This window comes from Hesperophylax consimilis, chromosome 2, assembly GCF_061612785.1.
Source record: "Hesperophylax consimilis isolate HC1 chromosome 2, BYU_Hcon_1.0, whole genome shotgun sequence".
Lineage (NCBI taxonomy): Eukaryota > Metazoa > Arthropoda > Insecta > Trichoptera > Limnephilidae > Hesperophylax > Hesperophylax consimilis.
The window spans coordinates 34,403,494-35,244,540 of NC_142837.1; the positions used below are offsets into that span (position 1 = coordinate 34,403,494).

Sequence of the window (841,047 nt, forward strand, 5' to 3'; positions counted from 1 at the left end):
TCTCTTTCAGTGAGTGCAATAAAAAAAATATATTTTTAAACTCAAAAATTAAAAAAAAAAAAATTGAATTAGGAAATCCTTAGTGTGCCATCCAAATGATCAAACGTGCCACCTCGGGCACACGTGCCCTAGGTTCGCCACTCCTGTACTAGGACATCCAAGGTGGGTGTAAGACGACCAGAGATCATACTGCAAGGCCACGATCAGTGAAGTACAAATAGTTTTTTTAAGATGAAAAGAAAAAGAATTGAAGCTTTTATTTTTATACCATTTTGTTTGGCTCTGTGTCAGGATTTGAATTTTGATCCACAGAAAGCGACACTTAAAGATCAAATCTTTTAAAATGTATCATTCTGGATATTATTATTCAATTTATTAATTTTATTAAATAAATCGACATTTAAAGCGATGAAAAAGCGGAAAAATACTTTTATAGCCTCATATTTCACATAAGCCTACTAATGGTACATAAAAAAACCCTACACGCCATCTATATAAGAACAGTGACATTGATGAAATGACGAAAGCTTACGTCTAATAAATAACACTCCGTCTCTTGCTCTGTAAGACGAATAAAACCCAAACTGCCTCACGTGTAAAACCCTACATATTTTTGTTGTTCTTATTCAAAGTGCGCATCGTAAATTTTATTGTGTAAAACTTATAAATTATTTATGAGCTTTACCCGAAATTACCATAAAACATTATATGGTTTGGGCGCACAAGGACAATGAATATTTATGCAAAATAGAGCGACCCACCAGGCTAAGCTAAATAGAACTTTCAGTGGCCTGTTAACTAATTCCGCTGTGGACTTAGGTCCAATGTCCACCGGTATATTGAATTAGAATGTATGGCAAATTTGTAATCGGAAGGCAACGACTATTTGTCGGCAATCCATGGGACGCACAGAGTTTTTTTCCGGGAAGACAATATGAAAAACATCCGGCTAAATGATATTTAAAAAAAACTCATTTATGTTAGTGGCCATGTTGCTAGTTAAATATCGTACACGGAGAAAAAATAGTTTTGCTGATTTATTCAAATTCGGTAGAAAACGGGATTACACGCCGTTTCCTGATAAACTTTTAGTACGTTCCTAATAAATCGTTTATGCACCTGCATTTGTCCTAATAATTAACAATGACAAAGTGCGAAAATATTAGAATTATTATGAATACGCGTTCCGACATCGCGATAATATATTCGTGTTTTACTGAAAGAAAACCAATCAATTCATTCGATAAAGGCCTACAATCCCGCTTTTAACCGAATTAAAAATAATTTTAAAAGATTCTTAATAAATTATTGATACTAATTTAGACCTGTTTGGTAAGTTGTCACGTCTTTGATGATTAAATTTTTATTTTATTTTATTTTATACCTTCTATTTAATGTTGACATTTTAATAGGTGGCAATATTTCACATTAGTCTCGATGTTTGCATAAAAGCCAATTACCGGGAATATAATTTTTTTTTTAAATAAACACACAATTTTCTGAAAAAAGGGCATATTAATATTATTATTATTTCGTTAAAATTGTATTAATTAACAGAACACCCAACAAACATCTGATTGCTACATTTTGCAGTGACGTTTGACGGCCGGCATAGTCCAGTGGTAACGCATTGGACTGCCATTCCGAAGGTCGCGGGTTCGAACCCGGCGTGCGCAAATAAATTTTATTTGATTAATTTGTGTTATTTCACAATAAATTAATTAAAATAATATATAGTATATTTGCGGCACGTTCCAGAGTGGAAGATACTACCAGTATCGCCCTGGTGTAAGACCACCATTCAGAATTGAAACGTTGCTCCAAATGGCATTAGCCGTGTTTAGTGACTAGATCTGAATAGCCAGGTACTTCCCCACCTTCCTCTTTCCCTTCCCCACTTACCTTCAGCCTCACAACATCCCCCAATTGGGGATACCATAGTCTCACTGGCTCCAGACGGGAGCAGTTGGGACTCTTGTGAGGTATTCACTATAAAAACAAAAAAAATATATATTTGTAAACGTACACAATGCATCGCCTTTTCGGCAATAATATAAACGAATCGTCCCGAAATACGCCTACACACACATGTATATTTTTTTGTGTATAATACGGTCAGCACTTGAATATGACATATAATTCATACGTATACGTCATTTTGCATACTTAGTGTCTGCTTTTGACACCAATTAGTAGTACGCCGCGCTGCGATTCGTATTGGTAGGTATCCACTTCGCACGAATTTTTGATTGGATGAACTGTAGATTGATTTTTTGCAATCATTTTATATTTTTTATGCAGCTCATATTTTTATGTGAGTAAGGAAGGGTAGGCAGTGCTTAATAATTGGACATTGTTAAAATAAGGAGAAAACGATATTATGGCGTATTCTACAGTTTCAAGTAAATTTATACCTATTTTGTAACACTATCATAGGGATGGAACTGTCAACGTAAGTTATTTAAGCAAGCAATTTATTTGAGACATTTATGAAACTTGCGTGTAGGCTTTTTTCAAAAAATTAACTGAAAAGCTGTTACTTAGATGTGAACATAAAATTTGTAAGCAACTTTATTTTTATTTTTTCTCTGGCCTGTATCATCTTTCAGGATGCTGTGTGGAGGGTTTTTTTAATGTAAAGGAAGGAGTGAAAATTTTTGGAAAGAAAAACGTATGAGGAGCGGGTAGGAATCTGGGGGTCAGTACGTCCAGGACTCACATTTGAATGCACCCCTTCGACGGCGGCGCACGGCGATGGGTCTAAAAGTCTAGAGAATTCTGCTGGGAAGATCGAAGGGTCTCCATCAACAAGCCTCTCCTGATCCAGCCTGTTGGTGGGCAGACGCATCTACTGCCAAGACCTGAATAAACCTCACCCCGTGAACCTCTTCTAAATCACATAATATACCGAACCACTTGGGGCGACTATACACACCTGCCAAAATTTAATTATATCAAAAACAGCCCTTTAATAAATTTACTTGAATTATCCAGTTTCATATTTTACACAACCGCTTAAATCTGCAATCACAAACAATATTGTTCTCCAACATCTTAATAATCCTTTATTTGCAATCAAAACTTCAAAACTGCATTCCCTCTTTCTGTCAAAAGTTCGCGTTCATCTTGAGCCCGAGAGGTGAAGAGCATAATCATATTAAATCGATAAAGTTGTCCCGCAAACAGTCGCCCCGCCCCACCCCCCAGTTGCCCCGACAACTGGTCTACGGGGAGGAATTCTGCAGCCGGACCTGGTCCTGACTTCGGCTGCGAGGGCTGGGAAAACAATCAAATGATCAACTACGTGTTACCGGGAGGAGGCGCAAAGTATTTCAAGGGGTGATAAACCTTTAAAAAGAATTCATTATCGGAACAAAATTATATAATAATAAATAAATAAGTGTTTTTTCCGGTATGTGGGGAGGTTAGTGCATTCCATATACAAAAAACATAATCAAAAACAAAAAAAATAGAACAAAAATAACAACAACAAAAAAACAGATGAATTGAACACAAAACAGAATAACACAAAACAGTCCCACACATCCCATACTGAGATACAAAAAAATGATCATAAACAAAAAATAGAACGAAAATAAAATATGAATTGAACACAAAGACTATATTAGGCGCTAGTATTTTTCTCCAGTGTGCGTCAATGCTGGAGGATGGAGTGAGGCGGACTTCCATGTTGAGGATATTTTCAGAGCTGCTTATCCTTTTCCTCATTCCTGCCACCCTGGATCTAATAAGGGCTGCATATCCGGGAACTGGCCCCTCCGTGAACATACGGCAAGCGCTGCGGTATCTGGGGAGACAAAACATTATGTGGAAAGCGTTATTGTATTGGACCCGTAGTCTCTCTATACTACTCTTTTTTGTAGTTCGCCCATAGTTCGCACGTGTAGGTATAACGTTGCGCAGAAGGAAAAGAAAAGCATCCTTTTTACAGTGGTATGGCAAAGGCGAAATTTTTCACTGAACATGTTTGCTTTAACGCTGAGAACTCGTCTTTGTCTAACGATATCGTCATAGTCCATCAGATTACGGGTAATTATGTGTCCAAGGTATTTAGTTCCTTCGTTCACATTCAAGTTCACAACTTTCAGGGTAGCTGGAGGAATATTTTTCGGGCCTTGCCCATAAGAATATCAAACAGAAGATGACATGGAAAAGGTACTAAAATAAAAACGGTTACACATGTATATAAATAATGTAACATATTATGTCATACAGTGTATGGGCTCCTTTAGTAAAATTAATAAATTTATCTGTGAGTGGTTGCCTTTAGACACCTGGGTAGCTTTTATATTTTTTTCATTTGTGTTTTTTTGGAAAAAAATATTTTTCTGATAGGCTGACCATCTTTGCAGTGGAGTAAAAAAGGTAAAATCGGCTATGAGCTCTCATTCCTTGATGAGCCACGGATGACCAAGGCCACCGTACATGCATCTCGTTGACGCATCACATCGCCATATTTATTTTATTTCATCACGTAAGCGTTCAAATCCGCGTCTATCAGAAGCAACAGCTTATAATAATGGGTTGGCGTAAGTCGACGGTAGAAGACTCACCTATTTATGATATACATGGATTTGGAGTTCCATCGTCTGCAGACGCAGACACCACAAGTGGTGATCTTGCACCTTCTGAAGACCTTTCAACAACCGTCCTGGGAATCGATTTGGACGTCATCAGGATCTGTGGGGCTGGAACCCTGTCAGCTGCTCCAGTCTGCCGTTTCAGCATCCGTCAGCAGCAGAAAGATCTATATGCCGTTGCAGCATCTTCAAAGGCAACCTGGATCGCTCATTTCCAGCGATCAACTCACGGGATTTTACTTTACTTTACTACATTCATGCTACTACCGATCCATTATTAATACCCAGTTAATTCATCATTACTTAGCTACAGATTAGAGTTTTAAAATATTATTTGTGTTTGTTTATTTGAAATGGATGTGACATTTAATGTTAATACATACCCTCGTTTGATTCAATAACCCCGCCCAAGTATTACAGCCGCCTGCATAAGGATCAGATCTGATATATAAATTATATGCTCTGTCACCGTTCCTATAATAGTCACATGCTGTCCCATCTCTTATACATACATATTTAGCATTTTGGTGGCATTTCCTTGTTTCACAGCTCCCCATTTATACCCTCCCATTTATGCCGACGAATATACTCTCTAGTTTACATATACGGTCAACTCTTGTAGATAACAAAACTAAAATAAAGCACTTGTGTCATTCTCAGTTCTGATTGTATAAATAGTAGTTGTGTGTGTGCACCCCTGACCATACACTACTCCATACAATACGTGTCTACCTATGACGATAGAAGTTAGAGAAATGAAATAAAAATATTTCAATAAAGCCCATAGGGAGAAGTTTGTTCGCCCAAGATGCCGTTGGTTCAGGTATTTTCCCAGTTGAGTTTCTTAAGGATTAAATACTTGTGAGGATAAAGACTAAATTAAAAGGACAGAATGTATTTCCACAAACTCGCAAAGCAACTAAGCTAACTTAGAACAAAGTAATATCAAAAATATATGAAAGATGGAAGAATTAAAGAATTTTTACATTCATTTATTACCGAAAACAAAATTGGAACTCCATGGGTTTAAAAAACATACACTTTGACAAATTGCGCTATACGTTTTTATTGTATACTTTAAAGAGGACAACAAATAATTTATTTTTTTTATACAGGATTTTCCAAAAAGAGGTGTTATTTTGATATTCAATCGTAAAAGATCAATGGTTTCGTTGCTTGTGTGGCACGTAGCGCCATCTTGTTGAAAGTAAACGTTGTCAAATCAATACCATCCAATTCCGGCCATAAAAAATCATTAATCATCTCTCGATAGCGATCCATTCACCGTAACTGTTGCTCCAGCCTCATTTTCGAAAAAGTAAGGTCCAATGACTCCACCGGACCATAAACCGCACCAAACAGTCACACGTTGAGAATAGAGAGGCTTTTCAACAATAACTCTTGGGTTTTCCAAGCCCCAGATGCGACAATTTTGCTTGTTGACCAAGCCACCGAGGTGGAAATGGGCCTCATCACTCAAGATGATTTACATTTGATTCACTCAAGTGAATTTTAATAATTTCAATGCGTTGTTGAAGCGTGTATCGTTCCATTTTTATTAATGGCGTAGTTTCTACATGTCAAATGTCAAAAGATGACGGCTTCAAAAGTAACATCTACCGAAATAGCGGGCTATTCAAAATAACACCTCTTATTGGATGTACAGGGTGCGGCAGAGAGGACGGACGTTTTTGAGATAGGTAGTGCTATCCCCCTCCGTCTACGTTAGAGGTGGGGGGGGGGGTGCCGCTTGACTCTTTAGTTCCTAGCATTGTTTTACCAGTTGTCGTCATGGAGTCGTGGACGGTGGAGCACCGCGTTTTCGCCTATGATTGTTTCGTCCGAAATAATTTGTCAGTCACTGTCGTACAGCGTGAGTTTCGTCGCCACTTCAACATTCATCGGAATAGAGCTGTTCCCTCTCAAAACACCATCCTTCGTTGGGTTGAATCACTTTGCAGGCCTGGTGAACTGATCAACAGAAGACCAAGAGGAGTTCGAACTCCTGAAAATGTTGAACGCGTTCGACAAGCCTTTCTTCGCAGTCCGACTCGATCTGCCCGGAAACATGTTGCTGCACTTCGCATTAGTGATCGTTCGGTAAGGCGAATTTTTCACCCCTACGATATAGAGCGATGTTGGAGAGAGTCTATGCGAACTTCCAAGAATGCCTCCATTTTCCACACTTGACTGTCTCAAATGCTATTTCCTCGCGAACATGATTCCATCAATAAATTTGGTTTTGAGTAAAAAATAACTATTTTATGATTTTTTTAAAACCCGCCGTTCTTTGCCGCACCCTGTACAAACCTCATTAGGACCCAGTGGGTTCGTGTCCTGGATGTGTCCTTAGATTTTTCTGATTTATCTGTTTTTAATTTTTGTTTACGTATCGCAATAATGTATTCAATAATTATGTATTAAAATTTGAGGTTATACTCATAAAGTTAATCCCAAAGTAAAAAAAAACATTACTTGCTAACATTGTCTTCAATGAGTAATTATTACAATTTGTTGAATAGACTCATAATGTTACTAAAAAAATTCTTTCAAGACTTGTACAAAAGTCAATAGATGTCGCAAATTAGTATAAAACTGGATTATATTTATTTAAGAAACTATCTAATTGAATTTAATTCGGAAAGAATCTTGCAATCATTCATAAAGATAGCAGCTAATAAAATATGCGTAAAGAAAATGAAGATGATGTTGGTAGTTCTTAGTCGAAGTATTTTAACAATTTATTTATTTAAAATACAAAACAAATAAAACTTTTTAATTTATAATATTGTTACAAAAATATAATAGTAAATGGCACAAGAACAGCGCCCTTGAGGTGATTTTTCACAAAAACGGCGCTCTACAAATTATCCAATTATTATTATTATTATTATTAAGAACAAATAGTGTAATATATGTTTTTTATTATTTCTACGCCAATAAAGAGAACTAGCTCTTGTGTTTGGTGTACAGTTAAATATGACTGAAGGGAAAAGGGTCGGATTAGCTAAATAGTAGAGCAAAACATCGGCAAAACGAAAGGTCCTGGGTTCAATTCCTACATGTTACCGATACTTTTTTATAATTTTTCTGTTTCAAATTTTCGATTGAGAATTGTTAATATTTCCTTAAAAATGAAAACGGTTATTTTAATTTAAACTTATTATTATTTTTAGTAAAAAAAATCATTAGCATAACACATCCAGCATTTATTCTTCCGCTGAAAAGCCCCAGCAAACTTACATTTGCATGAAAACTCCATCTTTCGGCCGTTTAGGGAAGTTAAGATAAAGTAAATTTACTTTTATGTCGACGCGCGTATTATTTGTTTCCGACGATTGGATGAGAAGCGATAGGAGAACTAATCTTTTGGGGATGAGAAGGAAGAAGAGAAGCTCCGGATTAACCCGGCAAACTTTACACATCTCAATTGAAACTTTTGCCAAGCTTGTGAATTTGAAAAGTTTGAATGATTACTATGTTATCGTGAATTATTTTTGGGATTTCAACGTTTCGGACAGCGGTACAGTGTCAATCATCAGGGCAGATGTATAGTAGATTAAAACGTAAAGCGTGTGTTTATGTTTTTATACCGTGTTGCGCAATTTAATATCTTACAGCAGGTAATTCAATACAATCAGTGAAAACGAATAAAGTTTTGTTTTGGTGTAACCTTCAAGTATCGGATATCAAGAACTCTTAAGCTACTATTATTATGCGACAAATAAGTCACTAATCATATTTACAAAAAAATTCTTACGATAATATTAAGTTTTCTCTTGTAAAAACTACGCAAATATTGTTAATTGTCAAAACATGGCACTAATTTCATGTCTTTAAGTAAAACGGGAATCGTCCTCCAGGACGGTTCCCGCTAGTGACCCTAGGAGCGTTAGTGTGTTGAAGGCTATTTATTGTGCGTAACTAAAAACCCCCTAGAGAAAACTATCCTGACCGCTGCTATTACAAATAGAACTGCGTCGATCGATCATTTTATACGACCCCGGTCGATCACGTCCCACTGGCGAAGAGATCGGGTAGCTAGGACCGCAGGATTTTAAACGTAGCAAAACTGCCATAGATAAGAGAGATCGATGCGCCGCCAGCCGCCGTAAGTCGAAAGTAGCAATCTTCAAAGTGGCACATAATGTTAAATTGGGAGAGAGGGGTGTTATAATAAGGAATTAACTAATCAAATTCACAAATTTTGTGACTGTATAAAGCATTGATGACAAAACACGGCCGGCGGGGTGCATGCCGGCAGTGAACTCATTTCGTCAGGCCCAAAAACCAATCTGGCTCACTTGTCTAAAATAACATTTCAAAAATATTGCTTTAAAAGGGTTCAACGCATTGAATCAACCACGAAAAATAATAAAATTTCATACTTATTACATATTTCTTTCGTTTGAAATTGGTAAGTAACATCGGTCTCCAGTAATTGGAATTAAAGCCTAATTTTAGGCATCTACCATCTAACTTGAATCTCGTTCTGTCTGTCGAAAGAACGAGATTCAAATTGCCAGCTTTCAAAATGTATACATCAAAGTCGCTTACCACACCGCCCTTCGCGGGACAAGGGGGTAAGTTTAACGATCGAATATTTTAAGAAAAAGACCCGATCAATCATTGATCGTTTGCAATCGGGTTACAGTCACAATCAACCATCGACGGCCTCGATTCTCGACGAAGTCATTCCACTCGAACAACTAGTGGTTCGACTCGCTGGGCGAGTGTAATTACTGTTATCGTTTAGCGTATGTTTTATTTATTTATAACAAGATAATACATTACAAAATAATAACAGCAATTAGTTATATTGTATTATTCCCAGTGAGTTTACAAAACTCACTTCGGGAAAGACAACATTAGATCACAATTGCAATTACAATTACCATTGACAAGACAACATAAATACATTAAAATAAATAAAATAAGTCATTAAAAAAACTGCCAAGGAAATAGCTTTTAAGAGCTTTTGTCAATGTTTTTTTGTTTGTTTGTTGCCGGATGTTTTAGATTACTAGGTAATGCGTTGTATTGCTTATGTGCAATGTATTGTAAGGAGTTAATTCCAAATTTAGTCGTGTAAGTAGATGAAGATAAGTGTATTTGATTTTATGATCGTGTTTTGTGCTGGTGTATGTCAGAATTAAATACTGGTGTAATGTATGTGAGTATGTATCTTCGACGGCGATTGCGAACAGCCTGGATAGAAAAATAGGTACCCAGGACTAAATTCAATACAATGGCATTTTTTGACTCCACACTTGAATGAGATTCATAGTTTCGCATTGTTTTCTCACTCATGTATCGGGAATCAAAATCGAAATAATGATTTTGTTAAATATACACTAAACTCAAAGACGCCAATAAAAGCTATACACTCTACTCTATAAATCCATAAACCTACTCAGTATGCAGATGATTCTTCTATCCCAATAAATGTTACAGTATTCTTTCACACAGCAGCCAAAGAGCTTGGAATAATTACAATGTCTCCTATTTTTCCCCTAACTGGCTCGTTCACTTGGACAGTAAATTTCTACTTGGTTATGGGGCACTTTCTTTGAATGCAATTTGCGCGCATTCGCCCCGTTCCCTTCCGGAGGACATCTTTGTCACGCTCAGACACGTCCAACGGAACTTTAACGTTAAGTTACGGTTCCGACTCAGAATTTTTAACGTGAACTTATCACAAGTAAATACCTAAAGTTTTGAGTACAAGTAGGTGACTCGAATGGTATTAAATATTGAAATAGTCTCGCAAATTTTTTGCAGGAATCGTGTAACTAACTTGCAAATTTAATTTAAAAAACGGAATGATTTAAGTAGTTCTGCGAACAATGGACTTCGCGTAAAGTAGATTATTCCGATTTGACAGCTTGTACCCTAGAGTGATTGAGCGGGCTCTGGTAGAATAAAAAGGTTCTCTTAAACACGGCTACCATCTTGATAAGTTTGGAACACAACAGAAAAATTACACACAGATGAAATTCATAGTGGTAAGCCATGTAAATGAGCAAGTAAGTTTTTTCATCACTAAAATAAATATAACCTTATTAAATGTACCTCGTTTATCACATAAGGTTAAAGTAATTAAAATACCACAACGTATAAACTCTATCAAATTAACGATCAGCGCCATTTTAATTTTTCGATGTTAAAACAGTTTTAAATGCAAATTTTATACGCGTTACAGTCATGCTGATCACTATATGACCAAAAACTAAAACGCTCTAGTATCGGTGTTTAACTGGAACAGTTATTTATTCATTGTTTTTGTGTTAAGTTTGTATATCTACGTTTAATTTATTTTTTAATTTTAAGGTAAAACAAATTTAATAATGTCCTCATAAAGTTCTGCCAGTATTTTAGTTTTTTTATTATAGTGACAGCTGTTTCGACGTTCAAGGCAATTTTCACACTGTAGTCAGGCCGCGTTGAACGATTTGTTTTTATTATGATTCTATTTACCCAAACTCATAGCGATCATATAACGGGAAACAGTTAAAATATATATTTTTTTAAATACATCAAAGTGACACTGATCGACGATATGGATGTAAATAATAATATATGAACAACATAAACAAACAATGGAAATGCTTTGAAACATTGCTTTTAAATCATTTTCCGGCAGAAAATGTATATGTAAATAACTACCGGAATTGGATGTGTCAAGAATTAATGAAGTTTTTGTACGCCGTAAAAGTTGTCTCCTTTTCAGCTATTCACAAAATTTTTATTTGCAATTTCTAATTTCTGAAGAAAGTTTTTTTTTTTTTTTTTTAACATTATTTCTGGCTTTCACCCTTCAAGGGTGTTCTTGGCCAACATTTTAAATTATTGAGAAATGAAAGGTGAATTTAAATATTAATTTTATTTAAATGGGCAAATTTCAAAATTATAATGAAAATTGGAGTCGAGTTCAGACTTAGAAGAGATGAGATGTTGAATGGAGGGGAGGCAATTTTAGATAAGGCTTGATAGAAGAGAGGATATTTGTTTAGAGAGGGACAACCAAAAAATATGTGATCTAAAGTTCCCACTTCTAGACCACAGAATGTACAATCTGGGGAGTCAACAACGTGAATTTTAAAAAGATGGGAAGGAACGGAACAATGTCCGATCCTCATTCGAATGAGTGAAGAAATTTCTTTTTTGGAAAAATGAGGGAATTGCTGAAACCACGGTTTTGATGGAATAGTTCTTTGTATTGAGGCATAGCAGGCTCCCTTGGATTGACTAGCAATGTGCCAATACTCTGCCCAAACATTACGGGATCTATCTTTGATGATGGAAAAAATGTCAGATAGGGGAATGTGGTTTACGAGGGTAACAACAGGGTTGGACGCTCCTTGTTTTGCCAAGGCATCCGCAATATCATTACCCATGATACCAACATGTCCAGGAATCCAAATCAGAGTTACAGTTTTACCAGAGCTTTGAATGGAGGCTATCATCTCTCGAATAAGGCATACAAAGTGATCATCAGGGTGAAGAAGAGGACTGGATTTAAGTTTTTGGAGGGAACTGAGAGAGTCAGAGAGAACGAGGGAATGTTCGAAATTATTTTTGATTATATATTTGAGAGATTCTATTATTGCAATGCACTCGGCTGAAAATATTGAAAATTGATTTGAAATTGAATGAAATATTCTGTCATTAGAATTATTGTGGTAAACGTTAATACCTATACCACAGTTAGGAGAGTCGGGAGATTTGGATCCATCAGTAAATAAAAGAGAAAAGTTGGGCCATTTAGATGAAATAATGTCATTGAAAATATTATTGACAGTTCGGGCCGGGAGATTGGAATGACTTTTAAGGATTCCGATCCCTTCAAATATTATTGGGGATAGGGTGACGTGACTATATTTTAATTTGTATAAGGGAAGTAGATCATTTTGGATGATGTGAAGCTCTGAGAGAGACTTAAAATTTTTACAGATGTCAGGAAGAGGTTTAGTTGAAGCTCTGATTGTAGATGAATGGGTTGAGTCAATGAACAACGAGACGCTGGGGATAACCTGATGACATTTAGAATTTAAACATTTAAGAACAAATTTGTCAGCAAATAGTTGACGCCTTAAATAAAGAGGAGGATCAGAACATTCTACTTGAAGGGAATTGATGGGTGACGATTGCATCGCTCCAGTTATAATTCGCAAAGATTTAGATTGAATTTTGTCTAATTTATCAAGTAAATTTTTTGAGGCAGTACTAAAAAGTGGGCAGGCATAATCGAGATGGCTTCGAATAAGTGCGTTGTAAAGCAACTTAATGCAAGTAGGGTGAGCTCCCCACCAAACGCCAGATAAGGATCTGATGATATTTAAATTTTTTTCGCATTTAGTAACTAAATTATTAATATGGGAAGACCATTTAAGTTTCCTATCAAATGTTACTCCCAAAAATTTTACTTCAGAAGCGTTGGGGATTGGAGAATTTTTAAATAAAATTTGAACGGGGGGGTTTTTATGGCGGTTTGAGAAGGTGACACACTGAGTCTTTTGGATTGAAAGTTCAAAACCATTTAAGGTGAGCCATGTGCAAAGGGCATTCATGGCTTCGTTAAGATATTTGACGGCGAGAGGGATGATTTTGGATGATAAGAAGAAAGCTATGTCATCTGCGAACTCAATAACTTTTACTTGTGGGGGAATATTGACATGCATATCATATGTGTATATTATACAGTAAGGGGGACAATACATCGCCTTGTGGTAAACCCTTCCAAACAGACCTACTTTGAGGAGAAATATCTGGAAGTTCAATGAAAATTTTTCTATCTAGAAATAGATTAATAACAGATTGGACAAACATGGGGGGAAGGCCAAGGCCTAGAAGTTTTTTTTTCAGGATTGGGATGGAAACATTGTCAAAGGCGCCTTCTATATCTATAAAGACGGCAAGACAAACTTCCTGTTTAGAAATTGATAAATTAATATCAGTGCTGATGATGGCAAGGTTATCTTGAGTGGATTTTTTTTCCTAAATCCAAATTGAGATGGAGAGAGAAGCTGTTTACTCTCGACAAAAAATTCTAATCGGTTTTTAATTAATTTTTCATAAAGTTTACTGAGGGTGGATGAAAGAGCGATCGGCCTGTAGTTGGATCCAGAATTTGGTGATTTGTTTGTTTTTAAAATAGGGATGATTATTTGACAACTCCAGTCATCAGGCATTATACCAGTCTGGAAGATTTTGTTTAAGATGCTTAAGAAGTGGTTTAGAACATTATCATTACTATTTTTGATTATGCTGTAAGGTATACCATCTCTGCCTGGAGATGAGTCCTTGACTATTGATAAACAATTTTTTAGCTCAATTAAGGTGAATGGAGAGTCTAGCCAATGATTAGACATAGGAGTATTATAGATAGGCGTTATTTCATCTAAGTTAGGTACAGAAGGGGGGGCAATTTTGTCCAAGAATTCATCTATCCATTTAGAATGAGACGCTCGAGGAGATGGTGAACTGAAGGAGGATCGAAATCTTCGGATCATAGACCAAACTTCCGAAATTGGAGTGTTCGGAGATACTGAACTGCAGAAGTTGTACCACCCAGATCTTTTTTTTGACCTCAATACCCTTTTGGCATTGGATTCAGCGTTTTTGTATATAAGATAGTTCTCCATAGTCATATTGTAACGATAGGAAAGAGATTTAGCTTTCCGAATTCTTACTACTTTGGAACATTCCTCATCCCACCAGGGAGTTGGAGGGAGTTTTTTAAAAAGAGATTTAGTTTTAGGGGGAGGATTTGAATCATTTATTGCAGTTATGAGCATTGATTTGAAGTAATTATAGTCATCTTTGACGGAAAATATATTGGTGTCGGGTAAATTTAGTAGGAACTTGTCCATATGAGAGTTAAATTCATCCCATTTGGTGTGTTTCGTTTTAATCTTTGTCGAAATATGAGACTTGTCCGATTGGAAAGAAGTTTGATAAGTAATGGTGATCGGGAAATGATCACTGGAGCAAGGGTCGGGGGACACCACCCAAGAGGAGAGAGAACCCAGACTAGTAGAACATATCGAGAGATCCACTGCACTGGGGTTTGTGCTGGGGCGAGAGATCCTAGTAGGAGATCCGTCATTCAAAAGGAAAAGGTTGGATTGATCTAGGAAATCCATCACACTTCGACCATCTCGGTCGGAGAAAGCAGAACCCCAGACGGGGGAATGGGCATTAAAATCGCCTAATATAAAGAAAGGAGGGCTTAGTTGACTTACAATTTGCAACCAAATTTGTTTATTGAAGTGGGCTGTTGGGGGAAGATAGACTGAAATAAAGGATGTGTCCTTTATTTTAGCTGCAACCATGTGGAAGTCAGCATTGGGGGGTTTGATATTATTTATTGGGGAAAATGATATGGATTTCTTAATAAAAAGAGCAGCACCGCCGCCCGAACCTTCCGGGCGGTCGTCGCGGAGACAGGAATACCCTCCCACATTAAAGTGGGTGGATGGAGTAAACCAAGTCTCCGAGATAGCAGCCAAAGAAATAAAGTTGGAATTTAATAGGTAAAGGAGATCAGATTTGTTAGAAATAGAACTTCGGCTATTCCACTGAAGTATTTTGAAATCTTGAAGAGTCATTTTGAATAAATGATTTTAATGTGGAAATAATAGTAGCAGCGTTGGACGGTAGATTAGTTTGAGAAGAAATAAGGTCAATTAGAAGCATTATGAGAGTTTGGATAAATGAAGAATTGTCTTGGGAGAGTTTTTCAGAAAGTTTTAGAGAGTTCATTGAGGACGGATTATAATTATTTGCACTCCCATTTGTGGCATTTGAAAGAGGTGAACCATTGGGATTTAAGAGCAGTGAGTTGTGTTGTTGCTGATCGTATCCAGGAGCCGGTTTAGAGATATCGTTTTTGTATGTGAATTTAGTTGAATGAGAAGAAATTGTTGTTGTGGTGGGAAGAGGGTTGGATGAGGAGTTGCTGGATAAAGCCTCAGCAAATGATTTTTTGACAGGCGGGAATAGTTTAGAAGCCTGCAGAAAAGACAAGTTCTAAGAGGCCATAGAAATTTTTATATTTTTTTGGCGAGATTGTTCTGGGCAAGAAGTGTTGATAGCTGTATGTGAGCCTGAGCAGTTAAAACATTTGGGTGAGGAGGAAGAAGGACATTGGTCAGCTGCGTGGTTTTCTCCACATTCAAAACATCTGGGTTGAGATCTGCATGCAGCTTTGGTATGACCAAAACGGCAGCAATTGAAACATTGAGTGGTGGGATAAGTATACATTTCAACTGGTAATGAGTTGAAGAATAAATATATATGGGAGGGAAGAGATTGACCTTCAAAGGTGATAACTACAGATTGGGAGGGCTTCCAGGAAATTATACCCTCAGAGGAGTCCTTGTAATTTAGCCTCCTGGCTTTTATGGGATTGCCAATGTGTTGGGGGGTTGAAAGTGAAGACAGAATTTCTTCGATGGACAGATCGGTCGAGATACCTCTGACCAGGCCCATGCGAGTGACATTGAAAGTAGGGATATATGCCTTGAACTTTGAATTAGATGAAATGAAGATATTTTTGATGAAACTGTTGGCAGCTGACCCTGAGAGGTATTCGACGGAGATTCGGAAGCGACCCTCGGCTTTTACACCTCCAGGCTTGATTGAAAGGTTCTTGCTATTTGATAGGAATTTGCCAAATTCAAGAGGGTGGATGGTTTTTCCTTGCTCAGTTTTTTGGGCGTATACTATGAATGGGCCACGGGAATGAGGAGAATAAAAGTTTGTTGGAGGAAGTTGAGAAAGTGCCGGTGGGGATTGTGAAGTCGAAGGAGAGTCAAGTTTTATTGGGGAAGAAGGAGTAAATTTCCTTTTTTTGGTAGAACTCAAAATGACAGAATCACTGTCAGAAATTTCTCCATTTTCCCCGTCTGGGGGGTCTGGAGAGGGATCTGGGGGCTTTGTAGGGGGTCCAGGAGGGAAATCTTCCTCCATTATTCACAACAGTAAACAACTACAATAATAGTATGGAAAATGACAGAAGTAAAAAAAGGTTATAAATATCTGGAAATCAGCAGCGAAAAGTGACTCCTGGAAGATCAGGAGGGAGAAGAAACCTCAAGGCACAACACACCACACTTTTTTTTTGCCAGAAAACAAAAAAGAATGGTAAAAAAATAATTTTAGATAGAGCAAAACAGAACAACTGATGACAGCCAAATGTTATTGTTGCAAAATCCTGAAGAAAGTTCTATCCTCAAAATTTCGACTGGTAAGCAACACTGACTCTTAAAATGGTCTGACTCAAGTATCTGATTCACTTCTGCTATCATTTGCATTTTCTTTACATATATTCTCCTTACACTCCTTTCTTCGCTCATTCGCTCTACATGCCTAAACCATCTAAGCGTCCCTTTTTTGATCTTACTCATTACTCTTACATCAGCCTTGCACTCTTTGCGGATGTCCACATTTATCACACGATCATACATGGTTTTACAACACATACGCCTCACAGATCTCATTTCTACAACATTCCGTCTACCGAGAGTGATAATATTATCATATTTTGCATTACGAGAAAAAAAACTTGTTCTGTTGTTTTTTTTCGAAGTCTCTAGTATGACAACATCAGTGTATGACTCGTAATAAAATTTTGGCACATGACAGAGAATGACTCATGGTATTTTACACAAGGAATGGCATTAGAAAACAACGCTCAGACGTCAATACTGTGTCACAAGGAAATGTATAAGGGAATACTGTATTCAAATATACATTTGCTGCGGAAAACATTTTTTGCAAAAATCGCTTCAAATTAACCTACTGGACCAAACTAATTTTTTGATAATGTTAGGTGGTGTATGATGAATTATATCAGTAGGAAATATTGCGATCTTGGATTTGGAGATCATACTTCTCAATGAGTAATAGTAATTATATTAATGACGGGTTGTTTCACCGAATTTGAACAATTCATAAAATTTTAAAGTTGATTTTCTAATCCTGTTATTATTTCAGTTTTGTTAAACAACTGGTTAGTAATGATATAAGAACAAAATTGTTCAAATTATGTGAAACATCCCTTCCTAACAATTTATTCCTGAATGTATGTGGGGCTAGAGCAATGTAAAACATTCCATATTTAACAATAGTAAAATAAGAAACTAGACGAAATAAAAATATAAGTTTAATAAAAACAGAAAAGAAATCAAAAATATTAAATTTATGCAAATCCTAATCCTTTTTACGTTTTTTGACCGTCTCCCGTCTCCAGATGGCCATCAGGGGGACTCCATCCAGGCAACCATGGCAACGATGATGGTATTCTTCGATTGGCGTGGTCTGCGCCATACGCTTCCGAGAAGTGCCCTGAAAGAGTGCACTTGTACCTCCAAGAACATTTTCGTAGCGCTGCAGTATCTTGGTAGGCTTAACAGTATATCAATGCAACATGAAAAATACAAAAAATTAATACCAAACTAATGCAAAACAATTATATTTATAGGAATAAAGTATTTCAACGACCTTCCGATTGAAATAAATAGATTAAAAGATATCAACAAACTGAAGTTATACTTGTCAGAAATAATGAACTAAATAATTGCCTGTTTTTCCCTTTCTTTATATTTACTATCAGTCTGTATTCATCTCTATTTTATTTATATGTTTCTAATTACTCTCTGACCTAGAATGAGACAATCCAAAGTACTCATAAAAGGACCAGAAGGGTCTAGGGAGACGAACCAAGAAACTACTCGATGGACAGAAACTCGCTGAGGGAACTGGTAGAACTACTACACTGCCATCTCAGGAGACACATGCAGGAGTAGAAAACACCAATAGTTGCGGGAAATGTGAAGAGGATGAAGAGACTCCAATTCACCTATGGTGCCAATGTCCTGCCCTGGTGGGAACTAGGCTCAGATACCTGGGGAGACATACAGTAGAACCAGAAGATTTAGCCACATACCCAATGACAACCCTGGTAAACTTTATTAAAGGGACTGGGTTGTTGTTAAAGGATTGAGGTAAAATGGGAGATAGCACAATGGGCCTATGGCCTAAGTGCTCATGGGAACTACGTGTAAACCGTCTCCTCCCTTAAAAAAAGTTACTCTCTTAATTGCTCAGTATTTAGTATGTAACAGAATCCTATATATGTACACCTTCACATATAGATGATCCAGAAGTTTCAATTAATAATAATAATAATTGGATGACTTGTACAGCGCCGTTTTTGTGCAAAATCACCTCAAGGGCGCTGTACAAACTTATAATACATTTCTACAGTGATGTTATTACTTAACTATTTATAGAGATAATATACAGTACAATACTTACCTGGTAGGTCACTAGAGATTAACGCTTAGTTAACATTATCTAATTATTTATTAGCGAAATTTAGATAGAAGATTTAGGACTTAATTGGAAAATTGAATATAAATGTACTTTCTCTTAAGAATGGAAAATTTAATTTAAGGGTACGACAGCTTAAAAAGGTAAGTTTTTAGTTTAGACCTTAATTCTGTTGGACTTGTTATGGATCTTACTTCCGGAGGGAGTTTATTCCAAGCCATCGGCCCAGATACTCCGAAAGCGCGATCACCAAACTTAGTATTTGACTTGCGCTTAGGTTCTATCAGTCAGCCTACAGCTGATGATGTTGCTGATCTAAGAGTTGACTGCCTTAGTCCAGTGTTTTCCGGGACGCAATTGTTTCTATTATATAAACCTAATGCATAATGTTATTCTATTTTCCTTATAATTAACGCTCACCAAGCACAAGAACCAGTTTCTTCTTTGGTGAGATTGCGATTATAAATATATTTTGCACCAATATGTTATTTATATAACACCACTTTACTCACATATATCTATATTAAAAAAAAGTAAAAATAAGCATTATTGTAAGCGTATTTTAGATTATGCTAGTGTAATCTACCCACAGTTCTAGTAAAATTTATATTTGTAATTTGTTGGTTTAGGTCAAGATAATGTTTCATATTCTGACTAATAAAAAACGATTAAAAAATTCTTTGATTCTTCACTCCCTTCGTTTTTCTAATCAAATAGCTTAGAAATCATTTGTGCATGAGCAAAAAAAATCTTCAAAAAGTCGTCAACACAGAAGATAAAAATTAATTTTCATTTCATGAATTTAAGTAAAGGAGATAAAAATTCGTTTTCTAAGGCCAAATAAATAATGTTTTAAGATGTCCATGGATTTCAATATATTTTTTAAATTCCAGCCCACCAACAACGTGAAAAATGAATAAAGTTTCACTCTTAAATTGTAAGAGATGGTATCGCCGACTCAAATATTTGCCGAGTATGATAAACATGGTGGCGAAAACTCACAAAAAGACAAATACTCAAAAACTCTTTTTCTTAAGTTGGATACTGGATACCTGTCAAAACAGTCTAGAGAAAAGTAATAATATGATAAGAATATTCCCATCAACATTGACTCAACTATTGGCCATGTCTCCACTGAACAAATGATATCTAGAAGTGCGATCACATATATATCATCAATATATGCGAAAGAAAACTGTTATAGCCAATTTTAACAAGTCAGTGAAAAGGATTAACCCTTTAAGAACGAATTTCTGTAGTATGTTATCGATTAGTGGCTAAGTTTGCATTGCGTCTGGGTCCCACCCAGGCGTCATGAGTTCAATTCAACAACATTTTCAGCTTACTGTTGTGGCAGTAGGAGATTTCCAAATATTGTCAAATTATTCGTAATCCGCGAATGTTGGTTTAAGAATTTTTTTTACATATTTATGTAAATACTTTTTTTTATCAATCGCACACATATGATTCCATGGCAACTCGGGGCAGCAAAAGTAATACAAAGTCATAAAAAGTGATAAAAAATAAGTAATATCGAATTGGTTTTTTATTAAAGGAAGTGACAATGAAAGTAAACAAATCTTTATGTTAGAAATATCAAAACAATTATTTTATTATTATTAAAATATATTATATTTATATAAAAAATTAAAAAATATATACATTTTTACAATCCAGTTAAGTTGAATTATTAGTTGTATCGTAAACGAATCATTTTTCAATAAAAAAATACAACAGATAACTCAAGAAAATGTTGATGATTTTTGTGAAAATATTTATAATGAAGAAAAACTTACTGCACAACAAACTTTACTTTGGAATAACAAACCACAAAGATTCGATGAGCCTTCCCTGCACAGAGTTTTGGCGGCCAGCTTTAGGAGGCTGGTCGAATAAAGCGCCGGTCCATGCCAGATCGTGTTGCCACGCTTGCAACGCAAAAGTCGGTTGTATCAAAACCTTCTAATCAGAAGGCCGGGACACTCATTGAAAGCAGCCTCCTAACTAGTATGTAATTTTACAAAAAAATTCGCATTTATTTCTTTTTTCAATTCATTATTTTTTATTAAAACATCTTAAAATGTTTAATGTAATTATTTTTTTTTATTTTTTTAAGGTTCCCATAAAGGCTGATTTGATTTAGTGTCCAGGCCTTGTGATCTAGAAGGTTTTGGTTTTACCCCCCCCAGGCGTCTCAATAGATGTTTCATATAAAATAAATCTAACCTAACGACATAACCTTATTAATTGACATTAAATTGAATTTCTTTTTTCATGACTATGTCGCAATCACTCTTCAACAGTGTATTAAGTTGCCCGGTTACCCACACAGTCCCTTCTATCTCTTAAGTCTTATTTTTCTACGTATGGTTAAGGAGTGCTAGTGGAAGCCAAAGTGAGATGCGGTGACTCAGCTAGTTAACGGCATCGAGAGTGACAGGAAACTGATGTAGGAGACACTATTCGACGATGAGTTCTGTTGTTTGAATAAGCCTACATTCGTACGAGTCAGAATCATTTAGGCCCCACTGTGCAACATAATATAGACACAGCTACTGTGAAAAACCGAAATCGGTTGAGGGTTTGATGATGAAGAGAGAAGCCTGGCATTTATTGGTTGGGTTCACGACAAGGTGCTTGTTTTTAGAATTAGAATTTAAAGTTTGCTTTTGTTAGTGAATGAATGTAAATCTTGGAAGTGATAACTAACCCACTTCCCGATATTAAATCCAGACTCGTCGTTAATGAATTTCTCTGAAATCGGACGATATCACAGCAGAAAATATACGAAATAAATGTCGGTCCTATCCAATCGGTTTTAGCCGGGCGTACTGTACAGGGCCCGCAGATACTTAAATAGTACACAACTGCTGACCCTGTACAAATCGCAAGTGCGCCCTACTGTCGAATTTGGCAGCCATCTCTGGTCCGGAGCCCCTAAATACCTGAAAAAAACCCTTGACTCTGTGCAAAAACGGGCGGTCCATTTGATAGATTCCCCAATCTTAACAAACGGACAGCAATCTTTAGAGCACAGGCGTCAGGTAGGTATGCTGTCCTTGTTCTATCGGTATTACAATGGAAGATGCTCTGAGGAACTAGCGTCATTGATCCCTTCGGCACCGGTGCGTAGTCGGGATACATGCCAAACGCGCGCCCAACATTTGTAAACGGTTGACATTTGTCACTTGAGAACGGGTCGCTTCTACGATTTGTTCTTAGGTTCAACAGCTCAGCTGTGGAACGAACTGCCGGCCTCTGTGTTTCCTCCCTCCTACAACTTGAGACTCTTCAAGACCAATGTTCACTCCTTCCTCTCCACAAAAACACCCTCCACACAGCATCCCCAAAGATGACATAGGCCCTGAGGGAAATTATTTTCTTCAGGGCCTCCTGTGTGGAGTTAATATTAAAAAAAAAATCGGTATTCGACGCAGTTGTTAGTCCTAGAGGAAAAGGGTTCAAACCTCAGTAAAAGCAATTTTTTTCTCTTAAGCTTTAGAAAACATTTTAAAAGGTCGCAGCAGTTAAGAGCCAGTCCCAGGGGGGAAGGCTCAATCCTCATTCAAATCAAAAATGTATTTGTGTATTTAAATATATCTGTTAATAAAAAATTTTGTATTTTTGTAAAAAAAACTTTGTTTATTACGGGTTGATTTTTTAAATACACACATCTGAATTTCGTCTATTATGTCGTGAATGAATAAATAAAGTGTAAATTAACTCACTTCGCGACATCCGATCAAAATGTAACTCGGCAGATAAACTCGTTTTCGATGACGATGCATTCTATCAATTGATGGCAATCACGCATATACAGTATACACGCGCACATAAAATGCATTTCTTTGAAATTGGATGACATTAAAACAGTCAATAAACGAAATAAATGTCAGTCCCACCCAATTGGGATTTGGTGAGGTTGGTAGATTTGCCGACTCCAGTTTCTGACTCAGTTTCTCCAGTTTTCTACTTACCTTTTTGTATAATTTTCAATAGCTCACTAGATATATTTTGTTTTTAAAATCCACTTAAAAGTACGGTAAAGCGTAAAACCAAATAAAAAATTATGCTGAAAAGTTTTGTTTTTTCGGGTTGATTTTTCACGTCCAAGATCTGCAAATAAGTTCTCCATTGAAGCAGAATTTCGCCTTCAATTCGAAGTTGATTCAGGGGATATATATAAAAATGGGTAAAAAAAGCAGTGTATTTGAATTAAAGACAGTAATACAGGCCCTCTAAGATGCATTTATTTGATGAATCATTTAGAAATCATCTTCATAATATTTTATTCATAGTATTTACAGTTTCTTTAAGCATAAAAAATATAATAATTGCTGACATGATCCCTCTATGTTTGGTGACAATAATTTTAACAGGTAAACTGAGTATCAGGCAGGTTAAAAGGTTGAATTTCAATTAAAATAAAATCGTTCCGACTTAAATTTAAATAAAAAAACTGATATTAATTTTGTTAAAAAAATGCAGAAAAAATAGGTTTTGTTTTAAAGAAGGGGGAAAATTTAAAGAAAACTAAGTAAAATGTTTGGGGTATAAAAAAATACACGTACTACTGTTAGAAAAGAAACATATTATTTTGGAACGATAGTTAGTGAATTCTACTTATTTTAACTTGGCTTTTATATTTTCTAAATATTATTTGTAAATAGCTGTTTTATTTGAGAAGAATGGATATATCTTTAGAATTGTAAACACATTTTTATTTGAATTTTTAAGTTAGCACTATTATATACTTGTACTGTCTATCAACATAATAAGTTTTAATTATTTATAACAACAGAGAGAGAGTTTTAATTATTTATAACAACATTTTAGAGCTTTATCAAACTAATGATAAATGATTTACAAAATTGAAACATTTTAAATTATGAATGTTTTTCAAATGAAAGAAATGCATGCCTTTACAAAGATTTGAAAATTACACAGATAGAGTTATAAATTAATGATACAACATATAAATTTGAAACCCTGAAAATCCGAAAGAATTTGCAATTAACATGATATTAAAATGCAAGCAAATTATTAATCATTAATTTTCTTATAAATTCGAGTTATTTTTTCATGTTAAAACATAAAAAAATATTGAAAACCATGTTTTTCTAAAAAGTTCATCGCTAAGTCAACATTTTTATACAGGTCATTATATAAAATTAATCTTATGAAAAGGGATTTACGGGAAAAGTTATATACACAGTCCTGTTCTAAATTAATATCGGTAGAAAATAATCAATAATTTGTAAAGCTTTTACATTGTGTACATTTATTTAAAAGATGTATTAGTATTTTGTAAATAAAGCAGCAGAATGTGTTCCGTATTTGTGAATGCTTTTGTTGTAAATTACAATCCTCTAAACATTATGTTTTGGGGCAATTTTATGAAAAGATTAACAGGCGTTATTTAGCCAAATTTAACATTCGGTGTAAAAGAGATTTTGATGGTGGTCTTAATGTGATAAGTGTTCTTCGAATTACGAAATTTATTTACACAATTATGTTTTTGGTTTCAGCTGACACTTTCTTCGTTTATAAGAGGAGATATTCCCTGTTCATGTCGACCAAAATTAATCATTTAAAAAATCCTTCATGATGCAAACTCTATGCCTTTGGAATGTGCGGCGCTCTGATAATAGTAGTGCCTTCTCAAACACTGCCTTCAAAGCAACATTGAGTCACTAAATTATGTATTCACCAGTTTTCGACCCTTTCAGCGATTTCCACTTTGTTTTTTATCTTTCACTTTGAGGAAAAAATCAAACAATTGAATTCCTGGACAGAGTGAAAGATACAGAACCATAAATACCCCAATGTCTTACAAATAAAAATTGCTGTGCTGTTTATATTGATAAATACTGTTACCTTTCAATGTAAAGAAACCAAAAATATTTTAATAAATTATTATAAGCAATAATTAGTCTACGTCTTGTTTTACCTTTTTTAGAATTGTAGTTAATAGTAATAGTATTAAATTGAAGTTAGCTGATCCCATGGAAATAATGACTATGAATTTTTTTATATAAGTAATTGACCAGAGACTGTTAAAACATAACCTTAAAAGTACCTTTCGTAAGTAACTTTTACAACCAGCTGCCAATATTGATTAAAAGTTTAAATAAATGGAAAATAAACCAAGGAAATTAAAAAAAACAAGCACTAAATGTTTATAACTTAAGTGTATTAAAGTAAAAATGTCATGCATATTATGTATTGGCTTTCAGAAGGTTAAAAAAAAAAGTCATACTTGAAAACTCCCATCATAATATTACATTCATAACAATAAATAATAAAAAAGAATATAATTATTTACAAAAAACGAGTTCCTTATTTTATTCATAAAACCACATTGAAAAAAGAAAACATATTTTTACTTTTTTTTAATGCAATATTACTTAAAGGTAGAGACATTATTGTTTTATTTTTGTTACGATAAAGTTCTATTAAGTTTGTTTAATACTTTTACGCATGACAGACTACATATTACTTTTTTTAAATGACAGCAGCTTAATTAACACATAAAAATAATAAACAAACTAAAATGAATTATATACAATAACAAAAACTAAAAATTAAACACCAACACCGTAAATGATGGACGTTTTAAACGATACTTTTTTTGATACAGGTTCAATACAGTTCAGTATTACCATTAGATTCGGTATGGAAAAATTGATTTGTTAAATTATTTATGTTGATTTTCGTCCAATTTTTTGGCGCAGTATTAGGCAGCTGTTGCGTAAAGCTTAGTTAATTTACAAATTGTTAAGTTAATTGAAGTTAAGTTAATTTGGAAAATGTTGCGCAGTTATATTAATAATAATAATAGTAAAGCCATTAAGTGGCGCAGTTTAGTGTTATTTCACTACAACTGCGCTTTTAGAGTATATTGTTAAAATGTGATTATGAACGCGTATTTCTGTTCGGTATTGTAATGGCAACTTTATCCGCAAATCTGTATGAAAAAAATGATTGAATAAAATTAAGATTTTCCATATGGTTCCCCATGTGGTTTTCATGTGGGGGATCAGAATTGAAAAAAGTATCGTGTAAAACTAGCTTAAGTAATTGAAAACCCATATTATCTACAATGAAAAAATAAATATAAAATTGAGCATACAATAAGAACTACAGAAAAATGTTTGAATGGAGACTTTCAGATATATTTTCTGTCTTACTGAAAATAAATATTCCTTGTCTATATTATGTTTTCAGTTTGTAGCAGAATGAATACGTTTAAGAACTGTAAAAAAATACAAAAAAACATGTAAATTGATTTTGTAAAAAATTATAGTCATAAATTTTAAACTACCTAATTAAGATCATAATCATTGGTTATATAGGAATCATAAATATTCACAACGCTTAATAATTTATTTTACAATATATTATGGTTAACATGGTTAATAATTACTTACTTTAAAGAGTACAATATATATTATATGCATTTCAACTATTTAATCTATGTTATGCGGTCACTCTTAAGCATAAAATTCTAATCAGATTTTAAATAAAATAGTGTCGAACATACAGTGGGTGTTCAAATTATTAGTTACTCTCAGATTTTTTTTTCTTATAAATTAAGAATTAGCCCCCTCCGCGGTCCTCCGTGGTCGGAGGGTCAGGCTTTCAACGGTAAACTTAAGGTCGAGGTTTCAAATTCCGGAGTCTGCAAGTAAAATTTGTTGGATAATTTAGTGATTTTTCACAATTTACTCATATAAAATAATTAGTATATTTGCGGCACGTTCCAGAGTGGAATACACTCTCAGTATCGCACTGGTTTAAGACCATCTTGAAGCGTTGCTTGAAATGTCGTTAGCCGTGTTTAGTGACCGGATATGAATAGCCAGGTACTTCTCCACTTTCTTCTTTCCCATCTCCTTTCCAACGACACGACCTTCAGCCTTACAACATACCCCAATTAAGGACGCCATAGGCTCACTAGCTCCAGACGGTTGGAAGCAGTTGGGACTCTAGTGCGGTTTCAGATCAAAAATAATTTTACTAATTAACTTGAAAATCACGTACAGTTAGTCAGAAAACCAAAAAATAAGGAGGAAAGCGATTTACTACTCGAAATGAAAGAAAAATTCGTGATATTTGCCCCTAAAACAGATAAAAATGTACGAAGGAGTTACGATAGTCAGGAGTGTGACGGACAAAAATTATAATTGAAACTGGAGTTACTATTTCTGCTAGAATGTATTCAGAGCGCACCAAAAGATGTGGAAGTTGATGCCAAGGGAAGTTCCACTATTGTATTGTGGTTTTTCTGTAATACCCATTATCGAAAACAAAATTATTTATTTTCGATTGTGTGAGAAATACACAATATAACTGAAAAACAAAATAAAAGCAAAAATTAACAACTAATTAAAAATGTTATATACCATAAAACTGATGATAAATCCATATTTTTACTAATGTAACTGATAATTTGAACATCCACTGTACAATGAGCAGAGTTGGCAAATGAAAATATATTCACTGTCATTTTTCTCATTCTTTCTTAAATAAACTTTGAAGAGAATAAATAGCAATTGCGATGTTTATAAAATTATCGGTTACTATCGGGATATTTTTATGTTTAAAACAAATATTAATAAAGTCAAAATAATGTTACTATATTTTTGTATTGACAAATTATTATTGTACAATGATGTAAAACGCTTTGCAAATTTTGATTTGCTGCCAAAATGACATTCTCGTGAAGGCGTCTGTAACGCCACACCGGCCAACGCAAGACGACTAGAGTACAAGCCTGGGCGCGCGACCGCCGTATTACGAAGTCAGTGCTGTCGCTAAGTAAACTTCATTATTAAAGAGAGTTTAACCATTTCATTTATGTAATATGCTTGCAGTTAAACAACACACAAATCAGCAGTAAGTAGTATAAACAATAATCGCCGCCATGCTCGATGGCACTGACTTGATCACGTGACACACAATGTTCTAAATTCAAAATCTATCACGCGTCAAGGCCTGTAATATTGTCGGCCTTGGGCCAACGTATGAGTGCACGGGAATTCGCTGGTCTCAAAGACAGCAGCTGTCCTGAAAGCCAGTGCGTTACCTACGCCATGGCCAAATTCGAAACGTATAGGATTTTTTGGAATTGAGATCGTTTTTATAATTAATTATATACATGTATGTACACCGTGAATCACGCTCATACCGCGAAACTTTGAAGTAATTATTAATGAAAAAACTTTAATGAATTTAATATTTTTGTATGGTTTATAAAGCGTTGGTATAAGCAGATTTTCAATGTGGGAGTGGCCATTTTGTTTTACGAATTCATGCATTACTTAGACAAGTAAAGCTACGATTACACTGGACAACATTTTTGCTAGAATTAGAATTGTAATTAGAGTTGGTTTGTTTAAATAATTTTATTTAATATATTTTTTTTAGATTATCATGAATAACCAACCCAAAAGCTTCGCGATTTGAGCGTGGAATTCGTGTATAGTTTAAAGTGTAATGAGAAACTTGGGAAAAGTAAATGCAAGGAGCAAGTTTACAAATCTTGTACCAAAAAACATTCAACAGCAAGATAAGGATGCCTGGAGGCTCTTTGGAGACGAAAGATGGGTGAAAATTGAGAGGACTTTTTAGGGACACAACATCGCAATGGGATGTACAATCAAATCATTTTTAGCCCACGGTGGATTATGCTCGCTAGTACAAGTTAAAATATTGTTGTTTCTTGTAAAATAATCAGTAGTAATTTAGGATTTTTTTTTACAATAACTTAATGAGTAAAACATAAAGTTGTAATATTTAACCATTGAGGACAATATTAGCGTTTCTCAAACGAAAATTTGAAAAAGAAAAAGATTCGGTCGCATCTAGAATTGAACCCAGGACCTTAGCATTGCTGGACTATGCTCTACCATTGAGCTAGCTCGACCCTATCACCTTCGGTCATACTTAACACAAATTTTCTTTTTAGATCGCTAATATTGTGTTCACTGATTAAATTAAAGAATTATTGGCACTATGTAGATTTTCTAATGTTGTATCTTTTGGACGCCTTTAAAATGCGTTTGTTAAAAATGAGTGACCACATTTCTTATTAATTGGTAATGACATTTTGTTTACATTTTATGATATACTTTGACGATTACATTTTAAAATTGTCTAATTTCTGGCTATATTATAATAATATACTTTATTTAGCATAACATTCAGTGGGGCTGCGACATTCCGCACTAAAGGGTATTAAAAATATACGCAATAACATTTTTACATTGATAGAAGGTTCTATAGGCACAATTACTAAGAAGTACTTTTAGAAATTACACAATTTATAAATCTATACTTGACCAAACGAAATTCTATACGAGAGAAGGCTTTGGGAATAAATGATAAATAGAAGAAGATGGTAAACAAATTCCCACAATAATTCAGTACAAGTAAAGTTAACGATTTGAACTATTTATTATGGATATGTTAATTCAGATTTTGGAAGGATAACTAGGTTTTGAAAAGTTTTTTGGCGAGTGTCAGGAAAAGGTTTTAATTGAGTCAACCATTTTATTTCCAACTCAAAGTAAGGAATCAAATTAAAGTTCTAAGATTTGTTTCTAATAACGTTTATTTACAATAAAGATAGAATTTTTTTTCCTGACAGCCAAACGATACTTGGTTAGTTTTGTACGCGCTACTGACTGAGATCACCCTAATTAAAGTAAAATAATGTTTCTCCTCTCTACTCGCGTCTCAAAACACAGCAATCAAAATTGATAAGTCTATTTGGTAGTATTTTAATTTTAAATTTGATACAAATTTATTTTAAATGATCACAATACAAAAATATGAGATAACTTTTTAGAATTCATATTTACAAGACATAATGTTTCCACGCACAAATTTGAAAATAATTTATAAATTTATCGCGGAAATTATTTTTAGGAATACAAAAGGATAGAAAATTAAAACATAATTTTCAATCGAAAATGTTTTCTACGCACAAACCATAATGTTATCTTTGAAAAATAAAATTTAACTCATATAATAGGAATATGGAAGACGTAATATACTGATTTATTTACTTAAAAGTTTGTGGATTTATCGAAAGGTTCCTCCAAAGTTCGAAAGGAATAGTTACAAATTAAAGCTATAGCGATTAACTGGTTCCCTTGGAACCAGAAATCAATTTTCCTTCCAACTCCGGAGGCAAACTTTGCAACAAGCAAAACAAACAAGGGCAAACAAGTAACGAATAGTTTTAAATTATATTCCACACTTTACATATTACATTTAGACTAAGTATATGTAAGTATGTAGCTATGGCAGATCAAGAGCCCACCTTGAATTCACTCGAGATTAAAGTTATAAAATTAGACAAATTAATCCACAGCGGACAATGAATTAGCTGACGGCAAGTAAAAATGAGGTAATCTTTGAAAAATTAGTATTATCAAGCGATCTCTATGAAGAAACGCTTCCAACGAATTTAATTACGCATCTGAGAAATGTAAACAATGTGGCAATGATGAGATTTAAACTAAAACATTATATAAATTTAATAATAGTTAGATTAAAAATTCTTACTAACTTCACTGGTGTGTGAAATGACACCTCGAGAAGGTTTGAAATTTTTACCCACTTCATAAACTTCAATATTCCCTGCGCAAGAATTAGCATTATCTTTCTCTTCGATGCCGTTCAAACTTCCATTAGCTTCTGGAGTTTCTAGCTTAATCCTTTTTAATTTTGAGACGTCATTGATCTGATTGGAACCACTCACCCGAAAGTTTTCTTCCTTATATAAAAACTTGGCACCATTGAGAGAGGAGGTGATGGCCCCGACAAAGCTGTTAGTGGTACTTTCGCAAGAATTCTCGACTTTGAACTTAGGCTTAGAGTTTAAGAATCGCTCCAGCATTGGTGTTGAAGATTGAATCTCGAAGATTTGCAAGTCATCAGTTGCGTTGGATTTATCAGCCATATTCTTGTAAACTTTATCGTAAGAAATGTTTACAATAGGTTCAAGTGATGCAATATTAGGAGCCATGAATTTGAGTGCAGCTTTGGATTTTGGTGCGTTTCTGACTCCTTCATTCAATCGATGAGTGTTAGGGGAATTAACAGCTGGTGTTCTGTGATGCAAATTGAATCCTTTATCAGTTGATTTGATATCAGTTCTGGAAACAGTTGATGCTGATACGGTGGTGCTGCTTACTTGGGACGTGATTCCAGGCTTCGGTTTGTGGTGGGTGGGACCAGCCACTATTTCCTGGGTTACTTTAAACTTTCTGCCTGCAGGCTGATGGAATCGATGCTAGGGACTTGATGGCGAGGTGTCGGAGAAAGCATCTTCCGTTGAGGAGTTGTTACTGGAAGGTTTGTGTGGGGGCCTCCTTTGTCTCAGGACGGAGGGGTCAAAATTTGGATGTCGTCTAGCGTGTTTGCTGTAACAAAAAAACTAAGCTGTAATTATTCATATTAATGGTAGTTTTATTTAATTAAATATTTCCCGCACTATTATTTTTTTAACTAAATGGACACAATTTATTCGCAAAAAAAATCTTCTGAATATGTATACTAGTAGTTTTGTGAACAATGGACTTCGTATAATTTTGATCACTCTGACTTGACACCTCACAACAATCGCAACACTCATACGCTCTGGCGGAATAAATAGGTACTATCAAACACAGCTGCCATCTTGATAGTATTGACCGGTCTCGGAACACACAAAGAGACATGCAAAGTGATCGAGTCAAAGCAGGAGTTCGCCAGGCTCAACCATTAAATAAGATGAGAAATGAAAGCTGTGACGTAAAAACTCTTACTATTTTAACTGACCAATCCAGTTCTAAAACTTGACAACTTTTAGTAGGAGGGATTATGTTAATTTGTGCTTTCTGCAACATATGGTGGAAAAGACTTATGTCATAACGAGACGCTAGTTTTAGCAAAATTATCCTTGTTCCACGTTGTAAACACCGATGTAACCATTCTCCTTCATTCTTCTATATGTTAATGTATTCCCTATATTCTGAAAGTTGTACATTAGCTAAGGCTAACTTTCTAAACTCTGGGCTCCGTGTAATCCACATTTTCTTGGATTCAATGCTCGTTAAACTAGTATAGCGCCGAGCACACTGCGTTTAAATGCACATTATACAGTTACTTATTGCAGACTCCAGCCTTAGCAAGTTTGTTTTGTGCCTTAACAAGGTGTTTGTTGGCACGTAGCCTGAAAGCACATATTCGACCGGATTGCACAAACTTAAGATACAATTAAGGTGATACAACATCCTGCCGAACTTGTTGGTCCTTTGAGCCGGATTTCAATTTCAATCAAAAAGCGAAAAAAATAAGTTTGTTTCTGATAAAGTATTTAAAAATGAAATACTGACACTTTCGTAACAACGTGCAAGTAAGTTTCACATTTGATAAGGAAAATGTAAAGTAAATGATCATATTACTCAAAGACGCTCCCGTTCCGAAGGAGGTTAACACAAACCCTAAATGAAAATTTTGTGCGATAGCTAAATTTTTTTTATTTTTTATTAATATCAATAGCAAAATTTGTACATTATGTAGGTTTAAAGTATAATATAAGTATATTTTTTGTATTTTTTTCACAGTCCTCCTCACTAGGGTTTCCTGTTCTGAGGCGGCCTGTAGTTTTTCTTAAATTTTTGTATTTAGTTTTGAATTGTCTTTACATTGTCTTCATAATGTTTGTAAGTTGATTATTACTTTGATCTCTAAGCCATGTTTTGACTTTTGTTTTAAATATACTCATTTCGTTTATTTTTTTGGTTTCATTTGGTAGAGCATTGAACAATTTTATAGCATGGAATTTATTATTTCTCTGTCCAAAGGATGTGTTCAAACTGGGAGTAATCAGGATATTTTCGCTTACATTGAATAGAAAATAAACAGAGGAAGTACCTTAATAACGCAGAGAGAGAAAACGATTTGATAGATAATTTCTTTTGAACTGTCAGTCGGCTAGTTGTAAAATATTAGCTTAAAACAATATAAACTTTATTAACTAAAGATTCAAGATGCCGCAAAAGCGGAAGCCAACGAGTGTAAAAGTATTTCGAATAAAAAACGGTATGAATTTCATTTTAGAGTTTATAAAAAAAAATATTTCATCGTTTAGACATGTTTTAGCTTACGATATTTAAGTTTGTTAGTTAATATTATATTCACAAAGAGCTTATTCTTTATGACAACAAAAACGGCCAAGTTTTATATTTTATCAATTTAGCAGGCAGCTTTCCTAGAAATATTTGCAAGGCCAAATAACAATACTGAAGCTCAGCGCAAATTTGGCCTTGCCCAGGGCTAATATACTTTGTTTAAAATTTATCTTAATATTTATTATAACACCTCGATATTTATATTAATTAAGCACTATTCAATTATTTATCATATCCCGAAAGTTAATATTTAAAAACGTTGTAAAAGAGTTTGAATCGACGTAAGAACTACCCTCTATTGCTCCCCAGAACCAATGAGGAGCACATATATTAATGTAGTTAATCCCAGAATTTTTGAAGTGAAAAAAATCCCGGTTTCTAGTAGTCCGGTATTTGTGGAAAATAAATGGATCGAAAAATAACGGAATTTGAATGAATAAAAAGACGTGCATAATTTGAGCAAAAATTTTCATAAGTGACAATGGTGCATGTGCTTCATTTTAAAGTACAACACACTTTTATTGAATTGCAACCAGTAGACGTTTCTCGAACCTTCGGGCATTGTAAATTAAATCAAAAGAACTATAAACAATTAAATTAAATACCGTAGAGTAAATCCAAGGAACAAAAGGAACGATTCTAGGAAGTGAAAGACCACCTCCACAGCTTTGAAGAAACTTTGTTTTTTAAAGTTTTGAAGTAGAATCAGTAGGTACTGCCGTCATTCGCAATTTTCTCCTTTAATAACTCTGCCATATTTGCTAATTGAATTTGAGAAACTTTTTAAAACTTATACATAATTACCATAGAAAAGTTTGGTTAGGTTCTTTTTTTCCAATTTTATTTTAACGAGTAATTTTGTATATTGAATATAGAATAAATAAAGGATGAGCTTTAATAATTGACCGGTCGGTGGCAGAGTTGATATCGCAATTGGGTCCCACTCAGGCGTAGTGTGTTCAATTCCTTGGCTGGCTAAGTCCTCCATCACAACACAAGCAACATTTTCAGCTTACTGTGGTGGTAGTAGGAGATTTTTTAATATTTTCAGGTTATTCGTAACCCGGGAATGTTTGTCTTTCTTTTTAAGAAAAAAAAGTAAAAAAACAATACAGAGAGAGAAAACAATAAATTACATATTAGCATCGCATAGTGGCACTCTTCTCTTGTTATCGCGCATCCTTGTTTGACAGAGACTAGAATAATTTCATCGCCTACGTTATTTTATAAAACTACATTATCAATTTCCAACCATCTGTCCAGTATTACGTGTGACACCATTGTTGATAGACAATTTCTTTCAAACTGTCAGTCAGCTAATTGTAAAATATTAGCTTAAAACGAAATAAAGTTTATTAAATGAATATTCAAAACGTAAGCGAGAGAAAAGTTTAGTTAAGTTCATATTTTCCAATTTTCTTTAAACGAGTGGAAAGGTTGTCAATATTATTTTGCTGTTAAAATATGATGTTAGGTTCAGTAAGTTACCGAGTAGTTATCATAACATCATAAGTAGTCCACTTGTTATAATTGTAATAAAGGTGCTATATTTTGTTTATGTTCCGCTTACCAGGTAATAGGGGGTAATCTAGCTGTTATTCTAATTATATGAACATAATGACATTTTATATTTATTTCTAGTTACCATCATAAACATTCTATTCTCATCTATAACGCATAGTTAGACGACTAAGCCCAATAAATATTTGCCATAATACAGGGTTTTCCAATAAGAGGTGTTATTTTGAATAACCTGCTATTTCGGTAGATGTTACTTTCGAAGCTGTCATTTTTTGACATTTGACAAGTAGAAACTACGCCATTGATAAAAATGGGACAATACACGCTTCAACAATGCATTAAAATTATTAAAATTCACTTGAGTGAATCAAATGCAAATCATCTTGAGTGATGACGCCCATTTCCACCTCGGTGGCTTCGTCAATAAGCAAAATTGTCGCATTTGGGGCTCGGAAAACCCAAGAGTTATTGTTGAAAAGCCTCTTTATCTTCAACGTGTGACTGTTTGGTGCGGTTTATGGTCCAGCGGTGTCATTGGACCTTTCTTTTTCGAAAATAAGGCTGGAGCAACAGTTACGGTGCATGGATTGCGCTATTGAGAGATGATTCATGATTTTTTTTGGCCGGAATTGGATAATATTGATCTGGACAACAAGACGGCGCTACGTGCCACACAAGCAACGAAACCATTGATCTTTTACGATTGAATATCAAAATAACACCTCTTATTGGAAAATCCTGTAGAAAGAATGTTATCACTAACACTCTAAATATACAAGTGAATCAGCGTATCCCGAAAGATTTTAAACATCGTTTCCTGAGAAAAATTTTCGTAAAAAATCATTTTGCTGAACGATAATATATATCTTTTTTGAATCGTCATCGTTAAAAGATGCATATTATTTAAAACAAAAAAATGTATATTTCTGTAACACTTCGCCACTGATCACGCTGCCACACTTTGTCATGAATAACATGAAACGAAATGAAGCGCGTATCACGTGATACAATAGGCTCCGCTACACGTACACTTCGGAGTGGCAGTACCACGCGCCGCTCCAGGCTGCCGCGCAGAAAAGTCTCACAATGGACTGCGCTGTAAAACCGTTACCTTAGTTGGACTTCTTTTCTGCGCGTCGACCTGGAGTGGTGGGTGGTACCGCCGCTCCGAAGTGTACGCGTGATGGAGCCTGTTAAGTTTTACCGAGTGGCGACAAGTGATGGACAAATATGTTTTTGATTTATAATTAATATTAAAATAAAAATGACATCTACATTTTTTACTCCAAATATGAGATTCGCTGATTAATATCTTTTTGGTACGTGCTGATACGCCCTGTATAACCCAAATTACAATATTCATGCATTCAATTCATAAGTTGTAAAAACGGTATTCCAGCAATTATGTTGAACGACAACTCTTTTAAGAGGAAGCTACAAGCCAACAATACGTATATTCTCAGTATATCTTAAATTGTAGGTAATAGGCATTAAAATCGCTTGACAAACGAAGTCCAGAAACGTTCGATTTCAAGCACAAAACTGGTTTTTATTTATTTTGTAACTAATTTTACAAGAAAGCAAAAAAGTTAATCAAGTAAAACTATCCGCAGATAATCTTAGCTATAATACTGTATTTTTTTAAAGTTGTTTCCTTTACGCGTTCATACATTTATATTGAAAAAATATTCATTTTGATAGTTTACATTTATATTTTTTATTGAGTAATTTATTATTTTATTTAATTTCTACTCAAGCGAAACTATAGGAAAACCTTCAATTTATCTAAAGCATATTTTTTGGTATTCATAATGTACACCAATTCGTTATAAAGATTAATCAAAATAGTGATTTAGCGCTAAGCTTCGCCTTAAATAATCGAATATGCTTACAAGACAAAAGGACTTTCCATAGAATTGCTTGAATTCATCATATTATAGTTTCCGGATTCCATTACGTAATATAAACGACTAGAAGTCAGCAGTGCAGAAATTCAAAAAAATATTCAGGGACTAACTACCACATGTACTCTTCATTGCCCAATTATTGAAGGAACTAATTCCGCGGTGGAAATCTTCAATATATCACTAAATAAATTAAAAATATTGTTACTGGGACAATTCAGTTAATTTTTATTATCCCAGTGTAAAAGCCCCAAAAAGGGCGTGAATAAGAAATAAATACATGAAAAAATGAATTATTAATTAATTAATTATTGTCTATTAGATTGAAATGGTTTACCTGAGGTGGTCGCTGCGCATGAACTTCTTGGCACAGACAGGGCACGCGAAGTTCTTTTCGCCCGTGTGCGTGCGCGTGTGTCGAGCAAGCTCGTCAGACCGCGCGAACCGCTTGCCGCATCCGCCCCATCCACACGGAAACGGCCGCTCGCCTAGGAAACAACAAATAACTTTGTTAGTGTCGTACTTTGTTATTAAAAGAAAAGCTTTCATCAATAGTAAAGGGTACAAGCATCATAGCACGCAAAGTCACCAGTAAAAGTTCTGCAAAAATAAACAGAATAAGCTGAAAGAAACGCACACTTATACAACCATGTAGGGACACATCGTAGTACACACACCAATTAAATTAAATTTTGTTTTTGTGATTGCCGGATAATTTTCTTCGTGATGGACTTTATTTATATATGGAGTTCCCGGTATTGGCCGGGATTCTCGCAAAATTTCTCTTATCAGATTTAGCTAGTAATTATTTGTTTTGAACGTCAAGTGTGCAAAATGTCACGAAGAAATATGAAATTTCTACTTTAAGGGATGGGAAAAGAGGATGTTTCAATTACACAGGGACTTTTTCATTGTTTTAAAGGTTAAATGTGCAACATTTTATCAATCTCGGGATAAAACTGTTGATTTATATAATAAAATGCTTCATGTATTTTTAATATTATCAATTCTGAGCTGTTGTTAATTTAAGACCAACCAAACCGCAATTAAAGGAAAAACAAAAAATTCATTTTTTTTTTTTTTTTTTTAAATACTTCTGTTTGATTTTTGCTTTTGATTTTTAAAATGAATGAAGGCAAATCTTGAAAGTGGAAGTTTACTACCTTTCCCAGCATCTGATCGAGCTGGAACTCGGTACATAGACTCGTTGTTAATGACCAAGCAATGACGCTAACCCACACTGGCTTATATGAATTTCTCTGAAGTTGGATGACATTACAACATTTAATATACGAAATAAATGTCTGTTCTACACAATCTGGCTTTAGTCCACTTGTTGACTTCAGTCCCTAGGAATGCAGATTCTATCCTTAATTAAAAGTATTAAGACATTTTAAAAGTTCACTGCAGTTTAAAATCAGTCCCTGGGGAGGAAGGTTCAATCCTCCAATGAAACCAAAAAAATATATTTGTTTAAATACATCTAGTAATAAAAAAAAGGTTTATTATTTTTGTTTTTTAAGGGTTGCTTTTTTCTGCTCGCTTGGTTCAATCCCAAATTCCATATAATACACACCAAAAAAATACAGAAAAAAAGAAATTTTAAATATTTTTAGAAATAATTAAGTTTTAGAAATTTATGTCGCCAAAAATTGGCTTATTTGTAAATAATTAAAATTTATAAAATAGTTTAAAACACATCAAACTAGAATTATACAAGAGATCCGGTCGGTACCTATATTCATGTTTGTAGAATTCTTCCAGCTCTGAACATATGTATATTTAAAATTGTTCCGTAACGCCGATTGCTTTTGAGAGGCTGTGTAATAACCAATCGTATCATCAGAATTTAAACTGTATAGTTTAAGTTCGCACACGTCAGCTAAAACCACGGAGAGCCGTGAGCCGACCCAGTCGCACAAAAACCGTTCGTCCTGTCAAAAACTCCATCGCCGGTTCTTTATCGAAATAATAACCTTACTATTTTATCGCAATTTAATTTTAAATAACGAGTGCTAACAAACCACGCTAAACGTTCCAGTGCTAACAGATGATGCTCACTATGCAGATTTCACCATCTCCTCCCGGTAAGTTGATTGTGAATTAACGTTATGCATTTTGTTTTCGTATCGCCTGTCACAAGCCATAGAATTCATTTATACTTTATCTGTGTGGAATAGCCCTTTAAAGTGCGGCTATTCCAACCCTTGTTCGTTCCTCGAACAAAAATTATTTTGGCAGTAGGAACCTACCTACAACTGCCGGGTAAATCATAATTAAAAATACCACAAAGCTAAGAGAAAATATTGTTTTCATAAATAATTATTTTCACTTTTGAATGATTCTTTTGCCGATTAACGGTCATATTAAAAATAAATGATCAAACTAATTTCCGCCTTTGAAGACTGTAATAAAAGCGTAGAATAATGGAGCCATTTTAGTATCACAACTTAAAACATTTTCATTTCAAACAAAGTACCAACGTAGTTGTAAATAATTCTATAGGCGAAAAAATAAACAGGACGCGTTACATTGAAACAATTGGAAATGTTAGTAGGGGAAAAGTTTTCAAAGTGGACCATAAAGTTTATTTATTAGTACTGTATTCACGTTACGATTGTGTAAGGCTTTGTTTAGTTAAAACTTTGAAGTAATGCGCTTGAAGCTAGTTTATTACAATGGCGTGATAGCATTGGACAATTTGAAATATGTGGAGACAAAAGTGCCACCAGTTGCCACCACTATCCGGAGTCATTCTCAAGCAGGAAATGACAAAGATAGTGAGGAGGAAAATTGATCCCTATCTACAGGGTTTTCCAATAAGAGGTGTTATTTTGAATAGCCCGCTATTTCGGTAGATATTATTTAAAGCTGTCATTTTTTGACATTTGACTAGTAGAAACTACGCAATTAATAAAAATATAACGATACACGCTTCAACAACGCATTGAAATTATTAAAATTCACTTGAGTGAATAAAATGCAAATCATCTTGAGTGATGAGGCCCATTTACACCTCGGTGGCTTTGACCAACAAGCAAAATTGTCGCATTTGGGGCTCGGAAAATCCAAGAGTTATTGTTGAAAAGCCTCTCTATCTTCAACGTGTGACTGTTTGGTTCGGTTTATGGTCCGGCGGAGTCATTGGACTTTACTTTTTTGAAAATGAGGCTAGAGCAACAGTTACGGTGAATGGATTGCGCTATCGAGAGATAATTAATGATTTTTTATGGCAAAAATTGGATGGTATTAATATGGACAACGTTTACTTTCAACAAGACGGCGCTACGTGCCACACAAGCAACGAAACCATTGATCTTTTACGATTGATTATCAAAATAACACCTCTTATTGGAAAACCCTGTACCTGGCTTTTTATGTGAACACCGTAGAAGAGTCATATCCTGCTCCAAACCATCTGGAACCATTGATTCCATGGCATTATCAATTGGGGTATGCTGTGAGGCTGAAGGCACTCGGTAAGAGAAAGATTTAAGGTTGGGAAATGCCCGGTTATTCAGACCATTCAAGTCATTTCAATTCTGAAGGTGATTTTTCAGCAAGACTATACTGAGAGTATTTTCCACTCTGGAACGTGCCGCAAATATACGACATATTATTTTATTTGAATTAATTGTGGAAAAACATTATAAAAAAAATTTACATAAAATTTATTTGCGCGCTCCGATATTTGAACCCGTGACCTCCGGATATTGGAAAGCCTCACTCCTAAACTTCGGAGGTTTTTCAGATCTGCATTTCAAGCAATGTTGATGGCCTTTCAATAAGGTGATGCTTATAATATCGTATCAGTTTGATATACCTATTATTTATCTTGTAAATATGAACGTAAAACTTTATTTTTTTTCCGACTTTATGTCCGGGTTAAATCTTCCTCACAGGAAAAACTAAACCCTTCCACACACTTTTCCACAAATGATCATCTAGTCAATCTACATTATGCAAGTGCATTATATAAGCATAATAAATACAAAAACAACACGTCAAATCACCAGAGATCAAATGGGAAAATAATTCACCGACTCCAGATATTTTCATATCAGAGGGTTCGACTCGGTAGAACTTCTAATTGGACCTATAAATCCTACTGATCCCTCAATATAAATATTTAAAAAATCTTTCGTAATCCTACATGTATTTAAAATGACTGATTTTTGCATTTTTATGTATAAATTCTGTAACAGATCTAATACACCTACATTTTGAATGACAGAGCTAGGTATAATGCCAGTAGCCGAAATAATAAATGGTTATATTTTTACTGTCTGAGAATGCCAAATTCTTTTAATTTCATTTCCTAAATCGGTGTATTTTCTTATTTTTTCAGAAAGAGATTTTTTAATATTAAAATTAAGTAAAAATATTAATTTGTATACGTTTAATTGATACATATTTAATGGGTATATGCTTACTTAATACATATTTAAAACAACGTCGCAATAATTAGTTCACCTGGGTATATCACATAAATAATTATTGCTTATAATATTTTGTTATCAATTAGATGTAAAACAGGGTATATTTTGGAAAAATATTAACTTTTGAAGAATGTAGCACACAGAATTTAATATTGTGTAGTGCAGAAGAAGGCTACCTTTGGCTTGATTATAATTCGCTGTATTTTTATTTTGCAATGAGATACCCGGTATAACTCTTTCCATGACTCTTTGTGTCATGGATACTTCAGTTGCCACTCTAAAGTTAGTAAGAGTTAATTCATTCTGATGGAAACCAGAAAGGAGCGTAAAAGTTTTATTGCAACCTGAAGCAGAATTGCAACTTGAATTGTGTCTTTGTTAAGAATGTCTCTAGGAATAAAGTACGCAGATCTAACAACTCTCAAAATCTGACAGCTTTGAGAATATATTTTTTTTTAATTTACTTTTTTTTTTAGTTTATTGGGTAAACAAACAGTTTTACAAATTTATATTAATATAATATAAGTGAAGTTTCCACATGAAATTCATGTTCATACAGAAAAAACATAAATAAATAGAAAAACATAAACACACCTTACTGAAAATATTTGAGATATCTTAGATATCTTACACACCTTAGTGAAAATAACTGAGATATTTTAGATATCTTGCACACCTTAGTGAAAATAACTGAGATATCTTATTAAATCAAATAAAACACTTTGTTTATTAACCACGATTTTTTAATTATTACATCTACCGGTTTCGCTTCAGTCAAGCTTCATCTGGATGTGAAATATAATTGTAAGAAACCGGTAGATGTAATAATAAAAAATCGTGGTTAATAAACAAAGTGTTTTATTTGATTTAATATATAATGTCTAACCACAAATTGATTGCTTCCTACGGAAAAAAAGAGATATCTTAGATATATTACACACCTTAATGAAAATAACTGAGATATTTTAGTTATCTTACAACTTAATGGAAAACACCTTAATGGAAATAAATGAAATATCTGAGATATCTTACACACAGCAGGGGGAGAGGGTACATAATTAAAAATTTGATTCAATTTTCTCCAATATGCATTTAGTAAACTGAACTTGGACGAATGGAAAATATCGACGTCTGAAAATATATTATTGTATTTTGTGCATGTCCTTCTGAAAAATGTTGTGAATCAGGAACAGTTTTTAATATTAAGGTAATTTCATTGAGGTTTCTCAGATTTTATCCTAATCTGTTTATTTTAATAAGAAGTCCTTGTAAAGTGATCACAAATACAAATTTATGATTATTATAATACTAGCGCAGACCCGTGAAAAACCCGGAATAGCTGAATTCTTGACAAATCTGATGATTTTTTTTTTGTTACAAATATTACATGAAAGGTAAGTTCTTCATCGCTTTTCTGAATTCTTCGATATTCGTGTATTTTAATATTGCGTCGAATTATTCACTTTTAACGTAGGTACTTTTCATTATTCAAGGTTGTTACTGAAAAGTATATAAATCACATCGAATAGGCGACGAAGCAAGTACAAAAATTATTTTATTTTAATTATAATTCTGTCTTTGAAATGTGTATTTTGTGTAATTTTTACATTCGAAAATGTGTACACGATTTTTTTTTTTAATATTTATTTTTAAAATATGATCCACGATCTTTATATTTAATATGGTATTATACAAAAGACGTTATAAATGTATACTAATTAAACAAATAAAGTAGCACCGCTTATAAAGAGGATAGCTTTACAAATAATAATGTATATGAACGGACCGCTAAAGTATTCCCAGTGGAACTCGTTCAAACCACACGCACTATCTCGGAAACTTATCATTACTCTATTAATTAATCTAAACATATGTCAAGCATTTGAAGAAAACAAATACGCATTTAGACTAAGGAATTATTTATTTATAAATTAACCTTGTTGCATACTTGATCACTTTTCAGACATGAGTAGTTACAATTTTGAAAATTAAAAGTTCATTGAACTTATTACTCAGTAAAATTTTACATTACTTACTTACCCATGCACAAACAACCGAAATTAGTACGAGTAATTGTCTATAGTTATTAGGAGGATTGCGCCATCGAATCAAATATTTGTACAGCGCCTTTGAGGTGATTTTTCACATAAATGACGTCATACAAATCATCCAAATATTATTTAAAATACAAGTCGTCCTTTTCGCAATATGAAGGGACCATTTTTTCACCGTTTATTGATATTTTTCTTAGAAAGGAAATGGAGATCCTTTATCAGTGGGTACCAGGAGGAAAGAATGAAATAGGAGGTAAAGGGAAATACGAAATGTCTGTCATGACCGAAGTTAAAAGAGAGGAAATGAAAATTCATGATAAGTCACAATATATCGCAAAAAAATATTGTATCTGAATTTGGACAAAGTTATGAGACGGCGTTTTTATTAAAATTGAAATTTTAAAATTGATATTTAGATACTGAATTATACAAAAAATAAAATAACATTTTTGGTTCTTTTATCAGGGTACGTAAAAGTGATCAATCATGATGAAGGAACCATTTGTACCAAAACTTGTTGATTTGTATCAAAGAACATTGGTTAAAGCTAAGGCCCAGTTGTTTCGAAGAAATTAACGTGTGACAAAGTCATCAAATGGCTATTTAGCACAAATTATTGACAGTCGAATGATTTCCGTTAAGTGCCGAATCTAAGTCCGTTTCAGCTTTTGAAAAAATTTTGATCGGAAGAAGAGGAAAACTATCGAATTGTTAGGCTTTTAGCTTATTATAATTTGATAGAAATACGAGACGGTACCTTGCAAATGTGTAATAAATAACAATATGGCACTGAATTCCAATTTGATGATTGAATTTCTGCGAAACAACTGGGCCTTAGTGTTTCATTATTATTTTATTTTACATGAGGACACAAAGTACTCTTACAACAATTATTGAAGAAGTAATTACATATTTGTTCGGTGTATTTATGTAACGCACGGTCCACCTTACTATGGGCATCTTCAAACTGATATTTTTTATTTTTATCAAGTTTAATTTGTAGACCTTCATTTTACACACCCCTGGGCGTGATGTTAGTTAGTTAAAGCAATAAAGTGATATATGATGTCAAAAATGAAATGAAACATTTGAGAAGCATTAAGAAATTTAAAAATCGTGTCTTTTTAAAATAAAACGCATTTTCCGTAGTAAAAAAACTGTTATGTTAGTTAGTTAAAGCAATAAAGTGATATATGATGTCAAAAATGAAATGAAACATTTGAGAAGCATTAAGAAATTTAAAAATCGTGTCTTTTTAAAATAAAACGCATTTTCCGTAGTAAAAAAACTGTTTTATAAGCTGCGATTTATCTCATTTCCGAAATAATTTGAAAGGAAAGGAACAAGTTAAGATTTTGTTGAAAAGAAGCAAATGTGAATGAAGTGTCATCAGATATTCAGGACTTCAAAGAAACCACTTAGGTGCAAGTGGGAGTGTCCGTATTCCAGGAAATGTTCAAGGAAAATTTATAAGAGAATTTGAATAAGGATTCTGGCTAGTGGGCGATCATAAAAATACATAAATATCCTTTTCAGGGTTAGATACTCAGCATAGAAGGATTGGACAGATTGTCTCGCAGTTTATTTTCATAAAAATATTGTTTCTTGTGTCGATAGATCTGTATCATTTAATCGTGTGGAAAATTTATTGATGAAGTTTGCAGAACGCATTGAGAGCATTTTTATCACTTCGTACAGGAGTTAAGTTCTCAAATATGATGATAGAAGGATCTAATGCTTCCAAATATCATGCTAACCGATGCGTAGGTATATAAAAAGAACTAAGGTGGGGATGGGATTTGTCAGTGCAGGATTTGAAGAGACCCGGAACAATTGATGAACGTATGGCTATTACCTTACAGTGGATTCATGTATCCGATAGCCTAGTAGATTAACCTTTGTTGTATTGTACTATACCGTAGCTATTAAATTATAACATATAAATTACATAATAAGAATTAAAGGTAATTATTCGGAATCGCTGGACAAGGGTTATATGAAATATTTATATATAAAACCTTCTGATTTACATTAATTTACTATAAAAGGAATCTGACTGCATTTGGGATATTTTCAATTTTAGCATTTTAATTTTTAATTACGTAAATCGAAAATTCGCTCTCGTTGTATGGGATGACAGCTGGAATGGTTTCTGTTGATAAAATTTTCTTTTGTTTGTATTCCTGATACGAGTGGCTATATTTTTTACCATGTGCAAATACTAGGTAGGTACTATTTTAGCCAAACTCGAAAAATAAAATAAAGATATTTAGGTATGTTTTATAAAATAGAAAAATTAAAAAAGGTGATGTTATTATAGGTTAGGTTGGATAATTTTAGGTTGTTGGTTTATTATTAGGATTTAGGTTAGGATAGATTGGATATTATAGGTAAGGTTGGATTATTATAGGTTAGGTACGATTATTATTAGGATATAGGTTAGGTTGGATTATTATAGGTTAGGTTAGAATATTGTAGGTTAGGTTCGATTATTATAGGTTAGGTTGGATTATTATTAGGATATAGGTTAGGTTAGGTTAGGTTGGATTAGGTAGAATGCAATCACAAACCAGTCTATACAAACCTAGCGTAGCCCACAAACTACTTGAAAACTGGGATATAACTCTAAAGGGGACGCGAGCAGGCGTTATTAAAGGTTCCCCAACATTTATAGGTTAAGTTAGGTTGGATTATTATAGGTTAGGTTAGGTTGGATTATTATAGGTTAGGTTAGGTTGGATTATTTTAGGTTAGGTTAAGTTGGATTATTATAGGTTAGGTTGGATTATTATTAGGACATAGGTTAGGTTAGTTTAGGTTGGATTATTATAGGTTAGGTTAGGTTGGATTATTAAAGGTTAGGTTAGGTTGGATTATTATAGGTTAGGTTAGGTTGGATTATTATAGGTTAGGTTAGGTTGGATTATTTTAGGTTAGGTTAGGTTGGATTATTATAGGTTAGGTTGGATTATTATTAGGACATAGGTTAGGTTAGTTTAGGTTGGATTATTATAGGTTAGGTTAGGTTGGATTATTTTGGGTTAGGTTAGGATATAGGTTAGTTTAGTTTAGGTTTGATTATTATAGGTTAGGTTACAATAGTTTAGGTTAAATAAAACAATAATTATAATAATAACTAAATATAAGTTTTTTAAGTAACATAAAAATATTTTATTTTTCGAGTTTGGCCAAAACAGTACCTAACTAGAATTTGCATTCTGAAATGATTCAAATTCTAGCTACTCGTATCAGGAATACAAACAAAAGAAAATTTTATCAACAGAAACCATTCCAGCTGTCATTCCATACAACGAAAGTGAATTTTCGATTTACGTAATTAAAAATTAAAATGCTAAAATTAAAAATATCCCAAATGCAGTCAGATTCCTTTTATAGTAAATTAAGGTAAATCAGAAGGTTTTATATATAAATATTCCATATAACCCTTGTCCAGCGATTCCGAATATTTACCGAATTAAAATATTCCTTCAGCAATAACAAACGATTTGGCACTTTGGTAAAGAAACAAAATATTCAAAATGGCTACCGGTGAACAGCTGATCGATTACCGACACAAAACAGATTTCTACTTATGCGAGATTTAAACAGTGAGTATTTTTCATGTGACGGTACCAACTTACAGACACTAACTATTATAAATTGGAACAGCACCTACCTAAGTACCCACGAATTGACTGGTAGAACAGCCAAATACTGAATCATAGTTAGAAACCTACTTTACCGACAGTCGATTCGTTTCGAATTGTATCTGTAAGAAATTTAAAATGGCCGATGCATGAAAGATGGATGTCGGTAGCTAGGTCTTATACTCTTAACTCTCCTTTTGAAAGTACATAGTGCAAACAAGTAATCATTTACTTTAATTTATCCATATTGCATTGTAGGTGCCAGTCGCTTATCGTAAATGAAGTCACCAAAAGAATAGTCGTAGAATGAACCACCACATACAGACGTACTTCACTAATTCTCTCAAAGTAGTAATATTCATCGCTTCGCTTAAAAGTATTAATTTCGGAAAATCTTCTGCTGAATTTCAAACTTAATTTTTCAATCCATATTCCTCCATATAATATCATAGTAAAAATTTAGCTTATTCAAAACCTTCATAGGCAAAAAGTTTTGATAGAGCGGAAACTCCAGAATACAGTAATCAAAATAACACAAGTCAAGTTGACTTGGGCTTAGCCAGTAACTTAAGTTCAGTCTACTTTTTATCTGGTCCTCGGCCTTATCCTAAGTTAAAGTTTTGGTTTAGTTGTGTACCAAGTTGTGCGTAAGAAAAGCTCAAGGAAATGGAGCGGTAAGAACTCGCTTAAGGTAAGCCAACCAACTCTGCGCAAATGGCCCAGAATTTGAAAATGTCCTTAAAAACTTTGCGGGAGGCAAATGGGCTCAATTTGTGTTTTTTATGCCCTTTTTGTTGGCGAGTTTAAGTGTTCTTTGCAAACGGGTGAAAAGCGTATTTGGAATCATAAATTATATCAATCCGGCGACAAAGGATGCTAGATTACCACGGCAGCAATTTTTTTACATACTGCTGGAGATATTTGTAACTAGATTCATCGGTGATTCAAATACGTTCAAGTAGTTTTTGTAGTATTATGTCGTGTTACGCCACCTTCTTCTTTATCTAAAGTTTCGAACAGCATTACAACGTCCATCAGCAGGGTAGATAGGTAATCTGCCCTTCATGCTCCATGATATATGTACCCAGCTACATCTATCATGCTACATCTGCCCTGATGAAACAATGGTTAAAGAAGGAAGTAGCGCAACACGGCAAAATAAACCAAAAATAAATCACTAATCATAACCCATTTCTACAAACATTATCTTCATTTACTCAACGCATATTTTTGGCTACTATAAAGGGGATCGGATTAGATCACAAAGTTGCATTTTTTGAAAACGTGTATTTTTAAATACCTATATTATATAGATGTTACCTGTTATAGGAAAACATGTTTTTAAACAACGCCATCTGTTGGACATAAAAGCTAAACGCGCTATTTTTTCTCTATCTGCACATACAGACTGATCCACAGCAAGCGGGGTACAGCTAGTATTAAATAATTGCGCATAGATTCTCACTGTAGTCATTTTGTTATTATTGTTCGAAAAGGCCACGGCAGGGGATAATGTTTCACTCTTTAATGGCACTTGCGCCATTAAACGTATTTTAAAACTAGGCAATCCAAACCGGAGCGTCCAAGCATATTCTTCCCGCCCCATATCCTATGCAATTAAGAATAGATTTGATGCAGGGTCGGAAAGATCTGTCCATATGCGAGTCGTTGAGCATAAAAAACTGACTCGAAAACAATTCAAGTGGACAAATGTGTCGGGTTCTCACTAGTGATGTGACGAACCTCTGCCTCCGCTAATGCAAACGCGGAAGTTCTGCATATTTTTTTTACTTATGCTTCTGATTCCGCAAAAGCATAACAGAAGTTTAACGGAACTTTTTAAAATGATTTCTATGATATTACTATTTATGCACGCCGTGGAAGTGTGGGTATTTTTATTGGTTTTTCGTATTCGTAATTAAGTTATGTCAATTTGCATGTTTTTTCACGCATTCCACCAATTTCACTAAGAAAAAGTTAAAATGACTTTTTGTTATTTATTTTTAATATAAGAATTGATGTACCTACACATGAGATATGCACCGAAAAATAGGTTCCACTTTTAGGCATCCGATTAGTCCAATTCGGCCTACAACGCTCCCAACGTCAGGACCGGAATCTACAAAATCCAGTATATGCGCTATGCGCACCAATTACCGCTGGTGGAACACGTTTCGACGAGATATTAGTAGGCAAAACCGCCTCTGTTTGAATAGCTATAACAACCGAATTTTTTTACCAAAAATGCATAACTTTATTTCACCGCACCCAATTTTCCATTTAAAATTTTTATTTCATGCAATAAATACATTGTTAAGCATTATTTCACTCGCCATGCTAGTAGAAGTAAAAAAAGATAAATAACCAAAGAAGAATATTCATTTTCCCATACAAATAATTCAACTTTTTAAACTAAAAACAATTATAAAACGTTGGAATTTCGAAGAAAGTTTTTTTTTAATATGTAATATCATGTAAAATCACCCCCAGAATTAAGCGCACTTTACTTTCGGAAACCCTATATTTATAATTGTCCGCCTTGGGAACTATAGAAATATAAAAAATATAAAAATTTAAATGTATATAGGTAATATATTTTTCCAATTTCATTTTTCCTATTTTTCCTATTTCATTAATAAGATTATTCTTAAGAAAGTGTCTTCTATTACTCTTGATTCTAAATTCATATTTGATTTACACATTAATGACATTAAGTCCAGATCACTTAAAATGATGGGATTTATTCACAGAATAACTAAACCTTTCAAAGATCCTCAATCAATTCTAACCCTTTATAATTAGAAGTAAACTTGAATATGGAAACACCATTTGGAATCCACATTATTGCAAGTATGAAAACATTATAGAATCCGTACAAAAAAAAATGCTTAGACTATTATCTTTCAAATGTGGACTACATGACCATCTTAGATCATACGACGCACGTCGTGAATACTTTAAGATTAATACACTTAAAATAAGAAGGCGATTGATTTACCTAATTTTTTGCATAAAATTATCCACGGCCATCTTGATACCTCATTATGTCTTAGCAATATTGAAATAAATGTCCCCAATTCCCACTGTTTAAGACACCATGGCATTTTTCACCTGAATATTTTCAAAAATAATATCGCCTACTTTAGCCCTCTGACCCAAATGTGTCGACTGTATAATAAGATTGTGTGTGCTGAAGTACATATTTTTGTCGATAATTTGTATGGATTTAGAAAAAAAATTCTGCTATTGTTAAATAATATGTTGCACTGATTAATATTACGTATTACTTGCGTCTCCTACTTTTCTCTTATATTTGTATTTCATAATTATTTTGAATTTTGAATTTTAATTTTAATTTGTTTTATATTTTAATCTTTATTTAGGTGTATGAGAATTAATGTGTCTTTGTATGTGTATTTGTATGTTAACTGAGTTTTTATAACTGGATTGTTCTCACGTAAGTGAGATCGTCTGTAAAAAGTAAAAATAAATAAATGTATATCAAAAAATAGAAACTTGTAAATAAGCTTTGCTAACAATGTTGCCTTATTTGTACTCCTTCCACTCTCCTCTCTCAAAATCTACACCATCTAAAATATCAAATATTTCTGCACTTGTATAATTTTCAGTAATTTTTAAAAAACTTTTGTAAATGATAACGATGTTTCGAAACCTGTAGTTAAGTATTAAAAAGTAAGTAATCTATACAGTTAGAGGCGCTAGTGCGTACTATCTTCGTACTAATATCTCGTCAAAACGTGTTCCGCTATTATTAGAACGCGATAAGCGGTGGCTTAGACCGGATTCGTCGTTTCCGCTCATTCTAAGTTAAAGCGTTGGCAGCATTGGAGGCAGTTGGACCAAAATTTATTTTTAATATGCATAAATTATTTATTTAAAAAATACCGTATCAGTTAATTACAATGAAGAGCAATTATTTCGGCAGACGGAGAAAAAAAATAATACATTGAATTAATGTACAAATTTATTTGGGTACACTTTGCTGATTTTTAGGTTAGTTTTTTTAACTCCTTTGTTAAAAATACAGTAAATTGGGACACGCTTAATAAGCACTTAAAATAATACTTTGTAGTAGTTTGATAGTAATGAGAAGTGAGTATTTCAGTTTCTGGAAAGGAAAAATATTTATTTCGTTTAAATTAAAATCGATTATTCAATTGATGGCCAATGTTATAGATATCAAAGTTTCAATGTTATTTTTTTTGTTCTGTTATTTAATTCAAAATATTAACCTGTGATCCTAAAACAGGTTCTTAGGTTCTTGGTTAGGTTAAATAAGAATTTATTTTCTATAAGGTCAAAAAAAACATGGTGTGAAGAAAAAACGTGAAATTATCCGTTTTTAAAACGAAATAGCTATTAAAATGCATTATTTTCCATTTCCGAAAAAAACTGTACTCTCCTTATTATCCAAGTACCACTAAGTATTTTTTTAGGTGCGTATTAACGTGTTTGTATTTTCTGTATATTTACCATATTTTTAATAGAATTAAAAAAAAGGACAGAACCGTAAAGATGTAAAGTAGGTTCTTGGATTTTTAGTTTGGGTTTAATTAAAAAAGAAAAAAATATATTCTAATAACCCATTTCAGTTTTTTTTTATTTTATTCTTTATTTATATAATCTGTGTATATTGGATTGGGCGCGCCTCGAATAGAGATAATCTATTACAGACAATTTCAATGTTGAAAAATGGTTAACCAACACGGTAATGCTACAAGTATGTACATTACAAAAAAATACTATTTAATATCAGTTTCGCCTCCCTTACGATATCAGTAAAAATAAATAAAACCAGCCATTACGTGATCTAATATTTGAACTGTAGGTAATATTTTTTTCCCTTGGCAATCGTTCTACGAATCTCAAATCCTTTACAGCGTAATGGGAATGATCTCGGCCCAGGGCGGATTCATACAGCCTCTCATTTATGACATAATATGTAAAAGGATGAGAAAGGTCACATCAAAGGAGATGGGAGTCCCTCTCGTTTCTTCATCTCCTCTGGGATCGCTTTCTTATCTCGAAACCACCAGAGTTAGATGGGATGCGTATTGTACGAGTATGGACAGTATCAACAAGTTACACACTTACCTACATATTACAGAATGTTTTGGGTAGACCGAGTACCTATGTATTTATGTTTTTCTTTCCGTGTGGTTTTAGTATTTTGGTATAAGATGATTTGATATTTTTGGATAACCTTGCTACTGAATAATCAAACATACTCATTTTAGCTGTTTTGTGATGTGATGTGAAATATTACTGTGAGAAATTATTCACGTTTAAGGCGATGCACTACGTCGTGTAATATTTTAAATTGAGCCGCTATCAATAACAACCCTTACGTAGATGGCGATAAGGTTTAAATTCCCGCTTTTCACCATCCCGCCTGTTTTGATATATGCAAGAAAAAAACATAGCCAAAAAGTGCCTTTCATTTTATTTTGTGGATGTTCAGGCATAAATATATTTTTTTTTTTATAATCATAAATAAAATCATAACCGAAATTGGGTTTGTAAGTAGGAGATTTCGAACGTTAAAGCAGTTTTCATAGGCCTTTACATTATTTTTTTCTGGGCCTATAAAAAGACTTAAAAATTACTAGATTATTTCAAAGGCCAAGATGTATTCTACTCGAAGTATTTAATTAAAGCATCTGAAACATTTCTAGGCGACCAAATTTTCAAACCAAAAACACATGATTTTAACATAACTTTAATTTTTCATAATTGGAATTGATTGTGGGCACAATTCAAACAAGATAAAGTAGGTACCAAAAGAATTTATTTGAATTAATTAATAAATAATTCTATAATGTAATTTTAAATTGTTTTATCAAAATTGTATATATACTGCTACTATTAACGTTCTCAGTAGACCGTAGATAACATACAGAAGTAATACTTGCTAGGCATTTTAGCAACGACTCAGTGTGATCCAAGCTTTAGCTTGTTAGTCTATTTACGGATTAGTTAATGAATAGGATTAGTTAGGTCGCTTCATTAGGTTACCAAAAATTTTATTTTTAGCCGATTTATTCTGAATTAATATGATAAAACTTATCATTATTTGGAACACTCTAACTTCTTTATTTATTTATTAAATATTTTTCAATTGCCTCTGTGAAGTCTGTTTTAAAAACTGTGTTCTAATGAAATAAATATATCCTTTTAAATTTATAATGTTCCCGAAATAAGTTTTATTAACATGTAAACTGTGGATCGGTGTCATCACAGTGCATTCAAAAACCGATAAAATTTTTGAAGAGATTTTTACCCTTACTGCATGAAGAATAAGATAAAGAATCGCTTAACCTAAATAATGTTTTAGAAAATACTTTTTATTTATTTTTTTATTATATTTAATAAAACTCACTAGACAATATCTTTTCTGAGCCGAGTGGCAGTATAATTAAATATATTTTGTAGACAAATCAGGCTTAGTAAAAATATAAAAGAATACAAAAAATTTAACATGTTATAATATTACATATTATATACCTTTTACATTACCAGACTTTTCGTAATGAATCTGACCAACGCATCGCCTCTAATGTCACAAAAAACTATTTAGCATTAATACGTTAAAATGAAATATATTTATACACAAAATAGCTATGAAATTTTTAATCTCTGAAGAAAGTATTAACAGCTCTCAAATGAAAAACGTGAAAAAGAAAAATTAGAAAAAGATTCGAATTAGTTTTGTTAATGATTTATATATTACAATTTCAACTCCATTACTCAATAAGTTATCCCACCATGATAGCATAAAATCTTTATTTATTTAATTTCCGTAGTAATTGAAAGTAACGTGTAATAAATTATCGGTGGAACTGCTCTAATACACGCAAGTCGATTACGTTTCACTTACTCTGACAAATCTAACTATTAATAATTATTAATGTTAAAAATTAAATTCTGTGTATGTACAAGATGCGCAAACTTTCCCTATTCCCGTGTGACGTGGGTACTTTTTCAGAAAAAAAAGCTGTCGGACGATAGCTCGATACAAAAAACTTTTCGCTTTGAGAAAAAATTGTCTGGGGGCTATTATTTCAGGACGTAGATAACTTTTTTCAGTTTTTGCCGACGAAAAGTTGGAATTTGACAAAAAGAAAAGTATTTGATATTATTATTATCGTCAACTTGTTATCTTTAGCCTAGAAAAATGTAAAAGTAGTCGAAGGAGACACGTTACAATGCAGCATTACATTTCTGAATTATTTCATTTTATGCAAATATCAACATTTTTTAATGGTAGATACTTTGCCGTAAATATTGAAAAAAATGTATTTCGAAATTGTGGAAGCCAGCTGTCTCAACATAACCTTATGGTACACGTAGGTTATTGGTTGCACTGAGACTGAAAAACTCTCAAAATTCAGGAAGTTTTGTAATTATTTATAATTATTTTAAGAAGGGACACAATGGGAGGTAATAAATAAATTTAAACAGGTTTTGGTAAAAATCAAAATATTCAGTTTCGCATACAAAAATATTAACACTTTTCTTTCTGTTCGTAATTTACAGGTTCCGAAATAGAGCACAAAATATTACTACATCGTGTAATATTTGGAACCAGGCGGCTAACAATAACTTTTTTTATGAAAATAGCGATAAGGTTTCAATTCCCGCTTTACACCAGCCGCTTTTTTTTAATTTATGCAAAAAAAAAACATCACCTAAAAGTGTGTTTTATTTGATTTCGCGAAGTCCAGACAAATGTTTAAATTTTTTATAATTTTCTAAAGAACTTAATTTGCAACATTACACAATTAAACCACAATCGAAAAGTGGTTAGTAAGAATGAGATGGTATTTAATTATAAAAAAATCTAAGCGATCTAATTATAAAACCAAAAAACACGAGTATTCATTATTAGCGATATAATTATAAAACCAAAAAAATCATGAGTATTCATTATTAGCGATATAATTATAAAACCAAAAAAATCATGAGTATTCATTATTAGCGATCTAATTATAAAACCAAAAATTATGAGTCTTCATTATTAGCAATCTAATTATAAAACCAAAAATTATGAGTCTTCATTTTTAGCGATCTAATTAGAAAACCAAAAAACAAGAGTATTCATTATTAGCAATCTAATTATAAAACCAAAAAACAAGAGTATTCATTATTAGCAATCTAATTATAAAACCAAAAAAAACATGAGTATTCATTATTAGCGATCTAATTAGAAAACCAAAAAACAAGAGTATTCATTATTAGCTATCTAATTATAAAACCAAAAAAAAACATGAGTATTCATTATTTCGTAGTGCTTCGCGTCTTCAATTTCGAGTGAAACCGGGAAGAAAAGCAGGAATTTAATCAAAGTAACAAAAAAATGAAATTGTAAGAAAATCATAAATTAAAACACAGAACTAATTTTGTCTGAGGTACTAACTTACATACATTTTTCAGTGTACTGTAATAGACAACGCAGGTAAATTCTTCATTCCGTCACGCCTTTGCGACAATTAAAGTTAGATTAAAGCCATAACTCGCCCCCTTACTTGTTTCCGCTCTCCTCTAACATGGAGGCATCATCTGTCAGCAACCATAGGGTGCAATTCTTAATTTGGCAACACTTAATGTCCCCGACCTTTTATTAAACCGCCCCGGGGCGGAAACTCACCCTAAGACCAGGTGGTTGTTCACCGCCCCCCGCCGTATATTAATCTGCCTGGAATTTTTAATCTCACCCGGTCTTCCGTTATTTTATTTTACGATAGAGAGTCATAGAAGCAGTCATGGCGAGAGGCCTCTCGTAATATTATGTTCCGGATTTTATTATATAAGCTATAGAGTACTCTTTTGTGCGAAATTCTAAATCTTTTAGAATTTATTTTACAAAATACGATATCCGCTTTATTGAAGATTGGAGAAAGGTGTATTGTCTCATCAAAGCGACTACCGTAAGTTAACGGATGCATTTTTCTTAGTTTAAATTATTTACCGATAAATTACATACTTCCTTCGAACACTTATGATATTTTAAGATAATCTCCGTACATTTGAGTTTAAAATTGATATAGGTATAGGAAATTCCCTCGATGGAAAAACATCGTAGAGACTAACTAACTAACTAACCATCACGCCGTTTCCCCGCAGGGGTAGGCAGAGAGGACGGACCGCCAAACAACTCGGTCTTGGCACACACTCCTTGCCTCATTCACATTCATACATCGTCTCATACATACTCTTCTATTATTCTGACTCTTGACATGGCCCGACTCTAGTATCTGATTCACTTGATCGTGCCATGTCTTCCTCGGGCGTCCCCGACTTCTGCTACCATTCACATTTGCATCATATATCCTCCTTACACTCCTATCTTCGCTCATTCGCTCTACATGCCCAAACCATCTAAGCGTCCCTTTCTTAATCTTACTCATTACGCTTACATCAGCCTTGCACTCTTTGCGGATCTCCACATTCCTCACACGATCAAACATGGTTTTACCACACATACGCCTCAGGGATCTCATTTCAACAGCATTCAATCTACTTTCATCCTTTCTTTGCCAGTTCCATGCCTCACTTCCATACATCAAGGTAGGTACCAGCACTCCGTTGTGGACTGCTAACTTCGCTTCTTTGGACAATTTTTTGTTAGCGCCAACGGCGTTCAGTCCCCCATTAACGGAATTACCTGCATTTACCCTTCTTTCAATATCTCTGTCAGCCTTCCCATCTCTCGTAAACATACTTCCTAAATACACAAACTCATCCACCTGCTCCAAGTATTCCTCATTCATAATTATATTGCACACTGTTTTCGTACTCTCTCTTTCAAACACCATTACTTTAGACTTACTTACATTCATCATTAACTCATTCTTCATGCATACTTCGTTCATCCTAGACACGAGAGACTGTAGGTCTTCTATACTATTAGCAATCAACACCGCATCATCAGCATACAACAGGCAACATACTTTCAAATTATTCAAATTCGCACCCAATCCCACCTCTTTCAATTCTTGCATACAATTATCCATGTATAGATTGAATAACCACGGTGACATTACGCAGCCTTGTTTAACACCTTTTGTGATATCAAACCACCCCGTAAAATCACCGTTCACCCTAACACATGCAACGCTTCCCTCATACAGAGACGCAATTGCCTGAGTCAGATTTGTATTCACTCCATACTTGGACAACACCTTCCATAGCTTTTTCCTGTCGACTCGGTCGTATGCTTTTTGTAGATCTACAAAGGCACAGAAAAGTTTCTGGTTTTTTGCCAGAAACTTTTCAGTGAGCATACGCAATGAGAAGATCTGGTCCATGCACCCCCTACCACTCATAAAAGCACCTTGCACATCCCATATTTTATCTTTTGTTTCCTTTCTTACTCTTTCAATCAAAATTCTACCATACAGCTTGCCAACTGAACTTAGCAGGCTAATAGCCCTATGATTCCCACATTCCATACGTGACCCTTTACCTTTGTATAATGGCATAATCACAGCCCTTCTCCAATCTAAAGGCGTATAACCTTCCTTTAAACATTGGTTAAAAAGATTGCACAACCATGTGAGAATTATACGGCTACCTCCTTTAAAATATTCAGCAGCAATATTGTCAAACCCGACAGCCTTACCATTCTTCATACATTTAATCGAACTTTCTATCTCATCCATGCTAATTTCGGTTAAATTCACTCCATCGTCATTCATATCTGATTCGCCACTGGAATCACTGTCACTCACTTCGCTTTCGAAGACTTCCTCGAAATAATTCATCCATCTCTCTTTTATTTTTTCCTCATTCGTCAACATTTTTCCATCTTTTGATTTTATCACTTTCATGCTTCCGTTTTCTGGGCCACTCCGGGACCTTCTGACTTCTTTCCAAAACAATTTAATGTTTTCTTGGAAATGGTTTGTCATTTTCATTCCTTCTTCCTCTTCCAGGCGTTTCTTTCGTTCTTTCACTCCAACTCTTACTTTTTTCTTACATTCCTTATATACTTCTTTCGCTCGATACTTCTCTTCGCTGGAAGCACTGCCAGCCGCAATCAGACATAACCATGCTTTCTTCTTCTCTGAAACCAGTGCTTTAATCTCATCATCCCACCATGCATCACCTTTCTTCCTACCTTGCGCACTTATTCCACAAACCTCCCTAGCAGATTCACAAAGACACACTTTTATGTGGTTCCATGTTTCGTCTATGCTTAGTCCATGCATTTCCTTCGCATTCAATCTTATCTCTGCACAATTCACATACTTACTTCTCACATTATCGTTTTGTAGTTTTTCTATTTTGACTCTTGTTGGAGTTAGTACCGTTTTCACTTTAGAGCGCCAACCGCAAAAGAGGTTTACTCTTGACACTACAAGAAAGTGGTCAGTTTCGACCTCAGCCCCTCTGAAAACTCTTGTGTCCTCGGTAACAGCTCTCAACCTAGAGTCAATTACTACAAAATCAATAATTGACCTCTCATTTCCTCTTTCCCACGTATATTGGTGGATACCTTTATGATCGAAGAAAGTATTCGACACAAACAGGTTCCACTCTAAACATATTTCAAGTATTCTGTTCCCGTTGTCATTCGTTCTTTTATCCCCAAACATACCTAAGACCGAATCAAATCCGTCACGTCTAATTCCCACCCACCCATTCAAATCGCCTGCCATTATAATCCTTTCGTCCATATTTTTTAGCCTCATTACATCATTCACACCAGTCCAAAAACTTCATCGCTTTCAGAATTAACAGGGGCGTAGCAAATAACAAGAAACACCCTTGTCAAACCAATTTTAAATCTGATCCACATTATTCTCGGACTTACACATTCATACTGCAACATACATTCAATCATTCTGGGAGACAGTAGCGCTGCAACACCTTGACAAGCCCTCTCCGTATCTGGTCTCCCAGACCAAATGACGAGCCTATCATTATGCTGCATTGTACCGCTACCCTTTTTCATACTCTCTGTTATACACAGTACGTCCAAACATTTGCTCACCATTGTATCACACAGTTCGTTCATCTTTCTTTCCATTCCTCCTCTAATGTTCCATGTACCAATTCGACATTGATCACGTTCCGTCCTCCTCTTTGCGCCACCGAAGGGTTGGCGATGTGATGGATAGCGAACCTCATCGACATCTTTGTCGGCCATTCCCTTCCAAGTACTACTTAAACATCTTACTTATACAACTTAACATATCGTTACACACATAAAAAAATACATATTTATACGCTTAATATAACATTTAACTTAATCCTAAACTCAACCAAAGAAAAAACTGTTCCAGAATGGCTAAACAAATACACTACCACTAAAAATAGATATTTTATCACTGTATAATTGTTTTAAAACACTCCATGTAGACAGCAAACCAAAGAGCGCGGGTTGAGTCCTATTTCATCCTTCATTTCCGATGTCATTATTCCACGCGCGGAAGGGCACGAGTCGCCAAATGACTCTCTTCTTGTACGGGTTAGGGGTAGATTCCGAGAAACGACGATTCTGTGTCCTAAGCAATGTCATATGGCCCACACACATGGCCCACATTCTATAACGGCACTGTATGCGTCGGACAGCGGGGTTTGCAGTATTGGTGCCGGTGGACGAGGGGCAAGGGGCAAAGGCCGAAGGGATGATCACATCTGGTGAATGTTCGAAGCACTGGTCTCGTATTATAGACGCTGGAATTCACACATCTTAGGATTAACAATATTATTTGTCACCTATTCTTAAAGTCGTTATACGTCCACACTGGTCACAGTAAAATTAGTTTTTAGTACACTTAAGCAACTTGTATACAGTAAGGAACATTTATTGACACGTTTAAAGGCGGAATATATGAAATATCCCTTGTAATTGTCGAAGAAAGACGAGACCGACCAAAACGCGTCAGGCTGCTCCGAGAGCCCGACTCTAGACATCGTAGAGTATCTTCGAAAATTATAAAAAACGCATCTGGAAAAAACAACATGCTAAAGGTATGATAAAATCACAATTTTAATGTGATTGCAACGAAATTGTGCTATACTTGGAATTTTCTGTTAAAAAATAATCCTCTATTTGTATAAATAATAATGTTAATGTTCGTTTGTAGCGAAAGTTCTTCACCAATTGCTTTGAAACTTTGACACAACTTTGCATTTAAATACGCGTGTGTTTTTACATACCTGTATTATACAAATAAAATCTGTGACAGGTAAAAACATGTCACCTGTAACCGGTAAAAACGTGCTGTTTTGAAAAACAGCGCCATCTGTTGGAAGTACAGGGTTTTCCAATAAGAGGTGTTATTTTGATATTCAATCGTAAAAGATCAATGGTTTCGTTGCTTGTGTGGCACGTAGCGCCGTCTTGTTGAAAGTAAACGTTGTCAAGATCAATACCATCCAATTCCGGCCTTAAAAAATCATTAATAATCTTTCGATAGTGCAATCCATTCACCGTAACTGTTGCTCCAGCCTCATTTTCGAAAAAGTAAGGTCCAATGACTCCGCCGGATCATAAACCGCACCAAACAGTCACACGTTGAGGATAGAGAGGCTTTTCAACAATAACTCTTGGGTTTTCTGAGCCCCATATGCGACAATTTTGCTTGTTGACGAAGCCACCGAGGTGGAACTGGGCCTCGTCACTCAAGATGATTTGCATTTGATTCACTCAAGTGAATTTAAATAATTTCAATTTTATTTATTGGCTCTACATGTCATGTATGGGACATTTTTATATTAGAGCCGTGAGATGGTGAGGTGGTTGGTTTATTGGCAATACATATCGTGGATGGGAAATTTTTGTATTACAGCCGTGAGGTGGTGCGGTGATGAGGTAAGCCGTACATCATGGGACCTTATAATATATGGTACATTTGTACTACAAGACGAGGGACCTCAAACACCGTAAACAAAATGCATTACTCTTGTAGTAGGTACTCTAGAGCCTCCCGCCCTGATATGAAAACATTGCGACACCTCGCCTCTTTTGAGATGGGATACCTCAACACCTCATTAGAGGACCTCATACAAACTCATTCTGATGTATCCTACCCAACGTTATAACGTAGGGCTTGCCTCTTAAATTCTATTTCTTGCAAAAGCAACATTTTCAAAGGTTAAAACATCCCCCTTTGCCCTTTCCAATGAAAAGGTTTATTTTTAAACCAATTATAATTGTGCAACTGTGCATGGTTGCGGAAGATAATAATGCGAGCTTTTACTGAGTATGTAGGGCTTTGTTTGGACCTTTATACTAAAGTTCGTCGCCGATGTTATTCGTAGCATATTTTTATACTTCGCAGAACGTAAATTAAATTACTAAGTACCCAATTGTTAATTAACCACATGGCGGCATAGTTTATTCAAAAATTCAGTCAAAGAATTCAGGTGAAAATACAGTTTTTTTATAAATACAATTTATAAAAAAATGACTTGATTATTTTGTTTGTTCGTAACTTTTCCATCTAAATTTTGCATAAATTAGTAATGAACAATAGATTTATAATCAACATCAATCTTTACCTACATCCAATCATTTTTCAGTAGTCAGAATCGAACAAGAAAATTCTCGATTCAAAGACAAATTTGGATTCCATTAGGGTACGGCAACGCAATTTTGTATTTGAAAAAAAAAATTGCGGCACCATGATTTGACTCGTTAACAGTATTTTATGTCGTTTTACGCTGCAGCAGAGTGTTTAATACTTTCAGTATCGCCCTGAAACCGGAAGCATGAAAGTAATAAAATCGAAAGATGGAAAAATGTTGACGAATGAGGAAAAAATAAAAGAGAGATGGATGAAGTATTTCGAGGAAGTCTTTGAAAGCGAAGTGAGTGACAGTGATTCTAGCGGCGAATCAGATATGAACGATGATGGACTGAATGTTACCGAAATTAGCATGGATGAGATAGAAAGATCAATTAAGTATATGAAGAATGGTAAGGCTGTCGGTTTCGACAATATTGCTGCTGAATATTTTAAAGGAGGTAGCCGTATAATTCTCACATGGTTGTGCAATCTTTTTAACCAATGTTTAAAGGAAGGTTACACGCCTTTAGATTGGAGAAGAGCAGTGATCATGCCATTATACAAAGGTAAAGGGTCACGTATGGAATGTGGGAATCATAGGGCTATTAGCCTGCTAAGTTCAGTTGGCAAGCTGTATGGTAGAATTTTGATTGAAAGGGTAAGAAAGGAAACAAAGGATAAAATATGGGATGTGCAAGGTGCTTTTATGAGTGGAAGGGGGTGCATGGACCAGATCTTCTCATTGCGTATGCTCACCGAGAAGTTTCTGGCAAAAAACCAGAAACTTTTCTGTGCCTTTGTAGATCTACAAAAAGCATACGACCGAGTCGACAGGAAAAAGCTATGGAAGGTGTTGTCCAAGTATGGAGTGAATGCGAATCTGACTCAGGCAATTGCGTCTCTATATGAGGGAAGCGTTGCATGTGTTAGGGTGAACGGTGGTTTTACGGAGTGGTTTGATATCACAAAAGGTGTTAAACAAGGCTGCGTAATGTCACCGTGGTTATTCAATCTATACATGGATAATTGTATGCAAGAATTGAAAAATGTGGGATTGGGCGCGAATTTGAGTAATCTGAAAGTATGTTGCCTGTTGTATGCTGATGATGCGGTGCTGATTGCTAATAGTATGGATGATCTGCAGTCTCTCGTGTCTAGGATGAACGAAGTATGCGTGAAGAATGAGTTAATGATGAATGTAAGTAAGTCTAAAGTAATGGTGTTTGAAAGAGAAAGTACGAAAACAGTGTGTAATATAGCTGTGAATGAGGAATACTTGGAGCAGGTGGATGAATTTGTGTATTTAGGAAGCATGTTTACGAGTGATGGGAAGGCTGACAGAGATATTGAAAGAAGAGTAAATGCAGGTAACTCCATTAATGGAGGACTGAACGCAGTTGGCGCTAACAAAAAATTGTCCAAAGAAGCGAAGTTAGCAGTCCACAATGGAGTGCTGGTACCTACCCTGATGTATGGAAGTGAGGCATGGAACTGGCAAAGAAAGGATGAAAGTAGATTGAATGCTGTTGAAATGAGATCCCTGAGGCGTATGTGTGGTAAAACCATGTATGATCGTGTGAGGAATGTGGATATCCGCAAAGAGTGCAAGGCTGATGTAAGCGTAATGAGTAAGATCAAGAAAGGGACGCTTAGATGGTTTGGGCATGTAGAGCGAATGAGCGAAGAAAGGAGTGTAAGGAGAATATACGATGCAAATGTGAATGGTAGCAGAAGTCGGGGGCGCCCGAGGAAGACATGGCACGACCAAGTGAATCAGATACTTGAGTCGGGCCATGTCAAGAGTCAGAACAATAGAAGAGTATGTATGAGACGATGTATGAATGTGAATGAGGCAAGGAGTGTGTGCCAAGACAGAGTTGTTTGGCGGTCCGTCCTCTCTGCCTACCCCTGCGGGGAAACGGCGTGATGGTTAGTTAGTTAGTTAGTTAGTATCGCCCTGGTGAAGGGCCCATATTCAAATTCGAAACGTAGCTTCAAACGGTTTAAGTTTGGTGATCAGATTTGAATAGCCGGGTACTTCCCCACCTTCCTCTACCCCACCTACTCCTCCTTACTTGGTACCTTCAGCCTCAAAACATACTTCAATTGGGTACGCCATATACTAACTAGATACAGATAGATTGGAGTTAGGTTTTGTAAATTTACTAAGAATCTCTTCAAATTATTGTGTAAAACGGGATTACAGACCGTTTCCTGAAAAACTTTTAGTGAATTCCTAATATATCGGAACAAGTGTTAATACATCTGTATTTGCCTTGTTACTGACGAAATGAGAAAATTTTTATGAACACGTGTACCAAGATTCGTATTTTACTAAAACTTTATCAATAAACCTATCAATTCATTCGGCCTGCTATCCCATTTTTAACCTGATTACAAATAATTTGAAGAAATTCTTTATAACTTAGCACTACTCATTTTGATTCGTGCTGAGCTATACACAGATACAAATAAATCCTGCAGGTTTGAGATTTTCCCGATGATAGCCAACCTCCTATAGAAGAGGGGGTATTAAAGTACATTGGAAATAACCAGATCCATGAAATAAAAAACTAAATGTCGAGCTTAGGAAAACCCTATCGAAGCGATGGCTCGTCTTCAAAAAGTATGTGAAAAAAACTATCCTTCCTTAAAAACAGAGCCTTAAAAGCTGGAACGTGGAATTTATAACCGGTATTACAGTTCTCTTCGTCGGGAGGCTTCAACAGGAAATGAGAACGCAACAAAACGAGATTCAGGCTTTCAGAAAAATAATTTCCAGATAAATAATTGTTCCATTTCCTGTCATCTCGGTCCGTATGACGTCATGTGCACCGGCTTGTGTAATGTACGTACATCCTCTTTTAAAGGGGTGCAGAGAGTGAACGTATAGGAATTTTGTTTCCTTTTTTTTTAGTGAACAATTTTTTTTTAATCAAAACAAAATAAAAAATAACTGGTTTTATGTAGAGATTATCGATTAGACTCAATATAGCTCTGGTATAATAAATCTTTATATTAAAAAAATAGCGTGAAATGACTTTGGCCATGTATACACAGCCAGGTACTTTTTACTTTCTGTTTCCCCATCACCTTCCCTTGATTACTATTTTCAGCCTAATAACATGGGTCTGTCTGGCTCCGCCTTCAATCTAGTGTTCTTCTTGCTTTAGTTAAACTGATCAAAAAATTTAATAAAAAATATCGAATAATTTTCTTGGAATATACATTATATCTTAAAAATGAATACTTATCTAAAAAATAAATTCTTAAGTATATTAATATTCTTATCTTAAAAAATAATTAATATCATATCTTAAAAATGAATTAATTTTTTTAATTATCTTAAGATTCTCTGTTTTCAGGCTATCGAGAAGGAGATTGTAAATATGTTTACCCTCATGGATTATGCTTATATTAGAACTTTCAGTCTTTCGTGGACAATTTATTGTAATGCACGTAGGTCGTAGACTATTGAATATGTGTGAACGTATGTCTCTGATAAATGCGCGCGTGTTGTTTGACCTATTCCCATGTTGATCGTCTTACCAGTTGTAATTTATAAATAATATACTTATCGTCTCGGAGTTATTAACTATTATATCTCTAACCGAATTAAAACACAGACGTTACAATTGAACTTTTTTTTTAATAATATCATCAGCCTTTCTTAAGCCTAGGCAAACAGTTTATGCAAATTGTTTTCTTTGAAAACGGTATAAATCACAGTTCTAGAGAGTACATGTTCAGTGGTGGGAACACTTTTAACTTAATGTCAAAAAAAAAAATCGTTAAAATATCCCTCGCGACAAAAATTTAATTGAATTTTCATTCCAACATATTCATACAGCTAGAAACTCTTCCCAAGGCAGAATCAAGTATATACAGGGTTTTCTACCTTTCCTACCATTAGATCAAGGTCCTCTAGTATGTATTATTGTGACAATTATACCACAATCTCAGGATATAACTCAGTTATAAATAGATTGCACAACTTTTATGCTAAAAACGCAGACACTTTTAATATTCCCTTGTAATGTATAAAGCTGCACTAATAACACATTTTAACGCCACTTATTTGAATGAGGTCACTACATAACAGGCTATTGTCGTTGCTTCTTTCTTTACTGTTATTTTATTTATTATGTTTTAACTAAATTTAATTTTTTAATTTTTCTCATCAAAATTTAATATTGCACTATGTGAATATGTAAAAAAAAAAAACTTTGCATGTAAATGGCACTTGTGCAGTAAATTCTAAATAAATAAATAACCCCCAACAACGCCGGGTACAAGTTAGCTAGTGTGTAATAAAATTAATTCAAAACAAAAATATGTGAAAACGAGAATAATATAAAAAAAATTCACTATTGTTTGACATCTCCGTTACTTTATTTGTAATCCAGACACATAATATGGGATAACAGCAGACTCTAAAATCTGCTTCTCCAGTCTTCAAGTCCAGTCCTGTCTAGTCCAGTCATCAAGTCCGGTCCTGTCTAGTTCATTATCACTTTTGTGGAAGTGCCAATCATGTGTTTAATCATGCCAACATAAATGGATTTAAAAATTCAACGTTTTCTATAAAATTAGCAAACAAAGCAAATAACTGAGTAATCTCATATAAACGCTGCACACCTGGCGTTAATTGCAATGAAGGTGTGACAGTGCACCTTGCTATAAGCAGCTGGGCAAACACATCATGCAATGTATTTGGTCATCCAAGTGGATGCAAGTCATAATAATGAAATGCGTCTATACTCTGTTTACCGAGAAGTATTAAAAAAATAAACAAACAGAATAGAAATATGAAGCAGAAATAAAAAGCAGAGAAAAATTAAAATATTAACCGATAGAATTGTATTAGGACGCGGTAATGTGACATTTATCCGTTTGCAAATTCAAAATAATAGACTTGTCTTAATATGAAATCAAGGTATTAGTTTTACGAGCTGGAGGCAAACCACGTGACCATATTTTTGGCATCAGGAGGGTAGGGGAATGCTTTGAATAAACTGTGAAATCAGTCGTGCATTAACCACCAAAGAATGCACATTGAAATAATCAGACCCTGCGCAGAAAAGAACAGTTTGCTAAAGTAAGGCAAAGGTTTGCAGCGCTATCCATTGAGGGACTTTTCTATGCAAGATCTGAATGTTCGTTTTTTAACGAATCGTCTGAGGTAGCGACGCTAAAATTAAGTGAGGTTGGTGAGTTATAACACATTTGTAAAAGTGTCTATACAGTGTAACCAAATATTAAATTTTGAAAACAAGCCTGAACTTTTATTTTAACGATTTGTGAAACATAGTTTTAGCAATTTGTGAAAACCGTTTGTATTTTCTAGGATCGATTGGTGAGATTAAAATTCGAGTTACCTGTACACTGCCAGATTCAATTACTGACTAATCACCGAAAGTGGGAAGTCACGCCACCTCCTGCGCTCCTCGGAAGTTGGTTTCTTCCCCTTTCCCCAATTGGCTTGTCAATTAATTAGAATATTTGTGAAATGAACACAATAAATGCCAAAATATTGTCCAAATGGACAGAATAAATGTCAAAATGAACAAAATAATGGTAAAATCTGGTAAAACGTGATAAACCACGGAAAAACTTTGTGAAAAAGATTAAAAAAAAACGCGCTCACGGGCTGTCAAATCGGAATAATCAACATCTTTACAAATGTATTTAAAAACGGACTTAAATCAATAATTTTGTACTGTATGGAAGGGGGACTTTACCTAGTATTGTATAAATAACTAAAGCCCCCGCATTCACAATTTTTACCGATTTATAACAAGTGTCTCGAAAGTTTTAAGTTAAAAAAAAATCGTTATTTTTAAAGAATATATATATACAGGGTTTTCCAATAAGAGGTGTTATTTTGATATTTTTCAAAGATCATTTTTTAAAGATCAATGGTTTCGTTGCTTGTGTGGCACGTAGCGCCGTTCTGTTGGAATTAAACGCTGTCCAGATCAATACCATCCAATCCCGGCCATAAAAAATCATTAATCATCTCTCGATATCGCAATCCATTCACCGTAACTGTTGCTCCAGCCTCATTTTCGAAAAAATAAGTTCCAATGACTCCGCCGGACCATAAACCGCACCAAACAGTCACACGTTGACGACAAAAAGGCTTTTCAACAATAATTCTTGGGTTTTCCGTGCCCCAGATGCGACAATTTTGCTTGTTGACGAAGCCACCGAGGTGGAAATGGGCTTCATCACTCAAGAGGATTTACATTTGATTCACTCAAGTGAATTTTTATAATTTAAATGCATTGTTAAAGCGTGTATCGTTCCATTTTTATTAATGGCGTAGTTTCTACTTGTCAAATGTCAAAAAATGACAGCTTCAAAAGTAACATCTACCGAAATAGCGGGCTATTCAAAATAACACCTCTTATTGGAAAACCCTGTATATACGAGTACATTTGTTATGCAGATACGTTAATTATATGGAATTCGAAAAATCGCAAAGTAAGCTCAGAAAATTACTAAAACCACGTTAAATTCTGATATTCAATATGTTATAGGCATGAAAAAATTCACAGTGTATCTTTAAATGCAACTAAGGCATTTTTCCTATGATTTTTAATCTATTTCAAACGATTCGTGTTTTATTTAATATTTTCGCTTAATTATTATCGTTTTTTTAATATTAGCGCACTCCCTCTAACATTCGAATTTACATATCTCCGTTTCAAACCATCATTTTACGCTTACTACGGTGCATAGATGGAAGTACTAACCGTCCAGCCACACAAATTGGAAATTGTGTAGAAATTCTTTCCACACAATTGGAAATTCTTTCAGTAGTAACAATATTGAAAAATAAATACTTAAAAAACATGAAATCTTAGTTTCGAAGACTACCGTAGGTAGGTACTACAGGTTGTAAAATTATCAATTAACATTATAGTTCTTCATGAATGTTTCCACAATCGGCCCCAATATTTAACTGCTCTAATTTATTTATTTCAATTACACGTACAGAAATTTATACTTCATTTTGTACGGGAATCACCATTGACTCGCCGATACCTTATATAAGCTGGTATCAATATTACAATGTATTTAATTCACCTGTTGGCATAAGGCAGTAAGTAGCACCGTGCCAAAAAGTCAATTTCAACGCATGAACTGCGAAAATGCTTTATTGAATCATCCTTGGCATTTCTGCCAGGTGTCTTAATTTTTATGGTACTTGCTTGTTATGTTATTGGAATTATCCAGTCATATAACTACATAATTATAAACAACAGCTGTTTTTGACGTGTTTCCAATACGGGCGAGAGCGTTGAACGCAAACCGGTTTGTCTTCAGTGGAACAAAGAAGTTGAACAAAAGTTTTAAGGCCCCGTAGTAGGCGTTCAAAGAAGGTTTGAAAGGGAGGTATGTAAATTAAATACGAATTTTAGAGAAAGCGCGCTAATATCAAAAAAACGATAATTATTAAGCAAAAATGGTGAAAATATTTAATAAAACAGACTCGTTTGAAATTGAGAAAAATCAAAAAAATTCATACCTTTATAGGTATCATATTAAATAACAGAATATCATATTAAATAACAGAACAATAGAGTGATTTCAATCTTTTTTAATTTAATTTTCATATAATTACCATTTCGGCATTAAAAATTATAGATATTATCTTAATAAATAACATTTATTTTATTTGGAACTAAAAAGTTAAAAAGAAGCATGTTATAAATCGGTAGAAATTGGGAATGCGGGGCTTAAGTTACGAACGCGCGGGATAATGCCGGGATAATTATGGGAAAATTAGGAGAAATTAAAAATTATTGGGTTGGGGTTTATCAAACTCCATCACATTCTAAAGCAATCAAATAGACCTTTAATCAAACCTTTAACAGGGACCGTTCAAATGTAAAAACATCTGAGCTTAAATATGGTTCGAGATGGCTAAAGAAGGAGGTAGCGTAAACCGGAATAATGCTCAAAAAATAAATTACAAAATTCTAGGTCAGTCCATCCTAGTGACATCAAAAAGTATTAACGCGTATCAAGCCAAGTTCTCCTATTCAAATCATGACAGATTTACAATTTAAGCATCTAGGCCCGGTATATCAGTCGGTCAGTATCCTCGCTAAGTGCCACATTCCTCACTCAAATTTAAGAAGGCTAAATTGGCCGTTTAAGACTTGGTAAACCGCAGAATAGTTTCTATTTTAGACGTCGAGGCGCTAGCAGTCAAAAATGGCAAATATGGCGTTTACGTGATTAATTACGTACTTCCATCTCATGTAAACACAGTATTGAAGTATAAATAAATTAAATAGTTTAAATTTGTAGTAAAATTAAAAGATGTGAATCGTTCGATTTTATATTTATAAAAGTAGTTTATAGGGAAAATGCGGTTTTTCACAAACTATGAATACCGTTAAAAATGTGTGGAAGATTCAAAGTTTATTTTTGTGAGTATACTTGTGGTTATCGTACTTAAAAAATGTGCTTTTAATATTTTCATTCACAGTTATTGATATAAAAAACAATCTAAAACCGAAAATTCCGTAACGGTTCAAACTGGCTACAACGTCATTATGACACAAAACTTCAATATCTGGTAAGACTACTGTCAGCAATATAGCGCCAACGCCGCCGAATTCACGAATAAATATGTCGTTTTGGCGGCAAATCGAAAAAGTTTAAATTGTTATAGAAAATTTATTCATGTATCATATATTCAAACGAGATGTTGGAGTAAATATTGCCAATCTTAATAATAAAAGCAAAAAACTCTGTCACAATTATACTGTAAACATCTCTGGTCTCATTGTTCCAAAGGTCAACAAACTCCGGGTTAGACAATCGAACCGACTTGACCGAAATATTATCGAACATTCGAAGCATTGATACAATTTTGTTCCATTATCCCGGGAAAATAAGAATATCGAATTACTTTAGCCGGGAAGCGCTGGCAACCCTGCGCACCAAGTCACGCAGAAAAGTAAAATAAAAAGAATAGAAGAGAAGAACAATAAAAAGATTAGAGAATAATGTACAGCTCACGAAGGACTAATGTGGATTGCGTGGAATCGCCACATTAGGCGCTCTTCGGTCATTATTAATCTTAATGGCACTTTTTCACTTTTTGGTGGGCCGAAATGTAAAAAAACCGTGTTGGCAGAACAACAAACTCATCATTTTATGATGTAATGCGGCTGTGATTGCTTGGAAGTAAATTACTCTTTTAAACAGGGTAATGACCGGCTTTTCCCGAGTTTTACCAATATTACTTATTGAACAAATAGGGAACAACTGAACACAAATTATTGAAAAACTTGAATGAAAAACTTTTGTCACTAGTTTTCATAATCATTTTTTGATGATCATACCGTAAGAGTTTATTTCTCCTACGACGCCGACCAAACATGTCAATGCAATTAATTATCCGTTGCCTTAAATGTCTTTAGCCATGTTTGGTGAGCAGAGCTGAATAGCCGGGTAATTCTTCACCTTCCTCTACCACATACCTTTTCCCTCCCCACTAAGTGCAGCCTTACACCTGCGTCAATTGGGAATGCTAGAGTTCATAGTTCTCCAAACGGCTGACAGCAGTTGGAAATTCAGAAGCGATATTCACATGAAAAATTTAACTTACTTCGGGCTTGAAATAAGCGGAAAATGTTACTGGTTAAATAATGATGAAAGACTTAGCTATGCAGAGGATCGAACCCGTAATGCCTGGTTGAGATCCCAATGCTTTCGACCGTTTGACTATCTATTCCAGTGATTCTCAACTATATATCAATATCAATATCGCCCGCCAGCGGGCGATTTACGTAACTTGTGGGGCGATCAAGAATTAAAAGTGTTTCGGGGCGATTTGTCATGATTTGGTGGACGATAGGCAGGCAAATTCTGCCTCAATATAGGTTCACCTAGTGAGGCAGGTAATGTGAACCAATTTTGTGGACTGTAATCAATATGTTTTGGTAACTTTTAAAGTTGACACACCTATTTGGGAAGCGGGTTAACATTTAGTTACAATTGGGAACTGACTTACCCTTGGTCCTTTGGAACACGTATTGTGAGAGCGCGTATGTAAACTTTCCAGGTTCTTTTAGCAGATTCGATAATAATACACTTTGAGGCTCACGTAAACGTGGAAATTAGCACATATAAACCATATTGGTTTTCTTAGCAGGCTCGATATTAATACACTCCGAGTAAATACATAATTTAAATTTTGTGTGCACTTACTTTATTAAAGATAAATTTTGTGTGCACTTACTTTATTAAAGATAAATATTGTGTGCACTTACTTTATTAAAAATAAATTTTGCAGATAATTTAACATTTCTTAAATCTACATTTAAACCAATTTAAAGATTTTAAGTTCTTAAAACATCAAGAGATTTCGTGACAACATTTTTCATCTTAATAACATATCCATAGGATAGCGTATATTAATAACAAATACATACATGCAATAGGTATAAAACTCGGCTAACTCGTTTCATATGTAGCTACTATTCACAGGTTCGAGTACCGGAACTGTCATACTATGGATAAGCAGCAATCAAGAGGGTGGTGAAATACCCCTATGAATCAACAATATTATTAGTTACGTTGAAGAAAAATGTAGGTTTATGAAAATAAAATACTTTTAATCAAAACAAAATCGACGCGTTCCAAAAACAATGATTTTAGAATCACGCCACAGAGTAATTTAGCAATTATTAAAAAAAAAATGTTTTAAAAGTGGGCACTGAACCCAGAAAGGTTGGGAGCCTCTGATCTAGCCGATTGTAAATAAATTTATTGCCGATATAACCTTTGTTTTACTGGGAAGTCAACTAGTCTAGGTGTATCTCAATTCCTTGGGGCATTCCTCGCCAGTTCTCCTTGAAAAAGTCACGCCGGCCTAATATATACCTTCGTATGCACGAAGGAATACATTATAGAACTCATATTGAGATTTGCAATACTTTTATCTCAATATTATGCACGACTCAACTTCTGAAATATCTACGAATCAAGTAATGATTATTTGTAACTAGCTGAAGTCCCCGGCGTTATCCGGTTTTAAATAGATTTTTTCGACAAAAGATGTAGACATTTTTTAGATTTGATTTTATGAATTCTTTCGTAATCAACTAGCTAGGGCTTATAGCAATACCTTCTCATGGGTCTAACTAACTAGTACTGCGGCTCGTTTGGCCTTATTACTATTACCATCTGATGGTTGTATTTACAAAACAGATTTTACGTTACATTAATATGATTTATGAGGAAAAAATCTTAACTGAGTAAAAACACCTCATACAGATGACAGACAGGAAGAGAAAAACAATAAGTTCTGAACGTTTTACTACATTTTTAAATTATAATAAATATTTTATTTTGTAATTTTCCATTTATTTTGAGTGTGCAAAATTTCATCAAGAAGAACGAAATTCTGTTTTAAGGGATGGGGAAAGGGAATGTGGTGGTTTTTCAATATGTTCTGAAGAGAATGACCTTCCTTTTGTTTTTAAGGTGAGATCTGCAAAATTTCATGAATTTTTGAAGAAATTAAAATTTGAAAAATACTATCGATTTGTCAAAATCAAAACAACGCCGCCCGCCACATACACTTTTCTTTAAATAAATAATTGACAATATCACAAGTTTTAAGTCTTTTAAAATAGTAAAACTACGTTAATGGTTAAAAGAAGAGCATTATAAAAATAATTAATAATAATATTGGTAAGGTACACAAAATTGGCACAAGTTGTTAAATAAGTTAATGTGGTAATAAAAATAATTTTCGTAAATCTATACCATATTGGAACCAGTTGTTAAATAAGTAAATGTGGTAATAACAATAATTTTGGAAAGAAGATATACCATATTAACACCAGTTGTTAAATAATAAATGTGGTAATAACAATAATTTTGGTTAGTAGATAAACCATATTGTTTAAATAAGTAAATTTACAATAATATTTTGATCATTTGTAAAACGCCGTTTTTTCTTAATATATCACCACACAGTTTTTTAGGACAGAATCAATATTAAATTAAAGAAACGATGTAAAACGTTATTCCACTAATTATTTATCATTACAAATTGAATAAAACCAATTACTTCTATAAATCGCTAGTGATTTTGAGTAAACAATACAGCTTGTTGACTTTAACATAAAATATGGATACCAAAGAAGAAATACATGTAAATAACGTTGGAAGCGGAAAATAACTGCGTTGTTCTACAATTTCAAGAGAGATTTTTTTCTATTTATTATTTTTTTAATAAATGAGGTTGCTTGGAGATTGGCATATTTGCCAACATCCTTCAAGCGTTGTATACAGGAAACGGTTTGCGTATTTGCTAACAACTTCGTACGAATGCCTAAATAGATTCTGAATTAAATAAAGGGCTTCGCCTCGCGAACTATGGGCAATATTTGCTTTATGTACGCAGAGTGCACAGAGGGGCCCTATCGCAACTTTAACTGGACAAAAATATTTGTTAACAAATCATCTACCACACATTTTCAAGTAGGTTTTAAATTCTTTTTTTAAATCGAAATATGGTTTTTACCTAGACTAACTAGATAATCTTTAAATATTAAAACTTTTATTTTTTTAATAAACCTCGATTAATATACTAATCAAGGATTTAGTAGTAACATTTCCTTATAAAATATAAAAAACAAAAGTATATTTTATTGAAATCAAGACTCAAAACACATTAAAAAATTAAATTAGAAATAATGAAAAAACGCTCTATTTGAAATCGGGCCAAATACATATGCGGTTTTGTCAGATGCATGTGTAATAAAATATATTCAAATACATTGTATTATGTTGTAAAATTAGAATAACCTTTTTTACGAGAATTAAGTTTACCAGCGCGGACTCAAAGTCACGGGATATAATAATTGTAGGATTTGTGAAGTTGAAAGAATTTATTTAAAAAAATGTTTGCCTCATGATCATTATCATTGTCTTTAAAACACAATCTTAAATTTGTCTATAAAAAAATGAACGACGTTAGTAAAATTGAAAATTACGACATTTTGTCAAAAATTTTAATAAAATAAATATAGTGAAACTACAATGAACAAAATGATTTCTATTACATTATTTTACAGTGGCTGAGTTCGCATCTTGTTTGGGTCCGACCCAGTAGTAGTGTGTTCAATTTCTCTGCTGGCCTCCACCACAACACAAGCAACATTTTCCGCTAACGGTTGTGGTAGTAGGAGATTTTCAAATATTGTCAGTTTATTCGTAACCCAGGAATTTTTGTCTTTCTTTTCTAAAAAAAATGTACTTTTGTTTTATTTACATATTTGTGGTAGGTAAATACATAACTATCCATTTAATAAGACAAAAAATAAATATATTTTGATGATTTAAGTAAGTTTCGACTTTTGTAAATATCGTATTTTTGGCCACTTGATGTTGCGATTTGGACCTATGTGCAGTGGAACCGCAATTTGGTGTATCTACACAATAAATATTAAATTCAAGTAGTGCGTACGGCGCAATGTCAGCGCGACCTTTTTGCACGGAGTATTCAATGGTCGTGGATTGAATTACAAGTCACTTGTGATATATCAATTACATATATTCAAATATCCGGAAAAGCAACAACAGTCGGAAATATATAATACTAATGGCAAGGTAACAAAATACGTTATAGACGTAGGTTTTTTTGGGGTTTATATTATTTATTTTCTATTTTTATGCGCCCATTGGGATTCTACATTGGGGTGACCGGATAAATCATCACAATGATAATTCATCACATTTAAAAAAAGTTATATAAAGTCATGGAAAGTGATGAAAGTGGTGATTTAAGGACCATACTACATGGCCATTTAAGTATATAACAACCTTCCACATAACATTAAACAAATACAAGATACACACAAATTCAAATCGTTACTAAACACTATCCTTGTTAATAAATGTCACTACACGTTGAGTGAATACCTCACGTAAATGAAACGCCTATTTTTATTGGTATATATATTTGTATTTTTTTATGTTTTCATTGGTATATTGTTATTTTATCTGTATAAACATTGTCATTATTATAATAAACAAATAATATTATATGAACATTGTAATTAAATAAATGTGGTTAGCTGGAAGAAATGGGGTCTACCCATAAGCTACACCTTTTTTAATATTTATTTTACAATAAATAATTTTTGATTTGATTTGATTTGAAACAAAAACATTATTAACTGGGTTACGTAGGTTAGGTTAGGTTTAAAAAAATAATTTTCATCGATTCTAATGACTCTATATCACTTTTTAAAAGTGTGTTGAATTGTCTCGGTGTTGAGTTATCATGGAACCCTACATTGGGTACATTAAAATGTTTACAAGTTTGAATACAAGGGTTATAAAAAATGGTTGCATAAAAACATTTATTACACTGCAGTAGTTTACAATTGGATAAAATTAAAATGATTGTAATAGTGAATAATCCCTTCATAAAAAAAATATTTATGTTTTTAACATCGAATTTGTTATATTAAAATTTCGTTACTTAATTTGACACATAATTTGTTTTGTGAATGGTAACACTGAATTAAATCCTTGTGCCGAGTGTGTAGAGTAGGTACTCTTAAATTGACCAGACTCAGAAGTTTGCAACAGTTGAGCTCTGAATTTAAAATGTTGAAAAACAAGCATAGGTCGCTTTACCTGGTCCGATCCTCAAGTGTATGTATTATTTTTTTTTTTATTATTTTTTTTTTTGTTGTTTATTATTTATACCCGCTAAACTGACAAAGCAGTTATGTTGCCAATGGCAATATATCGATAATTGAAGGACTGCACATTGACGGCAACCTATCAAATTAATGAAAATAATATCCATGACCTGTGTGGTATAACGATGAAAATTTATACATTCGAAATGTGTAAAATGTATGTGAAAAGTTACCAAAATATTTTAATAAAAATAATTTAAAATTAAATACGAATTTTACAGGATAGTTAGACTGTTGCTTAGCGCGTTCTGTGTAGGTTATTTTGAGATTGAACTAATACACCAAGAAGAAATGCAAATGTACTATGAAAATTAAAATAAATGATATATACAGCATCATCAAACCATATTAAACTACTAAAGAAAACTCAAAATTGGATCATAAAGACCATATTAAAGCTCCCCGTAAGGACGCCAACTACTGATATTTTTAATCTGTTTGATGTTCCAAGTTTACAAAAAATCTATGCTAAAAATATTCTAGTTTATCACTTAAAAAATAAACCAGAGGCAAACCCCTCTCACGATCATAAAACCAGAGCCAAGCAAACAGACATGCTAAATATTCCTAAATGTAATTCTATCTTTGGACAAAGAAACTCTGAATTTTTAGCAATTAAATTATATAATAAACTCCCTCTCAACATCAAACAAAGGAAAACGAAAAATAACTACATTAAGGACATCAAATTTTGGCTTAAGGAAATATCGGAAGAAGAACTAACTAATATATTTAAAACATCATCTTAGTTGCTGAAAACGTATACTAACATATATAGTCCCCCTCAGCACAGGATCTCCTAGTGAGGAGGACTTCAATGATCTGTTTTAATTTTATATATATATTTTATTTCATGTGCCATACAAAAATGTACTTAATTATTTTAAAAAGTAACTAAATAAAAAAAAAAATAAAAAAAAAAAAAATATTACAACTTTTTGACTCTGACAAAGTGGCATGACGGGACAACCCTATATAAATAAAGCATTACTTTTAAAAGCGGGAAAGTTTTTGGGGGTTACTTTGGCCAGCTGTCGTAAAAAAATAATCTGCTTAACTTTGACGACAATATTACCAGGGAGATCCGCTCGTAGAGAACAATTAGTGTGATGATGAATCCGATACCGACTTGGCACCGGCCTTTGTGGAAATCTTCAATGAGTTTTGCCTATTAACCCTCATTTACATTTAAATGTTTGCCCCTGGGAACTCGTTTCCTTGCCAGGGATCGACAACCATGTGTCGCGGAGAAAAAAAATTAAAAAAAATAATAAAATGCATCGAAGAGTGTTGGTAAAACTTATTTCGCGTAAATTACTGTAATTTCATTTAAAGTCAAAAATTGTTCAAAAAACTACCAGGTAATTTAGAAAAATTATCATACATAACTAATTGATTAAAATATATTTTTATTTATTAAAAAGCTTTTAATAAATTACTAAAAATAATAATTTCAGTGGTGTGTCTGTATGTAACTTCGGATAAATGACCTCGAAAATTTTATTTGATTTTTAAAATTGGAATCGATCATTAATACCTCAAGTTTTTAGTTAGCCGATAACTTAATTATATTAAAATGTCAAAATTAAATAGTAGGTAATTAAATAAAATAATATTCAAAATTAATTAACAAAAATTATAAAAGATCTAACAATCTACACAAGGAAAAAATAGTGTTGATAAAATTTATTAAAAATCTTGTCAAATTATTAGTAATCCGTTAAAAGGTCGGGATAGCAGGCCCTTAACGAATGAATTTATAGGTTTCTTGCTAAAATTATAGTAAAAGAGGAATGTATTATCGCGGTGTCACTCATAGACATATGAATATTGGTAGACCTGCCCTAAGTGATTAAAAGCGTATTATCCCCACTCCCCATACCGGTTCCATTGGAACCGGCTGTGCTGGCGTATGGCCTCAAGTGAAATTTGAAAACGTGACGTCATCATTCTTGGGCGAACTATGGTCGAGGCATCATCGGTTCATTTTACGAAATAACACGGCAAAATGTTGACTTGTACTATGAAAACTTGTAAAAATAGATGTGAAAAAGAGAATAAACCCAATTGTCGTATTACATTCCATATATAAGCATTATTTTACTTTATTTTAAGCATATTCACATTGTATAATATACATCAGTTTTAGAAACATATTATACTATCATATCGAAAAACGTCTGGACGCGAAACACAAAGCTGGTTGGTTGCTGGGAAGTAAATTATGAACATTTATAAAAGTGTCTTAACTAAATTCTTAAACGAAATATTCGACTCTGAAAATACAACCGAATTTTTTTGCCGAATTTGGACTTCGCAAATTTGTTCATAACGTGGCGAGTAATTTGCGCTCCCATGTAAAAATGTCTATTCATTCAAAAGCAGGTTTTACTTTTAAGAAGTAAATGGTGATATTATAATGCGAGATGCCTATTTACTGTCAGATTGATTTATTGACGAATCACAGTCAGCCTTACGCCCTTCGTTCTTCAACAGTTGATTTTACCCCTCGCCATTATCTTCTCGTCTATTAATTCCTATGTCTGTGGTGTCACTAAATTTGATCAAGCCAAATGTAGGTGCATTAACACGTGTTCCGATAAATTCGGAATTAACTAAAAAAATGCAATCTGCAATCCCATTTTTAACCAGAAGATATTTTAATACATCAGCAAAATAATCATTTTTCTCCGTGTACTTTTTTGATTTATACCAGCCCTGAAGCTTTGCATGTAGTCGGCCAGTTCTTTGGCAGAGGACAGTAGTTAAATTAGCATTTTCTGTGTAACAGTTGGTATTTTCCTTAGTCGTGCCTGGACGTTATCTTATCCGTAACTTTATTACGCTGCATTAGCCTAAATCTAATTAAAAAGGTAAACAGCGAGCAAACGGGTCACTTGCTTGTGACAGACCGGTAGATGTTTTCAGTATTGCCCTAGTGGAAGATCACAGTTCAGTATTGAAATATTGGTAGAATGGTTTTCGTCATGTTTCTTTTTCTGTGCTCAGATTGGACCATTATTTCATTCTGCTCGACATGTTCTGTATGAAAGTGGTTAGATTTGAATTTTTGTTTGTTAAAAATTTGATAGTTTGATGACCTTTGTGGAATGGTAATTAAGTAATTAGCAATCTTGTTCAATTCATTCAGGATTGAATAAATCTTAACATTTAAAAATTCAGCCTGCTTATGTCTGTGCAAAACTCTAACAGTAGTCAAACGATAACGCTGAAAATGTTGTTCTTATTAGTACCAGAAGTACAGGGTTTTCCAATAAGAGGTTTTATTTTGATATTCAATCGTAAAAGATCAATGGTTTCGTTGCTTGTATGGCACGTAGCGCCGTTTCGTTGAAAGTAAACGTTGTCTAGATTAATACTATTCAATTCCGGCCATAAAGTATCATTAATATTCTCTCGATAGCGCAATCTATTCGCCGTAACTGTTGCTCCAGCCTCATTTTCGAAAAAGTAAGGTCCAATGACTCCGCCGGACCATAAACCGCACCAAACAGTCAAACATTGAGAATAGAGAGGCTTTTCAAAAATAACTCTTAGGTTTTCCGAGCCCCATATGCGACAATTTTGCTTTTTGACGAAGCCACCGAGGTGGAAATGGGCCTCATCACTCAAGATGATTTGCATTTGATTCACTCAAGTGAATTTTAATAATTTCGATGCCTTGTTAAAGCGTGTATCGTTCCATTTTTATTAATGGCGTAGTTTCTACTTGTCAAATGTCAAAAACGACAGCTTCAAAAGTAACATCTACCGAAATAGCGGGCTATTCAAAATAACACCTCTTATTGGAAAACCGTGTATTTAGAGAATGTTTTGAATAGTATAAGTTAGTTTGCTTTTGAAAAATATTTGCCATGATTCCAAGGCAAATTTTTTATAAATAATTTCATTTTTGTTGAAATGAGATCCCTGAGGCGTATGTGTGGTAAAATCATGTATGATCATGTGAGGAATGTGGAGATCCGCATTGAGTGCATGGCTGATGTAAGCGTAATGAGTAAGATTAAGAAAGGGACGCTTAGATGGTTTGGGCATGTAGAGCGAATGAGCTAAGAAAGGTGGATATATGATGCAAACGTGAATGGTAGCAGAAGTAGGGGACGCCTGAGGAAGACATAGCACGATCGAGTGAATCAGATACTCGAATCGGGTCATATCAAGAGTCAGAATAATAGAAGAGAATGTTTGAGACGATGTATGAATGTGAATGAGGCAAAAAGTGTATGCCAATACCGAGTTGTTTGGTGGTCCGTCATCTCTGACTACCCCTGCGGGAAACGGTGTGATGGTTAGTTTTAATTTCAGCTTAACATATCCCATAATTATAACATCCCGTGATTTGTCATGGGTCTGCGCTATTTATTAAATAATTATAAACACATCAAATTGTAAGGTAGAAAATTGCAAATTAATAAAAATAGCTGGAAATTGCAATTGTTTGGTAATAAATTTCGTAATAATATTGTGATAATAAAATGATTTTCCATTCATAAAACGAGGTTTTTCTGATATTTTCGCACCTACGAGAGCCCATTATTATTGTGAAGTAGACGGTTCAAAAAGCAAAATGATTTCCAATTTTCATACAACAGTCATTCACGATTGAACGTGTTACTGATTGAATGTTCGTCTTTCAGGCCGCTGACGGATGGGTAGTATTGGAAAGTCAATCATTTTCATACTTTTCAGCGAAGGGTTGGAAAACGCAGAACTTATGTGGGTAGAATAGATACTAACATACTCTGAAAATACTGAATAAATAAATGTTTAACTAAAAGAAATCTCTTTGGAAATTTGGCGACAATTCAAGAAATTAGTTACTTCGTTCTATTTTTGATATGGACAGTTGGTGGTGCTGAACTTTCATTATAATGTGATTATATAACCTAACACTTATCCTAGCAATAATTGATAGCAATAGAATTCCTTAAATACATTTTCCAATAAGAGGTGTTATTTTGAATAGCCCGCTATTTCGGTAGATGTTACTTTTGAAGCTGTCATTTTTTGACATTTGACAAGTAGAAACTACGTTATTAATAAAAATGGAACGATACACGCTTTAACAATGCATTGAAATTATCAAAATTCACTTGAGTGAATCAAATGCAAATCATCTTGAGTGATGAGGCCCATTTCCACGTCGGTGGCTTTGTCAACAAGCAAAATTGTCGCATCTGGGGCTCGGAAAACCCAAGAGTTATTGTTGAAAAGCCTCTCTATCTCAACGTGTGACTGTTTGGTGCGGTGTATGGTCTTGCGGAGTCATTGGACCTTACTTTTTCTAAAATGAGGCTAGAGCAACAGTTACGGTGAATGGATTTCGCTATCGAGAGATGATTAATGATTTTTTTATGGCCGGAATTGGATGGTATTGATCTGGACAACGTATATTTTCAACGAGACGGCGCTACGTGCCACACAAGCAACGAAACGATTGATTTTTTATGATTGAATATCAAAATAATACCTCTTATTGGAAAACCCTGTACATAAAGCCTAACCAATAAATTCAACTACTTTAAATTCACTTTCGTTCTCGTGAATGAATACAAATCTTGAAAATAGATATTACCCCATTTTCCGACATCCGATCGAGCTGAAACTCGGCACATAGACTCGTTGTCGATGACAATGCATCCTATCAATTTAATGGTGACAACTATGCAAACACAAGAGGACTTTTAGGCATTCCTCTGAAATTGGATGATATTAAAGCAGTTATTACACGAAACAAATGTCGGTCATGCGGAGTTGAAAGCGCGATTGACTCCAATCCCTTGGGAAGGTTCAATCCATAGTCAAACCGGAAGAGGATTCAAGAAAATAAAATTTATGTTACTAAAACACGTTTTAAAGTTCTTAAACCATTTAAAGTACCCATCTAATTAATCTTATCTTGCACTCTGGAAACTGAAGTGAAGTAAAAAATAAAAATGAATCTTAGCAATTAAAAAAGCACAATTACATAAAAAGCTACTCAATTCAGTTTTTAAAATATGTCAGAAAATGAATGATTCATTCTTTTCTTCAAACTTCCCTTTACGTTCAGCCACGTGACAGATTGTCAGTTTAAAGAACTGAACTAAAGTAACTTCTCGTCAAAGTCTTTAACGGGCCTGAGAAGTGTTAAGTTCGATTCTGAGTAAAAAGTTCGGCGGTAAACGGCCCATGAGAAATACTCGGGAGATTATCATAACTTTAGGGATGAATTTCTCCACACATTGTGCTGCGTTCGAGGGGTAGTTTTTTTTAGCTCTTGGAGACCTTTCGGATATTAAAAAAGAGATAAAAATAACCCTACTTGAAGGATTATGCTTTGAAGTAGGTAGCACATAAAAATGGCATTTTAAAATAGAGAATATATTGATAGAAAAAAATGATTTTCACAATACACATTTTTAATGATCAGTGGCGTTAAACAAACTTATAATAATATAACTCACTTGATCGTACTGGGACTCGTTTCTGAGTTAAACAAACATATAACTCACTTGATCGTACCGGGACTCGTTTCTGAGTTAAACAAACATATAACTCACTTGATCGAACCGGAACTCGTTTCTGAGTTAAACAAACATATAACTCACTTGATCGTACCGGGACTCGTTTCTGAGTGAAACAAACATATAACACATTTGATCGTACCGGGACTCGTTTCTGAGTTAAACAAACATATAACTTACTTGATCGTACAGGGACTCGTTTCTGAGTTAAACAAACATATAACTCATTTGATCGTACCGGGATTCTTTTCTGAGTTAAACAAACATATAACTCACTTGATCGTACCGGGACTCGTTTCTGAGTTAAACAAAGATATAACTCACTTGATCGTACCGGGACTCGTTTCTGAGTAAAACAAAGATATAACTCACTTGATCGTACCGGGACTCGTTTCTGAGTTTAAGCGGCACGCACACTGTACACATAATTTTATAATACATATTAATTGCGTACAATAAACATGTTCTTATATCATGTACATAAATAAAATAAATACATTGCATATTGAAGTATTGCAATTGAATGCAAAGCAGATTTGGTGAGTAAATGTTGTCTTACCGAGCAAATTTTCGATTTTCAACGGATCCAGGGGTATACTGAGATATAAGTCTTGATAAAAATACAAATATTGTGGTAGGCGATGGCGTGCATTAGTCTACAACCAAAAAGTGTGAAGTTTTCAAGTTCGGGTATTGATTTGGCAATGAATATTTTAAAAAGATAATTTTGTAATCACACGGAGAAAAATGAGCAATGCGGATTTATTGAAAATCTCTTCAAATTATTAGTCACCCTTTTAAAACCAGGACTGTAAGTCGCTTCCTCATAAAGTGTAGGTAAATTCGTGATAATATCAGAACACGTGTTCATCTACCTGTGCGTTAGTCTTAGTAATATATCAGGACGAAATGCAAAATTATGTGGACTTTTACAAACACATGTTTGGGCATCGTGACAAAACATTAGTATTTAAATTTTTTAGGATATCTATCAATTCATTCGCTAATAGCCTACAACCCCGTTTTAAGGGGATGACGAAAAATTAATTAAATATTTTTTTTGGAAATTGGCAATATTTTTTATCAGGAAGTTTTCTCCGTGCATCTTCCACTGATTGTTGTGACCAACTAAATGAACGTACAAGTTCCTTAAAAAATTCACGGAAAAAAATATTTGAGAAAAAAAAACATATTTTTTACTATCTTTTTACATATCTTAGGCAAAGCTTTTTGACCTTTATGGACTTCACGGCCACTGGCGATAAGATGATGTTTGAGGGGTGAAAGTTTACGTACTTTTGATATATGGGGTTATTTTCATTTTATGTTCCTAATTTTGCCACAGAAACAGACTTTGTCTAGTGAGGCGGGCAAAGAAAACCATGCAGTGAAAAAAAAATTAAGCGTCCGGTTTTCCGATTCTGGAACTGAAACTGAAAGTCACGTAAACTAAAAATATCTTTCAACTGCAAGAATAATGTCAAACCCAATTCGTTTATAAACTTTCTTATTCCTCGCATGTGTACAGCTTAGAAAACCACAGTGGAGAAGTAGAAGATATTTTAAAAGCACCTAAAAAAAGCATTTAAAATTTTTACATGACAGTACTTTAAGTACGAGTAGTTTAAACATCATTATTTATTTATTTAAAAAACATTCGGCACAACATGTGCTGTTAACATAAGTATAAAATTACAAGTCCAATGTATAAAGTGCTAGAAAAAAAAAAAAAAAAAAAAAAAAAATATATATATATATATATATATATATATATATAAATATATATATTTTTTTTTTAAAAGAAATTCAAACATTCCCAGGTTACGAATAACCTGACAATATTTGAAAATCTCCTACTACCACCACAGTAAGCTGAAAATGTTGCTTGTGTTGTGATGGAGGACTTAGCCAGCCGAGGAATTGAACACAGTACTCCTGGGTGGGACCCAAACGCGATGTCAACTCGGCCACCGACCGGAAAAATACAAATAATATAAATGAATAATATAATAAAAAATGTTAAAATGACGTACTAATAATATACAAAAAAATATTTTTCATCCATTAATGCCAATCTATACAAACCCATAAATAACCGTTATTATCAAAAAATAGGTGACATAAGTAGACAAAAAGACAAAAAGAAAAAAAATGTAAGAAAATCAATAATCTCTAATTGAGAAATTTAGTAAGGGACAATATAAATGTAACACTATCAGATAATAAACATGACAGTTAAAATACCTGGATAAAAAACAAGAAACACAAAAGGCTTCACAAACATTGTCATATCAAACAAATTTATTATGCATATGCATGATTAAAGAGTTTGCATCGACTGTGTGGGTTTCATTTATGCTTTACATATGATAATATAATATATTATATAAATAGAACAGAAAGTGAATCATGAAATAATGTTTGTGTTTGAAGAATTTATTTTTACGTTGCATAAGCTTATGATTTAATAATTATTGCGTGGTTTAAAGAAAACAATTATTCTGTACATTTAAAGGTATTCGTACCATAAATAAAGTAATGAAACAAAAGTTTATTGATCAATTCATAAGTTCAGTTCATTACCTACGCTACTAACTTAAGTGAATAATAAATTGTAGCTGCAAATAAAACGAGCTTTCAGTGGCCATCGCCGTGTTTCACATTTTTACTTCGCTTGATTATTAAACCCAGTGCTTCGAAAATAAAAACAAATCTCTTACCTGGGTGCAAGAGCTAATTTAAAATCAGTACTTTTCCCAGGAGTACCTATCGCATTCCACAAACAAGGCGAAGAATCATCATCGTGAGATTATTAAATTCTCCGAGTGAGTCTAGCAAGTACCTAAGCAGAACGAACTCTTCGGAAAAAGGCTTCTGCAGCAGTTAATCCGCATCCTGATTCTGGATGAATAATTCGAAGTTCCGGATAACTAACTATACAAGGATATCTCCCGGAATATTATTTAATCGAATATACTAGATATCGGGAGCGTCCCGCATTAAGCTTTTCTACGAACGTAGGATATTTTTAACGAATAACGAAGACTTCTATAATAACTCATGAAAGAGCAGTAAATATTGCATAATAAATTACCTAATTCATTCGATGCAATATTCAATATGATGATAATATTTTGACAAATATATTATTTAAATTTTGATGGCCTTCGGGGTAGGTTGTTTACGATACTCAGCTGTGATTACGGGATCATATATATACGGAAGATACTGGAAGCATTAATGACAAAATCCAAAAATTGAAAACGGCAACCGGATAAATCATCACAATGATAATTAATCACATATTTAAAAAGTTATATAAAGTCGTGGAAAGTGATGAAACAAAAACTTTATTAACTGGGTTATGCAGGTTAGGTTAGGTTAGGTTAGGTTAAAAAAAAAATTCATCGTTTCTAATGACTTTATATCACGTTTTAAAAGTGTGTTGAATTGTCACTGTGTTGAGTTATCATGGAACCATTTATTCGAAATGCGTATTAATTTAAATAAAATGCTTGACATTTGCTTGCATAGATGATTTTTTAAAATAGTAAAAATACATTACTGAACAACGCGCGTAGCTTCACTGAACTATGTCCATTGGACATAATTGGACTTTATAACCCAGTTAATAAAGTTTTTGTTTCATCACTTTCCATGACTTTATATAACTTTTTAAAGATGTGATGAATTATCACATTGATGATTTATCCGGTCACTGTGAATATTATGTTTGTATTTATTTCATAAGTTTTTGATTATTGTTTAAAAAAATCATTAGAACATTATTTTACTCTAAAGGTAAATACTCCTCCCATAAACACGAGCTCCTGGAGCTCAACTTATGGAGTAGTAGAATAATAACGAAAAAAAAAAATATATGTCAGTAGAGTAAGCCCACTCTGATATACATATGTGTCTGCATATTGTTATCATTTGTAATGTTAAATAATTTAGGTGTAATAAAAAATAAAATAAAATTCACAATTCATATTACCCAAGCACCAACAACCGGAATAAGTGGGTTTAATTCGGTCAGTGGCAGTTGGCATCGCATTTGGATCCCACCCAGGCGTAGTGTGTTCAATTGCTCGGCTGGTTAGTAAGTAGGAGATTTGTATTGTCAGATTATTATCAACCCATTAATCTTTTTTTCTTTTAATTTTTTTTTATTTTTTATTATAATGAGATAATATATTAATATTGTAACTTAAAAACAGGTGAGACAAAACTGCCAACATTATGAGAGTCAAAAAGCCCTTTAAAATACCTACAGGAAAAAAGTTCAAGATCTCATCCCTTAAATAATGGTAAAGAGATAAAGTTAGAAACGAATGAGAAAAAGGAGGTGTTTTTAGAATAAAAACTTTCTCCGACGAGAAAAGGGACGCGTAAGAGCTTATTGAATGTACACACTTTTCGTTTAAAAAGAAGATTTTCGTAACAACCAACGCTGAATATTTCTGTTCAACAGAATAAAACGTGAGAGATTCTTTATAAGAACATCATACTGAGAAATCTGATTTATAAATAATCTGAATACGTATCGTGAAAGTGTTATTGAAGAAAAATAACGTTTTTTGATAAGCTCATAATTTTTTATTCATAACAATCATGATACAAAAAGGCTAGACATAATATTTAACTAGATTTATATTCAGATTCAGATGGTTTGGACACATGTAGCGGATGAATATATAAAGTAGTGCCAGGAGAATATGTGACGTGAAAGGGAATGGTATAAGTAGTCGGGATAGTTCGAAAAAGACATGGCACAACCAAGTGTATAAAATACCCAAGCCAAGACAAGAATTTTAATTTAATACCACACATTAATTTTCATATACCCAAATAAAGATTAAAATATAAAACAAATAAAAATAAAAATTCAAAATTAAAATATATATGAAACACAAATATTACAGAAAATTAAGAGATGCAAGTAATATATAATATAATCAGTGCAACATATTTTTTAGCAATAGCAGAATTTTTTTTCTGAATCCATATATCGTTACATTAATGTACTTATTGTTACATTAATGTAGACTGTTCTAATTGATTTCAGAGACATCACATAGTCAGATAGAACAAAATATTTATTGTAAATAAAAAAAAAATTAATATTTTATATTGTATTTTTAAGGCAAAATACACTTTTTAAATTGTTCATCTCTTGGAAACCTATGTTCAGACGTTCTCATAAGCGTAAAGACATAAAGCAGCTATAAGAAATTTAAATTATGGCTCTGGACTAGCAATCTGAAGGACGCGGGTTCAAATCCCGGCGCAAGTAAATTTTGTTTGATTAATTTGTGTTATTCCACAATTAATTAATTAAAAATAATATAATTATACTTGCGGTACGTTACTCATACTCTCAGTATCGCCTTGGTGTAAGACCATAGGCCACTGGTGAGACCAGCTCTAAAAAGCCAGGAACTTCCCCATCTCCCTCTGCTCCATCTCCTTCTCCTCCCTTCAGCTCACACCATACCCCAATCAGGGATACACTAGTATTACTGGCTTTAGACGGTTGGGAGCACTTGGGACTCTTGTAAAAAAAGAACTCGAGACTTTGAATTGATTCTTTTGAAAATCTCGACATACAATTAACATCAGGTTGAATCTCGACTTCTGACAATCGTGGCTGTCAGTAGAGTAAGCCCACTCTGACTGACGCGACTGTTTTCCCCTGACATCTCACTAAATTCACTTAATCAGGTCGCGCTAGGGGTTGAACCGTTTGATTAAACTGAGATGCTTACGTACTAGCATAATGTTAACGTAAAAAGTAGACCATTTGATTGCATGTCTCACTGTGAACTAGTAACGGTAACCTCTAGCGTAATTAATTTATTTATTAATTCACGCACCATTCGAGCTTTAACTTTTTATTTATAGATTTTTTCGTGTTTTACATAAAACGGTTATACACCAAATTTATTACGGAGATTATTATTTGAGCTACATTTAAGCATAAAGGTTCAGTTTTACTATTTTGTAACATAGGTCAAAAGATAGTTGCCGTCTGTAAGTGACGTTGAAAATGTCGATGGTCAATGCAGAATAGTTAAGCAGTTGAGTCGCTCCGTTGATTGGCGCGTTCTTATAGGCAGAAGTCCTCGTTTTCGAAGTATAAAAAAGTGCATGAGATCTCCCACGAAAATACTTAACTCGTTAGGCATATTTATTAAATTTAATGCGTGATGGGTACGTAATAAAATATTGAATTAAAAAACTAGTCAATTTTATTAAATAATCTAGTATAGGGTCAGCAGATTCTCCAATAGTGACTAACTGCTAGTTCTGTACAAATCTCAAGTTCGTCCAACAATTGAATTTGGGAGGTGGATCCCCAAATTGCTTTATAAACCTTGATTCAGTGCAAAGGAGGGCGGTCCATTTGGTTGACAACCGGTTGTTAATAGACCGATTGCTCAAAACTCAAAAGGCAGTCAGCAAGCAACGGACGTACCCTTGTGGGTAAACCTGATAAAAACCTAAAAATCTAACGAAAAACGATCTAAATCTAGGCATTCCGAAATGGTTCCAACTGGCTACAACGTCACCATGACATAGATGCCGCCAATGTTTGGTAAGATAGCTATCGACAAGTTGCCCGGCGTGATGTCAAGGTCTCAGAAATCACAAATAAATACTTGTTTGGGAAGACATAGGGAAATTATTCGTATTCGTACTTCAAAACAAAATAAAAATATATTTTTTTACAATTTTTTTTCTATAGTAAAAAACCAGGGAAAATGCGATATTACTAAATGAAATCATAATATGAATTAGTTACGTAATATTTTACCACCAACCCATGACAGTAGGTATCGTTTGTTAAATAAATAAATTTCAAAGCAACGAAACACAATAATACTTCATTAGAAAAGTTTCCTACTGGTCACTACATTCGGCGGTGAATCGGATGCTCATTAAATATAATGACTTCACTACAGGCTGAAACCTTATTCGTATTCCACCCTGTTGCCATGGCGACACCACGTGGGGTGTGTTCCACCCACTGGGGCACCCCACACCCACACCCCCACCCCTGTAAGACTACCGAAATTAAGGGGAATTTTCGAGAATCGGGTAAACAGGGATGCGTTTTTCTTGTAAACATTGAATATCCTACTGACGGAATATCCTACTGATCTAATACCTTACTGATAGAATATCCTACTGATGGAATATCCTACTGATGAAATATCCTACTGATAAACCATCCTACTGGTGGAATATTCTACTAATGGATTCATTAAAATACTCTTTTGGTTATTATTTGTGTTCGGTGTTTGAATTTTCACTTGAATGATCCGAGATTCCCCTCTGCCTTTATTGAATAATTATTTTACCTAACCTGACGACTGATTTAATTTAAAGTATGCTTATTTTACCTATATTAGAAGAACCTTACAAAGAAATGAATAAAAACAATAAAACCTTGGGAAAAAAATCGTACTTTTCAATGAATTTACGCCTGATGTCAACATTCAACATTTCCACCTGAATATTGTAAAATTTAAAATGCTTATATCTAAGTAACGAGTATCGACTAATGAAATAATATTTATTTGTTATTTGAAAGATATTCTTTTTATAAAATAAAAATTGAAGCCATGTAAATAGCAGTAAGCAAATGCAGAATGTTTCCATTCAATTAAAAAAATCAACCCGTCAGAAAAAAAAAAATTTGACAGAGAATACCTTTCTACCCTGGAACTGGAGTCGACAACTCTATCACCCTCGCCAAAATAACTACTGTAATGTCATCCGATTTTAGAAAAATGTATATATGCCGCGTGCGTTAAAGTGATTGCCACAGTGTACAGTCGTCGACAATGATTCTATCTTCCAAGTTTCAACTCGATAGGATGTCGGGAAGTGGGTTAATTTTTGCTTCCGAGATTTGCGTTCATTCATTACTGACAAAAGTAAAATTAAAAAAGATGAATTTAATAAAAGGGTCACAGAGCTCAGCCTTGGTGAAAGACCAGCGTTTAAAATTGAAAAGTTACCTGACCGTATCCAGGTAGTTCCAGCTTTCAATTTTTTTATTTTGTGCTGATCACAACATTCCTCTATTGACGTTACCATATCGGCTGATTTTAAACCAAATTAAACAAATCCTGAATATCATTTTCGCATTTTCTCGCTAGAAAAAGATGTTTTTGTAAAACTAGTTTAAATTTCTCAACCCTAAGACGAAATCAAATCGAGGCAGGCTGCAAGGGCTGATATGGAGTGTGACAGTGAAGCCTTATGGACAGGGATGATTTCAGAGGTATCGTGCCTCGTGCTTTTAGCGGGCTGTTTTCTGAGTTGCGTGGGGGAGGGTTGCGCGGTTAGGCGGCTGAGAAACTGCGTTCTGTTTAATTAAATTTTCAATGTTCCTAATTCAGGTTTTTATAAGATAGAATTATAGCGGGAATGTGTACAGGAATACAAGAGGCACACTTATTCAAACATCGTTATAGTTATTAAATGGACGGTGAAAACTTGGAAATGGTAAGTAAGGAAAATACACATTGCTAAAAATTAGTATTGCTAATAAATTAAGAATTTCTTAAAATTATCGGTAATCTGATTAATGACGGGATTGCAGGCCATTAACGAATGAATTTATAGATTGCCTGTTAATATTATCACGATGTCGAAAAACGTGTTCTGACATATTAGGAACTTACTAAAAGTTTACCACGGCCTGCAATCCCGTTTTTAACCGTATTGCCAATTATTTGAAGAGATTCTCGATATAATTTTTTTTTCTTTTTTTTTTCGGAATAACTTAATTGAGTAAAACCTCAAATTGTAATATTTAAATATTGACGACAATATTAGTGATTTCTAAACGAAAATCTGAAACAGAAAAATCAGAAAAGGAAACGGTCACATCTGAGACTCGAGTCCCAGATGTGACCGTTTCCTTTTCTGATTTTTCTGTTTCAGATTTTCGTTTAGAAATCACTAATATTGTCGTCAATATTTAAAGATTCTCAATAAATTACCAACACCCATTTTTCTCCGTGTGGGAGTAATTCTAGACTCAGATATATTTCTTGAAGAAAATGCCGATTGAATTGCCAAAAAATTGCTAAGAAAAACAACAAGTCTACTAATTTATGAAATAATTGTTCCACCACACATAGACGACTGGTCTATTCTTTATCTAAGGTAGGTAGCTTTAAAAGACTCCAAATACTCCAGAATAGAGCAATGAGACAAATTTAATATAATGGCTGCTAAACAACGAATTTTCTACAAGGTTGTCTATAAAGTTTTTTACAATTTATGAACAACCTAATTTAAAGACAAATTAAATTACAATAAAGACTTCTTCATAAACCATACAATACAGAAAGTCAGTCCAAAAAAACCATACCGAAGTGTATACCTACTGTGAGCCAAATGTATAGCTTAGTTTATAGTGATATTAGGAATGTATCTAGTTTAAGAAAATTATAAAATTATATATGTAATAAATATTAGAAGTGAAAACTAAAATGTACCTATGTTTATATTAGACCACACGAAGAGGATAAATTTTATGAGTAACTAACTGTACCCCGCCACGTGTTGCTGGGGCTCCTTCCAGAACTTTCAAGAGCATTCTTGAACTTTCCGGAACCTTTTAGACTCACCAACACACTCCGCCACTCAGTTTGTAACTTCATAGAACCTTTTTTAACTTTCGGACGGACCCAGCTGAAATAATCTGAAGCATTTGCTACTTTCCCATAACAAAGCACATTTTTGTCACCTACTCCTATCCACGCTCAGCCACCCCCACCGAACTCTCTTACTTTCGATGTGACACCAAGGGATATCCACCACCATAGCCACCGGTAGATAGCAGTGGCTGGTTGAGAAGAAAATTAGGCGGGTAGGGAAATACGGTTTTCTTTTTAAAATATATATATATTAGATAAATACAAAAATATAATAAGAGTACGAATAAAGTTTATTTTTGGAGCAAGCGCTGGTTCGATAGAGAAGGTAATTCAGATACAAATGCACGCAATCATCTTAGCCTAAATCTTCCTCAATTTTGAAGTATGTTGTGAGAAAGAAAGTGGGAAAAGGGAAGGTTGAAAAATATTTGAATATTTCGATCTAGTTATCAAGCAAGGCTAAAGAGATTTTATTTTCCAGCGTAGAGCTTGTGACAGCCAATGAGCCGATAGTGAGTTATCAATCTTTAAAGGTATTAGATGAACTTTATCTAACCATTTGTTGCGATCTTGCAAATGTTCCCTAATGTTGGTTTGCTTTACTGTAAGTACGAGTAGGTTCGATTTATTTAAATAATTTATATTTGAATGAAGATATTTTAGAAACCCGAGTAACCCTGCGGAGGTTTAGGGGCCCTGTCTGCCTATTTTGCATAAAATACAGTATGTAGATTTTCTAAACCTCTGTACTTATAATATGAGGTTGCATAGCATTTCATCGTGTGAGACCATCATTCTCCAAACTTTCAAAATTCCAAGTAATGATTTTATCTATCGAAGTATGTTTTATAACCACTTTTGAATATCGATACAAATTATTTTCATTCCAAAATAAATGCGACAATACCTTATGCAAATAATTAAGACAAAGATTAATTTTTATAATTATCAAAACATAAAATTTTCCCGTCACATCTGCAAACAACGTTCAATTCTTAAAAATAATTTATCTAACAGCCTGGTATTTTATGAATAATGTCCTTCAACGGTGTCACGAATTCTAGGATTAAAAATTATTTCTCATTGTAAAATGTATGTTTAGGTTCATTACATTGACCAATACTCTTAATTAAATACTTTCCGAATTCCTTGGTTATGATTAGTCTATTTTTACAGTCTCCCAAAATTTATTTCATTCACTCTAATAAAAAAGTGTCCTATTTTATTGCCCGACCGGGGTGTAATAATTTCAAGAATGCTTTTAGCCAAGGGCAATGCTAATATTGACCAATTCTAAAAAAAAAACAATTAAAAATTTCAAATTTTAAATGCATTCCTAGGATACACTGTAAATATATTTCTCTTGTTGATGGCACGTCCTTTTGAAATCAATATTAGTTTAAGAAAAACGTAATTAACATGCCAACTAAGGCGTGGGAGAAAAAAGCCTTAGTAAGGTAAACTTTCTTTAATGTGTTTCTTTGTTTTTTTTTAGTTTAAAAGAGCAGACACCCCAAGTATCTAAAGTAGTCGGTGAGAAGTGGTAGGTAGTACCTACTAATTAAGGGAAATAAAACCCTGAATTAATAAATCTTAATTATTTGATCATTGGAATCGCGAATAATCGAGAATAGTGGTCTTGTAAGAACTGATAGATACAGAAGTACATTAAGGCTGAGGAAATCAGACCTTTTTACTTAATGTATTTTATTACAATACTCGTAAATGGATGTGAAGAAAAAGCGAGGAAAGTTTAATTTGCCTACCATTGGGTGTTCTCGTACCAAGATGGTAGGAACATTTTTTTTGTATAAACATACTTACATATATTACATTTCATTTTTATATCTAGTATAAACATTTTAAAAACTTTTTCTATGACATTAAGGACACTTTACAATATATCTAAAACTCATTCTTTATAGTATTTAGGCCCAAGAAAAGCAGCAAGGATTTTAGCTTCTTCAACATCTGTCGGTATTCATTAAAAATCTTAAATCCTTTAAAATAGAGATTAATTTGGGTTCCTGACAAATTTGTTTTTGGAAGTCTAATATTTCCACAGTTTCTCGTGGGGTAGCCAGCCATGTATTGCGAAATTAAAATTTACATTCTCAAACATGTATTTCGGGGGCATGTTATTTTTTAGCATAAAATATAAATATTATGGCATTTTAAATTATTCGCTGTCTCACACTTAACATTCCTAGTTTTTCTGGATAGTAATTATCTTAGAATACCAAATACAATTCAATACTACTCGCATGCCTCTTTTTTGAATTATTTGCAATTTCTTTATATGTGTTTACACTAGAGCAGTAATTTAAATAAGATGCTACTATACTATTATAAACTAATTAAATTTGTATATGGACATTGTTCCACATACAAATCATTTACTCTCCCTCCTATTTCATATCTCCGTTTCGGGGACTTTACAGGGGGATTTCTACAAAAAACTGTTTTTTTTAGTTAAGCTTGGTTTTGGTAATGCCCTAATCATATTTATAGTGACACGAAGCTCTGTCTCGTACTTAGAACCGTTTAAGAGATACAGTTGGGCATAGCCGTTGGGCATATGAACATTCCAATCTGTATTTACGTTTATGTCAAAACTATGTTTTTGTAGATAGGCCTCTGTGATCTTAAGCTCCCGATTTGTTTCCACTTCTCAATATCCAGAGATGTGCAAAATGGGTACCAAAAACCATTTGAAATGCAAAATGGAAATGGGTCAAAACTTTTCCATTTGAAAATGCAAAATGCAAAATGGTTTTTGGAAAAGAATTTCAAATGCAAAATGCAAAATACCTATTTTCAAAATGCATTGAAAATGCAAAATGGTTTTTCATTCAAACAATTAAAATAATTATAAAATTTTTAAACAATTTTTTGATTTAATAATGGACATCAATAGAGAACAACCATATTATGATGGTAAATCATTTACATGATGGTAAATCCAAAAACACCACGACTACAGATTATGAAACCACAAAAAAATTGCTCGGGACTAACGTAAGGTTGCCAACGTAAAAACATAGAAACTGCTATCTAACATTTAATATTAGAGCGTCATGGCCCCATGTTCAGTATTTGAATCAGTATTTTTTGTAATGGTATCACTCAATTGCCAGGGCTCCTACCAGGGAGCAACTTGACAAATGTAAATTACTTCTCATAGCGAGGTTGACGACCGACTGATATTTGGGGCTTATGAAAAAAAGATGAGTGGAGATAGTTGGAAGAATGTTGCAAAAAAGCATTTAAAAAGGAAAATGCATTGAGAAAAGCATTTAAAATGCAAAATGCAAAATGGTTTTTAGAAAAGCATTTAAAATACAAAATGGAAAATACCTATTTTGCATTTCCATTTGAAATGGATTTATTTGAAATAAAGCAAATCTCTGTCAATATCTCAATTGAAATAATTACGCTACGTCTTCCAGAAAGTACTCAATTTTGATAATCGATAATCAACTAGACTAGAAAAAATCATAAAGACAAAATTGTCAGCAATAACGTTCATCCCTACGCTTTAAGTAAAAAGTTTTTTTTCGAGCGTAAGGCGATGGGTCAAGAGAGACCAGTTGGAGAGGTCAAAGGGTCTCCCAAACCAGCAACTCCCGATTTGGCATAGTACGCAGCTGGTGGGCAGGCGCTTCCTGAAGACACCTCACCCGATGAACCCGGGCACCCCTGCTAAGTCACCAAACGTAGCGAACCACTTGGGGTGACCTATGGTAGAGGTGTTGGTTATCCAATATAAATGGTTTACGGGGCGGTGGTACTTAAACCCGCCTCTCAAATTATTGAGTATAGTGGAATTAGACAACACATCAAAGAGCAATTTTAACTCAATGAAGCGTGAATAAAAAATGCTTTGACTTTTTTTTCTTCTGCAATCAATATAACATTTTGAAATACGAGTAGACTCCCTAAAAAACCAACAACAGCTTTCAACAAATTCGGCTTTATAACTTTAATTTCAGATGGTTGAAATTGGAGATCAAACTACCCAAACAAAGGGCAAATTAATGCCTCCAAAGGGTGGCCCCAAAACTTAACTTGAATAGGACCCTTAGAGTAAAAGTTTCCACAGATAGTAAGCTCCTTTCGTGCCCAATTATAATGATGTTCCAATGAGTTATATCATCGGGAACTTTGAAAATATTATTCATTTAATCGAAGGTTACATGATTGCCAGTTCCTAAAATAAGATTGCCACACAAGTGATCGAATTGAGTGGTAAATATTAATACAGGTTGTATCAGGAAGGGTTAGTGCTCGTGGTAAAAACACGTGCTGGAGTCAAGGGATGTACAGATTAATGTCAATTAATGTCAATTAACTTAAAATATAAAGCAAACATCCAGTAGTGATATGCGCTACATTATTTATTTGCGTTTTGAATACTGATACAAAGTTAATTGAAGAATTGATTGTAATAATTGAAAAAAAAATCTTGCCTTATCTGCTTTGTTAATATAATGAAAAATAAAATAAAAAATCATAAATAACGTTTTTTTATGGTAGAAATTGTAATTTATATTGTACAAATTTGTATTTCAACTTAAACCGGATACTTAAAATGTACGACCATCAGAATGATTTATTTAATCATTTTTTGTTTATATTTCTACATAATAAAAAGCAAGATTTAAAAAAATTTGCCATAAATTTTCTCTAAATTATGAAAATGTTTTGTAATAAATAATTGCTGTACCTTTTATTAAAAAAATAAATTATTTTGTTTAGCTGGGTATTTTGGTTTTAAATTTATATTTAAGTTTTGTATTATAAAAATACCGCACAGCCGTTCCTTTTCTGAAAGCTGAGAGTAAGAAGAAAATAATTAAAAAATACTATACGGAGTATCGTGCAGACCCGTCGTAAAATGCTAACATGCACGTGTGTGCCAATCTGGAGTTCCATCTTTATATAACACTAGGGGATGTTATGATGGTAAATTGTTTAAATATATCAGCTAATTCATATATTTTTAACATTAAGGCGATGAACTACTAACTTTTAAATTGAGCCGCTATCAATAACAACCCTTACTGATAAGGTTTAAATTCCCGCTTAACACCATCCGCCTGTTTTGATTTATGCAAGAAAAAAACATGACCAAAAAGTACATATTATTTTATTTTGTGGAAGTTCAGGCATAAATATTTTTTTTTTCGATCATTTTATAAATAATTTAATTTGCTACATTATACAATAAAATCATAACCGAAAATGGGTTCGTAAGTAGGAGATTTTGAACTTTAAATCAGTTTTCATAGGCCTTCTACATTATTTTTTTCTGGGCTTATAAAAAGACTTATCTCAAAAATACTCGATTATTTCAAAGGCCAAGATGTATTCTACACGCAGTATTTAATTAAAGCATCTGAAACATTTCTAGGCGACCAAATTTTCAAACCAAAAACACATGATTTTGAATTACTACGTATAGCATCGCCTTAACATGTAATAGTTGGGTTATGTAATATAATGTGTATTTGTTGGGTTAGCTGGAAGAAATAGGATGTAACTTATAAGCTATACCCTTTGTACTCTTTTTGTGCGATAAATATTTTTTTGAATTTTTAATTTTTTTTAATTTTGAAACCATGTATGATCGTTGTGAGAAATGTGAACATTCGCAAATAATGCAAGGCTGATAAGTGTATTGAGTAAGATTAGGATAGGGACGCATTGATGATTTGGACATATAAAGCGAATGAAGGAAGAAAATTTTGTTAGGAGAATATATGACGCAAATATGAACAGTAGAAGAAGTTGGGGACGCCCCAAGGGAGATATTGCACGATCAAATGAATCAAATACGTGATTCAGCTCATGCCATGAGTAATATGGATGAATAAAAGAGAGGTACGTATGACGTATGATACTATGTATACATTTGAATGAGGCAAGGACAGTGAGTGTCAGGACTCATTGCTTTCTACCTAGTTAGTTAAAAACATCACGGGTTACAAATAACCTACTATTTGTAAAACTCCTACCACCTATTACAATGGGAAAATGTTGCCTGTGCATTGTGCAATGATGGAGAACTAAGCTAGAAAATAGTGGAAAACAGACGCAATTGTCCATTCAGCTAATAACCGGCTCGTTAGTTTAATGTTGAAAATCACAATGGCGAACTTACATATTATAAAAATCTGGTTTAAAAAAAAAACAAAATAATTGTATTATTAAAAAAATACGTATGAAAAACACGTTTTTTAAAATGTGAATAGGTACCTACTAGCTAACAAATTAATTGTTTGAATTAGTCCAAATAAATAAGTACTCAAAAATAACATCAAAGCAAAAAAAAAGGATAAAATTAATCGGATAAATGAAAATAATAAGAAGTCAAAAGCGGCATTATTTAAAGATACCGCGTACAAAATAACACGCGAAAATAACGTTTACTGGCAGGAACAGGCCCATTTATCAATATTTTATTTTATTCCCCTCTCCTTGTGTCGAGTGCCGGCGAAATTTAATTTGTCTCGCCGGAGGAACAAGAAATTTAATGAAAACAAAGAAAAGATTCGCTCGAGAGGCAAATCGGAACTACGTTAACGGTATAATGGTATTCCATCTGGGAACAAACAAGAATTGGCTCTTTGACTGGAGGAAACGTGAATCAGATTTCGTACAAATTGTTTTTTAATCACAAGACGGCTTGTTTATATGCGTAATTTGATTTTAAGTTTAACCTTGATACAATATTAATATTTTACCTCTTTGTGTACCCACGCGAAACTCAATTAAATAATTAAAGCATACAATAGTAAAGACGTAATCATAACACATAAAAAGAAATATGGTATTTTATGTGCAAAAAACATAAATTTTGAAGAAAACAACACAATATATATTAACGAACAACTGACCCAATACAATAAACACCTACTTTACCTTGCTAAATCTTCAAGGCTTGGGTACAAATTTATTTGGGCAAAGAACGGAAAAATTTGGATGAGAAAAAATGAAAAATCTCCCATCATACAAATAAACAGCACAGAAGACATCCCCTCCGAATAAATAATAATAACACCACATAGCAAACACCAATCAACCTTTAACATGGCTGAAGAAAACCATATACATGAAAATTATAAATGTACAAACCCAAATGAACTAAATCTACTTTTTAAAAATGTTAATTTCTCTATTTTAAATATGAATATTAGAAGTTTAAGGAAACACTTCGATGAGCTCTGTATCCTTATTAATAACCTAGATTTTTCTCCAAGCGTAATTGTTTTGACTGAAACACAAATGAAAGATGTTATTCCATATAACTTATCAGAATATACCACAATTTCTTCTGCCTGTAAGCATACTGGTCATGATGGAGTCACTGTCTTCTTTCATAATACTCTGAAAAATGTTGCCACTGAATTTATTGAATTTAAGTCAGCCAATGCAATAAAATTAACCTTTTTTCAAAACAACTATAAATATCACGTACTAGCCATATACAGATCCCCATCATTAAATGATTTTTTATTTGTAAAAGAACTAAAATCTTTTGTTAGAAATCTTGACAGAAACAATTTTACTTTTTCCATTTTGACAGGTGACATTAATATAAATATTAATGATAACAATATAAATGTAAATTGTCAAAATGAGTATCTAGATTGTTTATCAAGCTCTGGATATACGTCATATATTAGCTCACCAACTAGAGTAACCTTAAGTAACTCTGCATGTTTAGACCACATATTTGTCAAGTCACACAAGGCGACCAATATTATCTCTTCAATTCTTGAAACTAATATCACAGATCATTACCCGACCTTTTATGGACACCATTTCAAAAATACACCTCTAAACCAAAATTCTGTAACTCTAGAAAAAGTAGACATTCATTATAAAACTCTAAACTCTTTACTTCAGTCAGAAAACTGGGAAAATGTAATATCAATAGAAAATCCACATTTAGCATTAGACAATTTCTATAATACTCTTAGAGAGTATATTCTAAAAAGTGAAAGTAAAATAGTTGTCACTAACAGAAAATATAAAAAAATTAAACCTTGGATTACAGTTGGATTAATTATATCAATTAAACAAAGGGATAAATTATATAAAGAAATGATAAAATATCAAATGGATTGCCAAAATAATAATCTCAGAACAATGCCTTATCTGAAAACAAAATATCTAATGTACCGAAACTTACTAAATAGACTGATACGAAACTGCAAAAAGAAATACTATTGTGAACAAATTGAAAATGCTAAAAATAATACTAAAAAAACTTGGAATATTATAAATGAAATTGCCAACAAAAAAATTATGTCTTCAAATATTGTAAATGAGGTTAAAATAAATAATGAAATAATAACTAACAAATCGACCATTGCAGAATGTTTTAATAACTTCTTTACAAATATAGTAGACGAGGTACTTCAATCTTCCGGCATTAATGTTAATCATGATTATATGGAGACATCTCCTCAATTAGACTCTAATAACGATTCAATTAACTCAATAGAATATTTTTCTCCTATTACATTTAATGAAATTGAAAAATATATTGATAACCTAAAACCATCCAACTCTAAGGGAAATGATGGCCTATCATGTGATACATTAAAAAAAATAAAACAACATGTATTAACGCCATTACAACATATCTTTAATATATGCCTCAAAGATGGTCATTTTCCAGAACAGTTTAAAATCTCCACTATAATACCTATTCATAAATCTGGGGATACGCATAAATTAGACAATTACAGACCAATATCCCTTGTTTCAAACCTATCAAAAATATTCGAAAAATGCATCAAATTTAGAGTCGTTGAACACTTAGAAAAATATAAAATTCTATCGAAAAACCAATACGGCTTTCGTAAAGATCTAAGCACTGAGGATGCCATATATGAATTGACAAAAAATATTTATACATCTATCGATAAAAAAAAGAAATGTCTTGCCATATTCCTAGATTTAAGAAAAGCTTTCGACACCGTTAATCATAATTTACTCATTAAAAAAATAACTCAACTGGGCTTCAAAAAACACACACTAAAATTACTATCAAACTATCTTAAAGACAGAACACAAAAAACAAAAATTGGGAATAATTATAGTTCAGAAACACAGATAAAAAACGGAGTTCCGCAGGGAACTGTTCTTGGCCCGATTTTATTCTTAATTTATATTAATGATTTATGTAATTTTGTAATCCCTGGTAAAATTGTTTCTTACGCCGATGACACGGCAATAATAGTGGATGGTAATAATTGGACAGAAACTTTTTCGAATGCAACTGTATGTATTTCACTTGTTTCAAAATGGTTAAAATACAACAAACTTGTCTTAAACTACAGCAAAACATTTTACTTACCTTTTTATAAAAACATCAAAAACAAACCAAAAGACAACCTTAAAATTAGAATCCATAATACAACTTGCAATCAAGAAATGTGCTTCCTGTGCAACGAACTCGCTAATGTCAAAAATATAAAATATTTAGGAGTATCAATAGCAGTGGCGGCTGGTCGCATAGTGCGTTCGTGTGCAGCACTATCTAAATTGTAATGGCTAAAATTAATTTATAATATCTTACTGAAGACTATAAAATCTATAAAAATCATTTTAAAATATTACTTACAAATACAATGCAATGAATATTGTCAGGGAGAGTGATTTTAATCTCTCCAAGTATAAAGTATGGCCGCTGCGCGGCGCTCGAATCTGCCGTGTGCAGAGATTTGCAAACGGACGAAAATACGTTTTTGTATGTATTTTTTAAAACACTGCGAGCGCGTCAATCTAGCCATTTGTACCAGGGATTAGCTGATTCTCGTGTGACACACGCAGCCGACATAACCCGATCATTGCCGAAGATTACCGATTGATGAACCTTGACCCGAGGTTACACGAATACATCCGAAGTTCGTCGAACTTCATCGATAGTGGACAATAGATCACAGATTAGATAGTTGATTTATGTCACAGATCAGCTAGCGTCGTTATCGCGAGCCGTGATGTAATTATTGTCATTGTTTTGGTATTGATTTATCGAGTAATTTGATCAAGCTAAATACTGAACTTAATCCTTTTAATTTGTAACTTTATAAGAAATAAAAATGAGTGTAATCAGTGTCGAATATATAAGAAATAATAACAGTTTGTTTGAAAATAAATTATTAATTATAATATTAATTGAAAAATGCATTCAGACAGTTCGTGATTCCATAGACCGAACAGGTGAGCCCAAAGCAAAAAGAAATAAAACGGTGAACTATGCAACTTGCATCGAAGTATGTGATATTATCTTACAACAGATCAAAGACAGATTCGAGTTTACCAACCATTTATTAGCATCAAAATTATTTGATTGTGAACACTTTACTCAATATGTATAAAGAAAACTTTCCTCAAAGTGATTTCAATGAAACAGTGAACACGTACATCTTTTTAGATAAATTTAAATTGATAAATGTGCTATATATGGGAGAGATGATTTCTCTAACGCCGATGGTGCAGTGGCAATCTTGCAACTTTTTTATAAAAATAATTTAGTCGAGTCGTTTTCGGAGTGTGTGAAGCTTTTAAAAACAATATGTACATGTACATATTATTTTTAAAAGCTTCACACACTCCGAAAAGGACTATACTTATGACATCTGTGGAAAGCGAAAGGTGTTTTTCTACCCTAAAACGAATTAAATAATTCTTGCAAAAAACGATGAGTCAAGACCGTTTGAATGCTTCATCTGTACCTACTTAGTATTGAAAAATAATTTTTGCAAACAATCCCAAATTTCACTTCAAAAGTTTTTGCTCTTCACAAACAACGTAGAATAGACCTTATCTACAAATAAGGTAGGTGGAATAAATATTTTTACCCATCTTTTTGTCATATTGTTTTTATTTTGGATTGTCAGTGAACCACCACCTTTTTAGGGCAGCGGCCGCCACTGATCAATAGATATTAATCTTAATTGGAAATCTCATATTAATCATACCACTTCAAAACTAAGATATCTAACCTACATATTTTATAGACTCAAGGAAATTTTAAACGCTGAAAAATTGAAAATGATCTACTTCTCCCTGGTGCAATCTGCAATCACTTATGGCATAATAGGATGGGGTGGTGCACCTGATACATTTATTAAGCCTCTACAAATAATTCAAAAGCACATAATTAAAGTAATATATAGCAAAAATAAAACATTTTCGGCCGACCTATTATACAAGGAATCTAAATTATTTAACATTCGTAAATTATTTATATTACAAACTATGAAATATCTATTTAAAAACAAAAACAATTTCAAAATAAATGAAAACAGAATGAGCAAAAGAACAAATAATATATTTTACACCCCCCAAACCAATACTAAATTAATGCAGACGCATAGCAGTTTCATTGGTCCTCGTACATTTAACCTTCTACCACTACAAACTCAAATGATAAATAAAAAGATAGAATATATTAAAGAGGTAAAATTATGGCTGATTGACGCAGATATTGAAACGCTTTTACTATAAATTTATTTATCCTTTCTACAACTCACTTGCTGAAACTTTATAAATTATTGTACATAATGTTTTTCTCTTTACTTTTTATAATAACTATAAACAAAAAAAAACTTTTTCTACTAATGTATATTATACTTTAGGTACTTGAAATATAGTAATCGTTTTATATTACCCACACTCAGGCAGTCAGTGCCTTAGTGGGTTTTCATTTCTTTTGTAAACTATTTGGTATTATATATTATGTTATTTTATACTATCTATTAATATGTATAATATGTGCAAAGAAATGAAAATAAATAAAGTAAAAAAAAAAAAAAAATAATAATAATGGAGAAAATAATAACACAGGATTTTTTTTTATACGAGCTTAGTGAAATTTAAGAATGTTTTTTTTGCTGTATAGACTTGAAATATTAAAAAAAATTGACATTCATTAGCCCTGCAGGCTTCTGGAATATTGAACGTTATGTTTCTTAAAGACGCTCTGAGATGGCCGGAAAATTGTTTATATATCCGCTTTGCAATAAATGAAATATTTCTGAACGAATCCGAAAACTGAAAACTGTGTTTTAAAGCCGATAAAATACGATTTCAAATTTATTATTAGAAAAAAACACATCATTTTTGTTATGTTCAAATTTTGAATGCAAACATATTTTTTTTTTTTAAATTGCAATTTTTTTTTCGTCTAATAACTGATCTAAAATTATTGATAGAAAAAAACACAGATATTCTTATTCGTAGATAAATGATTTATATACATTCAAGTAATTTTTTTCTCATTCCATATTAAAATAATTAATAAAAAATCATTAATTTTTCTCAAATTGGGGTCGGAATCTTTGGCTTCATAGAGGTGTATATTTAAATTATTCTATGGTAATCTTTTACATTTGAAGATAAAGTGTGGTGTTTTTTCTTTCTAACACCGGTTAAATCAAATTTATCACCGTGACAGCGAGAGAGATACAACGATTTCTATTAGACCATACTAGCTGTTCCCAAAAGCAAACAAATTGACTCAACTGAAAATAGCTGGGAAAAAAATTATACCTGAAACCGAACAAATAATCCCGAGGGGTTAAATTAACACCATTGATTATAGAAACAATGGAGATAGTTGATGAATCATTAAGAGTATGAATCCGCGGGAATTTCGCCAACATCGTTCACCCATTGAACTGAAATTCGCACTTACGCACAGTCGCGCCCTGTCTTTGGTTTTACATTCACCACAATGACATAACTTGTATTGGCTCCGTTGCGCTGCTTTGATAGTCTGCATAGTATGTTATATTTTTTAATTAAAGAATTAGACGCAGTCGGCAGGCTTCCATGCCATATCTCCGTTTGTTCCTATTATATAAAAATACGTATATGATCTTTTATATATTATCTACTTCGACTGTGGTGGGCACTCTTTGTACGTACTTCGGGCTAAGGTGTATTGTCTTAAGAGGAAACTACAAGCCAAAAATGTGTATACTCTTGGTATACCTTATATTGTAGGTAATAGGCATTGAAATCGTTTGACAGAGTCTAGAAACGTTCGATTTCAAGCACAAAACTGGTTTTTATTTATTTTGTAAATAATTTTATAAGAAAGCAAAAATTTAATCAAGTGAAAATGTCACAGATAATTTTGGCTATTATACTGTATTTTTTAAAAATTGTTCCCTTTACGCGTTGTTACATTTGTATAGAAAAAAATATTTTTTAGTTATTTACATTTATATTTTTTATTGAGTAATTTATTATTTTATTTGTATTCTACTCAAGCGAAACGATAAGAAAACCTTCAATTTATCTATGTAAAGCATATTTTTTGGTAATCATAATGTACACCAATTCTTTATAAAGATTAATCAAAAAGTGATTTACATTAAACTTCGCCTTAAATAGATTAGACAGTGTTCTAGTGTTTGATGTGAAAAAATTCTCTAAATTTGAGTTGTTTCAAAATTAATCAATTACAAATAGAATTTATACACGGTGTCCGGTAACTCGTAGTACAAACTGGTAAATCAATATCACAGAGAAAATATTTTGTTTTTTTTTCTGCAACTAAGAATTTGAACAATTCATCAAATTACGAAGTAATTTTTAAAGTTCTGTAAAGACGCTATTCGAGTTCTGTTATTTTATCATTATTGCCCAGTTGTTTCACATAACTCAAATTATAAAAGAACCTTAATAGAACTTTCACAGATCTTGAAAATGTTATGATATTTAAAAATTCGCGACTCTCGAATTGGATGGCTCACATCTCCTCACCTCGTTTGATTATTCGTGTATCATTTATCCCGTACACGTTAATAACATAATAACATTAGAACCTTCACAGAACTTATTAAATTTTAATTTAATGTAGCGTGATTTAATGAACCAAATTTTTTTGTAAATCTGTCTCTTTATTACGACTCTTTTTCCTATATGTTTATATATATTTATATATTTATATATATATATATTTATATTTATATATTTCCTATTTCGACATGTCATTGGTACCAATTATTATTCTAACTTTTATAACTTTGTAACTATTGTCATCTATGTAATTATGTACTGTTTGTTTCTGCAATAAACAAAATAAAATAAAATAAAATAAAATAAAATAAAATCCATAAAATCGCATAAAAAAAATAATGAGGGTGGGGGGGGGGTTCAAAGAAGTTTTAGAGAAAATTTGTGGTAGTATGTATTTTTAGACGGTAAAGCTGACCAAAAAATCGTTGAAAAAAAACTAGCCTTGGTTTCAAGCTGGAACCAACAATAAACATTCACACTATCTCACGTGCTGAGGAGTTCATTTAAATATTTATTTTAATTTAATTTTAGAATAATGTGACGAGATTGAAAGGATTTTTAATATATGACGTATGCAGTGATTATTTTGTGCGGTTGAGTGGACTTGACGACAGTGCGAGTATATTTTTTATTAATGATCTCTGTATGTTTTGTATCCTGCTTTTCATTTAAGTTTTAAGTGTTATAATGTTGTTGTGATTTTTCTAGAATTTGGTAGCACAATATAAGAAGCTTTTTTGTCCAAGTATTGTATTCATAGTTGTTTGTTAGAAGTGTTTTTGAAACTGAAGTCTAGTATTTATGAATGTAAAAAAGTATTGTTTTAGAATAGAGTTGCTGAATTGACATGACATAAAGATTTTTGAAGATTTCGTCAGTGCCAGTTCTTACAGGGACTTTCAACACAATTTCCATAAATGATCTTTGGGTTTAGTGAATTTAGAAGATTACCATTTGCACTGACTTATCCCATTACACATTAAATCTATAATAAACTAACTTCAAAATCAAAGATACTCTCAGTATCGCCCTGGTGTAAGATCACCAATCAAAATTGAAACGTTGCTTGAAATAGCTTTTGCCGTGTTTGTTGACCAGATTTGAATAGTCGGATACTCCCCCATCTTCCCATTTCCTTCCCCTACCCACTACATTCAGCCTAACAACATACCCCAATTGGGGATGCCATAGTCTCACCGGCTTCTGGCGGTTGTGGGCAGTTGAGACTCTTACATAAAAACATTTAAAAAGCAGCAGAACAAGTTACATTGCTTGCATCCACTACCGAAAATGGGGAATGTTTTGTAACGAAGGGTGTAAGTGAAGAAAGAAGAAGAGGACAGAACGTAGAGTATGCAAAATATACCTCAAATCTAACCCTACTTTTCAACATACTTTTCGTATCTCTTCTTTACGGCGTAATATTCTCTTTAATAACCCTTTCCTTCATCACTTCCACAACTTTCATTTAACCCCCGTTTTATCTTCCTTCATTTAACTTCACTTCCACTACTTTCACTTAACCCAACGTTTCATCATCCTTCATTTAACTTCACTTCCACTACTTTCACTTAACCAGACGGTTCATCTTTCTTCGTTTAACTTCCCTTTTCGTCTTCTCCACTTAAAGTACAACCTTCAACTTTCAATCGACTATAAAACCGCCTTGTTACCTAAGTTCTAATCGATTCCATTTAATTTGTTAAATTGACTTAATGAATCACTTGATAAGGGGGTAGGTAGGAAAGGATTGAATATTCAATTTAATCAATCTTCCATTTATAAACGGCGCCCAATTAAAGCGTGGAACTTTTCTTCTCTTTGTGTTGGAATTTTTCTATTTATCTCAAGAGAACACTGAATGCATAAAAAAATACGGCGGTTGGATTCGCGCCTCGGTTATTTTACTTTACTGAGAAAACTTTAGATTTGAAAGTTCTTTCGAAGCTTCAATAATATTTTTACTCTCTGCCATTGAATTTTTTTTATCCAGTAAGTGCAAGGCTAACTTTGAGAAAATTTACATTTGCGTCTCGAATTTTTTTTATATATTAGGTTTCAGGGTGAGAAATAGGGTTGGCAAACAGAATTCTAATCAAATAACTTGAAAAATAACTGACTTTTTTAGTGTGAATACAATACAAAGTCCCAACTGTCTGGAGCTAGTGAGACTATGGTATCCCCGGTAAGGGTATGTTGTAAAGGTGCTATTAGGGGAGAGATGGAGAAGTAACCGACTATTCAGATCTGCTCACCAAGCACGGCTAAAGCAATTTTATTTCAATACTGAATGGTGGTCTTACATAATGGCGACACTAAGATTATATTCGACTCTGGAACATGATGCAATTATACAACATTTTTTTTAAAAGTGAATAATTTGTGATACCACAAATTTACCAAATAAACTTAACTGCGCCAGGATTAAGGCAGTGACGATTCAGTGCTAGTCGAAAGCTTTATCATTCGATCACGAAAGCTAAAGAAAGGAAAATATTTAAATAATTTAAATGAATCTGACACTTAACATATTATGTTTTAAAAGCACTAGACCAAGCTTTAGAAAAAAGAAACTTTTACGTCTTATATCTTTCTTGAAGGCGATGCACTACGTCGTGTAATATTTTAAATTTAGCCGCTATCAATAACAACCCTTACATAGATGGCGATAAGGTTTAAATTCCCGCTTAACACCATCCGCCTGTTTTGATTTATGCAAGAAAAAAACATGGCCAAAAAGTGCCTATTATTTTATTTTGTGAATGTTCAGGCATAAATATTTTTTTTTTTGATAATTTTATAAATAACTTAATTTGCCACATTATACAATAAAATTATAACCGAAAATGGGTTTGTAAGTAGGAGATTTTGAACTTTAAAGCAGTTTTCATAGGCCTTATACATTATTTTTTTCTGGGCTTATAAAAAGACTTATCTAAAAAATACTCGATTATTTCAAAGGCCAAGATGTATTCTACTCGCAGTATTTAATTAAAGCATCTGAAAAATTTCTAGGCGACCAAATTTTCAAACCAAAAACACATGATTTTGCATTACTACGTATGGCATCGCCTTAACATAATTTATTTCGTAGCAAATCACTATAATTATCAAATTAGTTTTCCATATCAAACCATTTATTAGACCGTTAAGTAGATTTTAACATAAGAACACATTCTTAATACTAAACTTTTTTCTATGTAATTTCATTAGGATAACGTTTTGAAGATTAAACCCATCGACGTAATATTTAATCATATGACGTCACATCATAAACTAACATTTAATCTTTAATCTTATTCTTTGTCATGTTTCGCTTAGATTATTTTAATATTATCTTCCTCTTTAATTATAACTATGCAACAAACAATAAGACGTCTCATTTTTTTAGAGTAAAATGGATATTCAAAAGCATACAGAGTAGGATAGAAAGAGTTTAGATAACAGAAATTTCAGACAAAAAAAAAGTTTTGCTTACCACTCGGGACACATAGTGCCATATCTGTCACCAAATAACGTGTTCTCATAAAACGAGTTCTTTATATCATTTTGTATCATGGTCAAAAATAAAATAAAAACAAATTTAAAACCGAGCTTTTTTGGGCATTTAAAAGTTTTCCATAGACGCTCCTGTAAAATTTGAAATAATTCTAAGAAACAGAAAATTACCAAACGAAAAAAAAGCGAAATGACAATAACCTTTATAAATTCGTCTTTCTAATAATTATATTACAATTAAATGTGTTTTTTGTTTCATATTAAGTGGTAAATACAGTTCACAAGAAAAAATCATCGGGAAGCGATTTAAAAAACTGTCATTTTAATTATTTAAAATTTTAATATTTTTAATTATACCGAAATGTGCGATTGTTATATGTAATAGATTCTTAAAGAGTCTTTAATCTGTTTTCAAAAATCATATTTAATTTAGGGATACATTCAAAACAGCGAATGTATTAAAATTTAATTTTGGGTGCATTCCAAACAGCGAATGTATTGACATTTAATTTCGAGATACATTCAAAACAGCGAATGTATTGACATTTAATTTCGAGATACATTCAAAACAGCGAATGTATTGACAGTTAATTTTGGGATATATTCAAAACAGTGAATGTATTGAAATTTAATGTTGGGATACATTCAAAATAGCGTATTGACAGTTAATTTTGGGAAAGATTAAAAACAGTGAATTTATTGACATTTAATTTTGGGAGACATTCAAAACAGCAAATGAATAGACGGTTAATTTTGGGATAGATTCAAAACAGCGAACGTATAAGCATTTAATTTAAAGTGGAAATATTTGACGTGATATTATTTTGGGTAACCGGACAACTCAACACAACTTTAAAAAGTTAGATAAAGTCATGAAAAGTGATAAAACAAAAACTAGTTTAAGTAGAATAGGGGTGTTTTAGGTTTATATGTTAGTTTTTTCATCGCGTGAAACGACTTTATATCACTTTTAAAGAAAAAATAGTATTATTATTTTTCTAAGAATCTCTTCAAATTATTAGTAATCCGGTTAAAAACGGAATAACAGGCTTTTAATGAATGAATTAATTGATTTCCTGATAACGTATTCGAAATGTACAAAAAATGTATACAAAGAGATTCTTAACGAATAAACAATGCTATTTTTCATGGAGCAATAATTTTGTTCAGGCCCGGGAGGTTAAGCACAAAATGAAACCATATTCATTAGGATTGCTGTAAGCAAGAAAATAAGACATTATCATGTATTTTCCATGAAATAAGTGGCTCAAATTTTCAAAATAAATCTGCGCACAAATAAACAAAAATAGATCAAAGCTTCCGCCTTGAAATTAAGCACAGTGGGAGTTCAATCCCGAGTTTTCTTATTAGCCATTTTCACATCTGTAAAAAGACCCCTTAATATGACTTTATTTGAAAACTTTTTTGAAAAATGTGAATATTTCTGAGCGGCGGTAGATTTTTCCGATCTCGCTTTTATATTCAATCTAATGCTTCAGGAATTCAATTAAATATATTTAGAACGTAGTACCTACATTTTTGGTATATTGTGAATTGGTAAAGTGTGAATTACTTTTCACTTTATGTATCTAAGTTTAAAATAATAAGCAACATCCTTGGTTTTCTTATTTATGAACTATTTAGTATTTTAGAGGAATAAATATTTAAAATTTTCACCTGTAGCAAACACTTTGTGAATATAAATAATTAGAATAAAATAAGTTTCTTCTAATACCACTTTATTTTATGTATTTTTAATATATGAAGACAAGCCGGTTTGCGTTCACTCTGAACTTTCATCAGGATTACAAAATATTGTTTTTATAAAACCCTGATGAATATGTTTTTATACAGGGTTTTCCAATAAGAGGTGTTATTTTGAATAGCCCGCTATTTCGGTAGATGTTACTTTCAAAGCTGTCATTCTTTGACATTTGACAAGTAGAAACTGCGCCATTAATAAAAATGGAACGATACACGCTTCAACAACGCATTGAAATTATTAAAATTCACTTGAGTGAATCAAATTTAAATCATCTTGAGTGATGAGGCCCATTTCCACCTCGGTGGCTTCGTCAAAAAGCAAAATTGTCGCATCTGGGGCTCGGAAAACCCAAGAATTATTGTTGAAAAGCCTCTTTATTCTCAACGTATGACTTTTTGGTGCAGTTTATGGTCCGGCGGAGTCATTGGACCTTACTTTTTCGAAAATGAGGCTGGAACAACAGTTACGGTGAACGGATCGCTATCGAGAGATGATCAATGATTTTTTATGGCCGGAATTGAATGATATTGATCTGGACAACGTTTTACTTTCAACAAGACGGCGCTACTTGCCACACAAGCAACGAAACCATTGATCTTTTACAATTGAATATCAAAATAACACCTCTTATTGGAAAACCCTGTATAAGCCTGTTTTTTTTTTCATTACAAAATTGTTAATTTTAATGCGTTTTTAAAATACAATGTTGATGAAGGTTCAGGGTGAACAAAACGTATAACCCCGATTAATATGTTTTTATATAACCCTGATGAAGGTTCAGGGTGAACCGAAATGAATTGATTTTATATAACCCTGATGAATGTGTTTTATATAACCCTAATGGAGGTTCAGGGTGAGTCGAAACCGATTATTTTTTTATGTTAAAAATATAAATAATTAAGTGGTATTAAAAACAAAGTTTTTTTATTCTGATTATTAATATTTAAAATGCTTAAATCTCAGCGGGATGACTAACGTCCAATATAATTGTTTAATGTGTGTGTGGCCCACCAACTTATCTGTACAATATATTAAAGGAAGAAAGATGTTTATACGCATATTCAATAAAACAAAGCAATCAATTAAAAGTACCACGGAATAATAAATTACACTTTAATAACATAAAAAAACAAACAATTTTATTTTCAGCTAATGTTGCTTCATATCGGAGTCCAGAAGGTTTATAATTGGTGATACTTAGGTGCTAATTTATTTCATAAATAATTTAATTTATTCCCATTTACGTCGATATCTCATTGCCCCGAAAGAGTGCGGAGTAAGGCTAACAAACGATGATTTTTTTACAGTTAAAAATGCATAAATTTGTTTTGGACCACTTTAATTTTATTTAAACTGTACGGGTTTCGGAATAATCCTTCCTTCATCAGGAGATTATAAAAAAAAGGTTTTTAAGTTTTTGTTATTGTTGTTGTTTCTTTGTTTTTTTTTTTTAATTATTATCATTTTCCTGATGAAGGAAGGGTTCTTCCAAAACCAGTAGAGTTTAGATAAAATAATGGCGCTCAAAAACAAATGTATGTGTTTTTTTATTGTAAATTATGACGAGCCACAAAGTTAATGCTTTTTTTCAAATACGAAGATTTAAAAAAAAAATTATATATCGCCTCGAAAGGAAAAACATTATTTTTCAGCTACACAACTCTGAAACAGTCACAGTTAAAAGACATAAGTTCATAAAAAATTCATAAAGTATCATTGACGAAATATACAATAATAATAAATCTAAATGAAACACAAAACAAAAAAAGACACATAAAATAATAATAAATATATATATATATATATAAGTAGAATAAATACTAATTTAGACATTTAAGACAATAAGTATCCCATATAAATTTATATATATATATATAAGTAGAATAAATACTAATTTAGACATTTAAGACAATAAGTATCCCATATAAATAAAAATCGGATCTGTTTATCCGAGACCCTATCTAGGTTAAAAATCAATTTCATTATAATTTCTTTGAGATCATTTAAAAATAAGCTTTTAAATGAGCTGCCAAAAATATGGAAAAATTTAGTTGCAAGATGATATTGTTAATTCTGAATTTTAAATATGAGGCTGACAAATATTTCAAGTGGTTAAGACGCCTGTCTAGGTAATACAAGAGATCCTGGGTTCAATTCCTGCGATTTCAGCGATTACGGTTGTTAATAAAATTCAGAAAATAATACCTAAAATATCATAAGACCAAATAACGTGTCGGGTCATCTCAAGAGTCAAGTAACTGAATAGTTCGGACGATTAGGTAATTTACATATGAATGGATGCTTAGATAGTATTGCGTGGTAGTCCATCCTCTCTGCCTACCACTGCGTGGAAATGGTGTAATGGTTGCTAGCTATCGACTTCATAAAACGGCAAGCAATATCCTGAGGTAATGTGAAAATTACTTATTTGTTTTAATGAATTCATAAGGCTTTTTTTAAATACTATTTAAATTTCACTTTTGTGTTCGGTAATGTATGAATGAATTGATGCAAATCTTGGAAGAGGAAATCAACTCTCTTTCCAACCTCCGATCAAGCTGAAACTGGACAGATAGACTTGTTGTCGATGACATTAAATTTTGGTGGCAATCATGTATACAAACGCATACAAATACGCTTTTCACTGAAATTGGTTGAATATACTGAAGTCAATATACAAAATAAATGCCGAACCCAGGTTGGCATTTGGCGAGGATGGTAGAGTTGTCGACTCTATTTCCTAGGTAGGATGGATCAATCCTTAGTCGGACCAAAAAAACTCTTTTAAGTTTTAAAAGATATTTTAAAATTGATGTTTTATGGTAAAAAAAATTTCTTTTATTAAGGGTTGAATTTTTAATAACTAGGAAACCGCTGATATATTCGTATAATTTGCGGTAACATTTCATCCGAATCTTTTTCATTGCATCACTAAAATACATACTCACTTTGAATTATATTATATTCCCATAAGGAAATGATAAAATTGTACTTGTCTCTTTCCAAATATAAAATCGTTTATCTTCCTCAACTAAAAATTCTTCGAGAAATTGAACTTATCTTCTTAGTCTTCGATTTAATCAATCAGTATAATATATGTTTTGTTTCATTTATCTGGTTTTTACTGACTTGCAGCGCTAAGAGACCGGAGATCAATACACCCCCGTTTTATGTAACAGAAGAAATGGCAGGAAAAAGAAAAAAGACACGAAAGAGAGTAGATTGAGAGAAAAGCTAAGATCGTAAACGGAATGTAAAAAATCTGGTCATTTAACATTGAAAGTGATTGAATTGCGAGATGGCAGCTTAGAGATGCCGGCATGGGGGATTTAAATGACACTAAACAAAGATTAAATGAAGTTCGCTTTATGGCGAAACATATAAAATCACATTTAAAAATTTCTAGTAATTCAAGCTGAAGAAAACTAATACACTAAACATTGTTTGGCAAACAACAATGTGTAATAATAATTAAAAACAAGTAATACGTGTAATTCTCTCCATGTGTTATTTCGTCTATGTGTAATGTTGAAATAATAACAAGTTTTGATATAATAACAAACAATATTGTAACTCATTTTCAGTTCTCAGCTAACTTCCAGTTAAACAAAACATCTTTTATTACTTTTATAACCGTTTGTTTGGCATGACTGAAACATGACGTTAACATGACTGAAACCGTTGATACTGACGTCATCAGTCAGGGAGGTCAGTCCAACAGTCAACAATTCATTGTTGTATTTAATGGATATTAACCAATTAAACTCAAGCTTTGTTTGCATTTAAAAGATTTCATTTTTGTTGTTTCACTTGTTGACGCAATTGAAACGTAATTTAGTCCCTCAATAATTAAAACCCTGACGGAATATGAAGGAAATCAGTTACATTCAAGGACTTTGCGATAATATTTCCATATTTGATTATTTTATTCTTTAAGTATTACTGACAATGGAAGTGCAGAATTTCGTGGAATAAAGTCTTCAAAGTAAGAACATTATCTTTTTACTTCTAGCTGACGTGTTCCCGGCGTTACTATGGGTTATTTTTAGGAGATAGACATATACCATCTCGCACTTTTCTGGAGGCCTTTTAAAGATATACAATTCCGTTTTAAATTATTTTGATGTATCTCATAAGGTTTAGCCAGCGTTTGCAATGTAAGCGCCCGAAAATATATTTTTATGACTTGATTATAAAAAATCGTCTCTTCTTTACTTTCTATGAATAAAATATGCATGTATTAAACATGCAAACTTTTCGGAAGAAATTTTCTAAATAATAATGAAAACCCTATCAAAATCCGTTGCGTAGTTTAGAAGAAATAAACGCACAAACAGACATAGCATAGATAGCGACTTTATTTTATACTATTTAGAGATGTAGTAGCGTCATAGTTTTCTATAAAACAATATTTTTTTAATTATGTACGGTATCAGACTGTTTGAGGTTATCAACGTGTCATATTTGACATTTTCTTTACGGCAATATCGATTGTATTTTCGAATTGATTTCAGCATCAAGTAATTTTAATATACATATTATAACAGTCGTCAAGATCAGTGTCTTGTAAATACTAGTATGTTTCTTAGACGTAATACGATGCATTTTTTGCAGCTGTTGGAGGATCAGGTTTTGGAACACTGATAAATTGTTAATCAAATGCGGTCACGGACGTATTTTTGCACTTTTGCAGAATACAATAACAGTAGTGATGAGTTAAACTTAAAAATAAAAACGTCTCTACTGTCGACGCCGTCATACAAAGTGCCTGTTGAAATGAAGGTTTTTGTGACTTGTGACGTCACACAGATAAACCACAGATTTGGTGCGTTTTGAAGAGACCCGAAAAACAATAAAAAAAACAACATACTGGTATAATAAAAATAATATAAAAGAGATCCAAGTTCCTTAATATTACCGATCCATTACTGCATTAATGCACACTTCTCATTAGCAGTTGCTTTGATGGTAGAGTAGTATTTAAATTTCATACGAGAAAATTTAATATAAAAAATATTTTATAAGTTTACTACCAGGATGTTAGAAGTTAGTTTTAATAAAAACAATGCTTTTATTAAAGTTTAATTCATGAAAATTTAGTTCCTTAGAATGAACAATCTGCCTAGCTAGGTACTAATATCGACTTAATAAGACGTAATAACACTTGTCCACTTTGAATTAAAACAAAAAAAGCATTTTACACGGAATTGAAAAATTGATCCTGTGGATTGAAACATTAAAAAGATTAATACATAATTACGTGTGTACATAATACGTCAGGGCTTGACCATACTGATATTAAAAAAAAAAAAATTTACAGTGGACAAAACTTAATGAGTCAAACCTCAAATTGTAAGACAGTATTAACGACTCTCAAACGAAAGATGTGAAACAGAAAAGATTCAGTCGCATCTAAGAAATTAGGCCAGGACCTGTTCCTTGAGGAGGAAGTACTCTGACCACAGAGCTAAATCAACCATATCAACTTGTATCACTTTTAACTGTATAATACTTCGACTGAGAGCCGCCAACATTATCACACAATTAAATGTAATTAAAAAAATAAAATGTTTAAGTACTTTAAATTTCTTTACTGAAAAAAATATATATTACGCAGCGACTAACCGGACGGATTGAGAGATTTTTTCATCATATTAATTTATTATGTCGGATCCACAAATAAACGATATTTATAATTTACTCAGGCTATTTGGATTACTTAAAAAAATATATGGGAAAGTTTGTTCAAAATTTATCCGACCGAAAAACAAATTTTCCGGTTTATGCAAATCAAATTTACGCCTATGAAAATTAGAATCGCTTTATCCGGGTTATTTTTCTCAATTAAGCCCAGCCCCCATTTCGCGAAGGGATGAATTAGATCCGGATTTTGGAATCATAATTAAAACGAAATAATAATTAGGTTAACTGAGCTTATCTCGAAGAGCAGACTCTCATATTTTCCGGAATATTATAAAATATTTTTTATTTATGCCGTAAATACTAGAATAATCATTTCAGTGTTTTATTGCGGAGAGAGTTAACAGCTAAATAAATCCTTGTTAAAATAAACACGTGAGAATACAACGAAAGTCCCGACGTTAAAGTGTTCCGTTTTACCTACCGAAAGTTTCATATCAGAATTCAGCCAACGACTTCAGTTTGATCACAACGTGGTTAATCGATGGGAGAAACCATCATTAAATATTACGTTTTGAAAAATTCCAAGATCACTGACTACTGATCTTAATCAGCCGTAAGTGTTGTGAAAACGCCGTGGACCAACCTAATCGTTGCAAGTGATGACCGCCGTGCTTGTGCAGTGATTAGTGTTAACGTGACTTGTAATCCATTGGGGCATAAGGGCCCCAGTTAGATCAAGATAATCAAACCTGCTGTAAGTTCAATATTTTGTTTTTACTCTGTGCGTTTGGTTTGGGGTCGCGCGATCCTATCGGGATTACAAGTTACATTAGACAGAGACAGGATTGAACCTCTCTTCCTGACCCCGTACGTGGCGCGTGCTAACGCGCACCGTAAATTTCACAACTGCGGTACTCATTCGCGTCATGTCCTTCAAGCACAAATCACGTGTCAATAGCCCTCCATACCAGCGGCCAAATTCAGTTTTTTCTTAATTTGAACACGGAACGAGAGTCCCAAAGGCTCCCTGCTAACCGAGGCATTTGTGATTATGGCTTATTGAATGAGGGATTCATTATGAGGCGGAAGGGAGTTGGGAAGTTAATGTAAAAAATTATAAAATAAATATATATGAATAACATGAATGGTAAAAAAAAATGTAAAAAACTTAGTCTTGACTCTAAAATTTGTAGAAATATTGAAATATTTAAGGCATTCGCAAAACTTTGTATATTTAGCGATAGAGAAACATAAAACTCTTGAGAAGGGGTTGTTTTTTACAACCCGCTATGATCACGTCTGCGGAGGGTGAAATAATGGTGTTGCCTCCAGGAAACAAATTGATTGTTTACGCGGTTTGTATACATGACATATTTCTGTTTCGTAACTTTTTGATATTGTTTTTCGTAAAAGGTGAGCTTATACTATTATTTTTATACAAGTGAGTTGTTTTATCGAGTGTGATAGTAAATTGAAAATTGAGCGATTTTTCCTACATTGGTGAAATCTGTTTTTTTTTTCGATACTGTACAATTTTTCAATAAAACAACGGAAGACTTCACAAATTTAAATCAAACAAAATAAAACCCGATGAAAGAAAACCCAGAAACTATTTCCAGCTAAATAGACATTGAACGAGTAGGAAGTAGGAATCGCTAAGATTTCGAGGAAGTCAGTGGCGCGAAAGCCTTCCTGATTTCCTTTCGGAGGCTCCGTTCCAGTAGCTTCACGGCCGAGCAGCCAGCGAGGTTCTCTCCCATCTGTTGCATCCGCCGCAAGCTCCAGATAAACTAGGGCGGCGGTAGTCGACGATTCGCTACCCCTATCCGCTACTTGCTCTCCGCTACCCGAGAGCGGGTACCGCAAATTTGTCTTTAAATAGGGCTTCCTACTCAAGATTTATATTCATTCATATTACTTGTGGACTCCGGCATTAATGGGGGCTGGTTTAAGCGGAATGCATTCAGAGAACTCGTAATGAAAATACTTTGGAGTTAGACTAAATCGTCTGAAGAAGTACTAATCAGCCGCATAAGATTTCTAAGTGTTGCGTGAAGCTACAATATCTACACAACTGATCTAATCAAGGTGATTAAAAGCATGTTTATTGGAGAAATGGTAATAAATCGAAACTCGCTGTGGGTGATTCAAGTTACCCGAGTGTCCCTTTCACACTATCCACAGAACTATAAACAACTTCAAATATATATAAATATGTTTAAAAAAAATGGTTGTTTCAAAGAAAACAAAATTTAAAAATTTGGAAACAAATGAAAAAACGCGAATTTTCTTTAGTTTAAAACTATTTTTTTTGTTTTACATTCGTATATTTCTTTGTCTATGGTTTCGAAAAGCTAAATAATAAAACATATCAAAGAAAAAACTTACTGTTTGAGGAGAAAATTTTAGTTTATAAAAATATTATTAACAGAATAATTATATACTTTTGTACGAAAAAAATACAAAAGGGTAGTATAACTCCACTTATATGACAAAGTACCATCGCTTTTGCAGAAAAATAAAACCGTTTTTCAAAAAACAACGCTAATTTCCCCAAACCTGAACAGTAAATTTGACATGAACATTTCGATGAAAATTAACGCAAAATTTCAATTAAAGAATAAGTATATTTAAATCAACATGATATCAGTGAGAAAGATAATAATAATTGGTTATGGTGGAAAGGTGACTACTATTAATAGTGGTATGTGTAGCCGAATTAACAAGCATTGTGCAGCGATCACACGAGGACAGTACAATACTGTTTTATCACAGCTCCGGACCCACTGTCCTAGTGAGAACAGTAGTTTGTGAGACATTGGAGGGGACCCAACCAATTTTCAAACGAGGTTATAAGGAAACATATGGTTTCCTCTTTCACCGCACACAAGACTCTATATTTTGTATTACTATATTTAACAATGCATACATTTTTTAACCACTCTAGACCCTCCAATGTCCCTGCATACGGGGTTAGCAAGCAGTATTCAAGTAATTACATAGTTTAGTTTGGAAGACAGAACAATGAACCAAGACACTGTTCCAAAGATAAACGTGCTAATTATCTACGCAGAATCGTGTCTTACACCCGGTTGTTTAAACACGTTTGGACAAGACAGTAGTACAATAGCCAGTCACTCCGCGCGTACGTATCTCAGCTTAAAAACGTCATGTAAATGGAACACTACAATACATATTGATATAAAAAAAACTAATCGATAATATTTTTCGTGAACTCAGCTATTGTCCAGCCCTGCGCGGTCGAGGCTGTTCACGGAACAAGCACAGGACACTGTTGTATTGTCCTCGTGTGATCTCGGCATTAGGATGGGATGTGTGGGAATGATTTTTTTTACAATTATTTATCAAGTGAGTAATAATTAGTTTTATTATAAGAGATCTATCAATTTTACAAATTAATTTGTTTATACAACAGGTATTATCAGTATGTTTTATTTCCAACACTCAGATTTTTAAGTTTTACTTGGTACGTATTGTATAGTACGATATTAAAATTCGGTTTATTTCTGTAGAATGTAGGTATATTAACTTGTTAACCGGGCGGGACGTATAAATACCTACGTCAAACGTAAACAGTAACGGGTACGGGTAGGACATATGAATACGTACTTGAAATATATGTTGCGCCCTGGAACGAGCGGGACGTATATTTCCGAGCATATCACATGGAAAATGAGTTTTTAATTTTTACATATTTTAATTTTTTAAACTCAATGTTTCTCTTTTATCTGTGTGCTTTTGTTTATTGTTCTGTAATTATAACCTTTTTTGTATTTTTTGTAATCTTTATAATTGTTTGTAAAGTTTCTATTTTTTAATTCGTTGTTTTCATTTTTATAATGCATAAATTAAAAATAATAATGATTTGAAATTACGTCCTCCGGACGTGACGTACGAATACGTCCTAGTGAAGGAGTTCGCGCCCATTATAAGCTGTTACGAATATTTCATAAGATTATGCGTTTTCATGTTCTACGGAGGTAGAAACACGTGACTTTTCTTTGAATTTTAGAAATATGTCTCTTTTTTGTTTCATTTCAAACATTTCTGGAAATTTATACCTCTTTGTTGTATCTCCACATACATTTTTCGATTTAATAATTATAAATATTTGTTCTTCTCAATGTATGGTAAGGTGGTTCACAGAATTTTTGTATTCTGTGTTCCAAAATTCATCCAGTCTATCCTACTATGTGTGGGGAGAATGTTACATAAAGAAAACATTTTTTTGTAGTCACCTTCACATAATTGGATTTTTTAGCCTGGTAATAATTTAGGAAATGGTGTTACATTTGTTCTTTTTTATTTACGTACGTTTTGTGCGTCTATCCTCAATTATTTTCTCCGCTATTATTTCAAGAAATAATGACAGACATTGACCCTTCAGGTTTTTAAATATATACTTACCATAAAGTCCCAACGACGCACAATGCATTGTCCCTTGGACAAAAATACAAAAATCGACATTCGAATTTATGAATTTTAATTTTGATATTGTAAAGATGATGGGTCATAACTGCCATGACATTAATCTTAATTACTTTGATGACGTCATTGGCTAGTTATGCGCCCTCAACTTAGGGATTACCGACAGCGATGCGCTAATCACATTATCAGTTGCATTTTAGCACTTGAGTAAGACGCATCGTTTATACAAAAATACCACGTTTTTATTATCAAACCACAATGGAATCTACTGGCACAGGTATGTACAATGTAATTATTTAATTTTTTTCTTTAGTTGTTTTGTATTGTGTCCTCAAAGTTGTCACCTAAATTTCACGCCTGATTAATGCGTTACTCAACTTTGAAGGCATTTTAAAAAATAACACCAAATATCACCTCGTGGTTTTTACGATTTATTAATGGACAACTAATAAATTTTCATTTCCCAAAAAATTGGCTGCGTCTGTCCGCGACTAAGGAATTTATGATTTTTTTTTCAGACGGAGGTAATTCTATCAAAAATTTCGAACTCGCAGAAGTGTTCTTCGAAAGCGAAAAATCCGATAGACAACTGGCTGTTTTTCAGAAAATATGTTCGCTTATGAATTTTATTGACGTCGATGATGAAAATCGGGACAAGATAAGGACTTTCAGCAGACTTTTTTGTTTAAAATTCAACAATTTGCTGAATGACGTTTCACGCAATCGAGAGAAATTTCGTGCACGCAATGAGACGTGGCTAAACCAACAAATACAGTTACCATTGGGTTTAAAAGGTCTACAAGATATAACCAATCAGTCTGGACCAAGTCGTACCCGCGGAAGACCCCTCAAGCCATTCGAGGAAGCTTCGCTCAATACCAAAAAAGGCGCGTTTCCGAGCTCGTGTCTGGAAGAAAATCAGATGAGCTGCAGTTTGCTGCGGATGTGGCTAGAGGTACACCAGAAAAGGATGGGACGTCTTCACTAACTCCTCATCAAGCACTAGCCCTGTATCTCGATCTAGATCTATTAGAAAGTAAATACAAAGTGATAAGAGCTGCAGTAAATGCTGTGCACCCAAACTGCTTTCCACGTCTTTACCAGCTTAACAAAACGAAGAATGTTCTCCTGCCATCGTTAATCACAGTCACTGAAACTTCAACTGAAGTTAATTTACAAGAACTTCTGCAACTAACTGCACGGAGTATTATCAATTTGACTACATTGGAGGAGGGTAGCAATAACTTAAAACTTGTATGTAAATGGGGTTTCGATGGCAGTTCGGGTCACAGCCAGTATAAACAAATATTCACGGATGCTTCAAGCACTGATGAATATTTGTTTCTGATAGCATTGGTGCCATTAAAATTGATTGATCTAGATTCTGGACGAGACGTTTGGGTAAATCCAAGACCATCATCGACACTCTACTGTAGACCAGTAAAGTTTATTTACCTTTCCAATGACGGACATATCACATATCTACGCATTATAGAAAAAAATACAAAAATACTTTTATAATGTATTGACGCCCCGGTCAGATATGTCCTTCAGAAGCTATAATGGAATATGATGTTTGCGGCTAGTATGTCCTTCCGAGGTCTCAAGGGTTAAAGCTATTATTGACTTCTAGTATCTACCTACTTTGGTATATCTGAACAAATATTTTATTATAATGATAATGGAGAATCACAACGATAAGAGCAATCTGAAGTTAATTATTGATTTCAACGTCCCTTTCTGCTTCAAATTACCAAAGATACCAAACGATCTTTAAGTATTTTTTTTTATTTTGGCAAATAAAGCGATACATGGATAAAATGTATTGTGGAAAAAGTGCATTAAAAACTTAAGGGTTCTCTGGTATCCAGCTTTTTTGTATCGATGATCTATTTGAAGACTTTAAACGTGATAGTTTTTATTATTTTTAATGATAAAGTAATGTTTATAAGACAATGTTTTATGCATAGCATAAAGGATAACAAAATTATTTGCTATACAAATAATAATATTTGACAAGTCAAAATATTTCACTATCAAATGTAGATATAATATGTCTCGACGCCATCTAGTGGGAAATTTAGCACTAACAAAGCATTTACTACAAAAATGAAGTTGGTTGTTAACAGGTAAAAAAAATATAATAAGCAGTAATTGTTGAGGTACTAGTACATATTGAATTATTTTATATTTCAGGCGACTAATTATTGCTTATTATAGTTGTAATTGTAAGCGTCCAATGTGACATTTCTTATACAGTTTCTAGTATGTTTTTTTGTAAAATATTCAAGCTCAAATTATGCCAGGGTATCCCCTCCAAACTATGTATTCTTATAACATGCGGAAAAAGTTTTGCGTTGGCTCGACATTGTGAACCGGAACAGACAATAATAATAATTTTGTTTAGGAAAGTAAGATGTTCTAGCCAACCCTTGTAAAACGAAGACGACACCGTTCCGAATTGCAAAAACTTTACCTCTATATAATTCAGACGCTTTGTTCTTGTTCCCAAAACCAAAATATATACACTTGTTTGAATAAGTTTTACATATTAAAGCACAATTTTTACAAAAATACTGGCAAATAATTTTTAAAGATAACACTTTAAATACATTTTTGCACACTCATGGTATCGAAAGTTTAAAAAAATTCTTTCGAACTAGTTTGTAACCATCTGCAGTTCCCTGTAAACTATTGTACTTATCCCTTGTCAGAAGCCTGATAGAACATTACTACATAGTTTGGTCGACCTTCTACAATGTTCATATTCATAATATTGAAAGAATTCAAAGAAAATTTCTACGCTTCGTCAATTTTAAACTTAACATCCCTTACACATAAATTACCTGTCATTATTGAATCTTTTAAATTTTCCGATATTAGAAAACAGAAGAAAAATAAACGACCTAACCTTTTTATTAAAATTATTGAACTCTAAATTTGATTGTTGTGAACTCCTGCATTTAATAAATCTACACATACCTACACGAATAACTAGGCAACTATCAACATTTTACATACATACAGCCAACGTCTCGGACAGCATTGCAGTGTCCATCATCAGGGCAGATGTGTTATTATCAAATAAGTATTATCAAATAACACATCTGCCCTACATACATACATCTCATTCCAACTATAGTTTTCACTCTCCAATACAACGTTTACACAGTCTTGGTAACAAATACTTAAACAATATAAATGTATTTGACAATAATTTGAACTTGGCAAACTTTAAACGGAGTAAGTGCGAAATATTTTTACCTAAATTGTAAACTATTGTTATACTTTCTTATTATCATTATGGTTGATTTGGAGGATTTTGGTAGATTTTCTATTTTTCGTCTCACTTATTTGTACTCTATCCTGCTCTACCTAAATTTTTTAAACTCTTATATTTTATGTAACATATTTTGTTAACTCTGATATTTTTTTATGTAACCTGTATTTTGTTAACACTGATTTTTTTTCTGTGTAATCTGTATAACTAAAAAAATAAAGATGTACATTATTATAGGTAAAAGCCCTATGGGCATTTAAATAAAATAAAATAAAAATAAAATAAAATATTAATTGTGTAGCGACGTTTAAATTCAACAACATTATTATAAGGTTTTTTTGTTGCATTCTTTGGCTTCCAAACAAAAATAAAATTATATTTAAAATATATTATTTTTTATCAATTAAGTCCACCACTATACATTGTGTTCGATGTCGAACAACGGAAAGACTTAACTACACTCATACTTAAATCCAATCTGTTTCTCGTAAACTTCACAGTTATTGTACAAAGGAATTGGATAAATAAGTTCGATGGTTTTTTACCAATATAGCGAAATAATTCTTAAAAAAGGCTTTGCTAATGACAAACACTTCCTAAATTTGAATGATTTGTTTGTGAGTATTAAATATTAAAACAACGTTTATTTTTAGGCAGGTACACAATTAAACGTTCAAAAATCATTTTAACCAATCGAGTGCTCGCGTCAACAACTGACATAATATAAACTGGTTAAATTGCTATTTAGCCTATGAATTCACATATATTTTATCGTTTGTCCTATATGTTTAGGATTTATAAAAAATATATAAAAAATCGTATATGCGCGAGTTCTGCAAGTCAAAAATGGACATTTTTCAAGACGTTTTGCAAATTCTGCATAATATGCCAAAAATCACTTGAACGGTTAAAATCTCTTGGTAACAATTTTAGTCGTAGGTAAGCTTACACACCGGCAGCAATTCCTCTTTTTTTACTTCCATTGAAAAGAAATATTAACATTTAAAATTAAAATTCTTTTCAATTCAATGTCCCACGAAGACCGAATTAAAGCCGATGTAATGTAGTTGCTTAACGACAATATTGTGGTATATAGTAGTGAATGGTGGAAAAGGTCGGAGACGCCTCAGAAGGACACTAGCAATAGCGAAGCATCGCGGGGTTAACTAGTATTTATATAAAAATGTATGTTTCCTGGTTTAGTCCGATAGACTCCAAAACTACTAGACGGATTTTGCTGAAAATTTTTTCTTAGTTTGTTCTTATTAGTTCCAGTACTCCAAACCATGCATACACTCAAAAAACTTTACTCCAAGCCATGCATACACTCAAAAAACTTTACTCCAAACCATACATACACTCAAAAAACTGTACTCCAAACCATGCATACACTCAAAAAACTTTATTCTAAACCATCCATACACTCAAAAAACTTTACTCCAAACCATGCATACACTCAAAAAACTTTACTCCAAACCATGCATACACTCAAAAAACTTTACTCCAAACCATGCATACACTCAAAAAACTGTACTCCAAACCATGCATACACTCAAAAAACTTTACTCCAAACCATGCATACACTCAAAAAACTTTACTCCAAACCATGCATACACTCAAAAAACTTTACTCCAAACCATGCATACACTCAAAAAACTTTACTCCAAACCATGCATACACTCAAAAAACTTTACTCCAAACCATGCATACACTCAAAAAACTTTACTCCAAACCATGCATACACTCAAAAAACTTTACTCCAAACCATGCATACACTCAAAAAAATTTACTCCAAACCATGCATACACTCAAAAAACTGTACTCCAAACCATGCATACACTCAAAAAACTTTACTCCAAACCATGCATACACTCACAAAACCCTTACTCCAAACCATGCATAAACTCAAAAAAATTTACTCCAAACCATGCATACACTCAAAAAACTTTACTCCAAACCATGCATACACTCAAAAAACTTTACTCCAAACCATGCATACACTCAAAAAACTGTACTCCAAACCATGCATACACTCAAAAAACTTTACTCCAAACCATGCATACACTCAAAAAACTTTACTCCAAACCATGCATACACTCAAAAAACTTTACTCCAAACCATGCATACACTCAAAAAACTTTACTCCAAACCATGCATACACTCAAAAAACTTTACTCCAAACCATGCATACACTCAAAAAACTTTACTCCAAACCATGCATACACTCAAAAAACTTTACTCCAAACCATGCATACACTCAAAAAAATTTACTCCAAACCATGCATACACTCAAAAAACTGTACTCCAAACCATGCATACACTCAAAAAACTTTACTCCAAACCATGCATACACTCACAAAACCCTTACTCCAAACCATGCATAAAATTTACTCCAAACCGTGTTGAATAACACTAGTAAAAAAATATTTGACCTACTTTACTGGAATGAAAGCATAACGTAAAAACCTTTGAAAGTGGTGTTTGAATACCAAAACCAATTTACTCACAAAAGCTCGAATAAAAATATGTTTTTAAAACATTCGCTGCAACTCCGTGGTTATTAGCGGGCTGTAAAAAACGATCGCAGAAACACGAGAGATATACAAAATGCTAACAATTCTTTTTTTGTAGCTACTGCGGAAAAAGTTCTCGATCAATTCCCCGTCCGGGTTTCACCCAAGTGTCCGGATTCTGAGAGTCCGGGTTCCAAGCGTCCGTGTTTCGAGTGTCGGCTGAATGCGCCCTTGAGTGATATCCCGGGGTTCTGCCGGGATAGAGGGCTGCCGGGATGCATCTTTGCCGGGCAGGTGAAGCAACGACCTTCTTATCCCAGGAAATCCTGCTTTACATAAGCTAGGATGGATTTAAGGACAGCCGAATAAGCTTGGCACGTTTTGTTATTTTGAGGAGTGTTGTAAGCAGTTTTTCTGAAGTAAAATAAAAAATAAAACATTTTCTACTATTTTTTTAATAAAGTCCTCGGATTTTCCCAAGTTTTAAACACAGTTTTACAAAATCAGATAAAGACAATGACCTTTCTCTTGTGTTTAAAATCAAGTGTTCAAATTTTCACACTCTACTCGGTATAACACCGCCCGCTACAGACACTCTCCTGCATGTAAAAAAAATAGATCAAACAGAAAGAATTTTCCCTAAAAGGGTGAACGGAAACATAATGGAAGGATTTACCAAATTATTTTTACAGTATAAGCAAACTGGTAACCACGTAATTAAAAAAATTATCAACAAAATTCATTGTATTTGAATGCCCCTCGTAAAAATATTGTCAATTAGCCCCGACTGTTACCATCTAGTTTAAAACAAGTACAAATTTAGCTGAGAGATACTCTCTAAAATTATTTCCATAGAATGTGTTTCTGTTAGATGTTTTGTGAAAAAAGTACTAAAATTACTTAGCAAAATTAAACCTCTGATTAATGGCAACACTAAGGGGGTATTTCACTATGTCGGGCTAAATATCTGACTAGCTATCCGTTGGCTGGATTTAAAGATCAGAATAACTTCGTTATTCAACGGCCACCGTTTCACCATTGTTTCGAACTTCCGGATAGATAACACTCGAAATAGTCTGGCAACATCGCAAAATGTTTGCAGTTTCTCCATCTACTGCCACGGCTGTCATGCGTCACAGTCCGCACACCGCGAAGTGTGCATTTTTTGGTTATGTTATGTTGATTATCAGGTCATTTTAGATAGATTCGTGTCGAATTAATACATTGTTTCTTATTTTGAACACAATCAAATAATTCAGGATGGATCATACAAGCATTCAAATTCATTCTACAAAATTCGACTCACTTCTCAGCTGTTAAACTCGGAATGTTTTGACGCCATCTTTGATTCGAGGAATAGCGCCTAACGTGAAGTTCGAGCACTGATTAGTCAAATCGAACTTTAACCCGAGCGTTAGCGTTATTCAGATATAGTGAAAACGAAAAAATGACTAATCCGCGGATTAATGCTTGGTCAGAACATAATCAGAGATAGTGAAATACCCCCTAAGACGAAATTGAGACTCCATTCGAGTTTAAAACGAAGTATCACAAATATAAGTTTTTAAGAATTACAATTAATATATAATATTTATATAATCTCTAACATAAAAGAAATATATCCTAATGATTAAGATCGAGAAAGGGACGATTAGATGGTTTGGGAATGTAGAACGAATGAGCGAAGAAAGGAGAATATACGATGCAAATGTGAATGGTAGCAGAAGTTGGGGACGCCCGAGGAAGACATGGCACAATCAAGTGAATCTACTCTGATACTTGAGTCGGGCCATGTCAAGAGTCAGAATAATAAAAGAGTATTCATGATACGATTTATGAATGTGAATGAGGCAAGGAGTGTGTGTATTTATATAATCTCCAATATATTTGCGTATACGCAACAGAACAGTTAAATAAGTGAGGGGTAAGGGTGGTATAACACTAGATAAATGAGTATCGATGAACGTTGTTACGCTCGTAATATAATTTTATTTATTTTATATGTACAGTGTTTTTTTGTAAAATCTTTTTTGAAAAAAAACATTACAAAAAATATTTAATATTACACAGTGTAAACATACTAACATGATTCACATTAACAACAAATTTACAGGGATGCCGCTGCATACTTATCTACAGGTTCGTATGGTACAGTGTATTATCTCCATATATAGTTAGTAATAACATAGATAATATACAAATAAATGATATTCCGTGGCACTTCCCCAATTGATCTGACCCCCTCTCCCGAGGAAGATTACAGCGTAGTGTGACATCTCAGCATATAAAACGTGTAAAGCGTAACGAACATGAGTGAGGGCTAATTGTTTCACAGAAATTCAAATGTAACGTTATCATATAATGGCCATTCAGCGCTTTTTTGTAGTGACGTTTGAAATATCCCCGTTAAACGCCGATTCCAGGTGTATTTCAGCTTTAAATCAAATTGTAATGAGCTAGCATTCTTGCCAACATGTAAGTTGTACTCTTCTGCTGATTACGATTTTCAAAAGTTGAAACGGACTACAGAATCAGCATTTAACGGGGACGTGACAAGAAAAGAAAATGGCAAAATTTTAAAATTGATTTCAAAGATTGACAAAGATATTATGCGCAAGTGGATGTAAGAATAAGTTGAGAATGTCCAAAATCGATGTGTAGCAATCAAGTAAATCAAATATTTTAATCTTTCATACTATGCGTGACACCATTGAAGGGAAATTAAAGGTTAGATGTTTAGCTAGCAAAATACTAAATAAATCTGTGCCTTGATCCCAAGCTTTAACTATTTTCACGAAGGTCATCATTAAAGATATATAGCATAAGGCGAAGCTTAATGCTAAATCACTATTTTGATTAAACTTTATAACAATTTGGCGTACATTATGAATACCAAAAAATATGCTTTAGATAAATTGAAGGTTTTCCTATCGTTTCGTTTCAGTACATATAATACAAATAAAATTATAAATTACTCAATAAAATCTATAAAGTAAACTACTAAAAAAAATATTTATTCAATAGAAATGTATGAACGCGTAAAGAAAACAACTTTAAAAAATACAGTATTATAGCTAAGATTATCTGTGACAGTATCACTTAATTAACTTTTTTGCTTTCTTATAAAATTATTTACAAAATAAATAAAAACCAGTTTTGTGATTGTAATTGAACGTTTCTAGACTCCGTTTGTCCAGCAATTTTAATGCCTATTACCTACAATATAAGGTATACCAAGAATATACACATTTTTGGCTTGTAGCTTCCTCTTAAGGGCATCATTATTTTGTTTCCACTTCTAAACTTCATGGTGATACTCTGTCGTGAATATTGTCGCCTGAGAGCCATAGTAGCGCATTTAACAAAACACGGTTTTGAGATTTTGAGTGTAAAAGAAATTAAATCAGATAAATTCTTCAAAAATTAAAATGTGTTAATTAATTAATAATTCAGCGTAATTTTTATAATACCTATAGTTTTTACAGCAGATTTTATTTTTGCATTAGCTCCACACAGGAGGCATGTCATCTTTGGGGATGCTGTGTGGAGGACTTTTTTTAAGAAAGGAAGGCGAGGAAGGCCTGGAAGGAAAATGGTATCCCCAAACCGGCCTCTCTCGATCCACCTCTACATCTGCCGCCAAGATTTGGATATACATCACCCGATAAAACCGAGCACCCCTGCTAAGTCACCAAACTTATTTAACTATATAAATTAACTATGGCAGAGGTGTTGGTTATCCAATAAATGGTTCCCGGAGCGACAGTACCCATGAATGTGCTAAACTTATAACATATATCGCTTGTATTACATGGAATTTATTAATACTTATTAAATTATGCAAGGGTTATAGTGAGACACGTGTGTTACGATTATGATTGTTTGATATATAACAGCAGACAACTTTATCAAAAATAAAGAATTTTATTAAATGATTACAAAAAATTTTTTTTTTAATATTATCCACTACAACTCCTAGGTGACGATATGTAAATGAACTCACAGAAGCAACGTTACATTGTAATTTCTTCAGTATTTCCAGCATTTTCCAAGATTTCAACCTGATGGTCAAATGTAAAACAGTTTTTTTACAGTTTTTCCCAACCTGACTGGTCTGGCAAGAGGCGCTAAGAAAATTCAAATGAAACGATTTATTTTAATGAAATAAAAAAATTGCCTAGAAGTAACAAAAAGGGCGCCAAAGGAGATAAAGAAGACGAGAAAAATTGTGACACGAAAGAGAATTTAAAAAATATATTTTTTTGTTGCAGCGTGGAACAGATTACTTCGACTCCCAATTGCCTAATTTTCAGTACTACTGTACCGCAGATTACAATCTGCGAGGTTCAAATCCCGGGGTGACTTAGTAAATTTTATGTGATTAATTTTTGTTATTACACAATTTATTCATTTAAAATAATATAATATGGCATATATACGGCACGTTCCAGAGTGAAAGATATTCTCAGTTTCACCCTGATGTAAAACCACAATTCTTGAAATGGTTTTTGTCATGTTTTGTGACCAGATCTGAATAGCCAGGTACTTCTTCACCTTCCTCCTCCTCATCTCCTTCCGCTCTCCGCTACCTTCAGCCTACAACACCGCGATTGGGGATGCAGTAGTCTCACTGGCTCCCAGACGGTTGAGAGCAATTGTGACTCTTGAGGCATTCATATAAAAATGAGCAAATAGATCTGATTTTAGATCAATATAATCTGACACTTTCACCTATAGAATTAACATTCATTTACACATTACAGTTAAATAATTAAATAATCTATCTATATATATAAATAAAAAATGTAAATATTCGTTTGTTCAAAATCTTAAATCTCCGAAAGTTCTAAACAGATTGCTTTGAAATTTTGATACAACGTTAGATTCGAATACACGTGTGTTTTTATATCGATTAAGAAAATGACGTAGTTTCAAGAAATTATTTATAGACTTCCTACCTTTAGCTGTTCAGCTCACGTCTCACGTTAATTTAATGTAGTTTGGTCCTTACCTGGAGAAAAACATAAAAAATTAATAAGCCTTGTATAATAATAATGGAAGAAAAAATATGGAATACTGATGACAAGAGCAGAGATTTTCACCAGAAATGTTAGTTCAGCTATGGGTTTGTTGCAAGTATAAAGGATAATTTGTACTTATTGTAACATTTTAATACTATAATCTGAAGCCATTCCGTAAAGGTCTTTATTCTGAGCTTTCTTCTCATTCATGAGCTAACCGCCAAGCCTCCTTAATATTGGAGGACCTAGCAAGGTTTCTCAAGAGCCTTACAGATGTCATCTGGCCTAATGATAGACACTGCAAGGCTCTCCGAAATGTTGACGCAAGACTAGGGGGTAATCAAGCCAAAAAACAAACCAACCTCATTTATTTGTAAACAATTTTAAAAGTTGTATAAAGTTTTATAAAAATACTTCACTTAACAACGATGAAACAATAAATCAATTACATTTTAATCGTTTGTAAATTTAATCTACATAAAAATGCTATTTATTTCAATATCCTTGAATTCCATCAAGGAGAGATTACCTGATAATGTGCTGATGGTGGTGTAAGGACAAAATTACACAGGAATAATTTCATTCGCACTAACACCACCAGAATTACACAGATGTGAATTTCACTACAACAACAACCGCCAAAATTACACACGGATGGAATCACATACGCTTTAATTTTACTATTACTGCGACAACTAGAATTACACACAGACAAAATTGCACAGGCGTGAATTTAACTAACACTACCCCTACTAGAATTACACACGGATGGAATTAAACAGACGTGGATTTCACCACTACTGCGACTGCTAGAATTACACATGGATGGAATTACAAAAGCGTGAATTCCACTACCACTACCACTGCCAGAATTACACACGGATGGAATTACACAGACGTGAATTTCACTACTACTGCGACTGTTAGAATTACACACGAATGGAATTACACAGGCGCGAATTTTAATACCACTATCACAGCCAGAATTACACACGGACGGAATTACATAGACGTGAATTCCAATACAATAACGACTGCCAGAATTACACACAAACGGAATTACACAAAGTGAATTTCACTAAAATTACCAATGCCATAATTACACACGTATGGAATGGAATACGAGGTGATATTTTACAAAAACGGCGCTTTACAAACAGTATTTTATAAGAGTGGACGAAGTGATATTACCTAAATTTATATTACAATATTAAACTTGTTTTTACGTACGAGAAGGTATAGATTCAATTTATTTATAAATCTACACGTTAATTCATTAACCTATCTACAAACGTAAAACTGTTCGTTAATAGTTGATTTTATCACGTAGAGAAATTAATTAGTTTTTAATATCAAAGGGTTTCATAACTGATTTTGCTTCAGGCAACAAAATTAATCAAATGTTGATATATTAAATAAAATATCAAAGGAAATATTACAATACTGAAATAGTAAGAATAGAACTGTTTGATAAAAACTTCGATGAAAACAACAACATAGTTATAAAATGATAATTTGGAATTTATGAAATGTAATTAAAAGGTACCAAAATGAACTTAATAAAACATTATTGAGTGTTTTAACGAAATAAATTAAAACCTTGAAAAGAGAAGTCGGGACTTGAAAAGTGTGAAATGAAAACTAAATATTTAAATGTAGAACATGGCTGTACCAAGATAGTTCAAACCCGACTTAACAACGAAAGAAAAAGATTTTTTATCTTTGCAAAGAGAATTGTACAGAAACTAACGTCAAACCAAGAAAAGATTTTAAAGATATCCGCAGACTACTATGAAAGTCATACACTTCAATAGAACTCTAGAAGAAATGGGAAAGTTTCAGACAAAACTATGGACAGGGTTAGGTAAACCACCAATTTTCACATTATTCATATTAAGTAATTAAAATCTTTACAAAATAGAGATCTTATTAACTTCTCAGGATAATTTTTTTGTTTTTTTTTTAAAAAAACAGCTATTATCCTTCGTAGAGTCAATGTGTTCGCTTTTCGGAACAGCTCACGTGGTATTGCAGAAATCGTTTTGTCTTCCTTACCGTCATAGCTAGAAATAAAAACTAAACGGTGTAAGGAAAAAAAATCCAAGTCTTACCAAAGAATAATTAAAAATTTGAGAAAACTTTATGAAACTTTGTGAATTTTTTATTATTTATTTTTATATGGAACGACAAAAAGTGAGTTGGCAGTGTGGGTGGCAGTTCATAATAAAGTTGACTAAGAAAATCTGTGTTTTTTCCGTTGTTATAGTTTAGAATCGACGAAATAGCGTAAGGTGAGCCATTTTTAATAATAATATTTGAAAGCATATTTTACTATCTTTCAAAAACATCTACAAGTTTTCGGTTACGTTCAGAAAATATCCCATTTATTTGGATACTAATGAGAAGCAGAAGACACACAAATGCCCTGACTTTCTGACAGCATTTTTAACAAATGTAACAGTCAATATGCAATCTAGGCCCAAAGGGTTAAAATAGAGATGAGCCTAAAGCTGGTTGAAGTTGAATGTATTGCTCATTAGTTTTAATTGTAGTCTTTTGAAGTTGAATGAATTGCTCATTAGTTTTAATTGTAGTCTTTTGAAGTTGAATGAATTGCTCATTAGTTTTAATTGTAGTCTTTTGAAGTTGAATGAATTGCTCATTAGTTTTAATTGTAGTCTATTGAAGTTGAATGAATTGCTCATTAGTTTTAATTGTAGTCTATTGAAGTTGAATGAATTGCTTATTTGTTTTAACTGTAGTCTATTGAGGATGAAGATTTAAATGTTATATTTGTGACATTTAATTATGATCAGTTAAAAAATGAAATCAGTTCTTTAAAAAACGTTTTACACATGATTAAAATTTAGGTATCATAGCAAATGCATAAAGCACATTTCATACTATTGATAAAAACTTTCAGCCGTTACAGTGGTTTATTTTTGGGGTATTGTGCCGTTCCGCGCTACTTCCTTCTTTAGCCAACGTTTTGGACAGAATTACACTGTCAATCATCAGGGCAGATGTGTAAAGATGTGTCTACACATCAGCCCTGATAGTGGACTATGTAATGCTGTCCGAAATGTTGTCTAAAGAAGAAGGTAGTACAAGACGGCATAATACCCTAAAAACAAAACAATATAATACTTTTTGCCTAGCTAAAAAATACGTTGAAAATATTTCGTGGCAGAACAGTGAAAAACATGCCTTGATATCATGGCGTTTATTCAGTTAAAACGGTTTTATCCAGGTTCAAGGCCGGCTTTACCACACAACGTTGAACAGGCGTGTAAGAATCTAATTATTAAGACGGATAAAATTTGTAACACTCGTACATTGAAAATAACACACTGAACAAGTATTACGGATTTAATGTGAACAATTTTTGAATACACATTCAAATTCGATTATTGTACATCATTGTTGTCCATCTAACAACAAGATATAATGACATAGGCGAGAAAAAAACTCTTTCTCAGAAACGCTTCGCAAAGATAAATCTCTGCCAAAAGCGAATACACATTCAGCAATTCACCCACGATTCACAAAAAAAAACAAACAATGTCAACATTTGGATTAAACGTAAAGAAAAGGTTTTTACCAGTGCGCTAAAGTTATTGATTTTACCGAGCCATCCAGCGAAATAAGTATATTTTCAAAACTACTGCCTCGACAAAGGCTAGCCTAGTGAGGCAGGTTACAAAAAATCTCTACTTATAATCATACATTTCCATTATTTTCATATTATTATTTAGTGTTATATTTTCTATTGATCATTTTATGTATCTAATTTATATTTGTACACCATATTGTCCAAATTGTGTTTTTAGTTGTATTTGCTAATATATTACAGTAAAATTATCATTATTATTGTTCGCCTCAACTAATCAAACGTCACACCAATACTATATTACATGTATATTAAAAAATATGTATATTTATTTTATTCCAGATTACATATAACATCGTATTTACATTAGGTTTTTATATATTAAGGCAAAGCTTAATGTTAATTCCTAGTCAAAATTTTGCCGCTCCATTTCCCATGATACGTGTACTCGCTCTGCAGTTCGCGCGTAAACTGGACGTAAGTATGGCGAACTACACACGATTTGCGTCCGTATTTTTCGCGCTATACTTGTGGACGCAATGTACTGGTGCCCAGTACCTCGCAAGCGAGCATATATGCAGGGTTTTCCAATAAGAGGTGTTATTTTGATATTCAATCGTAAAAGATCAATGGTTTAGTTGCTTATGTGGCACGTAGCGTCTTGTTGAAAGTAAACGTTGTCCAGATTAATACCATCCAATTCCGGCCATAAAAAAGCATTAATCATCTCTCGATAGCGCAATCCATTTACCGTAACTGTTGCTCCAGCCTCATTTTCTAAAAAGTAAGGTCCAATGACTCCGCTGGACCATAAACCGCACCAAACAGTCACACGTTAAGGATAGAGAAGCTTTTCGACAATAACTCTTGGGTTTTCCGAGCCCCAGATGCGACAATTTTGCTTGTTGACGAAGCGACTGAGGTGGAAATGGGCCTCATCACTCAAGGTGATTTGCATTTGATTCACTCAAGTGAATTTTAATAATTTTAATGCGTTGTTAAAGCGTGCATCGTTCCATTTTTATTAATGACGTAGTTTCTACTTGTCAAATGTCAAAAAATGACAGTTTCAAAAGTAACATCTACCGAAATAGCGGGCTATTCAAAATAACACCTCTTATTGGAAAACCCTTTACTAGACAGTTATTATTATTATACTATTGAACAACTTACCTAAAACATTGTAAACATGTAAAAGCCTTTACGGCGTGAATATATAACTAAATAAGCTATACCAGACGCTCGATACTCCAACGTTTCTTGGTTGAATTTGAACAAATTACTTTATTTAAACAGACCTTCTCCCCCGCCTGCTGAAATCCGTACGTTTTCGATTCATTTTTTCATACCCTATCATCTCTTTAACAGAAGTCATCAACTTAATTCCGGATGTGCGAATCAAATTCGTCGCCACGTGGCCGAGGGGTTCCACTTTCAGAAACAGATTCTCCGTCTGCCGCTTCCGGTCACACGTGATCCAATTACACGACTCTGTCACGTGCGCGTGATGACGTCACGTACGAGGTCGTGACGTCACGATATGGCGGAAGCGGGTGAGAAAAACAAACACCTAACTGCTGCATAAATACAAGGGTTGTGTGATTTGCCCGCCGCGCCACTGCACACGTGATGACTTGCTTTCACATGCCCATGGGGAAATGCATTTAAATTTTAAATGCATATTAGGAATGAATACCTGGTTGTAAAATTAAACCAAATATAATATAACTTCTGGTTGAAATATTAATCTAAGCTTAATCTTAATGTTAATACAATAGGTATTTGTTTATATTGTGCTCAGGGATTTTAAATTTACTGCATATGGAACGAATAATCTGAATTAAAATAAAAGGATTGCATAATGATTACTCACGTTGACATTTACCCATTTTTGAAATATGTATTAACCTATCCAAATCTAAACTAGCCTAACCTAACCAAACCTAACGTTACTTAACCTAACCTAACCTCACCTAACCTAACCTAACCTAACGTAACCTAACCTAACCTAACCTAACCTAACCTAACCTAACCTAACCTAACCTTACCTAACCTAACCTAACCTAACCTAACCTAACCTAACCTAACCTAACCTAACCTAATCTAACCTAACCTAACATAACCTTACCTAACCTAACCTAACCTAACCTAACCTAACCTAACATAACCTAACCTAACCTAACCTAACCTAACCTAACGTAACATAAAACGTATACTTATTTAATAAGAATAATTTTTGGATGATTCGTATGTTTTAGTGAAAAATTACCTTACTAACTATATGCTAGACAAATTGTTCAATCAACAATCAACTTATGGCTAACAGATTGCATCCACCGGTTCGTCGATCACTAATACTAATACATTGTGTACAGTGCAATTTGACTGATGAACGTGATGCTGCATTAAAATGTAAATATATTATTATTTATTTTTATTCTTTACAGGCAGAAAACACATGGTTACCGGGGGTCAAGTGTGCGAGTAAAAAAGACAAATAACTTTTTCCGAAATTCCAACGGAAAAATATTTTTGTATGGGAAAATAAACGATAAAATTTTGAAAAAAGTTATATTTTTTACTTCTTAAATCAAGTAGAACCACCTCCCGAAGTTAGCGCACTTTACCCACGGACCTTCTGTTTTCACGAATCACGACCATACTTACCCGGGAAGCCACTTGAGACTCACACTGTTTATTGTTTATTAGAGAAAATTAGATACAGTTCGCACGCATGTGACATGAAAGGTAATGTCATTATTATTTTTGGTATTTATTTTAATAATATATATATTTAATGTTCTTTAATGAGCGTGTTTAGTAGGGAAAGCAAATTTTATGATAGGCGGTACAATAGCACAAGGATTTGATTTAATTTATCTTCTTAAATATGATTCGTTCTTCGGAATGAGACAGATCCAATAGGAAAAGTATGCTTGAGTAGTATTATAGGCCAGGGCTTCCCTAACTGTGAGTCGCGACGCCCCGAAGCGCCGCGGGATCATCCCAGGGGTGTCGTAAAACTTCAACTTCGTTTTGAGAAACTATGCTCAGAAATTTAAAAACATTGGCATTGATGGATTAGAATTCGTATTAAATTAAAAGCTTTATGTCTGACAAAACGCAACAAGTTAAAAATGACAACAAGACAAGTTAACCACTTTTAATTACATACGGAGTCCCACAGGGGAGTGTACTTGGCCCTTTATTATTCCTCATCTACATAAATGAACTGTGATACTATTTGGAGTTTTTCTGACAAATTGTTATTAGGTAAAGTACCCATACTACGTGACCCGTTCAGGGGGGGTACAAATGAGTGGCGGGGGGCTTAGATTTTTAGTCACCGGGGGGGGGGGGCGTCGCAAAAAAATGGCAACTTCCCAAGGGCGTCTCAATTGAAAAAAGTTTGGGAAGCCCTGTTATAGGCAATACAAGAATGCTACTCTCATGTAGGTATATTTAATTTAAGGGTATGAGAGCCTAAAAAGGTAAGTCTTTTAGTTTAGACCTGAAATCTGTTGGGCTTGTTATGTATCTTAGTTCCAGTGGAAGTTTATTCCAAGCCTTAGGCCCAGATACTCCGAAAGCGCAATCTCCAAACTTAGTATTTGGCTTGAGCATAGATTCCATCAGTCTGCCTATAGCTGACGATATTGCTGATCTTAGAGTTGCCTGACTAGAGTTTTCCGGGACGCATAAGTTCAGAGATGTAAGGTGGGGCCATTTCATTGATGGATTTAAACACCATCCAGCACAATTTGAACTGGATTATTTCAGGGTACTTTAGCCAGTGAAGTGATTTGTATTTTAACCACATACTCGTAATATCCAGAGGTTTAAAATTTTAGGGTAAAATTAGTAAATAAGAAGGTAATATTTCAAATAAAATACATTTTCAAAAACCTATATAGTCCACTGCAAATTGAAAAAATCTATACGATCGGTAAAAGAAAAATGGATTAATATTCATCAGGCGTAGCATGTGCATCTCGGAGAATAGCCTCATCATGGGATCCCGTCTCAGATCCGATTCCAGCATCAAGATATTTGCCTACCAATGTGAAGGAATCAAATACTTATTACAATAAAATAATATTATTTCCACCTAAAAAATGCACCTGGTTGTTAGGTACTACAGAATTCATAACCTCAAAACTTTACTCATAAGAAATTATAAGTTCCCTAGCACGTCAGCTAGTTATATTATATATAGATATTGTTACATATTTTTAAATTACCTAACTAAATAATTGCTATATAAGCGAGAAGTCACAACCCTGCCATTCTTATAAACGAGAGATTATCTTAATGTGCACAGAAAAATTAATTAATATGTACACATATATGTATATGTTACAGCCAAAGTAATAAATCCGGATATTATATATACTATTCAACCATTATTTATAATGTCTACCCAATTATATAATATGTTACAGAAAAAGTAATAAATCCAGATATTATATATACTATTCAACCATTATTTATAATGTCTACCCAATTCAGACAAAGTGATAATTGACACAGAATAAATTACATAAACTAGCAATTTTATATAATATCTTCGAAGACTTAAGGATACAGTAATAAAACAAGTAGGTATAAGTAAAGATTATAAAATTATATTTCAATTTGCCTTTAATTTATAAAGTAAAATTAAACTAGGTTGGGTTATTACATCTTAGGTTAGGTTAGGTTGGATTATTATAGGTTAGTTTAGGATTTGTTAGGTTAGGTTAGGTTATGATAGGTTAGGTTAGGTTAGTTTAGCTTAGGTTTAGTAAGTTTGGGTTATTATAGGTTAGTTTAGGATAGGGGGGTAACAAGTCAGTTGGACCGTATTAATTACTTTGGCTTACTTTGACCCGATATTATGAATAATATCTGGATAAAATGATTAATTTATGACATTGTCTAAACAATTTAATTATTATATATAATGACCAGTCATTATGTATAATAGCTATTTAATCACTATGACTGTAACATATAAACTGCGAGACGAATACCTAAATGTGTCAGCATACAAACTAAGAATGTGATAACCTTGCTGAAATAGTGAAAACGCAAAGATTTGTTTATATGTTTACAGAGTGTGATATGAAAATGGAAAGATGTCAGCAAACAAGCTAGCAAAAATGTTTACGTGCGGCAGGTTATAAGAAGGAAGATGTGAAACCAACCATACAAAATTGCAATGTAAACACAGGGTAGTAACCCTGCTGTTTTCTTGAAATGGCGATTTATTTTTATGTGAAGTATTTTGGATTTATATTGGAACAGTATATGAGACAAAGCAAAATGAAAATATTGAAAATTTATACAAGTGGTTCATAAAACAGGAAAGTATGAAAATACTTACTTGGATTTGCATCTCAAATGCAACATTTTTATAAGCTTTACCACAACGTAGTGGCTGGTATTCAATACAATTCAATATTCCTGGCTTTATTGCATACTAGATATCCCCGGCGTTGTTCGTGTTTTTAAAGAAGTTTGAAATCAGATGTAGAGAGTAATTTTTTTACCTATTTTGAACGACAAGTGTGCAAAAATTTGCTTTAAGAAGTGAGGTAGGTTTTTGAGATCTAAAGCAGATAGTGACCTTCCCTCTATTCTAAAGGTAGAATTCATCGATCGCAAATTTTTTTAATTTGAATGCTTCACAAGAGTCCCAACTACCCCCAAGCGTCTGGAGCCAGTGAGATTATGGAATCCCCATTTGCGTATGATGTGAGGTTGAAGTCAGTCGGGAAGGGAAGGAGGGGGGGAGACGAAGGTGATGGAGTACTAAAGGATTAGATCTGGTCACCAAACATAGCAAAAGCCATTACACCGGGGCGATACTGAGATTACCTTCCACTCTGAAATGTGCTGGAAGTATATTATATATATTATTTTTAATGAATAAATTGAGATACAACACAATCTCATCAAACAAAATTTACTTGCGCACGCCGGGATTTGAACTCGACCACACTTTTTATATAAATATTAGTGGATCCCCCAACGCTTTGCTATTGCTTATGTATTTCTCGGGCGCCTCCGACTTATTCCACCATTCACTACTGTATACCACAATGTTACTGTTAAAAAACTACATTACATCAACTTTACTTCGACTCCGTATCTCATTACAGTGCAGAGATATTGCGTTAAGTATTCCTTGGGCGTCCCCGACTTTTTCTATCATTTAATCCGCTCTCTAAACATTCCTGGCACTAATAAGAACAAACTTTGAAATTTTCAGCGATATCGGTGGACTTCTTTTCAAAATTTGCGAGCACAAACATTATATATATGAAGATACGAAAAAATTAAGATGGAAACCAGCTAGAATTTAACTTAACCATTTGGAATGAAAAAAAAATCGTTGAAATTTTGTTTTTTTTAAGGTCTACAGCAACGCCAATTATTGGGTCCAAAACTATCCTTCGTTTTGCTGGAACCAATTACACACATTCACAAAATTTAATTGTAATCGGTTCGGCGGTTTCAGAGATTAGCGTGTACGAACGCAGTGACACGTAATTTTTATATATTAAGATAGAAGAGGAACGAAAGGCAGAATTATCAGTATTATAATTTCGGTGATCTAGAACTGGGCTTTACGAAATAAGTCTTTCCATGACCCGTTGTAGAATTTAATAATGAAATAAAATTCTTACCTTACCGACCACGATTTCACGTTAACTTATTAAAGTTTTCTTCCCATCCCTAACTTGCGATTGCAGACCAAAGAAAGCAAAAACACGAACTAAAGCCATTTTCTCATTCTGCACGACTGGTGTCAAGTGTAAATTCGACTCTAATTGGAACATTTTGATGGAATTAAACGTAAATATCCTATTCTGTGTGGTCGAAGTACGTGAACATTGTTGTAGGAAGGAAATAAACACACATTTCAAAACAGTTATTTACTTAACCTTTCTCTTACTGTGCTAAAAAAATCCACGCGTTCGGTGCTGTGTAGTCAATATACACATCTCAAAATAAGCGATTAAATATCGAAAAAATATGAATATTCATAGTTAATCGCTTATGTTTATTATACTTTATATCAAAAATGATAATAATTATAATTTAATTGCTGAAATCATGAAAAAACCATCCGCAGATGCTAAACAAACGTGCGAGGAGTCCATAGCTAACGACGGCCCGCGACCGACTGGCTGCGGTTGCTGGTCGCTGGATAGGCGCTGGATTCACACACACAGTTATGCGGTCGTAGGTATCGATGGTCTAAATTCTAAATACAAGCTCCGGAACGTGGATTTCTCATGTTCCCGCATAGCGAACTAAAGTGGGACATCAATAGCGTGTCATTTCCTCGCACACTCTTCGCGTAGCAGTGTCACATGGTTGATTGTATTGGTGTATTTGTTCCCGATTTTTAACAAAACACTCAACGTAGCTAAGTGGTTCGAGCAGCTGACCAGCAATCATAAGACTGCGGGTTCGATTCCCGTCAGCGGCATTTATTCTTTCTCAAGAGATTTTTTCATACAGCATGGGTACTTCAGGCGAATAATTATTGTTTATAATAATTTGTTATCCTTTGTGCTATGCATAAAAACCATGTCTTATAAAAACCCGTTTATCATTAAAAATAATAGTTTATCGTTGAGATGCAAATTCCATAAAGGTTTAAAAAAAATCGTTTTTGTAAGAAGTTGCAGATAATCAAAAGGCATTTTTGTGATACAGGTTAGGAACGTAAAATAAAATATTGTGGGGTTAATGCCGAAAGTTAAATTAAAAAAGGTAAATTACAAAGTTTTATTTTCATTACAAAGTCAGGGTTTAGGGAAATACATTAATGTTAATTCTTAAAAAATCCTTTAAGTGTTGTTTATCAAAGAAACATGCTTATTTTTGTGTTAAGTGTTTTTCAATATTTTTCTTGTCTTTATAAAAAAAAGCAAACTAAAAACCTACTTACCGACATAAGAGTTGACCTGAACATTAAAAAAATCGCACTCAAAAACCAAAAAAAGTAGTTAAGATATTTTACCTACATCGTGCAGAATAGTAAAAAATATTTCTAGTTTACTTCGTATTTTTATTTATCATCATTTATTTACGTACATCTTTTCTGTAGTTCTTGTTTTTGAGCAAATCTCTGTATGCCAAAGGCGTTCATTACACTTGTATTCCTATTTCGTTTCGCCTCTCTCGTTGTATCTGTGTAATTTTAAAACTTGAAGACGAGTGATGAAGTTACAGACATTTAACAATCGAGTTAGTAAGGGGCAAATACACAGTAATAATTTTTGCATCAAGCGAATACATTTAAATTTCGTAATCTGGCTTTTAACTTCGTACATAAGAAGACAACTGCGGAGAAACGAAATGGTAACAAACATGAGTGGTGTTAGAACGAATCGTGGACAAACCTTTTCATCCTGACCTAAGCCTCAATGCTTGCCAGAGGTGTGCTATTGCTGTTGATAACTCCATTGTAACCCCTGTCTGCGTACGTCGTTTATGAGAAAGTAGGAGAGGTTACAAAGAAACTATCAGCGGCATGTCATTGGCAATTCTGCCCACGTAACAGAGTGCAATTTGTTTCCACAGTGCAGTCTGCAACCGGGGGTCGTTTTATTAAATTAGCAATAAAATATGATATAAACGAGGCGAATGCGGCTGGAATTAGAAGTCGATGTCGATTGTGTGGCCAAGCTGCGGAATTCTAAAGATTAGCATAATAAAGGGAAGTGAATAATGTTGTTCGACAAGAATATTGCGAATGAAAATTTCAGGACGAAAGAAGACGTAAAAGGTAACATACTCAGACTTTGTGAATGTTTTCAAATTTCTGATAAAAAGGGTAGAAATAAAGCCATCAAAAACTGATATAATATATACTTGTGTGTTTGAAATTTTTTATCCATTTTTTTCGGAGAATAGTTCTTCTAACGGTGGGGTTTTAACTATGTGATGACATAATTAAAATTAAAATTTCTGTTCAATAGCTCTGCATGAGACTCCTTTGACAATAGGAACTAAGGCACCTCTATTAATGGGGTGGGTGGGTTTTGTGAAGAAGACAATTTGAGTGTGTGATGAGAAAAAGAGGATGGTTTGAAGAATCAGGCTAATCTGATCTATTCGATAATTAAAGCTAAACCCATTAATTTATGAGTAGTGTTTTATCACCATATTTAGTGACAAATCTGAATAGCCCACAGCCTAAGTAACTACTGATCAACCTTCCTCTTCTCCTCATCTCCTCAACACACCCCTAAATGTATATGTAAAATTCCATACCCTATACAGATCACAATATTTGTGACGTTTGTTCGGTAACATTAATTGAATTATATTCTCCCGTACATCTAAAAGCAGTACTTCATTTACAGATATTGGTCGTGTAGTTTATTTAATTTTTCTATTGTTAATTTTATGTATCTTATTTACAAACAATTTGTTCCAATAAAGATATTTTGGACAGGGTTTTTTTGGGATAATTCACAAAAATACTGCAATAACCGATAAGTTTTTCATTTTATCTATCTATAGGTGACAAACTAACTAACCACCTCCTTTCATCGTAGGGATAGATAGAAAGGAGAGACCGCCACACAACTCGGTCGTGATACACACTTCTTGCTTCATTCACAGTAATACATCTTCTCACACATACCCTTCTGTTATTCTAACTCTACGAATTGCCTGACTCAAGTATTTGGTTCACGTTTATTATTTATTTCTTTATGTTATACCGCACAAGACTCCCAAATGCTCGCAACCGTCTTGAGTCAGTGATACTATAGCATCCCCAATTGGGGTATTTTGTAAAGCTGGAGGTTAGTGGGATGGGGAGGGGAAGAATATAGGGAAGAAAAAGGTAAGAAAGTACCTGGCTGTTCAGATTTGGTCTATCATCAAATACACATTGTTTTACCATACAGAGATCTCATTTCTACAACATTCGGTATACAGGTAGTTTCCAAACAAATCTTAACATTAAAAGGCAATTATCTTGCAACAAGACATATATATTATATATTAAATACAAAAACAGACTCCAATCATTATATCCCGATTCTGGAAGAAGCTGCCATCTACCGAGAAATAATAAAAATAATATAAACCCCAGTTATTGGCACCACGTGACAGCCAGCCCGACGTAACAGCCTGCTGGTAACGAAACCATCCATTTCAATTGTTTGACTGCCAACTGTTGTCAGAATTTAATGCTGAGTCGCTAGTTGTTTTAGTAAATAATAATTGTCACAATTCCTGATAATGATCTTGCACGTGGTTGAATTGGGAGGTAGTTAATTGATATCAGAACTATTCAAATTATATTATGCAAGGTTACTGAATTTAGGCGAATCATTTAATCGCCAGCTGACATTACGACATTACGTCGGCTGACATTATTTTCGTAAGAACTACTACTTACTTTTTTCGTAAGAACTACTACTTACTTGACTTTTTAAAATTATGTTTTTGTAATTTATACCGTCGGCGAAAACAAACTGATATAAAATATTGCCAATTTATTAAATATCTTGTCAAGTTATTCGTGTTTGTGTTAACGAATAAATTATTGAAAGATTTTCTAACAAAGTATCAGTAAAACGCAAATGTAATGTATTTAAGGACGTCGGAACACGTATCCATAAAAATACAAATATTGTCGCATTTCGTCATTATATTTGTCAAGAAAAGAATACCTGCATGAACACGTATTCCGATATGTTCTGAATGAATCAATATTTTTTTCGATAAATCAGCCATTCTTATTTTTCTCCGCCTACCTGATACATAAAGTGTTTATATTATAAATTATTTTTAATTCACAGGATAGCTACTTATATTTTGAGAAATGTATTTATTTTTCTCTAATGTTATAAAAAAATAATATGATGAAAATATATACGATTTTTTTAAAAATTTTATAGTACAGGATTTTCCAATAAGAGGTGTTATTTTGAATAGCCCACTATTTCGGTAGATGTTACTTTTGAAGCTGTCATTTTTTGACATTTGACAAGTAGAAACTACGCCATTAGTAAAAATGGAACGATACACGCTTCAACAACGCATTGAAATAATTAAAATTCACTTGAGTGAATCAAACGCAAATCATCTTGAGTATGAGGCCCATTTCCACCTCGGTGGCTTCATCAACAAGCAAAATTGTCGCATCTGGGGCTCGTAAAACCCAAGAGTTATTGTTGAAAAACCTCTCTTTCCTCAACGTGTGACTGTTTGGTGCGGTTTATGGTCCAGCAGAGTTATTGGACCTTACTTTTTCGAAAATGAGGCTGGAGCAACAGTTACGGTGAATGGATGGCGCTATCGAGAGATGATTAATGATTTTTTATGGCTGGAATTGGATGGTATTGATCTGAACAACGTTTACTTTCAAAAAAACGTCGCTACGTGCCACAAAAGCACCGAAACCATTGATCTTTTACGATTGAATATCAAAATAACACCTCTTATTGGAAAACCCTGTATTTTCCAGCTAAGTGAAATCAGAATTTCCTGTAAATAAATACACTACGACTTTTGAAAATAGGAATTATTCTTTTCACATATAAAATAAACACGTTTTCCAGTAACGAAATGACTAGTTAGAATATATGACTGCGGATTTTATGGCAAGTTAGGAGTTAAGTGTGAAATATAGAAGATGATATTGAAAAAGCTGAAAAGTGTTCATGACCACAGTATAAATATTCAACTCAAATAATTACGAAGAATGCTAATTTTTAAATTTTATGTTATGCCTATCATAACTAACAATGCTAATACGAGTGTCATTTCGTGGTATTTTTGTGAAATTTCACTAACACGCACTTCACAAAATCTGAAAAAAAAACATGAAAATTATACCAAAAGAATAGTTCATGTGAGAAACTGAATCGAGTCTTAAACTTTAGAATTTTAATCTTTAGACACACTGTATAAAGCTCATAAAACCTTAATAAAAGTAAAACTCAAGTACCTATACTAACACCCACTTCAATCATATTAAAAAAATTCCCAGTGTTGAAGAGACAAAAATTATATTCAAAACAAATACTTACTTTCCTTTACAAGAACCTAAACACATGTAAAACTTCACAAACTTCTCGCAATACTAGAACAAGACATGCACACCAACTACTAATACCAAAAACCAACACATCCTTTGGACAAAAACACTACAGATTTCAGGCTATAAAACTATACAATTCACTTCCAACACAATATAAAACATCTAATCTTACAGAATACAAAAAACTCATATGGAACTGGCTACAATTATTTTAAATATTTAATTTTGTTATATTTCGCATTTGTTTTTGTTAAAACTATGTAAAACTTATATTATAATTTTTATTGTTTCTCTGTGTAACTAATATCCACTGTATTGTTTACCATTATATAACTTTACAATTGAAAAAGTCCTCCACAACACAGGTGAACTCCTAGCGTGAAGGACAATGTACTATACTTTGTAATACTAATTTATTTAAGAATAAATAAAAATAAAACTAAACCAAATAGTGGGCTGCGAAATAATTCATATTTGTGAGAAAAAACGCATCAGAAATTCTCTCTTCCACCATTTACTACGGTATACCACAATATTACTGATAAAAAAACTACATTATATCGACTTTAATTCGATTGCGTACCTCACGCTGGTGCAGAGATATTGCGGTAAGCATTCCTCGGACATCACCGACTTCTACTACCATTTAAATTACTGTCTAAAAACTCCTGGCACTAATAAGAACAAACTTTGAAAATTTCAGCGATATCGGTCCACTACTTTCGAGTTTTGCCAGCACAAACATAAGCAGGCTTGATTTTAAAAAAATTAAGACTAGTTAACATGTATCCAGCGTTGCTTGACTTTTATCTACTTTTTATATTATTATATGCTTGTATTATATATATATAAACCTTTCGGAAAAAATTCTCTAAGTAGTAAAAATCTTATCGAAATTCGTTGCGTAGATTAGAAGAACTAATAGTACAGACTTGTTTTATATTATTTATAAAAATAAAGATAATGAAACTATTTATTAATCAACAATCAGAAAATATAAAATTACAAAAGGTCGGGAAGATTTCTGGAATCAAAATATGAAATAAGGAACTATAATAAAATATTTTTTTCATTTGCTAGATTCTTATTTTTCATGAAGTGGTCAATCATTTATATTACGGAATTTCAATTTAAAGTTTTTCATATAAATAGAACGGCGTCGTAGTGAGTTTTTTTTAAATGTTACCTGGCTATTTATAGACATAGGACGGTTATTTCACAGAAATTGAACAATTCATCAAATTTCAGACTGGATTATCATGTTCTATGAAGGTTGTATTTAAGTTCTGTTATTCTATCATTATAGCCAGTTGTTTCACAAAACTGAAATTATAACAGAACTTGAATAAAACCCTCACAGACCTTGAAAATTAACTTTTAAATTTGATGAGTTGATCTGTGAAATAAATCGTCTTCTGTAAATGAGTAGGAATTTTTTTTCTAAAAACCACACAAAATTGCGCGATTTAAACTCAAAATAACTAACTAACTATGTACCTATCCCGACGTTTCTCCGCAGGGGGAGGCAGAGAGGACGGACCGCTAAACAACTCGGTCTTGGAAAATACTATGACATAAATTTATTAAAACTCTCAGATCAAAGAATTATGTCCGACTTAATATTTATGTTCAAAATTGTAAATGTAGTGTAGACAGACTTGATTTAATTAACCTCGTTGAATTTCATGTACTCATAAGAGCTACTCGTTCAAAAACCCTCTTTAATTGTAAAAATTCTAAGACTGAACATTTCAAACACTCGCTTGTACCTAGATTACATGAAATTAGTAATAGCAGATGTAGCGGATCTGTTTAACTGCACAGGAGCTAGGTACAAAAAGGCTTTCATATCATATCATTTAAATCATGACCAATAAAATGTAAGTCTACTCATACTTACGTAAAAAGTCAAATAAATATGTATATAAAATGAACTGCCTGGGGCAACTGAGGAAACTTGGGTCAATAATAATAGTCAATACGGTAAACCAAAACCTGAAAATAAATGCATACATTTTAGCTATTGTAATATAATTATTATTATATCATGTATCTGTACTCTCATATATTTCAATCAATACTAATCTAACCTAGTCTACCTATAAGTTTTGCATGTACTTGTATCTCTAACTTTTTATGTCCATCTAGAGTTTCTGTTAATTGTATATTTTCTGATGTCTCTCTTTATTGTATATGGTATATTTTATACCGTTGATATTAAAAAAATATACTCTATTATTCTGACTCTTGACATGGCCCGACTCAAGTATCTGATTCACTTGGTCGTGCCATCTCTTACCTGACTTCTACTAAGAAATAAATCAAAGTAAAGCATTCAGTAAGATGCAGTATGCCCTATCCATTACTGCAAAATATTAAACACATGCATAGTAACTGAGAGATTCTATTTAACAATTAAGACCCTTCCCAAAATACAACTAGTTGATTCTACAGACAGGGAGGTAAAACGATCCATCCTTGTACAGTATTCCATAGACACCTGAAACAAAGAGAGTTATGTTCTGCTTCAATGGCAGAGTAGTTCTCGAAGTAGTTCCGATGCAGCCTGAAAAGAAGGGTGGTTCTGTTCCCACCCCTCTGAGCTGCAAGGAGTGAAATCCGAGCTTGTCAAGGACGAAGTTGGAAGAGGTAGCAGTGGGTAGTTTAAGCTTCTCTGAGAGCTTTAGCTTATGTACCTACCTTTTTTATATGTCAACTTCACAAGCAGCCACAAAATCAATGTGGCAAAGGAGAAGAAAATAAAACGCAGAAATGAAATATAAGTACCTAGAAGATAACTAATTAAGCAGCACGCCGTTTTTCCGCAGAGGTATGCAGAGTGGATGGAACGCCTTACAAACTTTGTCTTGGTATATAAACCTTGCTTCATTTTCATTAATTTATCATTTTAATCATACTCGATATAATAAACATTTACAGCCGTTATTATACGAAATAAATCTCCGTATCATCCCATTAGGATTTGGCTTAAGTGATAGCGGTTCATTTTAGTCAGTCCCTGGAGAGAAAGAATCTTTTTTTTAAATAAATTTTAAAAGTTCTCTGCAGTTTGGAGCTAGTCATTGAAGACGAAGGTTCATTCCTTAGTCAAACCAAAAAAAAAGTTATATTAATAAAAAAATAAATATATATATTTTAAAATGTGTTCCAACTGTCCGAAGCCAGTGGGACTATGGCATACCTAATCGGTGTATGATGTGAGATTGATGGAAGTAGGGAGAGGAAGGAGATTTAGAAGAGAAAGATTGGAAAGTATCTGGCTTTTCAGATCTTGTCACAAAAAACGAGTTAAGTCATTTCAAGCAACGTTTTCAATTATGATTAAGGCGGTTCTTGTAGTTTTTTTTATCAGACAGACTCCGTAGGGGAAGGCAGAGAGAATGCACTGTCACACAACTCCATGACACACACTTCTTCGGGCGTCCCCGACTCCTTCTGCAAGTACTTTCTGCGCAAAAGAGACATTATATACATATTTGTTTGATTTGAAAATTTGTTCGCCTAAAAATGTTTCAGATGCTTTAATTAAATACTGCGAGTAGAATACATCTTGGCCTTTGAAATAAACGAGTACTTTTTAGATAAGTCTTTTTATAAGCCCAGAAAAAATAATGTAAAGGCCTATAAAAACTGCTTTAAGTTCAAAATCTCCTGCTTACGAACCCATTTTCGGTTATAATTTTATTTTATAATGTGGCAAATTAAGTTATTTATAAAATGATCGAAAAAAAATTAAATATTTATGTCTGAACATCCACAAAATAAAATAAAAGGCACTTTTTGGCCATGTTTTTTTCTTGCATAAATCAAAACAGACGGATAGTGTTAAGCGGGAATTAAAACCTTATCGCCATCTACGTAAGGGTTGTTATTGATAGCGGCTCAATTTAAAATAGTACACGACGTAGTGCATCGCTTTAAATGCATTGTCCCGGTAAGACAGATATCTTGAGCTTGATTCCCAGTTTATACCGTTACCTTTTTATTTGTCTACATCTTGTTCTGTTTCATGTTTCATTTAGATTTATTAGTATATATATATTTTCTTCAAAGATTTTATTTTCTGTTAAAATATTACGTATTAGGTAGGAACTTTATATGTTGTCTGTTTTCTTGTCACAATCAGTTCTAATTTTGAAAATTATATATTAATTCAAAACAGATCCGAGATCAGAACAATTACAAACAGACCCTCAACCCAAAATAGTATGTTTGATGATGATAATCATTAGATACCTATTACTTATCTTTGTATGTCAGTTAAGTGTATTTGTTTTGTTCAAATGCTTTGACAGATGCTCAGATGAACTTATTGTGAAGACTGGCTGCGGGGTTTCACTCAACGAGGTCCAATGAACATGTTAGGGCCCGTTCCCACTTCCGTTTTAAAAACGGAGGCGGGTCCCGTTTTAAAAACGGATGCCCTAGTGTCTGTAGTGGATGTATGGAGCTGTTCACACTTGTCCGACACGATTTGAAAACGGATCCGACATTTTTTGTCAGATGGATTGCCAGCGCAGCGCGTCCGTTTTCAAATCGTGTCGGAACACGCTCGCTCATAGTGTTGTATGGAGCTGTTCACACTTGTCGCCTAGTCGTTCCGGCAGAGTCCCTGCCACACCCCGACCCTTCCCCGTCCGCTCCCAGTAGCAAGGAAGTAGGCACGCTGCGTGCTTGTATTTGGTTATTTTGTTAAGTAAATAAATCAAAACTAAAATAATGGATAAGAATAATGGTCGAAGAAAGAGTATAGTAATATTTTATCTTTAACTAAATAAAAACAAAACACTAGGTGTACACAACTTTTGTACATCAAAATTTTTATTTTTATTTTTTTAAGTTTACTTTTTTTAAATTTTAAAGCTTTAATGAGATTCACGGAAGAGCGTATTAGTTAAATAAACACACAATAAAAAATATTTGAGTTGTTATTGTTTTCTTACTTTAAAATATCGATAGCCTTTCTTCAGGACAAATGCACTCTCTCAATTTTGTATTTCGATATCTTAAGCTCTCTGAAACTCATTCCAGTAGATGGTTAAAGGAAGTGATAGACATTCTCTTAAGTCATTAAGCGCCCTTGAGGTGATTTTCTCTCGGTGAAAACGGCGCTATATAAATAATCCAATCATTATTATCCTAAAATAAATAAAGAACTTTAGTTCATCACTTCTCAACTCACCAATTAACACTTGGAAATTTCCCACAGAAAATCATTCAGCTATGATTGGGTGTACCCAAAATTTTCATTTCACTTTTTTCCTTCTTTTTAATAAGTACCACATGACAACAAGAGCTTCATCGTCGTCCATTACGCACCATTACTGAAGAATGAGCAAATAACATGTTTTGGTTGAATCGAAATTTTTTTTTTTTCGTAGAGTATGGTCATTTTTTAAAACGGATCCGTTTTTAAAACGGAAGTGTGAACAGGGCCATTGGCCATCCGTTTTTAAAACGGGGCCCGCCTCCGATTTGAAAACGGAAGTGGGAACGGGCCCTTAGTGGACCGTTCATGTACGTATTCTTTAAATGGCTACCATAAGCCGTGCTACATAACCTGTCTTTTATTTTAATAATATCATTTTATAGATGTCGTAACTTTAAAAGTTTATTAACATTAATTTAAAAGTTGAATTTCTTCTTCGTTAAAAAAGGAATAAATCCTGGGCGTAATAGAGTTTTTTTAATACTTTTAACTTCACAAAAAATTGTTATAATATCCTGGGATTGCTGGTTTGAATAAAATTTTCATCGCTATCCCTCAATATGTTCTTACATGTCTATATTTAGTATTCAGTTTTTAGATATATAACAGCTTTATCTGAAAATTATGTTGATACGTATGTCGTAGTCGTATGGTATTAGAATATTATTATGTATTCTCAACTTTAAGAGCAGACATCTGCAAGTGAGATTTCGAAGACAGTCGGAAGAACATGATTACATTGTGGATATGACAGTATTTTGGGTGGCGAATAATAATACCAAACGCTGTTAGCACGTGAAATGGGGTATGGAACATTAACCGTCGAAAGATAATTATTTAGCGAATGGCGTTCAAGATAATCATACGTCCCAGAGACGTATGCAACGACAACAGTATATAATTTGAAATAAATATTTATATGCTTTTTAGTATTATTTAAGTTTTACGCATTAGTTATATTATTGTAGTAAATTAAACCCATATTTTGTAATAAGAAAATTTTACTTCCAAAAATAAAAATAAAACTTATAAATCAATAACAACAACAAAAATTTAATTCGATAATAGAACCAATTATAAAACTATTAGTGTTTGTTTGATATTTTGATATTTTCATCTTGGAATACAGCTACATTATTTGGTCCCCTTCTGAACAAAACCATATCTTAGAAATAGAAAAGTACAAAAAAGGTTTATGCGTTACCTGTATATGAGGGAATATACATACTATCCATTCCTGTATCCATCCTTGTTCTTAACAGGAATGCTCCATACATTAGAAGACCGCAGAAAAATATTTTTAGGCAACACTTTTTAAGTTAATCTCTGGTACAATACACAATCCGCCTGTGTTGAAAGAGGTTAACTTTTATGTCCCTAACAATTATACTCGAGGTAGATCCCATGCACTCTTATATGATCCGAAAGCGAGGACTACTGCCTATCAGAACGCGCTAATAAACAGAGCGACTCAACTGTTGAACGGTTCTGCATTAGCCATCGACATTTTCAATGTCACCTACAGACAATTCAGTAACTATCTTTTAACACATGTCACAAAATAGTAAAACTGCCTCTGTAAACTTTTTAATTTGTAATCTTCTCCATGATATATTGGTGTATAACCGTTTTATGGAGAACATGAAAAAATAAATAAATAAATAATAAATAAATAAATTTTTGGGCACTTTTCACTAAAACTAAATGCTTTTCATTCTTTTTATATTACTAAAATAATAAAATTATATTATTTTACACATTTATGACTCAAAATACGTGATTAGCAAAAGTTTCACAAATATAATAATCATACGTCTCGCGGACGTACATCATAGCCATATCTAGGTATTTAGAGTACTTAACGTCGTGACTCAGATGTCTCACCTTAGTTCCGGACGACGAATTGATGAGACTGACAAGACGCTACGTGTTGTGATTAAAAAGAGACAGCAATATTTAAAAACCGTCTACGTACCGCAGACGTAGATTATCTATGTAGGGTTGATAGAAAAACAGTTGGGAAACTAGAACGCTTAGCATCAAATATGCAAAATTACTCTTCATGGACACTGAAATAATTAACTCTTCTCAGGGCCTATGTCATCTTTGGGGATGCTGTGTGAAGGGTTTTTTTATGAAAGGAAGGAGAGGAAGTTCGGGGAAGGAAAAATGTAAGAAGGGTGTACAGGAATATTGGGGTCAGTGAGGATCAACTTAGGACCGATATTTCAGTATAATAATGAGTTAAATTAATGTGGTTGGTGGTTTTGGTACAGTCGCCAAGGAACGGATTTCAAAAATCTATTAGAGATCATATTAAGGTGATCCACTACGTCGTGTAATATTTTAAATTGAGCCGCTATCAATAACAACCCTTACGTAGATGGCGATAAGGTTTAAATTCCCGCTTAACACCATCCACCTGTTTTGATTTATTCAAGAAAAAAACATGGCCAAAAAGTGCCTTTTATTTTATTTTGTGGATGTTCAGGCATAAATATATTTTTTTTTGATCATTTTATAAATCACTTAATTCGCCACATTATACAATAAAATCATAACCGAAAATGGGTTCGTAAGTAGAAGATTTTGAACTTCAAAGCAGTTTTCATAGGCCTTTACATTATTTTTTTCTGGGCTTATAAAAAGACTTATCTAAAAAATACTCGATTATTTCAAAGGCCAAGATGTATTCTACTCGCAGTATTTAATTAAAGCATCTGAAACATTTCTAGGCGATCAAATTTTCAAACCAAAAACACATGATTTTGGATCACTACGTATGGCATCGCCTTAACATTATAGATTATTAGATAAATATTTGAAAATGATTTTAAAATTGTAGTAATCTAAACACTGCTTATGTAAAATTACGAAATAATGCAACAATGCCTATTAAACGTTCAGTTACCACAACTTGGAAAACACAATTCCGTGAAATGGGGAAATTACCGCGAGATGTCACTTGGATAAAGTGGATATAACGGAAGTTCACTCGCTAATTAAACTTGCGAAATACAAACCCATTTGTTCTGACGGGAACAAGAGATGTTCACCCTGTACTAGTGATGTGATTAATAAATAATAATATTTGGATGATTTGTAAAGCGCCGTTGATATGCAAAATCACCTTAAGGGCGCTCTACAAATATATAATACATTTCTACAATGATCTATGTTATTACTAACTATATATGGAGATATTATACAGTACCATACCTGGTAGGTCACTTGGGATTAACACCATTGTTTATTAGCGAAATTTAGATACGGTTTGCACGCACACGAACATTCTTTAATGAGCTAGTTTAGGAAAGGAAAAGCAAATTTTATGCTGGGCGGTACTACAGTACAAGTTTTTGATTATATTTCACTTTCCTAAATTTGATTCGTCCCTTGGAATAAGTAATAACACCCAACTGTTCTAGTATATATGTATGATATGGGCAACAGTCCCTACCTAATTATATTTGACAGCATCATTATAGATAACTTAAAAACCAAAACTCCTCTTAAAATAAATTCACTCTGTAAGATTATACCAGCCATAACACAGGAACATCCCGGCGGGAGAAATAATACTAAACAAATGTATTAACCGTACTATTTTTTTGCACTACGTTATACTATACTTGGTGTTACTAAAGACGATCTATTTTATGCCCCCTTTGGGATCTGTCGATTCGTCCGTAATCCAAACCAAGAAAATAATATTCTGTTATTTGATATTATGTCATGCAACGGCAAGGTAACGGGTATAACTAATATTTGAAGATACAGGGTTTTCCAATAAGAGACAAGTAGAAACTGACATTTGACAAGTAAAAACTACGTTATTAATAAAAATGGAACGATACACGCTCCAACGACGCATTGAAATGATTAAAATTCACTTTAGTGAATCAAATGCAAATCATCTTGAGTGATGAGGCCCATTTCCACCTCGGTGGCTTCATCAACAAGCAAAATTATCGCATCTGGGGCAAGAGTTATTAAGAGGAAAACCCAAGAGTTATTGTAGAAAAGCCTGTCTATCCTCAACGTGTGACTGTTTGGTGCGGTTTATGGTCCGGTGGAGTCATTGGACCTTACTTTTCGAAAATGAGGCTGGAGCAACAGTTACGGTGAATGGATTGCGCTATCGAGAGATGATTAATGATTTTTTATGGCCGGAATCGGGGGGTGTTGATCTGGACAACGTTTACTTTCACACAAGCAACCAAACCATTGATCTTTTACGATTGAATATCAAAATAACACCTCTTATTGGAAAACCCTGTATTATGTTATCAATACCTGCTACTGTAATATTAGTCACTACTCTATCCTGTACTCATGCTGGGTCCGGGATTTCGTTATCTTACATCATAGGATAGACTGTGTACAAGTTTCTGGTGTACCTTGTACTTGTAGCTACTCTATCGTGTACTCATGCTGGGTCCGGGATTTCGTTATCCTACATCATAGGATAGACTGTGTACAAGTTTCTGGTGTACCTTGTACTTGTAGCTGAGTTTAACATTATTAATACGAAACATGCAAACTTTCTAAATAATTATACTCCAGCTATTACTCAGATTGGCTAAGTTAAGATTATTGTTTTTGGTTTCAATAAACAGCGATGATATTGGAAATGTAAACTGTATAACAAATATCAATTGCACAAACCATCGACTGTAGGACCAAATGACTAGGAAAACAAAATATATTATTCACAAAGCCTTTAGGGGTTGTTGGCACCAAGCATCGTGCTACCTACCTTTATATCCTTTATAAAATTATTGTGGCCTATCGACCTCTCCCCTCCTCTCCTCTCCTATGCCGACGTTAGTTGATTAGAAATATTCGTCCTGTCAACATCGTTTGATTACGGAGCCCCCTTTATCGACCGTGTCGAAATCAAAGCCATCGTGAGCTCGCGCATGGTGAAATTTGTGAATTGTTGTAAACCAGCGCAAAGAAGAATTGAAAACCGTGGAAGAATAGAAAAGGGTAAGTCGGCATTCCGAACCTTTTCCAATCCTATTGTTCCGCGTTGCGACGGTGCTATATCCGTCCCCAACATTGGTCATTCGAGCCGGATAATTTATATTAATTGAAAAAATTGTGGTTAATTTAATTATTTCAAGGTTAAATTGTTCATAAAAGTTGATCTATGTGTAAAATTCGCGTCAGCCGTGCTGTTCGCGAAAATTGCCTGTAGGTAGTAAAAAATACTTAACTGGTGACAAATTTGTTAATATTTAAAATAAATCGTTGTATTCACTCGGCATTTTTGTGCAGATTAATTTCTCAATACAATGGCTGAGAAAAAAGTACTTTTGTTGCAATCCCGACGTGAGCGAATAGTATCTCGTATTCGTATTACGCAAGAGCTCATAGCGAGCACTTATGATGATAGTAAGAAAAAAGATACGTTTCTTGCTAGATGTGAAAAGTTAAAAGATTGGTTACAAGAATTTGAATCAGTTCAAAACGAGATTGAGGAACAATTACTGTCATTAGACAAGATTACAGAAATGTCAGAACTAGGAAACATTGCGAATAATGTTGATTCAATGTATTTCGAGATCATGCAAATGAAAAGCGTTATCACTAGTAATAATCAAAATTCAATTCCTAAAACGGCAAGTAATTCGGTGATTCGTGCACCAGTGATAAAGCTGCCCACTTTTGATAGTAACATTAAAAGTTGGTGCTCATTTCATTCATTATTTAAAAGTCTTATACATGACAGCAATGCATATACTAATGTAGAAAAATACCATTATCTTTTATCGGTAATTACAGGGCCGGCACTGGCACTTATACAATCATTGCCTCTTATCGAAGAGAATTATGACATTGCCTGGAATATTCTGGTAAATCAATACCAAAATTCTAGAATTCTTTTCACGCATTATGTTGATGAAATTCTTAATTTCAAAATATTACAAAACGAGTCTGCGTCAGGTATAGCGCGGTTACTCAGTACGTTTCAAGAGAATTGCGCCGCTATAAAGGCGATGAAGATAGAAAATATCTTTGATAAATTTGTTGGTCATATTATGATACGATCGATGGATCTGACAACTAAACGTCAATTTGAATCCAAATTGCCCGGTGAAGAGATTCCAGAATTGGATTCAATTTTCGAGTTTCTGAGAAATCAAACGCGTATTTTAGAAATGTTATCTCCACATACTACAAAAGAGAAAAAAAGGTTCGTTTAAAACGTTGTTATCTGCCAATAAAAATGATAATAACCTTCATTGTCCATTATGTAAAGGTGCACATTTTCTTTACAAATGTCATTCTTTTACATCTTTAAGTCCCCATCAAAGGAGGGACAAAATTAAAACTTTAAACCGTTGTTTCAATTGTTTAAAACATCACCATGTAAAAGATTGTGTATCAAAATTTACATGCCAGGTTTGTAATAAAAAACACCATTCAATGTTGCACATTGCCGCCGAACCATCGGGCGAAAATGAATTTAATAATTCAAGTGCAACCCTGGCCGCAACAGCGATTCCGAGCGTTTCTACCGTTTTGTTAGGAACTGTACAACTTGAGGTCCGAAATCAATATAATGATTATATACCTATCCGCGCCGTCGTAGATTGTGGGAGTCAAGTCTCTCTGATTACGGAAAGATGTGCTCAGCTTTTGGGTTTGTCAATTAAAAAACATCGTATTTCACTGAACGGTTTAGGAAATTCTAGTATAAATTCTTGTCATGGAAAAACAAAATGTTTTATAAAACCTCAAAATAAAAAAGGGCCTATTCTTCAATGTCAAACTGTCGTGATTACAGAAATCACTTCTAATCATCCGTCATATGATTTACCATCGAGTGGAACGTCACAATTTAAAAATTTAAAATTAGCTGATGAATCATATTACAAGTCGGGCAAAATAGACCTTTTGTTAGGAGCTGACGTATACTTGGATATATTTAATAGTGGCCATGAAATAATTCACGGCTCTCCATGTGCTGTAAACAGTGTATTCGGTTACATTATAATGGGGAAGATGGAAAACTCGTCATTTCAAACGCCTTCGTCTTTATTTGTTGAAACAAATTCGTTAAGCAATACTCTTAGAAAATTTTGGGAAATTGAAGAAACACCTTCAATTGTGACGAGTAATCCGGACGACGAATTAGCCGAAACAATGTACGCTTCGAATCACTATCGAGAATGTGATGGTAGATATGTTGTACCATTATTAACAAAATCAGAAATTATGCCTTCTCAAAATTCCTTAAAACTTGCGGAATCGCGATTGAACAAACTAGAAATTCGTTTTAAAAGGGATCCCATGTTAGCAATTAATTACGGAAATTTTATACAAGAATATGAGGGTCTGGGACACATGACACGGGTACCTCGGAATTTAGATGCATTCTATTTACCTCATCATTGTGTTTTGAATCCTGACAGTAAAACTACAAAACTACGTGTGGTTTTTGATGGGTCGGCAAAAACCCAACCAAATAACTTATCTCTAAATGACTTATTATTGAACGGTCCAAAATTGCAAACTGAAATTCCACGTATGATTTTAAATTTTCGTTTTCATAAGTATGTATTTACAGCTGATATTTGTAAGATGTATAGGCAAATATTAATTATTCCATCTCAGCGTAAATTCCAAAATATTTTGTGGAGAGAATCTCAGAATGAACGGGTTATTGATTTCGAGTTACAAACTGTAACGTACGGGTTGTCTAGTTCACCATTCTTGGCCATTCGTACCCTTCGCCAGCTAGCACAAGATGAAGGATCAAAGTATCCTGACGCTGCCAAGGTTCTATGCGATGATTTTTATGTAGATGATTTGGTAACAGGGACAGAAACGATTAGCACAGCCCTCAGACTAAAACAAGATATCATTGGATTGTTAAATCTTGGGAAATTAGAACTTAGTAAATGGCAATCTAATACACCGTCACTTTTGGATCACGTTTCGCAAGAGCACCAGCAAGATGGTCATTCTTTTGATAACGCCGGAACTGATCAAATTGTTAAAATATTAGGCATTCAGTGGAGTCCAACGACTGATAATTTTACCTACAAGGTCGATCTACCTTCAAATAAGATATGCACAAAAAGAACAATTTTATCAACGGTAGCTCGTTTATTCGACCCACTTGGGATCATCACCCCAGTGACATTTATCGCAAAATGTCTATTACAGGAACTATGGAAGTTAGGTGTCGATTGGGACGATCGTGATGTTCCACAACATATTCATAATACGTGGAGTAAATTTGTAAGTCAACTTTCATTACTTCGAACATTGAATATTCCTAGATATTACAACACGGTGATGACAAGTCGTCTTTTCCTCGTAGGGTTCTGTGACGCTTCACAATTGGGTTATTCTGCAGTGGTATATTTATTAGAGCGTAATAGCAATACCACTCACATCTTAATGGGAAAATCGAAGGTCGCTCCTTTGAAAACCCTGTCAATTCCACGACTAGAATTATGTGGGGCGGTTCTTCTCACGAAACTTGTAAAGTATATTATGTCATCTGTAAAGTTTGCCGAACAAATAGAAAACGTTTTTCTATTTACAGATTCGAGTATTGTACTAGCGTGGCTAAAAACGCCGCCATATTTATTGAAAACATTTGTCGCTAATAGGGTTGTACAAATACTGGAAAATACACCAAATGCTGTTTGGAAGCATGTTGTCTCGGAGGAAAATTGTGCCGATTCTGGTTCAAGAGGGCTTTTCCCAGCAGACATTATATCACACCCTTTGTGGTTTACGGGACCAAAATGGCTTCACCAACCAATAGCACTCTGGCCTTGTTCAGCTGTGTACAATCAATCTGACGGAGAAATACCAGAACTCAAAACATGCAACCTTAAAACGTTTGTATCATCTCAAATAGTACCTAATTCGATTATTAGTAAATATTCTTCATTTTATAAATTGCAACGCGTCGTCGCTTGGATAATGCGTTTCGTAAATAATTGTCAGAAACGTCCTGGTAGTGGAAATTCAAACTCGACTTATCTAAGTTCTCGCGAATTAAATGATTCGCTTATGAAAATCGTACGCATTGAACAGGAAACGTATTTTTCTGTTGATATACGTAATATGCGAAATGGCAGTCCATGTGCAACGCAAATTCAAAACTTGAAACCGTTTCTTGATAGCCACGGTATTATCAGGGTGGGCGGTCGACTCAAGTATTCAAATTTGTCATATGAAAGTAAATTTCCGATCTTACTTCCGAAAATCTGTCATTTAGCTTATTTAATTATAGATTATTATCATAAACTATATCTTCATGTTGGGCCACGAAGCCTTCAATTCACTATTCAGCGTAAATTTTGGATAGTGGCTGCACGGAACAAAATTCGCTCACAACTGTCGAAATGCATTGTCTGCTATAAAATGAAATCTTCGGTGCTACCTCCCCTAATGGGTGATTTACCTCCCTCTCGAGTGCAACAAAGCCGTGCTTTTTCTCGAGTTGGTGTAGATTTCGGAGGACCTTTCACCTTGAAAGATCACAAACGTAGGGGAGCAAAAACGTCAAAGGGTTATTTATGTCTATTTGTATGTATGGCGACGAAAGCAGTTCATTTAGAGATCGTGTCTGATTTATCTTCTGAAGCATTTATTGCAGCCCTTAGCCGGTTTACAGATCGTCGAGGGTTATGTTCTGAAATCATAAGCGATAACGGAACCAATTTCGTCGGTGCAAATCGGTACCTACTCGGTATAAATAAATTCTTGGCATCACAGCGTGATGTTATATCTAATCATCTAATTCAGAGCGGCATTATTTGGTCTTTTAACCCTCCAGCAAGTCCTCATTTCGGAGGCTTATTTGAGGCAGGGATAAAATCTGTAAAATACCATTTAAAACGGGTGATAGGTGAGACCGTTCTAACTTATGAAGAATTTGCGACAGTTCTCACTAGAATTGAGGCCATCCTCAACTCCCGCCCTTTGTGTTCAATGAGCTCAGACCCCGAGGATGTGAATGGACTCACCCCGGGCCACTTTTTAATCGGTGGATTCCTACTAGGTTTGCCTGAATATGACTTTCTTGACACCACGTCTAATCGTTTAAGTAGGTGGCAACATCTCCAAAAGATGTCGCAACATTTCTGGAAACGTTGGCATTTAGAATATTTAAATACGCTTCAACAACGATCAAAGTGGTGCAAAATAAATCCAAACATTAAATTAGGTCAATTAGTGTTAATAAAGGACGATCGTCTTCCACCGATGAAGTGGGTATTAGGACGAATTATCCACGTTCATCCCGGTAAGGATGGAATAGTTAGGGTAGCTACTGTTAAAACTCAATCTGGTTCGTTGGTTCGACCAGTGATAAAGCTTTGCCCGTTACCGGAAGAATAAAATTATTATTAGTGATAAATCTTAAGATATACATCTAAAATAAAAATACGTTTTCATTTTCCATATTTTTGTTGTGTTTTATTTTTTATTTTATTTACCATTGGAATCTATATTTTTTTTTGTTGTTGTTTAGATGTCTATACTCTAATTCTCGTTTTGTTTCTTACTCAGATTCTAGACCAAAGGAGTTATTAGCAATTTTAAATATTTTTCAAAACCAAAATTTTTGTTATGGTCCAGGAACCATTATTCGAAAAGTTATACTTAATTTAGTAAAAGTTTTTTTTTTTTAAATTGTTTTCTGCGAGGCATTACGGATACAACTTGAATGAACAATTTACCTATGTATATATTTAAATTTACCTTTTATTAAATTTTGTATCATAATTATTAATTCGTTCAAATTAGGTGGGCGGAAATGTTGGCACCAAGCATCGTGCTACCTACCTTTATATCCTTTATAAAATTATTGTGGCCTATCGACCTCTCCCCTCCTCTCCTCTCCTATGCCGACGTTAGTTGATTAGAAATATTCGTCCTGTCAACATCGTTTGATTACGGAGCCCCCTTTATCGACCGTGTCGAAATCAAAGCCATCGTGAGCTCGCGCATGGTGAAATTTGTGAATTGTTGTGAACCAGCGCAAAGAAGAATTGAAAACCGTGGAAGAATAGAAAAGGGTAAGTCGGCATTCCGAACCTTTTCCAATCCTATTGTTCCGCGTTGCGACGGTGCTATATCCGTCCCCAACAAGGGGTAATTCCGATAACAAATCATAGAAGTATACGGTTACATGACAATACTACGCTGGCATGAATTTCACGTTCCGATATAACACTGCCAGAATTAAACACGGAAAGAAATACACGTGGACAAAATTACACATGCAGAGATTACACTTGCCTCAAGTATACCTATTGCAAACATACACGTCAAATATATCTATATAAATATATGTATGTTTTTTTTATTATTTTAAAGGTTTAAAGTTTGGTGTCCAATTGGTTGCCAAATAAATTTCTTAAAAAAAGAGAAAATTTCATAAAAAGTAATTTTTTATCCTAAAATTATAAGTTTATATAAACGTATCATGGAATTTTGAATCTGATTGGAATTGGTGGTGTTTCCCATAATTCGGAAAATAACTTTGCACGATTAACTTATATCCATATTCACGATTTATGTGATCAGAAAATGAACACAATATAATACCTAATACTTAAGCCTCCGCATACTAAATTTCTACCGATTTATAACAAGTTCTCGTTAACTTTTTAAGTTCAATAAAAAATACATGCTATTTTTGAAGATAATATCTATACATTTGTAATGCCGAAACGTTAATTATATGAAATTCCTTCGATAGAAAAAAAAATCGCTAATTAAGATACGAAAATTATAAAAACACGTTTTTTTCTGTTATTTAATACGTTATACGCATGAAAAAAATTAACAGTTTATCTTTCAATGCAACTAAAGCATTTGTCGAGAGATTTTTGCTCTATTTCAAATGAGTTGTGTTTTATTAAATATTTTCACCATTTTTGGTTAATGAATATAGTTTTTTTTAAATTAACGTTCATATTTACATATCTACCTTTCAAACCATCTTGAACGCTTACTACGGGGCCTTAACCTGTCAACTGTGGATGGTACACCGGTCCTCCATGTAAAAATTGATGATTTTTTTTAAAGCGATTTTAAGCCTTATGTCCAAAGGAACTGCATGAAAAATAAATTCAGAATCTCTTACGCTAAATATTGCTTTAGAAAATGCTTTTTATTTGATGAATGCAGTTTTTCTGATGGCTTTGGAATCAATTATTTACGATTTTAGGGCGTGTCATATTTTCTCAAGGTCACGGACACGTCACCAGAGTCAAATGGTTAATGCGACACAAGATTCTTTAGTTAAATAATTATTAAACACCGGTTTTCTCAACGCTCACATTTTAATTAATTCTAACGAATTTGTAACTATTAAACCTTTTTTTTCAGACCGATACAATAAAAACAGTAGGTACTTTACTATTTAAATAATTTCTGTAAAACAGCTTGAAAATTTTATAAAACCTTTTTTTAACTATAAAATCAGCGGTACCAGATTTTATTTTTATTTGCCATGAATTAGTTACTTCCCGATGTATTCATTTAGAAACATCTGAGATTTTAGTAATACCTATATCAGATTTATCAACTAACTTAAACCCCGCAGAAAGGTCAATTTTCTAGGCCTGCTAGGGAAAATTCGAGCGTAGGTCCGTCCAATACGCCGTGCCGTTTGCCAAAAATTTTTGTAGACGCTTTCTTCACTTTAGTCGTTAAGATTTTATTTTAAAGCATTTGCTAGGGCAAATTCGAACGTAGGTCTATATAACACATCGGATTGCGCGTCGCAAATTTTTGTAGACGCCTTCTGCACTTACGTCGTTATGATTTATACTTTATTTTGCAATATTGTGTCGTCTTAATACATCTATTTGTAATGATATATTTTTCGTTTGAATATTATAGGTTGTTACGTTTCAAAAGAAGTTTTTTCTTACAAAATTTCGTTTTTCAATATTTTACAAAAACTTATCCAAACTTACAACACTCTTTAAATTATTAAAGATGGCAGAACTTCTGTTTGTAGCTAGTAGCTACCACGTTGAGCGAGTGTGTACGACGGACGTCTACCAATACTACTATATGGCGAATACCGAGGAATACTATATAGATATACATTTATACCTCAAACTTGGTGTACCTACACATCAAGTCAATAGATTGAAAGATTTCATTTAAAAAAAAAAGATTTAATGCTACAAGAAAAAAACATTCTAACCATAGAAACAACAATCTCATAGAGATGTTGATTATCATTTTCTGTAGAATAAACGAGTCAAATTTCGTCAGTCGTCGTTCCAGCGGCTCGGTAATTACTCGTCGAGTGAGAGACCCCCACGAAAACTTAAACAGTTTTCTTCTCCCATAGGTAACTCGTTGAAGTATAATGAAATTAGTTTGAGCGAAACTGCCTCGGCTGTATGGGAATTGGGATAGTTCTCGAAATTAAACTGGCTTATGCCGGAATAATATGTATGGGGGGATAGAAACCTTTCGTTCAATCTGATAATTCGGGTGATATTGGCTCTTCAAGATTAGTGGGATTCTGACCCCACTAAATTTGAATCGAATTCCTGGCATATTGTAAAAAGGTCATGTGTTTGTTACTAAACAATCTGGTTAAATAGTTTTACTTCCCTTAGTTAAATGTTCAATCGAGTTCTTCTACAAAATACCTAACTATTGGTTCAATGTTTTGTTTGAATAAGGCTGCTGTTTTAAAGTTACAGAAACAAAATTATAAACGACCTCTGAGGGGTAAATTCTATGACTGAGCGCATGGTTGTGGTTTCAAATTTGTGTTAAGAGGAAGTTACAAACCAAAAATATGTATATTCTTAGTATGCCTTATATTGTAGGTAATAGGCATTAAAATCGCTTGAAAAACGGAGTCCAAAAACGTTCGATTTCAAGCACAAAACTAGTTTTTATTTATTTGGTAAATAATTTTATAAGAAAATAAAAAATTTAATCAAGTGAATCACAGATAATCTTAGCTATAATACTATAAAATTGTTTCCTTTATGCGTTCATACGTTTCTATTGAAGTTTACATTTAGTTTTTTATTGGGTAATTTATTTTTTTATTTGTATTCTACTCAAGCGAAATTATAGGAAAACCTTGAATTTATCTAAAGCATATTTTTTGTTATTTATAATGTACACCAATTCGTTATAAAGATTAATCAAAACAGTGATTAGGCATTAAGTTTCGCTTTTAGAATAATTAACAAGAAGGCAATATTAGTTATTGCTCTTACAATGTCACAAACTAACCATTACGCCGTTCCCTCGCAGGGGTAGGCAGAGAACTCTGTCTTGGCACATACTCCTTGCCTCATTCACTTTCATACGTCGTCTAATACATACTCTTCTATTAATCTGACTCTTGATATGGTCCGACTCAATTATGTGATTCACTTGATCGTGCCATGTCTTCCTCGGGCGTACCCGACTCCTGCTACCATTCACATTTGCATCATATATTCTCCTTACACTCCTATCTTCGCTCATTCGCTCTACTTGCCCAAACCATCTAAGCGTCCTTTTCCCAATCTTACTCATTAAGCTTACATCAGCCTTGCACTTTTAACTCTAACACGATCATACATGGTTTTACCACACATATGCCTCAGAGATCTCATTTCCACAGCATTCAGTCGCCAGACAAAGTCACAATCCTTGAAAAAGTGCATTGCATAATTAGAGTTTTTATAGTTAGTAAATTATTGGATTTCTTTTTAGCGATGCTTCGTAAAATAGCTTCGCTCAAACCAGAAGGACACTTTGCAAAGCTAGAAAATAAACTCAAGTGAAAATTATCATAAAAGTACTTATCCATTCTACTTTGATTAAACGTTTATGAGATAAGTGATGATATTAGCATATTTTTGTAACAAGCTGTGAAAAGGTTCAGACTTAAGGCGATGCCATACGTAGTAATGCAAAATCATGTGTTTTTGGTTTGAAAATTTGGTCGCCTAGAAATGTTTCAGATGCTTCAATTAAATACTGCGAGTAGAATACAACTTGACCTTTGAAATAATCGAGTATTTTTTAGGTAAGTCTTTTTATAACCCCAGAAAAAAATTATGTATAGGACAATGAAAACTGCTTTAAAGTTCAAAATCTCCTACTTACGAAACCATTTTCGGTTGTGAATTTATTGTATAGTGTGGAAAATTAAGATATTTATAAAATGATCGAAAAAAAAAAATTTATGCCTGAACATCCACAAAATAAAATAAAATGCACTTTTTGGCCATGTTTTTTTCTTGCATAAATCAAAACAGGCGGATGGTGTTAAGCGGGAATTTAAACCTTATCGCCATCTACGTAAGGGTTGTTATTGATAGCGGCTCAATTTAAAATATTACACGACGTAGTGCATCGCCTTAAGGAACAGACGACACGAATTTATAAAAGACTTAGATGATAAATAGGTTTGTTAGTTTAAAGTTGCTGATTTATTCATAAGTTCTCAGCGGTTATAGGATATTATAAATTCGTTTGTTCGACATAATGGTTCATAGGATTCTATAGAAGTGTCCAGTTTATTTGATGAATTAAAAAACTCGAAATTTTTTCTATTGTGTAATCATTTCAATTATTTGTGAAATCCTAAAGTGATTTGATTTCAAAATTTGATTTTCTCTGAAGTGTCAAAGCGTTGTTTGTGTTTGTTGTGGCCAGTGTAATAATTAACGCTTGTCTTCAGGCATGTGAAGCTGGAAAGTCAGGCTTAATATTACAGTTTACGTCGCGAGAAATCGAGTGTCTTATCTCCTTGTTAGCTCATTCTCTTCTCATTGATAGAAGAATAGCACGTGATCCAACTCGTAACACAAGTGTGAAGTTTATTGATGGAATGAGGTGACTCTATTTTTTAACTCACTGTACATGTTAAGATTATTATTATTATTTTAGTACAGGTCGATCAACAGAAAGCAACCTATTGGTGTATTTTTTTCTTTACTTACACAAGGATATCAAACAATGTTTTTTTTTGTTATTTTATCCAGTTTTTATACCTTTGTTTAAAAAGGGTATTTTTTATGAAGCACATGATAATTCGGAAAGTATGACATTGCGAAATATGATTAATGGAGATGATTTATCATTTAATTCACGCCCATTTAGTCTGTAACACTTTATTACAAATAAATAAGATTAACACGGAGTGCTTTATCAAAATATCTTTTTTTTTATTTTTTAAAGAAAGAAAAACATTCCCGGGTTACGAAGAACCTGATAATACTTGGAAATCTCCTACTACCATCACAGTAAGCGGAAAATGTTGCTTGTCGAGTCGGACTCAGCCAGTCGAGGAATTGAACATACTGGGTGGGACCCAAACGCGATGTCAACTCACTATCCGACCGATCAATATAATATGTGTTACAATTTAGGAGGTGGGTTTGGTTACAGTCGCCCCGGGAACCATGTATTGGATAACCAACACTTCTGTCATAGGTCACCACAAGTGGTTCGCAACGTTTGGTGATTTAGCAGTGGTGCCCGGTATCATCGAGTGAGGGTTGTTCAAGATCCCCCTGCCAACCAGCTGCGTGACATGCCAGATCGGAAAAGCTGGTTTGTGGAGACCCGTTGATCTCTCCAACTGTATCTCGACACATATCGGAAGAATATCTGTCACTCCTTGACCCACTGATTTCTAGATTCCTACCCAACTCTCATATCTTTTACCATCCCAGAACTTAATTTCCTTCCTTTCCTTAAAAAAGACCTTCCACAAGGCATTCCAAAAGATGACGGGACCTTGGGTGTGCAGTAAAAAAATATCAAAGGCTGTCAAGAATGGCATGCAATTTTAAGAACATTATTTTTATAAGTTGATATACTTCAATACCCATAGTGTCAATAAAGTACTTACTTATTTCCTGAACTATGCAGTTACATATTGTTAACCCCTCAGGCTTATTTGTTCAGTTTATTGAACAAACAGCTATTTCATGTACAGTCAATAAATTCGCTTTTCGAAACACCTCAGATGGTCTCATAGAAATCGTTATATCTCTCTTACAGTCATGTAATGGTCAAAAATATTTGTTTATTAATTTTCGGGAAATCGACAGTTTATATTTATTCAGTTTGTACTTAAAATATGAACAAAACGTTGTTAGAAAGATATAATACCGAGCTTTATAATCTAATATTGAAGTTAACTACTGAATAATTTTAAATGTACACCTCCATGAAATAAAAGTTTCGATCGCAATTTGATAAAAATTTTAATTGTGATTTTTTTTCGATTAATTATTTTTATATGAAACGACAAAAAATAGAGGTGGCAGAAATGTTTATAATATATTTGTATAGTAAATTATGTGGTTTTTTTATATCAGTAATTTGAGTTTAGTTTTAAAAACAGTTTTTAGTTTTCAGATACCTTCTGAAATATTGCAGTTATTTGGATTTTATTGGGAAGCGGAAATACACACAAATTCTCTGACTTTCTGCAGCATCTTTAAGAAATGTAACGGTCAATATGCCAGAGGCTTGAAGGGTTACAATGGTAAGGTACCTACTGACGAACCATTAATGATAATACAGGAACTATTTGAAAATTTATTACCCATACTAATTCATTTGATGATTTCATTATAGAACTTACATTATAATGTAATTCCACTCAAGATAAAAATATAAACAAACTGAAAAAATAAGCTGTGCATCAAAACATCCTACAGTTTTGAATTAGGTCACAGTCGTAAAAAAATGAATTAGGTCACAGTCGTATAAAACTGAATTAGGTCACAATCGTATAAAATTAAATTAGGTCACAATCGTATTAAATTGAATTATGTCATAATCGTATAAAACTGAATTAGCTCACAGTCGTATAAAACTGAATTAGGTCACAATCGTATAAAATTGAATTAGGTCACAGTCGTATAAAACTGAATTAGGTCACAATCGTAAAAAATTGAATTAGGTCACAATCGTATTCAATTGAATTATGTCATAATCGTTTAAAATTGAATTAGGTCACAATCGTATTAAATTGAATTAAGTCACAATCGTATAACATTGAATTAGGTCACAATCGTATAAAATTGAACGCAATATAACAAATCGATCTCAATCTGTTTAATTTAAGGCAAGACCCTTGGCTATTATTTGATCGGTCTACAGAATACAGATGGGAGGCTACAGAAAACCACATTCATCGGCTCATTTATAATATACCACGGTACAGTGAAAGGCAATATAGAGGAATGTTAGATGGTAGTATGGAGTACAGCAGTGGCGTGCACAGATTTTTCAGGCAGGTAGTAGGAAAAACAGCAAACAATTGATATAAAAACATACCACTGAAAACTTTGTTCGTGCATGTTTTGTTTTGCTAGGCTGTAGCCAATCTCTATTAGGATTAGAATAAGTCACATCAAATATTTGATTAATAGCTTCAATTATGAACGAAGTATTACAATAAGCCAATTATTAGATACATAAAATTTACATATTTTTCCCGCTACAAAAAAAAAAATATTTTCAAAACAAGTGAAGATAATATTTATAATTTTTTGGTTGGTAAAGTTTTAGTAATTAGTGGAGACGGTATCATATAGCACTATGCTATATTTGCTGGTGGTTGCAATTTGATATGAAAAGCACTTCCATTTTATAAAATAAACAAACTAGTCATCCATTGCATGCGCTCACAGAACACATGTATGAGTATTTTGCTTGGTATAAAGTGAATTACACAATATTCAAGCCCAGAGTTGATCTGGCTCACAATTCACTTTTCGAATATATTTTTCTTCGATCCTCTACTAGATTAGTCCTCGGTCGTTGCACAAACCACATTTTCCGATTACAATGATGGATGTGGATGGATTTTCAATATCCTTAGATTTTTTGTAACCCGTGGAGCATTCCACGGGAATGCTATATTTGTAAATTTAAAAAAATCTCTTTTCCATATATATTTAAAAAAATAAATTGAACAAATATTCACATAACAAAAAAAAACTAATTGAACGGTTTATCCGCAAGATTCTTGAAATGTTACCTATGACTTGATTTCATTGTGATTTTATTAGCTGTTACGTACTAGATATACACCAATTATACGTTAAAAAACTACTAAACTACATTTTTAAACAAAAAAATAACAAATTTCAACATACACAAAATATCACTAACATACCAGTTAGACAAGCCTACAAAGAAAACATAAAAACTCCGACAGTAAATACAAGCTTTGGACAAATACACTACCAAAACCATGCTTTAAAAGAATCCAACAGTGTAACACTTGAAATTAAAATTGTGGAAAGCAAAAATACATTCAGACACAAAATTACAAAATGGATTAAAAAACAAAAAAAACAATATTACCAAAATTTCATAGCATAAAATAAAAAAAACCTAACGCAACACACAAAACCAATATAAAACACACATCACTCACAAACACACAAGATTATATTTTAAATGTATTATTTCCTCTTTAAAAGTGTTATGTGGATTATATTTTTATATTATAAAATGAAGGCCTCAGGATGGGTAAGCCACCCAGTGAGGCCAACATTACTGGATAACTCTGAAATGTAAAAAATATTGTACCGAAATAAATAAAATATATATATATATATATATATTTTTTTAATTCCTTTGACCCTAACTTCAGCCTTTCACCGCCCTCCATTTGCCCTCGAGGCCATCGCCTCTCTCTTTGTCTTTCATCAACTTCCCCAGGAGGCGGTACTCCACGTTGGGAATCACTGCTCTAGCCGCTAAGGTAAGCGACATTTTTGTTATACTTAGTTCATGCTTTAGACACCTTACATATTGTATGGCGGCGCGCTACGATTTGTATTTGAAGGCTTGCGCCAATTTTTAAACGTGTACATTGATTTCTTGCAATAATTTCATAAATTTTAATAAGCAAGTAAGGCAGTGTTCATATGTCTATATGGGCGGCACGCCCCTGACGTATGGCAGTAGGTACTATTAGAAACCTCAGACCCTTCGTCGTTTCGCATATTGGTTTCAGTTCCGGGGCTAAAATACCAGCGAACGGGAAATAAGGTCATCGAATCAAGGTTCTAAGAAGGACCGGACTGAAATGGTAGTCTGATTGGCTAATATATACCAAATGCTGATATATTCGAGTATTTAGAATTAGATAGAAAGGCATATTAATTTTATTACTCTTAAAATGTAAGGTTCACATTTTGCAACCTATGAATTTTGCATAAAAAAATTTACTCTTGTAAAAATTTGTTAAATCGCGACTTAAATTAACTGAACTAGATAAAATAATTTTATTGTTAGTCTAACTAAACAGTCATCATCTATAATATAGTATTTCTTTCTAGACAGTATTTTGCCTATTATATTTTCATCTAAATTATATCTCGCTTATAACTCCATTTCATTTAATATTTCCTAAAAGTCTAAGACATTCTCTAGTACTTTAAGATTTTACATTTAATCTTAAAATTTTAAATCACAGTAATATTTTAAAAGTTATTATAACACTGTGATGGAAAAATATTTATTTTGTTTTTAATTGAAAAAAAAAAATCACTGGCCAGTAAAACATCTTATGCATTTTTAAGTCCAAATACGCTGAAACACCATATATATTATATATATATATATATAAAATTTGTACACTTTTTCTCAGTGGAATTTTTCACATCAAATTGCCAACGTGCTTATGTTGAGGTGTTTCTAGGTCCATAAAATCGATATTCTAAAAGTCCTTACACACCTCCCTGCAATCGGAGGCAATATCGGGCAGTGGTGGGGAGCACCCTACATTGCTTCCTTGATCACCGAGGGACTAGAAAAACCGTCCCTAACTCCAAAATCGCGACTGGCGACCCCACGATATCAGGTCTGCTAGCGTTGAGTCAGTTTGCTTGCCAACGATTCATAAACAAGTACTTCACCCAAATCTTACTTTCCCGGTGTTTAGAAAAGACGCCAATTTTACCTCTCTACATTAAACTCTCCCTAAATCACCTCCGATTGCAGGGAGGTGTGTAAGGCCCTTGATTACGAAAAACTCTCGTCATTTTTGATGACCATCAAATCGACGATTGGATGTATTTATATTTTTTGGCATTTTAACGGGGCCAATTAAAAAGCAGATTCTCACTTCCAAGTAGAACGGTCATGCTATTGTGCTTGTCAGCTGATCGCAATATAACCAAAGACTGAAACGGAGCGAGAGTCGGCGGTTAACGGGGATCATTGAAATGCGAATAATTCTAAATGCAGCTGATCGTCATTTTAATTTGAAACAAACCAACAAAAGTTATTTTAATTTTAATTTACATTACTCCATACAGCACCCACTCAGCCTATGTATTTTTTTAAGGTTAACTCAACACGGGAAAAAAATCCCTCATGGCCTATGTTATCTTGGAGATGCTGTGTGGAGGGTTTTTTTGAGGAGAAGAATGAGAGAACAAGGGTCTTGAAGAGACCCATGTTGAAGGAGGCAATAAATACAGAGTCCTGCAAATCGTTCAACAGCCGAGCTGTTAAACTCAAGAACGAGTCGTAGAAGCGACCCGTTCTCATGTGACAAATGTCAACCATGTACAAATGTCGAGCGCGCGTTTGCGCGTCCATTGAAATACCAGTAGAACAAGGATAGGATTACCACCCGACTTATGTGTTGTAACCATAGCAATCTGTCAAGAAAGGGGATTGGTACCGCCTGAGTCAAGTTTTAAACATAAGATGTATTTGTAAAATTGAAACTACGAAAATTTTTAAATAAATTATAATAATCTCACAAAAAAATAAGATTCGATTTTTTTGCTCGCAAATACAGAATTAGATAAATAAGGAAAATGCTTTTAAAAACTCAAAAAATATGTAATCGGACAGTATATATGAAGTTAATTATGCGAAAACAACAAAACTTCAAGGGGCAATTGATTACTTGATTCGCAGTCCCACCCTGTCGAGAACGGTGTAAGCAAAATATTTGCATAGAAAGCATTCATGAGATTACGGAGGGATAACGGGAGGCTACGGCATCCGTAATCCGCTGTAGGGTGCGTGTAATGCGCATTGTGATCATCCGAAAAATCAAAATACATACACAGTCGCTTTCAATTAATTGGTACACCTGTTTATGGGGCATTCAGTTTGTTGGGTAAAAATTCAAGGAACACAAACCAAATAAGGACATCCACACTAATTTTTTCCGGTTATCTGGGACATCATTCTGTTTAATTGTCAAGTCAGCCACTGACAAATCTCTGCTTTTTTTGTAAATGAAAGTAAGTAATCCAAACGAATTTCCAAATTTTTATTAAAAATATATTTATTTGCAAATATTTTTCAGCAAACAGTTGCGTTCATTTCAGTTGATGAATGGACTTTGAGTTGTTGGTTTTTAACCTTTTTAAAAAACACGAGACTGAATTAAAATCACACCCAAACTCTATGAAATGGTAAATGGTATATTTTCACAACGAAAAAAACCACATTGTGCGTTATTGTGTAGGGAAATTTACCGTTGCGTAATTTGATTTATTCGATGACGGAGAACACATCATCGCAGTCATTGGTTCCGTCGTTTAAAAATGCGAAAAATTTATAAAACGCGAGAACAATGACGGGGTTGAAATGGTTTTATGTTGGATTTCAACTACGTTTATTACCTCAACAAAATTCCCAATGTTTCACAGAAACGAAAATTCCAACTCTGACTCTTACGAAAATTGGGCGATGCTACGTCCCTTCTCACATTTTAAAGATTCATATACTCAGTTATGCGGATTGTACTTATTTTGGTTTAGAGGAAGGAACCTTAGAATATAAATCTATTTTAAAGTGCATTGTTTTAAACTATAAGACAGTTATTACACCAGTCTGAAGATACTCGCAGCAGTATGAATAGAAGCGGGGAGATACAGCCATTTCTAGGTACGTTTCTATTATAAATCTTCTAAAGCCACTCACCAAGATGATACTGAGTGTTTCACCATTATCGGTTTTCAAGATTGCATTTTCTCGGTAGCCCTTTTCTCTCTTTTATTAACTTGATAAAATGACAAAAAAAAGTACATATATGCAAATATTATTTGACGGCCTCCATGGCAACGAATTCGGAAGCCAGGGGTTCAGATCCCGGCGTGTGCAGGCAAAATATATTTTTTATTTATATATTAGATACTAAAAAAAATTACAAAATAATGAATCTTTGACTGTCCAACTGGGAAGGTTTCCTATTTAAGGACAATCAAATTGAAAGGTTTAGTTCATATGAAGTAGGTAATATAACACAAATACGTGACAATAAATTCATATCATCGGAGAAATTACTTTTACATAACGTTACATTCATAACATTGTAGAAATTACTTTCATGTTTAGAATATAAGAGATAAGTTAGGTAAGTATCTTAATTTAGGTCATTGTTTCCATAATAATATATACCCAAGAATTATATTTCTCTGATGGATTGTGAATAATGTTATGTGTCTATTGTTTATATTTCTATTATAATTTGATTTATTTCTACAACCTCTCTCCATGGCTATAAATGTATTGTTTGTAAATGTAAATTTTTCGTTTTATATAATCTTTTGCTTTGTATACATTTTTTAATTCATATTCCTTTCTTACAAATTTAATTTACTTATTCCGTATTATGCTGTCTCAGTAGAGGTAAAGTCACAATGAGGAAATCCATAATAGGTTTTATTTTGGCTATATGATACTTATGTATAAACTGATAAAAAGTAAACTGTCAATTTCCCGAAAATTAATAAATAAATTATTTAACTGATTTAAGACTTTTTTTTATTTTTTTATTTAAAAAATTATTCATGTAAAATAATATTTATTTCCTCTATTTTCAGCCATTTTATGCCATAGTCTTCATCACTGGCTCCAGAGAGGCTGATTGATCCTCTCCAACTGGGCTCTCGATCTATTGCCTTGCGCTGCAGTGGGAGAGATATATTCGTATTCCTAGATTCTTACTCAACCCTCATACCGTTTACCTTTCTAGAACTTGCTAACATATGGTTAAACCGGAATCGAACCAGGTAATTAGTTGGCTAAGCTCAGATAAAAAGGTAGGCAGATGAAACTCGTGTACTATCAGGGGTAGGCAGTTCCTTTGGTCATCAGCTCGTCCGTCGGTTAGGAGGTCGGACAGGTTTACACACAATAATAACACATGAGTAGAAAGGCACAAGGTATATTAATCATCTCGAGAAATACAGGGGTGACATAGATCACTCTACTCTCTTCTCTAAATTGATGACAGGGTGGAGCGTGGATTCTACATGAAGTTACAAGAATTGAACACAAGAAAGGGGATAGGTTGAAAGCTTACGATTCGCCTTGAGATGCGGTACATCATGTTGACTCAGGTTTCCCGCGCTCAAAAGCAGCGGTACTGTTGATGTGGTGATATGCACTCGGGATTTTACACGGGAACGGGACTCCATTGAGTTTAGTTTGAGCCGAGATAATAATCATGATTGGTGATTGATAGCGAAATGCATCTAGTTAGGAAACTGGAACGAGATCGCGTCCGTTATTGCGTAATTATGCAAGTCATGTCCGCGAGTAGATTTGCCATCGCGAGCGACCGTGTTGTTTTAACCAAGGTCGGTTCTGCACTGGGGAAGCGCGCCGAGGCCGGCCCGTGTTGGCTGCCAGCAGCCTGGGTGGTCCGTGCCGATCACGTATTTTGACCATCTGGCCGCGTGTGTTTGAACACGCCGACTAGCTGTGAGGGGAAGTTGGGGCAACTATGCCTTATTCAACTTAATAGGGAGACTGTATTACGTAACAAACTTGAAAAAACCCTTCACACAGCACCCCAAAAGATGACATAGGCTCTTAGGGAAATACCTGCTAGCAGAAAAAACAGAAAAATACCACCTGTATTATGTATTTCAAGTATTTCAATGCGTCCGTTAAGAGTGAGGAATTTATCAGACGGATAAATTCACCTAAATTACATTAAAAATAAATTATTCACTTTTCCATCTCTTACATATTGAATCGATGCCTTGAAGGGTAGAAGTCAAATACTTTTTTTCTGTACCTCTCTGAGAAATTATTCAATTGAATATTTCATCGTAACGCAATTGGGGCGGGTTGATGAATGTTCCAATATGGTAAAGTGTTTGAAACTATAAAAATGCCTGCCGTTTGCAAACTACGTTTGAAAAAAACAAGCTACCTCCAGGAAAATGTTTGTTGAATGAAAATTAATTTACAAAACGTGTCAAAACTTACAATTTACAACAAATAGAAACAACTGTATTCATTATTTTTTTTTTGGTAAACTAATGTTTAAGATAAGATTTTTTATGCATAGCACAAAGGGTAACAATTATTTTACATAAATTATGTAATTACATTATTAAAATTTCGAATTATTACAAAATTATGAAATTACAATATTTACATTTGTAAAATAATTGTTACCCTTTGTGCTATGCATAAAAAATCTTGCCTTAAACATTAGTTTACCAAAAAAAAAAATAATAATTAATATTTGACAAGTTCTAGTATCTTCACCAAAAAATGTAGACAATTTGTCTCGACGCTATCTAGTGAGAGAGTTAGCACTTACAATGCCTTTCTCATATAAAATAAAGTTGGTTGTTTCAGGTGAAAAAAATGTAACAAGCAGTAATTGTTGAATGAAACACTAGTATATATTGAATTATTTCGCGGATAAGAGATAAGCCGCCATAGCTCAGTGGTCAGAGCTGTCGACCGGAAATCGAAAGGACACGGGTTCAAGTCCCGTTGGCGTCATGTATCTTTTATCAGGAGATTTTTCAATGTGGATAAGTGTTTCAGGCTAATAATTATTGCTTGTAAAATAATTGTTAACTGTATTCATATTAAAATGATTTGTTTTTGGTTTATTATGTCGTGTTGCGCTTGTTCCTTCTATAGCTAACGTCTTGAACAGCATTACAGTATACATCATCATTGGAGCTGTGTAATGAAAGCATGTGTGTGCTTATGTATTCAAATGCAAACCGTGTTGCCAGCTCCGATCCTCTAAGAACTGGTAAAACAGCAAAATTTAAAATGGTTTTACGATACCCATTAATATTAAGTTTTGCCCCGTTATCTTTATTAATATTAATGGAATTTTTGTGCTTTTTAAATGCCTCCATAATTAGGCGTGCTCTATACGTTTTGGGTCTTCCCAGAAACAAATCCAAATCAATGGCCGGTTTTAATCAAATGCTCGGCAATAGGCTTTTAATTAATAGAGAGGCTATGCTCAACAATATTCGATTACACTTCTGCCCTGATGATGGACACTGTAATGCTGTCCGAAACTTTGGCTAAATAAGAAGGTAGTAAAACACGTCATAAGACCCAAAAAAACCACTAGATTACTTATGGCAGTTAAAATTACAAATCACAACTATATTCACATGTTGAAATGATTAATTATTCAATTAAGTAAGTGTTTTTAATGTGAATATAGCGCAAGAGTCCCAACAGCTCCCAACTGTCTGGAGAAAGTGAGAATATGGCATCCAGCAAATAATTTGTGTTGTTGTGAGGCTGAAGTTAGTAGGGAGGGGAAGGAAATTGTGTTGAAACGACATAATTATATGATTTTATTTACTCTACCAATATTTATTTATATTACATTTTATGTAAGTGGAATACCTTATGTGGCTACGTTTAGCTCTCTGGTAATTAAATTGTATTTTCTACTTCATGATATTATATATACATGTATATTTTTTTTGGTTCTTTTACACTTTTTACCCAGAAGGCTTTTACGAAGGGTTGCAGCTTTTATTTTTCTTCATTTTTTTATTTATTCTCATGTTATCTATTTCAGTTGAATTCTACGATGGGATCGTGTTTTAATTTTTCTTTTCATTGTTTTATGTTAATGTAAGTACTTGCATACTGCTAACTAAACCCATATTCACGGACTTTGGAGGGTTTAGAGTCATTCAAAATAAGGTCTAGAGTCTATAGGTCTAGTGTACAGGTCAAGAGTCTATATGTCTAGTCTATAGGTCTAGAGTCTATAGGTCAATAGGTCTATAGTCTATGGGTCTAGAGTCATTCAAAATAAGGTTTTGAGTCTATAGTTCTAGAGCCTATAGATCTAGAGTATATAGATTTATAGGTCTATATTCTACAGGTCTAGAGTTATTCAAAATAAGGTTAGAGTCTATAGATCTAGAGTCTACAGGTCTAGAGTATATAAGTCTAGAGCCTTTAGACCTATAGTCAATAGGTCTAGAGTTATTCAAAATAAGGTCAAGAGTCTACAGGTCTAGAGTATATAGGTCTAGAATTTATAGGTCTATAGGTCTAGAGTCATTCAAAATAAGGTCTTGAGTCTATAGATCTGGAGTACATAGGTCTAGAGTCATTCAAAAATAAGTTGAGAGTACATAGGTCAAGAACCTTAGGTCTAGATTATATAGATTTATAGGATTTATATGGATCTAGAGTTATTCAAAATAAGGTCTAAAGTCTATAGGTCTAGAGTATACAGGTCTAGAGTATATAGGTCTAGAGTCTATATGTCTATAGGTTTATAGTCTATAGGTGTAGAATCATTCAAAATAACGTCTATTGTCTATAAATCTGTAGTCTGTAGGTCTAGAATCATTCAAAATAAGGTCTGGAAGCGTTTAGGTTAGTCTATAGGTCTAGAGTCGTTCAAAATAAGGTCTAGAGTCTATTGTTTTACAGGTCTATAGTCTATACGTCTAGAGTCATTCAACATAAATGTTGGTACGTCCAATAAAAAACAAATACCTTTGGGAAAGCGGTGGGGTCCCTTCCAAAGCCTGTCATTTATCATTATTAAATCATTATCAGTAGAACATTTATCTGTCAAAGCGACATTAAAAGTTATTTATTATCACTTTTGGTTTATTTACTTTAAAAATCAATTGTGTGGTTTCCCCCCTTTAATATTGGCAGGTTTGTCATTGTTTTATAATGATATTAATATTATTTAAGTGAAAATGAATTAAAAAGTGTAAGTCCTTAAATTATTTAAAGAAATGAAATAGTTTCGGTTTCTCGAAACTACAATAGAGAATTGATAAAACTTTTTCGATTATTTATGAGAGTTTTGAACATTTTGTTATTGTTTCATTTATCTCTAATAATTGTTTCTGGAAATTTATTATATAACCCCTTTTACCAGTAAGGGTTTCAGCTCTTTGTTATCAAGAGGGACGTGGTTTTTTAAATCTGTGAGATGTGAATGAATTTGGAATCTATTTTATTATTTAAGTAACACATATGATGCTTTTTAAATCTAGTGGAAATCTGTCGAATTTAGTAGAGTTTCATGATATTTTCAAATGCACACACAATCTAAGCAAATGAATACACAAATTTGCCAATCAATGTTAGAGCTACACTGCCTCGCAGGCAATAGACACTCAACACAAAGGCTATGTTCTATGCTAAACCCTGAAATCTCGAAATCATCCATCTACAACGCTCCTTCGGGAGCCTGAGACAGGATGCTACGCTCAGTCACGCTTGGCTAAAGATATTCCACGTCAGTCGACTCCATTGTTATATCCCATCTCTGCCTACCCCGTCAGCCGTTATCTGAGCCGTTGGAGCAAGGTTACAAATAACGACTGGCAGTTCGCGATCTGGGATCATTTCAATAGATAATTTCAGTCGAGCGGCTTACTCAGATTGTTCAGCAGCTCGTTATTACTGGACCATATAATAACGAATGAGGAATCGGGAAAACAAATACGGAGGTCTGTTAAAAGAGAATTTGAAAGGATTTATTATACAAATGAAACACTAAATTAGGAAATGAGAAAGATTGAAGAATTATTGATTCCACGGATGAATTCGTTTTATACAGGGTGTATCGGCACTAACCCGACAAACTTTAACCAGTTATTCCTTAGCACATTTGGAGTAAAAAATGTTATGGGCACTTTGCTGTCCGGTAGCATTTTTTTTTCAATTAAAAACAAAAAAAATAAAAATTTCCACAATACATCACTGTCATTGGCACTGCTTTTCGTGTTCAACAGCTATTATAAGCAAGTATGTCGAAAAGCGTTTTCGCTCTTTCGCACACACTAAATAATAATAGTTAAAAATGAGACGAATGGTGCCGTACCATTTCGTTGTGATTGTAAAAGCGCGCCAATATAGGTACACACGTACGAATTCGAATAAAATATTGCCAACAATATTCAACGGAATTCGAATAAAATATTGCCAGATGGGTTTTCAAACTTTGACAAAGGATTAAACAGTGGTGACATGTGGTGAAAATATGAATAATAAATTTTTTATAAAAAAAAAACGTTACCGGACAGCAAAGTGCACATAAGATTTTTTACTCCAAATATGCTAAGGAATAGCTGGTTAAAGTTTGTCGGGTACGTGCCGATACACCCTGTATAGCTTTACATTATAATGTTAAAAAGCATTCAAATGTTTTATAAGTCAGTAAATTCAGTCGCAAAATGATTCACTTAATTTTCTAAAAAGATAAACACAGGAAATTATTGAAAAATGTTGTTTATTTAAAACGATTGTTCAATTGAATTAGTTTAGAGTAAAACTCTAAATTTACTAAATAGAATTGGATATGGGGAATTATTTTTTATTTATGTGTATAAAAACTATTCTCAGAGCCAGTGAACTATAAGTTACTAACTAAGCACGAGTTAAAAGAATTAGTAATTTTAAATAAAAACTAAAATTTTGAAGCCCCTCTACACAGTGTACATATACGAAGCTAAAATCTATGATAAATGTAATTTACAAAATTAAAGCGTCAAATTATAGTTAAAATTGTTATTTTAAAAATAATTTCACTGGTAACAACGTCGCCAAAAATTGCACGGCAATTTTCTTATGTGGGTTCACAATAACATCGGAAGTCAACAATAACTATATCAAATCCTTGACACCGCTGCGAGATTTCTATCCTCCCAGGAATAGACATCACAACTGAGTGAATAATTATTGTAATCCAACAAAACATACATCAAATACAATGTATTACATTCTGATTTACTATACGCTAATCTGTTCTTAACTTGAATACTGCACCTCCATATGGACTCCACTTTACGATGTCTATAAAGAAAACATTGAAAGTATCCAGAAGAAATTTCTGCGTTACCTCAACCAAAGAATGAGCGCACCTAAACGGGGATACACAAATATGCTCTCGAAATATAACGTCTCCACTCTTACTAACCGGCGAACTTACCTTGACCTAATCACCTTGTGAAAAATCTGTAACAACTTTATCGACTGTCCTGGCTTAATCAATCTAATTAACTTTAAAATACACCCAGAAAGACGAGGCTTAACGACTTATTCCATATTAGCTGGAAGCGCACAAATGCTGGTGTCAGGGATCCAATCAGAAGAATGTGCAAATTGTATATTAAAAACCAAAAACTGAAGAATCCCGACATATTTTTTGATATATATGGTACTTTCGGTAGGAAATAGAAGTCTGTTTTCCTATAAAAAAAAAGAAAATGTGTACTTACTTCATTCACTATACTCTTTAAGTACTTTTATATGATTTATCTCTAAACTTCTATAAAAAATAATTGTACACTTTTATTTGACACTGAGCATTATCTATATGCAAAATAATTTACTTTCATACTTTTTCCTTGTTTACATGTAAGAAATTATTTAAAATTGTTATCTACCAGTCAATCTGTGAGAAATAGTTAGGATGCAGGCGAATTCTCAAGTTATTGTTTTACAAAATTATCTTTTAATTACTGTCTGTATCTGTGTTTTCTCCTTAATTAAATAAAAAAAAAGAAATAAAATAAACGGATAAAGAACATCAAATTTGGTGGGGGAAAGAGTGAGGCAGGGGTGTAAGTATGTGGAGAGGAGGGGAATGTGTTTAAAATGGGGCTATTTGACAAGTCTAATAGGCCACTTGCATGGATTTCATAACGACTTGGAAAAAATCGTGTGGATAGATCTTTTTACTAAGATTACGAAAATGTTAGTAAAATTTTGTAGAAATGTACATTTATTTTTATTTTTAAATAAATAAATCCATTATTTGGGCTCGTGTCGTCACTACATGAAAATGTCCCGTCTACTGAAAATGTTCCTATTAATTTTGTAAAATTCCACACTGATTTAATTTTTTTATATGGCATCACTTTGATTTCAGGCGAATTTTTGAATTCGTTCACTAGATTTATTGTTTGTTCTCTGCGAACTTTTCATTTGGTTTGAATGTTTGACAGATGTGAAGAGAACCCCGTACAATTTAGATGTCGGTACGTGTTTTAGAGGCATAATGGTTATGGTGCTGATTTTATCAAAATCAAATTTTATAATATTCTTATTATTATTATAATTTACAAGTACAAGTATATTACATTGGATTTATTAATATAGACGTTGTACATTATAATGATTTATGATCAATAAGATGGATCAAGGAAAAAAATATTTATGAGATGTAATATTTTTGGTATGCCTCGTTATTCTGCTGTGTTATTCGTGTGGAAAACGTTCTTTTTTTTAAATGATTTTCGGCTATGTAATCATTGTTTTTTCTCACCTATAAAATTATGTCCCGTCTTTCCGGTTTATAAAAAAAGGTCTGATTTTTCGGATTGAAATTTTCAAAAAATCCCCAGGGTTTCAAAAATACGATTAAAAAAATAATAATAATACAGAATGTCTTAGAACATTTTCCTTAACCGGAAAAAAAATTAAAAAATATGATGCAAGTGGCCTATTGTTTATTGAGTAAATTGGATTTTTTAAATTTTATTTGAAGAGCTTCTAGATTGTTTAAACGCAAACCGATCCCATTTTTGTGCATCACATCTATACCCGAGGATTTATTAAAATATTGATCTTTATCTATTAGGTGTGTTGCGAATTCTGAAAAACATTTTTTTGTTAAGTTCTTGGAAGAAAAACAGGTATGAGGGGTGGGTAGGAATCTGGGTGACAATGTCTCCAAGGGTGACGGACGTATGATTCCATCCCTTCCAATGCGATGCAGTCTTTCCCGATTCGGCCCACTACGCAGTATCTCGCAGTAACCTCACCCCACGAACTCGAGCATCCCAGTAAGTCACAAAACTTAGCAAACCATTTGGGTAACCTATGGCTGGAGTGTTAAGGCGATGCATTACGTCGTGTAATATTTTAAATTGAGCCGCTATCAATAATAACCCTTGCGTAGATGGCGATAAGGTTTAAATTCCCGCGTAACACCATCCGCCTGTTTTGATTTATGCAAGAAAAAAACATGGCCAAAAAGTGCCTTTTATTTTATTTTGTGGATGTTCAGGCATAAATATTTAATTTTTTTTCGATCATGTTATAAATAACTTAATTTTCCATATTATATAATAAAATCATAACCGAAAATGCGTTCGTAAGTAGGAAATTTTTAACTTTAAAGCAGTTTTTATAGGCCTAATACATTATTTTTTTCTGGGCTTATAAAAAGACTTATCTAAAAAATACTCGATTATTTCAAAGGCCAAGAAGTATTCTACTCGCAGTATTTTATTAAAGCCGCTGAAACATTTCTAGGTGACCAAATTTTCAAACCAAAAACACATGATTTTGCATTACTACGTATGGCATCGCCTTCGTAGAAACAGATTTCAGTAGGTAACTCAATAGGCAAAATTTTTAGAGGGTTAAATATTTTTGTACCGACACCGTTTAGTAAAATTATAGCTTTGATTTAAAATCAAATTTCAAAATATTTCTCTAACGAGAAGCAACTACTCGTATAATTTTAGAATAAGGAAGTTTGGAACTTCTGATTTCGTAGGAAATTAATATGTTCTTGTAATATTTAGTTTAATTTTCTTCTGAAGAAATTTCTAATCATTACCTTTAGATGTTATAACATCGAATAATCATACACTTGTTTACAAGCAGAATGAGCGTCGCGGTTTATCTATGCAAGTCCTTCATCAATACAAAACCAAAAATTTGGAGAATACATATTGTCAGGTTAATTATTATAATTCGGGAATGATTGTTTCTGCAATTTCCTTTAGGGATAGAAAAAAAGGCTTTTAAATGAACTATCAACAAACCTAAAAATGCCCACCTAACCATCGAGAGGAAGATGGTTGAAGTAACACTTCTGGACCACGAGACGAACAAATAGCTTTAAGATCGTTCACACGTCGCTAACATTGCCAAAAGCACGGCGCAACCTGGCGTGAGCAGACCACATAGCTAGCAAAAGGATTGTCGGTCTAATGCGCTGCTAAAAACGAGATCACGAATTGGTGTAAAATTGTGATACAAAAGACAATTGAAGTTATAGAAAGGAGGTATACATAAATACAGTTCTGTCATCTAAATTATCTGAAAATATTTGAAAACTCTTCGCTCGAATTTTTAAAACTCAGGAAACTTCTCAACAAATGTCTTCCAACTTTATTCGAATCACGACAATGTCTTTTTAAAATTTTGCTAATGTAACATTTTTGTGATGAGGTCCAAAAAGTAGTAGCTGTTTTCTTATGTCAATGGGGATCCAGATTTGTAATTTTCACTTAGTTATTATTCGGTAAACCTGAAACAAAATATGGAATAATTATTATTTACAGCCGGACTATAGTCACAGAAATACTAATTTTGGTCGTGATTTTGGCAACTAACAAAATCCGGTTCAGCTCATACTTGAAATTTGGTTTCGAATTTAATGTCCATTTACAAAATTGTAACTGATTGCGGGAAACAAATTATTATAAGCAATAATTAGTCGCCTGAAATATCCATACAAATTGAAAATATCTCCCGAGTGAAAATAAATGGCGCCAACGGGAATTGAACCCCCACCTTCTGATTCCGGTCAGGTGCTCTGGACCACTGAGCTACGTCGGCTTAATTCCAACACGCCAAATAAGTCAATATGTACTAGTACTTCAATCAACAATTAGTGCTCATTATATTTTTTTTTGGCTACTAATTAATTGTTATCCTTTGTGCTATGCATAAAACCTTGTCTTATAAACATAAGTTTATAATTTTAAAAAAATATGATTGCGGGAACAATTCATATAAGATATAAAGTAGGTACCAAAATTAATTTAGTAGGTACCAACTCAGTGGTTAGTGTTGTCCAGGTAAAAGAAAGCTTCATTCCCAATTTGCAACGGTAACTTTGTCCAGTTTCTGTCTTTTTAAGCTTTATTTTTAGTTTGTTATTATTAATACTATCTTTCTCTTCAATGATTAACCTATATTATATAATATCTACTTCAAAATTGCTGAGCAGAATAAGTGCTCTTTGGATAATATATAGGCGTCAAATATTTATGTAAACATTAGCTAAGTGGAATAAGTGCCATTTGGATAATATATAAGCGTCAAATATTTATGTAAACCTTAGCTAAGTGGAATAAGTGCCCTTTGGATAATACATAAGCGTCAAATATTTATGTAAACATTAGCTAAGTGGAATAAGTGCCCTTTGTATGTTATAAAGACATCATATATTTATGTAAAAAACAATAATTTGATAATTTAAAAATTTAAACTTTATTACTTATTCATACTTTTTGTATGAACAAATTATATACACCTTTATCGCTATAATATCGACTTTACGGAGACAATAAAAACGAATATTTACAAATTTGTAAAACTATCTGTGGAAGTTATATGAAAATGGTTATTATTTGTCAAAATGTTGATAAAAATTATTGTAATTCTATTTATTATTTAAAATAAATTGAGGGTTAGTAACTTGGTATACGGTTTTCTCGAAATAAATTTATTTTTTAGTATTAAACTTAATCGTTATTGATGCTCTGACTTGTAGTTATTTTCTATATGTACATTTTCTATTTTACATTGTCTTTGCCCTTCACATTCATGTACTCTCCATTCACTGTCATCTATGTTTTCTTATTCGTGTCAACACTATGGTTTTAATGGACATATTGTCCGTAAATTAATAAATAAATAAATTAAATTAAAAATTATCTACTCAGCAAACTCATACCATTTTGTCATTTGAAAATAATTCTATTTGAAACCACTGAAAAGTGTAATTCCAAAAAAATGTGGCTTGAAGGGTTTTACCAATACACAGTAATATGTAATACGTTAAAACCCATTTGGGTGTAAATAAATAGATCGATAAAAATGACCTAGAAATATCAGTTGACATAGATATCAAGACTTTGAACGCGATGATGTTTATACATAAAATAATTAATATCCATTACATCCTATTAGCAAAATAATTTGCATAGAAAATTATTTACAACTAGGACATTCACAGAAATAACACAAGAAAGTGCAATGAAATTAGGCTACCAAAAAAAGACAAAGGCAATACGCAAAATAGTTTAAGCTATACAAACGAATGCTATATTGCAATAAGCTGCCGGAAACCATAAAGTCTGGATTGTAGAGGCCGTATTAATCAAAAGAAAATACAATAAATTGTGTATGTAATCAATAATAAATTAGACTAAAATAAAATTAGTAAATAAAATAAACAATGGTCGAGTGGTTAGAGGCCTTGTCCCGGTATCACAAATAGCCTGGGTTCGATGCCCAGTAACCTTTTTATTTTTTATATCTTGTTCTGTTTAACTCTTCACAGGCCAAGATGCCAAACAAAACGTCTGTAACCAAGTGCATTTTTCTGTCTTTTGGGCGTTTAAACTATAGAAATTCCAATTATACAGTCAACTATTAATGGTAACTTATGTATTTGCGCAGGAATAGTAAAATACTAAATTGATATTTCAAGTGTTTAAGCTAATATAAAAGGATAATAATTTTGGGTACTGACTACTCCCCCACTTGGCTTCGGGATGGTTAATACAGGGTTTTCCAATAAGAGGTGTTATTTTGAAAAGCCCGCTATTTTGATAGATGTTACTTTTGAAGCATGAAGTCAGTTTTTGACATTTGACAAGTAGAAACTATGCTATTAATAAAATTGGAACAATACACGCTTCAACAACGCATTGAAATTTTTAAAATTCACTTTAGTGAATCAAATGCAAATCATCTTGAGTGATGAGGCCCATTTCCACCTCGGTGGCTTCGTCAACAAGCAAAATTGTCGAATCTGAGGCTCGGAAAACCCAAGAGTTATTGTTGAAAATCCTCTCTATCCTCAACGTGTGACTGTTTGGTGCGTTTTATGGTCAGCGGAGTCAATGGACCTTACTTTTTTGAAAATGAGGCTGGAGCAACAGTTACGGTGAATGGATTGCGCTATTGAGAGATGATTAATGATTTTTTATGGCTGAAATTGGATGGTATTAATCTGGACAAAGTTTACTTTCAACAAGATGACGATAAGTGCAACACAAGCAACGAAACCACTGATCTTTTACGATTGAATATCAAAATAACACCTCTTATTGGAAAACCCTATATTTTGTACAAATGTTCTATCTAGATCAGTGGTTCTTAACCTGGGTTCGGTCGAACCCCAGAGGTTCGGTGAGTCAGTCTCGGGGGTTCGGTGGAGGTCAAGACCCCCGACTTATATTTGATGAATTCATTGAAATTCAGCAGAGCCAGGTTCAACAGGAACTCTTCAGAACAACATCGCTCTCAACGTTTTGGTGTCAACAAATGGAAACACACCCTGTTATTGCTAAGAAAGCTCTGGAGATTTTTATACTGTTTGTTACAACATATCTTTGCGAGCAATCCTTTTCGAAGATGCTGGATATAAAAAAGAAGAAGAGAAATAGACATTGTGAAAATGACATGAGAGTGGCACTTGCCAAGGTAAAGCCGCAAATTTCTGAATTGGTTTCTGAAAGGCAACAGCAGAAGTCACACTGATTTAAAGTAAATAATAATGAATATGTTTCATGTTTTGATTTAACCATTAAAATTTAATCTTTTGATGTTTGTTTTTTATTTTTTTTTTCATTTTGTACACCTATATATAAATATATACCATGTTTTTAATTCGTAAGAATCTAATTTTATTTTTCAAATTAGGAGGGGTTCGGTGAATGCGCATATGTAACTGGTGGGGTTCGGTACCTCCGAAAAGGTCAAGAACCACTGATCTAGATGGATAGATAAAATGTTGAAAACTATTTAATTAGATGACAAAAAGCAGATCAAAGCTGAGCGAGATGAAGAATCACCAATGTTTACAAGTTGGTGGTTACACATTGACAACTGAATATCAATTAGAGTCCGCCCACAATTCACCTGTTCACTGACGGTCTAGACAAGGCCCCAGGCCAAGTTATCCGATATGCAAAGCTCGTGCGGGCTGCTCCGAATTGCCCTGATATCGCAAGAACAATGGCTGTGCATTGTGCAATATCATTATAATGTTTTCGTTAAAAATGACTATAGAACTAACTAACTAACTAATTAATCGTATTCTGACTCTGTACACTCCTACTCTCTACATGGCCGGACTCAAGTATTAGGTTCACTTGAGTGTGAATGTCTTCCTTGGATGTCCCTGACTTCTACATAATTTCTCCTTGCACTCCGTTCTTCGTTCATTTGGTCTACGCGGCCAAACCACCTAAGTGTTTCTTTCTTAATATTACTCGTTAAGCTTACATCAGTCTATATAACCATACTATGTTCTTTGTTGACGACATTCTGATCTGTTGGAAAGGTAAAAATACATATTTTTGCTAAACTAACAAACTCCATCAATCTTATAATCTAATTTACGGTTGAAAGAGAGGGCAATAAGAAAATTACGGTTGAAAGAGAGTGTAATAAGAAAATTACGTTTGAAATGGAGTGTAATAAGAAAATTACGGTTGAAAGAGAGTGTAATAAGAACAATTACGGTTGAGAGAGAGTGTAATAAGAAAATTGCGGTTGAAATAGAGTCTAATAAGATAAATGATTTTTTAAACTTAACAATCGGCAGAGAAAATAAGATATGAAATTTAAACTTAACAATCGGCAGAGAAAATAAGATTTGAAATTTAAACTTAACAATCGGCAGAGAAAATGACATTTGAAATTTAAACTTAATAACATCAACACAACTATTGACTATAAATCTTTACACCCATAGTGACATCAAGCTCGACATTAAAGCATAGGAGAAGGAAAGAAATACAATTTTAACGATTGCTAAAAGTAATGGCTTCAAGAGTATAGACATATAGAAAAAAATAATTAATCATAAAAAATCACAAACATAACCTTAACTCAATTTGCCCAGCGGTTAATAAAAATACTGATAAAAAAATTTGGAAGTTTAACAATTCGTCGGACCTACATCTAATAAAATTGCAAAAGTACTCAAAAATTAAAAATAATAATTAAGGATCATCTCTTAAAAACAAAAAAGTAAGGTACCAAAACTAGAAAATAGCGGCATTTATAAACTCCAGTGTGACGAATGCAATGCTGTATATTATGTCAGATAAAATGGTAGGTCCTTTGATACTTGATTCAAAGAACACATGCGATCGTTGAAAAATAAAAATAACTATTTGGTGAACATCTCGTAGATAAAAAAACACTCACTCAATGATAATAATAAGCTTTTAACAAAAAATAGTTTTTTTTCAAAAAATAGTATAAAATAATGTTGCTATCCGCGTCTGTCTGTTTGCGCGCTTAGTTCTTCTAAACTACGCAACAGTTTTTAATAGGGTTTTCGCTATCACTTATCCACTGGAACGATTTCGGTCGAAAAATCGACCACTTTTATTTTTCTGCGATTGATATCGGTCCAAAAATGGACCGATTTTTCTACCATTCGTAAAATATTTATTGTAATTATTTAAAACGTTTCCATGGCCAGCTACTTGTTTTATCGAATAGCTGATAATATATTCTCTTTGTCTATGAACTTATCCGTTGTCTTTGAAGTGTTATTTAACGAGTTTTCGCGGTTTTTTTATGGCGTCCTGTCAAAAACAAAATTATAAATTTTCAACATTCACGAAATTTTGGACTCTTCCTAAAATGCCGTAAGTAATTAATTTATTGGGTTTTTAACGCATAATTATATATCTGTGTAATCATGATTGACTTATCTATCTTTGAAATGCGTTTTTAATTCGTTTGTTTGTATTATATTGTTTTGGTTGAAGTTTTTGTGTAAGATTACGTCAACTGAAGACGTCATCTGTTTTTGATTTACAATAATGTCTTAAATACTGCACTCGCGCATTTGAAATATAGATATTCCATCACAGTGATTCAAAACAAAGAGATATATATAAGTTTTATTTGAATTGGTTCATTATTAATACAGATATTTGCTAACCAATTATTTTAAGTCATATGTCAAAAAGTTGACTCTTTTTCACATGTAAAATGGTGTAAAGCCTTCGTCACACAATAAAAATTTAGTAATTTAGTTGTATAATTAATTAATTTGTTTACTTTTACCAAATTTGTGCAGAAACAGCTGTCGTCCAGGGAAAGGGATCACTCCACAACCCAATAATTATTTTCAAATTTTATATTAGTGCAATATTTAACAAAATTTAAACATTTAAGTACTTACATTAAGTGTTTTCAATTTAAAATTTATAGAGCGGTGCTGACTGCAAGAGGAGGCAGAGGAAAAGGGAGACGTGGGGTACGAGCTGGTGCCGGACTACCTGCACGTGGACGTCAACGCAGAGCTGCAATTGCAGCCTCGTCTGGAGTGTTAGTATTTTTTAATGTTTTTTTATGAAAGTACTTTGCTGTGGCCGTTGAACTCATCATATATTTGTATTTATTTAAACAGCGACCCTGCTTTGCTACTGGTGCGAGAGGATCGCGTCAAGGCCCTAAAGGCTGTTAGGGCCCTGCCTGCTTCCATCCGGCTAGAGCTGGAAAGCCGAAATTTCAAGAAGCAGGCGGCGCGCATTTTGCTCCCTACCGCACCTCCAAGAAAAACTAAACAAAAGTAAGTAATCGTATTTAGATGCTTGGTACAATATTATTGTTTTTTCCTGACAGCGTTCCACTCTTACAGTGAGAGTTGGTAAGTTCAGCGCTCTGTGCATTTGGCACATTCAGTGCATATTTTACAGAGTTCTTATTTTATTGTTTATTTACATACTGTACTTACTGTTTCACACGTGAATGAGAACAATTTTCTATGATTTATGTAAATGTTTTCAGAATTCCATCTCCGGAGAGAACAACGTGTCCCTTTTCACAAGGGACGCCTTCACCGTTGCCACGACCCGTACCACCACCGTGGATGTCCACTCCCGCACAGACCCAATCAACGGCTCCCAATGCACCAATTATGCCTATCCGTGCAGCATCTCCCGAGCCGTTACCTGGGACATCGCGGAGTGGGGAACTCTTCTCTCCGGAAGCCGGCTATCACAGCGAGCTGTGGGTGGACGTACCATTCTACGAAGAATTGTCGGCGTTTGGGAACGGTGAGTTTATTTTTTGAAATGTCATACCAGGGGCTCAATATAAAATCAATTATCTATATTTTATATTGATATCCCTAGCACAGTTTCACTGTTGGTATATTGGCAGGAAATAAGCATAGTACTTAAAAATTCCACATAACAAACATACAAAATGTATTGTTGTTATGTCGTGGATGCATCATTACACATCTTTTTTCTGTAACGGGTATTGCAGAGTGAGAAATAAGACATGCCGAACTTCTTTGCGAGGATTACATTTGATTCACCGGCTTCTAAACGGTGTAATACAGCATTTTTTTCTTAAATTGAAAAAACACTTTCGCTTCACGGGACTCATTGTGTTGCGAGGCTGTATTGGTAGGTGGGTTTTGTAACCGGACAAATTATCATTAAAATAGGTCGCTTTACGTAGTTGGTCACTTTAAACGGATACGTTTTCCTACTAAAAGCTATGAAACCTTACTAGAGTTTACATTATCGTCACTTAAAACAGTAGACCGTTAAATGCAAAGTCATTATATCCAAATTCTACTGTAAATTTGTGTTTTCTTTTATTTCAGAGTCAGACATGGGCAGAAAAAGTAACGTGGACGAGGCAGCTGTACTAGAAGAGTCTGTACTTGGAAACCGTGAGTTATAAAACTAACTAACTTACCTTCACGCCATTTCGGTAGGCAGAGAGGATGAACCACCATGCAACTCGATCTTGGCACACACACTCTTTTCTTCATTCCATACCTACCTGACTGTGCTATTCTGACTCCTGACATTGCCCGCCTCAAGTATTTGATTAACTTTTTATATATTTTTTTATATGAATACCTCACAAGAGCCTCAGCTGGAGCCAGTGAGACTATGGCATCCCCAATTGGGGGATGTTGTGAGGCTGAAGGTAAGTGGGGAAGGGAAAGAGGAAGATGGGGAAGTACCTGGCTATTCAGATCTAGTCACTAAACACGGCTAAAGCCATTTGGAGCAACGTTTCAATTCTGAATGGTGGTCTTACACCAGGGCGATACTGGTAGTATCTTCCACTCTGGAACGTGCCGCAAATATACTATATATTATTTTAATTATTATTTTAATTAATTAATTGTGAAATAACACAAATCAATCAAATAAAATTTATTTGCGCACGCCGGGTTCGAACCGGCGACCTTCGGAATGGCAGTCCAATGCGTTACCACTGGACTATGCCGGCCGTCAAAAGCCATTTCAAGCAACGTTTCAATTCTGAATGGGGTCTTACACCAGGGCGATACTATGGGTATCTTCCACTCTGGAACGTGCCGCAAATATAATATATATTATTTTAAATGAATTTTGTGTGAAAATAACACTAATTATTCAAATATAATTTATTTGATTTGATCCCGCGACCATCGTATTGCGAGTCATAAGCCGTACCAGAGGCAGTGGGTTATCGTAATATAGACACATTAAATTAATTTGGGTTTTCTGTTGTTTCAGAAATGGACAGATCGAGCGACTAGGATGACGAAGCGAGTGACGTCGACCACGAAGAGAGCGATGAGGATACCTTCTGCATGCCGCCAATACCTTATCATAATATTATCAACGTTTCACCTAACTCCGCTATGGCCATAGACTTTAGTAGACAAGACCAGGTAGATAGTGAGGCAATGCGTTTGATTCTGCCGCCTGAAGGTTACTCTTTCGATTGGTCTAATGATATCTTACGTTTTACTGGGATAAGGGAGACTTTCACAGGCACGCCGGGACCAACTTTCAATACCGACGAAATGGGCAAACCTGTGGATGCCTTTCTTAAAATCTTTGATGCAGATTTCGTTGAACTGATCGCGAGAGAGACCAACAGGTATGCAGATCAATGGATTGCGAAAAAACAATTTAAGCGTCATGCGCGTACCAATAAATGGGCTCCCACGAATAAAGAGGAAATGTATGTATTCTTGGCAATTTTAATGTATCAAGGTATTAGTCTTTTCCAGATCTAGTCACTAAACATAACTAAGCCAATTCAAGCAATGTTCAATTCTGAATGGTGGTCCCTCACCAGAGCGATACTCAGAATCTCACTCTATAGCGAGGCACAATGATATTATTATGTATTGATTTTCTTAAATTATGAATAAACCAATAAACTGAATACATTTTTATTATGACAAAGTGTGTAAACAATGTTTAAATCAAAATACTGCTCTTTCATTGTAACCATACAACTGTAATATTGATTTAAAAGGATATTAGGGCTTAATAAATAAATCAATTATTGGTTCCATCAATTATTTTCCCCTCATCCATTTTTTTTCGATACCTTTGCGTTTAGATATAAAATTATCACTATGATTTTATTTGCCATTCTACGGTCATACAAAGGTTTGATATATATATACAAATTTATCATCATTTTACATATTCCGATATACCCTATGTAGATTGACCTTAAGGTAGCTGTCAGTAGTGATTTTTCGTCAAATATTGGTGAATTTCATCAACTTTCAAAGTATCCCCCTGAAATATTGGCAATGTTTATATCTATGATGTATATCTCATTTTAAGCCTTATTTCCTCGTTTTGCACGTTATATAAAAACATGGTTACAAATCTCCAGTTCTAATTTACAATTATTTAAAAAGTAGCACCATGATTTTGACATCGTGAAATAGGCTCTCTGTATAATTCATCAAATGAATAAAATAAAGCCAACACGGCGACTATGCTTATTAATAATTGTAGACAGTTAATGTATCTTCCTAACGTAATACCAGTTTTTGTGGTAAATTTATTATATAGTATAATACAGTGATTTCAATTTTGACACGTCACGCACTCAAATTTAAAAAAATTATTTTCTAACCAAACTTTTGAAGAGAGCATAACGTACAAAAAATTATTTTCCCATTATATTCTTGCATCTGTGGTTATCAAACAGGCCATAGAGAACATAAAAACGTAGAAAATATTCTATAAAGATATTTAAAACTGCCACTGGCGGCAATTTCAAATCACAAAAACGCTAATTTCGCGCATTCATAAAGTTTAAGATTTTTTAATAATTTATCTATCAATTCTAAAAATATAGAATAATTATAAAAATATAGGTGAATTCATTGGCTGTATAGCACTACAATCAGTTTTATGTCTCCGTATTAAAATTCGGAGGTTTGATTTTTTTAATGTTGGCGGAAAATATTCAAATTCGTCGCCAAAAAACCGCGAGCAATCGGAGAAAAAAGTTTTTTGACGCGCGATCGTTCGAGTGGTTAACAAGGTTAAAATATAATATAATACATGTTTTGTAATCAAGTCGTAAAAAAATATTTTCGGGCGCTTACAATTGCCAACGCTGGCTAAACCTTATTAGAAACATAAAAATAATGTACTACGAACTTGTATATCTTAAGAATGAAGTCCATGATGGTATATGTCTATCTTCATCTTAACAAATGATAATATTTTTATAGTTTGAGAATGCCAAATTCTTTTTATCTCATTTCCTAGATCTGTGTATTTTCTTATTTAAGTCACTAGTATAATTTGAACAATTTATCAAATTTCAACGTTCATTTGCGAGTTCTGTAAATGTCCTATTCAAGTTCTGTTATTATTTCAGTTCTATAAAGTAACTAGCTTATAATGATATATAACAGAACTTGAATAGTACATTCAAAGAACTTGCAAATGAACGTTGAAATTTGATGAATTGTTCAAATTCAATGAAAAAAGCCATTCTTAGTGAAAGGAATAGATTAAATGCATAAATTAAGTTGTTAAGCTCCCGTGTGGTGATTTTCTCACGAAAACGACGTTAATAATACGATAATACTATTTAACATTTACATCAATGATATAGGCCAGGTGTGGCGAACCTTTTTGGGCCCGCGTGCCAAAAATCCTCAAATATTATTTCTAGATTGTGTGGCGTGCCCAAGCTGTAAGAAAAATTAACCAAATTGATAAAATAAAAAAAAATAAAAAATATTTTTATTCATAAGCTTAAAAATTACAATAGAGTTTCATAAAAATAAAGTCATAATCAATAAATGTGCATATTAGTTATTTATCAATGAGATTTTTGCTGTTGTACATTCGATGACAAATTCTTAATATCTGGATCATATTTCGTCACTTTTAGTAACACACACGACCAACGTGGTCTAGTGGTATACGCTTTTGACTACAGATCCGAAGGTCGCGGGTTCGAACCCGGCGTGCGCAAATAAATTTTATTTGATTAATTTGTGTTATTTCACAATTAATAATTTACAATAATATATAGTATATTTGCGGCACGTTCCAGAGTGGAAGATACTCTCAGTATCGCCCTGGTGTAAGACCACCATTCAGAATTGAAACGTTGCTTGAAATGGCTTTAGCCGTGTTTGGTGACCAGATCTGAATAGCCAGGTACTTCCCCACCTTCCTCTTCCCCATCTCCCTCCCCTCCCCAATACCCTCAGCCTCACAACATACCCCAATTGGGGATGCCATAGTCTCACTCGCTCCAGACGGGAGCAGTTGGGACTCTTGTGCGGTATTACTGTAAAAAAAAAAAAAAAAAACTGGATTCATCAGTCATTCTCGTTCTTGAATCACATTTTATGAAATTCATTTCTGAAAATAATGACTCACAAGCATATTATGTAGAAGAGAAAATTGATAATATTGCTCTCGCTAGTTTCTTTAAATCGCTAAAGATTTCTGGAATGGCTTTCCAAGTTCTCATTATTTCTTCTTCTGCATTTTTATTATTTATGTTCGTTAATCGATCGCTTTCAATTATGTCAAAATCTTCTAGATTTAGCCACTCGAAAATCTCCAAATTGAGGTCATCTGCTGATAGTGTATCCGGATATAAAATAAATTTTGATATCTTTTCAAATCTCCTGAACTGTTTGAATCTTGAAGAAAACTCGTTGACTATCGATTGAATAACTACAGAAAATTCTTGTGTTAATTTGATTTGATCTGGCTTTTCTTCTGCAAAAAGTTTTTTTGTATTTGGGAAATATTTGAAGCTGTTAGATACAACGCCACGATCAAAAAATTGTAATTTAGCTTGAAATGCTTTGATTAAATCAAACATAACAATAATTGTTTTGTTAACGCCTTGCAAATTAATATTTAATTCATTTAAATGTAAGCACAAATCAGTAAAAAACATTAATTTTGAAAGCTATTCGAGGTCTAGTAACTCATTTTATTTTTCAATGAGATTCTCATTTATTAAAAAAAGTCTAACACTTCTTCCAAACACTCAACAAATCATTCAATCTCATAAATAAACCAATTAAGTTGCAAGCATAAAAAAAATATTCCTATGGATTTCTCTGGAAAAATTGTCAGTTTCGGCGGGGAACATTGAATGGAATTTTCAATTTTTTTTTGTTTTTCTCTTAAAAAGAAAGACAAACATTCCCAGGTTACGAATAACCCAACAATGTTTGAAAATCTCCTACTACCACTAACAACGTAACGTAAGATAAATTTGAGTAGAAACAACCCAATTCTGGTTTGAAAAAAATCAACAGAATGACTGTTACATTTGAAAAGAAAAGGAGAATATGAACAATTGTTCAGATATTTTTGAAAAAACTGGTCAAATCAAAAAAAAATCATTTTTAAACTTAAAAATTAAAAAAAAAAAATTAACTTGGAAATCGTTAGTGTGCCATCCAAATGATCAAACGTGCCACCTCGGGCACGCGTGCCCTAGGTTCGCCACACCTGATATAGGCCAATGCTTCAAATACTCCAAAACATTACTCTACGCAGATGATATGAAGGTTTTTTATCCTATCAGATGTACTGCTGACTGTCAAAAATGCAAGAGGACCTAAACCGTCTTAATATTTAATGTACACAACATACACTTAAAATTAATGTTAAAAAATGTTTCATTGTGAATTTCACACGAAATAAAAATATCATTATCAATGAATATAATCTGAAAGGCTCAATATTAATCAACAAAACAGGAATCAAAGATTTTGGAGTGACATTGGACTCTTAGCTTATTTTTGATATTCATATAGATTCAGTCACATCAAAAGACTCTAAAATGTTAGGATTCATTCTTAGGACATGTAAAAAATTCAATAACTTTAGAACAATGAAAATCCTATATTTTGCTGTCCGCAGCTTACTAGAATACGCATCACAAGTTTGGAACCCGCAATACATATCATATGTGGAAATTCTAGAACGTGTTCAAAATCGTTTTCTACGATACTTGGATTTCCGCAGCTACCGCCCACATCTAAGTCACCAAGATTCAGCAGCGTACTTCAATATACTATCATTAGATGTTCGGAGAAGCTCGGCCGATGTACTCTTTCTTCAAAAAATAGCCAGGTCCGTTGTTAATTGCCCAGAACTCCTAGAACGCATACAGATACGAGTTCCTAACAGACGAACCAGATCAGACATGATTTTTAGCCCCCCTCGATGCAACACTAATTCTAAGCAGAATTCTTTCATCTATCGTGCGTCCAACACTTTTAACACACACTATTCACAATTTGACATATTTAACTCTGCACCACACTCCTTAAAATCCCACAGACACTCTCTCGATACCTTACAATAACAATAACTACAGATACCATCTAATACATTTTAATTTTTTGTTACGCATATTTTTATTACTATACCTCAACCTAACCGATCCCCCACCATCCTACCTCCTCCCTATTCTCCCTAAATAACTTGTCTCTTGAAATGTAATTTTCCTTAGTAAATATTTTGGAATCACTACACTTGTATACAATACCCATGTGGAAACCTGTAAATGGTTTAATTATTGTAACTCAATTATTATTATGCTTTTATTGATGTAAACTGTTGGTATCCCAAATTAAATAAATAAATAATTATTATCATTAGAAATGAGAAAAAATAGTCACTAGTCGTAATAAAAAGTTTATGAGAGAACAACTCCAAGTGCGTCAAAAAGAATCTACGAAAAATTTAGACGACGACTTTTCCAGCGAGCAGAAGATTCTGCCATAAATTCTTAATCTGTATTCCCATGCGATAGGGGCGCTAAATAAATTACTCATTACTTTGAATTTAAAAGCGCCTTTGCCCGACTTGCGTACGTGAGTTAAATTACCCACACGAGCAAATGTATTTGCGCACTGAGCGCTTCTTAATTACCTCACTAATTTATGTCATTATGGCTGCATAAACCAGCCAACCAACCAGGGTTGCCCACAACGATGTGGAATTACCGGTAAATCGGTAAAAATATTGTTTGATACTGGTAAACCGATAAATAATTGATGTTTGAGGTGTGAGGTATAAAAAAAAACATTTAAATGTATTTAAAACATCGTTGCTCCATAGACCAGTACAAAAGCCAGAGTTAAAAAATTTATATCACTCAACAGCACTAAAAAATCACTACATATTTATAATAATTATTAGTAACTTCATATTATTCATTTAATTAACTCTTAATATTACTTATTCTTGTATAAAAAAGTGCTCGACACAGAATAATAAAAAGGTAATGGTCTCAACTGGGAATCAAACCCAGGATCTTCGTCATACCAGGACAACGCCTCAACCAACTCAAATTACATTTTAATATGTAAATGAAATCCCCAACACGGGAGATCCCAGTGATGATATAAATACCTCTATTCACAACAAAAAAGGGAAACAGTAAAAAATACTTTAATAATAATAATATTGGATGATTTGTATAGCGCCGTTTTTGTGCATAATCACCTCATGTATATATATTATTGCTGTTAATCATTACAGCAATGAAACTTTATTAAAAAATTATATTTTGAGTTGAACAAAAATATTTTGGCTGCAAAATCTGATCAAGCAAACAATCAGCTATTGTTGATTGATTACCTAATCAAAAGTTGCATTGAAAAATTGATCAAAAGCTGACTAACCAATCGATCAACTTTTGTTTATTGATTAATCAAAAGCTGGAGTCGAAAAATTGATCAAAAGCTGATTAACCAATCGATCAACTTTTGTTGATTGATTAATCAAAAGCTGGAGTTGAAAAATTGATCGAAAGCTGATTAACCCATCGATCAGCCTTTGTTGATTGATTAATCAAAAGCTGGAATTGAAAAAAATAATCAAAAGCTGATCAACCAACACATCAAGCAAGCTTGCTAACTTAAAATATGACATTATCGGTTTACCGATAAAAATGGAGACATACCGGTTTACCAGCAATTAAATTCGATTATTGAGGCAATGAAGTGTAATAAAACTAACTTTATTAACTTTAACTTTATTAATATTATTAGAAAATTATATAATATTACGTAGCATTCGCGGCTTTAAAATAAGTTTTATTAAAATTAAATTTATGTGTAGTATTTTTTGGTTAGCATAAATTTTTTCATATCACCTTTCAAAAATTGCAAAATCGTGGTGGTGTAGACTTGACTATATTATATATATATATATATATATATTATGTCATTTTTACTCACATTCACAAACACGTCAAACAAACTAATCTCGATTGTCTGTGTGTGCCGTTTACAACCGTGAAATCTTATTCAATAAACTCACAATTGCTTTAAGTTCAAAATTGGAATCCGTTTTGTGAAGAATTCAGATAAGCAATAAAATTTTAAGATGTAATATAATATTTTATTATTTGAAAAATTGGAACTGTTTTGTAAATAATCAAGAATTTCGATTATCCCGTGATTTTTCACGGGTTTGCGCTCGCAAAATATATTTATTTAGATTGTATGTGATGCCGGTGAGTTAATTCTGTGTGAAATTTGGTTATATGAACTAATATTTGCTTGTAATTTTAGGACGGGTTGCTTCTGAGAATTTGAACAATTCATCAAATTTCAACGTTAATTTTCGGGTTCTGTGAAAGTTCTGTTATTATATCATTATAGGCTAGTTGCTTGACAGAACTAAAATAAAAACAGAACTTGAAAAAATCTTTCACAGAACTGGAAAATGAACGTTCCGCGAAAGATTTTTTCAAGTTCTGTTTTTATTTCAGTTCTGTCAAGCCAATAACCTTTAATGATATATTAACAAAACTTGCATAGGACTTTCACAGACCCCGAAAATGAACGTTGAAATTTGATGAATTGTTCAAATTCTCCGAAACAACCCGTCCTAAGGACGAACTTGAATAAGTCTTTCACAGAACCCGAAAATGAACGTTGAAATTTGATGAATTGTTCAAATTCTCCGAAACAACCCGTCCTGAGTGTTATTGTTCAAATTTGGAACTAATTACCTGAGAATAATTTCAACAAACAGCAAAGTAGGTATGTAAATTAACAGAAGATTATGTTAACTGTGTTTGAAAATTTTAATTAATATATCCCTTGATTTTCCTCGGGTCTGCGATAGTATATAATATAAAATTAGTTGAATCAAAATTAAAAAAAAAAGGTTCGGTTGAAATTCTTTCAAAATACCGGTAATAAGAGAGAATATTTAACGGTTTACCAAATACCGGTTTTGGATGCCCTATAATCATCCTACTAAACTTTAAGCTGTAGCGGAAAACCGTGGCAAGCCCTCTACATGGAAAATGCAGGTATACTAAGCGGTTTTATACGAGCACCGCTTTTATAAGCAAACTTAGAAAATGAATCAAATTTTAGCACGGTGCCGGTGGAGGTATTATTTAATTTAAGATTAGACCCATCAAAACTTCAGAGAGCTGTGCACATGAAAATAGTTGGATCGTTCAGCAACCGGTGTGGGAAGAACCTAAATTATAAACAAACATGAACACCAAGGTTTTTTTAAATATAAATGTCCCAACAGTTTGGAGCCAATGTGACAGTGGCATCCCCTATCGGGGTATGTTGTGTTGCTGAAGGTAAAGGGGAGGGGAAGGAGATGGGGAAATTTTTTCCATACAGTTTCCATACCGGTCGTCATGATTTCGGAATAAAAAAAAACAGGTCTATTTTGGTAAGTCATCTCCTAACCTAACCACGTATCGAATCAGATATTTTTTCACTGACAAAAACATACAAGATGTCCAAATGATTCAATAGATGCATTTTTACCGATTTTCGTACTGTGATGGCGGACATTATTTATTTTTTTATTTATTTATATATAATTTGTACATTTATTTATAACAATTACAGGTAATATAGCCTAAGACGTTATAATTGTACCATTTATGCAGTGTATATGCAATGCCAAAAATCTCGCAAATGCGCTATAGGACACAAAAAATAAATCTATTTTTTTATCTACTGCATTCAAAAAGCACGTAGCTCTCCCCACAGGTGAGTTCAAAAATAAATTAGTGCGGCTTGCTCTACTAAATAGAAGATTGTGATGACGTCCTCGAGAGTGAGACTCTAGTACAAAATAAATTTAGTTGGGCCAGTATCTCATTATTAGATAAGTGACCGTTTATAAGTTGAAAAAAATATTTAAGCAAAGCAATACCTCTACGTGTCTCTAGGGAGTGGTAATTGGTCATGCCTAATATTTAAATCGATGGGTAAAGCGAAGGGTAACGTCCATAGAGCCGCGAGAATAAAAACCTTACAAATTTTTTATGGACTCTTTCAATGCGTAAAGTGTATGTTAATTCATGTGGAGCCCAGATGATCGAGTTTGATTCCAGTACACTTAGAACTAGTGTATTATATAATAACGTCAGTGTTTTTGTGTTACGAAACGGATATGAGTTCCTAATTACGAAGCCGAGAAGCCTGTATGCTCTGCTTATTAAATCATCGATGTGTTGGTGAAAAGTTAATTTGCTCTCGTAAATAACTCCTAGATCTTTGATTTGGTTTAGGTGTTGGAGAATAATTTCATTGATTGTATATTCAAATACATGCGGTTTCTTTGATCTTGTATACAAGACGATATTGCACTTGGGTGTACTGAAGTTCAAGCCATTTATTTTGGCCCAGTTTGAGACGCAGTCAATGTCACGTTGAAGGAGAATACAGTCAAGATGGTTTTTTTTTTCAAGTCATCTGCAAATAGTAAATACAGCGAATGTGTAATGACTGAACCAATATCGTTAGTAAAAATCAGAAACAGAAGTGGTCCAAGGATAGACCCCTGAGGAACTCCAGAAAAAACTATGAATTCAAAAGAACTGGAACCCTTATAATAAACAAATTTGACATCATCCGTCGTCTGTTACTGTTTGGGAAAATGTTGAAGATTTTTTTCGTTTTATATTTAAAACAATGATAAAAAAATTAAAACATAATGTGTTCTTTAGTGATTACGAATGTGTATGTATAACTGTACGGTATCGTGAATTTAGCGTGTATAAAAATACTTTCATGTGGTCTATGATTATGTGCAAGGTGTTGCCATTTTTTGACGATTTAGTGCAGTCTGCTCTAATGGCAAATATATGTATGACATTGTTATTTTTAACCCTTGTCCCAGTCCTGGACTATTTCAGCGGCCTACCTCCATTGCAGACCATTGTGTCGCAACAGTTTGGAGCCAATGAGACAGTGGCATCCTCTATCGGGGTGTGTTGTGAGGCTGAAGGTATTGGGGAGGGGAAGGAGATGGGGAATATGAAGGTGGGGGAGTATCTGGCTATTCAGATCTGGTCGCTAAACACGGCTAACCCTTGAGGTGATTTTGCACAAAAACGGCGCTATACAAGTCATCCAATTATTATTATTATTATTATTTAAAGCCATTTCAAGCAACGTTTCAATTCTGAATGGTTGTCTTAAAACAGGGTGATTCTAGAGTAGCTTTCACTCGCGGGTGTGCCGCAAGCTTAGTATATATTATTTTTAATTAATAAATTGTAAAATAACACAAATTCATTAAATAAAATTTGCGACCTTCGGCTTGCTATTTGGGAGCCTCACCACTCTACCACGGAAGCCGTCAAAAAATGGTATTCCGATCAAATTGTGTAATTAATTTAATAAGTCTTTGTTCGACCTCTGTTGAGTGTTTGTTCGCTCTTGGGAAATTTTGATTAATCTTTGTTTAGTCTTTGGTCGGTGTTTGTCCAGTTTTGTTCTGTCTTTGTTTTGTTTAGTCTTTTTTCAGTCCTTGTTCGGCCTTATAACATGTCGTAAGATATAGAAAAATATTTTAAAATACTGTCAAATTAACAAGAAATGTACTCACAAAACATTGTAAGCCATGTTTTCCAGGATGCCCATAGAAAATCAACAATAATCGAGAAACAAATAAAGGTTCCTGAGCATTTTCATGAATTACAAACAATTTTCTAAATAACCTGCAAGAAATGAAAAGATAAATTCTTTCAACGAGATATATTCATAAGTACCTACACTAAATTAACTCGAAGTGAGCGAATGAAACATTAAAAATCATGTTTTACGAGAAGCCAGCAAAAAATCACCAACATCCGGGAAACGATCTGCACTGCCGTCATCGGGTGCAACACTTTATGCCCAAATTTACAAAGAAACAGCCGCCGCAACAGCGCGCTTCCGTGGCTTTACAACTATTTTATAACTGACTCTTGCTTCCCGTAATTTTATGGCGGTTTTAGCTTTGGCGCCACTGAAGACAAAACACTGATGGAGCTATGTTGAGGGCGTGTCCGTTTGTCCGATATAAGCTCAAATTATTCTTAACTTCTTGTGTAATCGACCAAAATTTTTCAAATATTCAAATTATTCTTTCTTGAGCAGTTAATCAAATTCAAATGCGTGTCTGATGTCTAGAAGTGGATAGGTCTAAATTAAATTGGTAAAAACCGTTGTCTTTTAAATCATTATTATTATTATTAATTATACATTACCAGTCTGCTAAGAAAACCAGTGCAGTGAATATATTTCTTCAGATCTTAACTCGAATCTATTACGTAAGCATGTCCAGTGGTAACCAGCATCAATAATAACAATAATATTTGGATGATTTGTATATCACCGTTTTTGTGCAAAATCACCTCAAGGGCGGTGTACAAATATATAATACACTTATAAAATGGTCTATGTTATTACTAGCTACATATAGAGATAATGAACAGTACCGTACTTACCTGGTAGATCACTTAAGATTAACACTTAATTAACATTAACTAATTGTTTATTAGCGAAATTTAGATACAGGATTTAGGACATAATTGGAAAATAGGATATAATTGGACTTTCTCTCAGGAATTGTATATTTAATTTAAGGGTATGATAGCTTAAAAAGGCAAGTTTTTAGTTTGGACCTGAATTTTGTTGGATTTGTAATGGATCTAAGTTCCGGAGGGAATTTATTCCAAGCCTTCGGCCCAGATGCTCCGAAAGCGTGATCACCAAACTTAGTATTTAGCCTACGGCTGATGATGTTGCTGATCTAAGAGTTGACCTCAAGGCCATAATATCGATTGGAAAGACTAAGGGTAAGTCAGAATCTTTTTCCAATTCTAACTGTTAACTACAGCTACCACATTAGTTGTGTCATACAATGACTACAGTCCACAATAAAACAACAAACTGATTTGCACACAATATTTGTGGCTTCAGTAACTTATGGGATGGTATGGTGGAAGGGAAGGGAAAGGATTGGATCTAGTATGCATAATGTAATATGTATTGTGTGATTATTATTTATTGATTTTAGGTTAGAAGTTGTGAGGTGCTGAGTTGAGTCATGTTCATCAGTTTTGAACGTTATGTTTACCCTTAAGCGCATGATTACAATAAATGGTTTTCTAAAGTATAACTAGATACTTCTAGGGATTGTCTTGTCAGTGTTTGGCGCCGTTACTGCAGAGAACTAAGGGAATGGCGTTGCAACTGGATGTCATTAGAGTGAGACTTACATGGGAAACTAGGACTTTGAAAGCTCTATGGCAAGTGCCCACTTGCTTATGAGACCTCTTGGGAAACTGTAACTTAGTGACTTTAATGGTTTGTTAAAATAACACTTGGCTAATTTTATAGGGTAACTTTTGGACTTAAAACTTTAATGAAGTTAGCTTATGTTTTACTTTGCAGATTATGGTTTAAAACAAAACAAAACAATGAGGTCGTTTCCTATTTTTTTAATTTAGATATAAATGGTAAAAGAACTTTTTTCAAAGTGAACAGTGTCTCGTGAATTCACCCGATAATACAATAATTGGTCAACTTACGACGGTTGCAGGAACACACTCATGAAAAGTGTCCCGTTAAGTCGAACGCAGTAAAATAATTGGTCAACTTATGACAGTGGCAGGAATAAACTCATAAAAATTGTCCCGTTAAGTCGCACGCAGTACAATAATTGGTCAACTTACGACAGTGGCAGGAATACACTCATGAAAATTGTTCCGTGAATCACAACTATTATCTTTGTCTTTAGTTAGCCATATTTTGATGTCATTTTTAAACTTTTTTTTATATCCATGGTGTTTTTAAATTCATTTGGAAGGGAATTATACAATTCTTTAGCATGGAAATTATGATTTTCCTGGCCAAAATATGTATTTAAGTTCAGTAGATTTGAGGTTTTCGTGCGTGTAATGTAGGTGTATTAGTCAGTAGTGTGCTCATTTCATTTAAATTAAAAGGAAAGTTTTATCAATAAACATAACTTAACTCATTTTACACAAATTTTCAGTTCAACATTGCGGTACACCAGGGCGGTACTAAACTATTGATTCACCTCTGATAATCAATGAGCCTTTCCAACAGCCCAGAGGCGACGTTTTCCTGATCAACGCTTGCTCACTGGTCCATTATACTCGTAGCTGACAATGTCCAGCGATCAGTGATACGAACTGGATTAGCCCATGCTATCGACATGCGATAATCCAGTTCGTATCACTGACCGCTACACAAATGGCAGCAAAAGCGTGAAATCAATATATTGTCTACAGGTAACTTGTGCGTCAGGATACAGAAACTTTTTATCATATTAACTCCACACACGAGGCCCTGACCTGATTCTTCAGGCCAATAGGTACAATAAAAATAAATGTATTTTTAATTGCATATAAGAGTAATTTAGTAGTTTTTTCAACTTCAAAATTTCATTTGGGGATACGTTCAAAAACGGTAAAACTGTATGAAATTGAACTACAAGCAGGAATATTTCAAGACATGATATCTTTGTGTGGAGATCCGAGGGGTTAATTTGTATATTATTATGAACCATTTAAGAATGTTTGATCATTCTAAAAATTCAAAACGTAGATTGAAAGATTTTTTTTTTAAATTAATGATTATTTAAATACAAAGCATAGTTCTTTATTCATAGTCCTCCCCACTAGGGTTCCTGTTCCGAGACGGACTGCAGATAGTTGTGTTTGTGTTACATCATGATTTCCTCATCTTCCTCTTTATTAATTTCGTCATCTTCATGTTTGTTGAGGTTCTCATATTCATGTCTTGACTTCCTCATTTTCATATTTGATTTCATCATCTGCATGCTTATTAAATTCTTAATTTTAATGTGTTTTAAGTACGTGTATTGATTTTCACATCATCATGTTTGTTGACTGTAGTTTGTGTTGGTTTATACACATGGAAGTTTTAATTTCATTTGAAAGGGTATTTTATAATTGCGTAACATGAAATTTATAGTTTTTCTGGCCAAAAGATTTATTTAATATTGGCATGTTCAGAAGATTTGAGATTTTCGTCATTGTAGTGTGGGTGTTTAGGTCAGTAACGTTCTCAATTTTTCCTTTATATTTGAGTAAAGCATTTATTGTTTTGTAAAACTGAAATAATTAAATTTATTAAAATTTGCTTGGACTGCCCTGCCACTATAAATTTGCTATCTTTACATATAGTCCAGTCAGTGGGGAGTTTTACCTTGCAAAAGGTTAGGTAGTAGCGATTTTGATATATGTTGTTAAGATTGGGACTCTAAGGAAAATAAAAAGTTTTCGACCTTGGGAGGGTCAAGCTCGACCCGCCATCTTGGATTGAAGGTGCCAAAATTTGTTTTTTTCAAAATAATTGTGAAATGGTCGTTTTTACAACCAAATTGTAGAAAGCAAACTTAAAGACAACTAAATTACCTACATTTTTTTAGATAGTTTTTTTTTGTAAGTCTAATAGGTAACGAGTTACAGTGGCGGAAATGTAAATATTTTTCTAAAAAATGATGAAATTCCCAACTTTGTAATTTTTTCGGGTTATTCATTAAATAATTATAATAATTTTGCTAACTCATTTCCACACCACCGTGAAGTAGAGAACATGGCGCATTTTTTTATTGTGGTATCCCCAGTAGGTCTACTCCACAGATATACCAGCGATGGTAGATTTCGAAATTATGTTACATTACTATGAATTATGTTACTAGAAATTATGTTACTTAATAACAGTCTTCGTCATCAATGTCATCATCTAACTCATTGCCTGTGATACTGAGATTCTGGGCTTCCATTGACAAAATCTCTTCTTCTTCGTCCTCGACATCAATGTGAACCTCTGGAGAATTTCGGCATGTTGACGATTACAGCACCCACATACAATAGAACACTTCAATCCAGCTTTCCTGCAGCTACATGCAACGCCGCATCCTTTTTTACAATTGCATGAAATAAATTTTAATAAAGTCTCGGGTGCTGGTTTCTTTGTCATTCTTACTGGAACAAGCCCGTTGGTGTCACGTTTCCAGCCCCAGTTTTCTGGATTTTTTTGAATTCCATACCATTTTTGGACTTGATGGTATGTTCTAAATGCATGGTACCGTGCAGCGTCGTTCGTTGATGGCAAAGAGGCAAGATTGAATTTGCTTTTTGTTGTCGACTTTGCGAAACGTTTGTAGCGGACTTCTTCCAAGGTTTCCTTATCCATGTCACCCCCATACAAAGCAACAAGAAAGCGTGTTCCTGCAACTGCTATGTCTTCTGGTGTTGCATCATGTTTTTTGAAGATTTCTATCATGGCATTGAGTCTTGTGTCGTTTTGCACAAGCGAACAAAATTTTGTTTTTCCTTGGTTGAAGAAGGACGATGTTGTATTGCAGCCGCCAAAGGCATGAAGAAACAGAATATTCTCAGCCGCCTCTTTGTATTTCACACTATTCGCGGAATACAGTCTTTCAAAAGTTTTGCCTCTCCCGGGTTTGCGAAGATATATACTACTTTTGGGTGGTGCTAATGCTGTCAGCAGAACTAGGAGATCAACGTCTTTGCCAATAATAAAAACAGCGTCATATGATGAACACAAGGAAATCGCAGTATTGACAATCAACTCATCAGCATCTTCTTCAGCCTGCTTAACTGTAAAAATCATCATGTATAAATTGCTTTGTAAGCATCGAAATCAGACGGACTTTGTTATTTTCATTGGCTAAAAATCGTTCTTGTGAAACTTGAACTGGCATTGTTTCATCGAAAAGAACATCTGCAGACATGAGCATCCAGGCAACGTCAATCAGTGTTGCCAAGTCAGCTGTAGACTAGGATCCCACTATAAAAAATCAACGTCATCGAGCACACGGATGGTGCTATATAAGTATATTGTAACGTAAAAATACGTTAAAATGATATTGAGTAATATGTTCGTACAAAATTTATCAAGAAAACTGGAGTTTCACAATTTTTTGTCAAAATTTTCTTCTTTCAACCGCTGTAACTCGTTACCTATTAGATTTACAAAAAAAACTTTCTTCAAAAAATGTAGGTAATATAGTTGTATTTAAGTTTGCGTTCAACAATTTGGTTGTGAAATCAACCACTTCATAATTATTTTGAAAAAACCAAATTTTGGCACCTTCAATCCAAGATGGCGGATCGAGCTCGACCCCCCCAAGGTCGAAAACTTTTTTTTTTCTTTAGAGTCCCGATCTTAACAACATTTGTGAAAATCGCTACTACCTAACCTTTTGCAAGGTGGAGCCCTTTTTTATCCCCCACTGACTGGACTAATATACCTCCAAAATATACTAGACGGAATATTTTATTCTACAACAATAACTTCGCTACGAATTCCGTGTTAGAAAGAATACATAGGTTGGGCAATGAACTAAGTGATGTCGCTGACATATTTAATTTAAACTTCAATACATTTAAAGCCAAATTAGTCCACCATTTTTTTAAATGTAAATAATGCATGAGAAATCATAATATTTTATTTCGATTTTCTATTGGTTGTTTTATACTGTTGTTAAAAATGAAATTTGTAATTGTTATGTACTTAAAAGCCCAATAGGGCGTCAATAAATAAATAAATGGAGTTCTTATAGTTAAGTATGTTAGTACATACTGATTGTATATCTGTATCTGTTGTGTGTATTAATAAAATAAATCCTAACATGTAATAATGCCCTTGAGGTGATGTTTCACAAAAACGTCGCTATACAAATTATCCAATCATTAATAATGTTACCGCTAATCCCATAATTGCCAGAACGTTGCTACTGACAAATTTACCCGTTACTTGAATGCCTGTAAAATGAAGTTTCCATTACCTACATGTCGGCGTTCTGCAGCGCGACCCATTCTCTCGTCACGTGCCCAATTAGGTGGCCGTATTTGCGTTAGAAGCATTATGAGCCGTGGATGCTATCTCTGCATAGCGGTGACGCTAGTCACGCGCATAATCGATACACTTTCGAAATTATCGAGAGTTTAAAAAAGTTGAATATTTTAATTAATTCAAACAAAAATTATAAAGCGAATTAATTCATCATATTATTAACCGGCAGAATAAAATAACAGTTTTTAGTTTTTTGAAGTTGAGTAAAAGTTCTAACTGTTTAAGTAAGGTTTGGCTAGTTTAGGTTTTGTTTGGTTAAAGTTTAGGTTTGGTTTGGTTTCGTTAGGCTAGGTGAGTTAAAATTTGGTAATGCTTTATAACTTTTACAAAACCATGTCAAGATACTTAGAATTTTGCAGTAATGAACGTTTAGTATGAATCGATATTTTTTAAATACACGCATTTCGAAGTCGTGAAATCATCGAACATTGCATTAATTTTTGAATATTTTTATGTGGTAATTCACCGAGCACAGAAAAGTCCTGTTTTATCTAGACCGTTTCGCATTTCGTCTGTACATAAATTTGTTTCTTACGTACCGTTCCTATCGAGATGTTCGCCATGTTGGAAACTATATTTTTTATACCGGCAGCAGACTTGGCATTATCGTTGTTCCTACCACAAGCTGTCAAATCGGAATAATCAATATTATGGTACGTACCGGCAATAAGAAAGTTTTAAAATACAATTGTCATCGGGATGGTTACATTTATTTAAACAATTTTTATAATTCCTTGTCTAAAACTTTAAAAAAAGTTACGTAAAATATTTAAGGTTTTTATTATTTTATTTCAATACCAACGGTATAAAAATACCATGTACCATATTCATGTACAATTAAGTAGGTGGGTATTTAAGTACCTACCTACAAATTTCAAGATTTAAGAGAAATATTTGGTTTTGATTTTTTAAATAATATAAATTTTGAAGAATTTTTTGGACTCGAGGTCTACTATTAACAAAAGTATGTACTAGTTGAGGTATATGATATTTTATTAAAATTTCGAGGTATTATACTAGAAGTGGTTATTGTAGTGAACATTATTCACAAAAAAATGTATCGTTTTAGTAATAATTTTTTTTTTTTTCTTTATTCATAAAATATATTTTAATACAGTTTTATACATGTTTTTCGACTACCACACTAGACACATGTCCGTATTAGGGTGAATTTGTTTTAGTTTTTGAATGTTTTATATTAAATTATATTATAGAAAAAATTTTTAATATAATTTATTTGTAAAACTGCTCATCTCGACACAGGACTTTCTCAGTGAGATGAATGGCTCATATTTTATTTTAATTTTATAATTATGTGAATAAATAAATGTATGTTGATATTTTCCGATTCCATTATTAATGCTTTATGAATAATAGTTGTTCACGAAAACACAGCCATAAAGAGATAATAAAAAATAATCGATTACATTCAAAACAAGATTCTTCAAATGTTTCGATTATGCCCATCTCTACTTCAAAGCCGTTCGGTTATGTGCATCGAACAAACCAAACAGGCGAAACGGCTATCAGTTGCACGATGCTATAGAATTAGCGGTAATGTCATCATTATAAATTGATTTACAGTAAGAAATCATTTTACGGTCATTGGCAGAACGTTGACACTAATATCTGCAAGCAGGTGATGATTCATATAATTTCTTTTCAATTCAATGGGCGGAATTAGAATACAATCAAAAGTAATTTTCTGACTGTAGATTATAGAATAAAGTGGGAGCGGTAAAAATTTTATATAAATTGTAAAAAAAAGATTTTTTTTACAAGTTAAACTAACTAACTAACTAAGAATCACGCCGTTTCTCCGCAAGGGTAGGCAAAGAAGACGGATCGACAAACAACTCGGTCTTAGCATGCACTCCTTGCCTCATTCACATTCATACATCGTCTCATACATACTTTTCTAATATTCTGATTTTTGACATGACCCGACTCGAGTATCTGATTCACTTGATCGTGCTATGTATTCCTAGGGCGTCCTTGACTTCTGCAACCATTCGCATTCGCATCATATATTTTCCTTACACTCCTTTCTTTGCTAATTCGCTATGATTCGCTATTCGCTCATACATGGTTTTACCACACATACGCCTCAGGGATGTTATTTGTTTACAAGTAACTAACACAAAATACCGTGAAGTTTGGAATCACAGATACATCGATGGCGTTATAAACTCTTCAGGCCTCTGGCATGTTGAACGTTAAATTTCTTACTTTCAGAAAGTCGGTGAGTTTCTGTGTATTTCCGCTTCTCAATTAAGTCCAAATAAATTGAATATTTCTGAGCGCATCCAAAAACTAAGAACTGTCGAAAAGTAGTGGAATATGCTTTTAAATTACTTTACTAGAAATAAACATATCATTTTTTAAACATTAAAATAACAAACATCAAAAGGTGTAATTCTGTCCATGCATAATTCCGTCCGTGTGTATCTAATTTTGGCCGTATGGTATGTGATATGCATGACTGTGTATAAGGTACGGGCATACTTGATAGGGGAATAGAAACAGAGATTGCCCACAAATATAATTTGGTCTTCGATTTGAAGGTGGTTGCCAGAAGGCTCGTGAAAAGGAAGAAACACGAAATATTCATAATGTCATTACAGACGATAGAAGAAAAACATGAATTTAAAACCCTATAAAGGAATAGTTTAAGCAATTTCCTTTGAGAAAACGATATTTCAAAAGCGTAATTCGAATTAAAATTTATGTTAAATACCACAAAAAGATGTAAAGGAAACCACAAATTTTGTCACTTTGTAGGATTTGGGCTAAATATGCAAAAAAATTGCACTTAACCTAGATTATTTTTAGTTTCTTTCACGTCAATATTTATATCTTTTCAATCGTTGAGGACAATATTAACGACTCTTACGAAAGATGTGCGACAGAAAAAATTCAGTCGCATCTGGGAATTGAACCCAGGACCCCTTTCTTTACCCGGGAAGTGCTCTTTTATAACAGTGTTGAAAGAGAAAACACCATGCTTTATATTCAAATTTAGAAGTTAACCACAGAATAATTACAATGAAAAATGTAATTATATTTTTTTTATTGGTTTAAAGATGTGCAATAACAATTTATACATATTACAATTTTTTTTTGTTTTTTTTTTTTAATATCGGAAACAGTATCGTAAAACACCTTTTTATGAGCAAACGGTTGGGTTAAAAAAGTGGAGAAACGTAATTAATTACTATTTTAACAAATTATTATTGAAAAATAAAATAAAATTTACAAAGAATTATTGTGAAAAATTAATAGAAAAAAGGAGGAGAGAAAAAAAGAAGAAAGCAGAAAAAAAGTATATCTAATATTATTTTAGAGAATTATGATATTATTTTGAAAGTGTAATAAATGAAGAAATTCTACTGAATTATGTTTTTAATAGTGTTTTTAAATTTAACGTAATATTTTTTTAATCTTATGTCTAGAGGTAATTGGTTAAACCATTTCATTCCACTATATTTATAAAATTGTTGGGCTGAGGTGGTGTTGCAACACGGGGTGGTAATAGAACCATGCACATTTAGTCTAGTGCAGATTTCGGTTTTGGGAACTTTTTGTTAAAAATAAAAGGTTCTTCTTGTAATTGTGTTTATTTAAGTTACAAAAAAAAGGTATGGATTTAGCTACACTGTTTATTACGCGAGGGTTGGTAATTCTCTAGTTCGAGAAGTTTTTTCCCTGTCACTATAACCTCACAAATATCTGTTACACTCTAGCGACATCTGACGGACTCTGGAGTAAGCTTTGTGATTAGCGCCATCTATCGCTTAAATACTCAACCTTATTACCATACATCACAGAAACTAAAAAAAAGTGAGGTGGAAATAATGTTTATAATACCTACATTTGTCTAATAATAACAGATTGAGTCTGTTATAAATATCTGCATTTCTAATGCTACTTATACATACACGAGTCGAACTGTCGAACTGAACCTCAACTTACTGGAAAGGAACGCATTAATCGCAAATGGCGCGAAACGCCGCTTGCAGTGGATTCGTTTCTTTCCCTTAATTCGTGGCTCGGTTTGCGTTTCGGTTCTCAAATGTATACGTACCATTAGACTCTAGATATTAATGCATTATTGTGAAATGTATTATTTTCTAGCAGATGCATGAAAATAATGCATACATCTGAATAGATGTAAAAACAACAAACTGACTGGTAATTTTTTAACTAGGTTATGTTTTTTATCGTATTGATTAATCCGCCACCTGTAAATTCCGACAGTGAATAATGTAGATTGGTGTTTTTAAAAAGATATACGATTTGATAAAGTTTTTACCTATTTATGGCGATTTAACCTTCAAATCAGCTTAAGCTAATTCCTCACCTGAAAAGAAAAGAAATAATATAAATTAGTATAATCAACATTTATAAAGAAACACAAGAGATTATTGATTTTTTTATGTGCTTACCGCACAAGTCCCAAATGCTCCCAACCATCTGGGGCCAGTGAGACTATGGCGTCCCCAATGCACTGCACTGCAGACTGCAAAATTTGCATATCATGACATAAAATATAAACAATATAATAGTTCATTATCCATCTTTAAAATTTGAAATGATTAGATTCCCTTACTAAGGCCAGATAATTCTTATAAATTTGAATATCGACAAAGGATTTATCGATACTATCGATAAATTGTTATTGTTCCATAGCACGACTACAGAGAGCCAACGTACAAACGATAGTCCACGTGAATACATGAACGTGGCTGTGAACTGTTTTTTATTCGTTGGCGATCTGCACTCATGCTCTAAAACGATGTTCAGGCACATTGTCCACAAAGTCGCCTTTTGTAGGATGCATGTAACCTACAAATGAAGATAGGCGTATTTTGCAAATTTTCTATGTCCACGCTGCTTTATGCAATAGTCAGTCACGTTACAAAACGTCTCACTTTTCTTTCAACTAGCATCGAGAAAGCACGTCTTTTGTTGTGAAAATGTCAAGTGATGATGATGAAGTGATTAAAGCATAGAATTTTATTAGAAGACGACGAAACAGGCAAAGAAAGTACTGGATTCATCCATACATCGAAAGAAATATAAATTGTAGATTGTTTGTTGCTGCCAGAGAGTTATCAGAAGATGATTCTATATTTCAATCATTTTAACGAATGACTAAACATACGTACCAAAATTTAGTCTCTACTGTTGGACCACTGATACAAAGACAAAATACTGCAAGCGTCCGTCTAACGAGTCGGTCGAGTAGTGACATGTTGCCGCGCGCACCGCATTACGAACGCATGACGAGCGGCTGACGCGACGTTGCCGCTTCGTGGACACAGATTTCATTGTTTCTACGCAAGATGCAAGCATTTGTCTTGCAATCGTCAATTGACGAAAGCGTGCGTATGACGTGCGGTTACGTGGACAATGGGCCTAAGTTACCAACATTATCGATAAAACCTTTATCGATCGATTGTGCTAGGTACCCAGATCCCGCCAAAAGCAGGATAGATAGGAGGTTTAAAGTAGTTCGGGACCCTAGGGAGAGGTTTGGGGTTTTTCAAGGCGGTTTTTAAGATGGTTGGCATAAAATATGCACACGTGACAAGCCCGTCCTATAATCCTTGACGCGGATAGAAATTTGTTCAGAAAATGTCCCGATAAGAAATCAGCATTTGGGTTTTATGTTTTTTCTCGGCGAGGGTATGTAGAGGTATTTGTACATTCCACAGGGTGGACATGAAGGCGATTGTGATCTATAACAAATTTATAATAATACAAAACAAATATACGATACGATAAGACATGAGTCTATCTTCTCAGAAAGGAACACTGCTGGTGCGACCGACACACTTTCAAGCAACCTTCAATTCTGAATGATGGTCTTACACCAGGGCGATACTTAGACTATCTTACACTCTGGAACGTGCCGCAAGTATACTTTATATTATTTTAAATTAATAAATTTTGATTTTTTTTTATAAATATTTAGTAAATATTTTAATTTTTAATTTTTTTTTAATATAATTTTTTAAATTTAAAAAAAAAAATTAAATAAATTTTTTTTAAATAAATTTTGATATAATACAAATTCATCAAATACATTTTACTTAAGCACGCAGGGATTTGAACCTGCGACCCATGGGATTGCTTGTCGATAGCCTTACCCCTCAACTACGGAGGCCGACAAGAGCGATTTTAAAAAGTGATGAAGTATGAGTCTTTTCAGAGGTGCTCTGGTTTGACGCTGTTCGATTCTGTGCGGTTGCTCCAAGAAAGTATTATCAAATACTCCCATAAAAATCTTGAACAAACTCATTTTTTGTGACAACCCTATTCCACATTACCCGTGACGTATTCGCGCCTCAGTAAAGGATTCGTGGCAACAAAGGGAAACCACTGACTTACGCCATTGGTTCGAATCGGGAGATTTATACGCGTAATCAACCAAAACATGACAGTTGCTTTCCCTCAGATGAATTCTTTGTACGTACCTACCACGTTCATACACGTACGTGGACAAGAATCTATGCGAGCAGGTAGGAAAGACTTTTATTTTGTACGTTTATTTTTATTACAGTTAACAAAATACGTACTGTATATTATTTGAAACGATATTTAATCATTAGGCTGGCAGCGTTTAATACAGGGTTTTCCAATAAGAGGTGTTATTTTGATATTCAATCGTAAAAGATCAATGGTTTCGTTACTTGTGTAGCACGTAACGCCGTTTTGTTGAAAGGAAACGTTGTCCAGATCAATACCATCCAATTCCGGCCATAAAAAATCATTAATCATCTCTCAATAGCGCAATCCATTCACCGTAACTGTTGCTCCAGCCTCATTTTCGAAAAAGTAAGGTCCAATGACTCCGCCAGACCATAAACCGCACCCAACAGTCACACGTTGAGAATAAAGACTTTTCAACAATAACTCTTGGATTTTCCGAGTCCCAGATGCGACAATTTTACTTGTTGACGAAGCGACCGAGGTGGAAATGGGCCTCATCACTCAAGATGATTTGCATTTTATTCACTCAAGTGAATTTTAATAATTTCAATGCGTTGTTGAAGCGTGTATCGTTCCATTTTTATTAATGAAATAGTTTCTACTTGTCAAATATCAAAAAATGACAGCTTCAAAAGTAACATCTACCGAAATAGCGGGCTATTCAAAATAACACCTATTATTGGAAAATCCTGTATTTTTTTTAAGGAGAAACGTTATCACGTTGAAAACAGTACTAACGTTGTTAATTTCGTCATCATTTCTATGGTTGCTAACTTTGATAACGTTTCTTACGTTGTTAGCTTTGCTAAAGTAGAACACTAACATTTTTTATACATCTTCGCCACTCTGAGCTTTTTCACCTACACCATACAAAAGAGAAGAAGAATTCAGTTTCAATGAAATTTCAATCAATTTCAATTTTAATTCGATTGTAATTCATTTTCAATTCGATTTCTATAAAATTTTAATTTCATGTCAATTCACTTTCAATCCAATTTCAATTCAATTTAAACACGATTAATTTTCGATTTTAAATAAATATCAATTCATTTTCAATCCGATTCAATTTTAATTTAAATTCAATCCAATTTCAATTGAATTCAAGTTTAATTCAATCTAATTCAAGATCAATTGAGTTCATTCATTTTTTAAATCTTAAATCGTTTTAAAGACAATATTCATCAGTATAAGTTAAGCCGTGTCTCCTGCGACACTGTTTGCACAAACATTGCGTCTGCATACACAAATGTGTACAGACACGCCCCCATTTTGCATGTCTGTGTAAATATTTAGTTTAATTTTTTTTATCTCAAGAGCAAAACAAATAATCACACGAATATTAACAAAACTTGTCGTCTAAACTCTGCTTGATTGAAGTAAAATATTTCAATATTTGAAGCGATTCAATCTAACAAGATAACTCTAGTCACCGGCAGAAATACGTTTAAATATGTCAAAATGTTTCTACAATACAAGGTATGGGCAGCCCCATTCTTTAAAGATAAATTAGATTAATGGGTTTTTATTCGTAAACCCTTTCTTAAAAACGACTGTCGAGGTTTTATAATTGAATTCTTCAATTATTCTACGACGTCAGTCGTTCTCTTGATTTATTATGATTTATTACGACACAACTGGACTTTTAACACAGGTATAACCACGTCAACAACGAACAATTTATCAGTAAAAAAAACATTCCTTGGTTTCTTAAGCATGGTTTGGGTCGAGATAATAAATAAGTATTTAAAACGAATCAGTTTCACACAGTGTATTTTGAGGAGCGTTTTCACAAAGATAAATCTCTATCCCAAACGATTTTATATATATAATAATAGTGCATTATACTTCTACCATGCAACATTACAAATTTATAAAAACAATATTCAAAATAAAGTTGCACCCTTTAAAAATAACAGAAATCTTAGACAAACGTCCATACTTCCTACTCCTAAATGTAAAAAAAACAATAGGACAGTTCAACCATGAATATCTCGGAGTTAATTTTTTTAATTCATTACCAGAAAAAATTAGAAACATGAATGTGAATATAAACGAATTCAAAAGCCACCTTAAAAAGTATTCCGAACACTTGAACTGAATCATATCAAATTTAAACCAAAATAACAACACCCCCCATACACACAAGCCTTGTTTATTTATGGGGATACATCAAATACTTATATTATATCATATTATATTATGTAATTAAAAACTGTTTTATATTATGTAATGTAATTCGTGTATCTTTTTTTATTAATAAAAAAAAAATAATTAAAAAAAAAAATCTCCTCCGCTGATCTCACAAGGGTCCTGTGTCGATAATAATTGAAGAAGACGATAATATTAATAAATCTAAGCAAAACATGAAACAAAACAAGACACAAAAAAATAAAAAAGATAACTGTCACAACTAGGAATTGAACCCAGGATCTATTGTCTTACAGGCGTCTTAAACTTTGATTCCATTTAAAAAAGTAGATGCCAAAAATATGGGATTGAAAAATGTGAAATTCAACAAGTACAAAACACAGATACAAAAATATGTTACTCTACCATGTTTTTGAAGTGTAAGGACAGTCTAATCGTGTTAATATAATAATATTTTCATATTAATCTATGTAAATTTGTAGCAACGTAGGTATCTATAAGGAAGAATAATATATAATAAAATAGATCAGAGCAGTGCCAACCCTGATTTTACTTTTAATTTCCACATCGCCCACACGACTGGTGTGCTCAGCCTGCCCAGTTCTAACTGAAGCCACCGCGTCGAAAGGTTCGGACATCATACCTTAAGTCAAGCCCACTGTTTGATCCTTTCCCACATTATTTCGCTGTCACACGTCAACCGCAGTCGACGGTTTTAGATATACAAAATTGGCGGAGTATAGATTTGGAGGCCTGACCCCCAACTGCGTAGAACGATTTTTCGCGCTCATGACTAGTCTAAATACAATAATACATCAATGCTTTTATTACACGAGTTTTTTGCGGTCGGCATCTTTCTGCAATTATATTATATTATAATATTTCTCCATGTGAAAACGCTGCTCATTTTAAAGAAGATGAGTAATTTCTTACTAGCAAATATTTGTAACAATCAAAAAAGTACCAATATCGTCTTTATAACTATTCAATAAACAAAAAAATCATGGAAGCCAAAGCATACGAAATCGTGTTCATTTCATTTGTTTTTATTTATTTATATGCTAGTATATACAATTTCCAGAAAATAGATGAAAGTGATAAGATAAAGTAATATAAAACATTACAGGAACTAAAATATGTAATATAACTGTAAGTAACTGTATAGTTAATACTTAAGTAGTAATGTTTTAGTAGTAGAACCTGTGCTGAGGTGTTCGCATATTTTTGAAAAGTATTATTCCACCGTCATAAGTTGAAACACAGTGTTCTTTTTGATACTTTTAAGGAGGACACAGGTTCCACCCATAACGGAAATATTGTAATAGGTTAGTAGCTTTGTTGAGTTAAACTCCATAGTATTATATAGACAGAATACAGTAAGTTTAGTTGTGCATCAATATTTTATACAATTTTAAATGATGTATGATTAAAGCATTACATTAAGACCCCGAAGTAGGCTTTCAAAGATGGATTGAAAGGGAGATATGTAAATAGGAATGTTAGAGGGAACGCGCTAATATTAAAAACAAAATAAAAAACGATAGTAATTAAGCGAAATTTTTTAAAATATTTAATAAACACGGCTCGTTTGAAATAGAGCAAAAATCTCTCGATAAATAGTTTAGTTGTATTTAAAGATACGCTGTTCATGCCTATAACTTAAATTAATATCATACCCCATCTTGAATATGCTTGTGTTATCTCTTCTCCTTTTTATGTTGTCCACATTCGACGCATTGAATCTGTTCAACATCGGTTCGAGGGATTGCTAGGAGGCTAGGATTAGAAAAAGGCAAATACTCATATGATGAAATTGAACTAACTCTAAACCTCTCTCCTTTGGAAGTCCGTCGGGAAATAAATGACCTCATTTGCTTCTTCAAAATTATAAATGGTATTATTGATTCACCTACATACTCTACTGCAACTCATTCCCTTCAATATCCCCTAGCAAAGACTCAGAAATAATGAACTGCTCTTCCTCAACCATCATTCGACAAATTTTGGATATTATTCACCATTGTCCAGAATGTGTAGACTGGTCAACTCAAGTCAAAACCTTAACTTTTTGGGATAAGTCTGACTGATTTTTGCCGGTCGCTAAACAAGTGACGGAATATTATAAGTGTCCTGTGGTCCTGACCAACGGCGTAGTCTTGACTTGATTCGACTTGTCACTTTATTTTCTTATATTATATCTGCCTTATGTCTTTGCTTTCATGTACCTTTGTCTAATCCTGTATTTTTCATTTTATTGTATTCGTGTTATTATTTTGTAATTTGGACGATGTCCGTTAATAAATAAATAAATAAATTTAAAAAACGTGTTTTTAATAATTTTCGGAACTTACTTTACGATTTTTTTTCTATCGAGGCAATTTCCTACAATTAACGTTTCAGCATAATAAATGTAAAGATATTATCTTCAAAAAAAATTTTTTTTTTGGAACTTGAAAAATTAAAGAGATAAAACATAGATAAAAACTTGCTATAAATCAGTAGAAATCGGGTTTGCGGAGGATTAAGCAAGGGGCACTTAGATGGTATGCATAATATACAGAATATCCGGGGGTAAAGACCGTTAACTTCGAGGAGTGATCTTCTAAATGATTTTAAAAGAAAAATAATTTTTTCAGTATTTCTAATGTTTTAAGGTAGTTTTTAGGTAATAAAGATGAATTGTTTGAAAATGTATATAATCGAGAAAAATATGCATTTCCAGATGGGGTGGGCTGTGAAAAACTTCTGATTAATCATTTCTCATAAAACTTACAAGAAGTACATCGTTAAAACAATACATCATAATAATCTGCCTGGACACTTTGTTTTGTAATAAGGAAGTATTGGCTTGCTTTAATTACCTGGAAGGCTCTGTAACTTAGGATAGGTAATTTGAAATTGCAACTTAACGACCAATATAATAGTTCGTAGGTATGATCCTTTCGCCTTGATCACCAATCTCAAGGCACATTCCGAATCACCCTACAGAGTTTCAAATTAACTAATTAATTGGCAATATACTTTAACGTTGGTGATAAAAGAGACAATGATTGACAAACCATAAATTTATAATTGTGTTGCCTTCTGTTAAGTTTGTCGTTAATTAAAAGCCTAGGGTACGGAGTTATGAGCGCATTGTTAGCAAATCAACTGCTTTAGACAAGATTAAGTTGAAATGTATTCGGTTTTAACTGAATGACTCACGTTGAACGCAAGCTAAGTATTAACGAAGTGAAACTCAAATGCAATAAAAAAAACATTTATAACTCTACTTATACAGGGTGCCCGGGGGCATCGTGCACTAACTTTGGGGGAGAGGGGGGGGGGGGTGATTCTACATGATTTTAGAAGTAAAAAATATAAAAATAACTTTTTACGAAATTCCAACGTATTAAGGTTTATTAGTTCTTAGGTAAAATAGTTGAATTGTTTGTATGGAAAAATAATTTTTCTTTTATGAATATTGTAGTATAGGAATTTTTTTTTATTTATCTTTTTTTACTTCTACCAACATGTAGAATCAACAAAAGAAGTTAGTGCACTTTACCCCCGGACACCTTTATATATATGAGTACATACTTTATTATTTATTTTCATCCTTTTCCTTTCTTAAATAATTATTTAATTTTTTATAAGTCCCAATTGCTAAAAACTGAATGTCAACCTATTTGTCTTTATTATCTACATTGTTTCTTCTTGGGAATAATGATTAATGATTAGTTATGGTTCAAATATTGTTACAAAATACTGCCACATAACCCATCTGGTAGCTCATCTAATACATATTTTTTCTTACTTTTTGAAATGTTTGGTGTTTGTTTGTAATGTTAGTTTATGTATGTGATTACTCTATGTTGGCTTCACTCAAATATAAATTGTAAACCTCAATACAGGCTTAGTCCTAGTAAGGTTGATTTTTATGAGAAAAACATGAGTAATGTATAGTGAGATGCATATACCTATATATATATATATATATATTTTTTTTTTTTTTTTTTTTTTTTAACGTGAATATCGCACAAGTACCGAGTGTCAACTACTCCCATTCTCCTGTAGTCAGTGAGACTATAGCAGCCCAAACTTGAGGAAGGTTGTGAAGCTGGAGGTAGATGGAGAGGAAGGAGATGGGGAAGAGGAAGATCGAGGAGGTACTTGGCTGTCCACATCTGGTTGGATACGGCTACGGTTACGGCTGAAGCCATTTCAAGCAACGTTTCAATTTCTAATGATGGTCTTAAACCAGAGCGATACTGAGAGTATCTTCCACTCAGGAACAATACTTAATTTTATTTTATTTGATTAAATTGAGTAAAAAAAACAATTCAATCAAAAAAAAATACTTGTGCTCGCCGGGATCTGAACCCACGACCATTGATAGTCGAGAGGCTTAACCCTCCATCACGGGGGGTAACGAAATATCATAAAATAAAATAATTTAAAACTTTTTATTATTTCACTTTATCGTGTAACATTATTAAGATTACTTATACGTGGTACTACTTTATTTCCTCCCACATGTGGCAATACTAACGCGAATTAATCCGCCGCTAGACGCAAGCGAGCACGAGAAGAGAAATCTCCATTCCTATTTCAACCTTCGATCCTACCGCCACTCTCTCTACTCTTTCTGCCACTGTCTCCGCGTTCTATAAAATTGTAATATTCGTCCTCACGAATAAATTTAATTAATTTTGCAGACACTCATTTGAATCTCCCATCTCCTGAACACAATTTACGGTTCTGGCAGCCACCGTAAATTACAAATAAGCATAGCTCTTATACACACATACTCACGCTGCCACAAGTACCTACTGTTTACAATTAATATTTTTGAATAACTTAACGTTAACTTTGCTTAACAGGCCAACATATAAATAAAAAAGGTGATTAGGTTGGAGAGAAATTATCGTGATCAGTTTATTAGGTATGGATATCAAATATCAGGAGAGAAATAAGGCGATGACAACTATAGATAAAGATAAGTATTACAGTCGTCTGCAGCACGAGGAGAAAAGTAGCATTATTTACAGTAAACTTCAACAAGTACCTTTTTTACTAAAAACTTTATAAGAAAATACAAAACACAAAAATTTTCATAAAATATTATGTAGGTACATAAGTGTAGTACATATTCCAAACTGTTAATTAATACCTCTTGAATAACTAGTGTTTAGGGAGAGAGTGTTCTTTTAACTTTTCAACATTAAGGACGGGTTGTTTCGGAGAATTTGAACAATTCATCAAATTTCAACGTTCATTTTCGGGTTCTGTGAAAGTCCTATTGAAGTTCTGTTACTATATCATTGTAGGCTAGTTGCTTGACAAAACTGAAATAAAAACAGAACTTGATAAAATCTTTCACAGAACTTGAAAATGAACGTTGAAATTTGATGAATTGTTCAAATTCTCCGAAACAACCCGTCCTAAATCATTTTAGGAATATTACTATACATATAAACTTTAAAATTATGAAAATATGTTTAAGGAATAACAGATATTTAATTTTTTTTTTCTTTTTAATTTCTGTTCACATTCCTGTGTAATAAATATTTTTCGCCGTTTTCTATTCCAACAATTTCCCCGATTTTTTCTTTTCATAACAAGAGAGGAATGATATTGTCATCCTGATTATCAGGCCAAGGTAAATAATATGGTTTTCTCTTCCGAAAAGGTCTAAATTTCCGCTTAACACCAGCGCCTGCTTTTATGCAAGAAAAAAACATTGCCGAAAAGTGGCTTTTATTTTATCAGGCACAAATATTTAAATGTTTTACAACCGTTTTCCAAAGAACTTGATATGACACATTATACAAAAAAACCATAACCAAAAAGTGGTTCGTGAGAAGGAGATTTTGAGCTTCAAAGCAGTTTTTATACCTATTATTTATTTAATGGATAATTTGTATAGAGCCGCTTTTGTGAGATATCACCTCAGAGGCGCTTTAAAGTTGATGCAAGTATTACATAAAATATAAATATTACAAAAAAGGCGAAGTTAAATTAAGTAAAATGAAGTACAGGAACAGGTGACACGAAGATAGAAGATGGAGACTCTGCAGCAAGAATCCTAGGTGGTGAAGAAACTGGTCCAGCTGCTGCAGCGAAAAAGTCCACCGCGTCCATCAACAGTGCCAGCACGAGGTTCGTCATCCATCCAGGTATGTTGCTAATAAAGGGCTGACACAATATCCTCTCAAAGATACCAGACTTTGGCACCATCCCTGTGACGTTCGACGAAGATAGAAGATGGAGACTCTGCAGGAAGAATCCTCCAGGCCTGATATTTTCTGGGCATATAAAAAAAAAAGATTTTTGTTATGTGTTCTACTCGCAGGATTTAATTAAAGAATCTAAAACGTTTCAAAGCGATGATATTTTTAAACCAAAAACACATGATTTTGAATAACTACGTAATACTTCGCCAACAATCAGCAAAACAACAAAGGTCAACAATCATAATTTTAAAAGGTATCCAATCTAAACATCTTTGAAGATTGAAACTGAAAAATCGTGCAACAACAAAAATATAAATGACGAACAACTCAGTCCTTCATATTAGAGAAAAAAACTCGTAAAAGTGTAAAAAAAACCTACGAAAAACAAAGTTTAAAATGTAATATTAAACATTCGCATTATATTTTACATTCGTATTTATAATCGCTATGTGGGTACTTTTTAATAGACATCTTAATTCAGTCAGTTCTCAGTGGTGGCCGTGAAACGAACGTTCATTATATGGTATTTATCGAGACTAATTAGACAACCTTACAAAAAAAACATAAAATTCCGACGGTAAACACAAGCTTTGGACAAAGACACTACAAATACCAGGTAATAAAATCATTCGACAATCTTTCACTCTATACAAAAAATGAATGAAACAAAAAGTTTCAGATACGAAATTAAAACATGCAGAACACAAAAGGCAATATACAAAATACATTATAAGAAAAAATATATAACGTGAAAGAATAAAACATATATACGAGTATGTATGTAATACGCAATACCATTACAATACGAGATATATATATAATTGCCGACTTTTATTTGCATATTGCCTTTATTATTGTGTTTTATTTTCATGTTGCTTTTATTATTGTGTTTTATTTTCATATTCCTTTATTATTGTGTTTTATTTTCAAATTGCTTTTATTATTGTGTTTTATTTTCATATTGCCTTTATTATTGTGTTTTATTTTCATGTTGCTTTTATTATTGTGTTTTATTTTCATATTGCATTTATTATTGTGTTTTATTTCCATATTGCTTTTATTATTGCATTTTATTTTATTTCAATTTATTATTTCTTAGTTTGGGTGGCGAGTTTGGGTAGCGCCGCCCAGAGAACTATTTATTTGATAACTAATACCTCTGCCAGGTCTGCATAGTTCATCCCAAGTAGTTCGCTACGTTTGGTGACTAAGCAGGGGTGCCCGGGCTTATTGGGTGGGGTTTGTTCAGGATGCGCCTATCCACAATTGCGTGGCGTGCCAGATCGGGAAAGGCTGGTTTGGGGAGACCCTTTGACCTCTCCAACTGGTCTCACGATGTATCACCTTGAGCAATAGAGGGAGGGATATATTCATATGTCCATCACTCCTGGAAACACTGACCCTTAGATTCCTACCCAACCCTCAAACAGCCACACGAGGGCCACAAAACATCCCAAAATATGATATTGGCTCTGAGGAAAATCTCATTTTCCTGAGTGCTTCCTGTGTGGGTTTAATGCAAAAAAAAACTGATTAATAACATAACCAATTGATTGAATTTTATAAAATTTAAAAATAGGGGCCTCAGTACAGGCAATGTACTAAATGATGCCCACATTATCACATAATGTTTGGAATACATTATATTACTGTACCAACAAAAAGTACCCAATGAGGCCTACATTATCATACAATATTTGGAATACATAATATTAATGTATCAACAAAAATTACCCAATGAGGCCTACATTATCATATTATGTTTGGAATACATAATATTACTGTACCAACAAAAAGTACTCAATGAGGCCTACATTATCATATAATGTTTGGAAATACATAATATTATCATATCAATAAAAAGCACCTAATGAGGCCTACATTATCATATAATGTTTGGAAATACATAATATTATCATATCAACAAAAAGTACTCAATGAGGCCTACATTATCATATAATGTGTGAAATACATAATATTTTTATATCAAAAAAAAGTACCCAATAAGGCCTACATTATCATATAATGTTTGGAATACATAATATTATTATACTAACAAAAAGTACCCAATGAGGCCTACATTATCATATAATGTTTGGATATACATAATATTTTCATATCAATAAAAAGCACCCAATGAGCCCTACATTATCATATTATGTTTGGAATACATAATATTACTGTACCAACAAAAAGTACTCAATGAGGCCTACATTATCATATAATGTTTGGAAATATATAATATTATCATATCAAGAAAAAGTACTCAATGAGGCCTACATTATCATATGTTTGAAAATACATAATGTTTTTATATCAATAAAAAGTACAAATGAGGCCTACATTATCATATAATGTTTGGAAATACATAATATTATCATATCAATAAAAAGCACCCAATGAGGCCTACATTATCATATAATGTTTGGAAATACATAATATTATATTATCAATAAAAAACACCCAATGAGGCCTACATTATCATATAATGTTTGGAAATACATAATATTATATTATCAATAAAAAGCACCCAATGAGGCCTACATTATCATATAATGTTTGGATTACATAATATTATTGTACCAACAAAAAGTACCCAATGAGGCCAACATTATCATATAATGTTTGGAAATTCAAAATATTATTATATCAATAAAAATTATCCAATGAGGCCTACATTATCATATAATTTTTGGAATACATAATATTATTGTATCAATAAAAGTATTTAATGAGGCGTAAAGTATCAAATAATATTTGAAAATACATAATATTATTGTATCAATAAAAAAATGTGAACATAAATTAGAATTCAAAACATGCAAATCGATAAATAATCTATTTAGCTTTGGTAGGCAGAGATGAATTTTCGATGTTTTAACTGTTAGATATTCGATTACATATAGTACGTTATATTCCATACAAGAATTTGGTCGCCAGTTAAGCAACCTTGGGACCAAGGTAGTTATTGGTACCAACCAAAAAATATAAATAACATTAGGTAGGTACTGGATATTACCAACTTGGCTAGGTCGGTACTAAGGTCATTCTTTCTGGCCATCAAAACAAATTAAACGAGACGGGAATAGCGATAAGCAAATTGTAATAATAAAAGACAGCGATTATTATCTTTGTTTCATCATCATTTGAACACGAGGAAATGTTCGCTATTGAGAATAAAACAGTTGTTTACGTCTTCTATTTATTGCTGTACAGAAAAAAAAATATAAGTTGTGTGTTTTACTAAATTTATCAACTACTGGAATTGTATATATTAAAAAGGCCTACAGCAAAAACGCACTCAGTATCATTAAAACGATATATATATTTATTTTTTTTTTAAAGAAAGACAAACATTCCCGAGTTACGAATAACCTGTCAATATTTGAAAATCTCCTACTACCACCAATGTTGCTTGTGTTGCGATGGAGGACTTAGCCAGCCGAGGAATTGAACACACTACGCCTGAGTGGGACCCAAGCGCGATGTCAACTCGGCCACCGACCGGTCATATATATGGCTTTAGGTAAGATATTTTCTATGTGTATACCTAACAAGAGTCCCAACTGCTCGCAAACGTAACATCCCAAATAATTGAGGTATGTTGTAAGACTGAAGGTGGTGGGGAGGAAGAGGAAGGTGGCGGAGTACCTGGCTATTCAGATCTGGTCACCAAACATGGCTGACGCCATTTCAAGCTACTGTTCAATTCTGAATGGTGGTCTTACACCAGGGCGATACTAAAAGTATCTTCCACTTTGAAACGTGTATAATATATGTGTTATTTTTAAATTAGTAAATTGTGACAAATTCATGAAAAAAAATATTGACTACGAAGGCTGTCAAACAAAAACGTGCGTGGGTCTGAAAGGGTTAAGCGTTGCTTCGTCTTTTTTTATACAACTGTGATTGTTTATGATAAAATTTCTATGTTGATTTTCAAGTTCTGTGAGGGTTCTACTCATGTTTTGTTATTATAAATCATTATTGGCCAGTTGCTTCACAAAACTGAAATAATGACAGAACTTGAATAGAACCTTCACAGAACATTAAAATCAACTTGAAAGTTGATGAATTGTTCAAATTCTATGAAACAACCCGTCCTTACTATTTTCGGATTGACTGTCTAATTTCTAAATTTTAAATTATCAAGAATTTTTTTGAACAATATTAAACAAACTAAAAAAAATCAAATTTGCCGCATAGCATTTTTGAGCAAAAAAAAAATTATGGTTTGATAAAAATGATTTTTTTTTCATAAAACGTTAAATATTTGTTTCCTAGGACAATCTAAAAAAATAACCCTTTTAATGAAAATAATGATTACAAAACTCAGGTGTGTGTGTCTATAATTCGAAACAAAAATCTTTTGTGACAAAAACAAGTACACATTTTGTGTATCCATACAGAATTTTTTTTTTCCATCGTCCTCGGAAATCAATAACATTGTACTGGCATACATGTGTATGGCACACAACAATGTTTCATGTTTGCGCAAACATTTTGTTTAAGGCGAAGCTTAATGCTAAATCACTATTTTGATCAATCTTTATAACGAATTGGTAAGCATTATGAATTCCAAAAAATATGCTTTAGATAAATTGAAGGTTTTCCTATCGTTTCGCTTGAGTAGAATACAAATAAAAAAATATTATTACTCAATAAAAAATATAAATGTAAACAATTAAAAAAATATATTTGTTTAAATAGAAATGTATGAACGCATAAAGTAAACAACTTTTAAAAAATACAATATTATAGCTAAAATTATCTGTGACAGTTTCACTTGATTAACTTTTTTGCTTTCTTATAAAATTATTTACAAAATAAATAAAAACCAGCTTTTTCCTTGAAATCGAACGTTTCTAGACTCCGTTTGTCAAAGGATTTTAATGCCTGTTATCTACAATATAAGGTATACCAAGAATATACACATTTTTGGCTTGTAGCTTCCTCTTAATGTTGATGCAAACAATGTCGCCGGAGACCCGTCTTTAGTTGTATTCAAAATGAGAACATTCCTGCTATAAAAATAGTATAGTGAACAGTTTTTTTTAGAAATTAGGTACTGCTACCAAGTGAAAGTATTAACTTATCCATAGTTTTCAATTAGACAACCCCATAAAATATCGGGTATAATTAAAGCCGCATATAATGTTACCTTCGGGTAAAAACACAATATTACCTAAATACCATGAAAATCTAACTTTGTCAAATACTTTTCGAAAGTTGTACACGCTTCAATATTTCAAATATTTACCCATCAAACATCGCGTAAACTTTCCAGCATTCTGATAGAAATCTCAAGATCACATATCCTGAATAAATCTTGTTGGAAAATTCCTGAATAGGCTATCATCTCCACCGCTATAAATTGAAGTCAAATAGAATCAATCTATTTTATTTCTCCATTACATCGTTCAGGTATTCAGGCTGTAATACGTGAGGCTTCGCTTCTAAACCGCTATTATCTCCTTACGAGAAACTCGTGAAATAAAAACTTGATAATAATTCGTGAATAAATTGCATAGCTCATGTTCTTTTATTCGTTATTGGGCTGCAGAGAAATATGTATTGGGCTTCAGGGCGATTACGAGGGGAATGAAATTACTTCACGTTTTATATAAGACCACGTTTGTTAGATCAGAGAATTTATAGATATACGCGTAGATAGAAAAAAATATGTTTGTGTAACTAGTCGAAGAAACTGAATTATGTGATATACGAGTATAACATTTTGACTTTTTAATTGATGTATTCTCAGAAATGCATTTCCCTTGGGTTATTTTGATTGCTTTTGTAAACAGCTCATATCGTTGTGTCTCCGTTACTGTTATATTTAGAAATATAACCTAAATTATTTTACAAAAAGAAAACAGCAAGTTTTATATTCAAATCTAAAATTTAACTACAGAAGAATTCAAATGTACACCTTTCTGAAACATGTGATTTGTGATAAATTTGTGATATTTTTATTAATTACTAGCTGTATGCTGTCACGCGTTGCTATGGCTCAGTCTCTCTGTTCAGATAGAGAAACAATAGCGCATATTGCCTTTACGTCCAACAGATGGCACTTTTAAAAAGGTTTTTACCTATAATAGGTGACATCTACATAATACAGGGTTTTCCAATAAGAGGTGTTATTTTGATATTCAATCGTAAAAGATCAATGGTTTCGTTGCTTGTTCGGCACGTAACGCCGTCTTGTTGAAAGGAAACGTTGTCCAGATCAATACCATCCAATTCTGGCCATAAAAAATCATTAATCATCTCTCGATAGCGCAATCCATTCACCGTAACTGTTGCTCCAGCCTCATTTTCAAAAAAGTAAGGTCCAATGACTCCGCCGGACCATAAACCGCACCAAACAGTCACACGTTGAGAATAAAGAGGCTTTTCAACGATAATTATTGGGTTTTCCGAGCTCCAGATGCGACAATTTTGCTTGTTGACGAAGCCACCGAGGTGGAAATGGGCCTCATCACTCAAGATGATTTGCATTTGATTCACTCAAATGAATTTTAATAATTTCAATGCGTTGTTGAAGCGTGTATCGTTCCATTTTTATTAATGGCGTAGTTTCTTCTTGTCAAATGTTAAAAAATTTCAGCTTCAAAGGTAGCATCTACCGAAATAGCGGGCTATTCAAAATAACACCTCTTATTGGAAAACCCTGCATATGTTTATAAATACACACGCGTATTCAAATGCAAAGTTGTGTCAAAATTTCAAAGAAATCGGTGAAGAACTTTTGGAGATTCAAGATTTTGAACACAATTTTTTTTATTTATATTGATTGTCATATGAAATGAATAAAAATGAGTGAAAATAATTCATATAGTTAATTTTGTTTTATAAAATCTGTGTTTTTTCGCTATGAGTAATTTAAGTTTAGTGTTTAGACAAAAAAAGGGATCCATTTTTTAAACTTTTTTGTATCTAATTCCAATGTAGAGATGATGCGTTAAGTCTTCCTCGGGCGTCCTTGAGTTCTTCTACCAGTCATTACTGTATACAACACTGTTACTATTAAAAAAACTACATTATAATGACAATTAATCGACTCCGTATCTCATTAGATTGCATAGATAATACGCAGTCTTCCCAGGCCGTCCCCGACTTCTTTTAGTATTCAAACCACTCTCTAATGAGAGTGTTAAATAATTCAAATTTATTAAATAAATATATTAAATAATTCAAATTTATTTATTCACTGATAGGTCTCTCCAGGAACCATTCTCCAAGCAATTTTCCAGTCCACCCAGACACCGCTAAGCCACTGCTAAATGTAAATATATTGTACATCCCAACGAAACATTTTCTAAGCAAACTATTTATAAGCCAAGATAAATTGTAGCCAGTGAAGCCTTTAGGGAATATTGTTACGAATTGTAGGTAAATCAATATTGTCCAAGTAAGCCCAATCCTATCCGATGACAATGTGGCCGGCATTCCATAGGCGGAAGTTGGCAGATATGTAGATGGTAAGAGTGCAAGCAGAGGTAAGGGAGGATTACGAACATCCCCAATGGACCATCAATATAAAAGGCTTTGCGGGAATATGCGGAGTATAATGTATATATATATATATATTAATTTATAAGAATTTTATAATTTAACTGATGTTTATAATTTATTATCCTTTGTGCTATGCGTAAAAACCTTGTCTTATAAACATTAGTTTATCATTAAAAAAAAATAATAAAAAAAAACCGGTATCATCTAGGAATTTAACACAGGACCTCAGGACATTGTCGGAGCTTCTCTCTACTACTGAACTAATCCGATTCTTTCCCCTTCAGTCATATTTAACTTATCATATTTCTACTAAGAACTACTGACATTTTCTTAACGCATGTTTTATTTGCTCTTTATCTATGATCTTTATGTATGACTGCAAGATTCTTCCCGAACTAGATACAATCCAGATAGTGTTTTGGATAAATATATCGATTTTTATTTTAATGTACGACATCTATTAACTATTTTCTAAAAGACTAGATATAATTTTGTTTTGAAAATTTGAAACAGAGAAATCATATAATGATTCGGCGCATCTAAGAATTGAACCCAGGACCTCAACCTTTTTTTAGTTCAGGAAAAATCTTGCAATTATACATAAAGATAGCAGCCAATAAATATATACCTTAACAAAAATAAGATAATGTTCGTAGTTCTTAGTCGAAGTATTGATATTTGCAGAATTTTACACCCCTTATCAAAGCAGCTTGGGCCATATACATTATACTCCGCATATTCGTCGAGATATATTATGTCTACATTTTTAGGTGAAATACTTGAACTTGTCAAATATTAATTATTATTTTTTTGATAAATTAATGTTTTCAATGTGGATGAGTGTTTCAGGCGAACAATTATTGCTTATAAAAATAATTGTTATCCTTTGTGCTATGCATAAATAAAATCTTGTCTTAAAAACATTAATTTATCAAAAAAATAATAATCATTTCAATGGTAATATTTTATTAAAACCCACATATAAGTTTGTATTTAAAATGTAATATTTTATTAAAACCTATTTATAAGTATGTATTTCAATGTAAAGATTTCACAAAAACCTATTAAAAAGTATGTATTTCAATTGTAAGATTTTATTAAACCTATTTATAAGTATGTATTTCAATGGTAAGATTTTATTAAACCTATTTATAAGTATGTATTTCAATGGTAAGATTTTATTAAACCTATTCATAAGAATGTATTTCAATGGTAATGTGCTGATTGTCTTTTATTTTATCATCTTACAATTTTTATTTTTGTTTGTTAACTTTGCCTGCTCTCAATACCTTTAATATCCTTGTGAGACAGGCACAGCACATCACCAATGTTAATGTAATTAATAAAGATTAATAAAAAATATATTTTTAAATGATTTCAGATCAACGTTAATGTTTTCAGAATATATTTTTAGACTTACCAACCAACCCTGCAAGCTGGTGTTGCAGCTGTGCTTTGTTCACCGATAATTTAAAAAAAACATACGTTAACACATTGGTGCAAAGCGTATTTTAACGTAAAGCAAGTCGGTACTACACCGTATTCAGTTGTAGTGGCTAAAACGCAATTGGAATAAATGTACCACTAAATTACCGCACTTTCTTTTGACTTTGATTTGCAAAGCACTAAAGGATGTCGAGATACGGGTATATTTTTTGTACTGGGGGTATAGTGAATAATTTAAACTGTGCACATTGAAAATCATTAGTTCCTGTTTATGAAATCGACTCGTTCGTTATTTGAAAATGAATCATTCTCGTTGAAATATCATTTTACTTAAATTTCAATATATTTTTAAACTGAAAAAAGTTTGGAGGTGGTTTAAATGGAGAAGGTTAATAATGATATAATGCTTCGCTAATTAACTTCAGATGTTCATAAGAATATAAAAGATCCTAATGAAGTTATTTATAGGTAGAGATATTTATTCTACTTTCAATGAAGGCAAATATTTGAATTGGAAATTAACCCACTTACCGAAATCCGATTGAGCTGAAACTCAGCAGAAATACTCGTAAAATTTATTCAAAATGTATTCTGTCATCTTCATTCAATCACGTGCACATACGCGAACATTTACGCAATCCTCTGAAATAAGACGATATTACAGCAGTTAATATAAAAATAAATGTCGGTCCTACAAGTTTGGTGTCTGGCAAGGTCGGTGGAGCAGTTGAATTGTTGGGTAATTTCAATCCTCAGCCAAACCAACCTTTTGTGGCACTCACGCACGTACACGCGTGAACATATGCATTTTTCTGAAACTGGATAACGTCATACAAATTCACGGCAGTTAATATATATAATTTTTTTCTTTTTTTTTGTAACGCCCAGAGTGATACAATTTTGATGACACACAATTTTGAAACATTAAAATTACATTAAGAAATAAATGCAAGAAACAAAAAATTAAAAAAAGATAAGAAAAAGAATAAAAATATAAATTAAAAAATACAGCGATTTGACTGGTTTACAAAAATTCAACTTCTGTTTAGGAAAAGTGTTGGAATAAATCTTTTACGTGATCCACAAAATTCTCAAAGTTAATATTAAATATATCGACATCACCTAAGTATTGGTTTCTCATATTGTGAAACCGTTGTATTGGGGAGTTCGCAATGTAATTGCGCTTATGTGTGCTGCAGTGGAATAGTGTAAGTCTTCAAGTGAGATATTTAATTTAAAATTTATAAAACGTACATTTTTTTTGTATTCGCTCAATGTTATTAATGTGAATTTTGTAAGAGGGAGACCAAACTACTGAGGTGTATTCAATTATGCTTCTAACTAGAGATATGTATAACAGTGTAATGGCTTGTATGGAGTTAAAGTTTTTAGTTGTTCTTAACACGAAGCCTAGTGTTTTATGGCTTCGTTCACAATTTGGTGGATATAATTGGCGAAATTTAGTTTTTCCTCCAAAATAATTCCGAGATCTCTCATTTCCGCGACTCTTTCTAAAGCTGTGTTAATAAATATTCAAATAAAACAGGATTTTTATTTCTGCAGAAAGTCAAGGTTTTAGATTTTTTTACTTTTAAAAATAGATTTTTTTGTACTCGCCAATCTTTAAACCTACTGTAGTATTTGGCAATGATTTACATCAGTTATTTTTTTGTAAAGCTTGATGTTATCAGCAAAAAGCAATCCCTTGACTTCGATATTGTGGAAAAAAAACAAGTTTTTTAAGGGGATGATTTAAAAAAAAAAAATAATAATAATATTATTGAATAATGAAAAGAAAAAATTCAAATTGAAAGGGTAAAAAAGAATCGACATCTATACGATTATGTAAGGAGGCTATCGAAATGACTACAATATTTCGCTTAAGGCGATGCACTACGTAGTAATGCAAGATCATGTGTTTTTGGTTTGAAAATTTGGTCGCCTACAAATGTTTCAGATGCTTTAATTAAATACTGCGAGTAGAATACTTCTTGGCTTTTGAAATAATCGAGTATTTTTTAGATAAGTCTTTTTATAAGCCCAGAAAAAAATAATGTAAAGGCCTATGAAAACTGCTTTAGAGTTCAAAATTTCCTTCTTATGAACCCATTTTCGGTTATGATTTTATTGTATAGTGCAAATTAAGTTATTTATAAAATGATCCAAAACAAATTAAATATTTATGCCTGAACATCCACAAAATAAAATAAAAGGCAATTTTTGCCATGTTTTTTTCTTGCATAAATCAAAACAGGCGGATGGTGTTAAGCGGGAATTAAAACCTTATTGCCATCTACGTAAGGGTTGTTATTGATAGCGGCTCAATTTAAAATATTACACGACGTAGTGCATCGCCATTCAAGTTTATCGTACCAGTAATACAATTTATTTACTTATGTACATCTCGGTGTTCGCCTTAGTGACTAACATAAACATGACCGACGGAAACTGTCATAAATTATTAATAGAATATACGTTTATTTATTGGTAGATTTCAATAATTATTGTTTTCTTTATGGGTGGTAGGTACTTCGTGATTTTTCTTTAAAATTACTTAAATCTTTGAAAGAATATTGTTTCGTATCAATAGCTAATTTGAAAGTTTTTGTTTTGCTTGATACTCTGTGGCCAGTGTTTCAAATAAAATTAATTATTTTATTTCAAGAAACGAAGTATTCATACAAAATAAGTAAGCATTGTATGGAAATGAGTTGGGAATGTTTGGAAATATACTTTTTTTTTTGAGAGGCGGGTTTGGGTACCGCCGCCCCGGGAACATGTTATTGGATAACCAACAATGCTGTCATAGTTCACCCCAAGTGGTTTGCTACGTTTGGTGATTCAGCAGGGGTGCCCGGGTTTATCGGGTGAGGTGTTCACGATGCACCTGCCTACCAGCCACATAGCGTGCTAGATAGGGAGAGGCTTGTTTGGGTTATATTCATATGTCCGTCACTCCTGGACACACTGATGTATAGATTCCTACCCAACCTTCATACCCTTTAAAGGTTCCCAGATCTTCAACTCCTTCCTTCTCTTTCCAAGCAGTATCACGGACATAGGCGAAGGCTGAAGGAAATTACTTTCCTCAGGGCCTCATGTGTGGGGTTAGTATAAAATAATCTACCGTTTGAACTACAGGATTTTCCAATAAGAGGTGTTATTTTGATATTCAAAGAGCCATCGAGAGATGATTAATGATTTTTTACGGCCAGAATTGGATGGTATTGATCTGGACAGCAATTACTTTCAACAAGACGTCGCTACGTGCCACACAAGCAACGAAACCATTGATCTTTTACGGGAAAAGTTTCCGGACAGTGTTATCTCTCGAAGAGGTGATCACAATTGGCCACCGAGATCTTGTGATTTAACACCCTGCGACTTCTTCCTTTGGAGCCACGTGAAATAAAAGGTCTACGCCAACAGCCCAGCGTCGATTCAAGACCTCAAAGATGGAATTCGTGAGGCTATCGAGGACATAAGGCAGCCACTTTGCGATTTGGTTATGGAAAATTTCATGAAAATGTTGTGTAGACGTGGTCGTGGTGGTCATTTGACTGATGTTATTTTTCACTATTAACGGCATACTTTTCTCTTTATAATGAAATAAACGTTTGATCATTTACATTAAAAAATGGCATTTTTCTTTGAATATCAAAATAACACCTCTTATTGGAAAACCCTGTATTTAGTTATTTTTTTCAAGTTCAGAATCAATCACTGGAAGTCATTATTTAGAGATCAGAATCAATCACTGGAAGTCATTATTTAGAGATTAGAATCAATCACTGGAAGTCATTATTTAGAGATCAGAATCAATCACTGGAAGTCATTATTTAGAGATCAGAATCAATCACTCAAACTAATTTTTTAAATTTCAGAATCAATCACCGGAAGTTTTTTTTAAAGTTCAGAACCATTCACTGGAAGACATTTCATAATAAAATTAAAATTCTCTGCAGTATACTAAATAAAAATCGCCAAGGTTTGCATTGGCAGAAGAATAGTAACTAATTTAAGTCACTAGAAATAGTAAAATTAATTACTTCAACGTGTTGGATTCCTCTTTGTTCACCTTAGAACTGACAATATAGGAGGAAGTTATGAGCATCCCCGACCTCTTTTTAATCGACTTCGGCATCATACATTTTCCCGTCACATACTTTCTTGGCCTATTTGCTCCACCTTTTCAAACCATTCAAGCGTACCTATTTATATTGTTCATTACCCTAAGCGAAACACTACAAATATTAAGGTAATGGAGGGAAAACAATAAACACAGTGTTAAGGGACGTACTGACTTTAACCAGTGAATCCTGGTGAGGCAAAGACTAAAAACGTAATTTTGTTCTCCGGTGACCTTTTCGATGATTTTTTTTCTTTAAAAACTAACGACAAAAATTTTTCTACACGTCGTCACCGGTCACCTAGCCAAGTAACCGCCAACCCCTCACCCAACCTTAACTGTCTAATACTTTTAGTTTAAAAAAAACATCAAATATATCACTGGAGACCTAAATTACGCTTACATTTTTTACACTGATAATGTCAGGAATCGCCGTTTAAAGTAAGTCAAGTACATCCCTTAATATCCTCTATAAAATACATAAGGAATAATTCCATGGAGGAATAAATAGAGTATTTGGATGTATGTATGGATGTGAACAAAATTTATGTTCGTTAAAACACTAATAAAAATTCGAGAAATTTCCAAACAGTAAGTGAATAAATAACCGCTTTACTGCTTGGGGGTGCTGCCGGGAGGCTGAGCTGGACACAGGGGGGATGGGGGTGCCAGGGGGGGGCAATTTTTTGCAATTCCCACGTTGACCAACGACAACAACTTCTAGCTAATAAACGACCAGCTCATACTCTGGCAAACGTTTTATGTTTTAATCCACCCGGGTACAAAATGCGAGCACGCTGTGGTAGGGGTGTGAGAAACAATGTCGCCCTATTTAAATTAGCGGTAAAAATAAAATAATTTTCAATACCAACAGTTTAATTCTAATATAAAATATGCCCTAAAAACTTATACTGTAAGCATTTCAACCAAACCGTCAACAAAATAAGAAAATTAATTTATATATTTTTGAAAATTCGATATTTTCTCTCAATGGAAATTCTAACATCAGTCTACCACGCTTTGGTACAATCAAATCTCCAATACGCTGTTATCAGCTGGGGAGCTGCATACAAAACAAATCTACTCCCTGTTGAAATTGTACAACGTCTACTTATAAAAATAATATTGAAAACACCAAGAGATTATCCAACACACCTAATTTAAAAAAAATTTAAAGTATTAAAATTTAATGATCTTATCCAAAAAAACATAAAAAATCAAATAATTAAAGAAAAACAAAATCACAACTTTTTCACTGAAAGTCGTACTCGTCAAAAATATATATTTCCAACACAAAAATGTAACACCACTTTTGCTCAACATCATTACATATATCTAGGAAAAAAATACTTCAACAGCCTACCCGAAAATATCAGAACAATAGAAAACGATAAACACCTACTAAAAGCAATTAAAAAGAAGTTCATTGTAAAAATACCAAAATGATGAAACTATCTTTGTAATTCAGTCCTCTTCGATTTTTAGCTATCTTCCATCATTGCTTCAAATCTTGCCAAGCTGAACCTTAAAAGTTTTGTTAAATTTAAATGAAAAATTTAAGAATGGGTTGTTTCATAGAATTTGAACAATTGATCAAATTGTAAAATTATAGGTCGATTATTTGACAGAACTGAAATAATAACAGAACTTGAAAATTAACTTTTATATTTGAAGAATGGTTTGAATTCTCTGAAACAACCCGTCTTAAAAAAGAAGAACTATTTAATAGCTAGCTTCATCTTAATATATACAGAATATGCTTGAATATACTTGTTGCGATGTGGGCGCGTTTCCGTTTCGCCATTATTACGAAAATTTAATTTCGATTAAACGGAATGGCGAAATACAACGTTAGACAGTATAAGAGAGACAAATCTCCAGTGTTTAATGAGCCAGAACCAAAGGGTACGTCGTGCCTAAAGCGGGTTTCTTTCAAAACGACATGGAAAGCACTTCTAGCGTGTATTTCTATTCAGTGCTTCTGTTTTTATTCACCGCGCTTGGGCGCCACTTTAATCAACACAAAATAATGTAATTACTCGGCACATCCTTGATTTTTATAACGCTGTAAAGTATTCTGTTCGCCCATTGCGAATATTATGAACTAACGTGGTATTTTTCCGTGCCGACCGCGCTTGACACAACTTGTTTATGGGGGTCAAATCTGCCCATTAATAGTGTTTTGTAGCAATCATTTGTAATCACGTTGGAAATAAACCGGGTGAGAGGTTTTAAAAAATGTGAATAAAAAAATTAATGAAAATATTTGAATTTGTTTAATATTTGTATTTTTTTGTGAAATGGTAAAGTGATATTATAATGATAAACTTTTCAAATTGGATATACAGTGTACCTAAAAAAATATCCGCTTTGTGACCACCGTATCGAAATTTTGATATTATAAACGCCGATTCTTGGTCCATTTCACATTTTGAACGCATTATTCAAGCTCACAAGCATAACAACATGACGGTCATGTTTACACAACTGATCATAATTTGGTCAAAAGAATTTAAGGATATGGAATCGGCGTTTTGAACGGAAACCGTTCAAATGTGTGAAAATTAAAATAATGGCACTGATGTATGAATGCGGTGCGGTGCAGACCACCAAACATGTGGTCAATGAATGCCCGCTGCATTCATTCCCCAGCGGGATTGATGAAGTCCACACGGCGATGCCTGTGGCTTTTGCCCCCCCCCACCATACGAAAGAAAAAGAATAATGGCGCTGATATAGTGAAAGTTTGAAATCTGAGTTTCCGTTTACAAGTTTTGTAAGTAAAAACATCGATTATTGATAAAATTATTTTATGTTTTTCAATTGCGCTTTCTTGAAAACGTTCAATTCCTTTCACATAATCATGTTGTCGCGTACATCGGCGCAGAAATCGTATTCGCGCAATTCCGTTTTACGCCAATTCGCGACGCCATTTCCCGCCGCCGCTCGCCGGAAGCTCAGCCATTTTCCCGCGACAGAGACATAAATCGCTTCCACTTTTTCTCAATTTCCCACGCGGGGACAGAACCGAATTTATCTATAACCCCGGGAATGATTTGCCGATCCCAAGGCAAACACCTTTGCCCTTCGTTATTTGCCTTTCAAGAACCTCTTTCCACAGATCCCAGTTCAACAGATACAAGTTCCACAGATCCCAAATCTACAATTTGCAATTCCACAGGTTTCAGGCCCTTCCAGTTTTATTTATTTCCGTGGAAATAAATTCATATTCGGCCTCTGGCGGTGGCGTCTCGTAAAATCATAATAATTGAAAGATTATAAATGTGACATTTATCCGAGATTACATTTTTGACAGATATTTCAGTTCGTGGACGTTTATTTGATTTGCTATTTTACTATCCAATTTTTATATTGATGATTTCGCAAATACACCGAAGAGATAGAAAGACAAGGAGGTTTCATAATTTTACGATTTGAGTCTTATTAATGCAAAATATTTTATGTACCTATTTATTTGCGTCACAGCTGACATGACTGCCATCTGTCAATAAGAAAGGGCACTAGAAGAAGTAGAATGAAATTCTTACAATGATTTGTTTTTGGAGTATTATGTTGTGTTGCAATTTTAAAATGATATGTTAATGTCATGTCTCTCTTATAGCATTGGAGCTGGCAACACGGTATAGCATCTTCATATACAAGAACACGCTTCACCACAATCTTAGATTACACACCTGCCCTTATGATGGACACTGCAATGCTGTCCGAAACGTTGGCTAAAAAAGAGATAGCGCAACACGGCATAATACCCCAAAATCAAATCACTATAATACTCTTGGCCGTGAAAATCTCAAATCATACAAGAATGAAATCTTATTCGTTCAAATACTGAAATCATCGTGAAATTATGTGTTAATTTTAGTATCAATTTGCTATGAAAATCATGACTATTGTGTTTATTTTTAGACCGTAGAAAGGATATTGCAATATTCAGTGGAAATCACTCTAGTTTGAAATATTGACGATGGCAGAATGACAAATTACAGACCGAAAAGTTTTAAAGAGATATTACGTCAAAACCGCTCAAGACTTACTTTGTACTTCTTTAAAAAAATATAGGTATCAGCTTCTAAATAATTTAGGCGAACCCGATTTCAATCGATTTCCTGTGCGACACACAAACAATGTCACTGGCGAACACAGCTCCTATTCTGAGTACAAAGTACCCTAACACACATTCAACACTGACAAATTACACTTGATAGTAATTCAAGAAATATAAATTAATCATAATCACCGCTGTCCGATGTTTGTATCCCAAATGGGTGCGGGGCGAGAAATCCCCGCCCTAAATTCTGAAATTCTCCCAATTTCCCCGAAATTTGCCAAATTCCCAGCTGAAAATTGCATTTACCGCCCACGAGGGTAATTTCCATCTCCTGGATTAACCACCCTTCGTACCGCCTTAACCTTAACCTTATATTAGCCCGGATTGTGAACAACAACCTCGAGGAAGATTAAAAGCCTACTCGGAGCGGTACAGCACTCGTACTTTTACATTTCGCGTGCTCGCTCGTTAATATTTATTACAAAATATGTACGAGATTTTCACCCTCTTTTACGTGATTCTGGTATCAAATTATTCTCGCGTTATTTTTATCATTTTCAACGCTTTCCGTACGAATGTTTCTTGGGGTGTAATTTTACATTTAATGACATATTTCAAGGATGTTAACACTCAGTTTTAAAAATAAACGTCAACTCTACTTTGACCAAAAAAATATTCTAATAAATGTTACAGATGTTAATAGTAGTGAAAGATAAAATAGCAACTGTAAAATAATGCAATTTCCAGTGTTTATAATATAGTCTCTGCATGCAGAATACAGGAATTAAACTCTTTGAAAAAATAGGAATAGGTTTAAGACAAAATAATTTAGAAGCTTTGGAAATAAAAAAAAATGGTAAATTCAAAGGTTGAAATCATGAATAACCGATCAAATTTAACTATCAGCCCAATTGTAAGTGTGTTCCCCATTACTTTACTTATCCCACGTTCCCCCTCCCCCACCACTCTCTAACAACTGACGCACTGTCCTACTTTAGTATACTGTCTCTTTCTTTTTTGATAATATGTATATTTGCACTTCTGTGTTTAATGGCATAATTTATATAAAAGCCCTGATGATGGTACGGAGGTACCGAAACCAGTATACAATAAAATATATCAATAAATTGACCAAAAACCAAGTATTTTCGATTCATTTATTTAATAAAAGTATGTTTATCTGAAGTGACTTCCCAGATAAATACATTTTCTGCATCTGTTGTAAATCATTAAATGGAGCCAAGGAATTCATGTTTTTACAGTGATTTTTCACAAAAACTGTGCTGTACAAACTATCCAATTATTATTATCAATTAATTTATACCAACATCCTTACTGATTTAAAATTGTGACTTTTTCAGAGAAAAGCAGCTAAACAGTAACAAAAGATTTTCAATACCTGTCTGCTTTCTTGTAAATAATAGTGATACTATTACAACAAGATCAGGTGGCAGTACTTAATAAAATTGATCAGAAAAAAATATTAAGCAGTATATATTCTTATATATATTCAATATAAATTGCATCCTAAAGTAAGCCATCTGGCAAAAAAGGGCTTGCTTAAGTCAATGAATGTGATAACGATTGCAACGTTGTTGAAGACAGCTGTTGGCAGCAATTCATATCGGCTTGACATGCAGCAAATAATCTCTTAGTCAGTTCTAAAATCGCCTGGTAAATGTTGTTCCCAAGATAAAAACCGTAATATTACAGGATCGGAAGATGCTTTACGATTCCTCCTCGTCCAAGGATCATGGTCACCAGTCAAAAGGATGCCGAGTGCTCTAGACTGTTGAACAGAATAAATCATGGAATAAATCAAATGAAACCATGGAATGAATGCTGCTTCGATTTTGAACTACTCTGGTTTTGTGATTCGAACGCAGTTGTGGCAACTGATGTGTACCAAAAATTTCAGGATTGGCATTCTAACCTATGCACAATGGTTATTGCGTAAATACTAAAGGTGCCACACACCGAAACCATAGATATAAATTGAGCAGAAGGGTCTGGACACCTTGTAACAAATCTTTTATGTAACAAAATAGCTATTTTATAACAGCTTATTTACCTTCTGAGAAGGAAACTCGCTAGAAGAAAATAAAAAAAACCAATATTTTTGATATAATGGCATTTCGGAAGTCGAAAGAAAATGCCCAGATATCTAGAAAAAAAATAAATTCAGAAGGAGACAACATTTTTTTAATTAAAATAAATTCATTGAATTCCATTGGCCTTTAAAATTCCAGGGGAGCTTTAGATTCCTTAAGGAGTTACACCACCTTGCCGTTCGGAAAAATAAATTTTGACGCGGCAATTAATATATGTTTTTGTTTATTAAAAACGTATGCACAGTAATTTTATTAATAGTTTTAAATAATAACGAATAAAAAAATCAGCCATTAAGTAAGACCCTCTTTTGGACATACGACTGAAAAATAAAAAAATGAAATTTTAATTATTTAAAAAGGTAATTAATACCTAAGATGTGGTGGAGGGAACATTTTATATATTTTTCAGTAGAAATGACAACTGTTATTTCTACTAAAAAAAAAAAACAAAATCTGATATTTGAAAGAGTTAAAAAAATTTATAACATATGAACGTGGCGTCCATTGAAAAAAAATACGCAACATAGTAGGTAATATTATTAAAAATATGTGTTTTAAATTTTAACGAAACCGGTTTAGTAGATTTTGAGATATTTTGTTCACTAGAAACAAAGTAGTTTTGAATACAACGCAAAAGGAAAAACAGTACGGCGTCAGCGTCTATTTTTAAAAATTACTTTCTGCGATTCCTGGATTCGTACATGAGGTGTTCCATTACCACAGTGTCCTCTGATTCCTGTTAAACAGATGTTTTCAATTTCCTGGTTTTGTTGGGCTATCATGTAAGCTATGTAGCTACCTGAGTTTCGAGCCCGCTCTGCTGCGCTCAATTCGTAAATAATTTTAATTTTGAAATAGTTAAACGTTTTAAATATTATTTAAGGCGTACAAAATATATCTAGCAAATTTGTTTTAAATCCCAAGGTGGTGTAACCTCTTACTGATGACAATTTAATTCCAAGTCTAAATATATTATATCTTATTGCCTTTTGCTCCTAGCAATCCATCTCTCAAAGACGCTTTAGTAAAAATCAAAGTTATTTTGCACAACCATTTACATAATAATGATATTACAAATACTGATTTGATATTGACATACTAACACTGTCCCATTTCGTCATGATACGTATTAGGAAAAGAAGACGTGTTCTCGATACGTTCTGAATGACTAATATTCTATCAGCAAGTTGGTATACTGTCACGATGTCGGGAAGTGGGTTAATTTCCGCTTCCAAGATTTGCATTAATTCATTCACGAAAAAAAAATCGATATTCAAATAGATACTTTAAAAAAAGACTTATTTCCTGGTGGAAAATTTTGTAATCACACAACGGTGGTTTTATACAAATTCCCAAGTGTGGACTTCATTAACAACGTAGTGTAGCGCCCTTCGTGGCAGCCGGACGCGTCCCAACCCGTCCTAAGTGTCAACAGCTTTGTGTTTTTTTTTTATTATTTTCAAGGGAAATGAGGCAACATCTCAATGAAATTATTTTAAAATCAATCAATCAACATTTTAAATAAACTTATCAACCATTTATTAGAACTTTATAATATGTGATTTGAGTGGTGTTAAAATTGAATATTCAGATATATTGCTAACAAATATTCGACATTCGAAACGAATTTGATATGCACCCCAGATGTTTTCAACGGAATTTTCGGAAACTCTGAAGGGACTAGCAAGTGTTAGCAAGCTAAGCCCAAGGTAATTTACTATCCCGACCGTCACCTTTTATTTCGGGCAGCATGCACTCTTTTAATAATTACAAGGATGGACTCGCCGAATATCTATGTGAGGTGTCAGCGTTTTATTAGCAGCAGACACATACCTGTACGGATGACGAACCTCGTGCTGGCACTGTTGGTGGACGCGGTGGACTCTCTCGCTGCAGCAGCTGGTCCAGTTTCTTTACCACCTAGGATTCTTGCTACAGAGTATCCATCTTCTATCTTCGTGTCACCTGTTCCTGTTCTTCATTTTACTTAACTTAACTTCACTTTATTTTTGTAATATTTATATTTTTTGTAATACCTGCATCAACTGTAAAGCGCCCCTGAGGTGATATCTCACAAAAGCGGCTCTATACAAATTGTCCAATAAATAAATAATAAATAAACGTTTAGCTGTAACCCTACGAGTTTCACAGTACCATATTTGCACGCATAATTCACATATAAAGTCCAATATCAACACAAATTAATTAAAACATAGGTTTCAATTTTAAAACGCAGACTCAAAGAAAACAAGCAAAACTTTCAAATTCTAAAGAAGTAAGGTAGACTTCTCATTCCCTGAAGTTGGTAGAGTAATTTTGCCAGCTTGGTACAGTTTGCAGTTTAGCTAGCAAAAGCAATGGCCCACAATCATTGCTAGCAAAATTTGTTGCCGAGAATTGGCTACGTTCAGTTAAGGGGAGGAGCGGACCACCTAGGGGCGGGGGCGGGATCTTGAATATTAAATGCAGGCTTGAAAACTGAAAACAGCACCTAAATTGGATGGTGTAATCTAACGGAAGCTCGGAATGCAGAATATGTGCAGTAATTTAAAATTTTATGGAAATAAGGTGGTCATTTGTTTGAAGAGGTATTTTTTGTTGCCGAGAAAAAATAATTATAGACAAATTAAAAGAAATTAATACATTGAAGCAATTTATGAATTACGAATTAAGTCGACAGATTAAACATTTTATTTGTGACTACACATTAGGTCAAGTCATAGTGATGGGCAAAATCCAAACATATTCAAGTGATGTTTCGAATAAATATGACACAACGGAAAAGGTTTCTGTGTTGAATAAAAATAAGCCAATGTAGCAATTGTTTGTACCTCAATGATAAATACCTCAAAGAACATATAAGATGTTATAATAATAAAAGCACTTTTTTCAAAATTTGCAGAACATCTCTTAGTAAATAATCACGTCCCGCTTGACAACAATGAACTTAAACCCTTACACATAGAAAGAAAGGGCCTTAGATTAAATTTACTTAAACAATTAGAAATCAATAAAAAAAACCAATGACCCGAACATAACATTAATTAATAAAGTAAGGAAAATTATTTATTCCCCGCTTCTAAGTATATTAACAAAACCTAAACAATAAAACACATTTAAATAAATTTATAACTGCTACATCATTATTAAACAATTAAGATAACATTAATGTGGGGAAAACAGACTTTAAAATACCCCCACAGAATATGAAATCTATTGTCACAATTATTTTATCAGTAAATTGGTTCAACCGGTAATAAATTATTTTAAATTGGGAGGGGGTAAAATAGAATCATATAAATAAGTCGTCTAAACGTGGCTAAAACCACAGTTTGAAAATGGCCTTGAAAGCCGAAACAGCTGTAACAATAACAAAAACCAAAAAATACTTACAGAACTTAATAATTATATTATTAAATTTGATTTTAGTTAAATTTAAAAAACAATAAATGGAGTTCTACGAACTAAACACAAAACAATAAAAAAAAAACAAATATTTCTGTTATTTAACATGTTACATGTTTGAAAAATTCGCAGTGTATCTTTAAATTCAAACTAAGGCATTTATCGAAAGATTTTTGCTGTAATTAAAATAGTCGTGTTCATTTGTATTTAGATAACTGCCTTTCAAACCATATTCTTCTTCTTTTTGAACGTTTAATACGGAACCTTAGCACAGTAACCCTTAAATTAAAATGAGAATATAATACATTGGAAATAAAGGATGATAACATTCACAAATATATTAATAGTGCCTATCATGAAAAAAAAATATTCCAGTAGACAGGTAATTCCAATAAAAATGAAATCCGCTTATTTCAAACAAATTGTACAAGATTATGCAATCACGTCATTTGTAGCAGAGAATTCGTATCGCGAATTTAATTCAGTTATAATAAATATTAACATTAGCTGATATTCACGCGATTTTCACATCTACAAAAGGGGAATTTGCATTTTAATAGCAGAAAACCAGCATCCAATTTTCGCCGACTAACTTTTTCCGCTTAGTATTAAAATGGCGATGATGGAAAAATTTTAAGGGATCTGTTACGTTGGTCGGCCGATAAGTTTTCATCAGTGAAGCGATTATGTTAAAAATTATTCATAATAATAACGATTGGAAACAAGAGACAATATATTTGATAAATGACTGTAATTTACATTTTATGGTGGTGGAGAAAACATCATCACTTGACAATTTTATGGTAGTGGAGAAAACATCATCACTTGAAAATTTTATGTTGGTGGAGAAAACATCATCACTTCACAATTTTATGGTGGTGGAGAAAAGATCATCACTTGAACATTTTGTGGTGGTGGAGAAAAAATCATCACTTGACAATTTTATGATGGAAAAGAAAACATCATCACTTGAAAATTTTATGGTGGTGGAGAAAAAATCATCACTCGACCTACAGATGATCAATTTATGTAGGGTTGAGAAATACGTAAAGGTTTGTCAAACCAAATCTTTAAAATGGTGTTGTTTAATATATCCATTTTAATTTCACTTTTGTCTTAGTGAATGAATGCAAAAATTAATCCACTTTCTGACATCCGATCGACCTGTAACTCGGCAGATAGACTCGTTGACGATGAATGAAATGATCTATCAATTATATTCAATATTTTGGTGGCAATCAAGTACATACATACGGACACATACGCATTTCTCTGAAATTTGATGACATTACAGCAGTTAATATACGCAACAAATATCAGTACTATCCTATCGGCATTTGGCTCGGATGGTAGAGTTGTCGACTCCCGTTCCTGGGGAGGAAGGTTCTGAATGCCTAAAGTAAAAAAAATATTTTTAAGAAAATAAATGTATTAAAGTACAAAAGACAAAGCCGCTTTTTCATTTTTTCTCTGTGGAGCTAAGCTCAAAATCTGCAGTGAAATAAAATATTTATTTGTGGTCACTGATGACCTAAATGATAAAAATGACAATGTTTAACAGGTATACTGCATGAGCTTTTATACTTGCGAACTAACGAATTGACAAGGTCAAGGCGTCACGAACACACTCCGAGTATAGTATAAACACGCATACAGGGCGCTGTTCGGCCTCCGTTGGCGATGCAGCGCCTCACAGATGTTCAGAAAGGGAAGTTTGCATGGGATTGCTGCCTTGATGCGCTATGGAGTAAAACATTCAGTGGCAGGGCGCGCCCCTACACCATATATGGAGAATTTCCCTCGAGCCACCGTAGTCGTGGTGCAAGTGCTAAATATGTTTTTATTTTATTTTATCAATATCGTGTAATGTATTTATTTAGATGTTTTTATATGGCAGACAGAGTATGGCATCCGCCACTCTGTTCAGTTGAAATAATCAAACATTATTATTTTTTTACGGGTTGATTTTTTATTATTCATATGAAGTTTCATTTGCTTCTTATAATCGGTAAAATAAACCACCACAACAGCCTTCGATACACATAATTTTTAATGTGTATTTAAATTTAATTAAATTAAGTTTTCAAAAGCTCTACATTACAGTGATCTGGCCCAAGAGGAAAGTAATTTATGCTAATCAGCCGTTGTATCGTCGCATTTAAATACAATTTAACCGAATTGAAATAAGATACGGTACAATCTTATCTGCGCCCGAAACTCCTCATAAATTAAAGGAACGAATACCATTGGTGGGCCACTTTTACATGGGTACCGTAAGCAGTCAGTGGTAGCTGGTTACTTATGGATTAGGCAAACTTACGTTTTAAAACAATAGTTGCTGTTAACAACCTACCCAAAGAAAATGACAGAAGTGTATTCAGGATAATTCAGTATCAGCAACCTAGAAGTAATGGATGGATGTTTTTAAATGGAATTAACGTCATGAAGATAAAAAACGATATCAAAATATGGCAAACTATACGTGAAGATTACTAGCTGTACCCCGCAAAGCGTTGCTGTTTAGATAGACGTTAAAGCAACACGCGCTCTTGTTTTGAACAGATGTTGCTGTTGTTTTTTTTTTAAATACCATCTTTGTCCAACAGATTACGCAATTTTTTTTTAAATATATTTTACCTGTCACAGGTGACATCTATATAATATCGGTATATAAAAACACACGCATACATTTATTTATTTATTTAACGCCCAGAGGGCTTTTACATGTTTGGTAGTATAATTTTAATTTGACAGATACTTTGAAACATAAAAAATAAGAATAAAATTACATTTGATAAAAGATATGCAACAAATCATACAAACACAAGAAACAAAAACAGAAAATTACAGCTATTTGTAGGTTTACATGATGTGTTTATGAGTATTGTTGAAATAAATGTTTTAAATGATCCACAAAACTTGCCAAGTTGGTATTGAATATGTCCACATCACCCAAGTAATGATTTCCCATGGTGTGAAGTCGTTGTATCGGAGAGTGGGCAATGTAGTTACGCTTATGTCTGCTGCTATAGAATATTGTATTTTGTCGCGTTGTTACTCATACCTTTCCTTTCCAGACCTTTCCTTTCACCTCCTACCCTTACAAAAAAAAAAAAAATTAAATTAAATTCAAATGAACATACAACACAACAATTTTAACATCATTACAGCGGCGAGTAGCAGGCGTCCCCGGTGCGGGCCAAAACTGTTGGTAAATTTTGCCAACATTCGCGGCCTGCACACAAATTTAAATTCCGTCCATCACCATCTTTTGTCTCAACGTCCCAACCTTCTTTTCCTATCCGAAACTCAGATAGCCGAGCCGCCAGACTCCTCCTATCTGGACTGCCCGGGCTTTACCCTCGCAAGCAAATTCCGACTGAAAGGAGGAGTCTGCCTCTATAGTCGAGCTGACGTCAACTGTGTGCAACTATTGAGTGTGGAAAACTCCAGATTCGACGTAATGTGGGTGCGCGTCAATCTTGCCAGTACGGCAAGATTCTACGCATGTCTATACCGCTCACCGAACCATAGCGAATCAGACACTTCCGAGCTCTTCAAACATTTGAGCGATACTATTGATGATCTCTTGCCCCGCTACCCTTCGGCCGAGTTTGTTGTTCTGGGGGACTTCAACGTTCATAACGAACCATGGTTGAAGTTCTCAGGCCCAACGGACTCGGCTGGCCGACAGGCGGAACCCTTTGCCATTTGCTACGGATTAGAGCAATTGGTTCAGGAGCCTACAAGGGTTCCTGATGTCCAGACTCACCGCTCCAATCTGTTAGACCTATTCTTAACTACTGTGCCACACGGTTATAAGATTGATTTTTTTGTGGCCGGAGTTGGATGGTATTGATCTGGACAACGTTTACTTTCAACAAGACGGCGCAAAGCAACGAAACCATTGATTTTTTACGGGAAAAGTTTCCTGACCGTGTTATCTCTCGAAGAGGTGATCACAATTGGCCACCGAGATCTTGTGATTTAACACCTTGCGACTTCTTCCTTTGAGGCCGCGTGAAAGAGAAGGTCTACGCCAAGAGCCCAGCGTCCATTCAAGACCTCAAAGATGGAATTCGTGAGGCTATCGAAGACATAAGGCAGCCACTTTGCGATTTGGTTATGGAAAATTTCATGAAAAAGATATGGTCCTGTAGGCGTGGTCGTGGTGGTCATTTGACTGATGTCATTTTTCACTATTAACGGCATACCTTCCTCTTTATAATGAAATAAACATTCGAACATTATATTAAAAAATGGAATTTTTCTTTCAATATCAAAATAACACCTCTTATTGGAAAACCCTGTACATACTTCGAGATGTTTTTCTATCGAGGTAATTTCATATGATCACATATGTTATTTTTGATGAAAAGAGTATATCATCAAAAATTACATATATTGTTAAGAGATGAAATATTTTAAGCGTGTTATTTTAAGGTTTGTTACAAATCGGTAGAAATTCGGAATTGCCAAGAGTTTGTAAGATTTGACATTACTCTATCGAATGGTAATACTGAAACAACAGCCTAGTTTATTTATAGTTATTATTCAAATACATCCAAGAATCATTAAGCAATTAATATTATTAATATTATCGTTTTAAATAAATATATATTTACGAATTATTTTTGCCCTCATTAATGAGGGTATATAAGACACAATAAGTAAGTTAAAACAATGTGGGTTCATTTCATTAATGGAAAAATTCAAAGTAGGGTTGGGCGGGGCTAGTTGAACCAAGGGGCTTGTTGGGCCACGCCAATATCTTCGGAGCCGAAAGACTTACGAAGAATGCTGAACATGTTCTAGCAAGCTAGAAGTGTGGGGACCACGCCACCAAGCATTCAGTTGGCACATGGCATCCGTAGCGTGTGTACGGGGATTTTGTGCGATTTTTGCTCCAAAAGTAAAAAAAGAAGATCGACTGCTTTTTTGAAAATAGATACCAAGGAAAAAGGTACCAAGTCAAGGTAAGTCAATTTGAAATTGGTGTTTACTTTACTTTATCTTGTCAATTGTAAAATTGTAATACATTTTGTGGTATATGAGTTATCCGATGAAATTTGTAATAAAACATGAGTGGGGCTAATTGAACCATTTGGTTCAACTTGCCCCATTCAAATTCCTTACTGTAATTTTATACGTAGTGTATTTATTTCACTCGTCAACACATCAATAATACCGATTTTTTTCAACTTTCTAGATGCGTACACGGTATACCGACAACAGGAAAAGATAATGTTTCTCCCAATATCAACAACAACACTGTAGCATCTACATCTAGAAGTGGCGTTTAATTTTCACCCGAGGCCGTTAGACCATTTCCAAAGTCAGGGCTTAGAAAACAGCGAGGAAGAAAAGAAGAGCAGCTATTTTAACAGACACTCCTGAAAGGATTTTCTTGCACAAGAGCAATTTAACAAGCACAAGACAGGAACACATAAGGCAAAAAACAAGGCAATTACGAAAAAAGTCTTCTCATTGTCAGACTCATCATCCGACAATTGGGAAGAATATGCTTGCCTAATTTGTGAAGAGATTTATTCTGAGAGCTTTCCAGGAGAAGAGTGGGTTCTGCTCTGGTTCTCTTCTGTTCTTGCTCTGGGCACGCCAAAAGTGCACATTTGGAACTATTCCAATGTTTATTTTCCGATTTTATCGATTAAATAATTCTAAGAAAACATTTCTGTTTTATTATACTCTGTTTTTTAAATAAAATAATCGTTTCCTAATTCTGTATTTTTACATTATTTCAATAAATTTGCTTAAATAACTCAATTTGTTTTATAAAACCATGCGTGTGAATGATAATACATATTTGACACTATATTGTTCAACAAGCCCCGTGGAGTGGTTCAACTAACCCCACCTATGAGGCAAGTTGAACCATTTCTCCTTTTGCGTGAAAATTAAAATATCTTCCATAAGATCAACGTATTATATAATTTCACGAATAACATTATAAAGCCAGATAATGAAGCTATCTTAATAAATTGAAAAAACAACAATATCTATAAGAGTTTCGAGTCTGGGGTCAAATTAGCAAAATCATGTTCAACTAGCCCCGCCCTACCCTACCTACGTGTACGTACGAACGAGTTTTCTCGAATGGTGACGGAGAATAGAAAGAAGGAGGAACAATCTTATGCTCAGGTTGGCCAAGCTCGATGCATCTAATAGACTAGTGTAACCCTCTCGTATGAATGTTGCGAAGTTTGGGGACAGAGCGTTCAATGCCCTGGAAAATTTCAAATTTTTGGAATGACTTCATTTGGTTTGAGGTCAGAAACTATTGTTGTTGTACCTTAATTGCAATTTGTTGTGCCATTTTTCAAGATAACGTGTTAAATAAATATTTATTTATCTGTGCTTTGTAGTATCCCCAGGAAAGCTATTTATATTCTGCGATAGAAATTTAGCTACGCGCTTTTTTCACAGTTATAATAAAAATGTTTGCCAGTGACAAAACGAGAAGCTATAAAAAAATATATGTTATGATTTTTTCCTTTCCAAGCGAATAAAATATAATTTAGTATGCTAGGAGCATTTTTTAAGGTTCACAATACTGTAAAATCGAGACAAATGCGGTGAGCTACTGGCAAAGGCCAAATTCACACAGGAGGCCCTGAGTAATATAATTTCCCTCAAGGCCTGTGTCATCTCTGGGGGTGCTGTGTGCAGGGTCTTTTTGAGCAGAGGCAAGAGGATATGGGTCTTGAAGACACCCATTTTGTATGAGGGAGGAAAGACTGAGGCCGGCAAATCGTTCCAAATTCAAATTCGAGTCGTAGAAGCGACCCATTCTCATGTTACTAATGTCAATATATATATATATATGTTGGACGAGCGTTAGACATATTTCCCGATTATGCACCGATGCCGAAGGGAACAATGACGATAGTTCCTCAGAGCATCGCCTATTTTAATACCGGTAGATCAAAGACAGCATATCTACCTGACGACTGTGCTGATGTGGGAATCTATTAAATGGACCGCTCGTTTCTGCACAGATTCCAGGGTCAAAAAACCCACGAAAACATAAATGTGTAAACTACGTTCAAAGCTAAAAATATCTACTTGATTGGCCGTAAATGTTGCTAGTGTTGAGAAATATTTAAAATGTTTATGTTGCGGCGTGAATGGACTGTAATTGCGTATTTTGTGATATTGTTTGATCGACTTACCAATATTTCCAAACTGTCGGCACCTTCCACTTTGCTCTGCTTTAATCACCGGTGGGGGTAATTGTTAGTATTGGAGGAGGTCAAGGAAAGGGAATAGTGATATTGGATTTTGCGAAATGGTTCAATGCGTTATAGATTGCTATTTTTATGCACTATTTCACGGCGATATTTGCGGTATAACATTTGCCGTTTTTAGCGCGGCGCGGTGGTTTTAATAACTCAAGATAGGTTATGCGGAAAGCGGTTGCACTTGCGGCGCGGTTACTTAAACAACTGACTTGATGTAGGTAAACGCGCGGAACGCGGGCGGGAAACAACTCGAACCAAATACTATGCAACAATAACTGGCCCGAGCATGCCCCCCGCCTTGACCAATGGTCAAAGTAACTAATACAACAAAGAAAAAAAATGAAAAACAAAAACACGTTATGAAAGGATTCAATAAACAATACTGAACCCGCGGTAGAACTAAATTCTAAATTAACTAAATCTAAGATAACGTTAAAGTTATTGTGTAGGCAGGGGACAGAGTTTAACGACTGCCCTGCGATATGTTCCGGAGTTAGTCTTAACGTCCGCAACGCGGATCACCCCATCTACGCCGGGGTGGACGTTTACCACTACGCCAATAGGCCATTGTAGTGGTGCGATATTGTCACTCTTAATTATTACCACGGTGCCTTTCGTTATTGGATTCGAATTTGTATTCCATTTCTGACGCGATTGCAGCGTGTTCAGATACTCCATTCGCCATCGATTCCAGAAAGTCTGGACGAGACGATCGACAAGATGTTTTCGTTGCAGCAAATTTACTGGCGCATCTGACAAATCAGCAGCGGGTAAAGATTGTAATAGAGTGAGCGTTAAAAAATGCGCGGGTGTCAAAGGCAATGGAGCCGAAACATCGGTAACGCTGAGCACTGATAATGGGCGTGAATTTAGAATAGCTTCAATCTGATGAAGAACCGTTTGCATCTCTTCGTATGTGAGAAGAGATGTACCCACAACTTTATTTAAGTAACATTTAATGCACTTAATGTTACTCTCCCAGATCCCACCGAAGTGGGGTGCTTGTGGAGGATTCATCTTCCACTCGATACGGTTTTCCAACAAATTTTCTGAGAATTCTTTCTTGTAGTCCGGTGACTCTAAAAGTTCGAATAAAGCCTTCAAATGCGATTTAGTTCCTACGAAATTTGTCCCATTATCAGAATACATTACATTTACAGGCCCTCGACGGGATAGAAAACGTTTGAACGCGTTGAGAAAGACTTCAGTCGAGAGGTCTGAAGCGAGTTCAATGTGAACCGCGCGGGTCACCAGACAGATAAATAAGCAAATGTATGCCTTTTGGCTTCTAACACCCCGACGTCTATGCGGGATTATTTGAAGCGGCCCAGCGTAGTCGACCCCCGTGTGCAGAAAGGCCTTAGCTTCGCGGACGCGGCAAGCGGGTAAATCTCCCATTATTGGGAATTGCGGTTTGGGATTGACTTTAAAGCATGTATTGCATTGATGCACGCGTTTCCGAATCAAATTGCGCGAAGAAAGTATCCAAAACCTTTGCCTCAACAGAGACATAAGTAAGGTGGGTCCCGTATGCAAGTTCTTAGTGTGGTAATAATCTACTATTAAATCAACTATATGATCATGAGCGGGTAATAAAATAGGATGACGACTATCAAATTGGAGTTCGGCGTTTCTCAATCTGCCTCCTACTCTTAGGAGACCGTCATGAATAAATGGATTTAATTTAGCAAGAACTTGCCGTACTTTCTTGCCGTCGTTCACTGACTTCATATCATCGGAAAAATGTACTTGCTGAACTGCCTTTATAATAGCGATTTCTGCAATGTCAATATGGCTTAACTCAAATTTACGCGGCAATTTCCTAATGAAGCGAAACACGTAAATGACAATTCGAATCAATTTCGACCACGAATGAATGCGAGAAGCCAATGTGCATAATAAAGGTGACACGATTGTCTTGAGGCGATTATCGGTTTTAGGTTTCATTTCGGGTGGATCAGCTACACGAGAGCACAAGCCAAAAGTAGTTGGCTGTTCATACTGATTTGGTTTCAATTCCGGTAACTGTTCTGAATTTGCGTGCTTAAATGGTGAAATAGGCCACTCGAAATGCGGCTGGCAAAGCCATTTTGGACCATTCCACCAAATGTCATTTGCTATCAATTGCGATGGTAGCATACCTCTTGACAGGCAGTCGCTAGGGTTATCAGCACCTGCGACATGATAAAAATGACTACTGTTTAAATTTTCGTGTATTTTTGCTACACGATTGGCAACAAAGGTTTGCCAGCGGTGAGGTGATGAATGAATCCAACTTAAAGTTACAGTCGAATCAGAAAAGGCAAATGTTGAATGAATAGTAAACCTAGCGGAGTAATTATCAATTACCTTTTTTAACAGGTGCGATAACAATAATGCAGCGCATAATTCTAGGCGTGCTAAGGAGACGATTTTTAGCGGCGCTACCTTTGATTTTGCGCAAACTAATTGAACCTTAATTCGGTTATCAGGAGTGGTCACATGAGCGTATACCACTCCTCCATATGCTTTTTCGCTTGCATCCGCAAATCCAACAAGTATTAACGTGCATCCTTCAGTGACTCCTATATGACGTGGAATACGAATCGACGATATTGACGGCAATTCCACGTTGAACTGCTGCCACTGTTGTGATATCCTTGCGGGTGGGATTTCGTCCCAATCGATTTTCAAATTCCACAGCTCCTTTATTAGAAGTTTGGCTTGTACAATTATAGGTGCTACCAGACCCATCACGTCAAAGAGTCTAGCGACAGATGATAAAATATTGCGTTTCGTACAAGTTCGATTGTCTGGAGTAACTTCAAATGCGAAAATGTCATCCGAAGGATGCCATCGTAGCCCAAGGATTTTTAGCGATGCGTCATTATCGAAAGTTACACTTTGCGACAGGCGAAGTTCCAATGGAACGTTTTCTAAAACTGTGCTGGAATTGGATGCCCACTTAGCGAGTTGAAAACCTCCTGACTGGAAGAGCTCAATCAACTCTTCAGCCGCGCGGATAGCTTCTTGCTCATTTAAAGCAGAGCTAGCGATGTCGTCTACATAAACATCTCTATTAATAATATCCCTTGCAAGAGGGAAGCGAGCGCCTTCATCTAACATTAATTGTTTGATTGCTCGAAGGGCTAAGAACGGACTACATTTAAGACCGAATGTTACGCGATTGTATTGGTAAGCCTGAAGCGGCTTTTGCGGATCGAATCTATATAAAATTCGTTGATAACGACGATCTTCTTTGCGAACATTTATACATAAATACATTTGACGAACGTCTGCGGATATTGCGATAGGAAAAAGGCGTAAATTCAGAAGAATGCAAAATAAATCATTCTGTAGGCTTGGTCCCGTGTGTAAAATATCGTTCAAAGATAAACCAGTTTTTGTCTTTGCGCTTGCGTCCAGAACCACTCTCACCTTTGTTGTCAATTTATCTTCACGCCTAACTGCGTGATGCGGGATGTAGTATGCGTTTTCTGACGGTAAGGCTTCCACCTGGGACAGATAACCTTTATGAATATGTTCTCTTATTACTTCATCATAAAGCGGTTTTAGTTCTGGCAGATGATTAAATTTTCTTTCTAGTGAGTAAAACCGATTTTGCGCAGCTTGCAATGAATCACCTAAGTCACAAGGGTTGCTTTTGAATGGCAAAGCCACTTCATAAGAACCGTCCTCGAGGCGAGTTGTGGTGCCTTTAAAAATGTCTTCAGCTTCTTTTTCTTCGAGGCTGTGAACTGGTTCCGAACCAATATCTTCGATTTCCCAGAATTTTTGCATTAAGTTCTCAATTTCGTGCGTAGCGCAGAAAGTGAATGCGGTGTTTGGTTGAGAATTTACTGGGGCGTCACCCATAAAAACATAACCTAATGTGGTTTGAATCGCGACTGGAAAACCGGGGGTGATTATCTTATTTGGTAGCAACAGTTGAGAGAACAGACAGACGCCAATTAGCAAATCGATTGGGCCTGGTATTGCCCAGGTGTCGTCTGCCAGCGGAACATTTATAAATTTATATGACGTCAAGTCCACCTTGCAAGTAGGTAAATGAGCGGTAATTTTTTCTAAAACTAGAGCGGTTATGGAGTATTTGAAGTAGGGATCAATCCTAGATTGAATTTTCAATGTGACACTTCCTCTTATTGATTGCGTTTTGCCACCTAAACCCTGGACTGCGAAGCGCGTTCCTGAACTGACTGCCAGGCCTAATTTTTCACAACATTGTGAAGTTATATAATGCTTTTGTGAGCCTGGGTCTAGAAGACAGCGGACGGTATTCTCTTCACCGTTTCGATCAACAGTGTTAACTTTGGCGGTAGCAAGAACTTCAGTGGTTGCCCCTTGTCGCGTGGTTGCTGACATAGTACATATCGGCGGTTCTGCATCGTTAGGTTGAGTTTCTCCATTGGATGTGGAGGCGTTTGCTTGACTGGGTTTATCAAAATGAAGAAAAGTATGGTGCTTGCCATGACACTTATGACAAGTGCCTTTTGATTTACATTTTGTAGATGTATGTTGCGGGCTCAAGCAATTAAAACACAAAGATTTTTCCTTTGCGAAGGAAAACCTTTCCTTTGGTGATAATTTTAAAAATTGTGTACAAGTGTACAGTTGCGTGTGGTTCTCATTTTGACAATAAAGGCATTTTGATTGCGTACTTGTGTAAGTATGATGTGTGCGGAGTTGAGCTGTGCGACCAGTTCCACCGGAACTGGTTGAATGTGTGTTGGCGGTGTTAGGTCCACGAGTTGTTGAAGTTCGTTGCAGAATTTTGACCTGATCTTGCACAAACGACACCAATTGCTTGCAGGTGGGAATCTCAATTTCTCGAACTGAGAGCTCAAATGCTTGTGCAGTTTGCGACTCTAACTTCTGCAAAGCGCATTGTAGTAATATAAAATCCGAAAGGTCTTCTATTCCCAATTGTTTTAGTGCGGCGATAGATGCTGAATATTTTTCTATAAAAACTGTCAGATTGTTTGCGTTGTGAGCTACGGTTTTTGAATGAAATATGTTATTCAGGTAATAAGTGGCAAGAGATCGCTTATCTTGATATTTATTGACTAGCGTATCCCAGATTATTTTATATGTGTCTCCAGTTGGCACTAAACCTGACGTAACATTTTTCGCGGTTCCAGTTAATTTTCCAATTAAATATTGTACGCGTTGCGAATCAGATAGTTGTGAATTTAAATGAACATTTGTTTTGAATGTTTCATAAAATAGGTGCCAATTTTCCATCCGTCCATCAAACGTAGGTAATTCTATAGCGGGTAACTTAATAAAATTATTATTATTAGTCGTAGCAGCACATGCAGATGTAGATGTTTGCGGTTTTGTAGCTAAATTTGGTTTTAAATTATTTCGTGCGCGAATAATATGTGTGTATAATTCTTCAAACTGTTCCCAGCTTGAATAATCTGGTTCAGAATTCGGGTCTGACGTAAGAGTATTCTCGTTAATTTGATCAATAATTAATTCAAATTTATTTTTAATTTCTAAAATACTTTCAGATTCGGACATAAATGCTTCACCTGAGCGTGACGCTTCGAAATTAATTGGCAAATTATTTGCAAGCAAAACTAAATTTTGAACCCTTTTTAGAATAATATCTCTTTTACCTTTTAGTAAAACTAATTGTCTTTTTAGTTTGTCTTCCATTTTTAGAATTATTTGCAAACCAAAAGTTTAATTATTTATAAAATAATGCGCAAGAAACACAAGTGTACTGGGCGACAATTTGTACTGACGAATTATAGTGGAGAAGTTATTTTCCAAATAATTAAATATATTGTGCCATAAACTCAAGCGATGTTTACGTACGTACTTAGGTTGGCATTAATACATAGACGAATATATTACGCTGGAATATCTTTGCGATTTGCACCGAATAAATTTGCTACAACAACATCGATAAATAATTTAATTACCCAAAATATCAAAGAGTACCTATACCTAGGCATGTAATTTCAAATAGCGGGCGAGTATTGCTAACTGAATTCTTACACAAAATGAATGCGATTTGCGATTGAATAGGAACAAATATGGTTCTTGAATTACCAAAATGTAATTCTCAATTTAAATAATGCGGCTCGAATAGGACCAAATGTTGCGGCGTGAATGGACTGTAATTGCGTATTTTGTGATATTGTTTGATCGACTTACCAATATTTCCAAACTGTCGGCACCTTCCACTTTGCTCTGCTTTAATCACCGGTGGGGGTAATTGTTAGTATTGGAGGAGGTCAAGGAAAGGGAATAGTGATATTGGATTTTGCGAAATGGTTCAATGCGTTATAGATTGCTATTTTTATGCACTATTTCACGGCGATATTTGCGGTATAACATTTGCCGTTTTTAGCGCGGCGCGGTGGTTTTAATAACTCAAGATAGGTTATGCGGAAAGCGGTTGCACTTGCGGCGCGGTTACTTAAACAACTGACTTGATGTAGGTAAACGCGCGGAACGCGGGCGGGAAACAACTCGAACCAAATACTATGCAACAATAACTGGCCCGAGCAGTTTACTTTATCTGCTTAAAAGTATTCATCAGTGTGTGATATCTTAAGGCGAAGCTTAATGCTAAATCACTATTTTGATTAATCTCTATAACGAATTGGTGTACATTATGAATACCTAAAAATATGCATTCGATAAATTTAAGGTTTTCCTATCGTTTCGCTTGAATAGAATACAAATAAAATAATAAATTACTCAATAAAAAATAAAAATCTAAACTATTAAAAAATTTTTTTTTTCAATAGAAATGTATGGACGCGTTAAGGAAACAACTTTAAAAAAATACAGTATTACAGCTAAAATTATCTGTGACAGTTTCACTTGATTAACATTTTTGCTTTCTTATAAAATTATTTACAAAATAAATAAAAATCAGTTTTATGCTTGAAATCGAACGTTGCTAGACTCCGTTTGTCAAGCGATTTTAATGCCTATTACCTTCAATATAAGGTATACTACGAATATGGACATTGTTGGCATGTAGCTTCCTCTTAACGTCTTATCTAATGAAAAGGTGTGACGTCAGAGTTTTTCATATTTTAGAAAGAAAATCAGCATGTTTGTTAATACGCCTTCTGAAAACTCGCATTCAAATTATATCCAAAGTTTGTTTACCTCGTTTTCTCACAGGGGAGCGCTTTCGTTTGGGAAAAAAACAACATAAACACTTGTAGATGAAAATTGACGTGAATATTTTTAGTAATGTATAAAGGTTACACTAGAAAGAAGGGTGAAGAATTTGATTACAAGTTTTTGTTTAATGTTTTAAAGACACGCAAAACATGAAGTTGTCGACATACAATATGTTGTCGCGTAGTTTCATTCAAATTTCACTTTTCGTATATTTTTATTCGTAAATAAGTTTGATGAAAGGAATCTGTAAATGCAGATTAAAAATTTTAGGTACATATTAAATAAAAGATTCACTTGTAACATATAAAACGAATTTTATGAAAAAGATTCGCGAAAGTACGCACTCACATTATCCTTGAGACGATTTTTCTTAGATTGAAAATGCCTTAAAAGGACGAAACTAAACTTGCCACCATTCATTAATGAAAAGTGTGAAATAATCACCTTTTTCCGCCAAAAAATTTTTTTTTTTAAATTTTGTCTTGCCACCGCAAAAATAATTATTATTCCTGGCAACATTCGACCAAAGAATAGCGACAAACTTGCGCCATATTTTACAAGTAGAAATTTCTACAGCGCCGACAAAGCGCCAACTTTCGAAGTCATTTGAATTAACATAATACAATTTTTGGGGAAGATATATCTGTTTAGGAAAGTGGAGACAATCAGGGGACAAAGGAAAATGAATTCAATGGGATTTTCTCGGCAGAACGTTTATTATTGGCATTTATAACTGTCGTCACCTTCGTTTACAAAGATCGAGGGTTAATTTTTTTTTACATTAACCCCACACTGAAGGCACTGAGGAAAATAATTGGGATGCTGTGTGGAGGTACTTTTCAGGAAAAAGAAGTAGTGGAAGTTCTGGGAAAAATTTATGAGGGAATCTAGGGATCAGTCTGTCTAAGAGTGACGGACATATGTCCCTCTCACAAGGCGAAGGACATATGATCTATCCCTCGCGATACGGTGCATGACGATGGATGAAGAGAGACAAGTTAGAGAGGTCAAAGGGTCTCCCAAAACAGCCTCTCCCGATCCAGCATGCCACGCAGCTGGTGGGCAAGTCACCCCTGCTTAATCACTCACTGAATCACTCTTGGGGTGACCTATGGCAGAAATTTTGGCTATCCATTAAATGGCTCCAGGGGCGACGGTTCTATTTGAAGCTTTAATTACTTTTGAGAATGACAGTATTGATGGACACATAAAATAAAGATGAAAAATAAAAGTACCTTCCAAACAAATTTTAACGGAAACAAATGTCGCCATTGACTTAGAACCTTTTGGTTTTAGACCATTTAGTATGTGCTCTGTCTTTTTCAAACTTGCCTGACATTGTATGAAACCATACCATTTGAATTTCATAATAATGGTGAAAAACAGTTTTATATTGGGAATTTAAGGCCCTAATGGTCAGATTTACAGGATCAAGGGTTTCTCGTGTGATTTATTCCATGGATGGACATATTCCAGAAAACATTTCGAAATGCACAATCGATTCTAGAACGAAGAGTTTAAAATCAAGTAATTTCAAACGTTATATTCAATGAATGTGTGGAGATATGTTTATCTCCTCCACCACAAACAGATCGCATGACAAATGCGTTAGATACTTGTTAATTATCCGGAGACACGAAGATAAAAAAGACAATAACTCATGAAGTCCCCACTTAATCGGAGAGTAAATGCTTTCCCAATTTCTCCTCATTCGCTAACTGTACCAGTTGCGTGGTTCCGCTCCGCCCGGCTATATAAATAGCTCGGAAGTCTGGACTTATTCAGTAGCCCGTCAGCCGTTGGGCGTGCCGGTCCGCCCATTTTCGGCCAGTTTCTGCTTCTGCGATATATTCGGGCATAAACAATGGGAGACCAATTTAGACCCCTAAATAAGAAAACATTTAAACCCATGTCACGAGACGAATGATGTAAATGAATGAGACACGCACCTTTGTGGGGTTTCTTTGGATTAATTATATGATGAAATGGTTTCCACTAAGTCCATTGGTATACAATGAAAAACAACCAAATTTGAAAATTACATCATCTAAAAACAAAACTGTCTTGGCATACACTCCTTTCAGCGCTTCGCAATATATGCCTTTAGTTAAATAGAAAAGAAGTACATATAACATGTTGTCCTATCACAGCTTTACAGGATTGGACAGGATTCTCGTGAATGTGTACATATTTTGCTCCTTTACATGGTACGACCCGAACATCGATATAATATACTTGGCCGATTGACCCGACTCAACTAGTGGATTCAGTTGATCGATTAATGTATTCCTGGAACGTCCTAGAGACCACTTGGGCGTCACCATCGATATATAATAACAAAAGATTTTTAGTAACAAATTTGAAAACAAACCCAAGCCCAAAGAAATCGCGTAACAAAATATAAAGATGAACTCAACTTGATGTAAACTTGTTATACAAGCTTCTCAAAATATCAGCGAAACCAGCGGAAAAATCGTTCATTTTGCGGCAAAAGTGTTGTCGTAATTTGTTGTGCTAGAAAGAAATGTATTTTTTTATAAATTGTTACTTTAATCGATACACCACATCGAGGCTATCTACAAGGTATCTAAATATTCATATAGGTGATTACATTGTTAAAGATAAAGTCTATAACTAAAATATAGCTAACTGCCTCAAATTCGTGTTTGAAAAATGATCTTCACAAAGCTAGTCTGTTGAGAGTTGGGACGAAATTGCTGGAAGACAAATTTACTCCGTTAAGACCAATTAAACAGCAATGCTTCTTCCGATATTTCGACTGTGAGATAATGCGTGTTTTCCGGAACAAATATTTTTGGTTTCGGTATTAATTTTAAGTTTCACACGCCCTGTCTAGATAATACTAGGCCGATGGACGTCACATATTCTCGTGACCAAAGACATTTGAATTGTATTGTCTTTGCTCGTGACACTCGCCGTGATTCTCTTGAAACGGGTTTAAATTCTAACCATCCACTTCCCCATCTCCTTCTCCACTCCCTTCAACCCCCCTACATACCGTAATTGGGGATACATGGCCTAGTTCAACTAGCTTCCCACAGTTGGGACCCTAGTGTGGTATTCACATAAAAATGTAATTATTGTAATCGAACACAGTTTTAACGAAATAATCAAAAACATGTTATTATAATTTATCGGAAATGATGACAAATTTTCGATTAAAATTGTAAATTTCGATAACGAATGAATTTTACATAGAGTGTGTTGGTGACATTACTAATATTTATTTTGGAGGTAAGTACTCGAATGACACATAAAATAACCAATATTTCAGGACCTGAATTAATTTAATGGAATTGTATTAACACTGTACGAATGTGACAATAATATCATCACCAAACAATCCTACGCAACTACAGGGTTAACACGGGCTCACTTCCCATTAAAAAATATCATTTTATACGCAGGATATTTGCCCTTTCTCAAAGATGGAAAAATAATCAAAAGAGATTTGTTGACATAAATTTTGCGAGAAAAACATACATTGCAGAAGGTGATAACGAGAAAACTGCATTGGAGTTTACTTTATCGTGAAAAGCGGCTGTCTCAAACGTAGTAATAAATTGTTACCAAAAATTATTTTTTTCATTTTAAGGTCAGAAAAAAGGTCGAATGAGGTAATAATAATTTATTTATTAATCTTTTTGAAATCAACAGATACATAATTATTCTATAAATACAACTAGTTATAGATGTCTTCCTTGAGTTAAGAAATTGACAGAATTACTAATTATAAAACTAATGTTTATAAGACAAGGTTATTTATGCATATCATGCATAAAAAATAATAATATTTGACAAGTCAAAATATTTCACCCACAAATGTAGATATAATATGTCTCGAAGCCATCTAGTGGGAAATTTAGCAATAACAAAGCCTTTCCTACAAAAATAAAGTTGGTTGCTTACAGGTGAAAAAAATATAATAATCAATAATTGTTGATTGAAGTGCAAGCACATATTGAATTATTTGGGGTGTTGGAAATAAGCCGACGTGGCTCAGTGGTCTTAGAGCACCTGACCGGACATCAGAAGTCGCGGGTTCAATTCCCGTTGGCGGCATTTATTTTTAATTTGTATGGATATTTCAAGCGACTAATTATTGCTTATAATAATTTGTTATCCAAAAAGTTACTCATGACTTTTCGGAAAATCACTATTTTGTGGAATTTTTATATTTATTCAGCTAGCAATTGAAAATGTCTACTTTTGTTATTATGTTATTTTGAATATTACACAGTCCTTTCAAAGAAAAATATTTTTTTGCATTAAACCAATAGGACAGAAGAGCGTGTTAGGCAAAGAGGTACTTTAAATTGAATCTTTTATAGTTTCAATATTTCATAGCAACATTTATAATAAAATTTTCAATATAATGCATTAAACCAAACTGAACACAAAAAATTCATACGCCTTAATCAAGTGCGTGTGGTTACTTAAAAATACATAGAGCAAATAAAAAATTGTGGATTTCTTTTTTCAGCATTACTTCCATTGCGTGCTATTTTTTTCAACTTGTTTTTCGTTCAGGTGGCATCCAATTTTTTTTTTAAATTTATGTTTTTGTTTAATCTCGACTTCCGCAACTTGTCCATTGGTGAATTTTCAGGTAATTTTTTTGATTAAATGTTGTATTTATTATTTCTAGTTTATGATTTGTCATTTTAAGTGAAAAACGCAGTTGGAGACCTATATTCTATAAAGTTAAAGCAGCAACATCAAAAGTATTGAAAAAAATTACACCGATTTTTATTGTTTTTTTTAAAGCATCAAATACATTGTAACGCTGCCAGCTTTAATTAGGGCCTGAAACGGTTAAAACATATATAAATGGAATATTCTCAGAAGCAATATCAAACAAAGAATATGGTAGAAAAGACATTGCGTAGTCAGTAAAATTTATGTAATATGTTGAACAATGAATTGACTCTGTAACCACCCTGTACCAAAAACACAGTAGGCATGCAATATAATCAAGCCCTCGCCCTGCGTGGGTCTGACAGCCGATTTAATAAATTGACAGAATTACTAGTTTAACTGTAACGCAATAATTCTGACCGGTTGACGCAATTTTGGTTATGTAATTTCATCGGTGACTACTACCTTCTACCTACTGTACCCTGTACAGTGCACAGTAAATCCAATCAACGTATTTCTGACAAAGCTGTATGTTCGACATTGGTCATGGTAGTTTGTAATGTAATTGGAATTGTCACATAACAAATATTACCGATTTTATCATAAACCTTTTTTTATGTAGTGTGAGTAATTTTATGATTCGATGAAAAAATATAGAAAAGTTTTTTGTAAAAATCAGTTATTTTTCGTAAATATAATCCCTGTGGCGTACATGTGGTCACAAAGGGTATGACCGTGTTATAAATGAGGAGATCCTGAAAGAATAATGCAAGGCTGAATTATTTAAAAAGAATAAGAAAGTGACGCATAGATTATTTGGCCATGTGGAGTTGAGGAACGGAGTAAGGAATGTTAAGGATAATCTGATGCGAATGTGAATATTAGAATATATTCACGACATGGCACAACCAAGTAAAATAAATGGGTACTTGAGTCAAGCCATATCAAGAGACAGAATAACAGAAGAGAATGTATGAAAAGGTGTAAAAATATGAATGAAGCAAGGAGTGTATGTTAAGACTTAAATTAATTTTATTTATTTATTTCATCAAAAAAATTACAGCATATATATAACATATCATTAGTAAGTAAAATATCTATATGTAAGTTAGTCACAATGACATTGTTGAAAAACTAATTTTACAATAATAGAACAGTTTCTTATGGAAGAAAAAGAAAATATATGTGAGTGTTATAAAGATTTGGCATAATATACTATATTTTAAGTTGCGCATAACCTGCCTCACTAGGCAAACCTGTGTTGAGTCAGATTTTTCGTTAATTATTTCTCGTATTTTGTCTACGGTATACTTATAGATGTTTAATATAGGTTCAAATACACAATACAAATACAGCAAGTTTTAGCACAATAAATACTATAATAACTATCAATGATAAGGCGTTTGGTTAGGTTACATTATTGTTTGCATATACACAATACAAATACAGCAAGTTTTAGCACAATACATACTATAATAACTATCAATGATAAGGCGTTTGGTTAGGTTATGTTATTGTTTGCATATATACAATACAAATACAGCAAGTTTTAGCACAATAAATACTATAATAACTATCAATGATAAGGCGTTTGGTTAGGTTACATTATTGTTTGCATATACACAATACAAATACAGCAAGTTTTAGCACAATACATACTATAATAACTATCAATGATAAGGCGTTTGGTTAGGTTATGTTATTGTTTGCATATACACAATACAAATACAGCAAGTTTTAGCACAATAAATACTATAATAACTATCAATTATAAGGCGTTTGGTTAGGTTACATTATTGTTTGCATATACACAATACAAATACAGCAAGTTTTAGCACAATACATACTATAATAACTATCAATGATAAGGCGTTTGGTTAGGTTATGTTATTGTTTGCATATACACAATACAAATACAGAAAGTTTTAGCACAATAAATACTATAATAACTATCAATGATAAGGCGTTTGGTTAGGTTACATTATTGTTTGCATATACGCAATACAAATACAAGTTTTAGCACCATACATACTACAATAACTGTCAGTTACAAGGCGTTTGGGTAAGGGCACCAATATATGACCGATCATTTGAATAAATCCAAAATTTAATATTTTTTTAACTCTTTCTGTGTTTGACTCAGTTTAATATTTTCTAGGAGCATGTTGAATATTTTTGTGGCAAATTATCTAAAGCTACGTTGACCAAAGGTGGAAGAAAGTTGTGGAGATTGCAATATATATTTGTTCGAATTACGCGTAAATCTTAAGTTATTTTTTTTTGTAAAGTTCTGTTTGTTTTTATAGATATGAATGAGGATATTTTTTACATAGATCTGTCGAACATCAAATACTCTCATTATGTGGAAAATAAAGTTACTGCCTGCAGTTTGAGTTGTGTGGCAGTTTTTCATCTTTGTCTACCCCTTCGGAGAAACATCGTGATGGTTTGTTATTTATTATTATTTTTACGTCTTTATTGTGGACACAACAAAATAAATTTCGTAATCTTGACAAGAATTTTAAAGCCTTTCTATTCCACATAAAACAAATGTAGGTTAATTTATTATATGTAAGGAAAAGAAATAATGTTTTGGTTGCTCGACAAAAAATGATTAGATTTATTGCTGAACTTTATATCAAAACTGATTGTATACATTTCGTCCACACGTAAAAAATATAAAGGAAAAAATGTTATATTACGGCCTTTTCTCACACAATAGAAACATATTCACGTGTTTGTATGAATCGATCAAAGAATAATATTTTATATGGCAACTTTTAACATTAAACTCTGTCCCAAGAGGCAATGATTTTAGAAAAAGTATACAAAACGACCACATTGTCGTACAGATTACTAACAAACGGGACTAAATATTTCATATTAAGGCGATGCCATACATATTATTTTATTTATTTTTATTTATTTATTTTTATTTAAGTACATAAAACAGGCATGGTGCCCAAAAATTTATATACATGGATGTTTAAATACATAATAATAACAAAATGATAATAACAAAAAAAATAATGATAGTAACAAAAGGAAAATGTAAGTAATATTAATATTAATCTATTATAATAATATGTAAGCTAAATATGCAAGTAAATAACAAATAAGAATGGGTAAAAGGTAAATACAAATATGTTCATAAACGATTTGTTATTGTCACACCTGTACTGGTGAGACACTGATTAGGTAGGTACAATGTTGCTTCTCTTTAAATAAAGGGCTTCATCACAATATCAGCTTAATATGATTAAAGGTAATGCATTTTTTTTGAAGTGTTTAAATTGGTCATTAAAAATGTCTATTTCATTATTAGAGCCATGTATAATGTTATAATTTCTTAATGTTCGCGGTACAGGGGAAAAATATCCTGTATTTGTGTGGTAGGCTTTAATATAGAAAATGTCTTTCATCCTCCTTGTTGATTTTCTTGATGGTATATTGATGTCAATTTGGGATAAAATGTTTGGTGTATCTACTGATGCATGTATAATTTTGTGTAGGAGCAGTACGTCAGAAAGTTTACGTCTGACCGTCAGTGAGTGTAGTTTATAGTGCAAAATTCGGTCATTATATGTTCCAAATTGACCAGATAAACCTTCACGATAAGCGATTACACGGGTTAGTTTCCTTTGTATGGATTCAATCCTATAATTATGAATCTCATAATTGGGAGACCAAATTGTTGATGCGTATTCGAGAATACTTCGCACAATTGATTTATATAATGTTAAAGTTAATTCTGTACTTTTAAAACAATTTGTGATTCTTAGCGTTAATCCTAATACTTGTGATGCACTTTTTGAAATTGTATCTACATGTTTATTGAAGCTAAGTGACGAGTCAAATGTCACGCCTAAGTCTTTGATTGAAGTTGTGTTTTGTAAAGGGATATTGTTAATGTGATATGTGTTTGAGAATTTATTAATGTTCTTTGTGAATGAAATTACGGCACATTTGTTTTCATTAAAATATAAATCATTTAGTGTGCACCATTCATGAAGTGATGATAAGTCTTTTTGCAAATCGGTGCAATCTTCTAATGATGTAATTTTTTTGTACAACTTAAGGTCATCGGCAAACAGGAGATATTTAGATGTTTTTATTCTTAAAATTATGTCGTTGATAAAGATTAAAAACAACAAAGGTCCAAGATGCGAGCCCTGCGGAATTCCCGACGTTACAGTAAAAATATCAGCGGAGTAGCCTCCTACAACCACTTGCAGTTTTCTTTCTGTAATGTAACTTTCGAACCATTTCAAAGTATTTCCATTTATGCCAAACTTTTCCAGCTTCTTGATGAGTAATGATTGATTTAACTGGTCAAATGCTTTGCAAAAATCCGTGTAGATGGCATCTACTTGTAAACGTTTATCGATGCTATCGCGGATGTACTGGGAGTATTCGAGAAGGTTAGTTGTTGTGGAACGCCGAGGGAAAAACCCGTGTTGCTCAATGATAATATATTTACTTACATGAGCTAATAGACAGTCATATATTATTGACTCAAACAACTTTCCTATGCAGTCAAGTTTAGAGATAGGTCTATAATTTTTTATATCGCTCTTACAACCTTTCTTAAATATAGGTGTTAAGAAAGCCGTTTTCCATTTGATTGGGAAAACACCTTCTTGTAATGATTTGTTATAAAGAAGGCTAAGTGGTCTGGTAAGAACTTCTCTGCACATTTTCAAAAATATTGGCGGGATACCATCAGGACCTGATCCCTTATTGGTTCTCAATTTCTTACACTTGACTAATATCGTTAAGGGCGAAACAGTGATCATGCCAAGGCTTTCGTTACAGAAATCTTCAGATATTTGTGGTGAATAGTTTGCATTGTGAGGTTTATAAACAGATTGAAAGTGCTTAGAAAAAAGCCCGCAGATAACTTGACCTTGGGTAGTTTTTATATCATTTAGGTGCATCTCTTTTGGAATATCGGTTGTGTTTTTATATTTGCTTTTTGCAAATTTCCAGAAATCATTCGGGTTAGCTGTTAAATTTTGTTTGATTAAGTCTAAATGCTTATGATAACAAACTCTAATCAGATTTTTTGTTCTGGTTCTAATCAAGCTGAATGATAAATGATCTAGTTCATTACCATATTTCTTATATTTTTTATGAAATTTGTTTTTTTCCTTTATCAAACGAATGAGATCTTTTGAGTACCATTTAGGAAAGTGATTTTTGTTCGTTTTGAGGGGAACATGAGAATAGATAATCTGGTAGAGTATGCTGTAAAACTGATCGACAGATTGATCAATATTTCCCTGATTAATGAATTCCCAATCAATCTCACGAAGAAAGGTATTAATTGAATCATAGTCGGCTTTATAAAAGTTTGGTCTTGGGGCGTTACGGGTTTCGAGATGTGGTAGAAAATTAAAAAGAACATTTATTTCTAGAGCAGGGTGGTATGGGTCTTCTTTGCTTAGTGGAGATGAAGAACGTATTACTGATATGTCTTCTTTATCTGATAAAATGAGATCCAATATTTTGGATTGGTGATTCACTATTCCGTTAAATTGTTTAAGATTACAGAATGATAGTGTATCGATGATGTCAGAGGTGATTGTATTTGTGTTTGTGGTGAAAGGTAATAAATTGTTTGTTTTATCGGTAATCCAATGAATGTTAGACTTATTGAAATCGCCAAATATTAAGATGTGTTGGTTTGGTGTTGTTAGGTACACATTCCTAAGATTGTTTAAAAATGAGCTTACAATAGATTCTTCTTCAGTTGGCGGTAGATATACGGTGCAAACATTCAGTTTGATACTCCTGTTATTATGGTTTATATTGAGTTGGATCCACAAGTCCTCCGCTTGACATTCCCAATGCGCCATCCTCTTCGCCTCTAGTTTTCTTGATACAGCAATCATGACTCCTCCTCCATCTTTTTTTGTCTTGTGAACTCTATCCCTTCGAAATACTTCATATCGGTTATCTACTAATTCCTGGTCACAGATAGATTCCTTTAACCATGTTTCTGTTAGGCTTACTAGGTCGTAGTCATTGATAAGGACGTTTTCGTATATTTCATCAATTTTTGTCCTCATTCCCCTGATATTCATATACATGCAGTTAATCATTGTAGAATGTATAGTGGTTATGAATGTTGTCGTATTGGTAAATTACCAATCAATTTTTTCTTCCAGCAATATGTTGGTCTGTGTGTATATCGGACTGTTTAATCAGTGATTCAGGCGATAGTTGATCCTCGTGGGAGATCACTATTATCTTAGATGTAAATGTCTTCCTGAGGAAGCATCGTCCGTTTCTTGACCATGCAAAAGCGTAGTTTTGATCTCTTGCGAATCTTTTTGTTTGTCTTAGTAAATTTTTTTCTTGTGTAGTGAGGTGCTCGCTTATGAAGATGGGCTCCTTTTTTTGTGTCGTGAACCGCTTCAAGTGGGTTGTATTTATTTTGTCTTCTTTCAGCTTTTGTTTAATGTTAAATGTTTTTACGGCCGCAAGGAAGTTGTCTCTTTTCAGCTGATTGTTAAATTTGACTATTACTGGGCGCACAGGTTGATAGGGAGGCTCATCATCAGAGATTTTCAGGTTCCGTCGGATTCGGTAGAAATTGTTAATTTCAAGATTAGCGAGGTCGAGTTTGACCGTTGAACCTATTTCGTTAATGATTTCCAAAAGATTTTCGTTGTTTTTTTCTGGAATTCCTCGAATTTCGATGTTACACGATTTATTTGAGTGTTCTATATCGTTTAATTTTCGTTGAACTTCTTTTAGTGCACTCTTGATAACAGAAATGTCGTTTTCATTTTTCTCAACTTTTTTCATTTTTTTGTCCATTTCTTGGATTTGCTTAGAGAAGTCGTCAATTTTGTTTGCGCAGTAATCGATTGTGACCTTAAAGTCAGTGATGTCTTTACGAAGCTCTTGGAACTCTTGTTTCAATTCTGTTAAAATATCCATCACTTGAGCAGATCTGGTCATTTTTGTGAGTTGGGCCTCTTTGTGTAAAGTTAGCCCTTTTTAAATTTAATTTGATAGCCACAGAAAATACAAGTCAATGGCGAATAAGTAAATATTGTCTATGATTTTTATTTGACGTTACAATGACAATAATATTTTCAAACTTCAAATTAAGTATTTAAAATCACGATCGATGGCTGAAGATTAGACGAATGATTATTGAAGATTAATGCAAAATCATGTGTTTTTGGTTTGAAAATTTGGTCGCCTAGAAATGTTTTAGATGCTTTAATTAAATACTGCGAGTAGAATACATCTCGGCCTTTAAAATAATCGAGTTTTTTTTAGATAAGTCTTTTTATAAGCCCAGAAAAAAATAATGTATAAGGCCTATGAAAACTGCTTTAAAGTTAAAAATCTCCTACTTACGACCCCATTTTCGGTTATGATTTTATTGTATAATGTGGAAAATTAAGTTATTTACAAAATGATCGAAAAAAAAAAATTTTATGCCTGAACATCCACAAAATTAAATAAAAGGCACTTTTTGGCCATGTTTTTTTCTTGCAAAAATCAAAACACCGGATGGTGTTAAGCGGGAATCTAAACCTTATCGCTATCTACGTAAGGGGTGTTATTGATAACGGCTCAATTTAAAATATTACACGACGTAGTGCATCGCCTTAACTGGAAAACATAAAGATTTCGTGCTTTATTATTAGGTGGGGAAATGTCGTTTTTTTCATACTTATTACTAAAATGCTATTGATAACGCAAAAGTGGATTATACCACCTATCTAAATAAATACACAACGTTGCATTCGAATACGCGAGTGTTGACAAGAAAAAAAATGTTTTGAAATAAAACAGCGCCATCTTTTAAAAAAAAACACGCTTAAAAAAAAAATGCAATCTGTTGGACGTAAAAGCAACACGCGCTATTGTTTATTTATCTGCACAGACTGAGCCACAGCAACTCGTGACGGGTTCTACCTAGTGAAAAATATAATTACATAAATTTTTAAGGTAAATTCAGCAAAACTGTGTTAGCTGAGCTCCATGTAGCATTCTGTGATCATGTTATAATACATGGTCAATGTTAATGTACTGAATTTATAATTTAATATTTAAATATTTAGTGATACATAGTATTAAAACATTTTTACAAGTTAAATTTTTATATGTAAAATTTTTGGTTAACGGATCAAAATTACAATTCAACACACCTATAAAAAATGTTATAAAGCTAGGAAAAGTGATAAAACAAAAACTGGGTTAAATATGTAACTATTTAACCTAGTTTTTGTTCATTACTTTTAATGACTTTATATCACCTTTAAAGGTGTGTTGAATCCTCATTTTGAGGTGTTATCATGGAACCAAAAATTATCTCTTTTAAGTAAGTATTTTTACTCTTTTCAAAACCATTAGTAGCCGCTTTCAAATTTATTTTATGTATGAACAAAAAAAAGCAATAAATCGTATGTGGGTTTTTTAATTTTTTTTCTATTTCTATATTTTATTAACTAAAGATAAAAATTTCAAATAAAATCCATGAACCCGTATGAGAGAAAACCAAGGCGCATAACGCATGTCGCCAGGATGCGCTAGTATTGCATGTTGCCATCAGAATGTGTGGGAAATGTCAGAATTTGTAAATGTAATATTATTATTGATATTATAGGGTATTTTCTACTATTACCTAGTAGGGTGTATCGATTTTAAACTTTTTTTTTGTTTTCAAATTCCAAGTTGAAATAAAGTTGCTACTAGGTACTAGGTACCACAACTTACCACAATTTTTTTTGGATTTTTAAAAAAATGTGTAGGGTCCCGCACAAGGCCCAAAGTTTTAATTTTTTTCAAAAAATATCAATTTTTTTTTAAATTTAAAAAAATAAATTCATAACTTTTGTGTTTATTCCAAGTTAAAAAACAGTAATATTAGGGCATAAAAATAAGTAAGAAACGGTTTTTTTTTATAAAATATGGTATTTTGGTCTCCCGCACAAGCCCTAAAGTTTGTTAATTTTGATGAAATTTTGTAATTTTGTGTACATATATGAACCATGTTTTTTTAAAGTTTGAGCCACCGGAATTAATTGTACTTTTCTTACAGAAGGCATAAAATGAGACAATATATATATACATAATTCTTATATACATACACTAAAAATATATAGCACATATATACTATATATATATAATATGTTTTATACCTGAAAAAAGATAGTTGGACGGTGTAAATTGTATGAGAAAGGTGTTGAAAGAAACTGATGTTATTTGCTATTACTGTTGTTTATTACAAAAGTATAAAAGGTTATAACATGTCATAAAATGTAGTATAAAAACTAAGTACAAAATGTTGCTGATTACTTTCCATACGACATAAGTGGCAGTTTTCTTGTTCTACTGCAAATTTACTGACTTGTTTAAGTATTCGTCCTTTCATCTTGGCTTCAAAACCTTAAATCAAAATTATGTATAGTATTTACATAGGCCTAGTGAAAATTTTATAAATGTTATTACAGTTCCCAAATAAAATTTCAATTTAATATGGAAGACAGTATGATAAAGACGTTATTTAGAAACATTATAACTACAAAATAGTCGAAAAAAACTTACTTAAATTCTAATCCTTTGCAGAGGTTTTGTACTGGCTCTTGGTCTCGAACGTAGGTAACTCTTTACGGTCTTCCAGTCTGGCACGGATAAAACTATCTCTTTCGATTAGCCCACATACTCGTTTCAAAGCTTCTGTGACTTCCTTGACAATTCGTTCCACCGCTTGAGTGTGAGAAGGAATTCTAAATTCAACCCTTCCACTTCTGCCAGTTTCCGCAATTGACTCCAACTTTTCAAGGCTCATATCAGTATCAAGAGGGGGTTCGGTTACTGAAGTGGATTTCCAATCAATCATATCTATATAGTCTTCGGCATCAAAATTGATCTGAGGGGGTTTAAATACCCTTACCCCTTTCCTTACGGTTGAGCGAGCTTTCTGGATTCTCTTATAAGCCAAGGCTCTGATATGTTTTCGTTCATCGAACAGCATAGCTATCAAAACATGCTCTGGGTGAGCCATGAAAGCATTTATCTGTAACGTTGCATGGACGACTTTTCTTAGCTCATCTACCAAGTAATTGCTGAAAAGAATCATTTTAAAAAAATGAATGGAAGGTTGCGGGATTTGGGGATTGCACTTAATTGAGAACCATGATGGTATGTAGACCTTCATCATGAACTCTGCAAGCTTTCTTAGCTGAGGGGTCGGATCATCGGTGGCTACATACAAACGAAGGACTCGATTTGCCAGAGTAAGCCACCTGGCGTGCGATGTTGCCGGGGTTTCGTTTGGCCAACTCTTCTGCAATAGAATTGTCTTCCATATTAAATTGAAATTTCATTTGGGAACTGTAATAAAATTTATAAAATTTTCACTAGGCCTATGTAAATACTATACATAACTTTGATTTAAGGTTTTGAAGCCAAGATGAAAGGACGAATACTTAAACAAGTCAGTAAATTTGCAGTAGAACAAGAAAACTGCCACTTATGTCGTATGGAAAGTAATCAGCAACATTTTGTACTTAGTTTTTATACTACATTTTATGACATGTTATAACCTTTTATACTTTTGTAATAAACAACAGTAATAGCAAATAACATCAGTTTCTTTCAACACCTTTCTCATACAATTTACACCGTCCAACTATCTTTTTTCAGGTATAAAACATATTATATATATATAGTATATATGTGCTATATATTTTTAGTGTATGTATATAAGAATTATGTATATATATATTGTCTCATTTTATGCCTTCTGTAAGAAAAGTACAATTAATTCCGGTGGCTTAAACTTTAAAAAAACATGGTTCATATATGTACACAAAATTACAAAATTTCATCAAAATTAACAAACTTAAGGGCTTGTGCGGGAGACCAAAATACCATATTTTATAAAAAAAAACCGTTTCTTACTTATTTTTATGCCCTAATATTACTGTTTTTTAACTTGGAATAAACACAAAAGTTATGAATTTATTTTTTTAAATTTAAAAAAAAATTGATATTTTTTGAAAAAAATTAAAACTTTAGGCCTTGTGCGGGAGACCTACACATTTTTTTAAAAATCCAAAAAAAATTGTGATAAGTTGTGGTACCTAGTAGCAACTTTATTTCAACTTGGAATTTGAAAACAAAAAAAAAGTTAAAAATCGATACACCCTATTACCTAGTCTATTATTTTACTATTGCATCCATATTTCAAATGAATTTTATTTCATTAATTTTCATCGTATTCTCATTGTGCTTGTATCACGTCAGCCAGATTATTTCTTGTACAATTATGTATTTACTTATTGTTCCAATTTTATAATAACATCTAGATTCACTATCATCATTTGTCATATGTTACAGATATCCTCATGCACATCCGAATACTTATTCTTATGAGTGACAACATGTCATTTGCATAACTTTTGTGGAAAACCAGCATCAAATATTTCTCAACCATTTAATTTTGTCGCGAAGTCTTACTTAAGAAATGCTTTATTTTTTTCTAATAGCACGATTATTCCTTTTTCCTCATTGGTATTGATATTGATACGGGGAATGTTTAATTTCGTGTATTTGTTTGTCAATTCTTATGTAAGAGTAACTAAGAAAAGGCAAGCGTGCTTTTAATAGAAAAAAAAATAAGCAGAAATTTGTCGTCATCTGAGCATTTATATATTTTTGAACCCAAAAATTTAGAATAACATTTGTAATACATCCATTTAAAGTGCACATATTTGTTGTCTTCAACAAACAAAAAATGGTCTTGGGCTTAGTCTCGTGGGACAGAGTCTGATCTGGACGAAATGGCGCCAGATTTGTCGCATTTTTTGCACTCTTATGATTACGACAAATAATATTGTTGTCCTTGAATCCATGGCTAGACAATAAAGCAGTTCATATTGTACCCAGATTAATGAAACAAAGAGGATGCAGCACAGTTTTTAAGAAAGTATCCAAGACAAAAATGCAAGCCTATCTTTTTTTTATAAATTGGCTTGCCTTCTTCCATTATTATAGCCGTAGCGGTTTGTTTTGTATTCGGGTAAGGTACGTCGGATTACGGCATATATTTATTACCAATTGTATTTGATATTTAGTTAACTCTGAATTCATATCTCATAAATTATGATGGGGATTTCAGTTTTATTTATATTGATAACACAAATTAAAATACATACAATATTTTATTTTTTATTTTTTTTTATTTTTTTTTTTTTCTTAGTTTTGTCAACAGTGATTCATATCAAAGCTCTCGAAATACAATTACATTAATTAAACTTGGTTGATACTATCACTAATTACAGACAAACACAACATTGATGAACACAACACTGGAAGTAAAGAATAATGTACATGTATGCACCTACATGCATACATGTATACACACATACATACGCTTACATATACATTTCATAACAGCAACAGTAATTATTTTTTAGATCAACACGATAGGTAGTTTTAAGTCTTGTTTACGTTTGATTTGAAGGTGGCCAATGATGACATTGACAAATCAATGGGATGACTTTTATATGTCTCGTTAAAATAACGGCACATTCTCGGTAAAGGTAAGTCATACTAGCTTAGTTTTATTTATTTTTTAATATGTAACGGAATATAATGTATAAGACGGCAACCAATTCTAGGAACGTTGAACATAATTTGATTAGAGTAAAAAAGGGCAGTTTATTAGAGCATTAACAATTTTGAAAAGAAAATTTAAATCAATATTTAGTCTTCTCTGTTCAAGGGTGCGTACATTGTAGAAATTTAGTCTATCGGTGTAATGAGGAAGTGATCGAGCTCGCTTATCACAATACGCTAGGTGGTACATAAAATGTTTTTGAACCCGCCCTATTCGCTGAATATGAACTTTGTAGGTTGGACTCCATATAGAACTTGCGTACTCCAACACGTTGTGGGTGAAGGAATTGTACAGCGTTATTTTTGATTTGGGATTCTGAAAATTTTTACTATTTCGTTTGATAAATCCTAGCATTTTCAGGGATCTAGAAATAATGCTGTCGATATGAGGCGTGAAAGTTAGTTTTTTATCAAATATTACGCCTAGGTCCCGAATGGTTGTGACTTCCTGGAGTTTAGTACCGTCGATAAAATATTGAGTTGAGATAGAGTTACGTTTACGTGTAAAAGTTATGTGGACACATTTTAAAGAATTCAGAAACATTCTATTGTCAATGCACCACTTAGAAACTCTGTTGATATCATTTTGAAGAAGTATTGAATCAAGTAATGTGTGACTATTGACAATTTATGACTATTTTTTAACTCTGATGTGACGAACGTGTAATTTACAAAAAAATGTAATTTGTTTAGGTAAAATGTCATGGAATTGAAAATCCACGCGTAAGGAGTTTGTCAGATAAGCATTCACCTATGTTAAATAATCAGGAAGATAATTTATTTATTTACACCGGAATATATATTTTTGCTGTGGCTCCGTCTAATTTTGGTTCAATGAACTATAGACCTCGAATTTGCTTTGAATTTATAGTAAATATTTTCAACTGGGATTTTGAAAATAGAAATTGTATAGTTTTTTGAATTGTTGTATTTTGACGTATTGGTCATTCTGAATTACGAAATGGGACGCGATATGTTTTTAATCTGATATTATTGAATGAGAATTTCAGAACACCTTTGATATCATTTACGTTCCCGGGTTGCGAATGTAATGTTACGATGGTTTGGGCATGTAGAGCAAATGAGCGAAGATAGGAGTAGAGAGTAGCAGAAGTCGGGGACGACCGAGGAAGACACGGCACGATCAAGTGAATCAGATACTCGAGTCGGGCTATGTCAAGAGTCAGAATAATAGAAGAGTATGTATGAGGCGATGTATGAATGTGAATGAGGCAAGAAGTGTGTGCCAAGACCGAGTTTTTTGGCGGTCCGTCCTCTCTGCCTACCCCTGCGGGGAAACGGCGTGAAAATCTTCTACTGCCACCACAAGGGGTGGTGGAGCTCGTGATGGAGGACTAAGCCAGCCGAGGAATTGAACACACGACGTCTGAGTGGGACCCAAACGCGATGCCAATGTTCAAATATAAATAGACAATTTCTCAACTTCCGTATTCCTCTTTCTTTAAAACCTGCTGTTGAATAAAACAACAATAAAAAATTACTAATCATGAAAAGCAGCCTCTTTCATTCTTCCATCATTACTAGTCAGTGAAACTATTCATTTAATTTGCTGACCCAATACCCAATGGTTACCACCGACCAATAATTGCTTGATGTCCGTCGTCGCTATGAATATCAGCGAAACAAAACATTTCAACACTTAACTTCCATTAAATACAATTAGGTATTTCAAAATTGCGCTCGCAAACGCATGAGTGGGTACCAACTCGTTAAACAATCCTAAGCGGGGTGTTGAAAATTCAAAATTAAATACAAATATTGGTATTTGTTATACGAGCGCGAAATATGATAGAGAAAACTAATCTAACTAACCTAACCCGATAATTAATAAACATAACCCATGTAACTAGAGAGTATGTAAACAAGATCGGCAAATAGGGCAATAATATAAGAAAAGGAACGCTGTTGGGTTAGGCTAGGTTGAGTTATGCAAAATGAAGTACAAATATTGGTACCTCCTTGATTGTTACAATCGGAAACTCTAATCGGCCAAACAGGGGAAAAAAATTAAGAGAAAAAATGCTGTTGGGTTGGGTTGGGTTTGGTTAGGTTAGACTTAGGTTAGGTTGGGGTTAGGCTAGGTTAAGTTAAGAGATACGCCATGCTATTGCGAGGATATCGATACAGCCACGAAAAAACATCCAGTTTTATTGTCGATTGAATGTTTCGTTCATAACAGTAAATCTTTAAATTGTTTTTTTTTCGTTGTTTTTAATTTTGTACATTATCTCTCTACAATACATCAAAACCTTTAATAGACTGGGTACACCATAGCGATTCCCAATTATGTTAACTGAAATTTACCTGTAATGATGCATATTTTCAGTACTTTTGGCTCCTGATGTATCGCAGCGCGACGAAATGTTTCTGAAGGGATGTGCAATAACTTATATAATTTTTGTTAGGTAATTTTCACGTTTGTTTTCCTTCTACTATTTTCATATTCCCCACTTATAGAACATATCTCATAGTTTTAATACAGTGACTAATAGTTAAAGAATTACCGGGAAACACACACGTCACATATTTAAATGATTTACAGATAATGCAGAATGAATTCATAAAAAAAACTCTTCAACTATAACCCAAATATCCCCACGAATAAACTATACCTAAAAATTAACTTATTGAAAATCAGAAAATGATATGAATACAACATATGCCTTTTAATCTAGAAAACAGAAAATGGACTTATACATACAAATACAACATTTATAAAATGTCACAAGTGCAGGAACACTATAAAAGACAAAATAACAGTAAAGACTGAAAGTGGTGAGAGAACATATAATAGATGTATTATATTTGGATGAGACATGAAGCGATAAAACAGGTTCAGCTTTTTTACCTCCAACTTTCCCGATGCTCTAACTAAAACTACCGTATCGTGTCTACGCGCACCGGTTATTGCGTTCTAATAGTAGAACAAGTTTCGTTGCGATATTAGTGCGCAGTAGCGCCTCTAATTGTATAGGTGACGAGTGTTTAAATATTAACAATTTCCTTCCCGATAGCCTGACTAGGGAAAAAAAACGTTAATTTAAGAAAAAAACTGTTCCTTCTTAAGATAGGCGAACAGAATGTTTAGTGATTGTTAAGATGCAATGTTATATATCATTGATTATATTAGAAATTTTAAATATTAGAAATGAGATCCCTGAGGCGTATGTGTCGTTAAACCATGTATGATCATGTGAGAAATGTGGAGATCCGCAAAGACTGCAAGGCGGATGTAAGCGTAATGAGTACGATTAAGAAATGGACGCTTAACTGGTTTGGGCATGTAGAGCGAATGAGCGAAGAAAGGAGTATAAAAAGAATATATGACGCAATGTGAATGATAGCAGTAGTCAGGGACGCCAATCGATATGGCACGATCAAGTGAATCAAATACTTGAGTAGAGTCATGTCAAGAGTTAGAATAATAGAACAGTATGTATGAGACGATGTATGCATGTGAATGAGACAAGAAGTGTGTTCCAAGACCGGGTTGTTTGGCAGTTCGTCTTCTCTGTCTGCGGCGTGATGGTTAATTAGTTTGTTTATATTATATAGCTTGTATTTAGTTGGAAAGTGAAATAATTATTTTTCTTTAACTATTATATATAAAAATAAACATTTAAAAAAAATCATCAGCCTATCGTCATCTCTTCACAAACAAAACAGAATAATCTAACATCATTAAGCAAGTTTAAATTAAATCAATGTTTTGATACAAATGACACATCCGTCTGGACAGAAAAAATGATTCAAGTATCGCTGAATCATTCTCTCCATTATTACTACTGTCATAAATAATAGAATACCAAATAATACAATAACGACCTTACTAGGCAATATTTCAAAACGTTTGGCTAGGATTAAGACGTTAATAATACGATTTTTATCGCTACTTGATAGTGTATTATTATATCTTTACGTCGAGACACGGTCCTAAACATGTTTTATTAATACATAAGCATATTTCTGACACTTGTAGGTATTTCATTATCCTCTTCATAGCTGCCAAAAGCACTATTCATAGGATAATGTATATTTTCGATTTGTTTATTAAGTTTAGTTTACTATTCGATACTTGAACCTCTTAATAATGGCTACACATTGGATATGTTGGCCGAGTTTTTTTTTTATCTATTGTGAATATTTATTTAAATATATTTAATAGAGTCTATATTTCTTTCAAAATCAGTGTAAAATGTTGTTCCGTGCGGGGAGTAGGAAGGGGGGTGTGGCGGCTGTTGATGTCACCCGAATCGTTCCGACCGCGAACGAACTCAACGAACGAAGTCACCTCCCGTCGGGCCACCGCACAGAACATTTGGGTTACCGGTGAGCTAACTTCAAACGCTCCTTGAGTTTTTTTAACATTAAAAAGCAAATTTACATGACTGCTGATTATGGTAAGCCCCTATTTAATGATGGAAGATACTACTATTGCTTCCATATCTTTTCCAGTGAATTATGACTTGTATTGTATAATATCTCGGCATTTGAAGTTATCGCCGGAGACCTGTGCCGGGCGAGCGCTTGTAACCAACTGAAGCCCGTGGTATGGTATCTCACAGCGGTCATTGAACCGATGTAAGTGACCCATACTTCGAACGCCAATGTTGGCTCTATCTATATACTTCAATAATTATAATGGATAGTTATTCTGACAGCTTATCGAGAAAAGGGTGAAATACCCGCTCATAATATTACTAACATGTAATTTTTTTTTGATTTATCAAGGAATACAGTGCGTTCATAAATCTTGCGTATGAATTTGGATGTTTGTCTTAACAAAAATATACAGTTTATACAAAAATATACAGCATCAATATTAAGTGGGTAGTTGAATAGCTCTATTAGCGTGAATAAAGTAATTTTGTCAATCTTGCGTAGATAACTACTTGTGTTATTGTTTTACCAAGAGATATAGGATTTTACGTGGTTACCACTTATAATAGGTTGTAACGTGGATACTACTTGTAACATTGTTTTAAGGCGAAGCTTAATGCTAAATCACTATTTTGATTAAACTTTATACCGAATTGGTGCACATTATGAATACCTAAAAATATACTTTCGATAAATTGAAGGTTTTCCTATCGTTTCGCTTGAGTAGAATTAAAATAATAAAATAAATTACTCTATAAAAAATATAAATATAAACTACTAAAAAAAATTTTTTTCAATAGAATTATATGAACGCGTAAAGGAAATAACTTTTTAAATTTTTTTTGCTTTCTTATAAAATTATTTACAAATTAAATAAAAACCAGTTTTGTGCTTTAAATCGAACGTTTCTAGATTCCGTTTGACAAGCGATTTTAATGCATATTACCTACCATATAAGGTATATCAAGAATATATACATTTTTGGCTTGTAGCTTCCTCTTAACAAGGAATAAAGTGTGTTTCTCAAACTAACGTAGATAATAACGTTGTCTTAAGATTGTTTAAATAATGAATAAAGTATGTTTGCTATTGACTACTCGTAATATTTGTTTTAACTAAGAACAAAGCGTGTATTATATCGTTTTCAAATAAGCAATCTTAAGTTTGTTTTAACAATGAATAAAGTATACGGTGTCATTTTTACGAGGGTACTCTTGATGATTTAAAAGGCAAACAAGTTTCGTGTTAGTAAATCTTACAAACCTAATCTGGTCTGGTTTAACGAGTAATGTAGCGTGTTTGTGTATGACAATATATTTCATAAACCCTTGTATGTTTGTATAAACACTTAATAAAGCTTGTGTCGATCTTACATCGGTACTTTGTAAGTTAACAAGGAATAAAGGGTATTAACCATAGACATTCAAAATAATAGATTTGCCCTAGCATGAAATCTGTCATTTTGACGAGGAGGCAAACCACGTATTTTTGGCACAAGAAGGGTTCGAGAATGCTTTGAATAAACAATGGCATCAGTCGTACATTGACCACCGAAGAGGGCACATTTAAATAACCAGACTATGCGCAGAAAATTAAAACTCGCTAAAGTAAGGCAAAGGTTTGCAGTTTTGTCCATTGTGGGACTTTTCTGCGCAGTACCTGAATGTCCCTTCTTAAACGAATCGCCGGTACGAACGAACGTTGGAAACACATTTGTTAGAGTGTGTTACTTAATTGTGTAACAAAATATTAAATTTCGAAACAAGCCCAAACTTTTGTTTACCCGTTTTGGGATATTTAGTTAAGGTTTTTACGCAGCCTGCAATTTGCGCTACATTAATAAGAACTAGTAATTCGTAGGTGGATTTTATTTTCGAGGTCCGAATGGTGATATTACAATGCGAGATGCCTGTATACTGAAAGATTAATTTTATGAAAATAAGACGGTTACGTTTGGTTCATCTATTAAATTGAATATCAATGGTATTTACTTAGGCTGACAGAAACGTGGCCGAAGATTAGCTGAACACAAAGGATCTGGTGGAGAAACTGCGATGTGTGTGCTTGATAACGGTAAGAGTTTTAATTAATCCAGGTTAAAGTTGGGAGGTGTTGCAACAGACCCGGTGGAACTCAAAAGAGGGTCTCGGTGCCGAAAATAAAATTAAAATGAAATTTTGTCTCGAGACAAAATATTCTCGGTTACAATATACGGAAAACTCTTGCTAACATCATTTTTAAATGGAAAATGTTGCTTGTACTACGATGGAAGACAGCAGTGGAATTGAACCCACGATGCGTTGGTGGGGACCCGACGCATTTATAAACAATGCTACTAATTGGTCATTTAAACTAATATTTATTTAATTGAAAACAACCCATTTTGTTTACACTACTTTTTAAAAACCATTTTCTTCATTGGGATGTAAAGATTGCTGAAAATTGGGTCATTTTTAAGATTAGTTTATTTTCCAAGTTGTTTCAAAGACACTATCATCTTGCATTCGTCCACCCTAATACCTGTTACCCAATTACCTGTCTTTGTCTTACAGTGTAGAGCAGCGTTTCCTAATTTTTTTTCGCCCCGGAACCCTTATCGATCATACTTTTCTAGGCGGAACCCTATTTTTAAAAGAAAAAGATAAACTTGTAGTTTGAATACTTTCATGTTTACCATGAAAAGAAAGATCAAAAGTTTTGTGTGAAACTTAATTTAATGTGAAGAGTGATATCTTTTTACATTTTTTGTTAAAATAGCATTGAAATCAGGCCTTATGTCAGAGAGCTGAATACGAAGATCTGGAGCTGCATCTAGTCTGTTTCTGTATTTGTTTTTTGTGTAAGCGTAAGCGTAAACCAGTTTCACATCGGTAAGTGGTCACAAACGGTAACAAAACTGTGATAGCCTTCTCGACGACTTCTGAATATTCGTTTTTAAATCCAATCCAAAACTCATCCATATTAGTTTTTTCTGAAATAAACTTTTGTTGTAAGGAAGAAGAACACATGATATCAATCAACGCCTCGTTCTCTGTTGCTGTAAGAGTCGACGGTGTCCTGTGAACTAGGAATGGATTCTGTACCCAGGTCATTGTCCTGCAGGTTTTTTTCAGGAAAATACTCTTTCAGAGATTTGTTGAGGGCCATCAAATGTTCGTAAATGCATTTTTCAACATCTGAGGTTACTTGCAACTCATTTTTTTCCAGAAACTTGTTTAAAAGAGTAAAACATTGGTACTGTTTCTGTTCAACACATTCTATCCAGAAGACAAGTTTCTTTCTAAGAGAAGAGATTTTGTCGTTTACTGTTAAAATATTTGTGTTTCTTCCTTGCAATGACTTGCAAATTACATTCAGTTTATCAAATATGTCTGCCAAATACGCCAGTTTCATTAGCCATTGCTCGTCGTGCAATAGTTGAACAAGACCACTCAAAGTTGAAGAAAGCGATTCTTTGGAAAAAAATACCACTAATTCGTTGCGCAATTCAAAGAATCTTGATAATACTTTTCTTTTGGAAAGCCATCTTCCTTCCGTGTGAAGAAGAAGTGATTGATGCTGACTTCCTTTATTTTCACACACTTTTTAAAAAAGTCTCAATTGGAGCGGACAAGATTTAACGTAATTCACAATTTGTACGGCTTGATCGAGAACTTTCTTTACCTCGTGTGGTATTTTTTTTACGACAAGGGCATGTCGATGTAAAACGCAGTGACTGCTGCTGCATTTAGGTGCAACATTCTTAATTCTTGTTACAGTACCTTTTATTTTGCCAGTCAAAGCGCCAGCTCCATCGCTACATACATCGACACATTTGTTCCAATGAATGCTATGTACATTCATGTAGTTATCAATGACTTTGAAAATTTCTTCTCCAGTGGTGTTGGTCTCCAAAGGAGCAAAAATAAACAAATCCTCTTCAATAGATCCCCCGAAGGGGTATCTTACGAAAACAAGCAGTATTGATAGTCCAGCGACATCTGTACTTTCGTCGAGTTGCATTGCAAACATTTCACAGGTCGCGGGTGGCGGGAGGAGGCGACGGCGGTCAAGCGCGCTGGATCTAGCTCCGTTAAATCCGGACGGAACGCGGAACCCTTGTGATGCTTCTACGGAACCCCAGGGTTCCGCGGAACACCTTTTGGGAAACGCTGGTGTAGAGTACCTGCGTTTAGTGATATTGCAACAATTTATTTATACACTACGAGTCTGTTAAGAAAACCGGTGCAGAGAAAAAGTTGCTGCAGTGCGTCTAATTCGAGTCTATTACGGAAGCTTGTGCAGTAATAACCAGCATTGTCTCTCTAGGCCAAGTCATTTTCTAATTCTACTTGTTAACTACAGCTACGTGTCTAATATTGATTGCAGTCCACAATAAACCACAAACTGATTCGTATACATATTGCGACTCCAGACAATAATCAGAAATAATTATGATAGCAATTAGCATATTCGATTTCCCGGAAGTTATAACATAGGCGGGAGGGATTGACAGGAGATTATTAGAAGATTAGTTATTATATTATATGCCATTGCAAAACATCTTCTCATTAGTAAGCGGATTGCCCAGGAAATTAACAACTAGTTTTCTTAACCCCTTGAAATTCTAGAAGGATTTTAAACAAAAAAAAAGAATACTATATTATGTTTACCTACTAAGTAGTAGTTTGGTACTTCCCGACTTCGCTCGGGTTTAAAATATATTACTGAACAGTCTTCTTCTTCTTCTTTCGTATGGTGGGGGGTCAGAGGGGGACATCTAGATCTGCGAGCCATTTTAGGGCCTCAGGCGTCGCCATGTGGACCTCATCAATCCCGCCGGGGAATGAATGGAGCGGGCATTCGTTGACCACATGTTCGGTAGTCTGCACCGCACCACATTCACACATCGCCGACTCTTTAAGGCCCCATCTGTGCATCATGTGGGCACAGCGGCTATGGGAGCACCTTAACCTATTGATGGCGGACCAGGTTTTGCGAGGCAGTGAGAACCCAGGCTGTCTCTCGGTGGGGTCCTGTATGAGATGGGCATTTCCCACGTTGGCCGTTTGCCACTCAAGTTTCCACCTATCTTCTGGGGTGAGAGGTAGTCGGAGGAGCCTCTCTCCTTCCGCCCAGAAGGGCTTTCGGGACTTCAAGCGGCATGCCGGGTGGGAGACGACATCTTCGTGTAGAGGTATTGCGCTTTTTTGCAGCGCCTTCTTGTATTCCCTCAGTGTTGCAATTTCTCGCCTGATGTTTGGCGGGGTTATGTTTGCAAGTACGGGGAGCCAAGGGAGAGGAGTAGATTTTAAAGTCCCGCTGATGGTTCGCATTGTGGCATTAAGCTGAACGTCTACCATGGAAGTGTGGGCGCTTCTAGCCCATACTGGAGCACAGTATTCAGCCGTTGAGAAAACCAGGGCAATGGATGCTGTTCTGAGCGTGTTGGCGTCGCATCCCCAGCTAGTTCCAGCTAGCTTATTAACTAAGTTAAGCCTTGTCCTGGTTTTTTTACCCACTGTTTCCATGTGTTGCCGGTAGTTCAAGCTCCTGTCCAAAGTAACTCCGAGATAGCGGGGGTGGGGGTCATGGTAAATATTTTTTCCATCAAACTGAACACAGAGTTTGGCATCCGCTTGTGAATTGCTAAGATGAAAAGCTGTCGCAACTGTTTTCGACCCATTTGGCTTTAGTCGCCAATTGAGGAAATATTCTTCCAAAGCCTTTAGGTCAGAATTGAGGATATCTTCTGCTGCTTTAAGGGTTTTGGCTTGAGCTGTGACGGCGATGTCATCTGCGTAAGCAAATTTTCTGCCTTCAGTGTGAGGGAGGTCTCGAGTGTAGATGTTAAATAGCGATGGGGCCTGAACAGTTGAAAAATAAAACAAACAATACGATCCTTTTTTGATAGTTGTAAAATGTGCCATTTTCGATTTGCCGCCATGAATTCGCCGGCGCCAGGCGATGTCGGTAACAGTCGTCTTACGTTGGCGTTTTCTATGTCATAATTACGTTGTCGCCAATTGGAACCGAATCGGAATGGAACGCGGTTTATTAAAAAAACATTTTTTTAGAACGGAAATTATAATCAGAATAATTAGCTTTAAATCATCCACACACGTTTAACTGTTTTCAAGTTTGGTGAGAATACCCCGTTGAGGTGTGTTGTGAGGCTGAAGGTAGTGGGAGAGGAAGAAGATGGGAAAGGGGAAGATGAGGAAGTACCAGGCTATTCAATTGTGGCCGCTAAACATGCGCAAAGCCTTTTGAAGCAAAATTTCAACGAATGGTGGTAATACACCAGAGCGATATTGAGAGTATCTTCAATTCTGGTACTTGATGCAAGAATACTAGATATACATTATATAAAAAAAAAAAAATTGCTTGTGTACGCCAGCATTAGAATCAGCGACCTCCAGAATCCTAGTCGATAGCCTTACCTTTATGATATGATCATCGTCATGATACAAATAAACAAATTTCTCAACACGAAAATAATCATCAAGAAGTATAAAAGCAATATTTTACTGACCAAATGAAATAATTCGGGTTTTAAAGGGTTCGGTTAGAGTGCGTAGTGACCAAATGAAATAATTCGGGTTTTAAAGGGTTCGGTTAGAGTGCGTAGTGAGTCCCATCGTAATAACTTGTGTCAACTTGAAGGATACTACGCAACGATGATGATCATCTCCTCAGTCAATTATAATCTCATCAAATCTATTTTCAGTTATTTAGTTTCAAGTACGAACAACGCGGGCAGCAGAAAAATAAATCACAAATTATTTCAATTATTACGAGAAAGAGCCCATCTTGTCAAGGGAATTAAACAGTTGACCTCAATCGAATTAAGTACGGCAATTAAATATATATTATTATAACAAATTATTAGTATGAATCACAAATATAAATTGAAAAAAAAAAATGCCGCCGACGGGAATTGAACCCACACCTTTTGATTGCCGGCCAGGTAAAATAATACATCATAATTGTATTTTCGTAGAAAGCAATCATTATATGATTTGATGAAAGATATATAAAAATTCGACGGCTTTCGTAAGTAAATGGAGAGTGTTTTTGAAATGAGAGTATGCTTAGTTCCTACCGGCATGTCATTTTTCCAGTTCTTACCTATCCCTAACCATACCTTGCTGTGATTTAAAGTGTTTGAAATTAGGAACAGAAAAGCACTGCAAATTTGAGTGCGTTTGTTTAGAAAAAAAACAGAAGAAGAATTGAACTACTGGAAGCAATCTGTTGGTTAGGCTGTTGTGGTTATCGTGTATATAATCTTTGAAAACAATGAAGAAAGGTGCTTAATATCGCTTAAGTATTCATTAGTTGTGTTGTGCCAACAATTACTTCGAGGCTTCGCAATGGACCTCTTATAACATCCGTTTTTTCCTTTTTATTTATTTATTTATTCAAACGCTATAAAATGGCTGTTACAATACAGTGATAATAGAATAACAAGCTTACAGTGGTACACGGGATAATAATAACAATAAATTAAAGAACAGTTGATGTGTACACAAAAACACTATTGCAAGTGATGCAGTTATTAATATAAGTGCTGTATGACAATGTATAGTTCAAAAGAAATATAAACCAGTGTAACAATAGTTGAACTAATTTATACTAGGCTTGTATAATACCTGTCTGATATAGTATGAGGTGTCTAATTCAGAGCTGTCAGCGATTTAAGGCGATGCACTACGTCGTTTAATATTTTAAATCGAGCCGTTATCAATAACAGCCCTTACGTAGATGGCGATAAGGTTTAAATTTCCGCTTAACACCATCCGCCTGTTTTGATTTATGCAAGAAAAAAACATGGCCAAAAACTGCCTTTTATTTTATTTTGTGGATGTTCAGGCGTAAATATTATTTTTTTTTCGATCATTTTATAAATAACTTAATTTGCCACATTATACAATAAAATGATAACCGAAAATGGGTTCGTAAGTAGGAAATTTTAAACTTTAAAGCAGTTTATATAGGCATTATGCATTATTTTTTCTGGGCTTATAAAAAGACTTAAGATGAATGAAGATCTAAAAAATACTCGATTTTTTCAAAGGCCAAGATGTATTCAAGTATTTAAGCAGTATTTAATTGAAGCATCTGAAACATTTCTAGGCGACCAAATTTTCAAACCAAAAACGCATGATTTTGCATTACTACGTAGTGCATCGCCTTAATGATACTTATAGATAAGAAATAATATTCTTTATTAAAATAATACATATGTTAGCTAACACTATAAAATATCCTTACATTTTATATATTTTTTTCCTAACACATACTATCACCGAATTCCAACAAACATCATTAATTTCTTATTGTTTTAAATTAATTTATAGTTCACAATTCATATTCATCTCGAGCTGTAATTCAGAAGCAGTTTCGGATGCAACAGAGCTTATTTCTCAACATTTTAAATCTGGGCTTTTGGAACATAATATAAGCCTGTATTGGAGTATAGGAAAACAATAATTCAACTGTAGCAGTTGGGGAACAAAATATGCTCAACTAGTAATATGAATGTTAAATTCACAAAATATATTCCGCGGTCCATTTTACATCACACATCAATCCTTCCCGTCTAACGTATTACTTCACATCGACGTGCACTGAGCATACGGTCACTTTGAAAGGTACGTTTGACATCTTTATTTTGGTGCAACAATTATTCCGGTCATGGTGATATTTCAGGATGGGTACATTGGGTAGGTAGTACAATTTCGAGATTTGATATTGAGGTTCCTTATCTATCAAGCCTTTGCGAAAACGTACCTACCTACTCCCAGAAATAAATTTAAAGTATTTTGATTAAATTTTATGGAATAAAATTAGAAGGTTATACCCGTCAATAAAATGTGTATCATTGAAGTAGAATTTAATTATTATAATTCTAAACGAAACATGAAACAGAATAAGACACGGAAAATCAAAAGGCGACGGTCGCAACTGGAAATCGAACGCAGGATCTCTGTCTGACACTGTCTAAGATACAAATAAATTCTTCAGATTTTTTTTATTACTCAAAAAGATAGTAGCCAAAAATGTATAGTAAGAAAAGCAGTTGAAGATGATTTTGTTATTTCTGAATTTGAAATATGAGATCGACAAAATGACTCTAAAAAATTAGGTAATAATGGCCGAGTAGATAGAGGCGTTGTCCCGGTAAGACAGTAAACTTTTCATTTTGTGTTTCTTGTTCTGTTTCATGTTTCATTTGGAATTATAAATATTTTCTTCTTCTTTGATGATTATAATATTAATTACTTTTCAACTTTGTTTGCGCAAACGATCGATCAAAACTATATGTATTTATACAGATAAAATTATTAGTATATGCTGAGTGCATATTGTGGTAGGTAGGTACTTACTTTTTGATATAATTGTTGTATGGTTTTCTAAATTTGTGGGTAGGTACCTGCTAAACGTGGAAAAGACTGCTTACCTGAAACAAAGAAAAACAAAATATTAGAAAAATATATTTCCGATTTTTATGCAGGAAAAAAAAATAAATTTTAAAATCGAATACTTAATTAAAATTCGGAAACAATTGTTTTTTTGTACGTTTAAGTAACAAGAAATTTATCAACGATAAATTTTATTTTTGCCAAGTGTTTTGTCTATATAAAATATATTTTTTTAGAAATATATTCAAGGTAAACTTGATTATTGTTTATGCTCAAGGAAAATAATAGGTACACCTTCATAAAAGATACAATTGTTTCGTAAATAAGTAAAATTCATTATTCTCATCTCCGTGAAACTCGTATAAATAATGTAACACAAAGACCCACACACGAAAATAGAGTACATACGAAAAGCGCCGGTTATAGGGATCATGTAAGGTTCGCATGTTTTTGAACAAAAAAAGAGGTGATTCTCAAATTTGCACAAGCTTAAGAAAAAAAAAATATTCACGCACGTCGTGTTCGTTATTAATTTAAGGTCAATAAATTACAATTAAGTATTTATATTTTGCTAGGTTCAAAGACATTTAGTTTTGTTGTTATTATTATTCATATTATTATTCTATGTATAATTTATTATTTAGTACATTATAACTTTTAGTTAAAATGCATTGTGAATGTTGAAATTAAAAATTAAATTAAAATATTACATGAAATTTTTCCATAAACATATTCGTTAATTGTTTGATGTACTTTTGTATTATTTTATTTTATTTGTACGCCCATTAGAGCTTTTACAAACATTTGATAATATGAACATAACAATTCAGTGAAACAGTAATCCATATTAAAATTTGCATTTAAAATTATACAGAAGAATGGTATTATGCAACTGCATGCAATCTAGGTACAAGCGAGTATCTAAATGACTCAGTACTGATATTTTATTGCAATTAAAAAGAGTTTTGGATCGACTAGTTCTTATAGGTATATGAAAGGTAATTAGCCTTTAAAAAAATAACTAGATTAGACTTAATAAATCAGGGCTGTCTATAATACCATTAACAATTTTATTTTTACACACACAACAAAGAAATCAATTGGATGATAATTTTTTTTAGAATTATTAATTAATTCGAATGATTCAAGGCAATATTTAAATCAGGCATGCCCAACCTGTGGCCCAATTGAAGATTTTTGAGAAAAAAATATTCAGCTTGCTTTGCTTTGGATTTTCACATTATCACATTTAAATTATATTCTGTGGAATTAGAACTTTTATGTTTTTAGACTTTGGACTTTCGATGCGAGTTTTGACTTATTGCTTGAAAATTGTCAAGAGTGAATTGCACTCAGCGAGCGTGTGAGACGGCTATATTCTGAGAATTGACCAATCGAGTAACCGTACACTTTTTTAGCAACTGTTTATATTGTTTACTTGTGTTAGCAGTGATTCCAATCCTACCCAAATGTCGGTAGATCTAACGATTTCGGCTAAAATATACCGATATTGAAAGAAAAAATTATATTATTTTATATGTGTGGCCCATTTATTCTCACTAATATATTTTTGGCCCTTCAAACTATTTGGGTTTGGCACCCCTGCTTTAAATACAAAATGTGTATATGCAAGTTGATTAATGTTTATTATGAAATTGATTCTATTGCTTGTTAAACATTTCGAATATTTAATAATCGATCTTGATATAAAATACATCTCGATTACGCCCAGCACCAAAGTGAACCCATTAACCGACACCTACTTTATATTCTTTCAGAATGTATTACGGAATTATTTTCTGAATAGTATTACTAATGAAGGTACAAGAGTATTAACGCATAATGGCGTAGAACCTTAAAACAGACCTTAACCTAAGTAGTAAAAATCCTTACCATTAAAAGGTAAATAGTACCCTCTTTGAACTGTACTAAGGATCAATGTTCACTTTCAAGGCCAAAAAGACTGGCTTTGAGAAATTTGGCTGTTTGCATAAACTACAGTTATTTTGCATTTCATTATTTTTTGTAGAATTTTTTTACAAATTAAAAATACCAATTTCGGTGGTGCATCTGTCTGTAACTCTGGTTCAATGAACTTTTGCTTTGTATTTAAATTTGAACTACAAAGCTCTAACTACATTTTTTTCTTATTTCACAATTCATTAATTAAAAATAATATATATATTATACTTCACGTTTCAGATACTCTCAGTATCGCCCTGGTGTAAGATCACCATTAAGAAATGAAACGTTTGAAATGGCTATAGCCGTATTTGGTGACCAGATCTGAATAGTCGGGTACTCCCCCACCTTCCTCTCCCCCAACTCCTTCACCTCCAAACTACGTACCATACCCTAATTGGGGATGCCATAGTCTCACTGACTCCAGTAGTTGGGACTCTTGTGCGTTAGTCACACAAAATTGCGCATTACACTATTGCCATATTTTTGACTGTGAGAATCTTGAATCATTTAAACCCAAAAAAAAATTAAATCAGCTTATCTCAAAAACGTCAAGCGTTGTCTTGTGTTGCAGAGTAAAGAAGTGTTAAGCGTTCGTATGCAATCGAATAAAATGATTTGTGTTACCAATTTAATATGAAATTAATTATACCTGCAAGTCGGTCGCCGTTCTCACAATTAAAAAAAGTCTGTGTAGGCTTTTTGAACTGATCAAAACTGAATACCAAACGATTGCGTGGTAGTACAGCGATAATTGCTAGAAGCGCAACTACAATCCGCCAAGTCCAGGGTTTATCACACGGTACGAAGGCAGCCGGCATTCTTGATAGAAAGTGATAGCAATCGTTCGAGGTAATTAATTGGAACACAAAGCGTAACGAAGTGAAGAAACTCACTTTCAATATACTTCAATGGTTCGCTTCAGTGAGTTCAGAAAAAACAATTAGTAGGAATAGAGATCGCACTAGACTGACATCTAGGAATTGCTGGTATGAAAAACAACAATGATTCAGCAGTGAAAATATCAAAGTTTGTTTTCAGTGTAGTAAATGTTTTTTTATGTGGTTCGTCTAACGATTATACCCTGCTCCTAATTGCGATTGGGTACACTGAGAAAACTGTTATGAAATATTGTTAATAATTAAAATTTACATTCTTAAACATGCATTTCGGGAGCATCGATAAATCTTGCAAATGATATTATTATTTATTACCAGCTGACGTGTACCCGTCGCTGCTGAGGGTTTTTTTGTTTATTCATAATATAAAGTTTTATTACATAAATTTTTCGACATCTGTCTCACTAGGGTACACATGTGTCAAGACAGACGTATTCAGGTACAAAAAGATTACTTACAAAGGGTCTATTATAAAATTATTGAATATATTATTTTATTTCGTTTGTGAATTGTTGTTACTGTTTACGTGTAATTTGTTTTACATATGTTTGTGATAGTGGGACGCCCAATACTTGTTATCCATTTCTTTATTTCATGTTTGAATTTGGTCATTTACTCCGTTCGTCTAAGGCTGGCCGCATACATACGTTTTCCGTATTCGATTTCCGAATTCGTTTTCCGTATTCGGACATCCGAATACACGGAATCAGTAGAAAATACATTAACTGCCGCACACGTTCGTTTTAGTTCCGAACGGAACAAATTCCTTACGCACGTTCCGAATGCGAGCCGGCGCGTTCGGAGAAACCGAATGGAAAAAACCTAATGACGTCATGTGGAACGCAGCTATTGCATACAGTTTGTTTGTGCCGACGCAAACGTTCGGAAATTTCCGTTCAGTAATTCAGTGTTGCCAACGGATCTTGACCTAATATCGCCGTTTCTCATATATAAGGTGTCATATACATGTTTAAAATTGATGTTTTTACGTGAAAATAAAAATTTCGTGGGGGGGGGTGGCTAGAGAATTTCAAAAAAATAAAATTTGTCCCCAGAAAAATAAATTTCATGGGGGGGGGGGGTGGCTAGAGAATTTCAGGACATAACATGACAGAAAATTGATGTTTTTGAAGTAGCTTAATTGGCGACCAGTCGCCTTTTAGATCTTTTCGGCGCCGATTCCCTAAATGGCGATATATCGCCCTTGTTGGCAACACTGGTACTGACGTTTATACATTCCGAATGAAGAAAAACGAACGTTTGCGCTAGTCTCACGGAATTCCGAATACGGAAAACGAATTCGGAAATCGAATACGGAAAACGTATGTATGCGGCCAGCCTAATAGTGGCTGGTAGCACATTGTATAGTTTGCAAGCTATGTATTTGAAATGTCTTTGCCCAAAGGTGGTTTTAGCAAAAGGAGTTTGGAGAAGTTCTTAGTTTTTGGCTCGGGTATTGTCTATCGTTTGAGTTGGTCTGTATAGTATTTTGCTGTTTTGGTGTAAATTAATCAAGATGGATCTTGCAAAGAGCTGTTTTATGTCCATGTTATAGAATTGTTGATAGTATTGAAAATAGTATCAGTGCTGATAGAAAGAGGAAGTTTGAGAATTATTTTTATGATTAATTTTTGTGCTTTAATAATGGGGTCGAGGGCACTAGAAGAAGTATTACCCCAAGCTAAAATTCGGTAATCTATGTGTGATTGGCATAGTGAGAAATACACTGATTTTAAAAGTTTGAGGTCAAGGAAATTACGTGTTTGTTTGAAAAAGTAAATAGATTTACGAATTTTGTTTGTAATGTTATAGATATGTTGTTATATATGTTATATGTTGTTATATATGTTATATGTTGTTATATATGGTTATCCTTAGGAGATAGACATGTATTATATCGATTTTTTCTGTAGGCTTTTTTAAGATATACAATTCCGTAGTACATTAATTTGATGTATGTCATAAGGTTTCTACAACGTTAACAATGTAGTGCTCGAAAATATATTTTTACGACTTGATTATAAAACATCGACTATACTCTGCTTTTTATAAATATAATATGCATGTATTATATTTGTAAACCTTACGGGAGAAATTCTTAAAATGGTAGTTAAAATTTTATCAAAGTCCGTTGCGTAGTTTAAAAGAACTAAGCGCACAAACAGACAGAGGCGGACAGCGACTTTATTTTATACTATTTAGAGATTAGTTGACAGGTGTTTCGCCTTCTGAAGGCATTGTCAAACTGACAAACTGAGTTTTTAAACTGTTTTTTTATACATATCTCTTAATTTCACATCCAACCCTTTATTAAAAATCTGGTTAAATCAAAGATATTGTTTGGGTTAAATTATTCGCTTTCCTATTAAAAATGGGACTACAGGCCTGTAACGAATGAACTAACAAATTTCAAAATAAAATAGCATTACAGCACGAATATGTTATGAGGAAATCGGAACACGTGTTAACAACACAAATAATATTAATTTCGTATCTCGTCCATTATATTTATTCGGACAAGGCTATCTGCGTTGAACACGTGTTCGAATATATTCTGAATGACTAACATTTTATTAGGATTTGACAATGTGGTAATATTTTTAACAGCATAGTGATAAAAAAACTGTACTCGTTTTTCTCCATGTGGGACCGACATTTATTTCTTAACTGTTGTAATGGCGTCTAATTTCAGATAAACGCGTATATATCAGCGTGTGCATGCGTAATTGCCACCTAAAGTTGATAGAATTCATTGTCATCGAAAAAGGTTTAATGCTTTTTGTCAACTTTTCAACAATTCAGCTTAATCGTTTGTCGGGAAGTGGGTTTTTCTACTTCCAAGATTCTACGTGATTCATACATTAATTCAAGAAAACAAAGATGACATTCAAATCGATGCATTTTAAAATAAAGCGCTTAAGGGATTATAGTTCATGGTTTTCCAATAAGAGGTTATTTTGATATTAAATCGTAAAAGATCAATGGTTTTGTTGCTTGTGTGGCACGTAGCGCCGTTTTGTTGAGAGTAAACGTTGTCCATATCAATACCATTCAATTCCGGCCATAAAAAATCATCAATCATCTCTCGATAGCGCAATCCATTCACCGTAACTGTTGCTCCAGCCTCATTTTCGAAAAAGTAAGATCCAATGACTCCGCCGGACCATAAACCGCACCAAACAGTCACACGTTGAGGATAGAGAGGTTTTTCAACAATAACTCTTGGGTTTTCCGAGCCTCAAATGCGACAATTTTGCTTGTTGACGAAGCCACCGAGGTGGAAATGGGCCTCATCACTCAAGATGATTTGCATTTGATTCACTCAAGTGAATTTTAATAATTTCAATGCGTTGTTGAAGCGTGTATCGTTCCATTTTTATTAATGGGGTAGTTTCTTCTTGTCAAATTTCAAAAAATGACAGTTTCAAAAGTAACATCTACCGAAATAGCGGGTTATTCACAATAACACCTCTTATTAGAAAACCCTATAGTTATGGTTGTCTCTCTAAGCACCTATACAAGGACGTACTTGACTTATTTACAGAGTTTTTCTAACATTATCGGGAGTAGAAAAAGGTTAATAAAATGTTGGTCTTCCGTGACATTTATTTTGTTTTCTTTTCATAACCATAAGAGAGATGGTAAAAAGATAAACATTTTAAAAACTTTATTGATAAGACGACTGAGAAATCCAGCTGTATCTGTGCAGAAAAATCTGTTGGGCGGTGTGAATTATTGGTACTAAATCGCCAAGCAAATCAGTAGTGTTTTTCTTATGAAATGCATAAAACGTATTTTTCATACACTTCTACAGTAATATTTAAGGTGTATTTAATAGTATGTGGATACTCATAGTTAGTCGAAGCCATTGCATGTTAATTTAGTATTAGACATTTTCATATGGAGCCATGAACGATGAATATTTCGTCACCAATCGTGTAAGAAATGATTATTTTTTAATACGCCGGTACGTTCTTTAAGATTGTTCATCATGTACTATGTACTAGTAACTCTTTAAGGCGTTGCAATACGTGGTAATGCAAAATCATGTGTTTTTTGTTTGAAAATTTGGTCGCCTAGAATTGTTTCAGACGCTTTGATTAAATACTGCGGGTAGAATACTTCTTGGCCTTTGAAATAATCGAGTATTTTTTAGATAAGTCTTTTTATAAGCCCAGAAAAAAATAATGTATAAGGCCTATGAAAACTGCTTTAAAGTTCAAAATCTCCTACTTACGAACCCATTTTCGGTTATGATTTTATTGTATAATGTGGAAAATTAAGTTATTTATAAAATGATCGAAAAAAAATTAAATATTTATGCCTGAACATCCACAAAATAAAATAAAAGGCACTTTATGGCCATATTTTTTCTTGCATAAATCAAAACGGGCGGATGGTGTTAAGCGGGAATTTAAACCTTATCGCCATCTACGTAAGGGTTATTACTAAGAGCGGCTCAATTTAAAATATTACACGACGTAGTGCATCGCCTTAAATGTGGAAAGTATAGATAAATTCTACACACAAAATGTTGTCTAAATAATAGTTCTCCAGGATATTTCTTAAATCAACAGATGAAGGGATTGCATACCAACATACCTCAACTTGACAGGTTTTTTTTAAAGATTTGTTACATCTTGCCTAGGTTGATGTTCGCAAAAAAGTTTAAAAAGTAGAAAAAGAAAATAAGAAGTTTCAGTGACAATCTTCCAAGACCACAATACAGACACTAGTAGCCTGCTCTCTCTAGTTCTGCAAGTCATCATCATTAGCCCTATGGCCCAGTGGTTCTTGCTATACACGGTTTTTCAAATAATTGATAAAGGTCGTGGATAGTGGTTATACCAAGTCCACCAGGCAAAAACTTCTTAAATGACCCAAAAACATCTTCCAAGTATTTACCTACCTTTGTAACTTCTTATTGTACCTTCTTCTCAAAAATATCCAATACTATTTGGCTGGCTGATCTAATGCGCATCTAATAGAGATTACATTTGGCACTTCTTAAAACTACAACTTAGGTACACTTCTTACGTCCGTTCTTCCCAATCCTACTGATCAACTACTGCGGCGAAATTTTGGCTCAACACTGCTCAAACGCACAGCTATGCTCTTTCCAACGGAAAAGTGACAACTGAGTGATCAACCAATTTAAGGAAGCCAAACTACTGGATTAAGCTTGCCTCAGTAAATGACTACTTATAAAAAATGTCAACAGAGTGAAACATATTTGCGAGGCCAAGGCACGGTGGCATTAAAGTCAAGCTAATATTTTATTTTTAACATATTTCATACGCTTAAATATTAAGTATCGGTTTACGTATTACTTAAAAAAATAAATGCATTAATAATAAATACAATAATTAATTCTTATTGTTAATTTAGCATTGAAAGTTTTAACTGTGATGTCATTTTATTGTCTATGAAAGTGGGCATGGCCACTTAAGATAATCAACAGTAAAGATGTTTGGAAACAGGCGAATCGAATGTTACTGAATAAATCACTTGGCTGATCGGACCCTGAGATTGATCGTTCGAAATTTTGGGAACAACGGCCGTTAGTAGCGTATTTGAACCAGATTCTACTGGTCAATTGAACAACTCTTGGGTTATTTGCTTGTATTTTTGGTTCGTAACGAGATTTCAAATAAAGGTTATTAAAACGTGAGTAGTTACGATATGACGTAATGAACACAGGCAAGTATTTCTTTTAGGATTAATTCAATTTTTTTTAAATGTCTTTTAAAACTTATAAAAAAATGGTTTGATTGAGGACTGTACCTTCATTTGCAGGGATTGGAGTCAACCGCGCTACCAACCTCGCCAAATGCAAACCGAATATATCCGACATTCATTGCGTACATTAACTGCTGTTATGTTATCTGATTTCTGAGAAATGCGTATATATCCAAATGTGTGTTTGTGATTGCCACAAAAATTTTAATGGATTGACGTCGACAACGAGTTTATCTGCCGAGTTTCAGGTGGATCAGATGTCGAGAAGTGGGTAAATTTGCATTCATTCATTCATTCCCGAAAACAAAAGTGAAATTCAAATATAGGGTTTTCCAATAAGAGGTGTTATTTTGAATAGCCCGCTATTTCGGTAGATGTTACTTTTGAAGCTGTCATTTTTTGACATTTGACAAGTAAAAACTACATCATTAATAAAAATGGAACGATACACGCTTCAACAACGCATTGAAATTATTAAAATTCACTTATATAAATCAAATGCAAATCATCTTGAGTGATGAGGCCCATTTCCACCTCGGTGGCTTCGTCAACAAGCAAAATTCGGAAGCTCGGAAAACCCAAGAGTTATTATTGAAAAGTCTCTCTATCCCCAACGTGTGACTTTTTGGTGCGGTTTATGGTCAAGCAGAGTCATTGGACCTTACTTTTTCGAAAATGAGGCTGGAGCAACAGTTACGGTGAATGGATTGCGCTATCGAGAGATGATCAATGATTTTTTATGGCCGGAATTGGATGGTATTGATCTGGACAACGTTTACTTTCAACAAGACGGCGCTACGTGCCACACAAGCAACTAAACTTTGGGGATCAGGAGAGAGGCACGAAATGAAAGGCGTGTGGTGAAGATCACATGTGTTTATTGGTGAGTCAGTTGCCGTGACGAGGAGATGATGTAGGACAAATGTTGAATACTCCGGTTGCTGCGATGATGTGGTGGTCGAGCGCGGGTCAGTGAGTCGACGCCCGGCGCTGGTGACCGGGACTCGATGACTGTCAGGCACTGGCGATCTGTGGAATCAATACTCCAGTGCTGACGGAAGGCCGAAGGTGCGGCGGACCTTGTAGGCGGTTGAGCGGGAACGATGTAGACCAGTGAGGATGCTGCGTGTCCTCGTGGAGGTCATGGTAGCGTGGAAGAAGCGCTGGTCATAGACACTGGAACCAGGGCGCTTGTAATCCGAGTAGCGCTGGCCATGGACGTGGCCGAGGCGCTATGATGGTGTCCCGATAGTGTCCATGATGGTACGGGCGAAGCCGGGAATATTGTCCTTTGCGCTAGTAAGATTAGCGCGGGTTAACACTTGTTGATCCTTGTAGACTGACGGCGGAATGATGACTGACTGACTGACTCGCTGCGTCGGGCTTATTTATACTACACGGCCGATGGCGACAGTAGGTAGTAAATTGCAATTAAATCGAGGCCACTCGCTCGGACTGTGTGTTTCGGGAACCTTCGACATTGCGGCGATTATGCATAGGCCGTAGACTCGAACCTTCTGGCGAGTTCTCGTAGTATCCCAGATGGACTGCAGTATTATTGTCGTCGATAGACAGGTAGGTACTTGAAGTACGTAGGTTGTTTTGTTTACGATGCGATTTGTATTGCAGGTACATAATTCGGGAGTAGGTACTAAGTAGGTCAAGCGGTTTAATATTAATTATTTAATCTAGATTTTTCTCGACGATACAAAACCATTGATCTTTTACGATTGAATATAAAAATAACACCTCTCATTGGGAAACCCCGTAGATCTTAAAAGAAAGACAAACGTTCCCGAGTTACTGATACGTTGACGATACCTATTTGAAAAACTCCTACCACTACAAGTGTACCATTATTATAAACGGAAAATATTCTCTGTGCGAAGGTAGAGGACTTAGCAGATGAAATGATCCCCACGAAGCCTGGGTTCCCAACCTAACGTATTTGTCAACTCTGCTTCTAACCGATATTATTACATAAAGTCGGTGGCGTACCAACTGTAGACATTGTAAATACAGAAATCTATAGATTCAAATACAGTTCGTTCTTTCGACAGTTCCACATTGGATAATATACAAAGATAAATATGTCACGCTGTGATCATGTGAAAATCTGAAGATCTGAAGATAGATTTCCCGACAAAAACCAAACCCAAACCAGGACATTTTGTATTTCACTCAGCATTTTCACCACAAGTAAGAAGAAGACTCATTAATTAAACAACTAAAAGTTACATGCGACAGTCGTGCACGATATGATATATAAACAAAGAAACAAAACGTACACTATAAACAAAAAGTAAGAGAAAAACTAGGTCGGCGCTTGGCTGAAAAAAAACATAAGATTAAAAAAGGCTATAGGTATCATAAATAAACAGAGCGACTCCACTGCTTAACGATTCTACATTAGCCATCGACATTTTCAATGTCACCTACAGACAATTCAGTAACTATCTTTTAACACATGTCACACAATAGTAAAACTGCCTCTGTAAACTTTTTAATTTGTAATCTTCTCCATGATATATTGGTGTATAACCGTTTTATGGAGAACATGGAAAAAAAAAAAAAAAAATAATCGGATATTATGTTTATCCGAGACACTATGTAGGTTACAAACCAATTCATGAGAGCTTATCGTTAAGGGAGCTGCCAAAAATGTGGGAGAAATTAGTTGCCATAATATGAGATATGAAATATGTCGTTTAATAACGTCGTTCCGATGGTCGAGTGGTTGAGTTATCCTGGTTCGATTCCTAGTTGTGACCGTTATATATTGTTATTGTCTTATTCTGTTTCATGTTTCGTTTTGATTTGTTAGTATTATAATAAGATTTCGGTTGGTTATATAGAATCGAAGCCTGGATCGGACATGAAGCCAGCAGACTTATGTGTTAACATTTCTAAACATTAACACAGCTCGTAAATGGCTCTAAAAATAGGCGATAGGCGTGTTTGGAAGTAGCGCATAATGCGAACCATCTTTCAATTCGTGGTCGGTTCATAGCAATGAATTACACCCGGCACGCAACATTTAAAGGTTAATGTTGGCGAGAATTGCTAAGGGGAATTGTCATGAATAAAAACATCATTAGAACAATAATATTAAGCTAAAGAAAACAGCGGGAATAGGAAATTACTGAAAGTGTTTTCTATACTTGGAAAAAACTATTATATTACTCATAGGTACATGATAACATGACACTGAAATAATCAAGGAACAAATATAAGGAAAAAATGCAAAACACTTTAAAGCATTAACCAATAAGATTAAAACCTATATGATGTACTGCTCACCTGAAATTATACTTAGGTAATTAATATCTAATTTGACAAATATTGAATTATTTATTAATTTCATTTCGTTGGATTTAATTGGTCTAACATTGTGTTTGTTTTTCGTACGTCCAAGTTAGTTAAGGCGTTTTTTTTTATTTATTTTTTTTATAGTGAATACCTCACAAGAGTCCCAACTGCTCCCGTCTGGAGCCAGTGAGACTATGGCATCCCCAATTGGGGGATGTTGTGAGCTGAAGGTAAGTGGGGAAGGGAATTATAATTATGGAATTATAATTGATAATAACCTGAAATGGAAATACCAAATAGAAAATTTAGCTAAAAGAGTGCGTTCACTGATTCACATATTCATTTCATTGCGGGAAATTTTAAAAACACACCACTTAAAAAATATATATTACGGACTATGTAATTCGATAATAACCTACGGCTGTATTGGATGGGGAGGTTCAGGAATAACAATATTAAACCCGCTATTAAAAGCACAGAAATCTATCTTACGAGTTATAATGAAGAAACCTTTCAGATATCCGAGCGACACTCTCTACAGGGAATTTAATGTACTCGATGTTCGACAGAGTGACATAAAAAAGACAATAATCTATGCTCATAAAAATAAACATAAAATGAAAACAATCGAACACCAACATCAAACCAGAAGCAAAGGCAGAAATGACCTTTATATTCCAACAAGTACCACAGCGGCTTATCAAAAAATATTTTCATACCTGGGACCAAAATTATATAACAAAATTCCTTCGCAACTAAAACTGTGTGAAATGCCATCCTTTGGCCCAAAAATAACAAAATGGTTACTAGACTTAGGCAGGTTGGAGTCAGAAATACTGTTAAAAAATATTGCATGATAATTATGTGTTACAAGCGCCTGATTTATTTCTTAAGTCTTATTTCGATGTTAAAAAATATTGTATGATAATTATGTGATACAAGCGCCTGATTTATTTCTTCTGTTTACAAATTTAAATTTTTATTACAAATTTAAATTTTTATTTTATAATTATTTTATTATTTTTATTTTTTATTTTTATTTTATTTTCTTTTATTTTAATTTTATTTCTATTATTTTCATTTTATTTTACGTTAAAAAATAAGATGTTAAAAAATATTGTATGATAATTATGCGATACAAGCGCCTGATTTATTTATTCTGTTTACAAATTTAAATTTTTATTTTATAATTATTTTATTATTTTTATTATTATTTTTTTTTTTTTTTTCTTTTATTTTTTTTTTTATTTCTATTATTTTCATATCATTTTACTGTTTATTTTATTATGTATTAAAATATAGTAATACAAAGGGTACATGTATCCTCGCTTTCACTCTTGTAATCTCTCAAAATAAATTGTATCGGTGTAAATATTTCACCATTAAGTATATTCACTGTCAATTTGACTGTCCTAGAACGGGAGACTTTCCTAGTTGGACAGTCTATGACAATCTATGCTGTAATATTTTTGTAACAAACAAATAAATAAATAAATAAAAATAAAAATTAACGCCTGAAAAATCAGGACAAAATTATTAGCGTACATAAGGAATCGATTTGAAATCAATATAGCTTGGTCTGAAATCTTCAAATATGGCTGTATTCATCTCCTTTGAATGCAGATTGCCATAAGGCAGTAAGGCTTCCGACAAACATGTTTTTATGAGCCCGTCACGCTGTGGCTGTGATCGATTTAATGTTACGGCCAAAGTGAGCAATTTCATTTCTGAATTGGCACAAATAAAAACAATATGGCTAAACTGATTCCACGATATTAAATAAAGTTTATTCGTTTTCATGACCCAACTTGCTGTCACTTTGCTGGATTTGTATAAAATGAAAGTTTTATAGCCTCAAAAACGTATAAGGTAGTTTTAAATATCAAATGTAATTTTTCTTTCCATTTTACTTGAAATTAAATTCATTTTATAAGGTCGCGAAATGACGAGGAACAATCTATAAATAGTATAAAATAATGTCGCTTAGTACTTCTTTTTTATATATTTTTTTTATAGTGAATACCTCACAAGAGTCCCAACTGCTCCCGTCTGGAGCCAGTGAGACTATGACATCCCCAATTGGGGGATGTTGTGAGGCTGAAGGTAAGTGGAGAAGGGAAAGAGGAAGGTGGGGAAGTACCTGGCTATTCAGATCTAGTCACTAAACACGGCTAAAGCCATTTGGAGCAACGTTTCAATTCTGTATGGTGGTCTTACACCAGGGCGATACTGGTAGTATCTTCCACTCTGGAACGTGCCGCAAATATACTATATATTATTTTAATTAATTAATTGTGAAATAACACAAATTAATCAAATAAAATTTATTTGCGCACGCCGGGTTCGAACCCGCGACCTTCGGAATGGCAGTCCAATGCGTTACCACTGGACTATGCCGGCCGTCAAGTAAACACTTACTTACCGTCACTTCTAAACTAAATAACGGATTTTTATAGAGTTTTCACTAACATTTAAAGAATTTCTTCCGAAAGGTTTGTAAATATAACACATACATATATATTTATAAAACATAGAGAAAAGTCGATGTTTTGTAATCAAATCGTAAAAAAATATTTTCGGGCGTTACATTGCTAACGCTGGCTAAACCTTACAAGATACATCAAAATAATGTACTACGGAATTGTATATCTTAAAAAGGCCTACAGAAAAGTCCACCATGGTATATGTCTATCTCCTAAGCATAACCCCATCAACACCAGGTACATGTCAGCTATTACATTCAATGTTCAGAGATCCGTAAATTTCTCAAGATCGTTTTGTTGAAAACAAAAATTAATTGTTCTTTGAAACGTTATTCTTAAATTCAAATAATACAACATTCAGATTCTTTATGTTGTTTGAAATGACGTAAACTATGTTTAGTGAACAGATCTGCATTCACATTGATTTTCCATCATTCTTCCTCCTTATCTACTTCTTCTCCGACTCAATCAGTACACGGAGAAATTGAGAATTGCTAATTTATTAAGAATATCATTAATTTATTGGTAATCCGGTTGAAAACGGGATTGCAAGTCGTTTCATAATAAACTTTTAGTAAATTCGTAATAATATCAGAACACGTGTACATACGATATGGGTATCAAATTACGCGTCTCGACTTAAAAATGATCAGTAAGCTCCTTGGCACATTTTTTTCTGAAAATATTTATTTTTTTCTAAACAAACATATATTTTAATACATTTTTGGTCACACATTCGTTGCTTCATTCACATGCAAACATACATATTACATATATAAACATAAATTTATTTAAAAGTATTAAAATTTTGCGTGTTTATTAAGCAATGCTTTTTCCAAAATAAAATTCCCTGGGACTTTTCATGAGTGTTGGTGACAAAAACCGTACATACGATATGGGTATCAAATTACCCGTCTTAACCTACACAACCCGAACGGCTCGGTGAAAAAATGATCAGTAAGCTCCTTGGCACATTTTTTTTACAAATATTCATTTCTTTTTTTTGAATTTTGTAGTCCCACACTCTTCGTCTCATCTACATTCAAACATCAGATCACTTCGCACATTTACCCATTAGTTGCCTGCAACGGGAAAAAAGCTAGTTTAATATTAATGTGTAGTTGATTTGTTCTAAGGGGATATCCAACTTAATAATAATTCGTAAAAACTTTCACTCAATTCTTTCTCAATTTTTAATAAGAATTTTATGGTGAGGTGACCAAATAACTTGACTTATACTCTAATAGACTATGCTGAAGTAGAATTGGGTTCATTTGATGTGCTAACCACAATAAAGGCTATAAAAATATGAAGCACGCACATTTTAACGTCGGTATAATATTACATAACATATTTTTATTGAAGACAAACATTCCCAGGTCACGAATAAACTGCCAATACTTTATTACCTCCCAATACCACAATCATAAGTGGAAAACTTGCTTGTGCAGTGATGCGAGGGCTTGAGTTTGTAGAGAATAGGAATCATGAGACGAATTGGACCATTCAACCATTAGCCGGTAAATGATTTTTATAATAATAAAACATCTTTCCTGTTAGGTTTAACGAATAGCGGTTAGATAATATCAAAAGATTCAATTTGTTTACTCCTTAAATCTCGTCTTTGAAAAATGTCTTTAAAATATATATATAATTGACTGAGATTTGAACCTTACTAATAGGAACTGGAGTAGATAACTATAACAGCCTCGCCAAATGACTAGGACCGAAATTTATTTCGTATATTAACTATCTATATAATAATAATCATGATTGGATTATTTGTATAGCGCCGCTTTCGTGATCAAATCACCTCAAGGGCTCATATTTGTAATTTTATTCGATTTCAGAGAAATGCTTTTATGTCCAGATGTAAGCGTAATGAGTGAGATTAAGAAAGGTAAGCTTAGATGGTTTGCGCATGAGCGAATGACCAAAAAAGGAATGCAATGAGAATATATGACGCGAATGAGAATGGTAGCAGAAGTCGTGGACGCCCGAGGAAGGCATGGCAAGATCAAGTAAACCAGATACTTGAATTAAGAGTTTATATAAGACGATCTATGAATATGATTAAGCCAAGTTGTTTGGCGGTCCGTCCTCTCTGCCTACCCCTGCTAGGTAACGGCGTGATGGTTAGATAGTTAGTTAGTGTATGTGATTGCAACCAAAAGTTGATTGAATGCATTTTCATCGACAACGAGCTTATATGTCGAGTTTCAGCTCGGTAGGATGTCGGGAAGCCGGCTTATATCCGCTTCTTAATTAACATTCATTCACGATCGAAAAATAAGTGAAATTTATTAAAAAATACAACATAAAATACATTTTCCTGACCGTCTTCTATATACCTTGTAAATAAATGCAATTTCTCTGAAATTGAAATAACCATATAAAATGAAATGTCATTATTTTGACTTGTACTAGTTATATGGTTATAGCAATGAGAAAAATGATAAATACTAGCGCGGACCCGTAACAAATCACGAGATACTATAATTCCAATTAAAAAAAAAACAATAAAAATAGTTACATTGTTACGTTATAGGCAGGTCACCACTTTATCGCTTGTCTGAATTATTCTTCACAGAAGCAGTTCCAATTTAAAAAATAGCACTTAAATTCGAAACAAATTCGAATGTGCATAATTTCATGCACGAATAACCCATATAACAGATAAACGAAATTAGTACACTAATTTCACCGGCATCAAATTGCGATACAGGGTATCGATTCTCCAATACATCGCCGTAGAATGTACATACATTGGTCGTTACATACGCCAAACGTCAAAAGTCATTCCACTCGAACAGCGAGTGGGTAGAACTACTCGTGGCTCGAATGGAATGACTTCCAGGCCCAGTTCATAGAAAACAAAAATTTCTTGCTCATCAAAACAACCTTCATTTTTTCGTAACTGTGTTTTTTAACCGAAGGCTTACTAACTGAAAAATAGCCAAGTGATTGTAAAACCTTGACCGAGTTTATTTGTTTTTATTTCACAGTCACACAGAGACAAAGACAGGAAATGTTTTATTAACGAGACATAATATTTTGATCAACAAGAATGATTCAATTGAAATTGGATTAAATAATGAAGGTGAGTTTTTAAATATTTATTTTAAATGTTGACTCTACTTGGCGAAAGGCCGACCTACTTCCTTCCATTAAAAATATCCTTCACACAACTTCCCCAAAGATGACAGGCATGGTGTGAAGTAAAAAAAAACTCCACGTTGAAAATAAAATTTCAACATAAATTACTTTCATTTTATCATTATGTATTTACATAGTCTATACAATTATATCAGTTATGGTGATGACTATAATATATAAGCTTTTGTTTGAGTAAAATCATTTACCAACCTATACAATTTCGGTAAATAAACTTCACTTTATTAACCAGGGTATCGGAAGGTACATTAAAATATAAATGTCTAGTCTAAAGCAGTCTATAGATTAGGTTAGGTTAGGTTTGCACAAACAAAAGCTAATATTTTACAATCCTCACCAAATGGTATATTATGCTTTGTAAATGATTTTGCACCAAGCAAAATCAAATATATTATAGTGACTGAATTGACTGTGACTGAAATGGTAGAGGCTTTGTAAATAGCCAGAAAGCTTCCCGGGATGAAATTAATCGAACTCATTTGGAATTGGGATTGTGATCCTATGTATGTAATAATTAACTTTTGAAATGTATACAATAAATATCACACAAATATTAAAAAAAATAAAACATCTTTATGACTCCATAAAAACTAAATGGGTTTTTTTCTGTCTCATTGCGCAATTAGAATATTCTGTTAAGAACATTTATACATTTTGAACTCAACTGGGGTCAACTCGTGTAGTTTGTTGCTATGTTATCGTAAACAATTCGAAGTGTTTTGATCTCAAATGTTTGGAACCATACTGAATGGTAAATGAACAAGAAAATTCACATATTAACACTGATGTATTTTATTTAGATGAGATATGAAGCGAAAAAATAGGTTCCCCTCTTTTACCTCCAACTCTTCTAACGCTTTTTTTATTTATTTATTTTTATAACAAGATAATACATTACAAAATGATAACAAAGTAATAATGTATTATTCCCAGTGAGTTTATTAAACTCATTTCAGGAAAGACAACATTAGAAAGGACAAGACAAATAAATAAAATACATTAAAATAAATAAACGCAGATTTTATTATGGAGTTCCAGAAAAAGTTTGTATTAGTCATTAATGAAAATGCTAAGGAAATAGTTTTTAAGAGCTTTTGCCAATGTTTTTTTGTTCGTTGCTTTTTTTTAACTAAACAAATTATTATAAGCAATAATTATTAGCCTGAAACACAAATATAAATTGAAAAAATAAATGCCGCCGAGTGGAATTGAACCGCCTTCCACCTTCTTATGCCGGTCAGGTACACAGAACCACTGTGCTACGTCGGCTCATGTTTAACCACAAAATAATTCAATAAATACTAGTATTTCATTCAACAATTATTGCTTCTCATCCAAAAACAACCAATTCTATGTTTATAGGTAGTTTCTAGCTTTAACTAAAACGACCGGATTCAGTATACGCGCACCGTTTATCAAGTTCTAATTGTGGAACAAGTTTCAACGTCATATTATTACGCAATAGCGCCTCTAAATAATATTTTTACTTCCATAAAAATAATCATGTTATGTATAATGCCGCACCCAGACTAAGACGCATCTTCCCACATTTCCACAAATTTTCATTATTATCGTTTTCTCTTCACACTATCATACATATTTGCGCTTCTGGAGAATTTCCTGACAGAGGTGTAAAAATGAATAAGACCACCAAAAGGATAACAGTTTTTAAATAACCAGTTTCTTTATTTTATGACACCTCACATGATCGCCCCTGTCTGTACACTGTAAAGATAGGGGAACTATATCGCCAACCGGTTAGGCAGCGTTGTGATGTGGGTTAAGATAGGGGCTATAGGAAGGGATTTGTTAATGCGAGTCTTGAAGAGGCCCGGATTATTAAAGAAGAAAAAAAGTAATGAGTTTGCAATACTCACTTGCACCCATGTTGTGAAAGGTCACCATTCTGAATCGAAACCTTACATGAAATGGCTTTAGCTGATTTAGTGATTAGATCTAAAAAAAACAGGTAGATATCTACTTCCCAAATTTCCTTCATCTCTTCAACTTCACAACATACCCCGAAATCGAGGATGCCAAAGTCGAACTGAATGTGCAATAATCACATAAAAAACAGTTAGCAAATAGAATTTCCTTTCTCCCACCTTATTTTTTCATTTAAATTATTTAAGCGTTTTCAATTTTGGCACAACTATTTTGGTTTTTAAAAAAACCCTACGGCAAAAAAGAGCGCGAATAACTAAAGGAAAATGGATTTTCTAAAATTTAAGTTCGCAATGGCTGAAATTGTTTTTCGTCCGAATTCTTTTATTATATTTTATGAACTCAATTAGTGGGCAAAGAATTCTGTTGGTAATAGCTGCTTCTCTAATGAAATGAAAATCCTTTTCGGAGCTTTATTTCGGGTAAAAATGGTAATTGTCCATTGATATTTTTCAGACATTTGAGGGGAGAATTGCGAAATTTTAAATCGTTTATTTTATAGTTATTTTTAATTAAAAAAATTATTTCGAGAATACACAATAGTCATAACGGCTGGAGCCAAAGGTTCTATAGCTAAATCTGGGTTGGAAGATTGTTAAAATCATCGGTCCCTCAAGTGGTGAGAGTATTTGTTTACAGTTGGCGGTTATGAAGCTTTTAACGATAAGATAAGATCAAAAGGAGTCAAAGTAATACTAGTTAAAAAAAAAACAAATAGAAAAAAGTGGGGTATATTTTAGTATATTTCAGGTATATTATAGTTATGTCAATTTTTTCATTTGTATTGTATTGGAATACTCATTTAAAAAAAAAAAAAAAACATTTTAGTAAATACTTTCATATGCATGATACCCCAAAAACAAATCACAATAATTCAATCAAATATTATTAAAAACAAAAAAAAAATTTAAATAACCATTTCTTAAATTTATTTTCATATTTATAATATTTTTGTCATTGTTTATTTTTTGTTATTTACACACCTAAGTATATATTACACCCATTGTTCGATTGTGTTAATTTGCAAAAGTTTTTGTTATATAAATACAATAATTATTATCTATTTTATAAATTTATTAATTTTTTATTACAATAACTTATTAATTGCCGTTCTTTGTAATTCTTTGTTTATAGGTACTTATTTATCTATACTTATTTCGTCTATGAGCGTAATGAGTAAGATTAAGAAAGAGACGCTCAGATGATTTGGGCATGTAGAGCAAATTAACGAAAAAAGCAGTGTAAGGAGAATAAATGGGGAAAATTTGAAAGGTAAAAGATGTAGGGTAAGCCCGAGGAAGACAAAGCATGATCAACGGAACAAGATGTTTGATATGGGTTGAAGTCAAGAATCAGAATAATAGTATATCTGTGTGTAAGGATATAATGGCCAACCTTATGATTCCAGAGATCATTTTTATCATTTTTAATGTCAGTGCCATACAATTTTTTCTTAAAAAAATGATAACTCCTTCATTTGTACATGCAATTGCTTCATACGAAATTTTATAGCATAGTAATGATCAGTAGAATCCATTTCTAGCCAAAAAAATACCCTTGAAAATTCAAGTCTCTATGTCTATGATAGGCGATTTTCAGCCCTCTGTGCGTCAGTGAGATAGTTAGTTAGTCTAATCTTATTAATTGACATTATAATATGTTTAACTTAACGAAGAAACCATTGGTTTCGAAATATGTCGAATATTTTGATTAAATATTGGTTTATGCTTTAAGCTATTTACATTCTTCAAATTAAAATGACACAACAAAGTGAATTTGAAGACGATAAAATCTTTATAATATCAAATACTGGATGACGTGTTCCCGGCGTTGCAAAGGGCTATCCTTGGGATATAGACATATACTGCAATGCCTTTAAAAGGCAAGCTCTATTGATGCTGGTATAGTTGATACACCGCTTATTTATTATATAATACCACTATACAAATGTAATTAATAACGAATCAAAATGTATTTTTGTAATGTTTTTAAAAGAATAAAAGAAATTGAATTGAATTGAATACTATCATGGCCTTTTTCTGTAGGCCTTTTTAAGTTTTACAATTCCGTAGTACGTTATTTTGATGTATCTCCTAAGGCTTAGCCAGCGTTATTACTGTAAGCACCTGAAAATATTTTATTAAGACTTGATTACAAAACTTCGACTTTTATCTACTTTCTATAAATATAATATGCATGTACGAGTATATATGTATAAACCTTCAGTAAGAAAATCTCTAAGTTATAGTAAAAACCCTATACAAACCTACGGAACTAAACGCACAATCATACAGACGCGGATAGCGACATTGTTTTATACTATCTAGAACTAAGCGCACAAACAGACAGACGCGGATAGCGACATTGTTTTATACTATCTAGAACTAATCGCACAAACAGACAGACGCGGATAGCGACTTTGTTGTATACTATCTAGAACTAAGCGCACAAACAGACAGACGCGGATAGCGACTTTGTTTTATACTATCTAGAACTAAGCGCACAAACAGACAGACGCGGATAGCGACGTTGTTTTATACTATCTAGAACTAAACGCACAGACAGACAGACGCGGATAGCGACATTGTTTTATACTATCTAGAACTAAGCTCACAAACAGACAGACGCGGATAGCGACATTGTTTTATACTATCTAGAACTAAGCTCACGAACAGACAAACGCGGATAGCGACTTTGTTTTATACTATCTAGAACTAAGCGCACAAACAGACAGACGCGGATAGCGACATTGTTTTATACTATCTAGAACTAAGCGCACAAACAGACAGACGCTGATAGCGACATTGTTTTATACTATCTAGAACTAAGCGCACAAACAGACAGACGCGGATAGCGACATTGTTTTATACTATCTAGAACTAAGCGCACAAACAGACAGACGCGGATACCGACATTGTTTTATACTATCTAGAACTAAGCGCACAAACAGACAGACGCGGATAGCGACATTGTTTTATACTATCTAGAACTAAGCGCACAATCATACAGACGCGGATAGTTACTTTGTTTTATACTATCTAGAACTAAGCGCACAAACAGACAGACGCGGATAGCGACATTGTTTTATACTATCTAGAACTAAGCGCACAAACAGACAGACACGGATAGCGACATTGTTTTATACTATCTAGAACTAAGCGCACAAAAAGACAGACGCGGATAGCGACATTGTTTTATACTATCTAGAACTAAGCGCACAAACAGACAGACGCGGATAGCGACATTGTTTTATACTATCTAGAACTAAGCGCACAAACAGACAGACGCGGATAGCGACATTGTTTTATACTATCTAGAACTAAGCGCACAAAAAGACAGACGCGGATAGCGACATTGTTTTATACTATCTAGAACTAAGCGCACAAACAGACAGACGCGGATAGCGACGTTGTTTTATACTATCTAGAACTAAGCGCACAAACAGACAGACGCGGATAGCGACGTTGTTTTATACTATCTAGAACTAAACGCCAGACGCGGATAGCGACATTGTTTTATACTATCTAGAACTAAGCTCACAAACAGACAGACGCGGATAGCGACATTGTTTTATACTATCTAGAACTAATCGCACAAACAGACAGACGCGGATAGCGACTTTGTTGTATACTATCTAGAACTAAGCGCACAAACAGACAGACGCGGATAGCGACTTTGTTTTATACTATCTAGAACTAAGCGCACAAACAGACAGACGCGGATAGCGACTTTGTTGTATACTATTCAGAGATACAGATTGATATACACAATACTTAATGTCGTAGTGGTGAAAACCCATTAGAGGGTTTACATATAATGATCTATTTGTAAAATACATTTTAAGATACATTTAAAGGGGTGAAGAGAGGTTGAAAATTGAAACAATTCTCGAAACCGTAACGATGGCGAGTGTTTTTGAAATGTCAATGGGGCGCCTACCTAACCTATAGGCAGAACGGAAACGTCAAGAGGGGAACGGTATAATATTAAAGGGAAGCCAAACGAAGAAATAACAAGGTAAGATGTGTTACGAAAGATGTTTATCATAATATTGAACAGGGTAAAGCAAATGAAAACAAAATGAAAAACATGTGACGCAATTTTCAAAATATTTTTTCTTGCGAAGGTTACAGACAATGGCGGAGTGGAAAACAACTTCTTCCTCGAGAATGGGCTCCTGGGCGGCTACCCGAGATACCTAGGTGAATGTCACGACACTGATCCAATCGTTAATCAATATATTTTTAATTTAATTTTTTGTTTTAACCCATCCAGCATTTTAAGGTCATATATGACTGGGCGTATTTTTATATTTTTTTCTATCATGCAGAAAAAACGTTTTTTTTTGACGTTAGAAAGAAAATTATTAATTCTTTCCAGTTTGCCTCAAATATTTTACTACAGGGTTTTCCAATAATAAGTGTTATTTTGAATAGCCCGCTATTTCGGTAGACGTTACTTTTGAAGCTGTCATTTTTTGACATTTGACAAGTAGAAACTACGCCATTAATAAAAATGGAACGATACACGCTTCAACAACGCATTGAAATTATTAAAATTCACTTGAGTGAATAAAATGCAAATCATCTTGAGTGATGAGGCCCATTTCCACCTCAGTGGCTTCGTCAACAAGCAAAATTGTCGCATCTGGGGCTCGGAAGAGCCAAGAGTTATTGTTGAAAAGCCTCTCTATCCTTAACGTGTGACTGTTTGGTGCGGTTTATGGTCTGGCGGAGTCATTGGAAAATGAGGCTGGAGCAACAATTACGGTGAATGGATCGCTATTGAGAGATGATTAATGATTTTTTATGGCCGGAATTGGATGGTATTGATTTGGACAACGTTTACTTTCAACAAGACGGCGCTACGTGCCACACAAGCAACGAAACGATTGATCTTTTACGATTGAATATCAAAATAACACCTCTTATTGGAAAACCCTGTAGATGCCATTAATAAAATCCTAAAAATTGCCAAAATTAATAATTCACATTTCGCGACGCTATCGTAAGAATAGGTTTAATTTTAAAAATTATTTCCATTTTTTATTATATGAACGTGATAAAAGTGTTAACAGTTTTGCAGGCTGGTCACTTGTATCTGCTTATGATCAACTGCCTGAATAAGTATGATGCGGCCGGTTTTATAGACACCCAGTGCATCGCGAATTTTCGGGCGTGTAGGTAGATGTGCCGAATGCTAGTATCGTATCTCGTAGCTAGAGAGTTCTAGCTACGATGCGTTTGCATAGGCGAACATTCTAGTTATTCTAGTAGCATCGCAACAATCTTTTATTATTTCAGATTTTCAATGCCAAAAGTATCATTGTGATTATTTTTGTGGTTATTACGGCGTGTCGCGCCACATCCTACTTTAGCCTATGTTGGCATTCTCGTCTGCCCTGATTATGGACAGTTTAATGTTATCTTAAACGTAATACGGCATAATAACCTAAAAATATTCAATATACGTATGATACGATACCATTGGACCACCCCAGTCAGGAGCTATCCTGTCCAGGTGAGACCGTACACCTGGGAGCAGTGTTTTTTCTGGACTAATAAGCCAATATAGGAATTCAGGAAGGGCAGGAATAAAGAAATTGACTGAAAGCTATTTTGTTCCTTATATCTTCTATCTTCGTGCCTCTCCTTACATTTCATTCCTCTTCCTGGCTTTTCCTGGTTCATCTTATCTCTTCTTGTCTCTTCTTGGCTCGTCTAGGTTCTTCTTGCATATTTTTGTATCTTGTCTCTTCTTGCATAGTCTTACTTCTTACCTCCCTTTTTTGTCTCTCATTGCCTCTTCTTGCCTATTCTTGCATCTTCTTGCCCTTCATGGCTAGTATTGTCTCTTCTTTGGCTCTTCTTGCCTTATTTTGGCTCTAGTTGCCTTTTCTTGCGTCTTCTTGCATCTTTTTGCCTCTTCTTAGCTGGTATTGTGTCTTCTTAGCTCTTCTTACCTCTTCATGGCTAGTCTTGTCTCTTCTTGAAATAATAAAAAAAAAAACAAAATAACCCAGTAAATAAATTCTGTAAATGTCATATTTTATGTTTTTATTTTGTTTCTTCAAAATTAGTAAAACCTAACTTAATATTAAATTCTTTAATCGCGGAAGTGTGGAAGAAATTGTTCTAACATTACTTCACTTGACCCTAACTTTATTGCCTCTTGTTGTTTTACATTCTTATTATTTTGTCTTACATATTGTTGTACACCGTTATGGGACGGTTTGTATTTATTTTTTGTATTTGTTTTATGTTAACTTTCTGTCTGTAGAGTACACTAGAAAGAAAAAAAAATTGAACAAGATCGTGAAAAACTTACAGTCGAATAATTCCATAACTATGCGACATCCTATCTCATTCCATGGTCTTAATATTTAAGGGATACTGCGTAAGAAAAGTGAAGGAAGAGTCTTGAAATGAACAACGCCAGCAATTAGCGAGGGCAAGTTCCTCCGGTGGAAATAATTGGCATGAATTAACAATGAAATTTAAGAATATTCGGTCGATTTCATCATCCATTAGACTATACATATTGTCTTGATAACCGCCAGGGACAAATCATACTAAAATAAATAATTTTAAACTCTATGTATCAATCTAAAAATACATAATAAAGGTAATTGTAAGGTGGGTAGGTACAACATTTAAAATAAATATTGTTAAAAATGTACGAACCATTAGCAAAGTTCACCACCAGTTACTTTACAGGCTCCTGCCTAGCACCTAGCGGTCAGAGGTAAAACTAGGGCTAACAGATATAACAGATGTTTTGCTTTATCAATTGTTTACAATTAGCTTGTCAATGTGTGTTACTTGGTTAGATTATAAAAAGCCTCGCCGAATGGATTTTTCACTTCTTCTCTCCTATAAAATAGTAACAAGCAGTCATTATGTTCGACAGACCATTTGTAAAAGTGTTTTGTCCGGGTCGGGAATAATTTAACTCTTTGTAACATTAAATAAAGTGAAATGCAGTTTTGTGCAGTAAAAACAAAAGAAAACCATGCGTTTGGTATTGAAGACTTCATCAAGCCCAAACAAATCTTAACAAATATTAAATGAATTATTTTATATTAAACAATTAACACGCATTGTAGATAATAAATTTAATTCTCTATAATATTGAATAATTGAAAATTCCGGCAATATTTTCCATTTCGCGAATAATTGGCGAATAATAATAATTAATGAAACCAAATTGTGCAATGGAATTGAGTTATATTTTGGTAGGGCTTCATATATATAAATGCAGTCCTTATTTCAAATGATTTCCATAAAAAATAATAAATGTACTCGTAGATACTAAACAAGTATGCACATACAAAATTGTGTAATGGAATTGAGTAATCTTTCAGTAGGGCTCATACACATAAATGCAGTTCTTATTTCAAATGAAATACTTTAAAATAATAAATATAGATACTAAACAAGTATACACAAATAACACTGTGAAATGGAATTGATTTACCTTTCGGTAGGGCTTCATACACATAAATGCTGTTCTTATATCAAATGAAATACTTTAAAATGATAAATATAGACAATTAACAAGTATGCACAAACAGAATAGTGTAAAGGAATTGAGTTACCTTTCGGTAGGGATTCATACACATACTTGCAGTCCTTATTTCAAATGAAATACTTAAAAATAATAAATATAGATACTAAACAAGTATACACAATGAACATTGTGAAATAGAATTAATTTATCTTTCGGTAGGACTTCATACATATAAATGCAGTTCTTATATCAAATGAAATACTTTAAAATGTTAAATATAGACACTTAATGCGATGCCATACGTAGTAATGCGAAATCATGTGTTTTTGGTTTGAAAATTTGGTCGCCTAGAAATGTTTCAGATGCTTTAATTAAATACTGCGAGTAGAATACATCTTGGCCTTTGAAATAATCGAGTATTTTTTATAAGCCCGGAAAAATTATTTAAAGGCCTATGAAAAATGCTTTAAAGTTCAAAATCTCCTACTTACGAACCCATTTTCGGCTAAGATTTTATTTTATAATGTGGCAAATTAAGTTATTATTAAATGATCGAAAAAAAATTCAATATTTATGCCTGAACATCCACAAAATAAAATAAAAGGCACTTTTTGGCCATGTTTTTTTCTTGCATAAATCAAAACAGGCGGATGGTGTTAAGCGGGAATTTAAACCTTATCGCCATCTACGTAAGGGTTGTTATTGATAGCGGCTCAATTTAAAATATTACACGACGTATTGCATCGCCTTAACAAGTATGCACAAACAAAATAGTGTTAAGGAATTGAGATACCTTTCGGTAGGGCTTCATACACATACTTGGAGTTCTTATTTCAAATGAAATACTTAAAAATAATAAACAAAGATGCAATAAAAAATTGTTTAATTGAATTGAGTAATCTTTCGGTAGGGCTTCCTTCACATCAATGCAGTCTTTATTTTAAATGAAATACTTAAAAATAATACATCTAGATTACTAAACAATTTTGTAAATACAAAAAAAATTATCGTATCCCGAATTCAGCCATCTTTAAATAAACCAAACGTAAAGGGTTAAATTGTTTATTGAGAATCCTTGTTATTTCACGCTCGGAAAATTCCATAAGCATCAATATTCTGTTATTGTTATAAGCATGGGATTCGGTAAACCGATAAATTTCTTTTATCAATTCCCATAGCCTTATTTATCCCTTTCAAAAAAATAAACGAAAACAAGCAAATCCATTATGTTATCGTGTCTCCATCCACATGGAAAAAGGGCCCACCTTCGAGCGGAAATAAAAAGAACCTTTGATCGCTAAGCATATCTAGAAGAAACATGAAAATAAAACTGGGTGTACTAGGTGGGAATACTATGCTAAAGACATCTTATCTAAAAAATATTGCTAATTTATTAAGAATCTCTTCAAATTATTCGTAATCCGGTTAAAAATTGCATGCCCTTGACGAATGAATTGATAGGTTTACCAACAAACTTTTAGTAAAATAACACTGTTTTGTCACGTTGTCGGAATATATGCTCATAAAAAAACATTTTCGTATTTCATCATTATATATTATCAAAACAAACGCAGTGGCATGAACGCGTGTTCCGATATTATTACAAATTTACTCAAAGTTTATAATTTGAAGAGATTCTTAATAAATTAGCAATACTTATTTTTCTTCGTGTAGGTATAGATTCTGGTGACTTGAATATGTTTTCTACAGAAATATTCTTTTTTTTTAATTTTTTTTTAGAATCCTGAATGCCTAAATCACGAAAGACGAAATCCCGAATGACTAAGATCCTAAAAGCTGTAATCGTGAAAGCCGAAACACAGAAAAAACAAAACAACTATCAAATGACACGTTTTCTGAAAAAAAAAGATCTGAAAAGTTTAAGGCCTTCCTATTCGAGGGGTAAGTCTTTCAACTAGTAATTCGGAGGTCCCGTGCTCAATTCCGGGATACGCAAGTAAATTTTATTTGATTAATTTGAGTTATTTCACAATTTAATAATTCATTAATATGTTGTTTTAAATTAATAAATTTTGAATATAGTTTATTTTTCCGGTGTAAGATCACCATTCACAATTGAAACGTTGCTTGCAATGGCTTTAACCGTGTTTGGTGACCAGACCTGTGTAGCCAGGTAATTCCCCACCTTCTTTTACTTATCTTCTTTCCTTCTCCACTACCTTCTACCTCACAGCATTCCTCAATAGTGGACGCTTAATTTTTATTTTATTTTATTAGGAACATTAACAGGCTTATAACATAACATGCATAGAGAGAGAGAAAAAATAAGTAAAAGAATTAGGTTACAACCCAATAACCAATGTTCACATCATGCAATAAAGATAAAGAAGGTTAAAAAGCAATAAACAAACAAAGAAAACAAAGAAAGGTTAAAAACAAAGAAATGTTAAAAACAAGGAAATAATAAGAGAAAATGTATATATATATACACGTATAAACACATACATACATATATATACATACACATGCATATACACATATAAATACATACGTACACACATACATATACATAGTTGCATACATACATACGCATACATACATGCATACATACATACATACACACACGTACATTTGATATTAAATACAAATAATATGTAAGAGTGATAATGAATAAATGATGAATGTAATGTATTAAATTTAGAAAAGGGTTAATTATTACAATACTCTGTTAACAATTTTTTTAAAAGCTCCTAAGGTACACGACAGGATATCAGCATCAAAATAAGTTTTATTATAATGATTGCAAGTTCTTAGTAAGAAAGAATTTTGCCTGAGACTCGTTGAAGCAATTTCGATATGAAATAATGATTTTGCTGTGCAAAAGGGTTGGGACTCTTGTGCGGTATTCATATGAAAAGGTCTCGTAAAATAAGCATTTAAATCTTTAACTCCTTTGAGACTGGCAAAATTTTGTTAGTATCTCAAAACCAAATTTAATATTGAATATAAAATAATAGAAACATAAATAGCAATATTACTTTGAATTTTTTTGTACGGAAATTAAAAGCGGTAAAAAATCGTGAAACCTAGCTCTACACACTGCACAATGCAGTGCATCTCAAGGTAGTTATTAGTTCACTGGACTGCAAATGCAGTCAGCCGCACAGTAAGGGTTAATTAATATTTGCTGTAAGAAACGACTGAATGCGAATTTCCAAATAGAGTCAGATATTTGCTGAAAACATGGCTACTAGGTAGAAATAATTTGTATTAGGCGATTTAATGGGTAAGTTTATTGTTATTGTATAAATTAAGGTATAAGTTGTAATCTGTAAAAAGTTGTAATAAAAATCCTGTTTGACAAACTCCTTAACTGTAGTTTAACGGGATATATATGAAATAAATAAAAATAAAAATTAAAAAAAAAAGATGAAAAACCGCACTCCCAAAAGACTAACATCTTCAAAATGGTTAGGTTAAGAGTTAAAGAAAATCGTAATGTCTTGGCATTTATTAAATAGTTAACGAGAATTAAATTTAGATAAGTCATACTCGTAGTCATTTTTCTATAACAATCGAGATTTCAGCAGAGAACTTACGCAAAATTGGCTTTGGTTATAAAAACCACACAATATATAAAATATACAGAATGTTACGAGTTTATTCTCAAAGGCGATGCACTACGTCGTGTAATATTTTAAATTGAGCCGCTATCAATAACAACCCTTACGTAGATGGCGATAAGGTTTAAATTCCCGCTTAACACCATCCGCCTTTTTTCATTTATGCAAGAAAAAAACATGGCCAAAAAGTGCCTTTTATTTTATTTTGTGGATGTTCAGGCATAAGTTATTAATTTATTTTTATTATTTTACAAATAACTTAATTTGCAACATTATACTATAAAATAATAACCGAAAATGGGTTCGTAAGTAGGAGATTTTGAACTTTAAAGCTGTTTTCAAAGGCCTTTTACATTTTTTTCTGGGTTTATAAAAAGACTTATCTAAAAAATACTCGATTATTTCAAAGGCCAAGATGTATTCTACTCGCAGTATTTAATTAAAGCATCTGAAACATTTCTAGGCGACCAAATTTTCAAACCAAAAACACATGATTTTGCATTACTACGTATGGTATCGCCTTAACAGTAAGGTATTTAAAATTTGATGTACCTTTGAGACGTATACGACGTACAGCACTATTTCACATGGTTAGTGACAAAAAAATGCAGCATGAATTGACCAAATAACAGTGCTCTTATTTATATAATACTCCATAGTACTTCTCTAAACTCTAATATCTATATTTTTTTTATTCTCTTCCCAAATTTAAAAGGAGCGTCCATTGGGTAACCAACACCTCTACCATTGGTCGTTTCGCCGTTTGGTGATTTAGCAGGGGTTCCCTTTTTCATCTGGTGAGGTGTGTTTAGGATGCGCCCATCAGTTGCGTGGCGTGCCAGATCGGAAGAGGCTGACCCTTTGATCTCTCCAACTAGTCTCTCGTTGCATCGCCTTCCGCCGCAGTAGAAGGAATATATTCATAACCAGGAGATACGGCCTGGACACCCCGATCCTTATATTCCTTACCAACCTTTATACACTATACCTTCCCAGAACATCCTCTCCTGCCTTTCTTTAAAAAAAGAAAAAAATATATTATTAAAATTATTTTCCTCATGGCCTCCTCCTTTGTGGGGTTCATGTAAAAATCTTTAATCATTCTATTTGATTTGTTTCTAGAATAAATTTTAATTAAATCATTCATTATTACGAATTATATTATTTTTTTATTTGGTACAATATTTTTTACATTTTAAGTTTTCCAGTAACGTAGGCCTCACTGGGTGGCTTGCCTGTGCTGAGGCCTTCATTTTACAATATGAAAATATAATCTACATAATACATTTAAAGAGAAAATAATTCATTTAAAATTAAAAATACATAATAATATATTTAAAATGAAAAAATAATACATTTAAAATAATCTTGTGTGTTTGTGAGTGATGTGTGTTTATATTGTTTTTGTGTGTTCTATGGCATTTTGGTAATATTGTCTTTTTTGTTCTTTAATCCATTTTGTAATTTTGTGTGTGAATTTATTTTTATATTCCTCTATTTTAATTTCAAGTTTTACACTGTTGAAAGCTTTTATAGCATGGTATTGGTAGTGTCTTTTCCAAAGCTTGAATTTACTGTCGGAGTTTTTATGTTTTGTTATTTTGTGTATGTTGAAATTTATTTTTTTGTCAAAAATGTAGTTAAGTAGTGTTTTAACGTATAATTGGCGTATATCTAGTACGTCACAGCTAGTTTATTACATTATATAAATAAATTATTAAATATGTATTAATTTTCTCCGTCCAAAATGAAAAGTGTATTTTTTAAAATACATTGCCCACAATTCTATTCACATAGTTCTGGAGCAATAAATACTCGCATATTCGATTAACCCACAAAAATACTCGTTTTGTACCTTCGAAATACTAGTTTATATAAAAGTAACTCACACAAGAACTCTATTATTATTTCATTAGCCTTCTGGAGTTGTGGTCTCTAACCGAGTTTCGAATGAATACAATGAATACGTAACAAGCGTGATAATTTCACTGCTTTCATTTTGTTTGAGAAGGATTAAAAGTCAAACTGTCCAAATTGATAGTAAATAACGTTAGAGAAGTGAGCGTATTTGTTCCTGACCGCTAAATTTACATAAACGTCGAAAGGGATTGGCTTTGCAGGGTTGCCACACATATATTTAAATAATATCATGTACAGAATTTTCCAATAAGAGGTGTTATTTTGATATTCAATCGTAAAAGATCAATGGAATCGTTGCTTGTGTGGCACGTAGCTCCGTCTTGTTGAAATTTAACGTTGTCCAGATCAATACCATCCAATTCCGGCCATAAAAAATCATTAATCATCTCTCGATAGCGCAATCCATTCACCGTAACTGTTGCTCCAGCCTCATTTTCGAAAAAGTAAGGTCCAATGACTCCGCCGGACCATAAACCGCACCAAACAGTAACACGTTGAGTCACACAGCTCTTGGGTTTTCCGAGCCTCAGATGCGACAATTTTGCTTGTTGACGAAGCCACCGAGGTGGAAATGGACCTCATCACTCAAGATGATTTGCATTTGATTCACTCAAGTGAATTTTAATAATTTCAATGCGTTGTTGAAGCGCGTATTGTTCCATTTTTATTAATGGCGTAGTTTCTACTTGTCAAATGTCAAAAAATGACAGCTTCAAAAGTAACATCTACCGAAATAGAGGGCTATTTAAAACAACACCTCTTATTGTAAAACCCTGTAGATACCAATTGTGGGATGAAACAATTATTTAATTAATAGATTTGAAGTCGCAAAGATTGTATGCAAACCAGGTTGTGGTTTTTTTTGTGGACTGTAATATTAGAATCGGAAATGATTATGACTTAACCTTGGTCTTTTCGATCACTACAAGCTTCCGTAATAAACTCGAATTAAAGGCGCTGATGGAACATGCGCACTGCAACTGTTTTCTTAACATACTGGTAATGTGTACATAAATTTTTGCAATTTCAATGAATGTAGGTACTCCACACTGTCAGACAGGGACAGGTATTTGGATAACAGATAACTGGGTGGAGGAATGCAAGAACATGTGTTAAAGGGAGATGCATATAGTTGGGTCAACTTTTACCATTAATTACTTCTGTATTGCAGTTGTTTACTTATCTGACTCCAAAAGGAGAAATTAAAAATTATTTTCACTCTGATTGTTCATAAAAAATATTATATGGTCGTTGTTAGATTTCCATGAAGAAATTGTACCCAGGAAGCCATAAAAACAGAAAATAAAGTATTTAAATAAAATCCTTGAAACTCGGTTTAACAACATCCATGAATTGGTTAGAAAACTTGGGGTAAGTCTGTTTAATTTAATATTTTATCTTGCTATTGGACAGTTATTCCATTTTTAGAGACACGGGTTTGTAGGTCGCGGGTTCAAATCCCGGCGTGTGCAAAAATAAATTATTTGCAGCACGATCGAGAGTGGACGATACGTTCAATGTCGCCCTGGTGCAAGACCACCATTCAGAATTAAAACGTTGTTTGAAATGGCTTTAGCCGTGTTTAGTGAGCAGATCTGAAGAGCAATGCACTTCCCCAACTTCACCCTCCTCATATCCTTTGCCTCCAAACAAATTACAGCCTCACTACATACCTCAATTGGGAATGCCTTAGTCTCAATACGGTTAGGAGTATTAGGACTCTTGTGCGATATTCACATAAAAAAATGTCTAGTAAAGAAGCAGAAGGATCACAAATTTTTATTCATATCTTAACCAAATTGTGTATCTTCACATGTGTATGTGTCATGTGTCACATGGGAAGTCGTTACCTTGGTCTACAATGAATAGTATTAACACAAATATGATTCCTAATAGATCACGTGACTTTTTTTTGTTTATCTTTAGAGAAAATTAGAGAGTCGTTATAAACAAACATATTATAATAATCAAAAAACACTTTTTGGCCCTAACATGAAATCTGGGTATCATTTCGACGAGCTGGAGGCAAATCACGTGACCATATTTTTTGCACCAGGAGGGTTTGAGAATGCCTTTGATATACTACGACACCAGAGGTACGCTGACCGCCGAAGAGCTCACATCGTAATAATTAGAACCTGAAAGGTAAATTGTAGCGCAGTACATTGTGGGACTTTTTTTACGCAGGACCTGAATGTTCGTTTATAAACGAACCGCTTGGCGTAATAAAATATTCAATTTTGGAAACACGCCCTAGATTTATTTTACTAGATTTGGGATTGTTAAAGTTTTTTAAGCAGCTAGAAATTTGAGGACTGAATCAATGATACAACAACTCACATAAATGGAGACGGTCATGCCGCCTCCGTGCAACTTGATCCGTTCTCCTTTTCCTGATCGACAGGTTTATAAATTTAAATATCTATGCGTTTAACGAAATAATGTTTCATTGCTTTTAACGAACCGACATTTAAATTGTTTCCAACGATTTTGTCAAGGTTAATTACGTTGCTCGTAGTTCCCTTATTTAATAATTAAATTGTCTCCAAGTCCGACAGCCCTGCTCCAGATAGGGAAAACGGGAGGAAGTGGAGTGGGAAGCGAACGGGTCGCATTCGATCAACACGCAAAATTTATTCCGAGCCAGATTAGTTCAAATGGAGTTCACCAGGAAATTTAGGCAGATATTTTATCACTAGTCGCAGTAACAGTTCCAGTACCCGCTCCGTCACCGTTTCGGTTCTTATGAAGCTACCAAGTAACCCGCCCCTCACTACTCCTTACCAAATTGTATGGAGATCTGATTCGCTATGATTAACGCAAAGAGATTGAATCTTAATTGAGTCGATTGGAAATTAAAGTTAGTTGGAACGGAGTGTTTTTGGGATAGAGTTAGAGATATACCTCGGGCTAAATGGGAAACCCTTTAAATCTAAGTCAAATGCGAGTATTAACTTACTTTACTTTTGATCAATCGTTCAATGAAGTAGGTACGGGGACTTCACCGCATTTGTGTAATATTTTAATATAATCTGAAAACTTTGCTTCCTGAGGAGTAAAATAAGAATTTATGTAAGCTATAACTTTGTGGTTATTCATTATATTTAAATGAAACAATATTACTTTGTTAGAACCACTAATATATTTTATTAACGCCGATCGGTTTCGGAACAACCGTTTCTCCCTCAGGGCAAACATATAATAACTTGACAATTACAAAACAGTGGAAGAGTTCAAAGTACTACTAAGTGTTGTGGTAGGGGTGGGGGCCTGAGGAAAACCACATCACTTTCGTTAAACGGTGTTTTTGTCACACATTGTAAAAATAATGTGAAAGCTAAGCTAAGGCACTATTAAAAAAATATCTTAAAATTATTTTTTTAAATTTTTAACAAAGTTTTTTGGGTATTCACGCATGCGCATTATAATATTATTCAAGCGCGGAAGCCGCGGTTGACAGCTGTTTTTATGTATTCTTGAAATTTCTTCACAGATCGTACAAGAACTTCTTTGATGTGAAGTTTTCATAACACAAATGCTTAATGCACGTGATGGTAACCACGTATCGAAGTAATAACCGTTTTAAAATGTGAAAGCAATGCGTTAAACATTTCAGTTTTTTAAGTTGTTTCCAGGAAATTAAAAGCAAGTTTTTTTTGTATAAACGAGATTATACTACTTTTAAAAAGTGTGTTGAATTGACAATGTCCTAGGTTGCCATGGAACCCAAAATTTAGTCTAAGGAAGAGTTGTTTCAAAGAATTTGAACAATTCATCAAATTTCAAAGTTGATTTTCAAGTTCTGTGAAGGTTCTATTCGTGTTCTGTTATTATACCTTTTAACCAGTTGTTTCACAAAACAGAACAGTTTTATTTTCGCAATTTTTGCTCGTATCCATGGTAAGTGTGGTTTTTAATATTTATTTGTGCATTTAAAAAAATAATTTTTAGGTTGGTATGTAGAAAGATAAATCAATTTTCAAAAAAGATTTTTTTCTGAACTGAAAAGTGAGTGGTGTTTTATTTCAAGAAACTACTTTTTTTAAAATTTGTAGATATTTCTATTTTTACAAAAGTCGCAATTTTCGTCTTATTTAATAAAGTTGGCTTTTCGAAATAAATTAAGTTTTCTTATTATTTGTAAATTTATAAATTATGAACAAATATTGGGTCGAGTGAATATTCACTTAAAATTGTCGAACAAAAAAAAAGATTTTTGAAGGTATTATTTTTCTACTGAAAACGCCCCTCATTCCTAGTAATTAACGTTACCTTGTAATTAAATTTGATATAATATACCTGACCTACGTACTAAAAACATATTAACTTTAATGAAAGTAGGTCGGAGATGGAATAATAGTGAACGTAAGTCTCTGATGAATGTACGACGCGAATGTAGGATTTAAAAGGCTAGTTAGGTAGGTACTTATTTATTTATACTTATTTGACGATTTTTTAATATGTCAATTTTTACTATACGTTTATCCTGGCGAAGAAACTATTAGTTTTGAAACAAGTCGATCCTTTGTGATTAAATAGTGGTGTTAATATATTTTTTTTAAATTTATTTAAATTAAAATGAAGCCACAAAGTGATTTTGTAATTATTGGAAAATTTTGTTTGAGCCCATAAATTCAAGAAAAACAAATTAATAAAAAAAAAAATTAAAAAAAAATACTGTCTGGAACCCACATTATAATATACATGTACAAGCTGTTTAAAGAATAAAAAACAAATTCTTACGTTTTATATATTTAAAAATGAGTATCCAGCAATTATATATTACACTCTGTTAAATTATATGAATATGCTCAAATTGTCAGGCAGAAGAATTTTCACTGACTCGGTATTTCTATATAAAATTCCAAATGATTTTGTTGATAGTCCGGTATTGCTAGAATTGATAAGCTTCCAGATTCCACAACGTAATACAGGGTTTTCCAATAAGAAGTGTTATTTTGAATATTAATTAAGGAATTAATGATTTTTTGTGGCCCGAATTGGATGGTATTGATCTGGACAACGTTTACTTTCAACAAGACAGCGCTACGTGCCACACAAGCAACGAAACCGTTGATCTTTTACGGGAAAAGTTTCCGGACCGTGTTATCTCTCGAAGAGGTGATCACAATTGGCCACCGAGATCTTGTGATTTAACACCTTGCGAATTCTTCCTTTGGGGCCACGTGAAAGAGAAGGTCTACGCCAACAGCACAGCGTCGATTAAAGACCTCAAAGATGGAATTCGTGAGGCTATCGAGGACATAAGAGCCACTTTGCGATTTGGTTATGGAAAATTTCATGAAAAGGATATGGTCCTGTAGGCGTGGTCATGGTGGTCATTTGATTGATGTCATTTTTCACTATTAACGGCATACCTTCCTCTTTATAATGAAATAAACTTTCGATCATTTATATTAAAAAATGGCATTTTTCTTTGAATATCAAAATAACACCTCTTATTGGAAAACCCTGTACTAGAAGTCAGGATTTATTTCAGTGAAGAAATTCTGGGACTAACTATCATATGTATTTCTCTTTGCCTAGAATACTGATGGAGGGAAACAATTATACCAAGTCAGTGGATATCTTCAATTTATCTTTAAACAAATATAAAATGTAGTTAGTGAAGCAATTCAGGTATGTACAAGAAATAATGTATATTTCTAAATATTCATATGTAAAGCCCCGAAAAGGGGCGTTAATAAATAAATAATATATTATACGTTCACCCTGACGAAGAAATCGTTGGTTTCTATACGCGTCAATTATTTTGATTAAAATATATAAAAATTATTTATTTACATTAAAATAAAATTAAAATAAAACATTTTGCGGGGTAAGTTTGATTCGAAGTGGAAAACTTAAAGACTTCTTAAAAATTCCCGTAGTGGTTAATTGCGTAGAAGTCATAAATTATATTGAATTTTTTTCGTATTTCAGCCAACACATTCGGGTCTCGCGTTTAGGCGTAAGTAAGGCAAGGAATTTTGTACGGAAAGGTTAATTACCCTCTTCTTGAAACATTAAAAAAAAACGATTTAACATAATGGTTTTTACGTGTATAAATGTGAAATATGTCTGACAACCTACGCAGGTCTTCAAAGCAAAATAAATTACTCCCCTAATGAGATCTAGAGAGAAGAAAATTTAATTTTAAAAATCCGTGTTAGACAGTCTAAATTATAGGGAACTACTTCATTGAAAAGTCTAATTATACAGTCCCAGTTGCATATAACTAATAAAGAATTGAAGACAATGGTAAAATAATTTAATTTCTCTTTTGTAGTAAGAATAAACACAGATTTAATACTGTTATAAAGCATACTACATTTTAAAATCGACTGTCCCAAATTACTTCAATGTATCAATATCCATGTTCTCAAAAAATAATGCCGACATTTCTTACCTTTTTACTTCAATAACACCAGGACACTAGCTTACTAAAATTCTCCGATTCCGAGACTTCACAATCTCGGAAACAAATATTCTGATCTGGGTGATATATTTCATTTGAAAACTAATCAGTATAAATGTTGTATATTCTATCACTTTTATTCTTCTAGACACAAATAGACCTATGTACCCATATAACTTCTCCGCTTCTACTATTTTGTTTTGTTGAATCTTTTAAATTCAATTATATGCGTGAGGATTCATTTTTGCCATTATGTTTACATTCTTCTTTATTGTATTAATTTTTAAGTGTTAACTCTTATACAAAATGCTTGTATTTTTTTAAAAAGAAAAGCCCACTAGGGCGTGTAATAAATAATTAGTAATTACTTTACATATAGTCCAACCTATAATACCAAAGATAGTGATTTCGATTATGTTATTCCTGCGTGAAATTGTTTACGTTCAAAGAATTCAAAATTGTTATAAAAGTAAGAATCGTTTTCAAAATTGGAACTGCGTGTGTGAGTAATAATTATCCAGACAAACAATAAAGTAGGTAAGTAAGTACCTACCTAAAATACAGTATTTAAACAGAAAATTATTTTAATTGTCTTTTTCAAATAGGAATTATTATATCCCGGGATTTTTCATGTGAATCCCAACTGCTGCCGATCTCTTAGAGCCTGTAGGACTATGGCATTCCCAATCGGAGTATGTTGTGAGGCTGGGGGTAGTGGGGAGGGGAAGGAGATGGAAAAGAGGAAGGTGGATAAGTACCTGGCAATTTAGACCTGGTCACCAAACATTTCGTTCATCGTTTCAATTCTGAATGGTGGTCTGACACCAGATACAAAAAATACCTTATGTTATTTTAAAACAAAATGTTGATATTTCTCAATGAAATTTTGCACACTTGACGTTATACACATTACTATCTATATATGATTTCGAGAAACTCTGCGTAAATCTAGTAAACAGCTTGTTTTCCAAGATACGCGCTTCGTTAAAATTGATAATGTTTTAGATAATTTAACTTTTAAACAAAATGCCAAATTAAGGTTGACGATAGGGATCATTAGATTATCAGATTATGTACCCAAAAACTCAAAAGGTCAACTTAAAAACAACCTGGTTTGTCATTGTTGACCTTAGTACTCGGCAAAACTTCGCTAGGTGATTAATTCAGCAGAAATTTAAGGAAGTGCTTATTATGAAATTGCTTAAAAGTAATACTTAATAATTAATTAATGGATTCTCAACGAAAGTTTGATAAATCACGTTGTCCAATCAATTTGTCCATGACTCGGCCTTTTCTGAGGGCGTTATTAATTGTTTTAGCAAGTCCGTAGAGTACGATACCCCGCGAGCGAATTAAAAAATGTTTGTCATCTCTGATAGGGGCTGTTGCCTGAGATTGCAGATATAATTTATTTATCATTAATTGGAGTGCGAATTTTTTTTTTAGTGTTGCGTTTTTTTAATGTCTTTTTAACTTAAGAAATGTTTTGACTGAGGATTGAAACTTCCTACCCAGGGGCTTGAGTCAACCGCGTTAACTAACTAACTAACCATCACACCGTTTCAACTCGGTCTTGGCACACACTCCTTGCCTCATTCACATTCATACATCGTCTCATACATACTGTTCTATTATTCTGACTCCTGACATGGCCCGACTCGAGTATCTGATTCACTTGGTCGTGCCATGTCTTCCTCGGGCTTCCCCGACTTCTGCTACCATTCACATTTGCATCGTATATTCTCCTTACACTACTTTCTTCGCTCATTCGATCTACATGCCCAAACTATCTAAGCGTCCCTTTCTCGATCTTACTCATTACACTTACATCAGCCTTGCACTCTTTGAGGATCTCCACATTACTCACACAATCATAAATAGTTTTAACTCACATACGCCTCAGAGATCTCATTTATACAGCATTCAGTCTACTTTCATCCTTTCTCTGCCTCACCTCCGTACATCAGGGTAGGTACCAGCACTCCATTGTGGACTGCTATCTTCGCTTCTTTGGACAATTTTTCGTAGCGCCAACTGCGTTTAGTCCTCCATTAATGGAGTTACCTAATTGAGTCAAATCCCGAATGAATGGGTAGGCCCGACATTTATTTCTTATATTTACTGTTTTAATGTCATCCAATTTCAGAGAAATGCTTATATATCCGCGTGTGTGTTCGAGATTGCCACCAATTAGTTTAAAACCCTTTAATTATTAGGAGACCAAATTTGGCCCCAAACATCATACGAATTTGGGTTCCTGATATTTAAAGGGTTAACACCACAGGTTTTATTGCAATGTCATCGTCAACCCGTCTCCCTGCCGAGTTTCAGCTCGATCGGATGTCGAGAAGAGGGTTAATTTCCACTTTTAAGTTGTTTTTTTTAATAAGTTCCAATCAAACCGTAAATTAAAAACTGCTCCGTTCAAAAATAAGGTTCATGGACTCATTCAAAATTAATTGTGGACATTAATGATATTATATCTTTACATTGGGACACCTCGCCTTATTTTATCTCAGAGTTTTATGACGTCCTTGAGCTCCAGGCCCCGGGCCGACCCTTGGCCTGCTCTGGCCCGACCCCGGACCTTGTGCGACCCTACTTTGAAATTACCTGCCACCGTCAGGATTGACCTTAAGGAGAAATAAGAATAGAAGATATATACGTGGACTGTTTGGTTCAAGAATCTAAAAAGTGGTAAAAAACGTTATGTGAGTTTGTTTCTAAAGTTGGTCCAATTTAAAAAATGACCCATTAAACGTAACATATGTTATAATCTACGCTTACATAGATGGCGTTAATTGAATTACTTTTATGAAAATACACTATTAGCTAATTATGCTTTAAAATAATAAGACGAATTATTGCATGCCTTTCTTGAAAGAATTAAGTTTTTTTTATTTATTGTTTTTATGTTTAGTTAGTAAAACTCCATTTTTTTAAATATTTATTTAAAATCAAATTTAATAATATAATTACTAAGTTCTGCAAGTATTTTTTGGGTTTTTGTTATTATTACAGCTGTTACAGCAGAATACAGAAGAAATTTATACAAACAAATATTTTGTCTTAAAAGGTGTATTTTCATTATATTGAAGAGGGAGTAAGAATTAGAGGAAAAAATAAATTTTAAGATTAGTGCATAAGCGTTTTTAAGGATGACCGTTCGTTGACCTAGTCTGAGAATACCTTCTTTTTTTCTATATCCTTTCCCTCCACGCTCTTTTCAGCTTCGAAACATTTTCCAATTGGAGACGTCATAGTACCCTTGGCTCCAAGATTTATTTTTATTTTATTTATTTATTACATTACATTAGATACGCGTAAATAGCAAAAATGACAAGATAATAATATTGCAATAACTGTATAAGTATATTTAAAATAAGTACAAGTGATATTGTGAATTTTAGGGCGATATTAGTTCCTAGCTAGGCAGATTGCCCGTTCCAAGGAACTTAATGCTGTTGAAATTGCTTAAAATTTATTCTGTAAAATTGACTTTTTTTATGAAAATTGAATATATAAATATTAAGTATTTAATAAATGAGCCATTAATAGGTAACCATGAAAAGTTTTAAATGATATTATTGAATAGTTTTTCAGACTCCACCCTCCCCAAGCCAATCAACCATTTAGTTATTATTGAACCGATGTAGGAAATTTGCATGTTTTAATATTTAATTCTATAGGGATTTTACTGTTTAATTTCGATCCCAAATATGTATACGACTTTTATTTATTTTCTTTATTTATTTATTTTTTCATGTTCTCCATAAAACGGTTATACACCAATATATCATGGAGAAGATTACAAATTAAAAAGTTTACAGAGGCAGTTTTACTATTGTGTGACATGTGTTAAAAGATAGTTACTGTATTGTCTGTAGGTGACATTGAAAATGTCGATGGCTAATGCAGAATCGCAGTTGAGTCGCTCTGTTTATTGGCGCGTTCTGATAGGCAGAAGTCCTCGCTTTCGGAGCATATAAGAGTGCATGGGATCTACCTCGAGTATAATTGTTAGGGACATAAAAGTTAACCTCTTTCAATATAGGCGGATTGTGTATAAATATTTTTATGCGGGCTTCTAATGTATTGAAATCGAGCATTCCTGTTAAGAACAAGGATAGATACAGGAATGGATAGTATGTATATTCCTTCATACACAGGTAACGCATAAACCTTTTTTGATACTTAGCAGTATTGTTCCCAGGGACCACGAGATCCTTTCGGGTGTGACTTCTTGTGATATATTTGTGATCAATTTTGTCAAGACTTTCTAGATTTTTGTATACCTGAATAATAACAATTTTTTAAGTAAATTTAACGAACATCAAGTACGTGAAATTTTAGATACATTCACCATCTTGAAAACACAGCCAAAATATCTTATATCGAAAAGCAAAAACTATCGCTCGGGTGTTATGAAATTGGAAATGCTTTTTCTAAATAAAATAATTTAATAATCCCACTGTTCGATAGATTTTACCTCTCAATATATTATGCAAACATATTCCGTGATAAACAGCAACAGTTGTGTTTACAATATTCATCGCCTTTCTGCATCCTAAACATTTAGACAAAATACCGTCTGACCCAAGAGACGAGATTAATCTGTCTTTCATTGTTTTCGTGTTTTGTGTTTAGAGCCCGATTTATGCGGGCCGGCAAACTGCTCACAATCCAAGTACAATCTGTCAGATGCGATCGTATATTTTATAGACTCAAGAACTTTGTGCTTTACCTTTACAATTCTATAACCTATATACACGCTGCTCTATAATTCGTAGCATTAAGATAACATGTTTTATTAATTCAAATAGTATTAAAATTGATCTTGTCTTTGGTATATTTAAATACTTAAAATAACCACTTTCCAGGACGCAGATCGACTCAAATTCAATTTATTTTTTAGCTATTAAATTATCAGCTAAGAAAATGGCAAAAAAGGATAATTTTAAGAAGAATAAGAAATAAATTAGATTTAAATACAAGTAAGTTAATGTATAATAGTATAGTAGCATCTCATTAAAATTACTGCTCTAGTGTCCTTTCCTTGTGCAATCAAACACAGATTAATAAAGAAAATAGAGGTATGCGAGCAGTATTGAATTGTAGTAGGTATTCTAAGATAATTATTATGCAGAAAAAACTAGGAAGTGTGAGACAGCGAATAATTTACAATACCCTAATATTTATATTTTAGTTACAGAATAAGATGCTCCCAAAATACATGTTTAAGAATGTTAATTTTAATTTCGGAATATATGGCTACCCCACGAGAAGCTGTGGAGATTTTAGACTTCCAAAAACAAATTAGTCGGGGAACCAAAATAATCTATTTTAAAGTATTTAAGATTTTTAATGAATTACCGACAGATGTTAAAGAAGCTAAAAGCCTTGCTGCTTTTCGTGGGTTATGCCTAAATACGATAAAGAATAAGTTTAAGATGTATTCTAAAGTTTCTTTAATGAAATAAAAATAAGTAAAAAAGGTTTATACTAGATATAAAATTTAATTTTATAACTAAATAAAAGAACATACAAAAAAAAACGTTTCTATTTTCTAGATTTTTATAATTATTTTCAGCCAGTTACGTTTTTTTTCCAACACGAGCTATAAAATAACCATTTATCTTTTAAAATGTTAAGGTCGGGTTGTTTCAAAAAATTTGAATAATTCATCAAAGTTCAAAGTTGATTTTCAAGTTCTGTGAAGATTCTATTCAAGTTCTGTTATTATTTCAGTTTTGTGAAAAAATTGACCAATAATGATATAATATCAGAACTTGAAAATCAGTTATTCAAATACTTTGAAACAACTCGTCCTAAGACAAGGTGCTATTTTGTTTGTTACATATTTTTCCATCCAAATATAAGGGTAGTGGTTACTAAAATAAGTAAACGTTAGTGTGGGAAATGTTAATTTGTGCAATACCGAGTATAGTATGGATTATAGACCTGCTAGTTGTCCGGAATATTCTTAAGCAAACTGCAAAATATATGCACAATACATGTGGTTCTAAACAATAATGTTACCAGTAACTAGTTGTACATTGATACACGAAAGCATATAAACAAGAAATATAACTACATAAGTTAAGCATGTCAAGCTGTAATCTATTAAATAACATTTTTTTATGCACCACCGCGTTGTGTTTCTCTAAAAATATTAAAAAATACATTTTTCGCTTGAAGTGTAAGAAATCGGAACTTTCTCTTTTTCTCTGGGTGGCCCTAAATGTTTAATGTTTATAATTTTTTTGTTCTCAGTTAACCTCGCTTAAAACCGCGATAAGACCGCAATACGGATTATAAGTGTATCTTTATGGTTTTGTTAATAACTTGTTTTGTCGTCAACCACAATATATAGTGGTTAATGCTAGCAATAACAATACTGCGTACACTTTCACTACCAGTATTTCCAGCGAATTTATATTTTGATGATTTTGAAGATATTCAGAGTTTGTAAAAAAAAAAGTGGAAGGGATGGATTAGTTAATCAAGCGTCTGAGCATATGGCATCCCCAACGAGGGTATGTTGTAAGGCTGAAGATGGGTAAGGCTTAAGTGGGGATGGGAAGGAGATGGAGAAGAGAAAGGTGAGGGAGTACCTGGATGTACAGATCTAGACACCAAACAAGGCGTTTCAAGGCGTTTCAATTCTGAATGATGGTCTTACACCAGAAAAACACCAAGAGTATCCCACTCTAGAACGTACCAATAGCTTACTATACTTTAATTTAATTGAATAAATTGTGAATTAACACAAATTAATCAAACGCGACCTTCGGCTAACTAGACGAGATCGTTACCCCTCGACCACAGAGGCCGTCAAACTGGGCGGAGCTAATGTAAACAAAAGTGCCATTTTCACACAGACCATCAGGCAATAATTAATTCCCTATGAAAAAATGGGTTGATTACAAAACTCACTCTGCAGGAAAAGTAACAAATTATAATTCAGCCACCAAATACATAAAAACAGTGAAGTCACCGAATATATCACTCGCATTGAGTTTGCAGCGATTCTTTAAATCTCCAAATTCGGCAGCGGACGGCAATCGGCACAATAATACTTGCATTCGCACTATAAAATTATAATCTGCCACGACCAGCTCTCAAGAGAGTAGAATTTAGAATAATATTGAATTAGCACATTGTAATTCCAAAGTACTGCCACATTATTGTGACAAAAATATTTAAATCCTTTAGTCTTAAATCGACCAAACAGGAATAGTGGTGCCCTCTTTTGTCGAACAATATAATTCGGATGAATCCAGCTGATTAATGCAAAGATGACTGTAATTCATTATCACTTCACCTGCAGAGCAAAATCTTTGCGAGAATTCCCCGAGAGGTCTATCCTTTCCACTATGTTTAATTTTAAGTTTAAAATTTTAAGTTAACTAAGTTTTAGTTTACTGTTTCTCCACCCGGTGATTCCGGGTGTGAAGGGGTTAGTTAAACATGATAAGAAATAAAGCATTTCTTGGATTTATTTTCATAATAATTATTCCCGTAATTCTAAATGACATGATGCCTAAAATAAACAAATGACAAAACAAACAGTGAATATTTATAAACAGTTTATTACGTAGTATAATGAAAAATGACTTCAGCTATTTCTTCCAACCATGGAAATTAAGTTATTTATAACGAGTTGTTCAGTGAGCAGACTGCGCGCAATGTTAATTACTCGAAAGCTCTCACCAGTCGCAACGCTCACGCCCTACGGCGGAATATAAATGCACTATCAAACACGGCTACCATCTTGACAGGATTGACCGGACACGGAACACATAAACAAATTTACAGATGCGAAAAGTAAAGTGGTTGAGTTATACACGCTACGTTCAGTCGATAAACAAATAAAGTACATCTATTTTTATTAATACGTGTATTTAAAAATATACGTTTTTCAGTGGTTTGACCGAGGATTGAACCTTCCTCCCTAGAGACTGGAGTCAAAATAACAAAAACCATAGCCAAATTTTTAATTGGAAATTTCCGACATTTATTTCGTATATTAACTGCTGTAAATTTTGATTTATTAAATTTGAAGTCATACAATTTCAGAAAAAATGTGTATGTACACTCGTGTATGTGCGTGAGTTCCAACAGTTGATAGGATGCATTGTCATCAACAACAAGTCGATTCGCTGAGTTCCAGCTCGATCGGATGTAGGAAATTGGGTTAATTTGAACTTCTATCATTCATTCAACTAAGAAAACAAAATCGAAATTCAAATATATGTCATTGAAGAAGAAGATAATAATGATAAATCTAAACGAAATATGAAACAGAACAAGACACAGAAAAATAAAAAAGTAAAAGTCTCAACTGGGAATCGAACCCAGGATCTCTGTCTTACTGTTACAACGTATCTAACCACTCGGCCATAGGAACCTAATTATTATGGATCATTTTGGTAGATCTCATATTTCAAATTCAGAATTAACTATATTATCCTAAACTTATCTTTCACATATTTTTGGCTGTTGCCTTTTTCAATGATAACAAATTTCTAAAGAACCTATATAGTGTCTTGGATAAACACATCCGATTTTTATTTATATGTGACACCTGTTGGCTTTTTCTAAAAGTCTAAAAGATATACAATGTTTATTGGAATAACTTTTGAAAGATATTCCCATCAATGTAATATGTCATTGAAAATAAGAAAAAAATCAAATAAAATTAACAGTATTTAAAAAGAAAAAATGTATTATCAGTAATAAGAAATGAATTATCTACTAATACAACTTTTGGGCAAAAAAGCTTCTTATATCATAGTATTAAACTCTACAATAAAATACCACACTCACTCAAAAACATCAATATTATAACATTTAAATCTCAAATAAAAAGCTGGATACTTAATATAGGGAGATCTGAAATAGAAAATATACTGATATCAAACACAGACTAAAACAGAATCTACTAAAGTGAACTATACAAAAAACACTATCTTACTTATTTTGAAATTATAAAAAAAAAATTATACTACATGATATATGTGCATAGTTAAATTCATATGTAACTTTGTTGTTATATTAATTTTCTTATAATTAAATTATAATATGTAAATGAAATCCTCAGCACGGGAGATCCCAGTGAGGATATCATTATCTATATATTTTACTTAAGAAAAGAAGACGATAAATCATATTATTATTAGTAAAGAAAACTAATAAAGGTCGGGGCAAAAGTAGCAATTTTTTGTTTAAACTATTTTAAACTGTATATAGGTATATTAATTTTTTATCTTGAAAGTGGCATTCGAGTGAACGCCCTGTACATAAAGGGGTAAGTAGGTTTATCCACGATCAGAATTTTGGAGGTTTTCCATTTTAAATCAATGCATAAATCTCCATAATTTTACGCGTTAAGCAAAAACCATTTAAAACAGAATAAACAATAAATGCACTGTTTTAACCCTGTTCTAATTCCAAAATAATATTTCCCTTAAAATCAGCCAATTCCGAAGGTTCTCACGTACGCAAAGGTTTGGAATTTATTGTCTATCCGATAAAGAAATTTATTTGATATTCGATATTCGTCCAATAAGTGTAAAATATAAAGCAATTCACTTAAATATTATGTCATTCATATTCCTAGCTGGACCTCCGCTAAAGCAATGTGCCATGGTATGTTTTATAGCTCCCAGTCCAGGAATACCAGTTTTCTTGGAGCTTTTTCATTATTTTTATTTTTATTTTGAGTTATAGCTTTATTCTTTATTCTTTATTTCATTCGATTATTCGTATTCAGGTATTTGTCCATTTTTATTTACTTGGGCTAATTTAATTAAAAAATTGTTCCTAGTATTGAAATGTTCCGAAGGAGTGTAGACTTGAAGTACTTTAAAATCGTTTAAATAATCAAAAAATAATATATATTATATCTGTTTCCATCTCTTGAAGAGCTTACGAAAATTGGTTATTCAAAGACGTGGGGAGGTTATTACAATCCCACACATATCCCATAGTATAACTACATACCTTTATCGCCCATCACATAGAAAAGGGTTGTAAGTAAAATTTTCTGTTTTACGTTTCATCTGTATATATCAAAAATGATTATCCGTGCCCCACGTCTCGTTCACTTCGTCTCCGCGAGTTGTCGCTAGGGTGACTAACTTTTCTCAGAAAACAGTAGTATTTGAGATTGCACCAAAGTGATGTGTGTCTTTCCCTTTGAAAAATGTAGTTTTTTGATGAAATATTGCTTTCTGCAAAATTTTGAGGTAACTGTGGATTTATTAAGTTTTTTTAATTTTTTTTTAAATTTAATATATAAGATGTCCTCGGGGGTAAAGTGCACTCACTTCGGGAGGTGATTCTACATGATGGTAGTAGTAAAAATGGTAATTTCCTGAAATATTTTTTCAAGGAAGAAAATTTATTTTACATACAAACAATTCAATCTTTTCACCTAAGAACTAGGTACCTTAAAACGTTTGAATTTCTAAAAAGTTATTAATCTTTTCTACGTCTAAATCATGTAGAATCACCCCCCGAAGTAAGTGCGCTTTACCCCAGGACACCCTGTATACAAGGGATATACCACATAACATTATTATCGTCCATTTTAAAATTATGTGTTTCAATGGCTAATTATTTTCGTGTAAAAATACAACGTATTGTGGGGAACAAGAACTAGCAAATTTGATACGTGAAATATTCTTTTTGGCCGCTGGCAATGTTTGGAAGATAGCAACACTGCCTCGTGCCGACGTCAGCTGTTGAGCGTTAGCCATTTTGAAAATCATTCGTTATCTTGCTTCCTTCGTTGACAGTTAGTTCTTATCCTCTACCTTCTGATAAATTTACGATTGTTCCTTGTAACTTTAAATGAACAGTAAAGTTCGATGTATTTCAATCAGTGTTTTAGTTTATAAATTGGAGTCAGATAATCTATGGACACCCCGATCGCTGAAGGTAAGTCAGCGATCCACATCTCACTTCTGGACCCCCATAGTATGTTGTGTGCCTTATCACACATATTCTTCCCTGTGTCCTACTCGAGGGTCGAGGATCCATCGCATCGACGAGGCGCCTCTAGGCATACATGTCCAGCGGCCTCTGTCCATAGCAAGTCCAGCCTGTCCTTGCACAGATTCTGGAGTCTCTTCTTTCAACTGCGTCTACTTGTGCCCTCTGGACGTCTTTCTTCTGGAACATCACCCAAACTAAAAACCTAACCTATTTTGTAAAAAAATATTATTATTATATGGCAACACTTTTCTTTTTTTTGTTGGCACTACTGAAATTTCAAAAGTATTAAATAGTTATTAATTTGATTTTCTTAAGTCATAGTTGATAAATAAAACGTGGTAGACCCTATAACTCGGTTAATAGTGCCGACCCCCACCTAATTCTTACAGATTCGGATTCCCCAGCCCTAAATTAGTCTAAATCAAGTTCAATTTCGGTTATTCGACTGACTCCCCTAAACCGAATTTTACCCGTTTTTTTCTTCTATTTTGTTTCTGAATTACCTGTGCCTTATACATACTATTATTAAATTATTGCACAATTCTTCGTATTGCTGACCAACATTAAAAAAAATCCTATGGTTACCACAAATTTATCATATAAAAATTAACAACTTACCATCATGAATTGGAAAGATGATTTTTTGAAAAGTGTATTATCTTAGTAAATAATTCAGTTACAAAAAACGCTGATTTAGAGTAGAATTGGCACCGTGCAATAATAAATTTTGTAAATAAACAAAAAAATGGTCCTTCTTCAAATAACAGCATGGTTTTGAAACATTAAAAAAAAGATTTTTGTTCTCTTTGTGTCCGCTCTCCTGCGACATTTACTTTTTTGACTTGCAACATTTTGTGGGATGTGCGATATTACTTGTATAATTATATAATGATAATAAATATCGAAGCAAAATAAAATATGTAGGATAAGCAAACAAAGTAAGCACCTACGCATGTATTTTTGAACACGAATAGGTTCACAAGAGTCCCAACTGCTCCCAACTGTTCGGAGTCAGTGAGTCTCTATGTCATCTCTAGTTTGGGTATGTTGTGAAGATGAAGAGAATGGGTATGGGAAGGAGAAGAGAGTATGAAAATTTGGAAGTACTTGAGTATTCAGACCTAGTAAACAAACACGGCTAAAGTAATTTCAAGTAACTTCGATTCTGAATGATGGTATTTTTATTTGAGACCAATATTAACAGTACACAACTGCTGATCCTGTACAAATAGCAAGTGCGCCCTATTGTTGAATTTAGCGGCCACCTCCAGTCTGCAGCCCCAAAATACCTGAAAAACCCCTTGACTCTGTGCAGAAACGGGCGGTCCGTTTGATTGACACCTCCATCGTAACAGACGGATTGCAATTATTAGAGCACAGTCATTAGTTGGGAATAATGTCTTTGTTCTATCGGTATTACAATGGAAGATGCTCTGAGGAACTAGCGTCATTGATCCCTTCGGCACCGGTGCGTAGTCGGGATACACGCCAAATGCGCGCCCAACATTTGTACACGGTTGACATTTGTCACATGAGAACGGGTCGCTTCTACGATTCGTTCTTAAGTTCAACAGCTCGGCTGTGGAACGAACTGCCGGCCTCTGTGTTTCCTCCCTCCTACAACATGAGACTCTTCAAGACCCATGTTCACTCCTTCCTCTCCACAAAAAGACCCACCACACAGCATCCCCAAAGATGAGAAGGAAATAATTTTCCTCAGGGCCTCCTGTGGTGGAGTTAATGTACAAAAATAAAAAATAAAAATCATCCCTAGAAGCCTCCTTTCTCGAATTTTATTCTCTTTACTCTATTAAAGCCTTGATTTTAATTAAATAGCTAGTTAAACCTTAAAAGTTAACACAGAACGATAAAATTTCATTGGTTTATGATATTATGTTCTATATTCATTCATATATTCTTGTTATTTTCATGTAGGTGTCACAATATTAAAAAAACTAGAAATACTTAGAAAAAGAAAATAGAACCTGGTGAGAATCAATTTATAAAGGATTATCCTAGTCTGCTAGGAAAGCCTTTTTTGAGTATGATTTGAATTTGTGCTTTGAATTGGTACGCAGAAAAGGATTTACTTTCAAAATAAAGGTTTCTTTCATTCGGATACCATCAGAAACCCCACCAAACAGCTTAAAAATTCAATTCACCAATAAATTCATTATGCTCTCAGAATTCGAATAGAGTCCGGGGTGTTATATCAATTTCGATTCGGAACGATAAATAATACGCGAAGGACCAAACCCCTTTCTAGAATATTCAATAAAGATGATTTACACCGAGGGTGTAGTAACTTTAAAGGACGAAGTTACCTGTGCTACCTTTGAATATGAATCCATCTTCAAGAAGCCAAGTTTCCCCGGAACATAAAGAATGCCTATTATATATTTATTAAACATAAAAACTAAATTTCAATATCAGTTGTCGGTGGATCGGTTCATACGGGTAAGTGTAATTAATATTCCTGAATAATGCGTAAAATTTATAATTTTCATATCAGACAAATGAAAAACAGGTACCGAAATTATTTTATTAATTAATAATTCTTTATTTGAAATATATATTTGTTTTGTTGAAATTTTTGACAACTTTTTTTTTGACATTCGAAAGATAAATTTGTTCTTTTGAAAAGCAATGATCCTGAGGAAAGTATTTTTTTTTATAAATACTACAAAAATCGTTAAGAAATATCTCCCAAGCAAAACAGAGGCGGAAAATCCTGAAATTGATTTGTAAAAGCTAGCAAAGTTATTACTTGTCAAAGCTTTCTGAAGTTGGGATAGAAAGAAATTTTTTAATAAATTTTAAGAGAATGATTTTACTAGGCTTTAACGACGTTAAACGGAGCAGAATGCAGAAAAACCCGGTAGTAGTTAATATGGTGACCGGATAAATCATCAAAATGATAATTCATCACATCTTTAAATACTAAATCAACATTTTACTCAATGGAACTTAATTGGTCTAGAACAGGGGTGTCCAAACTAGATGGGACCCAGGGCCAATAAAAAAGACTAAATACATTGGTGGGCCGCAAAATATTTATAAAAATAAAATACTGGTAATAATACGTAATATCGTTATTTTATTATCTACTTTTTCATTAATTTGTCTTTTACAATTCTGTCAACATCAACCTCAATACTAGTGGTAGCTAGGCGCAGTGCATGTTTAAGTGAAGTATCTGTCAATGAAGACCTGTATTTTGATTTAATAAACTTCATTGTTGAATATGCACTTTCACAAAGGTAGGTACTGCCCATCATCGAGCCCATTTTTTGACCGAAATTCGTCAGTTTCGGGAAACGTTCAGCGAGGAGCTTAAAAAAGTCAATTCCTGTTTCCGGACTTTTTTTTTGAAGTCGGTTAAAAAAGGTTCAATGGGCCGCAATAATCTAAACCGCGGGCCGCATGTGGCCCGCGGGCCGTGGTTTGGTCAGCCCTGGTCTAGAACATATGAATGTTTATTGTTATAATTTTTTACTGTACGACTGTTTGCTTCCTAAATAAAAATAAATAAAAAAATAAAAATAAATAAAAAAAATCTTTAAAAAGTTATATAAAGTCATGGAAAGTGATGAAACAAAAACTTTATTAACTGGGTTAAGTAGGTTAGATTAGGTTTGATATTTTTTTTCATAGTTTTTAATGACTTTATATCACTTTTTAAAGGTGTGTTGAGTTATCATGGAACTAGAAAGTGACTGAATGCTGTAGAAATGATACCTCTAAGGCGTATGTGTGGGAAAACTGTGTATGAAAGAATACAAAGGCTGTAGAAAACATAGTGGCCAAGAATAAAAAAGTATTTATTAGGTGGTTTGGACATTTTGAGTACACGATCAAAAAAAGGAGCGCCAATAGAATATGTGAAGCGAAAGCGAATGATTAAAACTATTGTATATATAAATTGTGGACCCCGTGTCGTGATGGACTAAGCCATAAGAATTAAGCATTTCAGTAGGTGTGGATTTTCTATCAAAATATGCATAATTTTATACGCAGTTACTGAAAATTTTGTATTTAATTTACTACATTTCGCATATTTTTGTTTTTAATTAATTACATTAACTTAAGTATTAGAAACTAATCTTAACTGATAATATTTAATGCATTTAAAAAATCTTAAAATGTTATATAATTATTATATGAATATCTCTATGTTGTAAGAATTGTGTTAAATAACAATTGTAAAAACAAAAAAACTAATAAAAATTTTAGAAGAACTTTCAGGCAAGATCGAAAAGAAGGTTTCACAATTTGTTATTACTTAGTACGCGCTCATCTGAATTCATTCAACACCAATCAAAACCTATTCACAATAAAAACCGTAACATTCTTCATCATAATAGATAAAACGGGGGTATAAGAACGGGTTAGCAGAAAACGTTACTCATAATCACGCGCATGCGTATTGCGTATACCAGCCGTAAGACGGCAGTGTTAGTAGCTGAACAGTAATACAAACAGTGACCGTGTTATTTGAAGAAACGTGGAGTTAGCAACAAAACGTGAAATGCGAAAATAACCATGTTTCAGAGGTTAAGAACTAAAAGGTGCCATTCTAAAAAAAATCTTAAGATTATGAGTAAGAATTTTAACCTGAGCAGTAAACTGCCTTTTCCTCGTATATCTATACCAACGCTGCAGCGGCGTTTCGGGATTCTTTATAAGACTGTTAATGTTTTCAGGATTTCATCCTTCCTCTGTATCCTGTGAACCTCTAAAATCCAGGCTTCATACGGATAAGTACTATTCCCGGTAAAAGATGTCGTGAATTATAAATTTCCTCCTACAGTTTCACCTCTGAAAGAAAGTTCACGTGGAATTAGATCCTTTTCATATTAAATTCAGGGCGAAATGACATTGCCTACCTTTAACTTTGACCTTGATGAGTATAATGAGATTTCCTGGGAACGTGTAACTTAACATGAGGTGGAAAGAATAAAACCTACGGCCACTGTTCCCAATCCTAATAATCAAATTCTAAGCGAATCACCACTGCACTACGTAATTCCAACACACAATAATTGCTTAAGCAAGCCGCTCAGTCTAAGCCAGCCGGACAGCTGGATTAGCTATTTAAGCAATATGTAAGGAAAAAGCTAGTTACAAAAAGTGTCGAGAGAGTGAAAAAATACCGCGAATCAATGATCAAATGTCACTCTGACAATCGACAGTCGCGCTCCTTTCAGTTTTTTGTGTTGCATTTGTCATTATCGTTAAAATGGATAGAGAAGTTTTAGACATATTAGATATACTAGATATTGCGGAATGGGCCGAAGTAATTGATGAAAACATCGGGTTATACAGGCGGCGACAGGGTGTGGATGTCAATTACATCGAACTATTTATTTATTTATTAATTTACGGACAATATGTCCATTAAAACCATAATATTGACACGAATAAGAAAACATAGATGACAGTGAATGGAGAGTACATGTATGTGAAGGGCATACAATGTAAAATAGAAAAAGTACATATAGAAAATAACTACAAAGAATTTTTTGACCGTTTTCGTATGACGAAAACGTGTTTTTTGTATATTTTGAACCTAATTGAGGAGAATTTAATTTTATTTACGCAAGTGTCATTTTTGCGATGAATGTGCGAAATATTTTGCCCTTACCTCATGTCAGATCTGAAAACCTTTCTATTCTATCAATTTAATGTTATTCTTCGCACGCTTTGCTTTGATCTCCATTTTAAGATTTGTTTGGGTTTGTTTTGCTGTCGCACGGAGAAAAAACTTACGTCGATCTGCCAAATCAAATGGGAAGTCCCGATTGTGGCATCACGTTCAAGTTGTCACTTTATTTTTAATATATAGTATATACGTTAGTTTAAAAAATATGAAATACCAGTTTATGAATAACGGTATTTAAAAGAAGTAATGTGTATTAATAAGAGCTACAATAATTAATTCTTTCATATTAATTTAACATAGAAAGTTTTTAATTTGATGTCATTTTATTGTCTATGGTAATGTGCGGTAGTGTGTGGGGCTACTTAAGATTTTCAAAGATAAAATGATTGGGAACAACGCAAATCGAACGTTCCCTACAAAATGCTTAAAAATCGCTTGGCTGAGCAAAAACAAAGATTTGAACTTAGATAACGATTAAAAAGTTGGGAACAGCGGCCGTTAGTCTAAGGCCGACGTAGGTTGGTGTAGGAAGCTCTAGATTTGTTTATCTAGTTGAGAGAAAACTATTTCAATTTGACACAATAGTTTTAAAATAAAAACATACCTTCAAAACTTATATTAAAAAGTTCAGAGATGCGGAAGTCGATATTAAACACAAAAATCCTTTCAAAATATACATATGGCTATAGGTTGATCGAGTAGATAAAATCAGATGAAAAAAATAGGGTACAAAACGAGTAATATAATACCATCAATTGGAAAACAAAAACTACCAATTTTTAGGCGAGCTAAATTGGGACGAAAATAATCTGAAATCTTTTTATTTTCAAAGTCCAGCAAGTGTTTCGGTAGTAGAACCAAGTAGTGATGACGACAGTACATTGTCATTAGATAATGAAAACGATCCATTCTAGAAAAGTTGAAAATAAATTTCTCTAAAAATTTGTGTTTTTGGTAGCCTAATTTCATTGCACGTTCTTGTGTGATATCTGTGAATGTCCTTGTTGTATATAATTTTCTTCGGGAAGTATTTTGGTAATAGGTTAAATATGATTTATTAAATATCATCGCGTACAAGGTACGCATCTCTTTCACTGTTAGCCAATTTAGTTACTTTAATATTTTAGTTACTTTTAGGTAAATTTTTTTAGAACATTTCAATCGATATGGATATTTAATATATATTTAATACTGCTACAAAGAATACTACATTTTAAAATTGACTTTCCCGAATCACTTCAATGTATCAATATCCATGTTCCCAAAAAATCATGCCGACATTTCTTACCTTTTTATTTCAATAACACCAGGACACTAGCTCACCAAAATTCTCCGATTCCGAGACTTCACAATCTCGGAAACAAATATTCTGATCTGGGTGATATATTTCATTTAAAAATTATCAGTATAAATGTTTTATTTTATCACTTTTATTTTTCTAGACACAAATAGACCTATGTACCCATATAACTTCTCCGCTTCTACTATTTTGTTTTGTTGAATCTTTTAAATTCAATTATATGCGTGAGGATTCATTTTTGCCACTATGTTTACATTCTTCTTTATTGTATTCATTTTTAAGTGTTTACTCTGATACAAAATGCTTGTATTTTTTTTAAGAAAAGCCCACTAGGGAGTGTATAAATAAATAAATAAATAAATTAAATAAGGTTTTTGATTGTCCAATACATTGAACTTGCACAGATCTACCGTGTGTAAACATACTCAAAGAACCTTTTAAAATACCCATCGCTCCTATAAGACAATGCATTTGGTGGACCCATTCCCCGACCCGAATCTAAAAAGAGCAGGGTTGTGAAAGAGGTTAAAACAAACCTTGTGTTGTTAAAGCTTTGTTCTCTTTGCACGCTATCTGCCGCAGTCGTCAACTATCATTAGATCAAATACCTTTTCAAGGTGGTTTTAAAGAAGTATTCTCGACTAATTTAAAGATATCTACGCAATACGGCAGGGATTGTACCTTGAAAATGTATTTTTAATTTTTTTGTGAATTTCGCGAAAAGCGAATTTTTTCTAGAGGCCTGATTTTGTCGGTATTATTTTGAATACACGCGAAAGGTAATAGAAATACTAACTTAGACATAAAGTTGAAAACGTTGGAAAAGATTTGAAAATTTTAAAAATGTACCTACCGATACTGTTTTAAGGCACACGAGTTAATATCACCACCTTTAAATTCTTTCTAAAGGGATCAGTGTATAAAAGTGATATCACAGTTCCTGTAAAGGAAATTGGTGAATACAAATAACACATGTGAAAGTACGATAAATGAACCGCACTCTTGCAAAATTGGCAATCGTTCATTGCTAGGTTTAAACCCTATACATTTGAAACTATTATTATAGAGCAATACGTGAATTCTGCAGAGCGCTGCACTCATTGACATGAAGTATACAAGGGGGCTCATGTATGAAAAAGTAGACGGTATAATTGGATATACTAAGTATTCCTATATCAAGTTTTATAACTCCTTTATTTAAGAACCCGCATTCCCAATTTCATCCGATTTATAACAAGTTTCTTTTTAACAATAAGTTTAAGTGTACTTACTTACCCTTTATAGGACATTTTTTTAATGATACGCCCTTAATGGTTTTATTTATGTATTCTATATTCATTTTGATTCACCTTTCTTTTTTTTGCTTAGTTTCTTTGAAATTTTCGATTTTCCAGCGGTCTTTTTTCTGACCGGTGTCCATTTAGGTAAAAAAAAAATTTCATCTAAATTTTATTTTTCACTACAAAAGGACAGGTTGGTAAGGAAAAATTACTTTTATTTATTTGCGTTACAGGAAAATAACTACTTTGATAGTTTTATAGAGAAACTGACCAGGACGCGATTTTCGTAAACTTACTCAACATGATCGAACTTCGGGGCGGTTGGTTCGATTCAAGACCTCTGTGCGTTACCTCAAAATGATTACAACGCATAAGGGCGATTATAACTTGTAAACATAAACAAATAAAGACCTTAATGTTACAGGTATCAAAACTATCCGTTTTTAGCTTATGACCTATAAAGGGTTAAGTTTTTAAGTTCCAAAAAAAATGTTATTTTAGAAGATAATATCTATACATTTGTTATGCTGAAACGTTAACTATATGAAATTCCCTCGATAGAAAAAAATCGCAAAGTAAGCTCTGAAAATTATTTAAAACATGTTTCGTTTTGTTATTTGTTATAGGCATTAAAAAGTTGATTTTTGCTCTATTTCAAACAAATCGTATTTTATTAAATATTTTCACCTATTTCGCTAAATTGCTATCGTTTTTTTTAATATAAGTGCGCTCCCTCTAATATTCGTATTTACATATCTCCCTTTCAAGCTATCTTTGCACGCGTACTATGGGGCCTAAAGTGTTTGGTCGATGGTTACACCGCAGTCGTAAGAAGTTTTTTTTCTTCATTTTTCCTTGTCTACCATATGTCTGATTTTTTAAGGAAAAAATCAACCTGTAATTAAAACAACTTCTTTTTACTTAAATTCATCTTTTTCAATTTTCGGGCCGTCTCTTGGGCCGACCAGAAGCCAAATTCAGAGAAACGCGTGTGTTCGTTAATGCTACCAAAAGTTAATTGAATGCACTGTCATCGACAATAAGTCTATGTGCCGAGTTTCAGCTCGATCGGATGTCAAGAAGTGGGCTAATTTTTATTCATCTCAAAAATGTATCTATTTTTACACTGATATTGTCTACATTTTCTATTGCGGCTAGTACAATTTGGCCCAACTTATATACAGGACTTATGCCAAGGCCGCCAACGGTTTTCATACACATTTCAAAGGATCTTGATACCAACCCGTATAACAGCGTTCACACGTTGGTCCAGTCTTCAGTTCGCTAATTAAAGATGCCATACAAATAAATTATCACGGCTGCGATAATTTCTACATCAATCTAGATTTGACGGCATCTGTGGTGGAGGGGTAAAGCTCTCGACTAGCAATCCGAAGGTCGCGGGTAAACGTGTATATTCGGCATAAGGGGTTACATATTTGCCAACAATTGTTTATAATCAAGTTACGAGTGGCAGAAAATTGACTTTTTTATGACATGCTAAAAGTGGTATTTTTGGTATTTTTTTATATTAAAAGAAGATTTCAGTATTTTTAACCTTTTTCTCACAAAAATGTACCGCTGTAAGATAAGTCAAAAAGATAGATTTCATAATTAATGCATAAGGGTGGGCTGATCTTGGTAGTCAAATATCAACGCAGAATGCACCATGTCGCAATATTTACCAATTGTTGAGTAATAAATGATAACGTGTCTATACAGGGTGTATCGGCAAGTACCCGACAAACTTTAACCAGCTATTCCTCAGCACATTTGGAGTAAAAAATGTTATGGGCGCTTTGCTGTCCGGTAACATTTGTTTTCAATTAAAAACAAAAAATAAATAAAAAATCCACACTCCGTCACTTTGCATGGTTTATCGTGTTCAACAGCTGTTATTAGCAAGTGTGTCAAAAAGTGTCCTCGCTCTTTCGTACACACTAAATAATAATAGTTAAAAATGAGACGAATGGTACCGTGCCATTTTGTTGTGATTGTAAAAGCGCGCCAACGTAGGTACGTACGTACATTATTCAACGAAACTCGAAAAAAATACTGCCAGACGGGTTTTCAAACTTTGACAAAGGATAAAACATTGGTGACATGTGGTGAAAATATGAAAAATAAATTTTTTATTAAAAAAAAATGTTACCGGACAGCAAAGTGCCCATAACATTTTTTATTCCAAATGTGCTAAGGAATAGCTGGTTAAAGTTTGTCGGGTACGTGCCGATACACCCTGTATGTATACACGCATTGCACAATGCACAATGCACACGTACATACGAGTACATTGTATATTGCACACCGTACAACGTTGTTCAATTGATCTTCGTGTTGAAGGTCGTGTGTTGTCTAGCGCGGGTCTGACGTTACATGCTATATACAGGATTTCTTGTTGGCATTATTGCAATATCAGAAATATTGGATTGTGTTTCTTTTGTATAATGGGTAACATTGTTATAACATGCAATCACTAAGGACGGGTTGTTTCAGAGAATTAGAACAATTCTTCTTTTTTTTTTAAATACTGTTGAAGATTTTTTCAAGTTGTTCGAGGAACGAAAAAGGGTTGGGATAGCCATATTTTGAAGGGCTATTCCACACAGATAAAGCATGGATAAAGCCTATGGCTTATGACAAGCGAATGCGATAACACAATTTGTAAGGTTAATTCACAGTCACCTTACCGGGTGGCGAACGAAATCTGCATCTCGAGAATCATCTGTCAGCACTGGAACGGTGATCGTTGTACGGTAGCACTCGTTATTTTGAATTGGATTGCGATAGTTGCGATAAAATACGTTTAAGGGATTATTCCGATAAATAACCGGCGAGAGTACACACATTGGTTTTGACAAAACGAACGTTTCGATGCGATTGTACGGCTCACGGCTCACGCACTCCGTGATTATAGTTGACGTGTGTGAATTCAAACTGTACAGTTCAAATTCTGACCATACTATTCGTCAGCACACGGCCTGTCAAAAGCAAATCTCCGTGACGGAACACAAGTTCCTTTATTATTTCAGTCAAGCAACTAGCCTATAATGATATAATAAAAGAACTTGAACGGGACTTTTACAGAACCTGAAAATGAACGTTTGAATTTGATGAATTATTCAAATTATTTGAAACAACCCATCCTTAGATGTAAGTAATACAGACAAGTTATTAATTTTTCTTTTGCACATTTAAACGCCCATAGGGCTTTTACAATTTTTATACAAGTGTTTGTAATGAAACAATGGTTAATGCAATCATTAATTTCACTAAAATGATTAACGATTTGATAAAAAAAATAGATAATCTAAAATTAACATTAATAAAATATTGATATTTTTTGATCTTGTTAACTGTTAAGTGATAGGAAGGAAATTTCATGATAAAATATTCGTCATAAAGAATATATCGATAACACGTGTTCTTTTCCTAATTGTTGCCATGACGGAATGCGACAATATCAGTATGTCAATATGAATTTCAGTATTTGTATGAACACGTGTTCAGCCGTCCTTCGATTTTAACTAATATATATTTTTAAAATAGTATTGCGACTATTTAAACATTGTACATACAAAATATGATATTGAATAAATGTATTTCTTAGTCCTCCTCACTAGGGTGACCTTTGCTGATACTATCTTAGGAACTCTTTCAATTACTTCGTTAAAGACCTGTAGTCCCGGTGTTAACAGGGAAATCAATAATTTTTCCATATTTTAATAAATTAACAGTATCTTGTATCAGTAAGTTTGCTCCGTGTATTCCAGTTTGCTTAACTATGTAGGCGAGGAAATGACAGATTGATCATAATTTGTATTTTGAATCATTTAAGTTTGCTCCGTGTGTCGTAGTTTGCTAAAATATGTAGGCGAGGAAATGGCAGATTGATCATAATTTGTATTTTGAATCAGTTAAGTTTGCTCCGTGTGTCGTAGTTTGCTTAACTATGTACTAAACTACAGATTGCTTCATAATTTGAAATATTGGACTTTAATTTATTCCGTAAACCTCTGATAAAACTGTTTCCTCCCTTCCCCCTCCCTACCTACCCATCCTGTAATCAGTCTACATCCTTTCTCGTTCTAGCACTAATAAGGTGTCTGCTCTTTTATTTCTATCTCTTTCACTCGTGTCTGTTATTTTATTTCTATCTCTTTCACTCATTGTTTTATTTTCTTCTATATATATGTGTCTGTATGAAAATAACTTTAGTTGATATAATAAGCCCTGATGAAGCTTGAGCTAAGCGAAACCTGGTTGGCTGTTAATATTAATTCAAAATAAAAGTGGTGTTTTACAAACTGTATTTTTTCATTTAATATATAATGTCACATCACAAAGTGTTTGCTTCCTTCGAGAAAATGCATAATATGTGTTTGTGCAAAAAAATAGATTTTATATCTTATATAGGAGACTGATTTTTGTCATATGAAAGTGTATACGTTTTATAGTTAAATTAATTAACAATTGCTGATTTAATGTTCGTAATTTAGTGGTCTCTAAGAAAATAAAAGATATAAATTGTTTTTTTTTTCTATTAGGGCCTAATAGAGGCACTTTTAAAAAAAATATCGTGTAGTGGCCAAAAGTACATGTTTTTTTTTAAATTTATATTTAGAACAAAGCATTGATAACTAGAGAATTTAAAAAAAAATCACGGGTCCGTATGGACCCAGTTTAGTATTGACGTTTGGCGAAATTAAGTGTAGTACTTAAAGGTTAAAGATTTATGTATTTTTATTGCTTTCTAAAAATTCTCAAAATTACATTTTATTCTATGTTTCCATAAATTAATAGAAAGCATTAAGTAAAACAAAACCTCCCGCTGTCTTTCATTTCTATTCAGATTTTTTCAGATCCGATATAAATAATTGCTTGCAGCGGAAGACAAAACCGTGGAATGCCGAATATTTAAGGGAAACTCGGGCATAATGAAGGAAAGAGAAATACGTCCCAAGACAATGAAAAAAAATATGCCAGGAAGAATTTCTCTGTTCCATTCTCTTCTTTCAGAAAATTCTGCAATTCGTGTGTTCTGCATTTTTCTGTATTATTTTTCTGACATTGTATGTACATACGTACCTATGTATGTTAGTGCAGTTGTTTTGGACATATTGTATCTTTTGTTGGGCGTAAAACACTGAGATTAATTTGAGGCATTATGTGAAATACGTTTGTTGTTCGTGATTAATATGTCAATTACATGAAAGGTTTAAAGCACATAGTTAAAAGATGATACATCATCATAACAATGCATTTAATTGTGTATGTGTTTATGGATGAATGTGTATGTGTGTATTTATATATACCTACACGTGATTATTTAAATATATATAAATAATCCATATATATAAATATTCCTTATTTTGAAACATCAATGTACAATAACCATTAAAAAAACCCCAACATACATATGTATAAGAAAATTAAATCAACACACATAAATACTGGTACCACTTAATCATAACCACGTAAACACCTCAGCACAGGTTCTCCTAGTGAGGTATTCACGAAACATACAACATTACCCACCACAGTGTCACCTACTCAATCCTGCCTTACACCCAGCATAAAACAAGCACCATATTAACATCAGTTTTAAATATATATATATACAAATGTAAATAACTTGGTGGAGCATAATGTATGTATACAAATTTTAATTTGACACACAATAATGGTTTGTAATACAATGCAAATTTTGCAATTTGATAAATTCCAGGATTTTATGAAGTTTGTTTTTAACAATTATCATATCGACCAAAAGTTTTATGGCATTTTGTGACATTTTACGCATAGGTATAGCAAAAAAAATAAAAGAGAAAAACTATTTTACATAGTAACCGAAAATGGAAAATGATTTTAATAATTCTAACTTCAAAGGATAAATGCAAGAAACTAATCATTAAATTTTATAAGATAATGTGCAGTTAAAACAACAACGTGTAATCAAACTTACAAGTAAGTTAAATTGGTGCAAAAATTTATTAGCTCATATTAATTAAACTATTGTACTTGCATCAAAATGGTAACTACAGGGTTTTCCAATAAGAGGTGTTATTTTTATATTCAATCGTAAAAGATCAATGGTTTCGTTACTTGTATGGCACGTAACGCCGTCGTTGAAATTAACGTTCAGATCAATACCATCTAATTTCGGCCTTGAAAAATCATTAATCATCTCTCGATAGCGCAATCCATTCACCGTAACTGTTGCTCCAGCCTCATTTTCGAAAAAGTAAGGTCCAATGACTTCGCCGGACCATAAACCGCACCAAACAGTCACACGTTGAGGATAGAGAGGCTTTTCGACAATAACTCTTGGGTTTTCCGAGCCCCAGATGCGACAATTTTGCTTGTTGACGAAGCCACCGAGGTGGAAATGGGCCTCATCACTCAAGATAATTTGCAATTGATTCACTCAAGTGAATTTTAATCATTTCAATGCGTTGTTAAAGCGTGTATCGTTCCATTTTTATTAATGGCGTAGTTTCTACTTGTGAAATGTAAAAAAATGACAGCTTCGAAAGTAACATCTACCGAAATAACAGGCTATTCAAAATAACACCTCTTATTGGAAAACCCTGTACAACAAAATTCAGTTGACCCAAGTGATAAAAAAGCATTTTTTTATTAGTTTGTTTGATGGAGTCACACCGTTTCTTCGTATTAATGCAAGTTTTGGAACACTGATTAATTGTTTATCAGATGCGGTCACGGATGTATTTTTGCACTTTTGTAGAATACAATAACAGTAGTGAAGAGATGCTGACATTTGCTTAGTGTTATTCAATGTTAAAATCGGTCAACAGTAAAATAAAAGATGTCTCGTCTCTTTACACCGAAATACAGAGTGCCTGACGGAATAAAACCTACGCTTTTTGTGACATAACAACGTAACAAAATGCATCTTTTTGATTTTTTTTGTTAATAATAATTTTCAGATGGTTTCACCTGCCAATGGTTTATTATTCCACGTCAACTGCAGACTGCATACGGTTCAACGATCTATAATCGCCATGAGAAGAGAAAAGAGACCAGTGCACGCGCATTATCAGTCGCGCAGACTGAATTATATTCATTACATTACATTAGGTACAATTGTTGATGTTCGTCACTTTGTTTTATTTATCGGTCACGTGGGACCGGACGGGGCACAATTATTAGACGGGACAACATATTACACACTTAGTACTGAACTGGTTTGGACTGGATATTTGTGAATTACTACTATACTGTTTGAGGTACACTGCTATTGTTGGACTTGAAAACTAACACTTAATTCAATTGTAGATCAAGATTTATTTGTTTTATGAATTACAATTCTATGCTCTAATTAACAATCTTACACGCATGTGCATAAAGTATTACATCTAGTGTTTATAGTTTATATCTGGTTTAATTATTATAAGAGCGATTTTTGGTTGGATAAATATCGATTCAGGATCAAAATTACCTTAATTTTCGAGGGCTTAACATTGTTTACAAAAAGATATACATATCAATAATAATTACTATTATTTTATTGTTTCTTTGTAGATAAAGTTGTTTCCCTTTAAGCCCTCGTTTTATAAATCACTTTTCGACTGCAATTATCAATTATAACGTTTTATTAAGCCATTTATCAAAAATAAAACAATATTGGTTCCAAAAATGATCCATGTGGTACCCCTGCAAAACATCCGTTAAAAACACGTACTCTGTACCTTGATTCCTATACGTATTCGGGAAACCTAATGCAAAACGGTATTATTTTTGATTTTCAACCTGTAAGTTTAATGTATTGAATTTAATATTTCCTTTGCCCTACCCACACAGGCCTTTGTGTGATCTCATTATTATACAGAATTGATTTATTTTACTCAATACAATCAAGTATCTATTATAAAAACATCATATTATTTAGATATAATAATTTCCTTTGTTAAAGAGATGGAATATTATCAGTGGGTAGGTACACATTAAAAAAAATATTTTTGGGAAAACATCAGTTGAATTTTAACATTTTTTTTACATTATACCAAAAATACAATCAATTGTAGAATTTCTCCTTATGTTTAGAAGTTTACAGATCAGAATTGATTGATGGTCTGCAAAGTACCGTTGAATGATAAATATGATAAAACTTCAACAATTGAAAAAAAAATAATATGCAGGTTTTTTAAAATGGTTAATGGAAAACACCTGTTTCACAATATGAAAATAAATATGTTTTTAAAAAAAGAGTGAAATAAAATAAATCACTTGTAACCCAAAGCGTCTTTTTCAAAAACAATCCTGCTTTATTATATATTTTTTGTGAGACTATGACATCCCCGATTGGGGTATGTTATGAGGCTAAAGGTAGCGGTGAAGGGAAAGAGATGGGGAAGAGGAAAGTGGGGAAGTACCTGGCTGTTCAGATCTGGCCACAAAACGCCAAAGTCTCAAGCAACGTTTCAATTTTTCAATGGTAGTCTTTCACCAGGGTAATGCTGAGAGTATTTTCCAATTTGGAACGTGCAAATATACCATATATGTCGCCACTTCCGTTGGCATTTCGCACTTGGACGGGCCCCAGGCTAACGTAAATACTGTGCTTTCACTTAAATTGCAGTTCCCTTGTACTGTAATACCTACAGGCTCGTAGTGGATTGAAACTGGAAAACTTATTAATGTAACATAAATTCAGTCAATTAAATACAACCATCAGATGGTGATAGTAATAAGGCTAATCAGCCGCAGTACTAGTTAGTTAGAAACATGAAGGGTATTGTTATAAGCCCTAGCTTGTTAGAGGATTACGAAAGAATCCATAAAATCAAAAAAAAAAAAATCACCAACAATTACACATCTTCGGATCTACCGGATCTGCCCTGATGATGGACACTGCAACGCTGTCCGAAACGTCGGCTAATGAAGGAGTTAGCGCAACACGGCATAACACCCCAAAAACAAACAACAAAAAATACCATATATTATTTTAAAATTAGTGAATTGTGAAAATAACAAAAATTAATTTTAAGGGATTTAAACCTGCTACCTACGGCTTATTAGACGAGAGACTTGACCCTTAACCACGGAGGCGGTAGAGATTATGATGATGAACAGCGAAATTAAAAAAAATTGGGTTTGTTAATTTTTGCAGAATATTTTCCAAAATTTTAAAATAAGTACAGGGTTTTCCAATAAGAGGTGTTCTTTTGAATAGCCCACTATTTCAGTAGATGTTACTTTTGAAGCTGTCATTTTTTGAAATTTGACAAGTAGTAACTACGCCATTGATAAAAATGGAACGATACATGCATCAACAACGCATTGAAATTATTAAAATTCACTTGAGTGAATCAAATGCAAATCATCTTGAGTGATTAGGCCCATTTCCACCTCGGTGGCTTCGTCAACAAGCAAAATTGTCGCATTTGGGGCTCGGAAAACCCAAGAGTTATTGTTGAAAAGTCTCTCTATATTCAACGTCTGACTGTTTGGCGCGGTTTATGGTTCAGCGGAGTCATTGGACCTTACTTTTTAGAAAATGAGGCTGGAGCAACAGTTACGGTGAATGGATTGCGCTATCGAGAGATGATTAATGATTTTTTATGGCCGGAATTGGATGGTATTGATCTGGACAACGTTTGATTTCAACAACACGGCGCTACGTGCCACACAGGCAACGAAACCATTGATCTTTTACGATTGATTATCAAAATAACACATCTTATTGGAAAATCCTGTATAAACTGCACTGCATAAAAAACCCTGAAAAAATCTTTAAAAAAACTTATTTCATCCATACAATAGGTAAATGTTGACTTTTCCAATAATATTCATGCCAAAGTAGTCTGGTGGTTTGTACGTGGCATTAGGGATGTAGCCTATATACTGAGCTCCACACTGAATATGCAAGGAAAACGACGATTCACGTTGAAAACTTACAAAGTACAAAGCGGGCCGGAATACGTGAAGGTTGAAATCCCCGCTTCTCATCCATTACCGAATTCCTAAAAGAAGGCGAAAAATAATATTAATGACCAGACAGATTTTAGCGGCCAGGGGTGGCCAAGGGGCTGCTGACGAGGGTCGCTCTCCGACGTGTGATAAAATATTAATTCTGACGCGATCAACATACGACGTGATTGATTAACGAGCGACGTCGTTATCGTTAAACGAAGCGTTCACGTAATATTGATTCGACTACAACGATACATTTTTCAAATTTCAAACCCTTCTTTAAAAAAATTGAAGTAAACAGATGCTAATCTAGAGTGATAGGAGATGATAAGTGGAAGCGGTGAATGTATAATACAACGCAAAATACAAATATTCATATAAGGTTTTTTATCTCCTTCCGAAGACATTATCAACCTGCTTTGGGAAGTCAAAACGGCTGTAACGCCTGATAATAAATACGCAGCAGTACTTGTTTTTAAAACAAACATAATCATTAATTAAATTTATTAGAGAATTTTTTTTTAATTTAAATTAAATAAAAAATTATTTCACTTAACAAATTAACTTAAATTATAAGGTATGGAATTAACTTTTAATTAAAATGTATGGAATAACAGCTTGGGGATTTTCCTGTAAAACTAATATCGACCATGTTCAATGAGTTCAAAATTCATTGGGTAAATTATTGGCTGAAAAAAATTTATGCAAAAAAAAGCATAATATTCCATACTTCTATCAAGAGTCTCAAAATGCTTTCAGTGAAAGAAATTCTGTGGTACAAAATTATATTTCAGCACATAAATAACCCTTTATATATTAACAGGCTAGAACACAATCATAATACTCGTTTTAACTTTAATGAAGGACTAATTGTACCTAAGCATACAAATAAATATGGACAAATAACTTTAAACTATATGATTCCTAGTTGTTAATATGTTACCTGCTGAAATTAAAAACTTTGCCCAAAACAAACAATTGGTGAACTTACTGAAGACTTGGCTTACTGAAATAATTCATTTGTATTAGCTTACAATGATATTTTATTCTAAAGACTTTTAAAATTGTTATTTATGTTTTCATAATTTTCTTTTGCTATATTTCTCTAAAATTTATTTTTTTTAGTTTTATTTAATTGTAATATGTAACTGTAAACTCACTATAATAATATTTATAATGTAAAGAACCCGTTAGACAAACTGCTAAAAAGTAGTTTATCGGGACTTTTTTGCCTTCTTTATTTATAAAGTGTGTAAATTTAAAAAAAAAAAAAAATAAAGAACTTGATTACTTAAATTCGGAATCATTTTTTCTTTTATTTGGCTAGTCAAATATTATTACCTACTAGTCCCGATGATACGGTGAATTTAATGGAATTACTGAACGCTTCCGAGGTATTTTAAATGTGCTACATATTAAAGTGATTTATTTTTGGGGTATTATGCCGTGTTGCGCTACACCCTTTGGCCTTTGGCCAACGTTTTGGATAGCATTACACCATTACAGATGATTGCCCTGATGACACTGTAATGCAGTCGGAAAGTTGACTAAAGGAGGTAACACGGCATAATACTCCACAAATAAATCACTTTAATACTTGAAAATCTCAAATCATTTGATACATATTTCTTATATTTGAGGTTTTCGTAAAAAGAAATACGATTTTAGAAACTTAATTAAATTATCTTTGCGATGTTTGCGTTTGAAATAAACATTGTCAAAAACTTACCGAAACATTTTGACTCACTTTCTATGTTTAGAAAAAACATTCTTCTTGTATTGATAATTAGTAATAAAACTGTCTTTTCACTTTTTTACCGTTAATACAATAAAAAATACAAATATTTTTTATCTTTCAACATAAACGAAAAAATCCCGCCAATTTTTAATCGTACACATTGATAATTTTCAGGATTTTATCCATGTAAATAAGTATAAGTATTTGAGACAAACTGAAAAGAATGATTATTTCTCTTTTCGATGACAAAAAAATCACATATCTCTGTATGGTAGAATAAAAGAAAAGAAAAAAAACTTTTGTAAGTATGGGCTCCCCCGCCAGATGTGTTCTTCAAAAGCTCTAGATGTTTTTGGCTAGTAATGTCCTTCCAAGGCTTGAGAAGTTAAGTTAGGTTTAGGATATGTTAGGTTAGGTTAGGTTAGGTTAGGTTAGATTATGTTAAGATTGGGTACTTTTGCATCATTCTTCGTATTGTTTATAAATGATTTATCTTTATGTTTCGAAAATGTCAAATTCATTCTATTTGCAGATGACCTAAAGCTTTTTAAGATTATAAAATGTTTAAATGATGCACTTATCCTTCAGCATAATATAGATAGACTTGCTAGCTGGTGTGAAATAAACAAATTATTCCTAAACGTAAAAAAGTGTTTCCACATGTGTTTTTACCGTTCACGGACTCCAATAACCATATCGTATTCAATTAACAATAATGAAATTGCATTAGTACCATTTATCAAAGACCTTGGTGTTATTTTTGACAGAAAACTTACCTTTGATCGTCACTGTGAAACAATTTCCAATAAGGCCATGCAAATTCTAGGTTTTGTAATGCGTAACACAAGGACTTTTCAAAACATTGAGTCAATTAAATTACTCTACTGCTCTCTTGTGAGATCGCACCTAGAATATGCATCTCCTGTATGGTCTCCGATTTATACCTGTAACTTACACCGCTTGGAGAAAGTACAAAGAAAATTTCTTCGATACGTTCAATTCAAATTGAGACAGCCTGTAATTGATATCTGCTATAATACATTAATGTCTGGTCTAAATCTACCACTTCTTTCTACCCGGCGAACTATTAATGACATTCTTATACTTTTTAAATTACTGAACAATCTCATAGACTGCCCTCAAATGTTAAGTGTTATAAATTTTCGTGTCCCTGTTAAATCAACTCGACTCCACCATCTTTTCCACAGTGACAATCATAGCACTAACTATTTGTATCATTCACCGTTGGCGCGTTTTCACCGCACTGCCAACACGTATACAGACCTTTTTGATATTTTCAAAACCTCACCGTCTTGCATCAAGGCAAAAATACTTGGTTATGAATGTAATTGATATGTTTGTGAAATGTTAAATGTCTGTTTGTACTGCATCATACTGACTGTTGTGTTCTTCTTTATGTGTAACATATATATGGTGTTCTATACATATACATTCCACATATATACATATATGTGAAATGTATATGTATAGCATCAATAAAAACTGCTTGTGGATGTATTATTTTAATGAAAAATGCTATTTCTAATTGTCAAATCTCTGACAGCCCTGAACTGTGTACTTATAATCCCATGTTTCACATTACTGTAAAAGCCTTTTATGGCGTTTAATAAATAAATAAATAAATAAATCATCAGTAATTATTAAAAACCTAATATTTAATGTGATATTGACTAAAATGAAATGATGTCATATAACACCAATATAACAAAAATATTTTCTTATTGAAGACAATATTAGCGATTTCTAAACGAAAATCTGAAACAGAAAAATCAGGATACGGTCACATCTAGGACTCGAACCCAGGACTCTTGCCTTTCCGGGGCACCGCTCTTTACCACTGAGCTAATGGGACCCTATCCCCTTCGGTCACATTTAATTGTATCATACTTCGAATAAGATGTTTTTGGCTAGTAATGTCCTTCCAAGGCTTGAGAAGTTAAGTTAGTTTTAGGATATGTTAGGTTAGGTTAGGTTAGATTATGTTAAGATTGGGTACTTTTCCATCATCAGTAATTATTAAAAACCTAATATTTAATGTGATATTGACTAAAATGAAATGATGTCATATAACACAAATATAACAAAAATATTTTCTTATTGAAGACAATATTAGCGATTTCTAAACGAAAATCTGAAACAGAAAAATCAGGATACGGTCACATCTAGGACTCGAACCCAGGACTCTTGCCTTTCCTGTGCACCGCTCTTTACCACTGAGCTAATGGGACCCTATCCCCTTCGGTCACATTTAATTGTATCATACTTCGAATAAGAACTTCCAACATTGTCTTCATTTTTTCACCGCACATTTTTTTATTGGCAACTATCTTTATGAATAAAAAAAATAAAATATTTTCAATACGTAACTTAACAAAAAATTACATCTGATTTGTCTCGGATAGGTTTTATGGTGTAGCGATATATTCCGCTAAAGGCTTTACCCTGCTGCGGGTGGTTTTTATATGGCATACTTTTTTCGTAATGCCACCCCTTTATAAAAACATTCTGAGATAATATAAGGGTTATTGTTACGCGAACTGAATAACGTTTTATAGTTATTGAACTAAGATAGAGACGGTTGGGGATATAAAAATGCCAATTTACAGTTTTCCGCCATTAGAAATAATTTCATTTGAATTTTCAGAGCAAAAATCACGAATTCAATTTGGGACTCACAACTTTCGTTTCGTTTATTTCTGACACAGATATTGTATTCATTTGAAAGAGATACGTTTTTCTTACATTTACTTTGGTTTGTATTAACTACATGAATTTTCGTTAAAATCAAGGCAGGGAATACAAAGCATGAATGCGTGTACATGACACAATAAATAAGTTGGTTAATATATAGAAAATATGTACAAGCTCAATACGCAAATATTTTATTTTAAAAACACTTATCATCAGTTAGATAATAATGAGAAGTAATATTTCATTTCCATGAAATGGAAAATAATACATTTTAGTAGTTATTTAGTTAAAAACAACTAATAAATTGACGTCTTTTCTTCATGCCATGTTTTGACATTGTAATTAATATAAACATACTTTATATAAACATACTAAGAATATAATAACCCATTTTGTTCTTGGGTTCATTATTTTGGTGAAATAAGACAAAAAATTAACCTTAACACATTGACATCAACAACGATGGCTGCCAAGTGAACAATCCATTTTGATTTTATCGAAATAAGTGATAAGCGTTCAAAGATCGTTTAAAATTGAGATATATAAATACGAATATTAGAGGGAGCGCGCTAATAAAAGAAAACGATAATAATTAAGGCGATGCCATACGAAGTAATGCAAAATCATGTGTTTTTGGTTTGAAAATTTCGTCGCCTAGAAATGTTTTAGATGCTTTAATTAAATACTGCGATTAGAATACATCTTGGCCTTTGAAATAATCGAGTATTTTTTAGATAAGTCTTTTTATAAGACCAGAAAAAAATAATGTATAAGGCCTATGAAAACTGCTTTAAAGTTCAAAATCTCCTACTTACGAACCCATTTTCGGTTGTAATTTTATTGTATAATGTGGCAAATTAAGTTATTTATAAAATAATTGAAAAACATTTAAATATTTATGCCTGAACATCCACAAAATAAAATAAAAGGCACTTTTTGGCCATGTTTTTTTCTTGCATAAATCAAAACAGGCGGATGGTGTTAATCGGGAATTTAAACCTTATCGCCATCTACGTATGGGTTGTTATTGATAGCGGCTCAATTTAAAATATTACACTATTTAGTGCATCGCCTTAAGCATAAATGGTGAAAATATTTAATAAAACACGACTCGTTTGAAATGGAGGAAAAATCTCTCGACAAATGATTAAGTTCCATTTAAAGATACACTGCGATTTTTTCATGCCTATAACATTTTAATTACAGAAAAAAACGTGTTTGAAATAATGTTCGGAGATTAATTTGCGATTTTTTTTCTATCGAAGAAATTTCATATAATTTACGTTTCGGCACAACAAATGTATAGATATTATCATAAAAAAAGCATTTTTCCAAAACTTAAAGAGTTAACAAACAAATTGTTATAAATCGGTAGAAATTGGGTATGCGGGGCCTTAACTATTAATTGTTATAAATCAGTAGAAATTGGGTATGCGGGGGATTAACTATTAATTGTTATAAATCAGTAGAAATTGGGTATGAGGGGGATTAACTATTAATTGTTATAAATCGGTAGAAATTGGGTATGCGGGGCCTTAACTATTAATTGTTATAAATCAGTAGAAATTGGGTATGCGGGGGATTAACTATTAATTGTTATAAATCGGTAGCAATTGGGTATGCGGGGCCTTAACTATTAATTGTTATAAATCAGTAGAAATTGGGTATGCGGGGGATTAACTATTAATTGTTATAAATCAGTAGAAATTGGGTATGCGGGGCCTTAACTATTAATTGTTATAAATCAGTAGAAATTGGGTATGCGGGGGATTAACTATTAATTGTTATAAATCAGTAGAAATTGGGTATGCGGGGGATTAACTATTAATTGTTATAAATCGGTAGAAATTGGGTATGCGGGGCCTTAACTATTAATTGTTATAAATCAGTAGAAATTGGGTATGCGGGGGATTAACTATTAATTGTTATAAATCGGTAGAAATTGGGTATGCGGGGCCTTAACTATTAATTGTTATAAATCAGTAGAAATTGGGTATGCGGGGGATTAACTATTAATTGTTATAAATCGGTAGAAATTGGGTATGCGGGGCCTTAACTATTAATTGTTATAAATCGGTAGAAATTGGGTATGCGGGGCCTTAACTATTAATTGTTATAAATCAGAAGAAATTGGGTATGCGGGGCCTTAACTATTAATTGTTATAAATCAGTAGAAATTGGGTATGCGGGGGATTAACTATTAATTGTTATAAATCGGTAGAAATTGGGAATGCGGGGCCTTAACTATTAATTGTTATAAATCAGTAGAAATTGGGTATGCGGGGGATTAACTATTAATTGTTATAAATCAGTAGAAATTGGGTATGAGGGGGATTAACTATTAACTATTAATTGGGTGTGCGGGGGCACAATTAATTCCGGAAAGTGAAATATTTATTTCTCAATATTATCTAAATACTACAAGGTGTTTTTTTAAGTGCGTATTAAGTGTGTTCTTATTTTATGCATATTTACCTTTAAATAAATTAATAAGTACCTACTTTATAGTAGGTAAAAAAAATTATAAAATATAATTAAACATCGGGCCTTTTCTATGCAAAGATACGCAGAAAAGTTGGTAGTCCTTGTTAAATAGTTTTATGGACTCTTGAATGTATTTTGCTTGAAATAGATTTAGCCGTGTTTGGTTTCCACACCTGGATAAATAGTTGTGCGAAAATCAAAAAAAATCTGCTCGATAATTTGAGATTTAAGCCGTCAAGTGATAGTCTAGATCCCTTTAAACACGAGTGTTAGGCACTCGTAAAGGTAAATATGTTTTAATTATAATTTGAAATGTGTACTTGTGTTAATTTAAATAATTATCTTGTATGTTGTACTAAATAATAGTTAAATATAATAATTTAAAAATTTGGGTTACTGTAAGGTTTTTTATTTCCCCTTTTCTAACAAGGATGGATCACGGCAAAAAAATATAACGGAAGATCTGTGACGCTGCTTCAAATTATTAAAGAAGATTTAAAAAATATATAGAATTGAATATTGGGCGAAAATGGGCAATACGTACGTACCTATTTCCAAAGACTAACTTTTTCAACTTGTCGTACTCAGAATAATGACCATTTTTTTTAATTTCTCAGTAGTATTTCATTGCTCAGTCCAGGGGATTTTTCTCCTTGACTACCCACTTTAACGTAATAACCTTTTATTACGCGTAAACTATTTTTTTAATATTTTATACCTCACCACTGACACCGCGGGCAGAAATCATAACAATCTATATTTGTAAACGTATATTATGTATGTTAGTCGTAAATCTCTAGTTTAAGCCGTAGTCGTAAGTCGTATTATAGCGTTATTGTGTTAATACCCACTCGGTCATAAAAATATGTATAGTTATAAGTCATTAGTTAAAAGTCTTAATTGTAAATCACTAGAAATTAATCTTAGTTATAAGTATCTAGCTATAAAACTTAGTTATAAGCCAAAAGTAATTAGTTATAAGCCTAAGTGATAAGAATAAATTACTTGCATAAATTAAGTTGTTAAGCGCCCTTGAGGTTATTTTCTCACGAAAACGGTGGTATACAAATAATCCGATCATTATTATTTACTTGTTACTAACAAAATTCTAATCCTTTCAGAAAAAATATTAATTATTAAGGTTATTTTAAGGTTTCCCTTTAACATAATCCGTTTAGAGATAAACAACAGACTTCCTTTCGTATCAGTTTCAGATTGAAATATTCATAATTTGAATGCAAGGTATAAGCTGTAAGGGGACCGGGGGTAGTACAAAACAAGGGATGGGTGGGAGCAGGAGAGGGGATGTGGAAACATTCAGTGGTTTAAATGGATTGAATCGAAGGCTGTTTCGGCCCCAAAGCCTCCGGACCACGGATTACGGCGCACGTACAGACAAGACAGGGGGATAAAAAAATACGAGATATACCTGTGCTTACCTTCAAAAAACATTACGTGTTGTTTTTCTTGCAGGAACTGTTACTAGTTCACTACAAACCATCGAAAGAGATTTTTTTTTCACTAAATCCACATAGGAGGTCCTGAAGAAAAGTTTTAAGTTTTTTTCGGGGCCTATCGTGGGGTTGGGAGTATTTTTTAAGAAAGGGAAATTCTGGGAAGGAAAAATAAATAAGATATGGTAAGGAATCTGTGGATCAGTGTGTCCAGGAGTGATAGAGGTATGAATTCATTCCTCCCAGTCGAGAGAGTCCGACTGGAGAGATCAAAGGGTTTCTCGTGCAGCTGGTGGGCAAACGCATAGGTGACAATACTTGAGTAAACCTCACCTCGTGATCCCTAGCACCTCTAATAAGTAACCAGAAGTAACGAACAGAGTCTACGTGCCCGTAGTAAGATAATTTTTTTTCATACATCAGATGAAATTAACGTTATAAATGGGCTTTTCTTACATAGATACATATATTTTTTAATACAGAATAAAACTACGATGCTTCTCTTATAAACCAAGTAATAGTTACATAATAACAAACTGACATAGTATAGGATTATAGCATACCTGAATGCAATATGATATCTCATAATGTCAATTAAAATCGGTATGGATGACTTATAGTTTAAAAGCTGAAACAAGACGAATCAGGCAGAATCAGTGTCCATTCAAATAAAAAACCAGAACTAAATTGGCGTTGATGATTGGCACTTTAATTAAAACGTTCGCAAAACTAAATATAAATAATTTCATTATATTTTTTTATTTGAGTACTGCACAAGAGACCCTACTGCTCCCAAACTGCTTTCACTCGACTGAAATAAGTGAGACTATTGCTTACCCAATTGGGGTATATTTTTAGTCTGATGGTTATTGGGAGGAAGTAGATGAAGGTACCTGGTTCTTCAGATATGGTCTCCGAACCCGGCTTAAGTCATTTCAAACATGGTGGTCCTTCACCAGGGCTATACTGAAAATATAAGTTACCAGGTAAGCACAAATTATTATTATTCAATAAATTATGAAATATGTAACACAAATTAAAATTTAAATTCTGAGCCCAAATTAACAAATTTCACCATTAATTTTTCCACTCATAAAAATATTTAAATTACCTTCCACAAAAAGAACTTCATTTATCCGCCACCCTGTTCGGGCAGTGGTTTATTCCTGGTTTATTCTATACCTGGTTTATGGTTTATTCGTGCGCCACGTATATCTACGTTACGTTAAGAGAAAACGTAAAAACAGCCGAGGTTTAACGACTAACTACGTTACAGTAGAAACTGCAGCAGAATTAATATGGAAAGCACTTTGCTGGAGACTTTTAAGTGACCGCTATTTAAAACGAACTCTACTAGCCGATTTCAAATTTTCAAAAAGCAAATATTTCTGCTTTGAGAAAATGTTTTAGCTGCTTTTAAAAATTAAAGTTCCTTGAAAATTGTGAAATTGTTTCAGTAAGTTAAAGTCTTCTCTAAATAGTCATAAATCGTATTTTATTTAATAAAATGGTCAATTTACTATTATATTCTTATAAGTCAAACAATGTACAACTTATTTGTGTTATTTTTCACCAGTTTTAGGTGTGGTCATGGATTTTCGCACTTTGGTTCAATACAATAACATTTATATGAAAAGCTGGAAATCTTAAGAATAAAAACGTCTCGCCTCCGATATACAATACTGTGCCGATTGAAAACAGAACGTAGACTTTTTAAGACTGGTCATGGGAGACGTCACGGGTCAGGTAAATAGATTCGATGCGTATTTTGAACACCAAAAAATTAAAACTTTGAAAACTAACCATAACAATTAAAAATACAAATATTTAATTTTTATTTATTGGTTTGGTGTTTAGTTCGTAGAACTCCATTTAATTTTTTAAATAAATTTAAAATAAATCAAATTCAATAATGTTATAATAATTTTTAATTTCTGCAAGTATTTCTGTTATTTTTACAGTTTTTAATGTGACAGCTGTTTCGGCTTTTGAGGCCATTATCAAACTGTCACATATTTAAGTTAGAAGGTGATTATTAATAAAAATAACACTAAATAGAAATGCAGTTCCTTTTTATAACCAATAATTGACATACATCAGTCATTAAGGAATTTTCTGAATCATGATCCAAACCACTACCATAAACGAGTATATTTAATTTTATGATTAAAAACCTATTTTTTCCTAAGCTATGGAAGCTGTCGAAAGACATCCTTTTATACAAAGATGATGACTAGTGTCAAGCAACCAACTTCTATCCTATAAATTCTATGACATAAAATAATAAAACATATACACGCAACACAAAAAAAATATATAAAACACGCAACACGCACAAACACATAAATCATTATAAATGCCGATTTACATTCTCTTTTAATATTTTTCTTTTAGTGTGATAATTATATTTTAATTTGTAATCTTTATTTTTAGTTTAAATTTATCTTTATTTTAATGTTGTTTTTCTTTTTTTTTAAATGTATAAATTCTTATATTATAAAATTGGGGCCTCGGCACGGGTAAAAAACCCAGTGAGGCCAACATTACTGAATTAAAATATGAAATATTGTAAAATAATGTATCAACAATAAAAAATTAAAAAAAATAGCGATTCTGTCCGCCCCTGCTAAATTATTGGAAATAATTTTCTATATTTAATGGTTTTTACAGATAACTTGGTGAGAGCACTCGATAACAGTGAGCAAGTTGACAAATCATACCATGACTTTGCAAAGGCTTTCGATAAGGTTGATCATTTATAGCTCTTAAGCAAGCTCAAATAAATTGTTGGTAACTATTTGAACGAAATGAGACAAATCGTGTTTTATACTAAGTTTACCTCTAGCCCATAAAGTATAAACTCTGGTGTGCCACAGGGATCCAATTTAATGCCCTTATTATTATTTTAAATTATTAATGGTATTCGATTTCGAATGGAATTAACTAACAATTATTTTATACTTAGCGCTTCATAGAATCAACCTGTCAAGTGCTGCATGCTGAAATTTCGAAATAATAATATGATAACATTGAAACATTTTTTTAAAGAGTCAAACATTACCGAGTTACGAATTATTTGACATTATTGGAATTCCATCTACTAATATTATAATTCTTATTGCTTCCTGCTTATTTTCAATCATTAAACTTACAAAAGTTTAATGATTGAAAATAAATTTCGAAATATATTATATGTTCGAAACATAAATAAAAAGAATGAGCCGTCTTTTATTTTTTTCACTACGAGGTTTTTTGTGCCTCCTGTAAAATTTTACATTTGGTGGTTACGCATTCTACGAATTAATGCGACGATATGTAAAATGTAACTACGTGGGAAGCGAGTTTTATTAAATATTTGTCCGAGATATCATAGGAAAAATTTTATTAAAAACATAAAAAAAAAACAAATTACAAAAATATATTTAAATTAAGTAAAATATGGGATAAATAAATAAAAATACAAAACCCGTATTCTACTGGAAACGTGTTTTTAAGTTCTTAAAAAATATATGTTATTTTAAAGATAATCTCTATACATCGACTAAACTGAAATTTATTTTAAAAAGTATGAAATTCCCTCGACAGAAAAAAATCGCAAAGTACGCTGCGAAAATTAATAAAAAAACACATCTAATTCCGATATGCTACTTCTTTATGATTTTTTAAATGCTACTTCAGACATTCTAGAGGTCTCTGCTCTATTTTAAATAAGTCATTTAGTTTTATTAAATATTTTCAACTACCCCTATTAATTATAATCGTTATTTTAAGATTCTTATTTATAAATCACCCTTTCAAACAATCTTTTTAATCTTTTTGAACGCTTACCAAGGAAACTTAACCCCACGAGTGCGCGCGTCAATCACTGAAATATATTGCCGCTCGAGTAATTTCTGGCCCTTATTCAAAAGTTTTAATATATGTAAACTGATTATAGTACTTAACGTTTTTCTTATATTTTTAGGATTTATAAAAAAAATATTAAAAAATATAATCGTGCGAATTCTGCGAGTCAAAAATGGCATATTGAGACGTGCGATCACTCTATAGCTTTGCAAACTCGGCATAATGTGCCGAAAATCACTCGAGTAGTTATAAGCAGCCAAATCGAACGTTAAATCACTTTACCCGGTAAGTATCCGATACGTATCCAAGATTAAAATTTAATGCTTCTAAGAAAAACAAGTCGTTTGGTCTTACAAGTAAAATATACAAGAATTGTAGATAAATAGGTTCACATTTTCTTGAGAATCCATTAACCCAATTTTTGTCGTAATATTGAATATTGCATGTTGTTGACGGTTCGAGTATTAGCTTCCATAAATATTGTTTTAACGAAATTGGGCAGGTACTTCAAGTTGTTCTATTTTTGGGGCTGGGGTGTGCGTACTCTGATAAAGAAACAGTTGTTTGAAAGGAGGATCATCGGTGGAAAACACACGTTTATGGGAGGAAAACCAATAAGAAAGCATACGAAAAAAGGTACGATATTAGTGGAAGGTTAGAGAATGTGTTTTTATAAAAACTGTTTCTATCACTGTCGCTGTTACATTGTCATATTTATATATTGAACTTCTGTTGATGGCGTTCAAAATGAGCAACCCATCTTTCAGATATAATGCGAAAATGTGCAAGTGCAATTTAGTGCGTATCCTTAGTAAATAAAAATAAAGCTAGGTTCACAAATTTCTTTCTATTCGGAGGATTTAAATGGTGTTCAAGAGTGAATGAACAAAGAAAGGCGTGTAAAGAAAATATGTGACGAGAAAGAGAATAAAAGAAGACATAGGAGATGCGTGCGACACTTAAGTCGGGTCATTTCAACAGTAAGAATAATAGAAGAGTAGCCACTGAAAGGTGGCCAAGTTTTGGCCAAATTGTAAATACCAATACGCCCGATGGCCAAAATGAGACGATGTATTAAACTTAATGCTAAATAATGATTAAAGTTTAAACTTTATAACGAATTGGTTCACATTATAAATACTAAAAAATATGCTTTGGATAAATTGAAGCTTTTCCTATCGCGTACCTTGAGTAGAATACAAATAAAAAAAATTATTTACTCAATGTAAAATATAAATGTGAACTTAAAAAAATACAATATTATGGCTAAGATTATCTGTGACAGTTTCTCTTGATAAACTCTTTTGCGTTCTTATAAAATTGTTTACAAAATAAATAAAAACCAGTTTTGCGCTAGAAATCGAGCGTTCTTCCTCTTAAGAGGAAGCTACAAGCAAAAAATGTGTATATTCTTGGTATATCTATCGTAGGTAATAGGCATTAAAATCGCTTGACAAACGGAATCTAAAAACGTTCGATTTCAAGCAAAAAGCTGGTTTTTATTTATTTGTAAATAATTTTATAAGAAAGCAAAAAAGTTAATCAAGTAAAACTGTCACAGATAATCTTAGCTATAATACTGTATTTTTTAAAAGTTGTTTCCTTTATGCATTCATACATTTCTATTGAAAAAATATTTTTATTGTAGTTTACACTTATATTTTTTATTTAGTATTTTATTTTTTTACTTGTATTCTACTCAAGCGACTCGATAGGAAAACCTTCAATATATCATATGTACACCAATTTGTTATAAAGATTAATCAAAATAATGATTTGGCATTAAGCTTCGCCTTAATGTGAATGAAGAAAGGTGTGTGTTTAAAAAGTGTGGAAGTCCACCCTCTAGATATACCCCTATGGAGAAACAGTGCCACGTTTAGTTAGAACTTTGATTTAGATATTTACCAGTTTGGTACAGAGCACGGGATCATCTGCGTTACCAAAAGCCATGTTCTTTGAAAAATCGTGAAAAAAATTACTATCTAAGAAATACATTGTATTTCAATAACTGCTTTACTGGTCCCTGATTGTATTTTGATTGCCAATAATGACCACATACTTTCAGCTTCTGGATACACCTGTATTATTACGTTACGCTTCGTGGCAATTCGTAACATTCGCGACGCCACATAACATTGTAACTACGTTATTTCACCGAGTTACGTGACAAAATTGTTTCCTCCGGTACAATCACGGTATTACAATGAAGGCAATATTGTAAACAAATGGCTTGACCAATTTTGTTTATATAATACTGACGTTTTACACAACAAAATTTTACATTGAACAAATTCAATAAATGCTTCATTTGATGTACTTAGTGACAAGCAAACTAATCTTGTTATGAGACGATTAATCGTAAAAACTGTAATTGAATGTCCATGGATAGGAGACAAACTCCCATTCCTATGAGGGCAATCAGAAGAAGAAAAGGTGAATAGTGCATAAGATATTATAGACAATGTTCTGAGATTAAACTGAATATACTATAAAATTTTTACGCAAGAATATTATATTTTTTTTACTTAAGAAATATCATAGAACCTGCAAACAAGCCGTTTGGCAGCTTTGCATGACTTTTGTTAAATGACGCGATTGCCTCGTGTCACTCAACGGGTCGGAGATAGACTTCATTATAATATCTGTCTTTGAATACCTGTGATTCCGATGCAAGTTTGGATTCCACACACAAAAACGAGTATTCCACGAGAAAGCGTACTACAGAAGAATGTCTTCTGGCTGCATTTAGTGGGGCCCACACTATTATAGCTGATTTGCACAATAACACAGTTGGCAGAAGATCACAGGAACTTCAGGACATCAATTATTTCCCAGCGAACGACACCAGATAACCATGAAACTCCACGGCGATAACGTTGAACTGCTTAACCTAGCAAGGTCGTTGCAGAGCAAGAACTATTTGAAAACTGACTGCGTCCTTCCAAAACATCTACAAGTGAAACTTTAAGCTTAATGTTTCAAATCCTAGCACTGTCATTGACATAGAACAAATCAAACCAATTGTGAATCAATAGCATAGATAGGCCATCATGATACAACTACTTTTCCATTGTTAAAATTCTAATAATATCAAAGTTTATAATAAAAAATAATTACATTAAAAAAATCTACCAAGAGTAATCATGCGATTATTAATTTTGTTTAATAAACGTTGTGGAAATGGGTTAAAAATCAAAATGCTGTCATTATTGCATAAGTTATAATCCTAATCATAACCTTTAAAGACGAATCACTACAAATTCACCGTGCACAACAAGCTACATGTAATTTAGCGAGTAGAGTGAGTATAAATGTGAATCAGCAACCGTCTGGCATTTTAGTTAGTTTCAAAGGATACGTCAATTTTGCACCAACAACAATGTATTGTGGCGAATCATCTAGTTAATCTTGAATGCACATTCAATCACCATCACATCACAGCCACAGTATCACAGCAAACATAACCGCATCGCAATGCAGTGGCTACATGCAATCAGATTATGGCCATTCTGTACCTATGCAAGAAGAGATTTTATGTATTTATATAAAACTAAAGGTTAACTAGTGAAATTACACAGGCGTGAATATCACGCATTACCAAAACTATACACGGGAGGAATCACTAACGCAAGGTATCACCCATGGAAGCAATTGTATCAACTGGAAATACACATTTATTTATTTATTAACGGACATCGTCCAAATTACAAAATAATAACACGAATAAAGTAAAATGAAAAATATAGGAGTAGACAAAGGTACATGAAAGCAAAGACATATGGTAGATATAATATAAGAAAATAAAGTGACAAGTCGAATCAAGTCAAGAATACGCCGTGGGTCAGGACCACAGGACACTTATAATATTCCGTCACTTGTTTAGCGACTGGCAAAAATCATTTAGGCTTATCCCAAAAAAGTTAAGGTTTTGACTTTAGTTGACCAGTCTAAACATTCTGGACAATGGTGAATAATATCCATAATTTGTCGAATGATGGTTGAGGAAGAGCAGTGCATTATTTCTGAGTCTTTGCGAGGGGATATTGAAGGGAATGAGTTGCAGTAGAGTAGGTGAATCAATAATACCATTTATAATTTTGAAGAAGCAAATGGGGTCATTTCTTTCCCGACGGACTTCCAAAGGAGAGAGGTTTAGAGGTAGTTCAATTTCATCATATGAGTATTTGCCTTTTTCTAAACCTAGCCTCCTAGCAATCCCTCTTAAGAACCGATGTTGAACAGATTCAATGCGTCGAATGTGGATAGAATAAAAAGGAGTCCAAATAACACAAGCATATTCAAGATGGGGGAAGTCCGAAGTGGTTCTAGTGATGAAACCAAGTAGTTTGAGGGAAAAAAATAAAATAAAAATACATATAAATTTATTTTAAAAATACACATATGATAAACGCCAAAAATATGATGGTGCTCTTAAGTGGATAAACCATAAGCTATGTTCCCATGCTCGTTCATGTTCGATGGTTATATGCTTAAGTATGTATCTACTCACTCGATCCATTTTTTGTTTGACATCGAGCCTACGAATCGATGCGAAAAAGATTCAAGGACCGTAATTTTGCTCGATGTTCAAGAGAAATTTACGATTTGACTGAGCGTCTTTATGGTATATCTACGGCATTTTGTGGTGAGCAGCATAGTTTCAAGTCAACATGTTCGATCAAGCCTAACTGTCGAACATGAATATACTGTGACCTTAGGTATAGAGCGTCAATTCATTTTTTGGGTGTTTTTCAATAGCGTGTAACATATTACATATTACTATTCGAGATAGTATTAAAATACAATAATAAATAATGCATGTTATGTTATTCAAATTTATTTAATTACCTATTACGTGTGAGAAATGTGGAGATCCGCAAATAACGCAAAGCTGATGTAAGCGTAGTATGAGTAAGATCAAGAAGGAGACGCTTAGATGGTTTGGGCATGTACAAAAAGGAGTTAAATAAGAATATATGACGCAAATATGAATGGGAGAAGAAATCGGGAACGCCCGAAGAAGACATGGCACGATCAAGTGAATCAGATACTTGAGTCTTGTCAAGTGTAAGAATATTAGAAGAATATGTATGAATGTGAATGAGGCAATGAGTGTGTGCCAAGACCGAATTATTTGGCGGTCCTCTATGCCTTCCTTTGTGGGAAAACGGTGTGATGGTTAGTTATTTATGTATTACAATATACGTACTACATCATTAGGTCACCTGGACGAGTATCTACTTCGTTTATTTATTGAAAGAACAATAATTCCTTCTAATGCGTTCATAACATTATTGTAAATGAGGTACATTATAAGCTCAAGTAAGGCTAAAGTATTTACTTAAGTAAGGCTAAAACGCTATTAACATTAATGTGTTTGCGTCTGGTTCATTAATAATTTAACTATCCAATGATTGCGTACAATATCGACTATACATCTTTAATTAATATTCTGAGGGAATAATTTATAAGTTTAAAGGGCTCACCTAAATGAAGGTAAAGGTTGTCACATAAATATTTTGTGACAAGTGTAGTTCTTGCCTAATTGGGGTTATTTTGTCTATGGTGTTTTTTTTTTAAGTTTGGCAATATTTTTTAAGGAAGAAGGGAGAGTTTTTGTTTATGGGCACTTCCTCCCCGGTCTGTTTGGCCAGCGGCTCGGTTTTCCAGTCACTCGCCATTTAAGGTGTTTTAATCTGAGTTAATCATGTGATTAGAAGTTATTCTTATCTTTTAAAAGGGACGCGGGGTGTTTTTCCTAACACGAATAGTTCGTGTTGGTTATTATTTTTTAGTGGAGGTTATGAAACCCCGCTTTTTATCGAGTGTTGGCCGGTGGTCATGTTTGTAGTACTCGTGTTTCGGACTTGAAACCGCAAATAGATTGGTCCTAGCTGTGGCTAGAAGTTTATGGCTGATTATCCCCGCGTCGCGAAGGGACGGATTGCTGTTCCCGAAGTCTGTAAGACGAGTCTGGTTGGTTACCACGTGATGCGGACTTGAAGATCCTACCGGCGCACGTTGAAGGAGTTGCGTCCTCCTGTTTCCACTAAGTGAAGGATGTCCTGGCTTCCGTCACGGGTCTGTTCCCCTCTACCGGAGTCAAGTTTTCGTTCGCCACCCGTTGTTTTCCCTACGATTCTCGACCACGTAAAGTTAGCTTAGTTTGGTTCAGGAATCCATCTGGTATGTATCTACTTTTATTCCTATTGTTACATTGGTATCTTTTACTCCTTGTTGTATTTTTGATGGTTTCATTATAATTTTGATTAAGTACTTATTCTTTTCATTTCTGATTTCCCACCTTACTTGACAGAAAATTAACCCTACAATCTTGGGATTGAGTTCTTTGCTCTACCGTTTTTGTACCCTCTAATTGATCCTGTAGATCTCACTATTACTTATAAACATTGGAATGCTCCTACATTACATTGGCGTTCCATCTTATCCTACGTTACAAGGTTTTAAGAGCAGAAAACCAACAATCTTTACAATAACAGCAAGGATTATTTAAGTAGGTAATCGCGGCGCGAAAGGAGTAAGTTATTTTGATTGGCGCGTTTAAACGTAGCGCGTAGTATACTGACTGAGTACCTTCTCGCTGTCGCTTATATAAGGCGCCAACACGATTCAAGTTGCACCTACATAAGAACGTTCCCAAACATTCTAGTTGCTATGGCAACAAACATTGCCACCCGTAACGCTGAGCAACGGCCGAAATTTCCAGTATGTTCTATGAAGGCCTAGGTACCTTAGCGCTTGGCACTGTGTACTAAGCAATACTTGACATCGTCCGACTCGAATAGTGGCGTACCACTACAATTATTTAGATTTGATGTTAATCTTAGTATTAGCATTTGATTTTTATATTTTTTTATACATGTTATCCATGTATTATGTTACAGTTACACACATAAACTGTTAATTTCCTATAATAAATTATAAAAAAATAAATTTTACGAAAAGTAATATCAGTTTTGGTTGTAAGTATAGATTTATTTATTAAGTTAAAAGCAATAAACATGTACCACCACCTTAAATTATTATCATTAAAATATTATTGTTCACTACCTAAGTAACATATTATTCTTCCGTAAATACTATTTGGTTTTGCTGAATTATCTTAATTTAACAGTTTATTTTTATTAAATGTGTTTTTTTTCTTTCTATCGGTTGTTTTAAGGCTATCGAGAATGAGATTGTATAGACATATGTTTTATTTTTTTTAAATTGTAAATCTGGAGTCATCTCCCAACTGCGCAATTCTACTGACTCAAAAGAAACCCTGTGACACAACACAACATTTATCTTTCATTGTCTCACTACCAGATCCCCAAATATATAAATATAATACATTGATGGGTATAACCTTCAAACGATATTAAAGATAAGTTGTTCCAATAAAATATTGAATACTGATTTGTCTAAAAAGTCAATCGGTATCCCATATAATAAAAAAATTGGATATGTTATCCGAGACACTATCTAGGTTACAAACCAGTTATTTATAACTTTGTAATCATTTAAAAGATAGCTGCCAAAAATATGGGAATAAGACAATATTGTTAATTCTGAATTTAAAAAATGACGTTTAATAATTTGGTCCCAATGGTCTATTAGTTAAAGACCTCGGTCGATGTTTTGTTTAGATTTATTAGTTGATGTATTCTTCTCCAGTGATATATTTTTCAGCTTAAAAAATACTTTCATTTTTTCAGTAAGCTTTTATGCGAGTTGTCTTTTGTCGAAAATCTGATTCAATGATTCGAACTTTCACTAAGTTTCATCTAGATTTTTGCCCTCGGTAAAATAAAGTCAAATGGGGATAAAAACTTTAGTTAGGAAAGATTTTTGAGTACTTAGTGAAACTGTTAGGAGAGAACGGAACAGTTTTGTTTGAAAGGATTCTGAAACCCACCTTGAAAGGAAGAAAAGGATCCTTTTAATGTCCTTAAATTCTCTCCATTTTGGTTTAGAGTTTATTCCCTCAAAAAATGTAATATCGCTAATGGCTTGGCGTTTTTTTTTTAATTTTTTCTTTATTCAGTGACATGGTTATCACAATTATTATGTATGTTATAGAACCATTAAGCTAGGCACATTCCCGTGTTGTGGTGGTCGATTATATATACAGTACAATTAAAATAATATATCAAGTACAAAATATAGAAGAAATTAAAAAAAAATTGTAGAAAGTATATAAGGAGTATAGAGTTTAAGAGAATATATGTAGTATACAAATCAATTTACGAAATCAATGTACTAAAAAGAAATGGTTTGTATTGTAAACGGCCGCTTACGAAAATCTAACTGAGTGATTGCTAAGTTCAAAAGTAGATCAATGGCGCAATATCGGTTTCACCATTGCTGCAGAGTGCAATAATTATTAACGCTTAAAGGTTCACTGAATTAAATTAAACATTAAAGAATATAATATTAATAAATCTAAACATAAGAAGAAACAGAACAAGACAAATAAAAACGAAATGGTAACGGTTTCAACTAAGAATCGAACCCAGGATCTCTGCCTTGCCGGGACAACGCCTCTATCCACTCGACCATTGAGACCTAATTATTTTATGTATTTTTTATCGATCTGTAATTAGTAAGAATGTATTTGTGTCGATTACGTTTCGCACCGTTAAAATTACTTCGGAGTAGATTTCTCTGGAATAAGATAATAACTAAAGCTTAAGGCGATGCACTACGTCGTGTAATATTTTAAATTGAGCCGCTATCAATAACAACCCTTACGTAGATGGCGATAAGGTTTAAATTCCCGCTTAACACCATTAACCTGTTTTGATTTATGCAAGAAAAAAACATGGCCAAAAATTGCCTTTTATTTTATTTTGTGGATGTTCAGGCATAAACATTTAAATTTTTTTCGATCATTTTATAAATAATCTAATTTGCCACATTATACAATAAAATCATAACCGAAAATGGGTTCGTAAGTAGGAGATTTTGAACTTAAAAGTAGTTTTCATAGACCTTATACATTATTTTTTTCTGGGCTTATAAAAATACTTATCAAAAAATACTCGATTATTTCAAAGGGTAGGCTATGTATTCTACTCGCAGTATTTAAAAAGCATCTGAAACATTTCTAGGCGATAAAATTTTCAAACCAAAAACACATGATTTTGCATTACTACGTATAGCATCGCCTTAATGTGAAATTATTATTAATGATTAATCTTTACTACGAATCCTTTTACGCCATGAATACCTAAAAATATATGTTTTTGATAAATTGAAGTTTATTTTATCGAGTTCATCTAAAATGATATTGTTAATTAGTTTGTAAAAAATATAAGCGTAAACGACTAAAAATATTTTTTTCTCTAGAAATCTATAAACACGATGATAAATTGAAGATTATCCTATCGAGTTAATCTAAAATAACACTGTTAATTAGGTTGTAAAAAATATAAGCGAAAACGAAAAAAATGTATTTTTCCTTAGAAATTTATAAACGCAATGATAAATTGAAGATAATCCTTTAGAGTTAACCTTGAATAACATTGTTAATTGGGTTGGAAAAAAAATAAGCATTAATGACTAAAAAATGTATTTTCCTTAAAAATCTATAAACGCAATGATAAATTGAAGCTTATTCCATCGAGTAATATAAAATAACATTGTTAATTAGGTTGTAAAAAATATAAGCGCAAAAGACTAAAAAATATGTATTTTTCCTTAAAAATCTATAAACGCAATGACAAATTGAAACTTCAATAATATTGTTAATTAGTTTATAAAAAATATACAAACTATTTTTTTCCTTAGAAATGTATAAACGCGAATAAGAAACAACTTTTAAAAAATAAAAATTTTATGGATAAGATTATCTGTGTCAGTTTCCTTTGAATAAATTTGTTCTTCAATATAAAATATTCACAAAATATATTTTTTTAAAACCTTGATCGCGTTAAAATCAACCTATTTTAAATCCGTTTGCCTAGTGATTTTTATGCATATTACAAGACTCACTAAGTTTTGTGTATTTAATCAATTTAAACATGCAAAAAAATAGACGAAATAATACAAACAGGTACCTACCCCAAATGAGTGTAAATAGATCTCAGGCTCCGATATATGAAACACTGGCGTGGTGTTACAAGGGGGAAGTATCTTTCTTACCTGAAACAAGAGGAAAAAATCAGATTTAGGACAAACTAACTAACTAACCATCACGCCGTTTTCATGGTAGGCAGAGAGGACGGACCGCCAAACAACTCGGTCTTGGCAAACACCCCTTGCCTCATTCACATTCATACAACGTGGTGCTCGGGCGTCCCCGACTTCTGCTACCATTCACATTTGCGTTATATACAGGGTTTTCGATATTTAATCATAAAATATCAATGGTTTCGTTGCTTGTGTGGCACGTAGCGCCGTCTTGTTGAAATTAAACGTTGTCCAGATCAATACCATCCAATTCCGGCCATAAAAAATCATTAATCATCTCTCGATAGCGCAATCTATTCACCGTAACTGTTGCTTCAGCCTCATTTTCAAAAAAGTAAAGTCCAATGACTCCGCCAGACCATAAATCCCACCAAACAGTCACACGTTGAGGATAGAGAGAATTTTCAACAATAACTCTTGGGTTTTCCGAGCCCCAGATGCGACAATTTTGCTTGTTGACGAAGCCACCGAGGTGGAAATGGGCCTCATCACTCAAGATGATTTGCATTTGATTCACTCAAGTGAATTTTAATAATTTCAATGCGTTGTTGAAGCGTGTATCGTTCCATTTTTATTAATGGCGTTGTTTCTACTTGTCAAATGTCAAAAAATGACAGCTTCAAAAGTAACATCTACAGTAATAGCGGGCTATTCAAAATAAAACCTCTTATTGGAAAACTCTGTATATTACAAACATAATATTCACAATATTATGTTTGTATTTTTCTGTTAATTTTATAATCTCAAATATAAAAGTTACAAATCAATGTACACCATAATAAGTATGTATAGTTGTAATGTGTAAACTTTCCTAAATAAAGATATTATTATTATTATATTCTCTTTACATTCTTTTCTTCGCTCATTCGCTTTACATGCCCAAATCATATAAGCGTACCTTTCTTAATCTTACTCATTACGCTTACACCTGTAGTCTAAATTAATTTTATATAATTAATAAATCAAATGTCATACACAATTATCAAATCATGGCGAAACTCAAATCGTTTACAATTTTAACGAAAAAATCATGAATTTTCACAAATTAAGTATATTTACAAACGATAAAAGCGGAATTTGATTTATAAAAATAGTGAAAACACATTTTATTTCTATCAGAAAATAATTGATCGTACATTTTTTCAAACCCTCCGAAACCGTTATCAAATCAATTATCCCAGAAGAACAGAAGTTGAAGCGTCCAATTTAACGAACTAGACGTTAAAAACCCTGTGGATACATAGAAATACAAATTCACGTAGAAAGTTCGTTTCTAAACACAATAAAATAATTATTTCCCCTTGCGTGCCCCTCACGTTTCACGTTACGTTAGTGAGGAACGTAAATCACGTAACCGTAGTAGACGTGGACAGGTCGTACCTATTATTTGATCGGAAAAACGTAGTTTTGATAACACAAATTGTTACAACGTTACTTCGGCAGACACGTGGGCTTATTTTGCGGTTAAAAGAAAATTAAAAATTTAAACTAGTACCTATTATTAGCTTACTACGTGTTCGCACTGTAGTGTAAGTATATTGCCATTATGTTGCTGAAAAAATATACATTATGCGAATGTATTGCTAAACTATACTACAAATCCAACAGGAACTAATTAATAGGAAGCTACATGCCAAAAATGTGTATATTCTTGGTAAAAATTGCTTGACAAACGGAGTCTAGAAATGTTCGATTTCAAGCAAAAAACTGTTTTTTATTTATTTTGTAAATAATTTTATAAGAAAGCAAAAAAGTTAATCAAGTGATACTGTCACAAATAATCTTAGCTATAATAATGATTTTTTTAAAGCTGTTCCCTTTATGCGTTCATAAATTTTATTGAAAAAAAAATTTTTTTAGTAGTTTGCATTCATATTTTTTGTTGAGTAATTTATTTTTTTATTTGTATTTTACTTAAGCGAAGCGATAGGAAAACCTTCAATTTAACTAAAACGTATTTTTTGGTACTCATAATGTACACCAATTCTTTGTAAAGATTAATCTAAATAGTGATTTGGCATTAAGCTTCTCCTTAATATAAGGGTGTACGAGGTAAAAGTATTTGTTTTTACGATTAAAGGTGTAAAATAATTAAAAAAATATAACAAAAAATACAATGATGTATGGTAACATACTAACAGGCAAATCACAACACAAAGATCTAACATAGGCAGTTTGGCTAATTATACATGTCAGTTAAAATCTTTATTAAATAGTATAAAAGTCACTATCCGCGTCTGTCTGTTTGTGCGTTTACTTTTTTTAAACTGCACAACGGATTTTGACAGGATTTTCACTATCATTTAGAAATTTTCTTCAGGAAGGTTTATGTATATAATACATGCATATTATATTTATGGAAAGTCGAGATAAATCGATGTTTTAATGAACAAGTCAAAAAAATATATTGTCGGGCGCTTTCATTGTTACGCTGGCTAAACCTCATAAAATACATAAAATAATTTACTACGGAATTGTAATTGACCGCTGCTGGTTGAAATCCCGGAGTGCGTATGTAAACTTTATTTGATTAATTAATAATATTTCTCAAATTCACTCATAAAAAATAATATATAGTATATTTACAGTACGTTCCAGAGCGGAAGGTACTCTCAGTATTGAAACGTTGCTTGAAATGGCTTCGGTCGTGTTTGGTATCCAGATGCGAATAGCCAGGTACTCCTCCACCTTCCACTTTCCCTTCCCACTACCATCAGCCTCACAAAATACCCCCCATAGGGGATGTCATAGTTTCATTGGCACCACATTGTGCGGTTTCACATTAAAAAAAAAACAATTATGGCTAATCATTATAATGATGAACTTAAGATAAAATAAGATATTAGTCGTGAAATCAATGTATACTAATATATAGGTAATTAGAGACAGTATATAAATATAAAGATTACAGTCATGAAATCAATGGATACTAATATATAGGTACTTAGAGAAAATATATCAATATAAAGATTACAGTCATGAAATCAATGGATACTAATATATAGGTACTTAGAGAAAATATATCAATGTAAAGATTACAGTCATGAAATCAATGGATACTAATATGTAGGTACTTAGAGACAATATATCAATATAAATATTACAGTCATGAAATCAATGGATACTAATGTATAGGTTCTTAGAGGCAATATATCAATATAAAAATCGCAGTCATGAAGTCAGTGGATACTAATATATAGGTATTTAGAGACAATATATCGATATAAACATTACAGTCATGAAATCAACGTATGCTTAGAAACAATATATCAATATATATTTTTTTAAATCTACTAACCACTTTATCATCATTTCTTTGAGTGCATTTAAATTCTCTTTTTATATGCAATGACATCACATTAAATATTGTTGGTACAAGATAATTTAATGTTCGATGCAAATATTCATTTAAAATTTTTGGAATCGCCTTAATTTTTACCAAATCTTTGCTCTCTTTTTTTTTATTTTTATAGTGAATACCTCACAAGAGTCCCAACTGCTCCCGTCTGGAGCCAGTGAGACTATGGCATCCCCAATTGGGGGATGTTGTGAGGATGAAGGTAAGTGGGGAAGGGAAAGAGGAAGGTGGGGAAGTACCTGGCTATTCAGATCTAGTCAGTAAACACGGCTAAAGCCATTTGGAGCAACGTTTCAATTCTGAATGGTGGTCTTACACCAGGGCGATACTGGTAGTATCTTCCACTCTGGAACGTGCCGCAAATATACTTTATATTATTTTAATTAATTAATTGTGAAATAACACAAATTAATCAAATAAAATTTATTTGCGCACGCCGGGTTCGAACCCGCGACCTTCGGAATGGCAGTCCAATGCGTTACCACTGGACTATGCCGGCCGTCACGGCCGGCCGGCCGCTCTCTACTATGTTGCTAGAACTACTTTTTCTTTATAATAATAGTTTCACAATCTACGTTACTGATGGTCACTGTAACTAAAGACTTTGCCTTTAAAAGGAAGAAGTATGGAAAAAGTTCTCATTTCTCAATCAGTCTCCTGCCGTTCGTTTCAAATGTCTCTAGTTTCGCTGATTGTTATCACTTTTCACCTACAAGGTAACATTTCTATTATTATAAGCCTTTTAAAATGGCACACTAAGTGACATGAAGTAATTATGCGTAAATTTGCGCTTCATTCCTTTGTGGCTACTCAAATTCCGGAGGCTATCGAAGTTGGGAAAGAATTTGTTCCAAATCAAATAACTTCCAACGGCAGATTAATACAATCGAGTTTGGACGAAGTATTTTGTAGGGTTAAAGTTAGTTGATTGGGGTTTAACTTTATTTAGTTTGAATTCCGTAATTAGATTTTAATAGTTATCAGTAAAATAAACACATTTTAAGGGGGTCTACAATAAGCGAGTAGAATTCACAATGGTTTTTATCGGGGTTCAAAATCGCTGACATTTTAAATCTGTACATTTATTTTATTTTAATTTGTGAAGAGAAATTTTGATAAATCTTAAATTATGTACAGGGTTTTCCAATAAGAGGTGTTATTTTGATATTCAATCGTTAAAGATCAATGGTTTCGTTGCTTGTGTGGCACGTAGCGCCGTCTTGTTGAAAGTAAACGTTGTCCAGATCAATACCATCCAATTCCGGCAGTAAAAAATCATTAATCATCGATCGATAGCGCAATCCATTCACCGTAACTGTTGCTCCAGCCTCATTTTCGAAAAAGTAAGGTCCAATAACTCCGCCGGACCATAAACCGCACCAAACAGTCACACGTTGAGGATAGAGAGGCTTTTCGACAATAACTCTTGGGTTTTCCGAGCCCCAGATGCGACAATTTTGCTTGTTGACGAAGCCACCGAGGTGGAAATGGGCCTCATCACTCAATATGATTTGCATTTGATTCACTCAAGTGAATTTTAATAATTTCAATTCGTTGTTGAAGCGTGTTTCGTTCCATTTTTAATAACGACGTAGTTTTTACTTGTCAAATGTCTAAAAATGACAGCTTCAAAAGTAACATCTACCGAAATAGCGGGCTATTCAAAATAACACCTCTTATTGGAAAACCCTGTAATACATGTGGGTATCACTATATCACATACTTACTAACTATCATCGCCAGATTTTCAAGTTCTGTAAAGGTTCTATTCAAGTTATGTAATTATTTCAGTTGTGTAAAACAACTATCCAATAATGATATAATAACAGAACATGAATAGAAACTTCACATGACTTGAAAATTGACTTTGATATTTGATGAATTGTTCAAATTCTGTGAACAACCCGTTCTTCCTCATTCAAAGTCTTTTCCTCATTAGACAATTGAAATATATGGAAAAAGGAAAAAAAAAACATTACATCTCTTTAATAAAAAATTAAAAAATATATATATTAATTTTACCGACGATTGAACCTTCCTATCCAAGAACTAGAGTCGACAACTCTACTAACCTCGCCAAACGCCGATGGATAGGACAGACATTTATTTCGTATATTAACTGCTGTAATGTTATCCGATTTAAGAGAAATAAGTATAAATCTGCGGGTGTGTACGTAATTGCCACCATGCCTAGAAAGCATTATTATCGACAACGAGTCTATCTGCTGAGGGTCAGCTCGATCTGATACCAGAAAGACGATTAATTTCAAATTCCAAGATTTGCAACCATTCACGAAAATAAAAGTGAATTTAAAATACTATTTTCTTATGATGGGTTGTTTCAGAGAATTTGAACAATTCATCAAATTTCGAAGTTGATTTTCAAGTTCTGTTATTATATCATTATTGGGCAGTTGTTCACAAAACTTGAATGGTAACAGAATTTGAATACAACATTCACTTCAATTTGATGAAATTTTCTAATTCTCTGAAACAACCCATCCTTAGTGTAAGACAGATATGTCGATATTTAAAGGATTGATAGTTCTCGACGAAATGCGTCTGAAAGCGGAACATGATTGCAAAGAAAATCCAGACAGAAGAGATTGGCGAATTTCTTAACGCCAAAACCCGCACATGACTGTTCAGGTGTCCTACAACAAATAAAAGACTTGATGTTAAAGCAATATAACATTTAAATTATTGTGTTACTATACCTACACATTGTACAATTATGTAAAACCTATTCACAACTAAAAAAAAGTAGCAAAATTAAAAAAATAATTTTCTAGATTTGTAAAGTTTAATGGTGATATTTGAGAAGTATTGGTATGAAAATTATCCAAAAATCCTTGTATTAATTATTACTTGTGGCTTTCAGAAAAAATGTTTTTTTAATAAGGGAGTTCTAACAACTTTTAATCAAACGCGTTCCACAAGGGTGAGAAAGGAGGCACCTGGTTCGAATCCCATAGAAGTAGATGAGTATTTTGGGTCCTTACATCTACAGCAGTTTTAGGCTTGACCTCTGACCCAAAGGATGTTATTATTAAGGGTTTCCTGAAAGGTTGGCAGATGTTTTTGGACCCAGATTAAAGCAACGCCATGCATTCGTGAAAAGGTTTTTTCAATTTATTTTTGAAATATACGAATACAGCACTAGATAGGTTACTTATATAAATGTATTACTATATCCAACCTTTTACTGGTGGAATGCTGGAAAATAAATATTATTTTTCTAAGGAATGATTACGTAGTTCAATTTAAATAATGCGTCATCGATTCTCGTAGAAGGTTACAGTGGGTTTTACATGTTATTTTGTCAAAGTGCCAGGTCTTGGTATTTCTGATTGTTTCATAAATATACATAACCGCACAAGAGCCCCAACTGCTCCAAACCATCTGGAGCCAGTTAGAATGTGACATCCCCATTTGGGGTATATTGTGAGGCTGAAGGTAGAATGAAGAGGAAGGAGATAGGGGAGAAGAAGGTGGGGAACTACCTGGCTAAAGCTATTTAAAGCTGTGTTTCAATTCTGGATGGCGGTCAAAACCCTTACATTATTTTTAATTAATAAGTTTTTAAATAGCACAAATTAATAATTTTTTTGGTCTAGTCGAGACCACAGACATTCAAATTAATAGACGAGCCAATCAGGAAAAGGGACAAAGTCAACTTGAGAGCGGGAGGCGGCGTGATCGTCCCACTTTCAGTGATTTGTCAATTAAAAAAAATCTGACAGTATACAAGCAACTCGCATTGTAATATCACCATTCAGTCCTCGAAAATAAAGTCTGCTTACGAACTACTAGTCCATTTTTTAAAAAGGCGCTCAAATTGCTGGCTAGGTAAAAAACTTTACTACATATCAGATAAACCAAAGTTCGGACTTGTTTCCAAAATTTCATATTTTGTTACACTATTTAGTTAGACACTTTTACCAATGTGTCATAATTTAGTCGCTTCACGCCATTTTAGCGTCGCTACACAAAGTAATTAGTTTAAGGCGATGCACTACGTAGTAATGCTAAATCATGTGTTTTTGGTTTGAAAATTTGGTCGCCTAGAAATGTTTCAGATGCTTTAAATAAATACCGCGAGTATAATACATTTTGGCCTTTAAAATAATAGAGTATTTTTTACATACGTCTTTTTATAAGTCCATAAAAAAATAATGTATAAGGCCTATGAAAACTGCTTTAAAGTTCAAAATCTCCTACTTACGAACCCATTTTCAGTTGTGATTTTATTGTATAATATGGCAAATTAAGTTATTTATAAAATGATCGAAAAAAAATTAAATATTTATGCCTGAACATCCACAAAATAAAATAAAAGGCACTTTTTGGCCATGTTTTTTTCTTGCCTAAATCAAAACAGCTGGATGGTGTTTAGCGGGAATTTAAGCCTTATCGCCATCTACGTAAGGAGTGTTATTGATGGCGGCTCGATTCAAAATATTACACGACGTATGGCATCGCCTTAAGAACGAACGTTCAGATCCTGCGCAAAAAAGTCCCACAATGGACAGCGCTACAAACCTTTGCATTACTCATACTTTAGCGAATTTCGGTAAAAAAACGAGTGATGTCATAGTTTATTCAAAGCATTTTTGAACCGTCTTGGTGCCAAAAATATGATCACGTGGTTTGCATCCAGCTCGTCGAAGTGATACCCAGATTTCATGTAAGGGCATGTCTATTAATTAGAATGTCTATGGACTAACCTTATAAATAATAATACAAATTAAAATTTTAAAAGAAACTGTTACTTTTGGTGAACAACTAGTTTACTTGAATATTCGTTTGACATACATACATACTTTCGTATGTTGATACTGATAGAATTTTATTCAGTACGTTCCTATAAATTATAAAAGATAAGAATAAGCGTTATGATGTGATCTCTGTTACAGTTCTACGAATTATCAACGAAAATGTAAAAAAAATGTTGTTTACAATAATAATTGTTATTAAAAAGGGAAAACGAATATAATAATAACTCCGCTAAATAAAGCAGCGGTAACGTACCGTTTTTTGACAAGACATGACAAAAAGTGTGCCCAATTCATAAAACAATTATTCGCATCACAGATAAACCTAGCCGGGATGCGATCGAAACTGGAGGAAAGCGACAACAAGCTTATACAGGCAACAGTGAATACAAAGTCTTAGCCGCTTATGGGGATTTTGTGCAAGAACTGTACCTCCTATTTGCCATCACAAAAATTGTCCTCAAAATAAAACATATTTTTCAGATTGATGAATTCACCACCATAAATAATATTGCCCGGGCTTTACACCAAGTTTTTCGAAAAAGATGTAGGGAGCAATTTTTTCCTTACTTTGAACATCAAATGCCCAAATTTCAGCAATGAATATCGAAATTCTTCGTTGAGGGTACTAGTCATAGTCGCTTTCTTCTGTTTGAAGGTCACGCGTGCAAATTTTCAGCAATCTTGGAATAAAACTATAGATTTATATATATAAAAAAAAAACAAAGACAGACTGCGCAACTATGCCGCCACGGATACTCATCTTTATAGAATAATAACAATTCCCCCAAGGGCGTTGTACATACATATTCATGGAAACTGGAAACTATTATATGAAATGTTTTTTTCCAATAAAATTATTTTTTTTCCGTCTATGAATGAGCAGTGTGTACCATTCTCTCGTGTCACTTGTTCACCTTCCCTGCATTACAGTAACGTGACTAATGATTATTCAATGTAAATATTGGTGTCGACTTACATTGTCCACATTCTACATAATAATGCGTACATATTTCACTTCCTATTTTTCAACAAAACTTACACGCAATGGAAATAACATCATTATATACAAAACCATTTCATTAACCCTTTAACGGGAAAACCTTTTTATTTTTTTGATTTTTCTTCTCATAAATATTTTGACATGTTTTTGACTATTATACTAACTTATTTAGTAGTTATTTATAATTACTAATCATAATTTATTTATTATTAATTTTTTATTAAAATATATATACACATACATTTAATGAAAGAGAAAAACACAGAAATTATACAATATATTACGATGATAACTATTAAAAAGCAAGATAAATACAGAATCCTGACGTATTTTTGTAATATCATTTATAAACAAGATGGACCAAGGTGTGAACCCTGTGGCACTCTAATTAGTGCATTATTTTTTTCTGATTTCGAGAGGAATTATTTGATTTATTTTAACAATTTGTTGTGTACTAGTAAGATTTTAAATTAGGCTAACATGAAAAAGACACAAATGGTTTTAGCGAACTTCTCCTAATCAAATTTAACATTTAATTAAATAAAAATCAAATTATTTAATAATATATATATTTCAGAAAAATTCAAATTAAATTATGTATCTATTAGAAATGTTTAGTTTCTGTTCTTGTTCTGAAATTTTCTATATAGTTTAAATGTAAAAAAATCTTTTCAAAAGCATTAAAACCAAGAAAGGTAAAAATACTCCGGTACGTAGTCAAGACCGATGACAGTCGTTTGTCGTGTAAAACCCCCTACAGACCAGTCAATTTGGTTGGTTCAACCGTCGTGTGTCAACCGTTCAGTGTTGCGTACAGACGACGCGATGGTTGATTCAATTACTTCAGTTGCTACAAGCAGCATGCCTCCCACTTTATATAAAAAAATTAAGATTGCTCTAGCCGCTACGTTAACTATTAATACGAAAAGAAAAATACAAACGTGGGCAAAAAATCGCTCATGGAAAAAAAAAATATAGTCATATGATGCTACTAAAAGAATGAAAATTTAGCTTTTTGCGGTTTTATTTCAATAAATAAATGTGAACTGGTCCATGGATCACAAGAACTTCGTTCCTAACATCTCTATCAGAATACATCTTGCTTGTAGTATCCCACAAGCAAGTTATGAAATACTTATATAATATCAAAAAAATCGGTCAAAACTTCACGTTCCTTATCCAAGCATGATATTTTATTTATTTTTATTCGTTGAATGTATGCTCACAAACAAACGCTATGCACGACGATTCCCTCGGCAGACTGAGAAAAGTTGGATCAACGGTACAACCGCGCTGGACGATTGGACGGATGGATGGTTGAATGGTGGTTGGATGCTCTGGCGGTACAACCATTCAACTGATACCCATGCCTTTTTTTTTTTTTTTTTTTGTTATTTGTTTTTGGGGTATTATGCCGTGTTGCGCTAACTCCTTCTTTAGCCAACGTTTCGGACAGCATTGCAGTGTCCATCATCAGGGCAGATGTCTTATTAAGACATCTGCCCTGATGATGGACACTGCAATGCTGTCCGAAACGTTGGCTAAAGAAGGAGTTAGCGCAACACGGCATAATACCCCAAAAACAAATAACAAAAATACTTTTGGCCGTGAAAATCTTAAATCATATGATACCCATGCCCCTTACCGCATACAACACGTTTCAATGTTACGTTCAACTCAACCAGATTGATACAATCTCTCAACCAAATTGAATGGTAGGGCCCATAAAACTTTAGGAGGTTGTTTTGAGTAGCCTAAATAACTTTTTTAAAACCAAATGATTTTTTATTACCTTATTGTTCCACTCTTATACCGGGAAACTTTGGAAGGTGATTGATTATTTATATAAAACTGGACAAAATGTAGATTTTTTTTTTATAAGCGCCCTATTAAAAATATCTTATTTTTGTTTGGTTTACAAAGCGCGTGAATAAACAATCATTTATAATCATTATTTATTCGCTCTCAGTTAGCTGTTTTGTTTAAAATTTGGAATGGAAGGGTGGCGGCTATTTTGTTATCCAAATATGTGCGATACGACTCGCAAAACTAAAACTACGATTACCTAGAATATTTTATTACAATTTTTCAATTAGTTTTATAGTTAGAACTCCTTTCTTTAAAAAAATATATAGCTTTTTTTCTTAAATTATCATCAGCGACAAAATTAGACCCGAGCAAACCAAATTTGCTTCACGTCACCAAAAACCCAAGTTATAGAAATAGCCCATTGGTAAGACAATGTACAAATAAACGAACTTAATTACGTTTCTTGAATTTGGTTACCAAGCGTCGCCCATCGCTGGAATGAGCCAAAAAATCGTTACGTTCAGAATCAATAAACAATTCGTTGAAAGACATCTAGTATTAATAGCCCGGCCGCTAATAGCCTGCAAGAAAATCAATAGTGTTCGTGTTTTCTATTAAGAATCCACCACTTTCATTGGACCTTGAGACGAAGAGCACGAGAGAAGTTATAAGCGTTTGATTAATTGAAAGAGAATATTAGTTAAGTAAATTCAAAAACAACAACTAAATATGGCAAACTAAACATGAAGATGAGATCATTATAAATTAAGTTACACCAACACAACCAACAATCAACAAACACGAAGATGAGGAAATCATGAAGTAATACCAACACAACCTAAAGCTAACAAACATGAAGATGAGGAAATCATGATGTAACACCAACACAACCTACGGTCAACAAACTTGATGATGAGGAAATCATGATCTAACAAAAACACAAAATTTAATATCCCAACTTACACATATATAAGAAAATTTAACCAATACACATAAATACATGTACCATTTAATCATAACCACGTAAACACCTCAGCACAGGTTCTCCCAGTGAGGTGTTCACGAAACATATAACATTACCCACCACAGTGTCACCTACTCAAACCTACCTCACACCCAGCATAAAACACCATATTAACAACAGTTCTAAATTTATGTATTATATACAAATGTAAATATTTGGTAGACACTGTAATGTATGTATAGAAATAAATAAATAAAAAAAAAATTTAAAAACACGTAGTATTGTGGCTTGTAAATAACGTATGAAGTCACGAAGGTAAAGGTTAATGGTTACGTTTTATTGGTCACGACATAAGATGTTTACATATTTAAAAAAATCAGTAAAACAATATACTTCCTAAACACATAACGTTGTTTTCGCTTCCATTGAAAAATAAAGTGTAGGTATACCTTAAAAAAATGCGTTTTTGAAATTTTGTATGATATGCATTTAAAACGTCTAAAAACTAATTTGAAAACTTAAATGGTCAAAAAAATTAGATGCGAACTTGAATAACCTAACTGCCAACCTAAAAATATTATGTAATTTTCTGCAAAAAAAGCCAATCAATCTTTTGAAAAATGAAAAATTTTCAAAAAAGGAAAATTTGTTTCTAAAATGGGAAGACATGAAAATATAAAAAAAATATATCTAATTTTTGAAAATCATTAGTGTCGCCTGAAAACTGAGATGTTGCCTACAATTGTGAGAAAATGATAATTGGTGAAATAGATATGTCTCAATAAAAAAATGTATTCATATATATATGTTGTACAATTTTTTATATTTTGCTTAAATCATAAAAGTTATTCTTGAAGGTGTTCAAGCTGTCTCATCGCTTGAAAACTAGAGATTTTGCCTACATTTGTGCGAAAAGGATAGTTGGTAAAATAGATAGATCTCAAAAATAATATATATTCATATCGCGTTTGGGTCCCACCTAAGCGTAGTGTGTTCAATTCCTCGGCTGGCTAGGTCCTCCATCACAACACAAGCAAAATTTTCAGCTTACTGTGGTGATAGTAGGAGATTTTAAAATATTGTCAGGTTATTCGTAACCCGGGAATGTTTGTCTTTCTTTAAAAAAAACGATGATATACTTAATGTGAATCATATAAGAAGCTGAGGATGCCTGAGGACCATCAAGGAAACCAAATACAGGTTGACTAAGTCGATGTCAAGAGTCATTAAAGGGGACCCAGCCTTTCCCAACGGCTGTGTGAGGAAACTGATTGTTTTACCTCCCTAGCCCCCAACAGAAGGGAATGTATGAGACGAAGTATCAAGTAAACCAAATACTTGTTGACTAAGTCCATGCCAAAAGTCAGAATAAGAGAAGGATATGTTTGAGACGCTGTATGAATGTGTATGAAGCAAGGAATGTGTGCTATGACCGAGTTGATTGGCGGTCCGTCCTATCTGCCTACCCCTGCGAGGAAACCGACTAATACGTAGTAGCCAACTACGAAGGGTAGTAAATAATAATAGAGCGTCAGAGAACAAATCCGGAATGTTTAACAATAATTTTACTTTTTATCTCTGGTTACTTTTATTTATTTATTAGATACAAATAATTACATACATATTAAGGAAGCTTTGGCTGTCCAACTAGGAAATTTTCCCGTTTTAGGACAGCCAAATTGCCTGGTTTAGTTAACATTTGTACACGCTGCTGTTATGAATTATATTTCCATACTTTACATTAATAGTTAAGCTAGTAATATATAGTCTATATACTTATATATTTTTCAAAGTAATCAAAATAAAAACTTTTTCAGACATATTTGTACACCCGAATATTAGTTTTTTTTTTAACAAATGTAAAAAAAAAAAAAACTAATATTAACCTGATAAATGTTATCAAGGTACATGTAATAATATGCATAACTAAGGAACACTGTATCAGGGTAGATGATAACATATTGGATTAATTCAATTTATAGTTACAATATAAGAAAAATATTAGGTGGGTTTCTTAATTTGTTCGCTGTTACTATGCTGTGTATTAATTTACATAATCAAGGTACATATAATATAATATACATAATCAAGAAAAATGTAAACAAGGTACATGAAAACATATTGTATAAACATTATCAATCACAAAAATTAACAATCGCATTGTATCAATCAGATGCATGGTAGGAATTTTTATTTAACTGCCAATAACAATGAATAAATGTGAGTACAGAACATTTTTGTTTATCTGTTGGTCATCATAAGTTCCCTTTCGACTCTTCCTAAGTTTAGAAGCCATTAACTAGTTTACGCAGAATGCTTATGCTTTTCGATTTCCATAAATCGGGTAAAAATACTTAAAACAGTATTTTTCGGTGTCTCAATTCAGAACTAAATTTAAAAACACAATTCAATTCCATTAAAATTTGTTAACCTCGCGTATTTTTTAATGTTTAATTTGGAAAAGCTTTCACAAATGTCTTGTTGCCATTCTCGTATTGTTTTGGTGCTTTTACATTTTAGTGCGGTCCTCCCTTCTTTACGAGTATTAACTCCAGATCCCACCAAAAACTTGATATAAAATGTAGCAGTTTTTTAACGTCCCGATATTGCTGGCGTTCCGCTTTGAATGTATACTTGTATCAGTAAATTCTGTTTATGGGATTAAAATAAAATAGTATATTATATTATAAAGTTTAATTAAATCCTTTTTTCTCTTCGTAGATTTAGCATTCAAGTACCTGTCGATTTTTATGGTTTTGAAAAAGGAAATTTTATTATAGGAATACCTATTTGATGAAAGCAACTACAAATTGATAATTTTTCAAGACTAACTATTTTTCTAATAACGGAAGATTGCTCGAGGCTCACATTTTAATTAATTCCGACTAATTCGTAACGATATTTTACAGGGTTTTCCAATAAGAGGTGTTATTTTCATATTTTTCTCGTAAAAGATCAATGGTTTCGTTGCTTGTGTGGCACGTAGCGCCGTCTTTTTGAAATTAAACGTTGTCCAGATCAATTCCAGCCATAAAAAATCATTAATCATCTCTCGGTAGCGCAATCCATTCACCGTGACTGTTGCTCCAGCCTCATTTTCGAAAAAGTAATGTCCAATGACTCCGCCGGACCATAAACCGCACCAAACAGTCACACGTTGAGGATAGAGAGAATTTTCAACAATAACTCTTGGGTTTTTCGAGCCCCAGATGCGACAATTTTGCTTGTTGACGAAGCCACCGAGGTGGAAGTTGGCCTCATCACTTAAGATGATTTTTCGATGGAATTCCCGATGATTTTAATCAGCAAAGACACGACGTTGTTGATGATCGGCCGCCTTGAGTTCTTGTGTTAACTGAACTTTATAAGCCTTAAGACACAAATCTTTATGCAAAATACGGTGTAATGACGTTTGTAGAATGCCTAATTCCAAAGTACGACGAGAAATGGACAAACCTGGGTTTTCTTCAACACTTTCGGCTACAGCAGCAATATTCTCGGCTGTTCATGAGCGACGTGCACGGGTTTTATTCTTCACATCACTAAGTTGTCCCAACAGCTCTAATTTTTCCACCAATTTCTGTATTGCGGTCCGACAAGGTGCTTCACGACGACCCAAAAATGTTCAACTTTTACGAACCGTCTCTGCCAAATTTTCACCATTTTTATAGTGAATTTTAATAATTTCAATGCGTTTTCGAAGCGTGTATCGTTCCATTTTTATTAATGGCGTAGTTTCTACTTGTCAAATGTCAAAAAATGACAGCTTCAAAAGTAACATCTACCAAAGTAACATCTACCATCTACCAAAATATCACCTCTTATTGGAAAACCCTTTACATTTTTCTTTTAGAGTTCCTGCGGATATAAGTTATTTATATTTAAAATTAATAAAAACAGGACCTTAACGTTTCAATATTTTATGTAAAATGGTTTGAAAATTTTATAAAACGTTTTTCAACTATAAAATAACTGTAAACAACAGATTTCATTTTTTATTTATTTATTTATTTATTTAATTTTTATTTATTTATTTAACGCCCAGAGGGCTTTTACATGGTTGGTAGTATAATTTTAATTTGACAAATACTTTCAAACATAAAAAATAAGAATAAAATTACATTTGATAAAAGCTATGTAACAAGTTATACAAACACAAGAAACAAAAACAGAAAATTACAGCTATTTGTTGGTTTACATGATGTGTTTAGGAGTATTGTTGAAATAAATGTTTTAAATGATCCACAAAACTTGCCAAGTTGGTATTGAATATGTCAACATCCACCCAAGTAATGATTTCCCATGGTGTGAAGTCGTTGTATCGGAGAGTGGGCAATGTAGTTACGCTTATGTGTGCTGCTGTAGAATATTGTATTTTGTCGTGTTGTTACTGTGGGTGTATGTATGTTTATAAGTTGCAGGAGTTCACAACAGTCGAATTTAGAGTTAAGTATTTTGAATAAGAACGTTAAATCGTTTATTTTACGTCTATCTTCTAATGTATGTATTTTTAGAGTATTTAATAAGAAATTGTATTTTAAGTCTTCGACAGGGATATTTAATTTAAAATTTATAAAACGTAGAAATTTTTTTTGTATTCGCTCAATGTTGTTAATGTGAATTGTATAAGATGGAGACCAAACTACTGAGTTATATTCAATTAGACTTCTTACTAGAGATACGTATAATAGTTTAATGGCTTGCAACGAATTAAAGTTTTTAGTTGTTCTTAATACGAAGCCTAGTGTTTTCATACCTTTGTTCACAATTTGATGGATATGATTGGTGAAACTTAGTTTTTGGTCCAAAATAATTCCAAGATCTCTCATTTCCGTGACTCTTTCTAAAGCTATGTTATTAATGGAATATTCGAATAAAACAGGATTTTTGTTTCTGAAGAAAGTCAAGGTTTTGCACTTTACTACATTTAAAAATAAATTATTTTGAACGCACCAATCTCTAAACTTACTAATATTTGACTGTAGTATATGGCAATGATTTATATCAGTTATTTTCTTGTATAGTTTGACGTCATCTGCAATCTCAAAGAGCAATACCTCGACATCGTTGAAGCAATTGGTTATATCATTGATGAAAATGAGGAACAAAACCGGGCCAAGGTGACTACCTTGCGGTAGGCCACTGGTAGCCCGAAAAGCTTTCGACATCCAAGATTTTATTTTAACGAACAGTTTACGATTTGACAAATAGCTACTAAACCATTTTAGCATGTTATCCCTTATTCCTAGAGCAAATAGTTTTTGGATTAGTAGTTTATGGGATACTTTGTCGAATGCCTTCGAAAAGTCTGTATATATACAGTCGACTTGTTTATTTTCGGCAAATGATTGTATAATGAAGTTTTGAAAAACCGTTATGTTAGTTGCGGTGGATCTTCCTTTGATAAAACCGTGCTGTTTTTGATTAATTAATTTTATTAATTTGGGATAGATTTCATCAAGGACCAATGATTCAAAAAGCTTTGGCAGTACTGACTGTATACAAATGGGGTGATAATTAGCTATGTCAGTATCGTCTCCTTTTTTGTAGATCGGTGTAATGAAGCTAGATTTCCAGCGGTCTGGAAAATGTCCAAGGGACAAGAGACGGTTAAATAGTAATGTAAGTGGTTTAGATAATGTATTAGAGCATGTTTTGAGGAATATTAGTGGAATGTTGTCTGGGCCAGCGGATTTGTCAGTGTCTAAGGAAAGTAATTTTTGTTCGCAACACTTTTGTGTGATTTGGCAGTTTGTTAAGTTTGTGGTCATATTAAATTTGTATTCGGGTATTTTATCATCTGGAGTGTCTTCATAATATACATTTTTGAAGAAGTCCGAAAAAAGGTTTATAATATCCTGTGTATTGTTTGCACTGATTCCATTCATATGCATTATTGGCGGGTAGTCTGTGTTTTCATTGTTCACTTTTTTAAGAAATTTCCAAAGGTTTTTGGATTTAAAGACAGTGTCCTCGACAGAGGTTATGTACATTTTGTAACATTGTTTGGAAAGATCTTTACATTTTTTCCTAGTTTCGCTAAAGATTATATAATCATTTATGGATTTACTTTGTTTGAATTTTTTGTGTTGACTCTTTTTTTGCTGAAGAGAGGCTGTAAGCTCTGATGAAAACCAAACCGGGTAGGTATAGCTTCTTGGTGTGTAAAAAGGTACATAGGATTCAATAGTATTAGAAAAATATAAATAAAGTTTATCTAACGATTCATCAACGCTTTCATCGGATAAAAAAGACCAGTCTGTATTTGAGAAATGGGAGTTACTTGAGTTGAAGTCGGCTCGTTTTAAGTTTAGGACGCTTTGTGAAAGTTTCCTTTCATTATCACATGTCATATTTAATTTAATGTATAGGGGAGGATGATGATTATCTATAGGTAGAAGTGGATCATTTGAGAGTTCAACAGACATTTTAGGATAGTTTGATAAAGCTAAGTCTAATAAACGATTGTTACTGTTATATATAAAATTATGTTGATGAAAGTTTAGAAAGTTTACCATATCTAAAATTTCACGTGCACGATCGTTTTCACTTTCGTTTATGATGAGACCACAGTTATTTGCTTTCCATATTAAGTTTGGTAAGTTATAATCCCCAAGAATAACAATTTTCGAGTGAGGATATTTTGATGAAATTGTTTCGATGTCTTGACAGTGGTTTCTATATGACTGAGGGTCAGAAAGTGGTGGTAGATAGGCCGTTCCAAATATAATTTTCTCGAGAGGAGTCGTTATTTGCACAAAAATATGTTCGATGTTATTGTGTTTCGTGGTTAATTTTCTTGCTGACAACTTCTGTTTTATTGCAATTAAAACTCCTCCACCTCTTGACTTGGAACTTGATCTGACGTTTCTGTCGCAACGAAATACTTTGTAGTTAGTAAGACCGAGTTCAGTCGATTTGATTTCCGAGTTTAGCCAGGTTTCCGTAAGTATAATGATGTCATGATGATGATGATTTTTCTAGACTTATGGCTTCTTATGTCTTCTTTACTTCCATCGTTAAGATTCCGACTTCATTTTAGGGTATTGTCTCGTCTTTAACGGATAATTCAACATCATTAACTTTGTACGATTGAAAATCGAGTTACTTTATTCGATTTACGCTTTATGATATGCAAACGTCTTTTTTGTGGATTATGGCAGCCTCAAATGGGATATTTTATGAGGTCGAAGGGAGTGTAAGGTGGGAAGAGAAAACGGTCAGCTCTGTCATCGTACATAACCTTTCCACAATATAACTCTTTCAAAGATCCTACCGGCTGCGCCAGTTTGTTTTGAGCTGAATAGCAATGGTATTTATAAACCCTGTATTATCGACAGTTCTCTATTCCGCTGCAAGTGCCATCTGTGGTGAGCACCTCTAACTAAAATCTAAGATATCACAGTCCATTTAATCATTAGTCCATTTCATCGTTATTTAGCTTTGAAATATCTTTTTAAGAATAATATAAATAAAATGAGTTAATATAATAAACCATCGGTAAAAGCAGAAAGCAGTAACTAAACGGTAAATACCCTCTGCCGTCTCGCAAGAACAAGTAATCGCACAACTGGCAAATGGCTTGTAAATGCAGTGGTGGCTCCCATTGGCGGATGACAGATGACAGGTTGGTGAGGGAGAAGGGGATGGTGCGGCGAGATGGTATTATTTGTGATGCAAAGTAGGTACCTGCTGCAATCTTGAATGCTATCATTACTTCGCTGCACTTCCATTGTGTGGCAGGCTTTTCAAATAATCGTATATTTCGGAGGTGGATATTGAAAGAATCTTTGGGAATTTTCGAAGCGGAGATTTTGAGATTTTACGACCTCTCTCGTGATATCGCTTAAAATCTTTTAAATATTTTATTTATGTTTGATACTGATAATTCATGGTGGAATTCCATTTTTATGATATATTGAAAAAAAAATTAAAAAATTATTATTATTTTTGTGATTTTTTTTAATTATTCGTTTTCCACACGAAAGAAAACAGTTTTGAATTATTTCAATACATCATGCTTATAATCTTGCTTGCGGATATGAAAAAAAATATATTTTTTTATATAGGAATGTATTTATGTATGCATGTATGTATGTCTATGTATGTATGTATATATATATATATATATATATATCTGAGCATCTATATATGTGTATGTATGTATGTTTGCATGTATAAAAAACATATATTTTGAATTTATAGCATTATGACTACCACAACACAGACATAAGCCTAGTGTGGGAGTTATTAAGTATACAAAAATTGTAATCCATAAAATTTACTGAAAAATAAAAATAAATAAATAAAAAAATATATGATTGTATTTTTTAGACTGAATGCTATATAGAAATGAGATCCCTGAGGCGCAATGTGCCAAAACCACGTATGATCGTTCGAGAAATGTGGAGATCCGCAAAGAATGCAAACGAATGTAATGTAACATAGTGAGAAAGATTGAGAAAAGGACGCTTAGATAGTTTGGGGATGCAGAGCGAATGAACGAAGAAAGGCGTATAGGGAGAATATGTGACGCAAATGTTGATGGTGGCAGAATTTGGGGACGCCCGAGGAAGGGATGGCACGATCAAGTGAATCAGATACTTGAGTCGGGTCATGTCAAGAGTCAGAACAATAGAAGAGTATGTGAGAGACTTATCAATGGGAATGAGGCAAGGAGTGTGTGCCAGGGCCGAATTGTTTGGCGGTCCATCCTATCTACCTACCCCTGCAGAAACAGCGTGATGGTTAGTTAGTTAGTTATATTTTAATAAAATATGTGCAAGTGCTATTATGTCTTGTCAGGTCGATATTAGTTCCTGGCAAGGCAGATTGTATGTTCAAAGAAACATAATAATGCTCAAATTATTATGTCTTGTCAGATCGATATTAGTTCCTGGCAAGGCAGATTGTATGTTCTAAGAAACATAATAATGCTCAAATTATTATGTCTTGTCAGGTCGATATTAGTTCCTGGCAAGGCAGATTGTATGTTCTAAGAAACATAATAATTCTCAAATTATTATGTCTTGTCAGGTCGATATTAGTTCCTGGCAAGGCAGATTGTATATTCTAAGAAACAAAAAATGCTCAAATTAAGCGTTGTATATCCATTATTATATTATATATATTATAAGAAGCTCTAAGATATAAGTACTAACTGAACTACCAAGGTTGATCATGAACGTGTACAATGAGGTTACTGGTAAAAGTGGATTGACGATAATTCTCGTACAGAATATTACAAACAATTTACAAAACTCACACGGTATGTGAGGCTTTCCCTCATGTTACCGTCTTCTTAAACTAATTCCTATTAGCCTAACTTTTCATACATTCAATAATATTTGTCTAAATTATATACACGTAGTGAGCTATCAAATATTATACACAAAGTTTTTAAACAACGATATAAGGTTATACTAATAAACTGAATATGAAACAATATTACTAAAACATATAACAGTTACATAAAACAATATAGAAACGAGAACAATACTATTTATAAGACAAATCACTAAAAAATCATTATCAACTCTACCAAGATTTGTAGGATTCAAAAATATGCTGGTATAGATTACGATTAGTTCTATAAATGGAGTCAGTAAATATGCCAACAGAACACCCAAAATTGCTGCCCAGATAATGCATCCTGTTGGTTAGTGAGTGTGACTGATAGTTGGTTGTGTATGTATAGCAGAATAATTTTACATTTCGTCTTGTGTTCCCAGTCAGTACATGGAATTTAATAGTGGCAACGATGGCAGGACTATGAATTAAGTTGTTAATGACTCTATTTAACACAACCAGGTCCGACTTAGAATTTTGAGCTTAAAATTAACACGTAATTTAAAAGTGGCATCATGTCAATAATATTATAAACTGTTCAATACGCATACATATACACACAACCTTACACATACACACACATAAATACCACATATGAGATATTACAAACACGTCATAGGTTACACCTTGAATTATTTAATATTTGTAAACTGTTTCATCACTGTAACCAATGTAGTGTTTAATTCTGTATTATAAAAAAGATAAATAAAAACAGTTTTATATCAAACACGTGCTAAACAAAAACCCGATCTGTTTCATAACCAAGACATGGCCGACATGGAGGTAAGCCTCAGCAACTTCTGTCCCTTATCAATCGACTGCCAAAACACTGGGCCCGCATTTACCATTCACCCTTCACGTCTTCTGTGCTCCTGTCTCCCATCTCCTGTCTCCTGTCACCACACCCCCCATGTTTATAGGGACCTCTCTGTAAGACTGTTTTTATGATCCACATCGATGGATCTCCCATACAAACGGAAATTCAATCCCGTATCTCAAATTACGACATCTTAAATCCGTAGCAGATTAATATCAATAAAGCTGAGTGCACCAAGTTTAAAACGAAATTTATGAAATCAATAACTTTAGAAGATCCCATCAATGTAAGGTTTAATGATTAGAGAAGAAGATAATATTTATATATCTAAAACATGAAACAGAACAAGATACAGAAAATAAAAAGGTAACGCTCGCAATTGGGAATCGAACTCAGGATCTCTGTTAGTTGAGGATAATATAATTATTTTCTTTCGAGTTTCAAATACGAGATCGAAATGACCCAAAAAATCAAATTATAATAGCTGAGTAGTTTGAATTTTAATAGAACTTTAAAAATAATTTTGAAATTTAAAGAATTGTTCAAATTTTGTGAAACAACCCGTCCAAAGTTTATTTCACTCTCAACTGTGAAAAAAACTTGTCCTTAGCTTTTTTCTTATAACAAAATTATTAATACTATTTGTAGCAACAAGATGTGTTTTTGTCAATATTCTCCTCTATTTAATTTAATTTCACAACATTGTCCAATTCATCGAGAGCCACTGATACGAATCACATCAAATTTTGAAAATGCCAAAATGATAAAGACTTGCTTTAACTCGTTTATGACATTTGACATTTTGAAACTTTGGCTGTCTGCCAAACTTTTTAACCTTGTAAAAACGTGGGCAAAATGATTTTCAAAAAAGAGGTAAGGCTGAAATAGTAGCTATTACATATTCCGACTACAAATTAAATTACGGTTTACATTAAAAATGTATTTTATATATAAATGGCTATTTTAAAAATTTGACATATTTCATAAATACCACGACACTGAAGGAAACGTAACACCAAAAAGACAGAAGATACTTATTTAAATATTACAAAGGAGATTGATTCAGGCGAAGGCCTTTGATTCCTTTGAAGGAAAAAGTATTTTCATTATTCAGTTGAGATTTTTTTATTTAAAATATACCATGGTGAAGTCTCAAACAATTACAGTATGGAGGTTCACATCAGATCTCTGAGCCTTTAAAAACTAAATTTTATAAATATAATATACAGCATGCTCGCGGCACGTTTCAGAGTTAAAGATTAGTCATTATTGTCCTGGTTTAAAACCGACATTCAGAATTAAAACGTTGATTGAAATAGCTTTAACCGTGTTTTATGGCCAGATCTGAATAGCAAGGTACTTCCCCACCTGTCTCTTCTCCATCTCATTCCCCTTTCCACTATCCTCAGCCTCATAACATGCCCCAGTTGGGGATGCCAATATGATCACTCGCTCCAGACGGTTGGGGGGAGTTGGGACTCTTGTGCGATATTCACATTTAAAAAAAAAGTTGAAATTCAAACTAATTATTTTCTTAAATCAAGGCAATAACTATATGAACATTTGACTAGTAGAGGCTTTATTACAACGAAGGCGATACAAATATGTAGCATATAAAGCTGATTTTTCCTGAAAAGCAAAGATGTTAAAACTACACTTGCATTACTATTTTTAAATTCAATTAAAATTAAATTTAATAATATACTTATTAAGTTCTGCAAGTATTTTTTGGTTTCTATTATTGTTACAGCTGTTTCGGCTTTCAAGGCCATTTTGAAACTGTGGTTTTAACCACGTTTAGACGACTTATTTATATAATTCTATTTTTACTCCCAATTTAAAATGATTTATTGCCGGTTAAATAGATTTACAATTGTACAGATTGTGACAATAGATTTCATATTCTGTGGGGGTATTTTGAAGTCTGTTTTCCCCACATTAATGTTATCTTAATTGTTTAATAATGATGTAGCAGTTATTAATTTATTTAAATGTGTTATATTGTTTAGGTTTTGTGAACATACTTAGAAGCGGGGAATAAATAATGTTCCTTACTTTATTAATTAATGTTATATTTGGGTCATTGGTTCTTTTATTGAATTCTAATTGTTGAAGTAAATTTAATTTAAAGCCCTTTCTTTCTATGTGCAAGGGTTGTTCATTGTTGTCAAGCGGGCGTGATTATTCACTAAGAGATGTTCTGCGAATTTTGAAAAAGTGCTTTTATTATTATAACATCTTATATGTTCTTTGAATCTAGTTGAGAAAGCCCTTCCCGTTTGTCCGATATAAGTAGCGTCTAAACGTGGTTAAAAACACAGTTTGAAAATGGCCTTGAAAGCCGAAACAGCTGTAACAATAACAAAAACCAAAAAATAATTGCAGAACTTAATAATTAAGTTATTTAGTTCGATTTGAATTAAATTTAAAAAAAATAATAATAATGGAGTTCCACAAAATAAACACAAAAACCATAAATACACTTGCATTAATTTATTCACCATTCAGAAAGTATTTATGTAATGCATTCTCTTGCCAACTTTCTTATCACCCAAGAACAAGCTTGCCTAGTGGGTGGTTGAATACTGGTCAAAATATTTGTATCTAAATTTGGACTGAAACATAAGTAAAAATGAATTTAAATAAGAGAAGGTTCGAAGATGTATTTCTGACAGACTTAACCACAACGACTCCGAAGCCGCAAGTTGCACATTATTTGTCTTGCTGTCGTTGCCATTTCAATTAAAGGGAGTGGGCTTAAGAGGGTCGGAGGGTTGGAGGGTAGAGAGTAGAGGGTAGATGGTAGCTACCCTCAGCGAGACGGCCCTTTTCACCAACTGAAAGGGGATGAAATATTCAGCGCCGTGACAGTTTTAACTCAGCTGAGCTATAACGGGTCTACATCGCCAGAGTTTAGCGACTAAAAAGGAAGCGAGCTTTCAACGTCAGCTTTTTATGTTGTGCGGATCAAGAAACCCTTTTTGATCTGCAAAAAACGAACAGTTGAAAAAAAACGAAGCTTTTAGAATTCCATACTAAAATTCAAATCAGAATTTTTTAACAGTTTGTTTCGCTAAAATTATATTTACCTTATACAATGAGAAAAATGAGAATCCTGTTAATAACGGGATTGCAGACCGTTTCCTAGTAAACTTTTAGTATTTTCATAATATATGTCGTCCTGATAATGTACAATGACGAAATGCAAAAATATTAGAATTTTGATAAACACCTGTTCCGACAAAGCATTAATTTGAAACTTTGCTTGAAAGGGCTTTAACCGTGTTTGGTGACCAGGTCTCAATAGTCAGGTACTACCTCTTCTTCTACCCTTCTTCTTCACCATCTCAATCTCTTCCCCAATACCTTCAGCCTCACAACATGCCCCAATCGGGGATGCTATAGTCTCACTGGTTCCAGACGATTGGTGTTTTACTGAAAGTTTATTATTATTTAGGAAACCTATCAGTTCAATCGTTAATGGTCTGGAATCCCGTTAAAACTAGATTACGAATAATTTTAAGAGATTCTTAATACATATTTGTAATAACATTTACTTTGTGGCTCGTCATAATTTACAATAAAAGATATAAATTTGTTTTAGACCACTTTAATTTTAATTGCACTCTACCGGTTTCGGAAGCACCCTTCCTTTGCCAGGAGAATATTAAAACTAACCTGTGATACAAAATATTGACAGATATATACACAAAAAATATAATTTAGGTGTTTGAGTGTGAGGTTACAGAGCGGTTTACTGGAAATCTCTGTTATTCCTTTGTTAACCTCCCACTCAAACACCTAAATTATATTTTTTTGTATATATATCTGTCAATATTTTGTATCATAGGTTAGTTTTAATACTCTCCTGACGAAGGAAGGGTGCTTCCGAAACCGGTAGAGTGCAATTAAAATTAAAGTGGTGTAAAACAAATTTATATCTTTTATTGTAGATTCTCAATAAATTAGCAATATTTTATACCAGCAACTTTTCTTCGTGCACCTTACTTACTTACTTATTATTGCTATACTACCAATATGGAAAAATTGTTGGTATAAAATATAGGTAATTTATTGAGAATCTAAATTAGCAATATTTTATATCAGCAAGTTTTCTTCGTGCACCTTACTTACTTACTTATTATTGCTATACTGCCAATATGGAAAAATTGAATTGCAAATCCCATTAATGCAGCTGGGAATAAAAATTATTAATATTTTAATTTGAATGCATTATGTAATGTAATTCTTTGTAGTTGTTTTGTGTACAAACCCGAGGGGCGTAAATAAATAAATAAATATACATATTTATTATTTCTTTTACTTTAAATTTAAACCGTGGGATATCCGTGACATCAGAATTTTTAATTCAGAAACTACTCATAAAGCTTAATACAAATCTCGATGATGACAAATGTCGAACGTTGAGGAGCGTACTTGACCACTTTAACCAGTGATTCCTGACATTATTTAGAGTTAAAAATTAAATTGAATTTTGGTCTCCGGTGAAATTTTTCAAATGTCGACATTAGTCACTCGGCCGAGTAACCTTTCAACACCTCACAACGACCCTAGCTATCCTATGTCTTTGTTTTAGAAAAAATATGTATCATAAATTTCACCGGAGATCAAAATTTAATTTACAATTATTACTCCAAAGAATTTCAGGAATTACTGGTTAAAGTATTTCAAGAACCTTTTTAATGTTAGCATAAAATAGCAATGAAATTACGTAGTTAAATATTTATTTGCACAGAAATTATTATTAATTACACACCTGGTAATTACAACATAGGGATCTGTGAAAGTGTTCAGATTTGCTTTATCAAAGTTAAACAAAAACGAAAAATAGTTCAAAGAAAACTTACAACTTTGCAAAAAGATGAAAAAACTAAGATATCATGGGCACTCCTTCGAATAAGGGATTCATTCACTTGAATTATTTATTATTATATTTTATCAAAAGATGTGTTTTCAGTTTCGCTCTAAATTCCGTTTTTGTTATAAATCCTCTTTTTGCGAGAGGCTCAGGGAATTCATTATTAATTCATTAAATGCAGTTTCAGTTTTTTTACAGTAATCCTTTAGATTTATATAAGGTTCTTGGTAATATTTTTTTTAAAATTACGCAATTAAAAATAGTTAAGCATTTAGACTTACTCTTCAGATTTTGTAGTTGAATAGATTACATTATGTAAAAGATCAACTAAATTTGTAATTTCAATAGATAAGCGCTCATTCATAGCTGTATATTGTAAATTTTGATTAAATTACCTTGTAAATGATCTTAATCAATAAATAATTATAATTAAATAGCTCACATATACCCAGCGTTGGTGAGGGTTATCCTTAGGAGATAGACACATTCCACCGTGGACTTTTCTGTAGGCCTTTTAAAGATATACAATTCCGTAGAACATTATTTTGATGTATCTCATAAGGTTTAGCCAGCGTTTGCAATGTAGTGCCCGAAAATATATTTTTACGACTAGATTTATAAAACATTGACTTTTTTCTACTTTCAATAAACATAATATCCATGTATTATATATACAAACCATCCGGATGAAATTATCTAAATGATAGAGAAAACTCTATCAAACTCCGTTACATAGTTTAGAAGAACTAAGCGCACAAAACAGAAACACGCGGAGAGTGACTTTATTTTTATTTAGAGATACCAATAATAAGGTGTTAATTCCGGTATGTGGGGAGGTTAGTGCAGTCCCACACATTCCATATAGAGATACAACAAAATAACTTGGGGAACTCGCCCCTCAGAGAACATACGGGATGCGCTGCAGTATCTGGGGAGACAAAACATTGTGTTCTTGATTGTGTTCACAAACCAATGTATTCTCACGATTACGAATTTACTAAAAGTTTATCAGAAAGCGGCCTGTAATCCCGTTTTTAGTTCAATATAATTGGGGATGTTCCGTGATGTTCCCGCACATTTCACAACATTTCAGAATGTTCCGAGATGTTTTGGAATGTTGTTGAATGCTCTCGAATGTTCCGGACTATTCTAGAAATTTTTAGAGGGCAAAACATCCAGCTATTATATATTCAAAAGCACGTCCTTTAGGTAAAAACGGGAACCTTCTTCATGGATGGGGGATAGAGGGCTACCACACCATATTCATCGTACCGGGACTCGTTTCTGAGTTTTAACAACACCCACATTGTACACTTACTTTTATAGTATATATGTATATAATATATTGATTAATCACATCCGTACTATTTTCACTACCCGAAAGCGAATAACGATAACTCTCAATTTAAAATATGTATATGATTTATCTATTTAAGCCTAATTTAATCTACCAATACTCGTTAAAATCAATCCATTGGAATACATTTCCATCTAGCCTAATTATTTTTTATTTGCTCCTAGCATCAATTACTTTTATATTTTAAATAATTTTTTGTTATTTTATTCTTCATAGTTGTTACTTTATACTTGTCACATTTTTATACTTCATACACGGAGAAAAATTAATATTGCTAATGCTTAATGCCTAAAAATATTATGTAACGACCATGAAGCATAAAATGTATAAAGTAAAAAACTATAAAGAATAAAATGTAAAAAGTATAATTACTGTGAAGTATAAAATTTAAAAATTGTAAAGTAATAATTAATAAGAATCTCTTCAAATTATTATAATCCAAATATCATCAAATAAATACATGACTCCGTTCAATGAAACATTTCAAAACTCCAACAAAGAATTCACAATATACTTATACTCAGAATCGAGTGTCGACCAGAGTACCTGCTATAAGAAAAGGCAAAAACAAGATCGCAAAGGCGTTACTTATTTAAAAGGGGATCGGTACAAAAGAGTCCCTTACAACCGCTAAGCGATTGAATTGCCGATATGTGATTTCACTGTACATAATAAAAAAATATATGGTGTTTGAAAAATCGTTGTTCTCAAGTGAAATACGAATGGGGTAGGAAAGTCCTGCAGGATTATATTGGGGTGAAAGTAAACCATTAGGCTCTTGTAGGTAAAATTACTTTTTGAAGTTTACGATCGAAGAAAGCGATTTAAAAAATGGTTTTAATCTTTAGTTTATGTTTGGCTGTTGCAAAAATGAGTCACATTAGTCTGTCTTTTAACTTTTTCTTTGCTTCATTCTCATTCATGCATTGTTTCAGAGAGGCGTTTTTTTGTATTTCATACACATTTTTTTCTTTTTTCAGAGTTCCAATTGCTCCCAACCATCTAGAGCTAGTGAGACTATGGCATCTCTAATTGGGGTATGTTATAAGGCTGAAGATATAGGAATGGGGAAGGAAATGGAGAAGATTAATATGGGAACGTACCCCATCTTTCTTCAGGCAACGTTTGTGTTAGCATTACAGTGTCCATCGTTACAGACCACAACGGCAGACGGCAGACGCAACACGGCATAATAACTTAAAAATAAATAACGATCAAATGATAATTATCAACCGATAATAATTTCATCGAAAATCAAAGCAAATAAGAGTAATAAAATTATTAACTTTGTATCACGTGTCATAAGGTGCGAGCGAAATCCATATCGCTCATCGAAAAACGTCACCCGGGAACATCAATTATCTAAACGCGCAGAGCGTGGATGTCGACCACAGTATTGAAATTTCTCCGAAACACGAACAGCGCTCGCCAATGACTCTTAAACTCTCCGGTGAGATGGCGCCACTTTAGTTTACAGTTCGCATACAGATCATTCCAGTAGGTAGCGATAGATTGGCAATATTATACCTTTATATTATTAATATCTACTTATCAAGTATCTGACTATTCAGATCTGGTCACCATAGGCGGCTAAAGCTATTTTAAACAACGTTTTGAGTCTGAATGGTGGTCTTTCACCAGGGTGATACTGAAAGTATCTACCTCTCTGGATAGAGTGGATAGTTTCACAAATATACTATAAATTATTTTTAACAAATATGACTTGTTCAATTACCACCAGAATAAGCTCCACAAAATACATATTCTTAAAACAAACAAAAAATTGTTTAGTAATAAAAATAATAAGTGGATAATTTATATAGCGCCTTTTTGTGAAAAATCAATTACAATTATGATGTCTTAGGCGCTTCTAAACTAATTATTTTCACTTACATAGTTACATACTTACCTAGCAGGTCACTTCAGACAACACTAGTCTTACAAAATTATGTTACCTTTTTAGATGTAAAGTCACAAGAGGAAATCCATGACAAACGAATAAATTTTGAAACAACACAAATTAATCAAATAAAATTTATTCGTGTTATTTCACAATTTTTTATGTTATTTCACAATTTATTGTGTTATTTCACAATTTATTGTGTTATTTCACAATTTATAGTGTTATTTCACAATAAATTGTGAAATAACACAAATTAATGAAATAAAATTTATTTGCGCGTAACCACGGAGGCCATCTGTTTTCCTGGGACGATCCTGACTTCTTTAATCTAATTCGGCATCATATTTCCCGTAGACACGCCTTGCTTTGCACATCCCTTCTATATCTCCAAAACCTCTGTTTCCCTTTCTGAATCTTGATCATTCAACATAATATGTGAATAATACTTCAACAGCAATATGTATCTTGTATTTAAAAAGACGTGTATTTGTTATAAGTTATAATATGTTATTTCATAGATTACCAAACAAAACCATAGACAAGGTTAACAGTCTGCCATGAACCTCTTTACACTTCCCTTAACAATATTGTTTCGCTTTCTAACTTCTAAAATTACCCGTTTCAAGGCTGGATTGGGCGCGTTCCAACTAAAACAAACAATCGATATTAACACAGAACAAAGCAGCTACATTTCAGCAGTATCTACATAACTGTTCATCTTACATGCACTAACAACTTGACACAGTTACCTTTGCAGTCAGTGGAGTCGCCACTGTTGACGTTGGTGATATTTATAAAAATACTAAATAGATAAATCTGGTGTCACCAATTGATGAATGAATGTAAATCTTAAAAGTGGAAATAAACCCACTTCTCGACATCCGATCTCGCTGGAACTCAACAGATAGATTCTTTGTCAATGACAATGCGTTATATCAACGTTTTTGACAATCACAAACACACACGCTAATATATGCATTTCATTTATATATTTTTCATTTCATATATACGTTATTATATAACACACTAGTCCAAAGTGTACTTGAATCAAACTCGATCATCTGGGCTCCACATGAATAAACATACACTTTACGCATTGAAAGAGTCCATAAAAATTTTTAAGGTTTTTATCATAGACATATGAATATTAGTAGACCTGCCCTAAGTGATTAAAAGCGTATTATCCCCACTCCCCATACCGGTTCCATTGGAACCGGCTGTGCTCGCGTATGCGCTCAAGTGAAATTTGAAAACGTGACGTCATCATTCTTGTGCGAACTATGGTCGAGGCATCATCGGTTCATTTTACGAAATAACACGGCAAAATGTTGACTATGAAAACTTGTAAAAATAGATGTGAAAAAGAGAATAAACCCAATTGTCGTATTACATTCCATATATAAGCATTATTTTACTTTATTTTAAGCATATTCACATCGTATAATATAGATCAGTTTTAGAAACATATATTATCACATCGAGAAACGTCTGGACGCGAAACACAAAGCTGGTTGGTTGCTGGGAAGTAAATTATGAACATTTATAAAAGTGTCTTAACTAAATACTTAAACGAAATAAATAGAAGAAATTTTTTGCCGAATTTGGACTTCGCAAATTTGTTCATAACGTGGCGAGTAATTTGCGCTCCCATGTAAAAATGTCTATTCATTCAAAAGCAGATTTTACTTTTAAGAAGTAAATGGTGATATTATAATGCGAGATGCCTATTTACTGTCAGATTGATTTATTGACGAATCACAGTCAGCTTCACTCCCTTCGTTCTTCAACAGTTGATTTTACCCCTCGCCATTATCTTCTCGTCTATTAATTCCTATGTCTGTGGTTTTTATTATCGCGGCTCTTTGGACGTTACCCTTGGCTTTACCCATCGATTTATATATTAGGCATGACCAATTACCACTCCCTAGAGACACGTGGAGGTATTGCTTTGCTTAAATATTTTTTCAACTAATAAACGGCCACTTATCTAATAATGAGATACTGGCCCAATTAAATTTTTCTGTACCAGAGTCTCACTCTCGAGGACGTCATCACAACCTTCTATATAGTAGAGCAAGCCATAATAATAATAATAATATAATATATAACGTGCTTTTTGAATGCGGTAGATAAAAAAATAGATTTATTTTTTGTGTCCTATAGCGCATTTGCGAGATTTTTGGCATTGCATATACACTGCATAAATGGTACAATTATAACGTCTTAAGCTATGTTACCTGTACCTAATTGTTATAAATAAATGTACAAATTATATATAAATAAATAAATAAATTTCGATGACATTATAGCAGATAATATGTGAAATAAATGTGAGTCCTCCCTAATCGGATTTGGCTCAATTATCAGCGCGGTCGCCTCCAATCCCTGGAGAGGAAGGTTCGATCTAAGTCAAGCCATTTTTTTTAAGTTTTAAAGTCACAGCAGGTAAGAGCCAGTCCCTGGTCAGGAAGGTTGAGTCCTTAGTCATTAAAAAAATACATTTGTGAGGTGACGCGGTTGCGTGCGTCCCTCGCGGCTCAGAGGAAACGAATGGTTCCTGTCTCTGCCGAATGAAAACCTGTGATTCCGATACAGAATTGTAATACCCCACACCAAATACAGAGTATGACACAATATAGTGTACTAAACAGCAGCTTTGATTATCTCGATGTGTTGTTTTAAGTGGAGCCCACACTCCTGCTGATTTGAAGAGAGATTTGAGATCACAAGGAACATTAAAACATTAATAATATACAGAGCAAGTGATAAGTATATTGAACGTATAACAGCGATCACGTCGTGATCCAGAAGTACTTGAAGACTTGTCGCCGGCGGTGTTCGAACAATCATTGTTCAGATTCAAAATTTATGGTTTGAGTCAAGGCTCTGCGATTGGCGTGAACAAAACGAAGCTACCAGGAAAACCAACGGCGTGACGAAACAACATATTTTAATAAAAACAGATGTATTATAGTAAAAAAAGAGTTTTTTCGGGTTGATTTTTGTAATCAATTTCACCTGAAGTAAGGAAAATTTTACTTTACTTTGGGCACACGGAAACGCCCACATCATTCTTACATACTTTTATCTCTTCAGTAGCGAAAAAAAATGATAAACTCATTTGCTAATATTGTGACACCCAAATAACAAGAACACGACGTCTTTTGTTCCCATGTCCCCGTATATAATAGTTTATAAATTTATGACAAAATTGCACTTCTACAAATACATAAAGATTTAAATATTGAAGACAATATTAGTGATTTTTAAACGAAAATCTGAAACAGAAAAATCAGAAAAGGAAACGGTCACATCTGGGACTCGAACCTTTTGGTTCTGAACTCTTGGTTGGCAGTTGGTAGCATTGTAGAGCATTTAGAGTTTGTAGAGCATTTAGAGTTGGTAGAGCATTGTAGAGCATTGTCCCGGAAAGACAAGGGTCCTGGGTTCGAGTCCCAGATGTGACCGTTTCCTTTTCTGATTTTTCTGTTTCAGATTTTCGTTTAAAAATCACTAATATTGTCTTCAATATTTAAATATTACAATTTGAGGTTTTACTCAATAAAAAGTTATTCCGAAAAATTAACATAAAGATTTCTTTAGTAAAAATAATTTACCGCAATTGAATATTAGCAAAAGAATAATATCTGTTGGAGGACTAACCGTGCCACTAGCACGAACCACAACAGCACAACATCACTATATATTCAAGGGTGTAAAATTATTTAATAAATTACCCCTTGATATACGATCGGAAGAAAACTATGAAAAATATAAAAAAAAATTAAATTAAAATACTCTTGTACCACCTCATAACTTTACTTATTGTTTAGAAATATGTTTTTGCCTTTTCAATTCTTTGAATCATTTATTAAGTAACCTATATTTTTATTACTTTTATTGTTATTTTTTGTTAAATTACTAATATTTTTTGTTTAATTTAAACAAATGTAAAAATATTTTGTTGCCCTCTCCTAAACACAAGCAGCTGCTTTATTAGGAGAGCGATTGAAATATTGGTGTTTATATTGTTATAAAATTGTAACCTTGTTTATATGTTTCAATAAAAATTTAAAAAAAAATAATAATAATAATAAATTTTAACATTTTACAATATATGTATATAATCTTTGTACGACGATCAATACGGGCAAGTTGCCCAGTATGGTAGTTGAAAAAATCAAGTAAAACGTGATAATATTGTTTTTATTTTATTTATTAAGATAGTTTGCATGGTTACGATTCATTTATATAAATTTATATTTTTACGCATAATAACTTTTTTTAAACATTCATTCTTTTCATCATACATTGTTAGTCCACTATTCATGAAGCAGTTCTGTGGCTCTGTTTTTATCATATGCGTCAATCTAATTCTATTTACATTCCTGGTTTAATAATTATGTATTATTTTTAAAACAATTTGGTCCTTAAAGGATTCGGACATTTGGTTATTCATAATTTTATGTTTAAAAAGTAACACATTAAATACTATTTTTTTTTTATTGGCGTTATTTAGCTCTTCTCTTATGTGGTTAGTTATTTTGCATATTTCCTTAATATACATCGCAAATCTCTGTTTTGAATCATTTCTAGTTTGCTTAGGTTTCCTTCAATGAAATTAAAAAAATCAGTAAATAAATAGTATTTTGACCACATGTATAGTTGTCGTTATCAGTCTGTAAGTAATATCCAAGGAATTCAAGTGAATTTCAGTCGGTTAAGCCGATTGAATTTAGGAAAATTCGGCCAAATGAAATTCGGACATCTAAAACCACGCCCAAGCTCTTGGCCATCATTTGTCACGTTAAGCGTGGCCGGGAACTTATGACGCAGCCGTTTTGTTACGTTATACGTGTTTGTATTCGGAATGTCAATGTGACGTGAATTTATGCACGTGACGGGCCGCAGTATTTCATTACTCACTTGTCGTATACTAGTGTACTAGTACTATTTGAACGATTGAACATTACAAAAATTTATTCTAAATTAACGTATATTTACAAGCATAATTAAATATTGATATTTGTGTGATTAATTTCGACAAGCACAAAACAATTCAGTTTTGTTTACATTAGTAACCTAACAAAGCAGAAATGCAACTAAAGATGTGGATATTAGTACATTTTCATTGTTTAACACGAGTGGTTAATGTGGTGATTATAAAATAAAATGTAATTATTTACAACATTACATGTATGCAATAAATATTAATAATAATGCATTTGTTCGTTAAATAAATGTGAATAATATTTAATTCATGTAATAATTAACGATAATATACAAGTATGTAACATTTATTTATAACATCGATCAATTGACCCCTAGGGACAGGACCCCTGTGTTAAAGAATCGTGCCCACGCACGATAGATCACTGCAATTGCAGTGTCGACCTTTTAGATGCATTCACTTTGCATTTAGATATTACCTCTACTAGTTATTTAACACATTTATGGACACAATGTCTATAGATATCATTTTAAATGAGATGTAATTTATTTATTTATTTAAATATATACGCCTAAAAAGGCTTTTACATAAAATATAATATAATTTAAAATATTTAAACCAGAAGGTGGAGAGCTAAAACGGCAGCTCCTCGCGGGGTGTCCTCGGCAGTCAGGAACAGAATGAATCTGTTCAGATCAGCTCGGTCCAGCGAAGTACTGGAGACTGGTGTCAATCATCACGACCGCTATTGGTGAACGAGACACCAATAGAAGTTAGGTAATCTAATGTGAGATCGCTATGCTCGCTTCCCACAAAACTAATAAGGGAAGCAACGTAACTCGATTTTTGTTTGTAATTTATAAATTTAAGCAATTTTTTCATTTGATTTCATATCTAATAAATGCCTATTTTGATACGTGATTTTTAGAAATACACAAAATGGCTTTTCATGTATTTATCTTCCTTGCAAAACGTTAAATAATCTTAAAGATTTTAGCGTAAAATCGTCTTAGAATATAATGTAATCCCTTGGGAAAGTACTTACCAGTAATATCTTAATATCATTTGGTTAAATTTAAAAATATATACTTGGACCAACGTGCTTTTTTAAACTTACATCATTTTCCAATGAGCCATCTGGTGTTGCCATTTAAAACCTTTTAAACGATCGCAGCGCCATCAATATTTTTGTCTACTATTATATGTCAGACTGTACATTTGGCTTAAAAATACGAATGAAAAAGTGTGAAAAACTTTTATACTTGTAACAGGTAGATTTTAAAAATGAGTTTTCAGTGTTTTTATTTATAGTACCTGAATTGTTATTTTTAAAATTAATAACATTTACGTTTCAATTTCCTTTTAACGTTGTATAAAGGAAGTGATAAACTAGATTTGATGCAATATAAATGAGTGTGGTAAAACCAAGTATTACCGAATTTATGTTAATAAGATGCCAGTCGTAATGAACAAGATTCAGAAAGGGTCCAGAGGGTTTGGATATGTAGAGCAGTTGTGCGGAGAGAGGTATCTAGGTAAAAACACGCGCAAGTGGATGTAAGAAGTCAGAGTCACTTAAAAACACACATCACCACCAAGTTAATCAATAGAAGGAGTGACCAAAGAAAAACAATGTATGAATCTAAATGAATTGAGTGCGATCAGGGAATTGCGTGAAGCATATTTGTAAAAAAACATCGAAAATTAGAGATTGAATTCATTATTTTTTTCACCCATCCAAAACTTCAGAGACCTCTGACATTCGTGGTAGAGCGGCAAGCACCTTGACTCAGGACCCAGAGCTGGCATTCAAACCCCAGCAATCGTAATCTATTCACACGGGTAATTTCATATAAAACATATAAATTAAGTAATAATTTATATGTTTTATTTATATCAATTTATACCTTCCCACTTTTTCCAGATCTGGAGATTATTCAGTGATTAACCAGTTACTTCCCAACCTTCATCTACTCTTCTCCTTCCCTTCCCACACAACATTCAGCCTCAGTTACTTCGGTCAATTGAAGTTCTTATTGTTTATCACATAAAAAATTGATAATGTCCCAAGTTATATTCATTAAATAAAAGTTATAATCACGTTGACCCAAGTAATAATCATTACATAAGAATTCAAATCACGTTGAATCAAGTGATAATCATATAATAAAAGTTAAAATCACGTTTACAAAAGAAATAATCATTAAATTAAAGTTAAATCACGTTGGCTAAAGAAATAATCATTAAATAAAAGTTAAAATTATGTTTACCTAAGTAATAATCATTAATTTTTTTTAAAATATATTTTAGTATCATGTAAAATATAAAATCCTACAAAAGCCAATCAGAGCATTTATAATAATTAACAAATAAATAAAATTAATACACTTATTTTTAATTTGATTTCCTCTGGTAATTCGCCAAATACCTTCTTCGCTCCGTACATCAACTACTTTTGACTCTAGATTTTTTTTGAAGCTTGTCATATATCTTATTTAATCTCTTTTTCTCGTCTCGTGTGTGTTTGTGCTGCGCAAGTTTTCAATTTTTACAATGAAAACACCATCATAAACAAAGGCTCTAAATACATCACGGTTCTCGAGCGTCATAACTAAATACGTGACGTGATAAGTACTTAACATAGGTATCTACCCACAGCCCTGAGGAATACTGCAACAGCAAGCGCATTGAGCGGAGCGGCGCGGCGCGCCGGTCCGAGACAGTGACACTCGGAACATTGCTCTAGGGATTGTCGAGACAGTAGCGCTGTCCGGAACGTCATACAACGTTACAATTGAGAAATTAATGCTATAAAAATACTCAAGTTCGTACACATAAAATGAGTAATGTTACTTCAATATTATATTAACTAAAAATTATTGTTTTAATTTAATTACATGTGTTTACGAAATATAAAAATTGTTATTTAATTCTGAATATCCGTTTTTTAATAAATCATTTTTATAAAAAAGATTACAAAACAATCATATATTGTACACAAATATGATTCTAGTTAACCCAAATTTAAACCAAAGTTTATTTGTAAATTATTTCGCTGCCATTAAAAATACCTTCTACTTCTGCATATTAGACCTACCTAAGAATAAGAAAAAAATTACTATAATGCAGGTTATTTTACTTTATTTTTATTTTGGCGAATAAATTTTCTACAACGATTATCTACAAGTAAAACACATAACTATATGTTATTTTTTTATATTTATTTATTTTTTCGAACTTCAAAAGCTATTTAATAATAAGCTATTTGATAATGTTTTCCAACTCCCAGGCAGCTGTCAGGCGAAATTATAATAATATTTAAAGAAAATAGCAAATCTTCATAATTACGCGATTATAATTTTGATTAAATATTTAACTTTAAAAAGTGATTCCTAGAATCACAAAATAAACTCAAATACCATAAATAATAAACGAATCAAAAATTTTCAAGAATTAATTTTTGCCTAAACTGAATTGTTTAAAACCGGATTACGAAAATATTCAAAGAGATAACAATATGCGTCGTACAAAATTGAGTGATGAATTTAATTAAAAGCCTGAAAGTTAGGGTAGATTTGTCTGCCTGATAGTTAGGTGACTGAAGGGGGTGGCTTTATCGGGGTAGCATCTTCCAGAGGCTGGCTGTATATATCTGCTGACTGTATGAAAGGCTTCGGGGGTGGCTCCAAGGCTGCGGCGGAGAATAAAAATTGACATAATGAAAGTCGTGGGGTCGGAAGGAAAACATATTGATAATGTATTATTTGCCGTCAAGTTCGATACAACACATTATTCTGTGTCATAAGGCTAAACTCAAAAATTATATTTTTAATCTATGTTCAGAAATTATTTTCAGGAAATGCAAATGACGGTGTCAAATTCAAAAAGGAAAACAAATAATTTATTTAAATTAAAAAAATGATATTTTTTAATTAGTTTTATTTTAGCCATTTGTACATCCAAGTTAACAAATGTCTAATTTATTATTAATTACATTCATACATCATTATATTTTTATACTTTGTTACTTTTTCATTTAATTTCTCCTACATTCCTTTTGTAATTCAATGACCCAATTATTAACATTGACCAACTCGAGGAAGTTCAGGACTCTGGACTTGCGCACATTCACACAATTAAACTAACGGAAAAAGAAGTGCAATCGAGTTTAAAATCGATAGACATAAACAAGGGTGCGGGTCACGATGGAATACCGGCGTTTTTCCTTAGATCTGCTGCGTCGTCACTGTGTGTGCCGCTTACCATAATATTTAATAAATGCCTGAGTGATGGGGTTTTCCCTGATAGGTGGAAGTTGGCCTATATTATACCGGTCCACAAGGGTGACTCGCGTCAAAGAGTGGAAAACTATAGGCCAATATCCATTCTCTCGGCGATCCCTAAACTATTGGAAAGACTTGTCCATGACAATATATATCCCCAGCTTGCTGCCAAAATTACTGAACAACAACACGGGTTTGTAAAAGGCAAATCTACCACGAGTAATTTACTTATTTACTCAAATTTCTTATTTACTAGCATGGATCGAGGCCACCAGGTAGATGCAATATATTGCGATTTCAAAAAAGCTTTCGACAAGGTTGACCACCTTATTCTTATTTAAAAAATTATGTACAACGGAATTAGAGGAAATTTATTACGTTGGTTTATCTCATATTTAACGAAAGACAACAAGCCGTATCATTACGAGGACAGACTTCTACATTGGAACCAGTTACTTCTGGCGTGCCACAGGGGTCAATCCTGGGTCCGCTGTTGTTTATTCTTTTTATTAACACTGTTACTAAATGTTTCATGCATTGTTTATATCTTTTGTACGCTGACGACATAAAAATATTTGCCATTGTTCGAAATTTAAACGATTGTCTTCTCATACAAAGCGACTTAGTAAGGTTCGGAACGTTTTGCAATGAAAACAAAATTTACCTAAGTTACAATAAATGTAAACAAATAAGTTTTACTAAAAATCACAACGCTATCAAACACAATTATTGTATTGGTAATTATTTACTCGAGCGCGTTTACTGTATAAGAGATCTAGGCGTACTTTTTGATTCCAAACTCCACTTCGATGCGCACATAGATAATATTGTGAATAAAGCTTACAGCATGCTAGGATTTGTCATCAGAAACAGCCGTGAATTTCGAAAACCTGAAACATATCTTCTTCTTTACCACACTCTGGTCCGTTCTCAACTTGAATACTGCACCTCCATATGGAATCCACTTTACGATATCTATAAAGAAAATATTGAAAATATTCAAAAGAAATTTCTGCGATGCCTCAATTACAGAATGAGCGCACCCAAACGTGGGTACATAAATATGCTCTCGAGTTATAACGTCTCCACTCTATCTAACCGGCGAACATACCTTGATCTCATGACTGTATAAAATCTGTAACAACGTTATTGACTGTCCCGACTTACTGAAATTGATAAACTTCAAAGTACCACCCAGAGTAACAAGGCTTAACGACTTATTCCACATTAGCAGGACGCGTACAAATGCTGGTGTCAGGGATCCAATCAGAAGAATGTGCGAATCACTTAATCAGAATCAAAACCTCAAGGACTCTGACTTATTTTTTGATACACGCACTACTTTTAGTAGAAAAATGAAGACTGTTTTCCTACAAAGTTCAAAGTAAACAACTTAGACATACTTCGTTTAAATATATTTATATATTTTTTACTTTCTGTTTAACATTGTTTATCTATTTATATATATATATTTTTTTTTGTTTTACCCTCTAAATTTTTTCAAAAATAATTTGTAAATTCTTAAAAGGATATTGCCCATTTCTTTTATATCTCTATTTGTAAAATAATATTCTTATGTATATATTTTTCCCCTATTTATAAGTGAAAATATTTGTAAATGTTTTCTGCTGTTTAAGTTAATTCGTGAGAAATAGTTTGGATGCAGGTGAATTCTCTAGTTGATGTTTCGTATATATTTTTGTCAATTGATATCTGTATCTGTTTTTTCTCCTTAATAAAAAAAAAAAAAAAAAAAATCCTGTTTGAATCTGTTCAATTGCTGCAGACTTTATGCTTTCAGGCAGCGCATTATAATATTGCATTCCTTTCTATAGTAAACTATTTTATGTATTAGCTATTTTCTTTTTGGTAGCCTAATTTCATTGCACGTTCTTGTGTTATGTCTGTCAATGTCCTTGATGTATTTTGTTTTATGAATTTTGATAATAGGTTGTTTATTATTTTACTCAGCATCTGTTTCACTGTTATAGCCAATTATAATTACATTTTTAAATCTATTTTAGTAACATAATAATATTTAAATATGCAAGATGTAAAATGCACTTTTTTGTATTTGTTAAGAGTTTATAAAATAATCAATGCCTAGCTAGTTAAGGAGATTATTAGTTTTAAAAATCATAAAATAATCATAATCTCAGTAAAGTGGTGTCGTTGGGTGGGTTATGTCCACCTTTGGCATTTTTTACGGAATCAACTAAATGAATCGGACCGGAATTAAAAGAAGGCTGGAGGAATTGGAAGAACGAAAAGAACTGGACAAACTGGATATGGGAGAATGCCCCTATCGCTTTCGTCACGTTGAAATCATTTACTATACAACTGAAACAATAAAATCACACCTTATAACAACTTACATCAACAAAGCCTCCGAAAGTCAAAATTATTTTCAAACAACATAGAAATCCAAATACGTACCCACCAAAGAATACAAAAAGAAATCTCAATTCGTAACATTATAAAGAAACACAATAGGGCATCTGAAAGGCATTGATAAAATGATCTCTCTATAATTTGAATCCATATTTGAAATCCACATTTTCGTTTCCAATATAATCCCCCAAATCCCTTTCGCCTATTTATTTTTCCTTTCTCCCGTGCAGCGACATTACTCCGGTACAAATTGCGTTATCGCTGTAAAATTGTGAGAGGTCCCATCTGTCGAATTTGGAAAAATGTATTTGCGTCATATCACCGCCCGAATTCACAGGATTGTAACTGGCATGGAAGAACGTTGGAGGATGTGTCTTTAAAATAATTCATGTTTTGTACAAAAACCAAAATATTGCATCCGAAACTGTTACGAATTACATCATCAGATGAACATGAAAATGGACTTAAACCATTTAAACGAGACGAAATAAAGTGGTGTTCGCTGGAATTGGGTGATAGTAGGTGTAAGAATGAACAAAGTATGGAAGGAAGGAAAACAGGATGACCAATCACTTACCGCTGTACCTCTGTAAAGGAACACATAACAGAATAATAAATCCAAAGAAAATTGGTTCATCAATTAAATTTTAAGATAAATATTTGTAATTATGGCGTAAACAGCTCTATGGACTATGATGAACTATAGCCAGATATATATCTCCATAAAATTATCAATAGCTTTATTGATTGTTAGCCCTGTTGTCTGCAATAAATATTTTGATGAAACTAGAGAAAATTATCGCCACAACAAAGCGAATGAGCACTTATCTAAATTATGTAAAATAAAGTCGCTATCCACATCTGTCTGTTTTCTCAGTTCTTCTAAACTACGCAGCGGATTTAGATAGGGTTTTCACTTTCATTTAGAAATTTTATTCTGGAAGGTTTATGTATATATATATAATACATTTTCATTATTTATGGAAAGTATATAAAAGTCAATGTTTGTAAACAAGTGGTAAATAAAATTATTTTCTAGCGCTTACATTGTTAAAGCTAGCTAAACCATGTGAGATACATCAAAATAATGTACTACGGAATTGTATATCTGAAAAAGGCCTACAGAAAAATTGAGTGTAGTATATGTCTATCTCTTAAGAATAACTCCCAGCAACGTCAGGTGCATGTCAGCTAGTAAACGATATTATGCGCTTCCAAAATGGTCAAATTTATTTCTTTTAAATTTTGATTGAGATTATGTTCACGAAAAACACCAACAGTTTGCTTCCGAGGTAGTCCCAATTCTTCCTAATTCGAGAGTTAGGGTTGAAAAATGCTACATTGCTTTTAAATCTTTCAAATTAAAATATATCAAATTTTCTTTTATGGTATGGTGACTACACAAAGTTCTGATTCAATTATATTATTTAATACTTTGCATAAGCACAAGTTAGACTTTTAAGCTGGTACTATTTGAATATTTCATTGTAGATATTTAAATTTTTGTTTCGGATGAAGGTTTTTAACAGATTCAACAAAGTTTTGGTAGATTGTATAATGAGGGCACTAGATCGCAGAACCGTTAAGGTTCTATTGCACTACGAACCAAGGTTACTTAAAAAATGTATTGGTTTCTTTGAAACAATTTTTGGAAGCTTCTAAGTTCATTTTAAATAATCGGCACTCAAAATTTGTGGAATAATGTGTTACAATTTATTATTTTCAATTTATTTTTCATAAATTAAGGCCCCATGGTAAGCTTTCAAAAAGAAGAAGAAAATTACTGAGGTTAGTTTGAAAGTTGATTTTTTAAAAAAATAAATATAATTAATATGTGAAAGCAACCGTTGTCAAAAGATACGATTTATTTAAATGACTTATTTAAAATAGAGAAAATCTTCTAAAAAATGCAGGAGTCTTAAGTAGCATTTAAAGAAATACTGTGATTTGTTTCACTATAACATGTCAAATAACGGATATGCTTAATATCATTTTTGAAGTATATTTTTTTCTATCCAGGGAATTTATTTTAATTACTTTTTCAAGTCGGTTAATGAATAGGGATTACCTTAAAAAAACATGTGTTTTTTGAGCTTAAAGTGTTAATGGAGGTACGTTATATTTCAACAGAAATTAGGAATGAGGGTTTTTGAGATGATAGCCAACGACTATAAATAGAAAAAAAAAGTTGTATTATAGGTACTCACTATAGATCTGACCAAGGTCCAATCCATGTTTATTACCATCTGGAGAGCTTTGAAATGTCCATTTAACGATAAAAAAGACAATACTCTCCACCATTTTTACAATTATATTTTATTTATGTCTATTCTTAAATACACATTTTACAAATGATTACAGTGGTTTATATTGTAGTACAGAGAAAAAAGTACAGAAAAAAGGTAAAAAAATAAAGAACATAGGTTGAAATAGGTAAAACTGTGTGTGGGTGATATTGTATGTTACGTGAACACCTCACTAAAAAAACCTGTGCTGAGGTGTTAACGTGTTTGTGCTTAAGGGTGACAGGTATTTATGTGTTGTGGTAGAAAATTATTATTTTGAAACATGAAAACACACATTTATATGTGAGTGTATGTATTTTTGGATAATTCTTGAAAAACGAGTATAATATTTAATTTTACTTATAATATTTTGGTTATGTTTGGTTTGGAATTATAATCTTTTGAATAAAGTGAATATCTTGATTTTTTATCCAGGCTACGATATGTATTGTGAGAAATTTTGTAGATTTTGTTTGTTTGTAGTCAATAATTGTTTCAAAGTAATAGGCATACTGTTAAAAAGTTTGGTTGCGTAGTATTGAAAGTGTCTTTGTCCGTGTGTGGTGTGTGTTATCGGAATGTTCAGTGTTTTATTTGTCGAGGACCTCGTTTTTATTATATATATATCAAGACATAGTTAAAAAAGATTAGCCATTATTAATTAAGCGTAATTTTGTTTTTGCGTTCCATGTCCGGTCAAACCTTTCAAGATGGTAGCCGTATTTAATAGTACCTTTTTATTCCGGTTAAAGCGCATGAGCGTTGCGACTGTTGCGTCGGTGTTTCAATTTGGGAGGCTGGTATAGGTACCCCTGCCCCGATAACCATTTATTGGATAACCAACACTCCTGCCATAGGTCACCCCAAGTGGTTCGCTACGTTTGGTGAGTTAGCAGGAGTTTCCGGGTTCATAGGGTGAGGAGTGTTCAATGTCGGATCGGGAGGGGCCGGTTTGCAGATACCTGATGACCCCTCTAACTAATCTCTCTCGACCCGTCGTCTTGTACCGTGGCGGGAGGGATGGTTTCATACGTTTGTCATTCCTGGACACACTGAGGATAGATTCCTACTTACCCCTCATACCATGTTACTTCCTAGTACTTCCTCTGTTTCTTTCCTTATGAAGACACTAAGAGAAAGATTCATCATACGAATGCACAAATGAACAAAAAAAGTCATCATGATGTTACAAGCACTTCAACTTTATTATCTGAGGATTGTACCAGTCACCAACATATATGGCAAATAGTATACGTGTTTACATTTCTTACATTGCCGGTAACCGTAAAACAAATTGTTCTTCTTGTGTCCCGCATCGGTATAAACGGTCTCTAAATACACATTACTTCCTGGGCATATAAATAAAATATAAATATAAGCGAAGAATTGATATCGGAGCCTCGTATTGGATACCCATTGTTCCGAATTTAATATTTTGTATGTAGGTCTACTCCTCGGAACTGAGTCTTTGATGGGACACTTTTGTTTAATGTGGACTAGAGTTTATTCTTTGTAAGGGTAGACTGCATGTCTCCGATAATATAATTTTGTTTATGGAAAAAATTGTCAGTGATTACTCGGTGTATAATGATAAAATTATTTGCGAGGGAAAATAAATAGTCTCGAATGAAAAATATATTTTTATATGCAAAAATAAGCTTTGGAATTTCAAAAAAGTTAGATTTTTTTACTTCTACCATCATGTAGAATCACCTCCTGAAGTTAGCGCACTTTACCTCCGAACACACAGTATATTTTTAATGAAGATTTACGAAAATATTCTCGAGTTTAATTCAATTTTCCAGTCAAATAAACGTTCTTTACAGTGAAATAAGTCATGTGAGAATTTCCTATAAATAAATTTAGTACCGTGACTTATGGAAATCGGAATTATGATATTTGACGTGGAATTTCGCGACACGCTTTTTTATAGATAAAATAAACAGATTTGCAAGTAACGAAACGACAAGCTAGATAATAAGATACTTTTTTTCGTTGCCAGGCAAATGAAACATATTTTAGTATGCTCGTAGCATTTTTTAAGGTTCAAAATACCCTCAAATCGAGGCAAGTGCGGTGAGCTCCTGGCAAATCTTGTGGGTACACTAGGGATTTAGAGTACATAAAATTCAAATACCTACATACAAAGGCGCATTCCCAAAATACCTTCACGCTTTACACAAACCGGTATAGGTTGCAATATTTAGAGCACGCCAGGTGATTTGGAGCACATACGCCAGGTGATTTGGAGCACATACGCCAGGTGATTTGGAGCACATACGCCAGGTGATTTGGAGCACATACGCCAGGTGATTTGGAGCACATACGCCAAGTGATTTGGAGCACATACGCCAAGTGATTTGGAGCAAATACGACAGAGTTTTGGTGCACATACTAAAGGTGATGTGGAGCACATACGCCAGGTGATTTGGAGCACATATACGAGGTGATTTGGAACACATACGCCAAGTGATTTGGAGCACATACGCCAGGTGATTTGAAGCACATACGACAGGGTTTTGGTGCACATACTCCAGGTGATGTGGAGCACATACGCCAGGTGATTTGAAGCATATACGCCAGGTGATTTGGAACACATACGCCAAGTGATTTGGAGCACATACGCCCGGTGATTTGGAGCACATACGCCAGGTGTTTTGGAGCACATACGCAAAAGTGATTTGGAGCAAATACGACAGGGTTTTGGTGCACATACTCCAGGTGATGTGGAGCACATACGCCAGGTGATTTGGAGCACATATACGAGGTGATTTGGAGCACATACGCCAGGTGATTTGGAACACATATGACAAGTAATTTGGAGCACATACGCCAGGTGATTTGGAGCACATAGGCCAGGTGGGAATGATGTCTATGTTCTAACGGTATTTCATGGAAGGTGCTCCGAAGAACTAGCCTTACTGATCACTTTGGCACCGGTGATTGCAGGTAAATAATTTTAAAAGTGTTAAAATAAATAAAAATAAAAATAATAAAAATGAAAGTATAAATGTAAAAAAATTCAAATGCTTGTGTATAGGTGAACTGGATGGATCAAGTTACAAAAATGTTTTTGTTACGAAGCTGAAGAATGAAAAAAAATAAAATAACAACCAGTAAAAAATTAAGTTTTTTTTTAAAGTCTGAGGATTGAACCCTCCTCCCAAGGGACTTTATCTTATAGTGCTGTGAACTTTTAAAATATCTTTTAAACTTTAAAAATAAAATGGTTCGACTGAGGATTGAATCTTCTTCCCCAAGGACTATAGTCAATCACGTTAACAACTGCACCAAATCGAAGGAGGACCGACATTTATTTCGCATATTAACCGCTTTAATGTTATCCAATTTCAGAAAATGGGAATATGTCCGAGTGTGTATGTGTGGTTGCCACCAAAAGTTGATAGAATGCATTGTCATCGACAGCGACTCTATCTGCCGAGATTTAGCTCGATCGGATTTCGAGAAGTGGGTTAATTTCCACTTTCAAGATTTATATAAATATTCATTCACGACAAAAACAATAGTGAATTTCAAATAGATGTGTTTGAAAACATATAGAACATAATCGAAACAGAATTGATATATTTATACAACATTGGATTGAATCCCCGATACAATATTGTATGTGTATATATTTCTTGAAAAAAATTAGTTTGTATACGGATAAAACTACAGAGTTTTCCAATAAGAGGTGTTATTTTGATATTCGATCGTAAAAGATCAATGGTTTCGTTGCTTGTGTGGCACGTAGGGATGTCTGTTGAAATTAAACGTTGTCCAGATCAATACCATCTAATTCCGGCCATGAAAAATCATTAATCATTCACCGTAACTGTTGCTCCAGCCTCTTTTTCGAAAAAGTAAGGTCCAATGACTCCGCCGGACCATAAACCGCACCAAACAGTCACACGTTGAGAATAGAGAGGCTTTTCAACAATAACTCCTGGGTTTTCCGAGCCCCACATGCGACAATTTTGCTTGTTGACGAAGCCACCGTGGTGGAAATAGGCCTCATCAGACAAGATGATTTGCATTTGATTCACTCAAGTGAATTGTAATAATTTCAATGCGTTGTTGAAGCGTGTATCGTTCCATTTTTATTAATGGCGTAGTTTCTACTTCTCAAATGTCAAAAAATGACAGCTTCAAAAGTAACATCTACCGAAATAGCGGGCTATTCAAAATAACACCTCTTATTGGGAAACCCTGTATTTATTTATGTTCCTATTGCGTAATTTAAAGCATAACTTCCAAACAATGTATTTTAATAAAATAATCAAATTAACGCCATCTATGAACGCGTGGATTACAACGTGCGTTACGTTTACCCTTAACATAATGTGTTATCTCAGATTATAGGTTTCATTCCACGACTCTTTCTACGATGATTTAAAAAACCAAATAGACACTTCAAAACTCATTCAGCCATTATTATTTCAATGCGATTTCCATTTAAATGTTTAGGTACCTTTGTTGTCGTTACCAATTTCCAATATTTTTCCACTTCCCTCCTGTTAACTTCCCTTTTAATCAGTACGTTTTTTTCCTTTTCTTAAAGTACGTAGCGACACTGTTTTAAAGGTAAGTTGTCAAATGGTCTTTTTAATTTAAAATTTAGAATTAATGGTGTTCGTGCAAAGGACGTTTAATTATAAAATAAACTGTTGACAGTGTCGACTTAGTCAAGTAGGGAAAAAATAATACGAACTCAGCGGGCTGGCAATTACTTCAATTAATTACCCACCAAACAGATTAATTACTAGGTTAACTAGTTTATATAGCGCAAAAGCTTTCATAAACATGTGAGTGTTTTTCCTAGAGAGTCAAGGCAAATTGATGGGTCAATTTCTGGTAATTGTTTTGAAGAAAGGGCATTTTAATTATGCTAGGGTCAGGAGTTTAATCTCGCTGATCGCTGTCATTTTTTGACGTTAACTCCTCAAGCCTCTGCCATATTTTGACTTAAGGTAAGAGTATTCCCGCTTTGAAGTGAAATCGAAATAAATGGAATATTTCCGAACGTATCTGAAAACTAAAAACTGCTTTTTGAAAGGTTATAAAATACGATACAACACGAATGATTAAAAATTTGAATGCGAACATAAAAAATAAAACGAAAACATATATAAAAATACACGCATTTTATTAAACAAATGTATTGCAAACGTTACTGTCACCTCACTTGTCGTTTCATATAAAAAATAATTAATCAAAAAAACCATGTAGTTTCATGATTTTTCACAACCTTTGGATTCATAAAGAAGAACATTTTTATTATTTTATGATTAACTTTAAGATTTGAATATAAAGCGTGGTATTTTCTCTTTCTTACACCATTTAAATCATATTTTTTACTATGACAGTAAGGGAGATACAACGATTTGTATGAGACCATAAAAGTTGTTCCCAAAAACGGAGGGTTAGTATAATAGGTTTTAATGCTATCGACATGAGATTTAATAAAACGACAAGTTAAAAGGAAAATATTTTGATGAATAAACGCCATTAATTAAATCGAAGAAGAAGATAATACCGATAGATTTATAAAAGACACAGAAAAAAGGCAATGATTTCAATTGGTAATCGAACCTAATATCTATGTCTTACATGGACAATACCTCTAACCACCCGCCATTGGGATCTAATTATTTTACGTCATTTTTATTCCTCTCCATCCACTCTGAAATCCACAAAAACAGTGCAAATATTAATAGGGACGACGGAGCTAAGCTTAATAGGTATCCAGTATTACTATACCAAAACTAAACGCAGAAAACCACATTACGAGGATTGACGCCAGCAACACAGTACCACTTCTACATATATAAACACACACTTCACCACAATCTACGCATCTGCCCCGATGATGGACACTTTGACGTTGGCGAAAGAATGAGGAAGCGAAATACGGCATAATAATCCAAAAATTAATCACCATTAGATTTATATTTTCAACAAAGTTACATTTGGCCGCCCATAAATATTTTCTGAAATGATTGGTGAAGTGGTGAACAAAATTTTTATTACGTTCCACTATTTCTTTGCCGGTCTACAATCGAATTTCTGTCAGATTTGTGCTCAAAGTGACGCATGAGTCAGTAGTTTTGTTACGCAGGTCATACACGGCGACAAATAACGCTCATAACAAACACATTCACGTTTATACAAACACTCCATACATATGACACAGCATTAAGTTGGCTAAAAAGTTATCTTCACCAAAGAACACAAGTTGTAAAAATTAATCACGCATCTAGTCTACCACTCACAAGTGATTTTGGGATACCACAAGGTACTGTTTTGGGTCCATTACTTTTTATCATGTACGTAAACGATATTTTTAAACAAAACCTCAGTGGAACAGTTATATCTTACGCAGATGATACAATTATCATAATTAAGGGTAATGACTGGAAAATTGTAAATGAAAATGCAAATAATGACATCCAAATCCTAAAAAACTGGTTCGATACAAATCTACTTACAATTAACGCAAAAAAAAACAGTTTATATACCATTCACAATAAATAAATTCAAAACCTACCCCAACTTTCATATAACAAAAAATGTAACAAAGATGTTTGTAATAAATCATGTACCATACTAAACCAAACAACTGAAATAAAGTACCTCGGTGTAATTGTAGACCAACATATGAAATGGAACAGACACATATGTGAACTTGTTAAGCGCATTAGAAAATGTATCTATATATTCATTAGATTAAGAAATGTTCTGAAGCTAAACAACCTGAAAAAAGTCTATTACGCACTAGTCCAATCATTACTTCAGTATGGAATCATTGGGTGGGGAGGTGCATATGAAAAATTTTAAAGCTCTGTAAAAGTGGTACAAAAACTAATTATTAAAGTTATTTTGAAAAAACAACCAACATTCTCTTCAGCATCATTGTTCAAAATTTTCGAAGTACCAAAAATTGAAGACCTCTATAAAAAAGATGCAATATTACAAATATATAAAGAAACTGTAACAAAAAAACTTAAATTTAACTCATCCTTAAGGCATTATTATAACATCCAAATTCCTCTATTTTCAACTCAACAAATGCACAATAATTACATTTACAAAGGCATAAGATATTTTAATAGTCTTCCCGAAGAAGTGAAAAAAATACCAGATTTTATTTTATTAAAAAAAAAGGTCAAATTTATCTTTAAAAAAAATTAATATTACCTTTCAAATGTTATAATTTCAATTCATGTTACAACCAAAATTAACGTCGCAATCCTCTTTTAAGTTTATATTTATTGTACTGTATTTATGTTAATTACTGATATAAACATGAAATAATTGTGAAATAACTCCTACGCCAAGCTCAAGAGCTAGCACTCTTCATTGGAGTAGAATTTCAATAACATATGTTTTTCACTATTACCTATTATTAACTAAATTTATGTCCAATGTAACAATGTTATAAGTTAAACAATAAAAAATAATAAAAATATATAATAATATAATATAATGTTTAAACATATATAGGTTGGTACAAATACATATTTATTTATTAACTAGCTGTACCCCGGCACGCGTCGCAGTGGTTCGGTCTGTCTGTGCAGCTAGAGATGCAATAGCGCGTGTTGTTTTTACGTCCAACAGATGGTGCTGTTCAAAAAATAAAACTTGTTTTTACCTGTCACATGTGGCATCTACATATAAAAAAATATATATACTCTGGCATCTACATATAAAAAAACGTTGTGTCAAAATTTTAAAGGAATCCATGAAGAACTTTCGATGATTTAAGATTTTGAACTAACGAACATTTACGTTTTTATTTACATAGATTAGAAATGTGCCATTGGGACGATTTTTTTACGAAATTAAAAAAAAACTATTGATTGCTTCTCACTGTACATACATCATAATTTTTCACATAAAAATCGACCTCACTAGGACTAGGAGTAATTGGGATTTTTGTGCGGTATTTACGTTTAAAAAAATTAAAAAATAATTAATGAAAAGAAAAAAGTTTGATTCGTTTTATTTTATTAAAAATTTTCTTCGTTTTTTTTTATTTTTATAAAGTTCATAAAAAGTAATCATTTTCTTCGAATACTTGTTTTATAATATATATAAGTATCATAAAAAATTAATAAAAGAAAAAAATTATATTCGTTATTATTTTAGTTGTTTTAATTATTCCATACCTACCTATTTTTTCGCTAAAACTTAAATTCTGCAAGAAAACTTCAGGATTTTGTTCATTAAAATTCTGAAATTAACAAACATGCAAATGTATCCTGGAATCAATCAATGCACGAACAATAATAATATACACTCTTCAAGAATATTATAATACCAAATCGCGCACGGCTATAAGCAATCAACATTTTAATTATGAATGGTCGTCGATTGCCAGTTCAATCCACTTTGATTTTCTGTATGGACATATAAAAAATAGCATAATTAAAACATTAATGACAAATGGTAAAGATTTCACAACGGGTGAAGATATACGACCTAATTTGTTTTTATCTCACCGAGTGTATGAACCAAAAAAAGTAATTAACCCATATAATTGTATGTACATAGATAATTGATAAAATATTATACAATGTAGTCAATTTTGTTTTGGCACGACAAGTTTCTTGGTGGGGGTCAATGTAACGATAAGAAGGTCACAAGATAGAGGTCGCTTTTAGATAAGTAAGTATAAATTAATGTACTATCACACGAAAGAATGACATCTTTTTTCATGCCAGAACATTCCAATTTTATATTATCTAATTTTTGATACTCACATTAGACCACCCATGCTAATTTTTCAAGGAGCTTTTTCTTCAAAAGAGAAAAGTCAGGGGAGAAAGAAAGAAAATTGGGTAAAGACAGATAAAAAGAATACATAAGTTGTAAGGAGGAGAACTGACAAAGCAAATACCAAATACTTGGTATTAATTATACACAAAAATACTTGAAAAGTATTTATAGTAGTGGCTAAGAAGGTAAGAAGGAAGAATAATAAACCAGGTTACAATTTATTGCCAACCTAATTTATAGATAGACCACATTGCAATAAGGACTTCCACACAAACCATAAAAGACGGAAAGAAATTATCAAACTAAAAAAATAACAAGACAAAAAACTGAATTGTTTACTATATTAAGGAATCCAGATGTATAGCTCAGTTCCTAGTAAAATTAATAATGTATCTTAATTAAGTGAAGACAGGGATAAATTGAGAATGATGTATGTAATAATAATATTGTACCTTTGTTTATATTAGACCTCATTAGTGGTTTTATTTTAAGTGGGAATGAAAATAGGAGGGGAAAGGAGGGGATAAAGAAGAAAGAAGAAAAAACGAGGAAAAGCATGATGGAAAGCAGAAGGAAAGGAGGATATCAAGGAGGAAAGGAGTGAGGGACAGAAGAAAATTAAGTACGAAAAGAAAGGAGTGAGGAAAGGAAAGGAGTAAGGAAAGGAACGAGGGAAATTAAGGAATAAAAGAGGGAAAGAGTGAGGTATAGAATAAGGCAAAGGAGAAGTGGATGAAGAAATTTAAAGCAATTCACAACGTTTCGGATAAAAAATATTCACGCGATAGTACGAAGTCCTATGAAATGGTGTTATTATTATTACGTCCATAATATATACATCTTTCACTAGAGGGTCAAGTTATGTATTAACCTTTTCAGCCCCAGTGTTCAAATTAACATGAACTTATTGAATTTTTTTACCTTAATGGTAGCGATTTAGAAAAGTCATGTTTTTGTTTTCTTATAGTTTGTAATCTTTTCTGCGACGTCTATTTTTTCCGCTTTGTTGAAATCCTTATTTCCGCCACAAAAACGATAAATATTTTGACTTCTGCTGATTGTAAGTTTCATCGAATTTCTGCCGTCATTAATTACTTAATTTAAGGTGAGACATCAATATTTTCTACTCGAATTACAAACATTTTAACGCATTAAATGTGTTCTATAATAATAACATCAGTTCAATTCAATGTTCACAGTCATTTGAAAGAATATTGTAAATGAATTTCAATGTTCATTCGAATTAACACTGCTAGTGACGGACATGTTTTCGACTAGTATGGCGAATTTTTAAAGATTTATTATTCTAGATTATTTCTTAATGAATTTTAATTAAAATGTTATTTGTTTTTACCTTAGAGATTATCATTACATTTTATATGTGCATTTTTGACATGAAACAGTTATTTTTATTACTTTTGTGTTATGTTTGTTTTACCTTACTATTTGAAAAATACCCTCTGACGACCAATGTTAATCCAAATTAACATAGAATAATTTCTAAAAAAAAATAAAAATTAAATACCAAAAATTTTCAAATAATTTTCTGAGGTATTATTACATATTTTATATATGTGGAAACAATAATGCGGGTATGAAAGGGTTAACAGTAAGCGTTACTAATACATTTTTATATGATATAAGAGTTGGCACCAGGATTGTCTTGCTGCCCTTTTCCAAACAGGCTGAAAATATTTGACACAGCAGGTGTAATATTGTCTTTCATTGATTCATCAGAAAGAGGAGGGTACTCTGTCTGATATCAGTTTAAACAAGGGTATTGAAATTACCTACCTACTTCAAAACGAAAATTAAAAACTGATTTTCTTGAAAATATTTGAATGTCTATCTTTTAATATGAGATATGTCTAAGTCTGATTTCGATAGACTCCTGAGACTTCTAGTAGTATTTAAACATTTTATTTCGTTCACTTGGGTAATTAAGGTGGAAAGTGAGATTTTTAAATCCCTTAAAATAAAATATTTTCATATTTCAACATGCTGTTTTAAAAGCTTAAAAACTTTATTCTAAAGCGATTTCTGATGAAATTTGGGTTTAAGCTAAATAAGTTTGGTTTTTAAAATGTCGATTTAACTTGATTGAAACAATTTAAGTGTATTTAAAATAAATAGAAAAATAAACGACCCTAAAACTGAAAGCTTTCTTCATTTTTACAAAACAATCAGAAAGGTGGCAACCCTGCCTGACAATAAATTAAGGTCATCTCACAATGAGGCACTCTTGGTTGAATTAGCGGAATGGAATCCAGGGTGATTGTTATGATACGTCCACTAAACCATTACCTAATTACGCTACCTTGTGTACACTGTATAATTAATACCGTTGCACGCCAAACACTAAGCGCTATTTATACGCTATCTGATCTACGCTACGCGCTATTCTATGCTTTAAGCTAAGCACTATTCGATAGTAGCCCTAACGATATCTGATGGGCAATTCGGTTTCCACTTAAAGAGCAGGAATTGTTCCTAACCTTAAAATGAACATTTTTCGTTAACTAGGGACGATTCTTGTTCTACGTAAGGTTAGGGAATTTGTCCTTTATCTACATATTTGATTTCAGGAGACGGATTCCCGTTCTTCATAAATTATACTTCTTCTTCCTCTCTTCAAAAGGTCTCTTCACAAGTCATCTTCAAGGATGAGCGTTTATTTTTCTCAGGACCTCCTGTGTGGAGTAATTGTAAAAAAGTGCTTTCCAATGATTCATGATCTCCAGATAACAGTTTACTATGAGCGGCACGCCCGCTACCCTTATAGTGCCGCTACCCTTATCAACGTTTCTATGAAACAACCCCCATAGAGGTGCATTAGTAAGCTGGGGGTTGAAGTTCTAAAAGTATTTTGAAACCACTTTCTGGGAATGCACATCGAATTTTAAATACGAATTTCAGTCAAAGGTTATGTTCGGTGAATTCATTAGGTGTTGTACAAAGTGCAAAGTTAATTGTGAACTCACCTTTGCACATAGTGTTCCAGTGTTATTGAGCTCAGTTTTAGTATCGTCATGTAGTATGACAGTTCGAAACATGGGATGTAATATTGTACGAAATTGTGGTAGACGATTATTTATTTAATCATTGAAGAAGAAGATAGTACAAATAAATCTAAATAAAACATGAAGCAGAACAAGAAACAGAACTGCCAAGCTAAACCACGGCTTATGGAAAAGGTACGAAGCAACTGCAAAAGGTGCGAAAATCGAGTCCAAGATATCGATCTTACCGGGATAACGCCTATAACCACTTTACCATAGTGACCTGATTTTTTGTCGTCATTTTTGTCGATCTAGTTATTTGAATTTTTTTAATTTTAAAAGAAAAAATTATGTTTATACAAATATTCCACGGCATTTCGTGGGATATACAAACAAACGTGCTGTTATACACGGTGTCCAGAAACTCACGTAAAACCGATGAATCCACATCACATAGAGAAACCAAAACCCTTATTTTTTTCTATCTTACCATTTCGATTGCTTATTTTTTTGTTCACTTTTTTTTTCTTTTTCTTAGGCAATAAATTTTTTAAGACCGGTTTGTCGCTTGTACTACGAGTTTCCAGACACCGTGTATAGCTATAAAAAAATCTTACTAGTTTATTATACTTTATTTTTAAAGGTATACACAATAAGCAATGGAAAATCTACAAAAAAAGGTAAACACGAACTTGCGTTTCACACGAAAATTGTTTTAGTTATAAAGTATAATATGATTAATTTACAACCCCTTGAAGTTCAGAAAATTTTCGGACGAGAACCTTCGCCGTAATTTCTGACCTGAAGTGGATTCTCAAGAAGTGGCGGCTACGGAATCTGGCTCCAACATTAAACCGTGTGGAATTTATGAGCTCAAACACCGACACGTGACGGGGCGCACACTTATTAGACACCGGCGGGGAATTAACGCGCGTCAGGAATGCGTTCACTATTTCCACCAGTAGCAATAATTCCCACAAATCAGTCGGGAGATGGATGACAGGCAGAGGATAGAGGGTGTGGCAGAAGGTTGTGTGGTTATACGGCTGTGTGGTTGAATGTCTGCGTGGCACCCTCCCTTATAAGGGTCGAATTAATGAAGGAAGCACAATAAGAACGAACGCAGCTTTTAATTCGTAACCAGACAGGAGACATATGGGGAACAAACCAAACCAAAACATTGTAGGTCATAACAGTATGACGGGGTAAAGCTTTCGACTAGCGAATCGGATTTCGCGGGTTCAAATACATTGAATTTATTTAATTTGTATTATTTCGCAATTTAATCATTAAAAATAATTCATGGTATATTTGCGGCAAGTTTGAGAGTGGAAAATACTTTTCGCATCGCTCTTGTGTAAGACCACCATTCAGAATTAAAACTTTGCTTGAAATTGCTTTAGCCGTATTTGGTGACCAGATCTAAATAGCCAGATGTTTCCGGACTTTCCTTCTCCCACAACCTTCAGCCTCGAAACATATCCTGATTGGGGATTTCACAGACCGAACCCAATGGTTCCAGGATAATGGGACATTCGTAGAGTATTCACAAATAAAATGACAAGCAAGTGGAAGGATGAAGAAGACGGAAGCGTCCTATGATGATACGAGAAAATCAGAATAACAGAGATATTCGAATGCGGATTCAAGAAAACTTATAAAGAAGATATAGATATAATAATTAATACTAATATCGGTTGTGTGTCTGTAACTCAGATTCAATGAACTCTAGAACTTGGATTTGCTTAGAATTTAAGTGTCAACGGGACTGTTTGTTTGAATAAATTCAGACCAGCGACATCCACGATGTAATATTTGAAGAGAAAATTATATTAATTGTCTTTTTCAAAATTGCAATTATAATTAGGTCTGCGCAAGTATAATGGTGATATAGTAAAGTAAATTAATGGCATTAATTGAAAAGGTATGTTATTATAGCCTTCTTGTGTCTACAATCCGTTTAGTTGAACACGTCGATACGGTGTCAGGAAAATCGTAGTATAAGCGGATAACTGATGAATCCCCTGTGATTGAATTTTTCAAATTTGACCAAAAGATTACAATTTACAACGGACTTAATTTACTCGAAAACAGAAGTTCAATCCAAAAAGTGTACACAAAAAAATCGACTGCAAATAGTGCTGGTGAGAATATGGACATATCAAAATAAATTATATCTTCGTGGGATCAATAATACCTACATAAACACATCTTAGTAGACAAATATAGCACCGTCAATTACGAACACACTGTTCATTCTTGACGTTTGATGGCAGCTCCTAGATATAGTTCCTTCATTCACGTTCATTTCGGCTCAATAATACCCCGTATTATATACTATGCATGTACACAACACAGAACCCACTGTCATCGTAGCTCGTAGCCGTAGCCCGTAGACCGTAGCTAGTTCGTAGTTGATAGTCGCTACGCAGGCTTTCAGCAGTCAGCATTCAGGAGTGTTATTGAGTAGTAAAAACGAAAGCAATTTCGTATTGTCTTACGTTTATTAACAGTATGATTACGATTGTGTCAACGCAAAGGAGAGTAATATAATTGTAGGTACATACTGTAATTAAAATAATGTAATTCTGTCAAAATTAAGATCCTTACATTTTATTAAACTAACTTTACGAATATTTAAATTTGAGATTTTAGTCATTAAGTTATTAAAAAAAATTAAAATATTCATAGCAGACTTTCAGAAAAGTCAATAGATATCGAACATCTAAGTAAAAATAGGATATATTTTCCACAGACACTATATAAATTACATTTAGTTCGGAAAGAATCTTGCGATCACGCGTAAAGATAAACATTGTTAATCTTTGAGAAATAGTTAGGATGCAGGCGAATTCTCCAATTAATGTTTATTACTGTCTGTATCTGTGTTTTCTCCAATAAAAAAAAGATAGCAGCGAATAAAAATATGTGTTAACAAAATGAAGATAAAGTTGGTAGTTCTTAGTCGAAGTATGATACAGTTAAATGAAATGTGACCGAAGGGAATAGGGTCGGATTAACTCTGTGGAAGTGCAGCGCCCCAGCAAGGTGAAGGTCCTGAGTTCAATTCCTAAATATTATTATTATAGGCGTATTTTTTCTGCTTTTTCTGTTTCAAATGGCGTTTGATAGTCGCTTATATTGTGTTCAATGATTAAAAAGTATTTTTAATTGCGATATATTTAAACAAGTACAATACCTCCATTTACGTACTCGATCCAAAATGCTGTCATGATATTAGGACTAAATCATTTAAACACTCGCTTATACCTAGACTAGCTGATGTGTACCCGGTGTTGCAGGGGGGTTACCCTTAAGAGATAGACATATTCAACGGAAAACTTTTGTGTAGGCCTTTTAAAGATATACAATTCCGTAAAACATTTTTTTGATGTATCTCATAAGATTTAGCCAGCGTTAGCAATGTAGTGCCCGAAAATATATTTTTACGACTTGATTATAAAACATCGACTTTTCTCTTCTTTCTATAAGTATAATATGCGTGTATCTTATATGTAAGCCTTCCGGAAGAAATTCTCTAAATGATAATAAAACCCCTATTAAAATTTGTTGCGTAGTTTAGAAGAACTAAGCGCATAAACAGACGGACGCGGATAGCGACTTTATTTTATACTGTTTACAGATTGCATGAAGTTGGAAGATGGGCATTTTCGCTTTTTTGTTTCAAGTTTGAACACGTTTTTATAATACTTATGTTCTCCATTACCATATTACCAGAAGTAAAAATTTTTATGTATTGTAGAATTATTATATCAACTATAAAAATATGGATTATTTGGTAGACATCTTCATTTTATCACTTGAAAAATGCAAAGGTTGCTGGGGTAGTTCAAATCTGTATAAAAAAATAATTTAAAAAAAACGTATACAAGTTACAGTTTAATAATTGTAAATTCATTTGTAGATGCCCTTAAAAACTGCGTAAAATAATATATACATGGTCACGGAATGGAACTAACGGAATCGATACCAAAATGTTTTAAGTGATTTTTTTTTTCAATTTTGGTCCAAATTTACTTATATTTTTCAAAAACATATTACCCAAACTATTTAAGGCGATGCCATACGTAGTAATGCAAAATCATATGTTTTTGGTTTGAAAATTTGGTCGCCTAGAAATGTTTCAGATGTTTTAATTAAATACTGCTAGTAGAATACATCTTGACCTTTGAATTAATCGAGTATTTTTTAGATAAGTCTTTTTAGTTCAAAATCTCCTACTTACAAACCCATTTTCGGTTATAATTTTATTGTATAATGTGGCAAATTAAGTTATTTATAAAATGATCGGAAAAAAATTAAATATTTATGCATGAACATCCACAAAATAAAATAAAAGGCACTTTTTGGCCATGTTTTTTTCTTGCATGAATCAAAACAGGGGGATGGTGTTAAGCGGGAATTTAAACGTTATCGCCATCTACGTGAGGGTTGTTATTGATAGCGGCTCAATTTAAAATATTACACGACGTAGTGCATCGCCTTAATAATATAATAATAATAATATTGGACAATTTTTATAGCGCCGCTTTTGTGAGTTATCACCTCATCACCTTTAAAACACCACAAAATTAATCTTATACTCCTAAAATTAATTTCAAAATCAGACTTCGTTTCATTGAATGTAGAAATGCGACATGGTGAAAACACACAACCTTTTGATCAAAATAATTCATAAAAAAATTCAAAATTCAAAAATTTAACAAGATTTGTTACTGCTTTTTTCATTGACCTAATTGTTATTTTCCTGCTTAAAGACCACCGTTCAGAATAATGAAGAGATATTTTCCTGCTTAAAGACCACTGTTCAGAATAATGAAGAGATATTTTCCTGCTTAAAGACCACTATTCAGAATAATGAATAGATATTTTCCTGCTTAAAGACCACTGTTCAGAATAATGAAGAGATATTTTCCTGCTTAAAGACCACTATTCAGAATAATGAATAGATATTTTCCTGCTTAAAGACCACTGTTCAGAATAATGAAGAGATATTTTCCTGCTTAGAAACCACTGTTCAGATTATTACTTTCACTCTGTATAGAAATTGTAAATGAAAAAATATTATTTCCACGAGTAATTTTTCAGAGGGCGTATTTTAAGTATGGGCGTGATACATGATAGGAGTATCATTAAAATTCACGACCCGTACAAGGTCAAGTAGATTTACGGTATTGCCTGTCTTCTTATCGGGCTTGCTAAATGTGATCTCTCACAGTTCCACAGATTTTAGGGAATAATCATAGACATCTTAAATGATAGACTTGACCTAACATGAAATCTGGGTATAATTTCGACGAGCTAGAGGCAAATAACTTGACAATATTTTTGGAGCTGGAAGGGTCAAGAATGCTTTGAATAAACTACGACATCACTCGTACATTGACCGCTGAAGAGCGCACATTGAAATATCCTGACTACGCAGAAAAGTCAAGTTCGCTAAAGTAAGGCAAAGGTTTGCAGCACAGTACACTGTGGGACTTTTCTATGCAGGATCTGAAGATTCGTTTTTAAACGAACCGCCTGGCGTAGTGACGCTAAAAATGAGTGAGGTGGGTAAATTTATATACATTTATAAAAGTGCCTAGCAAAAAGGGTAACAATTCAATTTGGAAAAAAGCCACGAGCAAAACTTTTGTTTCCCGCTTTGGTATTGAATAACGCCTTTAAGCAGGAAATATCTCTTCATTATTCTGAATAGTGTTCTTTAAGCAGGAAAATATCTCTTTATTTTTCTGAACAGTGTTCTTTAAGAAGGAAAATATCTCTTCAGTATTCTGAACAGTGGTCTTTAAGCAGGAAAATATCTCTTCATTATACTGAACGGTAGTCTTTAAGCAGGAAAAAATTTCTTCAGTATTCTGAACAATGGTCTTTAAGCAGGAAAATATCTCTTCATCATTCTGAACAGTGGTCTTTAAGCAGGAAAATATCTCTTCATTATTCTGAATAGTGGTCTTTAAGCAGAAAAATAGCTCTTCAATACGTGCTTCTATAGTTCATTTCAATTGCTAGACACCCTGTACATATTACAAAGCAAATTTCTATAAAATTATTGTCAGCAAAATTAATTTAACAATTAATTATTCAGCCTAAGAAAGTCCCAGAATAAAAAGTTTTCTGAGAAAACAAACTTCGAGATCAAAGCGATATTATTTAACAGCTTTATTATCGTGGTACCAGGAGATATCTTACTTAACTAGTGGTTTATAAAAGGAAATCGGTTGAGTGAAATTTGCTATGCCATCTGACAAGCTATTCAACGAGAAACGTCTTGAAAATTTTACAAAGTTAAACGATACTTGTGATTTTAAAACAATAATCAGGTGTAATTGAATTTGTCGATAGCCGGATGGGTAAGTCGCTTGACTACAAGTCCGGCGGATTGACGAAGAAGCTCACAGCTGTCCAGGGGGGATCAATGGTCCGGGGATCAAAATGGTGATCAGCTTTCGTGGTATCAAACGTTAAGGAATCATATCGACTTGGGTTTGGAAACCCTCCAAGCCGCAATATGAAAACTTTACAGGAGACGATTGAAAAGGAATATTTACGGATTCGTAAAAATAATAAGAAAGTTGTATTTGTTGGTGTAAAATATTGCAATCCTATTTATATTTTTTAAGAGGGGGCGGCGATGGCGGCAGCCTACAGGTTACATTGCAATGGCCAATGGAGAGGAGAGTTGCCCAGAAACAGTCACACGGAGATAGGAATAAGACTGAGGGCAATTAGTCCGACGGCTGGGATGAAGCAGGACGGCAAACAAGCCGAATACTTCTTCGGACAGCTGTTTAAAGTGACGTACCCCACAAGCGAGGAATGGGACACGGTCCCAGGTCCAAACTCCAAACAGGAACTAATCTGGTTCACAGACGGGTCCAAGATGGAGGAAGGAACAGGGGCCGGGGTCTGTCTACAGGGATCTAAGAGGGAACTCAGTATACCTCTAGGAATGCACTGCACTGTGTTTCAAGCTGAGATGAAAGCCATCTTAGTCTGCGCACAGGAGAATATGAGTATCGGGTACAGAAATAAGAACATAAACATATGTTCTGATAGCCAGGCGGCCTTAATGGCACTGGAAAGTAACCGATGCGACTCCAGACTGGTGATGGAATGCAGGACTATCCTAATAGAACTGGCGACCATCAATAAAGTAACCCTGCTCTGGGTACCGGGACATAAAGGTATTGAGGGCAACGAGCGGGCTGACGAACTAGCAAGGAAAGGGGCGAAAGCACCACTTGTGGGATCTGAGCCGGCCGTAGGAGTAGCAGCTTGCCACACCAAACTACATATCAAGAGGTGGATCAAATCCCAACACTGGAAGGAATGGAAGAAGGCACCCGGAATGAGGCAATCTAAAGTACTCATAAACGGACCGGACCCTAACCGAACCAGGCAACTACTCGATATGGACAGAAACTCACTGAGGGAACTGGTAGGACTATTAACGGGACACTGCCATCTCAGGAGACACATGCAACTGTTGGGAGTGGAAAACACCAACATCTGTAGGAAATGTGAAGAGGAGGAAGAGACTCCAATTCACCTATGGTGCCAATGCCCCGCTCTGCTGGGAATAAGGCTCAGATACCTGGGAAGACACAGTGTGGAACCAGAAGACATCGCCACATATCCAATGACAGCCCTGGTGAACTTCATAAAAGGGACCGGGTTACTGGCAAGGGAATGAGGTAAAATGGGAGATAGTACAATGGGCCTATGGCCTAAGTGCTCGCGGGGAACGTAAGTAAACCGCCTCCGACTATAAAAAAAAAAAAAAAAAAAAAAAAAATATTTTTTAAGAAGGGTTTAACCAAAACACAGTCGATAATATTATACAATAACAGGAATATAAACATACCTAATATTTAAGACAAGATTAGATATACCTACAAGAAAAGTAAAAGAAAAATGTATGGCAAAGTAATAAAGAGAAAACTTAAGAGTATATATTATGCTACGTATACATCTGCGAGCCGAACTGCGGAACTGAACCTCATCTTATGGGAAAGAAGCGAAGCAACCGCAAATGGCGCGAAACGCCGCTTGCAGTTGATTCGTGCCTTTCCCGTAATTCGTGGTACTGTTCTCGTTTCGGTTCTCAGATTTATACGTACCCAAAGAATCAGTCTCATTAGGCGAACCTATATTGAGGCAGAATTTATATAATAGTTATTATAGCTGGATACTTCATAGTTATATGTATAGTTCGTCCTGTAATTGTCTCAGTGGAAAATATGGTAGCTCGTCCTGTGATTGTCACAGTAAGAAGGATAGATTCAACAGGGACATTGATATTGTGTATAGAACGTAACATTTGAGGGCAGTCTAAGAAGTTACTCAATACTCAGAAGTTACTAAAAATTATGAATATCATTGATCATTCTTCGAGTACATAGTTTGATTTGCAGTAGTCGTGATTTTAGTATAAACATTATTGTTTTGTAGCAAATATCATTTACAAGTGGTCACGACATAATCTTATTAAATTATTTATTTATTTTATTTAAATATTACATTTAGTTACAAAAATGACGTATTGTCCATCTCACTAGGTGTGTAACGCCTGTGTTGAGATGGCAATTTACAGAGTGGTTTTTAACTAGGTTTTAGTTTACACAAAATTGTGAAAATGCCAGATAAAATAAAATTTTATTTTATTTTTAAATTATACAATTCAAAAATGAATGTAGAAAATGAAGACGAAGCGAAAATAATTTTAAGTAATCAATTAATAAAATTTCAGTTTGACCAAAAGGCAAAGTATACATATATATACACAGTAGACACATTTTTTTAATATGTTATGAAATACTTCTAATGTATATTTTTATTCGATGTCATCAATGATTTTAATTTTAAAGAAAGTTTTGGTTTGTCTGTTTCTAATGTCAAAAGGTAGAGAATTGAATAGCTTAATAGCATTGTATTTAAAAAAATTGTGTATAGAAGGTTTGACAAACTGTGATGTTAAAAGATTTTACATGTGAATGTCTCAAGGCTCTAGTGCTTATTTGTTCTTCATACATATGGGTATTTTGATTTTGTTGTTTATATTTTAACATGTTGAAGAAACCTCATGTCATGTTGTTTATATTTTAACATGTCGAAGAAACCTCAATTTGGGAGGCGGGTTTGGATAACACCTCTGCCATAGGTCACCAAAAGCAGTTCGCTACGTTTGGTGTCTTAACAGGGGTGCTCAGGTTCTTCTGGTGAGATGTATTCAGGATGCGCCTGCTGACCAGCTGCGTGGCGTGCCAGATCAGGAGAGGCTGATTTGGGTAGACCCTTTAACTTCTCCAAGTGGTCTCTTGACCCATCGCCTTGCGCCACAGTGAGAGGGATATATTCATATGTCCGTCACTCCTGGATACACTGATCCCTAGATTCTTACACAACCCTCATATTTTTTACCTTTCCAGAACTTCCCTCTCCTTCCTTTTACAAATGAGCAGATGTAAAAAAAAAGTGTTTTGTCAGAGCTTTTCTGTTTTGTTAAGGCCAGGTCCACCCGAGCTTTATTGTCTGATTTTAGGGTTTTCGAAGAGAAATTATCGTGAAGGATTACTTAAAAGTTTTCCTTCTGTCAGCAATATAGCCTTCCGTAGGCTTTCTGGCTTGAGCCCGACTTACAAGTGTACGAATTGAGTTATGATTTAAGGCGGAAACTTTTTCATTTTATTCAGGAACAATGATGACATTGCTATTAATTTTAATTAAAATTCCTTTGATTGTCAGCAGAAATAAAAATAAATTATCAGTTGACTTACAATCTTCATAGTGGTAGATACTACTAATTATCGCCAAGACATGATTCAAAGCATGTTTAATGACCAGATCTGATATACAGATACTTCCCCTTCCATATCTCCTTCAGTCCTACATAGGTAGGTACTAGATACCCCAATTGAGGATCATATACTACAAAAATAGACTAAAGCTGAAGAGGTTGGTCTGTACTGACCTCCAGAAATATAATATGTTCCATAGCCCTATATTAAATTCGACCGTTTCGTCAGCGATCTTAATTTAACCATATCGGATCGATAGGGTTAACTTCTTTACGGGCACGGCCGCGCTGTCGATAGCCAAACCGATATTGATAAGAAATAAATCGTTTTATGATGGCAACACTGACCAGCACGGATCTGTCTATGTATTGACATACCTAAACGTCAAACGCCTACGTACAATTAGGAATAAATTGACAATGTCGATTTGAAACATTAACTTTCATATACATTGGCAGTTCGTATGTATTTTTGACACTAAAGGTAGAGTCCGTTACATAATTACTACTGTATTACTTACATTAATATTTACTTCGTGTAAAATCCCACTGGGCGTAAATAAATAAATAATTAGATATCTAGCCATAACTCATGATATTTGAACAACTTTCGTTTCTCCATCTTTGAACGGATTTAATCGATCGTGCATACGACTTATTTCAATTCTCAGAGCTTCGGCATTTCTCTTCCGTTCATTATTAAGCAAGTTATTTTGCATAAAGAAACTGCGTATATTAATATTGACAACTAATCGAAGCTTATCTAAAAATCAGGTGGCTTTTGTTTACGATAGTCGGAATCATATACTGACGAGAGATGAAACTAGTTTATTGACCTAAATGTTACGAGATATTTTCGATGCGCCACTGTCCGCTTCTATACCTTACCCCCTGAAACGTCGAGCATCACATCGCAGGAGGAAATTGGCGCCTTCCCGGAATCTCCATAAATACAACCCTCGCACAATGTAGCCATGGAATTTCTGTTTCACATCGCATAATTCGTTACAAGGAATTTCACCCGCAGCTCATGTTATGAATGAATAATTATTATTAAAACCTAAATTGGTTTCCTATTGAATAGTATGTAAGACGAGATGTAATTGGTATAGATTCCTCAAGAAGCATTATATTGCTTTAGTATTTAATAGAAACAAGTAAGCATGTAGAAGATGATGATAGTAGATGTTTACATATTTTTTATTGATTATTACCAACACTTCTTTGACAACAAAATGTTGGGATTGTAATAACCACCAATGAAATAATATAACTGTCTCTTCTTTATCGATTTAGACTTATCATAGTGATTTGTTTTTGGGGTACTATGCCGTGTTTCGCTACCTCCTTCTTTCGTTCTTCTAACGTTCCGGATAGTATTTCAGTGTCCATCAACAGGGCAGATGTGGAATTTAAGGTTGTGGTGAAATATGGGCTTATGTATGAAGATGCGATACCGTGTCGCCAGCTCTAACCCTCTAAGAGCTGATTTTGACGTATAATTTTAAAGTGGTTTTCTGCGTTTAGTTCTGGTGTAGCCGTCAATTACCGGATACCAAGAACTTCTGAGCTTAGCTTAATCGTCTCTATTAATATTTATGGGATTTTTATGAATTTTAATTGCCTCCGTAATCAGCCATGCTCTATATGTTTTGGATCTCCCCAGAACTTCAAGAACAAATCCAAGTAATGCGCGGGCTCAATAAATGCTCGACAATTGCCGATTTGTCATTTATTGCAAATGAAGTAGAAATGCACCAAAATTTTGCCATACCACAGTACCATATTTTGTCTATGCGCCGCAGAAAATTATTTTATTAATCTTTTTTAATTTTGAATTATAATATCCAATGATTTTTCAAGACTACGCTAAACAAATACAGTAGTAGCTCAATTTATATTCCTACATGAAGAATTATAAAAAATATATATATATTATTATAAGCAGGTAGAATCAGGTTCTATTCGGAAGTTTGACGGTCTCATCATTTTCATTAATTTAGTATTTCCTGCCGTGACGCCGAAACTTCTGGTCACGTAGTTCTGAAAGCACGCTCTCGTGACGGGGCTGTCAAGTAACCCAAGTACCAAGTACTGAAAATGTGTATAATATAATAATTTCGTGTAAGGCAAAACAAGAAGTCGAGCGGTTACTGCTTATTTAGTTGGTTTCAAGTGTATGAACTCACGAGGTGAGATGCATGTTCAAAGAATAATTTATAGTACTGTGGTGTCGATGCATTTTCAAAAGATGGCGTTAGTTTGTTTTACGGAGTTTGCCGAATACTATCGATTATGTCCGAATGCTAGGCGGGCGGCCACTCCGTCAACCGGCAGCGCTCAGAAGCTTTAAGAAGTGCGGAATAGATCAGTTGCTTATAGTACTGTAGATATCTCTACCTATCGTTACATTTATTAAATAACCATTGTATACTGTATATATCTCAATTCTGAACTCCGTGCAGAATTGAGATCACTCATTTACACCTAAAGACAATTTCTTGCTCTCACACATAGAAGAACATTACAAGAACCTACTAATAATGCTAGCAAAACTCTATAAATTATCAGTATCTCCCTTATTAAATAACACAATTCAAAATTGAAAATTTGGGTTTTCGGCACGTTCGGCGACCAGATCTGAAAACATAGGTATTATTCAACCATTCTTTTTTTCATCTGACATGCTGTTCTTGAAATTTTTGGTGGAACTCTAAGTGACAATCTTCATTGATGCTAGAGTCAGGTCAAGCCTCTCTGAAGCAGGGCGTACAGTATTTCAGGTTATTTAAAAGTACCTACAAAACTTTTTAAACTGTTGTACAAATAGCAAGTGAGCCCCACTGTTGATTTGGCTCTGGTCTGGAGTCCCAAGGTACAACCCTTGACTCTGCAGAAATGGGCGGTCTGTTTGACAGATTCCCCTATCTTAACAAACGGATTGCAATCATCAGAGCTCATGCGTCAGGTATGCTGTCCTTGTTCTACCGGTATTTCAATGGAAGATGCTCCGTGAAACTAGCGTTCTTCATCCCTTCCGAACCGTTTGTACATAGTTGATAATCGTCACATGAGAACTGGTCATTTCCACGACTACAAATTTCTACAAAGCAGAAAAGATATCCAATTTTGCTTTTAATAGAGCGATGACGGTGTTTGATTATCACACGTAATTCTATTGCTGTATTAAAATAGATTAAATTTTTTTGCCTTTCGAAGGACGGAATTTTTCACAGCATTTGAACAATTCATCAATTTTGAATAGAACCTTCACATAACTTTAAAATCAACATTGAAATGTGATAAATTGTTAAATTTTTTTTAAACAACCCATCCCTAAGTCCAATTCATCGATTTTTATCAATAAAATACACAAGTGTGTTGGTATGTTTTGAGATTTTCACGGCCAAAAGCATTATCGTGTTTTGTTTTTGGGGTATTATGTTGAGTTTTGCTTTCTCCTTCTTTTCTTGGACGGCGTTACAGTGACCATTATCGGTGGTAGATTTGTAGATTGAAGTAACGTGTGTTTATATTTCTCTATAATTCTCTTAGGGTAGATAATTCAGTATAATAATTTATTATCATATTTTAATTTATTAGATGTGTGCTTTAATGCTATAATTTCTATTGAATAATTGATCTGCTGACAAACTGCTTTGGCAGTTTAGCGGTGCGTGTAATGGACAAAAATTAAAAAAAAACAGCACGGTTGTAGATCAATTTGCCGGCCTCTCCCACGACATGGGTCTCAAGACCTGTGTTCACTCATTCCTCTCCTCAAAAAGATCCTCCAAACAGCACCCCCAAAGATGAAATTGGCCCTGACGGGAAATTATTTTTCACAGGCCTTCTGTGTGAAGTTAATGAAAAAAAATCCAAACAGATGAGGAAACAATTTTTAAAAACAGTAAACAAATACATTTTCACACTTTAAATGAATAACTATCGAAAATGAACAATAAGTGAAATCAAAAAAAATATTACTTTTTTAAGCTTACCCACAAAGCTGTCACTTGAAACGTCTAGAGTGACGAAGGAAACCATACCTAAAACAAAACAAAATTAATATAATTAGCAGGTAATGTATATGAAGAAAATACCTCCCACAGAATATCAAATCTATTGTAACAATTATTTTATCAGTAAATCGGTTTGACCGGCAATAAGTCATTTTAAATTAGGAGGGAGTAAAATAGAACCATGTAAAAATAGTCGTCTAAACGTGGCTAAAACCACAGAAAGCCGAAACAGCTGTAACAATAACAATAACCAAAAATACTTGCAGAACTTAATAATTATATTATCTATTAAATTTGATTTTAATTAAATTTTTTTTTAAATAAATGGGGTTCTACGAATTAAACACAAAAACAATAAATATACGAAGAACGTTTGAAAACTTTGGTAAGAAGAGAAGGTAAGATATAATTTAAAAAAAAAAGATAATTGCGCAGAAAACAAATAATGAAAAACCATATTTAAAATCAACGGAATAAATACGGTGACCGGATAAATCATCAAAATGATAATTGATCACAACTTTAAAAAGTTATATAAAGTCATGGAAAGTGATGAAAAAAAACTTTATTAACTGGGTTAAGTAGGTTAGGTTAGGTTTAATTTTATTTTTTTCATCGTTTCTAATGACTTCATATCACTTTTTAAAGGTTTGTTGAATTGTCACTGTGTTGAGTTATCATGGAACCAATAAATAAGTTAGCATAAAAAATAATAGCATGTCACAATTAAAAAAAAATATTTATTTATTTTTGGAATAACTTAGTATGTAAAACCTGAAATTGTAATATTTCATTATTGAAGACAATATTAGCGATTCCTACACGAAAATTGGCACGACAAGGCGAGGATCCTGGGTGGAAGTCCTAGATCCGACCGTACCTTTTTCTGTTAAAAATTTTCGTTTAAGAATCGCTAATATTGTCTTCAATAATTAATGTTACTCTGTGAAAGGAAGTGAATACTTATGATAGTTAATTATTATTCAAAATAAAATAATTGATAATTTAACTATCAGGCTCACAAGGAGAAAATATATTACTCTTTTATTAAAAATCCTCTCAAATTATAGGTAATCCCGTTAAAAACTGGATTGCAGGCCTTTGCCGGTGTCGGAACATATGTTCGAACACGTGTTTCGATATCACGTGATGATGTGTCCGAAATTTACTAAAAGATTATCAGGAGACTTATAAATTCATTCGTTTTAGGCCTGCAATCCCGTTTTTAACCGGCTTACCAATACTTTGACGAGATTCTTAAGGCGATGCACTACGTCGGGTAATATTTTAAATTGAGCCGCTATCAATAACAACCCTTACGTAGATGGCGATAAGGTTTAAATTCCGGCTTAACACCACCCGCCTGTTTTGATTTATGCAAGAAAAAAACATGGCCAAAAAGTGCCTTTTATTTTATTTTGTGGATGTTCAGGCATAAAATTTTTTTTTCGATCATTTTATAAATATGTAACTTAATTTTCCACATTATACAATAAAATCATAAGCCAAAATGGGTTTGTAAGTAGGAGATTTTGAACTTTAAAGCAGTTTTCATAGGCGTTTACATTATTTTTTTCTGGGTTTATAAAAAGACTTATCTAAAAAATACTCTATTATTTCAAAGGCCAAGATGTATTCTACTCGCAGTATTTAATTAAAGCATCTGAAACATTTCTAGGCGACCAAATTTTCAAACCAAAAACACATGATTTTGCATTACTACGTATGGCATCGCCTTGACAAATTAAACATATTTATTTTTCTCCGTTCGCACCCATAAATCGGCTGCATTATTTTGGTAATTAATTCTAGAATGTTATCGACATATTTAGAGATTTCGTATTAAAAGTTAAACGCATTCTTCAAAAATACTTTCCTGAAATACATCCGTAGGGAATACACTTTTTTTATTTTTTTTTACTATATTTCATTTTATGCTTCATTTCATATTTTACTTATTTAAATTAATTGGCTAATCATATATTTTTTTATTTAATAAACGTGTGTTTCCACATTATTTCACATATGTTTAACTCTTGCGTTGTATGTCCTCTGTAAATTTAGTTATTATATAACTCAATATCATGTATCTTGATATTGTTACTACTAATTAAACACAATGAAAAATCAAAACGTATTAAAAAAGTCATGAAAAGTGATGATAAAAAACATGGTTAAATAGGTTAGGTTTATACTGGACTAAATGTTAGTTTTTTTCATCGCTTTTAATAACTTAATATCATTTTGAACGGTGTGTTGAATTATCATGGGACCGTATGAGAGAAATTATGAATGTGAATGAGACAATTAGTGTGTGTGCCAAGACCGAGTTGATTGGCGGACCGTCCTCACCGCCTATCCCTGCGGGAAACCGCGTGATGGTTAGGTTTTATAAGGTTACACAGTTCAATATAATTAGCTAATTTATTTCACTGAACAAATTCAATGATCCCTAGGCGTGTTTTCTGTACCGATTGAATTCAAAGAAAACTGATGTCGCTGATAAACTAATTTCTTTTTATCGTTCGACTCCTTCACCAAGAGGCAAATTGAATTATGTTTCTGTTCAAGATGGAAATTCTGAAATTTCGGCCAAAATGCAAGGTTGCGAGACATTTTTTACTAGTAATAGTTCGAAATAGAAATTGTACAGTCTTTATACAATGTGTTACAAAAACACCGTTTAACGGTTGTGAAGTGATTTTTTATTAATAACGCTGTTATTTTGACGTGATAAATAATATTATACTATGCAGGGGGCTTAAATAATGTTTCCCGTTCTAAAGGTGTTTCTTATGTTTATGGTAAATGCCAATTTCTCTTCAATTTAAACATTTAACTCGAGGCTAAAGACAAATCCGCCCTCAACCCACCCCCTTTGGGATGCCATGAGGTGACAGGGGGTGCTGTGGGGTGCCAAGGGGTGACAGGGGGTGGCGGGGTACGCGGAGGTGATCTGGAGCCAGAATAACCTTATATAACTTCCCCCGGGAAGTCTGAGCCTGTTCATCAAAGGGATATATTGATAATGGTGTTCTTATTATGGAATCAGGACTTATTTGTGTAATCTCACTAGGCTTTATAATACATAAATCACTTTATCTGGCGGATTGGGTAATTGGCTAGAACTTGTCGTGTGGTAGCGATGTGATCAATTTATTTAAGGAGAATTATTTCTCGCTCGCAATAATAATTATCTCTATTTAGATAAGCGTGTTCTCCGACTGAGGTTTAACCTCGTGTTTATTATTATGATTTACGTACTGCGGATTGAATTATGGAGATTAACAGATTCCATTACTAGGGTAAATTTCTTAGTAAGTTATTTGATGTATTCGATATGCTCCTATGAAACACGCAATCAAATCAACTCTTCCACTGATATTTAAGAATCAACTACAAGCATCAATCATTTATTCGAGCAAAGTGCACCAAATACAAAACCCATATTCTTTTCACACAACTATTACGTTGCGCTAGTATTTATATAAATAATTAGAGAAATAACAGCTAACACGCATGAAACACTAGATCTCAGGGTCATAAACATATACAACAAGCAACTACCAATAAAACATTTGGACAAAAATCATCTTATACTTTGGTATTAAACTCTACAACAAAATCCCACTCTCATTCAAAAATCACAACAACGTCATAACATCTAAAACTCAAGTTAAAAACGGAGTACAAAACATAAGGAGATCAGAAATAGAAAACATACTGACACCAAATATAGACTAAAACAGAAATCACTCAACCGCATAGAAATACCCTGCATAATGTATTCATAATTATTTCAGTATTCAACAAACTAAACATCAGGCAGTTTCTCCGCTGGGGTATGCAGATAGGCCGGACCGCCAAGCAACTCGGTCTTGATACACACTACTTGCCTCATTCACATGTATACATACTTTTCTATTATTCTGACTCTTGACATGGCCCATCTCAAGTAACTGATTCACTTGCTCGTGCCATATCTTCCTCGGCGACCCCGACTTCTGCTACCATTCGAAGTTGCGTCATATACTCTCGTTAAACTCCTTTCTTCGCTCATTCGCTCTACAAACCCAAACCATCTGAGTGTCCCTTTCTTAATCTTAGTTATTACACTTACATCAGCCTTGCAGTATTTGCCTTGTACTAGATTTCTCACACGATCATTCATGGTTTTACCACACATACGCCTTAGGGATCTCATTCGTACAACATTCAGTCTACTTTCATCCTTACTCTGCCAGTCCCATGCCTCTCTTCCATACATCAGGGTAGGTACCAGCACTCCACTGTGGACTGCTAGCTTGGCTTCTTGGACATTTTTTTGTTAGCGCCAACTGCGTTCAGTCCTCCATTAATGGAATTACCTACATTTATCCTTCTTTCAATATATCTGTCAGCCTTCCCATCTCTCCTAAATGTTAAAATCTTCCTAAAAGTTACCTCATTTTATTCATGTAATTATATATCCCATACCCCAGTGAGGATATTAGTATCTCTACTTGTAGCAATAAAGGAATATAATAAAATATTTATTATTCAAAAACTGAAATCACAATAAAGTTTAATATGAAATTTTCCAGAGTGATTTCCAAAAAAATATGGATATTATATTGTGTTTTAAATTTATATTATACATGGTATCCGGAAACATGTAGAGTCGATGATGTTGTAGGTAAAACGTGTATTTGTTTAAGCTTTTGTTTTCATGTAAATCGAGTAAAGAAATGTTCTTACCAGCCTTTCCGATTCTTGTGAATTTACTTCTCAAATACACAAACTTTATTATTGAAACGTTTCTGAAATCTTCTAGACACAGTATAAATCTTATGAAGTTCACCTTGGTACTCCAATCGTCTAACTCCGGGCAGTTGAACATTCGTGTTATTTCATATAAAAATGTATGCAAAAGGCGAACCCAACTGTTTGGTTTTGAAATGACAATATGCATAGTTCCCACTGGAATATCATTTATCCAGTTCCAGAGAAGGATTTATAACAATAGCACGAACACTGAAGTTTGTGTGCATTATCTTGAAAAAACTTGAAAACAACTTTTGAAGTAGGTACTGGAAGCAAATTTGTCTGTGGTTAAGTGTTGAAATTATCGTTTGAGAGGAAGCTACAAGCCAAAAAATTGTATATTCTTGGTAAACCTTATATGGTATTTGTATGTAATAGGCATTAAAATCGCTTGACAAACGGAGTGTAGAAACGTTCGATTTCAAGCACAAAACTGTTATATATTTTGTGAATAATTTAATAAGAAAGCAAAAAAGTTAATGCAGTGAAACTGTCACAGATAATCTTAGCTATAATACTGTGTTCTCAAAAAGTTGTTTCCAATATGCGTTCATACATTTCTATTGAAAAAATATTTTTATTAGTAGTTTGCATTTATATTTTTTATTGAGCAATTAATTTTTTTATTTGTATTCTACTCAAGCGAAACGATAGGAAAACCTTAAATTTATTTAAAGCATATTTTTGCCATTCATAATGTACACCAATTCGTTATAAAGATTAATCAAAATAGTCATTTAGCATTAAGCTTCGCCTTAAGGATTGATTCTTTGTGTTGTGGTGACAATTAACTCGAGTTATCACCGTGGAACTCTTTTAAATTATATTGTTTTGTGTGCTGCTTCTTGTAAGTGATTGGTCTCCCCTTTTTCAATATTTTCGTGCCTTGTTTCATACATACACGTGTGATTACCCAATCTAAGCAAACATCATTCATTTCAGTCATGTATAGTCCACAATTCATGTTCATATGAAGCTGTAATTCGGAAACATTTTCGGAGGCAACACCAACCTTAAAAAGATCAACAAAAACGATCATCAAACCTACACAAAAAATCATAATGCAAAGCAATACATTAAGAAGCTCGCATCCCAATAATACAGTTTCATTATCTGAGCAAGAAACACAATAGCAACAAAAACACGTAACGGTAACAAAAAGTAATACTCAGAAATAAATAATGTAGGTGTGTCGTATGAATATAATATTCATCCTGACGTTGCTGTCAAATAGCGTAGGAATATAATTGATGGATTAGCACAGGCTATATAACTCCATTCCCGTGAGATTAATCCTCTAATCTGACCGGATCCGGAATTCATGTGTTGAGCTTAGCGGCCATCGCCATCGATCAATACGGATTTTTTGCTTTACCAGGCCTCCCCTTACTACATTGATACGAATTTGCTGAAAAAAATGCCTAAAAGAACTGAAAGAAAATATAATATACAGATATAAATACATGGAAAATGGGAAGTATCTTATCTGAAGTGTAACGGAGCCAATATCGGCATATTTTATAGAAAATAAATCAATATTCGGCTTCGCACGATATTTCAACAACCTTTTGTCTTAATGAACAATTTTACGAAGTAAGTACAGGGTTTTCCAATAAGAGGTGTTATTTTGATATTCAATCGTAAAAGATCAATGGTTTTGTTGCTTGTGTGGCACATAGCGCTGTCTTGTTGAAAGTAAACGTTGTCCAGATCAATACCATCCAATTCCGGCCATAAAAAATCATTAATCATCTCTCGATAGCGCAATCCATTCACCGTAACTGTTGCTCCAGCCTCATTTTCAAAAAAGTAAGGTCCAATGACTCCGCCGGACCATAAACCGCACCAAACAGTCACACTTTGAAGATAAACAGGCTTTTCAACAATAACTCTTTGGTTTTCCGAGCCTCAGATGCGACAATTTTGCTTATTGACGAAGCCACCGAGGTGAAAATGGGCCTCATCACTCAAGATGATTTGCATTTGATTTAATCAAGTGAATTTTAATAATTTCATTGCGTTGATGTGGCGCAGTTTCTACTTGTCAAATGTTAAAAAATGACAGCTTCAAAAGTAGCATCTACCGAAATAGCGGGCTATTCAAAATAATACCTCTTATTAGAAAACCCTGTAGTTAGATATTTCATAGCTAAATATATAACTATAAATTCCAGACAAAAAATTTTGAGCAATTTTCACAACGTTTAATTTTTTAAATTAATAGCCCATATTTCTTTAGGTTAGAGCTTTTAATTCCGAAGAAGGTAAATACATATGTATTACTTTAACACCAATGGGATAGTCACTAGCAGAAATAAAATAAAATTTAAATCAATGTAGACAATGTTGGCGACTCTTAAACGATAATTTGAAACAGAAAAAACAGAAAACGATTGGGTCGTATCTAGGAATTGAACCCAGGACCTCAGCCTTGAAGGCTTTGCTCTACCATTCAGGTAATAATCTTCATTTTCTTAACGCATATTTTTATTGGCTTCTATCTTTATGTATGATTGCAAAAATGGATTATTTTTCAGCATTTCAAATATAGATCTTAACTGTAGGTGTGTAAATTAACTAGGAGGTGTTTTCTCAAAACCATGCGAAAGAAAAACAAGTAAAAGTGATCCGTGAAAACGTTGGTTCGTCTTAACGCCCCCGTGCACCGCAGTAAATTGATTAAACAAATACGTCACACAATCATCATCCATCTTGAAGACGCCTCAAACAGAAAGCGTCAAATTAATTTCGCCCCTCGGAGCAGCCGACACGAAAATACTCCAAAACCGTTGGCCGACACCTCCATCTACACGACATGATATATACTCATGCCTCATACTCAAATAGCGTGTTGTCGTCACCGCTTGCTCGGCACTACGGCAAATATGTAATACGATAATACGTCCCTCATTTCGGTAAGGTAATGCGTATTAATTATTAGGGCAACATGACAGTCTTAGAAGACAGTCCTAAGTACGGGATTAACCCTTTCTCCCTGGGGCCCTCGCAGGTGACACATAGTAATTACGGTACAAAGGAAACAGCCCTGTCTGCTAACAACACTTCGGTTAACTGGGAACTACAGTCGCCAGGCGCTTCGGAAGATAACTAACAACGAAATTAGTGATTTAATTCACAGTTTTAAGGCGAAGCAATACGAAGTAATGCAAAATCATGTGTTTTTGATTTGAAAATTTTAATACTTACTAATATTTTATGGCTGACTAATATTTGATGGCTTACTCATATTTTATGGCTTACTTATATTTTACGGCTTACTTATATTTTGTGGCTTATTAATATTTTATGGCTTACTAATATTTTATGGCTTAATTATATTTTGTGGCTTACAAATATTTTATTGCTTACTAATATTTTATGGCTTAATTAAATTTTATGGCTTAGTTATATTTTATGGCTTAGTTATATTTTATGGCTTAGTAATATTTTATGGCTTACTAATATTTTATGGCTTCCTAATATTTTATGGCTTACTTATATTTTATGGCTTACTCATTTTTTACGGCTTACTAATATTTTATGGCTTACTTATATTTTATGGCTGACAAATATTTTATGGCTTAATTATATTTTATGACCTACTCATATTTTATGGCTTACTGATATTTTATGGCATACTAATATTTTAGATTCTTTAATTAAATGCTGCAAGTAGAACAAATTTTGGTCTTAAAAACAATCGAGCGCTTTTTTGATAAGCCTTTTTATAAGCCCACTTACGAACCTGTTTTCGGTTATGGTTTTAATGTATAGTGCGGAAAATGTTTTTTTTTTTTTTTTTTTTTTTTTTTTTTTTTTTTTTTTTTTTTTTTTTTTTTTTTTTTTTTTTTTTTTTTGCGGAAAATGTTGTTTAGAAAGTGATCGAAAATTTTTAAATATTTGTTCCGAAGCTTTGTAAAATAAAATAAAACACACTATTTGCCGATGTTTTTTTCTTGCATAAATCAGTTAAGCGGGAATTTAAACCATATCGCTATCTAAGGAGTGTTATGGTAAGGGATCCAAATCCAAATGTTACACGACGTGGTGCATCGTATTAAGACAAGTGTTTTCAACCTAATACTTATAACTAAAAAACAAACAATACATAAATAAAATGTGTGGTAAATAGTTTACAAGGTTTTAGAAATCATTACACGGATCGGTACAAATGACATGTCTCTATGAAAGATTTGGCGAGTGATTGATAACATATATTTTACGTTGTGAGTACCTACACGCTAAGGAATGAGTTGAAGTAAAGATAAAAATAAACGATATACAGTCGATGCGACTCCAATGAGACACCTAGGGGACAAACGTTTTGTCCCAAATAAGCGGCTGTCCCAAATGAGCGGCTGGCCCAAATAAGCAAAGTTTATGGTAACTACTTAAGCAAAGAAAAAAATAGCTTTTTCATGTATATGTGTCACATTACATTTGTTCGAGTTCTCTCGAATATGTTTCTAAATTATAATAATAATAAAAAAAATAACAATAAAAATTTCTCCTTACACGCACGGCATTGTACTGCGATGAACAACTTTACGTTGACGAATGTCGGCGGACGGTGAACAGCCGGCGTGGTCAATCGAGTTCCTGCCGAATGAACTCGGAACTCCCCTAGCTCACCCGCACTTCTCAACTAAAATTCGCTTACTGAAAAACAATTGCATTAAATTCAGATCGAATTTATTTTGTTTCTTTATTTGGTTTCTGTCCCTTGGGTTTTGGCTCAAATAACCTGCTATCCCGATAAACCGGTGTACCAATTAAACGGAATCGATTGTGATATAAAAATGGCTGTGTGTGTAAGGGAACGTGTACGATTACCTACATGTCTGAATTGTGCTATAAAAACATGTTTGACAGCTCATAAAGTAATTCTAATAAATTTAAATTTAAAGTTAACCATCTAACAAAGTAAAAATTGCTTGAATAATAAATTGGATGCATTGGATGAAGCACAAATAAATTTACAGATAGGTGAATTGTGAAGTAAACGGCCAACTGTCAAGTAAACGGTCAACACAGGACTTCGCTACGCTCGGTCAATAAATATGTTTCAAATGTTTACACTATCTATTTACCGTTTTCATTAACCAAAAGGAGCATTGCACAATTTCAATGCCCCCAACGCAGCTGACTGAAATTTATATTATCAGGTTCAACAGGAACACGAAAGCTAACAATTTTCATGGATTAAGCTTTTTTAAAACGCTAACAAAATAACGACGGCGTAATTTAGAACTAGTCTTACGCACAACTGAAATGCTATTTTTAGGCGAAGCTTAGCGCTAAATCACTATGTTGATTAATCTTTATAACGAATTGGTGTACATTATAAATACCAAAAAATATGATTTTGATAAATTGAAGGTTTTTCTATCGTTTCGCTTGAGAAGAATATAAATAAAAAAATAAATTACTCAATAAAAAATATAAATGTAAACTACTTAAAATAATATTGTTTCAATAGAAATGTATGAACGCGTAAAGAAACAACTTTTAAAAAACTTTTTTGTTTGAAATCTAACGTTTTTAGACTCCGTTTGTCAAGCGATTTTAATGCCTATTACCTACAATATAATACAATATAATACCAAGAATATACACATTTTTGGCTTGTAGCTTCCTCTAAATCGATGATTAGTAACGAATCTCCTCATTTTTGATAGATTTTGAAATAGCGATGATAAATAACTATCCATTCTTGTAAAGGTTTATTTCTATTCCGATATAGGTGAGGTTAGGTAAGCCCGTTATCCAGCTTATGATGTTAACATCTTGAATAACTTTAGGTGTATCAATTCATCCTAAAGTAAGTATCAAATATCAGAGCAATATATTATTCAAAGCAGCCTATTTCGTTGACCGCCAACTGTAGGATTATTATTTGCGGTTAACTTGAGCTCGGCTCGTCTACTCTCATATTCTATTAACCTGGCTTTGTGTAGTTTGACAACACAAACCAATGCTGAACAATGAACACTACATAACAGTTTGAACAGAGAAACTTAGCAATAACTGGCCGGAGCAAACGGATAAATTAGTAAGACAAAAAAATTATATTAAATGTTGAATCAACTTATCTACAGGGTTTTCAATAAGAGGTGTTATTTTGATATTCAATCGTAAAAGATCAATGGTTTCGTTGCTTGTGTGGCACGTAGCGCCGTCTTGTTGAAAGTAAACATTGTCCAGATCAATACCATCCAATTCCGGTCATAAAAAATCATTAATCATCTCTCGATAGCGACCCATTCACCGTCTCATTTTCTAAAAAGTAAGGTCCAATGACTCCGCCGGACCATAAACCGCACCAAACAGTCACACGTTGAGAATAGAGAGGCTTTTTAACAATAACTATTGGGTTTTTCGTACCCCAGATGCGACAATTTTGCTTGTTGACGAAGCCACCGAGGTGGAAATGGGCCTCATCACTCAAGATGATTTACATTTGATTCACTCAAGTGTATTTTAATAATTTCAACGCGTTGTCGAAGGGTGTATCGTTCCATTTTTATTAATGGCGTAGTTTCTACTTGTTAAATGTCAAAAAATAACAGCTTCAAAAGTAACATCTACCGAAATAGCGGGCTATTCAAAATAACACCTCTTATTGGAAAACCCTACATATATGCATATAAGTGAACGTTTTTTGTTTGTCCCGTAATCATTCAAATAAATGTATAGAATTCATTAGATTTCGCTGAAAATTTCAAAGTTTGTTATTATTAGTGCCAGGAGTGGTTAGACAGGGGTTTGAATGTAGAAGAATTCGAGACGCTCTAAAAAGACTAAAGAGGAATTTTTTTTATAAATTTAATTTAGATTAAATTTGATAATATTATTATTAAGTTCTGCAAGTGTTTTAGTTTTTTATTATTGTGACAGCTGTTTCGGCTTACAAGGCCATTTTCAAACTGTGGTTAGTCCACATTGAGACGTCGTATTTATACTATTTCAAATGTAAATTTTGAAGGTGCATACATTGATTTATTACTGTTTAAACCGATGACATGATATATTGTTGGTTAAACCAATCTATGTTTTCCCCTCAGTAAATTGTAATGAATTACAATTTACTGAGGGGTAATGTAATATCAATCCGGTAATAAGAAAAGAGTTATTCCAGCTCATAAAAATCTGCGTAGATACAAATTATTTCCTTTTCAATGATATCTATTACCAACAACATGATGGTCTCCCCATGGGGTCACCATTAAGTCCACTTCTAGCGGAGATATTTATGGATCATATTGAAAATATAATTCTTAAATCTCCCTTAGCTAAACATATAGTATATTATGTCCGATACGTAGACGACATCCTTATATGTTGGAATGGTACCAACCGACAGTTAGATATCTTTACTAATTGGGCCAACACCGTTAATAATAAAATCTGCTTCACAGTTGAACATGAGATTGAAGGTAAAATAAACTTTTTAGATCTGACAATTGGTAAAAGTAATAATAAACATACCTTTGAAATATTTAGAAAACCAACTTTTACAGATACAACAATAAATTCAAATTCAAATCATCCTTGGTCCCATAAATTATCAGCTTACCATTCAATGGTACATAGACTCATTAACATTTCCTTAGACAATAAAGCTTATGTAAAAGAAAAGGAAACGATAAAAACGATCGCGATTAATAACGGCTATGAGGCAAATAACATAAAATAATAAAAAATAAGAAATATAAAAATAAAATCAATTTAATATATCCGGTAAATAACAAAAATATAGAAAAATTTGCATGTCTCGAATTCCTCGGCCCAATATCTGAAAAAATTGCAAAAGAAATTAAAAAATGTGGTTTAAATATAGCTTTTCGAACAAACAATAATTTAGGAACAAGCCTTAAAAACTCTAAAAGTAAAATCCCTATACTCAATAACAGTGGCATATATGAATTAAAATGTGAGCACGCCGATTGTAACGCCACTTACATCGGACAAACGGGGAGGGCATTCTCAACTAGATTCAAAGAACATATACGATGTTATAATAATAAAAACACATCCTCAAAATTCGCAGAACATCTCTTGGTGAATAATCATACCCCACTTAACAACAAGGGTCCTAAACCATTGCATATAGAAAAAAAGGGCATTAGATTAAATTTACTTGAACAATTAGAAATCAATAAACGAACGAATGACCCAAATTTAACACTAATTAATAAAGTACGGAAAATAATTTACTCACCACTTCTCAGTATTTTCACAAAACCCAAGCAGTATAATGCACCCAAATAATTCATAGCAATAAAGTCATTAGTAAATAATTAAGAATTCATTACAATTTACTGAGGGGAAAACATAGATTGGTTTAACCAACAATATATCATGTCATCGGTTTAAACAGTAATAAATCAATGTATGCACCTTCAAAATTTACATTTGAAATAGTATAAATACGACGTCTCAATGTGGACTAACCACAGTTTGAAAATGGCCTTGTAAGCCGAAACAGCTGTCACAATAATAAAAAACTAAAACACTTGCAGAACTTAATAATAATATTATCAAATTTAATCTAAATTAAATTTATAAAAAAAATTAAATGGAGTTCTACGAATTAAACACAAAAACAATAAATAAACTAAAGAGGAAGCTACAATCAAAAAATTTGTATATTCTTGGTATGCCTTATATTGTCACGAATGTAGGTAGGTAATAGGCGTTAAAATCGCTTGACAAACAGAGTTTAGAAACGTTCGATTTCAAGCACAAAAGTGGTTTTTATTTATTTTGTATATAATTTTATAAGAAAGCAAAAAAGTTAATCAAGTGAAACTGTCACAGATAATTTTAGCTATAATACTGTATTTTTTTTAAGTTGTTTCCTTTACGCATTCATACATTTCTAATAAAAAAAATTTTTTTAGTAGTTTACATTCATATTTTTAAAGTAATTATTTTTTTATTTGAATTCTACTCAAGAGAAACGACAGGAGAACCTTCATTTTATCTACAGCATATTTTTTGGTATTCATAATGTACACGAATTCATTATAAAGATTAATCAAAATAGTGATTTAGCATTAAGATTAGCCTTAACGCATTATTTATGCGCTGGAATGAGCCACTGAGTTGATTTAAAATCGACATAATGTAGTTTTTAACAATAACAATGTGGATTGATACTACTAGAAGTAAATGGTAGAAAAAGTAAAGGATGCCTGTGGAAGACATGAATCAAATAATCATTTGTGGTAAAATAAGAAAAAAGAGATGTAGGGAGAATGAATGACTTGGAAGTGAATGGATATAGAGGTCGAGGGCGCCCGTGGAAAACATGTCACGATAACGTGAAACAGATACGTATTACAATACATTGGAGGGGACCCACCCTTTCCCGACGGCTGTGTGAGGAAACTGATTGTTTAACCTCCTTAGCCGCACACGTCAGGACTCTAATTTTTTTGTAAAAAGAAGTTAAATTTATTTTAAAACGATTCTAGACCCCCCAATGTCCCTGCATGCATGATTGTTAGTAACATAAAAATATACAAGCCGCGTATCGAGGGCAGTTTACCCCACTATCACGGGGCAGTCCCGGCAAGAATGAGCGTGGCAAGCGGCCTGGCCACAATGATCCCAAGCACCCGCGTCCATTAGCCAGTTTTCCGAGAGTACCCCCGGAGAAATGTAAATGGGGGGAGGGGGGGAGATACTCCCAAAGACCCTAGGGAATGAAGTGAGCCTCAGGTCACCGGAGGCAGGACGGAAGGGGACCGGGCTCGCGCAAACATTCCCCAGGCCCGCTCATGATGCCGGGGGAGGCACCCGTGGTTCGTGGGACAGCCGCACCGGATTAATGTCACCTTACTGGATGCAGGAACAGGGTCTATCCGCCCCCATGGTGGGGAAATGAACAACAACAGTATTACAATACAATAATATTATTTCCTTCTTAAAAGGGGACGCAGTTATCAGATACACTATAATTTACCCCAATCCATTTATATGGCCCCGAGCAACGCCGGGTATACGTCAGATATTATTTACAAATAAATTTAACATTTTTAACAGTATCTTGATTAAAAAGCCATACTCATTTTTCTCCGTGTACTTTATATTTTCAAATAACAGGAGTAACAAGTTTATAACTTATGTCTCTGTTGGTTAAATTAGTGCTGCATTTTTTTTATCGAATCTGAGTGAACCTTATAATGCGGTGACCAATTATTGACAGATCGGGGCCTCGATTCTCGACGAAGTCATTCCACTCGAACAACGAGTGGGTCGACCCGCTCGTTGTTCGAGTAGATTGACTTTTGAGGTTTGGCGTATGTGTGTACCTTCAACGAGACGCAAAAATAAGAATGTCGAACAATGGGTGTACTTTCGACGGCGATTGCGAGCGATCTGGATTGGAGAATTAATACCCTGATTGGTCAATTTCAGACCTGCCGTGTTTCTCTACAATTTAAATTAATTCAACATAGTAGACTCAGGAGAATAATTTCACTCAGGGCCTATGTCTTCTTTGGGGATGCTGTGTGGGGGTTTTTTTAAGGAAAGGAAGTTCTGGGAAGAAATGGGTATTTTTGTTTGTTTTGTTTTTGAATCTTTATTTAGATGCAGTGGCGGCTCGTGACTTTTGGGTTACTAGAGTGCTATTATTACAAAAAATGGCTTAATTGATGTTGTTGTAGCTGAAAACGATTTTTTATTTTTTTTCGAAAAATTGATTTTTTGTATGAAGATTTTCAGGAATTCCGTGCGGCGCACGGCTATACTGAAATTTCCTGAAAATCTTCATACAAAAAATCGATTTTCGAAAAAACATAAAAAATCATTTTCAGCTATAACAACATCAGAAATGCTATTTTTTATAATATTAGCACTCTAGTACACCCAAAAGTCACGAGCCGCCACTGTTTAGATGTATGCAAATTTTTTCATACATCTAGTAGGAAAATATAAAAAATACAAGAAATAACAATTACATTTGAAAAGAAAAAGATAAATACACAAAATTATATTATATAAGATATCTAGGTGACTAAAATAATATTGGTGAGCTCAACAATCAAAAATTATTTTTCACATATAAAGCACATGTCCTACGAAAAGTGCTAAGGCTTGGGGCTTCCTTTATGACATTTGGTAGGTTATTATAAAGTTTTTGCCCTTTATAAAACGCGCTGTTTTGTGTGCATGAAAGTTTAGTTTTGGGAAGCCTAAAATCTCTGCGTCTTCTCGTAGGATAATTGTGAACATTTTCATGGTACATAACATTTGTTTGCAGATAATTTGGGAGCATATTATTTTGAAGTTTATACATCATTGTTAACGTATTATATATTATATGTTGTTTGGTTGTCATCATATTTAAATTTTGTAATATTTAAGGATAGCTGGATATAAGGATATAAGGATAGCTGGCTATCAGGATTTACCTGAGGAATGTTTTCTGGGTTTATTCCGGAGTATTAATATATTTTGATTTTGGGCGGAATTGTTTGTGATAATAACAGCAGTTTTGTCAAAAATGAGAACACAATATTTATACTAAGTAATCATTATCCTCTATTTAATGTTTAAATATAACGTTACATAAAATACAGTTTTCTGCGAATTACGCACAAAATCTCAATGAATATTATGTTACATTACTTGGAATGATGTTCTAGCTCTATTTATACAGTAATATTGTCGAGAAAATTCTCAGCTGAGACCAGTAATAACATGTGAAAGAAAAATAATTGTTTGTGTATGAAAAAATAAACAGCTAAAAATTTCATCAGAGAACTATATTTAATTTTCATTTTTCTCTTCAAATCATGTTGGAAATCACTGATTAGTAAGTCGGGTATGTTTCTTAACAAGTTTGTTAAAAGTGAGGTTATGGTTTAGTGACGAGATGTAATATCGACATTAAAAACGTCTTTATAATTAATTCAATCAGATACCTAATACTAATATCACGATGTCGATGGACCATTACCTGAAAAAATATTCTACAAGAAAGCTTTATTTTCATAAAGAGCGCACTTCGAAATCGCAAGCCTCCTACTCGAATACCAATGGATTGGCATTTTTGTTTTTAAATTACTGGAATCTCTCACTCAAACCAAAGCGGACGTAAAGTCATTTTTTTACGATTTTCACGTAATGACATGAGCCACTTGCATTATTGTTTTAAAACAGCGCATTTCGAATTTCTAATGCAAAATATAACTTGCTTGCCTAGAACATTTCAAGTTTTTAAGCTCATATATTTTTTTTAAGATTCATTCAGGACTACGTTCAGACGGCGAATTGAAAAATTAATTATACATGAATATCCCCCGATAAAAAAATCGCAAAGTAAGCTCGAAAAATGATATAAAAACACTTCTGGTTCTGTTATTTAACATGTTATAGGTATGATAAGACATTTGTTGAGAGATGTTTGCTCTTTTTTTATAAAGTATTCGCATACGGCTGTTAAAAATAAGAAAAATAATTATAATTATATTTCATTTATATATTTTTTTAATATTTTTACTGAGGGATCAGTAGGATTTATAAGTCCAGTTTGGTGTTCTACCGAGCCGAACCCTCTGATATGAAAATATCTGGAGTCGGTGAATTATTTTCCCATTTGATCTCTGGTGGGTTGACGTATTGTTTTTGTATTTATTATGCTTATATAATGCACTTGCATAATGTGGATTGACTAGATGATCATTTGTGGAAAAGTGTGTGGAAAGGCTTAGTTTTTTCTGTGGAGAAGATTTGACCCGGGCATAAAGTCGGAAAATTTAAAAAAAAAAAGTTTTTTTCTTCAATAATAATTCATTTACATATTTCTCTTGCAAATCATCTTCAGTAAGCGTATTCTTCTTTTGAACGCTTGCTAAAGAATTTTTTTTACAATTAATTGCCTATATTTTTTTTAAATAATAAATTAAGCAAATCCGTATTTTTAGCACGTGTCTTCGCTATAATATTAAATTGATAAAAATTATTAAGCTATGTATTGATATACAGGGTGTATCGGCACTAACCCGACAAACTTTAACCAGCTATTCCTTAGCACATTTGGAGTAAAAAATGTTATGTACACTTTGCTGTCCGGTAACATTTTTTTTCTTTTAAAAACAAAAAATAAATAAAATTTCCACACTCCGCTACTGCCCACAGTATAGGGGTAAAATAATTGGCAACGCCGCGCTACTGTCATCTCTTTCACACATATTCTGTCTCAAGTCCCGTGTGGTTCCCGCCACCCCGTCTCGTATCAGTGGTCAGTGCTGTTTTGGGAGTTCGCATGTCATCAAGTTTCTAGTTTCGTTTTTGTTTTGTTATCTAAGTTTTTACTGTTGAAATATGCCCCTCAATTATCCACCTGCCGAGCAAGCAGATATTGTTTTTGTTTATGGATTTTGCAATGGAAATTCACGAGCAGCCGTAAGGGAGTATCGCATGAGGTTTCCTGGAAGACGCGTCCCACACCATGCTACCTTTGTCCAGGTTTGTACCCTATCAATTGTTTATTGAAACTATTTACATTCATTGATAATGCCAAAAAGCGCTTTTGAAATTTAAACTGGGAACATTAAAAACATAACAAGGGGCCACCAACTTTAAAAATGTAAATTGTACTTTAGGTGATTTGTGTTCAGTGGTCACTAAACGGCGTTTTAAAAAGTTAATTAATTTTAATCTCTAATAAATGCATCATTCACTGCAATTGAATTCACTCCCTTTCTCACCATGGGATTATTTAAATTACTTGAATTCAATTTCACCCCTGTGAATCCAAGATATCAACCGTACCTAGTTAAGAAAATTATAATTTAAAACACTTTGTTATACATTTTACTATAAAAAAATGAAATAAATGAAGAGAAAACGTAAGTTTTCTGATATGTGCCTAAAATAAGTGTTCTTTAAAAATAAAATGAGTGAAAAAGCCCGCGATTGTTTATTTGACATTATTACTGAGCTGAATAATAAAAGCAGTTGTTATTTGTTGTTTTGTTTCAGATGTATCAACAATTGCGTGACTGTGGCATCGGACGGATTGAAGGCGCCGGCGGAGGACACAACATCGTTCCTGTGGCAGTTGAGGAGAGAATCCTGAACTTAATTACCGAAGACCCCACGCTGTCCGTGCGTCGGGTCGCTCTGATGATAGGACACAGGGAACACATGGCGGTATGGAGAGTTCTGAAGAAGCACGGGCTCAAACCTTTTCACTATAGGCGCTGCCAAGGCCTCATGGAGAATGACCACTTTTCCAGAGTCGTGTACTGCAGAAGAATGCTGCATAATGTCATAAGAGATGCAGACTTCATGAAAAACATATTGTTTACCGACGAAGCACAGTTCACTAAAACAGGAGTGCTAAATGTGCACAACTTGCACCATTGGGCTGAACAAAACCCCAAGCTTGTTCGGGAGTCGTCGAGCCAGGACAGATTTTCCATCAACATGTGGGCAGGAATCCTGGGAAATCAAATACTCGGTCCAATCGAGTTGCCTCCCAGACTAAATGGACCGATGTATTTGGAGTTCTTACAAGTGCAACTGGGCGAGATTCTGGAAGATGTGAACCTCGAATTACTACGGAGAATGTGGTTCCAGCACGATGGAGCCCCACCACACTATTCGATTGCCGTGCGGAACTACTTGGATGTCGAGTTTCCTGGTCGTTGGATAGGCCGTGGAAGTCCGGCCATTGCTTGGCCACCAAGATCACCCGACCTGACCCCCCTGGATTACTACCTGTGGGGGGCTCTCAAGGAAAAAGTGTATGCTAAGCCAATAGCCTCAAGAGAGCAACTGCTCGAACGAGTGATGGAAGCCGCTGCAGAAATTAAAGCAAATCCTGCAAACTTAAATAATCAAAATATAACAAGACTACACGCTTGCATCGAAAATAATGGTAGTCACTTCGAACAAATACTCCAATAAAAAAATTAACATAAACTACATGTCCGCATTTTCATTTATTATTTATTGGTAAAATTCTCACAATGTCATTCATTTACACATCAATATTACCTACATATCAATATTTAATAAAATCTGTAGAAGAGTATGCCCGTCGGCATTCAACAAGTTTTTCGACAAGTGTGTCGAAAAGCGTCTTCTCTCTTTCCTACACACTAAATATTAATGGTTAAAAATGAGACGACTGATGCTTGTAAGCGCGCCAATACGTAAAAACAACGAAACTCGAATAAGAATTGCCAGGTGGGTTTTTTAATCGCTTTAATCTGACTTTAAACAATAATTAAACACGTAAAAATTATTTAATATAATATTACAGTACAGTACTTTGAACCTTCGCAATAAATTTATTTGATTTTAAGTTTAGTTTGTAGAACTCCATTTCAATTTAGAGATTTTTTTTATTTTAACAGTCTTATTAAAAAATTTATAAAAACAGTGTGTTTATAAACAAGTTCTGCTAGTTGTAATTATTATTACGCGTGACAGCTGTTTCACCTTCTGACGGCATTATCAAACTTTGGTAAAGCCACTTACAGACGACGTAAGTGATAACTTTCTTTTTTTATTATTCTGGCTTTATTGATTTCCGAGTAAATTGTCGTAAATTATTATTTGCTAATCCCAATATTATTTGCTAATGCTAATAATTAAGTGAAATTTTAAACAATGCAATAATAGGATTATTGCATTGTTAATTTCACTTAATGTCGTTGGTATTTCCAACTGATGACTCAGGGGTTTATTTCCCTGAATAATTAAGTATTTTGGGGTCTAATTATTATGCATTTCATTACATCCGATAATTTAAACAATTTTTATGTTGAATTGGGGTAAGTTTTATGGCTAAGGGAAGGAGTGGAAGGTGAGGAAGTACCTGGATATTCAGATCTGGTCACCAAATACGGCTAGTCATTTCAAGCAACGTTTAAATTCTAAACCTGGATATTCAGATCTGGTCACCAAATACGGCTAGTCATTTCAAGCAACGTTTAAATTCTGAACCTGGATATTCAGATCTGGTCACCAAATACGGCTAGTCATTTCAAGTAACGTTTAAATTCTAAACCTGGATATTCAGATCTGGTCACCAAATACGGCTAGTCATTTCAAGCAACGTTTAAATTCTGAACCTGGATATTCAGATCTGGTCACCAAATACGGCTAGTCATTTCAAGCAACGTTTAAATTCTAAACCTGGATATTCAGATCTGGTCACCAAATACGGCTAGTCATTTCAAGCAACGTTTAAATTCTGAACCTGGATATTCAGATCTGGTCACCAAATACGGCTAGTCATTTCAAGCAACGTTTAAATTCTAAACCTGGATATTCAGATCTGGTCACCAAATACGGCTAGTCATTTCAAGCAACGTTTAAATTCTGAACCTGGATATTCAGATCTGGTCACCAAATACGGCTAGTCATTTCAAGCAACGTTTAAATTCTGAATTAATTAATCAATTACGAAAAAGCGTGGGGTTAAGAATATTTTTTTAAAATTATAGTTGTAATTTATTGTCGATTTTTTAAAAAAATTGCGATATTTTAAATAAAATTTAATAATTATTGTTTAAATAAATTAGCAATCTGGCAGCATTCATTTGCAGGTGGTCAATCCAATGCAGTCATGACGTTTGTGTGAGTGCTTTCCTTTGTCTCAGTGTGTTGCGCAGCAGTTTTATATGAACCGTTTTTTGATTCATCGGGATTGTTTTTAAAACTATACATTCTTTGTACCTTCAAATTAGTGGAAATAAACTTAAGTGTGTCAAGCTGCTCGTTATATTCCGGTAATTCTGGAAGGCTTTTAACATAAGCAATAATATTCATAAATCACATTCCGCGAAGTTGTAAATAACTAAATTTATTAAAAAATATACGTTGTAGGATAGCCTAGCAAGTAACATTTTGACAGAGCACTTACGGTGATTTAAAAAACAACGGCGCTGTTCAAATAATCCAATTATTATTATTGATAAGTACCTAAGTGAGGAAAATTGTTTTTAAAAGTGCTCAGAATTATTGGACTTCGATTATAAATTCAGGAAATCTACTAATTAGTTTCTTAGTTTCAAAATTAGACTATTTAATACGTGAAACGCGTAAGAGGTGAAACCAAAGCATTCCAGAGGTGAAACAATTTAGATACAAAAATAAAACTGATGTGTACAATACAAGAAGACAATCAGTGATTCGCATACGAAAAATGTGAATAATCATTATTGTTAAATAAAATATTTCTTTTCTGGTACTGGATTATGTAATACGGGCTTCGTTCGCAGCAACACGCGAGAGTTGCGATGTTGCTTTCAAATTTTGACAAAGGATAAAACAGTGGTGACATGTGGTGAAAATATGTTTAATTAATTTTTTATTAAAAAAAAACGTTACCGGACAGCAAAGTGCACATAACATTTTTTACTCCAAATGTGCTAAGGAATAGCTGGTTAAAGTTTGTCGGGTTAGTGCCGATACACCCTGTATAAGTCTCCACTCTGAATTTCATTTTCAATGCAGCACTGTACACTGTTTAGAGTGGACTTTATTTAAAACTGACAGCAAAATTGGCAATTTCAGCTTGAGCAAGTCCCTTTAATATTATAAAAATAGCTTAAATGATAACTGAGTATAAACTAAAAAAAAAACAGAACAGAAATTATCTAGAAAGGCCGGTAACATGTAGAAGGCAAGAAATAAAGCAAAACAAGAAGAAATAAAAAAATAACGACAAATCAAATTGACCGGTCAGTGTCTGAGATGACATCGGATCTGGAACCCACTCAGGCGTCTTGAGTTTAATTCCTCGGCTGTCAAAGTCCTCCATCACGACACAACCATCATTTTCCGCTTACTGTGATGGTAGTAGAAGACTTCAAATTATTGTCAGCTTATTCGAGAATGTTTGTCTTTCTTTAAAAAAATATATAAAATAATACTGCAAGTGGCTCATTCAAATAACGGGTCATAACTTGCGTATTAAATCGAGGCACGCACACGAAAAGGTCAATACGAAGTGACTACTTTAAAATAGATTACGCGGTCAGTGACTCTCCCCGCCTACTTCTTGGTCGAAATTAGGAATGGTCATACACAATACACATACACTAATAGTCAGCTTGCTATTGGCGAACTGTGTGCCAACATCGTAAAGGCGTCAATGAACGGACTATAATATTTCAAGGGTAAAACGAAATGCGCGGCTATGCGACGTAATATTATTATGACATTCGTATTTTTGTAGGAGAACTAGACTTAATAACTGCGTGACAATATTTGATGTTCGCTACATAGACATGTGCGGAAAAATGCTTTAATTTTGTTTAATTGAATTTTTTTGTACCAAAATGGCAATTTATTTCTTCCAAATAATAAATTAAATATTTAAACAAAAACGGGCATAATTAAAATGACATACAGAGTATTAAGGGACGTACTTGGCTTATTTAAAGCAATGAATGAATGACATAATTTGCATTAAAAAATGCAAATGAAATTTGTCACCGTTAACATATTTGATGTTTTTTTTTGTTCAATTCATTTTTTTTCGGGATAATTCAATTCAATTTTTTGTTCAATTCAATCGACCTTGAAAACCGAAACAGCTGTAACAATAACAAAAACCAAAAAATACTTTCAGATCTTTCTAGTTCTACGAATTAAACACAAAAAATTAAAAAAAAATTAAATCAATTTATATGTGAATTAAAAGCTGTTAACTCTCAAATAATAAGAACAACGATTTACCTATATAAGTATTTAACTAATGTTTCAGAATAAACACTCCTTTCCCGGCTTCATTAGTTTGGAGTTACATTATAATAAGTTGGGTTTTCAAGCAATAGATGGCACCAGTCATAAAGCTTACTCCAGAGTCCGACAGATATCGCTAGAGTGTAGCAATTGCCTGTGGGATATTATTGCCAGACAACAAGCTTCTAGAAACAGAGAATTACCAACTCTTGGGTAATGAACAGTGTAGCTAAATCCAGATTTATTTATTGTAACGTAAATAAACGTAATTATAGTAAAGAACCTTTTACTTTATCAAAGAGTTCCCGACACAGAAATCTGCAAGTAAACTAGAGATATAACAATATCGATCCGACTAGAATAGAGTACCTCAGAATTATATTGAAGTATTGAAGTATCGGATAAGCCTATCTAAGATCAACTATAAAAATATATATCTGGAGACGTTTTAAATATCAGACAGGCCAACAGAGAGGATATCAAGGAGACTGGCTTGACGGCTTGATGGCTTGACGGATGGAGGGCATCGAATGAGTGGGTAAACCACTGAACACAAAATCCCTAGAAGTGCGACCAATTCAGATTTGAAAGAAAACGGATGTCGCAAACTTACATAATCTTTTTTGACCCAAATCTGTGTATTTTTACAAGATGATGCGAACACAGAAGGAACTCACTTGCACAGATGCATTGCTTAAAGATAGCATGTTTTAAACATACTCGAATCGAGAGAATATAATTCAGTGAAATGTACCTTTATCTAGTTGTATCCAATAAAATGAACACACTGTAAAACTATTCTAATATATGGTATATAAAAATAAATCGAATATATCTTAAATAAAAATACAACGAGTATATGGTATATAAAACTACATCAAATATATGGTGTATAAAAATAGATAGAATATATGGAATATAAAAATACATCAAATATATGGAATAAAAAAAGACATCGAATATATGGTATATAAAAAGATACCGAATATATGGTATATAAAAAGACATCGAATATATGGTATATAAAAATACATCGAATATATGGAATATAAAAAGACATCGAATATATGGTATATAAAAATACATCGAATATATGGAATATAAAAATACATCGAATATATTATGGTATATAAAAATACATCGAATATATGGTACATAAAAATTCATCGAATATATGGTATATAAAAATACATCGAATATATGGTATATAAAAATACATCGAATATACGGAATATAAAAATACATCGAATATATGGTATATAAAAATACATCGAATATATGGTGTGTAAAAATTCATCTAATATTAAAATTCTATAACCATATACAACACTTATCTTGATTAATTTTTATGATATTATACCGTGTTGTACTCCCTCCTTATTTAGCCAACGTTTCGAACAGCGTTACAGTGTCCATCAACAGGACAGATGTGTAGATTATGATAAGCGTGTGTTAATATATGCAGTAGTGATACCGTATTGAGCGCGTTAAGCATCTTAGGGTCGGTATTAATGTGGTTTTCGGCATTTAGTTTTGGTGTAGTCGTCCAATACCGGATACCAAAAACAATTAAGTCAAGCCCTGTCGTTCGTATAAAATTATACAATACTTGCATACTCTTTTCGCAAAAAACAATAATTGTAGCTGTAAGCAAAAAATTAGGCTGTTTCTCAGTGATGTTTCGCAAATGTCATCACAGTAGTAAATGCGTGTACGTAATACGCATAAATATGCACGATTATAAATATGCGTTGGTCGGCTCACAAAACATAATTTTTATTTATATATTTCTTATTTTCAATGTTTATTGACAGTAATAATTATAATCAATATTAAACATACATTATACATGATTAAATAATAATACATTTAAAAAAATTCAAAGCCTTATTGAAAAATATTCAAGATTTATTAGAAGATACTCTCAGTATCGCCCTGATGTAAGAGCACCATTTAGAATTAAAAATTTGCTTGAGTGGACGTGTTTGGTGACCAGATCTGAATGGCCAGGTACTCCCACACTTTTTTTCATTCCCGCTACCTTCATCCTTACCACGCCCCTGAGGCGATGTCTCACAAAAGCGGCGCTGTACAAATTATCCAAGAAATAATTACCCCAATTGGAGATGCCATAGTCTCACTGGCTCCAGACCGTTGGAAGATGTTGGGACTCTGCTATATTCACATAAAAAAGGGAAAACAGATTCGGCCGTACAGAAGGTTATTGTTATGTAGCAAAACCGTTTTCCTCAGCTCCATCAGCTCAGCTTCAATATATATATATACAGGGTGTATCGGCACGTACCCGACAAACTTTAACCAGCTATTCCTTAGCACATTTGGAGTAAAAAATGTTATGGGCACTTTGCTGTCCGGTAACATTTTTTTTAATTGTTATAGGCCATGTCAAGAGTCAGAATAATAGAAGAGTATGTATGAGACGATGTATGAATGTGAATGAGGCAAGGAGTGTGTGCCAAGACCGAGTTGTTTGGCGGTCCGTCCTCTCTGCCTACCCCTGCGGGGAAACGGCGTGATGGTTAGTTAGTTAGTTAGTTAGTTAAGTATTTTGTTCAGTCATGTATTTTGTTCAGTCGTCTATTTTGATCAGTCAAGTATTTTGTTCAGTCATGTATTTTGTTCAGTCGTGTATTTTGATCAGTCAAGTATTTTGTTCAGTCATGTATTTTGTTCAGTCATGTATTTTTTTCAGTCGTGTATTTTGATCAGTCAAGTATTTTGTTCGGTCATGTATTTTGTTCAGTCGTTGTTTTTGATCAGTCAAGTATTTTGTTCAGTCATGTATTTTGTTCAGTCTTGTATTTTGATCAGTCAAGTATTTTGTTCAGTCATGTATTTTGTTCAGTCGTGTATTTTGATCAGTCAAGTTTTTGTTCAGTCATGTATTTTGTTCAGTCGTGTATTTTGATCAGTCAAGTATTTTGTTCAGTCATGTATTTTGTTCAGTCATGTATTTTTTTCAGTCGTGTATTTTGATCAGTCAAGTATTTTGTTCGGTCATGTATTTTGTTCAGTCGTTGTTTTTGATCAGTCAAGTATTTTGTTCAGTCATGTATTTTGTTCAGTCTTGTATTTTGATCAGTCAAGTATTTTGTTCAGTCATGTATTTTGTTCAGTCGTGTATTTTGATCAGTCAAGTTTTTGTTCAGATTATAAACATTGCGTTAATTAGAGAAGTTTTGGTTACATTTTGTTAAAAAAACTTTATATGAGATGTTTCCATCATCCCTTATGTAATATACTAGCCAATTGATATAATGCACTTTAATTTCCTATATTATGTAGGTAGCAGAAAATATCGTGTCTTTTTGGCGAAATTTGGTGTTATTTTTCATTAAAAGCGGCGGTATTTTTCAAGCGAAGTTATTCACAGCAAAAAAAGTTTTTTTTTCAACATCAAAAACGATAAATTTATCACGGTACGCGGCGTGTTTGATGTGAAATCTATTGCGTTTTATGGGTATTCTAAATTTCAAATGCCATAGATAAATAAATATTAAGAATGTGTAATATCACTTTGCAATTTAAAAATAAATTGGAAAAATTCCGGAATCGGATCAGAAATTATTATTATTTCAAGTTTATACAACAGATAAACAACCCCCAATGACTGGATAAGCAATCAACATATCTTATGTATCTTTCCGTGAACTTTTTTATGTTAGTTACTAATTTACGTTTCAGTTAGAGAGGTTTTCACATTCACGGACGTTTATCAATTGAATCAAATTTTCATCAAGAGTTTAGTAATAACAAGTTAGTGTGCAATAAGTTCTATGATTTAGTTTTAGAATTGAAGGCATTTGTACTTCTACCTTTAATTAAAACACGCATTAACAAAACCCTTCCTGATTCCCCTTCCTTAACCAGCCTTACTCAAAGTGTATTAAAGAATACAAACAACAGCACAAAAGCTATTTTACATAGAAAGCAAGTAAAATGAGTCATGATTTACAAGAGATTTAAATGTTTAATCAATCACGATCCTAAATCACTATACACATTCGTAATTTATTCCCTACCAGATGAAATATGGGATGTTGACTTATGGTGTAGACCTGTTTCATTTGGTGAGCCAATATAAACGGCGGGCCCGAACGTGTTACGTGTTTCGCAAAGGGAAACCAAAAGCTGTGCTCGTATTATCCTTTATATCGCCGTATGTTTGCCCAGATTGAAACAAACACATTAAGGCCCGGAGGAAATGGTGGAGCCGGGTAGAGCTTTGTTTGACAGAGGGAAAAAAACACCTTTAGAATGGATATGGGTCTGACATTCATATAAAATACGCTAGAATGGTCCTCGGAGCGTAATCTGAATCAAGCCTACAAATTTTTGACACTAACAGATGATATAAAATACCGTAGGTCTAATTTGTTAAAGCTATTTTGTTGTAAAGGCGCAATCATTATGCGTGATTATAATGTGAATTTTACAACCAGCCGTCTAAAGTATTTTCTATACTTGTTGATGTATTTAATTTAGATGAGACATGAAGCGAAAAAATAGTTTCCGCTTTTTTACCTCCAACTGGCCTCCAACTCTCCCAACCCTCTAACTAATACTACTTTCAATGAGATATTAGTACGATGTAGCGCCTATAATTGTGCCTCTATGGTGTTTACATCAATTTATTTGCTGACAATGTTTCTCGAGCGAATAAATTATTTATTTATTTTAATATAAACCGAACAACATGTGCCACTAACATAAATATAAAGTAAAAACTCAGAAACGAATCCCGGTACGATCAAGGAAGTTATATGGTGTGGTAACCCTCTATCCCCCATCCGTGAAGAAGGTTCCCGTTTTTACATGAAGATGTGAGGGCTGGAAGTTTTGCCCTCTTAAAATTTCTAGAACAGTCCAGAATATTCGAGATTATTCGAGACCATTCTACAACATTCAAGAACATCCTGGAACATTCTGGAATGTTGTGGAACGTTCGGGAACATACCGGAACATCCCAAATCATAATGAACTAAAAACGGGATTACAGGCCGTTTCCTGATAAACTTTTAGTGAATTCGTAATAATATAACTTAACTCGTGTTCATTTAAATGAAATGCGAAAACATTACAGATTACAGATTCAAAAAAATATTCTGGTGCTGCTAAATAATATGTTTAGATAATTATATGATGTATCACTGTAACTCTCGTGTCTCTTTTCTCTCCTAGTATTATTTGTCATTTGACTGAACTTATGTATAATTTTATATTATTATTTGTTCGGTTTTTTTAATTGAACGTAACATGTATTTAATTGCATTTTTACCTGTATGTATGTAATTTCTAGATTTTTGCCTGTAACTTAACTGAGTTTTTGCAACTGAATAGTTCTCACGTAAGTGAGAACATCTGTAAAAACCCAATATAAATAAATAAATAACGCAAAACGTTTTTTAGGAACACGTGTTCCGACATCGTGACAATACATTGGCATCTCTAAATAGTATAAAACAAAGTCGCAATCCGCGTCTGTCTGTTTGTGCGCTTAGTTCTTCTAAACTATGCAACGGAGTTTGATAGAGTTTACACCATCATTTAGAGATTGTCTTCCCGAAGGTTTGTATATTTATTTAAAGTAGAGAAACATTGAGCACCACCGGGTACACGTCAGCTACTGAGTAATATATGATATTACAATAATAATTCCAAATAGAAATATTTGCCAATGATGCCAATCTGTACACGCCCATAAATAACCTAAATTATCATTAAATTACATGATGACAACAGCGTAGCTATCTATAGTCAGAGTAACCAGTCATTTTTAATGCTTCAAGAAATTACAAAAAATATTTAAATAGTTAATAACGTTATTCAAAGTCAATTTAAAATGTTATTAGGTAGTAAGGTTTATATATTTTTCTATAAATTGTATGTTGAATATTTAAAATAGATTATTAGAGTGGGTAGAGATGTATAGTATGTTTGTTGATGTAGTTTAATAAATTTACGAAATAATTATTTCCTCAGTGAGTACCTGTTTAGCCGTAGTTGAGTTTGTGAATACATATCTTTATTTTGTCAGCGATATATTTCATGAATCTGTCATGTGTGCATTGTTTCTTTGTTTTCTCAATTTGGGAGGCGGGTTTGTGTACCGTCGCCCCGGGAACCATTTATTTGATAAACAACACCTCTGCCGTAGGTCACCCCAAGTGGTTCGCCACGTTTGGCTATTTAGCAGGGGTGCCCGGGTTCATCGGGTGAGGTGCCTGCCCACTAGCAGCGGGAGGGATAGATCAGTCGTCCGTCAACCCTTATACCCTTTTCCGTCCCCGAACTTCCTCTACTTAATTTCCTTAAAAATAACCTCCACACAGCATCCCCAAAGATGGCATAGACCCTAAGACAAATAATTTCCCTTCTGTGTGGGGTTAGTGTTAGCGACGGCCGGCATAGTCCAGTGGTAACGCATTGGACTGCCATTCCGAAGGTCGCGGGTTCGAACCCGGCGTGCGCAAATAAATTTTATTTGATTAATTTGTGTTATTTCACAATTAATTAATTAAAATAATATATAGTATATTTGCGGCACGTTCCAGAGTGGAAGATACTACCAGAATCGCCCTGGTGTAAGACCACCATTCAGAATTGAAACGTTGCTCCAAATGGCTTTAGCCGTGTTTAGTGACTAGATCTGAATAGCCAGGTACTTCCCCACCTTCCTCTTTCCCTTCCCCACTTACCTTCAGCCTCACAACATCCCCCAATTGGGGATGCCATAGTCTCACTGGCTCCAGACGGGAGCAGTTGGGACTCTTGTGAGGTATTCACTATAAAAAAAAAAAATTAAAAAAAAAGTGTGAAAAAAATCGTTGCATGCGTCTAAAACATTTCAGCAAATCAGTTTATTGAAAGAATCACCTTTCCAACATTTTGTTCCCCATCGCACAATTATTCAATCGTCCCCAATCTCCAAAATCCGTTTCTCAACCTTTCATCTGTAAGACGCCTCACTGCACTTCTATAGATATCAGACAATATTACTCCGCAGCTTCTTAAAATACCAAATACAGGATCAAAATATATACTTCAAAATATTGTACCAAAATAAATAAATAAGTGTTGATATTGTGATCCATTTTCTGTCATGGAACATTTCTCCCGTTTCCATGATCGAACAGAATAAATAAAGACACATAGGGATGAAAATACTTGTTTTAAAATAAGTTTGCGACTTGAATACGTACCTATGTAAATACAAACCTACTCCGTAACATATATACGTTTTTACGACATCCCAAACGACCGCCATTCTGTACAGTAGGCTGGAGTGATTTTTTAATTTTTTTAAATTTCAAAATCTTTATATGTTCAATTATTTACCTTATATTACATGAGAAAAAAACAAAAAAATTCACTGACCTGCGATGACATCTTCAGGTGGTGCGGTTGAAATAAATTTACAAAAAACAACTGTTTTGTACATGTTACTAGAGCTCCGCACAAAACACAATTCAAGTTTCCTGTGTTTCCTTTTCCAACACATTCCTGTGCAACGAACTCGCTAATGTCAAAAATATAAAATATTTAGGAGTATCAATAGATATTAATCTTAATTGGAAATCTCATATTAATCAAACCACTTCTAAACTAAGATATCTAACCTACATATTTTATAGACTCAAGGAAATTTTAAACGCTGAAAAATTGAAAATGATCTACTTCTCCCTGGTGCAATCTGCAATCACTTATGGCATAATAGGATGGGGTGGTGCACCTGATACATTTATTAAGCCTCTACAAATAATTCAAAAGCACATAATTAAAGTCATATATAACAAAAATAAAACATTTTCGACCGACCTATTATACAAGGAATCTAAATTATTTAACATTCGTAAATTATTTATATTACAAACTATGAAATATCTATTTAAAAACAAAAACAATTTCAAAATAAATGAAAACAGAATGAGCAAAAGAACAAATAATATATTTTACACCCCCCAAACCAATACTAAATTAATGCAGACGCATAGCAGTTTCATTGGTCCTCGTACATTTAACCTTCTACCACTACAAATTCAAATGATAAATAAAAAGATAGAATATATTAAAGAGGTAAAATTATGGCTGATTGACGCAGATATTGAAACGCTTTTACTATAAATTTATTTATCCTTTCTACAACTCACTTGCTGAAACTTTATAAACTATTGTACATAATGTTTTCTCTTTACTTTTTATAATAACTATAAACAAAAAAAAAACTTTTTCTACTAATGTATATTATACTTTAGGTACTTGAAATATAGTAATCGTTTTATATTACCCACACTCAGGCAGTCAGTGCCTTAGTGGGTTTTCATTTCTTTTGTAAACTATTTGGTATTATATATTATGTTATTTTATACTATCTATTAATATGTATAATATGTGTAAAGAAATGAAAATAAATAAAGTAAAAAAAAAAAAGTAACTTTTGTTATTAATATTTATGATGGCACGTGTAGGACTATTGTTTCTCGCTCTTCAAACTATGTCTAGTGTCTTCAGTTAAAACAAACAAACGTAAATTTTCTTAGACGCGAAGCCCATGAAACTCAAATTGGTAAAATAAACTTCCGCGCATCGATCTCTAATTGCGAAACTTATTTACTAAAAATGCCCAACACAAGAAAAGATTTGTCGTCTCTTTTGTTTGATGAACCAAAACAGTATAAAAACAATATGATATCAACTTATTGTGATTTGATAAATATTGTGATGTAACATTTATTTATTAACAAAGGAAAAAGTATTTCAAAATATTTAGAAAAAATATGCTAAAAAACCCATATTACTCTCGTAAGTTATCAGCAAATAAAAAAAAAAACATATTACTCTCGTAAGTTATGAGCAAATAAAAAACCCATATTACTCTCGTAAGTTATCAGCAAATAAAAAATCCATATTACTCTCGTTAGTTGCCAGCAAATAAAAAACCCACATTACCCTCGTAAGTTATCAGCAAAAAAAAATATTACTCTCGTAAGTTATGAGCAAATAAATAACCCATATTACTCTCGTAAGTTATCAGCAAATAAAAAATATTATAATGTATATAAACGCATAAAAAAATTCTAAAGATAAGCTGATTTTTTTATGATGAAGTCGTTAGCAAAATTTTGACCCGCAAAATAAATGATTTCTGAAAACTATAAATATTCAAAAAATACATATTACAGACCAAAAATTCCTAAATACAAAACAGAGGTTTTGTATTGGACCTATGTATATAAACATATGTATGTTAACCTAAAACTCTATTTTTGGAAAAAACAAATCGGCAGTAGCTCGAATTTGTATGGTTTTATAGTAAAATTTTGTATTATTTGCTGATGGCTTACAGTAGAAATATAAGGTTTTTATCAAACCTTTTCAAAATACCAATGTTACACAAACTTTTCAAATCGAAATACTTTTAAAGTTATAATAAATCATAACATGTTGCATTTAAACTTTTTTGTTTACCAAACACAGGATACGACAGGATGTGTTGGACATTTTTTTATAGTAAATAAGTGTGTCACGAAGAAAACGATGCGCGGGGGTAATTTTTAATTTCATGCGCTTTGCGTCTAAGAAAATTTGCGAATGTTTGTTTTAACGGAAGTTACTAGACAGACAGAGTTGCAAGATCGAGAAACAACAGTCTAACACGTGACACCATAAGTAATAATAAAAAGTAAGTTGAATTACGTTATGTGAGGTGTAACCCACAACATTTTTTTTTTAACTTTTTGCGCTATCTTCAAGTAAATAAAATTTTGCATTTTTTTTTATATAGTACATTGAGTCAATGATTAAACGTATAGGGTTTTTTAAATTCCAAAAATCATCAAATTCACTCTGTAATTAATTAATTAATCAAATAATTCAAATTCACTGTACAGTATGTACGAATGTAATGTACAGTATGTGCGAATATAATGTACAGTATTTACGAATGTAATGTACAGTATGTACGTCGCCAGCCGGTTGGGAGGGGGTGGGCTAAAGTAGAAATTAATGCGAGTCCAGAAGAGGCCAGGATTACATGAAGGAAGAAACACATATGCCGGTAACTCGTTCCGCATGCACAAAACCCGATTTACACAAAAAAGATTCGAATAAACGACCCGTTCTCATGAAGTCAAAATCATGTATGAACGGGTGTTATGCTTGTATCTGTCGAGTTTCACGCACGTGCTTTGGTACACAAGAGATCAACGCTGCTCTGCTCGTTATAACAGGCTTCATTGAAATACCTGTAGAACAAACTCAGCGTGACCACATTGCGTGTATGAATTACAGATGTCAATTGGTCTGTTAACAACGGACTGTCAGTCAGACAGACCGCCCACCTTTGCCAAGAAATAGGTTTATCAAGCTCCAGTCCAGAGGACAATTGTTTGACGTACCTACTTGAGATTTCCACAGGATTAGAGACTGGTCACTATTGAAGAATCTGCCCTATCTATACAAGTCGCTCAGTTTCTTGTGCGCCAGATTTACTCGGGCTTCTATAGAGCTCCGATACTTGAGCCGGTCTAAGACACTTACTACAAGCATTTCAATGCAGTCTTTATTGGGACGGGTACCATAATATTATATAACTTTATGTAGGTAAATCTTCAACAAGAAAGGTATTTTAGCGTTGTAATTTTAGTAGATATTCGCGGCAGAACCGTGAAAAATCAACGGATATCATAATTGTAGAATTTGTAAAGCTGGAAGTTTGTGTTAAGAACACCAGAAAAAGGAAATTGCTTCAGAATGATCAAGAAAAAATATTCGCGAAAATTCACTAAATGTATAGGCGGCCTCGCCTTTTTAAAATGACAAATAACATAATTTTCTATTTAAATATTTTTGCAGGTAAGGGAAACAAACCAACTTGCGCAAAACGTGGGAGACGATCAGTTTCGGTGACGTGTCAATACATGAATCCGACAGTGTGGAAGTAACTCGCATTGAAATATCACTATTCGGTTCTCGAAAATGAAATCTGCTTAGGAATTATTAGTATGTGATTGTACTAGTACGCAAATTGCTGGCTGCGTGAAAACTTAACATCATATCCCAAATCGGGTAACCAAAAATTCAGGCATGTTTCCAAAATGTAATATTTTATTACATTATTAAGTTAGACACTTTTACAAATGTTTTATAATTTATCCAACTCATTTAATTTTAGCTTCGATGTGCTATGCAATTCGTTTAAGAAAGAAAATTCAGATCCTGATTCACAAAAGTCCCACAATTATGAACAGCGCTTGGCTTACTCTTTCCTCACTTTACGAACTTTACTTTTCTGCGCATGGTATCAGATTTTTTATGAACACATTTTCCGCCGTCTTAACACATTCGCATTTTACTAATACTTAACCCGTGTTAGGAAATCTGTAAATTCATTCGTTAAAGGCCTGCAGGCCCATGTTTAACAGGAATACGAGTAATATGACCAGAATTGTAATATTTTATATCGTAAATTACACTTATTGTAAGTCGTACTAAAAATAGTAAGTTTTTTATTCTTGAATGTTTACTACGGAGCCATAGTAGTAAGTAAGATCCCATCCTTGCGGAACAATTCGTATATTTGCTTATCATACTGTTTATTATGCAAACATTGCAAACATACCTTACATACGATAAATAATTCAATTATTAATACTCGTGATGGATAATTTAATATACCATAATACCATATTGTTATTGTAGCGCTTAAAGTAAATCAAGACATACAGTTCAAATTACTTGATCACAATTTTCTATGCTAATTAGATATTTCCACGAATCTATACCGACTTGACACAATTAAGAATAATTAGAAGTCACCAGTATACAAGACATTTATTATAATAAAATGATCAGTACAAGAAAGTTATTCGATATTTTAAAATGTTTGATCTTCACAAGAGTTAAAGAATGAATTAGTTTCCTTTCAAGAAAAAGTTGTTTTAAAAATACATTTCACCAAGAAAATTGAGGTATCTTGTTTACAAAACGACGATGTTCGGCAACCTTCATGGCCGAGGGACAAGGAGAAAACTTACTGATAAAAAATATTTCTAATTTATTATGAATCTTTTCAAATTATTCGTAATCCTGTTAAAAATGGGACTGCAAGCCCAACGAATGAATTGATAGGTTTCATGTTACAATTTTAGTAAAAAAGGAATTTTTCAACGCAATTTCTTGAACATAAAAATTCATAAAATCTTCTATATTTATATAACAGGCGCAACACGTGTTACGTTATATTCGGAAAGTACTAACTAATTTGATTGGGAAATGGACTAGTGTCCCGTTTTTAACAGGATTTTAATAAATCAGCAATATTCATTTTTCTTCATGTAAGGCTGTCGATTAGCAAGCCAGAGGTCGCAGGTTCAAATCCCGGCGCGCACAAGTAAATTTTATTTGATTAATTTGTGTTATTTCACAAATTACTAATTGAAAATAATATAAAATATATTTGCAGCACGTTCTAGAGTGGGAGATACTCGCAGTATCGCCCTGGTATAAGACCACCATTCAAAATTGAAACTTTGCTTGAAATGACTTTGGCCGTGTTTGGTGACCAAATTAATCAGATACTTCCTCACAACATACCCTAATTGGGGATGCCATAGTCTCACTGGCTCCAGACGGTTGTGAGCAGTTGGGACTCTTCTGCGGTTTCACATTAAAAAAACTAAAGAAAACAAAAAAAGAGATAGGAAAATGAGTCACTGATAAAAACAAAAAAACACTGGCGATAAAAGAGGATATCAATAATAACAAAGAAAATTACATCCGTTATCAATAATTAGTCATTAATATTGTATTATACTTATAGATAATAGTGAAAAAAAAGATAAGCTGGAAAATGAAAGTGATAACAGCTACATAATAATATCATAGTCTATATGAATGTATTTTGTTCATATTTGTTGATAAATTTTAAAAAGAATCTCGAATTCAAAAGTATTCCCAGGCAGAGTTCGTATGCACTTCATCGTGGAGTATTCGAAAGTAACGTAGGTCGTATGTATCAATGCAAATATATTTTATATTTATGTATACATTCATAAATATGTGAAATCGAAATGAAAACGCGAGTTAGTACAAGAATTTTAAAGCCAAATATATATACTTGCTAATTATCAATACATAATAAAAATTTCACAAAAAGAAAACGAGGTATATACAGGGTGTCCAGGGGTAAAGTTCACAAACGTTGTAAGGTGATTCAACGTGATGGTACAAAGTAATTTTTTGATGAGAAAAAACAACGGATTTTGAATCGTAAATTTGTCTTTTTTACTTCTACCATCGTGTAGAATCACCTCCCGAAGTTTGTGCACTTTACTTTACTCCCGGGCACCCTGTATTTCAAATGTTCTAAAGATTTAAATACATAATCACAAATGGGTGGACACCTTACTATTTCATTACGATGACATTTGAATTTTATGGTACTATAGACTAAACGTTGCCATAGGTACACTACTTGTTGAGTTGCCGTTGCTTTGTTTTTATAATCGTGTTTCATTTATCGTATCAATCTTTGTATGTTTTTTGTTTATATCTTGTGTAAGAAAAACAAATCGTAAACTGTGCATTCTGTGAACATTATTTTATTTTTTATTTGAATACCGCAAAAGAGTCCTAACTACTCCCAACCGCCTGGAGCCAGTGAGGCTATGGCATCCCCAACAATTGGGGTATGTTGTGAGGCTAAAGGTAGTGGGAAGAGGAAGGAGATGGGGGAGAGGAAGGTGGGGAAGTACCTGGCTATTCAGACGTGGTCACCAAACACGGCTAAAGTCATTTCAAACAAATCTGAATGGAAGTATGCGAGTAACCCGAAAAATCTCCATCTGTTGACAGATTCACGAAGAGCCCAAAAAGCATCAAATGACCAAAAAACATCAATTGACCAAAAAGCATCTACTCACCAAAAAGCAATATACTGACCAAAAAGCATCAATTGACCAAAAAGCATCAATTGACCAAAAAGCATCGAGTGACAAAAAAGCATCAATTGACCAAAAAACATCAATTGACCAAAACGCATCTACTCACCAAAAAGCATCAATTGACCAAAAAGCATCAATTGACCAAAAAGCATCGAGTGAAAAAAAAGCATCAATTGACCAAAAAGCATCAATTAACCAAAAAGCATCAATTGACCAAAAAGCATCAATTGACCAAAAAGCATCAATTGACCAAAAAACATCAATTGACCAAAAAGCATCAATTGACCAAAAAGCATCTACTGACCAAAAAGCATCATTGACCAAAAAGCATCAATTGACCAAAAAGCATCAATTGACCAAAAAGCATCAATTGACCAAAAAAATAAACATTACAGCAAATGTTATCTACAATATTCACCGGAGAACGTAAGTTTAATGGAGTGAAATCGCACGGAAGGTAATAATGGTTGCCGTCAACTTGATAATGTTTTATGCAAATAACTGTTGCCGCCGATATCTGCTTGCTATTTGCTTCTCGCGACCTTTCGCCTCTGCTACATACGAATACATTACAATAATAAAAATTGCACAATGACGGTCTGCACAAACCCGTTTGGAAAGCAATTGAAAGCGATGTACTGCATTTAAGGTCAAATCAATCCATAAATTACTTAGAATACTGCAGTAGATCTACACACGTTCAATTGTATTTTTAATACGACAGTACTTATATGCACGTACATTTGTAAAAAATTAATGCGATAGTGGGAACATCCGTTTAATAAGCAACAAATATTAGCCTGAAACAAAAATGCCGCCGACCGGAATTGAACCCGCACCTTTTGATTGCCGGTCTGGTGCACGGAACCACTGTGTTACGTATGCTATGCATAAAAACCTTGTCTTGTAAAAACATAGTTTTACTTTTAATAAAAAGTAATAATATCTGTTTAACCCCATAGGCAATTTTAGGAGATCACGGACAACAAACATCCGTAGAGTTTTTATGGGAGATATATATATTTGTATATTTTAACCTGACACGGTCTCATTAATGTTGCGCTTCCTCACCTTGTATTACTGTGAGAAATATGATTTAAACTGAGTTAGAAAGAGAAAATACCGCGTTTTCATTTTTCTTTAAAAAATTACCGTTAATGCTCACGAAATATTAAAAAAAAGTTCTATGAAACAACATTTTGTCAAGGTTTGCAATTTTTTTACTAAATATTTGAAGTGACAATAACTTTTATAAAACCTTTGTCAAACTATCTTCTATGAAGTTTTCAATTAAACAAGCAAATTTTTCGTCCTACAAAAAGTTTTAAAAATCGTTATCTACATTGTGATTTTCATACAAAAACTAATTGTATCACATTCAAAAAGTGGATCGTTTTCCGATTATTAAATAATCAAAGTGTGAACACATCTACTATAACAGTGATTCTAAAAACAAAATCTTATTTGCGTGACAAGTGACATTTAAAGCCATAGACTTAAACCTAATGAAATATTGTTCTGGCTGTCACTGAAACCAGAGACAATATTTTGAATTTGAATTGAAGTGGGGGCATTTTTGAACCCAACATTTCTTGTAAACTGTGAACAAAATGTCTAATACCCAAACACGTAGCAATAAATCAAACCTTGATAAAGAGGACAAACAAACTATGGATAAAATTTTTGATTATATCGACAAAAAGTTTGATTCTTTAAAAAAGGATATAATTCAAAAAATTGAATGTCAGAATACGGAATCTATAAAAAGTATTGAGTACATAAGTGCTCAATATGACGAAATTATTAAAAAATTGGATACAAATAATAACCAAAATAAATCAATCCAAAACGAACTTGAAAATATAAAAAAAGAGCAAGTGGGAAAAAACGCTACAATAAAAAAAATGGAACTAAGACTAGATGAAATTGAATATACATCAAATCTGCACTACCTAGAAATTGCAGGAATTCCACAATAAAATGGTGAACAACTGGAGGAAATTATAAAAAAAGTCGCATCTGCAGCTGGAGTTCAAATCAAACACGCTGATATAAACAATGTGACCAGAACTACAGACCGAAGACTTAATGCTCCGCCAAAAATCCTAGTAAAATTTACAGAAATTAAACTAAAAGAAATCCTTCTATCTAAAAAAAGAGAAATGGACCTTAATTTACTAAAGGATTTGACAAACGAAAAAGTGTACATAGGTGAAGTAATAAGTCCCTACAAAAAAGAGTTGCTTTGGAAAGCAAAGCAACTAGCCAAAGAAAAAAATTATGAATTTGTTTGGATCAAAAATGGGAAAATAATGGTTCGTAAAGGTCATGATCAAAAAATTTTGTACGTAAATCATCTGGACGACCTCGATAAATTAATATAACAAATCACTTACTTGAACACACCAAACTGAAATACCTACTGAAAACATGGATAAGGAAACAATAACTACAAACAAACCAGATGAACTGCTAACTCTTAAAAACAATTTTAATATATTAAATAAAAATATACGAAGTATCAAAAAAAACTTCGATGAACTTCAAATACTAATTAAGAATCTAAAAATTAATCTTGATATAATTATCCTCACTGAGTGCTGGATAAAGGATAAATATTCACCCTTACATATTAATAATTACACCTCATATGCAACCAATTTGAATTACACAAAAAATGATGGTGTGATAGTGTACATTAAAGATGACACTAAAACTGAAGTCAATGAAATAAAATTCCCAAATGCAAACTGTTTGAAAATCAAAGTGGGTGATGAAACCACTATATTAGCTCTGTATCGATCACCAGCTACAACTAATATTAATCAGTTTCTTGAAACGCTTTCTAATGAACTCAATCTTCTAAAAAACAAAAAAAATGTCTTCCTCATCGGAGATATAAATATTGACATACTAGAAAACGGTCATCCAAATAGAACTGATTATCTGCAAACACTGGCCGCCCACGGACTTGAAAGTTTGATAAATAAACCTACGCGTGTTACAAATGACAGCAAATCTTGCATCGACCACATATTCAGTAAGACTGTTAAACCAACCAACTCTATCATATTCACCTCTACTATAACCGACCACTATACAACAATTTTATCTATTACAAAAAAGAAAATACAAAGATCGCAGCCCTACCCAATTATCGTGCAGAAGACAGAAACCATATGGAATGAAGTAAAACAACAATTACTAAATACAAACTGGATAAACCTACTGGAGAACCTTGATACAAATAGTGCCTGGAGTAAATTCATTGAATATATAACTCATACCATCATGTCAAATACCAAATCAATAGAAAAAAAGATTTCACATAAAAATCAACATCTTAAACCATGGATAACCCAAAGCGTTATAAATTGCATTAGAAATAGAGATGAACTACACAGGAAAGTTAGTTTAAATCCTTGTGATATTTTTATACAACGATATTATAAAAGATACAGAAATATTTGCAAAAATGTTGTACGCAATGTCAAAGAAAATTATTATAAGAAAAAAATAGACGAATGTAACAATGACCCACGCAAATTATGGAAGATCATTAATGAAATTACAAGTGCAAAATCATCCCATAACAAAAGCATAGATGAACTAACAATTGAAAATACCCAAATCTCTTTCGAAAAACATCCGGACAAAATTCTCGAATACGTAAACGAATTTTTTACAAATATAGGGTCAAAATTGGCAAAGCAAATCAGACATCCAAAAACTAGCATTTTACCAGAAGAAAAGGAAAGTATGAACCAGATAGATAAATTAAAGTTAACTTATGTAACCAATACTGAAATCAGAAACGCAATTGTATCCCTCAATGTTAATAAATCATCGGGAAATGATATAATCTCAAATAAAACAATAAAACAACTCCAAAATGAACTGACCTTCCCTTTGACATACTTGGTCAATCTGTCTATATCTACAAATGTATTCCCCTCATGCCTTAAAAAAGCAACAGTTATACCTATACATAAAAGTGGTAACAAAAAGGATATATATAACTACCGACCCATAAGTCTCTTAAGCTCCTTTTCAAAAATCTTGGAAACTGTAATGAAGAAGCAAATTGTTCATTTTCTTGAACAAAACAAATTATTATCACCATCCCAATATGGTTTTAGGGAAAATCTAAGCACCAATGATGCCATAGAAAATCTAACAAGCATAGCCATAAAAAACATAGATGAAGGGAAAAAGTGTTTGGCTTTATTCATAGATCTTCAAAAAGCTTTTGACACAATAGACCATAAAATATTACTAACTAAGCTAAAAAAAATAGGAATGGCCGAAACAACAATGAACTTATTAGAGTCATATATAACAGGGCGAGAACAACAAGTACAAATTGGCAAACAAAAGAGCAAACTACTATCTTTAAACTATGGCGTCCCTCAAGGAAGTGTACTGGGACCGATCCTATTCATTATCTATATCAACGATTTAACTAACCTTACCATTAAAGGAAACATAATCAGTTTTGCTGATGATACTGTTTTATTATTTCAAGAAGAAAATTGGACGGATACATTTAATGAGGCTGAAAAGGGGCTTAGTGCACTTCAAAATTGGCTTAAAATCAACTCGCTTACCCTTAATATAAGCAAAACAAAATATATAACATTTTCAATAAACGCAAGGAGCCAACCAATAAAATCACTAGAACTAAAACTACACGAATGCCATGGAAATAATATACAATGTTACTGCCCCGTCATCGAAAAAACACAAAACATAAAATATCTTGGAGTAATAATCGACGAAAATCTTAGATGGGACCTACACATCAAAGGTATTACCGAAAAACTCACAAGCCTTATATATTTCTTTAAAAATCTAAGAAACGTATTAAATAAAAAGGATATGAAAAAGGTCTACTACGCATTATGTCATTCTCGAATTGAATATGGAATCATAGGATGGGGATCTGCTACACATACGTACCTACACAACCTGAATACGATTCAAAAAGGAATCATAAAGACCATATTGAAAGTACCAATTAGAACGCCTTCAATTGAAATATTCAATTCCTTTGACGTACCAAATGTACAGCAAATATATGCCAAAAATATATTATTGAAGCTCTTCAAAAATAACAAATCCTCTACTAGACTGTGTATGCATAACACTAGATCGAACAAAAATGATATAAAAAATATTCCAAGTTATAAAACCACATTCGGACAAAGAAACTATACATACTTTGCAACAAAACTCCATAACATCCTTCCCCAAGACATAAAACTAATAAAAAATCCTAATGAATACAAATCATTAATAAAAATATGGCTGAAAGAGGTCAATGAAAAAACCCTAATGAAAACACTAAAAACGATATAGAAGACACTAAAAACGACATAGAAGACACTAAAAACGACATAGAAGACAAATAAACCATATTTAAATAACTTTAGTCCGCCTCGGCACAGGACCCCCTAGTGAGGAGGACTAAGAAATATAATATTTTATACTTAATTTCACCATTATATTTTGTATGTAACAATTATTTTATATAGTCGCTAAAATAAAAAAAAATAAAAAAAATAAAATTAAATAAAAAAATTATAAAGTAGTAATTATGGTTTATACGATAAAACCCCCTGGTATAAGCGTTAATATCTTTGTATTCGTTAAAAATTTTAATATTTTTAATTGCAGACGTCGATTTGTCTTTCACCTGCTTTAAACAGGTGGAAGATACTACCAGTATCGCCCTGGTGTAAGACCACCATTCAGAATTGAAACGTTGCTCCAAATGGCTTTAGCCGTGTTTAGTGACTAGATCTGAATAGCCAGGTACTTCCCCACCTTCCTCTTTCCCTTCCCCACTTACCTTCAGCCTCACAACATCCCCCAATTGGGGATGCCATAGTCTCACTGGCTCCAGACGGGAGCAGTTGGGACTCTTGTGAGGTATTCACTATAAAAAAAATAAAAAAAACTACGGTATTTTATTTTGAAACAGTTCGAAAACAGTGAATTTGTCACAAATCGAATGTAATGTGAACATATATTCCTCGCAATCTTCATTCTGACAGTTCTCAAATGAAAAGTACAATGCAAAATGTGAGAGGCTTTGAAGTTTAATGTGTGTCAATTGCGACCGATACGTTAAATGCGATCGTTACTTCTGTGTAAGATAGTGGGTACGTCTAAACATGTTATGTGCGAAAACTTTACATACGACGTACGTCTGTCATTAGTAACAACGTCTGAACACAACAAGACCGATCAACACAACCGGAGCGAAGCCGGTTACCAAAACCAGTCAAAAACATATTTTGCTTTAAAGAAAATAATGTAGGTACTTACCTATTTGCGTTGTTATTCCGACAACAACCGGCCAAAGGGTTTCGGTACGTATATGTGGATAAGTTTCCACCTACTTTCACTTTGAAAATCCGCAGACTTGTGTTTATTTTTTATTTCTCTGAGTAAAAAATAACATGAAAAATATGTTTTCAGTTTTGCATTGCTTCTATACAAACGAAAATGTGAAACCCTTTCCATAGAAACGTCACTCATTATTTAAAATCCGAACAAAAACTTCGCTCACAACTCAAACAGCGAATTGTTAAGGATAGGCTTTCTCTGTCGGCTTTCCTGTACGTTTTGTACAGGGGGTTTGGTTTTAACGCAAAATATCAAGAACATGGTGGATGATAAATAGACAAATAAAAACCTTAATTTAACGTATTGTCAATTCTCATAAATTATCTATAAATAGTATAAAACTAAGTCAGTATAGTTTAGTTCTTCTAAACTATGCAACCAAGTTTGATAGGGTTTTCACTATCATTTAGAGAATTTTTTCCGGAAGGTTTATATATATATAATACATGGATATTATATTTATTGAAAGTATAAATCTGCAAATTAGAATTCCAAACGTGATTATGAAAACGTGATATATTCGTTTTTGATGGCCGCGCCCACAAGTGCCTACTGCAAAAGAGGTGAATGCATGCGCAGCGACTTTTTTCATTTTATTATTGATATCTAACATTATTTGATAATTTGGGCCTCACTGGGTGGTTTATCCGTACTGAGCCCTCCATTGTAAATGTAACAATTTTTTTAAAAATATAATGGAAAAAATTAATACAAATCTCGAAAGCGGAAATTAACATCCATTTCTGACATCCAATCAAAGATATTAGAAGAACGAGATGTGCTATGAGCAGTTCGTACTGAGTGGAATTGTTTTGCCGAGTGTCGCCGGTTTTGTTCACCAATACTACTGCACACCTTCGCTTGCGCTAAGGTATCCGCACTAATACATAGAACAGATTTCTGTGCGTACACGTCCCGATACCGTTCAAAGTACCCTAATTAGGTAGTACTCCGGCTACGGTCCGGCGGCCAACATAGCATATCTCGTTCTTCTAATATCTTTGCATCCAATCGAGATAAAACTCGATAGATTACAATGCAGTCTATCAATTTTAGTAGCAATCATGCACACACACGCGGACAGATACGCATTTCTCGGAAATTGGATGACATTACAGCTGTTAATGTACGAAATAAATCTCGTTCCTACCCATTAGGGATTCGGTGCGTTGTAAGCGCGGCTGACTCCAGTCCTTGGGGATGAAGGTTCAATCCTCAGTTAACCCAAAAAAAAAACAAATTTTCTTTGAAATTTGCTACTAGCCGGTAGAATGAATGCTTGAATGAACTGAAATCTTGGTGGAAGTGGAAACTAACCCACTTTCCGACATTCTATCGAGCTGAAACTCATCAGATATATTCGTTGTCAATGATAATACGCTGGTAACACTCACATACTTTTTGAAATTGAATGACATTATATTAAATAAATAAAATTTTATTACAGTTAATATATGAAATAATGTCGGTACTATCCAATTAGAATTTGACTTAGGTATTAACGTTGTTTAATCCAGTCCCTGGGGAGGAATCGAAATCCTCAATGAAAAAAAAAGTTTAATTACTTTTTTTTTCACGTTATTTATTTTAGGTTTCACGAAAACTTTTTCACAAATATACCCATATTTCGCATCAATTACCGGTCACTCTGTATATTATGAACCTTTATTATATAATGAGAAGAATGGCGGTCACGAAAGCTTTTATGGCATTTAAATAAGTACTGAGATTGAGTGAATGGTTTATAATTTAATTTGCAAATTCACATACGTAGGTATATGTATTATTATTGTGAGAGGTTCTTTGTGACCTCTAATTTACCTTAACCCCACTCAAAAAGGTTAGAAAAGTAAAATCATATCATATTTTCGAATTATTCTAATCAACAATTTTGAATAGGTACATATAGCAAATAATACAAGTATTTTGAATAGGTACATGTAGATAATAATACAAATATTTTGTATAGGTACATATAGATAATAATACAAATATTTTGAATAGGTACATATAGATAATAATACAAATATTTTGAATAGGTACATATATCAAATAATACAAATATTTTGAATAGGTACACATAGAATATTATACAAATATTTTGAATAGGTACATATAGAAAATATTTTGAATAGGTACATATAGATAATAATACAAATATTTTGAATAGGTACATATAGCAAATAATACAAATATTATGAAAAGGTACATATATATAATAATACAAATATTTTGAATAGGTGCATATAGCAGATAATATAATTTTTAAAATAGGTACATATAGAAAATAATACAAATATTTTGAATAGGTACATATAGCAAATAATACAAATATTTTGAATAGGTACATATATATAATAATACAAATATTTTGAATAGGTGCATATAGCAGATAATATAAATTTTAAAATAGGTACATATAGAAAATAATACAAATATTTTGAATAGGTACATGTAGCAAAAATATAAATATTTTTTTAAATAAAAATAAGAGTGTCCACAATCTAAACTTTTATTCAGATATTGGTAAAATTTTGCACACTTGACCTTCAAAATAAGAGAAAGGTTACTTTATACATAAGATTTAAAAAATCACCACATTCCCTTTTCCTACCTCTTAGAGCGGAATTTTGATTCTTCTTGATGAAATTTTGACGTTAAAAATAAAATAAAAATCACTCACATCGTCTGATTTCGAAAAAAATCTGCTTAATAAAATGCCGCATTTGCCAGGACAGTTTTTATTACTCGGGCAGAAACGCCGGGATTTTTTTCACCAAATATAAACATGAACATTGCATTATCTAGACTTTCCACTTCATGGAGATGCGTTTAATCTACCGAATTACCCTGACCTGCTAAACTTTGAATTTAAAAATATTTTTTATGACGTTTGGGATATCTAATGACAGAAAATAAATTTAAAAAAATGACATATCTTACTTAGATACTGCAAAAAAAACCAATAATTACATAATTTTTATTACGAGCATATAAATTAAGTGTGTTAATTCAGCACAAAACCACCAACTGTTACAGATCTGTTCAACAGACACGGCTATTATCAGGTAAGTTTTTAGATTCTCACGGCCAAAAGCATTTTTGTTGTTTGTTTTTGGGGTGTTATGCCGTGTTGCGCTAACATCTTCGGATCTACCGGATCTGCCCTGATGATGGACACTGCAACGCTGTCCGAAACGTCGGCTTAAGAAGGAGTTAGCGCAACACGGCATAACACCCCAAAAACAAACAACAAAAACGGCTATTATCATTTCAAGCAACATTTCGATTCTGATTAGTTGCCTGTCCCTAGGGCGATACTGAGAGTATCTCTACCACTCCGTGCCTTTAGAACTGCAGGGTAAAGATTCCCGTGTTGGTAGCTAAACTCAAGGAAAGGGCACAAGGAAAATACATTTATCCCCACCACCTACACAACAAAGAATTACGTAGATGTTGACAAGCCGGAGGTCGAAGTTTCAAATTCCGGCGTGCGCAAGTAAATTTTATTTTATTAATATGTGTTATTTCACAAACAGCTCTTTTAAAATAATATACAGTATATTTGCGACACGTTCCAGACTTCATAATACTCTCAGTATCGCCATGGCGTAAGACCACCATTCAGAATTGAATTGTCGCTTGAAATGGCTTTGGCCGTGTTTGGTGAACAGATCTGATATTCAGGTACTTCCTCACCTTTCTCTACCTCATTCCCTTACCCTCTCCACTACCTTCAGCCTCATAACATACCCCGAATAGGGATTCCATAGTCTCACTGACTACAGACGGTTAGGAGCAGTTGGGACTCTTGTGCGGTTTCACATTAAAAATAAGTCAATAGTTTTGCTATGATATTGATTAAAATTGCAACGAATAACAACAAATAATTACCGCCTACTACAACTAACATCATATATCACCGACTAATACATTTCTGAATATATAACGCACGGACGAATCCTGCGGTGCGAATGCATCAATGCAACATTGCAATATAGGAATTAAATTAATTAAAATTACAAAACAACTAGTGGCGTAGCAAACGTTTGCGCGACGGCACAAATAACATAAAAACTACAAGTGGTCATAAATTAGATTTTTTAAAATAAAGAACAAAAACATATATACGTAGGTATATTGTAACTAAATGAATAGAAAAAAAGATTATCGGGAAGGGAAAGATTAAACGGGACATACCTTGTCCTAGTAAACTTTTAGTACATTCATGATATATCGGAACACGTGTTCAAGCACCTGCGTTTGTCCCGATAGTACACATTGACGAAATGAGGAATATATTAGAATTTTTATGAACACGTGTTCCGACAACATCGCCATAACACATTCGTGTTTTACTGGTAGTTAATTATTAAAACTTAAATTCATAATTCGTAAAAGGCCTGCAGTCCCGTTTTTAACTATATACAGGGTGTATCGGCACGTACCCGACAAACTTTAACCAGCTATTCCTTAGCATATTTGGAGTAAAAAATTTTACAATCACAACGAAATGGCACGGCACCATTCGTCTCATTTTTAACTATTATTATTTAGTGTGTGCGAAAGAGCGAAGACGCTTTTCGACATACTTGCTTATAACAGCTGTTGAACACGAAAAGCAATGCCAATGACAGTGATGTAGTGTGGAAATTTTTTTTTTTTTGTTTTTAATTGAAAAAAAAATGCTACCGGACAGCAAAGTGCCCATAACATTTTTTATTCCAAATGTGCTAAGAAATGGCTGGTTAAAGTTTGTCGGGTTAGTGCCGATACACTCTGTGTACATATACAAAATACGAATAATTTGAAGAGTATTTTAATAAATTAGCAATATTTTATATCAGTATGTTCTCTTCGTGCACAAACCAGGGTGGGTGGTATGGTGTGTCATTTAGCATGACTGATAATAAAAAACTAACTAACTGACCGTCGCGCTGTTTCCCCGCATGTAAGCAGAGAGGACAGACCGACACACAACTCTGTCTAGACACACACACACAAGCTTCATTTATACCATTCAAACCTTATTTAAACTATATTAAAGGTAATACTTAAAAAAAACTAGAATGACCGATAGTGACCAGATATTCAACAAGTTTTGCGTACCTGACATACGCCAACCATTCATTAAACAATACACAAGTAAATGTTTTACCAAAAAAATCTAATTTCAACACACACAAATTAACACAAATAGACCAGTTTTTTAAGCGTACGCACAAAATATAAAACTCCATCTACGGGCACAAGCTTTGAACAAAGACACCATAAATACCCGACCATAAAAGCTTTCAACAATCATATGATAAAAAAGCGGAGGGAAACAAAACATTCCACATACCACAAAATTAAGATTTGTGTTTTAGAACAAAAAAGGCAATATTACACAAATTTCGTACCTACTGCATTTCAAAAATAACTTCAGGTACAGCGAACGCAATATACAATATACACAACCGTTTTATTTATTTATTTTTTATAATATTCATTACAATCTATGCAAGGAAGCTTTTGACTGTCCAACTAGGACAGTCGACGCTCGATTTCTTCATTAATGTTTTCGGCTGCTCACAGCCTATATATCAGCTTATCTCTTTCTTTGGGGCAAAATCAGACGGTCACCGTTAGCATGAGCGGTTGTCGAACCTCACCTGTGGACCAACCGACGTCTGGTTGCACCTGTGAGAGACTGCCGACTCGGAGAATCTGATTCCACTTGTACATACTTGTTTTGCGTTTATCTGATGTGTAAAAACTAACAATGTCCCAAATACACTATTTACACTTATAGTAACCTGAGCATCTTGCATAGTGCTAACTAACACCTAATACAGGGACATTTGAGGTCTAGAATCGTTATATACCTAGAGTCTTTTATCAATATAAAAAAATAGAGTTGTGTACCCTGAAGGAGTAACCATTTGTTACTTATACCGGGGTGGGAAAGTGGTGGGAGCCTCAAATTTCCAACTAGGAAGGTTGCCCGTTTTAGGACAGTCAAATGAACAGGTTTCAAATTATTAATTATATAGAGGAATACAGGATTTAAGAATAGAGAAAATAAGTATGTAAAAGGGAAGATACAACTAGGCGTTCGTGATAAATAATTATCAGATTACATTTTTAGTAACATTTCGGAATCAGTCCTGACTAGATCTAGTAACCATTTTGTTATTTTTGGACCGAAGGATGATAATTCACATAGTTACAACTGTGAGGAGATTTTGCTATATATTTTTACGACCGAGATATGAGAATAGTTTTTGATATGCCGCTCTGTTGCTTGTTGGAACGGAAAGGTCATTTGTTCCCTTACTTCTGGTTTGATGTTTGTGTTCGGCTGTTTTAATTTTGTTTTTATTTTTATGAACATGGATTACTATTTTTAATATAACACTGTTGGACATTAAGTGCATTAAATTCCCTGAAGAGAGCATCGCTCGAATATCTGAAAGGTTTCTTCAAAATAACACGTATAATATTAAAATATTCTGTGCCTTCAATAACGGGTTTAATGTTGTTCTTCCTGTACCTCCCCATCCAATGAAACTGTAGGTTATGATTGAGTTACACAGCCCGTATTTTTTAAATTTCCCGTAATGAAATATATATGTGAATCAGTGTTCGCACTCTTTTAGCTATATTTTCAATCTGGTTCTTCCATTTGAGATTATCATCAATTATAAAGCCTAAATATTTAATAAATTTAACGCACTCGAGGGCTTCACACTTACATGGAGAGTTATTATTTCCAAAGTTACAATTAATTTGATGTATTGTAAAGTGACGAGGTGTTAATATATATTATCTGATAATATATTACCCAGTTTTATTGTTATAATAATAATGATACTTTTACCAGAATGTGGGAGGTTAGTGCAATCTCACGTCAGATATATTATTAAAAAAATAAAGATAAAAAAATTGTACCGTCTTTAATATTTTGTTTTGTTTTACAAAATAGTAAAATGGGGGCCCCAGCACTGGTAAAGCACCCAATGAAGCCCAAAGAATTCTAAAAAAATGTTTTAGTTACTGGATCAAAAATTATTTTTTTTAATAATTTTATTTTAGGCATTTGTACATCGAAGTTTTCACGTGTCTAATTTATTTTTAATTAAATATATAAATTATAACACTTATCATTCATTGCATTTTCTTTCTATCAATATGGCTCCTGCAATCAAGCCACAGTCTGGTGCATACTTTATGGTATCCGGCATTGCATTCCTTCATACAGCAAATTATTTTGTGGATTAGTTCTGCCCTTTTTTGTAAGCTAATTGAAATGCACGTTCTTGTATTATGTTTATGAATATCCTTGTTGTATATAATTTTCTTTTAAAGTATTTTGGTAATAGGTTGCTTATTATTTTTATGTATAAATTTCATCGTGATCAAGGTCAGAATCTGTTTCACTGCTAGCCAATTAAGTTCCTTTAACATTTTAGTAACTTTTGTAAATTTATTTCAATTTTTAAAAAATAAAACTAATAAATTATATATTATATACCTCGTCTCGTTCTCATACAAATTAATTTGTCATTATTATATTTGACATGACCTGACTGCTTATATTTTGTTATTATTACATTTGACATGACCTGACTGCTTATATTTTGTTATTATTACAGTTTCCATGATCTGACTGCTATTATGTATTTTGTTATTATTACAGTTTCCATGACTTGACTGCTATTATTACAGTTGACATTACCTGACTGCTATTATTTTGTTATTATTACAGTTTCCATGATCTGACTGCTATTATTTTGTTATTATTACAGTTGACATGACCTGACTTTTTTTATATTAAGTCCACACAGGAGGCCCTGAAGAAAATAATTTCCCTCAGGGCCTATGTCATATTTGGGGATGCTGTGTGGAGGGTCTTTTTGTGGAGAGGAAGGAGTGAACGTCTTGAAGTCTTGAAGAGTCCCATGTTGTAGGAGGGAGGAAACACAGAGGCCGGCAGTTCGGCAGACTGCTTATATTTTATTATCATTACAGTTTCCATGACCTGACTGCTATTATTTTGTTATTATTACAGTTGATATTACCTGACTGCTTTAATTTTGTTATTATTACAGTTTTACATGACCTGACTGCTATTATATTAATATATACCAATAAATTCATAAAAATATTGATATTCTACAAAATGGATGGAAAATCAAATTTTGAAAAATATTTTTTTTAAATAATGGAATAAATAATTTCCCTCAGGCCCTAAGCCATATTGGGGATGCTGTGTGAGAAGTCTTTTTTAAGGAAACGAAGAAGACAAGTTCAGGGAAGGAAAAGGGTATGAGGGGTGGGTAGGAATCTAGGGATCCGTGTGTTTAGGAGTGACGGACGGATGGGTCGAGAAATCAGTTGGATTGGTCAAAGGGTCCCCCTAAACCAGCCTCTAGCAATCTGACATGGCAGGCGCATCATGAACACCCTCACTCGATGAACCTGGGCACCCCTGTTAAATCACCAAACGTAGCGAACCACTTGGGGTGACCTACGGCAGTGTTCATCCAATAAATGGTTTCTGGGGCGGCGGTACCCAAGCCCACCTCCCAAATAAACGTACGTATGTCGCTTTAATACTTTTCATAGACACAAGAAACGTTTCTTCGTAATCAATTTTTTTTTCATTTTAAAGCGCCCTGGGGAGATTATTGTTCGCGAAAACGATGGTATTCAAATGGAAAAATATTGAATAATGAAGGGATGAGGTCAAAGCTAGCCTTGGGGCCGGCAAATTGCTCGCTACGTCACTGGAAATGACATTTAAATTGGGAAACCTTAACCTACCTACTTGACGGCATTGTAAAAAATGTCATTTTAGTCAGTTTCCAAAATTTTTTTTTTCATTTTATAAGCAATAATTATTAGCCTGAAACACTCATCCACATTGAAAAATATCCTGATAAAAGATACATGACGCCAACTGGACATGAACCCGTGTCCTTTCGATTTCCGGTCGACAGCTCTGGCCACTGAGCTATGGCGGCTTGTCTCTTATCCGCGAAATAATTCAATATATACTAGTGTTTCATTCAACAATTACTGCTTGTTACATTTTTTCACCTGAAACAACCAACTTTATTTTATATGAGAAAGGCATTGTAAGTGCTAACTCTCTCATTAGATGGCGTCGAGACAAATTGTCTACATTTTTTGGTGAAAATACTAGAACTTGTCAAATATTAATTATTGGCGTCATGTATCTTTTATCAGGAGATTTTTCAATGTGGATGAGTGTTTCAGGCTTATAATTATTGCTTATAAAATGATTGTTACCCTTTGTGCTATGCATAAAAAATCTTGTCTTAAACATTAGTTTACCAAAAAAATAAAAATTAATATTTTTTTTATATTAGCTTACTAGTAGTAAGTATTATCCGAATTCGCCTAATTTTTCTAACAATAAAACGTCTGAGTAGATATTACGGTTATACTTAAGGATAAGAAATTATCCTTTACGTTAAAAAATATGAACAAATTATCATTAACTGTGGTTCCATCAATTGTAAGGTTAAGGACAATTCTTTATCCTCAAGTAGAACCACAATCACTTATCTGGATGCGGATTTCCGTACTCCATCCCTAGCCAAAGACATGTCCCTAATATACTTATCCCTCTTATTTTAGCCTTGGCACAAACCTATGCCAAAGCCAAAATGAGGTATCGATACATTAAGGACACGTTCCTAGCCAAGCAACAGGTATGGATAGTAAGAACGGGAATCCGCCACCTGATCTCCCTGTTTAAGAAATGTTTCATAGGCCTATATTTTATGATGAAATCAATCAATATTTACGACCAGAAAATTCTTTAAAGTAAAAAGTTGTTTAATTACCATACAGATGCAGAAGTTTACAAAAAAATACCATTAGTAAATATATCATTATCTCTCATATTGATTGTAACTTGATGCTAACAATCATTACCGTGCTCTCAAGAACCCATACGTAAAGACACTGAATCATCCCATCCAATTATTAATAGAACCGAATCCCTCAATATCTCATGCGGTCCTGATACAAAATTATAAATAATGCACCCAAAATAACATTCCAAACATCTGTTTACCTACGCCGAGATCTAAAAAACTTTCTCTATTTCCGTCTAAGTATAAGAGTACCCAGAAATATAATTATCTATATGCACTTAACCACACGTATTTCACGGGTTAGCTGTACCTACTTCACAATAGAAGAGTCTAAGCAGGTCTTATAATTATTCGTTACTATAATCGCTTCGGAGATGAACTGTAAACTTGACAACTAATTAGCAATTTATCTTAGGCTTAAGTGCCTACTTAAATATAGGTACACTGCTTAAGTCTAGCTTAGTACTGGTACACTATATTTAATCATTGGTACTTGTATGTATTATAACATAACTAAAGGGAACTTCGAAAATCTGCAAAAACAATATTTTAATGTGATAAATGATACAGTAAATATATTTTTTTATTTAATACTAGCTGTACCCGCCACTCGTTGCTGTAGCTTAGTATGTCTGTACAGATAGAAAAAAAATAGCGCGTGTTGTTTTTACGTCCAACAGATGGCGCTGTTTTTCAAAAGAGCATGTTTTTACCTGCATTAGGTGACATCTTTATAATGCAGGTATATAAAAACACACGAGATTTATGATTTTGAACAGACAAACATTTACATTTTTATTTATATTTTTTGACCGGTCGGTGGCTGGGTTGACATCGCGTTTGCGTCCCACCCAGGCGTAGTGTGTTTAATTCCTCGGCTTGCTAAGTCCTCCATCACAACACGAGCAACATTTTCGCTTACTGTAATGGTAGTAGGAGATTTTCAAATATTGTCAGGTTATTTGTAACCCAAAATGTTTGTCTTTCTTTTCAAAAAAGAAGAAAAAATATAGATATACAGAATCTGTCTATCTAACTTTATTTTTTAATAAAAATCTGAAATTAATTAAAAAAATAAAGATACAGAAAATTGTTACAATGTAAATAGTAATCATTTCACATATTGTTTTATATAATATGTAAAACCATAGTAAAGCTAGGCTTGTGTTTAAGTATTCAGTTTATATTTTCAGTGTTTTTTAAGGGGAAATTTAAAATCCTCATGGTTATTTATGTATCTGATACTTTTAGGTTATGTTAAAAATAAAGATATTTATAGTGGAATTGCCCCATTGTTTTTTTCTTCACATTTTGGAGTTGGGAGAATTGATGTTAGTCCGAGTTTTCTATATTTTTAAATGGTACAGATTTATTTAGAATATTATCTTTGTAAATTTGTAATGTTGCATGGTAGAAGTATAACGTATTTACATTTTTTACTTTAAATTCTTTAAACAGAAGTTCTGATGAATTTGTTTATGGTTTAAATTAAAATACAATTGTTTTTAATTTTATTTATTGTGCTATGTAAAGCAGTTTTGTGCGTTTTTTACAAGTTCCGCCCCATCATATAATGCCGTATTATTGATTGGCAGTCGGTGAAGTACGTCATTCTGGGTAAATCTTTATTTCGGATATGTTTTCGACATCTAAGATTTATGTTGGTTTCCTCACTCTGTTTATGTGTGTGGACCATACATATGCAGGGTGTTGAAGGACTTATTTTAACCAGTGATTCCTGACATCATTTGGAGTAAAATATGTAAGAGAAATTTTGGAGTCCGGTGACATTTAGAAGTTGTTTTTTTCAACTTAAAACATGAAAAAACAGTGGGTATTTGACAATTAGAATCGGGGTGAGAGGATGGTGCGTTAGAAGATTTTTTTAGATGGTTTTGAAAAAAAAAAGATCCCAATATTTCAAATAACACCATGCATATTGTATAATTTATTTATTTTGTAATTATTTTGACTTTATTTGGGAGAAAACAGTTCTAATACATATTTTATGTTAGTGAAGGTACTATGCATGTTCTGTTACTATTTCAGTTTTGTGAAGCAATTGGTAAATAATGATACAATAATGGAACACGAATAGAACCTTCACAAAAGTTGACAATAATCTGTGAAACTTGATGAACTGTTCAAATTCCGTGAAACAACCCGTCCTAAATAAAACTATGCAGAAATAATACGTACACGGAGAGAAATCTATTTTTACCCTCACGATAAATTATTAGGCCTTATTAAGAAAACATCAATTTTATGATTGTTTTATCGATTTGTTTTGACGAATTTATTCATTTAATTTAATTTATCATGACGAATCGTCATTGACGATTCAAGGAATTTTCGTGACCACTTGTTCCGACATAATGAATATATATTCATAATTTACTAAAAGTTTATTAGATAATCTTGCAATCCCGTTTTCAACCGGAATCACCAATAAATTTAAAGAGATTCCTAATAAATTGGAAATAGTCAGGGCTGATTTATTAAAATCATGTTAAAAAAGTGGTGGCACGCCATTTCCTGACAAATTATCAGTACATTCAGAATATATGTTTTATGTATTTATCTGTTCACGCAGCTGCGCTTATTCTAATAAATATAAAGATGAAATGCGAATATATCAGAATTTTCATGAACACGTGTTCCGACACCTCCACAACATATTCGTATTTTACCGACAGTTTGTTAGGAAACCAATTCACATGTTAAAGGCCTGCAGTCCAATTTTTAACAGAAATACGAATAATTTTGACATTCTCACATCGGTAAATTTTCAGCGTGTATTTTATAAAACAACGTAAATAAAATGTTAACAGATAAACAAAATGAAGATAAACAATGAAAATGAGAAAATTTACACGACCCAGAGTTCGTTTTAGGATTTGGCCATTTGATTTAATTAATTTAAATCCTCAAAATTTGAATATGGAACCATTAAATGAAGTATTTACTGCGGTTTAAATCCAATAAATGTTAAAGGCCTGCAGTCCAATTTTTAACAGAAATACGAATAATTTTTACATTCTCACATCGGTAAATTTTCTACTTGTATTTTATAAAACAGCGTAAATAAAATTTTAACAGATAAACAATGAAAATGAGAAAATTTAAACCACCCAGAGTTCGGTTTAGGATTTGGCCATTTGATTTAATTACTTTAAATCCTCAAAATTTGAATATGGAACCATTAAATGAAGTATTTACTGCGGTTTATCAATCCCACATAATTTTCACCGTTAATACCATCATTTTAGGATCTATGAAATTGGCACATTGTGACAAGCGATCGCTCAAAACGTTTTGCAATTTTTCCTTAATATGCCAAAAAACTTACACACTGCGTTTCAAAGGTTGGCTCCGAATTTAGTTTTATTATTTAAAGTATCGCGGTTGGAATGTAAGTTTATTGTAATCTCTTGAGAAAGAATGATATTCCGAAAGCGTTATCTAATAGTATAATGTTTATTAGTAATAACAATTCAAAGTTCTAACATTAATTTATTTTTAATTGGAAGAGTGTACTAATTACAAGTTGAAATTGGACCAGTTTGTTAAAAACATAAAAATTAAATTTAAAACAACAGTTTTAAAAAAAATTAAATCACGAGTTCGCAGTTTCAAAAATATACAAAAAATTATAAAAAAACATCTCTTCTCGGAATGTATTAATTTTCTGCGCCTGGGTTATAGATTGCCAATTAATAACAAATTTTATCATTTTAATAACATAATTACATCACATCATTACTAGTACACGGAGAAATATGAGTATTGGTGATTTATTAATATGCTATTAAAAACGGGATAGCAGGCCATTTCCTAATAAAATTTAGCACTTTCCGAAAATATCGAAACAAGTGTTCATGCACTTGCGTTTGTCCTGTTAATATCTATACAGGGTGTATCGGCACTAACCCGACAAACTTTAACCAGCTATTCCTTAGCACATTTGGAGTAAAAAATGTTATGTGCACTTTGCTGTCCGGTAACGTTTTTTTTTAATAAAAAATTAATTAAACATATTTTCACCACATGTCACCACTGTTTTATCCTTTGTCAAAATTTGAAAGCAACATCGCAACTCTCGCGTGTTGCTGCGAACGAAGCCCGTATTACATAATCCAGTACCAGAAAAGAAATATTTTATTTAACAATAATGATTATTCACATTTTTCGTATGCGAATCACTGATTGTCTTCTTGTATTGTACACATCAGTTTTATTTTTGTATCTAAATTGTTTCACCTCTGGAATGCTTTGGTTTCACCTCTTACGCGTTTCACGTATTAAATAGTCTAATTTTGAAACTAAGAAACTAATTAGTAGATTTCCTGAATTTATAATCGAAGTCCAATAATTCTGAGCACTTTTAAAAACAATTTTCCTCACTTAGGTACTTATCAATAATAATAATTGGATTATTTGAACAGCGCCGTTGTTTTTTAAATCACCGTAAGTGCTCTGTCAAAATGTTACTTGCTAGGCTATCCTACAACGTATATTTTTTAATAAATTTAGTTATTTACAACTTCGCGGAATGTGATTTATGAATATTATTGCTTATGTTAAAAGCCTTCCAGAATTACCGGAATATAACGAGCAGCTTGACACACTTAAGTTTATTTCCACTAATTTGAAGGTACAAAGAATGTATAGTTTTAAAAACAATCCCGATGAATCAAAAAACGGTTCATATAAAACTGCTGCGCAACACACTGAGACAAAGGAAAGCACTCACACAAACGTCATGACTGCATTGGATTGACCACCTGCAAATGAATGCTGCCAGATTGCTAATTTATTTAAACAATAATTATTAAATTTTATTTAAAATATCGCAATTTTTTTAAAAAATCGACAATAAATTACAACTATAATTTAAAAAAAATATTCTTAACCCCACGCTTTTTCGTAATTGATTAATTAATTCAGAATTTAAACGTTGCTTGAAATGACTAGCCGTATTTGGTGACCAGATCTGAATATCCAGGTTCAGAATTTAAACGTTGCTTGAAATGACTAGCCGTATTTGGTGACCAGATCTGAATATCCAGGTTTAGAATTTAAACGTTGCTTGAAATGACTAGCCGTATTTGGTGACCAGATCTGAATATCCAGGTTCAGAATTTAAACGTTGCTTGAAATGACTAGCCGTATTTGGTGACCAGATCTGAATATCCAGGTTTAGAATTTAAACGTTGCTTGAAATGACTAGCCGTATTTGGTGACCAGATCTGAATATCCAGGTTCAGAATTTAAACGTTGCTTGAAATGACTAGCCGTATTTGGTGACCAGATCTGAATATCCAGGTTTAGAATTTAAACGTTACTTGAAATGACTAGCCGTATTTGGTGACCAGATCTGAATATCCAGGTTCAGAATTTAAACGTTGCTTGAAATGACTAGCCGTATTTGGTGACCAGATCTGAATATCCAGGTTTAGAATTTAAACGTTGCTTGAAATGACTAGCCGTATTTGGTGACCAGATCTGAATATCCAGGTACTTCCTCACCTTCCACTCCTTCCCTTAGCCATAAAACTTACCCCAATTCAACATAAAAATTGTTTAAATTATCGGATGTAATGAAATGCATAATAATTAGACCCCAAAATACTTAATTATTCAGGGAAATAAACCCCTGAGTCATCAGTTGGAAATACCAACGACATTAAGTGAAATTAACAATGCAATAATCCTATTATTGCATTGTTTAAAATTTCACTTAATTATTAGCATTAGCAAATAATATTGGGATTAGCAAATAATAATTTACGACAATTTACTCGGAAATCAATAAAGCCAGAATAATAAAAAAAGAAAGTTATCACTTACGTCGTCTGTAAGTGGCTTTACCAAAGTTTGATAATGCCGTCAGAAGGTGAAACAGCTGTCACGCGTAATAATAATTACAACTAGCAGAACTTGTTTATAAACACACTGTTTTTATAAATTTTTTAATAAGACTGTTAAAATAAAAATTATTGTTTAAAGTCAGATTAAAGCGATTAAAAAACCCACCTGGCAATTCTTATTCGAGTTTCGTTGTTTTTACGTATTGGCGCGCTTACAAGCATCAGTCGTCTCATTTTTAACCATTAATATTTAGTGTGTAGGAAAGAGAGAAGACGCTTTTCGACACACTTGTCGAAAAACTTGTTGAATGCCGACGGGCATACTCTTCTACAGATTTTATTAAATATTGATATGTAGGTAATATTGATGTGTAAATGAATGACATTGTGAGAATTTTACCAATAAATAATAAATGAAAATGCGGACATGTAGTTTATGTTAATTTTTTTATTGGAGCATTTGTTCGAAGTGACTACCATTATTTTCGATGCAAGCGTGTAGTCTTGTTATATTTTGATTATTTAAGTTTGCAGGATTTGCTTTAATTTCTGCAGCGGCTTCCATCACTCGTTCGAGCAGTTGCTCTCTTGAGGCTATTGGCTTAGCATACACTTTTTCCTTGAGAGCCCCCCACAGGTAGTAATCCAGGGGGGTCAGGTCGGGTGATCTTGGTGGCCAAGCAATGGCCGGACTTCCACGGCCTATCCAACGACCAGGAAACTCGACATCCAAGTAGTTCCGCACGGCAATCGAATAGTGTGGTGGGGCTCCATCGTGCTGGAACCACATTCTCCGTAGTAATTCGAGGTTCACATCTTCCAGAATCTCGCCCAGTTGCACTTGTAAGAACTCCAAATACATCGGTCCATTTAGTCTGGGAGGCAACTCGATTGGACCGAGTATTTGATTTCCCAGGATTCCTGCCCACATGTTGATGGAAAATCTGTCCTGGCTCGACGACTCCCGAACAAGCTTGGGGTTTTGTTCAGCCCAATGGTGCAAGTTGTGCACATTTAGCACTCCTGTTTTAGTGAACTGTGCTTCGTCGGTAAACAATATGTTTTTCATGAAGTCTGCATCTCTTATGACATTATGCAGCATTCTTCTGCAGTACACGACTCTGGAAAAGTGGTCATTCTCCATGAGGCCTTGGCAGCGCCTATAGTGAAAAGGTTTGAGCCCGTGCTTCTTCAGAACTCTCCATACCGCCATGTGTTCCCTGTGTCCTATCATCAGAGCGACCCGACGCACGGACAGCGTGGGGTCTTCGGTAATTAAGTTCAGGATTCTCTCCTCAACTGCCACAGGAACGATGTTGTGTCCTCCGCCGGCGCCTTCAATCCGTCCGATGCCACAGTCACGCAATTGTTGATACATCTGAAACAAAACAACAAATAACAACTGCTTTTATTATTCAGCTCAGTAATAATGTCAAATAAACAATCGCGGGCTTTTTCACTCATTTTATTTTTAAAGAACACTTATTTTAGGCACATATCAGAAAACTTACGTTTTCTCTTCATTTATTTCATTTTTTTATAGTAAAATGTATAACAAAGTGTTTTAAATTATAATTTTCTTAACTAGGTACGGTTGATATCTTGGATTCACAGGGGTGAAATTGAATTCAAGTAATTTAAATAATCCCATGGTGAGAAAGGGAGTGAATTCAATTGCAGTGAATGATGCATTTATTAGAGATTAAAATTAATTAACTTTTTAAAACGCCGTTTAGTGACCACTGAACACAAATCACCTAAAGTACAATTTACATTTTTAAAGTTGGTGGCCCCTTGTTATGTTTTTAATGTTCCCAGTTTAAATTTCAAAAGCGCTTTTTGGCATTATCAATGAATGTAAATAGTTTCAATAAACAATTGATAGGGTACAAACCTGGACAAAGGTAGCATGGTGTGGGACGCGTCTTCCAGGAAACCTCATGCGATACTCCCTTACGGCTGCTCGTGAATTTCCATTGCAAAATCCATAAACAAAAACAATATCTGCTTGCTCGGCAGGTGGATAATTGAGGGGCATATTTCAACAGTAAAAACTTAGATAACAAAACAAAAACGAAACTAGAAACTTGATGACATGCGAACTCCCAAAACAGCACTGACCACTGATACGAGACGGGGTGGCGGGAACCACACGGGACTTGAGACAGAATATGTGTGAAAGAGATGACAGTAGCGCGGCGTTGCCAATTATTTTACCCCTATACTGTGGGCAGTAGCGGAGTGTGGAAATTTTATTTATTTTTTGTTTTTAAAAGAAAAAAAATGTTACCGGACAGCAAAGTGTACATAACATTTTTTACTCCAAATGTGCTAAGGAATAGCTGGTTAAAGTTTGTCGGGTTAGTGCCGATACACCCTGTATAGTGACAAAATGCAAAAATGTAATGATTTTTATGAACACGTGTCGCCACTAATATATTCCTTTTTTTTACTAAAATTTGAACATGAAACCTATCAATTCCGTTTCTCCGCATACTAGATGAAATAATGTAAATAAAAGCTTTGATATAGAAGACCGCTATTCATTTGACTTAAATACGTTGGTATACAAGCCAGCTATTCATTTGACTTAAATAATTTGATATAGAAGACCGCTATTCATTTGACTTAAATACGTTGGTATACAAGCCAGCTATTCATTTGACTTAAATGCTTTGGTATACAAGCCAGCTATTCATTTGACTTAAATAATTTGATATAGAAGACCGCTATTCATTTGATTTAAATACTTTGGTATACAAGCCAGCTATTCATTTGACTTAAATAATTTGATATAGAAGACCGCTATTCATTTGACTTAAATACTTTGGTATACAAGCCAGCTATTCATTTGACTTAAATAATTTGATATAGAAGACCGCTATTCATTTGACTTAAATACTTTGGTATACAAGCCAGCTATTCATTTGACTTAAATAATTTGATATAGAAGACCGCTATTAATTTGACTTAAATAATTTGATATAGAAGACCGCTATTCATTTGACTTAAATACTTTGGTATACAAGCCAGCTATTCATTTGACTTAAATAATATGATATAGAAGACCGCTATTCATTTGACTTAAATACGTTGGTATACAAGCCAGCTATTCATTTGACTTAAATGCTTTGGTATACAAGCCAGCTATTCATTTGACTTAAATAATTTGATATAGAAGACCGCTATTCATTTGATTTAAATACTTTGGTATACAAGCCAGCTATTCATTTGACTTAAATAATTTGATATAGAAGACCGCTATTCATTTGACTTAAATACTTTGGTATACAAGCCAGCTATTCATTTGACTTAAATAATTTGATATAGAAGACCGCTATTCATTTGACTTAAATACTTTGGTATACAAGCCAGCTATTCATTTGACTTAAATAATTTGATATAGAAGACCGCTATTAATTTGACTTAAATAATTTGATATAGAAGACCGCTATTCATTTGACTTAAATACTTTGGTATACAAGCCAGCTATTCATTTGACTTAAATAATATGATATAGAAGACCGCTATTCATTTGACTTAAATACTTTGGTATACAAGCCAGCTATTCATTTGACTTAAATAATTTGATATACAAGCCAGCTATTTATTTGACTTAAATACTTTGATATACAAGTCAGCTATTCATTTGACTTTAATAATTTGATATAGAAGACCGCTATTAATTTGACTTAAATTCTTTGATACACAAGCCAGCTATACATTTGAATTAAATAATTTGATATAGAAGACCGCTATTCATTTGACTTAAATACTTTGGTATACAAGCCAGCTATTCATTTGACTTAAATAATTTGATATAGAAGACCGCTATTCATTTGACTTAAATACTTTGGTATACAAGCCAGCTATTCATTTGACTTAAATAATTTGATATAGAAGACCGCTATTCATTTGACTTAATTACTTAGTAAAACTAATTATATTACATATTTAGGTTCCAAAAAAGATCTACTAAAACTTCTAAAATATCTGAAATGAAGCAAACTCCCTTAAATGTAACCTCTACATACATTACATACGCAGGAGGGGAATATAATATGTTTAATTATTTGTCAGAATATATATATGTTTTTAAAGAAAGACAAACATTCCCGGGTTACGAATAACCTGACAATATTTGAAAATCTCCTACTACCACCACAGTAAGCTGAAAATGTTGCTTTTGTTGTGATGGAGGACTTAGCCAGCCGAGGAATTGAACACACTACGCCTGGGTGGGACCCAAACGCGATGTCAACTCGGCCACCGACCGTAGCTATATTAGAATCATTTTACACTAACTACACACAGGATGTCCTGGGTAAAGTAATTTGTATTTATCTATGCTATCTATGGCCTATGTTATCTTTGTGAACGTGTGTGGAGATTCTTTTTCAGAAGAAAAAAGATGGAATATGGGTCTTGAAGATACTTATGAAGAAGGAGGGAAGAAACACAGAGGCCGGCAAATCATTCCACTGCCGAGCTGTTGAAATCAAGAACGAGAAACGAAACCATTTATAAATGTGCGCACGTTTGGCATATTTCCCGACTATGTAGCGGTGACTAAGGGATCAATGACGCTAGTTCCTCGGAGCATCTTCCATCGAAATACCGGTAGAACAAGGACAGCATTTCCACCTAACGCCTTTGCTTTAAAGATCGCCATTCGTATGTTAAGAGAGAGGATTCTATCAAGCGGACCGCCCGTTTCTGCACAGAGTCCAGGGTTTTTATAGTATTTTGAGGCTCCAGAAAACAGTTGTAATATTAATATAAAATTAATCCTGACACCTGTTCTAAAAGACGTATTATTTATCATATTTGTATTTTTCATTTATAGAATACATTTATTGCAAAGTACTACTTTTGTACCATTGTCGCAAGACACAAAAAAAAAATAATACCACTTCGACAAGAAAATATCACGAGCGGTTTCGCCCTTTCAATTTGCTAGCATTTTCATCTTAATATGATGCCAAGAAAATACGGAAAAAAACAACGAAACTGCGTCATTACTGAATAGGAATCCGAAACGCTTTGGAATATAGAATTGTCAAATTAAAACAGCTCCGAAAATAGAAAAAATATCACAAAAAATATCGTACATTATGGAAACATGAGTGATAAACGAAGAATACTCATTGATGACAGCGCTGTATCTGCCCTGTGTCTGTATAATAGAACAATCTATTACGACATGTCCAAATGGCTACTAAGGAAAGATTGCGAAACAAATATTTTTATTTTGTGTTCTGTAATAAAATATGTGTAATTGTCATAGACATATGACATCATGTCCATAGGGTAATTGCAAAGATATTAGAAGAACGAGATATGCTATGTTGGCCGCCGGACCGTAGCCGGAGTACTACCTAATTAGGGTACTTTGAACGGTATCGGGACGTGTACGCACAGAAATCTGTTCTATGTATTAGTGCGGATACCTTAGCGCAAGCGAAGGTGTGCAGTAGTATTGGTGAACAAAACCGGCGACACTCGGCAAAACAATTCCACTCAGTACGAACTGCGCGTAGCACATCTCGTTCTTCTAATATCTTTGGGTAATTGAATAGTGTAGATCAATCAAAACTTGTTGGCGCCTTTCGAGTACCATGGGTATTGTTTGGAGGCCAGTTTTTACACAAAACTTGAATAATTCGTCAAATTTCAAGATTAATATTCAAGTTCTGTGAAAGTCATTTTCAAGTTCTGTTATAAACCAAATACTGTGAAATAACCGGCCTGTGTCTTCAATGCGACAAACCTGATAAATTTCCTGTACAGTTCAAACCAATTTATTGACGTTTTCCTACAATAATTAGTAGTGTTTAAATGATATTTAAAATGATTGTATTTTCACATGAACCGTAAATTTTCATCTAATTGCAATATTTTCATGACGTGAATAGATAAATCCCGTTTATGAATATGTCACGCTGACACATAAATAACGTTACTTAAAATCTAATAGCTTTATTATCCCGATTAGTTCAAATTTGAATCAAACCATATGAATTTGCAATGCACAGAAAACGATTAAAATGTTATAAACGTAAACAAGTCATGTTACATATAAATATATATAATCACAACAAAATATGTTGTTGCTGCCATCGTGTATACACGGTGTCCGGAAACTAGCGGTACAGAAGAAAACCGGTGAATTTTTTATTTATTTTATATATACACGGTGTCCGGAAACTCGTAGTACAAGCGGGAAACTGGAGAATCTACACCACATGGGGAACCCAAATAAACATAAAGTTTTTTGATTTGAGCATTTTCACAAAAAAAAAAAAAACCAAAAAAAAATATTTTTCGGCTATTTTAGGGTTAAAGTTTTTTCTGGTGTTTAGGGTTGAACAACAGATGTTTTAACCCTACAGAGCAGAAATATTTTATGATTACACCGGATTAAATGAAGGGTGATTTCAAAATAATGCTTCAAATCGGAGTTTCTTCATTTGTTTTACTTTCAAATAGTTTTAATTAGTTGTGTATTTTGATCTTCAGTAATAATTTATAAGAATTTGATTAAAAAAAAAAAAAATCCACTTCTAACTCGATTTACTCGATAACGAAAGCTCAAATAAAAAAAAAATATAATACAAAATCGACTCCAAATGTGATGTAGATTCAAAAGTTTCCCGCTTGTACTACGAGTTTCCGGACACCCTGTATATAAATTACAAACAATACAAAACAAAATTAACCTTTTTCTGTCCAACTGGGAATGATTCCCGTTTCAGGACAGACAAATTGTGTATTTAGTACATAATATTCTTACAATGGAATGGCGATGCTGAAAAACAAATTTCGAGAACATTGTTGATTGCATTCGAAGTGACAGGATGATTTCTTTATCCTTGAAAGAATCGCAAAGATGTAATTTATTACCAAGGTCAATTTGGATAACATTAGTAATTGCATTCAGAACAGATGAATGGTTTCTTTCGGGACATCACAAGTCTGAGATTCTTTCCAGGGAATTTTGGAGAACATTTACAATTGTATAGTTAGAATTTCCACATTTATAAATCAGTATAAGATATATGAATCCTATAGTACTATAATCCTATAGTTACATCACAAGTGAAACCCAAAAAAACTAATAAATCCTCAGGAGCCGGGTCCACGCTTTGACCCATAAAACAGCTAATATTGACAGCATAGCAACCGATTTTTTCAAATTTGGCCTAAAAAATTCCAACCTTGGACTCTTTTTATTCGAAAACTAAAGCTCAAACCAGACAAATAAACTACAAATCGACTCAACATGTGATACAGATTCACAAGTTTCCCGCTTGTACCAGTAGTTTCCGAACACCATGTATAATGAACATAAATTCATAACAATATTCTGACATTGTATAAAATTACAAGTATAAAACTTTTCACAAAGTTTCATATCTGATGGTTTGTTTGTAGACACTAGGTACCTACGTCAGAATTTAAAGGTCGACTTAAATTTTTTTACGGTAATGAGTTCTGTATGTAAATGTATGTATATATTATGCCAATGACATAGTTGGTCTTTATCCAGGAAGTACTACACAGAGATAAAAGGTTGGTTATCCTGCTACAATGTTAAACGTGTGGAAAATACTCTCAGAATCACCATTGTAAAATTGAAATGTTGCCGAAATAGCTTATCTGTGTTTAGTAATTAGATCAGAAGAGCCAACTATTAATATCTTTTCTGTGTTTAGTAATTAGATCTGAAGAGCCAACTATTAATATCTTTTCTGTGTTTAGTAATTAGATCTGAAGAGCCAACTATTAATATCTTTTCTGTGTTTAGTAATTAGATCTGAAGAGCCAACTATCAATATCTTTTCTGTGTTTAGTAATTAGATCTGAAGAGCCAACTATTAATATCTTTTCTGTGTTTAATAATTAGATCAGAAAGGCCAACTATTACGTTTATGTAGTTATATATGAAGGTACCCATAATTTACGTACCTGTGTAGAGGTCATTAAAAAAAATGAATTTCCTACTACAATGTACAATTCAAAAAGTTATCACAAAGGTTACTTTTGTTTGCAAAATTCCACAATTTTACCGAAAAATAAGGTGAATTTCGAAAAAATAACGCGAGTTATGCCAAAAATAACGCAAATTTTTCAGGTCCCCGTTAGTAATCAAAGAAGATAAAAAATTGCTTGTGATTTTATGCACCACCACTTCAAAAAACATCTGTTTCACAACGTGAAGGTTAGAAATGAAATTAGGTTATGACTTAATTTAAATAAAGCCAGGCCTTCGTATCATAAAATAAAACATCAGCAAAAAGGCTTAACCCTAAAAAAGAAAAGGTTGGGTCGTAATGAAGTAATCCTCAGTTTTTCCGAAAATTACTTTTTTCCTTGATTACATTCTGTACAGAAAAGGGATATAAGCCGATGTGATTAAAATATTTGAATGGTTAAAAATCAACTCTTTATCGGCAACACAGAAAGAGTTCAGTCGACAGAAAACATTAAAAATAGCACAAGGAGTTAAGGCTCCGTTACGAGCTTTCTAAAAAAAAGAAGTTTATTGAAGATGATATAAATAGAATTAAAAAACGATTAAAATTAATAGGCGTAAGAGAATGTTGTGAAAATATTTAATTTAATAACGCCGGGGACTTAGTTAGTTAAATACAAAAGTGTAAAATCCCTTTAATCACAGTTGATGAATTCAAAAATCAAATTGGAATTGCATTCAAGTCGAATTTTATTGTGTTGAAATTAATTTTATATTAATTGTTTTCTTCTATAGAATCTATTTCCTCTTAAATATTAGGTAAACATTGTAGACAATGTCCTTATATTTAGATTGCTTCAATTGTTCACCTAGACTTCATATTTTTTTTATGTGAAACCGCACAAGCGTCCCAATTGCTCCCAACCTTCTGGAGTGGGACTATGGCATATCCAATTGGGGTATGTTTTGAGGCTGAAGGTAGTGGGTAGGGGAAAGGAGATGGGGAAAAGAAAGTTGTGGAAGGACCTGGCAAATGTGCTATTTATTGTTTTAAATGAGTAAAGTATGAAATAGCCCAAACTAAAAAAATAAAATTTACTTGCGCACGCCGGGATTTTAACCGCGACTTTTGAATAGTCAGGCGAGAGCCTTACCCCTCGGCCACGGAGGCCGTCACATTTCATATTATTTTTATTTGTTGAATATTATTAAATGGTAAAATGGAGGCCTAAGCATGGGTAAAGCACCCACTGAGGCCAACATTGTCAAATAATGTTTTAAAATATGTAAAGATATTACATCAATAAAAAATCTTAAGTACTCAATTTAGCTTCGGGTTTCTACTTGAGAGCTTTCCCCTTCGACCTTCAAATTCCCAGCGTGAAAGACAAAGCACAATATCTGTAAATAAACAATATGTTTAGATGAATAATAAAATTACAATTTAAAATTACAGAAATTAGAAAATTTCCAATGTCTAAAATACCTATGTCGGTACCTTATATTTATCGACTTTACACAAAATCACAATAACAAAACAACGAACAAACTATTGTGATTTAAACAATATAAATACGTGCTTTCAAAACGTATTAATTAAACCATTGACAATCATAGTTGTTTTAAACGACTGAATATAGAATATTTCCAACGTTTGAAGTAGACTATATTGGCTTATCGACTTTGCCTCACATCACACAACATCCACTGTAATTTCAAACAATATAAATCAAAGCTTTTGGAACAGTACAATTAGACACCAATAGTTTTGACAGTCATAATAGTAGTTGTAACTCGCTGTTAAATAGCACCCAGTAATTAGATTTTAGTGTTCCGATAGCTGACAATCTTGATACCGATGTAATTACTGGAATTGATGGGGAGGTATGTACAATAATTAAAGGGATCCCCTCTTTGTAACTGTACTGTTTTTAGTGGGACTGATTAAACCCACGCTCTGTTTGCTGAAACTGTGATGGGAGGATTTACAGTACTCGTGTAACTACATTTGGTCGTTTTAAGTTTTACGCCGATGCTTTATATCCTACTCTCTTAAACAGATTGTACTATAAAACATCTGGAAATTATAACGATGGTGTTAGCTAATTCTGCCTTTCAGCTGATCTATTGTATGAGAATATATGATCAATTTATATAACAAATGTTGGGTTTTTAATCAATAGAAAAGTCTGTTGTCACTGGTCTATTTCAAAGATTCTATGAAACAGATTATAGAATAGATCAGAGGAGATCTTACCTTATGGCTTAACATTCCCCCACACTTAATTTATTTGTTTGGATATTCAAAGGACATTCTATGAGTTATATGGTTCTAAGAATTATATACCTGTTTTTTTAAAGAAAGATAAACATTCTTGCGTTACGAATGACATGAAAATATTTTTAAATCTTCTACTACCATCACAGTAAGCTGAAAATGTTGCTTGTGTCGTGATAACGCCTGGATAGAACCCAAACGCAATGCAAACTCACGAGGGGTAATAATAATAATAATAATAATAATAATTGGATAATTTGTAGAGCGCCGTTTTTGTGAAAAATCACCTCAAGGCTATTCACTAGCAAGCCGAAGGTCGCGGGTTCAAACCCCGGCGTGCGCAAGTAAAATTAATTTTTATTAATTTGTGTTATTTCACAATTTATTAATTTAAAATAATACGAGTATTATACTTACAGCACAGAGCATAAGATACTCTTAGCATCACCGTGGTGTGAGACTACCATTCAGAATTGAAACGTTGCTTGAAATGGCTTCAGTTGTGACCAGATCTAAATAGCCAGGTACTCCCTCACTTTCCATTTCCCCATCTCATTCCCTTCTCCAATAATCTTCAGTCTAACAACATACCCCATTTGAGGATGCCATAGTCTCACTGACTCCTGTCGGTTGGGAGCAGTTGGCACTCTTGTGCGGTATTCACATAAATAAATAAAGCTCAAAGAACCTTCTTTATTACAAAAACTACAGTATTCAAAAGATTGTGAGGTTAGTAGATGACGTAACAAAGCAATGATTTTAAGCATACACAATTCGGAACTCAGACAATACTTCGAGAATTCTGTTTGATGGAGTTGTGATAAAATGAGCAAGATAATAATATTCCGCTGCTATTGTTTCAGTAATAATTAAAAAATACGTGGCTGTATCCGTAACGTGGCCGATCTCTATTATGCAAGTAAAAGTTACAGTGAAATGTGGAACAGTTGAATCTTATACTTGCAATGAAATTAGGCCACCAGAAAAAGACAATTCTAATACATAAAATAATTTGCACGAGAAAAAAGTTGTTATTGCTAATTTAATAAACATCTCTTGAAATTATTAGTAATCCGGTTAAAAACGGGATTTCAGGCTCATAAAGTGGCCGATCTAACAAAATCTCTACTATGCAAGTAAAAGTTACAATGAAATGTGGAACAGTAGATTCTTATACTTGCAATGAAATTAGGCCACCAGAAAAAGACAAAGCTAATACATAAAATAATTTGCACGAGAAAAAACTTGGTAATGCAAATTTATTAAACATCTCTTGAAATTATTAGTAATCCGGTTAAAAACGGGATTTCAGGCCCATAAAGTGGCCGATGCAAAAAAATCTCTATTATGCAAGTAAAAGTTACAATGAAATGTGGAACAGTAGAATCTTATACTTGCAATGAAATTTGGCCACCAGAAAAAGACAAGGCTAATACACAAAATAGTTTGCACGGGAAAAAAAATGTATTGCTAATTTACTATACATCTCTTGAAATTATTAATAATCCGGTTAAAAACGGGATTTCAGGCCTATAAAGTGGCCGATCTAACAAAATCTCTACTATGCAAGTAAAAGTTACAATGAAATGTGGAACAGTAGAATCTTAAACTTGCAATGAAATTAGGCTACCAGTAACAGACAAAGCCAATACATAAACACGTAAAAAATGGGTATTGCTAATTTATTAAACATCTCTTGAAATTATTAGTAATCCGGTTAAAAACGAGATTGCACGCCGTTACCTGATTAAATTTTAGTATATTTAGTAACACGTGTTCATGCACCTGTATGTGCCTTGATAATATACAATGAAGATATGAAAAAAAATTATAAATACGTATTCCGATATCGTGACATTTGCATTTTAATGAAAGTTAGGAAATCTTTCAATTTATTAGTTAAGGGCCTGCAATCCCATTTTTAACCGGATTACGAATAATTTGAAGAGATTTTTAATACATCAGCAATATTAAAGTTTAGTAATTTTTCTCCGTGTCCAAAAGAATGCAATATTATAATGCGTTGCTGGAAACTATAAAGCCTTCACCAATTGTAGATTCAAGCAGGATTGTAGGTGCCATATTCATCAAAAGAAAATGTAATAAATAATTAAAGAATAATAATTTATTCAAGGAAGCAATCATAAATCAATGAGTAAATTTGAATATGCAAGTAACTAAAATAAAATTAAAATAATTTAAAATATAATATAGCGTAGTAATTATTCTTTTAATATTACAGACACAGGATGTATGTAAAACATATTTGGAGTAGAAATTTTGCTGTCCTATGTTTTTACCAATAAATTTTTGTTTCCATCATATGTCGCCACTGGTCACATTCAACTTTACCATCAAAAACAAGTGTTTTTATTTCTACAAGTGACTCCTGGCTTCCAACTGCCTCACCTCGCCTAGTGTTCTGCTCCAAATCTTCTGGTGTTACCTCTTCAAGACCAGCCGGCCCTGCCTAGGAAAACCGCCAACGCACAATGGGCTGGAAATCGCCTTTCATAGACATAGAGACTTGAATTTTCAAGGGTATTTTTTTGGCTAGAAATGGATTCTGCTGATCATTACTATGTTATAAAATTTCGTACGATGCAATTGCGTGTACAAATGAAGGAGTTATCATTTTTTTAAGAAAAAATTGTATGGCACTGACATTAAAAATGAGGCTATCTCTGGAATTATAAGGTTGCCCATTCTATCCTTAAACACAGATATACTACTATTTATTTGTAATTTTTTGACATACTTCGTACTGTGGCGCAACTTGAGATTTTTTTTTTTAAATCCTCAAAGTTGAAAAAAAAACTTTTTAATGTTGATAAATAATACAAATAAACAAAAAAATACCCTTGAAAATTCAAGTCTCTATGTCTATGAAAGGCGATTTTCAGGCCACTGTGCAACGCCAGAAGCGAGCAGAGACGACAGCACACCCAGTGCCCAACATTCACCGAGCACCGGGTGCGGGAGGCAGATTGCAATAATTCATACAACTATCATCATCATTGGCCGTAAAGGAGCAATCCCATCGGTTGAAGACACGGTTTGGACCCGGCGCCCAAATCTACAGTCTTGTGCGGACTCCTGTCCAGTACAAGTACTAGATGGAGTGAATGAGTGGATCACGTGATGCATTGGTTGTACCCAGTAGCAACGCGTGACTGAAAAATACATGCTTCGTTTTTAAATGAAATAAATCTCACCGGACAGCTAAATGACATCTTCTTTACTCCAACTACGCTCAGGAATAGTCTGTCAAGTATGTGATGTTTTAAACCTGTAGAGGATCTACTGAAATACTAACATTCAAAAGGAAATGTTGCTTTAAATGGCTCTAGACGTGTTACCAACCTCTGTGACTAGTTCTGAAAAGTCAGATATACCCCAACACTTCTCTTTTCCCACTTCCAACTTCTTTAAGGATCACAACGCACCACAAATTGGGAACGCCATAGTCCCACTGGCGCACAGTGGCTTAAATTCGAGCGCTGGCGCGACATTGACCCCAGATCGGCATGTTCCCGAAATGATTTTTTTTTACCAATGTGTTCTCAATTAATCACTGACCTAAAAAAAACCATCGAAAATAACACCCGAAGCTTACTTACTCGGTAATTACGCACAGAACTGAGATGTTCGGGCGCGCAACTATGCTGCTGTATCTAGGCGAGTTTGAAGGCGTGCGAAATCAGGTTTCTTGTGTACTTATTTTACAAAAAAAGTATTTTTGAAAATCACTTAAGATATTCTTTTAGATACGTGCTTTATTTAAATAACTGAAAAAAAATTTTTTTCATAAATTATAACTGTTGCCTTGGTTCAAAGTTTACCTTTTTTTCCATTTTTTTGCCTTTAATGGAGTAGGAATAAAAATCTTCACGAGTATTCACGCTAATTGTACTAATGTACAAAATTGTTCACTGTATTTTTATTATCTGTTTTCTTAAAGAATTATATACAAACTTAGCGCCCAAGTTACGTGCTACTTTTTATAAAAGCATTCAAATCATTATCAACATTTCAACTAATAAGAATTAACAAAAAATAAGTGGTATTTCTAATTAATACTTAAAAAAAACATCAATGATGCCAAATGGTCGACCGCCGAGAGCGATGTCGCGCCAAATCATCAAAATTGGCCACTGTGTGGCGCCGAGCACTCGACACTCTTGTGGAGTAATCAAATGATGCAAAATTATAGCACCAATAAAAAATAACGCATCTCACAACAACGGGTACGAGAGACGAAACAGCTATCATTTATGTAAGTATTTATCTGAGTAAAAACACGAATGGAATACAGCTAACAATAATAGTATATTTTTAGCACAAATAAATATTTACACAAAAATCTGAAACTTGTCATAAGCCCGTGACATCTGTAAATATCAATTTCGGTTTGTTTTGTGGCAGATTTGACTTGGTCGCACGACCTCTTCATTTTTTATTATTAGACATGATGTAATGTTATTCTTCTCGAATGGGTTTAAAACTAACATCTTCAATGAATGAGACATCACAGACATCAATAAACAAAGTTTACTGTATACAGCATCCTTCACGTGACATTTCACAAAAATGGCGATTTAAATAATAGTTACTCATACAAACCATAATATTATAGCAATGACGTTACAATATACATAGACACGCTGTATAAATCTCAAAGTGGGTAGCAAAAAGTACGTCACTTGTATTGCTTTCGATTTCGTAGTTTTATTACTAAACGGATACTAGTATAAAGCAAGAAATAACATTTCATTTGTAAATACACGCGAATTCCTTATTTATCGATTATTATAAAAAAAAAAATTTCCTTCCCTCAGATTTTATTCGTCGATAGAGAAAATTCAGGGCCAACTAGAGTACAGGTCTGGGCGCGCAACTGCCAAATTAAGAATTCTCTGTTGTCGCTAAGTAAACTTCACTGTTTAAAATATTATAAGCAATTATTTATATGCTTGCGGTAAAACAACATACAAATCAGCAATAACAACGAATATCAATAAGAATCGTCGCCATTTTCAAAACTGTCGTTGCTCTATTACGGCACTGCACTTATCACTTGACACCTCAAAATCCGCTATGCACCCTGGCTCGTAACTCTAGTCGGCCTCGAGTTTTCGACGCAACTTTTGAAAACGAAAACGCCGCCTGTTCTCAAAATAATCCAGTAAATTCTATATATATATCTATATATAGAATTTACTGGAAACTTAAGGCGATGCACTACGTCGTGTAGTATTTTAAATTGAGCCGCTATCAATAACAACCCTTACGTAGATGGCGATAAGGTTTAAATTCCCGCTTAACACCATCCGCCTGTTTTGATTTATGCAAGAAAAAAACATGGCTAAAAAGTGCCTTTTATTTTATTTTGTGGATGTTCAGGCATAAATATAGAGTAAGTAGAAGATTTTGAACTTAAAAGCAGTTTTTATAGGCCTATACATTATTTTTTTCTGGGCTTATAAAAAGACTTATATAAAAAAATACTCTATTATTTCAAAGGTTAAGATGTATTCTACTCGCAGTATTTAATTAAAGCATCTGAAACAGTTCTAGGCGACCAAATTTTCAAACCAAAAACATGATTTTGCATTACTATGTATGGCACCGCCTTAAGAGTAATTGCAACATTTTTCGTAATTTTATGAAAAAGTAGCAAGTCTAGATGTATTGTAATGTCATTATTATTCTAATATTAAAAAAATATTACTTTTGTGTTTTCAATTTAATTGATACGCACCGTCCTTAAATATAATACCGAAAAAAGAATAATTGCGCAAATAAGTGCTTAGATAACATTTCCCACGGAGATCATAATTCAATCTTTAATAACAATCTAAAGACATCATCAACAGTGGAGGAGGTAAATAATGAATTCATCTACCTCATTGTCTATCTGTGATTATATTCATTTCCTGGTATTATATTAAACTTCTTATCATTATTTATTATTATTTACTGTTGTAGGATTTGCAAAACGTGAAAGTAATTATTAACAAAATGCCTTCCAGTTTTTTTTTTTTTTTTTTTTCCTTTTCCTTTTCCTTTTCGAATGTTCGTAAACTTGTAAAATTGCGGCATCTATCCAATGACATTATAAAAATACACAATATTCATACTAATCGAACATAAAATTGCGGCATCTATCCAATGACACTATAAAATACACAATATTCATTCTAATTATTATTTTTTTGGTAAACTAATGTTTTTAAGACAAGATTTTTTATGCATAGCACAAAGGGTAACAATTATTTTACAAGCAATAATTATTCGCCTGTAATGTAACAAGCAGTAATTGTTGAATGAAACACTAGTATACATATATTGAATAATTTCGCGGGTAAGAGATAAGCCGCCATAGCTCAGTGGTCAGAGCTGTCGACCGGAAATCGAAGGGACACGGGTTCGAGTCCCGTTGGCGTCATGTATCTTTTATCAGGAGATTTTTCAATGTGGATGAGTGTTTCAGGAGAAAATAATTATTGCTTGTAAAATAAATATTCATACTAGTCAAACTTAAAATTGTGGCATCTATCCAGTGTCATTATAAAAATACACAATATTCATACTAATCGAACATAAAATTGCGGCATCTATCCAGTGTCATTATAAAAATACACAATATTCATACTAATCGAACATAAAATTGCGGCATCTATCCAGTGTCATTATAAAAATACACAATATTCAAACTAATCGAACATAAAATTGCGGCATCTACCAATGACATTATAAATATACACAATATTCATACTAATTGAACAAAAAATGTAGCACCGTGAATGAAAAGGTTGGTCACAAATATTGCAATAGTTACCACTAAAATCATGGAAATAAATGAAAAATCAAAAAATGACCTATATTTTATAATTTTTAAAAATGTTTCATATATCCGTACTAGATATTCGATATGCATTTTGATTAAATAATATATAGTCAGTTTGGTCATAGTTATTTTGGCCTACTCTGAGACGTTATACGAAGTTGATATATTAGTAGGCCTTAAGGTAGACTGAGGATTTGTGAAAGAAAAGAAATGCAGATATAAGGAAAGATAAGTCTTAATTGTTGGAATTTCACCAAATAATCAATATCAGGTTGTTGAAATATACATCGGTACGCATTAATAATTGAACTATGTTTCAAATCAATAGCTCAGACACAAAAAAACTAAGTCGATTGGTATACCAAAAAAACAAGATCAATTTTTTGCTTGCTAATAAATACAACCTCATAATATTGTTATCGCTAAAAGACAATGTGTTCGAAATCATCGTTTGTTGTTTATATTGGATTCCTATCTCCGTGCATAATTAAGTGAATGATTAATTCAAAAAATCATGTATCTATCTATCAAAATTATACATTTTTGTCTATTTATATATATGTGTATAATTAAGAGATTGTAGGACAATATACAAATCTACAGTTTTATTCCAAGATTGATGAAATTTTTTCACACTTAACCTTCGAAACAAGATAAAGGTCACTGTCTACTTGAGAATTTAGAAAACCTAACCTTCCCCCTTTCCGACTCCTTACAGCAGAATTTTGATACTTCTTGATGAAATTTTGCACACTTGACTGTCTGCCTACATCTGATTTTGACAAACTCCGCATAAAGTCCGTGGATTTTAGCAAGATCATTTATATAAATGATCAATCCTAAAAGCGAACCAGAACTCACTGTGGTCGCAAAATTTACAATATTCCGAAAACTGATACATTTTTTCATTCATAAATGGCATACGGATTCCTTGTACAAAAATTATAATTAGCGAAGAAAGCTGCTTAGAAACGCGGTGAAAATTTTCACATTTTTATTCTGTCCGAAGGTCTTCCGTTCTGATGAAACTCCGTTCGCCAAAACGTGTTTTATAATTCGAAATTTAGTCTCAAGCAGCCATAAATCTTTCGTGCAAAAACGAATGCCGTAAATAAGCCCTCGAAACTCATATTAGACCTTTTCGTTGAATAAAAAATATATTTTAGTACCTACTGACGGGGATTACTGATACCGCAGAGTTTTTCTAGTCCAAATTAGATATGGGCGTTTCAGTTTCTTTTTAAAATAACCGAAACTCTAAGAAACTCTTTAGAACGAAATAAATTCATTTTTTTTAAAACACGATCCCAATGCTATAATTAAGACGATGCCATACGTAGTAATGCAAAATCATGTGTTTTTGGTTTGAAAATTTGGTCGCCGAGAAATGTTTCAGATGCTTTAATTAAATACTGCGAGTAGAATACATCTTGGCCTTTAAAATAATCGAGTATTTTTTAGATAAGTCTTTTTATAAGCCCAGAAAAAAATAATGTATAAGGCCTATGAAAACTGCTTTTAAGTTCAAAATCTCCTACTTACAAACCCATTTTCGGTTATGATTTTATTGTATAATGTGGCAAATTAAGTAATTTATAAAATGATCGAAAAAAAAATTAATATTTATGCCGGAACATACACAAAATAAAATAAAAGGCACTTTTGGGCCATGTTTTTTTCTTGCATAAATCAAAACAGGCGGATGGTGTTTAGCGGGAATTTAAACCTTATCGCCATCTACGTAAGGGTTGTTATTGATAGCGGCTCAATTTAAAATATTACACGACGCAGTGCATCGCCTTAATCAATAATAATTATTGCAAACACATTAATTAAACATAAAATAAAGTCGCTATCCGCGTCTGTCTGTTTGTGCGCTTAGTTTTTCTAAACTAAGCAACGGATTTTGAAAGGGTTTTCACTATCATTTAGATAATTTTTCCGGAAAATTTACATACATGATACATGCATATAATACTTATAGAAAGTAGAGAAAAGTCGTACAAATATATTTTCGGGCACTACATTGCTAACGCTGGCTAAGCCTCATGAGATACATCAAAATAATGTAGTACGGAATTGTATATCTTAAAAAGGCCAACAGCAAAGTCCGCCATGGTGTCATCTTCTAAGGATAACCCCCAGGAACGCCAGGTAGTTAAACATAAGTAACGTGTTCTAAAAATTGCATTTATTTCTCGTTTCGGTTTTTTTCAGTTTTATGTAACGGTTGCGGCGTAAACCTTGAACGGAAGGCGTTTCGTCGCAAATCGCAACAGGTTACCAAGAAGTTCCGCGTATAACGTTACAGACAGGCGTTTCAGTTTTACGTAACGGTTTCGAAAGGCGTTGCGCGTTTCATCTTTGTAGCATTTATTTTACCCATCACTAGTCGAAGTAGGCCGGTATGTTACAATATTACTCGCCGAAGTGGAAAGTAAGTAGTTAGGTGCACAAAATACGCGGAGGTAAGTAGATTAAATTCAATATTTCAAAGGGAATTCTGAAAGCTGTTTTTCTTTGCAGGGTGACCAAAAATACAGAAATATTTATGAATAAATTAGTAGTTACAGTTACTATCCGCCGCTACCCGAGTTTTATCACATGACCAATATAAAAATATAGAACAAATAGCCATTTGATTGAGCCAAATAGATCATTTTGATAGATTATGGATATATTGAAAGGTTCAGAGTAAATTCATGCATGCATTCCGAATTTCTACCGATTTAATTTTTTTATTTGTATTTTTTTACAATAAATATACAATGTTTACATGTCATACAGATTATAATGTAAAACAAAAAAACTAGCGTTTCCTCACCTCTCCTCAGAGACAAGGATCTTGTGTTTGTTGCGGGAATTCTAGATCGATTATAAAAAAATCATATAAGTAATTAATAAAATATTTTAAATAATAACAAAAAGATAAGTAAAAAAACGCAAGATTTATCAATAATATACGCAGATGTAGCGGATCTGTTTAACTGCACAGAATCTAGGTACAAAAAATCTTTAATATTATATCTTTTAAATCATGTCCAATAAAATGTAAGTCTACTCATACTTACGTAAAAATTCAAATAAATATGTATATAAAATGAACTGCCTGGGGCAACTGAGGAAACTTGGGTCAATAAAAATAGTCAATAAGGTGAACCAACAGCTTGATAGGCACTTTACTACTTTCAACCAAAACCTGAATATAAATGCATACATTTTAGCTATTGTAATATCATGTATCTATACTATAATATATTTCAATCAATACTAATCTAACCTAGTCTACCTATAAGTTTTGCATGTACTTGTATCTCTAACTTTTTATATCCATCTAGAGTTTCTGTTAATTGTATATTTTCTGATGTCACTGTTTATAATTTACTGTATATGGTATATTTTATACCGTTGATATTAAAATAAATAAATAAATAAATAATAGATTTTAGGATTATTTAAATAAATAATAACACATATGTGAACTCTTATACTCTAAGATAAAATTTTCAATTTTAGCTGAAATTCATGAACATTTTCGACATTTTATAACATATTTCTCTTGAACACAGTTTTTAAATTTATCAAAAGATAGTGTTATATATCGTTTTTGAAAATAATATATATATATACACATTTGTAGAGCTAAAACGGTGACAGAAATAAATCTCAAAATACGCTCCGAAAACTATTACAAACACGTATATTTTTTTCTGTTATTAGGTATTCTAAAAAATCACACTCTATCTTTAAGGCGAAGCTTACTGCTAAATCACTATTTTGATTAATCTTTATAACGAATTGGTGTGCACTATGAATACTAAAAAATATGCTTTTGATAAATTGAAGGTTTTCCTATCGTTTCGTTTGAGTAGAAAACAAATAAAAAAATAAATTACTCAATAAAAAATATAAATGTAAACTACTAAAAAAATATGTTTTCAATAGAAATGTATGAACGCATAAAGGAAACAACTTTTAAAAAATACAGTATCATAGCTAAGATTATCTTTGACAGTTATAAAATTATTTACAAAATAAATAAAAACCAGGTTTGTGCTTGAAATCGAACTTGAAACGTTTCTTGACTTCGTTTGTCAAGCGATTTTAATGCCTATTACCTATAATATAACGTATACCAAGAATATACACATTTTTGGCTTGTAGCTTCCTCTTAATCACACCCAGGCACCCTAATCCGTCAGCCACCGATAACTGGACAGTTCCATTATTTGGACATGACTGTCCAAATAATGGAACGGAGAACTTTACAAATAAATAGTTTTACTTCCTTATCGTTTGTCGTTAGACAGACAGATAAATCTATGCTAATTTCGTGATGCCACAACTCTTAGAAATTATACTACATTATCACCACCTTTATTCCTTTATGTAACTGTGATGCCGCATAGAAAACAGTAACCTCCTAACATGTTTTGTCTCTGTCAACGACACAAAAAAACTTACTAAGTACAAAGTTACAAACATTGAACTTTTATTCCGTAAAATGTAAAAAATAACGCTACTGGAAAGATACAAAGTATCAATTCAAGAATCTAAAAGTAGACAGCTGTTTCCGAAGCCAGATAGGAAGTAGGTACTAAGTACCAACGGGGACTTCGGGGCCCAATCAAATAGTTTGTAACTCGTTGGTAACTTTGTAAAGAGGGGATATAAAAATACATACGAGTTCATTCGATGGTATGTGAGCAGTAATACGAAGATATTTTCTCTAGCTGCATTGTGTAAAACATTTACATACATAGAAAGACGCGTCATTTTCATACTAATCGCACAAAAATATAGCACATTCCAGTTTCTACATGAAAAGTGAAATAAGAAAAGAATAGCCAATAACGATGCGTATATAGACATAGAAAAGGATATATAAGGATATGTGTGTACAGGTAAAACAGCATTTATTATTATGAACGACCGTCGTTTCTGTATGCGGTGTCCAAAATCCATGTGAATAATTGTATTTATTGAAATAATAAGTGATTTCTGAGCACTTACGAATGGAAATAAATTCAATCAGATTTGGTTTTTGCTTGAGAATGTTTTGTGCACCTCTCAAAAGCACAGGAATGCATTTTTTCACAATAAAAAAGCATAGAGCGACGTGTTCGTGGCAGCTGGTGACAGGTTGTCTGACCAACTTATGTGCAATTCTAAACGCACTAAATCTCAAGCATGTCCAATGGACCTAGTTCAGAGAAACCACGCGAGTTATATCAGTAACCTATCTTCTCTTTTAATTCATCTATGATCTAAAGTATTGTTTTTATTATTCTGGGCGTCTGATTTGAAACTGGTTTGTAACTTGTTGATTGGAAGATTGTAAAGAGACCTTCATAACGAATACTTATTGTAGATTGCACTTTTATAGGAATCAGATATTTGGATATACATAATTTTTTGTTGGACATAGACTAAGTAAAACTTGTCGATGAAACTGGTTGGAAATTGATGAGAAATATTTGTACAGAGGCAGTTTCAAAACATGAATTCATTGATTTTGAAAATTACGAGAAATAATAAAATTTTCACTGAACCTTGTCTGTAACTTGTTTATAAGAAAAATTGGTTATACCCCGCCACGCCTTGCTGTGGCTCCTTTTTTCTGTGAAAATAGAAAAAGCAATAGCGCGTTTTTCTTTTATGTCCAACAGATGGCGCTGTTTTTAAAAAAACATGTTTATATAGAGATTTGTAAGATAGCTTTTACAACATCTATAAATAAATAAATATTGAAAGTAATAACAATTTGAGTTGTGTTAATAGATGTGGCCATTGTGGTCTATATTTGATCAGGAATTCATAAAAATAGTTCATTAAAAAAAAACGTTTTCAAACCAAACAATTAGACAAGATATATTAAACAATCTAAAGTATATTATACAAATAACAAAGACCTCAAAGGTCCAGTCATAGTGAAATTCTCTCGCACCTACAATACTTATTCAATAATACAGGGTATTCCAATAAGAGGTGTTATTTTGATATTCAATCGTAAAATATCAATGGTTTCGTTGCTTGTGTGGCACGTAGCGCCGTCTTGTTGAAAGTAAACGTTTTCCAGATCAATACCATCCAATTCCGGCCATAAAAAATCATTAATCATCTCTCGATAGCGCAATCCATTCACCGTAACTGTTGCTCCAGCCTCATTTTCGAAAAAGTAAGGTCCAATGACTCCGCCGGACCATAAACCGCACCAAACAGTCACATGTTGAGAATAGAGAGGATTTTCAACAATAACTATTGGGCGTTCCGAGCCCCAGATGCGACAATTTTGCTTGTTGACGAAGCCACCGAGGTGGAAATGGGCCTCATCACTCAAGATGATTTGCATTTAATTCACTCAAGTGAATTTTAATAATTTCAATGCGTTGTTGAAGCGTGTATCGTTCCATTTTTATTAATGGCGTAGTTTTTACTTGTCAAATGTCAAAAAATGATAGCTTCAAAAGTAACATCTACCGAAATAGCGGGCTATTCAAAATAACACCTCTTATTGGAAAACCCTGTAATAATATAACATGTTATTAGATAGATCTCCGCATTCGACCCAGCTGTCTGCATCTGACTAACAAACTTATCTTTTGGATATTGAATCGATTATATTACCATCAGGCAAAGCAACTTTGGACAGTTTCGAATTTAAATTTAATAATATCCACTTCGATCTCGTAACGCAAAGGCTGAAGTTTCGACGTTTGAAATTCGAACTCGAAACACTTACCGGTGGATCAACGCAACCTAAATGAACCTAACCTAACACATTTAACTCTAGAACACTCGCCTTAGTCAAATAAGCAATGCGGAAAACAACACGTTTTTAACCCCGAACATTAAACTTCGTCGAATCGACGATGCCGAAATGCAATTTGTATCTTTAAACTTTGTACTTACTTAATATCTTGTTGTGCATCCGGTTACAGGATTAAAAGATTATCAGAGTGATCAAACTTTGTCAAATGGACGAGGGTTTTTAACATTGTCAATTTTCAAAAAGGCAAAAAATTAAATGCACAAATTAAAAAAAAAATATTATTTTACATTTATTTATATTCCAACTTAACATATGACTTTATTTTATTTAGTATCAGTATTATTTTCATCGATTTTTCCGACAATTGTAAAAACTCTACATAAATTAAATTTTAATGTTTCGATAAACAATATAATACTACTTTTAGTTAGATACCTTAAATAAATATCAAATTATAGTTGTTTATTTTTGGAGTATTAAGGCGAAGCTTAACGCCAAATCACTATTTTGAGTAATCTTTATAACGAATTGGTGTATATTATGAATACCAAAAAATATGTTTTAGATAAAATGAAGGTTTTTCTATCGTTTCGTCTGAGTAGAATACAAATAAATAAACAAATTACTCAATAAAAAATACAAATGTAAACCACTAAAAAAAATTTTTTAATAGGAATAAATGAACGCATAAAGGAAACAACTTTTAAAAAATACATTATTATAGCTTTTTTGCTTTCTTATAAAATTATTTACAAAATAAATAAAAACCAGTTTTGTGCTTGAAATCGAACGTTTCTAGACTCCGTTTGTCAAGCGATTGTAATGCCCTATTACCTACAATATAAGGTATACCAACAATGTACACATTTATGGCTTGTAGCTTCCTCTTAAGGTCGTATTGTGCTACTTCCTTTTTCCTACATTTTTCGATCATTTCCCACATAATTTTGAAGTGGTTGAATAAGTAATTGGATGTCTGACCTCCAACTAAGTGGATCCGTGAGTCATCTAAGTCTGATGTATGAATTTAGCATTATTTTCAACGGTTAGCCGAACAGGCGAAGGTTTTTAATAAGCGCACATAAAATAAGGTTTGCAATTTAGGGTTAAACGAAATAATTAACCTCATTGTACCTAGATGCAGCTTGAAATGGAAGATTTCCTTTGAGGCGCAGAATTATTATTATTATTATCAATTTGGCAGGGAACAGCAGATTACTCTTGCAGCCAACTGCACGTCAAACTTTGTTCAGAGTTCGGTCTTGTTATTGGGAAAAGTTTGGAAGATATTCATCAGGAAAACTCAACTGTGGATATTTTAAAGAAACATTCACAAAAAAACTCTAAGATCCTTATGGTACGTATACATTTGCGAACCGAAACAAGCCATGAATTAAGGGAAAAGAACGAAGCAACTGCGATCGGCGTTTCGTGTCATTTGCGGTTACTTCGTTGTTGAGATTCAGCTCAGCAGTTTGGGTCACTTATGTATATGTAGCATTATAGTTCATAGATCGCCTGATATAATTATTATAAGAGCGTTATTAAAACTAATACAAAGCCCTTGTCCGTAAACCTAAATGTGCGTGAGTGTGTAGTTTTCAGTCGCGGTGATGTGATTGGTAAAGTAAAGCATAGGGTGATCGCGATGTGTAAAATTTTAAATAAATGTATTTGAATTTCGATTTAGTTTACGTGAATGAATTAATGTAAATCTTCGAAGTGGAAATTAGTCCACTTCTCGACATCCGATCGAGCTGAAACTCGGCAGATAGTCTCGTTGTCGATTACAATACATCCTATTAATGAATATCAAATATATTTTGGTTGCGATCACAATTACATTTCTCGCATTATACGCATTTCTCTGAAATTGGATGAGAATACAGAGTAAATATACTAAATAAATGTCTGTCTTATCCAATCACAACTTGGTTCAGTTCTAAGAGTGGTTGACTCCAGGTTCTGAGGAGGAAGGTTCAATCCTAAAGTTCAATTTTAAAGTTCACAGCGGTTAAGAGCAGGCCTTGGGGAGGAATGTTTAATCCTCAGTCAAACCAAAATTATATATGTAGCGTCGATAAGAATCCATTGTATAATTAATAATAAACCGCTCGACCTACTTAGTACCTTTCTACGAGTACCTACCTTCAGCTTGGATCGTAAACAACGCGGCCTACCTACGTCGCAGTCGATCTGTCACACTACGACAACTCGCCAGAAGGTTCGAGTCTACCGCCTAGGCATAATTGCCGCGCCGCCGAAAGTTCGCGAAAGGCCCAGATTGAGCGAGTGCCTCGAATTAAGTTGCAATCCAACTACCTGCTGTTGCCACCAGCCGAACAGTATAAATAAGCCCGACGCAGCGAGTCAGTCAGTTATCTATCAGCCGTCAGTCAACGAGGCTCAACGAGTGATCACCCACGCTCCTCTTACTAGCGCGAAGGACAACGTACCCGGCTTCGCCCGTACCATCATGGACTCTATCGGGACATCATCTTAGCGCCTTGTCCAGATTGCCGTCCCTGGCAAGCGCTACCGGATTACAAGCGCCCTGGTTCCAGCGTCTCTGACCAGCGCTTCCTCCACGCCACCATGACCACCATGAGGACACGCAACATCCTCACTGGTCTACGCCGCTCCCGTTCAACCGCCCACAAGGTCCGCCGCACCTTCGGCCTTCCGTCAGCACTGGAGTATTGATTCCCCAGATCGCCAGTGCCTGACAGTCATTGAGTCCCGGTCACCAGCGCCCGGCGTCGACTCACTGACCCGCGCTTGACCAGCACATCACCGCAGCAACCGGAGTATTCAACTTTTGTCCTACATCATCTCCTCATCACGGCAACTGACTCAATAAACACTGTGACCTTCAATAATATATATAAAAACAGATGTAGGTATTATAAAATAAAAAAAACTTTGATTTACAAAAAAAAAAAATCAGTGATTTTTTATTTTTTTGTGAATATCGTACAGAATATCAACTGTCCGGAAAGAGTGGGACTATAGCATCTCCAAATGGGTTATGTTGTTTGGTTGAAGGTTAGGAGTACCTAGCTATTCAGATCAAATCACTAAACAAGGGTAAAGCCATTTCAAGCAACCTTTCGATTCTAAATTGTGATGTTTCACCTGGGCGATACTGAGAGTATTTATGCACCTCGCTTACATAAATTTAGATGCTTTCATACAAATATGCCATTTTTACATCTTCAATCGACTGGAGTCACACCCCCTTTACAAAATTTACATAAATCACACTTCCCGCTGCTCTAGGGAAAAAAATCGTGAAATAAATATTCTCTATTATTTCAACATATTGATCGACCTTGGTTTTTTTATACGTTTCATATTGTGCTAGTGTGTCAATATTGATAAGAAAAAATCATAAATACATACTTCGCAACTGAATTCCATATCGCTGGGCAAAAACGAAATATAAACAAAACTACAACTACTCTACGGAACAATTATTATATATAATCGTCTTGTCTTGTAAAACAGAATGTGTGCTTATCGAATCGTGAAGTAATAAGCGATTGATGCTGAAAGATCCTAGGAGAACGTGTTTCATATTAGACTTTGTTTAGAATTGTTTTTGTGAAACATAACCAACACCAAAAAAAATAATTAAAAGTACACACAAAAGTGTGGTTTATTGGTGTGTGTGTTTTTTTTTAATTGGTTTATTTTATCTTGATATTATGTGTTTAGTGGTGGAGGGTTGCTCTTATTTTGTAAAGACTTTGGACAAGTAACTTACAATTACAAATGGTTACCGAAAGTCCGTAAACATCCAATGAAACAATGCAATATACTGAAAGATTTTTCAAGACAATGTTTTGCTAAAATTGCTTGAATTAAGGCGATGCACTACGTCGTGTCATATTTTAAATTGAGCCGTTATCAATAACAATCCTTACGTAGATGGCGATAAGGTTTAAATTCCCGCTTAACACCATCCGCCTGTTTTGATTTATACAAAAAAAAAAACATGTCCAAAAAGTGTCTTTTATTTTATTTTGTGAATGTTCAAGGCATAAATATTTAATTTATTTTCGATCATTTTATAAATAACTTAATTTGCCACATTATGCAATAAAATCATAGCCGAAAATGGGTTCGTAAGTAGAAGATTTTGAACTTTAAAGCAGTTTTCGTAGGACTTATACATTATTTTTTTCTGGGTTTATAAAAAGACTTATCTAAAAGATGCTCGATTATTTCAAAGGTAAAGATGTATTCTACTCGCAGTATTTAATTAAAGCATCTGAAACATTTCTAGGCGACCAAATTTTCAAACCAAAAACACATGATTTTACATTACTACGTATGTCATTATAAATACTTAATCGGTACAATATACGCGTTGATAGTTTCAACATTATTACGAATCGCGAAATAAAATGGTGGAAGTCGCAAACAACACATATCGTAATCAAAATCCTTCACCTCTCGCCGTACTCGTAACCTGCTCAATGTGCACTGTACAATGCGCACTTGAACACACACCGCCTTTGTGCGCACTGTAATATTATAGGCATATCGGATAGAGCAAGGTTGTCACCGAATACTTGCAAACACTTATATGCAAATACTTTAACACTATAATATACTAGCTGACGTCTAACCGGCGCACAGTGGACGGAATGAAGAAAAAAAACGAATTAATTGTGTGATGGCTAAATATTAGTGCAATATTTTTTTTTAATCTTATTAATGGTTAATAACTATTTTTAAGTAAAAAAATTAATTTATTATTATAAATGTCTTTTTCTCCATTTCGTCATTAATTGTAGTGAAAAATTCTTAATGTTTTTGTAAAATGTAGGGTTCAAAATGTTAGAACCTGCCGCTATGTGGTATTTTTGTGTTACGTAATTAATTAAAAACTATTTTGATTTCACAGAAGTGGCATTTAATATACCCCGTTTTTTTAATGCCTCGAATAATTCTCTCCGGAGAATGCATATAGGCCTTCCTGAAAATAACAAAATTGTTCAAGGAAGGACAAAAGATGATCACAATTTATATATGAAATTAAAGATGAGACTTCAGTCTACAATACTTATATATTCATAAATGGGAACAAACGATGTTTTGTTTCTAAATGCTAATTGAAATATGCATTTTAACAGCAAAAAAATTCAAAAATAGGGTAAAATTAGATGTTAGTTCAAATCTCACACATGATATATTGATATATAGTTTTGTAAATTAAATTAAGAATACCTTGAGGAATGTCAGCCATAAGAAACTTTTGTAAATATATCCAAAAGTCACTTATTACACAACCGTCTCTGCTCACGCGTAGGAGTGAACTGAAAAAAGCGATGCCGAACATCCAACTTACGACACACTTTGCAGCGTTGCCAAACTTCCATCAAGCCCTATTGACATATTTAAATTAACACATAAAATGCAGAAACTATTGTACTACACTAAAAAAATATAAATATTAAAAAAATTAACATTTGCAAAAACCACTTAATTGGCGTTTTTTTCCATTCCGTCCAAAGTGCGGCGTTGGGGTTACCCTTAAGGCGATGCCACACAAAGTAATGCAAAATCATGTGTTTTTGGTTTGAAAATTTGGTCACTTAGCAGTATTTTAGACGCTTTAGTTAAATACTGCAATTAGAACACATATTGGCCTTTGAAATAATCTAGTACTTTTTTGATAAACCCTAGTAATCTTTTTATAAATCCCGAAAAAAATTAAAAGTATAGGGCCTATAAAAACTTTCTTCAAGTTCATAATCTCCTACTTACGAACCCCTTTTCGGTTACGGTTTTATTGTATAAAGTGGAAAATTAAGTTCCTTAGAAAATTATCGTAAAAAATATTAATATTTGTGACTGAACTTCGCAAACTAAAACAATACACACTTTTTGGCGATGTTTTTTTCTTGCATAAATCAAAACAGGTAATAGTGTTAAGCAAGAATTTAAAACTTATCGCCATCTACATAAGGAGTGTTATTGTTAGCGGCCTGATTGCAAATTTTACACGGCGTGGTGCATGAATCCATAAACTTGAAGTGTTAACAAAACCATAATAAACGTAGTGCTTGCTATCTTTATGTGTTTATATCGGTATTAAGTTCATGACGTTTCGTCAATTAAGGCGATGCCATACGTAGTAATGCAAAATCATGTGTTTTTGGTTTGAAAATTTGGTCGCCTAGAAATGTTTCAGATGCTGTAATTAAATACTGCGAGTAGAATACATCTTGGCCTTTGAAATTATCGAGTATTTTTTAGATAAGTCTTTTTATAAGCCCAGAAAAAAATAATGTATAAGTCCTATGAAAACTGCTTTAAAGTTCAAAATCTTCTACTTACGAACCCATTTTCGGTTATAATTTTATTGTATAATGTGTCAAATTAAGTTATTCATAAAATGATCGAAAAAAAATTAAAAATTTATGCCTGAACATCCACAAAATAAAATAAAAGGCACTTTTTGGCAATGTTTTTTTCTTGCATAAATCAAAACAGGCGGATGATGTTAAGCGGGAATTTAAACCTTATCGCCATCTACGTAAGGGTTGTTATTGATATCGGCTCAATTTAAAATATTAAGCGACGTAGTGCATCGCCTTAAAAGATGGACATATAACATCGCGGACTTTTCTGTGGTCTTTTTAAGATATACAATTCCGTAGTACATTATTTTAATGTATCTCATAAGATTTAGCCAGCGTTAGCCATGTAGTGCCCGAAAATATATTTTTACGACTTGATTATAAAACATCGACGTTTTTCTGCTTTCTATAAATATAATATGCATGTTTCATATAATTTAAACCTTTCGGAAAAAATTCTCTAAATGATAGTGAAAACCCTATCAAATTCCGTTGCTTAGTTTAGAAGAACTAAGCACAAAACAAGACACACACGGAAAGCGACTTTATTTTAGGCTATTTAGAGATGTGATCAAATATTTTGATATTTGCAAGAAGAGATCTTATAATTAAATTATAAATTAGTTGATGCGTTATTGTAGTATCTACATTTTGATTTCAGGTTCAGTATGAGTTTCAATTTCATTGTTAATTTCAATTTTAACTTGGATTTCAATTATGGTTTCAGAAACAGTTTTAATTTCAGAATCATTTTTAGTTTAAACGACGGAATATTGACATTCACTTACAATGTTTAGTCACGTTTATAATAAAAGATGAAGTAATTATATTGGTACAAAATTATCCGGACCGTTAGTATACTTCAAAGCCACCTTTGTTCTCCCTGTTCACCTGGTTGCTTATGTATCCACCACTTTTTACGGAACTCTTTAGTTACCCCAAAGGAACTCACCATTTCTCTGCTAAATCACGCGGTTGAATTTCAAGTTATTCTAGGCCATGGACATGCGACTTTATTACGAAATTATTAAAACAAAGACATTTTGGAACATTTGTCGAATTCTGGAAGATATTCGCGGACAAAGGTTGAGAAAACGTTTCAATAAAGTGCAAGATTCAAGGTAAATGAAAACAGACTCCTAAAATAGCGCCATCATTGCAGATTGCGGAGGCGAGTGATTGCAGAGGCGAGAGATTGCAGAGACGAGAGATTGCAGATCTGCGATGAGAGTAGCAGCTATTAGCTAGTGGCAGACATTCAGAAGGACTTATTGATGTTAATTGGACGTTATGATAACAGATGAAAAGATATTTCCAAGAGTAGGGTACCTATAAGATAATACCAATAAGCCTCGAATAATATTTTCAATGTAGAGTTTATTAGACAGTCAGTCACAGCGGCAAATAACGATGGTTTCGAAATTATTTGCACTTTTTTCTATGGGTTAATTTAAAAAAAATGTATTTTGACGATGATCCTAATAGAGCGGTATTATCTTTAATCCTAAAATCATGTGGAGGCGAGTTCAAATTGCTATTGAAAACTATTCTACTTTAAAAAAAATATATCTTTTCCTCTTTCAAAACATTATTTGATCTATTGCTTTACCCGTGCTGACGCCTCCATTTTACAATTTAATAATCTTCAATAGAAAAATAATATGAAATAATAATTTTTAATAAAATAAAACAAAACAGAGTGAAAGGAGGTAATGATTTTTTTTTAAATCGACAAATATTATGAGTTACGGTTGTATGTGCGTATTGTAATGGTATTGTGCATTAAGTATATATGCCTAATTCCTTCCCATTATAAAACCTTTGTAATATTGCCTTTACTATGGGTATAATAATTATTTTGAAATTTTCAGCTGTTTCTTTTTTTGAAGGTTTTTTTATTCAACTGTATTAAATTGATATGGACTCAAATTTTCAGTTCGGAAGTTCACTAAATAGTATAAAATAAAGTCGCTATCCGCGTCTACCTATTTGTGCGCTAAGTTCTTCAAAACTACGCAACGCATTTTGATAGGATTTTCACTATCATTTAAAGAATTTCTTCCGGTAGGTTCATATATATATAATACGGTGACCGGATAAATCATCAAAATGATAATTCATCACATCTTTAAAAAGTTATATAAAGTCATGGAAAGTGATGAAACAAAAACTTTATAACTGGGTTAAGTAGGTTAGTTAAGGTAAAGTTTAAAAAAATCATTATTTCTAATGACTTTATATCACTTTTTAAAGGTGTGTAGAATTGTCACTGTGTTGATTTATCATGGAACCATATAATACATGCATATTATATTTATAGAAAGTAGAGAAATGTCGATTTTTATCATAGAATTCACAACATTCATTCCATTTCAAAATAAAGAACAAAAACTTTAAAAAGGAAGTTTACAATAAAAAAATATTGGATTAAATCAAAGATTCAATTATTACGTTATCATTTAACGTAACATCTATATCAAAAGGTAATAATAGGTACCTGTGTCAATATATAATCAACTAGGTACTTAAAAAACAATTTCAAACTGCTAGCAATAAAATCATAAGATTCATTTTCATCAAGATTTGTTTCAAGTTTTAGAATTACTAACCCAGATAAATAAATAAAAAAATATTGGATATTGTATATAGCGCCATATCTGTTAAATGTCATTTGAGGGAAACTATGAAAAACAGATTCATTAATGCATTCGACCACCGCCATCTTTATAAAGGCGATGCCATACGTAGTAATGCAAAATCATGTAATTTTGGTTTGAAAATTTGGTCGCCTAGAAATTTTTCAGATGCTTTAATTAAATACTGCGAGTAGAATACATCTTGGCCTTTGAAATCATCGAGTATTTTTTAGATAAGTCTTTTTATAAGACCTGAAAAAAATAGTGTAAAGGCCTATGAAAACAGCTTTAAAGTTCAAAATCTCCTACTTACGAACTCATTTTCTGTTATGATTTTATTGTATAATGTGACAAATTAAGTTATTTAAAAAAATTTAATATTTATGCCTCAACATTCACAAAATAAAATAAAAGGCACTTTTTGGACATGTTTTTTTCTTGCATAAATCAAAACAGGCGGATGGTGTTAAGCGGGAATCTAAAACTTATCGCCATCTACGTAAGGGTTGTTATTGATAGCGGCTCAATTTAAAATAAAACACGACGTAGTGCATCGCCTTAAAACAAGCCTATAGCACGGCTTGTATTAATAAAGAAGGCTTTTATTAATAGAAAATGAACTGACAGTTAACCTGAAAACTGTTTTCGGACTTCTACGTTGAATTTAGCAGGTTTTGGTACTAATCCTTGATATTAATCTATATTAACTATAATAAAACTGTGCAAAAGTACGAAAACAGGTCGCTTTAACTCGTTGACCTAAATAGTACTTGGACAGCATAAGTGCGATTTTGTATGAATGGCATTGAACCAAACTAGGGCGAAGGGAAATTGACAGGCAGCCATCTTGAATGACTACTTTTAAACTGATTTGTATGAAAAGTGGTGCATAATGAACTATCATTATTTTATTTTTATGTTTTCAATGCAGTTATAACGGCCAATGATTTTTTGGGGTATTTGATGAGACAAGGAATGGAAACGTCGAAATAAAATGATGGACGTCGCTAGTAACACGCATCGTGAAGACATTACGTTCCGCCGCTTTTTAGGTCTGTGCTTTTACTGTCTAGTTTATTTTCTATGATCTTTATTAACTATTCCGCAGCCAAATGGGGGAGTAAGTAGTACCCAAAATTATTATCCTCCTTATATTAGCTTAAATACTTGACATATCATTTTAGTGGTAACCGGATAAATTTTCACAATGATAATTCATCACATCTTTAAAAAGTTATATAAAGTCATGGAAAGTGATGAAACAAAAACTTTTTTAACTGGGTTAAGTAGGTTAGGTTAGGTTAAAAACAAAAATTTTCATCGTTTCTAATGACTTTATATCACTTTTTAAAAGTGTGTTGAATTGTCACTGTGTTGAGTTATCATGGAACCCTTTTTAGTATTTTACGTATTTCTGCGCAAATACATAAGGTACCATTAATAATTGATTGAATAATTGGAATTTCTATAGTTTAAAAGCCCATAAGACAAAAAAGCATGGGGTCGTAGGAAGACCCACTTGGTTACAGACCTTTGTTTAGCATCTTGGCCTGTCAAGAGTTAATAAAAGATGGCGGCGACGAAAAAAGAATTCAAAAAATTAGTAGATAATACATATATTACAAAAGTCTATTGCAATACTTTTTATGAAACCGAGCATTATTCCTAGTAATATTTAAATGTAATAAAATTACTTAACTTCTTATCAACTGATCATAATTTGAGCAAAAACTGAAACAGGCGTTTAAAAGGACCGTTCAACAGTAAAACATCACAAAATGGCACTGATTGTGGATATATCAATGTCATGATTAGAGATTTTCACGGTCATTTTTAGGGTTACTATGCCGCGTTGCGCTTCCTCCGTTTACCACATCTGCCCTACTGATGGAAAAGTTGGCTAAAAATTTAGGAAGTGTAACACGGCATGATAACCCGAAAATTGATCAGTTAAATTTGTTCCCTACCTTAGACTGCCTCAAAACTAAAACCTTTTTTGATTTATTATTAACATTGAGTTCATAAAAGAAAATATGCAAAATTTTATGAAACCAGTGGAATTTAATTAATTCTTCAGGGTAAATATTAAAATTCTTATTTGTCGATAAACAACTAAACGGAAGTTTTGCAAAACCCCAAAGTCTGGTAAATTGTTTGTTAAACAAATTAAGTTGCTTAGTTAAGAAAATTAAATTTCGTCTCTAAAATTGTAACACTCGAAAGTGCGGCGGAATTCCTTGGAAATTTTAAAGCGAAAGCCCGTTAATTGTTATTTTTCGTGAAACATAAAAAAAACATCGATAACATAAAAAAAAAAAAAACATTTTCATTGCAATTATTTCTTATGTAATACGTTTTTATTTTTTTATTTGCGTTTAAAAAGTCATACTTTCAATCGATATTAATCCACACAGGAGGCAGTCATCTTCGAGGATGCTGAGTGAAGGGACATTGGAAGAAAGTGAAGGAGTGAATCTAAGTCTAAAAGATTCCCATGTTGTAAGTGGGAGGAAACACAAAAGGTGGAGTAACATTCCAAAGCCGGAGTTTTTTTTATGTGAAATCGCACAAGGGACCCATCTGCTCCCAACCGTCTAGAGCCAGTGATACTATGGCATCCCCAATTGGGGTGTGTTGCGAGGCTAAATAAACTTTATACATATCTATTATTTTAAATTAGTAATTTGTGAACTAATCAAATAAAATTTGCTTGCGGACGCCAGGATTTTAACCCGCAACCCCCAGCTTGTAGTCGACAGCCTTACCCTTCGACCACGAAGGCCGTCAATTGCGTAAAAACGACCTGTTCTCATCCCGTAAATGTCAACTAAGTTATAAAATATTATACAAAGGCTTTCTAAGGCAGCAAAAACCCTCTAATCACAGAAATCAGGGGTCATAAAATTTGCACACCTTTCTGTCTTCAATTTCAAGGTAAGCTATTTTTAAGCTTGAAATGTTATTCCCATCATGAGCTGTGAAGTTTTAAAATCTACTTCTTTACAAGCGTTCAAACAGGAGCAGATGATTACTTTGTGAATACGGTTTAAAAGGGAGATATTATGTAAATAAGTAAGATAAAAAGATAGAGGGGGGGCGCGTATATACTAAAAAAAAACGTATAATTAATATGCGTAACATCCCTCGACATCTGATTTAAGTAGCATTAAAAGAAACACTGATTTTTTTATACTGTAACATGTTAAATAACAGAACCAGTTGTATTATTTATAATTTTCAGAGCATACTTTGTGATATTTTTCTATCGAAGGAATTCCATATATGTAATTTCTTTATCAATACGCCATCTGAATAGAGATTTTTTTAAGAGCTTAAAGTCAAGTTTAAGGTTAGGTTGTTTCATGGAATTTGAACAATTCATCAAATTTAAACGTTCATTTGCAAGTTCTGTGAATGTTCTATTTAATTTCTGTTATTATATCATTATAGGTCAGTTACTTGACAGAACTGAAATAATAAAAGAACTTGAAAATGACTTTCACAGAACTTGATAATTAAATTTGATTAAGTGTTCAAATTCTTCGAAACAACAATTTGAACAATTCATCAAATTGCAACGTTCATTTGTAAGTTATGTTATTATATCATTATAAGCCAGTTACTTGACAGAACTGAAATAATAACAGAACTTGAAAATAACTTTCAGAGAATTTGAAAATTAACTTTAAAATTAGAAGAATTGTTCAAATTCTCTGAAACAACCCGTCCTTAGTGTTCAAGGGAAATATTTTATGTTTCTGTAGAAATTCGGAATGCGGGGTTTTAACTTTACAATACTGATAAGGCAAGTAAGTAACTATAATGTTTTATGCATACTTTTCAATTGGTTTTTGGATATGTAGGGCAAATAAAAATGTAAATTACGATACACAAATCTTTTTGGAATACAAAACTTTAAATAAATTACGAGCGAGGCGCGCCATTGAAATGGAAGGAAGTAAATTATTATTCAAATGGTTATATAAGGCAAATCAGTTCAAACACAATACGCCTTGAACCCTTTCAATTTACAAATGAAAGGCAGTTTTTTACTTTATAAAAAACCCAGAGGCTTCTCGTCACGCGTGAGGCATGGATGTTTCACGACCCTAGAGCCAAAGGGGAAGTATTATAAAAATTATATTATCATTAGAGACAATGTTAGCGACTCTAAAGTTAATATTTGATTGGGTCGCATGCAGGAATTGAACCCAGGACCTAAGCTTTGTAGGGTCTTTGATCTACCTTTAGCTAATCGACCTTGTTCCCTTCGACCATATTTAACTATATCATATCTTCATTTTTTAAACGCATATTTGTACTAAAAAGTATTTTTGTTGTTTGTTTTTGGGGTGTTATGCCGTGTTGCGCCACCTGCTTCTTTAGCCAGCGTTTCGGACAACGTTACAGTCTCCATCATAAGGGCAGATGTGTTATAAATAGTTTTTTTTTTTTTGGTGAAATGTGTGCTTAAGTACGTATGTGCGATACCGTGTTGCCAGCTCCACTACTCTATGAGCTGGTTTTACAGTAAAATTTAAAATGGTTTTAAATACTTTCCGAAAAATTTAAACACTTTGTAACTCTGGTTCAATGTCAGATTTGCTTTGAATTTAAGTGTCATCTTGAAAAATCAAAACTGTTTGTGTGACTGATTCAAGCAACGATAAGCAGCTATGTACCTATAACCACATAATATTTTAACAGAAAATTATTTGTATGATAATTTGACTTTTCTAATTTCAAATTATAATATCCTGTTAACTGGGCTTAAGGCGAAGTTTAATTCTAAATCCCTGTTTTTGTTAATTTTTTTAACGAACTGGTGTACATTATGAATACCAAAAATATGCTATAGATAAATTGAAGGTTTTCCTATCGTTTCCCTTGAGTAAAATACAAATAAATTAATAAATTACTCAATAAAAAATATAAATCTAAATACTAAAAAACATATATTTTCAATAGAAATGTATGGACGCGTAAAAGACACAACTTTAAAAAAATATAATATTATAGCTAAAATTATCTGTGACGGTTTCCGTTGGCTAACATTTTTGCTTTCTTATAAAATTATTTACAAAATAAATAAAAACCACTTTTGTGCTTGAAATCGAACGTTTCTAGACGTTTGTCAAGCGATTTTAATGCATATTGCCTACAATATAAGGCATACCAAGAATATACACATTTTTGCTTATAGCTTCCTCTTAAGACAGGCTTAACAATATCAACGCTTAAACGGTGCATACAAATCTAGGTAAGATGGTTATAATATTATGTTGCATTTTTGGACGCGATTTTTACTGTTCACAGAACTATTAGAATATAAGTAAATCAGAAAATATTAATTAAATTAAATACTTTTTATTTTAAAACCACGAGTTTTTAATAATTTTTACAACCGACCGGTTTCGCTTTACTCAAGCAAATTCAAAATTTGCCAACCATCTGATTAGTACAGATCATACATTCTGTCGTAGCACCGGCGCTAATGTTTTACATATAAACAGGCATGGTAACAGACTCAATTATCTAGAAGCACTAGAAATAAAAAAAGCTGTAAAAACCAAAAGTCCTATTGTCAATAATCAATTAAACATATCAAGTAGTCCAATATTAGGTTTTTTTCCAATAAACCCTTAAAAAAAATCCAAGTTCTCCTAATCACCATATCAGTTGATGCTTTGTTTCTCCAGATAAATTATTACAATCCATTAGTCTACATAATTATCTTTCGGTTTTTCCCATGTCTTTTATACTCGTGTAAATGTATTGTATGCTTTCTCTGCGTTTGTTATATTTATATGATGTTGTCTCCCTTTAAAAAAAATTATATATAAGCTCACAATTCGTCCTTCTTGTTTAGTAATAATTTGTACTCTGAAGATGCTCAAGTAAAGCGATACCGGTTGGTTCTAAAAATTATTTTATTTTATTAAATATGTCAACCACAAAGAGATTGCTTTCTACAATAATAAACAGAAAATCTTAATTTAAATGGTTAAAATATTTTTTTATAAACGTCAACCACTTAAAATGTTATTTCAAGTGGTAGAGGTTTAGCAATAAATGATTGCTTTGTGGGTTTTATAGTAAAAATATAGCAGAAAAAACATAAAGACAAAGAAGCATCGCATCGCAAGAAGTGATAGGTATAAAACATGTTTTACTGCCGGTGTTATTACGCCTCAGCACGTTAATATGTGAAATTGTGTTTGCATGGTTGCGAATTCTATACGTTATTTCGAGAAATTATATATCTTGGCGTTATTATCTACAGGCACAGATTAAATATTACGCTTGACTTAATTTTTAATAGATGGAATTAATTGCATTACGCCGCACAAATAATGTACTCGTATTTACTAACGTTCTTCCAACCTTTCCCTTGCCTTTCTTATTCTTCTCTTCACTCATTTCATCATTCAAAATTAGTAAAAACTGAGTAAATACGCCGTACGCCAGCTGACACTGTTTTCGTAATAATTTGTTTGTTTTTTTTTTTAAATCGCATTTTTGTAAATTGTACCATCTTCCCAGATAACGCCTTTATACTGTATATTCATAAAAAATTGTATATCTTTTTTTTTTTAATAGCTATATTTTTTTTTGTTTTTTACATTTTTACAAGAATATGTATACTTATATATATGTATAAGAGATTTTGGTTATATTCGTAGTCCTCCTCACTAGGAGATCCTGTGTTGAGGGGGACTAGGTTTTTTAAAAATTTTCAGCGACTTCTATGATTCGACTTCTTGGGTAAGAATTTCCATAAACTTCTGCGACGATCTTTTAAGTATGCTAGTAAGTTCTTTATCCGGTAGTTCCTTAAGCCAAGATTTAATGTCCTTAATGTAGTTATTTTTTGTTTTGAATTGTTTGATACTAACTGGGAGTTTGTTATATACCTTTACTGCTAAAAATTCAGAGCTTCTTTGTCCAAAGGTAGAGTTACACTTTGGTATATTTAGTATCTCTGTTTGTTTCGCTCTGGTTTTATGAGTATGTAAGGTGTTTGCCTGTAAATCATTTTTGAGGTGATGTACCAGAATGTTATTGGCATAGATTTTCTGTATATCTGAAACGTCAAATTGTTTAAAAATTTCTGTTGTTGACGTCCTTATGGGAACTTTTATTATGGTCTTTATGATGCAATTCTGAGTTACCTTCGGTTGTTTAACGTGTTTTGATGCTGTTGAGCCCCATCCTGTTATATTCCATTTTAGAGTGGCATAAAGCATAGTAACTAAAGCATAGGAACTCTCTTTAAATCCCTAGTTGACATTTTTGAGGTTCGATCAATGTGTAAATCCCAGTGTAGTTTATCGTCAATTTCGATCCAAAGATATTTAATGCTTTTGGTTTGTGTTATATTCGGGCAGGAACATTGAGGAAATTTGTTTTGACATTCATGTAATTTTAGTGTATGCTCATTAATTGGTTGTCCTCTTTTTTTTTGGAGAAAGTTAGATATTTTGTTTAATTAACATTTAATGTAAGGGAGTTAGCTTTAAGCCAGTTTTGAAGAACAGCTAGGCCATGTTCAGTAGGGTGGAGTGACGTTGTATGGGACTTTTTTTTTTAAAGATGCCAGTACTGTAATAGCAAAAAAAAGTTGCCTTTATATAACACCTCTTTCGTCTAAAAAAATCAACTCGATCGAAACGTTCCTTTATTCAACAACCAGCACATTTATATTTAGAAAAAAATTGTATGAAAAAAGTCGCTGAAAACTCTGCCAAGCATTATAAACAAGCGATATTCATAGCAAAAATACAATTTTATTAGGGGTTTTATAGCTAATAAGGTGCATAACACATGTGAAAATAAAAATAAAATTACCATAGTTTCAAGGCGGGGTCTATTTTTGGTTTTTTGAAGAGGATTAATGATTTTTTATTGTTTTTTTCGTGTTTTTGAGAAACTTGTTTTTTTATTTAATAAAATACTTTAACAAAGAGAATTTTTTTAAACATTATCGAAGTTTTATAATATTTATCGTGTTTTGAAATGAGATTTGGTGTGAAATTCGGGCATTATATGCCTAGATTTTATTGTCGCCCGAATGAATCCATCTCTTGCTTCAGGCCCAACTGTAGACAACGATGCCTGGGTTACTAATTTGATGCACCTCTCGACTGCTTGAGTGTGGCAGGGAAATCTGGCAAATTCAATACTGTCCTTTTCTTCACCGAAATTATTTATCATTTTGACTAGGTCATCATTACTGATTTCGGATAGTATCGGTGGCGGTGTAACTTCGCATTCCTGCCAGTTGATAATATCGTAATATTTACTTGCTGAAAAGTTTATTGTTGGAATAATAAAGTCTCTAACAACAGATGGACTCGGACATCTATCTCGCGCCTTTAATATTCGTCTCAAACCCAATTCTCTTACAAAAAGGTTGTCATCCATTATCATGGATAGTAGCAGATTTTCCGGGTGGCAAAAATAGGCGTTTCTTTGAATTACTGGATTAATTATATCTCGTAGATCGGTGCTCAAATATTGGGTGAGTTTTATTATAGTAAAAACATGTAATGCCCCATCTTTACACGACGGGTGCCTCTTTATCTCAAACCATGTCGGAGCATATGCTTTAACAACATATTCAGCAAGAATTTTTAGGTTCACTGAAGGGGTAGATGTTCCTATATATAATCGAAGTATTGAGTTTGCAGTCGTCAACCAGCGTGAGTGACAAATACTACCTGGATGACGGTTTGCTAAATTTGGTGGGCAGTGACCTGTTGTAACTGCAAAACATATTTCGTACAAGTATTTTTGGTCCGTGCTCAAATTTTTCAATTCCTCTGCGTTGAGTTTGTGCATCACAAAGTGTATTGGTGAATAATTTATAACGGTGTTTTCAGAGCTGCTTGAAAGAAGTTTTCCAATAGGTCCTGAAAACCCTTTAGGTCCTGTTGTAGCACCATTAGTCCAGTCAGCCTGTGTTTTTATATGTAACTAAATAGTATAAAGCTAATTTTTTCCCCATCGACTACTATCATCTAGACAAGTTTTTAGCAAAAAGTCCCCGCCCCTACCCCTCTTGCCTCCCCCCCTGTGACCCCCCAAACATGAAAAGTGTAAGGGTTTCGTAAATCGCGTCTATCTCAATTACTAAACAACATATCGGATTGCAATTTTTTTTATTCTCTTTGCTGTAACGTTTTCTACAAAAAAAGTACAGTTAATTTTCGTCGTAACTTTTACCGTTTGTTTGTAATTCGTATGATAAGGTAAAAATTTGTATATTTTTTGGCACATAATTTTACATTTTGTCACAGAACTTTTCAAGCCGACATTTTATGAAAAAATATTTCCTACAAAAGTTGTAGCCCCTATTATTACCTTTAAAATGATATAAAATAGTACTTACTTTGTTGGAGATCCAGCGAGATTATCATGGCGGGTTCGGTCGAGGTGGGGCCGGCCGGCGTGGCGTTGCAATGCAGATATTGTTGTATAGTGATAGTGTTTTTTATCGTCAAGGTACACTATTGCATTTTCCATAAATAAAACTAATCGAGTCTCGGTGAAACCTAAATTCCCCACTTTTTAAATTTGTTTAAAATAATAATAAGTCCTTGTATACAGCGAAAATAGGTATTTTAAATAGTTTTTGGTTTGAAAATGCATGTAATATTTTTTAAAGATGTTATTTTAGAACAAAATAATTGCGGTATCTTAATTTGATCATATCCTAAACTTCCATGAGAGGTTCTTCAATTTCCTCGACTTCAACCAAAGTTACATTGCTACATGATCCACCACAGCTCCCGCACATTTCTGTGCAATCAAGTGATGCTTTAAAGCAGCTACAATTATTTTTGCAAGCCTTTTTGCAGTTGCAGGAAACTAAGTTTATAACTTCTTCAGGTGCCGGTGGTTTTTCAGGTGCATGGAAATACGGTATCATTTGCTTGACTGTATTAATGTGCAAATTCCAATCGCCGATTCTCTCTGCCAGAATAAAGTCTAGAGACAAATTCTTGTAGCCACAGTTTTGAAGTTCTACTAGTTTTAACCAAATCTTCATACACTTCTTCTAGTCTTGTCATTATTTCATTTGTTTTACACTCTCTCATGGCGTTTTCAACAGTTGTTTGTTTGTTAATTGTTTGGATATGAATATCATTAAAATCGTTTGTAATCATTTCTTTAAGAGATGAACATTCCTCGAATAGCAGTAACATCAAAGCTGCCTGGGTCATCATGTGAGCTCTATAAGACCTTGCGTAAGCATGTCCTGACATAAGGTGAGGAATCGTTGATTTTCCATAAACAGAGGTCCACATTTCTTCGATTCCACTACCTTCCATAAACTTTCCTAAGCAACCAAGGAAACTCATTAGAAGATGGAATCCGCCTAGTCTGACGATTACTCCAGATATTTCACTTTCTGTAGAAGAACTTGCAACAATGTCTACTGCTTTCAGGAAAAGTGGTTGGTCAAAAGTGACAATACACGGCTGGCCAGCTAACTTGCTCTCTTTAGAAGCGTAACTAAGGGCAGAATAAATAGCAGTCGGATTTCCTGGATCTATGTTTATAAAAGGCAAAGCCAGTACATAAGATGGTTCAAAGTTTTGTCTACCATCGTAACAGTTTCGCATGTATGCAGACCATCCAGGTAGTGAAACTGGCACAAAAGCAAAACTACATAACCAAAGCATGTTACGAGCTGAGACTAAGCATTGAGTGGGCATATTTTCAGAAATGTTTTCTATTGTTAAGGACTTTAAGCCACTTTTCGCCTTTTTAGTATACATTAAAACTGGGACATTGAATTTACCTTCAAAGTCGCATGTCTTAACACGTGGAACTCGGACATCACTCGACACAACTGTTTTTGGAGTTACGCACTGTATGCCTCCGAGAGCGTGAAATGTGTCTTTACCGTCAAGAGTTCTTAAGTTGATATCAATATTGTCAAATACAAATTGGAAAAAAATCCTTTCCTCAATTTGGGGCCCGCCTGCTTTTAACAGCGATTGTAAGTACATTTCTGTCTCATAGTATGACGTTGAACATCCCAGAGATGAACAAATGTCTATTAAATGTTTAGAGCCATACCGTCTAGATAAGTATAATCCAAAAGCAGACTGGACAGGTGATTGAAAAGACCTAGGCCTACACAGTTTTAATATCATGTGATTTATGGTAGTCCTCTTTCGTTTTACGTCCATACTTTCGTCTGAAGTTTGCCCTCTTCTCTTCGTTAGATCGTTTAAAAACAAATCTAGAAGTTGTGGAACAACATCTTTCCCGCCTGACCTTATATCTTCAACACTGGGGTAAGTCGAGTCATCATACACTTGATTTTGAATTTCTTGTCTTATCAAAGCTGCTGCTGTAGAAACGATTCTCCTAATCTCATCATCTTTATTGCTTTTCTTTTGAGAGTACCAAGTTTCAGACAAAACCTTGCCCGCCCCATCTCTTAAACAAACGATGGAGGATTTATGTTTTATGTTTGTAATAAGAAGTCTTTCACCAAAGTGCCTAAGTAATAGAGTTTTGAAGTAGTTAATTTCATAAACCTGGTCTCTGCCTGACACACTTTTCATCAATTGCAAAAGGTCAGAAATACTATGCTGACAATCATCGTTTTCCTCAATGAAATCACAAACTTTTATGAATGATTCTTTTAATAAATCGTCAACTGGTCTACCACGACCTGCGTACGTACTGGATGATTGAGTGGGTTGTTTCGAAAACCTAGCATAACAGCGGAATGATAACGCCCCTCAGCAGCTACGAGGTCTACAACTCCTTCTAGCCTGGACCTAACCAAATCACCCCAATCATCATTCCTATTTTCAATATATTTAGATATAATTTGTTTTATAGTTAAAGTATGAACTAAATGGACCGGTTTCCTATATTCTGTTGGAGTCTTTATATTTACCACCGCATCCATACCACAAAATAAGCAATTCACTTTTAAATTAAACTTCTGAGAATTAGACCTACGTTTTATAGGCGCACTGTTTGATTCAAAATCTTCAACGTTTTTGGAGCTCGCTATGTAAGCTTTTATTGAACTACTACGGGTATACACTTTACGGCATTCTTTGTGTATACTGACTGTCGGAAGAGTTTCGAATTTACACTGTAGGCCGTCCTTCCTTTGAAGGCTAGATTCGATTAAAGTTTTAATCCCCTTAGAAGTAACTGTAACATTTTGACTTACAGATAAAGGTTCATTGCAAATAACACATGACTCGCCCTCCATTTTGGTTCACAAAAACAAACACAAACCGTAAAACACAAACCATAAAACACAATCACTGCGAAACACGGACTCTCGCGACGCGACCCTTTCTGTCTGGCGGGTTTCCGTAACTGACCTATTTATGGCCTTGACATCAGTCACTCTGCATGCAACAACCCGAAACCCCCTCAAGGCCAGTACACTCTGATGTCACATCCCGACTTTCACGGTTGATATTTGGCGTTTCCTAGCCATAAAGTACACATTAAAATATATCATTTTAAAGGTAATAACAGGGGCTACAACTTTTGTAGGAAATATTTTTTCATAAAATGTCGGCCTGAAAAGTTCTGTGACAAAATATAAAATTATGTGCCAAAAAATATACAAATTTTTACCTTATCATACGAATTACAAACAAACGGTAAAAGTTACGACGAAAGTTAACTGAACTTTTTTTGTAGAAAACGTTACAGCAAAAAGAATAAAAAAAATTCCAATCCGATATGTTGTTTAATAATTGAGATAGACGCGATTTACGAAACCCTTACACTATTCATGTTTGGGGGGGCACAGGGGGGGAAGCAAGGGGGGTAGGGGCGGGGACTTTTTTCTAAACACTTGTCTAAATGGTAGTAGTCGATGGGGAAAAAATTAGCTTTATACTATTTAGTTGGTCTAAATGGTGTTCTACGACACAGGCTGACTGGACTACATCTAAGTGTTGAAATAAGTGGCGAAGGGGAAGTTCGTTTGCATGCAGCTGACAGATAAACCATTGTAACGGATGACCTAATTCCAATTCCATGAATCTAATAGTTCCATTTCTTTTGCCTGTATTGATAGCAGTCCCATCACATCCAATCGCTGATAAATCATTCAAATTAAAACCGTTCACTTTTAAATGGTGTAACATGCTCTTTGCGATGTTTTTGCCAGTTCCTGATGATGGTGTAACATGTCCAACATATTGAGACCCAGGCTCAGATAAAATGGAATAATGTTCTTCTGAAATCGTTCTCCGATGATATCTATCCCCTATTTTTTCCTGAGACAGTGTTTTATCCTTCCTTCCATCGAAATATAGACCTCGAATTTTTGTTGACTCCGACGACATCTGCCATGTTTTGATTAAAGAAGTGCGACACGTTTGTCTAGCTCGTCTGAGTTTGCTCCTATCAATCACCATTTTAGAGTCGTCTTCGGTTACTATGCCAAAATCTTGTAATGTAGCACTTGCAACAGCTGATGCCGACCTGTCTGACAAACCATACTGATCGCAGATTCTGGCCAAAGTGGGGAGTTTTAACATCATACGGGAATTTTCTGGAGGTTGCGAAGAATGTGAAGAAAATGATTGGTTTTCATCAAAAAGGGGTTGACGTGGTTTTGTCGCTGATGCTGTAGATGAGCTGACCTTCGAAGCAAGTTCAGATAAACGAGCTTGCATCCTCATTTTCCGATGTAATTTTTTTGTTGTGTCGGTGTCTATTGCTCCCAGCATCATTTTTCTCGAGGATCTTTGGTCTTCGAGGAATGCTTGTTCTTTGGTGGGTACCTTGCGCGTCTTTTCGCAGGAACACATATTAAGATTGTTACATTTGCATGAAGCAATATCGAAAAGTTTATTCATTTTGATTTTATAAGAATTTAACTTAACATAATAATGCACACTTTTTTTTGGCCAATTTTTATGTTTTAAGTATTCGTTATAATGATCTTGGATCAGTTTCATCACTCGATTGTGTGAAACAATGGGAATAGAAGCGCTCTTCCAAATTCCTTCAACAATTGCAGATATAACACTTTTTATTTCGAATACTGACGGTTTTTTGTAGAGTTAAGATTACGCTCATATCGTAAGAACAAATAATGTTTAATCACTTCTGAGACAGTAGGTAACACTTGAGAGTTCATTTCAGTTGGTGCCCCGAATATTGGACATAAAATTTTGCTTCTCGTGTAATTTGCATTCATTTTCACAACAATTATATGTGTTAAAATTTAATCGGACAAGGATTCTAACACGTCTACGGTCAGCGGTAGCCGAAACGAAACTAGATGCAAGTCGCATCTAGTTTCTGCGACGAAACAATAGGAGCGAAATTATCCCCCCCACCTCCACAGCGCTCACAAACTCACTAGTTTAAGAGCAATTTATACAGTGTTTTTTTTTTTATAAAACATGTAATGTTCAATAAGGTAAATGCAATTGAAAGTAATGGATATTATTTTATATTTTTGAGACTGTACTCAGATTTTGGGAAAAAAAGGCTAAATTTACGTTTTTTACGTTACGAAATCGCTAGGTTGTTGAATGAAGACATAAGTTTAGATTTTTTTAAGTATTTTTACGAGAATATGAATGACATGAAGCATCTTTTGGCAGCTATTACAATACCGAGATTTGATTTTTGCAATGTCACTCCACCCTAATGTTCAGCCTCCTTATACGTTCCTGTCCTACTATCTACTCAATCTCCTCAAGTAGTTTCCCCGGGATAGCTAGATTTGTTAAGAGGAATGATTTTTTCTCTCCATTGTTACAAAAAATATAACATGTGTGTTAAAAATGTACGCACCATTAGCAAAGATCACCACCAGTTACTTTACAGGTTCCTGCCTAGCACCTAGCGGTCAGAGGTAAAACTAGGACTAACAAATAAAACAGATGTTTTGCTTATCATTTGGCTTTCTTTGACAGTGTTTGTTTGGACAATTAGCTTGTCAATGTATGTTACTTGATTAGATTATAAAAAGCCTCGCCGACTGGATTTTTGATTTCTTCTCTCCTATAAAATAGTAAAGACCATTAGTAAAAGTGCTTTGTCCGGGTCGGGAATAATTTAACTCTTTGTAACATTAAATAAAGTGAAATGCAGTTTTGTGCAGTAAAAACACAAAATAAATCATGCGTCTGTTATTGAAGACTTCATCAAGCCCAAACAAATCTTAACAATGTGTAATAAAAATGTACAAAACTGTTCTTGAGATTGATTATATTTTTCAGCTAAATAAGAGTCCTTCACAATAAAAATAAGACATTTGAGGCTTCCTGTAAATATACTGTGAAGCATATTATCCATTACGTTATCCTTATACTATCCATTATGTCATCAATGTTGTGTTTGTCTGTAATAAGTGATAGTATCAACTGTGTTAAGTGTAATTATTTTTGCGAGAGCTTTGGCATAAATCACCGTTGACAAACCTAGTACCAAAAAATATATACATATAAAAGAAAATCGGGATTATTATATTTAATATAATAAGTAAATTATAAAATACAAAAATTAATCAAATAAAATTAACTTGCGCACACTGGGATTTGAACGTGACCTCCAGCTTGCTGGTCGAGAACGTTACCACTCGACCACGGAGGCCGTCAAATTTGAATGTCATAAAGTGGGTATAATTTATACCTAATACTATTCTCCCGACCAAAATTCAATTTGTTCAGTACGAGTAACAAGTTTTTCTCCACTACCTGAGAAGAAGCAGGTAGTCTCGTAACGGGAGATATCTGTGTTCGTATTTTTATTATTGTACAGACATTAGAAGCATACCACTGGATATAGAACTGAAAGGATGCAACTCAAAGATGAATATAAGTAATATTTATGTAGTTAAAATTTGGTTATTCAAATATGATGCGGGAATCGGCCAAAAACATGAATATAAAGAAGAGATTAATCTAAAAATTTGATTGCAAAATTATATGAATGTAAATATATATTACAAGAAGTATATATTACATATTATTATATATTACATTGGCGTGTTTCGTGATCGAAATATTTGCCTGCTCTCATATCCTCTTTTGTTATTTTCTTCTGAGAATGCCAAATTCACTCTCTTCTTCGTAAGTATACGCTGCAACAAGTACCTAGTAAGGTCCGCACAGCGTTTCGTGTAATACCTACCTACTTTTGCAAAATCTACCTGGTTTGATTCTCTAACAATTACCAAACGATTCGTACGCAGCTTGTTAAAAATATATACAGGGTTTTCCAATAAGAGGTGTTATTTCGATATTCAATCGTAAAAGATCAATGGTTTCGTTGCTTGTGTGGAACGTAGCGCCGTCTTGTTGAAAGAAAACGTTGTCCAGATCAATACCATGCAATTCCGGCCATGAAAAATCATTAATCATCTCTCGATAGCGCAATCCATTCACCGTAACTGTTGCTCCAGCTTCATTTTCGAAAAAGTAAGGTCCAATGACTCCGCCGGACCATAAACCGCACCAAACAGTCACACGTTGAGAATAGAATAACTTTTCAACCACAACTCTTGGGTTTTCCGAGCCCCAGATGCGACAATTTTGCTTGTTGACGAAGCCACCGAGGAGGAAATGGGCCTCATCACTCAACATGATTTGCATTTGATTCACTCAAGCGAATTTTAATAATTTCAATGCGTTGTTGAAGCGTGTATCGTAACATTTTTATTAATGGCGTAGTTTCTACTTGTCAAATGTCAAAAAATGACAGCTTCAAAAGTAACATCTACCTAAATAGCGGGCTATTCAAAATAACACCTCTTATTGGAAAACCCTGTATTTAAATTACTTACATATTAGTCAAACACTTTTACCTTATTAAAAATAATTGGACAGATCTATCTACTCAACTACATTAGAAGATTTTTTTTTAAATTTCTTTTTGAAAAAAAAAATACTTTTTTTTAGGGAATGAATGAATGCAAATCTTGAAGAGGAAATAAACACAATTCCTGACATCCGATCGAGCTGAAACTCGGCATATATACTCGTTGCCGATGACAATAATAATAATAATTGGTAGGTACATTGAAAGATTGGTTAACTTCAATTTTATTTTTTTGTTGCGTTTGAGTTTTTTTTTACTGCATAAAGCGCAATGAGGCATTAATTGCATTTAAATGGAGATTTATAAATAAAATTGTAAATTAAAGGATAATATTTTCAAAAGAATGGCTTCAAGAATTGCAAGAACAATGACAATAATTTCAATAACGATAACAAGATTAACAAGAATTACAAAGGATTTACTTGATTTACTGCAATGATTACAAAAGTTACGAAAGTTATCAGAAGAGATATTCAAGGTACCTATAGAAAAGTTATGAAAAATTCAACAAAAATGATTGCAAGAAATAAGCGGTAACACAAAAAAATTTCAAGAAATATAAAATTAGAGTAATTATTTTGTGGAGAAGAGTTGTTATTAACTAGCAAAGAAATAATTATTATGTGAAGAAGAGTTGTTTTTAACTAGCAAATAAATTATAATTATGTGAAAAGCAGTTGTTATTAACTAGCAAAGAAATAATTATTATGTGAAGAAGAGTTAATATTTTCTAGCAAAGAAATTATTATTATGTGAAAAGGAGTTGTTATTAACTAGCAAAGAAATAATTATTATGTGAAGAAGAGTTAATATTTTCTAGCAAAGAAATTATTATTATGTGAAAAGGAGTTGTTATTAACTAGCAAGGAAATAATTATTTTGTGAAGAAGAGTTGTTTTTAACTAGCAAATAAATAATTATTATGTGAAAAGGGGTTGTTTTTAACTAGCAAATTAATAATTATTATGTGAAAATGAGTTGTTATTAACTAGCAAGGAAATAATTATTTTGTGAAGAAGAGTTGTTTTTAACTAGCAAATAAATAATTATTATGTGAAGAAGAGTTTTAATTAACTGGCAAAGAAATAATTATTATGCGAAGAAGAGTTGTTATTAACTAGCAAGAAAATCACGTCGTAATACAACAAATTAAATAAAACCTATACATATTTAAAGTTTTCTTTGTTTGTCCCCTGTGCGTTTCTATACCATTCATCCTATTTCGCTGATTTTTGTTCTTATTAGTGCCAGGAGTGTTTAGAAGGTAGTTTGATTGGAAGAAGTTGGAGATGCTCGAGAAAGACGCATTTCCTATGCACTGGAATGAGATCTGGAGTTGAATAAAACACAACATAATGTAATTTTTCAACAGTAACAATGTGGGTTTCACTACATAAAGAGAATGATAGAAAAAGTTGGAAATGCCCGAGGAATACGTCAATCAATTAATTATATGTGGCAAATGCAATCAAAGAAGAAATATGTGTAAGGAAAACGTATAACCTGGAAGCGAATGGTTGAAGAGGTCAACGACGCTCAAGGAAGTCATGGCACGATCAAGTGTAAGAAATACAATACAATAATATTATCTCCACCTTAAAAATCCACCCAGTTGTCAGGTACTCTAGAATTCATAACCTCAAAATATTACCCCTCACTATTAATAAGCGCCAGAGCAGCTAGTACACAAATTTAAAAAAACTTATTCGCAATAATCTGCAGGTAATTCGTTCGTGTTGCTCTCAACATAATCATAAAAAGTGCTACTCGTGTTACTCAAATTATTCTCATACACAAGAGGGTCGATAAGAATTTAACCGTTTGAGTGCCAAAAAAATTCATACAGTTGCTTGTAAAATGCCACCAAAAAAACATTATTTTTTATGAAACTATATTTTTTTTTAAAACCCCATAAATTCTATGAATTTTCAAGGATTTCGATGATTTTTTCGGTGTTTTATTAAAGAATATTGGTTTAGAATCACGCGGAGGAGGATCCCGAAGTCCAGGCGTTTCGAAAAAATGAGAATTTTACGTACAGACGTACGCGCGAATCAGAACACGACTGACGCAATCGACGGAAATCGACGATCGGCAATCTTCGTTAAAACACGAATCGACGAAAATCGAAGATTGGCACCAAACGGTTAAAAAAAAAAGTCAAAAGTACCTACCCAGTTTGCCCACGCGCCCCGACACACCCAAGCAGGTAGTTACAGGCAACTCTTTTTTGTGGGAATCTTTTCCGTGTTTGGGGTATTTCGGGGAAAATAGGTAAATAGGGGTAATAACATGAAAGTCTTCACATTAACTTAAGCCATTGTTCCTGGAAATATGGGGTTATTTCCGAGTGACCTTACCCACTACTATTTACCTTCCTTCGGGCCCTTTTGTGTTTTAACAATGGTACCTGCGTATCAGATTTATAAATGACACCTTGCCCTTTTAACGAAATTTAAATCTGCCATGAAAAACTTTTGTCGTGGGCAAGTGGTAAATTGGAGTTTACATTTATAGGTAGAAATTTCTTGTCTCGTATAGAAAATGAAAAAAAGAGGAGGTGAAAACTGGCAGAAACTCAAGATTTCGAGGTCTCTCATTTTCAAAAAAAAAATGATAATTTATTAAGAATCTCTTCAAATTATTCGTAATATGGTTAAAAACGGAATCGCATACCCTTAACGAATGAATCTATAGGTTTCCTGATAAACTATTAGTAAAATACCAATGAATTGTCATGATGTCGGAATACGTCTTAGTAAAAATCTTTCGCATTTCGTCATTATATTTTATTCAAACTCAGGTACACGAACACGTTTTCCAATATTATTACGAATTTACTAAAAATTTATCGGGAATCGGCCTGCAATCCCGTTTTTAATTTGATCACAAATAATTGAAAGAGAATCTTAATTAATAAGCACTACTCATTTTTCTCCTCGCCATCGGGGTACTTTGTTATAAGGCTGAAGGTAGTAGGGAGGGGAAGGATATGGGAAAGAGGAAGGTGGGAAAGTACCTGGCTGTTATAAGATACATAGATAAGTGCGTCAAGATAATTATAAGATCGATTGTGCAATTTCTACGAAATTTATTTTGATTTTTTTTTGGATCGATTAATTTTTTTTACATATTATATGTAACGAATTAAGGCGAAACTTAACGAATTGGTTTAAATATTTTTTTTAATTTTTTTATTGTTTGTGTGATTAATTCGTAGAACTCCATTTAATTTTTTTTTAAATTTAATTAAAATCAAATTTAATAATATAAATATTAAGTTCTGCAAGTATTTTGAAAAAAAAAAAATTTTACAAACTTAACTAAAATAAATATTTTCACTAGAAATGTATGAACGCATAAAAGGAACAACTTAAAAAAATAAAATATTATATCTAAGATTATCTGTGACAGTTTTCCTTGATTAACTTTTTTTTCTTGTAAAATTATTTACAAATTTAATAAAAACCATTATTGTGCTTGAAATCGAGCGTTTCTCGACTTTATTTGTCGAGCGATTTTGATGCCTATTACCTATTTTCGTGACGATATAAGGCACACGTACACACAAAAACACTCATACACACCTCTCTCCTTCCCCAGCACACTAATTAACTTAACTTAAAAATGTAACTTAACCGTAAATGTATAATATACCTCCTATGTATATATGTCAGCGACATGTCATTGGTACCAATTATTATACTAACTTTTATAACTTTGTAACTATTGTCATCTATGTAATTATGTACTGTTTGTTTCTGCAATAAACAAAAATAAAATAAAAATAAAATACCAAGAATATACGCATTTTTGGCTTGTAGCTTCCTCTGGAGACGACATAATCAACGCAAACTCTAAATGGCTTCAAACGTATGCAAATAATAGTTGTTCGAAATGACAATGTTCGTGAAGTTTTTTTGTATTGTTGTTATAATTCAGTCATTTTGACTGCTTTCTTTGTGATTTGATTAATGTAACATTTATTATTAACGACTTTGTTTTTGTTGCACATCAATGACCTTTTGACATGTGCACCGATTCATTGTTACGCGGATGACAGTACAGTTCATGATAGCTTTTTGTTTGACAAGCCCCCAAAGGGCACACAAACTCCAACGGCTCGGAGGGCTTTGAAGCAGAGAATGGACGGTTATCTCGAGAGTATTTCCTCCTGGGGTAAAAATAATCTCGTCGAATTTAATGTTTCAAAGACCCAATCCTGTCTGATTACGTCTAAAAGGGATCCAAATGATAATCTAGTCTCCTTCAACGGAATCAATCTTCCGAACAGGCCTTCCATTGATATGCTTGGTGTAACTATAAGTGACCAGCTCAGGTACGGGGGCTTCATCGAAGCCAGAGTAAAGTTGGCCTCTCAGAAGCTGGGCGTACTGTACAGGGCCCGCAGATACTTTAATAGTACACAACTGCTCACCCTGTACAAATCGCAAGTGCGCCCTACTGTCGAATTTGGCAGCCATCTCTGGTCTGGAGCCCCAAAATACCTGAAAAAAACCCTTGACTCTGTGCAGAAACGGGCGGTCCGTTTGATAGATTCCCCAATCTTAACAAACGGACTGCAATCTTTAGAGCACAGGCGTCAGGTAGGTATGCTGTCCTTGTTCTATCGGTATTACAATGGAAGATGCTCTGAGGAACTAGCGTCATTGATCCCTTCGGCACCGGTGCGTAGTCGGGATACACGCCAAACGCGCGCCCAACATTTGTACACAGTTGACACTTGTCACATGAGAACGGGTCGCTTCTACGATTCGTTCTTAAGTTCAACAGCTCGGCTGTGGAACGAACTGCCGGCCTCTGTGTTTCCTCCCTCCTACAACATGGGACTCTTCAAGACCCATGTTCACTCCTTCCTCTCCACAAAAAGACCCTCCACACAGCATCCCCAAAGATGACATAGGCCCTGAGGGAAATTATTTTCTTCAGGGCCTCCTCTGTGTGGAGTAAATATAAAAAAAAAAAAATTATGTTGTTACCATAGATTTCATTTAACAGATAACTGATTTACAATTTTATGTTTTTGTCTTTTCTTGGACCATTAAAATCTCTGGTTATTATGAGAATAGAAAGCTACATTATTTAAGTCATCCTGTAATTATATATTCATATACGTTATTAAATTCATGGGTTTGTACAGTTTGGCATCAGATTATTATTTTGTAATATTATTAATAACTAGCTTATTGAACCCAGCGTTGCTGTAAGTTATCCTTAGGAGATAGACTTTTACAATTTACAACTTTTCTGTAGGCGTTTTTAACATACAATTATGTAGTACGTAATATTGATGTATCTCATAAGGTTTAGCCAGGGTTAACAATGTAGGGCCCGAAAACATATTTTTACGACTTGATTATAAAACATCGACTTTTCTCTACTTTCTATAAATATATAATGTATAATAATAATAATACCTGGATGACTTTTATAGCGCCGTTTTTGTGCAAAAACACCTCAAGGGCACAAATGTTATGTTAATTATATATGTAAATCTTTCGGAAGAAATTCTCTATACAATAGTTGAAACCTTATCAAAATCCGTTGGGTGGTTTAGAAGAACTAAGCGCACCAACAGACAGACGCGGATAGCGACTTTATTTTATACTATTTAGAAATTAATACGTAATCATTACTAATATATATTTTTTAAATAAAACAAAAACTTTGTTTGTAACCACGATTTATTTATTTTTATTTTATTAATACCGACAGGTTTCGCTTAACACAAGCATCTTCAGAGTATAAAATTATACCGATCAAAAAATTTACAATATGTGAGCTTATATACATACAGAAAGAGACAAAACAGTGGTTGAGTGGGTATAGCGCTTGGGTCTCACCCGAGCGTCGCGTGTTCGATTCCTCGGCTGGCTAAGTCCTCCATCACAACACAAGCAACATTTTCGGCTTTCTGTGGTGGTAGTAGGAGATTTTCAAACATTGTTGGGTTATTCGTAACCTGGGAATGTTTGTCTTTCTTTTAAAAAAAAAAAAAAAAAATTATAAAACAGCGGGAGAGTGAAATTAACATCTTACATAGTGATAGAGAGAAAGAGAGAGGTGAAATATAATTTGTTACCAAGTTATGTCAACAGGGACAAAACATGACTTGAACAGGTGATTAAGGGTATTTACTCGTTTATGGAAAATATCCCTAATATTGAGCTATAGGACACATTTAATTGATTATTGAGTATTTGGGTTTTTTCTTTATTTAAAGTCCTTCCAAATAATTTAGTCTATTTGATGCCCGATGTCTGATTTCTGTGTAAAATCTTAGCACCGATTTTTTTACTGAAGGTATGATCTTTATCGATGATTGGCAAATTTTGTTAAGCGCTTGTGTTAAGGCGATGCACTAAATCGTGTAATATTTTAAATCGAGCCGCTATCAATATCAACCCTTACGTAGATGGCGATAAGGTTTAAATTCCCGCTTAACACCATCCGCCTGTTTTGATTTATGCAAGAAAAAAACATGACTAAAAAGTGCCTTTTATTTTATTTTGTGGATGTTCAGGCATAAATATTTAATTTTTTCCGATCATTTTATAAATAACTTAATTTGCCACATTATACAATAAAATCTTATCCGAAAATGGGTTCGTAAGTAGGAGATTTTGAACATTAAAGCAGTTTTCATAGGCCTATACATTATTTTTTTCTGGGCTTATAAAAAAACTTAAATAAAAAATACTCGATTATTTCAAAGGTCAAGATGTATTCTACTCGCAATATTTAATTAAAGCATCTAAAACATTTCTATGCGACCAAATTTTCAAACCAAAAACAAATGATTTTGAATTACTACGTATGGCATCGCCTTAAGCCAAATTCGCTTGTGTTAAGCGAAGCCGGTCCGTATTAAAAAAATTAAAATAAATAAATTGTGGTTTCAAAGTTATTGATTTATTTCAATTAATATTTGTACCCACAAAGTGACAGCTTTCTACCAAAATTTGTATTTAAATAAATAAATATTTCCTTTTTAAGAACGATTCCATTCTGAATGGTGATCTTTCACCAAGGCGATACTGGAAATATCTACTTCTCTCGATTAACTTTAAAAGATCTTCTTCCTAATAATCAGTTGGCCGTTCTAGTTCCTACTGCAATCTGTTTACTGAATCGGCGGTGAACTTAGCGAGACCAGCGGCTGCCAAACTTTTAATAGCGGAACCCCCACACGAATAGTTGGCAGTTTATATTGGTGGTCGGTTAGTGCTAGTATTGGCACGCCCACCTCATTATCTATGCTCTATTTATGGCTCTGTATAAACGCGTATTAATTAACCCAATCTTTGAATAAAGAATAAAACTAGAAGTACTTCCATTTAAATTTGAATGGAAACAAATGTACCCCTGACTTAATACATTTTACTTCTAGACCATTTTTCACGCGGTCTGTTCATTTGAATTTCATAATCATGGTAAAACACAGTTTTGTATGGCAATAAAGGCCCAAATTGGCCTTATATTTGGATCACGACACACGCCCATGAGGCACTTCATGTGTTCTTGTGTACCTACCTACCTATTATTATTTGATTTATCGATAAACAAACATATTAAGGCGATGCACTACGTAGTAATGCAAAATCACGTGTTTTTGGTTTGAAAATTTGGTCGCCTAGAAATGTTTCAGATGCTTTAATTAAATACTGCGAGTAGAATACATCTTGGCCTTTGAAATAATCGAGTATTTTTTAGATAAGTCTTTTTATAAGCCCAGAAAAAAATAATGTAAAGGCCTATGAAAACTGCTTTAAAGTTCAAAATCTCCTACTTACGAACCCATTTTCGGATATGATTTTATTGTATAATGTGGCAAATTAATTTATTTATAAAATGATCTGAAAAAAAAATATGTATGCCTGAACATCCACAAAATAAAATAACAGGCACTTTTTGGCAATGTTTTTTTCTTGCATAAATCAAAACAGGCGGATGGTGTTAAGCGGGAATTTAAACCTTATTGACATCTACGTAAGGGTTGTTATTGATAGCGGCTCAATTTAAAATATTACACGACGTAGTGCATCGCCTTAAATGGCTTTTCTAACCGACTTTGCAAAGGAATTTGCCGAGTTCCAAAATTGCTGAAATCCCCGGTGATGCCCGGAAATTACGCAGGGATTTTCGAAATCAGTTGTAGTCAGTAATAATTTTTCTCTTATTTTGAATGTCAGGTGTGCAAAATTGCATTGAGAAGGATCAATATGATTTCACGAGTGGGAAAAACGTATGGCGTGGTTTTTCGAAATATAATTTAGACAGCGATCATTCTGATGTTTTGAAGGTCATATGTGAAAAATATCATCATCGGAATAAAACTGTATATTTGTATAAAAAACAAAACCAACTACAGACACTCTTTTTCAGGTTTTGTATAGATAGACTATTGCACTATGGCATGACGTGAATTGCATTTTTCAATGTTCTATTTAATCTCATTACGTCAATGATTTGGCAAACTGAAAATACGTATTCCAGACATAAAAAGCCGTGCAAATTTCAGAATGCCTTTAAAAATAGACTATATTAAATTAATGCAACGCGAATGGGTCCATTTCAAAAATCTTTGAAAAGCGTTTTTCTCAAAATGCCTTAATTTTTTTTGACATTACTAGATTATGCATATCTTGATCGATGTATGTAATGGAACCAAGAATATCGGATATTTCCTAATTTACCGCTACTTAAATCAAAGGTGCTCCGACGCTAAACTAGAACCATTTTGGTCAGTTTAGTTTAGTTTTAGTTTACGTTAATCGAACGCATGTCAGGTTCTTGTGTTTCCACCTACAACTATGAGAATCTTCAAGACCCAGGTTTGCTAAACATATCGTTCGTTACATTATCGTTGGTAAAAATTGCAATACAAAAAATAAATAACTTATAATCTAACAATTCAATTAACTCGGAATTGCTTGGAATTTAATTGTTATTTTCAAAACTAGAAATGTTCGTTTGAACAAATTAAAACGAACGATTGTTATAAGTACCTAGTTATAACATTAGAAGCGAATTTTTTAATATTATTTCAACTGTAGAATTATATTATGCCGTGATTTTTCACCCATCTGCGCTAGTACCATACATTGTATGTATGTGTTATGTTAAGTCATAAACAGTACTTACTTTTATCTCGCATTCGAAACTCGTCCTATGAAGAAAGTTGCCAAACTTATCGATTTGTATTAACACCCCTATAAAATTCTTAAACAATAATAAAATATGAAATCCACCCTTTTTCCAAAGTTTTAAGCCTCTTCATAGGCCGGAGAGTGTCACAAGGGGGAGACTTGAAGGCGTGGCAAATCCCAACTCCCAAACACCGCCAACACCCCAAACAAACCTCCCAAAATAACTTGCGCCATCCCCAATTTAGGGGGGGTGGTATAGTAACCTGGGCAGGTTGCCTCAAACGCAAGGTGCACACACACGAAAAGTTCAGCGGACTTAGCTAATTCAATTTTCCAACGCGATTGTCGGATATGAATATTTTGAATTCCTGGCAAATTTTCCGTTTGAAAGGGGTGTATTTAGCGTTTAGGCATTGTCTGAAGTCTGAAGTTCGGGCAATTATTCTCGGCGGATAATATGAATTTTAGTATAATAATCCGTTAGCAAGCTGAGCATAATTTGAATAAGTTCAAAACAAGTGAGCAATGGCTATGTAAAATTAACAATTAATACTTTATTACTACCATTCGCAGGTCATTTTTAGAAAAGCTTTCGTCTAAATAGTAAACTAACTAACTGAGTAACCATCATCGCCGTTTCTCTGCAGTTAGAGAGAGAGAGACTCTTTATAATACCCGACTTAATTTTATTTGTTTATATTATATGATTTAGAGAGTATATGTGGTTTTTTGTGATATTTCAGCCTCCATGCTAGGGATGACCCTGTGTTATGGCGGGTGAATTTTTACAGTTTGCGGACAGAGAATCTATACATTAATGTAATATAAATAAGAAAAATGATGTATAGCTAGTTTGGGTTGCAAGAAGAGGATGGAAAAGTTAGAGAATTATAAGAAAATGAAAAATTTGAGAAATTATTAGTAAATAGATCACACTAATTAATTATGTACATACTATACCGCTAAGTTAGGGAATAAGGATATATTTTGTTTTGTCTGAAAGGTGATCAAATTGATAGAGTGTAGAATGAATGGATATTGTACGGGTAGTTGTAATGTATTCCGTGTGTAAGGATCCATGGATTCACGGAGTCACGGTTTTTAGTTTTTCAGGGATAAAGTTAAAGATTTTAGGAACTAGGAAGAAAAATTGTCTTTGAGCTGACTTGGTATGTAGTGAAGGTACTTTGTAGTGACCGTTGGTTATTGTTCTGGTGGTGTAGTTGTGTTGTTAGGGAGTTTTGTTTTTATATTTGAACAGGAAATGTTTAAGCGAAAATTTTAGATGGAGTTGTTCTCTTGATCGTACCATGTCTTCCTCGGGCGTCTCCGACTTCTTCTAGCATTCACATTCGCGTCATATATTATCCTTACACTCCTTTCTTTGTTCATTCGCACTACATGCCCAAATCTTTTCTTAATCTTTCTCACTTCGCTTAAATCAGCCTTCCATTCTTTGCTCATTCCCGAATTTTTCGGTTTTACCACACGTACGCCCCAGGGATCTCATTTCAACGGCATTCAGTTTGCTTTCATTCTCTGCCAATTTCATCCCTCACATCAGGGTAGGTTTTTGTTTTACCACACGTACGCCTCAGGGATCTCATTTAGACGGCATTCAGTTTACTTTCATTCCCTGCCAATCCCATGCCTCACATCAGGGTAGGTATCAGCACTCCATTGTGGACTGCTGGCTTCGCTTCTTTGGACATTTTTTTGTTAGCGCCAACTGCGTTCAGTCCTCCATTAATAGAGTTACCTGCACTTACCCTCCTAAAAGGTACGTACAGGTAAATCATTTTAAATGGGACACGTTTGAACATATTTGTGTATACCTACTTTTGGTGACCAGCTCTGAATAATTAGGTATTTCGAAAACTTTCTCTTCCACATCTCCATCCCCTCCCCAATTTTTTCAACCCCACAACTACCCCAATAAATTGTTGATGCCAAAGTCAGTCAATGACTTAAATTGGGACTCTTGTGCGAAATTCACACAGAGGAAACTTACTGATAAAAAAATATTGCTATTTTTTTAGGAATATCTTCAGATTATTATTTATCCAGTTAAAATGAGATTGCAAGCCCTTACGAATAAATTGACAGGTTTCTTGATACACTATTAGTAAAATACCAATGAATTGATGTGGGAACATGAATTCTCAAAAATCCTAACTATATTATATTATTAAGTCAAACACTAGTGCATGAACACGTGTTCCAATATTATTACAAATTTACTAAAAGTGTATCAGGAAGCGGCCTGCAATCCCGTTTTTAACTGGTCAACAAATAATTTTAAGAGATTTTTAATTAAAGAGCAATCCGTGCACATAAAGAGAAAGTATGTTCCACTATTTATTTGTATATTTTTAACATTATTTTAATGGTTTTTATAATGAACTACCATAAAACTAATTAACAAACCGCACAGTTTTATAATAACTAACTTACTTAAAGGTTTAACTCAGTTTTGCGGAAACGCTTTGAGAATTCTTTTCCACAAAGATGAACTGCGAAATCAAAGTGAGGGCAAAGTGAACAAAATTTGCAAATTTTTATACTGCCTCTAATAAAGTACTTTGTTCATTCCCCTTTGTCAATTAGCTCGGCCAGGCTACAGCAGAGAGGTGAACTAAACTGCAAATAGCGAAAAATAATTACAAACGATCATTCCGGAGCGGCTTTTTTCTAGTGATGGACATTTTAAAACATTTTCATACTCGGATGATGTTTCTGAATATTCGAAATTTTCCACGGAGATCACAAATCACAATACATGGTATTTAATTGACATTAAAAAAGCATTGATACATTAAATCACAATACTAGGCAACTGCTTGTAACATGGTGACTAACACATTATAGAAATTTTCCACGGAGATCACAGATCACAATACATGTTTTTAATTAACATTAACAAAGCATTGATACATTAAATCACCATATTAGGCAACTGCCTGTGACACGGTGACCAATACATTATAGAATATTTCCACGGAAATCACAGATCACAATACATGGTATTTAATTGACATTAACAAAGCATTGATACATTAAATCACAATACTATGCAACTGCCTGTGACACGGTGACCAATACATTATAGAATATTTCCACGGAAATCACAGATCACAGATCACAATACATTGTATTTAATTGACATTAACAAAGCATTGATACATTAAATCACAATACTAGGCAACTGCCTGCGACACGGCGACCAATACATTATAGAAATTTTCCACGGAGATCACAGATCACAATACATGTTTTTAATTAACATTAACAAAGCATTGATACATTAAATCACAATACTAGGCAACTGCTTGCGACACGGCGACCAATACATTATAGAAATTTTCCACGGAGATCACAGATCACAATAGATGTTTTTAATTAACATTAACAAAGTATTGACACATTAAATCATCACACTGGGCAACTGCCTGTGACACGGTGACCAATACATTGCGGAAATTTTCCACGGAGATCACTGATCACAATACATGGTATTTAGTTGACATTAACAAAACATTGATACATTAAATCACCATACTAGGCAACTGCTTGTCACACGGTGACCAATATATTAAAGACTTTTGATAAATTGGCATACAGAGCTCTTGGCCAAAAAGGCCCCTTTCTCTTTCATAATGAATTTATAATAATGGTTGCTGGAAAAATATGTATTTTAGGTTTGTTATTAATAATTATTTAAAAAGGAACATGGCAGCAATATGGGGAATACATTATATTTATTTAGAAAAAAAATTAAACAAAATAGTGTCAGATTTATAACCTTACTTATTGTAAACGTGTTTCAAATTCTACACAACCATTAATGTAGGGTAGATAGTTGTTTCTTAGCCGAGTTAAATATAAAAAAAACACCCATTAGTTAAGGAGTAAAAACACAAACAATGTGGATAGAATTAAAGTTATAACTTCTTCATAAAAACGCCCTTGTTCAACACTACAAAGGTAAAATATTAACTAAATTTTTTTTTTTAAATGTATTTGTTTTTCTTTTTTATTCGGATTGCAATGCTCCAAAAACATTATTTAAATAACGTAAGCATTTATTTATAACGATAAAGGTGAATGTGATAAATAGATAAGAACAAGATAAGTAATCATGCTGGAAAGAGACAAATATGCAATAAATATGTTAAAACAAAACCTTTAAATAGTTTGAAATAAAGTCGTTATCCGCGTCTGTCTGTTTGTGCGCTTAGTTCTTCTAAACAACGCAACGGATATTGATAGGGTTTTCACTATCATATAGAGAATTTCTTTCGAAAGGTTGACTTATACAGGGTGTATCGGCACTAACCCGACAAACTTTAACCAGCTATTCCTTAGCACATTTGGAGTAAAAAATGTTATGGGCACTTTGCTGTCGGTAACATTTTTTTTCAATTAGAAACAAAAAAAAATAAAATTTCCACACTACATCACTGTCATTGGCATTGCGTTTCGTGTTCAACAGCTGTTATAAACAAGTATGTCAAAATGCGTCTTCGCTCTTTCGCACACACTAAATAATAATAGTTAAAAATGAGACGAATGGTGCCGTGCCATTTCGTTGTAATTGTAAAAGTGCGCCAATATAGGTACACACGTGCATTATTCAACGGAATTCGACTAAAATATTTGCCAGATAGGTTTTCAAACTTTGACAAAGGATAAAACAGTGGTGACTTGTGGTGAAAATATGAATAATTAATTTTTTATTAAAAAAAACGTTACCGGACAGCAAAGTGCACATAAGATTTTTTACTCCAAATGTGCTAAGGAATAGCTGGTTAAAGTTTGTCGGGTACGTGCCGATACACCTGTATAATACATGCATTTAATATTAAAGTAGAGAAAAGTCGTAAAAATATTTTTTTGAGCACTACATTGCTTACGCTGGCTAATCCTTATGAGATACATCAAAATAATGTACTACGAAATTGTCTATCTTAAAAAGGCCTACAGAAAAGTCTCAGGTGTTGTATGTCTATCTCCTAAGGATAACCCCCAGTAACGCCGGGTAGATGTCAGCTAGTAAAAAATAATAATGAAATATGAAATGTATGTTTGTCTACCAATAAGGTAGTATGGTATACAGAGCTCCAAAAGGAACCGTTTAAAACACCATTACTCACTAAAGTTAATCTGAAAAGATCAGAAACGAGAATCATTTTTATATTAAGATCTGGATATGCACATAGTAAGAATATTGTGTTTGATGCATAGACATATGAATATTAGTAGACCTGCCCTAAGTGATTAAAAGCGTATTATTCCCACTCCCCATACCGGTTCCATTGGAGCCGGCTGTGCTCGCGTATGGCCTCAAGTGAAATTTGAAAACGTGACGTCATCATTCTTGTGCGAACTATGGTCGAGGCATCATCGGTTCATTTTACGAAATAACACGGCAAAATGTTGACTTGTACTATGAAAACTTGTAAAAATAGATTTGAAAAAGAGAATAAACCCAATTGTCGTATTACATTCCATATGTAAGCATCATTTTACTTTATTTTAAGCAAATTCACATCGTATAATATAGATCAGTTTTAGAAACATATACTATCACATCGAGAAACGTCTGGACGCGAAACACAAAGCGGGTTGGTTGCTGGGAAGTAAATTATGAACATTTATAAGGTGTCTTATCTAAATACTTAAACGAAATATTCTACTCAGAAAATAGAACCGAATTTTTTTGCCGAATTTGGACTTCGCAAATTTGTTCATAACGTGGCGAGTAATTTGCGCTCCCATGTAAAAATGTCTATTCATTCAAAAGCAGATTTTACTTTTAAGAAGTAAATGGTGATATTATAATGCGAGATGCCTATTTACTGTCAGATTGATTTATTGACGAATCACAGTCAGCCTTACTCCCTTCGTTCTTCAACATTTGATTTTTCCCCTCGCCATTATCTTCTCGTCTATTAATTCCTATGTCTGTGGTTTGATGAAACTTTATGATTCTCCAATGTGCTCGATATATGAACAAATTGAAGATGTTGAACATACGTTAACGAAGTGCATAATTGTGAACAACATAAATGACAATATTGATGACAACAAACACATTGGATGTTTACAATTTGATCGCTTAAGTGGGTTGTATGCCATATCAAGGAAGCGTATAGTAAATTCTTATAGTGGGTACCTCGTCCTTAATGTAAGAATTCACTTTCAAAAATTTTATACATTACAATATGATACTAACTAACCATCACGCCCCGATGGGGTAGGCAGAGAGGACGGACCGCCAAACAAATGGATCTTGGCACACAAATCTTGCCTCATTCACGTTTATAAATCGTCTCATACATACTCTTCCGTTATTCCAACTCTTTACATTGCCAGACTCAAGTGTTTGGTTCTCTTGATCGTGCCATGTCTTCCTCGTACGTTCCCGACTTCTTCAACGTTAGTCTAAGTTGTGTATGCGGGAGTTTATAAACGAATTGGTATTGACACTATTGTTGCAGTGAATGATATTTTTAGTTCGTGTGACTTTGTTAGGAACTAAAATTGAAATGAGTTGCAATAATGTATGTCAATAAGGGAATTAATGATTTTAAAACGAAAAATTACATCAGATAAAAATATTGTAATTTAAAAACGTCAGAAAGAAGCCTTGATAATTTCCTTGACAAAATAAAATGCGCGTTGTTCACAGAGAATTGGTTAAAAATGTTGCTGGACCCCCTATCACACATTTTTATTTTTCTGATCACTGGCTCAGTATTGCCATGGTAAATGATTTTTATTCCTCTTTTCATTCCTTTCCCCACTTTTAATTAATTTATTTATATTTTACTAGTGTACCCCGCAATGTTCGTTATTGCTAATGTATTTCTCGGGCGTCTATGACTTCTTCACCACAATGTTAAACAACTACATTACGTCGACTTTGATTCCGATGCAGAGATTGCGTTACATATTTCTTGAGCGTCCCCGACTTCAAACTACTCTCTAGACACTCCTGACACTAATAAGAACAAACCTTGAAATTTTCAGCGATATCGGTCGACTACTTTTCGAGCTTTGCGAGCACAAACATAAGCAGGTTGATTTTTTATATTTAACTAGCTTACGTGTACCCGGTGTTGCTTGACTCTTCTCTACTTTCAATAAATAAAATATCCATGTATTATATATATAGGGTTTTCCAATAAGAGGTGTTATTTTGAATAGCCCGCTATTTCGGTAGATGTTACTTTTGAAGCTGTCATTTTTTGACATTTGACAAGTAGAAACTACGCCATTAGTAAAAATGGAACGATACACGCTTTAACAACGCATTGAAATTATTAAAATTCACTTGAGTGAATCAAATGCAAATCATCTTGAGTGATGAGGCCCATTTCCACCTCGGTGGCATCGTCAACAAGCAAAATTGTCGCATCTGGGGCTTGAAAACCCAAGAGTTATTGTTGAAAAGCCTCTCTATCCTCAACGTGTGACTGTTTGGTGCGGTTGATGGTCCGGCGGAGTCATTGCACATTACTTTTTCGAAAATGAGGCTGGAGCAACAGTTACGGTGAATGGATTGCGCTATCGAGAGATGATTAATGATTTTTTATGGCCGGAATTGGATGGTATTGATCTGGACAACGTTTACTTTGATTGCAGTGATTTTTCTCTAGTTCTAACGCTCGGGACTCTAAAATTAATTTCAGACAGAAGGGGAGAACAATCAATAAAGCCATTGATAATTTTATGGAGACATATTATATCTGCGCAGTCTCTTCTAGTTTTTAATGGCTTAAGTCTATAAAGGTCCATCGAGCTTGATGTTAGTTTGTCTAGTCAAGTCTACAGTTAGTAATAAGATTAAACAAATATATTATGTTAGTATTTATACAACGTTTTGAGGTGTTTTTTTTTTACAAAAACGGCGCTATACAAAACATCCAAGTATTATTATAATTAAAAAATCTTTCGACAAATGTCATAAAATATCTATAACTTATTACATATTAGAACCTGACGTGTTTTTTTTACAATTTTCGTAGCATAATTTACGTTTTTTTTCCATCCAGCGAATTTCATACAATTACTTTTCAACTCTGCAAATGTGTAAAGATTATCTTCAAAACTTAAAATTTAATGTTTTTTAAGGCAATCATGTTATATATGTATATAAATATGACATGTGGGGTTTTATGTAAAAATAATCAGAGGGCTTTAGACGACCCACTAGAAAGGTCGAAAAAGGAACAACAGAAAGAGCGAAAACAAACTAATTTATAAATCTACGTGTTTTAATACCCAAATTCATTTTTTAGACTGTCAACTGTTTAGTTACTACACATTGAAAATTCGTATATTTTTGCATTTATTTATTTATTTATTATTATTACACGCCCTAATGGGCTTTTACACACTACAAGGTTTAATAGTTGAGTATCATAGTTATTATAAATTCTACAAAATTAAAACAATAAAGGAAACATAATACCTACAACGAAAAAAGAAAAATATTAAATGTTACAACAAAAGCATATAATAAAATAAGATACATTAGTAAAAATGATAAGAAGTCTCACATAAATAGATATTCAAAATAAAAATATATATATTGCGGAAATTATAGATGTCTATTTGTGTCTCGATATATAAAAGAATTGAAATAAACAATATTTATATTGATTATTTTTAAGATGAAATATATCTCCCAGATATATATTTATATTTAAATACTGTTTTTTTGAGTCTGCACAAACTCTCCAACAGTGAGTTCTGGCGTCATGAAATTTGCGTATCTTAATATGACTGAAATTTCAAGGTTATCGCATCTTATTTTAGCTCGCAACGTTACTTATACCATGAGCCAAAGTGAATTTTTGTTTATTTTGCTAAAAACATCCTTTAAAAGGGTGGGTTCATTTGGCGAATCTTCATAGCTATAAAAGAACTGCTCGTGAAGCCGTGTAGTAAATACTAGATTCGATTTAAACAAATCTTCAGTTTTATGCCTAGATTGTTGAAATTTCGCATGCTTGACCTTCAAACAAGAAAACTGTAACGGTAATATGAGATTTCTAAAACCACCCCGCTCCCTTTTTCCACCACTTAAAGCAGAATTTTGAAAATCCTTGTCTTATTAAAATAATTAAATTACCAGTTATTGTACAACATAATATATTTTAATTTTGCATGCACAGAAAAAACCAACAATTTCTTCATAAAACTATTTGCACTTCACCGCGTTTTGAACCCGCGATCTCTGGGCACAGTGCCAAAATTCTTTACCGCACTGTTATGCAGACGGTGAAATTTATATTATGCAGGAAGTCAATATAGTATATAATACATCACCATTACAGTTTTAGACTGCCAAACTATTGAAAAACATGTTTATAATACTTCATCTGATACAATCAATAAATAATTATTTTCTCAAATGATTTGACGTTTTATAATTCATCACATCTTTAAAAAGTTATATAAAGTCATGGAAAGTGATGAAACAAAAACTTTACTAACTGGGTTAAGTAGGTTAGGTTTAATTTTTTTTTCATAGTTTTTAATGAATTTATATCACTTTTTAAAGAAGTGTTTAATGGTCACTGTGTTGAGTTATCATGGAACCTTTATTAACATATTAAATAAATTATATCAATGTTTACCACTTAAATGAAGACTCTTGAAAAAAATTGTAGTAAAAAACTACAATAATCTCCCTTATCAATTATGCTATATTATCAAACAATCAGCAAAATAAATAAATTAAGTAATTTAAAAAATTAATATTTTTGAAAACTAACTAATCACGCCGTGTCCTCGAATGGGTATGCAGAGAAGACTGAACGACTCGGTCTCGAAACACACTCCTTGCCTCATTAACATTCATACATCATTTCATACATACTGTTATTCTGACTCTTTACACGGCCCGACTCGAATATCTAGTTTGCTTGATCGTACCATGTCATCCTCGGGCGTCTCTGGCTCCTTATACCATTCACATTCTCCTACATTCCTTTGTACGTTCATTCGCTCTCCATGCCCAAACCATCTAAGCGTCCATTTCTTAATCTTACTCATCACGCTTATATAAGCCTTGCATTCTTTGCAAATGTCCACATTTCGCATACGATCATACATAGTTTTATCATACATACGCCTCAGAGATCTCATTTCTAGAGTATTCAGTCTTTTTCACGACATAGGTATGACCAAACAAATTAGGTACCAATAATGAACTGAAATACAATTATTTCTTCTTTTTTTTCCAAAAAAATTTCTTTAGTAATAATTACAGTTTTCAGGTAATTAGATGTGTGTCTATGTGATTGCAACGAAAACAAAACGACAACGAGTCTATTTGCCGAATTTTAGCTTAATCGGATGTTAGGAAGTGGGTTAATGTCCGTGTTCAAGATTTGCATTCATTCATTAACGAAAACCAAAGTAAAATTAAAATAGATGTATTTAAAAAGGTCATGTCATGAGTTGATATAACAGAAGAATTGTTTGAGGTAACGTATAAATGTAAATATAGCAAGAATATTGTGTCAAGACAGGATGACGGGACATCTCATGTTAATTACTTAGTATTTTAAGAGACGCTCGCGCATACCCAATTTCTACCGATTTAAAATAAGCTTCTCGTTAACTCTAAGTTTTTAAGTTTAAAAAACATATGTTATTTTTGAAGATAATATTTATACATTGAAGCGTTAATTATATGAAATTTCATCGATGGAAAAAAATCGCAAAGTAAGCTCCAAAAATTATTTAAAACATATTTTGTTCTGTTATTTAATATGTTATAGGCTTGAAAAAATTCACAGTGTATCTTTAATAGGCCACTTGCATGGATTTCATAACGACTTGGAAAAAATCGTGTGGATAGATCTTTTTACTAAGATTACGAAAATGTTAGTAAAATTTTGTAGAAATGTACATTTATTTTTAAATAAATAAATCCATTATTTGGGCTCGTGTCGTCACTACATGAAAATGTCCCGTCTACTGAAAATGTTCCTATTAATTTTGTAAAATTCCACACTGATTTAATTTTTTTATATGGCATCACTTTGATTTCAGGCGAATTTTTGAATTCGTTCACTAGATTTATTGTTTTCATTTGGTTTGAATTTTTGACAGATGTGAAGAGAACCCCGTACAATTTAGATGTCGGTACGTGTTTTAGAGGTATAATGGTTATGGTGCTGATTTTATCAAAATCAAATTTTATAATATTCCTATTATTATTATAATTTACAAGTACAAGTATATTACATTGGATTTATTAATATAGACGTTGTACATTATAATGATTTATGATCAATAAGATGGATCAAGGAAAAAAATATTTATGAGATGTAATATTTTTGGTATGCATCGTTATTCTGCTGTGTCATTCGTGTGGAAAACGTTCTTTTTTTTTAAAATGATTTTCGGCTATGTAATCGTTGTTTTTTCTCACATATAAAATTATGTCTCGTCTTTCCGGTTTATAAAAAAAGGTCTGATTTTTCGGATTGAAATTTTCAAAAAATCCCCAGGGTTTCAAAAATACGATTAAAAAAATAATAATAATACAGAATGTCTTAGAATATTTTCCTTAACCGGAAAAAAAATTAAAAAATATGATGCAAGTGGCCTATTGCAACTAAAGCATTTTTCGAGAGGTGTTTGCTCTATTTCAAACGGGTCGTGTTTTATTAAATATTTTCACAATTTTCGCTTAAGGCGATGCACTACGTCGTGTAATATTTTAAATTGAGCCGTTATCAATAACACCCCTTACGTAGAAGGCGATAAGGTTTAAATTCCCGCTTAACACCATCCGCCTGTTTTGATTTATGCAAGAAAAAAACATGGCCAAAAAGTGCCTTTTATTTAATTTTGTAAATGTTCAGGCATAAATTTTTTTTTTCGATCATTTTATAAATAACTTAATTTTCCACACTAAACAATAAAATCATAACCGAAAATGGGTTCGTAAGTAGAAGATTTTGAACTTTAAAGCAGTTTTCATAGGCATTATACATTATTTTTTTCTGGGCTTATAAAAAAACTTATCTAAAAAATACTCGATTATATTAATAGCCAAAATGTATTCTACTCGCAGTATTTAATTAAAGCATCTGAAACATTTCTAGGCGACCAAATTTTCAAACAAAAAACAAATGATTTTGCATTAATATGTAGGTATGTCATCGCATTAAGGCGAAGCTTAATGCCAAATCACTATTTTGATTAATCTTTATAACGAAATGGTGTACATTATAAACACCAAAAATATGCCTTAGATAAATTGAAGGTTTTCGTATCGTTTCGCATGAGTACAATTCAAATAAAAAAATAAATTTCTCAATAAAAATATAAAATGTAATCTATTCAAAAAAATATTTTTTCTAAATAAAATACAGTATTATAGTTACGATTATCTGTGACAGTTTCACTTGATTAACTTTTTTGCTTTCTTATAAAATTATTTACAAATGAAATAACAGTTTTGTGCTTGAAATCGAACGTTTCTAGACTCCGTTTGTCAAGCGATTTTAATGCCCATTACCTATAATATAAGGTATACCAAGAATATACACTTTTTTTCTCGTAGCTTCCTCTTAATTATTAACGTTTTTTGATATTTGAACTACTACGGGGCCTTAAGTAACGAGTTTTTTTTCATTCATTTGTATTTAATTTATTCTGGCTACGTTTAGGGTAATTAAATCATGGCTCAACAAAAATAATATAAATCTTTCACATCAATCGGTCTATTTGCTCATAAAGGCACTCGCATAATTTATGACCACAGAGTTGAATAGATTCGCTCGCGACATAAGAGTAAAGAAGGTCAAAAAACTAGTTGATTCAACCACATGTGGTCTGGACTTGTGACTCGAGTCGATGTTGTAAATACGTAGGTACTATTTACAAAATGATACAACATACAAAATGAGTAATCTATTAAGGCACGAAAAATTCGCGTTTGCGACAACGCGAATTGCTTAAAAAAATGAACACGAATTTTTCAGGTTGCTGGTACCACGTCCTGTAATATTTGGAATCGGGCCGCTAACAACAACACTCTTTATGTACATGGCGATAAGGTTTAAATTCCCGCAAATCACCAGCCGCCTGTTTTGAATCGTGCAAAAAACACATCGCTAAAAAGTGTAGCGCCTCCATAGTCGAGGGGTAAGTATCTAGACTAGCAAGCTGGATGTCGCGGGTTCAAATCCCGGCTTGTGAAAGTAAATTTTATTTGATTAATTTGTCTTTTGCTGCACGTTCCAGAGTGGACAATACTCTCAGCAACGCCTTGGTGTAAGACCACCATTCTGAATAGCCAGGTACTTCTCCACCTTCTATTTCACATCTCCTTCCACTCCCTGCTACATTCAGCCTGATAACATACCCCGATCGGGGATGCCGTAGTCTCTCTGGCTCCAAACGGTTGGGAGCAGTTAAGGTTGTGTGTTTTTTATTTTTATTTTTCTCTTGTGTGGTTTCACATAAAACATTTAACTTCAGGCACAATTATTAAATGGTTTCCGATCATTTTCTGAAGAACTTCATTTTCCACATTATACAATAAAACCATAATCGAAAAGAAATTCGTAAGTACCAGATTTTGGACATTAAATATAGGCCAGATACTTTTTTTTCTGAACTTCTACTCGTAGTTTTTAATTAAAGCATTTCAAATATATCGAGGCGAATAAATTTTAGAATCAAAAACACGTGACTTGGCATTACTTCATAGTGATTGGCACCGACTTTGTTTCAAATAATATATTATCGGTTTAGGTTCGTCATAAAAAAGTTTGGTTAAGAATCCGGAGTCCGCGGGTTCGAATGGTTTACATTATGTTACTAGAAAATTAAATATTAAAAGTGTTGCCATTTTATACAATTTTGTAAGTTGTCCCAAAATATGATAAAGTTTACTGGAAACAACTATTTAAGTCTAGGGAGATGTTTAAACATGCACTGTATTAAGTTCTTAGTTTGGGTTATTTAAATAATTTATGCGTATTTCCTAAACTTCAAGCTTAACTCAGATCATACAAAAAGATAAAATATGGCCGTCGATCTGTCAAAACACGTTAAATTTTGAACATTGTTTGAGAAAAATAAAAATTTTATTACATCGTTTACCATTTCCCCCGACATGAATAGTTGTTTCTTGTAGTAATTAAGTTGAAACCAAGTGTTATTTAAAAAAATGCATACTAGGATTCTTGCTGCGGAGTATATTCTATCGTCGTCGAGGATATTGTGTCAGCGCTTTATTAGCAGCAGACATACCTGGACGGATGACGAACCTCGTGCTGGTACTGTTGGTGGACGCCGTGGACTCTCTCGCTGCAGCAGCTGGTCCAGTTTCTTCACCACCTAGGTTTCTTGCTGCAGATTCTACATCTTCTATCTTCATGTCACCTGTTCCTGTTCCTTATTTTACTTAACTTAAGTTCACTTTATTTTTAAATATTTTTTTTTTTTAATACCTGCATCAACTGTAAAGCGCCCCCAAGACGATATCTCACAAAAGCGGCGGTATTAAAATTGTCCAATAAATTAATTAATTAATAAGCGTGAGGCTGAATTTCGTAACTTTACCCAAAGTATTACGTAATAGTAAGACTAAAAATAACGATCGCACAAAGCAAAAAATTTACATAAACAGTTATAGATTCCATATGGGAATCGATATGAAAAAACAACATCGTGTAAAACGCCCATTACTTGTGCTAATGATGTAATCTCCGTTCTGAGAAATTTGTCCCGCCATACCAAATAGTTTTGTGTCCGCTCTCGTTGTTCCCAATCTGTTTCCGGCTTGACGACATGACGAGAAGTGGGAACCGATTGACGAAATGGGAGAAACAACCACACCCTAATGCTTCTGTTTACGGATTATCGAGTCGATCAACGAATACCATTACCCAGTTCATTTATATATTTGTTGTTGATATGAAACTTCCCTTGGAGCGCCTAAGGCGGTAAAATCGACTCTTTGACACATCATTCGGCAAGCCTCGTGACTCTTCGGCTCCTTCCGCCCGGCCACCAAAACTCTGCGAGGTATATTTGCTTCTATTCTCACTAAAATTAGCAAGGGTTTTTTTGATATTTTAAATGACGTTGAATTTTTAATACGTAATTTATTTCTTTGTGTATATTTAAATAATATTGAGAGATATGTTAAAAAAAATCTTATTTTCATTTTCACGTTTTTAAATAAAAATTTATTTCGATGGTCTATTTGAATTTCGATTTTGTTTTCTTGAATAAAGGAGTAAATAAATAAATGAATTAAAGAAATGGAATCTTGGAAGTGGAAATTAACGCACTGCCCGTCATTCGATCGAGCTGAAACTCGGGAAATAGACTCGTTGACGATGAAAATGCATTCTCTAATACATTTTGCTTACACTCAAGCACACACATGCGCAAACTCACGAATATCTCTGAAATTGGATGATATTATAATAATTTACAGCAGTTAATATGCGAAATAAATCTCGGTACAATGCAATTAGGATTTTGATTAAGTAATAACGCGGTTCATTCATTTTAGTTATTCCCTGGGGAGGAAAGCTCAATCCTCAGTCACAATTTTTTTTAAAGTTTTATAAGATGTTTTAAAAGATATTTTAAAAGTTACGTCAATTCATTGAAATAGATGTTTTTTCCAGGTTGATTTTTGTTGTTATGATTATTACCGGACAAGAGTCTCTGCCGGTTTCAGTGAAAATGAGACATTTCCCATTTTTGTAATGTTATGAGGCTGGGAGTGGGAAGGGGGAGGTGATGAGAAAGAGGAATGTTTGAAAGTACCGGGGTTTGCATATGGTCACTAAACATAGCTAAAGTCATTACAAGCAACACCCAACAGTTGTATGTTTAATGGAAACCTTTCACCACAGCGATACTGAGAGTATTTTACCACTTCGGGTTACTTTCGATGAAAACTAGGCGCACGATGAGTAAAAAAATTAAAAACATTGGCTCAATTCAATTGTATTCAAAACAAAATTTTTAATTGAATTCAAAACGATTTTTAATTATGATATTTAATTAGCATTAAAATAAACATTTTTGCACTTACTGTGACCCAATTTGCATACTTGAATTGCATAAAGCAATAATGTTTACTTTGATCATCAACGTTTGTAAATAAAATTGTTATCATCTTGACCTGCAGATGCTACGCGGACGTCATTTCGAGAGGTCAACGCATAAGAAAGGTTAATGCATACAAATGAATGTGTCAACTTAATCGTATCATCGCTATAATTGGTATCAAGCGTGAGAAAAGAAAATAACTCTTAATGGCGTTGATAAAACTGAGATTGAGCATTTTTACATACATTTTAGCTTAGTAAAATGTGGATCAATAGGGAATTATAATACAGGGTGTATTGGCACGTACCCGACAAACTTTAACCAGCTATTCCTTAGCACATTTGGAGTAAAAAATGTTATGGGCACTTTGCTGTCCGGTAACATTTTTTTTCAATTAAAAACAAAAAATAAATAAAAAATCCACACTCCGTCACTGTCATTGGAATTGTTTCTCGTGTTCAACAGCTGTTATTAGCAAGTGTGTCAAAAAGTGTCCTCGCTCTTTCGTACACACTAAATAATAATAGTTAAAAATGAGACGAATGGTGCCGTGCCATTTCGTTGTGATTGTAAAAGCGCGCCAACGTAGGTACGTACGTACATTATTCAACGAAACTCGAACAAAATATTGCCAGACGGGTTTTCAAACTTTGACAAAGGATAAAACATTGGTGACATGTAATGAAAATATGAATAGTAAATTTTTTATTAAAAAAAAATGTTACCGGACAGCAAAGTGCCCATAACATTTTTTACTCCAAATGTGCTAAGGAATAGCTGGTTAAAGTTTGTCGGGTACGTGCCGATACGCCCTGTATACACTACAACACGGGCATATGCCTAGCTTAGTGGTCCAAACATTCCTAATAATTAATTGTAATAAACATTTCACCAAATAAATAAAATAAAAAAATATTATCCTAACAACTTACTAGCGGTATTGAAATTGAAATTACTGCGCAATATATGATTCAATCGAACATTCGAGTTATATAACATGAAACAGACTTAGAAAATAAACAGATAACGGTCTCAGCTGGGAATCGAACCCAAGACATCTGTCCTACCGCGGCAAAGTCTTTATCCACTCGACCACTGGGACCTCATTATTATATGTCATATTTTTGTTATCTTTCAAATTCAGAATTAACAATATTATCTTCCAACTATAACACTAATTCAGTAAATTTTAATGATTCACCACTTCATGGAAAATAAGAAAAAAAAGACTTATTAGTATTATTTTCTTGTTCAAGATAAATTAAATTGATGGGTAGAACCTACGAAGGGTATTAAAAGAAATTATTCCAATATTTTTTTTAAATTTATTGATATTTAACTTGATGAAAGACGATTACATGTGTTTTTTGTCCGTTTCACTGAAAAATTCCTGCGTCGAGACAGAAGTTGAGAATACATAAATAATTACATCATTTCTGTGAGATTAACAGCAGACTTTTGAAAAGAAATGTAAGTTTAATCTTATAAATGAGAATAATGTTAAAAACTAGAAAAAAATATATGAAATAAAATAGCTATAATAGTGTGGAAGTTGAGTTATAAGATCATAAAGGTTAAGTTGTAAAATAATATTCACATCTAAGTTCTCGTACATGTTTTGCAGTTTGCAATAATAGAACGATATATTGTTTTTCGTCTTTAACACTTTTTTAATGTCTTTATTTCATTTTCTTGATGTCTTTATATCTCTTTTTAATGTCTTTATATCATTTTCTTGATGTCTTTATATTTCTCTTTAATGTCTTTATATCACTTTTTAATGCCTTTATATCACTTTTTAATGTCTTTATATCATTTTCTTGATATCTTTATATCACTTTTTAATGTCTTTATATCATTTTCTTGATGTCTTTATATCTCTCTTTAATGTCTTTATATCACTTTATATCACTTTTTAATGTCTTTATATCATTTTCTTGATGTCTTTATATTACTTTTTAATGTCTTTATATCATTTTCTAGATGTCTTTATATCATTTTCTAGATGTCTTTATATTACTTTTTAATGTCTTTATATCACTTTCATGATATCTTTATATCACTTTTTAATGTCATTATATCATTATCTTGGTGTCTTTATATCTCTCTATAATGTCTTTATATCACTTTTTAATGTCTTTATATCACTTTTTAATGTCTTTATATCTCTTTTTAATGTCTTTATATCATTTTCTAGATGTCTTTATATCTCTTTTTAATATTTTTATATCATTTTATTGATGTCTTTATATTTCTTTTCAATGTCTTTATATCACTTTTAATGTCTTTATATCACTTTTCAATGTCTTTATATCACTTTTAATATCTTTATATCACTTTTTGAGGTCTTTATATCACTTTTTAAAGTTGTTCCGAATTGTCTTTCGTTGAGTTATCATGGCACCTTGAACAGGTGACCGGATAACTCATCAAAATGACAATTCATCAAACCTTTAAATGTGATATAACGTCATTAAGCGATGAAACATAGACTAGATTAATTAGGTTAGGTTTGTAAGTTTTTTTTTCAGTGTTTTTAATGACTACATTGTGTTGAATTGTCATGAAACCTATTTAACAATACAATGATTTATTTCATGTTTAAATTTAGTAAGTGTTTCTCTCTGTCTAAGAGTCATTGGTAGTGTATTGTATAATTCGCATGCTGCATATTTTATATATGTCTTTGTCCAAAGGTAATTTTAACAAAAGGAATTTGATGTAGTTATTAATTTTTGGCTCCGGTATTATGTAGAGTTTGTGTTGATTTGTATTGGGTTTTGTTGTTTTGTTGCAAATTAACCAGGATGTTTCTTGCCAAGTATGATTCGGAAATGACATACCATTAGAAGAGGCGTAGTATTTATGCAACCAATATCATTGAACAAGAAAAATAAATGTTTTATTTTCATAAATTCTGTGAAAAAGTAATTCCGCCGTTGTTATCTATTAAACACGCGTAAAATTTAATCGAAATATTCAACTGGAAAAAGCAGAAACAACGTAATATTATTTATGCATTTATAATCACTGATCACGCTCGACTAAAGTTGGGCGTTGTTTTGTATCAGTGAAATCTCTTCAGAACGTCGATAGATGAGAAAATGAAATATTTGAAGAGGAAAAGAATGGCGGCTCGGCAGGGGAGTTAAGCTTACGCGTGAGTTAACAACAATAATACAAATCACATCTGTTATATCTGGGAGTAGAGGTGGGCAAAATAAAGTAAAGCGTTTTTTTCGCAGCAGTGAACAGTTTGCAATTAACAACAACAGCGTAGTTAGATATAATATTGCGATAAAATAACATTGAGGTATTAATTTTATAACCGTTTCTAGTAACCGTTTCTTTTCAGAAACTGCAACATTTTAGTTTATTTTGAAAAAGAAACTGGAATGTCCATCTCTATCTGGAGGTAAATGACAATAATTATACATTAAATCTTAAATTTTAGGACATCGTGTTAATTTAGATATCTTTACAGAAAAGCGGAAAAATGTTTATGTTTTCAAATCAATCAGTTAAAACAGAAAAATTTCTTGGTTAGAAGCATACAACGATAGGTATGTGGATATGTAATTATAGACATGCAATTTGATGTCTACATTGCGCAATATAGAAAATGTTAAATGGATTATTTAATAGGGCGTGATGAAATAAAAGTCTATATTTTTATTTATCGTTTAATGTGTAAAACTCGATTTTAATAGATTCATCATTTTTTATTTAACTTTAAGGTTATATCAACTAATGTAATATATCACTGAATAATGCGATAATACCATAGACATATGAATATTAGTAGACCTGCCCTAAGTGATTAAAAGCGTATTATCCCCACTCCCCATACCGGTTCTATTGGAGCCGGCTGTGCTCGCGTATGGCCTCAAGTGAAATTTGAAAACGTGACGTCATCATTCTTGTGCGAACTATGGTCGAGGCATCATCGGTTCATTTTACGAAATAACACGGCAAAATGTTGACTTGTACTATGAAAACTTGTAAAAATAGATGTGAAAAAGAGAATAAACCCAATTGTCGTATTACATTCCATATATAAGCATTATTTTACTTTATTTTAAGCATATTCACATCGTATAATATGAATCAGTTGTTACTATCACATCGAGAAACGTCTGGACGCGAAACACAAAGCTGGTTGGTTGCTGGGAAGTAAATTATGAACATTTATAAAAGTGTCTTAACTAAATACTTAAACGAAATATTCGACTCTAAAAATAGAACCGAATTTTTTTACCGAATTTGGACTTCGCAAATTTGTTCATAACGTGGCGAGTAATTTGCGCTCCCATGTAAAAATGTGTATTCATTCAAAAGCAGATTTTACTTTTAAGAAGTAAATGGTGATATTATAATGCGAGATGCCTATTTACTGTCAGATTTATTGACGAATCACAGTCAGCTTCACTCCCTTCGTTCTTCAACAGTTGATTTTACCCCTCGCCATTATCTTCTCGTCTATTAATTCCTATGTCTGTGGATAATACTAACTTATCTAAACGAAACATGAAACAGAATAAGACACAAAAAAATAACGATTTATTTTATTGGGAAATGAAAGGTAGCTGCCAAAAATATGGGAAAAATTATTTACATGATATTATTATTAATTTTAAATTTGAAATATGACGTATAGTAATAATAATAATTATTATTATTTATTGGATAATTTGTATAGTCGAGTGGTTAAGACGTTGTCCAGGTAAGACAGAGATTCTGGGTTCGATTCATAGTTTTAAGCGTTATTTTTTTTCATTTCTTAAATTTAATTTTTTTTTATATTTTCTGTGTCTTGTTTTGCTTTATGATTCGTTTCGATTTGTTAGTATTATCTTCTTCTTCAATGATAAAGTTTTGTCTTTTATATATATTCATATTCTATTTTCAAAAAAAACACTTTATTTATATACAAGTTTTGCTACGAAATGATTATTAATTATTACGTAAAAGAAAAGGTGTAAAAAATAGTGAACTTTTTAATTGTTAATTATCATATGTTTTTTTTTATTTCATTAATGGAAAAATGATGATAAATCAGTATTAAAATTTTATTCCAATCACCCTCCTGAAAATGAAATAGGGAGATCGTCTCTCCTTTTGTCTTTGAAATGTTGAAAACTTTTTCTTTGTTCGGTTATTTCTTCTCTACTTATTTAGAATTTCAATCATTTTACTCCCATAAACGGAGAGGAAAAACTTCCTACTTTTACTAAGTCTGTGTTCAAATAATGTTTTTTTGGCAAAAAAATAATTACGCGATGTCTCGTGCACCGATGAACACCGATGCACCGTCAAATGAACCGATAAAATTGGTGAAACGACTTGAAATTTCAAAATCCTTTATTGAACAACAAATAAATTTCATTGGCCTATCTGGGGCCTAGAGGTCTTAAATATCACATTTATATGAATTTTCTGTTCAGTGGTTTTATTCTTACGAGGTTCAGAAATGAATAATGATTGAATCTTACCTGTATGCGTTCGGAGATGAGCCTTCAGATGAGAGCTCTTTCCATACAGCTTGTCGCAGCCCAGGAACAGGCAGCGGTGCGTCTTGTGGGGCGGGGCCCTGTCCCCGTTCCTCGGGGCTAGGGCGGCCCGGGGGCCCAGAGCCGCCCTACGCTTGGCCTCCCTCCCCTGTCCCCTGATCTCCTTCAACTCGCGGCCTCTCCCGGCCTCCCTTTGTTCCTCTTTAACCCTCACGGCTACTCGCTCCTCTTTTATCTCTGGAACGCTTCCAGGCTCGGGCTCAGGTTCCAACGCTTCTTCCACGACTTCTGGAGAGCTTTTTATAGTAAGGAGACCTTCAAGAGCAAGCTCGGTCTTTTCGTCGAGGTCGGGATTATTATCTCTTTGGTTAGTTTTGATTTCGAGCAATCTTGCGAAAGGTCTTGGTTCTTCTTTCGTTTGCCTGTTTCTGCCAAACTCTCCGCTGTCTTCCTTAGGGATTTTGATTTTTGGTTCTGCTTCGTCTTTGGGCTCCCAGGTGTTGAACTCACGGTGTTCTGAGACGTTGTCTTCGTGTCCACGTTTCAGTAGATTCCTATTCTCCGTGTCTATGATTAGTTCCTCGTGAGAATCAGATTCCACGTCTTCGGTTATGTCTTTGGGTCTTCCTCTCTCAGCTCGCAGGTCCCTGTCCCTGACTCGTCCTTCGTTGTACTCCGTAAGCTCCGCCAGTATCCTAGCCACCGTGTAGCTGGGAGCTTCCAGGGGTTTGGTGCCTCGGCCCGCGGACATGGCGAGCAGGCAGTGGGCCGCGAACCGGACTTCGTGATCCATGATTACCAGGTCGGCCCCCTGTCCTACCATCAGCCCGCCTCCGGGAATATCGTTCACCATCAAAAGTTTCAACTTTCCACTGCGCAGAAGAAGTGGAATACTCTTCCGACAACACCCATCTTTAAGGCCAACAACTTTTGTCAACCATAATCACTGCTTCACAAAAAACACAATATGTGATACTTTTGAATCCGTAGATAAACAATTCACTAATCACGTACTGGGTGTATTATCTAGGCAGAATTGTATCATAATCACCTTGTTTGATAAGCATCGTACAGTGTACACACGACGTAACTCATCAACAGATAGCGTTGCTGAATAGGGGAAAAATACTTTATTAGAAGCACTTCTAAATGACCATGACAATTATACAAAAGGCAATAAACAAAATGGAGAACGCTCTTATTCAATTCAAAGTATTAGAGTTTGGGTTGGAAATTGGCTATTATATAGATACATGGTATTAGGTACTCGCTGCTCGGATGAGAAACGGTCAGAATAAATCGTACAGGTCCAGTCAAATGGCGCCTGGTAAGGTAGCTTGCTCGGAATAACAGGCCGACACACCTTTTCATCCTTTGACAAGTGGCCGCTGGTCCACGCAAGAAGGCGTAGCGAATCCACCGAGGCCAGCGAGTACTGAGAAAAACACCGATTGTTCCCCGTCCTTCTGGTGCAGCGCAAAAACTGCACCACTTTACTCTAAAAGAAATACAACAACCGAGGAACCTTCGGATGCTTTACTGTACTGTACTGTACCGAGTACCGAGATGAGTTTCTATAAATAATTTGGTAACGAGATCTAGAGAACGAGAATGCAGTAACGCACCAACAAGTAATATTACAACACGTGTAGAAATGTTAAAAGAACCAGGACATTGCACGTTAACCTTGCGAGGCAAAGGGGAAAAAACGAACAGATTAACTACGCGCCAACAAAATTAAGAATACAACACATGCTGATTTCTTATTTCTTATTTCAGAGCCACGGTAAGTTTCAGAACCTTGCAATGTGTCTATGCCCAGATATCACCAGAATGTAACTGAAAGTACTTTGATGTGCAATGGCTTGATTTTACTTGTCCGGGAGTTAGCGTAATCCATTGCGGAGACAGAGAATAATGCCTGTAGCGTTTCCTTCCGTCCCCTCAAACAGGTATTAGCCACTGGGATCTTCGTCCTACTCCAAAAAGAACCTAAAAAAACCACCAGCAAATAACCACTAAGAAGAAGTACCCTAACTATAATCTCAGAACCAAGATTTTAAACACCGGATAAGAAGTGTCTTTCTTCTCAGGTGTTATATTTTACACGAAGGTTTTTTGCGTTGTGCGGGCTGGGCAAACTTCGCAAAAGTAAATAAGGCAGCAATTAAACGAAGTAAATCCTTTAGATTGACACGCACCGCAAGAAATACCCTAATTGATATCCCAAAAGCAATTAACTGAGTCAAAATATTATTCTTTGTTTCACTTTACTTAATTCACTGGACACGCCCATGTAATATACACTGCGAAAAATAACTCAAATAAAGTAAAGTGTGCAAAAATTATTACAAAATATAAGATTGAATTACTTTAACTAAAGATATTATATAAAAAATATAATATCTTACTTACGAAAAAAAAATCAAATAAAACATCTTACGTTTTATAGAAGCGAATAAAAACTAAGGCAATATAACGATTCCGTAATAAAATTAGCAATCATTTTTCTCCTACGACGAAATTTCAAAATTGCGCGTCTGAAAATTGGAATCACACTGAAATTGCGCAGCTGAAAAATAACTTCAGTTAACTTTTCGACATGATTTCGCAATTATCTTTAACAACGAAAAATGAACACTAGTTAGAATAATTTATATATTTAAGTATTATTATCATTATTATTATAAAAAAATGTTTTTTTTTAATATCATTCAAAAAAATTATTAGTTTATAAAGATTATTATAAATATTTATTCTCGCTAAGTATTTATTATCATTCAAATCATAAAGAAGTGCTTCTTTCTGAGTTGTTCTACATAAATTGAATACACAGTGTCAACACAACAACATTTAAACTTCACTTTGTGACGAAAAAAACCTCATTAAATAAACTAGGTACCTAGCTTGTACGCCAAAAAAAACACAACAAAAACAACTTTAAAAAAGCGAGCAAACTAAGTCCGGGTGTTTCATTTTAAATACAAGAAGTGTGAACAAAAGAAACGAACTTTGAAATAAGTAAGAAATAAATTTTAATTAAAAATTTATTTTATTTTTAAATTCACGACACTCACTTTTAAAACAGTATAAAAAATTTTTTCACGACTGTTAAACACTTTTTTTTTTACACTTAAAATCACCTATCGCTCGGTCGCAATGGGCGTAGGCTCATGATTTGCGAACATACACAAATGTCAGATCGACAGCGAGAGCGATAACCCCTCCCTCAAAGCGCGTCCGCCCGCGACCAATGCACGGGACATACTGACGCATAACATGTGCTTTTGGTGCTTAGCGCGCATGCGCCCGAAGATGTAACTCGGAAAAATACTGTGCATATTATTTTGATGCAATTTGAATTCAAAACGGTTTTCCAATGTTCCAATTATAAATTTTATTGGTGCTAACTGATTGGTTGTGATGTTATAAAGCGTGTTTAGAACGGTTCAAGATTTTGAGATTGACGTTTATTGTTGCAAATTTTATTTAAATAAGAACTTTCTAATTAAAATATTTCATTTCATACCCACATACAATTTGCTTGTGGCACGTTTTTTGCTTATCTTATTTACTATTAATTAGCCTGGCATATTATTATGTTAGTTAAACGTTTCTAGATTAATAATAACCAAAACACATGTAAAATTCCTGCGTATTGAATTTATAAATAGAGATTGAACGTCTTTTTTTATATTAACTCCAAACATGTCATCTTTGGGGGTGTTGTGTGGGGGTCTTTTTGAGGACGGGGTGGAGTGAACTTATCAGATAGTGGGGAGGGGAAGGAGATGGGAAAGTGGAAGGTTGGGAAGTACCTGGCTATTTATATATATCATCAGATATATATAAATAGAAGTTAACTTCGTTATCAAACTAAAACGACTTCTGCTATGTCAAGCAAAAATATTTCGATCCAAAAATGTGGAATGCATTTAATAATACTTTTGATACTTTGGAAGTCATAGTATAGCCCTTTGAAGCTAGATTGACGAATTGAATGTGAAAACGCATTATTTTTTGTTGTATTTTAATTTTCTCGAGAAAACTTTATTTTCGGAAATCAACAAGCAAGCTGTTTTTTCATATTTCAGAAATCAACAAGCATGCTGTTTTTTTCATATTTCAGAAATCAACAAGCATGCTGTTTTTTCATATTTCGGAAATCTACAAGCATGCTACGGAAAGGCGACGCCCCCAACTGCATAGATACGTTTGTAGATCTTGTAATAGGCAGAAATCTCTATCCGGAACTCTTTCAGAATTAAAAATCGCCCTTTACACTAGCGATCAATTTCTTGCAAAAGTAAAAAAAAAAATATGTATTGTATTTATACTTTAAATCATTGTTTTGATTTCAAATTCCATTCTCTAAATAACTTTATACAATTTGGTTCACTTGATCTTGCCATTTTGTTGTCTTTCTTGTGCATTCCCGTATTCTTTGGTGCGTTATGGACGAGCTGAATATAAATAATTTTGTTGACCTATAAATTCCATCAGATAGAACAAAAGTGTTCAATTTCATGATGCCAGAGCTCATTAACAGAGTTTCCGTTTTATCGTTACAATATCAAGAATCAAAACTGATAGGTATTGTCTATCGAAGCGGATAGCAAAAATTTATTTCAAATCCTATTATAAAAAAATGTTTAGTATTGAACGCACGTTCCGACTTCGAAACAAAAAATATATCTATTACCTAGACATTATTTATATGTACTTATGTATTTATTATTGTAGCCTTATGTGTATAAAGATATAAAGTAGAAAAAAATATTTGTGTCTTTTTTAGGTGTCTGTGAGTAATGTGTAAATATCGGTATCATTAATTTTTATTTTCTTCAATTGGTTTTATTTTGTTTGTTTTTTTTTTTTTTTCATTACTTTATTTTAGTTGATTTATTAAAACATGTATGATGAGAAGCGATAAATAAATATTAGTGTGGCTCTATGTGTATAGAATTATATGTTATAGAGTAGGTATGGTGTGGCGTTGTCTTTATGTATATAGAGTTATTTTGGTAATGGATTAGATATAATGTGAGGTTGTCTTTATGTGTATAGAGTTATAGGTTATAGAGTAGGTTTAGTGTGAGGTTTGTATTTATGTGAACAGAGTTATAGGTTTTAGAGTAGGTTTATTGAGAGGTTGTCTTAATGTGTATAGAGGTATAGGTTATAGAGTAAATGTGGTTTTCTTTATGTGTGTAGAGTTATATGTTATAGATTAGGTTGAGTGGGAGGCTGTCTTTATGTGAATAGAGTTATACATTTTAGAGTAGGTTTAGGTGGGTGTCTCTACGTGTATACTTTATAGATTAGGTTTAGAGTGAAAGTATCTGTATGTGTATTGAGGTATAGGTTATAGTGTAAAACATATAGTGTGAGTGTGTCTCTATGTTTATACAGTTATAGGTTATAGAGTAGTTATAGTGCATAAAGTTATAGATTATACAGTAGGAATAGCATTTAGGAATGTCCTGTTTCTGATAGCTAATAGAAAATCAATATTACGGCCTCTTTAGTCGAGGGGTGGATAAGGATCTTGATTTTGATTTTGTAAGTGGCGGGTTCAATGTCGAGGACAAAAATTTTTTATTAAATTTATTTATTTTGTTTCACAATTATATATTCATTAAAGATAATATAATAAAGTACATTTACTGCACGTTTCAGAGTGGAAGATACTCTCAGTATCGCAATGGTGAAAGACTACCATTCAAAACTGGAACTTTGCTTGAAATAGCTTTAGCTGTGTTTGGTGACCACATTTGAGTAGCCAGTTACTTCCACCATCTTTCTCATCCCCTCCCCAATACCTTCAGCCTCACAATAAGTGGCGGCTCGTGACTTTTGAGTGTGATAGAATGCTAAGTTTGAAAAATACGACATAATTGATGATTTAGTCTAAAAAATTTTTTTTTTAATTAGGTTTTTGTATGGAAAAATTAAATGTATGCAAAAAGTAAATTTCAGTTCCCAAAAGTCACGAGCCGCTACTGCTCACAACATACCCCAATTGGGTATGCTATAGTCCCACTGGCTCTAGACCAGTCATTTAAAGTCTCAGGGCTGCCACGATCCCGTTGAGTAACTGCCGATTGGCGGGTATCGAGTTAAGCCTAACTTCCGAAACTTTATGCATTTTCACCTTGTACATGCCGACTTGCACAGCAGATCACTTCGAAGAGTACGTTGACTGTCTCGCCACCGTGCAAGCAACTATTAACGAAAAGGATTACACCAACTCCATAATTATCGGAGATTTTAATGCAAATCCAGATTCACTTTTCGGAATAGAACTTAAATCCTTCTGTCAAGAATATGATCTTATATGTGCTGATACCGAAATGTTACCAGAAAATTCATATACATATATTAGTGACGCACACCACACCACTAGGTGGCTGGACCACTGCTTGGTGACAAAAAATATCTTCAAGCAGATTCTAGACATGAAAATATATTACGACGTGGACTGGACAGACCATAGGCCTCTCGAACTTACCCTACAAACGGAAGGAATACCAACTACCGAAATATATACATGTATGAAAACTGACCGAGCAACTTGGAATCCAAAGAATGAACGTGACATTCAGAGTTATAATATAACCTCACAAGTTTTTCTACAAAATATTCAACAAGATTTTGTATCGAATGAGAGAATTGGCAACCCTGCAATTGCGAACATCGAGGCACTATATACCCACATAGTGGACGCACTACGACACGCTGCGATTGAAGCATTTGACAATCGTAAACAAAGATCACAACGGCATAAACAAATATGTGGTTGGAATGACTTCGTCGCGCAAAAATACGCAGAATCGAGACGCGCTATGATGATCTGGATCGAAAATGGTAGGCCCCATGAGGGCTCCATCGCGGTGGAAAGAAAGTTAAAGCGTGCAGCGTTCAAACTAGCATTGAAAAAATGTCAAAACGACTCCGAACAAATTCAAATGGACAAAATAGCTGGAGCTTTACATAGCCGTGACTTTAAACAGTTTTGGAATAAGACAAACAAACACTGCAACATACGATGTAAAATTCCGTGCAATATAAATGGAGAAACGAACACTAAAGCTATTGCTAACATTTTCGCAGAACACTTCGCCACCTCTTCTCCGACCTCTCCAATCCCCGCAAGCGAACCACCACTGAGTCGTTTAACAAATGAAGACAGCGGCTTATTGATCACAGCAGACATGGTCATTACCGCCCTGAGACAAATGAAAACTGGGAAATCAGCGGTTCATGACGGACTGAGTACCGAACACATCAAACACGCTGGAGGACCGATTTTTCTACTGCTGGCGAGTTTATTTACCGACATCTTGAAGAACGGATACTTGCCAACAAATATGATAAGAACTATTATAACACCTGTTCTCAAATCTAAATCGTTGGACTCTACCTCTCAAGACAGCTATAGACCTATCTCATTTGCCACCACCATCGCACGATTATTCGAACGTCTATTATTAAACAGTATCGGACCCAGTCTGGAAACCCATGACAACCAAATGGGATTCAAAAAGCAAACTGCTACCGATACTGCTATTTTTACGGTAAAAAGAACCCTGGAATACTACAGGAATAAAAAGGCTACCTCATATGCATGTTTCTTAGACCTGAGCAAGGCCTTCGACAGGGTTTCTCACCCTCTGCTATGGGCTAAACTCAGAGAAAGAGGCATATCATCGGAGGTCATACATATCCTCGACTCGTGGCACAGACAGCAGGAAAACTTAGTAAGATGGAGGGATGATTTTTCCGAACCTTTCCTCCTAAAGAGTGGCGTCAGACAGGGAGGATGCATGTCACCGATACTGTTCAATCTGTACATGGACGAACTCACCGAAAGGCTAAACAATGCAGGAGTAGGCTGCCACATCGGAGGACAGTGTCTGAATAACGTCAGTTATGCGGACGATATGGTCCTGATGGCACCATCTATAAGGGGACTGCGCATTCTTCTGAAAATCTGTGAAGAGTATGCTGAAGAAACAAATATGTTATATAACCCTGCTAAAACGGCTCTATTGGTCATAAGACATGGGCAAGGCCCGAAAAATATTCCTCCAGCTACCTTGAACGGTGTGAACTTGAAGGTGACCGAAGGAACTAAATACCTTGGGCACATAATCACCAGTAATCTGATGGACGATGATGATATTGATAGACAAAGGAGAGCTCTCAGCGTTAAAGCAAACATGCTCAGCAGAAGATTTCGCCTTTGTAGTACCGCAGTAAAAAGGACGCTCTTCCTTTCCTTCTGCGCAACGTTGTACACGTGCGAACTATGGGCAAACTATAAAAAGAGTAGTATAGAAAGACTACGGGTCCAGTACAACAACGCCTTCCGCACAATGTTTTGTCTCCCCAGATACTGCAGCGCTTCCCGTATGTTCACGGAGGGGCGAGTTCCCGGATATGCAGCCCTTATTAGATCCAGGGTGGCAGGAATGAGGGAAAGGATAAGAAGCTCTGGAAATATCCTCACTATGGAAGCCCGCCTCACTCCATCCTCCAGCATTGACGCACACTGGAGAAAAATACTAGCTCCTAATATAGTCACGGCTCCCTAAAGGCTTCAACTTTCTATTATTCTATTATTTTATCATTTTATTCTATTTTATTCTCAATTTATTCTGTTTTCTTTTCTTTGGTTTTCTGTTCTATCTTTTTGTTTTTGATTATATATTTTATTGTATCTCTATATGGAATGTGTGGGACTGCACTAACCTCCCCACATACCGGAATAAACACTTTATTATTATTATTATTATTATTATACTCAACCTGCGGCCCGCCGAGCTATTTTGTGCGGCCCTCAATACATTTAATATCAGGAACATGATTTACAAAATCTGGCATTCTATATCACGTTAAGTTGAGATTAATTGCGACTTTGACGTACAGACATTGAAACCCGAAGAGGATAGTATAAGTATAATATACTATCTATATAATATAATATGGTATAAGAGTGTTGCTACTGCACACCATAACTGCACAAGCTTGGATCTATCTCTAAAAAACAAAGATTTGACAGACAAATATGCGCGCAAATAATTTTGCTCGTGGCAACACATAAATTTTTGACAGTTCCAAAGAAATGGTTACCAGTGTTACTTGTTACTACCAACGAAGGCGACGTATCGCCATTTAGGCCACTAAACATAACAAAAACCTATCTTTATATATCTATTCTATTTGATATAATATTTTTTGCGGCCGGAAATTTTCGAAAACGGAATTCCGTAGCTACCCCCCCCCCATGGATTTCGAAAAAATTTTTTGTGGGGAATTATTATGTTTTACAGAAATTCTCTAACAACCCCCCCCCCCATGGATTTCGAATAATAAAAGGGGGAATCAAGCTCACACCGTTGGCAACACTGACCAGTATAGTGTTGCGGCCCGCGTAGCTTTATAAACATATGAATGTGGCCCCCAGAAGAAAAAGGTTGAGTATCACTGCTCTAGACGATTGGGAGCAGTCGGGGTTGAGACTCTTGTGTTGTATTCACATACAAGAAAATGAAAATAATATGTAGAAATGAATAACTACTACGAAATTCGAACACATAAATCACCTATAAAAAATTGTCACGTAAATTTTTAGATAAGTTTTCGTTTAAGTTGTAATAAGTTTGCTGAGTAAATTTTTTTTAATGCTTGTTTATATAGTTCTTGTAGCAAATTTATTTATGCGGTTCGGTGGCACAGCGGTATCTCCACACAGCATCTCTATGCTAATTAAAATCACAGCCAGGGAAAGCGTAACGAGTAACGATGGATCGCTATAAAAATACGCCATCATTATTCGTTACTTGACTTTCTTGATCATTTCGATATAAATAGGTAAGTAGCGACTATCTGTGTAATACCGTAACACTGAGTTGTATATAAGAGACATAAATGCTATCGTGGTATGGAGTGAAATTAACAAATTAGGTTTTAATTTTAAGAAATGCGCCATAATGTGCTATACTAGAGCAAACACTGTGATTTATTACAACTATAGGATGTCCCAATGTTCTCTCAAACATATTTCTGAACCGAAAGATTTGGGAATAACCTTTGACCCACACTTAACATTTCACGTTCATATTGAAACGATATGCAGCAGGGCTTTGAGAATGCTTGGATTTGTGCTATGTAACTCCAGGCATTTCTGCAGCTCTGCCGTGGTTCGCTTGCTATATTTTAGCCTAGTACGTAGTATTTTGGAAAGTGGCTCAATAATATGGGGACCAGGGGATGCAACGTACACTTCTATGGTAGAGAAAGTACAAAAGAAGTTTCTACGTTATCTTTATCTTAGAGACTTCGGGTACTATCCCTATTTATACCCATCAGCCTTCCTTTCCGGAATGCTAGGTATCGATAGTCTTGTCAACAGGCGGAAAGCTGCGTTGCTGATGATGGCCTATAACTTGTTGAACGGTCACATCAACAATCCAGAAATTTTGAATAAAATTTTATTTTACGTCCCTGATAACTTCGCAAGAGCGCGTAGACACAAACCATTCATTCTTCCGAGATGTAGGACTAACTTACCATCAGCAATGCCTCTCGGAAGAATGATAGGCCTTCTTAACTCACTAGCCTCTGACATCGACATTTTCCACCTGCGCATCACTAAATTTAAATTGCTAATTAGGCAATTATGATTGTATAATGTATCTTTGTTAATGGATATTTTTATTCTGTAAATATACATGTAAAATATAAATAAATAAATAAATAATGTATTCACGGGCGTTTTAAATCTAACCTAACATATCCTAACACGCCTTGTAACTTGTTACCGACAGATTGGCAGAGATGATCCACCGCGCTACTCGGAAACAATTAAAGATATATCATATATATAATTTAAGAAGAAAATAATACTAATAAGTCCAAATGAAACATGAAACACAACAAGCCACAGCAAATAAAAAGATGACAGTCACAAACAGGAATCAAACCCACGATATCTTGTTAGTTCATAATAATCACAGACATAGGAATTAATAGACGAGAAGACAATGGCGATGGGTAAAATCAACTGTTGAAGAACGAAGGGGGTGAAGCTGACTGTGATTCGTCAATAAATCAATCTGACAGTAAATAGGCATCTCGCATTATAATATCACCATTTACTTCTTAAAAGTAAAATCTGCTTTTGAATGAATAGACATTTTTACATGGGAGCGCAAATTACTCGCCACGTTATGAACAAATTTGCGAAGTCCAAATTCGGCAAAAAAATTCGGTTCTATTTTCAGAGTCGAATATTTCGTTTAAGTTTTTAGTTAAGACACTTTTATAAATGTTCATAATTTACTTCCCAGCAACCAACCAGCTTTGTGTTTCGCGTCCAGACGTTTCTCGATGTGATAGTATATTATGTTTCTACAACTGATCCATATTATACGATGTGAATATGCTTAAAATAAAGTAAAATGATGCCTATATATGGAATATAATACGACAATTGGGTTAATTCTCTTTTTCACATCTATTTTTACAAGTTTTCATAGCACAAGTCAACATTTTGCCGTGTTATTTCGTAAAATGAACCGATGATGCCTTGACCATAGTTCGCACAAGAATGATGACGTCACGTTTTCAAATTTCACTTGGGGCCATACGCGAGCACAGCCGGCTCCAATGGAACCGGTATGGGGAGTGGGGATAATACGCTTTTAATCACTTAGGGCAGGTCTACTAATATTCATATGTCTATGATAATAATATTGTTAATTCTGAATTTGAAATATTATAAGATATAAATATGACCTTTAATAACTAGGTCTTAATGGTTTAGTGCAGTGTTCGGCAAACTTATTGGCCAAAGAGCCAAATATGTTTATTACAAAGTTTAAAAAAAAATTGTGAGAGCCAAATCTGTTTTTTAATTTAGTAAACCTTTATTATAATTTTAGACCTTCATTAAATTACGGGAACACTGAAAAAACTTGATTTCACAATTAATAAAAATTTATTCGTTGATAAACAATAATATGAAAGTAAGGTATCCATAAATTTAAATCATGACAATGACTGACAAACATTTAATGCGAACATGTCATTGCATCTCCTTGGAAATTTTCAGTAAGTCAGGTTTGTATGTTGTTGTTTTTTTAATTTTAGGCATGATTCCAGGTTCCCATCAATAAGACGACTTCTCAGTTTACTCTTGATAAAGTTCATGCTTGAAAGAGATTGTTCGCGTGAATATGTAGAACCAAAAAGAAAAGGAAAGAAAAACAAACGCGAGTTTTTTCAGCTAATCATGATTGATTCCAGACGTTTAAAATGATCATGTCTTCTTTCTCCAGGTCTAAAAAAAAAATCTGCCTTAGCACGAAGACATATCCACAGTATTTCAAGTTAAATCGACTCTTGTCATTACCAGAGTAAAGTATTTTTTCTTTATTTTTATAAATGTACATAATATACAACATTGGCCTTAAGCCTGGTTTAAGGCCGTTTTAACCATACAAACGCCATGGTAATTAACAAAGTTCCTCACGACCTTACGCGACGCGTAATATTTACAGCCCGTTTATAAATAAAAATAAACATTGTAAATTCACTGTGGGTTTCAAAGTATACATCAAATTTGTCAATTACCGTATTCAGATAGCAAGTCGCTCTCCCCATTGGCGAATTCATTTACAGATTTAAAATTATCACTCCAGAATAAAAGTTGTGGCAACGTAAGATTTATGTAAGATTTCTGTACAAATATGTTGATTCGTTCCAGAATCTCAGTGTTCGATATATTGTGTGGCCGTTTATTGCATTCAAAAAATATTTTAACGAAGCGAAACATTGAGGCGTTTCTAGTAAATAGCAGTTATTTATTTTATTTTATTAATCTAATTTAGAATAAAATTAGATGAATATAATATAGATACGTTCTGTCGAGGCGCAAAAAAAACTCAAGAGTTATATCTGGTATCCTAAAAAAAGAAACTCCACTCCATACTTTCAAAACACAAATAACTCTATGGATCCTAACATCTGCAATACATTTCAACTACAACACCTGTACATTCTACACTCTAACCTTCTAATCTCCCTCCACAAATCTTTCCCATTCCTCAATTGACTTAATTCATAAAAAATAGCACTTGTCAATGTTTAATTAATTATTTTTCTCATAAAATATTAACTGAATAGGAATTGTATAATTTACTAACTATTATGAATATTATTAAATTCTTCAATCTGTAAATTTAACCCGCCATAATGCAGGCGCATCCCTAGCATTGCGGTTGAAATAACATTCAAAATTTATTATCCAGTGTAAATTTTCATTGAAATAAAAAAAAATACAAATAAAGTTTTTATGAATTCTTCCAATGTTCAATGTATATGGGGCCCAGATTATACAGTTTGACTAGTGATTTATATAAGAGTCTTAATTTCAGCAGTGGCGTGCGTTTATTATCAGGGTAGGCAGTAGGAAAACGGCTTATAATTGTTATAAAAAAAATTATCCCAGACACTCCTTCGTAACCGATGTTGGTTGGGATTACAAACCACAACAAATTTCAAAATAACCGCTTTATTTGTGAATATTTCGGCAGTTGTACCATCATCTTCAACCCATCTCCTTCTCCCACCCACACCCCTCAGCCTCTCAACATACCCTAATATTAGTGATCCCATATTCCCCACTGGAAAATTCTCGTGTTTTTCATGAAAAAAGTTTTCCAGGCATGTTTTTCGATAGTAAATATTATTATGTTCAGAGTTAAGGTTAAACGCGACTTACGTTGTAATCTAATAGGTCGAGTTAATTTAATAATTATATTGAAATACACTTTTTGCATTTTATGCTTTGAATTTATTGGACAAAATATTCGTTTGCTCCATTGCACACGCAAAATAAATATGAACTAGTAGTTTTTTGATACAATATTGCATTTGTATGCCTTTCTTAAAAATAGAGTTATCATACGTACAAAACCATTTATTCAAATTCATATTGCGTATGTACGAGCACAAACAAGTAATAACTTGCAAAACGTATATTTAAGTAAAATTATTAAATTAGAGCCATCTACGAAATACCAGATAATGATTTTTTTAAGTTTACCCTAAAATAATATTTAGATAGTTAATATACCTATTTACTATCTAAATATTATATATTTCTGTGTGTAACTACGGTTCAATAACCTCTGCTCAATTTTGTTTTTCAAAATTGGAACTGATTGTGTGAACGATTCAGACAAGCGATAAAGTAGGAAAGTACGAAAAAAATTTCTTACTTTTGGAAAAACTTAACGAGTAAAACCTCAAATTGTAATCTTTAATTCATTGAAGATAATATAAGCGATTTTTAAACAATTTGAATCATAAAAAGATACGTGCAGAAAAGTCAATAATTTCGCACATTAAGAAAAATAGGATATATTTATCTAAGACACTATCTAGATAGCATTTAGTTCAAGTCCAATCTTGCAATCATACTTAAAGATAGCAGCCAATAAAAATGTGCGGTTAGAAAAAATTATGATAATTTCTGTAGTTCTTAATCGAAGTATGATACAGTTAAATATGATCAAAGGAAATAGGATCTCATTACCGCAGTTGGTAGAGCAAGGTCCTGGGTTCAAGTCCCAGATGCGACCGTATTTGTTTATTACCTATTATTATGTTATGTTTGTTAATGTTACGTTATGTAATTTATATGTTGTATAATATTCTGTATATGTACATACACTCATTTGCTGTATTTGTTTATAAGCTTGTCCTTTTCATAGTTTTGTTTTTAAAATAATTGTGATTAATCGATAGATGGCGGTAGTCATAAAGCTTACTCCAGAGTCCGTCAGATGTCGCTAGGGTGTAACAGGTACTTGCGAGATTATATTATTAGAGAGCAAGCTCCTGGGGAGCAGAGTTTTACCTTTCCTCGAGTAACGATCAGTTCTAGCTAGCCAGACAGGTTATTGCAACGTAAACAAACACATTTATATAAAGAACCTTTTACTATTTTTTAAAGAGTTCCCAATACCGAAGTCTGCATGAGTAAAGGCAGATATAACAATAATATAAATAGTTTTAAGAAAAGATGTTAATTTTGAATGGCCAAGATAAAATAAGAAATGAAAAGTAATGATAATGATGATACGTATTAGATCTATCAAAAAAATTATATATAAAGATGCAAAAGTCGGTCATTTTGAATACATGTGTTTTAAATTGTTATGTTGAGGGATCAGTGGGATTTATAGGCCCTGTTAGGAGTTCTACCGAGCCGAACCCTCTGATATGAAAATATCTGGAGTCGGTGAATTATTTTCCCATTTGATCTCTGGTGAGTTGACGTGTTGTTCTTGTATTGTTTTGTAATTATTTTGCTTATATAATGCACTTGCATAATGTTGATTGACTAGATGATCATTTGTGGAAAAGTGTGTGGAAGGGTTTAGTTTTTGCTATGGGGAAGATTTAACCAGGACATAAAATCGGAAAATTTAAAATGATTATTATCAATTAATAATACCCTTTTTGAAATATGTATATTTTGGGTAAATTTTTGAGAGTTGTCGAAATTTCGTGTTTACTTACTCATTAGAGGTAAATTTCTGAATTGACAATGTTTGTTTTTGAAAGGCAATGCAAATATATTTTTTTTCTGTTTCACAAATCCTACAATTATAATATCCCGTGATTTTTCACAGGTTTGCGATGGTATAAACATAATAGGGTAACTAATTAATGCGAGTAACAGTAATACGTTTGTACGTTTACCTAACCATTTTAAGCTTACTCCGTGCGCCCTTGGGAGCTATTTCAGTCCTTGTTGCAATTCCCGTAATAATAATGCGAGGTTTCAGGTTTCCATTAATCTTTGGAAGCCGCACACTTTATACAATTATTTATGGAAATGAAACAGAAGGTGAAGCGAGAGAGCTCCGAGGTAATATATTCAATCGCATTAATAAAAATGCGAATCTAGAAAATACAGTAGCGCACAGAGAGCAAGGTCATTCGGGCCGTTAAATAAAACAAAAGGAAATAATCTGAATTTTAAACGAAATCATTTCAATATTACCGAACAAAATCTCGCCAATTCTTGGACTACATAGTTTAGCAAACGAATGTACAAATTACATCATCATTTTTAACAAAACAAATTCGATGTTATAATAAACCCAAGCAATTTGTTTCATGTTAAAATATTATTTCTGATGATATTCATGAAAAAGAGATTTTTTTAAATCAAATTACAAAATATTATTTCTGATGATATTCATGAAAAATAGACTTTTTTTCAAATTGCAAAATATTATTTCTGATGATATTCATGAAAAAGAGATTTTTTTAATCAAATTACAAGATATTATTTCTGATGATATTCATGAAAAAGAGATTTTTTTTAATCAAATTACAAAATATTATTTCTGATGATATTCATGAAAAAGAGATTTTTTTTTTCAAATTTCAAAATATTATTTCTGATGATATTCATGAAAAAGAGATTTTTTTAATCAAATTACAAAATATTATTTCTGATGATATTCATGAAAAAGAGATTTTTTTCAAATTACAAAATATTATTATTGACCTTCGCTGACGATACACTTCTTCTGTGTCAAGCAGCCACATGGAAAGATGAATTTATAATAGCCGAAAAAAGTTTATCAATTGTCAAAAAATGGCTAAACAGTAATACTCTTACCATTAATACAATTAAAACAAAATACATCACACACAGTATAACACAAAGAGGCCAACCTCCAACTAACATAGACCTATTACTACATGACTGTGAACAAACTTCATTTAATTGCCAATGCGAACGTTTAGAAAGGGTAAAACAAATAAAATACCTAGGGGTTATTATTGGTACACACTTACGCTGGACTGACCACATTACTTTCATCACTGATAAACTAAAACGAGTCATGTACCTAATGAAGTCCATTAAAAACATTTTCCCTCTAACAATACTCAGATCCATATATTTTGCACGGTGTCAATCCATTGCCACATATGGAATACTAGCTTGGGGAAGTGCTACAAGAATGACAATTGACCCAATTCAAAAGGCGATAATTAAAATAATCCTAACAAACTATCCTAAAAACATTACCTAACAAACTATCCTAAAAACCTAACAAATAATCCTAAAAACATTAGAAGTCTTGTCAATAAGACAACTTTATGCCAAATCTGCATTACTACACCTCCTCCAACACAAACTCCATATTCCAATTCAACCAAAAACCTCGTTAAAAACCAGATCCTTAACAAATAAAACACTAAACATACCAATAACACACACCACACACGGACAAAGACACTTTCAATACTACGCTACTAAACTGTTTAATTGTATGCCCATTACTCTGAAGCAACTACTAACTGCAAATACATCCGCAAACATTCACAAAAAACATATCACAGCCTGGATCAAAAACCAAGATATTTTATTTTTTCAAAACATAATAACTCCAAACCAAACATAACTAAACCATAAAAAGTGTATAGTAAATAAACACGTTTTTCGAGATTTTACCAACTATACTTACACTTACAATACAAATATATGCACTTACATATATGTTAATATATATTAATATATTTTTTTACATATTTATTATGAATATTCAATTTACAAAAACCATTAAAATTTTATGAATATTCAATTTACAAAAACCAAAAAATAAAAAAAATTAAAATTAAAACTAAGTAATAAAAAATTAAGACTTTCTTCTACAACACATAAATACTTGTCACACCTATACATAACCACGTAAACACCTCAGCACAGGTTCTCCTAGTGAGGTGTTCACGAAACATACAATATTACTCACATACAGTTTCACCTTCTCAAACCTACCTTACACACAACATATTATAGTTATAAGTTTGAAATTTATCATATAAAAATATAAATAATTATGTGAATACTGTAAAAATTATATAGAAATATTAATAAAAAAAGATGATATTCATGAAAAAGACATTTTTTTAATAAAATTACAAAATATTATTTCTGATGATATTCATGAAAAAAGATTTTTTTAATCATATTACAAACCATATCCAACCAATGATTATTGGTATCGCTTGTGTAAAAATTTTCATGTACCCTATGTGAAAGTCCTTTGTATTAGTAAAAATTTATTTATACTTGGTTTGGATGTTAATCTTAATATTAGCATTTGATTTTTTTTGTTATTAGTTATGCTATTATCCATGGATTATATTTACATTCAAAAACTGTCAATTTCCTCCGTAAAAGCTCGATAGGACATTAATGAATAATAAATAAAAAATAATATCACATAAGCGAGAGCAATTCAGTTATAAAAGCCCAGTTAATACACAAACAGGTACATACATTTACAAAACTCTACTCAGACATGGGATGCATTAATTTGCATATATCTAAAGAAAGATTAAAAAAAAAACAAATAAAAATAAAAAATAATAAAATTGTAATAACAAAATAATATTTAAAGTAAAATCGAAATTCTAATGTTGGTAGTTTACAGCGAAAAAAAAAAGTATCCATCTTTTTTATTCCTACAAACATCTAGAATCACCTCCGGAAATTTGTGCACATTACACCTGGACACCGTATTTATAATTAAGTATATTAACTTGTAAACTACGAATAAACTTTTAACTACGCCCCTGAAATAATTCAACTCTTTCATATTATTTATCTCGAATATAAACTCAAATGCATAATTAATCGGAATAGTAAACAAGATAACAAAACTGCTTCGCGAGTATGCTGAATAAATACATCCACAACTAACTTCATGTCATTAAGAAAAACGTACACATTCTATAACAGACGGATGATGTTTTCACTGGAATTCTCGTGTTGATTCAACTTTCCGTACTCCAGCTTAGATGTAATTGCATACAATTTATTATTAGAAAATATACCAATATCGTGATGCCAGCTGATGTTGAGATGTGTTTAGATAATTTTTGGTAGATGTTCATCAGAATAGGGCGGGTTCTTTTACAGAAGTTAATATTAAAGTTCTGTGAAAGTCCTATTCAATTTCTGTTACTATCCAATACAGCGAAACAACGGGCCTACAATGGAATTATAAAATATAAATTTTAACTTTGAAATTTGAAGAATTGTTCAAATTCTGAAAATATTAAACTGAGTCAAACACAGAAAGAGTATTAAAATTTGGATTTATTGGAGCATCTACTGGTGCCCTCACCCAAACGCCTTGTCACTGACAGTTATTGTAGTATGTATGGTAATAAACATTGCTGTATTTGTATTGTGTATATGCAAACAATGATGTAGCCTAACCAAACGCCTTGTCATTGATAGTTATTATAGTATGTATTGTGCTAAATCTTGCTGTATTTGTATTGTGTATATGCAAAAAATAATGTAACCTAACCAAACACCTTGTCATTGATAGTTATTATAGTATGTATTGTGCTAAAACTTGATGTATATGCATTGTGCATATGCAAACAATAATGTAACCTAACCAAACGCCTAGTCATTGATAAATATTTTAGTATGTATGGCGATAAAACTTGCTGTATTTGTATTATGTATATGCAAACAATAATGTAACCTAACCAAAAGCCTTATCATTGATCGATATTGTAGTATGTATTGTGCTAAAACTTGCTGTAATTGTATTGTGTATATGCTAATAAAAATGTAACCTAAAATATTGTATTGCTGTATAGGAACATATATTAAACATTTATAAGTAAACCATAGACAACAAAATGGGAGAAATAATTAACTGAAAAATCTGCCTCAACACAGGTTCGTCTAATGAGGCAGGTTATGCACAACTTAAAATAGAGTATATTATGCCATATCTTTATAACACTCTGTTAAACCACCCTTCCTTACAACTCACATTCTGAATGTCCACCGACATTTAACATTCTTCACTTGAACACTTTAAGTTTTATCTTTAAAAATATATATAGATGTATTTTTTTAAGGTAATCTCCATTCAAATTCCATGTTTGAAGTAATTATGTGCAATTTCCTCTATAGAAAAATTAAAATTAGTTCTCCGAAAATTAAAAAAACACATCTGCTTCTGTTATTTAAGAGAGCTACAAGCCAAAAATGTGCGCATTCTTTGTATACCTTATATTGTTGGTAATAGGGATTAAAATCGCTTGAAAAACGGAGTTTAGAAACGTTCGATTTCAATCACAAAACTGTTTTTTTATTTATTTTGTAAATAATTTAATAATAAAGCAAAAAAGTTAATCAAGTAAAACTGTCACAGATAATGTTAGCTATAATACTGTATTTTAAAAAAGTTGTTTCCTTTACGCGTTCATACATTTGTATTGAGAAAATATTTTTTAGTAGTTTACATTTATATTTTTAACCGAGTAATTTATTATTTTATTTGTATTCTACTCAAGCGAAACGATAGGAAAACTTTCAATTTATATAAATCATATTTTTTTGGTATTCATAATGTACGCCAATTCGTTATAAAGATTAATCAAATTAGTGATTTAGCATTAAGCTTCGCCTTAATAAGTTATAGGTATGAAAACACTTGTGGTGGTTCGCTACTTTTGGCGGCGGTACTCATAACCATCTCTCAATTTCGGGGATGCTATGTGGAGGGTCTTTTTGAGATTGAGTGAACATGAGTCTTGAACAAACCCATGTTGTAGGAGGGAGGAAACACCGATGCCGGCAAATCGTTCCACAGCCACGAGTCGTAGAAGCGCCCTGTTCTCATGTGAGAATTGTCAACTGTATAAATATGTTGGGCGCGCGTTTGGACTGCTTTCCTATGCAGCGGTGCCAAAGGAATCAATGACGCTAGCAGAACAAGTACTTAATATTTCTCGATTTTGTAAAACAAATCGCCACGTATTTTGCATATCGCTTGTGAAGTATATTCCTCATTGCGTCTATTTTTATATTAGGTCGGAACATTTATTCCAACAACAAATACTGTAAATAATAATAATAATAAATGAGATAAAAATAATTTGGCATTCTCAGACTATAAAAATATTACCATTCGTTATTTCGGCTACTGGCATTATACCTAGCTCTCTCATTCAAAATTTAGGCGTATTAGATCTATCAAAAAATTTATATATAAAATTTTTAAATACATGTAGGATAACGAAAGATTTTTCAAATATTTATGTTGAGGGATCAGTAGGATTTATAGGCCCTGTTAGGAGTTCTACCGAGCCGAACCCTCTGATATGAAAATATCTGGAGTCGGTGAAATATTTTCCCATTTGATCTCTGGTGGATTAACGTGTTGTTCTTGTATTGTTTTGTATTTATTTTGCTTATATAATGCACTTGCATAATGTTGATTGACTAGATGATCATTTGTGGAAAAGTGTGTGGAAGTTTAGTTTTTCCTATGGGGAAGATTTAACCCGGACATAAAATCGGAAATCAAAAATAATAATAATATCTTTTTATGAAAGTTTACACATTTCAACTATAAATACATATTATGGTGTACAATGATTTGTGACTTTTATTTTTAAGGTTATAAAATTAACAGAAAAAATAAAATACAGACATAATATGATGAAGGTAAAAAAAAAATAAAAGTGCAGTTAGTTGAGGTTTCTCAAATACCGCCTCACTAATAAATACAGGGTGTCCGGAAACTCGTAGTACAAGCGGGAAACTGGTGAATCACATTTGGAGTCGATTTTGTAGTATATTTTTTTTTTATTTGAGCTTTCGTTATCGAGTAAATCGAGTTTGAAGTTGATTTTTTTTTTTTTTTTTTTAATCAAATTCTTATAAATTATTACTGAAGATCAAAGTACCCAACTAATTAAAACTATTTGAAAGTAAAAGAAATGAAGAAACTCGGATTTGAAGCATTATTTTGAAATCACCCTTCATTTAACCCGGTGTAATCATAAAATATTTCTGCTCTGCAGGGTTAAAACATCTGTTATTCAACCCTAAACACCAGAAAAAACTTTAACCCTAAAATAGCCGAAAAATATTTTTTTTTGGTTTTTTTTTTTTTTTTTTTGAAAATGCTCAAATCAAAAAACTTTATGTTTTTTTGGGTTTCCCATGTGGTGTAGATTCTCCAGTTTCCCGCTTGTACTACGAGTTTCCGGACACCGTGTATATGACAGATCCCGTTTTGGCTGTTTTACTTGTACTTGTCCATTTTAATATTTGTATGTATGCAGATAAATTAATATATTTTTTTAATTAAACAATTATTTGTGCAATATGTTTTTATCTCCCAACTAATAAAAAACTAACGGTTTGAGACCTAAAAATAACCAAATCAAATTAGAAAAAAATCTCAATAAATTACCGAAAACAAACTTATATACCAAAAATTTTAATAATTGTCTAAGGCAAAGGTTCCCAAAGTGGTCTATATGGACCCCCAGGGGTTGATATCGGCTTGCTGGGGGTCTATTACAGCGATAAAAAAAATTGGGTGTCCACGAGATTCAAATGGGGGTACATACGAGCGGACCCCCATTTACCTCAACTCAACACACCTAACACAAATAACACAGTTTACGTAATACTGAGAAATTACTTATTTGATATTTGTATGTTTATATATCGTAAAGTTGTTTATTGAGGTATATAAATAGAGTGTACATTCCTTTTCACGTCTGAATTAATATATTGAACCAAAACATTGCACATTGAAAGCCGCGATTTTTCTTAGTTCCCCAACTTGTTTTTGAAAAACGTCCAGGGTAATAATGACGTTCAACATTTAGATGTACTTCACATAGACTTCAAAACTAAGTTTGAGGACATTTTGACTGTGGAAATGGAATGTTGAAGAATCGGATATCATATGACAAGAAGAACTGATCGGAATAAGTGCTAATAAAGAACTTTAGGAGCAGTTCTGTAGGGCCAGCTACAGAAAGAAATTCCCGTTGCTTATCCTGCTCCATTTTCATTTGGTGTAATACCTCACAAGGGCGCCCCTGTCTGCACAATGCAAAAACAGAGGAAATATATGCCACCCGGTTGTAGGGCAAGCAAGGGGGATAGTTAAAAGAAAATTCAATATTCGGCAGGCAGGGGGGCTACGGAAAAAAAAATTGGCAAGTGACTAAGGGGCAAAAAAGTTTGGGAACCTCTGGTCTAAGGTATATATAGAATCAAGCCTTAAATATTATATGGAAATAAAATTGCGATGCCGAAAGGCTTTACAAAAAAGTAACAGCAATTTGTTATCACCAGCAATTTATTAAGAAAGGTGTTAAATTTTGTATTATGGACGGCCATAAAAACACTACCCAATTGATCGATCTGTGATAATTTCTTTCGAATGTGTAAATTATATAATTCGTCCTAAATGGTCATGTCATGACGTGATAAATAATTCAACAAGTCAATAATTTCTAGCTTCTGCGACTGTCTTCTGTACCAGTCGTCGCCTAAAAGTTGTAGTGGGACAATATGACTAGAATGAGTTAATGATGAATGTAATTAAGTCTAAAGTAATGGTGTTTGAAAGAGAGAGTACGAAAACAGTGTGCAATATGGCTGTGAATAAGGAATACTTGGAGCAGGTGGATGAGTTTGTGTATTTAGGAAGTATTTAGTATGTTTACGAGAGATGGGAATATTGATATTGAAAGAAGGGTAAATTCAGGTAATTCCATCAATGGGGGACTGAACGCAGTTGGCGCTAACAAAAAATTGTCCAAAGAAGCGAAGTTAGCAGTCCACAATGGAGTGCTATTACCTACCCTGATGTATGGAAGTGAGGCATGGAACTGGCAAAGAAAGGATGAAAGTAGATTTAATTCTGTTGAAATGAGATCCCTGAGGCGTATGTGTGGTAAAACCATGAATGATCGTGTGAGGAATGTGGAGATCCGCAAAGAGTGCAGGGCTGATTTAAGCGTAATGAGTAAGATTAAGCAAGGGACGCTTAGATGGTTTGGGCATGTAGAGCGAATGAGCGAAGATAGGAGTGTAAGGAGGATATATGATGCAAATGCGAATGGCAGCAGAAGTCGGGGACGCCCGAGGAAGACATGGAACGATCAAGTGAATCAGATACTCGAGTCGGGCCATGTCAAGAGTCAGAATAATCGAAGAGTATGTATGAGACGATGTATGAATGTGAATGAGGCAAGTGTGTGCCAAGACCGAATTTTTTGGCGGTCCATCATCTCTGCCTACCCCCGCGAAGAAACGGCGTGATGATTAGTTAGTTAGTAACAATAGATCCCCTCATAAAACTTCCAGAACTTCTTCTCCTTAGAAAAGACCCTCCACACAGCATCCCCAAAGATCACATAGGTCCTGAGGGAAATTATTTTCCTCGGAGCCTCCTGTGTGGTGCTAAAAAACATAATTTTACAATACGTAGTGAAATTTCAAAAATCATTACTTGTGATAAAATCGACAGTGTATTTTTAAAGTAGACAAATTAATCTATTGTGGAAATTAGCTGTAAAACTTTATGTGGGTATCAGTAATTATCTTGAGCGTTCAATTGACGTTTTAATGGACGTTCAAAAACACATTTTATATTCGTGATTTGCAAAGGAGATTCAAATGTAGATTTTAACAAGTTTGTGCCTGAAATAATGATTAAACCAACTCATGTGACTCAGAAATTGTGTATCCTGTTCCGAAGTTGCTGACACGTGAGTCAAGTCATATACCATCTCACCGAAATGTCTATGCCTTTTAAACAAAACCTATTTGACTTGTAGTATCATTGCGGTACCTTTTTACTCCGTGGTCAGCTGGCATCGGAAGTCGGCCGAATCTTTTTGATCCGTTTTATTTGCATGGAGCATTGAACTTTGTGACCACTTATTGGTAAATTGGTTTTACAGTCAATGTCGGCCAATGGCAGTAATACTTGTTATTGATGTTGAAATGAAATGTTTACGATACTTGATTATGATACTATAGTCTGTCGTGGCTTTCTCGACTAGGAGTCCGGAGATCGCGGGTTCAAATCCCGGCGTGCGCAAGTAAATTTTATTTCATCAATTTGAGTTATTTTACAGTATATTAGGTATATTAAGATACAGGGTTTTCCAATAAGAGTTGTTATTTTGAATAGCCCGATATTTCGGTAGATGTTACTTTTAAGGCTGTCATTTTTTGACAAATGACAATTAAAAACTACGCCATTAATAAAAATGGAACGATACACGCTTCAACAACGCATTGAAATTATTAAAATTCACTTGAGTGAATCAAATGCAAATCATCTTGAGTGGTGAGGCCCATTTCCACCTCGGTGGCTTCGTCGACAAGCAAAATTCGGAAAACCTAAGAGTTATTGTTGAAAAACCTCTCTATCCTCAACGTGTGACTGTTTGGTGCGGTTTATGGTCCGGCGGAGTCATTGTACCTTACTTTTTCGAAAAAGAGGCTGGAGCAACAGTCACGGTGAATGGATTGCGCTATCGAGAGATGATTAATGATTTTTTATGGCCGGAATTGGATGGTATTGATCTGGACAACGTTTACTTTCAACAAGACCGCTCTCGTGCCATACAAGTAACGAAACTATTGATCTTTTACGATTGAATATCAAAATAACACCTCTTATTGGAAAACCCTTTATATTCCAAAGTGAATGATACTCTCAATATAGCCTGATGTAAGACCACCATTCAGAATTGAAACATTTCTTGAAATGGCTTTAGCAGTGTTTGGTGACCAGATCTGAATAGCCAGGTACCTACCCACCTTTTAATTCCTCATCTTTGTCCCCTCCTATTTACCTTCAGCCTCACAATATACCCCAATTTGCGATGTCATAGCCTCACTGATTCCAGACGATATGGACAACCTGGGTAACTCTTATATTCACATATAAAATAATTTTTAAAAAGGCGAAAGTGCAATAAAAACGTGGTGTTTAGTCGATTCCCGTTGACGATATTCTTTTAAACCTACCTCTACATTAAACCGTTTCCTGAAGGGATAGGCAGAGAGGATGAACCGCCACACAACTCCGTCTTAGCACAAACTTCTCGCTTCATCACATTTATACAAATTCTTCTGTTATTCGATAGATAACACTTTCAATCAGATTCATTACGATTACATCAGCCTTCAAACCTTTACACAGTCGTAGGCAGGTATACAGGGTGTCTGGTGGTAAAGTGCACTAACTACGTGGGGGTTTACTACGTGATAGTACTAGTAAAAAAATTGAAAAACTTAGTAATTATTAGTAAATAAAGTTGATTTTTTCGTATGGGAAAATAAAGATTCTTCCATGGTAAAAAAAGTTAGAATATGGAAAAAAGTTATTTATCTTTTTTTACTTCTACCATCATGAAGAATCACCCTTTACATTGGTGACCTAGCAACTAGCAACAAGATACAATACTAGCAGTTAAAAACCCGCTCTGCGGGTTTTTTTCTGTCAGGCCCTGCGGGCGGCTCTTAGTTGGGCTTCGCCCATTTTAAGTGATATTAACAACAGTTACATTTAATAGATAGATATTAGAACATTCACAGAGAGAGGGTGAGTAGGTATATATATTGTTAAAACACGGAACAGGAAGGAGTTAAAAAATAAAAATAAAAGTTAATTAATAATAACATGCTAAATTTACGCATAATAAGAATGACAGTTGTTTGAATAAATGAAATTTTACGTATTTGTGATGGATTATTTCAAACGAAACACTATTATTGACTACATGTCTACAACTGATATTAACTGTTATCGTACCTAATATAATTAGCTCATAGGAGACTTGCAGTGCTTGAATATGTGTTACAACCGTCAATGTCTATAAGTTGGATCAATATCGTTTAGTTTGTCACAATTAAAGATAGTTTTAACAAAGTTGACTTAAATAATAGATTATTACATATTGATTAATTGTACCCGTGTTTATGAATAAAAGGAGGGTAATTGTGCGATGACATTAGCAGTCGGTTTAATTAAAATGTGTCAATTTTACTCCAACTGGTGGTAATTCTTTACCTACAACTGTTACTGTATCTAATAAAGTTTAAAGCTAGATTATATATACACCTTCATCAGGAGAGTAAAAATCTATACCTATATAAAGGTAGATTATTACAATATAGCGCCCCTGAGGTGATATCTCACAAAAGCGGCGCTATGCAAATTGTCCAATAAATAAATAAATATAATGTTTACATTTTATTGTGTATACACCGAAGTCAAAAATTAAATATAGATTGCAATTGGGAAAGAAGAAGTGGAAGGAGGGGGGAGGGGTAAGAGTAGGCTGGGTTTATAATAATTAGGAATTACAATATCGATAGACGGGAAAGACCAGTTGAGTGGGAAAATATTTAAAAGAGAGTTTATAAAAATATTCTTGTTAATTATATCTGCTTTTATATTAATATGTTTCCTCATATCTAAAATTTCAAAATTATTTATAGTGAAGTATTTTAAGACCTGAAAAAAACAAATAGCATATAACCATAAAACAATATATTCATAAGACAAATAGCATTTAATAACGGTTATTCTAATAAATTGATAGTTGAAATACTAAATAAAAAAATTAAACACATTCTCTTCAAACGGTCTTTCTAAAGATAGAAATAAACAATGGCGTAGAATTCTGTTTGTGGATAACGATACTTCTAAAATTATATATATAAACAATCCTGGTACCATTCAACTGGCGTTTTACACTAATAACAATGAAGAAATATATTCTTAATAATAAAGATAGCAAAATTCAAACAAAAAAATCAGGAGTTTAAAAACTCAATTGAGATGATTTTAATTTCTTTTACAAAGGTAGAACCAATAGAAACTTTGAAGTCAGAACTAAAGAATATCGCAGGGCTATAAATGGAAATAGTGAATCTGAGTTTGCAAATAATCTTTTGAATAATGATCACACTTTCGATAAAAATTCAGGTCTTAAAATACTTCACTCAGGATATAAAGCATCGTAAATAAATAATTTTGAAATTTTAGAAATTAGAAAACATGCCAATATAAAATCAGATATTGTGTGATAATTAATAAGAAAAAAATAAATAAATAATAATGATAAATGCCATTACAAAGTGATAAGCTTCCAGAAGAAATCTTCTTATAAAACGCTTGTTAATGGTAAGTAGTCAAGTATTGTGAGCTGCATATTTAAATATTCGCGCCAGGCATTTGGTTCGTTTTTAAACCGCCAGAGGTGCGCTCTGTCGGCCATCTTGAAGAAACGCGTGAATTTTTATAAACGTCAAACATAATCACGTAACTGTGGAGAATTTTCATTGTAATGTAATTAATCCAATGGATTATGAACTTTCTAAAACATATTTTCTTCGATATTATCCAAAAATTATATGAGCAGAAACGATGCTTTTGAAGAAATCTCGTATTATTATGAGGCGATCCTATTTTAGTATGGAATCGTGTCTTAATATTCAAGTTACCCGAAACAGACAATTTTAATTTGACCAATCAGAGGGCCTACATCGTCCAGACGCTGGGACAATAATACTATCAGATGACGATTTATTAAAACGTCTGTGGCCAACGAATATAATAATGTCGTAGGCTATAAAAAGTTTTCCTTAAATTTGAAAATCACAATTTACACAAGTTTTTTTTAATATATTAAAAGTAACATTTTCAGTAATTAATTTATTTTTGTAAGAACATTAGAAAAACTATAAAAACAAAAAAAAATATTGATTCTTGAATAAACAGATTTTTTCTTGCTAAATTTCAGCTAACAGTTGTACGGTTATCGCTGAATCGCCAGTAATATGTTTTGCGCGTGTTATTTCTTAGGGTACGTATACATTTGCGAACCAAAACGCAAACCGTACCACGAATTATGGGAAAGGAACGAATCAACTTCAAGCAGCGTTTCGCGCCATTTGCGGTTGCTTCGTTTCTTTTTCATAAGTTGAGGTTCAGTTCGGCAGTTTGACTCCCGGATGTGTACGTAGCATTAGAACAAAAAGTCCCATAGTCGCTGATTTTGAAGCGCACGTATGGGATCATTTAGAGTTAACAATCTCTAAAGCCGCGTTCTGACGTTCAGTTTTAGTTCGAACGACAAAAATTAAATTTATAATTAAAAATTTGATAAACTTTGTTGAAAGAGTGTTCTCACAAGTGTCATTCAACATAGAATTATTCTAAAACTGAAACATCTGAACGAGATTCTATGCGGTCAGGTGGCATTTTTAGCGCCGATTTGAATAGCGCGCTGTTTAACCCTTTCAGCCACAGTGTTAATTCAAATTAACATGAACTTTGTGATTTTTTTTACCGTAACAGTAGCGATTTAGAAAAGACACGTTTTCGTTTTCTTATAGTTTGTAGTCTTTTCTGTGGCGTCTATTTTTTCAACTTTGTTTAAATCCTTATTCCCGCTACAACAGCGATAAATATTTTGACATCTGTTGATTGTGCGTTTCATCGAATTTCTGCCGTCATTGATTACTTAATTTAAGGTGAGATATCAATATTTTATACTCGAATTACAATATTTTAACGCATTAAGATGTGATCTATAATAATAACATCAGTTTAATTCACTGATCACAGTCATTTCCCAGAATATTAAAAATGAATTTCAATGTTCATTCAAATTAACACTGGTAGTGACGGACATGTTTTCGACTAGTATGGCGAATTTTTAAAGATTTATTATCTTAGAATATTTCTTTATTTATTAATGAATTTTAGTTAAAATGTTATTTGTTTGTACCTTAGAGATTATCACTACATTGTCAATGTGGATTTTTTGACATGAAACAGTTATTTGCATTACTTTTGTGTTATGTTTATTTTACGTTACTATTTAAAAAATACCCTCTGACGGCCAATGTTAATCCTAATTAACATAGAAAAATTTCTAAAAAAAAAAAAAATTAAATGCCAAAAATTTTCAAATAAGTTTCTGAGGTATTATCAAGCATTACATATTTTATATTATATATTTTAAATGTGTGAAAGGGTTAAAATGTAGTAAAATTACAATGCAAGTTTGACTTTTTTCGTATCTTTTTTAAGGGAGTTCACTACACAAATGCACTTCGTGAAACAACGGTAAGTATGTTTACAAGAGATGGGTAGACTCATAGAGATATTGAAAGAAGGGTAAATGCAGGTATCTCAATTAAAAGAGGACCAAACTCAGTTGGCGCTAATAAAAAAAAACTCTTCAAAGATGCGAAGCTAGCAATACTGGTACTTACAATAATAATTGAGTCATGGAACTGGTAGAGGAAGGATGAAAATAGACTGAATGCTGTAGAAATGAGATCCCCGAGGCTTATGTGTGGCATAACCATCTATGATCGTGTGAGAAATGTGGAGATCCGCAAAGAATGCAAGGCTGATGTAAGCGTAATGGGTAAGATTAGGAAAGGGACGCTTATATGGTAAAGCAAACGAACGAAGAAAGGAGTGTAAGGAGAATATATTACGCAAATGTAAAGTCGGGGACGCCCGAGGAAGGCATGGTACGATCAAGAGAATCAGATACTTGATGTATGAATGTGAATGAGGCAAGATGTGTGTGACAAGACCAAGTTATTTGGCGGTCCGTCCTCTTTGCCTACCCCTGCGGGGAAACGGCGTGATGGTTAGTTAGTTAGTTACTTCGGTGGACCGCTTGGCCTTTTCGAGTTTATTTATCAATGTTCCATCCAAAACCTGTAAATCAACGTTTCTGAGGTTGGATTCGAAAAATAACGAATTCAATGCAAATAAAATTGTTCCTTTAATCTTTAACCCCTTCAGTAATCATTTAAAAATTAAAAATGGAAAAAAACACCTTTTTTTATGAACGAATTTTATTTAGGTACTAAAAATATATGTCCTCATATAAAAGCCATATTCGGGCCCAAAATGGGACTGAATACTGATGTTGTGGTGCATAGTGTGAAAAAATAATTAAAAATTTTCTTTAGTATGAATTCCGAATTCTGGCACATAATAGCCGCCCGAGTATACTCGGGCGTGGTCCTTAAGAGGTTAAGCAGTAATTATTAGCCTGAAATACCTATATAAATTGAAAATATCTTCCGAGAAAAAATACATACCGCCGACGGGAATTGAACCCGCAGCCTAATATTATTATTGCTTAAAAATAATATTCTATCCTTTGTGCTATATATAAAAACCTTGTCTCCTAAACATTAGTTAGTCATTATAAATATTAAAATTGTACCTGTTCGTTCTGGGGTTTTACCCAGAGAAGTTAATAACAGTATTGGAAATTGTACCACCACGATCCTTGTTGGTGGGTACCTTCAGCATGGTGTGTGAGATCATCGTTCTTAATCGATACGTTGGCGTAACTTGAAATGTCTTTCGTCGTGTTTAGTGGCCAGGGGGGAATCCGGTTTTACTTAAGGATAAGGTATTGCCCTTAAGCTTAAAATCATCAACGACTTTTACTATAACTGAGATTCCAGTTATCTCGGATGACAGTAGAATAGTGTCCTTAACCTTTAATTAACGACTTCTCCCTTAACTGTGATTCCATTTCTCATAGACAGTCGAATATTGTCCTTAACCTTAAAATTAACGACTTCTCCCTTAACTGTGATTCCATTTCTCTTATAGACAGCCAAATATTGTCCTTAACCTTAAAATCAACGACTTTTCCCTTAACTGTGATTCTAGTTATGTCGGATGACAGCTGAATATTGTTCTTAATCTTAAAATATATGTACTTCCCTTAACTATAATTCCAGTTCTGTAGGATGACAGCAGAATTTTGTCTTTAACCTCAAACTTAATGACTTTTACGTTAACGTTTATTCCAGTTGTCTCGAATGAAATCGTTAGTCGTTGATTTTAAGGACAGTTTCTTATACTTATAGAACTGGAGATCTTTTTTTCCAATCTCCTTCCTTTCAACATTTCTATTGGCCTCTCACAACATCCCGAAATGAATAAGTATACCTTATTAAGAGTACGGTAAGTGATAACTAAAAGGTCATTTTCCATTTTAAGAACAAGTTATTCTGCTCCAAGACACGTCGCTAGTCACCATGAATGACTCAACAAGTGCGAAAATTCCACAGCTCGAGCAAAATTTATCTGTTGATTTGCTTTTGGGGTGTAAGTAATCTGATCATATGTACGTTCCGTTTTGAGCGAGACCGTCCCGTTAGGAATCCTTGTTGCCGCTTCGAAGGAAAGAGTCGGGATTGTCCCATTTGCAGAAAGAAAAACGTTCTGTATTTAGAAGGCGTGACATCCAATTGAGAGCAAAAGATTATCTCTCGAAGAACGAAGTGTGATTCATGCCTTTTTGATAGAAAACGCAAAATTTGGCAAATTTGTCCAGGAAAGATCTAGACTCTCTTTAAATCTAGAGTATCTAGACTTTTTTTCTTTCTTTTATTAAATTTGTAAATGTTAGATGGGCATTTTCGCCAAAGTCTGTGCATGTTTTTATCCTTTTGTATGCTTTCCATTCAGTTGTTTTTAAGTTTCCACCAATACCTATTCTGGTTAGAAGTTAGAATTTTCTTCAATGCTGAAATTCTACGACTAACCATCATAATATGTACTTTTCATTGCCCAGTATACTATAATGAAGGGTTATAAAGTGGATTCTTAAGTGGACATTTTCAATTTATCACATAAGACCATTGACTATGCTAAAGATGAATCTGAACGACAATCTTAAGGACGTAAGTAAAGCAGCCGTGCACAAAAATATGCGACGCGAAGTTCTGCTGTGTTGGACAGACCTGCTGTTGAATTTGCCCTATCAAATCTCTAAAACAAAATAAGAATCTTAAAGACATACCTAAGTGATTAAGTCGTGTGAAAACTTTAATCGGCGTGCGGCCATGTATAATGTACGGAATATGGTTGACTTTGTTCTAGCAGGCAAGAAAATCGATTTTTCCTTGTGGTTTATTTAAATTATTTCTGATGAACGTTTTACTAAAATTTCAAATGTTTCTAGAGGTATCTCTCAGGAATTTACAAACTCATCGACATAATATAAACAGAAAAATAAAATCTGTTCACCTTAGGTATAAACGGTTTTTTTCTATTTCTCCTCCTCCTATCACCAGGGCGGGTGTGTCATCAAGTCATCAGAGTCTTAACATCTGTTATCACATCACCAAAAGGTGACATCTGTTATCACATTACCCAAAAGGCTCTGGACAGAGCCATTCTTGAATAATTTGAGGCCGTGGGGTGAAGGGGAAGATGTATGAAAAACTTTTTTTGACTTTTTTTCTATATAGTGGCATACAGAGCTCCGGGCCAAAAAGGCCCCTTTCTCTTTCATAAAGAGTTTAAATTAGGTTGTTGGAAAATAAGATTTAATTTTTTGTGAAAATTTGTTGAAATGGTACCTACATGACTGCAGTTAGGGGGTAATTTACGTAGGAGTTGTTTCAGTTTTTTAAATTTAGTTTTGGAATTTACGTCGTACTTGGCGAGACCATTGATGGACTCGTTTTTATCGGTTGGAATGCCCGAATAAAAAGATTCCGTGAGACTAATGATGTGGTCTTTAAGGAGAGGGACTTCAGAGTCCCGGTGGAACTGGGAAACCTTCATCCTCTTGGGGGCTCCCAGGACTGTGCGAATTGCTTTATTTTGGAATGTTTGCAGTCTATTTAATTGGGTTATGTATGAAAAACGATTTTATCTACCTACTTAAATTAATGACATATATCCCATTCCCTGTGTCATCAAATATCATTTAAATAAACCGTTATAATTGCATCAACAATATTAAAAATAAAATAAACATTTTATACCACTTTGCATACAAATCATTTCAAAAGTTGTCATACAAGATGGCTGCCAGGCAATTTCCCCTCACCACAGATTTGGCTTACACGTTATTCATACAAATCGCACTAATGCTCTGTACATGGCTTTTTAGGTTCGTGGTCCTAATGATGGACATCGCAAAGCCGCCGAAACGTTGGCTCAAGAAGGAGAAAAAGCAATATAGCTTATCCATTTACTCCAAAAGTAGATCATCAGGAAACTGTTGGCCGGGAAAATCTTAAATCATATTTGTAATGATTTATTTTTGAGGTATTATGCCGTGTTGCGCTAGCTCCTTCTTTAGCCAACGCAACGTTTCCGAAAGCATTACAGTGTCCATCACCAGGGCAGATGTATTATCTATTTAAACGCCCATTGGGCTTTTACATAGTTATTATGTAGATAGTTAAAAAGAAATTGTACAGTTTACATTATGGTTATAATAATCGTATGCATAATAACAATAACATAATGACAAACTGATACAGTTAATGATTATTGCATATCTGCATGTGTATATGCTTTTTAAGGGAAGCAATGTACTTATTGGTAAATATGTCGACAGAGCAATATTCATTCCCCTCACGATGCCATCTCTGAGAACAAGAATTTTACTTTAAATTGGTGCGAGAAGCAACTGCATCAAATGGAACATGGAGACAAAGGTTTATATTTATTGGGTACAAGATAATTTATTAATCATACTCAATAGATCAAGGCTAAATAAACGTACGTTTATGATTTAAAATGATAATAAAACATCACAATTTTTTCTTCGCTGTGATAATTCGGGTTAGTAATTGCATTGAATTAGTATAATTTTTCTTACCAATTGGAATGCGTAACTTATATATCTGGTAAAAGTGTTTAAATCAGTAAACGATTAATCGTTGTTCGAGGGTTAGGAGAAAACTGCTAACAACGGTCGATGTTTAAACAAATATTGAAAAAGATTTTATTTTATTATTATAATTTTTTTTTATTTATTCATCAAAATACATTATTCGATGCAATGTGCGTCTTACTGGAAAATCCTGTGTTGAGAACAGGCACAGCATGCAATAATATGTGATAAAAAAACAATAATTGACATTCTACCATTGATAATAGAGTTTACAAAGCATCATAGGTACTTAGTTTTGTTAGTTACATATAAGTAGGTTTTAGAAGAATTGTTAATGTTTGATCTGTCATGGCTTGTGAAACAAAGCTATTTCAGCTTATTATAGCCATCTTTAGACTGGTACAATTATTCCTTATGGTGCTGCCACACGCAAAGCTCACATCAACAGATAATATAAAGCACAATAGCGCTCGCCATACAATCCCATACAGACCCGACACACGTAAAAAGATAACGCGCTATAAGTGTGGTTCTGAACTTCGCTAACCGAATTTATTTTACGTAACCGCTCCCGACGCGATATTTGAAAAGTTATGCGTCCCCCTCTCCGCCGTAAAAAGGAGAGGGGGTCATTTTAATTACGGAGCTACCAACTAAGTTCCGTGTTCCCTTTGACAGCCATGACATAAGCAGCCTAATAATGCATTTCTTATTTATTATGTTAGCTCATATCGTCATGTGTGCTAGTAAATTTAGAAACATAAAAAAAACTTTATTTGGCAAACATACTTCACATATATTTAAAATATAAATATAATCAATATTTGAATTTGAAGTAAACAAATTTTCGCCCTTTCAAAATTAATCATCTTTTTAACTCATCATAGTATGTTTATATGGTAATATCATTCGGTTTTTTGATAAAGTTGGACGGCCTGATACCTACATAGAGAAGCTTCTAGTTTGTTCGTCTGTTGATTGTTTTCAATTGTTTTCCTGGGTAATCTGGTTTGCTCTCGTCAGCTCTCGTGCTCTCTTCTCGTTCCCTGCCCTGGTGTTGGTCCTTGCCGCCTTTGCCTTCGACATTTTTGGAAATCGACGTGAACTTATTTTACAATAATTTATTATATGTCGCTTTCGTCGATCGGCGTGCGAACTGCGAATTTCCTGATTCGACGGAGAGGTTATGTCAGGTTATGTGAAAATGCGCTATTTACGCGCAGATTGTTTAAAATCTAAAAAGTTTATAAATAGCATTTATAATTATATAGTTGGCGGCATCATCATCTGAGGATGAGCTGTCCAACAGATCCAGCAATAGGCGACAAGTATCATCCATTTCGAAAACGCGCTCAAGCTGTCAGTAAGTAAAGTTGTCACTACAGATGAAATTATGTTCCTCGGCCGCTCTCGAATTCAACTGACCCCCTCTCCTACCATAGGAAGAAATATTTGATAGCGTCGTGTGTCGGTAGAAAAGATGATGCGCTGTACATTAACTTTTGATGTGAGCTTTGCGTGTGGCAGCAGCCTAAAGCTATGTTTTATCTACACGTCATTGAGAGAGGGGTGGGGGTTCACAGGGATGGTGATCAATGATTTTATTACAAATTTGTGATTTTTCCCCATTTCGTTGCTACGTGGTGCCTCACAGCTGGACTCGAGGCTCGGTTTACAGATTAATTTACTATTTCTTTAGGAAATAACTTAATTTAATGGTTTTCACCCATTTATTGCAGTTGTCAGGAAGCTGGTGCCTATTGCCATTATAAATATATTCTTGGTAATATAGAAATTTTGTTTGATATTTGTTATGTTTAACTTTAAAAGGATACATATTTTACATTGGAGTAGGAACTAATATTGTAATTGACTCTAAATTGAGAAAATACATATGTTTAGAACATGTGATAATATTATAATGAATATAAAAGAGGACACTTGGCATATGCTTCTAATTTATTAATTACAATATTTTTATTAATTCTATAATTAGTACAATACAATTTGGGATCTACTTTTTTGGTGAGGGGGCTAATTTTAAAGATTCTAGCCTATATAGTTTTGGTCATTTATTGCAGACATGCAGAACTTTAACATCTCTGTCCATTTCAAACGAGTGTTTATTATCTTTAGTAAGTGTGACGTAATATTCGACCATTCACCTTAATCATTCACCCAATTTGAGAAGTGTTCTCGTATGCGGGTTGTGAATGTTCTTCCAGTTTTTCCTATGTTTTTCCCTTGTGTTTATTGTCTCAAGTTAGTGTGACGTAACATTCGACAATTCACCTTTATCATTCTTATTATATCTATCTTCTCACCCAATTTGAGAAGTGTTCTCTAATGGGGGTTTAGAATGTTCTACCAGTTTTTCCTATGTTTTTCTCTTGTGTTTATTGTCTCTAGTAAGTGTGACGTAACATTCGACAATTCACCTTTATCATGAACCCAATTTGAGAAGTGTTCTCTTATGCGGGTTTTAAATGTACTACCAGTTTTTCCAATGTTTTTTTTCTTGTGTTTATTATTAATTGAGATTTTACCTAAAGAACTTTAATCGCATTATAGAATGCTGTTCTACATTTATCATTATTGGTTATTCTAGATATTTTTGTGGATATTTAGCCAATATAAGGAATTTTAGCCCATTGTTTCTTCTGTCTAATGACCAGTGGAATTGCATTGTTAAGCTTTTTTTGGCATTTAAAGGAATTTACATGAAATGTCGTGAATTACCATTAAAGATCAAATTAATAGCAACTAAATTCTTGTAAACAAAAAAACAAAGTAAGAATGTAGCGCGGAAAAAATAGTTTTGTGATGTAAATTATGTTATACTTAATTAAATAAGTATAGTTGCCAAATGAAAGTATAGGTGCCAACTAAGAGAATATGTGCCAACTGAAAGTATAGATGCCAACTGAAAGTATAGTTGCCTACTGAAAGTATAGATGCCAAACAAAATTTTAGGTGTCAACTGAAAGTATAGGTGCCAACTGAAAGTATAGGTTCCAACTGAAATTATCGGTACCAACTGAAAGTATAGGTGACAACTGAAATTATTGGTACCAACTGAAAGTGCCAACTGAAAGTATAGGTGCCAACTGAAAGTATAGGTGCCAACTGAAAGTATAGGTGCCAACTGAAAGTATAGATGCCAACTGGAAGTATACGAGCCAAGTGAAAGTATAGGTGCCTACTGAAAGTTTTTTTCTTGTACTCCTGATTATATTAGTTGCACTGACCTTGGAATTCCGGAGAGTAAAAGCCGTAAAAAAATTAATTGAAGACAGTGCTGATTGTTAATTATGTTTTGCTACATCGTACAGATAGATTTTTCACTTACAGTCAAAATTAATTAAATTATACACACACTAGTCATATTAAGAGGTATATCACCATTCTCTTGATAAGCTATCAGAAGCACTATTCTTAGGATAACGTATATTTTCGATTGAGAATTTAGCGATTTATTTATTTAAAGTTCGAGTTAACTAATCGATACAAAGAGCTATGAATATTGGCTATAAAATCGGATAAGTTATATCAAATATTTATTAGACTGGTCAGTTATCGATAGGATGGTGATATATCCCCTTAGTCTAAAGTCAAATTGAAACTAAATCTTTTTGAGAAATAAAATAACATTTTGTAAGGCGAATAATAAAACAACGTGGAGCCAATAAGATCTTGATCTCTTGTCAATCAAAATAAACTGCTTCAGATTTTTGGCATTTCATCTACTGTATCCGGAATTAAATTGGAATAAGCGGAAGTATGGTACGTCACCTGCCAAGCCAAGCCAGAAACTTTATATCTTGAATCTGTCAAATAATAATGCCTTTCATTAATCTTGTAAATTCCGAGTAGGAGAATGAAGGGGATTTGGGAAGAAAAGCGGTGTTTTGAGCGAGCAATGTAGTCCTACTCGCATTTGGCCTTTACCTGCAGAAATGCAAATAGGTTGGTAGCATCAGGGGCTAGGCAGGCAGCAGCCGCTGTTGGTAGCCGTGTGATCCTTCCGTAACAGGTGCTTCTCAACATTGGACACATTTGTTAATCAAAATTAACGGATCTTATGCAGAAAAAAGGTGGTGGCTTTTAAACAAAGATAATGAAAACGCCATTCAAAAAAGTGATGAATATAATTAAACCAGTTATTAACATACAGATTGCCACATTACTGACGCAATCTAAAAATGCGGTGTCTTTTCTACAGGTACTTCAATGGAGCCTGATAGCAGCATTGCTCCTCTATTCACCAGTGTATTTACGTGAAACTCGACGAACACCAACGAAACACCCGTACACAGTTGATGTTTGCATCATGAGAACGGGTTGTTTCTTCGACCCATTTCTATGCTTTCTATGCCTGTTCTTCTGCCTTTACTTTGTGCGGACTGGTGCGCTATTGTGAAGTATAACAAACAAAAGATATTGGTCAATGAACAAATCTTGTGATCATTGATTAATGATAATGGACACTCAGCAAAGATTATGGCTATTAAAGAAAGATGAAGGCCATAGAATAAAGTTGATGGTAATTAGACAAAATTTGTGTGCCTATTTGGTGACAAAATCTGAATAGCCAGGACCTTTACAGTAAATTCGTGATAATACCGCTTTGTGACGTAGCTAAACCCATGTGCAAATTGAAATTCACAGACTAGGCCCCCAGGTACTTCCACACCTTCCTCTCCCCATCTCCTTCCCTTCCCCACTACATTCAGCCTCACAAAATACCCCAATTTTGGATGTCATACATTAATTTACTACAGACGATTGGGAACAGTTGGAACTCTTGTGCGGTACAGAAAAAAAAATCAACCCTTTTTTTACTATAATACGTGTTTTTTTAAGTGTCTTTTAAAACCTTTTTCATTTGACTGTGGATTGAACCTTCCTACGTAGGAATTGCAGTTGAAAATTCTACAAACCTTGCCAAATGCCGATCGAGTGGGACCGACATTTATTACGATTATTTTAACTGCTCTAATGACATACGTACACACCGTGTACGTGATTGCCACTAATGATATATTGCATTATCATCGATAACGAGTAACGAGGGTTATAAACAAAAGTGAAATTCAAATAAACGTATTTAAAAAGGAATCAATTTGATACTAGTAGATCCCTCTCTACTCGTATGCGGCACTAAATACCAGCATTTTGTTTTATCTTGCAGAACTTAACCTTTTTCAAAATACAGTTTAATATGCGCTGCCGCGGAGTATACCAGTACCTACAACCTACAACGAATACATTTTTTTCAATGGCCACTTCAGTTCCCGGTGTTGGGAGGCCCTTCAGCCCCCTGCCAGCCGGGGGGCCACTAACACCCCCACTAAGGGGGGGAATATAACCACCCCCTCCCTCCCAGCCGCTACTCCGGATACAAGGGGCGGGAGACCCGAAACACATGAAAGCTGCGGGGAAATATGCAAATGGTATATGAAAGCAACCATGACAAGGTTTTGTTATGAAACTTTAAAGAATCTAACAGAATGTACGCGATTTGCATTCTGAGATTTTTAAGGTGTTTGATTTCGACTTGAATTGCTCGGAATGATATCATTCAAATTATGGTCAATTCATATAATCCATAATATTGTGGCTTCATTATTACCTGCTCAAAATAGTAGAGAACGAAATGTATTTTTTTTTGCAAATGATTCAAATGAAAAAAGTTAATTATTCCGATAAAATTTCCAGTGAAAGTTTGATTACCACAATAAATTGCAATCATTTTTGTTCAATAACACGGATTGTTGTCCGTTTTGTTCAATGGTCGTGATCTTTGTTAGATTGTTGTCCATTTTGTTCAATGGTCGTGATCTTTGTTAGATTGTTGTCATGTTTGTTCAATCATCATTGTTAACCTAACCGCCCAGAGCCACCGAATAGATAAAACACACTAGACATGCCTTCCATGTAGATTTGAATAGAAGCCAATGTCGCCACTGACTTGGTTCTAGTTCGTTTAACACGCGCTCTGCCTCTCCTATGCCGCCTGACATTGTGTATCGCCATTTAATTTGAAAACTGAAAACACTTGTATTTTTACTAGGATTCTTGCTGCAGAATCTCCATCTTCTATCTACGTATCACCTGTTCCTTTACTTCATTACCTGTTCATGTAGGTACTTCATTTTATTTAACATAATTTCATATATTTTTGTAATATTTAAATTTCCGTAATACCTGCATCAACTGTAAGGCGCCCCTGAGGTGATATCTCACAAAAGCGGCGCTATATAAGTTGTCCAATAAATAAATAAGTAGTAAAAACATCGTCATAGAAGTTACTGGAAAACGTTACATCTCTTAGTGAGAAGAACTACGAAAATATCGTATTTTTTATCTTATTTAAATGTAAATAATTGTATACATCGCATTTCTTGTATTTTTTGTATATTCTATGGCTAGTATCAATATGATATCCGATATCAACCATTTTTTTTCTTAGCTGGCCGCTCATGGACCGGAGCGTTTAGGACTTAAAGGATAAACTCGCTCCAGTTGATTTCTAGCACTGCTTTTGATGCTAAAAGATTAATGAGAAGGGAAGAATTGTCATAGGAGAGTTCGTCGAACTTTGCCATTTGTCATTAAAATAATATCTCAACAATCTATGCGATGTTTCTCGCGAGCCGTTAACTACGTTATTATACAGGGTTTTCCAATAAGAGGTGTTATTTTGAATAGCCCGCTATTTCGGTAGATGTTACTTTTGAAGCTGTCATTTTTTGACATTTGACAAGTAGAAACTAAGCCATTAATAAAAATGGAACGATACACGCTTCAACAACGCATTGAAATTATTAAAATTCACTTGAGTGAATCAAATGCAAATCATCTTAAGTGATGAGGCCCATTTCCACCTCGGTGGCTTCGTCAACAAGCAAAATTGCCGCATCTGGGGCTCGAAAAATCCAAGAGTTATTTTTTGAAAAGCCCCTCTATTATCAACGTGTGACTGTTTGGTGCGGTTTACGGTCCGGCGGAGTCATTGGACCTTACTTTTTCGAAAATGAGGCTGGAGCAGCAGTTACGGTGAATGGATTGCGCTATCGAGAGATGATTAATGATTTTGTATGGCCGAAATTGGATGGTATTGATCTGGACAACGTTTACTTTCAACAAGATGGCGCTACGTGCCACACAAGCAACGAAACCATTGATCTTTAACGATTGAATATCAAAATGGAAAACCCTGTGCGTTAATTACCGTATTATTAAAAAGGTAGGTAATAATTTAAAAGTCTACGAATCGAAAAGTGGCTTGCAAAGGATTTAGAAATGTTTGATCTGAAATTCCAGGTATATCCCAACCTTCCTCTACCCCATCTGCTTCGCTTTCCCACTCCCCTTCGCAGCACAACATACCCGAATTATTGGGGATACCATTGACCCGCACAGTTGGAACTCTTGTGGGATATTCACTTTTTTTAAGAAAGACAAACATTCCCGGATCACAAACAACCTGAACATATTTGAAAATTTCCACAGTATATGAAAAATGTTGCTTGTTTCGTGATGGAAGACGAGGAATTGACATCGCCACGCATGGGTGGGGGACCCAGAAACGATGCTAACTCAACCACTGACTTTTTACTAGTTTTGTGACTTACAGAAACATGTTATAGATGCACAGTAATGGCTAACGTAACGGCTTGCACCGGTTTAAACCGAGCGATGACGCAAGACATATATTGCAAAATATTTCAGATAAATTTCCCGGACTTTCATTTCGGTAAACGCTAACCAACGTGTTTCCTTTTTACTTGAGCTTCCTTGCTGATAGTTGTAAGGTTTGTTAGACCGGCTTAGAGAGTAGGGGAGACCGAGTACTTTGAGTAAGTGTAAAGAGTAGAAGTAGGTGAAAGATGGTTGTAGAACAGTGATGTGTAGTGCATAGGTAGTCTGGGGAGATGGAAACTGGCTGCTGGCACCCTTTCAATCTCACCGTTCACTCTCTTCTTCGTCATTTTGTTTATACGTGAAACAAAATATTTAGGAAGACACAACATTGTTTGAAGTTTTGGAGAGCTGTATTGTTATCTATCTTCTTCTAAATAAATAAAAATATAAATGTTCGTTTGCTCAAAATCTTAAATCTCCGAAAGTTCTTCATTGATTGCTTTGAAATTTTGACACAACTTTGCATTCGAATACGCGTGTGTTTTTATATATCTACTTACTGGCTATACCCCGCCATGCGTTGCTGTTGCTCAGTCCATCCGTGGAAATAAACAATAGCGCGTGTTGCTTTTACGTCCAGCAGATGGCGCTGTAAAAAAACATGTTTGTCCAACAGATAGTGCTTTTTTTTCGAAAAAGCATGTTGCATATCAGTCACATACATATTTCTCGGAAATTGGGTGGCATTATAGCAGTTAATATTCAACAGTTAACAATTGTAATGAACAGTAGATTGTGTTTTAATTCAACTACCAATTATAATGACAAGTAGATTGTGTTTCAATTCAACAAACAATTGTATTGACAAGTAGATTGTGTTTCAATTCAACGAACAATTGTATGGACAAGTAGATTGTGTTTCAATTCAACAAACAATTGTATTGACAAGTAGATTGTGTTTCAATTCAACGAACAATTGTATGGACAAGTAGATTGTGTTTCAATTCAACAAAAAATTGTACTGACAAGTAGATTGTTTTTTTTAATTCAAAGAACAATTGTAATGACAAGTAGATGCCTATTTATTTAATTAATCGACTTCAGTGAAATATAATAAAAACGTTAAATTTTTATTTATAATATTTATTTATACTATTTGAGATCTTCACGGCCAAAAGTATTGACGTAATTAATTTTTGAGGTATTATGCCGGGTTGCGTTACTTTATTTTTTAGAAAGCCTTACAGTGTCTATGATCAAGGCAGATATGTAATGATAATAATATTATACAGCTGCCCTAAAAATGGACACTGTAATTCTGTTCGAAACGTTGGCTAAATACGGAAGTAGCGCAACACGGCACAATACCCGAAATTAACTTACAAATACAGACAAAAAAAACAATTATTTTCGTATTTCAAAACAATGTTCTAATGATCTGCCTAAACTTAATTGAAAGAATAATTAAATTCTTGAAAGCTAATTATTTTTGAATTCGCTTTTTTTACATCGTGCCTCATAACTTCTGTTGACATTTGTTGTGCTGAAGACAAAGCTTTGGGCTTTTATACCTCAAGGGTGCGGATTGTTGTGGAGGAACCTGAACAAAGAGTCGGAGCGGCTTCGAAACGTCTGGAAAAATGAAGATTGAACACTTCAACCCTCGCAGCGCCAGACAACGCTAAATTCTGCACGAAATTTAGCGAATTAATAATTAATAATATTCAAGGGTTAGCTTTTTCTGCACAGTATGGAGATTTGGACATCAAGCCAAACATTGACACGGAAGGTACGATCCTGACTCCTGACACTGCAAGCTTTGATGTAACCACTTTTTGATACATGCGATTTAGGGATATGTAAAGTGGATCTGTCAGCGGTAGATCTAAAAAATCTTTCACAATGTTAAGAACTTGGGACGACAATTATTTTTCTAATGATAAACAGATAACAAGGTTTTAAAAAATAATTACTTGGATCTGAACCAATGACATGTATCTATGAAATATCTATAGTGATTATATCTATCTACAAATAAAAATGTTAATAATGGACATGCTTTGTTTATATTTATGTTTGACAGATACTTAGATGTATTAGTAGAGTGTACTGAGTTAACGCGCGTGGTTTTACCTCTAGTGGACATACTTTGTTTATACGAATATTTATGTTTTTACAGATGCTAAGATGAATTAGTAGAGTGTACTGAGTTAACGCGCGTGGCTTCACCTCCATTAGACATACATTGTTTACATTTATGTTTGACAGATGCTAAGATGAATTAGTAGAGTGTACCTACTGAGTTAACGCGCGTGGCTTCACCTCCATTAGACATACATTGTTTACATTTATGTTTGACATATGCTTAGATGAATTAGTAGAGCGTACTGAGTTAACGCGCGTGGTTTCACCTCCATTGGACATGCTTTGTTTATATTTATGTTTGACAGATGCTTAGATGAATTAGTAGAGTGTACTGAGTTAACGCGCGTGGTTTCAGATCCATTGGACATACTTTGTTTATATGAGTATTTATGTTTGACAGACGCTTAGATGAATTAGTAGAGTGTACTGAGTTAACGCGCGTGGTTTTACCTCTAGTGGACATACTTTGTTTATATGAGTATTTATGTTTGACAGATGCTTAGATGAATTAGTAGAGTGTACTGAGTTAACGCGCGTGGTTTTACCTCTAGTGAACATACTTTGTTTATATGAGTATTTATGTTTGACAGATGCTTAGATGAATTAGTAGAGTGTACTGAGTTAACGCGCGTGGTTTTACCTCTAGTGGACATACTTTGTTTATACGAGTATTTATGTTGACAGATGCTTAGATTAATTAATAGAGTGTACTGAGTTAACGCGATTGGTTTCACCTCCATTGGACATGCTTTGTTTATATTTATGTTTGACAGACGCTTAGATGAATTAGTAGAGTGTACTGAGTTAACGCGCGTGGTTTTACCTCTAGTGGACATACTTTGTTTATACGAGTATTTATGTTTCACAGATGCTTAGATGAATTAATAGAGTGTACTGAGTTAACGCTCGTGGTTTCACCTCCAGTGGACATACATTGTTTACATTTATGTTTGACAGACGCTTAGATGAATTAGTAGAGTGTACTGAGTTAACGCGCGTGGTTTCAGATCCATTGGACATACTTTGTTTATATGAGTATTTATGTTTGACAGACGCTTAGATGAATTAGTAGAGTGTACTGAGTTAACGCGCGTGGTTTTACCTCTAGTGGACATACTTTGTTTATATGAGTATTTATGTTTGACAGATGCTTAGATGAATTAGTAGAGTGTACTGAGTTAACGCGCGTGGTTTTACCTCTAGTGGACATACTTTGTTTATATGAGTATTTATGTTTGACAGATGCTTAGATGAATTAGTAGAGCGTACTGAGTTAACGCGCGTGGTTTCACCTCCAGTCTACATACATTGTTTACATTTATGTTTGACAGACGCTTAGATGAATTAGTAGAATGTACTGAGTTAACGCGCGTGGTTTTACCTCTAGTGGACATACTTTGTGTATACGAGTATTTATGTTGACAGATGCTTAGATGAATTAATAGAGTGTACTGAGTTAACGCGATTGGTTTCACCTCCAGTGGGCCCTATAGATAATGTAATTTTTTTTGAATGGTTTTACTGTTCACAGACCGTGCTACATTTTTTTTCGATCAGTTTGTTTCTTGTATTTTTATAATGTCATTCGAAAGATATTGAAATTTTGCATAGTTTCTTACATTCGATAAGGCAATTTTACTGAAGCAAATATTTTTTATAAATACTTTCAGCTTTACAAACCTACAAATGTCTGCGTGAGTACACTACATACATAACTTTGATGACTTAAGAAATATTAATATTATTCCGTTATCGATACAAATAATTATAGGTACCTACCTAATCGTTGGATCTTGCTCCCTAATCAATACCATAATGAAATAACCTAATGGGGGTTTTGTTAGTAGAATAGAGTATCAAGCCGTGTTGTCAGTTATAGAAAGCATTTACTGATAATTCTTAGAATAGTGGATACAATAATATCTTTGGAAAATAGGTTTCTTAGTAATTACCGAAAAGGAGCAATTAATATTAGACGCTATTACAATAGCTGAAAGATTAATTCATTGTATTTTCATGGATACAAAACTCCACACAGGAGGCAAATAATTTCACTCAGGACCTATGTATATCTTTTTGGATGCTGTCGGAAGGTTATTTTTTGGGAGAGGAAGGAATGAGCATGGGTCTTGAAATGTTAACCGTGTACATGTCGGCCGCGCGTTTGGCGTGTTTCGTGGGTGCCGAAGGGAGCAATGACACTAGTTCCTCGGAACATCTTCCGTTGTAATACCGGTAGAACAGGGACAGCATACCTACCTGACGCCTATGCTCTAAGGATTGCAATCTGTTTGTTAAGAGTGGGGAATCTATCAAACGTACCGCCCGTTTCTGGACAAAGTTAAGGCGATGCCATACGTCGTGTGACATTTTGAATCAAGCCGCTAATAATACCACCCCTTATGTAGATGGCGATAAGGTTTAAATTCCCGTTCAACACCATTCGACTTTTTTGATAAATACAAGAAAAAAACATCGCCAAAAAGTGGCTTTTATTTTATTTTGCGGACGTTTAGGCACAAATATTTAATTGTTTTACGATTATTTTATAAAGAACTTAATTTGCCACATCATACAATAAAATCATAACCGAAAATGCGTTCGTAAGTAGGAGATTTTGAACTTTAAAGCAGTTTTTATAGGCCTCGCACATTATTTTTTTCTAGGCTTATTAAAAGACTTATCTAAAAAATACTGGATCATCTAGTAGGCCAAGATGTATTCTACTCGCAGTATTTAATTGAAGCATCTAAAACATTTTTAAGTGATCAAATTTTCAAACCAAAAAACATGAATTTGCATAGCTACGAGTGGCATCGCCGGGTTTTTTTTCAGATATTTTGGGGCTCCAAAACTACGGTGTAACTCAATACAAATTAAATTCAGTAACTTAAATTTTGTTATTGACAGCAGTTTCGCCTTCAAAAGGCAGTTAGAAACGAATGCATATTAGGGAATTTCCAATAATGCCTCTAATGGAACCTAATGACTCCCTGTCAATATTTGGAAATAACAACCATATTTCAACAATAGAATACGCACATTAACAGCTTATCGGCATCTTATGTCTGTTCAAACAAATAAATTTGAATACTTTGTAGGGTAGTTAAATTTAATAACAATTTCTTTGGAAACGTAATTAGGGGTAACTGAAATGTAAACAAAATTAAAACTAATATACACATTCGCGAATGGTAGAGGTCGGTCACGCCTGAGAAAGAAGTGGCACGATCAAGTGAAACAAAACTTATAAAAAGAAAACTTTTCAATTCTTTAGAATGATATTATTTACATCTTAAGAGGAAGCTACAAGCCAAAAATGTGTATATTCTTGGTATACCTTATACTGGAGCTAATAGGCATTAAAATTGCTTGACAAACGGAGTCTAGAAACGTGCGATTTGAAGCACAAAACTTGTTTTTATTTATTTTATAAATAACTTTATAAGAAAGCAAAAAATTGAATCAAGTGAAACTGTCACAGATAATCTTAGTCATAATTCAGTATTTTTTAAAATTGTTTCCTTCACGCGTTCATACATTTCTATTGAAAAAATATTTTTTTAGTAGTTTACATTTATATTTTTTATTGAGTAGATAATTACTTTTTTATTTGTATTCTACTCAACCGAAACGATAGGAAAACCTTCAATTTATCTAAAGCATATTTTTTGGTATTCATGATGTACACAAATTCGTTATAAAGATTAATTAAAATAGTTATTTAGCATTAAGCTTCGCCATAAAAAATAGACCCATTTTCAGATACACTAGAAATCATAACCTCAAAACTTTTCTTACAACATAACTAAAACCATTCATAACCCACACATCAGCTAATTTTTCAATAATTATTGGTTTGTCAGCGAAGTCACCACAATTTTGACAATGTTCGGAAGGCGATTTTGGCTGCCACACGTAAAAATTGCTATGCCTAGCAGAATCAAAAAAATGTATTTCAGAAAGTTAAAACTTAATTAACATTACTTATTTCTCATCTCTGATGCAGAGATTCGAGTCTGTTTTAAAGCCATTTTAATGGAGCCTGCTCGAAGGAGCTCGCCGCATTGATCTTCCGTGTACCGGTGTGCACGTACGCGAACCTCAACGGACACGAGCGGAGCGCTCGTTCATATTTGATGTCGGCTTCATGAGAACGGGTCTTTTCTCCAACTTATGTCTGTGTAAGTCGACTTGCATGAGGAACGAGCTACTGACATCTGTTTTTCCTCTTTCATGTAATACGGCCCTCTTCAAGACCCGCATTAATAAATTAATAAAGCATACATTAATAAAATTATTTTGGTATCTACTTTATCGTTAGTGATATTTTTATTTATTTTTTTAATACCGCACAACAATTCCAACAGCACACAACCATCAGGAGCCAGTGAGACTGGCATCCCTAATTCGGGTATTTTAATTTTATTTTTTATTTATTTATTTATTTAACGCCCAGAGGGCTTTTACATGGTTGGTAGTATAATTTTAATTTGACAGATACTTTGAAACATAAAAAATAAGAATAAAATTACATTTCATAAAAGATATGCAACAAGTCATACAAACACAAGAAACAAAAACAGAAAATTACAGCTATTTGTAGGTTTACATGATGTGTTTAGGAGTATTGTTGAAATAAATGTTTTAAATGATCCACAAAACTTGCCAAGTTGGTATTGAATATGTCAACATCACTATATATGTATGTTGTAAGGCTGAAGTTAGTGGGGAGGGGAAGGAGATGGGAAGTACCTGGCTATTCAGATCAGGTCACTAAATACGGTTAGAGCCATTTAAAGCAACGTATCAATTCTGAATGGTGATCTTACACCAGGGCAATACTGGGAGTATATTCCTCTCTGGAACGTGACGAATAATTAATAAATTGTGAAATAAAACAAATTCATTAAATAAAATTTACTTGCGCACGCCGGGATTTGATCCCGCGAATTTTGAATTGCTAACCACGGAGGGCATGTTGTAATATTAGGTTCTTGGCTTTAGAAATACTTTAATGAAACATATTGGCTAATTGGTTCCATGATAACTCAACACAGTGACAATTCAACACACCTTTAAAAAGTGATATAAAGTCATTAGAAACGATGAATGTTTCATCACTTTCCATGGCTTTATATAACTTTTTAAAAATGTGATGAATTATCATTTTTATGATTTATCCGGTCACCTGGCTAATTATCTTTGGAATGAGAGCGTTAGAGAAGTTATGAATGGATATGAAGTGTAGTATAAATTAAAACAGTATCATATGTGATAATCTATACACAAATAAATAAATATACGCTTACGTAATCTGTATCATACGAAATACTTAATTATCATTTAAGAAGAAGAAAATACTAATGAATCTAAACAAAACATGGAATAAAATAAGAAACAGAAAATAAATAGGTAACGGTCACAACTAGAAATCGAACCCAGAATCTTTTATCTTACCGTGACAGCGTCTTAACCTCTCGACCATTGGGACCTAGTTATTAAACGTCATATTTATCGATCTCATATATATAATAGGAATTATCATCGTGCAACTAATTTTTTCCCATATTTTTGGCAGCTAACTAACCATCACGCCGTTTCCCGCTGGGCTAGGCAGAGAGGACCTCGGTCTTGGCACACACTCCTTGCCTCATTCACATTCATACATCGTCTCATACATACTCTTCTATTATTCTGACTCAAGTATCTGATTCACTTGATCGTGCCATGTCTTCCTCGGGCGTCCCCGACTTCTGCTACCGTTCATATTTGCGCCAGTTACCTTTCTAAATGATCAACACTTTCTAATGAATTGGATTGATTGATTTTTATTTATATGGAATTTTTACTAACTATTTTTAAAATATTCAGGAAAATTCAAGAACAACTTTTCTTGAATATTATACCCATCAATTTAATATATAATTGAATGATAATATAATACTCATAAATGTAAACAAAACATAAAATAGAACAAGACACATCAAATATAAAAGTTAACGGTCACAACTAGGAATCGAAACCAGGATCTCTTGACTTACCGGGACAGCGTCTTAACCACACGATAACGTACTTAATTACTTACAAGATAGAAGTTATTTAGGTACCCACTTACATTGGCATAGGTAGGTAAGTTCTTTGATAATTCAGAGTTGTATTTGTTGGGTTAGCTGGAAGAAATAGAATGTAACCTATAAGCTATACCCTTTGTACTCTGTATTTTTGTGCAATAAATATTTTTTTGAATTTTTATTTACTTAAGGCGATGCACTACGTCGTGTAATATTTTGAATCGAGCCGCCATCAATAACACTCCTTACGTAGATGGCGATAAGGCTTAAATTCCCGCTTAACACCATCCAGCTGTTTTGATTTAGGCAAGAAAAAAACATGGCCAAAAAGTGCCTTTTATTTTATTTTGTGGATGTTCAGGCATAAATATTTAAATATTTTACGATCATTTTATAAATAACTTAATTTTCCACATTATACAATAAAACCATAACCGAAAATGGATTCGTAAGTAGGAAAACTTTAAAGCAGTTTTCATAGGCCTTATAATTTTTTTTCTGGGCTATAAAAAGACGTATGTAAAAAATACTCGAAGGCCAATATGTATTATACTCGCGGTATTTATTTATTTAAAGCATCTGAAAAATTTCTAGGCGACCAAATTTTCAAACCAAAAACACATGATTTTGCATTACTACGTAGTGCAACATCTTACTAAAGTTACGCTGCCAAGTAAGATATTTTTAATATATTTTTTTTAAACCTGAATACCGCACAATAGTCCTAACTACTTTCTTCTAACCGGAGCCAGTGGGATTATGACATCCCTAATTGGGGTATTTTGTGAGGCTGAAGGTTATGGGGAGGAGAAGGAGATGGGATAGAGAAAAGTGGGGAAATTCCTGGTTATTCACACACATTATTATACACTTGATACTGAGAGTATCAAATATATAATTGCTTTTTAATTGGTAATTAAATGTGAAATAACACAATTTAGTAAAATAATACTGCGAATCGTATCGATACGTAAAAATATATATTATCTATCTGATATTGCTGCTAGGTTTCAAATCTCTTTTTATGTTTTGAATTATGTAATTATTTACCCCCAACATTCAAATGTACATTTACATCGATATTGATTTGGCGTTTAATGTTACAGTAGGTAGTTTCTTCCACACGCTTGACAACAGCCTCCCGCCCCCCTGATCACGGAGTTCGTAGTTCCTTCTGATATTTCAAATTAATTGTCAAGAACGCGAACGCACACCTAATTATTAATGTCGTAGAACTACCCACAACATTATGTATTAATCATTAAAGTCGTCAGGCACGGTATTCCATCGCCTAATTTATTTCCAATAAGTAACGAATAATACATTTGCAAGCATGTTACCAGGTAAGAACAACATTAACGAAAATAATGTAAGGTTTTAATGGCTTTGCTAATGTTGTAAAGGTACCTTCTTACTGAATTCGCAGGATTTCAGGATTACTTTCAGGCAGCGCTGCGGCGGAACAAAGAAAGGCGATGTTCTAATGTGCAAGTTGGAAAGAGACAACGCATTAAATGTCATTTAATTGTGTTTACGGTAAATATTCAGGAATTACCTGTGGGCAGTTTACCTAGCCAGTCGTATAGGGTTCCACTGGTCAGTTGGCAACTTGAGTTCCTACCGTCAATATATAATATTTTGAAAGTTCACGCGTGCAACCGAACTAAAAATAATCTATGCCGAGAGTGTCAAGTAAAGTTATTGATTATCAGCTCTAGTTCGGTGATGCAATGTGTTCGGATATAAATCGCTACAAAGTTTTTGCGTTTTGAATATTAAATACACTGCCAGAATAAAGTATAATCATGGCGAAGTTTTTGATTCGAAGTTTGCCGGTAGTGGTTATGATTGAAATAATAGTACTGTTCGTGTTTGCGAAATCCGTGAGGAGTGCGCGAATTGGTCGTTCTAGTAAAGGACAATTCCACGGATCTGGAGCTAACGTCGATGAAAGGCTGGGTTTCATTAATTCCGGGTGCAATTCTTTGGAGATGGAATCCTTGGCTAAGATATTGGGTCCTGCCTACAACCCCAGATATATGAGTGTGGACCCTCCACGAGATGCATCTGAAGACGTGGATTCATCAGACATCAAAAGGAAAGCAAGCGCCTACAATCAGTTCTCTGTCGATGGAGACTTCGCTCAAGAATTGGAAGATAAACCAGCCTGGGAGATGGACCATTTCTCGGGATCAGCAGGATCAGAGAGAAGAGAAAAGAGGGCGGCAAACCCATCCAGACCCTGGGAATGTCAGGCAGTAGTGAAATGGATTGACCTAGGTTTAGACTACTTCCCAAGATACCTCAGGAGTGTGGAGTGCACCAAGCACGACTGCTGGTATGGAAAGTTCGTCTGCAAGGCCAGATCCTTCACAGTAAAGCTTCTGCGGAGGAAGAGAGGCAAGTGCGTGTACCAAGGCGGAAGAGAAGGAGTCGTAGGACTGCCCAAAGAGCTGAAGGAACTGTGGGTTTGGGAAGAGAGAGCAGTGAACTTTTGCTGCGACTGTGCCCCTCCATAAACTATTAACCCTAGCAACGTCCCATTATATAAACGCTTCGATTATTCAAATACCTTTTGTTATTTGAATTGTAAAGGAGTGAATTTTGATGAACTTGTGATGTAATCTTGTGTCGAAGCTGAGATCCCAGTGGCCCAGTTGTGGCGTTAAACAAATCAGTGTTCGCGATACAATCATATTTATTTACGAGGATGTAAATTTAAAACTGTAAAATCTCTTGGTGAATAATGGAAATGTGTTTATTTTATGTAAGGTTTAAATAAATTTACATTTGGAGGCGTATAAATTAGAATACGGAATAAAACTCTAGCCGTACGTGAGTGAGGGAACTGTTAACTGTTAGAAGGCAGTGTCAATTTGTTTGTTAGTTTCAATAAGTTAGTCATGAAGTAACATAGCGAAACGTAACTAAAAACTACCAAATAAACATATCTATTTATACTACGCTGTTGAATAGTAGTGTTTATCTTTAAATTATAATCGATAAATTTAATAACAGTTCCACTCTAATGGTCCATAAACATACCAAATCATCCTATGGTTTTATATGTTTATGGACCATTAGAATAGGACCTTATTATTAAAAATGTACTGCAATTTTATGCGCGTCCACCAGTAATTTTACGGAATTAAATATTTATCCAAAATGTTTACTAATTGGTATCTTACAGGACAAGATATCTAAGCTATATTATTTATAGATTTGACAAACCAATGTAATATTAATTAATATGATTTAATAATTATGCCATCATCGACAAAATAATTATTATAGGTAGAAATTTTCAGATTAATTTAAATTCAGTCATATTTTTAACATATCAGATATTTGAATTGGGTGTTTAAAATTTAATGTAATTCAATTCAGTTGAAATTAATTTTCACCTACAATAAAAAACATTGGTGCAAATCCTTGCCTTTCTTGCGTATTATTTTTATCCGATGTTCAAATATTTTATTTATTTTGAACTATTTACCACAGATCGTAAAAGACTATTAATGATTTTTAATAATTAAACCAATCTTTATTTTTTTTTAATTCAACTTCTGCAATAAGTGTTGAGAAATTTTATGCTATATTGTCTATGTAAATATAAATAAATAATAATAATCTATAAATCAGTGAAAATTGTGAAATGAAAAGATTAATTCATTTTAGAAAATATGTGCTTAAGTTTACCTTATTTTTTATTAAATTTTGTTACCAATAGAATCTAATATTCAAAGGAACATTTCCTAAACAGAGTCAGTCCCACTTTATTGATGTCTAAAACACAATATCTCCTTTGTCAAGTGAACACAACAAGTTAGTTTGAATGCATTATGTATTCATCCGTAATAATTCACCTGACCCAAATATTATACCATTTAAAGCCATTTGAATGAACCTAACTATGTACAGATTCAGCAGGGTTAATTCCAAGTAATGCAATATTTTATATAGATTTTTGTAAAAAAAAAAACAGTAATAAAAATATATATATGTAAGGACGGGTAGCTTCGGAGAATTTGAACAATTATTCAAATTTCAAAGTTAATTTTCAAGTTCTGTGAAGATTTTTCTAGTTATGTTATTATTTCAGTTCTGTCAAGCAACTAGCCGACATTGCTATAGTATCAGAACTTGAATAGGACTTTCACAGAACCCGAAAATGAACGTTGAAATTTGATGAATTGTTCAAATTCTCGAAAGAACACGTCCTATATATATTAAAAAATAGTTTCATCTTTGAAATCATAATATTCTGATTTAAATTGAATTTAAAAAATAATATGATTTAAAATTCAAGTCTCCATTTTAGCAATTAAATGTTCTGTTCGCGTCTTAGCTTGGGGCATTTTTCACAAAAAATTCAAATGTAACATTGTCATCAAATTGCCATTTAGGACCTGTTGTTTCGGAGAATTTGAACAATTCATCAAATTTCAACGTTAATTTGCGAGTTCTGTGAAAGTCCTATTCAAGTTTTGATATTATATCATTATAGGCTAGTTGCTTGACATAACTGAAATAATAACAGAACTAGAAAATATCTTTCACAGAACTCGCAAATTAACGTTGAAATTTGATGAATTGTTCAAATTTTCCGAAACAACCCGTTAGAATCTTTTCTTTTTTTTGACGGTTGAAAAGTTACCACTACGCTGATTCAAGGTCCCTTTCAGTTTGCTATCAAATTGTGATCTGACAAGAATAACAACATGACAGTAGCAAGTAGTTGCATCTTTCAAATGAAAAAAAGAATTAAAAAAATGGCGCTGATTGGTATTTGATGGCAATGTTACATTTGACTTTCTTTGAAACCCCAACTTATGAATTCAATCATTTTATATACATATTAGTTTTGTCGATGATGGATATTATTCAAACATTCAGTTAAGTGACGCTGAAATTCAGAATTTTCAATGTAAATTGTAACTTTCACACTATAGAGTGTGTACTAAATGTGTTTCGATGCAGTGCATCGGTGATTTGACATGAAATATTGTAGCTTAATCCCAAGTCCCTTTGTAAATAGTCCTAGAAATTAAAGATGACAATGATTTTCTAGTTTGTAAGTCGTAACAAGTGTCTTTGTACATTTTGGTTGTAACCTCGTAAAAACCGATTCATATTATACATTATACAGGGTTTTCCAATAAGAGGTGTTATTTTGAATAGCACGCTATTTCGGTAGATGTTACTTTTGAAGCTGTCATTTGACAAGTAGAAACTACGCCATTAATAAAAATGGAACGATACACGCTTCAACAACACATTGAAATTATTAAAATTCACTTGAGCGAATCAAATACAAATCATCTTGAGTGATGAGGCCCATTTCCACCTTGATGGCTTCGTCAACAAGCAAAATTGTCGCATCTGGGGCTCGGAAAACCCAAGAGTTATTGTTGAAAAGCCTCTCTATCCTCAACGTGTGACTGTTTGGTGCGGTTTATGGTCCGGCGGAGTCATTGAACCTTCCATTTTGGAAACTGAGGCTGGGGAAACAGTTACGGTGAATGGATCGCTATCGAGAGATGATTAATGATTTTTTATGGCCGGAATTGGATGGTATTGATCTGGACAACGTTTACTTTCAACAAGACGACGTTACGTGCCACACAAGCAACGAAACCATTGATCTTCTACGATTGAATATCAAAATAACACCTCTTATTGGAAAATCCTGTATATATATATTTTTTATCAAATCAAATAATATTGTTTCTGTACACATTTAATATTTAAATAACTACAATACATAACAGATGGTAAATTTGAAAAAAAAATTTTGTAGTCGTATATCTAATATTTTCAATATATTATATGACGGAAACAAAAAAAAAATTATGTTTGCTCATGTAATGTTACAAAAGCCTTTATTGTACTTAAGGGTATATAAGAATTCATTATATGCTCTTTCATAGATGGCGCTAATTTTATTATTTTAGGAAAAAAACGCTTTGCAAGCTATGCTTTACAATATCAATAAAAAAACGCTTTGCAAGCTATGCTTTACAATATCAATAATAAGTATTATGATTTGTTTGTGCTTGTACATAGGTAAAATATGAATAAATAGTTCTTGAATAAAACAGAAGGCTTACAAATTCAGTATTGTATCAGTGATTCAATCCAATATTGTACTTGTATGACCTTAGTTTGTATGCGAACATAACCATATATTCATATCGTGTTATCACAAATAATTTGTCTTAATATTTTAAAGCTCAATTTACCCAAATGTTTTTTTCCTAAAATAATTAAATCAGTGACATCTATGAAAGAGCGGATTATGAATTCTTTTTAGTTTACCACAGCATATAGTATATGCTTTGGTGATTTTTTTTTACTATTAGATAAACACCAAATAGCAAACAACATTTTATATATTTAGTAAATCAGTGTTTTTTTTTTGTAATTTTATTGAGTACATCCAACATAACTTTCAGCAATTTATATCCGCCATTATTAATAATAATTATAATTATGGTAATGAAATATTTAATGAAGTCATCCATTTGGCCAAGAACTTGAAAATTTAGATTTGATCCTAATGTTATTAACAATGAATAAATCAATAAAATGTGAAACAATGTTGGAATGTCCTAATAAAAGTTAATCCTGTGTAACGTGTAACCAAATATTAAAATATGTGTTCATTTTATTCTATTTAATTATAATCACAAGGATGTCAATTAAATTATCTGTAAAAATAATAAAGAGGTTAAAATAATTTTTCGTTTGATTTAAAAAAAAAAATCACAAAATTAAAATTTTACTGAGCACTTAAGGTTAAACACAACGCTCGTTGTATTCTACGTGTTCACAGATGGCGTTAATTAATTGATTTTTTCTAAATACGCTTTTGCAAGGTATTGCTTTACAGTTTTAAGACAAATTATTTGTTTGCGCCCTCATATACGCAATATGAATATGAATAAATAGTTTTGTCCATATAAAAACTCAATTCTATCGAGAAAGGCATACAAATACAATATTGGATTGAATCATCGGTAAAATATTGTATTTGTGTGCCTTTCTCGAAAGAATTAAGTCTTTAAACGAACAAAACTATTGATTCATATTCATATTGCGTATATACGGGCGCAAACATATGATTTGTCTTAATATTGTAAAGCAATACCTTGCAAAAGCGTATTTAAACAAAATTAATTAATTGACGCCATCTGTGAACACGTAGAATACAACGAGCGTTGCATTTAACCTTAAGGTTAAATGCAACATTTGTTATAATCTACAAGTTCATAGATGGCATTAATCAATTTATTTTTATTAATTGCGCCCATTTAATATGAATATGATGTTTTGTCCATTTCTTTCTTTCAAATAAGGCATAAAAGTACAATATTTCATTGAATTAACGGTACAGTATTGTATTTGTATGCCTTTCGCAAAAGAATTGAGTTTTTAACTCTTTGCACGCGGCCGTATCAACTGTTGTTACCGCAAAATGTCTATACTCACACGCGGCTGTATCAACAGTTGATACGGAAACTTTAACGGCCGATATTCTAGCGCTCTTTCGTCATAAATGTATTTCTTGCTCACTTGGACATTCGTAGAACTATAACGATGCTGACATCTACAAGAATTTCTCAAAAATAAAATTGTATTACATAAAAAAAGATCGATAATCAAGTGCGCCTCTTCGCGCCTTTTAGTCCTTCAGTTTACATTTTTTTCAATGGATGGCGTTAGTACTAGTATGTCATTCACAACTTTTCATAACTAAAAATGATAAGTGCTCATGGTGTCCCACTTGTGTCTATCAACGCAGTGGCCTAAGTACACACACGCCGAGTGAATGGCGGGACCACATTCAAAAGATACGGTACGTCTTTGTATGAAATGTTATATTTTTATTTTTATAAATATCTAAGAGTGTTGACACACGAGGATTTGTTTTCATATTGTGGAGAATAATCTGTTCTGTCTATATAGTCCAATAAATCATGCCAGAATGCTATAATTTGACATTTAATTGCGTGCATAGGTATTTGAAAATATGTACCGCGTACGGGTATAGATAAAACGGAGCAAATTAACGCGTTCAAAAGGTTAAACAAGCGAAACTATTTTTTCATATTAATTGTTAAATAACTGTTAGACTGTTATTTACAGACTTTGTGGAACACAATAATTATAACGCGTGTTCCAATATAATGATTTATTAACAATCAAGTGCGGATTGTCTACGTCTTATCTCTGAGCTGTCGGTTTGGGTAAAGTGCGAGCAGATGCATCCGTCATCTTTTATACCCCTATCAGTCATCTCGCTCTTACGCATTCAACAAGCAGGCGTACCACCAAAAACCTTTCTTACATTAATAATGCGTATAAACGGGTGCAAACAAATAATTTGTCTCAATATTGTAAAGCAATACCTTGAAAAAAGCGTATATTTACAAAATGAATTAATTAAACCTTATCGCCATCTACATAAGGAGCACTATTGTTAGCGGCCCAATTCCAAATGTTACAACTAAGTGGTGCCTCACCTTAAGATTTCTTCTCAGAAATGAGATTAACGCCTTGATTAATCAATCAGAAAATACCCGTTGAATGCGCAAACTAATCATATACCCAACGCTAGCCTTATAGCTTGGATATAAAATCAGGATATATCAATATTTACTAAATGCAACTATTTTACTAAATGCATATATAAAATTAGGATGGACATGAAAAAACATTGTAGTTTATTAGCTAAGCAAGTTATATGCATAAAACCACTCAATTTAACGAAGAAATAAATGGGTGAAAACAGGGGATCGAAAAAAAAGACATTATTTAACGGAAATTGGGGTGAAAGGTAAATAAATCAGGAAAATTTATGGTTTTTTTACATTGCAAGAAAACACTTACCTTAAATACTAAAAAAGGGTCTAAAAAGGATGCTTTATTATGAAAAGAATTGAGATCCCTGAGGCATATGTGCAAAGATATTAGAAGAACGAGATATGCTATGTTGGCCGCCGGACCGTAGCCGGAGTACTACCTAATTAGGGTACTTTGAACGGTATCGGGACGTGTACGCACAGAAATCTGTTCTATGTATTAGTGCGGATACCTTAGCGCAAGCGAAGGTGTGCAGTAGTATTGGTGAACAAAACCGGCGACACTCGGCAAAACAATTCCACTCAGTACGAACTGCGCGTAGCACATCTCGTTCTTCTAATATCTTTGCATATGTGTGGTAAAACCATGTATGATTGTGTGAGGAATGTGGAGATCCGCAAAGAGTGCAAGGCTGATGTAAGCGTAATGAGTAAGATCAAGAAAGGGACACTTAGATGGTTTTTGCATGTAGAGTGAATGAGCGAAAAAAGGAGTGCAAGGAGAATATACGATGCAAATGTGAATGATAGCAGAAGTCGGGGACACCCGAGGAAGACATGGCACGACCAAGTGAATCAGATACTTGAGTCGGGCCATGTCAAGAGTCAGAACAATAGAAGAGTATGTATGAGATGATGTATGACTGTGAATGAGGCAAGGAGTGTGTGCCAAGACCGAGTTGTTTGGAGGTCCGTCCTCTCTGCCTACCCCTGCGGAGAAACGGCTTGATGGTTAGTTAGTTAGATATCACACTCTAAACCTAGCAAAGACTTGTAGAACTTACAAAAGAGACTTGAATAAAATACTTGAAATTATACCTTTTTTTTAAAACTCTGGTGGCATGAATTTGAACTTCATTGGCCAATAAGGATGCTCTATTTCACTGGCCATATCTCTGAACCAATCATAATTTAGAACGAAAGTCCTGTTTTCGACCAATCAACATAATGCATCAGTACTTACCTAGAACTCGGATTCGTGGGGCACACATGCCACGGGACAATTTCATATTTCAGCTGACAAGATCAGAATAGCCAGACACTCCATCCTCTCTCCTCTTACATCACCAGTCCATCATTCGAAGATAAACCCAATCAAGGTTTTGACCCACTCACCGCTACCACATAATATTAAGCATATGGCTTGATAAGTTGATAGTCATGGGCGGGCGGGCGGACGGTGTGGATTTGATTTGTACACAAATATACAGTTTTATTTTGAGGTTGATGAAAATTTGCAAACTTGACCTTCAAAACAAGAGGAAAAATTTCGATTATGATTATGAAAAATTCTGTGTGAAGCCCGAGCAACGCTGGGAAGTCCAGCTAGTATTCTATACAGGGTGTATCGGCACGTACCCGACAAACTTTAACCAGCTATTCCTTAGCATATTTGGAGTAAAAAATCTTATGTGCACTTTGCTGTCCGGTAACGTTTTTTTTTAATAAAAAATTTATTATTCATATTTTCACCACATGTCACCACTGTTTTATCCTTTGTCAAAGTTTGAAAACCCGTCTCGCAATATTTTGTTCGAGTTTCGTTGAATAATGTACGTACGTACCTACGTTGGCGCGCTTTTACAATCACAACGAAATGGCACGGCACCATTCGTTTCATTTTTAGCTATTATTATTTAGTGTGTACGAAAGAGCGAGGACAATTTTTGACATACTCGCTAATAACAGCTGTTGAACACGAAAAACAATGCAAATGACAGTGACGGAGTGTGGATTTTTTTATTTATTTTTTGTTTTTAATGGAAAAAAAATGTTACCGGACAGAAAAGCGCCCATAACATTTTTTACTCCAAATGTGCTGAGGAATAGCAGGTTAAAGTTTGTCGGGTACTTGCCGATACACCCTGTATAGATATACCAAGAATATGATGAAAAGGAATAAAAAATACATCAGAAAATAAAAACACCTTTCTAAAATACTTTCTTTTATTAATCAATTTGTATCAATACAGGCGGAACGCAAGATTCCTAACTTTGTACAACTTACGTATTTCTTACGCTAGTCTAACTATCATTAAACACAATACATTATTCACTAAAAGGCAATGCTGAAATTTTGATAAGACAAAATAAATTATCCATATATTTTTTTTAATGGCAGTGTTTGACACTTCTGTCATCTAGAAATAGCAACATAAAGCTTTCATATAAGTATATTCATAAGTCTAATAAATAATAATATTATGCAATTAACTGAGAAAAGAAAAATCTAAATTATGGCAGTATCATCAAATGTTTTATCGCCGACAAATAAACAATACCATCCTGTTGACAACCATGCAAAACTATTTTGAAAATTCATTCATATCATTTCCTCAATTATACCCTCCACACAGCATCCCCAAATATAACAGGCTTTGAGGGAAAGATTTCTCTCTGACGATGTCATCTTTGGTGGGTCTTTTTAAGGAGAGGAAGTTCTGGGAAGGAAAAAGGTATGAGGGGGGGGGGGTAAGAATCTAGGGATCAGTGGGTTCAACAGTGACGTATAAATATATCCCTGCCGCTGCGACGCAAGGCGATGGGTCGAGAGACCAGATGGAGAGGTCAAAGGATCAATAAATGGTTCCCCAGGCGGCGGTACCCAACCCGCCTCCCAAATTATTTATTTTTATTCATAAAAAATAAATATAATATTATGGTAGGCAAAAAGTTTAATTATTTTCGGTACAGCGATTTTATGCACAAAAACCGTAACAAACAATAAAATAATAATTAAATTTTTAATATTATATTAGGTTAAATAATGTTTTTTTTTAATATTTCCTGAACAATGCTATCTTGCAACTTATTAGTATCGTTTATTAGTCGACAATATACTAAAAATTAATCTTTACATATTGAGATAAGTATTTATTAAAAAAACAGCACGACTATATAAGGATAAGTAGTAAAATAATCACATAAAAATAAAATTATTATGGCCTCTAAATTATCAAATCTAAAACATACTTAAAATAAATTTACAAAATTACTTCTTAAATATTAACGGTGGTTAAAAAGCTTACAAATTCTTTTAAATTGAAGCAAACTGACAAAGAAATATTTTTATTAACTGGACATGGGTGCAATAACAGCTTATGTGAGATGATATTTCTAAACCACTCAAAAACTTGAGAAATCCAAAAAGATTGTTATTTTCTTTGCTGTCTTCATTAGTACCATCTCAATTCCTTGCAGTTATTATACTTTCATTTTCGGGAGAGTTGTCGTCACACCGGGTTTAAATATGTTAAATCCAAAGAATAAAGAAATTGATGTGGACGTGTTTCGAAATAAAAAATTCTGGCCAATCGGGGCCTTAAATTTTCAATACAAAACTGTGTTTCACCACGATTATGAAATTCAAATCGGATGGTGATATACAATGTCAGGCGAGTGTAAGAGAGACAAAACTAATGATTAAATGATCTAGAACTGAAAGGTAAGAAATCAGTGGCGACATTTGTTTCAAATTTTGTATGGAAGGCATTTCTAGTGATCTTCTTTATTCTGTGGTAAAATCTATCATACATTTCATAGAATGATCAATATGGAACCATTTTGAATAGCATTAGAAATTCTATGCAAAAACAGCGTTCTGACTTTCTTATAGTTTTCATAACTATTACGATAAAGAAAGAAATGTCGAACGAAATAAGCCGTCCCTTATGTTCTTATTCCACCCATGTCTTCAATTATTATTGTATAATATGCATGTGATTATCACAAAACTTATTTAAAAATAATATGTTGTAAAAGCAAGAAATTTTTAAGCATTCGATTTATATACTTTTGGTAAAATTCTGGTTAAATAATTTAACTTTATTGAGTGATTAAATAAATTATTACAACTTAATATAAAATATTAACCGGAAAGATCTACAATTAATGAGTTGAAATTTTAAAATATTAACCGTAAAGTTGGCAATTGATTGATAAAAGAAACTACAACTTAATATAAGTTTTAAAACTGGAAAGATCTACATATTAACGAGTTGAAATTTTAAAATATTAATCGTAAGGTTGGTAAGTGAAATGCGTAGAAATACTGAAACATTTAAGATAAATCTAAACTTAATTTAACTTAACTTAGCCTATGCTTTAAATTAGTTGCCGTTATTTCGTGAATATTATCTCAAAACTATATCGTACCGATTCAATTTGAGATTGCATTTATATTTGAAAAATCTACCGAAACATTATATTTATATCCAGCTACTTTAAAACATAAGAACCATATTTGGTGGCAGGCACTTGTCAAATCTCAGATTTTGTATTGCAATCAAATATACATTCACTATAATTTGATATTTAGAATAAATAAAAGAATGGCTATAAATGGTTATATATGCATAAAGATTTACGTGCAAACATTTTTTTTAATATGTGGGATTATAATGAATACTTATAGTGTAAAATTATTTCAAAGGCAGTTTGATATTTTCTTAAAGCCAGCGTATTGGATAACATAGAGATATAGCGATGGCACACGGCAGATCCAAATATCTGCACAAATAACTAATTCACAGACGTGAGATGTTTCGTAAATATTCCCATCGTAACTCTGATCATATTGTAATTTAATGATAAATTAGTGCTTAACCTTTTAGCAGCGTTAGCTAGCTCAGGTTTTTCGATGTCCCTATTCGCAGAATAGGGTATTTTCACTTTTTTTTTCTATAACGATTTAAAATGTGCCATTTTCGATTTGCCGCCAAAACGACATATTCGTTTTTATTTGTGAATTCGGGCGACGTTGGATGACGTTGTAACCAGTTGGAACGGTTTCGAAAAGGGTAGAACAAGTCTAAAAAATTATCAGTGCACTTGGGGAATGTGGATGTCACTACGGTAAATATTAACGAAATTGCTGATGTAAAAAAGTTTGTTATTTCTTAGTTGCTGTTTTGACAACTGTATAGAAAAATTTGTCAATAATTTGGATTGCCTTTTTAGTAGAAAAAACTTGTATGAATTTCATTAGATCAAAAAAATATATTAACGTTTACAATGACACATCGTGCGGCAAGTATTTCATTGAAACTTCATGAATCATGTAAGGTTAAAATACTTTTTTTTTTAAAGTTGTATAAATGGGAATATTGAAACTCTACTCTCACTAATTAATAAGAAGCTATTTCTTTAGTCGGCCTATGAGGGAAGCTGCGTGACTTCGAGGTTGATGAACAGCGTAAGCGGCTTCTCGTAGGTTCCGTTGGTGACTTGCAGACGGGGGATCCTGCCCTCGATCTCCAACAAGAAGGTCTCCGGACTCTTCAATCGCTTCCGGAAGTGTAGGGACCAGACACCGTGTCTCTTGACCAGACCAAACTTCTTCAACTCGTTGCCCTTGGTGATGCGGTAGACAATGTCAGTGTTCTGGAAGTGACAGACAATTTTAGTATGATTAATGTTATAAGTAGTAAGTAAAATACAGGGTTTTCCAATAAGAGGTGTTATTTTGAATAGCCTCCTATTTTGGTAGATGTTACTTTTGAAGCTGTCCTTTTTTGACATTTGACAAGTAGAAACTAAGCCATTAATAAAAATGGAACGATACACGCTTCAACAACGCATTGAAATTATTAAAATTCACTTGAGTGAATCAAATGCAAATAATCTTGAGTGATGAGGCCCATTTCCACCTCGGTGGCTTTGTCAAAAAGCAAAATTGTCGCATCTGGGGCTCGGAAAACCCAAGAGTTATTGTTGAAAAGCCTCTCTATCCTCAACGTGTGACTGTTTGGTGCGGTTTATGGTCCGGCGGAGTCATTGGACCTTACTTTTTCGAAAATGAGGCTTGAGCAACAGTTACGGTGAATGGATTGCGCTATCGAGAGATGATTAATGATTTTTTATGGCCGGAATTGGATAGTATTGATCTGGACAACGTTTACTTTCAACAAGACGGCGCTACGTGCCACACAAGCAATGAAACCATTGATCTTTTACGATTGAATATCAAAATAACACCTCTTATTGGAAAACCCTGTAGATAGAGCCCACCCTATTGGGCCTCATTAAATGGTACAATACTCAGAATCTCTCATATTATAAGGAATTATACAAGATTCATAATTTGTTCTCACTATGAACTTGGTTGGTAGAGATTGCCTGCCCGCCCATAATAGGAGCTACGTACAATATGTTGTATTATAAAGCAGTAATAAAATAGGTAAATAAAGGTTTCATTTATGTTGGGTGCGCAGCCTTTTTTATACAAAACTTAAATTTGGATTTTAGGCCAATATACCCAACCAAACAGAAAAAAGTTTTGTTTAATCAAAGGATGTAGCAAAAATACAGGGTGTATCGGCACTAACCCGACAAACTTTAACCAGCTATTCCTTAGCACATTTGGAGTAAAAAATGTTATGGGCACTTTGCTGTCAGGTAGCATTTTTTTTTCAATAAAAAACAAAAAAAAATTAAATTTCCACACTACATCGCTGTCATTGGCATTGCGTTTCGTGTTCAACAGCTGTTATAAGCAAGTGTGTCAAAAAGTGTCCTCGCTCTTTCGTACACACTAAATAATAATAGCTAAAAATGAGACGAATGGTGCCGTGCCATTTCGTTGTGATTGTAAAAGCGCGCCAACGTAGGTACGTACGTACATTATTCAACGAAACTCGAACAAAATATTACCAGATGGGTTTTCAAACTTTGACAAAGGATAAAACATTGGTGACATGTGGTGAAAATATGAATAATAAATTTTTTATTAAAAAAAAATGTTACCGGACAGCCCATAACATTTTTTACTCCAAATGTGCTAAGGAATAGCTGGTAAAAGTTTGTCGGGTACCCTGTATAGTATGGATATATGCTACTTTACTTGTATTTAAAAATTATAAAATACAGACAGTAAAAGAAATTGATTTTTCGCAATTTTAGAGACAAGTTTAGCAATTATTTGCAATCTTCAGCAATTAATTGAAAAAATTATTTACCTAATTACTTTATAACACCTCAAGCAACACTAATAAAAAAATAAACATGTTTATTTATAATAATGTTAATTTAGTGCTTAATATGAATGCTTTTCCTTTTATGTCTTATCGTGCATAATTAGGAAGCATAGTCATAAATACAAGGGAACCTATTGAACAAATTTGATATTTTCCTGCTCAGACGTAAATATCTCGAAAACAACAACTCATGAGGCACAACTGGCACTGCAACGCACTGACCACTAACAGAGCGAGTTTAGTTACTAGTTGCGTCGGCGTTGAAAACTGTTCTTTGAGAAGATGCGTAGTGTGCGGACCACCATTGAAATACACAAGACAGCGACTTGAGTTGCCAACTGGTTTCTTTTCACTTGCCCCGTGAGCGAATGGCCTTATTCTAGCAATCAAGAGGTAAAATTATTAACTCATAGTAAGTTCATTTGAAATGAAAAATCATTTCATTTCATTTGACCGGTTAGAAGCAGAGTGGACAAATGCTCAGGAATCGTGGATTCAATTAATTCCTCTTCTAGCCAAGTCCTCCATTGCACAAGCAATATTTTCTGCTTAAAATTATGAGAGTAAGAGTTTTTCAAATATTGGCAGTTTATTTGTAACCTAGGAATATTTGTCCTTGTTTAAAAATAAATAAAGGGAAATGTTTTACCTTGACAGAGGGCCGTATTTTGATGATCTCGCTCCTGTGTTTGGTTTGCGTGACGTCCACCTTCACGACCACATGTTCCTGATCCAAGTCTCTCTGCTTCTTCTTTCCGTTCCTCTTTCTTCTCAGCCTTCCATTGGGATCTAAATACGAAAACCACAAACAGTTTAATGTTGATGTAAGAATAATATTTCATGCCAGTACGAAGAATGCAGCCAACCATTAATCCTTTATTTGTTAATATATTGATGTATGAAAGAAAATTAAATTTGGATACAAAAATAATACCAAGATCATTAACTTAATTGACGGAGGTGAGGGAAACATTATCATATATTTTTTAAGCAATAATTATTAGCCTGAAATACCTATATAAATTGAAAAAATCTTTCTTTAATTCCCATTCATCAGTTCAATCGGTTCAATTCCCGTCGGCGGCATGTATTTTTTCTCGGAAGATTTTTCTTTTTATATAGGTGTTTCAGGCTAATAATATGTTATCTTTTGTGCTATGCACAAAAAACTTTGTCTCTTAAACATCAGTATCATTAAAAATAAATTATATAAAAACATTGATTTATTCTGAAAAATTATTATGTATGTTATATGAATGGATCGAAAATATATGCATACCTCTCTTGGCAACCCTTCTTCGTCCCTTTCCTTCTACACTCTCTCCTTCAACGTGTTCATTGGTAACTCCTCGTTTTCTAAGGGCCCTCCTGATGAAGGGAGGATAGTTCTGACTGGCGTCGGAACTGTCAGAACTGTTGGACAACTTGTGTTCCTCTTCTAGAAGCTCCATGATGTCCGAGGATATGTCTGCGGGTGTTGTGGAGTTGCGGTGACGGAGTTTCATGTCTCTCCTGTGACGGCCGTTCACCTTGGAAATAAAAGACATAACCTTCAAAATAACTTCACTTTAATGGTGGGACAACTACGATTAAGCATATTATTCTGTATAATTCCACACATGGTTTGTATTACCTACATGTAATAGCGGTTAATGATTGCAACTTTATAATAATTTTGTATACTGTCGGGAGCCAGTGAGATTATGGCATCCCCAATAATTGGGGATGTTGTGAGGCTGAAGGTTATGGGGAGGAGAAGGAGATGGGGTAGGGGAAGGTGGGGAAGTACCAAAAACTTCTAAAGCCATTTCAGGCAAAGTTTCGATTCTGAATGGCGGTCTTTTGCCAGGGCGATACTGAGGGTATCTCCCACTCAAGAACGTGCCGCAAGTATATCATATTTTATTTTTAATGAATGAAATGTGACAATAACAAAATTTAATTGAATAAAATTTATTTGTGCACCCGATTTGAACCTGCAACCTCTGAATTCGTAACCAAGGATTGAATCACTATAAATTAATGCTTGGTAAATGACCACCTTTCAGAACTCAAATTCTCTCAATTTCCTAAGCTGGTTTTTGTTATATATCTCATAACAGTACCCGATATTGTGGGAGACAAAATACCCACTGATTGAATAATAACCTAGTGAAGCTGAATTTGGATATTTCTTCACATCGGCTCAAGGAGAAAGTATTGAGATAAGTATTATCTACCTTGCAAGAGAAGCAGCCTTCAGTGGATATGATCTTTTGGTCCTTTCGCTCCTCATGGATAGGAAAGATTGGTACATTTCCAATGTCATCCATTCCATATCCTCCATCAATGGTGGAAAGGCAGTGTCCTTGTCCTGAAGTATAAATAAATGGAATTATAATAACACGGTAATTTTACTGAAACCCTAATTAAAAATAACCTAACATGATGAGAATGTAAAAAGCATAATGTCAGCAACTTGACACCGGTTTAATTTGAACTTTAAATAGAATAATCAAAAGTAATTACAGTGAAACTATCTTAACCTCTGGAAAACCGTTCGTGCACCAGTGACAAGAATTTTTTCCTGCTGAAAGACCGTTCATGCTCTGCTGGCATTGGAATTTCGCCATAGCTGGTAATTTTTTAATATGCGATTTAAGCCTGTATGCCATAAAAAGTGCATAATTTTTTTTAACAGAATCGCTTGCACTTGAAACACTATACAGTTTATTTTTGATTTCCCTCAAAAAGGGTCTGGTGTTCCCAAGGTTAAGAAGTTTTCCAAGGGACAGGACAAAAAATATTTTCTGTGTGATCCAAATTTGGCAATTTTTTAAATAAACATTTTTTTCTAGTATTGTACTTATTAGTTTGATGTTTTGTTAAATTTCATAGGTAGAACGATTTAAAATTATTTTATTGTTTTCGGCTACGACAACATCATATATACTTTCGTATTTTATAGCAAACACGAAAATCTCGACCTGCCACTGTGTAACGTAATCTGCTTCAACAAAGTTGTACGCTTTAGGACTGTTGAAAAAAAGGTTCATTCAAATACCTATGTTGTGACACAAGTTTCAGACTATGGTGGTTTTACTGCCAAACTTCTAAAACCTCTTAAATGGGATGCACAACATTTTTTGAGTGATTGGCATTCGAGTTAGAAATTTCTTGCCCTAATTTAAAAAAAATCTTAATATGGAGACATAAAAACTGATTTTATTTATTTCTTAACGCCCTTTTTCGGAGCTTTTATAGTTCTATATAGCCAATGAATTCACCTATATTTTACCGTCTATCCTATATTTTTAGGATTCATAAAAAAATGATTGAAAAATCGTAAATGCGCGAATTCTGCGAGTCAAAAATGGCATATTATGGCGTGCAATCACTCAAGACGTTTTGCAAACTCGGCATAATATGCCGAAAATCATTTGAGTGGTTATGTGGGAAAAAATTGTGTTTTTGGTATGGAATTTCAAGGGACCGAAAAACAAGACTTCTTAGGTGTGAAAATTCCTTAAGTGGGAACTTTTTAAGCGAATTTCACTGTATTCTTACCGACAACGTGATATCCTTGCGGGCATCCGCATTGGAAGCCGCTGTTTCCAACTGAAGTGCAACCGAAGAAGCAGGGACTGCTCTGGCAACCAGAGCTTACCTAATGAGGAACAATAAAATTAGTTCATAAAAGTCTAGTCATTTAAATAATCCAAATTAATTCATTAAACATAACGAGAAAACGCAAACACATTATAGTCGTATTAGAGAGCTTTTACAAGTTTCACCAATCATCATCATAATGTAATAAATTAAGAAGACTTCTGTGGCAGAGCATTGAGGCCCTTCTTAGACAGGGATATGCAAGTTTACGATACTTACGTTGTGCACTCATGTTGTGTACTCACGTTGTGTACTCACGTTGTGTACTCATATTGTGTCCTCACGTTGAGAAACCCACATTGTGTACTCACGTTGTGTACTCTCAGTGTGTACTCACGTCACAAACAACTTGTCGTGCACAGTCCATACACGTTGCTACTGAAATCATTGTTGAAATGTCAAAACTAGAATGCTTTCATAACATCACTCACAACTAATCATTTGCTGTCATTTTTATATCCTGTCATTCTTTGTTGACGGTTCTGTTCCTAGCATTAATCTAAAGCACACAAGTTGTTACAAAATGTCTGACACAAGTGACAGCATGTTTATAGTCTTGACGACACGAGTGGGAACAACCCAGCCCAGCTAGTCGCGGGAGACGGGCGGAGTGTACAAAATGTCGGCAACGTGTACCTTTGTATGAACCTCCGTGCAGATGTATGGCGGTAGTCACCAAGATACTTGTATCGTCAAGTATCGGATACTTGCATACCTCTGTGGAAGAAGAAACTAATAGAGGCCACCGTTGATGTTGATTGAATTACAGTGTTGGGCATACCAAATGAACAAAAGACAAATAAGTAGGTTACGTACGAAAAACACCAGAAAGCCACAGAAGCACCAATAACAAAATCTTTAAAAAACCTTGTACATACTCTTACTTGCAAGCAAACTTGGTGCATATTATCAAACTGGTATCCATCGGGACACCCACAGCGGTAAGAACCTTGAACGTTGAAGCAATGACCCATCCCATCGCAGGGGTTTGACGAGCACTCATTGTCATCTACGCACTTCTTCTGGGATGGATGCGGAACAAAACCTAAGATAAATAACCAAAAACCTAAGTTAGAGTCTCATAAATAGAAGGTATCACCATACATATGTTAGCGATGATAGTACAACAATTGGTTCGACAGTGACAGGCAACACCGTAGATCCAATTGCTATCATTTAAAAATGCAGTGATTTGTTTGAAAGGCATTATTGTGTTATAAGGTCATAGGGTCATCAGTATTTACCGTCTGGACATCCGCATCGATATCCGCCCACAAGATTCTGGCAGTTGGCATCGCATTTGGTGTCATCTAAGCACTCATCTTGGTCAGTGCAGTATGTTCCTGTTGAATCCACTCGGAAGCCTCTGGGACACACGCACTTATAGCTGCCGAGCGTGTTGATGCATTTACCAGGGGTGGGGCAGAGCCCTACGTCGGCAGCGCACTCATTCACATCTGAAAAAACAAACATTAATAAATTACAGACCTAATACCACCCACAGCCGGATTGTTGGAAAGTAAATATAACAGGTAAACAATCACTATCTGTTGCATCTCTAATAATAATGCGATTAATCTTGTGAGATAAAAAATGTCTGATTTGATCCATAAATAATGATGAGAGATGTGGGTAGACTTACCGACGCAAGTATCGCCATGCTGTTTGTATCCAGGTCTGCAGCCACATTCATAAGATCCATCGGTGTTGGTACACTCCTGGTGGCAGGTGTGTGTGTTGAGGGAACATTCGTCAATATCACTGCATGATACACCATCTGTTGAGAAACAGTTTTAAAATAACTTTATACGTATAATTTGCCGTTTTCTCTTAAACGAAGAAAGGATTATAAGGAGAATATATGACACAAATGTGAATGGTAGTACATAGACGTCAGGGACGCCCGGGAAGATATGGGGGAACCAAATACTTGAGTCAGAATAACAGAAGGATATGTAGGAAAGGATGTTTGAATGTGAATGAAGTGTGGACAAGGACTGTGTGCCAATACTGAATTGTTTGGCAAACCATCTTCTCTGCCTACGGCTTGATAGTTAGTTAGTTAGTTTGTTGTTTTTGGTGTTCTTTCTTCGTTCATAAAGAATGTTTGATGGCACAGAAAGGATTGTAAAAATCTGCAGTCTATAACAGTGTTATTGACTGACATGCACTCACTTCAATAATTAAGTGTTAGGTCGACATGTATAATATATGTAATTGTTTTGATTTGTTAGGTTTGTGAGGTTAGGTTGTAAAATAAAGATATGTACAAATAATCTGAAGAGTTTTTTAGAATAATTTTAAAGAAGATGTTTGTAAAAAGCAGTTACGTAAGTTTCCTCCTGACAAAAAAAGGCTTCTTACACAACTGGTCGGCAGAAGTAATGAAATTAGGAAACTAAATTTAAAATAGTTAGTATAAGTTTGTGGTTGGCTTTTCATTTATTTTTTTTAAAAAGAAAGACAAACATTCCCGGGTTACGGATAACCTAACAATATTTGAAAATCTCTTACTACCACCACACTAAGCGGAAAATGTTGCTTGTGTTGTGATGGAGGACTTAGCCAGCCAAGGAATTGAACACACTAAGCCTGGGTGGGACCTAAACGGATGTCAACTTAGCCACCGACCCGTCAATCACAATGATAAAACAAACCATGATAAAATAATAGGTTAGGTTAGGTGGTTAAAAACACTGTGTATCGGTTGATAACAATGATTACTATTTTAGTAACCGGAAATGGAAAATAATGCATTTTAATAGCTATTTCGTTTAAAATATGGATAATTTTAGGTCTTTTCTTCACGCCATGTTTTGACATAATAATTATATTAAAATAGATTTTTTAGGCTAGTTTTTCATTTATTTTTTAATGAAACCCAAACTAAGAACCTATTTTAGATTCATCGTTTTGGTCAAACAAGAGAAGAAAAAAACTAACTTTAAAGCTTTCATATCAATGACAATGGCTGCCAAGTGAACAATCAATTTTAGTTTTAACGAAATAACGACATACAATATGCATACATACATAAAATGCATAATTTTTCATTTGTATATTGATCGTGTTCTGTGCATTCTTGAATGTTTTATTCTGTGATGGAACCATAAATCTCATACCTGGGTTAAGTTCAAATCCTGGCGGGCAAGAGCAAACGTACGATCCCTCGGTGTTCTGGCAGGAGAACTTGCAGGGGGAAGGCCGGAGGGAGCACTCGTTCACGTCGCGACAGTGCGTGCCGGTGGTGTCCACCTTGAAGCCGCGGTTGCATGCACAGCGATAGGAGCCCATGGTGTTAATGCAGCGACCGTTGAGGCAGATATCCGGCATCATTTGACACTCATCGATGTCTGGAATGGAGAGAAAGGTTAAATTGAGGAGTTGAATGCAATAACAATTTAAATGCGCACAAGCTGTTTTTGCTCCCATCCCCTATTTAGTATCTCTAATCCCTTCTTTATCTGCTCCGTAAAAATGATGTCTATAGGTTTTACACAGATGGAGCTACACGGAAAATTTTGAACACTAGTTACAAGTTACAATTGAATACCACGCATTTCAAACAACTTTGGACATATTCCAATCAAAAAAATACATTTTTCACTGCATTAAAGAGATCCAATAAAGGAAATATTTAAAAAATTGCTTCTGCGAGAGACCAAAATAAAGAAGATATTTAAGAGATGCTTAAAAGAAGAGTGACCGAATGAAGGAGATATTTAAAAGTATTAATTTGACTAAGATCTGATTTTAGTTTACATTCATTAAAATTATTATTATTATAAAATACTTACCAAGTCCGTCGATAGTCAATCCCTGGCTGAGACACATCTCTCTGTACTGCTGGGAGTCTTGTGAGGGGCACCGCTCACAGCGGGGGCCCCAGGCCTCTCCAGTGGAGCAGCAGCAGGAGGCCCGTGTGGAGGGCGCCTGGCCACCGGAGGCCAAGGAGGGTAGCACGCAGCGCCCGGCCGATAGGTGGCGGTAGCAAACCCCGAGGCGACGGTCTACAGTAGAAAACAGGATAGATGTATGAATAAGGGGTAAAATATTGAACTTTGGGAAAAAAGACTTCCTTTTGAGACAGCCACGTGGCTTTCTATAGAGGCTGTTATCTCTTAATGCATGATATTGTTATATCAGATGGAACCATGTCATTCCAAGCGGTCGATTTCTAGATATTGTAAGTTATGGTCCATTTTAATTCAAATGCTTATTGGAATTTTGACTGATATTCAGCATTGTTGAAAAACCCTTCACAACAGCAGAAACGGGTGGCCATTTTGATGGATTCCCTTCAACTCTTAACAAACGGATTGCAAGGGTTACTTTTACGACTCGTTCTTGGGTCAATACCTCGGCTGTGGAACGATAAGGCGGCCTACAACATGTTTACTCATTGAGGGAAATTATTTCCCTTAGGGCCTCCTGTGTGAAGTTAATATAAAAAGGGGTACATGACAATTTTGCCATTTATATTATGAGTCATGATTGGTTCATTTTGACTCAAGTTTAAGAGCCTATTGGCACTTTATTATTATTGCATAGACCTAGACCTTACCAATGCAAGACTTTCCATCGTAGCTGAGTTCAAATCCGCTGCCGCACTCGCAAGTGTAGCCGCCTTCAGTATTGATACAGATACCGTCCCGGCAGAGATCACCGTCTAGTCCACATTCGTTCACGTCCTGGCACTCGTCAGTGATGCCAACCTGGAAATACAACAAGCGTATTAACCTCTTGCTCGTTAGCGTATCTTTAAGGATACTACTAAAAAATCATTTCTATGAATATATTAGTACTGTTAGTATTATAATATATAGCTATTCTGGGGAAACTGCTTATGGTAGATCATTTAGTTTTTAAGCACAATATCTGGTTAGACGGTACAATTTAAAAAACATAATTCTGCAAAAAAGAATTTGCTCCATTAATGTATGCATTTTCAATATATTTTCATTTTGATGTACTATCAAAAAATCATCTAGGTAAACAATTATTCTGAGACCTTTGTCTCTTAATTTTTGCGCTATCCAATTGGTAAGTGAAGCAAAAACCTTTGGAGCTGAGGCTAGTCCAAAAGGCAAACATGTCATTTGAAGCAGTTCTCCATTAAAAATCAGTCTCAAAAAACGGCGATGATTCTCATGAATTGGAAGGTGAAAGTAGGCTTGAGAAAGGTCCACTTTAACCATCCAGTCGCCTGGTTGAATAAATGTTGCAACCTTATTAACATTAATAAGTCTGAATTTGCTAATAGCTAAGAAATTGTTCAAACGACGAAGGTTGAAGACCGGCCTAAATGACCCGTCTTGCTTCGGTATGAGAAACATCCATTTAGCGTTTTAAATTCCGTCGCTGGCGTTGTCGTTGCGAAGTAGCTCCGAATTTATAACGATTTTTCCCGTATATAATTATTTTAAGTGTATAATTATTTCAAGATAATACATTATATTATAACAGCGAGGCTGTTCGAAGTATTTTTAAAACAGAAATAATTTTTAACTGTTTAAAAAGATAAAACACGTGGTGAACACGACGGAAAAGTTCGTCAGTTCGTCGGCCATTTTGTGTTGTTTGTTTATTTACATTGTGTTTTGTGTACCTTGTGTTTTGTGTTTTGGTTTCTTGTCCAATTTAACAATGAGTGGCTCCGAGATGTCATCATCCGATTCGGTAGAGATGACGGTAGAAGAAGTTAACAAGATCATTTTGCCAAAACAAAATGAGCCGAAACGAAAGTTGCCGAAATCGACAAATCTACGAAAAAACATCGCATTGATAAACTCACGGCTCAAGTGGAGCACATTAGCTCGTTTATTCAGGATTTTATGGCGGCTAAAACATACGAAGATAGGAGAAACTTGGATTCCGACGAGGACGCATCATCGGAAGATCAAGAGATACACGTGGAGAGAAATTCACGATCTTCGCTAGGGATGGGATTAGTAAATCCTAATCATGAATTCAAGGAATTAAACCTATCGATGGCGGAAACCACGTGTAAGGAACCTACAGTTCCTAAGGCGGACGCAAACCGCGTAAAGAAAATCGAAGATTTACAACACTTCGGTTCGCCTGAATGGAACGAAGTAAGGTATGGGGAGGTCGTAAGAAAATACCTGGCCAACCCCATGTTCAACCAGTTGGAGGTTAATGGAGAGTTTCTGCATTTGAATAAGGCAGAGCAATACGCGGGGTCACTTGACAAATTTTGCGGGTCACTAAGCCATGCCCTGTTGCAGCAAAATGAGTGCCTCAAGAAATCTCTTCAGGAACTGGTAAACTGGAGTGCAGAGGAAGGCAAGGAATTGTCAGCAGGTTCCCTCTTCAAGAAAGTGGAGTCGCTATTTGCCCCGGATACGCAATATCAGACAGTGACCAAAGATGTCCTGCAGATGGTCTGTGGAAGGAGAACAAATACGATCCAGCATCGTAGGGATGCAATCCTTAACGAGATAAAGAGCCGCTACGTACGGGAGGCAGTCAAAAATATTCCTCCAGCAGCGGGTTATCTTTTTGAACCAATGAAGCTAGAATCCCAGATTCAGCGGATGGGAGGACTGGATAAATGCTTCCCACATTCAAGCTTCGACCCTCAGCCATCAACCAGCTCGCAGATGCCCAAGAAAGTGCCAGTGAGGAAGCCTTTTCGTGAGAGCAGGCCCTTTCGGGAAAGCAGGACGTTTCGGGACAACAAGCCCTTCCGAGACAACAAAGCCCCCCGCGGAGGGCGATCTAATCAAGATGCAAGAGGTGCGGACAAGAGGGGACCAGCCAAACCAAGAAGGAATTTTGGCAACAAGGATAGGCTATGACTATCCGGAGAAGGCGTTTCAGGGGGGGCAATTGCAGCACTTCATAAGCAAATGGGAAGAATTAGAAGCACCACCAGCACTGCTAACCATGTTGCGAGGGTACAAGCTACCCTTTCGGCAGAAACCCCCTCTAAGTATAGTGGCAGACACGGTAAGCTCAACTTATAAAACCCAAATCACAGACGAAATGACACGACAAATAGACAAAATGAAAAAGGAAAAGATATTGGAATCAGCTTCAATATCGCCTTCCTTTCTGTCACGGATGTTTCTCATACCGAAGCAAGACGGGTCATTTAGGCCGGTCTTCAACCTTCGTCGTTTGAACAATTTCTTAGCTATTAGCAAATTCAGACTTATTAATGTTAATAAGGTTGCAACATTTATTCAACCAGGCGACTGGATGGTTAAAGTGGACCTTTCTCAAGCCTACTTTCACCTTCCAATTCATGAGAATCATCGCCGTTTTTTGAGACTGATTTTTAATGGAGAACTGCTTCAAATGACATGTTTGCCTTTTGGACTAGCCTCAGCTCCAAAGGTTTTTGCTTCACTTACCAATTGGATAGCGCAAAAATTAAGAGACAAAGGTCTCAGAATAATTGTTTACCTAGATGATTTTTTGATAGTACATCAAAATGAAAATATATTGAAAATGCATACATTCGAAACTATTTCAATGTTACAAACTCTTGGGTGGATAATACAATTCAGTAAATCCACTCTGTGTCCAGTTCAGAAAATTGAATATTTGGGAATTTCATGGAATTCAAGGGACGGCTTAAAAGGCCTCCCGCAAACTAAAATAGCGAAAATAACAAATTTACTGAAACAATACATTAATCTAGGAAGGTGGTCACTTGAGCAGGCCCAGAGCCTCTTGGGTACCCTCAATTTTGCTAGTTTCGCCATTCATAGAGGCAGGCTTAACCTTCGCATGTTACAGTGTGCCAGTCGCAAGCTGCCTGCATTCAAACCGAGACGACTCCATCCCATTCCTCGAACAGCGATAGAGGAGCTGAGATGGTGGAGCAGGTCCCTGCAGACGTGGTCACCAATGCATCAAGCAGTGATTCGTCATACCCTCACGACCGACGCCTCGGACTGGGGATGGGGTGCGCAGCTAGACGACCTCAGATTGAGTGGAGCTTGGTCCCAAACACAGCAACCTCTCCACAGCAATGTCAAGGAAATGCTCGCCGTGCTGGCAGCACTTACTCCTCACGGGCCAGAGCTGTCAGACTCGGGTCTCCTGATCCAGTCAGACAACAAATCGGTGGTTGCGTACCTTCGCAACGAAGGCGGCACACGATCCAAGACATTGCTCGAAGCGACTCGTCAAGTCCTTCAGATGACAGACACGTATCGCATTTCACTGTCTGCTCACTACCTACCAGGAAGGTTCAACGAGGTGGCAGATCAACTCTCCAGAAAACGCGAACCTCCGGAGTGGCATCTTTTACCAGCAGCAACAAAATTGATTTTTGCAAAATGGGGGAGACCAACTATAGACCTGTTTGCATCGGAGACAGCTCACGTTGTAGAAGATTATGTGTCCCTAAATGTATTCGACAAAGAGGCAAGTTTTGTCAACGCTTGGACTCGAGAGTGGGATTTTCCTCTAGCTTGGGTGTTCCCCCCTCCGTGCCTCATGCCGAGAGTTCTCGCACACCTCAACCGGGCCAAGGGCCTATACCTGATTGTAGCCCCGAGATGGAAGAAAGTATTCTGGAGACCAGACTTGAAAAGTCGAGCGACGAGCCCTCCTTTCACCATAATGAACCTGACAGAAGTGCTGATAGACACCAGAACCTTGAAACCCCCTCCACAAGTAGAGAATTTTATTTTGGAGGTGTGGAAGTGCCGGGGTGGAGTCAGTCATTAACAGATTGGTCGGACAAACAGAAAGAATTTTTAAAGTCAGGTTGGAGAGAATCCACACTTAAAACATATAAACCGGCATGGCTTAGGTGGCAAAAGTGGGCATTAAATCACGGGGTAAACCCGAATGTCCCTACAGGAAGTAACCTGGCAAGATTTTTAACAGATCTTAGTTTAGAAGACAATTTCTCTCCCAGCACAATTCGACTCCATAAATCGGTAGTAACAACTTTCAGTAGCCCGGAAGAAGGAAACCTAAGCTCACACCCTCTAGTCAGACAAGTTCTCAAAGCCGCAGCATTAAAGCATCCTAAACTGTCTAAGCCTCCTATCTGGGATCCCAGAATGGTGTTGACCTGGTTAGAAGCTAACCCACCCAAAAGGTTGAGTCTCTTTGAAGTCTCGAGAAGGGCAGCGACTTTACTTTTGTTAGCTTCGGGACGAAGAGTGCATGACCTGACCTTGTTACAGTGTTCGCCAGACAAACTATTCATAAATGAGGAAGGGGTCTCGTTATGGCCAGTTTTCGGATCCAAAACTGACTCTGCTACATACCAACAGTCAGGTTGGAGGTTGAGAAACGGAAATCAGCCAAATATAGACCCAGCATACTGGATTAAGAAACTGATTGAAACCTCCAAAGAACGGAGGGAAACAAAGCAGAATTTAACAGAACTCTTCATCACTACATCGGGAGCAGTTAAGGCAGCTTCAAGAACAGTCATCGCCCGTTGGGTCAAAACAATTCTAGAAGAAGCTAAGATCACAGCTGCCCCGGGAAGTGTACGGGCAGCAGTGGAGTCACTTAACTGGCTGGATAATTTTAGATTGGATGACATCCTGGCTCGAGGGAACTGGAGGAGCCGGGACACCTTTGCCAAATTCTACAGAAGGGAAGTTAACACTCCCCTAGAGGTAAATAGGGCATTGTCTGTAGCCTCCCTATTCCACCCACTGTAACACGTGAGTAGGTATTCCAGTTTTTTGACGTATTATAATAGATCACATTAGCGTTAGTGGTCACCAGTCGATAACAAACAGATCTCAATAAAGGTTTTAAATGACGGTTCAGGCTACATAATAAAATAGTTTTACCTACCAATAAAACTTATATTATGTACCTAACCTCATTTAAAACCTAGGCAATCACTGCCTGGTGAGAACTAATGAGAAAGAATGCCGTAAACAAAAGTCGCATAGGGGACGCTTTACTTTTGTGTAGCATCTGGTGACCACTTGACCAACACAAGGTGCTGAAAAAGAGCGGGAAAGTGCCACGCGAAAGGGAATTTGAGAATGCTTCTCTCAATAAAGGTTTTAAATGAGGTTAGGTACATAATATAAGTTTTATTGGTAGGTAAAACTATTTTATTCTGGGGAAACTGCTTATGGTAGATCATTTAGTTTTTAAGCACAATATCTGGTTAGACGGTACAATTTAAAAAACATAATTCTGCAAAAAAACAAGTTTTTACGAAGATAGAATTTGCTCCATTAATGATGGAGGACTGAACGCAGTTGGCGCTAACAAAAAATTGTCTAAAGAAGCGATGTTAGCAGTCCATAGTAGCAGGCAAAGAAAGGATGAAAGTAGATTGAATGATGTTGAAATGAGATCCCTGAGGCTTATGTGTGGAAAAACCATGTATGATCGTGTGACAAATGTGGAGATCCGCAAAGAGTGCAAGGCTGATGTAAGCGTAATGAGTAAGATCAAGAAAGGGACGCTTAGAAGGTTTGGGCATGTAGAGCGAATGAGCGAAGAAAAGAGTGTAAGAAGGATATATGATGCAAATGCGAATGGTAGCAGAAGTCGGGGACGCCCGAGGAAGACGTGGCACGATCAAGTGAATCAGATACTCGAGTCGGGCCATGTCAAGAGTCGGAAGAGATAGAAGAGTATGTATGAATGTGAATGAGGCAAGAAGTGTGTGCCAAGACAGAGTTGTTTGGCAATCCGTCCTTTCTGCCTACCCCTGCGGCGAAACGGCCTGATGGTTAGTTAGTTTTAGAATTAGCTAGCGGACGGCGAAAATACAGCATCGGCAATATTTGAGTAAAACAAAAAGGGTTAAAGAATGTTTGCATGTACATCTATAGATTTAGGCAGTAAATTAACCTAGATCAAGGGTTCTAAACATTTTTGAGGTTCTCTACCCACTTTACATGAGGATCGACTTCTAATCTTACAAGAATGTTTGCTGTTCCTTCTTTGTAGTTATTCAACAGATAAGTATGAATCTGACAAAACTAATTTGTCCCTCGACCAGGATCTAATTTTTTTCATCGCAGACCACAAATTATACTTTTAATGTGATGGGAAACCATGTAAATATTCCAGTGGAGTCTTATAACGCAATAGTAGTGGGGAATACATGTAGCAAAATGAGAAAAAAACAAGTGTAAAAAAAAGATATATGTAAACACATAACACATACAACCACACACAGACACACATGCACACGTCCACACACAAACACTCACACACACCTCTCTCCTTCCCCAGCACACTAATTTAACTTAACTTAAAAATGTAACTTAACCGTAAAATGTATAATATACCTCATATGCATATATGTCAGCGACATGTCATTGGTACCAATTATTGTACTAACTTTTATAATTTTGTAACTATTGTCATCTATGTAATTATGTACTGTTTGTTTCTGCAATAAACAAAATAATAATAATAATAAGTGTAGGAATGGTGGTTACCTGTGTAAAGCCTTCAGGACATATGCACATGAAGGATCCTACAAGATTCTTGCATTGGTATTTACAGTTGTTGGCCGGTGTATTGCACTCGTTCACATCTGTCAAAAATAAAAACAAATTGATTACAAAATTAAACAGACAAGTTTTATAGAAACAAGCAAATACCTGTCCAAAATTAACACTTTAATTTTTTGAGGTCAAGAATGTGAATAGCGTTCAAAAATAAAATGATTGTAATTTATTATTATCGAATAAAATTTTATGCAGAAAATAAATTTCCGTGGTGAAATGGTTGGCTTACCCTGGCAATGAATACCGTCAGGAGCGAGGGCGTAACCATAGGGACATGTGCACCTGAAGGAGCCGGGAACATTGTGGCAACGGAAAGCACAATGGTTGCCCATCTCTCTGCATTCGTTGATGTCTTCGCAGGTCTGCAAATAATGTAACAAAATTATTATCATATTTATTGTGTAATATCCAAAAAATAATATAATTTTTCTGATAAATAAATTGTACCTGAAGAGGACCAGGGGTGTATCCAGGACTGCATTGACATTCAAAGGCTCCCTCTACATTTGTGCACGTTCCATTTCCGCATATATTGCGGCTTGTTATGCACTCATTATCATCAATGCAATTGGTGCCTGAAATAGAAAAGAAAATATCTTTTACAAATGTATCACTAAAAATAAAATCGTAATGTTAGTGATTTCCTAAATCTGATTCAATGATTTAAAAAAATGTTCTTTTAAATGAACGTTTATGTAATTACTATTGCCAATCTGTGTGGCACATGAGAAGACACATTGTAGAACCAAGAGACATACCTGAAGCATCCAAAATGTAACCCTGAGGACATTCGCAGCGGAACGAGCCATCCGTATTGATGCAAGATCCACCTCCTCGACAGATACCAGGATTCACAGCACATTCGTTGATGTCCACTCCAACTGTCTCGTGACCAAATCCACCGGGGCAAAGTTTCTCAAATTCATCTGAAAAACAATATATTATAAGTTAAATACATGTACATTCCGTTGATTATGTTATGAATCTCTAATTGAAATATATTGTGGTGATTGATTTACCAGTTCCTTGCTGCGGACAGACTTGACAATATCTTCCCCAGGCAGCGCCGTGCGTACAACAGCAGTGACGCATCGACAATGTCTTTGGTCGAGGCTCCTTGCACTGTCGTCTGTAAATATTTATATTTTAGAGTAATGTGCTTTGGGATATAAGTGAAAATACAACTCCAATAATGTTATTAGGGAAGAAACGAACTATGCACCTAAAAAATATCAAACAATTTTATAACTTTTATTAACATGAACCTAAAAACCCTGGCTAGAGCATTAGAGTGATTTTGCATGAATGACATTAAAGCCAAATCTAGAGTGAGGGGAATTGCCTGGCAGCATTATGACATGAATCAGTAGGGTTAAGAAAGGTGCAGCTCTCTGCCTACCTAACTCTGTCTTCAGCATAGACATATGAATATTAGTAGACCTGCCCTAAGTGATTAAAAGCGTATTATCCCCACTCCCCATACCGGTTCCATTGGAGCCGGCTGTGCTCGCGTATGGCCTCAAGTGAAATTTGAAAACGTGACGTCATCATTCTTGTGCGAACTATGGTCGAGGCATCATCGGTTCATTTTACGAAATAACACGGCTAAATGTTGACTTGTGATATGAAAACTTGTAAAAATAGATGTGAAAAAGAGAATAAACCCAATTGTCGTATTACATTCCATAAGTAAGCATTATTTTACTTTATTTTAAGCTTATTCACACCGTATTATATGGATCAGTTTTAGAAACATATACTGTCACATCACAATGTAGTGATTCTCAAGTGTGCTCATCGTTGTTTACTGGGGTAAGTAAATTATGAAACATTTGTAAAAGTGTCTTAACTAAATACTCTGAAACTAACTACGACTCTGCAAACAGAAGAAATTTACCGAATTTGGACTTCGCAAATTAGTTCATAACGTGGCGAGTAATTTGCGCTCCCATGTAAAAATGTCTATTCATTCAAAAGCAGATTTTACTTTTAAGAACTAAATGGTGATATTATAATGCGAGATGCCTATTTACTGTCAGATTGATTTATTGACGAATCACAGTCAGCCTTACCCCCTTCGTTCTTCAACAGTTGATTTTACCCCTCGCCATTATCTTCTCGTCTATTAATTCCTATGTCTGTGGTCTTCAGCATACCTTCCTTGTTGTTTCATTCAAATTCATACATCATCTGTTATTCCAAAACTTGATTTAATTTACTTCCACCATTTCTGGGTTTCCTCAATGTCATCTTCCACTTGCTTCCCACTTTCTGTCCTACATGTGAAAACCATCTACGCATCACTTTCCTATGAAAGTTTTAGACTATACACTCATTATTATTATTATGCCCATAGAAAATCTCCCATGGAGAATCGCGATTTCAAACAGATAGTTGCCACTGGAGAATCATCAAAAAATGGCAACACTCGAACATAATCATAGATCACATGAAAGCATCTATCATTTGCGTTTGTCTTCAACAAATCATCAAATATACACGCGAAATTATCAATACTGAACAGTAATCTACATTCAAAATTATTAATAAACACATATTTTAGATTTTTTATTAATATTTTAAACATAAAACGAAACAAACATTTCCACATAACATAGTTGCGTAAAACAATGACAGACGACGGCTGTCAAATAATGTCCGCTTTCTTAAAATGTAAGAAAATGAGTGCGAAAAGAAAACACACCGTTTTTTTACATCCTGAATCCAGAAAAAGACGAACCTTATGGAAACTGGACAAAAAAGCATTGTTTAAAACATTCATAAGACATGTTTACTTTACTTTTCAGAAGTACTATTTATAATAGTATTATGGCTGTCCATGATTTTACCACAAATAGGATTAAGGATCTCGTTTCTACTGTATTCAGTTTACTTTTATCCTCCCTCTACCAAAAATACTATTAAAACAGTACAGTATATGCTACATTCTAAATGATAACGTTTAATTTACCGGTCATAATCATTGTAGCAATACTCCTTTCTCTGATCGATACAGTTCATCCCATCTCTGCTGGCGATCCATCCATCGGGGCAAGTGCACGTGAATCCACCGTCATTGTTGATGCACTCTCCATCTTCGCAGACGTTTCCACGCTCCACGCACTCGTCAATGTCCTCGCACTGCTTCTTGTTGACGTCCAGCCGGAAACCAAGTGGGCAGGAGCAGGTGTGGCTGCCCATAGTGTTATGGCAACGGCCGGGGTTGGGGCAAAGTCCGGGAGACTATGGAAAAAGGTGTATTCATTATTTTTTGCTTTGTCAAATGTAATACATTATATAGAGTCACTAAACCAAAAACTCAATATCTTTCATTACTTATACACAACATATACATAATTCACAGCATTCTTGAGTTCGGTTCTATAGTTTGAAGTCCAATATGTGAGATTCAATTAACAACGATTGAATCAGTTCAAAAGAGACTAACTCGATTAACATTAACCTACAGAAGCGAATTATCCACAATGATTACCGACTATAAAAAACGCCAGGAATATTTCAAATTATAAACAAAATTAACATCCAGACAATTTTTTTTCTTTTCAAAATTATAAATAACCATATAGAATCTTCCCTCTTGGCCACAATCAAAATCAATATCAATCACCGTCTACTAAGAAATCCTGAAACTTTCCGTATCCCTTTCCAAAGAACCAATTTGACCTTCTCCCAACCTCTTGTGCAAGTGTGTCGACAATAATATAATATCCACTGCAGTGGTGAGATTGCGGACATATTTAGCAACAGTCCCCGAAACTTTTACAAAATTTCTTAAATCTCTTGTTTTCACTTGATCCAAACTTTACAATCTCTTGTTTTTTGTTGTTGTTTAACATACTAAGGGCCTTACTAATAAACATACTTTAAATTTTATACAACTGATAAACAACCATTAATATATTCAAAATGGTTGTTAAGGCGATGCACTACGTCGTGTAATATTTTAAATTGAGTAGCTATCAATAACAACCCTTACGTAGATGGCGATAAGGTTTAAATTCCCGCTTAACACCATCCGACTGTTTTGATTTATGCAAGAAAAAACATGCCCAAAAAGAGCCTTTTATTTTATTTTGTGGATGTTCAGGCATAAATATTTAATTTTTTCCCGATCATTTTATAAATAACTTAATTTTCCACATTATACAATAAAATCATAACCGAAAATGGGTTCATAAGTAGGAGATTTCGAACTTTAAAGTAGTTTTCATAGGCCTTTACACTATTTTTTTCTGGGCTTAAGAAAAAGACTTATCTAAAAAATACTCAATCATTTCAAAGGCCAAGATGTATTCTACTCGCAGTATTTAATTAAAGCATCTGAAACATTTCTAGGCAACCAAATTTTCAAACGAAAAACACATGATTTTGCATTACTACGTATGGCATCGCCTTAAACAGTTGTGTGAAGTTTAAACCACGTTTATTAGTAATAGAATTATTTTGTTTCATTCTTGCAAATTGTTGTACATTTATTCCTTGTATTTTTTTTCCCTGTCCGTTGTACATAATAAATTAAATATTGTATCATCAGAATTATATAATATATGAAGTAAAGATAATTAGAGATTCCACAATATTTTTACCTCTCTACATTCGTCCACATCCCTGCAATGCTGTCCATCCTCAGTCAGTACATATCCAGCAGCACACTCACAGAAGAATCCGCCAATAGTATTACGGCACCTTCCATTACGACACAAGAATGGCATGACTCTGCACTCATCCACATCTGAGAATATAAGATTTTTAATGTTGAAGATGTATTATAGACATTATAGTTGAAATCATAAAGGTTTTGCACATTAACAATCAATTGGTACTCCTGGAAAAGGAAAAAAAACCTTGAGAGATAATCAATTTGTATAAAAATATGTAATTTTTCTGATAAACATACCAATGCAGTCATTATTGGGGCTAAGTTTGAATCCATCGTGACAATGACACTTATAACTTCCGGCTGTATTGACGCAGGTTCCATTCTTGCACACATTCTGGTGGCGCTGGCACTCATCTACGTCCAGGCAGTTGTCCTTCTGAGGAGTGAGGAAGTAGCCGGGCTTGCAGATACATTGGAAGGACCCTTGCAGATTTCGACAGTCACCGTTGAAGCAGACGCCCGGACGCTCGATGCATTCGTCAATGTCCACGCAGTCCCATAAGCTGAAAAATAAATATGATTTACAGATATTTTAAAGTAATTACAATAGCTTCTTCTTCTTATCTTCAATCTCAGATAAAACAGGCCCAAACTTTGATTGGGGAAGATTGCGAAGAGAATGGAACCCGCAACATCCCTACTTATGATCAAATGTTAAACCACGGTTAACTGAGCGTTGTGAAGTCCTGTTTTGACTCGACGGCTTTGCATTTCGTCTGTGTGTAAATTTGTTTGTGGGTTCCGTGTCCGGTCAATCCTTTCAAGATGGTAGCCGTGTTTGATAGTACCTTTTTATTCTGCCAGAGTGCATGAGCATTCCCATTATGCAAAGTGTACTGTACACAGAACTACTAGTTTAACAGGTGACGACAATAGTGGTACTTTGGATAAATACATATCTTATTCACATATAGTACAGAAATACTTAGAATAAAGGATATTATCACACAGACATACATATTTGCAAAATGTCACGATTATTAAAATATATATAAAGCCTATACCATCCAGGCCCGGCCCAGAGGCAAACGGCACGCCAGTATATACCTCAAAGGCGCTGTGTTAAGGTATTATCAGCCCATTGGCAAGTCAGCCTTCGGAGCGGTCTGCTCCAATTGCACCTGAACAGGGCCGGCCCTGTGTACCTCATGGGTCAATATGGAACAAAATAGAGTAATAATATACATTTTTTTTTTACATTAACCTCACGCAGGAGGCCATGAGGAAAGTAATTTCCCTCAGGACCTATGTTATCTTTGGGGATGATGTGTGATGGGTCTTTTTAAGGAGAGGAAGGACTAAAGATGGGTTTTGAAGAGACCCATGTTGTAGAAGGGAGGTGCCACATAGGGTGGCCTATGGCTGTTTATCTCATGAAGGAGTTGTAGAAACGATCCGTTATCGTGTGACAAATATCAACGGTGTAAAAATGTTGGACACGCATTTGGCAAATTTTCTGACTATGCACTGGTGTGAAGGGATCAATGATGCTAGTTCCTCAGAGCATCTTCCATTGAGATACCGATAGAGCAAGATAACGTGCATGTGGTAAAAATGTACACTCACCTAGATCCAAGTTTATATCCATCGGGGCATCTGCATTCAAAGTGTCCAGGAAGGTTGATGCATTGGGCATTGCCCTGACAAGGGTTCGGAACCCTCAGGCATTCGTTGTCATCACGGCACTGGTGAGATTCAATATCGTAGATGTATCTAAAATACAAAATTCACACATTCAAAATATTTAAAAATATGAAAACAGAAACCCATTTAAATTTATTATGTATAACAATTTTTTTTTAAATTTCGATTGCCAAAAAGGTTAGGCTGTTTTCTAAGTAGCTAAGGTTAGGTTTGCTTACATAATTTCAGCATAAAAATGTTGAAATCGTTGTAAACAAGCATCAATTAATCATAATATAATAGTCCCAACGAGAGCTCATATGTATGTCAACGATGATTGTCGTTTTCTTTCTCACATGTCGTGTATGACAACAAAAAAGGCGGTAGATACTAGAACGATGAGGTCACATGCAACCTCTCGCTGGTACTATTATCGTTAGTATAGTTAGCAAGAAAAGAAGTTCACCCTCTGTTGCAGTGGCACTCAAAACTTCCGGGGGTGTCGACACAAGTTCCGTGCTTGCACATGGAGCCCATCAGAGCGCACTCGTCGATCTCTTCTGTTTGATTGGTCATTGGGTTGATAATCTGACCGGGTTTATTGCCACAGAGAACAGTGTACTCATCTGATAAGAAAAAAACAAAGTTTATAACCAATGTACAGTAAATACATTTTTTAGTATCATTTCACCCGCCATGCTAGGGATGTTCCTGTGTTATGGCTGGTGAAGTTTACAAACTGAATTTATTTCACCCGCCATGCTAGGGATGTCCCTGTGTTATGGCTGGTGAAGTTTACAAACTGAATTTATCTCACCCGCCATGCTAGGGATGTCCCTGTGTTATGGCTGGTGAAGTTTACAAACAGAATTTATTTCACCCGCCATGCTAGTGACTTCCCTGTGTTATGGCTAGTGAAGTTAACAAACTGAATTTATTCACAATATTATGCTTGATATTAATAATCATAAAACTATACAATTCACTTTGATATAAAAATATATATACAGATAAATAAAAATGTAAATGTTGGTTCGTTCAAAATCATAAATCTCGGAAAGTTCTTCACTGATTGCTTTGAAATTTCGACACAATATTACATTCGTATATGCGTGTGTTTTTATGGACCTATATTATATAGATGTCACCTGTCACAGGTAAAAACAGTTTTTTTTTAAATCAGCGCCATCTGTTGGACTAACATCCTTTTTGTTTTTAAACAGCGCCATCTGTTGGACTTAAAAGCAACACGCGCTATTGTTTCTCTATCTGCACAGACAGACTGCGCCACAGCAAGGCGTGGCAGGGTACAGCTAGTGATAAAGAAATAAAGTAAATAAATAGAGATTGTGAGATATGTATGAAGGGAGTTTAAGTGGTTAGAGTGAAGAATGTATGGGTATTATGATTGAAATGTAAGGATCCATAATTAATTGATTGATTAATTTATTGGACAAATTGTATAGCCCCGCTTTTGTGAGATATCATCTCAGGGGCGCTTTACAGTTGATGCAGGTGTTACAAAAAATATAAATATTACAAAAATAAAGTGAAGTTAAGTTAAGTAAAATGAAGAACAGAAACAGGTGACACGAAGATAGAAGATGGAGACTCTGCAGCAAGAATCCTAGGTGGTGAAGAAACTGGACCAACTGCTGCAGCAAGAGAGTCCACCGCGTCCAAGTGTTATTTATGTTTTAAAAGTATGGAGTTGGGCTTCTATTTTTAAGTTATCATGGAGGTTGAAGATTTTATGAGCTAGGTTGGTGAATTGTCTTTTTACTGACGAAGTATGTAGTTTAGGTACACTGTAGTGTCGGTTGGTTCTGGTGATATTGTTGTGTTGTAAGTGTTTTTTTTTAATTGTATTGTTTAAGAAATGCATTACGTGACCCAAATCTTCGCCTAATCGAGGCTTATATTTCTACTGTTGTCACGAAATTCAAATGGTATGGAGATCTACAATGTCGGGCAAGTGTAAGAGAGACGGAGCGTTGGGGTAAATGGAACATTTGTTTCCATTGAAATTTGAAAGGAAGGTAATTTATTCAGTAGTCTATGATTTCCATAGTAATAAAATGTTTAGTACCATTTGAATAAATTATTATGCCAAGTTCACGCACACAAATTTTATCTATGTTTCGTCTGCTAAAAAGCACTAACGTGATTTAAATTTTAGAATTATTTGATACATACGGGTGCCAGATTCGGGACAAGGTGTGCAAGGGGAGCCCCATGCTTTGCCCATGGAACAGCAACATAACATCTGCGTCTGATCGTGAGACATGGGCGTGGTGCACTGTCCGTTCCCGTAGTTCAGGTAACACTGCTCCTTACGCATGTCGATACATTCCTCTGAAACAAAAAAATTGAGATCATAAACAAGTATTTATGGTTTATTGATTGGTCACCCTAGGAGACCCTAAGTTGTTCTTCTTAGAACGAATTCAAATTCAAACGAATTGAAATCGCGTTTGCATGGACTTTGCCCATGTAAAACACACTTTATGGCAAATGCAAAAGATACAGACTAACCTCTTAGGGTATGTATTATTGAAATATCAAACAGTGTGACAAGCGAACACCGCAGTGCCCTAACAACACTATTGGCGGTTCTTCCACCAATAGCAGACAACGTATCTTCGTATCTTCAGCACCGCAATAGAACGAGCCAGTTGTAATCGATTTATTCCAACCCTGACTGTCTATTGTCGTCGATACAACAGCTCGTTTAGTGCTTCCATATTGCAGATGGTTACAGGAGCACAGAAGGAGCCAAGCATGCTCAACGCATATGTAAATGTACTTACTACCGCTGGGCAGTGCCATATATCCCTCAGGACACAGGCAGACGTAGTTTCCTTCCTGGTTATGGCACACGCCGGCCCCACACAGCTCAAAGTTCTCTTCACACTCGTTGATGTCCAGGCACTGGGTGCCAGACTCGTCCAGTCTGTAGCCCTCGTTGCAGGAGCACATGAAGGACCCAAAGGTGTTGGTGCAGTGGCCGTTGACGCAGATGTTGGGATGCTCCTCACATTCGTTGATGTCCTCCAGAACAACCTGAATTATGTTTTGTTAATTAGTTAAATGTAACCGACTAACATGTATTTGAATAGCTAGGGAATGTATGGGACTGCACTAACCTCCCCACATACCGGAATAAACACTATTATTATTATTATTATTATCCCATAAATATGAACTTCATCATTGCAATGATTGCATCTTTATAAATGGAAAACCGTGAAGAATGTTAATTTAAGAATATACATTAGTACCTTTTAATTAAAGAATTTTCCGAACACTCAATTAACACATTGTAATCGGATCACGTATTAATACGTTTTTAGCAAATTAATGCTAGAGAGCGGATCACGTATTTATACGTTTTTGATAGATTGTTAGTGGAGCTCGGGTCACGTTAAAATACGGGTTCCAATATACTTGAGTTTTCGCTATATAGCGTCTGTAGGGTTGTAGCCATGCAATAATAATTTTTATTTTACATTTGGAAATAATTTTTGTGTATAATTTGTAAAATGAAGGATGTTATGTAAAAAAATATATTATTTTTTTCAAAACTTTCCTACTTTATGTGAAATTCTGCACTAGTTTAACGATGAAGAATACTTTTCTAAATATAACAAAATAAAATAAATAATTTGCAAAAAGAATTATTGAAATCAAACAAATATTTTTGAAGTTATCGCAATTTTTCTAGAGGTCTACGTTAGCGCGAAATTACGCAATAAATCACCCGTTACCAGCATTAGTACGCGGCCGAAAACTGCCCGATCAAAATGTGTTAATACTGACAATACTTAACGCAATATATTTGCACTGGAATGAGACACAGAGTGGAATTAATGTCGATATAGTGCAGTTCAACAGTAACATTGTGGTATACAGCAGTGAATGGTGGAAGAAGTCCAGACGCCCGAGGAAGATATTCGCAATAGCGAAGCACAGCCGGGTCCGCTAGTTTTAAATAAACAAAAAGTTGCTGTGCTCCTCTAATATGCTTTCTTTCCTTTTTATTTTAACCAATGTAAATGTCTGTACTTAGTAATAATACAGTATAGAAGAAGGTTAGGTAGTTGACGTAATGTATAAATTCTAATAAAATGGTTAAAAATAAATTACTTTATAATTTATGCAAAAATCTTATACGCAATTCGGTAAGTAATTTCTTTGAACAGAACATTTTTATAAAAGTTTGTTATCAACAAGAATATTATCTTGTTTTGAAATGTAGCAAATATATTCTATGGAAGTTCTCATGATTCTGTCTTCTTAATCTGCTAAGCATATGAAAATTGATTGCCAAAGATTTGGGTGAGGCAACATTCGTTCATATAGCTTACATGTGCGGTTCATTATTCAAAATAGGACAAAATTTCAAATGCTCAGACAAAAAATATAAATACATGAATTCGTAAAGAGATATAAATTGATTCTTATTATAAATATAATGAAATTCCTGTTGCATAAATGCTTGAAGGTTATGGTGTTATTTTGAGAAGCGTCTTCAAAAATCTGTGAAAAGCAAATTAGCTATAATACGAGGCGTATCCAGAAAGTAAGTGTACTGAGGCTCTCACGACCGAATGAATTTTATTTTCGACATGTTGGCTACACTTACGTGTAGCCTGACTCTTCCCCTCCGCAACGAGACCAGTTCAAGGTCAGTACGTTGAGAAGTGTCGACGCGACAACACGTTTCGTGAAAAATGTCAATCCAATCTCCCGCCAAGTGCGAAATACGCAGGAGGAGGTGGAGAAGTGGACGAAGGGGTTGGCGGGAAACTACTTCGAGGAAGGCATCAAAAAGTTGATACCCCATTTCATCACCTGCATTGAGAGGAATGGCGACTATGTCGAAAAATAGCTTACATATTATGTACTACGGTAACCATGTAATTTTTTTGTTTCAATAAAAAATTTTGTAACCTACAAAAACTCAATACACTTACTTTCTGGATACGCCTCGTATTTCTAAAATCTCTTCCTGACCCTGGGATAAACTTTTAAGCCAAATAAAATGTCATCTTACAGTGTTAACATTAGGTTTGTAACCAGGCCCCCCGGGGCAGAGCACCCTGTACTCATCAGTCTCAGGAGGGGGGCACTGCTGGCAACGGGGGCCCCACGCCCTTCCCACGGAGCAGCAACAAGACGCCCGAGTCACATCATCAGACAGTGGGTGAAGGCAGCGATTACGACCTGCACGGTGGTCAAACATCAAGTCCAGGTAACAACGGGAGCTGCGGCGATCTGAAATATGATGAAGTGATTATTAGAATATGTTATATAGTATTTAAAAGGTTAATTTCGTTTAGTGAAATACTCGAGTAAAAAAATAGCAGAAATTAATATATTTAATTGAAAAAAAGTTTAAAAGAAATATGAAATAGAACAAAACGCAGAAAAAAAAAGATAACGGAAACTAAACTAAACTAGGAATCCAACACAGAATCTCTTGTCTTACCGGGACATGGGTCTTAAACCACTCGAACAAAAAAAAATAATGATTTCCACATCTCCAGTGCCATAAGTGCAAGGATTTATTACCCACTCTACAGGTTTAGACAAGATATGAAAATGGGAGATTTGTATCACATTGTTTATACATACACATATTTACATTTGATTCAAGATTGGTATACAATATTCATACAGAATTATCGGACAGCAATGCCTTTCCCGTCATTCAAGCAGGACCCGCGTAAAAGGTAGGACTACCCTTCTTGCTGGAAGTGTGTTAAAAAGCTTTGTATGCAGATTCAGTACACAGAGGTATGTCTGTTACTCTATATAATTACCTATATACTTTAGGAATGTGGTGAAATGGTTAAAAATTGTGAATTTTTCAGGACTTACCAACACAAGCATTGCCTTCAGAAACTAGTTCGTAGTCAGGTGGACATTCACATTTATATGACCCTTGGTTATTCACGCACGTTCCGTACAGACAAGATTGTGGACTAAGACACTCATCAATGTCCGTGCAATTGCCGCCACTTTCTGTAAAAACAATAACCATTAATACATCGCCACATTCATTGTTGTATTGTCATTGTTATAATCTTGAAATAAACTACTTTACCATCAATTTTGTAGCCATCATTGCATTGACATCTAAACATTCCAAAGACGTTTTCACATCTTCCGAAGACACAAAGATTGTTGAACATTTGACATTCATTTATATCTGAAAAAAGAAAACAATAATTGCGCTAATAAATATAAGTGTACTTTTCAAAATAGAGAACTCATTTCAACAAAGCCTAAGACCCTTCTTCAACAGCGATACACAATTATCCGACACTCACGTTGCAAACAACTTGTCGCTCACAGTCCATACACAGTCGCTACTGAAATCATGAGGCCCAGTCAACACCAATCATTTTTGTATTCTCGAAATGTTAAAACTGGAAAGCTTTCATAACCTCACTCACAACAAATCATTTGCTGTCATTCTTTGTTCACTGTTTAGTTCCTAACATTGATTATTGCATGCGCATAGTTACAAGTGACTCCATGTTTAGTCTCGACGATGTGCGTCGAAACAACCTCACCTTACTGGTCGCGGAAGACTGGTGTTGCCGACAAGATACTTGAATCGTTGAGTACCAGATACTTGCATATTTCTGTGGAAGTAGGGCCTAAGATGGATGTTTTATTGGATATAATGGTGAGACTTACCAATGCAGGACTGATCATTGGTATCATCAGGGTGCATGAAGCCCATCTCGCAATCGCAACTGAAGGCGCCGGGGTTGTTGAGGCAGTGACCGTTCTCGCACAAGTTTGGGTCGTTGGAGCACTCATCAATGTCTACACAAGAATACCTGCAACATCACAAACAAATACTATGAATTTACCATAAAAGAAGGATTATTGTCTACAACCGATTGTATATGATTAAGAACTGACCCATTTCCTTTGAACCCCGTATCGCAGACACACTGGAAGGAGCCATCATTGTTGATGCACTGGGCGTTAGGGTGGCAGCCCCCGTTATTGGTGAGGCACTCGTTGATATCCAGACAGTTCACCCCGTTTCCTGTAAAACCGTCTTTACATCTGCATTGGAAGGAACCCTACAAAGGAAATTAATTAGAAACATGAAACTGTCATGTCATCTGCCGATTGAAGTATATCTACCACTTTGCATCATTTATGGAAAAAAAGGATTATGACTTACTGGTAGATTGATGCAATCAGCAAACTCGTTGCAGTTGTGCGTGCCAAGGAAGCACTCATCATCATCAGTGCACTCGGCGCTCTCCTCGGGTTTCACGGAGTAGCCCTCCTCGCAGCGGCAGACGAAGCTGCCCACGGTGTTGGAGCAGTCGCCATTGCCGCAGATGTCGCGCTTGAGCCCACATTCATCCACATCTGTAATAGTAAATAATTTATTTCATGAATCAAGAAATTGACAGAATCCATCATCATCACCATGCCACTATACACTGTGCCTGGAAACTCGTGGTTCAAATGGAAAACTGGTGAATCTACATATGTATCACATTTGGAGTCAATTTTCTGTTCTTCATAAAGCACCCCTGAGAAATATGCATGTTATAAGTTTCGTAGGGTGGTTTTGCGTAAAAAAAAAGGTTTGTTTCCTACATAGGTATGTAATCTAGTTTCATGAATCTAAACTTACCCAGACAGGATGTGGAGTCCTCATTAGGCACCAGGCCCTCATCACACTGGCACTTATGCCCTCCCTTTTGGTTGATGCAACGGCCACCACCGCAAATTCTTGGATTTTCTACGCACTCGTCAATGTCAAGACACGTGTGACCGTCCAGTTGTAACGCGAAACCAGAACTGAAAATAATACAACATAATAGTAAATGATTATTCATTTATACAAAAGGTTGAAGGTCTTAAGATTTTTGCTCACTAACAATACAACTAATTGAATAATAATGTCAATAGATGTCTCTATTATCATTCTAATTTATCGATAGAGCAACTTTCTGTTTTATCATTTGGAACCATTTCCTGTTTTTCAGTACAGAATCAAATTTTCATACTTCTAAATTATTCAAATTCTCAAGGAGCAACAGCTTGGAACCAAGGCATCCTTCGGTATTATCATTGTATTGGAATAATAAAATTGATATAGCAGTGCCTTTGTTCAACAATAATGGTTAAAATAAAATTTAAAAATTCAACTTTGTGCTTTAGAACTGTTTGAATCGGAATAATATCTCATATTTGGACACTTTCATTTTTTCACAAAAAAATAATAAATCGCTCGTCACGTTGTAGTTTATTTATGAAAGAAAATTAATACTAACCTGCAAGCACATGAGAAGCTACCCGGAGTGTTCAAACATTCCTCATCGCAGTTCGCATTGTTTTCATCGCATTCATCAATATCTGAAAGGAAAAAATAATGTCACATAGGTATATATAAATCAATGAATTCAAAACAGTGACAATAATATTTACATACCAAGTGTCAAATGTTGTATTCGAAAAAATAGTCACATCTCTAAATAGTATAAAACGAAGTCGCTATCCGCGTCTGTCTGTTTGTGCGCTTAATTCTTCTAAACTACGCAACGGATTTTGACAAGGTTTTCACTATCATTTAGAGAATTTATTCCGGAAGGTTAATATTTATAATACATGCATATTATATTTATAGAAAGTCGAAAAAGATGTTTTGTAATCAAGTTGTAAAAAAAATATTTTCGGGCGCTTACATAACCAACGCTGGCTAAAACCTATGAGAAATAAATCAAAATAATGTACTACAGAATTTTATATCTTAAAAATGTCTCATAACCTCAAAACCCCAAACCATTTATAAGTCCTCGAGCAACGCCAGGTTTACATTTAAAACTAGTGTTATTTCATTCAGGGCGTTTATTGATATTTAATATAAGTATAAATATGCAGGTATGCTACCCGCCTCGACAAAACAGACAACGTCTGTTCTGAGACAGGTAACGATAATCGTTAAGTGTTGGATGAGCAAAATTTTTGTTAGAGTTTTCATAGAATTAGAAATTAAGGCAAAGCACTATGCAAAATCATGTGTTTTTGTTTTGAAAATTTGATGGCCTAGAAATATTTTAGATCCTTTAAATGCTGCGAGCAGAAAACATCTTAAGATTTGAAACAATCGAGCATTATTTTTTATAAGTGTGTTTATAGCATCATGCCTATAAAAACTGCTTTAATGTGCAAAATGTCGTACTTGCGAACCCCTGTTTATGATTTTATTGTATAATTAAGTTCTTTATAAAATGATCAGAAAACATTTTAATATTTGTGCCTGAACTTCACAAAATAAAATAAAACACGCTTTTCGTTAATTTTTTTTTTTTAATAAATCAAAACAGGCAGCTGATGTTAGGCGGGAATTTCAACCTTATAGCCATCTACATAAGGAATGTTTTTGTTAGTGGCCCGATTCCGAACGTTACACCACGTGGTTCATCGCCTTAAGAAGGATTTGCGAGTAACTTGGTGATTCCACTCCCTTTTTGTTTAATAGCCATGCATTATGATTATGCACACATATTCAAGTGCCCTTCTGTAATTATGTAACAGGATATTGATAAATCAATGTTGGATTTATTATATAGTAATTCCAGAGAGAGGTATCTTGTCTTTTTCGTTTTTATACAAGACATGTGAGAAGGAAGATTTGTCATAGATGACGTACGTACAAACTCTCTGGTACTACTTTACTACCATCTATTTCTAATAACTTTGGTCCAATAAGTAAATTATAGGGATATTTTTAAAACACTGGGGGTACGCTTCATATATTCCCAATGTAACACTAACCGAAGTCATAACAATAAAAATATAATTTTGAACAAGGCCATATAAGAAATTTGACAAACATATATTTTGAGTTAAATTCTTCAATTCGGGCTGTAAAATAACTGTAAGGGTGTAAAATTACCTTTGCAATGCGACTTAAAGTCTGTCTGCGTGTATCCATCATCACACACGCACTGATACGTGCCCATCATGTTCTCACACACGCCATTGGAGCATATACCGCTTGTCCGCGAGCACTCGTCAATGTCCTTGCAGGACTTGCGGTCGGGGGCCAGCTCGTGGCCCGTGGGGCAGTCGCATTTGAAGGAGCCCTGCGTGTTCAGGCAGCGACCCCCACGGCAGAGACCAGGAGTAGCAGAGCACTCGTCAATGTCTAGAATGGTACAAAAAGATATGTTTTTATCAGTGTGAACTTCAAAGCCATCTTGGGAAATGAAGATGATGTGTGTAGATAAAGTTACCCTATCTTAATAAACGGATTGCAATGTTTAGATCATAGGCATCAGGTGGGTATGCTATCCTTGTTCTACCAATGAAAGATGCTCCAAGGAACTAGCGTCATTGATCCCTTTGCCACCGGTGCATAGTCGGGAAACACGCCAAATGTGCACCCAACATTTATACACGGTTGACATTTGTCACATGAGAATGGGTCGTTTCTTCGACTCGTTCTTGAGTTCAAAAGCTCTATATCGGCTATGGAACGATTTGCCGGCCACCGTGTTTCCTCCCTCCTGCAACATGGGTCTGTACTAATAGCTCTGTAGTGTGCGGAGGGTAGAAATTCCACAAACAGAAAGAATTGTTTTCAGATTACCAATTGGATAAGCTGGCGCTCAACGGATACAAACTTATCGTATTCGATGGGTACATTTGGCGGTTGAGAAGTAAAAGGTACTTGTACCAGAAATAAATAAATAACTTCATGGAATTATTTATTCAGTGGATGTAGAGATAGTCACTTAAATATAGGAAGTTCCATCATAATTTAAGATAAATGAATGGATAACTTACCCATGCAAACTTTCATCATGTTATTGCTGGTGTAGCCCTCATTACAGTCACACTGGAAGCTTCCTTCAGTATTGCGACAGGTACCATTTCCACAAACTCCATGGACAATCTCGCACTCATTGATGTCTAGAAGAAAATATGATATATATTAAACAATTCTACTTTATGGTTTGCCCAAATGAATAATAATAAATCATTGTTTGTTCTCACCAATGCATTTCAGTCTGTTTTCGTCGAGTTCGTATCCCTGGTTACATCTGCAGCTGTAGCTTCCCACAGTGTTCTTGCATCTTCCGTTCTGGCAAATTCCAGGGAATTCCGTGCACTCATTGATGTCCACGCGTTCCAAGAAACCTTCTCCTTTGGGACAAAGCTCAGAGAATGAAGTCGATCCTGAAAAAACACAAATATCAGAAGACGTGATAGTGTTATTTTAGAGAAGGATGAATAGGTATTCATATGTGACTATCCAGAATATTCATTTCACTTACTCTTCTATTTACTTTCCTCAGATTAAATTGGTAACAATATTTTCAAAATCCAAATTTATACCAATTTCTAGCCCCACTATATTATCCCTTCAATAAAAATCCGCCTCCAGCTATTTCACAGATGATACAAAATTCTTTGCCAACCCACATGTACATCACAACCAACTTCAAAATGATTTAAATGGAATATATAAGAATTATTTTTATAAGCAATAATTGTTCGCCTGAAACACTCATCCACATTGAAAAAATCTCCTGATAAAAAATACATGACGCCAACGGGACTCGAACCCGTGTCCATTCGATTTCCGGTCGAAATCGAATGGACACGGGTTCGAGTCCCGTTGGCGTCATGTATTTTTTATCAGGAGATTTTTTCAATGTGGATGAGTGTTTCAGGCGAACAATTATTGCTTATAAAAATAATTGTTATCCTTTGTGCTATGCATAAATAAAATCTTGTCTTAAAAAAAAAAAAAAAAAAAAAAAAACATTAATTTATCAAAAAAATAATAAGGAATATATAAGAATTGGCTTCCAAAAATGCACGGTCCTACACAAAACTAACCCCATGCTTAGATACAAACTTGATGGAACACCCCTAAAAGCAGTGACGTTACAACAAGACCTAGGAGTTAGCATATCACAAACTTGAAATGGGAACTGCGTATCGCTGAGAACACCTCTAAACACCTCTAAAAGCAGTGAGGTAACAACAATACTTGGGAAATAGCATATTACAAGACTTGAAATGAGAACTGCGTATCGCTGGGAACACCTCTAAACAACTATAAAAGCAGTGACGTTACAACAAGACCTAGGAGTTAGCATATCACAAGACTTGAAATGGGAACTGCGTATCGCTGGGAACACATCTAAAAGCAGTGACGTTACAACAAGACCTAGGAGTTAACATATCACAAAACTTGAAATGGGAACTGCGTATCGCTGGGAACACCTCTAAACACCTCTAAAAGCAGTGACGTTACAACAAGACCTGGGAGTTAGCATATCATAAGACTTGAAATGGGAACTGCGTATCACTGGAATTGTCGTAAGAGCAAATTCAATAACATATTTAATCAGAAAAGACTTCCTTGACCTAACACCGGACTTGATGTTAAAAATATAGAACACATATGTGCAACCTCTACTGGAATATGCTTTCCAAATATGGAGACCATATTTTGGAAAGGATATATATCTAACAGAGCGTACAGAAACGATTTAAAAACATACCAAGAACTTCAATAGACCAGTAATATGAAAATAGAATCAAAGAACTAAGATTGCAAACATTAAAAGAAATAAGACAAAGACGGACTTGATTGAGACTTTCAAAATTTTATCTGGGCATTATAGTTGCCCTGGCATCCAAGAAATCTCCACCACCAAGACAAATATAAATCTCAGTAGACAAAAAAAAATAACAAAACACTTTTTGCATCCAATCTTAGGAAACACTTCCTTGCAAATAGAGTAGTGGTTGCATGGAACAAACTTCCATCATGTCATTGATGCTAAAAATATAAACCAATTTAATACTCAGTCGGATTCTTATTTGGAGAGAAGAAAGAATTAGCTTATTTTTTAAATTTAAAACAACTCAATTACTATCAAACTTATTGTGAAATCAGACATGAGCGCATCAGCAGAGTTAAATAATAATACATAATCCACCTGTCAAAGAGACTATTGCTTTTGTTTACTACGCTTAAAAATGGAACACGTTCAAATAATATTGTTGAAAATCTACTAAGACAGTTCCTACCTACTAGAATTTCTTTAGGTAGCTACCCAGAGAAATATTTATTTGCAGGACATAAATTACCTGGTCTAGGGCAGACTTCACACTTGTCTCCTCCCCAAGCCTTTCCCACTGGTGAACAGCAACAAATGCTGCGGCCGTAAAGTCCATCCAAAGGTGCTGCACACTGACCATGCCTGTGTTCTGCGTAGCAAACCTCAAGACGCATGTCCGTGCAACGTGAACCTGAAGATTCAAACAGAAGACAAGTTTATTAACCCTTTCTACAAATAATCAATAATAAAATAAAAATGAGAATTTTTTTGAGAGCCATATAAAGCTGCCGCTGACAAACCTCTATATTATGTAGCCTGAACCGTCATTTAAAACCTTTATTGAGAGAAGCATTCTCAAATTCCCTTTCGCGTGGCACTTTCCCGCTCTTTTTCAGCACCTTGTGTTGGACAAGTGGTCACCAGATGCTACACAAAAGTAAAGCGTCCCCTATGCGACTTTTGTTTACGGCATTCTTTCGCATTAGCGTTTTAAATTCCGTCGCTGGCGTTGTCGTTGCGAAGTAGCTCCGAATTTATAACGATTTTTCCCGTATATAATTATTTTAAGTGTATAATTATTTCAAGATAATACATTATATTATAACAGCGAGGCTGTTCGAAGTATTTTTAAAACAGAAATAATTTTTAACTGTTTAAAAAGATAAAACACGTGGTGAACACGACGGAAAAGTTCGTCGGCCATTTTGTGTTGTTTGTTTATTTACATTGTGTTTTGTGTACCTTGTGTTTTGTGTTTTGGTTTCTTGTCCAATTTAACAATGAGTGGCTCCGAGATGTCATCATCCGATTCGGTAGAGATGACGGTAGAAGAAGTTAACAAGATCATTTTGCCAAAACAAAATGAGCCGAAACGAAAGTTGCCGAAATCGACCAAATCTACGAAAAAACATCGCATTGATAAACTCACGGCTCAAGTGGAGCACATTAGCTCGTTTATTCAGGATTTTATGGCGGCTAAAACATACGAAGATAGGAGAAACTTGGATTCCGACGAGGACGCATCATCGGAAGATCAAGAGATACACGTGGAGAGAAATTCGCGATCTTCGCTAGGGATGGGATTAGTAAATCCTAATCATGAATTCAAGGAATTAAACCTATCGATGGCGGAAACCACGTGTAAGGAACCTACAGTTCCTAAGGCGGACGCAAACCGCGTAAAGAAAATCGAAGATTTACAACACTTCGGTTCGCCTGAATGGAACGAAGTAAGGTATGGGGAGGTCGTAAGAAAATACCTGGCCAACCCCATGTTCAACCAGTTGGAGGTTAATGGAGAGTTTCTGCATTTGAATAAGGCAGAGCAATACGCGGGGTCACTTGACAAATTTTGCGGGTCACTAAGCCATGCCCTGTTGCAGCAAAATGAGTGCCTCAAGAAATCTCTTCAGGAACTGGTAAACTGGAGTGCAGAGGAAGGCAAGGAATTGTCAGCAGGTTCCCTCTTCAAGAAAGTGGAGTCGCTATTTGCCCCGGATACGCAATATCAGACAGTGACCAAAGATGTCCTGCAGATGGTCTGTGGAAGGAGAGCAAATGCGATCCAGCATCGTAGGGATGCAATCCTTAACGAGATAAAGAGCCGCTACGTACGGGAGGCAGTCAAAAATATTCCTCCAGCAGCGGGTTATCTTTTTGAACCAATGAAGCTAGAATCCCAGATTCAGCGGATGGGAGGACTGGATAAATGCTTCCCACATTCAAGCTTCGACCCTCAGCCATCAACCAGCTCGCAGATGCCCAAGAAAGTGCCAGTGAGGAAGCCTTTTCGTGAGAGCAGGCCCTTTCGGGAAAGCAGGACGTTTCGGGACAACAAGCCCTTCCGAGACAACAAAGCCCCCCGCGGAGGGCGATCTAATCAAGATGCAAGAGGTGCGGACAAGAGGGGACCAGCCAAACCAAGAAGGAATTTTGGCAACAAGGATAGGCTATGACTATCCGGAGAAGGCGTTTCAGGGGGGGCAATTGCAGCACTTCATAAGCAAATGGGAAGAATTAGAAGCACCACCAGCACTGCTAACCATGTTGCGAGGGTACAAGCTACCCTTTCGGCAGAAACCCCCTCTAAGTATAGTGGCAGACACGGTAAGCTCAACTTATAAAACCCAAATCACAGACGAAATGACACGACAAATAGACAAAATGAAAAAGGAAAAGATATTGGAATCAGCTTCAATATCGCCTTCCTTTCTGTCACGGATGTTTCTCATACCGAAGCAAGACGGGTCATTTAGGCCGGTCTTCAACCTTCGTCGTTTGAACAATTTCTTAGCTATTAGCAAATTCAGACTTATTAATGTTAATAAGGTTGCAACATTTATTCAACCAGGCGACTGGATGGTTAAAGTGGACCTTTCTCAAGCCTACTTTCACCTTCCAATTCATGAGAATCATCGCCGTTTTTTGAGACTGATTTTTAATGGAGAACTGCTTCAAATGACATGTTTGCCTTTTGGACTAGCCTCAGCTCCAAAGGTTTTTGCTTCACTTACCAATTGGATAGCGCAAAAATTAAGAGACAAAGGTCTCAGAATAATTGTTTACCTAGATGATTTTTTGATAGTACATCAAAATGAAAATATATTGAAAATGCATACATTCGAAACTATTTCAATGTTACAAACTCTTGGGTGGATAATACAATTCAGTAAATCCACTCTGTGTCCAGTTCAGAAAATTGAATATTTGGGAATTTCATGGAATTCAAGGGACGGCTTAAAAGGCCTCCCGCAAACTAAAATAGCGAAAATAACAAATTTACTGAAACAATACATTAATCTAGGAAGGTGGTCACTTGAGCAGGCCCAGAGCCTCTTGGGTACCCTCAATTTTGCTAGTTTCGCCATTCATAGAGGCAGGCTTAACCTTCGCATGTTACAGTGTGCCAGTCGCAAGCTGCCTGCATTCAAACCGAGACGGCTCCATCCCATTCCTCGAACAGCGATAGAGGAGCTGAGATGGTGGAGCAGGTCCCTGCAGACGTGGTCACCAATGCATCAAGCAGTGATTCGTCATACCCTCACGACCGACGCCTCGGACTGGGGATGGGGTGCGCAGCTAGACGACCTCAGATTGAGTGGAGCTTGGTCCCAAACACAGCAACCTCTCCACAGCAATGTCAAGGAAATGCTCGCCGTGCTGGCAGCACTTACTCCTCACGGGCCAGAGCTGTCAGACTCGGGTCTCCTGATCCAGTCAGACAACAAATCGGTGGTTGCGTACCTTCGCAACGAAGGCGGCACACGATCCAAGACATTGCTCGAAGCGACTCGTCAAGTCCTTCAGATGACAGACACGTATCGCATTTCACTGTCTGCTCACTACCTACCAGGAAGGTTCAACGAGGTGGCAGATCAACTCTCCAGAAAACGCGAACCTCCGGAGTGGCATCTTTTACCAGCAGCAACAAAATTGATTTTTGCAAAATGGGGGAGACCAACTATAGACCTGTTTGCATCGGAGACAGCTCACGTTGTAGAAGATTATGTGTCCCTAAATGTATTCGACAAAGAGGCAAGTTTTGTCAACGCTTGGACTCGAGAGTGGGATTTTCCTCTAGCTTGGGTGTTCCCCCCTCCGTGCCTCATGCCGAGAGTTCTCGCACACCTCAACCGGGCCAAGGGCCTATACCTGATTGTAGCCCCGAGATGGAAGAAAGTATTCTGGAGACCAGACTTGAAAAGTCGAGCGACGAGCCCTCCTTTCACCATAATGAACCTGACAGAAGTGCTGATAGACACCAGAACCTTGAAACCCCCTCCACAAGTAGAGGATTTTATTTTGGAGGTGTGGAAGTGCCGGGGTGGAGTCAGTCATTAACAGATTGGTCGGACAAACAGAAAGAATTTTTAAAGTCAGGTTGGAGAGAATCCACACTTAAAACATACAAACCGGCATGGCTTAGGTGGCAAAAGTGGGCATTAAATCACGGGGTAAACCCGAATGTCCCTACAGGAAGTAACCTGGCAAGATTTTTAACAGATCTTAGTTTAGAAGACAATTTCTCTCCCAGCACAATTCGACTCCATAAATCGGTAGTAACAACTTTCAGTAGCCCGGAAGAAGGAAACCTAAGCTCACACCCTCTAGTCAGACAAGTTCTCAAAGCCGCAGCATTAAAGCATCCTAAACTGTCTAAGCCTCCTATCTGGGATCCCAGAATGGTGTTGACCTGGTTAGAAGCTAACCCACCCAAAAAGTTGAGTCTCTTTGAAGTCTCGAGAAGGGCAGCGACTTTACTTTTGTTAGCTTCGGGACGAAGAGTGCATGACTTGACCTTGTTACAGTGTTCGCCAGACAAACTATTCATAAATGAGGAAGGGGTCTCGTTATGGCCAGTTTTCGGATCCAAAACTGACTCTGCTACATACCAACAGTCAGGTTGGAGGTTGAGAAACGGAAATCAGCCAAATATAGACCCAGCATACTGGATTAAGAAACTGATTGAAACCTCCAAAGAACGGAGGGAAACAAAGCAGAATTTAACAGAACTCTTCATCACTACATCGGGAGCAGTTAAGGCAGCTTCAAGAACAGTCATCGCCCGTTGGGTCAAAACAATTCTAGAAGAAGCTAAGATCACAGCTGCCCCGGGAAGTGTACGGGCAGCAGTGGCGTCACTTAACTGGCTGGATAATTTTAGATTGGATGACATCCTGGCTCGAGGGAACTGGAGGAGCCGGGACACCTTTGCCAAATTCTACAGAAGGGAAGTTAATACTCCCCTAGAGGTAAATAGGGCATTGTCTGTAGCCTCCCTATTCCACCCACTGTAACACGTGAGTAGGTATTCCAGTTTTTTGACGTATTATAATAGATCACATTAGCGTTAGTGGTCACCAGTCGATAACAAACAGATCTCAATAAAGGTTTTAAATGACGGTTCAGGCTACATAATAAAATAGTTTTACCTACCAATAAAACTTATATTATGTACCTAACCTCATTTAAAACCTAGGCAATCACTGCCTGGTGAGAACTAATGAGAAAGAATGCCGTAAACAAAAGTCGCATAGGGGACGCTTTACTTTTGTGTAGCATCTGGTGACCACTTGTCCAACACAAGGTGCTGAAAAAGAGCGGGAAAGTGCCACGCGAAAGGGAATTTGAGAATGCTTCTCTCAATAAAGGTTTTAAATGAGGTTAGGTACATAATATAAGTTTTATTGGTAGGTAAAACTATTTTATTTTGCTCACAGTGTTTCTTGTATGGGGATGCCTTAGACTGGAAATAGTGCCATGAGTAAGTTGGTGGCGTAAGTCGATCACATCGATACATTGGTCGCGTACGTCGGTCGCTGAACGTGATACACGATGATGCCACAATGCCCCGCGTACTGTCATCTATCATAATATCGTCAGAAAACAAATCCTCACGCTCTTTAAACCAACATTTTAGCTAAGCGTCCCGATCTTTGTAAGATACTAGATAAGTCCTAACGAGGAGGGCGAAGATGTACCTCGGTAATAACACTCTGTTTTAAAATTAATTTTATGAGACTGTACGCACGCCCATCCGTTCAAGCAATCAGCGTAGCTCTGAACGTTCTCATACAGAAAGTAAGCGCGTCGGTCGATTGACGCCGAGCTAGACCAATGGTCCTCGTATGCAGCGCGTAGCAACTCACGCTCTGCTTACTATCAGCGTTGCACTATGTCTCTTCATTCAATATGTGACCAACATAAGCGTGGCACCATTTCCAAGCTGAATCCCACTGGCAGTGAAAACATTCCGTCATCATTTATTTATTTCTTAACCGTTTTAGTGCTTATCAATTTTCGCAAAAATGAAAAAATATGAAAAAATAAGCATAAAATATCAATTTTATTTCTTTTTGAAATTGAAATTGATCATTTGTTGCTTTAGAAAACACTTTTGTCGGAGGAATTTTGGCAAAATTTGGTGCTTCTTCTGTTTCTGAAGATGATGAGGAGATAGAAGGCTCACTTTCAATCCTCAATCTTTTTCTTCAATGCATTATAATACTGCTATCGTCACTATTTGTATCTGTTGTTTCACCTCCCGTAGAATCACTAGGAATCGAATCAACGTTTGAAATAATAGCACGTGACATAGTTATTTTTTTTAAATAATATAAAAAAATGGAAAAAAGTTATTTTAAATGTATAAGAATGCACTCTCGTTACAAATTACGTGCGAGGTTAGCGTACGTCCACTCCCGCGGAGCACCAAAAACACACTGAAACTCGCAGCGCTTTTGCGATGCGTAGCATTCTAACGGTTAAAGCTCTTTTTAGGGGCTTTTACATATGAATAGTAAAAATTATACAGTACTGCACACAAATGAACTGCCTAAGTAACAATCATTTGTATTTGTTTAGTGATAAATTGGAGATGTCCACTAACTCTGTATAATTACTTGCCTCCATAGTTTGCCTCCATCCTGGGCGATGAAGAATACATAATATAATTTCTGCATAATATTATTTTTTTTTTTTATTAACAATATAAAGTTTTTTTACAGGTTTTTTTTTTCGATGTCTGTCTCACTAGGATAAACCTGTGTCGAGACAGACGTATTGAGTACATAAATTAATGTTTACATATTATTTGATACATATATTATATTATATATATTATAATATGATAACATAATTAAGGAATTTATATAAAGTGCAAATCACCATTTGCAGAAATTAGAAAATTTGGGACAGAATTCCTGATCACAGATCAAATTATTTTCTTGTAGAGAATTCAAGATGCATTTTTGGCACACAGAATAATTTCAGAAGAAATTATCTAAAATATAAAATAATGGCAGTCCACAAGCACGAAGCTAACAGTCCACAATGGAGTGCTGGTACCTACTCTGACGTACAGAAGTGAGGCATGGAAATGGCAGAGAAAGGATGAAAGTAGACTGAATGCTGTAGAAATGATATCCCTGAGGCGTATGTGTGCTAAAACCATGTATGATCGTGTGAGAAATGTGGAGATCCGCAAAGAGTGCAAGGCTGATGTAAATTTAATGAGTAAGATCAAGAAAGGGACGCTTAGATGGTTTGGGAATGTAGAGCGAATGAGCGAAGAAAGGAGTGTAAGGAGGATATATGATGCAAATTTGAATGGTAGCAGAAGTCGGGGACGCCCGAGGAAGACATGACACGATCAAGTGAATCAGATACTTGAGTCGGGCCATGTCAAGAGTCAGAATAATAGAAGAGTATGTATGAGACGATGTATGAATGTGAATGAGGCAAGGAGTGTGTGGTGTGACCGAGTTGTTTGGCGGTTCGTCCTCTCTGCCTTTTTTTATTTTTTTCATATTAACTCCACACAGGAGGCCTTGAAGAAAATAATTTCCCTCAGGGCCTATGTCATCTTTGGGGATGCTGTGTGGAGGGTCTTTTTGTGGAGAGGAAGGAGTGAACATGGGTCTTGAAGAGTCCCATGTTGTAGGAGGGAGGAAACACAGAGGCCGGCAGTTCGTTCCACAGCCGAGCTGTTGAACTTAGGAACGAATCGTAGAAGCGACCCGTTCTCATGTGACAAATGTCAACCGTGTACAAATGTTAGGCGCGCGTTTGGCGTGTATCCCGACTACGCACCGGTGCCGAAGGGACCAATGACGCTAGTTCCTCAGAGCATCTTCCATTGTAATACCAATAGAACAAGGACAGCATACCTACCTGACGCCTGTGCTCTAAAGATTGCAGTCCGCTTGTTAAGATTGGGGAATCTATCAAACGGACCGCCCATTTCTGCACAGAGTCAAGGGTTTTTTTCAGGTATTTAGGGGCTCCGGACCAGAGATGGCTGCCAAATTCGACAGTAGGGTGCACTTGCGATTTGTACAGGGTCAGTAGTTGTGTACTATTAAAGTATCTGCGGGCCCTGTATAGTATGCCCAGCTACCCCTAAAATAACAGTTAATTTGTTGTGATCTGATTAAAACTTGCCTGTGGCATCCAAGGTAAGTCCAGGGGGACATGAGCAGGTGTAGCTTCCTTCAGTATTGAAGCAAGTACCTCCCCCTCTGCATATATCAGTATTAAGAGAACACTCATCAACATCTGAACAAGTCTTTCCGTCCAGCTGAAATAAGGAAAATAGAAGGTCACAAATATAAGGAGATCAGGTGATTTTTAATTTTTTTTCTTTCTTAAATATGACATTTATTCTGATAGCAGTTTTGCAGTGTAAGTGGCAATTAATGTTTGGAATAATACCTTGGCGAATCCTTTCGGGCAGTCACACAGCGAGAGGTCACAAGTCACGCAAGGGGACCCCCAGGCCAGGCCGACAGTGCAACAGCACTCCTGGCGCAGGACGAGGCGAGGAAGACTCAGTTCACAGCGGCCTCCTATCAGACGTGTCCAGCAGGAGCCCTTGCGATTGTCTGGAAACATGAAATAATATTATAGATACATCAAAAAATGATTTCTCGAAAAAAGTTAAATAACAGTTATGTACGACTTAATTAAATTTCTCTTTTATCTTAACCTTTCAGGCTAATTCGTTCGCTTTTGGGAACAACGTCTCACAGAAATTGTCGTGCATCCCTTACTGTTGTGGTGAGAAATATGAAATAACGGTATTAGAAGGAGAAAATACCACGCTTTGTATTAAAATCTAGAAGATAACCACAGATAAATTAAAATGTGCACCTTATGCAATTTGTAAAATTTTAATTAATTATTTTTATATGAAACGACAATAAAGTGAGGTGACATTGACATTTGTTATATATTTTTATATTAAAATAAGTGTGTTTTTATATATTTTTTCATTATCAGTAATTTTAGTTATAAAAAACGTAAAGTGTCATTTTAATTTTCTTTTCATGTTTGCATTAAAAAATTTAAAATTTTAAAACATAAATGTTTATTTCTAATATTAAAATTTGAAAGTGAATTTTATCACCTTTCAAAAACAGTTTTCAGTTTTCGGATACATTTAGAAATATTCAATTTATTTGGATTTAATTTCAAAGCGGAAATACTCAAACCGTCTGACAGAATATGCCTGAGGCCTCAGGAGTTAAAAGCAAGCAGACACAAATTTTACACTCCCATTAATTGGCACTTTTAAATGATTCATTTATATGGCGTCGGTAGTGGCGTCCTTATGAGAATGCTGCCTCAGGAACATATTTGGCACTGCCAGGTGACATTGGTGGGGGAATTGGACTGAAATTACACACAAAGATTGGTAAGAATCTTCGATTTGCCTGCAAAATGGTAACGTTTATCTAACTATATAGGTTTTAGATAGAGCAGTACATAATATAAGTTTTATTGTATTTTAAATTATTATTATTTTACATAATATAAGTTTTATTGTAATTATGTTGTACTGTATTATTTGTGATTATAGTTTTGCTGCTGAGAGTTCTATTGTAACTTCTCTAGCTGCTATTGAAGACGATTATGAGAAAAAAAGAAGTTATAACCGAGCTATAAGTGGAATGATGGTAAATATATTGTACCTAGGCAAACACGTCCTGTATTATCCAGTACATATCCCGCTTCGCACTCGCACTCATAAGAGCCGTGGGTATTGATGCAGTTCCCGTTGATGCAAGCCGGTTCCACTCCGTCCAGGTCTACTCCAGTTTCTTCGTCATCGTTCTCTCCGCATTCGTTTATGTCTTCACAGGTCTGAAGCTCCGCATCATGCTTGGTACCCGAGGGGCAGATGCACTGGAAGCTTCCGGGGGTGTTGCGGCATTGACCACCGTCGCATAACTAGGGAGAAAAATACATAATCATAAGTTACTTGCTTTATATTTTTTTGCCTCAGGTCATCTTTAGAGACGCTGTGTGGAGGGCCAAATGAACCTGTGCTCTAGAAGGAAGGAAATATAAAAAGATGGAAAATGATTCTACAGTCGACCTGTTAAACACAAAGAAGAGTTGTCAAAAAGGCCCATTTTCATGTTGAAAATAAATTCAACTGCATAACAAAAGCTAGGAACGGATTGTTTCACAGAATTTGAACAATTCATCAAATTTCAATGTTAATTTTCAGGTTCTGTGGAAGTTCTGTTATTATATCAGTATGGGCCAGTTAGTTGCTTCGCACAACTGCAGTAATAACAGAACTTTCACAGAACCCGAAAATTAACTTCGAAATTTAATGAATTGTTAAAATTTAGTGAAACAACTGGTCCTAAGGACGGGTTGTTTTGGAGAATTTAAAAAATTCATCAAATTTCAACATTAGTTTTCGGGTTCTGTGAAAGTCCTATTCAAGTTTTGTTATTATATTATTATAGGCTAGTTTTTTGACAGAACTGAAATAAAAACAGAGCTTGAAAAATCTATCACAGAACTTGAAAATGAACGTTGAAATTTGATAAATTGTTCAAATTCTCCGAAACAACCCGTCCTAAGTCTTTCATAACCTCGGATAAAACTATAAATTAATGCGTCATTTTTTGATTCACACTTGTAGATTTATAAATTCTTTAATACAGATTCAAAAGGATGAAATAAAAAATTATTAATTTATTCAACAATTTTTTTTCTGTCTAAAATAGTTAACCACTTAATGCTAGGTTTTTTTGATAAAAAGTGTTTTAAAAAAAATCAGGTTAAATAAAACGATGCATTCCTACGTACACGAAAATGTGAAAACAATATAGTAAAAACGAAATAAGCAGCTCAAAAACACAACCGATCTCTGAGGCAAACTGCAGGCAAATTCAAACTGCGCAAAATACATCACTAACTTTTGACGAGCCTTACTCGTGTTAAGACTTGGCTTACTGAAAGAATTAATTTGTATTAGCTTACAATGATATATTATTCTAGACTTTTAAAATTGTTATTTATATTTTTCATAATTTTCTTTTGATATATTTCTGTAAAATTTTAATTTTTTTTTGTTTTATACATATAATTGTAAAAATGTAACTGTAAACTCACTATAAAATTGGAATACATTTAACGCGAGTGTGACTCGTTCAAAAGCATTAAGCATTTAAGTAATCATGATCCCGATTGAACAGATAAGTTTATAAATCTGACAACAATTTTTTTCAATAAAAAGGCCGATAGCTCCGTTGTACACTCTTTCTCTCTTTATCACAAAGGACCCATTTGATAGAAAGATAGTTACAATGAGCTGTCAGCGCAGGACCATAATAAATTATTGCTATGTATTTCTGAAAGGTAAATACTTACAGAATCTTCCAATTCGCACTCATTAACATCGGAGCACACCTTTCCAGTGGCATCTACATGATATCCGGGATCACAGATACACCTATGAGTCCCCATCAGGTTTTCACAGGCGCCGTTTTTACAAACATCGGGATTCTGCGTGCACTCATTGATATCATTCCCGTTGAAGGTGATTCCTGGTCCGTGGGGGCACAGAACTTCGAACTCCTGGGTTCCTGGGATGGGGCAGGCCTGACAAGTGGTCCCCCAGCCCATGGGATGGCCAGTGATGATGGTGCAGCAGCAGCATGAAGACTTGGTGACTGCCATGGATGTGGGGTTTAGGCATTGCCCGTCTTTGTATTGCGAGTAGCAGAGATCTCGCCTGTTGTCTATATAAATAAATAAAAGGTATAAGAGATTAACATGTATACTACTTCAATAGAAATTTAAATAGATCACATCGATCGTTCCTCTATGCATCAGTTTTTGTTCTACATATTTTACTTGATCAAGCGTTTTTCAGAATATGAACATTGTAATTGTAATTTTATTATTGTAATTTTTAAAAAGAAAGACAAACATTCCCAGGTTACGAATAACCCAACAATGTTTGAAAATCTCCTACTACCACCACAGAAAGCCGAAAATGTTGCTTTGATGGAGGACTTAGCCAGCCGAGGAATCGAACACGCGACGCTCGGGTGAGACCCAAGCGCTATGCCCACTCAACCACTGACCGGTCGAACATACAAACCCATATTTCGTTGCTAAATGCTTTGTTTAGATTAACGATACTCAAAAACAATGTGAAGAACATTTGAAATTTTTGACATTAGTCATTAGTTGTCATTCAAATACAGCGCTGCATGTGTACAATCTTTTTATTGTGGAAATTCTTCCAAGACACAATATCGTTAAAGGGCGAGTTCTGCCGTGGTCGTTAAGGGTGGAAAGAGAGGATCTCCGTGTTGTGTTATGTCAAATAGTAATGGAACCGATGAGCGAGCCGCTTGTCATTGGAATATCGCAGAAGCTTAGACGACTATGAACACTTTTTATTTGTTTTTTAAGGGTTGATGGTTAATTCGGAAATGGGCGTAAAACAAAGAAATGTTTTATTGTTTGTAGATATCTGTGCACCTCACTCAAGTGATACGACATTTGTGTGAATCTAGACTTTTTTTATAACCCCGCATTTATCGTTTTTTTCAACAGGTCGCTTCAAAAACGATAGACAGAGGTTTCACTGTACTTATACCCGGATTTAGAACACGCTCTCTGATAGAAAAAAGATTGGAGTTTAATCAGTCGGTATTATACACAGCAACCTCGAGTCATTAGATGAATGTTGCATAGACTGGTTTATTTCGGTGTATTTTTAACAGAACAAACTCTTACATAAAGACTATGAACTACGAAGCACAATGAAATGAGGAAAGTCTGTTTGAGGAACCTTTTGTCATTCTAATCATTTGTGAAGCAATAATCTTAATCATTTAACGGAGGTTGACGTTTGATGTAAGTGATTTGGAAAGTCAATACCTGTGTCATCTTAGATCGTCAATTTTTTTTTTGTAGTAAAAATATAATGATAAATTTAAAATATCAAATCAAACAGCATGTGGTGGATTTCTAAACTGATTTGTCGAGCGGTGTTTAGGTAAACAAATGGGGTTTTTTTAAATAAAAAATGGCTGAGGCCTAAATGGTTAAAAGGTAACAAATGAGAAATTTCTGTTGGTTCAAAACGTGGAGAATTTAAGGCAAAATCTTTTCTCGATGTCCTGTAAAATATTTCTTTTTACCTAAGCAAGATCTTCCGTCAGGTCCCAGGTTGAATCCAGGCGTGCATTCACAGCGGAAACTGCCCTGCGAGTTGATGCACTTGCCACTCTGGCACGGGCTGCTCAGGCACTCGTCAATGTCGATGCAGTGCTTGCGGTCGGGCCCAATCCTGTAGCCCGAGTCACACACGCATTGGAAGGAACCTTCAATATTGACACACTTACCGTGGTCGCACATTCCTGTAAAATATACAACCAAAAAGAAAGTTACGCAAAATATGTATTATGTATTGTAATTTGTTGAAAGTTTTTTTAAAATATAATATGATTTGTAATGCTTTGCCAAGGCCCAATTCCTCACCATAATATGGGCATTGGTGACTGAAGTGAATACTGTTTTTGAAAGGAAATATATTACCTATTTTATAAACAGTTAATTCAAACTACGTATGGTAAAACAGAGAGCCAAATAAATAGTAAAAATATGTTTAGTACAATGATCTGTGGTGAACTTGTTGTATGTTTCGTAAAGGGCATTAAAAAAAATAACAAACCTGTACTCAAACACTCGTTCAAATCAACACAGAATGCGCCATCCTCTGACTCTGTGAAGCCATTATCACAGAAGCACTTGTACGACCCAGGTGTATTTTCGCAACGTCCATTGAGACAAATCCTCGGGTTCTCGTAACACTCGTCTATATCGATACATGCCCTCCCTGTAGTGCTGAGTTTGAATCCGTTCTTACATTGACATTTAAAGCTGCCGTCAATGTTAATGCAGATGCCGTTATTGCACATGCCGGATAATGAGCATTCGTCTTTGTCGGTGCAACGTTTTCCATCATTTGACACGTCAAAGCCGGGGGGACAGAGGCATTCAAAGCTGTTGGGGTGATTGGTGCATTGGCCGCCTTGACAGAGTCCTCTGGAACATTCGTCTATGTCCACGCAAACTGGGCGGCCGTCTATGTCGTCGAGCTCGGCGCCTTTGAAGCATTCGCAATCGTAACTGGAATGAACAATAGAAAAAAATAGAAATAGTACCAGTGGCGGTTCTTCCCTTAGGTCAATTGGTGTTTGACCCCCCAAAATTATAAGACAACACTAATAATCAATTATTTGCATCAAAACAACTGGCCTTATTCTTAATTTATTTAAAATTTAACTCGAAACAGCGGCGGCCGCGAGTGACTAGCAGTGACATCTGTTGTCTCTAATAGAAGCTTTCATTCACAAGTCCACACGATTCGCTGGGTCAATTTAAAGAATGTCCACTTTGGCATCTTCTATCCCTATAAGCGCCATAGTATAAACAAGATGGCACTATATTTTTCGTCGAAGTAAAAATTAGGTACTGAAGAAAGCTTAAGGACGCTTAGGTCATGACCGTGGGGGAGACAACATGATGAATATTATACGTTTTACAGAGATGGTGACATAAACAAATGTCGGGTTTTCATTTTACACGCTTGTAGTGTGTGGAACAATGGTTGTTTTTCAATTGGATAGTTCGGGAAAGGTTTGGAGTAATTATTTATGTTGAATGAAACGAAACAAAAAACGTAAAAGATCATTGAAAAATAGAATCAAACTCTTATTTTATTTACTTTAATGTTGTGCACAACTACATTAAAACTTAATATCTTAAAAATAATTTGCCAGTACATGGATTGTGTATTTATTTCCAATTTACTATAACAAATTGATATAGATAATAATATATAGGTATTTTTCACAATATCAAATAAAGATTAGTCACACATATTTTTCAAATGACCTACCACGACTGGATCTTTAGAGCCGCCTCTGAATAGTACACAACCTAATTGAAAGATACATCACATCCCGGAAAGTCGATAGGGTTTAACATAAACACACATTTCACCACAATTTACAAATCTGCCATGATGATGGACACTGTAATGGTGACCGAAACATTGGCTAAAGAAGTAGGAAGCGCAACATGGCATAATATCCCAAAAATATATCATGATAGAAAAAAATAATATCAATTCAATGGCTAACTTATAACGAGAAAGAGAAGCTGGAAATGAGCTATATTTCTTTTCTTTTTTTTTACATGAAGCAATTACTTTGTGGTTAGACTGTTTATAATTAAATCAATAACTTTGTTTTTAACCACGAATTTTTCTTATTTTTCATTTGGACCGGTTTCGCTTAGATCAAGCTTCATCAGGATATAAATAATAACTATATACCAAAATAATAATATTGAATTCAATTCTATTATTCTTCAGAGTTAGCGTGAGGTCTAGAAAATGTAGGGAAGCATTAACACCTATTATGTATGAAAAGAATTTAATATAATATACCAACAATACATCTAATCATCCCATCTCTCATAAACACTCAGCATACCACTCAATGATCCATAGATTATTTTCTGTGCCACTGTCTACTGTTAATTTTGCAAATGAATTATCCCTAATAAAACATATAGCATCAAATAATGGTTTTAACTCGGAATTAATTGATAAAATCCTTAATAAAAAACAAAAAAAAAATTCCATAATTCGAATTTTACAGTTTGCAGACATAGAATCTATACATTACTATACATAATATAAAAAAGAAAAATAATGTATAGCTAGTTTGGGTTGCAAGAAGAGGATGGAGAAGTTAGAGAATTATAAGAAGATGAAAAATTTGAGAAGTTATTAGTAAATAGATCACACTAATTAATTGTGTACATACTATACCGCTAAGTTAGGGAATAAGGATATATTAGGTTTTGTCTGAAAGTTGATTAAATTGATAGAGTGTAGAATGAATGGGTATTGTAGTTGTAATGTATTCCGTGTGTAAGGATCCATTTCGTAATTTGTTTTTTAAAGGAATGGGGTTAACTCACGGTTTTTAGGTTTTCAGGTCAAATGAGATGAGGTCAAAGATTTTAGGAGCTACGATGAAAAATTGTGTGTATGTTAAATTGTTTTTTTTATGTCGTTAATTATTATTATATGTGTAATTCTTGTATTTGTTTTTATAATTTTTTTTTTTTTTAGGATTGTGGTGCTTCATATCAAAGCTCTCGCAAATACAAGTACATTTAACATGGTTGATACTATCACTAATTACAGACAAACACAACATTGATGATATAAAGGATAATATGCTTTAGTATGATCTGTTACATTAAACATAAAATCACTAATCACTTTTTGGCATACAGTATAATGTAAATTATACTGTAGGTTCATTATCACAGCTATGTATTGTTTTCCCCCTCCCACTTATTAATTATCAATTAGGTCATCTCTTTCAAGTCTAGTATAATATACTCTTTTGTAATATGTAATATTATGTCTCCCTCTGTCTTCGTATCTATATATAAGCGCTTACTTTGTCTTAGTATTTAGTTATTATTTATATCCTGATGAAGTTTGATATAAGCTAAAATATGAAAAATAAGAAAACGCGTGGTTAAAAACAATTGTTTGAGCTATATTGCATTTACACTTTGTAAATTTATGATCGATTTGAATCCTGGATGCTGGTTGATCATACACATATACGAATTGTATCAAACTCACCCATCTTCCGTATCGATGCACTTCCCGAGCCCGCAGATATCCTTCCTGAACAGGCACTCGTTAACCCTGAAAGCGCCCGGTGGGGTGGGATGGAAGGTGTTCGAGTCACTGTCGAAGCCCCTGCCTCTGTCATCCCAATGGTGGGACACGCTGCCCCCATTCTCAAAGTCTTTGCCATGGCCGGGTCGGCTGCCGGACTCCCAGCTCTTGGTGCCCCCCGAACCTCCACCACCGATCTTCTTGACTCCGAGGCTGCTCCATAGACAGAGACTGTTGTAGTCAGCTGGAATGAAGAACGATTGCATAATATCAGTTAGGAGTAATCCTATCCCGCTGCGACTAGAATACCAGAGTGCGCTTTGTTTTGGGGACTGCTCTGATGATGGGAAGGAGGTTGGTGTTTAGTCAGCTGGTATACATACATCATGACATCAGTTGTAGCCATAGACAAAATTATACTAGACACGGCATATTCATTTAAAAATAACTCCAACACAATTTTGGTTTGGTTCACGTGCACATTTATGAAAAGGCCCAGGCATTGTGTCGCAATGCGAAATGGGCATTATGCATTGCGTTTTACCTTTTGTTGGTCTAGAGTAAGCTATTTTGCTTCTCAGCTATGCTGGGCAAGTTCATTTTTTCAATCACAAAAATAACCCAGTTCCAAATATTTAAATTTGAATTATGTCCATATTACAACACCTCTGACAACAAATTCTCCGTGGTTTCGCTTACGAATTTGAACGCTTGTACAAGGAGTTTAAACAGAGTTGGGTTGTTAAGTTCATCTCCATATTTGTGACGTACGCTACGTGGCGTTATTTTTAAAATGAATTTAACTAGACAGGGCTAATCTAGTATAATACATCAATGGTTGTAGCTATTCATACATCTGTCACTACTGGACACACTGACCCTACCCACTTCCCTCAAACTTCACAGAACTTCCTCTCCTATATTTCCTTTTTTATGTGAATACCACACAAGAGTCACAACTGCTCCCAACCGTCTGGAGCTAGTGAGACTACAGCATTGCCAATATGGGTATGTTGTGAGGCTGAAGGCACTGGGGAGGGGAAGGAGAAGGAGAAGAAGAAACTGGGAAGTATGTGGCTATTCAGATTTGATACCGAGAGTATATTCCACTCTATACTTATACGGTTACACCTTGTTGTAAGATTGAAGTTGATCTAGAAAACAATTAGCTATTGGAGTCAGATACAGAGATTGTAACATAAATAAGTAGGTAACTATTCACATTATTTGTTTTGAACAGAATGTTTTTTTGTGAAATTTTGTTAATCACCTTGACCTAATGTTGGGTGGTCGCATCGTAATTACCTTGACCTAATGTTGGGTGGTCGCATCGTAATTACCTTGACCTAATGTTGGGTGATCGCATCGTAAAGATAAAGCATAATCTTTTTAAAGTTATGTGTATAAAAAAAAGACCCAGCATCCTCAAATATGATATAGGCCATGATGGAAAATAATTTCCTCAGGGCGTCCTGTATGAAACAAATGATTTTTTTTTTTTAAATAATCCATGTAGATAAAAATAAAGATGTTCATTTGCTGTTTGTCACCCGGGGTCTGCAGTTTATTGGGAATAAGTTAAACCAACTCATAGACATTACAATGATTCTATATCTTGAGTATTTATGGTACCTTCTCCAGGCTGCGGGCAAGGTTCACAGTAGTCACCCCATCCTCTCCCCATGTTCTTTCCGCAGCAGCAATCTCTATTGGACAATCTCATGGACAGACTATTGGAGCACTCTCCATCTTGAGATCTGTATGTGAAACAAGTGCTAAGGCGACCATCTGAAAAACAATAAGTGATTGTTAAGTTAAGAAAGCGAAATACATAATCCTGAAATGCCATTTGAATGAGTCAATAGTTGTACACCTGTTGCAATATATACAAAATGTATGGGAATGGTTCCAAGAGGATAACAGTATCTTTGAATCAACTATTGCAGTTTTTTTTAATCGATTTGTATTGACAACAAACTAATCAACTAAATTGAGTTACATAATGTTGCATAAATTTAAGAATTCTCTTCCTTTCCTAATCATCTTAAAATTAAACTTATCGCATCATTTCACCAACACCATGATTGTAACTAATTTACAATCTAACCCCAAATTTTCACCTTACACTTTTTACCGTCCTCAATACTACAAGGCGGCACAAAAGTAATCACCCTTTTGGAAGATTCTATAATTTTTGTAAATGGTGGCAAATGTCAATTCTGCTTGGATATTTGTGAAGTAAACAGATGCAGAACACACGTTGATGAGTCATGGAACGCTGTACTCCTCAAGAATGCGGAATAATTGTTTCCATTTTTTTGCGGAATAATTCATCTCTGGTATGGGCCAGCAAGATCACCCGATTTGACCGCTCCAGACTTCTTTTTGTGTGGTTTTTTGAAGTCACGGGTTTATGTCAACAAGCGCCAGACTCTTAAAGCCCTCAAAGAGAATATCCGTCACGAATGCGAGAACTTATTGCCGGAAGTTCTGGCAAAAGTGATGGAAAAATAATGCCATAAATAATAATCAATTATTATGAGCAATAATTAGTCACCTGAAATATCGAAAACACAAACAAATTGAAAATATCTACCGAGTAATAATAAATCCCGCCGACGGGAATTCCATCGATATTTCAGGCGACTAATTATTGCTTGGAATAATTTGTTATCCTTTGTGCTATGCATAAAAAAAGTTTTTTAAATAAATCTAAAAAATAGCCATAAATAATGCCATGGAAAAAAAATTCAGACATCAAATAAACATAATCCACAAGCAGAACCAAAGCCTTTCATTTATAAAAAAAATTACAGCCAAAAAACATTGAGTGATTACTTTTGCGTCACCTTGTATTTTCCCTCCATTAAAACAACTTTTCTTTCAAAATGATTACCTACCTTACTTTAAACCTCTTTAAAGATATAACTAGCACATTAAAATATTTACGAAAGTACCTACTTCAATTTAAGCATACCAATTAAATACAATAAAGCTATCAAGAATCTAATCTAGCAAATATAAAGAATTATCCAGCAATATTACAAAAGGATAAAGTTACTTACCAACGCAGAACTTCTTATCAGGACTCTGGATGAAATGAGGATTGCAGAGGCAGTAATATGATCCTTCCGTATTTACACATTTACCATTCTGCAAATCAAAAAAATTTGTGGGAAAAATTAGTTGCAAGATAATATTGTTAATTCTGAATTTGAAATATGAGATTGGCAAATACGACGCACATTCGAACTTGGTTATAACGATCACGGCAATTACAAAACGATATTTTAGTTCTGGCTTATCTTCATAAAATTATAGACTGTACTTTGAGACTGTAACGTGGTTGATTCACTCCTATACCGAGCAAATAATTTTGTCAACACAATTTCTGAATACATGAATGGGGCGTTGGGTCTAAAAATATAGTTGGGAATTATTCAAAAATTATTCTCGAAGTAACGGTTAGCTGAATATCCGGCACACAACGGCGGCTGGCGGGAATTTCCTATCCCGTTAGGGATGGATTCATATTTTTATGGCACTAACTGTGTAAGATTGTCGGCTATGTGAGCCATTGCTATCCATCGGGCACAATGTAAAATTGTCATAAAATCTGCGAAAGTTATGCGAAATTTGAGCTTCGCAAATTTGTTCCGTTTTCTTTTGTATTACAACTCATCGTCAATTTTGTTTTAAAAACCGATAAATATGTTTATGAAGGTACCTAGTTTCGAGTACCTACATCCCTGCACGGGGTAAATTTTTATAGTGATGCACAACTTTTTCAGCAGAGGGGTGCCGTTTTGCCTATTTTTCAAACAGGCCGCGACCTACAAGCGGATTTTTTTTGTTTTCTTTAAGGGGGAGGGGTTGACAGCGAAATTCAAGAGTTAAGGTTTGTGTTGATTTTTTTCATGCTCTGCAATTTGGTTCCATTCGGGAAATGCAGGGTAAATTAAGCAAAACTCTAAAAAAATGTTCTCAAGCCAATATTCCCAAACATTCAGATTTTTCTCTTTAGCCAAGTGAGCCGTATGAAATTGACATGCGGGTCTGAGAATGGGGCCGGGGGTTGTGCATCACTGGTTTGCGACAAGTAAAATTTTAATACCGAAAACCAAAACAATCGCAACAAACTACCAAAAAATCGGTAGTTACAGTACGCATAAGATAGTAATAATAAGAGAGACAATTTACTGATATTTTTCTTGGAAGCCTTAAACCAGGTGATGATAATTTATTATAATGCATTGATTGTTTTGAAGAGTAAATTGAGCAAATTTATTATCAATAATTGTAAACAATTATTGATAATAAATTTGAGTAATAAAAGTGTATTTTTATAATTTATTTTTTTAATAAGTAGTACCTACTCATAGAGATACACATCAATGTACTTACTCGTATTTTGAAAATATACTGAACTTATGCAACTATATTGATAGTAGAGGAAGGTAGGTACATATGAATTTTAAAAAACCTATTTTGGATATAATGATTAATGGCTATAAGGAGCAAATTTAGTCAGTCCCTCGTGCTCGTTATAACCAAGTTTGACTGAATAATAATTAGGTCCCAATGGTCGAGTGGATAAAGACGTTGTCCCTGTAAGACAAAGATCCTGCATTCGATTCCCAGTTGAGACCGTTATCATTTTATTCTCTTGTTCTGTTTCATGTTTCGTTTAAATTTGTTAGCATTATCTTCTTCAATAAAAAAAAAATATCGGATAAATTTAGTTTAATGTTAGGTAATGTAAGTCTGCAGATGTAATATAACGAGACTGCTCAAAACATGTGAAATATTGATTACTTGCTGAATTACGTACCTTACAAATATTCTCATCTTCGCATTCATTTTTATCCTCGCAATTGTTGGTTTCAATGTTTCTGGTTTGGCCGGCCGGACACTCGCAGGAGAAGGAACCGATACTGTTGACGCACTTTCCTCCTGAACACAGGCCGGGAATGGCGGCACACTCGTCAATATCTGGAAAACAAATTCATATTGATTAATTAAAGTCACTTATGTAGATATTTAACAATTCAAAATCAAAGTAACTTGTTGATTGAATTAATTACGTGAATTGTGCGGTGTTGTGTGCTACCAATTTTATTCTACGGCATCGAAACATGGACTATGACAAAAGCTACCACCAAAAGGCTAAATGCATTGGTAAAATCTAAATATCTCCAGGAAGAAGAGGTGTTAACAAAAAAAAAAAATTAATAGGTTCCACAAACAGAAAGGTAAAGCCACAAAAAATACTGCTTAGCCTCTTGGGACACTCGATTAATTGTTTAGGACATTCACAGGATTTGTAAAAACGCTTTTTGCAGTATGTGTAAGGGACGACAAAATAAATAAGTACATAAGGGGCCGTTCAAGTATTACGTAAGCAGATTTATTACAATTATTTACCCCCTCTTCCCCTTGTCACCAAAAGTAAGCAAAGCTCTTACCCCCCCCCCCCCCCCTCCCATGCTTACGTAAAAATTGGTACCTATATGCATTTTTCTGTTAATGTATTCTGTTTTTTAAGCGAGTACCTAAACGTATTAATTATTTGTGGGAATCCCCGAACATGTATTCGGTTTTCAAACATAGACAATGTGTGGGTTACCAATGTGTAAAAAAAAATAACTACTGCTGAGCAGTGCTGAGTAATCACTATCTCGACCCCCCCACCCCCCCATGTTATCAAAAGTAAGCAAAGCAAAGACCCCCCTGCCCCCCTATAGTGCTTACATAATACTTGAACAGCCCCTGAGAGGAACTTTTTTTAATGTAACCCGTCCAAACCTTGAAGATAAAACACCCATGAATGAATTGTGATGAAAATCCAATCTATAGATTTTCATTTTTAAATGCTCAAAATATAGTGTAAGCAGAACAATACTTTTATTGAAAAGGCACAAAGTTTCAACAAATTTATGATAAAATTACACCATCCAAGATGGTCTCCCAAAACACCACAGAGATGGGGCATCTCAATGGGGAAGTCGACACTAGTCACAGTGTGCAGGTACTTCAAAAACTTACCTAAGCATTCTCCGGAACTGAGATTCCTGAGGAATCCCTGTTCGCAGTCCATATGGTCAGCACACTGCTCGCAGGGGTGCCCCCAGGCCTTGCCGACAGTGGCGCAGCACAGGTTCTTGGTGCAGACCACTCCCTCCAGCTGGTTAGTGCACAAGCTGCCCCGAATGTCCGTGTAGCACGGCCCCGTGCGTCTGTCTGGGATGGGAAGGGACACTCAGTAAACGGTGCAAAATTTCACAAACACAGTGTTACAATTTGAAAAATAAAAATTATGTGATGGTGCTTATTAGGATACTAAAGATAATTCAGGGTAAGTGGTCCAAGGGTTTGATAGAATATTTAATTTTTTTTTTCAATATTAAAATTAGCATCCATAACGTAATCAAAATCATACATAAAACAGAGATTGTGACGGATTAAAAATTAAGATTGAGTGTAAGTACGCATTTTCAGGAATATTATACATAAAATTTCTTGATAGTCCAATAAAAATTGTCTCAGCTATTTCAAAATGTAATATGAAGATATTATATTTCTGTTTAAATATTTTATCAACTCGTTTACAAATTGTTTCAAATAAATTTTCAAATATAAGATCCCTATGTTAATTTTAAATTTCAAATAGAATTTGATTCGACAGTTCCCTCGGCAAATAAAATAACGATTTTATGAGTCACTTGAATAGTGTTGACACTAAAAAAGGTTACTCTAAACTTTAGGCAGACTAATTGATTTTTAATCATAGTTCACGGTAACTGACGTTTTGACTGTAATCAAATGATTGCAAGCAAAAAGATCGTAGGCAAAAAGATTGTATGCAAAAGATTATATGTAAAAGATCGTAATTACCATTTGATCGTAAATTACCATTTGATCATAAATTACCATTTGATCATAAATTACCATTTGATCGTAAATTAACATTTGATCGTAAATTACCATCTGATCGTAAATTACCATTTGATTGTAAATTACCATTTTACCGTAAATTACGAATTGATCGTAAATTACCATTTGATCGTAAATTAACAATTAATAGTTAATTAACAATTGATCGTAATTTCACAATTGATCGTAAATTACCATTTGATCGTAAATTACCATTTGATCGTAAATTACCATATGATCGTAAATTAACAATTAATCGTAAATTAACAATTGATCGTAATTTCACAATCGATCGTAAATTACCATTTGATAGTAGATTACCAATTGATCGTAAATTACAATTTGATCATAAATTACCATTTGATCATAAATTACCATTTGATCATAAATTTAAACTCAATCTTTCTTTAATTGAAAAATTTTAAATGCTCTTTATATACTGTAAGTGCATTATTATATTTACATATATTACCTATTTGCGATCACTTTGCTTACGATCATTTGATTACAATCTTTTTGTATGCGATAATTTTGTATACAATCATTTTATCTATAACCCTAGTACACACATAATTTGTAGAGAAATAAGGGTAAAGTGCTTAACAAAAAAACCACGGATTGGTGTAAACACACTGTTAACTCCGGAGCAAAGAAGCATTTAAAACATTTGTGCAGATACGAAACCAAAACATTGCATAATAAAGAAATCCCACCTATTTCACACCGCTTCCCGCTGATACCATGGAAGCATACGCATCTGTCAGGGGCAATACATCTTCCTCCGTGCAAGCATGGCTCTCTACAAATAGCTGGAAACAAACAATAAAACATTATTTAAATGGTTTACATACTAATTCGTTTCACATTGAATAAAAACAAACAAAAGATCATTGTTAATTTGCTATTCTAAGGTTTGTATTTCATTGCTCATATTTCAAACAACAAAAGCATAAAAAAACAGGATAATACGAAAGAGGCTGTTTTGAAAAACAATTTCAGAAAAGCAGACGGGCAAAAGTAACATGTCTAATTTGATGACTGGATAACTCATCAAAATGACAATTCAACACACCTTTAAAAAGTTATATAAAGTCATGAAAGGTGATGAATCAAAAACTAGGTGAAATAGGTGAGGTGTGTTGAATTGTCATTGTGTTGAGTTATCACTGAACCCTCTAAGTTACATGGTAGATATATAAGCACGGTTCCATGATAACTCAACACAGTGACAATTCAACACACTTTTAAAAAGTGATATAAAATCATTAGCAACGATAAAAAAAAAAATTTAAACCTAACCTAACCCAGTTAATAAAGTTTTTGTTTCATCACTTTCCATGACTTTATATAACTTTTTAAAGATGTGATGAATTATCATTTTGATGATTTATCTGATCACCATAAGCACATAGGTAAAGTAGTCCTGAGAATCGTCGATGATGTACATACTACCTCTCTCTGGGACTACTATACCGGTGAAACTTAATATTGCAATCATAAAAATTACAAAGAATTAAAATACCACAATCGTAATACACCAAAAAATAAAGCTTTTTTTTTGTTCAGGATTCTTAAATTCAAATATTAAAACCGTAGACATATGAATATTAGTAGACCTGCCCTAAGTGATTAAAAGCGTATTATCCCCACTCCCCATACCGGTTCCATTGGAGCCGGCTGGGCTCGCGTATGGCCTCAAGTGAAATTTGAAAACGTGACGTCATCATTCTTGTGCGAACTATGCTCGAGGCATCATCGGTTCATTTTACGAAATAACACGGCAAAATGTTGACTTGTACTATGAAAACTTGTAAAAATAGATGTGAAAAAGAGAATAAACCCAATTGTCGTATTACATTCCATATATAAGCATTATTTTACTTTATTTTAAGCATATTCACATTGTATAATATTAATCAGTTGTTACTATCACATCGAGAAACGTCTGGACGCGAAACACAAAGCTGGTTGGTTGCTGGGAAGTAAATTATGAACATTTATAAAAGTGTCTTAACTAAATACTTAAACGAAATATTCGACTCTGAAAATAGAACCGAATTTTTTTGCCGAATTTGGACTTCGCAAATTTGTTCATAACGTGGCGAGTAATTTGCGCTCCCATGTAAAAATGTCTATCCATTCAAAAGCAGATTTTACTTTTAAGAAGTAAATGGTGATATTATAATGCGAGATGCCTATTTACTGTCAGATTGATTTATTGACGAATCACAGTCAGCTTCACTCCCTTCGTTCTTCAACAGTTGATTTTACCCCTCGCCATTATCTTCTCGTCTATTAATTCCTATGTCTGTGATTAAAACCAATCTAGTGTTGCCAATATTTCTACTACAGTAGATTATTCCTAGTTCCTACCCTGTTATATGAAAAGTATGTAGGTAAATAGCACAGAATAAAGAAGAACGCAAGAAATGCAATGCGGCCCGTTTCGTGGTTCAAAAGTCTGACCATTCTTTGCTTAAGTAATTTCAAATGCAAAAATTCATTTCACTATCGTCATGAAATTTTCAATTCGGTGTTAGTTAGTACAGTGGGTTTCTTTCAAAACGGCACTTCTATTATCTATTCAGTGGTAAAAACTTCTTTATTGCTCGTCAATTACTATAATATTTATTTGCAACTTTGAGAATTTATTCAAATGAAGAAATAAAAAAAATGGTTTTTATGATATTTCAATGACAATTAAACACACCTTTAAAAAGTGATGAAACAAAAACTAGGTTAAATAGTTACCTATGTAACCTATTTAAACTAGTTTAGTTTCATCACTTTATATCACTTTTTGTAGGTGTATTGAACTATCATTTTGATGAGATACCTGGTCACCGAAAAAAATATATGGTGTTACCATTATGTATGTAGAAAGATATGAACTAGACATGTCATAATAATATGAAAGGTATTGTGTAAATAAAAGTACCAGTTTGTTACTTACGTTCTATGCAGAATTCCCCGGTCCAACCAGGAGCACATGAGCAGGTTGCGTTCACGCATGTTCCACCATTCATACATATTCTTTTGCAACCACCACGATTTCTATCTGGAAAAATATTGATGCTCCATTACAAATAATCGGGGATAATCAACACATCCTGAACTCCTAATACTGCCTGCATATCAAAAGGGCAGATGGAAATTTTCAAGGGTCACATTTAAATAACCTATACATCAAAAGAGTAATGAATTATTATTTGTCATTTGGCAAAATTAATTATTTTTATATTGAAACACCTTTCAAACAGTTTTTCAGACTATCTCCAGATTTTAAAAGTTAACAAAGCGGGTTTTGCAACTCCTCGACTCAAATAAATAAAATAATCTAATAAAATAATACAATCTAATAATGTAATACAATCTAATAATGTAATACAATCTAATAAAGTAATACAATCTAATAATGTAATACAATCTAATAATGTAATACAATCTAATAAAGTAATACAATCTATCAAAGTAGTACAATGTAAAAAAGTAATACAATCTAAAAAAGTAATACAATCTAAGAAAGGAATAAGTACAATCTAATAAAGTGTTACAATCTAATAATATAATAAAATCTAACAAGTAATAGAATTGAATAACGTTAAAATACAGTAATGGGAGATCCCAGTGAGAAAAGATAATAAATTATGTATTTTTATTATTATTAAATCTTATAAAGTATGGACATTATAGTATTAAATTGTATCAACAGATGGCAGTAGGACCAAAAAATATTGTTTATGTGTCTCATTACACCCATTGGCCAGGTCATTGGGCCTAATTCAGCCCTCTGTTTAGGGAGATTGTATTGAAGTAGTGTTTAGGTGAAGAAAGAAAAAATACAACAATAATAAATTATATTAAGATTAAGTGAGGGTGTTAATCTTCCATGTCCATGATGAAACGATAATTTACCATGATCTTAAAATTTTCCATATCTCTTGTATTTAAAATAAAATCAATATTTCAGGTAGGTAATCCTAAACCAGATATTTTAGCATACATATAAATTTATTAAGATCAATATTTCGACATAGAAATGGGTAATAAGATCCAAAACTCCGATGGTAACCCTGCGTCACATCATGGGAACACAAAGGCATTTTTTTGCACAGTAAGAGGAAAGTATGGTGATATTTGGTGCACTGACTTTTGAAATTGGTGATACTGTGCTGGTTGCAAGAGGGACCTTCGAATCCACCGTCACACCGACACAGATTAGGTTGGATACACACCCCCGGGCCCCCACAAGTCCTGGGGCACAGTGCTAAAACATCAAACAGTGTAATATTAGACAAATCATAGTGATACTTAACTTAGACAATATAGCACAACCGGCCTAAGATCTGAGTGGTTATGAAAGATAAGCAGATGATCTCCAATATTAAATACATATTAAACAATAATCATTATCAATGGATTAGCACATTTTACAGAAGGAAGTTGACAGCATAGAAAACAAAATAAATACAGCTAGGTGATTTTATCAGTAAACAGCGTTTACATGTTTGTTTGTTCAAAATCTTAAATCTCCGAAAGTTCTTCTCCGATTGCTTTGAAATTTTGACACAACGGCGCATTAAAATATGCGTATGTTTTTATTATATTAAAATATGCCCATATATTTTATAGATGTCACCTGTGACAGGCAAAAACATGCTTTTTTAAAAAACAGCGCCACATGTTGTAACGAGTTTTAAATTTTACACAACTGATAAACAAACATTAATGTATGATAAATGGTTGTTCACCAGTTGTGTAAAATTTAAAACAATTTTACTAATAGGATATGATTTGAAATTCTCATGGCCAAAAGTATCATTGTGATTTATTTTCGGGGTAATATACTGTGTTGCACAACCTCCTACTTTAGCCAAAGTTTTGGACAGCATTATCACAGTGTCTTTACAGAAAAATATATTCACAACAATTTTAGGATGATATTTTAAATAACATGTAATGAGATTTTACAAATCTAATTACATTTCATGAGAAATAATGAAAGATATTACAAGTGCATTTCAAAAAAAAAAAAATATTATTCAACGTTTGAAGTGTTGATAAAATAATTTTCATTATTAAAATTAATAAATTTAGGCCAAAATATTATTTTATTAAGTGTTGTGTTTGTTATATCAAAAAGTGACATTGAACTTTTATTGATAAGGAATCGCTGTCGAAATTAGTGTTGGCGCATATTTGCAATCTTCCTGACTTCTGAACAATGCACTAACGAAAGTGCTAATAATGTGAACTTAACCGTTAAACAGGAAGAAAGTTGTGATTGTGTTGCCAAAATAAGGTGCCAACAATAACAATTGCGTTGCCAACAGTAAATAATTATATAATAAAAATATTTTTCTCAACCATAGTTTGGCAATAATGTATTTGAGTTTTTACATCAATTTTGTTATTAACCATAGATATTTAAATGAATAGACTTGCCCTATCATGAATTCTGGGTATCGTTTCGACGAGCTGGAGGCAAACCGTGTGACCATACTTTTGTCACCGGAAGAGTTCGAGAATACTTTGAATAAACTTTGACGTCAGTCATGTACATTGACTAATAGCGTAAAAAATTTTGGAAACAAGTCCGAACTTTTGTTTACTCGATTTGGGATATGTAGCTAATTTTTTATGCAGCCAGCAAATTTGCGCGCCATTTTAAAAATTACTAGTAATTTATAAGCAGATTTTGTTTTCGAGGACCGAATAATGACACTACAATGCGAGTTGCCTGTATACTTTCAGATTCATTTATTGATAAATCGCAGAAAGTGGGACGGTCACGCAACCTCCTGCGCTCTGCGCAAGTTAGTTTGTTTCCTTTTCCTTGATTGGCTCGTCTATAAATTAGAATGTCTATGTTACTAACTGCTTTGTTATACAAAAACTAAGCATAACAAAAACATCTTATGAATTAAGTAGGAAATTGTGTAAAGTGAAGAATATAAAATAAGAGTTCTTGTTATCATTACAAAACCAAAAGGGTATGTGGTTATTTGGGTTTCGACAAAAAGCAGTTATGTGCTATTCTTAATGAAATTAATGCTATTTTTTTAGTTTATTATCACACCTCATTATGCAATCGCCATTCCCAAATAAACATATGACTTGACAAGTAATAAAAACAAATGTTGCATTATTAGATATTTCAAATATCAATACAAGAAGGAACTACTTCCAAAATATTAGTTAACCTGACACCTTCTGAGGACGGTTGGTTTCATCAAATTTCAATGTTAAAATTCAAGTTCTGTGAAAGTAATATTCAAGTACTGCTATTATGTCATCATGTGTCTGTAGTTTTACACTATTTGGATAATAACAAAATTTGATCAGGATTTTCACAGAACTTGAATATTAACTTTGAAATATTCATCAAATTTCAAAGTTCATTTTTCAAGCTCTGTTAAAGTTCTGTTATTGTTTCAGTTATGTTAAACAACTGGCCAATATTTACATAATAACAAAACTTGAATAGAACCCCAAACTTGAACCAAGAACTTGAATTTTAACTGAAATTTGATGAATTTTTCAAATTCTGTTAAACAACCCGTCCTTAGAGTCCAGTGATGATGAAAATTCCATACAAATCATTGTGGTGGACACAACAGATTTCTTTCGTTAATATGTTTCTAAGACAATTAATCCACTTACGCACTACGCAAAGTGAAGATTGTGGCTTCGTGGTCCATCCCGGACAGCAATGGGTTCGGTTTGATCTCGTTCGACAAACGTTCGGTCTGTAAAGAAAGAAAAATAAATTGTTAATATATGTATTATATCACAAGCAAACTGTAGTGAACTTTACTTTTCGGCGCGGGGTCTTCGTGTTTTGTCGAGTCTCTACTATTACCGAGCCAGTGGGCCGACAGGCTTAAATGGTAAAATTTTATTTATGACTACCACCATCCTCACGATAAGCTGTCAAAAGCCCTATCTATGGGATAACATACATTTTAGATTTACGATTTAACAATTTATTTATTTATTAGCTGTACCCCACACTGCTGTGGCTGAGTCTGTCTGTGCAGATAGAGAAACAATAGCACGCATTGCTTTTACATCCAGCAGATGGCGCTGTTTTTCGCTGGGTTTCATGGGTTAAATCTTGCAATCTGATTTACAAAGCAAAAAATGTGACAAACTTGAACTGGTCACTGGTACCTCGTAACATTTATATTTCCAAAAATAATATGAAACCTATTCAAAAACAAATTTCCGACACACTAATTCCACTCACAACTTGCTGTTATAAAACGATCGAAACTTTAGGACGGGTTGTTTCGGAGAATTTGAACAATTCATCAAATTTCAACGTTCATTTTCGGGTTCTGTGAAAGTCCTGTTCAAGTTCTGTTATAATATCATTATAAACTAGTTGATCGACTGAACTAAAATAATAACAGAACTTGAAAAATCTTTCACAGAACTTGAAAATTAACTTTTAAATTTGAACAATTGTTCATATTCTCCGAAACAACCCATTCTAATAGATCAATGAACATACCTACCTACCGTTAGGCAATTTCAATAATCACGAAATCAATCAAAACAATGTATTTACTCTTTTAAATTCAAAACAGAGAAAAGTTTTGAGAGCGAAATTGCGAAACGTCAACTTACGAACTTATATTGCCATCATAAAAAAATAAGAAAATCCCGAGAAATTACATATTTGGCGCTTTTGATATTCCCACGGCGACGGCGCGGCAACGGCACACATTGTCAAGGCGCTGATAATACCTAACGGTCCTAACACATCACCCTGGAGATTATTTTTCACAAAAACACAGCTACACAAAAATACAAATCGTCCGAATATTATTGATTATAGTGATCACCTACATACATAGGCGTCAACATTTTACTCGTGCCATGCGCCGTTTCGCTCAGGGCGGCCCTGATAATGCGGCAGCTCTTTCTTACACACTAAATAATAGTGAGACAAACGAACGGCGTAAGTCTGATTCCTGCAAAGGATTTTTTAAAATTATTTTCTGGCATTTCCTTCGCACTTTTAAAGAAATGAGACGTTGCAAGCCGTTGCCGTCGTCTTGCCGTTATCGTAGGATTTTAAAAGCAGCCCTTTTCTCCCATTTATTTTATCCTACACAGTAGCGGCGTTAGGGTAGGGCGCAGTTGGGCGACCGCCCAGGGCGCCGGATTTAAAGGGGCGCCACAGGCGCCCGGCGCGCCTCTTTATATCCCTCGTTCTTTGAACGAGGCCTACTTAACTACTTACTCGTAAATTCCCTAAATATAAGGAAAAAATTGTTATGGTTGCAACGCTAGAATCTAGAATGGAACCTTCGATTGCACCGCATGCAGTTCATTTTACCGGGAATCCCCAACCAATTGGCAACCATAGAGAAAAACAATAAAAAACATTATCCATCTCTTTTTAATATTTCATTTTTATTCAAAAAGAGTTGGCGTATTTTACAGTTGATGCATATTACACTTTACTTAGCTGAAAACAATATGGCGTTCAGAGGTACTTCTGACAAACTATATACGCCAAATAACGGAAAGTTCTTGGGCTTAGTACAACTACTAGCCAAATTTAATCCAGTTATGCAGGAGCACTTGCGATTAGCTATGAAGGGTGATGTTTCAGACCACTACTGCGGAAAAGACATTCAAAATGAATTAATAGAGTTGATCGGTGAAAAAATAAAGTCAGAAATCATATCTCGCGCAAAGAAATCAAAATATTATTCTATTAAAGCTGACTGTACTCCGGACATTAGTCATGTAGAACAACTTTCACTGACAATACGATTTGTTGATTTATCATCAGATGACGATAAAGTATCAGTAAAAGAGCATTTCATAGAATTTATACCTGTAAATGAGTCGACTGGTGAAAAACTGACTGAAGTTATTATTGATGTTTTAAATAAACACGGACTGGAATTGAACGACTTTAGGGGTCAGGGTTATGACAACGGAGCGAATATGAAAGGGAAAAATATTGGGGTTCAAAGGAGGATTCTGGACATAAATCCCTTAGCTGTTTATGTACCTTGTGGTTGTCATAGCTACAATCTCGTACTATGCGATGCCGCTAAGTCATCCGTAAAATCAGTCACTTTGTTTGGGGTACTTCAGAGGTTGTTCACATTGTTTTCAGCTTCTGTTCATCGATGGAAAATTCTAACCGATCATTTGGGATTATATACTATAAAAAAGCTCAGTGACACACGTTGGGAAGCAAGAATAAACAGTGTTAAAGCAGTCCGTTATCAAATTAGTGCCATCCATGACGCTTTAATTACTTTGGCTATTGAAACTCAGAAAACTGATGTTCAAGTCTCTCATGAGGCTACTACTCTAGCCGAACAGTTAAAAGATTTCAGCTTCATAGTTTCGTTGGTTGTTTGGTATGGCATACTTTTTAAAATTAATGTCGTTAGTAATTCTCTACAATCAACAGATATGGATATCAGTAAATGTACAGAAATGTTGAAAAAATGCTGCACTTTCTTGGAAGAATATAGAAATACTGGCTTTAAAAGCGCCATTTTAACTGCGAAGGGATTAGCTGAAGAACTAGAAATTGAACCTGTGTTTAGAGCCACAACAAGAATTCGATTTGTTAAGCGTCAAGCTGGTGAAACTGCCCACGACGAGCCTATAACTTCTCCAGAAAAAAAATTGAGGTTGAACTTTTCAACTCTCTCTTGGACACTACATTAATTTCAGTTAATGAAAGATTTGAACAGTTAAATGAGTACTCGGAATCTTAGTCTTTTTTGTACAATATAAAACAGATTCCGGAAAAACCCGACCTTGTCAAACTCTGTGGTAATCTCCAATTGAAATTAACTGTAGACTCTAAATCTGATATAGATGGTTGTATGTTGTGTGATGAACTCGTAAGCCTGAAATCTTTTTTGCCTAATCAGAATGTGGTTACCCCTGCTTATGTTTTAAATTTTATCAAAGATCGCAACCTACGAGAACTGTATCCAAATGTGTGGATAGTATTGCGTATATTATTGACTATACCTGTAACGGTTGCTAGTGGGGAGAGGAGTTTTTCTAAGCTTAAGCTGATTAAAACCTATCTGCGATCGACAATATCACAATCTAGATTGACAAACTTGGCAACTTTGTCAATCGAAAATGAAATTGCTGAAAATATCGATTTTGATAACCTTATAAAAGAGTTCGCCGATAGAAAGGCTAGAAAAGTGAAGTTTTTTTAAATAAATAGTTTTTTTTTAATAAACGGTTATTCCATTATACCCATTGCCTTTTTTCGTATGGAATTGAATTGCAGTTAGGGGGCGCCGTAAAAATCTCGCCCAGGGCGCTGATAGTAGGTACTAAAACCGGCCCTGATCCTACAAGTATTTAAGTTGAAGTACCTACGGTGATGGTCTAATGACACATTTTGCAATATCATAATAGGATTTAGAAAAGTTGAAATAATTTGTAAATGTTACGAAATAATCGCTTGGACACAAAGATAAAACATCGGGAATTTTTTTCTCAAAAAATGACAGCTAAACTTCCCATAGGTTTTAAACAATTTTTTTTATTAGAATCATTTAATGACTTTGGACGCTTTTAAAATTGATACAGTAACGGCATAAATAAAACAAAAAACGTACGTTCTTTATCAAAATGATGCTGCAGCTCTTTCTTAGACGCTACACAAGAGCGTGTTGAAAATGAGACAAAAAATGTACGTAGGTATTTCTGTTTCGGCCAAAGAAGAAATGCAATCATTACCATACATCGAGAGTGGTATATTTATGCATACATCTTATCACACGTTATAAACGAAACGCCGCGTTCCGTTGCCGTCGTCGTGAGAATTTAAAAAGTGCTCAATTTCATTTAATGAAAATGGTTGCGTTTTAACTTGTAAACATCGATCAAGAACATATATCACCGTAGACAGTGACCGATTATTTTTTTAAAATTATTAACGAATTGTAATGGTTCAATTGTAATCATTATTGAAATGTTTAGATTAATCGCTTTAATAAACAAAATAATTTTGTTATTTTACAGAGATAATTATTACCAAATGGATACACATACCTATTTAGCTAATGCCCATAACTGAATGGAAGCTTTTATTTTTCTAAGCAATTAAAAATCATTTATTGGTTGAAAACTTTTCGAAACTGGGATATTATTTTTAAAATGGTAGAAGGTCCTTTACAATTTGCGCTCGAAATAGCCAACACTAGTTATTTTATGAATGGAATGTACATTTTCCAAGTCCACAACATTATCTTTATGACCCAATTATTCGTGTAAATATTCTGTTGCCGAATTTTTTTTATCAGATTATGTGGTGGGTACATTCCTTTGCGTCTCTTATCTCCTCGCGTTGTTTGTCAATTGCTAGAGATTGTTAAATTACACACTAAGTAAAACCTGAAAAAGCGGAAGAAAATTCCCTAACGGGAAATTAAGACATGTCTTAGAATTTAAATTCAAAAGGCAAGAAAATAACAAGTTCGGTCAAACTATACCATAACTATACCTAAGACTAGTAGTTTTTTTACAACAATAGTAATATTACGTGTTCGGTATGTATCTATACAGTTTTTTTTTGTATAAAATAACGAACATAGTTTTTTAAATCTCAACCTAAAAAACCCCAAACTTTTGTCACTCTTTTGTTTTCCCTCCTGTCAAAACAAATTATTTGGTTTAGTTTAGCGCACTTTAAAAATAGAACACAATTCAGATTTGAACCAAAATATTACCAGAAAGATAAGTAGGTACCCCTACTTCCTAATAACATTATATTGTATGTATTTTTTGTCAATGACAGTGGAAAATAAAATCTTTAACATAAAATGTTCACAATTTATCTGTGTAAATTGTGAGTATGCGTGGGTATTACGTATTATGTACCTATATTTCCACACACTGACTCCCGACCAATCCAATTATCAATTCATTTTTGTTTCTGTATTTTCTTCCCCATGTGAAGTGTTCCTACACTGTGGCATGTTTATTTTTTTAGCTAAATTCTTTTGCGAAACGTATGCTTTGCATTTTGATGCGTTTATTATCTGTAGATAAAAATGTTATCTCTGTTGCTTTTCAACCGAAAATCAAACGTCCTTGGATTATGTTTATAATTCCTCATTCAACATTGGTTTTCAAAAGAATGTCGGGAATTCCGCAAAGTACATAAAGCATATTGTATGTAATTATAAAATATATAGGTACGTAGTAAGTATGCGAAAATTCTCCCTACCAACAATGAAGAATTTTTACCTCAGTTATTTATGGTCGTATAAAAATGCAAACAAGATTTTAGTCAAAAATGGTATAAAATATTCTTTCAAACAATGTTTATTAATAACCCAAGGCTGCAAATTTTGAGATTCGATACTAACCCGGGGTGGAAATGCGTATTATTTTAAATTTTATCTACGCGTCATATGAAACTGAAATCGACTGAATTGTAAGTGCTTTGGATGCCTATAAAACTTTAAAAAAAAATAAAGTTTGGTTTGATTGAGTATTGAGAATTGGTAGGTACTGTAATTATAGGTTATGTAGGAATTCATTTTACAAGCGGGAAAGGAAATTATGTTATTGACTAGCAAAATGAGGAAAAAAGGTGGCAAGTATGAAAAACTCTTATGTTTCCAGTCAGTTCATCAATTCAAACTTTGTTCTTGTAGATAGACATTAAAAAATGTCTGCACGAATGAATTAACTCAGTGCCATAATAGAGCAACGGCAGTTTACAAATGGCGGCGATTTTTGTTGATATTCGTTGTTACTGCTAATTCTTATGTTGTTTTACTGCAAGCATTTAAATAAACAGAGTGATTAGACAAGACTGAAGTTTATTTAGCTACAGCAGTGAATTCGTAATTTGGCAGTTGCGCGACCAGATCTTTACTCTGTCGGCCTTGAATTTTATCTAATGACGCATTAAATATAATTTAAAATAATAAGTAATTTGCGTCTATTTACAAATTAAATGTTATTCCTTGACTTTTCCGAGTAATTAAAACACTTTCTCATTAAAAACGCCTTATGCGACGCGTAACAGTTTAGGACTAAAACTACTAAATTGAAAGCACTACAATTGACGTAAATTTTTCACGCCACTTTGAGATTTCTACAGCACATCTATAGTACAACGTCATTGGGAAAGAAGGTTTTAGTAATTTTATCTGTCTTTCAAAGTGTTAATTTTATAGTATTATTATCCCGACCTTGAATAATTCTGGCATTTGTAAAGGGTAGGATCTTTTCTTTCTCTTGGTGTGTTTATTTTTTTTAATTTGAAGACATTTAAAGGTAGGTTGTAGAAAAATAATTTCGCGTCTGAGATCGTTAAATGTAATGGCGCCGCGCGGCCGCGGAACTGGCGGGAAATGCAATTTACATTTCAAGAGAATAATTTGTGAAAATCAACTTGGTAAATGGGTCATTTGTTTCTCTATATTTGGCGATGTCCGTATATCCGCTCCAATTAGGATAGAAGCAGAGATATCTTATGCACACACAAAAAAGGCATTATAAAATGATTTTTTAAGTTGAGGTCTAAATTGATTTAGGTCAAAACACGGAGAGAAACTAGTATCATAATTTAAAAATAATGGACGCTATATAATAAATATATTGTTTGTTTCAGGGCAAATCTCGGTAATAAAAGAGTTTCTGAGAAACTTAAGCTTAACAGATGCGTTGTGAAGTTTGCTTAAACTTGGGCGTAATTTACAACCATTTTGTTTTCTTGAATTAATGAATAAATAAATATTTTTTAATGATAAACTTAATTAATAATTAATAAAATTAATGTTTAAGAGACGAGGTTTTTTATGCATAGCACAAATGATAACATATTGTTTTTAAGCAATAATTATTAGCCTGAAACACATATATAAATTGAAAAAATCTTGCGAGAAAAAATACATGCGGCTGACGGGAATTGAACCCGCAACCTTCTGATTGGCGGTAAGGTGCTCTAAGAGCATGTGTATAGGTGTTCAGGCTAATAATTATTGGTTAAAAATAATAAATACATATATTTTTTATTAATGGTAAACTTATGTTTATAAGACAAGGTTTTTAATACAAAGCACAGAGGATAATAAATTATTTTAAGCAATAATTAATTATAAACCTGAACACACAAATATATATTGAAAAAATAAACCGTTTCAAGCAACGTTTAAATTCTGAAAAGGCGATACTGAGAGTATCTTCCACTATATTATTTAAATTAATAAATTGTGCAGTAAGATGAATTCATCAAATAAAATTTACTTGCGCACGTCGGGATTTGAACCCGCGATCTTCGAGTCGCTTACCTCTCAACCACGGAGGCCGCCGTATTAATAAAAACAGATGTATTATAGAAAAAAAAACTGTTTTACGGGTTTATTTTTTTATATTATTACGATTAGAATCATTATTTGATTTCCTTGTTATCTTCTTTATCTTTAAATATTATAAAACAAGGTCGCTATCCGCTTCTGTTTGTTTGTGCGCTTAGTTCTTCTAAACCACGAAACGGATTTTGATAGGGTTTTCACTATCTTTATAGAATATCTTCCGGAAGGTTTAAATATATAATACATGCATATATGTATAGAAAATAGAGAAAAGTCGAGCAACGCCTCTCTAAACTATTACTCGGAGTTCTATAAATATAATATTCATGTATTATATATAAAAATCTTTCGGAAGAAATTCTCTACATGATGGTGAAAACCATATCAAAATCCGTTGCGTAGTTTGGAAGAACTAAGTGCACAAACAGACAGATGCGTACAGCGCATCCATAATTAATACTACAAACAGGGTTTTCCAATAAGAGGTGTTATTTTGATATTCAAAGAGCTATCGAGAGATGATTAATGATTTTTTATGGCCGGAATTGGATGGTATTGATCTGGACAACGTTTACTATCAACAAGACGGTGCTACGTGCCACACAAGCAACGAAACCATTGATCTTTTACGGGACCGTGTTATCTCTCGAAGAGGTGGTCACAATTGACCACCGAGATCTTGTGATTTAACACCTTGAGACTTCTTCCTTTGGGGCCACGTGAAAGAGAAGGTCTACGCCAAAAGCCCAGCGTCGATTCAAGACCTCAAAGATGGAATTCGTGAGGCTATCGAGGACATAAGGCAGCCACTTTGCGATTTGGTTATGGAAAATTTCATGAAAAGGATATGGTCCAGTATGCGTGCTCGTGGTGGTCATTTGACTGATGTTATTTTTCACTATTAACAGCATACCTTCCTCTTTATAATGAAATAAACATTCGATCATATATGTTAAAAAATGGCATTTTTCTTTGAATATCAAAATAACACCTCTCATTGGAAAACCCTGTATTTAGATATTTATATGAAAGTAATTATCACTAGATCAATTACGGACATGATTCTACGTTAATCATTGTGCGTGTTTAATCATTAGGTTACCCTCTGCTATGAATAAGTTTCAATAAGTAAAACATGCACTATCATTGAAGGAAAAACTAACTAATACAACAAAATAGCTTATGTGTACCCGGTGTTGTTCGACTTTTCTCTACTTTCAATAAATATAATTTCCATGTTTTATATATATAAACCTTCCGGAAGAAATATTCTAAATGATAGTTTAAACCAGAGGTTCCCAAAGTGGTCTATATGGACCCCCAGGGGTCGATATCGGCATGCTGGGGGTCTATGTCAGCGAGAAAAAAATTTGGGGGTCCACGAGATTCAAATGGGGGTACATATGAGCGAACCCTTATTTACCTCAAGTCAACATTTAGGAATTCCGTAAATGACACAATAGACCTAACACAAATATAATTGACTGAGAAATTACTTACTTGATATTTGTATTTTTATATTTGGTAAAGTTGTTAATCGATGTATATAAATAGAGTCTACGTTCCTTTTCTCGTCAGAATTAATATACTCAAGCAAAACATTGCACATTGGAAGCCGCAAATTTTCTTAGTTCCCCAACTTGTTTTTGAAAAACGTCCAGGGTAATAATGACGTTCAACATTTAAATGCACTTCACACAGATTTCGAAACTAAGTTTGAGGACATTTTGACTATGAAAATGCAACATTGAAGAATCGGATATCATGTGACAAGAAGAACTGGTCGGAATAAGCACTGACAAAGAACTTAAGGGGCAGTTCTGTAGGGCTAGCTAAAGAAAGAAATTCCTGTTGCTTATCCTGCTTCATTTTCATTTGGTGTAGGTGCCCCTGTCTGCACAATGTAAAGACAGAGCAACTATACCGCCACCCGGTTGTTGGGCAGGCAAGGGAAGGGAATATTTTTACTAAAAAAATAAATATTATGACATGAGACGTTAATAGTTTTAGGAAAATTCAATATTCAGCAGGCAGGGGGTCTACGGAAAAAAAAATGGCAAGTGGTCTATGTGGTAAAAAAGTTTGGGAACCTCTGGTTTAAACTCTATCAAACTCCGTTGCATGTTTAAAAGATCTAAGTTCACAAACAGACAGACGCGGATAGTGTCTTTGTTTTATACTATTTAGAGATTTATTTATTTTGTAAGAAACAAACAGCTTTTATATAATATACAATGATAGATGTAAATATACAAGTTAACTGAAGTCAAGCCACAGAAGTTTCTTATGCTAAAGTTCATTGGAAATGAAGTTTTAATATCTTAAAATTAATTTGGTGTTAAAAGGAAGGGGAGAGGAAGAGGAAAATAGGAAGAGGATAGGAGATGCTCCCGATACATTCCATACTCTCATATTAATAATCGATCGTACGCATTACTTCATATCGATATTTCTTTAGGTTATTACCAAAAATGTCAATGCTGTAAAATTTTGTATTATATGTATTGTGCACATATACGAGAAATTGGGGAATTTTTTCGAATGTTTGTTCTACACGAGGGTAGATAAAATAAATCAGATTGTCGGGTTGATCCAGACGGAATATGAAGATTTTTTAAATTGGTAAGTTCTGGTGAGTCCAGACCATTATTTAGGATTTTAAACAATAAGATTCGATCAAAAATTAGACGTCGTGTTTGGAGGGAGTTAAAATTATAAAATTTAATGGATTCGGTATCATTTGAGAAGTGTAAGTTCAGTTTATAATTTATGTGTTTAAAATTTTTTTTTCAATTCTTTCTATTCTTTCAATATGGGCTTGGTATAAAGGAGTCCAGATCGGTGTACAGTGTTCCAGGTGCGGGCGAATATATGATGTGTAAAGGGAATATAGAGTGTTTATGGTGTGGAAGGGTTATGCTATGCGAATTATAAATTATAGAGATGAGCGGTAGTGAAGAAATTCAAATAAACTTTCGATGATTAAATTTTTACCAATTCGTTGGAAATTAAATATTTTCTCGGATCTTATGAACTAAAGGTGACGTAATTTTTAGATTATATTTGAATTTCATTATTCTTTTCGTGAGTGAATCCAAATCTTGAAAGTGGAAATTAAACCACTTTCCGACATCTGATCGAGCCTAAACTTGCCAGATAGTCTCATTGTCGATGACAATGCATTCTATTACACATTTAGACGCGGAAATCTAAACATTTCTCTGAAATAGGATGACATTACATGAAATACACGAAATAAATGCCGAACTAAACGATTGGGTTGTTAGCACGGTTGACTGCAGTCCCTGGGGAGGAAGATTTAAAAGAATTTTTTATTAATACAAATTGATGTATTATAGTAAAACATAACTTACATATATTTTTAATTTAAAAAATATATATTTATTAGTCAAATATACATACCTAGATAGGTACAGGCGCATTGTTTTAAGCCTTTAGTACACGTTGGGCCAACGTGGGAGCGAGGGCGAGTGGAAGGAGATGGGGAGGGAGGTGGAGAATTACCTGGCTATTCAGATCTGGTCTTCAAACACGGCTTAAGCCGTTTCAAGCAACGTTTCAATACTGAATGGTGGTCTTACACCATGGCGATACTAATAGTATCTTCCACTGGAACGTGCCACAAATAAACTATAAATCAGTACCTACCTAAATTGTGAAATAACACAAATTTAATGAAGGCCTCAGCACGGGCAAGCCACCCAGTGAGGCCAACATTACTGGAAAACTTTGAAATGTAAAAAATATTGTACCAAATAAAAAAAAATAAAAAAAATTATATACAATTTGCTTACACCGGGATTTGAACCCGTGACCTCCGGGTTGCTAGTCGATAGCCTTACCCCTCATCCACAAAGGCGGTCAAACTTTTTTGGTTTTGCACACCTATTGTTTTATTCTCACGTATTGCATGGACGGGTGATATTTTTCTTTGTAATTTTTAACAGTTGAATCCTTTGGCTGTTGTGTACATTAAAAATAAAATAAAATTTAAGATATTGTACAAGACGTATAATATCATGGGCTTGAGTGGACAGAAAACGAAATAAAGCTGTTTTGGAAGAATATAGACTAAACCAGGCGTTCACAATTCATAAAAATATTAACCCTTGACAGGCCAAGATGCCAAACAAAACGTCTGCAACCAAGTGGGTCTTCCGACGACCCCATTCTCCATCCATTCATTTTTCTGTCTTATGGGCTTTTACACTATAGAAAACCCAATTATTCAGTCAATTATTAATGGTAATTTATGTATTTGCGCAGAAATACGTAAAGTACCAAAGTGATATGTCAAGTATTTAAGCTAATATAAAGAGTACCTATAGTTATTTTGGGTACTTCCTACTCCCCCACTTGGCTGCGGGATAGTTAAGACAAATACATACTTACTAAACCTTTCTAATTACGTAATTACAAAATAAACATCCAGTGAATACACCAACATATTATCAATGTAATTCCAACTCTCTCTCAATATAATATAATCAGCTTTCTTAGCTAATTATACATATCAACCCAACAGGAATATACCTGCTATCCTTTATTTAATTGAAATTATTTTCACACCATTTAACAGGATTGTGTTACGTAGCACCGACTATTCGGTTAACACAGGTGTTTAAATGACTACGAACAATGTAGATCTCAACATGTTCAATTATACAAATACAGTGCCGTATTTATCGACACACTATAGAGGGCTGCAGCTAATGGGCTTCGATTTAAAAGATCTCATTAGGAATTAGGACACAGTATTTTTTATCTACAACTTTGTCTAATTTCCTTGTATAGATTCCCGGTACTGAATTTTTACGCGAATTATCTCGCAATCCATTTTAGAACATTTTTAGGGGACTTAAAATGAAAAGTTACCTACCGAAACGAAACCGATACGAAAAATACTCGCTTTATTGGTAATTTTATGAAAACTAAAGAAAAACCGGTATTGGTGGATAGTAAAAAAATGTTTAACTCAACCACACCTTTGTGAACATTTCTGTAATGGGAATAATCGAAGTTCGATATAATCCGATGTTTCGAATTTCTAAAATAAAATAACTTCGAAGAATGATAAAAAAACTGATGTATTTGTATTTATGTATAGATAGCAATATGGAGTCATACCGCAATAAAATAGTTAAAAATTAGACTTTTAACATCGCTCTAAAATACCTACATCTTTTAATATTAAGTATCATACTAATAAGTTAAGTACCATAATATTAGGTATTATAATATTAAATTAAGTATCATAATGTTAAGTACGATAATATTAAGTTAAGTGTTATAATATTAAGTTAATTATTATTATATTAAGCTAAGTTCTGTAATATTAAGTTAAGTATTATAATTTTTTTTTTTTTTAAAAGAAAGACAAACATTCCCGGGTTACGAATAACCTGACAATATTTGAAAATCTCCTACTACCACCACACAGTAAGCTGAAAATGTTGCTTGTGTTGTGATGGAGGACTTAGCCAGCCGAGGAATTGAACACACTACGCCTGGGTGGGATCCAAACGCGATGTCAACTCGGCCACCGACCAGTCTAGTTAAGTATTATAATATTAAGTTAAGTACTATAATATTAAGTTAAGTGTCATAATATTAAGTTAAGTGTTATAATATTAAGTCAAGTATTTTTTTGTAAACAAATAAATATGAAAAATGAGAGATTTCTTTCACTTAAACTGAATGTTTAGATTTATAAGTGTGTATAAAATACAAAATTGTATGTAAACAACTGAATAAAAGTTTATAGTTTTTTTTAAATGTACAAGATGGGCATTTCTTATGTCAGCCGATTGCCAAAATTGTTTATTGCATTTCAATGATTACTTATAAAATTAGTGCAGGAAGGTACTTCTATTACTAAAATTGTCGTTAATTTGAAAATTGACATCATGATTGAGCCCATCATTTATATATATATATTCATTTAAAATTTGGTAAAAATGGTATCATTCAAAAGAAATTAAAAAATGATCTTGTAAATCCGTCACTATTTTTTAACTGGGTACACTGGTTCTGTATTTATTTCGAATCAATTTACACTACAGGCATCATTCTTGCGATCCGATTTGATATTATATATTATATATTGACCGGTTATCGGTTTGAATTGAAATCCTTTTTTATTTAAGAATTTCTCTAATTACTAGAACTTTGAAGAGATCTTTAATAAATTAGCAATAGTCGTTTTTATCCGTGTGTGATCAAATATTTAACGTTTTCAAAATCGGTATTACAAAATACAAAAGGGTTTCACGATAAACTTTTTTTATAAATTTTGAATAAGCCGCTTTATCAGATTTGTAAAAAGAAAAAAATATTTGTAATAGTAGATTGACCGGTCGGTGGCTGAGTCGATATCGCGTTTAGGTCCCACCCAGGCGTAGTGTGTTCAATTCCTCGGCTGGCTAAGTCCTCCATCACAACACAAGCAATATTTTCCGCTTACTGCGGTGAAGATAAAAAATAAAATATTATTTCAGCCAACTGCGAAGTTAACTATGTCACGATGTATGTACCCTACTCCCTGCAGCCCGCAAAAATGAAGATTAAAAAATTGGCCCTCTGGCTTAAAAGGTTGTTTACCACTGTATTAAAATCTGCTATTCTATAACCATCATAGACAATATACATTTTATGTTGTGACGGAAGTAAGTAGAAGTGTATTTTGAAAATATTTTAAAGTGTTTATTATAAATTAACAATTTATTTATTTATTTATTTTCGGGAAATAGACGGTTTACATTTATTTCAGTTTGTACATAAGTATTATGTAACCAAAATAAAACCAATTATGGATTTCCTGCTTGTGACTTTACCTCTACTGAGACAGCATAATAAGAAATAAGTAAATTAAATTTGTAAGAAAGGAATATGAAAACAAAAATTTATACAAAATAAAATATAATATAAAACGAAAAATTTACAAAACAAAACATTTATCAATACATTTATAGCCATGGAGAGATGTTGTAGATATAAATCATATCATAATAGAAATATAAATAATAGTGACATAGGTAAAATTATTCACAAACCATGAGAGAAATATTATTTTATAGAACTCTTGTATTTGGTAGGTTCGCAACTGAAAATATCCACCTTGGATAATACGCTATTGTAATTATTGCATAGTCTGTTCCAATGTATTAGACAATTTATTTTTTAGTAGTGACTGTAGATTTCGCGTTAGCGATAAAAATGCTCAAACGTGAGACGGTTAATTTATTAAAATTAATAATTTTTAAAATAATTTTTTGATTAACATTATTTATAATTTTTATTAATAAATATTTTGCAAGTCCGTAAATAAATAGACTAGCAGAAAGATTTTCGTCACAAAACACATTGTTGAATTTTTTTAAATGATTTTATATGAACTAAATTTAATATTTGGAATGTTGATTAATTAGATAATGTATTGATTTATGACAGTATGATTGTATAACTTGACATATGTGTTGTATTATATAACATTTTGTTTGAAAAATTAACAATTCTGGGCAACAACCAACAAAAATTTAAAAAGTAAAATTTCTGCTAAAATAATAATCTTTAGAAATCAATTTATGCTATTTATAGAAACAATCGATACGTCTAGAATTCGATTTAAAAATGACAAATTTTCGGTTGTATCCGGTTATAATAACTCCAAATCGGTGTGCATATACGTATTGGGAAATGTTTACAGTATTCTTATATTTTAAATAATTTAAATGTGAAATAAATAAATAAAAGGTTATCTACTCTGTTACAAGCTTTACACGTTGCATGGCTGTTGAAATTTTCTAATCATTGGATAGTGTCCTTGATTGGGAAAAGAAATAGAGATCGCTCATGGACTAGATGGACTGAAGTTGAGAAATAATTTCTATAATATTCCTCAGGAAAGGGGGTGAGATCATCTGGGAAACTGCCGCGGAATATCATTTATTTGTATGGAATCTCTCACCTTCACAGATGACCTGAGATCTGAGATGAGATGAATTGATCTGAGAGGGGGTCGCATAATTTTAAAATATAGCCTGGCTATCAGATCACGGCGCATCATCGTCGCCACGCCCACACTTATAACACATCATCTGTCAGGTGTGACAAGTCTGTTTGCGATTGTACAAACAGCGATATGGAGTTATTTAAAATGCTTTGATGTATGTAGCGTAATCTGTCATCCCCTCAAGGCTCCGTAGTAAGCGTTTAAAAAGAAGAAGATGGTTTGAAAGGGAGATATGTAAATAAGAATGTTAGAGGGAGTGCGCTTATATAAACATACGTTTAATTAATAGAGAACGAATCTAAAGTAGCATTTAAAGACACGTTGTGAATTTTTTCAAACCTATAACATATTAAATAAGAGAATAAAATGTGTTTTTCATAATTTTAGTAGCATGCTATTACATATAATTACCGTTTCGGCTCTGCAAAAGTATAGATATTGTCTTCAAGAAAAACATTTTTTTGTAAGAATTTGTCAAAAAAAGTGGTCATGTTATAAATTCGGAATGCAGGGGGCTTAATATGAAAATATTACACTCATTTATTAAACTAGAAAGATTTTATTTATCTGCATTTAATAGTGAATAAATGTGTCCAAAGGGTACAAGTTTATAAATAGCCATTACATAAACACTGCAGAGTCGACGAGCAATCATAGATGATGCACGAAGGAATGCCGAATAATCCTATATCCTAATTCAGCAGGAACAATCATCTCGCTAATCGTACCGCGGCGTGCGTTGCATGCGAATTGCTCTTTTCTAATTTGAAAGCCAATTGAGGAACGGTGTTGTACCCACGCCGGATAAAACGCATCGCGTCAGACGCGTCTCATCTCGGAAAACGGCCGCTGTGAGCTGCAACAATGGACCGCGATAATAATGATAATGCAACCCAATTACATAGTGCATCACGCATTTAAACTACGTGGGTACTTAATATCTAAATAAAACACCCACGTGTTGCTTATCTCAGTTTGTTTAGTGGTGTCACATCAATTTTCTAACAACCAGGTCACGAGGTATTTTATTGCAAAATCTACCTAGCAAGGGTTTGATTATAAACAATAATTATTAGCCTGAAACACAAATATGAAATTGAAAACTATTTGATTCTATTTAAATCTATTTGATTATATTGAAATCTATTTTATTCTATTGAAATCTATTTGATTCCATTGAAATCTATTTGATTATATTGAAATCTATTTGATTCTATTGAAATCTATTTATTTCTATTGAAATCTATTTGATTATATTGAAATATATTTGATTCTATTGAAATATATTTGATTCTATTGAAATCTATTTGAGTCTATTGAAATCTATTTGAGTCTATTGATATCTTTTTGATTCTTTTGAAATCTATTTGATTCTATTGGAATAACTTTTGATGGTTATTCCCATAAATGTAATATAACATTTAAGAAGGAGATCATACTAATAAATCTATACGAAACATGAAACAAGACGTACAAAAATAATAAAGCTACTAGTTATAGACGTTGTCCCGGTAAGACAGAGATCGAGAATTATAGTAATGATTAGGAAACGTTTCTTTCTCACATAAAACAAAAGAAATACATGCTCTTTTTATCAATAACTCCCCGCCACTAATACATCTACACATATATTATTTGTGAGTTGAAATCTAGAAAATTCAAACTAATATTATGAACGCGAAATTGTGTTTGATTGTTTGTTTGTTTGTCCTTTTTTCACATCACAACGGAGCAACCGATCCACATGATTTTTTGCATGGGGATAGTTGGAGGACTGGAAAGTGACATAAGCTACTTTTAATATCCTTAAATTACTAGTAGGTAGTCACATCATGAGAAGAAAGTATTTGAAATTATTCTAAAAAGAAAACGATATTAAATTATAACCATATTTATGATATCGATTTTAGATATTTTACGAGCAACTTACTCAAGTTTATTTCGGCCATATTTTGGACTCAAACATTCCACATTCTCCGGTTGCATCCAATTAAAAAGTATTTGAAAACGTCAAAACATAACTGCAGCCGTAAATATCAGCCAGCCACGCGTGACAATGGAGATTAGACGACTAATACATTTAATACCTTGAATGATTTATGGCTGTTTAAATCCTGATTTATTTTCGATCATAGTTTGAAAAGGGTAAAAATAGTTCAAGTTTTAGTTTTTATTTTTATATTTATATTTATCATCACATCGGATATAGGCATAGACAATAAAAACGAGGGGGGAGATGGCTAATGCAACATTAACAGTATGAAACCATGCGCACAAAAGTGTCGTCAACATCGTTCTTGATAACTACTTTAAAAAAATAATGCGACAGGGAAACTATATCGCCACCCTGTTTGGCACAGTGTGGTACGGGCTGTACTAATGTATTTATTACTAGAAGAGGTCCAGATTATATGAACAAGGAAAACAGATGCCGTCAATTGTGAGTGGGTATACGATGCACAGGGGATCAATGTTGCTAGTTCCTTAGAGCAGGATCCATTGAAGTTCCTGTGTAACAGACTCATTGCGTTTGTGCATTAGAAATAGCAATCGGTCTGAACAACGGATTTTCAATCAATAGACAGGCCGCCTTCCTTTGCACAGAATCAAATAAGTTAGTCAAGTGTATTTATGAATATTTGTCAAGTGTATTGTATCTATTCCAGGGGTTGCAAGACATCATTGGAATGTTAGCAGCTGGTCACTATTGAAGAATCTGTTAGTTCCATACAAGACGCCCAGTTTCTTGTTTACGGCACAGAGTAAACACAGTCCCGCCTTTTGTTTTTTTTGTTGTTTTTTTGTTTCTTTTTTAATAAATTTTTACGCGATGATGCAGTACATTTTCCTTTGACTATCACACTAGGCTAATGCTCGTGTTGTGGTAGTACCACGGAGGAAGGAAGAAAGGAAGGAAGGAAGGAAGGAAGTCTCTTCCTTCCTCCGTGGGTAGTACCTATACAGCACATATAAATCTTTCATTGTCTCTGTCGCACCGCTTTAACAGTTCGTGCAGTCTGGTTGTAGCTCGGCGACAGTCAGCACGCTTCCATGCCATGATATTTCTATTATCAATGGAAATAGGTCCTATTTAGGGTAGGTACTTACGCAGATTGTTACAGTTTCGTCAGTTGCCTTTTTTCGTACACAATAAGTATTCAAACAAAGTTATCTTATTCTAATTACTTACGTACACCCACAAACTGATTGCTACACATGTAAACAGTTACATATTTTTATTACAGATATAGATTCAATTTTTATCTCGCAAGAAGACACCTGTGTAGAATCTATGATGTTTCTACGGTTTTTTATGTGACAGATACCTACATAATGAAAACATCTGTTTTTTTTGTTTATGAATTTGACATTTGACAACATTGTAAAATAAAACTCCGCGAAAACAAAATGTCTGGAAATTGTTTCATATTTCAATTGTTACAATGAAATTTTAAAAATCTGCGGTTTTTTCCCAATTTTAAACACTTTTAATTTCCAAAGTATCTCAAAAACTAAACTTCTCTCTTAACTTATATTATCTTCTCTCCGAGTTTTCGGCTGATGCGATCAGTGCAGTCAAACTTGGCCTAGTAGCGAGTGAGTGATTCAGGCGAGACAGTGAATAGAAAAACCCAATAGTGGCCCAATGACTCGGTCGAGTAAGTATAATTCCACCTGAATACTAAAGTCTTCGCTTTACTCGCTCTCCACTTGATCAGTGTGATCAACCGTATCAGCCAGGGAAAGAAAAAAAATTAAAAAGTGTGACGTTTGTTGTTGTAAAACGTATAAAACTAACTTAATTTCGATATTTTTCCTCCATCGTGAAACCAAGTTCAAACAGCAATTGAAACTAATCTCAATAAATTGATTAGCCCACCGTTTCTTCTACGTCTGCGTGTGATTACCTCTACTCTCCAATAAATTGGTCGACATGTGTAATTCAGCCATTAAAGCCCTGTAGTAAGCGTTCAAAGATGTTTCGAAAGGGAGATGTGTAAATACGAATGTTAGAGCTAATGTTTAAAAACGATAATAATTAAGCGAAAATTGTGAAAATAGTTAATATAACAAAACAACAGACTCGTTTGAAATAGAGCAAAAATCTCTCGAAAAATGTTTAAGTTGCATTTAAAAATATACTGTGATTTTTTTCATAAAATAATAATAATAATATTTGGATGATTTGTAAAGCGCTGTTTTGGTGCAAAATCACCTCAATGCCTATAACATATTAAATAACAGAACAAGACGTGTTTTAAATAATTTTCGGAGCTTATCGAGGGAATTCCATATAGTTAACGTTTTGACATAACAAATGTATCTTCAAGAATAATATATATTTTTTTTGGAATTTAAAAACTTAAGGAGTTAAGGCGAAGCTTAGTGCTAAATCAATATTTTGATTAATCTTTATAACGAATTGGTGTACATTATGAATACCAAAAAATATGCTTTAGATAAATTGAAGGTTTTCCCGTCGTTTGCTTGAGTAGAATACAAATAAAAAAATAAATTACTCAATAAAAAATATAAATGTAAACTACTAAATTATGTTTTTTCAATAGAAATGTATGAACGCATAAAGAAAACAACTTTTAAAAAATACAGTATTATAGTTAAGATTGTATGACAGTTTCACTTGATTAACTTTTTTGCTTTCTTATAAAATTATTTACAAAATAAATAAAAACCAGTTTTGTGCTTTAAATCGAACGTTTCTAGACTCCGTTTGTCAAGCGATTTTAATGCCTATTACCTACAATATAAGGTATACCAAGAATATACACATTTTCGGCTTGTAGCTTCCTCTTAACGATAAACTTCTTATAAATCGGTAGAAATTGGGGACATATGCGGGGGCTTAAGTACTACCTACCTTCATAATATTTTTCTATTTTTTTTTAAATCGTTAATATTTATATATGGCATATTATAGAGGCCCTTGGTTCATATAAATTTATAATGTTGCCATTTTTTTTGTACTCTGTCTATGTACCCAAGATATTCTCAGAATGTTACCATTAAATTCATCTGCTAAAAACGTGTAGGATTACAAGCAGTACGTATGTAAATATCAATAGTCCGCCGCATCTATTTCTTTGTATTTGACCACCCAAAAAGGTCTCCCGATTGCGTCACGATAAATATTCCCACCGATGTACATGGATATTAGTACACACCAAGACGGATGAAATAATATTCACACATGTAATAAAATACATTGCATTCCTTCTGGGAGTAGGAATGTTCACTTTGTTCAGGGGGCATCCAATAAATCCACTTCCAAGAACGATCCCAACGGATTTAATTAATTAAGAGTTTTTTTATGAAGTGTTTGTTTTGATTTATGGGAAACGTAATCGTTGCCTACGTGGTGCGTTCGATGTTCGTATTATGAAATATGTAAATGTTTATGTGTTAAAAAGGATAGACAAAGTGGAAAAAAGAGACGTTCTTGGAAGTTTACGTCATCTATGGTCAGTTAGCGATATTTGCGAGCACGGTCAGAATATGATTCCGACAGTCGGTAGATAAAAACCGCTACTTTTAGCGCGGCCTCCAATCAAATGTCGGATAAGCTGTCAATATGTAATTTTTTTTTTGGATAATGTCAATCGTTATGGAGGTGAACTAACTAATCTATTAGAATTGAAAAAATCGTATATACGATCCATATACTTAAGTAATTCATAAATCCGAAATATAAATAACAACAGAAAGATTTTAAACTTCACCTTAAAAAATACACTCAAAATATAAATTTAATACAGGGTTTTCCAATAAGAGGTGTTATTTTGAATAGCCCTCTATTTCTGTGGATGTTACTTTTGAAGCTGTCATTTTTTGACATTTGACAATTAAAAACTACGCCATTGATAAAAATGGAACGATACACGCTTCAACAACGCAATGAAATTATTAAAATTCACTTGAGTGAATCAAATGCAAATCATCTTGAGTTATGAGGCCCATTTCCACCTCGGTGGCTTCGTCAACAAGCAAAATTGTCGCATCTGGGGCTCGGAAAACCCAAGAGTTATTGTTGAAAAGCCTCTCCATCCTCAACGTGTGACTGTTTGGTGCAGTTTATGGTCCGACGGAGTCATTGGACCTTACTTTTTCAAAAATGAGGCTGGAGCAACAGTTACGGTGAATGGATTGCGCTATCGAGAGATGATCAATGATTTTTTATGGCCGGGATTGGATGGTATTGATCTGGACAACGTTTACTTTCAAGAAGACGGCGTTACGTGCCACACAAGCAACGAAACCATTGATATTTTACGATTGAATATCAAAATAACACCTCTTATTGGAAAAGCCTGTACAATAGCAGACTTTTCTGTAGGTTTCCTTTTCAAGATATACAATTTCGTATAACATTATTTTGATGTATCTTATAAGGTTTGGCCAGCGTTAGCAATGTAAGCGCCCGAAAAATATGTTTTACGACTTGATTACAAAACATCAGTTTTCCTTACATTCCATTAGTATAATATGCATATATTATATACATAAACCTTCCGGAAGAAATTCTCTAAATTATAGTGAAAACCCTATTGAAATCCGTTGCATAGTTTACAAAAACTAAGCGCACAAACAGACAGACGCGGACGCAGACAGACAGGGAAAACCCTGTATATGTCTCCTAAGGATAATCCCCAGCAACGCTGGTTACACGTCAGCTAGTCATTCATATCCCGTTCATGTTTTTCCATCAGCCGCAAATATCAACTTTTCGTGAGCTTATATCTTTGGTACCATTCACAGACATAATATGTCTATGGTACCATTAGATATTTTCCAAAAATTCAAATAGTTCTGTATTCAGCATACTCTAATTAATATGAATTTTAGTTGTAGGAAACTGCCTCATTCTAATTTAAACAGTCATTATTTATTTATTTTTTAATTTTGTCGGTTAAAGTCGGACAAGGCTATTTTTCCGCTATGCCACGATGGATGGTTAATTGTACATTTACTTAATTTATTACATCTGACATACCCATATTTGAAATGTAATTGAGGCAAGAGTATTTCGAAGTCGATTAATAGTTTCAACTCCTTGTGGCTTTGTGACTGGGCGGTTTGAAAGGAAAGCTTAATGTATTTAATATTTAACGATAAAAGCACATTCAAATCTTTATCGCGTTAAGGCGTTTATGGTTCTTTCAAATGTGTATCAAGCAGGGGCGAATTGGGAGTCAAAAATAGGCCCACCCAAACGGCCCTTCGATAAATTTCACGATTTATGAATTCGAATTAAATACAAACAATAAAAAATATTGAAGTACCTACAACATGTTTTATGCACAAAACACTTTCAATGAATCATTGAAGTTTGATTCATAAATTCGTACCGTCTTAAAAAATACAATTGATTGAATCTGAAATAAATGAAAAGTAATAAAATACTATTTATTGAATCTGGAATAAATGATAAGTAATAAAATACTATTCATTGAATCTGGATTAATGATAAGTAATAAAATTTTAAAAACACTAAATAAATAAAAATATCAAACATGGATGTATTTGGTACGATTGACTCCCAATGGTGTAGAAATGAGATCCCTGAGGCGTATGTGTGATAAAACCATGTATCATCGTGTGAGAAATATAATAATGCAAATAACGCAAGGCTGATGACAATGACATATCATATACACAGTGTTTTATCCGTATATGGCCTAACTTTGGCAATTCACGAAAATTTTCAAAATATGTTCAGAAATTTTTTCATTAGTTCCCAATGGTATGATATATGTATTATTTTTGTATGGCTTACAAAGCGTTCAAAAAAACACAACTTCATACATTTTATTTCTCCGGGCTCTGTCAGCTGTTTTATTGTTCTGTTCAAACAAAATTAACTTTGATTTTGAATTAGTTCTTTATTATTTGTTTATCTTTTAACGATAATTTTAATTCCAAATGAATAACCGCTATTAGCCATGTAGGTACGTACTTCACGCCTCTCACGCTACGTATAAACAAGAGAAGTTTTCCAGATAAAGCAACCTCAAGCGGAGTTCCTTTCTCATAATTCGTGGCTCAACTCGCCGTAATTATGTCCTGTTTTAACGAAGCATTATATGTTATCCGAACACATGCATTACTAATCTAAAAAGTAAAGCTTTGTTTACGTTACATTACGTAATACCAGAAGCCAGGATTTATTTCAGTGCAGAAATTCTGGGACTAACTACCATATGTATTCCTCTTTGCCCAGAATACTAATGGAGTGAAACAATTATACCAAGTCAGTGGACATCTTCAATTATCTTTAAACAAATATAACATGTTTTATATGAAGCAGTTATGTACAGTAAATAGTGTATATTTCCTAAAACAACAAAACGTTATTCAGATTATTTATTATTCAGACAATCATGAATAATCACAATCCACACTGAAAAAAAAAACTGTTTTAAAAAAACGAGGTTAGTGCAATCCCACAAAGAAAAAATAAATTAGCAATTAAGGAGAACCAAGTAGGGCGTGGTCTTGAGTGAGCTTGGGTCCAGCGCTCACTCAGGAGTGGCGCTTGGCGGAGAAGGTTCAGAATTTATGTATTTACATGTGGCCCATCGAATCCTGCTCTGGGGTCTAACACTGTATCATGCGTACAATATCATACAACGTAGGTAGGTACCTATGACTCAGCTTTTTAATTTATAGGACTGTGAGAGTTGGTCAGAAAGAAAGCTTGGAAATGTTATTTACGGTTCCATGATAAATCAACACAGTGACAATTCAACACACCTTTAAAAAGTAATATAAAGTCATTAGAAACGATGAAAAACCTACTTAACCCAGTAAATAAAGTTTTTGTTTCATCACTTTCCATGACTTTATATAACTTTTTAAAGATGCGATGATTATCATTTTGATGATTTATCCGGTCACCGTTATTTACAGGAGAAAAATTATTCACCTCAGCAGCTATGTCGTTTTTTGATTTGCTGTGTGGAGGGATTTTTTTAAGTAAAGGAAGAAGAGGTTCATCTGGGAAGGAAAGAGGTATGAGATGTGCTTAGGAATCTGGGAGTCAGTTTATCCAGGAGTGATGACGTTTGAATTTATCCCTCACACTCGGAGAAAACTTAGTGATTTGAAATATTCTTAATTTATTAAAAATCTGGTCAAATTATTTATTTTTATGTTAAAAACGGGACTGGAGACCTTTAGCGAATGATATGACAAATTCAATCAGTAGAGCACAAATGTGTTATAAGGAAGTCGGAACACGTGTTCTTCAAAATAACAATATTTTCGCATCTCGTCCATTATAATTATTCGAACAAGGACTAGTATAAAATTTTTAACAGAATCTTGATTAAAAAAGCCATGTTCATTTTTCTGCGTGCACTGCGGTGCAAAGCGATGTGTCGAGAGAGTACTGCTAGAGTGGTAAAAAGATCTCCCTCAACCAGTTTTTCAAATCCGGCCCGTCACACCTCATGAACCCAGGCACCCTGCTAAGTCACCAAACGAAGAGAACCACGGGGGGTGGCATGTGGGACAGGTGTTTGTTATCCAATGATTGGTTCCCGGGGCGACGGTACGCATACCCACCTCCAAAATTGGAAATATCCTATCCTCCTATTTGTACAAAAGCATTCTTAACCTTGTCCGAAAACATTTTATATTACAAATCATTTTCAGTTAAGGAAGCAATGACCACTGACCGGTCAGTGGCCGAGTTGGCATCGCGTTTTGGTCCCACCCAGACGTAGTTTGCTCAATTCATCGGCTGGCTAAGTCCTCCATCACAACACAAGCAACATTTTCAGCGTACTGTGGTGGTAGTAGGAGATTTTCAAATATTGACAGATTATTCGTAACCCAGGAATGTTTGTCTTTCTTTAAAAAAAAATAACAATTTCAGAATAGAAGAACTTCTATTAAAATTTCTAAAAATGTTTATTTTGTGGTTGCATCAGTATTTCTTGAATATTCTTATTTACCTTTTTATTGACGGAAATTCGTGTAATACGTAGTTATTTAATAATAATTGATATCAGCTACAACGCCTCTTGTAATATTTTACCTCAGTACGTTTATTATGTAAAAAAATATATATACCATGTATTGATAATAATGTTATTTGTTCAGTTCCATCACGTGCTTCGCGAGATAATGTTTTATTTCGAATAGGTCAAACAATCTTCTCCGTGAATTATGTGTGAGATAGTACACATCTAAAAATAGTTCCTGGTATATTATAGTGTATGAATTAATTAGGTGTAACCATCGTAAGATATACGAGTACAAAGACTGCGATTTTTTGGGTATGTAAAAATAATGCCAGATGACAGGACGACTAACATAATGACCAAGTGTGTGTTCCAATGGAAGCGACCCAGAAGCAAACAGAATATGTGATAGGACCATAGACATATGAATATTAGTAGACCTGCCCTAAGTGATTAAAAGCGTATTATCCCCACTCCCCATACCGGTTCCATTGGAGCCGGCTGTGCTCGCGTATGGCCTCAAGTGAAATTTGAAAACGTGACATCATTATTCTTGTGCGAACTATGGTCGAGGCATCATCGGTTCATTTTACGAAATAACACGGCAAAATGTTGACTTGTACTATGAAAACTTTTAAAAATAGATGTGAAAAAGAGAATAAACCCAATTGTCGTATTACATTCCATATATAAGCATTATTTTACTTTATTTTAAGCATATTCACATCGTATAATATGAATCAGTTGTTACTATCACATCGAGAAACGTCTGGACGCGAAACACAAAGCTGGTTGGTTGCTGGGAAGTAAATTATGAACATTTATAAAAGTGTCTTAACTAAATACTTAAACGAAATATTCGACTCTGAAAATAGAACCGAATTTTTTTGCCGAATTTGGACTTCGCAAATTTGTTCATAACGTGGCGAGTAATTTGCGCTCCCATGTAAAAATGTCTATTCATTCAAAAGCAGATTTTACTTTTAAGAAGTAAATGGTGATATTATAATGCGAGATGCCTATTTACTGTCAGATTGATTTATTGACGAATCACAGTCAGCTTCACTCCCTTCGTTCTTCAACAGTTGATTTTACCCCTCGCCATTATCTTCTCGTCTATTAATTCCTATGTCTGTGGATAGGACTGACTATAGAAGATTATGGTTGTGGAGGCAAATGTTGAATTCTTGGAATGCCATGGATAGCCAGGAGTCATAACCCAAAAGTTAAAATTTTTTTTTGTTCATCTTTTCTAATGACTTTATATCACTTTTTAAAGGTGTCTTGAATTGTCACTATGTTGATCTATCATGGAATCCCTTAGGACACATATACCATCGCAGACCTTTCTGTAGGCTTTTTTAAAATATACAATTCCGTAGTACATTATTTTGATGTACTTTACAAGCCAGCGTTAACAATGTAGGGCCTGAAGGAATATATTTTTACGAGTTGATTATAAAACATCGACTTTCCTCTACTTTCTATGCATATAATATGCCTGTATTATATATGTAAACCTTTCAGAAGAAATTTTCTAAATGATAGTAAAAACCCTATTAAAATCCGTTCTATAATTTAGAAGAACTAAGCGCACAAACATACGCGGATAACGACTTTATTTTATATTATTTAGAGAGTCTTCGAGAATTTGAGTAATTCATCAAATTTCAAAGTTGATTTTCAAGTCCTGTGAAGTTTCTATTCAGGTTTTGTTTTAATTTCAGTTTTGAGAAATAACTGGCGAATAATGATGTAATAACAGAACTTGAATAGAACCTTCAAAGTACTTGAAAATCAGTTTGAAAATTGATAAACTGTTCAAATTTTGTGGAACAACCCATCCTAAAAACACACACAACAGAAGATAATCGCAAGAACAAGCCGAGAAATACACTATTCTACTGCAGCGTACCTAATTAAAACTGCACATTCCCTGATACAGCGGGTTCACTGTAAAAATACACACATTAGAAGATAATCATAAACCTATGATGGCAGGAGTGAATTTTTTCCTTTTTAGAATATCTAAATCACTATATGTTTAATCATTAACTCTATACTACATGAGAAAAAAGTCAAACATTTATTGATCTGCTATGACGTCTTCAGGTAGCGCGGTTAACCTTAAATTTACAAAAAAACTATTTAGTAGGAGAAATCAAGAATCTTTTATTATTAGTATTGAAGTATTTATGGTGGCACGTGGTAGACTATTGTTTCTCGCTCTTGCAACTCTTTCTAGTGATTTCCGTTAAAGAAACAGTCGCAATTTTTCTTAGACGCGAAGCTATGAATCTCAAATCACTCCCGCGCTTATTTACTAACAAATGGTTAAAACAAGAATAGATTTATCGTGTCCTGTGTTTAGTGAAGCAAAACAGTTTAAATGCATAATTTAGATTTATTTATTATTATTATTATTGTACTAAATGTAGGTGAAAACCGATGTACCATTCTTAAATAACGTACCTATATTGGATCGAATGCTGAACCATACGAACCTCTGTATTGTTGATGTACGATGTATCGATGCATGCTACACTTTGTAGAAATGTTGCAAATGAGGCGAGTGGCTTAAATACTGCAGACTCCGTGTTCGAGGGTTAAGGCTCTGTGCAAGTAAATTTTATTTGCCAAATATCAACAAAATATATGGTAATTTTAGTTAGTTACAAATTGTATATAGTCCTACAGTAAAAAATAGCACTAGCAGTGCCTTCCAGTTTCTGTTATTTTGTTGTTTGACTTGTTAATTTGCAGAGTTCATCACGCATCACGACAACGGTAGCGCAGATAAAAGCTAAGAAAAACCGATGCGAAATACAAGTAGTAGAATGAAATCTTTAAATAATCTATACAAATCAATAGATAACAATCATTTGATCTCATACTATAAAATTCATCAAGTTTCTATTGCAAAATGTGAGGCTTCTGGGAAATTTCAGTTACCTACCGTTCAACTGCACAAGACAAGAAACTTTTAGAATGCAAACAAGATAAAATAATGTTAACAGAATGATTAAAGAATATCGTCCGTTCAAACACTCGGTTGCGAAAATATTCAATGTATGTAATCTTTATCGCAAGTTATTTATGTAATATAGTGGAATGCTCTCAAATACTCGCGAATGTTCTGGACTGTCCTAGAAACTTCTAGAGGGCGAAACTTCCAGCCCTTATATCTTCAAAAGCACGCCCTTCAGGTAAAAACGGGAACCTTCTTCATGGATGTGGGATAGAGGGCTACCACACCATATAACTTGCTTGATCGTACCGGGACTCGTTTATGAGTTTTAGCGGCACGCACATTGTACACTTACTTTCATAATATATATATTGATTAAGATGGTACTTTTTTTAGATTTTAAATTATTACTACCATTACTAAATGGTTTAAATTGATATCACCCAATCTTATAAAGCAAAAACTACAATATGTTGGTCAAATCAGAGGTGACAACAAATATTGGATCGAATGCTGGACAATCCGAACCTCTGCAACGTTGATGTACGATATATCGATTCATGCTACACTTTGTAGAAATATTGAAAATGAGGTGAGTGACTTAAATACTGTAGACTTCGTGTTCGAGGGGTAAGGATCTCGATCGGCAATCCGAAGGTAGAGGGTTCAAATCCCGGCGTGTGCAAGTAATTTTGTTTTGATGAATTTGTGTTATTCTACAATCCATTCATTTAAAATAATATATAGTATACTTGTTGCACGTTCCAGAGTGCAAGATATTATCCGCATCACCCTTGTGTAAGACCATAATTCAAATATGACACGTGGCTTGAAATGGCTTTAACCGTGTTTGGTGACCAGATCTGAAAGCCAGACACTCCCCCACCTTCCCCTTTCTCTTCACCCCCCCCCCTCCCTATAACTTTTAGGCTCACAACATACACCAATTGGGGATGACATAGTCTTACTGGCTACAGACGGTTGGGTTCTCACATAAAAATTAAATACACTGGTAGAGCAGTCGACTTGGTTGTTATGTCTAGCTTAACACAATCCGTATATAGGTCGTGGGCATACGTATTTGTCTATGATTTTAATTGAGGAACGTGTTTCTTTTTTCTTTGCAAAACCAAACTTATGTCATCACGATGTTTGAAAATGTCAACGCCCGCAGATTATTTTTAGTTTATTTAATTGACGAGTTGATTTTTGATAAAGTTCCCCAATTAAATTGCCATGGTGCTAATACGGGGGTAACAATTGTAAATAGTATATAACGTTTTGCTGAAGACAGTGCACTGTTCATGAAATTGACGAACTAACCGTTGAAAACAAACTGTTCTCACTTTGATACCTGTTTTACATTCACCATTGCTAGAACAATCATTGAAGTCCATATTGATAAAAGTAGGCAATTTACGTAAATTTTGGTAAGACGAAAGTATATATGCAATATTTTACGATTTAGTCCAGAAGATTCTCGTACTCGCGGTATACTTACACCATGGCGACACTGAAAGTATCTACCACTCTGAAACATGCCGCAATATACTATATGTAATTTAAAATGAATAAATTGTGGAATAACATTTTTTTTGCAATAAATTTACGAGTAAAATCTCAAATTCAAAAATATTCATTATAGACTTTCATAAAAAATCAATAGATGTCAAAAATTAAAATAAAATATATAAATATATATATTCATCCAAGACACTATTTAGTCTGAATTAATCTTGCAATCATACATAAAGACAGCAGCCAATAAAAATATGCGCCTAGAAAATTAAGATAATGTTGTTCTTCGTCAAAGTATGTTACAACCCACCTACAGTGGGTTGCCATATTAATAGGGACACCTATGGAAAATGTGTTTTTTACACTTTGTGTTCATAAAACACAGATGTTTATGATTTTAGGTGCGGTTACTATTATTTATTTACAAGGACATTGAATTTTGAAAAATTAAACACCGTATTTGTCCTCTACGATTATTTTATTTTTTTTATTATTTTTAAACAATATCGAACAAAAAGTCAATATTTCGTAATTTCGCCTTTAGCCGTAATAACAGCTTGTACACGCCGTGGTATACTCTCAATGTACAATTTTGCAGTAATCTTTAGGTCAGGAGAATGATGCCACACCCGGATGAGGGTTTCGATGAGCTGCTGCTTCGTTGTGATCACCTCCTTGGCAATCTCCCTCTTGGTGAGCTCCTACAGGTTTTTAATAGGGTTCATGTTTGGGGAAGTCCCCTGCCAAGGTAAAACCTGCACATTTTTTTCAGCCAGGAATGCAGTGACAGTCCTGACTTTATGACTGGGTGCGGAATTGTGCATAAAGACGTATTCCTGGCCACCAGGGAACCATTCTCCGACTCGAGGCAGTAATCAATTTTCCAGTATTTGTCTGTACTGATCCTGCCTCATAGTCCCTTGCACGATGTGGAGGCGCCACATCCCTTTGGAAGAGATGACTGACCACACCATGATGCTGGTAGGGTGTTTTATTGTCTCTACAAGGCAGTCCGGATGAAATTTCTCTCCTGGGCGTCATCGGACGAACGATGATTAATTCAACAAAATTTGGAATATGGACTCGTCAGAGAAGCACACCTTAAAAAAGGGCCATAATCAAACTAATGGAATTTTTTGAAAGCTCGAAAACCACAAAAATGTTAATTACCATATTCCAGTTCTCTATAGTCATGTTTTGGTGCGCGTTGGCCCATTCCAGTAGTTTTTTCCTCATATATACTGTGAGGCGAGGTTTTTTAGCTGGCCGATGACCAAGGAGGTTCTCCTCAGCCAATATCCTCTGGACTCTCTTTTGGGAGACTTCGATATCTTCTTCGTTGATCATCAAGGTCAGACGAACCACACTCTTTTTGAGGTTTTGGAGACGACGTCTTTGATTTCGCGGCCAGTAAGAGGTGTAGTGATTCGTTCACACATCGCAGAATCATCACATGGGGCCAGCGGCTATAGGAGCATCTTATCCTATTATTATGATGCAGTTAAGTATGACCGAAGAGAATAGGGTAAAATTAGCTCAGCGGTTAGAGCAGAGTCTCGACAAGTTTAAGGTTCTTGTTTCAACCCGTGACCTCCGAATTCATAGCTAAGTATCGTAACCACTCAACCACGGAGGCCGTCTCAATCTTACATTACAGAAAGCAATATTTTGATTAAAACATTACATAATACTATTAAATTTTAAAAACAGCATTCCAATTATATCAATATTTTTCGTTCACATGGAAACAGATTAACAAATCAGTGAATGAATTTGATCCCATGTTACGTGTGAACCACAAATACATCACTCGGAGTGTTCTGTCGAGATTTAAGAGTCCTTACACACGCTTCAAGTATTTTCCTCGACACGAAGTACCTAAGTACAAATAAAAACATTTAAATTTAATTGCTTAATAATTTCAGTACATCTTTCAAACTCCGGGAATCGTTTGGAATTGAGTTATATATTTCTTGTTTAATTGCTTCTTATCGACGAGTTCATTTTCAGTCATTCATTTAATAGACAAAATTTAATTGTTTTCGAGGTTCTTGTAGTAGGCATTATATTTTTGATTTCTTTTAACAGAAACTATAAATTTAACAAAATAGATATTTATAGACATTTTCAACTAACACATTAGGGCAAAAGGGGAGCGAAAAGTCGCTTGCAACTTCTTCATTCCTTTTCCGCAATTTGTGACTCGGCTCGCGCGTGTCTTTCATGTCTATACGCAGCATTATACCTGATTATGAAAAAGTTAAATAATATATCAGTTTTTTGTTTGTATCTGAAGCAGCAAGATCCCTTGTGCAGTGTGCTTTGAAGTAATTAAATTTGTAAATATATTTCTATCTGAAATGTTTACGACATAGCAATGAAAAACAGCTCTAAACGTCATTCCCATCAAGAGCTATAAAGCTTTGAAATTTGTACTAGTCAACATACTAAACTTAATTTTCATTTCATACCTTCATCAATTTGACTAAGCATAGCTTTATCACGACCGTTATGCATTTTGTCTGTTTGTAATTTTGTTTGTACGTTCCGTTTCCGTTTCAAGATGGTGGCCTGTTTTGGTTCGATAAAAATTATTTTTTCAATTTACTTTGACTTCATGGCTAACTTTGACTCAACTGCTTAATATTATGGTACATACGAAATTTTCTTTGGACAATTCGTATGATTCATAATATGAAATAAAAACAGTTTAAAATAAAATATAATACGGTTTATAATTAAGTTTGGAGGTATTTAAGTACCTACTTACAAATCTTGGTTTTGTATATTAAATATTAGATAAAATTACTTTTTTCTAGGCGAGGTCTACTGTTCACGGAACTACTAGTTTAATTTTTTTTCAATAAGAAAATTACTTTAGACTCGGGACTATAGACTTGAATAGGTGACTGGTGTTAAGGTTGGTCAACCAACCGTCACTGCAATTGTTTTAATTTTAGTTTTAAAAAACTTTCAGTGACCGAAACCTGAAATTCCTATCGTATCGTATTACGTTTACATACGCAGGAACTCAAATACAAATCCTTGTTATAAGAGTGGCATAAGCTATACAGTGAAGATGATGAATGCGACGGAATTAAATGTCATTTTACTTGACTTGCTTACATTTTGATCTCTAACCCTAGATAACTAACGTTCGTAAAAATTACGAACATCAAATAAAATACAAATTAGTTCAGTGACCATATTTGAATAGCCAGGCACTTCCCCACCTTCTTCTTCCCATATCTTTCCCATCCCCACTACCTTCAGCCTTACAACGTACCAAAATTGGGGATGCTTTAATACCGTACAGTATTCACAAAACAAAAAAATTCTTTACCTCTTGAGATAATTACTGATCACTCGTCGTTTTCGCGAATGGTTAGTTCAATGGTTTTGGCGATTTTAATGATTTTGTCCAATTTGCATGAAAAAATATAAGTAATTCGAATGTCATCATTAATTTACATAATTTTTTTCTTCACGATGGCAAAGAAAAAAATCAATTTTTCTCAATTAAAGTCACACATTTTGTGATTAAAGGAAAAATTTATGTTTAAAAAAAATAGTGCCATGTAATTTATTATTTACCTGAAACTTGAATACAGTTTTTTTTGTTATAGTATAACCTTATCATTCTAAATGTAACCACATAAAATAAAAATCTAATTAAAAAATAGGTTTTCAAAATATGTTAGTCAAAAAGTCGAATGGTTAGCTTATTGGGGTAAAATAACAACAACCAGGTTAAATGTATGCTTTTTCGTGGTTTACTAATCCCTTTAACTTCTTTAACTCTTGGTAAACGTTATTTTTGGATTGAGGTATTTTTGTAAGAAATCCCTTGCTAAGGAAATCGGATGACACCATCAATTTAAAAGAAAACATCTCATATAATTATAAAGTGCTGTAAGTAAATTGTGAAGTTAATCATAAACAGTTCACACCACAAGAACAGGACAGACATTAAAAAATTACCATAACGATGTGGTGACCCCGTCTGGGAAAGAGTTAAAAAATTAAGTTCTGTCTGAGACACAATTCAATTTTACACACTAATTCCTGAATTTCTCATGGCCAATTTAAACAATGGTTAGACAGGAACGTGGGACCAACAACGGTGACAATGCGTTGTACCTACCCTAGCAAAATGCTTTTGGCAGTTTGGATTTTCGTTTGAAGTATGTATTTTGTTAGTCAATATACATGAGTACCTAATTAAAAGCAATTCAAATTAGGGGTTTAAAATTACTTACCCGTCTCCAAAAGCGTCACCTTAGCTAGCCTCTTTAAAAAAGTTGTAAAGTTTTTTTTTAATACTAACGTATATTTGTACACGGTGTCCTGAAATTGGTACTACAATCGACCTGAGCATTTAGATTTTTTTTTTTGGCAACTTCACTTTTTGGCACGTTTCAATGCATTTTAAAATACAATAAACAGGGTGATAATTATCTCCTAGTTATTGATTTTTAAAAAATTAACTTGCGTGGCGTGCCATTTCAGGAAAGGCTGGTTTGAGAAGACCCTTTGACTTCTCCAACTGGTCTCTCGACCCATTGCCTTGCGCCGCAGTGGGAGGAATATGTTCATATATCCGTCACTCCGTCACACTGACCTCTAAATTCCTACCAAACCCTCATTCACTTTACCATTCCTGAAGTTAGTTCTTCTTCCTTTCCTTAAAAAAATACAGTCCACACAGCATCCCACAGCATCTCCAGATTCAACTAATTCCTTTAACAGTAAGCTGGTCTCTTTTATAAAGTTCACTAGGATTGTCATCGGACTGTCTCCTGGTTCAAAAATGAGTCTTCCCAGGTATCTGTGACTTATTCCCTCGGGCTGGACATTGGCACCAAAGGTGAAATGGAGTCTCTTCATCCTATTCACATTTTCCTGCATATATTGGTGTTTTGCACTCCGAACAACTACATGTGTCTCCTGGGGTGGCTGCACCAATCCCCTCAATTCACAAATCGGCTTAAGGCGAAGCATAATGCTAAATCACTATTTTGATTAATATTTATAACGAATTGGTATACATTATAAATACCAAAAAATATGTTTTAAATAAATTGGACGTTTTCCTATCGTTTCGCTTGAGTAGAATACAAATAAAATAATAAATTACTCAATAAATAAATTATTAAATGTAATCTACTAAAAAAAAATTTTTTTCAATAGAAATGTACGAACGCTTAGGAAACAATTTAAAAAAATACAGAATTATAGCTAAGATTATTTGTTGAGAGTTAACTTTTTTGCTTTCTTATAAAATTGTTGACAAAATAAATAAAAACCAGTTTTGTGCTTGAAATCGAACGTTTCTAGACTCCGCTTGTCAAGCAATTTTAATATAAGGTATACCAAGAATATACACATTTTTGGTTTGTAGCTTCCTATTAAACATTAATTTGGCCAGCTCTAGTTGGCACAGATCAATTTGGAGCAGTCGCAGTGATCTTGACCTTTAGTAATTACGAAGGCCATAAAAACAATCGCATTTTACATTCAACATAAATATATAAAACTTCAATATTTTAACTAACAGTATTATGTTTTAGCCTGTAAATTCGTCTTGTGTTTGCGAATTCAGATCCACAGGGATCCAAAAGATCAAGTGTTCGAGGTTGCCGGGTTATCGCTCATAATAAATTGTTTCTTCAATACATTTATGTTGACCCACAGCCAAATAAGTAGCTCGGTAAGTTTACGACCAATATGAAATTGGTCTGTAATAGTGGAACTGTGTCAAACCAGCGTTACAACTATTAAAAGGACATTAAAATCAGCATTGAATCAATCCAATAAATTGCACTGTACTAAACTTTTTTGTTTCGTTGCAAATGCTGTACCATGGGCTAATTTCTTCACAGAATTTGAACAATTTTTCAAATTTCAAAAATAATTTTCAAGTTCTGTTATTATTTTTGTATAATAACAGAATTTGAAAGAACCTTTGCAGAACTTGAAAATCAACCTTGAAATTTGTAATTGTTCAAATTCTGTGATGACCCTAACTCACTAAATAGAAAATACACATACACTTTTTCAAACAAGAGTGTCTTCCACGTAGATTTGAATGGAAACCGAGGATTTCGTACCTTTAGACCCAGCCCCGAGAGAGCAAACGAAAACACAGCGCTCTATCTCTCTTAGGACGGGTTGATTCTGAGAATCTGAACAATTCTTCAAATTTTAACGTTCATTTGCGAGTCATTCTAAGTATATATTCCATTCCAATTGATTTTCAATTTGTACTGAAAGCGATTCTTGGAATTTTAAATTTAAGGCCCAAATGGCCAGACTTTTTCATCACGAAACACGCCCACATCGCATTTCTTGTGATTGTTCTTCTTTATTATTTGTACTATGTAAATAAACTGTGAATAATTACTTACTATACTTATCGCAAAAAAGACTTGAAATACATATATAGCATGTTTCTAACTTGTTATTCGTAGAATGAAGTTTCATAAAGGGTATTTTTTAAAAGAATAAACAGAACACACTGTAAAACTTTTGTAATATTTAAATTTAATGATAATGTGGGTACTTGTTATCCCTTTCTCACTAGTAAAAAAAAAAAGTAGGCGGAAGCAAGACAAAATGCTGCTTCTCAGTGACGTTTGGCAAGGATATTTTCACCATCGCGACGGTAATTTCGGTTGTGTGTGATATAACTCTGGATCAATGATCCCAGATTAGTTATGAATTTAAGTGTCATTATCAAAATTGGAACTGCTTGTGTCAAGAATTCAGATAAGCGATAAAGTATCTACCTACAATATAAAAAAATTAACCAGAAAATTATTTTGATTCTATATTTGAAATGTTTATGCACTTATTTTTTAAATTTTCTAGGGTTTATCTCGAAAAGTAACTATAGTAAGATTATTTTTCAAGATACTGCGATTTTTAGGAAACCTATGATCAAACAATGCTACAATAATTATAATATTCCGTGATTTATCACGGTTCTGAGCTAGTACCTACAAAATAGTAAGCAACAATGTTGTATAAGTCTAATTTTTTTTAGATACAAAAAAATATATTTAATTTTATTATGATTTTAATTTTATTTAGAACGGGTCGTTCAAGATAATTTGAGCAATTCAAAAAAATTCTAAACTAAAATTCAAGTTCTGTGAAAGTTCTATTCAAGTTCTGTTTTTATCCCGTCCTTTAGTCTTAAAAATTAATACTCAAGAGATTCTGAAATGTTGACATTTCATAATTCATAAATTATTGACAAAACATCTACGCAATTAAACAGAATTTCTCCGGTGACCCAATTCTTTGTCTTGTTACATCTTCCCACGAGAGTGTAAAGAAAATTGTGCAGCAAATTAATTAGAAGATGAGATAAAACATCAACGTTAAACGGTTGGCCTAGTTTGCGAAAGCAAGGTTATTGTTGGGCATTAGTTTTTGGTGGTGATTTTCTTCCCCCCATCTCACTTTGACTGTAATTTTTGTATCTTTCAACGGTAACAACACTTTGTAGATAGATATAATCATAATTTTAATTTATATATCGAGCATTTAATCAATTGTAAACGCCAAACGACTTCGGTTACTAAAATTAATACAACAAAGGGTATATTTATGTATTTTATTCATGAACAAAATAAAAGAAATACATTATTTTAACGACGGCATTGTTATATACTATGTTTACGAATAATTTTTCAATAATGACTTAGAATGTGCCATTTTTGATTTGCCGCCAAAACGACGTGTTCGTTTTTGTTCTTGAATATGGCGTTGTTAACTTCACGCCGATCAATGTAGGTGACAGCCGTCTTACCAGCCAGTAGCATTTTCTGCGTTATAATGACGTTGTAGCCAGTTGGAACCATTTAGGAATGTGAGATTTTAGATCTTTTATAAAATTTTTTACGTCAAAACATTTTTAGAGCAATGATCAGAATTCGAAAAAATAACTTTAAAACTTCCATAAGAGAAAGTCGATTAAATGCTGTTGAAATGATATCCCTGAGGCGTATGTGTGGTAAAACCATGTATGACCGTGCGAGAAATGTGGAGATCCGCAAAGAGTGCAAGGCTGATGTAAGCGTAATAGTGAGATTAAGAAAGGGACGCTTAGATGGTTTGGGCATGTAGAGCGAATGAGCGAAGAAAGGAGGATATATAATGCAAATGCGAATGGTAGCAGAAGTCGGGGACTCCCGAGAAAGACATGGCACGATCAAGTGAATCACATACTCGAGTCGGGCCATGTCAAGAGTCAGAGTAATAGAAGAGTATGTATGAGACGATGTGTGAATGTGAATGAGGCAAGAAGTGTGTGCCAAGACCGAGTTGTTTGGTGGTCCGTCCTATCTGCCTACCCCTGCGGGGAAACGGCTTCGTAGTTAGTTTGTTAGTTAGTTATATTGTAACTATATCCGCGGTTAGTGAAAATACCCCATTGCAGAAAACGTACTTCTTTACTTCTGTATTAATTTTAGTATAAATATTTATACAGCCCCAAGGATCGTTCAGGCTGAATCGAAACTGGTTGGTGTATAATATTTGTTTATATGGTTGCTCAAGAAAGTGCTTTAAAAATCAAAGAATTTAATTATAATTCTTTTGAATTTTAGTCAGGACTTTATACAACTCTCAAACAAAAAACTTTAAAGAGAAAAAAAAACAAAACAAAACAAAATCGATGGCATCTAGAAATTGAATGCAGGACCTCTGACGCTTTGAGCTAATCTGACCCTATCCCCTTAGATCATATTTGATTGTATCATACTTCGAGTAAGATCCCACAACATTATCATAGGTTTTTAAAGATTGCAAGATTCTACTACAGGATTTTCCAATAAGAGGTGTTATTTTGAATATCCCGCTATTTCAGTAGATGTTACTTTTGAAGCTGTTATTTTTTGACATTTGACAAGTAGAAACTACGCCATTAATAAAAATGAAACGATACATGCTTCAACAATGCATTGAAATTATTAAAATTCACTTGAGTGAATCAAATGCAAATCATCTTGAGTGATGAGGCCCATTTCCACCTCGGTGGCTTCGTCAACAAGCAAAATTGTCGCATCTGGGGCTCGAAAAACCCAAGACTTATTGTTGAAAAGCCTCTCTATCCTCAACGTGTTACTGTTTGGTGCGGTTTATGGCCCGGCGGAGTCATTGGACCTTACTTTTTCGAAAATGAGACTGGAGCAACAGTTACGGTGAATGGATTGCGCTATTGAGAGATGATTAATGATTTTTTATGGCCGGAATTGGATGGTATTGATCTGGACAACATTTACTTTCAACAAGATGGCGCTACGTGCCACACAAGCAACGAAACCATTGATCTTTTACGATTGAATATCAAAATAACACCTCTTATTGGAAAATCCTGTAAATAGTATCTTTAATAAAAAAAATTTTTTTAATATGCGACATCTATTGACTTTCTCACAAGTAGGATGAATACCCAATATTTTTTATAGCAGAATAACTTATTGAGTAAAACCTCAAATTTAATATTTAATCGTTGAAGATAATATTAAAAACTTCAATGATTAAAAATGACATTTTGAGGTTTTACTCATTACGTCATTCCACTACAAAAATATTGAATCATATTTTTTCCTTTTATATTGAACCAACGAATGACTATGTAGACAGATGGATCTCATAATAATTTTATGTCTAAACATTACAAACACATTTCTAGATGTATCGTTAGGTTATATATTTTGTTCTTTATGTGTCTAAGAACAATAATTTATAGATATAAGATACAAAGATATAAAAAAATATATTATAATAATATATCTTGTAATATATTTTTAAAGAGAGAACGTTGGAAAAGAAAGCAGAAAAAAACAAAATTTTCAGAATAAAATTAACTTCTGTTCATATACGGAGAAAAATTGGTATTGATGATTTATTAAAATCCGGTTAAAAACGGGATTGCAGGCCGTTTCCTAGTAAAATTCAGGACATTCGAATGTGTCGGAACACGTGTTCATGCACCTGCATTTGCCCTGATGATATATTTATTTATTAATTAACTCCCTTTTTCGTGGCTTTTACATATGAATATTAAGAAATATACATTATTTATTGTACATAACTGAATTGCTTCATTAACAACATTTTATATTTGTTTAAAGATAAATGGAAGATTTCCACTGACTTGGTATAATTGTTTCCCTCCATTAGTATTCTGGGCAAAGAGGAATACATATGGTAGTTAGTACCAGAATTTTTGCACTGAAATAAATCCTGACTTCTAGTATTACGTTGTGGAATCCGGAAGCTTAACAATTCTAGCAATACCGGACTATCAACCAAATCATTTAGAATTTTATATAGAAATACCAAGTCATTGAAAAACCTTCTGTCAGACAATTTAAGGCGATGCACTACGTCATGTAATATTTTAAATTGAGCCGCTATCAATAACAACCCTTACGTAGATGGCGATAAGGTTTAAATTCTCGCTTAACACCATCCACCTGTTTTGATTTATGCAAGAAAAAAACATGGCCAAAAAATTCCAAATCGCTTTCATTGATAAGCTTTCAGATTCCACTACGTAATACTAGAAGTCAGGATTTTTTTTAGTTTAGCAACTCTGGTAGTAACTACCATATGTATTCCTCATTGCCCACAATACGTATGGAGAGAAATAATTTTGCGGAGTTAGTGGACGTCTTTAATTTATCACTTAACAACTACAAAAGATTGTTACTGACACAGTTTAGTTATGTACAATAAATATGTACTGTATTATTATATCATTTTTACTTTTCATATATAAAAACCCCTGAAAATGGCGTTAATAAAGTCATAAATAAATAAACACTTTCGAGTACCCTATATCAAATCAACATTCGCTAAAAATCATCAAACTTACCTAGCGCAAAACACACTCAATATCTTCTTAACACAAACAAAAACTTGCATTATCCCAAATAATCTGAATTGGCTGTTCAAAATATTTGTAATGTAGTTAGCGGAAAAAAAACGAACATTCGAAGCATTAAAAATAACACTAATAACTAACATAATAATGGAGATACTTCGTTCAATATAATAAAATATGCCGTAGGAAGAACCTATGACAGTATTTAGAATGTAGAAGTTATCACAGAACACTCCTGTGCTGGGTAAAGGTAGGTACTATTATATATAAAAACAAAAAAAAATGTATCGAAGTTACTTATTCCTAATCTCACGACTAGAGCCTCCGCTAGGATAACTATCTATGACATAGGCACTACTACAGTACAGCCTATCTATAGGATAACTATCTAGGACGTAGCTGCAGCTATGTGGTACTTCATAGAACTCTACATCACAATGCTTGTGGACAATGGGATTTAACTGTTACCGTAAGATGTCCACATTGTCCACCTGAGCTCAGTGGATTAAGGTGACACGTGTGCCTTTACACGATGTTTGCTTCTTCAGAAGATCATGATTAAACAGTCGTGCTATGACGAACATGGAATTATAATGCTGTAGGTACACGAAGACTCGATCAGGAAGACCGGAATCCTAATGGAATGAGTTGTGTACAGTGGCGAGGTCAGTAACTTCCAGGACCCCGGGCAAGCTATTATCCGGGCCTTTACCTCTTCACAACTAATGTTAATTTAAAAGTAATAGGCTTAGAGTGATGTAACGATTGCGATTCTAATGCACAGTAACCACACTATAAGAATATATGCGGTTACTGGAATTGGCTTTGGACGGACTGGAATCATTTGGAGATTATCTTCGACACGCAATAATATGTTAAAACTGTCATTTCGCCGAGAAATTCATGCCAAAATGCAATGTTGCCAGTTCTTTCGAAGCACTGATCGTATTAAATTATATCTGTCTTAAATTCACTATTATTTGTGTTATTTTTCATCAGTTTTGTATAATACATCAATGGTTTTAATCCGTTAATTGTTATACTATGAATTTATTTTCACGTTATCGGAAAAAGCGAAACTATTTCTGAAAAAAAAATTTAATTCACTTTTACCGCTTCTATATAATAAACATTCATGAAAATTATATTTTTTAATAACACAAATGCCTTATGCATGTGTAGGTATATAAAAATTCAAGAAATCAACGTTATATTTGCGCACCAATACAACCATAATTTCATATTTTTTTGGTTATTCTCTAGAAGTTATTATTATAATTTTTAAGTTTACACACGAGATAAAGGGAATTTGTTCTCTAAATTTCGTAACCTTTACAATTTTTTGGCATACGGAGTAAATATATATGTTTTTTTTTTCATCTTTTATAATATTAAAATATTCTAATTTTTAAATACCAAAGTATATTTTAAATGGAAAAATCTAAACGGTAATTTATCTAGTTCTAATTATATGATAAATTATTATTATTAACAGCTTATACAACTGATAAACAACCCTCTTGACTGGTACGTCTAATGTATTCTGTTTTCTCCCATATAAATAATGCATATTTTTCACTATTTTATGGCTGTTAAATGTCAGTTTTTAGTTTACGTTTCTATTTGTAAGGCTTTCACATACACGGTCGATTATCAATTGAATTAAATTTTCACCACGTTTATTAGTAAGACTGTTATTGTTTCGTTTTGTCGATTGATTTAGTTAAAGTTATAGCTAAACTTTACTAAAAGTCATTAGTTGTTAGTAAACGTACTGTCCTGAGACGATGGTTATCGGATAGCTACGCCACTGGAATAGAGTAAAGATGATAGATTATGCATTTCAGGATTCCTGATTATATTTTGATGCCTACGTTCATTGTGATGCAGGATAAAATGTATGAAATGAGATCATTTATTGAATCAAATTCATGCCTTTTTGAATCCGAGTGAGCATTAAACATATATTGATTAGTGGACATCCAAGTATCAATTTTACTGAAGACATTTTCTGATAACTATTATATGCTGTTTGTTGAATCTTTTTTCCTGGTCTCTAAAATAACCTCGAGCAGTTTGGATAGCAAACTTGTAAAATGAGTAAAATATAGGTATTATCAAGCAAAACCTTTCACCGCTAAACTGAACATTTCGATACACACTGAAAAAAAGTTTAACAGGTAATTTAACCTACCTTCATACTCAGGAATAAGTTAACAGCTCTACCAACTGAGCCAAACTCCGATTGAATAATACCGACATTTATTACCGTAATGTCATCGAATTTCAGAAACATGCGTGTATTTCTACGTGCATATGCGTTATTGCCACCAAAAGTTGATAGAATGCATTGTTATCGAAAACGAGTCTTATCTGTCGACTTCGAAAGTAAAATTCAAAAAGATGTATTTATAAAGCTGACATAACTCGGACAAATGTGCTCACGATACCAACAAAAATACAACAGAATTCAATAGACAATTCTAGAGAATATGTTCAATTTGGTCGCCCGAGACAACACTGGGAAAATCAGGTGTCCAATGGAGTTCTACGCGATGTTTTTTTCGTCGTAGTTTCCATACAGTATTTTTACAATATAGAATTCGTGATGAAAAAAGACGTTTAAACGACGGATATTTTTATCAAATTTGACATCGACTGTTGTTTGTCATTATTTTACGTATATGTTTAATGTGTACACGTTGCATGTTTATTTCAATTTATATTTAAAATATTGATAAATAGATTATAACACGTGTTTATTACTGTTTGTAAACCTATACTACTATTCGGTATTGTGTATTTTGGACGATTCCTTGACGCCAAAGACGGATGATTTTATGTGATCTACGGTCTACGTGCAAATTTTTTGATGGTTTACTTAAAAAAATTCAGATATTTTGTAACAATGTAAAGCTTTTTTCCACTTATTTTATTTTTGACCGTTACCGATTTTAGTCTATTATGGCCATGTTCAGACTGGTACAATTATTCCTAAAACTATGGTTTATATATATATATACAACATAATTGTAAGGGGGTGAGGGTTCACATTGATCATACGTATTTTTTCCATCTTCGTTGCTATGTCGATTTTCACAGCTGAATTCGCAAATATTTGGTTATTACCAGCATAATTACCTCGGTTTTATAGACTACCTACTATTGAATTAGGGAATACCTTGCTTGAATTGTTTACACCCAATTTGCTAGAGACGTTTTGGTATTTTTTTCTATAACCACCACCACAGCCCAAATCTACGCAATTAATACAAAAATAACGAAGCATCCATTAAAAGAAATCGCGTTAAACGAGTGTTTCCTGTACGCATTATTATAGAGTATGATTTTGTCACTTGAGTGCGTCTTGTCACGCGAGAGAAGAGAAGTCGGATCGCGCTGGGCGCCCCGGGATGTGAGCGCGGTCACATTCGCAGTACGCTGTTATTAAAATAGGGAGCACTCGTTACAGATAAAATGCGGAATGCTTTACACAAATTGCCACCCATGGCATCTCTGTAATATCTTCTATGTTGAGACTTCGAACTACTATAATTAATTTGTAGGGATTATGAGATACAATCGCCTGGAGATATTAGCAACGATTTGTTTTTTTTAGAGCTGGCGCATTGCCTTGTGATCCTCGGTGTCCTTTATTTATGTTGGTATAATGTTTTTTTTATGCTGACCACATGAGAGAACTGTTCGGAGCAAATGGGACATTAAAGCGGGAACTAGCGTGATGCATGGACCATGCAACTTCGATGAAAAGAGTTGTATATTAAAAAAAAGAAAGGCTAGGAAGGAACCGGTCAGACCAAAGCCACAATATTGGAGAATATTTTAAGCCTTAAAGATTGGGGAAAGAATCCATTCTAGGATAGGACAAGGTATTTTTAATCATTAATAAAGATAATGATAAAACCAACAACTCTCAATGAAAGTCGCAATCAGGACTCGAATACAGAAACCAGAAAGGAAGTTGTTGATATTGTCTTCATCAATGACTGACTATTAGGTGAATAAGGAAGTTGTTGATATTGTCTTCATCAATGACTGACTATTAGGTTAATAAGGAAGTTGTTGATATTGTCTTCATCAATGACTGACTATTAGGTGAATAAGGAAGTTGTTGATATTGTCTTCATCAATGACTGACTATTAGGGGAATAAGGAAGTTGTTGATATTGTCTTCATCAATGACTGACTATTAGGTGAATAAGGAAGTTGTTGATATTGTCTTCATCAATGACTGACTATTAGGTGAATAAGGAAGTTGTTGATATTGTCTTCATCAATGACTGACTATTAAGTGAATAAGGAAGTTGTTGATATTGTCTTCATCAATGACTGACTATTAGGTGAATAAGGAAGTTGTTGATATTGTCTTCATCAATGACTGACTATTAGGTGAATAAGGAAGTTGTTGATATTGTCTTCATCAATGACTGACTATTAGGTGAATAAGGAAGTTGTTGATATTGTCTTCATCAATGACTGACTATTAGGTGAATAAGGAAGTTGTTGATATTGTCTTCATCAATGACTGACTATTAGGTGAATAAGGAAGTTGTTGATATTGTCTTCATCAATGACTGACTATTAGGTGAATAAGGAAGTTGTTGATATTGTCTTCATCAATGACTGACTATTAGGTGAATAAGGAAGTTGTTGATATTGTCTTCATCAATGACTGACTATTAGGTGAATAAGCTTCAACAAGTTATTTCTAATAAAATTAAGACAATATATGTTTAGGATTTACTGACAGTTGTATTAGTCTTATGGCATGGGTACTATGTCACCACCCGGTTGGGGAGCATTGTGAGGCGGTTTAAGGTAGGGGCCCTGGATTTATTAATACGGGTCTTGAAGAGGCCCGAATTATATGAAGAAAGAAAAACAGATGCCGATGGCTCGTTCCACGTATGAGCCGACTTACACAAAAACGAGTCCAAGAAACGGCCCGTTCTCATGAAGCCAAAATCAACTGTGAACGGGTGTTCCGCTCTTGTCCGTCAAATTTCACGTACGTGGAAAGATGCAATGACACAGGATCAATGCTGCTAGCTCTCTAGAATATGCTCCATTAAAATACCTATTTATAACAGAATCAGCATTCCCACTGCTGTCTGTGCATTAGAGGTGGCAATCCGTCTGTTAACAATGGATTGTCAATCAGACGGACCGCCCTCCTTTGCACAGAATTAAGTAGGTTTATCAAGTATTGTGGAGCTTCAGCCCAGAGGTGGCTCCCAAATTCAATTTTTAGGCATACTTGAGATTTTAAAAGGCTGAACCAGTTTGAAGAATCTCCTAGCCTAAAATAAGACTGATTGATTTTAATTAAGTGTTAAAAAAATGTTAACATTGTGTTAAATTCGAATACTAAACATAAAATATCTTTGCACAGTATATAAAGAGTCAACAGTCTCGAACGGTGAGCTCTGATGCCACGAACTTTGCACAGATTATAACATCTTGTACAAAACTACAAAAAAAATTAGCTTGCAGCGCATGTTATATTGTTATTTTTTATGTTTTAAGTTCATTTCCATTAACCTGAAATGTATTATATCCATGTAGTCATTGTTCCTTATTCTAAGGAAATTAAGTGGGTCAAAAGTTGAAGAATATAAAGATTTTATGCTGTAAACTAGCCAACATTAAAATGAATTTCCAAACATTGAATAGAAAACGGGGCATTTGTTAGTCACGAGGCGTTTCGCGAAAAGATACTCGAATAGAAAATAATTACTATCGATTTTTATGAGGACTCGGTAACTCAATGGGGTATTTTCACAATCTATGAATACATAAATAATCATCTTCATCCACCTTTGCTCCACGATATTGTTAATTTACCAACAAATCACGGTTCATTCCCATAAACGCTGTGAAATCTTTATTGCCTATCTACAAAGCTACCTTGTGCGTAATATTATTATAATGTATGCAACAATGTTTAAATCAGAACATTCTAACCTTTTTAACGTCAAGCCTCATCTCAAGCGATGATCACAATCATTCCATCTTGCATGATTATAAATGAAAATATATGCGACACATAAATAACAATGTACAGTGCACTGTGATTCACTTAAATAGACACATACGTAGTGCATGGCGTCACTCTCCAGGATTGTGCAATGATTTATCCGATTTCATATCCGAATGCAAATAATGATCTCGTCTCAACCGACCACCGAGATCTACGATAATTTATATCTGCTTATTGAAATTAATTAATAATAATAAAAATAATGTGTGACATTCCTGCAGAATAAATAATAAATACTAATAGAGTGTAATATAGTTTCAGTGTGATTGTATATTCGCCCTTGTGTGAGACCACCATTCAGAATTGAAAAGTTGCACCAAATAGCTTTAGGCGTGTTTGGTGTCATGTTCTGAATAGCTAGGTATTTCTCCGCCTTCTTCCCCCCATCTCCTTTCCCTCCCCACTACCTTCAGTATCACAAGATACCCCAATTGGGGATGCAATAGTATCATTAGTTGCAGACGATTGCGAGCTGTCGGGACTCTTTAAAGGTATTCATACAAAAAAAAACAGTTTATAAAAGTTCTCACAATTAAGGTGGCTTTTTACAAATGCTTGTGCCAGTTCTTCACTTACTTCTTCTGGTGCCCCCTAACAACGGAAGTTGGTTATCACCAGAATAATTTTCACTCTGCAGCTTTGGAGTGGCTTTCCTCCAGGATATGTAATAGGCATAGACTAAGTAATAGGCACACTCTTAATGGTTGGAAGAATTTCAATTTGGTTCCAGACCTTTGAAGCTTTTTCTTTTCCTGTAATACCCTCTCCTATCAACGGTTGGTAATCTTTACCCTCTAGACCGCAGCACTGAACACCTAAACGGAACTACGTTCGCACCAGTCACCTGACGTTCCTCCGGGATGCATTTGAAGATGCATTCCTACCAATACATTCCACACACTATGACAGTTCCTTGATACTTGTTTTTCTGATGTTTCTACTGTGTTGGTTACCATCAGGGTAATCTTCCTCTAAACAACTTAGCTAAATTACGTTCGTGCCAATCATGTACGTAAGTTTCAAAGCAACGAGGCGCAACCTTATCCTCTACTACATCTATACATTGCATTAATATTCCCCTTATGTAACGATATTATTGACCCTGATATTTGAAGTTGCTTTTTTACATATACCGCACCCCTAGCTCTATGATATTTCAAAAAATGACATTATGAAATAATTGAATTTAAAAAAAAAATCAATTCTGGTAAAGGAGTGAGATATTTTCTCTCTACGAATTGAATAAAATTCTTTTAGAGATATGATAGTTTTTGAGCAAGTAACTCAATAATGCACATTTTGGTATTCTGAGATAATTGGAATCAAAGTTTCAATTCTGGAAAAGAAATCAAAGAATACTTGTGTTATTTTCTGTTTTAAAATTATTTTCAGTTCGTTTAGAGATGCGATTGTTCTTGAGCAGGTATTTAATAATGTTTTCAAAATGTATTCGTATTATTAACTCTAAGTCTAAGGACTGGTTGTTTCGGAGAATTCATCAAATTCCAACGTTCATTTTCGAGTTCTGTGAAAGTTCTATTTAAGTTCTGTTATTATATCACTATAGGCTTGTTTCTTGACAGAACTGAAATAACAAATTCTCCGAAATAACCCGTCCTAAGTCTAAGACTAGAGGTCAAAACTCAATTGTTATAGTTCTGGAAGTTTTTTGAGTTAGCGTTCGATAGAAGAAACCAACAGTAAAAAGGTAGTTCTATTCAAATTATAATCGTCAGTATTTTAAATATTTAAACTAGTGTCATCCCAAAGCTATCTGCAACATATTATTTAGATGGGTCAGTTGAATTGAGTTTAACATAGTTTCTCAACGTTGATATAATTAATTCGGGGTATGTAGGATAGCCCAAACTCCAGGAAGTTGATCTGCAAATCGCTGACCCAATTGCGTGGCACAATTTCAGTTGGTTTTCACAGAAGTGTGTAATTGCCGCGGTCGTTACAATTCCGTTTAATCCAAGGATACTCGTACGTGCCTCACATCTCTGTGGGTGTTAACATGTCCTCAGCTTCACTCCGACACAACTAACACTCGTGGTCGTGGAGCATGTAGTCCAGCGATTCCCAAAGGGGGCGATGTAGTAACAGGGGGCGTTGGAGGGAGCAAGTGGCGGCGAGGGCAATACGAAGACGTTGAACAAAATTATAGTAAAATAATGCAATTTACAAAAGCATATTAAAACTAATCGATGTTTAACATGAAAAAGCATTTAAAAAATGTCATGTTCCTGGTTTCAAATTTCAGGAACGATGTGTTTTCAACATTGCCATTGTTATTCAGTGAAAATAGTCAAATCGTTCTTTGCAAATTTTGTATGGAAAAATTTTTAGAAAAATCATCAATCCGACAAAACTTTCACGATTGATTTCTGACCTTATTTGGAGTAAGAAATGAATGAATATGACATTTTTGTCTCCAGTGACTTGAAAAAATCGGTAGGTGACTCGGCTGAGTAACCAGTGACAAGTGATTTTTTTTTTTGGATTGTAGTGATAATTTTTTAAAAATATATGAAAACAATAAAAAAAATGTAACCGTAGACCAAAACTTCCATAACATTTTTTTTACTTAAAATAAGTTCGGGAATCGCTGGTTTAAGTTTGTCAGATACCAACGACTCTTGATAATATTATTGAGCGTGCGGTCGGTCACAGAGTTCACATCAAGGGGAAGTAAAATAAAAATGGTAGAAGGCGGAACGGCTTATAAGTTTGACAAACTCTGAAGTAGTCCATCGCTTATAATTTTGTAACAATTTTAATCAGGGTACAGCCAAGTTTCCGCGGACAGGACGAACAGTGATGCAAGCGATGAGGTTATGCAATAATACATAATTCCTGAATATTCCCGTTGGATGTTGCAATTTACATTGGATTGCAGCATCAGAGTCTATTCCCCGATTCAAGGACATCGTTTGATAAGAGATAATAAGTATAATTGCTAAGTATCCTGTGGGCGGAAGACAATATAAGCTGTGTATGTCATCTAGAGGTCCTGCCTTGCATTAAAAAAGGTATAATCGGATGCTGCATCGGAAGATGGACATTTATCATGTCTTCTGCAGGATCCCAGTTACTTTAGGAGTTGCAAAGGTCATATGATGGAAAAGGAAGATTTACATTAATGGTTTTATTGGTTGTTGAATAAAAGGTGTAACATGAAGGATTTTAAACAAGTTTTGTGTATCCTTTTTCATATATTATATCTGTGGTTACGGTGTGTGGTACTTCCAGCATTGACGGATTTTCAACTGTGTATTGGACAAATGAGATGGCCAAACATGGATTTTTCTTGGATCACTACGGTTGCAAAACCCGCGATCGTATCACCAAACCTTTGAGCTCAATTTGGAGCAATTTTAATTATTTGTTCAACAGTCCAGAGCAGTCCATAGCTGAGGACTGACGAATCCGCTCGCTAATTTCGTAATTATTTTAAAACTGGAGACTTTATCCATGCATATTGGAAATTGGAAGATATCTGATAATCCTGCGTCCGGACTGGCATTTCACATAAAAATCTTGAGGAAGGATTATTTTTTTGGGCTTCCTGGCTTCCGGCGCCGAATCCTGCACACCAATTCGACTTCAACATCGCCACGAAATTGCACGGTATTACAATAATTTTTACTACGAAGCAAGCCCTATTTTTGCCAGACAGAATTCAATATAAGTATGTCTATTTTAATGTAAATCTTGCATTTTCAACATTTCTTTCGTTTGGATTATAAAAACCCAATCCCTCACAGATGCAGTTTCAACGAGTACTCCTGGATCTTTAAATTAGACCATATTAAAATCATTAGCATGTTATTTCGATAATAGTTTTTTTTTTTAATTTTTATCACATAATCCCACGATAACAAAGCTTACTGGCTTGAAAAAGCTTGATAGTCAAATTGATTCAAATTGTAACATGACTTGTACCGTGAATCTTACGTAGTAAATTGTTTGAAATTAGCATTTTTTATGGTGTTGTTGAAAGCTAGGGGGGATTAGAGCTATATAATTAAAGGTTAGAGTAATCATGGGGGAGTTTAATAGAATGACTCTAATCTTTTTAAACCCCAAGAAAAAAATAAAAATTAAACACTTCTTCTACTGACAATGTACGTATAATTTAACTGACATGTATAGTTTTGCAATGATATTATTTTCAATCAAAAATATTGGATGTTGAAGTTTGAGAGATTTGGCCTTTGGGGTTGTATGTAATTTCTTGATTTTATATACTATTTTGAATTGCATAAAATGGCTAAATTTGGTTTTGGTCCGTTATTTAGTTAATTTTTGGTACAAACACATTATAACCATTATAAACTATGCAAAACTTTATGAAAACTAAAATGATATTTGAATAAATAAACATATTAAATATTCACAAAAAACTATGGAAATGAAATCGATGACTTAGATTTAAAGTATTGAATCTCCATAAATCTTAATTTTGAGATATAATAATAAGTTTTTAGTTTCTTATTACAGTATTTGTATCTGATGTACATACAATATTATTTTGACGTGGACTTTCAATTATTAGACAGATAAATTATGTTCTTAAAGATATAATATAATTTATGTGTTCTTAAATACTTGGATTTGTAATATATTTTAATGTATGTTGAAATATACAAAACATCACACATAATATAGATTACTATAAGAATCCAGTCAATATTAGAGATCTTTCACAGAGCAATATAGTAGTAATATGATAATCTTATTATCAGAACTCTGAAGAGATGTAACCACGCAAATAAACCTCAAAGTAACACTAACGAGGTAGACCTTATAATTGCGGAAACATTATCCTGCACTTATCTCGCCTTTGATGGGCGGCGGGGATATTGCATTAGTGAAACAGAGGGCTTATTGAACAAGATCTTATTAGGAGCGCATAAGAGTGCAGGACAGTTAAAAGAGTACAGCCGTATGCAGTTGTGTGCAGTGTACACTATGCAGTAGGCTGGACCGTCAGAGCTTTTTGATGGATATGTCAGAAGTTTGTGAAAATCGTATTGATCAAATTTATACCATACTACTTTTGGCCCTGTACCGAATGCCAAAAGAATGCCAAAAAAAATACAAAAAATAACAAAATACGATAAAAAAAACCTCAATGGAGATTTAAAATACGACCTCAATTAAACAAAACCACAAAGTGTCAAAGGTTTCATCACTTAGGACGAGTTGTTTCGAAGAATTTGAACAATTCTTCAAATTTCAAAGTTAATTTTCAAGTTCTGTGAAAGATTTTTTCAAGTTCTGTTATTATTTCAGTTCTGTCGAACAACTAGCCTATAATAATATAATAACAGAACTTGAATGGGACTTTCACAGAACCCGAAAATGAATGTTGAAATTTAGTTCCTATTTTCTTACATCCCCAAAACACCCGTTCAGATGCCAAGCTAGCATGGCAGGTGGTACTGATTTTAAATCCTCTGTGTCTTTTTTTTAGATCTACGCCACGCTGTGATTTGAATTCAAAATTTGCCTTCTCCTTTTCAATAATATTTTTTTATGTTTTTTTTTTTTTTTTAAAAGAAAGACAAACATTCCCAGGTTACGAATAACCCAACAATTGAAAATCTCCTACTACCTCCACAGAAAGCCGAAAATGTTGCTTGTGTTGTGATGGAGGACTTAGCCAGCCGAGGAATCGAACACGCGACGCTCGGGTGAGACCCAAGCGCTATGCCCACTCAACCACTGACCGGTCAGATTTGTCTTTGATTTGATATGTCTTTGGCTTATTGATGCCTACAAAAGTCAATAGAAGTCGCACATTAAAATAAAAATTAGATATGTTTATCTAGTCCAGAGTGGAAGATACTACCAGTATCGCCCTGGTGTAAGACCACCATTCAGAATTGAAACGTTGCTCCAAATGGCTTTAGCCGTGTTTAGTGACTAGATCTGAATAGCCAGGTACTTCCCCACCTTCCTCTTTCCCTTCCCCACTTACCTTCAGCCTCACAACACCCCCCAATTGGGGATGCCATAGTCTCACTGGCTCCAGACGGGAGCAGTTGGGACTCTTGTGAGGTATTCACTATAAAAAAAAATTAAATAATAATGACACTGTCTAGATTGCATTTAGTTCGGGTTGAATCTTGCGATCATACATAAAGATAGTTGCCAGTAAAAATGTGCGGTGAGAAAAATGAAGACAATGTTGGTAGGTCTTATTCGAAGTATGATACAGTTAAATATGACCGAAGGAGATAGGGTCCCATTAGCTCAGTTGGTAGAGAGGTGCCCCGGCAAGGCAAGCGTCCTGGGTTCGAGTCCTAGATGTGACCTATCTTTTTCTGTTTCAGATTTTCGTTTAGGAATCGCTAATATTGTCTTTAATAATTAAATATTACAATTTGAGGTTTTATTCACAAAGTTATTTAAAAAAATAATAATTTTAAAAATCTACCAGCAGTCATTCCGGTATTTAGAGAACCTCAACACCGGGATTACGGTGGCTTGAAAATTCTAGTGATCCGGGGATTGAAAGCCATCCTAGGCCCAACCTAGTATGTGTAGGAATGCAGCAGAATCGTATGCAGGCGCCTGTACGTTGCACCGAGCTTCAGCCTCATAATGCACCCCTTGTCCTGCATTAGACTTCATTAAGCCGTCCATACGTCATCGCTATTGCTAATGAGTATTGAGTGTAATGAGTCATCAGCGTAAAGCTGATTATATTTAACCAGCAATTTGATACGGTTTTCCTTGTTTTAATAGTTTTTTGTTTGTTGGGAAAGAGGGGCTCAATTTTAGAACTAATAAACAATGACTTTGAATTATTTAGTTTTATTGGTGACTTTTAATGACAGTTGAAACTACAAAATTAATACAATAAAAGCGCTTGAATAAGTGTGAATAATGCGTAGGTACTATTAGTTTAAATAAATTGTTGCAAAGGTTTACGACGCATTCTCTAGCTTGGAATGGTCAATTGTATTTCAAAAACATCACTTTAATGTTACATTTTCTTTTGAATTTGCCTATAAAACAAGCATCAGAAACAAATATGCGTTTACTTAATAATACAAAAAATATCTTTAATAATATACTATGCGAGGTCCTGCACAGAAACAACGCCAAAATGCAACAATTTTAAAATTCACTTGAGTGAATCAAATGCAAATCATTTTGAGTGATGGAAGCCCATTTCCACCTCGGTGGCTTCGTCAACAAGCAAAATTGTCGCACCTGGGGCTCGGAAAACCCAAGAGTTATTGTTGAAAAGCCTCTCTATCTTCAACGTGTGACTGTTTGGTGCGGTTTATGGTCCGGCAGAGTCATTGGACCTTACTTTTTTTAAAACGAGGCTGGAGCAACAGTTACGGTGAATGGATCGCTATCGAGAGATGATTAATGATTTTTTATTGCTGGAATTGGATGGTATTGATCTGTACAGCGTTTACTTTCAACAAGACGGTGCTATGTGCCACACAAGCAACGAAACTATTGATCTTTTACGATTGAATATCAAAATAACACCTTTTATTGGAAAACCCTGTAGTAGATACTACAGGGTTAGTAGATGTTCTTGATTCATTGATTCATTGAACAAATGCTTGTAATGGAAGAACAAAAGATTTATTTATTTATTTGGGAGGCTAGCATTGGTATCGCTGCTCCGGAAAAGATTTATTGTATAACCATCACCTCTGCCATATGTCACACAAGTGGCTTGCTACATTTGGTGACTGAGCAGTGGAGGCTGGGTTCATGGGGTAATGTTTGTTTTATGAGCCGTCAATAATCTCCAACATAATTAATAATCAAATAAATTTAACTGATAGTCCCATATTTAGTTTGTTCCGTTAACATCCGCTGAAACTGTTTTTGTCTCCCTCTTTTTTATTTGTATCTCTTTCTATCACCAATAAGATGTCTTCTTCACTATTGGTCTCTTTCTCTCATTGTATTTTATTAAGTATATAATGTGTGTCTGTTTGTGATTAAAATTAGTATAATAGCCCTGACGAAGCTTGAGATAAGCTAAACCTATCTGACTGTCAGTTATTTATATCTATATAAGTAAAAATGTAAAGGTTTGTTAACAATCTTAAATCTCTGAAAATTCTTAACTGATTGCTTTGAATTTTTTATACAACGTTGAATTCGACAACGCGTGGGTTTTTATATACCTATATTATATAGAAGTCACCTGTGACAGTTAAAAACATGTTATTTTAAACAGCGCCATCTGTAGAACGTAAAAGCAAAATGCGCTATTGTTTCTGCACAGACAGACTGCAATACAGCAACACGTGGCGTGGTAAAGCTAGTTAATTCAATAAAAAGTGGTGTATTCCAAAGCTTATTTATTCATTTAATATTTAAACTATTTGATTCCCAGTTGTTTTAGTATGTTACCTGCTGAAATTAAAAACTGTGCCCAAAACAAACAATTGATGAACTTACTGAAGACTTGGCTTACTGAAAGAATTAATTTGTATTAGCTTACAACGATATATTATTATTCTAAAGACTTTTCAAATTGTTATTTATGTTTTCATCATTTTCTTTTGAAATATTTCTGTGAAATTTTTAATTTTTCTGTTTTATATAATTGTAAAAATATAACTGTAAACTCACTATAATAAGATTTATAATGTAAATAACCCGCTAAAAAAACTGCTAAAAAGGAGTTTATCGGGACTTTTTTGTCTTATATTTGTAAAGTGTAAAAAAAACGGAATTTATTTTTAACCGAATTGAAATAAACGAAAAGTTATTAAATGTTTCGCTATGTTTATATAAAAAAATAATATTTATTCAAAAAGAGTAAACAATTTGAGAACCGCTGGAAAATGTGTGTCTATAAAATTTGAAGCTTGTACATTTCAACACCTTTAATCATCACATAAACAAATAAATGATGATACTGGCCGATGATACGAGCTTTTCCGAGTGGCCGAAAGGAATTTATCTGCGGGACTTCTCTAAGGTTATATTTAATATAATTATATGTTGTTTATTAGTATTGATCTAAACTGCTGCAACTGTATTTGTTTTGATTGAATTATATCACTCGATATAATTAGTTGTGGTTTATTTCTTCTCCAGCCTAAACTACTGAATAATATACACAGCTTTGGATCTAATGCAACAAAGTGTAATTATTAAAATTGGGGTGATATTTTCTCATATTTGTCAGTCCGATAAATGGATTTTTTTTTAAATATTTTAAAGCAAAAAAGTCCCGATAAACTACTTTTTAGCAGTTTTTCTAACGGGTTATTTACACAATAAATCTTATTATAGTGAGTTTACAGTTACATTTTTACAAGGTTCCATGATAACTCAACACAGTGACAATTCAACACACTTTTAAAAAGTGATATAAAGTCATTACAAACAATGAAAAAATTTTTTTTTAACCTAACCCAACCTATTTAACCCAGTTAATAAAGTTTTTGTTTCATCACTTTCCATGACTTTATATAACTTTGTGATGTGATGAATTATCATTGTGATGATTTATCCGGTCACCATAAAAAATATATTATGAATACTTATTAACAAAATTTTTTCAGTCAGCGTCGCGACGCGTAAAAGTAAAAGTAACGACGCGTCGTTTACTTTTACTCGGGAGATATTTTCAATTTGTATGGATATTATGCTTATAATATTTTTTTATTCTTTGTGCTATGCATAAAAACCTTATCTTATAAACATTAGTTTATTATTAAAGAATTAATAATATATTGACAAGTCAAAATATTGCATAAACAAATGTAGATATAATGTATCTCGACGCCATCTAGTGGGAAATTCAATAATAACAAAGCCTTTCCTACAAAATGAATTTGGTTGTTTACAAGTGAAAAAAATATGATAAACAGTAATTGTCGATTGAAGTACTTGTACATATTGAATTATTTGGCGGGTTGGGAATGAGCCGACGAGCTCGGTGGTCCAGAGTACCTGACCGGACATCAGAAGGTGCGGGTTCAATTGCCGTCGCTGGCATTTATTTTTACTCGGGAGATATTTTCAATTTGTATGGATATTTCAGGCGAGTAATTGATGCTTATAAAAATTTGTTATCCTTTGTGCTATGCATAAAAACCTTGTCTTATAAACGTTAGTTTATCATTAAAAAAAAGTATATAAAGGGTGTATCGGCAAGTACCCGACAAACTTTAACCAGCTATTCCTCAGCACATTTGGAGTAAAAAATGTTATGGGCGCTTTGCTGTCCGGCAACATTTTTTTTCCATTAAAAACAAAAAAATAAATAAAAAAAATCCACACTCCGTCACTGTCATTTGCATTGTTTCTCGTGTTCAACAGCTGTTATTGGCAAGTTTGTCAAAAAGTGTCCTCGCTCTTTCCTACACACTAAATAGACGAATGGTGCCGCGCCATTTCGTTGTGATTGTAAAAGCGCGCCAACGTAGGTACGTACGTACATTATTCAACGAAACTCGAACAAAATATTGGGCAGATGGGTTTTCAAACTTTGACAAAGGATAAAACATTGGTGACATGTGGTGAAAATATGAATAGTACATTTTTTATTAAAAAAAATGTTACCGGACAGCAAAGTGCTAAGGAATAGCTGGTTAAAGTTTGTCGGGTACGTGCTGATACACCCTGTGTATATATTTTTTTACTCTTATACAAATTTCATTGGTATATTGTATCTTATACTCTATTTATAATTGTCTTTTCTTTTTATATTTATGTTATACTATTGTTTTCAATATTATTTTTAAATGATTGCATTTGGAAATTGAATAGCTGATGTTTCTTACATCACTTTATGAATTTTAGGTTGTTGGATATAATCCTTCCGACTTTTAACAGATATAAATCTCAGAAATTGTAATATTGTGTCCACTTTTGTATAATATTACTAAATATCAAATTGGGACAAACTACTGGATGACCTGACGTCGGTGTACAGTGCGGTGTACATTTTGTAGGCGACGAACCAGAATTAACGTTGAGCGAATGTGGTTCTTGTCTTGGGGGCAATACATCCAAATTTTCGATGAGTAGCGCGCTTACCTTTGGTTTAGTGGTGCTATAAGGAGGTTGTTCGTCTATATATAGCAGTGGTTTAACTTTGTAAATAGCTGTCGAATATCTAACACCCAATATCAAGTATTTTTTCACGGAGAAAATTGAGTATTGCTGTTTTGTTAAAATCCTGTTAAAAACGCCGTTGCCTAAAAAACTGTTAGTACATTCATAATATATCGGAAAACGTATTTATGTACCTGCGTTTTTCCTGACACAATTACAATATTAAAAGCCGAATAGGGATTAAAAAAAGGTTAAAAAAAATCATTTGATACAATATTTAAAAAATTGTTCATTATAATCTTTATATCATAATATACAATAATTCGAGGTACAATGTTTATGACGCTTTATTGAAAAAAAGTTTTTTGAATTTCACCTACTTCAAAATCCAATATTCCCGACAACAAAGTGAAATGATAACACGAATATATCCCATTCAAAAAACACAATAATATATTCCTTTGTCTGTAAGAAAGTCGATAAAATATACAAATGGTCGGTTAACGTAAGCCATTATATATTTAATGTATATAGTTACTAGGTAGATATCGAATAAAAATTAATCGTCTGTTAAAAATTATACTTTGTCTTATGAATTTTATCGAGCTCGACATATATGAAACCTGGTTCTCACGGCTTGATGAACAAAAATTGTTGTCTTCGGAAATGAATAAACTTATAAAAAATGGTTTTCAATGCAATTTAAAAGATTCCAAAGGGATATAATTTTGGCAGTAAAATTTTTGATGATGTTTTGAACTTAAAAAAATATTTATCTAATAAGGTTGCGATATCAATCACGTGGATTATATATAGAGAAAAATTAACTAGTTCTAGTTACCATATATATACTAACAAGATTATTAATATTTGGGTAACCAGGGGTTGGATTATGTCATTTTTACATTATACCAAAAATACAACCAATTATAGGTATAAATTATATAGAACATTTCAGATAAAATTATATAAAAAAAATCAGTACGTGGGATCAATTTTCTTTTATTACATGAATTAACAACAACAGGAAAGTTATACATGATACGGCAGAAAACAATATTTTATGAACTTTTATATTTAATCAGCTCGCAATTGAAGATGCCCACTTTTGATATCATTTTGTTGTAATTATTACATAGTCTGTTCAACCAAGATTTTTTTTGTAGTTTATTTTGCATTAATCCACTTTGAATACGACAGAAGAGCATGTGGAGCGTGCAAGTATATTGAATTGAATCTGATTTAGCAACTCCGGGTATTGAATATTATTGTTAAGGCGATGCACTACGTCGTGTAATATTTTAAACTGAGCCGCTATCAATAATAACCCTTACGTAGATGGCGATAAGGTTTAAATTCCCGCTTAACACCATCCGCCTGTTTTGATTTATGCAAGAAAAAAATATGTCCAAAAAGTGATTTTATTTTATTTTGTGGATGTTCAGGCATAAATATTTCATTTTTTTTCGATAATTTTATAAATCATTTAATTTTCCACATTATACCTACAATAAAATCATAACCGAAAATGGGTTCGTAAGAAGGAGATTTTGAACTTTAAAGCAGTTTTCATAGGCCTTATACATTATTTTTTCTGGGCTTATAAAAAGACTTATCTAAAAAATACTCGATTATTCCAAAGGCCAGGATGTATTCTACTCGCAGTATTTAATTAAAGCGTCTGAAACATTTCTAGGCCACCAAATTTTCAAACCAAAAACACATGATTTTGCATTACTACGTATGACATCGCCTTAACGAATTGATACAAGAATAATGCATCTATGTGATGCCTTCGTACACTTTAATCAATTTATTAAATCATGAAGCTTCCTTTGCATAGGTATTAAATATTACAAATGTCCTGTAACAGGGTATATATCTAAATAGATTCTGTTAAGGGAAAAGGAATTGTCATAAAAAGGTTCGAGAAATTCCGTAAATGTAGAATATATTAAAAGACACAACATATTATTTCGGTACATTCATTGTTCGACAAAATTTCGATTTTAGCTATTAGTAGATTGTGAAAAATTTAAAAATCGATGTTTCAATTATTTTGAAATACTAATTGGAAGAAATTTATTATTTGGAAATAAGGTTTTTTTTTAAGTGAATCTCGAACTGTGTAAGGCCCTTCGTACACAGTGATACTTGCAAGCTACGTGATTGTGATGCAACCACAAGTCGCCTACTGACATGCTACTCTTTGACGTAGACGGCGCTACCTGAAATACCCTGAACATCATTAATAAGATGTCAAGGGACTCTAGCGATGAAGACTATATTTCTCTTCTTTATATTTATTACAGGCACAAAATCGAAATAAATAAAAATTGTAAGGCATTCGTCCCCGTCAAGGAACCTCAATTCAGCGCCTTCTCTACTAAATCCTTTCTTACAAATTCCGGTAAATTATAGTTATATGAAAATAAATACTTTTCTACCTCCATACCAAATTTAACATTCAAAGTAGTAGTTGATGCGTATGCAACTAGCGTTGCGTGCTACCAGCTATGTCAGTAGCGTGGAAATGACGTCAACTTGACGAAAGTAGTATGTCAGATACTTACAAACGATACGTATGCTTCGCTCGCAAAACTCTAGTCGCTTGTAAGTATCTCCGAGTACGAATGGCCTAAGCCTATAGTGACTATATAATAATTATGGATTCGGTCAGAATTCCGATAGCTTTTCTAAATGTACCTTAATTAGGGTGGTATTAAAATTTTATAATTAGAGAAAAAATTGCAAAAAATCACAAAAAAAATTTAAATAAATTAACTGCTATCAACACTTTATCTGCATCTTACAGTGACAAAACTTAAGGAGTATTTGAGATCACCTCTTCCCACGATTCCCGGTGTTTGAGTGAATTATTTGCTGGCTGGGCAGAGCCGCTAAGCAATAAGCACAGTGTTATTATAGAATTGAATTTTAGCTTCTTTAAATCTTGTATCGGAATTCCGTATCCACTTCACTACAGTGCGGCGATAAGAATGTGTTTATTTGTTTATTGCGTGTGTGCTTTCTCCACAAAAGCTCAAAGGAAAGTAATCGACCAATAATATATCGATGGTTATAAAATTTAGACGTCTATGCACGGAGAGAAATCTATGTTTGCCCTTTTTGCCTCGCGATAAATTTACACGTCTTATTAATTAAAAATCAATATAAAAAAATTTGGTCGATTTGCCTTAATAATTTATCATGACGATATTAAGAAGTTTTAATATGTCCACATAATTAAACAAAAGTAAGACAAGACGCTGTACTGTGCTTTTCATATAAAAACATACACGGTGTCCAGACTAGAGGTGGGTCCTATGAGTACTTTTCGTTACTGAGTACAATGAGTACTGGTAAAAATACCGGTGACAAAATACTCAAAAGTATTTAATTCCGACCTGAGGATTGATTCAGAATAAGTAATTTCTGAACTGCACTCACATAAATTTTACCCATATATTCCCCACAAATTTTCTACGTAAGTTTGATTCCCTTTCAAAATCCATGGGGGGTAGCTACGGAATTATTGTCGAAAAATTCCCCACATTTATCCCATCAAAAATACCTATTAAAAATTCCCATCAAAAGTACCCATCAGGAATACCTACCCATCAAAAATACCTGTTAAAAATACCCACCAAAAATACACACAAAAAATACCTATTAAAAATACCCATCAAAGGTACTTATCAAAAATGCCTGGTAAAAGTACCTATTAAAAATATTTAGTCCCGGTTATGAGTATTTTGGAACCAGGTATTTTGGAGATTTGTGACGAGTAAAAAGTATCGCATGAAAATACCCGGTACTTTTACTGGGTACGATAAATACGCCTCACCCCTAGTCCAGACATTAGAAGTATAAGCGGAAAGGTGTTCACATTTAATGTCGATTTTACCGTATAACTTTTTTGATTGGAGAGTTCGTTTTGGGGTAAATCGAGTTCGAAGTTTTATTATTAAAATTGATATTTAATGGGTTAATATGGGCAGTTTTATGCGTTTTAAAATACGTCGAAGCATAGACCCAGCTCCAAAACTTTTTGGAACCTTTTGGTTGCCGAGAAAAAAGGAAAAAAAAATAAAAAATCGAAATGCACAAATCAAAATTTCAAAGTCTTTTTATTTTCTTTCAAATTATTAATAAATAAAAACAGTGACATTTTAGGACGAAAGTCATGTGAATAACAACGCACTTCAATAAAACCGATAATTAAAACGTTTATATCTGGTTTGGTTTGATTTAATGGCCATGTAGGGTTCCCGCTGCTTTTGAATACCGTTCATCCTAAAATATTTCATAAAACATTTATCGATTAGTCGATAAGATCTGCCACTGATAATATCTTACAGACACTTAATACTTATTACGAAGGTTCAATTCTCACGAGAACTTTTGTATAAATAAGTTTGACTACCGTATACTATACCTACACATAGGTATAGTTAACGTATAAATAAACATACCAAATGTATTGAAATATAGTTAGGTTGTTAGAAGTAGCGATGAGTCGTTCATGAGCGAGCCGCACAATTGAGCTAGTTCTTTTTGAAGACCGCATTTGTACGGCTCCCGGTAAAGCGTACCACGGCTTAATTGAATGGTTATTCTTTTTTTATTAGGAGATATTTTAGAAAAATGGCTCCATTAAAATTATCCTAGTATTCATTGTACTCAGAGACGTGAACGGCATCTGACAGACCGGCGTCTGGATTTGGACATATGTACCTAAACCTACTAACAACCTTGCAGCTCTTATCCGGTACTAAGAGTCGTGCGATCATTCATACGCTTACGCTGATAGACGTATCGGCAGCGCCGTTGCGGGGGAGCCGTACCGGGGGAGCCATATCGGGTGAGCGTAGTATTCTCATTGATCATACGCTCTGAGCTCACGGCTCTCGTTCAATTGAGCCGTCGTTCAATTGAGTCGAACCTGTGAGCCGTACAAAACGGCTTTATCAGAACAAAAATCTACAATTTAAATTGTACCTATTTTAGAAGAACTGTACTCCCACTCACTTCAACGTCAATTTTATTTAAATATTGAAGACAATATTAGTGATTTCTAAACGAAAATCTGAAACAGAAAAATCAGAAAAGGAAACGGTCACATCTGGGACTCGAACCCAGGACCCTTGTCTTTCCGTGACAGTGCTCTACCAACTGAGCTAATGGGACCCTATTCACCTCGGTCACTTTTAACTGTATCATACTTCGAATAAGAACCACTAACATTGTCTTCATTTTTTCACCGCACATTTTTACTGGCAACTATCTTTATGTATGATCGCAAGATTCAACCCGAACTAAATGCAATCCAGACAGCGTCTTTTTAGATAAACCTATCTTATTTTCTTATTTTTTTTTTAATGTGCGACATCTGTTGACTTTTCTGCAAGTCTAGAATGAATATTTATTTTTTCGGAATAACTTTATTGAGTAAAACCTCAAATTGTAATATTTAAATATTGAAGACAATATTAGTGATTTCTAAACGAAAATCTGAAACAGAAAAATCAGAAAAGGAAACGGTCACATCTGGGACTCGAACCCAGGACCCTTGTCTTTCCGTGACAGTGCTCTACCAACTGAGCTAATGGGACCCTATTCCCCTCATACATAAAGATAGTTGCCAGTAAAAATGTGCGGTGAAAAAATGAAAACAATGTTAGTGGTTCTTATTCGAAGTATGATACAGTTAAAAGTGACCGAAGGGTAATAATACGATATTAAGGCGATGCAATACGTCATATAATATTTTAAATTGAGCCGCTATCAATAACAACCCTTACGTAGATGGCGATAAGGTTTAAATTCCCGCTTAACACCATCCGCCTATTTTGATTTATGCAAGAAAAAAACATGGCCAAAAAGTGCCTTTTATTTTATTTTGTGGATGTTCAGGCATAAATATATTTTTTTTTCGATCATTTTATAAATAACTAAATTTGCCACATTATACAATAAAATCATAACCGAAAATGGGTTCGTAAGTAGGAGATTTTGAGCTTTAAAGCAGTTTTCATAGGCCTTTACATTATTTTTTTCTGGGCTTATAAAAAGACTTAAAAAGATCTAAAAAATACTCGATCATTTCAAAGGTCAAAATGTATTCTACTCGCAGTATTTAATTAAAGCATCTGAAACATTTCTAGGCGACCAAATTTTCAAAACAAAAACACATGATTTTGCATTACTACGTACAGCATCGCCTTAAAACTTTTTCGGATGCGTGTTAGATCGATTGTGAATAGCTAGAGACAGAAGCTTTCATGCAAAACTAATTTGAAAAAGGTCTACAATAAACAATAGCCCACCAACATGTCCTAAAATCGACGTTTACTGTAAATGAACTGTAATTATTTCCCATATTCAAACAATTAACTACGTAGTTTCCATGTCAGGCGTATTGACAGTTGTCAGTTACTACAAATGGGAATGGGAAATAAATGGAACGTAAGAGTTACTTATTCATATGCAGCGAAGATAACTACCAAACAATGGTTAATAATAAACGGCATTCAAAACGCGCCTAGGAATGCCTTGTCCATTTTAACTGGTAATAATCGTAAACATATTTAAATGTCACTTTGTCTCGGATGTGCATTCATTACCAGTAGGTACCAAGCACCAGTTAAACCTTATTGCGTAAGGTGTTGCCTAACAACTGTCCATTTGTTTATTATGTCATTTTAAACGGCCGTAAAATGGTTAATTGTCATAGAAACCGCCAGAAATTCATCGGTACTTCGTGGCGTTGGTTGCGCTGACAAAGCGAAAAAATAGTAAATAAAATAATGGCAAATAGTAAATAGTTACTAATATTATTGCAATACGGTTAGAAACTATTACAGGACACTGTCATCTCAGGAGACAGCTGTTGTAAAAGCAGATGCGTAATTTGAAGAGGATGAAACAAACTCAATAGAGACGGTAACGTTGAGAGTTGATAAAAGAAATTACTCACAGATAAGTGAAGACAACGAAATTGGGCAGGATATTTTTAATTGTGCAACTTTTTACACATGTTTCTGATTGTTCTCAATTCAAAATCTCCCCATCTATTGGTACTATTTTACTATAATATAAGTAATTATATCGCCACCACGTGCTTTAAGTTAGTTCAGAATTTGTCTAAGTATATTGATCTTAATAAAAGTTGACCAGCCATCAGCGAAGGCCAACACACCAACAGCTTTACAGTTGAACGCTGATTTGTCAAATCAACTAAGTGATAGATCTGTCTAAGATGAGATGACAGTTGACAGTCATCTCAAATTATATTAAGCCAGTGTTTGGACTAGTCAATTGTTTACTTAGTACACTTCCAATGTGATTTGACGAGGGGATTTTAGAAGTCTTTACGTTAATATAATTATTTATTTACTGTAGGGGGAACGTCGATGGTTGAATTTCTCCAAATGGGTTCTTTTTCATGTTAAGTATATATTTTTTAAATCTGTACACTTCTTCAGGACAGCGAGATTGTACCTTATCTCATAGCTAATTAAAACATAATCTTGCACAAGCTATTTGGAACAATTAATTTGTAAATATAACAGCAGAATTATTCTCAAAATATCTTCAGATAAATCTGCAGAAATAATTTTGAGGCTTTCATAGCACAAAATACATTATCTCAGATACTCATTAAGTTTCCTATTGATTAAGCTTAAAAATAATTTCATGCGTCAAGAAATATGTTAGATATAATCTAATGAACCATGCTAGATGGTAAAATTTTCAAGAGAGTCCAGATTAGATATCTGGTTTAAATGTTCCAATGAGACGTACCGATTTTCACATAGAAGCCAACAATACTAATGCAGCAAATAACTCAGCAATCACTCACAAAATCACAACATTTACTTACTACGAAAAATCACCAAACCTGTACATTTTTCATGATTCTCTTCAAATGTATAAAGCTATTGTATTAACATTTTTGACGCGACAAATCATTTAAAAACTATTAAACTTAACTTTTACTAATAGTCAATTACAATTCGTGAGCTTTGTGTAATTATTGGTTTTAAAAAACTCTTCCACCCTTCATACTCCTTCTTCCTATTTAGAATTATTTGTTATTCATTAGTTACACCTATAAAATTAACAAGACATTTTAAGGACATACGTAACAGGTATATTAGATATGTATATTTTAATTTAAAACAACATAAATTGTAGTAAAATGTACTGTTAATGTACAGATAAATAAATAATAATCACATTAATAAAGTTTCTTTGGTATCTAGTATCACAAATGACGTAATTACAATGCGTTTATATGATTTGATAAAAATTAAACGTAAAATTCAAATACTGATACTTTTTATACGAAGACGTAAAATACATAATATCTTTAGCATTTTTTTAATAAATGAAATTTTCACCAGTCTGGAACGTGCCACAAATATTGTGTATATTACAAGTTTATAATAATAATTATATGTGCGAAATAACACATATACAAATTGACTAAATTTACTTACGCACGCATATCTGGAGGACGCCGCCAAAGAGTGACAGATATTGCAGCTAAATGCAGTAATTTCAACGTAATTATTGTATTTTTTCATCATAAACATAAATACTGCGTTTTTACTTACAAAAACTCAAATACTGCGCTTTTTCTTACAAAACAGAAATACTGCGTTTTGACTTACCAACAACGGTGATATCGCAATAATATCCTACACGATAGTTATCATCCTTTTTTGATATGAAAAACGAGAAATTTTAAATTGTCTTACGTAAAACAAAAGAAATTCCATTCTTAATAACTTCCCATATTTAACTAATTTTGGTTTTGGTAGAGCTTTTCCGAAGAAACATGAAAAAATATGTTTTTTACCTACGTAAAAGTAATGTACACGAAGAAAAATGATTATTGCTAATTTATTAAATATCATTTAAAATTATTGGTTACCTGGTTAAAAACTGGATTGCAGGCCGATTCCTGCCAAACTTTTAGTAAATTTCCAATATATCGGAACACGTCTATTAGTAAATTTTGAATATATCGAATGACCGGTCGGTGGGCTGAGTTGACATCGCGTTTGGGTCCCACCCAGGCGTAGTGTGATTTCCTCGGCTGGCTAAGTCCTCCATCACAACACAAGCAACATTTTCCGCTTACTATGGTGGTAGTAGGAAATATTGTCAGGTTATTCGTAACCCGGGAATGTTATTCTTTCTTTCATTTGCCTTGATAATGACAAAATACGGAAATATTAGGATTTTTCTTAATACCTATGTGTTCCAACATGGTGATAGTTATTTTACTAAAAAGTTAATTAGGTAACCTATTAATAAATTCATTAAAGACCGGCAATCCCGTTTTTAATCGGATTACGAATAATTTGAAGAGATTCTTAATAAATTCAATTTTCTCCATTTACGCAATGATTTTTCAAATTCTTTCAAAATTGTAATTTAAACGATCATTATAATATAAGGGTATTCCTTCGATATAGTATTATAATATACGGGTAAACCATCGACATAGTATTATAATATACATAATATACGGGTATTCCATCGATATAGTATTACAATATGCATAATATACGGGTATTCCATCGATATAGTATTAAATCATACGTAGTATACGGGTATATCATCGATATAGTAATTATTATTGGAAATTCCGAGTTTTGGCATCTTTTAAATTACCGTAGTGCAGACTTTTCGTTGGAAAGTCAATTTTCACCATTGAAAAATTATCAATATTAATATTTCACAAAGATGTTTTGAAAGCAGAACAATCATTAGAAGATAATTTTAACTCCTTCTCATTGGAACTTTGAATCTCTTTGTCCCCAGCATCTGTTGCCACCGCAGTATCTCGAAGATGTACCCAACGATGTATCTAATTTTACGAACATGGCTGTGTCAGAATTTTACATGATGCGTTATTATTCTAACAGCACGTTATGCGTGTTCAAATAGTCATAGCTCCGGCGCAACCTCTCACTCTTTCTCATGAACGAAGTAAGATACGAAAAGAGATGTTAACGGTGGAGTTATCAGTGACAGTAGCTTTATATCGAACACGCGTGGCGCCTCGATAACTAATCGATCGTTACCGAATCGATGTTTAATACGAGTACTATTTAACTGCATGACCCATTTTGCAGTTAAATAACAATAATGTAGGTTCCGGAAGGAAGGTAAAGCAGTGGCGTAGCTACTACCGACCACCTTAGGGGCCCGGAACATTATATGTACCTGCAGAAATATAATTATCGGTGGAAAATATTTTCTAATATCTTACCAAATTAATACAATGAATCACTTAGGATCGGAATGAATTCAGCTCTACTTTATACAGAAACTGAATTGACAAACTGAAGTAACTAATGGAACTGAAGTGCTCATAAATGCTAGTAAAAATAAATTAATAAACTGAAGTAACTAATGAAACTGAAGTGCTCATAAATGCTAGCAAAAATAAATTAAAAAAACTGAAGTAACTAATGGAACTGAAGTGCTTATAAGTGCTTGTAAAAATAAATTTAAAAACTGAAGTAACTAATGAAACTGAAGTGCTCATAAATGCTAGTAAAAATAAATTTAAAAAACTGAAGTAACTAATGAAACTGAAGTGCTCATAATTGTTAGTAAAAATTAATTAAAAAACTGAAGTAACTAATGGAACTGAAGTGGTCATAAATGCTAAATTAAATAAATTAATAAACTGAAGTAACTAATGAAACTGAAGTGCTCATAAATGTTAGTAAAAATAAATAAATAAATTGAAGTAACTAATGAAACTGAAGTGCTCATAAATGTTAGTAAAAATAAATAAATAAATTGAAGTAACTAATGAAACTGAAGTGCTCATAAATGCTAGTAAAAATAAATTTAAAAAAACTGAAGTAACTAATAAAACTGAAGTGCTTATAAATGCTTGTAAAAATAAATTAAAAAACTGAAGTAACTAATGAAACTGAAGTGCTCATACCTGCTAGTAAAAATAAATTAATAAAATGACGTAACTAATGAAACTGAAGTGCTCATAACTGCTAGTAAAAATAAATTAATAAAATGAAGTAACTAATGAAACTGAAATGCTCATAACTGCTAGTAAAAATAAATTAATAAAATGAAGTAACTAATGAAACTGAAGTGCTCATAACTGCTAGTAAAAATAAATTAATAAAATGAAGTAACTAATGAAACTGAAGTGCTCATAACTGCTAGTAAAAATAAATTAATAAAATGAAGTAACTAATGAAACTGAAATGCTCATAACTGCTAGTAAAAATAAATTAATAAAATGAAGTAACTAATGAAACTGAAGTGCTCATAACTGCTAGTAAAAATAAATTAATAAAATGAAGTAACTAATGAAACTGAAATGCTCATAACTGCTAGTAAAAATAAATTAATAAAATGAAGTAACTAATGAAACTGAAGTGCTCATAACTGCTAGTAAAAATAAATTAATAAAATGAAGTAACTAATGAAACTGAAGTGCTCATAACTGCTAGTAAAAATAAATTAATAAAATGAAGTAACTAATGAAACTGAAATGCTCATAACTGCTAGTAAAAATAAATTAATAAAATGAAGTAACTAATGAAACTGAAGTGCTCATAACTGCTAGTAAAAATAAATTAATAAAATGAAGTAACTAATGAAACTGAAATGCTCATAACTGCTAGTAAAAATAAATTAATAAAATGAAGTAACTAATGAAACTGAAGTGCTCATAACTGCTAGTAAAAATAAATTAATAAAATGAAGTAACTAATGAAACTGAAATGCTCATAACTGCTAGTAAAAATAAATTAATAAAATGAAGTAACTAATGAAACTGAAGTGCTCATAACTGCTAGTAAAAATAAATTCGTCAGGAAATATCCTTTTTAAATACATCCATTTGAATTTCAATTTTTTCTTGGTTAACGAATGAACGCAAATCTTGGAAGTAAAAATTAACCCACTTCCCGACATCCGATCGAGCTGAAACTCGGCAGATATACTCGTTATCGACGACATTTTATTTTGGTGATGACATACGAAGTTATATACGATTCTGAAATTGGATGACATTACATCAGTTAATATGCGAAATAAATGTCAGCCCTCCCCGATCGACTCTAATTCCTGGGTAGGAAGGTTCAGTCATCATTCGAGCCGTGATTTTATAGAGATAATAACACTATTTTCTTGTCTTGGGGAGTTCCTGGATATTCTATCATCCCTCAGTGACGTGATTCAGAGTTCCCCTGTTCCCTGAACAAACAATGATATGTCGGGAAGTTTACGAGATGAAATAGTTAAATTAATATAATATTATAATTCTCGACCCGTTAGGAAGGATGTGCGGCTCACGCCAAGGAACCTCCTGTCCGCCGTTCGGCTGTTTAAATTAATAACAATATAAAAAAAAGATGAAAAGCCCCCGACAAATGTTTGGATGTGTGAGGTTCAGGATTATACGCACTCAAGTATGTTATCATAGGTTTAAGAAAAAAAAAGGTTTACTAACCATCACGCCATCGAAACGTCAATGCCGAGATACAATTTACAAGACTTTAGCAAAAAGGGTTTAAGTACCTATGTAACTTTATAGCCGCTTGATTTTCATTAAAAAATCTAAAGAAAAAATTCGTTGTATATGGCACGGTATGTCAGTCCGTCTGTATACTCGATATACACGACATTCCTCGCTCAAATTTAAGCGGTCGATCAATCCTCGATAAGCCGCAGAGTAGTTCATTTTTTAGACGCCGAGGCGTTAGCAGTAATACATGTCAAACTTAATATTTACGTTAGTAAATTCATACTTCCATCTCTCCGAAATTTATGTAATTTGCCTAATTTTATCAGTAGGGACCATAGATATAATACATCAATGATAATTAATCTACAATAGTCCGGTAAGGTATTACAATAGGGATTTTAAACGTTTCAACGGTTAGTTGGTCATAATTTTAGGAATGGTGCGCGGACTCCCTCATAACAAATACTATTTAAAATTAGTATCCTCGCATATGGCACGCTGATTGAAGTGGGAAACTTTAATCAAAAATCAATTCGTAAATTAAACCCGCATAAAAATAAACTTAGGTCGTTTACATTTTGAAAGATCGCGATGAGAGTAGTATGGTTTTGCAAAGAAAAAAGAAACACGTTCCTCTATTAAAATCATAGAATGTTGGTGACATCTATGCTGACGACCTGTATACGTACTGTGTGCTAAGCTGCGCTATGTCCAATATTACAACCAAGCCAAACTTAAAAACAACTGATATACCGGTCTAATGAATTAAGATCAAGCTAATTTCTTAGTCAGGAATGGTGGGATATTTTTATAGATAATCTATTTGGCACACACTCCTTGCTTAAAGCTTAAAAAAATGTTTATACACTCGTCTATTTGGGAGGCAAGTATGGGTTTCACCGCCCCGGGAACCATTTATTGGATAACAAACTCCTAGACACACCCCCCTAGATTCCTACCCACACCTTATACTTTTTTTCTTTCCACAACTTCCTCTTCTTCCTCTCCCTAAAACGACCCTAAGCATCCCCATCCTAAAATATGAAAAAAAAACTCTTGTTATTTTGACCTCAGACATGAACTGATTCAAGAATTTGATAAACTCATTCACGCCATTACTACCTGGGGCGTCCCCGACTTTTTTTTTAATCAGTCCATCCACTTAACATGTCCAAATTATCTAACTTTTAAGTATAACTTGTAAAAAAATATTATTCTTTAATAAATAAAAATATTATGCTTTACCTTTACGATGCTACGACCCAACATTAGGTCAAGGTAATTACGATGCGACGACCCAACATTAGGTCAAGGTAATTACGACGCGACCACGCAACATTAGGTCAAGGTAATTACGATGCGATCACCCATCATTAGGTCAAGGTAATTAACAAAATTTCAAAGGAAAACTTTCTGTTCAAAACAAACACTTTGAATAATACCTACTTATTTTTATTATAATCCAATATCGAATTGTAATTTTAGATCTACTTCAACACACAAAGTGTAAACTTAAAACAGTTTTTTTTTTAAAATGACTATTTACTTTTTCCAGTATATTACTCGGTTCATTCATACTTGACGCCTCGAATCTTCAACTGAACTGAATTTAAAATTAATACCTCGGTTAAAAAGGTCAACCGATTCACTCTTGATTAGTTAAATAAAGGTATTAAGGATATCCCTTTTTAAGGATATTAAGCTTCATCTATGAAACCATTATGAAGACATTATTCTTTTTGACAGCTGTCACGCGGCCGACAAAGTGAGACGCCATCACGAATCAATCATTCCTTTGACTAATAATTGATGCCAATCATTTTCCGGGATATTATTTACTAAATATTTAAATAATAATAAATATAAAGGTTTCACCTATTTGGCCACTAACTTTTGGTATAAGAAAATAATTTATTCCAAAGTAAATTAGTGTAAACAGTTTATTAAGCACAGCTGACCAAACAGTGTACAAGTTAAATAATATGTATTTGAAGGAACAGTATCCTGGGAGGGGTCTCATTGTGTAGTGAGGGTCGTGCCGTTTTCAGTCGTTACCATGGTTTGGTCCGGACAACACCGGGGCTTCCATGTGGGCACGTTTCTTCAAAATGGTCGCTCTTTCGTCTCCACCCAGTGGGCCTTTCGGCTAATTTGCGACATCTTCCTGTGGGGCTACCTGAAGGAAAATGTTTTTAAACATCGGCCTCATACGTTGGAAGAACTCAAAGATCGAATTCGGGAGAAAATCGCCGCTATACCCGTCGAGATGTGCTAAAATGCGGCAAAACCTTAAGAAATCGCCTTCATCAATGTATCGCTGTTGGTAGCCATTATCTTTCAGAACAAACAAACTTTAACAGAGTGCTCTGGCGTCATGAAATTTAAACAGATTTTTTTCTATAATTACTAGGTCCACGTTATTCGTGCCTCGAGCTTTGGGGAGCTATGGAACTTTGAAAAAATAATAGTAAGAGATTACCTCTGATTGCTTGTCCTTATTTAGATTTAGATTCAACTTAAGGTTAAGGACAATTCCTTAACCTTTATTAGAATCTAAATCGACCCTTGTTAACCAAAAAATCATTAATTTTAAGGTTAAAGACAATTCCTTATCCTAAAGTACAACCGGAAACGCCTCAAGTTAACCAAAATATCATTATTTTTAAGGTTAAGGACAATTACTTATCATTAAGAAGAACCCGAATCGCCTCAAGTTTACCAAAATGTCATTAATTTTAAGGTTAAGGATAATTCCTTATCCTTAAGTAGAACTTACCTTAAGGATAGGTCGATTCAGGCGGTTGCTGACGGTTTCACCTCTTCCTCGCACTCCATAAATGCTGGCGTCCCACAGGGATCGGTTCTGTCTCCGACTTTGTTTTTGTTGCACATCAATGACCTTTTGACATGTGCACCGATTCATTGTTACGCGGATGACAGTACAGTTCATGATAGCTTTTTGTTTGATAAGCCCCCAAAGGGCACACAAACTCCAACGGCTCGGAGGGCTTTGAAGCAGAGAATGGACGGTTATCTCGAGAGTATTTCCTCCTGGGGTAAAAATAATCTCGTCGAATTTAATGTTTCAAAGACCCAATCCTGTCTGATTACGTCTAAAAGGGATCCAAATGATAATCTAGTCTCCTTCAACGGAAGCAATCTTCCGAACAGGCCTTCCATTGATATGCTTGGTGTAACTATAAGTGACCAGCTCAGGTACGGGGGCTCCATCGAAGCCAGAGTAAAGTTGGCCTCTCAGAAGCTGGGCGTACTGTACAGGGCCCGCAGATACTTTAATAGTACACAACTGCTCACCCTGTACAAATCGCAAGTGCGCCCTACTGTCGAATTCGGCAGCCATCTCTGGTCTGGAGCCCCAAAATACCTGAAAAAAACCCTTGACTCTGTGCAGAAACGGGCGGTCCGTTTGATAGATTCCCCAATCTTAACAAACGGACTGCAATCTTTAGAGCACAGGCGTCAGGTAGGTATGCTGTCCTTGTTCTATCGGTATTACAATGGAAGATGCTCTGAGGAACTAGCGTCATTGATCCCTTCGGCACCGGTGCGTAGTCGGGATACACGCCAAACGCGCGCCCAACATTTGTACACAGTTGACACTTGTCACATGAGAACGGGTCGCTTCTACGATTCGTTCTTAAGTTCAACAGCTCGGCTGTGGAACGAAGTGCCGGCCTCTGTGTTTCCTCCCTCCTACAACATGGGACTCTTCAAGACCCATGTTCACTCCTTCCTCTCCAAAAAAAGACCCTCCACACAGCATCCCCAAAGATTACATAGGCCCCGAGGGAAATTATTTTCTTCAGGGCCTCCTGTGTGGAGTAAATATAAAAATTAAAAAAAAAGAACTGGAATCGCCTCAAGTTAACCAAAAAGTCATTAATTTTAGGGTAAAGGACAATTCCCCGTCCTTAAGTAGAGCCGCAATCGCGCCTAGTAAGCGAAAAGGAAATTAAATATAAGGTATCCATATCCTCATGTAAAACCAGAATTGCCCCCTTGGAATTTAATTTTTAGCAAAATTGTATATAACGTTATTATTAATCAAAACATCCCAGCCATCTATACTATCAGATGATAATCTGGAAGAGCATATTTTTTTAATAATTTAAAAATTGTATTCAATCAATTTTTAATAGGTTAATGTCTTCACAAGAAAAATCTCTAATGCTGCCGTAAAGCTTACTGATTAATATACAACATTATTAGACGCTAACTGCAATCACTTTCCCTTTCCAACGCGCTGTTAGATAAATCATCATTATGTTAAACTCTACGAGCCATTATCAAGAATGCATTTAAATATATGCTTATAGATTAGCCCACTGCACTTATGCACATGAGTATGCATGATGCATGAGTGCGCTAGATGCAGCCAGAGACTCATTGTTAAACTATTTGACGGAGGTGTTACGTTACCTAAATGGAAAGCTGCTCTCCGGTTACGTCAAATTAGCTTGAATAATTATTATCAGGCATACGATTATTTACAACTCCGTGGGTATTTTTTATTAATTCATCTACCGAAACAAGTGCCACCTACCCGTGGTATTTACAAATTTATGATAAGTTCCTTTGTCTTATTTGTAATAAAGATACGAATAAAAATAATCGTTTCGAAAAAAAATTGTATACTGTCATTTGTCCTGATATAAAATAATATATTATTTGTACAAGTTACTTTTTAAGTGAATGGCTACTGCCTTATACAGCCTTCATAGAGCCTTACAAGATTATACGATTTATTGACAGAAACCAAAATGAATTTGAAATTCACACCATCAAATATATTACAAATTATTACAAGCAATAATTTTCGCTTGAAATATTCATAAAGTTTAAAATATCTCATGATTAAAAACAAATGCCGCCGACGGGAATTGAACCCGCGCCTTCTGAGGTCCGATCAGGTGCTCTGGACCACTGAGCTACGTCGGCTTTGCTTATAATAATTTGTTATCCTTTGTGCTATGCATAAAAATTTTTGTCTTATAAACATTAGTTTATCAATAAAAAATAATCAAATTTATTGGTGAATTATATGGATAATATCCCCCTTGCAATAAAAACCATTAAAATAACTTAATTCAAAATAAGTATTAAGTTATGGATTATAGACACGGGAAGGAAGAACATAGATTAAATATTGCAACCTAACAAAGATTAACGTTATGTTTTTCTTCTGTATGTTTTTCCACTTTATATTTTTCTTGTGTCATGTTATGTTTTTCTTCTATTACATCACTTTACAATTTACCTCTTATTATAGGTAAATAAATCTACAGTACTCACAAATAACCATAAACAATGTGATTTTAGACCGGGGTGAACCAGTAAGGTCACATTCTTTTTACAGTTATAAAAAATTAGCAAGAAAATTTTGCATATGTGGTGTCAAGGAACTACGAGTAGTATCTGAAAATGGTGACTACACAACATTTGGAGTCGATTTTGTGGCGTAAATTTTTTTGATTTGCCCTATAGTTTTCGAGTAAATCAAGACCCAAATTGGATTTTATTTTGTAAAATTTAAAAAAAATCGGCTGTTACGGGATTACCATCAGCTGTTTGTTGTCCTTATAAAATGCGTTGAAACGTATATCTGGCGTTAAATAATTAATTAAAAATCAAGATGCTCAAAACAAAAAAAATCTATGCAATGTAGATTTTCCGTTTTTACCACTAGTTTTCGTACACCGTGCACAGTGGAAATCCTGCTGTATCGAGTAACTCAAACGTACCGGAATAATTACGTTCTTGACGACTTGCAAAAATGCGTATTGAAAACGTAGAAATGCGTTGGTTTACGAGTTTTGTTGTCATTGTAAAAAAATTACGCTATCTATAAATTCTTATATGCTGATGGCTGTTGTTATTCGAACTCTAAGTAATCACTTTAATGCCGACGAATATTTTTTGTATTTACCACAAGCGATTACATAATTGATGTAATATTCAAAATGGCCTGACAAGTTTATGCTCAAACAAAACAAAAATCATGCAATACGAATACTAATAGTACCGTAGGGGGCTTTTAAATTCAACTATTTTAGATACAACCAAATCCGGAAACCACACTCTAAAGATAGAAATGACTCAATAATTCAGAAACACCGACAATGAAGAGATACATTCACCTATTTAAGATAATAATTGTTGTAAGTTATACCTTTATGATATATGAGAATATGCTATACATTTGCACACACATAGATGCTTTGTTAAGATGCTATGCAGACAATACAACAGGCATTAGGTTTAGTAAATTTAGTAAAAAAAATGATAAACGTCAAGCATGTTACACCTCTGAATAGATCCTCGACATCTTAGTATCCAAATAATTAAAATAATAAGTGACGTGCCTACCTATAATAATTATACTTACACCGTCGTTGAAATGAACTGTAATATTCTGACTGATGAATACAAATTGGAAACATGAGGACATTACAACTAGGACACACGGCATCAAGATTTCTCCTTGATAAGGCCTCTATATTTCCTTTTTTCACTAGGTACATGCGGAGAAAGTCCAATGATGTCCGTAGTCGAACCCATCCTTACACTATGTACATTAAAAGATCCGACTAAAAAAAGTGGTGACCCCACTGAAAGACGCTGACGATACTGACCCGTAAACTCTGGACATCCATCAACAGAACATGATCACCCATAGCCATGTTCCCAAAACAATGCTGCACAGGTGAGGACTAAACAGGGTTTTTTAGGTTTCACTTGTGCAACTGGCTCAGGTATTTTGGTGAATCATTGTGGATTGATTATTTTCAGAAGTTAATACTTCTACTTCCTCTGCCAAATTAAACCTCCCTCTTGTTTCTTATTCTTCCAGTCAAGTTTAGATTAATTAATAGAGTGTGCTTTCAGTGAATTAGGTCCAGTAGACATACTTTAGCTGACCGTTCATATCACTATTTCATTCGTACACACATATTCCTTGAATGACTATCCTTTTTATAAGCTATCCAACATTTGTGTTCGATTAGTATGAAAATGACGTGTCTTCTATTTTTATAATGTCATTGCAGTCAAGTATCTGTTAGTATATTGGTCTTGGTTAAAATTGGTACAACTGACAACTTAAATTATTGCCAGTTTCAGAGGGGAGATCTATGGAGTGTCCAAAGCTGGGCATCTTAAGGCTTGTCTTTGGTTTGGCAAAATCACTTGAATTCTTCCAGCCATTAACCATTAAAACATGTTGACTCACCCACCAATATGAGAGAGGCCTATTTCCAAAACTCGACACACTGAACGTTACAAGATTTGTCCTAGGTTTGACTTCTTTAAAAGAGAACCATTAAAATATGTTGACTCACCCAACAACGTGGTTCGGCGCAACGTCATTGTCGTTCTCGTGGCTGCCCCTCCTGGGCCAGGGCGGGGGCGCGGGATCCGCCCCCGCGAGCCCTATCAGGGCCCCCATCGCCGCCAGGCTCCACAGCCATCCCCGCATCGTCAGCCACCCCATGGGACGCAACACTGATGGCGTGAGAGAGACACCTAACAACAAAGAAAACAACAATATTGAGTGTTTTGTCTTGACATGTGAATATGGTTGATTCCTACCGAAATTTCATTGATCCAGTTCCTACATTTCTCTACAGGGAGAAAAATGAGTATTGTTAATTTATTAATATCCCGTTAAAAACGGGATAGCACGCCGTGTTCTTATAAACTTTTAGTACATTAATGATATTCTGAACACGTGTTCATGCACCTGCGTTGGTCCTGATTGTAAACAATGACGAAATGCGAAAATATTATAATTTTTATGAACATATGTTCCGACATCGCCATAACAATATTACTAAAATCTCTTCAAATGATACGTATTCCGGTTAAAAACGGGACTAGAGGACTTTAACGAATGAATTGAGAGTTTTCCTAGTAAACTATCGAAAATGCTATCTATGGTTATTTTTATTAATACATGTTAATTTATGTAAAAACCGCACAAGAGTACCATCTGCTCCCAACCTTCTGGATCCTGTGAACTATGTCATCCCCAATATTTGGGGTACGTTGTGAAGCTGAAGGTGGCGGAGATGGGAAAGAGATGGGGAAGAGGAAGGTGGGGGTGTGTGTACCCGGCTGTTCAGGTCTGGTCACCAAACATGGCAAAATCCATTAAAATAATTTGTTGATTTGACCGAGGATGAACGTTCCTCCCCAGGGACTGTCTTTTAACTGCTGAGAACTTTTAAAATGTCTTGTGATCATTGAAAAAAATGCATTGTCATCAACAATGAGTCTATCCGTCGAGTTTCAGCTCGATCGAAGGTAGGGACATGGGTTAATTTCCGCTTCCAAGATTCTATTTAATTAATTAATTAATTCCATTTCATGCATGCATTAATTTATTCATTCATTCATTAGTTCGTTAATTGAATCATTCATTCATTAATTCGTTCATTGAATCATTCATTCTTGCATTAATCCATTCATTCATTAATTCATTCATTCATTCATTAGTTCATTCATTGATTCATTTATAGATTCATTCATTCGGTCATTCATTCATTAATTTATTCATCCACTCATTCATTCATTTATTTTTACATTCATTCAAGGAAACGAAATCGAAAGTTAAATAGATCTATTTAATAAAAGGGAATAATATTTTGTAAGCTAGAAAAAATCATGATTGTAAGTAGCTACTAATTTTGTGGTACATTTTTAGGATCATATTTTACCTCTCAAAATCATAATGTGAGCAACCAAGATTTCAAACTAAAGATCAGGCTAGAAAATAATAAATAATTAAAGAATGTAAAGAAAACCTTAGGAATAATGTACTTTTCACACGGCTTAGTTACCAAATTTCATAGACCAAAAATCTTCTAGCAAGTTTCAAAAGACATTTAAAATAAGCGATCAATCATCTCAAATGACCCCCAAACTTCTCTCATATAAAACTTAGATATATCTTAGTCAACGAATTATTATGATTATTTTCGACAGGGTTTCCAGAGCTCGAAAACATCATTTGATTCGCGTTGCATATTGTGACAATGGAGAACCTTCTACATTTATTTTATTGAACGCGAGAGAATTGGAGCATACTGTAATAACGCCAATAATTTAAAGGGCAACCGACTTTTCAGTTCTATTCTTATTCTTTGTAAGACACTGCTGTAAGTTCAATGAATGCCAAGTCTTTAAATTAAATGAAAGCGTTTCATTAATGGTAATAATAACCCAAAAGCTTCGGAACTTTAAAATGGTACTCGCTGGATGAACTAGTTAAATGTCGTCCATCTTCGCCTTAGCACAAATGTCTTTTATTTATTTATATTGAAAAGATACATTACATTATATGGAAGGAAGCTTTCGACTATCCAACTAAGAAGGTTTCCCGTTTTAGAACAATTATCATACATGTACACAATTACAATTACATAACGGCAACATTACATAATACAAAATTGTTACACAATTACATAATAGTAACACTATCTTGTTGAATACGAGTAGTATGATAAGCAAATTGAGTAGGTAATACACTAATGGCAAATATAAGAAAAATGAAACATTAGGTAAAAAATTTAAAATTTGAAAGAAAATAAGTTTGTAAAAGCGAAGATACAACTAGGCGTTCGTGATAAATAATTATCAGATTACATTTTTTAGCAATATTTCGGAATCAGTCTAAGAACTGCTGATTGCTAATAGTATAGATGATCTACAGCCTCTCGTGTCTAGGATGAACGAAGTATGCATGAAGAATAAGTTAATGATGAATGTAAGTAAGTCTAAAGTAATGGTGTTTGAAAGAGAGAATATGAAAACAGTGTGCAATATAATTGTGAATGAGGAATACTTGGAGCAGGTGGATGAGTTTGTGTATTTATGAAGTATGTTTACGAGAGATGGGAAGGCTGACAGAGATATTGAAAGAAGGGTAAATGCAGGTAATTCCGTTAATGGAGGACTGAACGCCGTTGGCGCTAACAAAAAATTGTCCAAAGAAGCGAAGTTAGCAGTCCACAATGGAGTGTTGGTACCTACCCTGATGTATGGAAATGAGGCATGGAACTGGCAAAGAAAGGATGAAAGTAGATTAAATGCTGTTGAAATGAGATCCATGAGGCGTATGTGTGGTAAAACCATGTTTGATCGTGTGAGGAATGTGGAGATCCGCAAAGAGTGCAAGGCTGATGTAAGCTTAGTGAGTAAGATTAAGAAAGGGACGCTTAGATGGTTTGGGCATGTAGAGCGAATGAGCGAAGATAGGAGTGTAAGGAGGATATATGATGCAAATGCGAATGGTAGCAGAAGTCGGGGACGCCCGAGGAAGACATGGCGCGATCAAGTGAATCAGATACTCGAGTCGGGCCATGTCAAGAGTCAGAATAATAGAAGAGTATGTATGAGACGATGTATGAATGTGAATGAGGCAAGAAGTGTGTGCCAAGACCGAGTTGTTTGGCGGTCCGTCCTCTCCGCCTACCCCTGCGGGGAAACGGCGTGATGGTTAGTTAGTTAGTTTTTTTACAACTAGGTGTTCGTGATAAATTATTATCAAATTACATTTTTTAGTAATATTTCGGAATCAGTCCTGACTAGATCTAATAACCATTTTGTTATTTTTGGACCGAAGGGTTATATTGCTTCACAATATTCATACACATCTATTCTGTAATACCGATTCTTGACAGGACCCGGGTCTCATTGATTTACTGTACTATGTTTTTCAGCGGCTTCAACGACTTATTCTTTCATCCACTTATGCTTGATATAATTAACTTGGCATCTATGTCTCCGTCCATAAGCTTTACGCATTGTCCAAACAGTGCTTCTTTTCCTTGTTAAATAACCTTACATAGGTCTTGCATTTTTTCGGATCCGTCATTCATGTAGGTGTGCGTGATTTAAAACACATTTGCCAAAGAGATCCATTTCCAATCAAATAATTTCAGGTACAGATAAAATACAGGTTCAAATTTACACCATACATACAGATAAAACCGCTGTACTTCGGAGACGGTACTGTTGTATTTTCCGTAATTTAAAAAATACCTTGTCTCCCACCTTCTCTCTCACTTCAGCTCTCTTCTCTCCAAACACGGAGAAAACTGACTAATATGAAATTTAGTAATTTTTTAAAAATTTGATTAAATTATTCGCATGCCTATTAAAAATCTGATTAAATTATTCGCATGCCTATTAAAAATCTGATTAAATTATTCGCATGCCTATTAAAAGTGGGATTTTTAACGAATGAATCGACAGGTTGCTTAACAAACTGTCGGCAAAAGAAGAATATCTTATTTTTTAAAAGCAATAATTACTAGCCTGAAACACTCATCCATATTGAAAAATCTCCTGATGACCTCCTGAAGATACATGACGCCAACGGGACTTGAACCCGTGTCCTTTCGATTTCCGGTCGACAGCTCTGACCACTAACCTATGGCTGCTTATCTCTTATCCGCGAAATAATTCAATATATACTAGTGTTTCATTCAACAATTACTGCTTGTTACATTTTTTTCACCTGAAACAACCAACTTTATTTTATATGAGAAAGGCATTGTAAGTGCTAACTCTCTCACTAGATGGCGTCGAGACAAATTGTATACTTTTTTTTTGTGAAAATACTAGAACTTGTCAAATATTAATTATTATTTTTTGGTTAACTAATGAAGACTATCTTATTAGGGGTGACCGGATAAATCATCACAATGATAATTCATCACATCTTTAAAAAGTTATATAAAGTCATGGAAAGTGATGAAACAAAAACTGGGTTAAGTAGGTTAGGTTAGGTTAGATTAGGTTAATTTTTTTTTCATTGTTTCTAATGACTTTATATCACTTTTTAAAAGTGTGTTGAATTGTCACCGTGTTGAGTTATCATGGAACCCTTATTAGGATGTCTAATATTGTAACATTTAATCGTGATAATTATTAGGAAAAGGACACCTGCATGAACACATGTTCCAATATATTCTGAACAGACTAATATTTTATTAGGAAATGGATTGCAAACATATTTTTAATAAGATTTCAATAAATCAACTAATTTTTCTCAGTGTAACATAAATTAGATTTCCAAGAGATCCATACGATAATTTTGTCATTAAAAGAAGGAAAAAATACAACATATAGGATAAACAGTAAGGGAACGTTGTATAAAATGAGGAATTGTGACTCTTTGAAGTGTTAGTATGTGATGTGACGTACGTCACGTATTCTGACGTTTCAAACAATTTGCACGCGGATTATATTATAAATCCAGCGTGATCTCTTATGAATCATTACACTTCTATCAGAATGAAGAGTGATTTTTGATTGCACGCTATCAAGCACGACTCCAGTGTTCCAGTTTGCTGATTTGTCACAACATTAACACACAAGATATTTACAACAATGCAGACTACAGAGAGATTCGTTGATGTGTGAGTGGCACTCTGACAAAATACGGAAATCCTGTCAGATGGTGACCGCCCCCGCCTGTACGGAGTTAGATAAACAAATAATATTTTAACTTCTGAAGCTGAATATGACTATTTTTACTTCAATAACTGTTACTACCACAAGGAAATACGGCTGTAGTATGGAATTAAATACAAGGGTCCAAAAACATGCATTATATCTGTACCTTAGAGTAAAACCACTATCGTTTGCAGAGGAGCATGGAGGCATAAAATGTCAGCAGGAATTTTTAAAATTTGCACTTTAGGAGAGCTAAAATAGCATGTTATATAAACGAGTACTATTTGCACTGCATGAGAGCTAAAATTTTATGTTATATAAACGAGTACTATTTGCGCTACATGAGAGCTACTATGTTCTGTAAAGGAGTGTTATGCAGTGCAGGAGAGATAAAATACAGGATTTTCCAATAAGAGGTGTTATTTTGAATAGCCCGTTATTTCGGTAGATGTTACTTTTGAAGCTGTCATTTTTTGACATTTGACAATTAAAAACTACGCCATTGATGAAAATGGAACGATACAAGCTTCAACAACGCATTGAAATTATTAAAATTCACTTGAGTGAATCAAATGCAAATCATCTTGAGTGATGAGGCCCATTTCCACCTCGGTGGCTTAGTCAACAAGCAAAATTGTCGCATCTGGGGCTCTGAAAACCCAAGAATTATTGTTGAAAAGCTTTTTTATCCTCAACGTGTGACTGTTTGGTGCGGTTTATGGTCCGGCGGAGTCATTGGACCTTACTTTTTCGAAAATGAGGCTGGAGCAACAGTTACGGTGAATGGATTGCGCTATCGAGAGATGATTAATGATTATTTACTGCCGGAATTGAATGGTATTGATCTGGACAACGTTTACTTTCAACAAAACGGCGCTACGTGCCACACAAGCAACCAAACCATTGATCTTTTACGATTGAATATAAAAATAACACCTCTTATTGGAAAACCCTGTAGTATAATCTATAAAGGAGTATTGAGTGATATTGCTCCTTAGTTCTGCATTTGAAATTAGTCAGTGGTTGATATTGGTTGTATAGCCGCTATTATGTTAGTTACAGAGCGTAGCGAAGTCCTGTTTTACATCGATCGTTTTTCATTTAGTATGTCGGTAAATCTGTGTCTACGTTCCGTTTCCGTTTTAAGATGGTGGCCGTTTTAATGGATCAATAAGGATAATTTTTTCAAATGTGAAATCGTCGTGTATATTTATACTTTCTCATTCCTATTTTTTCATTATGGTGCATACCTTCCCTAAGATTTTTTTAAAAATATTTGTCCTTGAAATTGTGACGTTTTTTGGATAAATCGTAAAATTGGTCATTTAAAATTTTTAAAAATATGGTTTATAATTATATGGGTAGGTATTTAAGAAATATGATTTCAGAGGATTAATACATGTAGGAAACTTACTGAAAATATTGCGAATTTATTACAAATCTGGTGAAATTATTCGTATTGCTGTTAAAAGCGTGACTGCATACCTTTAACAAATGAATTTATAGATTTCATCAAGCATCAGTAAAACGCTAATGTATTGTGAGGATGGCGGAACACGTATTCTAATACTACACGCGTATAAATACGAATATTTTCGCAATTCGTCCTTAATTAGGCGTAAAATAAATAAAACGTTTCCAATACATTTGTCTAGTAAAAAAATAAAATAAAAAATAAAAATAAATATATATTTAACAGGAAAAGGCCACCTCCATGAACACGTGTTCCGATGTATTCTGAATAGACTAATATTTTAACAGAAAATGAATCGTTATCATGTTTTTTAAGTATGTATTTCAATAAATCTGCCATTCTCATTGTTCTCGGAGGTAACCCTTTTGGTGTAATATTAATTAGATATTGCTGTTATTATGATGTTTTCCGCATATTATATTATTATCTATCAACTATGACCTATGAGAGTGACTTATGCAAAAAATTTAATGATAAAAAATAAGAAGGTGGATTTATAATCGAATCGATTTGGCACGTTTTGAAGTATGGTGAGAGGTGGGTGAGTAATTTATTTTAGAAAATAAATGGTGCATGACAATGTTGTTGACAGTTCATAACCTAATATGAGAGAACAATCAATAGCAATATACCAATACATCTGCTAGTACAATTAAGAATACCTGTAAATAAATTAAAGAAGTTGAGTGATTGATAATTTCAGACAAATAACGTGCCTGCTTGCGTTTTACCAACTTCAGTCTTACCATTTATAACACTAATGTAATGCAGTCTCTCAAGTTATCAACCTTGTTACTATAACACTTGTTACGTTGGAAAACAATATTACCCATGTGAAGTAATCATAAAATGAATAAATAAACTGATTAAACGTTTGTTATTTCTCAAAGGCACAACAAACTGACACACTTTTCAGGAAGGACCAAATAATTTGTGACCGGGTATCTCATCAAAATGACAGTTCAACACAACTACAAAAGTGATGTAAAGTCATGAAAAGTAATGAAAAAAAAACTAGATTAAATAGTTACCTATATAACCTATTTAACCTAGTTTTTGTTTCATCTTTAATGACCCTATATCACTTTTTAAAGGTGTGTTTAATTACTAATATGAATCTATATGTAAAATTCCCTTTATCAATTTACGTGATGTTGAGTGAAAATGTACATATATATTCTTTATTTATATACTGTACCGGCAGATAATACACAGGACCATAATTTTGAGCTCACTTGAGATTAATACTGTTCGTATTTACTAGAGAAACTTAGACACGTAGTTCGCACGCAGAGGACATAATTTTGAACACGTGTTATTGAAAATGCTATTATTTAATCCAAGGAAATTTAAGATGGGCGGTACAAGGGATTTGATTAGAATTGATATTTCTAAATGTGATTAATCCCGCAGTAAAAGATAGATTGAGGTATACGCGTGTGATGTAAATCCAATAAGAAAAGTGTGATTAGGGTACATTATAGGCAATACGAGAATGCTACTCTCGGGTAGGTATATTTAATTTAAGGGTATGAAAGAGTAAACAGAAAAGTTTTTATTTTGGACCAAAATTCTGTTGGGCTTGTTATGCATCTTAATTTCGGGGGGAGATTATTTCAACCCTTCAGATACTCCAAACATAACTTTTGGCTTGCGCGTAGGTTCCATCAGTCTGCCTTTAGCTGATCTAAGAGTTGACTGCCTCAGATCAGTGTTTTACGGGACGTATAGTTCAGAAAGGTAACGTGTAGCCATTTCATTGATTCATTTAAACACCACCCAGCCCAATTTGTACTGTATTCTTTCAAGGCACTGTGAAGGTTACGAAGGTGTTCTGAAATATGCGAATAGAAACCCCGGATATGAGCCGTGCCACTCCTTGAAGTTTTTCATTTGATATTTTGGAAGGCTTTAAAGGGACCACTAGGTTATTAGCGAGTAGCAGAATTGCTTGGATATACTGGATGCTTGGAGCAAATTAATGAACAGAAAATAATAGTGTTGTTTTGTGAGGTCTTAGCATTGTGACTGGGTGGAAGATGAAAAATATAATTTGGCGTTAGGAATTGGAACTCCAAGGATTGTGGCAGTGATGCTATGGTGATGAGGGTAGCATGAAATTTAGGTGGTAATCCGATTTTTGCATTTTATAACATAAAAATTAAATCTCAACAGTTTTCATTCGTTGTCCTAATACCTACATACAAATCTTAAACATAAAACAGAACATTTCTTATTTCGGTAATGTATGGGCCGTTGTGATTTTTTCTGTTACTATTTTTAGCTAGCAACGTCATTTCAATCACGAGTAATGTAGATCCAAAAAAATTTAAAATTTTTTTACGAAACGTCATAAGGTTTTTGATACCAATTTTTCCACTGAATTGTACTACACAAACAATATTTGAATAAATTATCTTTACAAGGTGTTGGATTGTGGCTACCTTTACAGAATTGTTATCACCAAGAATAAGGTGCTCTAATATTGCATAACGCGTAGAGATGAAAATGGCTTTTGTATCTACGCACTCTGTTGATTTAGGCAGACTGATATGGAAAACCGTGGTCGGAAATAGGCCACGAATGTATGTACTCAGAAAATTCCTGCATCTTCGAATGATACCTTCTAAGAACATTATCACGCTCATGACTGTCTGATAGACTTTATTTTTCCTAATACAATACACATGAAACAATTTACATAACTTAAATAAAAATACATACTTTTTTTGTATTTTTTGGGCATTAACTGTGTAACAATTTCTAAGCATTTTCGTTTTATTTTGTACATTAACTATGTAACAATTTCTAGACATTTTTGTTTTATCTTGGGCATTAAATTAACTATGTAACGACTTCTAGACATTTTTTGATCTTGGCCATTTACTATGTAACAATTTCTAGACGCTTTTTTTAACTTGGGCATTAACTGTGTAACGACTTCTAGACATTTTTTTTTTATTTTGGACATTAACTAGTAATAATTTCTAAACATTTTTGTTTTAAAATTTAACATTTTTGTCATCAAAACATAAAAATTACACTAAAACATAACGACAGCAACAATTTAAACTTTTTAGACTTAAATATTAGTTTAGATAATAATAAGTGTGTTTTTAACATTTATAGGAAACCTACACACACTGACTGTGTCATACCATCCTCTTCACTTCAGACATTGTCCCATAAACTCGCCTTTTTCAACTCGATGATACATCGGGCTATTAATTTCCCTTTAAACATTGAGAATTATAATAATTGAATCAACATAATTTAACAAATAGCCCTAAATAACGGATATAAACCTGAAATAATTAACCGCTTAGTCAATAAGAAACAAGTTGTTTACTAAAAAGTACATTTATAGTGGAAATAATAAAATCCAATCTAGTAACAACCTAATATAAAAAAAAGAAAAAATATTTATAAGGCGAATTATCCTTAAAAATATACCGCATGTTAGCAAATCATATTTCTCCAGCTTTTAATTCAAAAATACAAATTAAATAAAAAAAAAACAAGGATGTTTCCAATAAATTAAAAAAAAAATTTATACACTTTAAAATGAAATGAATGTGACGCACAGTATGTAGGTATGACTACTAGAAATTTTTAAACTAGAATCAGAGAACATGAACTCTGTTTACGAAATAATATAATACTATTTTGAGTTTGCTAACCATTTAATAGAGACAGGCCATAGCTTTAGTTAATACGTATTTCAATTAGTGCGCTTTAGAAACTAACAAAAATTAATTTAGTCAACAAAATAATAGCACCCTGTAAGTCACCTTTATTGACAATAAAGACTTTTTTTTCGACTCTTCCCACCTTTCTCGCACCCTTCTCCCCCCCCCTCCCTTGTATAATTTTTAAGTTAGTTTTCAGATTGCTAGTTAATTACACGGTTGTGTCGAAACCGGTAACCGGTATGGTGATATTTTTATAGTCTGAGAATGCCAAATTCTTTTTATCTCATTTCCTAAATCTGTTTTTTTTTCTTATTTTTTCATTAATAGATTTTTGAATACTAGAGGAATTTGGAATAGCGACATCAATGATATAAGTTATTTTTTTAAATTTATTTTATTTTAATTTTTTTATTAATTTTTATTTAAGGTTATTAACAAAATCATGTAGGAATCGAGTAGAATACAAATAAATAAATAAATTACTCAATAACAAATATAAATGTAAACTACTAAAAAATATATGTTTTCAATAGAAATGTATGAACGCATAAAGGAAACAACTTTAAAAAAATACAATATTACAGCTAAGATTATCTGTGACAGTTTCATTTGATTAACTTTTTTGCTCTCACATAAAATTATTTACAAAATAAATAAAAACCAGCTTTGTGCTTGAAATCGAACGTTTCTAGACTCCGTTTGTGAAGCGATTTTAATGCCTATTACCTACAATATAAGGTATACCAAGAATATACCCCGCATCCCCAATTCCTAACGATTTATAGCAAGTTTCTCATTAACTCTTTAATTTTTAAGTTACAAAAAAAAAATAAAGATAATATCATCTATACATTAGTTAGACCGAAGTGTTAATTATATGAAATTCCATCAAAATTATTAAAAACACGTTTTGTTCTGTTATTAATTCACAGTGTATCATTAAACGCAACTAAAGCATTTGTTGAAAGATTTTTGCTCTATTTCAAACGAGTTGTGTTTTATTAAATATTTTCACCATTTTCGCTTAATTATTATCGGTTTTTTTTTAATATTAGCGCGCTCCCTCTAACATTCGTATTTACATCTCTCCCTTTCGAACCATCTTTGAACGCTTAATACAGGGCCTTAAGGAATAATCAAGAAAAGGACAATAAGGCAGACAGAATGTACTAAATTTGAGTAGAGTTACGAGTAGTCTAGTAGTAGGAGCTGAAATAGATTGAAAAACTGATTAATTTTGACACATATTTGGGTGCAGAAAATTTCGAAACATTTCAACTTTGTACTGAGAATTAGATGTAATTAGAACAGATCCATCAGCAAACAAAGGTCGTAGAAGTTCGTTGAAAATGTGACCTAACTCAAGTAGTGGTAAACTGGTCGAGGACTGGAAACTGTGGTCAAGGACAACTGACAGTTGAATAAGAATAAGGCTCGATTGGAGACCTAGGACCAAACATATTACAGAAATTTAAGTAGCCCTAAAACCTGCTTATCTTAGAATAGATATTGCTGCTTATTAATAATACCTTGCAAAAGAGCTTCATTCGTCAAAAATCTAACTTCCAACGAATGCTTACCTGCCATCACATATATAGGGTTTTCTAATAAGAGGTGTTGTTTTGAATATTAATTAAGAAATTAATATTTTTTTATGGACGGAATTGGGGCTCGGAAAACTCAAGAGTTATTGTTGAAAAGCCTCTCTATTCTCAACGTGTGACTGTTTGGTGCGGTTTATGGTCCGGCGGAGTCATTGGATCTTACTTTTTCGAAAATGAGGCTGGAGCAACAGTTACGGTGAATGGATCGCTATCGAGAGACGATTAATGATTTTTTATGGCCGGAATTGGATGGTATTGATCTGGACAACGTTTACTTTCAACAAGACGGCGCTACGTGCCACACAAGCAACGGAACCATTGATTTTTTACGGGAAAAGTTTCCGGACCGTGTTATCTCTCGAAGAGGTGGCAATCACAATTGGCCACCGAGATCTTGTGATTTAACACCTTGCGACTTCTTCCTTTGGGGCCACGTGAAAGAGAAGGTCTACGCCAACAGCCCAGCGTCGATTCAAGACCTCAAAGATGGAATTCGTGAGGCTATCGAGGATATAAGGCAGCCACTTTGCGGTTTGGTTATGGAAAATTTCATGAAAAGGATATGGTCCTGTAGGCGTGGTCGTGGTGGTCATTTGACTGATGTTATTTTTCACTATTAACGGTATACCTTCTTCTTTATAATGAAATAAACATTCGATCTATTATATTAAAAAATGGCATTTTTCTTTGAATATCAAAATAACACCTCTTATTGGAAAACCCTATACTTTAATGAATAAAAAATACGAATATTAGAGGGAGCACGCTAATATATTATATATAAAACATGACTTATTTAAAATGGTTCCATGATAACTCAACACAGTGACAATCCAACACACTTTTAAAAGGTGATATAAAGTCATTAGAAACGATGATTTTTTTTTAACCTAACCTAACCTAACCTACTTAACCCAGTTAATAAAGTTTTTGTTATCACTTTCCATGACTTTATAAAACTTTTTAAAGATGTGATGAATTATCATTGTGATGATTTATCCCACCATTGTCACCATTTAAAATAGAGCGAAAATTCCGCGTCAAATGTCTTTTTAGGCCACGTAGAAAGTGTTAAAAGATGATGTGAAAGGGAGATATGTAAAAACGAATGTAAAAAAAAACGATGATAATTAAACGAAAATTGTAAAAATATTTCATAAAACGTGACTCGTTTAAAATAGAGTAGAAATCTCTCTTGAAATGCTTTACTTGCATTTGGAGATACACTGTGAATTTTTTCATGCATATAACATATTAAATAACAGAACAAAACGTGTTGTGATAATTTTCTACTTTGCGTTCATTTTCTATCGAGGGAATTTCATATAATTAATGTTTCGGCATCACAAATGTATAGATATTATCTTCAAAAATATTTCTATTTTTTGGAACTTGAAAACTTAAACTTATTATTCGTTTCCTGTTAAAAACGGGACTGGAGGCCTACAACGAATGAATTAACAAATTTCATAACAAACCATCAGAAAAGTACGAATATGTATACGCGTTCTTAAAAATCATTGTATTTTCGTATCTCGTCCATTATATTTATTCGGACAAGCCCATCTGCGTGAACACGTGTTAAGATACATTTTATTATGAAATGGTCATGTAGTTATATTTTTAAAAATATTTTGATTCATTTTTCTCCGTGTATTATATATAACCAATCAAATAACAGAACGAGGTGTGTTTTTATTATATTCGGAGCATACTTTGCGATTTTTGTTTATCGACGGAATTTTATATACTTCTTTTTCAGTTCGGTCAATGAATAGTGATTATCTTAAAGCCTAGAAACTTAATGCTTCTAATGAAAGCATTTAAAAATTAAGAATGCTGGATCCGGCCCTGGTAAGATGGGTGGTAAAGTTTAAAGGAAGGAAGAACGTTCTACCGCATTAGGCAATAATTACAAAGAATTTTTTAGTTTTTTTTTTATAAATTCCATAACGCCGCGATTGATCAAACAGAATAGGAAATTGTGATCGATTGTTCATGATCGCGTACCAGGTAAACGTATCGGTCCCGTGTTGGAGGAATGGTGCTTGTTTCAAGCGGTTAAGCTCGTCAATGATTTCATTTATCGACGTACAAAATCTACATACAGATTTCTGCGTCAGTGGCGTACCAATTATTACCAATGGAATAAAGGTCATTTTGTCTGTTTGTGTTTTCTGTGTCCGGTCAATTCTGTCAAGATGGTAGTCGTGTTGGATAGTACCTTTTTAGTCCGCCAGAGTTCGCGTGAGCGTTACAAGTTGTCAAATCGGAGTAATCAACATAACGCGTTTTACAACTGTTCACAGAACTACTAGTTAAAATCTTTTGAATTTAATTTTCATGATGGGAATAAGCAGATCTGTAAGAAGGTAATTTTATATCAATGGACTCCAACTATTTATGCATTATTGGATCGATCTTTTCGTTGTGCGAATCTATTACCAACGCATGTAAAAATATGTAGATCTTCTTTGGTATGGTGAGGGAAGGGGAGTCAGAGGGTGACATCTAGGTCTGCGAGACAGTCTAGAATTCCAGAGCAGTCATTCCCTATGGGGGCGATATCGCCCCTCTGGGTAAGATCCAGGGGGCGGTGGTGGCCTTGAGAACAAATGGGTGAAAGTGTGACGAATTTAAAAAAATCTTATTAATGAATTCAAATTAGTCGTACACGGGGAAAAATGGGTATTGCTGATTTATTAAAATCCTGTTAAAATGGAATAGCATGCCGTTTCCTAATAAACTTTTAATACATTCATAATATATCGGAACACGTGTTCATGCGCCTGCATTTGTCCTGACAGTACACAATAACGAAATCCTTAAAAAGTGATATAGTCATTTATTGATATATGATGAAATAAATACTAGGTTTAACAGTTACCTATACACGGTGTCCGGAAACTCGTAGTATAAGCAGGAAACTGGAGAATCTACACCACATGGGGAACCCAAATAAACATAAAGTTTTTTGATTTAAGCATTTTCACAAAAAAAAAAAAACCAAAAAAAAATATTTTTCGGCTATTTTAGGGTTAAAGTTTTTTCTGGTGTTTAGGGTTGAACAACAGATGTTTTAACCCTGCAGAGCAGAAATATTTTATGATTACACCGGATTAAATGAAGGGTGATTTCAAAATAATGCTTCAAATCCGAGTTTCTTCATTTGTTTTACTTTCAAATAGTTTTTATTAGTTGGGTACTTTGATCTTCAGTAATAATTTATAAGAATTTGATTAAAAAAAAAAATCAACTTCTAACTCGATTTACTCGATAACAAAAGCTCAAATCAAAAAAAATATACCTCAAAATCGACTCCAAATGTGATGTAGATTCACCAGTTTCCCGCTTGTACTACGAGTTTCCGGACACCCTGTATAACCTAATATTTGTTTAATAACTTTTCATAACTTTATATCACTTTTTGTAGGTGTTTTGAATTGTCATTTTGATGACATACAATGTCACTGTAAAAAAACAGCATATAATGTATTTATAATTATTTCAGAAAAAATTATATTATATTCATAATAACTTCACATTATTCATACTACTATTTTTTTATAATCCTCAGCATGGGAAATACCAGTGAAGATATCATTAACTCTATTTATTAAATAAAAACCCTTATGATTTGTATATTGTCTATTGTAATCTGTGTGGATACGCCACTGCATTATAGACCAGGTGGACTAATGTTATGGACACAAAAATGTTATTGTGGCGTACCCCACCACAGAACTCCAGCCAACCCATCATCCCATCCACACCATCCAGCCTGCAGGCAACTATAGGCGACTACAGGCCACAAAACACAACAGGCCAAAGCTCTGGCTAACAATGGGCCGGTTGTTTTGCAATCGGAATGCTTGGACGGTCCTGTCACACGTCAAGCGTCAGCCGCCAGCCGAACCAGGCGACCAAGACTAATCATCACTTCGGCGGGTTTGCTGGATAGTCGATCGGGTTCAAACCGAAATATTCCAACAAGACCAACTTCAATATTTAGATGAAGGATGGTTTGAAAAGCGTGAATGACGTCATGAATATGTAATTCAAGTTGATCGGCTTAGCACTAAATACAGTCCGATAGAAGTAAAAGGTTTTCCAATAAGAGGTGTTATTTTGAATAACCCGCTATTTCGGTAGATGTTACTATTAAAGCTGTCATTTTTTGACAAGTAGAAACTACGCCATTAGTAAAAATTGAACGATACACGCTTCAACAACGCATCGAAATTATTAAAATTCACTTGAGTGAATCAAATGCAAATCATCTTGAGTGATGAGGTCTATTTCCACCTCGGTGGCTTCGTCAACAAGCAAAATTGTCACATATGGGGCTCTGAAAACCCAAGAGTTATTGTTGAAAAGCCTGTTTATCTTCAAAGTGTGACTGTTTGGTGCGTTTTATGGTCCGGCGGAGTCATTGGACCTTACTTTTTCGAAAATGAGGCTGGAGCAACAGTTACGGTGAATGGCTTGCACTATCGAGAGATGATTAATGATTTTTCATGGCCGGAATTGGATAGTATTGATCTGGACAACGTTTATTTTCAACAAGACGGTGCTACGTGCAATGTAAGAAACGAAACCATTCATCTTTTACGATTGAATATCAAAATAACACCTCTTATTGGAAAACCCTGTATAAGTGGGCTTGTGAATGTTAAGCACCATAATATTTAAAAAAAATATTTTTTTAAAGGTTCGATTATTTTGATGTCACTGTAAAATTAATATTCGCGAGAAAAGAGTAGTAAGATACGAACTTCTCTCAAAAGAAAATCGAGCACCGAAAAATATGCACACAATTTTTTTTTTTGTAAAAAATATAAATGCTAATTCGTCCAAATTTTGACTGTCCTAAAACGGGAATTCCTTCTAGTTGGAGAGTCAAAACATTTTAAAAAATTTACAATATGTAAATCCTGTACTAAATGAATAAATATTTTTTAAAAAAACAAGTATTTTTATCTTGATTTTTTTCCATTGAAAAATACATTTTTGCCATTAGTGCAATTTTATAAATGCACAAAGGCGTGAAACAAATCTTTGAGATATTAATCATAAAATAACAACAAAAAAAATCAAAAATATTTAAATTCTGTTTTGAAAAGAAGGTTACCATTATTTAATTTATTTTGGTTTTTCTGGGGCTTAGGAGTCAGAGAAATGTTTTCTATCTCAGAAATTAAACTGGCAACATAAGTTATCTTTCCAATCAGTATGGACCTCACTTCTAGGGATTACGTTTTCAGTGGGTTTTAGTGTGACAAGAAGTTGGGAGAAGATAACAAGGAAGCTGATTTTTTAAAAGAGAAGTATTCTGAATGCAGCAGAAAAGAGATCCCCGATGTGTATGTGTAGAAAAACCATACACAGTAACATGGGGTAACATTTGAATCGTAGGGCAACTTTGAACATAACGGATACCTGCAATAATTCTCGCTTCTTTGCGATAATAAAAACAAATAATAAATAAATCTTCTTTGAAAGAATATAAAACAAATTCTTATGTTTTATAAATTTTAAAATGGGTATTCCAGCAATTATGTTGAACTACAACACTCTGTTAAATTATATGAATATGCTCAAATTGTCAGACAGAAGAATTTTCACTAACTTGGTATTTCTATATAAAATTCTAAATGATTTAGTTGATAGTCCGGTATTGCTAGAATTGATAAGCTTTCGGATTCCAAAACGTAATACTAGAAGTCAGGATTTATTTCAGTGCAGAAATTCTGGGACTAACTACCATATATATATTCCTCTTTGACCATAATACTGATGGAGGGAAACAATTATACCAAGTCAGTGGACTTGACTTCAATTTATCTTTATACAAAAATAAAATGTTGTTAATTCAGTTATGTACAATAAATAATGTATATTTCTTAATATTCATTTGTAGAAGCTCCGAAAAAGGGCGTTAATAAATATATAAAAAAAATTTTCTGGCAACATGGATACCAAACACATTGTCAGTTGTGTGTCAATTGTGAAGCCGTTTTTTTTAGATACTTTTGGTGACTAAATATTATATAATATAAAATTTTATAAATGTTATAAATTCCTCAATAATTAAAACAGTGTTGTGTCACTTACATTGTAATGAAATTCCGATGAAAATGTTATTTTAAAAAACTTATTTAATTGTGAAATTGAAAATTCACAAAATCACTCCATTTTACGGCACTGCTGAGCTACGAAAGAAAATATCTGAAAATATAATGTTTAAAACGTAAAAATTAAAAAGTAATCAAGACATTAAAAATGTGAGTGACAATTAAATTGAAAATCATGAAAATATCGGCTTTCATGAACACAATATAAACAAAAGGTACCAAACGTAAAAGATGATATAAAATATAGGCTTTCCTGAACACAATATAAACAAAAGGTATCAAACGTAATAGCTGATATGAAATTTTGCGATAAGTTGTCGTAAATGAAAAAAGTGTTCTAGCCTCTCAATTTAACCCTACGAGAAGCAACAGATACCACATTACACGAAAACTATTTCCAAAGAACAAAGTTTGTTAGTATGAAAAAACTACTCGATTACTGCTTCAGTTTCCGTGGTCGAGTGGAAATGCTCTCGAGTATGAATCCGGAGATAGCTAGTTCAGATCGAGGCGTGTGCAAGTAAATTTGTGACGTTTAAAAATATTATTAATTATTTAAAAATAATATGTAGAATACATATTATTTTGTGCACGTTCCAGAGTGGAAGATGCTTTCAGCGCTGATGATAAAACACTATTTAGAATTAAAACTTTGCTTGAAATGGCTTTAGCTGTATTTTATAAACAGATATAACTAAATATTCAGGTACTTCCCCACCTCCCTCTTCTCATCTACTTCTCCTATCCACTACCGTCAACCTCACAACATACTTCATTAATTGTGGATGCCATAGTCTTATTGGACCCATACGGGAGTAATTAGGACTTTTGTATTCAAATAAAAAAATAAAATAAAATTTGCTCCGATTGGAACTTTGTTGGCATCAATTCGACGTAAATTGAGTTATTTTCTCATAGAAATAAGAACACAAAATAAATTTTCTATTTTGTTTAAGTTATTTATTGTAGTAGGTTTTAGCTTACTATATTCGAAAAACGTTATCAAAACCAAAAGGTTATAATATGTCAAATTAATACTTAAAAATCAAATAGACAATTCACTCTAATGACCATCGTATCAATTTCCTTGCAAATACAGCTTTGGTCACATAACTGAGTTTGACAAGAAAGAAAAAAAAATAAATAGATAAATTCGAAAACAATATGTTATCAGTTATCATGCTAACATAGTAACAATAAAGGTACCAGCAAGTATTTAAGTAAGATGAAATAGATACATTCGAAAACAGTATGTTATCAGTTATCATGTTAACATAGTAACAATAAAGGTACCAGCAAGTATTTAAGGCGATGCCATACGTAGTAATGCAAAATCATTTGTTTTTGGTTTGAAAATTTGGTCGCCTAGAAATGTTTCAGGTGCTTTAATTAAATACTGCGAGTAGAATACATCTTGACCTTTGAAATGTTGGAGTATTTTTTTATATAAGTCTTTTTATAAGCCCAGAAAAAAAATAATGTGTAGGCCTATGAAAACTGCTTTAAAGTTCAAAATCTCCTAATTACGAACCCATTTTCGGTTACGATTTTATTGTATAATGTGGAAAATTAAGTTATTTAAAAATTGATCGGAAAAAAAAAATATTTATGCCTGAACATCCACAAAATATAATAAATGACACTTTTAGGCCATGTTTTTTTCTTGTATTAATCAAAACAGGCGGATGGTGTTAAGCGGGAATTTAAACCTTATCGCCATCTACGTAAGGGTTGTTATTGACAGCAGCTCAATTTAAAATATTACACAACGTAGTGCATCGTCTTAAGTAAGATGAAATAGATACATTCAAAAACAGTATGCTATCAGTAATCATTTAAATATAGTAACAATATAGGTGCCAGTTCACAAACAGTATGTTATCAATTTTTCTGTCCGGATATTTTTTAGTCAATGCAACTATTTTAGCTCATAATTTCACTTTCATCGTGAGCTGTAAAGCTTTAAAATGTATTTGTTACCACAAAAATGTGTACTGAAGCTAAGATGAAGTAATAATGTACATCAAAAAAAATATTTCAAAACACACATGATTAAAAAATTCGGTCGAAATTGAACATAAAAATCTCATTCCAAAATATAAAAATGGTTACTGCCAAAGATATTAGAAGAACGAGATATGCTATGTTGGCCGCCAGACCGTAGGCGGAGTACTACCTAATTAGGGTACTTTGAATACTATCGGGACGTGTACGCACAGAAATCTGTTCTCTGTATTAGTGCGGATACCTTAGCGTAAGCGAAGGTGTGCAGTAGTATTGGTGAACAAAACCGGCGACACTGGGCAAAACAATTCCACACAGTATGAACTGCTCATAGCACATCTCGTTCTTCTAATATCTTTGGTTACTGCCATTACATGCCATACATAGACATATGATCATATGTCTGTGATGCCATACTATTAGCTGAGAACTAATTTAAAAAAACAGTGCGTAAAGCCAGTTATAAGTGCCAGCAATGGAAAACGCAAGACGTCAATTTTTATTAGCTCTAGATGAGGTGAAAAAAATTCTTAAATCTATTTATTTTTAACGGTATTATTTTAATCTATGTATTTACACGGTCCGAAAGAGTTTAAAATCGTGCCAATATTTCTGTCATTAGACCTGAGTCTTTATCGAATTCTTCATCAACCACACGCATCTTAATATAATACAACTAAACGGTAGCACAATTAATTAAAGCAATCATCTAGATTCAGGGCATCTTCACGTTCAAATATGTAACAATTAACATTGTTATGTAATTTCATATTCGTTAGTGTGAAGTCTTTGAAGTTTTCAGCTTTAATATCATCTCATATTTCTATTTTCATAAATTTACTGCTTACATGATAATTTAATTATGTATCTTATTGAAATCACTACCATAAGCAGAATATCATAAAACGCTAAATATGATATTCTGCAGATTGAATTTGAGAATATTATTTCTTGGAATATAGACGGCTATATCTGGTAATGAGATATACCCACTCATCTTTGTTTCAGTTATTCTCTCACGACTAGTCATTTTTATCTGAATCAAGAATGACATCGTTTTGACTACAGCACATTGCACACATTTCTGTAAAGTGCAACCGATGCACACAAATCAAACATTCAGTAGGTCAAAAGGTACTTTTTCAATGTTTAATTTGAAAAATGTAATTTTTTTTAAATTGAATAAAATGTTATATTTTTAAATTGTAAGAATATTATATTTTTAAATTGAATAAAATGTTATATTTTTTTTACACAGTGAACAAATTGTCATTCTATGTGAATCACGCCCTCTGAGATCTAAGGTTCTTTCAAATAAATTTTGCAATACTTAACTGCAAAAAAAAAACATCAAATAACTCTTAAAATTTTAATAAAGCATAAAATATTTTCTATTAATGTCAGTTTTAATTCAGGTTTTAAATGGTTAAGAAAGCAAGGGAATCGAATTAGTTAGATTATCAAATAGACCGGTCAGTGGCTGAGTTGGAATCGCGTTTGGATCGTACCCAGGCGTCGTTCAACTCCTTGACTGACAAAGTCCTCTATCATGACACGAGCAACATTTTCCGCTTACTAGAGTAGGAGATTTTCAAATATTTTCAGGTTATTCGTAACCCGAGAATGTTTTTCTTACTTTTAATTAAATTTTAATTATTAATTTATTTTTTGTTACTGTTAAAACTAATTGTTGAAATTTCATCTTAATAAGTAAAATTAAGCCAATTTTAAACTTTATTTCTCTATTCCAGACCCGTATAAAACCGTTCCAGACAGAGAAGTAAGTGGAACATGTTTAAAATTGGTTTAATTTCTGAAAATAATCAAATGAAAGAACACATTGAATGCAGGGTATCTATCTAGGTATACAATGTTTATCCTCTAATGACAACAATTTATGAAGCGGTGACCAATTTATGAAAAAGTCGCCTGGTAGTCTTTTCAGACCGGGAGTAAATATCTCTTAGTATTTTTGCAGGTAATTTCAAATGGCAACCATTAAATTTGTGGTTATTGTTGCTATGATGATGGACTAGTCATTGAATTCATACAATTCTAAAAATAATATGATGTCAGGGATTCCCCTGATTAAAGTAATTACTACGCAATCTTACACTTGTTTTGAATAAGCAAAGGTGCTGGATCGTAACGATTATTAGAAATATTCCAAGTATTCTCTAATCTATCGTTGAAGAAGAAGATAATACTTACAAATCTAAGCAAAACATGAAACAGAATAAGACACAGTAAATAAAAAAAAAGATAAAGAACACAACTAGGAATCGAACCCAGGATCTCTGTCTTCTCGGGACAGCGTTTTAACCACTCGACCATTGGGACCTATTTTTAAACATCTTATTTACTATTATATTTATGTACCGCTGGCCCAGTAAGACACGAGATCCTGGATTCGATTCCTAGTTGTGGCCGTTGTGCTTTTTTTTTAATTTTCTGTGTTTGATGGGTTAATTGATGGGTATATCCTTTAAAAAAGTTCATAGAAAAAATTATTTCTAAATTCTCTAATCTGTTCAAACGTTAAAACCATGCACTCAATGTGTTGTTTTTCAATTTATTTTTGAAAGAATCTGTCTGAAAGCCCTGCGTTTTGTTTGATCCAGAGTAAAATGAAACAGGACTAATTGAGTGATATTGAGGAGTGTTGTGGGTGGTGGGTGGTAGGTGGGGGGAGGAGCGGGTACCTAAGCGGAGGATAATACCGCCTATCATTTGTGTGCCAATTAATTAAACATCCAGCGCTTCTTTAATTAAAATGAATCATTAATTTGTTTAGACATTGTTTTAATCAGGAGAATTATAGACGCTGATGTTCCTTGCTGTTAACCGCGTGGAACAAAACGAATATTGAATTCAACACAAAAAAGTTTAAACTTTAATTAAAAAATAAATTTACACACTTCTTTTCTTATCAGTGTTAAAATGACGTATACATTTTAACACTTTATCTAAGAACAAAAAAAAATATTTTTTTAGTAATCGAAAAATTCATGTAAATTTTAGATGTAATTTAAACTTGATTTCTGACGTTAATGAGACTATCAATATGTTGTTAGTCTAGGTCAAACGATAAAGTGGGAACAGATTTTTTTACCCCGTTGAATGGTACATTTACTATCAGTACAGTCGTTGGTAGACTTGAGACTTATTTACAAATGATAAAATTATCAATAGAATTGTTCCAACACATGTCTAATTCATGGCTCATTCAAAAGCAGTGCAAAAAATATTATATAATTTTTTTACAAAACTTTCGTATTATTTAGTTGATATTAAAGATAGGTAGATAATTGTTGGTTTAATGTGTTAATATGTTAAAAACAATCAAATTTTATGATCGGAGTATGATGAAATTTTGTAAATATATAAATATAAATGTTTTACTTACTCGCTGCGCGAAAGAAAGCTCTTTGCTCAATCCTCGGAAAAACCGCGCGAACTTTTCCTTTATAAAACTCCAAAACGTCGATCGTTCATGGCCGCGCTACCCGGAACGATTGTGTTGAAATAAAATTATTCAAATAAAACGCGTGTGCGTGCGTGCAGATGTGCCGCTGATCCGCGATAGTAAAGTTTATCTCGGTTTATCTGCGAATGTTTAGTTAGTCAAAAGTTGAAAAGTTCCGGCGCGATAGATACGGAGAACTGACAGGGCGAGCACACCCGAACGGACCGGGACTCAGAAGCGAACTAACGAACTAACGAACTGGCAGCTAACGATTCTAACGAATAACGAGCAACTGATCTCCCCGGAGCAATACTCGAGACTACTATGTTCTCGGCAGATAGCGGATACCAACTATCTGACAGAACTTCGGGCGATTCTTCGTTAGTCCCGATGTTCACTATTTTATAAGAAGTGTTTACGATCACTTAACGTGATGACATAGTACTTGTTGCATACTTACTGTAGAAGTTACTTACTTTCCTCCTGAAGCGGTAACTTTGCCGCATTTGAAAAGAAAATTATTGCACTTTTTTAAAACTTACACAAAAGGCGAATTATAGAAAATTCTTATGAAAATAAAAGAGAGTGGCATAAAAACCACAATACGAAGGTTTTTATCGTCAGAAAAAAATTACTTAGTTTGAATACCACATTATTATATATAAAATAACCTGTTTCGATTCGATCTGAATCTTCATCAGGATTTTATAAAACATACTAAATTAATTACAAAGTTACAGTTTGCAGGTAATGTATAAATGTTTTTTTTCTACAGGGGCGTCTAATTTAAAACAAACATAAATAACAATAATAATAACGTAACATTTGTATATTTCACTTCAAATGTGCATTTTAATAACAAATTGTACATTAAGTCCGGTTTCGAGACCAAATGTTTTCAAAACAACGGGCAAAAACAAAAACATTGGGTCGAGGTCACAACATTTTTTTTATTCCATCGGCCACAGAAATCAAAAACATTGTGGCACTGCCCTAATGTGTCATATTCGCACAAACATTTGTTTTAATGTTTATTGTAATATTGTCGCTGAAGAACCGCCTTGATGTTCATAAAGCACGTAACAAAAAGCATAAGAAATGCCTCGTGTTCATCTTTTTTCTCTACGAGTTGCTGTGGCTTAGTCTGTCTGTGCAGATAGAGAAACAATAGCGATTTTGCTTTTACGTCCAACAGATGGCGCTGTTTTTTTAAACATATTTTAGCTGTCACAGGTGACATCTATATAATATAAGTATATATAAACACATACGCGTAATCGAATGTAACTGTGTCAAAATTTCAAAGCAATCAGAGAAGAACTTTTGGAGATTTAAGATTTAGAACAAACGAAAACTATCTTTTTTATTTATATAGATTATTGATTCGTGATGCAAATATTTAACCAATCAGGCCTTAAATTTTCTATAAAAAAACTGTGATTCACCATGGTCACGAAATTCAAACGAGATGGAAATCTACGGTGTTAAGCGAGTGTAAATGAGACAAAGCACGTGTTGGAACATTATTTCCGTTCAAATTTGATTAAATTATGTGGAAGGAACTACTAGTTTTCTTATTTATCCATGCATAAAATGGTATTTTTTTATCTTTCTATGATACTTTGCTTTTGCCCGAGATGAACTCTATTCCAATCTTCCATAAAATTTTGAAAATTTGCACATTTAAATAAAAATTAATTTTATAAAATCACCACTTTTTCATTTCTTCATCATTTTAAATGATTGATTTGTTAAGAAAATTAAAAAAAAATACAAATACAAATAAAAATTACAAACTTTGCTCCGATTTTTCCAATATGAAAAAATGGTGCAAAGTTAACCGCTTTACCCTACTTTTCATAATCCTTGCGGCCTTCTCTGCCCACCGCCTCATCTGCGAAAAGTGCTCCGATTCCGCATTTTTGAAGTAAACGTCGGCTTCAATTGGATAATTTCAAAGAAGAATTGATGAAGAATGATTCAAACACCAGATATATTCTGGTCGTGACAGAATGCTGAACATTTTATCTCAAATCAGGGACACTGAAGGCTGTTTTTTTGATTGACATAAATTTATTTGTCTGCATACCTTCCCACTTAGTTTATCACAGGCGTGTACTGTCTCCATAATATTAAAACAGCAATGAATTAAGACTTGGCACTCCGAAATTCGAAAAATTCCGAGTTGAAAAAGTTATTATAATAAAATTTCATCCATAGACAGTAAATCGCAAGGTATGGCTCCGATAATAATATAAAACACATTTGTTTCTTTTCATGAAATAAAATACAGTGTTTCTGTGTTTTTCGTAAATATTTTTTAATATTTGCTCTTACTTCTATTAATCACAATATTTTTTTCTCTACAATCGTATTTACACATTAATAAGTTTTAAAAATAATTCACCAAAATTTGGTAATTAAAAATAACTTGATTGACTGCCGTAATATAGTACCGTATAATGAAAACGAACCAAATTAATTTTTAGAAAACGAATTTTATAAAATATATTATGATAAAACTATACTAACAGACCGAACGATTAGTCATAACAGACCCGATATAGTTTTACATGACAAAATTAAAAAAAATAACTTATATCATTGATGTCGCTATTCCAAATTCCTGTAATATTCAAAAATCTGTTGATGAAAAAATAAGAAAATACACAGATTTAGGAAATGAAATAAAAAGAATTTGGCATTCTCAGACTATAAAAATACCATTCGTTATTTTGGCTACTGGCATTATACCTAGCTCTCTCATTAAAAATTTAGGCGTATTAGATCTATCAACAAATTTATATATAAAGATGCAAAAATCGGTCATTTTGAATACATGTAGGATAACAAAAGATTTTTTAAATATTTATGTTGAGGGATCAGTAGGATTTATAGGCCCTGTTAGAAGTTCTACCGAGCCGAACCCTCTGATATGAAAATATCTGGAGTCGGTGAATTATTTTCCCATTTGATCTCTGGTGAGTTGACTTGTTGTTCTTGTATTGTTTTGTATTTATTTTGCTTATATAATGCACTTGCATAGTGTTGATTGACTAGATGATCGTGTGGAGAAAAGTGAGTGGAAGGGTTGAGTTTTTCCTATGGGGAATATTTATATTATTATATTATTATTAGAATATTATATTATTTAGAACAGGTAACTAAAATTAAATACTTAGGTATTATTTTTGACAGCAATTTGAAGTGGAAACAACATATAACCACTACAGCAAACAATCTTAGAAAATTCATTTACTTTTTTAGACAAACTCGCAACTTTCTCAACCTAAGCCAGCTCAAAACAATCTACTATGAACTTTGTCAATCTTTAATAGAGTATGGTATCATAGCATGGGGAGGAACAAACGCTGCCGCCATTGATCCAATATCTAAAGCTCAGAAACTTATAATAAAGATTATCTCCAAACTACCAATCACAAGCAGTTCGGATGAAATCTTTAGGAAAATCTGTGTTATGGACATTAGGCAACTTTATGCCAAAAACATACTAACATACCTCTTCAAACACAAAACTACTTTTGACAATATCCAAACTGCTCGTGATACTAGAACCAAAGGACTTACAAATCCCTTTCGCTAAAACAACTTTTGGCCAGAGAAATTTTAGATATTTTGCAACAAGGCTATATAATGCTCTCCCACTAGCCATTAGACTGAATAAATTTTTTTTGAAATATAAAACAGACATCAAGTCTTGGATCATCAGCCAAGACAGATCCAAGATCAAAATTTTTATAAAAATCCCCTCATAAGTATGTACTCCAAGGCTAGCTTTAGACTTGTAAATTTACGAAAAAACTTACAAGTCTAAAGCTAACCTAACTAGATGCTGATTAACATATTTATCATTTATTATTATTATTTATTATTTGTTATCTTTTTCACAATGTTATTTAATGTAATGAAATATTTATGTATAAAAAAAATGTAAACATTAATTTATGTATCAAATACGTCTGTCTCGACACAGGTTTATCCTAGTGAGACAGACATCGAAAAAAAAAACCTGTAAAAAAACTTTAAATTGATGATAAAAAAAAAAAATAAAAAAAACCCGGACATAAAATCGGAAGTAGCCTTTTATTCTGAACTGTTAGGTATATTAATATTAGAAATGTTTTGTTTGTTATAGTATATCCCGAAGCTCAGTTTGCCTTTTGGCATAGGCCTGCTCTAATTTTTTTCATCGCATCTCACTAATGCCCAGGATATCCCATTTTATTTCTTCGAGAGCTATTTCTAGCTCGTGTAGGCTTTCTTGTGTTCTAAGGGTTCTCGTATTTAAAGTTGCAATATTGAGTATTTTGTTTCTTCTTGTTGTTAGAGGGTTGTGGTCTATAACTCCCGCGGGGACCAGCCGAATTGGGAGACTTTTTGTTGGTTGGTTTTGGTTGTTAATTTTGGTTGGTGTTAATATTCCTTGTTTCCGATCTTCTTATTTACACATTATCTCCTTTCAAAACCATCTTTTTATCTTTGAACGCTTACTATGTGGTTTTTTTCGGTTGGGAGGGAGCGCAGTTTTCTATGCTAAATCGTCCCTCTCTGAAGTCTTCTTACTGCTGATGTACGGATAGTGCCGTCTTAAACTAGGCTGGGGCCCTTGGGCACACAAGAATTTGGGGCCCTTTTGGAAAGTAAAAAAGCAAATTATAATACCATTTTTTTTACTAAGTATGACCATTTATTATAGGTAATCAAATACAGTATGATATAATATGTCATTAATGAAATTAGAATGCTGCTGGTTTTTTGGTTACGATTACGATAACGGTTTCTTTCGGGATTTCTGTTGAGCAAAATCTTCTATTATATCCTCAAAGTCAATTTTTTGAAGGATATCACTTTCTATGCACATAATTGACAAATTACTAAGACGTTCTTGTAACATTGTTGTTCGCAATTCATTTTTTATTCTTCACTCCTATCAGACTGAAAGTTTAACCTGTCATGGGTCGGGCCTGATGGGGCCCCCTTCCCTTCCCTTTCCCTTTGACAACGCACCACTTTGAATTTTAAATGGAATGTTTTGTGGATTAATTTTGAGTTATCATATATTTTATTGACCGAAACCATAGACTAAATTAGACTACATCAATGACTGAAACACATTCCTAGAACAAGAACATTTCGTCAAGTATCACGCATCAGATTTGCATCGCGGCAAATTTGACATTACGATTTCAAAGATAAATTATTTAAAAATATTCTGGTGTTGCCAGGTGAAAGAAACTAGTGGCTATATCATCAGTGATGTTGGCGCAAGCGATTCTGACCTTGTTCTTTATACAAATTCTTTACACAGAAGGGTCAAAATCGCATTCAAAAAATTTTCCGCGCGCATGCGCACACACCGCCCGCATTATCGCGTTTCGCGAGAGAATTTGTCAGTCCTTCGGGGCCCCCTGAAAATGGGGGCCCTGGGCACGGGCCCCGTGTGCCCTTATGGTGAAGACGGTATTGTGTACGGATCTTCTTGGAACTTCGCGAATCTAGATTATTTATTAGCCATAAACAAAATGATTAGTCAATGCATTGTACCAAAATATATCACAAAAATGCTTTACCTTTGAAATCATATAAGAATATTCTTACAAACAATTTACCGTAATAATATTATAACATATGATTCCTTATAACATAAAATGGTTAATTTTAATAAATTTTAAAATTTAAAAAAAAAAATGTTAGTTATTTGACGGCCAATGATAATCAAGGTAGGTTATATTACAAATGCATATATCTATATGCCAACCTTATCTGTAGGAGCATATTTATTAAGAATTGCTTATACGCAAATTTGAATTATAATAATTAGTAAACTACACACGGTGTCCGGAAACTCGTAGTACAATTGGGGAACTGATGAATCTACATCACATTGTGTCGATTTCATGGTATAACTTTTTTTGTGCTTTTATTTTTAGTAAATCGAGTTCGAAATTGGAAATTTTACATCAAATTTGATAAAATGTTCGCAGCAGGCTTTATATCAGCTATCTAATCTTAATAATAACGTTTTAACCTCTTTGTTGCGAATGAAAAGGAAAAAAATAAAAATCGAAATGCTTAGATCGAAAGAAATGTTTTTTAGTTACCAAAATAATTCACAAGTTTCCTGTTTGTACCTACTACGAGTTTCCGGACACCGTATAGAAAAATTGATTACTCAATATTAGTGCAACAGTCAAGAATAAGAGAAAAACCGCAAGTCATCAAAGTTGGTTGAAGATTACAAGTAACTTAAAATAATACCTAGTTACTTATAATACCTAGTGAGATGTTTTCTAATTTGTAAATATTTACGTACAGGTATATGTATATGCACCCGCATCGGTGTATATGAAACTTAATTTTTATGCAGATAGCGTTATAGTACCTACCTATTTAGGTGAATCGAATAGGTATCAATTTCAGTCGATTGATAAGCTTTCGGGTTCCAGTACGTAATACTAGAAGTCGGGAGTTATTTATGTGCAGAAATTCTTGGACTAACTACCACATGCATTCCTCACTGTCCAGAATACTTATGGAGGGAAATAATTGTACTGAGTCAGTGGACATCTTCAATTTAAAGATGTTACTGGGCAGTTTAGTTATGTAAAATAAATATTGTATAAATTTTACTATTCATATGTGAAAGGCCATAAAAAGGGTTATAATAAATATTTTTTGAAAAATAAGACGTGCGTCGGGAGAGAACTAAACCAATTTTTGATAATTACAGTAGGTATTTTTTTGTATTTATTTTACGACAAAACATACACCATTCTGCTTTACTTTACTGCTCGATGATCGCCTATGGGCTAACTGATATGGAGCACCTTAAATAGGAAACACATATACACTATATTTTAAATACAATACGTAACTGAATAAAATTAATAATACAGGGTTTTCCAATAAGAGGTGTTATTTTGATATCCAATCGTAAAAGATCAATGGTTTCGTTGCTTGTGTGGCACGTAGCGCCGTCTTGTTGAAAGTAAACGTTGTCCAGATCAATACCATCCAATTCCGGCCATAAAAAATCATTAATCATCTCTCGATAGCGCAATCCATTCACCGTAACTGTTGCTCCAGCCTCATTTTCGAAAAAGTAAGGTCCAATGACTCCGCCGGACCATAAACCGCACCAAACAGTCACACGTTGAAGATAAAGAGGCTTTTCAACAATAACTCTTGGGTTTTCCGAGCCCCAGATGCGACAATTTTGCTTGTTGACGAAGCCACCGAGGTGGAAATGGGCCTCATCACTCAAGATGATTTGCATTTGATTCACTAAATTGAATTTTAATAATTTCAATGCATTGTTGAAGCATGTATCGTTCCATTTTTATTAATGACGTAGTTTCTACTTGTCAAATGTCAAAAAATGACAGCTTGAAAAGTAACATCTACAGAAAGAGCGGGCTATTCAAAATGACACCTCTTATTGGAAAACCCTGTATAAGATTTCAGTTTTGCGTTGTTATTAGTAGAGATAAACGATTAGGTAGGTAGGTACTTACAAACGATCACAAAAATAAATAAAATTTTTCAGAAAAATATAAACGCCTTTTAACATATGTGTCTTATTTGTCACTATATTAAGTTAGGCCACACATTACTATTTCAGCTTATCGCTCGCCATACAATCCCACTGGTAGTGTAATAGTAATTTCCAAAAATATGGCGCCCCTGTTAGCGTGGTCTGTAACAGGCATAATGGGTTTATCATAAGCAAATTTTGACAATTGTTTTATTGTGTAAAGGCTTAGTATTTGTATAATATTAATATATAAAAAAATTCAACCAATGTATTTTTGTGCTCGCAAAACTCGACGAGTAGTCGACCAAATCTCTGAAAATGTTTAAGTTTGTTCTTATTAGTGCCAATAATGTTTAGAGAGTGGTTTGAAAGGTATAAGATATCGGGGACGCCCGACGAATACTTAAGATGAGACAATACACTAAAATAAAGCTAGAATATTAACGACGTAAGTGAAGAAGCTGTGCACAAAAATATGCGACGCGCGGTTCTTGTGAATTAAATAAACCTACGGTTGAATTTTCTCTGATTCTGACTTTATTTTAAGATATTGTCTCGTCTTAAGATTCTGGCTTTATTTTAGGGTATTGTATAGGGTAGGAAATGATAAACATCTAAGAAAATTAATTATTTTTTTCAGTTACGTGTCTATTATACAATACCTATAAAATTTATTAAGTGCTTATGGTATTGTTTATATATTGGAGCAACGGAATATCTTAACGTTATAATTAATTCTGTTCAGATTATACAATAATATGTGTAATGAGATTCAGTTGTCAGATCATCAGCTTATAAAATCGTAACTGGCCTAGCTAAATTATATCTACAGGGTGACTGGTACTTTTTTTTATATTTTTTTTATAGTGAATACCTCACAAGAGTCTCAACTGCTCCCGTCTGGAGCCAGTGAGACTATGGCATCCCCAATTGGGGGATGTTGTGAGGCTGAAGGTAAGTGGGGAAGGGAAAGAGGAAGGTGGGGAAGTACCTGGCTATTCAGATCTAGTCACTAAACACGGCTAAAGCCATTTGGAGCAACGTTTCAATTCTGAATGGTGGTCTTACACCAGGGTGATACTGGTAGTATCTTCCACTCTGGAACGTGCCGCAAATATACTATATATTATTTTAATTAATTAATTGTGAAATAACACAAATAAATCAAATAAAATTTATTTGCGCACGCCGGGTTCGAACCCGCGACCTTCGGAATGGCAGTCCAATGCGTTACCACTGGACTATGCCGGCCGTCATAATCTTGATGTGAAATACTAAATATATGTGATAAAAAATTACGAAAACTTGAAAAACTTTATCACCAAACTCAACAGTATCAAAATTTATTATAAGTGTGTGAAAATAGGAGGAATCTGAACGCTACAAGCAGCGGAATAATGAACGCATCCCTCAAATGGATTACAATTTAAATGGTAGGAATCTGAAAGCCACGGGTAACGGAATAATGAACGCATACCTCAAATGGATTGCAATGAAAATGGTAGGAATCTGAACGCCACGGGTAACGGAATAATGAACGCATCCCTCAAATGGATTGCAATGAAAATGGTAGGAATCTGAACGCCACGGGTAACGGAATAATGAACGCATCCCTCAAATGGATTACAATTTAAATGATAGGAATCTGAAAGCCACGGGTAACGGAATAATGAACGCATCCCTCAAATGGATTGCAATGAAAATGGTAGGAATCTGAACGCCACGGGTAACGGAATAATGAACGCATCCCTCAAATGGATTGCAATGAAAATGGTAGGAATCTGAACGCCACGGGTAACGAAATAATGAACGCATCCCTCAAATGGATTACAATTTAAATTATAGGAATCTGAAAGCCACGGGTAGCGGAATAATGAACGCATCCCTCAAATGGATTGCAATGAAAATGGTAGGAATCTGAACGCCACGGGTAACGGAATAATGAACGCATCCCTCGAATGGATTGCAATGAAAATGGTAGGAATCTGAACGCCACGGGTAACGGAATAATGAACGCATCCCTCAAATGGATTACAATTTAAATGGTAGGAATCTGAAAGCCACGGGTAACGGAATAATGAACGCATCCCTCAAATGGATTGCAATGAAAATGGTAGGAATCTGAACGCCACGGGTAACGGAATAATGAACGCATCCCTCAAATGGATTACAATTTAAATGGTAGGAATCTGAAAGCCACGGGTAACGGAATAATGAACGCATCCCTCAAACGGATTACAATTTAAATGGTAGGAATCTGAAAGCCACGGGTAACAGAATAATGAACGCATCCCTCAAATGGATTGCAATGAAAATGGTAGGAATCTGAACGCCACGGGTAACGGAATAGTGAACGCATCCCTCAAACGGATTACAATTTAAATGGTAGGAATCTGAAAGCCACGGGTAACGGAATAATGAACGCATCCCTCAAATGGATTGCAATGAAAATGGTAGGAATCTGAACGCCACGGGTAACGGAATAATTAACGCATCCCTCAAATGGATTACAATTTAAATGGTAGGAATCTGAAAGCCACGGGTAACGGAATAATGAACGCATCCCTCAAATGGATTGCAATGAAAATGGTAGGAATCTGAACGCCACGGGTAACGGAATAATGAACGCATCCCTCAAATGGATTGCAATGAAAATGGTAGGAATCTGAAAGCCACGGGTAACGGAATAATGAACGCATCCCTCAAACGGATTACAATTTAAATGGTAGGAATCTGAAAGCCACGGGTAACGGAATAATGAACGCATCCCTCAAATGGATTGCAATGAAAATGGTAGGAATCTGAAAGCCACGGGTAACGGAATAATGAACGCATCCCTCAAATGGATTACAATTTAAATGGTAGGAATCTGAAAGCCACGGGTAACGGAATAATGAACGCATCCCTCAAATGGATTGCAATGAAAATGGTAGGAATCTGAACGCCACGGGTAACGGAATAATGAACGCATCCCTCAAATGGATTGCAATGAAAATGGTAGGAATCTGAAAGCCACGGGTAACGGAATAATGAACGCATCCCTCAAATGGATTTCAATAAAGAATCAACAAATACCACAACTACAAATTTCCATATTTTACAACTGTAATTTCTGTCACGGAATCCAAAATAATACTGCTATTGATCACAGTCCAAAAATGTTCTTAATGTGCTCACATACTAATGGTTTTGCTTGTCTATTGAGTATTCACATTTTGCCTATTGATTTGGACTTTATTGCAAAGCGGAAATACTCTGACCTTCTGACAGAATATAACAGAGGCCTGAGAAGTTAATATTGATATTAGGTATCTACATTGATAAGAAGATTAGTGGCAAAAGTAAAAATGATATTTAAATATTAATTAGGGCCGGCCCTGAGCCAAACGGCGCCTGGCGCAAGTAATATTTTGGCGCCCCTTGTCAAAACTAGTAGACGCGTAGGAAAACCCAGGGAGGAGATCACAGTAATCACAAGGGCGATGTATTAGGTAAGATGTTATTTGCGCATTGGGGCCTTGGCAATTCGGCGATGGAGCGGACTCCAATTGCGCCTGCCCAGGGCCGGACCTGATATTAACATTTTAACTGTTCAATTTTATGATAATTTTTAGCTTAGAAATTCTACTAATGTTTAAATGCGAAATTTTTATTAAAGGCATCCATTCGAAAAGAATGTTATATAAATGTTAGTGCGAAAGTGAAAAAAGCTAAGAATGGAATTGATCCCGGTACAGAAAAGTACTCCATATGGAAAGAAACTCTCTAAGGGACTTAGTTTCCCTGGTAGACACGTCATGCAGTAGTTGGGAGTGGAACACACCAATATCTATAGAAATGTGAAGAGAATGAACAAACTTCGATTCATTTAAAGTATAGTGCTTTGATGGGGAAAAGACTAACATACTAAAGAAGTCACATAGTGGAACGAAGAGACATTGCCAAACACACAATACGTTCACCGTTTTTTAAACTAACTGTGCTAATAAGTGGCGGCATTCTCTAAGGAGCGTATTTGTAGATAACTCCCTGATAGTAGCAAAGACAAAAATGATTTATAATAATATTGCTACATTCGCCCACATGGCCCTTGTGAGAATCCGTTCATAGGAGCGGAACCCCGAACGCACCTATGGACAGATAACACATTTTTGTAAAATCTGTTTTGAATTATTCAATATATTAAATGTATTAATATTTACTATTTAATATATTTTTATGGATCTGTAAAGGAGACGAATGAAAGATGTGTGAAGTATTTATATATTAGTCACACGCGCCTAGTAGAGTATAGAACCTCTTAGGCCGTGAGTAGGCAGGCTGGCGGCTTCGCCATTATTCTAGATACTTTCGAAGAACTTTCGCCGCGCATATCGTAAGTTTCAATGTGATGCGCGTTGCATTTATCGATGTCCTAGGACTCAGAGATGGGCAAACTTTTTAAGGAAAGGGCCAGATAAAATAAAAATTATCTAGGCGGGCCGGAAAAAAAATTTAATGAAATAATTTTTTATAAGTGATATAAGTACTTTATTTTTTTTAATTTGTACATCATGCATAATATTGAGTACATTATATGCTAAAATGGTAAAAAAGTAACAAAATTGATTATTCTTTAGAAGAGTATGAAGGCGTATGTGACAGATGAAACTGTGGCTGAGCTTCTAAAAGTTTATCATAATCTGGTAAAAACTAGGATGAGCTGATTCGCAGTAGTGAAGCTAAATGGTGGTCAGTCAATCGGTTTCTAACACTGTTTTTGCGAAGCTTCATAGTAGAAAACACTTGTTCACAGATGCAGGAAGATGCAAACATCGCAATTATCTTCTGAGCGTGAGATTTCAGGTTTAGGAAACTTTATTTTGACAGGGCCTTGAAGAACTCAATTTTGGAAACGTTGAGAAACAGTTGCTTCAATTCAGTGTTACATTGCAACTCAAACAAATCGAGCTGCAATTCTGGTTTGACTGATTCACAATCCATATTAAATGGCATGCTAAAAATGTCCAGGTCCTGTTCTATAACTTTGAAGTCTTGGAATCTTCGTTCAAATTCTTCATAAAGATATTTCACGCTTTTCTCATAGTTCTTAAGTTGGTCCTCCCTAACTGCAATAGTTTTTAGTCTTGGAAAATGGGTAAAGTCTTTCTTGACTAGTTGTTTAGAAAATAGATTCAATTGCATTTTGAAACTCCTGATATAACCCCAAATATTATTGATTAATTGATTTCTTCCCGGGAGTTTAAGGTTCAATTTATTGATGTGACTGAGAAGATCTGTAAAAATGCAAAGTCTGAAAGCCATACAATATCTTTCATATGTTCACATTCGTCCATTCCTTTTTCTTCCATGAAAGAGATTATTTCGTCTTTTAAATCCCAAACTCGTTCGAAAACTCGTCCTGCACTGAGCCACCTTACTTTAGTGTAGAAAAGTACATCAGAATACTCAGACTGCAATGGGTCAAGAAACTCTCAAAATTGTCTATGATTGAGTGCTCGTGAACGAATGCTATTAACAAGCTTAATAACAACATC

General features: G+C 33.8%; 6 protein-coding genes across 10 annotated transcripts; 4 read left to right on the top strand and 2 right to left on the bottom strand.

Annotated features, from left to right (window-relative positions):
• Positions 1 to 31,206: 31,206 nt before the first annotated feature.
• On the bottom strand, positions 31,207 to 598,618 carry LOC149425949 (uncharacterized). Of its 4 annotated transcripts, none has more exons than XM_089642425.1 (4): positions 598,456 to 598,618; positions 595,361 to 596,488; positions 36,887 to 37,037; positions 31,207 to 31,372 (listed from the first exon to the last, which is right to left on the bottom strand). In XM_089642425.1, exons 2-4 carry the CDS (start codon positions 596,229 to 596,231, stop codon positions 31,243 to 31,245), a joined length of 1,152 nt encoding a protein of 383 aa, XP_089498551.1. In that variant the 5' UTR covers positions 596,232 to 596,488; positions 598,456 to 598,618; the 3' UTR covers positions 31,207 to 31,242. The 4 variants fall into 4 exon arrangements, with proteins under 4 accessions (XP_089498551.1, XP_089498566.1, XP_089498559.1 ...); XM_089642440.1 differs by lacking the exon at positions 598,456 to 598,618 and adding an exon at positions 597,822 to 597,853 and having other exon boundaries at positions 595,361 to 596,404; XM_089642433.1 differs by lacking the exon at positions 598,456 to 598,618 and adding an exon at positions 597,822 to 597,847.
• On the top strand, positions 191,964 to 206,988 carry LOC149425950 (uncharacterized). The gene is made up of 6 exons (XM_089645685.1): positions 191,964 to 192,013; positions 192,585 to 192,701; positions 192,784 to 192,945; positions 193,164 to 193,432; positions 204,818 to 204,925; positions 206,984 to 206,988. The coding sequence occupies exons 1-6, from the start codon at positions 192,009 to 192,011 to the stop codon at positions 206,986 to 206,988; spliced, it is 666 nt and encodes a 221-aa protein (XP_089501811.1). The 5' UTR covers positions 191,964 to 192,008.
• A 49,024-nt stretch (positions 598,619 to 647,642) lies between the features above and the next one.
• On the top strand, positions 647,643 to 648,356 carry trk (trunk). Its single transcript, XM_089643913.1, has one exon. It carries the CDS (start codon positions 647,643 to 647,645, stop codon positions 648,354 to 648,356), a length of 714 nt encoding a protein of 237 aa, XP_089500039.1.
• An 8,816-nt stretch (positions 648,357 to 657,172) lies between these two features.
• On the bottom strand, positions 657,173 to 828,301 carry LOC149425952 (fibrillin-2-like). 2 transcript variants are annotated; one of them, XM_089642468.1, is made up of 52 exons: positions 827,896 to 828,301; positions 804,460 to 804,643; positions 726,374 to 726,459; positions 723,861 to 723,977; positions 722,664 to 722,768; positions 720,424 to 720,519; positions 718,823 to 719,017; positions 717,609 to 717,769; positions 715,843 to 715,930; positions 714,410 to 714,565; positions 712,739 to 713,021; positions 709,736 to 710,193; positions 709,203 to 709,421; positions 707,416 to 707,786; positions 705,717 to 705,975; positions 704,458 to 704,627; positions 704,188 to 704,323; positions 696,275 to 696,436; positions 694,163 to 694,345; positions 693,953 to 694,078; positions 693,060 to 693,311; positions 691,435 to 691,516; positions 690,792 to 690,958; positions 690,327 to 690,520; positions 690,056 to 690,222; positions 689,825 to 689,970; positions 689,226 to 689,330; positions 689,000 to 689,143; positions 688,173 to 688,393; positions 685,927 to 686,179; positions 685,313 to 685,471; positions 683,583 to 683,742; positions 683,060 to 683,206; positions 681,731 to 681,996; positions 681,420 to 681,565; positions 679,784 to 680,055; positions 677,832 to 677,941; positions 677,571 to 677,738; positions 677,260 to 677,387; positions 677,042 to 677,174; positions 676,741 to 676,838; positions 669,888 to 670,038; positions 669,121 to 669,333; positions 668,446 to 668,676; positions 666,966 to 667,100; positions 666,568 to 666,780; positions 666,208 to 666,368; positions 665,222 to 665,321; positions 663,895 to 664,028; positions 662,955 to 663,204; positions 662,325 to 662,464; positions 657,173 to 660,083 (listed from the first exon to the last, which is right to left on the bottom strand). In XM_089642468.1, exons 2-52 carry the CDS (start codon positions 804,609 to 804,611, stop codon positions 659,856 to 659,858), a joined length of 8,997 nt encoding a protein of 2,998 aa, XP_089498594.1. In that variant the 5' UTR covers positions 804,612 to 804,643; positions 827,896 to 828,301; the 3' UTR covers positions 657,173 to 659,855. The 2 variants fall into 2 exon arrangements, with proteins under 2 accessions (XP_089498594.1, XP_089498586.1); XM_089642460.1 differs by having other exon boundaries at positions 666,202 to 666,368.
• Positions 671,088 to 674,985, top strand: LOC149425953 (uncharacterized). The gene is made up of 3 exons (XM_089645695.1): positions 671,088 to 672,295; positions 673,091 to 674,017; positions 674,587 to 674,985. Exons 1-3 carry the CDS (start codon positions 672,074 to 672,076, stop codon positions 674,983 to 674,985), a joined length of 1,548 nt encoding a protein of 515 aa, XP_089501821.1. The 5' UTR covers positions 671,088 to 672,073.
• Positions 697,994 to 700,223, top strand: LOC149425954 (uncharacterized). The gene is made up of 2 exons (XM_089642478.1): positions 697,994 to 698,352; positions 699,148 to 700,223. The coding sequence occupies exons 1-2, from the start codon at positions 698,131 to 698,133 to the stop codon at positions 700,084 to 700,086; spliced, it is 1,161 nt and encodes a 386-aa protein (XP_089498604.1). The 5' UTR covers positions 697,994 to 698,130; the 3' UTR covers positions 700,087 to 700,223.
• Positions 828,302 to 841,047: the final 12,746 nt, after the last annotated feature.

What these genes read in the sequence shown, in the direction of transcription:
- LOC149425950 (XM_089645685.1), top strand. An exon ending in ATTGCAGCCTCGTCTGGAGT is followed by an intron (nt 192,702 to 192,783) that starts GTTAGTATTTTT and finishes TTATTTAAACAG; the next exon opens with CGACCCTGCTTTGCTACTGG. An exon ending in ATTGTCGGCGTTTGGGAACG is followed by an intron (nt 193,433 to 204,817) that starts GTGAGTTTATTT and finishes CCCTTGTCCCAG; the next exon opens with TCCTGGACTATTTCAGCGGC.
- LOC149425949 (XM_089642425.1), bottom strand. Translation starts at nt 596,231, where the DNA reads ATGGTGAACGATATTCCCGGAGGCGGGCTGATGGTAGGACAGGGGGCC. An exon ending in TCATCTCCGAACGCATACAG is followed by an intron (nt 37,038 to 595,360) that starts GTAAGATTCAAT and finishes GTTGTTTCCTAG; the next exon opens with GCGAGCGGCCGTTTCCGTGT. An exon ending in ATGCGCAGCGACCACCTCAG is followed by an intron (nt 31,373 to 36,886) that starts GTAAACCATTTC and finishes TTTTTGTTACAG; the next exon opens with CAAACACGCTAGACGACATC.
- trk (XM_089643913.1), top strand. Translation starts at nt 647,643, where the DNA reads ATGGCGAAGTTTTTGATTCGAAGTTTGCCGGTAGTGGTTATGATTGAA.
- LOC149425953 (XM_089645695.1), top strand. Translation starts at nt 672,074, where the DNA reads ATGCAAGAGGTGCGGACAAGAGGGGACCAGCCAAACCAAGAAGGAATT. An exon ending in TAAGTATAGTGGCAGACACG is followed by an intron (nt 672,296 to 673,090) that starts GTAAGCTCAACT and finishes CGCATGTTACAG; the next exon opens with TGTGCCAGTCGCAAGCTGCC. An exon ending in TGTGGAAGTGCCGGGGTGGA is followed by an intron (nt 674,018 to 674,586) that starts GTCAGTCATTAA and finishes ACATACCAACAG; the next exon opens with TCAGGTTGGAGGTTGAGAAA.
- LOC149425954 (XM_089642478.1), top strand. Translation starts at nt 698,131, where the DNA reads ATGCAAGAGGTGCGGACAAGAGGGGACCAGCCAAACCAAGAAGGAATT. An exon ending in TAAGTATAGTGGCAGACACG is followed by an intron (nt 698,353 to 699,147) that starts GTAAGCTCAACT and finishes CGCATGTTACAG; the next exon opens with TGTGCCAGTCGCAAGCTGCC.
- LOC149425952 (XM_089642460.1), bottom strand. Translation starts at nt 804,611, where the DNA reads ATGGGGTGGCTGACGATGCGGGGATGGCTGTGGAGCCTGGCGGCGATG. An exon ending in ATCTTCACTTTGCGTAGTGC is followed by an intron (nt 723,978 to 726,373) that starts GTAAGTGGATTA and finishes TTGATGTTTTAG; the next exon opens with CACTGTGCCCCAGGACTTGT. An exon ending in GTCCTGAAGGCTTTACACAG is followed by an intron (nt 670,039 to 676,740) that starts GTAACCACCATT and finishes TTGTATTTCCAG; the next exon opens with GTTGGCATCACTGACGAGTG.